Source organism: Neovison vison, chromosome 6 (genome assembly GCF_020171115.1).
Source record: "Neovison vison isolate M4711 chromosome 6, ASM_NN_V1, whole genome shotgun sequence".
Taxonomy (NCBI): Eukaryota; Metazoa; Chordata; class Mammalia; order Carnivora; family Mustelidae; genus Neogale; species Neogale vison.
Genome location: NC_058096.1, coordinates 47,766,742 through 48,784,339, shown reverse-complemented (window position 1 = coordinate 48,784,339; position 1,017,598 = coordinate 47,766,742). Strand labels below are relative to the sequence as shown.

Below are 1,017,598 nucleotides of genomic sequence, written 5' to 3'. Positions count from 1 at the left end.
CCCTATATACTCTCCTTCTCTCTTACCTAAAGCATTTGTTTTAAATACGCGTTTTTGTGTAAAGTGCTCTGGTTCAGACTTTTTTTTGCGGAGGGAAGTGTTGAAATATAGGGATGAGGGAGTGCTCTTTTAAAAGTTGCAAGCAACTTTTGCCTTACTTGACGGAGATTAAGCAAGGCAAATCGAACTCACGTGGTCCCCAGCTGTTCACCAGATATTCCTGAAGGACATGGTGTAAGGTGAATTCAGGGTGGAAGTTATATTCCTTTAGTACTATAAAGAGTATGATCTTTTTGCAGGTAGAAGTCTGAAAAATTCCGTTTGAAAGTGAAATATGTGACTTTAGAATGCTTTTTGCCTCTGAATTGTATTTTCCTACCCTGCGTGAATTGCTCTTTGAGCAATTGCTTGCAGAGATTGAGGAGCAGAGGAATAAAGGAATGAAAAACGTTCCTGACTTTCCCAAAGGCTGTTCTTCATTACTTGTTATTTAGAACTGAGTAATCCAGATTTGGGGAAATGCACAGCTGTTCAGTAATAATATTTTTTTAAAGATTTGATTTATTTATTTGACAGAGAGAGAGATCACAAGTAAGCAGAGCAGCAGGCAGAGAGAGGGAGAAGCAAGCTTTCCACTGAGCAGAGAGCCGTATGCGGGGCTCCATTCCAGGACTAAGATCATGATCTGAGAGGAAGGCGGAGTCTTAAGCCACTGAGCCACCCAGGCGCCCCCAGTAATAATATTCTAAAGCCCTTGAGATGGTTTGAGATTGGGTAAAACCACACATGTGAACGGAGGTAAAATATTCCCTGAAGGAAGTGTGTATACCACTGTCAAATTTTCCTAAAAGGAGGCTAGACCCTGGGGCAGGAGAAAAGAGCTGAAACTTAGCCTGGAATAAGGGGAAACAATTTCCTCTCTTTAGGCTCCCAGGAAAGGGGCATTCACTTGAGTCCTGACATGGAGGAGAAATACACGGATCCTTGTTGCACTGGGACCAGCTAGAAGCTAGGAAAAGAGGCACCCATAGCGTGGTCTTGTGGAGGGGTTGGTGCATTTGGACTTTGAAAGCAGCTTGAGTTTCTTTATGTTGTAATTCCTTCATGCTTCATCCCTAAACAATTAGAAGTCTTTTTTAATGTTAAAACATATTCCCAGTTACCACTGTGGAAACTGAGAGATGGGGTAGTGAAGATTCCTTCCTGTCAAAGCAACAGTAGGAGCTGCACAAGGCAAGAAGTGAGAAATAAGAGAGTAAAAAAAACATCATTTGGAAGCCAGATCAGAGACTCTGGTAACATGAGGCAAGAAGGACATCTAGGTAACATTAAAGCATTTACCCAATTCTCCAGAATTATACTTTTAAAAATTTTTAATGATGAACTTTATGAAAGATTTCATCTCCTCCTATCCTGGGTGCAGGCTTACAATGTGACTAAGCATGAAATCAAGGACATTTGGGTTTACTTATATGTCATAGAGAGGTTTAGAGAAGCACACAAAATTATCAGTTGAGTGTGTCAAATTGCCCCTTTAGGTTATAAACACCTTAATAACTAAATAACTTAATAACTAAATAACTTAATAAAACTTAATAACTAAAACCATATCCTGTTCATTTATTTGTTTTAGCTTAATACTGAATTGTCCACAACACTTCAGTAAACTTTCCTCTTCCTGATCCTATCCTATAGAACAATTATGTTTTCAAAAATAAGAACAAAATGAACAGCTGCAACTCATTACTCACCCAAGTATTAAAACATTACCAATAAACTATGCCTCCTGTGTGCTTCTCCCCAAGGTGGTCCTTGTGCCTCTCTCCTGAATTTTAACATTGCCTTGTTTGTTTTTAAATTTTCTATGTAGTTTAATCATATATATACGTGTGTGTGTGTGTGTATACTGACAACACATACCATATATATGGTATGTGTATATATATGTGTATGTGTATATATACCATATATATGGTATGTGTTGTCAGTTTTACTTGTTATAGGCATTATATAGAGTATCATCTCTGTGGTTTTCTGGAAAATTTTTGCACTCAGTATTATGTTACTAAGATATCCATATTGCTACACATAGCTGGAATTCATTTATTTTCATTGCTAAAAAATACTCCTTTGGAAGAGTGTGCCACAAATTTTTAAAATCTGTTCTATCAAAGTGTATTTGGATTGTTTTCAGTTTCTGCTGTGAGCCTCCATAAGCATCCTTTAGTTTGTCTCTTGTACAAGAGTATTTCTTGTTTCATGCTAATACATGGATTACTGAATGGTAGATTATGCAAATATTTAGCTGTATAAATAATGCCAACTTTTGGTATGACTAAGGCTTTGTGTGGGGAGGGAGTGTAAATGGTATCTTTTTCTGCTCTTATTGAAGAACATGAAGTTTACATTATAACCCTGACTTTTTGTACCAAACATTTGACAATTAGACTCTTGGTCCTTATGAAATCTCAAGTGACTATTCTGTATCCTTACTTATAATTTTATCTTTGAGTATATTGTTCAGCACCATCCTCGCCCCCACCCAACTTGAAAGCTGTGATTATCTTCTCTCTATCCTTCCCAGCATCTGGCATTGATTGCCTGAGCGAGTAAGAGGCACTCCGTGAGTAACTGTTGAGTCAATGAAATAGTTATTACTGTTTCTGTAGTGTACCCACAGTTCAGGATGATACAGTTCTCTATACTTAGGCTCCCAATAAATGCAGGTGATAACTGGCCAGGGAGGAATAACTTGAATTGAACTAGTTACCACGTTTACCAAGAACATGAATTCTCCCACTGTATGTGTAGACACTGATTTTAGTTACTGCTGCCTTACATTAGTGAAGCCAAAAAGGCTAAGTTATCATGTAATGATCATGTTTTCAACACTTACGTTCACATTTATTGGGATAGGCATTAATCAAATCATTAAGAAGATTGTTCTAGGGATTCTATAAGTAATTATACATTTAAAATGCTCTTAGAAAACATCTCACCCCCTTTTTTGGTGCCGAGTTTATTAAGGTTCTAAGTCAGAGAAAACTGAACACCATGCTCACCTGACCAGCTGTCCTATATGAAGATGAATCTGGTCTTAAAAAATACCAAGAATAGTCTTAAATCTGAAATATTGGATACGTGAAGAAAGGTGAAGCAATGTAAGGAAATACCTTTGACCCACCTGTAGCAAGGGGAGAACGGAGGCACTAGTTCGAAGGTTACTTTCCTTGTTCATGGACTTCCAAAGACAGGTCAGATTTGAACCCGTGGTTTTGAGAGTGACAGTCAACTCATGTACCACTTTCTCTTTCTCCCTGAAAGTCTGTGTGGCTAGAACTCTTCAACTACAAGGGGAAGATCCCAAGAATGAAAAAGGTAGATTCTCTGACTGGCCAGGAAATGGGACAAAGACTATAAGCCTTGTAGCAAGATGGATAAAACCTGTTTTTCATCATGTTGTCCTTGAGTAGTTCATATAAATCATCTTTTAAATATTTTATTTATTTATTTGACAGACAGAGACCACAAATAGGCAGAGAGGCAGGCAGAGAGAGAGGAAGGGAAGCAGGCTCCCTGCTGAGCAAAGAGCCTGATGCAGGGCTTGATTCCAGGACCCTTAGATCATGACCTGAGCCAAAGACAGAGGCTTTAACCCACTGAGCCACCCATAAAAATCATTTTGAAAGTATCAATCATCTCTGCTACCCTGTGGGGGAAAAAGAAAGGATATAAATTCCTGCTTGGTTGAGAATTTCAAAAGAGAAGTTATGTCCCTTCCTGAGAATCAGCTGTGTTGTGGCAGCGGTTGCTTAATAAAGAGAACTCCAAACAGAAGAAGAGACTCATGACGACCAAATGGGAACGAGCCGGTCAGGTCAGCCTCCCTTCCGCTGGCCAAACATAAAGATCTGATTGTAGGGGTGCCTGGGTGGCTCAGTGGGTTAGGCCGCTGCCTTCGGCTCAGGTCATGATCTCAGGGTCCTGGGATCGAGTCCCACATGAGGCTCTCTGCTCAGCAGGGAGCCTGCTTCCTCCTCTCTCTCTCTGTCTGCCTCTCTGCCTACTTGTGATCTCTGTCTGTCAAATAAATAAATAAAATCTTTAAAAAAAAAAAAAAGATCTGATTGTATAAGCAAATGAAGCATCACTCCATGCAGAGGTAATGAAGGAGAAAAGAATGATTCTGTAAATTTGAGGGAGTCATTCTTAGCACTAGCTAAGGAAAATACTTTAGTCTATTGTACCAGCTGCAAATCCGTTGAGACCCTAAAAAGTTTGTCCTTACCATGGTGTTCTATAGCCAACCCCTATTTAGAGAAATTGCTTCCCAGTAGGCCATTCTTCCTAGATTTTATATACCTCGAGGCTGACACCTCCTAGATACTCAATATATATTAATGAATGAAAGATTACTAAGTTCCCGACCATTCCATAGGACAAGCTTCCAGAAACAAGGAGCAGCCATCACTGGTGAGTTCCCAGCTCTCTAGCAGTACAGGATTTTATCTCTGAGAAATTTGGAAGTGTTCACTTCTCTTCATTTATGTCTCTTGGAGACCACCGCTGAGTTACATCTGTATATTCTGTCAGAGCTTCAGTTGAAAGACTAATGCCACAAGACCTGCAAGGAGATCTGTCAGTTTTTCATCTGACTAAGGGTAGGTTTGTTGTTGGTTGTGTTTTGTTTTGTTTTTTTCAGCTCTTTTAAGAAACCCAGATGTCAAGTTATAGAAATCGTGCCTGTCAGATCATAGTCTGGGTACTGAGAGGCTCTCACATCTCTAATCTAACATTTATGCCAATGATCTTGCTTTTTAGTCTCCCCTATAAGTGCCTAATTAAAAAGGGCATTTTTAAAAAGTCATTTCAATAAAACCCCACTTATTATAAAGGTGCAAAGTAAAACAATGAGATGCCAATTTTCACGTATTAGTTTCATCAAAAGAAGTTTCATAACACTTTATAGAAAAGGGTATAGAAACATAAACATTCTCAATTTGTTGTGGGGGCATAAATTGATACAAACTATTTAAAGAGTGGTATGATAACATTTATCAACATTTAAAATAGCCAACACTATATGACCCAGCAATTCTATTTCTAGGGTACCAGAGAAACCCTTGCATGTGAGAATACAGATATTCCCTACTGTGTTATTTTCAGGGAAAAGACTGTACAGCAATAAAAAGAAACATACATATACAGTTAGATCTTAAAAACATTTTATTAAATGAAAAGAGAAAGTTTCAGAAAGTTATGCTACTGAAAGAGTTAATTTACAAACTGAAACTGCTATCCTTAGAAAGAACCGCTTGCACAGTTGGCCTATGGCTAGTGTCTAGGAACTAGGAAACTGGATTTCTGGAGCAGTCCCAGTATTCTTTGATAAGAATGATGCATTGAGGGGTGCCTGAGTGGCTCAGTGTGTTAAGCCTCTGCCTTCAGCTCAGGTCATGATCTCAGGGTCCTGGGATGGAACCCCATATCAGGCTCTGCTCTCCAGGGAGCCTGTTTCCCCGCCCCCCACCACTTGCCTCTCTGCCTACTTCTTATCTCTCTCTCTCTCTGTGTCAAATAAATAAACAAACAAACAAATAAATAAATAAAATCTTAAAGTAAAAAAAAAAAGAATGGTGCATTGAACCTAAACTGTACAACCAGTATGGTTTATGATGAACACCTGCTTGCTTTCTGGGAGTCTGGAATTGGGGATATGCCAACCAGAGGGTACCTTTGTGACCAGCTCCCAGTAAAAACCCTGGGCACTGAGTCTCAAATGGGCCGTGGTAAACAACATTTCACAAGTGTTGTCCCAATTCATTGTGGAGGAATTAAGCACATCCCATGTGATTGCACTGGAAGAGATCTTTCGGAAGCTTGTGCCTGATATCCTCCTGATTTCAGCCCATGTGACTATTTTCTTTGCTAATTTTCTGTATAGTGCTCCGCTATAATATATCATAGTGATGAATACAATTCTATGCTGAATCCAATGAGTGCTCCTAGTGAATAACTGAACTTTGGGGTGGTGTTGGGGACTACTGAATTAGTTCCCTAAACCATTTATATAAAAAAAGGAAAAAGAAGCCTGAGACTATGAATTTCTGTGGGTAAATAATTTTATGTATATGTGTTTTCCCAAATCTGGAAGGTTCACACCAAACTTATTACAGTGGTTAACTATAAGGAGATGCAGAAGGAAGAGAAGAGGAGCCTGGTTTTGGTAGATATTAGTCAAAGGGCACTTCGGCTCCATCTGGCATGCTCTACTTTATTTCCTTTTTTTAAGAAAAATATACTCATGTGGTACCTAGGTGGGAAAATATTTTTAAGTTAATTTTAAAATAATTTCAGCCTTTATGTAGAGTCACAAAATTTTAGAGCTGGTGGGGAATTTAGAGTTCGCTTAGTCCCGCCCATACCTTTTAGAAGGTTGAGCCTCAGCCTTCTGCCCTGAGAGGCACGGATTGCCTTGAGTCACATAGCTTGTAGTTGGGACCACAGCTCCCAGTCCAGAATGCTTCCCTAATCTGCCACTGCTTGGTAAGTACTGTGACCAGAAGAACCAGTCTTCTTTTTTCGTTATTGCAAAGGTCCAGAAGGTCTCAATTGTTACAACATGGTTGCATAGCAGCTTCTACCAAAGTTCAGCAAATTATCAATGTCATACTTCCACGTGTAACAGGAGCTGTACTGGAAGAAGATAAGGATTGGACTACAGTTATCTGGGAAACGTAGTGTGTAAACGATAACAGCCTTCAATCATACCACTCTGCTTTGCTTTTACTTTTTCTTCTTTGTTAAAATAGGGGGTTAACCTGTTAAGCAATGGGACTTTACAGAAACATGAGCAGTACCTTGCAAAAAAGATTTATATCTTATTTCTACTTTTGAAATGCTTCATAAATAAGGACTTTAAAAACTAATTTCCAAGTTCATATATTGCTCTGGGGTCTATAAAGTGGTACAACCACTTCAGAAAACTGTTTACTGGTTTCTTATAATGTTAAATATACACTTATTCTATGCTTCAGAAATTCCATTACTAGATATTTCAGGGGAAAAGAAAACACAGAGACTTATATAAGAATATTTATATCAGTTTTGGGGATGCTTGGGTGCTGCAGTCAGTTAAGTAACTGACTCTTGGTTTTGGCTCAGGTCATGATCCCAGGGTCCTGGGACTGAGTCGGTTTTTGGCTCTGTGCTCAGCACAGAATCTGCTGGAGATTTATCTCTCCCTCTCCCTCTGCTGCTCCGGCTCATGCTCTCTCTTTTCCTCTTTCTCTTTCTCTCACTCTCTCTCTCTTTCTAAAATAAAAAACCCTATTTTAAAAAAAGAATATTTCTATCAGTTTTAATCCTAGTTTTCAAAACAAAATGTGATTTATCAAAAAAAAAAAAAACCTGAATACCACCATAATAAAAAGAAGTAAACCATTGATACAGCATGAATAAATCTCAAAAATATGGTGACTGAAAGCAGCCAGGCTCAAAAGAGAACGTGATAACATTTATGGCATTCTAGAACGTGTAAGACTAATGCCTGGTAATAGAAAACAGATCAGGGGTTGGGGTTGGCGCTGGCAGAGGAATTTAATTGGGGAGGAATACAAGGGAATGGTATATGGTGATGAAAAAGTGATTAATCTTCTCTAGAGTAATGGTGTCACAGGTGTGTTCAATTATTAAAACATCTAATTTACAGTTAAAATGGGTGCATTTTATTTTGCGCAAATTATCAATGAAGTTAATTTAAAGGGTTAAAAAAAAAGCAAGCCCCCTACCAAAGCAAACAAACAAAATAGAAAACTAATTCCAATAGCCAAAATTAAGGAAAACCACTTTAATACTCTTTTAAAAGACAAAACACTGTCTCTAGTGACCCACTGGTGATACTGAAGTTTCCTATGGTTCAGTATACACAGCATTGTATAACTGGAGCAACACTGAACGTTACACATGACTGTTTATTATGTGCACTTAGCAAACCGGCATAGGTGTGAACATACTGCATTTCCAAATGCAATGGCCTTTTTGTTCACTCAAAATAGTATGCCCTCCATTTTGGTAATATACCCAGGTAGACAGAAAATATAATGCCAATTTCAAGTAGTATCAGAATAGCTATGTTTTGACCAAGATAGGTTTATTGGTTTCTTTAATTATTAAGAGATACATGACTTGTTTGATCATGTTTCCCTATTTATGCTGGGTGTCAGGAAGCTTCAGGTCTAATCTGAAACCGACTCCTTGCAAAAATACCAGATCATCTGACATGTTTCTTGGGGCCTACCTTCTTTGCTCCTATGATTATTTTCCCTTCCTCATGATTTCCTTACTTAATCGGTTTTTCAGCAGCTTTTATATATATTTTTCCCAAATACACAAATAATAGGTTACACATATGTAAATGAAGTAATAGATGATGCATATGTACCACTAGTTTGAATCTGAGTTTTGTATGTGTGTTTTAATAATTAATTCCTAATAAAACTTCTCTCCCAAGATTTAGTGTTTTATTTTTAAGAAAATATAGATGAACACAGAGACGGAAAATGTATTTGAGAAGAAATAATAACATTGTCGTGGAAGGCCACTTGCCTGTTATACAATATAATGAAGAGTTAAAGAAGTCATGTGTCTGGGGGCACCTGGGTGGCTCAGTGGGTTAAAGCCTCTGCCTTTGGCTCAGGTCATGATCTCAGGGTCCAGGGATCAAGCCCCGTGTGGGGCTCTCTGCTCAGCAGGGAGCCTGCTTCCTCCTCTCTCTCTGCCTGCCTCTCTGCCTACTTGTGATCTCTGTCTGTCAAATAAATAAATAAATAATCTAAAACAAAACAAAATAAAACAAAACAAAAAAACCACACTTAAAAAAAAAAAAGAAGAAGTCATGTGTCTGTCATACATGATTCATTTGGCCTCGGTTGGCATATTTATGTCCCTGTTCATTTCTGCATTGTCCCTAACATATTCCTTAACACAAAATGAAAAATCTTCTGGCTGTATGAGGACATAGAAACTCAAAAACATGATAATGGTCTAGAAATCTTTTGCATATTTTGAATCAACTGTGGCATGAACATTTCATTATATTAAAAAGAGGGGAAAATGACAAGCTAGAGGAAAATATTTTCATCAAATGTATCATTAAAAGATTAGTAACTATAGTAAGAGGAATTCCAATAAATTTATGAGGAAAAAATAACAATAGCTCAATTGATAAATGGACAACACAAATAACTGAAAAATAAAATACCAAAGTAAACAAGTATATAAAAAATGTTTATGATACTCCATATGTTGGTGACATTATAAATTAGTGCAATGTTTTCAAGGCATAATAATAATATATATAAGGAATGTAAACAAATGTTGATAATGTTGATCCTAATCCTTAGAGTTTACCTTAAGGAAATAATTAAAAAGGAAAAGATATATATATATACCAGTTATTATGTGTCACTGTAATATTAAAAATCAAAATAAGCTGGAAATCCAATAGAATTTAGTAAATTATATTATGCAATCAATTATTTTTAAAAACTGCATTACTGGGTAATTTAAGTGAAATCAATATAAAATTTTATCTACTGTAATTACAGTTATTTAAATTCTAATGTATTCAAAGAGCATAAGAAAACACAGAAAAATAGCCATCTTTGATAGGGCAGGGAATTGTGAATTTTGCTTTTTTGAAAAATGTACTTTTTAAATATCTTCCAAAATTGTCATAATGTACTCAGCAGTGTTTGAAAAATGCAAGTAGGAAAACATTTCCTCTCTCAGTAACTTTCCCCACCCCCCACGCTTGTCCCAGGAATGGAACTTAATCCTGGTATCTCTGTCTTGGACCTCATCAAGGAGTCAGAGACTAGAGGTCCCAAGGAGATATATTAAGGGGGCTCCACAGAGCCAGAGAACTCCAGTGGCTGTCAGGTGGATATGACACATTTGGCACTTTTGGTCCAGGTTTCCCAAACATTTGCAAAGAATGCCAAATTCTTTTAAATGAGGCAATGAGTTTGAAAACAATCTCCCTTGGTTGGTAACAACAAAAAAAGGTGGGGGGGATATATAAACTAAACTTAAAAATGGGAAGGGTAAGAGAAAAAACAATCCAAAACTCCAACAGTTAAACAAGCAGCACTGAATTGTCAGCTTAGACCCAGGAAAGAAAATCTAAAGGTCAGGATAGTTTGTTCCCCCAAAGAAACTACATGTGTTGCCGCAAGCAGACAGGCTATGGGGCATTGTTATCACACAGAATAAATCAGAAACATGGAAAATTAGCTCCACGTAATATCATGAGAATCAGTACTCTGAGTCTCCCTTTCCTGACATTTTCTTTTTAAGCTAAATCCCCATTTGGCTCCCATTGTCCCTGTACTTGCTCTTCAACTTCCAAAGCACCAAAAAATTAATTCTTTTTTTTTTTTTAAGATTTTATTTGTTTATGTGACAGACAGAGATTACAAGCAGGCAGAGAAGCAGGCAGAGAGAGGGGAGGAAGCAGGCTCCCCGCTGAGCAGAGAGCCCGATGTGGGGCTAGATCCCAGGACTCTGAGATCATGACCTGAGCCGAAGGCAGCGGCTTAACCCACTGAGCCACCCAGGCGCCCCCCAAATAATTAATTCTTGCTTTCCTTACCCACCCCATTCAAACTCTGCTCAGACAAGGATCTAACAGGCTTATTCAGAGTAAGAGACATGATCAATGAGCCCATCCTCAATGTAACTGTCCAATCTCTACCCCAGGATTTCCTGCCAATGAAGTCATCCCCCATCCCTCCACATCACAGGGGGCATGGGACTCAGGCTGGCCCAATATTCCATGAACATAATGCCTGTGGGCACATGACCAAGGAAGATATGCCAGTTCTTTGGTCCTCTGCTCTTTCTGCCTCTGCTTTACTCTGTATCACAAGGAACTGAGCCCCACAGATTCCAGACTCAACTGGCCTTCCCTGAAATGAGGTTGCAGGGCAGGAGAAAGGGGATGTCAATGGCCAATGTTCAGCCCTGTAATCCAGTTCTAGGATGGAGTCAAACACAGGACAAAGACCCTGGAAACCGGGGGAGAAAAGAAATCTTAACACATTCTTTGAACTCCTTGCTTTTGAATTCTAGACCTAAAGTTTTGTATTATATATTTTATGTCCTCAACCAGGACACTTGAGAGTAAGGAACTGCTTGTAATATATAAGTCAGGATAACAGGCACAAATCAGAACCGGTTCAGGCAAACTAGGACATATAGTTACCAAACCTAAAACCGGCTCAGCCTTTGGACTTGATAATTAACTGAGCCATTAAATTTTCTTTGACCCTTAACCTTCTTTGAGTTGATTTCTATCACTGAACTTCCTGACCACTGCACGAGGCAAAGGTTTAAATCAATAAGAATTACTTCCAAAGTGGTAGGATTTCAGGGTAGGCAGACAAACATCAATGTCTGCTGTCTTATCCCCTATAATATGTATGTAAACTTTTCAAATTTTTGGTATAGCCATTCCAGGAAAATTATAGGGAATTTTGGTTGCTGTACTCCCAAGAAGACTGAAAAAGTGCAAAGAAAACTAAAATCACCAAGGGAACACATATACTCCACTCTCAGGCTAAAGAAAGCTCTTTGGTGATCTTTCTTTTCACTTTAAAGTGGCTCTTATTTAAAGTTTCCTTCCATCCACGTATAAATTTTGGGATATAGAATAGGTCAACCACACCTCATAATTTTTCAAACCCCTATCTAGGAATATTACTATACCACTACTAAAAACACTAACCTCTGAGAACTGCTTTTCTTCTATATCCTTTCCCCTATACTTTTTCCCATTAACCTGTAAGGTGTCAGTTATGCCACAGATAATATAGGCTCTCAGCTTGTCTAGGAATCCAACAGTCATTTACAACCATTTCTAGAAAAAAAAAAAAAAGCACATGTTCTTTAGGGTATGGTGAGAAGGGTATGGCACAGCTCACATGGCATTTACTAGTCCCTTAGTTCAGGGCACTCATGGCACTTGCCTAGCTTGTGACAAGACAAACACCACAATTCAAAGACTGTATCTCCTAAGTTCAGTGGGAATGCTCCCCACTCTTGTAGAGGTCATTTTTTACTCAGGAAGCCATTCATAATTCAAGTGTTTGGAATTCCATCAGCAGTTAGATTTTTTTTTTTTTTTAAGCCGTAAGTGGTGCTTGTGACTAACTTCATTTTTTGAGTCTCAGTGTCTCTTCATCAATCAAAGGACAGATGTATCAGGAACCAGAAAAAAATACAGAGAGGCTTTCATAACCAGCCCATCTTTTGGGTCTCACTGTCCACTTTTTATACAGCTAAACCCTCCGGTCACCAAACATGTTCTTTTTTGAACAGAAAAAAAAATATATATATATCCCTTTCCAGAAGTTAAACTGGTGCAAAATCCTGAAGCAGAAATAAAAGTATAAGCACATACAAATTAAGATAGTCACAGATCAAAAGTATTATATATATAAGCAACTCCCTGCAGGGTTCATTAAGAGTCATTTTGTTCTGGAAGATACATTTTTCTCCTCATGTTTTTTTTTTTAGGAAATTGTAAAAGAATTTGTTTTATCAAAGTTTGTCACATTTATGATATAAGTAACAATGATATTTTGAATAATCTTGAATGCTAGGTGGAATTCAGGTGAGACTCTACTGAATAATAGAAAAAAACTACCAAATCTGTTATCTCTGATGATAACAAACAACAGGTTTTAGCTGATTCTTAGCCTTGAGCAAAATATATTGAGGGAGACTTTCTGGGAGGACTGAGTAATAAAGGAAAGAAAAAGAATAAGCAAAACTTAACATGAGTTATGCAAAAAGAGGATTACAAAAGGTACTAATTTCACTGTCTAGATGCTTGAGTCGGCTTGGTCACTTTCAGAGGGTGTCATTTGCTCCATAATAACAGATGGCTCCAGCAGAGTAAAGCGTTCATTCAGGACTGGAAAGGACCTGAGCATGTTATACATCCTCACACGCAGCCTCAGCGGGGTCACTGACGGCAGCAGCTTCACTCTCCCGGTGGACTCTGACAGCGACCTCAACATTTTGGAAGCTTCACTCTGGAAGATTTTTGTTTTGACAGTGTAGAGAATAAAAATTTGCAATCCCTGGCAGATAGAATAAAAGGCTAATGTTAGATCAGATTGAAATACAGAATCAGGGAAGAGATTTATTTAACTGTGCCACCCACCCTTCTCATCATGCGCAACAACTCCTCAGCTCGAGTTTGCACCGGCAGCGGCTGAGCACTTGATTGTCTCAGAGGGCTGAGGTGAGGTTCTTCTCCTATGGAAAGTGCTACATGTCCGCAGTAGAGTTCGAAGACCTTAATTCTTTTTTTTTTTCTTTTTTTTTTAATAAACAGAAGAACCTCCTCGTTCTCTTTATTCACATCTTCACAAACCCCTCCAGGGGCAAAGCCAAGTGCCAAGGAGCCACAGATATTCCCCAGGCACCTACATGCATACATTGAGAGAAAACATGTTCCCTACCTCACCTACACATGGGCACACATGGACACGAACACACATCTACACACATTCCTCAGGTGGACCTCCAGCTCTGAGATGAAATGAGAGGTCCAGGCACCTTTCAGCTGGCAAGTCTGGAACAAAGTCTGACAGAACTGGGTTCCAAACAGAATCTCCAGCTGAGACCACTCCCTGCCCTCCTGCCTCCGTGGGGATCTACTATCCTGCCTGGATTCCATCTGTCCATCCACACCAGCAAGACAGAGTTATAGGTGGAATCAGCTGAAGCCCTCCTGGGTCATCTACAGGTTTGGGGCTCCTGGAATCTTGTCTACTGGAATCACTGGAGCCAAGAACCCAGGCTTTTGGGGTCCATCCTTCCCATCTGGTCTGATCCCAGTTCACCACATGTTGGCTCTATCACTGAGAGGCTCTTTCTCTTCTTGACACCAAATGGGTGTTCCTACAATTCAGCTGAATTCTGACACTAGAAACCCAGAGGTAGTGTCAGATTCTACAGGTTAAGGCTCAGTCTATGACTGCCTTCACTTCAGATACTAGTCAGAAATATCTGGTCCCCACATTACCCACACTTCTCTCTGACTTGACTACAAAGTCGGGAGTTCCCACAACCCACCTCGCGGCTTCAGATTTGATAATTCACTAGAACTACTAAAAAAAACTCAGGAAAAATCTTTATCTGCTATTACCTGTTTATTATAGAGGATACAACTCAGGGACCGTCAAACAGAAGAGATCCTAGAACAAGGTACAGGCGAAGGGGGACCACCTTCCCAGCTCTTCAATATGTTCACCAACCTGGAAGCTCTCCAAACCCCTTCATTTAGGGGTTTTTACGGAGGTTCCATTATATGGTTTTGGTAATAATATCATTAGCCATTGGTGACTGGCTCAATCTCCTGCCCCTCTCCCCTTCCTAGAGGTGGCGTTGAACTTTCCAAGCTTCTAATCCAGGTTTGGTCTTTTTGGTAACAAGCCTCCAGCCTGAAGCTATCTAGTGACCTCAGCCACCAGTCATTCATTAGTATACAAAAGACACTCATATTGCTCCACAGAGTCCTCAAATTTTGGGAGCTGTGTGCTGGGAACTGAGGACAAAGACCAAATATTTATGTTTTAGTATACCATAGTAACTTCACTTTTTTCCTCACATCTTTTATCTTCAATTTCTGAAGGAGGCAGATGGACTGTGGGTCACTTAATACTTCTTCCAGTTCTAACATTCTATGCTTATACAGTAAGCATAGTATACAATACTATAGTATACAGTATACAGTACAGTAGTACCATACATAGTATACAGTAATTTGGTATTTTGGCAAAATAACTAAAAATTTGGTGCATTTAAGAACAAAACAAAATTTGTAAGTACTTCTATTCATTGTTTTTCTGTCCTTTATATACAAAGATCAGATGTGCATGAGAAATTAATCCACAAAAGCTGAATACATTTTTGGTACACGTTTAAAATGAAAATTGCCACTTAATGAAGTCTTACTGGTATCAGACACTGCTTGTCATTTAATCCCCATCATTTAATCCCCAATCCCCATCATTTAATCTTTCTCATTTACTCCTTCGTCTCAGGTCGTGATCCCAGCATCCTGGAATCGAGAAGAATCCCACTAGGTTCCTTCTTCAGTGGGATGCCTTCTTCTCCCTCTCCCTCTGCCTACCACTCCCCCTCTTTCTCTCTCAAATAAATAAAATCTTTTAAATAAATAAATAATTTTAAAAGATATTATCATTGGGAAAGCTGGGGGAAAAAACACCTGGGAGCTCTATATTATTTTTGCAACTTCCTGTTTTAAACTATTTGAAAATAAAAAGTTACTTTAAAAAATCCATAATGTCTCCAGATTAACATCTCTAGGGCCCAAGCCTTATAAGGAACTATTTCTAGAATCATGTGCTCTGAATACTGTTGTAGAAGACTCTGAGGCTCTGGTAAGATAATCCAAAGACCCTATAACTTTAACTAATAAAATCAGTACATACTGACAAGAGATGGACCAGTTCTCTGATCAAAAACAGGAAGATTAACTTGATCATTATCCAACAGGTGGGATTTACTTCTTGATGAAGGTCTTGATGACGCAAGGAAGGATGGATAGGACATAGGTTTCAGAAGGGCAAAAGTGGTCACTGGCCATTCTAATTGTTCAAGGGAAAGAGATTTATTTTGAGGACATGAGAAATCTGGTACTCTTTATGGAGTGCACTCTTTCATTTTTAATTCTAAAGCAAAGACAGACTGGATAAAATTTCCAGTTGTGCAACTATTTAAAAAAGACCTAGACCATGGAGAATTCATAAAGACACCACCATGTGAAACTGTGTGAGTAGAATCCCAATACTTCTATACTCCCTAGAATCCCAAAGATGTTATTGAAAAACACAAAATGTATGGATCAAACTAATTCTTTTTAAGCAGTATCTATAGCACTTAGTAAATGTCTGTTAGAATTATAGCATTCTAAATCTAGAAGGAGCCTTACATGTAAACTAGTCACCTTAGCGTACATAAAAATCAAATCCTTTTTTAAAGTGAATATTTCTAGCTCTTACCCCATAGATTGTGACTGACTAGGAAAGGGGTGAGGCCCAGGAATAATTCTCACGTAGACAATAATATTCAGATCCACAGCACCAACTTTAACAACCCCCCTCCATTTTATATTTTACATAGTTCACTCAGAGAGGTTGTAAGACTTCCCTAAAAACATATAATCATTGATGGTAAAACTGGAAGACAGCCTGACTCTCCTTTTAGCCCAGTGCTCTTGCCATATGACCATGCTCAATTTTACCAGATAGTACTAACATTTTGTAATGAGCCTCTATTTTATAATGTGCCCTTCATATGCATGGAGGACAGAATATCCTTGATTATACTTCCTTCCAGGTGCTTTTCTTAATTCTTCATCACTCTAGGCTATAAACCCATGAGTCAATGGCAATCAGACTAAGATTATCCTATTTATTTCCCTTCTGGGGAGTTCCCATTATGTGTTAACAACAGAGAAACACTGCCTTATATTCATTTAAATTTAGTGGCAGGTACACATCCATTGCTTAAGGCAGTAATTCTCAAAAGACACTGGAATGGGGCACCTGGAATAGAGGGTGAGGTGCTTACAAACGTTAAATGAGGCAGTTACAATTTAAACAGCCAAGCAGCTCCCACACCTGGCTAGACAGACTCCTAGATATTTGTGGTCCAATCAAATTCATCTAATGCTTTCCAGTAGTTCCATTTTGTATCAAAGACTTGTCTCCTCAGTGATATTTGACCAGGGCCAGAAACAACCAACCTGATATCAACTTCCCACAGTGGTTACTACTCTCAGTAACAACAAGACAATCATCAAACACTGCAGTTTTGTCACAAAATATTAGACAAGTATAGCCCATCCTGATATCAAACAAGATGTTATCTACAATGAAAGATACACAGGAACATATTTCTTGGATGAGAGAACTGGAAATCTAGTTAAGGAAATGAAACTGGAATGCATAAAAAGTTAACTTCTGAGTACAAGAAGAAAGGGGACAAATGAACTTACAAAACTATAATAATTTTATTTAATTTGATAAATTATATTTATTGTTTTAATTCATAGTAAAATGAACAAAGCTAGAATTAAAGTTATACTTCAAGGGTTTAAAGCCCATAAGTGAATAATCTATGTGGATTATACCAATGTCAGTTTCCTGGGTTTGACAGTGTATTATAGTTACATAAGACGTTATTGTTGCAATAGCTGGGTGAAGGGTACATAAATTCTCTGTACTATTTTTGCAACATCCTAGGAGTCCAGAATTATTTTTTTAAAATTTTTAAGGAATTGTATAAGAATGGGAAGAATAAAAAACAAAAGAATTTTGACCTTTTTACACAACATAAAATCTCAGTAAGTCTACAGAATTTCAATAAAAAAAGATTACTGACAATAATTAAATTCCAGCCTAATTTGTGGTTTATGTGTCATGGTACCTAAAGAAAAATTACCAGGGAGGAAAGTCCTCATTAATATTTACCAGCTTCCTATAAAGAATTACTCAAAAATATACCAGTGAGAGATTCATTAAGATTAAAAAGTCAAAATAACAGGACATTCCAATATAAAAAGACTTGCAAAAGGCATTGAGACTATTTAAGCATAATAAATTGTAGTTGAATGTGTCAACTATACTTTGATAAAAAAAATTTTAAAGAAAAGAAAATATAATTGAGATAATTATCAAATATAGTCAAAGTATTATAAATATCTCTTGAAATAAAATAATGTACACACTCTAATTTAATAGTTGCAGAGCAAATTTTAAGTTGTACCAATAAAACCAAGAGACAGGAAGCAGCTACACTGTGTTAATGTTTTTACCTTAAAAGGGGAGGAATCAACATACATTGTTTTATTCTGGAAATTGAAAATTGTATCTTACAAAGCTATAGTACTGTTTTATAAACAAAGATAATAATTAACAGAATGGAAATGTCCTAATAATTAGAGAAGTTTAAGTAAAAGCATACATAATTTTTGTGTATATATATATATATATGTATATAAATACATATATATATTTGTATATATATATAAAATTTAGGAAGAAATGGATTGATGTGAAAAAAGAAAATAAGATGACAGAATTGTGGCGGCCAAGAAAAACAAGGCTGTACCCATCTCGAGTCTACCCCTGACTTAAGTACAGCCAGCTTGGCAAAGCAGAGGCTGGCACCTTGCAACCCCTCTCCAACTGCTCCCCTCCTCTCCATAGTAAGTATGACATTCCTAGGCCACCCCTGGCTGCCCTGGGGGAAAAGCAAATAGTTAACTTGCAGAGATCACAATCCTGCAAGACCAGAGTCTCCTTCGGTTTACCAGTGTCCTAGAGATTTACAACAAAGAAGCTGTCTTAACAATAGCACAATTTCCATAGGCAAATAACTCAGTTCCTCAAGCCCTAAATAAAGTTAAATTTCTCCTAACCTAAATCTCACTAACAAGGACACTTGATCGGATAAATGTGAAACTTTATCTCTAAACCTCCAAGATAGTGTCAGCGATCATTCCCAAGCATATGACCCACTGATATACATCTAGAGGGTCTCACGAGAAGATTTTTATCATTGGTAATGAATAACCTTTTCCCCAGACAACCGCTAGCCCCTCAAGGTCCTAGAGACCTCGCTTCCAAAATTCCTCAGAGACTTACATCATCCATTACCCCCTTTGTCCTCACCCACCATCGAGTCCACCCCTACTCTGCCTTTAAAAACCCTGACTGTAATCTGGCTGGGGGTCCTAGTCCCTGCTCCGCTGTGTCAGGCATACTTGGGCCCAAGCTTAAGCTTGTCAAATAAACCCTCGGGTGATTGCATCAGTGTTGGCTCCTTGGTGCTCTCTCTGATGCGAAAACTCAGGCATAACAAGAATAAGATCAAACATATTAGTTTTGATGGCTAAAATTCAACTAAATAGCTAAAAGTTTAACTTTTTTAATAAAATGAAAAAACAATGAGAAAATTATTTTAAAATACAAATCTAAATATATGGGATCTAAAAAGAGGTAAAACAAAATCAAAGTGATAAAGAAAGCTTAAAGATAAAAAAAGCTTGTTTAAATAGATAAGATCAAAGAAAAACAAATCTGAAGTTGCTGCATTAATATATGGAAAATCAGATTTCAAGACAAAAGGGACCAAAAGTGACTTGTTATAATGATGAAAGCTGTAATATATCAGAAATATACAATATCCATAAATTTCTAGGAACATGATAATACAGCATTAAATTGTATAAAGACAAATAGTAAGACTCTATATACAGAAGGAAAAGTCTTCGTAGTATTTTTTGTCAGAGTAAAAGCCATTATTCACCATAAGAGGAGGCACAGAGTTAAGAAGCAAAGAGAGAAATTCTGATTTCAAGATAAGTCTTTCAAAAATGCATACTTGTTCTATCTTAGAGTTTGACATTCTCCATGCATATACACAAACAAAAATCCCCTAAGGTCAAACAGGATTATCTTCATTTTTAATCTCACATTTTTGTTCATTCATGTCACTATTTTTGCCATGAAAACAATTAGAAGGTGACCATAATCTTTAGTCTAAATGTTCTGCTTCTTAGAATAAATGCCCCTAATATATTAATAGAATAGGTTACAAAAAAGAAAAAGAATATAAATCTGCATTTCCTATTTTTTTAAGATTTTATTTATTTATTTGACAGAGAGAGATCACAAGTAGATGGAGAGGCAGGCAGAGAGAGAGATAGAGGGAAGCAGGCTCCCTGCTTAGCAGACAGCCTGATGCGGGACTCAATCCTAGGACCCTGAGATCATGACCTGAGCCAAAGGCAGCAGCTTAACCCACTGAGCCACCCAGGCACCCTGTGCATTTCCTATTTTAAAACAAAATAAGAATGGAATATTTTAAAAACATTTATAATTATATTTGAGATAAGACTCGAGGAATAAAAACACCTTCAGTCTTATGTATAATGTTACAAAAACAACTTCATAAGGTTCTGCTCTTCAAATCAACCCTCTTGCAGATAGCAACTATAAACTTTAGACAAAATATTTTTTAAAACCTACCTGAATACACTGAAGAACAAATAAAAGCAGTCTGAAACTGGAAGGAGAATCTAGGAGTTGGAATTTGGGAAAAAGGGAACTGTAACTGGGTAGGATTCCTGTTTTGTTTTATTTTTAATATCTTTTAGCCAGAAAGCAGTCTGATCACCCCACATAGGGTGAATAAACCTGGAATTAAAAGGCTGTCTTACTAGGTTGAAGAACTGGAAAACAGGGTTTAGGGAAACTATAGAATCTGAAAAATAAGTAAGAGTATTCAGAATATCCAGGAGGAAACAGAGAGGGGGAGCTCCAGATTCTGCTTATAAATTCTGCCCAAATCTCTAACTGACCTCTGAACGATAAATGCATGGAGTGAAGTCTAAGAAGCATGTCTGAGACTAAAATAACTAAGCAGAGATTTCCACTGCTGTCTTCCCTAGGAGATATAGTTTTCAGTTTTAGTCCAGCTAAATTAATTATATGCTAACTCCACTCTTGGTGGGAATAAAACAGAATGAAGAGTTGCTACAGTGTATTATTTAAAATGTCCAGGAAACAACCAAAATTACTAGACATATGAAGAAACAGGAAAACATGGCTCATACTAACCAAAAAGGCAAACAATGGAGATTGACTAAAATAACCCAGATGTCAGAGTTAGCAGACAAGGATTTTAAAGTTTTATGATGATATGCATAGTGTGGTAAAAGAAAATATACTCATAATGAGCCAAAATTAGGAAATATCAGCAAAATAAAATCTATGAAAAATAATAAGATAAAAACTGTGAAACTAAAAAAGTACAATATCTGAAATAAAAATCACTGGATAGAGTTAACAGCAGACTGGAAATGACTAAAGGTAAAATAAATGTCCTTGAAGATGGATCACTAAGATAATCCAATCTGATGACTAGCAAGAAAGAATGAGAAAGAATAAACAGCTCTGAGACCTGCAGAAAAATATCAAAATATCAAATTTTGATATCAAATCAAAAATATCAAATATCAAATCAAATATCAAAATATCAAAAATATCAAATATCAAATATCAAAAATCAAATATCAAATTTATATGTATGTCCAACATACATATAAATAAAGTCCCCAAAAATGAGAAAAGCAAAAGAACAGGATAGGAAAAACTATTTAAAGAAATAAAGATTAAAAAATTCCTCAAATTTGATGAAAGATATGAAAGAAGATTCTGGGAACTCAGCAACCCCAAGCAGAATAAATGCACAGGAAAATGCTAAAAATCAAAGATAAAGATAAAATCTTGAAAGCAACCAAAGGAAATAATTCATTACATACAGGGGGAAAAGAATATGAAACATTCAGGATGTCTCATCAGAAACTGGAGCAAGTTTGTGAAATGACTTCATAACACTAAAAGGGGAAAAAAACCTATCAACCCATTATTCCATTTTCATGATAATATCCTTCAAAAACAAAAGTAAACAGAGGAATAAAGAACTAGAATGGCAACAGAAAACAAATAGTAAAATGGTAGATGTAAATCACCCATATTAATAATCACATCAGCTTTAAATGTACTAAACACTCTAATTAAAAGACAGAGATTGTCAGAATGAACAAAAGGGTCAGACCTGCCTATTTTCTATGTATCAGATACACACTTTAAATGTAAAAGCACAAGTTGAAAGTGAATGGATTTAAAAAATATATACAATTCAGCCAATATGCATAAGAAGGTTGGAGATCAGATAAAAAAGACTTTATGACAAAGAGTACTCAGAGTTAAAGAGGAACATTTCCAAAGGATATATGGTCAATTTACTCAGAAGATATCACAACCATAAACATATATGGATCTAATAGCAGAACTTCAAAATGTATGCAGCAAAAATTGACAGAATTAAAGGGAAAATATACAAATTCACAATCACAGTTAGAGATATTAATACTCTTCTTTCAGCAATTGAGAGAAACAGACAAAAATATTGGTAAGGCTAGAAAATCTGTACATTACTAACAATCACTTTGACCCTACTGACATTTTTAGAACACTACACACAACTGCAGAACGCACATTCTTCCCAAGGATAAATACTTTATCAAGATATACCAATTCATGGCCATAAAGTAATTATCAATAAATTTAAAAGAAATGAAATAAAACATTCACACACAACTTACCAACACTGAATAACAAAGTAACAGAAAAACTGAAGAGACCAATAAAAAGTTTGGAGATTGAATAAGTAATCAAAAACCTCCTGATAACGAAAAGCCCAGGATCAGATTACTTCACAGGTGAATTCCAACAAGAATTTAAAAAATAACTAATACCAATTCTTCTCAAACTCTTTCAAAAAGACTGAAGAGGACAGAACACTTCCAAACTCATTTTATAAGGTCAGCATTACCCTGATACCAAGCTAGACAAGAATACTACAGAAAAGAAAATTTCAGACCAGTATCCCTGATGAATGTAAATGCCCAAATCCTCAAAAATTACGTGAGGTGATAGATGTGTTAATTATTTTGATCTTGGTAATCATTCCATAATACATATGTATATCAAATTGTCATGTTATACACTTTAAATATATACAATTGTATCTGCCAATTAGTCTCAATTGTTCCTCAATAAAGTATTTTTTAAGATAAATGACATAATCTTATAAAAATTTAAAAAGAAAGATAAAGAAAAAAATTTAGCCAACCCCACAGGGGTCTAAGCTCCAACAGTAACCGTAAATTATCCATATCAACCATATCAACTACAGTGAGGAGCTGCCATGAACCTATTACATGGGAGAAAAGGAATCAGGAGGTGTTTGTCAAGCCAGTTGCTGGACAAAACCTCTTCTGCTAAGAGAATAGGGACTAACGTGGTCTAACCGTACTGTAATTATATTCTATGAACTGTGCCCATGAACTGTACCTTATGAGATAAGTCATAAAGAGCTTTCTTTCCTCTTCAAAATGTATTGAAAATAATCTCCTAAAGGTATCCAAGCAATGACCTTTAAAGTCACCATTAGTTTAGTCCAGGGTAATATCATCCCTACCACTGCATGATCTGCTACCTTCAGACTAATCCACACCATACCTGAGTAGTGTTGAAAAGGCAGAACATGTAGCTGAAGATATTCCTGACGTCATCATTACCAATCAGCATAAAGTATGCCAGAATCCAGGTAACTCCAAAAACAACTGTAATAGATAACGTACTAAGACTCTTCTTTAGGAATGAAACCTTTTTTGTGCTAGGTAAGAGAAAGCAAGAAATAAAACATGGTTTTATTTATTAATATCATTTTACTTATTAATATAAGTGTTACCCTCTAATTGTGAATATTCAGATGGCCATATATACTATTTAACAATATTATACATTAGGTAGAAAACCATGTTAGACCTACATCTGGGTAAAATCTGATTTAGCAAGCTTCATTAAGGAATACAGTGATACTTGCTTAAAAGCTCAGGCATAAACAGTCCTTTACACTCTACTGCGAGCAAGTACCACACACACACACACACACACACACACACATCAATGTTTTCTTTGGAAAGGAATTTTATCTTGGTGATCGGTCAGTGAGAAACTCCTTTTCTGGGCATCTGGGACCTTGCCATGTTGTAGGTTGATATGAGAATGAAAGGTTATTAAGATCTAGAAATGTAGGAATCTGAACTCAGCCACATGACTTACCAATGGGATATTAGCAATTATTGGCACAAGCAGAAGCTTGAAAGCATTTTTCTCAGTAGAGCTGGCCTTTTTTTATTGTTCTTTGGCACCCTGACACCACTATATTGAGAAACCTGTACTGGCCTTATTTTTGATGAAAGACTACACAGAACAGAGATTAGCTTTCCCAAATGAGCAGCTTCTACTTAAAATCAATCACCCAACCACCACCAGACACAAAAATAAGTCATCTTAGACCGTCCATCCATAATCACGTCTGTGAAGAAAAGAACAAGTACCTGACCAACACTCAAACTTACAGCAAATAATAAATATTTGTCACTTTGAGCCAGTAAGTTCTGGGGTGGTTTGCTATGCAGCAAAAGCTAACTGATACATGAAAGATAATTTGTTAAACAATTAACTTGTAACCTGCTTTTAACTGTGACTAAGCCAATTTAAGAACCACGAACCGTCAGCCAAAATCTAGAAATACAAATTTGTTGCTGTCTGTGGCCAAAATGATACTGTTTTGTATAAAGGAAATATAACTTACTCTGCAATTAGGCTAAGAAGATTTTACCAAGATGTTTCTGCACTGCTAATAAAATGAAGGTTTGAATGATTATCAGTGATAGTCTTTTTCCCCACATTTTCCCTCAATATGGATTACTGTTCATATCGGAAAGATGATACTCACTCTTGATCAGTAAAGCACACAGTTAAGGTGATATTCCCACTAATGTCAGTTGTTTTCACCCAACTGCTCATACCAAATGAATCCACTTGGTGACCAACAAAGCTTACAGATGTGCTTATAATAAATGTACTGAGGGTAAATGGAGTCTTATAAAATTAAACCTGGATTCATGGCCTCATTAACACCGTGTTCTAACCAATTGTGGTGTTGAAGGTATGGATAAGGAGAGTATACCTGTATAATAGTTTCTGTTCTTTACCTCTCCACTGAAAGCTTTTTGTTTACCAGGGACAACAATGAAAAGGCTTATTGAGGTCAGGAAGGTTATAGTAAGAAGAACACATGGGAACTGATAGACCAGAGTACATATGTCCATATGTGGACACAATGTTGCCAGTTGTTCCAATTTTTTCAAGAGAAAATATAATTTTTAAATCTCCCAATTATTATGTTTTAAACTAATTTAAAAAAACGTAAAGCCACTATCAGATTCAAGAAACACATGCAGGGGCACCTGGGTGGCTCAGTGGGTTAAAGCCTCTGCCTTCGGCTCAGGTCATGATCTCAGGGTCCTGGGATTGAGCCCCACATCGGGCTCTCTGCTCCGCAGGGAACTGCTTTCTCCCCTCTCTCTGCTTGCCTCTCTGCCTACTTGTGATTTCTCTCTCTCTGTCAAATAAATAGAATCTTAAAAGAAAGAAAGAAAGAAAGAAAGAAAGAAAGAAACACATGCAAAATATAACCTGAAGCTACTAGTTTGTAAAATGAAATGCAGTTACCAGCATCTTCTCACAATCTTCTCATTTCCTTAATGATTCAAATCTGATTTCTCGCATATTTGGGATTGGGGGAGAAATTTTCTTTTTTTGAAATCTTTGGATTTAGTTTTTAGCTGGGCTTATACAGCACCGAAGTGTGTTAATGCAGTTCCATATTATTGGAAGATAAGAAGATTTACTTTCCGAGACAAAATTTAAAAGAAAATCCACCCTGCAAACCACTATCCTTGTCATTGTCCCAGAAGTCTGAAAATTCTTAGAATCTGTGGATGCATTGTGGTGGTGTATTATGTACTGTATGAGGAATGCTTGAGAGCATCCCACTAATGGGTAATCTTACCTTGTCAGATTCTGGTTAGTCTTCCATATCACTTTGACTATAATGATAATAAATATAACAATATTGTTGATGAGGATAATGGTGACAGGCATCATGAATGACCACAACAATGAGCTTGTTATAAGACCGTTGTTTCCTGAAACTGCCAGCCAGCAGCTATGAGGAGAAAAAAATGATTTTAGTAGATTAAAGAAGTTATACATACTGATTCTCTGGGCTATTAACGTTACTGAGAGAACTGCTAAAACCCAATAGCTCTGTGCATTCTATATATTTGAAATGACTTTCAAGAATTCCTCCACTAGGGAAAAAAAGAAGAAATACTTAGTTCTACCATATTTCCTGATATATGGGCTAGTGAAAAGAAAATACTTTTAAATCAGGCAGTCCCAAATGTAAATGTCATTCTATCACTCACTAGGTGTCTGACTTCAGGCAAGTTACTGTTTTCGCTCATTTGTGAACATGTAGCTCATGTAGGTGACTCAAAATTTTAAAGGTACAAGTCATCATAGAGATACAACTCTCCCTGTAACTATTCCTCCCTACAACTATGCCTAGTCACCTAGTTTCTATCACCAGTGCTAATCAATGTCTCTTGTGTATTCCTCTGGATTTAGGTTATGCATATGCTAGCAAATATTTTTTTCTGATTTTTAAACAAATAATAACATATTGTACTTTTATCACTTAACAATGTATCTTGAAGATCACTCTAGATGTGATTATAAAGACTGTCATTTTTTTTATAGCTGAATACTACTCCATTATTTTTTTGATTATTTACATAGTCACTTATTCATGGGCATTTTTTAAAGTTTAATGTTTAAGAATATTTTAATAGCTATTTAACCTCACTGCATCTGTTTTGAGGTTTTTGTTGTTGTTATTGTTGCAAATTATTTGGGTGGTATTTTGGATTTTTTTTTTTCCTCATCAGTAAAGTATAGTAATCACTTCTTGGCATTGTCACAAGAATGAATTCATCTATTTGGTAAGTATTAACAGGATACATGCTATGTGATATCTAGTTCTAGATATCAGATATTAGCAGTGAATAACAACAACAACAAAAATCCAAAAATTTCTTCTTTGTGACATGATGCTGTATATAGAAAACCCTAAAGACCTCCATACTGTTTTCCACAGTGACTGCTCCAATTTGCATTCCCACCAACAATGCAAGAGGGTTCTCTTTTCTCTGCATCTATGCCAACGCTTGTTGTTTCTTGTGTTTTGTTTTCACCATTCTGACAGGTGTAAGGTGATATCTCATTGTAGTTTTGATTTCTATTTCCCTGATGATGAGTGATGTTAAACATCTTTTCAAAGTATCTATTTGCTATCTGGATGTCTTCTTTGGAAAAATGTCTATTCATGTCTTCTGCCCATTATTTAATTTTCTATCTTGAGTTTTGGAATTATTAGTCTTGCTAGATGCAGGGATAATAGAAGAGCACATGTAAAAGTAAGAAACAGGCTAGGAGTTTATTACAATAATCTGGTGGCTTGGGTGAGAAGAGGAAATGTTGGGAAAGAGTCTGATTCCACATATATGCAAAAGTAAAGCAATGGATTTATTTCTAGGTTAGATGTGAGACGAAAGAAGATTAAGGCTGATTCCAAATTCTTTGACCTGAGTACTGGGAAGGACAGAACTACCATTAACTGAAATAGGAAAGATGATAAGAAGAGCAAGTTTGGGAGGGAAGACCACAAGATGTCCCATTAGACACCCCAGTACCAGTATCAGGCGGGCATTTGGGTATTAACAAAATGACATGAGAAGCCCTGGCATGTATTTGGCATTCAATTAATGTATGTTTTCTTTCCTTGCAGGTATAACAGTATTATTATACACATCAAAGGATTTCTAAATTGTCTTGTATTGGAATGTTGTTATAATTTAAATTATTTGAAATCATATTTCTAATCTGAATGACCTAGAAGGAAACCGGGATGTTCAAATCTCTATAATGAAATAAAAAGTAAAAAGGAATGCCTATACTCTATTAACAGACAGAATAGGTCTATCCTTAAATAAAATGCTGAGAGCTAGTGAGTTTATCTTCAGGACTTCTGGCATTCTTTTCCTTGATAACTGGAGAACAACCTTCCTGTCATTCTCCATTCTGCCATCTCCTACACAGAAGAAATGGGAGGGCACTTGATGAGAATTTAATGAAATCCTTCTGAGAAGTACTTTCAGAACTCTAGAAGCTTCTTTGGTGACTAAATAAGTCACCATCAGAAGTTTCAAATGAAGAAGATGAACACACTTCTTATCTATGCAGCTTATTTTCTTCCTCTATCTTTTCTTCCTCCTTTAAGCCCTCTAAGCGGCATAGATAACTTCCCTGATTATCATCACCTTGTGTATTCCCTAACATTTAACAGTGTACTCAGGAAATAATATGCTCTCAATTATTCACAGTTCAGTGTGAATATATTTAACATGGTAAGCTTCTTTCTCCTGAAGTCTTTTTATAGGAGTAGATCTAGCTTTGTCCCAAAGTTAAGGTAGGAAATCAGTGATGCAATTTGAACGAACTACCTTTCCTGTGAGATGCATCTTACTCCTGATATGTAATTGTGGAATTAAATTTTTTAATTTTATTAAAAGATATTTAACCATAATTAAACAGAAAAAGTACTACCTGGAGTATTTGGCTCCTAAAATTGGTAGACAGTTTTTTATTCTTAAGTTGGGCCTGATCAACCTTGAAAATAGGTATGCACCCTAACACCACAATCTTCCCTTGGCTGTACTGGCACATTTCCAAGAGTTTTGATTTGTTTTGTTTTAGTTGCTTTTAGACTTAAGGTGGAATCCAAGGGGTAAGAATGGTTGAATTATAAAAGGAGAGGGGAGGATAAATTATAGAGCAGTTGCCATTTGGTAGCAGAAATACACATAAAGTGGTACCTGGGTATCTCAGTTGGTTAAGCCTCTGCATCCGGCTCAGGTCATGATCCCAGGGTCCTGGGATGGAGGCCTACATCCTTGCTCAGCTGGGAGCCTGCTCCTCCCTCTCACTCCCTCTCTCCAGCTTGTGCTCTCGCTCCCTCTCTCTTTCTCTCTCTCTGACAAACAAATAAAATCTTTTAAAAAAAGTAATACCCATAAAGAGTTCAACTCCGATTTCTTTTTTCTTTTTTAAGACTTTTCTTTATTTATCTGAGAAAGAGGGAGAGAGAGAGAGCACAAGGGGGCGGGAAGAGCAGAGGGAGGGGGAGAAACAGACTCCTCACTGAGCAGGAAGCCCAATGTGGGGCTCGATCTCAGGACTCTGAGATCATGACCTGAGCCAAAGGCAGACCCTTAACCCACTGAGCCACCCAGGCACCCCTCAGCTCAGATTTCTTTTCTCCTACCTCACAGAAAAAGCAAACACCATACAGTTGGGTATTTCCATTAGTAACAACTATTCACACTATAATCTCAGGGAGAATTTTTTTTATGTGTGATAAATCATCATAAAACATTCATTCTAATCATATCAACATAAAACCAGTCGTAAGTACAGATAGTGCTCTTCAAATTATAAAACATCTTCACACTTTCTTGACCCCTAACCGTGACCTCAGAGTGGACATTACTTCATTGTTATTCCTATTTCCTAGATAAGAAAACTAAGATAAAGGGTTACTAAGGAGCACACATATTGTGTCCTATGATTTTTAGCCTTAATAAAAGAAGACAAATCTAACAAAGTTTAGGTTATAAATTTAGAAGGTAATAACTAGCTTTACAAAAGGATTTTTCATAGGAAACTTTCATGTCACTACATTTAAAATATAATGTGTTGTTTGAGAATTTGAAATGCTCACTTATGATACTTATAAAGTGGGACACATACATACAGGGACACTTGGACTCTATCACTGAACAGTTACACTCTTAAATCAAATAAATGGACATTTAAAAAAATATATATATAAACTCACATTTCTTCTTGTCGGTAATCTAACTCCCATTGTGAATCGCTCTGAGAAAAAATAATTCCCACTGTTACAACCACTACTATAGCCGGGACACCTATGTGGTAAAAGAGAGCCATTGAATTAATAATTTACTCAAGACTGGAATTAATTATAGAAGAACATTAATGAGTTACACATCTGACCCTTTTCAAGACTGTACTCTTCTTCCACTGTAGCCAACATACCAAATGATCTACAGATGTGGGTCGATGGAGGACATAATTTTTTGGTAACTGCTGTCCTCTTCCTTTTTCTTTTGGCTGTACCTACTAATCTTACACATTTCTGATTTCTTTGTAACTCTTACCACAATTTCCATTCTTAAACTGCCTAATTCCTCTTTCCCTTGAATAAATTTATTTATTTTTTTTAAAGATTTTATTTATTTATTTGACAGAGAGAGATCACAGGTAGGCAGAGAGGCAGGCAGAGAGAGAGAGGAGGAAGCAGGCTCCCTGCTGAGCAGAGAGCCCGATGCGGGACTCGATCCCAGGACCCTGAGATCATGACCTGAGCCAAAGGCAGCGGCTTAACCCACTGAGCCACCCAGGCGCCCTCCCTTGAATAAATTTAAATAGGATATCATTCAAACAATTCTTTGCTGGAACCCAATAAATTTTTCAAATTATTTTTGTTAGAGTCACTCTTGATGTTCTCAAAACTTTTTTTTTAAGTAGCTAGAAAGTTAATCATATATGATCTAAATTTCAAATGAAACTAATAGATATGTGAACGGAAATTAACATCTCGAGGTTAGTTTAGAATGTGACTAGGACAGCTGCCAGATCACATCTTCCTCCTTCCCAGGAGTGTAAGCAACCAGGCAGAAGGCGCACTCCTAGTGACTGCTCGATTTCCATCTCCCCTTGTGCCATTAGGTTGTTGAAATTAGGTTATTTCAACAAAATTCAATTTCTGAGTAAGCGGAAAGGCAAATGCTTACCCCATCCAATTAAAGAGATGAACAGAATGAAACGTTGAGGAAGAGGCCTCATGGTCCTAATGAGAAGGAAATAGAGCTGGGCAGCACTGAGGCCGGTCCAGCTAAACGTCACCAACAGGAAATAGTGCAGCAACGCAGCAACCACAGTGCACTTGGGATTCGGGTCGTACGCAGTGTCTTGGGGCAGCATTTCATTTCTGTTAGAGTCAGGCTTATTGGTGTCACTATCACTTTTCTTTAAGTTCTTATTGGAGTTTTCAATTCCAAACACAAAGAGGAGGTTAAAAATCAACATGGATACACACAGACTGACCAACACCCAGGTTACTGAAGTTTTTCTGACCTTCCTGAAAACAAAGAAGTATATATGATTAAATAAATAAAACAGCCGCAAAAAATAAACTCTAGCGAAACTGTGAGAGAACACAGAAGTATTATTATCCAGTGGAAATCCAATTCTTAACCCAGTGGTCCAGCCGGTAAGTCTACCTTCCCGAGTACACCAGAAGAGCTCGCTGTTGTCGCATTTCCACAAAGAGGTGAGTTAGAGAAAACAGGTTGATATATCCTTCTGTCAAACTATGTTGTAATCAAAGGTGACAGCTAGTTTTCAGAGAAGACCCCCACAGAATGCTTCTTTCAGGTATCCATACCCTGTGTAGCCCCTCCTGGGGCCAGCCTGTGACTTGCTCTAACTAATGAAATGCACCAGAAGGCCTGGCCTGTGAACTTACTCATCAGATAAAGCACTACTGGGGCCAGTGATACTTTTATGACCCACAGCAAAGTTTTAACTCCTTTTAAAGCCAGAAGGGAATTGGGTGCCTGGGTGGCTCAGTTGGTTAGGCAACTGCCTCTTGTTCAGGTCATGATCCCAGAGTCCCAGAATCAATTCCTGTGTTGGGCTCCCAGCTCCATGGGGAATCTGCTTCTCTCTCTGATCTTCTCTCCTCTCATGCTTGCTCTCAAATAAATAAAGAAAATCTTAAAAAAAGAAAAAAAAAGAAGGGGAAAGAATTAACTTTTATAGGTCAAAGTACAAATAGGAGCATATATTAATATGTTCACCTTTATACCAGTACAGTTGTAAAACACAAGTTTTAAAACTTTCAAAGTTTTAAAATCTTTTTTTAATAGATCCTCTATTATTTATTATTTAGGATCCCATAAAGTCACTTTTCCCATGAAAGTATTAATAAACTTTCCCCTTGGTTCTCTGGGGAGTTCTGAGCCACCAGGTAAAACATTTAGTTAACCTGCTAAAGAAACCACATAGGAATCCTCCGGGATGATATGGAGATGGAGAAAGACCCAGATGTTCCAGCATCCAAGATGAGCCCCAGTGAGTCCAACTCTATCCACCACTTGATTGAAGCCTCACAGGAGACCCACAAGAGACCAACGGAAGAACCATACAGATGAGCCCAGTGAAGCCAAAGAATCATTAGAGATAAGAAATTAATGTTTTAAGCCATTAACTTTTCGGACAGTTTCTTCTACCACAACAGACAATAGGTTCTCCTCTAGATTCACAAACATATACAAAGGCTATATATAGAAAGGCTCTAAATGGATTTTTTTACATTTAAAAATGGGAAACTATTGCATATTGGTAGATGAATCCATGTTCAAAGGTAGAGAAAGTCTCTTGCATTTTAAGAACTATTTAAGAACTATTTTAGATAAAAAAAATCAAGTATGGATTTTAAAACAATAAAGCCAAATATAATGTTAAACTACCTTTATAAGTTTAAAACAAAATGGTATAATATTTAGCTTACATTACATTTAAAGAGTAAGGCTTCCATAAACATAAGTAAAAATATTTAAAATTTGTGTCATGGTCTATTGCTGCTACTAAAGATGTTTTGAGCAGACTGATGATAACTATTTCTCTGAAAGACTTACACTCAACAAAATTTCACATGTGTCTTCTGTAAGACATTTCATAACCATTTTTCCATGGACTACCTCCCAAGGATTGGTATCTTAAGGACCATACTTTAGGAAATAACTTGTTGATAGTAAAATGGTCAAGATGTTTTGAATGAGCTAGTTAATATAAAACATGCTTGGACACTGTTCCTTCATTTGAAGAGATAATTTCTTGGTGTGGAACCAAGAGCTCTTTAAAACTTTGTGGGCCTTTTTCTTCTCATCTTTAGCTAAGATATTTGCTAGAAAAGAACAGCATTTTCTCACTTTGTCTGTAAGCTGGCATTATTTGCCAGTAGTCTTTAGGAGGCAGTGCAAGAGAGAAAGAGAGAGAGAATGTGTGTGATTGTGTGCTCCTCACAAGTGTGTTCACTGGTGGCCCACATGTGTATTTCCAGATTAGCAAAGAATTCAAGGTTGCTCTAAATAAGGTTGATCTCAAATGTGAAGTCTCATATTCTCTTTATTGTGCATGTATTGTTTTCCTTAGTGGGTAAAGGCAGATATACCCTGAAGTCCCCTCTAATGACATATTACAATTCTCTGTATACTATGCTATGCAGTCATATATTACCAAAAGCTATAGAATCTCCATTCAGTACCACCTAAGCCCTTCTAGGTTTTCCAGACTATAAGTCCTCTCGAAATAACTATTTCCCTAAATTTATTACTGTGCTTAAAATCCTAATGTTTTCAAGTATCCATTTTTAATTCTAGAATCTGATGAATAAATCTGTTTGCTAATTACATATCCTTTATGATTTTATAATATTCCATCATGAACCTTCTCAGTCTTTAGGAAGATGCATAAAAAGCATATATTTAATCCATAAAAATCGTATGAACTCTGTTCATTCTCTAGATGCTTTAGTTGAGATTTTCAGGATAATTCAAAATTTCATTCAGTCTCTAGAAAACTTAATAACCAGAACTGAAAAAGGTACTCAAAGGAATCCTTTTATATAAAAGGATTTTTTAATATAAAAACAAAGTTAGTTTTTTCCTATTTCAAACATAAATTATAATCCATAGGGAGAACAGGCTATTTTCATATATGCTGGCTCTTTGGTATATTACTACCTTCTGAGAATTAATATTATATTATTTTATATATAACATATATTATAATTTATATATTATATAATATATTTTATATATTTAAATTATATATAATTTATTATAACTTATACACACTATATATAAATTTCATATAATTATATGGGACCCTGTCTATGAACAAAGAAAACTATTTGATTCACAGTTTAAAAAGCAATGCCATTTTTAAGATTTTTATCTTTGTTTCCTGATGAGTTTTCAGTGACGTCTATGACACCAATACTGCTAAGAAACATGTTGATAGAGAATGAAAAAAAAATCTGATGATGACTGGAAGGAGGGAAATTTTAGGCAAAGAAATTAACTTTGCAGGTACTGCAACTCATTCACATGGGATCAAATAATTGTTCAAGAGTGATTACGACAGATGGACATTGGGGATGGTATGTGCTATGGTGAGTGCTGTGAATTGTGTAAAACTGATGAATCACATACTGTGTCCCTGGAACAAATAATACATTATATGTTAATAAAAAAAATTTTGGAAAAGTGATTATAATAGAAATACAAATGAAAGAACAGACATAAGAGCCATTTCTTTTTACATGACAGATCTGTAATTACATGGCATGGAGTTTTCCTTCAAGGCACTTACCACTATTTGTAATTATATACTTAATTCTGTATATATTTGTATAACATCAGTCTTCCCCCAGGAATGTAAATACCAGGAGAGATGGAGCTTACTTGTCTCATTCATAATCATGGCTCTTAATTTGCACATGGTGCTTGGTCCATAATTAGCATTCAATATAAAAACTTAAAATGAATGACAAGAGACTCATTAAGTATGATAGGTAAAGAAGAAGAATCAAATGGAATTCTGGCTCTTTGAACAAAGGGCTGATTCTAAGTATGAGGCAGAGAAAGTGAAAAATGTGCTTGGGTCATCTTGCTGTATCTGAAATAAATAGGCTGATAAGGACATGCCAAAACAACATGAAGAAAGATTCCCTCTGATTACAGTGAAGAGTACACTTCTTTACAAAGGAATACAGTGACTAAATGTAGAAAGAATAATAGATAAGAAAAATCATCATTTTCAGCCACCAGTGTAGTAATATATTCCAGTAAGGACAATTGGTGGACACTGAAACCATTGAGTAAGAGTTGAGGAACAGGATAGTCACACAATCATAAGGTTTCATCCCACGGATTATCTATTACTTACAAAAGGAAAAATGTGAACCTTCAGTGTGTAAAAATCCGGTAGACACTACTGTAAACAAGACCAAATAATGGGACAAACTGATGACAAACTGACATTGCGTGCTTCTTGCTCTAGCACACTGAAAAAGACTTAATGATTTAGTATTCCCATCAAAAATATTTAATCTGTATCTAATTATGAGTAACATTTCAGACAAAGCCTAAACTTAGAATATTCTATTTTACAACATAGCTGACCTGAGCATCTCAAAAGATTTAATGCCTTTAAAGACCAAAATACACAAAAATCAGAGGAATTATTTTAGGCTAAATGAGACTAAAGAGACATGAAAACTGAATGAATTGGAAGAAAAAAACCCAATTATAATGAACATTACTGGGACAACTGGAAAAATTTTAATATGGGATAAATATTAACACAGTAATATTAAATTAGTGGTAAAAATGGTAAATTGCTTGAGCTGAATTTCCTGAGTGAGGAATGGTATTATACTATAGAGGACAATACCCCTGTTCTTAGGAAATACTTGAAGAATTTAGACATGACAGTCATGATGCCTACAACTTACTTTCAAAATTTCAGGACAGAGTGGAAAGACAGATAAAGCAAAATATTAATAATTTAATGAATCTAGGTGAAGGGTATATGATTGTTCAGTGTTCTCTAGACTTTTCTGCCAGTTCTTAATTTTTTAAATAAAACCTCAAGAAAGATTTTTAAACAGCAATGCCTTTAAAATAAAAAAACTCTGAATTTAAACACCTGAGAAAACATTTATAAAGGAATTTAGTAGGGAGAAACAATTCTGAAGGAAAGATGAGTTCACCTTGATACATCTTGAGTTTAAGAAAACCAGGTAGGAACACACAATAGACCCACTTACTCCACAGATACCCCTCTACTATGGGCCAAATACTGTACTCAGTCCTGGGGATACAGTGATCAAAACAAACAACAACAGCAATAACAAAATCAGAAAAGGTCACTGTCCTCATCAGTTTTCACGGTGAGGGGAAGAACAGATAGGACACAAGTAAACTAATAAATAACAAGCTTATATTTATATATTATTAAAAATATAAAATGAAAAAAAAACACAAGTGCTCTTTTTGTGAGGAGGTCAAGGAGGAAGTAAATATGGTTTATAGGTAATTTTTTAATTAGATTTTTTTGAACTATGAAATTCAAAGACTTTTTTAAAGTTTCACTATTTGAAAACTTAATATATATTTTAAACTAGTTTAATTTTCAAAAACTTACTATTTAGCAATGTTTTATTCATTGGCAAACACAAATTGGTACATATGGTTCTGTTCAACACAAAGGAATTATAACATTAATGAGCTTTGGGACCATACTAGTTTTACACGAGAAGCTTATAATTACATGGTGTGCAATTTTTCTTCAAGGCATTTGCCACAGTTCTAATTATATATTTATTTGTATGTATTTCTTAGCTTCTCCGGAACTGAGTGTCCTCTTCTATAAAAAGAGCTTGTTGAACTAAATCTGATTTCCCTGTAGTTCCAAAAGACTGTATTCTGATGAGAATATGTGCAGAGGAAATAATATCAGGATAGCAATTTCTCTCATAAGAAGAGCATGCAGCCTTTCTTACCTGGTGACAATCTGAAATATAATTGTGAGAACCAGACCAGTAATGGACAGGGCACATCCAACGCTGGATAGTATGTTTAGTGATTCAGGATATTTATAGTTCTTTTTGAAACTCTGGAAAATAAGTTAAGACTTATACTTATAAATAACCATTCCTGAAATGTCTATGAAAGTCATCATAAAAAGTTACATTGCTCAAAATACCAGATAGTTGTCAGATACATCTTTTTATAAAACTTGTGAAGTTTTAAAAGGAAATAAATGAACCCCTCATCTCTAAGCAGTCTATATGAAGTAGTGTTGAGAACAGTTATCTGTCAGTTAGGGAAAACATGTATACTTCTCCTCAATGTTTAAAATCAAAGTTGTTTGGATTAGATTAAAGTTGGCTGAAGTTATTTCATTTATCCCTTACATTACTTTTAGGTGTAATTATAATCTAAGAGGAAATCTGCATATGTAAGCTAATGCACTAAAAATAAAGTTGCAGAAATATTTTTTAGACATGGAAAGATGTTTATATGATCCTGTAATCTTTTTTTAAAAGGAGATCTCATTTTTGTCTAATGTATCTATGCCAAGTATTTATTCATAGATAAGTATACTGCCTGTGAGTATGTACTCTTAGAAATCTGGTGAGGTAATAATCGTGGCCATTGAGTAGGGTATATATAATTTTTTGCCTCTCTTTAACAATTAAAAAAATTATAAAGTAATATTTATATAACATGAAAGTAATATAGAAGCATTAAAAAAAGCCCATAGTTTTCTCTTACCCCCATATCATACCACCCTATCTCTTAAAATCCTATCTCTTCCCCAGAGGTGATCTTTTTTATAATATATCTACAAATATTACCTATGTCTCTTGTACAAATACATAGCAGTTTGTTAACATATTTTAATTTGAATTGCCATGTTAATTAAAGATGTTATAAATATTTTTCCATATTAGTATATTTCTGTTTAGTAGATAAACTTTCATACCTTATGCAATAAGTATGTACTGCTTTTATAGGAAGAAAACAAAAATAAAATAAATTTCATTTTAAAAACAAAGATTTCACATTACTTCTTGTGTACACTATATTGAGTAAATACCAAAGAATCATAGAACATATAGAGCTCATCAGGCCTTAGAAATCATCTATTTGCTTAGAGCCTATCTGCTCCTACTTTATATACAATCCTAATCAGCCTTTTAAAAAATTTGGCAACCCAAAACTAATTACAAATGTGAGTGGTAGGCACTGAGGCAGACTCAAACATTAATGATAAGAAACAGCTGAAAGTTTGACCTCAGGTAAGAAGAAAAATAACTATGACAATGTAGTCTGTATCATTTAATATATATAGCAACCCAAGCTTTACACAGCTAGTGAATGATGCTAATGATCTTTAAGATATCAAAAAAGTTAAAATTTTATCTTTATTATTTTCTTATTAAGAAAGCAGATCTCTAGCGGCACGTGGGTAGTTCAGCCTGTGAAGCTCTGCCTTTGGCTCAGGTCATGATCCCAGGATCCTGGGATCGAGCCCCAAATTGGGCTCTGCATTCAGTGGGAGTCTGTTTCTCCCTTTGCCCTGCCCACTCCTCATGCTTGCTCTCTACCTCTCAAATAAAGAAATAAAATCTTAAAAAAAAAAAAGTAGATCTCTATGTAATATGTTAGAAAATGATCAAAATCAATTAAGAAAGGCTTTGATCATTAAAATAAGAAAAGTATAACCTCACACTTGTCAGAATGGCTAAAATTAACAACACAGGAAATAAGAGTTGTTGGCAAAGATGTGGAGAAAGGAGAACTCTCTTACAGTGCTGGTGGGAATGCAAACTGGGTGCAAACACTCTGGAAAACAGTATGGAGTTTCCTTGAAAAGTTAAAAATACAACTACCCTACCATCCAACAATTGCACTACTAGGTATTTACTCCAGAGGATACGAATATAGTGATTCAAAGGCGCACACACACTGATGTTTATAGCAACATCATCAACTCATCAACAATAGCCAAATTATTGTAAGAGCCCAAAAGTTCATCCACTGATGAATGGATAAAGAATTAAATGGTGTATATACATAATGGAATATTACTCAGACATCAAAAAGAATAAAATTTTGCCATATGCAACAATGTGGATAGAGCTAGAGTGTATTATACTAAGCTAAATAAGTCAGAGAAAGACATACCATAGGATTTCACTCATATGTGGATTTGAGAAACAAAACAGTTGAAAATAGGGGAAGGAAAAAAAATGAGATGGAGGGAGGCAAACCATAAGAGACTCTTAACTATAGAGAACAAACTGAGGCTTGAAGGAGGGGTGAAGGATGGGCTAGATGGTTGATGGGTATTAAGGACAGCACTTGTGATGAGCACTGGGTATTATATGTAAGTGATGAGTCATTAAATTCTACTCCTGAAACCAATATTATTCTATGTGTTAACTAACTAGAATATAAACAAAAACTTGAAACAACACAAAAAAAATTGTACTGAAAGTTAAATCCAGTGCATTAAAGTAAGTAAAGGAAATAAATGATAGACAGGAAGGAAGGAAAAAAGAAAAGAAGGAAGGGAAAAAAATTTATAAAACATGGTTCTATATTGGGGCACCTGGTGGCTCAGTTGGTTAAGCATCCAACATTTGATTTTGGCTCAGATCATGATCTCAGTGTTGTGCGTTCAGGCTCTGTGTTGGGCTCCACACTGGGCATGGAGCCTGCTCCTGCTTAAGATTCTGTCTCTCTCCCTCTTCCTCTGCCCTGCCCTATCCCCTCTCAAAAACAAAACAAAACAAAACAAAATAAAACAAAAAACCCCATGAGTTTCTATAATTTGTTATTATATGTTGTATCAGTGCCTGGGTGGCTCAGTGGGTTGAGCCGCTGCCTTCGGCTCGGGTCATGATCTCGGGGTCCTGGGATCGAGTCCCGCGTCGGGCTCTCTTCTCAGTAGGGAGCCTGCTTCCCCCTCTCTCTGCCTGCCTCTCCATCTACTTGTGATTTCTCTCTGTCAAATAAATAAATAAAATCTTAAAAAAAAAAAAAAAAGTATGTTCTGATCTCAACTGGCTTCCCAAAGAGCTACCTCACAGCTCCTAGGGAATGAAAATACTTGCTTTTCTCAGGAAGATTCATAATATTAATAAGTGTAAGATACTACATCCTTCCCCATTCTACTGCATATAAAATCATTCCATCAAGTATAAAAACTAACACTTTTGGATTTAGAAAAGTAATAGATTTCTGGAAACAGAACAAACAGGTTTTTCTCTTCAAAGAGCCAGCCCAAGAACTTTCAGAGGTGCACTTGTAGCTACACACCAGAACTAAGTGTTATCAGTTATTTGTACAGAGTAGCTTTGTAGTCAAAAGGTATAAGGAGGAACGCCTGGGGGGCTTATTTGATTTTGGCTCAGGTCATGATATCAGGGTCATAGATCCATGCTTGACATGGAGCCTGCTTAAGATTCCCTCTCTCTCTCCCTCTCCCTTTGCCCTTCCCCCTCCAAAAAAAAGATGTAAGGAATACATTGATAGATGAATGCCTAAGGAAGATGTGGTAGATATGAATGATGGAATATTATGCAGCCATCAAAAGGATGAGTTTGGGCCATCTGCAACAACATGATGGACCTAGAAGATTATATGTGAAGGGAAATAAGTTGGACTGAGAAAAAAAGAGAAATCATATGATTTGACTCGTATGTGAAAACTAAAAAAAAAAAAAAAAAAATGAATGAACAAAAAGCATAATCAGATCTGAAAATACAGAGCACAAACTGATGGCTTCCAGAGGGAATGTGTGAAGGGGAGTGGGAAATACAAGATTCTGGGAATAAATTAGCCATAGGAATAAAAGGCACACCATAAGGAATATAGTCAATGATACTGTAATAGCATTGCATGGTGACAGATGGTAGCTACACTTGTGGTGAGCATAGCCTAATGTAGAAACTTGTGAAATCACTATGTTGTACACCTGAAACTAATGTAACATTGTGTGTCAACTATACTCAAATTTTTAAAAATTTAAGATATAAGGAATACATAAAGGAACTGTGGGACAAATTGGATGAATTCAAGAGCTATTACTCTTTTATCTTCTAGCATAAACTTAGCAACTTAGATTATTCCAATGGAAAAAGCTTTGGGTAACAGGTTTCAACTGCCCATCCATAGTTAAGTATGTACTGAACCCGTACCCAACACACAGCCATACAGCCTTACCTCTGGATATAACAACTTCAAGCTTCACAACATGTGAGTTAGTTGAATGGAGTCTATCAGCTCTTCTTTGCATATGGGCTCCCTTCTCAGTATTAAATACACGGTACTGACCTCATCCACCCTGAAACCATACTGCAGGAAGCTCTATATCCTTGCTGTTACCAGCACTTCCTTTTTTAGTCTTATCCCTTCATTCCCTGCTTATTCATTTAATCTAGATTGAATATCTATGCAAACTAAGCCCCCCGAAACATCTCCAATTAGCACATGCCAGAATTATGTATAAGGGAAATTTGTGTCTGGAAAGAGACTACTGTGTACATCCTTACCATTAATACAGCAAAATTAGTAGTATGGTTGCAGTGACAGTACAAGAAGTCATCAGCGTTCCCACTTTTGTGACACCCACGTGTGTCCCAATCCTTTGTTGCAAGATTCCAATAGACACAAGCATAGGAATGGAGCTGGAATTCTTTTCGGTTATACTGTAAATTGAAAAGACAATTGCAACTGATTTCTTAAAAATGCTGAATCAAGTAAAAAAAATAGGATAATCTAAGATAAAATAAGTGTATGAGAAATCAATTAGGTAGGTACTAAGTACAACATCTTCCTTAGAGATTGGGGGGGAGGGAAGGATGTAAAATTCAAATTAGCTGATTTTGCATTTATCTAGCCTGACCAAAAAACATGGATATTTAAATGAATATCTTCGAAGAATTATTAAAAGAATTTTTCTGTTAAATCAATATATTATATGCCTAAAACAAATATTACACTGTTTGTTAACTAACTGGAATTTAAATAAAAATTTACATAAGTATAAAGAGTTTTCCTGTGGATTTCTTTTGCCCAACCAACCCCGCTTTTGTAATCAAAAGTGGCCTGAATTTTGTTGTTGTTGTTGTTAGTGGAAAAACTCACCTTTGGATTAAAGACAATGTCAACGGAAGCTCCCTGACTGTTATTTTCATTAGTACTGCCTGAGATAATTTTTTGACTAAAATTTGATTTAGTTTTAAAAGTTTTTGACTGGAAGAGCTTGTTGTTTTGATACACTACAAAGCCACATGCCGTTGTGTTACCTGTGAGACAAAAAAAAAAAAAAAATCAGCAAATGAAACAAATGAACACTAGGGCAACAAAAAACAAAGTCCCATATCATTATTCAACCTCATGACTGCTTACTGTAAAGTACAGTAAAAACAGTTTGCTAGCCTAATCTTTATTTAATTAACATGTATAACCTATACCTGGCCATCCTACTCACATTAATTTTTTCCAGAGGTTCAGACTCCTTACCTTCTAAATGGCTACAAAAATTTCTGCCTAATTCATCTCAAGGAAGTATTATAAGGATTTCATGTATAAAATAAACATCTTGCTTTCTTTTCTCTTTTTTTTCTTTTCTTTTCTTGTTTTTTGAACATCTTGCTTTCTATGCAGTTAAACAGTGAATATGACATCCAGGTAGCCCAAGGCCGTGTAGTTCCCCCACCACCACCACCCAACTGCCCACCGATGAGACATCAGACAAGAAAGAGCAAAAAGTAAATAGTGAGTATTGGGTTGGCAGTGCCTAGGAAAGTGTTATGAGACCTGTTTCCTATTACAAGGGACAGAAGCCAGTCTTTCACTCACAGAGCCAGGAGTTCACATAGTGCGTATCAGGGACTGTTTTAAGGGAGATACTTTCCATCATCTCCTGAACCACTGGTCTCTGCTACTTCATGATGATCATGGATTTTTCCCAAGGCTGGGAGACTATTGTGACATATTTCTTCAGGACCCTGGGAAAAAGTGGTCGGCTGTTCCTCAGAGATCCTAGAAAAGCATGCCACAGCAGAGGGTTTTGCATGGAGGCAGCCATGGTGGTTGACAAACAGAAGGATCTAAGGAATGCCCCTAACGCTTTATCCAACTGTTGGCCATATTTAAGACAAAAGCAACTGTAACAATTACAGGTTTGAACTCAATTAATTTTTTAAACTCTGCATTTACAAGTGATATCAAGAAAACTGAAACAGTGGCAAGATAGGCAGACAATGCCTTGACAATTCCGACCATCCTCCCAGACAGCCATGTTCTAGCCTCTACCTGGAAATAAAGACATTGGTTTACGGAGCGTTCTCATGGCACATTGGACTTGCCAAATTATTCCTTCTGGACACTAGATGACAAAGTTAGCCTGAAATTTGCAGTAAGGCTTCTTTTCATTATTACTGTGGGTGGAGTTTTGGTTTGTTTGTTTGTTTGTTTTTTGCTGTTGTTTTTTAAATAAAAGAAGGACATGCTTGATGTAAAAGTGGAGTCCTGGGTGGCTCAGCTGGTTAAGTACCGGACTCTTGACTTGGCTCAGGTCAATCTCAGAGTCATGAGACAGAGCCCCATGTCAGGCTCCATGTTCAGCAGAGACTCTGCTTGAATGTCTCTTTCTCCCTGTCCCTCTTCCCCTCCTTTGTTCATGCATGTGCACACACACACACATGCGTTGTGTTCTCTCTCTCGAATAAATAAATAAATCTTTAAAAATATATAAACAAACAAATAAATAAAAGTCAAATCCGTAGAACAGTGTGGAGATTCCTCAAGAAATTAAAAATAGAGCTTTCCTATGACCCTGCAATTGCACTACTGGGTATTTACCTCAAAGAGACAGATGTAGTGAAAAGAAGGGCCATCTGTACCCCAATGTTTATAGCAGCAATGGCCACGGTCGCCAAACTGTGGAAAGAACCAAGATGCCCTTCAACGAATGAATGGATAAGGAAAATGTGGTCCATATACATTATGGAGTATTATGCCTCTATCAAAAAGGATGAATACCCAACTTTTGTAGCAACATGGACAGGACTGGAAGAGATTATGCTGAGTGAAGTAAGTCAGGCAGAGAAAGTCAATTATCATATGGTTTCACTTATTTGTGGAGCATAGCAAATAGCATGGAGGACAAGGGGAGATGGAGAGGAGAAGGGAGTTGAGGGAAATTGGAAGGGGAGGTGAACCATGAGAGACTATGGACTCTGAAAAACAATCTGAGGGTTTTGAAGGGGTGGAGGATGGGAGGTTGGGGGAACCAGGTGGTGGATATTAGAGAGGGCACAGATTGCACGGAGCACTGGGTGTGGTGCAAAAACAATGAATACTGTTATGCTGAAAAAAATAAATAAATTTTTTTTAAAAGTGAAAAAAAAAGTCAAATCCATAGAAATATAGAGGTTAAAGAATGAAAGTACCTTCTTACCCCTCTCCTCATTCCTACAATATTTTGGTCGTTTATTAAAAAACAATCACTTTCATCTAGATACAAAGATTCATCAGAAAAAAAATTCTATTTACTATTTTAATTTTTGTTAAATCTTCATATTTCTAGATATGCCTTCTTGACATTGATTTATATTCTTTCACTCTGTTTCCCTTTTTGTAATCAAATTTGTTAGAATCTTGACTATATTATTAGTCTTTTCAAGGAAATGATGGGGGTTTTTTGTTGATCAAGCCTAGCTTTTGTTAATTTCTATTTTTATTAAGCTTCTCCATCACATTTACTAATTATTTCTTTCTAGTTTTTTTACATTCACTTTATTTTTATTATTCTTTAGTTGCTCAGTTCATTTTTTAACAATTTCTTTTATTTTGTAATAAATTTATTAAAGCACATATATTTTTTAAATAATTTAAATAGTGTACTTTAAATAATTTACTTTAAACACTACAAACATGCAAAAGAAAATATAGGAGGCTATCATTATGACTTTAATATAGGAAAGAATTTGAAGAATTCTTTGTCCACACCCCATAGGTGTAGATATGTGGTATTCTCATTGCCATTAATTTCCAAGTACTTTGTAATGTACACTTTAGTTTCCTTTCTAACAATATTTATTCTTAATTTCTAACTGGGATAAAACTTGGGCTATTCTTTTGTGATACTTTCTAGTTTTATTGCATTGTGGTCAGGAACTATGTCTTATGTAACTTTTATTTTACAAAATGCATAAGCTTTTGTACATGGTCAGTAGCAAATGACCATGTAGTGAATAATGAGTAGATGGTCAATTTTTGAAGGACCTGATGGCTATGTGAAAGAATTTTCATTATCTCTTTTTGGCCTACAAACAAAATTAGACACACACTTAAGTGTATATAAAGGTCAAGTTCATTAATTTTTTTGTCTACTTGCTCTTTAATTTCTGGGATAGTTGCACTAAAATCTTTACTTAGAAGAATGGTTTGTCAGTGTGCCCCTATATTTCCAACAACTTTTGTTTATATATGTCAAATTATGTCTTTCTAGGAGAAAAAAGAATTAAAATACAGATAATTTGGAGCTTTAGTTTCTAAAAATTGTATAAAATATGTCCCTTTCAGAGGTGTCTGAGTGGCTCAGTGGGTTAAGCATCTACCTTTGGCTCAGGTCATTATATCAGTGTCCTGAGATCAAGTTCTACATCAGGCTCCCTGCTCAGTGGGGAGCCTGCCTCTTCCTCCCTGCCTCTCCCTGCTTGTGCTCTCTCTCTGTCAAATAAATAATTTTTTAAGTCCCTTTTAGTCTAATCTGAGTCTCTATCTCTTAACAGTGTGTTTTAGCCCATTTGAAAAGATTAATAACTTATAAGGAATAAGAAGTTAGATCCCTATCTTTCACTAAACATATAAGCTCTAGGTTCACTGAAGACCTAAATGCATACACAAACACTAAAAACATGCAGAAGAAAATATGGAAGACTATCCTTGTGACTTAAACATAGGGAAGGGTTTCTCTTATAAAGTACCAGTTATAGGGGCACCTAGGTGGCTCAGTGGGTTAAACTTCTGCCTTCCGCTCAGGTCATGATCTCAGGGTCCTGGGATTGAGCCCCACATTGGGCTCTCTGCTCAGCAGGGAGCCTGCTTTCCCCTCTCTCTCTGCCTGCCTCTCTGCCTACTTGTGATCTCTCTCTCTCTCTCTCCGTCAAATAAATAAATAAAATATTTTTTTAAAAAATTACCGATTATAGAGGAAAATACTGATACAGTGGACTGCCCTATAAATTTAAACGTGGGTGTGACAAAAGATGTAAAAAGCCAAGCAAAAGAAAGCTACAGACTGGAGGAAAGATATTTGCAACTTTATAACCAATAAAGAATTAGTATCCAGAATACAAGAACTTCTAATGACCAATAAAAGAAAGACAAACAATTCAATAGAGAAATGATCATAGTGTTCAAATAGGCAAGTCACAGAGTAGAGAATCAGAATGTCTAATAAATACATGAAAAGGTGTACAAATAAAGGAAGAAAAAAATCTAATGTATCATTGAATTTCCAAGCTGCCAAAGGAATATAACAATATTTGTAACATATTTATCAGATAGACAAAGTAACAAACAAACAAGAAACAATACTTGTAACATGTTTATCAGATAGACAAAAGTTAATAAGCTTATAACGTGTGAATAAATCTCCCAAAAGTGATGTGTAGTTTAAAAAAAAAACAAGTTCCATACACCATGATACCACTTAAGTAAATATTTAAAACCCACAAAATAGAATATTTTATCTATGGATATAAAAATACGTAGCAAAAGTCTAAAGGCAATCATAAAAATGAAACATACCAACTTAAGAAAGATAAAAGTTCTGGGAGGGAGGGATGGGAAAAAATTAGGATATGGACCTGTAAAAAGAGGTATGGACCTCTTTTTTTTTTAAGAGGTCTGAAGCACACAGCAAAATTTGACATCTGTTTACCTTGCTCTACCTGTGGGTACACAGGTGTTACATACATCTATACTTTTCTATATGCATGAAATATTAAAAAAAAAAAAACTTAGATTTGGTCTCTACCTTCACAAAGCATGTAGCCAAAGCAAATGGCAGCAAAATTTCACAGCATGCCAGATCCATGAATAATACCCCTTCTTCTTTATCGAAGCTATTATAAATTCTAAATTATTATGAATTCTAAAATATGCACTTTCTTTTTTTTTTTTAAAGATTATTATTTATTTATGTGACAGAGAGAGATCACAAGTAGGCAGAGAGGCAGGCAGAGAGAGAGAGAGAGGAGGAAGCAGGCTCCCTGCTGACAGAGAGCCCGATGCGGGACTCGATCCCAGGACCCTGAGATCATGACCTGAGCCAAAGGCAGAGGCTTAACCCACTGAGCCACCCAGGCGCCCCAAATATGCACTTTCTAATTGGAGTGATTTTTAAGTTTTTTTTTCTCAATTTATTTATTTTCAGTAAAACATTATTCATTATTTTTTCACCACACCCAGTGCTCCATGCAAGCCGTGCCCTCTATAATACCCACCACCTGGTACCCCAACCTCCCACCCCCCCCCGCCACTTCAAACCCCTCAGATTGTTTTTCAGAGTCCATAGTCTCTCATGGTTCACCTCCCCTTCCAATTTACCCAAATTCCCTACTCCTCTCTAACGCCCCTTGTCCTCCATGCTATTTGCTATGCTCCACAAATAAGTGAAACCATATGATAATTGACTCTCTCTGCTTGACTTATTTCACTCAGCATAATCTCTTCCAGTCCTGTCCATGTTGCTACAAAAGTTGGGTATTCATCCTTTCTGATGGAGGCATAATACTCCATAGTGTATAGGGACCACATCTTCCTTATCCATTCGTCCGTTGAAGGGCATCTTGGTTCTTTCCATAGTTTGGCGACTGTGGCCATTGCTGCTATAAACATTGGGGTACAGATGGCCCTTCTTTTCACGACATCTGTATCTTTGGGGTAAATACCCAGGAGTGCAATTGCAGGGTCATAGGGAAGCTCTATTTTTAATTTCTTGAGGAATCTCCACACTGTTCTCCAAAGAGGCTGCACCAACTTGCATTCCCACCAACAGTGTAAGAGGGTTCCCATTTCTCCACATCCTCTCCAACACATGTTATTTCCTGTTTTGTTAATTTTGGCCATTCTAACTGGTGTAAGGTGATATCTCAATGTGGTTTTAATTTGAATCTCCCTGAGGGCTAATGATGATGAACATTTTTTCATGTGTCTGATAGCCATTTGTATGTCTTTATTGGAGAAGTGTCTGTTCATATCTTCTGCCCATTTTTTGATGTGTTTACCTGTTTCGTGTGTGTTGAGTTTGAGGAGTTCATTATAGATCCTGGATATCAACTTTTTGTCTGTACTGTCATTTGCAAATATCTTCTCCCATTCCGTGGGTTGCCTCTTTGTTTTTTTGACTGTTTCCTTTGCTGTGCAGAAGCTTTTGATTTTGATGAAGTCCCAAAAGTTTATTTTTGCTTTTGTTTCCTTTGCCTTTGGAGACATATCTTGAAAGAAGTTGCTGTGGCTGATATCAAAGAGATTACTGCCTATGTTCTCCTCTAGGATTCTGATGGATTCCTGTCTCACGTTGAGGTCTTTTATCCATTTTGAGTTTATCTTTGTGTACGGTGTAAGAGAATAGTCGAGTTTCATTCTTCTACATATAGCTGTTCAGTTTTCCCAGCACCATTTATTGAAGAGACTGTCTTTTTTCCACTGTATATTTTTTCCTGTTTTGTCAAAAATTAATTGACCATAGAGTACAGGGTCCATATCTGGGCTTTCTACTCTGTTCCACTGGTCTATGTGTCTGTTTTTATGCCAGTACCATGCTGTCTTGGTGATCACAGCTTTGTAATAAAGCTTGAAATCAGGTAAGGTGATGCCGCCAGCTTTATTTTTGTTTTTCAACATTTCCTTAGCGATTCGGGGTCTCTTCTGATTCCACACAAATTTTAGGATTATTTGCTCCAGCTCTTCGAAGAATGCCGGTGGAATTTTGATCGGAATGGATTTTTAAGTTTTATTCTTTTTAGAGCAGGAGGGGCAAAGGGAGAGAGAAAATCTCAAGCAGACTCCTTACTAAGCACAGAGCCAGACGCAGGGCTTGATTTCACAACACTGAGATTGTGACCTGAGCTGAAATCAAGAGTCGGATGCTTAACCCACTGGCCACCCAGCACCATACATTGGATTTTTTTTGTATTTGGGAGAGAATAAAAGTAAATGTGTGCACTTGCTTTCTTTATTATTATTGTCAAAATAATCATTATTTTAGACTTTGAAAATTACAAACATTTCAAGTTAGACACAAAATTTTCTAAAGGGCTATATGAAAGATACAGGGAGCCCATGGTGAGCACCATATTAGTGGAGATAACTAATATCTGTTGCTACAAGATGAGGACTGTGCCAATTATATAAAATATCCCAAGGCAGGTCCACAGGATGAATCTGAGCCTGCAAGTGCCATGCCTAGAGTAAATATGAGCCAAGTTTATGACTGAAATTTTTAAATATATTTTTAAGTGTAAACCTGGCTTGTATTAGCTAGATTTTTCTTAGAAAACAGACTTGTGTCCATGACCAGAGCATTTCAATTCTGCTCCAAAGGTTTTTTAAAGGGGAGGAGGGAAGAAGAAGAAATTCATCTCTATCGTCTAGAATAGTAGAGTTGAGATTACCATAATTTTAAGATTTTATTTATTTCAGAGAGAGAGCGTGCAGTGGGCATGAGTGGGGGGAGGGGCAGAGGAAGAATCAGGCTCCCTGCTGAGTGGGGAGATGCACATGGGGAGCTCAATCCCAGCTGAGGTCATGACATGAGCTGGAAGTTAGATGCTTACTGACTCAGCCACCCAGGTGCCCCCAATTTGAGTGTACTTTTTAATGTAACAAAGTCTGAGACCTACTTGATGAGGTATTGAGCAGGATTTGAAGTTCAGTCTCCCCATTTGGATTAAGGGCTTCCACATCTCTCTCCACAACTGTGGAACCAGGAATGAGAGAATCACTAGATCCTGTCAGAGGAAAAAAGTAGAGTTTTAAGAGTCTACATTTTCTTAGAGCATTATTCATGGTTGGTAGCAGAATGTTGTCTGCTACGATAAGTTCATGAGACAAACAACTCACCTTTCTTCACAGAGAAGCGAACACTTGTGGAATGCCCAGTGCTTTCTGAAGACAAATCCACAGACTGTACTGCCACATTGGGCTCCACCACTGCCCTGTTACCCAAAGACGTGGAATAAATTTCCATTTGTGTAACAAGCCTGTATAGGATAAAATATAACAACATAACATTCTAGAGATTTATCATAAAAAGGTTTGTGTTCTCTCCCTCATTCCAATAGAAAGGCATAACCACAGAACTCACATGATCACAACATAGATATGATCCACTTAAAATAATTTATGTTCTTCACCAGAGTCTTGCTTTGTTGTATATACGTTTTTTTCTAAAGTTCTGATGGACTGAAGGATACTGCATATATAGATGTCAGAAAGCTGGAACTCAAGAATGACAAGTTTCCCCACAGAAATAGTCTCTATTGTGCTTCTCTTTCACACCAAGGATGATGTTGCTATCGGTCATTGGCCAGACATGTGCTTCTTGTTTCTCCTTGTGCCCCTTATTTAACTCCCTCCTCTCACCCAAACCCCTTGGGATCTAAACCATTTCCTATTAGTTGTTGGTTCAAGAGGCAACAATTTATTTGGAACCATGCAAGAATAGAGCTCTGAGCTCACTACCTCAGTTATTATCTTTACATTGCAAGTTTCCACAATGTTCTTTTCTACCTTGGATAACTTTGAAGACAGATTAGTTGGAAGGTGGGATGGAGCAGGAGAGCCTGTCAGTTTGGTGTTCTACAAAGAAAAGTCATAAGACCTTTTCTTTTCCTTGTTTCCTACAAGAAGTATTTGCATTACTTCTGTACCTGATCAAACAAAATCTCTATAGCTAAGATAACTGATTCAATCAAGTTTTCCCAGAAGTAAGGAGATTTCATTAAAATGTAGTTGCTCCATATTCTAAGTCTTTATTTTGGCCACTAAAGTATTTTTCACTTTTCCCAACTGACATAATAAAGAAACAAATTTTAAAATAATTGAAGATTGCTTTTATAAAGAGAATATGATAATCATTTATATGGAAACCATTTGAGTTCGCTTGTCTGTTTTGAATGTTTTCCTTTCATAACACCATTTTCTGAATTTTTAGCAATTCACACTATATATTTCCCACTTAATAAATAACAATCATATTCCAGAGCTGCTTTCAACAGAAAGAATACCTAACAGAATTCTAATCTTCTAAGAACATATTTCATACGTTTTGTTTTGTTTTGTTTTCAGCATAACAGTATTCATTGTTTTTGTACCACACCCAGTGCTCCATGCAATCCGTGCCCACTCTAATACCCACCACCTGGTTCCCCCAACCTCCCACGCCCCCGCCACTTCAAACCCCTCATTGTTTTTCAGAGTCCATAGTCTCTCATGGTTCCCCTTCCAATTTCCCTCAACTCCCTTCTCCTAACTCCCCATGTCCTCCATGCTATTTGTTATGATCCACAAATAAGTGAAACCATATGATAATTGACTTTCTCTGCCTGACTTACTTCACTCAGCATAATCTCTTCAGTCCTGTCCATGTTTCTACAAAAGTTGGTTATTCATCCTTTCTGATGGAGGCATAATACTCCATAGTGTATAGGGACCACATCTTCCTTATCCATTCGTCCGTTGAAGGGCATCTTGGTTCTTTCCATAGTTTGGCAACCGTGGCCATTGCTGCTATAAACATTGGGGTACAGATGGCCCTTCTTTTCACTACATCTGTCTCTTTGAGGTAAATACCCAGGAGTGCAATTGCAGGGTCATAGGGAAGCTCTATTTTTAATTTCTTGAGGAATCTCCACACTGTTCTCCAAAGAGGCTGCACCAACTTGCATTCCCACCAACAGTGGAAGAGGGTTCCCCTTTCTCCACATCCCCTCCAACACATGTTGTTTCCTGTCTTGCTAATTTTGGTCATTCTAACTGGTGTAAGGTGATATCTCAATGTGGTTTTAATTTGAATCTCCCTGATGGCTAGTGATGATGAACATTTTTTCATATGTCTGATAGCCATTTGTATGTCTTCATTGGAGAAGTGTCTGTTCATATCTTCTGCCCATTTTTTGATATGATTATCTGTTTTGTGTGTGCTGAGTTTGAGGAGTTCTTTATAGATCCTGGATATCAACCTTTTGTCTATACTGTCATTTGCACATATCTTCTCCCATTCTGTGGGTTGCCTCTTTGTTTTCTTGACTATTTCCTTTGCTGTGCAGAAGCTTTTGATTTTGATGGCTTTTGTATTTCATATGTTTGTCAACCAAACAATATCTGCTGAGCACCAACTCAGAGGTCATACTCTATGAAACACTGGAGATACCAAGAGGCACTCCCTCAGGCATTGGAAGCCTAAAGGGAAGGGCATACTAGATATTTGGGAGTGACTGCAGGGTTCACAACCACTTTTGTAGGGCTGCTCTAGCCACAGCCACTTTCAAGGCCATTTTTTCCTTCCATATGATTCTTCCCTGCCCTTGCTATAATGATTCAATTAGAGATGAGTGCCTGCTTCAGAGTACCCAATGCAGAGGTTGGCCATTGACCAGCATAAATTCTTGGAAGAAGCAATCAGATTCTTTTCATTCAGGAATTTTCAAGTTAATGCCATAGTTATATCAGGAAAGTCATGGTGTAGAGGGGACCACAGAGGTCATTCTGTCATTTTAAGAACAAACACAAGTTTAAAATAAGATGCTTAATTTTTCCTGTTGAAAATAAAAGATTGGATGCCTGTGTGGCTCAGTAGGTTAAATGTCTGCCTTCTGCTCAGGTCATGATCCCAGGGTTCTGGGTTTGGGTCCTTCATTGGGCTCTCTTCTCAATGTGGGGAGGCTCTCTCAGTGGGGAGAGGGGCTCTCTGCTTCTCCCTCTCCCTCGGCCTGCTGCTCACCTTGCTTTGTGCTCGCTCTCTCTCTCTCTCTGTCAAATAAATAATATTTTTAAAAAGAAAAAAATATGTAAGTAAATTCTTTCAAATTTTTTCATGGTGCTTATCACCTTCTAACTTCCTACATCATTTACTTATTATGTTTATTATCTCTTATCCTTTCTCTGGAGTGTAAATACAATGAAGACAAGGATTTTCCTATGTCTTTAATCAACAGAATGTATTCCCAGCACATAAAATAGTGCCTGGCACATTAAGGGCTCAGTAAATACTTCATTGAATAAACTTGCTTTCCTACCTTAAAAAAATTTTTCCACTTTATGATCTAGGAATGTCTCTCTCAAGGACATGGAAGCCATCCCTTTAAAATGTGAACATCAAGGGAGTTAGTTTCTCTATTTCCCAGTTCCTGTGGGGCTAGGAGCCTGATTTTAGTGGGTGGGTACCCTGCTCCAAGTTGCAAGCCTACCTCTTGTCATAAAGATATGAGAAGTTTGTTCTTTCTCTGGATAAAGTTAGTTAGCTAACACAGATGGTCACCTCAAGTACTGGGTTAATTTAAGATGAACTATGTGTGACAGTGTTGTCAAGTTCTCTTAACTGAGGACTAGTTATTGATTACCTGAAAACACATAAGTAATAGATTATATCTGCTTGGCTATATAAAGAGGTGAGATTTCTCTCTGTAACTTTTAGTTTTTGCCTGTGATACACATCACATTCTGGTAATGCTTATGCAATAAAAAGTGTTTTCTTTCTCCACTATCTTTGTGGAGAGCATATCTGGGCTGAGAAAAGATTTTGTTTTTAATTATATCTCCCTAATGTCATAAACAGGGTTAATTTATGAGAGAACAAAATAGAAGTAAAGATGAAACATACATGTTTATTGAGTCATATTAATTATAAAGACCAAGTGCTAACCTTTCCTTTTCAAGACTAACTATATGAAAGTCAGGTATCCTGCTAGTGATTTACATATAACATATATAACATATAACTCAGTTGAGCCTCACAAGAATCCTACTGAAGTGAGTCTCAAAGTTACTCCTATATTATTATACTGAAGAATCTGAGGCTCTTCCAAGAGAAATGAATTTAGCCAAAATCATGTACCTACTAAATAACAATACTAAGATTTGACCCCAAGACTAACTCCAAAGGCTGTGGCCAAATCACTATATTATCCTGGATGGAAGGCCCACAAATTCCTCTCCAGGGACCTTCAAAGCTGCCTTGGATGTCCTGCCATCTCCCTACTCCAGAATCCATAAAAGCCTGTTATGGTACTGTTTTTAGGTTCCCATGAGATTCCATAAGGCTCTTTGCAATTGATCTCTTGTCAAGATAATTTAACCAGGCACCTTTTAAGCAAAGGTGGCTGGCTGGAACAAAAATACAAATAGAAATATGAAACACAAATATACAAGATGGTCAGTATTAGGGAGCGCAGTTTTGCATTCCCAAGGATAGGTAAAAATGGACAATTATGAGCCCCGAGTTTGACAGCAAAGTTACAGGGTGATAGCTCAGTCTTCACAACAAGTAGTCAAAATGGTAAAAGGAAGTCTTAGATTCACTGACTGTAGTAGGATGCCCTTAACAGCAGAGACCTTGCCCAGGGCTCCTCCCAGCTCAGACCAAGAGAATGGATGAATGGATGCCCGAGAATTTCACTATGACTTGAGCCAGCTGGAGCTGGGCTGGTTTTTTCCTCCCTATCACCATCCTGTTTTACTCTCACACTGTCCACTTCTCCCCATGAGTGGAGAAGGGGTGTCTAGTAGCTTAAGGATGCAAACAGGAAATTGTGAAGGAAAGAAGGGAGAAGCCAAAGTGAGATAGACAACAAAGGCCCAGGGTCTGTCAGGAGACTGCCTGCAGGTAGGCCCAGGTTCAGGAGACAGAGTTGGGGAAGGAAGATTTCCCCAGGGCAGCAATTAATTTTCTTCTCCAGGGAGACCAGAGTGATAGCATGACCTCTGTGGGCAACTAGCATGACCTCTGAGGGCAGTTCCAGAGGTGTACTAAGGGCTTGGTGACCTGATCTGAGGGCTCGAGTCTGAGGGGACAGCCTTTTCTAAGTGAATGAGGCTCCAAGTCCAGGAGGGCTCTGCTTAAGATCACCTGGGAGAGTCCACTGACAGGCCAGCATTAGAGAAGTAAGCAGATTAGAAATCCAGAGTGGGAGGAATTACTATGAGTGCAGTTGAAACATTTCATATTTCAGTGTGTCCCAAATTGAAAATTTTTATTAAATAAGATAAAATATAATATAATTTCTATTCATTCTCTAACCACCTCCTTTGAAGCCATTTGGATCAATCGCACAGAATCAAGTTTTTCTCCATGTTCCTTAAGCCAGTAAAATTTGTAATTGCTTATTATCAGGACAGTATTTTCCTCTGTATCATGATATGCGATTTTCTCAGCCAAATCTCCTAGTTGCAAACTGCAAACACAGAGCCTCCAGGTTGAAGGGAGCCCACTCCCACTCTCAAGCTCCATGTTCACCGAACAGAGACTCTGAATCCCATGGCCACCTCCCTCTCCAACTACAAGAAAAATGGGAGTCTCCACACTCCCAGTGAGAAGGGCCCAGACTCCTATTGAAATTTGAAGCCATAAAATACCAGTTAAACTGTTGAAATAAATTTCAACCTCTACCGCCATCTCTCAGGAATTATAATTTTTTGAATGTCCTTGTCCATTTCATGTTTTTGTACTTTTTCAAAAACTTTAAGGGCTCAACACTGTAAAAGTTAGAAAACTGATAACTACTTCTAGGAATTTCTCCTGAAAAAAAAAAATAATAATGGGCCAGACAAACAGACATTATGTATAAGAATGTCTATTGCTCAAAATATGAAAAGTCTTGAAGCAATCTAAATGTCCTTCAACAGCAGTTACTTAGAAGTTCACTCAGTATCTAAAATTTATGATGTATATCTATAGATATTTATATTGAAAAGATGTTCTTAAGTTATTACTAAGTGACAAAAACTAGCTATAAATCAGTAGAGTATGTAATGTGACACAAACACACACACAGAGAAAAAAATCTGGAAGAATATATATCAATAGGTTAATAAAGATGGAACATAGAGAAGCTCTATTTTTAATTTCTTAAGGAATCTCCACACTGTTTTCCAAAGTGGCTGCACCAACTAGAAATTAAAAAGAGCTCTTCCCTATGATCCTGCCATTGCACTAGTGGGTATTTACCCCAAAGATACAGATATAGTGAACAGAAGGGCCATCTGTACGCCAATGTTCATAGCAGCAATGGCCACAGTCACCAAACTGTGGGAAGAACTAAGATGCCCTTCAGCAGATGAATGGATAAAGATACGGTCCATACATACAATGGAATATTATGCCTCCATCAGAAAGGATGAATACCCAAATTTTGTATCCAGATGGATGGGACCGGAAGAGATTATGCTGAGTGAAATAAGTCAAGCAGAGAGAGTCAATTATCATATGGTTTCACTTACTTTTGGAGCACAAGGAATAACATGGAGGACATGGGCAGAAGGAGAGGAGAAGTGAGTTGGGGGAAATTGGACGGGGATATGAACCATGAGAGACTGTGGACTCTGAGAAACAAACTGAGGGTTTTAGAGGGCAGGGGGGTAAGAGGTTGGGTGAGTCTGGTTGTGGGTATTAAGGAGGGCACATATTGCATGGAGCACTGGGTGTGGTGCATAAACAATGAATTCTGGAACACTGAAAAGAAATTTTAAAAATAAATAATTTTTTTAAAGGTGGGACAATTTTTTAAAATTTTGCTCATCTATATATTTTCTAATTTTTCTATAATGAGCATACAGATTTACTTAATTTTTTTAAAAAAAATCAAGAAAACTATATATAAAATAAAAACACAATGAGTCCTAGTAAGGGACCTCTATAATAAGGTACGTACGTTTTATTATAAATATACAACCAAAAGTATGCAGAAACATAACAATCAAAAAGAGAGAAAGCAGGTAGAGTTGGATTTTTTTTTTTTCTTCAATGTAGCCTTGGGAAAGCTAAAGAAAGCTTTTACCCAGACACACCAGGATCTTGGGGTTAGCTGAGTTGTGTGTAGGGAGCAGGCAACATGTTCTGCAAAGTTATTCTATTATTTTTAGCTCTGTACATTGAGCTCCTTTTGTGCATGCAGGCTGACCCTTGGCCATGCCAAATGAAGGCTAGGAAAGTAAGTTCTCATCTAAATCATCCCAGTTGGTCTCTATCTCCCAGATCATGGTCACCCCAGGAACCAGGAGTTAACATAAAACACTGTCTAGTAAATGAAGATCAGATGGAAAGTCAAGGCTTCAGTCTGCCTTCCAGAGGACTCAGCCAGTTAGCACAGCCAGGAGAGAACTAAAGACACCATTCCTCATGTTTTAACCTAGGAAACTAGATAGCACTTTGAAAGGTTTTCTTTCCCAACAGGAATTGCGCTTACGTTGCAAAGGTGTTGACATTAGTACCAGCTGCAGCAGCTTCCTGAAAAACACCTTCCCCGGCATCTAGAAGTTGACTCACTGTGGTTACCGCAATTTCTTTTGCCTGCCAGGAAGAAGGCAGCAAACGATCATCATAGAAGACATAGATCATATATCCTCCTCACCATTATTACCATGCACTACTATGGTATCAAGAGGCACCATTAGTATGGTCATTGAGAGGCAAGTATTTTTCAAACTTGAAGGTTTAGTTTCAGAAGGCAGAGAGAATAAAGATAAGGCATGGGGAAATTTTAAATTCAGTCCAACGGGAAGCTTATGTTTCTGAATTTGGCCTCCCGGCAAGGTCTTTCACAGAACCTCGACCCCACCCCCAAGAACACAAAAACAGATGCTTAGATACAGAGAAGCAGAAACAAAACAAGCCTGCAGGGCTCTGACTGCAGAAACATTACAGCCCATAGTACTTAATATAACTATTATACTTACTATTGAGCTAAGTAAAGCGATTTCTCATTTGTCTTTCTTTCTGTGTCTGGTTTTGTTTTGTTTTTGTTTTTTTTTCTTCCCCTCCCTCTTTTCAAACACCTTGTGAGTTGTTGGTTTTTTTTAAGATTTTTTTATTCTATTTATTGGACAGAGAGAGAGATCACAAGAAGGCAGAGAAGCAGGCAGAGAGAGGGAGGAAGCAGTCTCCCCGCTGAGCAGAGAGCCCGATGTGGGGCTCGATCCCAGCACCCTGGGATCATGACCTGAGCTGAAGGCAGAGGCTTAACTCACTGAGCCACCCAGGCGCCCCGACCTTGCGAGTTTTACCTCAAGTGTAGCATTGCTCTCTGGGTCGAAGATCTTCCCGACCACTTTAGTGGCAGAAATGACGCCCTCAGGAGTTATTCGATTGACATCAGATGTTAAGATCCGCGCTTCATTAGAAATATTCAGAGACTGTGTTGAGATATTGCCTATCTGTTAAAAAAAAAAAAAAAAAAACCTACGTTTATAGGACTGTCTAAGCACTTTGCAAGCAATTGCAGGTGAATAAACTGGAATTTAGCTGACCCTCAGTCTCCTGCATCTACTCAGTTTTTCATGTTTGCTTCTCTCCTTGGGCAAAAGACAAAGTTCATGCAGGCTGGTGGCTTTTCCAACCTTTACTATCTGCCAAGATTCATTAACTAAGACTGTCTTGGGTAGATCAATGCCACTCAAGGTGGGATCCATGAATCCTGTGACACACAATAACTGTTTGTTACAGGTTTCAAAACAGGGTTTGTTTGTTTGTTTGTTACAAGTTTCACAGGGAGATAAGCTCAGAAACTGACTGTAACTGGTCAGAAACTTACACAATAATTGTATGTTGTTGAATCCAATGATTTTTTTCAGGGACTTATATTTGGATGGTAGCTACAATTGCATGAGCATAGCATAACACATAGACTTGTTCTAATCACTATGTTGTACACCTGAAACTAATGTTACACTGTGGGTCAACTACACGTCAATAATAAATAAATAGTTCAAACCTTTTTTATAAAGAGGGAAAAAAATGATTTGTATTTTATATATCTTTTTCTCATCTTATTTTCCTAGGAATTCATTATTATTACATTTTTTAAAATTATCAGTCTGCAAGGGGTTGGAAATTTTTAAAACTAGCTTTTCAGCACAGATTGGGAAACACTGACCTTGACCATATCTCCGGATACCAACTGGCCCCCTAGCTCTGGTGTTGTGAGGCTAAAACATCTTTAGGAGAGCCAGGGGTTAACGTGTGTGCATGTAGCTTAGTTTTTCACTAGATGGCAGCATTATTTCAAAAATTATTTCAAAAATCAAACCAAGGTCACAGGCCATTCACACTTAGGGGAGGGTTGAAAACAGTGTTCAAACAACAGACAGAAACAACAAAAGCTCTCATTCAATAGCTAGGTCCCTGTTCTGCGCTAGGCGCTTTGCTGGATGTTTTAGAAGAGCTCTCCCATTTAATACAAAACAATACTGTGAGTGGGGCATCCTCATCCTTCGTTAAAGGTGTGGAGAAGTGAAGGAGTTCACACAGCTTAGAAGTGTCAGAGCTGACAGCAAATAACTGGCTAATCAGACTCCAGAACATGACGTCTTTCCCCTAGTCTGTGTAGTTGGCACAAACCAGGCAGTTGGTAACCATCTCCACACTCCACTCCCAACCCTCGCTCTACCACTAACCCTGCCCATCTACAACTGGGGAGCAAGAGTGATACAGTGTGGGCTTTAAAATAAAAAGTAACTCCATCACTCTTTGGCTGTGGTTCACTGCATGTCTCAGAGATAGTTTCCTCATCTATAAAATAGGTACATTAATATCTATCTATATAGTTATAAGAATTAAATATAACATAGGTAAAACGTTAGCACAGTATTCAGTACACAGTATGTGGCTCAGTAATTAGTATAATCACTCTAATCATCTATGAGAATAACTGAGGTTCCATAAGGACTAAATGAGGTAATATATTTAACATGCCCTGCACTTAAAAGGACTACTTTAAGTTTCCTTTTCTTCCCCTTCTTGGCCTCAGATATTAGTAATTCCATGCATTTGCATTTAGGTATACACTGGGTCAAAATAATTTAATCTGCATGAAAAAATACCTATAGTCATATATATTTCCCACTTCACTGGCTCATGGATACATCCCTGAGACCAGTATTGGGTTTTAGGTTTCCCTGTCTCAAAAGGTCTTTGATGGTGTTTGTTTTTTTCTCTTTATTGTGATTCAGTTAACCAACAAAATACCTTCCTTATGGTCTCAAATGTCAGTGATCTATTTTCAGTCATGACTTCTCTGCTCCTAAAAGATGAGGCCATTTAAAATGTGTTATAGATTATCATTTGCTAAAATGTGCTGAACCAACAGGTCCAAAGGTCCTTTTTCACAAACAGATGTCAACTTCCAAAACAACAACAACAACAAAAAAAACTTTTGTTATTTCTAATTTGAGAGTTTTAAAAGCATTGATTTGACCATTAGGTATCCAAAGAACAGAGACTTCACACAGAATCGGAACTTTTCCAACTGCCAAGCACATGGGCCATATGGCATACCTGATTTTCCAAGGCTTTCAGAGTTTGATTGCAATTTCCTACTGTCACATTTTCTAATTTTATCTCTCCATACATAGTAATATTGCACAGCCGGGTTGCTCTCGGATTGCCCTCTTTGGTAAAAAGAAGAAAAAAAAAAAAGACAACATTTGCAAAGACGGCTACTAGCTCCTGTACACATCCCCTTATTGGTGGGATTGTGCTGCTCCTCCCACCAAGGAGTGGAGTCTGTTCCTCCATTTTCTGGATCTGGACTGGACATAAATTTGCCCTGACCAACAGAATGTTCTGTGAGAGTTCCAGAACTTGGGCCTCAAGAAGACTTGAAGTTTCAGCCTTTGCCCTCTTGGAACACTGTCTCAAGAGTATTGTAGGAGGAGGCAGCTCTGATCTATGGGAGGATGAGAGGCTATATGGAAGAGAACAGAGTCAGTCCAGCCAGCACCAAAGTGCCAAGTGAGTGAGAATGTCTTGGACATTCCAGCAGTCCATCAACCCACAGAACTATGAAAAATCTAAATAATTATTGATTGAAGCCACACAACTTGGGATGGTTTAATATATAGCAATGGGAAAGTGAATCAAGCAGTCCTTACAGGAAAGTTTTAGGCAGATGTCCCTTGTCTTGATTTTTAATCTGAAATTCAAAAGACCATTCAACTGTTTCCGACCTTTGAAGTCTGCAAGGAAGATGTGCCTTCCAACAACTAGGGGCATAAGTCTTTGAACTAGATGTGATGAGGGCTGAAAGATCAGAAATAACATGAAAAATTGCTACTAGATATTAAATTATATATTGATCCTTCTTTATCCAAATCTGAATAACACCTGAAAGGCAAAGTGTTCTATTTTATTGTAGCACTTATCTGATATCTGGTTGACTCTCAATAAAAACTTTTTGAATCATTGAGTTTATATCCTGTAATTATCACTGAGCCAACCTACCTCAGTATCCTCCTGTGACTAATGCTCAAGAGCCAAAAACATAATATGTGTCAAACAAGTGTGATGCCCCTTAATGAATATATTACTGATTTTTTTAACTATTCTTGATTTGGTAGCACACAGTTATTTTTTGTAGCTGTATCTCATAAATTATAATGAATAGTTAAGATATAGAAAACATGAAAAATTAAGACAACAGGTATCCATAGACATACCATACAGTATAAGAAGTAAGTACCAATAATATGAATCCCTGCTGCCTTTTACCTTCTGAGTTTTTAATCAAGAGGCTAGAAGGACCTATGTAAAGAACAGGATCATGAATATTGGAGTAGGCCTGTTATTATATATGGGCCAAGGAAATTTTATTTTTGCAAATGAAATACTAGTGTACATAATCTCTTAGAATAAATAAGATAAAGAAACACAATTGGAAAGATCAATACCTGTAAGTAAGTGTTTCAAAGAGAGCATAACAAACACAAAAATAAATCTCTAAATAAAAAGTGAAATTTTCCCCCAGGTTATTACTGACAGAAGGTCTATCAAAATGTTTTCACTGCTAATCTACAATTAGCAGTATTATTGAGATAGCCTGTTCTGCAGGAAATCATGGTATCCTGCAGGGAAATGTGAGAAATATGAGGACTGGTCAAATGAAGGTCAATGCAAACAAAGTTCAGATAAAACATTAAGGGAAATATCATACAGCATAATGGGCTCTAAGCTGTCAGGAAAGAAATCTCTGCATTTTTAAGGACTACTCTCAGAAAGTATTACCCAGTACAGCACTGAAATAAGTCATCAAAATCCTGTATATCATCAGGGAGCATATTTGAAGTTTAAAACTGTTATTTGCTCCTTTATTCTTAGAATGTCTCTACGCAAGCAAGGTTGTCATGCCTCAAGGAAGGTATGATGAACCTGGAGAATGTTTCAAGATGGATAACTAAAATGACTAAGGAGATGAAGAATGACCAAGTGTGGACAAACTTAACTGAGCATCTCTACCTAGAAAGTTGAAGTCTGAAAGTAGATATGGTACGAATCTATAGTTAATGTTTAAAATTCAGACAAATTATATGACTCAATGATCAGATATTAATATGCTCAAATTCTAGGACATAAATGAAACTGGGAAAATAAACCAGTGGAAGAAGAATTAAAAGGAATTTGTAACTGATCCATATTACAGTTTTTAGGGGAATTAGATTATATGAGGTTGCATCCTAAACTTTGAACATGGGCATAATGAAAGGGAGCCAAACCCTTCCACAAAACCTTCTTTGATGCCTCCTCCAGGGACTTAATACTAGTTGGAGGGATGATAGGTATGACCCCACATAGCGATTCATATGCCTAAATAGGAGATGTTTGGAAAAACACATACCGTTTGAAGTGTTCTTATCACATCTTTGTTGGGAAGATCCGTATTTTCCCGCTGGAATTCTATCAAAAGTAAAAATCCCATAGGTACTGTTTTCACAGAAATTAGCTATCATGAAAAGAAAATAAATTTTTCATCATAAATTATACTTTTCTTTTTAAAATTTCAAACTAGACAAAAATCAAAGTTCAAAACCTATTTGGTATAATTTGAAGGCTAATAGAAGACTTTAGGAATCACTGACTCACTGGAACTTTATATTTTTTTTAATCTGGTTGAGTTGATACTATTAGAAAAACTAGTGTGATAGATAACGGGTTCTAGTATATATAACCTAGTAGAGGTGGGATGTGATCACTAACACATCAGAAAGGATAGTGAAATCAGATTAGTTGAAATCTTGACAATTAAAGGTAAAGAACCCATAGTACCAAAAGGCATCATGAGGAGGTGGGTCAAAGCAAAAGGCCAAAGTCATGGAGCATTTGAGATATACTTGCTTGTAGAAGTATAGGAAATTATAGGAGGGCATTTCTAAGGCTCTGGATCCTAAGCATCCGGCATAAAGTGACAGAGTATTGGGAAGTATACTGCAGATTGCAGATGAAGGTGCAGCTTTGAAACATTATCTACAATATCCAAGACATAAAAGCAACCTAAGTGTCCATTAAGTATATATATAGATATAGATATAATCTGTGTGTGTATACATATATGACTATTACCCAGCCATTTAAAAAAAATAAGACCTTGCCACTTGCAACAACATGGATAGACTTAGAGGGTATTATGCTAAATGAAATAAGTCAGACAGAAAAAGAAAATACCATATTATTTCACTTATATGTGGAATATAAAAAACAAAACAAATGAATAAACAAAAAACAGAAACATTTTCATAAATGCAGAGAACAGATAGGTGGTTGCCAGAGGGAAGAGGGTTGGGGGAATTGGTAAATGAGTGAAGGGGAGTGGGAGATACACGCTTCCACTTATGGAATAAATATGTCATGGGAATGAAAGGTACAACACACAGAATGGAGTCAGTGGAACTGTAACAGTGTTGTATGGTGACAGATGGTAGCTACACTTGTGGTGAGCAGTTGTTGAATGACTATGTTGTACACCTGAAACTAATGGAACATTGTGTGTCAACTCTACTTCAATTAAAAAAAGAAATGGCAAATAAATAAATAAATAATAAAAAAAGAAATGGCTTTGAACATTGATTCTGAGCGAGGACAGTCTGAAGTCAAACCACCAATTTAATAACATCTCATCCAGAAAAAAGATGAAAGCACAAAAACTTCATCTAAATGTATACTTGGATGGGAAGATGTACCTTGATTTCAGAAAAGTTAAATATGATACAATTGTGATATTTGAAATGGGGAAATATAATGTATCACCAACTGAAAAAAGTGGAGGGAACCATACCACCCATTGCCCTGAAGTAGACACTAGAACCAGAAGGAAAAACATCTTTCAGTTTACAGAGAAACTTGATAGCTGGGAAATATACTAGGGGTATTGACCATATAAGAAAGTAGCCCAAAAAGAACACTCCACTTTTACTATTAAACTAACAATCACATCTTAAAGCCACCATCATTAAACCCATTGTTACTAAATCATTAACAGAAACTTCAAGAAGCTTTCCTGCTGTCCTTATTAACACAAGTCACCTAAACCTCACAATACCAGTACCTAGTACCTAGTACCATCTCAAATAACTTACCAATTGTACATCTCCAACCTTTCCATAAGTCTGGACAAATGCACCTTCCATTTTCCCAGGTTCCACCATTCCTGCAGAACTCCGTAGGGATGCTGGGTGAGGAGGTTGAGAGTTCTAAAAAAAACAACAAAAATAGAATAGCACTTAAACTGGCTAATTAGTTTCTCTTCTGGGTCTGTGGCCCTTAATTTCTATATGTAAAACAATTACCTTGAGTACCACTGGAGAAATACTATTTGTAAGATTATCATCAACAAAAATATACATTGAGAATCTACATAGGATATATAATGCTTACGAGAAGTTATGAAGACCAAAAAACTATATTTGAAAGACACAATACTTTGATCAAGGAGTTAGGATCTACTGGGGAAAACAGATTATACAGATGAGATAGATGGATGGATGGATGGATGGATGGATGGATGAATGGATGGATGAATAGATAGACTGGCCAACTAAGTCAGCATGCAGATTTGTAAATGCTATGAGAACACAGAAGAGAAATGTTGAGGACAGAGGTAATTTATCCAGGGAAGTCTTTCCAGAAGAGGTGGTATCTGAATCAGATTTGAAGACTTAATCTAGAAAAGCCAGATTAAAAGGGATAGCCCCAAATAGGCAGGATACAAAGTGCAAAACCACAAAAATACATAAAGTTATGATATGTCCAAGGAACATGGCAAAGTTGAACAAATCAGGAACACTGGTTCTATGTGGAGAAGCAGGACACAAACTGATTGTGAGTGGGTTTATAGACTAAGCTAAGGAGATTTAATCCTGTAAGAGTCTAGAGAAAGATTAAAACAAGGTATGTGTTTTAAAAAGATACTTCAAGGGAGATGGGAAGTGACTGAGGGTAGAAGGCAAGGAAGGCCACTTCAACGGGGAGCAGATCTGAAGCAATGACTCTAAGGAAGTTAGGTGTCAACAGATTCAGGAAGCATGCCTGGAACAGGATTGTAAGGATCTCATGAACAAGTAATTTTAAGCTGGGCACACTGGGACTTTTTGTTTCTTAAAAAAAAAAAAAAAAAGAAAGGTGGAAAAAAGAGAGCCAAACCAGAAACAGACTTAACTACAGAGAACAAACTGATCTTCTCCTAATGATTTTCTCAACATTTTTTTTTTTTTGTCTAGCTTACTTTATGGTAAGAATACAGTATATAATACATATACCACATAAAATATCTGTTAACCTTTACATTTGTTATTAGTAAGTATTCTGGCCTACAGTAGGCTGTTAGTAGTTAAGTTTGGGGGGAATCAAAAGTTATACACATTTTTTTAAAACTTTTCTCTTTTATAAATTTTTTTCTTTTTTTGAGAGAGAGAGCATGTGCTAAGCAGTGTAATGGGCTGGCACCTCCCACCCTCACGTGGTTCAAGGCTTAACTGTAGATACAACATATCTAGTCATCTGATTTAAAAAAAAAAAAAAACTCTAAAGCAGGGGCGCTTGGGTGGTTCAGTCATTAAGCATCTGCTTTAAGCTCAGGTCATAATTCCAAGGGTCCTAGGACCAAGCCCTGTAGTGGGTTCCCTGCTCAGTGGGGTAACTGCTTCTCCCTCTCCCTCTGCCTGCTGCTCCCCCTGCTTGTGCTCTCTCCTTCTATCTCTCTCCTCCTCTGTTAAATAATAAATAAGTAAAAGCTTTAAAAAAATCAAACAAAAAAACAAACAAACAAATGCCAAGGCAATTCAATTGGAAAGAAAACTAAAGATATACCTATCTATGACACAGAAATTCTACTTCTAGATAAATATGCACAATAAATGGAAATACATGTCCACAAAAGGATTTATACGAGAATGCAGGTTCTAGAAACATTGCAATTGTGTGCCACTTAGATCCTTCCCTTCATGTTTGAAGTATTCATTCCTCCAGCTTTTGTGAATTTTGGCAACTGAGAACACTTATCTGAGTCCTTTTCTAGAATTGCTCTCAACTAAAGAGAATCGTACATCCAAGACCCTCATGATATGTGCCATGGCTGGTCAAAGCCAGAGAATAAAGTTTCATCCCCCTGACTCAAGGCCTCAAAGAACATATTTTCCAAAGACATCTACACTACATATCTCATCTCTCATACTCTTCTTATAATATGATGATGACTCTTCGCTGGAAGATGGAGTTTGTATTCGCTCTCCTTGACTTGAGCAGACTTTTATATCTGCCCTGACTAACAGAGTGACAGTAATGATGTGACTTCCAGGCTAGATCACAAAAGATGATTTGTCTTCTATCTATCACTCAAGAACTATACCTTGGGAGATCTGAACCTGCAGGTATCACATAAGAAACCCAGCTACTCTGAAGCCTCTAGGCTAGAGACATCAAGAGGAGAAACTACACAGAGAGAGAAGACTAAGGACTTTCATCTGGTCCAAGTTTTTGAGTTTCCCTCACACATGACTAGAGAAATCTCAAGATGGCCCCAGCTCCAGCAGCCTTGTGAGGGCCACTTTATGGAAGATCCTAATCCAGAACCACCCAGGCATGCTGCTTCCAAATTCTGGGTCCAGAAAAACTATAAAAGATATTAAAATGACAATTTTCATTTTAAGTCACCAAGTTTTGGGGTAATTTGTTCTGCAGCAATAGATAACTAATACAGACATCAACACTGGAGGGCTTTCTCAACTTCAGCTGTCTTGTGGTCTCCTTCTACCCAATTCTGACTCCATAACCACCCCCCCACCCTACAAGTATTGATCCCAACAGCACTTGTTGAAACTTTGATGCAGATGAATCTTCAATTCAGAATTTGTCTTCCAGGGAACCCAATCCTGGCAGTTTTATTCATGTTAGCAACTGAGTGGCTCAGTTGGGTAAGTGTCCAACTCTTGATTTTTGGTTCAGGGTATGATCTCAGGATCCTGTGATTGAGCCCAGGATTGGGCTCTACACTCAGCAGGGAGTCTGCTTCTCTCCCTCCCTCTCTCTCTCTCTCTCTGTCACACTCTACCCCAAACATTCTCTCTCTCTAAAAATAAATAAATAAATCTTTTAAAAAAATTTCACCAACTGAATAAACAAATTATGTGTATTCATATAGTAGAATATGATTATTTAGCAATAAAAAGCAATAAACACAACAACATAAATCAATCTGAAGAACATTACATTAAAAAAGTATTCAGACATACAAGAGTAAATACTATTTAATTTTGTAAATATAAGGTTCAAAAATAGCAAAACTAATCTATGGTGATAAAATCAGAACAGTGCTTTCCCAGGGGGGAGGGGGGACGGGTGGGGTGACTGACTGGCAAAGAACACCTGCAGCTACAGCACACAGTGAACACCACCTAAATTTTAGCCAGATAAACATAAAACTTCATAGTAAAGGCCTGTGCCTCAATTCCTTTTACATAATACATCATGTCTGACTTTAAACCAAAAAAGTACAAATCATTTAAAAGGCAAAAACACAGCCTGAATAGACATACCAAGCATGAGGAGAGACTTGTATGTGGCAGATATTTTGGAATTATCAGACCAGAGATTTGAAATAATGATGGTTAATATGCTAGGAGGTCCAATGAAAAAAGTAGACAACATGCAAGAATAAGTGAGTAATTTATGAGATGGAAGTTCTAAGAAAGAACCAAAAGAAATACTAGAAACCAAAAAACAGAAGTGAAGAATGTCTTTGACAGGTTCATCAGTAGACTGGACAAGTCCAAGGAAAGAATCACTGAGCTCAAAAAAATGTCATTAGAAACTTTCTAAACTAAAAACAAAGACAAAATCAGAGAGGGAGACAAACCATAAGACACTCTTAATCACAGGAAATAAACCAAGTGTTGCTGGGAGGGAGGGGGTTAGGGGGATGGGATAATTGGGTGATGGACGTTAAGGAGGGCATATGATGTAATGAACACTAGGTGTTATGTAGGACTGATGAATCATTGAACTCTACATCTGAAACTAATAATACATTATATGTTAATTGTATTTAACTTAAAAATAATAAAATTTTTAAAAAATAAAAACAAGGAGAAAACAAGAATGAAAATTATAATGGAATATCTGAAAACTATGGGACAAAGGTGTAACATACATCTAATGGGAATACCAGAAGGACAGGAAGGGAAGAAGGAATAGAAGAAATACTTGAAGTTTGTTTGTTTTTTTGTTTGTATATATAAGATTTTGTTTATTTATTCGAGAGAGAGTGTGTGTGCACATAACCACAAGTAGGGGAAGTAGCAGAGGGAGAGGGAGAAGCAGACTCCCCACTGAGCAGGGAACCCAATGTGGGGCTCAATATCAGGACCCAGAGATCATGACCTGAGCCAAAGGCATCCACTTACCCAACTGAGCCACCTAGGTGCCCCAAAATATTTGAAGTTTTATTGTCTGAAAATATTCCAAAATAAATGATAGACACCAAATCACAGATGTAGGAATCTCAGAGAACACCAACTAGGATAAATGTCAAAACCAAACCAAACCAAACAAACTACACTTAAGCACATTCTATTCAAACTACAGAAAATCAAAGACAAAGAGAAAATTTCCAAAGAAGGATTAGGGGAGAGAAAAGTTATCTGCAGAGAAACAAGTATAAGAATTAATTACATTGGAATTCTCCTCAGAAAGCAGGCAGGAAATAAAAGAGTATAGTGAAATATTCAGTGTTGAAAGAAAAAAAACACCAATAAAGAATTCTGTATCCAGGGAATTATCCTTTAAAAGCAAATGAGAAATAAAGACCCTCAAACAAAAATTGAAGGAGTTTGTAAGAAATTTTAAAAATTCCTTTAAGAGAAGGAAATGATATAGGCCAGAAACTTAAATCTATGTAAGAAAAGAAGAACATTAGAGAAGGAATAAATGAAAGTAAATAAAATCTTTTTCATTCTTAATGATGTTTATTCAAAATAATAATAGCAATGATAGATGAGGTGATTATAGCTTATGGAAAAATGAAATAAATGGCAAAAATATATTATAAGGGAAGAGAAGGAGGAATTAGGAACACCATATAATGAGGGCCTGGTACTATTCATTAGGCCATATACTGTTACTAGAAAGTGGACTTAGATTAGTTGGGTTTGTTTGTTTTTTTAAGATTTATTTATTTATTTATTTATAGAGACAGAACATGAAAGTGAGGGAAGAAACAGAGGGAGAGAGAGAATCTCAAGCAGACTCCATGCTGAGTGCAGGGCCAGTGCAGGGCTCTATCTCACAACCCTGAGATCATGACCTGAACTGAAATCAAGAGTTGGGTGCTTAAGCAACTGAGCCATCCAGGCACCCCAGGCTTAGATTAGTTGTAAATGTATATTACAAACTCTAGATTAACCACCCAAAATTTTTTTAAATATAAAGCATATGACAAGAGAGGAGAGAAAGCAGAATTAAATAAAATGCTCAATAAAAACCAGATAAGGCAGAAAAAGACAATAGCAATGGAACAAACAAAGAAAAGAACATTAAAAACACTTACAAATATTATAAGAAGGATACTATACAGTGAATAAAGAACAAGACACAACTATATGTTGTCTATAACAAACCCACTTTAAATCAAAGGACACAGATAGTTTAAAAGAAAAATAGAGAAAGATATACCATGACAATACTAATTAAGGGAAAGTTAGAGAAGCTATATTAACTTCACACAAAGCAGATTTCAGAGCAAGGAAAGTCATTAGAGATAAAGGACATTTCTTTCTTAATGATAAATGGGCTAACTCTCCAAGAACTAACAATCTTTGATATGTGTATACCAAACAATATAGTGTCAAAATAAGTGAACCAAATCTGACAGAAAGAAAAATAGATAAATTTGCTATTATAGTCTGAGACTTAAACATCCATTCTTAGTAATGGACAGATCCAGCAAACAGAAAATCAGTAAAAATAAAGTTGAACTGAAAGCACCATCAACTAACTAGATCTATTTGACAATAAATTATAGTATACTTCATCCAACTATGTCAGAATACACATTCTTCTCAAGCACCCATGGAGTAGTCACTGAGATAAACCACATTCATGTACCATAAAATACATCTAAACAAATTTCAAAGAATAGAAATCATTCCAAGTATGTTTTCAAACCAAGATGGAATTAAGCTAGAAATCAATAATAGAGAAATATCTGGAAAATACCCCAAATATTTGGAGATTAAACAACACACTTCTACTGTGGGTTGCTGGGGGGAGGGGGGTTGGGAGAAGGGGGGTAGGGTTATGGACATTGGGAGGGTATGTGCTTTTGGGTAAATTGGAAGGGGAGATGAACCATGAGAGACTATGGACTCTGAAAAACAGTCTGAGGGGTTTAAAGTGGTGGGGGGGCGGGAGGTTGGGGTACCAGGTGGTGGGTATTATAGAGGGCACAGCTTGCATGGAGCACTGGGTGTGGTGAAAAAATAATGAATACTGTTTTTCTGAAAATAAATAAATTGGAAAAAAAAAAAACACAACACACTTCTAAATGGTAAGTGGGTTAAATAAATCTCAAGAAAGCTTTTTAAAGTATTTTTCACTAAATGAAAATGAAAGTGAGATGCAGCGAAAGCAATGCTTAGAGGGAAATTTATAGCACTGAATGTATGTATTAAAAAAAAAGAAGAAAGATCTAGAATTATTATCTAAGTTTCTACCTTGGGAAACTAAAAAGAAGAGCCAAATAAGTTTAAAGGAAGAAAAAGAAAACAAATAATGAAAAATCAGAGCAAAAATCAATGACGTTGAAACCAGAAGTTAATAGAGAAAATCAGTGAAACCAAAAGATGCTTAGTTGGAAAGATCATTAAAATTGATAAGTCTCTAGCCAGTCTAACCATGAAAAAATAGAAGGCACAAATTACTAATATCAGATATGAAAAAGGGTCATCACTATTGGCCTCATGAACATTAAAAAAATAATAAAGGAATAGTTCTATGCCCACAGATTTGATAAATTAAATGAAACTGAACAATTCCTTGAAGGACAGACTCAACTGAACTCACAAAAGGAGAAACAGATCTCTGGAATAGGCCTATATCAATAAAGAAACTGAATCAATAACTTTCCAAAAAAAGGCCCCAGGCCCCAGACGGGTTTACTGGTGAATCCTACCAAACATGTAAGGAAAAACCGATATCAATGTTTAACACTCTCTTCTAGGAAAAAAAAAAAAAAGGCAGAAAAAACACTTCTTAACTCATTCAATGAGGCCAGTGTGACTCTAATACCAAAATCAGACAAAAGCATTACAAGAAAGAAAAATTACATATCAATATCTCACATGAATATAAAGGCAAAATTCCTCAACAAAATATTAGCAAACCAAACCCAACAATATATAGAAAGAATTAGATACCATGATAAACTGGGATTTATTCCAGGTATGCAAAGCTAGTTCAACATTCAAGAATCAATTAATGTAACAATAAGAGACTCTTAATGATAGAGAACAAACTGAGGGTTGATGAAGGGAGGTGGGTGGGGGATGGCTTCATTGGTGATAGGTATTAAAGAGGGTCTTGTGATGAGCACTGGGTGTGGTATATAAATGACGAATCACTGAATTCTACTCCTGAAACCAATATTACACTGCATATCAACTAACTAGAACTTAAATCCATTTTTAAGTCAATTAATGTAAATTATCATAACAGGCTGAAAAAGAAAAATCACATGATCACATCAATAGATACAGAAAATGGATTCAACAGAATCCAATTTCCATTCATGTTAAAAATTCTTAGCAAATAGGAAACACAGGGGAACTGTATCAACTTGATACAGAACATCTACAAAAAGCATAAACCCAATCTCATACTTAATGGTGAGAAATTAGATGCTTTCCCCTAAGTTGAGAACATGGCAAGGATTTCCCTTCCCACCACTCTTATTCAACAATACACTGGAAGTCATAACTAATGTAGTAAGACAAGAAAAGGAAATAAAATATATTTCAGATTGGGAGAAAGAAATAAAAGTCTTTATTCAGAGATGACATAATTATCTCTGTAAGAAATCGCAAAGATTCACCAAAAAAACTTCTGGAACTGATAAAAAATTACAGAAAATTTTGAGATAAAAGATTAATATGCAAAAGTAAATTAGACTTGGATTTTAAAGCATAAATGGTATCATTTACATTAACACCAAAAAAAGAAATACATGAACATAAATCTAACCAAATATGTACAAAATCTATACGAGGAAAACTACAAACGTCTAATAAAAGAAATCAAAGAAATTCTAAATAAGTAGAGAGATATTCCATGCTCATGTATAGGAAAACTTATTATTGTTTACGTTTTCAATTTTCACAGCTTGATTTATAGATTTAATGCAATTCCAATCAAAATCCAAGAAAATTATTTTGTGAATATAAAAAAACTAAAGTTTATATGAAAATGTCAAAGTCCTAGAATAGCCAGCACAATTAAAGAAGAACAAAGCTGAAACACAGAATATGTAACTTCAAGACATTCTGAAACCTGCAATAATCAAGACACTCTTGTATTGTCAAAAAAGAGACAAATAGATCATTAGAACATAATAGAGTGCCCAAAACAGACTGAGGCAGATAAAGTCAACCGATCTTTGACAAAGGAGTAAGGGCAACCCAATGGAGAAAGGATAGTCCTTTTAATAAATGTTGCTGAGAAAATTAGACAGACACATGTGAAAAAATAAATCCAGACTCAGACTTACATCTTTCTCAAAAAATATAACTGAAAATAAGTCATAAATCTAAATGTAAAATGCAAAACTATAAATCTTTAAGAAGAAAATACAGGAGAAAATCCAAGTGACATTCAGTTTGATAACAACTTTTTAGATATACACAAAGAGTACAATCCATGAAGGAAAAAAGGATAAATACAATAAATAAGTGGAACTTTCTCAAAATGAAAAACTTCTGGTCTACAAAACACGTTGTTAAGAGAAAGAAAGAATAAGACACAGAATGGGAAAAATTATTTCTAAATCATGTATCTGATAAAGGACTAGTATCCGAAATACACAAAGAACTCTTAGGGCACCTGGGTAGCTCAATGGGTTAAAGCCTCTGCCTTCAGCTCAGGTCATGATCTCAGGGTTCTGGGATGAAGCCCCACATCCGGCTCTCTGCTCAGCAGGGAGCCTGCTTCCCCATCTCTCTCTGCCTGCCTCTCTGCCTACTTGTGATCTCTGTCTGTCAAATAAATAAATAAAATCTTTAAAAAAAATACACAAAGGACTCTTAAAATTCAACAGTAAGAAAGCAAGCAATTAAAAGTGGGGAAAAGATCTGAACAGACAGCTCACCAAAGAAGATATACTGATCGCAAATAAACATATGAAAATATGCTCAACATCACATGTCATCAGGGAAGTGCAAATTAAAACAACAATAACACTACACACCTATTGGAATGGCTAAAATCCAAAACACTGTAAACATCGAATGCCAGCCGGGTTGTGGAGCAACCAGGGCTTTCATCACTGCTGGTGGGAATGCAAAGTGGTACAGCCAGTTTGGAAGACAGGTTAGTAGTTTCTTATATAGCTACACATGGTTCTACCATAAAACCCATCAACCACACTTCTAGTTATTTACTCAAATAAGCAGACACTTATGTCCACACAGAAAGCTACACATAAATGTTTACAGCAGCTGAATACATAATTACCAAAAACCGGAAGCAAACAAGATATCCTTCAATAGGTAAATGGATTTAAAAAAAAAAAAAAAAAAGCTGTGGTCTATCCAACCAATGGAATATTATTTAGCCATAAAAAGAGATGAGCTATGAAACCCCTAAAGATATGGAGGAATCTTAAATACATTTAAAGTGAAAGAAGCTTTCAGAAGGCTGAAAAGGCTACATGCTGTATCCTTCCAGATATGACACTCTGGAAAAGGCAAAACTATAGCAACAGTAAAAAGATCAGGGGTTTGGGAGAGGGAGGAAGGAATGAATAGATGAAGCCCAGGGAATTTTCAGGTCAGTGAACTATTCTGTAGGATGCTGTAACAGTGGATACATGCCGTCATGTACTGGTCAAAATCCACAAAACTCTACAACACAAAGAATGAATTCTAATATAAAATGCATTTTAATTAATGATGTATTGATATTGGCTTATTAATTATAACAAAAGCAACCTACTAGTGTAAGATATTAAGAATAAAGAAAGATATGGAGGGGAAGGGTTGATGAGAGAGGGAAGAAATGGGAACTCTATACTTTCTGCTTAATTTTACTGTATCCTGAAACTTCTCAAAAAATAAAGTCTCTTAGTATTAAAAAAAAAAAAAATACAGATCCAGACCTCAAAGATCTTAAGTTCTACTAAGAGAGATTTAATTGTAATTGTTATGTGACAAACTTCTCTGTGTAACCAAGGGGAATACCCGAATCTTTTTAAATTGTAGAATGCTTCAAATATAAAACATAGAGTATAAAACATCCCCCACTACCCAAAGCCAGTTTTAAAAGATAGTAACTTTCTCTCAGATTTGCTTCAGATTTTTAAAAAAAATATGTAATAAAACTTTGCAGAAAGAACTGGAAACCTTTGTACTCCTGTCAACGTTATTTTTCCCCCATACCCAGAGGTAATCCTATAGTGAAATCATCATTTATCTTTTGCAACATATTTTATACTATTATTATATGTAACATAATCTATATACAGCATTTGCATGCAGTTTTGTTTTTTACTCTTAATTCAATTACTTAAATTGTTGCAGTTCTATATAGGTTTTTTCCCTACTTTGGGGAGTAAATTTGGTCTTTTGTGTGTGTGTGTGTGTGTGTGTGTGTGTGTGTATAAAAAATATATATATGTATAAAAATATATACATATATGTATAAAAATATCTATCTATCTATATATATATATATTTTTAAATTTCCACCTGGCCAAAATTTTTTTTTTCTTTTCCCCCATTTATTTATTTTCAGAAAAACAGTATTCATTATTTTTTCACCACACCCAGTGCTCCATGCAAGCTGTGCCCTCTATAATACCCACCACCTGGTACCCCAACCTCCCCCCCCCCCCCGCCACTTCAAACCCCTCAGACTGTTTTTCAGAGTCCATAGTCTCTCATGGTATTTTTATATTAGCTAAGGTAAGGTTTGCCATGGTATTTGCTTATTATTTTATTAGGGGTTTTTTTTTTTTTAAAGAATTTATTTATTTTTTTTTTTAAAGATTTTATTTATTTATTTATTTTGACAGAGAGAGAGCGATCACAAGTAGGCAGAGAGGTGGTAGGGAGGGGAGCAGGCTCCTACTGAGTAGAGAGCCTGATGTGGGGCTTGATCCCAGGACCCTGAGATCATGACCTGGGCTGAAGGCAGAGGCTAAACTAAGCTACGCAGGCTCCCCTTATTAGGTTTTATTAATCACTGATTTATTATATTCACATTCACAGAGTTGGAAAATAAATACAACATACAAAGGTATATAACCTTGCTCTCATCCCTAAATATACACAACTATTCATTTTTTCCCAATCTTTCTTTTTTCAGTATGAGCAATATGAATCTATAGTCTTATTTTCTTCCTCTCTTTTCTGTAGCTTGCTCTTGCAATTAACAAAGAATGTTGAAAATCTTTCTGCAACAGTTTGTAGAGAACTTCTGCATCTCCTTTTACAATTTTATTATAGGCCATTGTATGGAAGTACCCTAACTGATCTATTTAACTGATCCCTTATTGACGGATACTTGTGTTGTTCTCATTTGTTGTTCCAAAACTGCCCTGTACATATTCTACCTTGCAATTGTACAAATTAATCTAGAGAATACAGTCCCAGAATTGTAATTCTGAGCCAAAGAGTACACTTTTGTCATTCTGACAGTTATTTCTAGCTTATCCCTTAAGGGTTATACTAATCTGAATTTTCACTAGCAAGGCAACTATATGCAGAGTCTGGGACAAATACAGTGAAGATCCAAATACCATTATATAAAAATAAATGTAAAACTTATAAATTAAGCTAGGTTGCCAAATAAAGTCTACGTGCTTGATTCTAATGCCATGATAAACATACCTTCATAAGGACCTGGAAGGCCAGTTTGAATTTAGGAACTGTGGATTCCTGGGAGTTCTAAATCAGAATGTGGCAAGGAGCCCCAGCTGCATCTGCCCCCTTTCTCCCCAACCTGTCTCAGTCCCACTCCCAGGATGCTTTGTGCTCATACCTGCAGACACCCCAGATCACACCACAAGCCATGAATGGCCACCCCTCAGGGAATGTGCTGCTGTCCCCTGAGAGGCCAACCTTGGGGTGAGGGGGAAGCACCCACAACTCATGGAAGCCCAGCAGAGGACCCAGATGCAATCAGCAAAGCCTGGAAGGGGAGACGCAGGCCCCGGGTGGGGATTCCCACCTGACTTTTGCTTAAATCTTTGTTATCGTACCTGTGTTGTGACCCCCTTTATTTTTGTACATATTGCTTAATTATGCCTTTTTGTCTTGACAAATCTCACCAGATATTTACCTACTTAAATTTATCTTTTCAAAAAACTAGCTTTTGATTTCTTTTCTTTACTTTTTTAAAGATTTTATTTATTTGTCAGAGAAAGAGTGAGAGCGTACAAGCAGGAGGAACAGCAGGCAGAGGGAGACGCAGGCTCCCCATGGAGCAGGGAGCCTGAGGCCGAATGCCTGCCTTGATTCCAGGACCCTGGGATCGTGACCTGAGCTGAAGGCGAGTAATTAATTGACTGAGCCACCCAGGCACCCCTAGCTTTTGGTTTTTTTGATGTCTGCTCCTGTTTTGTTTTGTTTTTAATTTCCATTCCATTAGGTTGTTCTTTTCATTACCGCCAAACAGCCTTCCTTAGAATTGACTTTCTTTTATTTTCTTTCTTCTATCTCCAGGTCTAGTTCGAGGACAGATGCATAGATGGTACTCAACAAATATTTGCTGACTGGCCTCTTTGGCATTTGCATTTTGGTTGAGGGTATCAAGCCCAGGCTGAGCTACCATTCCTCTGTCATAATCACAATTTTAACACCTTTTGCTCCACAGTTCAAGACCCTTTCCACTGAAATACCTAAATTACCCACAAACTATAATAAAGATATTATTGGTATTTTTAAACCTCCATATTTTAAGTAAAGAAAAAATCAGACCCAGAAAGAATAAGAGCTTTGTTTCTTTCATTTAACTAGTTTTTAAAGCTATGGACTCATAAAAATGACATTAGCTATTCATTAGCCCAACATCCCCATTCTACATAAAGCCTATCTTCTATATAAAGACTAACTTGTTCCAGACTAGTAACTAATTGATAGCTGAGTAGATTAACTCAGATCCCTTCAGCACTAAGTGCTCCCACCCTCTTCTAATAGTACTGCCTTCACTTATTTGTGGAGCATAACATAGAGCATAGAGGACAAGGGGAGTTAGAGAGGAGTAGGGAATTTGGGTAAATTGGAAGGGGAGGTGAACCACGAGAGACTATGGACTCTGAAAAACAATCTGAGGGGTTTGAAGTGGCGGGGGGGGGGGGCGGGGTGGGGGGCGGGTGGGAGGTTGGGAGGTTGGGGTACCAGGTGGTGGGTATTATAGAGGGCACGGCTTGCATGGAGCACTGGGTGTGGTGAAAAAACAATGAATACTGTTTTTCTGAAAATAAATAAATTGGAAAAAAAAAATAGTACTGCCTTTACTTTACCATAGGGAAACACAAGAGGGTAGACGTCAGCTTCAAGTTACTTGAGGATCAACACACTGAAATATGTTTAATAGTGGTATTTTTCTTTTATAACACCAGTATAATATTAATATTTCCCTACATTTTCTCAAATTACAATAAGTAATATTTCCAGAAATATTAGCCCTATTTTCAATATCTTTACCACACAACATGGACAGTTAAATGCAGAACATAATGTAAAACACTTCATGCTGCCTGAGAAAGTAGCATAAAATACTAAAACTTCCAAATGGAAGACATGAATTTCATTTCCTCTCCTAGACAAATTAGAATCTGTTGTGAAAAGTTTAGTTTAATTAAGTGCAAGATTAAAAATATCTTTCCTTAGTCAAAGAAATTCCATCAGAAGGCTCAAGTGTCTGCCTCCAATTCTTAGGGTTTTAACATCTTGGCATCTGTCATTTGTCCCAGACCAGGAATTTGAAACATTTGGATGAGGAAGAAGATTCCTTTTAAATGAGAAGACAATATTTAGGAAAGTTACTCCGTTGTGAAAAGGAACACTAAAAGTTTTAAACAAACAAAATACGTAAGATTTCGTTTTTTCCTTAAGGTAAAAGTTATTCAAAAAGACCTACATGGTTACATATTTCAATAAACTGGTTACGTATTTTAATAAAATTTTTCCCTGATGATGTAGCATAGTATAAATATTTTTTTAATGCAGGATGATATAGTAGTTCATAGAACTGTTTCTGTTTTAAACTGATCCGTTGAGGGGCACCTGGGTGGTTCACTCGGCGTCTGACTCTTGGTTTCCACTCAGGTCAGCTCAGGTCACAAACTCAGGGTGGAGAGATCCAGCCCCGCCTCAGACTCCACGCTGCCTGTGCTGAAAGGGGAGTCTGTATCCCTCTCCCATTCACTCTCCCTTTCCCCCATGTGCATGACTTTCCCTCTCTATCTCTCAAATAGAAATAAATAAATCTTTAAAAATATTTTTTAAATAAATCAATCAGTTGAGCCTTCAGTTTGAAAAGCTGAGTTTCAATCCACAGGTCCAATCTAAGTCAACAGCATCTATTCAAGGTATAATCAGGGAATGCAGAAAACTATGCACTAAAAAAATTTTAAAAATTTAAAAAAAAACTATGCACTAAATTATCTAAAAATTCATAAATTTAAAAAAGGATTTAACATTTGTTGAGTGCTTATAGTGTCCTACATGTCATCCTAAACTTGTAATTAACTCATTAAATCATTTAATGACAGCTCTGTAAGTTAGGTATATTATTGCTCCCATAATAGGAAATCTGAAGTGCAGAAATGTTGAATAACTTGCTCAGATTTATTCCGTTGGTAAGTGGTGACATTTGTGTTTCAACAGGGCAGTCAGGATCTAGAACTTTTTCTTTCTTTCTACTTCTGTATTTCCCCCCCACCCCGATTCTCAATGTGCACACTCCCAACCACCATATTTTCTACCAAATGTTCTTCAAGAAATATATTATCAAAAGGTCTATGGGTGGTGTTTGTATTCAGAATTTTAAGGAAAACTAATACCTGTAAATCAAGAAAAAATCCACTAAGCCAAGGGCCTAGCCTCTTAATTTAAGAAAGTGGCTTTGAAAACAGGATCGGCAATTTATTTATTTATTTTTTTTTTTTTAGTGCTAAAGACACATTAGCACCTTTTTTTTTTTTTTTTTTTAAGATTTTATTTTATTTATTTGAGAGAGAGAGAGACAGTGAGAGAGAGCATGAGCGAGGAGAAGGTCAGAGGGAGAAGCAGACTCCCCATGGAGCTGGGAGCCTGATGTGGGACTCGATCCCGGGACTCCAGGATCACGCCCTGAGCCGGAGGCAGTCGTTTAACCAACTGCGCCACCCAGGCGTCCCAGGATTGGCAATTTAAATGTCAGTGATGTTAAAATAATTCATGTCCCTCAGCCAATTACATAACAAAATTTATTCCTTCCAAAACAACTCCCTTCCCTTTCATAGCAATTGATTTATTCGTTTTGTTTTGTTTTGGTTTAATTTAGAGAGTGGTTACATGAGGAAGTGAGAAGGGAGACTGGTAAAGGAGCAGAATAGAGATTAAGACTAAATAACGCTATAGCTGTGTAAAACCCAACCTTTTCTACCTGGACCTTTTATTTATTTATTTATTTATTTTAATCCCCAAATGCAAACTGTACTCCAGGAGCAGTTCCATGAGTTTGATTTATTATCAAGTTTGCCTCTTGAGGAAGTACTGTAACTGAGTAAAACAGAAGTCAAGCATCTGTGTACAAATTATTTTCTGAGAATCAATATACTCTCCTTGACGTTTCTGCACAATCTGCATTTCCTACTGTGCAAGAATTTCAATGCTATGAAGTTTGACCTTAGGGTTTGGGAATGTTACAACCTACTAAAGTCTCTTGTTGGCCTGAAGCGTAAGTGAATCCTGTGATAGGAAATGAAAGTCAGAGCATCTGGAGAGAGGTTGGAAAGGCACTCAGGATGGCAGAGAGGAATTTTATCATCTAGAAGAGAAACAGGATATGGTTCAATAAGGCATTGTCATCAATGCTAATATGTTATGAAAAGCTATTCTCCCTAAGAGTTGAGGAAAAATCCCCTATGTTATGATTATGGACATCTGTCTATGTTCACATCAGGCCTAGTTCAAGTTGAAAAATGTCAAGATGTACAGTGAAACTTAATTATATTTCATTTTACTTTCATCAAGTATGATTGGACCAAAAAGCTATGCTGCTTCTTGAATTACAAGGTTACATTGCTACTAGGAACACAAATGCAACAGAGATAGAACACCTTAGTGTTGTCCTTTCTGAAAACACATTACTCAGGGTGCATATTATTTGATAAAATCCTTAATGTGAAAAGATTAGAGTTCTGCAAAACTTTGATTTGCTCCAACATGAAAGCATCCTACAAGACTGCTGATCACACAGCCAAACAAAAGAGGCCATACACAACTGGAGAGATCTTAATGAAGCCCAAGTTCTGGAAATGGTTAGAGTATTGCATGGCTTAGAAACAGAAAAAGAAAACTAAAATGGTGGTTACTTAACTGCTGAAAACAAATCCATAATAACATTTATCTTAACATTTTGACACAAATTACAAGGAATTGGTAGCAATATTCTTTCATTTCTGAAGGCAACTATTTGACAATGTTTAGTCCAGTTTCTTGTTTTCATGTGATTTTTTCATTTGCTCATCAGCTATGTATTGGCAACTATATTCCAAGTACTCTGCTTGGTGCAGGGAATGCAGAATAATAAGTCAGTTCACTGCTTTCTTGGGGCTTTTATTCTAGGAATGGGGAGACATTGAGCAAACAAGTAGAATTAAGTGAGAGATTATCAGATGATAAAAGCCATGAACAAAGTACACATGAAAGAGAGAAAATAGAATGACAACCTTAGATGGAGTGGATAGAAAAGGCCTCTCGGAGGAGGTGACATTTTACCTGAGACCTGTATCATCAAAGAGACAGCCATGTGAAACTCTGGATGAAGAGTGTTCCAGTAAACTGACATCATCATAGAAGATCTACAAGTCTAGAGCTCCTTTTGGAAATTGCAAGAGTCATCAATAGTTTTGAAAAATTTCTTTACCAAATAAAACTTCAGAAGCATAGGATATCTCATTCCTGAAAGCCTAGATGGAGAAAGTGTTATACCTGACAATGTATCTCATTGTGATGCTTTGGTGGAAAAAAAAAAAAAAGATCATTATTATTTAATGTTTTCATCAGTGGTATAAAAATGCCAAATATTATTCTGGCAATTCTGAAAGAAGTCCTGTCTGCTTCCATGAAATGCTATCAATTTCATCTGCACTAGGGCTTTAAACCATGACCTTTCACCAGAGTCCTTATTAAGCAGGAGGAGGAGAATAAAAAGCTTTTCTATACTACACAAAAGATCATTGGCATTCTAGAGGTTATGTCTCGAACCACTTGTTTGATATTTAACTGAATGATTCATTTTAAAAAAGGAATAATTATACTTAGGATAATTAAAGATAAGTTCATTCATGGCTTATTTGATGGCCAGTAGATATTGGGGCTTATGTGAATGTAAGAAATCTTTCCATTAAAGGCAGTCACCAGGAGGAAAGCTGTTAGAACATGAGCAGTTTTCCAGGCAATGCAGTCTGAATATAGTCTCTTTCACTGTTCTAGACTAGAAGTTCAATAGCAGATAATCATATAATTTTGCGAAGTTGAGGGAAGTATTTTGGCAAGACCTAAAAGAATGTGGCAAAGTTATAGCAGTTACTCCAAAAGTTTATAAACACCATTTAAAGACTCAGCAAACCTGAAAAGTGAACATATTAATCTACATTTTATAAGCAGCATTAATAATGTAGATCTTATTGACTTGAAGACAAACAACACAATGTGACTTACCAAAGTGCCTAACCTTGCCTAGCAAAACATCCTACTGGTTATTGCTTATCTTTATGAATTAGGGTTTTTGGGCAAAGTTGCCCCCAGCCAAAAAAAAAAAAAAAAGGAGAGAGAGACAAATTCATTGATTGAGTTACCCTTGTCATCGCTCTAGGAAGACAGAATATGCGGGAGTGAAAAGGAAGGAACTAAAGTCAGAATAATCTAGATTTAAATCCAGACCCAACACTCTCTAGCTAAGTAAGTTTGACAACATTTTCTGAGCCTTTTCCCCATCAATTTCATGGATATAGTAATAACTGCCTCAAAGGTAGTTGTTAGGATTAAATGAAATAAGCATAAATCATAAACTTGTCAAATCATTTGTACACCTGAAGCTAATGTAATAATGTAACATTGTATGTCAACTACAATCAAATAAAACATTTTTTAAGAAAAATTCAGAGCAAGAACACATTTATCTCTTTTTTGAGGAGCTGATATGCTTTTACTGTTAAACAAAAGGGTTAAACAAGGATTAAACAAGGGTTTTTTTTGTTGCTTATTATGCTTCATTTGAAGTCTTAGCCCTCAGGAAGTTCAGGGATATGTCTCAGGGATTATGTTTTGTATTTGTTTTTAGCAACTCCCTCTGTTTTCTTCCTTCTAATGTTTTACATGTTGGTCCTTATTTTAATGGTTCTATTGTACCTGTGTCCTTTATTACTCACCACAAATTTCCCTTTTAAAGTAGATGTCATATAATGGAAAGGAGGGAGAGAGGAAGGAAAGAAAGATTCCTTGAAAATATACTCTTTAAATAAAGTCTTACAAATTTAGCAGCCTTAATAGGGTGAAACCTCTAGTTCATAAATTTTTTTAACTGTAGACAAAACTTAAACCAACAAATAAAGAAATAAGCAAAACAAAAACACATTTTCTCAAGTTTAAATTTTATTGTTTTTGTTCTGGCAAATTTTCTCATGCTAATTATCCAAATCCTGTTAGTACAATATTTTGTAAATGAATGTTCTGAGGGGTGGGGAGAGGGAAGGACAATCAGATCCCTTCTCTGCTACCACTCCATCAACAGCTAATATATTTGCCTTCTTTTGTCCCCAACAGTGGATCTTTGCAGCTATCTGTTGGACTTCTGTCTGCTCTCCCAACCTTCTGTCCTCCTCAGTTACCTTCTCAGAGGGCAGGTCACCCCCCTTTCTGCTCTGCGGATGGGTTTTATTTACCCATATTTATTCAGTTTTATTAGAGTCTGTCTCTGTTTGTTTCAGAAGGGAATACTCAGCACACCCAGCTTTGAATCCCTTTATGGAGAACTTATGCTGCCCAAGGGAACCAGCTCTGGGGTCATAAAAAGTCTTTGTTGTAAGTTTCTTGGGGGGAGTTCCACTTACATCATCGTTTTACATACCACTGCTCCCCCTCCCACCTTCCAGGGTCAGCTCTAGCACATAGCCATTTACTAACAAATATTTGTTGAACAACCAGAAAAAATCATTTTCTAAGTAATCTTCATTTTCGAGTCATTTTTCATACTTGGAAAGTGAGAACTTTGTGCACAAACCATATGATTTTATTTATAATCCTAGTGAGAACATTTCTAAACTTTCTTCTTGAGATGAAAGTCCATTCTGCCCATGTTTGATTATGTGCGTCCATCTGTGTGTGTCCATAATTATTTACCTTTCTTGGATTTAGCTACACAAACCCAAACATGTGTTCTTAATGACCTTAATTAAGCTGGTATCCAGTCAGGAGTTAAAAGAGCAAGAAGAGGCTAATTAAAGTAGGTAATTCCTCACCCTGCCCACTCACACAAACATATTCATAGTCATGTGTGTGCCACTATGTGCTAGCCATCCATGTGGCTCGCCTGTTGCAGTTCAACACCCTTGCCTGTTGTAGTTCACACATTATACCTTGGTGGGCAGCCTCAGCCCAGACATGGCTATTTGTAGTACCGGTGCTTTAGGTGTCAGGGACAGAGGCTCAATACCTTCTCTTGACTTGAGTTCAACATAACAAGTTAAAGATAAACATAACATAGTTAACCATAAACAATATTACCTTTCTGGATTCTAATCACAGTCGTCCAGATGCCCAGTCCCAAAACAATGGTCGTCAGCAGTCCACACACAATGGCGACTAGCACCTTGAGGTCACACGCTCGGCAGGAAGCCATGGAAGCCACAAATCTACCCCTGGTAAAAAAACAACTAGTGTCTTTCTTCTTGAGCCAAGAAGGTGAATCAGAAATGATTCTAAAACATAAAAAATAATTCCTCCTCTCAGTGATCTATCAGGCAGAATTCCTCATTTCTTAGGACTTTTTAGGTTAATCAGGCAGGATGAAGTTTGAATCAACTAATGAAAGGTATGTGCTCTTGCTGCTATTTCCTCATCCTTTACTGAAAGAGAATATGAAAAAAGAGATTTGAATCATGGGAAGAGAAGATAACTGAGCGTCATAAAGAAGAAAGGGAGGGTATAGTTAACAGGGTCAAAGTATAAATGTTCAGATAAGCAAGAAGGTGGGGAAGGGAGCAAAAAAATAAAAAAAGAAACCAAGTCACCTTCTTACACTTTGGTTTTAGGGGGATCTAGCAGAAGTAGACTAACCAAGTGCTTAAGGCCACACAGAACCCTCTTGTCAGCAAGGGGTTTTTTTGTTTGTTTGTTTGTTTGTTTGTTTTTAAATTAAATTTATTTATTTTCAGCATAACAGTATTCATTATTTTTTCATCACACCCAGTGCTCCATGCAATCCGTGCCCTCTATAATACCCACCACCTGGTACCCCAACCTCCCACCCGCTGCCACTTCAAACCCCTCAGATTGTTTTTCAGAGTCCATAGTCTCTCATGATTCACCTCCCCTTCCAATTTACCCCAACTCCCTTCTCCTCTCTAACACCCCTTGTCCTCCATGCTATTTGTTATGCTCCACAAATAAGTGAAACCATATGATAATTGACTCTCTCTGCTTGACTTATTTCACTCAGCATAATCTCTTCCAGTCCCGTCCATGTTGATACAAAAGTTGGGTATTCATCCTTTCTTTTTTTTTTTTTCCAATTTATTTATTTTCAGAAAAACAGTATTCATTATTTTTTCACCACACCCAGTGCTCCATGCAAGCCGTGCCCTCTATAATACTCACCACCTGGTACCCCAACCTCCCACCCCCCGCCACTTCAAACCCCTCATACTGTTTTTCAGAGTCCATAGTCTCTCATGGTTCACCTCCCCTTCCAATTTACCCAAATTCCCTACTCCTCTCTAATGCCCCTTGTCCTCCATGCTATTTGTTATGCTCCACAAATAAGTGAAACCATATGATAATTGACTTTCTCTGCTTGACTTATTTCACTCAGCATAATCTCTTCCAGTCCCGTCCATGTTGCTACAAAAGTTGGGTATTCATCCTTTCTGATGGAGGCATAATACTCCATAGTGTATAGGGACCACATCTTCCTTATCCATTCATCCGTTGAAGGGCATCTTGGTTCTTTCCATAGTTTGGCGACTGTGGCCATTGCTGCTATAAACATTGGGGTACAGATGGCCCTTCTTTTCACGACATCTGTCATTCATCCTTTCTGATGGAGGCATAATACTCCATAGAGTATATGGACCACATCTTCCTTATCCATTCGTCTGTTGAAGGGCATCTTGGTTCTTTCCACAGTTTGGTGACCGTGGCCATTGCTGCCATAAACATTGGGGTACAGATGGCCCTTCTTTTCATGACATCTGTATCTTTGGGGTAAATACCCAGGAGTGCAATTGCAGGGTCTTAGGGAAGTTCTATTTTTAATTTCTTGAGGAATCTCCACACTGTTCTCCAAAGAGGCTGCACCAACCTGCATTCCCACCAGCAAGGGGTTTAAGCAGTGCCAAACACACACATATTTGTAGTCCTTGCACCTTTTTAAAGGAGCCCACATTTTGAAAGCTGCAGTTGGTGAGGGCTTTAGTAGCTCAGGTGAATTTTGAAAAGCACAAAATCCCAGTACTGCAATCCACCTGTTCAGGGCTGAATTGCATCTCCCTAAAAATTCCTATATTGAAGTTCTAATCCCTGTAACTCGGGATGTGACTTTATTTGGAGATAGAGTAATCACAGACGTGAGCAAGTTTAAATGAGGGCATGAAAGCAGGCTCTACACCAGTGAAACTGGTGTCCTAAGAAGAGGAAATTTTCACAGAGATAAGCAGATAGGAAAGAATTTAGGAAGACACATAGGGAGAAGATGGCTGTCCACAAGCCAAGGAAAGAGGCCTGGGACAGAGCCTTCCCTCCAAGCCCTCAGAAGGAACCAACACTGCTGGCACCTTATTTTGGACTTCTAGCCTCCACAACTGTGAGACAGTAAATTTTTGTTGCTTAAGCCACTCAGTTGGGTTTGTTGCAACTGCCCTCGCAGCCTAGTTCACCATCTAGATCAATGTAAGCGGGTATCTTGGCAGCTGCCGCTCTGACCCTCTCCTGCCCTGACCCTCTCCTGCTCTCATGTTCTCTCCTCCGACGCCTACTCCATCATTAACTGAAAGAATGGAAGAATGAATATTTGCTTCAATCAGAGTCCTGTTCCTGGTGGATTAAGAAATATTTTACAAAAGAGACACATTTAAGCTGACTTTTTCAACCCCCAAAACAACTATATATTTCCCCTATTCTCTCTAATACTTCCTTTATCAAATACAGCTTTAGGGGACATGAACATAGGTTCTAACCTTTGCCCCACCCAAGGAGTTCAGAAAAACACATCGATTTACCCCAAGATGGAAGAACTTAGAGGTACTGCTGCAGCTGCACAACATAAATGAATTCAAATCGTTTCACTTGCTGTGAAAAGATTTTTAGAAATCTGTTTCTGGGCTGTCTGCATGTATATGCACTGAAAACATTGGGAAGGGTACATTAAAAATAATTCCTTGGGGCGCCTGGGTGGCTCAGTGGGTTAAAGCCTCTGCCTTCAGCTCAGGTGATGATTCCAGGGTCCTGGGATTGAGTCCCCCATCAGGCTCTCTGCTCAGCAGGGAGTCTGATTCCTTCCTCTCTCTCTGCCTCTCTGCCTACTTGTGATCTCTGTCTGTCAAATAAATAAATTAATAAAATCTTTAAAAAAAATTCCTCTTGATGGTCTGAGAGGAGTCTGAAACTCATTTTTCATTTTATACCCTTTATAACTCGAAGTTTTTAACTCTTGTATTTACTATTTTTTCAATTATAATAATAATAAATATATCTATTATTCTTTCAACAATAAAATGGATCATTTTAAATAAATAATGTCAAAAATAAATAAATAAAGTCCAAGAAAAGTAAGTAGCATTTTAAAAGTACCTAGAATATACCAAACACTTTGCTATGCACTTTTTCTATCTTTATCTCATTTATCCTGTAGCAGGTATTTTTGCCCATTGTATGAATGAGGAAATCAGACTTGGGCAGGTATTACTCTAAACAGAAGCTCTCCAGTTATGGAAATTTGAATAACATTGGGTTACATAAAGGTTATAGTTTTCTTCAACTCTAGAATTTCCTAGAGGCTTTATTTATTTTTTTTTAAGATTTTGTTTATTTATTTCAGAGTGAGAGAGAGAGAATGAACACAAGCATGAGCAGGGGGTGGGTAGGGAGAAGCAAACTCCTCACTGAGCCAGGAACCTGACACAGGACTCGATTCCAGGACGCTAGAACTATGACCTGAGCTGAAGGCAGACTCCCAACTGAGTGAGCCATCCAGGAGCCCCTGTGAGAGCCTGTAATATGCTCACGTACATGGTGAATTGTTGAGATCCCAGTGTTGACCACAGAATCCCCTTCTCAAGAATTTTGCAGAGATAGCAATCTTTCAGAATGTGCTTTGGAGACCCTGCCATGCATGATTATCTGCAGAAAGGTCTTACTTAGTTGAGCAGAGTGACTAAAGGAACTGATCATGGTGCCCATGTCTGCCATATGGTGATGGTATTTTTCCCTTGTTGTATTTCAAATATTTTGAAGGGGTTGTAGTCTGCTGACTGAAAAAAACTGACTTTGGTGGTTCTCAGACATTTTCTCTTCCTTACTCGAAGGAAGTGCTGGAATCCTGAGATGTTATAATGGCAGTAGCTTCTTAGTACTTTTATATTTTCGTTTATATGCCAACTATCCAGCTAGGAACTTGAGAAATTTATGGAATAGAAGAAATTCCTAGGAACAGATATTTAGATGTTGACATTCATATAAGGGCGTGAATTTCTATTGGTTATAAACAAATATATAGACATCAATTTTATACTCATACACATATATCAAGATCACAAAAAGGAACAGGAAAAGGAAAAGATCTAAACAGGGAATAATTCATTTGTCATTTGTTCTACTCCATGCAGACACTATGCTAGGTGCTGAGGATGACAGAGTGAACAAGAGAGGCAAGTCCCAGCCCTCACACAGCTTATACTCAGGAATACTGAATTTGTACTGACAATGTCTCATTTGCTCAGTGACCCTGGACAAGCCACATAAGCATCTGAACCTCCATTTCTTCATATTTTAAACAACCTAGCTAAGGCCCTCCCTTCCTGAAAATTTCAGCCCTAAAGTCATTAGTTCAAGAGGAACAAGGCAGTGTCTATAGTGGGGGTAGAGATGAGCAATAGACCAGAGCAGATGTCACAGCCCAATAGGGGAAAGCAAATGGTGTAAGAGAGCCCATCATGAGATGTCAGATTCCAAGAAGAGTGAATGAGGCATCTATGTGATGGGAAGGGACAGCCTCACAACCAAGGGGTGAGGAAGACCTTCTGGCAAGAGAGAGCCAATTGTGGGAAATCAAAGCCAGAGCCGGGAGAGGAGGGCATTCCTTTAGAGACCAAGAAGGGTCCCAGGGCATCTGCATGCATGGGCTGGTTGGTGTGAGAATTCAGAGGCACCGTTAAGTGAGGAGGGTATCCACATGGAGTTGCAACCTATAATAAGGAGCAGACCCCAAGCAAAGAAAGAAGAGTGTCCACATATAGGTAGGGTGGGGCTGAAGATCAGAGTTACATACAGGATGATAAATCAAATAGGTAAACATATAAGAATAATGAGAGCCAAGTTCCTTACTCTAAGAGAAGGGAGTTACTAATTTGGAAAGAAACAAAGCTTGAATTCCATAAGAATTTCGAAACAGGGGCACCTGGGTGGCTCAGTCATTAAGTGTCTGCCTTCGGCTCAGGTCATGATCCCAGGGTCTGGGGACTGAGACCTGCATCAGGCTCCCTTCTCAGGGGGAAGCCTGCTTCTCCTTCTCCCACTCCCCCTGCTTGTGTTTCTTCTTTCATGGTCTCTCTCTCTGTCAATTAAATAAATAAAATCTTTAAAAAAAAAAGAATTTCAAAACAGGTCACCAGAAACATGGAGAAAGAAAAGCTACAGGGAGCTAATTCTGAAGGAAGCAGTATATTTTAAGGGAAATGGCTATCAGATAAAAGCATGAATATAGTCATGAACTTCTTATCCAAAAGAGGAAAACTGATGACAGCAACCAAGTCAAGTGTTTCAAGGGAAAGAAGGGGTGTGATATTACTTCTTATTTCTAATTTTGAGCTAATAACTTTGCTGTGACTTAAAAAAATAGAAACTTACAGTGTTGGCTTGGAAATGGGTATATGTATCAATACAAACTCTTGGTTTTCTATAAACATTAATAATAATATCTATTTCAATATATATTTGATAAATACATTTTACATAAAAATAAATAGATGCAAAACTGTGTATATACACAAATGTATATGTGTGCCTGTTTGATATATATCATACATTAACATACATATATTCTCTAGTTCTGGCCTCCATAGGCTCTGAAACTGTGACATCCCATTAATCTTAAGTACACATATTGTACACCTGAAAAAATATAATATTGTGTGTTAACCATAGTAGAATTAACATTTTTAAAAACAGGGAACAAAAGAAGCTAGAATTCTTCTTAGAAAGAGAACAAAAGCTGCTGATCTGGTCTGGTTTTCCTTCCTTTCCCATCAGTGGATAGAAGCAGCAGTGAGTGATTCAGATGTATGTAGCTGATACATGCTCACAGCTAGTGCTCAAGTGTTTGGAACAGGGCAGTTGTGCAGTAGTCTTTGGATCTAGGCCAGCTCCTGGGGCATATTATACATTGTGAGCAGTCTGCTCTTTGGAATGAAGGTATCTCAGTCAGCCAGGGGAGGGAGGCATGTTAGCCAACCATTACAGCACTTACTCCATCAAGCCAAGCACCAAGCCCTCAGTGGCAGAACAGCAGTCTTTCCCTTGGTATATCAGAACCTATTGGTTCTAGATTAACACATTGTGAGAGCTCCCCACCTCCACTTGGGTACTCTCTGTGTGAGTGTTTGCCCCATCTCCCCTTTCTGGGACTCTGGAAATAATTAGAAATACAGCAAGGGGATGAGAATGCCAACACTGAAGGCCTAAGTTTCTCATTCCACATGAGAATTGGATAAAACTGAATATCAAGGAAACAGTCAACAAAACTAAAAGGCCACCTATGAAATGGGAGAGGATATTTGCAAATGACACTACAGATAAAGGGCTAGTATCAAAGGTCTATAAAGATATTCTCAAATTCAACACCCCAAAAACAAATAATCCTGTCAAGAAATGGGCAGAAGACATGAACAGACATTTCTCTGAAGAGCACATAAAAATGGCCAACAGACACATGAAAAAAATTGCTCCACATCACTTGTCATCAGGGAAATACAAATCAAAACAACAATGAGATACCACCTCACACCAGTTAGAATGGCTAAAACTAACAAAACAGGGAACAACTAATATTGATGAGGATGTGGAGAAAGGGGAACCCTCTTACACTGTTGGTTGGGAGCACAAGCTGGTGCAGCCACTCTGAAAAACAGTATGAAGATTCCTCAAGATGTTAAGAATAGAGCTACCCTATGCCCCTGAAATTGAACTACTATACCAAAGATACAGATGTAGTAAAAAGAAGGGGCACATGCATCCCAATGCTCATAGCAGCAATGTCCACAAGAGCCAAATGTGGAAGAAGCCGAGATGCCCTTCAACAGATGAATGAATAAGAAGATATGGTTCAGGTACACAATGGAGTATCACTCAGCCATCAGAAAGGATGAATACTTAACGATTTACATCAACATGGATGGAACTGGAGCATATTATGCTGAGTGAAATAAGTCAATCAGAGAAAGACAATAATCATATGGTTTCACTTATATGTGGAATATAAAGAATAGTGCAGACAACATATGGGAAGGGAGGGAAAACTGAATGAGGAGAAATCAGAGGGGAAAACAAACCATGAGAGACTCTTGACTCCGGGAAACAAACTGAGGGTTGCGGAAAGGAAGGTGGTTGAGGGGAAGGGTAACCAGGTGATGGGCATTAAGAAGGGCACACGATGTGGGGCACCTGGGTGGCTCAGTGGGTTAAGCTGCTGCCTTCGGCTCAGGTCATGATCTCAGGGTCCTGGGATCAAGTCCCACGTCAGGCTCTCTGCTCAGTGGGGAGCCTGCTTCCCCCCCTCTCTCTGCCTGCCTCTCTGCCTACTTGTGATCTCTGTCTGTCAAATAAATAAATAAAATCTTTAAAAAAAAAAAGAAAGAAGGGCACACGATGTGATGGGCACTGGGTGTTACACACAACTAATGAATCACTGAACACTACATCAAAAACTAATGACGTACCACTATATGTCAGGTAATTGAATTCAAAGTTTTAAAAAACACACACTAGAATCAAGTGTCTAGGTCCATTTTCTCTTGCCCCCAAAGTGAGGCAGCTTTCTTCAAATACCTCTGGCAATTTGAACATCAAAATAATGTTCTAAGATTATAACCCATTAAATAAGATAGGAAATTACTGAATCTGAAAGTCTGGGGGTTGGGCTAGCAATCTGTGTTTTAATTAGTCCTCCAACTTGATGCCCACTTACGTTTATAATCACTGCTCAGTGGTAATTTTCCCAAAGAAAGAGAATCCAGTTTGCAGTAAACCAGCAAATGACTGGAGATTAAATGGCCTGTTTGTGTCCTAGAACATTCCTTTGTTAATGTTAATGTTAATGTTTCCATAAACATTGCCAGATTTTCAGATAAGCTTGCCCAAATTCACAAGGAGCCTATATTTCTGTCATCCGTGAAACCACTGAAATTCTTCATTTTATGAAAATGAAATTCTTCATTTTATCTTATTTATTTAACAGATTCTTAATGACTTTATACCCAGAAGCACCAAGAAATTCTGAAATCTCTTTTCTTTCCTTACCATCTGGACTGTGACCCCTACAGAGAGTTAATTACACAGAAACCTGCTTACCTTACCTCCCGTGACACTAATGACAAAGGCCAATCTCAACTTCCCCACCTGTTATTCCTTAGAGAGGAGCCTGAGTTTCTCCACTGGAAAACTTCCCAATGGCATTTGCCACCCCTTCGTTAGTGAAAACTCTGAGCCACTGCTAACAGAGAAACCCTCGAGCTCACCTGTTTGTTTATCTATACAACCTTACCCACCTCTGTTTCTACGTGGTGGTCAATGGAGGGTGGGGAGAAAGTGATCAAGAAAGCTTTCCTGGGACAAGGGGAAGTCACCAGCTTACCAACCTTTCTTTGTGCCTTTCCACTCTCCTCTCCTCTAGATGCCTTTGTTCTTCAGGTGCCTCCTATGCTCTCCAGACCCAGGTGTTCTAGATCTTGAGGCTCTATAAGGTCTTGAGGGCTGATTGCTCCATAGAGGAAAAATTAGCAATCATTTTGTGGAAGTAATTCACTTAACACTAGCTGAAGTTTGGTGCCTTTGAAACTAAAATATGGACTTCATCTCCTCACGTGGGCACTTCATCACGTCGTGTGGTCACAGGAAGGCTCCTTCAGTTCTTCTGACCACCTTGTAAGGCAGGCGTGTGGATTCCAGTCCCCATTTCCCAGATGAGGAACTTGAAACTAAAATATGTATCCATAGAAGATTCTGGACTCCAATTAATGTAACTCTGAATTAACCTTTCTGTGCTTCAGAAGATGAAAGAAAAGGAACCCCCAAATTCTTTTTTAATTTGAAGTTTACTTCTGCATCTTGCTCCAAAGAATTTCAATTCCCCTCTTCATCTCTTCTGACTAGTTTCCTTATCCTTCTTCTCCCATTTTCTCCTCTTTTATTCCTTACCTTCCATATCCCCCAAATCTGAGCTGATAGTCACAGGTGTGTGTTTAAGATTGAAAGAGGAGAGAATCGGTCAGTTATGAGTCGGTTGAGAGGCGTAGTGTAGGAAATAGTTTAATTTTCTTCTTTCCTTTCCAAAAAGCCTCCTTCAGATGAAAGGCAGACCCAAAATTTACAGTAAATAAAAAAGAGCCTCAAGCCAAAAAACACTAGTCCCATGTGAACAGTAGTCCTTCTGAAAAGAGTAATAAGAAATCATAAGATTATCTGAGGTGAGATGACTTGGTATTTTCGATGTCCTGCATAAAATCCCACTATTTTTTTAAAGATTTTATTTACTTATTTGAGAGTAAGAGGGAGAAGCAGAAGGGTGGAGGCGGAGGGAGAAAATGAAGCAGACTCCCTGCTGAGCAGGGAGGCAAACATGGGACTCCATTCCAGGACCTTGCGATCATGACCTAAGCCAAAAGCAGACACTTAACTGACAGAGACACTCTGGTGCCCACATCCCACTATTTTTATCTTGACAAGATAGTATTCTGGACCCTAAAGGTCTCCATTGAGTATAATAATTTTTATTATTAACATTTAACTAATGATTATTAATTATTAAATTATATGACCTAAATATCCTTTTTTTTTCTGGAGAACTCCGAATATTACAGGAGTCACTTTGCAACAGGAACACACATTTTCCAGATAAGAGCCATAATCCCCAGAAAGCTTAATAATAGTATTTGATACTCAAGGAGTTTGTGGTCTAGTTAGAGAACAGGCATATAATATGTTAAAGCACATCAAAGTTAATAATGCAGAAGTCACTACTTGGTAAATGATTTATTCCATGAGTGTTTACTCTACATTCCAACCTGAGGAATATTGGAATGAATGCCAAAAAAGACCAGTTAAGGAAATTGCCAACCTGTGTAGGCCATAAAACAGCATAAAGGTATTAACCAAGCCAAGTTATCAGCAGGTTTCTCAATAAGGTGACTATATTTTATAGCTCGTGATACAACTTGGGAGAGATAATATTTTCATCCCTGGCATTTGCCATGTTATGTTCAGCATACATTTTCCAGTTCAAATATATGCCTTATTTTGAAGTCTAAAACATTACGCTTAAAACTGATGTTAAGCTTAAGTGCAAGTTAAGGGCATAGTTTTTTAATTTTAAAGTTTTTAAAAATTAAGATTTTAAAAAATTACCCAAATTCTACCTCTAACATTGTGGTCTGACTTGTTCTTTTTAGGATGTGAACTTGGTACTTTGTCTTACGTGTTGTGTGGCCAAGCTCTGCCACTAGAGGGTAGCATCATTGTTAGTGTCTTTTCTGCTGTTTATTATACAGGATATTCAGTATTCAGCTGTTCATCCAGTCTAATCCTCAGTGTGATTCTCTTTGGAAGTGAGGCCTTTGGAAGTAATCAGATAATCAGAGAGGGGCCCTCATGCTGGTATTAATTCCCTTTTAAGGAAGGTACCAGAGGGAGACAATCTCTCTCTCCACATGAGGAAACAAGACAGTCTGCAAACCAGGAAGGCCTTTACCAATTTTCAGAAGGACTAGTGTTCACATGGGACTCATGCTTTTTGGCTGAGGCTCTTTTTTACTTACTGTAAATTTTGGGTCTGCATTTCACTTGAGTGAGGCTTTTTGGAAAGGAAAGTAGACAAACTATTTCCTACACTATGCCTCTCAACCAACCCATAATTGACCAGTTCTCTCCTCTTTCAATCTTAACCACACACCTGTTGGTACCTTGATCTTGGACTTCCCACCCTCTAGAACTGTAAGAAATAAATGTTTGTTGTTCACACTACACTATGATGCCCTGTGACAGCAGCCTACACTGACTAAGACGTGTCTGACCAGATATTTGAACAGAAGCAGTGTGGGGAGCAGGGATGGGGGAAGATGGGTCTTTAAAATGAAGCAGGTCCTTCCAAGAAGGAACCGAGTTATTCACTATGTGGTAGTATCCCCTTTAAAGTAGAAAGATCTCCAATTTTTGGTGTCAGAAGACTTATATTCCATCATGGGCTCAGCAACGAATCGACTGCACGATCTTGGACAAATCACTAACTCTCTGGTCTCCGAGTCCTCACCTATAGGCAACCTTTTAAGACCTATTTTCTCTAAATAATATCTTCCTTTGATTTTTCTCTCTTTATTTTGTTCCTATAGCTCACTTTCCAAAGCTACAAGTTAAACAGGATTCCTTAGGAATTACAGTAGAGACAAAAGAAATATGGTTGCTGCTGGTGGGCCGGGCCAGTCTGGAAGTAGGAGAGCAGGCTAGGGCTACCAGGTGCCCTGATCCCACCGCGCCACAGCGAGAGACCCAGTCAGTGGTGGTCATACTGGTTGCCCAGTGTGGATACCAGATGGGCTGCTGCTTCTGGGGTCTGGCACTAAGGGAGCATGTCAAAGTCAACCAGAAAAGAATTTATAATGAGACAATAACCAGCATCTTCAGAAATGTGGATGCCAGAGAGGCTGGTAGTGGTGGTAGTATTTCTAAGGGGAAACTTTGTTCTTTGAAAGTGCCAGCTGTCTTGATTGACATGGAGTGAGGGGTAGGAAATGAAATTCTGCAGGGTCCATTGAGAGATGTATTTGACAGCAAGCAGCTCAAGATATTTCTGGCTCACGGAATAACCAGGCTGTGGGTCACAAAGTTTTTGGCAGTCTCTATGAAGAATGGATTTTAGAGAAATTCAAAAGTTGGTGGAGCTCTGTGATTGTTTGCAGTGTGTTTTACTAGACAGTCCATGGGAGGAGGAAGAGGATCTGGATTTGGCACATTTCTCTTAAAAGTGCTTGAGGGTGAATTCCCAGAACTACAGTTTCATGACTTCAGTTTATCCTTCTCGAGAGGATGAAATCATAACTTTCCCTTATAACAGGATCTTGGCAATGAAGGGACTTAATGAGCATGCAGACTATGTGTTGCCCACTGACAACTAATCTTTATTTGACATCATTAGCAAGATTGACCTCATGATGAATTCTGGAAAGCTGGGTACAACAATAAAGCCAAAGAGTCTGGTTACTTCAAGTGCCAGGGCTTTTTGAAAAGTGGAACCAGAAGTGCTTAGATGCAATGAACACCACTGTGGCAAATTTGCTGCTGAACTTAAGAAGTTCTGCAAGGCTTGTAGGGTCCCTTAATATGGACCTTAAAGAAATCAGCAGGAACTTAGTACCTTTTCCTTAAGTGCCTTATCTTGTGTCAAGCCTAACACCTCTATATACACTGGCAGATATTAACATTCCCACTGGAAGGCTCAATCAGATGTTTTCAGATGCCTTTAGTAAAGATTACCAACTCATCAGGCTACCTCCATAGTCTCTACCTTGTCCGTGCCTTTATGGTGAGAGGAAATGGACCAGTTTCAGGTCTTCACAGACATATGGACCATTAAAACCTTCTGTATGGTTTGTCTTCTGGAATCAAGAAGGCTGGAAAACCAGATTGTGTTTGGGACCTCCTGTGAGCCATTCCCATTATTAGCTCCAGCAAATAACCCATGCATGAAGCTTACCTTCGTGGAACTGACAAATTCATGAGGTTCCACAAGAGCAAAGCTCATCCCCACCCATTGGAAGGGATGGAGGAAAGCTGCTTCGTGGAAGCTGTTCATCTTTATCAGGGCTCACACAGGACTAGAACCAACTGTATGCCGCAAAACTCATGCCTGTGGAAGGCTTACCTAGACTAAGCATAGCTGTGTGAAAAAGAATCCCCAGAAATACAACTTTCACTTTTCTTAATTTCACATTGGGTTTTTTTCTTTTTGTTTTTGTTTTGTTTTGGCCACCTTACCTTTCTGTTTCAGAACTCTTGTGGTTCAAAAAGCCCAATTTGTAATTTTCCTGTTAGAAAGCATTTTTGTCTTTAAAAGAGTAGTAGTTTCCATTTCATCACAATCTGTTGATGATACCAGCGTGTGAAATTAGTGAAGTCCTTGTACTTGAACTTCAAACATTTGTCTTCAGAAAATTCCCCTTTTCTCAAGTTGAGAAAACCAAGTCCTTCAACATGTTACTTTATTTATAGTCTCCCAGTCAGGCATTTATGCAATGGTAATCATGTCTTCAATAAAAATCTTGTACGGGTATATTTTTGATATTTATTTATAATAACTTTTTTCTTTTTTCTCTTTTAAGATTCTATTTATTTGACAGAGAGAGACAAGCAAGAGAGGGAACACAAGTAGGGGGAGTGGGAGAGGGAAAAGCAGGCTTCCCGTCAAGCAGGGAGCCCAGTGCAGGGCGTGATCCCAGGACCTTGAGATCATGACCTGAGCCGAAGGCAGACACTTAACGACTGAGCCACCCAGGGACCCCATTGATTTTTTTTTCATAATCTGTTTAAATTCTGATTCTTTGAAAGCAAGCATGAGCAGTAGAACACAATATAAATACTTTTGTGTAATACCTTCTAACTTTTCAGGGATAGGTTTTATTACAACTATTATGGAGATCTTGTTTCTCCTTTGTGTAACCACTTGTTTGCTCTCAAAAGAATCACAATTTATATTTATTTTAACAGGCATGCTTATTAAATTATCTTTAAATATAATGCTTTTTTATTAAACCAGTTGATTTTATAATAATGTCCATGTTTTTAAACACATACACAAAAAGAAGTATGATTGTCTTCAGGGATTGTAAAATACTGAGAAGGAAGAATTTATGTATAAAGATAACTACAGCTGGGACACCTGAGTGGCTTGGCCAGTTAAGTGTCTGCCTTCAGCTCAGGTCATGATCCCAGGAACCTGAGATGGAGTTCCACATCAGGAACCCTGCTCAGCGGAGAGCCGACTTCTCCAGATTCTGCTGCTCCCCTTGTTTGTGCACTCGCTCTCTCTCTCGCTCTCTCTCTGTCAAATAAATAAATAAATTTTTTTTTTTTTAAAGGTCACTACAGGACTGGATGGAATATGATCTGAAGTCACTCTGGACTTAGTACTGCGGGAGTTCACGGGCAGAGAAGAGTGGAATGAAGCAGTCGAAAAGAAAAGTTTTGAACTGAGCCTTAAAGAATCTCCAGAAGTCGGCTGCAAGGAGCCAGGAAGGTAGGTTAGTTAATAAAACATGGATACGGAAATTAAACATATTTGGAGGAACAGAAAACAAGTCAGCCTGATGGGCCCAAGGGTTTTGTTGGATAGTATGACAGCATAACTGCATAGTGAATTAAGCTCAAGAGAAATGATTTTATTTGAACATGATGCTAATTAACTTGGACCTGATCTGAGAGGCAAAGGAACCCGGGGCAGTTTCCCATCAGAGGAGAGAGCTCCATTTTAAATTGCTAAGCAACTTGTGTACTCGGGCGAGCTATGTCTATATGTTTTGGAAACTGTATGTATTTTAGCTTAAGACAGAAATCCTCAAATAGGGACTGTTTGCATTTCATCCCAAGTTTCTTACTTAACTTCTTAATCCTCCCCTAGGACATCTGAAAACAGGCAGAACAGCCCATGTTCTTGAGGGTAACCAGGAAAAAGGTGTATTCTCAACGATTTAACATTTCCTGTTAGTCATAGTAATTCCTCCCACAACACATAGACACACTGCTCTAAAGCAGTGAAGGTTAAGATACACTGACATCTAATCTCAGAGCAGTTAGTTGGAATTGCCTTTAAAAGAAAGTGGCCTAGAATTCATTAGACTATCACCTTAATATACGTAAAAATTGAGGAGTCATAACCAATAGGAAATATATATTTTTTAAAAGTACAGGATAACATCAAGTTCAGAAAGTCTTTATACTTAGAAGGAAATATATTTAAATATCTTTAGAGCTAAAGAATAATGAAATTCCATCAAGTGGCATGACAGCCTGGGTGCGGGTGGCAGATTTTCATGAGTAGGTGGAAAAGATGGATAATTTTCAGGATGACTCCAGCTCAGGATGGTGCCTTCCCTGTGCTTTAAAAGGCCAGGAGACAGCTTGTGTGGAGAATCTGGTAGAATGACCATAAATAACAGGATTTAGCATGTGCTCTTTGGGCCACTGTCAAGAATCCTATTCCATTCAGAAACCAGGTTCGAGAGCTCAAGGAGTAGACTAGGTATTTCCCAACATTGCCCATCATAAATACATCACTTCCTTGGGGTGCCTGGGTGGCTCTGTGGGTTAAAGCCTCTGCCTTCACCTCACGTCATGATCCAAGGTCCTCCTCTCTCTCTGCCTGCCTCTATGCCTTCTTGTGACCTGTCAAATAAATAAATAAAATCCTTTAAAAAAAAAAATCACTTCCTTAACAGTAAGCCTATCTTATCATGGAAAGTCTTAATATCAAGTACAGGAATTTAAGAAAATCAAACTCATAAAGATATTTGTGTTAAGAAACTGTACATACGTAGCATTTTAGGTATTTATAATTTTGAAAATAGTTTTATCCACGCTGATGAGTCTTGCAGGTCTAATTTATAAATGTTTATTTAAGAGATTTAGGCTTGTGATTTTCACTAAGTTTACACACTATAGCAGAACATTTAAGAGAACTTGTGCTTTGGGGCACCTGAGTGGTTCAGCCAGTTGGGCATTCAAGTCTTGATTTCAACTGAGGTCATAATCCTGAGTCTTAAGACTTAGTTAAGTCCTGAGACTTAACCCTGAATCAGGCTCCACACTGGGTGTGGGACCTGCTTAAGATTCTCTCTCCTTCTCCCTTTGCCTCTTCCCTTCCCCCCACCTCAAAAAAAATTTTTTTTAAAAGACACTTATGTTTCACCACATTTATAAGCTTAACACATTAGATTTGCAAGAATAACAACTTGGGAAGATTTGTCAGTTAATTGAAGTTTTCTTCTTAAGAATAATATAAAAAATATTTAAGTCATAGATACAATTTAAGATGTTTAAAGGGAAATCTAATTATCTAAATGTAAAATTGTGCCCTAACATCAAAATCTCCTTAAAATCAAGTGTTTAAATTTATAAGACTCAAAAATAGAATAGTATTTATAAATTGAACTCAAAATATAAAAATGATTAAGTTTTCCCATTTTCACTGGGTTAGTCTAGAAACCCAGTCACTCTTATCACTGCACATCTCTTGAAGTACCTCCTTAAGCTTAAAACAAAAATCTCTCCTCATTGCCATTTACATGGGGAAAATTCTTTTATTCTATGCTTATCCTCAATTCTCTCAATCTTCTCTAGACTTCATTCACATTCAACAGATTATAGAATTTATGAATCTGTTCTCCATGTGTACAAACTTTTCTTTCATGGCTTTTTTAATCTATTCACTTTTTGAATTTTAGGAGAATTCACACTTCTCAGCTTTTATTTCCATTATCCCTTAGTCCCCCAAGTGACTCCTGCACCACTTTATGAATCCACATCCCACATACAAACAATATAGCCTCAGTTAATGAGTCCTGTAGTGACAGAATGATGAGGGGTATACCGCAATGGTCATGACCCAAACTCCCCTTTCAACAATGAGCTGGAAGGTAATACAATCAGAAGTTGCACTGCACATTCCCCAAGCAAATGAGCCTGAAAGTTATAGAAATCACTGAGGAGATGGTGTCACATCAGCAGCCAATGTTGATAATGGACTGGGTTATATAAGAGTTTCTTTACTTTGTTTATGGCAAATGAAGCATGAGATACCCATAAAGAAAGTTTGACAAAAACTTAGGAATTGAGATTCCAGGGTTTTGGAGGAGCTGAGATAAAATACAAACAGAAATAAGGAAGGACACCCTCTCCTATTCCTTCCTTTGTGAAGGCTTCCTTAAAGTTACAACAATGGTGTTCAAATGTATTGTTCATATCAGGGACTAGAGGCAGATAGCCTCAGGCTGTGGCCTTGCACTGGAACCAAATGTTCCTCCACAAACAACTCACCGCGTTGCATCTCACTTGCATTATTTCCTTCCAGAGACTGGAGGAACGGATATTTCTGCACACTCATAAAGACTGGGAGAATATTTGCTCTTATATCAGTTTGCAAAATTGTAGCCTTAATATGGCTTTGGCTCATTATTCTTAGAGTCCCTTACTCAGACCTATATCCCAGCAATGCCATTTTCACGAACTGCAGCTGACAGCTCACTCTTTTGAAACACAAACTTGCCAAAGTTCTAAAAGCTTGCTGGACTAGAGAAGATAGAGGATGCCATGGGGCAAAACGCCATAATCACATGCTGCCATCACATTCTTGTGGGCAATTCATATGCCAGAATTGCACTCAGCTTTATCATGGGATTCAAAATAAGTCTTAAGGCACCCACATCAGTTCTCCCTTATGTAAAAAAAAAAAAAAACAAAAAACCACAATGAATGTGTCCAGTTCTTTGGCCTGAAGAATCTACTCACCTCCCTCTCCAGTATCACTGTGATAATATCAGACAGGAACAGGTTTCTGGATTTGTCAGTATTTCTAGAATGCCATGGAACTGCAGGATTTAATTGCCCACATTTCTCCTCTAGCTTCCCATAAGGCTGCTTCCTTTCTTCTATATTCAATCAGCCCTCAAGGATTCCTGAAACCTGCCTTACCTTTGCTGTCATGGTAGAGGCTGGCCTTTCTGACTAACATGGTACTAAATCAGCTGTCAGCTTCACTTTGTCTCAGAGATTCTGGATTCATAAAATGTGATAGCCAGAAAGTGCCTCATCCAGCTCAATTCCCTTACTTTAGAGAGGACATGGTGATTGCTAAAGTCCTAGAGGCTGGTTAATTGTAGAGCCAGAATTAGAAATAAGATTTCTTGACTCTCCACTAAGGGCTAGTTAGTGCAAGATGAGGTAAGAGCTCTGACTTTTTACCCAGGTATTCTCTAAAATATCTTTCCTTATTTTAATCCTCCACTATTTCAGCAGAGGGGATAGTATGGTGGCCATGCCATGCTGTGGTGATGACTTTTTGTTCTATAGATAACAACATAACTCCCCTTTCCAATCTCTCATAGCTTTGCATCCATGCTAGGGATCACTTCTCTCATCTTCTCCAGAAGACTGCACAACTCGGGATGAATGCTCTGTTACTTTTCTCAGAGCACAAGTCAAGTGCTACAAAAGGAGATGTCTCACAAAAAGGAATTTGTCACACTGCTTCTTCTTCATGATGCAAGGGTGAGGTGCAGCTGAATTTAAGAAACACATATGTGAAACAATATGATAATGATCTTTCTCTGATTGACTTGTTTCACTTAGCATAATACCCTCCAGTTCCATCCATGTCGATGTAAATGATAAGTATTCATCTTTTCTGATGGCTGAGTAATATTCCATTGTAGATATATACCACATTTTCTTTTTTTTTTTTTTTTTTCAAAGCCAAACAGCAAGGGTCGTTTATTACGAGTTCAAACCCGGACCTCTGCGCCCTCGTTGCCGGTGACGCTAAGAGGTCCTGAGCTCAGGATCACGGCACTTTTTTTTTTTTTTTAAGATTTTATGTCTTTATTTGACAGAGAGGGAGGGAGGGAGAGAGAGAGAGAGAGAGAGAGAGATCACAAGTAGGCAGAGAGGCAGGCGGGGGCGCGGGTGGGGGGGGGCGGGGAGCAGGCTCCCTGCTGAGCAGAGAGCCCGATGCGGGGCTCGATCCCAGGAATCTGAGATCATGACCTGAGCTGAAGGCAGAGGCTTAACCCACTGAGCCACACAGGCGCCCCATGGGTCACGGCACTTTTTATGCACTATTTTTGGGGAGGCAGGGACTTAGCATACATCATAGTATCTCCTAACAAATCACTATGTACCGCGGGAAAATCAAACAGCAACTCTCTAATATGACTGGCGCGCTACAGAGCGGGAAAAGGCTGGGAACAGATTATTGGTTAGGTCAAAGGGCTGTCATTCTTCAAACTGCTTGGTCGGCACCGCTAGGGTATGTGTCACCTCTGGATTGGCCGGGGTCTCCCTGTCAAGCTGCGGGGTGCCGGATGGTTGCTCTCTCTTGCACCCAGAGCTGGGTGGGGGGTCCGGGAGTAGTCATTTTGTCACGTCCAGTTCTGGGTGGGGGTTTCTCTGGTGCCAGATGACTGTTCTCTCTCGGCCCAGAGCCGGGTGGGGGTCCGGGAGCGGCCACTCTGCCAGGTTCAATTCTGGGCGGGGGTTGTGTGGTTACAGAGTGCCTATAGAAAGTTTGCTGGTAATTTTCCATCTCCTCATGGGTTAGCAAGCGAGGGTGCAGAAGCAGAAATAGCGGTTATGGTTATAATTTAGGCATCTCAGGTGAAACCTTTGTTGGGCTTGGGCATATCTGTTTGGGTATCTGTTCCGTTCCATCGATTCATTGATGGACTGACCATGTCTCTTTGTCTGCCAACATCACAGGGTTCCCGTGGCCTCTACCAAAAAAAAAAAAAAAAAAGAAAGCATTCGACCAGGGGTGACTTTATTTCTGATTTTTGTTTTGGTTTCCTATGTTGTGTTTGAAATCGACATAGCGGTTCAAATGTCTTTGGCCTGTCAGCTCTGTACACCCACCCAGTGTGGCCCTGGAATTCAGGACCCCCACAGATCAAGAGTCGCCTTCCCCGGGGATCCTCTGGACCGAGCCAGCCAGCTAGGTGCCCTGAAAGACGTGTACTTGAATCACAGGTGTGAAGTCTGCGCCCATGAACTTTGCACTGGGAAACCTTATTTGGATCGTCGCACTCTTGGGGGAAATACTGGTGAAAGAACGTTGTGTAGCTAACTACGGAGGAACTGACTTGGAAGGAAAACCTTCTTTTGCAGTTTCTGGTGTTTGGTCAATTCTCTCGACTCAATAGGTGTCCAGCCTTCAGAGTCACATTATTTGCTTGATTTCTCTCTTGTCTGCGTTTCCTCATTTACTTTTATAGTGAGTGCTCAGGGTTGATGCTTGACAGAGAACAGTTTTCATCCTGGGTGTGTGTGTGCGTGTGTGCGTGTGTGTGCGTGTGTGTGTGTGTGTGTGTGTCGTGGGCAGTCGGGGCCCCCCCTCTTCCAGCGGCAGCGGCCCGGGCGCGTTTCCCAAGTCTCCCCTGGGCTGCTGGAGTCACGCGGTGCCCGCCGGGAGCTCCCGAGGCTGACACCCGCCCTTCCGAAGTGGGCTGGGACACGAGATTGGGCGGTCTGGTGGCCGGCCACGCGACTTCACGGCCCTGCGCTCGGGGGTCTGCCTCGGTGTCTTTCGCGGCGGTTGTCTGCCGCCACCTGGCGGCCGCTTTTATATAGCGTCTCCCCGCCGGAGCGTGGGCGATATCGGCAAGGGATGGCATTTGGTGGCGGTTATACCACATTTTCTTTATCCACTCATCTGTCAATGGACACCTCAGATCCTTCCACAGTTTGGCTGGTGTGGACATTGCTGCTTAAAACAGTGCAGAAGATCATAGGAAAGGGGAGCAGGAAAACTGAATGGGAAGTAACCAGAGAGGAAGACAAACTATGAGAGAGTCTTTACTATAGGAAGCAAACTGAGGGTTCCTGGAGGGAAGTTAGTTGTGGGGAAGGGGTAACTGGATGATGGGCATTAAGGAGGACACATGATGTGATGATGAGCACTGGGTATTATATGCAACTGATGGATTATTGAACTCTACATCTGAAACTAATGATGTACTATTGAATTTAAATAAAAAAGAAAGAAAGAAATGAGAATGTAAAAAAAAAGAAAAGAAAAGAAAACGACTTGAGATGTCTCTACCAAGGTTCCTGCATTCATTTATTTCTCATTGTAGCAACAAGATAGACAGGTATAATTTCATGTTTAGTGAGTTACAAATGTACAAATGGAAGTAAGCCCAGGAACCTTGAGCATATCTATAATGCAAATAAAACATTTTCCTTAGTGTGGATTTTAACTTTAGATGATCTGAGAATAGCCGCTACAGGCCCCAAATACCATGACTGATGTGCAAAATGCATTTTTATCACCCAAAGTACTTACAAACCTAAAAATAAAATATTTGAATTCAAATACTTTAACCAAATTGGAAATACAATCAATATACCAAGAATCACCTTCAGCTATCTGTTCTCCAAGCAAAAGGTCAAAAAACAAAACCATGAACAAAATTAATCCAGAAAAGAGAAGTTCATCCAGAAAAACTAAAATGCCCATCAAAGTCACATCTCTTCTTCTGATTCTTGTTCTCGTTCAGCATTTTTCAGGAGTCCAACTTCTGAGGGGCAGAACCTCTGAAGTCGAGATTTAACCAACCTGAGGAGAATGAAAGGTATCTCATGTTATGCTGTTTAAGAAAAACTCAGAACAGCGTCTATCTATAATACAACAAACTCCAAATTATCTGTGCAAATGGGAGAGGCAATCCAAAAAAGAAAATCACTTTTATTTGGCTTTGGAGCTACCTGAAAACTTTTTGTGGATTGAAGCAAGGTATAAGTAAATAGGTGCAATCAGTTTTTAAATGTACAACATAATTGTTCAGGTTTCAGAAAATGCCTAGTCATCCATAGCTTTGATCATTTCTAAAACAAACAAGAGAATCTCTGGGCGGCAGCAAGCCAAGATGAAACCAAGTTCAGCCGAGAGCTTTTCCATCAAGTCCACACCTAGGTATGTACTGCAAAAAGGAGCCCTCTCTTGGAAAGTGTATAGAGGCATCTCTTCCCCGTGTCAAGCCCCAAGTCCAGTCCTTCCCAACGTGTGCCTTCAGAGGAGTGATTTTGTGCAGTCCACGGACTGCCCAATTCCATGTGGTCGATGGTCCATGTGAGATCCATGGTGAACTAGGAAGTTGGAAGAAGTGCCCTCCCCCAATGTGACTGTTTTCATAGATTAAGAGATCTGTAGGTCTGGGGGAAATCAGAGTATCATTTTTGACCCTGGAAGATACGAAGGTTTTTATTCCCAGAAACTCAGCAGACTCTCCACTTCTCTGATGTAATAAAATCTAAGTAAAGCTTTCCTGTGCATAATTATTCGTAAAGACACAGTATTACAACCATATTGATAGAGCAAAGTTAAATTCCAGAAGTACATAGGAATGCACAAATTTGATACACCAAGTCATCACAATCATTCTCATTTTGTGAAAAACCTCACCAGCCTATCTGCATCCCTTATCTTCTGCCTCCCTTTTTCCAGTGAAGGTCTGGCCTTCCCCCATAAATATGCAGTGACTTTATTGTGCTCTGTATCCTACGGGAATATAAGCTTTGTAAGAGCAAAGACTATCTTATTTAGTGCCCTACCGCTAGCCAGAGCCTAGACCAACTGGTGCATAATAGTGGCTCAACACACATCTGACAAATCAATGGCCTTTGGAGCAATCTGCCAGGAGTCCACATCACTCACTTATTCATAGAGGTTAATTCTTCAGTCACTTTTAACTCAGCATTAACTCCTCCAATATACAACAACTGAGTAGTACTAGTAACAACTATTGACTCATCAAGATCAAGGAAACCAACTGAAATAATTTGCCTTGATTATTGACTACTGATATTGCTTTCAATGTCCTCAGCTCTTCAAGGCACTGTTCTCATGAAAGACTAATAGGCTTAAACAATTTAAAGGCAGTAACAGTGTTTGTGTCATATCTCAGATACACATGGTTATCTCTACATTGCACAACCTCAATACATGCTCAATGAAATGGATTGTTAATTTAGTAATTAGATACTTTCCTGATGGCTCATGTGGAAATTAAAACAAACATATGGCTACTTATTACAAATTAATTGTTAACACAGGCCCTTCCTGTTTCCCACTCCTCCTTCATGGGTGACTCTTTCTGTTTCCCACGTCTCCTTCCTGGGTTGCGTCTGCTGTTACTATAAGCTCCCAAGCTAAGACATGTTCAGGCTCTGTCTGTACCCTGTAGACCTGGGTATTGGCACATGCATAAATGGGTGCTGGAGACAGATTAAAGGCTGGAATGATAAAGAGGAAGTGCAAATAATTGCTAGTTCCTAGAATGATATTAGTCGAGGATACTAAGGTTAGCATGAGTGAGTCTGAGGTTGTGCTCCCATAGGTTTTCTTCAATTAATAAGAGAAATAGCAGAACTGAGACTCTGGCTGTACTTCCAGAGTCCATGTGGAGCTCAAACTTCCAGAAGGCAAACTGTCACATTCCTGGGATTTGGACATCTCTATTTTGTTCTTCAAAATGAGTCACCTGGATTATTGCTTAGGAAACCAACCTTAACGTGGGCATACTTCTCTACCCATAGAGAGGTGCTTTTGAAATATTTCTATGAATAGTGGTGCTTAAATATGAAATATAGTAGAATATCTAACAAAATTTCCAAACAGATAAGTCTCTCTTATGAATTGTTATTTCAGAACTGCAGGTATGGGGCTGAATGAGGCAATCTTTGAACCATTATTCTGGAAAGCTGGGAAGTACAACTTCATTTTTCTGAGATTTGGGGGGTTGTGGTTCCATAACCCAGTTTTGTTTCCATCGTGATCTTTGCACTTTGTCAAACAAATTCTGATATAATGTCCTAAAAATCCATCACCTGTGACTGACTTAGAAACTACTCTGGTCAAATCCTGAAAAATAGATTGTCAAAACTCCTTATGATTATACAACTGAATTAGCCTGCCATGTGACCTCACTGAAAGTCAGTACTGAATCTTCATTATATTTTTTAGGTTATTGCTTAAGTTTATATCAACATACCTCACAATATGAGCTCTTGTCTTTATATTTCCAAGAGCATTATGAGAGCAAGACTGAAAAGCATCTGAAACATGATTTCCAAACAAACAAAGCCCATATTCATGTAACTCTGAAGCAGATCTATTAAAACAGTAAATAAATGTTTATTGAGTACCTACTCAGTAAATGGAATGCCATTTGACAGCATGCCAAGATCTGTGCAAAACATGAAAAGGGTATTTTCCTCAAGGTGCTACAATCTAGCTAGCAGGTAAGGCTGACATGAGCTAACAGTAAAGATAGATTGCAATTGCAAAAAAGGGTAGTCGTGACTAAAGTGCTAGAAAACTCATGAAGGGAGATGAGTCTAGAACAGTCACAAAGTTTTCATAGAAGAGATAAGCATTTAATTTGGATATGCCAGGTAGAGGGGACTAAGTGGTCAAAAAGGTAAAGGCTGGGGAAGTCAACATGGACTTTCTGGTTTCGAGAAAACTGTAAGTGGACAAGAGAGGTCTGAAGCTTTTTGAAACAGGAAGAGACAGTAGTCTTCTTTTGACTCTGGAAGGGAGCTGACATGAGTTAGAGAGGCTCCTTGAATGTTGCCATTATTCTTGGAGGCTTCCCAGCCCCTAATGAGATGAGGCCCAGATGTCAGCCTAGAACAACAGAGGAAGAAGCCAAGTTTCACTCAGTGGCAGAGCCAGTCTTCCCAACCATGTGCATGCTTTGGAGGAATGAAATAGGACTAATAGAAATCAGTCAATGAGAAGCTAGAATTTCCTAGTACCCAAAGCACTTAGACCTCTAGAAGGAGATCAAAGTAAGCTGACCCAAAGCCTAGCAGAGACATCTGGAGCTAAACAAGGAAATGGTTCTCTTACTTAGAGACCCAGCACCAAAGCTGCTTCAGCAGTGAAGCTCAAAGAAGCACAAGGCAAGAGAGGTGACCTGGGAGAGAAGAGAAGAAAGCTAGTTTTTGAAGAGACTGAGACCCCACTGAGTCTAGAAGCAGTTACCACATTTTAGGAATCCAGAGAACCTACTAGGCATATACTGCCCAATATGCTAAACATTAGGCATTTACAGATATTTAAGTTAATTAATATTAATGTGACATTAGACACATGTCAAGTGCTCAGAAACCATAGTCAAGTAGCTCATGGTCACCAAAATGAAGACTGCAGATATAGAACATTTAGGTCAGTGCTGAAGTCTGAAGAATTAAGTGTGGATCCTGCATGCCTAGTAGCTGGAACTAGCCAGACCCACTGTGGCTTGGTATTAGCTACCTTAAAGACAGGAATCATGTTCAGCTCCTTCTGTTTATTTTCATCCTTCAAGCTAAGGCTTAATTCTCAACTGCAAGGAAGCCTCCTCTGGGCTCCAACCGTACTTTCTTCTACTATTTCTACCTACTGCACTGTATTTAAATTGTCTATCTCTGGTGACTAACCTAACATAATAAAAAATAATAATAAAAAAAATAAATTGTCTCTCTCTCTTCCTTAGGGTCTATACATTATGTCTTTTGTGATACAGAAGGAGGAGGAGGGGAGGAGAACAAGAAAAGTACAAGATCAACGAGAAGAATAAGAACCTCCACTGTGCCCTTGTTATGTCCTAAGCAGTGTAAACACCTATCTCATTTAGATACTATTATTATTCCCATTTTGTAAACAATAAAACTGAGACTTAATGTGGTTGCATAATTTGTCCAAAGTCATATAGCTGATAGGTGGCAGACCTAGGAATACATATTTTATCAATCTGTTCTATTGCTCTTCATCCACTGTGAGACATTGTATTGGGGTCTAAAAATATGATTTTTCTTTTTTTATGATAATAAATTTTCTTTTGAAAAATTTGATTTTTCAACTGACTCTTACTTTTAGAAATATTAGAGCAAATGTCAAATTAACCATATACTCAAATTTAATGGGAGACATAAATGTTGGTCAAAAAATGACACCAAGCTTGTGAATTGTTATGATTAATGTACATGTGAGTGGAGGGCTCCCTGCAGATATGGAGAGGACTATCTGGAAAAGGAGACAACATATGCAAAGAGACAAAGGCACAGAAAAGTGTATTGAAAGGTGACCCACAGGTCAAAGACACAGCTGAGACACAGTTGAATGAGTCTAACTTTAAACCAGCATTTATTCTTTCAAGGGGCATTTTCTGGGTTTGCAGATAATTTTCTGCTGCATTACCCTCTCTTGTGGAATACTAAGGAATGGAGTCCCCCTTCAAATCTCAAGTTCAATGCTTTTGAGTCTCGATGATCTTATACCAAGAAATAGAACTTACATGAACAAAAAAATCACTAACTTACCAAGTGACAAAGGCATAAACCATTCCAACAACAACAATGTTTAATGCATAATGCCAACAAAAGCATATGGTGAGAAACATGATGTTGTCATGATCCATTGCATCCCATGCAGGAGCTCCACTGGGGGGATAAAGGACAAAACCAATCTGTAATTTAAAACAAAAAACACATATTAAAATAATCAGCTGCATTCCCAAAGAGAGTATATTTCAAAATGTTTGGTTCTAAGATTAATCTTAACTAAGGTAACTCCAATTATCTGAGATGTTACAGATAAGACATTAGGTCTTACTGCCTGCTTTAGTAATACAGATAGCATCTACCAGGTCACAATTTTGGGGGAAAAAAAAGTGTTAAGGACATTTGAAGAGCAATTTTCAAAATATAAATAGTAATCATCTCTGTGGGTTAGTGGACTTTCAGAGAATGTACCAGATTTCTAAGCTGTGCAGTTTCACTCAGTTATTTCAAAAGTGGAGTACAAAGAGGTTTGTAAATAAATAAATGCTCACAACTAACATTATATTCAGTGATCAAAGATTGAAAGCTTTTCCCCTAAGATCAGCAACAAAAGGAGGGTGTTGGATTCACCACTTTTATTCAACATTGTCCTAAAAATTTCTAGCCAAAAATTAGTCAAGTAAAATAAAAGGCATCCAGATTATAAAGGAAGAAGTGAAACTATCTAAATTCACAGATGCTTTGATCTTATAAATAGAAAACCCTAAAGAATCCACACACACACAAAAATCTATTGGAGCTAATAAATGAATTCGGCATACTTGCAGGACAAAAAATCAACACACAAATTCAGTTATATTTCTATACACGTCTAATGAACAACACAAAAATTAAATTAAGAAAACAATGTTACCTATAATAGCACTGAAAAAAATAAAATACTTAGGAATAAATTTAATCAAGGAGGTTTAAGACTTGTACACTGAAAATTACAAAACATTGTTGAAAATTTCAAGACCTCAATAAATGGAAATACATCTCATGTTCATGGACTGGATGATTTAATATTGTTAAGATGGCAATAACACCCAAAGCAATCTACAAATTCAGTGCAATCTCCATCAAAACCCCATGGTCTCCTTAATGCCCATCCCTCCACTCACCTCCCCTTCCGCGATCCTCAGAGGGCACGTGATGTGATGAGCACTGGGTGTTATATGCAACTGATGAATCACTAAACACTACATCAAACACTAATGATGTACTATACAGTGGCTAATTGAATTCAAATTTTTAAAAAATCCCGATGGTCTTTTTTTACAGAAATGGAAAGCTGATCCTAAAAATCATATGTAATTACCATGAACCCAAAATAGCCAAAACAACCTCAAAAAATAAAAACAAATTTGTAAGACCCATGTTTACGGATTTTAAAACTTACTGCAGTAATCAAAATAGTGTGGTATATTGGAAAAAAAATTTAAAAAAAATAAAAATTAAAAAAAAAATAGTGTGGTATAGACATCATGAAATACAGATTCATGAGATAGAATTGAGACTCCAGAAATAAATCTATATGTGTGTAGAAAATTCATTTTGACAGAATTCCAAGGCCATTCAGTGGGTAAATCAGTAGTCTCTACAACAGTGCTGGGACAACTGGATATCCACATGCAAAAGAATGGATTTGGACCCTCACACTCCATATAAAAATTAATTCAAAACAGATCAAAGACCAAGTATAAAACTAGGGGTGCCTGGGTGGCTCAGTGGGTTAAAGCCTCTGCCTTCTGCTCCGTCATGATCCCCAGCATCCTGGGATGAGTCCCACATCGGGCTTTCTGCTCAGCGGGAGACTGCTTCTCCCTCTGTCTCTCTGCCTGCCTCTCTGCCTACTTGAGATCTGTCTGTCAAATAAACAAATAAAATCTTTAAAATAAATAAATAAATAAATAAATAAAACAAACCATAATACTCTCAGGAGAAAACGTAAGAGGAAAGCTTCATGCCCTGGGATTGGGGATTTCTTCTTAGACACTACACCAAAAAATACAATCAACCAAACAAAAAGTAGATAAATTGGACTTCACAAAAATTAAATAACTTTTGTACATCAAAAGACACTATCAAGAAAATGAAAAGAGAGCCCAAAGCTTGGGATAAAATACTGCTGTGTCGTATATCTGATAAGGAATTAATATCTACAATGTATAAAGACCTCCTACAACTCAACAGCTAAAAGACAAAAAACAAATATTTTTAAATGAACAAAGGAGATGAAGAGACATTTCTCCAAAGAAGGTATGCAAGTGATAAATAAACTCATGAAAAGATGATGAACATTGTCACTTATTATAGATATGCAAATCAAAGTCATAAGGAGATACCACTTCACACTCACTAGGATGGTAAAAATAATAAATAACAAGTTTTAGTAAGAATATGGAGTAATTGGAATCCTTGTAAATTGCTGGTAGGAATATAAAATGGTGCAGTCACTGTGGAAAACAATTGGTCAGTTTCTCAAAAAGTTAAATGCAGCATTAATTATCATATCACCTGGCAATACCATTCCCAAGCATATACTCAAAAGAACTGAAAACAAATTTTCAAACAAAAATTTATAAACAAATGTTCATAGCAGCATTATTCACAGCAGTCAAAAGTTGAAAACAACCCAAATGTCTGTCAACTGATGATGAATAAACAAAACGTGGCATATCAATATCATGGAATATTGAACCATAAAGTCATGATGTACTAATATGTGATATAACATGGATGAATCTTATAGACATTATGTTAAGGGAAGGAAGGCAGACACAAAAGGTCACATATTGTATGATTCTATTTACATGAAATATCCAGAATACGTAAATTCATAGAAACAAAAAGCAAATTAGTGGTTATCAGGGGTTGGGAGGAGAGTGAAAGAGAATGATTGCCTCAGGGTCCCAGGGTTTTCTTCTGGGGTGATGAAAATGTTTCAGAACTGAATAGCAGTGATACTTGTACAACATTGTGAATGTTCTTAAACGGCACTGAATTATATACTCTAAAATAGTTAATTCTGTTATGTAAATTTTACCCTAACCAAAAACAAGATAGAGAGAGAGAGAGGGAAGAATGATGGACAGATGGCGGGATGGGGAATGGACATAGGTCAGGTCTCTAGAACTAAATGAAATATAATACCCAGATAATTACAAGGATAATTGTATGAATGTCCACTGGCTAACTAGAACTGTAACTGTCAGTTACAGTGGTTGGGAGTTTTCCTGACAATGGCCTTTAAATGATGTATTATTACCCCCACTTTAATGTATTATTGTCTTCATCATCCAGGTGAGAAAATTGGGTGGTTTTATAATCTGCCTAGGATCACACATCTAATAAATGAAATTTTACAGGAACAACAACAACAAAAAGCATTTAGTCCATAGTTATGAGTGAAACTTTAATTCCACTTCTGTTTGAAGTTTCACATAACCTGAGTAAATTAGGAAAAAATAAGACTTGGGTCTTAATCACTTGTTCCTATTTCCCATTCTAAAGAATTCTCTTTGTACCACCCAATATATGTATCATTAGGTGTGGGGCACCTTAACCTCATTCATGCACATAAACTTCACAATAATTCTCAGTCCTCATCATAACCCCAAGAATAAGATATCATTATCCTCATTCCCCTCATGCCCTCCTTTGAAGCAACTTACAAAAGGTAACAAAGAAATTGTGTCAAGTAAGTATCTTTTTTTTTTTAAGATTTTATTTGTTTATTTTTCATAGAGAGAGAAGCAAGAGCAAGCACAGGCAGACAGAGTGGCAGGCAGAGGCAGAGGGAGAAGCAGGCTCCCTGCCAAGCAAGGAGCCGATGTGGGACTCAATCCCAGGATGCTGGGATCATGACCTGAGCCGAAGGCAGCCGCTTAACCAACTGAGCCACCCAGGCGTCCCTCAAGTAAGTATCTTTAAGGGAGGGTTGAGTGTAATGAACTATGGACCAGCTCCCCAGTTCTTACCTACTGGTCCCACCGATGTCCTTCCAATGCCATCCACCCATCTTTCCCTGCTTGGGGAGTGATTTGCTACAGCTCCCAGAGGTAGAGGTTAGCAGTTGTTGGGAGTTATGTTGTGTGCCTCCAAAAGGATATGTTGATGTCCTAACACTTGGTGCCTGTGAATGTGACATTATTTGGAAATAAAGTCTCTGCAGATGTCATCAACTCGAGATAAGGTCATAGTGGATTAGAACTGGCCCTAAATCCAATGACCGGTATCCTTATTATGGAAGGCCATGTGAAGACACAGATACACAGAAACACACAGGTGTGGCTCTGGAGGCAGAAGCTGAAGTTATGCTGCCATAAGCCAAGGTATGTCAAGGATTGCTGGTAGCTCTCAAGGAGAGAGGCATAGCACAGATTCTACCTTTGGGCCCCCAACATACTGACACCTTGATTTCTAGACTTCTGGCCTCCAAAAGAGTGAAAGAATAAATTTCCACTTGAAATATAGAATCAGCCACTACTCTCTCATTGGGTATCCTAATTTGCTTCCTAATGTAAAATTCTAACCAAAAAAAAAAAAAAAAAGGTCTGAAAAAGATTTTTTTTCTTGCTGTATCTTCTATGGCATTCCTGAATATCTGGTTTTGACTAGTTTAATATCACATTTAAAATGTAAATAATTATCTTCCCTAATATACAACAAGCCAGGGGCCCATTTCCCATAGGTTAAAGTTTGAATTTCCTAGTGTTTTATGTCTTATGCTCCAATCACTTATTTTAACACTATTAGTCTTAAACAAGTGTTTGATCTACCATACCAGACTTCTGACCATTACTGCTTAGTTGGGTCTTTTTGACATCTCTGAATGAACTTTTATCTTTTCTTTTTTTTTTTTTTCAGTGTTCCAAGATTCAGAACTTTTATCTTTCTTAAAGGCAAAACAAAGCTGCATTTACTTAGGCTTAGGATCTGGGAAGTCATGGGAGGAGTCCCTGGGGCATTAATGAGGGGTGGGTGATGCATCAGATACTGTTCAAAGTAATGGGAAGTAAAGACAACAGAAGTATCTTCCTCCTCCACAAGGGTCTCTGCCTCAACTCTGACAGTGATGGGGAGGAACTTGGAAATGACAAAGTGCAAAAATGAGCTTTAAAAATACTCTCCCACAAGGGTGTCTGGGTGACTCAGTTGGTTAAGCATCCGACTCCTGATTTTGGCTCAGATCGTGATCTCAGAGTTGTGAGATTGAGTATTCCATCCTGCCAGGACCCCTGGTCTGGGCTTGGTGCTCAGTGGGAAATCTGCCTGAGATTTTTTCTCTCTCTCCCTCTCCATCTGCCCCTCCCCACCCCTCTCTAGCTCTCTCAAATAAATAAATAAATCTTAAAAAAACAAAAAAGTATTTTCCCACAGAGTCTCAGATAAACCATGTTTCATGGAATGAATGGGCCTGAAGGATATCTTTTTCTTTTTAAATTGCATGATATGGATAGATTTTTGAAGAGAGCAAAATGGAGTCCCTTATGTCAAGCATAAGCTAGGCAGTATGGCAGGGACCCCAGAACTGATAACAAGTAGAACCAGAGAAGGTCTGCAAGGACCCAAAACCAATTAAATCCCTTTAAAAAGGGAAGGATTTTGGCAGCAAACTGTCAGACTCTTCAAATATGAATCCCTCTCTGTCTTACCATTTCAAAACAGCAGCTGCCATGGAAGGCTCTGCCCAGTGGATCTCCAAACAGAACCGAGATCCTTCACTGCTTGAACATAAGCAGTTAAGTGCGGAGAGCTGACACGGACCAAACCGAGGACGACAGAGGCCTGCATGCCCACAGACTGACATCGAGTTTGGTTCATTAACCTCCTACACCCTTTTGTTATTTTGCTTGTTGTGTGATTTGTCTTGTCCTGCTTTATGTGCTGTGTAACAAGCCAAGTTTAATCACACGGTAAAATGTCATCGAGTTTGGAATCCCGAACCTGCTTTATCATTGTGATTTAACTTTGCTTCATGATTGAATAAAGCTGACATTGTGGAAAGACACAACTCCTGTGTGTGCCTTGACAGTCTCTGAGAAAACATATCTGACTGTAATGAGCTTCAGGAAAGAAACCATTCTTAAAGATTGGGAGCATAGTTCTCTTGAAGTTTGCCTGTTACCCCATCATTTACGTAGGAGTTATAAAAAATGTCCAATCTGAACATTTGCCTCACTCATTTCCCAACTCCTTTATAGTTCCAAGCATCTAGGTGTGCTAATCTGTCTACATATTGTTTATTTTAGTATTTAGTATTTAGTATTAACCACCTATGGACAAGTAGAGAGAGAAAAAATGTGAAAAGCAATTCACGATGTCCCATTATTAGCTTATAACAGAATTTTGGCCATAAACATTCACTTACCACACATAACATCAAAATAAAAAGCAGAATAAATTCATCTATGTCTCCAGACATTTTTGTTTCAGAGGAATCTGAGGGTGGAGAGAGGTACTACAGCTAAACCTTCATTTCCTGCCAGTATGTGTGTTTGTACTGGTATTAAATGTTCATTTTTCTTTAAGCCTCCAAACGTTATTTAGTCTAGCCACCAGGTAAAAAAGGAAACTAGTCTAGACATACTCATAGATGGAAAAGATTTTTAAATAGTCACAGATTTATGCCCAAAGATTTTTAACCCCATAGCTCTTTCCTAGAAAAGCTTTTGGTAAAATGTGAAAACATTATTTCTCTGCCAGAAGGGACATTAGGTCAGCCTATTCTCAGTTGTGACAGCCCATGCTTCTTCCCTCAGATTCTTAATAAATCATTAATTATTAATGGAACACTAATAGCTTGCAAATCCCTGTGATAACCTCATCCCAAGTTTCTGCTTTCTGATGACGAAATATCTCCTCTAAGAAGTCATCCCTTATTAAACCACATTTACCTTTCATCTCAGGATTTCCTTACATCTATATGTACATATTAGAGTATGATTTACCAGTGTCTATAAAATATAAATTCACTAATTGGAATACATGTTTTTGACAATACGCCAAGCTTAGGTAGTCAACAGAGTAAAATGGAAAGAGCCCGGGACTTGGGGTCAACCAGACCCACATTTAGATGCTAGTTCCATTACTGTGTGAGTCTGGGATAGTCACATCGTCTTCCAGAGTCCTATCCATTAATTTGGGATGATAATACCTAACTTCCAAGTCGCTGTGAGGACAAAATTGAAACAACATGTATGAAATAGTCCTGTAGAGTCGTTGGCACATCATTGTTTCTCAATAATTAGTCATTTCCTCTCCTTTCTGCTTTTCATGTATTTCTCAAGCTCGTTACTCATTAGGCTGTAAATTGCGTTAGCCTTAGCACCTGCTGCCCATAACAAGCAATGGCCCAGAATTCCTACATTATGGATATCCAAGTGTGTGAGGAAGATGGCCACACCCCACTTACTTTCCAGCCGCTCTGTCAGCACTCCCACTAGGGCCTCTGGGCTACTCAAAGAAACATCACCTCTCAAAGACCCACAGTCTCACTACAGGTGGCACATCAGAAGGAAGTCCCTGATTCTGGATCAAAATATCCCATTAAAGAGAAAAGAGTACAGATGGAAACACCAGATGCCTTCACTGGAGGCCCCGACTCACCTGCCAAAACCAGCTCCCCTGAAGCAGGATAAAGCTTGTCCGAAGAAGTTCCACAGTGATATTGGTCCGTATGAAGAGCTCCATGAAGGCAATCAGGCCTGCCACAAAGACGGCCAAGACCAGCAGCTGGTGCACAAAGATGTCCAGCATTTCCCGGCCATGAGTGTGATTGTACAAGACAAAAGCTGATAGAGAGGGAAGAAACAGTTTCTCTATTCAGTAAAACCAAGGGACATCTACCATTTCTCTCCCTCTGTCTCTCCCTCTATCTCTCCACAACCCCACAAAATTTTACACACACACATGCACACACACCAATTTGTCCAAAATATCAAGTGCTCTCTGCTTCCCACAATAATGGAAACCTCTAGTATTTTTTTTGGAGTGCTCACCACTTCTTTTTTTTTTTTTTTTTTAAAGATGTTATTTGTCAGAGAGAGAGTGAGCACAACCAGGGGGAGAAGCAGTCTCCCTGCTGAGCAAGGAGACTGATGGCAGGACTCAATCCCAGCACCCTGGAATCATGACCTGAGCTGAAAGCAGAAGCTTAACAACCACTGAGTCACCCAGGCCTCCAAACATCACTACCTCTTAAGAATAAGGATCTATCACTCCTTTTCCCTTTTCCTTGTCTAACATATCATGATTTTTAAAGCATCTTCTATGCAGGAGGATGAATAGTAAGGGTGATGGGACAGGAGAAAGAGTTAGGGTGAACACACAGATGAATGAAACAGACCCTCGCCTGAAGGAATTCAGTCCATTGGAGTAAGCAAATACATATATGTACAAATCATAAAAGAGGACTTTGCTGGGTATGAAAAAATGCTCTGGAAGCTCCCAAGAAGTAGTAACTACCTATATTTTTTAATCCCATGAACAGATTCCAGCTTTATCTTCAACCTTTTCATGTAGATGAGGAGGAAAAGATGTTCACTCAAAATATGGTAACATCCTGAAATACTGAGAATCTTGTCATTGGTTTTTGATGCCCTTCTTTTAGCTAGTCTTTGTTCTCAGAGAGGGGTTGGCAAAAGTCCTTATATTCAGATATGGGAGGGAAGGTGGTCAGCTAGGAAATGGCCCCTCCTGAAAATCTGGGGCTTTTTTAGTTCTTTTTTTTTTTTAAGATTTTATTTATTTATTTGACAGACAGTGAGAAGGAGCACAAGCAGGGGGAGTGGGAGTGGGAGAGAGAGAAACAGGCTTCTTGCTGAGCAGGGAGCCCAACGAGGGGCTGGATCCCAGGACCCTGAGATCATGACCGGAGTTGAAGGCAGATGTTTAACAACTGAGCCACCCAGGTACCCCATGGGCTTTTTTAGTTCCATAATCAATCTATTCCTTAAAAATACAATAAATGAAAACAAGTTACTAAACACCTATTTTCCCTACACAGTAAGAGGGACATCAACTGAACAAAAAGTATTTTTCATTAACCTTTCAAAAATAGGACCTCCTATTTTTAGTGACTGATTTTTGACTCCACGTATCATGTAATGGTGAAGTTTCATTATATCAATATGAAAATAGCTAGTTAGCAGGTTAGTAGGTTGCTGTGAGTGGTCTCCTTGTTTCAAGATACTCATGCTACAGGGCGCCTGGGTGGCTCAGTGGGTTAAAGCCTCTGCCTTCGACTCAGGTCATGATCCCAGGGTCCTGGGATCAAGCCCTGCATGGGGCTCTCTGCTTAGTGGGGAGCCTGCTTCCTCCTCTCTCTCTGCCTGCCTCTCTGCCTACTTGTGATTTCTGTCTGTCAAATAAATAAACAAAATCTTAAAAAAAAAAAAAAAAGAAGATACTCATGCTTTACTACCCTGAACTCAGTTTCACTTGTTAAAACAGAAATAATAATTCTCTCCAGGATAACCTAGAGATAAATAACCATGGCAGCTGGTTCTTTAAGAATGATTTGAAATGTGAATAAAGCACATCAAATGATGGTGCTTGTCTTATTTTACTGTATGAGTCTGTAGGGAGGGAAAATCCTTGGCATCCTATGCAGGACATCTAACGATCTCCCCATGGTCCAAACAGATGGCTCAATTGATCAAGGCAGCACCAAGACACTAAAAGAATATTATTGTATAGGCCTAGACAAGTGTCCAAGGATAGCGAAACAGGAGCATACTCACTTATACTTACCCTCCACGAATAAGCCATTCGACAACATTAACTTGGTTAAGGAGGTGGGAAGTGAACTGATGATAAAACACAAGATGTTTGCCACACCCAGCAGCCCAAAGAAGAAATACATGGTGAAATGATGCCAGCTCAAGAGTTCGACCCACTGGCCCTCTTTATAGTCATATAAGGCTAAGTGGGGCCCACCAGGAATAAACTGCTCCCCGAGCATGCCTGCAAAGGAAGATATCACAGTTTTAACAACCCTCTCCATGACTTCAAAAGAAAGCAGGAAGATACTGGATGAACCCATGGCTTATTCAAATCTAATGTCCTTCTATGATGCTGATTCTTCTTTCTGGGCTATTCCTTAACAGCTAAGTACTGGTGCTTTCAGCTGGTTTTAGAGGTTCAAACACTGGTTTGGATGATCAACACTTAGTCAAAGATAACCGATTTAGTCAGACAGCTAGTTATTTCAGATCTTCAAAGTTGATCATTTCAGTTCTTCATAGTTCCATGACCAGTTCCACTGATGGTCTTAGTTCCCATTTTCATGTAATGACTAGATAAATTGTACAAAGGCTGATTACTTCCTTCTGACACATCCTATGTGATATGCTCCTGCTATCCTTTGGATAGCATCTTTGGGTAGCTACCATGAAAAGGAGAGTTGTTCTTGATTCAGAATCAAAAGACTAGGGTTCAGCTTTTCCTCAATTAAGGATAACTGAAAAAACAGAGATTATAGCACACGGTCTGGTCAGGTACAGAAACAGTAAAACTTTCTTTAAAATACTGCTGTATGTGTCAATCTATGCAATTTGGCAAGGCAATTCCTCTCTTTGGAAACAGTTGCTCTGTAATTTCATGTCCATAGCAAAGACCTATTGCCATGAATAAAGCATGAAGAAATCTAAAGGGAAAGGAGAAAGTTCTGCTTTTCACAAAGGAGAGGCTACCAAGGAATTCTAAAACCACAGAAAATTTTCTCAGAACCTTATAGTCAATGAAAAGTCCTTAGAAGTCACCTGGCCTAACTTCCCTTTTCAATTTAAGAATAATGCAAAAAAGGATGAGTATATAAAGCAAGGTCTTCTTCAGCCTGACCCCTCTGTACAGTCCATCAGCAACAACTTACAACTAAGGCTTTCCCACAATAACTTGATTATTTTGGCATCATTTTGAAAAATGGTTTCTGATAAAGTTTACTCTTTCAGGCATCAGAATAAATATTATAAAACTAGTTCAAGGTTCCAACTAATTAGATAAAGGAAAGTCACCTTGAGTGGTCAGGCAAGTTAATATCTATGACTGACTCATTAAGGAATAGGCTTCTGTATAAACATGAAGTGTCCCCTTCTAACAAACTATAATCAGATAGAAATTACAATTAGAATATGTGTTCAGAGATTTTTTTAATAAAAATTCATTTTAGCAATTTCTTGATTTGATATTTAATTTTCTCTTTGATGTAGAAATACCCAAAAGGAGAAAACAGAACACAGAAATGGTGTACTCACCAGTGATGGCCATGCCAATTAATACGATTCCCTCAAAAATTTCTATTCGATGGAATAATGCTTTGGAGCCAAGGTAGGAAGTCCTTTTGTGCTTTTTGAAGGCATACTTCAGAATGCACTTGATGGTCCACCAAATACCCATGATAATGAAGAAGGTTCCAGGGAGGGCATGACCTTTGAAATTCCCCATGTCTACCAAGATAAGAACATATAGAAGATGAAGACATTTTGTTTCCAGAACTTAGCCAAAACATCACTCATTCTCATAAAATACACTATTTTCTGATGATAGTAGAAATACTATTGATTTAAGAGGAGTTGATATCACTGTCAATCACTGCAATGTCAACAATACCAACAAGGAAAACATGCATATTCATTGAACGCTTACCTTGTGCTAGGCACTATGTTAAATGCACACAATCTCTACAACACACAATCTCTCCATTTTCAACTGGGACACAGGTTTAGACAGGTAAGTGAATTGCCCAAATCTCACACTATTAAGCAAAGAGTGATGTTGTTTTCAAGAGGGAGTTCAAGGATTTCTTAAATGATAGCATGTGCAACACCATATATTTACACTTTAAGCATATTTGGAGAAAAGTAATATGAAAATTTTACCTGTATATTTAAAACTTGAAATGATATAAAATTGCCTATAATTTTTAAAGTAATTTCAAAGTATCAAGCATCAAGTATACAAAAGAGACCATTAGTGCTCATCAAATATTCAAGCATTTCTCCAGAGACTTTTCCTAGCCTCTTCTCCAGGTGAATCAAAACCATGTTTCTAAACAGTATGGAGGTGCCTCAAAAAGTTAAAAATAGAGCTACCCTATGACCCAGAAATTGCACTACTAGGTATTTACCAAAGTGATGCAAAAATACACTCAAAGGGGTTCATGCACCCTAATATTTATAGCAGCATTATCAACATTAACCAAACTATAGAATGAGCACAAGTACCCATCAACTGGTGAATTGCTAACAAAGGTGTGGTATTTTTTTTACAATGGAATATTACTCAGACATCAAAGAGAAGGAAATCTTGCTATTTGCAACCATGTGGATGGAACTAGAGGGAATTATGCTAAGCGAAATAAGTCAGTCAGAGAGAGACAATTACCAATGATTTCACTCATATGTGGAATTTGAGAAACAAAACAGATAAACATAGGGGAAGGAAAGGAAAAATAAAATGAGATATAAACACGGAGAGAGGCAAACCAAAAGAGACTCAACTATAGAGAACAAACTGAGGGTTGCTGGAGGGAAGGTGGATAGTGGAATTGGCTAAATGGATGATAGGCATTAAGGAGGGCATTTGTTGTGATGAGCACTGGGAGTTGTGTGTAGGTGATGAATCACTGGATTCTACTCCTGAAACCCATCCACATGATATGTTAACTAACTGCAATTTAAATAGAAACATGAGAAAACTGTTTTATCCTACCTAAAGAAACAAACCAAAACCATGTTTCTAGTTCTGGCCAATGGACAATGGCACTTGTCATTTCCAGGCTGAGTGAGTTAAGGGCCTACATGACTCCTTTAACTCACCTGTCCCCTGCCATGGCAACCTTTGCATGGCTTATCCAGAACATAGTGGATGGCCAACCAGTCTGCTTCAGATTAATTGTGCTAAATTAAGCTGGCTTAAAGAGCGTAATCCAGCCTATCCAGATGGATACCAAGTCAAATCAAACTGTAAATAGTTTACACAACTCTTATGTTTACAAGGTGCAGCAAATAATAAAAAGAACTATCCTCCACTTTTGATCAGTGCTATAGAAAATCAGTCTTAAATTATGTGAGCAGCACTTTGTTCGCAAGTACTGTACCATCAACAGAATAATGAAGAGAGAATGCAGAATCCTCTTAATGAATCTCACAGTAGGCCAGACGTAGGAGAACTGATGAAAGGAGACTTCAGGTTTCCCCTGGCCTAGCAGAGGGCTTTATCTCCTTGAGTGGGTACCGGGCATCTCAGCTCAGGAAAGACCCCTTTGGGTGACTTCCACATCCTTCACAAGTGTGAAGTTTCAAGGGGGAACTGTGAAGTTAACTCAAACAGTAGGAGTCTCTTAAATTTCTAGTCGAACCCCCTGGCAGACATTTTGGCATGCCTCTAAATCAACCAAACCTTCTAAGAGACTCCAACTCAATATAGTTGACTCTTGGACAACACAGGGTTGAACGGCTTGGGTCTACTTAGATGCAGATTTTTTTTTACACATTCTGGAAATGTATTTTCTCTTCCTTATGATTTTATTCATAAAATTTTCTTTCCTCTAGCTTACTTTATCATAATAATAAAGTATATGATATATATAACATACAAAATATGTGTTGATTGATTGTTTATATTATCAATAAGACTTTCAATCAACCATAAGCTGGTAGTTCAGCTTTGGGGTAGTAAAGGGTAATACATGGATTTTTGACTGTGCAGGGGGTTGGCACCCATGCTATTTAAGGGTCAGTTGTATATCACATAATGCCAAGTGCCCATTCTTGTCCTCTGACTCTAATTAGAGTTGTGGTTTGGGCATGTCCATTAACCTCTCAAAGCCTTAGTTCTTAATAAAAGAAGGAGGTGGCCTAGGTGACACCTGATGTTCCTTTCTGCTTGAGCATTCTGTGATTCCTCATCCTAGCCACCATATTTAGCAGTGTCACTGAGTTCTCCTCTTTGCCTTGGCTTATGAAGCCACATGGTGTTAAAATATGCTTTTCTGTGGGATTGAAAAATACATCCAGACTGTAAATTATTTGTAATTTTCTGGAGAAGAATTTGATAGGTCTTAAGAAGACTTGAAGGTTTTATATTTGTTGGTATAGGAAACCCATTTCCAGGAAGCTATCCTAAACTTATTAACCAGAAATACAGGCACCAAATTAAAAATACACATTATCTAAAATCAGAAGAAGGATTTAAAATATTTTTACAGCCACTTAACCCACTGAGCCACCCAAGGACCCCTACAGCCACTTAAAATAAAGTTTTCAAATAACTTAAGTGATAGGGGCTATATTTGATGAAAAGAATAGCATTTTTCAAACCCGAGAAGGGGCTTTGGATTCAGGCTGACTAGAACTGAATCCCAACTTTATCATTTACTAGCTAAGTGACTTGGGCAAGTTATTTAACTTCTCAGTGCCTCCGTTTCCTCTTCTGTGAAATGGGACAAAGAATAATAGCTAACTCCTAAAATTAAAATAAGTTCCTCTAAAGCAAATAATCCATAGTAATAAGCAAGCTCATGTTATCCTCAACTCACCTCAAACTACTAAAGTAGAATAAAAGTAAAATCAAATGAGGAATTCTACTTGGACAAAACTTCTGAAAAGCAACAAGCATCTACATAATTCTCTTGGCAGTCATGCATGTACTGCTTGTAACATTTCTCCAACTATTGTCTTAGAAGGTTACTGGAATCTTCTGTAGTTATTTAATTCCTTGACTGCATTTAAAGAATGAACTTCTTGAAAGCAAGAAGAAAGACCATAAATCTATTCTTTCTATCCCCCCCCAATGAACCTGGATAGCATCTTATACACTCTGAAATTCCAAACTAACAAGAGTAACTAAGTCCTTCTAATAAGGATCATATATTTATAAAACATCTCTACTCTGATGTCTCAAAACTTGCTCATACTCAACATATCCACAAATTGAACTAATCATCTTATCTACCCACCCACTACCAGAAAATAATTTTCCCCTAGACACTGATTTTGTAACACCACCATTACCATTCACTTACTTGCTCAAACTCAAAATATGAAAATCGTCATAGAGGCCATCTATGTCTCTGAAAACTAATTGATTATTAAGAACTATTGCTTCTACTGTCTTATATCAACACTCCCTTGCCCCAAATCTTGCTGACTCCCTTGCTCTTCCAATTTCATCTGCCTAGGGAAATCCTCCCTGATGGCCCAAAGAGACGACTTCCTTAATACCTTCTCAAGGTACCCAGTTCTTATTTTAATGAACTCTTTGTGTGATTAGTTAATCAAGATCTGTCCTCTTCATTAGTCCTTATGCCCATCACTATTAAAAGCCAGTGTAGCACTCCACTGGGGCCTCAGAGGAGGCCCAGGAGCCTGGGATATCCTCCATTTTTAATGCCCTGATAAATTTTTAAAAGGTATAAGATGCCAAAACAGAGTTACATAAACCGCGATTGCTTTTCAGTGTTTAGATTTACCTAATAAATACCTTCTTTTTAAATTTTTTTTATTTTTTAAGTTTTTTAATTTAAATTTAATTTAGTTAACATATACTATTATTATTTTCAGGGGTAGAATTTAGTGATCCCTCAGTTGTATATAACACCCAGTACTCATTACATCAAGAGCCCTCCTTAATGCCCATCATCCAATTATCCCTTCCCCTAAACCACCTGCCCTCCAGCAACCCTCAGTTTGTTTCCTAGAATTGCCTAGAGTTCAATATCTCTTAGGGTTTGCCTCCTCTGTTTTTATTTTATTTTTCCTTCCCTTTCCCTATATTCAGCTGTTTTGTTTCTTAAATTCCACAAATGAGTGAAATCATATGCTCTTTGTCTTTCTCTGACTGACTCTACTCAGCATAATACCCTCTAGTTCCATCTATGTTGTGATAAATACCTTCAACACACATGCAAAACATATTATCTATGTTGGAGCTAACATGAAAATTTAAATTTGGGGCCCTTCTTACATGTGTGGCTCTGGCCAAATAATCTTCTCGATCCACCTCCATGACCAGCATTATAATGGGTTCCTGCTGCCCCAAAAGCTGAGTGAACCAATATATCTCAGCACAGCCACTGGAACATGGCAGGGAGGCAATGGGGAGTAGATGAAGGTTTTTGAAGAGGGATATGAGGTGATCAGGGTAGGGAAAGAAATGAGGCATTGCTCCTAGCTCAGTTATAGAACTTCGTCATTTTAGCCTTTTAATCTGAAACAATGTGATGGCTCAATTTTTCTCTGTTTTAACAAACTCAAACAAAATGAAGTCAAAGCAGGCTTGCTATATTTGCCTAGCTAAGGGACTCAACAGACCCAGTTGCTCCTGGCAATGAAAATGGTATTCATTTTTTTTTTTTCCACTTTCATTGTGGAAAGAAAAAACTGCTCAAATTCTCAAATATCACTTCACTGTGATATCCTAGAACACCATTATCCATAAATTTATTTTTTGTTCCTTGCTTTACTATCGCCTGAGATTGTAATTTACTGATCATAAAAGCCAAGTAGTCCAGAGTTTGAATCGATCTAAATCCAAAAAAAAGACACATTTCCTTTGGAAGAAAGCTTTTCTTACCCACAAAGCAAATCATACTTGCCAGAAAACCTGCAGATACCTCAGGAAGATCACCAAAATAGGAAACAAGAAGGTCCTTCCTCAATATATTTCTTGCCTTATCTTGCCACTTAAAATAATCTCAGGTGGAAAGTGGTTCATCCAGGACTGAAATGGTGGGTTGCAATTCAACACGAGCTTCCAGCTACAATTTATCCTAAAAATTCAGCCTCCTCTGCCATCAAAAACAAAACAAAACACTCTACACTTAATGACACCAAACACATCCTCTGGGCTAATGACAAGCAATGGCTCCTACTATACTGAGTGGCCTCTTTTTTTCTCACTGTCCTCCAAATTTACACACTCACTCACCATCCTAAAGGGAAATATTTTAAAACTATAATACTTAGAGATAATACTGGACAAATCCCAAGATCTAACTTAGGTGTCAAGTGTTAATGCCCAGTGTTACAGATACATAAACCATAGACCAGGCCAACGCACAGAAAGAGGAGAGAACTCAAAATAGTTCACGGAAAGAGATCCTACAGTTTTCTTGGTGGAATCTCAACCAAATACTAACTTCAACATAAAATGAATACCATGGGGAAAACTTAAATTAAAATTTCATCTTGAGCCACCACCAAAATAAAGTATACCTAAATCTTAGTGACTCCTTTCTAAGCACATTTATAAATCCCAATACACTAAAAAAAAATTTTAACTATTTCTTGAATTTCATTTTACCATTTGCTTGACACTCAAAGCGGAGTATATACAAGCATTTGTAGCTTTAAAGTTCTCCATCACTCCATCATTCCATACCAGTACATTCTCTCCCAAATTTCAACTATTTCAAGTTTCCTTAATAAAATTACCCTTACCTTCACACTTTCCTCAATGTCAAATCCAACTCAATTCTCTTCTCCCAAGAACTTATAATGGTTCCTGCTTCAAGAAGAAAAAGAAGATACTGACTGGTCTAAATCTAATTACTTTCCTTCTTAGAGACGAAACCAATGTGCTTATGCTTTTCCAGCATGAAGGCAGCAGATAAATCTTCAGAATATGTCACAATGCCTTCGTAAGTGTAAATATTAGGGCCACACCCTTTTTGAAATCCTACTTCATATCCAAACATTGTGCCATAGAGTAATTCCCAAGAACTCACCTTGCCACCCACCCACATGACCACTAGTCTCAGACATGTGTTCCCTGCTGTGAGAACCAAAGCCCAATTAGAGCATGTGTGATCTTTGCTATCTCTTCCAGGTCATCAAGATGGACAGAAGACAAGCAGAATGGTATGGGAGCAGTAACATACAGAGCAGATCCAGTAAGTCCTATGAAGACAAACCATTCCCTAATATGCAGTGACTCAAAGAGAGATTGTCACAGGGACTAGGGTTGGAGTCATAGCCAAAACCAAAGTTATAAGAATAAGAAAAGATGAATAAAATTGCTGTAGGTCATCAGTGAAGCTCAGTTGCCCTCAAGGAATACACAAACTAGTAGACAAGTGCATTCTAAAACAACATGAGGTTTACACAGAGTGAAACAGGAAGACGCAGCAGCAGTTTGACTCTAACCTGAAGAGCTAGCAACTGTTATCCTGTCTGTATGCAAGTCTTATTTCCCCTCTCAATGATAAACCCATGGTGAGTGAGGGCCATATCCTCTATCATGCTTTGCACCTAATTAGCATTCAATAAATCGCAATGAATGATGGGCTTCTGCCTGGAACCCCATCACCCTGAATCACTGACCCGGGTGGCAACCAGTTTCAGAAACAGCTGATGTGGTTAATTAAAGGCAGATTTTTGGAACCCACTTTAGATCTACTCAATCAATCTGGGGGAGGCCCATGAATCTGCATTTAAAATAAGCACACATCAGTTTTTTTTATATTCTTAAGTTTTGAGAACCGAAGGTTTAGACCATGTGGAGACAAGCAGAATGACACCAAGACACTGAAATTTAAATGTGACTTCCCTATCACCATACCCCAGAGGCCATCTGTCTCCCATCAGTGTCATAAACTCTGCTGGGCTTGTTCACATCCACTTCATACCAGGCAGAGTTGGGTGGCTCAACAACTGTTCCTGAGGCCAGAATGATAATCTGGCTCCAGAAGAAGACAATAACCATTCTACACTGCTGCCATTCTGTTCTATTTTATTTTATCATACATTATTAAGATATTTTATTTTATTTTGATCTCTTTTACACCCCAGCCTCTTACACCCATACCCCTATCAATCTTTAAATTCTAAAACTACCCATGTCACATGGGCTAGTCTTAACCAAACACCCAAAATGACAAACAGAAATCTATATTAAAAAAAAAAAGACACAGAATGAGCCAATCCAAAGACATATGTATTGAAAAATAAAACCAACCAGAAAACAAGAACAAATGTTATGTTAAATCACCTGCCTGTGATGAACTCTTCAGAGTAAACAGCCGCCTGGACTGTTTCTGTTAATAGTGCATCTGAGATGGGAAGGGAAGGAAGTTAGCATTCATGGAACATCTACTTCATGTTAATTACTTCTCATGTATCTGTTTATTCTATTTTCTAAACAACTCAAGGAAGAAGTATTATTTCCACCATAGGTCTGAAGAAACTGAGACTCCAAGATATCTTCTGACCTACTCTAAGTCACAGAGTTAGTTAAGATCAGAGGCAGTATTTCAAGGTCTTTATCTCAGACTAATCCCCTAGATAAGGGCAAAGACCAGAAAAGGTTTGCGAATAAACCCAACAGTACTCACTAGGTTAAACACTGGAAGAAAAAAGGCTTCTATTCTGGGAGTTTCTATCATTGAGACGTCTCTGCATGTAAAGGAAGTGAAGATCTGCACGTAGCTTGAATATTTATTTGCCACTATTATAGTCAGAGTCAGAGTGCACAGGGATGCCAACTAAAAGGAAAGCTGGTCTGAGTAATCTGCAATGACTTCACTTGACAAAATGAAGATGCTAGAGATATGATTGGAGCTATGATAAGAACCTAAAGAAATCATTCTATGGTTCCCAGCTTCATACCACTTCACAATTCAAGTCAACGAACAATTTCTGAGCACTACATACACATCCAACGATCTCCTTCAGGTAATAGGGAACTCCATGGTAAACAAATGTACCTACAGCTTAGCTGGAAAATGTTCTCTAATTTTAAAGACCAGATGATTAGACTGGGCCTGACAAAATGATCTCTTCATTTTAAGGTCATTCATTTTATCACCTCTGAAAAATCCTTTTTTGCCACATAAAGTAAGATAGCCACATGTTCCAGGAATCCGAATGTGGTGGGATGAGGACATTATTCTGTTTATAACAACAACACATATATGTTTACTATTTGGCAGAACAGAGAAGGCAAAAACATATGACTATGATACCAAGGAGACGAGCCAAGATTTATGGTAAAGGAATAAACCACTTAAGGTATGCTGAGCCCCTCCATTTGATTCAGAGGAGTAAGAAAGGCATATTGCAGGATCCTATAAGACTATAAGGGACATCTGAGCTGGACTTTGAAGAATGATTAGGATTTTGAAAGGTGGAGCTGAAAGGGAAGAGCACTCTAGACATAAGAAACAGCATGAATAAACTCTTGGTGGCAGAAATTTATAGGAGATATTGAAGTCACTTCTACCACAGGAGTAGAACACAACAGAAAATGCATCTAGAACTGCTACTTATATGGGAAGTTGGTAAAAGGCAAAAATAACAATATAAATTACCAATCAGTAAGAAAAAATTACGAGTGTTTTTAAAATTGAGTCTCTAGTAATGAATAAAAATCAAACTAGATCCCCACCTCACACCAGATTCAAAAATATATTCCAGGTGGATTAAAGACCTAAATGTGGAAATAAAATTCCAAAATTTTTAGTTGAAAATATCCCTATGACCTTGGGATAAGAAAGAATTTTTTAAACAAAATACAAAAAAGTAAAGTAATGAAAGAAAGGACTGATAAATTTGACCTCTTCAAAAAGTAAAGTTTTTAGTGATGCCTGGGTGGTTAAGCATATCTCTTTCGCTCAGGTCAGGATCCCAGGGTCCTAGGATTGAGTCCTTCTTGACCTCTTTGCTCAGTGGGGAAGGGGGGGATGGTGGTGCTGTTTCTCCTTCTGCCTGCCACTTCCCCTGCTTGTGCTCCTCTTACTCTTTCTCTCTGACAAATAAATAAATAAAATCTTTTTTTTAAGTATTTTTATATGCGAATGGCAAAGCAGTGTAGGAAAAGATGCTCAATATTATTAGTCTATTAGAAAACGTTAATTAAAATTACAAATTAGAAAACGTTAATTAAAATTACAAATTAGAAAACGTTAATTAAAATTACAAATTAAAATTACAAATACTCATCCACCAGAATGGCTAAATTTAAAAAGACTGACAATACTGATGATATTTGCAAGGCTGTGGGCCCTCTGGACCTCTTACACACTCTAAGTGGGAACACAAAGTTGTACAGCCCATCCAAAAGCAGTTTGTCACTTTTTATCAAGTTAAACATGCACTTACCATTTGACCCAGCAATTCCACTCCTAGGTATTTATCCAAGAGAAAATGAAATTATGTCCACACATAGACATTTAAATGGCTGCTCACGGTAGCTTTATTCATAATAACCAAAAACCCAGAAACAGCCCAAATGCCCATTAACTAGTGAGTGCATGAACAAACTGATACATCTCTAAATAAATTTCTTCATCTGTAAAATCAGAGTGATAAAAGTATTTATTTCAGAGGTTTCTTGTGCAGATGAAACAAGTATAATGCAAAGTACTTGAATGGAAACTGGTAAACAAAAAGCAACCAATAAATATTAGCTATTATTTTGACATCTGAAGTTTTAAGATTTTTCTGTTGTCACGCAAAATAGATTTAAATATTTTTTGCTGACAGCTTTGTGGGTCTACCGTTCTATCCGTGAATACTCCATTTTCGTAACGATTTTAATGTGATATGGAAATGAAATTCTATCATGTGTAAAAGCCTCTTTCAGTTTCCCTGCTCCTCCCTCCCCTTCAATATGGGGTTTATCTTCATAATCTAAGATAGCTGTCAAAGCCCCAGCCATCACAATCGTGTTCCAGGCTGCAGGGGAGAAAAAACGGCACAAGGAGAGTCTGTATCTGCTTTTCAATGAGTTTTATTGAAGTATAATTTACATGCAGCAAAATTCACCCTTAAATTTTACAGAGGAAGAAACTGAGACAAAGTTAGAGATGAACTAAAATGTCCAAGGTCATGGAGATGATAAGTAATGGAACTGGGACTGATATTCAGCCCTGGGTCTATAGTGCCTCTACAACAATTGTACCATAAATAAAGTTGAACGACACATGGCAGACATAGAAGACATTTGTAATAAAGTTAACTGATAAACACTGAGTAGTCACAATTCATTTGACTAAATACCTAGGAGCATAATCTCAGCTTATATGGTAAGACAATGTTTAGCTTTGTAAGAAACTGCCAAATTGTCTTTTTTTAGATTTTATTTATTTATTTATTTATTTGACAGACAGAGATCACCAGTGGGCAGAGAGGCAGGCAGAGAGAGAGAGGAGAAAGCAGGCCCCCTGCTGAGCAGAGAGCCCGACGGGGCTCGATCCCAGAACCCTGGGATCATGACCCGAGCCGAAGGCAGAGGCTTTAACCCACTGAGCCACCCAGGCGCCCCCCAATTGTCTTTTTATTTTATTTTATTTTATTTATTTAGATGGGGGAGAGAATCTTAAACAGGTTCCACACCCAATGCAGAGCTCTATGCAGGGCTTGATCCCATGACCCTGAGATAATGACCTGAGCCAAAATCAAATCAGATGCTTGACCAACTGAGTCACCCAGGTGCCCCTGCCAAATTGTCTTCTAAATTGTCTGCACCATTTTGCATCCTACCAGCAATGAATGAGAGTTCTTTTTTTTTTTTTTTTTTCCATATTGTCTCTAGCATTTGTTATTGTCAGTGTTCTGGATTTTGACCATTCTAATAGCTATGTAGTATGTAATGTTATTGTTGTTTTAATTTGCAGTTCCCTAATGATATATGATATTGAGGAGCTTTTCATATGATAATGTGTTATCTGGATATCTTACTTGGTAAGTAAACTGTTCAGATCTTTTCTCACTTTTTTTTTAAGATTTTATTTATTTATTTGACAGACAGAGATCACAAGTGAGAGAGGCAGGCAGAGAGAGAGGCTTGATCCCAGAAACCTAGGATCATGACCTGAGCTGAAACCAGAGGCTCAACCCACTGAGCCACACAAGCACCCCTTTTTCTCACTTTTTAATTGAGTTATTTATTCATTGTTGACTTTTAAGGGTTCTTTGTATACTTCAGATGTAAGTTCTTCACCAGATGTATGGTCTGAAAATATCTTCTCCCAGTCTGTGACTTGTCTTTTTTTTTTTTTTTTAAGGGCCTCTCAGGGATGCCTGGGTGGCTTAGTCAGTTAAGCACTGGATTCTTGATCTCAGTTCAGGTCTTGGTCTCAGTGTCATGAGATCCACTACCACACTAGGCTCTATGGTCAGCACAGAGTACGCTTGCGTTTCTCTCTCCTTCTACCTCTGCCCCTCATGCTTGTGCTTCTCTATCTTTCTCTCTTTCTCTAAAATAAATAAATCTGTGCCTTTCACAGAGTGGAAATTTGAATTTTCGTGTGATCTAACTTACACATATTTTCTTCCATTTTAAAAAAAAGTGTTTTTCACGAGTGGAAATTTTTAATTTTCATGTGATCTAACACATACTTTCTTTCAAGAATTGTGTACTTGACACTGCACTTAAAAACTGACCATCCTACCTAAGGTCTCACCATTAAGCATGATGTTAACTGTAGGTTTTGTGTAGCAATCCTGTAGCAAGTTGAGGATGTTCCCCTATATTCCTACTTTGCTGCTTTCCATATTTAAATTTTTTTCTTAAAATTACAATGACAACAACAACAACAAAAAACCCTGAGAAGGTGGTTTAGAGCCAGATAATAGAAGACTTAAATGCCAGGTTTAAAAGTTTAAGCTTTATTCTATGGGCAATAAGAAGCAACTGAATATTTTGAGCTTCAGAACGTTTAAACTTTTACATGTTTTGAGCATCAGAACTTAAAACTTTTAAGCAGTTTAAAAGTTTTATTCAAAGATGTAAAGATGTGGGGTACCTGGGTGGCTCAGTGAGTTGAGCATCTGCCTTTGGCCCAGTTCATGGTCTCAGGGGCCTGGGATGGAGTCCTGCATCAGGCTCTCTGCTCAGTGGGGACCCTGCTTCCCCCTCTCTCTGCCTGCCTCTCTGCCTACTTATGATCTCTCTCTGTCTGTCAAATAAATAAATAAAATCTTTGAAATATATATATATATATATATATAAATATGTAAAGATGTCCAGAAAAGGTGATTCCTCCAACTCCTTCACTAACCCACTCTAGTGAAATACAAATCTCGGTCTCCATTAAGCCTGCTTTATAATAAACTTGAATCTCTTGGAGTCCAGAGGAGGATGCAGAACACTCACCTATCTTGCTGACTGTTTCAGCAAAGACATGACTCCCACCCCCTCCAACCACAAAAGAAAGCTATGTCACTGTGGTTCAAGGCAGAGGCCCAGGCACCCAATGGCCCAGACTCAGTATTAAGCATATACAGACAAAATGCAATAACCACACCTGAATCAACAATGTTGACATATTCCTTTGCATCACATTTTCTACCAGGGTAGCTAGCTGTTGTCAAGGGCTCTATTGATAAGGCCATCTGGATGAATCCTTGGCCTCTCTACAGAGAACACCTTGTAGCCCAATTCTTATGACCTTGGCTGCCTCACTTCTTCTTTACCCACATTTGGGCATCCACTCTTCCCTTCCTTTCCCCCCTTCTGCCTATCACAACCAGTTCTCAGAAGGGCAGCAGAGACGTGTCTGGATTCTAAGCAAATTGACTTCCAGGGCATAGGAACCATCTTGGTTCCCGATCCAGGATCAGATTCCAAATTTTGTTTGGTTTGGATTTCTGTGTATGGAGGAGTGGCAGACAGAAGGTAATCAAAAGGAAACCAGTGAACCAAGAACATGTAAAAAGGAAATGATTTGCCAGCTGGAGCTAATGAAGTTCTGAGTTCCTGCGGTTCACAGGCTTATAAACTACACAATCATCCCATTCTCCATACAGCATCCACAAGCTCCCCCGGGTAGATGTCCATCCTTCACCAGGCAGTTGTGTGAAGTTCATTCTAACATGGTTTTCCTCTAAAAATCTATTTTAGTTATCCACTTCCTCCTTTCCTCCCTGCTGTCAGCACACACATAAATATAATTTGATCTGGATCCTCTTCCCTTGGGGCAGTTCAGATGCGGGGCCAGGGCTGCGGCCTCCAGTTTTTTTCCACTGTATCCCACACACATTCAGCCATGGCAACCACACAAATAACTAACCTTCACCCTGTGTCAGAAGGGACAATATAAGACTCAGAGAAAAAGAGTTGATTTTAATTTGAGGAAATCTGTCATACCCTGGATGTTTGGTGAACTGCTAGATTTGTGGAAAAGAATTTGGAATAAGTGTCTCTAAGGATGCTCAGACATATGTATAGGAATGACTACTAGTGTTCTTGGCTGCCTCCTTATCCATCCATTCCCTTGGTTCTCCATCTTTCCATTCATACTTTCAACAACTATTTATTAAACAACTACGGTGTGCAGGGTCCAGCTCACTGGGGACATGTGATGGAATCAGAACCTTCATGTTAATCAGATCCCCAGGTGATTCACATGCACATTAAAGTTTGATAAACACTGGTCTAGGGCAGTATTTCTTTTTTATTATTATTAATTTATTTATTTTCAGCGTAACAGTATTCATTATTTTTTCACCACACCCAGTGCTTTCTTAACAGCAGCACTAACTGACATTCCAGGCCAGATAATTCTTTGTGTGGGGAGCCATCTTGTGCTGTGTAGGATGTTTATTTAGCAACATTCCTGGCCTCTGCCCATGAGATCCGGCAGTACTTTTCCCTCAGTTGTGAGTCAAAAATATCTGCAAGTATTGATAAAGGTCCTCTGAGGGGCAAAATCATATCCCCTTCCCTAATGAAGAAATACTGGTTTAGATGACTCTAAGTCAAATCCCTGTAAACATAAAAAGTATGTTTTTTCCTTTTCTTTTAGGACAAAGAGAAATATAACAGATTTAACTGTTAACTATTGTATCAAAATAAGCCCGATCAAGATTATGTACACCTTTCTCAGAAAGATAAAGTACGCATTATTGTAACTAATAAAACAAAAAAACATCATTTGGAAAAATAGTGTTTGCAAGATTCCATGACCTTTTTGACAAAAATCTTTCAAGCTTGCTGTTTAATATTATTATTAAGGAGAAAGAGGAGCCTGGCATTGAATATGACGTACATGAGGTCAAGAATGTAGCACTGGATGTCATCACTGCCAATTATATGTGGATCAGGTAGAAACAAAGGTCTATATAGAACAACTTCCCATCTTGAAAAAGATGGTTATTGTGGTCATGTGTCCATCCTCAAATAATGGAAGTGGTGGCAAGGGAGGACAAGTTATGTTCAAATCCAGTTTATGGGAAAATAAATGAATAAAATAAACACAAGTTGAAACCAGTATGGTGATATCTGAACACTGTACAGTTTTAGTTGGCGTAGGGGGGGAAATGTCAGCAAAATCATTCTGTGGTTTTTCCGCCTCTTGGTGTCAGGAAATTTATGTCTCACTGTTTATTTTAATTTTTTAATTAAAAAAATAGGCTCAATCTTAGAAATAATGACTCCTGATTTTGGCAAGAGCCTCTGACAAGCAAAGAAAGAAACAAGATCATTTTAGCTATTGATAAAAGAACGCAGAGTCATGAGAGAGTGTTCAGGTTCAGCGTGGAATGATGGGGACGGGGTTCCACTTCTGAAGTTCTGAGCTAGGCTGGGCTGAGCTACAGCAGGGAATGCATGTGAAGGGCATGAGGCCATTGGCCCAGTCCTGCCAACAAACACATGCATTTTTACTGGTTCCACTTCAGAGAAAAGGCGTTAGATATTTGACAGCTTGATGGAATGTCTGTAAGCCAGTAAGTGGTAGAAGACAGAAAAAGAACCCAGCTCTCTGGGATATAGGTTGGCGATTTTCTCTCTGCCACACCAAATACCCCTGTTTTCATTTCCTGTTGGTGCTTTAACAACCTAACGCAAGTTACAATCAAATTTAACATCTTAGAGGTCTGGAGGTCAGAAGTCTGAAATGGGTCTTCTTCAGATCTCATTCTCTCTTGCTGACGCTGACCCCATTCTTCCGTTGCCACTCATCCTTCCTACTCGCATTCCCCTGACTCACTCTTATAAGGACCTTTGTGATTACACAGGACTGGTCTGGATAATTCATAGTTGTCACCTCATCCCCAAATCTTTAACTTAATCAAATCTTGCAAGTGTCTTTTGCCATGGGAAAGAAACCAGAATATGTCACCTCAAAATATATCTCTTTGACATAAAAATTATTTTGAGCTGAAGGCAATTAGGAATGCAGGAAAAGCTCTTTTTAACCTCCCTTTTACTGACCAAACACAGGATATAAGTTCCCCTTTCCCAGAGATGGCACCAGAAAATCGGCAAACCAACCTTACTACAATAGTGACCTTCCATATGTTTATCTTCCTAAAGTTTGTTGTCCTTGGAAGCTTAAAACTGCTTGATTTTGTCCTGTTCTTTCTCTACAAATGTCTTGTTCTTTGCTAAAAATGTTTTAGAAGCCAGAATTCTAAGCTGATGCTTGGAGTTGCTTTTGGTTAAGGTTTCTCCCCAGTAATGTGCACTGCTCATGTTAAAGAACTTTCTTCTCTTGTTGTTTATCCTTTTGTTAAAGAGTCCCACTAAAGGAGGCGCCTGGGTGGCTCAGTGGGTTAAAGCCTCTGCCTTCGGCTCAGGTCATGATCCCAGGGTCTTGGGATGGAGCCCCGCATCGCATCTCATCGGGCTCTCTGCTCAGCAGGGAGCCTGCTTCCTCCTCTCTCTCTGCCTGCTTCTCTGCCTACTTGTGATCTCTGTCTGTCAAATAAATAAATAAATAATCTTTTAAAAAGAAAAAAAAAAAAGAGTCCCGCTAAAAACCTAACATGGGTAGAGGTCAACTTCTGCTACCCTGACACACATAAGGTAACATCTTCCAGGTTTCTGGAGATTGGGGCATGGACATCTTTGGGCGGACAAATCTTACCACACCCCCTTAGGAATGCCAGTCACAAGAAGGGCCTCTGAAAAATCATAAAAATAAAACTTAAAAAAAAAAATCACTGACAGTGGAAGAAGAGAACAGGAGTAGAAGGAGCCTTCAACAGACTCTCCGGTTCCATGTCATGAGGGAGACTCAAGAGTGTAGTGTTGTCTACTCCTGATCCTGGCTATACATAGAATCCCTTGAAACAACAACCAGCGCCTAGGCTGCAGCTCCTAAAGATTCTGCTTCAGTTAGTCTGGGTAAACCCAGGCATAGCAACTTAAAATTCCACATAAGGCAGAGCACCTGGCAGGCACAGTGGGTTGAGGGTCGGACTCCTTGTTTCATTTGATCTTGGGGTCATGAAGCTCCGTACATTATCTGCATGGGTTTCTCTCTCCCTCCCCCTCTGCCCTTCCCCCACCTCTAAAATGAATAAATACATCTTTAAAAAATAAATAAGTAAAAATAATATTTCCCTTAAGGGATTAAGAACCCAGATTCTAGAATCAGACTGCTTTCGTCCAAAAGCCCGATCTACAGTGTGTGTTTGACTTGAAGCATATTATTTAACTTTGCCTATTAATATAAAATGGGTATGATGCTATTAATAGAGCCACCTTGTAAAGGTGAAGATAAATTAATATTATACTAGTAAAGCCACATAGTAGGCACTGTATAAATATCTCAAAGCTCTCCAGAGGGCCATCTGGGAACTCCTCAGGCTGGCACCCGTGTGATCTCTGTGTGTGTCTAGGATGTGAAGAGTGTGGGATTGCAAGGCACTGCAGGCACCATCTCCCCTGCCCTACCTGATTGTAATGGGCTCTGGTCAGACGTGCTAACCCCAGTGTGCCAAGGGAGGGGCAGCAGTGGGAGCAGAGTTGCAGGAATGCATGCAAATTAGACAAGTGAATAAGAAGAAGCAACCAGAAAGGCTGGTGCGCGGGTGGAAGAGGTGTGGTGGGCCATGAAAAATAAGAGAAATGCTGAGGGCTGTGTGATAGTGATCAAGGTTTCACTGTCTGCTAGAGCAGTGGTTCTCTGTGGGGCCAACACTGCAAAAAATCTGGGAGCCAAAAAAAACACTGAGTGTCTAGTTTCCACCCAGACCAATTTAATCAGAATCTCTAGGAGTGAGGCCTGAAAATCTACTTTTCTTTCTTTCTTTCTTTCTTTTCTTTTCTTTTCTTTCTTTCTCTTTTTTTCTCTTTCTTCTTTCTTTCTTTCTTTCTCTCTTTCTCTTGCTTGCTTGCTTTCCTTCTTTTTTCCTTTTCTAAGCTCTCCAGATGATTTTAGTTAGCCAGAGTTGAAAGCACTGTGACTTTCTCTTATGCCAACTGTCCTAGGTTAGTCAGCCTCACCAACTGAAGTGAAGGGAGGGGAGAGAAAGGCTCACAGTGACTGGATTCCAATTATGTGCCAACACAACTGACACACACCAATTAATTTCACCCCCGTAATTACTATCCCCATGTTAGAGATAATAATAAAGAGGTGCATTTCACAAGAATTGTAATGCGACTTACAACAGAGTCTTGACCCGACCCAAGACTCAACCTAGTGTCTCTGTCCAAAAGGGACAAAGGAAGAAAAATAACCATTTAGAGCATCCACATCTCTCAGAGCCATTTAATGGCCTCTCAATTCCATGAGGTAGCATTTTCCTCCCCACTTCACGTTCAAGAGGACAGAAACTTGAAAAGCTAAATAACCTGCCCCAGTCAAAGGTCAAGAAGAAGAACGACGTAGAAGGGAAGAAGAGATGATGATTCGTCAGCGTGAAATGGAAGAACAAATGAGACGCCAAAGAGAGGAAAGTTATAGCCGGATGGGCTACATGGATCCAAGAGAAAGAGACATGAGAATGGGTGGTGGAGGAGCAATGAACATGGGAGATCCCTATGGTTCAGGAGGCCAGAAATTTCCACCTCTAGGTGGTGGAGGTGGCATAGGTTATAAAGCTAATCCTGGAGTCCCACCAGCAACCATGAGTGGTTCCATGATGGGAAGCGACATGCGTACTGAGCGCTTTGGGGAGGGAGGTGCGGGACCTGTGGGTGGACAGGGTCCTAGAGGAATGGGGCCTGGAACTCTAGCAGGATATGGTAGAGGGAGAGAAGAGTATGAAGGCCCAAACAAAAAGCCCCGATTTTAGATGTGATACCTAGGTTTTCATTCCAGTTTGTTTTTGTCTTTTCTTGTTTAGATACCAATCTTTTAAATTCTTGCATTTTATTAAGAAAGCTACCTTTTTATGGATGTTAGCAGTTTATTGACCTAATATTTGTAAATGGTCTGTTTGGGCAGGTAAAATTATGTAATGCAGTGTTTCAAACGGGAATTTTTTTTCTTTTTATTTACTTTTTTTTTTAACTGTATAATGTCCCTCAAGTTATGGCAGTGTACCTTGTGCCACCGAATTTCCAAAGTGTACCAATTTTTTTTTTACTGTGCTTCAAATAAATAGAAAAAATAGTTATAATATTGATCTTTAACTTTGCCATTCATGCTTCTATGCACATTAGGCTAGGTATTCCACTTCGAAAGCATGAGCGTGTCTAGGCCTTCAAATGGCACCTGCCGTTTCTGGGAAATGTATCTGTAGGCTAAGTATTGCTTTCTACAAACAAGTACCCCCTTGTTTTAAAAAGAAGAAATGCATATTGAAGTAGTTTCATGATTTGATTTGTTTGGCATTATAGGAAGCAAGCTGGTGCTAAGTATTTTTAAATGGTTATGTAAGCAAGCTGAACTGTAAATCTTCCTTCGGGAATGTGTATTAAGATGATGGAATGGGTGAAAGACTATTGGTAGGGAGAGAAAGTGGGTATGACTAAATGGATCTTTATGGCCCTATGATCTATCCTTTCCTTGAAAGTTTCTGAAGAAAAAATGGAAAGATCATTCTGTTGCATTTCTCAATTCTTGTTTTTAAAAGAACAAGTCCCAAGCCCTACATATGGCTTGTACTGAACTTTCACATTTGAATTAAAGATTGTTAAACATGAAAAAAAAAAAAAAAGGTCTTGTAAACGGAAGAACTGGAATCTTGACTCAAGCCTGTCTACCGCTAATCCCTGTCCCTTTTCCCATCATTTCTGCCCTCCATGCCTCAAAAGCTATCATTTACTTAATGCTGACTCTGTCTCAAATACTGTACTCAGAACTTCATATGCATTGCCCATGGAAAAATCAAGTAAAATGACTGTAACATAGAAACAAAATCGTTCATGTACAGGGTAAAGGTTAACAGCACCAACGGGGAGGGTTAGAACTGGAGCTTCTCCAGCCCCACCCTTGACCTGCTGAGTCAGAATCTGCATTTTAACAAAATCCACAGGCAATTCATTGGCACGGTAAAGTCCGTAAAGTCGGAGAAGAGGGCTGCAGATGGTTTTGGTTCTGCTTTTTATCTTTCCAGAGTTGTTTTGGTAATGTGTAGGCTTTGCCTAAGAGTCTCCACTTACCAGACCTTGCAAGGCTCCATTGAACAATATTCAAGGAAGCTTGTATTTCTGAGCTTTCATTGAGATGAAAGTGCAGAGTTAGATTATTATAATACAAAGTTTACAGACTTCTTTCCCTGCTCAGAAGAACATGTCAGCAGATGTCTAGGAATCAGAAACTTCAATTTGGAAAATGCTGGGATGAAGAATTAGGAAGAACTATACCTCAGTAGTTAATGAGGGGAAATTTCCCTTTATATAAATATTTCAGCAAGTAAATGCTGAAGAAATGATAGAATTTAGAATTTCACAAACCCTAGTAAGTTAATAAATGCAGCCAATAATAAAAAAAGACAGCTGACACCCAAGAGAGATAACCTGACAATATGTACCTAAAGTATTCTTGCAAAAAGAGAAGAAAAAATTCAACTTGGGTGTGATTCAACCTCTCTATATAATTACCAACCAACAGGAAATTCAGAGGCATAAGAGCATCATTAAATGACATCATGGGGATACAACAAGTAAAATCCAGATGATGCAAAACTCTACAGGACAAACTAGTTTCTTTAAAAGATAAATTTAAGAAAAACAGAGATAAAGGGAGAACCTGTATATCAATAGAGAACTCTGAGTAGTATCTACAATTGCAATGTATAGACTTTATTTGGATCCTAATTCGAACAATAATAATTCAGGATTTTAAAATTTATAGGGGTCATAGTAGCATTGTGTCTAAGTTTTTTTTTAAGAATCTTTATTTTTTAGATAAATATACTGAAATATTGTTGACCAAATAATATGACTTAGATTCGTTTCAAAATCATGATGGTAGATTTTATGTCAAACTAGCTAAGTCCATGGTACCCAGTTCCTGGTCAACATCAACTAGATGTTGCTGTGAAGGTATTTTTTAGACCCAATCAACATTCAATATTTAAATCATGAACATTTGAGAAAAATAGTTACCCTCTATACTGGTAGGGGGAGTCAAGGAGAGCTCATTGAATCATTTGAAGGCCCTAAAAGAAAAGAAGTAACTCTGCCTCCAGATTTCTTTCCCGATAGAAACTGTAACATCAACTCCTCCCTGGGTCTCTGACCTGCTGGCTTGCCTTACAGATTACAGATTAGTGGGCCCTGTAATTGCAAGAGTCAGTTCCTTCAACCTCCTCCTCTCAATCTCTCCCTCTCTCTCTCTCTGTCCCCTCCCTGCATAGTTATATACACATACACACACAACTGTCTGGTTCTATTTATCTGGAGAATTCTCACACAAAAATGATCTGGGGAAAGAAAATGTGGATGAGGAAATAGATCAAAGAAAATTGGCCCTAAGTTAGTAACTGTTGAAACTGGCTAACAGGTACATTATACTCTTCTCTCTACTTTTGGATGTTCTTAAAATTTTCCATTTGAAAACTTGGGAAGGATGAAAACAAATGCAAGAGTCGGACAGAGACCAAGATTTTTGTCACTGGATCTGACAACAGAACAACGTATTAGAATTCAAGGCTGCCCTGAAAAAGCCTTGGATGTTTCACAAGGGAGAAGTTAGAGCTGGGAGGGCCTGGCCTCAGAGGTGACTCTTGATCTTGAACTTCTAGTCTCGCTTACATTGCACCCTCTCCTCACCGGCACATCCCTTTACCACAGCACTTTCTCACACTTCTACTCTCCGTCTCTTCTCTCTAACCAAGAACTCCTTCCTCATCCAAGCACCAAGCTTACCCTCCACAATGTTGGATGAAGGAATGTAAGCAATGCCTACTCTTAAGCCAACTCACGCTACTCCTTCCTAGTTCATATTTTCTTCTCATTGTTAGAGCCTACCACTAAGTGCTCCATTTTTAATTGCTGCATAAGCTCTGCTTCTAAATATTCCTCTCTCACAACCAAACATTTGAGGTCTCACTTTGAGATGGGGGGGTGGGGCACGGGCTTTGGCATTCTCCATCAAAGAATTTCATAAAATGAAACTTCAAAATCCCAGTTCCTAGGCAGGAAACAAAACCCCGTGCAACAAGTAACCTAATTTGAAGTGCTTTCTTTCCAACCTCTTATTTTTGTTTGTTTAAAGATTTTATTTATTTATTTGACACAAACACACACACACAGAGAGAGAGAGAGAGAGGGAGAGCATGCACAAGCAGGGGGAGTTGGAGAGGGAGAAGCAGGCTCCCCACTGAGCCCAATGCGATGAGGGCTCCATCCCAGGACCCTGGGAACAAGACAGGAGCAGACCCAAGGCAGACATTTAACTGACTGAGCCATCTAGGCACCCCTCTTTCCAACCTCTTTAAAGGAAAAACTCTCTGACTCAGGAAAGAGACATTCTTTTACACAGGTCTGCTGTGACGTGGCAGAATTTTGATGTGAATATTCACTCAAATGGGCTATTTTGTTTTGTTTTGTTTTGTTTTTTTACTTTGTCATTGTAGTCTGCATGGTTTTGGAATACAGTAATTGATTCTACAATTGGAGTGAACACAAACCCCAGGATATTCCATTTTACAAATTCAATATGTGAAAACAATTGGTCCAATGCCAGGTTTTAGTTTGAATCTTATGTATAGGAGACAGAAACTAAGAAAAAAGAGAGACAGAAATAAGCATTTCTTTTTTTCAGCAAATGGATATTTTAATTTGAAAATTTCATTAGAATGTTTTTCACATTTCTAAAAATTCAATTTGCCAACACATTTGGTAATAGGATAAAATGATCAAAAGTTTAATACATTTCTTTTTTTTTAAGTAACATATAATGTTATTATTGGTTTCAGAGGTAGAGGTCAGTGATTCATCAGTCTTATATAACACCCTGTGTTCATTATAACACCTACGTTCACCAATGTCCCTCATCCCATTGCCTCAACACCCCCACCACCTTCCCCTCCAGCAACCCTCAGTTTGCTTCCTAAGATTAAGAGTCTCTTATGGTTTGTCTCCCTCTCTGATTTCATCTTGTTTCATTTTTTCCTCTCTTCCCCTATGATCCTCTGACTTGTTTCTTAAATTCCACATAGGCATCTAAACTCTAGCCTCCTCTAAATTCACATTCAGACAAAAAAAAAAGTGGAGAGTTTGATAGCTCACTAAGCTCCATGGAAAATGCTCTGACTCCTGTCCAGGAACAACAGGAGGGGTCAGAGGGAGTTGAAGTCTCCTTCCCTCCTGCCCCTTCTCCTGCCCCCTGCTTTGATGTTTAAAGTCATTACTCCAACCCAAAGAAATATCCACCATTGCTTTTGACCTCACCTTACAGAGGGGCAGGGCCCAAGTTCATGACAAAACCTCAAGGTAAATGAGAATGAATGAAGAGAATAGAGAGGAGTCAGTCAGTCAACGCTGCCTGGGCTGCCAGCATCACAGTTGGGCTGCATGACCATGAAGAAAAGCAAGGCTTCTGGGAAAAGTACACACATGGGTCATAGCCTTTGACAGAGATCTGAAAGGTCCTCAGAAAACACATCACTAATTGTTGACAATGTTGACAGCTGGGCAGGAACATCAACCACATTTTCAGATCCTGCCCTTCAACATTTGGTACTTTGGACATGTGGAGGTAGATATGCCATATTCAGCAGCAACAATGAAAGTACAGGATACCAAGTGATATTGGAATTCCAGATAAGCAGCAAATAATATTTTTGGCATAAGTATGTCCCATATATTTCATGTGTTAATTGACATTCAAATTTCACTGGACACCCTGTGTTTTATCTGGCAACCCATGAAAGGATTCCCACTGGGTAAAGAACATTGCAACAGCTCAGGGTAGAGGTTTCTCAGGCAATACCCATGAAGCTGGGAAAGAAATTGACACTGAAGTGCCCCATGAAAATAACAGGAAAGAACCCAAGACTGTTTGTTTCCCCAAGCATGAAATCCATTAGAAGAGACTGCCACGTTTCCCTGATTAAGAAATCTCAAGTTGAATTTGGCTGTGACTTCTAGAGTCAGATGTACTACCATTGCACCACAAGGTCACAGGCTGTAACTTTTGAATATTTCCAAATCTGTATTTAAACATCCTATGCCAGGACACCTGCATGGCCCAGTCAGTTAAGCATCTGCTTTCAGCATGGATCATGATCCCAGGGTTCTGGGCTCGAGTTCCTTATCGGGCTCCCTGCTCAGTGGGTAGCCTGCTTCTCCCTCTGCCTACCACTCCCCCTGCTTGTGCTCGCTCTCTCTATCTCTCTCTGACAAATAAACAAATAAAATCTTAAAAAATAAAAATCCTGTGCTTTCCTGAATAATATCCTGAGTATCTCTTAACCAAAATTGCCCCTGTGCCTCATTAATGCAATGAGAAATTTGGTCTGAAACAGTGGTCTCATCAGGTAAGCTGAGGACCCCTGGGCCAAGATTCCATTGTAAGAGGCCACCTAAGGTGGTATGAATATGTCTTTTTTCCCCCAATCAATAGATAATAAAAGTACAGCCATAATCAAATTGTTGGATGGGGTAGGAAGGGATTCCTAAAAGTCCTCTGATGTTAAAATTGGGTCAATTTCATTTTGACAAGCTTAGAAGCATTTGTCAACAATGATTTTCAATGTTTCTTCCAACCTCTTCATGATTCCTAGCATCAGAGACACCGAATCATTGGTTCTTTGCTGGTTCTTCTGAAAATCAGTTCTGAACAACTAGCATAAGAATCTTGGGGCTCAAAGTTGGATGGAGTGGCCATATAGGTGGTCAAGTATGATAGGCACTATATTAACCTAGTTATTTCCATTAATGGATTTAACAAATACAAGATATCTTCTGAATTCCTGTTGGTATTTTATCTCTTTTCCTATAAGCACATACCACAATAATTCAGATGGGGTAATTTGTAGACATTTTGGTGTCCATAAAAGAATTGGTTAAAAACTTACTTTTATTAACTTTCCTTTATTCTCACTTCACAAATATTTATACTGCACTAGATCTAGACCAGGTATTATAGTCTATTCTTGACAACAAACTACTGCATACTGCATTTTCCAAAGAAATAAATGCAAAGAAAGATGAAGTCTCTTGTTCAGTGATTCCTGATGTGGATGATACTCCCAAAATCATAGATACCATAAATTATATTTATGTATTTTAAATACTTTATTTTAAAATACTAATAGATGATATGAGATTTTTATGGCTTGGTCTAAAAAAAATTAAGAAATATTATTGGAGCCATACTTACTCATTTCTGTCTTTGACTGTAAATATAAAAGTCAATCCAAAAAAGTAAATCTTTGAACCAAAGATTTCCTTCCATTTAAAGCTTCCTATTTTTAAAAAGACTCCTTAATTACTTAGGGGACTCTGAAGCACAATGTGTTCTTTGTAACCCAATTTGTTTGAATTGTGACCTATCCTGCTATAATGTAAAACTAATGTTTTTTTAAAAGTCATAACTGTTTTGGTGATTTTTGTTGTTGTTGTTGTTGTTTATTTAAAATGAGAAGAATTCTGGGGCACTTGGGTGGCTCAGTCAGTTAAGTGTCTGCCTTTGGCTCAGAGCCTTACATCAGGCTCTGCGCTCAGTGGGGAATCTGTTTGTCCCTATCCCTCTTCCTCTGTGCTTTTTTTCTTTCTCTCTCAAATAAATAAAATCTTTTTAAAAAGTGGGAAAAATAAAATAAAACGAGAAGAATTCTTAATGGTTAGTTTCCCTTAAGTCTACCTGCAATATTGTCTAAATGTGTCCTGTGAGACTTCACTTTGCTTCATTTTAACAATAAGTCTTATACCAAGTCCAGAAATAATAAAATGTGTGAGGCAAGACTGGCTAATAATAGCACCTTAAAATTGTGCTTAAATTTGTGAAACTTGTAATACTTCCAAGTCCATGATCAGGCTAATTCCATGAAGGACCTTAGAAAATATGATCAGGAAGAAGAGAGGCTGGCCTGAAGGTCCGCAGCTGAGGTGTAACTAAACCACCAGTCTGATATTCCCAGCTTCAAGCTCTTTTTTTTCACTGTTGCTCATTGACAGATGTCAAAAAAGACATCTAATTAAAAGTGGCCACAAGTGAGTGATACACCAGCAATAACAGGACTTTGGGGAAGGAAAGCCAACTAGAGACTGCTGTGCAAGAAAAATAGTAAGCCCCAGAAGGGCTGATGGTATTTTTTGAGTAACTCCTTAGAATCTACTTGAACACAGCGAGTGGCCTCAGGGTCCTACATGGGATGGTCTCTTGAGGGCCCATCGAGCTCCTTGACCCCACTATTCAGGGTCCCGCCAGCGCCGCAGCTACAGAAACGTTAGAGCACAGCCCATTACCCACTTTGAGGAGGCTGCTAACTGGCATTAGGGATACAAAAAGAAAGCAAGTTCAGAGTGGATGCAGCTCTGTTAATCGGCACCTAAATGGCTTATCATTCCCTTATTGCGTGGATTAAGGACTTTAAATCAAGTAGACAACAGACCTGCAGAATGCCCTACCTACAGTGTCTTATCTTATCCACCCTTGTCTCTTCAAGAGATACAAATTACTATTAGCCTCCTGGTATTAACAGAGGAAGAAACTAAGGCTTAAAAAAGATTAAGGATTCTCACAGTAGTTAAATGGCAGAACTGGGACTGGACCTTGGTGTGACTGACTCTAGAACCCAGGCTCTTACTACTGTGTTCTTGCTCCTCCCTAAGATGCAGAGCAACTGAGTGCTGCGAGGACAATTAGGGCCCCAGCATGCCTGGCCCAGAGGGCTATGTAGGGCAGAAGTGGAAATACAAGAAGCTAGAGGTAAGGCTTCAAAGGCTGCTCAGTGTCAGCTGAAGAGACGGATCTCCCTGTTATAAGCTGCACTGCTCTGGGAACTGTCATTATCCATGGCAAGAAAAGGTTAAGTGTGCAAAGTGAGGGAAGGGCAGAGCACCGGGCCTACTGCCCCTCTGCCAGTATCAGGAAGCTAGTAAAAGCCTTGAAGAAAAGCAATTAGGTGGTGTAAATGATATTTCAGGAAGATTCATTTGCCAGCCATCACAGAAGATATTAAAGGGAGCAAGAGGCTGGAGGCAAGGAAGCTGGTTAAGAGGCTGTTGCTGGCACTCGTCTCTGAGATGACAAGTCTGAGTCAGAACAGGGCAATGAGAACAGGGGGCAAAAAGGACACATGTGAGAGTTTCGTATGGGGAAGGAAGGGCTGCAGGAGAGCTGCAGAGCCAAGGTTGTGGTCTGTGATGGTCTGACGCAGCCAGAAAAGAAAACAACTACCAGAGCCAGCAGTGGCTTCAACCCTGCACACTCTTGGGAATCTGCCTCTTCTGTCTCCTCACCAGGTCACAAGCTCTGAGGACCCAAGGATTCTTCCCGTGCCTGGCAGCCCTGCAGCTCATCCCTGATGGCTACCAGAAGCCAGGTATTGGGTAGAATTCATAAATATTGACTGGCAGTCTGTTTCCCCTGCTTGGAACTCTATTCCCACTTCTGCCTGGAAACTACATGTGGGAAGGCCTTCCTGAAGGCCAGCAAAACATGTCTTCCTTAAAGAGACCTCCATGATGAGTTCATCTCAATTAGGTCCTCCAGTTTTCCTCCCCACAGAAACTTTTCTTCACAGAACTTATTACAATGCAGAATTTTATACTTGTTTTAAAATTTATTTTTGTATTTCCTTTTGTTGCTTTTGTTTTTGGTGGTAGTTTTCCACCTTTCTCCACTACACTACAAGCTCCACAAAATCAGTATTTCTTTTCACCATTGAGTCCCCAACATCCAGCTCAGTGGTATCCCACAGAGATAAAATGCAAGCCACAAATGCAATTTTAAATATCCAGCAGTCACATTTTTTTAAACAATAAGACAAAAAAGAAACAGGTGATATTAATTTTAAGAATATATTTGATTTTATTTAACCAAATATATTGAAAATGTTATCATTTAATGTGTGAAATGATAAAAAAATTTGAAAAAAATTGATGAGATAATTCACATTCCTTTTTTTTTTTTTTGTACTAAGTCTTTATCTTCTGTATTTTACACTGATAGCACATCTCAGTTGGGACTAGTCACACATCAAGTCACATGTGGCTAGTGGCTACCATAATGGATAACACAAATCCTTGCAGGATGCTTGACATAGATCACTTAATAAAAAGTTGATTCATGAAAAAGGGAAGGTGGGATGGGAAACAAGAAGAAAAAAATGGAGAGAAAAAAATACAGAAAACTAACATTTCTTGGAAATTTTAAGTTAAGTTCTTTCATATTTGAATAAATTATGTGATTTAATTCTAACATCAACCTGGTGAGGTAGGCAAGAACCATCTTTATAAATGGGACACGGGTTTGGAGAGGAGATGTAACTTGCCCAAGATCACATTGCCTTATGAGTGAAAGAACCAAGATTCAAGTTGCAATTTCCCTTACCCAGTTGTGCTGCCAGCACTCGCAGAGGCCATACATAACAAGTCCCGTCAGGCCCAGACTGCTATCTAAATCTTTCTGTCATCCAGATAAAACATCCCAGGGCTCTTATTATATATTGTTTTACATCCCACAGACACTCATTTCAAAAGTATGATCTGATTATTGCAGGTTAACATGGGAGTCTCCCCTTCCTCCTCCAGAAATGTTTTAGAGGGATCCTTATCACATTTGCTGCTGTCCATTAGGACACTACTATGGCCAGACAAAATGGAGGCACTTTAAGTACCCCAAATACGCCAAGCTTGCTAACATTTGCCTCCTAGCTCTATATAATTTCCCTGCTACCTAGAACCCTCCCCGCCATCACCTGATTAACATGTATCCTACATGACTCAGTTCAAGGAAAAAAGAAGTAACAAAGAAGTGAAAAAAACTCATCAGTCATCTCATCTCAGCCAAGGAATCTCCCTGACCCACTCTCCAAGTGGGAAGGCCCCCTTCACTTGCTCATAAGATACTCATGTGGAATTTTTCATGCAAACCATCATTATATACCTAGGGTCTCCCTCACAATACTGTGAGCTTCTGGAAAGCAAGAACCATATCTTTTATCTTCATACACCCATTGGACAACATTTATTGAATGGGTTGTTAAACAAGTTGATAAAGGAATCAATGTATCAAAGAGCATGCTCATAACCCTGTTTAAGTATAAGAAGCAATACCTGGTACCACACAGTCCAAAGAGTTAAAAGAGGACTAAAGTACTCTTGCAATATCTGCATTGCACTCAGGCTAGTTGTCAAGGTGTGGGTCACAAGGATATGAGTAGAAGGCATCAGCAGAGCACCCTGTGATGCTTCCAACTTCATCATAAGAAGCATTGTTTTCAGCTGTGCAGAAGATCTAGCAAAATTGGGAGTTGTCCCATTGTTAGCTCCTGGGAGGTTAGGGATATGTGGAAGTCATGAAATAGGAATATGGTGGGTAGGAAGAAGCATGCTAAGGATCAGAATGTGGGCCACAGAGCCAAAGACCTAAGGCATGCTGACCTGAAGGAGAGAGGGGACATGCAGTGTTGGTATCATCAGAAGGATAGATGGTGGCAGACTGTACTGAGCAAAGGCCAAACCTCAGGAACTTTATTCTCCCTAACTCACACCACTCTTGACAAGTGTGTTCACCCTCTGGGAATATCTTGCAAGATATTTATAGCTTAGAACTCTTGGCTGCACCTGAGATTGTGGTCTGTAGTGAGCGTTAGGTCAGAGCTTCAAATCTTTGATGCACCACACTGGTATGCCTCTGGTGGACTCAGTAGTATCAGAGGAAAATATAAATTCCCTCTGTCCTAGGAACAACCAGGTGAGTGTAAGGGAGGGCCAAAGCTTCTGGAAGCCAGAACCTACCCCCAATCCCTGGCCTATTGCCTAGAAATGAGTCGTCTTATCTACATGGTCTCACATTCTATGTAAACTCTGCCATGAAAAATGTTGCAAAGTATTGAGTTAAAGTATATGAGGTGAATAAGCAAGTTTCAGAGACTTAGAACTTCTAAAAAGTATTTCATTTTGACAGGGCAAAGTGGGTAGAGGATAATAGATATGATAGTAACCAAGATCTGGCCCATTAGCCTTGCAGGATTATGAGCTCTCAAGTGTAAGTACAAACTAAGACCAGCCTTCTTGTGTGGGTGTTTCTGAGAATTCAAGTGGAAGGTGGAACACTAGCACACAGCACCACAGAAAGTAAATTAATAATAATAACCCACAAGAATAAGGCCCAGGTCCTCAACAAAGGCACACTCCTAAAAAAACAAACATATCAAGGTAAGTGACACTTCATCCCCCAATAGCCCATATTTCCTAATTGAGAGAGGCAGGGCAGGGACCAGAGTCAGCCCTACAACCACTGTCTGGCACCTCACTACCTCTGCTCCTAGCAGGGTATGCCCCAGGGAAAAATTGGCCCTTAGAAATTAGAAACGCTCAAGGAATTTCTCATGCATACCATCATTAAACCCTCAAAAGCAAGCTGGAAGATGAGGAGGAAGAGGGCATGACTGTCAGTGAAGCTGAGCTCAGTACCCCCATGTCCCAAATTTATTCTCCTGCCCCTCTTTGCTTGTCTTTTCAAGCATAGATCTGAACGTGAACTCAGGGTTGTGTAAAGATGGGAAGGCACATAATCAGAGAATCCCAATAATACCTAAAGACAATTAAAGGTATCAGGAAAGCATGGCTTCTATTGAACTCTTAACTTAACCAGAAACCACAAATAAGGAAGAACAAACACCTCTCCCCACCCTACTAAGTTGCTCAGAAATACACTTCACAGTCACAGTAAATGGGCCTAGAGCTATAATAGGACCAGGGTACAGGAGAAAGGCAAGAGCAGAATGTGGCAAGGAGGCCTTCTTCACTCTGAACACGTGGCAGACCAGCCCCACTTCTCAGCATGACTCTGGCTGGCATCATGCGCCTGTGGACCTGAGTGGGCAGGAGAGAGCCAGACCCTTCGGCACAAACATGGAGTAAATGGCCTCAAGGGTGAGTGTGCGTACGTGCTGAAGCTACCGTGGCACCTCAGCAGCCGGAGCCAAGGAGAAGCTAACATCTGACATCTAAATAAGCCCTGCCAAGGTAGGGCAGACACAAAAGTTAATCCCCACCACACCTAATCTCCACCAGAGATGCAAATGTCACCTCGACTCCATCTGTTCAACTCTGTCAGTGGGGAGCTGAGCACATGCCAGAGGAATTTAAGCTCCACTAAATACTAAACTAAAAAGGCATCCAAGGCATTTATAGAGCTCCACTCTCTAAATTTTGCTCCCAGCTTCTAAAGGTGTTCTTCAACAATTAGAAATGACTAGAAAGAAAATATCTTCCTTCTTGAAGGCTGAAAAAATGTTCATTCACTTATCATCTACCATGGGCCAAAGAAGAATTAAGGAGTCTCCTTAATGTGAATCCCACCTTGTCACTTCAAAGTAGCATCCAGGTCCCAGCCTGGCAGTAACATCATGATAATCTCAACTTTTTTACTTCCCCTTACTCCCCCACTTCCTAGAGCAAGACAGGAAAAGTGACAGGTCTTTCTTCATGATGAGATACTCTTGCTCCCATTGACTTAGGGACAGAAAATGATGAAGGCAGAGGCTGCTTTTGTCCAAAGGGTTGAAGCCAAGTTGGCAGCTGTGTCTGCTTGTTTCTCCAAGGGATATAAGAAGAAACACTAGAACCAGAAGTCCAGCCCCACCATGGTTCACTTCAAGCTGCACAGAGTAGATGTTCCTGTGGAGTGAGTGTGTCTTGGGGGTGGGGTCAGGGAGGAACAAGATAATATAAAAAGGCATTGCAGGTAAAATCACACAAACTGTAAAGAACGGAAGACAAAAATAGGAACAAAGAGCAAGGACAATGAATAGAAAACAACAAATATGGTAGTTATTAAATTATACCAATAATTAAACAGTAATGGTCTAAATGCACCAATTAAAAAACAAGATTGGGGGTACCTGGGTGCCTCGGTCGGTTAAGGGCTGCCTTCAGTTCAGGTCATAATCCCATGGTCCTGGGATCGAGCCCTGCCTCAGGCTCCTTGCTCAGCAGAAACCCTGCTTCTCCCCTGCCTGCTGTTCCCTCTGCATGTTCTTGCTCTCTGTATCTCTCTCTCTCACACACTTGCTCTCTCTGTGTCAAATAAATAAATAAACTCTTTTAAAAAATAAAAAAACAAGATTGTCAGAGTGGATAATAGAAAAAAGACCAAACAGTATGTCAGTATGTTATCTACAAGAAACCCACCTTAAATATCAAGACACATGTAGATTAAAGGGATAGAGAAAGTTATATTATGCTAACACTAATCAAAAGAGAACAAGAGTAGATATATTAATTTCAGACAGAGTAGACTTCAGAACAAGGAAAGTTGTCAAGAATAAGGAGGGGCATTGCATAATCATAAAGGGGACAATTCCCCAGGAAACATATCGTGTATGGGCTTGACAGCAGAGCATCAAAATACCCAGGGCAAAAACCAATAGAATTGCAAGGAGAAATAGATGAAAACACTATTCTAGTTGGAGACCTTAATACTCTCTATCAGAAATGGACAGATCTGGGGCACCTCAATGGCTCAATTGGTGGCCTGCCTTTGGCTCAGGTCACAAACTCAGGATCCTGGGATCAAAGGTGCTGGGATCAAGCCCCATGTGGGGCTCTCTGCTCTGCAGGGAGTCTGCTTCTCCCTCTCACTCTCCTTCTGTGCTCTCCCTCTATCTCAAATAAATAAAGCCTTTAAAAAAAAGAAGAAGAAACTGAGAGATCCAACAGGCAGAAAGGAGGGATATAACTGAACTCAAAAGCACCATTAATCAAATGGATATAACTAACATCAATAAACTACTTCATCCAATGACAGCAGAATACACATCCTTCTCAAGCTCAAATGAACCAGTCCCTAGGGTAGATCACATTCTGGGCCATAAAACACACCCTAACATAGTTAAAAGAATAGAAATCATACAACAAATCATCTTATACCACAGTTCAATTTAATTATAAATCAATAACAGAAAGATAGCTAGAAAATACCAAAATACATGGAGATTAAAAGCACATTATTCAATTACACATGAGAAAAGAGAGATTTTTTAATATTTTGTGTTAAATGAAAATGGAAAAACCAACTTATCCAAACCTATGGGATACAGCAAAAGTAGTGCTCAGAGGGAAATTTATAACATCTAATGCATATGTTAAAAAATACAAGATCTAAAATGAATAATCCAAACTTCTACCTTAGAAAACTAGAAGAAGAAGAACAAATTAAGATAAAAATAAGCATAAGGAAAAAAATAATAAGAACTAGGACAGAAATTAATGACATTGAAAATGGGAAATCAATGGAGAATAATAACAAAACCAAAAGCTAGTTCTTTGAGAAGATCAATAAAAGTGATAGGCCTCTAGCCAGGCTAAGATAAAAAAAGAAAAAGAAAAGGAAAGAAAGAAAGACACACATTACTAACATCAGAAATGAAAGAGAGGACATCATCAAAGACCCCATGAACATAATAGTGATAATAAAGGAAAACTATAAATAACTCTATACTGACAAATTGGATAACCTAGATGAAATGGACCAACTCCTTGGTCCATTGTTTGGACAATTTACCAAACTCACACAAGAAAAGATATAGACAATCTAAATATGCCTATGTATATTAAAGAAATTGAATAAGTAATTAATGACCTTCCAAAAGACAAAGAACAGGCCCAGATGGGCTCACTGGTGAATTCTACCAAACATTTAAGGAAAAAATTGTATTGATTCTGTATTCTACTTCCAGAAGACAGAAGTAAAGGGAATACTTCTTAACTTATTCTATGAGGCCAGTGTTACCCTAACACTAAAACCAGACAAAGACATTACAGGAAAACAAAACTAAAGACCAATATATCTCATAAACATAGAAGCAAAACTCCTCAGCAAAACATTAGCAAATCAAATCACAAAAATGTATTAAAAAATTATACATTACAACCAAGTGAGATTTATCCCAGCATGGTTTTTGAATGTTGTCAATATTTTAAATGTTAGTTCAACATTAAAAATTTAACTAAATTAACAAATCACAATAGGCTAAAAAAGAAAAATCACATAATCATACCAATAAATGCAGAAAAAGCATTTGACAAAATCCCACTCATGATTAATTAATTACTTTAATTTCTTAAAAAGAAAAAACCTCTCAGCAAACTGGAGTGAAGGGGAAGCTTCTTTAACCTAATAAAGAATATCTACAAAAATCTACAGCTAACATCATACTTGATGGTGAGAAACTAAAAGTTTTCTTGCTAAAATCAGGAATAGACACCATTGTAGTAGAAGTCCTAGCTAAAGCAATAAGAGAAGAAAGGGAAATAATATGTACACATTGGGAAGGAAGGAATTAAAACTGTCTTTGTTCACAGATGACCTGAAAATCTGTATAGAAAATCCAAAATAATTGACAAGAAACTAGAACTAATAAGCAACTGTAGCACAGTTTTGAGATACAAGGTTAAAATGCAAAAGTAAGTGGGACTGCTTTTCTAAGGCAAAGGAAACCATCAGCAGAATGAAAAAGCAACCTATAGAATGGGAGAAAATATTGGCAGATCATATCCAAAATATATAAAAAACTCATACAACACAATAATAAAAAAACTAAAAATCCAATTTAAAAATGGGCAGAGAAATTGAATAAACATTTTCCCAAGAAAGACATACAAATGGTCAATGGGTATGCAAAAAGATGTTTAACACCACTAATCATCAGGGAAGTGCAAATCAAAACCAAAGTGAGATATCACCTCACACTTGTTAGAATGGCTATTGTCAAAAAGGAAAAATAACAAGTACTGTGAAGGATGTAGAGAAAAGAACACTGTTGGTGGTAATGGAAACTGGTACAGCCACTATGAAAAACAATATGAAGGTTCCTCAAGAAACTGAAAATGGAAATACCATATGATGCAACAATTTTACTACTTGGCATTTACCTAAAGAAAAAAAAAATCACTATTTCAAAAAGACATCTGCATCCCCATGTCTATTGCAGCATTATTTACAAGCCATGATGTGGAAACAACCTAATTGTCACCAACAGATGAATGGATAAGGAAAATGTAGTGTATGTGTATATATATACACACATATAAAAGAAAGAAATCCTGCCACTTGGGACAACACGGATAAAACTTGAGAGCATTATGCTAAGCAAAATAAGTCAGACAGAGAAAGATAGGGAGTGTATGGGGTGCCTGGGTGGCTCAGTGGGTTAAGCCGCTGCCTTCAGCTCAGGTCATGATCTCAGGGTCCTGGGATCGAGTCCCGCATCGGGCTCTCTGCTCAGCAGAGAGCCTGCTTCCCTCTCTCTCTCTCTGCCTGCCTCTCAGTCTACTTGTGATTTCTCTCTGTCAAATAAATAAATAAAATCTTTAAAAAAAAAAAAAGATAGGGAGTGTGTGATCTCACTTATATGTGGAACCTATAAATAAATAAATAAATAAATACAAACTTGTAGATATAAAGAACAGAGTAGTGGTTGACAGAGGTGGAGGGAAAATGGTGATAAAATGGGTAGAAGTAGCCAAAAGGTATAAATTTCCAGTTATACGATAAACAAGTCCTGGGGGTAAAATGCTCAACATGGTTACTATAATTAGTAATACTGTATTGAATATTTGAAAGTTGCTAAGAAAGCAAGATCTTAAAAGTTCTCATCATGCACACAAAAAATGTTAAGTGTGTGTGGTGATGGATGTTAACTAGTAATCATTATGTTATATATAAATATACCAAATCATTATGTTGTATGCCTAAAATTAATACAATGTTATCTGTCTATTATATCTCAACAGAAAGGAAAAGAAAACCACAAATTGGCCCAATTAAAAAGTGGGCTAAAGACCTGAAAAGACACCTCACCAAGGAAGATATGCAGATTGCAAATAAGCATGTGAGAAGATGCTCAGTAAATATGTCGTTAGGGAACTATAAATTTAAAAACAATGAGATACTACTAGTCACATATTAAAATGGCTAAAATCCATAACACTGACAGTACCAAATGTTGGTGACAATGTGGAGCAACAGGAACTCTCATTGTTTGCTGATGGGAATGCAATATGGCAACTTTGGAAGACAGGCAGCTTCTCACAAAACTACTCATATTCTTACCATATGCTCCAGCAATCAAACTTTAATATTTAGCCATAGTTGAAAGTGTATATGCACACAAATACCTGCATATGGATGTTCATACCAGCTTTATTTACAACTGCCAAAACCTGGAAGCAACCAAGATGTCCTTCAGTAGATAAATGGATAAATAAAATGTAATACATCCATAAAATGGGATATTATTCAGTGGTAAAAGGAAATGAGTATCAAGCTAAAAAAAGACATGGAATAAACTTAAATGCATATGACTAAGTGAAAGAAACCAATCTGAAAAGGCTACAATACTACATGATGATTCCAATTACATGACATTCTAGGAAAGGCAATAACCATAGAGACAGCAAAAGATCAGTAGTTGCCAGGGGTTAGGAAGGAGAGAGTTGAATGGGCAAAACACTAAGGATTTTTAAGGCATTGAAACTATTTATATGATACTATAATGGGGGATATGTGCCATTATACATTTGTCAACCCATAGAATGTGCAACACTAAAAGTAAACCATAACATAGACTAACTTTGAGTGATATTAATGTGTCAATAAAAGTTCGTCAAAATGTATCTCTTCACTGAGAGATATAGATTGTGGGGAAGGCTGTGTACTTGCAGAGATAGGGGATATATGGGAATTCTATACTTCTGCTGAATCTTGTCGGGGACCGCCTCCGGCCGGGAAAATCCCCACCATTACAAGATGGCGCTTGGCTCACTGCCAGCAAAATAAGCTGCAAGTAAACAACGAACTTTCTGGTGAAGCCCGCCTAAAGGAGGACATAGTCATTGGCTGTTTCAAATTCAATCAGCATAGTAACAGGACTCTCATTGGCTCTCCCCATTGTTTGGCCCCTTATTGGTCACCCTGTTCACTGATTGGTCATGTAAACGTATATAAGTGTGTGGACTTGGGGAAATAGAGGGAGAGAAGATACATCTGAGCCCGGGCTTCTTGTCGTCCTTGCGGGTCGAGGGCGACAGAATCTTGCTGTGAATGCAAAGCTCTTCTGAAAAATAAACGTTATTTTCCAAAAAAGACACTACAGGTAGATGCCCAATGTATAAAGTCACATGAACAATGAAATGAACAGTATCACTTTCCAGAACTCAGCAAAAAGGGAGAACTCACAAATTTATTCTGTATCTGGCATCTAATGAGCATCCTAACACAGCCCCAAAAGAAAAGCCAAAAGTCATATTCTGTGCTTCCAAACAATTTTTGTTTTCATGACCCAAAGCTGGTGAGGACTTTTTGAATCAACAGGAGGGAATGGCAGAGTCAGCAAGCACTCCTACTGACTGGAGATTGTGTCTAGTATGCTGCAGGGGACTTCTCTTGGTACCTTCACAGAAGTCAACTATGTCCCAGCCAGCCGAGTCACCCTCTGGCCTTGGCCCGGGAAAGAGCCTCCCAGAAATAACTGCCAAATTCTACAGTCACTTTCAGCTTCTGCAGGCCTATTTGTATGATCAGAGCGCTAAATAACCACAGTCACAGCTGGAGAACCTTCTTTGTGCGTGCCAGTTTTTTCCTCTTTCACTACCATGTTGCTCAATTCTGTTTCCTTTCTCTGAAATTCCTCTAGTTTATCCTAATTTCAAAAGCTCTATTTTTCCTGTTCTATACCTACAATAAGACAAGTGCTAAAACATAGTTATTGCTTGGGCCTAACCAATAGGAGACAAGAACAAGCATCAACCAGCTCCTCATGATCATACCCCCAGTGCATCCTCCTAGAAGGGCCTGAGTTTCATGTGAAGGCAGTGTGCATAGCTGTTCTGAGAGCACCCGGGCTCAGGATGCAGCCACATCTCTACCACCAGATGTGAAGGAGGTAATAACAGGCTCTATGGGTATAAAGGTACCCAACAGAAGCCAAAGAGAACCTACCTGGGGGAGTATCCCATAGCGTTTGTTTGCCAGTCCATTCCGAAAGAATTTAAGATTGCTTACAAAGATTGGGAACATAAAACAAAAAGGAATGAGGAAAACGGGAAGTTGAGGGGCTTGCAATTTCTGGATTGGGATTGAGAAAAAATTAGCTACAATTGAATGACCTCTGACTTCACAGTTCCCCACCTCATTCTGTCTCTCTTTACCAGTCCTGCATGATTCTAGCTTTCTCGTCAAGGTCACCAAAGACCTCCATATTGCTAAATTCAATGGCCAATTCTGGCTTAGCTTACTTGAGCCACTAGCAGAATTTCACAAAGCTGAACACTGCCTGCTTCTTGGAATATATTCTTCCTATTATTTTTCCTCTTCACTAGCCCCTCCTTCCATTCTGTTTTCTCCTAATCCCTAGCTTTTTAGAATTAGAATGTCCTAGGGCTCAGTTTTTAGTGTTCTCTATCTCCTCAGTACTGCGGAATCTCATCCCTTTCACATTCAACAGTATGCCATATGCCCACAGCTCTCCGATTTTTATTCACAGCCCAGACTTCTCCCCAGAACCCTAGACTCCTTATGTCCACCGGCCTACTTGGCTGTCCAACATACATCTCAAACTCAAAAGCATCCAAAGCAGATCTCTTGACACCCCAACTAGATCTAGCTACTCATAGTTTTCCTCCACTCAATGACAAATACATTCTCCCAGGGTCACCAAAAATTTTACAGTCATCCTTGACTCCTCTCTTTCTCTCATTTCCCACATGCAATCTGTTAGAAAATCCTGTCAGCTCTATCTCCAAAACATGCTCAGGATCTGACCTCTTCTCATTACCTCCCCTGAGGCCACTCTGGCACAGGCCTGGGTTATTAAAATGGTCTCCAAACAGGATTCTGCTTCCATCTTTGCTCCTTTCAGACTATTCTTAACACAGAAGTCAGTGTTAATCCTGTTGAGATGCAAGTCATGCACAACTCCTCACAATAGCCTATATTGTTCCATATGATTTAGCCCCCAACACTTCTCCAGGCCCCTCTCTTCTCATCTACTCCCTATCAGCCACCTTGGTCTCCTTGCTTCTTCTTGAACACACCAGGCTCTCCTTTAGCTTCAGGTCTTTGTATTTGCTGTTCCTCCTGCTTGAAATACCCTACCCCCTCATCTCATCTAAACCTTTGTTCAATGACCGTCTCAATGAGGCCTTCCCTGGTCACTCTACTTACAACTTCCCCATCCCCTTTTCCTGCTTTATTTTCCCCATAATACAACCTCTCCTAACATACCTCATAACTTACTGACTTGTTTTGTTTATTGCAATTAGAAGAAAAGCTCCACGAATGTTAAGATTCTTTTCTATTTTACTTTGCTGTTTAGAACTGTTCCTGGCATATAGTAAGTTGTTCGCATGTAAGTGTTGGATAGATGAACAGAGGCATAAATAGATGAATAAGTGAATGGATGGATGGATAGATGGATGGATGAATTGGTGGATGGAAAGAGTGGATAGCAGGACTTGTGCTTTGACTGCCAGATTCCTGAATATCCCAGAGGGGGTAAATGTCACAAATCAAGCAGAAATCAGCATGTAAGACACAGATCTCCCCACATCTACTCTGCCTATGTAACTGCAATGCTAGATCCTAACATAAAATGAAATGAAATGTCCATTCAACCATTGGAATTAAACTAGGCTTAGCTTTGTCTCAATCAGCCAGAGCCCACAATAAGCTGGCTGAGAAAACACTCATTAGTACAGGAGTTGAGAATGATAAGCCAAGACTCCAATGCTAGGGAAGGTGGCTAGAGGAGGTGTTGATAACACTAAAGGTACCAGTTTCTACTGAGTTTCTAATGTGTGACAAGTACAACACAAGGCTCTTGGCTAACTTTATCTCATTAATTCCTTGCCACAAGAAGAAGAAGTTAAAACTGAGTCTTTGTTTCTTAATTAATGCTGAAAATTTACCAACAGAATAAAAAAATCAGTATGCTGAAACAGGACAACTTTCAGTCAGTTTTATGCACTTTCACACACCCACATACACACCAAAGACAACTAATAGGAAAACACAACAGTTAAACTCATCACACTACCCTCATCCAAATCTCTCATGGGTTGTAAGAAACAAAGATGTGCCGGATTGTAGCTAACAATCCTGGCAGATGCTTCTTAATACTCAAGAAAGAAAAGCATATTTCACCAGCATCAGCCTTGCAATAGCCCCAGAGAAATCTCTTTTTCTCCTCCCACTCATGTTTCTCCCTAAGCATACACTGTCAGTGGCCTCCACCTCCACCCAACTTACAGAAACCTGGCCCATTACACCCTGCAATTAATATCATCAGACTTGTGAGTCTGATTGTCAACCTAATTGGGCATGTTCTCACTTACCAGAAGACACTTGTCCTTCACAGTCAGGGAGGCACTACTGACTTACTGTCAAAGTATTTCTCTAAAACCTGCAAGGTATTTACTTTCATTTATTCCCACTGTCACCAACTATGCCTCTGGATTAATCACTTCTATAAAATTGTTCAACCAGCCAACTTAGGTGCTCAATGTATAAACACAGCAAATGTAGAAGGTTCCCACAGGGATTAGGCCCACCCATGACTTTGTTTCCCTTACATGAGCCAACCCACCAACTAGCTCACACCCACCCCTACCCAAGGGCATCTATGAAGACTAAGAAAAAAACCAGGAATGAATATTCACAATCATTCTGCTAGTTTTAGCATTTGGACCCACCAACCAATAAGAATATTTCTTGGTTCTTGCTTTAAAAATAAGACCCACTATAGTGTGTGTAGAATGTACCTGTGAAATTCAAGTTTTGCTATCAAGAGCCTGTAAAACAAGGAGATTTAGAAAATACTTCTTTTCAAAGGATGGAAGTAACCACATGCTGCCAACACCTGACTCATCCTTTTAACTCCAGTCTCTAAATTAGTACAGAAATTGTTCCAGAAAAGCAGAAGATCCTCTGAAGACCCTATTAAAGGAGATTTAACATTCAATCAATAAAAACAAGAGAATGAGTAACAGTTTCATTAGGTGTTCATCTGGATACATAAACTTGGAAGAAAGTGATGAAACAGGCCTCTGATTTTATTTTCTCAACCTTGTTACACCTGAGTGACCCTAAAAGCTGAGAGAGAGAACCAGCTATATGATTTGTAGGGCCCAGAGCAAAAAAGAAAATGTGGAGTCCCTTGTTTATAAATTGTTGAAAATTTCAAGATAGTGACAGCAGAGCATTAATACAAGCATGGGGCCCCTCTAAAACTGAAACCCTTTAAAACTACAGAGGTTGCACATCCACAAAGTGAGCACTGCAGAAAAAGAACTTGTCCTCTGAGTGCTGGAAAGAGACCTGAGAGAAACTGTGGCTGAATTACATGCTCTTAGGCATCATTCCTTCTGGGTGGAGTGTTCCAGAAAGCTCAAAGTCCCACGAAGTATTATTCCATTCCAACTGGATTGATCTGGAAAGATAAATCTTACAGGAGTGGATTCAGTAAGAAATCTGAGTGCTTGCTGATAGAAAATTTCCTATAATTTTGTTTAAAGAAGAGATTACTTTATCAAGTTGGAAGAGTCCTCTTTGGTCATTGGCTTAGTAATGGTTGGATTTCATAAGAACTGATCACAAAAAAATATAAGGCTCAACTTTATGGCTAAGGGAGTAAGTCTTCAAGCAAACTTTCAACAAAATTTTTGAGAAGACTGGTTCAGTCATTTCCTTTTTTCTCTTTCTGTTTTTTAACTAGTCTTAAGTTCACTTTTCTTCTTGCTTTTTTAGTCAATATGGACTCAGAACTGCCCCTAATGAATTCCATCTCAAATCATACCCACAGGAAAAAGACAAAAAGACAAACTTTGATTTGGGGATAGTGGAGGAGAGGATATTTCTAAACATCATTTGTTAACTGAAACATGGAAAAGTAAAGTGATGATGTGCCAAACAATGAGGAGAGAAGATACCCTCTGAGCCTACAGCCTTTCCTGAAAATTTACTTTTTCAGGCCTTAACAAGTTCCTCATTAACAATAGTCCACTTCCAAATCTGGAAATATGCTTTATGATTCAGCACAAGCAGGGATCGATAATGTACCAAAAGGAAAATTCAGAAGCATAAGTGGGCTCAGTAAGAGTCAAAGCTGTTTTTCATAAAATGTAGGACTGTGCTCTCTGAAGGTAGTAGTGGATGATTTTTCAGTAATAGCCCCAAACTTTTTAAAAATTATTTTTATTTGAATGTAGTTAACACACAATGCTATATCAGCTTCAGGTGTACAACACAGTTTATACATTATGCTATGTTCACTGCAAGTGTAGCCACCATCTATCACCTTACAATACTATCACAATACCATTGACTGACTATATTCCCAATATTGTGCCTTTTAGTCTCATGATTTATTCATTCCATAACTGGAACCCTGTATCACACTCCCTTTCACTCATTTTTTCCACTCCCTCACCCACCCCGCACCCAAGAGGGAACCATCAGTTTGTTCTCTCTATTTACAGGTCTGACTATGCTTTTTGTGTGTTTATTCTCTTCTGAAAAACTCAGCTCCCATCCAAGAAACAAACAGAATGTCACCATCTATCAGGGTGCAGAACCAGTTTCATCCACTCACCCCACCCTCTCTTACTCATTACCAGCATGAAACATAAATAATTTAACATAATGCCAAAAGCAAAACCAACAACACTTAACACAATTAATAGAACAACAATTAGATATTATCAAGCTTTTTACACATTTATCTCCAGGAACCAAAGTCTTCGTCCTGAATTGCATCTTCCTGGCAGACTAGTGGCCTCTGATATACACGGGGAGTACAGAAGGTGCTGTAGAGTCCTGAGCTCATCAGATAGAGGCAGAAGGCTCTCACCCATGATCTCTTAATCTTTTCTGAATCTCTCTCTCTTTCTCAATGGAAAAAATGAGAGGAACAGAATCTCCTTCAAACAATGCTGATTTGGTGGAAATTAAAGTGGAAAATGGACTTCACCTATCATCTAGTATGGCTGTCATTATTGTTAAATACTGCAAATGAATCATTTCTGCTATGAGAACCATCACAGTCACATGAAATACTGACCATCATCCATCCCTACATCCCAATCATTAGTATGGTCATTGCTAAAATTAAGTAAAGTTTTCTAAGACTTCTGACTGAAAGCTTCCTTTCTAGATGAAAAAGTGACGTTGGTACCTCTCACTTAAAAGACAAACTGACTTCCAGTTTTCCCAAAGACTGAGATTTTAGTCCCTATCCTCCAAAGAAAGTAAGATCTCTACCACATGATAGTAATAATATCCTGTTGTCTTCTTAAGTAGGAGCTTTCCCAATAAATGATCTGGGCTACAACAAACTGAAAAACAGAGTTTCCCAGCATCTGAGATATGTGTAAGTTGTATGAAGCAACAATATATCTGCATAGACAAAGTGGGAAGGAATGATAAGGTGCTCAGCACCGGCCAAACTGAAGAAAACTCATTTTATTCTATAAACTTGTCAAGTCACTAAGTTGTACACCTGAAACTAATGTAACATTTCATGTCAACTACTCAAAATTTTTTTTTGTTCACCATTTCTTTGTCTTTTTTTTAACTTTATTTTATTTTTTCAGTGTTCCAAGATTCATTGTTTATGCATCACACTCAGTGCTCCATGCAATACATGTCCAGATTTTTTAAAAAAGGAAAATTTGTTCTAGCAGCGAAGCATCTATGCAGAGATATCCAGATGGGGTGTCGGACTGCACTTCAAGGAAGCAGTGGAGCAGAGAAACAGAAAATGTCCAATTCTCAGAGGGAGAAGAGACAGCCCAGGCTCAAAGCCTGGACCTAAGATATGAACCTCTAGAGCTTTAAGCCCATGCCTGACTCCAGGGCATCCTTCTCTGACCCAGCCTCCTATCTCTAGTAATGAAATCAAGCCCTGCCCTTTCAACTTCAGTCACAGTTTCAACTGGACTTTGTGAATTCATTCCCCATGTGCCTCTGTTGGGTTTCAAAGGCTTCTGGTTCTAGATTCTGGCTTAGTAAAACCCCTTAGACCTATCAGCTGATCTTGGCAGCCCTGTTTTGGCCCTTTCTTCTCTCCATGAGGCCTTCAACTCTGAGTCATCCATTAACCTCAACAAATTAGCTTCATCTCATCCCCCACCCATTATCCTCTACTCCTAGCTCCAGCCCTTAGGATGCATGATGCATTTGGCCAGTAATACTCTTAGCTGAGTTCACTTCACCATAATCCAATGTGGAGGCTGGTGTTATCAAGCACAGAAAAAGAATCTTAAAAAACAATAATAGTCATTGAAGAAGAACTTCTATCTCAGAAGCCAAGGTAAAATCAATACAGACCACGGTTTGGCAAATTCTGGCTTATTATATACAAAATGTTACCATAGCGAAGACCTCAAATGTTTGACTTTTTAATAGTACAAATATATGCATGTAAGTATACCACCAGGACAGTCAGGGAGAGTGTATTTATTCCCATTTTAAACACAACTGCTTCACTATTTTAGGGTGTCAGACATTGTGAATTTTACTTTGTTTGGCACTGAGCATTTTTTTATTCCTATAAGAATTACTTTTTTTATCTTACAATTCCACTTCTAGGTTTATACCCAAAAGAACTGAAAGCAGGAATTCCAACAGATAACTGTACACCGATGTTCAGAGCAGCACTATTTATAATAATTAAAAGATGGCATATTGGTTAAGGTTCTTCAAAGAAATAGAATCAATAGGATATCTGTCTTTATCTGCACAACTACATGTCTATGTCTACTCTCTATACATAGCTAAATCTATAGCTATATGATATAGAGAGAGGGACTTATTTTAGGAATTGGCTAACATGATTACGGAGGCTGGCAAGTCTAAAATCTTCAGGATAAGCCAGCGGGCTAGAAACTCAAGGAAGAGATGATGTTGCCATTTAAGTCCAAAGGCTGTGTGCTGACAAAACTCTCTGTTGTCAAAAGGAGGCCAGTCTTTTTCTATAAGGACCTTCAATTGATTAGACTAGCCCCATCCACATAATGGAGACCTATCTACTTTACTCAAGTCTACTAATCTAAATGTTAATCTCATCTAAAAAAAAATACCTTCTCAGAAACATCTAGAATAAGCTTTGCCTTATTTGATTAGTGTGGTCTAACCAAGTTGATGCAAAAAATTAGCCATCACAGATGGAAACAACCCAAATGTCTTTCAGCCAATGAATGGATAAACAAAATGTGATATACACATATAATGGAATATTATTCAACCTTAAAAATACCTTCTATAACATGGATGAACCTTGAAGACATTATGCTAAGTGAAATAAGACATTAATCAAAGGACAAACATTGTATAATTCCATTTATATGAGGTACATAGGGTAATCAAATTCCTAAAGACAGTACAATGGTGGTTGCCAGTCAGGGAAGGTAACAGTCATTGTTTAATGACTATGGAGTTTCATTTTGGTAAGAAAGTTCTGGAGATAGATGTAATTCTGCACAACAATGTGAATGTATTTAATGCCATTGAACTACACATTTAAAAATGGTTAAAATGGCCAATTTTCTGCTTTTTACCACAATAAACAATGAATTGCTTATATGCTTAGGCTTTATTATGATCCAGATACTATGCTAAATTCTTTATATGGATTTTTCTCATTTAATGTCTATTGTTATCTCCCACTTTATAATAATAAATGCAACATAATAAATCCTCCTAGAGAAAGTGACTTATTTAAGGTACACTAGTAAGAAGCAGATCTGTGATTGAAACCCTCACAGTCTGACTCCAAAGTCTATGTTCTCAGTCAGAATGCTATACTGAAAAGACTGTCTCCATTAACACAATGAAGTAAAAAGCAAATTAAAATATTTTTCAAATACTAGTTTAGAGTTGATCCAAGACTTAAAGAATATAAGATACTTAAAAGATGTCAAATCCAGGCTAGATATAATGGGATACCTAAAATAATCCTGCATCAATCTTCACCATGAGAAGTTCTTATCCCAAAACCATAGCATCTCCAGAGTAAGAGAATAAACTTTGATGCCCAAGAAATAGAAGTAGAATATTTACCTGACACCTGCCCCATTTTCCCACAAGCCTTAAAACATTTCAGTTTCTCTATTTTTTTTTTAATAAATATGTTGTGGTTCTAAGCCACAATATTTTCAATGATGAAAAACAGAGCTTTTCCACCATTTTCATGAATAAAATAAGGTTGTCCACTCCTGGTACTTTTTAAAGATTTTATTTATCTATTTGACAGAGAGAGATTGACAGTGAGTGAGGGAACACAAGCAGGAGGAATGGGATAGGAAGAAGCAGGCTTCCCCCTGAGCAGGGAGCCTGATGTGAGGCTCAATCCCAGGACCCCGGGATCATGACCTGAGACAAAGGCAGACACTTAACAATTCAGCCACCCAAGTGCCCCACTCTTGGTACTTTAATTCAACATAGTACCAGAAGCCACAGCCACAGCAATCAGAGAAGAAAAAGAAATAAAAGGCACCCAAATTGGTAAGGAAGAAGTAAAACTTTCACTATTTATAGATGACATGATACCCTATATAGAAAACCCTAAAGACTCCACAAAAAAACTACTAGAATTTATAAAGAAATTCAGTTAAATTGCAGGATACAAAATTAATATACAGAAACCTGTTGCATTTCTATATACTAATAATGAAGCAGCAGAAAGAGAAATTAAGAAAACAACTCTACTTATAATTGCATTAAAAAGAATAAAATACCAAGGAGTAAATTTAACCAAAGAGGCGAAACATCTGTACTGCAAAATATCAAATACTACTGAAAGAAACTGAAGAAGACACAAACAAGTGGGAAACTATTCCATGCTCATGGATTGGAGGAACCAATATTGTTACAAAGACTATGTTATTTCACTCATGTGTAGAATTTAAGAAACAAAATATAAGGAGTCAAACAAAAGAATAGACTCTTAAATACAGAAAACAAATTGGTGGCTGCCTGAATGGACATGGATGGGGGGGGGGTAGATAAGAGGACTAAGAGTACACTTACTGAGATTAGCACTGACTAATGTATAGAATTGTTGAATTATTTTACACCTGAAATTAACATAACACTGTATATGAATTATATTTCAACTAAAAGAATTGTGGTCCCATTTTATTTTCAAATTATCTTTAGATCTATACCTGTGAGTAGACCCTTACAGAAGGACTGAAAGGATATAGACCAAACCGGTAACAAAGGCACCCTCTGAGGAGAGTAGTAAAATGAGAAGAAACCAAGTAAATAAAGGGGAAACCATTGCTTCTGACTCTTAAACACTTTGTTTTCAAAAAGGATAACCATTTGGCTGATACTTACTGAATATCTACCATAAATCTGGGTATTAAGGTGGATTTTGTTCAAACAAGATGAAAAGACAGACTGCTGGCCTGCAATGTGCCCCATCTAATGAACGAGCAAAGTGTCTTCTGTCTCCAAACACCATATATCCCATAGACATGATTCATGTTGTTATTCTGGACCCTCCAGGGAAATTTTACCAGCTCAATTCTTCAAATGTGCCCTTCCCTTTCCATGATCCTACTCCCATGGACTTCTTGACTATCATCATAACAAGCAAGAGTAGAGGTTGGCCTAGTGGTTAAGGCTCTAGAGTTGGGCTGGGTACCTGCCATTTGTTCACTGTGTGACCTTGGGCAAGTCTCTTAAGATGCCTGTGCCTCTGTCCCCTCAATCAACAGGTAAGAGGATTACATGAGCTAAATTACATTAAGGCCTCAGAATAACATTTGCCATGTACTAAGTGGCCAAGAAATGTTAGCCACAGATGTCTTAAAGAGCCATCTGCAAACAACAGACTGTCCCAGAAATGAGGAGAGAAAAAAAAAGATCATCCAAAAGAGCTAGAACCTTAGAGATAATTTTTCAAATGACAGCACAAAGAAGGGCATAATGGCTCCATGTCTTGCCTGAGGTCACACAGGTGGTCAGCAGCAGCGCCAGGGCCAGAACCCAGGTTCTCTCCGCTCCAGCACAATGCCCTCAAGGAAGAGAAAGCAGGAGAGCGCCAACCTGATGCATGCAGGTTTACCTGACAGGTCTTGCCTACTTCCAGAACGGTGAACTGCAAAGTTACAAGTATTAACGCGTGAAGAGATGATTCTCTCAGCAGGGGGAGAAAGAGCTGCTCTGCCGACACAGTGTGTATGGGAGAGCAGGAGAGTTGGAACAGTCACATCCTTACTGAAGACTTTAGGGCAAGGCCTATCTCTAAAAAGTGTCAGGAATAATAGCCCGGAATAGCAGACTACATCAACAGAGCTTCCAGACAAACACCACGAAGTCTAAAAGGAATGGCCCAGCCTGGGTGGCTCAGTGGGTTAAAGCCTCTGCCTTCGGCTCAGGTCATGATCCCAGGGTCCTGGGATCAAGCCCCGCATCAAGCTCTCTGCTCAGTGCAGAGCCTGCTTCTCTCTCTCTCTCTCTGCCTGCCTCTCTGCCTACTTGTGTTCTCTGTCTGTCAAATAAATAAATAAAATCTTAAAAAATAAATAAATAAATAAAAGGAACGGGCCAGGCTCATTGCTCAGTCCTAAAAGAAACACTTCCACCATATAACTGCTGCCATTTCACCTTACCATCCCCCACCCTTCTATATCCCAAGCCTCCCCTTCCGCACCAGCCTCCGTACTGTCCTCTCCTGCTTCTCCCACCTGTCCAACCCTTCCATCCATGCACCTTTCACAGATTATCTTGAATTACAACCTACTGTCCCCAAGGATAGACCCATATTTTCCAGCCTTGGTGCTTTGCCCACGTTTCCCCTTTCTCCTAGAATGCCTGCTACCTGCTGTTCCATGAACCCTTTACTTTCAACCAAACCTGTTTGGCAAAATCCTTTCCCAGAAAACCAACCTTCTATGAATCCATCCTACAACAAGAAGTCCTATTTCCATTCTTTGCACTCCCAGAATCTTCTATCTCTCTCTCTGGCACCTGATAAATTCTACTCTCCTCTCAAGACTCTCTCTCCTTTACAGCCTTATATAGTGCATTATTAATAAGAAGTCAGCACTCGGTAAATGCTAGTTGCTAATCTGGGGGGTCAGAATGGTAGCTGAGAATCTGACATGAAGCTGAGGAAGCCGAGAAAGAAGGAAAGGAGAGTACAACAGAAAAGACTTACAATGTGCCAGAACTATTGTTTAACCTATGTTAACGCACTTAGTCCTTGAGACAACCTATGAAGTAGGTAGGTAATAATATCTCCACATTACAGAGGAGGAAACTGAGGCACAGATGATCTGAGTAACTTACCCAAGGTTCAAACAGTGGGGTTGTGAGTTGAACCAAGCCAGCAGGCTCTTTCTATTGCTTCTCTGCAACTCTGTTCCTTCTAACCTGCATCCCTGAAAACCACTTCAACTGTTCCATCCACTGTTTGCACCACCGTTCTGATTCAAAAACACTCTGCAACTTGGCAATTATGGCACTAAATCTCCACCCATTGCTTCTGAACCAGAAATTACACATGAATTTTGGTTAGATCTGCCATGACAATAAATAATATATGACAAAGTCTCAAATCCAAAACATTGTTTAAACAAATTATAGATATTTTGAATGGAATGGACCTCAGGCCATTCACCTAGCTCAACATTTGCCATCATTTCCTTTTCTAAATTCTGAAATATGTGTCACAATTATCTGCAAGTATACACATCTAATTATCACTCTAAATATTACTTTGATAGAATTAAGGGATTAACATACAATTATAAGTTATCGACGCACACAATTGTCTGTCACATATTTAATGAGCTTTTGACCAATAGTAAAGGATTTGGGCCCCCTACTATGGATAAGAGAACCTAGAAAAGATGTATTTCGTTACAACCACATTCACATGTATGTGAAACAGCAGTTACCTATAGAATTCAGAACGTAAGTTAATATTAAACACCCTATTAACAGAAGCAAAAGTTTTATTAATTCAGAATAAGTCTGGTTAACTTTCTCAATCTTGTATCCAAACAGGGAAGGTGGGGGTGGATAAAGATTTCAGCTTTACAAATACATATTCTGTTCCCACGGAAAGAAATAGGAAAATAAATTTTTCAGTAGATTCCACTTTGAGATTTGGAGAGCCTTACAACGGGATGCCAGTTAAATTTCTGTTCCCAGGAATTTTTTGAAAATAACACACACGTAACAAAAAATTAAAAAAAGAAAGAAATGAAATTGTTAGCAAAGCAGAAGGAAAGGAAGCCGGGGGTCTGCGCAGATCGTGGCAGCAAGCGATCTTCTCATTTCCCTGATGAAGAGTAGATAATGAGAACAGCAAAAAGACGCAGAAGAGAGAGATCACAGCGGGAGAAAGAAGATATCCAGCATGTCTCCAGAACTTACCCAACTTGGTCTCTTTACTCAACACTACTTTTCTCACTTTGCCAGTTTTAAATCAGACAGCGGCTGGGCTTTTGTTGTTGCTGTTTCTGTTCTTTTGATCTCAGAGCCCCATGAAAATTAAACTGTGTGCTGGATGGGATCTGGCCCCGGTCTCAGCGGAGGAGAAAAGTTTAAGCTTGGATCCTCGGTTGCTTCTTTGGGAATATGAATAATAATAAGTGGCTAGCAGGAGAGAACGTGGAGGACGTGCCCAGCTGACGTCGGGCCCGCGAAGGGGCCGCACAGTCCCCCAGCGCAGCTGTCCAGATGTGCTTCATCTGGTTCCCCCGCGGGGCACGAACCTCGGCGGGCCGACTACCCGAAGCTCCAGCTCATTGGTGGCCGCGACTCCTCCCTGGCCTCCTACTGGTCATCCAGCCCGCCACTCTCGAGGGTTTCGGCCCGCCCCCTCCCGCCGGGCTAGTTCGCTCCATCCTCGAAACGAACCTGGAAGTGCAGCGCGGGCGCTGATGTGGCACTCAGCAGCGGCAGCGGGCCCGGGAGGGGCCCGGGATCGAGAGGGGCTCCTGCGCACCCCGACTTTACCCCTGCCCTGGCCCCCGTTATACCCATGCTTTTAGGCCATTAGGCTGGTCTGTTTAAAACATGACTATTGCAGTTTGTTCTTGGGATGAAATTAAGGCACGCCAGAGTTGGCTTGAAGCCCCTGCATTTCCGAGTGGAAGGGACTGGGGCCCCGGGATGCCCACGCCCCCAAAAGGCGTTCAGGCCATGCCTGAGGACTTCACTCTTGCCGCTTTCTCTGGGGAGCCAATAATAAAATTCAAGAGACTGTTTCTTGGGGACAGTATTCTTTTGTTGGGGAAAAAAAATTTTAATGAATCCTTCATTCAAGTCATTATTAGCCGGGAAGGTGGCTGTTTCCGCGGGGAAGCCCAGTGTTGGTTACAGGGGTGCTTTGGAAAACTTGGTTGGCTTGGAGTTTTTTGATGGGTGTTGGTAGTTGTGGAAAAATGGGAAATACTGCTTTATTTGTGAGACTTTAGACAGAACTGCACAAAAGGATACTTTGATCATGGGGAAATCATTGACTGGTTGATTAGCTGGGGTGGAGAGTGGTGGTCTGCAAATCAATTGCAATTATAATGTAAGGACATGATAGAAATGAGACCTCTCTAAGTCACTAAGATGCCAAGAGCATCACTCATTTGGGCCACACACCATGAAATGTCCCAGGCCTTGTACTAAACTGCTCTACCCACATTACCATATATAATTCTTACAACCATCTTATCAAGTCAATGCTATAATTTTCTCCATTTTCAGATGAGACTACCAAGATGCAGAGAAGCCTATTCTAGCATGCTACCAAGGTCTCCAAATTATGTTTGTGATACTGCATCATGGGGAATTACCATTATGATCTTACCTGCCATTTGTCAGGGAGGGGAGGAGTAGATCAGAATTTATTGAGTGCATGCCTCTACCTTCTGATGTCCAAAGATTTCACTACACAGATAATGTTCTCATGGTTGTTAAATTTGTTACCTATTGCTGTGTAACAGATTACCACAAATTTAGTAGCCTGAAACACCACACATTTATTATTGCACATTTTCTAAGGGTCAGGAGCCCAGGCATTGCTTAATTGGATCTTCTGCTTAGAGTCTCACAAGGTTGCAATCAAGATGTCTGACAAGCTGCATTCTCATCTGAAGGTTCAACTGGAAAAGTATCTGCTTCTGAGCTCCCTTAGGCTGTTAGCAGCAATCATTTCTTTGCAGTTACAGGGCTGAGTTCTCCATTTCTTTGGGGATGTCACCTAACAGCTACCTTTACTTTCTAGAGTCTAGCTCTGCAGTTCCTAAAAGCCAGAAGGTGAAGATCATGGGGGGAGGGGGCGCGGTGAACCACCTTAAAGTCAGTCTGAGACCGTGGATTAATCAGACACCATAGTCTAGGTACCTGATTACTATGTAATCACACCTCCACAAACTCTCCAAAAACTTAGGACCCTGCTCACAAAGTAAAAAAAAAAAAAAAAAATATATATATATATATATATATATATATATTTGAGTGAATTAACAATATTCTATCCATCTGGGAGTCATGGAAATCCACAGAGGAGAGTTGGCCAATGAAATTAGTCATGAGTTTGGCTTTCTGGAACATTTGTAATCTGGTGCACTTTTTAATCTAAAAAGCCACTCAACAGTGGACTGATGGTCAAGGTATATATGATCAACCCTAGTACAACTAAAAATCCTGACTTAATATCTGGAACACCTTGTTTTATTGTGCTTTGCTTTGTTGTGCTTCTCAGATATTGTGGGTTTTGGTTTTTTTGTTGTTGTTGTTGTTGTTGTTGTTGTTGTTTTTTCAAATTGAAGTTGTGGCAACCCTGTGTTGAGCAAGCCTAGTGGTGCTATTTTTTCAAACAGCATTTGTTCACTCTTTGTCTCCATGACACATTTTGGTAACTCTCAAAATATTTCAAACTTTTTCATTATTATATTTGTTATGGTGATTTGTGATCAGTGATTATGACTTGCTGAAAGCTCAGATGGTAGCATTTTTTAGCAACAAAGAAATTTGAAATTAAGGTATGTACATTTTTTAGACATAATGTTATTTAATAGTTAATAGACTATAGTATAGTGTAAATATAACTTTTATATGCACTGGGAAACCAAAAGATTCATTTGACTCACTTTATTGCAATATTCACTTTATTGCAGTGGTCTGGAACTGAACCAGCAATATCCCCAAGGTATGTTTGTATATATAAGCATATGAAGACTTTGAAAGTTTTCAAAAAGCAGGTAGACAAGCTAATAATCTAGGGACCCAAGGAATGACATGATGGTGAGTTCCCTGGGTTTTCTTTTTGTCTCATTGTCTCAGACTTGGAAAACTACAGACAAATTTACCTCACGAACATAGATACAAAAATCCTTAAAATGTTAGCAAACAGAATGCAGCAATATATAAACATAACTAACTGTACACCATGACCAAGTGGGTTTTTTCCCCAAGGATGGAAGGCTTGTTTAATATTCAATCTGTGTAATCCATGATATTAACAGCCTAAAGAAGAAGCCTAAAAATCAAACAGATATATCAGCGAATACAGAACAAACATGTCACAAAATTCAATACCATAAAAATGCTCAGAAACAGAAAAATAGAGAGGAATGGCCACAATTTGTCCCACAAAAAAACCTATTGCTAATATTACACTTAATGTAAAAGGCTAGGTGTTTTCCATATATATGTTGTGTCTTATTTCTATAACATCCTTTACAATGACAAAATTATAGAAAGGGAGAACAGCTTCATGATTGTCAGGGGTTAAGGAGGTGGGAAGTGGGATTGGGGATGGAAATGAGTATGGCTATTAAAAGACAACTTGAGGGATCCTGTGGTGATGGGTATGTTCTGTAGCTTGACTGTATCCATGGCATATTGTGCTATAATTTTGCAAAATGCTACCATTGAGGAAAACTGCAAATGGTACATGAACTTTCTTTGTATTATTTCTTAAACTGTATGTGCATCTACAATGATCACAAAATAAAAAGCTTAATTAAAAAAATATTTTTTACTTTACCTCCCTCACCTCCTTCTGGTCAACCTAGTGAAGCAGTTTGGTCACTGAGCAAAAATACAGCTCTCTCCAGTAAGGGATAATATCCTTTCAACCATTTCCTGGGTCATGTTTGGGATGGAAGGGGTGGAGGGTGAAACAGAAGTATTTTGAAAATTCAGAAGTCTGCCCTGGCCATTCTTGGGCATGAATGTTTCACTCTTTCCCCTAATGGCAACACTAGGCCATCTAGGTTGGTATAGCTTCCAGGTGCAGACTGGCCAAAAGAGGGCCTGGAGGATTCAAATTTCATTCTGGTTCAGCCACCTGCTTTCTCTTGTTGGATTGACATCATCCTAGATCATAAGAATAATGAACACTTGGTTGAGTACAGTGCTCACTGAGTCTCCCATGCAGGCCCAACTGGAGGACATAAGGGATCTCTCTGTAAGTTAATATTATTAAGATGTGTTTTTCCTTCTTGCACCTGACCATCTAGACAAAAGATGTGGGTATGAAGAGAGTATGATTAGGAAAGAGGTGAGGTTATAGCTACTGGAAGGGACACACTGATTTTGTAGAGACAAAAGGACAACAACAACCCTAGGGAAGGACATCATAAACCCTGGGACCTAGGGAGGAGTGGATGGGAACATTAATCATACATTGTCTTTCAGAACTACTGCTGGGGGCTGTCTCCTCAAGGAAAATGCAGTGACGCAACTCTCTTAAACTGTTGCAAGCATCTTAGATGACACAGTGGGTACGTCATTTGCTGTCAAACAGCCCTGACCACAATTTAATAACTGTTCTCTTAACCTCACCATAAAGTTTATTGGAAACAAAGGGTGACTCCAGCTCCTACACGTTCCCCGAAAACACCTGTCAACACCTCTGAATATTTTCTTCATTCCCATTCTCAGTCATCCCATGAGCTAGTGACATAGACAAACAGGACAGGGTGGACTGACTACCCTCGGGTAGTCTTTCCAAAATAGGGACTAGCTTCAGCTATCCCTATGGCCTAGCAGCTCCCGGCTAGGAGGCCACGTTGGAGGCACTGTCAATCTATGCCTCCTACCCCACACTGATGCAGACTCCCCTGAGTTGATACTCTCCAGAAATTATCAACAACCTGGTCTTTCCAGGGACACTGTGTGCATCTCCAAGAGTGTATTTCTTGAAGGTCAGGCACTAACTTACCTCCCTCCCCAAAACACAGTGAATTGCACCTTAGGAATTATGACAAGAGACCTATAAGTGTTTAAACAAACACCACCAGCAGATCCAGTAACTCTCGGACCAAGAAGAAGATCTCTCAGAACTGAGACTGTCCTTAGTTACTTGAAGATGCTTCCTGGAGGGATAAATGACTCATTACTTATGTGGAACTTGCTGGAATCTTCTTCTATGATGGGAGTCATCCAATTAGAAAAAAATGGCCCCAAATTACTCTAGCTAAAATGATCTTGTTCCTCAAAGGCATTCATATCCGGATTATTAAGGATGATAGACTGTCTCCTCATGGGCAGTCTGTACAATCATAAATATATCCTCAGATACTCACTTCTCAGTCAGGACTCTGGTTTTAGCACAGGAGCCATAACAAGGCTACTTATTCAGTTTCCTTCACAGGTCTATTAAGTCTTCTACTAAATCCTGGGCTTCTGATTTTCATCACCATGTATGGAGTCCTGCAAGTGATGACTGTCCCTTGAAATACCACCTTTGAGGCCTCCCTGCTTCTACAGCCTAGATCAAGTTTATAGCCAGTTGAACTGAGCCCGTCATTCTCTTCTTTGAGTTTTTCAAGGCAACCAACAAGAGGCTGTCAACTCTATAATTCATACAATCTAATGTAATACTGTGCAAGTGCTGACGCTATGGTGTGATCCAGTGTTTCCTCTTCCACTTATACTTCATCCCAATGCATGAAGAGAAAGAATCTGTTTAACTGTGATGCTACACTAGGCCAGAGATTATCTCTGCCCCTTCTCCACAGCAGTGGGATCCTTGTTGTCATCTCACCAGTAAGTGATCCACTTCTAGAGGCCCATCCTAATTATCAGGGTTCCAGTACTATTTCCAGTAATGTGTCTTAGTTTGGGTCCCCTCCCCAAAAAATCAGAACCTGGGATGAGAATTTGGTGCAGGTAGTTTAGTTGCTAGGTGATCTCAGGAAGCAGAAGCCAGGGAGAAGAAAGAACAAGACAAAGAAGGAGGAAGAGCCATTAATAGGGTGTGTTATCAAGGTCACTATTGTGGCCAATAGAGATAAGCACAAGAAACACCTGAGAATCCTACAGAATGCTTCTCATAAGTGTCCTCCTGAAGAACGGGAACCTGGAGCATTTATTCACCAGTTCCTGTTATCCACTGGTTGAGAGTTAGCCCTGAAGGTGTTAATTCTTCTGCTTTTCCAGACCATACTTGCTCTCCTCTTCCCTTAGAGAAGTCTGAGGCCAAAAGTGAAAAGATCCACATTCAGTACTGTTGTGAGATGCTGTTCACCTGAAGTAAGATTGTGCTCACAAGGAATTACCTGCTATAGTTGCCTTAGAAATCTGAAGTGGCCTCAAGGGACATGACACGAGGCACCAGAGGCATCGGCTATGGCTACCAAGCTAACAGAAGAGGGAAATGGAATGGCAAAAAATACTAAACATTTTTGCAAGTCAATAAAGGGGAGAAAAGAAGACATAGAACAGATGGGATGGATAGAAAGCACATAGCAATATGGTAGATTTCCATTACGTATGGACTATATCAGTCATTACATTACATGTAGATGAGCCAAACAAAAGATGTATTTTCTGAGTAAACAACACACACACACACACACACACACACAAAACTATATGCTGTTTACCAAAAAAATCTAAAATAAATGTGAACACTAACCAAAAGAAAGCTAATACAATTATATTAATAACCAAACAAGATAGACTTAACTGCCAAAAACATTAAAAATAATAAAGATATTTCATAATGATAAAAGATTCAATGCACCTGGAAGATACAGCCATTCTATCATACACACCCAATAACACAGCTTCAAACTATACAAAGCAAAAATGGGCAGAACTATAGAATAGAGGGACAAATCCATAATCATATGGGATATTTTAATAATCTTTCTCTGTGACTTATAACACAAATAGACAAATCAAAATTCTAAAAGTGCAGAAAATTTTACAACGCACAATTAACGATTCGACATTTATAGACTGCACCAAACCATACTAAACATCTGCATAATACATATTCTTTTCAAACACACATGAATCATTTACAAAAGTTGATTGCAAACTAGTCCATGAAATAAGAATCAACAAATTACAAAGATACTGAAATCAAACAAGTTATGTTTTCTGACCACAATGAAATAAATCTAGAAATCAATAGCTGAAAGTGGATATAATATATACACGATTTAGAAAATTTGAAAAATATACTTGGGCCAAAAATGCAATCACAATGGGAACAAGAAAGTGTTTCAGCTGAATGATAGCATATCAAAACTTTTGGAATGTAGGGAAGTTGAAAACTGATAGTATTAAATACATATTTAAAATATTAGAATGGATGAAAGATCAATGATTGAAGCATCTGCCTCAAGAATATAGCAAAAGAAGAGCAAATTAAACCCAAAGAAAGTAGAAAAAGGGAAATGATAAAAGCAGAAATACATGGGATAAAAAATGTACAGGCAGTCTGCTTGAAGATTCTATCCCTCTGCCCCTCCCTCTCTCCCTCTTTCTCTAAAATAAGTAAATCTTTAAAAAGAAAAATTAAGTAAATTCCAAAAGTTCAGAAACAGACAAAGTAAAACCAATGAACCACCAAAACAGTAAGTAGTAAAAAGCTTATTGTGCACACACCAAAAAGATAATTTGTAAAACAGGACACTCAAACATGGAATGAGGCTCACAGGCATGTTGTTATAAGGCAGCTTATATAGTGCGAAAGCAGTTTATTCTTCACAGTGATTGGCTACATCAGAATTTTCCTAGCTGGTGCTCACTTCGGCAACACATACACTAGAATTTTCCTATCTGATAGGGAATTGGTCAATGGTTGCTTCATACCAACCTTGGGAAACAGTTTAAGTTTTGCATATTGTTTTCAGAGGCATAAGCCAGAAATGACTCAGGTCAAGTTGGTCTTACAAAAGAAGGTAAACTAATTTTTGTATGACTAAAACTGGTTTTGTCTTCTAGGGTATTTTCAAGGCTAGCCTCTTTGTTTTTTATTTTAACAATGTATATATAATGATATGAAAAGATGTTCACAATATATTGTTAAATAAGAAAAAGAGTAGAATATCAGTTATTTTAACTGTGTTTACAAATGTATAGAGATTTTATGTCAGGAGATTGGTACTAGGTATGACTTTTACTCTCTACTACATATACTAAAATGCTATTTAGATTTGCTTTTACTATGAGTATTCTTACATTATGCATTTTCAACTTTTAATTTTTAAATAATTTCAAAATTACAGAAAGATATCAAGATCAGTACAAAGAACTTCTGCACATTCTTTATGCAGATTCTGTAGTTATTAACATTTTACTACCAAATTTGAGCTCACTATCTCTATTTCATATATATATGAATATAGTTTGAACATATTGTGAACATACAAACATACATATGAACATAAATATAGATACATGTTTTTCCTGAACCATTTGAGTAAGCTGATATAATGTTCCATTACCCATTGATACTTTAATGTATAGTTCCTGAAAACAAAGTTACTCTCCTGTGTAACTTCAGTATAACCATTGAAATAGAAAATTAACACAAATAAAGTGTTACCATCTATTCCAAACATTCAAGTTTCAACAACTCTTCCAACAATGTACTTTATTGGTGAGGATCCAATACAAGATTTTGTGTGCATTTGTCACATTTCTTTGCTCTTCTTCCATCTTAACCAGTCCTTCAGTGTTTCCTTGTCTTTTATTACCTAGATTTTTTTTTTTGAAGAGTACAGGTCAGTTAGTTTGTAGGATCTCTTCCATTTGAAATTATTTACACATTTCTGGCAGCAATACCACGGAAATATTATGCCTTTTCTCAGGGTGTCAGATCAGGAGGCACACGATATTGATTTGCCTTATTACTGGTGATGTTAATTTTATCCCTTGGTAAGATGATGTCTGACAGGTTTTCTATGGTAAAGTTAATTATAGATAGATAGCTAGATAGATATAGATATAGATATATAGCTACATATATATGTATATTACTTTTTACATAAGTAATATATATAATAAAATATATAGCATAAGTATATATATAGTGTATATATATATATACTATATGTATAGTATAAGTATTAAGAAGTAATATATATATTACTTCTTATATAAGTAATAAGTACTTTGTGGGAAAATACTTTGAAGCTATGTGGTTAGCATTCTATTATAAAATACATTTTCCCGGTGATTATTTGACTATTCTGAATAATGCCTTTGTGAACATGATTGTAGAAATAAATTTCTTATTGAGAAAAAAAATAAAATAAAATACATTTTCCCTTCTTTCCCATTTATTTGCTTATTTATTAATCTGTATGGATTAATTCATTCCTATTTTATAATGGGTAATATTGTGATTTTTTTTTTATTTTGAGTCTTAAATTGACCCAGACTTGGCAAGTAAAATTCCCTTCAGTGTGGCTCATGTGTCCTTTTGACATGTATCCATTAGTGTTTGTGCATTTCTTCACTTTCTGATACATGATGTTCCCAGATCAACTGGCATTTTTATCTGCTTTAACCCTGGAGTCAACTATTTCTCTAAGTATCTCTGGTTCCCTGTCATGGAAAATGGTATTTAGAAACCAAGACAGGAGCTAGATGTGCTCACTGCTATTGTATCATTGTTTCTAGGCCCTCTTACTGGAGTATGTGTGTGGATGTTTGTGTAAGAATATCATCATTATATATGGTAATATTTTCTATTATATGTATGGTAATATTTAAACAGTGTTAATTTCCTTGTTTTAATGGTTACATTATGATTGTACAGGGGAATGTTATCTTTTTTTTGAGATTTTTTATTTATTTAAGAAAGAGAGAGAGAGGGAGAGAACACACAGGGAGAGTGAGAGGAAGAAGCAGGCTCTGCATTGAACAGGGAGCCTGATGAAGAGCTCCATCCCAGGACCCTGAGATCATGACCTGAGCCAAAGGCAGAGGCTTAACCCACTGAGCCAACCAGGCACCCCCCAGTGTTATCCTTTTTAAAAAATACACATTGAGGGGCACCTGGGTGGCTCAGTGGGTTAAGCCTCTGCCTTCGGCTCAGGTCATGATCTCAGGGTCCTGGGATTGAGCCCACATCAGGCTCTCTGCTCAGCAGGAAGCCTGCTTCCCACCCTCTCTCTCTGCCTGCCTCTCTGCCTACTTGTGATCTCTGTCTGTCAAATAAATAAATAAAATCTTTAAAAATAAATAAATAAAAATTAAAATACACATTGAATTACCCAGAGGTAATAGGGCATCATGTCTGTCATTTGCTCTCAAATGGTTCTGAAAATAATAGCAACATGTGAATTATCTAGAAAGAGAAATTTATGTGTATATATATGTGTGTATATATATGGATAAATGCATATATATACACACATATACACATACGGAGAGACTTACATACATATTTGCTTCAGTTTCAGTCCAGTATCACAGGGCTTACTCAACACCCTCTCCCACTTTCCATATTTTAACCTCATTCCTCTAACAGTGAGACAGCTGGTTCTCATGAATCTCAATATATTTACTTATTATCTCGATCCTCCTTAATGTAACTAATCTGGCTACACCCAGCAGATTCCTCAGTCCTAAGACTTGCCAAGCGGTACACATACACACCCTACACGTACCTACCCATGTATGTGAACCAACTACCATAGCTCTAACCCTTAGCCCTGAGGAAGGGAGAAAGAAGAGAAAGGAAGGGAGAGGAAAGAGAAGAGAAAGGGGAGAGGAGGAGGAAGAAGGACTACCAAATGACCTTTTGATTAAATTATTTACGTGTTAGAGAAGAAAAAGGAAGGAAGAAAGGAAGGACGGGAGGAAAGAAAGAAATAAGACCACTTGTTATATAATTTCATAAAAGATTTAAGGTTTCTTCCTAACATAAATATGAAAAAATACCTACAAGAGACTGGAAAATATTGCTAAAATATTAATCACACATGTCTAGGTAGTTGGGTTTTGAATTGTTTTTATCTGCTTGTCTTCCAGTTTTCAATAATCAACATGTAGTATATTATACTATTAAAACTGGTGTTTTAGGGACGCCTGGGTGGCTCAGTTGGTTGGACGACTGCCTTCTGCTCAGGTCATGATCCCGGAGTCCTGGGATCGAGTCCCACATCGGGTTCCCAGCTCCATGGGGAGTCTGCTTCTCCCTTTGACCTTCTCCTCACTCGTGCTGTCTCTCACTGTCCCTCTCTCAAATAAATAAATAAAATCTTTAAAAAAAAAACAACAACTGGTGTTTTAAAATAAAACAATGGAATACGTCAATGTAACAAAACAAAGTCAGGAAATAGATTCACATGTATATACTTAATGGATGTTTGAAAAAGATACAAAGAAAATTCAATGGAGAAAGGATAGAGTTTTCAACAAATTGTTGGAACAATGGGGTGAATTCATGTGCAAAAAAAACCACAAATTTTTATCCAAAACCTATCTTTGTCCATACTTTGCAATATGTACAAAAATTAACTCAAAATTGATCACAGAATTAAATGTAAAACCTAAAACTATGTAACTTCTAAAATACATAGAGAAAATCTTTTGTGACCTTGGGTTAGGTAAAGATCTCTGAAATATACCAAAAGCACAACCCACACACACACACACACAAAATTGAGAATTTGGACTTCGTTAAAATAAAGAAATTCTGCTCTTTGAAAAGTGCTATTAAAAGAATGAAAAGACAAGCCATCTATTGGGAGAAGATATTTGCAAATCACATACCTGACAAGGACTCGTATCCAGAATATATAAGAAATGGTTAAAACTCAAAACGATTTTTTAAACCACCCAGATATTTTTAATGGGCAAAATACTTGAACAGAATTTATTTTTAAAAATTCTGATAGCAAATAAACACCTGCAAAGATGTTCAATATCATCCATTAGTCATTTGAGAAATGGGAAACTAGCACCACAGTGACGTACCATTACGTACCTGCTGGAGTAAGAGCATTCCAATGGGTCTTGAGGGTTAACCTGCTTCAAACTGACACATTCTGCTTGCTGACTAAAACCCCAGGGTTTGCAGCAGAACTAGCCTACTTCCCTTGACATGTTGCAGACTGCTGGCCTTAGGAAAAAGGACCAGACTTTCCGGAAGGTAAGGCCTGACCGCACTCAAAAACAGCCACCACTGACCATGGTATCCTCAATAAGAGATTCTGGGTACAGGGTGGCTGTCATGACTGCCTTACCAGGGCATGGCGTGTTGGACTACAGGGATAGCCTTCACTGAGAGACGCCTGGGAGTTTCGATTACTGGCAGAGGGGAGGAATCTGAAAGGACAAATGATCAACTGCTCAGTACCAGCTTCTCCTGCATGTAGCCCTGTCACCATTTCCCATGCTTCCCTCTTTGAGAAGCCTCCTGCTACTCCTAGACTGGGGAGACGGTTTGGGGGATGTTAGTCCATTATCTTCCTAGGTTTCCAGCTTCCTGAATAAAACAACCTTCCTTTTCCCACCAATGTGCATCTCTCTAGTGTTGCCTTTCAAGCAGCAAGCTGCAGAACCTGAGTTCAGAACTGGTCCTCTATCCAGTAACATTAAAATGGCTAAAATTAAAAAGATTGTCCCCATCAAGAGTTGGTAAGGATGTGGGGCACCAGAATTCCCATGTATAGCTAATGGGGATATAAAATAGTATAACCGCTTTGGAAAACAGTTTGATAGGTTCTTAAAAAGTTTTTAAAAAGTTAAAACTACACTTACCCTGTGGCCCAGGAATTCCATCCCTTAAAAAATGAAAGCATAGGGGTGCCTGGGTGGCTCAGTGGGTTAAGCTGCTGCCTTCGGCTCAGGTCATGATCTCAGGGTCCTGGGATCGAGTCCCGCATCGGGCTCTCTGCTCAGCAGGGAGCCTGCTTCCTCCTCTTTCTCTCTCTGCCTGCTTCTATGCCTACTTGTGATCTCTCTCTGCCAAATAAATAAACAAAATCTTTAAAAAAAAAATGAAAGCATATGTCCATAGAAAGACCGGTACACAAATATATACCAAACTAATTTGTAATAGTCAAAAATTAGATACAACACAAATGTCCATCAACAAGTAAATGGATAGGGGCGCCTGGGTGGCTCAGTTGGTTAAATGCCCAATTCAGCTCAGGTCATGATCTCAGGGTGGTGAGATTGAGCTACCTTGGGCTTATGCTTAGCGTGAAGTCTGTCTGGGATTCTATTTTATTTATTTATTTATTTATTTGACAGAGAGAGATCACAAATAGGCAGAAAGGCAGGCAGAGAGAGAGGGGAGGAAGCAGGCTTATATCCCTAGTACTTATTTATCATCTGACCTTTCAAAGTTCTCTGATTTTAAAATAAATAAATAAATAAAAGTCCTCTGGTTTTGTTTCTATCATTCGTTCTCCTCTGTTTTGTTTTGTCTTTTTTTTCCCCCCTATTTGCTTCTGCACTTCCCTGGAAATAGTGACGTGTCATTATCTTACTATGTTTGCAAATTGAGGGGTGAGAAATAAAGCCACTTGTTTATAAGAACCTAGTGAGAAGCCTTTAAATACATATTAACTAATCACAGGTGATGGATGTATTTCAGAGATGAGAAGAGAGATTCCTGAGAAAGTATTTGGCCAGCTCCATAATCATATTAAAATGGCCCAGGACCAGCACAACATTATTATTACCTCTTAATGAATGGCTAACCAGTGCCCATCCCAAACGGAAAATCCAAACAAATAGACACAATAGTCATTATGAAGACTTCATTAGTTTGCACTTATCCCTCCACCAAAACACTTGAAGGCAATTTATATAATAGCAATGAAAATACGTGCTATGAAGAAAGATGTATCACGCACCGAGGAAGGAGGAAGTGGGAGGGAAGGAGGTTAAGAAGAGTGGAGACAGTGTCTTCTTCATCAAAGTCTGAAAGCAGCTGGATGGGGTGCTTGGTGCCATGCTAAAATGTTTTGATTTAATTCTGTAAACAATGAGGAGCCTGCCAAGTTCTTCAAACTAGAGACTGACACAATCATCTGTTTTTTTAAGAGTTATCTTTGCGGAAGTGATGTGTTGATTTTTGTCTACTATCTGTCTTCCTCACTAGAATATGAGCTCCCGGAAAACAGGGTGTTCTATGTTTTGCTCACTGCTCTATCCCCAGCACAGCACCAGCAGTCAAAATTTTTTTATTGAATGAACAAATGAATCCTGGCAATTAGTAGGCAAGGGAGAGACTCAGAGATCATGAGGCAAGGGCAAGGTGCGACTACGCTTTTGGGGTTTAAGCCACTCGAGAGCTGCTGGGCATGTATGCATGCATAAGCCGGGGGACAGAGGCTGAGTAAAATAAAGGGGTTTCACAGTTTACCATAGCTTTTTATTTTGGTTGGGTGTTTATTGAGATATGGCTGACTTATAATATTACATTAGTTTTAAGTGTGCAACATAATGATTCAGTATCTGCATATATTGAGAAATGATCACCATAATAAGTCTCATTAACATCCATCACCATACATAATTACAATTTTTTTTCTTTTGATGAGAACATTTGAGATCTATTTTTTCAAATATGCAATACAATTTTGCTGACTATAGTTATCAGTAGTTGGGGCTCTTTTTTTGTTTTTTAATAGTCCATATATAAATGAGATCATATGGTTTTTGTCTTTCTCTGAGTTATTTCACTTAGCGTAACCCCTCAAGACACACTTATGTTGTCACAGATGACAAGAGTTCCTTCTTTTTATGGCTAAATAATACTCCATTGTAGATAGATAGATAGATAGATAGATATCACATCTGTTTTATCTATTCATTCATCTGTTGGTGGACATGGGTTGCTTCTATGTCTTGCTATTGCAAAATAATGTTTCAATAAATATGGGGGTGCAGACATCCTTTCAAGTTAGTGTTTTCATTTCCTTTGGATAAATACCCAGAAGTGGAACTACTGAATCATATAGTAGTTCTAGTTTTCATTTTTTGAGTCATCTCCATACTATTTTCCATAGTGGCCACCAATTTGCATTCCAATCAACATTGCACAAGGGTTCTCATTCACTATTGTGGTGTTTCTTTTGTTTGTTTTTTTGTGTTGTTGGGGTTTTTTTGCCTCATGTCCCCTATGTGCAGATGGGGCAGAAACGTGCTCACCAATTAATGTGGTAACTGGCCCCAAAGCTATAGCAGAAGTTCAGCTCAAACAGCAATATACAATCCAAGGTTAGAGTAGGATATTTAAAACTCCAAAGAGAAAATCAGAATTTACAGTCGCCCCCCCCTTTACCAGTTTAAAAGTTCCCATTGTACCAATGCAAATGCAAATCATCTGCACAGTATTTTAAGCCCTTTTTTTCCTTTTGTGCCCCATAGTTACAACCAGTATGTCACCTTCCTTCATGGACATGTAGCTTTAGATATATTCTAAATCATAAAAATTACCCACTATTTATTTTGCTTAATCCAACCTCCAAGAGTTTTGATAAGAAATGCTACAGATCTCTCTATTTGAAAGTAAGGGTCGTGGTTTTGTCATCAGTCTGCCACAGGTTTCTCGGTGTTGCCTGTCACGTATCCCAAAGTCAGCTCAAGTCTGCCCCCTAGAGCAGAGTAGACCAGAGTGCCCTGAAAGTGAGGCTGAACGATATTAAGATCCAAGTTCTGACCCTGGGCTTTCCCAGAGGACTGCCATTTTCTATGTTATATGTTTCTGCATTATTTGAAAGTGTGCCAGATATTACTTTTATAAGTTAAAAAAAAGTGCCCATTTTAAGGAGGAAATACTAGCTATAAGAGAGTAATATATGACAGTGTCTTGCCTAAAATAAGCAAAAGTCATTCAAGTTTTCGGGCCCTGGTTGTTTAGAATGATACCCTCAAACTATATACATGTATAGCTGCTACAATATTAGAGGAACCTACTGGATTTGGGGAATGCAAAGAAGATGAAGACATGAAGAGTTTACAGTATAATGGAAGGACAGACATGTAATGAAATCATTATACCATATGATAAAACCTACCTGAATTATACTATATACAGAGAAGAATATGAATGGACAGAGGCATTTTTATTTGGAATGGGTAGAAGGAAGGAAAAAAGGGAGGGAGGGAGGGAGGGAGGAAGGAAGGAAGGAAGGAAGGGGAGAGAGAGATAATAAACTTCGAAATGTTGTACCAACATTAGGCCATTTAACCCAAAATCACACTGTGGATTAATTGAATGTTAATATTTCTTCAACTGAGTAGAACTTAAAAGCAAATCTCAAGTAATACAAAAAGAAGCTTGAGAGTTATTCTGAGTATAGGTCAGTAGAAATATGACACATATAATATATGTGAGTTTAAATTTCCTAGTAGCCGCGTTTAAAAAACAGGAAAAACCAGATAAAATTAATTTTAATAATATATTTTATTTTACCAAATATATCCAAAATATTATCATTTTTGTTGGAATGAAGATGAGTTAGAAAGAGCCTGAAATAGGGTAGTGGCAATGAGAATGAAGAGAATTGGGTAAATCCAAGTGATATTTAGAGGCGAAATAGGGACAAGTTGATGATTATCTGGATGGAGAGGAAGAGGAGGTCAAGATGACTTCAGACTCAACCAGGTTCTCACATGACAACTGCTAAATGACATCATCATTCACTGAGATAGGAAACATGGAGGAGAGGCAGAACAGGGGCAGACCATGCAAGAAATTGTTGTTTGCTTTTAAAAGATGAGTTGGAGATGCCTGTGAAACTTGCAGCTACTTCTGTGTCTAAGAGCCAGTTGTATATGTGAGTGTGGTAGTCTGGGGAGAGGTCTGCCCCACAGGATAGATTGGGGGACCGTGCACTTGTACACAGCTGATGCCAGGGGAATGCTTGAAATTCCCCAGAGGGAATAAGGAGTGAGAGAAGTGCCCAGGCAGAGCACAAAGGAAAACCAGCATTCCAAGGATGAGGAGCCCTCACCAAAAACCAGCCAAGAATGATCAGAGGTCCCAGGAAACCTGAAAGAGTATAGGTCCCAAGAACCAAAGAAAAAAAGGTCAAAAGGGACAGAGTAGGCAGCGGTGTCAGATGCTGCCAGAAAGTAGGTAAATAACCCGAGGGTGATTTTCATAACATTTGACAGGAAGGAGATCATGGGTGACTTTCATGAAAACATTTTCTATAGAAGGTAGACTGCCTCTATCTACCTTATTCCACAGACTGGAAATTGCCACAGACTGGAAACAGAAGGAAATGTAGATAACTCTTTAAGTTCTTTCGGAAAGGGAAGATAGCTCAAATGTTAACTACTGGATATTAAGAATGATACCTATTGGCATATTATGAGAAAAGATTTTTAAGATAGAAGGATTTTGAGCATGTTTAAAAGCTATTGGAAAGAAACCATTAAAATTGTGCACTAGGCTTACTGATCTGAAAGGATTTTAAGGTTATTATATTGGTAACTGAAATGAGCTTATATCTGAAAAAAAGTTTTGTTTTGTTTTGTTTTTTAAAGATTTTATTTATTTATTTGACAGAGAGAAATCACAAGTAGATGGAGAGGCAGGCAGAGAGAGAGAGAAGGAAGCATGCTCCCTGCTGAGCAGAGAGCCCGATGCGGGACTCGATCCCAGGACCCTGAGATCATGACCTGAGCCGAAGGCAGCGGCTTAACCCACTGAGCCACCCAGGCGCCCTGAAAAAAAGTTTTTTATGTACGTGTGTGTATACACACAGATAATACTTTAGATGGACAAACACAAAAGTATTAACCATGTTTATCCCTGAGCATGTAGAATAAAAGTTTTTAATTTTTATTCTTTTCCTTTATCTGTATTTTTATTATAGGAAGTATCATTTTAGGATATAAAAAAGGCAACAAGCTTCCTTTTCAGAATGCCCACTTTTCCACGTGCTATGGTGCTGAAAATGTGTTGAATAGACTTCCTCCCATTTTGATGAAATGTACTATAAAATTCCATCTCGTGATTTTTACAGGTATTGCAATCCTTGAATGTAGGGAAGGGAAGAACCTTGCCAGGTAACCTGTGCCAGCCAGCCACTCCATCTAGCTGCCTCCTGTTCCCATGGATGGGCCACCTCCACCCAGGACTTTCTATATTCTATGAGCAGACCATCTCCAAATCTGAAAATTGGTTGTCAAGACTGAAAAGCATATGAACCAAGGATAGGGAAACAACTGTTTTCTTTTTTTTTGTTTAGATTTTATTTATTTATTTGATAGACAGAAATCACAAGTAGGCAGAGAGGCAGACAGAGAGAGAAGGAGGAAGCAGGCTCCCCACCAAGCAGAGAGCCCGATGCAGGGCTCAATCCCAGGACCCTGAGATCATGACCTGAGCTGAAGGCAGAGGCTTTAACCCACTGAGCCACCCAGGAGCTCCAAGAAACAACTGTTTTCTTCATAACTATAGCAGAATGCAAACCCTGGTAGTAGGTCAGGCCCTCTCCTCCCCCTCAGTGGTGGCAAATAACAGTCAAACAGCACCAGGTAATAGCTTGATGTCATCTTTACATGTGCAAAATAGAATCATACTGCATTAAAAGACCATGTAAATGTGCCAATCAAATTGGGTGAAGGTACAAGTTGTATGAAATTTGAAAATTTTCACTCAACATCACTTAGTATCAGGAAAATGCAAATCAAAACCACAATGAAAATGGTCCACTTTTTTACACCATACACAAAAATAAATTCAAAAGGAATGAAAGACCTAAATGTGAGATAGGAAACCATCAAAATCCTAGAGGGAACAAGGGCAGCAACCTCTCTGACCTTGGTTGTGGCAACTTCTTACTAGACACGTCTCTGGAGGCAAGGGAATCAAAAGCAAAGAAAGAACTATTGGGACTTCATCAAGATAAAAAGCTTCTGCACAGCAAAGGAAACAATCAACAAACTAAAAGGCAACCTTTGGAATGGGAGAAGATATTTGGAAATGACACATGTGATGAAAGGTTAGTATCCAAAAATCTATAAAGAACTTATCAAACTCAACACACACACACACAGAGATCCAGTAAAGAAATGAGCAGAAGACACAAATAGACATTTTTCCAAAGAAGACACACAGATGGCCAGCAGAGACGTGAAAAATGCTGAACATCACTCATCATCAGGGAAATACAAATCAAAACTATAATAAGATACCACCTCACACCTGCCAGAATGGCTGAAATGAGTAACACAGGAAACAACAGGTGTTGACAAGGATGAGAGAAAAAGGAACTCTCACGGACTATTGATGGGAATGCAATCTGGTACAGCCACTGTGGAAAACAGTATGTATGTTCCTCAAAAAATTAAAAATAGAACTACCATATGATCCAGTAATCGCACTATCAGGTATTTACCAGAGAACACAAAAATTCAAAAGGATATATGCACCCCAATGTTTATTGCAGCATTACTTACAATAACAAAAGTATGGAAACAGCCCAAGTGTCCATTGATAGATGAATGGATAAAGAATATGTGGGGGATATATATATACACATATAATTTCTATACAGCCATAGAAAAGAATGAAATATTGCCATTTGCAACAACATGGTTGGAGCTAGAGAGTATAATGCTAAGCAAAATAAGTCAATCAGAAAAAGACAAATACCATACAATTTCACTCATATGTGGAATTTAAGAAACAAAACAAACAAAGGGGAAAAAGAGAAAAACTAAAAAAATAGACTCTTAACTGAAGAGAACAGATGGTTACCAGAGGGCAGGGTGATGGCAGGAGATGGGGGAACTAGGTGAAGGGGATTAAAGAGTACACTTATCTTGATGAACACCAGAACAGAACAGAATTGTTGAATCACTCTATTAATCACTATATTAATTACCCCTGAAATTAATTTAACATTGTATATTAACTATACTGGAATAAAGAAGAAATTTTTTAAAAGAAAATTGAAAAAATACAATATATTTGAAAAAACCAAATATAATTGCTACTTTACTTTTCCCTCAGTTTCCTCTTCCTTTTTTTTCCCTTTTCCTTCTTTTCACTCTCTATGACAAAGTTACTTTGTGCCTTACATAAGCAACAAATCATAGTTTAGGACTAGAGTTTGCGGAGATATTATTTACAAAATGGAGACTCTGGCTGTCCTTGGGCATTGGAATATGGGCAGAGGAGCCAAATAGACATTTTCTCCAAGAAGACATACAGATTCTGAGATACACATGAAAATACATTCAACATCACTAATCATCAGGGAAATAGAAATCAAACCACAATGAGATGTCACCACACATGTGTCAGAATGGCTATTATCAAAAGACAAAAAATAACAAGTGTTGGTGAGGATGTGGAGAAAAGAGAACAATTGTGCACTGTTGGTGGGAATGTAAATTGGTGCAGCCAATACAGTAAACAGCATGGAGATTCCACAAAGAATTAAAAACAGAACTAGCATACAATCCAGCTGGACATCTATCTGAAGAAAACGGAAACACTAATTCAAAAAGGAGTATGTATCCCTGTGTTCCTCGCAGCATTATTTACAATAGCCAAGATACAGAACAAACTGTTAGCCAGTGGATAAATGGGTTAAGAAGATGTGGTGTGTATATATACAAAGGAATGTTATTCAGGCACCAAAAAATGGAAATCTTGCCATCCACAACAATATGAATAGACCTTAAGGGCGTTATGCTAAGTGAATAGTAAGTGAAGCAGAGAAAGACAAATACTGTATGATTTCACTTAAATGTGAAATCCAGAAAAACAACAACAACAAAATGAACAAATAAAACAAAACTTGTAGATACAGGGAATAGATTGGTTGTTGCCTGAGAGGAGGGGAGATAAAGGAGTGAGTAAAATGAGTGAAGGGGGTCAAGAGGTACAAACTCCCAGTCATTAAATAAGTCATATGAATGTCATGTACAGCATGGTGACTATAGTCAATAACATTGTTTCATATTTGAAAGTTGCTAAAAGAATAGGTCTTAAAAGTTCTCATCATATATGTCTGCAAGAGAACTTTCTCAAACATACTAATTTTGCCTTAAGTAATTTCAAAAAAGGATCCATACTGGGGTGCATGGGTGGATCAGTCAGTTAAGTGCCCAACTCTTGATCTCAGCTTGGGTCTTGAACCCAGGTCTTGATCTCAGGGTCGTGAGTTCAAGCCCTACATTGGGCTCCATGCTGGACATAGAGCCTACTTAAACAAAAAATTTTTTAAAGGATCCATACTAAGAAGGAAGGACTTGTATGAATTGTGGAAGTAGTTAAGAAATGCCATGCTTCAGAGCATTGTTGAGGAGTAAAGAAGAGGAATTGATGATTGGTGGTAATAGTTCCATGGGTGTACACATATGTCCAAACTCACCGAATTCTGTACATTAAGTCTGTGCAGTTTGGGGATATCAATGATACCAAAATGGGAGGTTAGGTTGGGGTTTTTTCTTTTGTTTTTATTTTACTTTATTTTATTTTTTCAGTGTTCCAAGATTCATTGTTTTAATCCTCCTTTGATTCCATCCATGTTGATACAAAAGTTGGGTATTCATCCTTTCTGATGGAGGCATAATACTCCAACGTATGTATGGATCATATCTTCTTTATCCATTCATCTGTTGAAAGGCATCTTGGCTCTTTCCACAGTTAGGAAACTGTGGCCATTGCTGCTATGAACATTGGGGTACAGATGACCCTTCTTTTCACTACAACTGTATCTTTGTTGTAAATACCCAGTAGTGCAATTGCAGGGTCATAGGGTAGCTCTATTTTGAATGTCTCAAGGAATCTCCATACTGTTTTCCAAAGTGGCTGCACCAACTTGCATTTCCACTAACAGTGTAAGAGGGTTCCCCTTTCTCCATATCCTCTCCAACACTTGTTTATTGTCTTGTTAATTTTGGCCATTCTAACTGGTGTAAGTGGGTATCTTAATGTGGTTTTGATTTGAATCTCCCTGATAGCTAATGATTATGAAAACTCTCTCTCTCTCTCTTTGCAGATGACATGATACTTTATATGGAAAACCCAAAAGACTCTACCCCCAAACTACTAGAACTCATACAGCAATTCAGTAATGTGACAGGATACAAAATCAATGTACAGAAATTAGTTGCTTTCTTATACACTAACAATGAACATATAGAAAGGGAAGTTAGAGAATTGATTCTATTTACTATAGCACCAAGAACCATAAGATACCTAACCAAAGAGGTAAAGGATCTGTACTCAAGGAACTACAGAACACTCATGAAAGAAATGGAAGTAGACACAACAAGATGGAAAAGCATTCCATGCTCATGGATCAGAAGAATAAACATTGTTAAAATGTCTATACTTTCCAGAGAAATCAATATTTTCAATACCATCCCAACAAAAATTCCACCAGCATTTTTCAGAATGCTTGAACAAACAATCCTAAAATTTGTATGGAACCAGAAGAGACCCCAAATTGCTAAGAAAATGTTGAAAAAGAAAAACAAAATGGGGACATCACATTGCCTGGTTTCAAGCTTTACTACAAAGTTGTGATCACCAAGACAGCATTGTACTGGCTGAAAAACAGACACACACCAGTGAAACAGAATAGAGAGTCCAGATATGGACCTGCAACTGTATGATCAAATAATCTTCAACAAAGCAAGAGAAAATACACAGTGGGAAAAAGACAGTCTATTCAACTGCTGGGAAAACTGGATAGCTATGTGTGGAAGAATGAAATTCGACCATTCTCTTAGACCATACGCAAAGATAAACTCGAAATGGATAAAAGACTTCAACATGAGGGGGCGCCTGGGTGTGTCAGTGGGTTAAAGCCTCTGCCTTCAGCTCAGGTCATGATCCCAGGGTCCTGGAATCGAGCCCCGCATCGGGCTCTCTGCTCCTGCCTCTCTGCCTACTTGTGATCTCTGTCTGTCTAGTAAATAAATAAAATCTTAAAAAAAATAAAAAGACTTCAACGTGAGGCAAGAATCTATCAAAATCCTAGAGGAGAACATAGGCAGTAACCACTTCGACATTGGTCACAGCAACTTCTTTCAAGACATGTCTCCAAAGGCAAAGGAAACAAAAGCAAAAATGAACTTTTGGGACTTCATCAAGATCAAAAGTTTCTGCACAGCAAAGGAAATAGTCAACAAAACAAAGAGGCAACCCACAGAATGGGAGAAGATATTCACAAATGACGCTACAGACGAAGGGCTGATATCCAAGATCTGTAAAGAACTCCTCAAACTCAACACTTAAAAAACAGATAATCACATAAAAAAATGGGCAGAAGACATGAGCAGACATTTCTTCAAAGAAGACATACAAATGGCTAACAGACACTTCTTTTGTTTTTATTTTATTTTATTTATTTGAGAGAGACAGTGAGCAAGAGAGAGAGAGCCCAAGCTGGAGTGAGGCAAAGGGAAAGAGAGATGTGGGACTCCGTCCAAGGACCCCTGGATTATGACCTGAGATGCTTAACCGAGTGAGCCACCCAGGTTTTTTTTTAAAGGAAAAAAGTGTTCTCATCAAAAAACAAAACATTATAACTATGTGTGATGTTGGATGTTAATGAGACTTACTGTGGTGATTACTTCATGAAGTATACAAAAATCAAATCATTATGTTGTACACCTGAAACTAATAGGGTGTTAAATGTCAGTTATACTCCAATTTAAAAAAAAGAAGAAGAAATAGGGAGAGTTCTAGTATCCTTTCTTCTAGGAAAGAAAAATAGTGATAGCATATGGCCTCGATGGGTTAATTAACCTGATTGTGGTCATCGTTTCACAAAGCATAATGTGTCAAATCATCATGTTTGTACAATTTAAAACACAATTTTGTCAATTATATCTCAATAAAGCTGAAAATTGGGAGAAAAAAGTACTCACCTCAGCAATACGTATACTAAAATTGGAATGATACAGAGATTAGCATGGCCTCTACACAAGGATGACACGTAAATTCAGGAACCATTCCATCTTTTTAAATAAGTCATAGGATATAAGGTAAGCTTGGTGACTATAGTTAGTAATAATGTATTGTATATTTGCAGGTTACTGAAAGAGTATATCTTAAAAGTTCTGATCATAAGAAAAAATTTGTAATTGTATGATAATGTATGTTAACTAGACTTATTGTGGTGATAAATTCATGATATATTAAAAATATCAAATCATTATGTTGTACACCTGAAACTAATATAATGTTATATGTCAGTTATGTCTCAATATAAAATTTAAAATAAGAAACAAGAATATGGTCTCATAAAGTTAAAACCCAGAGCATAAAACTGACCTCAGAGAATCAGTCTCCACCTACATAATCAAAATCATAAGCTACTCCCAGCTCCTGCTTTTCTCATTCACATCCACTCATTCCATGCACATCTCTCTCTCTCTCTCTCTCACACACACACACACACCAAGTTAGGAGCCAGAGCTAAAGGGAAATGAAGGTCCTGCCTCAGGTTAGAGGCATGAGTTAGAATGAACTGGGCTCTGGCCCTAACTCTGCCACCTCACCAGTGAATTTCCAGATGGTCTAAATTTCCATTTTCTCAGCTAGCAAGTGAAGACAATAGGTCCCACCTCAGAGTAGTGAGGATTATTTTAGGTAAGAACTCAGCATAGTGCTTGGCACATTAATTACCAGTTCCCCTTAGATGACGGCCGTTAGACACACTTACATAATTCTGATAAAGAAGTAAACTTAGAGTCACATCAATGACTTTTATTTAAACTTATTTGCAAGGTTGATGCAAAAGAAGAGTTAGTGAAGATGCGTTGGTGGCTCTTTAAATATCTTTCTTTACATATTTAAGAATCACTTCTTCTATTAAAATACATTTTATTTTCTTTATTCCCATAAAAGGACCACATAGCAGATCACACTCTCGAACTAAGACATCAGAAGCAGTGGGAGTCAGGTGCGAGTCATCTTGGGGAGCCCTGCACCGATGGACCACTGCAGTCACTCAGCATTTCCGGACACTCCTTCACAAGTGCCACCAAAACCTGGCATCTGGAGGTATGATATGGAAACACTATTTGGACTCTCTTTCAACCAAGGGGGGCATGTGTGCTTCTCTGTGTTCTTCCTTCCTAGAGTTCCTTCTTTCCTCCACTTTCTTTCGAGATTTTATCTCCATCCTCAGGCATTCCCTTTCTCTCCTCTCCTTCTTGCTCTCAGGCCCCTGAAAGAGAAAGGTCAGAGAAAGGGTAGAAATGTACAGATAGCTGACAATGAGCCACATTTCTCCTAACTCTCAGAAATGAAGAAATCCCTGGGCATTTAGCAGACTTCCACATCTTAGTTTCTCATAATAAATTTAGCAGAAGCCCAAAGGTGTTGCTAAAGGTTTTAGTCATAAATAAAAGGAATGGGGCCTCGGGTGTTAGCAAACCCATAGACACCCATGGTTTATGTGAGAAACTCGACCTGTATACAATTCAGACCTATAGAGGGATGTGATTTCACAGTACGATATAATTAATGTCTCCTGGTGCTTTCTGAAAAGGAATATGGCAAGTGAATCATATATGGAATGATTCTAACCTTCCAGTGTCTACTTCTTTAAATTACATTAACAATAGGGTTTGCATTAAGTTCTAAGGTGAGGGCTATGTGAAGAACAAAGTGTTGAGGAAATGATATCCAGGCACATTAACATTCCCCAGCTGGTTGCTCAGGGGTCCACATTCACTGATTTCTTGAACACATACTACTGTTCTAAGATTAAGAGATACAGCACTAGCTGAAGAAAACCTACTTCCTCAATATTACCCCTGTGTCAAGAGTGATAGACAGTAAGTCTAGAAGCTGGTTTTTTTAAAGTAAGTCTAAAAGGAAACAAGAAAATCACAGATAGTGGTAAGTGCGACGATAATGAGCAAACAGGGTGATATGTTAGGGAAGTATGGGGTGGGAAGGAGGAAGGTTTCTTTCATTTCCATGGTCCAGGAGAGTCTTTCGAAGGCATTACTGACTAAAAGATGGCATTGATAAAAGTGGTGATGGCATCTACTTACACTTCTATTTTTAAAAATAAACAAATAATTTTGGCCACTCTAACTGGTGGAAGGTGGTATCATGCCTCCATCAGAAAGAATGAATACCTAACTTTTGCATCAACATGGATGGGACTGGAAGAGATTATGTTGAGTGAAATAAGTCAAGCAGAGAGTCAATTACCATATGGTTTCACTTACTTGTGGAGCATAAGGAATATCACAGAGGACATTGGGAGATGGAGAGAAGTGAGTTGGGGGAAATTGGAGGGGGAGACAAACCATGAAAGACTGTGGACTCTAAGAAACAAACTGAGGGTTTTGGAGGGGAGGGGTGGGGGTTGGGTGAGCCTGGTGGTGGGTATTAAGGAGGGCATGCACTGCATGGAGCACTGGGTGTGGTTGCATAAACAATGAATCTTGGAACACTGAAAAAATTAAATTAAATTTAAAAAAATAAAAAATAATAAACAGATAACATCATGACTCTCCCTCTCTTCCATTTGAACTGGAAACCCTGGGGAACACCTGAGCGTCTGTCAAATGAATATGCCCTGGGATGCGTGCCAATCAGAGGAGCCACCTCAGGACTCAATCCCACAGGCTGAGATAGGAGGGTGTCTGGTTCCCGTGGTCGTGTCAGCTACTCTTCAGTGCTAGATAGTTTCAATTCTATCTATAATGGTCTGGTGGCCAAAGTCAAAAAGCGAAACAAATGACAAAGCCGAGACGCAGGTAAAGAGACTTAAAAACTGTAGTTGTTCTATAAATGTGCCTCCAGATTATTCTCATTAAACCTAGCAGTCGTATTAGATCTTGAATGCTTACAAGAGCAATATAAAAAAGAGAAACTATAATGACGATTATTTTCAAAATAAAGTGATGGCTTTTCCCTTACTGAGAAGAAAGACTATCTGAGAAATGCTCGTAAACAATGAGTTGGAATCTGTTTTATTCTATCATTGCTTATAAACAAAATGTAAAAATTATCAAAATAAGACTATTGAAGATTTCAGTAACAAAATGAAAGAATTTGATGTTATTGGTCATGATCAGGTCACGAAACTAGCTTCTGGATCTTTTTGATGTTTACACATTACTCAACATTTGGTCCCCAGCCAAAATAGAAATCAGTTTTAGATTTGCTGATCAACCACACTTTTAGTGTAGTTAGCTCTAGAAAAGTATGTCAATTGTTAAATAAGAACAAGTTTTAAACTGTATGTATATTCTAAATTTTTAATTTTACATAATGATAAAATTTATAAAACTTAACTGTTATAAAATATTTTTTAAAATTATTTATTCCATTGTTTACATAGGTAATATGAAAAAAATTAAATGATTATGTAAATTCCTAGCAGGTTTCTGGTTATTATATGGAACTGTGAAAAGAGTCTTTGAGTCAAAAAGTTGAAAATGCTGTCTTGATTGCCTTGGTACTCAAAAGAAAGAGCTTGGGAAATGAAATACTAGCTAACATTTGATATTTTAGGGATAATGTGATGAGTATCTCTTTAAATAAGAGAACTGATTTCATGTTTATACACTGTTAGGGCTTATAATATTAGCAAATGGTATGTTAGCAGTTACATAAGATATGTTACTATATGGAATTTTTTCTGAGGACATCAGAATCAACAAAGAGCAGTTCAGATTAAAATTCTTTTCAAAAGACATTTATATCATAACTTGTTCCAGAAAAAACTTATGGCCAATATATCTCCTGATTAATATAATTAGTGACTCGATCATGTAATTTATTTTAAAACAGGAATTCTTGCACTCCTCTTAAATTCCTACTGGAAGTTAATAATCTAAATCTAATCACCAGGAAATGTCAGCTAAACCCAAATGAGGCATCACTCTAAAAGATACCTGGCCTGTATTCTTCAAATGTCAGTGTCATGAAAGACAAGAAAAGACTGTTCCAGAATAAAATCAGTTAGATTATTTTATTCTTGTCTTTATTTAAGACAAGAAAAGACTGTTCCTGAATAAAATCAGTTAGAGGGATGTGAAAATTGGTTGCAACACACGATCTGGAATTTCACTATAGAGAATATTGTTGAGGCAACTGGCAAAATATGAACAAAATCAATCAATTAGGTATAAAATTATTGTATCGGTATTAATTTCCTGAGTTTCTCTTATGATCAGGTGAAGAGAGCAGCCTCCTGAAGGGAAACCATACATAGTGTCATTCTTTAATAAAAGTGAGGTGCCACCTAGAAGCCAAGGATGTGTGGTGATAGTCCCAACAGCCATCACTGCTAAGCAGAAAGCATTGTGTTCAGATGGGCAATGAGGTAGGAAGCAGCCACATGTCTTCCTCTGTATGTTCACAGAGCAAAGCTCAAGAACCAGGTGGCAATACTCCTGGTCACTTATTCGTTCTGCCTACTGCATGGCAGAGACACGTATTTATTCCAAAATAAAACAAAACAAACAAACAAACAAACAAAAACAGAAAAAAGGAAGTTATTTTGCTCAAGGTGACTCAGTGAACATGTTGTGGAGTTCAAAAACTATCCCCAACTTAACTGATCTCTAGTTTATTACTTTATGTAACAAGTTTAGCATTATCAATGGAGTTTCTACTCTTCTACCGTTTCATGCCTGTCTCTGCTTTGTGCTTCACTTAAACTCCCATAGGCCACTGTGAAATGCCTGGACACCTCCTACTTTTGGATACTTACTAATGTTTAGAGAATTCCTTCTGCATATTTTTTAGAAGTACAGGGGAGTGTGCCTGGGGGGCTCAGTCAGTTAAGCATCTACCTGCAGCTCAGGTCATGACCTCTGGGTCCTGGGATCAAGTCCCACATCAGGCTCCCGGCTCAGCAGGGAATCTGCTCCTCCCTCGCCCTCTGACCTTCCCCTAGCTTGTTATCTCTCTCTCTCTCTCTCTCTCTCAATCTCTCTTTCTCTCAAATAAATAAACAAAATCTTAAAAAAAAAAAAAAAAAAGAAGTACAGGGGAACAGACCACCATCATACACTATTTACTCCTAGATTAGATGTGAAAAGACAGCACAATTGGGATAGTTTTTTCCTTCTTCAAATAGTGAAAGAAGAACAAGTCACAATTATTTATAAGACTGACAAAAATAGTCTCAGAGAACCAGAAGACCTCAGTAACAAAAACATTCCACCTATGGCCCTCTGGTAATTCGTCCTACACCAGCGATCTCCAATAAAAATAATGAAGAATATTTATATACATCTGAGCTATCTAAAACAGCCATTTTTCAAAGGCTTCATCACTAGACTATAAACGAAGAAGTTAGATCTATCCTCCTCAAACTTGGGAAGGATGAACCCTTCTGGTTTCCTTTCTTAAAGTGGTTAAATATTCAATAACTCCATTACATACCAAAGAGACGGAGCGTTTGGTTCTAAAGCACAGTTTCTGTTCAAAGGACTCTGAAAATGCTTGAATTTTGGAATGAGATCTTCCTTTTGATTCCAGGGCCTCCTTGAATGACTCATCTGCTGAGCATTTTCTGTAATCCAGCATGCGGGTATGGCATTGAAATCCCTGGTCCTCATGAGAATGTCTTCTGGGATGGCTGTCAGACGATGTGATTCTGGGAAGCACAGGAAACTGGGAATACAGAATGCAAATTTTGCAGTATAAAGAGACAGTATAATATTAACACAGGGACAAAATATCCATAATAACCAACTAAGCAAATCTCATGTTGAACTGAAATTTTATCTTTTTGATCAGTAGGACCTTCCTCCTACAATGAAGTAGAGTTAAAACATTAACCAGAACATCCTAAAACTAGCTTTGTTCATCTTCTACCATTAAGGTAGAATAATGAAGCATTCCAAGCCTTAAATTGATATGTAAAATAAATCCCAAAATTATATAAAAAAAAACTACAGTGAAGACAAAAATGTTAAAGAAATAATGCAAAGGTGAGTATTTATGTGACTTCTATATGAAGAATGAATTTTTAAGCAAAAGAGCCACGAGAAAAGTCATAAGGAAAAAAATAAATTTAACCACATAAAAATAAAGCCAATGTGTATCATAAATAATATAAACAAAATCAATGGTAGATTTAAAAACTTTAAAAAATATTTGCTACGTTAGTAATGTTTAATAGATCTCCTGAAAATAAATAAGTATAACTCACATGCATACAGGCAAACAGAGAGATCATATAATTCAATCACATCAATGTTAAACTCACAACTGGAAAATAATCAAAGGATAGACCCCTCAGAGAAGCCAATCTTGAAACATTGTCTCAATTTCTCTCACTTCCCAACCCACTCCAATATAACTTTTGCATGCAAGACTGGCTTTGGTCAGGGTATTGATCTTAATAATGTTTCCAAATTCTGCCCACTTTTGGTTTTGAATCATTCCTTAGCATACGATCCAGTAGCCCATATGGCCCTCCGGGAAACAATCTTTCCTTTTCTTCTACCACTGCACCCTCAAGGGTGATCTTTCTGCGACTGTGTTTTAGACATTTTTGCTCACTTCTCCAGCTAACAGCTCATAACTGCTGGAGTTCCTCCAGGTTCTAAACTAGTCTTCCTTCCCTTCCTTTCCTTTCTCACATGACACTGCCTCCCTAAATATCTCATCTTCAGGCTTTAATTTCTAGCTATCATCTGATTTCCTAATTTATATTGTTAGCCCAGATATCTCCTCTAAGTTTCTTCCCCCTCAAGTCCTCCCGTAGTATCCCACTGGCACTCAGTCTGACTTGTGTAAATCTGAACTCACACCTCTCCTCCTCAAAACTTCTCCCCATGTGTCCCTTAACTTAGAAGATGGCAGACCATTCACTCACTCAGACCTGTAACTCAGGAGCCACTCTTCACAATCTCTTGCCAAGTCAGTAGATTCTATCTCTCAAACATCTCTCAAAAACTATCCACTCTTGGGGTGCCTGGGTGGCTCAGTGGGTTAAAGCCTCTGCCTTCAGCTCTGTTCTTGATCTCAGGTCCTAGGATGGAGTCACACATCAGGCTCTCTACTCAGCAGGGAGCCTGCTTCCTCCTCTCTCTCTCTCTCTCTCTCTCTCTGCCTGCCTCTCTGCCTACTTCTGATCTCTGTCAAATAAATAAATAAAAATTAAAAAAAAAACCTCTTTTCCACTCTTTTCCAGCATTACTGTTACTACCGTAATCCAAGCCACCCAGGTAATCTTTCACCCATATGATAGAAGCAGCCTCCCCGTAGTGGATACCCTACCTCCACTCTTACCCATTTGTTTTGTCATTCCCACAGCAGCCAGGGTAGTTAGAACACCAACCAAGTCACATCTGATCACGTTTTCTTTTGTACCTCTTCTTGCCCCACCCACCCTTTCAGGGATGGCCTCACTGGTTAGTCATTTCCTCCAGCTCACTTGCTCCTCTCCAAAACAGGCACCTTCACAGGGGGTCCTCTCTGCTCATGACCGCTCACCACCCTACCCCTTTACCCCATGAAATGGTTAATCATATTTTAGTCATTCTGCACTTTCACAGAAGCCCTTCCCTACCACCCTGGGTGGTTCTGGTCCCGGTTCAATGCCCTGCTGGGGTCTTGTACTTCTCCTTTATGATATTTAGCACAACCATGATCAATATTTTGGGTAATTTTGTTACATGTCTCTCCTCCATTAGACTATATGCCCCATCACATCAAGGGCTATGTTTCATTCTCTGCCAGAACCCCAGTATGCAGCACTCTGCCCTATTCATAACATGAGTTCATTAAATATATACTAATTAGGGGCACCTGGCTGGCTCAGTCAGAAAAGCATGTGACTCTTGATCTTGGAGGTGTGAGTCTGAGCCGCATGTCAGGTGCAGAGATTATTTAAAAATAAAATCTTTATATATATATATATATATATATATATATATATATGATTAATAAATGTATAAAGAATAAAAGAAAAAGAAATAACAGCTAGTAAAAATTGTTTATGCTTAACTAATAGTCAAAACTTATGGAAAATGAAATAATAAACAATTTTATCTTTCAGTTTAGCAAAAAAAAAAAAAAGTTATTTAATGACACTGGCAAGAGTGCAGGGTGATATACACTGTCTTCCTTGCTGGTAGGACTACAAATACACACATCCCTCCTAGAAAGCTGTTGGTGATATGTGTCAGAGGACTTAAAATATTACCCTCCTTGGATCCGTCCATTTCACGTTATTATTTACTGAATTGTGTCCCCCTGCCCCAAATTCACATGTTGAAGTTTTATGTGAGAATGTCATATTAGGACTGTATTTGGAGATAGGACCTCTAACAATTAAGTTAAAATGAGACCATGATGGTGGGTCCCACTGGTCTGATTGATGCCCTTATAAGTGAAAGAACTTTGCATACACAGAGAGAAATCAGGAATATGCTCCCATAGAGGAAGACCATATGAGGACCAGCAAGAAGGTGACCATCTATAAGCCAAGGAGAGAGGCCTCAGAGAAAACAAACCTCAGACTTCTAACCTCCAGAAATGTGAGAAAATAAATTTCTGCTGTTGAAGTCACCCAGTCTGTGGTGTTTTGTTATGGCAGCCCAAGCAAACTAACACACATACCTAGAAACTTTCCCTCAAGCAATAATAAAAAATATGGTTAAAGATTTATAAAGCTACTAAAATATAGTAGGTAAATTTGTATATATTATTCCATTTATTACAGGTAAGACATGGTACTTGATGCTTTGGACAAATTAGGGAGACAAACAGGCACAGCATCCCCCTTTTGGAGATTATGTTGGGAGACAAACATTAAACAAAGAGGGCATATGTATACCGCTTTGGCTAACTGCTATAAAGGGAAAGTTCAAGATACACAGAAAGGCTATAACAAGGTAAAATTATGTACGTTCCAGTGGATGTTGGAGTGACTAGGAGGATGAGGGGAGACTTTTGTGAAGGTGTGATGACGAAGATACAATCTGAAGGATGAGCAGGGTTAATCCGGGAACAGGGAACACTGTTCTGCCTCAGGACGAGCCCCATATGTTCCGAGGCCCTGCCACAGAAGAGCTTGCTGGAGTGGAAGAAAATGAAGCCTTCGGAGCGTGAGCATCTGCGGGGAGGGAGGGATGGGCAGGTCTTGAAGTACGGTAGTATCAAAAGATGGGCAATCTTAAAACATACCCAAATGTTTTGAAAGGTTTTCTTTGTCCTGTGCAATTTTTTTTTAGGACTTTTTTTTTTTTTAATCTAAATGGGAGTATTTTTTTATCAGGAAAAAAGAGGTGCTTTCAAAAATTAAGACAGACACAGAAGGACAAATACTGAATGGTTGCACTTACATGAGGTATCTAAAATCGTCAGACCCAAAATGAAAGACTTTTTGCAGTAATTAACTGAAGCGTCATCTGGAAAAAAAATTTCTAACTTTCGACACTTCCAACACGTGACAATAAGAAGCATAGGTGCTTATTAGGTACCAGGCAATGTCCTAATGACATTAGATAAATTACTCATTGAATCTTCACTACACCCTTATGCGGTATCTACTATTACCATCAACCCCCTTAACATACGGGGAATCTGAGGCAGAGGGAGGTAAGTAACTCAGTCAGTTATGCTGCTAGTGGTAGACCCTGGAAGGCTGCGTCTGGAGTCCTCCCTTCACCCTTCTTAGCCACCTACTCCGCTGCCTTCCCAGAGATTCCTCTACAACTAGTAGAAGACAGAAAGCAAATCCATAGAACGTTATGCTAAAAGTCCTTCCTCAGAGTTGTCACTGTTGCCTGAAACTATCACTAGTTGTGGGGTGCCTGAGTGGCTCAGTTGATTAAGTGTCTGCCGTTGGCTCAGGTCATGATCCCAGCATCCTGGGATGGAGCCCCACATTGGGGGTGGGGTGGGCTCCCTGCTCAGCTGGAGTCTGCTTCTCTCTCTCCCTCTGCTGCTCCCCCTGCTTGTGCGCTCTCTTTTTCTCTCTCTCAAATGGATAAATAAAATCTTAAAAAAAAAAAAAAACTACTATCACCAGTTTCACCTCAGGGATTAAGGCATTGTCTTCTATTGAAATGAAATAAAAACTTAATCTGAAAAACAAGAAACTACATGAGTCATGACGTTAGATTTTTTAAAATTTACTTTAAATCAGCGGTCACAGATTATTATAATGAGTCTTGCCAAAAAGTAGTGTTCTCTGAGAAGGACCAAATTCTACCCCTTGCCTGCCTTGTTCTTTCTGCCAGATTTGTATTTTCCACTAGACTGGAAGTTCCACAAGCACAGAGATCATGTATGTCTTCTTGTACCCTCTACATGCCTTGCATAAGTTATGCCTGTCACATAGTAGTTGGTCAATAAATAAAGGCAATGAATCAAAGCTTCATCACTTTGCAGGAATCATCATGAGGCTAAAATCCATATTAGAAACCACATTCAAATGGAAAAGGAAGGGAAAGCTCTTCTCTTCCTATGAATGTAATATGGATGTATATAGGTTCTTATAGGTTGTGAGAGGGAAGAGCCTCAGATGGAAGCAGTGGGGAGAGAAGAAAAGAGACAAGGCTGAAAGTAAGCTTTTCTTTTTAAGTCATTGAGTTTAAAGCAAAACACACACAATGAAAATCTAATTGTTCTCTGATCTCTAAAGTAAGAAAAATCTGAGCACATTCTAGACTTAGAAAAGTATCCAACACAGGCTCTTGTCATGAATATATGGCATTTTGTGACTGGAGCTGGACATTCAGACCCCTGACTATCTCCCAGGACTCTGCCCACATCAACCTGGGTCTCCTCCTCTGTGTTCTGCACTTGCACAGTCTCTACTCTGTTCAGTCAGTTGCTCATTTTTTTTTTAAAGATTTTATTTATTTATTTGACAGAGAGAGATCACAAGCAGGCAGAAAGGCAGGCAGAGAGAGAGGAAGGGAAGCAGGCCCCCTGCTGAGCAGAGAGCCCGATGCGGGACTCGATCCCAGGACCCCGAGACCATGACCTGAGCCGAAGGCAGCGGCTTAACCCACTGAGCCACTCAGGCGCCCCCAGTTGCTCATTTTTATTCCATGCTTCGTCTTCTTGAATAAGCACATACTTTCTGCAGGTGGTCTGATAACTGTTGAATTCACTGTTGACTTAGAGGATCTAAACAGGTTAATTCAGGCAAATGCCCAAAGCTAGTATGAGCAGGAAGAGATATATGGACACTGTTTACAAATGCATTACATAACAAATTCTGCTGGTCCCAATAGTTTAAGGCAAACAACATTGCAACCTAAAACTGGATTTCCTTAAAAAGGGTGGATTATCTCAGTTTTACAGGTGTAATAGATGCTAAGATGTATTCAACAAAACTGTATTTTATTAGTCATTTGTTTTTGTTTCATGTTTTGTTTTCATATTTTCAACAGTTCCAAAGGACTGTTGAGATAAATAGCAAATCACGATTTTTCTCTTTGTTTCTCCCTGGTTCTCACTATCTGAAAACTGGAAACTAACTGTACTCCTGGTTCACACTGTGAATACCTCATTTGAAGTAGAACATAAGAGATTAAAATGAGAGCGTGATAAACAGCTGTTTATTTACAACAGAATCATGGATAGTTAGAGTTAGAAGAGTTCCCAGAAATCATCCATTACCCCCCTCTTCTTTTTTACATAAGGAACCTGAAGCTCAAAAACCTGTTGAAACTTGCCCTTTGTCCCTCAGTATGCATTTGGTAAGATATCTATTTTCAAGGGGTGCTTGTGTGGCTCAGTCATTAAGCATCAGCCTTTGGCTCAAGTCATGATCTTAGGGTGCTGGGATGGAGCCCCACATCGAGCTCCCTGCTTAGCAGGAAGCCTGCTTCTCCTTCTTCTGCTTCCCCTGCTTGTGTTCCCTCTCTCACTCTCTCTCTCTTTGTCAAATAAATAAATAAAATCTATGGAAGGCACGTATTACATGGAGCACTGGGTGTGGTGCATAAACAATGAATTCTGGAACACTGAAAGAGATTTTAAAAAAATTTTTTTAAATAAATAAAATCTTAAAAAAAAAGAAATCTACCTTCAAATATTTGCATCTTAAAGAGGTCTCATTCCTCAATTTTGCTGGTCACTGAAACTAAAAGAGATTGCCATACCCACCATAACAACCCTCACAAGCATTATGTTTCTAGGAACTCTGAGGCTAAAACTGAAATAAAATAACACTGTCCCAAAACATACTGGTTCTGGGGTTGACAGAAGCGGAAGGTTGGGGAGACATTCTCTACAGCTAGAATCCTAAGGGACTTGTGGAAAAGAAAAGCTACATTCTCACTTTTCTTTTTTTAAAGGTTTTATTTATTTATTTGTCAGAGAGAGAGAGAGAGAGAGAGCGCTCAAGCAGGGGGAGAAGCAGAGGGAGAAGCAGGCTCTCCACAAAGCAAGGAGCCCGATGCGGTACTCAATCAGGTCCTGAGACCATGACCTGAGCTGAAGCCAGATGTTTAACTGACTGAGCCACCCAGGCATCCCTATATTCTTGCTTTTTTATTTACTATTCTATTATAGTAAATGACTGTGAAGCAGAGAGAACCAGGGCCTGTCCCTGCCGGTGAGTCCTCACCTGGCCAGCCCCTCCTGTTCTGCCGTTAGAATCTTCCTCCTGCTTGCATCTTGCTCCCTAGACACTGGATACTCTGCCTCCCTGTGGAAAAGTAGTATTGAGGACAGAAAAATTTTGGTTTCCTCTCCCCTCGGGAAACCAAAGGAAAACCAGAAGAAAAAGTGTATCAAATTTATCAAAGGTAGTGATTTATGATGTGGAATCCCCAATTCTTTAGAGGTCATTAAATCACGGAGCTATTTTCAGTATTCCAGAGAGAGTATTGTAAATCACACATTGATCCACGCCTGATGCTACAGACTAATTTATAACATCAAGTGTCTTTCCTTTGACTCGAATCCTATTAACTCTCAGGAGGATTGTCTCAGGTTTATCAGGAACTCTGAATAGTAGTTAAAGAGATCTTAAGCTACTAAAAATGAAGAAATCTTTGCCTACTAAATCAAAATCAGGTCCCCGGGAGGACAAGATAAAACAATAAAAAGGACTCTTGTGGGTATAAAAAGGTTTAGAAGTATTGATTTTGAACCAAAAATTTTACACCAAAGGCCTCTTCAAAAATTATCTAATAGAAATCCCCCTCCCCTAGTCCGGCTCTCCCCTGATTCTCTGATCATAACTCACTGGGCAGGGCAGGGAGGTTTTCCTGTGAGTGGCATCTTGTGGTCCATGATGGTCCCGGAGTCCTCTCTCGTTCTCTTCTATCCAGCTGTGACCCCAGAAGCTGCTCATCCATTTGGCAAAAGACACATCATCGTCGTCATCATCTTTGTGCTCCATGTGTAGGTGATTTAAGTTGTCGAAGGCCTGTCCCTAAATTTGAGAAAGAGCAATATCCTCTGACAGGGCTGACTTGATGAAACCCAGGATCTCCCCCAAAAGCCAAAATGAAACTGTTATTTTCAAATGCTCTCTGTTAATGGGATCCTTAAGGGAGAAAGATTTACTAAACAACCACTTCACCATCAGGCAGCCTCGGGAATGTCTATTTATAAATTGTGCAGCCCACATTCCCTCCCCTCCCCCTGTCTTTTTAAATTGAGGCTTTTTAATCCTTCCATGGCTGGGGCTTGTGCCTCCAAGCCTGAGGGTGGGAAGCACACTCCACTGCCTGGTTTTCCCTGTGCTTTGCTGCCGATGGCATGTGGTCACATCTGTCCATGATGATGGAGCAAGACCCTTATAATGTGCCTATCTGCTCCAGGATAGCTCTGAAATGGGGCCACTAACAAGGGACAGACTGACTACAGCCTGCAAGATGGCCAGCTATTGTTATGTTATGTTGTATCTATTGCCAGATACTCCCCTAATAAATGACATTGATTTTGAAACAAAAATCCAGCTCCTGGGTTTAAGGGAACAGTTTCTTTTGTTGATTTATTATTTATATCTGTAATAAACAGTACATCTGTAATGTACAAACCTTAAGCATATAGTCTGATGAATTTTTACATACATGTACCAGTTCATAAGCACCACCATGCAGGTGAAGACTAAAACATTTTCGGCACCCTAGTTGGTTCCCTTTATTCTTCTTCCAACCCATCCTCTCTCTCCAAAAGGTTATGACTTCTGGCCACTGTCACTATAGATTAATGTTGCCTGTTTTCGAACTTTCTTTCAATGGAATTATACATTGTATAATTTTGTATCATTCAACATTTCATCAGTGAGATTTATCCCTATTTTGTGCAAACAATAGTTCATACTTTATAGTACTACACTGTATGACTGACTATCCCACATTTAAAAAAATTCAGTCTACTACTAATGGTCATTTGGGGCTGTCATTTGTGTTGTTTCCAGGTGGGGTATTATAAATAAAGCTTCTATTACCATTATAGTCCTTATTTTCTAGTGAGCATTTTTTTGAGATAACATGACTAATAAATTTATAAATTTACCCTTCAGGTATGAAGTCAAATATTTTACCTATGCTATTTTCATTATAACAACACTGTGACATTATAACAAATCTGTGGAGATTTGTATCACAATTTATAGATAAGGACATTGAGATTCCAATAGATGGCCACTTGCCTGATGTGAAATTACTACTAAACAGCACAGACAAATCTGAAGCAAGGAGTAGAATAATGAAGTCAGACTCTTCCCACCATTCCAGCAGTATTCCAAGAAACCTTTGATAAAGCTTGCATTCTTAGACAGAGGTATTCCTGACCATTTTCTCTATGAAAATTCTTCCTTGAACTACAAAAAGGTGGGCTTAATAATTGTGACCAGTGTTTGTAGAGCATTGTACCACAATTTCTAAGTTACTAAGGAAAGTAACCAAAGCATAAAATAGCTTGCAACATTTTTATTTCTTGTCTAAATAGTGAGACATGAGTGCTTGTTACTTTGTAATATTTTTATTACAGAATGCAGAAAGTCTTCTTCTCAATGACCCACATAAGAAAGGAAAAGTTATAACTATAACCATATGTCACCACTGTTGGAGGTCTGTTATTAAAGAAAGAAAGGTAACTCCTCTTGGGGAAGCAGGACCAGGTATGTCCACAAAACTTAACAATAGATAAACCTCTTCTTTTCTATTCCTCTTAAGACAGAAATGTCTTTTCTTCCAATTTCAGAAACAAAAATAAATAAATCTATGATCAGGGGATAGAAAAACCAGAACAGGTCATACCTAATTGTTGCTTAGAAGTATTTTGAAGAAAATATGACTTATTTTAAAACCTCTTTGAGCGACATTTATGTCTTGGAGTTCTGAATGCTTCTTTTAAGGCCTTATAGACAGAAGCTGTTTAAATATGGGAAAATGTGCATATATAAATACGGAATTGGCTCATGTAATTATAGAGACTGATAAACTTCATGATATGCCATCTGTAAGCTAGAGATCCAAAAAAACCAGTGGTGTAATTCAGTCCAAGTCCAAAGGCCTGATAACTAGGGAAGCCAATGGTGTAAATCCCAGTCCAAGGGCAGAAGAAGTTGAGATGAGATATCCCAGCATAAGCATTGAGGCAGAGCAAATTCCTCCTTCTGTCTTTTGTTCAATTCAGACCCTCGAATGATTGGATGAGGCCCACGACACTGGGGAGGATAATCTACTTTATTGAGTCCATCATTTCAAGTGCTAATTTCATCAGGAAGTGCCTCCAAAGACACATCCAGAAATAGTGTTTAATCTGGGCTCCCCATAAAACTGACATGTAAAATTAACCATCACAGGCACTAATCCCATCCATGAAGGCTCCACCTTCTCATCTACTTACCACCCAAAGACTCCACCTCCAAACATCATATTGGGGATTAGGCTTCAACATATGAATTTTGCAGAATCACAACATTCAGTACATAGCAGGGTACCACATAAACAGCACCTAGTAAAAACTGAGGGCATGAAGTCTCTAATGAGCACATGACAACATTTCACATGTGTTGCCAAAACTTACTGGAGGAATTAAGCACAACCTGTAAGACTTCAGTGGGACAAACAAAACAAAACAAAAAGAAACAACAAAAGTAACCTTTTGGAAGCTTCTCCCTGGCTTTCTTCACTTTAAGCCAATATCCCTTTCCCCTTTTGGATTCTGGTCTGTATCCTTTCAGTGTAATAAATCTTATCCATAAGTATAACTATATGCTGTGGATTCTTTAGCAAATCCTTAAACTAGGGGTGACAGTTGGTGTCAGAAGTGTGATTTATTAAAAACAACCCTGACTCATTGAAATATGGCTAAAACAGTGGTCAGAGAAAGAAAGTATGAAGGGGATACAATTATGAACCTTCACATACCAATGGTTATCTAGTCATGTGGTATGAAACAGCAGCTGAGATGTCTTTTCTGGAAGGTGAAGATTACCTATGGAACTTGAAAATGATAGCTCCAACCCTAGAAGAACCAGATCCATAGGCCACTTTTGGCCAAGGTAGCTAAGGTAAAGGAATTAAAAATTATAGCCTGGCTGATGTCTTTAGGTTTTGTTCTCCCCTTTAGGTGGGAGGAGAAAGGGTTCAAACGCTGCCAAAAAACATTTCCCAAAATGTAGTTTGTTTGTACTGCTCACTCCTCCAAGTGAGAGGAAATAAGATTAAGTCAATTCCAAGGCTGGCACAAACTTTAGACAAACCAGAAAAAAAGAAGAGCAGAAAAACAACACTCCATCCACTGGTACAACAGCCTGTTGCATTCCAGCTGGGACCTCTCAGTAGTTGTAACATTAATCCTGAAAGTGTTGAATTTACTGCTAAGGTTTGAGTAAACTTGCAAAAAAAAAAAAAAAAAGAGAGAGAGAGAGAGAGAGAGAGAGACTTTCTAAAATGGCTTTTTACTTTGTGCCTATTGCTTCTGGGTATGTGATTTTTAAAAACAGTATAAATTATATTCTTGTAATTTCATAAATGCTAAAGGGATTATTCCAACATGGAAAGCTGCCCAATAATAGGTGTGAGTAGAACAGGATTTCTTGCTTGGATGGATTAAAAATTTTTAATTCTTGAAAATCTGATTATTGAAATCTTCATAAGTGATTATTGTTCCCATGATTTTTGCCTATTGGGGCCTATGAGAAAAGGCAGACAACATTAAAGGAGAAGTAATCTGCATAGGAAAATGCACTTTTGGAGTTTTAAAAGGCAGTTTTTAGTTTGATAATAAGTTTCTGTAAAATCAGATGTCTGGCTCTTAGAGACTGATGATTGTCTAGACTAATTGTGCATATTTTTGAGCAGGTCAATTTGGACTCTAAGACTGACAAGATAAAAGGGACTTAGAAGAACTTGGAATTCCACTGTCTGCCCCTGTCATCTCTCATCTTTGCTACTGCCAAGGAAGAAATGTCACTAGCTTTTGGAATCCTGAATCCAGAGATCCTAATTGCCTGGGCCTGATGGTAGCCTGAAACCTAATAACATCTGTAACAGAATAGTTCAATCTTGGAAAACAGACATAGGCTTAATGAACAGAACTGAGATGCTGGGACTACTGCAGACTTAAGACACCCCTCCATGGGGCCATGGGCTATAAAAACATCATGGGTGCTCTCTGGACCACATGGGTTACCTGCAGATGCCCATAAGAAAGGGCACATTCTCTGATGGGACCATCTGAAACCAAGCTGCTGGTGGCTGTATATTTCTAATGTAGGGACTAATTGCATTTGAGATGAATGACCAAAAGGAACCTAGGCTGTGATTCCTGATGAAAGCTGCAAGTTGGAAGAGAACGCAATATGGAAAGTAGGACCTCTCTGCCCACTCCTGACAGAAAGGACTCTGAACCCCTGCTCAGGAATGTCTCACTGCTGTTGACTTATGTGTGACTTTCAAGAATATTTGAAATTTGTAACAAGAGACTGATGGCCTGATTCAACTTTACTCACCTTCCTCCTAAGTTAGGCAGTTTGATTATTAAAAACAGCTATTCCCAAAAAGAGATTATTCTTTTTCAGGCTGCCTACTGAATAAATGATCAGGATGAAAAGGATGGGGGCTATGTAAACATGTTCTGAAAACTTTTGAAAATTCAAGATTTTGTCCTAACCAGTTCCTGACCATGGTGTCTTTCTGGTTAAGTTATATTAACAGTGTTTTTCTATGTACATTCCTCTGTCCCTCTGTTACAAATTCCTTAAATCATCACTTATTAAGTGGGCCACAGGATGTCAGAGAGTGAACTGTGGCTCAACAACAGATGTAAGAGGAATTAAAATAGGGAAGTTTATTACTTACAAGTCCTGGAGGAAGTGCCTGCACACCTTGAGGGGCCATGTGCGGAGGTCAAAGCAGAATGCAGACAGAGAGAGGTAGACATTGGGGCACGTTTTTATTAGAGTCTGCAGGTGAAGTGCTTTGGAGTTTCTGGGGCTAAGGTTAGGTTGGTCAGTTGAAACCAAAAGGGCAGGGTTTGCAACGCCACCCTGGAGTCTTATCTAAGGAACCACGTGGAGAGAAGGCAGTGGGGGCAGGGCAAATGGTTGATCATGAGGGATGTTGGGGAAATGCCAGCAGAAACTTACATGTGCTTGTGACTCTGTGGACTGCAATCTAGGGCATGTGCTTAGGTGAGGGGACTAGTGTCAGTTTCAGGACACTGCTTGGCTAAACAAAATGAGGTCAATGCAGCAATATCATGCAGTAACTCAACTAAATTCTTGACATCCTCTTTTTACCCAACCCTTTTGGTTTATAGATGAGAATAAAAATGACTGGGGAAAAAATGTAAAGTAATGACTATTAAATAAGACATACTGGTTTTGTAATAACATGGGGTGGGGGGGAAGCCCAGCACCTGGGAGATACAGGGAAAGAGGATGTTAATGATCTCATTCTCATAACTTTTCTGTTTTTCAGAACTGCTCCTGAATGCCACTGTTGCCTTCCCAGGATGCTGTGAGGTCTTGAATTCGAACTGCTACTGAGCCTGTGATCACACCTGACAGCACTGACTGTGGGACAGCAACGGTGGGCCCAGCTCCTATGTTCCCATGAAGAACAGCTCTAGATGTTGTCCACATTCATGAGGCAAATGAACTGATGTCAAAGACAAGCAAAATTGGTGAAACTGCCTTCTGGAAGTCCTTCTAAAACTAAGGACTCAACTGCATTATTTCAACTGGACAGAGAACCCTAGGGCAGAAGACTTACAGCGGGAAGCCAAACTAGGGGCCCTCTTTACCTCTAATGCCTACTAATGCATGTCTTCATTGGGTGACCTGCCAGTTGCAAATTTTTTGTTTCCAAGGGCACTCTCTGGGATTACTCTTCTTGAATGTGTACCTTAACGTTCATGGATCGCCTCAATCCTGGAAGGCATGCAGCTCAGCTTCAACTTACCAGGCAGAGTCCTCCTGTGTTTGAATGGATGGTTCAGGCCAGGTAAAAAGGTGAAGGCAAAAACTTTAGAAGAAAGCCACCAGGCTTTCTAAGATTGACCTTTTGTAGATGGGATTTGTTTTAATTGGCTAAATCCAGGACCCTGGAGGGCATACTAGTAAGATGCTTTCTCCCTGCCACAGGGGGTCCTGTTGATAATAATTTTGCTCTAAAAAAGCATGGGCCAAATGGGGTGGACTTTTTAGGAAGGAGCTAACAAAGTGGCCTGAGACTACACATCCTTAGAAAAGCCTTGCTTGATCCTTGGCTGGCATATGGGATCTTGACTGGTAAACAGTTCCTACAGTAATATAAAACTTACCCTAATTGATGAGTGGCTTAAACTGCTTATACAACCAATGGTTTATTCTGAACAACTGCATTTTTTTCTGGAAGTCTGGAATTTTTTGTACAGGCTAGGCAGTATGTGTCTGCATGACCAGCTTCCAGTAAAAGCCTTGAGCTCTGAGTCCCCAGTAAGTTTCCCTGTTAAATAACACTTCTCATCACTGGAAGAATTAAGCATGTTCTATATGACTCCACTGGAAAAGGACTCTTGGAAGCTTGAGACAGTTTTCACTTTGCTGACTTCTTTGTGTCCTTTCAATGTAATAAATGTTAGCTATCAGTATAACTACATACTGAGCCCTGTGAGTCCTATATGTCACTGAACCTAGGTCTGGTCTTTGGGATCCCCAAGACAGGAAGGAAAAGGAACTCTTCAAATCTAGGCCAAAAATTCTCCCAAAGCAACAAGATATGAAGTTAACCCCAAAAGAAAAATAATTTGGTCTACAGTATATAAAATAAATCCACCTCCATTTTTCTCCTAGTTAAGCCCATTTCCTTAAATGTATGAGAAAAGATGGCTCCCTGATTTGCCTGGACTCAGGTTCTTATAACAAACCTGGAGCAGCAAGGCAACAGCAGTAGTTGCCAGATTTTTGGCAGCTGGAGAACTGCTCTTCTAGGCCTGTTTCTGGAGCCCTCACACAAGAGGAGGCCAATCTGCCCCACCCCAGTCACCATGAGCCTGCCCTGCTCTGGACACCTGCCCTGAAAAGATGCTGCCAGGGGCAGAGGACCAAAGGGAGTTGCCCTTTTGACCCTGCTCCAATGCTCTACCTTGCCAAGCCCATGGTGTCAAAAGTGTCAAGTGGCTTGAGACAGCTGTCGTTTTCTAAAGAGCTTGCCTGTGTATTTTCTTATCATGCTCAATGTGAAAGGAATTACCTTCTCTCAGAGGGTAGGAAGCTTGTAGAGCTCATGTTCTCATAAAGTCAGACATCACGGATGCTCTGGTAATCAGTGAAAGTAATCCTTCGGCTGTGTATAAATGAAGTGGCTTTTCAATGTCCTCTTTCACATTCCCTGCTTCAGGAGACTGTAATCCTGGAGGGAAAATGATTTTCTCTTTATTTCATTGTCTCTTTCATTTATTTAACTCCCATTAGTTATTTCAATGCATTCCTTTTACTTAGTTCATTCTCCATAGCCCGTATTGTTACAGTAATTTATTTTTTTAGTTCATTTTTTTTCTTGCTAGTTAAAGGGAAGAATTTTTCCCACACTATTTTCAAGTTTGCCTAAGACACTCTCATTCCAGAAAAGAAATGCTATGTACAGAAAAACTAATCTGGGGCATCTTTATGTATTTATATACAGTCAAAATATGTCAGTGGTTTTTACACGGTTTTTACCTGCCAAAAAGCAGTGCTTGAATACTTGAAACTGTGAGCTGTTAATTTAATGTCCTGATTGTCAGAATGTTCTTTTATAGGTAATATGTTAAAACCCAGTCATCCATTTCCATGACTGTTATCAAGTTACACTGTGAAGTTTGCCACTCTGTTGCTTGGTGTTTAAGTGTCTGAAAGTATGTATTACTTGAGCATACCTCATCATCACTTCTTATTCTAAAAAGCTATACCGTTTATATTATGAAGGTACTGTTGATGTAAAAAAATATCTGGGGGGTTTTGTTTTCAGAGGTCTGCCTGTTGGTTACATAATATCTAGTTACTTTGGCAGTAAGCAACATCAAGTTCTGCAGCATTTGGGCCAATGGTAGGCTTGACAATAGTCAAAGTCGTCAGATGTTGGAATAGGTTTTTATAAGACAATATATCATCTCTTCCACAAGAGACTTTGAAGCAGAGTATTGATTCTCATCTGTCAGAGATGGAATCTATGCAGCTTTGCCTCCAGCAGCGTTATGCCTTATATGGCCTCTCAAGGACTCCTTGATCCCTGGGCAGCTATTATTCTAAAACAGATTGAATACACTATTTGTTAAAATTTACCACTCTGGAAAAAAAAAAAAAAACTTTACCAGTTTAGCTCATCAATGTGTTATACTTCAGAAAAGGCTTCCTCCCAGTTACTAACTACAATTTCACAGAATCTAAGGGTAATGTCTCAGCACTTTTTTTTTAGTTTGAGTCTACAAGCCTCCCCATAAGAAGTGCCCCAGAAAAGAATTGAGAGAATTAAAGAATCCTATGAGTCTCATTTCTAAGAGGGGCAAAATTTTGCCATGTACTATAACAGAGTGGATTACCAAACATTTAAAGGAAACTGTGACAAAATATGACATTTAGAAAAAGAAATTGGAATGATTTAAGTTTGAGTCAATAAACAATGAGCAGGGGTGGCCGGGTGGCTTAGTTGGATGGGCATCAGACTCTGGATTTCGGCTCAGCTCATGATCTCAGGTTGTGAGATTAACCACCCCTGCGCCCTACGTGTCCCCCACCCAGGTGCAGCTCGTCACTCAGCAGGGAGCCTGCTTAAGATTCTTTCTCTCCCTCTCCCTCTGTCCCTCCCCCTCTTTCTTCACCTTCTCTCTCTCAAAGAAATAATCCTTAAAAAAAATAAAAATAAACAATGGGTAATTTTCACACTGTTATAAATAAAAACTTTAACAAAGCTCCAGAATGATCTGTTCTGAGGACCAAATGCCATATGCTCTTAGTATAAATGTGGTCTTTCTGGAAAGAAATACAGCGAGTTTATTAAGAAGATTTGTTTTAAATATTCATGTTCCTTGGCCCAGAAATTTCTCTTCTTGGTATTGTAAGTATATAATCAGAGGTATGCAGAGGATATTTGTTCATCATAACATTATTAAAAATAGCAAAAATGTGGGGTGCCTGGGTGGCTCAGTTAGGTGTTCCACTCTTGGTTTCAACTCAGGTCATGATCTTGGGATTGTGGGATCAAGGCCCCCATCTGCCCTATGCTCAGCACAGAGTCTGGACTCTGCTTGTCCCTCTCCCTCTCTCTCTGTCCCTCCTCCCCGCGTACACACACTCTCTCCCAAATAAATAAATAAATAAATAAATAAAATATTTTAATAAAATAAAATAGAAATGTGGAAACATCTTAAAAGCACAATTGGAGACCATGCTAATAAATTAAGGCACCTTCATACAACAGAATTCTATGCAATCATAAAAAAAATCAAGGGATTTAATGACAAAGGAAACTTCTCAAAATAAAATCTTTGGTGACAAAATCAAAATATAATACACCGTGATAGTTAATTTTATTTGTCAACTTGACTGGGCCATGGTGCCTTGCTATTTAGTCAAACATTATTCTGGATTTCCATGAGAGCATTTGTGAATGAGATTTACAAATTCTTTAAGTATAAATTGTTATTTATTTGTGGCAAGTCAAATTTAAAAAAATTTTTTCATTTGAGTCTAGTTGACCCATAATGGTATATTAGTTTCAGGTGTACAATATAGTGATTTAACATCTCTATATGTTATGCTATGCTCACTACAAGTGTAGCTACCATCTGTCACCATACGATGTTCTTACAATATCATTGACTGTATTCCCTATATTATACTTCCTATTCCCATGACTTGTTCATTTCATAACTGGAAGCCTATATCTCCCACTCCCCCTCATCCATTTGGCTTATCCCTTTGGCAACCATCAGTTTGGCATCTTTTCCTGTAAGTCTGATTCTGCTTTTTGTTTGCTTATTCATTTATTTGGTAGATTCCACATATAAGCGAAATCACGTGGTATTTGCCTTTCTCAGTCTGACTTATTTCACTCAGCATAATACCCTCTAGGTCTGCCCATGTTGTCACAAATGGCAAGATTTCTGGATGAGATTTGTATTTCAATTGGTGGATTCTGAGTAAAGCAGATTGCTCTCTATAATGTGGGTGGGCCTCATTTAACTAAATAGTTTGAATAGAAAATAAGATTGAAGATTGACCTACCCCAAGCAAGAGAATTCTACTAACAGACTGCCTTTGGACTTCAAGTGCAATATTGCTTCCCCTGGGTCTCCAGCTTCCTGACTCGCCCTGTAGATTTTGGACGTATCAGCCTCCATAATCATGTGAATCAATTCCTTAAAATAAATCTTGTCCTCTCTCTTTCTACATGACACACACCAACACACACACACACACAGAGAGAGAGAGAGAGAGAGAGACCCTATTGATTCTATTTCTCTGGAGAACCCTAATAGTTTATACTAGCATGATCTCAAATATCAACTATGAATCATGGGATTTCAGATAATTTCTTTTTGTTCTTTCTATTTTTCTCTACATTCTGTAAGTGATCATGCAGCACTTTTATAATCATGAAAAGATGTTATTTTAAAATGACTCCTGTACGTCATACCTAATGCTGAAAGGCAGAAAGCTTTCCCGATGAGATCAGGAAAAAGGCAAGAATGCCCATTCTTACCACTCTGATTCAACACAGTGCTAGAAGTTCTAGCCAGTGCAATAATGGAAGAAAATGGGAGGGGTGTGAGGGAAGGCATACACATTTTAAAGAAAGAAAGAAAATTGTCTCTATTTGCAGATAATGACTGTATCTAGATAAAACCCAAAGGGATTTATAAAACCACTCTCAGAACCTTTAAGTGAGTGTCAGTAATGTCCCAAGATACAGGTTCAATACAAAGAAAACTTAATTTCATTTCTACATACTAAAAATGAATATGTGGAAATCAAAATTCAAATCACAATACCATTTATAATTGCCCCCTAAAGAAAGTGAAATACTTAGATACAAATCTAAGAAAACATGTACAGAATCTGTATTCTGAAAATAACAAAAGGCTGTTGAAAGAAATCAAAGAAGAATAAAGAAATGGAAAGGCTTATTCATGAGTAAGTCATGAAGCAAAGATGTCAATTCTCCCCATACTGAACTCTAGGTTTAATACAAATTCCTATCCAGGTGTTTGCAGACATGGAAAAGCTTATTCTAAAATTGATAGAAATTCAAAGGACATGAAATAGTTAAAACAATTCTGAAAATAAGGAGTAAACATTGGGAGAACCATGCTATTCAATGTTAAGGCTTACTGTATAGCTACAATAATAGAGACAGTGTAGTGTTGATAGAAATACACATAGAACAATGGACCAGAATAGAGAATCCAGGAAAAGATACAGACACAGACATCTAAACTAAATTTTGAAAAAGTGAAAAGGCAATTCAAGTAAGGAAAGTGGAGTAAGGAAAACCTATTCAACAAATGGTGCTGGAACAATTAGACATTCACAGTTTTAAAAAGTGAATCTTGCAGCAGCTATCCAGCAGGGCGTGTACATCTGGTTCACCATGTTTTAAAAAAAAAAAAAAAGTAAAAAAATGAATCTTGACCTACATCTCATACCCAATACCAAAAATTAACTCACAGTGGATCACAAACTCAAACATAAATTATGAAGCTATAAAACTTTTAGGGAAAAAATGGAGAAAATGTTTGAGATCAGGAACTCGGCAAAGGGGTGCCTAACTGGCTCATTTGGTGGAGACTGTGATTCTTGATCCCAGGGTTGTGAGTTCAAGCCCCATACTGGGTATAGAAGAGAGATTACTTAAAAATAAAATCTTTAAAAAAAATTTTTTTAAAGGAACAAAGCAAAGATTTCTTAGATTTCACACTAGATGTGTAATTCATAAAGAGAAAAATGGATTAATTAGATCTCATCATTTTAAAATCGTTTGCCCTTTAAATGACCCTGTGAAGAAAATGAAAAGACAAGGTGAAGACTAGGAGAAAATATTTGCATTTGCCAACATATCCAACTAGTTTCTAGAACATATAAATAGCTTTCAAAATTTGACACTAAAAGAACAAAGAACCCAATTAGGAAATGAGCAAAAGACATTAAAGACATTACATTGAAAAAAACAGACACCAAGTAAGCACATGGAAAGGTGTCAACATCATTACCCCTCAGGTCAATGAAAATTAAAACCAAAAGCAGTTAGCACTATAAACACCTATCAGAATGGATAAAAAATTTTAAAATAGTGTCAACACCAAATGTTGGAGAAGAAGCAGAGAAGTTAAATCCTTCTTATTATGGTGCTGATGGGACATAAAAATGGTATAGCCAGAGGCGCCTGGGTGGCTGGGTGGGTTAAAGCCTCTGCCTTCGGCTCAGGTCATGATCCCAGGGTCCTGGGATTGAGCCCCACATCAGGATCTCTCCTCAGCAGGGAGCCTGCTTTCTCCTCTCCCTCTCTCTGCCTGACTCTCTGACTACTTATGATCCCTGTCTGTCAAATAAATAAATAAAATCTTTTTTAAAAATGGTACAGCCACTTTGGAAAATAGTTTACCACTTTATTTTAAAACTAAAAATGCAACTACTATATGATCCCCAATGGCACTCTTGGGTATTTATCTTAGAGAAATTAAAACCTATATTCATGCAAAAACCTACATATGAATGTGCAGATTTGATATACACAACAATTTAGATTGCTTTCAAGAGAATTATGCTGAGTGAAAAAGTTTAGTCTCAAAAGAATACATACTATATAATTTTATTTATATAGCATACGTGAAATAACAGTCACAGAGATGAAGAACAGATTAGTGATTGCCAAGGGTTAAGGATTGGGAGCCGGGGGTTTGGGCTATAAAAGTTCAACATGAGGGAGTTGGGATGATGGAATAGTTCTACATTTTTATTGCAGTGGTAGTTACATGACACATGTTAAAACTGTGCAGAACTGTAACTCCCACATACAACAAGTGCGTGCATAGCTGATGAAAGCTGAATAAATTTTGTGGATTGTATCAATTTCAATTTCCTGGTTTTAATATTGTCCTATAATTGTCAGTATGTGAAAAGTGGCGTGAAAGGTATGAGACCCCTATGTGCATTTATTTGCAACTTCCTGTGAAACTATAATTATTTCATAATAAAGGTAAAAAGAAAAATGTCTAGTAGCAAGAAAAAGAAACTTCTCTAAATGAGTAGCTACAAGATTAAAGTGCTGTTGATCTAGAGGTATTCTGGGAAGATAATAATGAGGACAGCATAGCTTTTCAACCTCTCTGAATCCCCACATAAAAACCAATAGAGCAATTGTAGAGGAAAATATCCATGGACAACTCTACAGCAAATACTGGTGACAAGATGTACTTCACTCCCAAGTGGAGAGTGTGGGGACAAACTTCCAACAGCTAAGACCTGGGATAGTTGTTCATGAAGGAGGAAAAGAAAACAACAAAGCAACTGCCAGACCTGAGAACAGGAGAACCACAAAATAGCCAATACTTGGGAAAACATAAGGGACCAATTTGAGAATAGCATTAATCTTTTATCCAGCAACATTGCTAAATTATTAGTTGTAGTATATTATGCTTTTAAAAAATTTTCTATGGAGACAACCATATTATCTATAAGTAATGAAAAGTTACTTCTTTCTTTCCAATCTCCCTTTGTTTCCTTTTTTGTCTTATTATTTTGGCTAACACCTTCAGTACTATATAACAGAACCCAGAATCCCTGACTGGTTCTTGGCTTTAAAGAGAAAAGTACTAACATTTCACTATTAGGTATGATTATTTATTTAGATTTCCAGATTATCTTTATCAAAGTTCTATAATAAAAATGTTTTTCTAACTGTGTCATAGGCAAATAGGGCAAGACTGTGACACTGGTTAAATCTTAGCAGAAGATGGTGGTAGATTAAAAAGAATTGCAACTTTTTTGCTACTTCTCCCATTGAGAGTTGGAGTCTAATTCGCCTTCCCATGAATCTGTTCTGGCCTTAGTAACATACCTGGGCCATAGAAGGTGTCAGAGCGATGTTTTAGAAAGTTATGCGCTTCTGCTTAGGGGTCCTGGGACACTCTAGGAACCCTTAGCTGTCACATGAGTCTGACTGCCCTGATTTCCATGCTGGAAAGGCCACAAGAAGTTGTCCCCCTGTATAGTCTCAAATCAGTCTAGTCTTCAAGCCCTTTGCACCAAGGTGTGAGACCCTGAGTGAAGCTGTCTTAAACTCTCCAGACCAGTCCATTTGACAGAAGAATAAACTGTTGACACCAAGACAGGAGTCAATCAAGCCTGGGCAAATTCCTGAGCAATAAACCTTTAAGATGTAATAAAATAGCTGTTTTAAGCCACTAAGTTGCTTTGAGCCACTGCCATTGGGATAGTGTGTTAAGCAGCAATAAATAACAGGAACCTAAGCACAAAAACTACTTTTTATGGGTTTACTTTTTTACATAATTTAACAAAATTAAGTCTCCTCCTCATTGTTGGATTTGAGGCTAGTTTTCACTGATTCAGAAAAACAACAAAAGGTAAAGATAGGGGAGAATAGCCTAGAGGACTTCAGGTTCAGTGCTAGATCAATGCTAAGATCAAGTCTGCATAACCAACACTCCTAGTCCAACAGGAATGAATTAGTCACTGGCACTCTTTATTGGTGGCTACTCCACTGCAGGCCCATCATTTAGTGATGGACCAGTATCTTCATGCAATTCAGATGATGGAACACCTTTCTCTAGGCAGGCATAGCCTGATACCAGACTGTGAGGAGTAAAGTACAGGTTGGATCTCAGCCCCCACTTGCTCCAGGGGCGCAATGCAAGTAATCTATATGTAATTATCTTTAGAAGTATAAGCAGGCAACATTTCTACATTTGCAAATGACATAAACTCTTGTGGGTGGTAATGAGCTAAGTTGATGAGAATTGATGAGATAGATCTTACAAATCTGTGAGTGGGCAGAAAGGTGGAAAGTGAGTGCCTAAAGTATACATATGCGCCATCAGTCACAGCTAAGGAGAAGGAGCTAGGTTGACTGTAGATTGTTCCCTGAAGATAAATGCAGAGGCTCCTTCTGACAGCAAAAAGAACAGCCACTTGATTGAATCATCAAGTGACATTTCCCCTGAAAAACAAAGAAGCGCCACCCACTCAACTAATGCTTTGACGGAAGTTGAACAAGGCAGAAACCATCAGGAGAAAAACTGGGGGAAAATTAACAGCATGAGGCCTCAGAGGAAGCACAGACTATATATCATAAGTGGGGTATGAAGGACAAACCAATCAGACCCCAATGGAATGGGGAAGAAGCTGCAGTGGTGCAGGGGGTAACTAACTACAGCATACTAGGGACTGGAAACCAGTAGATAGGATGATGGTGGTAATGGAAGCAGACTATTCCTGGCGGTGGCAGCAGTGGCAGCACTCGAGTTGGTTTCTTAGCTGATGTAGGTGTTGGACAGCAATGGTGGCACCAGATTGTTCAATATTGGCAACAGGAATGGAAATGAAGTAGCAGTCAGGGAATTGGTCAATAAACACTTTATCAACTCTTTACTCCGCACTGACATTTCAGGTATTATGTTGCATGGATAAATAAGTTAACAATTATTGTGTGCCCAGCCTTGCAATAGATATGGGAGCACAAAGATGACTAGAACATGATTCTCACCGCTCAAGGACTCAGAACTGAGTATGGGTGGCACATGATAACAAATAATTATGGCAATGTGGGAGTTGTGAGGAAAATATTTATACTGTTGTATAGGCCCAATGCAGAAAGAAAAAACATAGCCCTTTGCTCTGACATATAGCTTTACTAGAGACACTATGTTAGGCACCATAAAAGGTAAAATGTTAAGTATTGGACATAGCTTCTGACTTGGGATGCTTATGGTCTAACAGATGAGGCAGGACAAGTATAATTCTGTAAACCAAGGTAAAAAGGGCCATGTTTTAAGAAAGTTCCAGAAAAGTATTTGGGGAGTTTAAAGGAAAGCTCATAATATAGTGGACACTCAGTTTTGCTTTAAGTAAATGAGGATTCTAGCTATCTCATCCAATATGTCATTTTTTCCATCTTTGATACCCTTCAATATCAATTACGTAAAAACAATATCTATTGCATGCTTACTATATGCTTTGGACTGAATGTTTGTGTCTCCCCCACAAACATCAAATTCTTAGGTTGAATTCCTAGCTCCTAATGTGATGGTGTCTGGAGATAGAGCCTTTGGGATGTAATTAGGGTTAAATTAGATCATGAGGGTGGGACCCTGGTCCCATGGGATTAGTGCCTTTCGAAGAAGATGCATCTTCTAAAGAGTTTGTGTGCATGAGCGCTCTCTCTCTCTCCCCTAGTTACCACAAAAAGAGAGATAGAGACACAAAGAGAGAGAAATCATGTGAGGACACAAGGAGAAGGTGGCCATCTGAAAGCCAGGAATAGAGCTCTCACTAGAAACCACATTGACTAGAACTTTGATCTTGGACTTCCCAGCTTCCAGAACTGTGAGAAATAAATTTTCATTGTTCAAGCCACACAGTCTGTGGTATTTGGCTATAGCAGCCCTAAGAGGCTAATACAGATTTTGGTATAGTGAGTGACACCGCAGTCTCCCCCAAATTCATGCCCATACACGTAAAACAAGTTCATTTCATCCCAGCAGCCCCCAAAGTCTTAACTCATTCCAGCACCTACTCTAAAATCTAAAGTCCAAAGTCTCATTTCAATATCATACAAATCAAGTATGGGTGAGACTTGAGATATGATTTATCCTGAAGCAAAATTCCTGTCCAGCTGTGAATCTATGAAATCAAACATGCTATTTGCTTCTAAAATACAACAATGTGACAGACTTAATTATAGACATTTCCATTCCAAAAGGGAAAAATATGAAAGAAGGGGTAAGGGGTCCCAAACACGTTCAAAATTTAATACAGTCAGTGCCATTACATTTTTTTTGTTGTTTCTTCAGTCCCAGCTGGCAGTGTTTCTTCTTCTGGTATCATCCTATCTCTATTTCTAGCCTCTGCTGAGATGGCTGATGAAGCCCATGAGTTCCATCAAGATCTATCAAATCGTTGTTCAGCTATACCATTAATGTTCTCTTGAGAACAAGCTTTATTGTTTTCTGCAATATGGACAAAGAATTTTCCAATCTCCAAGTTTTTATTCCTTTTCACCTAACAGTTCCATCTTTAACTCATCTGCTTCCTCTTCCATTCTACTATAAGCAATGGGAAGAACTTTCAATACTTTGCTTAGATATCTCTTAAATATCCATTTTCATCATTCATAAGTTCTACCTTCTACAAGATACTAGGACAAAACGCAGCCGAGTTCTTTGGCACTTTATAAGAAAAATAACTTTCTTCCAGTTTCCAACAGACCTTTCCTCATTTCCTCTGAGATTTCACTGAAATAGCCTTTAATATCCATATTTTTACCAACATTCTGTTCATGATTATATATTTATGTAAGAAAATGAAAGCTTTGTCTCCATCGCTCATTTTTTCTTTCTGAGCCCTCAGCACAATTGCCTTTAATGTCCTTATGTCTACCAACAGTTCCTTCATGGAAATCTCAGCTTTTTCTAGCACACAACTCAAAACTCTTTCAGCCTCTACCTATCATGAGCCCAAAGCCACTTCCACATTTTTAAGTATCTTCTAGAGGCAGCACTCCACTCCTAGTACTAAAATCTGTATTACTTAGCATGCTCCAGAGAGGCAAAACCAGAAACTACTAGACATACATATTTTTAAGATTTACTATAAAGGAATGGACTAATGCAATTATGGAGGTTGAGAAGTCCCAAGATCTGCAGTTGAGAGAGAACTGAGGGAGCTGACGGTGCAAATTCCAGTCTGAAAGCTGGCAAGCTCAAGCAAGACCCAAGAGCCCATGCTTTAGTACAATTCCAAAGGTATGAAAAAACCAATGATCCAGCTCAAGGTAGTCAAGCTGTGGAACATCGCTCTAACTGAGGGAAAGTGAGCCTTTTTATTCTTTTCAAGTCTTCTACTGATTTGGGCTTTACTCAGTCTATTGATTCAGATGTTCATCTCATCGAAAAAACAGCCTCACAGACACACGCAGAACAATTTTTGACCAAATATCTGGGCACATGTGGCCTAGTCAACACATGAAATTAACTATTACAAGGACTAACTTCTGGGCGCTGGGAGTATAAGACAAACAAAGTTTCTGTCTGCATAGAGTTTATATCCTGTGACGGGTCCCCTAAATAATTTTAAACACTGCCAAGTGCTATCAATGTGGACTATAGAAATAGAAGAAGTGTATAGGAGGAGGGGATGGCCAGACATTTAACCTCATAGGAAGTGAAGAGGGTCTAACAGTTTTTGAGCTCAAGAATGAAACTGGGATTATGCATTGGGAAGAGTAATCTAGTATCTAAGTGCAGAATGACACATAGAAGAAAGGTACTGGAAGCTGGGAAGCTGATACAGCATTGAGAAAAGATAAAGAAAATAGAGAAAAGAAAAAAGAGAAGAAACAACTATTTATTCAGCATCTATTCTATGCCAGACACACTTCTAAGTGTTTTCATGTATTTGAATGGGGAGGTGGCAGGGGGCATGAAAAGGAAAAAATATATATATTACAAGTGAATCAGTAAGACTTCACAGAAGATTTTGTGTTTACATATGCATATATTGGTACATTCACTTCTGCTAGGTAAGTAGAGTTGTAAAAGAGAAAGGTCCAAAAAGTGTAAGCTTTCACTTACACTTTTACACTTACACAAAAGTGTAAGCTAGGAAGGTTAACAGTGACATTGTGAGAAAAAGGGGATTTACAAAGGGAAGGACTGAGGAGGGAAGATGATGAGTTATATTCTTTAAAATGGGGCATCCAGGCAAAGATGCTCAGAAAATAGTAGGAAATTATAGGGCTAGGGGGTGAACAGATATATATCATAGTAAGAAATACTTAGATATTGATGATCTTCAGGGAAATGGTACTTGAAGCAATGAGACATACTTTGGTTACTAATGGAGAGATTGCAGACAAAGAACACAAATTCTTTCAGATTACTATATTTGAGGAAAATCTGGAGCTGTGCTGTCCAATATGGTAATCATTAGTCACACAAAGTAATTTAAGTCTATTAAAATGAAAACAAAATATTTAGTCACACTAGATGTATCTCCAAGTGCTCAATAGCTACACATGGCTATTGGACATCAACAGATAACAAATCATATTGGATATCACAGCTTAAAAAAAAAAACACTTCCAACATCACAGAAAGTACTATTGGACAGCATTTATCTGGAAATTGGTCAGTGAGTAGAAGAACCAGGAGAACTTAGTCTCCTGAAAGCCAGGGAAAACCATGTATCAAGAAGGGAAAGACCAATGATACCAAATGCTTCAGTAAAATCAAATAAAAGTCAAAAACAAACAATGAATTAAGTGACCTTTAAAGTACTTTCAGACTAGTAACAAAATTAGAAACCAGATTATAAGAGATTTTGGATGAAATGGATGATAAGCATAGATAACAGGCATAAACAATTCTTCTCAGTATTTTGTAGTGAAGAAAAACAGAGTGGAAACCTAAGGAAAAATTGAAAGAGAATCAAACTGTGTATGTGCTTAGTATGTTTACGGACTCACTGGAAGCCTTGAGCACCAATCAAGCAGCTATCTACCAACTCTACCAACAAGAAAGGCTTTCATGTAGCAAACAATTGAGGGGCTAGAATCATACAATTTCATAGCTAGGAGGAGACTTAGAAATCATCTAATCCACTGGTCACATTGGTGCCCACAGTCACACACATGGCTTGTTAATATTAAAATCTAGAATAAGAACTCAGATCTCTTGCATACCAGTCCATTATGTTCTACCTCATTTCAACTGACTCCCAAGATAGACCACAGAAGAGGTGAAGAAATGTATTGAATTCCGTTAATCTAGCAGGAAAAACAAAATGTTTTATGCTCACAAATACAAAACTTCAATTTTCTTAGAGACAATTGTACTTCTCTCCTTTAAATTTAAGAAAAACAGAAAGCTAAGTAATGAATGTATGCTATTTTGTAACAAACAATATACTAAAAAGAAATTAAATGTTATCTAATTAAATCTTTCACATATAGGTGTGAGAGGAATGTTTTCACTATTTCACAGCTCAGAAATTTATGCCTTAGGTCAGCAAGGTCATAGAACTAATGACATTCTTACTCAGTTCTACACTATAATCAATAAGGAAATGATGGAAAAAATGGGAGAAAAGAGATGAATAGGCTAGGGAATGAAAATGTTATGTTCAACAAATCACAAAAGTAACAAGAACAAATTCATTTACTGATGCCAATCTTAAAACCAATAAAAGCAGCCTTTTAGATAAATATTAATTAAAGTGTTTCAAAAAATTCTAACACTGATCACCTTTGGAGAGGGGAACTGGGTAGCTAGGGATACGGTGATTTTTCACAGTAAACACTTTGTAACTTTGTAACTTTTGGATTGCAACCATAACAACGTTATCTATTCTGATAAGTTTTTTTTTTAAACTTCAAATAACTTATTTCTTACCAATAGTACTTACTAGCATTCTACAATCTCCTGAGGCTGCAGAAAAATAACTGCGGTGAAGAAATATCCTAACTCTATTCTAAAACAGCAAGGGAGAAATTGCATTAAGGGCCAGAAGACTTTCCTCTGAGGGCTGGGAATCAGGAAGGAAGAAAAGACGACTGCCTGCAACAATCCCTATTTGATCAACTCAGTTCTGTTGCTATTATTTTTAACTCACCTTTTGAGTCTGTTGCTGAGGAACCCTATTACCTGAAAGCAGTTTACTAATAGGAACCTACATGAAGCAGAAAAAAAAGCAACGATACCGAAACCTTCGAATTGGGCCATTCTAATTTAATGTCTACTTTAAATAAATAAATTTTTATTTTAAACAAACTATTTTTAATAAACTATTTAAAATAAACTATCTTTCAGTTATTATGTAGTTCTACTGTGATGCTGAAAATCCTGTTGCGCCCAAAAGCAAAATGAACCTTTGTAAATTTTTAATATAAGGGGCTGCAGACCAGTATACTTGATAAGCGGAGCCACAGCTCTGGATTCATTCTCTATTAATACTAGTCTTTTCTTACTGAAAATACTATGAAATCCGAACAATTCCTTGCAAGGGAAATTCTTGTATTTTAAGACGTCTGGTGCAGAGCATGGGGAAAGGACTTGACAAAAAGCTACTCGATATATGATAGCTATGAATTGAACTTTCGTTTTGGGAATGAAGCAAGAAGGCTGAAGACAGCTAATGCAAAACTCGCAAGGCGGTGGGCGGATCAGAGCACTGCGGAGGGCGCGGGTGATCCAGGGATCGAGACGTGGGCTGGGATGTCAGGAAAAATCCAGCACAAGGCACAAATATGTACAGGAAAGCTGAAAGCAGGTGGGACCTCTGGGTCTTCGCATTTCTACCCACTCAGTTCAAGAACTTCATTAACAACACACAGACGTCATCGCTTTCGTAACTGGTGCAGACGGTGAACCGCGGGGACTCTGTTCAAGCCGTTTTGGCGGAAGCCAACTTAGATTTGCCCGTTTCCACCCTGTGTGATTTCTACCATCTGCCGTTGCCCCCAGCAATCTCAAATTCCTCCATACTACAGTCCGGCCACGGTAGAAATAAGGAAATCGATGATACAACGGACTAGCTCTAGCTGAGTTCTTCCTTCACACACCTTTAACGGTCCTTTTAATCCGTTGGTTTCCAGGACTTCATAAGCAAACTACCGGCCCCAAAGGTCTGAGAAGCGCCTACGTGGCGGTAATGGGGGAACGAAGCCCAAATTCCACCAATAAACTGGGCTACTCGGGCTACGCCCCGCCCACCATTCCTGTCAACCAATAACATTCACAACTCTTCCGCTACTCCCGCCCGTCCTTGGGATCGCTGCAGACTCCGCACCGCTCGTCTGCGCACCATAGATCCACCCTATGTGTGTCCCTCCTCCTCTTCCCCAGATAAGAGGTCCCTCTGAAAGCGGAGGGAACGACAGTGGCTACCAGCGGAAGCCCAAGATCCTAGAAGCTAGTCTCACAAACAGCAGCGCCCCGAAAGGGAAGAGAAAGGGACACTGACGACGCCCCCTCCCGCCCGGTTTCTCACTGACCCGGAAGTAATTTCCCCCTCTTCTCTTCACTCCGCCCCCCCCACTTCCCCCCCAATAGTTGAGAAGGGAGGAAAGGGACGGCCGGGTCTGGCCCGGCATGCCCTAGGCTTCCGGTGACCTCTGGCCCTTTTCTGTCGTCCGCTCTCGCTGCCTAGCGTGCTCTCTAGCCCAAGGCTTTCCTTTCCTCCCTCTGGTGTTCCTTCGCACGCTAGCTGGTGACTGAGGCGCCCGCGACCAGCAGGGAGGCGGCGGCGGAGGACACTCGTCATGGCCGCCTCTAAGCCTGTGGAGGCGGCGGTGGTCGCGGCGGCTGCGCCTAGCTCCGGGAGTGGGGTGGGCGGCGGCGGCGCGACTGCGGGCCCTGGCACTGGGGGCCTACCGCGATGGCAGCTGGCGCTAGCAGTCGGGGCGCCCCTGCTGCTGGGCGCAGGTGCCATGTACTTGTGGAGCCGGCAGAGGCGACGCCGGGAGGCTGGGGGCCGAGGTGATGCCGGCGGTTTAAAGCGTAACAGCGAAAGGAAGACCCCAGAGGGCAGGGCCAGTCCGGCCCCGGGCAGCGGACATCCCGAGGGCACCGGTGCTCACCTGGAAATGGTGAGAGAAACAGCCCTGGGCTATGGAGGTGGAACCCAGCGGGTGAAGGCTTTCCTTGACTAGTTGTGCGGGTCAGGGGGCTTCCCATCCGACGAAAGCTGCCTGGCAGCACATGGGTTTAGGGAAGCGCATTTCTGGCTGCCTTTGTAGGGATTGGGATAGCCCGAGGGCACAAGTTAGTGTTCTTTGATAGAATCCTTTTGGTTTCAAAAAAAATATTTGTCTTTTTTCTCGTGACACAGCATTTATCACTGGCATTTTGGGTACGGGGGACTTTTGCAAATATGAAGATTGTATTTAACTAGTGAAGGAAGCCAGATTCCATTTACGATTAATACATTGTGGTTGATAGGAATTGTGGTTTCCAAGGCCTAGAACTTGATCCGTAATAACCTTTTAATAATGAGCCACCCCTGTTTTATGAAGTGTCTCAGGGTAGGGGATAGGTAAATACAGTGACTGTTGGTTGGCAGAGTGAAATGGTGTTGAGTAGCCTTTTTTTTTTTTTTTTTTTTTAAATCTGTGGGAGCGAATTCTTAAACTTTTTTGGTAGAAGCATGTTAAGTTCATTTTTTAATTTTACCTGAAAATTTACATGTTCGAGCCTGACGTGCGTGATAAAGATTCTTTGATGTTAGGCCAAGCATCAGAGTATTTGGTGAACTGCTTTGCATGGTTTTGTTACCGACTTTAAATCCTTTTGGTATCTGACAGCTGTGGGGAATAAGCCTGGCTGCATTTAACAATACTGGGATGGGGTGGGGTGGAAGATTTTATTTGCCTCTCGGATTGTACAGTGATAGTTCAGAGTAAATCAGAGTTCAGAGAAACCTTTGGTCAAATAGCTCCCAAATAGATTTGTGAGTCATTTCCATGTTGTATTATTCAGGTTAAAGACATGATTTTACTAAGTAGTCAAACAAACTTTAAAGGAAGTTTTGATGTGGGAGTGAACTACCATAGTTTAATGCCCACCTATATGCTAGGCTTTTGCTAGGCTGTGAGAGGGCCAGATAGTCTTTGTAGTGGGAGAGTAAAACATTGCCGCCTTTTTTTTTTTTTTTTTTTTAATGTAGAAAAGATGCGGTATGGTATGCTGGAAGAGCCCATGGACTCTGAGAACTAGGAGATGTGCACTTTGTTGTGGACTCTCTAGCACAGTTACCTTGGGGAAGTTATTTTATCTCTCTGGTCTAGTGTCATCCGCATACTATAAGAGGATTACAATATTTTAGGTCTCATGTCTTTGCCAGCCCTAAAAATTGTTGCCTCTGAGTGCTGCTAATGAGAGTGTTAATCGGGAGATTCTTTGAATTCCCACTTGTGTGTGTCATTTTCATATCTGAAATTCTCTGATCATTTCCTATTTCATTTGTTAGTTTAATTTTAATCACAGAAGAATAGTGAATGAATGAGAAACACAAAAGCTTTTAGTGCTATTATCACTAAACATAAAAATAATTTTTGTACATGAAACTTTGTGACATACACACAAAGTAATGATATTCTGGCTACACAGACAGATGTAGATGTCTTAGGCATTTCTTTTTCAAACTTGGGATTCTTTTGAAATGTGCATTTCTTTAGAACTTCATTGAGTATAGAAACTTTTTTATCTTTTTTTTAAATCTGATGATAAAATATATATTCTGGTATTCAAGTTTTTTTAATGTTACACAGGAGTTATCCCATGTGAAATGGTTAGGAACCACTAATCTAAGCACTCTAGAATGGGAAGGGAGAAATGAACTTAAACATTTTAATTAGGGGGTCACAGACTGAGTAACCTCTGTTTCAGTCATTTTTTTGAAGTAAAGTAATTCTCTCCCCTTAAACAAGCTTCTAGTTATTTTTTAAAAATCAGGATGATCAATGACATTCCTATATAACTAACTACAATGAACACCTTTCAGTCTTTATTTCACTTGATCCTTGGTGATATTTCACATTGTCTTCTCTTAATTTTCATAACTTTTCCTGTGGCTTCTGACATAGTATGTTCTGGTTATCTTTGCTTTTTTTTTTTTTAATTTTTTTTTTTAAGATTTATTTATTTATTTGACAGAGAGATCACAAGTAGACGGAAAGGCAGGCAGAGAGAGAGAGAGAGAGAAGCAGGCTCCCTGCGGAGCAGAGAGCTGGATGCGGAACTCGATCCCAGGACCTTGAGAGCATGACCTGGGCAGCGGCTTAACCCACTGAGCCACCCAGGTGCCCCGGTTATCTTTGCTTTTTTAAAAAATTTCTTGATACCTCCCTTGCTGATTGTTCTCGGTGTCCTTTCCAGGCTCTTTTCTCTGCCTCTTCCTTTTCTTGATCTTCATGTTCTATCATAATTATTCTTAACCTTCCACACCCTCACTAGATGCTTGCTTGTTGTGTGGGAGTTTTATTTATCTCATATACTGATAGCTCCCTAATTTCTTGTCTATAGCCTAGACCTCTCAAGAGACCCAAATTTAAGGGGAATTTTCACTTCATTACTTCACAAATATTTCACATCCAGACTACCCTGTTTTTCCTGAGAGTATCTCTTATCAATGTTCCTCATCTAACTAGTTTCCCAAGCCAGAGATTTGGATATCATCTTAACTTTCTGCTCCCTGCATGTTTTCCACATCCAGTCCAGGAAAATATCTAGAAAATTCTTAAGTCTGACTACTACATTTCCACTGTCATTATTTCTCAACTAAATAACTGCTCTTCTTATTGTCTTCTAAATCCTTTTTGTCACTGCCAGAATTTGACAGCCCATGCTTAAAATCATGAAGTGGTGTTCTGTTATTCCCCATAACAAAGTTCAAACCCGTCATCATTTAGGACCCTCCATAATCTTGATCCTGCTTACCTCTTCAATTTTATCTCTTCTTTTTTTTTTAAGATTTTATTTATTTATTTGACAGAGACACAGTGAGAGATGGAATGCAAGCAGGGGGAGTGGGAGAGGGAGAAGCAGGCTTCCTGCTGCCCAGGGAACCCGATATGGGGCTTAATCCCAGGACCCTGACACTTCCTCATGTTTTTCACCTTTGGATATTCTGTGAACACTGCCCAATTCACCTACCTTCTCATCCTTCAAATAACATGTAGGTATTTTAATCTTTTCTGAAACCCTGGGCATACCTGGGCATACCACTATGTGATTACATAACAGTCTGAACTGTTCCCTTCCATAGCACTTACCACATTGTACTAGAGTTGCTTCACATATTATGTGAAGGCTAGGACTGGCTCTTTCTCACTGTTGTCTTCTCAGAACCTAATACAATGCTTGGTAGAAAGCAGAGGTTGAATAAATCTACCAGTGAAGCTTCATTGTTTGCAGGTGTGCGTGTGTGTGTGTGTACACACACATAATTCCACAAGTTGAGTATTTTTTTCAGAACTCCAGCTTTTCATTTTTATTCTACCAGTCAATCCTAGAAGTTGCTATAACAGTCTTAAACCTTATTTAGGCATTCTTTTTATAAATCACTTGATTTTGGATCAACTACAGCCATAATCCTGCAGAAGCTGTGTTCTTACAAGTGGGTTCTTAGGTTAAGTGCTCTGTACTGTGATTTCGTAGGTGGGCTTGGTTGTAGATTTTTAAAATATAATATGGGAGAGAACTTTGTAAGTGTTGAATCACTGAATTATACTGCAAAAACTGATAGCACTGTATGTTAACTAACTAAAATTTAAATAAAATAAAAACTTGTAATATGAAAAATAGTACATAAACCGTTGGTCTAGCAATCCTAGTACTGAGACTTTATCCCATGAAGATACTTACATGAAGCAGTGTACACTGTAAACAGCCACTCTACCTCCCCATTTTTCTTCTGTCAGTTTATCACTGTTTTAATCACTGATCTGAATCTATTCCTGTGTATTGGTAAGTGTTATTTCCTCTCATTTTAGAACTCTCTTGATAGAGCCCAAGCAGCCAAGAACAAAGGCAACAAATATTTTAAAGCAGGAAAATATGAACAAGCTATTCAGTGCTATACTGAGGCGATCAGCTTGTGCCCTATAGAGAAGAACGCTGACCTTTCCACATTTTATCAGAACAGAGCTGCTGCCTTTGAACAGTTGGTATGTATCTTAGGGTTTTTTTTCCTTCTTTTTGCTTGCTTTATTTGCATAGTGTTTCATTTAATACCAGCCAAATCTAATCAGTTTTCTGAACAATTTCGATTGTTTTGAAATTACAGGCTTTTTGTTTTCATATCCTTTAATTACATAGCTTTTTTAAGAATAGATTTTAATTTTGCTGGTTACAAATATAACCCAAAGTTATATATATCAGATTTTATAAAACTAGATGATACAGGAAGCTATAGTTTCTGGTGACCCCAACCTTCTCAATAATTTGAGGCTATTATTTCAACTTTTTCTCTCCATATGTGGGGTTGGGGGAGACCATGTATTATTGTAAAATATTCTTTCATTTGCCACTATATCTTGTGCAGTTTTTCTTAGCACATGCAGATTTGTCATTCTTTCTGACATGCTGTATATAGTAGCTGTTGTATAGTTGTGTACTGAGAACATCTTCCTGTTGATGAACATTTGGATTGTTTCCTATTTTACCTATTGCATTCAGTGTTTGAGTAAATATTCTTATAAGTATTTTTTGCATACTTTTGGGAGGATAAAATTCAAGAATAAAATTCTAGAAATGGAAATATAAAAAAAGAGCATCAGTACCTACTCCCAACAATAATATATGAACATGCTTGTTTTCTGTCATTCTCACCAACTTATATTCTCAGTCTTGATAATATTTGCCATTCTGGTAGGAGAAAAATACTTGTTTTAATTTACACTTCTTAAGATGTTGCTAAAGTTGACTATCCTTTTCTGTGGTTATTGGGCATTTGTATTCTGCACATTTATTTGTTCAACCAAATTTTATGGACCGTCTCCTATACGGAAGGTTATGGCGGTACAAGCTGGGTTTATAAGAGCAAACAGTTATGCATGGAGCTCAAGTTTTGCTAAACAGCAAACTGCTAAACAACATTTTCATAAATGCTTTAAAGAATTAACCTGATCTTCAATAGAGGAATGACTGGAGATGGGGTTGGAACATAAAACAGTAGAGAAGAGTGTTAGAAGTAGAGGAAACCATATGTGTAATTGCTCTGAGGCAGGAAGGAGTTTGATGTGATTAAAGAATTGTAAGGGATCCTGGCGTATAGAAAGATCCAGTTGGAGAGGTAGCAGAGGGCAGATGAGACAAAGCCTTGCAAAGGTAAGGAGATTGGATTTGATTCTGAGTGTAAAGGGAAATACTTAAGGATATTAAGTAGGGCAGAAACATCCTCTAAAATTGCTTTCAGTGTTCTGTCAAGAATATATTATAGGGAGGCAAGAGTGGAGACAGGGAGACCAAATAAGGTTGCTGTTGTAGTAGCCGAGGTAAAACATGAAAGAAAAGCTGAGACCCAACAACTTGCTGTTGTAGTATTGGTCGTGAAGGATAATGAAAAGCAGGAATGTTAATAATGGTAGAATGCGGAAGGAGTTAGACAGCTAAGTAGAAGTTGAATTAAGAAATCTCTATTTTAAGGAGAGTGGTTTGGTCTAAAGAGAACCATCTAAATTTAGATTTTATATAATGCCAGGACAATAGATATAATCACCTAGGAGAGAGAGGAGAGATGAGGCCGTGAATGTTCCACTTGTAGAGCTCAGGGGAGGGGGAGAATTTAACAAAGGACATTGAGAAGGAGCACCCATTGAGGTAGGCAGAAATCAAGTAGAAAGGCTGTTCTTTGGAGGTTTGGCAATATAGAGGAGCTGAGAAGTGGGGTAGTAGCTGTAGGGAATTACATTATCAAAGGAGGATTTTTAAAAGATGGAAAATACTAGAGTGAGTGTTTTTATGCTAATGGGAATGCTTCATTAGAGATGTAGATAGATGCAAAGGAGTAGTAGTGAACAGAGTGACGTCCTTGAGTGGGGACAATATGGACCACAAGTGGAGAGGTGGCCTTTGATGAAGAGGGGCACTTCCTTTTTTAACAGCAGGGAGGAGATAATAAGAGCACAAAGATGCAGGTAGGCTTGTAGATTTGGTGGTAGAAAGATGGCCCAAGTAGGTTTTATGCCTATTTTTGAAAACCAGGTTGCTTTTCTTTATTACAGGTATTTATATGAGCTGTTGTAATATATCGTGGATATTAACTCTTTTTATGTATTGGGAAAATTTTTGTGTGTTCTAGGACTCTTAATACTCAGCCTGTTAAGTTTCCAAAACTGATTTCTCTTGAACAGTGCTTCCTTTAGTGTGACTTTTTTTTAATACTTTCAATTACAGCAAAAATGGAAAGAGGTGGCACAGGATTGTACAAAGGCTGTTGAACTTAATCCCAAATATGTGAAAGCTCTCTTTAGACGTGCAAAAGCCCACGAGAAGCTAGACAATAAGAAGGAATGTTTAGAAGGTGAGGGTATTTTTGTGTTTACATATGAAAATTACTAAAGGTTTTGTAGTCTTTGATAAATTTATATGAAACTCTGCTTGTGAGTAGAGAAATCACTTGGATTTAAAAGTTAGATTCTTCCCCAACTGAGAATTTGTTTTCTAGTTTAAATTGAGATTGCTGGTGCTTGAGTATTTGTTCTTAATTATGGAATTAAATTAGTATTAAGTTTTGAAGTTTACATCCCATACATTTTTAACTGGGCAAATAATGAGCCTCAGTGTAATTCCATGAATAAGAAATAAGAAAATAGGTTTTAGTAAGTCATAGTGTTGCTAAGATTCTGCATATTTGGGGGGATTATCCTATATAAATGTGAAATATTTTTGAGATGAATCCTTAAAATAAACATTTGGTTTTTGCTCTTGGTATTTTCAAACATGATTTTATACCCAGTTGGAAAGTATGTAGTTGGTACAAAGCATCAGATGAATTTCCATTCTCAGTAAATGCTGTAAATATTCTGTGGCCTCTGATTGGCCATATTTGCTTCCAAAATTTCAGTTAGAGTATATAGGCCACTGGCTTTTAAAGTACATTTTTGTAGGTGACATGGAGCTTAACCGAAGTGATTTCTGCAAGTTTAAACTACTTTAAAAGCATCAGTAATCAGATTTTGCCAAAACTATTTTTTAATAACATTATTTAAAAGGAAAAAGCCATTTTATTTGTAAAGTCTGGATTACCAAATGAGGGTGGTTTAAAGAACATTTTAGAAAAGTTAGGTTTTGTGGTGTCATGTACTTTGGTGGTGGGTGGAAGGACAGTTGCTTTGGAAAAGAGAATTCTGAGTTTTCAGGCCAGCCCTTGAAGTTACTAACAGTTAATAATTGGTAGGAAGGAGGTGAAGTGGATTTTAGATAAAAGGAAGGGGATGGGAAAAAGATACTGGCATTGGCCTTAGCCAGGTTATCAGGAGGACATACAGCAGATTGACTTGTTTAGAGGATTTGGAAGTTTAAGAAACTGAGTTCAGAAAGAGTGGGAACAGCCAGTGTGTGAGTATTTTGAAAGGTTGAGAGTTTTAAGAAACACTGATCTTTTAACTTTGAAACAACTTTAACTTGAGCTGTGGCATAACCAGATAAAAATGGTATTTTGCAGCAGATTTAATTGAGAACTCTTGGCCAGATGGCTTTGGACACAAGGAATAACTCTGAGGCCTATAAAAAGAATCAGACATGAGAGAGCCACATTTCATTGATTTGGCCTTTAGGTACTGGCCAGAAGAGAATCTTCCTGGATTCCTTGTTTATTTACTATGTAGAATGTGAGAGTGGTGAGAAACATCACAAACCATGCAGTATAGTCCCTTGGATTTCACAGGTGAGGAAAGCAAATGACCAGAGAAGTGAAATGAATTTATGAGCTTTGAGTTTGATTATAGAGTATATAAAACTAAAGTATTGAACAGAATCAATTTATTGGAAATAAAATTGATAGCTATATCAGGCTATCAATTTGGTTTGGCTTTCTCTGGTAACGTGGTGCCCATTTGATGCTGCTGATCATCTTTGCAATAATTTTATACTTCATTTTTTCCATCATTTCTAGATGTCACTGCTGTATGTATACTAGAAGGGTTCCAAAATCAACAAAGCATGCTGTTAGCTGATAAAGTTCTTAAACTTCTTGGAAAAGAGAAAGCCAAAGAAAAATACAAGGTAAGTCTGAGTTGGTCAGTAGAGGGAACATATATTATGAAGGGTCATTTTTAATTTATACTGCTTAAACTTGGATGTGATAGTAATGAAATTAGATCTGGATTGTATTTCTCTTCCTGTAATCTCAGGCTTTTGTGGCTTATCTTTTCAAAATAAGAATGTTAAATGTAGGCTATATCCAATATGGTATATATCTGGAGGATACTGAAAGAATTCATCCATATTAGGGGTCACCAAAGAAGGCCTGTGGGCCTCATCCAGTCTGCCCCCTGTTTGTATAAGTAATGTTTTAACTGGGAAACAGCACTCCGACATTGTGTTTGGCTGCTGTTAAGCTTTAACAGCAGAGTAGAGTGGTTGTGACAGAGACTATATGGCCTGCAAAGCCTAAAATACTTATTATGTCATCTTTTAGAGGAAAAATTTGCCAATTCCTGCCTATATCAATAAAGTTTTTAAAGGCATAATATGTAAATTGGCACTGGTTTTAGGCAATCTGTAACAGATGACTTAATTCAAGAAATATTTATTGAACAAAGCAATTTTAGGAGGGTGGGTAGCTATTGTCCTTGCCCTTATAGAATTACAATTTAGTGAGAGAGACCATTAATAAGTGTGAAAGGCATGATACAATGAAGTGTCATGGAGGTCTATAAGTAGAATGCCATGGGACTACCACAAGCATCACTAAATATCATTGGAGATTTTCTGCTAAACTTCAGTAATATTAAGGTAGTTGTTCCTTTTTTCTTGAAGGAAACGTTTTTTTTTTTTAAAGATTTTATTTATTTATTTGACAGAGAGCGATCACAAGTAGGCAGAGAGGCAGGCAGAGAGAGGGAGAGGAGGAAGCAGGCTCCCCGCTGAGCAGAGAGCCCGATGTGGGACTCGATCCCGGGACCCCAAGATCATGACCTGAGCCGAAGGCAGCGGCTTAACCCACTGAGCCACCCAGGTGCCCTTGAAGGAAACTTTTAAATTGACTTCAATAAGCTGTATATTTGTTTTTTTAAATTTTGCACTCCTGAATATTCACTGAGTTAAACAGTTAAAACAGGTTTCTTCACTGCAACTTTCATGTGCTAGGATATATTGTGAATCTTCAGGAGGAATGTAGCTGTAGTGGTGTAGTTCTCAGTCTCTTTAACTTCTAGAACCCTTTTTTCCCTTGATCATTTCTTAGAACAGGTTCCTCAAAACACTGGGTGAGTACCATGTAATAGTCTCCCCGCCTCAAAGGAGCCTACTTTCCTTGTGTGTATTTATATAATGCTATTGTTGAGTGATTGTACTGGTTGGACTTCGGGGTGGTAAGAAAATATAAGATAACCCACATTTACACAGTTTCCAAATCAGTTTCCACTTAAAAAAAAAATTTTTTTTTTTAAGTTTTTATTTGTTAAGTAATCTCTGCACCCAACATGAGGCTCAGATTCACAACCCCAAGATCAAGAGTCACACGCTTTTCCAACTTGAGCCAGCCAGGTTCCCCTCCACTTAGACTTTCTAATCTGTTTGTATGCCACCTTTGTGACACAAAATCACAAAATACTTTTTTTTTTTAAGATTTATTTTTTTAAATTTATTTGACAAAGAGATCACAAGCAGGCAAAGAGGCAGGCAGAGAGAGAGGGGGGACACAGGCTCCCTGCTGAGCAGAGAGCTCAACATGATTCTTGATCCCAGGACCCTGGGATCACAACCTGAGCTGAAAGCAGAAGCCCAGCCCGCTGAGCCACCCAAGCACCCCACAAAATACTTTTTACATTATTGTTTTTATTTTTACAACAACCCTGTAAGATAAATAAGGCAAGTATTTTTATTGCCATCTGGAGATGAGAAAACTGAAAATGACATGTAACAGGTCACCTGGCTAATAAGTAGCAGAGCTAGAATTTGTATCTTGTTTCTTTGATACTTATTAAGTCCATTGCTTACATTGTTTTCATTTTAAATTTGTAATTCTCTGTGGAAGGCAGGGAGGTGCCTTTTCCAAACTGAAATAGTAAACTAAAGACATTAATGATTTACTCAGTCTTCAGTACTGCTTTTCAAAGTGGCAAATGATTGCCCCTGTATATTCCTATGCACAGTCTTTAGGGAAATACTGAAGTTAAGCATACTTTTCACTTGATGGGTGACCATTTGATTTAAAATATTAACTTGTATAATCCTAGAGTAAGAAATTTAATCTCTTCCACAGAAATACAGGTTTTCCCCTAGATTTCCTGTGTTTTCTTCCCTCCCAATCTCCTCTATCCTAGATTAGGTCATTTACTTAAAAAGCCAAATTCCCTTTTTTTTTTTCCTCTTTCAAATATAAAAGTATTAAATCTACCAAAATAACAGAAATGGTATTTGTTACGCATATGATCTAAAATGTCACGTTTCAATTTAAAAATCTTTGAGTTGAATTCTTAAGCTAAAAGATCCAAAAGATGTGAGAAGAGTTTTATGTCCATATTCTCTACCCTCTTTAAAACTTTATCCTAGTCAGACTACAAGGAGAAGTAAAATGCTTCCATAATTATGAATCAGGTTGCCATGCCCAAAAGTGGTAATTTAAGTAAGAAATGAAATTTCCCTAAAGATAAAATGTAGGGATCTGAAGGGGCACATGCACCCAAATATTTATAGCAGCAATGTCCACAGTAGCCAAACTATGGAAAGAGCCTAGATGTCCATCAACAGATGAATGGATAAAGAAGATGTGGGTGTGTGTGTGTGTGTGTGTGTATACACACACAATGGAATACTATGCAGCCATCCGAAAACCCAAATCTTGCCCTTTGCAACAACTTAGATGAAACTAGAGGGTATTATGCTAAGCGAAATAAGTCAGTCAGAGAAAGACAATTATCATATGATCTCTCTGATATGAGGAATTTGAGAGGCAGGGTGGAGGGTCGTTGGGGGGAAGTGAGGAAAAAATGAAACAAGATGGGACCGGGGAGGGAGACAAACCATAAGAGACTCTTAATCTCATGAAACAAACTGAGGGTTGCTAGACGGGGTTGCAGGGTAGAGACAGGGTGGCTGGGTGATGGACACTGGGGAGGGTATGTGCTATGGTGAGTGCTATGAATTAGTTTAAGACTGATGATTCACAGACCTGTACCCCTGAAACAAATAATGTATGTTAATTTTTTAAAATGAGCCATCAACTTTAAGAGAAATTTTTAAAAAAATAAATGAGATTTCGTTCAGACTTTTGATGGCATTTACTGTAATGGAGACACAGTACAACTGGAGGACAGATGAAAGCCTGTGGTAAATAGACTTAACAGCACCTGTGTAAGATGTGGTCTTGACTGGTTAATTAAGATGCTGATCTTCTAGGACAGAGACCAGAGAGAGATCATTTTAAGATTTCATTTTTAAGCAATCTCTGCACCCACTATGGGACTCAAACTTATAACCCAAGACCAAGAGTTGCACACTCTACTGACTGAGCCAGCCAGGTTGCACTAGAAGGAGGTAATTTTTAACTCAACAGTTATTTGCCTCCTGTATTACACATTTCACCTTTTTAACTTTTAGTGAGTAGTCCTAGGGGGTTCTTGATACTTTACATCTTTCAAGAGAGGACGTGTCATTAAATATTTATTTATTTGAGACAGTGTGAGAGAGAGAGAGAGAGAGAGAGTGTCTGTGTGTGTGTGTGTGTGTGTGTGTGTGTGTGTGTGTAGGGCAGAGGGAGAAGGAGAGATAGTCTTAAGCAAACTCCACGCTCCGCTCAGAGCCTAACATGGGGCTCGATCTCATGACCCTGAGATTATAACCTGAGCCGAAAACAAAACTTGAATGCCTAGCCAACTGCACCACCCAAAGAGTCCCAGAGGGATGTCATTTAAAATCTGCTTGGGATGGGTAACTTTACCTATTCCGCTGTCTCTTGTCCTGTGGTTTGGACCCTAATATTCTTCAGTTACCTGAGAATGAGATTCCAGTTTTTATAGCAGTCATTTTCAGTGTTGCACAAATGTACCTGCTTCTATGGTTAGTGTTTTCTCATTTTAATATGATTTTAACATGATTTTATTTCAGAATCGTGAGCCTCTGATGCCATCTCCACAGTTTATCAAATCTTACTTCAGTTCCTTCACAGATGATATTATTTCTCAGCCCATGCTTAAAGGAGAGAAGTCTGATGAAGATAAAGACAAAGAAGGAGAGGCCTCAGAAGTTAAAGAGAAGTAAGTATATCAAGCATTGTATCTGTGTATTCCTACATGATATTCTCAAGAGGATTCCCAGTGAGTCAAGTGGTTGACTGTATTGGAACAAGGGCACTAACTTGAAAATTGTCATGTAGCTCAGCATCCAGATGCTTTAGTGCAGGGAATATTATAAACTATGAGGAACTTAGGAGTGCCCTGAAGAGTGACTTCCTTCAGAGTTTTTTCTTTGTTTTCTGCTTGCCTAGCCATTCTTTGGGCTTCTTGGGTTTGCTTCTACAGAGAATAGAAACCAAAGTACAAGATATGCTATGTTTACAACTGGAGGTCAAGTGATGTGATGTGGTATATAAGTCACATAGTCTGCTTGTCCATTTATATTTATCAGTATTGTGTTTTGGTGGTAAAGCTGGCTCTCCTTTCTAAGAGAAGGTACAGTATTACTACTAATATGGCATTTTTTAATGAGTTCTAGAAAAATGGGAATATTGTTCCGTAGCAAAACAGAGTTTTACATCTATAGCATATTGGAAAGTTTGAGGAAACATTGCTTTCGATTTTTGTCTCCAAATTTTCAACCATTGTTGGCCACCTTTTAAGGAAAGATACTATGCATAATTGTATCAAGAAACTCAAACTTTAGTTAGTTGATACACAGTCTTTTCAGAAAATTGTAGTTGAGAAGTAAATGTTTAAGGCAATGCCAATAATTTCCTCTTCAGGCTAGGGAATAGTCAGTCCTTGCTAGAAAAACTACAATGAAGTTAAAATGCGGGGAATATTAGAATGTAATTATTAATTAAGATAAATTAAGAGAGCTTATAAGATTTTGACTGATAAAGCTTAAATTGCTTGCCAGTTTTCTCTACTTGGGATGTATAACAAATGAAATGAGAAAATATACTCTTAACTTAAGGAACCTTACATTTATAAGACCCCATAGAGGTTAGTTAGTATTAATTTCCTTTTCACATTAAAAAAAAATCCCTTCTACAAGCATCCTCAATAAATTTTATCGTCTTAGAAGAATAAAGACGTTAGAAGAATAATCATGTATTTTAAAAAGTAAGAAAGTGTGTAGTTTATTAAATGTCGTACTTAATAGAAGACTCTTCCTTTAAATTTCCTTCTTTGATATTTCCATCTCTTCATTCTGGGTCTGTTTATTTAGGTGAAACAGCACAGATTCTGGATGGGAGCCCTTCAGATAATTCTCTGCCTCCCGTCTTGCTCTTTTACAGTGCGTTTTCCACAACAGAGTGTTCTTTACCAAGCACAGATTGGGTCATGTCTCTTAGCTTGGCTTCTGTGACCTAAGCTTAATTATCTCTTATTTCTCTTTTCTTTCTGTTGGTCATAAAATAACTGTTGAGTGACATCAGTGTGCCATATGTTTGAAGGTGAATAAGACCAGATCCTTGTCCAAGTTGCAGATCAGTCAGTCATTAGTTCATCTTTTAACATATATAAATGCTGAAGCCTAGGCAGTAACCCTAGGTTTCTGCTATTGATTCTGCTGTTAACCTTTCTTTAAACTTCGCAAGACATCAAGAAAAATCCCAGTCCCTGTCAGGAAGCCTGATCTGTTATCCCTCTCCCCACTGCCCCATTCCAGTCCTACACTGGAATAAGGGAAGTGGGCAGTTGCTTAACTCTAGAAATGCTAAGTGTGGCAAGTTTCAGCATTTGATCCTTTCTTAGTAAATAATTTCCTATGTTCATTTTTTTTTTTTCAGTTCTGGATATTTAAGGGCCAAACAGTATATGGAAGAAGAAAACTATGATAAAATAATAAGTGAATGCTCAAAAGAAATAGATGCTCAAGGCAAATACATGGCAGAAGCATTATTACTACGAGCTACCTTCTACCTGCTTATTGGCAATGCCAATGCGGCCAAACCAGATTTAGATAAAGTCATCAGTTTGAAAGAAGCTAATGTGAAGGTACCTTTTAAAATGTGTGTGTGTGTGAAAAGAATTAACTATAAAGTGTGGCTTTAGCATGTACTGCTAAATTTTTCACATTGACGTTGCCATTCCCCAAAAGGCTGTTTTTATTTTGGAAGCAGCTACACCTAATGATGATTTGATACAGTGAAACTGAAATGTAAATATCTGTGATAGTTATCTTTAACCAGAAAAGGAATTTTTTTCTTTTTTCTATGGCATCTGGTAACTCAGCTTCCTTTTATAGCCACTGCCTACTGTATTAGACTATATTTAGATAGGAGTAAGGGTGATATATTAATGTTATAGGTCATACAAGATTGTAAAATGCATTTAACAAAGCACATTTAATCTGAAAGATTTTATGTTACATGAATTTAAAAATGGGTTCTAAAAATACGATACAGAGAGATATACTAAAGTAGATCAAAAATTTCTATAGTTGTGTGGTTGGAACAGCTTTTTATGTGTATATAATTATTTTCATAATTAAGATTTAAGGGGATCTGTTGAATTATATGAGCCTTCTACTCAGTGTTTTAATAAGACAGAGCTCAGCTACCAGTTAACTAAATTCATTTATTAGTTTGTTAACATCTCTGTTGTTTGTTTCCTCACTAAATTCTGGCTTTTTTCACCTCCAAATGAATCATTCATGTATGGTGTGGATTGTAAAAGTTGTTTTCAAGGCTTAAGTATTTAATAAACTATCTTAACCTCTTATAAACAAAAGGCATTACAACTAAGTATTTGTTAGAAGTTCCTTTCAAATTGAGGTTTTCAAGTTGAAGATACCCTAGTAATATGACTTTGCATTTTATTTCCTAGTGATTACAAATATCTTCTGGTTTTGTTATAATTATGGGGGTATTCTTATTTGTTTCATTGAAAGAAAATTTACTTTTGTCTCAAAGCATTTTTTTGGAGAAGAAACCTATTTTTTTCTTTCATGGCCATGACTTAATTGTTTTAATGGCAAGTAGTAATGATAACTATCATGTGCCCTATACAAAAATTAACTCAATATGGATGAGAGACCTAAATGTAAAAGTTCAAACTATAAAACTCTTGGAAGAAAACTTAGGAGGAAATCTTCCTTACCTTGGATTAGGCAATGATTCCTTAGATATAGGAACAGTACAAAAATCATCAAAACTAAAAACATTTGTAATTCAAAAGACACCATGAAGGAAGAGAAAACATACTCCACAGAATGGGAGACGATATTCCCAAATCATGTATCCAGTAAGGTGCTTTTATCCAGGATATATACAGAACTCAACAGTAGAACCCAATTTAAAAATAGGTCAAAGATCTGAACAGACTTTCTCCGAAGAATATATAAATGGTCAATAAGAATATGAAAAGGTGTTCAGGATCACTTGCCATAGGGAAATGAAAACCAAAATTACAATGAGGTATCACTTTATACCCACCAAGATAGCTATAATCATAAAGATGGACAGTTAAGAGTATTAGTGAGGATATGGAAAAATTGGAACTCTTACACATTGCTGGTAAAAATGTAAAATGGTAAAGTCCCTCTGGAAATCAGTTTGGGAGTGCCTCAGAAATTTAAATATATTGAGTTACCATATGACCCAGCAGTTCCCCTCTAAAGAATATACCCAAGTGAAATGAATATATATATCAACACAAAAACTTGTACATAAATGTTCATAGCAGTATTATTCATAATAGCCAAAAGGTGGAAGCAACTCAGATGTTCATCAGCCAATGAACAGATAAATTGTGGTCTGTCTTTACAGTGGAATATTATTCAGCCATAGAGAAAAATGACATATTGACACACGCTATAACATAGATGAACCTTGAAAACCTTATGTTAAATGAAGGAAGCTAGACGCAGAAAGGCCACATAATGTACAATTCCATTTATTATGTGAATGTTCAGAACATACAAATCTGTAGAAATAGGAAGTAGATTGGTTTCCAGGGGCTGAAGATTAGGAAGGAAATGGGGAATGACTGCTAATGTGTATGAGGTTCTTTTGGGGGTGATGGAAATGTTTGGAATTAGTCTGATGGCTACACAGCTCTGTGAATATATTAAAAATGACTGACTTGTACACTTTTAAAGGATGAGCTTTTGATGTGTGAATTAGACTTCAAAAAAGACTTTTTTTAAAAGGCTAAATTCTAGTAATGACAAACCTCTCATTTTGGTTATGTAGCTTCGAGCAAATGCTCTTATCAAAAGAGGCAGCATGTACATGCAACAGCAGCAGCCTTTGCTGTCTACTCAGGATTTTAACATGGCTGCTGACATTGATCCTCAAAATGCAGATGTTTATCACCACCGAGGACAGGTAAATTAATTTTCTTATCAGGAGTTCTGACCTTTGGATTGAGAAATACGATACCATTTTTGAGAATGTTGTCACAAGTTTCCTGTATCGTTTCTGATCGCTGTGAACAAAGTATAGTATTATAGTTTGGGTTGGCATTTATTTAGTCCTATCTTAAATATTTGTCCTTTGAATTTTGGTATTCGCTTATTTAAAAAAAAAGAGAGAGAGAGAGAGAGAAGCCTACAGATATTGGCCTGCCAGTTCAAGTTTGGTTTTCAGGTATTTCTGGCTCTTAGGTTTTCAGTGACATTGAAAAATTTACTGAACATTTGAGTTAATGCTAGAATCAACAGGGAATTTCTGTGGGCTTCTTGCTGTAAGGAGATTTTGTCCTGGACTATACCAATAGTACCAAAAAATCTCTTCTGAATGGAGTTTTATAATATGCATATTTGATTTTTAGTAAGGATATGTAGTGATGAAAACCATTCCCAGTTTCAGCCTCACCTGGGAAACACATGGCTTTATTACCTGTTTAACATGGATGGTTTCTTGAAATGCATTAGGGTGGAATGTATATAGGCTATCCATATAATAACAGAAAGGCAGCTGCCTTTGGCTCAGGTCATGATCCCAGAGTCCTGGGATCAAGCCCCACATCGGGTTTCCTGCTTAGCAGGAAGGCTGCCTCTCCCTCTCCCACTTCCCCTGCTTGTATTCCCTCTCTCACCATCTCTCTCTGTGTCAGATAAATAAATAAAATCTTTTTTATAAATAAATGATAGGATTTTTCTAGTTCACTGTTTCTAGAAAGTAATTCTATACTGAATAACTACTACATGCATAGCATGATGCTAAACCATGATTAAGAAACACTGTACTCAACTGGTGTGCCTATTATTTTGCATTGTGTATATTTGTTGTGTGTGTGTGTGTTTTGTTTTTCTTAGCTGAAAATACTGCTTGATCAAGTTGAAGAAGCAGTCGCAGATTTTGATGAATGTATTAGATTAAGACCTGAGTCAGCTCTGGCACAAGCTCAGAAATGTTTTGCATTGGTAGGTTCTACTTTATATTGTATTTTCCTAAACATCATTTTTATTTCCCATTGTTAACAAAAAAAGTATCTCACTGTCCACAAAACCATCATCTCTTTTTCCCCCCAGAGGATGACTACAAGGGAAAAATGTGTTTTGGGAAATAGAAGTGTATTTGCTAATTGAGGTATTGCTCCTGTATTCCTCTGAATGTTTTATTTGAGTTCATCTTGATAAGATGTTTCTCCCTGATTTCATGCTCCCCTAAACAGCACTGTTCTCGCTGGTTTGTTTGGTTTTTTTTTTTGTTTTGTTTTGTTTTGAACCATAAGCTAGCACAAAAAAAAAAACAAAAGCATTTGAGGAAATACTCTTAAATCATACCAGATAACTGCTCTCTATCTCACATTGTTAATATTTAAAAACACAAAGCTGAAAATCAACTAAAATAAGTTCATTTTTAGTGAAATGAGATATTCCAGTTAACCCTATAGCCTGAATCCTAAAAGACTTTTTAAAGAAATTGGTCACAAGCATATTTAAATTGTGGATGAAAAATGTTATTAGATGAAGCTTAATAGTAACTTTGGTAAGGTGTAATAAATTATATTAGATTTAAAACTCCCCCATTTATATGCAAAGTTAACTTCTTACAAGTTAGTATGCCTTCTTCTAGATTATTGAACATCTTGAAATTATATAATGGCAATGAAGTCATAGTTGTACATAGCCTATGGATCCCTGCTCCGGAGATATTTCCTTGGAACCCTTTTAGATGCAGCAAATTAGGTTAGCAAATCACCTGCTTTTCTGGAAATATTTATGTGATTTTGTGTGACTGTCATAATATGTTAAATTCCACACGTTTTTGAGTTCTTGATTTGACAGGCCTGTTTTGATTGTTTTAAACAGTATCGCCAGGCATATACGGGAAACAATTCTTCACAAATCCAAGCAGCTATGAAAGGTTTCGAAGAGGTCATAAAGAAATTTCCAAGGTGTGCTGAAGGCTATGCACTTTATGCTCAGGTAAATGTGATTTTTCATATTTTTTTTCAGTTGGCTTTTTTTTTTGTTTGTTTCCAAAATTTTATTTTTTAGAGGTGGGGGAGGAGCAGAGGGAGAAGGCAGGGGAGAGCATCTCAAGCAGGCTGTATCCCAGAAGAGCCTGATTCAGGGCTTGATCTCACAACCCAGAGCTAAAGTCAAGAGTGAAGCTTAGCCATCTGAGCTATGCAGGTGCCCCTTAAAGATTTCATTTTGAGGTAATCTCTGTATCCAACTTGGGGCTCGAACTCAAAACCCCAGATTCAAGAGTTGTGTGCTCCACTGAATGAGCCAGCAGAGCTCCCAGTTTCCAGTCTTTAAAGAACTGCATTTATATGCTGAATTTCAGTATGGAAATTAGAAAACAGTTCTTCCCTGGTTGCAGCCTCTGTGAACATGAATGGCTTTGTTCCTGTTATGATTCTCCTGGCTCCAAAACAGTCTTGAATCATCTTAGAGTGACTCCTGTATTAATACAGTTTGAGAATGCTGGCCCTAAACTCAACATGGGGAAGCTCAAGTTGAGTATTTCCCTCAAGTGTTCATTTGGATTAGATTAGCAAAAGTTAATTACCTGAGGAAAATTTACTCTGTGCTGTTGGTAGGAAGAATGTGATGGAAAGGCTTTTCTTCCTATTTAGATCACTGTCCTTTTAAATGGCTAGATAGGCTGAACAGCTCATTTTAATTCCTCTGTGGTTTGCCAAATCTGAAACCTTTCCTTGCTTTAGGATCGAAGGTATGGAAAGGAGAATGTACACTTAAGTTATTTTCACCTTTTAATTGTAGTCTAAAGTCTTTGAAAACTTACTAATTTTAAGTCATTTGAATGAAAATGGTTAGCTTCTTACAGCCGCAGTTAGACTTTCTTATGTAAGTAAATCATCTCAAAATGTTTTCTCTTAGTCTTTACGTTGGAAGTTGCTTTTGATATATTCATAAACCAGACATCTCAGTATGCTGTGTAATATCTTCTCTTATTCTTTTTTATTCCAAAGAAGTGTTTTTCTGCTACCCCAAACATCACAGAAATAGGAAATACTTTAAAAATGACCATGGGACACCTGGGTGGCTCAGTTGGTTAAGCATCTGCCTTCAGCTCAGGTCATAATCTCAGGGTCCTGGGATCAAGTCCTGCATTGGGCTTCTTGCTCTGTGGGGAGCCTGCTTCTCCTTCTGCCTGCCACTCCTACTCTCTCTGACAAAATCTTTTAAAAATTTTTTTTTAATTTAAATAAAAATGACCATCTGTGATAGATTCCTACCTCCAAACCTTTCTGAAAGTTGTTTTTAATTTCTTACATGCATTTTTTTTTTTTTTTAAGATTTTATTTTTTTGACAGAGAGGGAACACAAGTAAGGGGAGTGAGAGGCAGAAGCAGGCTGGCTTCCTGCTGAGCAAGGAACTTGATGTGGGACTGGATCCCAGGACCCTGGGATCATGACCTGAGCCAAAGGCAGACGCTTAATGACTGAGCCACCCAGGCGCCCTGGGAGCTTTTCTAATTGCATTTTTCCCTGTCACTATGTTGCCTTCAGAATAGCTATGGCTTATTGAGCTATCTTCTTATCAGCACTAATGTTACTAGTCTAAAATTTCTGTCCTTTCACCCTTGTGGTTTTTACTTCATGAGATAACATATATATGTTACATTATATATAAATAAACAGTTAGATATAATGTAACCTTTTTTTAACTCTCAAGTTTGAGCTTAGATCCAGGCCAAGTCTCAAAGTTAGGTTCAGTGTGAACTGGTATCCCTAAAAGCAAGTGTTTCATTTCTGCCATGGGATTTGCCCTAAAATAGTTCACTGTAGCTGCTTTTTTTTTTCTTTTAGCAACTTCTTGTTTTTTAAAGATTTAATTTATTTATGATAGAGATAGCAAGAAAGGGAACACAAGCACAGGGAAGCTGAAGAAGGAGAGGCAGGTTCCCCACTGAGCAGGGGGCCCGGAAATGGGGCTCTCCCACGACACTGGAATCATGACCTGAGCCAAAGGCAGGTGCTTCATGACTGAGTCACCCATGCACCTCTTTTTATTAACATTTTAAGGAATGACTGACAGTAGTTACCACATAACTGAATTTATTCTTCCAAATGAGTACTGTCTTTAAAAATAAGTCCTTAAATTATGAATAAGTGACTTGAGTATACCTGTGGGAAACTGATATTAGAACTGGAATTGGCACTAAAAGTGGGACTTTCTCTGGTATTCACTGTACGAGATCATCTGCTGTTGTATATACCCACTTGACAAAAAGAAAGAACAGGTAAGAGTTCATATTTACAACAGTGCTTTGTTAAATAAAGATGTAACATTTAAGTGGGTAATGAATGGATAAGTTAAGTAAATTTTAATTAGTGAACAATATACTTTTAATTGCTTTGGCTGACAGTTAACCTTAATATGACTTAAGTTATCTCCTCACATAGGCATTAACAGATCAACAGCAGTTTGGTAAAGCTGATGATATGTATGATAAATGTATTGATTTGGAGCCAGATAATGCCACAACATATGTTCATAAAGGGTATGTATGTTTTTGTATACCTCTTTGTTTCTGTAAGAAACTGTGTATCCTGCATGTAATATGGATATCTTCTGGTCATTAAGAAGGGAAGTGGAAGGACTGATAGTATCAGTGAGTTAACTGACATATTTCTTAATGCTATAGATGGCTTCATTGTTAATTTTTAAAATTTTATGTTTCATTCTTACACAGCAGTTGGTAAATATACTGTTTTCACTCTAAAGATTTCAGTTCTGAACATCCTGTCAAATGTTACCTAATAACTTACCAAATAAGTTTTTCCAGTACTTATGTACTTATCATTTTTAAAAAACTGTAGAAAAAGTAAAGCAGCTTTGCAAGGTAAGTTAGTAATAAGAGTCTGGACCTTTGGAAACTTTTTTTATAATAAGGAATTTGGACTATAAAACCAATATAAAATTGAGGGGAAAAATTAATGCTGATTATATACTGTTTTAGATTGTTTTTCCTTGTAAATTCATTGAGGGCAGAAATGGAGCCACCTGCTTATATTCCTATACATCTGACTGCCTTGTTGCATTTGCAGTTTACTTCAGCTTCAGTGGAAGCAAGATCTGGATAGAGGTTTGGAGCTCATCAGCAAGGCTATTGAAATTGACAATAAATGTGATTTTGCCTATGAAACCATGGGAACTATTGAAGTGCAAAGGTAACTTCTATACCTTGTTGTAAAGAAATTTAAGTCAGCTCCATAGATATTTATCTTTATTCTTCTCATTACAAATAGGTTATTGTCAATATCCATTAAATTCTTAATGTCATGACTTTTGAAGGAAGCGTCCCTCTAAACTATATAACTGATTTGCCTTCTTTCATTTTTTTCCTGTAAAAGTTACCCTTAAAAAGTTTTGTTAAGTCAAGCATATGCATTAGAAAGGAAAATTTGATCTTTCTTTAATATCTCTTATGTGTTCTTCCCTCTTTTCACCTATGTTATTTCTGTTGGAGAAAAAAATACCTGAGTGTGCTTAGGCAGTGCAGTGCAGCATAAGGGTTCCTCTCAGAATACAGGAAGATCTAGATCCTGCCTCAAATAAGCAAGCAGCCAAGTAACTGGACATGTTGACACATCATCCCTGAGCCCATGAGTTTTCTTAAAAATCAGGGAGCTAGATAAGACTTTTTGCAACTCTTACTTTTCATAACTTCTTGTTTTGTGAAAATATTTTTCCAGTGTTGCATTTGGGGACCACCATTAACAGGTGACAGCTGTTTATGCCATAGAATTTAGTGTCATATATACCTGAATAGTGGCATTGCTGTCCATTTGAGTATCCACTCTAGGCCAGGTACTGAAGCTTGCTTGGATGTTTTTCCAAATTTTATTTCAGATGATCTTTATCCCAGTCCTTATAAAGGTAGGGAGTATATGATCTTCATTTTAACTAAAGAGTGTAGAAAACTGGTTAACAGGGTTACATAATGATCCAGTAGTATGGGTAGGATATTAGCTCCTGTATTTCACTAATATCAAATTAACTGATCTTATAGGAATCTACAGGGCTTATCTTAACTCCCTGTCATTCAGCCCCTCCTGGGTCCTCTCTTTTTAGTGGGCAGAATAGATAGAGGCTGATGAAATTTGTGAAAATTACATGTAAATATTATTTATTTGCCAGTTTGTTAAAGTGAATATTCTTGCACTAGGAAAGGATGGGATACTGGTTCTTAATCTTTTTTGAGGAAGGCTATAGAGTTATTTGTAGAGCCTGGGTTAAGACCCCCTGATACACATTTTGATGGGTTTTCTTGGTATATTAATTATACTTTAAGGAATCCATTCTAAATCTTACCTTACAGGTAAGTAAATGAATATAAATAAATGAATCAGATTGCCCATTATCCTAGGATTTAGCCACTCTACTGTCTACCTAATAAGCAAACATGAACTCTGAAAGTTATATTTTAAAAAACAAGTCTTTAATATAGGCAGATGTTGTGGTAGGAGTTTAACTACAGTCACTCCCGAAGTCTGTTGTATTTCTTAAGAGTTTATTTAAGATTAAAAGCATATATTCATATATACATGGGTGACAAATTAAAATAGTCCTTGATTCTTGGCAAGTATGTAAAGCCTAACCACATCTAGACTGTAAGAGGTAAATTACATTTTTTTTGACCAAGCATATTCATCCATTTACTCAAAAAACAGATACTAATTACCAGGCATTGTAATAGGTTCTGGAAGTTGAGAAGTGCCTATTAAGGATGTAGTTAAGAATATGAATATGTATTCATCTGATTTGCATAGAATGATAGTATGTCTATGGGAAGACGGGACAGAAGGGGAGGATATTTTTCATAAGGATATTGTATTCGAACTGGGCCTTAGAACAGTGAGTCAGGCAGAGATGCTGTAAATCATCTCAGTATTATGTGTAGGTAGGAGAGCCAGAGGCCTGGGGGGATCCTGTGTAACTGGAGTGGAGGTGCATAGGTGGGATTCTGGTGGTAAAAGATGAGGGGAAAGAAGAGGAGTTCACAGAGTAAAGGCCCCTGAATACCATTAATGTTCTCTGAAGTTACATCACTGCTTTCTAAGGGAGCCTGTATAGTATAGAAACACAGAATTTAGGAACCAGACAAGATCATAATTTCAAATAAGTTATTTAATTTCTCTAGTCTCACTGTTCTTACCTATAAACAAATACTACAAAAGGTATAATGTAAGTACATAGTATTTGTAATAGTAGCTGATATTCATTGCTTCCTATGTGCTAGGCACTATTTTGTTTCTTACACAGAACCATTTTTTTAGAATCATGGAACTGGGTGGTCAGAAACTTCATTGTATTCTGTGAAATACTTGTTGGATGTGAAACATTTAAAATTGTTCTTTTAGAGGAAACATGGAGAAAGCCATTGATATGTTCAACAAAGCTATTAACCTGGCCAAATCAGAAATGGAGATGGCTCATCTGTACTCACTCTGTGATGCTGCCCATGCCCAGACAGAAGTTGCAAAGAAATACGGATTAAAACCACCAACGTTATAAAATCAGGGGGAAAGGAGAATGACCCTCTTTTTAGAAGTTTACTCCCTTTTCAACTGAACCCTAAAGACACTGTCATGAACTGTGTTGAATGGTGGAACTTAGTATTTCTGTTTGTGCTATTGTCATTTGTTACATGTTTCATGTTTAGGTGTTGTGGGAGTGGCTGTGGAAGGAAGTTTTGCAGTGTTGCAGCTTTATTCCCTGTACAACAAAAGCTTAGAACACGTTAAAGGGATATTAAAGTTGCAAAGAGTACAGATGATAATTGGCCATGCAAATAAAAACTTTGATTTGTTGATTTGACTTTTTTTTTTTTTGGAGGTTGGGGGTTATGTTCTGGATGATTTCGTGTGTGTGTTTGTGTGTATTTTACAGCATGTTGGTTTTTAAATTAACAAAGTAAGTGCTGTAAAATAGTTTTCTTTTGGTTTCAGTTAATCCTTTTTAGTTTTTCTTTTAGAAAACAAAACTTAAATGGGTATTTTTGTTTTGAAGGCAGCAAAGCAGACCCTTTAAACCACTGTCAGCATGCACAATGTCTGATTCTGCAAAAGGTTAGAATCAGTGGCAACTTAATCCTTTTGAACCCATGCAACTCCAATGGATAATGCACATTGTTCTTAAAGCAGCTGGCTTTCATATAGTAAATCACACAGAAGCAATATACTCTGATATATATGCTGGAAGACTGAAAATTAATAGGAGAGTGACCCAGACAAGAGGTAAGCTGAAACAGGAATGGGTTTGTAAACTGCCTGTGGCTATTTTCTGTATTAAGTACACTATTTAATAGTGTATTTTTGAAAGAAAATTCAGGTTGGTTGTGTGTATAAAGATGAAGTGTGATGTGTGAGAGTGTATATTAGCTTAAAATTTATAGTGAAGAAAATGTGATTAAAGGTTCCACAAGGATGTAAGTCATGGAGCCAGAAGCATAGTATTCCTGAGGTAATAACTTTAGTGCTTTAACTATGGCTAAATGTCCTTAAAGAATATTAAACCAGTATTTTCAAAGGTGCTGAGGAAATGTGGAATGCTTTACAGTTTTAAGCTAACCTTGGTCTCTAGGGCCTGACTGCCCATGTCCAGGTCTTTACTTAGGAATACTGACCGATTTTTTTTTTTTCCTTACTTTACCTTTCTACTTAGAAATCACTTTGGGTTTTGTTTTGTTTTTCAAGTTGTCACTTATAGACCATCCTTTTGTTTATATGTGGGATTTTTCTGGTGGGAAAGAGGTTGTGTTCTTAAGATCTCTCTTGAGATTATTTGGGGTTGGAAGAGGTTTATTTAGGTAAGTTTGAGTATAATAAAAGAGCAAGCATGCCTTCAGTTAACATTTCAGGAAATGAAATCTAATTAAAGTTTACATTTTTGGGAGTAAAGGAGCATTTTACCCCTTTGTAAGAGGGTACTATATCCCAGTGAAGTCAAAAAGATTTTGTCTATAAATGGTATCTTCTTAGAAACTAGAAAATTACCCCTTCCAGAGTCAGAGTTTGGAGGCCCCTAGAGGGGACAATTTAACACAATTTAAGATGGCTTGGATAACAGAAGAGTTTGAGAACTCTGTATTTTAGTTCTTAAATTATGTACCAGCTATCACAACTCCTGGATACAGAAATGTTCTACATCTCCGAATAACCTCTGACTTGAAAGTTTTTATTTGCATGGCTGTATTTACATTAACACTGGTATTTTCTTCAACTGTTCTCCCTTCCTACCCTTTGGGGTTGGGTAGAAGAAAAACACACGAAGGAAACTGAAGCATGTGCCATTCAATACTATCATTCCAAATCCTCATGGACTATTGCTCGTTCTGAAAACTATTTGAAACTGCACTGAAAGCTACATCTGTCTGTATCTTTTCTTTTGTAATTGACCTCACATGTAAATTCACCAAATAAATATTACATTCAAGCTTTTCTATCTGTTCTTTAAATAAAAGGTAGTTTATTTATTTATCATAGTATAGAATAAAACCATAATCAATCTCTGTGGGCTCAAACTAACTGAAAATAGGTCATGTTAGTATATGAAGCAAAGTAAGTTTTTGGTATGACTAGAGAACATTTTTCCTTAGGTGAAACGAAGAGAGCTGCTGAGAGCTAGCAGATGGGGAGGGAGACAAACCATCAGAGACTCTTACTTGGGAAACAAACTGAGGGTTGCTGAGGGGTGGGAGGGGAGGGATAGGGTGACTGGGTTATGGACATTGGGGAGGGTATGTGCTGTGGTGAGTTCTGTGAAATGTGTAAGCCTGGCGATTCACAGACCTATAACCCTGGGGCAAATAATAAATTATATGTTAATTTTTTAAAAAATCTCAACATGTCATGGGGGGGGGAAGCTAGCAGAGCCAGCTTCCTTTATTCCTACCTATACTTGCATGGCAGCCTAGAAGTTTGTGAACCAGACCTGAGCCTTGTGACTAAAGTGATCTTCAAACTTTTCACCAATGAGTTTTGAGCACAGTTTGCAACCACTCTGTCGTCTTTCAGAAGGGATGCCTTAAGTTATCTACCCTTTATTAATTGAGGGCTAAATAAAGGCTATGTTTCAAAACAACAAGCAGCTGTTTTGGTTTTAAAACAATTCAGATAGAATACCAGGCCTCTGGAAACTCAAAATTGTAGTTTAAACTGTCCCAATATATCTCAGCTGTCATCATCTTAAGGCTATTTACAGGCAGGAAAACCATATAGTTAACAAAACCGGGAAACTTTTGAGTATAAAAGTATTTAAGTTATGGAGCACCTGGGTGGCTCAATGGGTTAAAACCTCTGCCTTCGGCTCAGGTCATGACCCCAGGGTCCTGGGATTGAGCCCCGCATCGGTCTCTATGCTCAGCGGGGAGCCTGCTTCCTTCTCTCTCTCTACCTGCTTGTGCTCTCTCTGTGTCAAATAAATAAAATCTTTAAAAAAAAAAAAAAAAAAAAGGAATTCTTCTTAGTATCTCAAAGTACATACAGCATGTCTTCCCGGGCTCTTAAATTTTGACTAAAAGTGATTTAGGCAATGAATGTATACCTAGGCTACAGTGTGGAGGTTTAATCAAGAACTGGGGCATTTGTGATGTAAAATGTATGTGATCATGGTATACTCACCAGACCAAAAGGCTGCTTTTCACATATGTGGCAAAAGTTGACACGCCAATATTTCTGATGAATATAGATACAAAATTCCTCAACAAAATATTAACACCAAATCATATAATATATTTTAAAAAATCATCTACCCCAATCAGGATTTATTCTATGGAGACCGGGTGGCCCAAAATTTGCAAATCAATATATCACATTAAAAAGAGGAAAGATAAAAATGATATCATCATCTCAATAGATGCGGAAGAAGTATGTGACAAAGTACAACATCCATTCATGACAAAAATTCTCAACAGCTTAAGTTTAGGTGGAGCATACCTCAACATAATAAAAGCAATTTATGAAAAAAAACTACAGCTAACATACTCAAATGATGAAGAATTCATAGCTTTTCCTCTAAGATAAACAAGACAAGGATATCCACTCAACACTCTTGTGTGTCCAGCATGTTATAGGAGGCCTAGCCATAGCAATAAGAAAAAGAAGAAACATCCAAATTGAAAAGAAGTAAAATTTAGACTTTTTGTGGATGGTACAATCCTATATACAAAAAACCCCAGACTCCACTGAAAAATGACTAGAACTGATAAATGAATTTGATAAAACTGGGATACAAAGTCAACATACAGAAATGTTGTATACACTAAATTAAGTAGCAGAAAGATAAATTAACAAAAACAACCTCATTTACAGTTGGATCAAGGAGAATAAAATAGGATCAACCTTAACCAGGCAGGTGAGAGACAACTGCTCTGAAAACTATAAAACAATGATGAAGGAAACAAAATGGCACAAATAGATATTCCATGCTCATGGAATGGAAGAACCAATCTTGTTAAAATGTGCATAATACCCAGGGCAATCTACAGATTAAATGCAATGCCTATCAAAATACCAGCGTTTTTCACAAAAGTAGAATAATTGTAAAATTTGTATGGAACCCCAAAAGACTGAACAGCTAGAGCAATCATAACAAAATTGGAGATGTATCACAATCCCAGACTTCAAATTATACTACACAGCTGCAGTCATTAAAACAAGACAGTACTGGCACAAAAAGTCAAATAGATCAATGGAACAGAATAGAAACCAGAACCAAATTCACCCTTACACAGCCATTTCAGTTACGATGGAGTCAAGAGCATACAACATGGGAAAAACAGTCTCTTCAATAAATGGTGCTGAGGAAACTGGACAGCTACATGCAAAAGAATGAAACTAGGCCAGTTTCTAATACCATACACAAAAAGAAACTCAAAATGGATTAAAGATGAGACCTGAAACCATAAAACTCACAGAAGAAAACAGGCAGTAATTTCTTGGACATCAGCTATCACATTTTTCCAGATATGTCTCTTCAGTCAAGGGAAACAAAAGCAAAATTAAACTATTGGGACTAATCAAAATAAAAAGCTTTTTCACCACAACAACATCTTCCTAGGAACATCGCCAAAGGCAAGGGAAGCAAGGGCAAAAATGAACTTTTGGGATTTTATCAATATCAGAAGCTTTTGCACAGCAAAGGAAACAGTTAATAAAACCAAAAGACAACTGATAGAATGGGAGAAGATATTTGCAAATGACATATCAGATAAAGGACTAGTGTCCAAAATCTATAAAGAACTTAGCAAATTCAACACCCAAAGAACAAATAATCCAATCAAGAAATGGGCAGAGGACATGAACAGACATTTCTGCAAAGAAGACATCCAGATGGCCAACAGACGCATGAAAAAGTTCTCCATATCACTCAGCATCAGGGAAATACAAATCAAAACCACAATGAGATATCACCTCACACCAGTCAGAATGGCTAAAATCAACAAGTCAGGAAATGACAGATGCTGGCGAGGATGCGGAGAAAGGGGAACCCTCCTACACTGTTGGTGGGAATGCAAGCTGGTGCAACCACTCTGGAAAACAGCATGGAGGTTCCTCAAAATGTTGAAAATAGAACTGCCCTATGACCCAGCAATTGCACTACGGGTATTTACCCTAAAGATACAAACGTAGTGATCCGAAGGGGCACGTGCACCCCATAGCAGCAAGGTCCACAATAGCCAAACTATGGAAAGAACCTAGATGTCCATCAACAGATGAATGGATCAAGAAGATGTGGTATATATACACAATGGAATACTATGCAGCCATCAAAAGAAAAGAAATCTTGCCATTTGCGACAACGTGGATGGAACTAGAGGGTATCATGCTTAGCAAAATAAGTCAAGCGGAGAAAGACAACTATCATATGATCTCCCTGATATGAGGAAGTGGTGATGCAACATGGGGGCTTAAGTGGGTAGGAGAATAAATGAAACAAGATGGGATTGGGAGGGAGACAAACCATAAGTGACTCTTAATCTCACAAAACAAACTGAGAGTTGCTGGGGGGAGGGGGGGTTGGGAGAAGGGGGGTGGGGTTATGGACATTGGGGAGGGTATGTGCTTTGGTGAGTGCTGTGAAGTGTGTAAACCTGGCGATTCACAGACCTGTACCCCTGGGGATAAAAATATATTATGTTTATAAAAAATTAAAAATTTTTAAAAAAAAAGCTTTTTCACAGTGAAGGAAACCATCCACAAAACAAAAAAGCAACCTACTAAGTAGAGAAATTCACAAATGATAAATCCAATGGTTAATATCCAAAAACAGACATACATAACTCAACTTCCCAAAAATTAATAGTCCAGTTAAAAATACTCAAAGGACCCAAACAGACATTTTTCCAAAGACAACATACAGATAGCCAACAGACTCGTGAAAAGATGCTCAACCTTACTAATCAGGGAAATGCAAGTCAAAACCACACCTCGTATCTGTCAGAATGGCTAAAATCAAAAAGAGGAAATAAAAAGTTTTGGCAAAGATGTTGGGGGGGGGAAAGTCATCATGCCCTGTTGGGAAACTGGGTGTAGCCACTGTGGAAAACAGTATGGAGTTTTCTCAAAAAATGAGAATTCCCATATGATCCAGTAATTTCACTCCTGGATATTTAACAAAGAATACAAAAACTAATTTGAAAAAATATATATACCTCTATGCTTATTGAAGCATTATTTATAATAGCCAAATTATGGAAGCATAATTTATTCAAGATAAATGAATAAAGAAAATGTGTATATATACAGTGGAATATTACTGAGCTATAAAAAATGAAAGCATACCATTTGTAACAACATGGATACATCTAGAGGCTATAATGCTAAATGAAAGAAGTTAGAAAAGGACAAATACCATAAGATTACACTCATTAAGAATTTAAGAAACAACAAAGAAAAAAGAGACCCAAAAGTTGACCCTAACTATAGAGAAATAGTTACCAGAGGGAAGGTGGGAATTGGGGGGTGGGAAGAGATGGGTAAAATAGATGAAGAGGATTAAGAGTACACTTACCATGATGAGCACTGAGTAATGTACAGAATTGTTGAATCACTATATTTAGACCTGAAAGTAACACTGTATGCTAACGATACTGGAACTAAAAGATTTTTTTAAAAAAGATGCAGTATATATATGTGTATGTACATGTATATATGTAATTTCACAGAATGGAATATTACTCAGCCATAAAAAATGAAATCTTGCTATTTGCAACAATATGAATAGACCTAGAGGATACAAGCCTACGTGAAATTACAAACACAAATAGCATGATTTCTCTCATATGTGGAATTTAAGGAAAAGAGATAAGAGTTAAACAAAACAAAAACAAATTAATGATTTCCAGAGGGGAGCTGGGTATTGGGATGAGTGAAATAAAAGGGATTAAGACTACACTTAGCTTGATGAGGTCTGACAAATGTATAAAATTGTTGAATCACGGGACACCTGGGTAGCTTAGTGGGCTAATAAGCCTCTGCCTTTGGCTCAGGTCATGATCTCGGGGTCCTGGGATAAAGCCCTGCATCGGGCTCTCTGCCCAGCGGGAAGCCTGCTTCCTCCTCTCTCTCTCTACCTGCCTCTCTGCCTGCTTGTGATTTCTGTCTGTCAAATAAATAAATAAATACGTAAGTTTTTTTAAAAACTGTTGAATCACTATATTGCACATCTGAAACTAATATAATAGTAAATAAAAAGTTGAGATGTCACTGCCAGTACAGAGAAGAAACATCAAAAGGAAGACACTATTTCCAAACATTTTAAAAAGTATTAAAAAAAGGGGCGCCTGGGTGGCTCAGTAGGTTAATGCCTCTGCCTTCGGCTCAGGTCATGATCCCAGGGTCCTGGGATCGAGCCCCGCATCGGGCTCTCTGCTCAGCAGGGAGCCTGCTTCCTCCTTTCTCTCTCTGCCTGCCTCTCTGCCTAGTTGTCATCTCTGTCTGTCAAATAAATTTAAAAAAAAAAAAGTATTAAAAAAATTAGGTGATATGGAAATAACTATGTTCTGGTTTATTTTAAGGTGACAGTGCACAAATTCTATTGGGGAGGGGGCATTGAAAGCTATTATTCTTAGACCATTCTAGATGGTCCCATGCTAGAGTTCATTCAAGATTCCTGCTGATCACTGGGACAGAAATGGTGGTGCCTGGCCCCAACAAAAGGAAGGGAGGGAGTTAAAAGTGGGAATAGGTGAAGGAACAACATGATTACTGCCTTTGAGAGCTCAGACAGCTTAATTTTTCCAGTTCTTTTGTTGGCACTAGAAGAAAACAGGACTCTGTGCAAGGGTTGTCCTAGAGGCCATGGGAGGGCTCAACAGAGAAAGCTCATGGAGCAAATGTGGAGGAAGAAGACCATGACTAAAATGGACTCCTGGGCATCATTTTGGAGGATGGAAAGTTTAAAGCAAAGGGGACTAGATAGGGCAGATGAGTTCTCCGCAGAGATGTCCCCATCATCGAAATTATAAATGAACTGCTACATTAAACATCTTGTACCCAATTTTATTTCAGCATGTTTGCTTTATATCAAGAACTGTGAAGGATCTAAGATTTTACCATTCTTGCAAACAATTTGCCATTCTTATAAATTAGTTTCACAAATGATGGCAAAAGACTTGAGATCCTAGGTCAGAGACAATGGACTTAATTACTTAAGAATGGCAAGCAACATGAGCTTCATGTTTGCTTTGCTTCCCTTGTACCCCAAATACTATAGAGATGACCTGAAGTAATCTAGATGGATGCTGCAAAGGCAGTGAGATTGTGTCACAGATGAAAAACTCAGTGCTTAAGAAAGAATCTAAATGAGCTGACTGCAAGCAAATACGTCTGGCTTTGGGGGAAACATTTTTCTTACACTGGTTTGTGAACAACCCTGTCCTATTCTCCAGAAAGAGACATTCTCTACCTTCCCATACCATTCACTATACAAACTTTTTTGAAAGGACACTCTGGAAGAAAAGCTATCAATGCCTCTGTTCACAAGACAGAAACTTAGAGACTCACCAAGAAATGACTACCTATCTGTACATGTTTTTACCTTTAATTCATCTCAAGCTTTATCCTTCACCAATTATAATATCTATCTTGGACAACAGCATGGTGCAGGGAAAAGTATTACTGGCCTCAGCATGAAGTGACCTAAGTTCTAACAATGCTTTTCACTGCCTGTGTGATCGTAAGTAAATAATTGTCCTATCCAGCTCTAAATTATGAAAAGCTACATCATGTCCCAGATCTTATCCAATTAGAATCCCTTAGGGTAAAGAAAAGATACCAGAAAATGTAGAAGTCATTTAGCCAGAAAACTTGTACATATATTAGTGCAATCTGTAGGAATAAAGTCACTCCAATTTAACACGTTTTTACTGAGCACCCATCACAATGAGGACTAGCCATAAAAAGATAAACATAAAGGCTTTGAGGAGCTCCAAAACTAAGACGACAAAATTGGTGCCATAAAGCTCAATACAATGTGGGATGGAAACACATACAACAGTAGTGAATTTTGCTAGAACTTGAAGGATAAGCAGATTTAGGTAAAGATTCTTGCTAGAAAATGGGGGAAACCACCAGAATTTAAAAATAAAACCAAAGTGAAGACACATTATGAGTATGAGCTGGAAATAAGCCACCCAAATTAAGAGTCCCGCAAGATGAAACTGTTGTTTTTATTTTACTGGTGAGGAGATGCCAATAGTGTACTATCAGCATATATTTGTGACTTCAGGGCACCTGGGTGGCTCAGTTGGTTAGGTGTCTGCCTTCGGTTCAGGTTATGACCCCAGGGCCCTGGACTGAGTCCTGTATCAGGCTTCCTGCTCAATGGCGAGCCTGCTTCTCCCTCTGCCCCTGTCTCTCATGAATAAAAAAATAAAATATTCATTTTTAAAAAGAATGCTTATAGATGAGATTACTTCAGGAGAAAATAAAAAGCGCTAAAAATAATGGGAAACATCAACATCTAAAGTACAAACAAGTTGGCAATGAAAAGTTAGACCACTAACCACACACAGTAAGACCAAGGTCACAATGACAGTATTAGGTTTCAAAGAGGTCAAACGGACAAGTCTACAAATAGATTATCAGTAATCTTTGCTGAAGAAGTGTCATTGGAATGGTAAAGGCAATCTCTGGCTACCAGGCTCTGAAAAGTAACTGAAAGACAAGAATGGACTAGTGAGCAGAAATGACTCCTTTAAGAAATGGGGTAAAAAAAAGTTCTAAACTAGGTGAACCCAAGGAAGTCCATTCCAAGACATAATTAAAATGGCAAAGGTCGGGGCACCTAGATGGCTCAGTTGGTTAAGTATCTGCCTTCAGTTTAGGTAATGATCCCTGGGTCCCTACTTGCACAACAGGGAGCCTGCTTCTTTTTCCTCTTCCCTTTGTTTACCGCTCCTATTCTCTGTGTCAAATAAATAAATAAAAATCTAAAAAAAAAAAAAAAGGAAACCCCATAAGGCTATCAACTGATTTTTTCAGCAGAAACTTAGCAGACCAGAAGAGAGTAGTATGATACATTCAAAGAGCTAAAGGGAATAACGTATAACCATGAATATTCTAGTAGGCAAGGCTATCATTCAGTACAGAAGGAGAGATAGTTTCCTGACATAAGTAAAAGGAATTCATCACCACTAACTGGCCTTACAAGAAATGTTAAAGGGATTTGGGGGGGGGGGGACATAAATAGAAAAGTAAGAAAATTATGAAGAAAGATGTAAAATATGACAACATACACACAAAATGTGGAGGAGGGAATAGCAAAGAAGAATGTGTCAAACTTAAATGACCAACTTAATGTAATTTGTTATATACTTAGGATCCTATATATGAACCTAATGGTAACCATTAACCCAAGACCTGTAACAGATACACAAAAATAAAGAGAAAGTCAAGCCTAAGAGTACAGAAAGTCATCAATCACAAGAGAGCAAGAAAAGAAACAAAGAACTACAAAAACAATTAGAAACAACAAAATGGCAACAAGTACATACCTATCAATGTATACATTAAATGTAAATGGTCTATATACTCCAATCAAAAGACACAAGGTAGGGGAATGGATGAAGAAAATAAAATCCACCTATATGCTGTCTACAAGAGACATGTCAGATTTAAAGGCATATATAGACTAAAAGTGAATGGACAGCACAAGATATACCATACAAATAGAAGTGAAATAAAGCCAGGGTAGCAATAGTTAGACAAAATAGACTTTAAAACAGACTGTGAGTCATCCAAGAGGGACACTTGGATGGCTCACCTGATTAAGCATCTGCCTTTGTCTCAAATCATAATCCCAAGGTCCTGGGACTGAGCCCTTTGGCAGGCTCCAGGCTTAGCCTGCTTCTCCCTCTTTCCCTCTGCATCCCTCTCACCACCCCCACTTGTGCATGTGAACTTTCTCTCATAAATAAACAAAATCTTTAAAAAATAAAAATAAAACAAAGACTATAACAAGAGACAAAGACCACTACATAATAATAAAGGGATCAATCTGACAAGAGTTACATAACAGTTGTAAATATGTATGCACCCAACACCAGAGTACCTAAATACATAAAGCAAATATTAAAAGATATAAAGGAAGAAAATGATAGTAATACAATAACAGTAGGGGACTTTAACACCCTACCTGCATCAATGGATAGATCATCAGGCAAAAAATCAATAAGGAAACTGTATCTTTTCAGTGACACATTAAACCAGATGAACTTAACAGACATACATAGAACATCCCAACCAAAACAACAGAATACACATTATTTTCAAGTGTACATAGAATATTCTCCAGGACAGATCATGTTAGGCCACAAAACAAATCTCAATAAACTTAAGAAGAGTAAAAGCATATAATACCTTATTTCCAACCACAACAATATGAAATAAGAAAAATCACAAGAAAAAAAAATGGAAAAAAAATACAAACATGGAAGCTAAACAACATGCTACTAAAGAGCCAATGGGTTACAAAGAGAGAGGAAATTTAAAAACTACATGTGGACAAATGAAAATGAACCTACAGTAGTCCAAAATCCTTGCATGTAGCAAAAGCAGGACTAAGAAAGAAACTTATAGCAATATAGGCCTACCTCAAAGAATAAGAAAAATCTCAAATTAACAATCTAAACATATACCTAAAAGAACTAAAAAAAGAAGAAAATCAAAACCCAAGATTAGTAGAAGGAATGAAATAATACAGATCAAAGCAGAAAGAAATGAAATAGACTGGGGGGGCGGGGAGAGAACAACAACAAAATATTCATCAAACCAAGTCAGTTCTTTGAAAAAATAAAACTGATATATCTTCAACCATATTCAGAAAAAAGAGAGAGAGAGAAGACAAAAATAAATAAAATTGGAAATGAAAGAGAAGTAACAAGTCAACATCACAGAAACACAAAGGATTACAATGCTAGGAAATATTATATACCAGTAAACTGGACAACCTAGAAGAAATGGGTAAATTCCTGGAAACATGTATTCCTCCAAAACTGAATCAGAAAAAAAACAGAAAATCTGAACAATTATTAGTAATGAAACTGGATTGGTAATCAAACTCCTAACAAAGTCCAGGACAAGATGGAGTCACAGGTGAATTCTACCAAACATTTAAAGAAGAGATAATAGCTATTCTCTCAAACTATTCCAAAAATAGAAGAGGAAGGAAAGCTTCCAAACAGTCTACAATGCCAGCACTGCCCTTGTAAGAAAACTAGACAAAGACACTACTAAGAAAGAAAATTACAGGCCAATATCTCTGATGATCATAGATGCAAAAATCCTCAACAAAATATTAACAAACTGTATTCAACAATACATTAAAAGGATCATTCATTGCAATCAAATGGGATTTACTCCAGGGATGCAAGGATGGTTCTCTATTTGAAAATGAATCAACATCATACACCAAATGAACAAAATGAAGGATAAGAATCATATGATCATCTCAGATGCAGAAAAAGCATTTGAAAAAATTAAACACTCATTCATGATACAAACTTTCAGCAAAGTAGGTTTTCAGGGGACATATCTCAACATAATAAAGGTCATATGTGGGAAAAAACAAAAACAAAACAAACAACCCTACAGCTGAATCTATAGCTGACATCTTATTCAATGGTGAGAAACTGGGAGCTTTTCCTCTAAGATCAGGAACAAGACAAGGACATCCCATATTCTCACTGCTTTTACTCAACGTGGTACTGGAAGTCTTAGCCACAGTAATTAGACAAGGAAAAGGAACAAATGACATCCAAATTAGTAAGGAAAAAATTAAAACGTCACTATTGGCAGATGACATACTGTGCACTGGAAACCCTAAAGACTCCACCAAGAAAATAACATTAAGAAATAATGAATACGAAATTAACACAGAAATCACCTGCATTTCTATACACTAAATAATGAAGTAGAAGAAAGAGAAATTATGAAGACAATACCATTTACAATTGCATAAGAAAGAAAATACCCAGGAATAAATTTAACCAAGGAGGTAAAAGACAGATTCTCTGAAAACAACAACAACAACAACAACAAAATTGATGAAAGAAACTGAAAATGACACAAATGCAAAGACATTCCATGCTTGTGACTGGAAGAACCAATCTTGTTAAAATGTCCATACTACCCAAAGCAATCTACAGATTCAGTGCAATCACTATTAAAATACCAACAGCATTTTTCACAGAACTTGAAAACTAAAATTTGTATGGAACCACAAAAGACCTTGATTAGCCAAAGCAACTTTGAAAAAGAACAACAAAGCTGAAGGTATTACAATCTCAGATCTCAAGACATATTACAAAGCTATATTAATCAAAACAATATGGCACTGGCACCAAAAAAGATCAATGGAACAGAATAAACATCCCAGAAATAAACCCACGCTTATGTGGTCAATTAATCTATGACAAAAGAAGCAAGAACATACCCTAGGCAAAAGATAGTCTCTTCAATAAATAAATGGTGCTGTGAAAACTGTACAACAACAAGCAAAAGAATAATACTGGACCACTTTCTTAAACCATACACAAAAATTAAGCTCCAAATGGATTAAAGACCTAAATATGAGACCTGAAACCACAAAGTCCTAAAAGAAAATACTGGCAGTAATTTTGCTGACATCAGCCATAGCAACATTTTCCTAGATTTGTCTCCTCAGTCAATGGAAACAAAAGCAAAATTAAACTACTGAGATTACATCAAAATAAAAAAGCTTTTGCACAGCGAAGGATATCACCAAAAAAAAGGGGGGGGGGAGGCAACCTACCGAATGGGAGAAGATATTCACAAATGATATATCTGATAAGGGGTAATATCCAAAATATATAAAGAACTCATACAACTCAGCCCCCAAAAACAAATAAGCCAATTAAAATGGGCAAAGGACCTGAAGAGACATTTTTCCAAAGACAGACAGATGGCCGATGAAGACATGTTCAACATCACTAATCAGCCAGAAAATGCAAACCAAAACCACAATGAGATATCATCTTATACCTGTAAGATTGGTAGAATCAAGAACACAAGAAATAACAAGTGTTGGTGAGGATGTGGAGAAAAAAGGACACTTGTGTGTTATTGGTGGGAATGCAAAATTAGTGCAGCCACTGTGAAAAACAGTATAGAGTTTCCTCAAAAAAATTAAAAATAGAGTGCCCTTATAATCCAGTAATTCCACTACTGGGTACGTAGCCCTCTGCAAAAGCAAAAAACAAAAAAACACAACCATGAAAACACAAATTCAAAGTTACATGCACCTCTACATTTATTCAGCATTTACAATACCCCAAAACTGGAAGCAACTCCAGTGTCCATCCACAGAGGAATGCATAAAGAAGATGTGATCTATGTATACAATAGAATACCAGTCAGCCATAAAATGGGTAAGAGTCTGCCATCTGTGACAACATGTAAGGACCTAGAGGGTATCATGCTAAATAAATCAGAGAAAGGCAAATACCATATGATTTTACTTATACATTGAGCCTAAAAAAGCAAATGAATAAAGAAAAAGCAGAAAAAAACCCATAAAGAACTGATGGTTGTATGGGTGTGAGAGAGCAAAATGGATGAAAGGGTAGGAGATACAGACTTCCACTTACAGAATGAGTAAGTCATAAGGATGAAAGGTACAGTGTGGGGAATATAGTCATTGATAATATATCAGCATTGTATGGCAACAGAGGACTGCCGCACTTGTGGTGAGCATAGCATAATGTAGAGACTTACTGAATCACTACGTTTTACACCTGAGTTAATGTAATATTGTGATAGATAGACAAATTAATAAAAAGAAATGTGGTGAAAAAAATAGGACTACATTACAGGATGGTATGGTTTTAAGGGAGAAACTTTGAGAATGAATCTACAGACACAGCAGTAATAACACGAGCACAAAGGAACACATTTGTAAGGTTTTAAATATTTCAGGAAGAGCTAGGAACCACAGCACTTAAAATATTACTACAACTTGCCCACTGTACTCCATTCTTCCAGATGCTTGTTCACTTGGTGAATTATGAACCAGCTATGAAGTAATTATTGAACAAGAAGTAATCTCTTCCTTGCCTGATTGAGTTTTGGTTATTTGATGGTAGATCTGGAGCTTAAGTTGGTTGTTGTTGTTGTTGTTGTTGTTATTGTCGTTGTTTTAGGTAATCTCTACACCCGAAATGGGGTTTGAATTCACAACCCCAAGATCAAGATTTACACATTTCACTAACTGAGCCAGCCAGCCGTTCCCCTAATTTAACTTTTTAATTCTTGATTTTAACAAACCACTTTATTCTAAAGTGCATTCTCTCTTCCAATAACTAGCTTTTACTTATTCTTCAATCTTTGCTCAAGAAGCAACAGAGCTGAATGAAAATAATAATTTAACAAGAAATATGTAACTATAACACAAAAGTGGTTATAAGGCATAACAGAGAAAAGCCCATATGAAACCTGCTGCACTGGCAATATTTTTGGCCAGTGCACACATCACAAAACACACAGCTTTTTCCTTGCCATCCCCTGGCTTCACAAGACCCATTCACCATCAAAACACACCCCACAGTGCCTAGGAGGTAGCACAAAAGACTTAAAACTACTGCCGGTAGACAAAACATTGATCCTGAGACCTAAACTCTTGTCTAAACCCTTTTTCATTTGGTAGACCTTGCACAGACCTAACTTTTGGTGGCTGCAAGAAATCCTTCCCTAAACAACTACTGGATGTCACAATCTAACAGTTAGTTTAAACCCTGTAATGTTAGTAATTTACTCGTTTGCAAGCAATGCAAAACCATTATCTGTTACCTCTCCACTTTAAATAGGCCAGTGTTTAGCGGCACTTTCATAACTACCTGCCATATCCGGACTTATTTCAACAAAAGACATCATTATTGTAAGGGAGTCACTTCAATTAGTTAAACCTGCTGCCTTATTTGAACTGCAGGAGAAAGATTGTGACATGTAATGGCAAATTTCAAGTATAATGCAAAAAAGTATCACTGCCTAAGTCAACAAGAAGTGAGGGACTACAGGCGAATGACCTTTGATCAAAACATTTTCATGGCCTTGAATGCAGTATTCTACTGTTTCAAGTGGACCAAATCCAGGGGTCATTTTGATCAAATATCTCTTTTTTAAAAGTGGAATCAGGGGGGACACTACCTCATACTGTTTAAGAATAAAATGTTACATACTAATGTAGATGCCCACTTCACTCATTCATTTTACAGTCTTCGATGCATCAGAAGGCAAGATCAACCAAAACACCACCAAAAGGACAAGACAACATGCACTTAATGAAATACAAAAATAAGTCTAGCATCCATGTGCTTTATCTGTTATAGGAATGCTACATAAAGGTAAAGTATCTTTCCTTTTATAGCGAGGATGGCTTGTCCATTGGTTTTTAAACTATTCTGAACTGTTCTTTGAAGGAAATAGCATAAAGAGTTGTCTGGGGACTAAGCAGGAATTCAAGGTAGAGGGCTCCTAGGCTTGCCACACCCACATCAGTCAACTCATTCAGATGTGGGGTTTACTGCAAGATTATCTACCAAAAAATAGTTTCATACTAAAATTATGAAGTTTAAATATTTGCTGTGGGCCTACTAGGATACAGAGCAATGATTCTCAAAATCTAGTCCATGGTTACCTGAAAGTTCCACCATCCTTTAAAAGGATCTGTGAGGTTTAAAGTATTTTTATAAAATACTAAGAAGTTATTTGGGAACTTCTAGTTGTAGCCAAGATGGGAATTATAGGGATCAGATTTACCCTTCCATCTAAAATAAATGAAAAAAAGGACCCCATATGAAACAGTATTTTTCAGACATCAGACCTCAGGACAGTGATCCAAGAGAAGGTTTAAAAAAAAAAAAAAGGCAAATCCTGTAATTGCCCTAGCTTGAGTTTCCAGTTTGCAGCACGGGGAATGGGAACACAGTGGAAAGTTAACAGTCTCCCTGAGTTGAGAAGACTAAGTTGAAAACCCTGGGAAGCCAAGATGGTAAGAGTTCACATGGCAGAGGTACTGGAGAGGAGAGAGTTGCATACAGAGGAAGCTCAAGAGATCTGCAAAGGGCTGTGCTCGCATCCTCAGCTGAAGTACTGATAGTGTATGGATATAAGGAAACCACCTAAAGCATGGGCAGGAACCACCTGACAGTGCCAAAGAAAAGAGAGCCAATGATACATCAGACAAGGATAAAGAAAAAAATACACCAAAACACATAAACTAGCCAAAAGAAAATACACAGAAAAAATACCAGGGTGGTGTGCAGCAGGGAGGACAACAATAGTATCATTATTGGGAAATTTCAAGCAGCCTGATGCACATGTAATTAGGGAAGGGTTCATAACACTTTAAGAAATCCTACCCAAAAGACACAAAGAAATGGAAAAACGTTCCATGCCCATGGATTGGAAGAACAGATATTGTGAAAATGTCTAGGCTACCTAACGCAATCTACACATTTAATGCAATCCTTATCAAAATACCATCCATTTGTTTTCAAAGAAATGGAACAAACAATCCTAAAATTTATATGGAACCAGAAAAAGCCTTGAATAGCCAAAAGAATATTGAAAAAGAAAACCAAAGTTGGTAGCATCACAATTCCAAACTTCAAGCTCTATTACAAAGCTGTCATCATCAAGACAGTATGGTACTGACACAAAAACAGACACATAGATCAATGGAACAGAATAGAGAGCCCAGAAATAGACCCTCAACTCTATAGTCAACTAATCTTTGACAAAGCATGAAAGAATGTTCCATGGAAAAAAGCCTCTTCAACAAATAGTGTTGGGAAAATTGGACAGCCACATGCAGAAAAATGAAACTGGACCATTTCCTTACACCACACATGAAAATAGACTCCAAATGGATGAAGGACCTCAATGTGAGAAAGGAATCCATCAAAATCCTTGAGGAGAACACAGGCAGCAACCTCTTCGACCTCAGCCGCAGCAACTTCTTCCCAGAAACATTGCCAAAGGCAAGGGAAGCAAGGGCAAAAATGAACTACTGGGATTTCATCAAGATGAAAAGCTTTTGCACGTCAAAGGAAACAGTTACCAAAACCAAAAGACAACTGACAGAATGGGAAAAGATATTTGCAAACAACATAACAGATAAAGGACTAGTATCCAAAATCTATAAAGAACTTAGCAAATTCAACACCCAAAGAACAAATAATCCAATCAAGAAATGGGCAGAGGACATGAACAGACATTTCTCCAAAGCAGACATCCAGATGGCCAACAGACACATGAAAAAGTGCTCCACATCACTTGGCATCAGGGAAATACAAATCAAAACCACAATGAGATATCACCTCACACCAGTCAGAATGGCTAAAATTAACAAGTCAGGAAATAACAGATGATGGCGAGGATGTGGAGAAAGGGGAACCCTCCTACAATGCTGGTGGGAATGCAAGCTGGTGCAACCACTCTGGAAAACAGCATGGAGGTTCCTCAAAAAGTTGAAAAATAGAGCTACCTTACGACCCAGCAATTGCACTACTGGGTATTTACCCGAAGGATACAAATGTAGTGATCTGAAGGGGCATGTGCACCTGAATGTTTATAGCAGCAATGTCCACAATAGCCAAACTATGGAAAGAACCTAGATGTCCATCAACAGATGAATGGATAAAGAAGACGAGGCATATATATGACTACTACGCAGTCATCAGAAGAAATGAAATCTTGCCATTTGCAATGACGTGGATAGAACTAGAGGGTATTGTGCATAGCGAAGTAAGTCAATCGGAGAAAGACAACTATCATATGATCTCCCTGATATGAGGAAGTGAGATGCAACATGGGGGGTTTGGCGGGTAGGAAAAAAGTAAATGAAACAAGATGGCATCGGGAGGGAGACAAACCATAAGAGACTCTTAATCTCACAAAACAAACTGAGGGGAGCCAGGGGGAGGGGGGTAGGGAGAGGGTGGTAGGGTTATGGACATTGGGGAGGGTATGTGCTATGATGAGTGCTGTGAAGTGTGTAAACCTGGTGATTCACAGACCTGTAGCCCTGGGGCTAATAATACATTATATGTTTATGCAAAAAAAAAAAAAAAAAAAGAAAGAAATCCTACCTGATGTTCTCAATTTGATGAAAATTATAAAACCAAGGATGCACAAATCACAAAGAACTCCAAAGGCACATGAAAAAAAAAATACTCGCACTAAAGCACATCATAATCAAGTTCTATGAAATTAATGACGAAGAGAAAATCTTAAAAGCATGCATAGGAAAAACAGACATTACAGAAAGGGACAAAGGATAATAATGACAGTACACTTTGCCTCTAGAATGCAAGCCAGAATATAGTAGAGCAGCATATTTAAAGTATTCAAAGGAAAGAAAAAAGGGAATTCTATAATCAGTAAAAATATATTTTAAAAAGTGAAAGCAGGGGCGCCTGGGTGGCTCAGCAGGTTAAGCCGCTGCCTTCGGCTCGGGTCATGATCTCAGGATCCTGGGATCGAGTCCCGCATCAGGCTCTCTGCTCAGCAGGGAGCCTGCTTCCTCCTCTCTCTCTCTGCCTGCCTCACTGCCTACTTGGGATCTCTCTCTGCCAAATAAATAAAATCTTAAAAAAAAAAAGTGAAAGCAATATAAAAACTTTTCAGATATACAAACGTTGAAAGAATAAATCACCAGGAGACCTATACTACCTAAAATGTTAAAAGAAGTGTTTCAGACAGAAAAAACAAAGGATCTACTCCAATGAAGAGTACCAGAAATGGTAACTATGTCGGATACAAAAGATGTTTACCTGTATTTTTCTTTTTTTTAACTTGTTCTTTATCTATCTTTAAAAGATTACTGGGTGTTTAAGACAAAAATAGCAATGTATTGTGGGGTTCATACACATGCTGAAGTACAGTGTATAACAATACAAAGGAAGGAATAAAATGAAGTATACTACTTTAAGATTCTTACATGTCAACTAGCACACCACTTGAAGACTAACTGTGACAGGAAGAGTATATACCATAAACCATAAAGCAACAAGTAAAATAACACAATAATTATAATTTATAATCCGACAAAGGAGATAAAATCTATCACAGAACAATATTTAGTTAATCCAAGAGAAAGAATAGGGAGAAAAAGGAAACAAAGAACAAATGGGATAAATACAAAATAAAAAGATGGTAGATTTAAATCAGCCATATCAATAATCACAATAAACATAAATGGCCTAAACACCCAACTAAAAGAAATATTGTCCAACTACATAAAAAGGCATGACTCAGCTATGTTGCTTAACAGAAACCCACTTTAAGCATGAAGACACATGGGGCACTTGGGTGGCTCAGTTGGTTAAGCATCTGATTCGATTTCAGTTCCCATCACAGTCTCAGGATCACGGGATTAAGCCCCACATTGGGCTCCATGCTGAGTGTGGAGCCTGCTTGAGATTCTCTCTCCCTTTGCCCCTCCCCCAGACAATTCACTCTTTCTAAAATAAATAAATGAACCAACAAACACGAAGACACAAAGAAATTAAAATTGAAAGGAAAAATTGAAAAACACAAATCATGTTAATCTTAATCAAAAGAAAGATGGGCATTATTAATATCAGACAAAGTTACTTTAGGGCAAAAACAGATACTTGTTTCATAATGGAAAAAAGGTCAGTTCAGTGAGATGATATAACAGCCCTAAATATTTATGCACCTAATAAGAGAGCTTCAAAAAATATGAAGCAAAAATTGATAGACATATGATAGAAAAATCCACAATTGTAATCAGAGGTATCAATAATTATTTAATTATTTGAAAAATTAGAAAATCAGTACTGATACAAAAGACCTAAAATATTATCACCCAATATGACCTAATTGACATTTATAGAATATCTAAGAGCAAAATATACATTCTTTTCAACTGCACAGGGAACATAGTATATACTAAGATAGAGCATACTCAGGACCATAAACAGTCTCAATAAATTTAATATGATTCAACTTATACAAGGTATGTTATTTGGCCACAATGGAATCAAATTAGAAATCATTAGCAGAAAGATTTGGAAAATCTCCAAATATTTAGAAACTAAATAACATAAATAACTCTTGGATCACAGAAGACAACAAAGAGAAGTTAGGATTTAAACTGAATGACAATGAAAACACAACATATCAAAGGTAGGAAATTCAATTAAAGCAATCCCGGGCCATTTATAGCACTAAACACCAATCCTGGAAAGAAGGAAGTCTCCAATCAAAGATCCTCAAGTACACATGTCAAAAAAACTAGAAAAAACAAGAGCAAATGAAATCTAAAATAAGCAGAAAAATATAAATGAGCAGAAAGCAACAAAATCAAATCTAAAAAAGAGATTTAAAAAAAAATCAATGGAATTTAAAAATGGTTCTATGAAAAGATCAATAAAGTTGATAAGGCTCCAACCAGAATAATCAAAATTAAGAGACAAGATGCAAATTACCACACAGTTCTCTCAGACCAATGAAGAGGAAAAAAAACTTCCCAAGTCATTTTTTTAAATGTTTTAAAGACTTATTTTTTTTTCCAATTTATTTTCAGAAAAACAGTATTCATTATTTTTTCACCACACCCAGTGCTCCATGCAATCCGTGCCCTCTATAATACCCACCACCCGGTACCCCAACCTCCCACCCCCCCGCCACTTCAAACCCCTCAGATTGTTTTTCAGAGTCCATAGTCTCTCATGGTTCACCTCCCCATCCAATTTACCCCAACTCCCTTCTCCTCTCTAACACCCCTTGTCCTCCATGCTATTTGTTATGCTCCACAAATAAGTGAAACCATATGATAATTGACTCTCTCTGCTTGACTTATTTCACTCAGCATAATCTCTTTCAGTCCCATCCATGTTGCTACAAAAGTTGGGTATTCATCCTTTCTGATGGAGGCATAATACTCCATAGTGTATATGGACCACGTCTTCCTTATCCATTCATCCGTTGAAGAGCATCTTGGTTCTTTCCATAGTTTGGCGACCGTGGCCATTGCTGCTATAAACATTGGGGTACAGATGGCCCTTCTTTTCACTACATCTGTGTCTTTGGGGTAAATACCCAGGAGTGCAATTGCAGGGTCATAGGGAAGCTCTATTTTTAATTTCTTGAGGAATCTCCACACTGTTCTCCAAAGAGGCTGCACCAACTTGCATTCCCACCAACAGTGGAAGAGGGTTCCCCTTTCTCCACATCCTCTCCAACACATGTTGTTTCCTGTTTTGTTAATTTTGGCCATTCTAACTGGTGTAAGGTGATATCTCAATGTGGTTTTAATTTGAATCTCCCTGAGGGCTAATGATGATGAACATTTTTTCATGTGTCTGATAGCCATTTGTATAAGACTTACTTTTTTATTTGAGAGAGCGTATGGGGAAAAGGGACAGAGAGGAAAGAGAGAGTCCCAAGCAGACTCCCTGCGTAGAGCTGCATATGCAGCCCAATCTCCTGATCCTGAGATAACAGCCTGGGCCAAAACCAAGAGTCAGATGCCCAGCCAACTGCACTACCTAGGCACCTTGCTTTCCAAGTCATTTTAGGAGGCCAGCAGTCCCTGGTATCTAAGCAAGAAAGAGGTATTACAAGGAAAATACAGACCAAACTCCCTTATGAACATAGATGCAAAAATTCTTCAAATGTTAGAAATCAAACCCAACAATAATTCATTATAGTCAAGTGAAGTTTATCCCAAGGATGGAAGGCTGGTTTTACAACTCCAAAATCAATCAGTGTAACTCACAATATAAACAGCCTAAAGAAGAAAAAAGACATGTTTGTCTCAATAAAGACTGAAAAGGAATCTAAAAAAATCCAGATAAAAACTGGATCCTATCCTGATAAAAACTCTCACCAGACTAGGAATAAAAAGGAATTTTCCCAACCTGATAGAGGGCATCTATGAAAGGCCAAATTTTTTTCTCTAAAATCAGGACCAACACAACTTACAACTACTCACTACTTCTATTCAACACTGTTCTGAAACTTCAAGCCAATGCCACAGGCCAGAAATGGATGAACTAATGAATGAACAAAGAGGAACCAGACTGGAAAGGAAAAAGCCCATTTGTTTTACAAAAGGCCTTTATTTGCAGACATGATCATCTATGTAAAAAAATCATATGAAATTTACGCCCAAAAAACTGCTTGAGTAAGTGAGTTCAGTGAGGTTGCAAGATATAAGATCAAATACAGGAATAAAATTTATTTTTACCAGCGGTGAAAAATTAGAAATTAAAGTTTACAAAACAAGACTACTGCATCAAAAAATCTGTAGTCTCTATGGATAAATCTGACAAAAGAGAAGTTTTTTAGGGTTTTTTTTTTTAAGATTTTATTTATTTATTTGACAGAGACAACAAGAGAGGGAACACAAGCAGGGGGAGTGAGAGAGGGAGAAGCAGGCTTCCTGCTGAGCAGGATACCCGATGTGGGGCTCATCCCAGGACCCTGGGATCACAACCTGAGCCAAAGGCAGACGCTTAAGGACTGAGCCACCCAGGTGCCCTGACAAAAGATACATATTACCTTACAGAAGCAAACAAACATTTCTAAGAGAAATTAAAGGCCTAAATAACTGAGGACATAGCTCATGTTCACAGGTTTGATATTAAGAGCTTAATTTTCCACCAAACAGCTCTATAGCTTCAATGCAATCCCAATCAAGATTCCAGTAGACTTTTTTTCCTGTAGAAATTTACAGACTGATTCTGAAATGTATATGGAAATACAAAGAGCTTAGAAGTGGGAGGACTAATACCATCAGACTTTAATATTTATTTTAAAGCTAAAATAACCAACATAGTTAAGTTACTTTGTAAAAGTAGATGAATAGATTGATGAAACAGGAGAACACAGAGGTAGATCGAGATATATATAGCCAACTCATTTTTCATAAAAGTGCCAAGGCAGGGCGCCTGGTGGCTCAGTTGGTTAAGCATCTGCCTTCAGCAGCTCAGGTCATGATCAAGTCCCACATTGGGCTCCCAGCTCTGTAGAGAGTCTGCTTCTCCCTCTGACCTTCTCCCCTTTCATGCTCTCTCTCGCTCTCTCAAATAATTTTTTTAAAAGTGCCAAGGCAATTCAATGGGAGTAGGGTAAGCTTTTCAAGAAATGGTGCTGGAAAAAATAAAAGGACCGTTTTTTTTTTTTTTTTTAAGATTTTATTTTTTTATTTTAGAAAGAGAGAGAGACGGTCCAAGTCTCTACTCCGTTGTGTCGGGTATACTTGGGCCCAAGCTTAAGCTTGTCCAATAAATCCTCGTGTGATTGCATCGGTGTTGGCTCCTTGGTGGTCTCTCAGACATGTAAACTTGGCCATTACATTTGGAGGTTCCACCGAGATCTGGGAGACTCCCAGGACCCCAACCCCGAGGGTCTTGCGCCCACTGGACACTATTGGAAACATTGGTTATTTTACCAAGGCTTTGACTGGAATGTCATATTTGAAAAGACTCAGATATGACCAGACAGCTTAAAGGAACTAAGGTTGGCTTTATGAAACCTGGAGCTTTATGAAACCTTGCTTACAGAGTTCCCAGCAGCCTCACCAGGTATTGACCTAAGCTGAGGGCTCTCACGAGACTGGGCCACCCCCGGACCCCCGCATCAATATCGGCCAGGTGACTGGGTGTACATCCGGAGATACCAACACCAGACACTTCAACCACACTGGAAGGGACCCTACATCGTGATCCTGACCACTCCCACTGCTCTCAAGGTTGACGGGATTACTCCCTGGGTCCACTACACCCACATCCAACCAGCTGACCCACGCGCTGTTCTCAAGGACTTTGTCCCAGAATGGAAAAGTCAGCCCGACAAGGACAACCCCCTAAAGCTAAGACTGCACCGTTCTCACTTACCCCACTAATGTTGCTTACTTTTGTCAAAGACAGAGTCAGTACAGTTCAGCTCATGGTACTCATACAGCAATACCAACCACCAGACCTTGTTGCTGAGACCAGCCTGGACCCATGATTGGGTCCTTCCTTAGGTTCCTCTGAGAGGGGGAAATGTGGAGGCCGAGAAAAACTAAGGCCATCCCACCTTAGGTTTAGCTTTAGCATAAGTACAGCCTTCTTAGCTTCGATAGCCATCTCAGACCCCTGTGCCCAAGGGCCGAACTTTCCCCTACTTTACTTTAGTTCTAAGGGCCCCCACTCTGCTTTAATAACAAGAACCCCCACCCTGTTTCGGTTCCAAGACCCCCACACTGCTTTAGTCACAGGAAGCCCCACACTGCTTTGGTTCCAGAAACCCCCACCCTGCTTTAGTAACAGGAACCCACAAATACCCCTGCCTTAACTAAGCTCAGGGTCCAAGTCCCTACTCCGCTATGTCAGGTATACTTGGGCCCAACATAGCGGAGTAGCTTAAGCTTGTCGAATAAACTCTCATGTGATTGCAAAAAAAAAAAGAAAGAAAGAAAGAAAGAGAGAGACACAGCACCAGTGAGAGGGGCAGAGGGAGAGAATGTCAAGTAGACTCCAGGCTGAGTGCAAAGCCTGACATGGGGCTCAATCCCTACCCTGAGAGCATGACCTGAGCTGAACCCTAGAGTTGGAAGCTCAACCACCTGTGCCACCCAGGTACCTCGAAAAGCATCCTGACTCTTACCTTACACCATATATAGAAAACCAACCATTCTGAATGGATCCAAGACCTCAACAGAAGAGCTAAAACGATAAAACTTCCAAAAGAAAACACAGAATAAAGTCAGTGACATCAGGTTTGGCAATTTCTTAAATGCAACATAAAAAAGACAAACTTTAAAAGAAGAAAAAGCAATTAACTGGCCTTCAGGGTAATTAAAAACTACTGCTTTGAACTATACTTTTTAAAAAATGAAAAGACTTTTTTTTTTCTCAGATTTGGAGAACCTATTTGCAAAACATAGTATCTGATTTTTATCCTGAGCATAGAAAGAACTCTTACTAATCAGTAAGAGGATAAATAACCCAACACAAATATGGGAGCAAGCTATGAAGAGACACCCCACCAAAAGGGATATACAGACAGCAAACCACATGAAAAGATGCTCAGCATCAGTAGTTATTAGGGGATTACAAAATGAAAAAACCACAATGAAATAACATCACACACACATTAAAATGGCAAAACTTAAACAGTCCTCATTACCAAATATTGCTGAGGAGGTGGAGCAGCTGGGACGGTGACAGACCGAGGTGACGAAGTTAAATGGCACAGTCACTTGGGAATACAGTTTGGCCATGAAATACACATAGGACCCCGCCGCTCCACTCCTAGATACCTACTCAAGAAAAATGAACAACTCGTACAAAACGTTTTTAGCAGCTTTATTTCTGAGACCCAAAAACTATCCCATTACAGTGTATCCGTATAGCAGACTGTCACTGAGCAACACACAAAAAATGAGGGATACACACAGGGATGAGTCTGCAAACACGATGAGTGAAAGAAGACACAAAGTGTACACATGGTGTGATTCCACTTAGTAATTACAGAAAATTCAAACTCATCTACAGTGATGCATCTAATCAGGGGAGTAGCTAGACGGGACCATACAAGAGCACAAGAAAACTGCTGAGGATTGGGGGAGGCCGGGGGACTGAGGGTTGCATATTACCTTGATTAGAGTGGTTTCATGGATGTATACATGTGTCAACTTCTACCGAATAATACATATAATTTTAAAATGTCATTTCCCTTTTTCACTCCTGTGTTACTCTGAGTATACAATGCTGGCTTCCAAAGGTTAAATGAAATGATGGTGTCGTCACTCTCACAGCTAATAAAATGTGTGCTCACGCATTCTTTTGTTTTAAATTTTTGTTTTATTTTCCAGGATGGTAAATATATATGGAAACAGTGGTGTGCGAGAGCAGGACTGCCCCAGCTCACAAGTGCCAACTGTGCTTTTATTTCCAGCTCTGTTTAGAGGTGTTGTACTGATAGTCTGAACCTTGGCCACGGGGCAAAAGTATTAACACCATAGAAACTGGCAAATGCTACTGCAAAATCAGGGCTTTTGGGGGGACAGCTGGTTGTTAAACATTTACCAGCCCAACATATAACATAAAAATAAAGTGCATTAGAATTCTTAACTTTTAACTGTGTTAAAGGATACTGAAAAACCCTCGGCTAAACATCTGCCTTTCTCAAGCTAGAAGGTGTTACTAGGGAGGAAAACAAAAAGAGATTTTCAGGCACTCACCCCGTCAAGAAAATCTTTTGCAGAGGCTCCTCTTTAGCTGCCTTGACCAAATGCCACCACTGCCATTCTCCTGTAAGACTCACAGTTGACACAACCCTTCCCCTAAGACCAGGAGGGTCTGGGTTTGATTCATTAGCTCCTTCTTGAATTTGAAGAAAGAACCCCCAGGCAGCTAGGAAGGACTGGGGCTGCCATCTCCTCCAGCAAACACCAAGGCTCCATTGCCTGGCTCCCCACGGCTGCGCACAGACTAAAAACGTAACTTGAACATCCTCCTCGGTAAAGCACTAGCACTAGACCAAGGTTTCTCCATAACAGACTCCCAACCCCAGCAATGAGGTAAGAGGCGTGTGTGACACAAACATATTTGTACCACGTGAGTCAACCTGGATACCAAGGTCTGGTACTGTTACCAACTACTAGGCGGCAACTCGGTCTGGAAGGGGTCCAGCCATCCTCTCCTCCTCCTCTCAATGCCAGAGCCCGAGTCCTTTTTAACTATTTAATCTGGTGTGAAAAGTACCCTGTGCTGATGCTCCACCATCTCATTAGAGTGTTCCCAGGAAGGGAAAAAGCTGAATTTAAAAACAAACAAACAAACAAAAAACTGAAGAATTCAGCAGGGGGAGGATTACGTTGCAGAAACATATCCTCCTGTTCCATGACATGTTAGAAACATAAACCTTAGGGCTCTTTTGCCTCCACTGCATAGAGGTCTGATCGTTTCTGGCTAAAAATAGGGATTTGCTGGCGTATTTCAGCCAACTTCTTCAGGTCTGCAAAAACAGAAAGTGTACCATTACTAAGATGTAACTCCTCACTAACCAATGAGAATTTCTTCCCCAAACAGTATAAAAACCACCAGGTAACTCAGTAATATCAGCCTTGTTCAGAGGCCCAGGTGGCCTGGCACGGCCCCTGGAGTCATTTCAAACCAAACCAAGAAATCCCAAGCTGAGCTACAGCCCCCAGGGTCTGGCCAGAGAACCACAGATAAAAGAAAAGGGGGCCCAAGGGAGCCCCTCCAGGGTCCAGCAGCTTCAGAGCTACTGAATCACCTCCCACGGACCTAGCTGTACCCTGCAAATCTCACCTATGTCCGAACACACGATGGTCTCTTCGGTGCCAGCTTTGGCAAGGACGTCCCCCCTGAAAGAGATTGAGGAGGGAGTGAGTGAGAGGCTGATGCTTGTGGGCCCCAGGGGTAGGAAATGGAAGGGTAAGACCAGACGGGAGGGGCATAAATTCCTGCTCTACCATTCAGGTAGCTGCTGTGGCCTTGGGGAGAGTCATCTGCTATCTCCATTCCCTAACCCATAAAGTGGAAGTAAGAGCTCTGTGAGGACGAGGAGGATTATGCAGTTGGTTTTGTAAACAGCCAGTGGCTAGGAAATGGGAGCTACTCCACGGTTATACACCTCCAGAAGCAGAGCTCCCTATAAACAATGGGAAGCTGTCTCATCCTTCCTGAGTGCAGCAGCAAGCCTTTTGGGAGGGTGGTCTGGCTCTCCACACCTACCAAGGCCAGGGACAGAGGCTGGGTCTGAGCAGAGCCCAGCAAGGCCTGGGTCTCTGGTCTCGTGCTTGTGGTCGCTCGTTAGCCCATGACTGGGTTTCAGTTTCTGAAGGAAAGAAGTGGTGGGGAAACCATACCCCAACAGGAGATTTTTAACCCCATGCTTAAAAATAGCAACCCTCCTCCCTAAATCTGGGGAAAGCCTGATCTGGAAAACCTTCCAGTCCTGAGTCTCTTGGCCCAAAGCAGGACTTCAAAGATATCTAGTGAAATGAAATTTCTCCAATGCACAAAATAAAGTAATCTGACCTAATAATCTGACACAGTGACTGGTTCCGTCTCCCAGATGGCCACAAATCCATTTCTGGCACAAATGAGCTACAAATATCATCACTAATGCCATTTAACTGAATTCTTCTTTATTCTTTTCTATTTCTCCCCCCATTTGCTCTGGCATTCAAAGATCTCTCTTTGGGTTAACCCCAGGCACCCATCCTGATGACAATATAAGCCAGAGGGCCCCCAAATCCTACAGACAGATTTCTGAAAAGGAATAAAGATAAATCTTGTACTACTTCACGTCAGAAGCAGCCAGCCTGATCCGTCACAAAGTTCCTCGGGCGAACGAGCAGGGGAGGAGAGCAGCCCAAGAGGCCAGGAAGCCTATCGCTAACATCTGGACAGAGAAACTCAAACTAAGTTGGAGGAAATCTTCAAGCCAAGTTTATCATTCCAGCCTGCCAGTGCCTCCGAATCCTAATGTGCCTGAGGCTCCCTGGTCATACTTCCAAGGCCTTCCCCATCACACACTTCAATCTTTGGGTCCTGTAAAATCAGAAGAGGGAACTTCAGGGATCCCACAGTAATAGGTAATCCTTCTCAGCCTTGTTGTTGGTATATTTACCCTGAAATTAGAGAAATACACATCTGTGCGTGTGTGTGTGTAATCATACAAATATGTGAGAAGTGGCATGGCATAGTCCAAGTTCTGAAGTCAGGAGTCCTGAGTCTAAACTCCAGTCCTAGCCACTGTGTCCCACGAACTTCAATTCTGCCACTATAAATGGAGCTTAATTTAGGAAAAGCCTCCGTGAGTTCACACAGAGACCACGAGTGTGAAAGGACTATGAGGACCACAGAACTACAGACCTTGAGGTCCGGACAGTGACAAATGACATGCCTGCACAGCTGGGCAGACTTTCATGCTGGTTTCCCTAGGACGATGCTTTTCCCTCTCACAGAGGTCAAAGTCCGAGTTTTCCTTAATTGAACTCATCCTCCTCCATCCTCTATTCATCAGGCAGGGAGCAAAATCCTCACCCTGTAACTAATTCCTGCTCTAGAACCAGTCACCCAGCCTAAATTTTAACCAAAGGCCAAGAGTCTGGAAGCCTTTTTTATTAAAATCACCCACCCATGTGTGCTGCCCTGTTGCCCCCCTGTGAGCCACATCTGACTGACAGCAAAAGCCACTCAGAAACTCAGAGGAGGGCCAAGGTCAAGCACTCAATCAGGACAGCAGGACCATTTCTTTCTCACATGGTTTTCAGGAGGCAGTGTCTCTCAAAGACGAGGCGCACCTGACGGGCAGTGAGGATATGCGGGTGGGGGGAGGAGCAGGGCTGGTCAGGAATCAGAAAACCCCCCAACCAGAGTGCCGCCTCCCTTAAGCTCCTGGTGAGCGTGTCCCTGCTTAACCAACTCACCAAGGGCTCACAATAGTGCTGTGTCCCCAGGCAACATACGAGGCCTGATCATCCCGGGCAGGAGATGCTGTGGCCACATACACCTGATTATCAACAGCCCTGTGGTCAACAGATAAAAAAAAAGAGGGAATTCATACCTTATAGACCGGCAACATCTTTCCATTCCAAAAGTACAGATCCTTCTTTTAAAAACTAGGACAGGACAGGCTGGCTCAGACATGGAACGAAACAACCAAAGCCACGATACATACTTCCTCTTCAAAAAGTATGTATCTTAATGCATAAACCAGTTCTCAGCTGGGGGTGATTTTGCCCAGTGGAGACATCTGCCAATGTCCGAAGACACTGACTTTGACCTTCGTACTTTCACGATGGGGGTTGCTACTGGCACCTGGTAGGTGGAGACCAGGGATGCTGCTAAACATCCTACCATGCATGGGACACCCCCACAGCAAAGAACAATCTAGTCCAAAATGTCAATACCACCACAGTTGAGACCTTGGCCTGAGCCAAACCATTCACCTGAAAAAGAGCAAGTCAAGGTGGCCAGAGATAATGGACTGGCCTTGCTGGGACCATATGCCTTGCTGGGCCGCATGGCACTTCCAGGCCTCAATGGCTGAAGTCCCACCAGCTCAAATTAGATAATAATTTCTGGTGGCGGCCTGGGTACATCAGGCCACCTCACCTGGGAGCACTCCGGGTTCAAACAGCAGATCCAGGCCGGGCCATTCCAATGTCTCTCAAGCTTTTGTTGCTTTCTACAAGACTGCACTAACTTATACACATGGACCAGATACCCCACCCCATCTTCCATCAATCACCCAGCCAAACACCTCTGCTGCCTCCTGACAAATATATCATTTATATATATATATATATCACCATCACTTATAGACCGTGAGAACAGCGGCTCCATCTGAGCAAACAAGGAAAGGGTTGATGGAAGGAACAAAAGGCAGCATTCTAGAGATCTGGAAATGTTCTGTGTTAACCTTGGTCTCAGGTGAATACATGTGTAAAAATTCACTGACCTACAGACTTAAAATTGGTGTATCTTTCTCTGAGGACATTATACCTCAATTAGCAAAATTGTAATAAAGAAAACCAGCACTTTTGACCAGTATTTCATGGTTTTCAGCACACTTTCAGACACACACAGTCACACTCCTCTTCCCTTCCACGTTACACTCACCTCTGCTATCTGCCCTTTACCGCTCACTCCCCAACCTTATGGGTCTCAGGATACAGCTACTCTGACATGCCAAAGACACTATACAATGGCTTGGACTTACAGATTAGAAAAAACTAGAGCCTGTAACAAGTGTTGTGGCAGAGTATTCCAGGATGGGCAGAATGGTGTAAATGTTGGGGCAAGATAAGCACCGCTATCTGAACAGCACCGTCAATGGGGTGACTCATCTCTTCCAACTGCATTTAGATGTCCAAGCGTGCTGGGTCAGGGGCAGCATTCTGCATCAGAAAGCGTGGTACTCCCACCAAACTGGACATCTTTGCACAAAGCAACACCAAGACACCTGAAGGTCTGCCCAAGATGCTTTCTTACCGGCCTCGTTGAAGCAACTCCCAGTGGGCTGGTCCAGTGGTCATATTAAAAGCTCCGGGATATACCAACAGCTGGCAGCCTTGGGAGAGAAAGGCCAGAAAAGAGTGGGTCCAGGTCAACACCCCACCACACTAGCTCTCCATTTTGTTCCTTAGCCAGGGGGGACCAAACTCAAACTTTCCCAAGCCTAATAAGAGGTCCGCCAAGCCAGGCACTGTCAGGAGAATTAAGCTATGGCTCTGAATTCCTTTAGAGACACACACACATGCTTACACATACATACAGAAACGGTGGTACTGATGACCCAAACCATGGTATGTGACTTCACTTTAAAAATATATATATCATTCAAATTTCTCATAATACCATATGGTCAGCTCCACACGGCCAAGAACCACATTTTTTTAAAAAGATTTTATTTATTTATTTGACAGAGAGAGACAGAGTGAGAGAGGGAACACAAGCAGGGGGAGTGGGAGAGAGAGAGAAGCAGGCTCCCCGCCAAGCAGAGAGTCTGATGCAGGGCTGGATCCCAGGATGCTGGGATCATGACCTGAGCTGAAAGCAGATGCTTAACGACTGAGCCACCCAGGTTCCCGCAAGGACCACATTTTGTAATGCTTTTCAAATGAAACGGAGGGCAGAGTAGGTGTTCTAATGCTTACTGAGAGAGCTTGAGAGTGTCTGCCAACACAGAGCCCACGCTCTTCCACCTTTTTTGCTGAGCAGGCCATCAAAATATTTGCACCCACTCTGCTTTGTTAGGTGAAAGTCAAGTTCACTCAGAGTAGCCTGGACAGTCTAGTAGGGATGTTCACATTTGTTGAGTACATACGAGGAGCTAAGTTCTCCCTCCTTAATCTCCACACCATAGCTATGAAAAACCGAGATCCACACTCCCCTAAAAATTAAATAATTTACCCAAAGTATCATGTCAATTAAGAAGAGTTGGAACCAGAACCCAGATCTTCTGACTTGGTCAGTGTTCTTGCAGGCCAGCAGGACACTTCTCCTCTGGACCGGAAGGTCACAGACTACATTTCTACTGTACCCAACAGCTAGGATTACTGAGTGTGAAATCCAGGACAGACACCATAGACCACATCCTTATTTCTAGTGGTCTCCAAGTTACTCTTTCCAAACATTGTAGCAAGAAGGGCTCAAAGAACAGAGCAATTTAGGAGCACGGTTCCTGCCTTAGCTGCACAGTGTGTTGAAATACAATCTCCGAAAAACCATACTGCCCACATGCAGCAAAAGTCTCAGCAGCCGGACAGGGTGGAGAGATGAAGACCTCTTCTCTAGTTTTTCTGCCTAAGGCTCTCTCGAACCACAGAGACCAAGGCCGAATCCCATCGCGAAGCACCTCTACCACACAGCCATGCGGCCATCTCACCTCTCTGTGCGTAGACTTGTGCGAGCTCTGCAAAGCGCATGTCGTAGCAGATGCCCAGGCCCACTCTGCAGTAAGCTGTTTTTCAGACAGAAAATGCACAAATGAAAAGTCAACTCCTTGCAACATGGTGTGGCAGAGTAAAGCCTCTGTCTAAGATCACCAAACACTGATGGCAATCCACGAACCCAGGGCCATGGATGGAGAGACTGCATGAGCTTAGTCCTGCTTGGATCTCACCTCATAAAGACATCATTTATCTTAGATTAGAAATGAGAAATTCATCCTGATAATGAATACTGTTTTTCTAAAAATAAATAAATTGGAAAAAAAAAAAAAAGAAATTCATCCTGACTGAACACTTAGTATCTATTTGGGAAGTGTTCAATCAGAGCCCAAGAGGGAAACTCTGGGAGCAATCATGCTAATAGCATGCTGTGACCAAACCATAGAGCAAAATCCAGTCAAACCCTTAGTTTTCCGGTCAGCCTACCCTTTCTAGATCTCTGACTGGTCTCTGCCCATCTCCCTCTGGTCTTGCAGTCAGGGTGTGTAAAGAAGTGGGGGGTGGGGGGTGCGGAACCATAAGAGGGAGGAAAAAAGGAACACATGATCTTCTTTTTTTTTTCCATTTTATTTTATTTTATTTCTTTTCAGTGTTCCAGCATTCACTGCACATGATCGTCTTCTACTGATACTACTAAAACAGGTGAACAGGTCTGGTACTTACGAGTATCAAATGTGGAGAAACTATCACCGGGACTCAGTGTTTCAGATTCTTGAAATGTAATTTTCCCGGGCACATCAATGTCAAACAGATGGAGCTGCACCACAAGGAACGAATTTGGTTACCTCTACTCCAGCAGGGCTCACGGCAGTCCTAACAAACATCTTTCCATGGCCAAAAGCTGGGAAGCTCTGAGATCAACCATGCAAATAGCAACCCCCACCTGCCCACAACCCACCCCACGAGCTGACATATTATCAAAATGAGTTCTAATACGCAAAATGGGAAAATCATGCTGTAGTTATGACACTTCTTTCCTAGGTGGTGCGCAAGCTGAGGTCTAGGTTTCTTTTGGGAAGCAATTAGCATGTTATTCTTTTACTCAGTGTAAATGCTCAACGAAGTCTTCACAGAATCATAATCAACCTGACAAACTGACAGGAGAGGTAGAAAGCAGGACAGTCATTAAAATAGGTAAAATTCTCCAAATTAAATACAGCAATATATAAAAAGAGTAACACATCACTTCGAAATTGGGTTTATTCAAGGAAAGCAAATGTTTAACATCAGGAAATCAATCAACGTAATTTACCACACTAACAAAATGAAGGAGAAAAGTCATAGGATCATCTTAAGAGGTACACAGTGAGCATTTGGTAAACTTCTACATTCATTCTTATTCTAAAAACAAAAGAAAATAACTGCTAGGAAGGGAACTGCCTTAATCTGATAGAGTATCTGGGAAAAAAAAAAAAAAGGAAGGAACATCATACTTAACGGTGAAATATTAAAAGCCTTTCCACACTGAGATAAGGAACGAGACAAGGACACTGGGTGAATTTCCTGTTTAGACCCTTTAGCTGGAAGCAACGTCCCTGCTGTTGCTAGAAGTGGTGGTAAAAATCACCTATAACCATACTGGCCCAAGGAACCAGACGACAGAGCTTCCTAGCAGCTCGGAAATGAGGGAGAAATCCTGAAAAGGAGAAAGCCAAAGAGGAAGAGCCCTAAATTCTACATATAAAAATCTGTCCAAGTCTCTGGCTAAGTACTGAATTAAAGATGTGCAGGGCTGACTCCAAGCAGCCCAGCTTAAGCTAAACAACTTAGAACAGAGTAGCCGAAGTTGCTGCCCACCTCCCAAAAGAAAAAAAGTAGAGTGTTTGAGTACAAGCAAGTTAACTACTTGCTAAAACAAAAAAATACATTTTTCAGATAATAGAAGCTGGAATCTCAACAATATATACTCCAATTTGCAACTCAAAATCACTACACAAAGAAACTAGAAATGTTACCGAACTTTAAGGAAAAGGCAATCAATGAAGCAGACCCCAGCAAGACTCAGATATGATAATTACCAAAAGCAACTACGGAAACTAAGCTTAAGGGTCTAAAGAAAAATACACTCTTGATGAATGGACATACAGGAAATATCAGTAGAAAAATAAGTTTATGTGACTTTATGTGAAATTTTGTGTTTATGTGAAATTTTAAAAGATTTCACTGGGTTGGCATAGAGGAGACTGGGGCTTACAGAAGAAAGATTCTGTGAACTTGAAAACAGATCAATGCAACATGTCCACACTTTAGAATACTGAAAGAGAGGGACACCTAGGTGGCTCAGTTGGTTGGACTGCCTTCGGCTCAGGTCATGATCCCGGAGTCCCGGGATCGAGTCCGGCATCGGGCTCCCAGCTCCATGGGGAGTCTGCTTCGCTCTCTGACCTTCTCCTCGCTCATGCTCTCTCTCACTGTCTCTCTCTCAAATAAATAAATAAATAATCTTAAAAAAAAAAAAAATACTGAAAGAGAGAAAAAAGGTAGGAAAAACAACAAGAAGAAACGAGTCTTGGCAACCTGGTTTAGTGGAACAGTATCAAAACTGAAGTCCAGTATGAGAATGGAACAAAAAATTATTTATCAAAATAATACCCCTAATATAATGAAAGAGTTATAAAGAAGCATAAAACAGGACACATATAAAGAAAACCGTATCTAGGCAGGCACATCAGAGTCCAAACACTGAGCACTAAGGATTATGAAAAAAATTTTGAAGGCAGACAGAAAAAAACAAGAATTACATACAGGAGAATAATACAAATCACCACATATCAGAAAAATTTTAAAAGGAGGCTAGAAGATACCTGGAAAATGTCACTCAAATTGCTAGGAGACAAAAGAACAGTGTCAACCCAGAATTCTATTCCACCGAAAATATCTCTCAAGAATGAAGACAAAAGGAGGAGGAGTCAAGATGGAGGAGAAGTAGCAGGCTGAGACTGCTTCGGCTAGCAGGAGATCAGCTGGAGAGCTTATCTAAAGATTGCAAACACCTGCAAATCCATCGGCGGATCAAGGAGAAGAAGAACAGCAATTCTAGAAACCGAAAAACAACCACTTTCTGAAAGGTAGGACTGGCGGAAAAGTGAATCCAAAGCGACGGGAAGATAGACCCCAGGGGGAGGGGCCGGCTCCCGGCAAGCGGCGGAGCAGCGGAGCACAAAATCGGGACTTTTAAAAGTCTGTTCCGCTGAGGGACATCGCTCCAGAGGCTAAACCGGGGCGAAGCCCACGTGGGGTCGGCGTGGCCTCAGGTCCCGCAGGGTCACAGAAGGATGGGGGTGTCTGAGTGTTGCAGAGCTTGCAGGTATTGGAGCGAGAAAGCTGGCTGCAGAGACAAAGCCGACAGTGAGCTCGCAGCTTGGGGTTACATTGAACCGGTCGCAGACTCGGTGAGAACGGAGCGTGGCCGGAGGTCAGGCAGACGGGAATTACTGGGCGCTATTCTCTGAGGGCGCACTGAGCAGTGGGGCCCCGGGCTCTCGGCTCCTCCGGGCCGAGAGTAACACATCACTTTGTATTCCTGTCCTCCGGAACTCTACGGAAAGCGCTCAGGGAACAAAAGCTCCTGAAATCAAACCCCAGCGGAATACTCAGCCCGGCCCAAGGTAAAGGCGGTGCAATTCCGTCTGGGGCAAAGACACTTGAGATCACTACACCAGGCCCCTCCCCCAGAAGATCAACAAGAAATCCAGCCAAGACCAAGTTCACCTACCAAGGAGTGCGGTTTCAATACCAAGGAGAACAGCAGAATTCCAGAGGAGGAGAAAGCAAAGCACGGAACTCATGGCTTTCTCCCTGTGATTTTTTAGTCTTGCAGTTAAAGTAATTTTTTTCTTTTTCATTTTTTTCTCTACTTTTGCTAAATTTTTAAATTTTTTTTAATTTTTTTAAATTTTTTTTAAATTTTTTTTAACTTTTACCCTTTTCATTTTCAACTTTTTTAAACTAGTTTATCTAATATATATATTTTTTCTTTTTCATACTTTTCTTTCTTCGTTTTCTTTTTTTTAATTCCTTTTTTTTTCTTTTTTTCTTTTTTTTTTTTTCCTTTCTTTTTTTTGAACCTCTTTTTATCCCCTTTCTCTCACCTCACGATTTGGGATCTCTTCTGATTTGGTTAAAGTATATTTTCCTTGGGTTGTTGCCACTCTTTTAGTATTTTACTTGCTCCTTCATATACTCTTATCTGGACAAAATGACAAGGCGGAAAAATTCACCACAAAAAAAAGAACAAGAGGCAGTACCGAAGGCTAGGGACCTAATCAATACAGACACTGGCAATATGTCAGATCTAGAATTCAGAATGACAATTCTCAAGGTTCTAGCTGGGCTTGAAAAAGGCATGGAAGATATTAGAGAAACCCTCTCGGAGGATATAAAAGCCCTTTCTGGAGAAATAAAAGAACTAAAATCTAACCAAGTTGAAATCAAAAAAGCTATTATTAATGAGGTACAATCAAAAATGGAGGCTCTCACTGCTAGGATAAATGAGGAAAAAGAAAGAATTAGCGATCTAGAAGACCAAATGACAGAGAATAAAGAAGCTGAGCAAAAGAGGGACAAACAGGTACTGGACCACGAGGGCAGAATTCGAGAGATAAGTGACACCATAAGACGAAACAACATTAGAATAATTGGGATTCCAGAAGAAGAAGAAAGAGAGAGGGGAGCAGAAGGTATACTGGAGAGAATTATTGGGGAGAATTTCCCCAATATGGCAAAGGGAACGAGCATCAAAATTCAGGAGGTTCAGAGAACGCCCCTCAAAATCAATAAGAATAGGCCCACACCACGTCACCTAATAGTAAAATTTACAAGCCTTAGTGACAAAGAGAAAATCCTGAAAGCAGCCCGGGAAAAGAAGTCTGTAACATACAATGGTAAAAATATTAGATTGGCAGCTGACTTATCCACAGAGACCTGGCAGGCCAGAAAGAGCTGGCATGATATTTTCAGAGCACTAAATGAGAAAAACATCCAGCCAAGAATACTATATCCATCTAGGCTATCATTGAAAATAGAAGGAGAGATTAAAAGCTTCCAGGACAAACAAAACCTGAAAGAATTTGCAAACACCAAACCAGCTCTACAGGAAATATTGAAAGGGGTCCTCTAAGCAAAGAGAGAGCCTACAAGTGGTAGATCAGAAAGGAACAGAAACAATATACAATAACAGTCACCTTACAGGGAATACAATGGCACTAAATTCATATCTCTCAATAGTTACCCTGAACGTTAATGGGCTAAATGCGCCAATCAAAAGACACAGGGTATCAGAATGGATAAAAAAACAAAACCCATCTATATGTTGCCTCCAAGAAACTCATTTTAAGCCCGAAGACACCTCCAGATTTAAAGTGAGGGGATGGAAAAGAATTTACCATGCTAATGGACATCAGAAGAAAGCAGGAGTGGCAATCCTTATATCAGATCAATTAGATTTTAAGCCAAAGAATATAATAAGAGATGAGGAAGGACACTATATCATACTCAAAGGGTCTATCCAACAAGAAGATATAACAATTTTAAATATCTATGCCCCCAACGTGGGAGCAGCCAACTATATAAACCAATTAATAACAAAATCAAAGAAACACATCAACAATAATACAATAATAGTAGGGGACTTTAACACTCCCCTCACTGAAATGGACAGATCATCCAAGCAAAAGATCAGCAAGGAAATAAGGGCCTTAAACGACACACTGGACCAGATGGACATCACAGATATATTTAGAACATTTCATCCCAAAGCAACAGAATATACATTCTTCTCTAGTGCACATGGAACATTCTCCAAAATAGATCACATCCTCGGTCCTAAATCAGGACTCAACCGGTATCAAAAGATTGGGATCATTCCCTGCATATTTTCAGACCACAATGCTCTGAAGCTAGAACTCAACCACAAGAGGAAGTTTGGAAAGAACCCAAATACATGGAGACTAAACAGCATCCTTCTAAAGAATGAATGGGTCAACCGGGAAATTAAAGAAGAATTGAAAAAAATCATGGAAACAAATGATAATGAAAACACAACGGTGCAAAATCTGTGGGACGCAACAAAGGCAGTCCTGAGAGGAAAATATATAGCGGTACAAGCCTTTCTCAAGAAACAAGAAAGGTCTCAGGTACACAACCTAACCCTACACCTAAAGGAGCTAGAAAAAGAACAAGAAAGAAACCCTAAGCCCAGCAGGAGAAGAGAAATCATAAAGATCAGAGCAGAAATCAATGAAATAGAAACCAAAAAAAACAATAGAACAAATCAACGAAACTAGGAGCTGGTTCTTCGAAAGAATTAATAAAATTGATAAACCCCTGGCCAGACTTATCAAAAAGAAAAGAGAAAGGACCCAAATAAATAAAATCATGAATGAAAGAGGAGAGATTACAACTAACACCAAAGAAATACAAACAATTATAAGAACATACTATGAACAACTCTACGCCAACAAATTTGACAATTTGGAAGAAATGGAGGCATTCCTAGAAACATATAAACTACCACAACTGAACCAGGAAGAAATAGAAAGCCTGAACAAACCCATAACCAGTAAGGAGATTGAAACAGTCATTAAAAATCTCCAAACAAACAAAAGCCCAGGGCCAGACGGCTTCTCAGGGGAATTCTACCAAACATTTAAAGAAGAACTAATTCCTATTCTCCTGAAACTGTTCCAAAAAATAGAAATGGAAGGAAAACTTCCAAACTCATTTTATGAGGCCAACATCACCTTGATCCCAAAACCAGACAAGGATCCCATCAAAAAAGAGAGCTACAGACCAATATCCTTGATGAACACAGATGCGAAAATTCTCACCAAAATACTAGCCAATAGGATTCAACAGTACATTAAAAGGATTATTCACCACGACCAAGTGGGATTTATCCCAGGGCTGCAAGGTTGGTTCAACATCCGCAAATCAGTCAATATGATACAACACATCAATAAAAGAAAGAACAAGAACCATATGATACTCTCAATAGATGCTGAAAAAGCATTTGACAAAGTACAGCATCCCTTCCTGATCAAAACCCTTCAAAGTGTAGGGATAGAGGGCACATACCTCAATATCATTAAAGCCATCTATGAAAAACCCACCGCAAATATCATTCTCAATGGAGAAAAACTGAAAGCTTTTCCACTAAGGTCAGGAACACGGCAAGGATGTCCATTATCACCACTGCTATTCAACATAGTACTAGAAGTCCTAGCCTCAGCAATCAGACAACAAAAGGAAATTAAAGGCATCCAAATCGGCAAAGAAGAAGTCAAACTATCACTCTTCGCAGATGATATGATACTATATGTGGAAAACCCAAAAGACTCCACTCCAAAACTGCTAGAACTTGTACAGGAATTCAGTAAAGTGTCAGGATATAAAATCAATGCACAGAAATCAGTTGCATTTCTCTACACCAACAACAAGACAGAAGAAAGAGAAATTAAGGAGTCTATCCCATTTACAATTGCACCCCAGACCATAAGATACCTAGGAATAAACCTAACCAAAGAGGCTAAGAATCTATACTCAGAAAACTATAAAGTACTCATGAAAGAAATTGAGGAAGACACAAAGAAATGGAAAAATGTTCCATGCTCCTGGATTGGAAGAATAAATATTGTGAAAATGTCTATGCTACCTAAAGCAATCTACACATTTAATGCAATTCCTATCAAAGTACCATCCATCTTTTTCAAAGAAATGGAACAAATAATCCTAAAATTTATATGGAACCAGAAAAGACCTCGAATAGCCACAGGAATATTGAAAAAGAAAGCCAAAGTTGGTGGCATCACAATTCCGGACTTCAAGCTCTATTACAAAGCTGTCATCATCAAGACAGCATGGTATTGGCACAAAAACAGACACATAGATCAATGGAACAGAATAGAGAGCCCAGAAATAGACCCTCAACTCTATGGTCAACTAATCTTCGACAAAGCAGGAAAGAATGTCCAATGGAAAAAAGACAGCCTCTTCAATAAATGGTGCTGGGAAAATTGGACAGCCACATGCAGAAAAATGAAATTGGACCATTTCCTTACACCACACACAAAAATAGACTCAAAATGGATGAAGGACCTCAATGTGAGAAAGGAATCCATCAAAATCCTTGAGGAGAACACAGGCAGCAACCTCTTCGACCTCAGCTGCAGCAACATCTTCCTAGGAACATCGCCAAAGGCAAGGGAAGCAAGGGCAAAAATGAACTATTGGGATTTCATCAAGATCAAAAGCTTTTGCACAGCAAAGGAAACAGTTAACAAAATCAAAAGACAACTGACAGAATGGGAGAAGATATTTGTAAACGACATATCAGATAAAGGACTACTGTCCAAAATCTATAAAGAACTTAGCAAACTCAACACCCAAAGAACAAATAATCCAATCAAGAAATGGGCAGAGGACATGAACAGACATTTCTGCAAAGAAGACATCCAGATGGCCAACAGACACATGAAAAAGTGCTCCATATCACTCAGCATCAGGGAAATACAAATCAAAACCACAATGAGATATCACCTCACACCAGTCAGAATGGCTAAAATCAACAGGTCAGGATATGACAGATGCTGGCGAGGATGCAGAGAAAGGAGAACCCTCCTATACTGTTGGTGGGAATGCAAGCTGGTGCAACCACTCTGGAAAACAACATGGAGGTTCCTCAAAATGTTGAAAATAGAACTGCCCTATCACCCAGCAATTGCACTACTGGGTATTTACCCTAAAGATACAAAGGTAGTGATCCAAAGGGGCACGTGCACCCGAATGTTTATAGCAGCAATGTCCACAATAGCCAAACTATGGAAAGAACCTAGATGTCCATCAACAGATGAATGGATTAAGAAGATGTGGTATATATACACAATGGAATACTATGCAGCTATCATAAGAAATGAAATCTTGCCATTTGCGACAACATGGATGGAACTAGAGCGTATCATGCTCAGCGAAATAAGTCAAGCGGAGAAGGACAACTATCATATGATCGCCCTGATATGAGGAAGTGGTGATGCAACATGGGGGCTTAAGTGGGTAGGAGAAGAATAAATGAGACAAGATGGGATTGGGAGGGAGACAAACCATAAATGACTCTTAATCTCACAAAACAAACTGAGGGTTGCTGGGGGGAGGGGGGTTGGGAGAAGTGGGTGGGGTTATGGACATTGGGGAGGGTATGTGCTTTGGTGAGTGCTGTGAAGTGTGTAAACCTGGCGATTCACAGACCTGTATCCCTGGGGGTAAAAATATATATTTATAAAAAATTTAAAAAATAATAAATAAAAATAAAAACTAAAAAAAAAAAAAAAAAAAGAATGAAGACAAAATAAAAAACTAAGGGAATTCGTATCTAGTACAACCTCACTACAAAAATTCTAAAGAAGGTCTTTCTGTTTGAAGGCAAAGATACCAACCAGATAGAACTATGCTCTAAGGGTGGAGGATGGTGGGTGGTAGGGAAGGAAAAAATGAAACAAGATGGTACTGGGGTGGGAGACAAACCATAAGAGACTCTTAATCTCGGGAAACAAACTGAGGGTTGCTGGAGGGGGAGGTAGGGATAGGGTGGCTGGGCTATGGACATTGGAAAAGGTATGTGCTATGGTGAGTACTGTAAAATGTGTAAGCCTGATGATCCCCAGACCTGTATCCCTGGGGCAAATAATACATTATATGTTAATAAAAAAAAGAAAGAAAGAAAAAAAGATGGATATCAGAAAGGTAAACATTCCAATAAACAAAATATTTTTATTTCTTTAAAATACACAAAACTACTTAAAAATTGTGTTTTTACAATCTATGTAGATGCAACATGTATATCAACTCTAACAGAGAAAATGGGGTGGGGAAGGAAATGACCTATACAATTGGGAAGCTCTTAAATTTCACAATGAAGCAGTATAATAGTAATTCTAAGGAGACTGTAAAAAGCTAGGGTGCATGTTGTAATCCTTAGGGCAACACTTAAAAAAAGCAAAGAGGTATATAGCTAAAAGCCAAGAGATAAAATGGAATTCTAAAAAACACTCAACTAAGCCAAAAGAATGCAAGAAACAGGAACAAAGGGAAAAAAAGAAAAAGAAAAATGGCTAATGGCTAAATCCGACCATATCAATGATTATATTAAATAGAAGTGAAGTAAGCACTCCAGCTAAAAGGCAGAGGCTGTCAGAATGAAGACAACAAGACCCAAACGCAGGCTATCTATAGGAGAACCATGTTAAATATAAAGACACATACAGATTGAAAACAAGGAATTAGAAAAGGATGTATTATACAACACTAAGTATAAGAAGACTAGAGTGGCCAAAGGAATATCAGAGATAAACTTTAAGACAAAGAGTATTATGAGGGGGAAAAAAACGGATTTTATAATGCCAAAAGGATCAATTTACCAGGAATATTTAACAATCTTCAATGTACATGCATTTACTACAGCAAAGATGTTAGCTTTCCCAACGAGATCTCACTATATTCAATGCAATTCTAATCAAAATTCCTGTAGATTTTAGACTTGGCTCAGTCTAAAATTTATATCAAAATATCAATAGCCAAGATTCGACAAGCTGACTGTCAATTCATCCAATGCCCCATGTGTGTACAATATGGTCAGAGGGACTAGGGAACTTTACAGCAAATTCTCAATCAGTTATGCGACTTGACACATTCCCTTCTTACCTTTCTGTATTTTACCAGTAAAGTTCCATCAGGCCCAAACACGGTGCAGGTGTTATATAATTTCCCAGCATCCTCTTCAGGAATAGAACCTTTCATTGAGAGGAGAAACACACAGGCAAAGATTCTAAATAAAACATTCTCTTACGATCACCAGACCAGCTGATAAAGTCACTTGGGTCCAACAATAAAGAATACTATCTTCTAAGGGTAATTAATGGGTTTTTTTGCCTTTGTGAGGATGATCTTTCAGAGATAAACTCCAGACTACAGAGGAAGTATAATAAAGTCAGCCGCCAAAGGCAGGTTTCAAAAATAACCAAACTGTTTCTGAATTCTGCTTTGACCTTGGCCCTACACTGCATCTCTAACACTAGAGCAACATGGAGGAGTCACTGTTGTGCAACCTGAATCCACCAGGCCCTGCAACATAACTGTATCCAAAAGGCCTCGAGATGGGAACGTAAGCCAGGCCTGCCTTCACGGAATGTAGTTCCTGCATTTCCCTTTTCTTGCTTTGTCTTTTCTTCACCTCTCATTCATTCTAATTCTTAATATAAGAGAATAATTTTGCTATATTTATTACACAGTTTTACTGTATTCTTTCTTTAAGCAAACAGAACATTTTAAAATGTATTTCAAAACCACTAATATAAAGCTACCTTGATGTGTATGGCCTCTTTGTGAAAAAACAAACTTCTTAACTTTGTATTAGTACAATGAAAGACACTCCAATATGGTTTTGCTTTCCACATTTCCACTTGCCCCTGTATCTGCATTGCTTCTCCAGGGAAAAACCATCCTCATCAGTTTGGTGTGTCCTTATACAACACTTACTCTGTGCTACATATGTAAAGACACACGGAAACACATAACCTCTTGTGTGAGGGATTCATCTGAATGAGTACCTGTTCACATCATACTGAACTTTCTTCTTCCATGTAATGGTGTATCCGGAAGGTTTTTTCACATTATTATGTAAAATCCACCTCATTGTTTTATTTTCTCTCTTTCCTTCTTTTCCTAAATATTATTTACTTATTTATTTGAGAGAGAGAGTACAGAGAAAGAGGGAGAAGCAGGCTTCCCACTAAGCAGAGAGCCCGATGCGGAGCTCAACCCCAGGACCCCGAGATCACCACCTAAGCAGAAGGAGCCACCACGTGCTCCCACCTCATTCTTTTCAATGCTAATTTACATGGCTTGTATTTCATGGTTTAAATGTAACAACAGAAATTACTCAGGTCATGATCTCAGGGTCCTGGGATCGAGTCCCGCATCGGGCTCTCTGTTTGGCAGGGAGCCTGCTTCCCTCTCTCTCTCTGCCTGCCTCTCCATCTACTTGTGATTTCTCTCTGTCAAATAAATAAATACAATCTTAAAAAAAAAAAAAAAGAAATTACTCAGATGCTTTCAATGTTTAGGCCATTATACCATTATACCTCCAATGAGATAAATGCCGCACTCCTTTGCTACTTCAGAAAGCTTCTGTGTGGATTCACCAGGAATTTTTTCCGCATATTCGGGAAAATATTTCGTGCCATATGGAGAATTAAAGCATTCCTAGAATAATGTTGGTGGAGAAAAAGGGGGAAAAAAACACAAAAATATCCAACTCACTTTAAAGTTCTGCTTTAAGAGAAAGCAGAGCTGCCTCTTGTAGCTCTGCTCTCAAAGGGGTAAAATACAACTGATAAGAAAAACAACAGTATCCCTGAGGTAAAGAGCCTGTGGCCATAAGCAGAACACCTGGGCTGGCTCAGGTGGGGCCAGCGGATCCAAGTCCAGGGTGCTCCCTCGGGTCCTTGTCAATCTAGCAGACCTACCTCTTCCTCAGAGTCTACAGAACAAGCTCCCACCCTTGGGCACCCAGGCCCCGTGACAGCTCGGTTCAATCACAGGACTGTGGCTGTCAGAATGAATCCACAGGCTCAGAATGATCATCTGTAGAATGAGCGGTTTCTGACTCCCTTCCAGCACTGTCATGCTGATTCTGCGAAATCTCATTCCCCAAAATATGTCTTTCTTCCACGACTCCGTGATAATGGAAAAGCAGAAACCAGACTTTGACTTTCATTCATTCATTTGCATCCACGGGCACTGTGCACTGCGCACGGTGCTAGGAAACTCAAACCAGAGGACAGCCGGCCTATACAAGCCACGTGTGAGAGAGGGCACAGGCAGAATCCGAGTGCTTTCACTCCAGCCCCCAGTAACTGAAACCAACAGGAGACCATGGTCAGAATACCGATACAGGGAGGTCCCAGAAATGTGGCTGTAAGGCAGGCCGGATTCACATTAAGATCTCGTGTTCCCTTGTTAAAGATTCCTACCCACTGGCCACATCTTTCATGGACTGGAGCCTAAAGTACGAATGGTCCTGAAAATTCTCTAGTTGACCAAAGCAGGGTTTACAAAGGGCTACTTCCTCCCCAGAGTGGGAGCAGGAGAGCAGACGAGGGGGCTGCCTGGAGTAGTTCTGCCTCGGATCCTAGCAGTCCTCAGCCACAAGATGCAGTACCACAGGCCCCAACCTGTGTGGGCCCCTTCTCTGGGGCTCACCCTCCACCTACTGACAAACAAATGGGCTGCATCCTTTCCCTGGCTCTGTTCTGAAAGCCATCACCTAGGAAACACACGCAGGGTCTTACGGGCTTGCTCCAGGCTCCCGCATTTAGGGAGGTGCTGCAGGCTTCCTCCGTGTCTCTAACAATTTCCAGTTTTCTACAAATGTGGGAGGCTTAGCACTAAACTCTATCATGGTCCTGTAAAGACTTCATTTCACAAGGAAAGAAGGTAAGTAAGTATCCAAGGCACTGATCTTTAAGTAAGTCTTACAACCTCCCAGGATTCTGGAAAGAGTAGATGACCCTAAAGTTAAAGACCTGTAACCATGCTGGCACATCATATCACGAAGACCATTGCTAGGGTCATCTTCCAGACAAACACGGAAGGACCCCTGGACCCAAGAGCACCACCAGCGCTAGCAGGCAGGATTCTACTCGGTCCAGAGTGTCCAGAAAGAGGTGGCCACCTCCGCCTCCATACTTACTGGCAGAGAAACGATCTTGGCTCCTTGTGTTGCTGCCTCCCGGACGAGGCTGCAGGCTCGAGTGACATTATCTGATTTGACGGAAGAAACCTGAAGCTGGATGAGGGCCAAGCGGAAAGCTGAGGATGAAAAGAGAAAACCCTCAGAAGATCTGACTGCCGAATCAGAGCAATTCTCAACTGGAGGGCAATTGTGACCCCAAGGGACGTGCGGCAACGGAGACATTTTTGATGGTCACAACTGTTGGGGTGCTACTAGCATCTAGGGGGCAGAAGTCAGGGACGTGGCTCAACATGCCACAGGCCGTAAGACAGTCTTTCACAAAAATTATCCAACCTGAAACGTGACTGATGCCAAGGCTGAGAAACCCTGGGATAGAGCAGCCCCCACCCAGGCCACGTCTGTACCGGGGCCCCCCGGAGCCTCAAGTTGGAGAGGTAAAGCCAGTTTCTCACATACTAATGAGAACATGGCTTGAAGGAAGGAGGCTGAGTTTGAACATGGAATTATCCCTGTTTGACCTTGGGAATCAACCTACCCCTGGTCCAAGTATCAAGCCCATCTCACTGCAGGTGAAATCCCTTAGAAATCACCCATTGCCCGTGAAGTAGGGCAGTGGGCCCATGGGAAGGAGAGGCGCCTGTCTCTGTCTCTGCTTCCCCAGCACCAGCTGGGGCCTGGTGTCACCAGTCGGCTGGGTGCAGGAGGGATGGGGGGTGGGGAGTCTGGCAGCCGATGAGCAGCACCCGTGCTTAGTCACACGCAGGGCTTCCGGGCACCTGTGAGATTTTGCACTCACTGAATATTCCTGTGCCCCAAGGAGCACAACAGTAAGTAGCAAATAAGAAGCACCAGGAGAGGCTGAGAGAGAGAGACTACAGAAGGAAATGTCAGCAGTGTTTTTTCCTGCTACGTGAGTAAGGGGCTCCACATTTACCTCAGAGACTGAGTCCCACGGATTATGTGGCCAACAAGAAATGCTGTCAGCCAAGGAGGTCAGGGGTTCTTCCAGGCTTCTTCCCTCCTTGAGGTAATAGCTACAGCCTACATGAGCTTTTCCCATATTCTTTAGAGTTCTCTTGTAGCTCTTAAGAATAATCACCTACTGGTTAATCATTCTTTATAATAAAATTTTTCCCGTTCAGGGGTGCCTGGGTGGCTCAGTGGGTTAAAGCCTCTGCCTTCAGCTCAGGTCATTGGTCTCAGGGTGCTGGGATCGAGCCTCGCATCGGGCTCTCTGCTCAGTGGGGAGCCTGCTTCCTCCTCTCTCCCTGCCTGCCTCTCTACTTGTGATCTCTATCAAATAAATAAAATCTTTAAAAAAAAAAAAAAATTTCCCCGTTCAGATGACCAGTGTGGTTTCTGTGTCCTGTCTGGACTCTCACCAAAGCACAGTTTTCACTCATGGTGTGATGGACAGGGATATTAAAGGTCCAAAGCACCCGTGAGAACTCATGAGGCTCTGCAAAACTTCAGGAATTATCAGTAATTATCTTCAGGAATTATCAGTAATGGCCTTCCCTGGCTTCCCTACCCCACGTCTGCTCTAGAAATCTGAAAAGCTCTGGTACCTGGAAACCATTAGAGAGTTCTCCCCTGGGTGTCACCTACAGTGGTGTAAATGTCCCCAGAAGAAGCAACGCTGACAGAGCCTTATCTCTGAAGGCCTGTTTGGCTAAGTGTTATCACTAGTCATTACTCAAACCAAGTGTTTGAGTTCCTAAAAGTAGGAAAACTCAGAGGTTCCATTCCTTGGTTTGTTCTAAATACAGTGAGAAGAGCTCAATTTAACCCTGAATGCAGCTTCCTGAGTAGTTTCAGAACCTGAGTGAAAAGTCAGTGGCACAAACCAAGCCGAAATCTGGAAGTGTAAAGCAGGATGGGAACTTCATTTGTTCATTTTTGGATGGGTTGTGGGGAGGTCATGTAACCTGAAAACATTCCTCAAAAATCAGACATCACCTTCGACCCCATCAGGAACCACACAGCTCTCAAGTCCACCAGCCTCTGTCATGCCCTTCATCTTCAAAGATACGGTCACACACAGAGGGAGGCGTGTACAAGGACTTCCTGACCCAATCATGAATATTCATTCAGCCACCAACTCTCACTGAGCTCTGGCAGGTTAAGATGAAAACAGCACTTCCACAAACCTTACCATCTCCTGGGACCCTCCCAAGACTCAGAAAGGGCAGATTATGTCCATTTTACAAGTCAGGAAACAGGTTCAGAAAGATTAAGCGACTTGTTGAGATGGACTGAGGTAAAACTGTAACAATTCATGTCTCCAGGGGCGCCTGGGTGGCTCAGTAGGTTAAAGCCTCTGCCTTCAGCTCAGGTCGTGGTCTCGGGGTCCTAGGATCGAGCCCCGAATTGGGCCCTCTGCTTAGCAGGGAGCCTGCTTCCTCCTCTCTCTCTCTGCCTGCCTCTCTGCCTACTTGTGATCTCTGTCTGTCAAATAAATAAATAAAATCTTAAAAAAAAAAAAAATCCAGGTCTCCAGACAACAGAGCATTTCAAAGCCTCCCAGAAAAGAATCTGGCAGAGCCTGGGGGCAGAGATCGCTAGAAACGTGCCCCTAGGGCCGACCCAGGATAGAGATGTGTAAGCAACATGTAATACCTAACCTGAAAGCTCAATGTCCAGATACAGAAACAGTCTGCCCAGTTTTCTTGATCAGAAGAGAGCACTGTCCACTGGCTGTGAGGGTGTGCACCAGGGGCAAGTTAACCAGTCCTGTTACCACACAGCCCAAACAAAAGAAAACACACGCTTCATTTTCACGCGACAGGGTTCCAACCGTAATCAGGGTTGATGTCTTTGCAAAACCCAAGTCCAAAAATCAGTCTGGGAGGAGAGTGAAAGCCACCCCGCTGGAGAGTCGCGCTTTCTGATGCAAAACCAAAGAGCCTCCAAGAATCCCACCAGGCAGAGGCTCCCGCACTTAAAGTATCGTAATCATGGAAGGCTTTACTGAGAGTGCAGTCTTCGAGTTGGGGCCGGGAAAGCGGGGTGCGGAACTTGGATGTGAAGTGAGCACCCGTCTACGCGCCTTTTCCCGCGCCGGGGAACTTGCAGTGGGCGGCCCCCGAACGCACCTAGAAGCACCGGACGCAGGAGCCCAGCGAGGAGGAAAGCGCGGGCCCTTCTGGCCGGGAGGCCTGGCGCTCCCGCGGCCGCCCGGCCCTCCCGGAAGCCTCGAGTCCCCGGGAGTGCGCCGGGCCGCGCTCCGCCGCTGCACCCCCGCCCTGCGCACCGCCGCCGCCAGAGCCTCGGGCCCCGAGAACGCCGGGCCGGGGAAGGCCTGGAGTGCGGCGGGGACACGGAGCGGTGGCGAGCGGCTGAGCCGGGGAGACCCGCCGCCGGCTCCGCAACCTTGGCCTCCCTCCCCTAGGGCTGAGCTCCGGCCGCCGAGCTACTTACTGGCCATTGCTCTCCCAGGTAGCACCATCGGTAGCACGGCCCGAGAGGAGGTCTCTAAAGCGGGAGCGGCGACAAGGCTTGGGGCGGGGCAGAGCCGCGCGCAGGAGGGGGCGGGGCCCTAGGCTCCGTCCACGCCCCGCCTCCGGCTCCGCCCAGAGCGTGTCCGGCTCCGCCCAGAGCGTGTCCGCTTCCCTGCCCTCCTCAAACACCTGTGAGTCCTCCGCTGTTTGCACTAAGATGAAGCAACGAGAAACGACTAATGACATCCCAATCCAGAAAAGGGAATGCCTCAAAAGCCAAAGGACCCAAGGGGCGCGATCTAAGTTGGGGTGGTATTTAACAATCGGCCTCTCCGATTGTCAGCAAAAAGACCGAACCTCTTGCTGGTTAGATGACCTCTGGCCGGGAAAGACACTCTATTTGGTGATTGCCTTGGGCTACTTGAACAAGTCTCTGTGAGGGGGATAGAATTACCAATTGCTTTAATCACTCAAGACATCTGCGGGCTCTGACCACAAGGCTGCTCCGTCATGGGGGAGGGGAAAAGAGAAACAGTTCAAATACAGTACCCTCTAAAGTTCAGTCGTCTTGAAGAGGGAAAGCTAGGTTCTTGTCTCAGGGAATCAGAGAATGAGACTCGCAGACAGCAGAGTGAGTAAAGCGATAGAAGTTTATTAAGCAAGGATACAGGAAAAAAAGCATTTAGGAGTGAGAGGGGTCCCGACAGCACTGCCAAGGAGAGCCTTCACTGATAGTCTTTGATTTAGAACTGGCCAGGCACCTTGTGGCCTTATTCTTGTGATGTCTTGGTTTGAGTAATGACTAGTGATAACATCTTTAAAAGCTTCTCTTCTAGGGTCTGGTTATTTTTTGTTGGTCACAGATGACTATTTTAAGACACCCCCCCTCCCCCTCACTCCTAGGGCAGGGTGGTTTGGTTTGTTCCTTATCTCTGGTTCCTTTACACCTCAGCATTTTTGGGATTTCTGTGAGCCTGATCCCATAGCCCCCTACCTATCTCTCCCTACCCAGCCTCGCCTGCATCTTACTCTGTTACTGAAATACACTGATACTGTTAGAACTTTTGCATTTATATTTATTAGGATTGCTTTTTGATTTTTTAAAAGGATTTATTTATTTGAGAGAGTGAGTGTGGGAGCTGGAGGGACAGAGGGAGAGGGAGAAGCAGACTCCTTGCTGAGCAGGATTCCTGAGAACATGACCTGAGCCAAAGGCAAAGGCTTAACTGACTGAGTCACCCACTCGCCCCAGATTGCTCTTTGAATTTTGTGTTTCATGTGTTTTTGTTGTTGTTAGGTTTGGGGATCAAAAATCGTAAAACAAATAAAAGCTTGCTATCCTTTTTTTTTTCCCCCCTTTTTTCTTGCTATCCTTTTCAATGCTCTGGAGTAGTTTATTGAAGTAGATCCTAGTCTGTTTGTTTGGATCCTAGTTTTTAAAAGGATACTCAAAACATTTTTGGAATAGAGACATTAAAGTATGAACTGGGTATTTGATGCCTTAATGACTTTTGTTATTACGCCAATGTCTTTTCGCTGAGAAGATGCATGCTGAAGTATTTAGGGGTAAAGTGTCAGAAAGTCTGACTGGAAAATGGTAGGCAAAAAGAAAACGTGTTTATAGAACAAATGTGGCAAATTTATTAAATCTAAGAGGAGAACATATAGCGGTTCATGGTACTATTTTAAGACCTTCTAAGTTTTAAACTATAAAATTTCAAATTATAAAACGTTCATAATAAAAAGTTGGGGGAAAATAATAGTAATTTTGGTTTTTTTGAAGATTTAACAGACTAGTTGGACCTGGCTTTACAGCAGGAAGATAATAACCTTTTAATTTCTGCTATGTTTATTAGCCTATTAAGGTTCCTGAGTCAATATTGGCCACTTATAATCTGCCCAAAAAAAGTCACCCATTTCATTTAGATTTGTAAGTTCATTGGCATAAAGCTGTATCTGACAGTAGTACCAAACATGGCTGGACATGTTATTAGAGCATATAGGTGGAGATGCCCACTAGGCAGTTGGCCATAACCCTCAAACTCACATGTTCAGGCTGGAGACTGATTTAGGAGACACCAGCGATTTAAACTAGGACAAAGTTCTGAGTATGGATGACAACATGTGAGTGGACTGTGAAAAGCACAGGCATAAGTAGGGCCTGGTAAGGAGCCACCTAAGAGGTAAGAGAAGAAGGAGAGGGATATCCAGACCAAGAGTCTGTGGGTGCTGTGTTCCCTACATCGCATTCAGGGAAGCTAGTGATGGGTTCTAGAAAAGGGAACAGTTAAGAAATATGAAAACTGTTTTTGAGCATTCCTTTAGAACTTTCTGGGCATAAGGGAAAGCTAGTCACTGGGTTCCAGTTCTGGCTCTGCCACTGATGGAGGGTAAGGCAAATCACCTCATTCTCAAGAACTTTTCATCATCTGTAGCACAAAAGATTCACAGGCAAAAGAAGAGGCTGGAGGACCAAGTTTGTGCAGTCTTTCCTGTCACATCTTCACTCCCTGTGAACCACAGCACCTCTGCCTTCATGTTTCCATGTTCCTTTCATCTGACATTTGAAAAACAGCCAAAGAATAAAAGCACTACACTAAGTGGATCTCCAGAGCCCAGCTCAAAATCTGGCATCACCAATCAAGTCTCACAACTCTACTGATCATTTTCCAAGCTGATACTGGTTAGATTTCTACTTTTACTCCAGAGGAGCTTTTCCGGCATCCCCAGCTGCCTGGAAGTCATCTCTATTTACATGTCTTGACATCAGTTTAAACTCAACTGTCCAAAACTAATTTTATCATTTCTACAAGAGCTTCTCCCAGCTTTGCTCTTAAATATAGGCACCACCACATTTGTGCTGTCTTCCAATTCTCCCAGTTCCCCATGTCCTCCCTTCAAAAACTGAAATCACCCCTGTATCTTTCAAATCTTTTATTGTCCACCTCTGGTTAAGGACAGGGCCCTTCTGACTCTCCTAAAATACCCCTTGATTGCTGCCTCCTTTTCTGTCCTTGTGGCCATGGCTAGGCTTTCCTCATTTGGAGGCGACTGCTTTAGGCAACTTAACTGGTCTCTTTTCCCTCAGCACCTTATCCTCCAATTCCTCTTTGTAGTATTAGGGAAGTTAGTCTAGGAGACATAAAGTTCAATTCTGAGTGGTGAGGTATATATACAACAGTGAGGACATAAAGTTCAATTCTGGGGGGTGAGGAAAATATCCAATAGACTAACAGTTACAATAGTCACTAACAGTTACAATAACTAAGTTACTAATACAACTAATAGTTACAATAACTAATAGAGATGAAGGGCTGAAGGAAAATGTATGATAATACAAAAATCAAAAGATCCAACTTGACAATTATCTTATTGGATTTAGAGCTTGGCACAAATTTCCAACAAGTGATGAATGACTAGGGGCACCTGGGTGGCTCAGTCAATTAGGCATCTGCCTTCGGCTCACATCATCATCTCAGGTCCTGGGATGGAGCCTGCATCAGGCTTCCTGCTTAACAGGGAGCCTGCTTCTCCCTCTCCCTCTGCTCTTCCCCCCCGGCCCATACTCAATCTCTCTCTAATAAATAAATAAAATCTTTTAAAAAAGTGATGGATAAATAAAACATGATACATCCATACAATGGAATATTCTTCAGCCATAAAAAGGAACAAAATTCTGATACATACTGCAACATGGAGGAAGCTTGAAAATATTATTATTCAAAGTGAAAGAAGCCAGACATAAAAGACATTTATTGTATGATTCCTTTTATCATGAAATGTCCAGAACAGGCAAATCCATAGAAACAGAAAGGAAATGAGTGGCTGCCAAGGGCTGGAGGGAGAAAGGAAAAAGGAGAGTATGGATCTTTTTTTTTTAAAGCTTTTATTTGAGAGAGAAAAGAAAGAGAGTACATGCATAAAAGCACACAAGTGGGGGAGGGATGGGAAGAGGGGCAGAGGGAGGGAGAAAAACAGACGCCCCCCCCCAACCCCCCTGAGCAGGGAGCCAACTCAGGCTGGATCCCAGGACCCTAGGATCATGGCCTGAGCCAAAGGCAGGTGCTTCACCACTGAACCAACTGAGCCACCCAGACATCCCTGGTATGGATCTTTTTTGAGCAATGAAATGTTCTGAAGTAAAATAGTTGTGATGGTTGCACAAGTCTGTAAATATATTAAAAACCGCTTTGCTGACCCTCAAAAGGTGAACTTTATGGTATATGGATTGTAGTTCAACAAATTATTTATTTTTAAAATGTTTATTTACGAGAGGTAGGGAGAGAGAGAGGCAGAGAGCAAGCAAGCAAAAGAGCAGGGAATGACAGGCAGAGGGAGAAGGCACCCCACTGAGCAAGGAGCCTAATTCAATCTGAGGACCCTGAGATTATTACCTGAGCTGAAGGCAGACGCTCAACCAACTGAGCCACCCAGGTGCCCCCAATAAATTTTTTAATTCAAAATGTTAAGGGTAGAGTTGAACCATTACTTTCATCACACAACCCACCGAGTTGGGTTTTCCGCAAGACAAACTGTCAATTTTAAAGAGATATGCCAATCTATGGCTGGTTAGTTTAGTATGTTAGATTATTATATGGGCTCAGGTCATGATCCTAGAGTCCTGGGATTGAGTCCCGCATGGGAGGTGGGGCGTTCCTGCTCAGTGGGGGTCTGCTTCTCCCTCTGACCTTCCCCTCTCATGGTTGCTCGCTCTCATTCTCTCTCAAATAAATAAAATCTTTTTTATTTTAAAGATTTTATTTATTTATTAGACAGAGAGATCACAAGTAGGCAGAGCAGCAGGGGGCAGAAGCAGGCTCCCCGCTGAGCAGAGAACCTGATGTGGGGCTCGATCCCAGGACCCTGAGATCATGACCTGAGCCGAAGGCAGAGGCCCAACCTCCTGAGCCACCCAGGTACCCCATAAATAAAATCTTTTAAAAAAATAGATCATAATCGGGCTCCTTGCTCAGCAGGGAGCCTGCTTCTCTCTCTGCCTCTGCCTGCCTCTCTGCCTGCTTGTGTGTACTCTCTCTCTCTATCTCTGGAAAATAAATAAAATCTTTAAAAAATATATATATATCATAGGGCGCCTGGGAGGCTCAGTATGTGGAGTAGACTGCCTTCGGCTTAGGTCTTTCAGCCTTCGTTTTCTAATCTTGAAAATACAGAAAATACTAACAACTTCATGTTGCAACTCTGCAATCCCTGAGAGTCCCTAGAGGTGGATATCCCAGAGTGAATTCTAGTTCTGCAATTAGTGGGTCTGTTAAGGAAAGATGAGCTACATAAGTGCCTAATACAATCAGTGACACGTGTTTTCATTTGATATTTATGACTAGTAACCGCAGCGTTACTGCAGATGAGGAAACTAAAGTTTAGGGAAGTTAAGTTGGTCAAGGCAGAAATTTATTACATGTGGAATTTAATGTCATTAAACTACCTCTTTCCTCCTTCCCCATACAGATGAGCTGAAATAGAAATCTAATACTTTCAATCCTAAAACTTAAACATTAAATTCCACTGAAAGGATAGCCATCAATTTTCTAATTTTGTGTTACCGACAGAGATTTACAAATGGGGAGTGGGAGAGGGGAGAAAAACGTCGAAAAAGAGTCATTAAGAACAAAGTTATGAGCAAATTGTACTGGTTTATTTACAACTGTAATTTATAAACAGTAACACAAACATCTTTACATTAATATTATGAAAAAAGTCCCATGGCTGAAATGGGCAAAAAATGGAGACTTCAGGGCATTTCTAAAGGGGGCGGGTGCCAAAGAAAATAAGAAAAATGCAATACAACCGTTGTGGGTAGAGTTATAAATATCAAGTACTGCACCAGGTGCAATTTCATGCAAATGTCTTCAACCACTCAAGTAAACAGTTTTTATTTAGATATTAGAATAAAATATCTTGAACTATGTTGCCTGTTATTCACTTGATTTCCAATAACTGGCTATAAATAGAGTACATCTAAATATTTCTCCTATCAACCCCTTAGAGATAATCCATTACATTTTAGGACATGGTAAATTGTTAGGATTTGCTAGTTCCCAAAAAGATTTTATAAGGAGTCATTCCATAGCCCCAAACATGTTCCCAGATTTTCTCTCACCAAATGTGTCTAATATAGACCTCAATAAATTAAACTGAGAAAGCTGCAAAATGAAGCAGATCACTTTTTAGTTTTGTCATATTAAAAAATAAAAATAGATTCAAACCACCAGAACTTTAGCAAGAGAAGACAAAAACCAAAGAGGAGGAAAAAAATTCGGAAAGAGATGATAAAACAACTGTACTTTATATAGCTCTCTTATTATTTGGCTTTCATTTAAGTGGACACTAATGTGGTCACAGACCATAACCTCAGTAAGGATAAATCAATGTGTGTACAACACCCTTCTGAAATATCCTAAATCAAATATTCCACTTGTAATAAAGACCAATGACATTTTTACAGGTATAATTCTTGTCCCCAAAATGTTTATTTTAATTTCAGTATGCCTACCTACTTATTATTATACTTTTAACTGCTCTTTAGAAACCATTAGGATGAAGTTTATTACGTGAAGCACCCAGTGTTCAAATCATTAGCTAATGATGCAAAAAATGATTTAGATACTGATGCTTCACATTTCACTAACTGGACTGCATTTCTGAGTTGGCTGGAATCTTCATCCATTTCACTGAAAAGATTTAACTTTTTTTTAAGGACAGAAACAGCAAGCTATTAATCTATGTAATACTCTCAGTTTCTGATACTGCTCAGTGGATAAACTAAATGTAGCAATTAAAGGGGTCTCTTCAGCTAATTCTATCTCTAATTTTCATTGAAGACATTGCAAGTATATATGTGTATGGGTCTTTTTAAATCTGAAAGTGATACATGTTCCCTTTTTAAAACACAGCTCTTCAAAACAGAACTGCATTCTGTACCCTTAGTTCATAAGGGCATAGGGTCAGTTACTTCAAAGTCATTTAATAACTGACCTTTATAAATCATTTTACAAAACTGAAAATGCAAAAGAAAATTTAAGAAAAATTTTAACTGTCCAGAAATTGATTATAATAATTCACACATACTTAGACCTGCAATACAAGCACCCCCATGAGCAAACGAAAGGTCCTCAGTTAGTATTCAATCAGGAAAATATGTCCTTGTTTCTTTCTCTTGGTTGCCTTAATTTCTTTTGAAGTAATTCTCTTTTATATTAACTTTCCAAAGCATCCAAAACTTTCATGATCTGTTGTTTTATGGCTTTGGTAGCATCTCCTGCATTTGGAATCAAATACCTGGGAGGGAGAGAGAATATACATATGTATTAATATAAATTGCTTTCACTCCAGGACTCAGTTTAGATGTCACTTCCAGTGAGAAGCCTTCCTAACCTACAAAGCAAGCAGACACATCCTCATATTTACCATAACTTATCCAAAACACACTTGAAAGCACATTTTGAAAGAAAGAAAATCTAAATGTCAAAGCTACATGATTTTTCATATAGTGTACAGCCAGATGTAATGAACTACGCATCAGGAGTCAGGAAGGCTATATTTGGGCTGATCACAAGCTAGGTATGAAGATCTGCAAGTCATTCAACTCCTCTGGGGTTCACATTTTTAAAAGATTATAAAGATGGTTTAGTTTTTTTTGTTTGTTTGTTTTGTTTTGTTTTTTTCCCCAATTTATTTATTTTCAGAAAAACAGTATTCATTATTTTTTCACCACACCCAGTGCTCCATGCAAGCTGTGCCCTCTATAATACCCACCATCTGGTACCCCAACCTCCCACCCCCCCGCCACTTCAAACCCCTCAGACTGTTTTTCAGAGTCCATAGTCTCTCATGGTTCACCTCCCCTTCCAATTTACCCAAATTCCCTACTCCTCTCTAACGCCCCTTGTCCTCCATGCTATTGGTTATGCTCCACAAATGAGTGAAACCATATGATAATTGACTCTCTCTGCTTGACTGATTTCACTCAGCATAATCTCTTCCAGTCCTGTCCATGTTGCTACAAAAGTTGGATATTCGTCCTTTCTGATGGAGGCATAATACTCCATAGTGTATATGGACCACATCTTCCTTATCCATTCATCCGTTGAAGGGCATCTTGGTTCTTTCCATAGTTTGGCGACTGTGGCCATTGCTGCTATAAACATTGGGGTACAGATGGCCCTTCTTTTCACGACATCTGTATCTTTGGGGTAAATACCCAGGAGTGCAATTGCAGGGTCGTAGGGAAGCTCTATTTTTAATTTCTTGAGGAATCTCCACACTGTTCTCCAAAGAGGCTGCACCAACTTGCATTCCAAGATGGTTTAGTTTTGAGATCAGTGTGGTCCTACAGCCCTTGGTGCCAGTACATGAACTCTTTGTCACTGGTCCACATTAAGACAAGAAGGAGCTTATACCAGATTGTAAATTAAATATACGACACAGCACACTGCTTACTTTGCTGACACGTTTTCAAAGCAAGAATTTTTTTGATGAAAGAAAACAGAAACACTGACTTATATTCTGAAACAAGCTCCCTACCTGTTTACAAACCAGCATTTAGTGCAGCAATGGTACAGATTACTTAAAGGCCCTTCAGTCAAAAAGTTTATGAAATTAGCTATGGCACTCACTGGAACCACATGCTGATTAGCCACATATGACTAAAGATACAGAAGAAAAAAATCAGCAAAGAATGCTGATAAAAGTGGCTCTAGTATGCTAGTCCACCACCTACTCCCCCAAACAGAGAAACAAACCATGTTTAATAATGAACTAATTCAACAATTCAGATAACATCATCCTAAGAAAATCTTACCTTTCGATTGCCAAGATTTCTATTCCTGAAGCACTGCTGTTTCCATACTTGAAGGTAATTAGCTCAGGATGTTTTTTTTTAGATGTAATTTTAACTACAGAATTTAGTGCTTGTCGAGACTGTATATAAGCCAATCCTTTCCGTGAAAGAATCTCCCTTAAACAGTACATGTGTGTTGCAGTAACCAACAGATGACTTCAGAGGGGAAAAAAACATTAAAAAACAAGAAGAATTTTAAAGAAATGTCATGCAAAGCAGCTGTTAACACAATAAAAAATATTCAATCCAGATGAAATTACTTTTGAATTAAAGAATACAGACAAAGGATCACCTAAGAACAAGAAGGTACCCAATAGCATTTTTAAGTTCCTTTTAATGGTATGAAAAATTAGTATTTTATTAACAGAAAATCCTGTTAACTATATAAAAGCAAGTTTTATATTTTATATAATAAAAACTATAATACAATTAGAAATCATTAAAATAATATTTTTAGAATCTACTCTGCATGATATATGGAAGACAGTACTTTTCAAACTTTCCCAGAGTTACTATCTATACTCATAAACTATTCTCACTCACTATACTACAGTATATACTCTACACTGAAGACCGCTAAGCAGTTGTTGGGCTGCCTTACATGTTTTATAATATTCTGTAAGTGGATCTTGAACATAGAATGGGCATAGAATTATTGTGTCTCAGCTTGTGTCCCCCTCTTTGTGTCTCAGTTCATTTATTATAGGGATATACTCACACACTTTTGTGTAATACAATAAGACTAGTATCAGACAAGTCCAGAATGCAGGGCATTCTGCAGAATAAATGGCCTATCCTCAGGATTCATTCATCATAGAGCAAAGGGGAGGTGCTGATAAGGGTAGTGGTACTGTTGGACATGGCATGAGACTAAAGCGATTAATGGGCAAATGCAATGTGTAGACCATGACTAGATCCTGGATCGGGAAGAAAAAAAAACAGAGACTATAAAAGGTGCTGTGGGGGTACTCTGAAAAATCTGAGTGTGAACTGTATGTTGAATGATGCTCATTTTAAGGTTTTTGAAGAGTTATAATGCTTATATTCTTGGGTGACTTATGCTGAAGCATTTAGGGTAAAGTGTCATATCTGTAAGATTCTTCTGAATGGCTTGACAAAAGAGAACTGTGTATATTCTTGTGCCTATATATAGATAAAAAATGGAAAGATGGGGTATTACAAATAGAAATTAAAATCCAATGAACCTAAGGGAAGAATCCTATTGCACCACCTATTCCCCCAAATAGAGAAAACAAACTATAAATATGTTCAATGTACTGTTCCTTCAACACTTTTGCTTAAAATTTTCAAAATAAAAAATACATAAGAAATATTTTTTTTTAAGATTTTATTTATTTATTTGACAGAGATCACAAGTAGGCAGAGAGGCAGGCAGAGACAGAGAGAGAGAGAGAGAGGAGGAAGCAGGCTCCCTGCTGAGTAGAGAGCCCGATACGGGGCTCGATCCCAGGACCCTGGGATCATGACCTGAGCTGAAGGCAGAGGCTTTAACCCACTGGGCCACCCAGGCGTCCCCGTAAGAAATATTCTTAAGGGTGCCTGGGTGGCTCAGTGGGTTAAGCCACTGCCTTTGGCTCGGGTCATGATCTCGGGGTCCTGGGATTGAGTCCCATATCGGGCTCTCTGCTCAGCGGGGAGCCTGCTTCCCTCTCTCTCTCTGCCTGCCTCTCTGTCTACTTGTGATCTCTCTCTGTAAAATAAATAAATAAATAAAATCTTTAAAAAAAAAAAAGAAAGAAATATTCTTAAAATCAAGACATGTAGGGGTGCCTAGGTGGCTCAGCCAGTTAAGTGTAAGCTTTAGGCTCAGGTCATAATCTCTGGGTCCTGGGATCAAGCCCTGTACTGGGCTCCCTGCTCCGTGGGGAGTCTGCTTTTCCCTCTCCCACTGCACCCCCCACTTGTACACACTCTCTCTCAAATAAATTCTTTTAAAAAAAAAGAAAAGAAAAATAAATATCAGGACAAATAATACAAGTTGACAAAGTGAAATTATATCTTATACTTGCATAAAGAAAATTTCTTTTGCAGGTGTTTTTTTATTGACTAAATTTAATTTTACTGCAGCAGAAGGCATTTTTTAAAAAGTACCTAGGAAACATGTGTCCACTTTCTTTAACTTCTTTACAAGGAAAATGATGCTTGACATCTGGCTTGTTGATCCAAGTCTGGATGTTTACAACCTCTTTTCTGTCATCATCTGACATTGAAGAGCTATCAATTTCATCTACAGAGAATTGAAAGCATTAAAAGTGGGAACTACCAATTTTAAAAATGAGACATTTCTTAAGAGCCTGAAAAAGATTTCAATATTTTAAACATACATTTTGAAAAACAAAACAATTCTAATCCTGCTACTGTATTTCCATATGCCGCTGGCATAATACAGAAATACTATTTTCAAACATTAGGCCACTCAGTAAGAAAGCCAGGTGAAAATACTAAGAATACACTTGTAACACTGTGTGTCAACTATACTTGAATAAAAAATAAATAATGTAAATAAATTTTTAAAAGACAACTATCTGAGGAATTTCAAAACTTTTGCTTTATGTAACATGACTCTAATCTATGTCTAGACCCTAGAGAGATGGCTGAATTGTCCAATAATAAGCACCTATCTTGAGGGCAAAGATGGCAGAGTTCCTTTTCTCTTGCTGGTTTCGATTTTAAGAAAAACAACAAGAAAATCCATCCTGGGATAAATAAATAAAAATCTCTTTAGTCTTTTATCCTTTTTCATGCAGAATTGTAAGACATTCTAATTATTTTGTTTTTCTAATTTAACAAAGGGGAATTATAGTCACTAGTGTTAATAATTACAAATATTCCTCCCTTTTAAAGAAATACTTCAAAATATAAAGAGACATAATAAAAAAGGAAATTTCATGTATCTATACACTTTCAGCCTAAATAAAAAGTAGAACCCTTATATGTATCTCCCCATTCTCATTCCTCTCCCTTGTCCACTAAGAAACAGTGACTATTGGTTATGGTTCCATCCTTGCCTTTAATCATACATGAATATCCTCATGTTTGAGGATATACAGTAGTGTTTTGCACTTTAAGTAACATTTATATAAATAGCAGACTGTTTGACTGTATTCTTTCACAACTGCTTCTTCACTCCCAACACTGTAAAATTTATCCATGTTGATACACAGAGCTCTAGTTTTCTCATTTTCACTACTGTGCAATTTCCCTAATAAAAATATATGTGCAAATACATGACACATGAAATTATACCATAATTTATTCATCCATATGCCTCTCAGAGGAATGAAAATACTTCAAATGAAAACTGTTAACAAAAGAAGAAATATTCAGGGAGAGCTAGAGACTGATAAATAACAAGAAGATAGCAACAAAAAGAGGGGCAAGAATAAAAAGAAACAATTAGAAACAGCACATAGAAAATTTCATTTACCTTAATGTAAGTTTTTGGGAAGGTGATTTTATAATATTTATTAAACTGTCAAATGTGGTTCCCTATAAGCTAACAATCTTCCTGCTCAGAATATACCCTCTGTATATACTTTAAAAAGTTCAGATAGCTCTATGTATAAAAATATCTATTGTCATTTGAGACCAAAAAAAGGAAAACTATCATATGAATTGTGAGAAAAATGATTAAATAGGTTATGGCATGCCTACAATGGTGGAATATGGGCTAAGATGGAAATTACGCAACATGTATTACTAAACAGAAAAAGCAAGATGAAATTTGGGAGGTTTTTTTCCTCTTATTTTGTACATTTACTGTTTTATTTTTCCTAAGCCACTACACATATTAATATTAATATGATTACTTAACCACCATAATCTTGGCAGCAGTATTATGAACCGAGGTAATAAATTATTTTTAAAATATAAAGGCAACCACCGAGAATGATACATTTTCCTGGCACAATATCCCCATCTTGTGGCCCTTTAGGATACTGCCTCCAATTCTCTTTGCACATGTCTCAATTTTGGAATTCTCTGATTTTAGACCCACAACTCTCAATCTCCTAGGTGGATGGATTAAGGAGATTTAAATCAAATCCCATGGACTTGAATACTATTTCAACACTGATAATTCCCAGATCATCACCAGTTTATTTGACCTCCTCTCTCTTGGGCAAAGGACTCCTATAATCCACTGCCTACTCACCATTTCTGCTTGAATTCTAACAGGCATAATGTAAGATGTCTAAAACCAAACTCTTAGTAGAAAAACTACACTCTCTCCAATCTAGAGAATTTTTTTTTAAAGCCGTTGTTGGCTAGCCCCAGAACGCTCTCTCTAATCACTGCCAGTGCCTGCGAAAAGCATCTACAGGTAAGTGTTATTACTACACCTGTGTCGTATTCTTCTTCATCCCCAATGCTGAAAACAGGCTTTACACCACGGTAAGGCTTGCCCACTCTGTCACTGCTGCTCACATGCCTATATTCAAAGAATTTTAGAAGGCAAATCATCACTTAAGTAGTTACCAAAGATTTTCACCAAGTATCATACGAATATTTAAACAAAATGTACATATTCTTTGTCCTTAGCCCCCATATATCATGCTACTTAGAATAGTTAGGGAATAGTTAGGGAATGTTAGGGAAACTCTAACAAGGTAAGGAAAATATGTTAGCAAAAGTGGCATTGTGTCTTAATAGACTGAACGCTTTCGATCTGTAAAACTAAAAAAAAAAAAAAAAAAAAAGTTAATATTTATATTAAAACCTTAGAGAAGTCATTTAACCTCTCTGTGATTCTGTTTTCATATCTCCAAAACAGTAATAACAACAATATCTACCCTTCAGGGTTACTGTGAGAATTAAATCAGTTAATATTTTGTAAAGCTCTTAGAACAATGCCTGGCATATAGCACGTCTGTTAGAGAAAACAGATTATGGGGGCGCCTGGGTGGCTCAGTGGGTTAAGCCGCTGCCTTCGGCTCAGGTCATGATCTCAGAGTCCTGGGATCGAGTCCCGCATCGGGCTCTCTGCTCAGCAGGGAGCCTGCTTCCCTCTCTCTCTCTCTGCCTGCCTCTCTGCCTACTTGTGATTTCTCTCTGTCAAATAAATAAATAAAATCTTAAAAAAAAAAAAAAGATATTTCTTAAAAAAAAAGAAAACATTATGGAACCAAATATTCAAATTCCAGGAAAGTGTGAAGTCTTCCTCATATGGGAGTAAATACCTTAGGGTTTTTCCTCCCATTTTTTTTTTAATCACAGTTTCAGTTCGACAACATTGTGATTCAACAATTCTATACATTACCCAGTGCTCACATTACAATACTCCCACTCATTTATTACTGTTACTTTTGTTTTAAAAGAAACATGCTACTTCTTTTACACAAATGTATATAAACCATAAAAATTAATCTTTTTTAAGTAGCAGAAGCATAAAGAACAAGTAAACTCAAACTTGATTAGTTCTGCAAGAAGTATGACCTCTCTCTTTTTAATATAAAAATTTATACCTCAGTACTTTTTAGGTAATCTCAAACAAACCAAAAAGAAAAATTAAAATATTTCAACAAAGTACATGCTTCTGGGGGAAAAAGCATTATGTTATTTGTAAGACAAATGTTCCATCAAGAGTACCTATAATAAAAGAAAAACTGCCTTTTTTTGAGTCATATATCAAGAGGTAGTCCAATATGGAAAAAATTCAAGTTACATGTCTTTAATCAATCTTAAAATTCAATTTTTCCAGAATATAGAGATCAAATCTGTATTTTAAATAATTTCTTAATACAGATCTTGAATAAAAAATCTTATCATGACCCAATTTTATTGAAATAGGCTTAAACCTATTTCTCCCAAAATAACTTTTTTCTAATCAACTGATAGCTGAACATATAACATTCTTTGGTAATTATAAATTAATCATACATAGTAGACAGTTTAAATCATAAAATCATTTGATTTTAGGTTAAAACATATCTACTATAAAATTATCCATTATCCATTAAACTATGCTCATTAGAGAAAATGAAATAAGTAAACAACTATGAAACATAGATTGAGTTTTCTTATAAAAGACAAAGACAATATAGCTTTGTCTAAATATACTTTAGTGCCATCTAGGTTATAAAATTGTATGAGATTATTATTGGTTCTTTCCTGATAGTAAAACATAATTAAACAGACATAACACAGAAACAAAGATGTTTACAGGAGATGCTTGATCCAGAAGGCAAGTATAAACAAAGCAAAAATCAAAAATAAATAGGAGGGGGTGGAGCCTGGCTGACTCAATCAGTAGATGTGACTGGATCTCAGGGTTGCAAGCTTAAGCCCCACCTTGGATATAGAATCTACTTAAAATTAAAAAAAAAAAAAAAAAGTTTTAAAGCTATTCATTATTGATCTAGATTTATAATACAATGCATATTTTATAAAATCTATTTATAAAGATTACTGAAATAGTTCTTAACAAACTGGCTAAAAATTAATGGAATTCAATGGCTGGACTCTTTTAAAAAGCAGTATACTTATACATTTTTAGCTGAAGTAATAACAAAAACATCTGTAATATAGTATGGCCAGGTTTCAATTTATTTACTGTGCTCAGAAGAAACCCAGTTATTTCTAACTTTCACTAAATTCTGTTTTTGAAATAGATATATTTGTCTGTAGAACAAGGAAGATTATTTAAATTTTTAAAAACTTAAGGATTTGGGAGAAAACTTGGTAGTTAAAATTAGACAAATTCAATGGTCCTATAACAAGAGAAGGTAGAAAGATGATTCACAGAATAGCTTGTAATTTTAAAAGAAGCAACTACCTTTAAAATAGTCTCAGATAAAACTGTAATAGAAGCTCTAAAACTGGCACTGCCAGGAACACTCACGGTAAGTAAAAACTCTTTCCAACAAGTTAGGAGTAAACTACTGCTTTTAAAAATGCTACTTCTAGATACCGAAAACATTAAAATGACCAAAAAAAAAAGTCAATTCCATTATTCCAAAGCTTAACTTATATTTAAAATACAACTAGAGGGGTGCCTGGGTGGTTCAGTCAGTTGGGATGCTGACTCTTGATTACAGCTCAGGTCATGGTTTCAGGATTCTGTGATCAAGCCCTGAGTCAGGCCCTGCACTCAGTTGGGAGTCTGCTTGAGGATTCTATCTCTCCCCCACCACCTCATTCCCCTCACTCGTATGCTCTAAAATAAATCAATAAATAAATCTTAAAATACAACTAGAGTTTCTTTTAAAATGTCCACAGATATTGCTGTAATTGATACTCCAAACTGCAGAAAAATTCTGTGGGTATAAAAACTGTAAAGCCATATAAAAGTATGAAGTTAATAAAGTTCTTCTGTGCATCCTAACTGAAGATCCAGTAGATTTTTTAATTTTACACTTGCATCTTATTGGGGCAGAGAAGAGATGCATTTATACATTAACATGTACCCCATGACCTAATTTCTTTCATGGAAAACCAAAGAACTGTGGTTCTTCAGAACTGATTTATATATGCTTATTCACCAACCTAAATACACATATCTAATTTTAAAAATATTTTTTAAAAAGACTGTAAAATTACATTAACAAGGGGCGCCTGGGTGGCTCAGTGGGTTAAAGCCTCCACCTTCGGCTCAGGTCATGATCCCGGGGTCCTGGCCCTACATCAGGCTCTCTGCTCAGCAGGGAGCCTGCTTCCTCCTCTCTCTCTCTCTGCCTGCCTCTCTTGCCTACTTGTAATCTCTGTCAAATAAATAAATAAATAAATAAATCTTTTGAAAAAATTACATAACAAACCTGAACTAATAATTTTGAATCATGACATGTGCCTTCTCTCAGTAATATTCTCTAGTGTTAGGGCAAGAGATGGAAGCATATGATTTCCAAAGCTACCACCCTGCTCACTCTGAGACTAAGTATTTTCTTTGTTTCACCTTCCTCTCTTTCAGAATAAAAGTTCATGGATTTGAATGTACTTGATTTTTATCTGAGGAACGGGACATACAAAGCAGCATGCAAGGGAAAAAAAAATGATCAAGCAAAAAACAAATACAGCTCAATCAAAATCACACACTCCTAAAAGCAGAGTAAGAAAAGTTTAGCATTTTAACCAGCTGCATGAAATTTTAGCTAACAGTGTGAGGCTTATAGAGAGCATGAGGCATGCTAAAAAGGAAAAGGATGGTCCCAGAAAGCTGCTCTACTCATTGGCTTACCGCTCTGTACATGCTCTGTCTGGCCAAGGAAGATTGAAAGACATTCTATAGCAAATTGAGGCAGAGGACAGAACAAAATGATTATTAAAAACACAATGGCTTTAAAACAAAATATAGTATAATCACTTTTTCTAGCCCTGAGCATACATTATAAAGAAAACGTTTTGATCATCCCAAGTACAAAGAAAAATAAAGAAAAACTAGTTTCAAAGGATTTTTTTAAAACAAAGACAACAGTCTTTTCAAGTTATCATTATCAGTTATCATTAGTTCATTTTAAACAAAGTTTATATGTTCATGCTATAAAATTTTAGCAATAGTACTCTAGTTCAGAATGCACTAACTTTAAAGTTAAAAAGTTACAGGCTTTGAGAACAATTTTAATGAGCAAAAAAGACTCGGGCTTGATAAGTATTATAAAATTAAATATTAAATATTATTTATCAGTGGACCATTTTAGACAGGCACAGTTTTTTTGGATTTGTGAAAATAACCTATTCACTTCCTTGCTATTAAAGGAAACAATGTACTTTTGTATGCATATGTGCTATTATTAAAAAGTGGCAAATAATAAATTTCTGACATTCAATTCTTAAAGTCAAATACTTCAACTTTCCTAGGATACTGCATGGAAGACATGAGACTGAAATGAAATAACGCACTTTCCAGATTAGGCTTGCTTAGCAACAAACTCTGTGTTGGAATTATTAGGTTAGTTTTGAACTGCAGGAACAAGAAAAATCAACCAGACTACTATTGGAGGAAAAAACGCTGAGGACTCTATAGTTCCAGTAAGAAGCATTAAAACACACATTCAGAAGCTTATCATTTGTTAGCTAAACCCTTCATTTGTAACTCATGGGAAAACAGGGTCACTTATAGTCTGTGAACACAAATCTATGAAGATCTAAACACTTAAACTAAGAAAATGGGTTTCTGGGATGCCTGGTAGGCTCAGTTGGTAGAGCAGCTAATTCTCAACACTGGGGCTGTTGAGCTTGAGCTCCACATTAGCTGTAGAGATTACTTAAAAAATAATTAATTTTTAAAAAAAGAAAGAAAGAAAATGGGTTTTTGCTTTACTTGACATGACCAAATTTTCTAGGTTAGAAATTCCTAGAGGAGAAGAGGAGGCTCCTGTTTTGAGATTACCGCATTTAGCAGATATTTCCCATCCATCTGACATGTAGGAAACAGTCATGAAGTGTAATACATACAATAGCATCTTAATATTTTTTTAATGAACCGCATAAAGGGGCAGTACCATTATCTGAGTTTCATTCTGATCAGGAGAGAGAAATATTAATAGTCGAATTTCACAGCAATAAAGAACGTCTCTGTCATTATAATGAAAACTGAAATTATCTAATTAAAAAATATACTTTATGATTCTTCTAGAACACATTCAATTCAACTAGCACTTACTGTAAGACACATTTCTTTAGTTACCCATCATAAACTCATACCATATAAGCAACTCACCGGTCCACAGGAGTTGATGTATTCTCAATAAAACTGATAACTTTTTCCCTGACATTAACAGACTTCGTCTTCAAAGCAACAGTCATTTTATTTACCAGTGATTTCATTCCTCTATCATTTGAGCCATTAGAAGATTCACCCTGAAAACAAAAACAAAAACAAAAAAACCTTACTGATAAATTAACTGCTCTCCTAATGATTAGCAGAGACATTACTGCTAAAGGTTATCTAGATGGTATGGACTAAATTGTGTCCATATGTTAAAGTTCATTCTAGTACACCTCAGAAAATGTATGCAGAGATAGAGCCTTTAAAAGCAAATTAAGGTTAAATGAGGTCATATATAAATCAGTATGACTAGCGTCCTTATAGGAAGAGGGGGAGACATCAGGGATGCACAAACACAGAAAAAAGGCCATGTGCATCCAGACAGACATGAAGGCAGTCATGTGCAACCCAGAGAGAGAAGCCTGAGGAGTAATAAAATCCGCCAATCCTTTGATCCTAGACCTGTAGCCTCCAGAACTGTAAGAAAATTAACTTCTTTTAAAATTAACTTCTTTTACGTTTAAGCGAACTACTTAGTTGTATTTTGTTATGACAGCCCCAACAGACTGATACACTAGACAAAACAATTCTAGGGACAGGAATTAGAAATAGAAAAATGAGGCTATATGTTGCATATATAAGTGTGTAAAGTCTGAAACTACCTTCGTTATTCAGTAAGAAATAAAATTACTGACCTTTTCTTAACTTCAATTACACCATAAAAATAATCAAAAGTACAATCAGGATATCATTCATGTGGCTAAATTTTTAAACATTTATTCCTTATAAATTTTTGCTGTTTAAATATTTTCACTTAGGGGCTGCCTGGGTGGCTCAGTGGGTTAAGCCACTGCCTTCGGCTCAGGTCATGATCTCAGGGTCCTGGGATCGAGCCCCGCATCGGGCTCTCTGCTCAGCAGGGAGCCTGCTTCCCTCTCTCTCTCTCTCTCTGCCTGCCTCTCTGCCTACTTGTGATCTCTGTCAAATAAATAAATAAAATCTTAAAAAAAAATTTTCACTTAGGCCTTTAATTTCTCAAGAAAAATTATTTTTATGTACCTAATATAATAGGTGTGAGTGTAATTCTTAAACTGTTTAACGAAATTGCTCCATATTCCCTAAAGGGCTAGTTGGCAAGAGATATCAGAAGTGTGCCCATCTTTTGCCTGTTAATTACTCTTTAGAACTTAAGAGAAGAAAATAGTTAGAAAGTGCACTAGGATTTAGGTATTATTAGATGGAAAATTACAAAGATATTTTTAAAAAAAGAAATGCTTTTAAATAAGCATTTAATTTTTTTAAGTTTTTCTTTTAATTACAGTTAGTTAATATATAGTATAACATAAGATTCTGATGGTGGGGCGCCTGGGTAGCATAGTCAGTTAAGTGTCTACCTTCAGCTCAGGTCATGATCCCAAGGTCCTGGGCTCCTCTGCTCAGTGGGAAACCTATTTCTCTTTCTCCCTATGTCCTTCCCCCTCCCTCAAATATATATACATTTGAAGGAAATATTTCAAAATACGAAAATATAAATAGCAGTTATTTTTCTTTATACTTTTCAAATTTACATATGTTGTGAAAATAAACATGCGTCATTTCAATTTTTAAGAGAAAGAAGTCATTAAATAACACAAAAACCATATTTCTATTTCCATATCCAAATTTGAAACCAAACTAAACTGATGAAGGAAATTAAATTCTTTGGTACTTTTTAATATACTATATAACATCTTTAAGAGGGTAAATGCTATGGTGAGTGCTGTGAATTGTGTAAGACTGATGATTCACACAACTGTACCCCTGAAACAAATAATATATTATGTTAATTTAAAAAAAATTTTTTTTAAGTTTCTTTAGAGGTCTCAATCATTATTTTTCATATCTGAAAACATGAACTTGAACAGAATTACTATCCAACACTGTGGATGGCAATATAAATTAGAATAATGTTTTTTGCAGGGGGCCTGGGTGGCTCAGACAGTTAAGCATTTGCCTTCAGCTCAGGTCGTGACCTCAGGGTCCTGGGATCCAGCCCTGCACTGGATTCCCTGATCAGTGGGGAGTCTGCTTCTCTCTCTCCCTCTGCCCTTTTCCCTTCCCCACCTCATGCTCATGCTCACTCTCTTTCTCTCTCTCCCAAATAACTAGATACAATCTTCCAAAAAAAAAAATTATGTTTTTTAAAAGCCAATCTGATGACAATGTAGAATTCTAAGAATTCTGATATATAATCTTCTGGTCGAGTTATTCTACTCCTAGGACTAAATAATCATGGCATATGTAAATATATTACTACAAAAATTAATTATAATAGTGTTTATAACACAAAAAGACTAAAAGCAACATAAATATTCAAAAACAGGGGACTAACTGAATAAATTATAATACAGCCATTCAGTGGAACACTAGTTATTCAAAATAAAAACAGAAAATGTTTATTAAATAAATGGTGATCTCATGTGAAGAGCTCTTAGATACCTAGAGGATTACTCTAAGACACATTCCTTTAGTTACCCATCATAAACTCATACCATATAAGCAACAAATTTGTTGAAAACAAATTTCAGAGGTTTATGTGCTAATAATTTGACAATAATATGATTTGGCCTATATGGCTAAAGATAAATGGTAATTAATCACCCAGATATAATTTTATAATAACTGCTATTAAATATGCGACACATACAACACAATACATACACCTGCACATTTAATCCTCACATCACCATGAAGAAAGTTGTGTTATTATCATCTCAACTGCATTGATAGAGAAACCAGAGCTGAAAAGATCTTGCTGGAGATCATGAAGAATGTAAGTTCTGGAGATAAAACCTGAACATCAAGTTAAGTCAGACTGATAAACCTAAGCTAGTAATAATCGTAACCTGTATTGCAGTTTCCTTTTATTTCTGTTTTAAAGAATGATCATTAGGTAAATGTGAACTATTACTGAAAATATGTAATGACATCTAATTCAATTGACATAAAATATTTTTCAAAGAGCACAAAGACTTACTGTGCAAATATTTCTGAAGAAGCACAGAGTAAAGTAAATTTACCCACTACAGGAAAACCTTGTAGTAGTAACATACATCTTTATAACTAAAAATCAAATATAATGGGATTCGCAATCAGTTCTTGTCTCCTTGTGACCAGCCAATTCTCAAATGTGGGTGGACTGAAGTTATAATCATGTAAATTTGTGTTGGGGAGGGGTACAAATATGGTCTGCAGGAGATGTGACCATAAGCCTCAGTATTCTTTTGGCTCACATTAATTGAGAGATTCCTAGAACCAGATCACTTGGGAGTCCCAGCTAGTCACAGGACTCAGTATTATCTCCACCAATATTTAAGCTGAAGCAGAAAATTGTCACTACATGATAACATACTACATCTGGATAGGGAGAAATCTGAATTCAGCAGGTGGATCTCCAGAACTCTAGCTAGTTTAGATGTGCAGGCCTGTTCCATCCTTACATTAACCCTGCAATAACGACTCCTCTAAACTCTACATGTTTGCAATATTTTGACCCCATTTCTATTATGGTGAGGGTTTAACACTTAGTCACCTTTTCTGGGCATTCACCCAAATCTGGTGACATATTCTACATATACACTTACATCAATAGAAGAATTGATACTGCTCCTTGAGCCTGAGGTACTAGCAATCCAATGGCCATATCCATTTTCTGGTCCATCCACATTTATGTCTGCCAGGTGCTGCTGCAGTGCTTAAGATAAACAAGAAGGAAAAAAAAAAAAAACAGGTCACATACCAACCCCCCTTTAGAAAGATTCTTTACCAGAGAATTTAATAAACATGTCATAGCTGAATGAAAGAGGATCCAAAGATTTAATTACAGGTACTTTATTCTGTACCTCAGGAAAGGAATGAAGGACTCTAAGCTACAGAAAGCCTTCCTCCTCTCCTTCTAAAGCCCTCTGTACAACTACAATTTTTCATAATTGACCTTAAAGATGGCAGTAACTATATACAGACTTGATGTTTTCCTCCTTGGAATGGAATCTTTTAAGTATTAAGAGATAATCTCAGCAACAATTTTATGACATAAAGGATTAAAAGAAAACCTATGGTAGCTTTTGTTCTATCTCAGACATCTAATTAATCTTTCCCACAGTAAAGAACGCATTAATTGCTATGGAGAGATTCTTGAAAAAGAAATAATCCATAATTAGAAAAAAAACTTCTAAAACCTAAACTATACTATAAAAGACTGCATCTCAGGGAGGCTGGTGGCTCAGTTGATAAGCATCTGCCTCTGACTCAGGTCATGATCTCAGGATCCTGGAACTGAGTCCGGCCATCAGGCTTCCTGCTCAGTGGGGAAGAAATCTGTTGCTTCCTCTGCCCCTCATCCTGCTTTCATGTGCTCTCTTTTTCTCTTAAATAAATAACAACTTTTTTTAAGAAAAATAAGACTGCTTTTCAGATACTTTTGATAACAAGCTTAATAACCAAGTTCTGTATTTTGCTGTCAAAATTCCTAATAAATCACACTGGGGCTAAGGCCAGTACTTGCTTAACACTACTTATTAAAATACCCCTTTTGTAGATCACTCTGTGTGTAAACCCCAAAGGATGTTAGTTATCAGGCCATGATATGTAGGAAATCATCATAATCCTTGCTAATATCACAAAAGATCAAAGGAAAGAGACCCTAACCTATCATATTCCAAGTTTAACACAAGATTACATTAGGTCAAAAGTTAATCCTTATGAGGCTCTCATGATTCAAGCTCATGACTCTACTATTCAACAAATACTAATTTGATTTTCCTATTACTCTAATAAGGCTCTTTATTTCTTAACTGAAATATATTTGACCTATAACACTGTATAAATTCAAAGTATATAACATGTTTGGTTTATATATTATAATATGATTTCCATTTCAGCAATAGTTAGCACCTCTATCCATCATATAATTACCCTTTCTTTTTCATGGTGGCAATAATTAAGATTTAGTCTTTTGGCAAGTTTGATTATTTTAATACAGTACTACTATCTATGTTCACTATACTTACAGTACTCCAGGACTTATTTATCTACTGGTCACAAGGTTGTACCTTTAAATAACATCAACTGTAAAAAAGACAGGCTTTTACCCTGACTTAATCCTTCACAAATTCTCAAATCTCTGCCTGCAGAGATTTTGGCAATTATTTTACCATCCTGGATTACCAAATATTAGTCTGAAGATTTGAAAATATCAGTTTATTTCCTTTATTCCATTCCATTACATATTTTTTTAGCTATTAATTTCAAGCAGCTCAAAAATGAAATAAACACATAACAAAAAGGAGAGTATGAAAAGTATTCCTCCTACCTTTGTTTCCCAGTCCTATCCATTCCACCTTCTCCATAAAGACAAATCATGTAGACAGTTTTTCTCACATCTTTATAAAATTACTTTCTACAAATACAAGCTCGTTAAACATATCTACTGAAATAAACTTCCATTAAATATTTGCTCATTTAAAGTGTCTATAGTGTTTGTCTGTTATCTGTTATGTCCTGCTTGCCTTGCCTTTTCTGAAAATACAGAATGACTGAAGAGAGAGTTTATCCACTAATTAATTTGGTCACTACAAATCAGGTCTGGTGATAGAACTGCCTCTGAAAAGCGGAGGCAAAGCGATTAATAAATTAAAACCTTACCCATAAATCCTCCACTGGCGATGCTCACATATTCTTTGTTTTTCTGTAACAAAAACCCAAAACTTAAATTATTCCAAAATGCAATTTAATTAAAACCTCTCATAGTCCTATAAACATTTACAAATGTAATATGAAGTTATACATTAGATTTCTGGACTTTTTCTTTTCTTTGACATTTTGGAAGCTGACAAAAAGATAAACATACATTTAACTTAAATATTTTAAGGTCTGGTGTTAAGATGGAAAGAAGGGGACAACTTCATAGCTACTACCAAGACTATGATTTTATTCGTATTCTAGTTCCAATAATATAATAAAGAGTCAAACCAAAACCACTTAAATTATATTTTTGGATATTAGCGGTTTTTAAAAGTTTTTAAAATGTGTTGTGTCCTTCATAAAAGAGAAATAAAGAAACAATATTAGAGCTAATTATGAATAAGAAATAATAGAATGTTACCATTTTACAAACTACTATAAAAATTAATGGATCTAGGGGCACCTGGGTAGCTCAGTGGGTTAAAGCCTCTGCCTTCAGCTCAAGTCATGATCCCAGTGTCCTGGGATCGAGCCCTGCATTGGGCTCTCTGCTCAGTGGACAGCCTGCTTCTCCCCCCTCTCTCTCTGCCTACTTGTGATTTCTGTCATATAAACAAATAAAATCTTTTTAAAAAATTAATGGATCTAATAAACAATGGCAAAGAAAGAATAAGACATAAAGAAGAAAGAGATCAGGGTGCCTGGGTGGCTCAGTTAAGCACCTGCCTTCAGCTCAGGTCATGATCCCAGGGTCCTGGGATCAAGCCCCACATCAGGTTCCCTACTCAACAGGGAGTCTGCTTCTCACTCTCCCTCTGCTCCTCCCCCTGCTTGTGTTCTCTCTCTGGAATAAGTAAAATCTTAAAAAAAAAAAAAGAGGGAGAGAGAAAGAGAGATATCTGGGCAGTATGTCCCTCTCGAGGAAAACTCATACCACCCAGGATTTCCTGTCCCTGACCAATTCTTTAGATCTAATTACCAACTTAGAGGGAATACCAAGGACAGAACCTGATAAACAACACCATGTGAATGCAGCAGCAAAACCTGAATGTGGGAAACTCTCTGTAAGATAAAGCAACCAGTTTTTCCAACAAACCAGCATGATTTTGGGGTCATGATTTTGGGGTCCTGGGATTAAGACCCATATCAGGCTCCCCCTGCTCTGTGGGGAACCTACTTCTCCCTCTCCCTCTGCCTGCCATTCCCCCTGCTTGTGCTATCAAATAAATAAAATCGTAAAAAAAAAATGTTAACCAAGTGCAACATCTTGTCTTGGGTCCTGGGAAAATCAGGGAAACATGAACAAGAGTTAGATTTTTAATAATAAAGTGTAAAAATGTATGTCAGTATAAAGAGTGTATAGGGTTCAATTCTATCTACTTTTTTTTTTTTTTAAGATTTTATTTATTTATTTGACAGACAGAGATCACAAGTAGGCAGAGAGGCAGGCAGAGAGAGAGGAGGAAGCAGGCTCCCTGCTGAGCAGAGCACCCGATGTGGGACTCGATCCCAGGACCCTGGATCATGACCTGAGCCGAAGGCAGTGGCTTAACCCACTGAGCCACCCAGGCGCCCAATTCTACCTACTTTTGAATTTGCTTGAAATTTTCCATAACAAAAGTTAGGGAAAAAATTTCTAAAACCACATCAAGAACTTGAGTTATAAAAAAGAAGTTCACAGTATTTCAAATTCTTGCCATGTGACAGGTCTTACAATATACAGTTTATACCAGAATATTTTTAAAATAGGCTAATTAAACTTGTAAGTAAAATGTCTGAGTTGCTATTTTTGTTTTTGTGTAAATTTCTAAAGATCTCTCCATTAATAAGGTATAAAATTATCTTATCATCTCCTTCCCCCAAATACCGTGGTTCCTTTGCTGATTTTTGTCTTTTGAGGATTCCTTCTTTTAGACTTATTTTCTCAAACCAAATTCCCAGTAAAATACAACATGAACAGAATAGGATCCAAATTGAGTGGCTAATGCAACTAGCCTATGGTCTTCCTGATTCCATAGTTCAGGGTCATAAAAAATGAAGACTTTAATGTCTAAGTTATCAAAGAATACCTAATAAACAACTATTTTTATAAAGAAAGAGCCATCACTGAGTAAAGCTTTGTAGAGAAGATAGAGGAACAGGTTACATAAAATCACTAATACAAATTAGCTGTGCTGAAGACAAGGTTCAAACACAAAAAGGAAAGGTGGCTGTATGTAATAAATAAATATATATATATTCTGTTTCACAGTAAAGATACTAAAATGAAATACATAGTTACTGTTTCAAATACTAGAGAATGAACAGACATAAAGAGCAGCACAACAGAATAATCCAGAAATAGATCCTGATGCACTGAGGAATTCAGCATATTAAAAAGGTGGTATTTCAGGGGCGCCTGGGTGGCTCAGTGGGTTGAAACCTCTGCCTTCGGCTCGGGTCATGATCCCAGGGTCCTGGGATCGAGCCCCGCATCGAGCTCTCTGCTCAGCAGGGAGCCTGCTTTCTCCTCTCTCTCTCTGCCTGCCTCTCTGCTTACTTGTGATCTCTGTCTGTCAAATAAATAAATAAAATCTTAAAAAAAAAAAAAGGTGGTATTTCAAATTGATAAGCACAACTGGGTAACTTTCTGGAAAAAAAATTTTTTTATTCCTACTTCACTTATTATATGAAAATAAATTCCATATGATTCAAGATCTTTTTTTTTTTAAGATTTTATTTATTTATTTGACAGGCAGAAATCACAAGTAGGCAGAGAGGCAGTCAGAGAGAGAGGAGGAAGCAGCCCGACGTGGGGCTCGATCCCAGGACCCTGGCATCTTGACCTGAGCTGAAGGCAGAGGCTTCAACCCACTGAACCACCCAGCCGCCCCTATGATTCAACATCTTAACACAAAAAATAAATCACACAAGCATGTAAGAAGACATGCAAGACACAAAACCTATAAGCTGTAAAGAAAAACTACGTATAAATTTGACAATGCAGATTACCCATAAGAACTTCTTAAAGGTGATAGCAATAGCAATAACCAAACAAAACTGAAAAAATGTGTCAGCATACCTGTAAAAAGTGTGCCAGGACCATGTTCATATACATGTCTTCTTCCTCTCTACCACTGCCCATAAAACAGAGGTGCTCCCCACCAGCAATGGAGCCGGACTCGATGGACTGTTTCTGTGCTTCCAGCAAAGATTTTACCGACTGTGCAAATTCAGATGGATTCTGGAGCATCTAGACAATTTTTTAAAAACTAAAAATGTGGCAAAACGGTATTGGACAAACATTTCCAAATTTGAAATATTCTTCCAGGAAAAAAAAAAATTTAAATAGCTACCATAAAAACAAAGGAATAAAGGCTCTTATAAATAAAATTGCTGGGATAAGAAAAAAGAAATGTATATAAAGGTACCTATAATACACTAGAACAAAAGTTGAAGATTCACAGAAAGACTAAACATGCAAAGAAAATATTCTAAGAAAAAATGGTTTTGTTGTTTCTTAAACAAGCTATGGTGTCATTAGGTATAATGACAAGAAAAGTTTAACAGTGAGTGGAAGGGTCCATAACTAAAAACAATACATTAAAATAAGATATATTTTTTAGTTTCCACTTATATGGCGAACGATGTATTTCTTAGAAGACAGAAATAGGAGAAACCATTTTTATCAGCTACTCTAAGTTCTAGAGACAAGAGGATGAAAAATATTAATCTCTTTTCCTCAAGGAAACAAATGTAACAATAACCATAAAAATCTGTTAAAACTCTTATAATAGGGCTATATAAAAAGCACAGTGAAAATCCAACAGAAAAATGGACAAACCAAAGAAAAGCAATTTGTAAAGCAAAATACAAATAAACAGTACACTTATAAAAAGATGCTCAACATCACTTAAAATTACCACTGTTTTTTACCTGCCATTCTTGTAAAGTAAAATATAATTGGTAATGTTCTATAATGCAACAGTATGGAACATTCTCATCTACAGCTATAAAGTGTAAGCTGGTTCAGTCTCTTTGAAGGATGATAAAGCATTAATATTTTACTACACCCTTCAAACCAATGGTTCTACTTTTGGAAGCCCATTTTACAGAAATATTTGCACAAGTTCACAAAACATATATAAGTATCTAACTACAGCATTGTTTACTACAAGAAAACTGAAAATAACCCAAATACATATAAACTGGGCAATAAATGACGGTATATTTGTACCGTGGTTCACTATACAGTCATTGCCTGTCTGGCTCAGTCATTGTGTGTAACTCTTGATCGTGCGGTCGTGAGTTTGAGCCCCATGTTGGGCATAGAGCTTACTTTAAAATGTGGGGATATTAAAAGAATGTACTTAAATGGAAAGATCTCTAAGAAATAGTCTGCTGAAAAAGCAAGTGAACTGTTAAGTTTAACATCAAATGAAAAAAATGTAAACAAGAAATATATAAATACATATTAAAAGGCCTGAAGATTAAACAAGCTGGCAATAATTAACTCTAGAGATATTCTTTTGAGTTTTTGAAGAAAAAAATCGAATATTCATGCATCACTTGAGCAAAATTTTAAAGAAGCATAAACGAAGGACCATCTAACTCCTCCTAGACAAATCAAGGATGAGAAAGGCTCAGGGTTCACTATCAGGATGCAAACCAAGCTTGATCACCTTCCTTACTTAAAGTACTCAAAATTGTCTGAGTTGTTCCACCTCTATTTTCCATTATGTTTCCTTTCAACACCACCTAAACCCATCATTGTCACCTTTTTCAGATGAGATGGGAAGAAGGGCAGAACACATAGTTAGCAAAAAGGGTTACACCTCTTTCGGTCTTCTTCATCCCTGAGGCTCTTATAACCCAGAACGGTTTAAGTGATGTCTATCTCTCTCTTAAGTATTTCTGACAATATTTAATATTTATTTCATCTACTCTTTTAATTAAAGTGACCCTTGAAAAGCAATTTTAACAAGTGAGCACTGATAGGCCAGATACTACTCTCATTAAATATTAGTTTATTATATGTGTAAATATTCATAATGAGAAAAAGGCTTATAATAAAAAGTTTTAAAACAATAACCCAATTATAGTAAGAGCTTATATTTATAGAGTACTTACTAGATGCAAGGCACTATGCTAAGTGCTACATCAGATGACTCACAGTAAGAAGTTCAGAATTTACTGACATAACAATGGTAGGCAACAACAAGCCACAGTTAACTGCTTGCATCTACCCTTTCTCAAACCCAGAGTGACCTGGTAAAAAGGAAACCTGAAAACAGTACTTTTGTTATAAGGGCAGAGACCCCTCTTCAAGCAGAAAGAAAATGTCCCCAATCTGGTACATGTATATTTATTCATGAACTAAAGAAAAAAAAAACCTATTTATTCTCTTACTCCATAAAAAATTTTAACTAGCATTTATACTAACCAGATCTGAATCTAAGTGGAAAGCAGTTGATAAGTGCCCAGCATTATACTGTTCTGCAGGACGGCAATCCACGACAAAGAACCGGACTCCTTCCTAGGAGGAAAACAACATTTGACATGCTGAAATTTACCATGAGGGTCACATTTTACACAATATAATGTTACAATTAGCCAAAGGAGAGGAAACAGGTTTAAAAAAAGAAAAAAACAAACAGATATCACAGAATTAGGACCCAGTTAGAAGCGATGCAAGAGAATAACCTCAAGATCTTAAACGACTATATTCATTTTCAACAGTTAAAACATTTTATATATACTGTTCTTGACTAGGAAGTCTTAAAATATGTAGCAGAAGAATGTCAGTTTGAGCTATAAAACTGTATCAGAATTTAACATTTTAATGTGTATCATGTTACATATATATTTAAAAACTACATAGTTATAAACAAAGATCTAGATACAATTACTATTTCTGCAAATAAATCCACAAGTTGGCAGCAATTCAATTCATGTAAGAACTAAACATCTTGGGGATGAGAGGAAGTTCTGCAATGCTGCAATGCCAGTATGACCTGAAGAAACTCACAGGAGGATCTTTAAACTGGATTATAGGTTTTCATTTGTTTTTAATACTAGTTCTAATACGGGGTACCTGAATGGCTCAGTCAGTTAAGCGTCTGCCTTTGGCTCAGGTCATGATTTTGGGGTCCTGAAATTGGGCCCCACATCAGGCTCCCTGCTCAGCAGGGAATCTGCTTCTCCCTCTGTCCCTTCCCCACTCGTACTCACTCACTCACTCTCTCTCTCAAATAAACATAACCTTTAAAAGCAAAAGTACTAGTTCTAATAGGAAAAACATGTAAATGTTTGTTTTTAAAAAGATCTATTATAAAATGCCTGCCCTTCCATGTCCCTTCTTCCTCCCTCCATCTCAAAAATACACAAAAACAGCCCATGGTTAATTGTTGCACTACTAGTAATAAAGAACATATACTGAAAAAACTGGCTCATGAGATTTTTCTGAAGATAGCAGCAGACAGAAAATTATGGTATATTCTCAATTTTCCTTTGTTATATGCTCTATGGCATTAGACCATCTAATTCAATTAGCTGTATAATTACAAGAATTTAACCATGATATGCTAAATTCACCTTTTTAAGTACTTTATACAGTAATCAGCTGCTTTGTTAAAATATGAAAAAAGATTTGGCAATTTATAATTGCCAAAGAGTAATTGCCCAGAATCATAACTGACAACTAAAATAACACACAAACTGGCAGTTTTAAAATAAGCACATAGATTAAACACATTAATCATTCAAAAAAGCAAAACAGTTACATGGTTTCAGTAAATTATTTTTGTGGGAAGCCACAAACAGGGTGAAAATGCTGGTTCCTTGCATTTAAAAGGGGCGGGCATTCCTCTGACAAACTGTGGGTTTTCTTTATTTACCCCTTGAAGCTGATTTGCTTGAAGGATCTCTGACACGGAGATGGCCAGACAAAGAGCCTGACTCAGATCTGCATCATCATCCTTAATTCCCAACAGAGTACTACCAAATAGATGGTGATTATCCTGTTTGAAGAGAAATGTTTAAAATATCACAAAGAAAAACAAAATTAATCTTTCTTCCAAAAAATATTCTTAATAAACCATGATGAAAGGTAAAATAAATACGTTTAGCACTCGAGTCATGTGACTTTTAAAACTTAGTATTATATCATCTCAAATACTGACACAAAGGCTACAAGGCTATATACAAAGTCCCTGTCACAGTTCACACAAAATAAAAGACTATGAAAAAATAAAACATTCTACACAGCTATTTTCTATAATATGAACTGTAAACACTGAATTTTTAAAAAAATGGTTATGACTTTCCATACTTTAACATAATAAAAGGCAAAAATTATATAATACACTAATCTACAGCCTGATTTAACTAGCAATTGTGAGTGTATATTATTTATTATGTCTGAAGAATAAAAGTTGTTCCTCTTAAGACTGAAAAGGAGTAAGACTTCTTTTTCATCCAGCATCCTAACCCCTACCCTATCATCTGACTTGTCTGACATTGTTAGGAACTGAGGTGGTCTACATAAGGCAATTATTAAAATAGCTGAAATTATCCCTAGAAATGAACCTCTTTTTTAATTAGTTAGTTTCAGGGGAAATGTTTTTAAAAGATTTCTCTTGTCTGATTTCTGAAACATTACACTGAACATAATTTAACTTCATCTTGATGTTTCAGTGACATGACCACCAACTAGTAATCATTATCATTGAATGCCTTAAAAAAATAAATAAAAGACAGTAATGCTCTCATTATTTGTTTGACCTAAAGTCAAACCCATTTACTTTATAAATGGTACTTCTGTGCCTCCTCCACTATTAGCTTTTGCTTCTTGGAGTTTTACTTTCTAGGAACTCACACTATCATGTTTCTAAACTGGGTGTCCCGTCACTTTAAAGCACTTGAGAAAGTTTCTAAGTCTCTATGCAGCTAAGTTACCCCTTTTGTTCACGAGACAGCTCTGCATCATTAAAACTGCACAAAGCTGAACTCCAGATAAAGAAGGCATAAATATACATCCTCCATCAGATTTTGGAAATTTTTAAAGTCATGAAAGCACTAACAAGAACTACCTCAATTTTCTCATGATCAAAAGTAATAATCAAAGAAAAAATTAAATAATTGCTAGCATATCGTTATACTATCTTTCTAAATTTTTCTGTTCCTCTAGTAGGAAGAGTATTTACAGTGAAAAATCACACAAAACTGCAACACATAAAAAGAAAGAAAAGAGTGACAAGCTAGAGGATTTTAACTGAAGTGGACACAACACAAACAATAAAACAAGGTACTACATATGAAATACTGAAGCTGGTAATTTCATTTTCTACCTTCCTAAAAGACGCTGGTGTTTTACTGCAATAATACTGAGCCAGAGAGAAAAGATCTTCTATATCTTCTAGATTCAAACTGGATGGAGTGTTTTCCAAGAACTCTGAAAAAGGATTATAGATATGAGAATATTTAAAACATTGTGATTAATACAATCATGAACATTATTTACATATCAAAGCTAGAGATTTTCAACATAATAAAAACTACATAAATGGAATCTTAACAGTGATGCCTTTAAAACTGTTTGAGGAGAACCAGAGTTCCCAAAAGAGCTAAACTGTTAATGCAATTCTGCTGTTAATGAAAGATAGGTTCAAGTAATCAAATCAAATTCATTAGCCTGGATGGCAGTATTGTTATTTAATACATACTAAGTGCCACAGCCCCTGGAAATAAAAAATGACTAAGAAATAGTTCCTGACTAAGGAACTCTGTCTTGTGTAATAATAAATTGTTATAATGTAGGAAGATAAACACTGTAATACAAATAGTACAAAGTGGCAGCAACATAGAAAGGAGTAACTTAATCTGTGTGAGTGCTAGAATAGGGAGAACCAAAAAGAATCAAATTTCCACAATGGAAATAATTGTGAAATCTGAGTACTCAAAGGTAAATTAAGAAAGAAAGAGGGGAAGAAGGGAAAGAGAGGAGGGCATCTGAAAATGAACAATGAAACCAAAATACCAGTATATGAAAGGGAACTGAAAGAGTGAAAAAACATGGAAGAAATGAAAGAGGATGGCAAAATTGAAGGAAAATAGTCCTTAAGGTTTGCACCTACAGAGTGTATGAGTTGAATGAAACCTCAGAGTTCTGTAGACTAATCTTTTAAAGATGAACCTGAGTTTTAAAAAATAAAGTGACTTGAAATATTTTCTCTACAGTAAGTGATGCTTACGGATAACTTCTTCTTTGCTGTCTGACTCCTGTGCTAAAATAACTTCTCTGTAAAAGAAAAATGAATTTGAGTTAAATATTAACAGAGCACCTTGAGAATACAAAGGAGAAAAATCTAAGCAACAGCATACTTACTTTGCATTAACAAGGATTATTAACATTAAGAAATAAATAAAAAATGGATCTGCTTGTTGTAGATATCCATCCCATATTGCCTGAGTGACTTCAATGGAACAGTAACATGCAAAAAGGCTTCCAAGCTGTAATCAGGAAATGAAATGAGACATAAACCACTAGAAATGACCTGTTCTTTTCAAAGTATGAAAGCATATGTGTAAGTAACATTGTATCAAATTATCTGCACCTGAAACATAATGTGTAGCTTAATTTTACTGTATATAATGCAAAGACAGAATATGTGGATTCAAGGCACAATGAAGCCACTTACTAGCTGTGTGAATTAAGGCACTTTACTTAACCTCTAAAACTTCCATTTCTACTTCTTTAAAAAAAAAAAAAAGGCATACTGCTACCTTTCTTCTATCATTGTTGGGAAGAGAGAGATAATTAACCTAGAGTAACTAAAGTAACTAGGGGTATCTGCCATAGCATAATAACTAACATAACTACCACTGTAAGGGTAACTAGCACAATCATTACTATACTTAACTTATAAGGTAAGTGTAAGGATCAAACATGGTTTTAAGAACACAGAGAAAAGTTTTAATAACAATATAATGGTGAATTGCTGCCAAAGCTTACTTGTCCATCATTTGAAATAGGTGAGACAAATTTGTATCAATGTTTCAGGAGCTCTCTGGTTTTCTATTTCAAATAAAAGAGTTGTTTAAGTTTCTCTAAAGCCTGTGTTTTAAATTGCATAAACTCAGTGATATTTTTAAAGTTCGATTTTCATTACATACAGAAACAGTTCCATCTAGAGGTTTAAATTCAAAACATTTTTAATGGCTAATGGGAACATACACATTAGTGCATATTTCAGTACTAACCTACTGTCACATATCCTTTATTAGTTATCACTTATTTTAAATAGTCTCATAACGGGTCTTCAAAGTTGCTATTTTTATCCCCAGTTTATAGGTGAGGAAACAGACTGGTATTAAATAACCTTCCCAAGCTCACGGAGGTGGCAAGTGGTGGTATTTGCACTAGAAAAATGACCTGATATTCCACAGCCAGCTAACTGCCATTATAATTGACCACAAAGTTTTCAAAGTATATAATGATACTAATGTTTTTTGTTCTTTTAAAAATTACTATTATAAATAAGATTACTATTACAAATACCAAAGATATAAATGCGAACAGAATCACAATATATGATTACTGTTAAACTCATGTAGGCAAACTACAGCTATCACTGCACTGCTCACAGTTACAGGTTCTCAATGAGATTTAGGAATTGGTTTTGACAGTTTCACCTCATGATTTAAAAAAAAAAAAAAAAGGACTCCGTTCCATAAACATGATACTAGTAGCAAAAACAAACTATTTGGTGCACACACTGAAGACAGAACAGCTATTTTAGTACTTCGTTAAAAATCTGCTACCAGCACTGAGGACTAATTCAGAGATCTGACAACAAAAATGGCAGAAGTGACAGGAGAGACCTCTGTTACAGATATCAGAATGCTCAAAAGAAATAGTTTTTTACTTCAACACAAATAAATACATTGAAAGGCAATACATGTATCTCAGAGAAATCATAATTTTACAGGTATTTTATTATTTTAACTCAAAGCGACAAGACTGGCTAAGAACTGAAGAGTAGGCTGCTGTAGTCTGAGATTTAATATGATAGATTGAAACCAGTCAGAATTCTCTAAGTACCATTTCTTGATTTACTTATTACTATTATTATAATTCCCATTATTATTATTCCCATTTTACAGATAAAGAAATTGAGGCTCAGAGGCTAAGTTTCTTAAATCACACAGTAAGTAGCAGAAAGAAATCCTTTCTGAAGAAAAGTTAGGTTAAGACATGATCAAGGAATATGTTTAATTTTTGAATATACATTCTTCTAGCACCCAATCACTGTTTTAGAAAAATGATCAAGTTAATCTAGAAGAGAGTTTCACAAAGCATAGTCTAAGGAGTCCTAGAAGTCCCCAAGAGTATTTACAGGGGAGTCCATGAGGTCAAAACTATTTTCATAATAATCATAAACTTTAATTGCCTTTTTCATACTCATTCTCTCACAAATAACAATACTTTTCCAGAGGTTACACGAACTGTAGTATCATCCCAAAATGAATAAAGAAGCAGATATGAGAATCTACATACCTGTGATCTAGCCAGATACTGAGATTCACAAAAATATAAATAATGCCACCATTCTCACTAATTTTCTTTTGGAAAATACAGTTATTTAGCATTAGAAAAACAGGCCATTTATGTTAATATGTAATAGATTTACCACTATTTCTAAATGAATTAATATTTTAAATTTCTTAGTTTTAATTTCTAACCAACATAATCCATATAAACTATGGATCCTCAATAGATATTGAGTATAAGAGGTCCTGATACCAAAAGGTCTGAAAACCACTGACCTAGAATAAGAAAACTTCCCACTGAAAATAAAATAAAGAATAACAGAGCTGAGACATACTTTATATTTTTATACTGATCATTTGATAAGACATTTTCCTTATGATTAGATATCAATTCTTATACACAGCATCAAAAATTTAATCACACAAAGTTTTAAAGTAAACTGATACATATCACATATTTACATATATTACATGCATATATTTGCATGTATTGTATTCATCTACTCACACTGTATATAGCACATACATATGTAATATATGTGAGATGTATATAAAACAACAAAAGGTTAAAACTTCATTTTAAACGCTCTGAACACAGTTAAGAGCTAAAAAAGAAATTTTTGAAGTGCCAAAAATTTTACTCCTTTGGCTTAAGTAGTAAAGGTCTATAATTTAGTACTTTTCTTTCTCCTCCTTGGGAAAAGAAAAAACCTAACTATAGTTTAATAGAAAGCTATTTTTCATTAAGTGTTCCTACTTTCACTTTATTACCCAGTTGAGTGCATAGGAGTCTGGAGTAATTTTCTTTGTATCAAGAAAAGAACAAAGTTCAGGCTCATGGTACTGGATGAGTAATCGGAAAAGATGAAATGGTCTTCCCTTCAGAGAACAATCCCTAAAAGAGAAGAGAAGCAAGATGTTTAGATTAACGGGTCAGAAGTGTCATATTAGTAACCAGTCCTCCTGCAATACCCACCTCCTCCCCTCACCCCCAAATCACCTGACCACCACAGCATTCATAACAAGTCTATCTGATACAATCAGGTTCAGAACACCTAATATACTTGACTTGACAGAAAATTTGTAGAAACAGCAGGTCTACAGCCAACTCAAGGGAGACTCTCTCCAGGTAAGCCCAGGCAGCACTCAAATGGAAGAACTGCAGGGACCACTGAAAACAGCAGGACCATCTAAGTTATTCTGATAAGTTCTGGATCCCAAAAGGATATCTGTAGAGTTCCAAATTAGTCCAGCCCTCTTCTTCCCTACCAAGTAAGAGCAAACTCCTATAAAGGCTTCAGGTTAGCTCCACAGTTAACATACTCAATGTAGGGATGACCTTTAACAAAGGCAAAAGTGGGAAATGGCCACAGATGAACAAAATACTGGACCAGAGCATTAGAAGTTGCTGAAGTGGCCTGGGTACTAGTGATCATAATGAACTCCAAGAGGTACAAAACACTTAACGGAGCAAGTGTACTACTTCTTTCCTTCTTCCCTTCCTAATGAATCAATAAAAATGTAAGCAACTCAAACTACAGGCCATCTCAATAAAAGTCAGTATTTATTGAGAAAATACCATGTGCCAGACACTGTAACAGGCATTCTACAAAGTTATCTGATTTTATCCTTACAAAGCAACCCTATGAAATAGTTACAAGTTTTTCCCTCATTTTACAGATGAGAAAACTGAGGCTTAGTTGTGGGTAAGGAGCTTACCCAAGGTCACATAGTTAAGAAGTCAGTTAAGACCTCTACACAGAAACTGCGTTAAACTACCATGCCATACTACTCTTCACTAATTTGGTATCTCAGCAAGTGGCATTTTGGTATGGTACAGTCTCTTAAAAAAAAAAAAAAACTGAATTGTAAAGAAATTGAAATAAAGTAAATGCCATCATGTTAAAAAGCTAATGAAATGAAGGTCACAGTTTTGACATAAAAGCATTCTGATAAAGAATGCTGTCAAATGCTATTTAGGTGGGAATATAGAAAAATAATTTCAATAAAACCAAGATCTGAGATGAATGCCAGGATTTGGAATGAACTTCTATCTATCATTTTTTGATACTGTAAATGACAGAGAAGTTTTGTTAGAGAAAGCCCTAGGTTATTAATTCAGATGCCCAGAGACAGAACTGAATTCAAACTGGCAAGATTACCCCCTCCTTTGTCTGAATACTCTCCCCATTCTATAAATGCTAGGCAATTGACTGCTAAGGCAAAACACAGAAACAGTTGTGTAAGGACATAAAAATGTAGAAACAACTGCCAGTTTGTGCCTCTAGCAGGACCTCTCAGGGAGTCAGCCATTGCAAAAGCATCTATTCATTTAATAGCTGTGTATTGTTACTGCAAGGCACTGTGCTTGACGGGATTCTACACAAGTTAGACTGAATCTGTAATAAGAAGATATATTACAGTGGAGTTCTTCTAGCAGCATTTTGTGGGGCTGTGTTCTATCCAGGGGCATTAATGCTGACCCTAGCTGGAGTGCTGTATTACAGTTGAAACTCACAGGAAGTAACTAGAGGAACCTAACAAGACAGTATATTACATGTAAATCCATCTCCCCCAATATTACTAAGTATCGCCACCAATATCCTCTAGATAAAAAGTTGGAACATCATGTCCCTTGCTATCACTAGCTTTGTTACACTGAATGGGGGTAAAATATAAGCTAAAATATAAGCAATTGAGAGACTTAGCATGACTCACAAATATGAATTCCAGGCTCAGCTCTACCATGACTGTAGTAGGCCTGTCTCTTGGCATCTCTGGGACTATTTTACTTACATGAAGGACTATGGCTTCAAGGTAGCACAGAGGTTCTCTACCCTGCTGTACATTAGAACACCTGGGGAGTTTTTAAAAAACATGCCTAGGCTCTATTTCATCTGTTCACAGTTAAAACTTCAAGGACCCACATGTTTTCAAAGTTCTTTGGCTAAACAGACATTTCCCCAAAGAAGATAGACAAACTGCCAATAAGCGCATGAAAGGTGCTTAACATCGTTGACTATGAGGGCAATGCAAAGCAAAACCATAAAGAGATACCAATTCGCACTCATTAGTTTAGGTACAATAATTTTTTTTTTTACATGTTGACAGGGATGAGGAAAAACTGGGATCTTCATTCACTACTGATGGGAAAGTAAAATGATACAGTTGTGGAAAAGGCTGGCAATTCCTCAAAAGGTAAAACATATAATCACCATATAATTCAGCAATTTCACTTCTCAGTACATACCCTAGAGAAATGAATTATGTGTGCACACAAAAACCTGTACACAAATATTCACAGCAGCATATTCATAAGAGCCAAAAAATAAAAATAATCCAAATGTCCATTCACTGTTGCAAATAAAGTATGTAAATAAACAAAATAACTAAATAAAATGTGGTACATGTGGTAAAATGTGGTATAAATCCAGAGACAAAAAGATTAGTGGTTGCCTACAGCTAAGAGTATTGGGAGAAAATGGAGAGCTGACTACTAAAAGGAATGAGGTTCCTTCCTGGAGTGATGAAAATGTTCTAAAAATGATTGTGGTTAGGGTGGCACAACTCTGTGACTATACTAAAAACCAATGTATTATACACACTAAACAGATGCATTTTATATGTATGTAATATATTAAACTATTAAAGAAAAAATTCTTCAGTTGATTCTAACAAGCAATCAGGGTGAATAACTGTGTTAGTTAAAGTACAGGAGTCCATTCAAATTTAGGTTCAAATCTTGACTCAAACATATACCAGAAGTGTAATCCTGTGTAGGTCTTTAATCTCTTTCTTTGCCTCAGTTTTTGTAGTTGTAAATCAGGGATACCCACCCTTTAGTGGCCATTGTTTAAATGAGAAAACACACAAAGCACTTGCATTTAGTATAATGCATATCACAGAAAGCAATAAAAAATAGTCGTTATTTAACTACCAAGCTCCAGAATGATAGATCTCTACTTTGGTTACATTTTGCAGTCAGTTGAGATGCGCTGAGAAAACAATGATGCCTGGGTGCCCTCCTCAGAGATTTGATAATCAGGTACAAAAAACAGGCATCAGGATTTTTCAGAGCCCCTTCAATGATTCCAATGTGCATCCAAGGTTCACTGTGCAGCCAAACCACTGATCAAAAGTTCCTTTTGGCTGTGAATTCCTGACTACCTGAGCCATAGCACTAGGAACTACAAGAATTCTTTCTGGCCTCATGAGTGCAGCCCCTGTATTCCCTCCCCACCCTTCCTACCTGCCCCCCACACCAACATTACTACAACCATCTAAACAACTACAGCCTAAGTGTCACTTGCCCAAGAAGGCCATCTCTGACCGCCAGGGCAAACTAGGTCACTCCCATTAAATATTCCCATAGCATTCTAGAGGCACCTGGGTGGTGGTTAAGTCGGTTAAATGTCCAACTCTTGATTTCGTCTCCTGTCATGTTCTCAGGGTTGTTGAGATCAAGCCATGTGTCAGGCTCCACGCCCAGTGTGGAGATTCTCTCTCTCCCTCTCCCTCTGCCCCTCCCACTGGAAAAAAAATTCCCATAGCATTCTATATTTCATCTTCCTAACACTCAGCATACTTCTAATCACTTGTTTAATACCTGCTTATCTAAGATTACATTCTAAGCTGTAATGGCAGCACCTCACTTAAGGAAGCACTCCAAAATTTTTACTTTCCATGTTGCCATTATAATGTTATTTTTATTTTATAAGGAAAGAAATTAAAATAGGGATATTACCAAAAAATTGGCATAAACTCTACAAACATAAATTCTTAAAATTCATAAATTTTAAAAATGTCTACAACCACAAAAATAAAGTCTAATAACCATTAAGACTCAAAACAACCCTAAAAATTATTTGAACCTCTTTACCACTAAAGTAAATCTTACAACTTTAATTCAAAGCCAACTAGATTTTTATTCATTTTTAAAACTAGGATAACTAAATCACATTTTACCTGGGAATGTACTTATTCATGATAGCATAAAAGCAGTTGTATAAATCACTGCGAGGCAGTTGAAGATGCACCAATGGTTTCAGCAGATGTATCCAGCTAAGAGACGTGCTGTATTTAATGTTACGTGATTTACAGTAAAAGGTAATTACAGATTCAATATCCAAAAGTAATTCTGTTGCCTTCTCTTCTGGCACTGAAAGCTGTTCTAGAAAATAAGTGTCAAAAATAAGTTACAAAGGTCCTGTCAGAGACTCCATTACTGCACATAACACTTGTTTACAAACATACGATACTATCTTAGTATACCTAGCGTGTGACAAGGACAAAATAAAACTACATGAAAGTACATGTTTCCTTATATTTATCCAGTATTTACTAGCTATTCAGTATTTACTAACTCAATAATACTTGACCCATCTATATGCTGAACATAAGAATAAATAATCTGAAGTAGAGAGATAAGAAAGATAGGCTTAACCCATATTCCAGGAAAGCAAAAAGATTTTTTTCTAAGCAACAGATTAGCATCTACCCCATAACGGGCAGCTGCCTCTATAACTTTGTCATAGAAGGTCATCCATTCTCTACCACCAAATTCCCTTTCCTTTGCGCACACCAGCAATGTTTCTGTTGTGGTTAGTACACAGAAGCCTATCTAATCAAAGCTTAACTAAAATGTGATGAAAAAGTAACAGAAAGACGCCAAAAACTGTAGATAAATTTTAAACATAAACTAAATTCATTTACTCATGAAAAAGACCTTGTGGAGTGATTAGAAACCTTTCACCCATGACTTACGATAGTTTTTTCACAGCAGATCATAGGTAATGCAGACCCCTTTAACGTGGAGACTATAGACAATTATACAAATCTTTACACAAACACACAAAAAACCCAGTTTTAAAACTGTAAAGGTACCTGAAGAACTATTTTTTAAAAACCCTGGAAATTGGACTCTCTTTCTTAAAAATACTAGACATTATTTCATGAGAATTTCAAAAGACGTTCTATTTAGCAGTCTTTCACAAACACAACATACCCCAATTATAACAAGATGATTCTAACAGAGTTACTCCTCTACCTCAAAATAGTATTTTCAAAATTTTCACTGTTTGAAAACAATTATTAAACTTACCAATAAACTCAAGACAGTCTTTGTGAATAGCATTCTGTTCTGGCAAGTCTAAAATACCATCCCATGATGCCAAACTATCACCTTTTCCTGCAACATTTAGAGCAATCTGGAAGAAAGATAAAAGCAACTAGCTTCATATGCCATTTTTCATTCTTGGAAAAAATGCTGTAATAATGTAAAGTCCTGAATTTAGAAATAATAATGCATACTTCTAAGATTACAAAGTAATGTATTTATGCTCCAACAAATGCTGATCCTTGATCCCTTAAGTCATACCACAATGAACACACTTATTTTAAGTGTGTGCATTAAATTTTACTACTTCATACCAATACAATGAATAACCTTTATTTCAAGCAAACATCATCAATGCTATAGATTGAATGTTTGTGTCCCTTGCCCTCAAAATTCATTGTTGAAACCTAATCCCCAATATGATGTTATAAAGAAGTGAGGCCTTAGGGAGGTGATTAGGTCATGAGGGTGGAGCCCTCATAATAGAATTAGTGTCCTTATAAAAGAGACCCCAGAAAGAGCCCCTGTTCCTTCAGACATGTGAGGACACATTAAGGATTCACTGTGTTTTGTTTTGTTTTGTTTTGTTTTTCAGTTTAATGGCATTATGTTTATTTTAAAAGAGTCTTTATCTTCTAGACTTTCATAGTAAAATGCTTCAGTGTGCTACCAAGGATTTGCTTTAAAATAATCCAGCAGGTGGAGTGGGGAGGAAAAGATGGAGATAATAATCAAACAAGATTGGCTAAATGTAAACAAAGTTAAGTGACAGGTCATGGGGGTTCATTAGACAAGTCTCTACTTTTGTGTTTTAAATTTCTATAATAAAGCATTCAGAATTTTATATACCATTTCTGTTACACATATACGTGCAGAGAATAAAAAATAAAAAGATATGTACCAAGACATAATTATGTGTTTTACCTATAGGTGATAGCAGATGATTTTCATCTTATCCTATGCTTGTATATTTTAACAAAGGTGAATATTTCTTTTGCAATCAACAAAATCTTAATTTAAATTTTTTAAAAAATGGTAATACACATACATTGGAGAACAACTGAAGAGGAAAATAAAGCAAAGTAAAATATCCTGTAATTCTAACACCCAGAAAGACCTATATACCCTTCCCATCTTGTCTTTAACGTAGCTAAGGTAATTCCAGCTGCAATTATAAATCCTATTTTACTCATTGGCTGCACTGTCCCATTTCATTTAACAATCTTCATAAACATCATTTCTAATAACTACAAAAGAAAAACATTGCCTTCCAAAGCCTGAATTATTAAATAACCAAACATGACAGAAATACACATTTCAGTAAGCTGTTCTGTTCGATAAATTATCAAGATGCAGCATGCTCATAAGATGATAAAGTTTTCTGCAACTTAAACAAGTGAACATAAAAATTCTCAAGTGTTATTCTTAAGTGATTACATTTTGTTTTAGTTTCCAGTTACCTTCCAAACTTTGGCCCTCAGATCAGCAGGCAGTGGTCTCCCTTGAATTATATTTCTCAAAGTTTCAAGATCACAACCTCCTGCTTCCAGAGCTTCTTCAAGATCTTTTTCCCTAAAAAACAAGTCCTTAATAGATCAATTTTACTTCTTATTTTTTCTTATTCAAGATTCATTTATAAGCTTGGCCTGTTAAAGGTTGTGTCTACTAAAAGAAGGTTCTCAGCAGCCAAAAAATAATGCCAAGGCATACAAGGCATTTTATCCGCTTGAAAGGGAATCTCAGGTTTCATGCAATTTACTCTTGTTTTGCATTTAGTTCTAACAAGCTTAGTTATGTTTTCTAAGATTAAAGAAATTTAAAAAGAGAAAACAGGGCAAGCAAGCTGACAGCACTGAAGAAAAGTCACAGTAATAGACTATTCGTGGTAGTAGTCATGACTAACAGTTTATATAGCACTATCTTTGTACCAGGCAGTTCCAAACTCTTATGCCTGCGTTTTTCTAATTCTCACAACAACCCCATGAAGTAACCACAATCATCACTGGCCTCAGTTTACATACGCAGAAGGTGAGGCAAAGAGGAGCTATACAGCCTATGATCATTTATCAAGTAAGTACTAGAGCCAAGACTCAAACTTCAGCAGCAGGTTCTAGAATTTATGTACTTAATATTATGCTAAATAGTGGCAAGGAGGAGAAATCATAAAATTCCGCCAAGAATTCAAAGCACTGTAATATGGGAATACTCAGCATGTAAGTTATACAAATGTAACACCTAGAGGAATGCCTGGCTTAGAGCGTCCAATTAATGTTACAGGAATAAAAAAGCACTAATGGCATCACTGCCTTATATATTAAAGCAAAACAATACAACATTATCAAGTAAATCATCAAGCAGTTATGCTCAGTCTACTACATTTAAAGAGAAAATTAAACACAAAATAAATTTTGTTTGTATATGAAAAGAATACATTTTTTAAAAAACTTTCACAAATGTTATGAATTGATTTTTAGCCATGAAATAGCCACTTAAAATAACTAATTCCCTCAGAATTCTCAAAAGCTGAAGTTTCACTCTTTATAATTTAAATATTCAATACATTAAAAAAAACTATACAAATAAAAATCCACAATTCAACTAGGTAATTTCTAAAATTCTTGAAAGCAACCAAAAAGATAGTATCCTACTATCATCAGGAAACCAAGATTTTATCAAATTTTTGTGTGTTGGTGGTTTTGAGAAAAATAATTTACTCCCATTCCACATCCTCTCAATAAGACCATGTAAATCTCCCCTACTGATAGGATTCCAAAAATATTAGTTTAAATGTATAAATTTTTAAAAAGATTTTATTTGACAGAGAGAGAATATAAGCAAGGGGAGCAGCAGGCAGAGGGAGAAACAGAAGCAGACTCCCCAATGAGCAGGGATCCCAATACGGGACTCGATCCCAGGACCTTGTGATCATAACCTGAGCTGAAGGCAGATGCTTAACTGACTGAGCTAACCGGGCACCCCAAGAAGTGTTAAGTTTACTAAAGTGCTGCCCTGTTAAGAGGAAGGAATTAAATGAAAATGTAATCACTTGGGCTCATATTCAACACAAATGTAGTGATCAAACTTGAGAGTTTTCTTAACAAAGCTACTACAAATTCATAAGGATAAGAAAATAACAAGTAACCAAGCAGGAAACGCTTTGTTCTTTTGCTATATAGACACCAAAGTGTTGGAGGAGAAAATGAGGGAAAGAGATTTCAAGTCAGCTGTTGAGAAATGGTTCAGGCCTATAGCTGATGAAGAATGGGTTTTATCTATTATCTTCTGGCCAAAATGTATGAGAGAGCCTGTTAGAATCTGGAAGACTGTTTGCAACCATGAAAAAAAGAAAATGAGTAAATGCTGTGTTTTTTTAAATGCTATATTTTTAATGATAAGTATATAAATGAACTGAAAACACCATTGCATGAGATAGAACTCTTCTACCAAATAAATGAAGAATTAGAATTTTTCCATTTTTCAGTGCAAAAACCCTTGGTTTCTTTATGAAGAAACTGTGCCAAATCCCTTACTATTCCAGACAACAAAGTCAGTATTGTGGGGCAAAATGCCCACCCCTCAACAATTTTAAATCATAACAATGTACAAGCACATCCCTGTTGATACAGCTGCTGTTGGATTCTTTGATGCTGCTCCCAGGAAACCACAAACGTGGTCTCTAGCAGTACAACCATGAGCAAGAAGCCAGAAAATGCTCCAAACTAAGTAGTAAAAGGAATGTCTCACAAATTAAGTAATTAAAAGTAACATTATCTTCTGAACAAGGTATTCAAAAAGTTCAGTTATCGTACCTTCAACATTACAAATGCACTTCTAAAGCAGGAAAACAGTGAAGTTAAATAATTCATATAAGGCTCAAGTTCCTACCAAAAGATAGAAACTCTATGGCACTTAGCTCTTAAACAAAATTTTCCTTCCCCAAACACAAGTTTCCTTCTATTTTTGACTATGCAATACCTAACATTTAAAAGCAAGACACCTGTCTGGGGGAGTATAATTGGGTGGGTTACAGTTTTTTAAATCTTCTTTGGTGACGGTGGCTTCTTACTGACTTCACAAACTAAAGACTGGTAGAAATGTACTGCACACTCAGGCAGGTCCTAAAATAGAAAAGTACAGGCCTTGTCCATTTATCCTAGTTAAGTCTGAAAAATAATTGTCTATTTTGCTCAGAAGGTTCATGGCAAAGCAAATTCAAAGCTTCGGGTTTGCAAAGTAAGAGAAATGAATCTCTTCCCAGATCTCTTTTGTGACACTAAAACTGTATCTGTTAGTATAATACTATAGATTACTGCTGATGATCTATCAATGACATATTTTCAAAACCTAAATAAAACATAATAGAATATCCCCTCACCTAGATTTTGTTCTGGCAAAAAAAAACCAAAAAAACAAAACACAGAATATCCCCACACCACAGATTTTGTTCTGTGGCAAAAATCACCTAATCTAAGCATTGTAACCCACACATTGTTTTAGAATTATAGCAAGGAAACAATGTGACTACATTCATATGAAGTTAGTTTAATGCTTATTCAAGCTAGCAACTGGGTAAGACTTTTCTTCTTCAGTCAAATGGGAACTTCTAGCATACGGAAGCATTTGGACAATGAAAGTTAAGAAGACATGGTGGTGCAAGGGGGGGAATATGAATTTTCAAGCACAACCAAATTAAACATGGATTCTAAATGCTTCTAGGATTAATAAATTCAATTTGAAATTCTGTACATAATTATTTTATGAATAAGCCATAAAACAAATCCATATGAAAGTATAACTTTTTTTTTTTTAAAAGAATTTATTTATTTATTTGACAGACAGAGATCACAAGTAGGCAGAGAGGCAGGCAGAGAGAGAGAGGAGGAAGCAGGCTCCCCGCGGAGCAGAGAGCCCGATGCGGGGCTCGATCCCACGACCCTGGGATCATGACCCAAGCCGAAGGCAGCGGCTTAACCACTGAACCACCCAGGCGCCCCTGAAAGTATAACTTTTTTTTTAAGGAGTTTATTTATTTGACAGAAAGACAGCGGGAGTGAGAACACAATCAGGGAGAGTGAGAAAAGGAGAAGCAGGCTTCCCATGGAGCAGAGAGCCCAGTGCAGGGCTTGATCCCAGAAGCCTGGGATCATGACCTGAGCCAAAGGCAGACACTTAATGACTGAGCCCCCCAGGCGCCCCAGAAATTATAATTTTTTTTTAAAGATTTTTTATTTATTTACTTGACAGACAGAGATCACAAGTAGGCAGAGAGGCAGGTAGAGAAAGAGGGGGAAGCAGGCTCCCCGCTGAGCAGAGAGCCTGATGTGGGGCTCGATCCCAGGACTCTGGGATCATGACCTGAGCCGAAGGCAGAGGCTTTAACCCACTGAGCCACAATTTTTCCCCTAACCATATTCTAAAAGCTTCTCTTCCCTATAATTTCAAAAACTGATGAAACTTTAATTAGACATACTCCAAACAAGAGATGAAAACAAGACTTAGTTCATCTCTCCTTTTTTAAATGTATACCTTTCTGCATTCAAACTCCATATCCATTATCAGCCACTCTCTACTCCTCCCACCCTGCTCCCAGCCTCTGACAACCACTGATTTACTTTCTGTCTCAAGACATTTACCTACTCTGGACATTTTATTTTTTAAAGTTTATTCATTTTTAAGTAATTTCTACACCCAACATGGGGCCCTATGATCATGACCCCAAGATCAAGAGTTGCATGCTATGCTCTCTCAATTAAGCCAGCCAGTACTCCAATTCTGGACATCTTATATATGGAATCTTATTTATATCATCTTTGTGTCTGGTTTATTTCACTTACCATGTTTTCAAAGTCTATGTTTTAGCATGTATCAGAACGTGATTTTTATTGCCAAATAATATTGCACTGCATGTATATACATTTCACTGTTTCTTTTTGTGCACGCATGCACGCTAGAGAGAACACAAGCACACAAGACTGAGCATGCACACAAGACTGAGCATGCACACAGTGGGGTAGCTGGGGCAGGGGGAGGCCAAAAGGAGAGGGGGAAAAAATCCCAAACAAGCTCCACGCCTAGCTTGGGGCTTGATCTCAAGACCCTGAAAGCAAGACCTGAGCCAAAATCAAGAGTTTGACACTTAACTGATGGAGTCACCCAGGCACCCCTCTACTACATTTTATTTATTCATTCATCAGTTAATGGGTATTAGAGTTGTTTTTAACTTTTTGGCTTTATGCCCCATCATTTCTTCTCCCTCTTTCACCCCACCCCTCCACAGGGACACTCTTGCTATCCTCCCCACTTCCTGCCTAATATCCAAATCTTTACCTTAATTTAACCTTTCCAAGGCATCTGACAACTCTTCTTCCTTCAAAAAAAATAAATAAATAAACAAATGACCTATAAGTCATGAAAAGACATTCACATCTTTAGCCATTAGGGAAGTTCATTCCAATTGTAGTATATGTGATGCCAAAGTGAGCACACCATTAAGGAAGTTCAAATCAAAACCATAATGAGATACCCATTTCACATTCACAAGATGTGAACATACAATGGCTAATATCAAAAGGACACACTAAATTTCATACCCATTAAGATGGCCAGTATCAAAAAAAGGATAAGGATGTGGAGAAATTATAATCCTTGTGCAGTGCTGGTGGGAATGTAAAATGGAATAACCAGTATGGAAAAAGTCTGGCAGTTACTGAAAAGTTACAGAGAATTACCATATAATCTAGCAATTCCACTTCTGGGTATATATCCAAAAGAACTAAAAACAAGGACTCAAACAGTTATATCTACATCCACATTCATATCAGCATTATTCACAAAAGCCAAAAGTGGTAACAACCCAAATGTCTACCAATGGATGGGTAAACAAAATGTGGTATATAGGGGTGCCTGGGTGGTTCAGTGGGTTCAAGCCTCTGCCTTCAGCTCAGGTCATGATCCCAGGGTCCTGGGATCGAGCCCTGCATCAGGCTCTCTGCTCAGCAGGAAGCCTGCTTCCTCCTCTCTCTCTGCCTGCCTCTCTGCCTACTTGTGATCTCTGTCAAATAAATAAAATCATAAAAAAAAAGTGGTATATACATACAATGAAACTATTACTCAACCTTAAAAAGGAAGGAAATTCTGACAGACGGTACAACTTGGATGAACTCTGAAGACAAGTGATAAGTGAAATAAACTAGTCACAAAAAAGTAAATACTATATGATTATATTTATATTAGGTACCTAAAATATTCAAATTCATAGAGATAGAAAACGTAAGTTACCAAGGATAGAGGTAGGAGAGGTGAATAGGAAGTTATTGTTTATTAGTTACAAAGCATCTGTTTGGAATGATGAAAAATCCTGGAAATGGATAGTGGTGAGTGATGGCTTTACATAACTGTGAATGTACTTAATGTTACTGAATCGCACATGTTAAAATGGTAAAACTTAATGTTATAAATGTTATATATATTTTACATTTTATAAGTTTTACAAGTAAAACTTAATTGTTATATATTATATAAATATATGATTTTATGTTTTAATATATTTTAAATATATATATATTTAAAAAGACAACAAAAAACTTGTACATCAGTGCTTATGAAGGTATTATTTATAATAGCCAAAAGGTAGAAGGAATCCAAAAGTCCATCACCTGATGAATAAATAGAATATAACATATTCATACAATGGAATATTACTCAGCAACAAAAGGAATGAACTACTGATACATGTAACATGTTGATAAAAACTGAAAACATGCTAAGTGAAAGAAATCAGACACAAAGGCTACATACTATGATTCCACTCACATGAAATGTCTAAAGCAGGCAAATGTACAGACAAAATCAGTGGTTGTCAAGGGTCTGGAGTGACATGGAATTAGACTGCTGATGGGTAGGGGGTTTCTTTTGGGGGTAATAAAAATAGTCTAAACTTAGATCATGGTGACGACTGCCTGACACTATGAATATACTGAAACCACAGAACTGCATATATACTTCAAATGGCTGGATTTTAGGTACATAAATTATATATCAATAAAAACATTACAAAAGAAGTAACTGGATCAAGGTGCTTTAATTTAGGGCTTTCAAATGAAGCTACTGTGTCAAACCCTCATTTACCATTTCAATGAAGGAATTTATTATATGAAGGATTCAAGCCACACCTTAGGTTAAGGGGTAAGAACTTCCTTGCCTCTTCAGTTCCTCAAGTTAACAGCAGTTCATTTAACTACCACTGTGGGAAAGGAACAAACTCCTAAACGTCGACATGGCAGCTCAATAGCAAGACCACCAAGAAACTGAGAATATAAAGCCCTTCAGGAAACATATTACAGAGAAAATAATATAAAATTTAAAATCAGAAAATGTGACATCAGATTCTATAAACTTAACAGCTATGTGACCTAGAATACAAACTTATTCTTCACCTATAAAATGGGGATAGTATCAGATAGTACCAGTACCATGAAGCAAGAGGTAGGAAGTATTCACACAGCATATGAATTATCTTCTGTTCTACCAGTGTATCCCTCCCACTCCTCTTTCCATTCCATCTTAATGTCTACAGCTTGCCTGGCTCTGTCCTTTTCAACTCTCTCTTTCTGGATAGTCTCCATAGGCAATGAAGCCCTCACTGTAGTTGTCAGACAGTAGTTGCTCACATGAACCATTTACAGGTACATGTGACACAAATCCTGAGACAAATGAAACAATAATAAAACGAAGAAAAGAGAAAACATGTACGTAGGAACACTAAGTCACTCTTCACTTAGTTAAGGATAAATATTTAAAGGCAACAGTAACACTCAATAAATGTTTTTTAAAGAAATAGAAGGCATTCAGACAAAATAATGAAAAAGCCCTAGAATTAAGCAATTAGTAATCATTCCCAGCAACTTACTGATAGTATGATTTCTCATAGCCTATTCAACTTCAGAATAATACTCCTGTCACCTGAGCATACTGAGATAAATTTCTAACTTTAGACAGGATGTTCTCTGAATGGGAAAAAAAAAATTTTTTTAACCCATGAAGTCTCTCAGTCTACCAAATAAACCAAATCAACTTCACCAGTTTTCCAAATCCTTAAAATCTAATCCTTTTTTTTTTTTAAAGATTTTATTTATTTATTTGACAGAGATCACAAATAGGCAGAAAGGCAGGCAGAGAGAGAGGAGGAAGCAGGCTCCCTGCTGAGCAGAGAGCCCTATGCCGGGCTCCATTCCAGGTCCCCGGGATCATGACCTGAACCGAAGGCAGAGGCTTTAACCCACTGATCCACCCAGGCGCCCCAAAATCTAATCCTTTTTGAAAGACCTGAATGTGAGACAGGAATCCATCAAAATCCTAGAGAACACACGCAGCAACCTCTTCAACCTTAGCCACAGCAACTGCTTCCTAGACATGTCTCCAAAGCCAAGGAAAACAAAAGCAAAAATGAACTATTGGGACTTCAACAAGATAAAAAGCTTCTGAACAGCAAAGGAAACAGTCAACAAGTCTACAAGGCATCTTAGAGAATGGGAGAAGGTATTTGCAAATGATGTATCAGATAAAGAGCTAGTATCCAAAATCTATACAGAACCTACCAAACTCAACACCCAAAAAAACCCAAACAATCTGGTCAAGAAATGGGCAGAAGACATGAACAGACTTTTCTCCAAAGACGACATACAAATGGCCAATAGACACATAAAGAAATGCTCTATATCACTTGGCATCAGGAAAATACAAATCAAAACCACAACGAGATACCATCTCACACTAGTCAGAATGGTTAAAATTAACAAGACAGGAAACAACAAATGTTGGCGAGGATGTGAAGAAAGAGGAACCAACCCCCTACACTGTTGGTGGGAGTGCAAGCTGGTGCAGATACTATGGAAAACGGTATGGAGGTTCCTTAAGACGTTCAAAATAGAACTACCCTATAAACCAGCAATTGCACTAATAGGTATTTACCCCAAAGATACAAATGTAGTGATCTCAAAGGGCACCTGTACTGCAAAGTTCATAACAGCAATGTCCACAATAGCCACGCTGTGAAAAGATCTGAGATATCCATCAACAAATGAATGGATAAAGATGTAGTATACACACACACACACACACACACACACACATATGTGTGTGTATATGTATATGTATATATACACATACACAATGGAATATTACTCAGCCATCAGAAAGGATAAATACTTACCATTTACATCAACATGGATGGAACTAGAGGGTATTATGCTGAGTGAAATAAGTTAATCAGAGAAAGACAATTATCATATGGTTTCACTCATGTGTGGAATATAAGAAACACTGTAGAGGATCATAGGGGAAGGTAGGGAAAACTGAATGGAAGGAAGTCAGAGGGGGAGAAAAACCATGAGACTCTCTACAGGAAACAAACAAGGTTGCTGGAGGGGTAGCACGTCAGGGATGGGGTAACTGGGTGATGGGCATTAAGGAGGGCACATGATGTGATGAGCATCGGATGTTATATGCAACTGATGAATCACTGAACACTAGATCTGAAACTAATGATGTACTATTGTTGGCTAGCTGAAATTAAATTTTAAAAAATCTAATCCACTATAAAAAAAGACCACATGGGACCTAGAATGTATGTTAATCACCTAAAATTCAAAGAGAAACCATAGAGAAAAAACAATTACCAATTTTTTCCAATTTTTAATTAAAAATTTTTAATTTTTAAGTTAATTTGGTATTTTAAAGTGGTCGGGGTCTAAGATACATTATTTCACTAAAAATAGAAATTTTAAAGCTGCGCTATTAAGGTAATCAATACAAGCCCAAAGCCTGCTATGTAAACATATTAAACATGTTATTTCTACTGCATTGGCTGTACTCAAACTTCTGCGTCTGCTAGCAGTATTTAACAGAGCCAAGAGATAAAATGGACTCAGAACTTACAGCACTCAAAAATATAAAGAACAATACAGACTGTGATTGTTTCCTCACATATTTCCACATTCGCTTATTTAACAGGTCCTATGCATGACCTACTCCCTTTCCAAGTCCTCTTTTCCCCCTCCTTTTCCAGTTCAACTCCTTGCAAACAGTAGTCACCACTTACCTCTACTTACTCTTATTCACTCAAATCCCATCCTTACACTGTAATTGCTCCAAAAAGTCTTTAATCATCTAATTCAGTCCTTGTCCTCTTTACATAAACTCTGCAAAGTTAGATTCTCTCCTTAACACATTCTCAAGTTTCCATTACTTCCCTATACTTCTCTCTAACCCTTGCTGTGAATTTTCCTTCCCTGCCCAAAGTACTCTTTTTTTTTTTTTAAGATTTTATTTATTTATTTGACAGACAGAGATCACAAGTAGGCAGAGAGGCAGGCAGAGAGAGAGAGAGGAGGAAGCAGGCTCCCCGCCGAGCAGAGAGTCCAATGCGGGGCTCGATCCCAGGACCCTGGGATCATGACCTGAGCTGAAGGCAGAGGCTTTAACCCACTGAGCCACCCAGGTGCCCCCCAAAGTACTCTTTTATTCATACCTTCAATAAATATATATAGAGCACCACCACCTGCTAGCCACTATGTGAGGAACTGGAGGCAATGAACAAAAAGTCATGCTCTCACGTAGCCTATATACTAGCTGGCAATTCCAAGTTTTATTTTAAGTCCTGTTATCTGAAACCTGCTCAAAAATGGTGGGAGCAGCTCCTTCTGAAGTGCAGTCTATTTTGATTTGTCCAGAATGTAAATCACTAAGATCACAGATTAAACCATGACAGGCCAGCCTGCCCATATATATATTACATCCAGGCACAAGCCTCTAATCAATTACTGAAAACTCAAAAATGACCAGCTAACTAGTTCTAAGTACCAGCAGACTGTGTAACAGTGTCAAGCTGCACATGTGAAGTTGTGGTTCCATGACTTACTTTGTGCCTCCTTATTTCTGGTTATGTCTTAATGTGCAGGCCCTGACACATCAGCGTCAAAAGCTTGGTCTGAACTTACTTTGCTACTATTGCTAGCAAACTGGTTACAAATTACTACCACACCAATACTCCTTAATTCGTTCCTGAAAATTCTGTGTGCTACTTGATAGAAATGGAAGTAAGACAACTTTGTTACACATTCACTCCTACAGTAGATATGAATGAAGTTCAATAACCACTATATGTACTGTGTACCTTATTTTTCTTTTATTTATATATATATATATATATATATATATATATATATTTAAAGATTTTATTTATTTATTTGACAGAGAGAGAGATCACAAGCAGGCGGAGAGTCAGGCAGAGAGAGAGAGAGAGAGAGAAGTAGGCTCCCGCCAAGCAAAGAGCCCGATGCGGGGCTCGATCCCAGGACACTGAGATCATGACCTGAGCCGAAGGCAGCGGCTTAATCCACTGAGCCACCCAGGCGCCCCTATTTATATTTTTTTAAAGTAAGCTCTATGTGAGGCTTGATCTCATGACTCCAAGATCAAGAGTCCCATTCTCTACCAACTCAGCCACCCAGGAGCCCCAAGTATAACTTACTTTTAAATACCAATCTTGAACCATCAAAACTTTTGTTTTAAAAAATGATTTACTTTATTTACTTATTTATTTTGAGAGAGAGAGGGCAAGCAAGCTGGTGAGTGGGGTTGGGAGACGCAGAGGAAGAGGGAGAGAGAGAATCACAAGCAGGCTCCACAGCCAACATGGAGCCTGACGTGGGGCTCCATCTCACGACACTGACCTGAGCCCAAATCAAGCATTAGATGCTTAACCAACTGGACAACCCAGGTGCCCCTCAAACCATCAAAACTTTCTAACAACAAACAGTATGAGACATATTAAGAAATTACCATGTTACCTTACAGTCTGTGAGAACACAATATGGTTAATTGTGAAATCTTGATGTTATCTGGACTTTTGTCAGAATTAGACACTCTTATTACAGCATTTTAACAAGATGTATATTTGAATGCCAAGAAAAGAAAAATCCCATTCACCAGTTTTAGGGGGGAAAAAAAAAATATATATATATATGAAACTTTGTGTCAGGATGAGATCCACAAAAGCAGCTTTGGGAGATCCCCTTACCAAATGATACATCCTCTTCAGAATTTATATTTAAGCAGGATTTTGTGCTAAGTAAAAAAAAGTATAAAGTTAGTCCTCTACTCTTGACAAGCCAAACAAACATGGTATCTACATTATTTCAGCAGTGTGCAAAAGGCAAAGGAGACAGATCATAGAACTCCCCTCTGTCATCTGCTAAAATTAACTAACTACAAATGGAACAGATGCTTTAATCTTCACTTATTTTTTATCCCTAATCCATGCAGATCAAATCTCACCAATGCTACCAAAGGGGTGCGCCCCTTCTGCTACAAAAAAAACTTGGGAATTTTTGCCTAAGCAAAAGAAAAAAAAAAAAAGTAGCTTAAGCAGCTCCTCTTCACTTTATGTATAATGTTGCAATGCATTTGCTGTAAGACTTTGCTTGCAAAATGAAAGAATATCTTCTTTACTAATGGGAAGTTGACTTTAAAGAGTGCTCCAAACCCTTTCCTCTTTCATGCTTCCTCAAAATAAAAAGTTCCTAATAAACTGTTCTTTTCTATACATAAGAGGTGACTTTCCAGTACTTCTTTTTTTCAAGATTTATTTATTTATTTTTGAGAGAGAGAGGAAGAGAGGGCAGGCATACCCAGTGCGAGGAGAAAGAAACAGACTCACTGCTGAGTGCAGAACCCGATGGATGTGGGGCTCCATCTCAGGAACCTAAGATCATGACCTGAGCTGAAATCAAGAGCCAGATGCTCAACCAACTGAGCCTTCCAGGCACCCTGACTTTCTAGCATTTTTATTGCACAAAGAAATGCACCAGGTTTCCCCCACCCCACCAAAGCAGTAGTTTATTTGGAAAATAGAGTATGCCCTTTACCAAAGAGAAAGAATGGGATGAAAATACAAGTCAACATAAAACAGCACATTACTTATTTCTATCACAAATTTCCAATTTATCCAAAATGTAATGAGAAATGAAACACTACCAATAATCCTGTCCTTGAAACCATCATATTAGAGAATAAAGGAACACTACTACAAATGAGGTGATAAAACTGCATGTCTTTCCAAGGGTACCCTGCCAGAAGAGATTAGTTTGGCAAAGAAATACACAATAGATTTTTTTTAAAGATTTTATTTATTTATTTGACAGACAGAGATCACAAGTAGGCAGAGCAGCAGGCAGAGAGAGAGGGGGAAGAAGGCTCCCCACTGAGTAGAGAACCCCGGATGCGGGGCTCGATCCCAAGACCCTGAGATCATGACCTGAGCCGAAGGCAGACGCTTAACCCACTGAGCCACCCAGGTGCCCCACACAATAGATTTTTTTTTAACTTGCATTGCAATCATCAATAATTTATTTGATTAAAGAGAATCTCATATCAGAGAACCTTATATCAGTGGTAAATCTAAATAGAATCTATAAAATAAAGCTCAAGAATTGCTAGTATTTAATTGCACCGCCGTATGAGATAAATATATTCTTCTATGGGTCACCTTAGTACTTCAAAATAGGGGCCAGAAACTCCTGAAAAGAGGGGGAAAAAAGAAAACTCCTGAAAGGGGAAAGTAACCACTAAAGAGTTCTCTTAAAACCAAGTTTCTTGGGGCACGTGGATGGCTCAGTCGGTTGACCATTTGCCTTCGGCTCAAGTCCTGATCCCAAGGTCCTGGGATCAAGCTCTGCATCAGGCTTCCTGCTCAGCAGGAGGGAGGGTCATCTGCTTCTCCCTCTCCCTCTGCTCCTAACTACCCTCCTCAAGTGCTCCACCCCCCAAATAAATAAAATCTTTAAAAAGAAAAAAGAACCAAAAATCAAGTTTGTTTCTCCAATATCCCTAAATAAAACAAAAGAAAAATTACTAAGCTGATGAATTTACTTAACTGTATAATTACTTCTATTTTCTAAGTATCACTATTACGTTTTCACAGATTGTAAATAAAAATTCTATTTTATACATAATATATGTATACATATTACTCATATAACATATTTAAGATAATTATACAAATACATTTAAATATATTTAAATACACTTCAGATATGTACATATTATCTAAATACAAATATATAAGCATAATATCTCAAGATCAAAAACTAATCTATTTATTCTTGGCTAGGGTATGAGAATATATTATGAAAACTAAAGAGGTTTAAAGCTATAGTATATAATGCTCTGTATCACATCCCACCATATCAGTCATGAACTGTCCCTTCTTGTGCATATAAGACAGACAAAGTGGTATACAGCTTATGCATATCCTTATAGCTTTACAGGTGCCACAGATAAATACATATGTTCAACAATGCACATCTTAGACTACTGTGTCTTTCAAATCACAGATTGAGCACAGGACTAGCATATCTTAATTTTTATTTACTTTTATTTTTTTTAAGTAGGCTCCACACCCAGAGTAGAGCCCAACACAGACAGGGCTTGAACTCACAGCCCTGAGATCAAGACCTGAGCTGATACCAAGAGTCAGACGTCTAACCTACTGAGCCACCCATGTACTCCAGGACTACCATATTTTTAATTGGGTTCTCTTTAGGTGTCTGTTCAAGTATATGTGAAATACATAATATTTACACAATCAACTTTAGAAAGGGCACAGGGCTGAAAGAGACAAAATTTTAAGTCCCAGATTTTCCACTAACTAGGTTTGTCATCTGACCATCCCAAGCCTGTCTTCTCATCTCTAACCAGAAAACTACAATAATTCATAACTTCCCCTTCTCGAGGAAATGTTGTAAAAACCAAACAAGATAGCAAATACAAGCATTACATTGAAATAAAGTCCTATAAAAATATATAGTACTTTCTTATATTCTGCAAAAATTATTAAATATCACCACAGAAAGTTTTTATGTTTTATGTAACATATGTTTTATGTAAGTTTTTTAGTTTCATGTAACAACTGCTTTAAAGGAAGAAAAGCACACACTACAGCATTTCTATCCAACTAAAAAATGCTGTATTGGCTTAAGGATAAGAAAAAACTCCTTTAACCCTCAAGAAAAAGAGAGGAAACTTGAAACACATGATTTAATTATTTAATTACTGATCATTTTCTCAGCTCAGGTCAAAGGTCAGACAGACTTAAGATTTCAGGAAATAGGTTTTTTTCAGGAAATAGGTGTTTGTTTGTTTTTTTTTTAAGATTTTATTTATTTGAAAGAGAGAGATCACAAGCAGGCAGAGAAGCAGGCAAAGAGAGAGAGGAGGAAGCAGGCTCCTCGCCAAGCAGTGAGCCCGATGTGGGGCTCGATCCCAGGACCCTGAAATCATGACCTGAGCCGAAGGCAGTGGCTTAAACCATGAGCCACCCAGGCACCCCAGGAAATAGGGTTTTTTTAAACTGGCTCTTAACTTACTGCTCTTACATTTCCACAAGAAACAATTTGCTCTTATAAGTCTAACATGAGGGACTGATTTATTTTCCATTCATAATTCTCAGTACCTAAGTAAGTTACTTCAAGCACTGTCCCCTTTCAAGCTATATAATCCTATTCAAGCAAGTCAGAACAATGCAACTTCTGGCTTCTGGTTTTAAATCTGTCTCAAATTTTTTCTAAAACACCACATAGCAGCTTGAATATAACCAGAATTTAGTTAATGTCTGCTGAATGCTTTGCGAAACTCTGGCTTGCTTTTTGATACAAAGGGAAGTTACTGTTTTTAGTTTATTCCAAGTAGAATTCATATTTTAGCATAAGCAGCAGAAATGATTTGCCACACATAGTTTATCAATTCTGTTCAGAAGACACCTACTCATAAGTTCACTGTGTATTGCAGCACACTTAACAGGGTACTCCTGAATTACCTGACTTGCCTCTAAGATAGGGAATATACCTGTACTCTTTTCAGTAAGTACAAATAAAGGAAAGTAAACCAATTGAATACTTTTTTTTTTTTTTGGCATGCAAAAACCAGGTACTACAATCCAAAGGAGTAAAATCCTAGAAGTGAATTATTATTTAGGAATTACCTTTAAAAAGAGTAAAATATGGGGGCGCCTGGGTGGCTCAGTGGGTTAAAGCCTCTGCCTTCACTTCAGGTCATGATCCCAGGGTCCTGGGATCGAGGCCCACATCAGGCTCTCTGCTCAGCGGGGAGCCTGCTTCCCTTCCTCTCTCTCTGCCTGCCTCTCTGCCTACTTGTGATCTGTCAAATAACTAAATAAAATCTTTTAAAAAAAAAAAGTAAAATATGAATTATAAGAAAAACATTAATGTAAATACTATAAACAAAATAACTCTTTTTAATTTCTTTTCTTAACATCTTCTTAATTTCTAATCATTGTCTGCATTCTACTTAGTTTACAAAATCAAACAGTCGTCACTTAAAAACCCCTAATTCAAAACAATAAGTTTTATTTTCCTTTTCATTTTTTTCATTTTCTGTAAGGTAATATCCAGTCTGCCCAGAACCACAAGCTGTCAATATTCCTCTAAAACAACAAGTTCCGGGGCACCTGGGTGGCTCAGTGGGTTGAGCCGCTGCCTTCGGCTCGGGTCGTGATCTCGGGGTCCTGGGATCGAGTCCCACATCGAGCTCTCTGCTCCACGGGGAGCCTGCTTCCCTCTCTCTGCCTGCCTCTCTGTCTACTTGTGCTCGCTCTCTGTCAAATAAATAAATAAATAAAAATAAAACAACAAGTTCCATTCTCTTTCATATTAAATGTATTTCTTTACTGATTGTATCATTTCTGAAATTGCAATCACCTACTCCTTAAATCTCTCCTCATATTTCAATGCTTATGAAATGGGAAGCACTGAGAACACTATTTACAAAGTGCACAGAACTTTGAAAAAGACCCTATTATTCCCAAGACAATTCTATTCACATTTCAAATGAAAAATAAAAGCTTTACGAACTGCTACTTGTACAATTTTAAGAAAAGTTTAGCAATAATTTTAAAAGTTTAGCAATAAATTAAAATCATGACTTTAAAGTCTATACAAAAATTTTAAACTGAACACAGAATATCAACAATTGTAAAATTAAAATCTACAGAAAAAACATTTTTTAAATTATGACTTTAGATGTTTAGGCCTTATGTTAGGAAGAAAGCCTCAGAAAATGAGAAACTTTTGTTCAAATTCAAGGCTGACTACTTCAATACTGAGAAGATAATTATCAACCTTTGAATTGTAAAAATTAAATTAATTATAAAATTAATTTATATTAATTATTAATTATTTTAATTATATTAAAAATTAAATTAATTGTAAAAATTAAACACTTGTTTGATTTTTACAAAGCAGTAGCTTGTTTAAATTTAAATAATTTCAAACTCGCGGGCACCTGGCTGGCTCAGTCAGTAGCACATGATACTCTTGATTTCACGGTCATGAGCTCAAGACCCACATTAGGAGTAGAGTTGACTTAATAGAAAAAAAAAATTTTTTTATAATAGTAATTTCAAACTTGCCATAAACATTTTTAAAGGATTTCTCCCAGACCCTCTGAGCTTGTGTGGCTGCAGTTTCAGAAAGTTAGAGAGCTATTTTCTGATATCTTTGGTTTTTCATAAAAGGTGAGAGTACAAGCAATTACACAGTTCAAAAAAACAATGGAGTTAGAAAATGTATATGAAATGACAGGTTGGTATGTTATTGCACATGATTTTACAAAAGTCACTCAGACAATAAACATCCACTGAGCCACCTGCTATCAGCCACAGCCCTTGAGAAGTTCACCATGTAAACAGCAATGATACATCATATTAATGAGATAAATTACAGCATAATGTGTTAGGTGAAAAAATAGAACTGAAATATATAGAGATAAATTCCTCTGGCTAACTCATTTCGAGTTATGCATCATCTAGAATCTTGCTAAAGAATATGGTCCATGAACCAGCAAAACTGCCATCATCTAGAAGCTAACCAGTCAGAAATACAAAATCTCAGGTCCCAAGCAAATCTACTGAATCTACATTTTAACATGATCCCCAGGTAACTGTAATGCACATTTAAATTTTGAGAAGCACTGGCCTGGAATAATGAAAATACATGGTGTTATCTTGTACTTTTAAGATCTTTGGGCCCCATCCTGAACCTTTTTACAAATGTACACACGGTTTAACGTGGTTAGCTACCTAGTATCACAGATTAAGAACAAACTGGGAAATACTACTAAGAAAGAAAGAAAACGGAAAAAACTAACAAAAAAGCAATCTCAAAAAGAGATGGTTGTATGGGGCCATTCATTTAACATAGCAACTATCTACCCATTCTGCCTAGATAGGTCTCACTGTATTACAAAAGTGTAATAGTAATTTATATTCTTTTTTTTAGATTTTTTTTTTTTTAATTTACTTATTTGACAGAGATTACAAGTAGGCAGAGAGGCAGGTGGCGGGGCGGGGGGGGGTGTGCCAGAAGCAGGCTCCCTGCTGAGCAGAGAGCCCAATGCGGAGCTTGATCCCAAGACCCTGGGATCATGATCTAAGCCAAAGGCAGAGGCTTAACCCACTGAGCCACCCAGGCGCCCCAGTAATTGATATTCTTAAATGTGCCTCCTCTAACTAGACCACAAATTCCTTGAGGCCAGGGACCTAGTTTTTTTCTTATACACTTAACTCTGTAAACTGGATGACCCTAAGTCACTGAGCTAAGTTCAGGTTAGGCAATGAGATATATAACACACTTCAGGAAAAATTACAATAAAAATGTGACTTGGAGCTCCTGGGTAGCTCAACGAGTTTAGCATGTGACTCTTGATTTCAGCTCAAGTCATTATCTCAGGGTCATAAGATGGGAGCCCCGCGAGAAGCCTGGTTAAGATAAAGGTTCTTTGCCTCTCCCTCTGCCCCTCTACCAACACCCCCCCTACAACACACACAAACACACACACACACACTCTCTCTCCAAAAAAAAAAAAAAAAAGTGACTTTTTTTGGGGAAGAGTAAACCCTCCCCATTCCATAACAATCCATTTACCAGTCTAAGAACAGAAGCTTTCCAAATCTATGACTCCAAATCCAAACGTCTTCTCTGACTATATTCAAACTCACTCCGAGGGGACACCCCGGAGTGGAGTAAGCAGAGAAAAGAGAGAAAGATTACATGAGAATGGAAGGAGAGCAGAAATCAAAGAACACCTCGGGGTTCCTCCATTCATGAAAATAAAAACAACAAAAACTAAAAGCCACACAAAAGGTACAGTAGCCCTAGAAGAGAACAAATGCTACGTTTAAAAACCATTAATTCCATGTTCTTTGCCTCTGTGAATCACACTCATACTCACAATCCTCCTAAGAACTTGTCAAAGATATTTTAACTCTAGAAACATTTCTCATGGTGAGTGAGCTGAATAAAGCCAGTTTATGATATAAAAGATTAACACTTCCAAGACAACAAATTTCATGAAGTTCTAGTCCTCACTCTCCAACTAATCATTAGTTTTCTTGCCTCTGTCCATGCTCACACTATTACTCCATTCAGAGGCCCTTCCCATCTGTTACTGTGAATGCACTATCCAATGTTAGCCACTAGCTATGTGTGGCTACTTAACATCTGCACTGTGGCTAGATCCAATTGAGATATAGGCTAAAATAAAAATACATGTTGAATTTTGAAGGCTTATTATCAAAAAAGATATAAAATTATCTAATTGGTTTCTTCCAACAATGATATATTGAAATAGTATTTTAGATATAATAAAATAATTTCAACTATTTTTGTTGTTGTTGTTATCATTATTTAATTTTTAATGTGGCTACTAGAAAATTTAAATTACAGGGCACCTGGCTAGCTCAGTTGGTGGAACATGTGTCTTTTGATCTCAGATTGTGAGTTTAAGCCCCAGGCTGGGTGTAGAGATTACTTAAAAAGTTTTTAAAAAGGGGCGCCTGTGTGGCTCAGTGGGTTAAAGCCTCTGCCTTCAGCTCAGGTCATGATCCCAGGGTCCTGGGATCAAGCCCCACATCGGGCTCTCTGCTCAGTGGGGAGCCTGCTTCCTCCTCTCTCTCTCTGCCTGCCTCTCTGCCTACTTGTGATCTCTCTCTGTGTCAAATAAATTAAAAAAAAAAAAGGGCAAAAAAAAAACTTAGAAAAGAAAAATTTAAATTACGTATGTGGCTCACATTCTATTTCTATTGGACAACACCAGTCTAAATCCTATTGATTCTTCAAGGCCTAATTCTAATACCTTTGCTTCCATGAAGCTTTCTCCAATAACTGCAAATGGAAGTGGCTTCTGTCCCCCCCGAAATCCCGTAACATTTTCACTCACATTCCCAAAGAGCTGGATCAACTTTACCTTGTTATTGAGTGTAACTGTCACAGCTCTAATATAAGCAAACTGAGAAAAGAAACTATATGTAGGTCACCGGTAAGTTTTCCTCCTACACCTTGTAGAGTACATGCATGCACTAAGGTAATACTGGATGTCTGCTAATTGAAAGTTGAATTTCTCAGTTATTATCTATCCCTTTCAATGATGTCCATTTCAGGATTAAAATCCATGTCGAAAATGTCTTGTATAAACTTTAGGCAAACAGCATTATTACATGAGCTGTATACAAGTCACATGATGAAAAAGCAAATCTAAAACTATCTAATACATGCGGTCAACATACTTAAATACAAAAATTCAAAAAGCCTCTAAAGCTTTCATCTTTTTTTTAATGATATTAATGTCCCTAAAAATATTCTGTAAAGATCCACTATTTCAAAAAGAGGAGCCCTTCCCAAAGATTAACGACACTGGGTGACAAACTCCACTACTACTGCAGGTCCCTCCCCCCTCCACAACTCTGAGTATAAGTCAGGTAAGCATGCAAAGGCTTGGGAGCAGCTAGAGCAATGTCCAGAAAGCATCCAAAGCTGTAAAGACTGAGCTGTGAGGAAAGCGACCAGAAAAAAAAAAAAAAGACGACTTGTGTGAGACGAATAGTAGGAACTGCTGAAACTCAAAACAAGAAATAAAAGCTAGAATAAAAAACAGCTCAACTCTGTGGGAAGGATCCTCCCTGAATATGTCTCTCAACCTCCAGGCAAAGGTTGCGGTGGTCATTTCAAGGGTCCTGTCTTCAAATGGTATTCTAGTGCCTCACATATGTATCCGCGAAACTTCCGAACCAACCTACTCTAACTCCCAGGGCCACGTATTCCGGCCAAACCCAGCCCTGAAGCCACCCTCTCCAGCACGTTTTGGAAACCGATGAACGAAAGCGGAGGACCGAACTGAGGCCCAGTACTCGGGTGACACCCCTCTCCCTTGGAATCGGGCCTTAGCCCCTCTGTCTTGACGGAATTGGCTGGAAGAACCCGGCCGGCAGAGGGGGCGGGGCACGGCAGTGGACTTTGTCTAGGAAGGGTCTTCCCATTCCATGCTGGAGCCTGCTGGTGTCTCAGGGACGGGCAGGACGGTGAAAAGGAAGAATAGAAGGGCAATAAGAATCAGCCCTGGGCTTCACTCACCAGCCGTCACCGCTCGACGTTGGCTCTGGCAGGACCTCTTCTCCTTCCGCCATTGCTGTTGACGTCCACGTCACTTTGCCGAAAAGTGGACCCGGCGCCGGGACCGACTCGGAGATCCAACGTCGTAAAAGATTCTCGGAAGTCTGAGACTGAGCTTCTGGAGAGGAAAAGAAAAAGGGAGGAGGGAAGAGACGGGAGGAACGCAACGTCACGACAACCCCACCGCGAAAGCCAGCTTGGGGGAGGAGACTTGGTCAAAGCTGTCGCCCTTTCAAAGACTACGTGTCCCAGGATGCCCCGCGGGCCCGGACGGAATGCGAGCGCAGGGAGAGTAGGCGGAGCTGGATGAGGGAGCGTGACCTGGTAAAAGCCCCTTTGAGCGTCGCCTTTTAGCGTCCGTTTGGCTTCTTTGTTACCTCTTGGCGTCCTACTTAGCAAAGTCAGAACTGGGAACCTTAACTAGTGGAAAGAATAGGAGAGGGGGGAATGCCACAGGGAAGGTGGAAGGTAGAAGGATAGCCACTTTTCAGTCATTTCCGACTGTAACAACTGGGTTTGCGGAGAGTTGGGTCTGAGGAAAGGTCACGCCCACTCCTGTTTGTGGGGCGCGGTCAAAAGTACAAATGGAGGCCACGTACTTTCTGCCTGAATAAAGTTGTTTGAAAACAAGCGCTAAAAACAAAGGAAATATGCTCCAACCTACCCCCTTGATACATATCTTCTTAATAACCTGGAAAATTAAAAATCCAAATTTAGATTTCAGAATTCCTGGAGTTCCGAACAGAACTGCCACGTTTCTTCTCTTCCCACCCTACTTCTTTTCCTCTTCACAAGTATGGGCACCTTAGCCTCCACATCCAAGCTCGGTCCACATCACTGACATTGAAGCACCAGCCTCTTGTCTCCCCTTGTCCATAACTGGCGTGGACAAGCGCAGGAGGATGAACCTAGGGAAATGCTTTTACAAGCCCTGAAACCAAAACAAAGGAAGTAGAAAGGCATGTAGCAATATGAATAAATGGACAAAACAGATTGCGGAAGGTTAGGTAAGGTATGGTGTCATTTCTATTTGGTGTTAAAAATGGGCAATACAATATACTGTTTGATGAATAAGTGCATATGTGCTTTTTAAAAATGAAGGGGAAAGATAGAAAAACTGGAATGGGATTTCTCATACAGCCAGACATTAGTTAAAGCAGTGAGAACAGATTTTGTTCAGAAACTACTGACAGTAGGAGAAAGAGAGGAGCTCCATTCCAATTGGTGCGGAGGTGATTAGAGGTTTAAAAGGGAGAATGAGGGAGTAGGGAGAGTGGGAGCTCATTAGAGCCAGAGAAGTGAAAAATTACAAAGGGTTAGCCAGTGTGATTGTGATTATGCCAGCTGTGTCTGCTAGTTGGCAGTTTTTGAAGTTAGGATTCTATCCTCCCACAGAGGCTGGGAGATACGGCCCTATCATTCCAGATGATTACATTTCAAAGAAATGACTCTCAGGTCCTTGAGAAGGACACTTTTAAGTTGTAAGAGAAACATATTCACAGTTGTAAGCCCTTTCTAATAAATGCTCTAAGAAAGAGAGGTCAGGAACATATCAGGATTGGCCAGAACGAAGAGTGAATTCTGGCAGTTGAACTTTCTCAATCAGGCATTTTAATGAGGAGCTGGATTTCTGTGGGAGGCCTAGAGTCCTCCTAGGGACATGGTGTTAAGTTGCTAGAAACTATGCTAGAGTTTAGTCAAGTCTCTTAGTGCAGAAGTTTGGACAAGTTGTTATCTGAGAAAAGTTCTGCAGTTCTCAGAATTACATTTAGGGGAATGGGAAGAAATGGCTTCAGTTATATTTTTAATATTTTGTTTCTTAAGAGCTGAGAAGTGTAGTACAGTAGGTTTTCAATGTTCTTTAAAGAGTCTAGACTCTGGTATACAGAATTTTTCATAATTTTAAACCTATTTGACTAAAATAAGCAGAAAGCATAGTCCAGCCATTTCATTAACAACCAAGAACATGTTTACTCTCTTCCCAAAAGGGGGATGATGCAGAGCCACAGGTTATTACACCCACTTCCAAGCCCAGGATCTTTGCGTGATGTTCAGTCCTTCTGTGGGGAAGATTTCTTTTAACGTGGAATGAGGGTTTTGATAACAACCATCAAAAAGAATAAAAGGCATGCATCCAGGTTAATTTACCATCCTAACCTCAAGACTTACATACACTGTATCCCTTCAACTGTTGGTGGGTTTTCAGAAGCTTTTCTAAAATGGTTTTTAAAATGATCATGTTGGGGGCGCCTGGGTGGCTCAGTGGGTTGCACCTCTGCCTTCGGCTCGGGTCGTGGTCTCAGGGTCCTTGGATCGAGCCCCACATTGGGCTCTCTGCTCAGCGGGGAGCCTGCTTCCTCCTCTCTCTCTCTCTGCCTGCATCTCTGCCTACTTGTGATCTCTGTTTGTCAAGTAAATAAATAAAATCTTTAAAAAAAAAAATGATTATGTTGGGGTGCCCAGGTGGCTCAGTTGGTTAAGTGTCTGCCTCTGGCTCAGGTCCTGATTGCCAGGGTCCTGGGATCCAGCCCTCCACCCCCAAATCAGGATCGCCCTCTGCCACTCCCCCTGCTTGTGCTTTCTCTTTCTCTCTCTGTCAAATAAATAAATTTTTTTTAAATGTTTCAACTTATTTTTTTAAAAACTATTGTATCAGTGACTTGACAAGCTATTGTTTACTGGTTAAGGCATTTCTAATCCTCAATTGTAATATTCATGTTCGTATAATTAAATCAGTGATTGATTTATACTCTGGTAAAAGTATTATTTCATTAAAAATATCTCACTTGACATTTCGAGCAGTTCTTCACTTTGTAGAAGTAAAGTCAAAACTTCTGACTTCCTCTTTTTTAATAGGGCCGGAGTCAGCTTCATGAGCATGCAACCTAGGCAACAGCACAAGACCCTGTGCTTAGAAGGGCCCTGCACTTGGTTTAGTGCTCTGCTATTGCCATCTGGAAGCTCCTAATGATTTAGAAACAGGAGGTCTCTTGTTTTCTTTTTGTATAGGGCCTCCCACAAATTCTGTAGCCAGTCCTAGATGGCGTTAATATGATATTAATATATAACCCATTGGGAACAAGATCTCACTTGAAATTGGCTAATGATAATATTTTCGTTTGTTCTTTACTCATCAGCCTGTTCTGTGTTCTGCTGAGTTCACTCTGAGTTCATGATACTCACCAAGATGATGACATCCTCTTCCTTCAGTGTTAATTCTAGAAATCTGATTGTTAGGTGAAGTCCTTGAAACTTGGTATGCCTTTGGTTCCTCTTTCTTGAGCAGTTCTACTTATTTACTTTCCACAGTGTATGGTGTTTCCTCATGTTTTGCTTGTTAACATCTGAGCGACAGTTCTGACAGATCTAGGTGGTAGGTGATTCCTCTGGCCACAAAGCCCTTTGTCCTCTTTCTCTTGCTCTGGATCAGGGTCATCCACACTTTACCCTTACCTTGTCTCATCTTCTGGAAGGCAAAAACCACACTGGGTTGTTGAACTCCAAGCTGCTGAGTTATTACTGACCCTTGCTGATGAGTTTCTTACCATAAGCCCTTCTTCTTGCTCTGGATCTTGTTTGTCCACATTTTCCCCAATACACCTCACTTCCTGAGATGACAAAGACCATGCAATGGCCACAGAGCATTTCCTAGCAGCTTCAAATTTTTACAGGTGTAACTTCTGAGTATTTTGTGCTTTAAGAAATCTCATTGTCCTGCCATTTACCTCAATTGTTATGGCTTTTATTTTTTTTTTAAGATTTTATTTATTTATTTGACAGAGACAGACACAGCAAGAAAGGGAACACAACCAGGGGAAGTGGGAGAGGGAGAAGCAGGCTTTCCAATAAGGAGGGACCCCCGATGCGGGGCTCAATGTGTGAAGCTTGATCCCAGAACCCTGGGATCATGACCTGAGCAAGGCAGACGCTTGATGACTGAGCCACCCACTCACCACTGTTACATGCCTTTAAAATATAGCATGGGACTACAAGTAGATCTCTCCTTTAAAAACAACAACAACAACAAAAAACCTTTTCAACAGCTAGAGAAGAAATCATCTGTCTGTATTTTCTTACATTTCTCTTTTTTCCTAATTTTAAGAGGATTTCATCAATAATACTAGGAACTCTTTCTGTTTTTGTACTTCTCTGTATCCCTCTGGAGCAGAGGGAGTTGGAATCTCTTTTTGTATAGACCTGATGCTGTGCTAAGGTGTTGCTGATAGGGGTGACCGTCTGGAACTGTGCGGAGTGCAGGCATTCTGAGATGCGTGTCCAGCAAAGGCACACCCAGTCATCCACACAGGGTGTGTTACCTGCCTGTGTTTGTGCATCTAATTGTATCCTCACACCCAAATAAGTATAGAATTATGCCATATTATCCTTGGACAAAATCAAGTTGCAATTTTCATGAAGGAAAATTTAAGTCTCTTGTTGTTGTTGTTGTTTTTTTAAGTCTCTTGGTTTTAAATGAAACTATAAAGAAACAAATATTTTTCATCTATTATTTGCCATTCTATGCCATAGAATTATATAATTTACATTTTATTATATGTACTTAATGCCATAGAATTATATAATTTATATTTTATCATATATACTTAATTCATACTTGATACATAGTTTATTCCCAATAAACAAATAAACAAGTATGTTATTATTCTAAATAAACAACTAAATTCTCATTTATTTGTTAAATGCACTAAAGGGTTCTTTTTCTTTTTTTTTTTTTAAGTATTTTTGAATGGATGAAGTCATTCACCTATATAGCTGGTTGGGATTGAGGCAGGTAGAGATTGTGAACTCATTTGTGTGGCCAGTTGTTATGTTAGTGTAGTAGAGCTTATTTCACTTTTCACTATAATATTATTATAACATTTCTTTTAAGAAAAGAGAAATGATGCTAGCTCGATTCATATTTGAGTAATCTCTTCTTGATTTTCATGTATTCCTTGGTGTAGAGGAAGACCTAATACATTGTATTAATCTATTGTTACATTAAAACACCCCAAAACTCTGAGTCCTAAAACTTTCATTATCTCACAATTTCTGTGGGTCAGGAATTTAGAAGCAGGATAGTTGAAGTTCTGGGTCAGGGTCTCTTGAAGTTAATCAAGATATTGGCCAGGTTTGCAGTTACATAGTCATCTGAAGACTTCACTGGGGCTGGAGGATCTACTTCCATGGTGGCTCATTAACATGTCTGACAAGTTAGTGTTGACTATTGGTGGGAGTCCCAGGGTATTCTCCAAATAATTCTTTCCATGGGGTAACTGAATGTCCTCTCAACATGGAGCCTGGCTTCCCCTGGAGTGAGAGTTTGAGAGAGACCAAGATTGAAGCCACAGTATTTTTTATGACCTAGCCTCAAAAGTCACACACCCGTCATTTCTGCAATATCCTACTGGTGATAGAGATCAGTTCTGTTCAACCAATATCCAACTGGTTACACAAACAGAGCTGTGTAACCAATATCGAGTTGGTTACACAGGTCAGCTACAAAAAATCTTGAATACCCAAAGGCAAGCATCGCTGAGAGCCCTCTTAGAATCTGGCTGTCACTTGAAGTAGTATTAAATCCTGTACATCCGTCGTTGTCCAACCAACTTGCCCCTGAAATCCCTGCCCTTATCATCTCAGCTCTCCTTGAGCTACTCCTCCTCTGAGTCTGTGAGGGACTATTAAGAGGCCCCCTCCTGTGGGCCCTGGGTCATACAGCATCTTGTACTCTTTCACTCTGAGAATGATAACCGCTTAGGTTTCTTTGTAGCCTCCATTACACCAAATTGTAAGGCTAAAAGTGGAGATGGTGTCCAAAAGTTCTTGCTGAATATCAAAATTTTTTAAAAATATTTTATTTATTTATTTGACAGAGAGAGATCACAAGTAGGCAGAGAGGCAGGCAGAGAGAGAGGAGGAAGCAAGCTCCCTGCTGAGCAGAGAGCCCGATGTGGGGCTCGATCCCAGGACCCTAAGATCATGACCTGAGCTGAAGGCAGAGGTTTTAACCCACTGAGCGACCCAGAAGAAATCATCTGTCTGTATTTTTACAATCAATATCAAATCAAATCAATATCAATATCAATATCAAAATATTGATTTCTGTTTCAAAATACTGATTTTTGAGTTTCAGAATTCCAAACTTTCCCGGGAATTTTTCTTTTTCTCTTACAAGGAAAGATGTCTTCACAATTATCAAAATTACTTCAGTTATTTGTAACTTTAAAATCCCATTAGGACCTGCATTCCAAGATTTTTTAAACTACTGTAGCTTAACAATTTAATGATGAACAAAACCAAATTAATACCCGTTTACAGATGACAAGTCTACAGTTGGCAATAATTTCAACATCTGCTTTTAATTCACTTAAAAGTGTTAAGCAAACAATGATTAAAAAAAAAAAAGACCTGGAGACTATAGGATTTCTTCATTATCCTTCTAGTAGTTGTCTTTGCTAAACAAAGTTGACTCTTAATAGGTTATGCAGATGGGCCCAAAGTAAACATTTTGATGGGGATTGACCCATTCCTGGGTCTGGAATGGTTATGTTTTAATGTGGGAACCTATCTCACACTTTCCTCTTTCCAAGTTTATTCTCAAATATTCCAGACAAAGGGCTCTTATTAGGGTTGAGTCACTGCTGGTTGGAAATAGGGATGGTAAACAATATGTTAGCTGCAACTAGCTTAAATTTTAAAAACATTGCTTTTGGTAAGTTCATACATACAATCTATATACAGTATTCTTAGAGAATGGCTGTGCTATTCTATATGTGTGATCTGTCTCCATTTACCTCATACTCTTGTACTAACTCTTTTTTTTAGGTGTATGTCTTGCCAAATAAAATAGCAAGGAACCATCTAATGTAATTGAAAGTAGTTACATGATATATGCTTTTAACAATATGTGTAAAAAATACAGATATGTTACATTTTCTATGAATCCGTTATTTCCAGACTGGTTTCTCCAGTACCCATTGTAAGTTGTACATTTTATCACTGTCATTTCTACATGGCCAATTCACTTAAGAAGAATACAAAGTTAGATAAAAAGAAATCTTAGGAGGTAATGATATGAAAATGACCACAAATACAAAATCACTTTTAAAATTTTAAATTAAAAAATTCCTTTCTATAATTTTTCCTCACACTTTTATTTTGAATAGTATCAACTACATCTCTGTTGTTAATGGCTACCTACAACCTGGTAACTCCTATATCTGTATTTTTGTCCTAGCCTTTCTTTTGTACTATCTGTAAATCTAGCCATCTACTAGGAGCTTATACTTGGGTGACCAACAAACACTCCAAACTCAACAATTCTAAAACCAACTCATCATGTCTACCTGCTTCCTAGGCCTTGCCATTTCTTTACAGGTGATTGGTTTTATCATATTTCCAGTCATCTAAGCCAGAAACTTGGGAATTATTCTGGCTTCTTTCCTTCTTCCTTTCCATAAGTCATCAGGGTTAATGGATTTTTTTTCTTCCCTAAACATATTTTGGGTTGAGTCCTCCTTCTTCACCCCTGCCGCTTTTCTCTTGCTTTTGTTCCTTGTTATGTTTTATGTGAAGATTCCTTAATTAGCCTCTACCTTCTTCCAGTTTCCCCCAAACAGTCAACAGCCTCTACACCAGGAATTCAAGCTGGCAGTATTCAGACTGGATTTATTTAGCAGCTTTTATTTTGTTGTATTTTTTTTTCAAGATGTCTTCTATTATTTTATTGCCAAAGTTTGATTTTTTTAAAGATTTTATTTTTAAGTAATCTCCACACCTTATGCGGGGCTCAACTCACAACCCTGAGATCAGGGGTCACATGTTCTACTGACTGAGCCAGCTAAGTGTCCCTGTTATTATTTTTAATCACTTGGATGTCTTTTTAGTTCCCCCATGACTCCCTCATCACTTTAGACCATACCCCAATTTACACTCTTGTTTTTGTTTTTTCAATTTACACACTTGTTAATTGTTCGATCCTCACAAGTATTTGAATTTGTGCCTCTTGTTGCATATTTTCTAAGATGGAAATGTACCTCAGATCCTTTGGTTGCTCACCACCACTCTAAAGAGTTTTCAAATACTTTACAATGATACAGTCCTCTCATAATTGCAAGTACAGTATTTACTTTCTTCCCTTATAACATATACAGCAGACACTCCATAAAGCCTCAAGGATACTCTGCTGCTCTGTGACTTCATGTCTTTGTTAAAAGCTTATTTCCTCTTATTACTTTCTACTAACTTCGCTCAGCTGGTTATGCCTAGCCTTAACACTTAGCAACATTTCCTCTGTAACTCTTTCTCTCAAGCAGGATTATTCATTTCTGCTTTTTGCTACCCCTCCCCTTAAATACACCTCAATCACTGCATTTATCACACTTTAATTATGTATTTGTATATTTGTTTTCTCCAGTAGAAACTCTTCTTGAGAAGAGTTTAATACGTTTACGTTTCCAGTGCCTGGTATAGTACGACACATAGCTGTAATTTGCTGTATGAATAAATGAATGAGTAGAGAGTATATAACATTATTACTGCAAACACATACAGAGCATTTACTGTGTGGCAAGTATTGTTCTAAGCACTTCCACTAATTCATTTAATCCTCCTAACCACTCTATGAATTAGCAATGAATGAATATGAAGTCTGAATTTAAATTAAATGGCAAGTGGTTTTATATCTTCCCAATTTAAGAAGCACTTTAGAAGTAGAAACGATTGTTGTGTTTGTATTAAATAAGAAAATAAGTTAATGAAAACACAAAAAAGATGAAGAAGGAAGGCATTACTTCAGGGTCCTTATTTTATGTCACAATTAGGTGTGATTGCTCTGTTGGATGTTCCTGTTTCACTTAATGAAATTCTTTCAGAGTGAGGCAAATCTTAAACCACCATTTTTAGCCTGAAACAAAGAATTTCTTCCTGATATAAAAATATTATTATTTTTAAAATTATTGACTTGTACGATTATTGACTTGCTATATTTTATGATAATTTGTCAACAGAGACAAAGCCTATATTCCTGCATAAGGATGATGCTTAAATTTTGCCTAGTCATAGTCTTTACAGTGTCCAATGAGGCTCTACGTAATCTGCAACCCTAACATTCCCTTCATCTGGAAAGCTCTTTCCCCAGATATCTTTTGAGTTCACCTGGACAGATAGCGTTCAGGTAGGCCAAAATAAAGGGAAACATCTTCAGGGATGGAGTGACCTAATCAAAGGCAGAAAAGCACCAGGCATGTTGGTGGTTGGAAGACTAGGCCAGTGATGGTACAGACAACTCAGCCAGGATTTGGTAGGGAATGGAGAGGCAGACACTTAACCGACTGAGCCACCCCGGCACCGATCATTTATTATTAAATAAAACTAAAGAGTTGGGAGAAAAAACAAGTTTCAGAATTGTGTTTGATATTTCTTTTGCTTTTTCCAAAAAAATGGAGATGACTATTTGAATATGCACATGGAAAAGTCTAAACGAATAAGTAGAATTATTTATTTTTTGTTTTTAAAAGATTTTTATTTATTTATTTGACAGAGAGAGTGAGAGAGAGCACAAGCAGGGGGAGTGGCAGGCAGAGAGAGGAAGAAGAAGGCTCTCTGCTGAACAGGGATCCTGATGTGGGGCTTGATCCCAGGACCCTGGGATCATGACCCGAGTTGAAGGCAGCCGCTTAACCTACTGAGCCATGCAGGCACCCCACAGCAAAGTTTATTGATTAATAGTAAAGTGATAGTACAAAGCTCCCAAAGAGGGAGGAGACCCAAGAGGATTGCCCTAAATGAATATTATCATGTTTAATAGGAATAAAGGTTTGGAATTTTAGAAAAAGCACCTAGAGATTTTCTTAAGGAGGTCAGCAGTTCTTAAGGACAATCAGTCACTGATACTGAAGGTGAGATCATAAAAGTAGATCAAAGCAGGGCACCTGGGTGATGCCCGGTGTTAAGCATGTGATTCTTGGTTTCAGTCCAGGTGGTGATCTCAGGGTCATGAGAGTGAGCCTGCATCGGGCTCTGTGGTCAGTGTGGAGTCAGCTTGGAGTTCTGTCTCCCTCTCCCTCTGCCCCTCCCCTCTCCCACTCTTGCTCTTTCTCTCTCTCTCTCTCTCAAATAAATGAATGAATCTTAAAAAAGAAAGAAAGAAAGAAAGAAAGAAAAGTAGATCAAAGCAAACAGGAAAACGTGCAATGGACTTAATGCATGAGAGAAAGTGCGATGTGGTATATTGGAATATGAACACTAATGGACAAGGCCCTGACTGCTTTGGCATCTCCTGAACATTCTAGTCCCCTCTCATACCACATTCTCCTCCCCATCACACGGGCTTCCTCTGCCTTCCTTTAACAAACCTTCAACACATGGGCTGTCTCACAACAGCATGAGCTGTCTCTGCCTTGAAAAATACCCCCACCCCTGCACACACAGACCCCAGCATGCGTACATCTACTCTTACTTCACATCTCAGTTCAAATGTCACTGCTCAGAGAATTAATGGGGGAGTGTTTTGGAATATGGCAGGCCCCTTTAATTCTACATGTCTCTATACACTATATGTGATTTGAATGGGAGGATTAAGAATTAAAAATGGGACAGGTAGGAAAGCAGAGGGTGAGGTGTACTTGAATAATATTCATGTTTTGAAACATTTTTTTCCTGCTCTATATTGGCTTTGTCTACCTGCTTCTCCTACCTCTAAGTTCCCTTGTGATTTTTCGAAGATGTTTCCTATGCAGGGAGGTAAGGGAATCCTGAGATGAGTAGCCTGGGAATGCCTTCCGCATTATTGTACCATTTCCTCTGGACAAGTTCCTTTCTGTGGTCATTTTTTTTTCTATAAATTTTATTTATTTGTTTGAGAGATGGAGATCACAAGTAGGCAGAGAAGCAGGCAGAGAGAGAGGAGGAAACAGGCTCCCTGCTGAGCAGAGATCCCAGATGTGGGGCTCGATCCTAGGACCCTGGGATCATGACCTGAGCTGAAGGCAGAGGCTTTAACTCACTGAGCCACCCGGGGACCCCTCTGTGGTCATTTATTGAGACTTTAGTATATACCCAGTTCTGTCTGAGAGTCTGGGTGGAACGAGCTTATCTAACTCCCACTCTTCTGCTTTTAACTCTTCAATTCTCTTATTCAGGGCAAGCTCAGCCCACACAATCTTCTGAACACTGGAATAACGCGGGTAGCTTAACAAAAACCACACACAACAATGTGGGAACTTCAACCCCAGGGATTCTGACTCTGCTGGTCTAGGGTCACACCCAAGCACAGGTATCATAGAAGCTCCTTGGGTGCTAATGTGCAGGCAACATTAAGAACCACCAGCCTAGATTAATCTTGAAACAGCTCTACTTGGAAAACTGGAAAACACCTGACTTCTGGAGATCAAAGCTTGAATGCTTCCAGTGGCACTGGTCTCCCAAATGGTGTCAGACCTGCTTCATTTGAAAAGCTAGAGGCTGAAGGCAGAAAGCCTAAAAGGTGATAGCGAAGGCATCTTCCCTGGATTAAGGCTGATGACTTTAGACCAGAGCACTTGCTTGTAGGAAATAATTTGATTATTTGTACAGCTGGAATTAAGGTCATTGGTGGAGGAGAGGAGATGATTAAATGCCCTTGGAGACATATGCTAACTTTCAGATTCTGCTCTCTGCCACTCCTGTGTCTCAAGACTTTAAGAACAAGGAAATGTTATTATTTATTTATTTATTTATTTATTTGGAAATGTTATTTTAGGAGTTTAATGCACGGGGCACCTGAAGCCCTGGAAGGTTATGATTTATTTGTTGGCACAATCCAGCTATCACTGACCATGAGATTTATTTGTTGGCACAGTCCAGAGGTTACCACCAGTTGAAACTGTAAAGCAGGACAACCAATTCCCAGGCCTGGCTCAGCCACTAATCAGATAGATGTAGCCTGCTAAAATCACCTCTGTGCTCAGGGCTTTGGTTTCCACACATCAGGTAAATCGAAGGTCTAAGAGATCTACCTAAGCCGCTTTCAGCTTTAAGAAGTGACACTAGGTGGCACTCATGTAACTTCAATGGGACCGGTTGGTGCAACTTGGCTGCGAGCTTGTCCTTTCAAAGACCCAGGGACACATTAGGTGGGACTTGGGAAATGATGCAGTTTTAGGAAGATTGCTTGGGCCTCCTTTCATCGAGAAGAGCTTTTGATTCTGTGGATCCCTGTTGCATTTTACCAGCTGCTTTCACTAATTATGTATTTCTGATTTCATATTCCTTTTTTCAATCATTTCAAATTTTAAAATGTGTCTTATTTCTGTGGCTTAGCTCCGTTTGTAACATTGTCCAGACACGCATGCTGGTGTGACATAAAAGCAAGCGGTATCACCTTAGCAAGTACTTCGTTCTCCCAGTCATGTGCCCCTGCACAAGTCACTTCTAGGAAAGAGATCCTCCATCCCAACACTGAACTTCAAGCAAATGGGAATCTTTTTTTTTTTTTCTTTAAAGATTTTATCTGTTTATTTAACACAGAGAGAGACACAGAGAGGGAACACAAGCAGGGGGAGTGGGAGAGGAAGAAGCAGGCTCCCGCTGAGCAGGGAGCCTGATGAGGGCTGGATCCCAGTATTCTGGAATCGTGACTTGAGCAGAAGGCAGACGCTTAACGACTGAGCCACCCAGGCACTCCAGCAAATGGGAATCTGACCTGTGATGAATCACCACCGGATAGGGTCACCTAGATATGTTTCTGTTCAAAACCTTGCCATCCGCAGTTCATTTGTCCTGGTGTTTCCAGGAGGTTCATTCCAGTCCAGGTCCACTTCAAGAATCCAGTCTGGTTCAACCTGTTTTCCGAACTTGACCTCAGAGGTAGGGCAGTTGGGGTCCTCCATGAGTATACTGGTCAACACCAAAAAGTGTTACTTTCTTCATTTCTTCAAAGTCACCTTTCAGATGCTTTCCCTCCATCAAGGACCACCGTGGTAGTATCTAATGATTCAGCAAAAAAAATAAATATGGGGGAACTGAGTTTGGGATCTAACTCTGTGAGATCTGAAATTTAAGAAGTTACATATTTTTAATTCATTTGGGAATAAGAGGTGGATTTCAGTGACTTCATCACCTGTCAGTATAAGAGACCTTGGAATTGTATGTACTTCCTGGGTTGAAGGATAGTCACAACTTCCAGGGTATAATGAGGTGTTAAGATTAGGGTGAGGGAATGAATGTACATACATGTACACATCGGTAGAAGATGAAAAAGGTTTAAAGCCCAAATACACCAGTGGCATTATGGGTGACCTGTATTGTCATCTGTATATGTCTCCATATTTCTATATTTGTTTTGAGTTTTATTGTTTCCAAATTCAAAAGAAAGGAGAAAAAAATAAGTGGTCAGATTTCAACAAAGGAACTGTTATTTGTATATTACTCTGTTTATGGTAAAAGAGCTAGTGTGGTTTCAAAGGGCGTTGTACTACTTTCTTTGGATATGGAAATTACTGGACTCTGGTCTGTTTCACTGATGGCAAAAAAACACCTGAAAAACTCTTAATAAGATCCTCATAAATATACACAAAAGGAAACCTTAAAATGAGAGTGGGATAGGGCGCCTGGGTGGCTCAGTGGGTTAAGCCGCTGCCTTCGGCTCAGGTCATGATCTCAGGGTCCTGGGATCGAGTCCCGCATCGGGCTCTCTGCTCAGCAGGGAGCCTGCTTCCCTCTCTCTCTTTCTGCTTGCCTCTCCATCTACTTGTGATTTCTCTCTGTCAAATAAATAAATAAAATCTTTAAAAAAAAAATGAGAGTGGGATAGAAATAATTTTGTAAAATAATGTATAATTTTCTTCTTTAATCAAAATGTACTACTATAAGTATGGGATTTTTTTTTCTTCACAATGTTTTACATTTCAACCTCATGCTAAATCTACAAAGTTGGGCAGAGGCTCAGTTGTGGCCTCTTTTAGCATTTTTTTATTGCCACTCTTTATTCTCAATATCTCCAAGGTAAAGAGCACCGGGCTTGGAACAGACTTGGAGGAAATTAAGGCACAACTTTGGCACAGGCTAGCGGCATAAGCACAGTCAGTTTATTTAAGTGTTCTGGGTTACAGTTTTTACATCTAAAAAGCAAGCATGGGTGCTCTTACTACCTCTAACACCTCAGCTGTTGTAAGGACAAAATAAGAATATATGCAGCAATGGGGCACCTGGGTGGCTCAGTGGGTTAAGCCTCTGCCTTCAGCTCAGGTCATGATCTCAGGATTTGCTCATCGGGGAGCCTGCTTCCCCCTTTCTTCTCTCTGCCTGCCTCTCTGCCTACTTGTGATCTCGGTCTGTCAAATAATAATTTTTAAAAAAGAAGAAGAAGAAGAATATATGCAACAAGACTTAAAAGTTTATAGATGGGTTCTTTTGGCAACAGATGGTAAGATGGAGTTAGGAGTACAGAAGGTTATCAGGGGGGAGTGACACCTGTAGAAGGAAAGGGGAGTGAGCAGGACTGAGCAGGTCCGACTGCACTGCTTCCTTTGCTAACCCAACAGGGAGCAGCAGAGCAATGGCAGTCAGTCCAAGGAGTGCCTGTTGGATGGGAATGGCTAGTTCCTTGTACCACTGCCCTGCTCAGCCACTGTTTGGGGGACACCCAAAGAAGAATGTGAATGTGAAGAGTGTGGACTCTGCTTCAATGCAGAGCAGATCTTGAAGGAGCTAACAGCTGGAGGCACACATTTTGAAATTCAGTACCAGGTTCTTTCTTGAAAAGGAAGACCTGAGTAGTGGATCTTACGTCCACCACAACTGGTCCCCCATATGACTCTACCTGGGACCACCACTTGAGATGGCGACAAGGTTATACCTTGAGATTACGAGTTCCCTTCCCCTGACCACAAACTTCTGTTCTTTGACACTGTACACACTCTCTCTGAGCACTGGACATGCTCCTCCCACCCTTGCCCCTGTTCTTCTAACTCCTCCTATCTTGACAGTCACCTCTTTCTGATCTCTCTTGCCTCTGTAGCAAAATTCATCAGCTTGGACTCAAGACCTTGCATTTTATTGTTGCCTTCTCTTGCTCCTCTTGATCCTTACTGTCTCTCATGCTTGTCAGACTGATTTCTAATTTTGAGTCACTCCATAATCTGCTATCTTCCAAAACGTGAGTGATAAATCTCATTGGAGAAATGCATGTAAATCTACTGAATGATAAACTACACTTCCGTGACAGCCAATTTAATCAAGGCATTTACTGAAGCAATACTTTTATCCAGTTCTTATTGTCTTTCTTTGCACTTATCTAATTTTCAGGAGATAATTGACATTTATCCAATACTTTCTTGTGCCACAGATAGCTATGTATTTGAAACACTGACTTCCATTCTTCTCCCTCCAAGTTTTATATGGCTGGGTGATACAACTCTGACTCCTGTTCAATACCCAGAGCAGTGCCATAAACTTATTTGGCTCTAAAAAAAATTGTTGAATGAATAAGTAATTGAATGAAGAAAAACTAAATTTGCTATATGCCTATTGCATGCTAGGGCCAGTATCAAATATTTTATGCATGTCATCTCATTGAATCCTCACAGCATTACCATTTTGTAGGTTTTGTTTGTTTTTTTAAATTTTATTTATTTATTTAGTTGTCAGAGAGAGAGAGAGAGAGCACACACGCACAAGCGGGCAGAGTGGCAGGAAGAGGTAGAGAGAGAAGCAGGCTCCCTGCCGAGCACAGAGCCTGATGCAGAACTCGATCCCGGACTCTGGGCTAAAGGCAGAGGCTTAACCGACTGAGCCACCCAGGCATCCCCCATTTTGTAGGTTTTAATAGTCTTGTTTTATACATTTGTTTGTTGCCTATCTCTCATCATGAAGTGTAAGCCCTCGAGGGCAAAAAGTGTCTGATTAATTTCTGTAGCTTTGTAGTTCTACTTCCCAAGCAATGCCTGATACATAGATGATGCTCAGTGTAAGTTAGATAAGGGATGAGATAAGTGACAGAACCAACAAATGACACGTCAGTGTCAAGGCTCAAACCCAAGTCTGTTCAACTCTAAGCCTGTACACTTTGTGGCTATGTCATTTGGCTCTGTGTGTATTAAATGTTGTCAACTGCTCCAGGCCTCACGATAATTTTAAGAATAAAATTTGAATCAGAAGAAAATGATCCTCCATACCATACTCCAATCAAAATCATGAACAGTAATTACAGTTGTCACTTGCTTTATTTACTTCTAAAGAATGTACCTAATATTGTAGGAAGGATAATTGGCTGGTTCATGAATTTTCTGTTTCCTCTTCAAACATCTGCTTATAATTGTCTTCTTACCTTAATGCGAGGTCATCCATGGTTCAATAAATGGTATGTGTTTGAGCATCATTTGGGTGTCAGTTGAATTCCATAAGCCTTGTCTCTCTCACCATGAGAAAGATATTAGCCAAAGTTTGCATATGCCAAAAGTGAAGACAAAATTATAAAGCATGAATTAAATAAATGACATTTAGCAGAAAATTATAATTAAGCTTTTAGCTAATTTTCCTTTCTGCTAGAATTTGGCTTTTAGTTCAACAATACCATTTCACAGTCGTGTACACTATGGGGCAAGCCCCAGAAAGCTTCTGGACAGTTTGTAGTTCCCAGTGGCATGCAAATCTTTAAACTGTATATTGAAATTGAACAATAGAGTAGAGATTCTAGATTTCCATTCCCACTACCACTTAATAAAGGAACCAAATAACTGTGAATGCATTTTAGAGATGAATGAGAGCTTCATTCATAAAGCATTTTAGGAACCTTTCAGTGTAAATGCAAACTATTTTTAAATCTTGTGATTCCATAATGAAAATGTTTTCCTGAACAATTTGGACTGCTCTGTAATAATTCTAATGGTTTCCCTATTTTAAGTACCTTTCAAAAATACCCACAGCATGTCTTTTAGAAATAGATGGGCAAAAAAAGAAAAAGAAAAAGTAATAGATGGAAAGTATTAACCAAATGGAAGCATATATTGAAAGGTTTCTGCTAAAACAATGAAACCAAAATAATCTGTAAAATGAGGGAGTTGAACTAAATGATCTCTAAGGCTGCTTTCAGTCATAGGGGAAAGAAAACCTATGACTCTAACTCTGAAAAACCTTAGCCAAAGTTAAAGCCTGACTACAATTCACATGTCTTGTTTTTCATGCCTTATATGATAAAATCTGGCTCACTAATGTAACTCATATCTGGAGGGAAGTTAGCAACCTATGTGAACTCATCCACTTGTTTTAATTAACTTATCATTTCATCTACATGTTTAATAAAATGGTCATAATATAACAAGAACTTCCAGTTAAAGGAAGAGGTATTTTCAGAAATGTGTTTTCCTTTTTTTTTTTTTTTTGCAAAAGTGGTGACAGAATTTCAAAACTCAATTTTATATTCCACAGTTATAATTTTATGCCATGATTTCTATGAAAAAAAAGAGCTGCTATTGCAGCACCTCTCCCAATCATAATAATATCTTACATTCATATCATGCTTTATAGTTTAACAAACTTATTTTTTCAGTTTTTAAATTTCCTATCACATTCACCTCATTGTCTCCTCAAAACTTTCTCATCACTTCTTGAGCACCTTGTCTCCTGGTCACCTCATCCTCCATCTTTGATCACCTCAGTGGCCCTGAGGAGAGAGTTTGGCAGATATTCTCATTCAGAGATGAGGAAAGCAAAACTCAGGGAGATGAGGTAACCAGCTGGTGGGTGATGAGGCCTCAGATTACAATTTATATTATGTCTGTAAAGTTAATTTGAGTAAAGCTTTTGAATGGAAAGGAATCATTTTGGTAACTGAAAACAGATATAAAGCCTGACACATAGCTAAACAAGTATTTGTTGAACTAATAAATGGACTTTAAATTTTTAATAGGACCTCATTTTTAGAAACTACAATTCTTTTGCGAAACAATAAGGCAGCTTATATCAAGAACCATAAGAATGTCTGTTGGATACCCTTTGATCCAGGAATAATACTTCAAAAATTTTTTCATAAAGAAAAAGGGAACCCTATTACACAGTTGGTGGGAATGCAACCTGGTGTAGCCACTCTGGAAAACAGTATAGAGGTTCCTCAAGACAGTAAAAATAGAGCTACTGTATGACTCAGCAATCATGCTATTAAGTATTTATCCCAAAGATGCAAATGTAGTTATCCAAAGGATCCAAACTATAAACCAGTGTTCATAGTAGCAAAGTCCACAATAGCCAAACTATGGAAAGAACTATGGAAAGAGTTGAGATATCCATCAACAGATGAATGGATAAAGAAATGGAATATTACTCAGACATTAGAAAGGATGGATACTTAACAATTTATATCAATGTGGATGGAACTGGAGGGTATTATGCTGAGTGAAATAAGTCAGAGAAAAACAATTATATGGTTTCACTCATATGTAGAGAATATAAGAAACAGTGCAGAGGATCATAGGGAAAGGGAGGGAAAACTGAATGGGGAGAAATCAGAGAAGGAGACAAGCCATGGGAGATTCTTAACTATAGGAAACAAACAGAGGGCTGCTGGAGGGGAGGTGGGTGGTGGAATGGCGTAATTGGGTGATGGACATTAATGAGGGTGTGATGTGATGAGCACTGGGTGTTACATGCAACTGATGAATTGCTGAACTCTACATCTGAAACTAATGATGTACTATCTGTATAATTATTAATACTATTGTAAGGCTCTCTTTACTTCCTATAAAGGGGGGGGAAAGGCACAGCTAACACAAGGCACAACATTTCTTCACCTATAATATAATAAAGAACTGTTTTAGCTCTGGCCAACAAAGTGAAAAGTAACTTAAATAACTTGAAAGTGTCATTTATTTTCTCTTTACCTCATTTTTTTTTCATTTATAGGGACATGATAATACCTTAACAATTTACTAGGATTTGGGTATCAATTGAGATTAAACATAAAATCTTACTGGAGTCTACCGTAGAGAAAAGAGCACATAGTAGAAGTATACAGCTTGATGAATCTTTACCAACTAAACATGCTCATGTAATAAACATACAGGAGGAGAGGCAGATGTTACCTTAGAGACATCCTTCATACTCCTTCAAGTCACTGTTCCTCTGCCAAAAGAGTATTCACAATCCTGACCTCTAATATACATTTTGCCTGGGCTTGAACTTTATATAAAAGGACTCATACACTATGTACTCCTTGACACCTGACTTGTTCTGCTCACCAGTGTATCAGTGAGATTCATCCACATTGTGTGCAGTTATGGGTCATTCCTTTTCTTTGCTGTATGGTATTCAGTTTTATGAAAATATTATAATTTATTTATACATTTTCTGTTGATGGACATGTGGGTAGTTTTCACTTCTGACTTTATGAACTGGAAAACAAATATATTCATTTTTCTTGAGTATATATCTAGAATTGTGATAGCCAGGTCATAGCTTATATGTATGCTTGGTTTTAATAGATAAGCTAAACAATGATTCAGAAATAGTTGATCCAGTTAACACTCCCACAAGTAATTTATAAACATCTTATTGCCACACATCTTTTGGTGTTTAATTTACATAAAATAATTTCTTAAGCCATAAATCTCCTTCAAATACAAGATGTTGGGGCACCTGGGTGGCTCAGTCGGTTAAGCAGCTGCCTTGGTCTCGGGTCGTGATCCCAGGGTTCTGCGACCCACCCCTGCAGCGGGCTCCCCCACTCAACAGAGAGCCTGCTTCTCCCTCTCCCTGCCGTTTGGCCTACTTGTGCTCTCTCTCTCTCTCTCTGTCAAATAAATAAATAAATTCTTTTAAAACACACACACACACACACACACACACACACACAAATATAAGATGTTTCCAAACTTTATTTTGCTAGCTTGTCTTGTTCCAAAGTAACTTAAGGTGACTCGAAGGTAACACTGTGAACATCTCTATTACTCACAGCTTCTTCCTGGACTGGTACTGCTCTCTGCAGCAGCCTTAATTAAGCTTTGCCTTTGTTCTGCCAAATAAAAGTAAGCTCAATGACCAAACTGAATTAAGCTTCACTAATTTTACTTGAGTGTTTCTCAGAAATGCTAATTATACCCCTTAATTCTATCGACAACAGACTAATTTCTCCCAATTTGGAAAACACAGAGAAGCTAACTTTATACCACAGGCCAGAAAAATTTAGCACATAGCATTACTTGAAATGTAAACCCAATTTCCCATGCAAAGTCAATAACTCAAACACTAAGAACAGAATTCATCTGATTTCTTTTATGTCCACTGTCTGTCTTCTCCACTTTTCTATATCTGACTTTGTGGACTATTTTAAGTAGTTCTACTAGAGGTGTTTTTGTTTTTTGTTTTTGTTTTTGTGAAAATAAGAGCAATGTTGGATAGAGACAAAGGGAAAAGCCTAATCTTAGCAATGGCTATGCTTATTAGCAGAGAAAGCACAACTGTGGGTCTGTTCTGTGATCTGACAAAAATACTCACACTCTGGGAACATTGGTGACCAATTGCCCCCTTCCTCCTCAGTTTTTGCAGATGTTGGCCTAAACTTCCTACTGCTTCAGTTTCCCCCTCCACTTGCTTTAAATCAAAGAGGTTTTACTGTTACTGTTTTATACACCTGCACTTTTTTTAAAAAAAAAAGATTTTTTTTGTTTTTTTTTTCCAATTTATTTATTTTCAGAAAAACATTATTCATTATTTTTTTCACCACACCCAGTGCTCCATGCAAGCCGTGCCCTCTATAATACCCACCACCTGGTACCCCAACCTCCCACCCCCCCACCCCCCCGCCAAGGATTTTATTTTTATTTATTTGACAGACAGAGATCACAAGTAGGCAGAGAGGCAGGTGGGGGTGGGGGGTAGGAGACAGGCTCCCTGCTGAGCAGAGAACCTAATGTGGGGCTCCATCCCAGGACTCTGGGATCACGACCTGAGCCGAAGGCAGAGGCTTTAAACAACTGAGCCACCCAGGCGCCCCTTTACTGTCATATTTCTTAAATATCTACTTAACCATATGTCACATGTGGTACCTCTGGAGCCACCTCATTTTCTTGAACAGCAATATAATATTCCTTTTTTTTGGCTATAATGTAATCTATTTAACCCCTCATAAAGAATATTTTTATTGTCGGGGCGCGTAGGTGGCTCAGTGAGTTAAAGCCTCTGCCTTCGGCTCAGGTCATGATCCCAGGGTCCTGGAATCGAGTCCCGCATCGGGCTCTCTGCTCAGCAGGGTGCCTGCTTTCCTTCCTCTCTCTGCCTGCCTCTCTGCCTACTTGTGATCTGTCTGACAAATAAATAAACAAAATCTAAAAAAAAAAAAAAAGAATATTTTTATTGTTTCTAATTCTTTAATTCTATACATATGCTGCAATAAAGATATTTGTTCATATTAAAAAACAAAAAAGAGGAAAGGCAAAGGGAGGAGAAGTGGACTCCCTGTGGAGCTGGGAGAAGGCAGAGGCCCCAATCCACTAAGCCACTCAGGCGCCCCTAAAGCAGATTTTTTTACAGTATTTACTCTGAGTGTAATTTCTCTTCCTTCTTTTCTTAATAACATTTTCTTTTCTCTAACTTATTTTATTGAAAGAATACAGTATATAACACATATGTAAAATATGTGTTAGGGGTGCCTGGGTGGCTCGGTGCGTTAAAGCCTCTGCCTTTGGGATGCCTGAGTGGCTCAGTTGGTTGGACGACTGCCTTCCGGCTCAGGTCAAGATCCCGGGAACGGGATTGAGTCCCGCATCAGGCTCCCAGCTCCATGGGGAGTCTGCTTCTCTCTCTGACCTTCTCCTCGCTCATGCTCTCTCTCACTGTCTCTTTCTCAAATAAATAAATAAATAATCTTGAAAAAAAAAAAAAAAAGCCTCTGCCTTTAGCTCAGGTCATGATCTCAGGGTCCAGGGATCGAGCCCTACATCAGGCTCTCTGCTCAGCAGGGAACCTGCTTCCTCCTCTCTCTCTGCCTGCCTCTCTGCCTATTTGTGATCTCTCTCTGTCAAATAAATAAATAAATAAAATCTTTTTAAAAATGTGTTAATTGACTATTTTATTGGTAAGGGTTTTAATAAACAGTAGGCTATTTGTAATTCCGTTTCAAGGTTGTCAAAAGTTATACACAGGTTTTTGACTGGATGGGGTGGAGGAAGGTTGTCCCTCATAACCTCCACACTGTTCAAGGGTCAAATATGTAGGAATGTAACATCTGTGATGGAAAATGTTCATCTTTCATATTCTTGTTTCTTTGTTTTGGTTTAGGGGTTTTTTTGTGGGGTGGGAGGGTAGTGTGCTTTCACAGTTATTCCTGGAAATCACTTGACTCAAAGCTCATGAGCTGCCTTCCACTGGATCATTTCTAGTTGATGCAGGCTGAGATGCTTCTCCAAGCAGGTTGTTCATCAGCCTCACTGTGTCCATCCCACACTTTCCATCTCCAACCCCCTTATTCAAAGACTTGTTACATATGTTTGATAAGAATTTAGTGGACATTTTCTCTTTATTACTCCATATGTGCAAAAATAAAATAGAATACCAACAATTAAACGATTAGGAGATTGGTACAGTGTACAATAATGGGTCCCAAACCTTAAAGTGCATCGGTATCCTGAAATAGTCTCAGCGCAGATTTCCAGGTCTGACTCTAAGAGACTTTGATTCAACAGCCTGGCCAGGGCCCAGGAATCTGCATTTAACCTATCGATGCTGATGGAGAAGACTTTTGGACCTTATTTTGAGAAACCTCACTTTGGTTCCCATTTAACAATGATGAAAATGCTTTCCACACCTGAGAGGATGCAAATCTGTCTGGCCCTGTCTTCACGCACATAGCTACTATGTGCTCTCCCCCCATCTCTCTCTTTTTAATTAATAGACTTTGTTTTTTAGAGAAATTTTAGGTTTACAGAAAAATTCAGCATAAGTACAGAAAGTTCCCATAGGCCTCCTAAAAATACCCTGTGCTCTATCTATTCATCCTACTTTCCCTTTCTCAAACCCTTGGCACTTACTGATTTTTTTTTTTTTTTTATTCTGTCAGCATTTGATATTGTCAGTGTTTGGATTTTAGCCATTCAAAGACGTATGTAGTGGCATCTCATCATTGTTTTAATTTGCAATTCCCTAATGACATATCGATATTGAGCACCCTTTCATATGCCTACTAGCCATCTGTATATGTAATTACTAATATCATCTACTCCCAGTCTGTATAAATATCTTTATTGGGCTGATGTCTCTTAATTCTTTCCAATCCCAGGTTGCTGTCAGCTTTAGACTGTTCCCAGTAGACATCTTGTTCCTTATATCCTCTTTATTCCTATACTTCATTAGAACTGAGGGCCCCGGATTTTTCAAACAATATACCAGTTCCTCTAGAGACTTTGACTTGGGCTTCTGACAAAGAAATCTTTATTAAATCCTTGAAAATAATATTATTCAAGAGACACACAAGGGAAGTAAGTGATGAGAAGAGGAGGTGCTATTATGAAAGTGGCCCCAGGACATTAGGTTTATCACAAAATCCTTTCCATGAGTCAGTTCATCTTTTCCATTTTAGTTTTAGGAAGGATATTTGACCCCATGGAATTAGGAGTCCTTTCCTACTTTTGCCAAACTCCCAACACCAATGAATATTAAGTGAAACCTTATCCAAATTTGGGGCTCTGTGGACCACAGAGGACCCTCTGCCTGAGTTATTGCTCCTGAAACTTTCACACAGCTGTTTCTGGAGAGCACGGAATGGAGGCCAAGTTTCTTGGATGAGCTGCAGTCAGTTTTCCTAGGATGTGGTTGATCCCAGAAAGTGCACAGCTAATTTATAAGACTAGGAAGAAGGCAGCTGCCTTGAGAATAACATATTGAGGATTTTGGAGGTCAAGAACTGACCTCAGTCCATATGGGAAACTTTCATTAGTGTGAACTGAAGAAGCTTGCATGAATCTATAGGCCATCTAAAATCTCTGACAATGCTGTTTTATGTTTTAGAATGAGGTCAAAGATGAAAATCTTGAAATACAGACTTTGTCTCCACATTGGCTGGGAGATTGATGGTATCTGAGCCATCTGGAAGGACGTTGGGGAATCAGAAACTCGTTCTTTATGCTGGTGCTGCTCCTGATCCTTGGATTTAACTATTATTTTCAGTTTAACAGAGTCCAATAGGTCTATATATTTTAATCCTATAGGAGAATTTTTCCATAGTCTTTGAGTCTCTAGAAGCCAATAAATCACATTAAGAGGCCCAGAATGTCTGTCTTCCTTTCTTTTTAGTGCCTCTACAAGATCATGTATTGTCTCATAGGATTGGTATGTGACAGATTCTATTTTAGGTCTTCCGATGATTCCTTCAGTCTTTCTTGAGAATCAGAGTTCAAAAGAATCCATGCAACTGGAAGTCACCCCCAGACCCCTGAATCTCGCAGTCCTGGTTTCAAAGAGATCAGTGTCTTCTTAAGGGCCATGTGGAGGCTCCAGTGTATTCCCAGGAGAATGCATTCCTTGTATTAAGAAGTTATCTACAGAACATCTTAAGAGTTCTATTCGGTGATGTAGTGACATAAGAAGACTGTGGCTGAAGGACTTTCTGAGTGGTTAAATAATGGGACTGTTTCAGTGAACCCAGTAAACCCTGGTTAATAAAATTCCCCATTGATGTGGAGACTATTCATTTCCAGTGAAACTAGCAAGACAGGAATCTCACACAACAAGCATGCTGTCCTAACTTGCTGGAAGATCCTGCAGCTGAAATCTACAGCCAGCATCACTCCATCTCTTTTTGATATTCAGCTTGTTCAAATGTTTAGCACACATGTAAAAGCTGCTCAAAAGGGGTTTTCGGGATCTGTCATTCTAAATTCCAAGCATGATACACTGACTCTGAGATTTTTTTGGTTGTAGTGTAAAATATACATAATATGAATTTTACCTTTGTAACCATTTTTAAGTGTATAGTTCAGTGCTATTAAGTATGTTCATAGTGTTGTGTGACCATCTCCACCATCCATCTCCAGAACTCCCCCATCCCTAGCCCTGGTTACTGCTCTACTCTCCACCTCTGAGTTTGACGACTCTAGGTGTCTCTTATAAGTGGAATCATACAACATTTGTTCTTTTGTGACTGACTGGCTAATTTGATGGAGCATAATGTCTTCTAGGTTTATCCATATTGTAGCATGTGTTAGAATTATATTGGTTTTAAGGCTATTATAATATATACAATTATGTATTATAGTGTTCTATAGTGTATTATTATAGTCTCTCTCTCTCTCTCTCTCTCTCTGTGTGTGTGTGTGTGTGTGTGTGTGTATTATTGCTCGATTATATTGTAATTGTACTTCTATATTCTTGAAAAATCACCATTCCATTTTCCACATCAGCTGCACCATTTTACATCTCCACCAGCAATGAGTTCAACTTTTTTTCACATCCTTGCCAACTCTTATTATTTTTGTTTGTTTGTTTGTTTTAGGATAATAGTCAACCTCATGGGTATGAAGTGATCTCTCTCTCTGCAGTTATGATTTGAATCCCCCAATGACTAGATAATGATCATCTTTCCTGTGCTTAGTGGTCATTTGTATATCTTCTTTGGAGATGTCTATTTGAGTCCTTTGCCCATTTTAAATTAGATTTTTTACTGTACTACTGAGTTGTAGCCTTTAAAAATATATTCTGGATATTAATCCCTTATCAGATATAAAAATTGTGACAATTTTCTCCCATTCTGGAGGTCATCTTTTCAATCTGTTCATAGTCTTTTTATGCAAAAAAGTTCTTATTTTTGATAAAGTCCAATTTATTTATTTTTTTCTTGCCTGTGCTTTTGGTGTCATATCTAAGAAGTCATTGTCAAATCCAATATCCTGAAGTTTTTCTCCAATGTCTTCTTCCAAGAGTTTTACAGTTTTAGCTCTAACTTCTAGGTCTTTGATCCATTTTTTAATATATATAATTTTCATGTGTGGTGGAAGGTAAAGTGTACAAATTTCCTTTTTTTTTTTGTACAGGGAAATTTAGTTTTTCTAACACCATTAGTTGAAAAGACTGTCCTTTCCCCCATTGAATGGTCTTGGCACTCTTACTGAAAATCATTTGAGCATACAGAGGGTCAAGCTTACGACTTTTCAGTTTTACAATGGCATGAAAGCATTTAGTAGGAATCAGACTTTGAATTCAGAATTTTGATCTTTTTTCAGGCTAGCAGTATGTTGTGCAATACTATCATGGTGTTGAGCAGCAGCAGTGAGCCAGAGCTCCCACCAGCCACATGATCACAAGGGTAAACAACTGATACACCTGTAACTGTTCTGTGCCCATACATCCATTGCTTTTTCACTTTCAGTACAGTATTCAATAAATTAGATGAAATATTTAACATTTTCTTATAAAATATGTTTTATGTCAGATGATTTTGCTCGACTGAAAGCTAATATAAGTGTTCTGAGCATGTTTAATGTAGGTTAGGCTAGGCTATGATATTTGGTGGGTTAGGTATATTAAATGTGTTTTTGACTTGTGTTATTTTTAACTTACAATGGGTTTAATTGGACATAACCCCATCAAAAGTTGAGGAAAATCTGTATCTGGGAGGGCTTATTTCTGGATTCTCTATTCTATTCTATTGGTCTATATGTCTATCTTTTTGACAGTATCATGGTGTTTTGATTGCCATAGCAGTGTAGTAGGTTTTGAAATGAGGAATGTGAGATTTCCAACTTTGTTCTTCTTTTTCAAGATTGTTTTATCTATTTGGGGTCCCTTGAGATTCCATATGAATTTTAGGATGATTTTCTATTTCTGCAAAAAAAGTTGATATTTTCATAGGAATTGCATTAAATCTGTAGACAATTTTGGGTAACATTGACATCTTAAAAGTATTAAGCCTTCTAATGAACATGGGTGTCTTTCCATTTATTGATGTCTTTAATTTCTTTCAGCAACATTTTGTAGTTTTCAGTGTATAAATCTTTCACCTTTTTGGTTAAGTTTATTCCTAAGTATTTTATTCTTTTTGATGCTATTGTAAATTGAATTGGTTTCTTAATTTTGGATTGTTCATAGAATATATAGAAACACTACTGAGGGGCGCCTGGGTGGCACAGTCGGTTAAGCGTCCAACTCTTGATTTCAGCTCAGGTTGTGATCTCAGGATTGTGAGACTGAGCCCTCCACTGAGCTCCACACTCAGTGCAGAGTCTGCTTGAAACTCTCCCTTTCCCTCTGTCCCTTCCCTGCTCAAATAAATAAATCTTAAACAAACAAAAAACCCACACACAACTGATTTTTATTGCTGATTTTGTATTCTGTGTGTGTGTGTGTGAAATTTTTAGGATTTCCTATATAAAATATCTTGTCACTTGTGAACAGAGATAGTTTTATTTCTTCCTTTTCACTCTGTATGCCATTTACTTTTTTTTTTTTTCTTGCCTAATTGCTCTGGCTAGAACTCCCAATACTGTGTTGAATAGAAGTGGTGAATTTCATAGTGGACATCCTTTTCTTGTCTCTGATCTTAGAGGAAAAAGTTTCACTTTTTCACCATTGAGTATGATGTTAGTTGTGAGTTTTTCATATATGGCTTTTATTATGTTGAGGTAATTTCTCTTTATTCCTAGCATGCTGCATGTTTTATTATGAAAGGTGTTAAATTTTGTCAAGTGCTTTTTAGGCATCAGTTGAGATCTTGGACCCTGAGATATTGTAATCTGGGAAGTGGTTCTGATTCTCAGCCCAAAAGATATTGGGAGAGGCCTCAGCAAATAAGAAATCACAGTTTTATTTCATAGATTGTTCTCTTCTTAGGAAAGCCAACCACTATTTTTAGTTACATCAATCAGATACAGATATTCCCTTTCCTTCTCCTGGCTACTATTTTCTTAAGCCCAGCAATAACTAACTATAGCATCCCCTCTTTCTTGCTAACAATTAGAAGAAGAAGTAAAAAAGTAAAGTAAATTAGAAGAAGAAGTAAATCAATTTAGACTTATCTATGACTGTCTAGAAGTCATTTTTATGGGATGGATTTGGTTTTTAAATTCTCATACAGTAAAACTGACTTTTTTAGTAGTGTACACTTCTGTGAATAAACACATGTGCAGATTCATGTGACTTCTACCACGATCAGGATGCTGAAGAGTTCCATTACCTTTTGCATTCTATCCCTTTATTGTCACTTCCTCTCCCTGTCTTAAATTCCTGGCAAACACTAATCTTTGTCATTACTATAATTTTGTCTTTTTGAGAATGTCATAGAGTGTATAACATGTTATATCTGTGAGTAGTAGCTTAAGTGTGACTGACAACTTTTTTAGCAATCATTTTGAACATCAGAATTATCTCAAAACATGAGCCTGATATCATCATCATCATGGTAGGAGACTATTATCATAGATTCAGTATGTTTTGTCAGTCTCCCAGAGCACCAGCCTCTGAACTTCCAGCAGTCTGCTGAGAAGAATGTTAGCCAAATCGTCAGAGTAATGGTTGAGGACTGGGACCAATCTTTTAGCAACTGGGTCACAAGAAAAATAGGAAGGCAGTACCATCTGTGGTACATGGTCGTTTTATGGACTACTACATGCTCTCATCCACACTTGAAGGACAGTGAGGAAAAAATGTATTAAGCTGAAAACTGTGGGACTGATTTCCAACAGATTATAAAGCAATTATGTTCTGTTTCCACTGTGATGGCCAGTAAATTAACTTTTTGGTCTGTTAGATGAAACACATCTAGCAGAGTAAAATGGAAATAGTCATATTTTACCTATTATCATGCTTTTGGCTGAAAGTAACAGGATATCCAGCTAAAAGTGGCTGGAATAATAAAGGGGTTTCTTATCTCACATAAAAAGTTCTCTAGAGGTAAGTGGTTCCAGGCCACTGAATCAGTGGTCTCAACAATGTCTTGAAGAATCCAGTTCTTTCCATCCTTCATTCTACTATCCTCAGTATGAAAAATTTGGGCCCTGGGGAGTTTTTTCTTCTTGGTTGCAAGATGGCATCATGTCCTCCTACAACTGCATTCGTAAGTAGAAAACAAGCGGAAGGGAAGGTGACAAATCTCTTCTGATATGTGCTTCTTTTTTTGTTTTGGAGGAAAATCTTTTCCCAAATCTCCCCAACAGCTTTCTCTTAAGTCCTATACCCAGAACTGGGTCCCTTGGTTATTCCTACCTGAAGGCAAAATATGTATCTAGCATTTTTATATTTATCACGTGAAGTGGGCTTTGACAGGAAGAAGAAGAAGGGTAAGGGAAATAACTTCTGGAAGGGTAAAAGATCTGCCTCTTCCCATTGTTGTGAAGATTAAATGCAGTAATGTGAGTATGCACATCTAAATGGACTGGGCACATTAAGGGCTCTCCACTCTCATTTCTTTCGTTTCCCCCTTTCTTCCCCTTCAGGTTTCCTTCCTCAGTCTCCACCTTTAAAAGTAAAGTGGAAATCCAGAAACTGTACTCACCTTTCCTAAACAAAGGCACTGCTTGTCTCTTTCACCCCAACCTACTTTTTGGATTTCTGCAGTTCTAGAGTCCACAAACTTTTTGGAATTTCCCTGAGCTCTCAAGAAAGTTCCTGACCTCAGACTGAGGAATACATTTTTTATGGCCAGCCCATGGATGTTGATTATAAAAAAAGAAACTAAAATGTCAACTATGTTTCAACTAAAAAATAAACGGAGAAATCTTTAGAGAACAAAAAAGAAAAACACAACAGAGTGTAAGTTATTTCTACAGCACTAGTTTGCACGAAAAATCATCTGTTTCAATGGAGTGAAGCTCTTTTGAGAAAAGAGCAAAAGGCACCCCGATGCCTATCTGGTCCGAATGCTGGCTCTGTGAGCCCCGTAACATGTTTCTTGCCATCGGAGCAATGACTTGAGTTTTTTCATTCCAACTGTGGCGAAAATCAATAAGAAAACCAGATCCTGCTTCTGCAAGCAGGATACAGACTCTACACTAATCAAAAAAGGAAGATTCATTATAAAACGATATTTTACTCTCCAGATTCTGAATCATTTCATGGACCGCCACAGGATTAGAATGGGGATATTGTAGAAGCTCAAACCTTTGAAAGGAAGTTTTTTTTTTTTTTTTTCCTAAATGAGTTCCTCTTGCTGCTCTCTGATTCACTGCAATCCGGATCTCACAAGTTCACCTCTTTCTCTTTTAATCATATCCCAAGGTAGTTACTTTAAGGGGGCATGGGCACGGTGTGGGGTTACAGATAAAACAGGGGCTGGGGCTCAACTGAAGATGCATGATGTGAGAAGTGCCAGTGAAATGCTGGCGCTGTAAACAGGGAAGAGGAAAGTAACGTTTCTAGAAACCGGGTTAGTAGCAATAAAGACTTACAAGGGCCGTGCTCTATTTGCCAAACCGAGGTTGATTTAGCAACGGACTCGTGAACCAGTCCTGATGAGAGGTACTCAGAGCTGAGCACCTGAATGACGTCCCTGGCTCCAAGATTGCGTTTCCCTGTTGTGCTCATTGGTGAGGCCCACTGAAACCTTCTGCATTGCTGTCACTCATGAACATTCATAGACAAAAAATGTTGACAACTACAGACCACGCTGCCATGGGACTCGGCTGGACACAGTGCAAAGGAAAACCACCAGCAGCTGTCTGAAGCTGGGCTTCTTTTATTAACATTTGGTTAATAGAGCCTTTACCATGAAACAAACCAGATGAAAACCAAGCCTTCATTAGGAAGGCTTAGCACAGCCTGTGACAGATTATGTTGTGACCAAGTCAGGAGGTTTTCATTAGCTTGCACACTGCTCTGTGCCCAGCATGGACTTAGGTGCTCCGGGATCATATAGAGGGAGTTGGAAAAGGAGCATGACCTCTCTTCCTTCCAGGAGGCAGACTGACATTCAGGAAACTGAAAGAATCCTATGTAAGGTGAGTGTGGGATTCATGCTCAATTGTGTGGGACAGGTATGAGAAGGTTCAAAAGGACACAAACATCCATGTGAGCTGAGCCCCTTGAGAGCAAGAGCCCCAGCAGGCTCATTTTGGTATCTCCAGCATTGTGAATTTGTCACACAAAGTAGGGGTTTAATTGATAAATTTCAAAGTTCAACTCTATATTTTTATTTACCCATAATTTCAATCCTACCCATTTTTTTCCCTTTTAATTTCATTTATTTGTCAGAAAGAGAGAGCACAAGCAAGGGGAGCGGCAGGTAGAGGGGAGACGTGGGCTCCCCACTGAGCAAGGAGCGGGGCATGGGATCCTGGGATCAAGACCTGAGCCAAAGACAGTTGCAGATGCTTAACCAACTGAGCCACAGGGCAGCCCAGTCCTACCCAATTTTATACTTGCTGTCTCTGCCTACACACTTAGAATATACACCTAAATTAAAGCACCTCAAAACACCAATGAAGTTTCTAAACAGTCACACTCATACACGCACAAACACACGCATTCACGTATAAACTCTCATTGATACTCATTTTTATTCTTGTCTCTCTTGATCTCGTGCTCACTTTTTCTCACTCCAGAACTGTTTCCAGAAGTTGGAGAAAGAGTTGAGTAGCACCTCGTTTTTCCAAGCCTTCACCTACCAGTTCACAAAAGCACAAGGATGAAGAATTAGAAAAGTGGAGGAAGAAGACAAGAGCATGATGATGGGGGAGAGAAGAGAAAGAAAACCAGAAAAATCAAGCTTCCTATTGTGAGTAGGAAATTAATTGTAAATGATGATACTTTTACCCTAACAAGGAGAAGGAGGATGGCTCCCAGATTTTATAGCAGGGTGAGCGTCTTACAAAGACTGACTGCTTTGGGCTTATTGACTTGTGGAGAAGCAGAAAAAAGGAAGCACACTCACATCTCCATTCTGTCATAAATTCCAGGGACTCATAGTTCTTGAAGAGTTTAGTTTCTTGCATACATACTTAGATTTTGTATAGGTCTTTCCCACTGAGCCAACTCTCGTATAAAATGAGATGAGTAGTACTTTTTTGGGAAAAGAGTCGATTACTTAGTGAATGCAGATGCCTTCTGTGGTGATTGATTTTATGGGTCAGGTTCATTGGGCCATGGTATATTTGATCAAACATTATTCTGGATGTTTCTGGAAGGGTGTTTTTGGATGAGACTTAACATTTAAATTGGTAGATCGACAAGTAATCTGTGACAAAGGAGGCAGGAATAGACAACAAAGAAAAAACAATCTCTTCAATAAGCGCTGCTGGGAAAACTGGACAGCTACATGCAAAAGAATGAAACTGGACCACTTTCTAACACCATACATACACATGCAGACACATACACACATACTTTAAAATGGATTAAAGACCTAAATGTGAGACCTGAAACCATAAAACCCTAGAAGAGAACACAGGCAGTAATTTTTTTGACATTGGCAGTAGCGACATTTTTCTAGATATGATTCCTAAAAAGCAAAAGTAAAAAACAAACTATTGGGGACTATATCAAATAAAAAGCTTTTACACAGGAAAGGTAACCATCAACAAGATGAAAAGGAAACCATCAACAAGACAAAAAAGGCCACCTACTGAATGGGAGAAGAGATTTGCAAATGATATATTCTTAAGGGGTTAACATTCAAAAGATATAAAGAATTTAAACAACTCAACACTGAAACAACTCAACATATTAAAAAATGGGTTACAGGGGCACCTGGGTGGCTCAGTGGGTTAAAGCCTCTGCCTTTGGCTCAGGTCATGATCCCAGGATTCTGGGATCGAGCCCCACATCGGGCTCTCTGCTCATTCGGGAGCCTGCTTCCTCCTCTCTCTGCCTGCTTCTCCGCCTACTTGTGATCTCTCTCTGTCAAATAAATAAATAAAATCTTAAAAAAAAAAATGGGCTGCAAATGACATGTCAGATAAAGGGTTGGAATCCAAAAATCTATAAAGAACTCATCAAACTCAATACCCAAAACCCAAATAATCCAGTTAAGAAACGGGCCAAGGACAAGAATAAACGTTTTTCCAAAGCAGACATCCAGAAGGCTAACAGCCACATGAAAATATGCTCAGTGTTATTCATCAGAGTGACAATCAGAGCAATACAAATCAAAACCATAATGAGGTACTACCTCAGACTTATCAGAATGGCTAAAATTAAGAAGTCAGGGAACAAAGATGTCGGTGAGGCTGCAGAAATAACATATGATCCAGTAATTCTAATACTGGGTATTTACCCAAAGAAAGCAAAAACACTAATTTGAAAGATATCTGCACCCCTATGTTTATTGCAGCATTATTTATAATAGCTAAGATACGGGTGCAACCTAAGTGTCCAAGGATAGAGGAATGAATAAAAAAGATGTGGTGTAAAGTTATACATAGATAATTACTCAGCCATAAAAAAAGAATGAGATCTTGCCATTTGCAACAACTTGGATGGACTTAGAGGATATCAAGCTAAGTGAAATAAGTCAGACTGAGAAAGACAAATACCATATGATCTCACTCATATGTGGAACCTGAAAAACAAAATAAATGAATAAACAAAGAGCAGAATCAGACCTATAAATACAGAAACAGATGGTTGCCAGAGGGAAGGGTGATGGGTGGATGGGCAAAATGATGAGGGGGAGTGGGAGATACAGGTTTCCAGCTATGGAATGAACAGGTCATGGAAATAAAAGGCACGGCCTAGGGAATACAGTTACTGATATTGTAATAGTGCTGTATGGTGACGGACGGCAGCTGCACTTGTAGTGAGCATAGTCTGACATACGGAGATGCTGACTCACTATGCTGTACAGCGTAAGTAACACTGTGTGTTGACTATTCAATAAAAAAATTTTTTTTAAGTGGCACTAATGGACAATAAAATTTGAATAGTTACAACATATATCATACTTTTTGTTTGCTTATTTATTTTTGAATATATTCATCTAATATCTGGTTAATATAAAAGAATATTCCTCCCAAAATTTTTTTTAAAGATTTTTTGATTTTTCAGTAATGTGTACACCCAGAGTGAGGCCTGAACTCACAACCCCAAGATCAAGAGCTGCAGGTTCCCCTCGCAGAGCCAGCCAGGTGCAACCAACCCCCTCAAAATTTAGTTTAAAAAAACTGACTAAGCAGACTGCCCTCTATAATGAGAGTGGTTTCATCCAATCAACTGAAAGCCTGAAGATAAAAAAAGGTGGCTAACCTCTCCTGAGCAAAAGGGAGTTCTCCAGCACAGACTTCAGGATTCATTTGCGACACTGACTCTTCCTGGTTTCTCCAGCAGACGGTCTTTCCGCTTGTGCGCATGCACACACACAGTTCTGCTTCTCTGGAAAACCTTGACAGATACAGCATTCTCTATGCTGATAAATAAACTGGAGATGCAGCAAATGTGTTCATGCCTTTCTCTAAGCAGCCCCATAACTGAGAAGGTGAGGGTCCAGCCTGGTTCAGGTGTGAGCTCTGTTCTCTCTTAGCCGTCTGCCCTGGAGAGTTCACCTAAACTTGAGAAACAATCGCCCAGGAGACAAGAACAGTGCCAACCCCTTGTATATTAGTTTTCTATGACTGCCGTAATAAATTACCACACACTCAATGCTTAAAACAACATAAATTTATTCTCTTACAGTTCTGGGGGTCAGAAGTCTCAAATCAAGATATCAGCCGTACTTCTGGAGGCTTCAGGGGAGGATGTCTCTTGTTTTTTTCAGCTTCTAGAGGCTTCTTATGTTCTTTGGATCACAATGCCTTCCTTGTATCACTCCAAACTCTTGTTTCCACTGCCACATCCTTGTTACTCTTCTGATCTCCTACTTCTCTTATAAGTATCCACACAATTACATTGGGCCCACCCAGGTAACCCAGGATAATCTTTCCACACAATACTCTTAGTTTAATTAAAGTCTCTTAGTTTAATGCAAAGTCTCTTTTGACATCTAAGGTAACATTCACTGGTTCTGGGATTGGGCTGTGGCTATCTTTGGGGTGGGAGGTAAGGCATTATTTGGCCCACCACACCTGGATACCAGAGGTCACTGGTTACAGATGAAAGGTTAGATGTGGGGGGAGGATGGATTCTGAGATTTCAGCATTGGGATTTGAAATTTGGTCTTTTTGGAAAAGTACTCAAGTATTCAGTGAATGCAGAAAGTTGCAACAAAGAAATGCTTTCTTGGCTGCTAAAGAGACAAATACAGGTTTGTACTGTATTTTTCTTTAACAAATGAAAATTCTCCTAGAGACATCATAGAGTAAAGATTCTTCCATCTTAAAAAAGAAATATTAAATGTTTTTTAAAGGACAGTATTCAGATCTATGTACACAAATCTGTGGGGACTCTTTGCCTGACAGCTTTACCAAGTACTTTGTTCAGTTTCCTCTAAGTTACCTTTATCAGGAATTTGAACTTTTTTTTTTTAAATAAAGATTTAGTTATTTGCCAGAGAGACAGAGAGAGAGAGTGTGTGTGTGAGAGAGAGAGAGAGGGAGCATTGCACAAGACCAGGGTGTGGGGCAGAGGGAGAAGCAGTCTTCCTGCTGAGCAAAGAACCCAAGGCAGGACTCTATCCCTGGACCTCTGGGATCATGACCTGAGCTGAAGGCAGATGCTTAACCGACTGAACCACCCAGGCATCCCAGGAATTCAAACATCTTAAGATGGACCCTGAAAAGCTCCCTCAACACATGTGATTCAAGTATTATAAATACATGTGATCATTTGCGTTCCAGAATATGTCATCCCAATATAAGTTTGAGACTTGTTTTGTGCCCTTAAATGACGAATACAACTTTTGAGAGAATCAGCAACTTTCAGTGCTTCCCTCTTGGCTACATGAATAACTTCAGGGAAACCTCTGGCTTTTCTTTTTGGTGAATTGCTGTATTGTGGGTGTTCCAGACACTCCACAATCTTTGCTTGGTATATTCTTAGCAAAGAAAACTTAACTTTGAATCCATAGAAACTGAATAAATCAGTTTTCAAAAATCATCCTGATGGCTCAATTCGATGTTCAACAATTGTTAAAAAGTCTATAATTTCGACCTGGCAATGAAGACTCACGGTCTGAGTCTGATTGAGGTTAAAGGATTCATCTAATTTTGGGGACCCCAGGCTTACATTACTCTTAATGATGGCACTCTCTCCTAGGCATTCACCTACCTCCAGGCACATAGCCTTTAAATAAATACCCGAGACTTGGTTTAGAACTCAAGGATGATTTATCTTCTCCATTCTAAGGACATTTTACTATACGTAACTATGCCTTTTCCTCTTCCTCCCTGTCTTCCTCCTCTTCTTCACTCTGAATCTCTCATTATTTACCTATCTGGGATTGTACTTGGTCGGTCAATCCAGCTCCCCCTGATGAAATATCTCAGTCATTTTGAGCCTAGTCACAAATCTTTGGCTCTGTTAGTTACTTCACTGTTCATTCTTTGTTTTCTGCTTTTCTTCTTAAAACTTGACTTTATTGCTGGCTGGGTGAAGAACATTTTCCTGTCTTTCAGCATCAAGTGAATTGCCATCATGGAAAAGAAGGCCAACCATGTCACTGCTCCTGTCACTGTGTAGGCAAGACCTAAGAAAAGGTTACTGCCTCCACTCCATGTCAAGGTGGAAAGAACAACTGATTTTTCTCCTCTAAACCTGGTTACTGGAAAATCTAAGACAAGAAGACCTGTTAAGGATTATTTCAACACTTCTCAGCTCTACCACTGTATATCCTAAATATATTAGGCTAAACCATATAAAATTGTAGTGTTTGTAGGTTTAAAAAAATGGTTGAATATTGAACTTCATGTTGTCTAATCTTTACCAATGTTGTATCTTCCTGGAATGAAATTAAGCAAAAACAAGCTTTCTCTCTACATAGTTGTAATCTATAAAAGAGATTCTGACACAAATAGATCAGACTGACTTACAGACAACTAAAAAATGGACAAATATATTTAATTTCCTTTGGCAGACCCAAGGAAATGAAAAGAATACAGATGTGCTTTATAGCAAACCTAAATTTTTGTTTGTGAATCAGGAGACCCAGGGTAGGCGAAAGTCCTTCATAACTAAGGTTTGAATTCCTACCTTGTAGAAAATTCTTCAAAATTAGTGAAGAATAAAAATAATGAGATATATGGCAAAACATTTTTTGTGGGAAAGCTAAAGGTGGTGCATTCATTTGGGTTTTGAAAAGGCAAACATCCCTCATTGCTGGGGAGAATATGTTTGAAGTGGGTTTGCTATCGTTAGCATTTTAATGATGTCATTTTGATTATGCATGTGGCCTGAGGTTTTTAAACATCTGGTGCCTTTTGTAAACCAAACTAATAAACAAATAAAGGCTTCTCATAGCAACGGCACAGGACTGCAGCATTTCCCAGCAAAGCTCTTAAAAGGCCTCAAATCACTTGGCAACATGCGATTTAAAGGCACAAGGAAACTGGTTAGGAAACAAGTTCTCTCTCTCGTTCTTTTCCATCAAAATCCCTCACTGTCACCAGGTCCCTGCATGCCACCTTGACCCAGCTGTGTGTTTTCTCTTCTTTCAGTTCCATTAAGAAGGTCTTTTTCTCAGACACAGAACATCTTTTTCCCCTTAGGAGTGGTATAGGTGTCTGCTGCAGCTCTGATTTAGTCCTTCTCCTTGCGTGGCAGCAAGGCCGTGAGGCAGGCTGGGTACTACTCACACCAGGGCTCTGCTCAGGAGGTGCAAATGTAGGGCTGAAGCTCAGGGTCCAGGTTCTGCTTGCAAGATTTAGGCTCAAGAGTCATCAGCATTAAAATAGGACTGTGAATGAAGTCACTCAAGGAGAGCTTGACTCCAGAGGAGAAACCGTGTCTCCTCTGTTTGGAACATGGAGTCCCTTATGTTTCCCTCAACTCAAAACCCCTGGGCATGCATGGTGAGGACAGCAGTAAATGATGGGTTTCTTTCTTCCTGTTTTGTGACTACAACGCTACCTGCTTTACTGATACGGGAATCATAGACAAAGTTGGGATCAGAAGGTCTAATTTGGGAGACCACTGTCAAGTAACTTTCAATCTCAAATTTGGGGGGGGTGGCTTGCTGAAATCCTATTAAAAAGGTAATATTCTATGGTTTACTCTTAGATCTGTATGTATAAGGCTGCATAAGAGAAACAGGTCTGTAGCTTTCATTTTTATTTAGGGAGAAATGAAAATGAAGGAACTGAAGGAGGCAACAAGCTGAGAAGCAGAGAGGGTGTCACATCAGTGATGCATCTCTGACTGAGGAATGTCTCCCCACACCCCCCACTTCCCCACCCCCACCTGGTCAGAATGGAGATGTCCCACACTCTAGGATAGAAAAAAAAACATGGAGTGGGGAACTAGAGCTCATATAGTCATTCACTTCTTCTAAACTATTTCTCATTCAAGCTCCCCTAGATGTAAAGAAACTACTAAGGCAGTAGACAGTTTTGTGGTAAGATCCTCTGGCCTGCTGGGAGTCCCATGAACAACTCCTACTCAGTAGCCCTGAGATTGTGTATAAATATATAATTTTTTTAAAGATAGTGTTTGGCTCTCACTTTGAAGTTAAATCTTTTTGTCTATAAGTCAAGAGTTACATTTGTACTTTTGAATTAAGTGAAAACATTCAGAATCCCACATTAAAGCCTGTGTCTCCTAACTTGGACCTTATGTCCTTAACCAAGGCACTGACTCCTACCAGCTGGCTCGGTATCAAAGACGGAAGAACACAGTGTTTTCAGAGCAGAACTTAGAGCACACATCACGTGGGATGGATGGACTGCACCTGCATCTTGAGTCCAGGGCTCCCTTGGTCTATACTTTTGTTTAAATTAAAAGGTTCTACAGTGTCTCTCAATTTTCATTATTTTTAGCATATATTCTAAATTTACTGCTTACCAAATCACTCTCTCTCATTTCCCTGGTCTTCTACCTTATCCCATCCCTCTCTGTTACACATCTCTAGGTCCACTGTATTTAATCTTTTGGGGGAATAGAAATAGTCCTTCCTTATTTACCCATCCCTACTTACCTGATAGTGCTATTAACTGTTATTCCTAAAAAAATTTTTTTTAAAACTACATATTTGATTATATATAAAGTGGAGACTAACAGTTCTATGGTGACGAGTGACAGCACTACCAATTAGAGAACTATATATTTCTTCTTTGTATACACAGTTTAGATTGTAGAATAGAAAAGTACAAAACAAAATAATTCAGCAACTAGTACCTAGACAGATGCTGATTTTTTTTGATCCTCAGGAAGAAGAGTGGTAAAAAAGGATACTATATGTAATGTTAAAACTATAGTTACCAGCAGGCAAGCCTTCAGTAAAGTACTGTATGCGATTGAGTCGACGGTACAGTTTTTTGAAAGTGGGAAAGGCGGCTGCCCGCATCCACACAATGAAGTCATCATTGAGGAAGCCATTGTTTTCTGGATCCTCTTTATCCAGTTCATAGACAGGCTTCGCCCAGGATGGAGGCTTTGTGGTCCCTGTGGGAAGAAATCATTGACATGTTTGACAGAAATCATCTACACCCTTCAGTTTTCCTTAGAATAGAGAGGATGAAATAGTTTTGCTTTCTTGAGAAAAGAGAAATAATGATTAAGACTTTTAAAAAAGTGTGTATGTATAAGCTACCTAAGTATGCAACCTTTAAAAAATAATGGATTATAAAAACTCTAAGGAAATGTAGGGGAAATAGTGATGATTTGTCATAGGGTTAAAATAGAATAGAATATCAAATTATATTTATATTATGTGTTCAACTACATTAAATGCATATAAAGCACCGAAAAAATAGTCCAAAAGGACAATAGTGGTTATCTTCAGGGATAGCATCACAGGGACTGTCGTCATTTTCTTTAGCTTCACTAGCAAATTAAAGACAGGAAATTAAAACAAGATATGATCATTTCATCTAAAACTTGGGTAACAGGTAAAGAAAAAAAATGACAACAATTGATGATGCAGTGGAACTAGGAACTCTTGCTCAGAGCAGATAATGTGCAGACTGAAAATATCACTGGCAATCTAGGAATATGCATCAAAAATTTCAATATATTTTGCATATGTTTTGGCCTAGAAATTCTACTTCTAGAAATTTATTCTAAGGAAACAATCATGTATGTGCATGAAGACTCTGTTAAATAGATATTTTCTGCTGCAACATGCTTAGAGCTCAAAGCTGGAAGTAAGGAGGAGGAATTGATAAAGAGAAGGCAGAGAACAAAGGTGTTACAAACCTGTTTTTTTTTTTTTTCCCCAAAGATTTTATTTATTTATTTGACAGAGAGAGGGAGATCACAGTAGGCAGAAAGGCAGGCAGAGACTAAGGGGAAAGCAGGCTCCCTGCCAAGCAGAAAGCCCAACGTGGGGCTCGATCCCAGGACCCTGAGAGCATGACCTGAGCCAAAGGCAGTGGCTTAACCCACTGAACCACCCAGGTGTCCCAATTACAAGCCTGTTCTAAAGCCAGGAGGCCTAGTAGATTTGGGTGTTGTAGGACTGTTGGAAGCACAGGATGGAAGGCCAATGCCAGGAAATGAGTCTGTTGAGTTTACTCTCGTTCTCATACTTCCCACTTTAGCATGGTGGGCTTGTCTGTCTCTTCCACTATACAGCATGCTCCTCACTATAGTGTCCCTTTTTCACTGGCATTTAGTCTAGTGCCTGACACAGAGCAGGCATTCAACAAATGCTTGCTAAAGGAAAGAGTGACAGAAGATAATAAAATGCATATTGAATTTTAAAGAACTAGTCAATAAGAGAAAATTCCTTAATGAACTTTTTCATTCTAGAAAATTGGTTCTAGTAATTGCAGAATCCAAATGCAAAAGAGGAAACCACTCTTTCTCAACTTGATTGACTAAACTATTTTATTTTAAAAGAAACCTGTCCCGTTTTCTAAGCACGGTACTTGTAAAAGCAAGTGCTGAGTTTGGTTCTACTAATCTGCTTAAGTATGTTTGTACACTTAAACTTCCTCTGGAAAAAATTCATTTGCTGAAGAAACTTCCTCTGCAAATATTGTGGAGCTCACCTATTTTGGCCCTTCCCAAAATTTCAATCATTGTTGCTAGAAGAATTTTGATGAAAACTGAAATTGCCTCTGGTACCTCCACCGTGGACCTCACCCTCTCATGAGCTCATGTCCCAAGATAACATGTCCTATAAGAAACTGACATCTTCATCACCCAGGGAGCTTGTTAAAAATGTAAGTTTAAGCATGCTTTTCCTTACCAACCCCTGATCCCAGTTCATCGCATTTCCAGAGAGTATGAGAAGTGTGATCTAAGAGGCACCAACTTGCTTCCTTTTCCAAGTTGGGTCATTCGTATTTATCCATTTATTCAACAACAAGCATTTCTGGATTGGTCACTATGTATCAAGCACCAGGGATACAAAACTTCCTAATTTCCTCAAGGAATTCACAGACTGAAGTGGGATGACAAGTATTCAAATAGATAATTACAGGATAATGTGATAACTCTTACAGTAAAGGTAAAAACGAAGTGTAGCAGGAGATGAGAGAACACCAAAGACTCTTTGTGTTGCAGGCCAAGGTTATGTGGCAAGACAAAATAAGAGAATGTTGCCAAGTTCCTTTCAAAAACTAGGGATTCAATTATAGGTACAGTGACCATACTTGCCAGTTGTCTAAGATAGTCCCAGCATATGTCTTTTTTCTGTTATCCCACCTGACTTAGCATTTATCCCAAACAAATAATGTACTTATAATTTCATCCTTCCATCTTCCAGCCATGGTCTTAGCTAATAGTGTGTGAAATACCCATGTGCAGTGAATGGAATGCTTACTTTAACATGCGATTAATGAAAGATAACCAGAGATCCTTTCAATCAAAACATAGTATGACTATATGTGACGCCTCCCAGCTGTTTGACACTCCAGCTAGTTAGGTCATGGCCTCTGTGTTGACCAATGAGACACACAAAGCTGCCAGCCTACAACTCAGTGGGATCAGTGGGAAATTATAGGTTATGTTATACACACATGACATAGTGTGGGAGATAGATGCTGAATGTCTTGCTGGGTGTACATTTGAACCCTGTTGCAACTGTGGTTTTATCATTTATTATAGGGTACAAATGTATAACTATTTTATTGTTTGGTATCAGTTTTTATTTGCTAGGAAGTCCTTTTAGCTGTAAAGAGCTAAAAAATAAAACATGTATGTTTAATGTAAAATTAAGTACCGTTTCTTGAGAAAGTTGATGAATGTGAAACTTGCAGTGCTGGTTGACAATTACCACACAAAGGAACCATTGTGATGTCAATGACCAACTGAAAATTAAAAGACATAAGTCTCCTGAAAAACATCAACATCTACTTCAGAGGTTTGTGGTTATTTTTAGAAGTATATCCAAAGACAATGCTTTCCTCAGGTAGCTACAGAAGGTCCATTTCTTTGTCATTATGTGAGCATGACTTTTCATTTAGATCAACTGAGCTTCCCTTTAGTTTTTTTTTTGATGGGGGCCTTAAAAAAGGAAAGCTTTAATGTGTTGCCTCCATTTGTTCTTTAGTATAAAAAGAACTTTGTACACAAATAAATGAGTCCAGTTTCACATCAGTGTCTTCAAATGCTTCAAAATAGAAAAATCAGTTAATTATAATAATTGTTTGAATTTTTTGGTGTGACTTTTCATGCAATCAAAGCAAAGCTTTTTGATACTCAATCTTGAAAGATTAAAAATTCTAACATTATAGTAAATATTGCTATAAATTCAGCTAAAAAATGAAAAATCAAGTGTAAGTTTTTGGTTTTGCGGTGACAGCATAAACACAAATTTGGTGGAGCACAACATCAGAATAAAGATAATGTTCTTGATAAATCGAGAAATGTACAGATCAATGTACTTTAAATTGGTTGTGGTAGATACATAATGTGTCACTATATCCAAACAAGCTACAGTATTTTACTAATCAAAAGAAGAGCTGAGGTTGTGCAAATTAAATATTTTTGTATATTCAGTTAGAGAAACTGAACTGTAAAATTTTTACAATAATATGGATGATAATTAAACACTTCAGGATGGTAGTATATGTGGTCTGGCTTTGCTATGCATCATCAACCAGAATTTTAGAAATGCTTGAGCCTTTGAAGAACTAGTTTGTATATGAAATGATGTGTCCTATAATTATCCTAAATTTTTTTTGGTAAATGAGCCTCTAACTTGGGGTTGAATTTTAGTCAAAGTAATTTAAAGATTTTAAATGAAGTATCCAAAATATGGAATGCCAAAAAACTTAGTTTTTGATTTAGTGAATTGTAATTATTGAAAGACAGTCTTGCAAACAAGAAGATATTAAAATTTACCCCCATGAAAACAATGGAATAACTGAACATATTATATAATGAGAGTTCAAAATGTGGACCAATTTAATTTTTAATTCTACAATTATACTTTACAATATTTCAATTCAGGTAAAAGCTCTTTTCATGGAGCTCCTATTTTTAACTGGATTAAATTTTTTCTTTAGGGTGCCTGGGTGGCTCATTTGGTTAAGTGCCTGCCTTCGGCTCAGCTCCTAGGGTCCTGGGATTGAGTCCCACATCAGGGTCCCCTGCTCAGTTGGGAGTCTTCTTCTCCCTCTCCCTCTTTCCCTCACCCTTGCTCATGCTCTCTCTCTTTCTCTCGCTCAGTCTCTCTCAAATAAATAAATAAAATCTTCAAAAATTTTTCTCTATCAGAATGAAATGATATCAAGAAGGTTTACGATTTTATAGCATCTAAATTTAGGAATTCACTTAGAAATATAAGAGATAGAAAAAAATGTGAGGTAAAAAGACAGTGCCTATGAAAATATTTAGGTTATAATACTAGCATATTTCAATATAAAAAAATGAAAATGAAAATATCCTCCATTTAGTAAAATTGGCTATGAGCACAATAGGTACCTCAGCACTTATAGCTACCTTCTCAGTTAAGAAAAAATTAGGGTTAAAAGAGAAGAATCAATTAAAGGGGCCAACAGTATCAAATTGATTAACCATAAAGTTTAACTTCAAAAAAGACTGCAGATAATTCTGTAAAAAAATTAAAAATATTTTAATAAATTTTTAAAAATAATAAAAAGAATAAACTCATTAGAAAAATACAGGGGCATGTAATGAAGACAAATATGGCCAAGAAACTGATTAAAATTATGTGACTGTATATCCAGAATAGTTATTCTGCTTAGGTTATCTTTTAATGTTTTAATAATAAAGTCATTTTTTTAGTTGGCTTAGTATACACAGATATGTTATTTTAATTTTTGAAATAGTTGCCTTTTAAAGTAGTTTGTAAGGGCACCTGGGTGGCTCAGTGGATTAAAGCCTCTCCTTCAGCTGAGGTCATGATCCCAGTGTCCTGGGATTGAGCCCCGCATCAGGCTCTCTGCTCAGTGGGGAGCCTGCTTCCTCCTCTCTCTCTGCCTGCCTCTCTGCCTACTTGTGATCTGTCTGTCAAATAAATACATAAAAATCTTAATAAATAAATAAATAAAGTAGGTTGTTATGGAATTATTTTATAGGTTCATCAATATGGTAATGTCAATTTACTGATTAATAAATTCAAATTTAAAATAAATATATAACTTCAGTTTTTCTAGTGCTCCCTTTTCACTCTCAAAAGTGCACGAGCTTAGACAACAAATTACATGGTCACCCTAATTATAAATAAAGCAACAAGTTTCTTAAAACATTGCTTTTTTCCTAATGTCAACTGAGAGGAACCAGGACACCCATCATTTCATGTTTCTGATAGGTACATGATGGAGATGTCCACAGGGAGGGGAAGTCAGACCAAAGGGGAAGTCAGCAAAAAAAGTAAAGAAGGAGGTATCTTAAACATTTCCTCACACATAAAAACTTGAGAAAAGAAGATTTAGCTAATATATGGGTCTTACCTGCAAATGCGATAGAAAGATTTTTGGATCTTGGATTCTGAAATTTGACATACTTATCTGTCCACCATGTAATTCCACTTCTTAGCATTGGGACTTCAATAGGTATAGAGGAATTCAGGTTGTATGAAAGAATAATGGTATCTGTAAGGGAATTAAAAATTGTGCTAGAAATGCAAGCAAGCATTTTTGCTCCACTTCAAAGTACAAAACCAGACACAGCTGAAAAGTAAACTAGGGTTTTAGCAGACTCTCAACATACCTACATGTAATAGATGTTGGAATTAGAAAACTATTCTCTTTCTTGCCAAGGCCCCAATTATTGGAAAATACTCTAAAGCTCCATTGAGCTCATGTTCCCTAACTACTTCAAATCTCGAGTAAGGGAGAAGTTATTTGCAAATGAAATATGATAAGTCAGTGGATAGTGTATACACAATTTCTTTTCTTTTCTTTTTTCTTTTTTTGAAATGCTACTCAGTTGCAGAGGTGATCTTCTGGACATTTAGGTTATTATTGCTTATGAAAAGGCACACCATGGAGACAGGAAAAGTCACCTACCATTGAATATGCTGTTGGCAATAGCACCACAAGGAGCGATTGGAGTCCCATCATGGGACTTGCTAAATGGAGCACAGGTTCCAACATCCTGGAAGCAAGATGATACAGTAAAAAGAAATGCTTTGGTAAACTCTCTTAGAATGTTAAAAGTGAGAACACTGGGGAGGTTGGGGTACCAGGTGGTGGGTATTATAGAGGGCATGGCTTGCATGGAGCACTGGGTGTGGTGAAAAAACAATGAATACTGTTTTTTCTGAAAATAAATAAATTGAAAAAAAAAGTGAGAACACTGGCAATGTAAATTAACCCACACTAATTTATTGACACGTAACAAGATTGTGGACTGTTACCTGTTTTTCCCAGATTTCTGGCTCATGTAGACTAGGAAATTTTTGAGTTTTGGAGGTTTTGTGTGTGTGTGTGTGTGTGTTGTGTATATTTTTTTCCTTATTAACAATATATAACATACCAAATACATCTGCAGGAAGGAACTTACTTTGTGGGTTCAGCTAAATATCACACTAAGGCTACACCCAGAATATATTATTAAACCTTTTTTTATTGAAGTGTAATTCATATTCTGAAAATGATACAAATTGTAGTGAGTCTATATATTAGGTGACTTATCACAGGGGATCCATCCACCTAACTACCACAATAGATTTTTAAAAGAGTGGTGGCCAAAAAAAAAAATCTGATTATCACTTTCATATAATAATCTCAGTATGGAAAAGGTTTCCTTCTAGGGTTTTTTTTTGTTGTTGTTGTGGTGGTTTTTTCTTTGTTGTTTTTGTTTGTTAGTTTGTTTTTGCTAGCATGCTGAGTATCATTTATCAAGAATAAAAATTTATACTTCTAGGAGTGAAAGGGTATTTAATTAAACCAAAGGCTTTTAATCAATCAAGTAGAGCTTGATTTCCTTAATTTCCTTAACCTTGGGTGGAGTGAAGTCCCGAATTACAGGAAGGACAATGGTTGATATACATGGAACTGGACTGAGACCAACCACTCAAGGTTACTATCAAAATGGCTGATGCATGAAAGGATAACCATTTAATTGGACAAGATTCGTATTACTGTTCTGAAGAGGGAAACTACTCCTCTCATTAGCAGATATATAGAATATCCAGCCCATTCATTTTATGCAAAAATGAAATGAACATTCTGTTTTATAAAGCTTTAGATTTTTAGTTTATTATCCGATAACCTCTTTTAGACTTAAAGACCCACCAGGTTTTTTTTTTTTTTTTTTTTTTAAGTATTTACTAAATTAACTAAAGCCTAACCTTTAAGTCTGTACCCATCAGTTGGCTATTACTTCTGGACAGAATATATCGATAGAGATTCTGATAGAAGCCATACAGTTTGTAGTACATATAAACATTACCCTGTAAAAGGAGAAAAGCAAGAAGAATTAACTGGAATATTAATAATTAATATTATTAAATATTAATAAACATGGACACAATTTTTAGAATAAAAATTACCACAGAAAGAACTGATAGGAACTGGAAGTTTCTTTATATCAAGCAGAAACCCAAGAAATTATTTTTTAAAAATTGGTGTTGGAAAATCCTTGTCTACACAGAATTATTAAAATCACCAAATAACTTATTTTCAATGTTTTTGTAAGGGCTGCTGTGCTTCCACCGTGAAAAAAATTTTAAAACCAGATTTTGTATTCTCAATATATAAAATTGATGCTACAGATTCCATTATTTTCTAACAATACCAAGAAAAATGCTTTGCCCAGGGGTTGTGGTAGGCATAAAAGTCAATTATTTCAAACGAAATCCTTGAACATATTTGAAGTTGGAGCCATCCGGGTGCATGTGAAAGGCATGAGATTGCTCTTTGTAGTTTGGCTCTGGGGTCTTTGTCTTTTTATCCCCAGAATCTAGCACAGTACCTGGCACACAGCACTTGCTCAAATGGTGAACCATTTGTTATGGACCAAAAAAAAAAAAAAAAAAAAAAAGAGGGAATAGAATAATTCATGGATCTGAAAGAAAGGTGATTTTCACCTTGGCAATAAGTCACCTTGTTGCCATGAGAGATGGTCCTTTTCATCTATGCTACCCTATGAGGCTGTCTAGTCATAGGCTACCATCATGCTTACCTTTACGGTGATATAGCAACATTCTCCAGGCAGACTTGATACAGATCTTACTAACAGCACATATAATGCAAATGGAAATGCCCAATGTGGCTGTTTATAATTAATATATGACCTACCTCCAAAATAATGAAGGCCTGCATCCAAAAAGATGAAGGCCTTTATTAAGTGCTCCCCATATGTTAGCGGTTATATTCCGTGCCAGAAATACAAACGTATTCTTTTATAATCTCTGGGGTCAATTGATTCGTGTATACCATGAAAAACTGGCACTTTGAAAAGGCTTCTGGTCTCACCCTAAGGACATGTAAGAGGATGAATATGGAAAATGTGAGCTGGTACTCAGGGCAGGCTGGAAATAAAGGCCATGGTAGGTGTGGCCATTTACAGAAAACAACAAAGGCTTAAGAACTTAGTCACTTGTAAGAGAAAAGTGTCTGGAATACCAAGAAGGGGAGATGTTGGGTCATGACAAAGAGGCAGGCTGCAACATCATAAACAAGAGACCCTGGGTGTGAAGGCAAACAAACCAGGCATAGCGGGAATGACTGATTACATTTCCTCACCCAACAAGGGAACCTCTACTGCTGACCCATAACTACAGAAAATATGAAACCCACAGAGTGGAATTTACCGTACATTTTCTTGGAGGCTAAAAAGAGAATTTCACTTACCCAAAGTGATACATTCACATAAATACAAAATAAACAGGCAAAGCACACTCACCCCACACCAGGGACAGAAGTGTTTTAATAACCTTTTTTTTTCAGTGATTCTTTGTCCAAAATTTAGCTTAACAAGGCCTCCCAGAGCATCATCTTTTTTATTGGTCCTAGAGGCACAAGGCACTCTGTGGTGTTTCTTCTCTTTAAATTCAGTGGCACTCTTGTGCAGGATTCCTAGTTTAAGGCAGTCTTGTGTGAACTCATTGCCTAGCATGTGTGCTGTGTGCTAACTGGTGAACCGAAGGCTCTGTGGTTGTACTAACTAGTTTGGCTGGATTTTTATGAGAAAGTCTTTGCCTGAAAGGAATTTATTTATTTGACTTTAAGGTTTCAAAGTACACAGACAGATGGAAACTGAAACCCTTAAGATGTGATCTTCCAGATTTTTTCTTTAAAAATGTAAGTACTCTGAGCCTCCAAGAAGGAATCGACTCTGTCACACCTTGATTTCAGACTTTTGACTTCCAGAACTGTGAGAGATTAGTTTTCTATTGTTTTTAGCATCCCCTGCATTCCGGCCAAAATTAGGCAACACTAACTTTCTTTTTCAGTTGAAGTATAGTTGATACACAGTGTTACATTAGCTTCAGGTGTACTACATAGTGATTTGACAAAGTCTAGACATTATGCTGTGCTAACCACAAGTGTAGGTACTGTCTATACTCACAGTAACTCAGAATGGTGAGTTGAGGAAGGCAAGAAAGGGCATACCTATAAAGAACTAGAATTTTGACCTATAAGGACACACACATAAAACCTCCCTCACTGACTTTATGTAGATATTACTTATAATCCTAGTACAACTCAGTAATTCCCTTATAGTTTATATCTCACTTACTCACAAAATTGCTTAGCCCTAGCCATAATCAATCTGGATGTATTCAGAATATTACTAATGCCAACATGTTTTCATTTGGGATCAAGAGAAAAATAAGAAAAAGGTCACTTAAAACCAAAGCTTCCTAGAACATAAAGCCATATAATTTAGCACTTGATCTTTCCTCTGTTCATTTACTCTTTCAACATTTTCTGAGCATCTACTACATAAATATACTGTGTTATGCACTGTGGAGGAAGCAGAGATTCATATGTTCATTCAACAAACATTAATTGAGCACCTACACTGTGCCAGGCATTGTCATAGGTGCTTGGGACACGATAGTGAGGGATGGACAATAAACAATACATATCATAGACTATTACTTTATTTGGCAAATTAGAAGGTGATACGTACTATGGAAAAATTGAAATCACAGCAAGTTAACAAGCATTGGGAGTAACACAAGAGTGGGGTGAATAGACAGTGTGTGAAATAGGATTGCCACAGTAGGCTTTATTGAAGTGAAGGTTGGACCAAGCCCTGAAGGAGGTAGGGCAGTTGGCCAAGTGAATATCAGGTACAGGGTGCAAGGCAAGAGAACACATGACTAGTTGAATGAGTGAGGATTCCAGTGTGGTAGGAGTGGGGTTGGGGGAATAGAATGAAGGATTAGGTCAGAGAGGAAATAAGAAGCCAAATCATGCAAAGCCTTGAAGGGACTTAAGCTTTTTCACTGAATGGAAAGAGGAGACATTGCAGGGTTTTTTTTCTTTTTTTTTAAAGTTTATTTATTTGTTAGTAATCTACTCTCAGTGTGGGGCTTCAACCCATGACCCAGAGATCAGGAGTTGCATGCTCTTCCAACTGAGCCAGCTGGGTGCCCCCACTTCAGGGATTTTTGAGTAAAAGAATAACATATGACTTCGACTTTAAAAAGCTCACCCTGGGGGTGCCTGGGTGGCACAGTTGGTTGAGCAGCAGACTCTTGGTTTCTGCTCAGGTCGTGATCTCAGGGTCGTGAGATTGAGCCCTGTGTTGGGCTCTATGCTCGGTGCAGAATCTGCTTGAGAGTCTCTCTCCCTCTGCCTCTCCCTTCTCTCTCTCTCTCAAATAAATAAATCTTAAAAAAGAAAAACTCACTCCGGTTGCTATGTTGAGACATGGATAGAAGCAGGGAGACCTGCCAGGAGGCTATTTCAGAAATCTAAGGGAGAGGTGAATATAGCATGAGCTGGGTGGTAGTATGAGAAGTGGGAGAAGTGGACAGACCCTGGATATATTTTGAAGCTAGAGCCAACAGGATGGATTGGATGTGAAAAAATAAAAGGAATGACGATGACAACTAGACTTTTGGCCTGAGCACTGGAAGGATGGAGTTTTTTTTGTTTTTTTTTTTTTTTTAAAGATTTTCTTTACTGATTTGACAGAGAGAGAGAGAGAGAGAGTGAGAGAGGGAACACAAGCAGGGGTCACAGGAGAGGGAGAAGCAGGCTTCCAATTAAGCAGGGAGCCCAGTGATGCAGGGCTCGATCCCAGGACCCCAGGATCATGACCTGAGCTGAAAGCAGATGCTCAATGACTGAGCCACCCAGGTGCCCCTAGGACGATGGAGTTGTTTCCAACTGAGATTGAGAAGTCTTTGGATGGACTGGGTTTTTTGGTAGGGGCAGGGAGTGGTGCAGTGGATAAGGGAGAAGTGGAAACCAGGAATTCAGGTTTGGAAATGCTGAGCTTCAGATATCTATTAGATATCCACATGATATTAGGAAGGCAGCTGGACATACAAGTATGGATTGGGAAGAGATGTTTAAGCTAGAGATATAAAATGGTGTTGGTAGTAGATGGCATCTAAAGTCTGGAGGTAGATGACATTTTCAAAAAAAGTGAACACAGTTAGAAAACTAAAGACTAGGACTAAAGTGCTGCCTATCTCAACATAAGGAGTTTGGGATAAACAGGAAGAACAGCAAAGGAACCAAAGAGGCAATCGGGGGCTAAGAGGAAAACCAAGACAGTATAGTATCTTGAAGCTAAGAGAAGAAAGTATGTTGAGGATGAGGGAATGATCACCTGTGTCCAGTGAGCGACAAGGCACTAAGGTCTGACTGCTGAACCCTGACTGGAGTAGTTTAAGAGAGAGTGAGAAGAGAGGAACTACTGCCAAGATAGACAACTCATTTGAGATTTCCTGCTAATGGGAAGTAAGAAATGGACAAATAGCTGGCAGGGAAATTGAAAGAACAGAAGAGTGGTTTGTTTGATGATAAGTGAAATAATATGTCTGTAAGCTGGGAATGATTGAGTAGAAAGAAAAGCTGATGTTATAGGAGAGGACAGAACTGCTGACTTAAGTCCTTATAAGGGCAAGAAAAGAAGGCATCTCTGTACAGGTGGAGATAAGCCTGCAGATAGGAACAGGGATAGTTGACCTGGTAAAGGAAGGGTGAGGGGAAGGTTGAGCATGTAGCACATGCACTTTCGAGTAGGTAGTTGTGGTGTAACATGTAAAGCATGGTCTCTATCCTCAGAGAGGTTCCTGTAAGTAGAGGAAGTGAATCCACAGGAAATTCCTCTACAAATGATTATAATAAGTTCATCGGAAGAATGGAAATTGCTCCCAGGATATGAATGTGGGCAAATTGTTGCTGGAGAAAGGAGTGAAAAGGAGGCTCAAGGAATGCCCAGGGATGTTAGGGTTTTAAAACAAGTGGCAGTGAGTGGGGAGACTTTCTAGGCAAAACAACAGCAGAAACAGAGAGAGTCATATTGTGGGAAAGCAAGTTGGTCTGCTGGCTAGAGTACAAGGTCTCCTTCTTCCTCTATCTTTTTATGAAAAGGTATCTGGCCCTCAGGTGGTTGAAGAGCAACCTGAAAGAGTGCTTTTTTGGGGGGCGGGGAGGATGGTGAACTTATTTTGCAAACAACAGCTGGTTTAAAGTAGGGGAAGCCAAAGGCAAGTAGGTGGCTCTGATACTGGACCAGGAGGCCCGAACTGAGGCAATGCCAAAGAAAACAAAGAGGACAGGGTGGTTGCAGAGATGGATTGAAGAACAGTGTCCACACATCAGAGGCTTAGATGAAAAAGGAATTGGCAGGGTAAAGTCAAAGAGGAAAGTTTGGAGTCTTGGTGATGGGATCTTTACCAGCAAGGGAAGTAAGGAGGGTTTTCCAGGAGATGATGAGGAGAGTCTCATTTGGGACCAGTTGAGTCTGAGGTGGAAGCAGGGTCTTGAGGTGGGAAGCTCAAGGGGAATGCTCAGTGGGATGCTCAAGAGAGAGCCTGCCTATACTTAGATTCAGCCCATGCAGAGTCATCTGAAAGAGAGAGAGGGCGATCGACCAAGTCAGAGAGGAGGACACTGTGAGGGGAGAGGTGTGGAGTCTAGAGGACAGGACAGGATCTTTGAGGAGTTGAAGGGAATACAGTTTTTCATTTATTTGGTTGTCTTGACTACCAGGTAAAATCGTGGAGGCTCTGAAAAGATGCCTCTGGGGTCTCCCACTATAGGGACAGTAACTGAGGGATGACCCCAGCTATCGCTGCTCTGAAATCATCCTACATTTGCACCAAGGCCATGCTGTCCCTGGTGCTCTCAATGGCTGAGCATAGCAGGGATACTCAGGCAGACTCCATCAGGGATTCTCTGTTGGCCTTGCTGAAAGTTCCTAAAGAATACATTGGAGTCCAAGACCTTTCTCCCTAACTTCCTTCCTTCCTTCTCCGCTTCCCATTTCTTCACAGGGTCAGAGCTGTGTTGTGATCTAACAGCTCTTCCAGCCTCCTCTGGCTCTCTCCCCATTTTCCCTCACAGGCAGTTCCCCCAGTAAATCTCTTGCATGTCTAATCCTGTCTTGGCAACTGCTTCTCAGAGGACCTGGACTAACATAAGACTTTAATCAGCCCAAGGGCAGGGACTTCTTTTAATATTTCTTTCACATTTCTCATAGTGCCTGACAGCCAGGCCAAGAGTTGCCTTAGGGATTAGGCAATTGCAAATGTAGAATGACTTGAGGGGGTGGGAAAGGGAGGATGGGGGAGAATCCCAGCAGGTGTGTGACCCCTGATACTAACCTTGTCCAAGTCACTTAACCTCTCAGCCCATTAATTTTCTCACTATAAAATGGGTGGTTAGGTTCAATGGTCTCCTCTTGTGTTGACATTTGGAATAGAATCTGATTGATTTTAAGAATTATGTTACGAAGTGGGTTAAGTAAAGAGTCTGGGAGCTTAGAAACAAAGGAGAAGAATAACATTCCAAAATAAAAAAGTGGGGGGAGAGTCGTGCATGAACTTGACACTTTGTAAGGGCCCTCACCAGTACTCTGTTTCATTTTTTATATTTTCGGTTTTGGAAAGCTCTTGGTGGAAATCATGAACTTACTGCCAAGTGTGAAATGGGAATAGATCAGTGTACAGCTAATTGAAGACTATTGAATTTCACTTACCTGCATTGTCTCTGAAAGGTAAAAGGGAATAGAGCAGGTGCATTCTTTGTCAAAATTAGTGGCATCTTCTCGCAGTTTTGCACAATTTCCACAGATTTTTGTGTATTTAATCTGTCAGGCAGGGAAAAGAACAATTATTAATTAAAAATTACATGAGTTCATATTTTAAAAATCAAGTCCTGAGTCCACCTATGTCTTCACACTCTGTGTCACGGGCATGGACTCTGGGATATGAATGAAGGATAGTCCACTGCTGGGCACAAAGTGTTTCCAGAGATGCTTGGAAGGAGTGGGCCTTTCTACAGGCTTTCATTTTCAGACCTGGCAGTATTTTGCCACTGACCTGGAATTCAGTGTTTCTATTGTACATTTATGCAACTGTTGAGATGTATGCTTGTGTCTCCATCATAAAGAGGTGTCATTAGGAAAGTATTAGACAATGACTCACAAGAACTGGGTCTACAGCCTGAGGCTAATCAGCTTTATGGGGAAGTCACTTCACCGTTTTTTCCATTCTATTGTATGGAAAATACTTATACTAATGAATTTTTCTACATGACATCTAGAGGAAGTTATTAAAAAGGACCAAACACAGAAAAAGAAGGGCTTCAAAAATGTAGGGTTATTGATATATGTGGAATAATTCTGATTTTAAAATGTTGTCATATTCTGTTTTTTAAAAGTTAAATTCTGTTTAAAATAGTATTGTGGACTCGTTAAAAAAGGGTGCTGTGTTCCAAATAAGCAAATCCCATGAGCTCTGGTTAAGAGCCTCAGTTATGTAAAGATATAACTGGAAGAAGCTTAAGGAAGGAAGGCTCACAGACGCTGTGCACTTCCCCTTCTGCTCTTTCCTCACTGTGTTGAAGAATAATTAGATTATGGGAATGGGGAAGAGCAGGAAAGCAAGGAAGTGGCCTTCTCCTTGATAAACTGCCAATGGGATGTAGGATTCTTTGGGAGGGAATACTAACAGGAAAAATAGCATTTTTTTAATCCTTGCAAACCACTGGGAGTTTTGAAGCCAAAGAGCCAAAGTGTTAGTACTATATTAAAGATTAGCCAAAAAGCTACTTAATTGTACTTAGATCCTTATATTTACTTGTTATTATTTTATATATGTATGCATGTATGTACGTATGTGTTCTTAAGTCATTCTTTAAAAACACAACAAGGCTTGAGCTATTATTTTGGAAAATATTGATGTGCTGTGTATGAAACTGCATTCTAAATTTTAAAAAGCTTTAAAGAATAGGGCTGTACCATAACTGACCGCATACTAAACTGTGACTGAGGAAACTAGGGTTCAGTTCGGTCAATCTTTGACTTTGATTTAAATATTTAATCTCAGGACCCACATTTTATTGATCAGCATCATTTTGTCTAGCAATTAATTGATCTGTGAGCTTGCTGTCATAGTATTCATTCTACTCCATGGATTCTTGTTGGATTTCTATTAATGCAGAATTAGGAAAAAAAATGTGTTTCATGAGCATATAATCTACGAGTAGATGATACCTAAGGTTTTTTGTTTTTTTTTTTTAAGATTTTATTTATTTATTTATCTACCCATTTGACAGTGAAAGCAGGAACACAAGCAGAAGGAGTGCAGGAGGAAGAAGCAGGCTTCCCGCATAGCAGGGAGCTCCATGTGGGGCTCGATCCCAGAACCCTGGGATGACCACCCCAGCCAAAGGCAGATGCTTAATGACTGAGCCACCCAGTCACCCCTCTAAGGTGTTTTCTAGTTCTAAGTTTTATATGGTAGCCAAACTACAGAACCAGCCCAAGTGTCCATAGACTGATGCATGGATAAAGAAGAGGTGAGAGGGGCGCCTGGGTGGCTCAGTGCGTTAAAGCCTCTGTCTTCAGCTCAGGTCATGATCCCAGGGTCCTGGGATCGAGCCCCGCATCGGGCTCTCTGCTCAGCAGGCAGCCTGCTTCCTCCTCTCTCTCTGCCTACCTGTGATCTCTGTCAAATAAATAAAATAAAATCTTAAAAAAAAAAAGAAGAGGTGAGATATAAATATAATGGAATATTACTCAGCCATCAAAAAGAAAGACAGCTTGCCTTTTGCAATGATGTGGATAGAGCTCGAAAGTATTTTTCTTTTTTTTTTCCATTTTATTTATTTATTTGACAGACAGAGATCACAAGTAGGCAGAGAGGCAGGCAGAGAGGAGGAAGCAGGCTCCCTGCAGAGCAGAGAGCCCAATGTGGGGCTTGATCCTAGGACTCTGGGATCATGACCTGAGCCCAAGGCAGGGGCTTTAACCCACTGAGCCACCCAGACACCCCTCGAAAGTATTTCTTAAAAATTTTATGTATTTATTTATTTATTCATAAAGAGTGAGAGTGGGGGAAGGGGCAGAGGAAGAGGGACGGAGAATCTCAAGCATCTCTACTGAGCTCAGAGCCTGATGCAGGGCTTGATTTCACACACCTGTGATCATGATCTGAGCGGAAATCAAGAGTCAGACACTTAATGACTGAGCCACTCAGGCACCCCTGGAGCTAGAGAGTATTATACTAAATGAACTATGTCAGTTAGAGAAAGACAAATACCATATGATTTCACTCATAAGTGGAATTTAAGGAACAAAGCAAATGCACAAAGGAAAAAAAAAAAAAGAAACAAAAAAACAGACTCCTATTAAGAAACTGGTGGTTACCAGAGGGGAGAAGGGCAGAGGGATGGGTGAAATAGGTGACTAAAGATGGAAAAAATAATAAAATCAATAAATATTTATGAGGAAAACATATCTATCATCTACTCTCTTGAATAACTTTGTAAACCTATAGCTCTAAAATGACAGGAAAGATTACAATCTGCTTGCTCCTCATAGAAATTTGGAGAGGCAGGAACAATCATTCTTGCTCAAAGGGAACTGGAATAAAGTCACTTCATCCTTGTAGCCCAAGGCAAAGTGAGAAGAGGAAAACCACTTAGAACTCTTCTACTAGGTCTGTGCTTGATCACACTGGCCTGAGGTATGCACTTCATCTTATCACCCAGTATAATGAAATACATCCATGTGCAAAAGAGGATCTCACTATCACAGTGGTCTCTGGTTTTCTTGTATAAAAGCAACATGTCCTATCCCAAGTGACTAGGAAAAAGGTGAATTGGAAAATATCCTTAACATGATAAAAATCATTTGTGGAAAGCTGTTTGCAGAGTGGCTAGTGAACTGTGGACTGAGGTTCCCTTCAAATGCACAAGGTGACATCATTTAGCAATGGCTGCCTCTTAATGAAGGCTGCACTTCACAGTGAGTGAGTGTGGATAACCAGAAGGGAAGAAGCAGGGAAGTGGGGAGGGAAATCAGAAAGAAAGGTGTTGGTGAAGAAGAAAATAGAAAAAGTAAATAGGATGAGCTGTTTGTGGAAAAGGCAGTTTAATTTTCTCTTGCCATTTTTCATCTGCTATTTGGTGGACCCTGGTCATTTAAATCTCACACTGGAAGACTCAAAAGGACCTAGGGGCATTTAATTCCTGGGGAGATAAACTGCTGAGAGTTGATAGCAGAAAATATAAGTGGAAAGGCATTAGAGCATTGTGGTTTGGTAAGAGGAGTGGGACATGACATGGTGGTTTCCTCTTTAAAGCCCTGTTTGCCCTGATCCATTCTTCCACTAAGTTCGGGCCTATTATGTACTGGGCAGTGTGCAAGGAAGGGGTTGTGGATGTGGTGAACAAGGCAGCCATGGCTGAGCTCTCTGCTCTTACCAAACAGGGCCTTAACTACTCTATCATTAGCTCACTGAGGGCAGGAACCAACTCTTACTTATCTTACTCGTGTGCAAACTCTCAGTCTCCAGCAGAATTTAGTTAATATTTCTAAGTATCCTTAAGAGGCCAGAAAGATTTGGGTTCTTGGCTTTCCTAGATTAAAATAATGATCTCAGAGGGAGTTCATGTGCAAAGGGAAAGACGCAATGCTTGAAAGTGGGACAAAATTGAAGACCTCTTTGTCTCTTTACTTTTTTATCCATATGATTCATAGGCATCTGGCAGTCATTTGACCCTGCCTCTCCTTCTCCTACCTCTAACAATCCTTGGTCAGTTCTCCAGCCAGCTTAAAAAGCTTCTGGGTTTGCCAGGCTCCTGTAAATGATTGGCTGAGCAGACCAGCATGAGAGTGAGTGTACTTAAGAGGGAGTAGGAATGAATAAAGCCAACACACAGGCAGCCACCATCTGCACTAGTTAACTGAAAAAGGAATGTTCTAGTCTCATTTATTGAGGGGCTGTGTTCTCAAACTGACCACTCATTTATAGTCCCCAAACTGAAAATTCTTAGAATCTACATTAACAATGTAAGATGGGACAAACCTCTATTTCCTTGATACTTTTTGCAGACAATATAAGAATGATGCCGACACCAAGGCAGAATACTCCTGTTGCAAAAAAGCCAGAGAGGACTCCAGTGGCTGTGAGCTGTAGCCGGTAGGCAGGCAATTGCTGCTGCTTCAGGGCAGAGTTGTCTGGCAGTCGGGACTGACTTTCCTCAGATGTCCTCTTCATTTTGGCCCTGCAGGTGACTGAGGTATACTTTCCAGGCATTTAAAACATTATTACACATAGTGATACTGCATAATGCTAATACAAAATGAAGAATTACATGAAGTTTCCTTTTAGTTGCATCTACTTCCCAGAATTATTCCTTAACTGAACCTGATATTCAGCCATTGGTATATTTTACTTTAGGCTCAAAAAGCGTATGCTAAATGCCATGCCCAGGAGGAACAGTCCCCAGCAGGGTCTACACAGACCAAACCAGTGACATTGGGAAATAGTTATAATGGGCTATTTCTGGGATGTGGTGACTAATTCAGGGCAAGCCCTTCCTGAAGGGGGAGCATGGATTTATCTTTGAGAACTTGCCTAAAGCCTTGGAGATTAATACAAAAAATAAAAGTTAGGGCTATCAGCTTTTTTCCAAATGTGGCTGCTTCTATCATAAATATAAACTAAGTTGGAAGAATGCTCTCAGATTACAGCTAACTTTGCTACTTGTGATAATGAGGAAGAGGGAAGCAAACTGGGATTGTGGAACACAGATGTCTAATCTCAGCAGCTGCCAATTTTTTCATCCATAAGAAGGACTCCAGTAGAAAGAGTTCATTAAGAACATCTCCTCCTAAACTTTTTCCAAGCATGTGCTTTAGAGTAGCTCAAATGAGGCAAGAGAAAGGAAGAGGAAGATAGATACTCAATTAAAAGTTCAGTATTGCAATATGGTATTATTGGTTTGGTTTGGGGTTTTTCTCATTTATCAGAAATCCCTTAACATTTTAATGGGCTGTTAATAATTTCTTTTCTTTAAGATGTATTTAAGGTACAAATTTAGGATTTAAAAAAAAAAGGCAACTTCCTAATCTTCCTTTTTTATTAATATTAGGCAGAGAAGCCATCCTGGATTATTTTTATTTTTATTTCATTTTATTTTTTTAAGGGGAGGCAGAAAGAGAGGGAGAGAAAGGATCTTAAGCAGGTTCCATACCCAGCATGGAGCCTGATGCTGGGCTTGATATCATAACCCTGAGATCATGACCTGAACCAAAATCAATCAGATGCTTAACTGGCTGAGTCACCCAGATACCCTTGGACTATTTTTATATTAAAGAAGGCAACAACTTTGGCAGGTGTACCTAGTTTAAAAGAGTACAAAATAAATGCAAAAACTCATACTAGATGGAATCCAATTCAGAGTCGAAGCTTTCCACTTGCAAAACTGAGAAAAGCAAATGCTGGGGAAAATTTTCAGCATATCACTTGAATCTGGCTTGGAGACGGTGGCAGGTATGGCTGCTGGTATCAGCCTTGTGTGAGAAGATGGCAGTGAACACTTCTAATTCACATCTATTTGTTTTACTAAACAAACACGGACAAGAACTTAAAGGCAGCAACAGCTTACAAGATTAGGTTAGATTATATACGCATGGTTGGCCTACAAAATAATCAGGTACGTTTGCCACCTAGGAATTTGGTCCAACATTGGGTGGGATTATACTATATAGATAACACCTAGCAAAAGGGCATTACAGTAACAAATCTGTAAGAACAGAATTCTGAAGCTTTTTATAAAACAACAAAACCAAACTAACCCAAATCTCAAAGTAGGAGAAACTTTCATGTAGTATATTAGTCAGGGTTCTCCAGAGAGACAAAACTAATTGGAGGTACGTAAAGAGATTTTATTAGAAGGAATTGGCTCACGTCGTTATGGAGGCTGGCAAGTCCAAAATCTGCCAAGTTGATGTCTTGATTTGAGTCTAATGGCCAAAAGGTGCTGTAAAATCAGGAAGAGCCGAGGTCCCAGTTTGAAGACTATCAATAGGAAGAGCCAATGTTTCAGTTGGAATCAGAATTCTCTCTTGTTTGTGGGGGTGGGGAGTGGTTTGTGGAGGGTGTGTGGGGGTGAGCAGTGTCCACCTTTTGTCCTATTTAGGCTTTCAACTAACAGGAAGAGGCCCACCCACAAGAGGGACTTTGGCAGGAGGACTTTACTCAAGTCCTCCCCTTAAAATGTCTACCTCATCTAAAAACACCCTCATAGAAACACTCAGAATAATTTTTGCTTGACTATCTGGACTACCTCTGGCCCAGCTGACATATAAAATTAACCATCACAGGTATTAAGTGAATACATTTCTGAGGTAACATTCCTAAGAGAGCCAGATCTCACTTTACAGGCGCTTTTATATTTACATATTTCTCTTCTAAATAAATATACTTCAAGGATACAGATATACTTCATATACTCTGTTTTTCAAGTTTCTAGAACTGGGTTTCCTTACCCTCAGCACTACTGATTAATATTTTGGGCCAGATAGTTTGTTATTGTGGGGGCTGTCCCGTAGGATGGTAGGATATTGAGCAGTACCCTTGGCCAAAGGATACTACCTACTAAGTAACAGGCAGTCCCAACGCCCCACTAGATGCTAGTAGTATCCTCCCAGTTGTGACAACCAAACACATCTCCAGACATAGCAAATGGCTCCTGGGCGGGTAGCGGGGCACGGGGAGGCAAAATTGTCCCTGGTTGAAGATCCACAGTTCTAGATTGATATGGATATGACAACTTACTAGCAGTTGTTATATTGTGGTATCATGAGAAATTTCAGAGTGTGATTTTTTTAAGTTTTTGCTTTCATTTCTCTCTAATGTTGTGTAGGTAGCTTTCCCAGGTATTACCAGACATTTTCTGTAAATCTGAGGTTATTTTAAAATAAGGTACAAAACAATTAAGATAGTTGTAGTTATATTGTTATCTTCCATATATTTGCTAAGTGCCACATACACCCACAACTCTTTCTATCAGCACCACTGCACTCTTCACACTAGAACCAGGCTTCAGTTTAGGAGTCTGTTCCACGAGTACTGTCATATGGAAGCCTCAACAATCCTAGGAGGTGTCATTCCCATTTTGCAGCTCTTGAAACCAAGGCTCAGAAAGCAAAGTGGCTTGGTTAAGGTTGCCCAGATGCTCTTTCCCTTCTGCAAAGTAACATGAGAGGTCAGCTGGTGAAAGAAAAACTGTCTGCTTAACAAAAAATCATACACAAGCTGGTGATACTTTATTATACAGAGAAGTTGGCAAAGGATAGCTTCATTTCTGTCAAAGAATCTCCACCAAAAATTTCTAGTGATTCATGGGGTGATCCAGTTAACATAATAAAACAATAGCTGATATTTACTGAGTCCTTGCAATATTCCAGAGCTATTAAATGAGATGCAAATCCCACCATAAAAACTGGAATTTTCATTAGGACCCAGACTTAGAAAAGGCCGAGCTTCAAAGATTCAGACTTGCATAGACTGAGGACTCCCATTTCCAGAAGTTCAAAAACCTCCTTTCTTATCTAAATGAGAGAAAAGGAAAAAAAAAAAAAAAGAAAAGGTTAAGATCAAGAAAAGATGGTCTTGGTGAATAAATTCAACCAACTGGACTTCCTAGTATTTGTGTAGCTGTTATAGCCAGAATCAGGGGGGGTAAAAATCTTAACCTGTGTTTTATTCAGAATTGAAATATTTACTTAAGTAAAGGAAAAGGTACTTAATAAAACATCCATTTCATTAAAGGGCCCTTTTGTAACCATTCAAAATAAAATCTCATAAAAAAATCTTATACAGGGCGCCTGAGTGACTCAGTGGTTTGGGCTTCTGCCTTCAGCTCAGATCACGATCTCAGGGTCCTGGGATGGAGCCCCACATCGGGCTCTCTGTTCAGCAGAGAGCATGCTTCCTCCTCCCTCTGCCTACCTCTCTGCCTACTTGTGATCTCTCTGTCAAATAAATAAATAAAATCTTAAAAAAAAATCTTATACAAAGGTTTTCAGAATACCCAAAGTATGGTGAGATCGCACACATATTTCAATATAGAATAGCAGATAATGATGACATCAACATAATATAAATAACTGGGTGACAAGGTTTTTTCTTTGACACAATTCCTCCTTATCATTAAATTTAGAAAACTTTGAGTGGATTACTCAGATTTCACATTATAACTGAAATAATCAGATACAGACTTAACTTCCTAATATCAAATTTGCGAACTGGTTTTAAAAAACCAGTCACAGGGTGCCTGGGTGGCTCAGTGGGTTAAAGCCTCTGCCTTCAGCTCAGGTCATGATCTCAGGGTCCTGGGATTGAGCCCCGCATTGGGCTCTCTGCTCAGCAGGGAGTCTGTTTCTCCCCACCTCTCTCTGCCTGCCTCTCTGCCTACTTGTGATCTCTGTCTGTTAAATAAATAAATAAAATCTTAAAAAAAAAAAAAATTAACATTAAAATAAAAAACCAGTCAGTTCAGGGCATAGGTGTGTGTGTGTGCGTGTGCGCACGCATATTTGTGTATGTGTGTAGGAAACTGAAAAAATTGTCTTTTAACCTGTACAGATGTCTGAAGTAACTCACTGATCAATCATAATCAGGTTGGTCATTCTGGGGATATAGTTTTAAGTGATAAGTTAATTTATGCAGTATGTTTGGAGGATTAGTTCCAAATCTCTTTGATAGTTGCTGCCATGATTAATTAGGTTGGTGACTGGCAGCCATTTTTATTATTGGATAAATCTTTTTCTCTCTCCAACAGATGCCTTTTTTTTTTTTTAAAAGACTTTATTTATTTGATAGACAGAGATCACAAGTAGGCAAGAGGCAGGCAGAGAGAGAAGAGGGGAAAGCAGGCTCCCTGCCAAGCAGAGAGCCCAATGAGGCACTTGATCCCAGGATCCTGGGATCATGACCTGAGCAGAAGGCAAAGGCTTAACCCACTGAGCCGCCCAGGTGCCTCTGTAACAGATACTTCTAAACATGGGGCTAGATTGAAAAATTGTCCCATGATACACAGTAGGTGGGAAATCAATTTTTCACATTTTGATGATAATGGATTACTTTTATTTATTTATTTTTAAGATTTTATTTATTTATTTGACAGAGAGAGAGAGATCACAAGTAGGCAGAGAAGCAGGTAGAGAGAGAGAGGGGGAAGCAGGCTCCCCACTGAGCAGAGAGCCCGATGTGGGCCTTGATCCCAGGATCAAGACCTGAGCTGAAGGCAGAGGCTTTAACCCACTGGGCCACCCAGATGCCCCTGGATTACTTTTATAACATAGAATGAGCTAATGCTGTGGACACAAAGGCACTTAATCAGTTTTAATACACTGAGCCATCAAAATAATTTCCCCACTAAAACAAAAACAAAATAGCACTCTATATTAAGTGAGTTTTGGGGCATGGGAGATGCAGGCCAGGAGGCAAGTTTGTGCCTCTACTCCCTCACACATTTTTAAGGATGAAAAACAAAGATGACTATGTCTCTCTAAAGCAAAACACACAAAAATGTGCCAAGTCCTCCAGATCTTCCTGTTTCTCAAAGGTACAATATAGATGTGGTCCCCAGTGGGGCAGAGACCCCTGGTCATATAAAGAAGAAACAAAGCCGATTCCTATAAAACAAAGGGAAAGGACACAGTTAGGTCTAAGCAGGTGAGATAGACTCTGTAATTGCAGTTACTTCAGAGTTAAAAGATAGGAATCATTTCAATGGCCAGAATGTGCTCGCTCCCCATGTCAAAGATTTTATTACTGTGTCTGAACTCAAGTTCAAGTTGAAGAAAAAAAGATTAAAAACAATTGCTGGTTACACAGTACCTCGGGAATGTCCATCATTCTCCTCAACTTCTGATCTCTCCAGTTCCAGTCAAAAACGAGAAACTTTAAGGGGTTCAAATTAAGGCCACCTGAAAGAAACATAGAGAGAGTTGCTACAGCAAAGACCTCATGACATAAGCTTATTCAAATGACTTTTTAGTCTCCTGGTTGCTTTTTGCCTCATTTGCTGTCCTCTCCCCCAGCAACTAATTTCTGCTCACTGAAGGAGACGGCCCTTGCTGATGGAAAACAAATGCATCACTCTGAGATTGCTTTCCTTACAATCTTATCACTGATTCTGAGGGAAGCAGAGAAGCTGCTAAGCTTGTCGATTGCTCAAGTGCTGGCAAAGAAACAATCCCAAACCTCCATTTCAGGAAGCCCCAGAGGGTGAAGACTCATTCCTGACAGGAATTTGGTAAGATGGATCCTGCAGCCTGGGTAGTGGCCCTTCAGAGGAGTTGAGTTCAATGCAGTGTGAATGACTGTGAGGAAGCGAATGGACAGAAGGATGAGGGTGGGGTTCAGGTGTTAATTTTAGACAGAAAAGGAAGTAAATATGAATAGACTTTATTCAAAGTCTGTGATCATTTGAGAAGACTAGTAAACCACTTAAGGACTCCATTTCTACTATCTTCCTCTGTATCTAGAGATAATTACAGAATGAGGGCTGGAGGAGACCTTAGAGTCTGTCCCTCAGAGGTCTCAGAGTTTGGCACAGTTTTTCCCACTCCTCATGTTCTTTCCATTGCCCCAAGCTGTTTCATGTTACATGTGGAAACATAACTGAAGCCTTCCTTTATTCTGCAGCGCTTCCCCCTCAACTTTTCTCTGTGATTATTTCAATATTTCCCCTTCTGCCCAAAAGACTTTTCTTCTTATAATTCCTCTTACTTATTTAAATATTTTTTTTTATTTACTTATTTGAGAGAGCGAGAAAGAGAGCGAGAACACACAGGGACCTGAGTGGTGGGGAAGGGCACAGGCAGAGAGAGACTCTCCGGCAGTCTCTGCACTGAGTGTTCCCTGACCTGTGTCAGTCCTATGACCCTGAGATCATGACCTGAGCTGAAATTAAAAATTGGATGCTTAACTGACTGAGTCATCCAGGTGCCCCCATAATGCCTCTTATTTAAAATTCTCTCTGTGGGGTGCTCAGTGGAGACTGAGTCTGGGATCAAGCCCCATATCAGGCTCCCTGCTCAGTGGGGAATCAGCTTCTTCCTCTGCCCTCCACCCCACTCTCTTGCTTTCTCTTACTCTCTCTCTCTCTCTCTCAAATAAACAAACAAAATCTTAAAAAAAAAATTCTCTCTGCAAAATTAAAAATGATAACTTGAGGGGTGCCTGGGTGGCTCAGTGGGTTAAAGCCTCTGCCTTTGGCTCAGGTCATGATCCCAGGTCCTGGGATCGAGCCCCACATCGGGCTCTCTGCTCAGCAGGGAGCCTGCTTCCTCCTCTCTCTCTGCCTGCTTCTCTTGTGATCCCTGTCTGTCAAATAAATAAATAAAATCTTAAAAAAAAAAAAAGATAACTTGAGAAGGACAATGGATTGATAGTCTTCCCTTAAAAATAACTTACTATTAGTGGGAGAACACACAGATACAGCCTTTCAGGAAGGCACTTGAGCATTATATAATTGGAGCTTTAAAATGCTTACTATTTGGGGCGCCTGGGTGGTTCAGTGGGTTAAAGCCTCTGCCTTCAGCTCCAGTCATGATCCCAGGGTCCTGGGACGAGCCCTACATCGAGCCCTACACAAGCCCTACATCAGGCTCTCTGCTCAGTGGGGAGCCTGTTTCCTCCTCTCTCTGCCTGCTCACTACTTGTGATCTCTGTCAAATAAATAAATAAAATCTTTAAAATAAAATAAAATAAAATGCTTACTAGTTGCTAAAATAATTTTCTTTCTATGACAAATCTCAGTAAATACATAAGAAACATAAATAGGGCGCCTGGGTGGCCTAGTGGGTTAAAGCCTCTGCCTTCAGTTCAGGTCATGATCCCGGGGTCCTGGGATCCAGTCCCATATCAGGCTCTCTGCTCAGCGGGGAGCCTCCTTCCCCTGCTCTCTCTGCTTGCCTCTCTGCCTACTTGTGATCTCTGTCTGTCAAATAAATAAATAAAATCTTAAAAAAAAAAAAAAAAGAAACATAAATATAGTTAGTGGAGCACCAGGCTGGCTCAATCGGTAGAGTATATAACTCTTAATCTTAGGGTTGTAAGGTCGAGCCCTACACTAGGTCTAGAGATTACTTTAGAATCAAAAATCTTAAAAAAAAAAACAACAAAAAACTTAAATATAGTACTTGCAAAGATTATCATTGCAGTATTATTTATAATAGCAAAAAATTAGAAATAATCCAGGTATCCTACCATTTTATATATATATATATATATATATATATATATATATATACACACACACACACACACACGGGATAAATATCCAAAATATATAAAAAACTTCTGCAAATCAGTGGCCAAAAAAACCAAACAATCTGATTTAAAAATAGACAGAGGAAATGAATATAGTTATTTTTGCAATGAAGACATCCAAATGGCCAACAGGTACATGAAAAGATGCTCAGCATCACTAATCATCAGGGAAATGTAATTTAAAACCACAATGAAATATTACATCACACCTGCTAGGATAACTATTACCAAAAAAACCCCCACAAGAAATAATATGTGCTGAAGAGGATGTGGAGAAAAGGGACCTATTGTGTACTGTTGGTAAGAATGTAAATTGGTGTAGCCACTATGGAAAACAGTATGGAGGAACTCTCAAGAAATGGAAAATAGAATTACCATATGATCCAGCAATTCCACTTCTGGGATTATACCCAAAGGAAGTAAACTCACTATCTCAAAAAGATATATGTACCCCTGTTACTGCAGCATTATTTATAACAGCCAAGACATGGAAGCAGCCCTCAGTGTCCATCAACAAAAGAATGAAAAAAGAAAAGGTTACACACACACACACACACGCGCGCACGCACACACACACACACACACACACACACACACAATATTGTTCAGTCATAAAAGAGAAGGAAATCTTGTCATTTGTGATAATAGGGATGAATCTTGGGGGCATTATGCTAAATGAAATCAGTCAAACAGTCATGCAAATATTGCATGATTTCACTTAAATGTAGAATCTAAAAAACCTAACTCATAGATACAGAGAACACATTGGTGGTTGTCAAAGGTGGGGGGGGGTGGTTTGGGGAAAATGGGAGAAGGTGTCAAAAGGTAAAAACTTCTAGTAGTAAGGTAAATAAGTTCTGGAGATGTAATGTGCAGCACAGTGAGTGTAGTTGATACTGTACTGTACATATGAAAGGTGCTAAGAGAATAGATCTTAAGAATTCTTGTCACAAGAAAAAAAATTGTAACTGTTTGAGGTGATTGATGTTAACTAAATTTATAGTGGTAATCATTTTACTATATATGTATAAAGTCATATTGTACATACTGGAATAATACAAGTTTATATGTCAATTATGTCTCACTAAAACTGTTATGTAGAATATTATGTAGAATATTATGCAGCCATTAAAAACAAAAAAATTAAAACTATTTCATGGCAAAGAAAATCCTCATAAGATATTTTAAGTGGAGGGGTGCCTGGGTGACTCAGTTTGTTAAGTGTCTGCCTTCGGCTCAGGTCATGATCCCAGGGTCCTAGGATTGAACCCCACATCTGAGCAGGGAGCCTGCTTCTCCCTTTTCTTCTGCCACTCCCCCTGCCTATGCTCTCTTGTTCTCTCTCTGTCAAGTAAATAAAGTCTTAAAAAAAGAAAAAGAGTTGAAAAATGTAAGTGGAAAAGACAAGTTATAAAATTATTACATATTGTTTGATTTCCACTTATAAAAATATATAAATACATAGAAAAAAAGACTAAAGGAAATATATTCAATATTAACTCAAAGTGATTTATTTTCTTTTCTATACCTTTTTGCATTGTTGAAAAGCTCTTATTGTTAGAAAATCTCCTTCATTATTAAATTAAAACAATATACTTCTGTCTATAACTGTACAGACCCCAATGTCATGGGATATCTTTGGAAGTCTGGAAACTTTCCTTAATATATCAAATATATATAAACATCTTAAGTCATAAACAGCTACACAGAATGAGTTATGTGCCATCTGCTCAGCTTTGTTAGATTCCCAGTTTCTAGAGTGCTAGAACTGTTCTCCCCCCACCTTAAGATTTTTTTAAATTTATTTGAGGGAGAGAGACAGAGACAGAAGTATGAGTGGGGGAGGGAGGGGCAGAGGGAGAGGGAGAAGCAGACTCCTTGCTGAGCAGAAAAAAATCAACAGCTCCTTAAATGATTTTTCCACTTCTTAAATTTATTTAAGAATATAAGCTTTCACAGTGAGACCTCACAACTCTATGGAAATCAAATTTCAACAATACGTAGAGCTTTGTTTTCTCTCTTTTTAAATATGGAGAAGAATGACTCTTTTGCATGGGGCCTTGGTGACACACAAGAAACCACCTCGATTCGAGGGAGGGGTGAGGTGAATCTCTGGCGAAGAGCTGTGGGAGAAGCAGGGTTTACCCCTGGGCTCTCCTGCTGGCCAACCAAACTCTCCCAACTCTATGTCTCACAAATAGGCTATGCGCACCTCTCATCTGTTCCTTCACTTCAATGTCCTCCCATGTCCATAAGGCAAAAACTCAAACTTTTCAGCTTAGTGTTTAAGACCCTTCCTCCACACTGACTCTTTCCAACCGAATCACCAGCTATTAAAGTATGTGAAGTTTCCAACCAAGAAAGTTGGTTTCTTTAATAAAAATAAAAACTAACATTTGATTTCTTAGGGTGTGAAACTCAATGTGTCAAACTCTTTATTGGCATTTTATTATCATACCAATCCTTTGAGGAAGATATTACCACCACCCCTGTTACTGCCTCATGTCCTCAATCTCCATCTATGCACATTTATTTCTTCAAGGATCAGGAGCTCCTTGACGGGGAGAAGCTCTGGAACTAGAAGCCTAGACTGAGAAACTGTGGGAGAGCCACTTCACCCTTCAGAGCTTCAGGGTTTTCTAAGAAATAAAAATGCTAGCCTCCACGGGTGCCATGAATATTTAATGAGACACCTAAGAGTGTTTAGCGTAGACCAGTGCAAGTATGAACTAAAAAAAAAAATGTTTCCATTCCTTGTTTGGAGCTGCTAAGTTTGTTACGTCTTTGTAATTGCACAACCTTTTGTATATAATGGGTTCATTTAACCCTGGATGGCTTTCATCTGGAAAGAAACATAAGTATTTTAAGCTTTTATATTGAGTCATTACATTGATGAACCCATTTCTTTTATCTATCTATCTATCTATCTATGAATAGCTCCAGTCATAAGACAAAGTTCTATAACTATATTAAGTAAGTAATTTGGAAATGAGTATTGAAAAGAAATCTTCAATCAGTCTGGCAGGTAAAACAGGTAATAAGATCATCAGCAGATTAACAAGTTTTAGGCTATTCACTTTAAGAAAGCTAACAAATTATAAAAACCTACTGGTGGACGCCGTCTGGAATACTTTCTGGGTAAAGTACTAAAAGAGAAATGCACTTGGGAGAAATATTCTAGAATACTTATATTTCATCCATAGAAACTGCATTTTTGTTTCAACATGTTTTATATGAAATCTTCAACTGAAATGGCAGTCTTGGGAACCAAGATTCAATTAATTAAGAGGGATATACTAACTCATCCAGCTCTACAAATTCTAGAGGTTGCAGATTGGTAGAATGAATTGTGGATCCACTAACCTGCTTAAAGCAACTGGAGTTTGAATATATTTAGGTGGGCACATGTACCACAGTTCCCCACAAGCCTTACTATTAATCCCTATTGCACTATACCTGCTGGCTAGATTTACTGACAAAAGACTGTTTCCAACTCCCGGATGAACACAGAAATCTGGTTTCACTGCATCACAAATGTGGTTTCCTAAACTCACATGGGTTAAAAGGGAAAGTCCCAGTTCTGAGTAAGCATATCAGTGCCTCTCTTCATACCTTGTTTAACGAGTTCTTTAATTCTCCCCGGTGTTCCTACGCCCAGGTGCACCACACGCTTCTCCAGCAACTTTACCTGCTCTTGGACCTATTTATTTCAAGATGAAGGAGATGAAAGGCAAGAAGAGTCATTAGAAAGGGCAATCATAGGCAAAAGCTAAAGAAGTAAAAAAGCAAATAGGACTACTCTTGTTTAGTCCCAACTTCCAGTGCAAAGAAGGTTAATTAACATCAAGATAGAAAAGCATCACTCTCTAAAACTGGCAAATCTTCAGAGAACCCAGGCGTCAAACCTCAGCTTCTGTGCAGGAATCTTGGAGCATAGAGGAGTAGCGACTTTTGTTGGGGGAGGTGGGCATGCAAAGGCAGGGGATGTAAAGAACACAACAGTTGTTAAGTATATTATATAAGAAGGCACCAAAGAAAACACCTGCTAAGGAGTTAAGAGAAAGCTAGGAGCAGCCCTTAAGGATAACTTACAATACCCATCAGGAACCATAGGCCCTTACTTACCTTAATGTGTTTTGCAAATAATTTCATAACTTTGCTGTCTCCTCTAAATGCTGTCATTGACCTAATTTAAAAAAAAAAAAAGATTAATGCCTAAGAAAACTTACTCATTGCCGGCCACGTTGACTACTTAAGTATTTTGTCTTGCCTTAAAGAGAATATATGTGTTTAAGTGTGTAACTATGAGCATATGCATGTGTAAATATACACAGATACAAAACACTGAGATTTTCAGGTTGGCCCATGGATGGAAGGAAAGTGAGGGATCCTTTTATTCAGGCATATATCTGGGTTGGCTTCTACTTTTCATACACAAGGTTAACTTTACTTAGGTTTCCTTGATAACTGAAACTTATGGATCTACCCTTCATTTGTAATATAGAATTTCCATATTTCAGGTACCTGGCAGAGAACTTATTTTTAAATTCTGCAGTATAGTTCTCATACAAAATTTGGTTGCAAGAAGTATCTTGGAGCAGTGATGTCAGCCTATGCTCTGTGGAGCCCAAAGGCATCTACAAAAGTTTGTATGTGACTGCCACGGGTGGGTTGCTGGGAATGAGCTGACAGGGAGGAGAAGGCTTATGTCCTGCAATCAGAGGAATCCCCCACTTTTATCTACTTAGCAGAGAGAGCTTTTCTGCAAAATTTTATGTGTTAATGCTCCTGGCATCAACAGGTATAAAAGACCAATCAATCCTTTAGTTGCTGTTTGGGAATAGAACTAACATGGGAATATGCTTGGAAATATTATTGTTTTATATATATATTATTATGTTTTGAGAAATGTAGGAATATATGAATTTGCAAGATAGTAAAGAATAGGTGTTCTTATAAAAGTTAGAATTATTCACCATTAGTTTTTATGAATAGGGCTTGTTGTGCGAGCTCAGAAATCTCTTTTTGCAAATCACCTAACCTTGAAGTAGATCATAATATTACCAAAGACACAGAACACAGAATTGGTAAATGAAGTGTGACAACACAGGGCTTTTATGCCCTTCAGAATGGTATTTATGTACAGTAAAAGCCCAAATCAATGTGACAGCTTGTTTTTAAGAGGCCATCTCCAGGCCAACCCCTTTGCCATTAATGTTTGAATCTGAAATGAACTCCGTGGTTGTAGTTTTTAAAACACTGAAAAGTCAATGTGAACTACTATGACTTCAGAACCAGAAAGTATAGCTGCCCAGAAACAGATGGAGTCTTGAAGATCAATTGTGTTTGAAGCAGAAATAGTTGCAAGAAGCACTTTTATTTTACTGAGAGTCGGTGTGATACAATTTAATGTGTGTGCCTCGCGGGGAAAGGAGAGTTTGAAGAACTTAACCACTTTTATAAATTTGTATAAAGCAGATTAGTTCATTTAGAAAAATACATGCAAGTAACTATTGAAAGTCTACATTTGCACCTTAATTTATTTTCTCCAGGACCTGAACTTTCCTTTGTTTTGTCTCCTGTCAAAGCCGGTGCAAAGCCTGGCCCTGGAATAGGGCTAGTTCCAGTAAATCCCAATTTACTCTGATGGCCCTTCTCTGAAAAATCAATGTTAACACTGATCCTGTGGAAGCCTTTTTGTTTTTTCTACAAAAACTACAGTAAATGAAAAGGTATGTGAAAGCACCTAGTAAAGCACTGACAAATTATCTTTAAAACATAATTTTTATATTTAAAATCGGTCCATTTGGAATTTACTTTGGTATGAGAAGTGAGATAGGGATCCAACTTTACTTTTCCAGATGGCTACCCAGTTGTTCCAACACCATTTATTAAATAATCCATCTTTCCCGTCTGCTTTGTCACTTTTGCCATATGCTCCGTTTTCACATGCATATAGGCCTATTTCTGAACTTCCAATTCTGTTCTACCGGTCTGATCTGTCATGCGTATGCCAGTTCCATACTGTTTGAATTAGGGAGACTTGGTAACATATCTATTGGTAATCTGGTAGATACTATAGGTATAGTATCCACTCACTAATGTTCTTCCTCAGAATTTCCCCAGGTATTTTTCTTCTGTATTTCCTCTTATGAACTTAGAACTATAGCTTATCTTTAACTTTTGAACTTAGCTTATTGAGTTAGAAAACCAGTTCTACCGGAGTTTCACTGGGAATCTGTGAAATTTATAGATTATTCTAGGTAAAACAGGCATCTTTGTAACAGTGACTTTTTTTTAAATTAAAGATTTTATTTATTTGACACACACAGAGAACGAGCAAGTATAAGGAGGGACAGCGGCAGAGGGAGAGAGAGAAGTAGAAGCTGAGCAGGGAGCCCAATGAAGGACTCAATCCTAGGACTCTGGGATCATTACCTGAGCCAAAGGCAGATGCTTAACCAACTGAGCCACCCAGGCATCCCTACACTGATTCTTCCTATTTAGCAATATTGTATGCCTTTTTGTTTAAGATCTTTTGAGTTGTGGGGCACCTGGGAGGCTCAGCGGGTTAAGCTTCTGACTCTTGATTTCAGCTCAGGTCACCATCTCAGGGTGGTGAAATGGAGCCCCACATCAGGCTCTGTGCTGGGCATGGAGTCTGCTTAAGATTCTCTCTCTTCTTCTCCCTCTGCCTCTCTCTGCCCCCACCACCTCTTAAAAAAAGATCTGAGTTGCTTATGTAATATTTTCTTTATATAGATTTTGGTAGGTTTATTACTTGGTAGTCTATTTTTTCTTGTTATTATTTTAAATTAGATCTTTTCTTCCATTATTTTTTCCGACTCATCATTGCTTATATTATTTCCTTGCTTTTATTCTTGGCCTCTAGAGTGGCAGAACATGTGTTCTCCACACAAAAGCCAAAGTGATCCTTTAGATTGATTATTCAGATCATGTAACTCTTCTGCTCAAAATCTTCCAATAGCATTATATCTCAGGACCTTTTATATTTTCTGTCCACTCTGTCTGGAATGTTCTTCTTCTAGATATCTACATGGCATTCTCCTTCACTTTGTTTATATCTCTGCTCAAATGTCATTCTCCTTAGAAAAGCTTACTGTGACAACCCTTTTAAAAGTAGCCCTCCAACCCCATCCTTCCTTTTGCCATGCTTTATTTTTTCTTATATAATTTAACATTACCTGACATCATATTGTGTATTTATTTGTTTATTGTCTGTCTCCCTCACCAGAAGGTAAGTTCCATGAAAGAAGGGATTCTGTCTATTTTGTTCATTGTTACATTTCCAACATATAGAACACATCAACTTGACACATCTCAGTTACTCAGAAAACATTCATGAAATGAATAGGTGAGGTATCTAACCTAATGAGCTCCAAGGCCCGGACAGCAGAGCTGCAGATGATCAACATCAGGACTGATTTCTTCTCATTATGGTTTTTCCGAAGTTTTACCCACTTAGGGCAGACTGGGAAAAAAAAAAAAAAGTAAGAAAAACATTACTCTAAATATTGTAAAATAGGGCCCCTATTTATTTTAGCCCCCTGAGTATTCTCCAATTACTCTTTGTTAGTGTTTAATTAGGTATTGTCCAGATTCTATTCTCTGATTATTCAAGATATTAGATTAAAATGAAAGATCATTAACTTATATCATAGAACACATAATATGCCAAGTAGCTAAATGTGACTAGTTTTAGGACCAAGTAAAAAAAAGTTTGGAATAATACATTTTTGATAATTTATGTTTGATGCTTAATGGCAAAGACTAAATAGAAAAAGAACTCAGATTCAATAATGTTAAATTTTAAGGAAACACTCAACACAAGATAAAAATGGAAATGACATTAAAATAATAGCAAGCATATATTAAATATGACACTGTTTAGTTCTCATAACCCACTAAGGTTGATTCTACTATAACCTACATTTACACCTGCTGAATTTGAGGTGCAGAAAGGTTTAAAAACTCAAGTTGAGTGCCATCAGAACTACTTTTCAAACTACTAGTTTGAAAAAAGAATGTTAAATCTCTATATCTAAACGATTTCATTATCAGTCACAATAGATGACTACCTAATATGAATAATCTGGCTATTACTGGCAAACACAATAAATATCGAAAAGATGAAATTAGGTTGTGTGATAGCCATGGTCTGAGTTATGAGCATATGAAAATAAGAATTTCAGGAAATAAGAATTTCAGAACTTTACAGCCAGAATAAAGATCACATGTCCAACTTCCTTATCTTCCAGGTAACAAAGTCAAGTCCTGGAAGAGTACTCAGTGACTTGCCCCTGGTCAAATAGTGAGAGACTTAGAACTAGAATGATAATTAATCTCTGGATTCCTACACCAATACTTCTAATATATTATAAACCAAAAATGAGATGAAAACTCATTCTCAAAGACAGGGCAAAACAAGAATAAACTTAAATAAACAGAAATTGATATCAAGATGTACCTTAAGAAAAACCTCCATTTCAAATCCATTTGAGGTGGATAGTTTTGCTTTTAAATGTAGTTTCAAAAGTTGTTATTCTAACTAGATGGATCTTATGTTTTAATGGAGTAATAACAACTTGGTGAATAACTTAAAAGAAAACCATAGGTTACTTACTTTCTTTTAGGTATGATGAGAGACTATGAGTCAAATCATTGGCCTTGAGGAAACAGGAGTCTAGAATATGACAAACATGCTTTGTAGAGGATTTTGCAAACATACACATGATCAAAACAGATCCATTGTGAATGTGTCTTCTGGAATAAGGTTGTAAAACATTAATGAATGGGGCTCATTATATATTTTAAAGTGTTGTCCAGTATTTAAAAGAATAGCAGCAGTAAGAGCAAGTAAGCTTTTAGCTGTCAATGATTTCTTTTCTTTTCTTTTTTTAAAAAAAGATTTATTTATTTATTTGACAGAGAGAGAAAGAGCAAGAGAGGGAATACAAGCAAGGGGGAGTGGGAGAGGGAGAAGCAGACTTCCCACTGGGCAGGGAGCCAGATGTGGGGCTCGATCTCAGAACCCTGGGATCATGAACTGAGCTGAAGGCAGATGCTTAGCAGCTGAGTTGCCCAGGCACCCCTGTCCTTGATTCTTAGAGTACTGAAATAGAAGCTTGTTGTATCATTCAATGAACTTATGAAGAATGTTTATTTTTCAAATCATGGAATAGGCAATATACAAAGGTAAAGGGAAAGAGTTAACAGGCTCAAACTCACTAGTCATCACAGAATTGCATATTACGATGATGAGGTAATACTTCACACACCCATTAGAATGATAGTGGTTAGAAAGAGGTATAATACTGACTCTTGTCAAGAATGTAGGGTGATCACTACGTTTGTATCTTTAGGGTAAATTCCCAGTAGTGCAATTGCTGGGTCATAGGGCAGTTCTATTTTCAACATTTTGAGGAACCTCCATGCTGTTTTCCAGAGTGGTTGCACCAGCTTGCATTCCCACCAACAGTGTAGGAGGGTTCCCCTTTCTCCGCATCCTCGCCAGCATCTGTCATTTCCTGACTTGTTGATTTTAGCCATTCTGACTGGTGTGAGGTGATATCTCATTGTGGTTTTGATTTGTATTTCCCTGATGCCGAGTGATATGGAGCACTTTTTCATGTGTCTGTTGGCCATCTGGATGTCTTCTTTGCAGAAACATCTATTCATGTCCTCTGCCCATTTCTTGATTGGATTATTTGTTCTTTGGGTGTTGAGTTTGCTAAGTTCTTTATAGATTTTGGACAGTAGTCCTTTATCTGATATGTCGTTTGCAAATATCTTCTCCCATTCTGTCAGTTGTCTTTTGATTTTGTTCACTGTTTCCTTTTCTGTGCAAAAGCTTTTGATCTTGATGAAATCCCAAAAGTTCATTTTTGTCTTTGCTTCCCTTGCCTTTGGCGATGTTCCTAGGAAGATGTTGCTGTGGCTGAGGTCGAAGAGGTTGCTGCCTGTGTTCTCCTCAAGGATTTTGATGGATTCCTTTCTCACATTGAGGTCCTTAATCCATTTTGAGTCTATTTTTGTGTGTGGTGTAAGGAAATGGTCCAATTTCATTTTTCTGCATGTGGCTGTCCAATTTTCCCAACACCATTTATTAAAGAGGCTGTCTTTTTTCCATTGGACATTCTTTCCTGCTTTGTCAAAGATTAGTTGACTATAGAGTTGATACAAACGTAGTGTTCCAAAGGGGCACGTGCACCCGAATGTTTATAGCAGCAATGTCCACAATAGCCAAACTATGGAAAGAACCTAGATGTCCATCAACAGATGAATGGATCAAGAAGATGTGGTATATATACACAATGGAATACTATGCAGCCATCAAAAGAAACGAAATCTTGCCATTTGCGACAACATGGATGGAACTAGAGCGTATCATGCTTAGCGAAATAAGTAAAGCGGAGAAAGACAACTATCATATGATCTCCCTGATATGAGGAAGTGGTGATGCAACATGGGGGCTTAAGTGGGTAGGAGAAGAATCCATGAAACAAGATGGGATAGGGAGGGAGACAAACCATAAGTGACTCTTAATCTCATGAAACAAACTGTGGGTTGCTGGGGGGAGGGGGGTTGGGAGAAGGGGGGTAGGGTTATGGACATTGGGGAGGGTATGTGCTTTTGGGTAAACTGGAAGGGGAGGTGAACCATGAGAGACTATGGACTCTGAAAAACAATCTGAGGGGTTTGAAGTGGCGGGGGGGTGGGAGGTTGGGGTACCAGGTGGTGGGTATTATAGAGGGCACAGCTTGCATGGAGCACTGGGTGTGGTGAAAAAATAATGAATACTGTTTTTCTGAAAATAAATAAATTGGAAAAAAAAAAAGGAATGTAGGGTGATAAGCCTCTTGTGAAATGTAGGTGGAGGGGCACCTGGGTGGCTCAGTGGGTTAAAGCCCTGCCTTCGGCTCAGGTCATGATCCCAGGGTCTTGGGATCAAGCCCCACATCGGGCTCTCTGTTCAGCAAGGAGCCTGCTTCCCTTTCTCTCTCTCTGCCTACCTGTGCTCTCTGTCAAATAAATAAATAAAAATCCAAAAAAAAAAAAAAAGGAGATGTAGGTGGAGGTGTAAACTGGTAATAGCTATTCTGGAAAGTAGTCAAATTAAGTTGTATTTACTCTATGACCCATGATTACATTCCTGAGTAAATAATTGAAAGAAATTCTTATATGGTCTATAAAGAGATAAACGAGTATATTTATCCTATTATTATTTGTGATAGGGGGGAGCAGGAAGCAACCTAGGTGTCCGTATCTGAGAAAATGGATGACCAATAGGTGATAGATAAAATCACTGGCATACTGTTTAGCATTAAGAAGCAAGGAACTTGATGTGCATTAAGCCATATAGGCATGTCTCAAAAAAGTGCTCAGAGAGGAAAGAGACAGAATGAGAAGTTCAGCACATTGTTTAGATAAATTGTAAAGTGTACACACATACAACAACATGACATTTTACAAGCATATATACATATTTAAAAGCATGTATTAACACATTAGAGTGAATGCTCTGGGGAAAGTAAAGAGGAGTGTGAACTAAAGAAGGGTGGGAATAATGCATCAAAATACAACACAACACCAGAGTAAAAGGCAATATAACACTAAAATAAAATATAAGGGCCTTGCTCAACCAAGGTCTAGTAATTATGTAGTATTATTAACTCTGCACCTGAGATGTATAAAAAAAAACAGGATCATATTTATTATTCTAATTCTTTCTATAAGAAAAAGGTTTTCTATGAACACAGTTGAATGCTAGGGAGTAAACTATTACTAAATTTAAATTAATTTTAACATTAATATTGTGACCCAGCATATGTTACTCACATTATGTGAGTTAACAAACTTCAAAGATGTTGCTTCCTATACAGCTGTAGAGCCTTTGATGTTCTTAAAACTGTAATTTCCCAAGTCTGAATATGATCAGACTCACCTGGAGAGCTTTACAAAAGATACAGATTCCTAGGACAGACTCTTTTTGTTAGTAAGTCAGAATTCCTTAGGGGTGGGCCTGGGAATTTGCTTTTTAATTTTGGGATGATTCAGTTGCTGCTAGCCTACAGGCATTTAGTACTGATCTAAACCACACTGCAGCTCTCAGGAGTACAGCTGAGTTAACTCCAAGAAATTCCTGCCTCAAAACTAATTAAGTGCCCATGTGTATGACATTAACAATATATAGTGAACAATATTAATCGAAAAGACATGTTCCTGCCCTACAGACACAAATAACCTCAAATCAAAACCAACTTATTCTGTTCCATTGGTCTATGTGTCTGTTTTTGTGCCAGTACCATGCTGTCTTGATGATGACAGATGCTGGCGAGGATGCGGAGAAAGGGGAACCCTCCTACACTGTTGGTGGGAATGCAAGCCGGTGCAACCACTCTGGAAAACAGCATGGAGGTTCCTCAAAATGTTGAAAATAGAACTGCCCTATGACCCAGCAATTGCACTACTGGGAATTTACCCTAAAGATACAAACGTAGTGATCCAAAGGGGCACGTGCACCCGAATGTTTATAGCAGCAATGTCCACAATAGCCAAACTATGGAAAGAACCTAGATGTCCATCAACAGATGAATGGATCAAGAAGATGTGGTATATATACACAATGGAATACTATGCAGCCATCAAAAGAAACGAAATCTTGCCATTTGCGACAACATGGATGGAACTAGAGCGTATCATGCTCAGCAAAATAAGTCAAGCGGAGAAGGACAACTATCATATGATCTCCCTGATATGAGGAAGTGGTGATGCAACATGGGGGCTTAAGTGGGTAGAAGAAGAATAAATGAAACAAGATGGGATAGGGAGGGAGACAAACCATAAGTGACTCTTAATCTCATGAAACAAACTGTGGGTTGCTGGGGGGAGGGGGGTTGGGAGAAGGGGGGTAGGGTTATGGACATTGGGGAGGGTATGTGCTTTTGGGTAAATTGGAAGGGGAGATGAACCATGAGAGACTATGGACTCTGAAAAACAATCTGAGGGGTTTGAAGTGGCGGGGGGGGTGGGAGGTTGGGGTACCAGGTGGTGGGTATTATAGAGGGCACAGCTTGCATGGAGCACTGGGTGTGGTGAAAAAATAATGAATACTGTTTTTCTGAAAATAAATAAATTGGAAAAAAAAACCAACTTAGACATTCAGCAAACTAATAGGAACAGTACCTCATTATCTATATTCACCTTACATTATATATATTCACCTTATATTTATGCTCCTGCCCCTGCCTGTTCCAAATAACCCAGAGTGTGTCCCTTCTCTTACTTACTGTGGACTTCCTCTCTGTCCTTGGTTTCATATGTAGCAAACTGGGCCTTCTCCTAAATGGTCTCTCGATGCTTTTATTCATTGTATCTCAGAATGGCCCAATTTCTTAACTGAAAATGAAAACCTGTTCTTTTTGTCTATAAAAGTATTTTTAACATATTTTAAACATTTTCCTTCCTTCCTAAACCAAGCCATGACCATACCTTCTTGTTTAACTATATAACTGAACTTTAATAGAGCAATAATATAATGTAAACTCACTCTGGAAATCCAATGACTTTAAAGGTTTCTTATGATCTCTGTATCTCTACAATGCTAGAAAATTAAGATTTATGATGTTCCATAAGTATACACAGCAGCAGCGATCCCACTATCTCACAAATCCTTCCTGAGTAGAAGGTGTACGCTAATAAAGAACTAGAAGGTTAAGCAACCACTGAGTCAAACTTCAGTTAAACTTTGAACAGAAGCTCTGTTATAACACTTTGTTCCTATGATACATCAGTCAGGACTTAGCTCTTCTCAAAGGAACTATGCCTGGACAGGAGTGGTTTCTAACTGTTAAAAAAAAAAAAAAAAAGTACAAGGAATATCCTTTTAGGGAATTTAAGGAGCGCATTTCCACAAGAGCAAGATCTGGAGTTTTAGACTCCTCTGGACTTTGTGAGTCTAAAACTCCAGATCTTGCTCTTTTGGGAAATGCACTCCTTAAAGTCCCTAAAGGAATTCCTTTTGGAAAAGAAACAGACAGGGGCATTCCTGTTTTCAAACTTAATGTACTTTTTTTTTTTTTAAAGCACATCACAAAGGAATTCTAAAAATTCAGGGAATGAGATGTTTTTCAGCTCCTTAAGCCTCTAGAAAGCATAAAGTTGTAATGGAAAAGGGAAATCAAGCTACCCTTGACTTTTTCCAACAGTAGTAATTAGATATCCCTAGTAATCTATAAAAAGCTCATCTGAAAGAGTGATACCCAAACCTTGTGTGGTTTGATTTTGTAACAACATCTCTTTACTCTCTGCCCCAAAGAGTTAGAGGATGTATCCGAGTTTTCAAATTAATTAAAATCAGTTGTTTTAAGAATTTTGCAATATTTTTAACTTAATTATAAATATTCTAAGGCAGTAGATCTCGAACAAGAGTAGGTTTAAGAATCACTTGGAGTGAGGTGTCAGCTTTGCTAAAAATGTGTAATTTTATTCCTATCTTTAGATAGTTTGCTTGAAGAAGTCTGGCCTGAGACTCAAAACACTACCATAAAAACAAAACTATAACTAGAAATCTGTGATAAGGACAACAAAACTAAGAAGCTTATTAAAGCTAAAGTTGGGCACCTGGTGGCTCAGTTGATTGAGTGTCTGATTCTTGGCTTCAACTCAGGTCATGACCTCAATGGTCCTGACACTGAGTCGGGCATTGAGCCCCTGACCGGTCATTGGGCTCTCTGCTTAGCATGGAGCCTGCTGGAGACTCTTTCCCTCTCCCCTCCTCTCCCAACTTGAGTGTGCACACTCTTTTTCTCAAATAAATAGATAAATCTTTAAAAAAAAAAAAAAAGCTAAAGTTTTTGTCTATAAAGGGTGAGTAAACTATGTTTCATATCTATACTTTTAATGCGTGCTTTATTTTTATTTTAATTTAACTTCTATCTTCAACTAGGGATTCTTACTCCTTGAAGAATGCTAAAACGATGCACACTCAACAATTAGCTTTTTTAAAAAAATTAAATTACAAATCTTTCTTTAGACTGAACAGATACCATTTAGCATCTTAATGAAGAAATCATTCAAAAGTTACAACTATGAGGTTGAGGAACGGAGTATTAGCGCATGAAAATACACTGATTCTCTGACGGAGATACCTAGCCATAACATACATAGTGTAGGAAAGAAAACCCCTTTTTGCTCCTCCTCATCAGGAAAGTTGATAGCAATAACAATGAGTTCTGCTAAATGACTAACTTCAGAACAGTAAGGGGAAAAAAAGGAGGGAAAAAAACCAAACAAGTCTGGCTGTACCTGGTAGGTTTAGTTCTTCTAATTCAATCACTGAACGATTACTGCTGTAATAGTCCTTCATCAGTTTCTGTAGGTCTTCAGGTGTCCCTGGTTTTGGCTCTGATTTTGCAAGAACATCTGTAATTTTCTTCTAAGACATGAGAAGAAAGGAAAAAAAACCCAGGAAGATAGATTTTAGAATGATGTTAGCTTAGAATAGCTAAGAATCCTCTGGTACTTAAACTGCACACAGATTTTGGTGATAACTGAGTATGCATGTGAGTTCTAATAGATACACTCGAAAAAACTTGAATACTTTTTGGACACAACTACCGCTTTGAAAAATGAATGGGATATCTAAAAGTCTCTTTGTAACTCTTGGTCTATGGCTTCTAGGAGAACTGAAATTTCTGTAGGAGTTTCCATTAATAGGGCATTATTTTCTGTTAAAAGTCAATTAATCTTGTTGCTGTGGAAACCTCTCTTTAATCCTTCAAAGATTTTTATTCCCCAGAGTAGAATTTTGAGAATTTTTTACCTAACTTGGTTTTTAAGGCATCGAGTCTCACTTTGGGTTTCTTGGATTAAGGTAAAACCTGCAGGAGTAATCTGAGCATTGAAGCCCACTGCAAAGGACTGTAGACTCTTGACTGTCGAGTCTTGGGAGAGAGTCTTGAAGTGGCCCCATGGAAAGCAGAACAGGAATAACTTTACAGCATTTATTTTGATTTGAATTTACTTGTGCAGCATTTATTGAGTGCCTGCAATGTAGTAGGAGCACACCACTGTTCAGTTAATTTTTACCACAAACTTCTCATTTCCTTCTAATGTTTCGCCAAAGATCCACAAAGAGCCACTCCCTACCCCGACCTTTTCACCTCTTTTCACAATATCCTCATTTCTTTCTTTTTTTTTTTTTAAATATTTTTTATTTATTTATTTGAGAGAGAGAGAGTGAGAGAGAGAGAGCATGAGAGGGGAGAAGGTCAGAGGGACAAGCAGACTCCCAATGGAGCTGGGAGTCCGATGTGGGACTCGATCCCGGGACTCCGGGATCATGACCTGAGCCAAAGGCAGTCGCTTAAGCAACTGAGCCACCCAGGCGCCCCAATATCCTCATTTCTATACTGCTGCCAAGAATAATCAAAGTTCTGTCAAATGAATTGACTTTTAAAATATGTCATCAGTAGGCACAGTTTAGTATGACCTCAGCCAAGGCTAAAACTATCTAGCAAGAGTTTTGACCTTGAGCCACCAAGAACTTAACACTCCTGAAGGCCATTAGTGTGCAAACTATCAAAGAGAAGTTAAAGTAACTTCTTTAAGGACTTGCCAAACCTCAGCCAATTTGGCATCTCCCATCTTTCTATTTGGCCATTTGTGAGCAAAGAAAACATATGCACACATACTCTGAACTTTCTAAAAGCTTGCTGTTAAGTAATTGGTTTGAATCCATCTTTTTTACTCTAATCCCAATCATATTTCCTCTGCTGAATTCAACAGTAGACCCTGTTGGCAGGGAGAGAATTACACTGGTGTTTTCACAACTGTGGTGGAAGGTCAAAGCAAACCACACGTTCTCCAAGGTTGAGCCATAAGAAAGTCTGTACAGGAGCAAAAGAGTCTTCCATGCACTCATAGGGAAGTATTAAAATGTAAGGGGAGACTTTTGCTTTAAATTATGGTTCCAAATTATGGTCATAAATGCCATATACTATGGTCATCTGGTTATTATTTTCTTTTTATTAATACTTTAAGTATAAGGTTTAAAAAACTGAAATGGATATGAAAAGAAAGTTGGTAAATTTCTTTCCAGCAGAGCCAGAAGGGCCACAGGGCAGGGCACCTTTGGGATCCTTTTAGAATTAGAAATCCATGTCTTCTAACGACAATGAAAACAAAGGTGGATAACAAAGATGTCTGGTGCCCCACAAGATTGAAATAGGAATCAGAAGAATTTATTTTTAGCTCCAACAGAAACACTTAATACTTGTGACCTTAGGAAAGTCACCAAGCCTCACTGAATCTTACAACCTGTAAAGTGGGAATTGTAGCAACTGCCTTATCAAAGTACACTATATAGAAATGTGAGGTAGATCACCTGCGGTTGTAAGAAAATTGTAAGAAAATATGAATAATACCTTTCTCCTCTTCCTTGTCTTGGTGGCATCTTCTTTTGTTTCCTTTGGTTGTATCAAGAAACATTCTTTAGGCTGTAAAGAGATACAGATGAGGAAATTTTCATCTTAGCATGATGACAGGTCAACTAATGGTAGAAACCCCAGAGTACCTAGGCCATACAGGTATTCTTCGTAGTGTCTTGGTAATATTGTACAGACAGTGATGCTGGAAGACCAACAGGCTCTTAGGCAGGGGCTGGGACGAGGGAATCAAAAAGTGCCAATGAAAAATCAGAAAGTTCCAATGACTTGAGACTGGAAATACCTTTGAAAAAAGGTGAAAATGTGTGAGTGAGTGTATATGTGTGTTTGAAGTGGTGGTGCAGGGTATTAAAGATTGAAGACAGTGGCCAGGTTTATAAAATACAGGCAGAGTAGATGTGATTAAAATTAAGATGTGGTAAGAAAGTCTTCGACTAGAGTGACTGGCATTTGCCATGATCTAGCAATGTGTGAGCTTGTATTTACAAGTCATTGGTTTACTATTTTGTTATTCATTCCTTTCCTCTTTCATTAAGCATTGAAAAACTGAAACTAAAAAATTACTTACATTTTTATAAAACCAGCTGCACCAAATGCCTTATCTATAGGACTATAAAATGATGTTTCTGCTGATGGTCTGATAAAAGTCTCAGCACAATGGCATTTTGAGTAATCAGTTTTGCCTGTTGCCTTGACCCCTGAGTACCCTATATAGTTTAATGCTATTTTTACCCTGAGTTTTTTTTTTTAATGTAGAAAAACAGGAGATTTGGATTAAGACCTTGATTTATAAAATAGAATGCCTCAGATTCCTTATTTATTAATCATACGCAAGAATATAAAATGTTTCCTGTGCTGGCTCTTTTATGCAACATTTTCAAACAAGTTGCCAAGTAAGATATAAAATATGAGTGAAAACTTATTCTCAGTTTTTCCTGGATTAAGTTTCCATCCCAACTAGAAAGTACTCAGTTTAAGCTGGTAAGCTACTAACTAAAACAATCTTGTCTCTGCTGGCTCTGTTTAAAGTGATTACAGATGAAGCTTTCTGTTAAAGTTTGCAGACAGCCTGTGATTAAGAATGCCTATGGTTTGAAGCCATATATGTGTGTGTGTGTGTGTGTGTGTGTGTATGTATATATATATATATATATATATATATATAATTTTTTCAAGACATGGGGACAAGACCAGCAGTTTCTAGACTCGGTTTCAGTTAGTAGAAAAGCAGATTCAAAGGTTCAGGATTAAAGTAACATGGGAATCTTGAAATTTTAGCTTCTTCTCAGTTAAAACAAAAACCTGCCAAAAGCAATTGCATCATAGCTAAAGAAAAGATATTATGACCTCTCTTATTTTGAAAGTTAAGCTGTCTTGTGGATGCAGATACATGCCAATTTGATGCTGGTACATGCCAATTAGAAACTGGGCCAAGGCCACTAATATGTCACAGAAGCTGCCAGATGGTCATAAGAGTCCAATTACAGGCCAGGCCAACATTCAGTTCATGCTTGTAAGGCAAAGGCCTGGATATGATTAGCAGATCCCTCAAGGCATACTGTAGTATCTTGTCACCAATATCAAGGTTTTTGGGAATTAGATGTAGAAACCTGTTCCATTTTGTTATTTAGCATTTAGGGTGCTCTCTAACAGTATGTTCAATGTGCAAAGTTGTATTTATGTTAGGTTTACAAAGCCAAATAATTCTAACATGACATAAATTAAATCTGGAAATGAGCTCTGTTATAGGGATATGGCCTGTCCAATTCTGGAAGAAAAAAATAAAACGTAATTCTGAATCATGCATAGGAAAAAAGAAACATACTTGATGAACTTGTTTTAGTTAAGATACTGCATGAGTTTAAAAGTTAGGTTCAAAATCTTAGATCATTCTAAAGGAAATACAGTATATTATTTGTTTTCTGAGAGCAGTTGCCTTACATGGTTAAGGGTGGATAATAACGAAGAAGCTAAGTTTATGGGGGCAATTTCAACAAAGGTGAGATGGCTTTATGAAAAATACAAAATCCATTTCATTAAAAAGTCCTAAATATAGCCATGTGCCTTACAAATACTGATGTTTACCTTCAGAGAGACTAGGTAAAAAGATATAGAAGACTCAGGCCAGGCTAGCTAACCATTTCTGGAAACCAATTTCAACAGTATTTCTTTGACAGTTGATAAGAAATTTCTTTTTTTTTTTTTTTCAATTTTACTTTATTTTATTTCTTTTCAGTGTTCCAAAATTCATTGTTTTTCATTTCTCTTAATTTCTTTTCATGAAATCTAGGGATTTTTTAAAGCATACCTTAAATATGTAGTTTAAAAATTTAGAAATATATATGAAAAATTAATCTTTAAGTGAAGCATTTGAGGCATATTCTCAAATCCTTAAAGTGCCAAAAACTATATCCTTTAAGAATGATTCTTCTAGTTAAACATGGCAAATCAACTTCAAAAATGTCACTAAACTAAAAATGAAGGCAACTGAAAAAGGTATAAATGTATAAGGACCACACAATCAGGAGAGAACAATAGTAGTGCAGAGATTTCAACAACATTTTAGAAAATGGAAAATGATTGAAACTGGATGGAAGTGATTTAGCAGAAAGAAAGAGCTAGCACCTAGGTTTCTGGAGAGGTGGAAGCTAATAGTCGGTGAAGTTGTTTGACCTACTGGAGAAAGGGTTTAGTAGTTGGAGACACAAGGTACTACAGACAGTAAAGAGTTTTAAAAGAAGGACTTTGGTTGAAAGTTTATATTTAGAATGATTAGTCTTCTTCCCATCCCTCATTGGCTATATCTCCTGCCCAGGAAGCCAAGCAACTATCTGGTTAATGCTTGCTTTCATCTTGCTCTTCCTGGCAGCAGACAGAAGGTTTATTCTCTGGAAAGAACAAGAGGACCCAGAAATCTGGCAAAGGAAAGATAGGACAGAGGTTGAGACTCACTTCCTTTTCCTAGGCAAATTTCAAATGTCATGAGCCAGGCTTATTTATTGCATGCAGGAGCCTACTGAATTTTTCTCTGGAAAAATAAAATGGACTAAGAGAGATACTACAAGAGAGTGACATTTGGTGGGCATAGTAAATACAGCTTGCTATCCTAGTACTCTGCTATTAAGTTCACTAATCAACAAGTGTCACACATGCACAAAATATTCCATCAGCTTTTTAGTGTCTCTTTTTAATATGAATCGACAGCTAAGTGTCCACCATGAGAGCAAATAAACAACAAAAAGATAAAAAGTTCAAAACAATTATAATCAATATTCTCAAACAGATAAGGGAAGAATTTCAGCCATGAGACAAAAAAGAAAACAAGAAAAATTGGAATAAAAATGTAGGAGGAAGGCTTGAAGATAGAGGAAATCTCTCCAAAAGATGAAAAATGTAAGAATATTAGATAGTAAATCAGCCCAAGAGATTCAACATCCCAATAAAAGGTATTATAGAAAGAGGGACCATAAAAAACACTGGGAAAGGAGTGATAAAAGAAATAACAGGGGTGCCTGGGTGGCTCAGTGGGTTAAAGCCTCTGCCTTCGGCTCGGGTCGTGATCCCGGGGTACTGGGATCGAGCCCCGCGTCGGTCTCTCTGCTCAGCGGGGAGCCTGCTTCCTCCTCTCTCTCTGCCTGCCTCTCTGCCTACTTGTGATCTCTGTCTGTCAAATAAATAAATAAAATCTTAAAAAAAAAAAGAAATAACAAAAGAAAAACTTTCCAGAACTGAAGGAAACTTTCTAGAATATGAAACTCTAAACTGCATGCCCATTATGTATACAATATAATGAATATTAAAAATATCCACACTGAGGAGCATCACTGTGAAATTTCATATCATGGACAAACAAAAAAGACTAAAAATTTCTGAAAAGAAAAACAATAACTTACAAAATACAAAGAGTCCAGAAACAGTATTGTGTTGGACCTTGCAGCAGCAATAACGCAAGTTAGGACTTAATAGAACAATGCCTTCAAAATTAGGAGTAAAATCTATTTGCAAATTAGACTTTTATACCCAGCCAGACTGTGAGTCAAGTTAAGAGTAAAATAAAGGTATTTTCAGGTATTTTAGGTCTCAAAAAATTGATTTCCCATCCATAGATAGTAAAGACTATATTCCAGCAAAATAAAGGGCTAAATCAAGAAAGAGTAAGATATGGGATTCAGCAAATAAGTAAACTAATACAGGAGTGTTGAAGGGACAGTAAAGAGAAATCTCAATTGGTCAACACACCAAGAGAATAACCAACTCAGAGTGGAAAAGGAGTACAGAGGCCTGCAGGGAACAGCAATGAGTGATCTATTTGAGCATATGGAAGATATTATTCATGGACATGTGGAAAAGATATTGGAATATACGGAAAGAATTAACAGTAGGAACACAACAAACTAGGCAAATGAAGAAATGAGGTAATTATTAATGCCATGAAAACAAAGAGTTGTATAAGAAAGGAGGAATGATTATAGCTTTCCCCCCATCAGCAGTGAACAGTAGTTTCATGATCATAATCATGAGATATTGACAACTGTTTTAATCAAAATGTGATATTGTGTTAGCAGGGGAATTAGCAGTTAGAGAGGGAATACAGGGTAGATGGGAGAGCTGTGTCCTCATATGCCACCTCAGGAAGTTAACAGATCATGTCAGGAGCTGATTAAAAAAAAAAGAAAGAAAAGAAAAAAAACCAGTACAAACTATATATTAGCAAATATGAAAAACAGCTAAAAGCTAAGGGTAGTTTCTTCTGAAGAAAGACTTAGCATGAGAGCAGGAAAGGCGATGCTGTTCTTTTATGAAAATGTTTTAATAGTGTTTGATTATCACTTTGGTAAAAAAAATTAAATTACCATTTTATAACAAAAACAAATATGTTCATTGTAAAAATAAAAAAAAATTAGAACTTTTTTTTTTAGTTTCTTTTGGGTTTAGTCAAAAATAATTTAGTACATACCCATCAAAATGTCTCAAATTAAAAGAGTGGTAATTCCAAATATTTACAAGGATATAAAGCAACCAAAACTATTATATGTGGATGGTGGGAGTACAAAAATGGTACACTGGTTTTGGAAAAAAGTCTATCAGTTTTTAGAAAACTAAACAAGACTCAGCAATTCTACCCCTATGCATTTACTCAAGAGAAATAAAAATGTCTGTTCACAAAAAGACCTGTATGTGAATGTTCATGGCAGATTTATTCATAATAGCTCCAAACAGAAGTAGCCTCAGGTATCCATCAATAGAATAATAGATAAACTGGGGAGTACTCATATAATTGAGTATTATGAAGTGTTATGAACTGAATTGTACCCCCCCCATTCATATTTTGAAGTCCCAACCCGCAATATGATTGTATTTGGAGACTGGGACTTTAAAGAGGTTGTAAAAGTTAAAGAAGGTCCTAAGTGTGGGGTCCTAATCCAATAGGACTGGTGTTTTTATATGAGGAGGAAGAGACACCAAGGAGATACACACAGCAGAAAGACCACGCAAGGACACAGTGAGAAACTGGCTATCTGTAAGCCAAGGAGAGAGGCCTTGGGAGGAACCAAACCTGTTGACACTTTGATCTCGGACTTCTAGTCTCCAGAACTGCGAGAAATAAATTTCTGTTGTTTAAGCTACCCAGTCTGTGGTATTTTGTTATGGCAGCCTGGACAGACTAATGTGCTCAGCAATGAAAAAAAAAAAAAAGAAAAAAAAAGAATCACTATACATCAACAGGATGAACCTAAAAAACACTACACTGAATAAAAGCCTTGAACAAAAGAGCATATCCTACATGATTTCATTTACATGACATCAGAACAGTGGTTGGCTCTGGCGCATGGAGTCTGGAATAGCGATTTGGAAGTGGCATGAAAAGATTTTGGGGTGACGGTAATGTTCTTTAAACTGTGGGGGTTTGTGTTACATTTTTTTTTTTTTACTTTTACAAGGTTTATTTGTTATTTTACAATATTTTAAAAAAATTATTTATTTATTTTCAGCATAACAGTATTCATTATTTTTTCACCACACCCAGTGCTCCATGCAATCTGTGCCCTCTATAATACCCACCACCTGGTACACCAACCTCCCACCCCCCTCCCCGCCACTTCAAACCCCTCAGATTGTTTTTCAGAGTCCATAGTCTCTCATGGTTCACCTCCCCTTCCAATTTCCCCCAACTCCCTTCTCCTCTCTAAATTTTATCAATTTGTCAAAACTCTGTGAATGGTACCTTTGACATTTATGCATTTGATTGCATATCAACTTCACCTCGAAAGGAAAAAGGAAAATCTTTAAATACTGAACTTCGCTTAATGATATACATGCTGAAGTGTCTGGGAGGAGTGTACTGATTTTGCCAATTATTTTGAAATGTGGCAAAAATAAGGTGATTGATGGATGAATAGTGTTTCTGAACACACTGTAAAATTTTGGACTTTGAGGACATTGAGGGTGAGGGCCTGCAGAAAGTAAGGAAAATCTTATCAGAAACTGGGGGTAAGAGAATCTTTGTTATGTGGGTGGTACAAAGTTTAGCAATACTGTTGTCTGCAGGCATGTGGAAAATAGAAAATGTGTCTAATGTTATGGGTAATCCAATGAAGGAGATTCAAATAGTGTTGAGGGTGTCACCAACTTTCTTCTATGACTTACAGTAAAATGGAAAAGGAAGAAGTTAAACTGAAAAAAGGACTATCAAAGAAGTCAAGGTATATGCGTGCAAATCCATCAACACCTCAGAAAGAACAAAGGTGGTACCTCAGAGTACTATTCAGTCACATAAGAGCTCTTTAAAGAAATTAAAAGTGTGTCTCACAGATTCTCTCAAACATGCCCTAGGAAGCTTAAGAAGTACTGTTTCTCCATTATCTAAGCAGGCATCCATGGACGAGAAAACTTTATCTGGAAAAGATTTGTGGGGGTGACTTCTGCTCAATGGAGTAACCCCAACAAGAACCACAGAAGACCTACAAAATTCTTCAAGGTGTTATATATTCAGAAATACCTCTAGTTTGAGCTGAAAAGGTGAGAGATGAAATACAATGAGGAAAAGTCATCGAACCCTGAGAATTCTACTGTCAAGAAGCAGGCTGAAAGAACTGTTCATTGTAAATACAAGCTACGTCTCATTAAAAAAAAAAAAAAGAAGAAGAATGACTCAGAGGGCAACATAAGGAACCCAAAAGCAGAGCTGAGAACCATGAAACGACCTCAGGAACCTGGGCCTTAACACTTAATAAAGAAACTCCCAACATTTTCAAATGCTGTAGGACGAATGACTCCTTATGCCAATTACTTGAGTAGAATTGTCTCTAAAAGTTAGTCTATGCTTGTATTTGTTTTCCAGGCTGAGAAGAAATGTACTCAAGGAGCTATACTTAAGGAACTAAAACTGAGGACCCTCAAATGCCCCTGAACCTGATTAGACAATGAAATTTTAAGCACAGAGCTCGTGCTGTAAAGGGAAGGGACTTCTGCTTTCCTTGGGAGGGGTGAATATATTATGCATATGGGAGGGATATAAATTCCTGGGGGCCAGAGGGCAGACCAAGGAAGCTAGATTCTAGAATAGTTACCAATGATCTCCAGGTATTCATTCTCACCTTTTGAATTACTGACTCGATTCCTTTTTTTTTTTTTTTAAGGATTTATTTATTTATTTGAGAGAGGCAAAGAGAGAGAGAGAGGAAAGGGTGGAGGGAGAGGAAGAGAGAAACTTAAGCAGATGCTATGCTGAGCGTGGAGCCTGTTGCAGGCCTTGATTTCAGACCCTGAGATCAAGACCTGGCTGAAACCAAGAGTTGGATGCTTAACTGACTGAGTCACCCAGGTGTCCCAAGAATAATCTTAAAGATGAAGAGTGGGAGAAATATGAAATTATCAGTGCTCAAATAAATTAATATTAAGAAAATATAATTGTTGAGAAAGGTGACTAAAGAGGGAAAAGAATAAGTACTCTTACTGAGGAGTCCTTTATGATCTGAGGAGCTAAGAAAAAGGCTACCTTAAAAAAAAGATGCCCAGTGTGGTCTCTGAGGGAGAGAGGATGGGTCACGGAACCATGGCTATTGACCTCATGGAGCCATCAATGAAAAGTCACAAAATCCCTCGTAAGGAATTATATTCTGGGAATCATAATTACAAAGTCACTAGGGTTGGCTCTGAAGTGACTGATGTTGAGGAGGGAAGAGGGTGATGCAATCTCTAGAAGTAGGGAATTCATCATCTTTTTGGAAGCAATATCTGGAAAAAAAGAAGAATTGGCAAATCTTTATACTTACATTATTAAGGAGGCCAAAGATGATTATTTAGATGTGAAATGGTTGCTAGAGATGATGTAGTCGTATGGGTAAAAAACTTTTATAAAGTTATAAATTTGCTGCTTGAAAATGCTGAACAGATGAGAGGCATGGACTCAGTAATAGAAATGTGAGGCCCAGCTATGGCAAAAGAGGGAACTAGATCTAACCCAATATATATACTTACCTGTTGATATTTAAGACTAAATGCATATTATATTAGGTGGCATAATGCCAGGAAGTTCCTATACAAGTATAAAAAACCCCTTATAGAACAGCAAAGCAGGGCACCTGCATAGCTCAGTTGGCTAAGTGTCTGCCTTTGGCTCAGGTCATGATCCCAGAGTCCTGGGATCAAGCCCCCATACTAGGCTCTGCACTCAGTGGGGAGTCTGCTTCTCCTTCTTCCTCTGCATGCCCCCTCCTCACTTGTGCATGCACTCTTTCTCTCAAGTAAATAAATAAAATCTTTAAAAAAACAAGGACGAGTAAAACAATGAAACAAATTTGAAAAAAATTCAAAACTTAAATATAGCACAAAATAATTTCTCTTTTCTTTTGAGCCAGGGAAAAAATATAATGTTACCATTAAAAAACAAATACTCTGTTACATCTGTCAAATGAATCAAGTGGCTAGCACTGTGCTAGGTACTACAGGGAAAACAAAAGAAGCCCTTGCCCGCCAGTCACTTATGAACAAGTTGATACTCAAGCTCTGTGTATGTAAACAACTCTAGAAGGATTCGCAAGGTCAGCCTGCCAATAAGAAGGTCATCCTTGGGGTGGTCAGATGATTTCCAGGGGAGAAGAGTAGCTGGAGAGAGAGAGGATGCAAAAGGGCTGTTTGGGCAGTCAAGGGCAGTGGAAGAGAGATCCCAGCTCAATCAAGGGTGGGGGGGTTGGAAGAAGGACACTGGGTCACCAGAGTCTAAGAAACTCCTGTGGGTAGTAGGTGGCTTACAAGTGGAGACACAAAGGGCTGAGAAGGGAGGAGTGGTGAAAAAACTAGAATCCTGGTATAATCATCCAATCTTTCATTTCACAAATAATGCCAATTTAGGGTGAGATTCTGTGCTAGGTGCTGTGGAGATGCACAGTTAAACTCTGTCCTGGAGGTATACAGCCTGGTATGGGAACCAGGAGCTAGATGAAGAGCACTCATATGAGGCAGTGGGGAACAAGAAGATTTCACTGAGTTCTCTGGCTAGAGAAATTAGGACAGACTTGGAGAAAGGGGTTAGGGCATTTGGTCTACCTAAGACTTGGGTTCTTTAAAGTAATTTGGTAGTTAAGGACATTAGAGCGTGGTTAAAATGAGCACTACAATCTTAAACTTTTGTAATTTTTTTTTCTTGGTAGAAAATAGCAACAGCATGGGACCAAAAAAGCACATGAGGACATGTTGAATCCAATTTTCCTAAATTGAAAGAGAAGGGACAGGTGAAAAAGGGACAGGTGAAAAGCAGCAGCATCCTCAGCTCCTGGCTCACAGCCAGCCAAGTGGGACACGACTCCCAGAACCCATGTCTGTGAGCCTCAGATAATCTGTAAAACGGGGTACTCCCTACCTCACAGGGCATAAGGTATTCCCTACTTCATAGGATCATTTAAGTCATTGTGTCTTGCACAGTGCTTATGGAGAGTGCTCAGTAAATGGCATTTACTATTGTTCAAACATAAGTTGAAAAAGATAGGTGAATGCTCAAGAAATGGGGAATGTATTTCACTTTCTCCTCTCCCACTTTTCCCTCTTCTTCCTATGATTCTCTGACATTTATCTAACTTGATGGTTGTAAGAAAAGAAGAGCCAAGGAAGAAGGAGCTTAAAAAAGGTAAAATTTAGCAATGTGGACAAAAAGACCGTAAAAAGAAGTAAAGGCAGAGACTTGGGCAAATTTAATTTTTCTCTAGTGAGTCTTGAAAAAGTAAGGAACTAGAAAGAAGAAAATCAAGAAAGAAAGTAAGGAAAAAGAAAGCCCATGGGGGTCTAAAGAAAGATATTTGGAAACAAGTTCTGTAGGTAGGAACTACAGAGGCCAGAGTCAAAGAAGGCATGACTATGGCGTGGTCAGTAGGATAAGCAAAGGTAAAATTAAATTCCACATTGGTGAAATAAATCAAAAGGCTAAGGATGTTAACCTGTAGGCTTTCTGAAGGAATGGCTGAAATTAAAACTGAGGAGGGAGTCTGGGAAGATGGCAGAGTAAGAGGATCCTAAGCTCACCTCATTCCATGGATACACACCCAAATAGCAGCCACATCAGTGCAATGAATAAAGAAAATGACCCAGAGAAAGATTAAAATCACACCATCCACCTTTTCTGACTACAATGGTATGAAACCAGAAATCAATTACAAGAAAAAACACAAATACATGAAGCTTATGTAACATGCTACAAAACAATGAATGGGTAAACCAAGAAATCAAAAAGGAAATAAAAAAATAAAGGCAAACAAATGAAAATGACAACACAACAATTGGAAATCTTTGGGATGGAGCAAAACTATTGAAAAGGGAAGATTATAGCAATATAGGCCTTCCCTAATAAGGAAGAAAAATTCCAAATAAACAACCTAACCTTAGACCTAAAGGAGAAAGAAAAACAAAAAACAAAAAAATAAGGCTTAAAGCCAGTAGAAGGAAGGAAGTAAAGATTAGGGGAGAAATAAATGAAATAAAGACTAAGAAAACACCAGAACAGATCAATGAACCCAGGGTTGGTTATTTGAAAAGATCCAACAAAATTGATAAACCATTAGCCAAACTCATCAAAAACAAAAGAGAGAACTCAAATCAAGTCAGAAATGAAAGAGGAAAAATAACTGACATGACAGAAATACAAAGGGTTATAAGAAATTATTATGAAAAATTATATACCAACAAATTGGACAACCTAGAAGAAATGGATAAATTCTGAGGAACATATAACTTCCCAAAACTGAATCAGGAAGAAATAGAAAATGTGAACAAACTGATTACTGGCAATGAATTCAAATTAGTAATAAAAAAACTCCCAACAAACAAAAGTCCTGGACCAGATGGCTTCACAGGTGAATTCTACCAAACATTTACAGAAGAGTTAATACCCTTTCTTCTCAAACTGTTCCAAAAGCTACAAGAGGAAGGAATACATCCAAATTCATTCTATGAGACCAGCATTACTGGGATACCAGAACCAGATAAAGACACTACAAAAAAAGAGAACTGTTGGCAAATATCTCTGATGAACATAGATGCCAAAATCCTCAACAAAATATTAGTAAATGGAATCCAACAGTACATTTAAAAAAATGACTCACCACAACCAAGTGGGATTTATTCCTGGGATGCAGGGTGGTTCAGTATTCTTAAATCAATGAATGTGATATATCACATCAACAAGAGAAAGGATAAAAACCATCTGATCATTTCAACAGATGCAGAAAAAGCTTTTGACAAAGTACAACTATCCATTCAACTCTCACCAAAGCAGGCTTAGAGGGAAGATACCTCAACATAATAAAGCCCATATAAGAAAAACCTGCAGCTAACATCATACTCAGTTGTGAAAAACTGGGAGTTTTCTTCTAAGATCAGGAACAAGACAAGGATATTTACTCTCACCACTTTTATTCAACATAGTACTGGAAGTCCTAGCCACAGCAATCAGACAAGAAAAGAAAGAGATATCCTAATTGGTAAGGGAACTTTCACTATTTGCAGGTGACATGATACTCTATATAGAAAACCTGAAAGACTCCACAAAAAACTATTATAATGGACAAATGAATTCAGTAAAATAGCAGGATACAAAAGTAATATACAAAAATCTATTGCATTTCTATACAACAATAATGAAGTAGCAGAAGGAGAAAATAAGGAAACAATCTCATTTACAATTTCACCAAAAATAATAAAATACCTAGGAATAAACTTAACCAAGGAGGTGAAAGACTTGCACTCTCAAAACTATAAAACACTGATAAAAGAAATTGAAGATGGCACAAATGGTAAGATATTCCATATTCATGGATTGGGAGAACAAATATTATTAAAATTTCTGTATTATCCAAATCAATCTACAGATTTAATGCAATCCCTATCAAAATACCAATATTTTCTACAAAACTAGAACAAATAATCCTAAATATGTATGGAACCACAAAAGACCCTGAATAACCAAAGCAATCTTGAAAAAGAACAAAATTGGAGACACTGCAATCGCAGATTTCAAGACATATTACAAAGCTATAGTACTCAAAATGGTATGGTACTGGCACAAAAACAGTAGATGAATGGAGGAAAATACAGAGCCCAGAAATAAACCTATGTTTTTATGGTCAATTAATCTATGACAAAGGAGGCAAGAATATGCAATGGGAAAAAGACAGTCTCTTTAACAAATGGTGTTGGGAAAACTGGACAGCTATCTGACAAAGAATAAAATCTGACCACTTTTTTACTCGATACACAAAAATAAACACAAAATGGATTAAAGACCTAAATATGAGACTTGAAAGCCCAAGATTCTTAGAGGAAAACAGACAGTTATCTCTTTGACCTCAGCTATAGAAACATTTTTCTAGATATGTCTCCTTTGGGTAGGGGAACAAAAGCAAAATCAAACTATTGGGACTACATCAAAATAAAAAGCTTTTGCATAGAGAAGCAAATCATCAACAAAACAAAAAGACACCCAACTGAATGGAGATGTTTGAAAATGATATATCCAATAAAAAGTTAATATTCAAAATATATAAATAACTTATGCAAACTCACCACCAAAAAACCAAATAATCCAAGTAAAAATGGGCAGAGGATATAAATGGACATTTTTCCAAAGTAGACATACAGAGATGGTCAGGAGACACATGAAAAGATGCTCAGTATGACCAATAATCAGGAAACTCTAAGTCAAAACCACAATGAGATATCCCCTGACATCTGTTAGAATGGCTAAAATAAAACACAAGAAATAACAAGTGTTGATGAAGATGTGGAGAAAAAGGAACCCTCCTGTTACTGTTGGTGAGAATGCAAGCTGGTGCAACCACTGTGAAAAACAGTAAGGATGTTTCTTAAAAAGTTAAAAACAGGGGCGCCTGGGTGGCTCAGTGGGTTAAGCTGCTGCCTTTGGCTCAGGTCATGATCTCGGGGTCCTGGGATCGAGTCCCGCATCGGGCTCCCTGCTCGGCAGGGAGCCTGCTTCCCTTCCTCTCTCTCTGCCTGCTCTCTGCCTACTTGTGATCTCTCTCTGTCAAATAAATAAATAAAATCTTAAAAAAAAAAAAGTTAAAAACAGAGTTACCGTATATTCCAGTAATTCCCCTACTGGGTTTATCAAAACAAAAACACTAATTCAAAAAGTTTTATCTGCAGCATTATGTATAACCGCCAAGATATGGAAGCAACCTAAGTGTCCATCCATAGATGAATGGAAAAAGGACATGTCTCTCTCTCTCTCTCTCAACACACACAGACACACACACAAAGACACACAAACACACATACACAGACACACATACAAAACGTAATATAACTCAGCCATAAAAAAGAATGAAATCTTGCCATTTGTAACAACATGGATGGACCTGGAGGGTATAATGTTAAGTGAAATAAGCCAGCCAGGGAAAGACAAATACCATATGATTTCACTAATATATAGAATTTAAGAAACAAAGCAAAGGAACAAAGGGCGAAAAAAGAGACAAACCAAAAACAGACTCTTAACTATAGAGAATAAATTGGTGGTTGCCAAAGGGGAGATGAGTGGGGGAATGGGTAAAATAGGTAAATGGGATTAAGAGTACACATAAGTGTACTCTTATGGTGTACTCTCATGTCCTTTCATGGTGAGCAGTAAGTAATGCATAGAATTGTTGAATCATTATACTGTACACATGAAATTAATATAATACTGTTAATTATAGTTGAATTAAAAATGTAAAATAAAATAATAGCAAAAAGAAAAAAACAAAACATAAAACTGATATGAAGCTTTGGAGCAAAATATTTAATGGTTGGAGAGAAACTGAGATGATTACATATTAAATATGTGTATCTTTCTGTAGTCCTCTATCCCAACAGGAAAAAATAACAAAATAAAGAAGATGAAGTGTTATTTACTATAGTAATCATTGCTTTGGTGCTTACTCTTTGCCAACCACTGTGTGAAGTGCTTAACAAGTATTAGCTATCTATCTATCTAAGAGAGAGAGAGCAAGCACAAGAACAGGGAGCGACAGAAAGGGAGAAGCAGGGTCCTTGCTGAGCAAGGATCTTGATGTGGAACTTGATCCCAGGACCCTGGGATCATGATTTGAGCCAAAGGCAGATGGATAATCCAATGAGTCCCCCAGGTATCCCAAGTATTAGCCATTTAATTTCTACTGCAAATCTGTGAAGGAAATATACTTATTATCACCATTTTACCAATGAGGAGACAGAGGCACAGAGAGTTTAACTTGCTCAAGGTTGCACTACTTGTTGGTAAACTGATTCTCACAATTATCTTGAGCCTAGTTACAAACTGGGTAGAGTCACCCTCTCATGGGAATGAGTTTAGGGCCACTTAAAATAATAATAAGTCCACAGATCACTGCTATGAAGAAGATAATAATTTTAATTGACAGTAGGTAATCCTTTTAAAAAAACCACACATGGTTACCAATCAGATTTGAGGGATACATAATATGAAAGGGCTGCAAATGGATGTGAGTGGCCAGTAGAAAGATTAAGAAGGAAAGAAAAGGTTCTAAGTCCAGGAAGCAAAGTGTATCAAATGACTTTTGGTAATACTGAAGGTAGAAGTTCTGTGATAAATATTCGTACAGTGGACCACGACTCATGTTAGGTAGACATGAGACCCTTAGAGTCTGCTGGCATGGTGCTGTAATCACGCAGTGGTATGATAAGTAATTTTACATATCTTTATACTATTTTTCTTTTCCTAGGAACTGTAGCAAACAGTGTACTACTGGATCTTTGGTAAAGATGTGGTACAAGAATCTAAGATATCATTATTGTAAAATACATGTATATTGGAAAAAAATATTAGGGGGGAAATAGACCTTGCTTATCATCAATGAAGCATGTTTTTTCCCAAGGAAAGAGGATAAAAAGCTTCCTTCAAAGTCCACCAACAACTGATGTTAAAGAACAGGGAACGGTGTAGAGGAGTAGAAGCTGATTCCAGAATTTAACAGTTGTGACTCCTACAGTACTGTCACCTGTTTGGTCTTCTTTGACAGGGCTGGTACTGGAGCTGTCTCCTGCTGCATTTCTGGGTCTCCTCCTCCTTCACCACCTGATGCTTCTACAAAATATAAAGTTTAAAAATTAGAAAAGCATCTCTCTCTCTCCCTCTTTCTCCCATTGCTAGTACAAACTTGGTACCACCTCTCTAGAAAGCTCTATGCCTTGATTCAGTAATTCTAACTCTAAGAAGCTGAATTCAAGGAAACAATCCAAAATATAGAAATTTAAGCACCAGGATGTCAGTCTAATTCATAAAACTGCAAAACTGAAGATTATCTAGATGTCTTACTTTTGAGAATGTTTAATTATGCAGCACTTAAACTGATTTTACAGATATTAAACTCCTCATTTTCAGATAAGAAAACTGCTGTTTTGTTTAGAGGGGTAAGGCAATTTGCCCCAGGTTACACACCTGGAAACCCCAATCTATTTGAGTCCAAAGTCTTCTCCACAAATGATACTGCCTGACCTGAAAAACAATAGCTCTTGACACCTGTATGCTAGCCCAAGGGGGGAATGTTAAGAAATGGTGACAAAAAGATTATAGATAATGAGAAGCACTTATTTTGAATTTCTAAAATCTTTCAACAATGGAAAAAAATAAATTCTTACTCTAAGAGTCAGGAAAAATCAAAGTTTTAGGTTTTTCTGTCTATAAAGCTCTCTTGAAGAAACATAGCAACCACAGTCTCTTCCCATAATGCCATACTGCCTTCCAGATTTTAGTGGTTGCTTTCCTTATCTATCTATCTATCTTTGCTTCAGATCCCTATTGCTTTTTCTTAATTTAAATTTTAGTTAGTGAACATATAGTGCAATATTGGTTTCTGGAGTAGAATTCAATGATTCATCACTTATGTACAACACCCGGCACTCATCACAGCAAGTGCCCTCCTTAATACCCACCACCCATCTAGCTCATCCCCCACCCAACTCCCCCATCAACACTGTTTGTTCTCTATAGTTAAGAGTCTCTTATAGTGTATTTCCCTCTCTCCCTCCCTTTTTTTTCTTTCTCTCCTTCCCATATGTTCATCTGTTTTCTTTCTTAAGTTCCACATATGAGTGAGATCGCCTGGTATTTGTCTCTGACATTTCACTTAGCTCCATTCTAGCTCCATCCAGGTCTTGCAAATGGCAAGATTTCATTTTTTTTGATGGCTGAGTATTATTCCATATTTTGTGTGTGTGTGTATGTGTGTGTGTGTGTTTGTTTGTGTGTGTGTGTATACACACACTCCACCTCTTCTTTATCCGTTCATCAGTTGATGGACACTTGGGCTCTCTCCATAGTCTGGCTATTATTGATAATGCTGCTATAAACATCGGGGTGCATGTACCCCTTTGAATCTGTATTTTTTATCCTTTAGGTAATATTTCATAGTGCAATTGTTGGATTATAGGCTAGTTCTATTCTAAATTTTTGAGGACTCTCCATAGTGTCTTCCAGAGTGTCTGTACCAGTTTGCAATCCCAACAACAGTGCAAGAGGGTTCCCCCTTTCTCTGCAACCTCGACAACACATGTTGTTTCTTGTGTTGTTAATTTTAGCCATTCTGACAGGTGTGAAGTGGTATCTCAGCATGGTTTTGATTTGTATTTCTTTGATCATGAGTGATTTGAACATTTTTTTCATGTGTTGGTTAGCTATCTGGATGTCTTCTTTGAAAAGATGTCTATTCATGTCTTCTGTCCATTTTTTCTTTCTTTCTAAAAAGATTTTATTTATTTATTTGACAGAGATCACAAGTAGGCAGAGAGGCAGAGGGGGAGGCAGGTTCCCTGCTGAGCAGGAAGCTGGTTGCAGGGCTCAATCCCAGGACCCTGGGATCAAGACCTGAACCAAAAGCAGAGGCTTTAACCCACTGAGACACCCAGGTGCCCCTTCTGCCCATTTATTAACTGGATTGTTTTTTTGGGTGTTCAGTTTGATAAGTTCTTTATAGATTTTGGATACTAACCCTTTGCCAAATATGTCATTTGCAAATATCTTCTCTCATTCCATAGGATGCCTTTGTTGATTGTTTCCTTCCCTATGCATAAGTTTTTATCTTGATGCAGTCCCCAAAATTCATTTTTCCTTTTGCTTCCCTTGTCTCTGGTAATGTGTCTAGTAAGGAGCTGCTACAGCCAGTTAAAGAGGTTTCTGCCTGTGTTCTCCTTTAGGATTTTGATGATTTCCTATCTCACATTTATGTCTTTCATCTATTTTGAATTTATTTTTGTGTATGGTGTAAGAAAGTGGTTCAGTTTCATTCTTCCACATGTTGCTGTTCAGTTTTCTAGACAAGTGGTTCCTCCCTTTAAATATATTTTTGAATTATTTTTTAAAAAGATTTATTTATTTATTTATTTGACAGAGAGAGAGAGAGAGAGATCACAAGTAGGCAGAGAGAGAGAGAGGAAGGGAAGCAGGCTCCCCGCTGAGCAGAGAGCCCCTTGTGGGACTCGATCCCAGGATCCTGAGATCATGACCTGAGCCGAAGGCAGCGGCTTAACCCACTGAGCCACCCAGGTGCCCCACATTTTTGAATTTTTAAAAAGGCTTTACTCATTCTCTTTGAATTTCTCTACCTACTTCAAAGTCATCCCAAAATGTGTATTTGTGAGCAACCTTGGTCAGAATTCCTATTTAGGTCTCAATTAACCAAACCGGTCATCTTGTGCTTTTAAATGTTTGCACACTGTGATGGCTAATTTTATGTGGACCCAGATATCTGGTCAAACATTATTCTGGGTGTTTCTGTAAGGGTGTTTTTGGGTGAGATTAACATTTGAATGGTAGACTGAATAAAGCAGAGTGCCTTCCCTAGTGTGGGTGGGCAGTCTCATTAGATGAAGACCTGAATAGAACAAAAAGACTGAACCTCTGCTGAATAAGATAATTTTTTCTGCCTTTGGATTTGAACTGAAACATCAGCTTTTCCTGCATCTAGAGCCTGTCACGCTTCAGACTAGAACTACAACATCAGCTGTCCTGGTTCTCAGGCCTTCTGACTAGGATTGGAATCTGGGTTCCAGCTTGCCAATCCACAGTGCAGATGCTGGGACTTGCCAGAGTCACGGATTGCATAAGCCAACGCCTTCTTTTATATACAGACAGATATAGATGTAGATATATAGATACAGATATGTATCTCCTATTGGTTCTGTTCTTTTAGAGAACCCTGATTAAGACATATACTTTTAACTGTATAGCATGGAAAAAACAACAAAAAAGGATTCTACCCATGGAATAATAGCAGATAGGTGATTAATAGGGCTTTTAAATGATTATGTTGGCATTAAAAGTATTCATAGAATTTCTGTTTCTGGAAAGGCAGTAATAGTTGTAGTAGTAGTAGTAGTAGTAGCAGTAGTAGTAGTAGTAGTAGTTGTTGTTTTTCCTATTCCTCCTGCTAAGTACAGCTAAAAATCCTGGACCTTATATATAAAACAAACATAGGAAGTCTCTTAAAGGTAGAGAGAAGACAGTCTGGGACCTTTGGGTATAAGGGTAAACACAGCAGTTAGCTCCCTGCATTTTCTTTTTGCCTCATTATCTCAGGCTTAGGGTTAAAGAAGCCATAACTTGGAAATGCCAATGGGAGCAGACAAAAAAAGCCCCAACAAACATCTGTTCTGTTTAACAAAATGACCAGGAAAAGGGCCACCTAGCAAGACCAAAAATGTTTAGATAAAAACTATGTTTAGACAAAAAACTGTGGACTTGCCCCCATTAGCAAAGGCTAAGTGGGGAGCCTAGACTTCCACCCTTGCCAGGCTGTAAATGAGGCAACCCAACTCCTCCTCCACCTGTCACCAGGGCAGTATCAGAGATGATCAAGCAGTGACTGAAATCCCAAAGGGATTTTCATCTCTTAAGGGTAATGACAAACCCCTGTTCCCCACTCCTATCACTACCACCACCATTGCAGTATCAATAGAGACCACATGGTAGGTCTTGAATTCCATCTCCTCAGGGAAATAATGAAGTGAACCTTTCCCTCCCCACTAGGATGATATTAGAGGAGGACTAGTAGAGAGTCATCATATATTGCCCAGTGGTAAAAAGGCCTCACCTACCTAGTGGTTTTAGCAACCACTTAAAAAGCTACACAAAGGAATATACTCAAAAACACTAAGATAAATCAAAACAGAATTCCAAAATGCTCAAGTAACACACAAGAAGGCAGGAAAGAGAAAATAGAGAAATTAAAAAGAGCAAACAGAAAAAAACCAGAATAAAATGTTAGATTTAAACTGTTTCATATCAAAAATCACATTAATGTAAATGGCCTAAAAATGCAAATTTAAAGATAGAGATTGACAGAGTAGATTAGAAAACATGACCTAACTATATGCTATTTACAAGAAACTTACCTCAATTATAACAACATAACAAGTTGAAAGCAAAATGATGGAAAATTTTTAACATATAAATATTTAAAAGATATTTTAAAGATTTTATTTATTTATTTGATAGACAAGAGAGACGGCACAAGCAAGTAGAGTGGCAGGCAGAAGGAAACAGGCTTCCCACTGAGCAGAGAACCTGATACGGTGCTCAATCCCTGGGACCCTGGGATCCAAACACAGATGCTTATCTGACTAAGCCATCCAGGTGCTCCACAAATTTTTTAAAAAAATATTTTACTTATTTATTTGAGAAAGAGAGTGAGAGAAAGAGAGCCCAAGCTGGGGAGAGCGGCAGAGAGAGAGGGAGAGGGAGAAGCAAGCTCCACACTGAACAGGGAGCCCAAGGTGGGGTTGGGTGCTTGGGTGCTCCCCACCCAAGCACCTCAACATACAAGTACTGATCAAAAGAAAGCTGAGTGGCTATATTAATATCAGATAACTGACTTCAGAGTAAGGAAAACTACTTGAGAAAAGGACATTATATAATGATAAAAGGGTGGATCTGTCAAGAAGACATAACAATTCTTAATGTGTATGCACCAAACAAAAGAGCTACAAAATATATGAAGCAAAAACTGATAGAAATGAAAGAAGAAACAGACAAAAGTACAGTTCAGTTGCAAAGTTCAACAGTTCTCTCAGAGCAAGGATATAGAAGAATTAAGTGATAACCATTTCCCAATAGGATCTGATCAACATTTGCACTCAACATTCTACTCAACAGAATACACATTCTTTTCAAATGTTATGGAACATACCCTAAGATAGATCATATTCTAGGACATAAAATATAAACAAATTTAAAAGAAATGATGAACAGTACGTATAAAAAAACTTACAGAAAATATTGTACTTATTAATGAAAGACTTAATGCTTTTTCTGTGATTGGGAAAAAGGCACAGATGTCTGCTCTGACCAGAATTATTCAACATAGTGCTAGAACTTTTAATCAGTGTAAAAAGGCAAGAAAAGAAATGAAAGTCATATACGTCAGAAAGAAAGACATCAAACTATTCTCATTTGCCGATGACATGATTGTTTACATAGAAAATCCCAAGAAATCTGAAAAACTTCCCCCAAACCCCTAAACTGTGCTAGAACTAGGTTTAGCAAAGTTGTAGAATAAAAGATAAACATGTAATTTTATTTTTATATGCTAGCAGTGAACATATGAACACAAAAATTAAAAACATAATGTCATTTACAATTGCTAAAAAAACAAAACCCTAAAATACTTAGGTATAAATTTAACAAAATATGTAGAAGACTTTCATGTTGAAGAACAGTGATGAAAGAAATAAAAGAAGACCTAAGTAAACAAGAAGACATAACATGTTCATAGATTGGAAGACTAACCATGGTAAAGATGCCAGTTCTCCCCAAATTGATACAGGTTTAACATAATTTCTATAAAAATTCCAGCAAGACTTTTCTCTAGATATATACAGATTATTATAAAATTTATGTAGAATGGGAAAGGAACTAGAATAGTTAAAGTGATTTTAAGACTTACTACATTATATAGCTATAATAATTAAGATTGTGTGGTATTGGCATAGGAACAGACATATAAATGAATGGAATAGAATACAGACCCAGAAAAAGACCCGCACAAATATACCCAACTGGTTTTTAACAAAGGCAATTTGATGGCAGAAAAATAACCTTTTCAACAAATAGGGAAAAAAGATTCATAAGCAGAAAAATTAACCCTTACTCAAGTTTCAGATCTTGTACAAAACTCACCTCAAAAATGGATCACAAACTTAAACATAAAATGTAAAACTCTAAAACCTTTAGAAAGAAAAGGAGAAAATCTTTAGGTTCTAGGGTTAGGCAAAGCTCTTAATTTTGCAACTAAAAATGCAATCAATAAAAACAATAATTGATAAGTTAGATTTTATCAAAATTGAAAACTGCTTTGCAAAGACCCTGTTAAGAGGATGAAAAAACAAGCTACATACAGGGAGAAATATTTGCAAACCACATTTCTAACAAAGGACAGATCAGTAACTAGACAATATAAAGAATTCTCAAAATTGAATACTAAAAAACTAGACAAGTGAATTAGGAAATGGCAAAAGATATGAACAGACGTCCACTAAAAAGTAAGTACACAAAACATGTTCCATATCATTAGCCACTAGGGAAATGCTAATTAAAGCCATTAGATATTAGATATATGAAAGTGTTTAAAGATCCATCCTTTTCTTCAGGAAGCCCAAATTATTATGCTGGAAAAGCCAACAGGTGTGTGGTTGGCTGTGGACCAGACCAGAGTACCATCTTACTGCTGGGGGTACCCCTGTCACTGATGTTCTCACTAGGACAGCCAGGAAGGCAGCTGGGTTCAGAGACATGTAGAATTTAGAAATTCAACCCAAGAAGGCCATGATGGACTCTTCAAAAATAAAGCTTCCGGGGTAAGGCTGCCAGATTAAATTTAAAAAGTACAAGTTATTGGATAATTTTTTAGTCTAAGTATGTCCCATGTATTGCATGGGAGATATCCACATAGTATTAAAATCATTCATTGTTTATCTGAAATTTATATTTAATGAGGTGGCATGTATTTTTATTTGCTAAATCTGGTAACCCCACCTAGGGAATTTCTTTCCCCATCAAAGCCACCTTTAGTCCTGTGAAATTTCTTATATTGGCTTCTATCCATGGAGCCTCCTTTTACTTAACATCTTCCAATCCATCTTCATCTGGGATCTTTCAGGGAACCCCTGGCTGACTATACAGCCCTCCTTCTTCCTATTGTTGCGGCACTTCTACATCACATTGTAAATCAGCATATAATTTTATCCTTCCATACCGTGTGTCCCAAGTACTTAGCCCAGTGTTGATTAACAGTAAACATAAAACCACTTACATAAATCTTTTTATTAACTTTAAAAGTCATTTTAAGATAAAATGGATAAAATGCAAATAAATAAATGTCAGGATCAAACCGTGATGTTTAAAACTCCAATAATGCTTTAAAAAAAATTCTGAATTCTGTCTTCCTCCATTGCCCAGAATCTGATAACTGAAAAGTATAGTCTGTATTTAAGTAATCTAACTGAAAATAACATATTTTTAAAGGTATGTGACTCTTATGCAACAAAAACTCATGAGAAATATTTAAAATACCTTGTTAACCAAATGCTCTAAATTTGTATTCTCTGAGCCAAAAATTATTTAATCTGAAACCTTTTAACATGTAACATGAGATCATCTCATATCACTGTAGGTTGAATACATTAGTTGTTTCTTTAGCCTGTGATGTTTTTTGGTTCCAAAAGAGAAAACTGCTTTTCTGAAATAAGGATGCCAGTTCTGTGATTTCCATTAAGAGAGTATTAAAAGAAAAGTATGGGACCCAACCTACCCAGCCTGGCTTCAGCTCCCAGGTTCCTCTAAAACTGCTGGCATTTGAGGAGGTTAAGCCAGACCTATGCTAATTAGGCCCAGCGATTGACAGTGCTTGTGGAATGGAGACAACAAGACAGGGTAGCCTCATCTCCTCCTTCCTGAGAGTATACTTAAAAAAAAGAAAAAGGAAAAAAAAAATACCACCAGATGGAACTGCCTGAACTCTTCTTCCAATAAAGGGGTCAAGTATACTGTCCTTTTTCGACCCAAAGCAGAAAAAGCAAGCAAAATTAAAAAGTTGCACATATTTCCTCTTTTCTTCAATCCCTGCTTTCATGTTCTTTATGAGAAATATTGGAAGTCCAATTTCCCAGCAATTTCCCTTAAGCTTCAAAGCACTTGCTTGCATGAACCCCTTCTAGGCCCTGGTAAGGCCCTTGGCAATGGATCACACAGTTAAATTTTCTTAGAAAATATGCAAAAGAAAGATATATTGTGGTTCAAATAAGTAGATCACTATTTCTACTCAGAATTCACCTCTTTCACATATCCCGTAATGAATGATGTTGAAGTGGAAGTGAACATTCTGGGGCTCCAGATAGAGGAAGTTGGTTGGGCATGCATTTAGTTTGGGGTTTAATGGAATATTACATGGTTCACAATCATATAGTCTACAGCTAAATTACTACTAGGTCTCCTCGTATAGGAATGCTACCAAGAATACTCCTACCACCCTATGCCAACTCACCAGCCACCGTGACAAAGTGTGCAAGGTCAGAGGCTGTTGATCATGACAGAAACACACCTGTAACAACCTTCCTTAGAACTATGCAGGCACTGGAGGAGAACCAGGATGTATGAAACCAAAAACTAGTCAGTGGAAATCCTTCTAATCATCAAAAATACAAAACTATAAGCAGAGAATTAGGTTCCCATTTTTCTTGTAGGAGCACAATAGATGGTGTACTATGTATAGTTTTCAAGAAAACATACATATGTTTTTGTATTTGATGGGGACAAGTATAATAAAAAATTTCAGAATTCCCGTGTTTACAGCAGTGGTGTTGTAATTTCTTATTTAAAACAACTACTTTCATACTTAATTTTGTATCAGTAATTTTGTATTCCTTTTCTAAGAGAGGGCCCTTTAAATTTATAAGCTCAGGCCTCACAAAAACCTTGATCTGTGCTTGCTAGTGACCTGCTGAACTCTATTCTCACAGTTTCTGAGCAAAACAAATTACTGAAACACACAATAGCAATGGACAAATTTCAAAGGCATGATGCTAAATGAAACACAAACCAGATTAAAGAGGCTACATAATGTGTGATTCCATTTATTTAATATTCTAGAAAAGGAAAAATTATAGGAACCACAGAAGAATGGTTACTGGGGACTAGAGACGGGATACTTCTCAGGGGTGATGGAAATGTTCTACAGTTCTCAACTGTATTTATTCATCAATCAAAATTCACAGAACTGTACACAAAAAGGGTTAATTATACTGAATGTAAATGAATCCCCAATTAACCTGACTTTAAAAAAATGACAGAAGCTAATTCATTAAACAATCTGTAACACTTACACAATGTCAAACAACTAATAACTAACTAGCAGAGCTGAGAGTCAAATCCCAAGATTCTACAATTTTAACACCTATACTACCTTCGCATGAAAAGATGTTGCTTACAGCTTAATGATGCTTCCTTTAAAAAAACCAAATTATTTATTTATTTGAGAAAGAGAGAGCATGAGCAGGGCAAGAGGAGAGGGAGAGAGAATCTCAAGCTGAGTGCAGAGCCAGGTGCTGGACTCCATCTCAGGACCTTGAGATCACGGCCTCAGTTAAAATCAAGAGTTGGACTCTTAACCTACTGAGCCACCCAGGTGCCCCAATGATGTTTCCTTCTATTCTGTGATTGCTAAGAGTTTGTTTAAAATCATGAATAGCTGTTAAAATTAATGCAATGCTTTTTGGTTTTGCATTTATTGAGAGGATCATGCAGGATTTCTCCTATAATTTGTTAATGTGCTGAATTATAAAAATAGGATAATGTTAAACTGTTCATATTATTCCTAGGACAAATCCCAGTTGGTCATGGGATATTTCTTTTTTAATAACAGTTTTTTTTTGGGAGAGGAGTTAAAATTTTATGTAGACTTCTAAAATAAAATACCTTAATATTTATATACCCTGATAGTAGGTAAAATGTGTCAGTAAAACAAGCAGAGTGTAGTATTCTTCATATGGGTATGTTTTAACAAATACTTCAATTTCAAATGGTTATACGATTATCGACATTTTTCTATTTATTTTTAATTTCGTTTTGGTAAGTGAAATTTTTTGGCAATTTTATCTAACTTTTCAAATTTATTGGCATTGATCATTGTATGCAGTTATATCCTCTTTTTCTTGTGTCTGATTTTTTATTTACACCTTATTTTTTCTGGTTCAATCATGGACAGGTCTTTAAAACAAACAAACAAATAGCCTCTTCCTCTCAGCGGCCTGGGGTGACCTCTGAAAATGGTTCGCTATTCGCTTGACCCGGAAAACCCTACGAAATCATGCAAGTCAAGAGGTTCAAATCTCCATGTTCACTTTAAGAACACACGTGAAACTGCCCAGGCCATCAAGGGTATGCATATCCGAAAAGCCACCAAGTATCTGAAAGACGTCACTTTGCAGAAGCAGTGTGTGCCATTCCGTCGCTACAATGGTGGAGTTGGTAGGTGTGCCCAGGCCAAACAATGGGGCTGGACACAATGTCGGTGGCCCAAGAAGAGCGCTGAATTTTTACTGCACATGCTTAAGAACGCAGAGAGTAATGCTGAACTTAAGGGTTTAGATGTCGATTCTCTGGTCATTGAGCACATTCAGGTGAACAAAGCCCCCAAGATGCGGCGTAGGACTTACAGGGCTCATGGTCGCATTAACCCATACATGAGCTCTCCCTGCCACATTGAGATGATCCTTACTGAAAAAGAGCAGATTGTTCCTAAACCAGAAGAGGAGGTTGCACAGAAGAAAAAGATATCCCAGAAGAAACTGAAGAAACAAAAACTTATGGCCCGGGAGTAAATTTGCACAGAATAAATGCAAATAAAAATAAAAGAGGAAAAAAAAAAACAAAAAAACAAAAACAAACAAACAAACAAAAAACCAGGTTTTGTATTTATAGATGTTTTCTATTGCATCTTTGATTTCTACTGAACCAATGTTCTTAACTTTCTCTGGGTTTACTCTACTGATTTTCTGTTTTGCAGTTGGATATTTAGCCCACTAAATATCTTTTTTTCTGATATAAGCATAAGTGTATGTATTTTCTCTAAATATAACTTAAGTTGAATACCATATGTTTTAAATGTATATCATTTTCATAGTTATTCAATTCTAAATATTTTAAAAGTTTCTATAATGATTTTTCTTTGACTAATGAGTTATTTGGAAGTGCATTTTTAAATTTCCAAACAGATTTTTTTTAGTTATCATTTTTTGGTACTGTGGTTAGAAAAATGGCTTGCATACCAATTCTTTGATATTTGTTATAACTTGTTTTATTTTCTAGTGCAGGGACCAGTGAGCTTTTTAGGTGAAATGCAATATAGTAAATAGGTATAGGGTTTGCAGAGCAATAATGTCTACTCAAACTCTGCTGTTGTGCAAAAGCAGCCCTAGACAATATATAAATAAGTAGGCATGGCTGTGTTCAGTTAAACTATTTATAGAAACATATCCTGTCTGAATTTGGTCCACGGGCTTCAGTTTGCCAGGCCCTGGCCTACTACATAAACAATTAAAAAGTGTTTCAAAGCATTTCTGAATAGAATATATAGTTTCTCATTGTTAGGTACAGAGTTCTACATGATCATAGATATCCATGATCATAGATAAACTTGTTAATTATGGTTTTCAAATATGTTATATGTGTATACATTTTTGTTTTATCAACATGTGCATTAACATCTCCCACTCTTATTTTGAATTAGTCCACGTTTTCCAGCAATTCTACCAAGTTTTATTTACATATCTCATAGGTATATTGGTGCAGATAAGTTTAGAATCATTACAACTTCCTATTGGTTGAATTGTTCATTAAGTTGTGACTCAGTTTTTAAAAATGCATCTTGTTTAATTTAGTTCAATTTCACTTATTTGAGGGAGTGTTCTATATTTCTAGAGGGGTCAGCTGTTCTCTGGGAAATCTAACTATACATGATGAAAAATAATATTGGAGACACAGCTGTACTTCAACAGTCTAAAGTGTTTTTGCTAAAATTACTCATCCCTAAGAGCCAGAATGTTTTATTTGGCCAGGAGAATCAGGACTGGGAACTATTCTTCAAGAAGCTTGTTCCCAGCTCATTAAGGGACTCCCACCAGCATCACTGAGAAAGAACACAGTTCCCACATCCAAAGAACACGACCCTGTGAAGAGTGAACTCAGTGAAGGCCCTAAAGGCCACAGTGGCAAAATAGCAGATAGGGAATTTGAGGGGAGAGGAAGGGAAGGACAAACAGTGAAAGTGCATTCAATGAAAGAAGGGGCTCTCAATTCTGACTCCACTTATCCTAACAGTGGTCATGTTCCATCCTTTGTTTTGTACACTTTTCAAAATAATTACTACAGCTATACCAAGACTAAAAAATAAGTACTTATAATCAAGTAGGTCATGCCAGAAAAGAATACTATCTGTAAGCGTATCTCTCATTTACTCTGTTCAGAATGCTAGCTATCCCTTTTTGCTTGTCATCTCTAGTTTTCTTCAAAGCCTTACCCCCATCCTCCAAAATTCAACTCAATCCATCCTTCAAAAGTAGAAACAAGACTATTTTAGGGCTATAATCTAGCAAGTAGTTGCAGCTTTAACCGAGAAAGGAAAATGTGGAAAAAGGAAAAGAAAAGGAGAGCAGGATCTAGTATGCAAAGGAAGAATTCAGTGATAGGTGGCAGGATGAGCAGCAAACCTAAGGCCCAATCATGGTACCTGATTGCTTTGGGAGCAGCTGTTCAGAGAAGCTTGGGCAGGCTCAACCTTTAGTCTCCCGGCCTTTTCTGGCCACGAGGCCCAGGTTCAGGTATAATGTCACTGGACTAATTCAAAGTCTTCCACAGGCTTGTAGTGGTTCCTCAGGCTTTATGTTTAACCTGGCATATGCCTCTCCAGTTTTGTTTTGTTCTGTTTTTCCTACCTACCATCTTTTCCTTTTTTGCTTCTCACTCGCATATACTGCAAGAAACTGGGCATGTTCTACCTCTTCCTTCTCTCCAAAAGATCTGACAAAACAAATGCTTATAAATAAAAAACCCTGTGAGTTGACACTATCAGAAATTTTCTTGTCATTTTGAATTGGGATGGGGAATGTAGGAGGGGGGATTCCTTTCCCCCTCTAATTTTGCCATGTCTACTGGCAACTGCTACAGCCTACTCTACATTCCAGTAATGCTCTTAGTTTCATAGCTGAAGATGTCCTTAGCAACGGATCCAAACTTTGCTTACAAAATATGGTACCAGTTCCCACAGAAAACTTTAAATTTAGTAAATTTGGAATGAAATGCTTGCAAAATTCTGAACTGGAGTAGCTTGGTGGGTCCTGAAACTCTGAAAGAAAAAGTCAAGAGAAAGTACTTTGAAAGCAAAGTACTGAGACTGATAAGATCACCTCAAAAATGCATGGCTGAAGAAAAAGTTTCACCTTCTTTTTGTGGAGAACTTAAATGCTACAAAATTTCTGTTGCCAGTTCCATGTCAGCAAAACTAAATCTTCAAGTTAGTAATACTTTTCTTTTCTCTTTTTCCTTCCTCCCCTCCTTCTTTCGTTTCCTCCCTCCCTTCCTACCTTCTAAAAAATGCACACAGAGTTCCTCAGTAACCACCAGCTCACATCAGGGCCAAAGCACTCAGAGCCACGGGAACCTGACCTTTTGTGCAAACTCTCACTATTAAGCCTGGGCTACAGTAACAGAGAAAGGGACATTTAATGTAAAAAATCATGGTGTCACAGGACCTGTTCTAGCTTGAAGTTACAAAAATGCTGTGAAGATCATTTAGATATCAGAGGACAACTCTGCAGGCAGAATGGCTACCTGGTTGTTGTCTGTCCAACAATCAGGCATTTAAAAAAAATCTTATTTTTTTTTTAGATTAAAAAAAAATAGATAAAAAGCTTGGGCAAGATGGCCTCAATTTTAGTCTTTAATGTTGAGTTCATTTCTTCTTCCTAATTTGAATGTTGATACATTTACATATTTGGGGGGCAGTTTTCAAACTATGACTAATTTAAATTTAACTTTTTCTGGTCAACTTTTGCAGTCAGAGTTAGGTAAGTAGAGCCATGGCTGCTGGCAGTGGCAATCCGGGTCTTTTTTTTTTTTTTTTTTTTAATTTTTATTTATTTGACAGAGAGAGATCACAAGTAGGCAGAGAGGCAGGCAGAGAGAGAGAGAGAGGAGGAAGCAGGCTCCCCGCTGAGCAGAGAGCCCGATGCGGGGCTCGATCCCAGGATCCTGGGATCATGACCTGAGCTGAAGGCAGAGGCTTTAACCCACTGTGCCACCCAGGTGCCCCGGCAATCCGGGTCTTAATAGAATTATTATGTTTACTGGATGAGCATGCTTGGTACATTTGGAAGCACTGTTATATAAATTCTTTGTTCCTTGAATAGAAGCTAATATAATGATAAAAACTCTTACATCATCCTTATTTTGTGCAGGACAGTGTTCTAAATGCTCTACATACATTAACTCATTTAATTTGCATATCACTCTTATGAGATGGGTACTGTTATTAAAATCTCTTTTACAGAGGTGAAAACTGAGGCATTTGCCCAAGGTTAGTGAGAGAGCTGGGATTTGGATCTAGGCAGTCTTAATTTAGGGCCCCTTAACTCCTATGCAGTACTGCTCATCTAACTTGAAAAGCAAACTTTATAGCTCTTCGGTTGTACCAGTCTCTCAGCTGGATATCAGAATCCACGGGGCTTTGTGCATAGAGCCTAGTTGAATATAATAATCTATGTTCTTAAATTTGAACACACTCATCTAACTGGAGCAGAAGCTGATGCGTGTGGTGAGCAGCTCCCCTTCTCCAAAACAAAGCCCTGTTGGGGCTTTGGACCCATTTAGTCCAGATTATGTCAGTAATTAATTCTCTCTCCCATCCCTGCTTCTATCCTGCATTTCAGCTGGGCAGAAAATATATCCTGGCCTGCTAGACTACTTCTGGTTTATGCTTTTCATTCCCACATCCTGTCTGGTTCGGTATTTGCTTTGTCCTTTAATATGTTAATATGCACTGCTATTTTCCAAGTGTGGGAATGGAAATGAAGTCACTCTTAGGCTTATTTCACCCCTGAACTCTGCTCTTCGCAGCACAACTGTTAACAGCTCCCAGAACAGTGCTCTGTGTACACATTTTGGGAAGTGCCAGTATAGGGGAGTGATGAAAGAGGTCCTAGAAGGCTTACATTCTATTCCAACTTTTGTGATCTTGGGAAAATCACTTACTTTATGCCAGTTTTCTCATTTCTGGACTGATGAAGTCATACTGCTCTGATTTATGATTCTCTTCTGGTTCAGGCCAATTTCTATTAAGAATGCTGTATATCCTGGATATGTCAAAATTTCCAGAGTGAGGTAGAATGTTGAAGTATAGAAGGATAGGGTAACATTTTAAAAAATATAGGTGAACATGGCCTGTTACATGGTATGCAAGTTACATCATGTCCCCTGAACAGAAATTTCATAAGGAAAAAGCCTATGAGGTTGCAGCTAGACCTGCTACTCACTCACTCTTGTTATAAAGTGTGATCCCAAGGAAGAGAAATGTTACAATGTAAAAGCACAGTTTCTGTTAAGACTTCTCTGTAGCCTTCAGAGACATCAGCTACCTATTAGATTACTTCATGTATGCCCTTAATGTACATCTTGTGAATCATTAAAGGTGGGTGTAATGTTCACATGCCCTGCATCAGAATGCTTAACTTTCTTACCCACCTTTTCTTTTTTTTTTTTTTTTTAAAGAGATTTCTTTTTTTTTTTTTTTTTTTTAAAGATTTTATTTTATTTATTTGAGAGAGAGAGACAGTGAGAGAGAGAATGAGTGAGGAGAAGGTCAGAGAGCGAAGCAGACTCCCCATGGAGCTGGGAGCCTGATGTGGGACTCGATCCCGGGACTCCAGGATCACGCCCTGAGCCGGAGGCAGTCGTTTAACCAACTGCGCCACCCAGGCGTCCCTCTTACCCACCTTTTCAATGGAAAATGCCAGAAATTACCTTTTTGTGTAATTTAGAACAAGATAATTTATTTGCATCATCGTTTTAGATTCCTACTGGAAACCGGGCTTTAGGATATTAACTTATCAACTAATTACCATCTACATGAAAAATACATAGGATTTGTGTTTGGAATGGTCTTTAAGAACCATAATTCTGAGGTTTTACATGACAGTTTGGGATAAACTGAGATGTAACAGTCTAATGGGGTGAATAAATAAAAGAGACTAAAGCAAAACTTGAGTTTGTCAATTCTATACTATCAATTTGGTGAGGTCATCACTAAAAAAATTTTTTAACCCTTTTCTCTGATTTAAAAGTAATATATACTTAGAATAATTGGGATTCCAGAAGAAGAAGAAAGAGAGAGGGGAGCAGAAGGTATACTGGAGAGAATTATTGGGGAGAATTTCCCCAATATGGCAAAGGGAATGAGCATCAAAATTCAGGAGGTTCAGAGAACGCCCCTCAAAATCAATAAGAATAGGCCCACACCCCGTCACCTAATAGTAAAATTTACAAGCCTTAGTGACAAAGAGAAAATCCTGAAAGCAGCCCGGGAAAAGAAGTCTGTAACATACAATGGTAAAAGTATTAGATTGGCAGCTGACTTATCCACAGAGACCTGGCAGGCCAGAAAGAGCTGGCATGATATTTTCAGAGCACTAAACGAGAAAAACATGCAGCCAAAAATACTATATCCAGCTAGGCTATCATTGAAAATAGGAGGAGAGATTAAAAGCTTCCAGGACAAACAAAAACTGAAAGAATTAGCAAACACCAAACCAGCTCTACAGGAAATACTGAAAGGGGTCCTCTAAGCAAAGAGAGAGCCTACAAGTGGTAGATTAGAAAGGAACAGAGACAATATACAGTAACAGTCACCTTACAGGCAATACAATGGCACTAAAATAATATCTCTCAATAGTTACCCTGAATGTTAATGGGCTAAATGCCCCAATCAAAAGACACAGGGTATCAGAATGGATAAAAAAACAAAACCCATCTATATGTTGCCTCCAAGAAACTCATTTTAAGCCCGAAGACACCTCCAGATTTAAAGTGAGGGGGTGGAAAAGAATTTACCATGCTAATGGACATCAGAAAAAAGCAGGAGTGGCAATCCTTATATCAGATCACTTAGATTTTAAGCCAAAGACTATAATAACAGATGAGGAAGGACACTATATCATACTCAAAGGGTCTGTCCAACAAAAAGATCTAACAATTTTAAATATCTATGCCCCCAATGTGGGAGCAGCCAACTATATAAACCAATTAATAACAAAATCAAAGAAACACATCAACAATAATACAATAATAGTAGGGGACTTTAACACTCCCCTCACTGAAATGGACAGATCATCCAAGCAAAAGATCAACAGGGAAATAAAGGCCTTAAATGATACACTGGATGAGATGGACATCACAGATATATTCAGAACATTTCATCCCAAAGCAACAGAATACACATTCTTCTCCAGTGCACATGGAACATTCTCCAGAATAGATCACATCCTCGGTCCTAAATCAGGACTCAACCGATATCAAAAGATTGGGATCATTCCCTGCATATTTTCAGACCACAATGCTCTGAAGCTAGAACTCAACCACAAGAGGAAGTTTGGAAAGAACCCAAAAACATGGAGACTAAACAGCATCCTTCTAAAGAATGAATGGGTCAACCGGGAAATTAAAGAAGAATTGAAAAAAATCATGGAAACAAATGATAATGAAAATACAACGGTTCAAAATCTGTGGGACACAACAAAGGCAATCCTGAGAGGAAAATATATAGCGGTACAAGCTTTTCTCAAGAAACAAGAAAGGTCTCAGGTACACAACCTAACCCTACACCTAAAGGAGCTGGAGAAAGAACAAGAAAGAAACCCTAAGCCCAGCAGGAGAAGAGAAATCATAAAGATCAGAGCAGAAATCAATGAAATAGAAACCAAAAAAACAACAGAACAAATCAACGAAACTAGGAGCTGGTTCTTTGAAAGAATTAATAAAATTGATAAACCCCTGGCCAGACTTATCAAAAAGAAAAGAGAAAGGACCCAAATAAATAAAATCATGAATGAAAGAGGAGAGATCACAACTAACACCAGAGAAATACAAACTATTATAAGAACATACTATGAGCAACTCTACGCCAACAAATTTGACAATCCGGAAGAAATGGATGCATTGCTAGAAACATATAAACTACCAAAATTGAACCAGGAAGAAATAGAAAGCCTGAACAGACCCATAACCAGTAAGGAGATTGAAACAGTCATTAAAAATCTCCAAACAAACAAAAGCCCAGGGCCAGACGGCTTCCCGGCAAAATTCTACCAAACATTTAAAGAAGAAATAATTCCTATTCTCCTGAAACGGTTCCAAAAAATAGAAATGGAAGGAAAACTTCCAAACTCATTTTATGAGGCCAGCATCACGTTGATCCCAAAACCAGACAAGGATCCCATCAAAAAAGAGAGCTATAGACCAATATCCTTGATGAACACAGATGCGAAAATTCTCACCAAAATACTAGCCAATAGGATTCAACAGTACATTAAAAGGATTATTCACCACGACCAAGTAGGATTTATCCCATGGCTGCAAGGTTGGTTCAACACCCGCAAATCAGTCAATGTGATACAACACATCAATAAAAGAAAGAACAAGAACCATATGATGCTCTCAATAGATGCTAAAAAAGCATTTGACAAAGTACAGCATCTCTTCCTGATCAAAACTCTTCAAAGTGTAGGGATAGAGGGCACATACCTCAATATCATCAAAGCCATCTATGAAAAACCCACCGCAAATATCATTCTCAATGGAGAAAAACTGAAAGCTTTTCCACTAAGGTCAGGAACACGGCAGGGATGTCCATTATCACCACTGCTATTCAACATAGTACTAGAAGTCCTAGCCTCAGCAATCAGACAACAAAAGGAAATTAAAGGCATCCAAATTGGCAAAGAATTAGTCAAATTATCACTCTTCGCAGATGATATGATACTCTATGTGGAAAACCCAAAAGACTCCACTCCAAAACTGCTAGAACTTGTACAGGAATTCAGTAAAGTGTCAGGATATAAAATTAATGCACAGAAATCAGTTGCATTTCTCTATACCAACAACAAGACAGAAGAAAGAGAAATTAAGGAGTCAATCCCATTTACAATTGCACCCCAAACCATAAGATACCTAGGAATAAACCTAACCAAAGAGGCTAAGAATCTATACTCAGAAAACTATAAAGTACTCATGAAAGAAATTGAGGAAGACACAAAGAAATGGAAAAATGTTCCATGCTCTTGGATTGGAAGAATAAATATTGTGAAAATGTCTATGCTACCTAAAGCAATCTACACATTTAATGCAATTCCTATCAAAGTACCATCCATCTTTTTCAAAGAAATGGAACGAATAATTTTAAAATTTATATGGAACCAGAAAAGACCTCGAATAGCCAAAGGGATATTGAAAAAGAAAGCCAAAGTTGGTGGCATCACAATTCCGGACTTCAAGCTCTATTATAAAGCTGTCATCATCAAGACAGCATGGTACTGGCATAAAAACAGACACATAGATCAATGGAACAGAATAGAGAGCCCAGAAATAGACCCTCAACTCTATGGTCAACTAATCTTCGACAAAGCAGGAAAGAATGTCCAATGGAAAAAAGACAGCCTCTTCAATAAATGGTGTTGGGAAAATTGGACAGCCACGTGCAGAAAAATGAAATTGGACCATTTCCTTACACCACACACAAAAATAGACTCAAAATGGATTAAGGATCTCTATGTGAGAAAGGAATCCATCAAAATCCTTGAGGAGAACACAGGCAGCAACCTCTTCGACCTCAGCCGCAGCAACATCTTCCTAGGAACATCGCCAAAGGCAAGGGAAGCAAGGGCAAAAATGAACTATTGGGATTTCATCAAGATCAAAAGCTTTTGCACAGCAAAGGAAACAGTTAACAAAATCAAAAGACAACTGACAGAATGGGAGAAGATATTTGCAAACGACATATCAGATAAAGGACTAGTGTCCAAAATCTATAAAGAACTTAGCAAACTCAACACCCAAAGAACAAATAATCCAATCAAGAAATGGGCAGAGGACATGAACAGACGTTTCTGCAAAGAAGACATCCAGATGGCCAACAGACACATGAAAAAGTGCTCCATATCACTCGGCATCAGGGAAATACAAATCAAAACCACAATGAGATATCACCTCACACCAGTCAGAATGGCTAAAATCAACAAGTCAGGAAATGACAGATGCTGGCGAGGATGCGGAGAAAGGGGAACCCTCCTACACTGTTGGTGGGAATGCAAGCTGGTACAACCGCTCTGGAAAACAGCATAGAGGTTCCTCAAAATGTTGAAAATAGAACTGCCCTATGACCCAGCAATTGCACTACTGGGAATTTACCCTAAAGATACAAACGTAGTGATCCAAAGGGGCACGTGCACCTGAATGTTTATAGCAGCAAGGTCCACAATAGCCAAACTATGGAAAGAACCTAGATGTCCATCAACAGATGAATGGATCAAGAAGATGTGGTATATATACACAATGGAATACTATGCAGTCATCAAAAGAAACGAAATCTTGCCATTTGCGACAACATGGATGGAACTAGAGCGTATCATGCTTAGCGAAATAAGTCAAGCGGAGAAGGACAACTATCATATGATCTCCCTGATATGAGGAAGTGGTGATGCAACATGGGGGCTTAAGTGGGTAGGAGAAGAATCCATGAAACAAGATGGGATAGGGAGGGAGACAAACCATAAGTGACTCTTAATCTCACGAAACAAACTGTGGGTTGCTGGGGGGAGGGGGGTTGGGAGAAGGCGGGTAGGGTTATGAACATTGGGGAGGGTATGTGCTTTTGGGTAAATTGGAAGGGGAGGTGAACCATGAGAGACTATGGACTCTGAAAAACAATCTGAGGGGTTTGAAGTGGCGGGGGGGGGTGGGAGGTTGGGGTACCTGGTGGTGGGTATTATAGAGGGCACGGCTTGCATGGAGCACTGGGTGTGGTGAAAAAATAATGAATACTGTTTTTCTGAAAATAAATAAATTGGAAAAAAGAAGAAAAAAAAGTAATATATACTAATTGTGGAAATTTTAGAAAATTTGGTACCATTTTAAAAAGATGGCCCCAGTAAAATAAGAGATCCACTATTACAATTTTGAAACATTCACTTCTGCCTTTTGTTCTGTCTCTGTGTTATGTATATAGGTATACACAGTAGGTACACTATATTATGTATATAGGCATACAACTTAACATATTTGAAATTACATAACTTATATAAGTACTGACCTTTTAATATTATCTCATGAGCACTTTTTCATGTTAGTAGTCTTGAGGAACATTTTAAAAAAAAATATTTTATTTATTTCAGAGAGACAGAGCATGAGCAGGGGGAACAACAGGCAGAGGGAGAGGGAGAAGCAGGCTCCCTGCTGAATGGGGAGCCCGATGCAGGGCCGAATCCCAGGACCCTGGGATCATGATCTGAGTCAAAGCCAGAGGCTTAATCAACTGAGCCACCCAGGCATCCCTTGAAGAACATTCTTGTTGCCACTGTTTGCCTATACTTATTTGTTTTTCTACCCTTACATTATTTCCAATATCCGCCTTTGTAATAGATTTTTAAGATTTTACATATTTCTGATTAGATTTTATTTATTTCTAATTAGAATAGATTTCTAAAGGGAAGTTACAATATAATAAGTTATGTATGTTAATGTATTTATTTTATTAAAAATTTTATTATGTTCAATTATCCAACATATAGTAGGTACATCATTAGTTTCTGATAGTGTTCAATGATTCATTAGTCGCATATAACACCCAGGGCTCATCACAACACGTCAGGAGAAAAAAGAAAGAAATAAATAAAATCAGAATCAGAAATAAATAAATAAAATCAGAAATGAAAGTGATATCCATCACCTGGTTACCCCAACCCTCCATCCCCCTCCCTTCTATAACCCTCAGTTTGTCTCCTGGAGTCCAGAGTCTCTCATGGTTTGTCTTCCTCTCTGTATGTTTTTTAGGGGTCTTAACCATTTTCCATAAAGTTTTAGGGCACTTTGTAAGTCATCAACATCTATTTAAAAAGAAAAAAACAAACCTGTTTCATCACACCACAGCAAGTACTGAATTTTTAAGCGTTGCCAATAGGTAAAAGTGACTGCATTTTAATGTGCATTCATTTGGTTATGACTGAGAGAATAGTTTATTCTTTTTATAAGCCATGTAGTATTTCTTACATGAATAGAATATTCTTAACCTTTATTCATTTGTCAAGAAGGCTTTTAATGTTTTCCTTATCAATTTTTGTGGGTCTTTTAATGTTGAGGTTAATTTTTAAAGTTGTTAGATCTTTATTTATTATTGAAGTTTAGCTAATATACAATATTTTGCTGTTCAGCTTGAATGATTTCCATTACCCTCTTCCAGATCATTGACCCATTCTTCTGCATTCTTTTAATCTGCTGTTGCTTCCCTCTGATATATTTTTCATTTCAGTTATTGTAGTCTTCCACTCTGATTTTTTTTTAAATATTTTCCAACTCTTTGTTGAAGTTCTCACTGTGTTTATCTATTCTTTTCCTGAGTTCAGTGAGAAGTGTATGGTATGACCATTACTTTGAGCTCTTTATCATGCAGATTGCTTATCTCTGTATCACTTAGTTCTTTTTCTGAGGTTTTATTTTGTTTTTTTTTTTTGTTTGTTTGGAACGTATTCTTTAGTTTCCTCATTTTGCCTGACTCTTTGTTTCTATGTATTAGATTGATGAACTATGTCACTTGGTTTTGAAGGAGTGGTCTTATGAAGAAGATGTCCTGTGGGGCCAATAAGCACGATTTACCCCCCATATCCCCCGTCATCAAAATGACGCACTCTAGGGGTGTCTCATGTGGGCTGTGTGTGCCCTTTGGTGGCTGGGACTGGCCCCCTGGGCACGAGCCACTTTGGGGGGATGCCAGTCTTTGCTGAGGCCACCCGGAGGCTATGGAAGGAGGTTCTTTGGCAGGATGCCAGTCCTTGCCAAGGTCACTGCCGGGTGTGGTAGGGCTGGAGCTGCTTTGAAGGGGTACCTGCTGGAGTGGGTGGGTTGGGTGGGCCATCTGCAGCGGAAGCAGTGTTGGCAAGGTTGAGGGAGAGTGACAGAATTAGCATCTGCCAGTGTCAGACCAGCTAGGCAGAAGGACAAGAAAAATGGTGCCCGCCAGTACTTGTGTTCCCAGAGAAAGTTCCAACAGACCCTTGCTCCTCTGGCATACACTCTAACGTTAGTCAACAAATCTTCATTATGTCCCAGGCACTTACCAAATTGCTGTCTCTGTGCTGGGTTTTGGGTTGAATGAGTTTGTGCACAGACCCTTTATGAAAAAGAGTTTTGGTTTCCCATAGTCCTCCAGTTCTCCCAGAGTTAAGAACCATTTATTTTCAAAACCAGATGCTATGAGGGTTCCTCATTCCAGTGCAGGTCCTCAGGGCAGGGGGAGTGTACCCAATGTGGGCCTTGAACCCCTTGCTCCCTAGAGAGACCTCCATCATGCCTGTGATATCCCTCCAGGATTGAGTTACCGTATCAGAGGTATGGGTCTTGATCAGACCATGTTACTGCTACTCCTATCCTTCTCAATGTAGCTTTTTCCTTTATATCTTTAGTTGTGGAAGAGCTATTCAGCTTGCCTTCAGATTATTCTCAGAGAGTCACTCTATATGTAGTTTGAACCTTGGTGTGTACATGAGAGGAAGTGAGGTCAGGATCCTCCTAGTCTACCATCTAATCAAGATTCCAGATTGTCTTATCTTTAAATTTTTAAAGTTGTTTTTGATCTATGGATGTCTTAAATTATAAGGAGATCAAATATATCATATTTTTTCCGAGCAATTATGTTTCAAAAGTTCTCCCCATCCCAAAGTAGATACTTTCATCTAATCTCTTTGTACAGCTTAATCTTTTTTTAGAACAGTTAGATCCTATGAATTAGTTTTTTGTTGTATAACATAAAGTGAAGCTCTAACTTAGTATCTTTTCAAATATTTAATCAGTTGTTCTAACATCTTCCTGAACCATTCTTCCCTTCCTTACTGTCTTGTTATAGTACTTTCATTTAATCATAACACAAATCATACATATGCTAGACCCTAGCCATTACATTAATCCATCCATTGATCTACTTGTGAATCTTCTATGGGCTTTCTTCCACCTACGTCATGCCACTGAAATTATTCTTGCTAGGGACACCACTAATTTCTCAATTGTCAAATTGGATATGGCACAGGGTTAAAAATAGAGGCTCTTTAGAGTCAGGCTCCCTGGATTAGAATACCACCTCTGCCATTTAAAGTTATGTGGCCTTGGAAAAGTTACTTGCTCATTCTATGCCTTAGTTTCCTCATCTATAAAATGGGAATATCATAGGGTTACCTTATAGGGTTGTTACATGGAATGCTGATATAATGAATGTAAATTGTTTAGCACACAGTCTGGCACACAAATAAACTCTCAGGAAAAGATCATCATAACCATCATTTTATTTGATTGTGCTGGGGCTTTTGACACTGATGTCAACCCTCAATTTTCTGACACTCTTCCTTTGTTTTCTGGCACATTATAGTTTGGTTCTCAACCCATAACTTCATGTGCTCTCTTCTTGAACCTAGTTCTTAAAATGCTGTCATCCTTCAAGGTTGATCTGAGTCGAAGGCAGAGGCTTAACCAACTGAGCCACCCAAACGTCCCTTGAAGAACATTTTTGTTGCCATTGTTTGCCTTTGTTGCCATTGTTCTCTACCAGTCTATTCTCTGGTGACATATACTCTCGATGTTCCTTCTTCTAAGCCAGGAACTGGCAAACTTTTTATTAGAGGACAAGGTAGTTAATACTTTATGTTTGTGGGCCATATGATCTCTGTCAGAACGACACTTTGATTGAAAGTATCCATTGAAAATACATAAATGAGTAGGTGTGGTTATGTTACAACAAAATTTTATATATAGGGCCACCTGGATGGCTTAGTCAGTTAAGTGTCTGCCTTCAGCTCAAGTCATGATTGGCCTGGGATTGGCCCCTTATTGAGCTCCCTGCTGAGCAGGGAGTTTGCGACTCCCTCTCTCTTTGGCCCTACCCCAGAGAGAGAGTACTTCTGCTTGTGCTCTCTCTAGCTCTCTCTTTCTCAAACAAATAAAATATTTTTAAAAAGTTTATATATGAAAACAGGTAGCCATCTCAGGCCACAGTGTGCCAATTCTTCCTTCAGGTCATAACAGCTTAGGTATCTCTTGATTAGAACAATCATCACATTGCATCTGTCCTCTCGACTGGACTGTGGGCTACCTGATAGCAGGGTGCTCTTTCATCCTTGTTTGCTCTGCATGTAGCATAGAGTCCACAGATAATATTCAATCCACATCTGCTGAAACTCTAAATAAGACGACCACACAACATCAATCTTAAGAGTTCAAAGCTTTGTTGTGCTGTAAGGAAGAAGGCATTTCTTCCATGTGAGACCTCCAGTTAGCTATCAAAATAAATGACAGAGAAGATCCCATGGCCTGTATAACACAATGAAACAACTAGTAGAATTGATCTCTCCTTCCCAAATGTGAGAGGGAAAATTCAGGTCCAGGAAATTCACAGTTTCAAGGACCAAGTAATATTGCAGACATCAAAATAGAGTTGCTCAGTGTGATTTATAAAAAGGACATATTTTATAGGAATTGAGAAACAGCTGTTTCCCCATTTCTGTTTTAAAAGGGGTAATAGGCTACAGGGCTCATGAGTATATGCTAAGCATATGGAGAACATTTATTTGCTTAAAGAAATGTGACATGAAACTGGCAAAGGGCTCAATTTGTAAGAGATAATGTTCTGGTGGGTGAAATTAAGAGGATAAAAAGGATATAGAGAGAGTCATTTCAGTATTGTGATTAATGAAAAAGGAAACACCAATAAACACTGAAGGGAAAAAAATAATTTGAAGCTGAAAAGAACTAAATATGCTCTAGGGAAGGCACTAGCTATAAGAACCAAGTATCACTTGCAATATTAATGGCTTAAGTAAAACAAATTTTAGATAAAGATGACACTAGTTTTGGGAAAAGCATGTAAACTGAAACCTTAGTCAAAAGTAACAGTGTGAATATTGAGTTTCTCTAAATATAGTGTAGAAGATCCTTATAAAGTTAAGAATACCTGGAAAATATATTAGAGACTCTGGGGAAGAATTTTAGACTTCTGGAATATAGAAATAGGTAATAGACAAAGAAGCATGTTTAACTTTTTCCTTTTAATTTCCATGCTCGAACTTACCAGCAGTATATTTTTAGTGTAATTAAACATTTGCTGAACTCCTTTTATGGAGATTACTCATTTTGTATGACTCAATACATTCTCTCAAGTGGCAATTACCAGACAGCATTCTTGATAATTTCTTACAATCATAAAAATCACTATTTCTGTCAAAAAAATACCCAAGATTTCTTAGATAGAACAAAGCTAATGTTGGTTTTCTTCAGCTTTCTCCTTCTATCCTAAGAATTATTAAGGATTCATTGTGTGGCTGCATGGACATTAAGTCATTCGTCCTTCAAATATTTAATAAGCACCTGCTATGTACTGGGTATTGTGCTAAGCCTAGAGGAGACAAGATGAATAGGATATAGTCCTTACTCTGAGGAGGTGACCATATAGTGAGAATGACAGACATGTATAAACAATTAAAATGCAATGTGATGGAGAACATATATAAAGTCATTAGGGACTTGGGGTAGGGGAAGCGGGACTATAAAGGAAAAGCACTAGGGAGTTTTCTAAGGTGATGAAACTGCATACTGATTGTGGTGGTGGTTACACAAGTCTATATGTGTGTTAAAATTCATAGACTAGTATGCTAAAAGAAAAAAAGGCTAATTTTATTGTATAATTTAAACATTAAACTAAATAAACCACAATGTGATAGATGGCATCAATAGAAAACAGTTAAATAAATTTTGGTGTATTTGTATGATGAAATACTATTAAACAATTAAAGGAATGGACTATTGGTAAATGTCAACAGCATGGATGAGTCTTACAAGCACTGCTGAGTGAAAGAAGCAGGATACAACAAAATACATTCTGTATGATTCTATTTATATGAACTTCTAGAGTGGGCAACATTAACATAGAATGACAGAAATCCCACCAGTGGTTAGTACTTGTGGCAGGATGGGGTGGGGAGACTGACTGGAAAGGGCCCGTGGGGAATTTTCAGGTGAGACTGAAATGTACTAGGTCTTGGTCAAAACTGACTAAATAGTACACTTAAGATCTGAGTACCTCAGTAAGTGTAAATTATACCTCAGTAAAAAATATGCATTTAACTATCTTGGCTTATCTTTCACAACATACAATTTCTAATGGTGTTTAAAGTTGTTAAAAAGTTAACAGCTTCTCTATCATATGCTATCATTTTCTTTTTTTTAGAAAAACTGGAATTTCTATGTTTTTTTTTAAAATGAAAAACATAATACCCAATAATAAATCTTATACAAACAGTGAAAGTGGAGCACAGAGTACCTAGCAGTAGGGGGACAAGGAGGACAGAACACTACTTCCTGTTAGTGGGAGGATCTGTTGGTGCCTATTAGGAAAGGCATTCAGGAAGAAGTTAATCTCATTTGAATGTTGAAGAAAGAGTAGCAGTTCAATGCACAAACCAGGAAAGAAAGAGCATTCTAGAACAACATGTGCAAAGTGACAGACATGAGAAGGCTGGGGGAAGTCGTTCTGGGTGAAGAATACACAGGTGTGCTGGGGGAAATGAGGCTCTAAAGGAGGCTGGGCTCTGACTGTAAAGATCACCCCTCCCCTCTCCTCCCCCTAGTGCCTCAGTGTTTTGCACTTTACATGTACAGTTTAACTTAATCCTCATAATCTCTATTTTTTAAAGCCAAGGTATGGCAAGGTGCAGGGTCTGGCCCAGGCCCCTCAGCCACTATCAGGGGAGCAAGCATTCTCACACAGATAGTTAGGACTCTCTCTCATCCTTAAGAGTGAACTGCCTGTTTTATGCCACATTGGGGAGTCTGGCCTTGATCATGATGCTGATGGGATCTGTGGGATGCTTTATCTGACCAGATTCTACTTTAAAAATCTACTTTATCCTTTGATAAGAATGGATCATTTGGGCTGTAGTTCTTAAGTCTTTGGTTACTGCCTCATACTTAAGAGCAGAACTATTTCTAACAAGCTCATTAGTAACAATGGCTCGGAAGTGATCACCAAGGGCTGTCCTCATACTCTCCATTCAACAAATCTGCCCCTGCCAATAAGTTCTAATTTTCAGATTAACAATTAGATGATGATTCCATAAGTTTCTAAGTGGGAGATGGGGTACTCTTGGGGGCCCTAAATCTAAAAGGGAACATTTATGTAGTGGAGGAACCTGTACTGTGGAGTTTTGTGCAGATGTCCACATCAACGATCCCAGAGGATGCTGAGACATTGAAGTAAATAGGATTCACTGACCAGATGTCTTCCAGGTCTTAATCTAGGTTTCGAAGTAGAACTCTGCCAGGCTTGGAGGTTTCAGAGCCATCCTTGAAGAGAGGCTATTGTCTCTGTGTTGCTCTGAGGATTATGGTTCTCTGCTGGAGGAGACCCCAAGAAGACTCTCAGAAAAGACACTTCACTAGAATGGAAGGTCCTTCTACTCTTTGGAAATGAAGACTGGGTCAAGAGCTTGGCACTACATAAATGCCTTAATTAATAATGGCTTAAAAATAAACACAGCAAAGCTACATGGAGTGCTATAATCCATAAAGTGTGTTCACATTTGTTATTGAAAAATAATTTTGAGCCCCACAAAAATGCTGGAAATCTGTATTTTACAGATGAGGAAGCTGAGGTTTAAGTTGCTGACATTTATACAGTTTGCCTGCTGTTATTTTTCCCTGGGTTCCCTCTTTCCTGCTCTGCCCGATTTTTTTTATTTTTAAAAAAATAACTATTCAGCTGTGGGCCATCTTATCCTAGAAAAGATTTAGGGTAGCTTATAAGAAAAATGAGGCAGTATAAGTTTAAAGTGGGAGGAAATATGAGAAAAAAAATAATTAGACCTGAAATCAATCCAAGAGTTATAGTAAAGATACCATAATGACCTATATATTTGCTATTGACTGGGCAAAAATTTAATTCTAAGGTTTTTAGGAGCCAATGAGAAAAAGGAAACCTTGTCACACTATTCAGAATAGCCATAGGCTAAAACAGTAACAATAATAAAATAATCACTCAGGAGAATTACAACTATTTTTGGTTCTTAATAATATCCACACAAGTCTAATACACAGCAATTTTCTTTGATAATTTACAAGCTTTGAACTAGGCCTTAAGAGGTGATTTTGGTTCTCACACTGTCTTTTTAGTATACATGAGAACCTACCATGTCATGTTTTAAAGAACATGAAAAGTACACCATTTCTCTGAAGTCAGGCAGCAAATTCCGGAGCAGGAGACCTCAGTGAACAACTCATTTGTTGTTGAAACAGTTTCAGGACCCATGGAGATGAGCAGGGTGACTTTTTTCACACTTGCTCCAGGGGAAGAGACAAAACCTCACCTACCATGTTATAGAAAGAAACATGTCTTCACAGAGATGTTTTATCCTACTTTGTAAATTGTTTCAACGTCATGATAAGGACTCGATGGCAAATATTATGATCTTTTACATCTTACATCCCTTATGATGACTGTTTTTAATACATTACTTCTGAATGTCACTTTCTATGCTGTACATCTTGTTGCATTCAGGCCCAGGGCCAGGGTTTATTTATATTGGCTATTTTATACTTTCCTTACTCAACCCTCCAGCTTCCCTTACTTTTATGCCAAGGAACGGACACAGAGTTTTTCCTTTTTATAATTCATATATGCAGAAAATACATCCAAGTCAGGAGTGCCCCTTTCATCCACAGGAAGAGTCTGGGCCACCTGACTCATTGACACAACAAGCCCAGAAATAGAAAAAGAGATCTGGCTGAAAGGGAGAGATGAGTGGAAACTCCTAAGCTAGCATACAGCTAAGGTGCTATGTCATGTGAAATTATTTCTCTGAAGTCAGCAATTAGAGTCAGGTTACAGCCCAAAGATAATTCTGTCCACTAATTACCTGACCCATTACAATATTTATTTCACTGAGAGAGATGCCTAGCCATGACTTCCAAGGGTGGGCTTGGGGGCAGATAGAAGGAAGCAGACTGCCAGAGAAATAGCAGTTCCTTTTGCAAATAGATGTGTTTCCCAGGCCCCTAATTGAAATGATTATTTCCTGCCTAAGTGAGGGATCAGATGTGCCATGTCCCTCCCTTTCCAGCAAAACGAGGCACCTGAGATCACAGAGCTCTTTAGCAAAGTGCAAAAGATGACTGAAGAAATTAACTGAGTTATGTTCTGTTATGAGAAGCCCTGAGGTGAGATGGTAACAAAACTACCCTTTGTATGGGGAAGAGGAAGCAGCCAGGGCATGAACTATGTGGCTAGAGTGACACATGTACGTATGTACCTTTGGGCTTCCAGAGATTTATCTCCTCCCAGATAAAGACATTCAAAGTGAGAATAAGAAGGAGATCACCAGATGAGAGACACTGGGATAACACCAGTACTAGGAAGAGGATGACTCTAAAATATAGGAGTAAATTAGGACAACAGCCTTTACTTAAGAAGGGTGTTAAGCAGTGCCTGAAAGGTTGGTGAGGGTGAGGAACAGAGTGGAAAGAGGTGAGGCTAAAAGCTGGTATCTGACAGCGTAAGACTCATACATATCTAATCAATTTACAAATCACTGCCATTAATAATGAAAATAACAGCGGCAGCAGCTATTGTCACCATATGTTGAGTGACTATGCTCTGTGCCAGGCATGCACCAAGAGTGTTATATCCATGACCTCAAGGAGGACTGCTCTCCCCTCTCTTCTCACATGGCTTCTAGGTGGTCCTCTGCCATTTGGGGATGTGTTTCCATTTCCTGGATGTCCTTCATGTTCAAGCAAGCAAATGGCACCTGAATAACAACACTGGGTGGTGAGGACTTAAAGACAGGGAAAGAAACACCCTAAGACTAGTTTGCACCAAGACTTTGATCCTAAGAGGCTGCTGAGAAGGTCAGGGGCACCAGGTGTGACCTGTAGGTCAATGGGAAGGCCTGAGCTCCCCAACCTCTTGCTTTTTCCCATCGTTCTCATTTCTGCCCCCCGATCAACACATCATTGAAAGAAAAGAAGGGAAAGACTGGTGCCTGTAGCTGAAGTGTGCAGCTTAATGGCCAGAAACCAGACTTGTCACATGTAATCAAATCATCATAGTGTTGGTGACAGAGTTAAGACAGATGAAAAAACAGTTGCTATTCCAACTTCCAATTTTCAAGTTATTGTTGGGGCTGGAATTTCTCTCACCTCAAGAGTTTTTACTTTGGAAAATCTCCAAAGCACATTTTTAGCCATATTTGAGTAACTGAAACACGAAAGAAATAGTGATTTTTTTCCCAGGCATATTAAACTCTAACCAGATGCACTTAAAAAAAAACTTTTTGCATGTACACAGCACCTTTTATTCTAGCAGAGAATCATTTTAGTCATTCCTGATCTATATCCACCATAGACTGAAAATACTGTTTAAGAGCCATGGCTGCCCACTGATACATACTTCTATATAGAGAGGAAGTCGAGGACCCTAGTGGCCTTTCTAATTCTCCCTCTCCATTCACACCACTGGGAATCAAAGTCAAGTCAATTTAGGAAACATTTACTGAATCCTTTCTGTGTACCAGGAACAAAGTTCAAGAACAGTGGCCAGAAGGCATAAGCTTCACAAACTTGCAAAGTGAAAATGACATCTAGGATTCTAACAAAAAAGCATTAGGATCTGGACCCTACCTGAATGGTTCACCTGACCCTTTGCTTCTGACAAAAGGCAGTGCTTCTGGCATCTTTTCTTCTACTAATCACCAGGCAATGAAATGATTTGGGCATTTAGGGGAAAAGCGGCGAAGAAAAAGTAATGACAAGTTGCCTAGAGTCCATGAATTCCCGGGTCACTACCCAGGGATGACCCCAGAGCAACTGTCTGGCAGAATCTTGCTCAGGCAGTGTTTGTCCCCCAAGTAACCACTCTGATTCCCTCCACTCACTACAGAAGAGCCAGAAAGATCTTTTTAGCATGTACATAAAATTATATAACCCTACAGATTAAAAATCCACAGCAGTTTGCTTTTATACTAACACACCCACTCCCTACCAACCCCCACACCCCCTGCTGTGACTGGTCCTGCACTTACCCTGCCGTCTCCCACTATACCATAGCCACAGTGAAATGCTGGGGTTCCTAGAACATACCAATTCCTTTCTCCCCTCACAGCCTTTATGCTTACTGTTCTCATACCTGGACCACTACTTCTGGTCTAACTCCTTCCCACTACTCAGGTCTCAGCTTAAATATTACCTTGTCAGGGTTCTCCTCTGACATATAAAGTAGGCCCTTCCTTTCCTCTTTGTCCTCTGCCAATCTGATTTTCTCTTACTTTCTACCCTAGCACTATCACAAACTGTTAACTATCTGATTTATTAACTTCTCTTTATTTGATAAATAGACTTAATCAAATAAATTTAGTATTTGATAAAAAATTTCAAAACAAATTTAAAATAAATAAAAAAAAACTTAAAAAAAATTTTTATGAATAGACCCATAGGCTTTAAATTCCAAGATGGCAGGAACCAATAACATTTGCTTTTTAAATAATCATGTTCCTGGGCGCCTGGGTGGCTCAGTGGGTTAAAGCCTCTGCCTTCAACTCAGGTTGTGATCCCAGGGTCCTGGGATGAAGCCCCACATTGGGCTCTCTGCTCAGCGGGGAGCCTGCTTCCCCCCACCCCTCTGCCTGCCTCTCTGCCTACTTGTGATCCCTGTCTGTCAAATAAATAAATAAAATCTTTATTTTATTTATTCCCAGCACTCAGGATTCCCAGCACTCAGTGGCTGGCATACAAGAAATAATTGTTGAGTAAATGAATGAATAAAATTGCAAGTAGTAAAATGTATAAAACAACATAAAAGGAACATCCTTTTATTTTATTTTATGATTTTACTACCAATAGATACTATTATACTACTGTAAATGTTGGATTTCTAATAGAGATTTTTCATGAATTTATTTTAACCAGGACCACCCTGACTGAACTTGAGAGGCTTAGAGAATGGAGAACTAACTTATGGCTACAATTAGAAAGCTTCAAAATGACTGTTTTAAAACACAAGGTTTGGCACACAATGCATTTTGAATAGGGGGAGATTAGCTCTTTCTCATTTAAAGAGGTTTGTGGTGGAAAGCAGAGTTTCTACTACATATGTAGTATGGTGTTTCTTAAGCAAAATTACAAAAGAACCTTAAAATCAAGTGCCAGAACACTGAGAATGAATACCACAATGTGCTCCTGGGAAGCTATTTGTGAAGCTGGTCCCAGCAGAACACTCTAGTCTCCGTGGCATTTGGTTCTGACCTAGGATGCCAAACCATGGAGTTGCCTGGAAACTCAGAAGTACCTTGGTGCTAGTCCCCGCTTTCCCAACCCAGCCCAGGGGCTAAATGGGAAGATCTTGAGTCTGTAGGCTGTATCCTGCCTGGTTGCTGGAGAAACAAGTCTGATAAGCTAACAGCAATCTTTCTCCAATCACCTTCTGATCTGTTCAACTCTTAGGATCAGTCCCCCCCCCCCCATGCTCTGTGGTTTCCTCAGTGTATTTTACTTCTCTGCTAGAACTGTAGCTCTCTGCTCAGCACCCAGTTTATTTGGATGAGGTTCAGCTTCCTTGCACAATTCTCATCTTTCCATGTCTTCTGCTCCCCATTCCACAACTGCTGCTTGGGATTGGCCTCAACCCAGGTAGCTCACTTGGAACCACTTTGTAGATACCTGCTCAGATTATCTCCGCTGTGTTGAAATACCCCATTGTCAGGTATGCCACTGGTCCCCAGGCTGTGGCAGCTTCCCCTATTCTTCATTTCCTACTGTAGGCTGGCCTCTGAGGTCCCAGCATCCTTCATCAGTAAAAGGGCATAGAGGTGACACCTGGGTTCCCTTCAGGGCACAGTGATAACCTTATTTAAACCCAGGGATCACTTTAGGGAAGCTGCTGGCATAGAGTCGTCTCTAAAGCTTTCTGTCAAGTAGAGGGCACCAAGTGGTGTGAAAGTTAAAGCTGAGTCACGAAATTTTCATAAGTAAAACAAGTGGCTAAAATTAGATGCGCTCTGAGTTCCTTTTCAGGTGAAACATTCTAGAGTCCCAGAAAAAGGCCTCTGGTTTCAAATCCTGTGGACTTCCCACTATACCTTCCTGTTTATAATTTTCTGCTAAAATGCCACTGGTGGCTCGTCACTGTCTACATGGTAGTTAACATTTAGCATCATAGTATCCAAGGCCCTTCACATTCTGGCCCAAATAAATATTCTCCTTTACACAGTACAAAACTGAACACCATATCCCTATACTCCAGGCATGGGAGCAACTCACCATTGCTGAACCTGTCATGTGCTTTATTGCCAGTGTGCTTGTGCTCACATGTCCCCTCCCTAGAATGCCCACCTTCTTACCCTTTCCCTGGCAGAACCAACTACTTCTCCCCCAAGGTGTCCAGTTCAAATAGCCCCACCCCATCTTCACCCTGTGCACCTTCCTTGACCTTCAGTCTAGGAGGACTAAGCATTATGTTTAGCCCTTGTTATACTGCTCAGCCGATTAAAATTAGAATTTTGACATGTGCCTCTCCTACTAGACCATGAGTATTTGAAGGACAGGGAAAAGGTAGCATCTTATTTTCTCTTTAAAGTACCAAGACCTAGCACAGTGCACAGCATATCATGTACTCAGGAACTATCTCTTGAAGTGAAGTGAAAATTGTGCTTATGGGCATATATACCTGTCCTTTAGGTTACCAGAGACAACAGTTACAAAGACAAAATTTGAGCTGAAAAATTGAACAAGTTCTCTGCTGATACAATATCTATACGATGGGCACTTATTAAGGAAAATGAGACTAGGATGAAATAACGTTTTCAAAGAAAGGAAGGGCTGAGAAGGGAGAAAAGCCTCAACTCATGTATTTTCCTGTTCACAAAGGAACTTTCTAGCCAAGCAGAAAACACTGGTCCAATCTGAGGTGTTGTTGGAATTATTTCTTCTCCTCTTCCTCTAGTTTTCAGAGAACCAGTGCCCATTTGGAAAAGTAATATGGACACAAAAGTGAAGAGAGGTATGCAGTGATACACCTCGACAAGGCCATCGAGTGATAACAGCCATGCAAAGAGAAATGCACTACATAATGACATGAAAGCAGGACACTTGAGGAATGTCTTAGAGCTAAAACAGCTGCCCCCTGGCATTTGGCATTTGTAAAGTATATGAAGAAATAGCCCCTGGAAACTGAAGAGTACAAATTATTTGCAACAACAAGATTCAGAATTCAAGAACATGTTTTCCCCATCTTTCTTTCTTTCTTTCTTTTTTTTTTTTTAAAGTTAACCTATTAGTATCATTTTCACTTTAGAAAAATGTGAAACTCTAAAATACATGCGATTCCAAAAACAATGGCCATAGGTGGGCTTCAGAGGAAGTGAGGGGCACCCTTCATTATACCAGTTTTCCTAATCAGACTTGTTTACTTGAAGATACTTTTCTATTTTTTGATTATCCAGACTTTTCATTTTTATAGGTAAATCATTAGTTCTATCCTTACAGAACATGAAGGAAAGGAAAATATATGGAAGTTTAAATCCAACCAATTTACTGCTGATAAAAGTCTGTTAGGAAAAGAATTTAAAGATTTAAAGTCCTGGAATTTAAAAGTGACTGATGGCTTTAATATGTGTACTTTTCTTATTTCTTTCCTATTCAGCTTACTGAGATGCTGTTCTAAAGTTGCTTTATTCTAGAGCTGCTTCTTTCCTTTGTCTGTCTCATCAAGGTGTTTGGTGATGTTTCCTCTACCCAATATATGCTTACTGTGTACTGACTGCCAGGGGTGGGGCTATAATGCTGAAAGGTGCATTCTGCACTCCAGGAACACCCAGTCTAGCAAGGGAAAGACAAACTATTGTTGGCAATTATAGTAATGTGCATTGAGGGCAAGGTACATTTAAGCCCTGGGAGCAACATGGAAGAACATAATCCACTGGGATGGGGAGAGGACAGTGGGAAGGATGGAACCTGGGATCTGATGAAGAAAAAGTGAGGCATGCCCAGGAAATACTGTCTCTGATGTCCTGTGATCCAACTCTGCTAAGGAGAACCCATTTCTTTTTACAACTCATAGAAACAGAAAAAATGAATAACAAATCAGTATAAACTTCACCATATTTTTGAGAAGTAGTACTTTACATCTCTCTCAACATCTTGAAGACATCAATAGTAATGACTGTTAGAAGAGTCTAGCAAAAAGTATAGGGTTAGGGCTTCCTGAATCACTTTCTTACTTTCTGGCACAAGAGTTACCAAAAGCTATTTCCTTGAGGAATTAAGGGCTGATAGGGCTAAAAAGACTGTAGGGCTGATGAAGCAGCCACCAGGGTTGGAAGACTGGTTTCACCCAGGGGCAATAAGCAGATAAGTAAATGGTCTGAGAATAATAGAAACCATGCTATCTCCAGTTATAAACATGGAAACTTATAAACATGAAAAGAATAAAAGCTAAAATACCCCTATGTTAGATTAGAACTGGAGCTATCAATGTGATCTCCTAGTATTTAATACAAAGAGAGGGAGAGGAAGAAAGGGAGGGAGTGAACTGCAGACATGACAACAGGTGTGTGCGTGTCTATTTCCTAGCTCTTTGGGCTTAGAGGACCTAGAAACAATAAGCACACCTAGCCCAGTGAATACACCCAATGCTCAGATCTTGGTTGCTATATGCTGTTTTCCATAATGGACTCAGATCTCCTTGAAGATATGGCTAATTCTGGGGCTGGGTAGAGAAAGTAAAAGATGTATACGGTACATTTTCTTGTGCCAGAAAGTATGAAAGTACTCAGAAAATGATGAGGACTTGTCAAAAGAACACAAACATCCAGCTTGAAGGATCTCCCACTGACCAAATCAGAGATCATTTTGGTATAAAAATAGTGATATTAATGGATTATAGCCCACTGAATAAAACAGAAATCTCTAAGTGCATATTGATATAAATGAATACAAAAATAGAGGGGCAAGGAAAGCTCTTTGTTATAGTAGAAAGTTTAGTTAAGAGCAATATATTTACATATTTTGTGGGAAGTATCTTCCCACAAAATATTTATTCATTACAAACAGAAAAAGTATAACTCAGGGTGGAGATATCTGGCAGACACCACCTTAACCAAGTCGGGTTGGTATGGACATGGTATATCTATTTATGTGTCTTGTGATATGATTATAAGAATATAGCATTGCTTCTGTGGTATTCCTGCCAAAAAGTGCACAAACTTAGTCTTGTAATGAGAAAACATCACACACACCTAAATTGAGGAACATTTTACAAAACATACTTTTTTCATATTGTCACATGACAAAATGCAAGGAAAGACCAAAGAACTGCTTGAGATTGAAGGAGAAACATGACAACTAAATGCAACATCATCCTTTCCAAAAGACAAAAGAATTTTTTTCCCCTGTAAAGGACATTAATGAGACATTTGGTGAAAAGTTGAACGAAAACTATGGATTAGAAAGTAATATTGTATCATTGTTAGTTTACTGAATTTGACTGTTAAACTGTGGTTACTATAAGAATGAACTCAAATCATTATGCTGCACACCTCACACTAATATATGTCAATTATATCTCAATAAAAGAAAAAAAAACAAGATGTACTTGTCTTTTAGGATAATCACACTGAAGTATATGGATTGATTCAGAAAAAATATATATGCACATATAAACACATGGGAGGGAGGGGGGCGAAGGAAGGAGGAGAGGAAGAAAGCAAATGTGGTAAAATGTTAAAAACTGGAAAATCTGGGTGAAAGTATATGTGAATTCTTTATTATTCTATTTTTTTTTTCTGTAAGTTAGAAATTATTTCAATGTTAAGGTTAAAAATAGTATAGGTGATGGAGTAACTCAAATCCAATTCTGAATTTCCAGTCTGGTATTTACCATCCATGAGACTCTGGGGAAGTTACTTAATTACTTTCAGCTTTGGTCTTTTCATTTGATCACCAGTACAGGACTTACTCAGAGGGATGCCGTGAGGATTAAATAATGCACAGATTCAGTGCCTGAACGGTGGTGGGCTTATCTGGTAGAGGACCTGACACCTAACTGGTGAGGCAACACATGCTTGCTGAATAAATGAACAAGATCCTTCTTCCTGCCCCTCCTCCTCCAATAGGAAAAAGTAATACCACTTAGAGAAAATTAGTTTCTTCAAATTTTAGTAATGTAAGGTATGAGATTTTTCTTAACACGTGAATAATACAAACCAAAACTTGGATTAATAATAATAAATAACATCCTACATTTGGATGTTGCATTAGACCTTCCTCAGCACTTTGCACTCATATCTCATATGACACTGAATGGAACAGGCAGGCATTCAAGTTAAAGTTCAACATTGCGTTAATAATAGCAAATCTCTACAGTGCCTTGGGTTACAACTGTCAAAGAAGAGGTCATGCCCTTCTTACTTAAATCTCAAACAAGGCTTCATCCGTTCATGGTTGCAGGGTACAAAATGAGGGACAATTTAATGTCCACCTGGGCATTTATTTCTAGATGCTGCCACTGCTGATTGTGGTTCACAGTATATTCAGGGCAGTGACAAGGCAGAGAAAGGGACCCAGGTTGTCCTGGGAGGTTTCTTCTCTCAGCCAAGATGTGCAATATGAATTTGAAATTACCCAAGAGGGTGTTTCAGAGCTGCCTGCCAATGGGTGGTGTCTTCTAATCTTGAGAACAGCTGCTGGGCACAGGCATGCATACACACACACACGGACACACAGGCACACTCACAGAGCCTATACCTGCCTCTACTTGTCTGTTCTGGGCAGATGGCTCTCGGTTTTTGCCTTGCCTCATCCTGAAGCCCACTTCAGTTAGACCCTTTCTTCTGTGGAGACTGGCAAGCTGTAGGGTGAGGGATTCGGCAAGGCTGCCTGTCTTCAGAGTATGAAGGACACTGCCTGGAGAGGGAAGAGGGTTATATTTTGTGTTTGGGCCCAGTCAGTACTGGGCTCCCCACTGCCTCTCCTTTGCAGAACTGTCAGTGGCCTCTGGTTGCAAACTCTCCGTGGCTTTGTAGCCCACAAAACAAAAACTGAAAGACTGTCCAAAAAGAAAAGAAGAAAACATTGTTGTTGGTCCCTGCATTCCACTATTGGATTTTGGTGGGGATGAGAAGAGGGAACTACTAGGAATAATCAAGTAAAGGTATCTCCTGCACAGTAAGGTAAGTGTCCCTATCGCTGCTCAGAAGAGACTTCAGGGGTATTATTTCAACATCCAGGAGCAGGATCTTCTGGATATTAAACAAGGGAATGCAGTCAGTCTTAGGTACGATTAGGAGCTTATGACAGATGATTGACTTTTAGGCTAATGTGAATAAGAGCCACTTGCAAAATAGAGGAACTGTCTTGACAGCAGGTGAGTTTTGCTAAATTGGTAGGTATGAGAGAAAACCAAAATGAAATTTGAAATTGTTATCCTCTAAGAGTAAGACAAATAGTCAAAAATTTAAAAAAAAAATAGGTTTGGGCAAATGACTCTCCTTGTAACAGCTTGCTTTTGTAAACTGCTGTGTATTATCAATATATAACTTTGAGCTCATCAAAATGTGATGAAAATGGGAGAAGTATATTGGATTGGAGACGAGAAATTCTTTTTTCATGGAAAGATAGAGGAAACCAGCATCTTAAGATGGCAACTAGATTGCATTTTTTTTCTTTTACTTCTGTTCACATTTTTTTTTATGAATGGGGGGGTTGCTGGTGGTGCAGAGAACAGAAGGATATTTTTGAGGTATGGTATTTAGAAGATCTTGGGAAATACCTATCAACTCAAAGACTATGACTGGATATCTATGGGCACATCTCACTGTCGACGGGAAATGATGCCAGATTGTTGCCAAATGATGCCACAGAAAGTTCTGCTCACTATACTTGCTCAATGGAAATATTATTCAATGTTTAGGGTAGTTTAGCCTCTGTAGTTTTAAATAGAGGAGCCCTATTTAGCATAGATAAATGTTCAGCTAAAATGCTTGTGACATAATCTGTTATTCCTTTTCTCTTAATGGCAATTGACGATCACATGTCTTTTCAATGTATGCACAAATCTTGGGAAGATTACAAGAAGCGCAATACAGATATTGCTTGAAACACTTTACCATATTCCATTTATTAAGTTTGTATAAAGGAGGACATAGGGTAGTATGTTACTGGAGAGAATTCTTTCAATTTATGACAATATTCCTATAGCTATAATTGAAAATGCTTTTTCTATGATGAAACTTACCAATATAGCAACCTTCTATCCCTCAAAAACAAATATTCCAAGTAAATATATCTTTACTGTTATCAGTTAACATTATTATGAAACTCCCATTACACTTAATTAAAAATCAGCATAAACACTTTAAGAGCTCTTTGCTATTGAATATTTCTAAAGGCAGCAATAATTTTCATGGGCTATTTCCACTTCTTTAAAACAAAGATGTAGAACAATTAAGACAGGTCACTGTGATGAGAGTTTTCCAAATAATTTCCCAAAAGAATGTAGGGTTTGGGTTCTTCAATAACCAATGCAAAACTGCACTATAAAAATTCTGGGGAAATAAAAAGTACACTTATTGGCAAAGGTAGCACAATTTTTTAAACAGTCTAGTCTTGTCCATGTGTAATTGTCTTTTTCGCTTAAACTGCCACTGAATCAAAGAATTTGTTAGTCAAGAACTGGTTTTAGTTAGGTGGCATTGCCACTGGAGATGGAAATACTTAATTGTGTTTTCAAACTGATGGTGCATTTAATAGAGCTCTATTAAAGGAGACTGCCAAGAGTTGGGCAGGTCCAAGGATAGGAAAAAACAAAAGTAAAGGGCCTTTTAGTCTTTTCTTCAGAATAGAGTCCATTTTCATTGTCACTGAAATACATGCCTCACCTCTCCAATATGCTGCATTAAAAACATTTAAAGAAAACAATGTTAGTTCCTTTTATTTTCCTTAGAATAGAACTAATGACCATCAGCATTAAATAAGCATTCATGCTGAGAACAGAATATTTTGTTTCATTACAATCAGGGGAAGCATTTTCACAGTAAAGGACTTAATTTGTTTGCTCATTTGTTCATTCACTCAGCAAATATTTTGGAGTGCTTACTATGTGCCAGGTCTTACTATGTGTTGGGTTACTGGGATATAGCAGTGAATAAGGCAAACATAGTTTTTACTATGGGAATAGGGATCTTCATAGAGGGGCTGATGACTAGTGATCTGAACCTGTATATTATGCATTCTGTTTACCATGGTAAATATTTTGTTCTTCATTTCTGATTAAGTTAAGGACCAGAAAACTTTCCTCCCTACTTTAAAAAGGGTATTTAGTGTCTGCAAGGAGACAATTCCAGAGACCAATTTAGCATTAAATAACCAGGTTGGTATACACATTTTAGTAGAAATACTTGAGCCTTCTTTGAAGGATGTTGACATTTCTCTTCTAAGCTACAAATGTTAGACATAAAAGGTTCACATAACTGATAGTGTTTGCTTCTTCAGAACTGGGTTAGACAGGGAGTCTCTAAGGAAGACATCAGAACAAAATCTGTATTATAGCCTCATAGCTATCTGGGGTTCAAATCTGACAGAAGTTCAAGAAATTTCTGTCGAATCTGTTTTTCAGAGACCGTATGTCATTGGAGGCTACATATGAAAGAATGGCAGTACCATGTTTCTCACCCTGAGACTTTTTATGCTCACCTTAATCATAACAACAATGTCATTTTACCCTATGAAGTGTTTTACAGTGTTAACAGAATTCAGTTATCAGTCACTCAACTTGATCCTATAGTTACCCTGTGTGCTAGAAAAGGTGGGTATCATCCCCTATTCAGCAGATGGAAAAACCAGGTTTTAGACACCTAAGGGATTAGCACAGCTAATTTTCTCTTTAATGCACAGTCTCATAAGTAATTTCTCAAATGAAAGAATGGTAAAAGTCTGAGTTTTCAACACGAGTATTCACAACTCCAAACTCTACTATTTGAAAGTGATAGCAGCCAATTGGAAAGTTTATCGACAGAGGAGAGCTTCAGGACTTCCCCCAACCCGATTCTCTTCTTGCCTCCATTTCCCTTCTAGGTACTCACCCCACAGTTCCTTCCTCTGGCCCTTGAGAAATCAGTTTAGCTGCCAAAAGAAACGTAAGCTACTGCTTTCTTCTTTTTAGTACAGGAGCAGTATGTCAGTATATTCACCTACATGCGAATGCAAATGTAATTTTAAACTGCTGGTTAGGGCCACCAGCCCAGCAACATAAAACATCGTCTCATCGGATTATACCAATTATCCACCAATCCAGATCCTGCTTAGGTTAGAAGCATAAGGGGCCCCTTGAGAGAAGCATTTTATCATGGGCAAGAGAGAATATCCCAGGAAAAAATTCTCTATGGGAAATAACAGTAAACATGGTTAACTGAGAGCTACAGCAAGGTAAACAGAGCTGAAGAGAACAGTCTTAACTTAATGAAGAAGGTCTTTCCAATGAATTTTGAGAGAGCACCTTGATCTGCTGGTGACTAAGCTATTGAAAGGTAGCAGTGTGTAAGATACCACACATAACTGTTACTATCTCTTAACAGCTACCACCCATCATATACACAAGACTTCATTTCTTTCTTACATTTTTCCTGGAATTTATTATATACCTATTTAAGTTTGTTTGGAAACTTTGCTCCTCATGTTTGTGGCTTGGAATGAAATGTCACAGGTCTTCATGTTGGATCTAGGGACAGTCCCTTGACTAGGAAAGTAGAATTCAGGGGATGATAGCAACATAGATAAAGCAGAGGTTCTTCCTGTGCTTCTCCTTAGAGCTGATGAGCTGATGCTCCTGGCCCTGGAACAGAAAGTGATAGGGGCAGCTGCCTCTGAACCATGGTAACAAGCTGCCAGGTTGTAAGCAGGGACACCAGCATCTTGGTTTTCAGCTGCTTTGAACATCTTCATGCGAAGCTATTTTAAGAACATTTTGCATTTGATGAGGGAGCATGTGGAGTTAAGCCTTGTGTTTTCCATTTCAGTTTTAGATCCTAAGCAGGTGCAATTTGTAGTTCAGAATTTAAAATCTTATTATTGTATTTCCCCCCAACTGTTGGAGGCTATGGCATGGTTGGAGTCATGGATCAAACCAGGCCCTGACTTGTGTCTCCTTTAAAGTCCGGACACCTTGACAAGGGGTTAAGGACGGGAAAGTTGAGTAACACTGAGAAAGGGTCTGTGCTATGTGTTGTGCACTCGCCTACATGATTTCCCACACACTCTCCCTACAGAACGGAACAATGTGGTCAGGGTCATGAATTCTTAGTTGATTCTTGTTCCTGTACCTCTCATAACCCACTCCCTGGTTGATTGTTTTGCTAATGGATTTAGCCCTGACTACCTGGCATCACGTGGTTTGCTTGTAGTTAATGTAAACTTGTTATAGAAATTCGCAGTCATCTGACTAGGTACTGATATATTACTCCTCCTATTGTGGTCTGCCTTATAAATGCTTGTAAGATGTGGAATAAAATCGGCACTGTTGGACATCCTCCTCAATGTCCCTCCTGCCCCCATCTCTTTGCCTCTTAATTTCTTTTCACCATCTTCTTAACCCTCACGTTTCCTGGCCGATTTGTCGTGCCGGCCGCGACACCCAACCAATTAAAAAATAACTTTGTATTAGGGGAGAAAAGTTTGTGATTGAGATAGAGACTTGTTCCTTAAATAAGTTAAGTGTGTTAGTACTTGAATTAAAAAATCACTGACATTTTTCATCATAATTCTTGTTTGGCAAATTTTGGTTAAGATATGAAAGAATAAAATTCATTTGGCTAGAGTTAGAACAATATATAACTATCTGTGATAAGAACCATTAGTGTAACTACATTCTACTTACTATGCTTGTAATATTGCTGACAAGGGTACCATTGTGTATTAGGAACATTTAGGATTGTCTGAACAATATCAAACTGTGATTTACCACTTGAACTTTCACAATTAGAGAAAGGTATCCTCTAAGACTCAATCCATTTGCTGAAGAGTCACAGAATTAAAACAAAGGCAAAAGCAACACAAAACAAAAATCCTTTTTTCTAAAAATGTTTTTTTTAAATTAAATTTAATTCTTTTTCAGTGTTCCAAGATTCACTGTTTATGCACCATACCCAGTGCTCCATGCAATAGTGCCCTCCTTAATTCCCATCACCAGGCTCACCTAACCACCCCCCCCTTCAAAACTCTTGTATCTGCCAATTCTTCTAAAATTTATATAGATCTTTCCTAGTCTGTTGAAACTTTATCTCTAATGGTCCACCATACATTCTTACATCAGAACTAGAACTGCCCATTCTTAGTTCAAAAAATATATATATTTGTGTGGTTCAGGAGTTTCAATAAGCAGAGGTGTTGGAATCTGCTGCATGGATCCAACTCTGGGAACTCTGGGAACATAAAGGATAACCAATTTTCCTGGTGCATCTGGGAGTGGGGAGATCCAAAAATCCAGGACTTTCAGTGCTAAAGCCAGTACTAGGCTGGGAAAACCAGGGTGGTGAGTCACCCTAAATGGAGGAGAACACACATCTGAAATGACTAAGCTATAGATATTTTCTGTTGTAGAGAAATGGAGTATAAAAAACCAAGTGCCCTAATCCTCAGTCTGGCACACACTGTACACAAGGCAAACTTCCTGTTTAAGGAGCAAGTGGGGCAGCGAGATAGGGGTTTGGTCGCAGGAATGATCTACTTATAAACTTCACCCTTCCTAACGCAAGAGAATATTTGAAAGCACAATAACAGAGCATCATTTTTAACTTGGGAAAGTCAAGTTTCCCAGTGGATTTGCCCAGCTTCCCACTGAAAACAACCAAAACTGAGACTCCGAGATTACAGAGATATTCCATTACATGGGAATGTGGGGCATGAGATGTTTCAGCTCCATTCTTCAAGTTCCCCAAACTACTGGAGGTCTATTCGTGACTTTATTTATCTTGACACCAGCTCAAATTCAGATGACAAGTCCTCATATTTCCTCTCTAAACAAGAAGAGTAAAAATGGCTACCTCTGTGGTCTGAATGTGTCCCCACAAAATCCTTATGTTGAAATCTCATCCCGTAAATGTGGTGGAATTAGAGGTAAAAACTTTGGAAGATGTTTAAGTCATGAGTCCTCATGAATGCCCTTATAAAAAGAGGCCCTAGAGAATACCCTAGCCCCTTCTACTTTGTGAGAAAATGAGAAGTCGGTGACCCAGAAGAGAGCCCTCAACTGACCACCCTGATCTCAAACTACTACTACTTCTTCTTCTTTTTCTTTCTTTCTTTCTTTTCTTTCTTTTTTTTTTAGAGGGAGAAAGAGAAAATGAGTTGGGGCGGAGGGGCAGTGGGAGAGGAAGACACAGATTCCCCACCAAGCAGGGAGCCCAATGTGGGCCTCCATTCCAGGACCCTGAGATCATGACCTGAGCTGAGGGCAGTCACTTTACTGACTGAGCTACCCAGGTGTCCCTCAAACTTCTAATCCTCAGAACTCTGAGCAGTAAATTTCTGCTATTTATAAGCTGTTCAATCTGTGCCTAAGCTATAGCTAAGGCAGTTACCAACATTTTGAAGGGTGGGTATGGGTAAAGAAGTTACTAAGGATTCTATCGTGGATTTGGAGGGGTTGGTGGTGGTCATAATGAAACATATTTGTAGATGCAGACTGCAGTGTATCTCTTTCCTCAATGATTCTTGAATTTGATGCTAATATAACTTAACAACTAACTGACACATCACTAATCTTAAAATGTTAAGCAACAATATTAACAGTGGTTTCGTTTGTAATTGCCAAAAATGGAGAACAATCCAAATATCTGTCTAGTGAACTAATAAATTTTCCATTATATACTATACTCATACAATGAATTACTACTTAGCAAAATTAAGTAAACATACAACAATATAAATGGACTTCAGATGCATTATGCTAAGTAAAAGAACTCAGGCCCCAAAAGGTAAATACTGAATGAATCCATTTACATAACAGTGTGGAAAATGAAAAACTGAAGAGACATAAAGCAGATCAGTGGTTGCCACTGGACCTCAGGGGAGGGGCTGACTCAGAAAGGGGTGGGAGAAAACATTTTGGGGTGACAGAACTGCTCAATGTCTTAACTATAACATCATTGTATGGAGTTGTCAAATATGCAGAACTGAACACTATAAAGCGTGAATTTTACTTCATATAAATCATACCTTAATAAAATAAATGAAAAAAAGAGGTTAGGGATCACCATCTGTGTGGCTCTATATTAAAGCCTTGTACTCTAAACTTCAAGCAGCATACTGTTCTTTGATGTTATGTATTGGAATTCTTGTAGGTTTTCAGTGGTGGGGGAAAAAAAAAGAAAGAAATTAGAGTACTGAAATAAAGGAAAAGGAATCCCTCTAAAATAACTGATCCAGTCTACCCTCCTCATTTTACAGATGAAAATGGAGGCCTGAGAAAGTTTTCCCAAGGTCTCAGAACTAGTTAGAGGCAGAGGCATATGCTTGTTTTCAAGAGATAGTACACAAGTATCAACCTACACAAATTCAACGAACTACTCTTGTGTAACACAGACTGTTAAAATTGTACTGTCTAATAAAGAAAGTCATAGAGCAAAAAACCACTGTAAAATATTTCAAGTAGCTGCCTTCCAAATGTGTCGAGAAATTGGCCAAAGACTGCTGGCTTCTGACAAATATGCAATTACAAGGGAATATCAGCTGATGGTAACAGTCAGTAGACATTATTGCATGTCCTATATCTGCCAAAAATGACAGTCCCCACTGCTGCCACTACTACCACTACCACTTACACCCAGTATGGAGGGGAATCACGAAAACAAAAGATGACCCAGGCCATGTTTGGTAAGGACACACATATGTATTCATTGGTTTACTTATTTATGTAACAAACAAATGCCGCATAACTTCCTGGATCCTACAATCTAATGTTGATCTTGGAATTATAGTAGCAACTAGATAAGCAGCAATACCCAAACAATAGACCAAAGTAAGGGCTGTCTGAATGGAGTACATCATTACCAAACAGAACACCATTTACAACTAAACCTATAAATAGATGTGTTCATTATCATTATACATAATGCCTATGACTGTGGATTTTCCCAGATGGCATCATGGCTCTTAATTCCAGTTCCGTGTGATCTTCAACAAGTTACTTAAATTCTCAAGGCCTCAAGTTTCCTTAATCATAAAATGGAGATACTAACTATACTTGCCTTGTTGGGTGCACTAAATGAGAAATCTAAAGTATTAAGTACAGTTAGTGTCACACAGTAAGTGTTGATAATCAGGAGCTATTATCATCATCATTATTATTAACATAGAAAACACACCATAGCGTTATACATGGTATTAGTGTTCTAACAAAATTTAGTCTTGAAAATGTGGTGTGTCAGGTACTCCTGGGAAACTAATAAATGCCACAAGGACCCAGAAAACACACGAAACTTGGGATTCCCTATTTTAAGAGGTCTTCTAGACCATATCTTGAAACCCAGGGAACTAGCATTTAAATAAAGTGTTTTCTTCAGGACCCTAAGAATCACTGCTTTAGACACTTCATTTCACATACACAGACAGTATGAATTTAAAATGCCAAATTTTGTGCTTTTGGCACTTAAAAAATAAACCCAGAAAGCCGATTATTAAAAGCAAACTATAAATTTCCTTGATCTATGTTACAGAAGTAACTCCTTTCCCTGAGATTTCCTAGCCATTAGCAAGTAACTATTTTTTATTTTCAATTCTCTTGCTCTTTCTGCCCATAAAATTTAAATCATGTATGGAAGTTCCATATGCAAAATGTGATAATTTATGGGCCTACAGGCCAGAAGATTCTGAGGAGACAATGAAATTCCTAAATGTGTGCAAATTATTCCAGAATGGGAAATGACTCTTCCTGTGTAGCAGTAATTATGTAACACTACCTTGGGAGAATGTTAACAGTAGAGTATAAAATTACTCCTTTTAAAATGAGGGACTTCTAGGGGTTTTATTCGTTTTTTCCTAATTTGGAAAGACAGCATTTGTACACACAAAACAACAAGTTTTACTATCCTATTGTTAAGTAGGTAGGTCAAGTTTCAGAAAGACTGTACTAATGCATTAAAAGCCCGCCAAATGAAAGTAGAAGGAAGGCTCCAGTTCAAACCATTACACAATTGTGGATCTAGCATCCTTAAAGTTAAGCAAAGTGACTAGGAAATTCCACCACCAAGAAAGTGCCAAGAGGCAATAATGCCTACTGAAGGGAGAAAAACTTCAGTTTACCTCAAATTCACACGCACTTAGTAATTTTCCCAGATGGTATTATAAAACTGCAATCATGACCTAAATAATCTAGTTATTTTGGCACACGACTTTATTATTATGTTCCTTTCCACATCTGGATAGTTCATTTGTACAAGGAAGGCAGTTTTGGTTGAAAAGAGAACTCAAAAGGTCCAGCTAGGTCTAGTGGAACTAATCTATGTATAAACAAGGATTTTTTTTTAACAGTATGGAAGAACATAAAGATTTTCACCTGTACGTCAAGCATTAAAACAGTAGTTCAGTTTGGTAGCTACAAATTTACATTTCTTGGCTCTGTCACAAAACTGACAAGGATCTTATGCTTTTAGAGTTAGATCAGATACATGTTAGTGGCAAAATGCCAGTTGCCATTTTTGGGGGATTCTGTATTTCTACCCTTTGCCCTAGTGACCAGAAGATTGTTCTTAGAGTTTCCTTTAGCACATTTATGCTATCTTACTAACTTTCAGTAGCTTTTATTATTTTAAAGCAGCAAAATGACCTCTGGTATTTAGTATTTTCCAAACATGTGAAAACATACTATAGGAATCCGAGTACTGGTTAGATTAGTGGAACAATCAGACACCACTTCAGTGAATTCAATGGGCTTTAAAGATTCCAAAAGAAGCTTTCAGGAAGGTGAGGAAGGTGACCACCATAACCCAGCAGAGGCAAGGGAGCAAGCTTCTGGATCCTAAAACTTTCACCAGGGAAACACTATTACAGAAGACAATGCCCACACATGAAGGCAGATCTCCTTTTCCAACTAAGAAGCATTCTCCAGCTCTCAACAATTATTTGGGTAAAGAACCAGAGTGGGGTTTATTGGTACAGTCTTTCACCACATGGCTCTAGATGCTCTGCCACCATTTGTTCTATTTCTGCTAGAGACCTTCTTGCTACTGAAGGCACATGCTATCTTGCATAATCCTGAGATTAATAAATCTGGCCAGATGGGAGGGTTGTTGGAACAGATACAGATTAGCCAACATGCAGAATCGGTGCAGGCTAGTGGCCTAGAGGAAGACTGAGCTTCCACAAAGTCTGACATCATCATCTGCTAGTGTATATCCTTGGGGGTGTTCCATAGGCTGGAAGCCTGTACTTCTGCTTGTAATGGTATCCTGATTGTACAAACTTGTTTCTGTGTCCTTTAGATGAGTCCACCTCTTGTGATTTGCTGAAGTGGTATCTAGGTCTGACTGTTCCATCAATCCAGGCTGTCCTCTGACAGAATTTCATGTTTTCTGTATATCATATGTATAGCACACATATTTATCTAATCAAAATCCAGAGGAGGTATATTCTGACTGCCTTGGTTTTTTATTTTCTAGACTCCCATGCACAACTCTATCTAAACCAATAAAATGTATTTGATGGCAAGAAGCTATGTAGAATGAGTAGCTTCCAAGATGGTTTTAAGAAACAGTGAGAAGAGGAAGCTCATTGATAAAAAGGGTTTTGTTTAAGATCACAGGTGCCTTTGGCTAATTTTCCCTTACTATCTATGTAAGTAATAAACTGTCTAAATCTTAAAAAAAAAAAAAAAAAAAAAAAAGGTTTTGTTTGGTGGAAGGAGAGATTACAAGCCATTTTCAGAAGCTTAATTGCATCCTAGGAGGTTGAAAGCCCAAGTAGGAGGTATGCCATGAGGAGAAAGGAGAGTGAGAACAGTAGTAAGTATGGGTTTGCTGAAAAGGGAAGTAACCTTCTGAAACATCTCCTGGGATTCCATCACCTTGACCTTGTAGCTGTTTTTCATTTCTGCTTTCCAAACTACCTTTGTATAAGGATTAATGACCTTCCCTCAGCCCATTAATTCAGACTGTCATTAATCTCCAGGAAATACTTGTCAGTACTGCCTAAAGGGTAGAAAACATGAGAAATGTCATGTTTTAGGTTAAAAATGGTTAATCTTACAGCCCTTTAACTGCCCTTTTCAATGATTAGAGTCTACTTGGAATTCCCTTTGTTCCAGAATTAGTTAACATTTTAATCACAGTATTACATATAAGCTATGAAGTTGTCTGACTGAAATTGCAATTGATCTGAAAGAAATGCCTTCCTGGAGCATAAACTGAGTTTTAAAAAAGCATGTGTCAATTCCTATAATACATATGTGTATCATGTACTTGGAAACTGAATGTTGCTTCCTTAAAATCAATGGTCAGCTTCAATTATAGGCTATTTCAGTTTTGATCTTTGGTAGGCAAATATATTATCTACTAACTCAGCTTTGTAAAAAGGCTAGAAAAACTAGCATAGGCATAAAAAACAGACATAGGCATAAATACTTGTATGCTTTTATAGTACTGTTTCTGAGACTTACACATTTCTTGTTAGGTGTTCATGTTAACATTTCCAAGACAAGGTTAAAAGAACAATAGCTAGAGCCAACTATAGTAGAAGAAATAACTCAAAAATGACGTTTATTATAAATGTAAATTGTATCATGAGAAGACAGTTAGGTAAAGGCAGCTATTTTAAAAGAAAAATATAGAACGGAAAGCACAGGTAGGGGTGCTTTGGGTGGCTCAGTGGATTAAGTGTTGAACTCTTGATTCCGGTTCAGGTCATGTTCTCAGGGTTGTGAGATCAAGCCCCATGCTGGCCCCATGCCCATCATAGTTTGTTTGAGTTTCTTTCCTTTCCACCCTGCCCCATTTGCATTCTCTCTCTCTTTTGCTCTCTCAATTAAATAAATAAATAAGTAAATAAATAAAATCTTCAGAAAAAAAAATAAAAGCACAGGTAAGGTTTTGGCTGTTACAGAGAGAAGTGACTATAAAGGTATGAAATATGGAAGTGAAGAACAAGGAGGGAAAAACGTGGGCAATGAATAAGGTATACTAAAAATGGTGGCACTCAGTTGATCAGTCTCTGGGGTAAGGGAAAATAAGAGTGGGGACTGTTTTCATCCTCACTTTTCCTGAATTTCTCTTCTACTTGAAGAGAGCCAACAAACTGAGGGCATTGGTGTAAATCATCAAAGCAACAGGGCTAAATTTACTGCTACTCCTGCAAAATGGTAAGAGAACCTCAACCCTAATCTTCGGATTCCTAGGCTTTGCAAAAGCAAGCCTTAGTCAGCCAGCACAGCTCTGGATTCTTCTCTGCCTTCATCACTGTCCTCTGGGTCTTGCTAAGACAGGCCTGTGCTCCAAACCATTGTTCTTTAAACAAAGTTGTAAACTGCTAACAGTTTTGTTTAAAAATTTGTAAAATGGTAACCACATTGCTACATCTCTCTGGAGTATCTCAAACAATATGTGGTTCAAATTTCTTGTTTCAGAAAAAAAAAAAGAATATAAGAGTTCCTTAATAAACAAAGACAACCAATGTAGTTAATAAGCTTTGTGTGACCACAGCTATGTCATCTTGGTCTTCTATTTCTTACTTCAGGCAGAGGTCAGAGTGAGCCATTCAGTGAAGGGACATCCACCCAGTCCATCTGGATGCTCTGTCTGAGCCATTTTCTATGTAGACCTCACCCTGCAACTTGGCATGACTGATGGTGGTGGGTAGGTAGAGAGGGCTACCTTCACTATAGGCTGCTCTCTCCAACCCAAACACACATAGACAGTACTTAGCTTCATTTCTGGGAAATGAGATGTCACCTCTCCTCAGAGGGTGACTAGGAGTACAAATCTGGTGACCTGGTCTCTGGATCTACAAGCAAGTAAGGTGTGAAAATGGACAATTCTACTAACTGAAAATTTCTGCACTAAGGCAGCTGATTAAACAAGCTACTGGGAATCTTGGCAGGGCTGTCCATGCTCCATAGGGGTTGATCTTCATATAAAGATAAGCTTTTCCACTGATAATATCTCCAACACACAGGGTTCAAAAACTCTTTTCTTTAGGGAAGAAGAAACAGGTTCATCTTAATGCAATAATTTATTTGAAGAAACATGCTTATTGTAAAGACAGGCCAAACCCAAATGTTTTCATGTTTATATTTCCCAGGGGGAAGTCTGTAATAGCCTCTGAAAGTGACCACTGTAGGGCTTCTAACACAGTCCATGCTAACAGTCAACATGTATTTTCCTATCCTTCACTATCCAAGCCTCCTTTCTTTTTTTTTTTTAATAATTTTTAATTTTTTAAATTAACATATAATATATTATTAGCCCCAGGGGTACAGGACTGTGAATTGCCAGGTTTACACACTTCATAGCATTCACCACAGCACACACCTTCCCCAATGTCCATAACCCGACCACACTGGCCCCCCACTCCCCACAATCCTGTTTGTTTTGTGAGATTAAGAGTCTCTTATGGTTTGTCTCTCTCCCGATCCCATCTTGTTTCATTTATTCTTTTCCTACCCCTGAAAACCCCCACGTTGCCTCTCAACTTCCTCATATCAGGGAGATCATATGATAATTGTCTTTTTCTGATTGACTTATTTTGCTAAGCATAATACCCTCTAGTTCCATCCACGTCGTCACAAATGGCAAGATTTCATTTCTTTTGATGCCAAGCCTCCTTTCTGCTCCATGCTCACAATGATTGCTGTTACCTGCCCAATCATTGCTTCCAATTTTCCAAGAAAAACCAGACTCAAGATTTGAGTAACAAACCCCTAAAGACTACAGAGAGGGACCCATATTTATGTAGATTTTGCAAAAATAAAATGGCTATCATATCACTGGTTTTATCCCATGCTAATACCTGTGTAGTAGTCCCAAAGGAGAAACAGCAGCCTTCAGAATGGAGCTGTTCTGCTTAGGAGTGAGAGTACTACATGTGTCTTCTGGCGACCTCTTGCTGCCATTCCGAGCTGAGGAATCTTCACCATCTGAGAAGGCCACTCTTAAAGGGCCACTTACTTTGATTATGTCGTGAGATGTCTCATCACCAGTTTCCTTTCAGATGCTCCTGGCCTGGGCACCCGGGTGGCTTAGGTGGTTAAACATCTGACTCTTGATTCAGCTCAGGGTCATGAGATCGAGCCCTGCATCAGGCTCTGTGCTCAACATAGAGTTTGCTTGGGATTCTCTCTCCCACACCCTCTGCCCCTCCCCCGCTCTCTCTAAAAAAAAAAAAAAAGACTGCTGGCCTAGGATCACAGAGTATACAGGAATATATAAAAGCTGTGGGAGGTATTTCACAAAATCTTAATCTATGCACCCTTGTTCAGTTGGTTGGCTGAACATTTTTATAGCATATAGCATCCCACCCATCAATCACCACACATTTTCCTCCTTCACTGGCACCCGCACAGCCATGAGCAGAAGCATTAACATTGCTTCTTCCTCTGAACTACCTTTGCCAATTATTCCGATCTGGCAGAACTGGGAGGTAGATGGAAAGGCTATTTTTGATGAGAGAGCTTAACAACATTCCCCAAACAAAGTATTTCTCCCACATATTCAAAACATTAAAACACATTAAAAAATTTTTAAAAAAATTTATCTGAGAGAGTGAATATGGGGAGGGGCGGGGAAGGGAAGGAAGGGACAGAGAGACAAGCAGACTCCCTGTTGAGCACAAAGCCCGAGTCTCAGCCTGATCCCAGGACCCTGAGATCATGACCTGAGCAGAAGTCAGACCCTTAACTGAGCCACCAAGGTGCCCCTAAAACAATTTTAAAATGCTTTAGTCTCTGATCCCAGAAAAAGGAGAAGACTGGCTTTGCAAAGTGATGTCTTTGGTAGCCAAGTAAAGAAATAACAAATTCAGGGGCGCCTGGGTGGCTCAGTGGGTTAAGCCGCTGCCTTCAGTTCAGGTCATGATCTCAGGGTCCTGGGATCGAGTCCCGCGTCGGGCTCTCTGCTCAGCAGGGAGCCTGCTTCCCTTCCTCTCTCTCTGCCTGCCTCTCTGTCTACTTGTGATCTCTGTCTGTCAAATAAATAAATAAAATCTTAAAAAAAAATAACAAATTCAGAGGAATCATAATGTCCTTGGACTACGCAGAACACTGAGTAGCTACTGAAGGCAAAGCATTCTGGGGGATCCAGAATGTAATCAGTTCTCTCCTTGCCCTTGAGGTATTAACAGTTTAGTAGAGGTAGGAAAAACATAAAAATTATTATACAGTGCAGAATACGGGAAAGTGTCATGAGAGAGGTACAGATAAAGTGCTGACAGGTTCAAAGGGAAAGCAGAATTCCTATCTGCAGAGATGCAGAAATCACATTTACAGTAAGGATCCAATTTCTACAAGCATCCTATACAAACTGAAGGCTTTTAAGGCTATTTCCCCTTCTTTTTTCTTTATTATCCTTTCTGAGGACATTTATTTATTCTCTCACTGCCCCAATCACTGATGTGATAGACTGGATCAGATGGCACATGTGTTACTTTGAAGGTCATATTTATTTTTAAGGCAATCAAGAATTCCAGGGGAAGCACTTTAGTGAAAGCAAGGCTGTGAGAGTCATGTTTTTTCTTCAGCTGCTCGCCCTCTGTCTTTTCTTTGTTTCTCCTAATCTAATCCCCCTTGAGGCCACACTTACCAGAGCTGGACTACTTCTCTCCTGGAGAATCAGAGCTTGCTTCCAGAAAAGTCTCTGGTCCTGACCTGTGCCCACAGTTGACGCACTACCTCTCTGCATGGGCTATGGGGAGTTGCCATTTCATCTGTAACATTAAGTGTTCCTTTGTAAAGGAAAGTGGGACATTAGCTGTGCCTGAATGGCAAAAATATTTCCTTTCCCAGTCTCTGTTATAAAGCTGTCTTGGACAGTAACTGGTAAACCACCACCTATTTTTTTCACTACAGTCCAATGAAAATTCCAATTTGTACCACATAGCTCCAGATGTCCCCAAGTACAAAGTGGCCACTGGGTCCCACCCAGTGGTCCCACACAGCATGCAAGTGAGGCCAGTGTCAGCCCACACTTCCTTCTCTGCTCTCCACTACCTGTGCTGAAAGACTGACTACAGACATCTCAGGAAGCTAAGCCTCTTCAGAACAACACCCCCCCCCCCCCCACCAGTGCTCTACCTAAAACTGCAGCAAGAAGACTGCTAAGCTCCGCAGGTCTAAGACTGCACTAGAGGTCTAAGCAACTCCAGTTCTCATAGCCCTGGAATTCTCATCCACCAGTAAAAACACAAGCATCTCTGGTTAATAGTGTTTTCTTCTACTAGGTTTCCATTCCCATTTAGTGCTGCTTCCTCCCTTGGGTTCTTGTCATCCTCTCTGACTTCCCTCCAGATCCTTTCCGTAGTGCTCTCTCTGACGGCATGTGGAACACTGCAAAAGCACAACTTCACACTCAGGTAGATCTAGGTTCAGTGATCCTAAAGTAAATTTGCAGCATGACCCTAAGTGATGCATATGGCCTCTCTTATGCCTTATGCCCTCATCCGTAAAATCCAGATGATAGCAATTAGTCTGTAGCGTCCTATGAGGATTAAATGCATAAAACAGCCATGTACAGTACCTAGCACAACCTAGGTGCTCAATAAATGACATATATTTCTATTACTGGACCCCTGCTTCATTATCCTTCTCACAGTTCCTTTTCCCCCCACCCTGTTCCACCTTCCTCCAGGACATTTAACTGCTCAGACTCTTCTGAGAAGACTGTTCATGCTCTCACAGCCTAAGCACCGAGTCTGGGGTGGTACATTCTCTAGGCCCTGCAGTGCTACTTTCAGGCCACTTCTTTCAACTATCGTATCAAACCCCCTCCTCCCTAGAGGCTCACGTTATTGCTCCATACCACATTTGCCCCGTTCCTCGTTCTGCCACTTTCTGAACTCTCCCCATCATTCCGCCTATTTAATAAGGGCTTTGGAAACTGGGTCAAACTTTTTGGACTCAGTTTCCCTCCTGATATTCCCTCGACTTGAACACGGGTGGTCTTTACAATGTGGCTTTTGAGTTTTTGACTCCCAAACCTTGTGCATAGCCCCCTCAGAAATCCAATTCCACAACTACACCTGGAATATTCTCCCTCTGCACACCTATGATACTTCCCTGTACTTAAGTGGTCCACGAGTCTGTCTTTTTCTTGGTGAGCTATTGGTTCCTCACTGCTGGAGACCTATTTATTTTTTAAGATTTTCTTTATTTGACAGAGAGAGAGCACAAGCAGGGGGAGCAGAAGGCAGAGGGAGAGGGAGAAGCAAATTCCCTGCTGAGCAAGGACCCTGAAGTGGGAGTTGATCCATAACTAGGGTTATGACCTGAGCAGTACAGCAGAAGTTTAACTGACTGAGTCACCCAGGCACCCCTGCTAGAGACCTACTTTATTTAACTTTTTACCTTTATCCCCAGGACAGACTCTGGTATATAGTGGGTGTTTAATAAATATTTATGGACTGGTTAATTAACATGGTACATTTCCATAGTTTTTTAGAGCTTACAACATGTTTTTCTATTATTTTATTTCATGATCACTTTAGGAAGGTAGAAACATTATTGCAATCAAGGTTATGTAGTTAGACCACAGCAAACACCTGCATGTTATATCATCTATAGACCAGCTGGGGCTTTTCCTATCATCTCAGCTATAGTAACAGCCCTGTTCCTCTACCTTGCTTTCCCTTGTTTATTTAAAAAAATTTTTTTAAATTTTAATTTTTTTTTTGTGGAAACTGAAAAAAAAATTTGGAAAGGCGATAGCTTGTTCATCTTAGGTACGTACAAATAGTTTTGAGAGGATTATGCATCTCTGCATTCCTAAGTGTCTTCTGCCATTAGATTTTCCATTAAACTCTCAGGATCTTCTTAAAGAATTATGTAATGTTATATTTCATTGCCCCCACTGTGAACACTAACATGATAAATGTTCAGTCTATTAGCCACATTAAATAGATTTCAAAACTGGAAAATGTAGAAACCCCATCTTGAGTTCTCTGATTAATTAAATCCTGGACTTAAGCTTCCTGATAAAGCCCACAAAATGACAATTCAAAACTCCTCTGGGTTACCAGTGAAAAATGATCATTGGCAGAAATCTGAAAACTTCTTTTTCATACACAAAGAAGAGTTCTTCACTTGGCCAAACAAAAATTCCTTCCTGAACCACTCCATGCCATAATCTATGAATGGATAAATCCATGAGTTCTTAACTGGAATCTGATTCACATTCCTAAACTGTGAAGTGTCTAGTTTCAGGGAGGGAATACAAAAATCTTCCTTATCTGGGTCATTTGTGGTCTTTAAAATGTTTTCCTAGTTTAAGGAAGCCATTTTTAAAAAGCGGTTATAGTTAATGGCTTCTTTTCATGGTAAATTTCCACCCTTGTATATAGCAAGGATTTTTGTGAAATTCAAGTTTCTTTAGGAAAGTTCTGCTGTGCTAGATGCCAAGGGATACAAAGTTTTCAGGGTTCTAGACACTTATATTCTAGTAATGAAGAAAGATATGCACAAAAATACCCATTGTACAGGAAAGCTTCCTGGGCATGTATTGACATTTATGGGCAACAAGAGGTAAAGTTCAGTTATTATTAATAAAAACCAATGGCAATGATAGCTAACATTTACTAAGTGCTTGCTACATATCAGGTATTAAACTGCATACTTTGATGAAGTAACTTATTTAATTCTAAGAATGTTGTAAGATGGGTAGTATGATTACCTTATAGATGTTATAGATGAGGACTCTTAGTCTGAGAGATTAGGTAACTTGCCTAAGGTTGAAAAGATGGTGAATGATAGAACTGGGATTCAGATACAGAATTTTTTGGGTCTAAAACAAAGTGCTTATTCCATCTCATTATGTCCTTCTCCTAAAGCATCTCATCACCAAGATAAAAATCACTTAATTTTTCTTACTTATTTTCAGTGTGAATCCACTACCTGCTGAGGGACACACAGGTGGGCTTTCAGTGGGCTGAGGTGCAGCTAGCACAGAAAAGGCCAATGGCTTGGCAATAACTAATTACAGCATAGCTAGGAGCCAAAGTAGTTATTGACCGATTGTCTTGTTGCTGAACTGATTTTACTAGATTTTTCAAACAGCAATGTAGCAAATATCAGCATTATGCCTAGCTAAGCAATAAAAATTAGTATCTGATCAGATATGCCATTATTGATAAAATTTTAAGAATCAACAAATTAACTGATGAAGGTTTCTATTGAAAAATATTACACAAAGCAATACAGAGAAAAATGCAATAAAGCCACTGCAACTTAGAAGGTAGCAAGAGTAAGAGTTGAATGTTTTGTTGAAATGGAGGCCCCAGTCACGGGTCAGGAAAAATTTAAAAACCAGGAAATAAGTCTTTTGACATTAGCTAAGTTACCAAGAGTATTAAAATTCAGGACTAGAGTCAATTAAAAATTATGTTGAAATAACGATTTGAAAAATGTTTATAATATACACTTTTATGAAAAAAGTTGGTTTGAAACAGTATGATCCCACTTTTAGATATAAATATAACAAAAAATGTTTAGTACTTGTATCATGATAACTATAAGATAATGATGAAAGACATCAAAGATCTAAATAAATGGAGAGACATACTATGCTCATGGATTGAAATACTTAACATAGGAAATATATTGATTTGCCTCCAATTGGTGTATAGGTTTAATGCATTCTAATCAAAATTCCAGCAAAATTTTCTTATACACAAGATAATCCTAAAATTTATAAGGGAAGGGAAAGGAGCTAGAATAGCTAAGACAATGCTGAAAAAGGAGGAAAAAAATGGTTGGAATCAGTGTACCATATTTCAAGATTTACATAGGTATAGTAATCAAGCCTGTGTGTATTGATAGAGGGATAGACACATAGATCAATGGAACAGAAGAGAGAACCCTTGTGCAAATATGCCTTGACAAAGGTTCAAAATCAACTCAATCAAAAAAAAAAAAAAAAAAAGGAAAGAAAAAAGAGAAAAAGGTAAGCCTTTTCAACAAATGGTGTTAGAGCAGTTGGGACATGGTAGGGGGTGGGAGGGGAGAACTTCAGTTTAAACCTACCACTTTGAGCAAAAAATTAACTCTAAATGGATCATGGACTTAAATGTAAAATATAAAACTATAAAACTCTTGGGCAAAAAAGAAAATCTTTGGATACTATGTCTAGGCAGTGTTCCTATACTTGACACCAAAACTAAAATCCATGAAAGGCAAAATGGATAAATTAGATTTAATTAAAATGAAAAACTTTAGATCTGTGAACAACCCCTTGAAAAGGATCGAAGGACAATCTTGAGACTGGGAAAAAAATTTACAAACCACATATCTGACAAAGGACAACTACCTAGAATATATAAAGAACTGTCAAAATTTAACAGTTAAAAAATAAAAAAGGAACAATCCAATTAGAAAATGGGGAAAAGATATGAACAGAGATTTCACTAAAGTAGATATACAGATGGCAAAGAGGCATATGAAAAAATACTCCATATTATTAACAGAGAAATACAAATTAAAGCCAAAATGAGATATTACTGAATGCCTATCAGAATAGCTAAAATTAAAAAATGGTGACAACAACAAATGCTGGTTAAGGATTTAGAGAACCTAGATCACTCATATATCGTTGATAGGAAAGTAAATTGATACCATCATTCTGGAACAGTTTGGAAGTTTCTTAAAAACTAATATATGACCAAGTAATTACACTGCTGGATATTTATCCTGGAGAAATGAAAACTTCTTCAAACAACAGCCAGTATACAAATGTTTATGGCAGGTTTATTTGTAATAGTCCCAAGCTAGAAAAACCCAATGATATTTAATGGTGAACGTTTTAGGTACACCCATATGTTGAATATTATGCAGTAAATAAAAGGAGTGAACTATTAATACAGATAACAACCTAGATGAATCTCCAGAGAATTATGCTGAGTGGAAAAAGTCAATCCCAAAAGACCATATACTATATGATTCCATTTACACAACACTCTTGAAATGATAAAATTACAGAAATGGAGAACAGAATCGTGGTTGCAAGAGTTTGAGGAGGTGGTGGAGGTGAGAGGGAAATGGTTGTAGCTATAAAGTCACCATGCTTGTGGCGATGGAAATGTTTTATATCTTGACTGCATCAATGTTAACATCAACGGTTGTGATATTGTACTATAGTTATGCAGGGTAATGCCACTGGGGGAAACTCGGCAAAGATTACATGGGATTTCTTCATATTAGTCCTTACACTTTCATGTGAATCTATAATTATCTCAAAGTGAAAAGTTAAAAAAACCCCAAAAGTCTAAATTTTGGTTTTTACATAAGAAAAAGAATGAGAAAACATGTATCAGAATCTTTACCTGTAGGCAGTAGTGAATCATTGACTTCTATTTTCTTCTTTTGGATTATCTTTTTCTACAGTATTGTTTTGGTCATTAAAAAGTTAAGAAAGACATCAGCTATAAGCACAGAACTAAGCTCTAATGACATGAACTATCTAACTCAGCATATTTGGTGACATGTTAGGTCAGGGGTTTCTGTCTTGATTTTGATATTTTAAAGGGTCCTGTCGCTAGTGCATAAAGTATTTAAAATGATCTATCCTTGCCTTTTTAAACTTCATATTTTAATTCCTTCCATTCTGTATTCCATTTCTTCAGTTACCCAGTAACTATTAATCTCTCAAGGTACTTGTGAAATCACACAGATTTCTGAAACATGGGACATTCAGCATAAGGCTTGATCCATACATGAAGTTATGAGTATCCAAGAGAATAACATATTTATGGACAGCCAACTAAATGGAATTTGACCAGAAAGTTCCAGCAGTATAACTGGAGTGAGTTTGTCTCATGAGAAGAATAGAACTATGATTTTAATACTAATGTAACAATTTTTTTCTGATACTTAGTCACTTAATTCTAAAGGATGCTGAATGCAGGAAAATAAGTCCTGAGGATAAGGTAGGATCTCAAAGTAGGTATGTGTAATTCTTTCTGAAGGGGGGCCTAAAAATAATGACAGTAATAATAACTTACTTTTGCTCTATACTTATTAGATCCCAAGAACTGTTCTAAGAGCTTAACATGTATTGACTCATCTCATGATTGTAACTAAGTCCTCCTCAAATGGGTATGTCTATTGGGTGTGCAAATATTTTGCAAGATGTGCACAAGCAAGGATATTTTAAGGAAATTAGTCTCCAGACCTTAGCTTTCATTTGTGCTTGATTTTTTTAACTGCTTGAAAACCCACCTGTATTCACATGAGCTCTTTCACTTTGCTGAAAGGCAAGCTCTTCATTGAAGACAAATCTTATTAAAGTTCATTGTCCTGTACCCTGCTGTTTTTGGAGTATACAAACTTCCTGGAACTCAAAACATATTATGATTAGAAACACTGCTGGTTTTGTAATCAGTGTTGAGATGTTCTGAATTCTTTTTTCTTTTTCTTTTTTTTAAGTTTATTTATTTAAGTAATCTCTACACCCATTGTGGGTCTCAAACTCACAACCCTAAGATCAAGAGTCACATGCTTCTTGACTGAGCCAGCCAGGCACCTCAAGATGTTCTAAATTCTTAATAAAAGTCAAAATAGAATAGGTTAAGGATGCTCTTTCACATCTTATGTGTATGTGTTCTAGGAATGCTAAATTACTCAAAATACATACTTAAAACACAACCCTTTTTCCATGATTCCTTTCCAATTCTTTGAGTTATTCAACAAGATATATGAAACTACTTTTTTCTTACCAGGTCAACTATGTCAGCCACACCAGTTCTCACCTTATTTCATGTTATACAGTATTATTCCTTTCTGTCCTTCATCAAAACAAACTTTGAAACCCTTGATGAAAAGTTTTAAATTTCAACTTAAAAATGTGTGAGGAGGTATACAGTTTTGTTTTTCTAAGATTTTATTTACTTCTTTGAGAAAGTGAGCAAGAGTAGAGAGCACAAGCAGTGGGAGCAGCAGAGGGAAAGGGAGAAGCAGACTCCCCACTGAGCAGGGGGCTTGATGGGGGCTTGATTCCAGGAAGTTGGGATCATGACCTGAGCCAAGTCAGACGCTTAACTGACTGAGCACCCAGGTGCCCCAGGAAGTATGTAGTTTTTTTTCTAAGTATTTTGGAAGTACATTTTTGAAGATCCCTGCTCATAACAACCCTATGTAGTAGATAATAGCAGTTTATCATTTTACAGATGTGGCACAAATGAGGCCCAGAGAGGTTAAGCAAGGTGCCCTAGAACACAAGCTGTTAAAGGTCATTGTTAAGACTACAAATTCTGGCCCCAGAACCTGAGCTCTTAACTACCACATTATATTGCCTTTAGAATTTCAATTAATATTACTCAGGCCTGACATGGAATCACAACAATGTATGATTCATGAAAGGAGATAGCAAACAAAGTATTTTGTTTTAAGGAAATATCTACAAAAAGTTAAGCTTGTGTCTAATGATACTGGTAAATGTAAAGTTTTCCAACGAATTAAACACAACACCAGGCGAAATGGGTGTAAGGCAAGGTTTACTAAAGGTTCTCTCTGGTGAAGTTTCAGGGCCCAGGTGAAGGGGAGCCGAGAAAGTTGCACCGGGAGGAGGTGGGCACCCTCGGGCGAGGTTCCGCAACTCTGGAAAGCAGAGTGGGAGAAGTCGCGCCCAAGGCAGGGAGGAGGGGGCTTTTAAGGGGTCTTGGGGAAAGTTCAGGGGTCTTTTGGCAAGTTTCCCTTATTTGGATATCCCGCCTGCTCATCGGGATTCCATTGGTCCACAGGAGCCCGAGGCGGGGGTCTCAGATTCCTGCTTGGGCCTTTGTTCTCCTGTCTGAGCTCAGGTCTTGTGGCGGGAACTTTCGCCATCTTTAGTAGCCTTTCCTGCCAGCCCAACAGTAAATACTGGTAATGATACTGGTTACTAGTTACCAATATTTCCAAATAACAGTTTTCCAATATTATTTCTATTTTCTTCCAGAGATGGCATTAACAGGGGTTTGGGATGTTCAAATGGATTCAAATACAAGGATCATGTGGAAAATTGAGGATCCAGTATGTTTCCTTAACATAAGTCAGGTGCTTAAAACAGAACATGTCTATACTTCTAGGGACAGAATAACTTATGATGCTTACTATTTAGGAATATGTTAGGTACTGCTAAGTATCTTCAAAACTGGATGTTTCTTCCTTGTTATATAATTTCCCACACTGTGCTTCTTCCCTTATAAAACATGAGCTCTTTCTAATCAACTTAATTCATTTATTAAAGTTCATGTATTAAAGCATTTTATTTTGCGGAAGAGGATACTCACATACACACATATACACCCCTCCACCCCAAAGATAGGGTTCCAGGAATAGCATTTTCCAAAGGACCTTGGGTTAAAATTACTTGCAAGCCCAAATTTTCTTGCAAATGTTTAAACCTCTACATTAAGTTGAAGTTTTCTTAAAACATGCTTTAGACTTCATGGGATGGAATGAAGCAGGCCAGCTCTGGGGAGGATTGGAGATACTGTATTTTTGTAGTAAGCCTGACCTGGAACACTGGCATACCAACACAGAGCTCCTCGGAGAGTGGAGGTGAGACAAACTGTACAGTCCCTTTGGAGAAGTTCTCCTTAGCATTCAAAGGAGCTAGCTACATCATGTAGCTTTCATTCTTCACCTTGACAAAACTCATGCTGAGAGCGAGGCAGGGGAGGGAGGCAACAGGAAATGCTAGCGAGAACATGACTGCAACCCCAGGATAGTTTACTTGGCTTTTGAAAGACAGGCTGGTAATGCGGGGAAAGAGCCCAGGTAGAGATCCTGGAACAGCTTCACAATTTACCATCCTGGAGGCCTGGGACAACTCACCCATCTTTATGGTCTGCCTTGCTCTGAAAGTCTGACTCAGAAAATCTGAGGTGAAACTGACGTGGTTTTGGAATATACGTGAGGTTCAGAGCTCATGACCAAGAAATAATTTTTGAGATGTCTCTGGTGCAGAAGTGTGGTATATTAAAACACGGGGACAGGACCCATAGGCAGAAGGAGCTGCGGCACCGGGGTGTTGGGGAATGGCTGATGATATACTCGGGATTTGGGGGAAGTAAGGAAAAGGAAGGTTTCAAAAGAACTCTACATGCTAAAGAGGACTGACCTGCAAGATACCTACAGGATACCAGAGGCCTTGCCATTGTCAAATTAAGGTTGTTTTCCCCTCTAGCAAGGAATTAACATTAAGATAGTTGGGAGATTCCTGGAAGAATGCCCCACATGTTCCACCGAGGAGTGGGGGTGGGGGGAGGTTGGGGTGTCAGCTTGTGCTTTGCCTTCAGCTAGCTGCCTGCTCCCTCATCAAAACTGCTTCTCAAAATTTATTAGAAAATGTTATAAAGTAGAGAAATAAACTCTTCCCTGAAAAACCGCGATGAGCATGACTGAATCTCTTGCTTGCATTCCCAGCTGCACTTTTCCAAAAGGTGTTTTCAATTATTTTCAGTGAGCTAATGTTCCCTTGACTATCTTAAAGAGCAGAACAATTAAGCTTGAATCTTGAAGAAAACAATAGAAACAGCTGCACAATGGACCCAAGCTGACAAAGATGCCTGGGGCTGTACTAGAAGTGGTTCTCACTGAGTGCTTCTCTGTCCCGAGAGCAACTGCCCTGGAGCAAGTCCTCTGTGAAGGAGCTCAGCTGGGGCCACGACACCTATGGAACTGCAGAGCAAAGAGCTTTGAGAAAATGTGAAAGACGGTTTTCTGTGGCTACACATCCATTTCTATTATGAGAAAAACTGGCTGGTTTGGGGGTGGGGTGGGAAAGATTCCACCCTTCTCAGATTTTGTTTAGAACTATGAGACTTTAGAGATCATCTAATTCAATCCCTACATTTCACAGTTGAGGAAATGTAAAATGACAAACTAGCTGACTTGCTTTGAGTCAGCTGGACTGCTAGTGAGTAGGTAGCAAAATGGAAACTAGAACTCAGCTGTTTCTACTACATGTGCTACTTAAAAAGCCTGTCCAAATCTTCCTCAGTGATGCACTGGAGTCTTCCCTTCCAGATTACTAAAAACCAATGAATTCTAACTTTATACAAATGCCTAATGAAATTGGTGTTCTGTAGCAAGGTACTTTTCCCCTCAAAAGTAAGATATCAATAAAATGATTTAGTCATTGAATACCATATACAGAACCATAATTAAGAAAGCTTAATTTCACTCTGTTAAACCAAAGCATGATTATTTTAGGAATGTTTTCTGCTCCAGGGGTACCTGGGTGGCTTAGCTGGTTGAGCCTCTGGCTCTTGGTTTTGGCTTGGGACATGATCTCAGGGTCCTGGCATCGAGCTGCTCAACAAGGATCTGCTTGAGATTCTCTCCCTCTCCCCTCTGTCCCTCTCCCAATTTCACACGTTCTCTCCTTCTCTCAAATAAAATAAACAGAATCTTTAAAAAAAGAGAGAAATGTTTCCTGCTTCATTATGCTTTTTGCTTGACATAAGACTTCGATCTATGAGTGAATGCAGAAAAACCTTCACAGCTCCATCTCCATCTCTTCTTTTTAAGTTAAGTCCATTATTTATATAAAGTTAGTAAAACAAAAGAAGCAATTTAACTTTCCACAAAGTAGCCATTATTACATAGGAAAGAATTATATTTATTTGATAGAGAGAGAGATCACAAGTAGGCAGAGAGGCAGGCAAAGGGTGGGGGTAGCAGGCTCCCTGCTGAGCAGAGAGCCCAATGTGGGGCTCCATCCCAGGATCCTGAGATCATGACCTGAGCCAAAGGCAGAGGCTTAACCCACTGAGCCACCCAGGTGCCCCTAGGAAAGAACTATAAAGCCATGTAAGTTTCCTGGATAGTTTAGCTTGCATATATCATGTAGTAGTAGTAGGAAAATGTAATTGAAGCCTAATAAATGAAATAATTCCTGTAGGGCAAATATAGCCAAAAAAACTGGAAAGCAAATCAATATAATTTCCAAATTTCTTTAGGCCACTGAAAACAAGGGATAGGATAGATACTGAAATGCATGATCAAAGTAGCCATGTCTAGATACCTAGTGTTAACTATATCAGATCAATTTTTTTTTCTGTTCTTTATTTATTTTGTATTTTTTAAAAATTTTATCAGATCAATTTTTAATCTGGGACACTTAGCTAGCAGGAAATGGATAAAATGGTCCTTGATGGTGTTTTGTAATACTGATGCTTTACAGAGCAGAGATTGGAAATCTCATTTCATCAAAGGTTACTTTCTCTCAGAAGAGTGTCAGCCATGACTGATTCACACACATGCAATCTGTGACTTAATTGGTGCTTTTAAAAAACTGAGTTCGAAGCCAAAAAAAATTCTTTTAAGTATTTTTTAAAGTTTGACAAACAGGAAGAAAAGACCACATTTAATAACTATTACCTAGAGAAAAGAAACTGGCTCCACATTGTAATGAATTAAGGGGTTTAAAAGACAGGAGAAAGAAAAATAGGAAGAAAAAAATTTCAGGGCCCAAAGGACATGAAGTCAGGATTAGAAAGAGAAACAGGAGACTAGTGGAAGTACTGAAGAAGGAAAAAGAAAAGTCTACAGAGGAGAGAAAGTAAAGAACAAGAACTTGGTGCTCCTGTAGGACTCTGGGAAACTGGTTATGTTCCAATGAAAGATCCCCCCCGGGGCTCCAAGCACCCCGGAATGGACCCCTTCTCAGGAGGAGACCCCCGGACCCAAAAACCAAGCCGAGTCCACTGATCAGATGCAAACAGCACGAGGTTTATTGAGTTGACACAGGTACCTGCGGGCGATCAAGTCTTAGGAAGACTCGCGCGCCAGCCCTTTGTTCAGGGCCTTTTTATGGGGTTTGGGGAAGCGAAAGCATACGTACAGAAGCAGAAACATAGTTACAAGGTTCTTATTGGCTGGTTTGAATGTAAGGCATACTCGGTGTTTGTAGATTGGCTTTGAAGGACCCCCGCGCGCGAAGAGAAAGGTGGGGAGGGGGAGTGAGGAGGGGGAGTTGGACCTTATTACTCAGCAGAGAAACATCCTGCCTACGTGACTAGGCCCACGTACCTAGGCGACCCCCCCTTGCCTACATGACTATGCACATAAGGTATCCTGTTTAAAAAGGAGACCAGTATCACCCCCTAAAAGCCAAGTGGTTACAGAAAGGCAAGGGAGTGGTTAAACAATTAACTGGGGGAGGGGTCTAACAGGGGAAGGGCAAGCGATTACAGAAAAGCCAAGAAGCAGTTAGTTAATCAATGGCTGGGGGGGGGTGTCTATATGGGGAGTCTTTCACCAACAGTTTTGAAAATGCAAACATTTTCTCAGTAATTTATTATGAATTATCACTGTATAAAATATTTATTTTCCACAAATGTTAATATTTTAGATATGTGAAAGGGAATGACTTAGGTTTTAGAAATTTATCTTGAAACCAAAAAGGTATCTGCCCGTGTATGAGGTATGCATGGATATATTTCCTCTGATAATTAAGAACTTAACTCCACTGCATTATTTTTAATTTGGGGGCTCTCATTCCATAATCAGATGTTTTCATTCCATAGTGCCTGAAGGCTAGAGTGGAAACCTAGATTAATTTCAGATATGATACTATTTTTTCCATATCAAATCAAGCTTTTGACTTAGGAGAGGTTCAGGGAACATACATACTGAGGACCTCTCCTCTTTATTGCCTCCTTTATCCCCAAAGCTCTCAAATTTAATTGCAAGAGCCTAGAGGAATAATTCTTCAAAATTTCCAGTTGAAAAGAGGAGAAAATCTTTGCAAACTTGGGTTGAGTAAACGTTTCCTAGATATGATACCGAAAGCACAATCCATAAAAGAAAACATTGGTAAACTGGACTTTATCGAAATTAAAAACTTCTCCTCTGTGAAAGACACTGTTCAGAAAAGGAAAAAGCAAGCCACAGACAGGGAAATAAGTCTTTGTATATCATATATATGAAAAAGATTTCTATTCAGAATATATAAATATGTCTCTCTCTCTCTTTTTTTTGTTTCAAACTTTTAATTTAAATTCTAGTTAGTTTGGGCGCCTGGGTGGCTCAGTGGGTTAAGCCTCTGCCTTTGACTTGGGTCATGGTCCCAAGGTCCTGGGATCGAGCCCCGCATCAGGCTTTCTGCTCAGCAGGGAGCCTGCCTCCCCCTCTCTCTGCCTGCCTCTCTGCCTACTTGTGATCTCTCTCTCTCTGTCAAATAAATAAATAAAACCTTAAAAAAATAAATTCTAGTTAGTTAACATATAGTGCAATATCAATTTTAGCAGTAGAACTTAGTGATTCATCACATCACTTATATATAACATTCAAGGTATAAAAATAAGTTTCAAAGCCCAGTAGTAAGAAAACAAACAATGCAGTTTAAAAGTGGACAAAAGACTTAAATAGATGTTTCACTAAAGAATATACACGGATAACAAATAAATACATAAAAAGATGTTCCATATCACTGTCATTAGAAAAATGTAAATTAAAACCCCAAGGAGATAGGAGTGGCTAAAAACCAAAAGAAAATAAGCAAAACCAACCAAACAAAAAACCCAGACAGTACCTCACTGCTGGTGAGGATGGGGTGCAACTGGCATTCTCACACACTGCCTGTGGGAACTGAAAAGAGTACAGCAACCTTGCAAAAACAGTTTGGCAGTCCCTTATAAGATGTTAATAATATAGTTCATAATAAAGTGCAGTAATCTCACTCCTAGAGAAACACCCCAGAGAAGTAAAAAGTTCTGTTCACTTAAAAACCTGTCCATTCTTAAAACAAAAACAAAAACCTATCCATGAATGTTCTCTACGCAGCAGGGAGTCTGCTTCTCCCTCCCCCTTTGTCCCTCCCCCAGCTCTCTTTCTCTCTCAAATAAAATCTTTAAACAAACAAAAAACCCTGCCAAGAACATTTATGTTGATTTTACTCATAATTCCCTCAAACCAAAAAGAATCTAAATGTCCTTCATCTGGTGAACAGGTTAGCAACTTGGGTACATCTATATAATGGACTATTACACAACAGCAAAAAGGAGCCAACTACTGGTACATACAATTTCAACAAATCTCAAACATGTTGTGCCAAGTGAAAAGAAAAAAAAAAACACCTTAAAAGTGCTATGATTTTACTGGTTTCACATTCAGGAAAAGGCAAAATTAGAGGAGGAGAAAAAAAAATGATTGCCAGGAGCTGAGAGCAGGGAGAAGGGTTAATTTAAAAAGCCAGCAAGAGGGAACTTTTTGGGGTAATTAGAGTATTCAATATTTTGATTACAGCTGTTATAGCACTGTAACTCACAGAACTCTACAAAAGAAAGTGAATTTTACTGTATGTAAACTTTAAAAAAATGAAAAAAATGGATCAACCATTGTTTCCACATAACCAGAGATTTTTATCAAAAATTCGAAGAGGTTTCACACTAAATGATTATAACGATCCAAAGGAATAGACATCATATTGTGGACTTGAGCCTCATGAATAATTTTTAAATGTGTAAGATTTAAATTTTAAACAAGTATTGAATGTTACCCGGGACCAGGTCCTAGGAGAATGATAACAGTGCAGATGTGAGTAGGGCTTGTTTTGGGTCTTCTACAGAATTAGAACTAAAAGGGGCTGTGCAAATGTGGATGCTCAGTCAAAGGTCTTTCTTGGTAACAGCACTTGAAATCATATAATCAATGATGCTGACATACAAACAAGTATAACTTTGTGACTTTTCTGTCCCTTTATATGTGGTGCTGACAATGATTTCAAATTATTCTTCTTAATCAGCTCAATAGGTTAACTGTTTGAGACTGCTTAACATGAAGCAGTCTGTGGCCGATCAAAGACTTCCTACCACTGCCAATAAGGAGATATAACTATGTTATGTGTTTTATGCAGGTTTGCTGCTGAAAGGTACATGTTTATTTCATTAAAAGTTATTTTATTACCTGGGAGAAACCAAATGTCAAGTTTAGCTCTCTAATACAAATCATATTTTATCCAAATGCACATGTACTTTTGAACTATAGCAGCCATTTGATTAACTCATCCAATGACTAAATTCATGATCCTCTATATTAAATGTAGTGACCTTTATGACAAAGAATCTAACCCGGAGCTAAGTTATCCATTAAAATCCAACCTGGGAGTATGTTACTCTTCATGAAAAAGTAACCACCTCCATTCCTGCTAGTGGAAGTCTCCAGAGAAACACTGAATAAATAAAAGACATATGTAATATATTTGAACACTTAGGAAGGAGGTCATCAACATGCATAGCTCTGATTCTCAGATGATAGAAAAAATGACAAAAAACTGAGGTGGCTAAGGAATACTTCAGAAACATTTCAGTTGGAGGAAAGGTACTTAGTTTCCTCATGAGAGCTGGAAAGCCTATGTTCGAGGATGTTATTTGCCCACATTTTAGGGGTGTGCAGACATGCAGGATAGAAGAGGGCAATAGAGGGGTCTTGGCGATAAGAGAGGAAAGAATAGGAATGTTTTTTTTTTTAATTTTTTTTTTATTTTTTTTAAAGATTTTATTTATTTATTTGAGAGAGAGAGAGACAGTGAGAGAGCATGAGCGAGGAGAAGGTCAGAGAGCGAAGCAGACTCCCCATGGAGCTGGGAGCCTGATGTGGGACTCGATCCCGGGACTCCAGGATCACGCCCTGAGCCGGAGGCAGTCGTCCAACCAACTGCGCCACCCAAGCGTCCCAGAATAGGAATGTTTTTAATTCTGAGACAAAAGGATAGAAACTTTTGGATTGACATGCAGTTATGATAAATTACAAGTACTCAGAAAAAGCATAGCTCCAAATGGGCAATATATGTATAAAAAGACCCTACTGTACAGTAAAAATCAGTCATTTTTTCCTAAATTAGGAAACATAGTAAGAAATGAATTCTTAAAGTAGGAGGGAAGACACAAAATACTAGCTGCCTTGGTGAGAAATACTCTCGTTAATGTACAGTCACTATGTACTATAATAAGTCATCCAAAATATTAATGCTCTTTTCAGGCACATGATTATGGACTGCCTACACAATAGAATTACTCTAAGTACCTTTAAAGCAATTCTATCCCCCGTGATTCTAATTCCATTGATCAGGGTTGTGTCCAGTCATCAACAGCCTTTTTTTTTTTTTTTTTTTTAAACCCAGCAAGGGGCTTGAACTCATGATCTTTTTTTTTTTTAAAGATTTTATTTATTTATTTGAGAGAGAGAGACAGTGAGAGAGAGCATGAGCGAGGAGAAGGTCAGAGAGCGAAGCAGACTCCCCATGGAGCTGGGAGCCTGATGTGGGACTCGATCCTGGGACTCCAGGATCATGCCCTGAGCCGAAGGCAGTCGTCCAACCAACTGAGCCACCCAGGCATCCCTTGAACTCATGATCTTAAGATGAAGCATACCAGGCTCTTCCTACGAAGCCAGCCCCCAAGCATCAGTTTTAAGAGATCCTCCCGTGACTCCCTTGACCTGAGTGGCCAGGGCTGTGAAGCACTGACTCAGGGGATAGATGGATCTATCTGGAAGGATCAGCTGAGGACTTCAACCATGCATACATATTTAAAAGTGTGACACACTTCAAACTTGACAAAAATCTGAAGCTAAAGAGATGAAGAGGGAATGAATTAGTACACTATAAAATAATTCCTGGAGTCATTCCTTAAAAGTAGTTCTTTAAATAATGGCTGCTTTATAATTCATTAATTAGATGCTAAGCTGGAATTAATTGGGAATAAGTATTTTAGCAGCCGTATTCCACCTAGGCTAGTAAAAGGGAAGATTTGCAACTCTGAGATGATATGAGTCAACTAACAACTATGATTTGATTTATAAATACTCTGTTTTTACCTGACATTTCAGAAACATATCTAAGTGGAAGAATTGAGGTCCACCTGTATATCCATATGCTTGTGCTTATATACATAAGTGATCTCTCTAATTTATGATATTAAATTCCTTGCATAAATAGAATAAAACCACAGCAGTTCCTGTTTAGAAAGCTACCCTGAGTAGACACAGCCATCATAAGGTTCTTACTTTTCATCATATCATATTATCTTCCAGTTTTCGGTGGATTCTCCCTTTAAAGAATTCTCTGAATCTTTAAAAAACTTTACTAATTCTCCTTGAGCTTTTCTATGTATCTCTAAGTGTGTCTAAAATGTGAATCTGTAAGCAACCTTGATCAGAATTCCTAATTAGGACTAAATTAACCAGTTAGGCTGAACTGAGCTTATAAATATTTGCATACTTTTAAGCCTGTAACATCAAAGAAATCTCCCCCCAGTGGGGTAGTGAAAAATAACAGGTGGAAGTCCAAGAAGGCCTTTTTAAACGAGCCATTCAAAAGGCTGGCATTAAACCTATTTATATTTGTGCATTAAATAACAATATGAGCTTTTGGTTAATTGAGGTACACATGAGGAATCTAGAAGCCTAGACATGTAGCAAATGGGGTGGGAGAGGAGTGTCACAGTCCAAGGTTTTCCCTTAAAAACTGAGTATGCTGGCATGAATGTAGCAGGGTAACTAGAGTCTTAATGCAAGCATTGCTATTATTATTATTATTATTTTAGTTTTAAGTTTTTATTTAAATTCCAGTTAATATATAGCATAATATTAGTTTCAGGTATACAATTTAGTGATTCAACAACTTCCATACACAGCAGGTGCTCATCATAGCAGGTGCATTTCTTATTCTCCATCACTTATTTAATCCATTTCTCGACTCCCCTTCCCTCTTATAGCCATGTTTGTTTGCTATTATTTTATGAAAGGAAGAAATAACATTAATTATCTGTAACTTGGTGAAATGTTCTCTGCAAATCAACTGTAAACTGCAGAATACATAATTTTGTTTTGTAATTATGCTCATAACTTTAATATTTTTGATGTGCTGTAGATCATCTATGGCAAGAATTAAAGAAATGGTGATATGTGTGTGTGTTTTTTAAAGATTTTATTTATTTATTTGACACGGGGTGGGGAGCACAAGCAGGGAGACAGGCAGAGGGAGTGGGAAAAGCAGGGACCCTGATGCAGGGCTCAGTCCCAGGACCCTGGGATCATGACCTAAGCCAAACGCACAGGCTTACCCAACTGAGCCACCCAGGTGCACCAAAGAAATGATGATGTTAAAAATATTTTTATCAGGTTAAAAACAGAGCTCAGAGATCAGTTAAGCCTAATTATTCTAGTACTTTTTAAAAAATGTGACAGTAAATGTACACTTCATATTTCAAAGGAAATAGATAAACTTCTAAGCAAATAGTACTTTATTCTTAGCAAAAATCATCTGCCTTTTATGGCATCAGAGACAACCATCATATCAAGCAGGAAAAAAAAAAGTCATAATGATTCTGATAGTCTAAAACAGTGGCTTTCAAATTTTGGTGTGTGTCAGAAGTACCTGGAGAACTTGTTAAAATAAAGTTTTATGATGGACTCACTCCTAGAGTTTCTGGGGCTGGGCCCCAATTTTTCATTTCTAACAAGTTCCAGGTAATGCTAATGCTACCAGGCAAAATACTTTGAGAAAACAAACTTTGGGAGCTATCCAACTAAAATAATCTTTTGGCAATTAACTAGTTGGTAAAGGCTTACAAAAAAAAGTAGCTACAGGTTCAAGCACTATTTTTTTTTTTAAGATTTTATTTACTTATTTTAGAGAGAGAGAGAGAGAGAGCGCGCGCACATGAGTGGGGAGAAGGGTAGAAGGGGAGAGAATCCAAGCAGACTCGACACTGTGCATGGAGCTCAACTTGGGGCTTGATCCCCTGGCCCTGAGATCATGAACTGAGCCAAAACCAAGAGTCTAACATTCAACCAACTGAGCTACCCAGGCACCCCAACCATTCTTGAGATTCTGTTAAAATTCTCTGAATCATGTTCTAGACAACGTTGACCCTCTCAAGGACTGACTGCCAACATCTCTGACCCTGAACAATAAAACCCACACATAACTTTTTAGAGTTTTAAATTGCTGGTAAAGAATTGTGATTTCATAAATACAGCTAGTCAAACATATACATTCCAAATTACTAGATTAAACTTTAACTTTTTTAAACATTAAAACCACAAGGGCAAGACTTCTCCATTTATTCTTATTTCAAAACCTCAGGCAAGCTAATTCTATAGAATTTGGAATGTACAATGGTTATTCTCATAAAATAAACCACAAGGGGTGAATTATATCTCTTCAAACTAGGTGGTGTCTTAAGTCAACAAGGTTAAGTCTTTGACTATCATGCTGACAAGCAGATTTTGTGACATTTGTGGACCTCACAGAAACAGAAATATGTAACAATAAATTTAAGAAAATGTATAAAAAATGGGTATGTTTGTGGTGTCTATAAAGAGTCTCTAAAGAAAATCTGTTGGAACTTAAGTATGTGACTAAAAGTAGTTATCCTGGGGGACTCTTTCCCAGAGCTGCATTCTTCTGACCAGAAACATGGATGCCATGGTTCTGTTAAAAGCCTTTCTAGCTGGCTCATGCCTCACCCAGATACTATGAGCCATCTTCTCCAAGACATATCTTACTGATAGAAGAGAATAAAAACCATCAACGAATTGCCAGCCTTAAGCTACATAAGTTTAATGAGTGAGTTTCCTCATTGTAATGATAAAGACAAAGTTCTCCCTAACAGCAAAGAGAGCTCCTTTTAGTTTTTGCTATACTGTATTTGCAAATTCTTGTCTATGAATTATATAAGGAATAAGTAGTATTTATTTTTTACATATGCAATTTCAGAACATTAAATAACAGATTCCATTCTGTGAATTCTACACAGCACATTTTATTGTATATGACTTCCCAGATTAACAATAACATTCTTGGCTTGTTATAAAACAACAAAATGAGAAGCAAGATGCTCTTGTATTTTGCAACTCCATTCTAAAGATTCAATATAACTAAAAATGTCTATCTAGAAGCTTGCCAGTCCTGTGTAATTATACTTTCAGAATGTTATTCAGTACTTTTTTCAAAGATGGAGAGGGAATATCGTAAGATACTGGGGCAGTTCTTTTTCAAATAAAATAATCTTAAGTATAAAAACGCCATGCCTCATACTCTCAAATGGTTCCCACTCAGGGGCTATTCAATAAAATCAAATTACATTTGCATGTAGGCTTTAAGGAGGCAACAGTTAGGGTACAGAACCCAAGATACAAGAACATCTCAGCCCAAATCAGGATCTTCATGAGCTGCTAATCCCTAATCTACCTACAAAGAGATCTTTCTATACAAATATAAATGGAAGATATGGGGTGCCACTTTTAAGTGGCTGAAGTTGAAAGATAAGATAAAGTCTGCCCAAGAGCATGATATTGGGTTTTCAATGAGTACTGTTAGGTTTCCAAGGACATAAATTAACCATCAGTATATTGGTTAGTTAATGATGAGTGGTGGTATACAACCAGTTTTATATGAAAGGTGATCCATTGTTCTCACCTTTATTGCTAACAACAAAAAAGAAAGTCTTCTTTAACTGCATCAGTGTTGATTAAGATTAGGTAGGAGATAGGCAAGGATTATGAAAAATGTTGGATTATAAATTGTACTAAAAAATCTTCATCTCTTGTGTTAAGACCAGTTGGACTCCCGGTAACCCCAATCCCGAGAGAGTGAAGCTCCATCCTGAGAAAGGACTATGGACCATGAAAGTGGTCTGGAATCCTGCCCTCTTCTAAATTTAGGGAGCTTCAATGAGGGGTTCGAATATCAGCAAGTCTAATGGATATAACATTGGCTATTGACAGTGCCTAGAACAATACTTTCCTCATCCAAGATGATCAATAGCTACTTCTTGAATGAAAGAATAACAGAAATATGTAACTACCTTTTGCAAACACAGGCCTAAAACAAATTTGTATTCTAAACCCATACTTTGGGGGCATCTGGGTGGCTCAGTCAATTAAGCCTATGCCTTCTGCTCAGGTCATGATCCTGTGGTCCAGGGATTGAGTCCCACAACGAGTTCCCTGCTCAGCAGAAGCCAGCTACTCCTTCTGCCTGCCCCTTCCCCTGCTTGTGTGCTCTCTCTCTAGAACAAATAAATAAATAAACAAAAATCTTAAAAAAAAAAAAAAAGCCCAATTCTAAATACTAAATAGCATAATTTGATACTGTTAGTATCATTTAACAATCTTTTATCTGGACATTATACTACTGACATTCTACTTTAGAGTCTGAATAAATGAAACTGGGTTTCACCAATATCTATTTTAACAATTCCTTATGGTTCTTTAAAAAAAACTTCTCAACATTCACAGATCAATCAATATGATATAGCACATTAACAAGAAAAAGGATAAAAGTCATATAATCATCTCAATACATGCAAAAAGTGTATCTGACAAAGTACAACATCCATTTGTGATAAAAACTCTCAACAAAGCAGGGGTGCCTGGGTGGCTCAGTGGGTTGGGCCGCTGCCTTCGGCTCAGGTCATGATCTCAGGGTCCTGGGATCGAGTCCCGCATCGGGCTCTCTGCTCAGCAGGGAGCCTGCTTCTCTCTCTCTCTCTCTCTGCCTGCCTCTCTGCCTACTTGTGATTTCTCTCTGTCAAATAAATAAATAAATAAATCTTAAAAAAAAAAAAAAAAACTCTCAACAAAGCAGATTTATTATTCTTAATGAACTTATTTTGTTCTGTATTATCAACATTCCAAGTTAACTCTCAGGGATAAAGGTTATCTTTAAAAAAAAAATTTGTTAAAGATTTATTTATTTATGTTAGAGAGACAGAGAGAGAAACGGAGAGAGTGAGTGAGGTAAGGGGCAGAGGGAGAGAATCTTCAAGAAGACCCACTGAGTGTGGAGTCGAATGCAGGACTTGATCCCACGACCCACGAGATCATCATCCAAGCCAAAATCAGGAACTGGAAGCTTAACAGACTAAGCGACCGAGGTGTCCCAAAGATTATCTTATATATAGTTCTTTTACCTGGAACGTTATTCTTCCCCTCTCTCCATTTACTTAAATCCTCTTTATCTTAAATTTATACTGCCTTGCATTAACTTTTTATTCTATGAACTCTTTGAAGGCTTAATCCAACCTACTTGTTTGAATGCTTTTATTTTTTAAATCTGGTTGCTGTCCCCAAAACATTCTAAGAGAGGTGCAAACATTTCTGCTTCTTGGATTGTAAGAGAGAGCAGACTTTAATCCTTTCCTCAGGATCTACTTAAAAATACCATGCATCGCTGGGCACTCACAGGGATAATAGCAGAGTCTCTGCATAATGGTGTGTTGTCATTTGCTCAAAAGCTATGAACAATGTCTGAATATCTGTTTTTCTCAAGGTCTTTGCATGTCATGTAAGAACTATTCCAGCATCCACTCTTCTTTCTTTCAAAAGGCGCAAATTTCAAAACACAGCTGTCTGTGACCTTGGGAGACCTAACCAGAATTTGCAAACAAGCTTATGTAAGCGTCCTCTGGACAGCCTTGTTAAGTCCTCTCTAAGTAAATGAGAGCTCTTCTTTTCCCTGTGTGTGTGTGTGTGTGTGTGTGTGTGTATTTGTCTGTGTAAACGAGAGTTTTGATTTCTACATGGAACAGCAAGAGGTCTTCTTCAGGCAATGCCTGAAGTGTAATTTGAAAAATATGCTTTGTTTGTAGTATCCTTTTTTTTTTTTTTTAAAGATTTTATTTATTTATTTGACAGAGAGAGATTACAAGTAGGCAGAGAGGCAAGCAGAGAGAGAGGAAGAAGCAGGCTCCTTGCCAAGCAGAGCCCGATGCAGGACTTGATCCCAGGATATTGAGATCATGACATGAGCCGAAGGCAGAAGCTTAACCCACTGAGCCACCCAGGTGCCCCTGTTTGTAGTATCTTTAATTGTGTAAGATGCAATAAGAATAGCAGAGCTGTAAAACACTGTCTGCATAATGCCTATTGAGAAAAAGCTCAGAAACTTGAGTAGACATTACATTAATAAGTTCCTCAAATGGCACTTAATAAATGTGGAGATGGGAGGAGAGACAGAAATGGGGCCAAACAATACTAACAGATCTGTGGGATTAAAAATACCGATAGTAGGGCGCCTGGGTGGCTCAGTGGATTAAGCCGCTGCCTTCGGCTCAGGTCATGATCTCAGGGTCCTGGGATCGAGTCCCACATCGGGCTCTCTGCTCAGCAGGGAGCCTGCTTCCTCCTCTCTCTCTCTCTCTGCCTGCCTCTCTGCCTACTTGTGATCTCTCTCTGTCAAATAAATAAATAAAAAAATCTTAAAAAAAAAAAAATACCGATAGTAGAGTACACATGGAGTTCAGTCCAGCAAAATAAAATGATGTCCAAGCATCCTGGAAAAAAATTACTCAGAAGATTGACATTCTCTGGATGGAACCTCAAAACCATGTCAAAAGCAACTGGATAGATACTGTAACCCATTGAATAGATAGATTTTGCAATGCAACAGAAATAGCAAAACATAAAGTCTATGTCAAGCTGCCTGTGAGAGGGTTTCAGCAAATGCTGACAGTGGTTAAATAAAAAACAAAACAAAACACAAACAAACAAACAAACAAAAAAAAAACAAAATAAAATAGCCAAAAATGGTGAGTAAAAACAACTCAGTTCTTGGGTCCAAGAGTGTGAGCCCCTGGACTTCTGCTTTGGATTTCAACAGTCTTTCTGAAAGATGAAAAGCATATAAGAGACCTTTAGAAGGGAAACAAAAAAAACTAATGGATATAGACATATGATGAGAGAATCAAGGAATGAAATAGAGTTAACTCTGCTGGGCAGTGACAAAAAGAGGTATTTAACTCTGATCAAAATTATTGTTGGGGCACCTGTCTGGCTCAGTTGGAAGAGGATGTAACTCTTGTTCCCAGGGTTGTGAATCTGAGCCCCACGATGGATGTAGAGATCCAACATGGGGCTTGAACTCACGACCCTGAGATCAAGAGTCACATGCTCTGGGCACCTGGTGGCTCAGGGGATTAAGCCTCTGCTTTTGGCCCAGGTCATGATCTCAGGGTCCTGGGATTGATCCCCACATCAGGCTCTCTGCTTAGCAGAGAGCCTGCTTCCCCCGCTCTCTCCGCCTGCCTTTCTGCTTACTTGTGATCGCTCTCTCAAATGAATAAACAAAATCTTAAAAAAAAAAAAAAAAAAAGAGTCACATATTCTTCCAACTGAGCCAGCCAGTCACCCCTGTTTACAATTTAAGGGTGTTTCAGGAAAGATTATTAACAAATATATTTTAGTTATGCATATGGCAGATGAAAAAGTGAATTAACCAGAACCATCAGCCTTTTGGAAAGACATGTAGTTGAAAGAAGCCTTACAGTCATATAATTTTAGAGAAGGAGTAATCTTTGAGATGATCCAGTTTGATGTCTTCAAAGTGAGGTCTGAGGGCCAGCTAACTCAGAACTGCCTGGAGAGCTTGTTAAAAAAGATTTCTCAGCTCCTACTAATACAGCCCTCTGGAATCCCAATACCCAAGGGGTACTGGCCTGAGAAGCTTGCTGAGTTTAAGGGCCTCCTTCTATAGAGAAGGGATCTAAGGTCCAGAGAGATAGGATGCCCAAGGCACCAATGAGTCCCAGTTCCTGGTCCAAGACTATTACCATTAGTCTGGAATGAAACTCTTCCCAAATCTTCCCAAATTGCCTTTATCATACTGCATTTTTTTCCCCTGAGAATTTAATTCATAGTCTAAACACTGCTTCATTTAATTCTTGGGTAATAAGGAATGGAAGATGAAAGAAAATAGAGAACAAAGATTAGATAGGAAGTAGAAAGGAAAAACTCAGGCAGAAGCAGGAGTCAGAAACGACTAACATCTGATTAAGATGACATAATATTTACACGTGTGAAGTTAAATCATAGTCTGAACAGAAAGGCCTTCAGTCTGTTGCACTGTCTTCCACCACACCCTCCTGCAAAACACGGAGACACTTAGAAGGAAAAAGACAGAGAAACTGGCCCGAATAAGAACCTTAGGCTAATTAATAGGTTTGGCTTAATCCTGTTGGTCTTGCTGAAGTTCATCTTAAAAGAGTGATTTTAGGAATGGTTGAGACCTTCTTGGTCCTACTTCTGAATCTGCCATCTTAGAAGAGATGGACATGAGAAGGGTAAATGGAAATGTTCCCTCTGGGCCACCAGAGTGATGGCACCATGAAGATCCACTTTCCAAACCCTAAATTATTTTTAAACACAAGTGCCATGTAAAGCAGAGAAAGAGAACCACAGGATGTTATGTATGCAAAGGTTTTTCTTATAGTTTTTCAACTCTCACAAACTTACTGTTTCAACAACTCAAGAACTGATACTCAGGGTTTTAAATAAATTAAACTGAACCCCTCCATCTTCCTAACTCCATAATCATGTGACAGTTTTATAATTCCACTACTTTTTATTTTTATTTTTTTTTAAAGATTTTATTTATTTATTTGACAGAGAGAAATCACAAGTAGATGGAGAGGCAGGCAGAGAGAGAGAGAGGGAAGCAGGCTCCCTGCTGGGCAGAGAGCCCGATGCGGGACTCGATCCCAGGACCCTGAGATCATGACCTGAGCCAAAGGCAGCGGCTTAACCCACTGAGCCACCCAGGCGCCCTCCACTACTTTTTAGATTCTCTGATTTATAATGGATTTATTTTTTATTTTTTAAAGATTCTATTTATTTGACAGAGACACAGCAAGAGAGGGAACACAAGCAGGGGGAGTAAGAAAGGGAGAAGCAGGCCTCCAGCAGAGCAGGGAGCCCAATGTGGGGCTCCATCCCAGGACCTTGGGATCATGACCTGAGCCAAAGACAGATGCTTAACGATTGAGTCACCCAGGCGCCCCTGATTTATAGTGGATTTAACTTCTGACTTCTTTTACTTTGACTATCAGGAAAACTAAAGATTTTTAAAAGTATAATAAAGTATCCATGGAAAGAGAATTTAGAAAAGGAAGAGAGGTTCAAAGAGTAAATGAATTTACTGTTTCTTTAAGGAAATTCTTACAGATAGATTTATCAGATGAAGTAGTCCAGTCAGTTGGACAACTTGTCAACTACTTATCAAATATAGCTTCATTTTAAAACTCACTTTAACATGGCTGTTCATGTGTTCACCAAGGCGAAACAACAACAACAAAATATCACAAACTTTGTCAATCCTAATAAGTTCTCTACCTTGAAACTCTAATCGTATGATCCCAAATTGAAAACATAATAAATATTCCACTTATTTTTTTCCCTTTCAGAGACACTGTCGAAATGTTTTAGTGTGCTTCCTTACTGAAGTTAAAACTGAATAAATTTAGCTTTACTTTATTAAGAGATCTATTGGTGGGATGCCTGGGTAGCTCAGTTAAGCTTCTGCTTTCGGCTAGGGTTGTGATCTCAGGATCCTGGGATGGAGTCTTGTTTTGGGCTCCTTGTTCAGTGGGGAGCCAGCTTCTCCCCCTCCTCCTCCGCCACTCCCCTGCTTGTGTTCTCTCCCTCTCTCTGACAAATGGATAAAATCTTAAAAAAAAAAAAAAAGAGTACATTTTGGTCCTTCCTAATATCTAAGCTTCCTTAAAAATGTGAAATCTCTGCCTTATTATCATAAACCTTTTATTCCTACAGGGTGAAAGACAGGGATGAGAACCAGACTATAGGTAGTCTCAGCAACTTTTTCTATGACAGTACGTGGCTTGTTCTGGATAGTGCTCTCATCTCATGATTAATTTATTACTTAAGAAGCAATCATGCTGCAGTGATATGGTGTCTTTTAGAAAGAGTTGGCCAGAGTGTGTTTCAGGTTGGCCATTTCTGGTTTGATAGTTCCTAATACTATAATGGGAATATGGATTTGACCTCAAGGGAAACCAAAACAAAACAGAACACAAATCAGTAAAATAATTCATGAAAAATATAACAGGTTAAGATATGGCTATAAATGCAGCTTTATTTAAAAACTCATTATTATAAAAGAGCATCTATGTTTGACATGCAGAGAAAAAAAGATTGGGAATGTAACTTGAAAAGAAAGATATATTCCCAAAGCACTTTTTACTAGTTTTCAGGAAAAAGAAAGTTCATTTTATTACAATTTGCCAAACTCACTGGCCATAGAATGGACTTCAAAAGGATTTCTGGAACATGATAAAACATCCATAGAGAAGAGAATGGAAGGAAGATTATGCATTCAAGTTACATTTTAGAGTGCAAAGGCCTCTGGAAAACACATTTCAAAGAAAAAGTTAATTCAAAGGAAGAAGGTCCCTGATTTCTTACGAAGTTACAACATGAACATTTGTGTCTGTTCCCAGAGTGCAGGGAGAAGATTCAGTAGCAGAAATCTTTGCCATACATTTTGGAGCAGCTTTGAGAGAGCAGCAAAGAGCTCCCCACAGTCTGCCTGGAGGGCCCAGAGAAGGGCTTTCCAATTTAAGAGCTCTGGTACTCCTCTGCAGGATAAACAGCTCTGGATTCTTCTTTAATGACAACAGCATATCAGCCCCTTTTGAGGTTACAGCATACATAAACAGGATCTGCCTCATATTTTCCAGTTGAGGAGGAGGGAAGGCAAAAATAAAAGGAAAAAAGAACCCCCATGAATCTTTTCCTGTAGTTAACTGTGAAGACAACTTGCTTTTACTCACATGCAGGACTGAGAAAATGAAAGGAGAACCACAGTACTCGAAAGGCCCCCAGAAAGAAAACAGGAAAACCACTATTTCCTCTATGTGTGAGAACATCAGTGGGCAAAGGGAAGAAAAGGAATGCTGAACTCTAGGGCTTTAAAAGAAAAAGGATGCAAGTTTAAGAAGAGTAAGTGAGCTGAAAGTATACTTAATAAAGTCTTCCTAGTTCCAAAACCCACACAGATACCAAAAGGGAAATTTTGCCCAGCATGCACCCTGCTCTCTACTTCAAATGTTAAAGTGGACACTGGCTGTCAAGTTAGTAGGGAGACCAGCAGGTCATTTCCCGGGATGCCTTGAGGTCAGTGCTTGGCACTGAAAATTTCCCCACCTTTGTGATGCCCTAACAAAATGCACCAAATGGAGATACTTACTCACAGAATCCATTCTTGTACCCTTGGCCCAATATGAACTAAAGGTCTAAAGGAAAACCTCAAGATTCCTGTTTTCTTAGTCTAGGTCTATACGTCCCCTCTAATCCCTCCTTCCTCATTTCCCTCCTACCAACAGTTTCCAGGAAACTGCAAATAAAAATTACCTCACTTGTATTTAAATGTGCACATTAGTGTTTTGAAAGCTTGCTTCACTATGCTATAGTAGGGGTCAGCAAACTTTTCCTTGCATCATTCAAAACACTGAGTCAATAGAATCAGTCACTAAAGAAAATAAAAAACCAGGACCACAGGTAGAAGAGAAGCCTAGAAGCCAGCCAGAGGAAACTCCGGTTATTTAAGTCCTGACCTTGAGTCCAGGAGAGCTCTCAAGACCATGCTCCAGTAAGACTGGATTTGGAAATGCAGGGAACCAACTGGGCAGGTGGCCACTGAGAAAACTGTCTTCATCAATTCTAGGCACATTCCATTCCTCACCAAATAATTCATTGGGTTGGAGAAATAAGACCTGAAGTATCTTGGCACACGAGATTTGAAGTGAAGATCAGTGAACCTTCAGTTTATAGCTTAATGCCTAGTCCACAGTCCTAAAATATGGTCTGTGCAATGCTGAAAAGAGTGGTAAATCCACCTTGTTCATCTGGAACAATGACAGTCCTTAAGGCCATCAGAGGTGAATTTTATCCTGACAGGTGCTAATTAGCTTGCCATAGGGAAAAAGTCCCATGAACCACTGCAGATAAGAGTTCTCTGTATTTCAGTTTCAATCTGTGGATCAAGATACCAAATTATAAAAATGCAATTAATTAGTTGATACGGTAAAGCCACCCTGAAGACACCCGATTGACAGGTCAGATTTCTTACGTTCACACATAAGAAATAATGCAGTTGGGCCCCCGATGAGTGTGAACCTTAAGAATTTTAATCACCTCTCCAGGTTGAAAGTTTTCACATAGCGGCTCTTTTTAGGAGGAAACCAAGAGCCAGAGACAGCTAATAGGAAAAGAGACTGGGCAGGAAAAAGAGGATGATGAGAAGTGAAATCAGAAGGGAAAGGTAGACATGGAGCACTTGGGAAGAAACAGCCTTGGTCAAGAGAGGGCAGTTTTGAAACAGGGTGAGAAAAAGGCCTACCCAGAAAGATCTGTTTTGGGTTAGCCTCAAAATCTGGCCCTAGGACATCGAAGTTGGGACTTGGCTCTGAATAGAATCAGTAGTAAGAAAGATTCAAACCTTTGGGCTTTTCTGAACTTTTGTTCCTAGTTTTAGTGAATGCTTGGAAACAGGGGGCTCTTAGGAAGAGAATAATAGCTACTTAGACTGCTTTTCTCAGGTTGGCACCAGGTATAGCAAGATGGGAAAGGCTGACAGTCTTAGCGCATGGACAGAATGTGTATTGAGAGTTCCCTCCAGGGAGTAGGAGATGGTGATCCCTGTTCTGACTTTCTTCTTGACCTGCAAGTTTCTCCATCATATCCAAATAGCTGTGTAGCAAAAGCAGGTTTTTAATTAAAAGATGGAGTGGGTTAAACAAAATCAATTTCTTTTTCTATTTCCCTAACATAAATCAGTAGTGGTATGTCTGAAAGAGGGGCAATTATAAAGACCTGACATAAAAAGGAAATTTGTAAGTGCTAGTTCAACCAAGAAAAAGAGCAGCTTCTCTTTAAAAACAAATGGAAGGGTTTTTTTTAATTAAAAAATTTAAAAATCCCTCTGCCCCTCCCTCCTTCTGTGTGTGGGTGGACAAGTGCTCTATTGAATAAATAAAATCTTAAAAAAAAAAGCAAGTAATCATTTCTCAAGTATTTTATGAATTTTATTTATACTACATTCTTTTAGTATTACGGTGACCAACTTCTCTCAAAAACTTACAAGAGGGAAACAGCTGATCACCCCCCAGAACTAATTCCAATTAATGTCCTAGAGCAACATTAAATTTTTCTCAAATTAATGGGATGCAGATCTGTGCTCTGGCCATATCAGGGATAAGTAAAGAGCATCTAATGTTAGGCACTTGGTAATAATTATCCAAACCCATGGCCTCTTGGAGTGCCAGGCTGACTCAGTCGGTGGAGCACGTGACTCTTGATCTGGTTTGAGCTCCATGTTGGGTATAGAGGTTGAAAAAGTAATCTTAACCCCCCCCCCCCGCCAAAAAAAACCAAAGCCACGGCCTCTTTTCTGCATACATTATGGCAGTACTATGTATCCATCCAAAATCAAAGGTTAATTTCTAATGCATGAGTTTTCTATTTGAGGATCAAAAGAGTTAAGTACTATTTGAAATGAGAAGGAAAAAAGGAAAATCTCCCATTGTACTATAGACTTGAATTATTCTATCAAACCAGATTTTTTTTTTTAAACTTTGCCTAAATGAGCTGGAACTCCTTTATAGCTTCAGAGCTCTCTATATTTCACGTCAGGGCAGGTATCACCTCTCTCTCTTATTACAAATCCACGATTTTTCCTTACACCTTCACAAATGGACTGGTTCATCACCCACCCTCCCCTCCAATTCTGAAATTTCTGGCACAAAAGAGATCTGTCAAAACAGGTTACTTGTATTTTTATTGGTTCCTCCAGACCATGACGACATTTCCTGAAAGGCAGTTCCAGGAAACTATTAATGTCTGTGAAAACAAAGTGAAAGTTCTTATAAGCAAAAACTGTCTGGTGTCCCATGAGACTGCAGCCTGAAGGAATCACTAGTCCTTAGACTATAACACTGGTTCAACTGCCTGCTGTGTCAGAACTCGGAAATACTGCTCTCAGAGGACAAGAGGAAAGTGTCTTTCCAAAAAGAAAGGTCTGGGAGACACAACTGGCTATTTCTTCCCTTCCTCTTAATCTTTTACTTCTCTTGAGTTGGGGTAGCCGAATTTAAGGCTGCTGTCCCACAAAGTGGTTACATTATTCAAGTAGGTAGTGGATTCTTTCCCAAGCAGAAGGGGTAATGGGGCCAAAACTTGGAAGATGAGAGTGTAACCTTCTCTACAAATGGGAAGAAAGAATCCATTCTAACATCCAGGCGCAGAAAAAGAAGTTTACTTTTATAAAGGACTACAGTGATTGTGCTAACGCTAGAGTCAAAGAGTGAGCACTTGACACTGCCAATCATAAAGGAAGCTAGAGCTTTACAGAAGGCTGGAAATGAAATTAAACAAAACTTGTTTGAGGTATTGAATTAGAAGACTTTCAAATATTTCAACTGATACACAGTAAGTGCCAAAAACATGTGGGTACTTGCTAAGGTTGTAACTGGGTTTGTGGAGCAGAAAGGCAGCTCACCGCGCTGCCATATACCTCTATTTAACAGCGCCACCTGCTGGGTGAGGGTGGAGAGAGCTGAACTTTGTTTCTTTGTTTTATGGATTACCCATAGACAATCTATGAATTCACAGAAAGAAGAGTCTTCACTCTTTCCAGTATACACAGAACACTGAGAAACACTGGATCTCTGTACTGGTAAGTTCACAAAGAAAGGGAAAGCCCTGCTCATCTTTCTTGATGTCCTAGCCATTCATAGTCCAGTCATACATTAAGTGTCGCCTTTGAAATGTCCAAACAGGAAATAAAAGCATTAAAATAAAGAACATAAAATATAGCTCTTGAATGTCCATTTTAATAGCCAGGTCATCTGAATCATGACCTCTAAAAGCTGGGTGGTTTTTTCATTATCTTTAAGAGAACATTGTAAGTGTTTTTCTAGATGAAGTTGTTCTTTCTAGATGAAGTTGAATCTATTCTCATAATTAACCTACTTTAGGAGAACATTTAATATCTGGTCCCAACATAGTAACCACCTAAACTAGAAACATCTAAGAAAAAAGTGTGGCTAAAGAAACTTTAATTTTCACATAAAGCACTAGGTTCTATCCCTGGAATGTTAAAGAGAAATTAATCCATATCCTAAGCACTGTTCATTTCATAATGAACAGGTGTGCTGATTTCTCCTCACTGAAGAAGAAACTTGAGGCCCAAAATGTCTCATAAGAAATTCCTGGGCCACATGTGTTTGAGAAATTTTCAGATTTTAGAAAGGTGAAATGGTACATACATTATGCGTTACATAACACTGCCAGCAAGTTCCTGGGCAGCACCCACTAATTAAACATTAACATTCTTGCAATAAGATATATTTATTTTCACACTAACTGGTTAGACTCTAAATAAACTTGTGTCAATTCAGATTAAGTTTTGTTGTCAAATGAGTTTGTATAAAACTACTTCACAGACTTGTGCTTTTGGATTTCAGTACTGAAGATAAGGGATTATGAAGCTGCACAAGTCATTCTTGATTATAATGAAATAGAGAAAGAGCAGTAACCAGCACAGAATTCTTTAAAACACTGAAATACTGCTGTTCATCTTGGCTGGTTGATTTTTGGAGAAGTTACTTAACCTTTTTAGCCATGGTTTTCTTACTGGTTGCACTGGGGAGGAATGGTGGTGGGAGCAGCAGTGGATGGGGGTTCCAGATTAGGTGGAAGGGATTAAGTAGTATTGATCCAATGCATACAGAGTTTCAGCCTTATGCTAACTGTGTCTAGTTTTTTAGTGTTATAAACAATAGTGTGATAAACAGCCTTGTAGCTAAATCTTTATACATGTCTCCTGTGATTTATTTGGGATAGATACCTTAAAATGCAATTGCTGGGTCAAAGATATTCTATCTATAACTCTGTTTTTCCTCCACCCACCCATCCACTTAGCTTTATGATAACATTTTGAAATTATTTTAAGGGAAATTTATACTCCCTATAGCAATGTGCAAAAGCACCTCTTTCCCTATACCTTTGTCAATACCAGGTACGGTCATTAGCAAAATTTGCCAATTTGATATATGAAAACTGGTATTTCTTTGATTAAATGTGCATTTTTCTAGTTGCCTTGCATTTTTATACCAGCTCCACTTAATTGTCCACAATTTTATGAATAAGTTATTCCAAAATTCTCATCATTAGTTGTAGAGCCATGTCTTTTTGACTTAAGAGTTATCTTCCTTCTAGGACCTCTTGGGAATTTTGAATTGTGTTGAAGAGGTCCTTGAAGGATCCTTGGTGAGGCCTTTGGGTCACTGGGATAGAGAGTGACATAAAGGCACAAATGAGTTGCAGGGTGTAGGGACAGCTTTGGTTTTATTTGTTTGCTATATCATGCTTCTATATAGTGCTTCTCGGTCATACTAAACATAGAAGCTTCCTGGATGGCCAACAAAGCCTCTTTGAAATAGAAGCTCATATGGTTTAAGACTTGGGGAGCGGCCACAAGGGCTGTATTTTAAATTACTATTCATCCCCTACTCAGTGCCTAGTACACAGCTTTTAAACTAGTTAATAATTGATCAGTTTATTATACAAACTGGTATACTACTAACTTGGATAGCCAGATAATCTTGTGAATTCTAGGTGTTCTTCCCTCACCATAAGGGCTTATATTAGCATTAAAAAAATATGTATTTGAATAACATAGCTTCAAAATTCAGATGATCTAACAGCATTTTGGATGAAGTGACTTTAGGTCAAACTTTATTTGCAAACCACTATTCTCAGTTATGTATACCAATGGAGGAATGGGATGAATCAGATCCCAGGATTCAACAGATATTACAAAAGCCTTGACCTTTTTTATACATTAAAACTCTCACTAGGCCACTTAGTAACAAGCTATCCAAGGTATAAGCATCACATTCTCCCTATACTCTTTCCTGGCACACAGGAGAGGCCCAAATAACTTGAAATGTGACAATGCTGAGAAAGTCTAAGAAGTGAAAGGGTTAGTATAATTCACTCTGAATAGGGATCCCCTAATTTAGCTCAACCGTGAACTCTGGAAATATCCCTGGTTCAGAAATGAGATTTGATAATGTATGCAGGGCCACTGAGAGGCAAAGCTCCTGTATTCTATGTGACTGGTGCTTCCAGAGTGTACATTTTAGAGATCCTCTAACTGATAACCTAATCATAGTCTGGGCCTGTCCTTCTGTATACAGAGCACACTTGAGCAGGCAATCTACGTGGCATACACATTTTGGGTCTTTCTATGAAGAAGACAGACTTCTCTTTGAAGCAGAATATCCTGAGAGAAAACAAGGAATAACTTGCTATAAATATAACCACACAAAAATCTACAAACTGACCCAAAATTTCAGGCATTGGTCTCAGCCTGGGCTGTTTAAGAAGCACAGCTTTCTGCATTATCCTTGCTTTAATCACCACTATCCATGACATCACTATCAAAACCATTTATTTAGTCTGTTTTCAAGCTCCCCATATGGCAAATGACTGCCTACATAAACAAAACAATTCTGTTCTTTAAGAATTCTTTGCAACTGGGACCCCTGGAGAGAGAAAAAAATGTAATTGCCATCTGAAACATACTGAAGTTTCTGTAAATGGTTTTATAAATGAATGATTGACTTTCATTAAAAGAGGAAGGAAAAAAAAAACACAAAGAGCTGCAGGAGGCATTTCTGAATCTTGGAGACACAGTAAAGCAAAACCATGATACTCCCATCAGTTCTTAGCTATTAGAAACCCTAGTCTGAATTTAGTCTCTGACAAGTGGGCAAGATACAATGGATGATAATCTCTTTAAGTGTAAAGACCACATCTCTAATTTCTCATGTCTCTTACAGCAGTGGTTCTCAAACTTTAATATGCATTAGAATCATCTGGATGACTTTTAAAGATGACTACAAGGCCTTATCCTCAGCATTTCTGACTCAGAAGGTCCATATCCTGCTGCTCCAGGAAACACATTCTCAAAATAAAGGCTAGTGCAGAGCATGGTATTAGGCAAATGGCTGGACAATAAATACTTATTTTTAAATTGAATTAAACTTCAAAAATGATGTTTTGTTCCCCATGCCAAATCTTAGTATATGTGCTGCTGAATCGAGCAATCCCCATGCCAAATCTGAATACATACTGACATGCTGGTGGACTGATTAGGAATAAGAGCATGGTCACTGGTGATACTAACTGACCCATATGATGATGACATGGCAAGGAAAACAAACCAAAGTGTCATTTGCAAGTCAGCATCAGAATGATGACAGCCATGGGCATTACAGCAGTGGTAAAATAATTAAAGTGAGTACCTTTTTAGTTAGGGAGAAAGAGTAATATGAAAAGTTGAAAACTAAGATGGAAATCTTTAGAAAAATGGCTTTCACGTTTGACAATAATTTCTAGGATGAGATAGCAGGAATAGAAGAAGGAGTATAGATTTATGAAATGGTAAAACAGAACTGGTATTGAATCTAGACTGCTATAATGTTAGCAGTACGGCTTTTAGCAAAGTTACTTATCTCTCTGATTTCCCACTCCTCACTTGTCACTTTGGATGATCATGCCCACTATGAGGACTGGAACAGCTTGGGAACTGAAGTTTAGAACAATGGTTCTCAAACTTGAATGGTAAGAATTAGTTGGGAGACCCTTAAAACTTAGAAACCTCTTGAAACACTGGTTGCTGGGTCACACGCCCCCGGAGATTTGAATTCAGTAGGTCTGGGATTGGGGGCTGAGAATCCTCATATCTGATGCTGATGCAGCCAGTACTCAGACAACACTGTGAGTAGCAGAGGGCCAACGATCCACATTTACTTGACATTAACACATAACATCAAGTAGATTCCTCAATGTATAGATCAATGATATCAATTTCAATATTCTATCTCATGTCATTAGAGTTCATGGTTCTCAAACTTATCAGACTTACCAGAAAACAAGAACCATGTCTTGTTTCTCCTTCTATCACACATTCTGCTATGCATATGTTAACATATTGATATTCCATGCATATATGAGTAGTGACAGGAACACATTTGTTTATTTAGGTTTTTTTGTTTTTTTTTTTGGTTCAAATCTGCCCTCTACCAGCCTACTTAATGTGTGAAAATCTAACTGCTGAATTTCTTTTAAAAATTGTTGTTTGTAAAATAAATCTTATGTAGATGGCAACATGGAACTTACTAAAAATTTCCTATGTATGAATATGATTTACCAGCACGCCCTCAGTGAATACGAGGTTAAAGAAAATCAGCCAGTGGAAATTGCAAGTTTCTTTAGGACTGTAAGCATTTTCCAAGCCCTCTGCTTGTCTCCCTTCCTCCACTCCAGGGACTTCTATCCTCTAGAGTGCCAAGGGGTTTTTTAACTTCTCCATATTTAGTATTGGGCTGCACTTGTTAAAACATTAAAAAAAAGAAAAATGGTTTATATACCATAAATTAAGACAATAAATTACAGCATACTTAATCCAGCATGGTGCTTGCAAACATACACACCAGTCCCACATCTGATAAGTGGCTTTAATGTTAAAAACAACAAGAGCAAAAAAGTATGTGTGTGTGTTGGTGGGGGGCGGTGGGTAGTTGGAAAAAGAAGGGCAGTGGGGCTGGAGAACTGGTGACAAATTTGTCCCCTAAGATATACAGGAAATACTCAGAGGTTTTGTCTACTTTGTAAATTAAACTGCAAAGCAGAAACTCATAAAATGTTTATTTTGATACATCCTCTGTCTTTCCAATCTACTATATCCTAATAACATTCTCAGAAGAAAATCCAGTAACTCTAGAAAGAAAAGGTGGCTTCTTAAGGTTTATAACAGACTCAAACTCACATCTAAAATGTCCTTTCCTCAAAGATCTCTGAAATCAGAAGGAACAAAACAAAAACAAAACAAAAATAAGACAAGGGCTCTTCTACCTGATTTATGAAGGTTCTACCTGATTTACGAAGTTGAGTTTTAAGAGGATTAGAAGCACATTTTCCTGTCCAAGGTGTGAGCATATAGTTATGGCAATGGTTATCATCAACATTATTTATTTTTTACTGTTGAGGGAAACCAGTGGAGAGATTTCAACACTTGATTAGGTTTCTTACCCATACTTCAAATAACAGAGAAAAATCAGTTTATCTTTTTAACTGGAGCCCTCTTTACAGAAAGAAGTGGTGAGATGCTTTTAAAAATTAGTTTTCCTCTGTGCTCTGAAGCTCAGAGTTTTGATGAGGTTTTAAGTAGGCTGACTTCTTTTCCTGGGATCTTATAAATTGGAAAAAAAAAAAAAAACCCAACAACAACCCTCAAAACAAAATCAAAACCAAAAAACTGGTGAGTCAACTTTTTTTTTTTTCTTCAGTAACAGAGGGAAAGAAAAAGAGAGAGAGAGAGGGCAGAAGGAGAGGGAGAGAGAAAATCCCAAGCAGGCTCCATGTCTACTGCGGAACCTGACGTGGTGCTCAATCTTACAACCTTGAGATCATGACCTGAACCGAAATCAAGAGTTGCACACTTCACTGACTGAACCACGGAGGTGCCCTTGACTTTTTTTTTTTTTAAGATTTTATTTAGTTATTTGACAGAGAGAGAGAGACCACAAGTAGGCAGAGAGGCAGGCAGAGGGGGAGGAGGAAGCAGGCTCCCTGGTGAGCAAAGTGCCTGATGCGGGTTTTAATCCCAGGACCCTGAGATCATGACCTGAGCTGAAGGCAGAGGCTTAACCCACTGAGCCACCCAGGCGCACCCCCTCTTTTTTTAAATGAAAAAGTCATGCTTCCAAATTAAAATAATCCTTAAAATAACTTCTAAAAAAGACTGTCAAACTCTGGACAAGAAAGTATTCATCCCTATACCTAAGGTGCTAGTTGTTCAGGGTGGATAAAAGTTCAGGAGTCTTTAAATTTGGTTTATAAATTTCCTATCTATCTACCTATCTATCCATCCAAATACATATATGAAAGTTAAGACCACTATTCTTTGAATTAAGTAGTAAATTTCAGATATTTTAATAATTACACTATAATAATAATACAGCTATTCAGATATAAAGTAATAAGCCACTCACATTTTTAATGGTTTGGTCAAATCATTATTAAGGATGGGGCCAATTGTAAACTTTTCTCTTATATATTTTTTAAAACTGGGGAGACAGGGAAAAAGGGGAAGAAATACTGGCTATTATTTGGGAACAACTAGAGCAGAGGTGGAGTCTTGGGATAAAAAGGTTTTATTTATTTATTTAAAAAAATTTTTTAATTAAAAATTTTTTTTAAAGATTTTTATTTCTTTATTGGACAGAGATCACAAGTAGGCAGAGAGGCAGGGGAATGGGGGGAAAGCAGGCTCCCTGCTGAGCAGAGACCCTGATGTGGGGCTTGATCCCAGGACCCTGAGATCTTGACCTGAGCTGAAAGCAGAGGCTTTAACCACTGAACCACCCAGGCACCTGGTAAAAAGGTCTTAGATGGCCAACAAGTAGCAGGCAATGACCCTGGTACCTCAGCAGTAGAGAAAACAAGATGCCAAGTGGTAAAATAACAACAAAGAAACGTTTAATCTAGCTTAAGTTCTTTTGATTTTAGCAGCAATGACCTCCAAATTCCATCTCCATCTTTTTTTTTTTTTAAAGATTTTATTATTTATTTGACAGAGAGACAGTGAGAGAGAGCATAAGAGAGGAGAAGGTCAGAGGGAGAAGCAGACTCCCCAGGGAGCAGGGAGCCCGATGAGGGACTCGATCCCAGGACTCTGGGATCATGACCTGAGCTGAAGGCAGTCGCCTAACCAACTGAGCCACCCAGGTGCCCTCCATCTCCATCTTGAAGATGTCTGGGAACTAGAATCTTAGTCTCATGAATCAAAAGGAAACTTATCTATTCTATGCTCCTCTCCTATTGAACAAAAGGTCTATTGGCTCAGAGAGACTAGACGAGCTGCTCAAGATTGGCTTCATGATGTCCAATTTGTCCAAGAAATTCAGAACTGGGAGACGAGATATGATAGTAATCTAGGCAGGAAGGGATGAACCTTGGAACACAGTGGTGGTAGGCTGAGTGTTGAGGAACAAGGACAAGCTACTTCACAGTGACATATCAGTCTAGAACACTGGATTTCCTTAAGGCTAAGTAAGATACATGGCTATTAAACTTTTTTATGATTTGAAGTTTTTTGATATTAGGATGCATCTTTTTTTTTTTTAAGATTTATTTATTTATTTGAGAGACAGAGAAAGATGGGGTGGGGGGTAGGGAGAGACTCTCAAGTAGACTCCCTGAGGTCTGTGGAGCCCAACTCGGGGCTTAATCACACTTCCCTGAGATCAGGACCTGAGCCGAAACCAAGACTGGACACTCAAATGACTGCGCCACCCAGATGCCCCTGATAGTAGGATGCATCTTAGAATCAATGTCAAAAGATTGCCAGAAGAAGTGATGTAGCTGTCACTGCCCATGCAGGTGCCAACACACAAATATCTGGGAAGAGACAGCAGCAGTTTGAAACTTGGACAGGCTGGGGCAACTGACTGTATCAGGAACAGGCTGTGTGATAACATGCAGTGGCACCAAGGGCAAATGGAGAGTAATGGATGCTAAGAGTGAAAAAGTATTAAATCTTCTGTATTTAAAAGAAGACAAAACCACCACAAATAGTGAACATTTCCAGATATTCAAGTACTTTTGGGGAGGTATTAGAGAGTGGTATTTAAAAATGAAGGCTCTCAATTTGGGGAGATGAAAAAGTTCTAGAGATGGAATGGTGGTGTTGGTTGTATGACAGTGCCACTGAATTGTATACTTAAAAAAGGTTAAAACAATAATTTCATGTTTTCTATCTATTTCACACACACACACACACAAAAGTGAAGCCTCCAGAGTCAGTCTTCTTGACTTCAAATACTACTTTTGATCCTTCTAAATTATGAGATATTTGGTTAACGTAACAACCTCTCTATGGTTTCATTTTAATACCTCAAAATCGGGAGGGTAATGGGATGTACCTCATAGAGTTGGTGAGGATTAAATAAATGAATATGTTAAAGTATTTAGGTAGTGCCTGGAATGTAATAAATGTTTAAGAAGTACTAGCTCTTGTTACTGGTATTATTATTATTATTGCTCTTATGATAAGGTAAAATGGGTTTTTATGAAATTTTTTTTTTTTTAAATAAAAGATTTTATTATGAAATGGTTTTAAGGTGCCTGGATGGCTCAGTCTGTTAAGAGTCCAACTCTGGGTTTCGGCTCAGGCCAGGATCTCTGGGTCTTGAGATGAAGCCCTATTGCGTAGGCATCCCGCTCAGCAGGGGGTCTACTTCTCTCCCACGCCCTCTGCTCCATCCCCCTATTTGTGCTCTCTCTCTCTCTCTCTCAAATAAATAACTCTTAAAAAAAAAAGAACAACCCTAACAGTATGCCTGGGTGGCTTAGCTGGTTAAGCATCTGCCTTTGGCTCAGGTCATGATCCTAGCATCAGGCTCCCTGCTCAGCAGGAAGTCTGCTTCTCCTGCTCCCTCTGCCCTTCCTCCCAGTGATGCTCTCCCTCTCTCCCAAATAAATAAACCATAAATAAATAAATAAATAAATATTAGTTCTGGCTTTTTCCCCCAAAAAGATTTTATTTATTTATTTATTTATTTATTTTTTGACACAGAGAGATCACAAGTAGGCAGAGAGGCAGGCAGGGTGGGGCGGGGAGCAGGCTCCCTGCTGTGGGGCTCGATTCTAGAACTCTGGGATCATGACCTGAGCTGAAGGCAGAGGCTTTAACCCACTGAGCCACCTAGGCACCCCAGTTCTTGCTTTTTTGTCTTTCTCCTCTCATTCTCTGGTAGAGTACTAGTAAGAAATAAAATGATGAAAATGTTGAGTAAAAAGAGGAAGAGTAAGTAAAATGAGGGTCCTAAAAAATTAAAACCTTGCATAATCAAGTCTGGAATGACTAAGAGTTGCCTACTTTGGCCAAACATTGAAATTCTAGTTTCTAAGCAAAGTCATGTAGCGTCCTAAACCAGCTGTGAAGATTTTCCAAAGTCCACGTCTGTCCCACCTTAAACTAACCAACTCCTACTGTCCAGAGATGGGGCCCAGGTAACTGTCCAATGATGTACAAGGAGAGCCCATCATCTCACAAATACACTCAACTGGGCACTTAGGGATGATTCATTTTTGGTATGTTAGGTATATTTGGAAGATCACTATATAGTCTCATATCTAAAATTTTGTACTCTTTCTTACTTTTAAAAAATTTTTCTAATAGTGCTCTTCTGTTTTGATTGAAAAGAAAGGCCATTTCCTCTATGCACATCTATGGGATCCTTAAAATTTTCTTGCTAATAAATGTATTAATATAACATAATAAAAGTATGTATGTGGCTACCGCTGAGCTATTCCTAAATAACTCATATACCTAAGGAGAATATAGTTCTGTACCTTCCCATCCCCATTTTAGAGCCACATAGATATGTAGCTTGTATTAAACAGAGTTTGGTATTAGATAGATGTATATATCTTAAAGGCCTACCTTATTTCTTTTTTAAACAGTGGTTTTCACTTAATGAGAGGTGGCAGCAAGGGTTCTCCCCTGCCCCTCACCTTGCTACTTTTATCTGGTCTGATTTTGTTATACTGCTCTGTTTTAGGGCACTGGCATACTTCAAAGCTACCCTGCCAGAGGGAGGCTTCTTTAGGTGGAAAGTTTTGGGATGTGCTGTAGAGGGGTGTAAGAGGCAAAGGAATAGAAAACGGGGTAAAGCACTGCAGCAAGAGTCTCCTGATGGTTTCTCTTTGCATGCTACTTTGTCCCTTTACCCACCAAGAAATTTTATTTATTTTATTTTCTAAAACTGCAGATCAGCAAATCCTCGATGGCTCCCCATGACAGAGAAGGTAAAGCCCAACCTCCTAGTGTGGCACTGGAGACTGTCGACCATCAGATCTCAGTGGGTCAACCAAATTCCCAACACATATCCTCCAGTTTCCTTTTTGTCCCTCAAGATGCCCAGCACAGCTGAGGCCACAGCACCTGAAGCCCATCACCGTCCCATCTCCCCAGTCCTCCTTCTCCTTTCTCTGAACTCTAGCAGGAACAGTCTGTGTCATTCATTATGATTCTTAGTCATATGGGCTGCATTTTAAATTAATGATTTCATACATGTGTGATTTACCTCACTAACCAGACCAAAACTCCCTAAATTAAAGGACCATGGGTTGAATTCAGCCCACATACATGTTTTGTTTGGCCTACACAGTGTTTTTGAAGAATGTGAGTTAGTTGCCAGCATTTAAAAAAAAACCTGGAGATGGCACATAATAAAAATCTGGATTTCTGACTTCTCTAGACAAACTGGAAGCTCTGACAATGCTGGGCTAGCATTCCAGGATGGTTCCAATAAGCTGGAGCTGCATCATGACTGATCTCTTCAGAAGTGCCATGTCCTTTCCATTTTGGCGTAGTCCCAGTCAGCCCTCTGTCCTATACCTGGCCTCTTTCCACTCCCTTGTATACCTTCCCGTCTCCCCCTGCCATTAAGTATGCAACCTCTCCGGGACGCCTGGGTGGCTCAGTTGGTTGGATGACTGCCTTCGGCTTGGGTCGTGATCCCGGAGTCCTGGGATCAAGTCCCGCATCGGGCTCCCAGCTCCATGCGGAGTCTGCTTCTCCCTCTGACCTTCTCCTTGCTCATGATCTCTCTCACTGTCTCTCTCTCAAATAAATAAATAAATAAAATATTAAAAAAAAAAAAAAAAAAGAGAAGTATGCAACCTCTGAACAATAAGTCCTTGGAGGACATGGTCTTTGTCTTCATGTTCATCCCTTACTTCCTCAGTGTCTAGCACACTGCTAGTTATTTACATAATAGGTGCTAAAAAACTATTCCCTGAAGGGAAGGAAGAAAGGCCACAAGTGAAAAGCAGATGATAGCATGGATCAGGGAGATGAAAATAAAAGGAGGTCAGGGTAAGGACACATGAGTGAAGGGTTTTACAAGATCTCAAGAAGAATGTGAAATGGAAGACCTTGTTCTTTAATAGCATCAAAGGGCAGTGATTTATAAAGCTCTTTTAAAAAATTGTAAGAGGTATTTTGTTTTTTTTAAAATGACAGCTTCCCAGAAGCTGGACAATGGAAACAACTTAGATTATCTAGAGTCTCTTCAACTCTGAGTATACTTTCTGTGTCAATAGTAAATTGAGTCAGTATGACCTTTTTAAAAGGAAAGCCATGAACTTTGTGGAGTCTTACTTTGTACTGCTGACTGGGAAAAAGAAAAATTGCCCTGAAGGCAGCCTTCATTTCATTACCATTTACAAAGTCTCAAAAGGAATACACTGTAAGAGCTGCATATTACCAAGGACAAAGGACCTTTCCCTGAACTTGCACCAAATGCCTTCTGCATGCATTCAAGCTGCCCCTTTTCACTCAAGAGTGAGTGACGTTCAGAAGGTCAGAAAGAAGAGTTCCAGAATACTAACCCCATTGCTCAATGATTAAACTTTAAATTAAACTTCACAGACGAAACTGTGGCTCCACGGGACAAATCAAGGCTTTACTCAATGTTCCAACAGGAGACATTTTATAGCTTCCCCCTTCTACTGAAAAGCCTGTGCAGTTCTACTGCTGAGAAGATCAGGAAAAATTGGTCTGACTGATCTGTTGATGCCTCTGGGTTTGAGAGTATAAAGTACACTGAGGTGATGGTGAGATGTGGGTAATTCAGAGAAGAAAAGAAGTGGACTTTCAACTTGCCCACTATGGGAGTTTGTGTTTGAACTAGAAGTTTGACGAACTAAAGCTGAACAAAAAGCTTTATATTTGGGATGTGAGTATCTCAGGCTGCTGGGGCAGAGAGGAGGTTACTAATGGTAGACTTACAGAAGCATCCAAGAACAGATATCTGCCTCACTTCACTGTCAGATTTTCTGAGTCTGAGAAAAGAGGTGACCTCATTTTTCATCAAGAAATTACAACTTAAAACCTATACTCACTCACAAGCATCTGATTGTGGAAGGTTTCATGCCACAGTTAAGAGCTTATCACAGTTCCTAAAATCCCAAACCATATAGTATCCTAAGAGAGGCAGTAGAGTGGGTCAAAGCATGGGTTCTAGGGTCAGACACACTTAGACTGGAATCCTGGCTTTGCCAGCCAGTGGATTTGGGACAGATAACTTCTCCCAGCCACGGTTTTCTCAACTGCAAAGAATAAAAATAGTACATATTGCATGGGATTACTCTGAGGTGTGATGAGAGATTGCATGCATTATACTTAGCATAACATCTGTCAGAGAGCCTCCAATAACAAGCTGTTTTCATCAGAGTCTCTCAAAATGTAGAAAGCTTTATATGGTCAGTTGGGTGAAAGGTCATCAGGATCTTTAAGGAATGCATAAATCGTCATGACACTGTGCTCACAGTTGGTAATTCTAAACAAGTTTGAGGTCAATAACCTCTGTCAGAATTACATGGGCTCTGAGTGATTTTCTAGTAGGAGGAATAGGTTATGCTGAGCTAGTCATATGCACACTTCTGCCCTCTGTGATCAAATGCATGCATTTATGAACCAGCTGGGCAAGCTGGGACTGTTCTGAATAAAGCCAACTGTCCCATATGGAGCCTGATCCCACTGTCTTGGATTTTAGCCAACTGAGCTAACTGGTAACAGATAACCAAAGACATATTCCCTGCTTGCAGGAGGCCAGCAGACTTTTACAGGGACACATCACGAAAACTTGAACAAGATGCAGCACATAAAATGCATTTTAGTAATACCCAAGAACATGAGTTTGGAAAAACCGCAGCTACTCTGTCCATTCCAATTTATAAGTAGATCCTACTGCCTGAGAGGTCTAGGCTTTTACTGGCCTTTTTCCCTGATGATGTAATGAGTATCTGAAACTGACATGCCTAAGGCTGGACAAGAAGCTTAGTACTAGAGATCACGTCATCTTTCCTTAAAGTGATATCTCATTGCATTCTTGGTTTCCTGTAGAATGATCAGACACGTGTGGAGAATGCAAAGTTGCAGAATATCAGAGAAGTTTATCTAGTTTACTGGAAAAGTAAAGAAAGCATATAATATGCAAAGATTATAACAACTAAGGGCTGGCTCTGCCAGCACCAGTAGAAAAACTGGAGTCAAAAAAGACTCCAGGTCCAGGGCTTTCCATTATAATCTGCCGCCCTGAGAAATCCAATCATCACTTCCTCTTATAGAGCTACTTCAAAGTTGTAGACAAACCACCTGTTCATTTTTTTTTTTTTTTAATGGTCTGAAGCTGTCCCCTGATTGTATGGCTGTCCAAAGCAATGAGCCATTTGTTTATAGCTGCCTATAAACTGAATATTAGCTGTATTAATTATGGCATCCTTTTTCACCATTAGCACATAAGCCAGCAAGTGCTAGAAACATTTCTCACCTAGATGCTATTTAGCTCAACTAGACTATGTTATGAACTTTCTTTATCTTTGTATCACCAGCTAGTAAGTTTAGCAACTGCAATTAATTTATTTTAATACTAAATAACATGTGTTTAAAATAGGTATCTCTGGGTTATTAAATAAATTTCTAAAAAGCCTCTCATAAAATTTTACTTCATTTTTATTTATTTGTTTGAGAGAGAGAAAGAGAGAGAGAGCGTGGAGCCAGTCAAAGGGAGAAGTAGATTCCCTGCTAAGCAGGAAGCCTGATGTGGACTCCATCCTGGGACTCCAGGTTCACGACTTAAGCAAAAGGCAGTCGCTTAATGAACTGAGCCACCCAGGTGCCCTCTCATAAAATTTTAAAAGGATGAATGTGAAGTCCAGAATAATTAACAATATTTATGGAATGATGTATTAGAGATTCATCAGTTCATCAGCTGAAAATGTTGTAAGAAGATTTCAGAGCTGAATCAGACTTGGTTTCCAGCTAGGAGCTTGCTATACTCTCAGCCAATGATAATTGTTGGTCCCTAACACTTTTCTATTATAAAATATACCTGAACAATTCTCCTCTACTGCCTACCTTTCGCCCCTTTCAAGCCCTAGCTTAAGATCTTGGTCCATTAGGCTCTTATAACCTTGGGTAAGTATGAACCTCTTTTCATCTGTGTCTTTACAGCCAGATCTGTCAGGATCTTCTTCCTTGAATGCTGTCTTAGTTTGGGCTGCTATAACAGAATACCACAGACTGAGTGGCTTACAAGGAAGAGAAATTTGTCATACTTCTGGAGGCTGGAAGTCCAAGATCAGTGTGTCAGCATGGTCAAGCTCTGGTGAGGGCCCTCTTCCGACTGCAGACTACTGACTTCACTATCCTCACATGGTGAAGAGCCAAGAAAGGAAGCAATCTGTCTTATGATTTTTGTAAGGTCACTAATCCTATTCACGAAGACTCTAACCTTATGACCTCATCTAATCCTAATTACCACCCAAAGGCCCTCCTTCCTAATACAATCACATTGTGGGGAGAGGGAGGGTTTCAACTATATGAGTTTGGGGTGGCAAGGTACATAATTCAGTCCATGACAAATGCCTAAGACTAAGCCAGGGCTCTGTACATATGGGGGGCCCATGATACAATCTATTCTATCAGAAAAATGAGAGGACTGTAGAGTTAATCTTTGTACTCCTTAGAGGGTAGTGATAAAAAAACCCAATATTCATCATACTGTAGAGGGCTAAATTTAACATAAACCAAGCAGGGATGTGTACAATATTGAGAACATTATGAAATATTAAGGCTAGACTTTTCTTGGGTTATATAACTCTCTTTTCTAAATTTAGTCATAAAAATTACCCTTCTCTCAAGAGTGTTTGAGAACTAAAGAACTGGGACAGGAAAAGATTAAAATGTAAATGTGAAAATAAACATATCAAGATGTTAACAATTGTTCACTCTATTTGGTATAGTTATGAGTAATTTTTATTTTTATCTTTGTATTTTTGTGTATTTTCTATATCCTCTATAATAACCATGCTACTTTTATAATCAGAAATTCCAAAAAAAAAAAAAAAAGAAATTCCAAGAAGCTTTAAAATAAAGGTAAAGATGGGTTTTTTAGGATTTACTAATATGAGGAAACACAAATTAGGGTTTTCCTACCATTAAGGTGGTGACTGTCATAACATGATAATATGTTCTGTGAATTCTGGAGAGGACAAAGTAGCCACATGAGTCATACAGTGAATATAAAATTCCATCGGCTGAATGAATCCAGTGTGCCAATGACATTGGAGATAATGAAAAACTAAGAGGGTGTTTTAGTGATATTGATGATTCCAAGAAAGCTAGAGAGGCATTGTTCAGGATCCCAAAGTCAGTGGTTTAGGCGATAGCCCTCTACAGAAACACTATGAGTGTACGAAGAAATGAATGTGATGAGAATAGGACAGAGAGACCTGGGAGATCCTAAACCCAGAATAGAGGTTGCCCAGAGATGTTCTCTAGGGAAAGACCAGTGACTATAGGAAAGGTAAGAGTCTAGATAGGAGACTTCCAGAAAGATGGTTCTAATCTGAAGTTGGAATAATGTGGACCAAGGAGTAAATGGTAGAACATGGAAGCAGAAAGGGTTAAGTAAAAAGGGCCATAAGAAGCTCCACAGGTTAGGAAATCACATTTAAAAATTTCAGGAAGGGCCTGTGCTGTGATAATGAAATCCAACCTCAAGAGACTAACATGAGACTTAGTTTGAAATTACCTTCCACTTTGGAAATTTTCAATTCTTACATCGGAGTTCAACTGTAACACCTGAGATACTGAGAAAAAAAGAGGGGAAAGCCTATGGAATTCTGATGCCCTGTGACTGAAGGTGTGCACCTTACCACTGAACTTGGGGGTATTGGTGGAAATCTGTCAAAAGACAGTGTAAATCAGAAGGAAGGAAAACCAACGATCTGTTTTCTTTGCCTCAGTGTGTTCAATACAGTTATTTGAACCACATCAGGAAGAAAACGATGGTTGAATTCTTAAGTCTTGGGTCAGGGGTAGACAGCTCAAATGCCAATAACAGCCAGATAGGTAACATAAATGAATGAAATGGTTTAGTTCAAACTGGCCCACTGTGCAGGTGAGAACCCATATTCTATCTGAAGGGACAGCTGGAAATGTGAACCCATCTTCTGCGTTTTCAAAAAAAGCCAGGTACCTGGGTTTCTTTATGGTATCTGCTCTCTTTAGCAACTAACTCAACTTTTTAAAAAAAACCATCATGTCAAAGAAAACATTCCTGGGGGGGCGCCTGGGTGGCTCAGTGGGTTAAGCCGCTGCCTTCGGCTCAGGTCATGATCTCAGGGTCCTGGGATCGAGTCCCGCATCGGGCTCTCTGCTCAGCAGGGAGCCTGCTTCCTTCTCTCTCTCTCTGCCTGCCTCTCTGCCTGCTTGTGATCTCTCTCTGTCAAATAAATAAATAAAATCTTAAAAAAAAAAAAAAAAAGAAAACATTCCTGGGAAGGAATGTGGTGTCTGGTCTAGTTTGTGACCTTTGCCCTGGGTCCCCTCTTCAGTATAACTGCATCTTTGGTTAAGGAGGGGATTTAAACACTATACACTATCTTAAAAGCATACAATATTTGACCTTTGGCCAGCCTTTAGAATACTAGCAAAGCTCAAGTGGTAAAAGAATCTGGGATAATGTAGCCCTTCACAGCTAATGCCTTAGGGAGATTATTATGCAAGTTTAAGTAAGCTTAATGTCCAGATGTACAAAGAACAAAGTATAGAATTTGGGAAGAAGTGAACTGTGGGCCAGAATCCATGCTTGAAAACACTTGAATGTAATTTACTTTGATTTGCAGTTGCATATGAATACTGGAGAACAAAACTGGGCCCTGAGGGGCAATTTTATAAAATGATACAGACTCAGCATATGCTATGGCAGTGACCAAGGAATTGATTAGTTAGGGTTTCTGTGGCTTTGGATAGATTTCCAGGTAAGAGACAATATGGAGAAAACAAATAACTACATCCTAAGTGGAAGGAAAGCTCATGGATGCTTTGTTTGATACCAGGCAAGTAAAAATGTTTAAGTGCAGACTTCGAAATGCTCAAGAAGTTGAGCAAATTTAACAAGATTCTTACTACCTATATCAGGTGTGTGTCTTCCTACGTCCTCCCATTCATGTTTACTGGGAACCTCTGAATATGACTTTATTTGGAGATATGGTCTTAGTAGATGTAAACGAGATGAGCTTATAGTGGATAAGAGTGGGCCTTATCTAACCCAATGATATGTGTCCTATAAGAAGAGGGAATTTGGACACAGACTACACACTGAAGGAAGACAATCATGTGAAGACAGAGGCAGATTTTGGAGTTACTACCACCACCACTACCACCCATGGACTGTTGACAACCACCAGACACTACAAGAAGCAAGGAGAATTCTTCCAGAGCCTCTGGAGAAAGCAAAGCCCTGCTGGCACCTTGACTTCAGCTTTCTAGCCTCCAGAACTGTGAGAGAATAAATTTCTCTTGTTATAACCCATTCGATTTATGGTAATTTGTTATGGCAGCCCTAGGAAATTATGTCTTTTCAAGCCACTTCTGGGATAGAAATCTTGCTATGGTGAATTATATAAGGACTTATAATTGTGGCCCAAATTGGAGCAGTATGTAGGGTATAAGAGATAAAGGCACAGGAAGCATATGGTCAACAGAGCATGAAAGCCCTCGTTTCTGGAGAGAATAGAAATGAGGAATAATGACTGGTAACCAAATGGAGAGCAGGAGAACTCCAGCTCCAGTGGTGTCATACATAGCATTTATCTCAGAGTTGAACTAAATTTAATTTCACTTAGGGGAAATTACATATTGCAGATTTAAAAAATTCCAGTCATCTTATCCTTGCCGAACCTAGTTTCCTTTCTGTGAAAAAAAAAACAAGCTGTAGAAAATAACTAAAAGACAGTTTAGATTTTTATAAATGTAAACAAGATTAAACATTAAATTTATTTATAACTTTGCCGCATTCCAGATAGAAAAACTGAAACAACTGAAACAAATTTATATGACTATTACGGGGGGGGGGATACCTACCTTCATTTTTGCTTTTGTAAAACTTTTAAATATGATTACTTTTGAAATTGGTTACAGGAAAAAAACATAGCATTAATTTATCCATGGGTCCTTGGTATTAATACTTTCTCTGGTTTTGCATCTTCATGCCTGAGATTCTCTTCTTCCAAGCTAGCATAGAATTTCTAATTTAAGCCCAGAGAAAGGGAGGAGAGGCTTTCTTAGTCTCATGTAGAGATTCAGTTAACAAAGTGACAATAATAACACAAATGATGCCATAAGGCCCATCCTCCAACTGGATGCACTGAATTTTAGTAGGATACATGTATACATGTACACATTGCCACTAAAAAGCATTACCATGGCCACTATCCACCATCTACCTAGACCTTGGACCAAAATCTCCTCCTGTAGTTTTGGGACACAAAGACGAATCTCTTTTAAATGTGCTATTCATTAGGAAAGGTATTGCTCTGTATCCATCTTTAGTTGATTTCTGGAATGTGGATGTCTGCTCAGGTAAAACTGCAATGAAGTACATTACTACAGCACATGTGTGCCATGGTCAATTACATGTCAAGGAAAGATTAAAAATAATGGGGTGCCTGTGTGGCTCAGCTGGTGAAGGAGCTGACTCTTGACTTCAGCTTAGGTCATGATCTCAGGGTCTCTGGTTTGAGCCCTGAGGGCCTCTCCACACTCAGCAAGGAGTCTGCTTGAGGATTCTCTCTCTCTCTCTCTGTACCTCCCCCGACTCTTGTTCTCTCTCGCTCTCTTCCAAGTCTGTATCATTGGATCTTGGTCAGCTCTGTACAAGCTGGACTCTCCAACAACAAGTTCTAGTCGTTGGTAGCCTAACAGATAACACATAGGTCATGATAATTTAATGGATAACTTTAAGGTGTGTTGGTAAGTTGTGTGTATCTCCTGTGTGACATTTTGTATTAAATACTTATAATATTTATGTATAAATATGCAAAATATTTAATAATATATTTCACATTATGAATATGATTAAACATAAAATATATATTTATAAATATGATATATAAAATATATTAAATCATGTATTTGTAATATATAAAACATAACAAAATGTATGTTTTTAGGAATGTGAGCAGTTAGCTTTTATTAGTTATTCAATTTTGAAATAAAATTATTTGTGACTTTTTTGAAGATTCTGGATTAGTCTAATTGCATAGCATATATTGAGGCATCAAAATGAATTTTAAAAAATTGCAATAAAACCAGAATGTGGAAAAAAATAAGATGCTGGGGCCAAAAGAAAACAATTATCATCTATTCAAATTTATGATTCATGGAAAGGGTTTCATTGGTATCATCAACTGTCTTGATAATAAGTAGATATGTTAAAATTTAACAATGAATTTACACTTAACAAAATATCACTTACATGTGTTTTCTATATTGAGGGTGGGCATAAGATAATTTGAGAAGGGATCTTGCTGCCTAAAATAATTTGAAAACAATGAGTTTCATAGAAGGCATTCCACAACTGCTTATGGCCAAATTCTGACTCTGAAGACCTTTATCAAGGAAATACTTTTGTGCTTTAAGACACATGTACTCAGACAGTCATGTTTCAAGGTCACAGGTGATAATTTAATGAGACCTGGAGGAAGTCTACCAAGACTTCTGTTAAAAAAGAAATTCATGTGGGACGCCTGGGTGGCTCAGTTGGTTAAGCAGCTGCCTTTGGCTCAGGTCATGATCTCAGCGTCCTGGGATCGAGTCCCACATCGGGCTCCTTGCTCGGCAGGGAGCCTGCTTCTCCCTCTGCCTCTGCCTGCCTCTCTGTCTGCCTGTGCTCGCTCTCTCTCCCTCTCTCTCTGACAAATAAATAAATAAAATCTTAAAAAAAAAAAAAAAGAAATTCATGAAAATGTGTCTGATATAATTTGGATTTGTTCACAAACAAATCTATTTGTTCACAAACAAATCAAAACATTCTATTTTAGGTTAAAATCAATTTTCTAAAAGATTTTATTTATTTATGTGACAGACAGAGATCACAAGTAGGCAGAGAGGCAGGCAGAGATGGGGGGAAGCAGGTTCCCTGCTTAGCAGAGAGCCCGATGTGGGGCTCGATCCCAGGACCCTGGAATCATGACCCGAGCCGAAAGCAGAGGCTTTAACCCACTGAGCCACTGAGGCGCCCAGGTTAAAATCAATTTTAAGAGATTATATACTTTCATATAGAGCATTTCACACAAATCTAATAAAGGTGTTTTCTCTGATACTGCCCAAGCTCTTTGTCAATATAAGCTCCCAAATACATTAGAAGGTGCTCAACAAATGTTGGTAAATGGATGAACAAATAAAATCCACTTGCTCCTGCACACTATCTTATGATGCCATAGGTTAAGCTGGGTGATTAAAATAGCATGTTTCTTTTAATTTAGGGCACTAGAAAGCTTAGAGCTAAATTTGTGAATTACTTCTACAATCATAAAGTATTGGGTAGTATATATTTCTGTTCCCCACTCTTATCTCCAACTTCATATTCCAATTACCCCAATTCTCTCAATTAATTACTTAATTCTTCTGAATGGCATGTTCTTTGGAAGTGAGGTATATACAGATAAAAGAAAAAATGAGTGGCTCAATCGGTTAAATATCTGCCTTCAGTTCAGGTCAGGATCCCAGAGTTCTGGGATGGAGTCCTGCATCAGGCTCCCTGTTCAGTGGGGAGTCCTTCTCCCTCAGCTCTTCCCCCCAACTTGTGCTTGCTCTTTCTCTCTTCCTCTCTCTCTTTCTCAAATAAATTTAAAAAACCCTGTTTAAAAAAAAAAAAAAAAAGAAGAAGAAACTTTCTTAAAACCATAACCCTCTAGTACCTTATTAACCTCCTTTACAACACTGAAAGATTTTTTTAAAAAGCCTTCCCCAAACTGACTCTTTCATCTTTGATAAGTTCTGGAAAAACCTAAGGTTTCACGGGAAAGTTAGAAGAGCAATGGCCTAACTTCTGATCTTTATTGGGTCTGTTTGTCTCTTAAAAGAGATAATATTTGTCTAAAGGAGTACTAAATGCAACAAAAGATTGGTCTGTTTGCTGCCAAGGCTTATACTCGCCACTTTTCCATAATGCAGAGAAGCCAAATGTTCCCAAAGGCTTATCCTGAAATGCTAGGGTAAGAAGGTAAAAGAAATAAAAGAGGAAAAGGGAAAGAGAGCTAGCTGTCTGTTAGCATCAGGCAAATTTCTACAGTTTTTCTCAGTTGAATTTAGACATGAACTCTGTTTTGGCCTAAAAAAATTCACGCCTTTTTTTTTTTTTTTTTTTTGGCTATGCTCTTTTATTCATTTAGGTTTGAAAAATTACTATTGTGTATGTGGTAACTTTTATTCCATGATACAAACAAGTGTTTTTCAACAATTGTCCAAGTGCATATTTAAACAATTAGTTTAGACCATCATGTCAAGCCTTATACAACTCTGCACAGCAGATTTTCTTTAAAGAGTGAAATACAATTTAAGAAGCTGAAAGTAAATTTAACTAGGAGAAAACCCTGAGGCTAGACAGGAATGCAGGAATCCCATTCTTTGTCCATGTACAGGAACTGAGTAACATAAAACCCACCTGGACCTGACTGTTTTCTTTAGCTGAGATGTCAACAGAGTAGAAAAGATTCCTGATTTGGGTTATGTTTTCTCTCTTTAAATGACAGTCCAGAAAGTAGTGTAAGAATCATCTGGCACCTCCATTGCAGTGAACAGAAAAGTTTTTCCCTTCACACCCCATGGTAGGATGTGTCATAATAACATTGCACCCACAGATATGGCTTCAGGGTGGCCCTTAAAATGGAGTGAGCTGTCTGTGCAGGCAGCTTGCTCTGGTTAGCTACAGCTGCAGGGAAGAGCTGGCTCCACTCTCCCTTCCTCCTCTTCCACACCCCACCCCCCAAACAAATGCTTCAGGCAGCTGCCATAAACTTGAGTGGTGGCAGTACCCAAAGCTCTGAGGGTGAGGGAAAGGGAGAAATAAGAGGGGTTCTGTAACTAAAACAACCAAATTCAGGGATGAGTAAGTGAGCTAACTTTAACTCTGCTGCTAGTTTTCCTGGTAAAATAGAGACCACGGAAGGTATGTGGTGCAGACTTGTCTACTTCCATAACGGTTGTTCAGCAAAGCTCGGGATCTTGTCATTTGAAAGGAGGACTGACAAGAATGTGGGAAGACAATGTAAGCTACAGTTGACCTGGGCTGCAGCTAGATGGTCCATAAATTCCAGTTTGCCTGAAACAGTCCTATATTATTAACTGAGTCTCCTTTTACTCTCAAACGCTCTAGTCCAGTGTTTCTTAGGAGGGCATATTTATGATGCAGGGGGACAATTCTTCTTTTCATGAGTCTGGTTTGCTCACTGTAGAAAATTTAGCAGACCCACCTCTGCCCACTAAATGCCAGCAGTATATCTCCACCCTATCATTTTTTGCCCACCCTGTCATTTTGACAACCAAGAATGCGATCCTTCTTTTCAAATGCCTTCTAGGGAGAGCAGTAAAACTCTGCTGGAGAGCCACGGAATGCTCTCGCAGTTAAGAAATAAGAAAGCTAGGGATGCCTGGGTGGCTCAGTGGATTAAGCCGCTGCCTTCGGCTCAGGTCATGATCCCAGTGTCCTGGGATCGAGTCCCGCATCGGGCTCTCTGCTCAGCGGGGAGCCTGCTTCCCTCTCTCTCTCTGCCTGCCTCTCTGCCTACTTGTGATCTCTCTCTCTCTGTCAAATAAAATAAATAAAAATCTTAAAAAAAAAAAAAAAGAAATAAGAAACCTAAGGAGGTTAAGGGAGGTGAAATGGTTTGATTAAGAAAGACCACAGAAGAGAGGCCGAGGCATCGTTTCCTGTCTTGTATACAGTGCTCTTTCAAGGACAATTCTATTGTCCCATGACAGACAACTGTAGTTGAATCACTGTTTGCAGAGGCACCAACTTCAGGGAAAGAATTTACATGTGGTAATAGCAATGTTTTATTTGTGACCACTTAATCATACACAGTCAATAGCTTCATAACCCTTGCTGCTTCCAGAGGCTATCAATAATAATGGTTTTTTCAAGTAAGATGTCATACTTTAGATTTTTAAACACATAAAATTTGAAGGTAAGTCATCAAAACTTTCCAGAAGGGGAGCAGAGGCCTGTTATTATTTTTTGAATAAATGTATCTTAAAGAGGGTTTAATAACAATTAACAACAATAGCACCACTAAATATGCTTTTGAAGGACCCTTTCTTCAAAGAATTAAACATCTTTTCTTTCTTCTAAAAACATTTAAGGAAGGGTGCCTGGCTGGCTCAGTCAGGTAAGTAACTGCCTTCAGCTCATGGCAGGATCCCGGGGTCCTGCGATTGAGATGCCCTACATTGGGCTCCAGGCTCAGTGAAGAGTATACTTCTCACTCTCCTTCTCTCTCTGACCCTTACCCTCTGCTTGTGCTCTCTCTCAAATAAATATATAAAATCTTAAAAAGAAAATGTAAGGATACTATATTCTCTAAAGATGCCAATAACAACACCTTACCTCTGTGGTTCATATTAGTTTCTCTTCCATAGTAAGATTTAGTGCTGAAAATAACCCTGGGGGGGGGGGCAGAGCAATTGTTGTTATCCATTTTACCGATGAGGAAATTGAACTAAAGAAATTTTAGTGGCTTGTGAAAGGGTTAGCTTTCAGACCTTCAGTCCAGTCCTCTACACTGTATCTTGAAAACTCATGTCAGGAGCACTGTTGAGAGTCAGCTAATAGATTTATTAGATTTCAGCCTCTTTCTCCAGCATTTAGGAGAAAATATTATTTTTTCCTCCACATAATTACTCACGGTCATTTGTATTAGCTAACAGCAGAAGTCCTCAACCATGGGTAATGGGCACACTGGCTCACTCACACACTCATCACTCGCTGAGCACCTTGTGTCAGGCCCGGTTGAAGCACTGGGGTTACAATGGCTAATCAGACCTGGCCTTGCCTCTAAAGGGTTCAAAAATTTCTTGAGAGCCTCTTTAGTACTTCTTCAATTTGATCAGAGTTGATTCACTTCTATTAACTTGTGCAGATATGGCCAAATGGCTGATTGTGACTGGCCGGTTGTGCCTAAGCCAGGATCGTACCCAGGGATGCCAAAGTGACCTCTCTTTCACTAAGCCCTTCCCTCAAAAACTCCCAACAACAACCAACTCTAATAATTCCAAGTCCTGAGGACATATAGTCTTTATGCATACAAGTTCTAGAAATAAACCTATGGTACACCAGTTGACTAGTACTGGTAAACTAAAAATAAGCTGTTTATTTGTTTTCAGTGACAACATGGAGAATTAGATGAAGAATAAGCTGATGCCTTTAATTACATTGCCAAAGGAAAAATAATTCTGAATTTCTCTTTTTAAGACATAATTTGTGGCAGAAAGAGAAGTAGATTGTCTAGAATTAGGCTTTTTTTACAACTCTAAAGTAGTTACTGGGATCTAAATTGCTGGAATATCCTGCTCTGACTGAGCAGTTTCAAATATTCTAGAGATTAGATTCATAGGGTTATCAGTGCCTTGGAGATCTGATTAGCTGGTTACTGTGAATACAGATAACTGTGCAGCTTGGGGGAAAACCAAGCTGTTGCCATGCTACAGTTCCTCATCATACCCTTGCCTCTCCATTCCCTCTTCTTAAAAAATAAATAAGCAAGCCTGTGGCAAATATGTTTCTATTTTCCTCCAAGAATGCAGACATGACAGTTTCTTCCCCTCCTCTTCTCTCATCCTTCCCAGCTCCATTTCCCACCTCCCCACTGAATGACCTCATCCCTGCACAGAAAGGACACCAGCTGCAGGGAGGGTCTGCCTCTACCAAGCAGGATTATTATCATCATTAGTAATGCCAAGAAGCCAGACAGCCTTGTCGACATGTGCAATGTGTTACAGTTCTGTGGTCTCCCCACATTCACAACCAAGCTGCTGTCTGGAAATGTAAAGGCTTTGCCTTCCTAAAAATAATGTTACCAAAAGAACATTTAGATATTTCTTAACAAATCCATCAGTGACTATAGCAACAATGATGAAAAGCTGCCAAGCTGATGAATCTGGTGATAGCTTCACGTCATTTTGGCACAAAAGTCTCACTTAAGAAAAACGAAGACCCCTGATTTTTCATGGGGAGAATTATAGGAGCTTGTTTGCAAGGGAAGGGCTGTCTAGAAAATAAAAATTAGAAAAAAAAATCCTAAAATGCTGGCACAATGAAAGCTAATGTTTTGATATCAGACATATCCCTATAGATTCATGTTCATTTCTTCATGCATTCATTTACTCTTCTCATTCTCCTGTCAATTAGTCCCAACTCATTCCAGCAAATGAGGCTGTGGGATTTTACCACGGTAATAATAGCAATTACCATATAGCGAGGGCAGACTGTGAGTTGGACATAGAGCTAATATGAGGTATCGAAGTGTCCCAGCTTCTTGAACAGACAGATCATTACTTCCATGTTTTAGATGAGACAACTGAGGGTCAGAGAGGCATCCTGGCTCTCCTCTGAAAACATGCTCTCTTCCTAGGTGATCTTATCCATACTCATGGCTTTAAATATCATCTGGAAGGTATTACCCAATTTATATCTCCAGCCTAGATCTCTCTTCTGGGCTCCAAATCTGTTTCTACAATTACATGTATGACATCTCCACTTGGATGAATCACAAGCATCTCAGATCAAACATGTCCACAACTAACCTTGGGGTTATTTCTGCCCCCATCCCACCCCATTCCTAGGTGAGGTAGGCACTTCTCCAAAAGTTCTCACATCAGGAAATGGTGCCTTGTGTTAGAAAACTGAAAGTTATCAGTGACACTCTCTTCTTCTGTAATGCTACCAATCCAAGCAGCCACCAAGTCTTATAAACTATGCCTTCCAAATCTGTCTTGAAACCATCCACTTCTCTATTGACTGCTATTATTATTTCTCACATAGAAAATGGCATTAGTCTCATCGGTTTTTTTCTTTCACTCCTCTAATCAATTCTGTGATGAGATACAACAGAGTGATTCAAACGCGAATATCATGGCTGAATCATCACCCCCCCACACATAAACAAAAAACAAAAACATTTCAGTGGCTACTCACTGCTCTTACTAAAGGCCAAAATTCTTTTCAGTGCCAAGACAATAGCTTGGCACGGTCTTAATCTTGGCTCCTCTACTTCTGTATCTTTCCACTTTCATCTTGGTCATTGGACTCCAGTCTAGCTCATTTTTTCTCATTCCCACTTTGTACCATGTTCCTTCCTGACTATGGATCTTAAAACACGCTGCCCTCCAATCTGTGATGCTCTTACATTCCTCCTTCTTTTGCCTGTTCTTTGAACCTCAATTTAAATATTTCACAAAACTGTCCTTCCTGCTCCATTGACTCAGTTAGAGTCCCCCAGTGTTTCTTATGTTTACCAAGAGGGAAATATTCACTTAAATGTTTGTGTTTCTTTGACTTCTCTAACTGGGGTATAAACCCAACGCAGTGAAAGACCTTGTCTGTCTTGTAAACAAGAGTACTCATTCTCTTAAAAAATTATGTAGGGGCGCCTGGGTGGCTCAGTGGGTTAAGCCGCTGCCTTTGGCTCAGGTCATGATCACAGGGTCCTGGGATCGAGTCCCGCATCGGGCTCTCTGCTCAGCGGGGAGCCTGCTTCCCTCTCTCTTTCTCTGCCTGCCTCTCCGTCTACTTGTGACTTCTCTCTGTCAAATAAATAAGTAAAATCTTTAAAAAAAATTATGTAAAGAAGAAGAGTTCTTTATAAACTCAACATACCATAATTGGTTTCAAGGATGTAAATTTCCCAAGTCTCAAAGCCCTTAGTAACTCAAATGGCTTGATGGAAGAATAGATGGTTGAAAGGAATGGGGTTTGGGAGTACAGTGGGATTAGGAGAAACCTGTCTCCCACAGAACATATGACATAAGAAACATCAACTGCCTTGCATGAGTAGTCATAATAAAGAACTAATGTGGTTGAGAGAGAGAAGACTTTAGTGATTGTGGAGCTGCTATAAGTCTGAATGAAATGAGACTGAAAAACCAAGAAAACAAATCTCTAATATAGCTGTAAAGAACAAAGGCAGAGATTTTGAAAACACAAAATATAATCATACTCCTTCTTTCCAAGCATGTATATTGTGTGTATGTGTTGAGGGTGTAGTGCAGATAACACAGAATGGGGTAAAGAATGGACTACTAGAAATGTCTGAAAGAAAGCCTCTCTGGGGTTTGAGGACTGGGGGTTCATTATTTTCCATCCAACACCTAGGATGTTTGCCTCCATTAGTTCTACTATAAAAACATTTGCGGCTGGGTGGTCTGTCACGGACCCTCAGATGGATGCGAGATGAGCAGAGAAGGTTTGGACTATAAACCTTAAGGCAAAGACTACATTATTCCCTTGTCTCTATGGTTCTGTTCGTGCAGTCAAGTTTTCTTCTGAAAAAGTGCAGACTTCCCTTTTTTTCCCACAATGAATGTGGACTTGTTACATCTGCCCTAGTTGTCAAGGTCTGGGAACTTTGGCTTTGTTCCTCTTCTTCAATTATTTTTTTTCCAGAAATATCCCAGCTTCTCACAAGAAACACTAAAGTGTTAGAAACTTTAAAAAGTTTATTTCTCATGTTGCTGTCCCTCTGTGTAGATGAAATAGTAATCACAATTGGGTTATCAGCTTTTTTGGAAAAAGAAAAAAACAACTTGCTCTCCATTTTCCCTTCATGTTTTCCATAAAAGGCAACAAAAATCGTCAGCAACATGGTTGGAGTTGTTCTGATTAATTACATACTCTGTAATGAACCACATAAGGAGTACCATCTTTCAAAGAATTAAAATAAAATACACTTAGTAGTAAAGTGATACAGGACCATAACAATACCTTTCTTTGATTAGTCAGAAGGGGTGCACAGGGGTTGGCTAATAAAACTTTAGGTTAAAAAAAATTAGGTAACAGAGTTTATGGTATCTATAATTGGTTGGTCACAGAGGCCGCTATTTGTTACTGACTGATTTCTCATACAAAAACATGAAGCTTCTCTTTGAGTTTGACATTTATGGTCAAAGTTCTGTGATTAGATAATTCTCTTTGTATAGGGGGTCTCTTTTAAATTTCAATGACTAATTTTTTCCTCTAGTGTCATAATTTTCAGCTCCTTCAACATTTAATTATAACTTTAAAGATAAAAGTCTGCATGTTTATTGATCTGACAATGTTTTAGGGAGGGTCCAAGATCCTGAATTTATGACGAAAGAAAGACAAAGGGATGCAGAAGGGGATCTGTTAGAGCAAGAGGAAACGACAAGACTGTGTGACAGAGAGGAAGGAATGGGTATTGGCTAAGACATTTTACGGGCTGCAGACTGTTCCTTTCTATTTTATCTTTCTGCTGCCATTATTTTTTAAATCAAATTGTAGCTGGGGTTAGCATATGATATACTTTCATTTTGAAAGAAGAAAAATTTGAGAGAAATCAAGGCACAAAGTGAGTTTTCTTACAGTTTAGAAGTTCCCTAATAGATCTAAAATCATGTCATATGGAATAAAATACCCCATTTCACCCCATTCCTGGGCTGTATGCACTTAGTCTCTGCTCCCAAAACAAAATACATACTACTAGCTCTATTTTTTTTCCCCCGTAGGGCAATTGTTGATTAATGAATCATCTTTCCTGTAATTTTTATTTTTTGTAGACTTAGTTTGGCTAGGTTCCCTGGCATTCCTGTTGAAGTATGTAATGGAAAATTTGACCTCATACTCTTTGCTTTTTTGTAACATCACAAAACACTGATAAAACAGGGCTACAAAAAGTAGCTTGGAGATGAAGGGATGTACAGAAAGAAAAAGCTCAGTATGGAAAGGAACAAAGATATACTAAATCATCTGGAAAGTAAATATTTAGCCTCATAGACATGAAGTTACATTTATCTTCAAGAACAGCTCATTTGTTACAGCTTAGGATGTCACAGTGTTTCCGTCATAATTCTGCTTTTCTAAAGAGACTGTAAACCAGACATAAAAAGCCTTTCTCAAAATTAACTTGGAACAAAGGGAGACCATTTTGTAGCTCTTATAACTTTTTCCCAAAATAGTGATTTAGGGCGGGATAGGCAAAATAAAGGTGTCAGTAAGTGATTTCTTGTACTTAGTTATATCTGAGTTGAAATAAAACTTTGGCAATCATCCTTCTGTGATCACATCCAATTGTCTATGGAAAATATAACAGCTCACACAGAGTCAACTTTGGTAACTGTGAAACTTGGGATTTGGCAGCAGAAACATGCGTTAGGATAGGTCCTTCAGCAAAATTCACAGTAGAATGAATGAAATGGTTATTAAAACTGTCTTTGGACTTTTGATAATGAGACTTTACTTTTTAAGATAATGAGACTGTACTTTCTTCACTAAGGCAAATAAATTACTTCTTTAAAGGCATAATCCTGACTGGAGGGGATACCTATCCAGCCACTGGCTACATGGCCTAAGAAAATATCAACTTGACTATGATAGGACAAGGGAACCGTACAACCCAGCACCAACCTCTCAAAATGTTACAGCCCCCTGTAATAGGACATCTAAGATGTTTCATGATAACATTGGGTGATGTTGTATACTGTCAACCTTTATAGTCCCCATAGCTGCCAGAATGCATATAAATAATGTTCAGTTTATTAATCATCTAAGACGTGCTGAAAAAAAGAAAGAGGGTAAGGAGCAGATGTGAAGAATGTAGTAAAAACCACTACTCACTTACTCCGGTTGCTGGAAAAATGGACAGTTGTTTCTTGATGCTAACTAAGGCCTTTCTAAAACACCATTGTCACATGTGTGTACTTTTCCCTATAATAATGGACTGTTTTTAACTGGAACTACACAAATAATTCTCAGTGGAGAGAGCTTTAATATACTACCTATGGGCTGAATGAGTACTCCTTAGTTGAATAATAATGACTTTCTTCTTTTATAAAGAGGGAGTTAAGAAGAACTATAAAATATGCAAATAAGCCACAAGAGAAGAGTTTCTCTCTGTTGAATTTTATGTGAAAACAGATAGTTACCTGTTACAGAGATTGTTGTAGGTTCCTACTTCTCACTGACTTTGTTAGATGCAGGAGGAAAAAGGAGCATGAAGACTGCCCTGAGTGATTCTATTTATCCACTTATAAAACGCAGGTGGATGGAGAAATAAAATGTTAACTACAAAGAGAACCATTAGGGGAAAAATTACTATGTGCCATTTAGTATCCTGTTTAAGGGAAGTATGAGATCTTGGTGATATAGTAAAATATCAACCCTAGGGAGGATATCCTTTTAGATTTTATTGGATTTCTAAAAAATTTCTTGGGTCTTATTTGGTTTTTGGCTTTCCTGAGATACTCCTGGTATTCCACATATTAGAGGAATGTTAAATCTTACACTATTTAATTTGAAGTAAGTTTTATCCTTCTATTTCTCATGGGGTATTAAATGCAATTGATATTTGATAGAGTTCTATCAAATCAGCTTTATACTTTTCAGTTCTTTAATATTCCTGTAGCAGGTGAGTATTCTATTCCTTTTCATAGGATATATATACTACTATGATCAAGACACTTAAGAAAAAATGTTGCTAAGTTTTTTGAGATCAAGTTAATAAATGAAACAGCCTAACTTAATCAGATGAAATGCATAATGGTTTTCATCACTACAGTGAAACATCTGGCAGCACATTTGTGTTTCATGAACCCTCAATATAATTAACTATGCAGTAATTTCTATAGTAATAAAACGGGATGAAAAGCATAAATTTCTATTTTCTTCTATAAAGACTAAATTTAGGTATTTTTCAGCTCTGTTAATGCTGAAATTAACGGACATGTTCCTCAACACCAAATTATCATCTCTTTGGGCAAACAATTTTGTGTACATATATATCTTTTCAGAGACATTTTATACATATGGAGACAAATATGTGTATAGACTTTATTCCTTTTAGAATACGCAAATGGTAGCATTCACTATATACTGTTTTGTATTGTGCTTTCTGGATTTAACAATATACTTTGGGTATCTTCCGCCAAGTAATACATTAATACCATCCAGTCTTTGTTTTTGAAGGCACTGTATTTCACCAGTATTAACCAGTCCTGTGGAAGTATATCTAGGTTATTTCTAATCTTTTGCCATTATAGATAATTACAGATTACAGATAATATCTCTTCACTTTAAAATTAAACCAAACTGTTTATAAGAAACTAGATTTTACTGACTAGTTTTGCTTATTTCTACTCTCTACTTCAGTTCTCTGAGTAGAAAAATGTAGAAAAAAGGAAGAAAAAGGAAAGATGGGGTCTTAGCTAATCAGCTTTTGGATAACCAAATATCTTACACATTTTTTTTGTGTGTGTGATTAGTAAAGCAATATTTTCTGACTCATTCATTACTATTCTTATTATTTCTATAAATGTTATATTTTAATGAGAGGAAAAGAGGAGAAAAAAGGAAAAATCCAAGAGGTTCAGAGATAGTGGAAGGAGCAGATCTAAAATGTGGTTTTGTGTGGCCTGAAAAGCTACTCCGGTAAGTAGAAGAGAGAAATCTGAAGTAGAGCCCCAGATCTGCATAGGCCTTATCTATATTTTGGGGGCAGGTTATTATCACCATCATTTTCTTCAAAAACATTTAAGCATACACTCATACACAGCTCTGTGTGTATGGAAGCTCTGTGCTTCCAAAGCAAGCCAGATGGATACAGCAAGTCTTATGACGACAGAGGTAAACCTAAATTCAGGTATACCTCAATTTATAGATGGGGGTTTGGTAAACTGTGCTTTAATGTTTATTAAAATTTTATAATTTTTCCATTTTCACATTATTTTATTTTTTAGAGAGAGAGAGAGAGAGAATGTAAGCGGGGGCGGGGGAGAGATAGGGGAAGAGAATCTTAGGTAGGCTTCATGCTCAGCACAGAGTCTGATGTGTAGCTTGATTTCATGCCCTTGACATCATGACCTGAGCTGAAAACAAGAGTTGGATATCTAGCCACCTGAGCCACCCAGGCATTCCAAATTTTATACTTTTAGCATGAAGACTACCATTTAAAAATTTTTTTATAGCAAAGTTGTTGGGAGAAAGCAATTTTATATTCCTTGGTTTACTTTTGGGTAAGACTTTAAGATCTATATTTTGAGTTGGCTTTATTTAAAGTGAAGATAACTATTGTGTGTGTGCATATGTGTGTATTTGCTTTTAGTATTTTAAATTTAATTCTGAAATGACTTCAAACTTGAGAAAAGTTGCAAGAACAGCACAAAAACTTTTTGATGCACCAGCGCTTTACCAATTGTTAAAATTTTGTTACTTTTGTATTTTATTCTTTCCATAGATACAAATAAATCATTTGTTTTCTAAACTAAGTTGTGGACATCATATCCTTTGTCCTTAAATATTACCAACATATAGTTCTTAAGAATAAATATAATCACTTACCTAATGGCAGTGCAATCATCAAAATCAGGCAACTTACACAGTAACAATATTATTATTTAATCCAGAACCTAATTCAAATATTTCCAATTGTCCCAACAATGTTCTTTCTGCGTTACCCCCCCTAGTTCAGGATACAATCCAGGATCACACATCCATTTAGTTTTCACATGTCTTTGGTTTTTTCGATCTGAAATAGCTCCTCAGCTTTTCTTTACATTTTGGGACACTGCCAGTTTTTAAGAGTATCTTTGAGTTTGAGTTTGTCTGATATTTCCTCAATATTAAGTTAATTATGCATTTTGAGAAAGAAGAATATCACTGATATCTTTTATCTAATACATAACATCAAGAAGCATATGCTGTCAGTTTATCTGATTATTCCTTATGGTAATTTTGATCACACGGTTAATGTGTTACTACCAGGTCTCTCCCTTCGAAAGTGATTTCCCATGGCTATTAATAAGTAATTTTTGGAGACATTCTCTGGGATATGTAAATAGCCTGTTTCTCACTAACTTTCCCTTTCTAGTTTTAGCAACCATGGATACTTCTAGCTTGAATCAATTTATCCATGATGGTTGCACAATGATGATTTTCTAATCTATCATTCATTCCACATTTATTGCCATTCTACTGTAAAAAGAGCTTTTCCTTCTTATTCATGGAGTATCTATTTATTTTCATGAACTCACAGATTTTTATTTTATATTGTGAATTATATTTCATTATTATTATTATTAGTTACTTTGTTGCTCAAATTGTTTCAGATTTGTGGGAATCCTTTCAAGCTTGTTCCTGGGTCCTTTTGACATATCCCTACCATTTTCTGAGCACTTCATAGTATGCTGGCATGAAAAGATGTTTCAAGGTTCATCTTAGTTTCCCTCCCCCAGTCCTGGAGTAATTTCTCCAAGGAGCACTGTCTCCCAGTAGTGGGAAAAGAGACTTAGAAGCCAAAATCTTGGTGCCATGTGTGCTCATTGCTACTGGGCATCACTGCTTTAAAGCCTTTGTAGTGAAAGGAAGCAGAAAACTTTTTATGCTTTAAAAAGGTCTTGATAAAACTGGTTCCAGGGACTCGTATAAGGTTATTCCTTTTATGTTAGCTTTTGCTATGTTGAGAACTGGTTCAGGTATTTTAGTGTTTGGGTCTATGTTATCGACTTCCATTATAATTACATTGACTATTAACATTATTACGTGAGATATTTGATGAAATCTCTGAAAACAAGGACTATGTCTTATTTATTCATTTTATCCTCAAAGCTTAACAAAGCTCAAATCATATAATAGACAATCCATGGAAATTACATGATGTCTAGGATTTGCTTTCCAAGAATCCAGTATAGGGGAAAGGAATATAGACGTAATAAAGATGGCCATGAGTCGATGACCCCTGCAGCTGTCACATGGGTTCTTTTTTTCTCCATATATGAAATTCTGCATAATAATGAGATAATTTAAATGACTATCAGGACAACATGGATGGATCTCTAGGACATTATGCTAAGTGAAGTAAGTTAGACAAAGACAAATACCATATAATCTCTCATATGTAGAATCTTAAACAAAACAAAACAAGCTCTTATACACATAGAACAGATTGGTGATTGCTAGAGACTGGAGTGGGAGAAATGAAAGGGGTGTAAAGGTAGATATATACATATGTAAATTAAAAAAATGTAGAAAGTTCAAATCTGTTTCATAAACATAAAAAAATACAGAAATTTTAGCTGATGTCATATTTTAATTTATTCTTACGTATAAATGGCTTGAGAATATTGCTCTAGTTCTGTGTCACCTTGGCATTTCATTTATTTTTGGTTACCCCCAAATTTAAGAAATTCATTTTAATTCCATAAACATAACTGAGGCTTCACAAATGTTGTGATCATATCAAAATACTCTTAGATTTATCCTGATTTTATGGGTGTTAGAACAAATAATTCTCCAGTTTACTTAAATCTCTCTAGTTTTATAATGTGTTTTTCTTTCTTTCTTTCTTTTTTTTAAAAAAAGATTTTATTTATTTATTTGACAGATAGAGATCACAAGTAGGCAGAGGGGCAGGCAGAGAGGGGGAAGCAGGCTCCCTGCTGAGAAGAGAGCCTGATGAGGGGCTTGATCCCAGGACCCTGGGATCATGAACTGAGCCAAAGGCAGAGGCTTTACCCCACTGAGTCACCCAGGCACCCCTATAACAACATGTTTTTCTGAAGGAAATTAGTAACACTGAAGGTCCATGATCCTGCCATACTGCTTAGAATATCATGGTCTAGAGCTGTGCCACCCAACTGGATAGTCATTGGTCACATGTAGGTGCTGAGCACTTAATTGAAAGATATTTTATGACTATAAAATACACAGCAGGGGCACCTGGGTGGCTCAGTGGATTAAAGCCTCTGCCTTCGGCTCAGGTCATGATCCCAGGGTCCTGGGATCAAGCTCTGCATTGGACTCTCTGCTCGGCAGGGAACCTGCTTCCCTTCCTCTCTCTCTGCCTACTTCTTTTTTTTTTTTTTTTTAAAGATTTTATTTATTTATTTGACAGAGAGAGATTACAACTAGACAGAGAGGCAGGCAGAGACAGAGAGAGAGGTGAAATTCATCCTGGTAATCCAAAAAAGCATTTGGATTACCAGGAATCAGAGGGCAGTATAAGGCTCATGTGAATGACTCTTCATTTAAAATTTAAGAAAAAAATACTTATAGAACACTCATTTATTTATGAATTTAATTTTTTGATACATTTGGTCTAAGGAACTTGAAAATGTCCATGGTTTTAACTGCCATACCACTAATGTAGTTTTGGAAGCATTAATCTGAGACACCAAAAATTTGGATAATCATTTTGAATGTATTTATGATATTAGAACAACCCCTAAAAAAATAAAGTAAATAGGCTTTAGAGCTACTTGGAGAAAGAAAAAAACCTAGCATCTTGTTTCGGAAATATATGAAGATGGCTTTTCTTGACAGTGCAAGTTGTTTTCTTTCTTTTATACTTTTTTTTTTTTTTTAAAGATTTATTTGTTTGTGTGTGAGAGAGAGGGAGAGAGACAGTGAAAATGGGGGGGGGGCAGAGAGAAAACTCAAGCAGACTCCCCACTGACTGTGGAGTCTAGGACTGTGAGATCATGACCTGAGCTGAAACCAAGACTTAGATGCGTAAGTGACTGTACCACTCTGGTGCCCCACCCCAAGTTGTTTTCTGATACTTAAATAACTGATAGTCAAAATATTAAAAAGGGAAAGTAAAAAATTATAGTCACTGAGATATCCTATTTTGGGGGAAAACCCCACCCCAAACAGATATATGTACATGCATACACTGTTCACAAAGAGAGTGGACATTCTCCTGAGGCTGTTTATTTAACAAAAAGTCTTGGCTTATAAAGCATATCCCACCTTCCCATTAGGAAAACTGACATTGATATTCTTTATCAACAATATTTCAAGACAGTCTCTTTTTAATTATGAGCACTTCCCCACCACAGATCTGAATTCACTATTTCACCTAAATAGTAGATATTTTGTCATATTTAAAAAACATGTCTTCTCAGTGTTACTGATAAGGTAATATGCTAAAGTGACCCAGAGCAGTCAATTCAGGTAGGATTTAATGCCCCAAGTAATTTTCTCTGTAACGTAGGCAACAGAAAGAACCTTTGGGGTAACTGGAACTAAATGACAACCTTTTAATCAATGTTGATTCAAAAGGTGCATTCCTTCCTAAAGCTAGTGTGAAAGTGCTAGTGAATTCTATTATGTCTGGGCAAAATCAGAATGCTAACATTTTGCAGCCTGTATGTTTTAAGTAAATACAGACCAAATAACTTCTTACTGCTGCCATGAGCATATATTTTCTCCAGACAATAAGTGGTACATTAGCACATTTTGTCTCCTGGCTGCAGCTTTTTTTTCTCCTTGGATTCCTGGAAATACTCATGGGAAAGTCTAGAAAAATCAATGTTGTAATCATTAGGAAATTATCTCTTGATGGAGTCTTGTGTCTATAATCACCAGCATCCAGTCCTGTCAATTTCAATGGATGATGAGACAAATTTACTTTTTTTCTTAAGTGTATTAATGGGTCATTAATGTAAGCAAAATAAAGCATGGCAGGGTGAATAACAGCAACCATATTTCTTCAATCAAACATCCATACTGTGTGTGTCTGCTTGTGGTTTCAAAGATCTGGATAAAATAACATGAGTCACATCTGAAAAGGCTCCTAAAAACTGGATTTTGGTATCACTTGGTCATACATAAAATAGCTCCCTTTATACTACATTTCCACATTTAGAAAAAAATGAAATTGTTCCCTCTGAGAGAGCTACACTACATTCTTGACCTCTGATACCTAAAAGCCATTCATGGAAAGAATAAAATTTAGGCAGGGCACCTGGGTGTTTTAGTTGGTTGGGCGTCTGCCTTTGGTTCAGGTCATGATCCTGGGGTACTAGGATCAAGCCCTGCAGCAGGCTCCCTGCTCAGCAGGGAGTCTACTTCTCCCTTTTCCTCTGCCCCTCCCTCTGTTCATGGTCTCTCTCTCTCTCAAATAAATAAATAAAATCTTAAAAAAAAAAAGAATAAAATTAAGATGGATAAGAACAGGGGTAAGTCACTTCATATTCTCAATATAACAGGGATTTTCATTCAATTCTGATTGGTCAAGGAGGTACTTTCTGAAATTCATTAAGCTTTCCAGTTTTCCCACTGACTATTTGAATGCTCCTAACCTAATATTTGCTTTCTAGGTTACGGGGTAAGAATTTAGGGTAGGGCAGCTGAGGGGCAGTAAATGTTTTGGTGTAGGTAAGTTAACACGGAGCTCAAAGTTAAGGAATTCGGGTCTTGCAGACAGTGTTTGCTGTGGAAGTTTTATAAGCATTAGTCATGACCTTCAAGAAGATAACAGCAAGCTCTGTGATTGTCAAAGGGGATGTGGGAATGAGGGTTTTGATGGAAACTTTCCAGAGCTGCAGCTGCCGAGTTTGTGGGTTTTTCATTGGTTGTCACTTGATAGAGGTAGGGTGAAAAGAAGAATTCTTTGAGGGCAAGTTCAGACATAGTTCAAGGGTGCAGCCTGCCTAGAAACTGCAAGCAATGAATGGACACACAAACCACAAATGTTAGAAGACACAACTGGTGGGAGTTTTTAAGGTGTTGAAATTATTCTGTTACTGTACAATAACCACACAGAGTAAAATTAACATAAAATATGGAGAGATAGCAATATAGTTGAGGATGATTTTTCCAAATTCTGTTTTTTCCCCCCAACATTTCTTATCATAGCAATGGTACAATGGAAATAGCATAAACTTTCATGTCAGGGAGACAAAGATTTGGCCCTGCTACTTTGTGTGTATATGACTAGGTTTCAATTTCATCCACAACAGGAGCATAATAGCTACCTTGTAGGGCTGTTATGGGAATAAATGCAACAATGTATGTTAGATAGCAGCAGACAGTAGCTGCTCAAAAAATGTTAATTATATTATCATTATCATAATAATGAATACTCCTTTGTTATGAACAACCACACTACCACTTATGCAATTGTTACAGGTGAGTTGACTTACAGAATAACAAAAGCTGTATTCAACTGCATGTAAATCTTTCATACTGTTTTAATAAATGGTCCTTTATGGTTTTAAGTTTATGGAATTTTTAAATTTAAAGTTTACCAATATAGCTTTTATGTCATAAAAACAGAGATCTTTATGGGTTCTTTCAGCACGGAAGAAGACATATTCATTAAGAGCTTTACAATGACATGAAGTACTTTGTGCTAAGGAGGAATATGGTTAACTGCCTCCTCCCTGGCTCAGACAAGGTTCCCTATGATTCAGTGATAACGAAAACCACGAGCTGCCATTCCTAATAAAATGTCCTATTGGCTCTGTGTACTATATGGTAAACTCTAGGTCATATGTTCTTTTCTTATTTCTACTTTTCTTCTCTAAGGCTAGCTAAAACCTGCCTTTCATAAATTTTAAGACAGTAAATTAAAATAAAGAATGTGGAATTTGACCTAGTACTAACGCAGATTACCTAAAATAGAATCAACCATCGGGGTAACCATCTACTCTTTCTGCATAGGCAAACCCAACAGTCATTTCCCCTACCACATTTAAATCAACTGTCCTTCAGGTGTCATATTCTATCTCTTCATGTTCTAACACCTATGGGCTTCTCAATTTATTACCCTAGGGTAGGGGTTAGCAAACTATGGCCAGTGGGCCAAAAGCTGGTCCACAGTCTATTTTTGTAGAGCACACAAGAAAGATTTTGACATCTTTAAAGGATTGGAAAAAAGTAAAAATTAGGGTAATTTGTTATGACATGTGAGAAATACATAGAATTTAAATTTCAGTGCCCATAAATACAGTTTTATGGAACACAGCCCTGCTCATTTGTTCATGTATTGCCTGTGGCTGCTTTTGTGTTATAATCATAGAGTTGAGTAGTTGCTACAGAGGCCATATGGTTGACAAAGCCTAAAATATTTACTATCTGGCCTTTTATAAGAAAAGTTTATCAACACTGCCCTAAGGGGTCTTTCTCTTGCGCTAAAATAAGGCAAATTAATTCACATAAGATACACTGCCTAATCTTCCTGTCCAGTCAGCTTTGGAAAGGAAATAAAGCCTAGCTTGAGTTTTCAGCAGGGTGGAATGAGACCATGAAACAACAACAAAAACAACAAATCTCACACAGGATACAGGCGACATGGAGCTCAGGTTTTGTTTTTATGTTTTAAGTCCTAGAGATTATGTATTACGTAACTTCTCTTGTCCTATAGCATGGCTTCTCCCTTGTTGGGCTCTCAGTTTCCTTCATGTTTGAAAAAAAGAGTCCTTCACTACCTTAGTGAATCACTATTATAGTACATGAAAACCCTGCCAACATCGCCTTCCTCACTCCACTTTCCAAATCAATCCAGGATCAGTGGAAATGAGGGGAAAGGGGATACTGGAAAACTTCCCATAGGACTTCAGGATGGAAGCGTAGGACCCAGTTTTAACTCTATGGAGATGGGCCCCTGATGTGACCACATATCTACTATAATGAATAATTCATCCCAGTCTCCACTGGAGAAAGGGGCTACCTTAAGGCATAGGAGACTGAATCATTTATTTTCTGGAAGTTCCCTATTATAAATACAACTGTTAAGCCCTTAATCTAAAAATATTTATGTCTGGGAAATTACCTTCTAGATTATAGCTAAAAAGCTGGATAAATGGATGGAGATGGGATGGGTAGAGATAACTTTATATTAAAAAAAATAGGGGCACCTGGGTGGCTCAGTGGGTTAAAGCCTCTGCCTTCATCTCAGGTCATGATCTCAGGGTCCTGGGATTGAGCCCCACATGGGGCTCTCTGCTCAGCGGGGAGCCTTCTTCGTCCTCTCTCTCTCTGCCTGCCTCTCTGCCTACTTGTGATTTCTGTCTGTCAAATGAGTAAATGGAATCTTTAAAAAAAAAAATACAGCAGTATCCAGAGATTTTCTATTCACATAGAAATTATCCGTTGGCAAATAAATTTCTAATCAGTTAATTCTCATGCATTTAATAATGTAATATAAACCTATAAATTCTCATTTCTAAGCTAAGAATAGACTATATATAACTGCATAGTCAAGAAATTTTCTCACAATTTACTTTAAAAATCATTTATCCCTTATTGGGTTACAAGTGACCAACTGCTTTTACCATTCCAAGTCCTTGCTGCACAATAGGAAAGCTGATTTCAATGCTATGGATCTTCCCTTCACTAACTATGTGGCTAGTTTGTATTCGTGTGGCAAAGGAAAATCAGTTATTGGGTTTTTGTCAAATGTAGAAGCTTAAATTAGTTATGGGTACAATGATTACTCATCATTCCAAGTGGTGAATAGAGCTCAGAGTCTTGGCTTGCTCTCTGGTCACACTGTATTACTAAGCAACTTTGGAACAGGTGCCGTCAAAGGGAAGACAGGTTCTGAGAAAAGACTAGAGTGGATAACACATGCATGAATTAGAGTGAACAATAATTTTTATAAGTAGAGAGGACAAATAATTACCTACTACGATGAAAAGCATCTAAACTTTATTAAAATTAGAGTTGCAAAAGCTCTTAGAGTACAAGTTTCCTTTATGAGGAAAACCAGCATGCATGCCAGGTAGCCATTTTCCAGCTTTTGCCTGATCACTCACTTTTGGTGGCAATGTGTTCCCCTTCTTCACCTAAGCCAGCTCATTCTATTGTGGTACAACCCCAGTGACTATATGGTAAAAAAATGCCCAAGAAAGTATGGAAAAGAATACTGAGCAAGAAAATAGGAGCTCCAAATCCCAACCTCAGTCCTACATTAACTCTATCTATGTGACACTGAGCATGTCTTTGGTACTTGCTGGACCTCAGTTTCCTCATCTGTAAAAGAGAGGCTCTATGGTCCTTTCTAGTTCTGAATTTTTCTAATTCTGTAATTTCCATTAATGCTACTAAATCAGTTGTGAGAAGGCTACAAAGAGCTCCTAAATTTTTCTTCATACAGTTCTCACTTATGTCACAGTGGGCTGTGAACGTTTCATAACTTTCTAAAGTTAGTCCTAACACAGTTTTTCCGTCAGCTTTCCAGATTACCTATAGCTTGAATCTGCTTGGATTCTTCATATCTCAAATGTTATCACATCCCAGAATCTGCCTTTTTAGTCACCAGATGGCAAAGGTCAAGCTACAAAATCCCTCTACAAAATCCCTCAGTTTGGCTTGTGCAATTCCAAAGTTAAAACAAAACAAAACAACTTCAGTAATGTTTTACTGTTCTCGTATGCTGAACTAAAAGAGCCTTGTTCTATCTTCTATAGAATGTTAGTAAACTGCTCAATATTTGATCCCTTTTTATGATTAGAATACACAGGCCCAATAAACCATGAGCTCAAGGACAAGTTATACCTTTTATAAAAACTGCAATTAATGTACATTTGGTATAGTGTAATTATACATAATTATTTTTTTAGAAGCAAAATGCTATATATTTCAAAGTGATAGTAACTTGGCAAAGTTGCAAATACAACAGTAAAATGAATGACCATTTAGCATTTAATGTATTTAACTAAAGTAGATACCATTAAAAAGACTGTGCCTGGGAAGCATTACTTTATTGAACAATCATAACCAAAATCTAGTGTTATAACTAAAACAAAACTTATTTTCTATACAAATAAATACATTTAGTTATTTTAATAAGATATTTTTATTTATTTAAATATTTTGTTTATTTATTTGAGAGACAGAGAGAGAGAGCATGAGAAGGGGGAGGGGGAAAGGGACACGCAGATTCCCTGCTGAGTGGAAAGCCTGATGCAGGGCTTGAACCTAGGTACCCCTTTAGTCATATTTTTTTAAATAGATTTTCACATTTTTGTTATAAATGTGAAAATAAACTAGTTTTTTCAGTCATTTAAGTCCCCCCCAACTTTCTTTAAACAAAAGGAAGGCTGTCTGGGTGCTGAAATAACCACTAATAATTGACACATTTACTTGAAAACATCCCAGGATGTATATGTGTCATACTTCAGTAAAAAGTTATATTAAAAATTATCACTATATATAGTTCATAGTAATGACTTCTGAGTCTTCCATTGGATTTTAACAATAACATCCAAATTCCTTACCTTGTTCTACAATTTTTGGCCCTGCCTACCTCTCCAATGTCTTTTCTTACCACTTGCTCCCATTTCTCTAGTTTTTTCATTTGTTCTCTTCCAAAGCACAAAGGTTTTTTCCACCTGAGTGTCTTCACATAAGCTTTTCCCTCTTATTTATTGTTTGTCTAACTCTAAACACTGCTTTGTGGAGAAAGCAAGTCATATTGTTCAAATGTTTCCTACCTTCAGAGGTTTGGAAGTTCACTCAGGAGGCTGAACTAATTCAAATAACACTTTCTAAACATCAATAACATATTCTAAACATCAATTTATTGGGAAAAACTGTTGTGGCATAAAATGATAAGGATGCATTAAAGTTCAGCAGAATGGAAGTAGGAAGACCTAATGTGCAGAGTGGAGTGGAAGAGCTCTTCTATGGTTTCCTGAGCAGGGTAGGGGTCATGATGCAGTTATGTGCTTGTCTCCAAGCTACTATGTGCAACTGGGTAAGTGCTTACTCTTCTTGACCCTAGGCCAAAGAGGGTCAAGGGTAGATATGCCCCACTGAAGAGTTTTCTTTGGCCTACAGTTGATGAAATTGGTTTTTTAGATTCATTCATTCATCAAACATTTACTGAGCACCCACTATGTGTGAGACACATTTCTAGATTCTAAGTATACAACAATGAGCAAATGTACAAAAAACAAAGTCCTTACCCTTTTGGAAACTATATTTTAATATGGAAAACAGGTAACAAAGAAGAAAATACATAGTATATGAGATCATGATATGTAGTAAAGATAAAGCAACGTGGAGAAGTAGAGAGGGAGGGTGTGTGCGTGTGGCTACAAGTTTAGATACCGTGGCCAAGGAAGGCCTATGGAGTAGATAACATTTGAGCAAGGGATTAGAGGAGCTGACTGGGCCATGGAGATACCTGGGGAAAACCATTCACAGCAAGGGAAGAGAGCAAAGGCAAATGTCATGATGAAGAAATGAGCAGGTTTATCTAAGGAAAAGACAGGCCAACTGTGGCAGAGGTGAGGTTAGAGAGCCTCATGGAGCATTGGTAGGACTTTCGACTTTGCTAAGTGAGATGGGAAGCCTTTGGATGGTTGTGAAAAGAAAGGCAACAAGACCTGACTTATGCTTCAATAATATCTCTCCGACTATGGGAAGGAATGCATAGAAGGGAGACCAACTGGGAGGATATTGCAATAATCCTGGAAAGAGATAATGGTGGTTTGGGCTATAGTAGTACAACAGAGATCTGTAAGAAGTGATCAGATTATGAATATTATTGAGGGTACATCCAACAGGATTTCCAGACAGATTAGATGTAGGTTTTGAAAGGAAGAGAGGAGTCAAGGAGAGTCAAGAGAGGAGTCAACTCCAAGGTTTCTGGCTTGAGCATGTGTAAGAAGGAAGTTGCCAGCATTTAAGATCATAAGATTTAATAATCCAGACTTCCAGCTTCTCTCAAAACACTAGAAGAAGGTTATTGGTTTATAATGAAATGCTTGGTAATAATGTCCCTGTGAAAGACCTGGTATGTTTCCCTTCAGCAAACACTAGACACTAGATGGCCCAATGTATACTTGTATTTTTCACAAGAAAAAATCAGCTGGAGCTGGGAAGCAAATGCCCCCTTCGGAGCACTCTCCCTATTGTCTTAGACCTGGCCTTTTGGGCAATAAACAGCCAGCTTACAGCTTGACCCCTGCCCGAAGTTCTCTGATAAATTCACTGTCTTATGATACAGCATACCTTGCTACTAATTCTGACAAAAGAAAGGAAAGTTTTGACAAAGTATTTATTTTAAAACACGTATAAAAAGAGCACCTATTATTCAAGTTTTCTCCTTGTCAAATCCACAGGGATTTGACAAGAACCTGTGACAGAGGTCCACCCTCTGTCTTCCTTCGTAGTGGAAAGAGAAGCCCTTAAAGAAAAAACCCTCTTCTGCATATTCTGACTTCATCAAATCTGAATCCTACTCACTTGACAGTCCATGTCCCCACTGCCCAATAATAAAGTATGGTACTGGACCATATCTGGACTGGACCTGATTTCTAAACAACAGTGCTCTGGGACCCCGGTCAGCATGAAGGGACATTGGTTCCAGGCTGCTAATATCACCAACGAGTTTGTTGACTGGTAAATTGCTTATCTTCTTTGGACTTCTGTTCCCCATCAACAAAGAATGGAGTTAGACTATAGTATGGTTTCTCCAGATCTAATGTATGAACAAATATCCTGCTCTAGGTGGTTATTCAGTTTCATTTACATAAGGGTTATTGGCTTATAATGAAGTGCTTGGTAGAAATATCCCTGTGGAAGACCTGATGTTTCCCTTCAGCAAAACAAAACAAAACAATGTACCCCTAAATGTCTTGTTTTGTTTTGTCTATGAGGAAGTTCGGTTCAATACAATTTTCAATTATAACAAAACCATTTTTACCTCCGTATTTGAGTACAGCATTTTCCTACCTCCTTCATATTCATCCTAATGGTTTTGATTTTATTTTTAACTGCCCAGGTGTAGGTACATTTTGACTCTAGGCAACATCAAATGTTTTCTGAAAGGGGGTGGGGCAAGAGGTAAACACTGGAAGAAAGGGGCAGGAAAAGGAAAGTGATTTTTAAAAAAGTCTTTCCATCTGATATTAGGAAAGTCAGCACATATGCTTTGTGAAAGAGAACATATAAATATAAACCTTACAGTGCTGCAGCAAGCAGCTTTCTCTGAGGTCTACACCCTTTAAATGTTCTTTTTTTTTTTTTAAGATTTTATTTATTTATTTGACAGAGAGAGAGTGACAGAGCACAAGCAGGGGGAGCAGCTGAGGGCAAGGAAGAAGCAGGTTCGTCAAGCAGGGAGCCTGATGTGGGGTTCGATCCCATGAGGACCAGGACCTGAGCTGAAGGCATATTCTTAACCAACTGAGGCACCCAGGTGCCCCTGAGGCTAACACCCTTTAAAAATTTGCTTTTAGATGGATAAGAGCAGCTATGAACAGTATGGGGCTATAGATTGCTAAGGGGGAAAAGCCCTACTGAAAAATTCTTCCATGCAGTCTCTTTCTCTTATTAGTTATGGTCATTTAAAGAAAAAATTGATACATTTTTTGACCTGGATTAACTCCTTATAATAAAGAAGGATCAGTTTTGATATCAAGGAGAATTAAAAAAATTTTTTTTTAAAGATTTATTTTATTTTATTTTATTTATTTATTTGACAGAGAACACAAGTAGGCAGAGAGGCAGGCAGAGAGAGAGAGAGAAGCAGGCTCTGCACTGAGCAGAGAGCCCGATGCGGGGCTCGATCCCAGGACCCTGGTCGTGACCCAGGCCGAAGGCAGAGGCCTTAATCCGCCGAGCCACCCAAGCGCCCCTAAAGATTTTTTTTTAATTTATTTATTTGACAGACAGAGATCACAAGTAGGCAGAGAGGCAGGCAGAGAAAGGAGGAAGCAGTCTCCCTGCTGAGCAGAGAGCCCGATGCGAGGCTTGATCCCAGGACCCTGGGATCATGACCTGAGCCGAAGGCAGTGGCTTTAACCCACTGAGCCACCCAGGTGCCCCTTAAAATGTTTGTTAATCAGTAACATAAAAACTATGGGTAAAGTAAGCATCAAGACGGATACTTTGTGGTAATAAATCCAAGTATACTCTATAAACCTGCATTCATAAAGGGTCAGGGTATCAGTCCTCCTTTGGTACCATGGGAAAAGGCATATGCTTGAGGCTTGAGAAAGTCAGGACACCCAGGTTGGCTCCAACTAGTTTGACAACCTTGGGCAAGCCATGTAACCACCTTGGGTCTCACCTGTAAAATGAAGAAAATGTGGAGAGTACAGAGTCAGAATTTCTCATAACTGAACTCCACTTACCCAGTTCTGTCCCTTTGTTTAACTCAGGACTGAGCTCATATATACTGAATCCTGGAGGCTAGGAGGCTATTCTCTAGTATGCCCCATGCATTTCTTCCAACTGTTTCAACAATTACATTTATTCCCAAACCTGTTTATGCCTGTTGGACTTGTTATTGTAATTATATAATTTAATCAAATATTAGGTAACGTGATGAAATATGACAGTGAAGGCAGGAGTTGTTTTTATGGCAAAAACACTGAACACTTTGAGAAGACCTGATAAAAGCATATCATTTAAAATAGCTATCAAGGGTGCCTGGCTGGCTCAGTCGTTAAGTGTCTGCCTTTGGCTCAGGTCATGATCACAGAGTCCTGGGATAGAGCCCCACATTGGACTCCCCGATCAGTGGGAAGTCTGCTTCTCCCTCTCCCACTCCCCCTGCTTGTGTTCCATCTCTCACTGTCTCTATCTCTGTCAAATAAATTAAAATAAATAAATAGCTATCAAGGCACATATGGGTTAGACAAATCTAAAAGAATAGAAAATAAATTGTTAAAATCTAGAAGGATTCCTTCTTAAATCTTATTTCTACTTTAGCAAAATTGAAATAGGGAACCTAGAAAATGCAATCATTAAGGTATAATCAATGCAAGAAAAATGTTAGGAAATTAAAATCAGCAGACCTATAATCAAAGAAAAGGCCTTGGCCCTACATCAAGGCTTCTACTGCAATGGGAGGGAAGTAAGAACCACAGCAAAATGTTGTAGAGGCTCCCATCTCTTATTTAAAACCAGATGAAACGGGCATCGATGACAACAAAAGTACTTCCCAGGAGAGGCTAGGGAAGGAGAGGAAAAGTGGAGGAAGGGGTTAGGTTTGTGGGAAGGACAAGCATACAGACAAACAGATATCACTTTTGACAGTCTCACACGTCCCTGCCAGTCTGCCAGCTGAAGGGAGAATGAATCCATTTCTGGATCACAGGTTGGTCTCTAAGCTCTCAAGAAGTAAACATCTCTTCAACTACTAGAGTTAGTAGTTAAATTCTGCATCTGCTCCCTCAGTTATTTTATATATATACTTGATAAATTACTTAATGAGTAATAGTGTATGTTGGATTTACCTGGGCAAAAGACATTGAGAATGAGAACACAGGATGATCTGGTTTCGTGAGAGTAAGACATGCAAAGCATGAATAGTTCTAGGTAGAAATAATAGTTTTCAATGGCAAGACCAGGCCTGTAATTTTCTGCAGCACACCATGACCTCATGGTTTATATGAGGCCAACTCCATAAATCAAGCTTTACCTAATTAAAGATTCTTCTGCAGATCTACATTATTAGAACAAATAATTAAAACTGCCTCGGCAATAATACAAGCCAGATATGTTTACAAAAATGCTCTCTTTTCCCCTTAAACTCTTTGTCTCACTACCACTTACAGACCTTTCACATTTAGTAAATTATAGACTTAGAGCATTTCTTTCAGTCTGACTTCACTTTCAAGGAATTCTTCAATTAACTTTACGTTGCTTTAAGCTGTTCATCCAACGAGAAAACAATCTGTGGTTTCTGACTCCTTTGCATGCCAATGGCTGCCATCCATGTTTGACTTTCAGACACACTGTCTCTTGAGAGCCAGGCTCTGTTTTCATAAAACCAGCCTGTTGTCATAGCATTTTGACAAGCACTATAGAAAAACAAGGAACAATACTCTGTGGTGGCTAAACTGAGAGAATTACCACTGCAAGGGTGACTGCACTGGGACATATATGACATCCACACCCAACCACCTGGCCTGAGCCAGAAGGTAACACATACTCCACTTTCATCTGTGACCTTTCCATTTTCAGGCACCATCTCTCTACCACCAATTCCTTTCTTTCCCCCTCGTCTTTTTCCCAAATAGCTAAAACACCCAAAACTCATGGAAGGGTGTGGATACTCTAAACAACATGTAAAAATACCAGTGAAAATCTAGGAAGCAAGAGATTACACTGTCTTTGCAACAGTTACAGCGCATCTAGTTATCAGATCTTCAGCCAAATAGTGTAATGAAAAAACATGAGCTCAGAGGTAGGCCCTCAGTTCAAAACTTTGAATTTTCTCAGACTCTGGTGTAGCAACCTCGATTCTCTGCCTCTTCAGGCTTACACACTAATAGTTCTGAAGAAATGCAAGTAATAACTGGGCAGGGGAAAATAACAATGGGAACAAATGATAGAAATAAATGATGAACAGATTATATAGATTATATAGATTTATATATTAATAATAATAAATATATTATAATTTATATATATTATATATATATTATATAGATTATATAGATTTAGAATAGAATTTAGAATAGATTTTCTGCCTATCATCCCTGAGTCACACAGAATGAAATTTCTTTCATTTTCCTTTCATCCTTGCTTAGTTTCTGGTGTCTCTCACCTGAGTTCATCCTATGGAAGCACCTGTGAATTCAACAGAATAATAAACTGACAATGATATTTTGAAGGCCTCTTGGATACTCAAGCCCCAATACAAAATGCATATGCAGGGTTTCAAAAATCATGCTCAATGCTATTCCTTTAATGGGATGTGCAACTCTTGAATAATAGGCCTTTCCATAGCAGTGGAATGAACACTGGGAGCGCCATCCATAAGCACGCAGGCAAAGCCAGGGGAACTAGAATGAATGCAAAGGCCATGTTCAGCCCAAGGGCTGACAAAAGACTTGCTGCACTGGTTCAGTATGAGATGGCAATGGATGGGAGGACCAATGGAAGGTCTGCTGTTTTCTTACAACAGACCTGTCTGTGCCTTGACTCTGCTTTTAATGCTACTGCTACCGCACCTGAATCAAAAGATCTGTAGGGATTCCTGAGAGACCCAAACTTATTCTAATGCCATTCTTTTCCCCTGTCTTCTTTTCTATCTTTATTTAAAATCCCTATGTGAATTTTATTATATATTTCATTTCCAAGCAATCACAAGTTCTTTGTGGAAAAAGATTAGTGTAACTATGTCTGTCCTGTGTCTCCTCCTTCCTTTTCTCTCTTCGTCTTTCATTCTCTCTCAGACACATGTACACACACACACACACACACATCTAGCAACCAAGCTATTTTTTGTTCTCTGTTAAAAAGATCACAGTTTCGTGTTCACTTCGGCAGCACATATATTAAAAATTGGAACGATACAGAGAAGATTAGCATGGCCCCTGCGCAAGGATGACACACAAATTTGTGAAGCGTTCCAAAGACAGAGCCTAAAAGTAGTAGATCAGAAAAGAAAAGAGACAATATACAGTAGCAGTCACCTTATAGGCAATACAATGGCACTAAATTCATATCTTTCAATAGTTACCCTGAATGTTAATGGGCTAAATGCCCTAATCAAAGGACACAGGGTATCAGAATGGATTAAAAAACAAAACCCATCTATATGTTGCCTATAGACCCGAAGACACCTCCAGATTTAAAGTGAGGGGCTGGAAAAGAATTTACCATGCTAATGGACATCAGAAGAAAGCAGGGGTGGCAATCCTTATGTCAGATCAATTAGATTTTAAGCCAAAGACTATAATAAGAGATGAGAAAGGACACTATATCATACTCAAAGGATCTGTCCAACAAGAAGATCTAACAATTTATTTTTTTATTTTTATTTTTAAAGATTTTTATTTATTCATTTGATAGACAGAGAGAGATCACAAGTAGGCAGAGAGGCAGGCAGAGAGAGAGGGGGAAGCAGGCTCCCCGCTAAGCAGAGAGCCCGACACGGGGCTCGATCCCAGGACCCTGAGATCATGACCCGAGCCGAAGGCAGAGGCCTAAACCACGGAGCCACCCAGGCGCCCAAGATCTAACAATTTTAAATATCTATGCCCCTAACGTGGGAGCAGCCGACTATATAAACCAATTAATAACAAAATCAAAGAAACACATCAACAATAATACAATAATAGTAGGGGACTTTAACACTCCCCTCACTGAAATGGACAGATCATCCAAGCAAAAGATCAACAAGGAAATAAAAGCCTTAAATGACACACTGGACCAGATGGCCATCACAGATATATTCAGAACATTTCATCCCAAAGCAACAGAATACACATTCTTCTCCAGTGCACATGGAACATTCTCCAGAATAGATCACATCCTGGGTCCTAAATCAGGTCTCAACTGGTATCAACAGATTGGGATCATTCCCTGCATATTTTCAGACCACAATGCTCTGAAGCTAACATTCAATAACAAGAGGAAATTTGGAAAGAACCCAAATACATGGAGACTAAACAGCATCCTTCTAAAGAATGAATGGGTCAACCGGGAAATTAAAGAAGAATTGAAAAAAATCATGGAAACAAATGATAATGAAAACACAATGGTTCGAAATCTGTGGGACACAGCAAAGGCAGTCCTGAGAGGAAAATATATAGCGGTACAAGCCTTTCTCAAGAAATAAGAAATGTCTCAAGTACACAACCTAACCCTACACCTAAAGGAGTTGGAGAAAGAACAAAAAAGAAACCCTAAACCCAGAAGGAGAAGAGAAATCATAAAGATCAGAGCAGAAATCAATGAAATAGAAACCAAAAAAACAATAGAACAAATCAACGAAACTAGGAGCTGGTTCTTTGAAAGAATTAATAAGATTGATAAACCCCTGGCCAGACTTATCAAAAAGAAAAGAGAAAGGACCCAAATAAATAAAATCATGAATGAAAAAGGAGAGATCATAACTAACACCAAAGAAATACAAACAATTATAAGAACATACTATGAGGAACTCTACGCCAACAAATTTGACAATCTGAAAGAAATAGATGCATTCCTAGAGACATATAAACTACCAAAACTGAACCAGGAAGAAACAGAAAACCTGAACAGACCCATAACCAAGAAGGAGATTGAAACAGTCATCAAAACTCTCCAAACAAACAAAAGCCCAGGCAAGACGGCTTCCCAGGGGAATTCTACCAAACGTTTAAAGAAGAACTAATTCCTATTCTCCTGAAACTGTTCCAAAAAATAGAAATGGAAGGAAAACTTCCAAACTCATTTTATGAGGCCAGCATCACCTTGATCCCCACACCAGACAAGGATCCCATCAAAAAAGAGAACTACAGACCAATATCCTTGATGAACACAGATGCAAAAATTCTCACCAAAATACTAGCCCATAGGATTCAACAGTACATTAAAAGGATTATTCACCACGACCAAGTGGGATTTATTCCAGGGCTGCAAGGTTGGTTCAACATCCACAAATCAATCAATGTGATACAACACATTAACAAAAGAAAGAGCAAGAACCATATGATACTCTCAGTAGATGCTGAAAAAGCATTTGACAAATTACAGCATCCCTTCCTGATCAAAACCCTTCAAAGTGTAGGGATAGAGGGCACATACCTCAATATTATCAAAGCCATCTATGAAAAACCCACCGCAAATATCATTCTCAATGGAGAAAAACTGAAAGCTTTTCCGCTAAGGTCAGGAACATGGCAGGGATGTCCATTATCACCACTGCTATTCAACATAGTACTAGAAGTCCTAGCCTCAGCAATCAGACAACAAAAGGAAATTAAAGGCATTCAAATCAGCAAAGAAGAAGTCAAACTATCACTCTTCGCAGATGATATGATACTTTATGTGGAAAACCCAAAAGACTCCACTCCAAAACTGCTTGAACTTGTACAGGAATTCAGTAAAGTGTCAGGATATAAAATCAATGCACAGAAATCAGCTGCATTTTTCTACACCAATAACAAGACAGAAGAAAGAGAAATTAAGGAGTCAATCCCATTTACAAATGCACCCAAAACCATAAGATACCTAGGAATAAACCTAACCAAAGAGGCTAAGAATCTACACTCAGAAAACTATAAAGTACTCATGAAAGAAATTGAGGAAGACATAAAGAAATGGAAAAATGTTTCATGCTCCTGGATCGGAAGAATAAATATTGTGAAAATGTCTTGCTACCTAAAGCAATCTACACATTTAATGCAATTTCTATCAAAATACCATCCATTTTTTTCAAAGAAATGGAACAAATAATCCTAAAATTTATATGGAACCAGAAAAGACCTCGAATAGCCAAAGGAATATTGAAAAAGAAAGCCAAAGTTGGTGGCATCACAATTCCGGACTTCAAGCTCTATTACAAAGCTGTCATCATCAAGACAGCATGGTACTGGCATAAAAACAGACACATAGATCAATGGAACAGAATAGAGAGCCCAGAAATAGACCCTCAACTCCATGGTCAACTAATCTTTGACAAAGCAGGAATGAATGTCCAATGGAAAAAAGACAGCCTCTTCAATAAATGGTGTCAGGAAAATTGGAAAGCCATATGCAGAAAAATGAAATTGGACCATTTCCTTACACCACACACAAAAATAGACTCAAAATGGATGAAGGACCTCAGTGTGAGAAAGGAATCCATCAAAATCCTTGAGGAGAACACAGGCAGCAACCTCTTCGACCTCAGCCACAGCAACATCTTCCTAGGAACATCGCCAAAGGCAAGGGAAGCAAGGGCAAAAATGAACTACTGGGATTTCATCAAGATCAAAAGCTTTTGCACAGCAAAGGAAACAGTTAAGAAAACCAAAAGACAACTGACAGAATGGGAGAAGATATTTGCAAACGACATATCAGATAAAGGACTAGTGTCCAAAATCTATAAAGAACTTAGCAAACTCAATACCCAAAGAACAAATAATCCAATCAAGTAATGGGCAGAAGACATGAACAGACATTTCTGCAAAGAAGACATCCAAATGGCCAACAGACACATGAAAAAGTGCTCCACATCACTCCGCATCAGGGAAATACAAATCAAAACCACAATGAGATATCACCTCACACCAGTCAGAATGGCTAAAATTAACAAGTCAGGAAATGACAGATGTTGGCGAGGATGCGGAGAAAGGGGAACCCTTCTACACTGTTGGTGAAAATGCAAGCTGGTGCAATCACTCTGGAAAACAGCATGGAGGTTCCTCAAAATGTTGAAAATAGAACTACCCTATGACCCAGCAATTGCACTACTGGGTATTTACCCTAAAGATACAAACGTAGTGACCCAAAGGGGCACATGCACCTGAATGTTTATAGCAGCAATGTCTACAATAGGTAAACTATGGAAAGAACCTAGATGTTCATCCACAGATGAATGGATAAAGAAGATGTGGTATATATACACAACGGAATACTATGCAGCCATCAAAAGATATGAAATCTTGCCATTTGCGACGACATGGATGGAACTAGAGGGTATCATGCTTAGCGAAATAAGTCAAGTGGAGAAAGACAACTATCATGATCTCCCTGATATGAGGAAGTGGTGATACAACAGGGGGGTCAAGGGGGTAGGAGAAGAATAAATGAAACAAGATGGGATTGGGAGGGAGATGAACCATAAGTGACTCTTAATCTCACAAAACAAATTGAGGGTTGCTGGGGGGAGGGGATTTGGGAAAGGGGGGTGGGGTGATGGACATTGGGGAGGGTATGTGCTATGGTGAGTACTGTGAAATGTGTAAACTTGGCGATTCACAGACCTGTACCCCTGGGGATAAAAATATATGTTTATAAAAAATAAAAAATTGAAAAAAAAAAGATCAGAGTTTCATAAAGCATCATTCTTTCTTTAAACTGAAAGTCTTTGGTCCTATTGAATTATCTTCATGTCTATTCTGAGATTTAAAAAATACTAGCATCCAAGATACTTGTTGTAAAATTTACTAATTTGTTCAAAGCACTGCTTTATGGAGGGCCAGCACTTTTCTACATGGGGTCATAATGCAGATCTTGCTTCAAACTCAAGAGCTCAAGAGCTCTTCTCCTTCCTCTTTGTTCTTTCTGACACTTAGATTCTCTGAAAAAAAAAAATTATAGAAATTTTCTCTCCAATAAGGCAATTTTGAAATTTGGGAAAGAGCTCCTCTCTCCTGGAGCTTTTTGTATAATCCTGTGTACCATTAGCTTACTTCTTGGAGTGAAGATGGTAATGATGCCTAAGTTGGAAGGAAACAATGGACCAAGAAGAACATAGTTGAGGACACAAAAACCTAAGTATCACTTCTTAGCAACTCCAAAGAATGAGATTATGTATAATGAGAGTTCTAGAGTGTGTCACTAGAAACTCGAGTTCTTTTAAATTTTTATTTGATGCCTAGAACAGCAGTGACACTGGAATGACCATGTTCTCCAATTTTCTAGGTGAGAACAGTAAACTGGAGAAACGTGCTGTGGGATTTGAGGTCTAGGCAATGAAGAAAGATCAAAATTATTCATTATTGCCTAATAAAATAGTTTTTTTTTAAAGATGGTATTTTAAGTCATCTCTATACCCAATGTGGGGTTTGAACCCATGACCTTGAGATCAAGTGTTGCATGCTCTGCGGACTAAGCCAGACAGGCTCCCCTAAAATAGTTCTTAGTAATAAGTATATAGCAGTATGTTTCCTGGCTTGGTAAACTTTAAATTAAATAATCAAAGATAAATGATTAAAAAAATGTAAGACTATTTGAAAAAATGTTATCAGTCATTATTAATTTTTAACCTACTGTTCCTTCTGATGAGAGTAAGGTCAGAAAGGCTACCTTCTGGGGCACCTGGTAGCTCATCTGGTTGAGTGACCACTTAGTTTCAGCTCATGTCACGATCTCAGGGTCAGAGATCTAACGCAGCCTCAGTCTCTGCACTCAACCAGGAGACTGCTTACGGATTCTCTCTCTCCTTCTCCCTCTCCCCCTCCCCCAGCTCACTCTCTCTCCCTCTCTAAAATAAATAAATAGATGAATCTTTAAAGAAAAAAAAAAAAGGAAATGCTACCTTCTGGTTAATTTATATTTTTATGTCTTTAGGTTTTCACAAAAGATACCACCGTATCTGTAGCCCTCAAATAAGAATGGCCAAAGTAATGCTGAGTCTCACATGATCTATTTCAGACCTTCAAACCACCCAGAGCCTGATGGATTGATTCTGTTTCTATGCCTGTGGCATCTATCGTCTTTTGGAAGTTCAGTGATTACAGAGGGAATATTTTGGTTTTCTACTGTAAACTTGTACAGATTTTGAACTTGGCCAACTTACAGCTTCTGGCTATAAACTTGTCTTCTACTAAGAAACCACAGCACTAGACCGTAAGTGACAGAATCCAGTTTTTAGGGTAACTGCAAATGATTTATTTGCAGAATAGGAAAGTGAATCGCAAAGAATGATATGAAATAGAGAGTGTCAGAGTAATAAAATAAATGAAGATACAAGGGTTTTAAAAGTTTGCAGGGAAATAAAGACATTACATGTCACAAAATTTTAGAAAATAAAATTACAAGGTATATGATATGCTAGCAAAATTCTTGATTATAGTAAGGCTTTCCAGGGAATAAGAAAACTTGCATGGCTAATACCCAGGATGATTACTGAGTCAGAGATATTACTCAGAACATAAAATGGCATAAAATATATAGAGGTTTCAAACCAGTATCCAAAAGGGCCTGGGAGGATCATCATATACAAGAGGTGCTAAACAATTATTTACTGAAATGAAGTGGACGGAACGATGACCTTGGGTCATTGAAAAAAGTTTAAATTATGGTCAACATATGTTCTTTTAAAGAAAAGAAATGGAAATATTTTATAAAAATTTTCACCAAATATATATTTTTAAAGTTTTATAGTTTATGTAGCTTATGATTGGGGAATAACTTCCAAGTGCTGGGAATATTTTATTATCTAAAATCACCATTCAGAGAATTCTAAAGAGTGGAGGTTTTCCTCTAGTACAAATATTTTCACAACTTATTTTTCTGAGTGTAATCTTTAAACTTATAAACTTAATAACAAAATGTGGAAATATGATAGAAAAATTGTAATTTACATATATAATTTAAAGTAAAATAAAAAAGTTCTTCCAAGACAGATTTTAACTCCATTAACTATAGGCCATACTTACTTTTTCAAGTAATCATCTTCACTAGTTATAGAATCAAAAATATTGTGTATTTAATTATGTAATGTAACATAAACTTGCTATAAATATTAACACATTTTATCATATTGGTACAAAGTTTTAAAATACATAAGGACTACACAATAGTTTGGAACAGACAAGCAAACAAAACAGATGAATATACACACACACACACACACACACACACCCTTTCCTTACTATTTCCCCTTCTTTCTTCCATAAATCTTTCTTATCAGGAGCTGGGGACAGCACAGAGGAAGATTGATTAGAGGAATAATGATTAAAAATTCTTAATTTCAGAGAGTCTAGAAAGGGAAATGCATATAAATTAAAAACAATAAAAGTGAATTATAACCTTCTAAAGATGCTATTACTGTTCTTATTCTCTGAAGTGTATTCGAAATTTAGTTCAGCAAAGCTAAACTTGTTTGTAGGACATTTTAGAGCTTTTACCAGATTAATCTTATTTGCACCATGGTTCTTCAAGAATACTGATTACTGTTGGGGTGTCTGGGTGGTACAGTTGGTTAATTGACTGATTCTTGATTTTGGCTCAGGTCATGATCTCAGGGTTGTAACACTGAGTCCCGAGTCGGTTCGGTGCTCAGTGAGGAGTCTTCTTGAAATTCTCTCTCCTTCTCCCTCTCCCCCTCCTTCTCATGCTCTAAAATAAATAAATAAATCTTAAAAAAAAAAAAAGGAATAGTGATTGCTATTTTTCTTAAATTTACTTGACTTCTGATAGTACAACCCTCAGAATTGGTGTTTCACAGAATACATGTTGGGAAACATTGATGGGCACCATAACAGGGTTTTCAAAGGCTATGTCTCATTCTCATCCTTTTAGTTCTGAGAACTGAATTCTAGAACACAGCGGGAGCCTCTGATTTTGATTTTCAACTCACAAATGATTATGACTCATGTTGTCTGTTGTTGAATCACAACTCAGGATGCCCATATGCTATGCATTTAATACATATTTATGGAAACAGACAGTACTAAATAAGTATCACATCAGCCCTCCTATTAGTGATTCTTGATCACCAGTGGTACTATTTTCCATAAAACAAGACATTGATACAAAGTATAATGTAGACTTCAAGTTCAAAACAGGAAGCAGGAGCAGAAAACAAATCTAAACTGAAGCTAGCTGGGAGACTGTCAGTATATCAAAAAGATGCGTATATTGGGGCACCTGGGTAGTGCAGTTGTTAGGCATCTGACTCTTGGTTTCAGCGCCTGTTCTCCAGGTCATGGGATAAAGCCCTGTGTCCTCTTCTGCATTCAGTGAGAGTCTGCTTGGGACGCTCTCTCTCTTTCTCTCCCTCTGCCCCTTCCTCTAGTGCTCTCTGTCTCTGTCTCTGTCTCTCTCTCTCAGACAAATAATCTTTTTACAAAAAAGATGAGCACAGGTAGCACTTCCTTCCTCCCTTCCTTCCTTTTTTTTTTTTTAAAGACTTTATTTATTTATTTGGGAGAGAGAGTGTGAATTTGTGCATTGTGGGTGGGCATAGGGAGAGAGCATCTCAAGCAGACTCCCCACTGAATGCTGAGAGTGACCCTGGGGGTGGTGGTGGCTGTGCTCAACCTCATGACTCTGAGATCATGACCTGAGCTGAAATTAAGAGTTGGATGCTTAACTGACAGTCACCCAGGCTCCCCTAGGTGGTACTTCTTAAACAAAGTGATCAGGGTGATCTATTTGAAGTAAATGAACTATGTTCAAAAATCAGATAATGATTGGCTTGAGGTGTTAGGGATCTCACAGATTAAGAGAAAGCAAACTGGGCTATAAAAAGCCTTGTTAGTGCATCTGAAAATAACCAAGGGAAGTGTTATCTGGAAGAAACCTTAGAAGAAAAAAGAGAAGTATCAGCCTGTTTTAATTTATTCCCTTTATTCTCATGTCATGTTCAAACAATTTCTGAGTTGGAATTAGTTGCCTTATGTATATCCCTGTATATATATACATATATTCTGATCAATAACAGGGAGGGCCTAAGGATATAAACAACTCTAGCTCCCAAATCAGATATAAAATATTATCCATTACAAATTAACAGGGGTATCTTAGTCTGAAAGGTAGTCTTTTTTGTAAATTTGGTTAGCATGAGTCAGATTAAAAAAACACTATTTTTGAGCATTTATGTTTGGGGGACACACACACACACATCCACCCACACAGACATTCACACATCATTTCATTATTTCTTACAACTCTCAGGTATGGTTGAGATTTTACATTTGACAGTACTTCCTCTAATTAATCAGATGTTAAGTGATCACCTACTATATACCAGGCAGTATGGCAATAGTGACAGATATAAAAATGAGTAAAACCAGTCAGTCTCTAAATTCATGGGGCTTTCAGTCCAGTAGAGGCAAACAGAAGAGGATACCAAGGCACAGAGAATTGAAGAGTCACTTTCTTTTCTATAATGTCAGTTATAGCTATGGCAACTTTTTACCTCAATAATCACAGTATTCAGTATCAAGGACCATGAGAATTCTAGAAGCAATGAGCCTGAGATTGAGAATATTTCGAAAATATTATTCAACTACTTAGAAGGGACTTATTTTAGAAAAGAAACAAAAAGTATGGTCATTCTGTTTTCTATTACTTATTTATTTTCTAATATTTATTTATTTAACTTCAAACAGTCTCTGCTTACTTTATATAATACAACTTATTGGCCTTGAATGAGATTACTGTTAGAATTTGCTTCGTGGATCCAGAAACCAATCCATCACTGGTGTCTTAGTCCTGATATCAACTCATTTTATAATTGAGGAAAAGACATGTGTCTGTTCTGATGACAGTTTAGCTGAGCTGAAATTGAACTGAGTGTATGAAATACTTTATTTGGCATGGGGTGGGGGAGTCTAAATTCTTCCATAAACATCAGAACTTCTCCCAGTCTTTATAATATTAGGGAGGATTCTTATTTCCAGATGCTCCTACCCTTTACTAAGTGACATGTATTTTTTAAAAAGCTCCTGATTTTTGGGTACCTTGGGTGGCACAGTCAGTTAAGTGTCTAACTCTTGGTTTTGGATCAGGTTGTGAGATTGAGCCCAATCTCAACCTGGGGCTCTGTGGAGTCTGCTTAAGACTTTCTCTCCCTCTCCTTGTGCCCCTTCCCCATCCCCACTTGCTCTCTAAGATAAATAAATAAATCTTTAAAACAAACAAACAAACAAAAAAACAAAAAACTCTAGACTTTCTCCAAAGTTATAAAATACTAGAATGCTGGACTTTTCTTTGGAAATACAAAAATATTTTGTTTGGTTTTGGTCTTTTAATGATATTAATGAGAAAACAAGAGAGATTCTGAGGAAAGAAAGAAAATAGCACTGAAATTAATTTATTTTTATGTAATTCATATATAGCAGAACTTACGAATAGTTGACAACATATTAAGTCTACCAGTTTCCTTCCTAGTGTAAAGATATAAAAGGAAAAAAGAATTTTTGTATATTTTATCCTTTTAGAATATAAAAGACAGATGAAAGTATTAGAAATCCTAACACTTCTATTTATTTTTAATTTTTGGAATACTTGAGTTAAAAGATACTAGTCACCCCTTTGCTTCCCACTCACCATTTCCTTCACAAAGGTTTTTAAAAGAAATAAAATTTAGCTACATGATTATTAATATGGGAATTATCAGAATCTTAGCATGAGAAAGTATCCCTACAATATATTTCCCAACACAAGGTAATTATTACTAAAATGGGAAATTCTTCATTTAAAAATATCTCTAATATTTAAATATTAAAACTCTCATTTAAAAAGTCATCCATCCACTCATTCACTTAACCAGAAGCAGAATGCTTTGCAGAATAGAAATTGTACCCACACTATATGCTCTTGGACCTGTCATGTGGGGCCTGTCTCTGGGTAGAAGGATCTTTGTTTTAGCCACTAATGTTTTTGAACAGAATGCCAATGTCATCCTATCACTATTTCATTCAATAGTCAAGCTTCTCAGTCAGCAACAAGAAATGGCAACGTTCCATGGTCTTAACAGGATTTGCAACTATGAATATAAGGTATTTAGTTTAAAATTTTAAAACTGTAGAGGGGCAACTGGGTGACTCACTCATTAAGCATCTGCCCATCCTTGGGATGGAGCACTGTTTTGGGCTCCCCGCTTCAGGGGAAGCCTGCTTCTCCCTCTCCCACTTTCCCTGCTTGTGTTCCCTCCCTTGCTCTGTCTCTCTTTGTCAAATAAATAAATAAAATCTTAAAAAAAATAAAATAAAAATTTAAATCTGTGGAGATGGAAGAGATAATAAAGTAGCAGAATCAAAGGGATACGGCATCTAAGTGGTTGGGGTATTTTAAGCTATATCTTTTTGTCAACTTAATCTCTAGAAGAAAACAAGACTTCCAGTTAAGAAACACTGGGAAAGGCAGGATGCTGGCAGTACAGTTTTCAGTCTCTAATCAACAAATCTATCAATAGATCAATGTGTGTGCAGTTTGATGGAAAGACAAATATTCCCCCAAGGGAAAACAAATTGCTAGGATTCATGACTCATCTACCTTTGCAGAAAGTGTACCAAACACAGACATCCTTCTTATTAGTGAAAAGATACAGAACATGAGGGAAAAGTTATGTGATGTTATGGTGTCTTCTTTTGTCCCTCTCATCATACTCACTCTTGGAGGCTTCAATCTTTTATTATGGACTACAACCCCTGGTATTATCTCTGTGCCACAGAATCCTGGTTTTGTACTTCTAAAATTGTGTATTTTGCTTCCATTTGATAACTGTGTTTCAAAATGAACAAATACGTGAGGACTTAAAACAGTAATTCAAAAGAAAAGCTCCCTCTGATTATGGTTTTTCCCAAGAGGTAAAGCAACCTTTTGAGGAATGTCAGATTTTCACCAAATACAACTGGAAAGCCACTACTCTAACCTTGGTTGGATTCTCTGACAAGTAAGTAAGTAAGCCCAGTCCTTTCTAAATACAATTAAATATACAGTAGTCCCCTCTTATCCAAAGGGGATGTTCAAGAGCCCCAGTGGACGTCTGAAATTGTGGATAGTATTGAACCTATATATACTGCCCCCCCATGGATACATACCTATGATAAAGTTTAATTTATAAATTAGATTCAATAAGAGTTCAACAATAATTAATAAAATAGAATAATTATAACAATATACTGTAATAAAAGTTATATGATGTGGTCTCTCTCATAATATATCGTACTGTACCATACTCATCCTTCTTGTGATGATGTGAGATGATAAGATGCCTACATGATGAGACAAAGTGAGGTAAATGATGTAGGCATTGTGATGTAGTGTTAGGCTGCTCTTGACTTCTGATAATATGTTAGATAGAAGATCATCTGCTTCTGGACTTGTGGCTGACCCCAGGTAACTGAAACCACAGAAGGTGAAACTACAGGTAAGAGGGGACTACTGTAATAACTCTTCTATTTCCTGAAATTCAAAAAGGCAAAATTCATGAAAATAGCTTTGAAATGTAAGTTTCTCTCAACAGTGTTTTTTAAAAGATTTTACTTATTTATTTGAGAGAGAGAGAGAGAATGAGAGAGAGCAAGCATGAGAGGGGGAAGGTCAGAGTAAGAAGCAGACCCCCCTGCTGAGGACCTGATGCTGGGGGTGGGGGGACGGGACTCAATCCTGGGACTCCAGGATCATGACCTGAGCTGCAGGCAGTTGCTCAACCTACTGAGCCACCCAGGTGCCCTCAATAGTGTTGTTGTTGCCTTTTTTTTTTTTTTTTTTCATATCAAAATATTTAGTTATATGTCCTTTCCCTTGTGTCCCAGGCCATCTTCTCTCTTTCTCTCTCTCTCTCATTCTGTGACTCTCGTTCCTTGCCTCCTAGACAGAATATACTATGAAGGTCAGTGTTGTGGGTGAATATAGCTGAGAAATCACAAAAACAAAAGTTTACGTCATTTGATAAAAAAAATAATACTTTACCAAATGGAAAATTCCATGAAATGAATTGACACTCCAATCAGATGACTTACCTAAAAATAAGAGAGATAGAAGAAAGTAAGAACCTGGTGTCATACTTAATTCTTGATATACTAGATTCTAAAAAGACATGGCAACTATCTTAACAACTAATGGACAATCCAAAACAAACAGAAACTATACCAGGGCAGGAAACACCAATTCCTTCAGAAACAGTAATTAATGTTAGAAAGGAAATGGCAAACAGGGAGTGAAAGCAATGGGGAATGGAAGTGGGATTTACTTTCAAATCACTTGATTCTCATATATATTTTTAGCAGGCCAGTTTTGAAAATGTGAACACATATGTGTATAAAGGCCATAGCTAATTGGTGGCAGTGTATGCCTACCACTTTTTCTCCCAAGACCCCTGGCTAGCTACTGTCTTAAAAAGAGACTGTCAAAGCCACAAACTCTCAAATATCTTCACCTCTTTGGACTCAAGAAAAAGGTGCCACTGTATCAAATGCTACTGTAATTTCCTCTGTTGACTTTCTTTCCCCCTTAACACTTGGATTTTTCTGGCCTTTTGCTTTTTTATTTTCCAAAGTGAACACTGATATTCATGAAAGGTGCCAGATTAACAACTGGGGGAAATTAAGAGCTTGCTCTATCAAGAGAAATGGCCCAGTGTTAGTGGAGGTGATGAAAATTTCTCTGACACTGTGCTTGTCTATATACCTTAGCTCTGACCCACAGTCACCCCAGCTCTCCAGTTTTCATGGTCCATTAATGCCTCTGACTGCTCAGGTTGCTAACATGGGCAAGCAGTCTTGTTCTTGCTTTTCATGCAATCAATATTATTACTACTACTGTGAGCTCTAACTTCCTCAAACTATTTGGAAATTTATATTAGCTGTTAGTTTGCCTTAGGACAACAGGAGAACAAGTTGAACTGAAGATGAGTCTCATATTCTTGAGTAATATTACAGGTTTCATTAAAATCTACTAATATCTTTAAACGGGAGGCAAAGTGTTGAGTGGGCAAGTTGAAACAGGCCTTACTCAATACAGTCTCTGCGCTCAATCTGAATTCTCATTTAGGGACATTCAACATTTAATAGCCACACAGCTTTCATTTTTCCTTCTCCTTAAGTCAATGTTATTATTCATTAGCAACTATGATGAAAGTTTGGTGGATGCTGAAGCTAAAAGTATCATAAATGAGATCTGAAAATCACTGTCTATGAGAGAAAAACATCTCCTTCTCGTATTTATATAGGTATTCCAGGTTCCTGAAAGGTCTGGGTACTTTGTAATCCTTAATCATTAATTAATCTCTTTTAGCTTAGGGATTTATGAAACCATTTTGCTTCAACTAGGCAGATACCCAACAACTATTTAGTGTTGGCATTTCCTTTCTGTGCCCAAGCAAGACAATAAAGTTTTCCTATCTAGAATTTATGACAATAAGGGAAGTAAAGCTAGCAAAACACATGTTAAATATTAATGGAAAAAGGAAGTACAACAATGAATGCTAACTGACTAATAATTACTCAGTAATTATTTGGAAAGATCACAATATTAGTCTCACAATTACTCCGTCTTTGCTATTGTACTTCTTTTTGACAAAGACCAAAGTCTCTGCAGTTAGAGTAAATTTCCATCTTGAAATGGCTAGCACTTCCTGTAATTTCTAATCTCTAGAAGTGTTAGAGAATTGCAGGGTACCAATGACTGTAGCAACACATGGTAACAATTAGATGAAGGGTGCCCTGGCTGCATCTCACATGGAAATCTTGGAAAATTTGAGTTTGGGAATTTTGGCTATTTTTTTCTTTGCCATGCACAGACTTTATCAACTGAGTCCTTATGGTATTAAAACATTTGGCACTGGCTCAAGTCTATGCTATTGCTGGCAGGAGATCTAATTGGGAAGCAGGGGTGGAGTAGTTACCTTTATCAGGAAAGACTTGAACTTTATGGAAAGGTTCTTTCCTCCCCACTGCTTAAGCAGCTTTACTGAAAGACTTTATCCCAGATGTAAGAACAGAGATTATCTTCAAGAGTAGCAACAACTTACTGTAATTATGTTAGTACAAAGATTGAGAAGGTGGAAATGGAAAATGTTTTGTTAACTTAGTAGATGAGAAGGGCAACACCCTTTATATAGGTCCCATAGCCAGGTTTGCTGGGGAAACCAAATCCAACCCCTAATCGCCAGGGAGGTCTGAGTTTCCCAAATTGCAAGAAAATTAGAACCTCACTACCTAGAAAACTAACAATCCCATGCTACACAATAACCAATGAGTGAGAGGCCATGAGAATCTGCTCACCAACAGATACCAACAGACTTTTATCTCAGTGTCCACCTCTTGCCAATTCCTTGTTATCACTAGATGATAATATATCTATCTTTTTAAGATAATATATCTTTTACAATGATTCCTGTCAGTCCTATATTATAATTCATAACAATGACTGTCAAAGCAATAGGCCCATTTTGCCTATACAACACTTTAGCTTCCCTCCATGAAGTACTTGTCAGATTTAAAGCACTTTGAAGATTGGCCTTCAGTTGCAAAAATAGCAATACCTGTATACATTCTGGGCCAATTCTAGCCTTTTCTATGCTTTAGACACCCAACTGAAAGTAAATTTTGTCATTAACTAATTCCCTTCTTCATTATATAATGGATTTCTTACTAATTTCTCCTAACTGGACTACTGCATCCTTTGTAATCTGGTTTCTCTCACTGTACTATCTTTTTTTTTTTTTTTAATTTTTATTTATTTATTTGACAGAGATCACAAGTAGGCAGAAAGGCAGGCAAAGAGAGAGAGAGGAGAAGCATGCTCCCTGCTAAGCAGAGAGCCCGATATGGGGTTCGATCCCAGGACCCTGGGATCATGACCTGAGCCCAAGGCAGTTTCTTTAACCCATTAAGCCACCCAGGCGCTCCTGTACTATCTTTTTGAGGTGCGGGATGTATAAGCATGGATCTCCAGAATTTGATATTTCATACAAAATAGATCAGTGAACACAGTAAAAGATCATTTTTGGGGACACGCCACTAAGGCTGTGTTCTACATGGTTTTCTAGACAAATGAAAATTTTAAGAAATATGATATTCTGATCTCAGAAAATAAAAGATAAAAAGGCAAAATCTGAGGGGCGCCTGGGTGGCTCAGTGGGTTAAGCCGCTGCCTTCGGCTCAGGTCATGATCTCAGGGTCCTGGGATCGAGTCCCGCATCGGGCTCTCTGCTCAGCAGGGAGCCTGCTTCCCTCTCTCTCTCTCTGCCTGCCTCTCTGTCTACTTGTAATCTCTCTCTGTCAAATAAATAAATAAAATCTTTAAAAAAAAAAAAGGCAAAATCTGAGAGACTCAAATCATTGACTCAATTGGTCATGGAGAAAAAAGAGGAAAGTAATAAAGGCCTTTGCAGCAGAAAATGACAGGTGATTTTTCCCTCTTCTTACCTTTTCAAACATCTGACAATAGGCTAATGAATACCAAGGACACAAGAAACATACCAAGTCAGGGAAAATTAGAGGCCACAAGATGGTGTAAATCTCATATAAAAAACACCAGCTAAGGCACTGAGAGAGCCAGTAAATAAATACTATGAAGGTGACTATGCTCAGATTTTGAATAAAGAATATGTAAAACAAGACCAAAGAAAAAATATTTCAAAAACCAGTTTTCTTTGCTGAGGTGGGAGAGGGGAGGCAGAGAGAAAGGGACAGATATAATTACAGGCTCTACCCCCAGAATAGAGCCCTATGCAGGGCTTGATCTCACATGATCTCCTCCTGAGATCATGACCTGAGCTGAAATCAAGGAGTCAGATGCCTAATGGACTGAGATACCCACGTACCCCCCCAAATCTGTTTTTTTAAAAAAAAATCCCTCATAATACATATTAGAGATAGCTCAATTTTAAGAGTTTGCAGGGGTTTAGTAATCCAAAAGCTCAAGACAATGCATCATGGTCTATCTATCAAGAATGCTTGCTTACTTTGACTGAGATGGTACAATTATTATTAGTTATCTGATTGAATACAGACTTAGGACCATTTGTTCTTAGCTTTAATTTCTTAACTGAAGCAGCAAATTCTAGGAGTCACTATGCCGAGGGCTGAGTGCATCCCAAGCTGGATTTTCTTGGGAAGAGAAGATGTATGATAAACAAGCTGGATTCTCATCATTCCAAAGCTGAGTTTAATAATACAGAAAGGGTAAAGCTAGAAGTCTGGGATTTGAATGATAGAATTCATGACTATATAGAGAAAAAAATTTTTTTAAAGGAGCCTTTAGGGCATAAAATTACAGATGATCACCTTATGAAAAGAGGTGAAAGGTGGGACTCAAATTTATCCCTCTATGGGCAGTAATGATGATAATGGGGAAGGAGGAAAGCAGTGTATTAGTTAAGTACATAACAGTGCCAATAACAAAGAAATTTAGGGATTATTTAAGAAATGACTTATACAATGAAAACAACTCAAAGACAACAAAGACAAAATTTAAATAAGAGCCAAAGAACAGATGAGGGCTGGAGGAGAGATTAGTTCAGTTTAGTTTCTGAAGTTCAACAGGGGCAGTGGAACAGGAGCCAGTCTCTCTTACTGCCCTTACCCCTCAATTTCCCAAATACACCTACATTCCGTGCAGTTGATAACTAGGGCAAATGATTTCACCCAGACAGCTATGGCTAAGGGCTTTCTGATCTAAGGTGTTGGTCTTATCAATTTGCTTTTCTCATTTCTACTATTCATTCTCATTCTGGTATATAAGGATTAAAAAAGCAATAGTGGGGGTGCCTGGGTGGCTCAGTGGGTTAAAGCCTCTGCCTTTGGCTCAGGTCATGATCCCAGGGTCCTGGGATTGAGCCCTGCATTGGGCTCTCTGCTCGGTGGGGAGCCTGCTTCCTCCTCTCTCTGCCTGCCTCTCTGCCTACTTGTAATCTTTGCCTGTCAAATAAATAAATAAAATCTTTAAAAAAAAAGAAAGAAAGAAAGAAAGAAAGAGCGAGCAATAGTGGACATGGCAATCAATGAGATGCAGCTGGCCTGTGGCAAAGGGACTGTGAGTAGGAAGAAGCTGTATTTTGGAGGCAAGTAGAACAAAGGATTAGGATCTTCAAAGCCAAGGAAAGCTTCTCTCTGTGTTTTTCCCTCCTTTTCCCTCTTCCCCTTCTTGGGAAAAGATAGAAATTTCACAAAACACAAAGCCTTTCTGAATTCATAACAGTATCCTTTTTCTCACGTTCAAGGGTGTTTATTACTACTGTTAACATTTTACATGTATCTTGTTTTTATATTTTTCTCCTAAGAGCTTCAAAGAAGTTTATGGATTTTCATTAAAACAAATATGCCTGGCCATAGTTATATTGATAAGATTTAAATTTAGAATGATGGGAATTTGATTTAGTAAATGGTTATTTTTCTAGGATTTGCTTTATTCCACCATACACACATTTCCTAATCCAGTGGCTCTTAAATTTTAGGTTTCACAAGAATTCTCAGGGTTGTTTATTAATATGCATATTCTTTAGCCACATTTGATCATGGATTTATATTTATTTGGTCTAAGGTGGGGCCTTGGCACTTACATTTTTAATAAGCATCCAAGGGATTTCTTATACACATACAGTGGGGATAGAGAGGCCCCACTGTGAGATTCTGTCCTAATCTGAGCACTCTAGCCTCCCAGGTTCAATTTCTTCAAGACAGCCTATTTCTTAGTAACGGTAGTCAAGCAATCTTCTGGAGTTCACACTGATAGTAAGTAAAAAATACAAAGTGAGCTATCTGAGAAAGCAAATTATCACCAGCAGGATTTCACTTTTAACAATGCAAGGTGTTATTAGCTATACAAATACAGGAAAGAAAAGGAGGTGCCTTGGTTTTAACTCCACTTCCCTGAATATGATGATGGTTTGGTATTATGAATGAGTTGATTTTTCTGTTCATGAGAGCTGAACTTTTATGGGTTTTCCATTTACAAATGCTGACTTCTGGGACTCTCTTCTGCAATCCCATGACAGCCTTGCAGAACCAGCCTTGATTTCCCAAACTGCAAGAAAATTAGAACCTAACTACTTAGAAAATAACAACTGCACAAAATCCAATACGGAATGGGTAGGAGGATATGAGAAGCTGTTTGCCACAAGACATCAGTAATTCTTGCCTCTACTTCCTCAGAGGCTGGATCTTTCCCACCAGCACCACTGGGAGAATCTCAGACAAGCTCAGAAGCCAGAATTCTTCTTGACGACATGTTCCTCTTCTTTTTAACCTCCATATCCTATTTTTTGTATACTATTGTCACAAACCTCTTGTCCTCAGATCTCAAGTCCCAGCCTCTCTTTTTGCTGCAACTTTCTGGGATTTATGATATCCTGCTGACTACTCTGATCTGGTATTAGAGGATGTTAAATGTGTCTTGCTTCTGACTTTATGACTGATCACACTACCCTCTCAAAAATCACCTGTGACTATATTCAATGGGGCTTTCTTAATCCTCTGTCTCTCCCTAGTACTCTTTTGGGTGATCTCATCACACCCTTCCTCCTGTTGGTTCTCCTCCCTTGGTTTTAGTAACAACACAGTTCTCTTATGGGCACAGTGAGTATTTGATCTGCTTGGTATCAGTCCTTCCAACTCAGCACAACAGAAAATGAAAGATTTGTTTAGCCACAATATATACAATGTTGCTGAGCCCAAGGCAGCTTCAGTTCAATTTAAACAAAATTTCCCTGCCTGATTTCATGCAAGCCAATGTTAATCTACAGGAGCTGGACTTTACTTGGGATTTAGGCTTTCAAAGAATATGTAAGGAAAAAAAAAATCAAGTTTTGTTCAAAATTACCTTGAAAATCTCCTAGGAAGGTCCCATGCTAGAAGACAACATACCTTAGTAGGTATAACCCAGGTGGCCTTTTCCTCCAGCACTGGTACAGATTACTGTCTTTGGTTGAATACAAGGATGCTTATGAGTACAAAAGCTGGCTTTTGTACAATAGGATACATGTTGTACAAAACAGCACTGACCAAGGAGAGACGCTTACTCTGAGAGGGAACGTGGAACAGACATAGGCTGAGGAAAATCAACACAAATCCCCTAACTCAGGTTCACTCCTAGTTATGGATTCATTGAATACAACCAGAATAGACTTGTCTGCACAATGCAAATTATGATTCCTTCTCTTTTTATATTCATTTGATGAGCAGGTATAGTTGAATTCAGGCAAATTTAGTGTTTATATGATACAACTCTACCAGACAACTTGAGTGCTGTTGTTCAATCAATATACAGATGCCTATATTCTTGACTTCTAGTGCCGTAAGGATAAACAAAGGATTGAGGCAGACATAATATCAAGTATGATGATCCCTTGAGAGAAAAGAACATTTTTCTTCCAAAAATTCCCTGAGTACATAAAATCAAAGAAACTTGTGATATAGTGGAAAAAGTACTATATATGGTGTCAAGAGATCAGGATTCCAGTCCCAATTCTGACACATATTAATTAAGTTAACTGGACCAGTGTTTTTACCTCTCTAATGGGTACATGTACTAACTGCTTTGAGGTTTACAAGAAAAACAGCATATGAAAGCCTGTGCCATAGTCACTGATACTGGTAGGCACTTGCTGTAGGTTTGTTTGCTGTCAGCCAGTAAACTGAAGCTGAGAGACAAATTAGAAATATAAGGAAGAAAACTACCAGCACTGACAGTAGAAGGCACATAATAGGTGCTATGAAGTAAGTTAAGAGAGACACCAAGTTGATTTGATTAAGCCAGTATATAATTTTCTTGTTCTAATATTCTTTTACTTTCTCCACACGGTCATCGGTACAAAGTCCACTTATGGCTTCATAAACATTGGCTTAAAACAAAAGTGCTTCTAATCAGATTTGGCAAGAAAAGGAGAGAAACATAGGGTGAGGTAAGTGTGAGGCTAGTGCTGAATAACAGAGATGGCAGTGCCTCAGTACATGAGTCACACAGACACTGAGCGGTACATAGCTAGAGATAATTTGCAGGTAAATGCTGCACTAGCCATTACGTCATCTCTCCTCTGCCCTTTCTTCATCAATCACATCGCCTAGAATCTGATGCAACCCAGCAAGAATGTCTGATTTACAGACAGCAGAGAGCCTCAGAACACACACATACTCATCAGAGAAAGCAGTATGAACCCAAACTGAAGTTTCTGGAATTTCTCTTTGTTTAAATTGTCCTTTAGAGGGGAAGTCTTATGGGTGGGATATGTAACTACTATCTAAAGGTTTAAAGGACTAGGCTTTATCATTTTGGACGAGTTACGCTAGCTCTTCAGGCCCCTTCTACATCTACCCAATTAGATGATCTTCAAGGTCCCTCTCAGTTCTGCAATTTCATCATTAAAAATTCAGGCCAATTACACAGATACAGTGGACAGATAAACATCTAGTTGTACAAGGCAGACACAAAATCTTATTTGTTCTCAGTTATACAGATCATTCAAGTTTTTGGCTACCGCTGTCCCAACTCTGAATGATGAGGAGGGTGTGAAGCTCTGTATGAATGTTGTGAAAGCAGGGAAAAAGTGGCAGGTAGGAACTGGTACTTCTAGAAAATGTGAATGTTCATAATGTTCATACCTGAGATTATAGGGACATTCTATCATACAAGCTTAAAAGCAAATGCTCATGGGGATATAATATATTAACACTTATTTTCAGTAGCAGCAATGGTTCAAAAAACAAGGAGTTGCAAGGGATGCAAAAAAAGAAAGAAGGGGTAGAGGAAGAGCACCCCAATCTCCAAATAATTCGTAACTTAAGAGGGATGCTGTAAACCAAATTCAGGGCCAGTCAGTACATGATTTATCCAAGAGATAGCAACTTCAGAATTCACATAACACCAGTTCCATAGGAAGGAGGAAGTCAGTCATTAGAGACCAATACAGAGCAAAGAGGAGGTGGTCAGCCTCCAGCAAGCCTGACCCATTATAATGCTTTCCACTGTTATGGCAACACACTTTTTCAAAGCTGACTAATGCAAACAAACACTCAGAGACCTGTCACTGGAAGATTCCCAATAGAATGTCCAGAGAGGGGTGTTTCCAGCAAAATTTGGGACTGGGGGAGAATAGATAAGCCCAGTGGGGATGAAAACCAAATGCCTTGTGGTGCTTCTCTTACAACCATCACTGTGTGGGGTCCCCACCTTGCATGCTGAGTGGCAGGGGGCAGTTTCACCCCACAGCACCTGGGGCAGCATTCAACAAGGGTTCCAGCCCTTTAATTGTTCAGCCAAATGATTTATAAAGCTTGGCAGCGAAGACAAGACAGACTGGTTTACATTCAAAGGATTCAACTTGCAGGTATTCTGAAAATCTTGGCTACATCTTTAATGAGCACTGTTCTCCTTGGGAAGGGAGACAATAGAAAGGGAGAAGATGTGACCTGCCAGACAAGAAAACGGGACCCAGCTAGATGGAACATGTTTCCCCACTCCTTCCCCACTATCATTTACCAAGGCTTTGGTTGACCTCCTTCTTTCTTACTAAAAGCAACCAGACAAGTACATTCTATTCTTTCTTTACCTAGAAGTGTAAAATTCCAGAATCATTAACATATTCTCATACCCTGGACTCAGTTGGTTTGTTCTGATAGTTTACTGGTGATTTAATCTTTTTTTTTTTTTTTTCTTTGTGGAGAATTTTTTTTTCCAATTTATTTATTTTCAGAAAAACAGTATTCATTATTTTTTCACCACACCCAGTGCTCCATGCAAGCTGTGCTCTCTATAATACCCACCACCTGGTACCCCAACCTCCCACCCCCCCGCCCCTTCAAACCCCTCAGATTGTTTTTCAGAGTTCATAGTCTCTCATGGTTCACCTCCCCTTCCAATTGATCAATTAGGGTAGGAATTAGCCAACTTTTCTCCTAGAGAATATAGTAGATATTTTGTGGACTATATCCTTCCTTCCTTTCTTCTTCTCTTTTCTCTTTCTTTCTTTTCCTTTCTTCTTTCCTTCCTCTCTCTCTCTTTCCCTCTCTTTCTTTCTGACTATATGGCTTCTGTTGCAGCTACTCAACTCTATCATTACAGCACAGAAGTAGCTATAGTTTTTATGTGAAAAAAATAAGCATAGCTGTGCTGCAATAAAACTTTATGAAAACAGGTGAAGAGTTGGATTTGGCCTGCATAATTTGCTGATTGTTGAACTAGTATGTATCCAAATAGCTGAAAGGTGATAAAATAAAAAGGTACTACCAAATTTATCACCACTTAAAACAACTTATTTAGGGCGCCTGGGTGGCTCAGTGGGTTAAGCCACTGCCTTCAGCTCAGGTCATGATCTCAGGGTCCTGGGATCGAGTCCCGCATCGGGCTCTCTGCTCGGCAGGGAGCCTGCTTCCCCCTCTCTCTCTGCCTGCCTCTGTGTCTAGTTGTGATTTCTCTCTGTCAAAATGAATAAATAAAATCTTTAAAAAAAAAAAAACAACTTATTTATTAAAAGATTTTATTTATTTATTTGTCAAAAAGAGAGCACAAGCAGGGCGAGCAGCAGGCAGAGGGAGAAGCAGACACCCTGCTAAGCAAGGAGCCTGATGCAGGACTTGATCTCTGGACCCTGGGATTAAGGCCTGAGCTAAAAGCAGACGCCTAACCAACTGAGACACCTGCATGCCCACTTAAAACAATTTAAGTCTAAGCCTCAATTCTAGGAGGAGAACTAGCCAATAAAACAACTAAACTTCCTTAATAGGTACAATAAGAATCCATTTTTAGAATGTGTGTGTGAGTGGGGCACCTGAGTAGCTCAGTGGGTTGAGGCCTCTGCCTTCGGCTCAGGTCATGATCCCAGGGTCCTGGGATCGAGCCCCGCATCAGGCTCTCTGCTCGGCAGGGAGCCTGCTTCCTCCTCTCTCTCTCTCTTCCTGCCTGCCTACTTGTGATCTGTCTGTCAAATAAATAAATAAAATCTTAAAAAAAAAAAAATGTGTGTGTGAGTACTTAAGTGTATATAAAATACACGGTGATTCAAAAGAAACTGAACACTTTAAAAAAATCTAATACTCAGTAACTAGATTATCTTATAAAAAATGTAGTTTGCACTAAATTATCAAGTTACTCTTACAGGTGTCTTGCCATAGGGCAACTCTAGGCTTTGACTACAGGTTTTGACTAGTTACTAGTTGACTAGTTACTGAGAAATATATTTCTGAAAGGTTCAATTCTCTTTTAACCAGCCTGTCTATTATTTGTGTACACATTATAAAATACTTTAAATGATAAACACTAAATTATAACCAATGGTTATTCCTGGAGTATGGGGCAGGGGGTGTTAGAAGTTTCACTTTCAGCCATGTTCTTTGAATTTTTTACAAGCATATATTACTTTGTGAATAAAGAGGTGTTTTGTTTTTCTGTCATAAAGAAGTGTTATAGGTAGGCAATCTGTGGTACTGCAATTTAGAACTATGTCTTGACTTGAATCATCTACTGAGGCTTTCTGTAACTCCCTTCTAAATATAGCATTCCTTGCTTTCAAACTTTCATCTGCTTTTATTTTCTTCCAATTCTCTTTTCCCCTCTGTTGACTCAGCCTAGCAGCAGTCACACATATTCTTAGATTTACAGCTCACATTCACTCACCAGGAGATGCCAATAAATATCTTATGAAGTTCCTAACCTAGTAGGAGGGACAGATAATAAACTAGAAAAACATAAATACACAAGTTATTTTCATATTGTGGTAAATTCTCTGAGGGGCAGGGTAATGAGTAAAGCCCAACTGAAAAAGTTACATTTAGGTACAGACCTCAAGGATAAGAAGGAGGCAGTCTTGTGAATTAAATTCTAGGCTAAGTGTAAAGTTATCTGGTCTTGACGCTTAGTGTTTTCATATCCTGGTTACACATTAAAATTAATTGGGGGTGGGTGCCTGGGTGGGTCAGTGGGTTAAAGCCTCTGCCTTCGGCTCAGGTCATGATCTCAAGGTCCTGAGAGCCCCACATCGGGCTCTCTGCTCAGCGGGGAGCCTGCTTTCCCCCCACCCCCGCCTGCTTCTCTGCCTACTTGTGATCTCTGTCAAATAAATAAATAAAATCTTTAAAAAAAAAGTAATTGGGCACTTCAAAAAATACTGATGCGTGGGCCCAGCTAGGGGCCAGTAACTCTTTGAAGGTGGAGTCTGGTATTGATTGCTTTTCCTTTTCTTTTTTTCTTTTCTTCCTTCCTACCTGCCTACCTTCCTTTTTTAAAAGCCAGGACTGAGAACTACTGTTCTAGAGTCTAGACACTTCTATACCAGCATAAACAGAGTCCTTCGGAGATTAGAGGGATGCAACTATCGTGAACCCAAACTATAAAGTTTCAGAATGTGTGGGGCTTTTTGGTTTTAATCTAGCAGGATTAACTGAATGCATTGTTTGGTGAGGTGATGAAGCCCCGGGGTTTCTCCCCTTACTGCTGAGCAAGACACCACAGAAACACACAGATCCTTTAATTGGGACCTTTTGCCTGAGCCTCCGGCAAATTGTAAAGCAAATGAACCATCAAGTGTCAGACTTCTTTGATGTATTTAGCAAAGGGCTCACTGAAAAGGCTCGGCCCTGAGCTCCTCCCTGACCAGCTAACAGATTCAAATCTGGCTGAACCACGGAAGTTCCCATGGTAGATTTTGCTTATATGGTATTGTAAGGGTATACAAGTTCTCATATTTATATGCCTCCATCCACCCAATTCTAAATAAAATTGGTAACAGATGATAAGGAAAGCAAGGGTCATTAGAATTGTTGATAATCTTCTAAATAATTTTAGGCAGTTGTTGAAATTTCTTTTCATCCATCCATCCATTCATCCACCTACCCATCCATTCATCCCTCCATCCATCCATCATATACACCAACCAATGTACACATACTCTGTACCTCCCATTGTGGTACATGGGATATATATGCCTCCCATTCCAATGGGAGAGAAATACAAGTAAGAATCATGTTAGAATGTGACATGTGCTATGAGACAGTGTTCCCATCCTTCCTATTATTTCTGTACCTTGCAGAGGTATCTCTTCTACTGTGTAGAGCTCATTTCACTTTCTATGATTTGCTTAAATATGTTTTTCAACTAAAGCTCCCTAAAACACAAGGACTATCTAAGTCTTTATCTTCAATACCAAATACAATTCATGGCATAAAGTAAGCATTCCACACCTGTAAACGGAATTAAATAACAAATAACAGATACTTATGAGAGATGTAGATATAGAGTGGAAGAAGGCCTGTGGGAGTCAGGGAAGGCTTCGAAGAGGAGTGATATCTGGGATAAACCAAAGGATGAACCAAAAATCTGGTAGAGGTTTCCTCTGGGTGTGTTTGGATTTTGTTCCATGGCAGTGGAGAACTACTCTTGAGTTTCTAAGCTAAAGGGAAAGACAATGTGATAGAATCAGATTTGGGCCCAAGAATAACCTCTCTGGAAGCATTATGGGAAGTGCATGGGAGGGTGGGAAAGCAGCAAGTCTGGGGGCAGGGAAGGTCGATAGGGAGGCTGCGATACTGCACTGTTGGCAAAGACGGATCCAGAGCAATTCAGGATGTTGACTTAACTGACAGGATGTAGGGGGCTGGACTTCATGGCATGTGTTTTCTATACTCATCTCACTTCTGAGTTTATCTATTTCTCTTTTGGTCAGATGCCCTCCTTTACTATTGCTGTGAGAGAAATTACTTTGTCCTGTCCTATCATACATATTGTTGAGATAACCTAAATCTTCTGTGAAACAAAGTGGAGACGTATCTATCTGTCTCTCTGTCTATCTACCTACCTATCTATTTATCCTAATTAATTAGATACAGTGGTCCAGAGGGAGAGAGAAGTTTGGGCTTCCTACAAGGATGACAGGAGAATGGTGGGGTCATTAGCCAAAGCGTGGACTAGGGCAGAAGAGGGGTGGTTTGGGAGAAGAAAATGAGTTTCATTTGGGCATTCAAGAGGAACTGGTCAGAAATCAGTGGGAAATATTGGCTGGTGCTCAGAAAGTGTGAGACACAGGTTTGAGAAATGGCAGCATTTACATCATTACTAAAGCCAGTGGTGTACTATTAGGCTAACTGTTAGAAAACAAAACAAAACAAAAAAAGCAAAAACAAAAACAAAACCCTAAACCTCATGGATTTGCAGCATTTACTGATATCTGTGGCATAATTACTCCTACCTTGGTCAATTTCAAGCTACCAACCTGACGGTCAATGAACAAAGAATTGAGAAGAGATGTGCATTACTTGTCCTTAGGAGCTGACTCCAACATACCAGTGGCTAAGGCCAAGAATAAACAAAATTATCTGTTAAAACGAAGAGCAAGAGAGCTGGGAATAAAACTCTGGGAAGTACGGATATTTAAGAGATGGAGAGAAGATAAGTCAGGAGGAGTTTTAGCAAAAGTAGTCACAGAATTAGAGAGCAAAAGGAGTTACAGAAGGTAAGGAAAGAAAAAATTCAAGATGGACAGAGTGATCTATAGCGTTAAATGTTGAAAGGAGAAGATAAATGAAGGGAGAGTATAAATGAAGGGTATATCTATGAGGATGTTGGTCATGACCTCTGTGGTGGGACCCCAAGCTTGAGCTGAAGAATAAATGAGATATAGACAGGGAGGAGATCCTACTGGAGGAAGGGAAGGACAGATACAGAGAAGGGGCTAGAGGACAAACTGGGTATGAGGAGGTGGAAGAAATTTAAGGGAGCTTTCTCCTTTTCCCCATTCTTATTTTTTTAGATTAGCATATAATGTATTATTTGTTTTAGGGGTACAGGTCTGTGATTTCATAGTCTTACAGAACACATGGCACTCACCACGACACATACCCTCCCTATATATCACCCAACCTCCCCATCCTCCACACCCCCCTCCCATCCAGCTACCCTCAGTTTGTTTCCTGAGATTAAAAGCCTCCTATGGTTTGTCTCCCTCTCTAGTTTCATGTTGTTTCATTTTTCCTTCTCTTCCCCTATGACTCTCTGCCTTATTTCTTAAATTCCACATATCAGTGAGATCATACGATAATTGTCTTTTTCTGATTGACTTATTTCACTTAGCATAATACCCTCTAGTTCCATTCACATCATTGTAAAGGGCAAGTTTTCATTTTCTGATGGCTGAATAATAGTTGTAATGTCTCATTGTATATATTCACCACATCTTCTTTATCCATTCATCTGTCGATGGACATTTGGGCTCTTTCCATAGTTTGACTATTGTGGACATGGCTGCTATAAACAATGGGGGACAGGTGCCCCTCTGGATCACTACAGTTTTATCTTTGGGGTAAATATCCAGTAGTGCAATTGCTGAGTCTAGGGTAGCTCTATTTTCAACTTTCTAAGGAACCTCCATACTATTTGCCAGAGTGGCTACACCAGCTTGTAGCCACTTTCCCACCAATAGCAAAGGAGGGTTCCCCATTCTCCACATCCTTACCAACATCTGTCATTTCCTGATTTGTTAATTTTAGCCACTCTGACTGGTGTCAAGTGGTATCTCATTGTGGTTTGATTTGTATTTCCCTAATGCCAAGTGATGTTGAGCACTTTTTCATGTGTCTGTTGGCCATCTGGATGTCTTCTTTGCAGAAATGTCTGTTTATGTCTTCTGCCCATTTCTTGATTGGATTATTTTTCTTTGGCGCATTCTTGTTAAGATGGAAAAGCGAACATGTTTTTATATGAGTGAAGGAGATGGTAGAGAGAAAAGGGGAGGCTGAAGATATATAGGAGAGAGGGTCAACCTGAAGATGTCTGTCCTAGAGTAAATCAGCAATCATGGTTAAGAATATAGATTATAGATGAAGTGGAGTCACCTTGGGTTGAAGAAGGAACTCTCCTTTCTTTGGAAATGGGATATGAAGGGATTATTAGGAAAATTACTAGCTTTGAGTTTAATCTCTCTTTCAATAGCCCAAAGAAATTTCAAAAAGTTATGTGATCAAAAGGTATTTAGGAGATAAGAGGAATATGAAGATGATCAAAGGTCTATACAAGCTATAAAAGAACTAAGCTCTACAAAAATATGAATAGGCTGCATTTTTCTCTTAGAAAAGTGGTGCCACCCACAAATCCTACTTCCCATGGTAACTATGTTAAGTAAATGTCTAATCCAAAAAATGCACATTTTTTGGATAAATATATCCAAAGATTTTATAAAATATGATATATCTATATAGATAGATAGATATATCTCCTCTTTTCCATTCATAAAATATGTTGGTACACATGCATTTAAACACATAAAAAATGGATGAAAACTTATCCAGCTTAGTGAAGATGTTTTCAGTAGGCTACCCTTTAATTACAAAACATCACAAGAAAATACTTTCAGATCCTAAATCTAGGCAAGATTTATCTTTTACAAAAGTGTATTATTTTATGGAGCTAAGTATAATTTTTTAGATAGTAACAGATCCTGCTTATATTAAATACTCTTGGAACGATCCAAAATGTTATTCTCAAATCTTAAAAGACAGAATGCACTTCTGCAAGAGACAGAAAAAATACTCTGAGTAATATAGTAATGATTCTGAGTATATATAACATTACCTGGTTTCAATTCTATAATCTATCAAGAGCCTGGAATGACTCTTGTGAAAAATTTTATTTGACTTGATTTTGACTCAATGTGGAAAGCCCGAGCCCACTTTTTCAAACTGATTTTCTTCAGAACACATTATATTTAATTTACATTTTAATAAAGTTTGTGTAATAAGAAGGTGCCTTATGAGTTAGGTTGCCAGATAATGGCATTCCAAGGGTTATTAAAACTCTGTTACCTCATAGTATTCTTATTTTATCTTTTCATAAATATTCTCCAATTTCATAGCTGTGCAGAAAGTTTTTAACTATTAACAAATCTGTATTTCACTTTAGAAGAGTTAACAGTAGGATTACTGAAATATTCTTCTTTTGGGGAGCACCTGTTATTTCCTTGCTGCCTAGGCCCCCTTCACCCTCTCCCCTCTTCCCTCAAGCTACTGTAAGAATTACTGAGGAGCTGGGTCCTGGCAATTTTGAAAAAGTTCCCTAGGTATTCTGATATGTAGCTAAGATTGAGAAACATTCAGGTATGAAAAAGAACAATGGACTTGGAAGACTTAAACTCAAAACTTGCATTTGTCACTTCAAAGTAATGTGGGCTTCATGTTCTCAATATACTTGTGAGAATTAAATAAGAGAACATGTAATATCACTTCATATATTTTTAACGATGGGAATATTTCTTGGAAAAGTTATTATATTCCTAAATTTATTCCTAAAAATCTCACTGGGGACATTCACTCACTGCTCTAAGCCTTTGGAGAGATATACACCCTTGCAAGTACGTATCACAATTTACAAATACGTGGATTAGCCATTTGAAATGGTCATACTTGTTTCTAATGAGAATATCCTCTCCTTAAATAAGAAATGGTCTGCTTATTTGTACAAGAATGAGAATATTCTGCTGCAAAACTAGGGAGTATATTAACTGCTTTATTGAGTGTTAACATGGGGTGAATGATTTCTTGGTTTTGCATCAGAAAAGCTCTTTTAATTTTCCTTTGCCATTATGGGAACTCATAGACCAAAGTACTTGTGTCTCTTGCTGTTTGGAGATATTTCTTGAGTACTCTTTTATTTCCTTGTTTCTCTGCCTTTTATTTTTAGCCACTGTTTAAACTCCTGGAGGGAAGGCACATGCTTTATACTTTTTCCAACTCCCCTCTACTTATAGAAGGAGTCAACATGTAACTAACTTTTTGGATAAAAATATGAAGGGACATGTGCTTGTTCCTATTCCCTTTCTTCATGGAATGACAGAAAGATAGTATCTTTTAGAAACATGGATACATGTTTGTATTTTTTTTTTTCCTCACTTTTTTGTTTTTTTCTCCCTTTGGGCATCTGACGGGAAACGGATTTTCAACTCTGGCTGTATATCAGAATTACACCAGGAAGCGCTGAAAAAATACTGATGCCAGGACATCACTCCCAAAAATCTGATTTAATTGGTTTTAAGGGGAACATAAGCAATCGTATTTTTAAAAGCCTCACCAATAATTCTAATTGCAGCCAGGACAAAAAATCTGTTGGTACACATAACAGGTTTTCAATGTTGATTTGAATTTGTATATGTTGATTTGAATTTGAGAGGACGTGTGATTGGGATTAGAGGGTTGAACACTCCCTGCTCACTTAAAAAGATTTTTTTTTATTTGAGTATGGTTGATACACAATGTTGTATCAGTTTCAGGTATACAACAGAGTGGTTCAATTTTTCTATATGTTATATTACGCTTACAAGTGTAGCTATCATCTGTTATGAGGCTATTATAACATTACTGACTATATTCCCTATTCTCTGTCTTTTATTCCCAGACTTATTCATTCCATAACTGGAGGCTATATCTCCTACTTTCCTTCACCCATTTAGCTTATTCCTTCCCGTGTTTACTTTGTTATCTCTTTGGATCTTAGCAAGTGCCTATAAGCTCTCATATTAAGTTTGGTGGGATGGTAACTGGGTGGGTAAATGAATCAATGTTAAGTTCTCTAATATACCATGGTTCAGCTGTGGTTGCTAGTTCAAATTCTGATATGGAAATACAATGTCTATATCTGTTTTTGCCCTTCTCTTCTCTCTTGACCAACTTACTCACTTTACAGTGGAAATGCCATTAATGCATTTTGTTCATCACTGTGCATCTAAGTGCTTAAAGCAGTATCTGGTATGTAATAGCTGCTTGGAAAAATATTACTTCAATATATTTCTTTCCCTCTCACATCCAAATATATAAATACAAATACAGAATTGCAAAAATAATCGTTTTATGAGATTTTAAGATTCAGCCTTACTATTACACCCAGAAATAAACCACTGGCATTACTGCTCTCATTGGATATGATTGACTCTTTCGCTAGTAAGTAGGTGCCAAGTACTTGAGAACTACTCCAGTTTCTTTATTCACCTGGAATCAAAAGACTGACTATGTATAGGAATGAGTTTCGGTAAAACTAGTCTGAATAAGTAAAAGCTTGTTATTTCTACTTCCCTTTCTATCACATTAATACCTAACTTTTAATATTAACACATCAATAACATACCACCATATTAAAACATGGTTTACCTTACTCTTTGTACCTTAAATGTTCTTCTGCAGGAAAAGAAGGAGACTAAATTGATGAATATTTCTTAAAAACTGCTTTGAGTTGTTAAGAAACTCATTTCTATCATTTAAGGATTTTTTTTTATAAAGACAGGGCAACTTGCATGAGCAGTGAAATGCAGGAACAAGAGGATTAGGAGAACAGGGTCACAAGGAACGGAGTCAAGAGCTGGAGTCAACTGGTAAAACTGGCCAAAACAGGTGTTGTGGTACTGGGGCTCCAGAAAAATGGGGGAGAGGTACAGTAAATGAGTTATTAGACAGGAAGAGATGGTCTTCTATCTGGGGGATCTTCCTGTTTCCTCCTTTGGGTGCCCTTCCCACCCCTAGTTTGTTACCTAGAATCCCAGTCATGTGGGCTGGAGTCCCTGAGAACCCAGAGCAGAACTAGGAAATGGAGCACATAAGGCAGAAGTCACAACACCTGGCTCTTAATTTCCAGAGACTCACTTTGGACTTTGTGAGTTTTGGAGTCATAAATCTCACTTAAATTTATAGTTCATTTATATCCAAGATAATAATAATACTCCCTTCATACAGTTATTGTAAGATCCAAATAAGAAAACATTTATGAAAGTGTTCTATGTAGTGTGAATCACTAGCTAAACATTAAGCTAGTTTTCTCTGATTTTAGACTGATTTGTTGAGGAAAAAAAAATCCTAATTTTTCCTTTGTAATCCATGAGAAAATGTACCTGCTCTGTATAAACACAGCTACACCACACTTCTAACAATTCCATATAGATATTTAGAAACACAGAGAGTTCCCAATTACTTGATACTCTGAAACAAATTTTAATAGAAATCAAGATAGAAGCCAGGAGAATGAAGGCCCCGGACAGAATTAGGACCAAGGCACAAATCACAAAATGGAAGAACTGGTCCCAAGAACAACTAACCGGTCAATGGTGGGAGTTAATGTGTTATTATAACAGATGTTTCTGTAAAAACTATAGAGGCAGTCTACACAATTCCACTTTTTCATGTTTAGAGGAAGCAAATAGAAAGAAGTTTTGTTTGTTTGTATCACGTAGCTGCAAGTCAGAACTGTACTAAAAATATGTGCAATACGACTTTAGATATGGCTTTTATTTCTTTAAAGATTTTATTTATTTATTTAGCTATGAGAGAGAGAGAGACAGTGTACGCAGGTGGGGGGAGGAGCAGACGGAGAAGGACAAGCAAACTCTATCCTGAACATGGAGCTGGTCACAGGGCTTGATCCTGCAAACCCAAGATTATGACCTGAACAGAAATCAAAAGTTGGACGATTAATCGACTGAGCCACCCTGGTGCCCCTGGAAATGGATTTTGTTTATTTATTCGTTTGTTTATTTATCTGAGAGAGAGAGAGAGAGATAGTGACAGAGATAGCGAGACAGAGCCCAAGCAGGGAGGAGAGGGAGAAGCAGGCTCCTGATGTTGGACTTGATCCAGTCCCTGGGAGGCTCAATCTGTTAAGCATCACTGAGGTCATGATCCCAGGGATCTGGGATTGGAGCCCCGCATCGGATTCCTGCTCGGTGGGTAGCCTGCTTCTCTTTTTCCTTCTGCTTCTCCCCCTGCTTATGCTCTCTCCCTCTCTCTCAAGTAAATAAATAAAATCTTAAAAAAAATAAAACAAAGCTTTTTTTATAAGAAAAACTCAGAGGACTGAAATTTCAGACTTCTAAAAACAAGTATGGCTAGGATTAAAATGAAAGATCTCACAATAATTCCTTAAGTTTTTATTCATTTATTATAAAATAAAAAAGTTGTTGAAATAGAACAAGTAAAAACAAGATTATTATGAAGCGTGTATTGACTAATAATGAAATTACCGTTTATCTCTGTATTCTGGTATACCAGCTCTCTTTTTATTTTAATCTGATTAGCAAAAGATAGGTATTCCTCAGAAACAGAATAATGGCCTGGAAGAATACCAGCCTCAAAATCTTTTAAGAATCCAACAGGATGAGAGATTGGCAGCTCTGTTTTAAAACTATGTGCATTATTGTTTGCCAGACAAGTTAATGAAATGTTTACTGCTACAGTTTTATTTTTAAGTTAACAAAAGCATTTTTGCTGACTTGCTCATTGGGCATACGCACACAATTTAAAATGGAATTTCAAAATACTTTTATTATATGCACCCATGAAGAAAATAAACTGAGCTCTTAAGATGGTGCTAAACTAATTCTGACTTATTTTTTTTAAAGGATTTTATTTTTAAGTAATCTCTATGCCCAATGTGGGGCTTGAGCTTAAATCCCTGAGATCAAGAGTTACATGCTCTGCTGACTGAGCCAGCCAGGCACTCCAATTCTGACTTTTGATTCATTTAAATAAAGAAGTGTTAGAACTGTAGGCCATGTGGCTTTCTACTTTAATAAGATTAAGGCTATAGGGCTCAAGCTTCTTTAGTTTAAATCTCTTATACCTACATATTTCTTTGTACAGTACCCCAATACAATGTTACACTGACAACTAGATCAGGATTTCTCAACCATGGCACTACACACATTTTGGACTGGATAATCCTCTGTTGTGGGGGGCGTCCTGTGCATTGTAGGATGTGTAGCAGCATCCCTGGCCTTTCTACTCACCAGATGTCACAGCACCAACCAACCCTGTTGTGATAACCAAAACTGTCACAAGAGTTGCCAAATGTACTCTGCAGGGCAAAGGTAACCCACTGACAACCACCTAACTAGAGGAAGAACCATTCTCCTTGTTATTAGAGTTCTTGGGCCCATATCCATCACCACTTCATTTTCTCAGCCAATTTCTCTCCCTCTCCATCTGCTACCTGTAATTCCTCTCTTTGACAAACTAACATCTCAATTAGAAAAATGTAAACATACTAATCAACAAAACTCAAATAAGTTCTGCAACTCATGTAGCTACTCTCCTGTTTTCTTTCATTAGGAATTTTTAGAAAGACTAACCTTAATGAGCACTTTTCAAATTGTGTTGTTAAAAATAACAATTTCTTCTCTTTTAAAAGGTATAAAAGCCACCAAGCGATATCATTACTCTCTCTATTTTACTATGGTATATCATTATGACAATGGAATATTTTTAATGTAGCAAGCTTCATGAAAAACCATCTGATAAAGATGTATCACAATCAATTTACATACTGATACATGGACACCATTTTTCAACCATCCTGTTGATATAAGTTACCTTTACATCTTATAGTTTCAATAATTTGGGATATTTGGTTCTTATTAAAATAAAAATGATTTAAATTTTCTACCCTATAGACTTTTATAAAACTTAAAAACACATATGAAAGAAATTCCAATGTCTCATCGCAATCAATTCATCTGTGAATACATTGCTTGCTACTGACTTTGGCCCATGTGCCAACTGTGTCTTATGAGGTTATATGAGAATAGCTTTCAATGTGCTTCATGGATATATGCAATAGGACTTTAGAAATGACCTCTGAAACAAAGATCTTCTTAAGATTAGAGAAAATTCAGACTTATTTTAAAAAGTATGGTTTGGCTACTTCACTTTCTTAACCAAGTGAGCCACCCCGGCCCCCGCTAACTCACTTTCTTGAGACTGATTATCTTACTAGACAACTGATTCCATTTTTGGAGCTCTAAAACAGTGTTTCTCAACCTTGTTTTGAAACTATGACCTCCCCTAGGATGATTTCTCACTGAATCCTCTCTTTATTCTAATTAACCCAAGTCTTACTGAGCTTTACTTTTGGTAGTCTATTTTTTTTTTTTTTAAATGACATATTTGGGGCATCTGGATGGCTCAGTTCAGTGTCTGACTCATGATTTTGGCTCAGGTCATGATTTCAGGGTCATGAGATGGAGCTTTATATCCATCAGGCTCTGCACTCAGCAGGGACTCTATCTGAGATTTTCTCCCTCTGCTCACCCCACTCACCACCGCATGTGCTCTCTCTTTCAAAATAAACAAATCTTAAAACAAAAGACATTTAAATTTGTTATTTTTAATTACATTTGTCCTGCATCCCTTTCCCCTACAACTTCCTCATAGGTAAAAACCTTCGAATATTTTTATTTAACAAGATTTACCTTGCTCCCACTAAATCTTTTCTTCCAAGAGCAGTGTCCTCAACTTACTTAACTCTGGAATCCCATCTGTCCAAATTCCTTATCACTATGGTCATCAATTTCTTAAATATTCCTTTTAAGATATGGTACCCCAGATCTAAATGCATTATTTCATAAATGCATAGAATTATGAGACTATTTTAGTTTTTATTCTGTACACTGTGCTTTGGGTTGGTGTTTGACAACATAGAATGTCCTCAGTAAATATTAGCTGTGTATATGATTCTTGATTTTGTCATATACTTAGCTTCTTAATCAGGCAGGATTCTGAGTAAAAAACAGGTTTTTCTATTCTTCTTACCACACAACTTTCCTTTCTACATGAAGGGATCCCTCCCCCACAGTGGTTTAAGTGGTTGGCCTGAGAGGAGGCTTAGTTTATTTGGCTAAGGTGCTCATTCTTTCTAAAAAACACCCTAAAGGGGAAATTCTTAGCAAAGATCCTCTGAGAATAGAAGCCCCTTTGCAGTGTGCAGAAGGACTTGCAGTGACCAGGGATAGAGGGCAACTGACCACATCAGAAACTTATCAGAAAGTTAATGCAAGTAATAGAATTTCATGAATCTTTAGAGTTCACAAAAAAGTTATCCAGGGCTCATGAGCTAATGCAGACTAACTGGTGCCTACTGTTTCTGCTCTGCCATTATCTATCAGTAATAAATGGTTTAATCCTAAAAATATATTATGTGGTTTTCATTCTTGGCTCTAGATTGCTTATGGAGAAGACAAAATATAACCTTTAATTTGGTTTGACAAGACAGCCTACATAATAGATAAATGAATTGCTACTAGTAAAATTGTACTCAAAGAATGCATATTTGGCTCTGAAACAATCACATTCAAATCCGCTTAAGGGGCGCCTGGGTGGCTCAGTCAGTTTAGCTCAGGACTCTTAAGTTTCCGCTCAAGTCATGATCTCAGGGTCCTGAGATAGGGCCCCCATGCTCCATGCTTAGCACGGGAGTCTGCTTGTCCCTCTCCCTACCCCCTGGCCACTCCCCTGGCTTGTGCATGTGCCTTCTCTTTCTCTAAAATAAATAAATACATACATAAATAAAATCTTTAAAAAAACTGCTTAAGCCAAGCAGAAATATAGATCAATTATTTCATATCAGCTTGTTTTATTTTACCATGTGCTTTGTACTGAACACACACACATATACAGACACACATACATCCTTTTTTCATGCTGATTAACATGTCACAGAGATCAAGAGATTAACCAACAATAAAAGAAAATCTATTAGGTAACTGATTTATATCATGTAGTATATGTGTTTTTGTTGTTGTTTGTTTTGTTTTTGTTTTTTTCCTCTCTTACCTTCCTCCAGCCAGTTTTCAGGTCAAATCCATGTTCTCACTTCTTTTGGCAAGTTATTGTACATTCTAAAATCATCCCATCACATAGGCTATTCATCATTGCTTTCATCCTCTGATTTCAACTCTTCTCAGGACTACTGTAGAATCACATGGAATTTTGGTTTGAACAGTTGGGAATGGAGATCTAGGTAAACAATGTGATGCTTCAATTTCTCTAACCTGTCTTGGCTATTCCAATAATTCAGAGAAGTTAGAAAACAATGTCCATGAGAAATTCTTTTCAAAATCCACTACAGGCAAGTGACGTAATGGCTGTACAAAAGCTCTGAATCCTCTGAAAAAAAAAAAATGCATTCTTGATATGTTCATTATTGTGTTTACCATTCCTAAGGGACCAAAAACAGCATCTTCCCTCATATTCGTAGAGTGGGTACAAAAGCATAGCTAATGTGGGGGTACTTCAAAACCATCTGTGCTATACAGTCTCATACAGCATTCTATATAATACTTTGATGTAAAAAACATGCTTAACACAGATGCCTTCAGCTAAAAGCCCACAATACATGGATTTATTTATTTTTTATTACAGTATAAATTACCATTTCATAGGGTTGGGCTGTTCAATTGTCATCACAAATTTTGTAAACACATTTTTGAAAAATGAGGAAGGATCATTCTATGAAATGCTACATATGGCATTAAGAGTCATGTAAATGAACAGTGCTCTGCAAATATGGTCTAGAATGCATGAGAAATACCTAGAATGAAACTCATTAGCATCTTACTGGAGGTTGTTTCTGTGTAGTGGATCTTGGGTGATTTTTACCAACTTCTTTCCATCCCTCCATATTGTTTTAGTGTTTTAAGCCAACCACCATTATTAGGTTTACAGAAACAATAAGACTATTTAACAACCATCCAAAAAATGCCAACTTTTGTTTATATGTATTTATAAAGGGCTGACAGAACATACTGTATTTGTCAGAAAAATACAATACAAAAATCATTATGCCTGGGCTCTCACTAGTATTTAGTCCCCATGCATGTGTAAATAAAGACCTATACACACTTTTTCTTCTACAGAAGGAAGATGAGAAAATAACAAGGAATTTGGAATCAGGCAGATCTGGTTTAACTCCCAATTCCAACTAAACTGCACAGTGTTGAGCAGTCTATTGAAACACTCCAAATTTTCCACTTGTAAAATGTGGATTCCTATATTCATTAAATCTGTACTAAATGCCAACTATGTGTCATTGTAGGTGCTCAGAATACTAATGAGAATGAGCAGGGAGACAGAATATACAGATGAGGAGCTAAAGCAACCTGTCAATGCTGTGACAGATACTCGCACCAAAGAAGGCTGAAGGAAGAGGGTTTGACTCTTCCTAATTAATTTAAGAAAGGCTTAACTGAAGAGGTAAATTCAACTTAGTCCTGAGGATTAAGCTGGAGTTTGTCAGGAGGCTAGAGCTGGGCGGCAGTGGAGGCAGGATGATTAAATACAAAGAAGTGTAAAGAACTAGGGTCAGGTATCAAAAAGCTACAAGAACCACACCACAACATACAGTCCTTGTGAGGCTCATCAGTACAATGCAGGGGTAATGTTTTCACAGTGTGGGGTGTATGTACCCACACAAATGGAAGAGATCATTTGTTCTTGAATTCTTGGGATCATCTCTGCCCCGTGTCCCTAACCCCTATATTTCATTAGCAAGCCCAGTATCTCCTCCTTCTCACTATTCTACCAAAATTCATTATACCTCATTTGGCTGAAAGGATACACAGTACTTAGCCAGTATTGAATGCTTTCTACCACTGGACTGTAGTCTAGTATGGCTAAGAAAGAGGCATTGGCCTGGGAAGTTCCTATCCTGGTCTACTGCTGAATTGCTAGAGAGGTTGGACATGTCATTTTCTGTCTCATGTCACTCGTACCCAATAATGCAAAAAGAATAACAATGAATACTTACAGAGCTTCAGGCATAGTGCAAGCCCCACGCATAAACTGCTGTGTGCTTCTCGTACCAATCTTACAAGAATGGTACTATTATAGGCCCCCAAATCCCTTACGTACAATTCCAAAAATCTACTGAAAAAGCAGTGAAATCCAGTAGTTTTAAAAATAAGTTTGTAACAGATTCATTTGGATAAAACCTGAACTGAATGCATATAAGAATATCTATCATTTTTATTTCACTTATAAACTCTCATATCATCTGCTGTGGAAATACAAATGTTCTGTTTATGAGACACTGCCTAAAACCTTGTTGCGGAGCTTTTCTAACACATCTAATTATTGTACAATATAATCTTTCTAAAAACTGAAAACTTCTGAATTTCAAAAAACCTAATGTAAGAGTTTCAGATATCATGGATGAGCAAGCTCAGATAGAGAGGTTAAATAAGTTGTTCAAAGTCACACAGCTAGAATTTAGTAGCACCAGGTCTCAAGCCCAGGCAATTTGGCTCTAGCTCCTAGAATCCTAACCATTTAGCTGAGTTGCTCTGAGGGTCCAGTAAATGCCAAAGACCTCCAAAGCTCTAGGGTACTATAAGTCTCACTCAATCACCCTTACTGCTTCAACTAAAGTGGGCTTCTCATTATTTCTAAGAGTCATCCTCTGCCTTACAACTTTTAAGTAATCTTCGCTCAGTAATCTATCCTACAATGCTGTTTTAACAATTCCTACCCATTCTTTCAGGCTCAACTGAAATGGCATTATCTTTAAAATATGTTCCAAATTCTCTTAATCACAAATGAGTTTTCTACCTCCTTCTTTGTATCTCTTTCTTCTGGTGGGGGAGGGCACTAGACAAATTCAACTCTTATTATAGTTATTTGTGGACTTGTCTCTCAACTGAACTATGCCCTCTTTCAGGGCTGGGAAGGACCACATCCCATTCATCTTTATATCTCCACAGCACTAGACCAGGTCTATGAATATTGTCTTTGTTCCATAAATGTTGGTTGCAAGAAAAAAAAGTGAACAGTATTAGAATGACTTTTGTAGTCATACAAATGTGTATAGATGATATATAACTCCCCCAAAATGACAGGTTTAATTTTTTTCTTTTAAAAACACTACCATCTTATTGGGCTCTCTGCTCAGCAGGGGGCCTGCTTCCCTTCCTCTCTATCTGCCTGCTTCTCTGCCTACTTGTGATCTCTGTCTGTCAAATAAATAAATAAAATCTTTAAAAAAAAATAAAAAAAAATAAAAACACTACCATTGTCAGAGGAATTTTCATGAAGAAAGGATTTACTCTTGTTTTCCATGAGATTGAGCTAAAAAAAAAATCAGGGAAAGAAAAACAAACCATTTCTATTTATGAACCCCCAGACTCTAAGGCTGGCTCATCACCTTGAACTTCAGTTCCCATACGGAAATTATTCAATTAGAGAAGTGAATGAGATATAATAGCTTTAGAATCTTCCCACCCTCAGGAATCTGATTAGCATCTTTTACCTTTGAGCCATAAATCAAGAACCTTTTTAGCATCGCCTCAAAAGATGGCCATAAAGAGAGAACACAGTGGAATTTGGGTCATTTTTAGTTTATTCTCATCTTACATAGTTTCTAGGAAGTGATAAGATTTGAGAATTTTTGTTTCCACAAGGGAATTACTGAAGATGACATTTTATGTTGACATACTATTCTGAGTATATAAATTCTAAATACTTTACTATTAAGAATTTATTTCTAATATTTTCCAGAGGTAGGTTTAAAAAATGTATTTTCTTTTTAACTGTCCATCTCTTATTTTATGTAATGAATGACTTTAGGTGGAATTATGAGGGACTTCAAAATGAAATAGTAATCTTAAGAGGACCAGCTGACATAATAATTTGCACATGGAAAGTTGGCCTCTATTTTTCTTGCAGGTTTTTTTTTCTTTTAGGTTAATGATGTATATACGTATATTATGTACTTTTTGAACTGGCTTTCTAGTAATGGTTTCCTCCTTATTCCACCCACATTTATAAATGACTGGCTAGGATTAAGCCATCAAACAAAATATGTTAACTGGTCCATAAAGAAACCCATCCAACAGTCTTGCAGCAGTGTCATGCTCCTTCAAAAGCTTCCAATCCATTATTTTTCTGATAAAATGTGGAAGTTAAATAGCTTGGTTAACATATTTTATTATTTTTGCTATACACTTTAGGATCTCTATGCTAAAATCAACAATTTTGTTGTTGAAATGTATTCCATGGGGACACAAAGAATTTTATTCCTTTCAAAGGCTTATAAAAACAAATCATTTAGGCATATTTATAATCTTTCTTCACCTCCTATATTCAATCCATCCAACTTCTTTCTGACTCCACTTGCATGGCCTATAGACCTTCCTCATATCACACTGAACAATGGCAACATACCTTTAATTTGTTCCCCCTGCCTCAGATGTCTCTAATTTACCCACCACTCAGCTGCTGGAAGGACCTTCAAAAAATGTGAAGCCACTCATGTTATGTTATTTCTTGGTTCAAATCTGTTCTCTGGGATGGTCAATCACATTGTGTGACAGACTTTCTTTCCATGCCATGGTGCCCACCTGCTCCTTTAGCCCTGTGAGCCTTACAACAGAATGGGGTACAGTTCATGCCAGGTTGCTTCATCCCTCTATGCCAGTGCCCATGCTGTTCTATCAAGAAGCAAGATATAGCAGAAAATTCATGCTGTTCTATCAAGAAGCAAGATATAGCAGAAAATCTCAACATTTAACTATCTCTCTTGACATCTGTTGTTTGGGGTAAAAGATATAGGGCCCCTGGTAAACATTTAATCTCAACTCAGGAAGTCCAGTCTCTGGCTTTCCTGGACTCAGGTCATTATGGCAACTTATACTGGTCTCCACTTGATCAGCAAACTCAACAGGATCACTTTCTTTGGTGTTCTCAAACCAATTAGAAAATGACTTTTGGAGAAGCTCACCAGAAGTAATAGATTCTATGTATACTGCTCTTATCTCAAACTGACACAGGTTTTAGTATTTGGCACCAGTAATCCTGAAATGCTCTATAGTAACAAATCACTCTATCATGAAAATATTCACATTTTTCATTCATTTAACAAGGTTGCACAATGTGGTTAGGTTTCTCTATCATTACTTGGAGGAAAAAATCAGCAAAATTTTTCTATAGAAAATAATAGCCAACAAAAAGGCCAAAAACTGTCAAATTATGAAAAAAGTAAAGTTTCTTAAATATGTATAGAGAATGTCTTCAATTTATGCTATATATACTAAATAATGAGGGCCACTCTTCGGAAGAAATATGATTTTTCTAAGTATATATTTATATTTAATATTACCACCTAGAGGTGTCTGGTTGGCTCAGGGAGTGAAGCAGGGGACTCTTGATCTCAGGGTTGCAAGTTCAAACCCCATGTTGGGTATAGAGATTACTTAAAAATAAAATCTTCTTACAAAAATATTACCTTAATATTAAATGTTAAATATTATAATATTATAATATTTAACATTTAATATTAAATATTAAATATTATAATATTTAACATTTAATATTAAATATTAAATATTACCTAGTCCTTAAGAACTATGAGCTCACAGATCTAGTCTCTTAAGACAGGAAAATTTCAAGTGTGTGTGTGTGTGTTTAAGATTTTATTTATTTATTTAGAGACAGCATGAGCATAGGGGAGGCAGGGCACGGGGGAGAGAGAGGGAATCCCAAGCAGACTCCCCACTGAGCATGGAGCCCAGTGTGAGGCTGAGCCAAAATTGGGAATTGGATGCTTAACTGACTAAGCTACCTGGCACCCCTCAAATGTGTTTTTGGCAAAATATGGCTTTCTAGGAAAGTGTTCATTTTTTACTACTTTGTAATGTTTTATATCTGGGTAGACCAAATAAAGATACATGAGACTACAGAGAGAATACATGATAGCATTAGATGCAATGTGGCTTTCTCTCCTTTCCATTCTTCCATGTTTAGCAAAAATAAAACCAATAGGCATACCTCAAAAGTGAGTAATTTTAAAGTCCTTTCAAGTTCCAGTTCCTAAGGGTTTGATTTAATATAATTCTCAATAACTTGACTTTTCTAAAACGCTGCTTTAACATAAAAAAATAAGTCACTTTGCTTAATTTGTTCATCGTAGAAATATTAATTTTTCATTAAAAAAGCCCAAGCCCCAAATAATAATCATTAAAATTAAATACTATCCTTTACGGGCTTTTCTTTTAAAGCAAAGATTATGACTGTCTTTTAAGCACACACAACACCTCAATTGTGAGCATCAAGACCTGTGACCTGGGCAGAGAATGCATACAAGCAGGAGGCCATGTATTAAGCTACTTAATCTCCTGGTCTGTGCCACCTAGGAGAATCTGTTCAAGGAAGAATAAAGTGAAAATGTCCACAGTATCAAGTGGAGATAGTAGGACAAGACTGTTGATATACACAGTATCTTAAATCCACTCAAAAAGAAAATAGGAACAGACCCAAACCCAGCTATTTTCAACAATTAAGCTACAGTTGTTTGGCCTTTATTTTCTGACCCTTAAATACTTCTGAAAGTAGTTAACTTACTAAATATCATTGTACGCTGAAGGGTAACTGACACATTTATCACTTAATCCACAAGTGGAGAAATGGAAGTACAGCTAGAGAAAAGGAGAGAGACTGAGAGACAGAGATGGGGTGGGGAGGAGAGAAAGGGAGAGAGATACATTGTATAGGAAAAAGAAAGAAATTTTCACAATGAAATCAGACTTTCACTTTAACATTCTACCAGTATAGTTCATAGTTCATAGTTCAGAGTGAGAAACCCACACTCTAGAACCAGAATGCCTAGGTTTGACTCCAACTACGTGCTCTCACATATATCACATGCCTATTCCCTTTATCTGACTGGTGAGGATGATAACAGTACCTACTTCATAGGGTTGATATAAGGATTAAATTAAAATATATGTAAAATTCCTAGAAAAGTATGTGAATTGTTATAAGTTCTGTTTAAGTGTTTGCCATTATTATTATTATTGTTATTCTTTCTACTAAGCCAGTGAAAATTAAATTTATTTTGGAGGCTAGGGTAAGGGCATGTATATTTTGGCACTGGAATTCTTTCTTGAAAACCAAACATCATGCAAAACCTGTTTATTTAAAACAGATAAAGGCAGTTTTCACTCTTAAAAAATAAAGGCTTTTTAAAAAAAGCAAATCTAATTAACTGAAAAGCTTGAAACATATAGCAAGGCTTTTTTTTGCCTCAAAGAAGAATTATTATAGATATTTAAAAACTGCTAACATGTATATGTAAATCAAGAAAAGAACAATATGTGCTTATACTGTAATGTCATGGTGTAGCATAGTAGTAGCCATCCACTTATTATTACATAAGTAACTGGTGTGGTGTGAAGGTAGGTGTTATTGATACTGCCTGACATTTAATTGACTGCTGTGTATTTGTGCTTGCCAACAGTGACCTTTGCTTTTGCAATTTTACATGTATGGATACACATGGGACTGTATTTGGGTATGCAGAGCCACACCCTTCCTATTCAAGTTTATGCTGGCATTCAAGTTTAAAGATAATGTGAAGTGGTGACAGACTTCATGAGATCCAAAAAATCCCCAACATAACAAATTAATAAAACAACATAGTTATTTAAATTGGTAGCTCTCAAATGTGATACCTTCAGTATGTAAGACATTTTAATGATTTATTAAAATTTCTAAACAGGTAAAATATTTGTAAAATAAAATTTCAACCACGTGTTACAGAGCTCCTGAAGCACCTCATAGAACAGTTTGAAAGGGAGAATGTGAGTGGGGGAAAGGGCAGATGAAGTGAGAGAAAAATCTCAAGCAGACCCCCTGCTGAGTGCTGAGCTTGATGCTGGGCTTGATCTCACACCCTGAGATCATGACCTGAGCCGAAATCAAGAGTTGGATGCTCAACCAACTGAGCCACCTAGCCACCCCTCAATAGACCAGTTTAAAAATCACCAGACTAGAATTCTGATTCCACCTAGCATATAGAAAGCTGGAAAGAATGTCACATCCTAAAAAGAAGAAAAACGTGAATAAAATATAAAATAAAATATAAAACACAATATTTCTTAAGCCCAGAGAGCTGAGTTCACAGGCTAAATAGCCTGAAGTCTAAGGATCTTGCAAAGAAATCTGGAACCTGTGTATTGGCTCACCTGTGGCAGGACACAGAGCAAGAGACATCAGCCGTTACAAGCAGCTAAGAATTCTGCTAAATATTTAAGATATTGGTAAAGGACAATTGCAGGTTAGAATGAAAATACAGGATTCTTAGAAGCTACCATCGCAAGGGTGTTCAAATCTACTTACAGACTCTCCTAGGATTTCCACCAAGTTCTGATGAGAAAGATGGGGGCAGGGTGGGAAACCAAAGAAAACCTCTGAACAGACAAGAACAAGACAGAAGAAACGTTTGAAGGAACAATGGTCAAAATTTTTCCAAAAAACAATTAAAGACATTAGCTACAAGTCCAAGAAACCCAGAGAACCCTGAGTAGGATAAACAACAAAAAAATAATATATTCAGGGAGGTTGGGGTACCAGGTGGTGGGTATTATAGAGGGCACGGCTTGCATGGAGCACTGGGTGTGGTGAAAAAATAATGAATACTGTTTTTCTGAAAATAAATAAATTGGAAAAAAGAAGCGTAAAAAAAAAAGGAAAAAAAATAATATATTCAAACTACTGAAAACTAAAAATAATGAGGAAATCTGAAGGCAGTCAGAAAAAGAAAGAAAAGGAAAAGACACATTGTATAAGGAGGAACAAAGATAAGAATTGTAGCAAGCTTTCTGCCATAAATTATGCAAGTCAGAAGACAAAGAAGTGACATCTTTAAAGTGCTAAAAGAAAACCACTGGTCTGAGACTCTTATTTTTTTGGAGTAAAGCCTGGACCCAGCAATCTAGTAATCTTGCTATATAGTTCCCTTGTGGAATTATTGTTCCAAAGTTCATGGTGTCAATATATTTGTTTTGGATACAGCTTAAAAATTCACCCAAATCATCTAATGACATCATCATATCACCATCTACTTCTATCTTTACATATAATTTCTATATGATTGCTGTTTAGTTACAAGCAGAAATGTGTAGTATATGTAGGTCACAGGATCTTTTTACTCTCTTTAAATAGACCAACGGTAGCACATATTTATATAGCCTTACTAAGCTCTACTTTCTAAAAGCTTTATACCTATTAAGATACCGTATTACTGTTTGCTTGCTAGCCCAAAGGAAATATGCAATAACGTATGTTGATTTTTTACAACTTTCTTTCTACAACTCACTGTATATGTGACTTGCACATCTGAGTAAGAATGTTACTTTTGTTATGGCATGACATGAATATACTCAGGAATGCTGAAATGTATCTTTCCCTAGATTATTTTATCTAAAATAGAACTCTCTCTTCCTCTGTGTCTCCTGGTACTGGGGTCACCCTCTATTGGCTTATTCCCATTTTTTTTTCATAGCACTTATTACTACATGAAATATTATACACTTTAAAAAAAATTTATTTGCCTGTCCATTGTCAGTCTCCTGAACTAGAATGTCCAACAGCAGAGACACTCTCTTTTGGTAATGCACTGCTATATCTCCAGTACTTAGAATGATTCCTGGAACTAGAAGGAATTCATTATGCATTTGTTGGATAGATGCACACATGAATGGGTAAAGTAATAAATGAACAAATAAGAGAAATCACTTTCATTTAAGGCATCTGGCGAACTTGGAATGGGGAAGAGCAGAAGCAGGTGGAAGCTGAAAGCCTGCTAAGTAAAAAGTGCTTCACTGGCTTAACTGAGATCATCTAAGATGTTCAGCACAGTTCCTGGACTATTACCAGACATTCAATATTATTGATTGTAACTACTGATTGTTGCTCTTATCTCATGGGCTTGTCTTAACAAACCTGTGAGGCTGCTACTATTTTCTGGTTTTGCACATTCAGAAAGTTTAAAGAACAATTTCATGTTTACAGAGTTAGGAACTGGTAGAGCTGAATGCACCCAGGTGTGCCAGACACCTGAGTCCATGCCCAGAGGTGGAAAAGAGAACACTGAAATGTTCATTGTCTATCTCACTGAAGCTTGCTTCATGCACTCATTGCCTCCTGAGGGCTAAGTTATAATCTTCAACTGAATATAACTGAATGAATTTTAATTATATGTCATAAAATGATAGGCTTCTTCTTTCTAATTTGGGTTTTTACTCTTGCTTTCTAACTTGTTTGACCTGACAGTGTTAGCCTTAAAGTCAGTAGGGAAAAAAAAAAAAAAAAAGCCTTTACTTAAGTTACAAAGAAATATCCAGCTTTATGAAGCCCACTAAAAACTGCAGGTCCACACCATAATAAATCAACTTGTGCATGAAAGCACAAACTGTATATACTGGCACCCAATTCAGCTAAGATAAAAATGACAAGTCTTTCAATGATAAATTGTCCTCTCCATATCATCCAATGGAAATATTCATATTGTCCAATACCTACAGGCAATTAGAAGGACTGAATTTAACTTTCAAATTAAAAGGCCATTAAAATGGAACACAGTTCCCCAATCTGTTTCTGAAAAATATTCAGAGAACCTTCTTGGTCTTAAGCTTGGAAAGAATATGGTACATAGTTTCAGATTTCCTTTTATCACAGAATTATTCAGCCAGCTATTTGGAACTGTAGACCATAAAAACTGGGATAAAATACAATTGTAAACTATGTAGACTCTTTTACAAGTTATTTATCAATTGTACATTATTAATCAAGGACAGTTAAACTTTAGAGCAAATCTGTGGGCTCCCTCCTGGTGGGGGGGAATGGCTAGGAAAAGAGGTACTAAACATTTGACAGGAGGCCTGCATCCAAAATTTCTGCCTTCCTCACAACTACCCAGACTGGGGAAGGATGTACACATAAACAGGGTTAGTTTAAGTGCAAATGCATTTCTCTCTTATCATGTGTGTAGTGTGTCCATTATTCGCCTAACCATGATGGGGGAGGGGTGCTGATTTCAGTCTATTATTTACCTACAGGATTTGAGTATGAATTCTGTAAGATTGGAAGCAGAGATGTTTGTAAGTTCTATATAATTAAGGAGACATTAATTGTCTAACAATAAGATCTGGCAATAGGATTTAAAATGTCAAAATAATGCCTGAAATTAATGTAACATTGTCAGTTCAGTACACTCAAAAACAAAAACAAAAACAAAATCCCACAAAAAACTAAAAAAACTAAATAAAATGGGTGCCTAGGTGGCTCAGTGGGTTAAATGTCTGACTCTTGATTTCAGTTCAGGTTATGATCTCAGGGTTGTGAGATTGAGCCCTGCTTTGGGCTCTGTGCTCAGTGTGGAGTCAGCTTGTTCCTCTCCCTCTGCTCCGGCCCCCACTCATGTTCTTGCTCATGTGCTCCCTCCCTCCCTCTCTCTCTCTTTCTCTCAAAAGAATAAATAAATAAATTAAATCTTTAATTTAAAAATTTTTTAATCAGAGAGAGAGAGATGGTGCAAAAGTGGGGAGTAGCAGGCAGAGGGAGAAGCAACCTCCCTGCTGAGCTATGTGCCCCATACAGGACTTGATCCCAGGATCAAGTAGGCTGTAAGTAATTAAGCTGACTGTAGGCACCGCTTAACAGGCTAAGCCACCAAGGTGTCCCATAAATAAAATCTTTAAAAAAAATAAAAATAAAAATCTAAAATAAATAAATAAATAAAGGGGACCTGGGTGGCTCAGTGGGTTAAGCCTCTGCCTTTGGCTCAGGTCATGATCTCAGGGTCCTGGGATCAAGTCCCGCATAGGGCTCTCTGCTCAGCGAGGAGCCTGCTTCTCCCTCTCTCTCTGCTTGCCTCTCTGTCTACTTGTGATTTCTCTCTCTGCCAAATAAATAAATAAAATCTTTTAAAAAATAATAAAAATAAAATGTTAAAATAAGCAAAAAAATTTGCATATGTATTTAGACCTGTATATTTTAGATTTGTTTTATATGAATGAACATATAGTTCAATATTTGGAGAGACTCAGTTAACACTCATATTGAAATGGGATTTACAGAATTAAGGTATTAAAACAAACCTGCTTTTCAAATGATTTTTTTGCATTTACAAAAAAAAAATCATTGTTAACCTACTGACCGCTTATTAAAAATGAATTCTCAAAATAGTATTTAAAAGTTTTTAAGACATCCACTAATTCCTTATAGAGATCACAAGAAGAGAAACATTTTTATTCATTTTCTTTATGCTGTGTTTACATACGTCTTCAATTTCTCCCAGAATTCACCGAGTTCTAAACAGATCTTGAAATCCAAACTTTAGCTTTAAAAAAAAAAAAAATTATTTATTTGAGAGAGAGAGTGAGCATGAGAGAGCACAAGTAAGGGAAGCAGCAGAGAGAGAGGCAGAAGCAGGCTCCCCGCTGAGCAGAGTCGGATGTGATGAGGGGCTCTAGGGCCCTATGGTCATGATCTGAGCCCGAGGCAGATGCTTAGCTGACTGAGCCATCCAGGTGCCCTCAAACTTCAGCTTTTTTCTTTTTTTTTTATAGGTAGTCCCATTTTGCTCTTCATTTTTCTTAAAAATTGTCATTCCATCCATTACTGTTTCAATTCTGCACCTAATTTGTGACTAGATAAAAGGAAAGCATTTAGTGGTTTCTCCTGCAAATTCTCTGGCCTGTTTCTGGCTCTTGGCTTTTATTGCCATAGGTGTGAAGATCAAAAGATGCTCTTTGCTGAAGTGTTTACTGCCTATAACATACCCTCTCACAACAAAGGACTTCATTATTTACATGTAACATGAAAGAAACAGTTCTAAAGTAAAAAGCCTGTGTAGACAGATGCAAGTGATAGACTTTTCCTGCCCCACACTCATGGAAATTCACATCATTAACACCCAGTCAATCTAAATGTCTTCAAGAGCAAAAAAACATATCCCAGAGAGGGGATGCAACTCTGGCTTTCTAACGCAGTTCCCTGGCTTCACTGGTACCTTCAATCTTCTCCAAAAGGGTGGTGACATGGGCTTATTTCACAAGCACAGAAAGATCTCGCGACAGCCTGTGGAAACATGAACCGTTATTTACACTGGAAAGAATGACTGGGAGCAGCTGTGCCCAGCAGTAGACAGCACTAGAGGCAGAAAATGGGACTGTGTCGCCAATCTGTTATTATTGTAATAACTAATGGAAAGGAATAAAATGGATTACTAGTGCTAAATCAAACTGGGAGGTTTCCGATGCTGCTGCAGGACACTGGCTTCTCACGGTTTATGATATCACCAGACTTCTTGATGAATTTACAGTCTGGTAATCCTGTCATGGCATTAGTTTTCCACATGCAAATCCCTGGAATATAAGTAAGTTCAGCAAATGAAGAGGGCTAGAGTATTCCACTGGGTCAACTTTATTTCAACCTAAGGGAAAGCAAAGACTGGATTTCTTCCTATTCCTTATTGAATTAATAAACCCACGAAAATATGTGTTTGAATGGCATCTTTTTCCATACTTTGCATATTTGTCTATATCTTTTTGTCTCTGAAATATTATTATCCTTTTCTTGTCAGAACCAGGTCCTTTTCATTAATGATAATATGTACTGATGCACTTACAGTTTAGCCAGATTATATTACTGATACTTAACCACTTAACCCATTTGTTGAATATACAGCCTGTCAGTGTGCTAATTATGCCTAACCCACATTTTTCATCTAGGCCACATATACTTAGGTCAGGAACTAGGTCTATATGATTCTACTCGTACAAGACCCACCAGAAGATTGCAAAGGGGTTTTTTAGGATGACCTAAACTCAGAGGGCCCAAAGTGATAGATCATTCATTCATTGGTTTATTTATGCTAGGAAGCTACTCTGCTCCCTTTTGTGGGAATGATATTCCAGGGAGAGGGCTGCTCTCAGCAGCTGAAGAGTCAGTGCGCACCTGAGACTCTACCCTAGACCTTCCCATCACTCCAAGAGTAAGGACCTGATGAAGGTCCTGGCTCAAATCTATAGCCCACCTAGGACACAGTTCCCACACTCTTGTAGTAACTTAGGTTAGGAGTGGCTACAGGACAGATACTGATGGGGGAAGTAGCAATTTTAGAAGTGAGGTTCAGATAGATCAAGCAATGCCAAAATATTTTCATCTGCATCTCCTGTGAGACCTGGTTCTTGAATCCAAGACTTATATTTTTACCTGGATTTTACAAACATCTCATACTCAATATATAAAAAAGAGGACTTCCCATCTCTCCTTCCAAATCAACTTTCATTTCTTGCATGGTGATCTCAGTTACTGGTTCCAGTAACCCACACTCTCTTAGACACCCAAAACTGCCAATTCCTGCTGTTAAGTACCTTGTGAATACACCCTCTCTTCTTCAGTTACATGGCTAGGACCACTGCTAAGCATATATTCCTTCACGTGGATAACTGCAACAGCTGCCTAACTCATCTTTCTTCATCTAATCTTTCCCCCTTTAATTGTACCCTTGCTGACATTTATCTCTAATTTGTTCATGGTCTTTTGTTGCTTAAAATCTTTCACTGGCTGGGTACAGCATAGAGGATAATGTTTAAGTTCTTTAAAGTGGTAAAAAGTCCTTTAAGATTCACTCACCCCAGCTTCTGACTTGACTTCTATCATTCTCACCTCTACTTTTTCTTTTTAAACCATTCTGATCCATCTCACACATAGAATGTCTTTGTTTTCCGAATGAACTGTGTTCCTGGATCTTTTCCAAAATCTTCTAACCATTTTATGTGCATTCCCTTCCCTGCTTATCCATTAGCAAACTCCTACAAGGAAACCAGGAACACACTAGGTTTCCATTAGCCAAGAAGGTGGATCAAGTGTTCTGCAATTAGGAGATCTGGGAGTGAAGGGAAATATACAGAGAAAGGGGTAGGGAAGCACAAAGCATGTAGGTATGAGACTTCAGGAATAATGAGGGAACCATGTTCATTTCCTACACGGAATTCACTTGAGTTTATTATATAAGCAAGAGGAGTACAGTCTCACACACTTCATGAACCCTAAGGCTTAAAGGGCAGTAAGGGTAGGGTAGGTATTCCCTATGAGAGAGAGAGAGAGAGAGAGAGAGAGAGAGAGAGATAGATAGATACTGACCGCAGCCTCTACAGTGAGACCACCAGAGTCAAAAACTGGGCTTTACTACTTATCAGAGGACCTTGGGCAAGTTACTTATTATTTCTATGTTTCTGCTTCCTTAGCTGCTAAAAGGTAATCTACTTCAGAAGGTCGTTGTGAGAAAGAGTGACTGAATACGTACAAAGAATGAGGTTGAACAATATGAAACTGCCATTTTTATAGGTCAAAATTCTCAAATATCAGCAAATTCTTATGGTCCAACCAAACACTCAAAACAATGCCTAACAAACAGCAGACACTCAAAAAGTGTTATTTCTTCTCCTAGACATTTATAAAACATCATTCCCTAATGCCTCTGGTTTAACAGCCCCTGTTTGTTGAAGTTTATATCACACTGAGGTTCCCTTACCAATCTCCTGGTCCCTTTGCAACATTTATTCAAGACTAGGGCACTTGGCTTATTATCTTTAACATCTCCCTTGTTCACTCACCATATTGGGTGACATTACCAGCCATCTAGACAATACACCCGATTCTTTACCTTCTTCACATCCAGGGTCACCCACATCCAAGGGTCATGTTCTGGAACTGATTATCTAGTGGAATTGCTTCCCAGTATTACCAGTCATCTGGAGATGACCACAATCTCTGATTCTTCCAGTCCTCTCATGCCTTTGCTCTCACCACTTCTACTCTTCAATCCCAGGAAAACCATAGTTTCTTGACCCCTCTCTTGGCCTCACTGCTATACACTTGTGACAGCAAGGCTCATGACCCATACCACTTTCTCACTAATATCTTCAAATACATTGGACCTCTGCCTTTTTGTTTCCCTTGTTCTAAAGCCTCATTACAAGGATCAACTGGATCAATTCAAAATTACATTTCCTATGTTTCTATGACCGAGCTGTTGAGCATAATTGGAGAAGATCAGCTTTCACATTGTTACCACTATAAATTTGCATCCTTAGTCTCAAGGAGGCTATCAATTCTGCTCAATCTCTTACTCATCCGTGCTTAGCTTGCTCTTATTTCACTCAGCCATATTTCCAAGCTGTCATAATGCTCAAGACCCCAACAATGTCACATCCTTCTCAGCAGATGACATAATCTTCTACTTCACTAAGATAACTACACATACTTTACTTCCACATCCTTCCCCCCTCCCCTGATACTTCTGAATGTATCCTTGCATATACTCTTCTAGTTCAGAGGATAAGGTAACCTTCATCTGGTTCAAATCCCTGCTTTCTACACTTGGTCCCAATACTCTTTCATCCCTCCTTGGACCTTGTTGTCAATTATCCTCTATTTCCTCAATCTTCAACTACTCACTGTCTATTTGCTCTCTTCCCTAAGCCCAGAAGCCTATTTAAACTGTTCACCATATTAAAAAAGGTTTTTTTTTTTTTTTTCTTCTTGAACTTGGGTTGCCCCTTAGCGACCACCCCCTTTCTTCTTTTCTAACCCAAGTGACTTGAAAGAGAGATTTGTGCTTACTCTCTAAAGTTTTCACCCTTCCTATTTACCTGACAGTTACAATCTGACTTTTGCCCTGACCATTACACTGAAAACTCTCATGAGGCCACCGATAAATCTTAAATGTCTTCCCTGATGAATATGTATCAAATCTCTCTTCCATTTTTCTTATTTCTTGGACTTTTTCCATTCCAGGCTCCCTCGTGGGCTTCTCTTCTTTTGTTTGCTCCTTGAATGTTTGTATCCTCAAGGTTTCACCCTTGGTACTTGGCTCTTCTCATTCTATATACTCCCCTTATAACAGTCTCATTTGTTCTTGATTTTAAATACCACTGACACCATTTCCTACTCTGTATTCCCAGCCCAGATTCTCACCCAATACCTGCCATATTTATTTACTTGGATGGCCCACAGGGACTTAAACCCAGCACAGCATTTATTCAGTATTTCTTCCCTAAATAGTAATTATTAATGACCTATACTTCATACGAGTATTCAGCAGTAAACAAGACAGCAGGACAAGTCCTTATCTTAAGATTTATTTCTCACTACTACCCCCAATTAAACTTTAGGTTAAAATAATACCAAATTGTTCATAGTTTGCCATTTTCTGTTGAAAGAAGACTAAACATTGAGGGCCTTTGGACAAGCTAATTGTCTAGCCTGCAATTACCTTCCCATGTTCACTTCAATTTATAAGACATTAGGAGAAGTCTTGCCTTCTAAGACGCCTTTCTAAATTCCCATGCAAACTAGGTACCTTTGATTATTGCATTGACTAAGATGTGCTAAAACTACCTATTCGTACCCGTCTTCCCCACCAGATCTCCAGAGCAGGGATCAGGGTGTCTCCAATAAATACCAGACTGCTTGGTACACAGGTAATAAATGTTTGTGATTACTCAGCTAGATATACTCTTTCCTCTCTTTAAACACCTAAAATACTGTGATACTTTTCTAACTCTCGCTAGTAATACTGCATATATCGATTTGTAAATCTCATTCCCTTTGCTTTGCTAATGCCAGTTTAAATTTCTGCACATGCTTTGCCTCTTTCATCACATCCCTCAAAATCATGCATGTAATAGACAATCAAGAAATATTGGTTGAACGGAGTTGAAATTAACAGAGAAAACATTCCCATATTTACATCTTTTATCTCTGAAATCCTTTAGTGGGGTTCTGTAGTTTAGGGCTAAGATTTCCCAGGTGTCTTTATGCTACAACCGGGATCCAAAAGAATGTTATCAAAAATATTCTCACTGTTCTTCAAGCTCTGGATATGTCGTGAGAGACCACCACTCTAATCATATATGTAGGATCTCCCATCCATGTATATGGATTCACTGTATTTCCAGTTCATAAAACAAGGAGGATAGTTGGGACTATTAGAATAAAAATTCATTTGGCCCAGTGGATTGCTATATACTACACACCCTCCTGAAATGTGTTAAATCCAGGCTCTTACGACCTAAATTCATTTCTAAAAATTTATATACTTATATTCATTTCTCTTAAGAGGCTTCCATCTCAATGTATGTAAAATGTTTTGAGCTCTCTATGAAAGGAAAGATGTAAACACAAGACATTATTACTAACATTATCCTTTAGATAACCTCATGAGGTAAATATTGATGTCAGAGAAAATATTATTTCACAGGCAGACTAGTCAGCTGATATGCTCAAAGTCAGAAGAAATCGTAAAAGTCAAGAATATACTTTTAAGAGTACTGTGCTTGTATTCATTGCCAGATCTAAGTCAAGCTTTTCAGTGTCTTTCTGAAGGTGTGAAAAGAGTCTAAGAACTTTATACTTTCTTTTTTGGTCTTTTCTTGCCCCAACATTCTTTCTCCCACCAATTTTCCTTTTCAAAAGAAAGAACACGATAGTCACCTGCAGCCATCTAATTTCCCACCCATGCAGCATCTGGGGTAGTACTAAAGTTCAGTCTGGCATAGTCCATGTAACTTCTATTTAGGGGTCTCAGTCAAGGGAGCCCAGAGCTCTGCCTGCTTGAGTTAATACAGTTCAAGTAAATTGCCATATTGTCCAAGTAGAGCATGCTCCACTGAATTCATTTTCTTTAGTTACATCTATTACAAGTGATCCACACAACTTAACAGAGATCCCACTCTCCAAAAGTTTTTCAAATATTACACAGTACATTTCTAAGGGCGATTCTAAGTCTCCAGATTATTTTGATGGACCCAAGAGCAATCATTTATAGAGAAACAGAAATCTGCTAGACTGAATTATACCTACTTTCATGCCCTAAAATTTTACATAAGAACAAGAGCAAAATCACAATTATCTGGAAAGACTCAGGCCTTAGGCTGAACTTCTCTTTGCCAAAAAACCCAGTAACTTGTTTCCTATATAAATGGAGAGGTGCAGAAGTTTGTGAAAGTGGGATATGTGGTCTCTGGTATGTTTAGATTCTATGGAAGGGTATACCACATCATTTATAATAACTGATAAAGGACTGACTGCATATTCAAACTGGGGATTCAGAGATGGATAGAAATATAAACTATGAGAATTTGCTGAGATACTAGTTTTAATTGCTAATAGGCATAGATACAGTGCAAACAGTGGGAAGAGAACCTAAAAATTCATTAGGCCTTTTTTTGTGTTAACCTCAGTCCAGGTAGGCAGCAAAGAGTAGGATGAAGATTTATAATCTAGAAATGACAGGCTGAGTTTTACTAAGATAAAAACCATACTTGTACTTCCCACTGGTTGATACATAATAACTACTGGTAGTTAACTGGCTCTCTGGGGGAAAAAAAAAAATCCTGATCAACATCTGCTTTCCATGGTGTAAATATTCCCATGATGGCTGATTTCAAGCTACCAAAATGATATCACTGAATATGGAGCTGGGAAGAGAAGAGACATAAATAACCTCAAGAGCATAAAGTAGTAAAACAATTAGGAAGTGAGGAGTTTTGAGCATTTTATCTTTGAAGAACTCATTTATTTAATTGTAATTATAATAATTTATTTTTTAATAATGACTGCTTTTAACAAACAGTTCATAAAGTTCTTGAAAATTTACCAGTCATGAACCAGTAAGGCTGAGCTCAAACATACCAATGGACTCACACCCTAGTTGTGGCAGGGGGAAAGGGTAGTAATCCATACCCATGTTTATTTAAAAAACTGCATCTCATTTTACTCCAAGTTGTCCTCTTCCTGTCCTGTCCTAGACTTAAAATAAAAAACAGCTATTCCAGGTTCACTGTGCCCCTCTCTTTGCCCTCTTTTCTGCCTCCAATGACCCTCAGCGACTGATCAACCCCTATACCAGGAAGAATGACTATGCAGCCTGGTGAAGTCTGATGAACTGGACTTGCTGATCACTATTAACTTTATAAACATTCAATAAATGCCACTACCATTATTACTGTTACTCAGTGCTCTTCCCCCATACCTACAGTTTGATTCAAGATGTCAACACATTAAAATGGCATTTTGATGCTTTGAAGTAGTATCTGTATCAGCAAATTTTCTAGTTAGGTGGGATGGTACGTGCAGAAAGGAAGGGTTGGTGGTAGAGGAGCCTACTTTACCCTAGAAGATCTGCCCAGAGTCTACCATTTCAACTCCTAGTTCTTCCTTTCAAGCTTCCAAGCACCGAGTCTATGCAGCCTGCTTAGGTGTCTTCCCAAGCTCTTCCCGAGTGAAGAAACAATTTCTCTAAGGACTTGTTTAACTATAAATTGTGATTTTTAAAAATTTATCTGTTTTAAGAGATATTGTGAGAGATATCCCTGTAAATACCAATTTCTCTGTTAAAATACAAATAAATCCAGACAAGTATCTGGGACAAATTCAGAGCTACAACTTTATTATTTACCTCAACTCTAAAGGTCTGGAAAATCAACCATGACCTTGAGAGAACATGTGCTATTTCCACAGAACACACAATGGTGGAAGGAGCACATGCCATAGCACCGAAGTGAGCAATACAGATAAATGCGACAAACTGTATTGATAAAAACTTATTCCAACCTCTCATTACTGATAAAAATTATGAAACTCCCAAATATATGAAGAACACAAGAAATAAGGTCATGAACCACTTAGCCTCAAAAGAAAAAATACTTGACTAATATATTTGTTGTTCTATGTTCCTATCCTTCATCTTACAATGGGGACTACTTTGATATGTCTGATTAGTAGGATTTATATTTCCTCAGAAAACATATTCTCCTGGACTAGAGTAATCCTCCAAGGTAATTTCTAGAAAATACATTCATTTACAAATTTATTCTGTAAATATAAATCCAGATTTTTTGGTAAAAATATCAGGTACTCCAATAAATACAATAAAGAGGGTCATGTTTCTTTTCTGTTTGAAGAATAATGTTCATACATGAAGACCTAAGCCAGGGAAGTTACTGTGTCCCTATGGAAATGGAATCCAAGTGATGTAATGTTAACTTAGGCAAGCGTCTTCCAATCGTTGCTAGAAATGCAGTGGATGACTGGTGTATGAAGATATGATCCCCATGGGAAGCCTGGCAGTACCTGGGCCATTGTTCTTAGGGACTCTGCTTCAGTTGCTCTCTAAAAGCATCCTCTATTTACCCTAAAATCCTAAACAAACAACACCACTTTCTCTGTGAGTCATATCAGGAAACACAGGTTGGGGAACACTAGCTTGGGGAACACTTCCTTTTGGCTACACACACACACACACACACACACACGCACACGATCACTGCAAGAACTTGATTCAGTCAGCTGCATAGACATAATACGGTACAAAGAACAGACGTGGGAATTTGGGTGGCGCTCAGGTCTCCTCACTAAGCTAGTCCAGAATCTTCAGCAGATCACTTATACAGTCAGACCCTCGAATGCCTCACCTGTAACAGAAGAGGATTGGCCTTGATCTTGGAAGTGCTGATCCAGCTAAAGATCCCTATGTCTGCGAGTATCATATACCTCATACAGAGCTAGGTAATGTAAGGGAAACTTAGAGACAGACACAGACATTTCCCCTATCCTCAAGGAATTTGCATTCCAGCTAGAGATAGGATTTTTAATGAAGATAAACAGTAATGAGTAAACATAAAATCTAACTGAATTGTGATGAGTTAGAGAACTGAGAATTATCATTGTGTATAACTCATTGATGGCACCTCCTACTGACATGTAAATCTGCATCACAGAACTAGTCTATAACCTCTGCTTTTATTTAATCATGCAGCAGAATAATCACCATGTTCAAATATTCAAACATGGGTCTGAAGATTATAAAACCATGTGTAATGAAGAGATCAGCTTCACTTCGGTCTTACCTAGCAGCTGTGCCCTGACCTATTTAACACTTTCGTTATGAAACATTTCAATTACATCCTTAAAACACTGATGCATATTCAGAGAACAAAGACCAAGGAAAGGAGGAGTGGTGAGCATATTATTTGGAAAAAAAAAAATTCAATTATCCTACTCACTACATTCTTTGCTACCTTTCCAATGCTTTCTTAAATTTGCTCCTACCTCACTTCCTTCTGTACCCACCGGGACCCTAAACCCTTTTTTCCTCTGCTAGGTCCTTACGCACCAACCCACTCCTACTTTCCCTTCCTTTCTTATTTAGCAACATAGGGTCATCACTTCATGGATCATTAATTCAATCTCTCTCAGTTATCTTTATCCCTTCTATCCCCAGAAAGCACTTGCCTGTACACACTTAAAACAGAATCAATCAACCTAGAGAAAAATCACACATGCTTAAAAGCTGGAAGCAACTGCACATTCACAGTTGCCAGCATTAACTGGCCTGGCCTGGCAACACTGCTGGGCAATTCTGTTTCCCTAGAAGTAAGGGCATTTCAAACCTTGCCTGATTCACAGTGTTAGCCTAATCTTCCTGTCCTCTTTAGGCAGGCTAAACTCTCTTTGACAGTGGCAGGAGACAGGGAGATCAACTGAAGCTGCAGGCAGCCACATCTGCTAGTAAAACCCAGGTCAACTGCTGAAAGCCATCAGGAGTGTGATCTCTTCTACTAAACAGCAATGCCTTTGGGTAAGGCATGAACTGTGGATTGGTGAATATTTGCTTTTCAACTGATCATGACCACAACAGTCAGTATATGGTTGTGACCATCAACACCAGGCAGGAGCCATTTCTAAAGATGTCTTTAATTTCACAGGCTCAGTAAATGTCCTTTATCTATAACCTAAATCTTGCCCCACAATGTTCTTAGGGCCTAAATCAAATACTTAGCGTTCCAACGTATGGCAAGTTATTTAAATTCTCTGTGTCTGGGGACAATATTTACCTCATGTGGGTATGAAATCTGTTAGTATAACAAGGCCAGGTCCACTGTAATCTGTAAGTGTTTACTACTACTGTTACAGCTATTGTCCTATGCATGGAAGTCACCCAAATAATTCTCGCAGTTTTAAAAATGTTAAAACTGTATTATCTCTTCCTCTTGTTTCTCCAAATATATTGTTGGGGAGATGGTCTTGCTACTGAATGAGCCATGGCTGTCTAGCCCTAATTAAGGATTGAATACACTGTTTCTCTATCAACAAAAATAATATGCAAAATATCCAGACCTCATACAGAACCTGCTATGTTTTCCATAGTTATTGTGTAACCAAGAGAACAATAAATACCTTTCCTAATGAGCACTTATCATTCTCTACTTTCTTGTAATGTCTGACCTCATCTCGCCTCCCCTACCACCTGTCAGTCCTAATTTCTGCTCTAGCACCTCTGCATCTTTATCCCCACTCATCATCTCCCAAAGAGTATCTCATCCAGACTGAACCGCTCTCACTTCCCTCAACTCCCTACATACTCTCTTACCTTAAGCCTTTCCAAAAGCTTGTCCTTCTACCTAGAATACCTTCCTTCTCTCATTTATCCTGCTCCCTTGGGGGACTCATAGTACTCTTCTGGACTTTGATTATATGACGTGTCCTCCAGAAAACTTCCCTTGATACCCTCAAACCCCAGTCACCAAGACTAACTTGGTGCCCCTCTATAGCCCTTATCAATGTTATTAATTACACCAGAAGTTCCCCAAATGCGGAAATAACAGCCATTTTTGTCCTCAATGCTTCCCTAGTTTCTAGCTGTATCTGACATAAAGTTTGTACCTTACAAACAGACAAATGAATTAGAATACCAAGAAAACAATTCAACAGATCTAGAGATGTTTGGTACCTAAATAGGGGACACGACAAGATTACTGTCAAGATGTTTTCAACATCTTCAAATATCATGGAAGGAGAATATTTATTCTATGTAGCTTTAAAAAGAGGCACCTGGACCAATGGTGTAGGCTCTAGGGAACCAAATTTCAAAACAATGCGATGGAGAACTTTTTAAAATGCAGAGCATGAGACACTTGGTTGGTGTTCAGCTGCATATAATTGGTGGGGTTCACACAGGGCCTGGCAAAAATGAATTGAGCGATGTCTAGTCTCCTTGCAAAGTTAAGATTCTGTGACTAATAAAATTCTACTTCTGAGCACCCGTGTATGCATATGTAGGGTAAGAGTTACCCCAGATATAAGAAAGAGAAGATGGAAGGTCATATATTAATGCTACCATGGGCCTACCACACCATGCAGTACTGGGGCAAAAGAATAGTCAGAGGTTTTAAATAAAACAAAGTAATCCAACCCCAAACCCAGCATTCCAACACAGGGGACAAGAGCAGCAAAAGGCAAATCCAGGGCCCCTGGGGCATTCTCCACACTACCTCCTTCATCCTGAAAGGAGGCAATTTAACTTTACAACTTTCAAGCAACTTCCCACTAAAGTGGTTTCAACTTTAGATTTATTGCATTTTCCAAGGTTACCTCATTCGGGCTGTGCATAATCCACAGGGACTCAAAGGGCCACACTGTAAACTGTTACAATAAATATTAACGAATATCATGCCTGATAAAACCTGCAATCTGCACACACGCACACATGCACCCACACAAAAGGGGACTTTTCACCTTATATGGTTACTTAAAAAATCAACTCTTTCTACATTCCACTTTGTTGGTCTGCCAAACATGCAGAGTACATCTACTTTAAAAACACCAATTAAAAATATTAGCAACACAAAAATATATAAACGGTGGTTCAGAGCCAAGGGCACATAAATTGACATGGATTGAGACAGTAAGCAAACATAAAATGAGAAACAGAAACTACTACATCATCCAAAAGGAAGCATGAACAATAGCCTTAAATGTGAAAGTGATCCTCCCCTCCCCCATTCCAGTTTCCCAACTTCTCCACCCCACAGGGTAAGCTAATGGTTATGTGGCAGGCAAAATTACTAAAAGAGAGGAATAGAGGAAGAGGCCCACGAATAATTAGGGGAAGACCTGCAGTAGTTAGGGAGGAGTGGGAGGCAATCTCATTTCACACTGTAACGTGGGACAGCCACAGGGCTTCTGTATAACTCACCAGAAATGCTGCATCTACAAGTGTCCAAATGTTTCAAATACCTGGGCTGCATAACTGAGGAGCAGCTGTGGAAAGAGGGCTGGGCTGGGAGCTACAGCCTTTGGGCTGACATTAGTATTATTATTGTCCAGGTCCTGTCCCTTAACTTTTCTGGGCCTTAGTTTCCTCATCAGTAAAATGGGGGATCCTCAAAACCTATCTCATGGCATTCATGAGAGGAATAACTAAAACCAGGTGTGCAAAGGCGACTAATCTAGCTAGAAAAACACGGAAAATCTCAATGATTTTGTTTGGAGAGAAAAGAACTGCTTGCCTCTGGTACACAGCAGGCTCAGTTACCCCGATTTCTGATGTTGAACTTAACCCAAGTCATGGTGGAGCCGATCACTGTAATAATGAGCAGCATGACACTGTGCACACTGTGGGCAATTACTGTATGAGAGACAGAGGGAGACAGGAAAAAGTGAAATATGAAAGAACTAGGTATATAAAAAAAAAAAAGAACTAGGTATAATCCCAACATTCAGACACAGACATGCATGCTCAATGCCATTCCTCTGACCTCCTAAGGGTAGTCTGAATCTTATTCCTACTACAGTAAATTAGCTTGGGGTCTCAGCCAGGGAACCATGCTCATAATCTTATTGTTGGGTAATTCTAAAAAAAAAAAATTATATTGCTACAATCCTTCCTTTCATTGTTCTCTACACAATTATCCCATACCCTCCAGAAGCTGATTTGGTAATTCACTGGAGACTCACTATTGCTCTATCTTTGGAGGCTATTAAAAATAAAGTGTCTTTATTACAACTAATTTTTTTTTCCAAGTTCTCTAAACCTTCTTTATGGGCTGTAGGTTTCTGGTCTATGGATTACTAAATCAACTTATGAGTCTGCACTAGAAAATTTATACCTAGAAAACCAAGATTCAGTAAGTCCAGAGAATTGATGTAACCCAAAGAATGAATGAGAACCAGACAAAATTAAGTAAACTAATTATTCTTCATTTTTTTTTATATTTATAAAACCTAGAATATTTAAAGTTTGGGGAAAACTCTCCTTGGTACATAAAGCATGGCACAGTTCTTCTAGGTTCACAAATACCTCCTTTCTCTATAAGTTCTGTGAAAGGTAGGATCATGTCCTATGTAAGCACTTTCCTGCTATGCCTCAGTAACACATTACTTCTTTGGTCTGTATAACAAGCTCCCATTCTTAACTTCATGGTTCTGCCAAGTGGGGGCAAATAAAACAGACACTGGGTAACTGATTACTTTTACTTTTCCTTTCTCTTACTATTCCTTAAATTCAAATTAAACCTTCTTCATTCTATTAAAAAAAAAAAAAAGAGCCAAACTCATAGAGTATAAGGGTAAACCAGATCAAGAGGGCAGATGGCTCTGTTTTGTAGAAGGACAGTGATAGGCAGACTGACTATAGCAGCTTAACTTTCAGTGTGAGGGTGTTACCACTTTGCAAAGGTTCACAGGCGGCCAGGGGGGATAGGGGGGAATTCCAATGATATAACCATATTGAAGAAGTGATTAAAATCACTACTTTGTTAAAGGCTTCTGATATCACCACACAGAAACACAATAAGGATCTTGTATATGTATGTAAATACCTAATACATAAACTTTGTGTTAACATTTAAACAAATGCCATAACCATTTGTGAAAAACCAGAACATTCTGGCTCCAAGTCTTGATTGGGTTGGCCTAGATACTTTTTGTTAGTGCTTAGAGTGTGTGGAAATCTGAATTTTTAAGAATAGGCTGCTGTGCATACACTACATGTGGTTTATTCACTACTTTTACTGCTTTCCATACTTTTTCACTGGCTTACCCTTTTGCTTGTACCAATATCACACTGCCAAATCAGAATGTCCTGATGAATGTTTTCCAATCACTCTGTTGCTTTATGCAGCATCTTTTGTTGTACAGCATGTGAAAAATAAACTTATAAATATAAACATAAGTACTTTTATTCTTACAGTGGGGAGTATGCTAAGAAGGGAGGGGGAGTAGAAAACGGCATGGAGATTTCTGGCCTGGATAGCTGGGAAAAGATAGCTATTATTAAATCCAGCTAGAAGACTGTGCAGGAACATGAAAACTAAGAAGAGATTCCTAGGTTTGGAAATTAGGAAACCACTGGTGAGGGCAGAATCTGGACTACAGGTAGGGTATGGGAAGTGAAGAGGCTAACAGCATGAGTTCAGGCAATGTGAAGTAGAGAGAGAAATGGCAGTTAGAGGGGAGAGTCATGAAAGCAAAGATTTTATTAGGAAAATGGGATCTTTGGACATGTTACGAAGTTATAGAAAAAGAATTAGTAGTGAGAAAGAAACTGCAGGTACACACAGGGAAGGAGGTATCTGACAGGGCAAGATTCCAGATAAGATGCCTATGACCCAAAGCTCAGATTGGGGGACAGGCTTGGAAACCAAGAGGAACATCCTTTTAAGACAGGAAGAGAGGAAAATGTATGAAGAATGGGAGAGGTTGGGAGGGGGTAGAAGGAAGAGAGGAGCAATGGATGATAATTTGTGAAGGGCAAGAGTGGCTGGGGGAATGGGAACAGTGGAAAATCTTTGGAATCTTGGTTTACGAAGCAAAGCGAACAAAGAATGCGTGAAACTATTACTGAGCGTAAGGGCCCATTTGAAATTGGAAGCTAAGAGATAAGTTCTTTTGATTGGTCAAATCAGTTGGTCATTGAACATTTCCTGAGCAACTCCAAAGTCCCAGGCACTGTGCTTCCCTAGTCAAGGACTACAGGCTCTAGTCAGGAAGTCAGGCAAGTAAACAAACATAAGGCAATGTAGCAAGCTCTATGTTAGAGGTCTACGTAGGATACACGTAGAAGAAAGAAGATGCATTTAGTCCAGGGGAGTGGCGGGGAGCAGTTTCCTAGTAAGGGAGTTGCTTAAGGTGTTAACAGTCCTATCTGTAAACTGAGAATGGAGAATGGGCCATTGGGAACTCTGTGTCATTGGCCTCCAGAATATATTAATGAGGAAGGCATATAACCATGCCTCATACGAAATCAAGTGATTCCACACATTGGCACTGAGAGATCTTGACCACTGATGCTTGAGGATGTAATTTTTATGATCACCAGTGAGTTAGGCAAGCCAAAACTAACAGAGCTCCAGAAGAATACGACAGAAACAAAACTTTCACAAGCAACACAGTTTCTGACTGTGGCTGTATATCTTGTTAGAGTCCTCAAGCATTTCTGGGAACTATTCTGGTGAACTAGTTTCTTGACTCAAATTGGGCCACTAAATTCTGGTTTAATAATTACTTTTATTCTATTATCCCCCAGCACCAAGCACAAAACAAATATTTTTCTTAAATGCCTTTGCTAAAAAAGTCCATTATCTGGGCTTTGTTTTCCATCTTAAAAATGCTGTAGGTCGGGGCACCTGGGTGGCTCAGTGGGTTAAAGCCTCTGCCTTCGGCCCAGGTCATGATCCCAGGGTCCTGGGATCGAGCTCCGCATTGGGCTCTCTGCTCAGCGGGGAGCCTGCTTCCTCCTCTCTCTCTCTGTCTGCCTTTCTGCCTGCTTGAGGTCTGTCTGTCAAATAAATAAATAAAAAATCTTAAAAAAAAAATGCTGTAGGTATCTTATCTTTCCACAAAAAACAAGTACTCCAAAGGCCTCACTGTTTATACTCCTTGCCATTTACAACTCTGAAATCAAAGTCTGCCCTCAGCTTTGCTAATGGGCTCTGTTCTGTCCTCTGTGTGAACATAATCACTTCATTACTGTAAAGTTTCTGAGTTCTAACTTAAGATTTCTTAATACAAGAAAACAGCTCACCATCACTATAATGGTACAGTCATGGAATTGATAGGTACCATGAAATTACTTGTGTAATAGCTTAGGTGATGAAGGACAAATTACCCAGCACTTGATCTAACTTCTTGTTTCAAGTGAGAGAAGACACCCCTTCATTTACTATTAACAGAATCTTTGTAAGAATCAAATAAAATAGTGGAATGGCAGGACTTTTCTATGCAAAATGGTTTTGCTATTGTTGTCCTGAACTAACTACAGCTAATATTTACTGAGGGGTTATTATGTGCCAGGCACTGTTAAACACTTTCTAAGGATTAATTCACTTTGTCATTATTTCCTTTATTTACAATAATCCTAATACATTGCTGCCATTATTATTCTTATTTTACAGTGAGTAATTAAAGATTAATGAAGCTCACAGCCAAGTAGAGTGTGAGTTCCTATACTGATTTTGCCATTAACTGATGTGTGACTACCATCTATAAATTACTTAATCTCACATAATCACACATCTGTGTGTAAACTGGGAATTATCATATATCTACCTCACAGAGTAGATGGGAGGATTATGTGGGATACTGGCTCAAAGCATATCGGCCATGAAATCTCTTTTTCCTTCTTGGGAGTACTGTAAAGTACTAGAAAGAACCTGGGCTGTGGAATCAGATGACGTAAGCAAAAGCCAGCTCTGCTACTTATTAGCTATGTGACATAGGGCTGTATGTCACCTCTCAATTTCTTCCCCTAAAAAATACATACACACACACACACACACACACACACACACACACATCTATACCTCCCAGAGATACTGAAGGAGTAAGTGAGCTGATTCCTCATAAAAGAGCTTACTTAGCCTAAGGCTGCTATAAGCCAAGATGCCATCTCCTATTCCTCCTTGAGGGGCACATAATCATTTTCTTAAGAGTACAACAAAAATATGGAATGTGACTTCTAGGAAGACTGCAGGGGAGGTTTAAGAGGCCTGCTATGTGGGAAAGGAGGCCCTGGTTAACCAGAGAAGCTGCCTTCCAATTCCAGCACAGGCAGATTATTTTGGCATCAAGGAGAAGACAAGTTCCCATAAAAGGGTATAACTGAACAAGGTAGCCAATTGCTCATGTGGATGCTTGAGGCAGTTCTCAACCAACATCAACTGAATTCCTAGGAAGGCTACCACTATAGTTTCATATCAATGAAAAGCCCCTGCCTGTAGAAATGATGAGTAAGAAGTGTTTCAAAGATATTTATAGCATCTTCCTATGAACAGGACAATGGGGAGGACCCTTATAAAGATACTAATAAAGTCCTCTTAGGAGAGAAGAGATAAGTTGGATTTATTTTTTTGAACATAGAGATTTAGGACCCCAGCCAAAGGTAAAATGGTCTACTGTGTCATGAAACAGAGGCAGATCAACTGTTATCTTTCTGGTATACAATTTTTATACAGCTTCAATACAGACAAAAGAGGTAAAACCATCTATATCTTAAATGACTCTCTCAAAACCTCCACACCAGCAACACTACTTCACACCTTAGAACCTTACTGATAACCTGATTTTTCAGTGCATGATAGATCCAGAAGCAAAAAACCAGAAATAGGATAGGACCATAGAAGCAGGTAAGAGGAGCAAATAAATATTTGGTTATAATTTGACATAGAGGAGGTAGAAAAGAAAATACAAAAAATATTATTTAATACCACAAATGTGTTCATATACACAACACTGAACTTTAAAGCAGGAAGTATGGATTACCTTTAAAAATATCCATTAAAATGTTACTAAAACAAAAAGTTCTGACATAGGAAAACAGCAGTTGTTGGAAAATTTATCTTCATACATTACCTGGTTCAATAACAAAAACCAAATCAATAAAATGCTACTCTGTATTCTTTCTAAAGGTACCTACAATTCTATTGCCCATTTTGTGGATACACTTGTATAGTGTCCTCTTTGTCACTATGCAGCAGAAAAACAATTCAAAATGTTAAAATTAACATTCTCAACCACTTCAACTTCTCAAATTAAAAACATGAGAAAGTTTCTTATGTTTCCTCTTAGGACTATTAATGAGAATATTAATGAGAAGTTTAGCAAAAGACCTAAGCGTTTCTTTCTTCTTCACTCAGAATTGGTAAATAGAAAAAAAAAAAAAAAAAGATAGACATAATAAGGAAATCTGGAGTTGGAAGACGAAATTTGTACTTCCTCTGTAGTTCTATGTGTGTGTATGTGTTTAAAAGCTGTGTATCTATTTCTTTAAGAACTGTTATCATAGTCTTTTCTAGCACTGGAAACTTAATAAACTGAGAATATAAACGGTCCATTCAAAGTGGCTTCTGTTTCTGAATGACCAAGCCAACCAGGATCCACACAGATGCCCAATCTTCCTACCCTCCTCCCATTGTCCCCCAAGACTCTGATTTCTTTAAACAGGTTCTAAGAGTTGAACATTTCTGGATTTGGGGGTAAAATAAGCCATAAAATTCTTTTGGTTCCTGAACTGAACAAAATGACTGCTGAAAAATAGTTAAGGAAAATATTCAAATTCCTCAGTGTAATACCATAATTTGTTCATTATAAAAATAATTTAGACATCCAGGTAAAGCTAAAAATAATTCCACTGAAACTGTCCTAGTTTGATTTAGGACACAAATTTTGTAATCAGGGACAACATCAGATCTCAAATAGGAATTGCTCCTTATTCTCCTTATTAAATTAATGAAGAAATCACATCTACAGGAGATTGTGGTCTATGTAATATCACAGCTCTCACAGCCTCTGGTGGTATCTGTGCCACATCTATCTCTTCTATTCAATTTCTATTAAACAGCTTCAGAGTTGACCCAGATCTTATGCACCATTATACATATCCCTTTGGAATAATGACTCTGTAAACAAATTTCACAGAAAGGGGTGGGGAAATACTCTTTCTGATCAACTTATTCATAGGCTTCCTCATAAATGTTTCATAACAACATCTAAGGCAGGGGTCAGCAAAATATGGCTATTTTGGTTAATAAAGTTTTATTGGAACACAGTCACGGCCACTCATTTGTTCATTGCTCTATGGCTGCTTTCTGGCAAGACAGACTGAATAGTTGTGAAAGAAACTGAATGGCCCACAAAGCCTAAAAAATGTCCTGTCTGGCCCTTTCCAGAAAAAGCGTGCTGGCTTCTGACCTAAAGGCACCTCTTGGTCCAATCAGTTATTGAATGTCATTATATCCAACATTATATCCATTATATCCATTGCATGTCTAATAGCCAGCAGCTCTGTAAATATATGAACTCTGCTAGGTTAAGTCCATGTGAATTTTGCCGTGGAGACTAGGCTAAAACAAAATCTGGCCGTTTGATGATGAGACAAATTCAACGATTGTTTAATTGATTGATTCATTCAAAAGAATTACACGCTATGTGCAAAGTACAAGAAAGATAATGGTGAACAAAGCACGTACTGCACTTGTGGTATTAACAGTCCAGAGGAAGAGGCAGAAGTTCTTTAGATAATACAGATGTATGTAAAATCGCTGCTGTAAGTGGTGTAAGAAAGACGTCATGGTGCCACTAGAGTATGTAACGGGATTGTAGCTTAGTCAAAAAGGTCAGGGAGGACTTCTCAAAGAAGTGTCTCTGGAGCTGAGGGTGAGAGCTGGGCAGGAGCAGTTACCCAAAGAAAAGGGCAGAGGAAAGAGGTGCAGGCAAAGAGCACAACACAGGCAAAGGTCCAGAGGCAGGAGGCATAGTGGCAGGTATAAGCTACTAAAAGCAGGCCAACATATTTAAAGCAGAAAGAGTGAAGAAGGCAGTGGGTTGATGTGAAATTGTGAGCCAGACCAAGCCCTTTCAAGGGCCTTGAAAGTTCTATTAACAAGTTTTTAGTTATTCTAAGGGCAAAGTTAAACTTAGTAATCCTTGGGTGACATCGTTCCCCCTCGGGGCACTACTCTCCTCACGATCAGTTTTTTTCTTTCCTTTTAAAATCCTGACCCAAACAAGGCTTTATTCTGAATATTCACCTAAAAGTTCATCATTCTATTCAATGAGAAAAAAATAAAAGAAAAAAAAAAAGGAAAACAAGATAATAAAGAATTTACTTGTACATCTTAAACTAATATAAGTGAATTATATCTCAAAAAAACCCTGGGAAAAATAATAAATAAATTAAAAGCAAAAAACAGAAAGGATTTTCCAAGTAGCTTTTATTAAACATGTATAAAGAGAATTATATGGGCTGCTTCCATCCCTCTTTCTGTCTGGAGTGGTGATATCAGGGATTGTGTTGGATAGGGATATTCACACAGCCATAGGCTGTTTCTGGTTGAGAACAGTAACATTTTCAGCTTTAATTATACTATTTGATGAATAGCATTTTGTAGCTGAAAGCCAAGGGAACGCACCTGGGGAGACTAGTGAAAATAGGAGGTAATAAAGAGAAGTGACAAAGTCCCAAGAACAAGACATGTAACCAAAGGTTCAGCCACTTAACTGTGTGACCTTGGGCAAGTTACTTAACTTTTTTGAGTTCTAGTTTTCCCATTTGTAAAAATGAGGACAATCAGATGTCTATCATAGAGTTGTCATGAGAATTCAGTAAGATGATGTTAAAGCTTCTAAAATCTACCAGAAACTCTAATACTGTTTTCTTCCCTTTCTAATAATATAGTCCATTTCTGATGTACACTATGAGACAGGGAAACCAGGGTAATTAGCAATAGAAGATATAGATAAGGAAGTATAGGTAGAAAAAATCTTATCTGCAATATAGTAGGTCTCCCCTTGTTGGCTTATAGTGCTTTGTAAACCTCAAGGACTTTTATTCTCTAACCTAATTATTTAATGACTAATACCTTAAAAAGATCTTAACCCCAATCTTCTAAAGCAGGTCACAAAAATACGTAAGCCAAAGGTAGAGTCATACCTTTGATTATGGAATAAAAAGTAATTCCAGATAATATTTAATGAAATATTCAAGATCACTTATAAATAAAAACAACAACAGAAGTCAGCATGACATCTCCCTCTCTTCCCAATATGTGGGTGTACAGTGCACACCCAGATGCTAAGTATGTCATTGGTAATCACTATGATTGGTTTGGAGGGTGAGATTAGATTAGATTAGATTACCAAAGGAAGCAATTATTTCTACAGATGAAATCAGTCTCACTCTGATTCTCAGAACTCAGAAGAATTAAAAAATAAAAATTATACCTTAGCTATAGAATGGCTTAAAGAGCCACTATCAGTGTACTGAGTAACACTAATCAACTTTTAAGTGTGTTATTATACCTTTTTGATTAGGAAATACTAACTTAAGCACCATGTACTCCTTTGTACCTTTTAGTAAAACATACAGCTATTTTAGTGCTCCCAAAAAGAGCCCAAGGTTGCTAGTGTTTATTTTTCTTTCTTTCAACTGATAAAAGGCATTGAGAATGAAGTGACCTATGTAAGGTAACATTATAGGTAAAAATATAGTCATGGATTACTGCCTTCCCCAAATGAAGAAGCAAACCGTGCTATACAACTAAGCATTTAGGGGGGAAAAAAAAAATGAAGGATAAATCTAAAGGTTATTTAAATAATTAAGCAAGAAGCCAGTAAGCAATATGGAAGGTCTTATTTAAAATTATCTTATTAAAAAAAAACAGAATAGTACTAATACATCAAAACAGAGTTTGGAGAAACAAAGGTTTTTTTGTAGGCCTAGCCTCAGCAATTGTAGAACCAGAAGCTTACAATAGAAAAATTTTGTTCAGTTGTACCCTTGATGATAAATCTCTCTGGTCATTTACTCAGTTGGGGTGGAGGGATGCAGGGGGTGTTTCCTTGCTTCATATTTAGAAAATGTTCCTCCCAAGTCTTTGAAATTTACCTACCACAATTTATTATCAGGTATCATTCCCCTAATAACAGCAACCAGGGAAATAAAATGGCAAAGGTATTCGGGCCACATCTTAAAAGAACTGGCCAAGTTAAGACCATACAGCTACAAAAAAATGAGCACTTATAGAGCAGATGTGTGCTAGTCAGGGAGGCTGTACAGAGAAGGTGCTTCATCCCAGTGCCTGCTGGGAAGAGCCAGGCAAACCCATCTCCAACCTCTTCCAACTCTGAAGATGTTTTATGATTCTTAGATGGTTATCTAGGCCAATTTGGTCCTTCTCTGGACATCCCAATCCACGTAACAATTTAACTTTTCATACACTGCTTGGTAACCATGTTTTACACACAAAGTCTGTCTCTTGATAACAAAAGAATATTAACATGATGACATAGTCACTCTAGAGACCAGAAACAGAATGCTATTGCCTTAAAAGGAAAAAAAATATTCTTATCTTACCACTACCAATGTCTACACAGCTTTGCTTTTACTTTTGTCTGAAATATATTCCCCCAGTCTGATTCTCATCTTTTGAATTAAAGTCTACACAGTGAAGTAATCTGTAAATATAATAACAGTCTCTTCCATGAAAAGAAAAACATTTGTGAAAATAAATGTCCTTTCACTGTTAAATTACTTGGATACATATTCCAATTTCAATTTCATTTTCAAATTCTCAACTTTCAGGGCTTAAATAGATGGTACAGTGGTATACTCAAGTAGTCTCATGATTTCTTCCTTTTTCTTTTTAAAAGATTTATTTATTTCTTTTAGAGAGAGAGGCAGGGGAGGGGCAGAAGAAGAGGGTGAGAGAGAGAATCTGGAGCAGATTCCTGGCTGAGCAGGGAGCCCAACATGGGGCTTGATCTCATTACATTAAGATCATGACCTGAGCCGAAATCAAGAGTTGGATGCTTAATCGACTAGGCACCCCTCTTGGGATTTCTGTATTTATATTTTTACTTCCTTTTTTTCTGTGTTATTGAGAAATAATTGACATACATGACTATATAATTTTAAGACATACAGCATGATGGTTTGATTTACAGATATTGTGAAAATTTTTACCTTTTAAAAAGTGTTCACCCAGGGGCAGCTGGGTGGCTCAGTGGGTTAAGCCGCTGCCTTCGGCTCAGGTCATGATCTCAGGGTCCTGGGATCGAGTCCCGCATCGGGCTCTCTGCTCAGCAGGGCGCCTGTTTCCATCTCTCTCTCTCTCTGCCTGCCTCTCCATCTACTTGTGATCTCTCTCTATCAAATAAATAAATAAATTCTTAAAAAAAAAAAAAGTGTTTCAAAGTTTTCATATTTTTAATTTGGTAAAGAGGAAAGAATTCAGAGAGAAGATAGAATAGCAATTATGAACTGTGATTAAATCCTGCAGAGGCCAAAATCATGACTTTAAAACAACAAATAGATATTTTTCTGAGCCAAGGCCAGTTCTCAGGGGTTTAGGCCAGTTAGAGTCGAGGTAAGAGGTCAAGGTTCTTTGTTAGCTCTGGATCCCTTCTAGATCTACAGGGCTCTAAGGTGAAAGTGAAGGGAGAAGGGAAGGAAGGTGATGATTAAAATATTCAGTAATAGGAGAAGGATTACATGAATAATAGCACCGTCATACAATGAAGTACTATGCAGCTTTTAGAAATTGTCACATGGAAGAATAGTGACAATGGATAATGTTCCCAAAACAACATGCACATTATAAAAGACACAGAAAAGAAAAATGCCTATAGGAAGTTACAGAAAAAAGATGAAAAGTAGGAGTCTCAGCATGGTGGGATTAAGGATAAATTTTTTTGTTCTTCATGTTTGCTTCCCTATTTTCAGTGCTTCACACATATGTATTACTTTAAAATTTTTTTTATTTGAAGAAGGTAAATGGTGACAGAAAAGGAAGAAGAAAACAACAATAATAAAGCACTCATAGCAGAAGGCAGGCAAGTGTTAGCACCTGTGCAATGAATGTGCTGTACTCCTCCAATGCAGAAAGTGCCTACACTTGGCAATTTGGTGCCTTATATTATAGAGTCAGCAAACTGCTATTTAAAAACTGTAGCCAATGTGCTGGAAGCAGCAGTCTCTACTGAAGGTCAAAAAAAGAACACCCTGGATGCAGGCCTCAGCATGTAGCCACCACTAAGGCAAAACTGCAATTGTTTCTCATCTGAAAGTAATTATGGTATGTACAGTAACTTGTACAATGAAGTCTCTTATGACACCAAAAAATAAAAAATAAAAAATAAAAATAAAAATGAAAATGCACCCTTTAATTTTTAAGATCAACAATCTGTAAGGCCAAATGCCTTCAGCTCATTCCTCAGCTCCAACTGCAACTAACACGGAGTTCTGATCCAAGCATGAAACGATGTGGATCAGGGAAATCATAGCACTGAAATATGTTTGTTCAATAACAAAAAAACAGGAGCCCCACATTTAGCTGCTATAACAAAGATCTTTGAACACTGTTTATCCATCCTTTCCAGGATGAGAATTCCTTTTCCATAACAAAAAGTTTCCTAATTCCCCATTCACAGTACTTGTAGCTTTTCCTACTGACAGACTGAAAAAAGAAAGAACCAAGAAAGCCTACAACAAATTCAGAAATTATTTAAATGGCTTGTATGCCATCAATCACAGTAGTATCTATAGCTATTCTGGAAACACAATATGAATGCTTCTGAAATACAGACTGGAATAACCCTTTGACAATTTTGAAAGCTCCCAGGGGTTCCAGGTTTACATGTTGAGAACCATTACTGCAAAGCATATAATACATAATGAACCAAGACCACAGTCTCAAGAACTTTATCTTTCCAAGGTTATCACTCAAAATACAACTATCACACATTTATAAAATTTCATGGTGAGGTGCTAAGCAGAAGAAAAAATAGCTATGAATGAGTCACACTCTGTGGGCACCGAAGTGTGTGTGGCACTTCTGAGCCTAGGGGTTTCTTCTGTTGGCTCTGTGACAGAGGTTTAGCATAGGAAGTAGGGACATGAGAACCCTGATATGGAGGAGAGGGGGTACTTTTCTAAAAGGTGTGGGATAAAGTTGCCTTCTCTTTCCTTATAAAGCATTCCTGTGTCAACAGTCTGCCCGCCCTCAACCCCAAAGAAAACAGGGGTGGCCCCTAAATGCCAAAAGAATAATTGTCTGGGCTTTGTATGCTGAAATTGACTTGGCAAGGTCTCCACCATGCAAAGAACACAAAGAGCTTAGTTTAGTCTGTGAGTAAATGCTTCACAATCATTACCAAAACATCCAAAGCAACATGCTCAAGGGAGGGTAATGAAGTTTTGTTTCTCTCCCTTAGTTTTACGCTTCTGACATCCATTTATTTACTTAGAACTCCTAGCAGCAGCCAACCTCTTTGGTCAACATGCACTCTTGGATGCCTTGGGCACTTTCTAACAAACGGCTATATGGAACCACAAATGGTGGGTAAAATCTCCAAGTTCAAGCTACCCCGTCCCATGGACTCTAAGCATCTCAAGTCCAGATCTATTCAACAGAGCTGGAAAGAGGGCTCTGTACTAAATAAAGAGCACGGGAAAGCACTCCTTCATACAGATAATGGCCCTAGCGGCTTCAGAAAGGACAGAGGACATGAGGAGAGCCCTGGTGTCAGTTTGAAGAATCCTGAAAGCAGTTTGACCCAAACTTACAGAGTCTAGCCAAAGCCACACTACCCAGAGCAAATGTGGCTGGATGTGGTTTTCTTGAGGCTTCCTGATGCTCCTTCATGCTTTTTGACTTAAGCAGACCTCTAGCCTTATTAACAACTTCCTACCACCTAGAATAAGCTGAATAATGGAGAGCAGCAAAGGAGCATGACCTTAATTCACACTGTGCCCTCCTCTCAGACCAAGCCCAGACATTATTTCTTTCTCCCTGGTGGTGCTATGTTCTCCTGTCCTATCACCATGTCATGATGCAGATTTCTGGTCAAAGAGCATGGACATCTTCAATTTTGCTGACATAGTCAAAACTGTGCCATGAACACTGAGGAGATGTCTCTCCACCCCCCCTTTTTTTAAAAAGATTTTATTTATTTTATTTGAGAGAGAGCAAAAGAGAGCATGAGCTGGGGGAAAGGCAGATAGAAAGGGAGAGGCAGACTCCCTGCTGAGCAGGGAGCCCTATGTGGGGCTCAATCCCAGAACCCTGATGTTATGACTCAAGCCAAAGGCAGACGCTTAACTTACTGAGCCACCCAGGTGCCCAGATGTGTCTCCCATCTTTAAACAGAGCATTATTCCAAATGAGAAAGAATTCAGGCAATAGAAAGTAGGCTTGCAGAGACTGGGTGGGCTCTGAAGCCAACTGGAACTCCTTCTGTGTCACTTACCAGTTCTATGGTCTGAAGCAGATTGACTTAACCTCTTTAAACTCTACCATAAAGCACTGATTAATAGTATCTGCCTGATTGTGCATGCAAAAAAGGGAAAAAGGAGTATAGTGCCTTAGAACAGCGCCTGACCAGTAAGATAGTAAGTTTTGAGTTGCTACTGTGTAATGCTATGTTAGAAACGATTTTAAAAGTCATGGTTGGTGGAAGAGGCAGCTAATGAGTTCATGGGTAAGCATACCTTTTTGAATCAGTGCTCTTTCATCATCTTGTGTGGACAGTTATGGTCAGTTAGGACCAAGAAGCCAGTCACTTTATGTTAAGTCTCTCTAAACTGCCAGGATCTCAATTCCCCATTGTTGCTCTGCTAAATAACAGGCACCAGTTCCTGGCCAAAACCAGTTTCTTCAGCTTGCCACTCTTCACCTTGGCAAGGCACAAAATTACTCACTCTCTGAAAATACGAGTTTAGCACTGACTAAAAGAACTACCCCTGTTCAGCAAGGTAAGGCTGAGTAATTACTCTCCTCATGATGCTAAAATCCATTACTTATTTCTTATCTCATCACAAGAGGGAAGGCATGTCTGATGAACCAAGAGATTAAAATTGTATCACTGTATCTCTACCAAGATGAGTTTTAGATTCCTGTCATATGCCAGGCACTGGGCATAGTACCTGACACACACAACCTTGAATTGTCCCAATAACCCTGCAAGGCAGAGTCCTAAAGAAATGAAGTAACTGGCGTCGAACTGGACAGCACCTAGAAATGGAGGCAGTGCCATTGCTGGCCCCAAAGACTGTGCTCCTTCTCCTGCCACACACCATGTTATTTTCTACTTCTTTGCTTATATTGGGATTCTAAAAAACATCCAAAAATTCTAGGATACCAAAGATTTGATATATAACTAGAGTAGATGGAATACTAAAAATAAAAAAACAAAAGCCCTAAGGTATAAATTCAAACATGTCATTTTGTCAAAGGTTTTCCTTTATAAAGCTTATTCTGAAAGAGTGTCATGGCTGACATACACTGGAAAGGTCTTCAAAACCCTTTCAAAGGCCACATACAAAAGCTAACCCCATTATTTTAAGGTCACAATTGGTTCTCTGACCAAAAACACTATTAGCTGACCCATACTCTAACTTGATTCATTGGATTTGGTTTCAAAAACTTTCCCCATTGTCAGAAGTCAAATTCAGTTTCAACAGACCAGAATTTGCCATGGATGAGGGATATTTCAAAATAAAAAACTACAAAAGTGGAGTTCTGAAACTGTTCTGACCAATGTCTATGCTGTTAAAATGAGGTCACAGCAACTTTCTCCTTTTTGAAATAATTTTTTCAGCTCCTGGGATATGGCTCACTTTTTAGGTTCTTTGTCTTCCTTGTGTCTGACACACAATCCTTGATGCCTGCCTGCTTGCTTGCTTGCTTTCTCCCTTCACCTTGCAGTATTTTCTTCTTTCTAAAAAGAACCATTTCTTGAAATGTTTATGCATCCAATACTATGTGTCCCTGATGCTTGAAGTCTTTTATAATGAACATTTCCAAATACATAAAAAGTAGGAAGGAGAATATAATAAAGCCATGTACCCATCCCCCATCTTCAACAATCTGCGATACGTTGTCATATTTATTTTACTTTATCCCTCCTTTTGTTTTTCCTAGAGTACTTAAAAGTAAAGCTCAGGATATCATGTCATTTCACACTTAGATACTTCATTAGGTATCTGGAAAAATAAAAAAGACATTCTCTCATATAAACACAATGCCATCGGCACATTATAAAATTAACAGTAACTTCTTAACACCATCTCTTAACATCATCTAATACATAGTCCACATTCAAATTTCATTGGTCTTCTTTCCTCATACCCCAGGGATAATCACATCAGCTACTGCTAAGGTAACCTTCTATTGCCTTGTTAATGACTTTCATGACTTCGTCTCACTCATTTTATCTCTCTTCTGAAAAAAAGTCTCCAAAATGTGAAAGCAGTGTGACTGAATATATAGGTCTCTTTTTAAAAAAAAAAATTTTTTTTTAACTTATTATACATTGAAAATATTTTCCCATATTATTAAATATTCTTTGAAAACTTGACTTCTGCTGGCGGCCTAAATGGTCAGTACTGTATATTCCATGAATTTATTTAATTATTCTCTATTATTTGTTGGATACTTCATTGTTTCATCTTCCTTATTATGAACGGGCTTGTTAACAGCCTTACACATGCCCATGGTTCACCTTCTATCCTCACCTATCACTAACGAACACCTCCTTGGCTTCAGCCATAAGGATGATTTGATATTCACCACATACAGTGTTTTTCATCTATTTTCAGTCTGTACATATGACTTGGACACTCTTACCTTCTAAGGTCCAACTTCCCTCTGAGGTGCTTTCACTAAGTCCCTTTGGCAGAGTAGTCATTTCCTCTCAAATACTCTCAAAACACTTTATATACTGGACATGATTTATAGTATTTACTGGAATTTTGTACTTAATCCTGAACCTGTATTTTTACCACACTAAGCAGTGAGCTTCTCAACACTGCAGTTTTTTATCTATAAAACAAGGAGAACAATACTCTTTTTAAAGAGAGGTAAAGAACAGAAAGTATGAATCATATCATTTGGCAGAGAAATGGAGTTTTACAAAAGTCAGTTTCCTATTTTTCCTCTAATAAGAGAAATTATAAATGTGTTAGACTACACTTACATGCCCAGGAGGCAAGGAGTTAAACCTTCCTCCAATTATAGGAAGATAAACTGAGCACAGGAAAATGCTGGGAAAGGGGAAGTAAAATGGCTACAAGATTGAGTACAGCTCAGGGACTTCAGCAGTTGCAACATTTTCTCTATAACAATCTCTCTATTCTAGTCACAGGTCCTTAGATATAAGAATAGAAAGGAAAGAAGTCATGTTAAAATCTGTAGATGTGCACTCTTGATCTCTGAAACTCTTGTTCACCTCTGAGCTCTTTATTATGCTGGGTTGGTCTAGCCAAGATAAGGCCTAAAGGTAGTCTCGGGCCTACAGTCACTAGCAGGTAAGGAAGAGGTTGGAAAAAATAAAATTTGTGGGAGACTTTGTGTACTCTGAAAGATGCATTTGTATCTTTTAGGATTCTTATGAGAGCTAATAGAAACAGGAATTGGTTTCAGAAAAGCATTGTTGCTGCGGAAACATGAACAGAGCTGTAGGCAAGATCTGGATTCTGGTGCTGGCTATGACCATGGGCACATCAGTTAACCTCCCTGGGCCTCTGCAGAATAAAGGGATCTGACAAAACTGGTTCTGAGAGCCAAAGGGACAAAAATTAAAAAAGGATAGAAAGGTTAAATGACTGGCTCAATTATCACTGTACTTCTAAGAAAAACCAGAGAGCGGAATTGGAAAAAATATGAAATATGATGTAGTTTGAAAACTGTTAAAAGAATCAGATGATTTTCAAGAGCTCTGACCTAGTGCTGTGAGTGTGGCATTCAGAAATGTATTTAAAGCTAATATGGAGTATATTTAAATAATTTTCTTTTTCTGTTCTATTCCACCAAGATCTGGAAAACGTTCCCAGCCCTGTGTCAACCTTAAATGAGAAAAGAATCTTTAAAGAGCCACTGATTTGTAATGGAAAATTTGGATAAATGAACTATTTATACTCTGAGATTTTTATATTTCTTTTTGTCCTTTCTTCAGAACACACAGCTAAGAAAAGCCATGATGTAAGTCTGCTCTATTAGACCTCATTGGCAAGCTGTTTATTCTGTATCTACAGTGTAGCAGTTCTCTGACTACCCACTTATTTAGTGGACAAGCAACCAAAGAACAAGCTTATAACAACAACAATGGCAACAACAACAACAACAAGTATGAGCTTTGATTAATCTAGCATGAGCCTGGAGAGAAAGAGGTGTCAGAACACCTAAGTTTTCATCATCTCTGGTCCAAGGTTTATTAGCCAAAGTTATTTAAGCTTTCTGAATTTCATATTCCTTATACTGCAAAACAGGACAATTACCGATCTGATGTATCAAGCAATGCACACACAAAAGTATTATTATAAGCACTCACCTGGTAAGCTAAACTGGAGTAAGTCTTCGTTAAATGTCTACTATCAAATTTCTGGATCTATACTTTATTCAAATTGAAATCCAATATCAGAATAACTACTGAGATCTTCCGTAAATATATACACTCACAATTCACTGCTTTAGTTCTGTTTAATATATGGGAAATTATGCCCAACTACTTCATGTATTTCTTTAAGAAACAACCTGGCCTAATGAAGAGTAGGTAGGGCTAACTGGGTATACTCAAAATGTGTGTGTGAGACCATGTGTTGGGTGACAGAGATGAGACAACTTCGTTTGAGAAGTCACTAAAGAAGCTGACCAGGTTTCATTTGGGAAGAAGAATAGAGCCCTTCCCACTGAAGGTCTAATGGCGTGGCACAAGGCATAGTCTTGTTTAATTTACCTCTGGAGGCAGAAGCAGGATAAATGCAGGAAGTTCCTGGGAGTTGGATTTAAGCTCACAAGGAAGTACTTTCTGACACTTGGAGCCACATAACAACTGAGCAGGTTATAAAAGAAAACACTGATTGCAGCATACTGTGGAGGATGGATGAGATGACTACTAGACTGCCTTCTAAACCTTATATTTGATTCTTCCTTTTCTGTGACTTTGACTTTCTATGAGGACACAGAATTGTTGGGAATATGGGCCTGAATCACCCCCTCCCCCCACAACCAACTTCCATTCCCCTCTCTGAAGCATTGTCCATGCTCTCCCTACAAGGGAAAAACACCATTAAGGAAATGTTTGAATGATTTTAACTGAAAATGGAAGAAAAAAAAAAGCAAAAGGGGCTAATGCTAAATTAGGTTATCTGGTTTTCAATGTGTCTTTTTTTAGCCATCAGATAGCTTTAATGCAGTTGGCTGAATTTAGTGTCTTCAAATGTGGGTGGCTAGGGCAATAAAAGGAAAGAAATTTTTTTTATTTTTTTATTTTTTATTTTAAGAGAAACCAAATAAAATACTCAACAAGATTTTTTTCCCTAATGTGGCCATGCTAGCATAACCTGGCTGTTTTGCAACTGGGCACTATTAACATCTATTTATAGCCAGTATTTTCATAGATGAATCACATTTACCATGAGACAGTTAATATTAAGGGCTCAACCAGCTCTGCTGAGAACCCCATAATCTTACTACATCTCTTTCCATTCCCCTCTGAGGGAACTAAGTTATAGCTGAATAGTTCCATGCAGAAAGATGGGGAAATCCAAATGGAAATGTAAACGTAGTAGACAGCATATTCCCTAAATTCAGCAAAGTATGAGATGTTAAACACATTCAAATTTTAGGCCCTGGATCACTGCCAGCTCTGTCCCTCAGAGATGAGCATCCTACAGTTAGCACAGACTCACTCTGCATTATGTAGCCATCCTGTAATCAGAGTAAATCAACCCTCAAATTTCCTACTGAATCAAATTTAAATGATACTGCTTTATATAAAATGTCACATACATAAAATCAGAACTAATGATTGTCAAATGTGCTGTCAAATGAAAAGAAAGCATATAGTGGATCCTCAGTTTATTTTATGTGTGTATGTGGGGAGGTGAGGGTAAGGAAAGCCTAAGGTTGGGGTATATACGATGAAACATTTGCAAAATTCAGTGACATTAACTGGAGATTTCTGGCAAGTCTCGGGGACCTAGAGTCACTTCTCCACAGTGTGTGCACACACACATACTCTCAGAACTTTGTATAGGCACCAGTACTACCTTGATACTGATAGTCATTTGTCTTTGATATCTTCTATGAGATTCTTCACCCTTACCTTTACCAAGCTTTTTCTTTCTTTCTTTTAAGATTTTATTTATTTATTTGACAGAGAGAGATACAGGAAGAGAGAGAACACAGCAGGGAGAGTAGAAGAGGGAGAAGCAGGCTTCCCATTGAGCAGAGAGCCCAACATGGGGCTCGACCCCAGGATTCTTGGGATTATGACCTGAGCTGAAGGTTGATGCTTAACAATGGAGCCAGCCAGGCAGTCCTTATCAAGCCTTCTCTTAAGAGTATTTAGTTCAAGCTAAAACTCATTAAGAGTAAATAAGATAATACAAAGCACTTAAAACAGCACTTGGCCTGTGGTAAGAGGTCTATACATATGAGCTATTTCTTACTAGTTTCTCAGTACAAGCATACCTCAGAGACATGGCAGGTTCAGTAACAGACCACCTCAATAAAGGGAATATTGCAATAAAGTGAGTCAAATAAATTTTCTGGTGTTCCAGTTTATAAAAAATTAGGTTTATATTATACTACAGTCTATTAAGTGTATAGTAGCAGTATGTCTAAAAAAACAATGTATATACCTTAATTAAAAAACTATTTGTTGCTAATAAAGGCTATCCATCATCTGAGCTTTTAGTGAGTTGTAATCTTTTTGTGGGTGGAAGGTCTTGCCTCAATGCTGATGGCTGCTGACTGACCAGGATGGATGGTGGTTTCTGAAAGCTGGGATTGCTATGGCAATTTCTTATTGTTAATACAACAATGGGGGTGCCTGTGTGGCTCAGTGGGTTAAGCCTCTGTCTTCGGCTCAGGTCATGATCTCAGAGTCCTGGGATCGAGCCCTGAATTATGCTTTCTGCTCAGTGGGGAGGCTGTTTCCCCTCTCTCTCTCTGCCTGTCTGTGATTTCTCTCTGTCAAATAAATAAAATCTTTAAAAAATAATAATAATACAACAGTGAAGTTTGCCGTGTCAATGGATTCTTTTTTTTTTTTTTTTTTAAAGATTTTATTTATTTATTTGACAGAGATAGACAGACAGTGAGGGGGGAACACCAGCAGGGGTAGTGGGAGAGGGAGAAGCAGGCTCCCTGTGGAGCAGGGAGCCCGATACAGGGCTCCTTCCCAGGACCCTAGGATCATAACCTAAGCCAAAGGCTGATGCTTAATGACTGAGCCACTCAGGCGCCCCTGGACTCTTCCTTTTACGAAGGATTTCTCTCTAGCAAGTGATGTTGTTTGACAGCATTTACCCACAGAACTTCTTTCAAAATTGGAGTCAAACTTTCAAACCCTGCTGCTTTATCAAATAAATTTATGAAATATTCTAAATCATTTGTTGTCATTTCAACAGTCTTCACAGCATCTTCACCAGGGTAGATTTTATCTCCAGAAAGCACTTTCTTTGCTCATCCATAAGATGCAACTCATCAGCAGTCTAAGTTTTATCATGAGCTTACAGCAATTCCCACATCTTCAGATGCCATTTCTAATTCTACTTGCTATTTCTACATCTTTGGTTGCTTCCTCTACTAAAGTCTCAAACCTCTCAAAGTCATCCATGAGCGTTATAAATGATTTCTTCGAACTCTTATTAATGTTGATATCCTCTTCTCATCAACCATGAATGTTCTTGGTATCTAAAATGGTGAATCCTTCCCAGAAGGTTTTCAATGTACTTTGCCCATATTCATCAGTGGAATCACTAAAAAGGGCAACGGTAGCCTTATAAAATCTCTCTCTTAAATAATAAGACTTGAAGGTCAAAATCACTCCTTTATCAGGAGCACCTGCGTGGCTCACATCTGACTCTTGATTTTGGCTCAGGCCATGAACTCAGGGTCCTGGGATGGAGCCCCACATTGGACTCCCTACTCAGCAGGAAGCCTGCTTCTCTCTCTCTCTCTCTCTACCCCTCCCCTGCTTGCACTTTCTCAAAAATAAATTAATCTGTAAAAAAATTTACTCCTTGATTCATGGGCTGCAGAATGGGTGCTGTGTTAGCAGGCATGAAAACAACAATCATCTCAATGCACATCTCCATCAGAGTTCTTGGGCGACCAGGTGCAGTGTCAATGAACAGTCATGTTTTGAAAGGAATCTCTCCTTATAAGTGGGAGGTCTCAACAGTGGGCTTAAAATATTCAGTAAACCATGTTGTCAACAGATGTGCTATCATCCAGGCTTTCTTATTCCATTTATAGTATAATTCTTAGGGGCCCTAGGAATTTTTGGAATGGTAAATAAGCACCAGTTTCAACTTAACGTCACCAGCTGCAGTAGCCGTTAAAGAGAGTCGGCTTGTTCTTTGAAGTTTTAAAGCCAGGCATTGATTTCTTCTGCCTTGCAATGAAGGTCCTAGATAGCATCTTCTTCCAATAGGAGGCTGTTTCATCTCCACTGGAAATCTATTGTTTACTGTAGCCACCTTCATTAGTAATCTTAGCTAGGTCTGGACAACTTGTTGCTTCACTTGGCACTTTTATATTATGGAGATGGCTTCTTTCCTTAAACCTCATGAACCAACATCTACCAACTTCCAACTTTTCTTCTGCAGCTTCCTTACCTCTCTTAGTCTTTATATAATTAAAACAAGTTAGGGTCTTTTTCTGGATTAGGTTTTGACTCATGGGAAGGTTTTGGCTGGCGTGATCTTCTATCTAGACCACTAAAACTTTCTCCATACCAGTAATATGGCTGTTTTGCTTTCCTACCAATTCATGTATTCACTGGAGTGGCACTTTAAATTTCCTTCACGAACTTTCCTTTTGCATTCACAACTTGAATGTTTGGCACAGGGGTCAGCCTTTCAGCTTGCAACATTCCTCACTAAGCTTAATCATTCTATAGAGGTATGTGCAACACTTCCTTTCACTTGAACACTCAGAAGCCATTACAGGGTTACTAATTGGATTAATTTCAATACTGTGGATTAGAGAATAGGGAGACCTGAGAACAGGGAGACAGAAAAATGGCTGTTTGGTGGTGCAGTCAGGACACACACAACATACATTGACTGAGTTCATCTTAAGTGGGTGTGGTTAGTGCTGCCCCCAAATAATTACCATATTAATGTCAAAGAGCACTGACCACAGATCACCATAATAACAAAACAGTTATGAAAAGGCCTGAAATACTGTAAGAATTACCAAAATGTGGCCATGAGACATAAAGTGATTAAATGCTATTGGAAAAATGGTGCCAACAGACTTTTTCAACAGAGGTGCCACAAACCTTCAACCTGTATAAAGTGCAGTACCTGCAAAGCACAATAAGTGAAAAGCAATAAAATGGGGTACACCTGAAACTGTTTTTCTAACTTTTTAGCCAGATGAATCAGCTTTACAATGAAGCAGTTCCTACTAAGAGCCAATCAGCTCTGCTGACTGCATGATTCAATCGTTCACTGAAAGCCTGCTGATGTCCAAATCTGTTGGGCGCTAGGGATACAGACATAAACAGAGGGCCTTTGCTCAAAAAGCATGACTAATAAATCTATCATAACAGGTACCCTTACTTCCATTTTATACTTGAAGCCTTGGGGAGGTTTACTAACCACGTGTGATCGAAGGCCACAGCGCTAACATATTGGAGTTGTGATTTAAGCCCAGATCTATGTAAATTCCACAATCTCAGATTCCTTCTATTATGCTATGCCTATGCCGCACTCAGGTATAAAAATAAGCTAGAACAAATCACCTAGCACAATACCTGAATAGTGGGTACTCCATTAATGTTTGTGAATAACTTAATGTTGGATGAGTATTTTTTCTTAACTATGTATGTCTTCTTATAAGATCCTAAATAGATAGAGCATAGCAATTTACTGGACACTTTGGATCCAGGCTGCCCAAGTTAGGATGTGCCACTTTTTAGTAGTATGAGCTTCAACAAATTATTAACAGTTTTAAGCCTCAATCTTCTCCTCTGTAAAATAAGGATGAATAACAGTTTTGTGAAGACTAAATGAGTTAATAAAAGTAAAGCATTTAGAACAGGCCTATATTTAATAAGTACTGAATAAATGTAAGCTATCGCTATTACTATTATTTTCTTCCCTAAATTGGAGTTTTGATCAGCTCATTCAGTATCATTAATAAGTAAACAAAACCAAAACCAATTTCTTTCATTGAGACTTTCCCAGGTTCCTTTATACAAGTAAAATATCCTCTTTTCCAACATTCAAAAAGGAAAATAAACAGGTACATGGAGAATAAAATTGTCTTAATAGTACCCAATTATGTACAGTAAGCAATTTTTGATATATAAAATTAGTAAAGAATGATTAAGAAAACTTAACTTTTATAATAAGGAGTTGGCTTGAAGTTTGTATGTATTAGAGGTTGAATAGGCCACTATTTACATTTGGCTATTTCCTTAACTAAATTAAGTAAATAGCTTCAAATTCTTTACTTGTCCTTCTCCTGCATGGACACACCCTTACCAAAGATCCACCATCATTTCAACCAGCTTAAACCCAAGAAAAACTGACCGAGGTCACCACATAGGAAAACAAAACAGAATCTGCTTCTCACGGCCAAATGAACTGTATTTGTATCCATAGATACAAGACAACAGAGAATCACAGAATTCTAAAGTGGGAAGCCCCAGGACCTCAGAGATCATCTAGTCTCAAGCCTGAATCCTACTGTCAGGGGATTTGTTAGGGGGTGTGGAACAAGACAGAAGTCAAGGGAAAGAAGCCCCGGTCCTTGTTCCATCCTGAATGATCTTTTAGGACTGACCTAGCTGAATATCCTCATTTATAAGTGACAACCCACAGCCTAGCTGAATATCCTCATTTATAAGTGACAACCCACAGCCTGGCAGAGCTGAGATCAGAAGCCAGGTTTCCTGAATCCCAGTCTATCAATTTCTTACACTCCTGAGGGCTGCCATTCTATGGCTATGTTAGTTATAGATAATGCACTGGGCTGTGTTAAACTGACAACTAAGCAAGATTTCTCTTTCAAAAACCACTAGACTTAATGTTACTGCTAGCACTTTATGAAAAGAGCAAGGCATCATTATTTGGTATAAATAAAAGCAACTTTCCATTCTTTTTTTTTGAGGCGGGGGGGAGGGTTAACCTGAAAATCCCAAACCACTGTTGCTATAACAAAATTTTTCTTTTCCTCAGTACACACCCCTGGGCCAGACACAGATGCATTAAAATTTTGCCAAGAGAAACAATGAAGTCACTGATAATACAAAGCATGAAGTATCATGAAATTCACGTCTTTGTTTTCTTCCTCTCCATACTTAATTACTTCTCATTACTGATCATTTTGTGGTTGTTGGCACAAGGGCAAGGAAACTCCACCACTGTAAACATGCAGAGACATATAACACCTCAGTAGACCAGAAGTCTGCACACGATGGATCTGTTCACAAATACAATGTGCATGTCATCAAGAATGTTTATGCCACCAATCCCAGCCCCCAAAGAGGATTAGCAGTCTTCGAAAAACTCTAATCACTTTAAAAAAGAATAAGCAAAGTATCAACATATTTTAGGTCATTCCTTTTTATCACTTACAAATATCATCATTGCCAGAGCACTTGTGGTTTCTTGGAAGATTTCACCAAACCCACCTTTTTAAAAAGTGAGGCAAGGGAAGCTGTGATGTATATAGAGTTTCATTCAAGTTTTCTGCAGCAGGTTGGCTTGCCTTTTAACTCAAAGGGGTCTTATGAGAAATGCTTATTAAACTATTCTTCTAAATAGAAGCTTACATTATCTTGGAATTCTGGAAGGCAAACCTTGGATAAAATTAATCCAGAGGAATCCTTATTGATTAGCAGCAGAACACAAGTTGATTCTTATCAATAGGCTACTGTTGGGGTACCTGGGTGGCTCAGTAGGTTAAGTGTCTGGCTTTGGCTCAGATCATGATCTCAGGGTCCTGGCATTAAGCCCTGGGCTCCTTGTTCAGTGGGGAGTCTGCTTGTGCCTTACCCTCTAACCCCGCACCCCCACTCATGCTCATACACACTCTCTTTCTCTCAAATAAATAAAATATTTTAATAAAAAAGGGCTACTGTTCTACATATGAATATGTGGGTAAGAGAAAGCACAGGAATGCATCATAGAAATCATTAAAACCCTCAACAAAACCTTAAGCTTCCAAGAAACTAAAAGAAGTAAAACCAAAATATATTTCACCCCTTTTCAACTAAACATTTAGGGGCATCTGGGTGGCTCAGTTGGTTAAGCTTTAGACTCTTTTTTTTTTTTTTTTAAATTTTATTTATTTATTTGACAGAGAGAGAGATCACAAGGAGGCAGAGACACAGGCAGAGAGAGAGGGGGAAGCATGCTCCCCGCTGAGCAGAGAGAGCCTGATGTGGAGCTTGATCCCAGGACCCCGAGATCATGACCCGAGCTGAAGGCAGAGGTTTAACCCACTGAGCCACCCAGGCGCCCTAAGCTTTAGACTCTTGATCTCAAGCTCAGGTCTTGGTATCAGGGTTGTGAATTCAAGCCCCATGTCAGGCTCCATGCAATGTGGAGCCTACTTAAAAACAACAACAAAACAAAACAAAACACTAAACATTTATTCAATTTTCATAGAAACCTGAATCTGTAAGTGTGGTAGACCTACAGTTTAAAAATAAAATGGCTAGAGTTAACTCTTTCCAACCCTGTTCCTCTGCAATGTGACCTTGCAGCTCCAACCATCAAGAGGTGAAATCTCTGACTCCACTTCTTGAATGGGGGTTGGCCTTGTGACGTTCTCTTGACAACAAAAATAAGGTCTTAAAAATTCAGCTCTCGTAATTTTGGAATGATGCTCTGAGACCACCATGTGGGGAAGCCTTGTCTAGCCTACCAGAGGCTGAGAGCCCATGTGGAGCAGAGATAAGACGACCCAGCTGAGGTCTAGCCCAGCTAGCTGACAGACAGAAATGTGAATAAGCCCATCTTATACCATCGAGGCCCAGCTGAGCTGCAAGATGACGTGAGTTGCAGAATGAACCACAGAATTTTTAACTTATCATTTAGCCATTACCTAAGTTTTGAGGTAGGCCACAAAGCAGAAGAAGAAACTAGTCATCTTGTGAAATACCCACTATATATGAAGCATCAAGTCAGATACCCTATGGGAGACCTAAATGGAGATCAATAATATGAGACAGAAGATATGGGTGGTCCTGTCCTTTAAGTGTGAATATATCTATAAATAAAGTAGCACTTAATAATGATCTATTTTATCAATTTTTTAGTATATGTGCTGTTGAAGTTAGCACAATAGTTATCTGTATTAAATATATCTGTATTAAGAACCTACCATTATTCCTACAGGACAGAGAAAGGGTCTTCCTAGAATGTTCAAGATAATCCCACAGAGTAGGAAAAAATAATTAGATATAATATTTTTTAATTAATATTTTTCATTTTTGAATGTTTTTATACTATACATTATATACATGTTTTCATAAGGTATATAGCATATATTAATATGCTAGTATATAAACATTATTAATGTATACATAAAAATACATATAATGGGGTTTTCCATAGTCATATCTCCCACAGATCTTCAACCTTCCATCCCTACACAAAAAATATACTTCTCTATGCTTTGCTTTTCTCAAATAAATGAATTCCTCCTTGACTATATAGAGAAGAATCTGTGATAACTACTATCACAGATCACTGTTCACCTATACTGTAATCACTTAGCAAGGTTATAAGCATGTTTCAGATAGGGTGTTTATATTCATTCTGGACAAGGTGTCTGTAACTGTGTGTCTTTGGCAGTACAGCATATGGCATTATGGCACGATTTTTAGTACAGTTTCTGGAGCCAGGGTACATGGATTCAAATCACAGTTCTGCCAGTTACTAGCTGTGCAAACTTAAAAAAACAATTCTCAGCTGAAAATTATTACAGCTGAAAAATTATTACTGAAAATTAAATAAGGATTATTTCCTTAAGAATTGTCTTCTAACTATAACCTCTTTCTTGGTGGTAATCATCAGACCTGGTTTACTGCACATCCACATGAAGCATTTAGATTTCTGTGGATTTATGTAAGGTAAAAATCCACAAATCCATTTCTTCTTAATATACTATTGATAGCCTATAGATAATACTATACAATTGAAAGGCACACTGGCAAGAATTATTATATATCAAATCAGAAAGGGAGACACCTCCCTATTTCCCTCACTTCACAACTAGGGACACCGGGCTCACAGAGGATCAATGATTTGACTAAGTCCCACAACTGATTTGTGACTGAACTCTTTTTTCATTAGTCTTCTGTCTAGTTCATTGCACTTCTCATAACCCCAGTTTTAGGAACTATTTCTAGAAATATTTCAAGTAAAAGTGTATCATTTGTAATAAGGGAAGTAAGGAAGCCACATCATAAATAACCAACTTAGTACATAACACACAGTGGACTTTCAATAAATGACTGGTAGAGTACAGGTAGAGGGATGAACAAAGCCTAGCTGGCTGGCTCAGAAGTCCTCAAGGTTTGTAAAGTATTCCAACAGGGCTCTCAAGTGGTGCCAGCAAACTGGGGCTGTTGAGAATCACTTCCCTCTCTCCCTCTCTTTTTAAGATTTATTTATTGATCTGAGAGAGAGAGAGAGAGAAAGTGAGTGTGTGCACTTGAGTTGGGGGAGGGGCATCAGGAGAGGGAGAGAGAATCCTCAAGCATACTCCCCACTAAGTGTGAAGCCTGACATGGGGCTTGATCCCACTACCCTGGGATCGTGGCCTGAGTCAAAACCAAAAGTTGGATGCCTAATTGACTGAGCCACTCAGGTGCCCCTGGTGAGAAACACTTCTTAAACAGAGTACCTAACCAAGACACAAAGCTATTCTTTTAATCTCTTTTTTTTTCCTTCAGCACTCACACCTCATATTTCATTAAATGAAAGAGATAATCAAATAAACTTGGCTTTTCTTCTTGAATTCCCCCCCCCACTTTTTAAAAAAAATTTTATTCATTGAATTTTTTTCCTAACTATAAAGGTAATATAGACTCACTGAATAATTTTTGGGAATAAAAATAAAGTTAATAATAATATTAATAAAAGTAATGTTTATTTAGAGTGCTAATTTTATATGAGGCACGTTGCAAACATTGACATGTGCTGACATGTAATCTTCACAGTAGCTTTAGGTTACAAATATTCTACTACTATCATTCCCATGTTATAGATGAGAAAAGTGAAGCACAGAGCTATTAAGTAACTTGCCCAAAGTTTTACAGCAAATTAATAATGGAGTAGGGATCTGAACTTAGGCAGTATGGTCCTAGAGTCCATGGTCTTTTGCACTCTTTTGTACTGTCACTGATCAAGTTTTGGTTTCTAATGCAAATTATAAGAAAAGAAAAACTAAAAATTGATACATTTGATTAAATTGAAATTTAAAATTTCTATATCATAAAATACAATAAATAAAGTGAAAATGCAAGCTACAGACCAGAAAAGATAATAGCAAAACATATAATTAACAAAATGGTAATTATATACAATATGAATTTCTACAAATCTATGAGACAACTAACACAAAAGAAAAATGAGCAAAGATCATGAACAAGCAATATGAAGAAATCCAAATGGCCTTTCAACACAAGGAAAGATGCCCATCACACTGAAAATTATACGATACAAATTAAAAAGTCAGATACCATTTCATTTATCAAAATGGGAAAAACTGTAAATTCAGTAATAGGAATTGCTGATGAAGATATGGAGCAATGAGAACTCTGATACCCTACTGTATCAGAGTTGGTATTCCACTTAGAGGAGCAATAATCCCTAGTAATGCTGAGAGAACACACGTTCCGCAGCCCTAACATCCCACTCCTAAAGAATATTTCCAGAGAAATGCATGCACACAGGAAAAAAATAGTGATGTTCATTGCAGCATTTTTTCTAATACTGAAAAAAAAAAGTAAACTATTTAAATAACTACTGACAGTAAAATGTGTAAGTAAATGGTGGACTATTCACGTAATGAAATACTGTATAGCAATCAAAATATATAAACTAAAATAAAATAGAACAAGGAAGAATCTAGAAAACACAGAGTGAAAAAGCATGTTTCAGCAACACACAAAAAATATGCTATTTACATAAGGTTTGAAAGTACACAAAGCAATACTATATATTGCTCAGTATGTATACACACGTTCAAACAAAAGTATAAAACGTCTTAAGGGAATATACATACCAAATTCAAGATGGTTACTTTTGGGGTGGGAAGCATAGAGAATAGTTTAAGGAAGAGAGAAACACAGAGCTTCAACTGTGTCTATAATACTTACATTAAAAAATCATTTTCTAATGTATATAGTAAACTAACACTTTATGAATTTGTGTGGTAGCATGTAATGGTTCATTATACTTCCCACACTTTTCTGTATGCTTTGGTTTTACAGATCCTTAAAGAAATACTATTTTTAAAAATATACATATATTTTTAAAATTTTTAAATAATCTCTTTACCCAATATGGGGCTTGAACTCACAACTCCAAGATCAAGTCCCACATTCTGCTGACTGAGCTAGTCAAGTGTCCCAGATATATTTTTTTAAAGAAATATTATTATAGAATGTACGGGGAAAAATCTTATTATAACCCAAAAGCACTTCACTAAGATGATAAAAGTTTCAAGGTTTTAGGATTAAAATTAATAATACATACATCATTGAAGAAGACTATAAGCTCAATTAACATTTGTCTTTTCATTAAAAATCTCAAAGGTGAAACAATTTTTCTTGCTATTATAAATTAATTTGGGTAATTATATAATCAGATATAAGCTAATGTATCCCTTAAATATGAATTTATTTTAATTATTTTAATAGGCAGGATTGTCCCTATTTTGGAGATGAGTGTCCTAACTATAAAATCTTGATGTATCCAAGGACAGATCTGGAATTTTAGCAGAATGTCAGGGATACAGCCAGGGACCAACCCTTCATTCCTTTAATATTAGACTTTGTTGTCAAAACAAAGTAATCCAAAGTATTTTCTAGCAGTAATTCTGATGTTTCTGTTTTAAAGCACCAAAGACTAAGAAATTCCAAAACTTTTTTTTTTTAAAGATTTTATTTATTTATTTGACAGAGAGAAATCACAAGTAGTCGGAGAGGCAGGCAGAGAGAGAGAGAGAGGGAAGCAGGCTCCTTGCTGAGCAGAGAGCCTGATGCGGGACTCGATCCCAGGACCCTGAGATCATGACCTGAGCCGAAGGCAGCGGCCCAACCCACTGAGCCACCCAGGCGCCCTCCAAAAAATTTTTAAACTTCCAAAGGAAAAACTATAACATGAATCTGCAGAAATTTGGAACAATTAGCAAGTTTGCCATTTTACAATTACTTTAAGTACATCTTAACTCAAGTAAACACTTAGGCGTTGGTCAGAGGTATGACCTGGATCCCTGACATGAAATACTTGGTGAATGAAGTTCAAATATAGTCTGTTTACCCATGGACATAAGTGGCCTTAGTCAAAGCAGAACACCTTTTTTAAAATTTTTATTTAAAAAAAAAAACAGAAGTGTAAATAAAACTGTGATTTATGAATCTACTAATGCTGTTCTCTGCTGTAGACTTCAGAAAGATTGAGTCTTTGGCTGCAGCAAATACAGCAAGAGTGCAGACCTGTTAAAGCAGTAATAGGTGCCCTTATTAAAACTCTACTTCCATTAAGAGGTACACACTGTTTTCCTTCTTTCCAGGCTTTAAAGAATGCGTTCCAGAAGCAGTGACACAGAGGGCTCAGCCCTAAAGCAATTTCCAAGACATAGTAAAGACCATGATTTCCAAGGACCTGAGGACATGAAGCAGAGACAGCAAGACAAAGACCCCACCAATGAGTCAGATGCAATTCTTTCCTGTCCTAAGTCACACGGTGGTGTCGGTCACCATGGAGAAGACCTCTCAAGAGACGATCTTTTATTTCTTCTGAGCATTCTGGAAGGAGAACTTCAGGTCAGCTGGGTTAGAATTATCCCCATGTTCAAAGAGAAGGCTGCTTGTGAATTTGGGGTATATGCTGCCATGGAAATAGATTGTTTATGGTTCTACCTGTATGTACATGAAAGAAAGTACACAAATACAGAATTTTCTTATGCCAACCGAAAGGGCAATTAATCATATCTGAAAGGGCTGTCATTATGACACGCAACTGGCAACCATCATGTGAAAGATCACATCCTCTGCCCGTGCTGCTCATGAGATTCAGTGCACAGGCAGGTATGAGTAACAATGACTTCGAGATTGGCTTAAATAACAAGAGGCACTTTTATACCCCATGTAAATTGGCTACTCGACTTGCTCTAGCATTATTAACTCACATAAAAAACAAGAAACAGTTACTACACATATAGGAAAGTCTTATTTCCTACCCCCCAAAATGCAAATGTCAGTCCATTTAAAGGGTACCATGTTATCTACTTGTCAAACAATAAAAAATGTGGGGTTCCCCCAATGTTGTATAGTGCTCACATTTAAAATATTATTAATGTGTAATTAGATTACAAGAAGGATGAGGGACATAATTTAACTGCCTTTTGTAAAAGGTGCTATAAAGAAACATGCCTCATTTTTTATTTGAAATAGAAGGAAAAAACCAGCTCTCAAGAACCACTTTCAGAGAATGCTGGTAGATAAAGCAAGCTTTCTGAAATGGCTTTTGTTCCTACAGGCTCGAGATGAAGTCATAGGCATTTTAAAGGCTGAAAAAATGGACTTGGCTTTGCTGGAAGCTCAGTATGGGTTTGTCACTCCAAAAAAGGTGTTAGAGGCTCTCCAGCGAGATGCTTTTCAAGCAAAATCTGCCCCTTGGCAGGAGGACATCTATGAAAAACCAATGAATGAGGTATGTATCGCATTAGGGGAGTGCACCTGGAAGGTGGAAAAGTTTACTAGCCAGCCAAGCACTTGGCTTGGAAGGTGAGCACGACATATAATTCTTTTTTGATTATTTACAGTTTTATGTTCTCACACATTTAAAATCTACCCAAGGTAGATAAATACGACATGTTCTACAGGAAAGAAAAGGAGAACAAATCATAGATGGGATGTTTCCACTAGGTATCTTTCTTGACATCAGACTGAAAGCTGATGAATACAAGAGATTTTCTCTCTCTTACATACACTGAGAGCCAAAGACACTTAGACACACACACGTGCACACAAGGGCAGCACATTATGGGGACCTGAAGGCTATACAGGCTATAATAAAAAACAGAAAAAGCTCAAATTTCTTTGAAAACATTGAGGTATTATGACATAGAATTTTTTTTTTTTAAGATTTTATTTATTTGAGAGAAAGAGAGAATGAGAGACAGAGAGAGCATGAGAAGGGGGAGGATCAGAGGGAGAAGCAGACTCTCTGTCAAGCAGGGAGCCAGATGTGGGACTCGATCCTGGACTCCAGGATCATGACCTGAGCTAAAGGCAGTTGCCTAACCAACTGAGCTACCCAGGCATCCTATGTCATAGAAAAAAAATTTTTTTAAAGCCTTTATTTATTCATTTGAGAAAGAGAGAGAGAGATCGCAAGCAGGCAGAGAGGCAGGCAGAGAGAGAGAGGGGGGAAACAGGCTCCCCACTGAGCAGAGAGTGTGATGCGGCACTTGATTCCAGGACCCTGGGATCATGACCTGAGCGGAAGGCAGAGGCTTAACCCACTGAGCCACCCAGGTGCCCCTGTCATAGAAATTTTGAGCATGAATGGAAATGATCAAAGAATTGTCCAAGCAATGGAATTTTTTAAGAAAGCATGTATTTTAGATAAGTGCTATCCTTTTTCCTTCAAAAGTTTAATGACAGCAAAGATCTTTCCCCCAACAAGTGTGCCCAGCAACGACAATAACAAAGATGCAAAGTCTTAATACCACTGCACAAAGATTCAGTACTGCTTGCTCTTTTTCTTGCTGACATTTCTGAAACCCTGGCATCCTTATTTTATTCTTCTATTTTCCTCTGAGACCTCAATGGAAAATTTCACAATTTTTCATTTTTATAAAAAGGAAACAACTAAGAGCATGAGTTAAGGCTGGAGAGAGTGAAAGCAAGTTTTGGACAAATTTCCCCCACATAAGCTCTGGCAACCTACCTCAGGACTGACCTCTAATGTCCTTGCTATTCTCGTCTTGGGTGTCTCATGAGAGAAGACTACTGTCTTGCCAAATGCGAAGGAGTTTGGTCAGATGGATCTACTTCTCTGAAGGATAAGGATGCAACCACCCAAAGTATGTTGACTTGCACTTTAATTCAAATTTTAGAAAGAAGAGCTGAAGCTGCATTCAAGTCAATTACGTGAAGACTGCATCCTGGCTCCCAACATAGTGGGAGCATTAGGCACAAATTCCCCAATTTATATAAGTGCAAATGCAAATTGATGATCACTGGCTGTATAGTGATAAAACTCCACAAATGGCACAATCCCTCAACACCTCGGTGTGAAATGAACAGAATGACTCCAAATCTATGCTAAAATCAGAGGAAAGTTTTAGTTTCACAATATTTCTATTACATATATGCAAAATTGAAAATACCCTGACTCTCTACAAATGCCTGTCCCTGAAAGTTACCCATAATTTAGCCCTTTATAACTTCAACCTCTTTTGATTACTCTCACAAAACATACACATACATACTCCTTTACACATACTCACTTATCACATTCCCACTTCCATGATGTGTCCACTTTTCTTCTCTTGCCTTTTACTTCTGCCTTATAGACTTCTCTCTCCCCAGCTATGAGTCTATCCATTCCTTGAAGCCCATATAACTCTACCTACCCAATAATCCAGTTGTCTACCCACTTCTCTATCTAGGAAGTGATGGGAGAAATTTAAGTACCCAGTGAATAAACTATATTAAGGGAGAATTTTAAATAGGGATCCCTAGACAGCTTTCCCACTGAGACCATCCATGGCTGTACCTGAGTTATAGCAGAATAAGGATCTGCATGCTAAGTAATTATTCTTTTACTTTTTCCCAACCTGGGATGTTAATAACCCTGAATTTTTTTTTATTTATTCACAATGTTCTTTTTCAAAAGTGTAAAAATCTCAACCATTCCTACAGTAAACTAAAGGGGACTTACCTATTCTTAAGGCAAAATAGCTTAGAAGACCTAACTGCTCTCAGTTACATCACATGGTAGGAATACTGACTTAAGATGAAAGACTGGGATTGGCATTGAGCTAGAACAAAGAATAGGAATGAGAAAAGGGGGTGACTGGTTTTTCAAGAGAAAGGGAAGATGTTAAGAACTCAGAGTCTACAACAGTTTTAACCTCCTATTCCTAGGGTTCTATATTAGAAGTTACCTTAAAAAAAGATACTGAGTTAATTGCCCAAGATATTCTTAGTTCTTCTTGAAAAAAATAGCAAGGAAAATATAATATTTTGGATTTATCAAGGTATTATAATAAAAGAATCTGCATACTCTATTAGCATCACAATTCTCCAAGTACTTATTTAAGTAATTGTATAATTTAGCTTTTAAATTTCATTTTATTCTTTTAATTAATATTTACTGGAGAGATGATGAATAAAAATAGTTGTGCCTAATGTTGTTGGTGTGTTTAGTATCTGTGTGACAGACAACAAATGATTACATAAGCCAAGTATACAATTAAACACAGTGTTGTTTTCTATGGTGAAAACCACAAAGCACTACGAGAGTATAATGGAAGATCAAATTAATTAATTAATTAATTAATTTTAAAGATTTTATTTATTTATTTGACAGACAGAGATCACAAGTAGACAGAGATCACAAGTAGATAGAGATCACTGCCTGTGTTCTCTTCTGGGGGTTTTATGGTTTCAGGTCTCACCCTTAAGTCTTCAACCCATTTTGAGGTTGTGCGTGTGTGTGTGTGTGTGTGTGTGTGTATGGTGTTGGAAAATGGTCTAATTTCATTCTTTTGCATATAGTTCTCCAGCTTTCTCAGCACATTTGTTGAAAAGACTCTTTTCATACATACAAGTAAATACATACATACATACAAGTAAATACATACATACATACAAGTAAATACATACATACATGCAAGTAAAATCATATGGTACTTGTCTCTGACTGACTTATGCTGCTTAGCATTATACTCTCTACATTCATCCATGTTGTTGCAATAGGCAAGATTTCATTGTTTTTTTATGTAGATGCTAAGAATTGTTAAAAATTCAATGTAGGGCCTACCTTCAGGGACTTCACAATCTAGTAGGGAAGATAAACACATAAGTCAGGTACAGGCTGATCATATCTTAATAGAGATATAAGTAGGCCACAGAAACCAGAAAGGACTTGGTATTGACATTTGTTCACATTAGTACTACATAACCAACAAAGAATTGATTAATAAGAATTTTAAAAATATGCAAACACCTTGAGGCATAATATGATGAAAAACAGACCATAGGATCCAAGAGGCCGACTCTAGGGAGGGCTGAGGCAGGATAGCAGTTAAGTTGCCTCAGAATCAAATATTATGAAAGATTCTTTCTTTATGTCATTCCTCTGACAAGGTTTTTCTGAAGAGAGAAGGAAGTGTCAGAAAAGGGATATGGGGAAATTATTCTGATATCCACAAAGGCAACAATTATTTTCTCTGTGTAAAAAAAAAAAAACAGTGGGCGCCTGGGTGGCTCAGTGGGTTAAGACGCTGCCTTCGGCTCAGGTCATGATCTCAGAGTCCTGGGATCGAGTCCCGCATCGGGCTCTCTGCTCAGCAGGGAGCCTGCTTCCTCCTCTCTCTCTCTGCCTGCCTCTCTGCCTACTTGTGATCTCTCTCTGTCAAATAAATAAATAAAATCTTTAAAAAAAAAAAAAACAAAAAAACAGTTAACAGTAGAAAGATTACATTTGTGTTGAGATGCATCAAAAAGTATCAATTAACAAGAGTAATGATAAAGAAAAAAACCAAGCAAAAAGATGAGAAACCCACTGCTAAATTACTTAGTCAAAACTTAGATATTTCTAAAACAGTTAATGAAAGATGGCAGTATTTTGAAGGGTTTGCAGTTAACACACTATAAATGTATTTTCTTTTGTAGTTGGAGAAAGTCATGGAAAAATATAAAGAATCTCATAGACGAATCCTGGAACAGCTTTTAATGGCAGAAAAATCTCATAGGCAAACCATACTGGAGTTGGAAGAAGAAAAGAGAAAACACAAAGAATACATGGAGAAGAGTGATGAATTCATAAGCTTACTAGAACAGGAATGTGAAAGGTAAGGCTACTGTGGACATGACAATGATCCATTCTGCAAACTCCTACTAACCTTTCACTATGGGTTCAACATTGTACCAGGGATACAGGGATGAATATGACATAGCTTCTGCTCTTAAAGTTCTCATGGTACAGAGGGAGGAAGAGGATGTGTTTAAAGATAATTTGAATATAATGCAATAACCAGGTATGATAAAAATTATGGAAACATAAATGCTGGGCACCTTATTCTGCAAGGGAGTGCTTTGTGAAAGGGGCAGAGGAGGTAATAGGGGTCTAGTCCCTATGCAAACAAGAATGGAAACTACATACAAGGCAGGGGCAGAAATAAGTGTCATAGCCTAGAGATAAAAGAGTATGGGTAGTGAGGGAACTCAACATGACCACAGTACAGGGTGTAACTGCAGGATGAGAAAAGGCAAGGCTAGCCACAAGCAGATGGATTTTATACTGTTGGCAAGAAGGGACAAATGATAACTTGTGAGAAGAGGAAAGAGCTGATCAGGTATGATTTCTTGAAGAACCATCAGGGTAACATGGAATAAAGACAGGAGCTTTAGACTGGGGGAGGGTATATGTTCCAATGGCTATGGGGTTAGAGAGAAGAGGGTATGAATAAGAAAATACTTACGATGCACAATCAATACTAATGAGTGACTAATGAGACTAGAGAGCAGAGGAAGAAATACAAGGGAGTTCTGAGAAGCACTCCTGGCTAGTCACAGGGTACAATACATAGAAATGGTGCAGAGCTTTTTGCTGGTGGAGGAGATGGCTCAAAAGTGGGGGCAGGTCCAGTTTTAGACATGCTGAGTATGAGGTACCTGGTGTATTCTGATGTCCAGTGGGGAGAATGATATATCTAATTAAACAACATACAGTTGGAAATACGGGTCTAGAAAATGTTGGGCCAGTGATGTGGATTTGCAGCCTGGTGATAGCTGAAGCAATGAGTGCTGATATGGTGAGGAGAGAGAATTCTGGAAGGGAACTCCAGAAGAATCAATGGCTCGCTGTTTTCTGAAGAACTAGAAGGGAAAGAAAGCAAAGAAACCAAACAAGGAAAGACTTTCAAGCAATACAGAAAAGGAGAAAAAATGTCCCAGGACTTTGCAACAAGGAAGACACTGGGAAACTTAATGAGTCCTTTCAATAAAACAGTGAGGGCAGCAGCCAAATAACAATGCTTTGAAGAATAAATAAGAAACGAGAATGTAGCAGCTTAAATGTGAACCATTATTTTGAGAGGTTTGGCTGCAAAAAGGGAGAGATTGGTTGGTAAACATTTTGTAACCATATGAAGGGCAGATTATTTTGCTCAATTTTGTCCCTCTGTTCTGAATCACCTTAGAAAATATGAGCCTTCATTTGAAATGGAAAGGACAATTAAGGCTCTATACTGATAATACAAAGATAGAAAAGAACCTATCATTGCAATATCAAATTTTACTGAACTGTCATTTCACTTCTGTTATTCCATGTGTACTTCTGAGTTACAAAGCTAATGGTGCTGCATTCTAATAATCACAGAAAAACGCAGAAAAAATAATTATTTTTCTAAAATATTAGTAGTCTCAGTGCTTTTTAAAACTACTTATAATTCATATTTTAGCTAGGTAACTGAAATTACACAATAGCTAGGTTAATGGCAAAGTTTCATTTCTTACTTCATGGTAGACAGTTGGTCTGATTCCCAGAGAATCCATGGACCTCACATCCAGTTACTTTTTTTCCACATTCATCAGGAGGTTTGTTTTCTACTCACTACATGGGGGTGGGGGTGGGGGTGGGGGTGGGGGTGGGGGTGGGGGGAGTTGTTACCTTGAGCTTCATGAACTTGAAATATCTTGAGGGGAAGATTAAAGGAGTATGAGAAGTCTGGCACCAAGGGAAGATTTGACTCAGACATTACAATGTAAGATTTGTTATTCAATGAGACAATGTTATATTAAATATTATTTCGAACCCCTGTGGTTTGGCACCCGTGGCCTCATTTGGCCTCCACATTTATTTGGCACTAACTTGCTGAACACAGACACTTTCTTTCATCTTTCATTATTATGAACATTTATTGACTATGGTTAGAGTGCTGCTTGCCATAGAACAAAGAAGTACTGGTTGTCCCTCTCCAGAGGGCTTACCACATTAACAAAGAAGGCAAGACATTACAGATTTAGGGTAGGAATGTGGAGGGCTGTCTGAGGTACAGTTTTAATATTCACTGCTGTACTTCAACTATCTTCTAGTGGAAGGCTTAGGAGGACATCCAGAAATAATGCTGGAAGGCAGATGAAGATTATTTAAACTAAGAAAGGGCAAAGAGAACAACTCTGAGAAATGGGAACAAAAATTCAGTGGGAATAAAGGCCATGAGCTAGAGGAAAAGGAAAACAGTGAGACAAATGTAAATTGTATCCCATGGAATCAATATATTAAGAATGGAATTTCTACATGTATCAAGGGGGCTTAAGAGGAAGAATTTAAAAGATCATGTTTTTTAGCCTTTGGACACAAAGTTTCTTCATCTTAAAGAATAATGAAAGTGGGGCGCCTGGGTGGCTCAGTGGGTTAAAGCCTCTGCCTTCCGCTCAGGTCGTGATCTCGGGGTCCTGGGATCCAGCCCTGCATCGGGCTCCCTGCTCGGCAGGGAGCCTGCTTCCTCCTCTCTCTCTGCCTGCCTCTGTGCTTACTTGTGATCTCTGTCAAGTAAATAAATAAAATCTTAAAAAATAATAATAATAATAATGAAAGTGAACATACCATTGCCAAAAACAGGAAAAATTGACTGTAGTTACTCTTATTTGTATGTAGCAGCCATTCCAGAAGATATGAAAATCACCTATTTCTGTTTGCCAAGGAACAGCTTTCAGATGGAACTCTTGGGATATGAGATTGTTAAATGTATGATCAACTCACAAGATATACAGACAATTCTTGCCCTATTCTGCCCATACAACATCACAGCTCCCGTTATCTTGGCACCCTTGTTGCACTGGTCCTTCTTGCTCCCCTACCTTCAACAGGGAGACTGTGGGCCTGAGGACTTCTCCCTGCTTTAGGGCCATTTGCATCAAAATATTACATGAAATCCATCTAACAAAACAAAGTGGGGAAAACTATAATAATTCAGGAGGTGCTTACACGAGTGAAATATCACTCATTTGTTTCATTCTCTGACAAGGGACAAAACAACATGTGCACCATCATGGAGTCCTTCTAACTTTATTGAGAGTACTTCCTCTTGAGCACATAGCCACTCTTCACAAAAGCAAGATGAACTTGTCTTAAGGGGTCAAAGAATAATGTTTATTTCCTTCCTCAAACAAAGTAATAGAAGCCACTCCCAAATCAGTGACCCTCAGTACAGAGAAACAAAGACAGATATCATATCCCCATAAAAAGGAAGTTGGGTGAGGGTAACTATAAAAGACTATCTGAATGAAACTCTGAAAAAAACACTGAGAATGTTACTCGGTTGGTAAGTGTTGGATAATATCTATGTGGAAATAAAATAAAAATTAAGAAATACATGATTGAGATAAGTTAAAGAGACCTTAGAGGGTATAATAATGGATTTCAAATTTAGGCTCAATTTCTGTGTTTTCCTGGGAGAATCTGTTTTATGAGGAAAACCCTAAAGGAGACTGATGTCACAGGTTTTTAGGCCAAAATGTTTGCCAACTGATGTAGTTGTCGTAATCAGTAAACAATTGGTTTTCCCACTGAGGGAGGATGGGGGCAGGGATGATGAGCTCAGGAAACCATTCCCAAGCATGTTAATGCAAAGTTTCCTTTGCTGTAATCTGGGCAGTTTGGTCTGTCCATAAGGTAACATTATCCACATTTCATGACCACTTTCTGTTCACTGACCAGTTCCAATGTGTGGATATGTGTGTCACTGATGACCTGAATTATGTACTTGGCTGAATTACAAGTGGAGTCTACGTGAAATGTTTTATATAAAAGCAATGCCAGTAATTTTTGACCTTTCTGGATGGCTTCACAGGAAAGCCAAAACAAAAATCACTTTTAGTCAGTACAATTTTGCAAAATTTTCCCATAAGTGAAATGCCAAATCTGTCTGTACTTTCAAAAACCTTGCATAATTTCTTTTTCCTTTTTCAGTTTCAGTGGGGGAAAAGGCTGTGAAGAAAAAGAAAAGTTCCTTTTTTTTGAAATCATGCATTCTTTTTTAGAATACAAAAACAAACCATGTATATTAACCATACATGTTATTACATTTTGGGCCTTGAAGTAACCACTAAAGTGGGAAACAAATATTATGGCAACTCTGTATAAAAATGTGGCTTCAACTGTGAATTTTTTTTTTAAGCCTTAAATTACTTTTCATAATATCTTGGCCAAATGGGTTAGCATTGATACTCTGACTTCATAAAGCAAGAGTTCAAATGCTGGCTTCTCAAAAGTCACATAGTGAAGAAAGAGTCACAGGTAGAATTTCTTATTCCTGTCCTGCTCAAGAGTTACTAGATAGAACAGTGGCCCTGGAGGAAGAAGGGTCTTTAGAGTAAAGTCACCAGGGACCCAGCTTTAAGGGTTGCTGCCCTGACCATACCTTGGGCTAAGTCTTTTGTTGTTCAGGCTTTAGTGAAGTACAAAGCACTTCTACCTCTCCTTTGGCTGAGGGAACTTTATAAAAAAGGATTTCCATCATCAACCCTTTCCCATTATGACAGGCCCATTTTGCAGATGGTCATCAGACAAAGTGACTGAAAAGTTGAGCCATATTCACCTTCTTGTTAACTGAGGGTATTTGAGTACCTTAAAAAAAAATTTTTTTTAAAGTTCATTTATTTAAGTAATTTCTACACCCAATGTGGGCTCAAACTCATGACCCCAGGATGAAGAGTAGCACACTCCTCCAAAGGAGTCAGCCAGGCATCCCTATATGTGAGTACTTTTAAAGGCTTTTGTCAAAAACATCAAATCTTCTTTTCAGGGGCTTTGGCTATCTCCCTCATATATATGTAAATAATAAATATATTTATCTAAATTTTTAGTTAATTAGTTAGCTAGTTTGTACTGCATGCCATTCATTCAATCACTTGAGAACAACCAACGGCCAAAAACAAAAAAACCCCAGCAGCAACAATTAATGAAATGCATGCTACATGCCAAGTACTATGGAAGACACTAGGTGAAGGAGGTAGATATGGTTTCCACCTGTATAAAACCCTAACTAATTTGTGCATGTGTAAAACAGAGACACCACTGCAGACTTTAAGGCTTGATACTGAAGCTTCTAAGGTACTAAGCAATCATGATGGGTAGGGGAAAAAAGGCACCATTATAGTAAAATGACATAATAACTTGAAATGCTCATGAAAATAGAACATTCAGGAGAAATCAACAAACACATTAAACTAGAGTACTTTACTGGAGAATTCAATATCTTGCAACCATTGCCATTAGAATTTTTAGCTTCTTTGGTCTTAAATCTCAGCTTTTAAGACTCTCCCATAAAGTATGACACAATGGGTATAATGTTTTAAAAAATAAACTAAGTCTACTTAAAAAAATCTTATTTAGAAAGCCAGCAGTTTTAAATTTCATGCACACTAAACTATTGTTGTAGAATACATTGTACTCAAATGCAATCATTTCCTTTCTGTTTTCTGGCAAGGAGTTCTGTGTATTACATATTCTCAAGACTATGTCTTGCAAGTAGTGAAATAGATGCCAGATCTCCATTTGACCTTTGTCATGGGTATCCAGTTCTTCATCAGAACAAAATGGAGACCTAGTATAAACATTTACTTCAGTATCATAATTCTACAGAGTATCATAAGTGTTCATACACCCTAGACCTAACATAGGATCTGGGAAGGGATGCAGAGAAATTAATTACCTCATAAAGGTACTGAACACAATTTAGGACTGTACACCATAACTTAGCTTTCAATAGATGTCACAGAATTGTACCTTGCCACTACACAATTCAGTGCTTTTCATATAGCACCATTTAATTATAGAGGTCAAAATTCAGATACAGAAATGACACTGTGTTTCGACTGCTGTTCTCTCCCAGAAAGCTGAGCCAAATTTTACAAATAATTTTGCATCTGTATTTGGATAAGCAATGATTAGTGAAGTTATTACTCACAAAATAATATTATACATGTTATAAAGCAGTTAAAGAGGAAACCTAACAAATACAGTGAGGGATGAAGCAGGAGCTTGGAGATAGGGGACTTTGGTCTATAGACTAGATCTGTAGATAGTGTGTAACTTTGGACAAATTCCATTTCTCCAATCTTGGGTATAAAACATATGGGGCAGACCATATGATATGTATTTCTCTTTCAGATCTAAATATCTGTGGTTATGTGATTGCTATAAGTAAGTACCTTTTACTTTAAGCCTATGATTCTAACTCATACTATCAAAAGAAGCCAGTGAGGATGACAATGTCTTTACCAACTTCAAATCCAAGTCTGTATTTCCATTCTTTTTTTTTTTTTTTTAAAGATTTTATTTATTTATTTGACAGAGAGAAATCACAAGTAGATGGAGAGGCAGGCAGAGAGAGAGAGAGGGAAGCAGGCTCCCTGCTGAGCAGAGAGCCCGATGCGGGACTCGATCCCAGGACCCTGAGATCATGACCTGAGCCGAAGGCAGCGGCTTAACCCACTGAGCCACCCAGGCGCCCCTGTATTTCCATTCTTAAAGGATATCTAGATTTAGGTACGCTGTACTACTTCTCAAATGTCACATATCCAAATTGAACCCAGTATTGCCTTTGCAAATCCAGGTCAGTTTATAATGTTTCTATTCCTATTAATGCCACTACAAAGAATTGATCAATTGGATAACTACAAAAAAGTTACAGAAGTCTCTGAATCCTGAATTTAAACTAGAAAAGACCTAACAATCTAGACCAACCTTCTGATTTTTGAATTGAGAACAGTGAGGCCCATCAAGTCCTAAATAAGAAATCACAAAATCTTGCTGCTAAATAGTAGTAAAACCAGACCAGAAGCTAGCTCTCCTGATAGCATATTTGGTGCTATTCTCCCTAGAATCATTATTATATGCTGAAGTTTTGTGCTTGGTGTTGTAGGGGGTGGTCCAGAAGAATTTTAAGACATAATAATAATACAGTTGAAAAGACCAGATACTCACAAATAATATGTAGGTGATTAAAAGAAGACTAAAGTGTTCATTCTGTGGTACTGACACTATTGTTGCAATATTACAGAAAGTCAGGAAAAAAGGGTATTAAGGACTATAATTATTCAACAGCCAGCTTAGCCCTAGGAGAATGGAGGGCATACAGTAAACACTGGATAAACATCCAACAGGCTCACAGCTACTAGTTTAACAGCCCTATAGAACAGGAAGCCAAAGACTGAATGTGGAAAGGTGACCTCAAACTTGTGTTCCACCTGACTATAAAATACAAAGAGAAAGAAGAGTCATTAAACCATGTCAGAATGGAAATTTTTGCCTCATAAATGGAAATTAAGGTGGAACATTAGAATGAAACTGTATCCTGCATTTGCAACTTGCAGGTAAATTTTCCTGGCAAGTGTATTATTCCCTCATGAGAAGATAAAGCCAAACAGCCAGCTATGAGGATGGAGATGCCTGGCATAAATGATGAGTAAATGAGGAGTAAATATCACTGCACAAAAAAGCATTTTCTTAGAAGGGTGTAGGCTACTGGAGTTAAAAAGTATAGACTCAAGTCAGAATAACAAAAGTCTAAGTCATGGTCCCATCCTCTAACCAGCTTTTTGACCCCCAACAAAGTACTTAACCTATTTAATCTCAGTTTCACTGTTAAAAACAGATAAGCATATCTTATAAGTTCTTAGAATTATTAAATTATAAAATGCATAAAAGTGCTAAGTATGGTGTCTAACACACAGGAAGCACTCAGTAAGCACTAGCATCTTTCTTCACATTTGCCTTTGTTTAAAGGTGTTTTTTTTACATACTTGGTGACACACTGTAATTTTTCAGATTTCCAGGGAGGCATTTAATTAGATCCTATACTGACTCAGGGGATAAGGACGTGATGATGAATAGGAGCTTTCAGGGGGTCATACACTTCAGCATAGGAGGGACAGACAATAAAACAGTGCAGTGTTGTGTTACAGGCATGATGACAACAGAGAACACTGAGGCTGCGCAAAGGAGGGATCACTCTCTAGGGCTGCTCATACCTTCTTTCCTTCAGAGTAGAGGTATTACTAAACTGCCTAATGATCTAATACTGTAACACTGAACAGAGCAATACAGTGCTCAAGGAAATTTTTTTCCTTTTAAACCACAGAGACCGATTTCCCCATTTTGGAAATCATTTTAATTAGAAAAAACCAGGAATGTTAATGCAGTGGTATCATGAAGAGGACACGCTAGCATATATATGAAATTAAGACTCATGCAATATGGCAGTTTTTAAGTGCACCAGAAGATTCCATTGCTGCTCTGGCCTGCCAATGTCACAAGATCCCCACACAATCACGTCATCTGGCCTAAAATGATTGTGAAGAATCAAATATTCCCACTATTAGGTAAGGGGCCTACATTTGATTTGTTTTGTTCATAGTTTCTCCTGCAAGGTCCAGAGTATGAAGAAATGCAATAAATATTTGTTGAATAAGTGACTGAAATTTAAGAGAAGTTGTTAAACTTTAATCTATTATTTTATATTAATATCTTATCATAAATTAGCTTCTGGATTAATTCTCTTCACTTAGTCCAGCTTTGGAGAATAGTATATGTATATTACAAAACTCGATTTTGATAGATGAAGAAGAACAAGCTTGAGAGCTTTGGGGTTGTCCCCGTGAGAGCAGATATAAAAGAAGGCAGGTCCTTTATCAAGGCACTGGGAGAAAGAAAGATCCCAAAAGGGGATTTTAAAGTTGAAGAACAGTGGAAAAATTAACCAAAAAAAAAAAAAAAAAAGCTAAAAACAACTCTCTCAATTCATATTTTTCACAGTTGTTGTACCCTATTTCTATTCATTAAAACATTCTATCCATCCTCCTAAATCACTACTTCTCTATACCGTAATTTTTAAGAGCATGACTTCTGCTATATCATACAGATGTAATTTATTTAACAAATTCCCTATTGTAGGAATTTATATACCTTCCACTTTTTCACTTTTATAAGGAAGTGACTAATAGCCTCATACTTCAACTAATTTTTACACCTTCTTAATTGTTGCCTTAGAATAATAAATCCTTAGATATGGGTCAAAAGTTATGAACCTTTTAGGGATTTTGAAAACTGTAGCTAACGTGTCCTCTATAAATAGATTGTTTATATTATTACTAACAATGCAGGAGTGTACCCATTTCTTATTTTGTAACTTTGCCTGGGACTAATCTTGAATCTGACCTCATTTTAAACATGACTTGATGTTAAAAAGTATGTAAAGCGGATGTTAGTAACATGAATCAGACTTTCCCACTGACTTGGGCTTTTAGAGATGTGTTACTTCTGAAGGAAAAAATTCTAATATATCATAAAAACACAAACCTAACATTTTTCTTGAAATAGTATTTTGCTGTTGTCAATATAATTTCAGTATATTTCCTCTTCCCTATCAAATTCAGGTTTGGACTTCCTAAGACTGTTTGGGTTTCTGTTTGCTTCTTCTCTAAAAGATCTGAACCCTCCTCTTTCCATACAATCCTATGCCAAACAAGCTTTTGAGTCCAAATCCAGGATCCTGGCAATAGTTTATAACACAGTACTGACATTTCATGGTCCTGACAAGTTTGATTTGTTCAACATCGTGGAATCCAAAATTCATTTTGTCAAATTCCACCTCTGAAAATTCAGTTGATTTGAAGTGTTTGAGAATTTCATGCCAATTTCTCCTATTTAACTCAATTTCTACTTGCAAATTCTTGCTTCCTCACATCTCCTATTTATCATGCACACATATTTATGTCCACAGCATTTTCCCATTTGTTTCAATGAGTTTCCCAGTAACAGCTTAAAATATTTGAGATGCCTGAAAACAGGTAATTTATATTTCTTCAGAAGATGTTTCAGAAGCAGTGCCTAAGTGGCTTGGTCAGTTAAGTGTCTCTCTTGATTTCAGATCAGGTCATGATCCCATGGTTTTAGGGTTGAGCCTCCATCTGGCCCCTTATCAGGCTCCATACTCAGTGCAGAGTCTGCTTGGGATTCTCCCTCTCCCTCTGCACCTCCCCCTACTTGAGCACTTGCTCTCTCTTTCAATATATAAAATCTTGAAAAAAAAAAAAAAGGAAAAAATGTTTCAGAAGAAACATGTTAGCAGAATTTATGAGGACATTATGTGTTTTCTCAAAAATAAGTAATTTCTAATTTACAGTTTTGTCACTTTATATCATGTATTTAAAAAAAAAAAATGGAGCAAAGGGAGAGGGAGAGCAGAGGGAGAGAGAAAATCTGAAGCAGGGGTTGATCTCATAACCCCGAGATCTTGACCTGAGTAGAAATCAAGAGTTAGACACTTAACCAACCTAGTCACCCAGGCACCCCTATATCATGCATTTTTGTTTTTGATGTTAACTGAAAATGACATTCAAGACTTGTCATGCCATAACAAACAGTGGAATATATATAGTAAAAGAACAATATAGAAAAAAGCAGCACATGTGATTGCAACTACACTGTTTAGTGGACATACCCTTCAAAGATATCAGAGATCTCAAAACTGAATATTTACCAGTAGTGTCAACAGTGAGGACCTAATATAAATGACAGTTAAAGAGAAAACAAATTTCCCTGTGAAGCACATCTATCATTTGCTTTATGTCAAATTACTTCTTTTTTAAACAGATTTGCTGACTAATCGAATCTCCAGCTAATAATCTATCCAAGAACGTGCCAGTTTTTCGATAGCCATACCTTCAAACATGATACTTTAAGCTGTTAGGACAGCATTTCGATTAAATGAATTTTTTTTTTTTTATGTGTTTATTTGTGGAGAACTCCTGTGGCCTCTTCATGCAGAAGAATTCAGTGGCTTATTCTCACCATTCCTTTGAGGGCTAAGATTTTTATCAATAAACAAAGTAAGAGGCACAGAATAACAAAAATGTTGGAAGGAAAAAAAAAATCACTCAATTTTCATCTGTGTTGAATTCTAAATGAGTCATGCCTCAATATAACAGAGCAGAGCAAATCAGATAAAACTTCATCACAAAAAAAACCTCTGGATGGCAGGAATTAATTCTAAACTGGAAGAGTTTAATATTGAAACACGCTTCCCCATCTCCTCTAAATAGGCCTGTATTTTTCCAGACTAATTTTATTTTGTTTGTTAGGGAAACATGAGGGGCACTCACTTAGTTCCCACTTTCAATTCCAGAAAGAAATCTCAGAAATTCAAGGAGATTTGTGGTTTCAGAACAAACTTTTCTTGCACCATGGCTGAGCACTCATAACCCACCAAATCGTGAAAGGACTCCCCCAAAGTTGGTTTCTTTGTACTTCAGACATATTTCAAAGATATATATAGAAGAATCCATCTTCTAAAATGTTTTAGAAACAATGTTCAAGTTCTGCTTTTATTGAATTGAAAATAGCCCAAATTTCCTTACAGATGCTACATTTATTAATAATTACTTTCATTTAAAATATAACCGAGGGGCGCCTGGGTGGCCCAGTGGGCTAAAGCCTCTGCCTTTGGCTCAGGTCATGATCCCAGGGTCCTGGGATCAAGCCCCGCATTGGGCTCTCTGCTCAGCGGGAGCTTGCTTCCCTTCCTCTCTCTCTGCCTGCCTCTCTGCCTACTTGTGACCTCTGTCTGTCAAAATAGATAAAATAGATAAAATCTTAAAAAAAAAAAAAAAGGATAATGGAAACATAAATGTGTAAGGGGTGGGGTGCAGTCCTCAACCTCAAATGTCTTCAGGGGCCATCTGGCTAAGATAAATGAGAGGAAGAAGCTGGATATACACAGTAGGGAATGGTGGAGACCTTGAAAACCTGCAAAGCTCAAGTCCATCTAGTAAGCTTTCTGAATAATCACTTCAATATCACCAATAAATAAGAAACAGGCCCTAGAACACTGTTGATCCAGAAATGGAGAAGCCAAATTTAAGAAGCTCAGCTTTGGAGAAGAGGATATATATGATGAGGAAAGAGGACAAATGTTCTTTGCATCCTATAACAGCAGATCTATATTAAATCAGAAGGATAAGCACTGGACACAATACATATGTGATGAAGAAGCCTGTTATCATGGCTTCTTGTCTGTCTTCTCCCCACTTACACACTTCTGTAAGGAGAGCAGAGACATCTTGTTTTGTTTATCTCTGTAGCCTTAGGCCCTCACAGAAAGTGCCCAATTGGTATGTACAGAATAAATAAATGTATTACTCTCTCCAAACATACCCACTAACATGAACACTGTAATTGGTAGCAGCAGCTATGGGGACTTCAAAGGAGCTCTTGTTTTTAGTGAAGACCTCTCCCAAAGATCCCCTGCTCTTTGGTGGCAAGAAGAGAAATGTGTTATTCTTCTTCATGCTTCTAAATGTTTTGATATTGACCCACAGACAGGAACTTTCTTGCACCTTTTCTACACGGCCGAATGAATACGGAAACATTAAATTTCTTCAAAATTAAATACAAATATATATATATATATATATATATATATATATATATATATATATAAAATGACAACACAGGGTTATAACCAGCAAAATCAGTACTTTGAGGATTCGGTGTAACAGCCTGGTTCCATTAACAAATGCTGTAAATAATGTATAAGGGGAAATTACCAAGGGGAAGTTTATAAGTTAAAAGAAATTTAGACATCTCCATAAAGCGTAATGGATGATCTTACTTGAGTTTTGATTTGAAGACACTATAGGAGGGGGTGGAATCAGGAAAATCTGAACCCTGGAATATTTCAGAATATGAAAGAATTATTTCTAATGTTAGGTGTGTTAATGGTGTTGTGATGTGTATTTTAAAAAATCATTATTTTTTAGAGATATAGTCTGAAAATATTTTAAAATGAAATGATAGAATGTTTGGGATTTACTTCAAAATAATTTAAAGTGGGCATGGAGCACTGGGTGTGGTGAAAAAAATAATGAATACTGTTTTTCTGAAAATAAATAAATTGGAAAAAAAATTAAAAAAAAATGAACATAAAAAAAAATTTAAAGTGGGGCGCATTAGTGTAGGGGAGGAAAATAATTTCCTCTCTATACTTCTGAGTTCTTGGCTGAGACCCTCTGTAATAAAAGACAGGTTAACAAGAGAAAAAACAAACTGAAGTTTATTAACATGTATGCCTCAAGTACATACATGGGAAATAACCAGGGAAAATAAGTACCTCTACAAGATGACTTAAGCTGGAGCCTTAAATACCATCTTCAGCTAAAAGCAAAAGACCCGGTGGGTTGGGGAAGGGGCAGCTTGTTAAGGACACTACCGGAAAAAGCAAGGGTAAGGTCTGTTATGCAGATTTAAGTTGGTGTCTTCTCCACTGGGAAGACTGCCTTGTGATTTAGTCATCCTTCTTGTCCTGGTACTGAGAGCAAGATACCCTTACAAACAGAGTGTCCCTCCGTAAGTGTAAATTTCTCTTACAAAAGGTTAACTCCACTCTTATCTTCAGAAGTTCTGCATCTGCTGTTTCTCAAAATAATCAATTCAAAATAGTTCTTATGCCAAAGAGGCTTATTTTGGAATGGCATATTCTGCTACCCTTCAGCAGGGTGGTACAGAAGAAACAATATAGGCCAGGAGTTGATAGTTATTGAAGCTGCATGAAGAACACATGGGCGTTCATTATACCATTATCTCTAATTTCATATGTTTGAAATAACTAAAAAACAAATAGAAGAACACGTAATATATGGAAATAGAAAATTCAAATGAAAAGAAAGGTATAAAATAAAAATTAAAGCCTTCCTCTCATTTTACTTCCTACTCCCCAAAGTAATCCATAGTTAAGTTTCCTGTGCATTTTTCTAAAAAATTATTGTAAGCCTGTATCAGCAGTTCATGAAGAGAGATGATACCATATTCTTCCTACTTTTTTTTAAGTGGCTGCACATTATTTCATTTTATAGTTGCAGTTCATTTAGCCAGACCCCATATATGGACTTTAGATTATATTCCCCTTTTTGGGGGCTATTAAACATTGTTCAGCAAATTGACTCTCAATGACTTCAGATGCCTCTTAATTCCAATCTTCTTTCAGAGGTAAGTCAGTCATTGGTAACTTTGTGTTTTTGTTTTTTGAATAGTAAGGAATTAAAACCCACAAGAAAAGAAGCCTTTATGCAGGACCCTAAGGACATCAGAGAAGGCTGTAGTGGTGGTGGGAGGAGGGGGGCAGCACTGAGACTCTCGTAGAGTCAGGTTTACAGATCCCACCCAAGTACTTGTTAGCACCTTCCCCAGAGGCCTTCGGATCTCCTAGCAGAGCAAGGCTGTAAAAGCAAAAGAAGCAGGGATTTGATCCAAGAGCAGCAGTTCCTGCAGTTCCAATGAAATTTATACTAATCTGCAGCAGTCGCCTGATTAAGTGAATAAAATGACCCCTGAAGAATCAAAGCAGCATACACTTTCTTTATGCTTTCCCAAATACAAGGGATTATGCTTATTTGGATAGGGGACTGACACTGAGGTGATGGACATGATCCACAAACTCCAAATTGTCCCTAAACATCTTCTGGAGAATCAGAAATAAAGCAAAATTAAAGGTAAAAGTATATGAACCTGCCAGTCATTGTCCATCTATGGCCACTTTCTTCTTTCAGACAAAATCATATGGGTAACTTTTTTTTCTCAACTACTCCAAAATTTATAGTAAGACTATAGATCTTAACATATAGTAATTTTAATATGCTAACACAGTTGATAGATGAAATAGTTTGTCTTCAAAATATAAAATTAAGATAGAATATATAAACATATGAAGTAGCGCATAAAATCATCATAGAAAGGGTGCCTGGCTGGCTAAGGCAGTATAGTGGGTGACTCCTGATCTTGGAGTTGTAAGTTTGAGTCCCATATTAGGTGTAGAAATTACTTAAAAGTAAAATCTTTTTAAAAAACCATCATAAGAACTTAGATCTAGGCATGAATAAAATAGCTAATACACCGTCCTACAAAATAAAAACTAGTGTTTTCCCTTTTAGGAGAGATGAACAATCTCTGATCATCTTTTGCTTTGGAAATTAAACTAACACAATGATAATAATAATAGTAATAATTAGATCTTAAGAAATCTACTAGCACTAATAAATGAGCTCAGCAAAATCACAGTATACAAGATTGATATACAAAAATCATTCATATTTCTGTACAGTAGCAACAAGCAAATTAAAAGTTTAATTAAAAAACAATTCCATTGCTGCTATAATAGCAGCAAAAAGAAAAAAAAACACTTGGGAATAAATTAAATAAAAGCAGTGTAAGACTTGAACTTTTAAACTATAAAACAATATTGACAGAAATGAAAAACCTAATAAATGGCAAGACATCCCATATTTATGAATCAAAACTCTTCATACTGTAAAGACGGTAATAACCACCCCCTCCTGCTGAGATTGATCTAGAGATTGAACACAATCCCTATCAGACAATCATATCCTTTCAGTTTTGTTCAGCCATAAAAAGGATAAAACTGTTAATGATAATGGATATTTCTCATGAGATACAGGTTAGCTGTGTTATTAAAACTTTACAGAGAAAGGTCCTTTAATGCCAAATCATACTCAGGAACCAAAGGACAGGGACTTAGAAATAGGTTACTGGAAATATTCCAAAGGGAAATGATCAAGGGAAATGATATTTTTTGTGGGAAAAAAAAAAAGGAGAAGAGCATTTTGTTCTATATGAGAAAAAAGAAAAAAGGGGGAATCTATGTTCATTCACTCACTGACATTCACTTAACATAATACTATGCATGAAACTATTAACTGGGGACAAAAATAAAGAGTAAGATATAGATCCTATCTTTGATGCACCAGTAGAAAAAATAAGTGTATGAGGTAGTTAAATGTGGGCTGCAACGGAAGCATATACACAATACTCATGGATCCCATCTGAGGCATGGATTAGTTCTTCATGGAGGGAATGGGAAGGTGTCCCATCAGGGAGCAATTAACTTGATGTCTGAGTAGACTTTCATCAGGCAGAGAAGAGGGGAAAGGATATTTCAGGCAGAAAATTGCACCCACAGGTACAAAGGAATGAAAAAGACAAGTCTGGAACTAAGTCTCTGTTGAGGAATTAAGCCTCTGTTAAGTCTCTGTTGAGGTGAGGGCTTAGGTTGTGCAGACTATGTGCCATTATCCCAAGTTTACTCTTTCTTCTGAGACCAAGAGAAATGTGTTGCACAGAAAAATCTCAACCCACCATCAGGAATTTGTCAGAGCATCCACAGCATACACAAAGCATTATGTTAGGTATGTCCAGAGTCAAATCTGGAAAGAGCATAACAGTAATAATATTAACAACGAGCAGAGAACTACAACTATAAGCAAAACACCAAAGGGGATAAGGTCTTCAGAAATGGATTCCTTGTTTTCCATTACTGTACAACTTCCTAATAAAGACTTAGCAAAATTCACAGCAAAATGGGATTGGAGAAGTATGTGTCCTAATCTCTTAGGTATTAAGTATGCTACCTAATCTCTTTTGCCTGGCCTAAAATTGGTTAATTACAGCAAAATATAAACAAATGGCAATGAGAGAGAATTACCTGGAAAAGAGAAAGGAATAGGAGCATCTATTTATTTTGACTGTACCCTGAACTCTGCCAAGAAGACGTTCCAATCTCCATCCCTTTATCCTTGAACAGATATTCAGCAAACCTTTCATAGAGAATATCATGATCTTAGAGAATATCACTCTTTGGCCATCTTTGGAATTGCCCCCAAATTTGCTGAACAAACTTGATTAAAAAAAAGATAACTTGAGTTCTGTACAGATGTCTTAATCCTCAAAATGGGCATAAATATTCTTGCTATCTACCTTCCTTGCACAAGGGGTAACTGAAAAGAATGTGAATAACTATTTGGGCCAAGAATTTGTGATCTAACAATTAAAAGTGAAATACAAACCCAATAAAATGTTTATTTACATATGGAGATAATATCTAGAATTCCAGAGTATTGCTTTTATTAATTGAAGGGCAAAGTACTAATATTTCCCAGATTACCTTTAAAAATGATTTCCTTTAAGAGTGGGAAGGGGTGTCATTTATGACAACATGAAGGTATTATGCTAAGTGAAATAAATCAGAGAAAGACAAATACCACACGTTCACTTACATGTGTAATCTAAAACACAAAACAAACAAAACCAAACCAAACGCAGAGTCATAGATACAGAGAACAGATTGGTGGTTGGGAGTAGGGATCAAGAAGGGGATCAAGAAGTATAAACTTCCAGTTATAAAATAAATAAGTCACAAAGATGTAATATACAGGATAAAGGAATATAGTCAATAATACTGTAATATAAACTTTATACAGTGATGGGTGGTAACTAAACTTATTAAAGTTATCATTTTACAATGTATACAAAAGTTAAATCACTATATTGTACACCCGAAACTAACCTAACATTGTATGTTAATTATACTTCAACTTAAAAAAAAGTAAATAGACAAATTAGGGAAGAAGACCAAAGCTCAAAGTAAAATAACAGTGGCACAGGTATTGGATACAGTAGTATGCTTATGCCACCTCACCCAGCACTTAACAACTGTGAAGACATATGTTTGTTTCTTTTGAAAGTTCTTAGGATAGGAAGATTTATTGGTGAAACACTTCACCTCTAAGAGCTTACAGAACTCTGTTTTTGTTGCGTTAGTCTCACCAGAATTCTGAATGTGTTTGCATTCTATCAGTCGACAGTGTGAGTCAGCCTGTCCCAAACTGGTTCTCTAACCAGAAAACTGAGAAGTTTGATGACACATTTAGGTAAACATGCTCACTGGATGAAGTTATTTAAAATTTTATAGCTTTTTAATCCTCTCTAAGCCTCTGAAATCCATACAGGTTTTTAGAGAAGTTTTAAATTCATATGAGTCAAAGAGTAGAAATTATATGTAAACCAACACTATTAAGAATTCCACGAGTTCCTAATAACTAAGAACATCTAATACTTGAAAGAGCAATGAGGGTAATCTGACCCCAAAATGAGACACTTAACTGTTAACTATTCAGCCTTACTTCTAATTGAAATTTCAGCTCTGAATACTCTTGTTGCCCCAACAACTGAAATTTCTCATCCATTCCAGTCAGATGACGACAGCTCTTCCTTGACAATGATAAATGAACTCTGACTGTGAATGGTTCACTAAAGTGTAAGACTTGTAGACCACGACTCTCATCACTTACTATCCAGGCTATTTGAGAATTCAATAGACAGTGGAATGCAAATGTCATAAAAAAGTAAGTCAAAGTTACTTAAATTAACTAGAACTGATAGCAGCTATAAGAGCTAACTAAAACTTGCAGAATTATGGACTTTTTAATCCATGCAAATGAAAGACATACAACACACAGATCCAAAGATTTATTCCTTTTTTGACACTCTGTTCTTAGCAATAGTATTACTTTTTTATGCAAAGATGACACTTCAGGTGAATCTACCCATTCTCTTGCCCTGGTGAATTTCTGCTTTACTTAAAATAAACCTTACCCCTGCCATGAAAGAGTATTTCTGCCCCAAAGTTAAACTTCTTATTATTTACTATTACCTTTGGGTAATTCATATTCATAACAAATAGCTAAGGTACAAGGGACTGGCTCTAAAACCTTTGGATACAATGATTCTTCCCACTCCCAGTTCCTCCCTCCTGCTCCAAGCATTCCACATCACTCTTCCTTTAATATATGAAACACAACACACATCAAAACTCAGTTTATTTTGTAGGTAGCACCACCAAACCCTAGCTCAGATTAGCTCTGTTCCATTTTCAGATGCTGAAGCAGACAGAGAATTTTATAAGGAGAGACCAAAACTTAAAAGATGGCTCTTTGCATTTACTTTATCCACAGTCTCAATTCTAGTCCCTAAATTATGACATGTTATCTAATTGTTTGAGAAATGCTGCAACAGAACATTCAGTTCTTAAATTTCACACACACACACACACACACACACACACACGTGTGTGCACATACAAACACAGAGTAATAGTCCCTCAGTAATTTAAAAAAAAAAAAAGCATAAAATGGCTACTTGGTAAATTATTAAGGAAGAGGAACTGGGATCAGAGTAAGCCCATACAGAACTTTAAACACCTAAAACTGAGAACTCATTAAGAGAAAGACCACACACCCATGCACATGAATCCTTTCTTTGTAGACAATAGATTCTATTTTGTATGGGCTACACAAAAACAACACAAAGAAGGATCTCTTGGGACGCCTGGGTGGCTCAGTTGGCTGGACGACTGCCTTCGGCTCAGGTCATGATCCCGGAGTCCCGTGATCGAGTCCCGCATCGGGCTCCCAGCTCCATGGGGAGTCTGCTTTTCCCTCTGACCTTCTCCTAGCTCATGATCTGTATCACTGTCTCTCTCTCAAATAAATAAATAAAATCTTAAAAAAAAAAAAAAAGAAAGATCTCTTATTTTTTGTTAAATATTTATTTATTTATTTGAGGGGGGTAGGGACAGAGGAAGACAGAGAGAGAATCTCAAGCAGAGCACCCGCTGAGTGTGGAGCCAGCCTCAGGGCTTGATCCCATGACCCACAAGATCATGACCCCAGCCAAAACCAAGAGTTGGACACCCAACCAACTGAGTCACCCAGGTGCCCCAAGATCCCATATAAAGAACCTGATAATTAGTGGTAATAATATTAGTAATGATAGTTACATTTTACTGAATGTCAGTAAAATGTCAAACACTGTGCTAAGCATATTAAATGGATTATCTCATTTAATCCTCATAACATTGTTTAAATGTATGTCTTGTTATTGTCCACATAATATTCAGATAATCAAACTGAACCTTAAAGACACTATGTAACTTTCCCGAAGTTATACTGCTGGTAAGTATAGAAAAGAATTAGGATTCAGGTCTGTCTTTCTGACTTCCCCTCCACTGGTCCCCCAAATTAAGTAAGTTATCATTAGAGTTGCCAGGGGAACTATTTAAAAGTGCAGATTTCTGGTTCTAACCTCAAACATACTGATCAGAATCTCCCACTGTTGTATTTGAAGGTAGGAACACAATGGCATCTCAAATATGGTTCAAATGTTCTTTAAAGATGCCAAAAGAATCTGAGTAAAGCCAGTTGTCACATAGTTGTCTAAGTCAAATCATTTGCTTCAAATAGAAAATAGCATCTCTTTTTCCATCTAAGTCTTTTCTCACTGTATAGCAGTCAGAAAGGGCCTGTATGCTAACAGGTCTAATGAGGTCATGGTCATACTATGTCAGTAATTAGTACCAAGATACCCAGGTACATAAGCTGTGTTACAGAAGATGAAAGTGATACAGCACAACCAATCTGCTGATTAAGAACTGCTGAGTCAGAACGTCATTGCAGAGAAGGCACAGAGCCCATGTAGAGAGAAATTCTCAGGCTACACTCACTGCATGACCAGATTAACATTTCTTATCATGAAATATATAGTTTTACCTTCTGAAAAATTCACTTATCATCTAGTTTATTTATTCATTTATTTCAAAATGCTTACGAAGTGCCTGTCACAGGCAAAGCAGTAGACCAAAGAAATGTTCCTTGTCCTCAGGAGCAGAAAAACATGCAGGCAGTAGGGGAGAAAAAAAAAAGTGAATACTAATTCGGGGATCAGGAACGGCTTGAAGGAAAATGTAGCATCTGAGCTATCTTTATTATTTAAATAATTTAAAAATATTATTTTAATAAACTTAAATGAGTTCTGTTCTGTGGGCTCATTCAGAGTACTGTCTTCATGATCAGAGTTGAAATTCTATTATGTCTGTTACAGTACATGGTGGGGGTGAAGAGGGTGAAGGGAAGGATAATATACATGAAAGATATCTTGTTTTCAAGATGGAGATGACCATTTCTTCTAGTTATATTCTACTAATCTAATCCAAACTCATATAGCCAGTTCCCAATACAGGGCAAGCCAAAAATGACTGGATGGACAGCCATATATGCTCAGGAAAAAAAGAGCCAATTGATGTTTTAAAGACAACTAACAGCCTGTCACAATCTTAGCACAATTCACTTAACCTCTCTGAGCCTCAGTTTATTTTCACAATCTTAAAGAAGGTAAAGATTTCTTGAAAGGACAGAAAAATCAACAATCATAAAAGATTAATAAACTGTACCTTATTAAAATCAATAAATTCCATTAATCAAAATGTAACAATAAGGGCAAGCCACAAATTGGGAGAAGATATGTGCATATGTATAACCAACAAAGACCAACATTCAGAATACATAAAGAACTCTGAATCAATTAAAAAAAAAAAAAAGACTGACAACCCAATATAAGAAAGAAAAAGACTTAAGAGACATTTCATATTGGGGCATCTAGGTGGCTTAGTTAGTTAAGCATCGGCCTTCGGCTCAGGTCATGATCCCAGAGTCCTGGGACTGAGACCCATCTTTGCTTCTCCTTTCCCTCCCCACTGATTTGTGACCTCTGTCGCGATTTCAGTCTCTCTCAAGTAAATAAAATCTTTAAAAAACAAAAAAACAAGCAAAAAAGACATTTCATGATAGAGGGTATCCAAATAAGCATCTGAAAAGTTAAATGTTATTAGTCATCACAAAAATGCAAATTAAAACTATAATGAGATATAGCCCTACCAGAAAGGCTAAAACTAAAAGAACAATACCAAGTGATGAGGAAGTGGAGCAAGAGGAATTTGCATGTATTTTTGTTGGCAATATAAAATTCCATTTATATGAAATTGAATTTCCATTAATATGAGAATTCATTTACATGAAGTTCAAAACAGACAAAATTAATCTATGGTAACAGAGGTCAAAATGGTGGTTGCCTCTAGTTTGCCCAAGAACCTTCTGTATCCATTACTAGAACCGTTGTTTCTTAAAAAAGTCTTCTCTTACTCTTGAACCATTCATTACTCATAAAATACTGTTTTGAAGCTCACCACCAGCTTTTCCCTGAATGTGCTCTAATATATCCTTCTTTAAATGGTGCTCAGAGCTCAATATAATGTTCTGTATGTGATGTGGCCGTTAATAAAAGAGAATGAGGTTATCATTTTTCCTTCATTTATATAACATCCTGCTATTTATTTAGCACGGAAATAAATTAGGTACTTTTGGTAGTTACAAATTATCACTTAACATATTGAGTTTATTATCAATAAACCCTTAAGTCTTTTTTGCACCTGCTTTAAAAAAAAAAAAGAAAAAAAAGGTGGTCGCCTCCTGGGAAGATAGTAGATATCAACAGGAAGGTGGCAAAAAGGAGGCCTGCTAGGAAGCTGGACATATTCTATATTTTGGTCTGGACAGAGTTTACACAGGTAAATACATATATAAAAATGTAACAAACTGCAGACTTAACATTTGTGCACATTACTAAATATAAATGATACCTCGATGAAAGAGAGAAATGGAAAAATAATGCTTATAAGTTGTAACATGAAGTATGTTACACAATCTGAAGATGCAAGAGGTAGAAATGGTAGTTACTGGACTCAGTAACTCTTATAAGCCTTGGTGACAAGAAGATTGATCCTAATAACAGCAATTGAAAGGCTGGGATAGGCAGCTCTGGAATGTTGTCCTTGAGAGACTGTTGAGACATCTAGGAGTAACTGCAAGATGGGGCTAGATATAAGTCAGGCAAGCAATGGCTAATGATAAAGATGTGGGAGTTTTAGTATACAGAGGCAAGTTGAAACAGTAGAAATAGATTAGAATACCAAGGAGGAAGTGGTTTAAAAACGAAAGGGCTGGACTGTCCTGGCAAATGCCAACATTTAGAGTATAAGAAAAGGAGGATAAGCTATCAAGGAAGTTAGAGAAGAAGCAGTCTATGATATAGAAAAAGAATTTGGGAGAGCCCAGTGTCTTGGAAGCCAAAGTGAGAGTTTCAAGGAGTGGGTAAGCAGTTAGCTGTATTAACTTGCACAGAGAAATAGGAGAGGATGAAGCCAGAGGATGAAATAGCAGAGGAGATAGCCTGTGGGGGGATCTGATGATGAAGTCACCAATGACCTCTGAGAGAACAATTCCATCAGAACGGCAGGTGCTAAAACCAGATTTCAAGGATCCAAAGAGGGTAGTGAGCACTTAGTGTAGTAATATTCTTTCAGGAAGCTTGTCAGGAACTGGAAGGGAAGAGGGAGGCTGGTCAGCTGTAGAAATGATGAAATTGAGGGCAAAGAGCCAAATGAGACTAAGGATGCTGGAATAACAGAGGACAAGCACTGCCAAGTTCCAAAGAAGACAAGTGGGCATGGGAGGCAAACAGGAGGCAGTCATTATAAGCAGTAATGGGAGTTAAAATAAGCCTGAATTTCAGGTTGGCTGAGAAGCAAAGAGCAGCCATTTTAAAAAAGGCAGGGGGGATGCAAAAGAAGAAAAAAACTTTCGGCTTCTAAAGTTTGGAACAGAAAGATGTCAACTGAACAAAAATTAATGTTTGGAAGGCTCTTTTGCCTCATTTTAAGGGAATATCCTATTTTTTTCTTGAATATCCTATTTTAAAGGAGCATGCTAAACCTATTTTTAAAGGTCCTATCTTAATTTAATCATTGAAAAAACAGCCAAAAAACCTGCCCTGATAGAAACTGAATAAATGTTTACCAGGCAGGTTCTACTACTTAGTTATAAATACTTGATTGGAAAGCAGTTCTTCTCTCTCCCTACTGAAAGATCTACTCCAAGATTAGGAACACAATACTAGCAAATGATGGAAATAACAAAATAAGCATATTGTAATGGTGAAACAATCTGGTCTATGGTCCTTACAGACCTTTGTTTATAGTGAGAATAAAAACCACACACTTATCGTTAAGAGTAACAAAAACAAAAACATTCATCACACCCACTGCTGCCAGAAATGCAGAGTGGTTGTCTGAAAACTGCGCAGCTCATACCAGGTAAATGAATTAAAAGGCCTACTCAGATTCTGAAGTAGGAGCATTTGCTTGGAAAACAAGATGCATATCTCAATAGTTAGTTTTCCTGGCCAAAGATCTTGCTTAACTTAATTAGCCTGGGCTTGTTTCTATTACTTGAAGCCATACTTTTCTATTATCAAATGAAGAGTTTTTAAGACAAATTAGTACAAGTAAATGAAGCAGCAGGGGACTATAGTTTTATCCTTACTTCATTATTTGAGCCTGGGAAATAAGAAAGAAGCATTGCATAGTTTTCAGTGTGAAGCCATCTTAGTAAAAACAGAAACAAGTACTTTTTTGGGTCAGGTCACTGATGAAACCAAACCAGGGTCCCTGTCCCTGAGGGTGGCAGCCAAGAAAGTCATGTAAGGGGCCTGGGAAGATTAAACCTTAAATAATAAATTACTTTTAATAGTCAATTTTGGATTTCTTCTGCAAGCCTATCAAATTCTTCCAAACCTATTTCTTTTATAGCTCACCCAAACAATATGGCAAATGCTTTAAAGCAAGCCCATGTGTGCACATACACACATGTATGCACATTTACTATATGCCAGCCACTGTTTTAAGTGGTTTTCAACCAATCCTTAATCCTCGTAACACCCCTACAAAATAGGTATTATTATTAGCAGCATTTAACAGATTAAGGAACTGAGGCTGGAAAAGATAAAAAAGGTGCTTAAGGACACATAGCCAGAAATGAGCGAGGAGGAACAGAACACAACAATTTGAAATTTGTCTATATGTATTCTTAACTCTGAAGCAATATGGCCTCTAAAGTACTGTTCATTGAGTACAAGCACTTCTGTCAAGACTCTGATTCTAACAATTCTAAGTTTAGGTGAATAAGAATGTGTTTGCCCTGACACACTAATTATGATTTTAATATATTCTTTCTTCCACTTTAATCTTTTTTTTTAATTTAAAATCTAATTTTTGACTCTCTTCCAATGGAAGTCATCTCATCACCATTTTGTTTGCACTGTGTGAAAACTTCAACTCTGGTTATTAAACCTTTTTCAAGACAGGTAACTAGAATGGCAGAAAACATAACATGGATATGCTATATTTTTAATCAAAAATAAGATCATGCTATTAGCTTAGTGTGAATCCCTTTCTAACTGGCATTTCACTGACTTATTAACACTTCTGGTGGTCCAGCATCTACTGGTAACAACTGACTAATCCAAGGTTTCTTTCGTGGGTTGAAACTATAGTTTTCAAACACAACTTGCTGATAACTAGATACTTACACATCAGGATAACTTCCTTAGGGATGATATCTATCACCATACTATAAAATCACTCTGAAGTCATTTAATTTTCATTACCTTTTCCATGTCCTTTCATGGAATTGCATCTGAAGAAATTGGTTCTTTTTTTCTTCTGGGGTGAGAGAGAGGCTCGAATGAGTTGGGAGGGGGGTGAGGAGCAGAGGAAGATGGAGAGAGAGAATCTTAGGCAGGCTTCATGCCCAGCATGGAGACTGACGTGGGGCTTGATCTCACAACCCTGTGATCATGACCTGAGTAGAAATCAAGAGTCAGATGCTTAACCAACTGAGTTACCCAGGTGCCCCATGAAGAAATCGATTATTTTAGCATAAGAGATGAGTATGAGTAGAATATCTGTACAATTCAACAAATATCTATTGAGCACCTACTCTTTCCTAGGTGTGCTGAGTGAGATATAAATGGTCATAAAAGGCCCCATACTTTTGTCAGGAGACCATGGCTCCAACTGCCTACTCAAGAAGTGCCAGATAGTACTATGAGTATCTTGGTTACTCATATTAAGAGTTAATTATACTGACAGAAGGTTTTCTTTTTTCTTTTAAGTTTAAAGGTTTTTTCAATTTTTTTAAATCAATGGAGCCCAATGTAGAACTTGAACTCAAGACCCTGAGATTGAGACCTGAGCCGAAATCAAGAGTTGGGACACCTAACTGGCTAAGCCACTCACAAGCCCCAATAAAAGTGTTACTAAAAAAAAACCCAATCTAAAAAAATATCTAATCTAACATTGTAAATATCCTCATTACCTAGGTTAGTGAAAGTCAGTCATTTAAATATATTGCTCCTGAAAAATTAAATGTAGTTAGCTTAACACTGATTTTTAAAAAGCCTCATACAGTACTGGCAGACAGACCATAGGAAATTAAAAGCCACTCTTTATGTTTTGCTTATTGGTATCATTATTATCCATAACACATATATTTTGTGTATCTGCTACATGCAAAACACTATGTGGAACTTTACTAGGGACAAGATATATGGTACTATTTACAAGGAAACAAATATATAAATATGGTACTTTTTACAGGAAAACAAATATATAAATATAAATATATACATATAATAATTATTCTTTAACTCATTGGAATCTCTGCCATTTGTCAACAAGATAATGCAGACAAAAATATCTTACCCATTAGGTATATCCCATCCAACGTTTACAAAGAAAAAATATCACTTGGCAGAGAGCAGAGTTAACCCAAATTGTTTATCAAAAGGACTGAGCTATGTCTGACTATTTAACTTTAGAATACACACCGCTGGTACTGAAGCAGCATAAACCATGCAGTGTCACTGTCAGCACAAATCACAGCTCTTGATGTGCAGTGAGTTTTCCCAAAGAACTCTGGCTAATAGCCAAGCAAAAGTACATAATTTAAAACACTCAATCAGTTTCATTCTGAGGCAGTTTGTTTAGTGTTTAATAGCTTCCCCAGAGACAGGCAAATTACAAAAGCGCATTGTTTTGACATGAGCTCAAATGAGTCATCGCTCGTCACTACATTTTTGAGGATTTGGCATTAATCTTCTGAGATGATAAACCATAAACATTTGAAATAAATATCAATTTTCCTAAACAGTTTAGTAAAGCCAGGCTACTCTTCTTATTGGAGCAATAAGCTCATAACCCTAAAAGAAAGCATTATCCTAGTCCCACTTGTAGCCATTTTGTTTTTCCAAATAAGTTTCCTTAGAATTTTCACTGGCCATGTAAGGCCCAAAACGAAAGCAATGCTAAAACTTACTTGATTTTTTTTTTTAAACAAATTAAAAGAATGATATACACAATTTAATCCCTGGGTATATTCTAAATCCACTGTCATCTGGTATTTCTAACCAGTATTCCTTGCAAAGAAAGCGGTTCTCAACAATAAACAATGCAAACTGGCTTGAGTTTCAGCTCCTGCATGCTCAAGGGTCCAGATCCTACTACTTTCATGCTGTGGCTCCTCAGGAGTGCTCTAGGGCCCATACCAGCTGAATTTTCCTTTAGACCAGGGGACTAAAACTGTGCTAAATATTAGAATCACCAGGAGCATTTTAAAAATTCTGATACCCAGTGTGCATCAATGAAGTCAGAATCTCTAAGACCTAAGCCTCAAAAGTATAGAAAGCCCCCAGGTAGCTCCAGTCTGCAGCAGCTTGAGAACAGTGCTTTAGACTTGTGTGGGAGAGCAGAAAGAGGCAGGGCTAGGCAATGACTAGCACTTTTGGTACTGTATGGTTGTTATTATTATTATTTTTTAAAGATTTTATTTATTTATTTGACAGATATCACAAGTAGGCAGAGAGAGGGGGAAGCAGGTTCCCTGCTGAGCAGAGAGCCTGACACGGGGATCGATCCCAAAACCCTGGAATCATGACAGCCACCCAGGCACCCCTGTATGGTTGTTCTGATGAGCATTAAGTACGGGGAAAAAAAGATTGGGCTAAATAACTATTATGAAATTATAGCTTGCTTGTTTGTAACAAAGACTTAAAAGCATGGGTTCTGGAGCCAAACTTCCTGGGTTGGAATCCTGGTTGTTTATAACCTCTCTGACTCAGTTTCTTCATCTATTCAATGAGAGTAATAGTAGTATCTTTTTTTTTTTAATTTATTTATTTTCAGAAAAACATTATTCATTATTTTTTCACCACACCCAGTGCTCCATGCAATCCGTGCCCTCTATAATACCCACCACCTGTACCCCAATCTCCCACCCCCCCGCCACTTCAAACCCCTCAGACTGTTTTTCAGAGTCCATAGTCTCTCATGGTTCACCTCCCCTTCCAATTTACCCAAATTCCCTACTCCTCTCTAACGCCCCTTGTCCTCCATGCTATTTGTTATGCTCCACAAATAAGTGAAACCATATGATAATTGACTCTCTCTGCTTGACTTATTTCACTCAGCATAATCTCTTCCAGTCCCATCCATGTTGCTACAAAAGTTGGGTATTCATCCTTTCTGATGGAGGCATAATACTCCATAGTGTATATGGACCACATCTTCCTTATCCATTCATCCGTTGAAGGGCATCTTGGTTCTTTCCATAGTTTGGCGACTGTGGCCATTGCTGCTATAAACATTGGGGTACAGATGGCCCTTCTTTTCACGACATCTGTGTCTTTGGGGTAAATACCCAGGAGTGCAATTGCAGGGTCATAGGGAAGCTCTATTTTTAATTTCTTGAGGAATCTCCACACTGTTCTCCAAAGAGGCTGCACCAACTTGCCTTCCCACCAACAGTGTAAGAGGGTTCCCCTTTCTCCACATCCTCTCCAACACATGTTGTTTCCTGTTTTGTTAATTTTGGCCATTCTAACTGGTGTAAGGTGATATCTCAATGTGGTTTTAATTTGAATCTCCCTGAGTAGTAGTATCTATCTTATAGATTGCTGTAAAGATTAAATGAATTAATCTATAATCTGAACATATAAAGTGTTTAGAATAGTATTTCACTCAGAGTAAATGCCAGGTATACATTATTATTAATATCTTCATCATCACCATCTTTGTTATTTGTACTCATTAACACAGATGAGAGTTAAATGATTTCTCCTAAATCTAAGAACCGAATAGCTTTGATTCCAGAATTTAGTCATGAATTTTTAGAATGACATAACCATTACATGTGTATAGTATTTTTAATTCTGTAATTCATTAATTCTCTAAATATTTACTGGGTACCTACTATGTGACAATACTAGTCTAGAGGAGTGTTACATCCTATATTTTCAAAACACTTTCATGTACATTTTGTTACATTTAGTTTACATTTAGTTCATCCTAAAATACTGCCAATTTGGTTCTGAGTATAGAATTAGAGGGTTTTGAAGATCCAGTACAACCAGGACACCATAAATGGTATCTTAGGAATGTATAATGAGAGCTAAGTAGTTATATTCTTAATATATGTAGGTGCTTCTTTAAGTACTTATAGGCTACAACTCTAATACTCACAACTGAATGATGAAGGTACACCCATTATCCCCATTTTATAGATGAGGAAACAGACACAGTGAGGTTACATAACTGGTAAATGAAGAAATAAAGACCAAATGCAGGGAGTCTGACTCTAGAGCCCTGCTTACCATCCCTGGGATGTTAATGTGCATTAAAAGTGCCTGAAAGATGCCCTGAAGGTGGACCACAGTGGAGTCACATTCAAGATGGGAGGCAGGAATCCAAAATGTCTATCATAACAATTTCAGGAATTTCAGGTGCAGTAACAGTGCACTTTTACTGTTATTCCTCACATGCTATCTTAGAAATATTTTGTTGAGGAATGCAATAGGGGCTAGGAATCTGCTAGGGAAAAAAGGCAACAGCAGTTATCATAACACTTACCATACAGATTTCATAAATAGCTAAAACCTTTATATACTAACTTCTAATTATTTTAATTATAGTCAATATAATGAGGATTATTGACAGCCTCTTTGTATAAAGAATTAGGTGGGGGATGCCTGGGTGGCTCAGTTGGTTAAGCTGCTGCCTTTGGCTCAGGTCATGATCCCAAGGTCCTGGGATCGAGTCCCGCATCGGGCTCCTTGCTCAGTGGGGAGCCTGCTCTCTCTGCCTCTGCCTGCCTCTGTGCCTGCTTCTCTGCCTGCTTGTGTGCACGCTCTCACTCTCTCTCTGACAAATAAATAAATAAAATCTTAAAAAAAAAAAAAAAGAATTAGGTGGGATATTTCCTATATGGTCTTAAAATATGTGATTTCCGTTTTTAACTCCAGTGCCTTAGTAATGCTCATTAAGGCTAAAAGGATGTAACACAGCAAAAACATCCTTAACATCTGAAAAGTATAATAATTTGGTACTGAAAGCTAGCAATCTGGTTTTGAAAACTATAGTCAAATGTTACATTCAAAATAAAACTAAACAGGGTTATATGGGTGGCTCAGTCAGTTAAGTGTCCAACTCGGGTTTCAGCTCAGGTCACCATCTCAGTATCCTGAGATTGAGCCCGGTGTTGAACTCCATGTGCGGCGGGGAGTCTTCTTGAGATTCTCTCTCTCCCTCTGCCCCTTCCTCTGCTTGAGCACTTGAGCTCTTTCTCTAAAATAAATAAATCTTTAAAGCAAAATAAAATAAAATTGAACAGACTTTTTATATGCTGAAAAATAAAGATCAATGAACACCAGAAACCACTTTCTCTTAAAATACTATCTTTAGATTGGGAAAAAAAAAACGAGTTCCTCTAAATAAATTCACACATAGGGGCACCTGGGTGGCTCAGCAGTTAAGCCTCTCAGGATCCTGGGATCGAGCCTGGCATCAGGCTCTCTGCTCAGCAGAGAGCCTGCTTCCCCCCTCCTCTCTCTGCCTGCCTCTCTGACTACTTGTGATCTCTGTAAAATAAATAAATAAAATCTAAAAAAAAAAAAAATTCACACATAAAATCTCCATCTAACAGACTCAAAACACATGTTTCTTAGGCCTTAAATAAAAGGAGTGATGACATTTTTTTTCTCTGTGTGTGTGTTCGGCTACTCTCAGGTGATCTGAAATGCCAACAGAAATATGATTCATTTTAATATTAATACTCATCTTATAATAGAGTAGCTTGAAATATACCTAAACTTCTGAGAGTTTCAGAGTCAAAGACTCAGACAAAGTGTTCATGGAATATTTCTCATCTAATTACACCTTTTTCTGATATTCTTGTATGATAGACCAAGACACTTTAAAATAAACAAAAAATACTAGGATGATATGAAGAATGTATATGCATTTTTATGTATAAGTATATGCATGAAAAGTCCATCTGTTAGAAATTTGTTACTACAAAAGAAAAATTTTGTTAGCTGACCTCTTCAGGTTTCTATTTTTAAAAGAAGAGATTCTGGAAAAGACAAGATTAGACATAAAGAATCAGAGCAAACACCGCCCCTGAGCTTTGTGTAATTCCATGTTGAGCAATTTATTTGACATATTTTTCATTCCACATACCTACAACATACCTCTAAAAATAATGCTATCTACAATAAAGAAATAGTTACTTTTTTCTTAACAATTTCTTTAAACTGTCCAAACATGAAACAAAACTGATAATGTATCACATCTAAACTCTCAAATAAGTAACATTTAACCCAAAACTTCTTTCTGTTTTGAGAGTCTGATAAATTAGACTAAATCTATTTAAAATACATTTTGATGGCTAATTCAAGAAATAATTAAAAAAAAACCCCAGAATATTAAATTTACTATTAGTATAAGGAATCCATATTAGAGATAGGGTATCTTTTCTTAATAAGTCAGTCCTCAATTATTCAAGGTGATTAGAGACAAAACTACATTTAGTCATGAACAATGAATATTTTCATGATGGTGTGTTTTGCCATGTATACTTAATCAGAATGCTTTGACATGCTATGGTGATGGTGTTGGGGAGGGTTCTCTTATGGAATCCTCCTAAACTCCTCACCACCCATCCTTTATATCCTCCTCTGGGCAAGGTAGAATAAGAGAAAGTGATATGACAGGAACACAGAAAACTAAAATAATCAGTTTAGGACTTCACTGCTTCCAATTAATTTTAGAAACTAAACTTTTTTTTTCTATTTTCACTATTTTAGACTTTCCCTAGAATTATAGCATGTCACTTCAGTACTCCACCAAAAGGCATCCTATTGTCTTGACAATAATATTAATCTTTAGATAATATAAATTATTCAAGATCTAAAAAAAAAACACTACAGAACATTCAAAATTTGGTTTAGGCAAATTAAACACAATTAGTTGAGATATAAAACTGTAAACTTGTGGTTGTCTTTTGCCTGCTTTGTTTTAAATTTATCTATCACCAAAGATATAGAATAGTGGTCAGCACACTTTTTCAATAAAGGGCCAGGTGGTAAATATTTTAGGCTTTGCAGGCCACCTGCAGGTGGTGGTGCAGGTGGTGGTGCATATTTTAGGTGGTGCAGGCCACTACAGTTTTGTTCCAACTACTTGGTTCTGTTGTTGGAATAGGAAAGCAGCCACATGTATTATGTAAAGAAACAGGTGTGGCTGAGTTCCAATAAAATCTTATGGACACTTAAAATTTAAATTTCATGTTATTTTCACATATCATGGAATATTGTTCTTATTTTGACATTTTCAACTATTTAAAAATGTAAAAACCATTCTTAGCTTGTGAGTAGTACAAAGTGCTTGGTAGTGGGCAGGCTATAAAACTTAGTCATGTATTCTCTCTGCCATGTCCTGCTTTATTTTACATGTAAATACATAGTTGACCCTTGAAAAACTTGTGTTTAAACCGTGCAGGTCCACTTATAAGTAGAATTTTTTCCCCAATAAATATAGTATGATACAGCAAAAATATTTTCTCTTCTTTATGATTTTTTTTAAAGATTTTATTTATTTATTTGACAGGGAGAGATCACAAGCAGGCAGAGAGGCAAACAGAGAGGAGGAAGCAGGCTCCCTGCTGAGCAGAGCCTGATTCGGGACTCGATCCCAGGACGCTGAGATCATGATCTGAGCTGAAGGCAGAGGCTTAACCCACTGAGCCACACATGTAGCCACTTCTTTATGATTTTCTTAACAATACTTTTTTCTAGCTTACTTTACTGTAAAAATACAGCTGATTATACATATAAAATAAAGAAATACATGTTTGTCACTGTTTGTTATCAGTAAGCCTTCCTGTCAACAATAGGCTGTTAGCAATTAAGTTTTGGGGAAGTCAAAAGTTATGTGTGAATTTTTGACTTGTACAGGGGCTGAGTGCCTCTAATCCTTGCCTTGTTCAAGGGTCAACTGTATACAGAAATTTCTAACTACAAATAAAACATTTTGTTTATATTATCTTCTTAGGTATCCCCATTTTTAAAGCATGAGACCAGATGTAAAAAATCATACCAATTATACCAGTCATAGTAAAACAGGATATCGTGAGAGAAGTTATAGAACAGTTGGGTTTTGTAGAATTGACATATGTTTAACACATATTTACAGATATACACATATTAATAAGTCCTTTATTCATGCTAACATTATTCACTGTCAAGTCTCAAATCAATAATAATACCAGTTGATTTTTTTCCCACAATCTGAACAAAAGTCTTTTTTTTTTAAAAAAAAAAGATTTTATTTATTTATTTGACAGAGAGAGATCACAAGTAGGCAGAGAGGCAGGCAGAGAGAGTGGGGGAAGCAGGCTCCCCACTGAGCAGAGAGCCCGATGCGGGGCTCCATCCCAGGACCCTGAGATCATGACCTGAGCTGAAAGCAGAGGTTTAACTCACTGAGCCACCCAGGTGCCCCAAAAGTCTTTTTTTTTAAAGGACTTTATTTATTTAACACAGAGAGAGAGAGTGCGAGCACGAGTGCACACAAGCATAAGCAGGGGGAGCGGCAGGAAGACAGAGAGGGAGAAGCAGGCTCCCTGCTGAGCAGAGAGCAGATGTGGGGCTCAGATGAGATGCTTAACCTATCAGATGCTTAACCAAATAAGCCACGCAGGTGCCCTGAACACAAGTCTTATTAAGCAGTTAACTAAATCTTAGAAACAAATATGATGATATCGTCATAATAATTTCTGAACAAATAAAACAAAAAAAAATTTGTTCTGAGAAACAAATTATGTTTCTAACACTTTTCTCTAATAAAACAATAGGTCATAATTAAATTGTAAAGACTGGAAACACATTTCCTAACTAGTAGCCTTGTATGACATACAATTGGAAATGAGCTTCAGTGCCTTTAATATACATTAATATTTTTCTGTTAAGAAAAAAAAATTTTTTTTCAGAGTAGATCATTGTGGCTCTCAGTTGGTTAAGCATCTGACTTCAGCTCAGGTCATGATCTCAGCCTAGGACTGAGCTCCACTTCAGGCTCCCCATTCAGGGTGGGAGTCTGCTTCTCCATCTCCCCTTGTTCCTTCCGCTGCTGGTCCTCTCTCTCTCCCTCTTTCTCTCTCTACAATCTTTAAAAAAAAAAAAAAAAAAAAAAAAAAAAGTATATCCTTGTGCTTTCACAGTATGTAACAAAACATCAAACTTGTGTCCTTTAAGGTTGGAATCTCAACCTCTTGAACAAAGATTTAGTTGCTATGGCAAAAAATCACAAACATTGTCACTGTAGAGTTATTTAAAAGAAGAGCATGCTTGAAGACAGAATTTGGGACCCATTTCTCTGTTCTTAGCCCTTCAAAGTGATTGTTCTCAAGTGCTTCCTCACTTTTTGTTTTTACTACTTTAGTAAAGGGTCCTATTTCCTGATTAGGTTCTGTCTTTCTCCTTAGGGAAATTTTCTCTCAAGATCCCTGTATGGAGCTTCAATAGCTTAGTGTGACAGCCATTCACAAACAAAACAAAACAAAACAAACCTAGAAAATATATACATTCCACACACAGAAATGCTGGACTAATGGGGCATGCAGACTTTTAAAGTAAAACAGCCCTTCAATGGACGACCATACCAATTATGTGGCTAACATTAGGGCAACAAATTTTCCCTTGCCTTCCTATTGCCATATGCCTGTCATTTTCTCCCTATGGTTTCCATTCACTGTTTCAAACATATGTTGCCACTTATTTGCCAGGAAAGAATCTCCGAACTACCCTTTATGTATGATGAAATGGCAGACGGAATGGAGCCAGAGAAAGCATGATTAGCAGTTATTCACACTTCTGTTTTCTCTTAACTTCCTTTTCTCTAAAGTGTATTTCTCATATGCTGGGAGGGACGTGTAATCATAAAGACATCTGTGATTCATGCTTTAGAATACAGAACAATTACGTATAAGAGCAATGGATCTCTTTTCCACTGACCTGCATGCATGTCTCCTCTACAAAAGCCTATCTTTACAGTTTAGAAGTTGGTCAAACATAGGTGAGGGGCTCCTTTATAAAACTCTCAGCAAACAATAATTCTTTTCTGTTCTAACAATCACTGCTAGATTTACCCAAGATTTAACCACAGTCTTTTAACAAGGCACCTGTTCCACGGGCTTGGGTTGCTTGGGGATTGATTGCCCTGTGTCAAGAGAAGAAAACACCATGGAGATTAGTTAAGAGGAAGGGATTTTCCAACAGAGATGAAGTAAATTTATGGAGATAAAATGTGGAAGTCTGGTTTTATATGTACACTAACAAGGAATGAATGCTTATTTCAGTCTGCACTGATTGTCCTCTTTTGGCTTACTAAAACCCATCTATAGGTCAAGAAATATTGCCACAAATTAATAGTAATGTTACTGTTGAACTCAATTCCTTAAACTATATCTGGCACATACTACCAGGATCTTGTTGAAAAGGATATAGGCCAAAATACAAACTCTTGTCCATGAATAGAAAGGAAAAGAATAAAGGAACCCACAAATATTACCAATCATGTTTTAGGATATAGTAAATAAACAAAACAAAACAAAACAAAAACAGTCCTGCTGAGCAATAGCTCACTAAATCTATGAAGCCAACTGTGAAGCTAGTTGAATATGATTCATCCTTTATTTAAAGGAGGATGTTTTCAGCTTTTCCAGTCATGAACATGGGTAACTGCAAGCTGCCCAAAAGAACATGCTGTCATGCCTGAACCTGGGAGAGTTAAGAACAAAATATATTAAGTTTAACCATTCTGGCCACATAAAATACATATAGGCATTCTCTGGGTTATGAACACCTGACTTGAGAATGTTCCCTCTCTGTAAAAAGCCAGACCACATTCTGCTCAAAAGGATGACACCTGGAGGGCAAGAGTACTTCCAGAGCTACTTAATTCTCTTCAGGCTGGCTGGCCAAGCGCTGCCATGAATATGGCAGGGAGGTATTCACCTGGAATCCAAAGTGGGAACCTGGAACACATTTGCTAATAAATATCATGTTATATGTAAAACACAGACTCCCAGCTAGTCCACAAAAAGTTAGTTGACCTGAAATACAGTTAAAATTTGCATGAATATTGTCCTCCACCACATGCTGTAACAATCACATTATGGATAAATCTTGTTAGCTATAATATTACTATATTATAATATCAAGCCATTGCAGCTACCTAAATACAGGTTTTTGGCTTTATTATGGGTTTAGTAAGCCTTCTTGTGCTAGTCTAAGAATCAGTTCTCTACTTAGTAACATTGTTTCTATGAGGAAATATCTTACAAATAAACTTTGAAAGTCTTTTTGCAAAATGGGAAACTTCCTACATTTTGAAGATTGAAGTATTCACTTCTTGCTGGAAGAACACAAATTGCCCTAAGATCTATAAATTCAGCATTATCACATGTTTCTTTCATGAACAAAAGAACCATAAGCAACATAGACTTTCAAAGCATAAGAAACAAATAACCAGAAATGGTTAGTCATAAAATGATGAGAACAGCACACCAGCACACAAGAGTAATGTAGCCAGCGGAAACCACCCTACCCAATGCCCCCACCTTCCTACCCTGTTCAGACCTGACACCAAACCAGTTCTTAGAGACTGTACATCTTTAGCATCCACAGAGGAGCAAATGGGGTGGTACTTTAATTGACTTTTTAGGTGGCACCTTCTCACACCTTTCCAAATGTAGAATTTCTTCCTCTGCATGGAAAGGGCACTTTATTTAAGCACCTTGCGTACTTCACTTAGTTTTTAACCAGTCTATCTCCCCTTCCCTCAACCTAGCTATAAATTCCTTGAAGCAGGTGATTTGTTTTATTTTCCACTATATAGCACAAAACTTTGGATGTAACAGTAGAGAGGAAAGGAACGAAGTTTACTGAAGACTGTTATATGCTGGTTCTATGTTAAATGGCTTTCTTCCCATCAAATATGTCTCATTTAACATAGTAGGCACTTAATAAATGAATGCTGAATGTATAGTCACCCAGCTTCAATAAAAAGAAAGCTATAAAGAAGTTAAAAGAAACATCTGTGGGTTCAGCAAAGAGGGAGTCAGATATTTTACCTTCAAAATGCCTTTGGGGTTGGTGGTAAAATCCAATTTTATTTTAAAATACCTATGTATTCTATAAAGGGATGTTGGTCAACAAAAATCATTTTCAATTAGCACAGAACTTTATTTAAGTATAAATCAGTCATCTACAGAGCATAAAGGATTCCACATGGAGATTAAAGCAGCTAGATGTTACTTTACAAAGACAGCCAACTCTGATCACTTACACTAAAAGAAGTAGCTATCTTTTTTCATCAAGCGAACTACATAATTCTTAAATGTCTACTATGATAGGAAAAAAATCCATAAAACCTCATACCTTAGCTATGATCTAGTCTTTGGAGAGAAGGTTTGAAATTCTACAAAATGGATAAGATATTTTTGAGCTTACCATTCAAAAGTACCCAGATTCTAAAAATGTTGTTACTGGGGGCACCTGGTTGGCTCAGTCAGTTGAGTATCCAACTCTTAATTTTGCTCAGGTCATGATCGCAGGATCCTGTGATGGAATTCCGCTGGGTTCCCCACTGGGCTCCCTGCTACAGAGAGTCTGCTTGTTTCCTCTCTCTCTGCCCCACTCCCTGCTCACGCACTCTCTCTCAAATAAATAAACCTTTAAAAAAATAAAAATGTTAGAAATGGAGATAACTGAAAGCAAAAGGATGTGTCCTGATAGACCCCAGATTTGCTCATTGAAACACCTTGAGAATGAACAGATACACAGGGCATCCTGCATTCACCAATTCATCCTGCATTGCCCATCCTAGACCACAGTCATCACTGTAGCTCTCTACCTCTTTGGGAACAGTCTGTGGGTTTTATCATATGAAAGGCAACCAAGGTCAGAAAACATAAAGATCTGAATTGGGATGAGGGCTGCGGACTTGTTCACCCAATTTTTAAATACTTCTAAGTCATTTCCTCCCGAAAATTATCTTCAGGATCTTATTCCTCCAACTCCTCACTGAGAAGAAAACAACTACAATAGAGTAATAAGGCAAATACATACACATGTAATATAACACTTGTACACGCATGCACTCACATTTATCTAACTACTGAACAAAGATGAATAAAAATATGTGAACAGAAATAATGGTTTCTGTGATATTTACAACAAATTTGGTCACCAAATCATACCAAAAAAGCAGTGATCTGACAAAATACGGTAACATCCCAATAAATAGCCTCAGGCAGGTGATCTTTTTCTTTTAATTAGGAAGTTTAGGTTTTAGCAAAATTAGAAAGTACTGCCAGCAGAACACTTAAAAACATTTCTATCCACTGAACCTCTTCAATTTTGTTACTACTATTTTGTTTCCACTCTAAAACTAATTTCCATTTTTTAAAAGATTTTATTTATTTATTTGATATAGAGAGAGCACAAGTAGGCAGAGGAGCAGACAGAGGCTGACAGAGGGAGAGGAGAGGCAGGCTCCCTGCTGAGCAGAGAGCCTGATGTGGGGCTTTATGCGGGGCTCAATCCCAGGACCCTGGGATCATGACCTGAGCTGAAGGCAGACAGTTAACCAAGTCACCCAGACACCCCTAATTTCCACTTTTTAAGGGTAAAAGAATGATAGTGAATTAAGGGCAGGAACAATCTGAGGAGAAAGCAAGTAAGTAGGCTTACTACATGAACTTCTAAATCAGAACTATACATATAGAAACATGAGTTGGTAGGTCAGCCATAATGATAAATTTCATTATTACTTATAGCTGGGATTCTTAAGAAGCACGAACACCATATTCTCAAAGTTTATGAAACATTACATTGATCCTAAAAGTAGAGATACAACATTCTTCACATTAGCTAAATAATTTTCCACATATAGCATTTATGGAGTCAATGGAGTTAAAGAGGCCTAAATTCACTTTGTCAAACAGATTTAATATTCTGTGAGAATAGAATATAAATTTAGCCCACAGAAAAATGCTATATTATGTCTAAAGAAAATGATCAACAAGTGACACAGTATTAATACTCACTTTCCACAGGAAACAATAAATATCTGACTTTACCAATAAAGCATTATATCTAGTAGTTCTTAGCTACTAAAGGCTAAGGATAAAGAGTCTATAAAATAATGGCAACAGTTAGAACTCAGTGGGGATTCTTCCTCCCCAAAACTATAGTAATGTTTTAGTTTTGAAGACTGATAGGTTTAAATGCCATAAAGCTTTAATCCTAATCACCTCTAATTTTTTGGCCAGAAAAGAAAAAGAAGTCATACACCACAGGACAAAATAGAATTTCAAATATGAGAGTTTCCTAACTTTTTCTTAAACTTCACTTTAATAGAACAGTGAGCCACTCACTCACTCACTCAGAACTATGTATGGTATAGGTCATGGATCAATTTAAAAAGAGCAGTACAAAGGTCCAGACCTCCTGACTGAAGTTTGTTCGTGCAATTCACCCAGTTTGTGAGCATTGCTGAGAAGTGCTGAGCACAGCATTTCTGCAGCTCTTTCTGGAGTTAGCATCAATGGGGGTCTCCATACTCTTTACAGAGATAACTATAGGTCAACAGCATACTCAGAATTTAAACAAAAGAGAACTTCTAATAATAATCCACTGAACCCACATGACTTACATGAGTATGACACACTGTCCAGGTTAGGAACAAAATCTAATTGGTCTATGATGTCATTCACCTTTTTTCTGACAGTTCTGGACAGTAAGATAAAACAATAAGACTTTGGAGATGGGGTGGTGGGAAGAGTTATGAGAAAGGTTACCAGCTCCTTAGGAGAACCCAGAAGAGATAGTTCCTATTCTAACTCTGGGTGATGCATGTGATCTACATCTGGATGTGATGCCTGGAAGTGCTGAGGCCATTTTGCTACCAGGGTGATGATGAAACCATCTAGGGGAAAAGTCCAGAGCCACAGAAACCAGAGAAGCAGAGGAAACATGTCATGTCTGGAGCCTGTCCCAAGTTTGGATTTTTTATTGTAAAATGATATATTTTGCCATTGTTTGAGGCAAAGGGAGTCCAGGTTTTCTGTTGACTATGGCTGGAAGCATCCTAGCTAATGTATCATTTCCTTTTGGTTACTCACATTTTAGACTACTTCGATGACCTGGGGCACTGTGTTTAGGACAGTTTTCAATGGAGGCAAACAAATTAAAGTCACCATATCTTGGAAGTTCTTCCAAGATTCAAAGCTATCTTCTTACATTCCATGTTATTCTGTACAAAATTAGAGACTTAACTGGTGCTCTGTGAAAAGTTCCTGAGTTTAAGATGGGGCTACCTTCCTGAAAGTGGCATCATTCCCATAAGAATAATTTCACTCTGAAGCACTTAGAATTAAGACTTCAATAATTTCTGATTTCTCACAGTGGTTCAGTAAAAGTATAGAAGAAGCTTCCTTTAACTCTCTTAGACTATCTCTCTTTACACTGGGCTCCGAGAAGTATGTGTTTGCCTAAACTAAGTAGTAACTGAAAAATCAGGAAAATAATTACATTTTCTATAAATGTAACTAGTAAGTGCCAGTGGATCATAGCTACTCTAGACAGCAGACCTATGTTTCTATTAATGTATGGACTTAACAAAGACTAAAACTTAAAAAGTTTTGCTAAAAATTGAGCTTATATTTGAGACAATGTTTAGATTATTTAGCATCTGAAAAATTGCTGGTAGCCAATTAGTACAGTGAACAGTGAACAGAAATGCTGAGGTAAGCATAAACTCCATTTCTTAGCAAAAAGGAACAAACAAGTGGCTCTAACATATTAGTCTGAAATATTTCCTACATAGTTTTCAGCTAGATTTTCACTATTAGACTATATTGTGCTAATATCCAATTTCAATGTTAAAACTGATTAGCTACTCAAAGTTTTTGTCTTACAAAAAAACCCTCCAAAACAATACCACCACCACCACCAAAACACCTAGGGTGCTAAGTAAAATGAATAAAATATTTTAAAATATACATCCTTGAAACAGCAAGTTATTAAGGAATATTCAAAGGTTAAAGACTGAATAAAAGTGAAAACTCAGCAGTGAAGTTAAGTAACAGCTATTGCTTTGAGAGCATGTTTTAAATTCTGTAAACTTGTATTTTAGTTTTTATGGCATCAGATGGCACAGAGGACAAAGCCCAGGGTCCTCCTAACCCTACATAGAGATAGATTGCAAAAAGCTAAACCATGAATGTAAAGGTGACTTAGAAACAAAATCAACCTCTAGGCACTGTAGGAAAAACTGCTTTCCTTGAACTATGGCATTTGGAGTAAGAGGAGAAATAAACTCCACTGAGAATTTGTAATAAGAAGTTAGCCCATACTGAATTGGCAGCCCAAACTCCTACTAACTGGGTGGTCTAAAACCAAAAAACAAAAAACCCTGCATCTAGAGATTCTAGGCTGAAAATGCCCCCTGACATCTGGCAAAAAACAAATGTAAATCCTCCCTAGAGGAAGCCTAGGGTTTCAAAGAATTCCCGCAAATAGAGTTCTAATATATAAGTTCATATTTTAAAATCTGAAAACACATTAAAAAATAATGCACAATAGTGCAACTGCAGGGTCATAGGGAAGCTCTATTTTTAATTTCTTAAGAAATCTCCACTGTTTCCCAAAGTGGTTATACCAACTTGCATTCCCATCAACAGTGTAAGAGGGTTTCCCTTTCTCCACATCCTCTCCAACATTTGTTACTGTCTTGTTAATTTAGTCCATTCTAACTGGTGTAAGGTGGTATCTCAATGTGGTTTTGATTTGAATCTCCCTGATGGCTAATGATGGTGAACATATTTTCATGTGTCTGTTAACCATTTGTATGTCTTCCTTGGAGAAGTGTCTGTTCATGTCTTCTGCCCATTTTTGACGTAATTATTTATTCTGTGTGTGTTGAGCCTGAGGAATTCTTTATAAATTTTGGATATCAGTCCTTTGTCTGTAGTGTCATTTGCAAATATCTTCTCCCATTCCATGGGCTGCCTCTTTGTTTTGCTGACTGTTTCCTTTGCTGTACAGAAGCTTTTGATCTTGATGAAGTCCCAAAAGTTCATTTTCACTTTTGTTTCCTTTGCCTTTGGAGACCTATCTTGAAAGAACTTGCTGTGGCCAGTCAAAGAGGTTACTGCCTATGTTCTCCTTTAGGATTCTGATGGAGTCCTGCCTCACGTTGAGGTCTTTTATCCATTTCGAGTTTATCTTTATGTATGGTGTGAGAGAGTAGTCGAGTTTCATTCTTCTACACATAGCCATCCAATTTTCCCAGTGCCAATTATTGAAGAGACTGTCTTTTCTCCACTGGATATTTTTTCCCGCTTTGTCGAAGATTATTGGACCATAAAGTTGAGGGTCCATATCTGGGCTCTCTACTCTGTTCCATTGGTCTATGTGTCTGTTTTTGTGTCAGTACCATGCTGTCTTGGTGATCACAGCTTTGTGGTAAAGCTTAAAATCAGGCAACATGATGCCCCCAGCTTTGTTTTTCTTTTTCAACATTTCCTTAGCAATTCAGGTTCTCTTCTGGTTCCATACAAATTTTAGGATTGTGTGTTCCAGCTCTTTGAAAAATGTTGGCGGAATTTTGATTGGAATGGCACTGGAAGTATAGATTGCTCTAGGTAGTACAGACATTTTGTATTTACTCCAATGATACGGATGTAGTGAAAAGAAGGACCATCTGTACCCCAATGCTCATAGCAGCAATGGCCACAGTCGCGAAACTGTGACGCCTAGGTGGCTCAGTTGGTTGAGCGGCTGCCTTCGGCTCAGGTCATGATCCCAGCGTCCTGGGATCGAGTCCCACATCGGGCTCCTTGCTCGGCAGGGAGCCTGCTTCTCCCTCTGCCTCTGCCTGCCTCTCTGTCTGCCTGTGCTTGCTCTCTCTCCCTCTCTCTCTGACAAATAAATAAATAAATAAAATCTTTAAAAAAAAAAAAAAAGAACCAAGACAAATGGATAAAGAGGGTGTGGTCCATATATACTATGGAGTATTATGCCTCCATCAAAAAGGATGAATACCCAACTTTTGTATCAACATGGATGGGACTGGAAGAGGTTATGCTAAGTGAAATAAGTGAAACAGAGAGAGTCAATATGGTTTTGCTTACTTGTGGAACAGAAGGAATAACACAGAGGACATGGGGAGATGCAGAGAACTGAGCTGGGGGAAATTGGAGGGGGAGATGAACCATGAGAGACTGGACTCTGAGAAACAAACTGAGGGTTTTGGAGGGGAGGGAGGGGGCTGGGGTGTTGGGTAAGTCTGGTGATGGGTATTATGGAGGGCATGTATTGCATGGAGCACTGTGGGTGTGGTGCATAAACAATGAATTCTGGAACACTGAAAAGAAATTTTTTAAAAAAAGTACAATGATTGAAAGAGAAATGAGAGCAGAATCAGAGCTGTTGATAAATAAATGATTTCAGATATCTACATTATCAGACAGCATGTAAAACACACTTAATATGTTAAAGATAAAAAAGATAAAAAAGGGATTGAAATTTCTAGTTAGAAATTTCTGGTTAGAAAAGTAAGGCTATAAAAGACTAAACAAACTAGAAAAAAACCCCAAACTTTTGGAAATGAAAACCATAATTGCACATCAGCAATGAGAATTACTAAACTATAAGAAAAAATCTGAAGAAATTACAAAATGGAGCCAGGAGAGCTAAAGAGATAAAACAACTGAAAGAGTAGTTAAGGGATATGACAAACAGTCTAATTAAGAAGGTCTAATTAACACGTGTCTCAGTTTTAAAAGGTAAAGAAAGAAAAAAAAATTTTCAGAAGATAGATTTGTCAAGTTAACTTTGGTTAACAATATTCTAGAACTTAAGAAAGACACCAATCCACAGATTCAGGAATCTCAATGAAACCCAGGAAGGACAAAAGAAATCTGTACTTAGGTACATCATAATGAAATTGCAAAATATCAAAGATGAAGGCAAAATAAAAGAGCAGCCAGAGAGAATAGGAATGACACAGTAGATCAATGACTGACTTTTCAACATTAACACAGGAAGCCAGAAGTGGCATCGTATCTTCAATGTGCTGACAGAAAACAGTATCAACCTAGAAGTCTCCACTCAGTAAAAATCTTCCTAAGAACAAGGGTAAAATAAAGACATTCAAATAAATAAAAAGAGAGAGTGCACAAAGAGCAGACTTCCACTAAAGGAACTTCAAAAATATGCATTCAGATGGAAGAAAAGTGATCCCAGGTGGAAGTGTGGAATAAAAGAAGGGATGATGAGGAAAGAAAGTGGTAAATATGTTGGTGCATCTAAACCAACACTGACTAAAATAGCAATAACAGATGATGATAAAATCTTGGAGAATTAAAAAAGAAACTAAAACACAAGACAACATAAGACAAGTAATTTATAAATCAGAATGGTATACTAAGAATTAGTGTTTAAAATTATTTAAGTTTTTGGAGGATTAAAATGCTGATTAACTTTAGACTGATAACTTTAACTTGTGAGGTAGAATTTATAGGGCAATTAATTTCTAACAGAAGAGAAACAGTGTGTAACTTCTAAAGTAGAAAGGGAAAAAATAAATAAAAATAAAACTCAAAATAAGCTAAGAAATAAAATAACAACAGTAAAAAAGGTGGTAAAAAATAGGAACATCAGATAATATGGCAAAAGTAAAATCCAAATAAGCCAATAATCACTGTAATACAACTAAATGGTCATGTTAAAAGACAAAGATTGTCAGACTGGATTAAAACAATTCTAACAATAATAATTCCCAACTGCATGCAGTTCATAAGTGACTCACTGGAACATAAGAATATAGCAAAGCTGAAAAGGGGTTGGAAAAAAGATATCAGGCAACTACAAACCAAAAGAAAGGTTACATAGCTATGTTAATATGAGACAAAAGGGACTTCAAGGTGGAAAAAATCTATAGTCATTATATAATATAAAGGAATTCCATTTCTGAGAAATAGTTTGAACTTACATGCATCTGAAAATATGGTCTTAAATATGTAAAGCAAGAACTGACAGAAACACAAAGACAGACTAATCCATCATCACAGTGGAAGATTCTAACATATATCTCATAGCCGTTAATAAATCAAGCAGCCAAAAATCAGTCAGGTTGTAGAAGATTCTAACAACACAATAAGTAAGCTTTATCTAGAGAGCACTGTTCTTAATTCCTACAGAATATGCACTATACTCTCTTCAAGCAGATAGGGAACTTGTAAAAAAAACTAACTACCCAGTGAGACCATAAAACAAATCTTAAAAAACTTCAAAAGGTAGGGGCACCTGTGTGGCTCAGTGGGTTAAAGCCTCTGCCTTCAGCTCTGGTCCTGATCCCAGGGTCCTGGGATCCAGCCCGCATGGGGCTCCTTGCTCAGCGGGGAGCCTGCTTCTCCCTCTCCTGCTCCCCGTTTGTGTTCCCTCTCTCCCTGTGTCTCTCTCTGTCAAATAAATAAATATCTTAAAAAAAAAAAAAACTTCAAAAGGTAGATAACATACTGACTATATTTTCTGACCATAATATAATGGGTGATAAAAAGATCTCTCCCTCTACCCAAAAATACATGTTTAAAAATTAAGAAACAATTCTAAATAAATCATGAACCCAAAAGAAAGATGAAAGCCCAATAAAATCATGAGGTAGCAGGAAAAAACCACAGTTCCTAGCACAGCTATTCTAAATAATAAAATTTATGAAATACTGAAACTGACCCAAAGAAAACAATCAGAATTTCTTTTCTTATAAGATGAAAAACTGGGGTGCCTGGGTGGCTCAGCGGGTTAAGCCTCTGCCTTTTGGCTCAGGTCATGATCTCAGGGTCCTGGGATTGAACCCCGCATCAGGCTCTCTGCTCAGCAGGGAGCCTGCTTCCCCTCTCTGTCTGTTTCTGCCTACTTGTGATCTCTCTCTGTCAAATAAATAAATGAAATCTTAAAAAAAAAAAAAGATGAAAAATTGTTTCAACAAAAAGCATTCTGAGAAGATTCTTTTCTCAAGTTTATCATACAAAAACAGCAAATAAAACTGCTGATAGCTAAATAGTTAGGAAGGTGTACCTAAAACATAAAGATCCTCCCTCCATTTTCAGTAATGGATCATATAGACACCTCTGCAAAGAACATCATTAAAATGAATAAACAAACAAGCAAACAAATCATTCATTCATTCAGTGATTCATATTCAGAGTGTTGTATATGTGTGTGTGTGTGTGAAATATAATCAGCCTTGGAAATATAATTACCCAACTACTGACTTTTTTCTGGGAAAAGTCTTTGATAAATTATTACTAGTCAAGTAAATGGCTTAAGAGAGCCATTAGTTGAACAGCCATTCTAATATTTAATAAGACTAAAATAAGGGACACTAAAATAAGGCTCAGTCAGTTGGGTGGCTGCCTTCGGCTCAGGTCATGATCCCAGGGTCATGGGATCGAGTCCCACATCAAGCCACCTGCTCAGTGGGAAGTCTGCTTCTCCTGGCTGCTGTTCCCCCTGCCTGTGTGCTTGCACTCTCTCTCTCTCTCTCTCTGATAAATAAATAATTAAAACCTAAAAAAAAAAAAGACTGAAATAAATTATCTTATTTAATTAAAACATTATGGATCTATTTTATTTTGATTTTCAGAAAAGGTCTTTAAAATGTTTCAGAAGAGGCTGCTCCTACCCTCACTTCTCCAAAGATTATACCTAAAAGAAGCATTATTATATGACAAGGTTAAAGCAATCCTGATTCTATTATGTATCTATAGTTATATATTACTATATTACTATAATTGAAAAAGAATTAAGAATGTCATGATTCATTTAAAATTGCTTTCAATATATTACTCAGCTGCTCAAAAACTGCCAATGGCACCTTGTTGTCTGTAACACTGAGTTGAAATCCAAACCACATTGCTTGAATTATAAGACCCATTTATAGTCTGGCTCCATCTTATATGATCACTCTCTCCTCCAGGGCTGCAATGTCTAGCACTTGCACAACTGCCTGTAGAGGGTCACCACTGTTCAACAAGAGATAATTAGTGACCCCATTCAATCCAGGGTTCCTTTGGTCTATCATTCTCCTTCATGGAATTCTTTAAATACCCTTCAAGAGCCAGATGAACTTTAACTTCTGTTATGAAGACCTTCCAGATATTTCAAGGCCTAACATACTTTTACCAAATGCAGCATCCCAACTCAATTGCCTTTTAGCTTTTCTTCATTTGTTTATCTACCCATCAAATCTGGGTAGGGTCATGCTTTATACTCTCTTTCTCCTTTCCCATGAACTCAGCATAGTAATAAACAGACACAGAAGGTGCTCAAACAATAGTTGCTGAATGCCTCTTGAAAGAATATAGTAGATGCAGTCTAGGCCTAACTCTTGTATAACTATAAATCACCAAAGACACACACACACACACTATTACCTTTAAAAAATCCAACTTCTTTAATTAAGAAGGGAAAACATTGTATCTTTTTTACCTACTTAATTACATTGCAATAAGCAAATATTATGAACAAAAGTTTTTTTTCTTCCAGGAATTTTAATAATATTTTCTCATTTGCACTACCTAATTGAAGAATACAGCCTTTTTATCGTCTTAAGAGCATAAATGTTTTTAAACGTACAAGTGGAAGCCATGCATCAATGCCAATCACCCTCCCACCAACCTACTACTAACATACTGGCATAAATGAATATTGATAATCATTGTGCACAAAAAGTGCTATTAGTTATTGAGGTCACCGTGACTAGATGAAAAGATATTCCACTTAGCCTTTGGGGAACAGATTCCCATTCCTGACCTAACAGCTGAGCTCCACTGTTTTTCATTTCCTCTTGTAATTGTTGGTGAGTGTACATGAAAGTCTGCATATGTACATGTGTAATGTGTGTGTGTGTGTGTGTGTGCGCGCGCGTTGAGCAGGGAGGAGAAAAGAAAGAAAAAGAGTTAGACATCTGTTCCATAGGTTTTTAGTAAATTGTAGCTATAGATAGAGGACAAATGGATGGATGGACAGGTGGATGCATACATGCATGCATGGATGGAGACTGTTTTTTTTTTTTTTTAAGATTTTATTTATTTATTTGACAGACAGAGATCACAAGTAGGCAGAGAGGCAGGCAGAGAGGGGTGGGGGGAAGCAGGCTCCCTGCTGAGCAGAGAGCCCGACGTGGGGCTCGATCCCCGGACTCTGGGATCATGACCTGAGCTGAAGGCAGAGGCTTTAACCCACTGAGCCACCCAGGCACCCTGGATGGAGACTGTTTTTAACCAAAGTCAGCACCTCTCTGAGGTGAAGTGAGACCTAAACCACTTTACTATTTTAAGTCTATTATATATTTAGAAAAAGGAAGAAATTCCAAATATAAGTTTATGAACTCCTGCTAAATTTTAACCCCTTGCATTTAATAAAGAACTCTTATTAATTTCTGCAAAAAAGGTAAGATGATGAAATTTAACTGGGTTATTTATAAGATATATTTGAAAATTAATTTATAGCACACTTAAATGGCACAGTATAATAGTGACACAAATTAGCAATCAATCATATGATAAATCTGTACTCCATCCACCTTATCAGAGTACATCAGCACTTGAATACAAATCTCAGATTCTCAATTTGAGGTCACTGAGCATCAGCATCAGTGATTCTCGAGTTTCCCAGTGCTAATAAATGGGTTGGGACTTAAACATACTGGCATCATTAGGGCAGTAGTCATTTGGAGTAATTTAAAGTTGTTTCTGCAGGTTTTAAAACTCAACTGGAGCAGTAGTCATTAGAACTGATTATGTTTGAAAAGCAATCACTGTTTTTTAAGTTATGATTTGCCAAGAAGCCACTGTTAGGCCATAGCTGATTGCTTGAGAAGGGATGCTGCTCTTGAAGTTTTTATTCCTTGAGTCTGTGGGTTGTCAGAGCAGTATCATGATAAAGTTTTCCCCTTTGGATGGTTAAATATACCCAAGGGCAAATTTCCTTAGCAAATAATATTTGTGGTCAAGGGAATTAAAGAAACTTGATTAAATGAAAGAAAGAATAGTTTCTAGATTAAGATTTAATTAGTATTCACTTGATTTAAAAGCACAAGGACATAATCTATCACTGTAAATTGTATCCTATAGCATCTTGCACATGCATTTGTCTCAGTGGAGCTGTGAGATAAATGGCACATAAAATGAATCAAAAGCTAATAAGTCAATGAATGGAAACATTCTCCTGCTGGATCTAAAACAGTCTCTTCTATTCATCAGGTTTATGGAGTATCTACTCTGTGTGGAGTATTATTGTTCCAGCCCTCATATAAAATCTCAAAAAGCAGGAAGGGGGTTTGAGATATCAAGGCAGAGGGCATGGCACAGTGACTGGCACATGGTAGGCTCTCAATAAATGGCAGCAATTCCTTTCCTTTCCCTTCCTACTCCCTGCATCTCTTTTATATAAATGGCATATTTGAGCTCTGAAATCTAAATCACAGGATTGAGAATATATTTGATAAAAGTCTTAAATTTATATCATAATCTAAAAAGATAAAGAATTTACAGATTCAGAAGTTGGCAATAAATGAAAGAAGTTTAAAACACTGTATGATAGGATTTTACATGATCCCTTCAATGTGGTTTCTATTAATGTTATTGTTGTTTTAATGCTTATAGGGGCATAAACAATTAGAGAGGCAGGGAGGGAGAGAGGGAAGGAGGGAGGGAGGAAAGGAAGGAAGAAGGGAAGGAAGGAAGAAAGGAAGGCAGGCAGGTGAGGGAAGCTGGGAAGGAGGGAAGAGGAGGAGAGAGAAAAAACTGTACAAAGCAGAAATACTTTAGAGTTCTGTAGTAGAAAAGGCAACATACTCTGGCCTGAGCTCTGCCCCATCTGTGTATCGCTAAACAGAATACTGCACAGTGTGGCTTGCACTTATATGAACTATAAGATGAGGTGGCTGACCAGATTTTCTCCAAGATCTATTCTCACTCTACCAACCCATAGTGCAAGCCCAGTGAACTAGGTGGCAGATAGGAGAAGTACAAAGTTCTATGCCTCTGTGTTATAGTGTTTATCCCCTAAGTTCAAATCCTACTACAAGACACTGAATATGATTTCTACCAGTTTCTTGCTGAAGTCAGTCTACAGTTCAAACCCTGGTGCCACTATTTACTTGCTCTGTGACACTGGACAGGTTACTTAATCTCTCTGTTCCTCAGTTATCTATCCTTCAGAGTCATTATGCGGATCAAAGTTGATATTATATGTAAAACATATACTGCATAGCATCTATTAAACATTAAATGTTCCATCTACTATTGTTATTATAACAAAGATGTAATACAAACAAAACCAGCAGAGGATAGAAGGGATTAGCTTTCATTATAGAGGCAATACATGAGGAAAATACTTAGGTATGTAGTTGGTCATTAGGAGGCTGGTGATCAGTAAGCTCAATGACACAGAAGTCTCATGTGGTCACCAGAAAATGTTAAGAAAACACAAGAGACTTTACACAAAGTCTGTAAAAGGGAAGATAATCCTAATATACTGAAGTAATTTGTTCATTCTGAGCACCAAACTTTTAGAAAGAGAGTATGAAAAGATTCAAATTATAAAAATAGGAACAGTTTAAGATTTAGGACAAATTGTCTTCAAATATTTAAAACACTCATGTCAAAGCAATGCATTTATTCAGTAGGACTCCCTGGAAAAACCAAGAATAGTCAGTAGCAGTTAGAGGACACTGGTTTTCAGTATGGAATGAAATGGATTTGTTGGGGAAGTAAAAAAATCCCTGGAGCTATTCAGTGCTGACTAATGACAACTGGATGTGCAAACACCAACTCCTGGAAAAAAAGTTTTCACTCAAGAGAGAATTCAATCTAAGGATGAACACAAGATGTTCGACATCCCTTCCACCTGCATTTCATGATGTAAATGTCTAGTAACATAAATTGTAATAGCATTTCTCATGTATAGAATGGCCCCCTGGCACGAATGCAAGATAATGGTGTTAAATGAGAGCACAGAATTAATATTAAAAATTCAGATCTTTCCTTTACATTTTTGGCTGGAGTTGTCAAAGCATCGTCAATCTTAATCGCTTGAGTTGATTACCAGTCATATGTAGATCTTCAATTTGAAAGAAATGCAACAAAAATACTGTATTTTTTGCCCATAAAGTGGATAACAAGCTCATTAATGCTCCAAATTACTTCTGTAGTATAAACCTAAGTAAATTATTCTAATATTAATTATAATTTCAAACATATTCTGACAGTACTAATGATACTGTTTAATTAAGACAGTTTTGATTTTTCGTGTTTCCTAAAAGAGATATGCAGATCTGTAAAACATAGTTGGCTGGGTTACCAATTTACTTTTGACCTCAGGCCAAGTCCTTAAACTTCTCTGAGGTCCAATTATCTCATCTATTTAAAAAGGGGGAAGAAGGGATGGCAATAAGTAAAGCAAGTATTTTGTAAGGCCTTTTACACTCTAAAATGTGCTTTTATGAAATGATCATCCTTCAAAATAAAACTCAAAGCATAGTTTGTATTTCTTTATTTGTTCATCATTTTCCCCATATTTTCCCATTATTTAGCCATAATACAGGGAATTGAAGCATTTAGTTTATAACACCACCAGTGACCGCTCTATGAGAGAGTTTTATTCTGTCCTTCTGGGGTTTGGAAGAAATTACTTCACTGAGGGAGGGGATTTTACAGCTAGAAGCCATCTTCACATCAAACAATAATAAACTGTAAATAATGGACAAAGCAGGTTTGGAGACAGGAAGGGAGAGTGTAAAATGTCTCTTTCATAAATATAATCTTGGAATGAACCATTTACTTTACTTCCTAACTGCTTTATTTCCTCAGGCCTTCTAGACCCACTTCAGTGAATTTATATTAAAAGCTAATCCTCCTGTTTTGCGATACTTGAGTTTCCAATGATGAAAGAAAAACATAAATTCAACCCACCCATCTGCTTTTCACCTTTAGCTAACTATTCCAATGAAATCCTAAACTATACCAGTAACTCCCCCAAAATAAAACCTGTTCAAAAACCTGTATTTTGAATCTATAGGTCTTTCTTTATAAAATTTAGCCTGGAATCAACCTTCACAATTATCTGTGGGACTATTTTCTTTAAAAATCAACTACTTAAAAAAAATGGGGTACAAACCATTAGACAAGGTCCCTTTAAAGAGGGACTGGGCAAAGTGCTGAGAACAATCTGTACTGGCAAGGGACAAAAAAGATGACCTAATAGGTCTTTTCTGTCTCTAATTTCTGTGATTCGAGGATTTTTTTACTCCTGCAGTAATATTTGTGAGTTTAACAGTTTCTCAAAACTATTATTAGTTACCACGGAAACGCAAAACGTTTGCAGAAATAAATAAGCGCATGGACTGGACCTAAATAGCAGGCTTTTCCAGTTCCCTACTTAATAATCTTATGGTGGTGTCAGATTATCAATTCTTTATTCTCTCCAAGTCATTCTGTTCACCTACTGGCATGCTCACTAGAATCCCCTAGCCAAGTCATAGCATCCATGTAAACCAAGAACAGGAGGTTCCTGGATTAACAGGAGAGTCTCTATTAAATGTAGGCTTTGCTGCTTCACTTGTGGAGGAACAAAAGCTATAGCACTGTCAGAGGGACACTAGGCAGTGGCTGGCTTTGTGGCCACCATTTCTAGGGACAATATGCAAATACATGCTTTTAAATGACGCACTGTCTACAGAAAAGCAATGAACATGATTAAAATATATAAAGATAAAAAAACAAAAAATACATATATAGGCCATAGTGAGATAACACAGATATTTTATAAATGTTTATAAAGAGTAAAAGGGAACACAGTGCAGTTGACCCTTAAAGAAATGTAGGGATTAGGAGCACCAAATCCTGTGCAGTCAAAAATTTGCATATAAATTTGTCTCCCCAAAACTTAATTATTAATAACCAACCATTGAACAGAAGCCTTACATAACATAAATAATTAACACATATTATATAATACATATTATATATTATAATCTTGTGAAAAGTATGCTAAAGAAAAATATATTATTAATAAAATCATAAGGAAAATACACTTATAGTAGTGCACTGTAAAAAAGTCTGCATATCGGGGTGCCTGGGTGGCTCAGTGGGTTAAAGCCTCTGCTTTCGGCTCAGGTCATGATCCCAGGATCCTGGGATTGAGCCCCGCATTGGGCTCTCTGCTCAGCAGGGAGCCTGCTTTCCTTCCTCTCTCTCTGCCTGCCTCTCTGCCTACTTGTGATCTCTGTCAAATAAATTAAAAAAAAAAAAAAGTTTGCATATATGTGGACCCATGCAGTTCAAGCCTGTTTAAGGGTCAATTGTACATCTGTTAATAGTTGGCAGTATTCATGAGGTAGGAATAGATGTAAAATTTCTTTTCTACTTTTCTGCATTTTGCAAATTATCATGGACACTGAACTGTTCTATAATTGATTTTCAAAGCCACAAAAAATCATCTAATTAACAGTCTTCCCATTCATAGTATTACTACTGTATTGCCACTGACACTTACTGTAATCAGCCTGAGTTTGCTCTCAAGAGTATTAGTCCCTGTTGTAAAACCAAAGTCAGCTGAAGTATGAATAGGAATAGCTGAAGGGCTTCTGGAAACTTCAAGGACTACAGAGGACAGGAGATTTGGGTTGCAGATAAAAGCAAGTGGGTCTCTATGAAACTTCAGTTCACTGTAACCCATTAACTATTGGTGAAAGGCTCTATCTAGGTGCACAGTGCAAGTGTTGTGCTGCCTAGAGATATGGTAGATTTGTGTGGGCATTTTTTTTTTAAAGATTATTGATTTATTTGACAGAAAGAGAGTGAGAATGAGAGAGAGAGAGAGAGAGCAGAAGCAGGGGGGAGTGGCAGGCAGAGGGACAGACAGAGAAGCAGGCTCCCTGCTAAGCAGGGAGCCCAATGACATGGGGCTCAATCTCAGGATCACGAGATCATGACCCAAGCCAAAGGCAGATACTCAACCAACTGAGCCACCCAGGTGCCCCTTGTGTGGGTACTTACATGTACAAAACTAGGCAGAAGACACCTGGGCAATAGAAGAGTAAAGGAATAGGTTAGAAAACTGATCCTTTAGGGTGCCTGGTTAGCTCAGTGGGTAGACTGTGTGACTCTTAATCTCAGGGCTGTGATTTCAAGCCCTAGGTTGGACATGGAGCCTACTTTAAAAATAAAATAAAATGCTATTTAAAAAAAAGAAAAGAAAAAAGGAAAGCTATTGTTTTTGGCATGGAGAGAAGGTACTTTTGCCCTGAGACTTCCCTTTTGGCTCTACATTCTATAGCTGCCCACATATGGTGCTCAGTCCCTTCCTCTTAAGTTGTGTAGCTGCAGAGGAGAGATCAGCACTGGATACATGGCAGGCTAGCCTGATGCTCACAGTCAACGCTGCTTTCGAAGCCTGCCAGTGAGGTATTAGAATGTTCCCTGAGGTGGAATACTACAATGCCAAAGGCATACACTAGGGCTAATCCAACTGCAGCCTAAGGTAATATGAAACTATAGAAACTTTTCCCATGCCATCCTGGATCTGTCCCCACTATGCTCAGCTTCTCATATAGGACTATGCCTGTGATAAGGATTGTTTTCCTTTGTGTGTTATGGTGTTTTCACATACACTATTTTAGAGAGGCAAAGGAGCAAACATATCACATTCAAAGTAAGTGTTACTATACCATAAATCCCAACAGAGTTCTCAGGGAGCAGTGTACATCACCCCTTAAATGATGAAAGAAGCAGTAGTTAAAATTATGGGCACCTGGGAAGAAAGGTGTAGTTAATTATGAATACTGCTTCTCCCGTACTTATATGAATGACGAAAAGACTTCACCAGCCACAAAAAGAAACTAAGGCAGGGAGACGGGACATGAAAGAAAGTAAGAGTAGTTACGTCACAAAGAGAAACTGGCTTTGACATGCTTAGTAACATGTTGGTGGTATTTTTAAACAGTTAAATGACAATACTGTGTACATGGCTAATAACATCGGTTGCTGTGGTCAATGTATCGAACTCCTGGCATTAGCTTGAACCATGGGAAACTGCTGATATTCAACTGTTTTTGACTATCTAACAAAAGTGATTCCTATGGTTCAATTAAACTGATACATTCTAGTTTCCACCCTTGTTGCCTACAAACCCTTCTTCCTCATTAGAAAGCAATTAGATTGGTAGAAAAATTCATCTGAATCATTTTCAAATAACAACCTAAAGCTACTACTCATTAAAATTAAAATTAAATTAAAATTATTCCTTATAGAGAGGACTTAAATTTGTAGTTACACTTATTTGTAGGAAATTTTGGGTTATAAAATAAGAAGAGTCATATAGCAATTGGACAATAAAATTTTCGGTAAAAAAGTAAGTAAAATTTTCTCAGCCAAGACTGAGGCACAGTGGTCATAATTCCATTCTTTTGATAAATATATGTCAGAAGCCAAGAAAACAAAGTTTGTATCTCAAAGAGAATGTTCATAGGGGAAGAAGGAAATAAAAGTCTACCTGAGGACTCCTGTGGCCAGTAGAACATAGTAACAATGACTGGTTGGAGCTTCCAATACAAGACCCAGAGTGCTCTTTCTTGTGTCAGATAGAGATCCCCCCTGCTTAAGACCCTTGACTTTCATCTGTCGGAAAACTGTCATAATATTCTAATTTTATTAGACCAAAACATGTTGCCAACATTCTCAAAAAAGCTGTCTTAGTCAATATACAAATTCATGATGTCTCCAATGTGAATGACTTCCCTAGGGTTATTCAGCACATAATCAGGGTGGCTCTGGTGGGTGGCCTGCAAAGGTCAGTCTTGGTTTTCCTGGTATAACATTCAGTCTAGAAAATAAAAATAGAAACTTCTAAACTAAATCCAAGCATTTCTTTACTAACACTTCTGAGAGATCTGAGCAAACCATTAAGAGAAGACTAAGGCTGTGCACATAAACACTGGTTCAAATCACTACATTTGTTACTTTATTAGCAATATGACCTTGGTCAAGCCATCTTACCCTTCCAAATGTGTTTCTTCATCTGAAAAGTATGACTAATACCAAGTTACAATGATGGAGTACTTGTAGAACACTAAGCACTGTGACTAGCATGAACTAAAAAGCTCAACAATGTTATTATTGGTTCCTGAAGAGTGGTATACACCATGATCTCAGTCAGAATGCTGAGTCATAGCTGGGTCAGAGATCACTGCTTCAGGGAGTAAGGGGACACCAGGAAAGGCACACAAGGAGTTCTAATCCTCTTTTCTCTTGCTTCAAAACCCTAGACAAGGGTTGTATACACTTAACTTCTCTGTTCTGCAGCTACTGCAGTTAAACAAAAGAAGGAAATAGTGCGGCACAGTTTACAGGGGAAGTGGAAAATCAAAAATACGGAAGTAAACGCAAAGCATGAGTACAAAAATGTGGGAAAGAAAAGAGTCCAATGTTGGGAAATCTCTGTACCTATAAAGGGAAAGGAGGCAAAACCAGTTATAAAAATGTAGGCCTAGGGTAAAGATACTTTGTTACCAGTTTGAAGCTGAGATACAGGAATTTATGCAACTTTCACCACAATCATTTTATCTCATTTATAATGAATCAAATCTAGCATACAAATCTCAAAGACATGCTTAATAAGTAAAGGGCAAGTACAGGAAACTAAAAAGATTCAAATACCCTTCACAACTATAAGGTAGAAAAACAAAACTAAAAAACTAATATCTAAAATGGTAATAAAAAAGTATAAATCAAATATTAAATTTTAACCTCAACTGAAGGGTAGTCATTGGCTTCTCAGAACAGTATATATATATAAAAAGCAGAAGTTTAGGGGCGCCTGGGTGGCTTAGGTCATGATCTCAGGGTCCTGAGATCGAGTCCTGCATTGGGCTCTCTGCTCAGCGGGGAGCCTGCTTCTCTCTCTCTCTCTGCCTGCCTCTCCATCTACTTGTGATTTCTCTCTGTCAAATAAATAAATAAAATCTTTAAAAAAAAAAAAAAAGCAGAAGTTTAACAGGCTTCTCAGTAGAGAGTGATCTAGAAGGCCTATCAAAGTGAGCTCACAGTTTAGAAAAGATGACACACGTTTTTGTGCCCCATATCTTTTTTTCACCATTTTCACTCACTATATATTCTCTGCAACCAGCCTTCCTTTACTCCAAACTAAGGAAAAGAAACAAAACTATTTTCATTATTCCTGTTTGACAAAACATATGGAAAAAGTAATTCTATAAACCTATGTACATCATAATAGGAAGCAATCCTATCTTAATGTTTATTTTTAAAGAGTTAAATAGACTTAAGTCACTAAAACTACTCAATTCATTTGAAGCTTGCAAATAAGGCAGCCATAGCCCTAATTCACTAAGCAGATTCACCTAGTTAGCTAGAACTTCAGAGATTACTTCTCTTACTAATGTGCAAAATAATTAAGAGGCTAGTTCTCATTTCCCAGAAAAAGAATTTATAAATCTGCCCTATACTAGAGGTTTAATTCAGTCATATTTGATCAGTTTCTTTTTTCTTCTCATGTCTTTGTTTGCTGGTAGACGAAAACAAATGGATTAAAACTGGTCCTCACGTTCTATTTTTATACTTTATCTTGAAAGTATAGCACAAAACATTTATTTTTTAAATAAAACTTTCCCTGACAAATATACATTAGTTTGAACTACTTTCGTTAAAACACAGGCATGCAGAAATGAAGAACTAGGAGGTTCTTTCAGGAAAAACACTGAAAAAATCAGATTTCATCTGGCCTTCCCATCATCACTTGAAGAATTGTTTGGTAGTTACATCATCAGGAAATAAAATACTATCCTCTGAGGACCCCTACTCTTTACAAAAAGGAAAGAGCAGGTTTGAAGTCTAAATCACCCTCGGGATTATCTCAAAAAAAAAAAAAAAAAAAAAAATCCAAAAACCAAAAAAAGCTTCTGGCTCTCTCTCTCGCCTCCCCTCAGCAACCAAAAAAACAAATGTAACAACAATGTATTTACAAAAGTTTAAACAAGAATACAGGAAGTGCATTTAAGAACCTGAAGCAATAGCAAGAGCTTTAAAGCCCTAGAAGGGAAAAAAGTTACTAATGGATGGACCATGACCCCCAGTGACTTGGTTAGCCAGGCAGGAGGGCGCCGGCGTCCCGGGCCAGCCGCCCATTCCCTCCCCGCAGGGAGCCGGGGACCGACAGTCCGTTCACACGGTCCGAACGTCGGCGGACCTGGGGCGCATTGCTGCTGCTGCGCCGTCACCGCCGTCGCCGCGGATCTGGCTGTCACCCGCGCCCCCACCGCCTGCGCCGCACACGCGGAGTGCCTTATAAGGCAGCGCAGTGACGTAACGCCCTTAGGTCGGGCGCGCTCAGCGCCCCGCTCGCATTGTTCGGGCAACTCCCGGAGCGCGCACAGCCCGCTCGCAGCGCCGCGAGAGTGCGGCCCCCTTCGGTCCCCGCCCGGCCCAGGCGCAGGCAGCTCAGGTAAGCCCGGGAGAGCCGCTCAGCTCCAGCAAGGGGCACTGCTGTCAGAAAGTCAGGCGGACTGTAGGTGTCTTTTAAAGTTATCAGCATCACGAACTGCAGACAGGTTTCGAAAAGCGCGTCCAGTGAACCCTAGGTTCAAAACCTTTTCAACTCACACAAAACTTAAAAAGTTTACTCTGATAGAGAAAAGAGATTTGGGACTTGATTTTTAAATGATGAGTGCTGGTGGATGACTACATATTACAAGCTCTCTCCAAGTGAGCCACAACTGAATCCTGCCTGTGTTCAGAAATCTTTGGGAAAGGGTGGTGGTAGGGATATATTGTAATACCACAACTAAATCTGATCTTATCTCTCCTCGGACTTGAATTCCCTTATGTCTTACAAGAACAAAGTGCCAAACACTACCACATGGTAGTGGATTTATTAGAGCCTATTCTCACCCCCTCCCCCTTTGTGAATTTGCATATAAAAGACTAGAAATCACTGTTAGAAATATATCCTGAAATTAGGATGAATGTAACATAAAAAGCTAAGCGCTTTTTAAGCTTCAAAAAAATCCTACAAACTCTAATCTGTCTTAAAAAGCATTTGTCACTCTGAACATGGACGTAACTCTCATAATTTTGAGTTCCAACTTTTTATTTCAATCAGTGGATAATGACAAACTGCACTGAAAATTAAAGATAATGCTAGTTTCTCTAGAGTAATATTTTGGACAATAGTTTGTTATGTAGAAATGCTCATTTAAAAGGTAAAGCCTGTAGAAGAATTTTGGTGATCAGTGGCATTCTGAACTTTAAGTTATATCTAAACCCTGAACAGGCTATTTGCTATAAATGAACATTTAACCATATGATATTGAACACCTGGATGAACATCTGCATATTTTACTTTACTTTTCAGAATAAAAATTAGCAGAAGAGTTAATAAAGAAAATATACTATGTCACATTAAAACATTGGAATAGGAGATGAAAAAATCATTTATCACTCAAACTTTATTTGCTCTGAACATATACTGTAAAATAAAACTTAAGAAATGTATCACAATTATCTCCCCTTTTAAATAGCCTCTTTGTTTTATTTGTCACTTGAAACAGCATTTTCTATATGCCCCAAATTTGGAATTTATCTGTGTTTCTAGTAATTCCTGTGGTTGAGTATTTTAAAACATATAATATTGGTGCCTATTACTTCTGCTTCATAGGAGTTTTGTGTTTGCTAATTTTGTTTGGAGCAATGCAAGATTTTGGTTTCGGTATTCTAAAAGAAAAATTGTATGTTATTTGGTCTGAAGATAGGCTATATAAACTGCAGGTTAGTACGGAAAAGGAGGATTTCCCTAAAACTGTTATTTCAAATCTAGGGAAGCCTACCATAATGAGAAGAAAGAGTGGCCAACACCCAGGTCACTGTGAAGTACGTAATATGCAACACAAAGTTGTTTATTTGATATAGGCTGTAATTGGAAATGGAAAAATTCTTGCTTTGGTAAAAAGGTATTCCACTCTTTGGAACTTATGGAAGAGGAGGGAAACAAAACCCACCAATTATTGTTTCAGTTATACCCAGAGTGCCATCTGTACCATAAACTATAGCTCAACTGTTGAAAATCATAACCTCTATTAAATTTTTAACAGCTGTGTTTCCCAGGGTCTGCACTTTATTGTTTTAAATAGGCAAGCATAATTTTTTTAAATCTTTAAGTGACACACTTCAATATTCCACACTTTCTTTCCATTTATTAACTATAAAGCATGGCTCAAAGAACAAATCACCCATTAAGACCCTTTTAAAACTGAAAGTTAAACAAAATTTATCGTGGATACATTATCACACAGTGGGCTCTCTGAATAAGCATTAGTCCTTTGGACAATCTATATGATAGAAAAAAAATGTTTTAGGTAGAATGAATATAAATTTTTATGTTTCCAAATGAAGCAAATAGTAATTTTATGCTTAATAAATTCATTTGTCCTTTTATGGCAATGTGAAGCAATGGTATTTTTGTGATATTTTCCCAATGCTGTGATGAAGTCTATAGAAAGAGCCAACATGAAAACACAAATCAAGCTCTGAACTTCTTAGTTTTCAAGTCCAGTTGCAATTCCCATAAATTTACTTTCTCAAAAGGCTGTGAATTTTGTTTTAGGGTTCTTTGCTGCTCCTTCCCCCCCAAAAAAAAATTAACTGGTAATAAATGGATTCTGAGGTGAAAAGTGAAAATGGAAAACCAAGAATAAAATCCCTTTTTTTTCTCTTAGGTCATTTTCTGTCTATATCAAATGTTTCAGAGCAATGTGAATGCTTTTACAAGGTGAATAGAAAAAATACAGCCTTCTCTTTAAGGGGAAAAGGAAGGGAGGCAGGAAGAGAACTATTTATAAAAACTGGATATTGTGGCATAATAACCAGAAGATGTAAAGCAATATTGATTTCAACCTGCTTCACGTACTGAAATCTGTTGTTCACATAGTTGGTCATTATATTAGAAAAATTTGACACATCTTACCTTATCCTCTTGAGTAGCTCATTAATTTTAAATGATTTTTAAAGTTTATTTGTCTTTGACTATGAATGTAGATTCAATGTAATCTGATTGGCTAGTTTCTGTAAATTATGTTTTAAATAAAGATTTAAAGATGAAGAGACACTGCATAAGTGGCTAGCATCACACACTTTAAAAGAAATATTTCTGTGGCTGCTTCTGCCATCACTATAATATCTATAGTCCCACCAACTCAATCACTTACATTTAATATGGGCTTATCAGTTTCTTCCTCGAATGGTAGGTGCACTAATTCCTAAAGGAACATCCCAACACTGTTGTAAGCCCTCCTACAGCCTTCTTTTTCTTAAAAAGCAGAGTTGAGATGATCTCTCCCTGGCTTTCTTCTGTACTAATACTACCTCTGATTGGGAAAGCTGAGCAAAACAAAAGTGGAAAAAACTCTCCAAGGAAAGTCCCCTGGTTCTTACTCAGATAGGGGAGAAACATTCCCTTTTCATGCTTGTTCTCTCAGAGGCTTTAGCAAATTAAGATAGGACAGGAGCAGTTTTAATTCTGAGCCCCCAAACAGAGAATGACATATTAACAGTGTTCTACCTCCAGTCTGACCATCTCACATTGCTACTCCCTACTGGTTCTAAAATCAGATTAACTCTTTAACAGACAATTACTATTTTTAAACGATAAACAGGAATGCTGTGTGTGTGTGTGTGTGTGTGTGTGTGTTATGGGGGATAAGGAATTATGTAAAGCATTAGGTATGTAAGTGTACCATTAGGTCAGGTTAAGGTGTAGCCAAACCCAACTTCTTGATTTTTGTTTATAACTTCTGATTCTAGCCTAAAGGACAGTTTTAGCAGTAAAAAAGAACATAAACACTGAACTCCACAGATGTGAGTTTGAGAAGAAACTTCTTAAGTTTTTCTATAAGGACAATGGTATCTCCAGGCCCCAGAGAATGTACACACACTCTCTCTGTCTCTCTCTCTGGCAAGGAATGACCACAGAGCTTTATAGCTAGAAGAAGCCTGCCATCTGATCCTAATGCCTCACCTTACAAAAGAAATTGATGTTCACAGTGTGACTTGGCTCAGAGAGTTATTCAGAAGCAGAGCCAGGGCCCCCTGCATTCTTGGGCTACAGCCTTTGCTTTCTCCTTAAATTAGTTCTAGAAAGAGATGAGGGACGAAGCCCCAGAAGAAGCCTTGGCACTGGAGGTGTTAATTTGGATATAAAACCCATTAAAAAAAAAAAAAAGCAGAAAGGTTCAAAGTTATTGTTAATAAGTATAAGCAGTAAGAAGGCAAGGGGAAAGAAGGGAGGTGAAAACCAATAGAGTTCAATCAGGCTATTACAATGGAAGGGAAGTGATAAAAGGAAGACAGAGAAAACAAATAACTCCACATAAAGGTCCTGGGGGTGTGGGGCACAAAGCTCACTCTGCTTAGAAGCTGAGGGACTTCCCAGAAAGAATGTATGCTCTGTGTCAAAGATATTCAGGTCTGAACCACAACTTGATAACTGACTTCGATCAGCATCTTCCAACTAAACATTCTGCACTCTTCATACCTCCCCAGCTAGCAGGTTCCCTTTCAAAACTCAGGGACTCAATGCCTTTAAAACAGCCTCCTCAAGAACTGCAGAGTAACTAATGAAGGTTATAAGCTTCTGGTGACATTTACCTTGCTTTACTTTCCTTCATGCAATGCACTGCTATCTAACATGAAATTACATATTAACAGCTTATTTGTCTATTGTGTCTAGGACTCCTTGAGAGTCAGTTTTGCAATCAATTTTATTCCTAGTACCTGGCAAAGTACCTCTCTATAGTTAGTAGGTGTGTCACTGGGACAAGGTGTTGGATAAATTACAACTAACTTAAAACCTAGAAGCTCCATACTTGGTAAGAAAAGAGTATTTCTGAACACTGGGCTAGGAAGGGCCTCTTCGTCGAGATTCAAATAAATCTCTACCACTGTCTGAAGTAACTACACAGAACTGACTACAAACACAAAAACCAGGTAACTAATCAGGCTCAGAGGAAGCCAACGCAGTGAAATCTACTTTGTACTATACACCACATGTTGTATAGGCAGACTAAGTGAGATGCTTCTCTGCTTTCTGACTACCTCCACCTGCTTCACTTTAACTTCCTCCCCAAATAATAAGAATAAAGGTGGTGAAAAAGAACCAGGTGAGTAGCTGTGGGGCATGGAATGGATGGGAAGCAAAATATGGATCAGCTGAATGTAGTGGTTTTTGTCCTTAGGGAACAGTAGGTTCCTCTGTTTCCCCTAATCTCTGTGCCTCAGCTGAAGGCCTATAAAATGCAGTCATTGCGCCCAAACAGCACGTCCTTGCTGTAACTAGAAACCAGATTACCTTTTACAAAGTATACACTTTGATTGTGAAGTTTTTGTGGGTAGTTCAGTGACTCTGCTAGGTTTTACAAAAAAGGAGTGATTTTTCTGTAGTTTCAGTTAGCTAGTTCCAATGTCAATCTTTGAAGCCAGCAGAAGGCTTGTAACTCTTCTTCAGCAGCAAAGATTTACTGAGTATCTTTCAGGTACTGTGCTAAAGCACAAGGCAGGACAACAGGCCCAGCAACTAATTTCTCCATACACCATAACATGTCACTACCCCAAGTTCACCTACTAACACTCACAGGCATGTCTAAGAAGCTCTTGCACAATGCTCCTGTCCCTGGTTTTTTTTTTTTTTTTTTTTTAAATGGACTGAAAAAGTGACATAAGAAAGACAGGTCAGCTATACATAAAAATTAAGTGAAGGTAAACAATGTGGGACTCCTAAAGAAAAAACAAAATCAACCAGAACAGAGTCAATCTTCAAGCTTGCTTGTATATTTACTGATGATACTAAATTGGCATGGACAAATAGTGTTATCTCTGTGGTTAGACAAAAGAGTAGAATAATGGTACATAAATCCAAGTTCCACTCTTTTTGTCTCTACCATAGCCTTGGCTCCCACAAACCCCCAAAAGGAAACACTCATCCACCATAAGCGTATCTCAATACTGGGGAAGGACAGAATAATGAGCAGTAACCACTAAGGGTACTCTCTTTAACTGGAACTGAAGACTATATAAAAATACAAGCTACTGGTCATATCACTACAGAAAAATTAGCCAAAGAAAATGGGAGGACTCTGAGGGGGAAAAGTCTACTCTTAAGCACAGAGAAAAGATTAACAAAACTGCAATATTTGAGCCTGTGAGAGCACCAAATCACTGCACCAAGAACAGCCTCAAAGATGAGGTCAGCCCTTCAAGATGAGTGGTTCAGACAGAAGCAAATCTGCCAGACTTACTATATCTCATGGCCTACCAGTCTCGGAACAAAAGTTTAAAGGTGAACTAAGTTTATCTCCCTCTTTTAAAAATTCTTTCTTAATAAAATTCATTTTTAAGTGAACAAAAACAAAAAACAAATATTTGAGCAGAAATCATAAAAGGAATGTGAAACAGTCATCACATTTGGGCTGACAAGACTTAAGTGACTGCTGCTATTATATGTGAAGAAAAGGAAGGTACTTTTTGGCCTAGAAGCTTGAGAAGGGCAGAGAAAGTTCTTTCTTGCTAAAAACAAAGGGCCATGTAGTGAGATGCTGTCCATGTTCCTTAGCCTTAGTTTGTTAGTCTATTAACTGGGAATGGAAGAGGAGGTAAATCACTCTGTGGAGTTTTGTGAGAAGTAATTTGTTGTGGCTAAAGGGAAGATTATTTTTTAAACATAATATTGATTCATTTATTATCAAGGTAGTTAAATGCCTGTGTTACTAAAAGAAATTTTTTTACTTACTAAAGAGTAATTTTTTACTTACTAAAAAGAAAATTTTTGAGGTTGCATATTATCCTTTAGGCTTTCATGGAACTAGATAAATGGGGCAGACAGATCTTTCAGTGAAAGGTGAGAAAAATTTCTTGTCAAGTGATTTGGGGTTCCACTCAATTCCCCTAAAATTATGCTTCACAAGATTCTTCTTACAATTCCGTAAAATTCACTGGGCTTGGTAAAGATGCAAAGAATCACAAGCAAAGTTAAGATTCTTTGGGGGCCTTCCCTCATCTAGACTTTATTTAAATTTGTCTCCAAGTGAATTCCTCATTTTACTAAAGGGTTGTCCTTCCTCAGAAGTGACAGGAACAAGAGGAACAAATCTTTACTTCTTCTTCTGCTCTAACAAGGGCAAATTCTGGGTTATGCTTCCCTAAGAAAATGGTTCTTCTGAACTCTCAATCATTTTGGTCATCAAGTACATACTGAATGCAAACCTATGTTGGGGATACAGAGGTACCAAGTCCTTCACAGAGCCTGGAGTTAGTACAAGAGCAAAACTAATACCCCAAAACAAATTAGAAAGTGATATAAAATAATATAAAGTATTTGTGTCACAAAACTTGTAAGGGCTTTGGGGACTCAGAAAGGGGGCATCAGCCAGACAAGTTAGGGAAAAAACATTCAAAGAAAAGATGGGAACTGAAATGTAAATGGAAGGTATTGAATGGAACATTCCTAAAAGGATAGCAGATATATTCCTTGGAGTCTACCATGGAAAGGGAATCTAAGGTTAAATTTTAAAAAGGAAAAAAAAAAAAAAAGGCTCAAACCAGGATCTGAACATCCAAACTATGATTTTTAAATCCAGTATATGGCCTTCAGAACAACCTGGACTTACGTAGAGAGGACGCCATCTCCTTAAAGTGAAGATTAAACGTGACAATAAAGCACTTGGCACAGTGCAGGACCCAGAGTAGACACTCAATAAATGGTACCCATGATTCTTCTAGTTATGCCAGTCTGCCCACAAGGATGGTGCTCCATCTATAGATAGGGTTCCATCAGGTTGAGGCACAAGGGGCTGCCTGAGCACAAAGAGAAGGTGCTTTGTAGGATGTAGTCTGGAAGAGCTCATGTTCTCTTATACCCAGACATAAAGTGAAGTAAAGGGTTAAGCCTTCTGGAGAGAATCCATGGTCTAGTGCCTAACCTCAGCTACTCTGAAAAGTGAGGTTATCTTTTATTCTGATTTCCCTGCTAGAAGGGAATCCCTCTTATGAGAAACCCACATGAACCTTCTAAAGGGTGTTTAGTCACCTGAAATAAGAAACAAGTTGCTGAGTAGTTAAATGACCAAAGAGCAAAAGGCTTATTAAAAGCTAGCCTAGGATCTCCCTGTTTTACTTCAAAAGTCCTACCATGTCTGGGAGGCACACAAATAAAACAAATGGGTAAGACAAACCTTACAACATGGGCTGAAGAGCCTATATCATCATATCCTAGCCACAGACAATAAATCCTAATAGTCTAAGTACTAGGACTCTTAAGTACTTCATCCTAGGTGTTAATTTTTTAGTTTTAGCGTACTTTCAAATTTAGCATAACATTTTAAGTGTCAGACACTGAAAAGATTTATTTCTTACTTTTACAGCATACTTAGATAACCTTGACTGACAGTACTTGACATATAAAGAATGAAAAATAAATCGGAATCCCATGAGATTCCAATTAAGGTCCCATGTAGTTATGAACCATTTGGACCTTGATAAGTCAGAAAATCTCTTCTGATGAAACAAAATATACATTTTTTAACATATGAATTTGTACACAATGCTGTACAAAAAAGAAAGGAGGAAAGGAGTTTAAAGGTTGGTGGGGTTTTTATTCTGTGGAACTGATATCTGAGCATCATTAAAAGCTTTGTAAACCTTACAGATCAAATTACATAGCTTTCCCAATGTTGTAGCTGAGGAGATAGGCAGATAAGATAAGGCAAAGTCATAGAGCTAAGTCAGTAGCACATTTTGGTCTAGCATTCCCTGTCCATTAGAAACACAGCTCTTCTGAAGGTGGCTTTTCTGTTGTTTGAAAATTGGGGTTTGTTTTTTTCTTCGTTTTTATTTGTGCACAAGTGAACTTTGAAAGTAAAATCAGTATTTTCAAAAACACTTTTTTCAATTACTGCAAATCTGAAATAGTTTCACCTTTCTTAAAATTCAAATCACAAGGTCAGATATGGACAGAGTATCAATGAATGGGTATTCATATAGCATATATACAAGGTTTATGACATTCTTTTTTTTAATTCCACCACTAACAGATTTCTCACAAGGATAAACATAACTAAATGGATGAAGTTTGCTGAGGAGCAAAATCAGTAGCAGACCTAAAGCCAGGGGTAGCAGAGTGTAAAGTCACTGCTTTCACCTCTAGCAGGTCTGTTGCTAACCACTGTAGTATCTTGATTGAATTGCCTCTTACTACATAAGGTTAATATTCTCTAGAACACATTCATCTGAAAAGAACGCAACTTAGAGAAGAGATAATAGGATCAAACTGTGTGTTCATGGATTCTGTCTTCTCAATACTCGGGAATGGTAGGAAAGGAAAATCTAACCCAAATGCTTAGAACTGTCAGTTGGGGAAAATTAAACAAGGCTTAGATGGCCAAAATAACTTTAGTTTTTACAATGCACACAGGGGATGCAAAACAGAGACCACACACACACACACACACACACACACACACACAGTCATTTACATTTCAAGGGATTCTAGATTAAAATGTTCCCACCTGCCTGTAATTAAGCTTTACATACGGCCCATGCTCTAGCTCTTTAAAACTTCATGGACAGGGGCGCCTGGGTGGCTCAGTGGGTTAAGCCTCTGCCTTCAGCGCAGATCATGGTCTCAGGGTCCTGGGATCAAGCCCCGCATCGCATGGGGCTCTCTGCTCAGCAGGGAGCCTACTTCCCCCCCCCTCTCTCTGCCTTCTTGTGCTCTCTTTCTCTCTGTCAAATAAATAAATAAAATCTTAAAAAAAAAATCATGGAGAGAAACCAGTCACGCTCATGAACTAGAAAAAGTGGGTAAGGGGAGATGGAGGATGTTCACTGTGGTTCATGATCTGATTGTTTGCTCAGCAGGAAGCCAAGCCAAGCATCACCTTCATCCTCCAAATGCCCTGACCTGTGACTAGTATTTAGTGCTATCAAATGTTCATAGTTCCTTTGCCCCTTATTTACTGATCTACTATAGCTAAAATGGAAGGTGTGGGGTGGAATTCTCTAGGGATCAAAATGTTTCACATTTTACTCTTGTGGCTCCTATGTAGCCTGTTTATCATGGCAAACTGTGTGACTCAGTAGTCACAATAAAATATAAGCCTCCGTTGTTGTGGTTTCTAAATTTCTGAAGTTTTAATTTCCCACTAACAAGTTAGGAAACGTTTGGTTTCCCAAGCATACCACGTTAGCCACTGCCTCTGTAAAGGCAGCCAGACTACAAGGAGGTGAAAACCAGTGAACTCATCCATTCTGGCACAAGGCTGCTCTCTGCTTTGGCCTTTTATGTTAAATCTGACAAACTGAACACCAGTGAATTAACGTATGAAACCCAAAGAAGAGAGGAAAGCCTTTTTTTTTCCCCCCTTAAAGACTTACAGGAACTAGAGGCTTAAAAAAAATATTTTTTGGCTCAGAGTAAGATTTGAAAAGGATATAATCTTTGTAACTTTTTAAAAGAGAGAAAATACAAGAAAGAAAAGCAACCTACTGAAGAATAAGTGTTTAGAGAAAGGAATTATACTAATCTTCCAAAACACCTATTTGCGATAGCTGAATGAAAATAACCCGTGATCTGGGAAGAGAAAAAAAAAGGACTAATGGAGATTTCAAAAGTTCTGCAGCTGTATCAGAATGCTCTTCTACAGAATCCATGTCTGTTTACCTCAATCCACTAAGACACGTAAGAAACATCCAAATACATATGAATTCTGAACAATAAGAGAAATACCTATAAACATTCTTAATAAGATAAAGCAAATGCACCCACACTTTTAAGGGTATATGGTATTATGCCCTTGAAGTTTGCCTGAGAAAAGGCTGCCTGTTAAAAATATTTTCCGAGAACTTTAAGTTCCTTGAAATGTTCAACGGAAATGGTATTTATGACAAACCCTCCTCCTCTGGGGAACATGAGATGTTTTTACTGGCAAAGTCACAATTTTTTAAACCATCCAAAAATATTTATGAATTTATGCCAAGTGACTGAACTTGCTTTATTATTATAGTAATTAAGAGAATATTTATTAATGTCTCATCAACAAGGCTCAAAGTAATCATCCAGATTACTTTCTATCCAGAAATACTGTGACAAAACAAGATTTTAAGGGGCAGTGATTTTCTATATCTTTGACAGACAGACTGTTACAACACAATTACTGACTAGAGAGGCTGGGACGTAATATATATGCAATAGGAGCTGTGGATGTATGTCATGGTGATGAGAAACAGGATTTGTTAAAAAAAACTGTACTGGTATTCTGGTTCTGCCAATTAACCAGCAGAACCTTTGGCAAATTATCTAACTTCTGAACCTCAGTTGCTTTTTTTGTAAAATGAGGACAATTAACACTTGCCTTCTATGATTGTTTCCAGGACTAGCATGGTACATGGCATATAATAATTGTTCAATAAACAGTAACTTACTCATTCACTGTAGAGGGAAGTAACTACTTATGATGTGTCTACTGCTTATAGTTACAGCCTTAATCCTTAACACAGTATTCAGTTCAAAAGCAGAATAGGTATTTGTTCAAATATTTATTGAATACCAATTAAGTACCAAGTATTATTCCTGAACTAAAAATATAGCATTGAATAAAACTGACAGTAACTGACTAGTTATTGAGTAAAGCATACACACACAAACACACACACCCCTACCCACTTGCATTAAGTTTACATTCTAATAGGAGAGACAGCCAATTAAATAAGTAAAATATAGTATACTAGATGGTACTAGATGAAATGAGGGAGATGGGTGGATCCTTGGGGAAGTAACCAGTACAAAAAACACAGGCCCTGTTGTGTTCAAGGAACAAGGAAGGTGGCGTGCCTGGAGCAGAGTGAGCAAAGACAGGAGTCAAGAAGCCAAGGTGGGGTGTGGGTGGGAGAGTACAGGAATGAACAAATGAACACTAAAAACATGGGATGGGAAAAAGAGGAAACTTTTTCAAGGTCAGTACTCTTGGCTTTCTAGCATGTAGTCTGGTTTAAGTGTGAAAAACACAAGCTTTATAGTCAGTGCTCTTATTTAACCTGTCTAAATTCTATTTTTTTTTTGGTTAGTACCCTCATCTATAAAATGGACATAGTACTTCATAGCATTGTTATAAGGATTAAGTAAGATCAAGTGGCAAAGAGTAGACCTTTAATCGCTTGTCTTGTTCTATAAGCTAAATCCTACACTGGATAGTAGTTGGGAATTGGAGTCTTCCAGTTTCCAGTTCAGGGTTACCATGATAATGGCCTTGCATGCTATGCAATCTGCCTGGGCCTCAGTTTCTCAACTAAGAAGATACACTACACACAGACATTTTAAAGACAGATATACAGTAATCAAGGTGCTGTTGTAAAAATTATAATCAAATAATATTACTATTACAATTTATCTTAAAATTATCTTTTATATGAACTTTCTTTTATTTTAAAAGTTTTAAAACAGCAAAAGTATATGATTCCCTCTATATTATTTGATTTTAAAAAGCCTACAAATTTTATTTCTTTAGCATGAAGTTGTGAGGATTTTATTTAGCAGTGATGCTGATTTTTATTCCTTTTTCCTATCCCTGCTTAAGAATCCTGATGTAATGGAAAGATCTCTAAGAAAATGTCGAGCTGCAAAAATCAACGTGACAGAGGAACAGTTACAGAATGCTATTTCTTGTATAAAGAAGTATAAGAATCTTTATTTATATTTGCTTGTTTACTCATATAAAAACATTCTAGAAATACCTATAAGAGAAAATACGTACAGTGGTTATAGGTTCAGAAAGGGGTATGGGCAGATGAAGGATGAGGTGAGAGAAAGATACAATTTACCTTTTAATATACATAGTTTTAAACACATATTATATATTTAAGAATGCCAATCTACCATCCAAAACTGAAGTTCAGACTTGGTTAGAGTTAAAACTGAGCAAATTAATTACAAAGTTAATTATATAATAATATGAAAACCTCAAACAACTTGCTTCTCAGACAATTCGGGTGTTCTTCAACCTATTACTTTATATATATATATATATTTTTTTTTTTTTCTGAATTGCTTAACAAAATACATTATAAAGCATCCTCAGTAGTCTTCTCCACATTTTTTACGAGAGAAACTATACCTGGCAGGAAGCAGCATATACAGAAAAAGACTGTTCCCTCCAGGTCGGCACCAAGTAAGTCAGCCCACACTGCCTCTAAGTACCCAAGTAGACAAGTCTAAGAGTATCTGATCCCAGCAAAGAAGGTCATGTTCAAACTCCAGGAATGAAGAACAGGGGTAAGATGAGCAGAACATTAGATGGGTTTGGAAAGGTGAGCTACTAGCATCCATTGTAATATGCTGGCATTTCACTGAATGATGCACATTCATGACATTATTCTTTGCCATGAAGGGAGAAGAGCTGTGGCATAAATCTGTAAACCAAAGAGAAATGGAAAATACTGGCTAATCCCACATACACTTGAGCAGCAGATTATGAAAAGCACTGTGAATATCAGAGACAACTAACAGAGATCTAATAGAAGTTTCCCCAAAAATTACCTATGCCCTAAAATGGTCATTCTCCACTAAAGATGACTTTTATCCTCAGGTTTTTTGCAATGTTGGGAGACATCTTTTGGCTGTGACAACTGAGTTGGGGGTTACTGGGTTATTCCAGCATTGAGTAGGTAGAGGCTAGGGATGTTGTTAAATATCCTACAATGTACAGGACAGCCCCCATAACAAAGAATTATTCAGACCAAAATGTCAGTGGTGTCAAGGCTGAGAAATCCTGGCCTAAAATGACAGTCAATGTGCTAACTATGTATGTGGCTAAAAAGACCCATCAATGGCCTGAAAATAAATCACGGTAAACAGATTAGGTAATCATATCTTTCACTCTAGTATGCATTCTGACTCTCTCTCCTAGGTGACTCCTAGGTGACTCAGTCCATTGTGGCTGAGGTACTCTTGTATTTTGCCTCACCATGACAGTTTCCTACTTCTAATAGCTGATACACATTGTGACAGGTAGAATGCTAGGAGCTTTTATATGGATTGTTTTACTTAATCCTCAGAACAACACTATTATGAGGGAGTCTCCAGTATTATCCCCATTCTACAGATAAAGTGAGATTCATAGAAGTTAAATTGCTTTCTCAGTCGTACTAGAAAGAAGCAGGAAAGCCAAGATTCAACTCTGGCTTGAAAAATGAACCCCAGAATCTGAATTTCTCCTTCTGGCACTACCCTACGTCCCTTCTATTGCCTCTGTTCCACTGATGCTGCATTGCTGGCAAGTATACTTGCTCCCTGTCAGGTATCCTGCCTGTCCCTTGCTACTCAGCTACCTGCAGGGTTTACTGCCATCTACTGCTAGAGCAGTAGAGAGGACATGAGCCCTATCCTAAAGAAGGCTACCTTGGGGCAAAAGGCTAAGATTCAGAACACAAATCAGAAAGAGTACAAAATCAACCACAGAAAGAGGGAGGAAGGAGTGGAAAGAATGATAAAGTGTTAGGAACCTGGGGACAAGCCCAATATTATCACCACCATCACCAACTTAAACCTAAAGGCAGCTATGTATGCTGTGTCCCAGACAAGGCACTCTGAAAAATACAGGAGCAAACTCATATCTGTGGCAACCCAAGGCATCACCTGCTAGGTAGTTTTTTGAATGCTTCTCTGTAGAGAAAGAGAAAGCAGCAAAAGGAAGCCATCACGGCTGTGGTTGGCCCAGGTAGGCCTTAAAAGATCAGGGAGATGTCCACCTAAAAGTCAGCTAAGGACCTGAAGTCTCAATCTGATAAAAGACTGGGCTAGGGATTTTTTTGGATGTGTATGTTTATGTTTCGTTTTTGGCATAGTAGCAATCAAAATGAAAAGTCTGAAAAAGAGAAAATGTTAAAATAGTGATCTGAGGGATCTTTTTCAAATAATTAAGAACCTCATTCAGAGTATGTGAGGGGGTAAGAACACAAAAAGAAGAATAAGCTCCTTAGTGTAACGTGTATTCGCAGTAATTGTTTTTTCAAAGCTCCTTCTTTATAGCTGTAACATATTCAAAGCAAGGCAAAAAAAAATCCATTTGGGTGGATATTTTTATTAATATGAAAATTAAAATGGGGGGTGGAGAGGCATCAGATCAGTGGTGTTAAATGAACATACATCATCCAATGGTTCTTTCTACAGAAAGCTCCTTAACTGACAATATAGCACTAAAGAGATAACACATAAATCAGTTTCTAAGTAATTAGAACAGATTATATGGGCTATCCCTATCATCACTTCCATGTTCTGATTTCCTCTCTCAGGCCTAAATTGAGCACTTTTCAAGTCCGCACCTGGCCCTTTGATTGGGTGTGGAGTCTTTTCTAACCCAGATTCTATGGTCTCAAAATGAAAATACTCTCCTTATAGCCTTACTCTCAAAGCTCTGTGCCTGTGAGCTCTCAAAGTGGCCTTTTTCTGGTCTGAAACCACACCTTTCAGCAATTTTCCTTTCTAGGAGACACTGGGTCCCACTCGGTGTCTTTGGTTTTTTTCCCTGTTTTTAAGAAAGAGTGAGATTTGCCCCAACCCCTGTCCCTCTGTCCAATTTGAGGGTTTCACAGGCTCCTGTAAGGATCCTGTTTTTCTGCTAAAGGCTCACAAGCTCCTTATAATTAACAGGTCATTTGACTATTTTCATCTTACTATTTCACTTCCTGTAATCCCTGGGGATCCAAACAAAATTGTTCAGATAATGCAAAGTCCTGACTCACGGTGCCCCATTTTTACAATATATTCCTCTGACACCAGCTAAAACCTCCTCTGTCACTTCATGCCCCAATTCTTGTTTCACAATGAAGGAAAGCAGTAACTCAGCTTGCTGGATCTGGACCCATTTATGGTGTCTCTAAATGATCTCAGTGATGATGACAGGATCTTCAATAATAAGGATATAAAGCAGACACAGATGTACACTCATACTCAGCTAGCAGATGCCAAAAAAAGTGTTACTGTTCTTCTAGATCTTGCTGACCAAGTCAAATGAATTGAGCATTACATTATGACTATGGTATGCTGTAGCTGTAATTTTTTAAAGAACCTCTGACTTGTGAGAGAAATAAAAGGAAGTAGCACACATTGAATAAAAAAGACTGGTCATAGCTATTTTTATGAGTGCTCCTAAAAATCAGACTAAACAGTGAAAAGTCCCATTGAAAAAGGGAGTAGAGCAAAGAAACATAAATTACAAGCCTGATTATCAAGAACCTATCTCAGCCTAAGGAAGCTTTCCAAAAAACTGCATATAATTACTCTGCAAAGTGCTTAGAGCTCTGTGGTTATTTAACTATGAATGTAGCTGCTATCAATGCAATGTGACAATTAAAATTATATACTAATAAGAGTTGCTAAAAGACATGGTAGAATATAATCATAACCACACTATTAAAGTCTAGCCATGAGAGCAGATACAAAAATGAATAAATCAGCGTAATGTACGTAGTTTCTGCTTTAGTGATTAACATTTAAGTCAGGAAGAAAACGTAATGTAGTAAACTAGTTCTGAAAGAATAAAAGCAAAGATAGAAACCGAGGCCCATCAAAGTGAAGTTACACACTTAGGACTAGAATGAACAATATTTCATATATCTTAAGAAAAGATCAAAAAGAATTTGGTGTATCACACCATGTGTTTGTTGATGGGAAACTACTATAAGGTATAACCAGAGCTATGAAAAGTATACAGGTTTCCAGGTTTTGACAGAAAAAGGGAAACACAAATAACAAGCATGTTACCTTGCACATGGTAGGTCATCACTGTAATGGCTTCATAAAGATCTGAAATTAATTAAATGTCAGCTGACTTGCATAGCACTGTGGATCGATGCATTTTAAAAACCAGGCAATTCAGTGGTTTCCAGGACCTTATATCAAATTATGGTTTCAAACAAAACAGTGTTTTAGGGAGACAGTTTTGTCATTTAGGATTTCTCTAAGAACTGAGAGAGAGGTATTGAAGGCAGAGGATCTTCTATCTATCCAAGGTAGGGAACAAACAACTAATTTTATTAATGATGGAAACATTGGAGCAGTGACTAGGTCCGTGAATCTGGATGAAATGAAAGGCTCACTCACTGCAAAAGCTGACAACCCAAACTAGAGGTTTTTCCAGAGAAAGACGTAATTGTCATTTACGCTTCAACTGTCTATCCTCGAGAGAAATGGTTCTCAAAGTGTGGTCCCTTTCAAGAGCTCTGCAAGTTCAAAGTTATTTTTATAGTAACACTATCTTTTTCACTCTCATTCTCTTACAAGTGTACAAGGAGTTTTCCAGAGACTACATGATGTTTTGTGATGTCACTGTTCTGACAGGTTACAGAATGTATGAAAAAGAACTGAGACCAGCTGTCCTCAGTTAAGCCAGACACTGGAATTTGCAGAAACAGGAAACAATGCAACACTTCCCACTTAGTTTTTTGGTTTGAAAAAGTTATTTTTCATAAAACATGTTGGTATACAATGGGTTATTATTTTTAATGAATAAATACACAAACATTAAAAAAATCTTAGTCTGGGTTTCTAATATAGTTAATATTGAAAAATATAAATCATATAATCAACGCTCTTTAGAGTCATCAATAATTTTTAAAAGTATAAATGAGTCATGAGACCAAGAAGTTTGAGAACTACTGCTCTGGAATCTTTACTGAATTGCACTGGAACTATCTGCTCATTCTTCCCCAACAGCCTACAGATGCTTTGAGAACAGGAATGAACCCTCCCCTGTTCATCTCAGTATAGCTCCAGTACTAACTACAGTCCTTTGTTGTTTGCAAATTAAATGAACAAGTCTTGCCATATTCATAACATCAAAAACTTAAATTCAAGATCCAGATAATAAATACAGTGGAGTACGTATCTCCTAAAAATGACAGATGAGAAGGTAAGCAGACTCTGAAGTTGTTTTCTACTTACATATTGATTTCTTCAGCTAACAGAAGCAACATAATGCCATTAATGGCTTGTGGAATTGGTTTTATTGCTTGATAATCACCGTACATTTATTTACATGGGCCAAGTGTTAAAAAAAAAAAAAACTGGAAAAGAATCTGGAAAAATAGAAACAATTGATGTATTAGGGTGGTCAGATTATAGATGAATATTTCCTTTCCAATTTCATTTGCTGTTGCTGATTAATGTTACTTGTGTAATATATTTGTCCAGCAGAGCTCTGGACTCAAACCATTTATACCTCATTTTCTTAAACACTTGAAACCATGCACAGAGTAAACACTACAGCATCTTCTTTTAAAAAAGGAATAAAACTATTCAGGGCAATACTACAATATTTCTAGAGGAAGGTATATTTGTTCATTCCTTCATTCATTCAAAAAACACTCATTTGGGTAAACAAATAAAACAAACACTTGATACCCTTCACATGTAAGGGGCTTTGTGGTAGACATATTTGTAGAAGAAACAAATGAATCAGACATGTGCCCAATTCTTAAGAAGCTTATATTTTAGTAGGGTTCATTGTAATGCAGATAAGACAAAATCAAAAGTGTTAAAAATTATAAATTATAATGGGTATCAACATTAGAACATTTTAGACAAACCATCTGTTTCATATGTGTTATCAATAATACTTCATTTGGTGTCTCACATAGAGGAGACAAGATATAGTCACACATGTGTGCTGACATATGTGTATGTAAATAAAAACTAAAAAGACCCTCTGAATGTATAATTTGTAATAAAGAACCAACCTTATGGTTAGTACCAAAGAACATTCAAGATGACAGATATGATATTTTTTTAAAAAAAGGAACTGGTATTGCACATACCAACAGTGATAAACCACAATAAGTTATAACAGTTCTAAGCCATAACAGAAACTCTAAAGAAAAGCTGTAATGAGACACTGCTTTAAGCTAGTTTGGATTTAACTACCTCCATTTGTGTCCATAAAACCAGCTTCCACAACCTGTTTTTATTGGACAGGATTGACTATTCCTATAATCCTGTGCTATCAGTACTTGAACATGAATGTAAGTACTCCAAGACAATAATCTTCGAGACTGGGGTACACCTACCCTGAGGGTACACAAAGACTTTCCAGAGAAAGTGTCTGTGCTCCTAGCTCTGCACCAATCCTTTCTAAACAGTCTTCCAACTTAAAATTTTACCAAATGCATCTTCCTGGGCTGGAAACTTCTCTGGAGCACACCGCAGATACAGGGACAACTACAGAAAGACTTAGCCTCAGAGTCCCATGAAAGCAGCACAGCAACAGCTTCAGAACCACTGGGGGAAGCAGTGCTTGTTTCTTCTCTGGGAACAACTCAGGGCAAGCTGCTGTGCCTTATCCCTTTTAGGAGTAAAATGGTTGCCAAAGAGATACGTATTTACACATTTACCTAAGTTGAGAAATGAAGTCAGACTATTCCTGAATATCTGATTTAGGTGACTGGTTTGCCAAGGGTGACGTTTTAGATTTTAGATTATATGGCAAATGTTAATATGTATCTTCTGCAGTTATTTAAACCTTGAGTACAAATTTGTAGATGGCAGCTTTAAAATGTGGTTTTTTTTAACAATTTTTAAAAGATTTTATTTATTTATTTGACAGAGAGAGAGAGAGATATCACAAGTAGGCAGGGAGGCCGGCAGAGAGAGAGGGGGAAGCAGGCTCTCCGCTGAGCAGAGACCCTGATGTGGGGCTCGATCCCAGGACCCTGAGATCATGACCTGAGCTGAAGGCAGAGGCTTAATCCACTGAGCCATCCAGGTGCCCCTAAAATGTGTTTTTAAAAGTCATTTTAGAATAAACTATCAGAAATCCTTTTAGAACTATCAGAAAGATCAATTAAGGAAATAGCCCCATTTTACAATAGCAACAAAATGAATAAAATGAAAAAAATACTTAGAAATAAATCTAACCAAGTAGGTAAAAAAAATCTGCAGTGAAAAATGTGAAACACTGATTAAATAAACTGAAGAAGACATGGAAATAAATAAATGGAAATAAATGGAAAAATATTCCATGTTCACAGATTATAAGGATTAGTACTACTTTACAAAGCAATCTACAGATTCAAGGTAATCTCTATCAAAATCTCCATGGCATTTTTCATTTTTCACAGAAATACAAAAAAAAAAAAATCCTAAAATATGTATGTAAACAAAAAGACCCTGAATAGCCAAAGCAATCTTGAGAAAGAAGAACAAAACTGGGAGCATCATGATCACTGATTTCAACTATATCACAAAACTACAGCAAACAAAACAGTATAGTACTTGCATAAAAAGCAGACACAGACATCAATGGAACAGAAAAGAGAGCCGAGAGAAAAAAAAAAAAAACAAAACCTAATATGGCCAATTAAATTTTAACAAAGGAGCCAAGAATACACAGCAGGGAAAGGACCTCTTCAAAAAATGGTTCTGAAAAAACTGGATATTCACATATACAAGATTAAACTGGACCACTATTTTATATAACACAAAAATCAACTGGAAATGGATTAAAGATTTGAATGTAAGACCTGAAACTATAAAATTCCTAGAAGAAAATAGTGGGTAATCTCCTCCCTATCGGTCTTAGCAATGTTTTTTGAATTTTATGCCAAGAAAAAGGAAATGAAAGACCTGTACTCCAAAACTATAAAAGATTGATGGAAGAAACAGAAGATGACACAAAAAATGGAAAGAGATATTCCATGCTTATCAACTGGAAGAACCAATATTGTTAAAAAGTCCGTACTGAGACACTTGGGTGGCTCCATCAGTTAAGCATCTGCCTTTGGCTCAGGTCACAATCCCAGGTTCTGGGATCAAGCCCTGCCTATCAGGCTCCTTGTTCAGTCAGTAGCTTCTTTCTCTCTATGCTTGCCTCTCCCTTCCTTGTGCTCGCATTCTCTCTCTCTCTCTCTCTCTCTGACAAATAAATAAATTCTTAACAACAAAAAAAGTTTGTACAGCCCAAAGCAATCTACAGATTTAATGCAATCCCTACCAAACACCAACACTTTTCACAGAATTAATACCACAATTTGTATGGAGCCACAAAAGACCCTGACCAGCCACAGCAATCTCGAGAAGTAACAATAGAGCTGGAGATATCACAATCCCAGATTCCAAGATCTACTACAAAGCTATAGTAATCAAAACAGTATGACACTGGCACAAAAACAGATACACAGATCAGTGGAACAGAATAGGCCAAGAAATAAACCCATACTTACATATGGTCAATTAATCTATGACAAAGGAGGCAAGAATACATAATGGAAAAAAGAGTCTCTTCAATAAATGGTGCTGGGAAAACTGGACAACTTATGCAAAAGAATGAGATTGGACCATTCTTTTATACCATACACAAAAATGGAACTCAAAATGGATTAAAGACCTAAATGTGAGACATGAAACCATAAAACTCCTAGAAGAAAACATGAGCAGTAATTTCTCTGACATCAGCCATAAAACATTTTTCTAGATATGTCTCCTCAGGCAAGGGAAGAAAAGAGAAAAATAAACATTGAAACTCTGTCAAACTAAAAAGCTTCTATACAGCAAGGAAAACTGTCAACAAAACAAAAAGGAAACCTATGGAATGGGAGAAGATACTTGCAAATGATATTTCCAATAAGGGGTTAATATCCAAAACATATAAGGAACTCATACAACTCAACAGCAAAAAAAAACCCAAATATATTAAAAAATGGGCAAGGAACCTGAACAGACATTTTCCCAAAGAAGACATACATATAGCTAGCAGGTATATGAAAAGGTGCTCAACTTCACTAGTCATCAGGGAAATGAAAATGAAATATCACCTCACATCTTATCTACTGTCAAAAAGATAAGAGGTAACAAGTGTTAGCAAGGATGTGAAGAAAAGGGAACTCCTGTACACTGTTGGTGGGAATGTAAATGGAACTATGGAATGCAATATGGAAGTTCTTCAAGAAATCTTTAAAAACTACCATTATGATCTAGCAATCCCACTTCTGGGTATATATCCTGAAAGCTAATGAAATCACCATCTCTGAAGACATATCTCAACTCTCGTGTTCACTGCAGCATTATTCACAATAGCCAAAGTATGGAAACAGCTGAAGTGTCTGACAACAGATGAAGAGATAAAGAAAATGTGATGAGATGGAATATTATTCAGCTTTAAAAAAGAAGGAAATCCTGCTATTTACAACAGCAAAGAGAATCTGGAGGGAACTACACTAACTGAAATAAGCCAGACAGAGAAAGACAAATACTGCATGGTATCACTTACATGGGGATCTTAAAAAAAAAAAAAAAAAAAAAAGCTGATCTTTATATAAATAGAAAGTAGAAAGGTGGTTGCCAGGATGGGGGCAGGGGCAGGAAACAGGAACAAGGTGGTAAAAGGGTATAAACTTTTGGTTATAAAGATGAGTTAGGTCTGTGGATCTAATATATAACATGGTGACTACAGCTGATAATCCTGTATTGTATAAGTGAAATTTGTTAAGAGAGTAGAACTTCAGCATTCTCACACACTCAAAAAGTGAATATGTGAGGTGATGAATATGTTAACTTGGAATCCTTTCACAATATATACACGTATATATGTATGTGTGTATACATATATATCAAATCATGTTATAGAATTTATATATTTTATAGTTTTGTCAATTATACCTCAATAAGCTGAGAAAAGGTAGATAATATTTGCTAAAGGAAGTGCTATGACTACACCATATATGAACAAACTAGTTGTACATAAAATTATTTTAGGAGATAGAAGAGCAAACATTTAGAAACTACTGCCCTATGAGATATGAACTAAAGAGAATTCAAACACAATGATTAAGATAATTTTTCTTTAGGTTGATAGTTTCTCCAACACAGAGACTGTTTCTTGAAAAAAACAGTGTGTGTGGACCAGGGGGAGGTAATAGTTTGTGTTCTTTCCTGGAGAGATAGTGTGGCATTGGGCTTTATACCTTCCTGACATTCCTGAGCTTCAATTTTCATGGTGATCCAAATGAACCCTAAACTGTGAGAAGCACTGGTAAAGAAGAGGCCATCTGTAGTAAAGATATAATCACCAGATATATAAGCAACTCAGGTGGGAACTTTTTGATGCACCTGCTTAACTAAAGCTGAGTAAGGCAAAATAATGAAGAGTTTAACCCTAATGATAGACTGACATATATAAATGTCCCTAAGCACACAACTCACTGTCCTCAACTAGGGAGTTTGTTGCCCCAGGAAGCACTGGGCAACAAAAGTCCAGAAACATTTTTGGTTGTCACAAGTGGGAAGAGGAAGGCTACTACTGGCATCTAGTGAGTTGATACCAAAGATGCTGCTAAACATCTTAAAATGCACAGCACAGCCCCCACAACAAAAAATCATTTGACTCAAAATGCCAATAGTACTGACTATAGAGAAACCCTAGCATAGATTATGCAAACATCCCTACTTAAAGGTGTGTTAACTGGAACTGTTCATGAAAAAAGGAGCAATAATTTGACTACACAGCTCTGAGGGGATGAATTTTATATCTGGGCATTCTGCATCTCAGGGTCTATGCAGCTTTCAAGACTATGTGTACCCTGGCTAAAAGCTCTCAAAATCATTTTTCTGCTATTTCTAGCAAACTTAAGAGTCAATGATAATCTGTATTAGCATATAAAATCAGTCGGGATCACTGCCTAAAACCTGTTACTATGTGAAGAAAAATAATGGAGACAGAAAATTAAGGTACTATTTCATTTAAAACCTAATCCAACTGAAGAAGCAAGCAGGGGTAGGGCCCTTAACTCCATACCCTCCTTAGCAAAAGACACCAATAGTCTATACCTTCATTTTCCACGTCCACAATCCCTTGTTTGCAATTTCAAAAAGCTAATAACTATGCAATATTCTTTTCTAAATTGTGGCTGCACTTCTTACCTGAACTCATCATCTGGCAGCAAAGCCTGAATAGAGGCGAGGCTATTCATTATCTTAATTACCCCACTTAGTGTAACTATTCATAGGGTTCACTGCAGAAGTATTCAGAGGTTTGCTTAGGAGGTGGCACCACAGGATTTGTTGGAGCTGTATATATGATAAATGCTCCTTACTGCCCTTCTAAAATTTAAAAAACTGTAACTTTGAAAACATTTGGCTTCAAGTTTTGTATACATGATTTATGGACCTCAAATGACTAAAATCCAGTCAACAGCAAATATTTGCTGAAAGTATTCATATACATTTGAAGAAAGAAAAGACACGCACATACACAAATCCCTTCATTAGTAATTAGCAGTATGACAATCAGTTTATTTAAGGCACTGTGTAAAAGTCAGGCTTGCAACTTCAAATCCTACAAAGTCCTGCTAACTCTGCATAGAAATGCCTTTCTTCAAGTCCATAAACTAACCTCAAACTCAAATTCAGCCTTCTTGGTAAAAAGCAAGAACAGTGAATGATTTAGGGTAAGCCCCTTGACTATACCAGAAGTGCTAGCTCCTGAGTTGATGGTTGGGAGTGTAACTCTTTCTGCATATAAACTCTTATTTCCCTCCCAGACAGGCCTTACCTGACCAGCCTGTTGACTGTCTTATGGTGTGCTCATGGGACTGGCCCACAGAAATAGCAGGTTGTTAGGAAATAAGTAGTAAGGAATTACTAAGAGCAAATGTACTCAAATTGTCAGTTTTATGTGCCTGCCTTATAGGATGGGGGCTTGGGAACAAAAGGGGATGCCAGCCGATTTCCAGAAACCATCAAAAAGATACTTGGCCTTGGAACCATGGTGGAAAAAGATGCATCATGCTTGTTGCCAAAAACAATGAACGCAATAGAAACAATTTAAACTTCTTCAACATCTTTTTTTGCCAGTTATAGCTCTGCCAAGGCTCACTAATCGCCATTCAGTTCTTATGCTTTTTTCATTACACTGTCAAATAATCTTCCCTCTTTTATATCCTAAGAAAATACATGTCCTTCTCCTGAAAATGAAATAGCACATTGTATTATTTAATAAGTTGAAAACAAATCCTGAAAAGTTTTTGTGAAACTGTTCTCTAATAAAACTCTAAGAACTATGATGTAAAGCAGGGAAAATATTTTACTGCAGTTATACTCAGTGCATTGTTAATTATTCTAATGCTAAGGTAGGAGGAAGAAGCACTTTGCCAAAATTTTTGTAACTTTCACCACCAAAGCAGTTTGCCCGTGGATGTATCTACCGGTGCATTGTGAAGTCTCATGACCATTCAGGAAGGAGGTGCCATCTTTCTCTTCTCAGGTGTCTCAAATAGGGAGTGGGAAAGGGCCAGAGGCCACAGGCAAATCTCCTTCCAAGACTGTGGATGAGATCACCATCAACCCCACCCCAGCAACCAGCTCAGCTTCTTAAGAATTTCACAGGCTCTAGCCCTCGGACCAGCCTCCTATCAGGTTCTCAAAACAGGAAAAAATAAGTGGATCCTCCCCACAAAAAAAAAAAAAAAAAAAAAAAAAAGGGAATTCTTACATTATACTATTATTTTAAACATGTTCCTGTTATGTAGTGTAATCAAGGAAAAGAGCAGATTAGGATCTCAAGAATGACTTTTCCAAGAAGACTCTTCTAAATTAGTTTCCTTTTAAAATGTCCTTACAAATCCTTAAACAATTTTCAAAAAGAAAGTTTTATGGCAAGGATTAAACATATGCATTACATAATTAACTCATTCCTAATAGAAAAGATAGAGTAAAATATTGTGAGCTCTCTATGCTTTATCAGAAAACAAACTTTTCACCATGACAAGTCCTTTAGTTCAGTTCTTCAGGGATTCCACTCTATTTTAGCTTCTGTATAAAAGTACTGCAAAGCTGTAATTACATTCTCTGTAATCAGCCCATTCCCAGTGTAATCAAGAGTGCCACAAATGTCAAGTTATGATCCCACTGCTGAGGAGGAAAATGTGTGGAAGAGACAATTTATACTACATGTAAAATGACATTGTGTTATGCCAACAAATTTAAAACATTAAAGAAAAAAGTAATATTATAATAGAATCATCATTTACAAGGGAACTATTATGTTCCTGATAGTTTTTTTTTTTTTAAGATTTTACTGATTTATTTGACAGGCAGAGAGAGATCACAAGTAGGCAGAGAGGCAGGCAGAGAGAGAGGAGGAAGCAGGCTCCCTGTTGAGCAGAGAACCTGACGTGGGACTCGAACCCAGGACCCTGAGATCATGACCTGAGCCAAAGTCAGAGGCTTAACCCACTGAGCCACCCAGGTGCCCCCTGACAGTTTTTCTTCCATCATTTCTACCATCTGACTAATCAACTCTTTCCTATTAAACCCTGTACTCTTGCCGTATGGTATGACAACTCAACCCCTTCAGATGCCTTTCAATTCCCTTCATTCAACTGCCAGTCACTATGGGGATAAAGATATATGTGAGGTGAATGGTTCCTGGCACAATGTTATGCTAATGTAAACCATATTTTAATTGGCAGAAAGGTCCATCAGTGAAGTGTATAATTTCTAAGCAATGTGAATAAAATTTCATCTCAATAAAGAATCAAGAAATTGAGTATCAAACGTAATGTGCCACATCTTATAAAGGTTCAGGCAAAACATTTTATAAATGTAACCATAGCCACATTAATGAGAAAGGACAACAGCAATAACTGACAATTACCAAATGCTTACTTTGTGCCAGCACTATAAGAATCTTAGACAAATTATCTCATTTAATTTTCACAAATGGCCAGTGAAGTAATACAATTATTGCCTCCATTTTTCATATCAGGAAGCTGAAGCTCAAGGATGTTAAATAACTGCCCAGGTTAATTAGCTGGTAGAATACAGCCAGTATTGAAGCCAGGTCACCTTGAAACTCCGTTTTTTACAGCTTTCAGGCTAGACTGTCTACTGATTGTATTACACAAGCAATTTAAATGAAGTATTTTTGCCTTTACTCTTCCACCAAGGCTCCTGGTGAACAACAACTATTACCAATCAACAAGGGGTGGGGGGAGAGGGAGTAGTGAAAGCAAAAAAGAAAGATACCTGCTTATCAAGATTCTCCTCTCCAATCAAATTCAGGAATTCCTTTCCATGAAACTCAGGAATTCCTTTCCATATTCTGTATAGCTGATCAATCTTTTAAAATTATACGATTTTTAAATGACAGCTGATAAGTTACTAAAGCACCAGTCACAAAGTAGAATGCATTCTTCTGTTTTTCAGATTAAAGAAGTTGATTGACCAAGAAACCAAGTCCCAGGAGAAGAAGGAACAAGAAAAGGAAAAGAGGGTCACCGCCCTGAAACAGGAGCTGACCAAACTGAAGTCTTTTGCTTTGATGGTGGTGGATGAACAACAAAGGCTGACGGCACAGCTTGCCCTTCAAAGACAGAAAATCCAAGACCTAACCACAAGCGCAAAGGAAACACATGCTAAACTAGCCCTCGCTGAAACTCGAGTTCGGAAAGAAGAGCAGAAGGCAACCAGACTAGAGAAAGAACTGCAAACACAGACCACAAAGTTTGGCCAGAACCAAGAAACAATTATGGCAAAGCTCACCAACGAGGACAGCCAAAATCGTCAGCTTCGACAAAAGCTGGCAGCACTTAGCCGGCAAATTGATGAGTTAGAAGAGACAAACAGGTCTTTACGAAAAGCAGAAGAGGAGCTGCAAGATATAAAAGAAAAAATCAACAAGGGAGAATATGGAAACTGTGGTATCATGGCTGAGGTGGAGGAGCTCAGGAAACGTGTGCTAGAAATGGAAGGGAAGGATGAAGAACTCATAAAAATGGAGGAGCAGTGCAGAGATCTCAATAAGAGGCTCGAAAAGGAAACATCTCAGAGCAAAGACTTCAAACTTGAGGTTGAAAAACTCAATAAAAGAATTATGGCTCTGGACAAATTAGAAGATGCCTTCAACAAAAGCAAACAAGAATGTTACTCCCTGAAATGCAATTTAGAAAAAGAAAGGATGACCACAAAGCAGTTGTCTCAAGAACTGGAGAGTTTAAAAGTAAGAATCAAAGAGCTAGAAGCCATTGAAAGTCGGTTGGAAAAGACAGAATTCACCCTAAAAGAGGACTTAACTAAACTGAAAACATTAACTGTGATGCTGGTAGATGAAAGGAAAACAATGAGTGAAAAATTAAAGCAAACTGAAGATAAGTTACAAGCTGCTGCTTCTCAGCTTCAAATGGAGCAAAATAAAGTAGCAACAGTTACTGAGAAGTTAATTGAGGAAACAAAAAGGGCACTGAAGTCCAAAACTGATGTGGAAGAAAAAATGTACAGTGTCACCAAGGAGAGAGATGATCTAAAGAACAAACTAAAAGCAGAAGAAGATAAAGGAAATGATCTCCTATCCAAAGTTAATCTATTGAAAAATAGGCTTCAATCATTGGAAGCAATTGAGAAAGATTTCCTAAAAAACAAATTAAATCAAGATTCTAGTAAGTCCACAACAGCATTACACCAAGAAAACAATAAGATTAAAGAACTCTCTCAAGAAGTGGAAAGACTGAGACTGAAGTTAAAGGATATGAAAGCCATTGAGGATGACCTTATGAAAACAGAAGATGAGTATGAGACTCTAGAACGAAGGTATGCTAATGAGCGAGATAAAGCTCAATTTTTATCTGAAGAGCTGGAACATGTTAAAATGGAACTTGAAAAGTACAAGTTAGCAGAAAAGACAGAGTCCAGCCATGAAGAGTGGCTTTTCAAAAGGCTTCAAGAAGAAGAAGCGAAATCAGGGCACCTCTCAAGAGAAGTAGATGCACTGAAAGAGAAAATTCATGAATACATGGCAACTGAGGACCTCATATGTCATCTCCAGGGAGATCATTCGGTTCTACAAAAGAAACTCAATCAACAAGAAAACAGGAACAAGGATTTAGGAAGAGAGATTGAAAACCTCACTAAAGAGTTAGAGAGGTACCGGCATTTTAGTAACAGCCTCAGGCCTAGTCTCAATGGAAGAATCACCTCTGACCCTCAAGTATTTTCTAAAGAAGTTCAGACAGAAGTAGCAGACAATGAGCCACCCGATTACAAGAGTCTCATTCCTCTGGAACGAGCAGTCATCAATGGTCAGTTGTATGAAGAGAGTGAGGACCAGGAGGAGGACCCTAATGACGAGGAATCCGTGCTATCCTTCAAATGCAATTCATCTTCTCCCTGTCCTGTTAACAGGAAGCTATGGATTCCTTGGATGAAATCGAAGGAGAGCCATCCTCAGAATGGAAAAATACAAACTAAACCCAATGGCAATTTCATGCAACCTGGAGATCTAGTCCTAAGCCACATGCCTGGGCAGCCACTTCATATAAAAGTTACTCCAGACCATATTCAAAACACAGCCACTCTTGAAATCACAAGTCCGACTACAGAGAGTGCTCACTCTTATACAAGCACTGCAGTGATACCAAACTGTGGCACCCCAAAGCAAAGGATAACCATCCTCCAAAATGCCTCCATAACACCGGTGAAATCCAAAATTTCTGCTGAAGGCCTCATGAATATAGAGCAAAATATGTCCCCAATTACTACGGCAACCTTTGCCAGAGCGCAGACCCCAGAGTCTTGTGGTTCTATAACTCCAGAAAGGACAATGTCACCTATTCAGGTTTTGGCTGTGACTGGTTCAGCAGGCTCTCCTGAGCAGGGACGTTCCCCAGAGCCAATAGAAATCAGTGCCAAGCATGCAATTTTCAGAGTCTCCCCTGACCGGCAATCATCGTGGCAGTTTCAACGTTCAAACAGCAACAGTTCAAGTGTGATAACTACTGAGGATAATAAAATCCACATTCACTTAGGAAGTCCTTACATGCAAGCTGTAGCCAGCCCCGTGAGACCTGCCAGCCCTTCAACGCCACCACAGGATAACCGAACTCAAGGCTTAACTAATGGGGCACTAAACAAAACAACCAATAAAGTCACCAGCAGTATTACTATTACACCAACAGCCACACCTCTTCCTCGACAATCACAAATTACAGTAAGTAATATATATAACTGACGACTCTCACCCTCATCCAGTCTATAGTGATATTGTTGCAAGGAACTCAATCCTTTTTAATTATTCCTCCACATCCCCCAAAAGACTGACTGAACTTGTACTTTGGGAAGGTTTGTGCATGAACTATCCAAGAGTATCTGAAACTAACTAAGTGTTGCCTGCAATAGTCATATCAAGTGTGCACTTACTGTATATCTTTTCATTTACATACCTGTATGGAAAATATTTAGTCTACACTTGTATAAATACATTTTTATGTATTTCATTTTCCATAACTCACATTAATTTCACTGCAACTTGTCTTGATGAACTATCTTAACATTTTAAAGCAGTAAATAATGTTATTTTTACCATTGCTTGCTGAATTTTTTTTTTGGTCATTTTGTGTTATATTTTTGCATGTATAATAGAATTTTACTTTCTGTTCATAAGGTCTATTAATTCTTCCTTAAAAACAAGTAGGACTGACTTCCCACCTCCCATTACAGTCAACTTCTGATCACATGTTATTAGAGGAAGAGGAAGTGGTTCAAATAAATAAAATTTATGTTTCATTGATTTTAAAGTGAACTGTAAGATCTCTCAGGGGCAAACTTAACTTCCAGTTTCAGATGTATTTCAGTATCCGTGGTGCCTGGCAAAGTGCTTAGCACATATTAAGAACTTAATAAATGTTTACTAACACTAAGTGAATAAAATATTAAATAATTTGCTTTTATAAGCACATATAAGCTGATGGTGAAAGTAAAAATGAAATGTGACAGGAAGCCAGAAAAAGCACATTTGAAAACACAAGTTACCTTGATAATCAAGAGTTAACTGTATTTCTACTACAGGTGAAAACCCCCATAACGTATGTATTTGCATCTAAATATGAAATAAGCCACTATGATATATGCCCTTGAACACTGCTTCAAAGCAAAAATGTCATTCTTATTTTTCTTTTGTATCTCTTTCCTAAAAGAGTTTGGATTATTTAAGGTAGATGCTTCCTACCTTGCTTGTAAATCAGCTATATTCAGAAGCTTACAATATAATTGCATTTCTCCCTATCTCTAAACAAGCAAATAGAAGCCAAAGATAGTTTTTTTTTCAAAGATAGTTTTAAATACAAGTTATAGAAAAGGCATTAAAAAAAATCATACATTATGTTAGTTGAGGAAAATTTATTCTGTGATTATTGTTATGCCACTTACAAGGTAAGTGAGAAAAACTCAGCCAAAGCATTCTAAGAACTCTGATACCTACCTTATAGGACTCTTTGAAAATAATCTATATTTCCATAACAGAGAACAACAGTTTTCAGAGGAACATTTTAAATTACAAATCTAGTCCCCAAACCACATTTCCCCCCCTCCAAAAAATTCAGACAAAATAGTTCATTACCAGTTTCCCTTTTTCCAACCTCATAAATGTTAATTTCTTTTGGTCAATGTTACTGCCAGCTACTAATTTTAAACACAATTCATTTAGACACCCAGGCAAACTGAAAATCTTGAGAAGTAAAAGAAATCTTCCACAATTATCCTCCTTTTCCCTGCAAAATCAATTTCATGATAGGAAAGCGAAGATTTGTTGACAGAAACACTTCCATGGTGATGAACTGCAACACCGATGCTGTGGGCTTGCATCATCATTAAATAAATTTGGATGAAAGCTGAGGCTGGTGATGAATGAGAAAGCTTCTGTTTAAACACATTTATCTTGGGAATCGGCAGTGACCCAACTGTATTACAAAATACATGATGGTCTAAATGTTTTTCAAAATGATATTTATTTATTTATTTTAAAAGGTTTTGTTTATTTGAGAAAGAGAGAGAACAAAGAGTGGGGGCTGGAAAGAGGCAGAGGGAGAGGGAGAAACAGAATCCTTACTGAGCAGGGCTCTACCCTAGGATCCTGAGATTAGGATCTGAGCCCAAGGAAGATGCTTATCCAACTGAACCACATAGTTGCCCCAAAACTATTTTTATTTTTAAGTCACCTTGGGCTAGAATTTTAGAGGAAACTACATACTTAATTTAGCATTTTTCAAAGTAGACATTGATAATGCTATTGCACAAGATGCTTTTCTAGATAATAAGAGAGGGTACACATAACATTTTGGATTGTGACAGAAAGTAGAAAGAATGAAGAACAAAGTCTTTGCAGTGCTTCCCAACCTGTGTCACATAATGGCCTGGAGAGAAAATATGCCACCCCAGCTGCTGAGGGGAGATCCATTCCTGGCACACCTGTTAACTAACAGGGTTTGAAAAGCTCTGGGCTCAGTAGTTCAACCCTTTTGTAAGGATTCAATTTCTCATGTGAGCCAGAATAATTCTCTACAATAAAGTTAACACCATGGGATCTGTGCTCCATGATTACAATGCAAATTCTCATTTCATCACCTGCTCTAGGTATTTACTATAAATAGGCATCCCAAGTGATTAAAGTTACTAGAAGTTTATTGGACTTTCAAGGAACTGAACCTCTTTAGAGGTTCCTCTACTGGGAGGGTTACTTCAGTATAATAATTCACATCACCATCAGAATTTAGGAACATTGTCATATTAATAACATATATAGATAATTAAAAGTGTTACTAATTAAAATTTATGGTAAGGACAGCATCATTTCTGGGGGGAAAAAAAGCATCTTCCCCTTTCCATAAAATCACACATTAAAAAGGAGCATCTTCCCAACACACATTCTAGACTTTTGGTCCTTAATTTCAAAATTAATTTTTTACTTAGTTTTTTCTAAAGATTTTATTTATTTATTTGACAGACAGAGCGAGCACAAGGAGGGGAAGCAGGCTCCCCACTGAGCAGGGTGCTGGACATGGGGCTCAATCCCAGGACCCTGGGATTGTGACCTGAGCTGAAGGCAGATGCTTAATCCAGGTACCCCTCAAAATTAAATTTTTATATCCTGTATATGTTTGAAAGGTTATAGAACTTTCTTTTTCATTTGTATATAATCACAGAAGAACCTTGAAAGCTAGGAAGGAGGAAGGAAGTGACATTGGAAAATCTTCAGATGAGATATGTAAGGGTGGAAATTTGTTTTCTTGAAAGGAGGAGGCCAATGAGAGACTCACAGAAGACAGTTTTTATATACATCTGATAAAATATCTTTCATTTTATATGAAGTCCCAGCTTCAGAACCAATTTTCATTTTTACTCAGTCCCCTATCTCTTTAAATTTTTAAGTTGCAGCATCCTACCACAGATTTAAATGATTTTCCATATTCTTCTGTCCTTTTAAGAACAAAGGCAAAATTTCCCCTAAGGATGCCTCTGTTCCCTGGGGGCAAGGGCAAAAATAAAATCATCACCCTTACTAGGACAATGTGAATTACTATAGTTGGAAGCTTACATATAAGGGAAGTCTCTGTACATTCAAGATAATGACAGGATTACATAAATATACTCAGAAGGTCTCCACAACTATAGTTCACAATGCCAAGACATTAAGACAAATCTTCATGACACCCAAAGGATAAAAATTAGGTTGTACTATAAGATGGTCATAAAAGGGGTATTTCATTAAAAACTTTTTTAAACTTGGAGCCTAAGCATTTAATGATCTTTAATGAAGTAGAATTCCGGACAAAAACATGTTTTTGGTAGCTTCTTTGATCCTGAATCTTTACAGAGTGAGTCTCCTTTGAAACTTATTAGATAAAGGCAGGGAATGATCTTTATAACAACGTTCTATTTCCCTAAGCCTTGATTTCTATTATTGTTTTCCCCTCCAAAAATCATTTTGCTTTGCAATCCTAAGAAAAAACAATCAGGCAAAAATGTATGCCCCAAACATTAAGATCTGTGTTTCTCAAAGTAAAATCCAAGATACATGTATGAGAATCTCGATGGTCCTATAAGGGTAGGACCCGGGAAGCTGCACAAATACCTCTACTGATTAGTATGTATTCTAAAGTAGGAATTCCACTGTTTTAGAAATTTCCACATTGATAAACATTAGCAAACGTGTTCTGACAGTAGCCCTGCTCTATCAGAATGAATTATACCAGTCCAAGGAATTGTGACTATTCTGCTTTCTAGTGGCTGGCATAACAAAGAGAAAGCTCATTTCCCAGATTTTCTTTTTACTCAGAAGAAAAGCTTAATAAAAACTACCATTTATAAGGTGGAAAAGTTCCTACTTTTACAACTGTACCAAAGCGTAGATGCCTGAATCTTTAGCTGAGCAGTAGCAGGCTGTCTGACACCTACAAGCTGTTCTTCCCTCAGATCCAGGGCCCCCAAAAGCCCTACAGCATTTCTTGGGAATGGTCCAGAAACACACTAAAGACAGAAGTTTGGATGAACCAAAACAAAGGACTCCATTCACCTCAGGCCACAGTGGAGCAAATGCAAAGAAAGAGCAAGGAAGATAAGTGGTTCAATAAAGTCCCCAATCTCAAACCTCCTTTAATTCATTTTCATTTAGATTAAACTCCAAATCCCTTCCTTTCCAATGGATGGACCCTTCCACTGTGCAGTGAAATATATCAAAGCAGGCATGCCTTCAAGGCAATACTGTAGGGTAAGGAATCCTTAGGGAGTCCAACCAGTTAAATGGCCAACACTTCTAAGTACTTTGTCATTTGATAATGAATTTTAACACTGTTCATATGGTAGCATATATAAATTTGTCAACATTCCATCAGGACACTAGTTTTTATACTTAAAATGGTGGCATAGGGACACCTGGGTGGCTCAGTCGGTTAAGCGTCTGCCTTTGGCTCAGGTTATGATCCAAGGGCCTGGGATCAAGTCCCGAGTCAGGGTCCTTGCTCAGCAGGCAACCTGCTTCTCCCTCTGCCTACCACTCCCCCTGCTTGTGCATGCTCTCTCTCTCCCTGACAAATAAATATAAATAAAAACCTTAAAAAAAATGGTGCCATAAAAATGTACTCTGGGCTACAGTCAGCTATCCTAGGTATAATCTTCTTTACTTGTAGCTTCATTTTAAAATTTCACTTTTTTTAAAAATAAAATTATTGATCAAGAAAAATAAAATTTGTCTGATGAAGGCAATTTTTGAAAGCTTTTTTAGTTTTCTTATTTTAGTAAGTTCCTTTTCCCCCCATAGCCAAATGGTCCTGTATGATATTTTTGTAATATCATCTAGGATTTTTTTTTTGCCTCTGAGTTCTATTTTGCTTTTGAAGGCCTAGTCATCTTTGCATAACTAACGGTGTATACAGGCTCTAAAGACCTACAAAGGCTGTTTCACTTTGCATCCTCTAGGCCTCTGGAAAGGTGGAATGGGTTCCCTAACTGACATGCCACTCATATACCTCAGTGACACGCATTGTGTGTTTTCTTCAAAGCACCACATGGACACAACTGGTTAATCTACTGACCATGACATACTAAACTGCCTACCTTTTACCTGACACGGGGGCAGGTAGGGAGATAAAAGATTCATTCCCTCTGAAGAGTTTATTATTCTGAGCAAGGGAAGAGACGAGAAAGAAAAGAGGAGTAGATAATATTTAATCAAGTGCAAACTAAATTCACACAGTAAACTAGAGATTAAGCAGAACTACTGTAGATTAACAAGGCTTCATAGAACAAATGAGGCTTGCAATAGGTCAAAGAAAGATTTAGAGAAGTGGAGGGATGGGGTCAGAGGGAATATTTGAAGTCAGCAAACAAGTTCAGGTTCCAGTTCATGCCCTTCCCAGCCAACTATGGGGCCCTAGAAAAGTTACTTAATTTCTGTGAAATAAAGAGAACTGGACTTGGTGATCTCTAAGATCATATCTAGTTCTAACGTCCAGTGATTTCTGAATTCTCTCCCTTTTTAAATTGCTTAAAATTCCTTTGGGAAATAAGGCCAGGGCATAAATAAACCGATTATCTGCAGAGTTTCCTTTTAGAAATTAAATTTCTGGGGTGCCGGGCTGATTCAATCAGTTAAGTGGCTGCCTTCAGCTCATGTCATGATCCCAGGTTCCTGGGATCGAACCCTGCATTGGGCTCTCTGCTCAGTGGAGAGCCTGCTTCTCCCTCTCCCTCTGCCTACTTGTGCTCTCTCTCTCTCTGTCAAATAAACAAATAAATAAATAATTCTTTAAAAAAAAAAAAAAGAAATTAAATTTCTTCTTCCTCATTTTCCTACTTGTAGGTGTCCTAACTACTAGATGGTCTCCAAAGATATCTTTTCTTCTTCTTCTTCTTTTTTTTTTTTTTTTTTTTAAGATTTTGTTCATTCACTTGAGAGAGACAGCACAAGCAATGAGAGGCAGAGGGAAAGGGAGAAGCAGACTCCCCACTGAGCTGGGAGCCTGAAGTGGGGCTTGATCCCAGTACCTGGAAATCATGACCTGAGCAAAAGGCAGTTGCTTAACCATCTGCGACACCCAGGTGCCCTGTGTTTTCTATGAATTAGTCTTTTAATCTTCAACAGATCAGCTCTTTTCTTATTAGAGCAAACCTTCTCAACCTCAGGACTATAGACAGTTTGGATCTGATGATTCTTCGTTGTAGAGGGATGTCCTATGCACTCCAGGATATCTAGGAGCATTCTTGGCTTCTACCAACCAGATGCCAAGCAGCATCCTCCAACTGTGACAAACAAAAGTGGCTCCTGATGGCCAAATGTTCTCTGGGGGGTAAAATCACCTCCATTTGAGAACCACTGCAATAGAGAGATGGACTAACTATAAGCCAGTTCCTTTTTTACAGGACTTGCTGGTGGGAAAAAAAATCTAACAGCTCATTTGAAAAGTGTTACGTCTGGTATATAGAGATGAAAATCTTGAATCTGACTAAACATAAGCCTCAAAGCAACTTTAAAAATCTGCAATGAAGACTTGAGTTACATAAGGATTGTTTCCACTAATTTGACAGACTGGCCAAAAGCATGTGTGTATTTGATATTTATTTTTGTGTTAATATATTGTACCTTTGTTTCTTTCAATACCATATTATAAACTTGAGTTTTCAGATGAGCTTTGCATTTCTCACATGCCTTCAAGAGAAGTAAAGTGTAGAGAACCAATCATGTTTGCCTAAGTGGGTGAAAAGTCAGTTTCAGGAGGATGCCCATGATCTTAATACCCCTTCACTGTTCAGCCCTTTCCAAAGAGTCCTCTATGAGAAGTTTCAATTCTCTCTGTAGTAGCTTATAACTACTAGAGGCACAAATGTCTTCTATTAGAATACAAGCTTTCTTCATTCTTCAACAAATCAGCTACAAGAATGAACCAACCAATATTTATAAAGCTCCTAATATTACTCATTGCTGTACAAGGCAGTTATGCAAGTGTAAGACTTAGAATCTAGGGTGGGAACTGAAGACTACCTTAAAAGGTAATTAAGATCATAACATAGGGAAGGAATTCTATAGATAGTAAGTACTATAGGAATTTGGAGGAGGAGCCCATTACTATAGGGGCAAGGTTTGGGGGTTAGGTTTCAGAAACAGATGAGAGATGAGGAAGAGTATGATAAAGAGAGGATAAAAGGTGTTCCGGGGAAATGCCTACAAGAGCAGAGATGTGACGGCAGATGGAAAAGGAAAAAAAAAAAACAATGTTCATGGAATAAAGAGCAGCACAGTATGGCTGCAGATGAGAGGTCTAGAGCAGGGGGTAAGACTTGAAGGGCTTGGTCCTGTTAGATTCTGAAGGGCCTTGAATATAATGTTAGGGAGCATTCTATCACACCTCAGAGAAGTAAGATAATGGAAACAACTAATTCTTTATACACTTATTTCACAACAACCCTATAAAGTAGGTATCTTCACAATTTTAGAGATAAAAAAATTTTAATTGTGAGATGTAAGGAAAATTGCTTCAGGTTGTTCTGTTAGTATGTGATAAGAATGAGACATTATAACACAAATCTTGTCCATTCTCTTTCCATAGAAACATACTAAGAAGCTACCGCAGTGTAAGTGGAAAGCACAATAAACTGCATTTGAAACCTCTCCATTACCTCAACTTACAGGTTGCCTAACATTACATCCTTGTCTCAAAAGTCTGCCACTTTAGCCAGAACACTTGGAGTGTCCCTAAATATGCACAGGACGTTCCCCTACCTCCTCCCCACTGTTCTACATGGATAATTTTCTCTTCTCTCATCAAGTGACTCACACTGAAAAGTCTGGCTCAAGCCTTACCTTTTCTGAAAACTTCCATGATCACCACAGTCCAGAGGAATCTGATTCCCCATCCAACTCCTCCCATCTCCCTGAGGTTACTGTTAGGGGAATAAGTAATTATGAATGTGAGAGGCCACACCTTACATAAATGGGCAGGCATGGGGAACCTTACATAAATGGGCAGACATGGGGAAGACGGACTCGGGGATGTGCTGTGGATAGGACATGGGAGAAAGCAAGAGCAAGGAGAAGCACAGTTTCTCATCATCAGGAAAATGCCAGGCATGCAGAAAGAGTGTGGAGTATGAGGTACCTGCAAAGCAACAGAAGTGAACAAAAATGATCCACAGAGGACGCATCACAACCATGCACATCAAAGCTTATAAGAAAGTAGGTGCCTTGATAGTCTGAATAGTGACCCAACACTTCCAGAAAACATCAGAAGATCAAAGTCTAGCCACCGTCGATAAGCACCACCAACTTAGCCCAGAGGTAGTGGGACTTCTGCTGTCACAGAAGACTAGAAAATCTTCCTGGATGCTATACCCTAGTTTAGGATTTCCATTTCTCAAGCAACATGATATCTTAAAAGGAAAGAAGGACGATCCCAGAAAAATCTTAAAGGAAAAAAAAAAAAAAAAAAAGAAAGGGAAGAAGATACGCTATTTATCCTCCCAGGTCAGTGGGAAAAGTATTAGGGTTCAACCTTGTCAGTCTCTAAATTCCGTTTCCAATTCAGGATTAAATCACAGTAAACCACAAATAAAATTGACATTTTAGAGAAAGTCTTCAAGTTGATCTTCAATGTATCTCTTGTAAACAATTAAATACGTAAAAATACTTGCTTCGATGCAGCCACTCTTCAAACAACCTACAATTCCTCAAGAACAAATTACAGCCCTTCATTATTAGTAAGCTGACTGCTCACTGCTTCCTCCTTCTCTTAAAAAAGAACTATCCCTTTTCTGTTCTTTGCCTTTTAATGCTGTTCTTACGTGAATTCATTGATATTAGGCTTCAGAAAATTAGTTTTATAGAAAGAGGAGTTAATTGTGCAATAAAAATAGTGACAGATCCCCAAAAGGCCCATAACATAAACATTTAAACACCTAACAATACCTTCAGAGTAACAAGGAGAGGGTGAATGGGTAAGATCTCAGTGAAAAAGGATGACACCTCTCATAGTGACAGGAAAAGGCAACACGATTCTTTTTACATACAACTTTTTTTCTGATTATAAGATTAATACATATTTATTATAAAAATTTTGGAAAATATAAATGCCAGAGCTGCTGATTTTAGCTTCTAAGAACAATGGACAATTATTACTATTTTTTTAGGCCAACCTATCAACTATGGCCCTATTCCAGGTTTTCTCAGACTGCCAATGAGGAAGGAAATGTGCTGGGGGTGGTGGGGGGGGGAGTATCCTGTAATTACTGAACGCCCATGTGCCTAAGACTCGCAGATCCCCCCACAGAATATAAGTTTACATAATCTGTCTGCTCAGTCTAGAGACAATGGCAGAGGGGACAGCCTGGTCACTGGAGGACAGGGAAAGGATTTCCCTTCCCCTGCTAGCTAATCAGTGCCTGGATAACAATTCAGCCACGATGCATCCTTCAAGAACTGGGAAGAAATGCCTCCAGTAGGGCGCTGCTCTCAGAACTAGTTACATTCTTATCAGAAAGATTGGTGGCCTTGTGGAGGGGCAGAGCGGGATGGAGGGTGGTGGGGATGGGCATGCGAGCACAGAATAGGGCCCAATAAAACTCACTTCTCAGGCTCTGGGAAAGGAATATAAAATTATCTGTCGCAGAAGAGATTGGCCTGTGAAAAGGAAATACATTTTCCCCTTAGGTTCTCAGCCACTTGAATGGTATTGACAATTTCTCTCATGATGATTCTTAAAACAAGATCTCTCAAGTTTTCAATGCCTACCAAACAGGTCCACATGGAAGGTCCAGCTACACTTCAAACTTGGCCTCTGCCCACACCCCACTGCACTGCTGCTTTTGGGTTGCTCTTTGTCTTCCTTCTGATGATGGTCCACTATATTACTTGTTCCAAGGTTCAAGACCCAGGAGCCATTTTCCACTTTTCTGCAGTACTACTTCCCCAATCTAGTCAGCCACTCTGCCCTGGTATTTCTTTCTCTGCCCTCCCCCCTTTTATTTGTGCTACTACTCCCCAAATCCAGACCTCAGTACAGATGGTAATGTAAGGCAGTTAATCTATTGCATTTAACCCCTTACATCTCTAATCCAATCTTCACTCCTGTTGCTAGTGATCTTTCTACAATACCTTCCTAATCATGGTAATTCTCCAGTCCTCTCCATGCCCCCACCACCAAAAACAGCACTTACTTCACACTGACATTACGGAGTATCCAAAGAGCAAGCAGTCTATCAGGCCTTCCTCTTTTGCCTCAACTCCCTTTGAAACTGGGCAACCTCTGTATCCTCACCAAAACACGGTACTGACCATCCTCCCACATACCATTGAACTTTCTTGCCTTGTATCTTGCTCCTGCTATTCCTAGGCCTAGAAGCTTATTCTATTGAAACCTTAACTCCTATCTCAAATGCCAATTCCTCTGGAAAGCCTTCCTTATTTTTCACAATCATCCTTAGAGTTTCCAAAATACTTCTGTTTGTACCTCTATTATAGCACTTTATTTTGCCTCTTTTTTTTTTTTATTAGTTATCCCTCCTATACTGTAATCTCTTGAGAGCAAGAATCTACTATCATTTATTTTTGAAACTCCTGTATCAATGTTTCTCAAATGCAGTCACTGATCACCTTTGTAAGAATCACTCAGGACTCTACAGATTTCCACATGCCTAGACCTCTAAAAACCAATGCAAGAAATCCGTATTTTAAACAATCTGCCTGGTTCATTCTTGGGCTTATAAAGTTAAAAAACCACTGTACTACATTACCTAGGACTTAAATACTGCTGGCAGTAGGTGTTCTACAAAGGCTCATGAGGCTAACAACATATCTGGTGGCCATAGCTGGTTTGCATTTGTTCTTCTCATAGACTCACAGAGTGTCAGGGCCAAAGGACTTCATTTCATTTTTCAATTAAAAGATAGCAAAAGAGAAAAAAGTAGAAAATAGTATGTTTTCAGGCACTCTAAAAAAGACGACAATCAGACCAAGTAGGATAAAGAAGGAAAGTGTTGTGCGAAGAGATCCTTTTTCTGGGTCAGAATTGCTCAGAAACATGGCCCAGTAAACACCGCACCCGCTTGGTCGGCTGCCTCAACTCCCATGCTTGCTAACATGTCTCCCATAATTAATTGGAGAGGGTAAAGCAGAAAAACAAGAAAGATAAAATAACCAAAGAAAATAAGTTATGATTACAATCAGGAAATGTGCACCTTAAGAACAAATGTAAGGAAAAAGACAAAGTTCTTAACGTTAATATTAGTAAGAACAAACGCTTATCTGATGGGCCAGGGTCTTTCCTACTCCCCAAAAAACATTAAAGTAGTCCTCTAATTCCCAGATAAGTATTACAGATGAGGAAACTGAAGTCTGAAGAGCTAAATGGCTTGCCTGAGGACACAAAGTTAGTTGGTGCCAGTACCAGAATGCACACCCAAGTCTACCTGGCATCACAGCCTCTGCTCTAACTGCTAACTCAAGGTTGTTGTAAAAGGTAAGCCTGTGAACAACTGAAAACACTTAAAGGGGTGCAAATGAAGAAATGAGAAAGAAAGAATGGGAAGAGTACCAAAAAAGAAAAACAAACAAAACATCTGAGGTAAAAATCTGATAAACGAATAAAAAAAAAAGAGGATGGGGCGCCTGGCTAGCTTAGTCATTAGAACATGTGACTCTTTATATTGGGGTTTTACGTTTGAGCCCATATTAGATGTAGAAATTACTTAAAAATAAAATCTTAAAAGGAAAAGAAAGGGGACAAACAAGGAAGACAATAGTTCAAGGTTACTATATTTTACTTTAGCATACTATTTCTATATGTGATGCTACATGGGTACTAAATGGAAGTAACTGGGTTAGGAAGGATTTTTGAAAACTATATTTCAGTGTTTATTCTTGGATTGTCCTCAGTGCCCATGGTATAATTACCACAGAGAGGTTGGATGTAACTAGGTACAACCATAAACCATATTACATCATAAAATAAATGCATCAATTTTCTCTAACCTCCTCAGAAACTAGACAACGCTTTAATAGAAATAATAGCACTGCATCTCTATTTAAAACCAAATGTCTTCTCACAGGAGGTTAAAAGGAACGAGCAAATCCAACTACAGAGTTTCCTTTTTAAGGAACACTTACCATATAAAACTGTAAAGTGTACAGCGATAAAGTTTTATTGTAAAATGAGGAAGTTCTGAGAAAATCAAGAGAAAAAAGCCAAAGCAGCTTATGAAACTCTAGGATATCTGCCAGATTCATTATCTGCCTTTTCCACTTTTTTTTATACAAATTAGTAGTGATTTACCAAACAATACAAAAGACAAAATAAATAAATGCAATAATATTTGAAAGTTTTTTTCCAGTTTATCATTTCCTCCTTTTCATCACCACATCTATCATAATAACTTATACACTTTCCATTAAAAAGAGATAAAAACAAAAATACAAAATATTGTTATTCTGGTAACACAGCTGGGTTTTTGAGGGAGTCAGGCAGCACTGAATCTGCCCTCACCCTGCATCACCCCAATAACCACAAATCAAAATTATAGGAGGTCTTTGGGAGCCTTGAGTCTTTAAATCTGTAGAGTAAAAGGTGTCCTGAGGGGTTGTGCAGTCCTTGGAGTCAGGAACACTCCCCAGGGAACACTGTTTTCTTAGACAATATGTTGCCAATACATCTCCAGAAAGTTCAAAGCACTTACAAAATTAATTTCATTTACAGAAAAGGGAACATCCTAACTCCAGCTGTCTAACTAGGATCTAATAGCTTCCCCATAAATGCTGATTTTGTTCTGGTATGCTTTCAGATGTTTATCTTCCATAATAATATGAAAGAGCACAAGCACCCAGTTGATTTGGGCTACATAATTAAGACTTCAAATAAAACTGAAAACATTTTCACCTTTCTGCACTTCTTTTGGTCAGAAAGGCTCGGTATCATTTAATGACTTGTTGTAACCAGGGAATCTTTTAGATTGCTTGGTTTCTTTTTAGGAACTATGGACCAAATAAGCCAACATTTTAAGAATTTAGTGAATGCATTCCACACATATACTCCTTTTCTTTCTACTGCTCCCTAGATAAAACCAATGCCTCTGCCTCACTGAATTTGGCATCCTTCAGACCCGTTATCCATTCCAAATCCCAATCTCCACGTTGAACTGAGTTAAACATTAAAAAAAAAAAAAAATTCTTTTCTTCTATGAATGAGCTTTCCAACTAGCTTTATCTCCTCCAAGACATCTGCTTTCTGATGAAACCCAGGAGCCTCCAACTCTGAGTAGAACATTTACTGTGTGGTCTTAAAACAGACATATGCATAGATTCCGCCTGCAATATGCACTCCAAATTTGGATAAAACTGTCCTGGAGCTATTTGACATAATGTTCTATAAAAATGATCCAAGAGATGACACATCTTAAAGCTCCATACCTCATTTACTGAAACATGTCCAAGTATAAAATTCATACAGGAAAAAAAAATAAAACAAACCATAGCATCATTTTTAAGATCAGTGAACGACATTTAGGACTGGTCTAATAAAATAACTAGCCTTTGCTGCCATCTAGAGGTCAAAACTATGTAGTGAAATCAGAGTTAAAAAAACAAAGTTGGCTTGCACTATTGATGTGTCTAGAAACAATGGGAGCTTAGTAACTTCCTTACAACTGACCCCCACAATGACCATCATGCCAAACCACACTGTCTTCACCAAAGCATAACAATATAGCTTAAAACAAACAAGCCCCACCAATATTCTGTTCCATACCAAATGGTTTATCACTGGGCTTTTAGTTCTGAATAACCTGTTGTGCTCATTAAAAACTCACATGCCCATATCCTACACTCCTAGACAATCAGAGTCAGTTGGTTCTAAGACAGGATGTAGACACCCACAGTGTTTTAAAAGCCCCACAGGTTGATGAAAACCATTGAAATCTCCCACACCCAGGCAGGCCAGAGTTCGAGAAGAAAGAAAACTTAAAGCTTATTTCTGCTTCTTTCTTTTCCTTTTTTTTTAAGGATTAAAAAAAAAAAAAGGTTTATTTATATATTTTAGAGAGAGAGAGAGAGAGAAAGAAAGTATGCAAATGTGGGAAAGTTGCGGAGGAGAGGCAAAGGGACAAGAGAGAGAAACCTAAGCCCACTCCACACTAAGACCAGAGCCCCACAAGGGGCTGCATCTCAGGACCCTGAGATCACCACCTTAGCAGAAACCAAGAGTTGGATGCTTAATCAGTGGCGCCACCTAGCCGCCCCCTGAAGATTTCATTTTTAAGTAATTTTTAAGTAAACCCAATGCAGAACTCGAAATTACAACCCTGAGATCAAGAGTCCAAAGCTCCACCAATGAGTCAGCCAGGCACTACACAACTTTAAACTTACTTCTAAAGGAGGTCCAACTATTGCAGTGTTTCTCAAAGTATGGCAGGCTGACCACCTGACTCACCCTGAGAGTTTATTTAAAATGAGGATGTCTGGGCCCATCCAAAGATAGATGAGTTATAATTTCTAGGGGGAAGGCCCAGGAATCTACAATTTAAAAAGGATTTCAAAAGACTTTTGTACAATAGGAGAACCCATCTAAATCTTGACAAAGTTAAAGGACATTGCAGAAACCTATCTTAGAAAGGCTATTATTAAGGCTATAATGACAAGATCGGATAACTTCAATTAGTCCATCACTGATTTCAGTTGCAGCTGCTACTACTTGTGGTTGGGAAAATATGGTTGATATTCACATAAACGTTTTGATCTCTGAAGTATTTCCCACTTTTTAAAATCTCTTAATATAATTTAGTGTTGCTTTTTCTAACTGTATACTTATTGTAGAAAATATAGAAAATAGAAGAAAAATAAAAAACACCTATAACTTCACCAATCAGTTACTTACTGACAGCACTGGCATATTTTCTCCTCAAACATACATAGTTAAAGCACATATATAGATTTTAATTCTGCTTTTAACATTTCTAAACAAGCATTTCCCTATTTCTTCAAAAGCATTAAAACATATACTTTCAGGTGATTATAGTGTAATTTATAGTATAAACTTTCGTTATAAATAATTTAAAAATGAATAGCCTTGCCTACATCTCTGATTATTTCCTAGAAAAGATTCCTAGCAATAAAATGAGTGAGACACAGAGTTTGAACTTTAGGTATCTTGATACATTCCACCAAACTATTATTGTAATCATCACTGAGGTCACCCATCTCACCAAACCCTTACAGGGAACTGAGTTTTATTTATTTATTTTTTAAAGGTTCTGCCTATTTGAGAGTTAAAAATGTTGAATGAGCATTTCAACACTGAAGATGAGACCTTGAGGACAGGCTGAAAGGTAGTAATACCATATAGATAAGGAGGAGACTGAAAGAGTATGTTGATACTCTGATACATATCTCACTTGCTATTTTTAGGATTAAGTATTTAAAAAAATGTCAGTAATACAAAAGTCCAAAAACTCCTCTAGCAATCCTCATATTTTTAGCTAAGTCTATGTACCATTTATCTGAAAATCTAAATACAGTTGCTTTGAAAGTTAAAGGGCATTTTCAGTAACTAAATGTTTACATAAAGAGACTTAACTGTACTTTATCAGTACAATAAAAACATGGAAACAAATTTCTGTAGAAACAAAAATAATATAAGAAGGGTTCCCATAAAAACAGTATTAGTAATCCATCATGAAAACTGCAATGCATTTTCAAAAGATTTATATTTTTGAGCTCATAGGAGAGAAAGGATGATGCAACCAAAGAGGGGGGAAATATCATCACCAGCAACTATGGATTATAATGGGAGAACTACAGTTAGCTGAGAACTTTTTCCCATCTCTTTACCAACAAGTACTCTTATCCAAGAGTATTTTTCCTTAATAAATGAAAATAAGAGCATATTTTTTAAGTGAATGTGAACTCAATCACACTCTTTCACACTCCACAATACACTCTCCCAGTCCAGATCATTCAACCTATCTGTGACTCCTCTCTTACTCTTCATATATTAACAGGGAGCAAATATTAATACAATTCTACCTCCACAAGTTGTCTTCTCCCCCAGACTTTGTCCTTCCTATTCACCCCACGATCCCCTCCAGCATGTATAGTCTACAGAATCAGGTAAATTTTCCCTATCTAGGCCCAGTCTACAGTCCCATTTCATCTGTCAAATACAACCTAATTTGAAATCACTCCATTTCTTAACCGTGTCTGACTTCCTATCTCAGGGACCCTGCCAAAAATATTCCCTCATCCTGCTGCCGAAAGTATTCCTTTACCCTAGAATGCCCTCCCATTCCTGCTATCAAAAATCTTAAGTCTTCAGAGGCCCAAATCAAATGCTACTTTCTTCATGAAACTCTTAGACCCCTTGGTTGAAATTAACCTTTCTTTGACAATCTCAGGACGCTTTGAGATTAATTTGGGACACTCCTCTTGTTTACTTCCCACTATACTATGAGTGCCAAAAAGCAATTTACCTCTGCATTTAGTGCCATCTACTGTTCAGAGCCTTGCACACAGCACACACTCAACACATGTTGACAGAATTGCTTTTCTAATTTTTTTTCTTCAACATGAGAGTCTTTAATCTGATGTATCCCCAGAACCTAGTGCTTCTAAAGAAGCCAAATCCACTAAGCTGAACAATGTCAGCTGCTCCACCAACTGTCCCATTAACTACCTTTTGTTCTTCTGTTTAATTCAAGATCAAGGATGTATGCAAGCAGAGAATCCCAACACGGATCCCTAAACCAAAATCTACAGGCAACACTAAGCTTTTCCCTAAAGCTCCCCCAGGGCTTATGGATAAGCCCAGTCACTACACTGGCTGTGGAAAGCTACACATCATAAGAACTGTCACCTCTAACACTTTTCTCCACATGGGAGGGAAAAGGTAAGTCATGCCAATGCATTATCTGGATTCACCCACTTACAGAAATATCCAGAAAACTAAAATTACCATTATGAAGGCCAAAGAGGAAAGGTCATCTCTCTAAGAAATGGTGAAGCAGCAAAATGACGAACAGTTCATTCACAGGTTGCTGGACCCGGTGAATAGCATCCTGAAAGAGCAGCATATCTGCATTTATTGTACCTATATGTGTGTATATGCATATACACACGAACAGGCCAAATCCTTCCAATTCCTCATTCTACTTACAATCCAGCCCAAAGCCGGACCACCTATCTATCATTAGCACGGGATAGGACTGAATTCATGAGACCAACTGACAAGTTTTCTGGTGAACTCAGAAGTAAGTCTTGCATTTCACAGAACTTTATTGAATCATATTTTGCTAAGAAGATATGCTAGAAAGAATTCCTAATCAACTTCAAGAAAATCAGATCATTTCCATCAAAATGGAAGGACAATTAAAATCACACTTTAAGGTCTAAAACTGATTTCTTTACACTAGAAGAAAATTCTTAGTACAAGGAAGAAAGGAACCAAAAAATGAGTAATAGACGAATACAACCTTTCTGTGACGGACCTGATAATCACTGGTATAATATGCACACTTGACTGCTGGCACTTAGACTTCTGTGTCACTTGTAGGAGGTTGCCCCTCCTATATATGCCAGGCCATAGAATCATATTGCTAGGCTTATTACAAAAACTATTTTAGATGGATATTTCTGCTTTCTAAAGCAATCAGGATATTTAAGAGTCAAAGGTCAAGAATACTGAGATCTTTTAGGGAGAAAGGAATCACTGTCCTAGGTGTTTAAAAAAAAAAGATAACAATTATCATCTCATCAGACATTCTTTAATGACATCACTTCAATGTATCAGTGCTATAGAAAAACAGTTGATTCACCAAGACTCAAATTCCAATCCTAGCTTTTTACTCATTTGACAATGAGCTTGGCATTCAACAGTCTGAGCCTTGAGTTTCTCATATATAAAACAGGACAACTTAATAATTCTTCAGGTTCCTTCCAGTTCTGATTAACCATGACTGAATTCAACCAGTCATCTACAAGGTGGGACTCGGGCCTCTGGCAGTAGTAAGCTAAAGTAATCCTTTTCATCACACTTAAAGCTCTCTTACTGAGGTAAAAGAAAGATATGTCTATAATTTAGTGTGGACAGAGCAACACAATAATGTTATAAGACAAGGCATTTTTGACACGAGACACAGTTATATTGTGCAAAGCTTCAGTGTAAAAAAAAAAAAAAAAATCTATGAAGAGCATGATGCAAGGTTCTCTGTGATCCTGTACCGAGAACTGGAGACAAGATCCTGGAAGAAATCCTGGAAGGACAGTGCTTTAGCAAGCTATCCTGGGACGGAGCCAGCAAAATAGGAGCAAAGGAACTGCCATTCTCCACACTCATCCAGCCTGGCCTGCTTCCATGCACTTGTGTCACTATACAAATAACCATGGACTCACTCCAGTTTTAAGGAGGAGGAGAAGGAGCTGCAAGTCTGGTACCACTGAACAAAGAAGTCAAAGAGAGGGATGATGTGCAGCAGTCCCAACAGACGAGTAACTGAGGAAGAAGTGAGGGGAGGTCAGGTGAATTAAAAGCCTGAAATGGAGAAGTCTAAGTTGAAAAGTTGTCAGACAAAGAGTGGGAAGAAGTGAGCTTAAAAAAAAAAAAATAGTAATGGAATTCTAACACAAACATACAGAAGAAACAGTTCAAAAGGAAGTGCAGGGTGGTAACAGGTAAATGGTGCAGTCGGAAAATGTGTAAGATACTTAGTGTTGTGCCTGCAATATGGAGGTAATGTTAAATGAACAGAGGATGAATGAATGACAGAGAAGAGGACCATTCAGTCAAGACGTAAGTGAGAAAATTGCTAAGAGATAGCACTGGTATATAGTTACAGTGAAGAAAAGCAGTTACGCTATGTGACTGACATTCAAGACTGATAATTATGCTAATGGAAAGAAAAAACACTGGATCTCCTGTAGTAGAAACCAAACAGACTGAAAAGAAGCATAAAACAGGAAAAACAAGCATGAAATACTCCCAGAAAAACAAAAGACACTGGGAACAGTTTTACCTTGAAAAGGAGCACAAAATATGTTGTATGTTGGATATTTTAAAATTGTATTTTCCTAGGTTAGGAGACTTCTTCAAGTGTTTTCACGCCGAGCTGGCATAAATTCAGGAGAAGAAAAAAAAGGAGAAGATATTGTACAAAGTACTAAAAAAGAGTCAGAAAATAGCGAAATTTCTATGGCAAGCAGCAGAAATCCATATTTAAATGGTAACAATTCTAATCCCAATAAGACAGAAGTCTTTAAAATAAAAAAGTCTATTTTAAAGACAATTACCAACCAAAAACCATACTTATTTTAAAGCAATATGTAATAAATGCAATAAAAATGCATAAGTAGCTCAGAACTGGGAATACTATTTGGAGTTTAACAAAATGGTGTTTGAGCTGTAACACAACTGAAACATAAAGAATCCTGTTTCCTGAGAATAATTCTATTTCTGCAGAAATGTGACTCCTCTGAAAAACAGTAAAAATAAAAGAAGCTATCCTAATTCTGGAGTACTTTACTAAGTTTTTAAAAGAAAGCAGATAAAAATCTAAGTGAAGAAAAACAAATCCAATTTGTACCAAGAATTTTAATAACCTGATTTGTTTATGCTGGAGGGTTTCCTCAGCCCTTCATTTATTTAGCTTTGGTGATTTCTGAACTAATCTCCTTTTAACTACTTGGAATAAAGTATCTGGTTTTTAACAGAAATGTGACTGATCTAATATATGACTGATAATGATGAGCTAAGTAATGGAGTATTTGATGTAAAATGTAGTTCTCTCTGGGATATGTTTCAAATTCCCACTCTAGGGGACATGTGACATTCAACTCTGACATTGAATCTGGGGCAGGAGTGTATGCACACTGCACGCCACAGATCAAATTCAGCCCTGTTTGTTTTTGTATGTCCTGCAAATTAAGAATAGTATTTACATTTTTAAATAGTGGAAAAAAAATCAGAAAATAAATATTTTACAAAATGTGAAAATTACACGAAATTCAATTTTCATTGTCCATAGGTAAAGTTTTATTGGAACACAGCCACACTCATTTGTTTGCATATTTATTATGTATGCTTGCTTTTATGCCACAGTGACAGAGTTGAGTAGTTGTGACAGTGACTGGAAAGCCTAAAATATTTACTATCTGGTTTTTTACAAAGAAAGTTTCTGATCTCTGGTCAAGTGTGAATTAGACGAGCAAGGAACTCAGGAACAAGAGCTTAATCAACATTAAAAAAACAGTAGTAATTTAAAAACTAAGAATTCTTTGAAAGCTGATGAAAACAGGGAAACTATATTTCAAGCTGTTTGTGACACATTTAGTAAAATGTAGAAATCTATGAATGCACTAAAGTGCTCAACTAAAGAACATCTGATAAGAACAGGTCAAAGGATTTGTGCCACAAAATACTGTTGCCATTGAATCTGAGAGGGGAAATGGAAGTATTTCTAGGCCTTCCAAATTCCTGGTCTTTTTCAAGAGATTCATAGACATTTAGCAGAACTATAGCAGAACTACTGTGCACGTTTGGGTAAAGACATATAAATTTGTACTTTTAAACACTTAAAATTGTTGTCAAGAACCACTTGTTTAATCACTTGTAAGAATTACTGAAATTGTATAAATAAAGTAAAAGTAGTCCATGAAGGTTTATCTGTGGGTCGATTTGTTACACAGTCTTCAAGTACAGAACACTGACTATTGATGCAGCATGTGCTCTTTCTTCTTCTCTTCCTCTCATGTTTTAAAATTTATCCTGTCCCTGTTTTTGCCCTTGAACATCTTTTCTTTTTTTTTAAAGATTTTGTTTATTTATTTGACACAGAGATAGAGTCAGTGAGAGACAGAAAAGAAGCAGAGAGTGTGGGAGAGGGAGAAGCAAGCTTCCTGCTGAGCAGAGAGCCCGATGCGGGGCTCGAAGCAGGGCTCGATGCAGGGCTCGACCCCAGGACCCTAGCTAGGATCATGACCTGAGCTGAAGGCAAGATGCTTAACGACTCAGCCACCCAGGCATCCCTCTTGAACATCTGTCAAAATAATACTACTTGCATTTTGGTTGAACCACACTGATATATAAATTCCACAATGTAAGCATATGTTTCATCCTCTAATCCATCAGTGTCTAAAGTAAGGTTAAGCATGAGAGTCCAATAAATGATTTTGAAGTTGATTCTCTGTTGTATGTCATTAAAATGTACTACAAATATTCCAAGTCTGAATTCTATATGCAGAGACAATGTTTTACTACTACTTTACATCTACTATGCATGGCTGCCTATAGGTAAAATTAACATTGTGAAGGTCTAACTTTGGTATAAGAAGAGGGGAAGAAACCAAACACTTGAATTATTCAGGTTTAAAAGATCCAAGGCGTTCCCCTACTTCATCGTTTCTAGGAGGAATTCAGCATAGATAAAGCAATGTGATTTGAAGGAGATGATATAAAACAATACAAGAACAACGACAAAAACTTTTAAATGCTCATTTCAGCAATCTCAAACAAAATGACCAATTACATTGATTCTAAGTAACAAAAGCTGTCACCACAAAGAATTATCAGCTCATTATAAAGCAAAAGTCTGTATTCCCCTTTCAAAACAAAATTTATAAAACTAAATTCAAATACGGTTAGAATAAAAGGTTAGTATACAGAGTTATACAACAAGGATTTTCAATGTATTTTCAGAAAGGGAGAAGCAGCGCCTGTCAAATCTGTCAAAAACCTGAGCAAGATTTTGACAATTCTTCTAGTGAACTAAATTTCTTTAGATGTGGAACTCCTATGTTGAGGTCTTCAAATGTGGCTATGAAACATTAACAATCAATTACTTAATGAACAAATTCTTAATGAGTGCTTTCTAAGGACCCAGATACTACTCTAAGCACTGAGTATGCAGCAAAGAACTAGATAAACAAATCCCTGCTCACATTTGGCTTACAATCTAGTGTGGGGGATCATACCAGAATGTAATAATTTAACAATGAAATGTAATCTATTAGCAAATGTAATCATTTAACAAGGCAAATAACAGTTGGTGATAAGTGCCCTGCTGAGAATTACCATAATGTGATGATATAATAGACCAACTAGATGGCTACTCTAGACTGGCTGACATGGAATGCTTTTCTTTCAGTGATATCTGAACTGAGGTCTTAATGTTCAAAGAAAAGGCTAGCCATTTGAAATACTGGAGAGCCCAGAAAGAAAAAGGAACACCTACTGTAAAGGACTAAGACAGAATGAAGTTGCCCTGTTGAGGCACAAAATAAAGGCTGGTGTGGGTGGAAGAGCATAAATTAGAGGGGAATAAATAGTAGATGTGGCAGACATCAGTCCTAATAAGTAACCTGGGTTGTATTATATGTGTCAGATGAAGCCACTGAAGGGTTTGGGCAGGAATGAGATCTGATCACTCAGGCTGCTAATTGAACAGTCCAAAGAGGAAAAAGACAGAAACTGGGAGCCCTGTTAGGAGTTTACTGCAGTAGTTAAGGCAAATGAAGATGGTAACATGTACTCTGATGGGTAACAGAGGAGAAAAATGGAAAAAAAGCATTCAGGATGTCTTAGAGTTAAAGACTTGATAGATCAGAGAGTAAGACCTTTGTTTGCTTTCATTTGCATTCGACATTCTAGTAAATAAGCAGACTTCAAGAAGACAGCCAGGTATGAGTCTAGAGCTCTAGGATGAAGTTTGACTTTCTGGCAAAGATTGTTCTCAAAGCCCAATGATACAGTCCGCTTATTTGTATCTCTGACTAATCAATGTTCTTTAGAAGAGTAAACTTTAGGAGAGTAAGAGTTAATAGACACAATTTGAAAACAATGATGTATATAAATAAATATGAGCCTTTTTTAATTGATAAAGGATTGTTATTTTAGAGATGAGAGTCTTAACATTGATAATCAGAATAATTATCTTTGAGAAACTTAAGTGCACAGGCTAGTTTCAGATTGCCTGCTTATGAATCCCAGCCTCCCCACTTACCAACTAAATAACATTGGGCAAATCATTTAACCACTTAGTGCCTCAATTTCCTAACCTGTAAAATGGGAATGATAGTAAATACATCATAGTGTACTGGTGAAGATTAAATGAGCTAATACACATGAAGCAATCAAAATATTATGTGCCAGTATCTGGCACATAACCACCACTCAACAGGTTAGCGTTATTATCTACAGTCTCCTTATACTGTACATAGAAGTGTGTTCACACTTCAGTTTTCTAGTTAGATGCTTGGTAAAGAAGAATCAAATATTCAGAATAAGCTAGGGAAGCACATGCAAAATCCTCTTCAAAAAACAGAGGCTGAGAATTTGGCAGATTGCTAAAACATCCTCTTTAAAAGTAAGCTGTAGGGGTGCCTGGGTGGCTCAGTTTATTGAGTGTCTGACTCTTGATTTCAGATCAGGTCATGATCTCAGAGTCATGAGATCAAGCCTTGCCAGGATCTATGCTCAGCAGGGACTCTGCTTGAAATTTTTTCTCTCTCTCTCCCTCTGTCCCCTCCCTGGGCATTTTCTCTCTAAATAAATAAATAAAATCTTAAAAAAAAAAAAAAAAAAAAGTAAGCTATACATGTGCCAGTCATTCCTAAATCTCTTATCTCTAGCCTTGACCCAACCCTGGAGCTCCAGATTCATACACCCTGCTACCTGCTGGACACTTGACTTGCTAACTTAAGAGGCATATTATTGGAATAAAAAGGGAAAACAATCAATATTCTCTTCAGTAAGTGAATGATCAAGTGACCAACTCCAACTGCAAAAACTCTTGGCTCTGCTCCATAAGTAACAAAATCCCTGCTGGGAATGACATTCTCAGTTTTCAAGCAACACTGAGAAAGTGCCTAGTTTAGTCAACTACATGAAACCATGGGCATTGTATCTGTTCATTTTAGCATTAAGGTTTTGCAATTATGATTCTAATGCATGTATTATTTACTATAAATAACCTCAAATAATCCCTTAAGGTATGCAGGGAATAAGGAAATAAGTAAAATGAAATGTCGGATGTCATTAGATGACTCCTAGACTCTGTTACCTGAACACACTGGCTGAATACTCTTCAGCACACACAACTCTCAGTGGTCTTATCCTGGACCAAGACTCCAATCACCAACAATGATGTCAATAGGGTGACATCCTAGGTAGATTAGGACAGTCCCAGAAAAATTCTAAGCATGGCCTTTCATTCTTAAAAGTATTTAATTGGGTGAGAAATTATATGTCTATCTACATACATGATCACCAAAAACTCTGTATATCTAGCAGCATGCATACATTTATTCAGCTAATCTCTCTCAAACACCCGGTGCCAGGTCTCATGTTGGGCTCCAGTAAAATGCAGAATTCTAGCACAAGAGTGGAAGTTCTGAATAGCCATAAGATGTATGCAAAAAAAGGGTCATATGTACAAGATCAAGAGTTTCAGTAAGAGTCTCTGAATTACATTTCCTTAGACAATAAGTAGATAGCCGGGTATGTTAGACAGATGTTTTACATAGTGTGTATCAGTGTTTGGGAATCTGTATGTTTGTACAGTTTGCTTTCAGAAAACATGCAAAAGAATTCATGACCATGAATGCTGAGCCTTTGTTATAGATGTAGATTGTTAAAATGGCTAAATGCTTCTTGCTACCATAAGCGTGAATGGAAAACAGATGGTAAGGAAAGATGTTTACTTTTATAAGCAAGTAGCACAGCACACAACAGAAATAAAGGCATCATTATAACTATCTTTCCTTTCTCTGACTTAAGGCACTATTTCTCCCATGACTTTCAAAACAAAAATACAGTTCACACATTTTAGGCTGATCTTTCCCCCATTAACATAGGTAGAATCAGGAAATCTGAATTGGTTTGTTGTGATTTTTTTCTGAATTAGAAATACCATACAGATTATTTAGCAAATCACTGACAAATAATCAAGCATATCTCAAAGAAGCTTACATGCTCACTATACTAAGAAGAAGTTAACAAAGCAAATACCCCTGATACATTTAAAGTCAGCAATTTTCAAATGTTAACCTTAGAGTTAGAAGGAATCTAAGAAGCAGGGTGCCTCTAACATACTATCTTGATGGGAATCCTGGTAACTTACATGAAAGATGCTATAAATCCAATGTTTAGAACAGTTGGTTTGTTAAAACGCTTAAAAAGATAATCTCTGAGGACACCTCATTTTACTGATCATGATACTGAGGCCCAGTAAAAACACATTGTAATAGTGGATAAAGTATGACTTTGAAACTCAGGCATACTTGTGTAATCTCTTCCCAGATCTCTTCTTTGCTGTGTGTTTCTAAGAACATTACTGAACTTTTCTGTTTCTCATCTATAAAAGTGAAAGTAATACATATCTTTTAAACATATTATGAAGATTAAATGAATTTATGTTTATGAAAATATCTGGCATATTAAAGACACTCAATACACATTAATTTCTTTCCTTCTAAAGGGTGACCAACTTGAGAGACATGGCCAGTAATGGGCAAGAGGCAAGGCTAGAATCAAGAAATAGGATCCCCTTTACCACTCAAAAGGAATTCAGTTATTTCTTAAACGATTTCTATACTTAAATCACATCCTAAAATATAGCCTTAAATACCTGAGTTGAGGGGGGAAGGGTTATCAAAGTAAATGTGTAACACTACAGCCTGCAAGAGATATTTCTTAGAAACAAAGTAGCAACCGAGTTAGGAAGTTTACTGGAGGAAGTATTACACTGGCTACCTTTTTAAAAATGACATCTACTCAATTTGTATCTGAAGGCAACTCTTCTGGAAACAATGTTGTAAAATTTTGCAGCTTTAATGGATACTTCACAACACATTTCAAAATTAATGTTTGCAGCAAGTATGTATCAAGTGTCAATCATTTGCAGTGCCTGGTGGACAATATGACATGGATAAGACTTTGCTTTTTTTTTTCCTAAAAAATATCTTAGAACCTGGTAGAGAAGAGAGGTAGACTTTGAAGAACAATTGCAAAACGTAATTGTATACTAAGCCTCATGGAACTTGAAAGGTTCAAAGTCAGCCTGTGGTGAGCAGTTACTAAATGCCACCTACTTAAAGATAAAATATCCACCGCATTGGCAGTGGGTACACGTAGCATAGTAAGTTGTTTGAATTAACTAAATTCTAGTCTTGCTTCCGACACCAACTAGCGACGTGAACTTGTGAAGTTACTTGATATCTTTAGGTCTCATGCGTCTCTTCTGTAAAATGGCTGAGTTCAAAAGGATGATTGGTTTCTAAACCTCCTTCAGGATTTAACAGTCCAAATAACAAGATGAGGATGATAGCAAGAAAAACCATAGCTTATATTTACCTCGCACATATTCTGTGCCAAGCACTGTGCTAAAGTGCATCGTATTTATTGTATTTATTTAATCTTCATGATAAACTTATGAAATTGACATTATTATCCGTAATTTATAGTTGAGGAAAGGGAACCGAAGCAGTATTAGTGCGGCCAGAGTCTCCATTTGTTTTTGTTTTCTTAAGATTTTATTTACTTGACACAGAGAGAGATAGCCAGAGAGGGAACACAAGTAGAGGGAGTGGGAGAGGAAGAGGGAGAAGCAGGCTTTCCCCCCTCCCCCCGCCCCACCCCAAACAGGGAGCCCGATGAGGGGCTTGGTCTCAGGATTCCGGATTCATGACCTGAGCCGAAGGCAGATGCTTAACGACTGAGACACCGAGGTGCCCCAGAGTCTCGATTTGAGCAGAACCACTCTGAATCTAATCCAGGAGTTACCCTTAACCACTACGCGCAAACTCTCTGAATTCACGAAAAATCTACCTATTAAGTAACACGTAAAAGGAAAAACTTTCCTTCAGGGTCTTTCCTGACAGGTGGGTAGACCTGAGTTAAAGCCACACTGTTCACCCAGTAATAAGGCTCCCGCACCACTTCATTCCCGACGCTCGCGCGCTCCCACAGCTGGGCACACCACCGCGGGGCCATAAATCGTGACCGCCAGAGCTGGCATGGGCAGAGGCTCACCTAAGGACGCGGGGGGGGGGGGGTGGGGTTCGGTCAGGGGAGGCCCCGCAGCCGCGCGGGCAGAGTGGGTACCTGGGCTGCTGGCTGCACCTGCAGGCTGGTTCTCCCACCACTCGTCTCCAAGGTCGTCTGCCATCTCCAGTGGGACTAGTTGTGAGCGGACCACCAAGGGAAAGCGGACAGTGGCAAATATTCTCCTTGCCTCCAAGCCGAAAGGCCAGAGTTGGCAACCAGCACGCGGAGCCTCTCCTCAGACACCGTCGCCTCCGCCCCGCGGTAATGACGTCACACCTCCGCCCCGCCTCCCCGTCCCAGGCGCTCATCTCGTCGCAGTTTCCACACAAGTGCTGATGAAAAGACTCTGTCAGGTAACTCAAAATAAATCCTCACAAAAGCATAAAGACAAGAAAATGAAACCCACCAAAGATTATTATCTTTTTAAATAACTTCTTTCAAAACATTTTGTCTCTTCTTCTTCTTTTTTTTTTTTTTTGTTCGAAAAACTATTGACGAAAGGGTGAAACAGGATGCTAAGACAATTGTTCTCTATTCGGTTTCAAAGGACTCCTGCCGCGGGAGAAGAGCGGAGCACGTGGTTGTGTTTTCGTTTGTGTGCGTTGGGCCGTCCGGTGTGTATAGTTTGCTCCTGGGAAACGTGTGCAAGAATTCATGACCATGAATGTTGAGCCTTGGCTGTAGATCTTTGTGCTGCTATTTTTAGACCGTGTAGGTTAAGAAAATTTGATTGGTCCGGAAGGACTCGCCCACGAAAAGACTTTAGTGGTCCGGAGGCTGAGAGTCCTCGGTCTCCTTTACTTCTGAAACAAGAGGAGCGAGTCAGTTGCTGCTTAACTACAGGTAAAAAACCTACAGAATTTCTTGTCTTAAAATTCCAGCGCGAAGTGGCAGAGATAGGATTAATAGATTATGGAAAAGGAAAGTTAGATAAGAAATACGAGCATGGAAGAGGAAGTGTCATGACCAATAAACAGGTTAAATGATGTTCTGTCTCCTACTAACCATAGAAAATAAAAGAGAGACCTCAACGAGACACTGTTTTTCATGCAGTAAATTGACAAAATTAAGGAAGTCTGACATTACCAAATTCTAGAGTACATGCATCAGTGGGATTTCCTTCACCTTACTGGTGTGAATGTAAATTGGTAATAACCACTTGGAAAAGCAATTTGGCACAATCTTATAGAAGTAAACCTACACACCTCATGATCCAGCAATTTCCGCTCTTAAATATTCACACTTGGGAAACGGTTGGATACTACAGAACATTCACAGCAGCATTGTTAGTAACAGCAAAAAAGTGAAAACAACTGAAATATGTTTGTATAGGAAAATAGATAACTATGTTATAATATAGCCATACAATTCAGCATAGGAAATGAATCAACATACGTAATTATGTGGATATATTTTGGAAACATAATGCTGAGTTTTAAAATGTCAGCTGCCATTTTATAATGTTCAAATGCAGGGAAAACCAAAAATTGTTTAGGTCAAAAAGTACATATGTGATTTTAAAGAAAGAGAATAGTAAACACAAAATTTAGGCTATGGAGTAACCAGGAGATGCGATTAAGAAGAACAAAGGTAAATGTAACTGACTGGCAAATGTCCAATTTAGATAAAGTGGAGAGTTCATAGATATGCATTGAATTCTTATGGTTTATAACTTATAGACATGTTACATATATTTTTGTGGCGTTTAATAGTATTTATTTATCTAATTTAAAAGATAAGGGAAAATTCACTTAGAGGAAAAAGACATTTTCAGTAGTTAAATTAGATGCTATGTAAGAACTCACTAAGAATTCCAATTAGTGACCCAGCATCTCAAACAACACTCAAAGCTTCCAGACAGTTCTGCTGCCTTTCCCATATGATTTCCTTTTCCCACTGTTCCTGATATTATCCCAGATCAGGCTTCCTTCTGTGTCCTGGATCCCAACTCCCTTTTACCTTCTAACCTCTTCCACTTCAGTAAATGTGAGTACCATCCTTCTGGTTGCATTGTCGTCATCTGATTCATTGGTAAGTTTGGAGGGATCTATCTCCAAAATATATCCCAAATCTAGCCATTTAACCAACCATCTCATCACTTCCACCACTATAGCCTTGGTCTGAGGTAATCATTCTCTTCTGAGCCACTGTAATAGTCTTCTAACCTGTTTTTCTCTTGTTTTCTCTTGTCCCACCTCAGTCTTACTTCCACACAGAAAGTAGTCAGAATCATTATGTCACTCCTCTTAAATGCTTTATTCATCTCTTATCACACACCCACTCATCTTGGGGATTAGAATTGCATCTTTCTTGTTCACCACTGTGACCTTAGGACCACGAACAGTACCTGGCACACATAGACACTGACAATATATAGATTGCGTGACTGAATTTGAACTTCTTTTATTCTTTATTGTTTTACTTACTACGTAACCTGTTAAGTTTGTTTCCCAAGTCAGCTTCCTTTCTGGTGACAGATATAAAAAGTCAGCAAACTAACGCCCCCAGCAAATGCAACCTATCACCCAGTAGGTGAGGATAGTCTTTACATTTTCAATGCACTGCTGAAAAACAACAACAAAATAAAACACATCAAAAACCAGAAAGAAAGGAAGTAAGGAAGAAAGAAAAAAAAGAAAAGAAACATGTAACAGAGACTGTGTCCCTGATGTATTTATACCTGGTCGTTTACAGAAAAAAACTTATAGCCAGCCTAAGCTGTATATTCATTTAACTGCTCTCTTGATCAGTGAATTGACATCCTACTTTAGAAACTCATCTGTTGTTGTAAAATTCTGTACCCCAGTATTTGATTACCTCATCTAACATGGAGAAGCTCAGGTTGAAATAGATCTGTATCTTCTTCTTTCTGTATGATTTCTAAATGAGTATTAGGAGAATTTATAAGAGGAAGCATTCACTTCCCAGCAGAGTGCACTGAGAAGCCTTCATAAAGGACGTGGTACTTGAATTTGACCTTGTCAATGGATATTGATTGGCATATTGTTTGGACATGTCATTTAATCTTGGTGGGCTTCTCTTTGCTCATAAAGGGAATGAATTAGATGATTCTTGAGTTCTTCCACCTCCATGCCTTAATCTTGAATATCCAACCAAGAATTCCAGATATTAGTGTTCATTAGATGCAAAGGATGTGATGGAAATACTGTTTTAGGAAAGCTAAATTGGTGTCACCATTCAGGGCAGATAATAAATTTGAGTGGAGCTTTCCACCTGGTATGGGTATGTTAAGCTACTGATTCCCTCAGTCTTAGAGACAATTCCCTGGGCCAATTACTTTAGGTTGAAGATAGCCTCATCTCTTCACTCCAGTGTTGACGAAATATTGCTATTTTCTATGGGTACCATGATGTAAAAAGTTTGGGAAAGACTGGATTAGAAGGGGGAAAAAAAGTTTAAAGGCTGTTTTGTGAAGACTCACCATACAATGAAAAGAGTTTAATGAAAACAGGGGTTCTTTGTCCTTGAGCCCAGTTTATATATGTACCTTAGGGAGTCCATGAAACCCTGATGACATATTTAAACTTTTGCATCATGTGGACAATAGTAATGACAGTAACAACAACAGCATGATTCAGGTACCTTTCTAAGCACTTTATGTCTTAATTTATCTAATTGTCATAGCTCCATAAGGTACTTTTTTGGATCAAGTATTTTCCATTTACCATTCTCTACCCTTCTGTCACTTAGAAGGCTGATGTAAATCTCCTTAATCCCTGAATTCAGATTTGGGCTCAGCAAGTTGGAGGCATCAGTAAGAAATCAAAGAATGAGAGAAAAATGACTCCCTGTATTGTTATCTTTTCCAGGCTGGGACTAGGCTGTCACAAGCAGAGGTCTAGGATACAAAATTTAAAGAGGCACTCACTCTCGGTCTGGCACTTGGATGAACCTGAAAGCGAGTGCCTCCTAAGTGTTCTGCTGGATATACCTGCTTGCTTTACAATTGACCTTGCCCTCATCCGTCCATTGGAGGCCAAGTCTCTCTCAGACTTAGGGGTAATAATGGCACTCCACCGTTGCCAGCCCTTGGGTTTTATACCATCCTTTGTTTTCCTAACCCTACCTCATCTGCATAAATGCTTCCTTTACTAATTTTTTTTTTTATTTGTGCAACTTAAAGGATGCATTTTTTCCCTGCTTGGATCCTAACTGATAGGTTTACTGCCATAGTTTAGGTTCCCCTAAAAGCAGAACATGGATACAAGTAGTTTATTTAGGATATGATCTGATGTGGGGGAGGGGGCAGAAATAAAGACAGGGAGAGTGAGATAAGGAAGGAAGGATGAATAGTAAATTGGTTATATAACTGGCTCTTTATCCTGTAAGGGACCCTCTGAGAAACAATGTAGACTGCCTCGGAGTTATCCACAGGAGTAGGATATCCAGGGCATCTGAGTGGCTCAGTCAGTTAAGTGGCTGCCTTTGGCTCAGGTCATGATCCCAGGGTCCTGGGATGGAGCCCTGCATCAGGCTCCCTGCTCGGCAGAGAGACTGTTTCGCCCTCTCCCTCTGCTAGCTCCACCACTTGTGCTTTCTCTGTCAAGTAAATTAATAAAATCATTTAAAAAAAAAAAAGGAATAGGATATCCACTGACTGCCATCCACTATTGGTTGAAGGTTGTCCCCAGGAATTTGAATTTCCAGATACTCTCGGGCTATGCTGCCACTGAAGAAAGCCCTGAGGCAGAAGAGCAGAGTTATGTAACTCAGCATGCTTGAGGTGGAATTCTAGCAGCTACCCAGAACTTTTCTCCATCGCTGGACTGATTTCAGAGTGGGCTGAGGGGCACAAAAACATCTTCTTCACGTTTGTACTGTTAGTTTCTCTATTTTATAGATGGTGAAACTAAAGCTGGGGAATTAAGTAATTTGGCTCTAGTCACCCATCCAGTAGGTGGCTTCCCATCTGCCCGTGGCTTTCATAACTCAGAGTGATCTGTGACCCCAAAATGACCCATATCCAATGGACTAGGAAAAAAATAGTATAGAAGAGAAAGAAGAACTGAAGTGAGGAACATCACTGTCAATTTGTGAAAAATAGTTTGGAAGTAAAATGGTGAGGAAGAGAGGACAAAAAAATAGTTTCAAGTCCTAAAAAGTGAAATATGATATCATCTTTGATGAAACTAGCAAAACAAAAATGAGGGAATAGTTTGGGGGTGAAATCATGAGTTTGATCTTAGACGAAGTAGAATCAGATGACAAGTCAATAAATAATTTCAGATGATAAAAGTGCTATAAAAGAAATAAGCAGCACTTGTGACCTGGGTGGGAGAATTAGGAGAGGAGCATGGCAAGAGAGGAGGATGGAAAGACAGGCAGGGACCCTGAAGGGCTTCTTCTGCATGGTAAGGATTTCAAACTGGAGAACATGAGAGATTTTTAGGCCAGAAGATCTGCTTAAATTTTTCAAAGCTGGCTAGAGTGCAGTAGGAGCAGGGGCAGGCTGGAGACTGTGGCAGTCGTCCAAGTAAGATGGCCATTGCTTGGAGTATGATGGTGAAAATAGAAGGAAAGAGACTGGTTGAAATTGCTTAGACAATGTGGAGAAGAGGAAATGATTCCCAGCTGCAGTGGACAGACTGTATCCCACCTCCCACTCCAATTCCAAATTCATATGCTGAAATCGTAATCCCAGTATGACGGTATTTGGAGAGGGAGGGCCCTCATCAAGAGCCTGACCATGCCAGCACCACGAATTTGGACTTCCAGCCTCCAAAGAAGCTTGTTTGTTGTATAACTACCCAGTCTATGGTAATGTGTATGGCAGCCTGAAATGACGAAGACATTGCACCTTCACTATTCAGACGTGAGGTGGAGGACGAGAGCTCAAAAGCCCAGGGGAGAATGGCTAGAGAGGGAAGAGCAGAGCTAGGCAAATGTGATGTCATGGAAGCAAGGAAGAAGAGTGGTCCCCAAACGAGGGTATGCTGCTAAGAGTTAAGGAAGAGAGGGGAGAATTATAGGGGTCAGGTTCTCACAGAGAGGAACACTTAAAGATCCAAAACCAATGGGGACATACAATCTCACGGGAGCAGGGCCACTTCATTCAATGAGATTTGATGGCATTCCTGTCTTGTAGCTTCTATTTTCTCAATGAATTCTGAGACCTAATAATGATACAGGATTGTGGTTCCCAATTCTGGCCATGTAGTGGAATTTTCTGCTAAGATTTATTAAAAATACAAACTCCTGAGTACTGCCTCCCAGGGGTTCTGATTGAGTAGGTCCGAGATGGGGCCTGAGAATTCAAGAATGCTCTGGAGATCTGATGCACTGCCAGTTAGGGGAATGAGAGTTCTCTGGCATTCAATTGCATTTTAATGGCAAAAATGACAGAGAATAAATGAATTAGGTGGGTTGCCATATCTTTCTGCTAATGTGTTTTTCTTGATTTATCTAGTGAACCTTTATAGTGATTTTGTCCACAATAAATAACCACTGAAACACCCTCTCTCCCCTTCCCATCTCCACCATCTTTTACATCTATGTGAAATCAAGGGTTCTCTTGGGATTTATTTATTTTATAACGTGAGTCCATCTAGATTTGGTTTATGTATATGGTGTTAGGGTTGAATCCAATTTCACTTTTCCTCCCAGCACCATTCATTTAAACAGTCTTTCCTTTCTCCAGTAATCGGCAGTGATAGCTCTATCATAAACCTAGCTGATCATTTGTTTAGGGGGCAGTTTTAGGACCTCATGTTCTGCTCCACTGCTCAGTGTCTGTCTTTATTCAGATGTCACATTGTCTTCAATAGCCTTTTCATTATTTTCCATACTTCTGTATCTTTGTATTTACCTTCAGGCTGAAATTCCCAGTTCACTATCTCTTCACTTATAATAATATGCCATGCTAAACCCCTTAGATTTAGAATAGATCATATATTTATTCTGGGAAAACTGCTCCTGTATTCCTCCTTTACTCTCACACTAATACCACACTGACCATGCCTCTGACACCGGATGTGTGGGGTTTCCATAGATCAAGTAATTCTCTGTGACACCACACCAGCTCGGTGTCCTATAATTCAGTTCAGTTCTGATGCCAACCAGAGTTAGCAATGTGAGATAGCAATGTTGCATTTTTTTAAAGCAAAAAAATGCTTTGATGTTAGCACAACCCTCAGAGGGTAAGAGCTTAGTCCTGTAAGACTGCCCACCTTCCACCTTGGATGCCAGTCTTAGGTTTCAGGTTGTCACCTGTATTTCTGACCTATTGGCTATAATCAGAGGTTACCATGACCCCCTTGTTGGATTTGATCATTTGCTTGAATAGCTCATAGCACTGAGACAAATACTTTTGTATGTCAGTTTTTTATATGAAGGATACAGATGAACAGAAAGATAAAGATAATGCATAAGGTCCAAAATGGTCCCAAGTACAAGAGGTACTGTCTCCATGGAGTTGGATGTGTTCACCAACCTGGAAGCTCTCTGAACACCACACTTTTGGGATTTTTATGGAGGCTTCATCTTGTAGGCATGACTCATCATTCACTTAATCTCCAGCTCCTTTCCCCTTCCTGGAAGTTGGAGAGTGAGGCTGAAGTTTCCAAACTTCAAATTATGACTCGGTCTTTCTGGTGACCAGCCCCTTCTAGGAGCCTACCACATGGTACTTTATTAGAAAAAAAGACTTTATTATCATGCAGGAAACTCCAAGGAATTTAGGAGTTCTGTGTCAGGAACTATGGTCAAAACCCAAATATTAGAACAGAAGATGCTCCTCGTGCCTTTATCACTTAGGAAATTCCTACAGTTTTAGGAGTTCAGTGCCAGGAACTGGGGACAGAGAATTTGAAGCAATACTGTGAATACCCTGCTCTATTTTCCCTTGGTCCATGTCTAAGCTTCCTTGCAGCTATGGTAGACCATTTTCATCATGCTGACAGCTGCCTTCCTTGAACATCCCTACTGTCTGCTTCTCTGACATCATGGGAGCTTGTTGAGCCCAAGATTTAAAGAAGTTAGTACTCCCAAGGGCAACTCTAAACCAAACGGGAATAGGCATTAGTAGATAACTGTTCCAGGTTCTCTGTCATTCATTTTTTTTCTTTTATATATGTATGTATGTATTTATTTATTTATGAGAGAGAAAGCACAGAAGGAGAAACATACTCCCTGCTGAGCAGAGAGCCTGACAAGGGGCTCAATCCCAGGATTTTGAGATCATGAACCCCTGTCTCTCTTTCTCTCAAATAAATAAATCTTTTAAAAAAATGCTTTAAGGGGTGGCTGGAGAGCTCAGTTGGCTGGGTGTCTGCCATCCGTGCAGGTCATGATCCCAGGGCCCTGTGATCTAAATCCACGTGGGGAAAAAAAAAAAAGCTCTGCTCAGCGGGGGGCCTGCTTCTCCTTCTCCCTCTGTCTACTGCTCTCCCTGCATATGCATGCTCTCTCTCTGTGTCAAATATGTAAATAAAATCTTTAAAAATAAATAAAAATTTTTAAAATGCTAAAAAATTTTTTAAAAGGGCATTTATCAGATGTCAGCTAAGTTAGGTGACTCAAAAGGCTACCAGTTGCTGTTGTTGTTGTTGTTTTTAAAGATATTATTTATTTGAGAGAGAGAGATCATGAGCAGGGGTAGAAGAAGCAGACCCCCCCACCGAGCAGGGAGCCTGATGCGGGACTCAATCCCAGGACCCTGTGATCATGACCCATGCTGAAGACAGACTTTTAACCCACTGAGCCACCAAGGCGCCCCAAGGCTATCAGTTTTGAGAAAAGAGGGCCCAGCACCACTTCCAGGTTGTAATATGAGCTGCTCTTGCATTCAGTTCATAATGATGTGGCAACCTGTAGGTGCTAGGTGACAGATAATGATGCTGTAGGGAATCTGGCTGGACCTAAACGGAGAATCATAGCACAAACTCCTAGAGTTCTAGAATAAGGCCATGCCTTCTATAGCTCAACTATTCAAAATGCAACCACTGGCTTGATACTTTGTTGTAGTAGAAACTGAACATTTGACAATGGAACATCAAATGATTATATGAACAGAGCTGTCCCTTCAAGATCTGGGTTTGGTAAGGTTGGGTACACACATCAACAGCTACTGAACAATAGGAATGGTTTATATAAGATACATCTAAGCCCGCCCAGAAGTCAAAAATAAGATAAATAAACAATTGGTTCAGGTCACCATGTCTCTTGTATTCCTCAGCTCACACCTGCAGCCTCATGGGGGGGGGGTGTTCCCTATGACCAACTGATGATAGAGGAAAATTCTCAAGACTGGTTCAAGCTTGGTTATGTTGGTAGAACTGACAATGGTGGGAGGTAGAACTGCTACTATTCTACCATCCCACTTGGGAAGGGGCCATAAAGGACAGTGATGGACAGTGGGCAGAACTTCAATATGTACATTGAACCATCTCCTCTGAATGGCAAGAGAAGTCTGAGATAAGGACAAACAATCCTGAGCAATAGTGAATGGTGTGGTTGAGTGTGTCAAGGGCCTGTAAGATACAGTATTTGAAGTTCAATAGCAAAGAGATATGGGAAGAGGTATGTGGAGGTACCTAAGGGAGTAGGCAAAAGTGTGTGGATTTTTGTGTCCTATGTCTAGGCCCACCAGAAAGTATCTACCACAGACAAGACACTAAGCAAACAGGTAGACATATGGCACATTGTATTTTCCAGAGATAGCCACCAATATTTCCCATCTGTCATACTTTCCTTACAGTGTGACTTTGACATTCCTACCTTGAGATGTTCATGTGGAACCCAGGTGTCGTGCTATCAGAAAGCCCAACATAGCCTGCATAGAGAAACAACATGCAAATAACATATGTAGGTGTTCTTGCCTACAGCTCAGCTGAGGTCTCTGGACAATCAGCATCAATAGCCAGACCTGTAAATGAAGATACCTCTTGGTGATCCTAAGCCCCAGCCATTTATTCACCCTGTGTTGTTGTCCTAGACATCACAGAGCAGAGAGAAGCCATCCCCACTATGTCATCTACAAAATTCCTGACCCACTGAATTCATGGTAGAAAAAAACCTGCGAGTGGAACTGCTGTTTCTCTTTGCACCATGAGAGGGAGATGATGTTCTTTGGGGACCTGCCTATTCCTAGAACCATGTTGGCTTTCCTTTTTTATTTATTTTTATTTTTATTTATTTATTTTATTATGTTAGTCACCGTACAGTACATCATTAGTTTTTGATATTGTGTTCCATGATTCATTGTTTGCATACAGTACCCAGTGCTCAATGCAATACATGCCCTCCTTAATTCCCATCACCGGGCTCACCCATCCCCCCACCCTTCTTCCATCTTAAAACCCTCAGTTTGTTTCCTGGAGTCCATAGTCTCTCATGGTTCATCTCCCTCTCTGATAAACCCCCTTCGTTTTTCCCTTCCTTCTCCTAATGTCCTCCATGCTATTCCTTATGTACCACAAATAAGTGAAACCTTATGATAATTGTCTTTCTCTGCTTGACACATTTCACTCATCATAATCTCCTACAGTCCCATCCATGTTGATGCAAAAGTTGGGTATTCATCCTTTCTGATGGCTGAAATATTCCATTGTATATATGGACCACATCTTCTTTATCTATTCATCTGTTGAAGGGCATCTCATCTTGGCTCCTTCCACAGTTCGGCTATTGTGGACATTGCTGCTATGAACATTAGCATGCATATGGCCCTTCTTTCCACTACATCTGTATCTTTGGAGTAAATACCCAGTAATGCAATTGCTGGGCCATAGGGTAGCTCTATTTTTAATTTTTTGAGGAACCTCCACACTGTTCTCCAAAGTGGCTGCACCAACTTGCAATCCCACCAACACTCTGAGAGGGTTCCCCTTTCTACACAACCTCTCCACCACTTACTATTTCTTGTTGTGTCAGTTTTTGCTTCCTTCTAACCCAGACAGGTTATGTGCCTAGAGTGCCAGTGAAAGTTCCCTTTCTTGCCACAGGCTTGGTGAGGCCAGGTGGCTGAAGTAAAACTTAGTTTTGTTTCTTTCATAACTTAAGTATGTATGGGTTCTATAAAGATCCCTTCATTTATAGGAAGAAAAACCCTATTTTTAACTTCACCTTTGGAACCCTAAAATTGTCATGCACATTTATTCGTGAAGAAGAAAGGAACCTTAAGTCTAGTTTGTACTTTGGAGCCACTGGATGAGGTGGACTGTCTGGCAGCCAGGTCTTAATTCCCTACAGGGTAATCTTTGCTGAAGTAGAGAAGGGGCAGTTAAGTGGCAGTCCCCACAGAGGTCTGCCAGAGCTTGCCTGGCAGAGGCTGGGACTTGCAGCTTTTTAGACTCCTTACCCACTTGGTGAACACTGTGCGGAAACTTGGAGGTAAGGGAGGCAGCTGGAGGTCATTTCCAGTTCTCTTCTTTTCCTCCTACTTTTGTTTAACTACTTTTTAAATTTGTGGTAAAGTGAGCGTAACATCATGTTTACCATCTTAGCCATTTTTAACATGATAGTTTTTAACATTGACAATTTTATGCAACTATCCCCACCATTGATGACCAGAACTCTTTTTTCTTGCAGAATTGAATCTCTGGGGATGCCTGGGGGGCTCAGTTGTTGGGCATCTGCCTTTAGCTGGGGTCATGATCCCAGCGTCATGGGGTTGAGCCCCATATCTGGTTCCCTGCTCAGCCAGGAGTCTGCTTCTCCCTCTCCAGCTCCCCCTGCTTGTGTTCCCTCTCTTGCTATCTCTCTCTGTCATAAATAAATAAAATCTTAAAAAAAAAAAAAGAATCAAGTCTCTGTATCCGTTAAGCAATAATTTAACATTACCACCTTCTTCAGCTCAGGGCAGTCACCCTTCTGTTTTCTGTCTATGAATATGACTAGATACCTTATATAAGTGAAATCATACAACATTTGTCCTGTGCTTGGCTTATTTCTCTTAATATAATGCCCTCTGGGTTAATCCACGTTGTGGCATGTGTCACAATTTCATTTTTTTTTGTTTTTTTAAGCCTGAATAATAGTCACTTGTATGTGTATACCACATTTTGTTTATCCATTCATCCAGCAGTGGACATTTGGGTTGTTTCCATCTTTTAGGTATTGTGAATAAAGTTGCTATGAACATGGGTGGACATCTGTGTGAATCCTTGCTTCCAGTTCTTTTGGGTATATACCCAGAAGTGGAAATGCTGGATCATATGGTGGTTTTACTCTTTGTTTTTTGAGGAACCACCACACTGTTTTTCACAGTGATTGCCCTATTTTACATTCTCATCAGCAGTGCACAGGGGCTCCAATTTTTCTCACATCCTCGCTGACACTTATTGCCTGCTTTTTTTTTCCCCCCACTGGTCGCAACCCTAATGGGTGTGAGATGGTCTCTTTAGTTTTTAAAGTCACATATATCTGCCCTCTTATCTCCTAAGGGATAGATTTGCTAGAACCTGTCAATATAGTCCTCTGTAGCCGGCTGTTTCTATTGCCTTTGGTAGTGATAATATCCAAGAAATAACTGAGAACTGGTTATCTCTCTTTCTCTTTTGAGGCAAGCTAATATCCTGAGCCCTCATTGGTAGTTGCTTAGACAGGTGAGAACTTTTATCTTCTGCCTTGTGGACCATGAAGCCAGATGCTTGAGTTAAAATCCTGGCATTGCCATTTGTTAGATCTTAGGCAAGTTATTATGGCACATTTTCATTAGCTATAAAATGAAGCTAATGATAGATTACTACGAGGAGTAACTAGGTTAATACATAAAAACACTTGAGACAGTTTCTGGTACATGGTTGGCACTCAGTCAATAGTAGCAATTGTTACCCCTCTCTACCACACCCTACTGCTTCATCCACTCTCCCAACTGTTGTAGAAGATCGTTACTATTATTACTTACTATTTTATAGTATAGGCACAAAAGCTAAAATTTAAAGAGGTTAAATACTTGACTCAAGGTGACCAGCTGTTAAATAGAAGAGTTGAGATTTTTTTCCTTTGAGTCTGACCTCAGAGCCCTTTCCTAACGGTTCTATATTGATGGCTCCAGTTTGGTAGAGCAAATGATGAAGACAGCTTCATTTTGATGGGGAAAGGTGACTATTATTAATAGTAGACCATTGGAGACTGGTAAACATTCCATCAGATTTTCCCCATTGTGTCTCTCATCTCATGAATAAAGAGCAGATGTGAACACTGCTGCCAGCCAGTCACTTGTTAAATGAAAAGTGACTTGGCCATGCTCATTACAAAATTAACTTTTAAGTCTTAGTTTTTTAACAAGGTATGTGAAATGTGAGTCTCCACAGGATTCATAAACTTTAATTTAGAAGAGCTTTTGATTTTAATAAAAATCTATTTTTACTTGCAGTAAGATAGTAAAAGAAAAAAAAATCTCTGGAATTGTTCTGGATGCCTTAAAGGAAAATTTGATTAGATAGTCCCGTGTTTCAGTAACACAGATGAGAAACTTCTGAATACCTTATTAAAATGGAATGATGTGCCCCACTTTTGATTTAAATTCCATTACACTTATCTCCAGGAATTAGCAAAAAAATATTTTTCTGTTAATAAAAATCAATAAGAGCTTTTTGATATCATAAAAAAATAAACTTGTTTGAAGATCAAATTTATCCTGACCTAAATATTGGTTTTGAAAATGAAAGAAAGCATCAGAAATTCTGTGTAACTCTTTGCTAAAAGAAAAATAACCTCAAGTCTCTTACTCCATAGATATTTTTCTTCTTCATGATAGAGAATGATGTGAACATTTGTGTTTTTAGAATCACAAAAACCATTAAGGAGAAAGCTTTTCTGAAATGTAGTGAATCATGATTGATTTGGATTCTTTGTTGGCCCTGTATACTTAAAATTCATTGTAATTCTGTATGGATTGGGATGATATTTATATTTGCTATTATCTATTATGAAGGATTTGTTAAATAAATTCTTGCAGGAAGAAAGGAGGATATTTTAAAGCAATTTGATGATTTTTGTCTGCGAATGTTGCTACTAATTTCAAGCTGGTCTTTTTCTCCCATATTGTGGTAGGCCACCATGTCTCTTCCCAAGCTCATGGATCCACCTTTCATCTCCCTGCCAAATCCACTTGTGGAACACAGGCATCTTACTCCCACTAACAGGGAAGTCCTATAAGTCTATAAACAAGCTGAGCATCTTCTCATTTCCCTGCTTGGAGCAGGCGGTGCTGGTGGATCATCAATTTTTGTCCAGGGTAGGTACCATCCCAGTCTTCCAGGTGTATGAGTCAGAAGAAACCACCTTTTGGGCCAAGCTTTCTTCTCCCTCCTAAGGCCATCCTGGGATTGACCCCAAGGTCACCTCAGTCTTTGAACTGTCTCTTTAGTTTTCCATTCTTCTTTATTCCATTTCCTTGCCCTTGAAATAGCTCCATTGTTTTGTAGTCCTTAAACCCTGACACCTGACCTGATATGTGACCTTTACTCATGAGACTTATTTAGGACTTTTTGCTGTCAACCCATTCTCGCTTTTCTGAATTGAAGCTGATCTGATCTCCTCATTGGTTTTACCACTTGTAATTCACCTTCTTCATAGAATCATCAAAGTAACTTTTCTAAAATACTTTCATACCATTTTCCCATTTAAGGGATGTCTTCTTAGGGCATATTAGGTAAAATATAAATGCCTCTTCCTTATATGTAAAGCCCTATATCATTTGACCTTTCTTTGGTTTTTAACTTGATTTCCTCTACTAGTCCTTGAATAGATTCTCTGATCTACTCAGGCCATATCCATTATCCCAGCGGTCTTGTCCCCAACCTGTCCCAGAAAATACACACACACATACACATGCACACTCACAGAATACCAGTTTCCTCTCTACATCTGAAACTGATGACATACTATATGTTGGCTAATTGAATTTAAATTAAAAAAAAAGTTTCCTCCTCTCTATTAGAGGAGGAGAGCCTATTCCTCTTGTGATTTCCTTTGCTATTCAAATTCCATCAAATTAAAAATGATTTCTTTAAAAATCATCTCCAAAAGCCTATCTGTTATTAGGTTTCATTCCAGTTGAATTTCTAAATAACTTGGAATATATAATCTGTATAACCTTAGAATCCCAGAGCTGGGTTCAGTTGCAACTCATATCAGCTTTAGCACTGCCTCCCACACACAGCAGCCTTGAGAGATTCATTTTTCTTTCTTCCTTCCCACTTGGTACTGGACAAGCACTCTGGTTGGGCCATGGATGAATGATGAAAGAAGGTGCCTGCTCTCAAGGACCATATGCTCTATCAAATATGGGCAACAGAAATAGGTCAGTTACAAGGCAGGAGGAGTGAAGGGACAGAAGACTGTACAGGGCAGGATGGTCACAGGGGAGAAGGCGACTAACACTGAGCAGGAGGGAAGAGGAAGTGATGCTTGAGCTGTGTTTTGAGGGGTGAGGAGGAATTATGGAGGAGACGTCAGCATGAACTGGTCTTTCACTTTCAAAATCTAGCCTGCCTCCAGTCTAGAGTGCATCCAATCAGCACCACACCACCTCACAGTCACCTGGAAGTTAATTTCTTCTTTAACAAAAATATGAATTTCCTCCAAACAGAAGATAGTTTTTTTGTTTGTTTGTTTTAAGAAGGGTTATGTTCTCTGTTGCTTTTGTATCCTTCACATTGCCTAGTGGTATTGAGTGCAAAGTAGGGACTACTTTGCATTTTCTTTTAACATAAAAGAATGCCTGAGTGCCATTGTGATGATGGGTTTGCTCTGCTCCTCTAGCACTCTGAATTCCAACTGTATATTCTTCCCTGCCTGTGTCTTCTGTATCAATCCTTCTTCTTATTTTTGTGACCAACACTATGCACATACAAGATGATTGATCCATGTTATAAAAGAGTCTTTAGCTATGGAAAGAAATAGAACTAATTGGGCTAAATGGGAATGGAAGCTATGGTCTTAAGCTTCCACATTGATGGCTTAAGCAAGTGAGTTAATCAGCCACAGACATGATAATTGCTTATGGAATGGTTTGAATAATCCTTTTATAATATTCTAGACATAGTTACAATCATCTTGAGCTTGATGAGTCATCACAGCAGAATTCTTTCCTTATCAATGATGTTTTTTAAGACTCTTAGGTTCTTGAAGCAGGTCTGCCTCTGCTCACCACTCTCTCCCCTCAGAATAGTTGGCTCTACTGTGGCCAACTAAAATAGAATAGAGTATTTGAAGATTGGTTTCTTCTGGAGGAAGAGAGGTTTGTGGTACTTCTTTTATGATGGGTGTGACAGGTAATTAGCAGCAGCTAATTATCCCCTAGTATCTATTTTCCCTTCTTCCATGTTAAGGGAGTCCCTGAATTTCAGCTGGACATGTTGTTACCCTGAATAATTATTCAAATTCCCTCACTTTCTTGGCAGCTTTGGGCAGTGTGACTAAATTCAGTGCAATAGAATGTGGGAGGAAGGACTAAGCAGCTACTGACTTGAGTTCTTTTTTTTTAAGATTTTATTTATTTATTTGACAGACAGAGATCACAGGTAGGCAGAGAGGCAGGAAGGAAGCAGGCTCCCCGCCGAGTAGAGAGCCCGATGCGGGGCTCGATCCCAGGACCCTGAGATCATGACCTGAGCCAAAGGCAGAGGCTTAACCCCCTGAGCCACCCAGGCACCCCTGACTTGAGTTCTTTAATTAGGGAGCATGCCCTCCCCTTCCTGATTTTTTCACCTTCCCAATGGCTGGAATGTGGCTGTGATGGTTAGCTGTCCTGACTTTGGGGATGAGGGCAACACCTTTGGGGCAGAAAAGCAGCAAGGTACTACTACATGAGCCCTGGACTGCTGATGCTCAGAGCTATTATGTCAAAGAGGAATAACTGTCCTGTTTAAGCTGCGATTGTTTTTGGTCTCTGTTTCAGCAGCTCTTCAGTATACGACGGGATAAAAAAAGTATGAGGTTCAGTGTCCACTCAGTGATATGAACAAGATGAGAAACATACTTTTAAAGATATTTAATATGTCTTTTTTTCAAATCTGTACAAAAATTTAAATACAAAAATGATTTGCTATTGACAAGTCTCAAATCTAATCATGGAAACTCAAAAAAGTCACCAGTCTGGTCACCTTTCATGGTGTTCTGTAAAATATTTGAGAACAGTCACCCACTACAGACATTCTTTTCCTCTGTGGGATGTCATACTGCATTAATACTCTGTGTTTAAATAACATAATGCCAGTTTGGTCCATTTCACATGGAAAAGTTCTAGTTGGTTTTGAATTAAATAGGGATTAAAGCACTGTCCCTAGACTTTTGAACATGTGGTCGTTTCATCTGCTTTTACACTAACGTGTTAGCATAATGTGCAACACTTAAAAGGGAAACACAGACACATAGATAATTATTTAAAACTCTTTTTTTTAATTAAATGGAGTAATTCATTTAGCTCTGAGATTAGCACCATTATAGAATACACAGTATCTGGCATAGATTTTGCTCCTCCCCTATCTAAAAGTTAGAAGCATATGCCTGATAATTAACACACTCACGCACAGTTATATATATATATATATATATATATATATATATATGCAATTGAGTAACAACCAATAAATAAGTTGGAAGGTATTTTTAAAAGAAGTTTGATCTTAACTAAAGAGGTACTGCCTCTCTTAACTTGGTGGAAATAAAAAGCCCATACATGTACAGATAAATACGGATTTACAGATCAGCTGATCAGACTTGCTTCCAAGCCGTTTCAATGCAGCTATACAGCAGAAGGAGCCCAATGGATCCCTGTTGCCTCCCATAGTCATCAGTCCAAAACCAGTATCCTCAAGACCAACTTGAAGGATGTTTGACCACATAGACGCTGTCTGCTTTGAAAATGAAGGTTGGGTCAGCTATCTTTTGATGAAAAAAGTTTGTCATGTAAAAGCAGTGAATAAGAAACCCTCTGGTAATGAACTCATTTCTCTTCTTAAGAATTTGAGAAGAAATGGTGCTCATATACCATACAAGGGAAAGACACTTATTAGGTTAACGAGAATTTTCTTGATGATTAAAGTGATTCAGATTTGACAGAGACACATTTCCATGTGTGTATATACCGTATTTATTTGTGTATTTTTCCGTCTGTATCTTTCCCCTTAACTTCTCACTCTTAATTTTGAGAAACAGATACAAGATTCTACCACCACAGCCCCACATCATTTCCCCCTTTGCTTGTAGTATCAGCAGCAGACTCATAGCTGACTGAAATATTTTGCCTATGTTTTGAAACGAGATTTGAATGCCTGCAGTGGTTAGTATGTACCTAAGTAAAAACCTAGAAAGAAAGATACTCATTTTTCTCTTTAAACTTCTATTGACTCTTGACTTGTGCTGAGTATAAGGTGACAGAAGAAGCACGGGCTCTTATGCCCTTTGACATTTCACATAGCTCTTCCACAGTTTGCTTGTAAAGAAGCAAACTTCTTTTTTTACAATTTTAGTACCTACACTCGGAAGTAGTAGATCCATTTTTAAATTTAAAACTTAAGAAATTATTTTTTCAAAAAGTTATTTTCCTATGTAATTCTGAAAATTTTTTTTTCCCCAAATAAAGAATGGCTTGGATTTTGGAAATTGAGTTTGGAATCTGAGACAACATTCCAATTTGCATAGATACTACACCAAGAAATTTCTTCAAAATTCAACCGCTACTGAAAAATAGCAATAGCCCCTTCATGGGTGAAACCTCATTGTAGTCATTTGAATAGTAGGGAAAGGAAGGGGATTTTTATACCCATGTAAACACAATTAAAAACTGATGTTGATAATGAACATTCCACAAAACTGGAAAGTTACTATTTTTTTCTTACGACTTCCACAAGTTTATATTAGTTGAGTCATCATGGAAATTACATGGAAGGAAGGAAAAAAATTATAGAAAATAAAACAAAAAAGATCCTTGAGAAATAAGTGAGTTAATTATGGCTCCTGTCTCCCAAGTGTTTTTTTTTAGCTCCTTTTGGAGCACTGTCTTATGTCCCTCACATGTCTCATCCAGTGCAATGCACACAGAATTTACTGAGTAAATTACACCGCAGGCGACTGACTCACTTGTTCTTTTAGAGACAGGAGATACACAATTCTGAGGAGGACTTGTGTCCATAAAAGACACAGCCTCTGACAGGAGGGAAATAGCCTTTGGCTAAAAACCTTCTGCTCCCCTGACTCCCTCCCACTGGGGCTATCACACAATAGGACTCCTCCCCCACCTTCCTGGCAAAATATCTGCCCAAAGACAGAGGAAATTATGCAAATAAATACGGTAATTATTATCATGGACATTTCCTTAAGTCATATTTAGAAATCTTTAAACAATATGAGCAAGTGACTTTCATTAGCTATGATCTTCCATACTGAAATATATTGACTGATCTGAATAAGCAGGTTATCATGGAAGCATATAACAATACAACAGCTAATATGATTCCAGTGGGTACAACACAAGTGTCAGTACTTGATACATAAATCTATCCCATCATTTTTAATTACAGGCTGCTATGCAGAGCATTCAACATGCATCTTAGTTTTTATTTGTACATGATGGTTTAGATTTTCACTTAAATATAACTTTCCAACTATATAAATGTTTTGAAGCAATTGTGTTTTTCATTTGGATTTTTTCGGTGTGCCATTTTCTTCTTTAAATCTCTTTCTTTTCTTTCTTTCTTTCTTTCTTTTTTTTTTTTTCTTACATGGGATACAATAAATATCCTGAAAAGGAGGAATGGACATACTGCCCAGCATACAGTCCTGCAGCCTGTTCTGAGGGCATTTGGAGGAACACTCGGTCTCCTGGCCTGAGCAGCAGCACCGCACTCCCAGACGCCTGGTCCAGAAAACCCTTTTTGTACTCATCATATGTGTACATCATGGGCTCGTTGTTCTTGAACAGAGCAACCCACACGTTGCCCCCCTTGCAGTGGATGTGGTAGGCGAAGTAGTAGACCCCAGGAACCTCGCAGGTGAAGATGCCCGTCTGGGGGTTGTAGTTCTGTCTGCCATTATAGAGCAGTTTGTCAAACTTCACGGGGGCCCCCACAGGTGGGAAAGGCGCAGTCAGCTCAGCTGTAAAAGCAGGCATCTCGTAGGCAGGCCCTCCATTCTTGCCCTTCTTAGCCCCATAGGCATGGGGGGGTTTCACTCCATCAATTCCCAGCCCCATATCGGGCAGATACTCTCCATGGGGTGGTGGTGTAGGGGGCATCACAGCTGGGGGCCCTGGGGGCCCTGGAGGGCCTGGGGGCCCTGGAAGTCCCGGCTGGCCTTGAGGACCAAGGGCACCAGGCTTCCCCGGGGGCCCATGAAGTCCTGCTACCCCAGGCTTCCCTACTCCAGGGAACCCAGGGGGCCCTGGGATGCCAGGTTCTCCTTTGGGGCCTGGCATTCCAGGTGGTCCAATGGGCCCACTTGGGCCTGCGATCCCTGGGATGCCTGGAGGGCCCTGTAAACCCTGGTCCCCTGGGATTCCTGGTTCTCCCTTTGGTCCCAGCAGCCCTGGAGCACCAGGGAGCCCTGGTAAACCTTTATGACCAGCTTCCCCCTTAGGCCCTATGGGACCTGGCAAACCCCTCATGCCAGGGGGCCCTACTTCACCAAGGAAACCTGGCTTTCCTGGGAAGCCCTGAAGCCCTGGCTCACCCTTGGGACCTGGTGGCCCCTGTGGCCCTACAACCCCACCTTCTCCTTTGGGTCCAGGAAAACCAATAGCACCTGGAGGACCCATAGGACCTGGGATTCCAGGCAGGCCTGGCTCTCCTGGGGGACCCCCTATTCCAGGGGCACCTACTGGTCCTTTCTCCCCTCTTGGTCCTAGAGCCCCAGGAAGACCGCCTATGCCCTTGTCACCTTTGGGTCCCGGGAAGCCTGGTTTCCCAATTCCTGGAAGGCCTGGGGGTCCTGGCAGCCCTGGCAGTCCTTGCTCCCCTTTGCCACCTGGAAATCCTGGCTGGCCAGGGATCCCGTCCTGGCCTGGTTTCCCAACTCCAGGTATCCCAGGAGGTCCTTGAACTCCTGGGACCCCAACAGGGCCTTGGGGCCCAGGTTCCCCTGGAGGACCTGGCTTTCCCAGGGGGCCTTGGGGCCCAGGGAAGCCTGTCACTCCGGGTTTGCCCACTCCTGGAAGTCCAACAGGACCAGGAGGGCCATGCATCCCTGGAGGACCCTTTAGGCCTGGCAAACCTGGCATCCCAAAGCCCTTCTCCCCTTTAGGACCCTGAAGGCCTGGAGGTCCTGGTGGTCCTTTTGGCCCTCGCTCTCCCTTTGCACCTGGTTGCCCTGGTAACCCTGGACCACCTGGTTTTCCAATGCCAGGAAGTCCGTGAGGCCCTGGAGGTCCTTGCGGCCCTGGGATCCCCATAGGCCCGATCTCCCCTTTAGGTCCAATTTCACCTTTTGCTCCAGGCATTCCCATGGCTCCTGGCTTTCCTGGCATTCCAGGCATACCTGGTTTTCCAATTCCAGGATATCCCTGTGGCCCTGGTTTTCCTTTGGTTCCAGGTATCCCATGGCCTGGTAAGCCGGGGGGCCCAGGTGGTCCTCTTGGGCCAGGCTCTCCACGGGGACCTTGCTCCCCTCGTAAGCTGGCTAATGGTATTTCTACTGGGAGAGAGAGTGGGAGAGGGAGGAGGGAGAAGGGGGAAAAAGAGAGAAAAATTAATAGTTGTTATTCTTCAAGGAAGTCATGATGATCATTATTTAGTTCTGACACCTTAGTTTATTACTTATCGAGAGGAAACACTAGGAATAATGTGTTCGTCTTCCAGGACTATCAGTACTTAAAGAACTATCAAGCTAATAATTGCTTTGTTATGTTTGAAATAGTGTTTGAGAACTGATATCTGTAGCTGCTTTTATCAACATTGGTTAAGGAGAAAAGCTAAAAAATAACGAAGAAACATTTTTCTAATTACAAAACTTTTGTTATGGTGTGTTCTGTATGGGGATTTTGGAAAATTGAAAAAGGGATAAAGAAAAATCAGATTTGCCTATAATTACTTGATATTTATATGTATTTCCATTTCATGTGTTCTAGGTGTGGGTGTGTATGTGCATGTGTGTCTGTGTGTGTGTATTTTAAAGAATGGAGTCATTCTCCATTTTTATTTTTTTATTAGTTTATCTACATAATGCTGTACTTTTTTATGTCTTTGTTTTTTTATATAATAGTTTGTGGCTAAATAATATTTCCTTTTGTGTTGAAATACAGTATGATGCTTTAGGGAAAGTAATTTTCATGTGGATTCAGGGAAGAATAGAAGTATTTTATCTTGTGTGTGATTTAATAACATCTTCCACATGAGGTGCCTGGGTGGCTCAGTAGGTCGAGTGGCTGGTTCTTGATTTCAGCTCAGGTCATAATCTCAGGGTCGAGGGATCAAGCCCCGTGTAGGGCTCCACACGTGGCAGGGAGTTTGCTTGAGATTCTCTCTCCCTCTCCTTCTGCTCGTCCCCACATGCAATACAGTGCAACTACAAGATTAGATAATAGATGTGAAAGACGTTATGCTTTCACAAATTGTTTTCAATATCTGTTACGATGATTATACTGTGCCTTTCAGAGCAACACAACTCCGGATGTTCTATGCTGCTGAAATGAAACATAAATGAAATTTACAGTCTCAAAGTTTTATGTTAACCTGTGGTCACTTCTTAATCCTGACCATTCCCTTTCTCACTGAGCTAAATAGACTGTAGAACTCATATTCTTAGCAAATTCTACGGTTGCAGTCTGGTACCCATCAGAATAAGTACAGGAAGTGCCAAAAGTCAGGCAGGGCCCCCAAGAAAGGAAGGGAAACAAATGGCTGAGATAATCCCCTAAGTGGAATATCAGCTCCCGAAGAGAAGCAAATTGGGAATACTTCATTTATGCTAAGTAGATAGTCTAGTACGATAACAGCATATTATTTCTAAGCAGTGTGTAGGACATACTACGATATCAAAAGCATCTAGAGCAGGGTCGTGTCTTCCTCATCAGGAGTCCTGGGTGTCCAGCACAGGCCTGGCATGTTCTCTGTTCTTAGCTAGGGTTTTCTGAATGACCAGCTCTAGCAACTCAAAAGTTTTTAGGATGCTTTAATATTTACTTAACATTTTTAATTACCCATGCCATTGATTTTCTCAACAAATCTTACTTTACTGACGAAGACAACTAGTTTCAGAGAGGTGTTCTTTTTTTTTTTTTTAATTGAAATATGGTTTACATACAGTATTATGTTATTTCCAGGTCTTTCATTTCTGGCCTCTAAGCCTCTTAACACCAAATTCACTAGTACCCCAGACCTAGAGTTCCTGCCTTTTTAGGGACCAGTAGGAATGGCCTCTACCTCCTCAAAGGGAATTGCTATGTTGATGCAATTCCTTTCCTACAAATGCTAAGTTTCTTAGGAATCCAGATGAACCTCATGAAGTTTTAAGAAAGTGTCTCTCACAGTGATAAGCATTTTGTAGGTGTTGAATAACTAGTGAATATGGCTAGAAGACAGTGGGAAAAATTGTCATCTCTACATTCAGTCCTTACCCTTCATGGTCTCCTCTCAGTTTATTGGTTAATAAGTGTAGTAGCTTAATGAAAGCACTCTTAAAAACACTGGCATTTGTCCAGCACCTGGTTCACAAAGTGCTTTCATTCATATATACATATATATATATATTTATATTTACATTTATATTTATATATTCCTAACATAGTAGGTCTTTAACAACATTACTCTCCCATTAAAGAAGTCTGACTAGTCACTTTTTTTTAATTTTGAGTTTTCCAAAGTTATTTATTGAAGCAGAAGCAAGTCAGCCAGGTACTTGTTGGGGAAAACGCAGTTTTAATGGTATTCAAAGATACTTTTTAAAAGGTATTCTAGCACAAGTTTTTCTTTGTACACTAGATGATGCTGTAAACTTTCCTTGAAATCTTTTAAGGCTGTTGGTTCTTAAGAACTAGAATTTATTCCTATTTCAAATCTTGTGGTCTTGAAAAACCGCAGAAAAGCATTTGAAAGCTGTTTCTTTAAGATAGTGGATTTCTTTTTTCTTTTTTATAGTTTTTAAAAATTTTTTTATAAACATATAATGTATTATTAGCCCCAGGGGTACAGGTCTGTGAATCGTCAGGTTTACAGTATACTTCACAGCACTCACCATAGCACATACCCTCCCCAATGTCCATCGTTTTTTTTGTTTTTTGTTTTTTGTTTTTTGTTTAATTCTTGCTGATAATATATTGCTGCACTGAGTCATGTGCGATTTTCACTCGAGGGCATCGTGCGTGTTGCTGAGAAAATTTCATTGATAACCTGTCCATCTCTAGTTTTAACCATCTTAAGCAGAGCCTTTTTGCGTGAGTGTCAGTGAGAGGGAGTGAATCTGGATTGGTTTCCCTCACGGTCAGGGAAGACAAGTTTGGAAGAGGCCAGAGCACTCCTGCTCTCTGCACCTTCCAGCAGCTTCCTGTAGGCTTGTCACTGCCCCCACCCCTGCCTGCTTTAATTCCCCAGCATCTGGCCCAGCTTCTGACACAAAAATAGATGCTCATTAAATAGTTGCGAAATGTTGGAAGAGATAATGAATAAGGGAGTAAAAATTTGTTTTGTGCCATTTAATGCTGTTAAAATAATAAAGCACAACATAAAATAGTAATTTTGTTTGTATTTTTGAGTCTTGAACTTTTCAAGGATAGAGTTGAGGGCACCATAAACAGTGAATGTCAGTAACACTTTCCAAAATAAAAATTTCTAAAATTTAGCTTCCCCCCCTGATCTTATAGTTTCAGATTTTGGAAAACTGGTGTTTCCTAACAGGACAGGAATATGATGTTACCTTTGCCTTTCTTAGGTGCTGCTTCCTTGCCCATTCTTGGCACTGGCTGAATTTCCTTCATATATTGGGGTAGATGTGGATACTCTTTGCCATACTGCATGTGGGGCAGCTCCTTGCCCATGCTAAGGCCATCTTTGCCCAAAGGCATGTGAGGTACTTGCTGGCCCAGAGGCTGGTATTGTGGAATTTGTGGTGGGATCTGAGGAGGAATTTGTGGTGGCAGCGGCTTGATCCCATAGTAAGCGCCAGCCTGAATGAGCCTGATGGAGCCCAGGGAAATGGTAAGCAGCACTCCCAGCAGCTGCAGAGGGCCAGGTGGTACAGCCATCGCCTGTGGAAGGAATGAATGCACCAACATGGTGAAAACTGGCAGGCCAAGTGACAAGTTTACTTAGAGAAAGAAGAGGGAGAAAAAGGAAACAATTTTTATCATCAGAACGTCCCCTGTGGAAGACAAACGAAAAGGAGGACGGTGTTACCTCTCAGTAGAAAACATGCAAAAAACAGAAAAGAGTAGGAACTGTCAAATGAAGGCAATCAGTAGGATTATAAACTGTGGGAAATACTGCTGTGTGTCCCCAGATAGCAATTCTGCTTTCTTCCATAGTATTGGAACTCTTGATTTTTTAGCTGGAACAGAGCAACCCAGAATAAAGACATTTTAGCCGGGTGTGGTGATGTGAAAAAGTTCTGTCCAATTGAATGTAGTTGTAATGGGTACAACTTCCAAGAAGGATCCTAAAGAAGAGTGGCCCTGTTTTTCCTCTTCCTTGCTGCTGGCTGCTGTGTGGATATGTTACCTGGAAACAGATCAGAAACCATGGACCAGGAAGTGAAATTCATGTACTGCGCATGGTTTAGTAACAAGCTAGAATAAACCTCAGCCTTTGCTGAACATGAAGGCCCCTATTAATTCTTAGGTTTGAAATTTGTTTACACAATAAAGAGCTAAAGGTTTATCATCATCTTTAAATCACTGTTATTTTGAGTGTCACACATTTACACTAAACTTATTCCTAATAGTTAGGTTACGTTGGCCAAAAGGAGGCAAACTTGGTGGTAAGTTGGAATTTGTTAGTACGTGCCGAAATTCTATTCTAAGTGGAAACAGTAATTGATAGGCTGAGATTTTTCATCTGTCCTTTGCTTTGGTGTGGTCACAAATTAATGTAAGTGTTAAATAGCGAGCAAACAACAATAATGAAAACTGCACAAGTCTTCTGAATTGGAAGGAAGGTACCTCATGTGACAGTCCCAAAATATTTAAAAAATCACTATTATAATTACTCACATAATGGAATGCCATTTTGTTCTACTTAAATACTATAAAGTCGTTAATTTGGAATTTGCCTAATTGGACCTGGAGTGCACTGAAGTTTTTCTTTTACGAAAAAAACTTTTACGAAAGAAAGTTTACAAGGCAAACTAGTTGTGTAAATAAAACAACGATATTTAGCCACTCATGAGAATAAACTGGAAAATCCCTTTAACAGCATCCTTTTCAATTTAACAGTTAATGGAATAAATATTATTGGGGCTTATGTTTATTAAAAAAACACCCCAAAAAGACCTCTGGCTGAAAACCCAAAAACCCAGGGAACTGCAATGCCCACAAAGGCCCACTAGAGGGCAAGTGTGGCACATATTGAAGTCTGTTCTCCTGGGTACTGGGCATTGTAAGGCGCTTCCCACACCTTTTGAAAGGTCTTGATGAAAATCTGAATCCTCAGTGGAGTGTCATGATTATGCTGGAGAAAGAAATGGCAAGGTTTTCGCAATTTTTAATGTAAGAACTTTGAATAAACTCCTATCTCTAAATAACTTTAATTTCCATTCTGTGAGTTTGGTTTTTTTTTTTGCTTCTGTCTTACTTAATTCTGGATCATAGTTTTCCACTTCTTAGAAAATATGTGTTGACTTTGCAACATCCTATTCAAGAGTAATGCCAAGAGTGTGAACAGGGTTGGGGGCGCCTGGGTGGCTCAGTTGGTTGGACGACTGCCTTCGGCTCAGGTCATGATCCTGGAGTCCTAGGATCGAGTCCCATATCGGGCTCCCAGCTCCATGGGGAGTCTGCTTCTCCCTCTGACCTTCTCCTCGCTCATGTTCTCTCTCATTGTCTCTCTCTGAAATAAATAAATAAAATCTTTAAAAAAAAAAAAAAAAGAGTGTGAACAGGCTACAGAAGAATTGGTTAAGGGGCGCCTGGGTGGCTCAGTGGGTTAAAGCCTCTATCTTCAGCTCGGGTCGTGGTCTCAGAGCCCTGGGATCGAGCCCTGCGTCGGGCTCTCTACTCAGTGGGGAGCCTGCCTCCCTTCCTCTCTCTCTGCCTGCCTCTCTGCCTGCTTGTGATCTCTGTCTGTCAAATAAATAAATAAAATCTTTAAAAAAAAAAATAAGAAGGATTGGTTAATAAAAAGCACCTAAGAAAATATTTAATGGAATCTCTACCACAAAAGTCACTGCTTTACAATTTTTCTCAGTATACTAACTAGTCATTTTCCCCCAAAACATCTGTCAGCAAAATGATTTATAAAATGTTCTCCATTTCATAAATCAGAATAGTTTCAAGAACTGTTTGATTCAAATGTGCTCGAAATAATACATGTGTTGGTAAATGGGAGGAGATAGAAAGCAGTTATTTTCTAAGAATAATTACTATAAACCATTTGGAAAGAGCTACAAAATTAGTATTGATTTATAGTTGGTAATAGTCAGTTTTACTTTATTTTTTTTTGAATTTTGCAGGTATTTTATTTGACTTGAATATTCCTTAACTTTTTTTTTCCAATTTATTTATTTTCAGGAAAACAGTATTCATTATTTTCTCACCACACCCAGTGCTCCATGCAAGCTGTGCCCTCTATAATACCCACCACCTGGTACCCCAACCTCCCACCCCCCCGCCACTTCAAACCCCTCAGACTGTTTTTCAGAGTCCATAGTCTCTCATGGTTCACCTCCCCTTCCAATTTACCCAAATTCCTTCTCCTCTCTAACGCCCCTTGTCCTCCATGCTATTTGTTATGCTCCACAAATAAGTGAAACCATATGATAATTGACTCTCTCTGCTTGACTTATTTCACTCAGCATAATCTCTTCCAGTCCCGTCCATGTTGCTACAAAAGTTGGGTATTCATCCTTTCTGATGGAGGCATAATACTCCATAGTGTATATGGACCAGTTTTACTTTAGATGGGAAAAGAAGAACATGTGTAAGTACTCAATGATAAATTTATTAACTACTTACCAAACACAATGCTAAACCCATCCAGGGACTACAAAGATACATATAAAATGGTCAATGGGCCTTGCCCCCACAGAGGTTATACTTTTTTAGTAGGCATGACAGATGTATAAACTATTAATGAGTAGCAAGGGATATCCACAACAAAAGTAAATTTCCCACCCACTTCCATCTAGTGGCTTAAATCCCTTCTGTTGGAAGTAACAGCTTTTCCCATTTTCCTCATATGTTTCTGGAGTTGTTCTAAGAATATGCATATATACTACACACACCTTTAGGACACAAATTACAGTATACTATACATATCACTATTCTTTTCTTTGTCCACTCAGAAAACTGGAACTTCAGACCTTATTTCTCAGTTTTATGTATCTGAACAGATCCCTTCAACTTTCTTATTTGTTAAAAGTAAGACTCGGCTGTTCTCTAACGTCCTTAACATTCAGTGTCTAAGGCAGTCACTAGAGAGCTGAACATGCTAACCCAGACCAGAAATGTATGGTGATACCTGGTGATGTCTAAGCTGGGACTTAATTCTATCTTTGGGGATGACGGAATTTAATTACTAAATCCTGAACTTGGGGAGATGTCTTTAAGAATAAACCAGCATGTTTGGCTCTTCACCTTTCCATCAGTTCCGTGAATGTGTTGGATTATACTTAATAATCTTTAAACCAGGACAATCTAATGAAACATTGGAAAACTGGAAGGAAGTGAAATGCCTGGGAAGAAAACCAGTTGAATACCAATGGCCCAGTGGGATCCTACTTTACTACAATTATTTCCTCTTGCAGGCTTGGCCTTTTTCTCCTGAAAACCACCTCCTTTGGTCTGCCATCTGCCATTTCTTTGGCTCTTTATTTAAATAAACTTTGTTCAGTTTCAACTTGAGTATTTATATAGGGGCCCTGGTTAGAATTTACCGCTTGACTTATCCTTACTAATTTCCCTCTTGTCTCTGAGGATATTTTTGGTGGTCAGAGTGGTGTGGTGGTTCTCCCCAAATCACCCAAAAGAACATCAGATTTGTTTAATGCTATACAAACACCTGGTGGGGGGAAGGAGCCTTGGAATTTCTGCTGGGAGAAATGGTGGTAATGGGTTTTCTTGCCTCTTTTTCCTTTTTCTGGGGATGCGCAACAGAATAATGCTGTTTTCTTAGATTTGTGTTCTAGTTGCTGTTCCAGTCACTGTTTTCTTAGATTTCTATTTGATAACATGCATGTGTGTTTGTGAGCACGTGCGCACTTGACTACGCATGAACATAAACATACATAATGTGTGTGGACAGTGGATCTTTGCCAGTCAGCCCAACCAGTGATGGGTTTCATGTCATTATGTAGAAGAAACCAAAGACCTGGAGCTGAGTTGTAGTGCTGCCATTCACTGTGTCTACGACTTGGGGCAAGTCCCTTATCTTTACTAAGCCTCAGTTTCCTTCCCTATAAAAGAGCAACTATAAAAAAAGAAATGACCATCTCAGCCTCTCCCACAGAGCTGTTCAAGGACACGAATGATAATATGAATTTTTTTGTAAGCTGAAAAGCACCATTCAAATTTAAGTTATTATTAATGGATTGTGACCAAAAAGACAAATCAAAACCAACTGAAATGTCAAAGACTTTCAAAGAAGGATACTAGCCAAAATAAATGTGAGGTTAACTGCAGTAATGATAAACCTAACATGAATAAAACAATAATGGCCATTAAAATGTACTTGTTAAAAATGGCAAAAAAGAACAGCTGAACCAAGGCAGTTATTCATTCTGGTGTCAGAATCGCCAATCCTAATCATTTTGAACAGCCCTAAATGGTTCCCTGTATTTGGGAAGGGCTGCAGAGAGTTTCAGTTTCCTCATGTGACCTGTAATGTATATAACAGAATAATGTGATATATATTATTTTAGACGCTCCTCAGCATTTTATTTGTACATTTATCCCTGTGAGATTTTGGCTTGCTGTGCAAAAGAATGTTTAAGTATTTGAACCTTCAGTTCTTGCCCTAAGTCCAACTTTCCCTTTCACATGGTGCTACCACTGTGTGCATATCCGCACGTGTGTGTGTGTGTGCCTGTGTGTGTGTGTGTGTGTGTGTGTGTGTTGTGAACAAGCTTCTTTCATCTGTTGCTGGGCAGCCCTTCACGCAGGATTTATGGTTTCTCACATCCTCAGATTTATCGCTCCTGAAGCAAGGGGCAGTCAGACAGAATACTACCCCTGCAATATTCACCAGAATTGTCTTCTTGGATTTCTCATGCCTCTTAAAGAAAGTTCTGTCCTGTTTGCATTTCTCGGAGCAATTCATTCATTAGGCATAGATATGTAAGGAGTGCCTATTAATTGTTACCGTGAGGGGTACTAGAGAAAGGAGTGAATTAGTTGAACTCACATTCCAGTGTTGGGAGACAGGCAATAATAAACAACTTGAAGATAAATTTTTCAATTTTAGATTTGAGTGCTGTGAAATAGACAAAGCAGGGGGAAGGGTTCAAAAATGACTCAAGGTAGAAGACGCTGTTTTGGAAAGGGTGGTGGAAGACATCTCTGAGAAAGCAAATTTTGGTTAAAGATGTGAAAGTTGGGAGGCTTATTTGTCTTTCAAGACACAAGACTAAAAACCCCCAGAAAGTCCTATTTATCAAAATGGTAGTTACAGGTGCCCTTCACTAATGTAAACCATTGTTTCAAAACTTAATTCTTCATCTTCAGCTATCCTCATTTTGACTTCTCTATTGTATTCTTTTTTCCCCTGAGATTTCTTTTTTTCTTTTTAATCTTTCTCCAGATTTCAACCCTATTGTATAGGATTGCTGGGGCTGTCATAACCAAGTATCTTAGACTGGGTGGTTTAAACAACAAAAATTTGTTTTCCCCCAGTTGTGGAGACTAAAAATCAGAGAACAAGATGTTGGCATGGTGGGTTTCTTCTGAGACCTCTCTCCTTGGCTTGTAGATGGCCATCTTCTCTCCATGTCTTCCCATGATCTTCACATGATCTTTCCTTCATAAGGACACCAGTCATGTTCAGTCAGGGCCTCTCCTGCTGACCACATTTTAACTTGATTTCCTCTTTTAAAAAACATCTCTTCAAATACGTGGGGTGCCTGGGTGGCTCAGTGGGTTAAAGCCTCTGCCTTTGGCTTAGGTCATGATCCCAGGGGCCTGGGATCGAGCCCTGAATCGGGCTCTCTGCTTGGCCGGGATCTTGCTTCCCTTCCTCTCTCTCTGCCTCTCTGTCTGTCAAATAAATAAATAAAATCTTGAAAAACAAAAACAAAAACAAATACAGTCACATTTGGATGTACTAGGGGTTAGGACTACAATATAGGAATGAGGGGGACAAAACTCAGCCCATGTCACCAACCATTCCTCTAGAGCAACCTAATTCCTACCTCTTCTGTGAAGTCTTCCCCACCTTAACCATCATTATCTTACTTGTCCTACTGAAAATTCAACAAAAGTTAAATGCAGCTCATCAACAGTGTGTTTTTTTCCTTTTTTTTTTTTTTTTTTGTCCACAGGACCCCAGCATGATTGCAAACTTCCTGAGGACAAGGAAAATATGTGATATTCTTTGGATTTTCTCAATATTTATTGAAAGAGCTTGACAGTCAAAACTCTTGGTATTGATAGGTGTGTTAGAAAACATCTCCTTCAGCCTCACTCTGTATTTAGAATCCTGTATACAACAGTTGCTGACAGAAAGCCCTCATATTTCCAACTTGAATATTAATAATGGTAGAAACATTCATAAAGCAACCTATTATCATGTGCAACTTTTTTTTTTTTTAAGATTTGATTATTTTGGAGAGAGAAAGAGCACAAATAGAGAAGGGGCATAAGGGTAGAAAAGGGGAGAATCTCAAGCAGACTCCCTGCTGAGCATGGAAACGAATGTGGAGCTCTACCTCATGACCTGAGCCAAAACTAAGAGTCAGTCACTTAACTGACTGAGCCACACAGGCGCCCCATGTCATACAATTTCTGTTATTTTTATTACCTGAGCAGCTGATTCAGAATGGCAGTGCACATGTGCCTTACTTTTAGTGGGAGCTGGGAAAGGAACATTAAAAATACATCACCAAATTGGCTAAGGCAAAAAAGGAATGATTACATGACCTTTTAATATCATGCCAATAAGCCTACCTTAGGATCATCTTAGGGATATGGAACTTTATTGCATAATTGATTAGCATTACAGATATTAACTCTAAACTATGTTGACCAGGATTTGGTTCTACTGCCCTTTACTATGTTAACCAATATTTTATCTAACTTAGCCTTATCTCAGCATTCTTTTTCACAAGCTCATTACAGTAAAAAAAACCCAGGTTTATAATATTTTATTTCAAACCCACTTTGTCATCATGTTAAATAAAACTTTGACATGTTCATTTGTGAATGAGAATTGTGTTTTTAACATTTTGAGAATTATGCTTTGATTGGGACACGCAAAAAAATCAAAAACCTAAATATAGGCAGCATTGGATAGTATGGAGAAAAACAAAGCAGGAGAGGTTAGGTAAGGAGGTAGATGGTTATTATTTGTTGAGGTTATGTTCTCTGAAACCCATTTTACTATAGAAACTGAGTCTTCTGTGCTTGAGTGGGCTGGCCCCTGGGTTTTGAAGGAAGCAGCTCTAAAAGAGGATGGAGAAATTCTGGGGGATTCTGGAGGAGATTAAATGTGAGCAGAGTTGATTGCAATATGGAGGAGAGTGCCAGAAAAGGAGATCGCCAGTAGAGGAGCAGTTAAGAAAAGAAAAACTCGTTTCAGACAAGCTTTTTATGTTTATTATAGGCTATGGATTGTAAATCCCCTCCTTTATATCCTCAGAGATGAAGAAACCCTAATTGTTCTGAAGAAAACCTAATTCTTTTGTGGGGATGGATTTTGGGGAGTTAGGTGGAAGAATGGTTCAGTGCTGCTCCAGGGTGACAAGGGTAAAATTGGTGACTGAATATCAGAAAACCAGAACCAGAGGATGGCTAGGTGAGTCAGGCCAATGAACATAAAAGTTGTAATAATATTAGCTATGTTTTTGAGCACTGTCTTTATGCCAGCACCGTGATAATACTTCAAATACATTGTTATTATGTTTTTACTTACGCTTTTATGTTATTGTTGTTATTATGTCCACTTACTAAGATTTTTTAATGTTAAACTCAAATGAAATCTTCCTGTCCTGTATTTATAAAATTGACCATTTTACTGAAATTGGAGACATTAGAATCTGAGTTAAAATTTTTAACTTCGTATTTGATTATTTTAAGGAGCTGTCACTCAAAATATTAGCTAACAATTTTTTTTTACTTTGTTTTACAAGGTACAGATCTAACTATACTGTCACTTTTCTCCATCTAGTCCTCCAAATACCAAGGCTGACTTTTTAGCTGAAAGAAAGATTTTCTCTGTTATATAGGATGTGATTCTGGACTGGATCCCTTCCTTTGTTCTTTTTGGATTAAGGACACAAGTTTGGAAGGTATTCATGAAGTTAGAAAGCCACTAACAAGGTGAATATGCTAGGATAGGTCCTAAAGAAATAAATCTATTAGTGAAGGCCATGGGTAAGATCATCCCATAAGCACTCATTAGTTTCAATTAATCTGCCCATTTACATCTATCAGGACTGATACAAATATAAAACAGCTTGAATTAAATGCTTCACTGATGAATCTGCTATAACCAAAAGCAGCAAACAAGCTCACCTACTAGCTATTGGCAGACCATATGTCATGGGACCTACAGAACTTGAGATGTCCATTAAGTTGTGTCCTCACCTCTAGAAATGGGCCACCCACATAATCCCTCTGAAACAAAAGACCAATCCCCACATTCCACAAGTTCTCCAGAAGAGGAAATTTCACCACATCCCCCAGTAACCAACTGTAGGATTTCATAGACCTACCTTTCTTAATATCTAATCGGGATCTTTCTTGCTGAACTTTAAACTCATTTCCTCTTTTCCATTCTCAAAGGAGGTAGGAAACGTCTGGAGAATATTTTTCTTAAAATAATAGTTCACATATGTGAAGTCTGCAATTAACTCCTGTTGTCTCTCTAAATGGAATCATGTCATCTGCCAAATAGTTTATAAAATACTTGAGAGGATTCTTAAAAGAGAAAGTTCTAAAGTGGATTCCTTTTTTAGCCTTGTTTTGCTTTTCTCCCCATAACGTGACCAAGCATTGTTCTGAGAGCATAGAGCACCTAAATTCTAGTTCTGATGTAGGCACCTATTCTGCTGAGGCATGAATTTCCTCATTTGCAGAATGGGAACACTGGCTAGATGACTTCAAGGTCTCCTCTAGTTCTAAAATTCTAAGGTAGCTGGGGACATGAAATACATACCCATACTTCCTAGATAAATGATTTCATGAATGTACAGGCTCAAGCCTTTTGGATGTCATAAAGCTAATTAATCTCACACTTCCTTTACCTTTCAACATTTCTCTCTCCCTTCTTACAGTTGGAGATGGAACAGGAAGAGTTTGAGTAATGCCCCCTCCCCGTAAGTATTCCTCTGATGAAATGAGCCACACCTGACCAGAAACAAAAAGAAGGACCTCAATAAGAAACAAAGTTTAGGGATAAAAATATGATTTATATATATTTTTAAAGATTTTATTTATTTATTTGACAGAGAGAGATCACAAGTAGGCACAGAAGCAGGCAGAGAGAGAGGGGGAAGCAGGCTCCCCGCTGAGCAGAGAGAGCCCAATTCGGGGCTCCATCCTAGGCCCTTGGGAGGCTTTAATCCCCTGAGCCACCCAGGTGCCCTGATATATATATATATATATATATATATATATATATATATATATATTTACATATTTAAAGGTTGAATAAAAATTGAAGCTTACTTAAATCTTTTAAAAGTGGCTACAAATGATTAAAAAAACAAAAACAAAAACAAAACTTCTTACAGTGTGTGAGCTCAGAAATTCCCTTGGAGTCATTTAGCAAGTATTGATGTATGCCTCTTGTCAGAGAAACGAGAAATGAATACAGAATATGCATCTTGGGAAGAAGAAGTGGACAGTGAATAGTGTGACATAGTCATGTGTTTAGGAGGAATAATGCTCATTTTGTAAGAAAAACTGAAGATGTAAAACTTAAAGGCAGTTCTGTAGTAAAGTAGGCTGTGATGAGAGCATCCCAAGAATAAGGTCCTCCTCATCCTGTGGGTCTGGTGATATGCAGCAAAGTTAGTTCCTTCCTGGCAGAGTCCCAAAGAGGCCTGGTGAGCACTCTGGAGAGCATCTTTCTGTCTTCTCTGTACTACTACCGTTTATGTCAATCATACAATGTGAACTAAAGCTGTTTTGAGGCCATTGCAAGGGACAATGTATGGGAAAGGTTCATCTAATGTAATCCATCAAACTGGACATTGTAAAATTACTATTTAGAGCAAATGGCTATGATCTATTATACAAAATAAAAATTCCATGGAACATTTGTTCACTGCAAACACTTTTTTTCTTTTTTCTCTCCTTTCTTTCTTTCTTTCTCTGTCTCTCTTATTCTTTCTTTCTCCCTCTCTCTCTCTCCCTCTCCTTCTTACCGTCCTTCCTTCCTTCCTTCCTTTTTCTTGCTTTCTTGCTTCCTTTCACTGCAAACACTTTGATCTCGCCCTGAAACCCGTCTTCAGACCAATGGAATTACGAGTGAATTTCAACCAAACAGAGCTCAGCAATATCCTTGTCACAGGGACAGTTAAAACTTAGTAGTTGTGTTTGAAGTAGGTTTTTGTAAGTAAGTAACAAATGAACTGAACAAAATAAACTGATAAAATTATGCTCATTCCTGAAATATCTAAGGTTGTAGAGAATAGAAAGTTTAAACTAAGCTGGGCAAAAAGACAGGAGTACATAGACCTGAATGGCCATCTAGGTGCTGAAGTGTAAGAGCTTGGGGTCCTAAGACAACCTCTAGATGTGGGAGGGAGGAGAGGAGTAGATGTCTTGCTTATGGACTCCAGCTTTCTAAGAAAGACTGATGTATTAGAAGCTCTTGCCTTTTCTACTCTTCTATAATTCTTATGCCTTCTAGATGCTTCCCTATTCTTCAGCATCTTCTTTTTTTAAAAGACTTTATTTATTTATTTGCCAGAGAGAGAGAGCAAGCAGGCAGGGTGGTTTGCAGAGGCAGAGGGAGAAGCACGCCCCCCTCTGAGCAAGGAGCCTGATGTGGGACTAGATCCCAGGACCCTGGGATCATGACTTGAGCTGAAGGCAGCCACTTAACCGGCTGAGCCACCCCGGCATTCTTATTCTTAAGAAAGGTTGAAAGGTTATGTGAAACTCAAATGAGTTAGTGGTTGTTCTACAATGAAAACTTCTGGCGAAAGTTCTGAAAATTGAGAAAGTTGAAATAAAAAGAACGTTGTGCTCAGTTCCCAGCCAACATGTGTGCTTCCTGGAAGCAGGAGAGAAAGCCCTTTACCACCATAGGTGTTTCTGCCAGTACTTCCCTAGAATGGTTACAAGGAAGGATGCAAAAGTATGGAAATATCTTTTTTTTTTTTTCCCTGTCCCACTCTGATTGGCATTTAGTACTTCTCTATCAGTATATCCAGAAGATTAAGTGAGCAAGCCAACATCCTGTGTTAGCATTTTCTTTTTATTAGCAGGCTTTTATGGCAGTAGATAGTTCATTTTGGTATTTTTATAGAAAACTGTGAAACAAACAAAATTCCTTGAACCAAGGAACAAAATCCTAGCCTTTCCCATCTTCCATAATACTGAAATATTTATTAATTAAATTACTATGTGGTGCATATGTGTCTTTGTGGGTTTAAAGACAAGAGGTACAGGGTATGAGGCAGCCAATTATTGGCTTTTCTTTTTCATTTTTGAGCTGGTTATTTTTGAGGTTCAAGTGTTGAAGTTTTATTTAGCTAAAAGTGCCCTGAGCCACATAACCTTGAATGACTTAATATTAAAAGTCAAGCCCTAGAATTTCTATCCCACATGGGCAAAACATTAAATCAACAGCACTTGGAAATAAAAATAATTAATCAACGTCTTCCAAAATTGCCCCCCGACACCCACCCTGAACTAATTTCTAGTCAAAACAGTAACCCTACTGGAGTTGAGATCTTTAGCCCTGGAAATTTCCAAACTGTAAAAGAACTAAAAAAAATCTCGACAATTTCTTGGTCAGTAAAAATGTGAATTTGTTCTTTCTCTGTTACACAGTTCAAGAGTCACAGAGATCATTCCATAAGACTGTTCCCAAAAGTGAATTTAAATTAAAAAAAAATTTTTTTTTTTTTAGTTCTCAAGCTGGGGCTAAGCCTAAAACACCAAATTGTGATAAATTGTCAGCCATGCAGAGGACCGCCTCTGAAATCCACTACTTTTCTACCACAGCTCCATCTAAGTAATTAGCCCATGTGGTCACATCCAGCCCTTTGAATACAGGCAGAACACTGGAAGCAACCAAACCACAGCTATCTTGGTATTGAAAGTTCCATTTTTCTAAGGGTGGAATTTATTTTGAAGGAGAGAGAGATGGATGTGCTGTCTGGGAGGAAAAATCACAAGGTTTTCACAGTTAATTCACTAAACATTTTTCAGAGCAAATGGCAGTGGAGAGAGGAAAGGACAAAGAATTATGTAATCCATGCCAGTTCTTGGGGATACATCTGGGAAGGAGGCTGGGAGTGGGTAAGAAACTTCTTTTTATGACTGAAATTTGCTATGAGGCCCAAGAATTCACAGAAACATGGAACCTCATTGATAAACATGCTTCACAGATGTTATTTCTTAGGGCCTACAGCATGAGTAGAAAACTGAGTCAGAGATGAGAGACTTGGGGTATAGTCACTCCTCTGACATGACACCCTTGTGAGACTTTCAGGGCCTCATTTTACTAACCTATAAAATGAGGAAAATGAATCAAAGGGAAGAGGGGACCAAGTACCTGGAGAAGCAAGGAGAGAGGGGGGTCAGGGACTTGACTGGCCAGAGTTTGTGATGAATGAGGGAGCTCTGCCCCATCCAGCTTTGAACCAAGGCTGGTACTTTTATACCAAATGGTCTCAAACATCTCTCTTGTTCTAAAAGACTGTATGGGGTTCTCCCATGCTTCCATTTGCTTAAATTTCTAAGTGGCATGATTTCTCTACTCAACATTGGTTGCTTAGTTTAATTACTAAATTCAACACTGTTATATTGAAATTTTAATACTACCCCATTAGTGGCTGGAAATATATAAAAATAAGTGCAGGTAAAACAAGGACCTACGCTCAGGAAGTTTCCAGACAACTGTTGAAAGTCCAGATCTTGATCTAGTATGAGTGTCTCACTCAAGGAGAATACATCTTAACCTGGATATAGTGGGTGGGTGGGTAGCACTGGTCAGACACAGGGTCCTTGAGGGACACTGTTTAGAACTAAAGGTTGATGAATAAATAAGAATTGTCCAGCAGCAGAAGGAGGAGAGTGAATGAAGGACATTTCATGTCCTTCCTCAAAATTTTCTGAAAGCAGGCATTGGCATTTAAAACTGATAAAGAGCAGCTGTGGGGGTGGGGGAGAGAGGGTAATGCTGAGCTAAACTTCCTGAATTAAATCCCGATTCTATCACTTACCAGCTCTGTGATCTTAGGCAAGTTAGTTGACTTCTCTGTGCCTCCATTGCCTACCTGGATTTTGATAACATTACCTGTCTTATGAGATTGCGGAGGAGATAAAATGAATTGGTACACATAAAATGCTTAAAACAGTGCCTAGACATAGAAGCACTTCATAGGTGTTAGCTGTTACTTCAAGGAGAAGGAGGAGGAGAAGCAGTCATAGCAAAGGGGATCATGAGCACACACTCCATAACACTTTCTTTGCTTTACTGCTGTTCTCTTTTTGAAGATTTGAAAGATGAGGACTTATGTCCTCACTCTGCTCCAGACCTGATATGAAAATTAGTTGAGAGTCTAAGGACATTTAGGTAAAAACAGCTCCTCATAAGTGGATAGCAAGTATTGTGTCTGAGTTCCCGCCTCTCAGACTGACCTGTGCCCTACCCTCCTGTCTCACTAGATCTCCAGTTCCAATGTTGGATATCTTTCCACTTCCCTCAGTGACCTGACCCCTGAGAAACTGGTTTCTGCACTGACTGCAAAGGGGTTGGCTTTGAAATTCAGAAAGCCTAAGACACTTCTTGCAGGTGATATAGCAGCAGGTTGGCCTTGTGGGAGCCACTGCAGGGTTAAACTAATTTTATTGCTGAAAGGAAGTAAAACTTACAAGTGTAATAATAGTAATAGACTTTTAAGTCAGAGAAATAATCAGCTCATGGTTACTTTTTAAAGAAGCTTTTCCATGCTATTTTTGGAGATTGGAATAATAACAATATTGCTATAACTAACACTTATTTAGTGTTTACCATATTCTAGGACTTGTGTCTGAAAGATTCTTGTACCCCACCCCTCATCATAGATCCAGTAAGCCAAGACCCTGGCTTAATTCAAAACTATACTGAGTTTTGTATCCCAAAAAAACAAATTCAGTTTAACACACACTTCACTTGTAGTTAGTGCAAAGGTAACCTCAAACCAAAATGCCCAAAAAATCCCAAACCGTGTTTAGCCACAAGCACTTATTTAAATAGAGAACATCAGTTTCCCAAATAATGAAGCAAATCCATAGTTTATTTTATTTTGAAAGAGGAATTTTGGTCATAAATTCTGGGAGCTGGTTATGAGGAGGAAATCTCCATGTAAGAGCTCTCTCAAGGGTCTAGAGGACTCCAATCAGACTTTTATCTCTGAGAATTCTCTCCATACCAAGTTCATAACTGTATACAAAGTAGGCTTTACAAATTATTGTTGAATGAATATATCAATGGTGCCATATTTCCATCCTTATCTCCTTCCCTCTTTTCTTTTTTTAAGGTTTATTTGAGAGAGAGAGAGAGTGTGTGTGTGTGTGTGTGTGTGTGTACACATATGTGGGGAGGGGCAAGGGCGAGGGAGAGAGAATCTCAAGTATACCCTTGGGCTGAGCATGGAGCCTGAGGCAGGGATCAATTTCACAACCCTGAGATCATAACCTGAACCAAAACCAAGAGTCAGACGCTCTACTGACTGAGTCACCCAGGCATCCCTGCCCTCCCCTCTTTTCTAATAAAATAAGATCTTGAGTAGTGGGAAGACTGAGTGAAGGACCTCACAGTTTCCCGACACTGAATCAATGTTACTCTTCTCTCTGCCTACTATTATCATTCTTATCCTCCTGAATTTGTGTCCAGGTGTCTGCTGCCAGCTCACAAGAATGGAAAATCCTACATAATAGTCATTCTTCCTTAGAAATTAATGAGGAATGCCCTTTTTGATTGAACAAAAAACCTTTTAAAGAAAAGGAAGTGTTAGTTGAAGGTAAAATAACCTTGTGATTGGTGATCATTTTCACTCATTGCAGTCTTTCTGTGGCTACTCTGAAGGTCTTTGATTTGGCTTGAGCTGAATGACTGTACGATGGAAGTATTTTTCTGAATCCCCAGTTTTCACATCCTGTTTAGGGCTTTAGACCTCAGGGGAAAATCTCTGAAGTTCTCTCTGTCCATGAAAGCATCTCTGAGAACCCATTTCCTTGTCTGTAAAACTTAAGAGTGTTGGACTAAATGATCATTGTTATTACTTTTCAGTCTAAAAGTTCATTCTCCTGGGCCCTATCCAACCTAGTCCTTTCTCGATCTGTCCTGATCATATCAGAGACCAGCAAGAGGCAGACAACAGGTTGTGAAGTCAAGTATAGGAAACTGGGTGGGTGGTGAGAAGAGGAGGAGAGATGGGGCATTTTACCATTTTCATGTTCATGGAAACCCTTCAAGAGTACTTTTCGAAGTTCAATGGTTCTTTCTCCTGTGACTGCCTATTTTGTGGGCCACATCTTTGCCATGAATTTCTGTCTCCTTGCTGTGGAAGCCAGCCAAGGACACATTATTGACCACCTGCTCATTTTCTTACACAAGACAACTCCCCAGACTTATTTTCTTTGCTTTCTCCTCCTGCTGGTTTATGGCTTTCCCTTATGTAGCAATAAAACTCTTGGAGAGTCCTCTTAGGGATGAATTAATGCCACTTAAGTATATTTCCGTTAGCTGCCCTTTGATGGTTCTGTTTAAAAATAAAGGGGGAGTTGGGGCAGTTTGGTTCTTATTGAAATTTTCCTTCACTTTGCTTTAAAATTACCATTCCTCAGAAACTCTTAGTTACACTCCAAGAGAGCTTTGCTAATAATAAAAAATGTCTGGGAAATATTATCAGAAGACAAACTTACCATCTTTCAGTATTCCCCACCCCACCCTGCTGGAAAGGTATTTACATTACAAAGAGGCCCAGCCCATGTGAGCTTTCCTCGTATTCCTTTAAATCTTTAAATTTATAAATAATAAATAGAAAATGTGTCTGAATTCCAGAGCAGAACATGATCTTGTTCTCCACCCTAATAGCAAACAGATTACGGATCGGGTATCATGATCCCATTTCAACTTTGTGTAGTCTTCAATTTATTTTTAATTTCCCCACATTTTATATTTTATTAATTCATCTGAATCTTATATTTAATCTCTGTCTGCTCTGAGCAGAACACCCTATGAGATTCAGTTTCCTCTTCTTACAGTCCTAGCCCTGAGAGTTGGAAAAGATGAGTATTTGTCCTGAGCCTGACACTTGCCTTTGTGTGGCCTTGGATAAGCCAGTTTCAGTTTTTCTGGGTTTCAGCCTTCTCTGCTCTAAGAGTAATAAAACCTGGATATGGGGGGGTGGAAAAAATCTCCAGAGACAGGGGTTTCAGCTACTGTCATGGAAATTATCACTAGGATAAGCTATTTTCATTAATTCTCTCTTTTGCTTGCTTAAGAAGTGAAGCTAACATGCTGTGAGGATTGGGGTGGTGTCACCATGACCTAAGCTCATCCCCACATTCCACTTCAGTTTTCTTGTTCATCCCATTCATAAACATATTTTGAACCCCCAGGCTAGCAACTCTAGAGGATTCAAGCCTGACTAAGATGTCATTTCTGCCTCAATGGCAATGCGATGCAAAGACAAATGTATTTAAAAAAGACAAAGAAATGGGTCCTTCTTCCTTTCTTTCTTCCTGGCATTGTTTCCTCCTTTTCTCTCATATCTGTTCCCTTTTCCTTGTCCTTTCCCAACTCTATCCATAATTCCTTTGCTCTTTTCCAGGTTTTGAGTCTCACCTGGAGTTTATAACCTCTTCAGCCCATTCTGAACCTGAGCCTAGATAAAAACTAGTGTCTTCAAGGGCCACAGTGGGTGCATGGATCAAATCTCCTTCCTTTCTCTCTGGATTCAAGGGCATACTTCTTATAAGCAAAGAATAAATATCAGTGGGGTATCACTAGGGTGGCATTAAAAAGCACCCATCCTTATCTATAACCAAAGTACTTCTGCCATAGTCTGCTGACTGCCCAAACTTTCTGTTGAAGTTTCAGAATCTGGGAAGTTTAATACATTCTGAAGATTTTTTTTTTTTTTTTTTTTAAACAAGTGGCTGATTTATAATGGAGAACAGGGCCCAAGGACTTAGGACTCAGAGAATTTAGGAGAATGGGGCCTGGGGCTCTCTAGGGGATCTGGCTGGGAATGGGTAGAGAGTAACGTGGAGGAGCAAAGTAACAGGTATCTTAGGGAAGTCAGAAGCATGAAATGGAGGCAGGACTCCTAGCCTTGTCACAAGTTCAGCAGCTCCTGAAGAGAATGGTTGGTCATGATGGCATGATTAATTTGTGTCTACCACATTGTCACTGGGAGGCAAGAGTTTATACATTCAAGAGGGATCCCCTTTAGGTTGGACTCTCAGGAAGGGAACTGACCTTCAGAAAAGCTCTGTGGAAACTCGTTACAACCTACCTCTAAATTTGTGCTTAAGGCAATAATCCTAATTATTTATAAGGCCCAAACCCCATCTTCCAGTTAGGAGAAGGGCTGGAACTCTCTTCAGCCATGACTGATGAGAAGCCTGGAGAGGTCTGGAGCCAAAGTTTTGCCATATGATACTGATATTTTATCTTGGGCTCTGATCACACCAGGGGAAGGGCTGGTGTTTCCCTCGTCATACAGTTTAAATGCCTGAAGTCCAAAGGGCAAGTTTCTTCTCCTGGAGTCTGACTTCCAGGCCTGCTGGATATCTGTGCCTGATGCTAGCCTGGAATGTGCTAAGGACAACACAGCACCCTCATACATGCTACTGCTTCTCTCTCTGTAAACTTTCCCTGATAAACCCTGCTTGGCCCTTTGCCTTTGTTTGCACAACAGCCTCCAGGCCCTACCTCAGTGCTCTCCTTGGTGATTAGAGCTCCAAGATATAAAGACTGTAGAGAAATGCTCTCACCCATTAATTGATTAATTCATTGATCCATTCATTCAACACTGTTCAGTCCTTAGCAAGTGCCAGGTACTGTAGACACAACAGTGAGTGGAGAATGAGGTCCCTGTCCTAGAATGACTCACAGGCTAGAGGGGTTGGCTAGCTGAGGAACTGACTGCTCAGACTCCTTCCCTGCATCAGTTTCCATCTCTGTGAAATTAGTCACAGGGAAACATTCAACTCCTGTTCATGTGTCTTGGGCTGACCGACTTACTTGCGTGATAATTGCCAGCATTTTTACAATCTCACACTGGCTTGTCTCCATCTTCCAGCATGTGATTAGGCCTTTTCTGCACTCTAGTCCTTGATGTGTATCCACAAAAAACAAACTTATTTTAATATCCGTCTCAACAAGACTTGCAAAGAATGCAAATACGAGACATTGGCTAACAAACATAGATAATTTTTGAATTATCTCTATGAGCATCTGGTCTTGTACAGAAGAACATTAAAAAAGCAAATTATCCATAAGAAGTCTGAGGCAGGCAAAGAAGAGCTAAACCTATGGGTTATTTAGTATATAATGATATTCTGGATTTTTTTTTTCCCCCAGAGGAATCTTACTAGGTTCCTACTACTGAACACTTACTTGTTTTAGCTTCTACCCCAATCAAATGATAACGTAACTGGTGAAGAAAATTCTTCTTTAGATATGTCTATCATCTTCCCACTACCTATTTATTTTCCAGTCTATCATTTCTCTCCCCATCTACCTGTAGTTATCAATGTGGTCATAGGGATACAGTTGGTTATTTGTTTAGTTCTGAGCTCTGGTTGCATATGGAAATGGGTATTTGCAGCATCTGTTAAAGGACCCTTTGGAATAAACACAGAAAATACAGTTATGTCTTACAGTTTATGTGAGGCTTTTCCTTCAAATAGCTCAAGTTTCTATAAAGTTATTTTTAAAGTAAAGATCCTCAAGGAAAGCTCTTTTGCGAATAGTAGTTATAGTAGCCTGGATTTTCACTTATTTCATGTCCTATTGGATTCATGAGACATGTAGGTATAGAGAACAATAAGAGCAGAAGCACCATGTGAAGTGCAGCAGAATCTTGTTAAAGGAGAGCTTGACTCATTCTTGGCTACCACTGCCCTCAACATCTGGAATAGTTTGCTCACTGGGACATGGAAACCAGGTATTATCCTTTGCCCCGACCCTGGCACTATCGAGGGTTAACTGAATTCTTGTTATTATTAATTCATTGAGCACATAATCCTTGAGGGCTTTTAAACACGGTTTTACTCTATTAGTATTAACAATATCAAGAGTAACAAACTTTGAATAAGTGTATACAAGTACCAGACACTGTATTAAGTGCTTTACACAATGATGTCATTTAATACAACCCAGACAACTCTGGGAGGCAGATGCTATTATATTCATTTTATAGACAAGAAAATGAGGACCCTAAGAGTTTAAGTAACTTTCTTGAGACTGCCACACAGCTAGTAGGTAGCATAGCAGGATTCAAATCTGATGGTCTAACTCCAGTGGCTTCACTCTTTAGGACTACTCTGGATTAAAGCTACTAGAAGAATCAGAGCCATCAATGCTTAAGGAAGACAGTCCAACTAAGTTAAAATATATCCTAGGATCACTGCTATGTTTGGGTTGTTTGTTTCCATCACTACAAATACTGTCAGGAAGGCTAGAAACACTGCTCTACACACAGAGCAAATGGCGAAGAGAGATTTATTCATTGTCTGTCTCTCTTGCCATGCCTGTAACTCTGCTGGAGAAGGGACCAGGCCTATCTTGTTCACTGTGGTATCCCCCACAGGTTTTGGCCCATGCCGCATACTCAGTAAAAGTTTGGAGAATGAATAATTGAATGAATGACACCATGAATGGCAGTCCGTGTTCTCTGGGTATGATTCTGTCTTGTGAGTGTGTGCACCTGCATGTTCTCACCTCTAGAAGGAAGCCCTTCTTTTCCATTCTTTTTTTTGTTGTCACCTCTGCTATCAGGTAGCACATGGCAATTCGTTGACCACTTTTATCCACCTTTATTTCTGTATTCCCGGGGGCTTTTGGCACACAGCATTTGGCACACAGTCATTGGTGAGTACATATTGTTGAGTGAATGGCTAAGTTTGTGGGCAATGCTGATGAATCTCTTTTAAAAACAGGTTATGCCCTGTTGGTGTATAATCCAACACAATGCCAACATCATGAACACTAATCTCTAGCAAAGCTGTAATTTCACCAGTCTTTCAAAGTCCCTGCTGACTCATTTTCCTTCTTCAGTAAGTGCATGAATGGAGGGCAGGCTGCCAACAAGGCAGATAGCAGAATGTCTGCCCATACCAACAACAAGAAGCCTTGTCAGTCTGGTTTCCTCTGTAAAATTATGATGGTCTATGGCAAGGGTTAGCTTCATAGTTCTGGTGTTCTGGAAAGTGCTAGCAGAAAAGCACAAGGACTGATATTGATTAAATGCCTACCATGTACTAGATAGTATGTTAGGTGCTAGACATACAGCATCTTATTTAATTGTTAAAAGTTATTGCCCTTTTTAAAAAAGTGGATAAAAAACCAAAGACTCAGAAGATTGACTTGCTTGCCTAACTTTACAGAGCTGATATTGGCAGAACTAGGATTTCAACTTCTTTCTGACTCCAAATGCTGTGCTCTTCATTGACATAGATACCATAAAACTACCAAATAACAGAATCCCGCCCCCCCCCACCAGGGATTCATCTGGGTTAATAAAACCCTTTTCTGAAATGCAAATACTGTGATAGAGTTACCCTCCTAAGTCATCCACACCTTAGTGTTAGTAATTTTGGTAAGATTGACTTTTACTTATTCTCAAATAGAAGTCATTATCCCATGAGAAGTTATGGGTAGGAATGTAGGGCTGGGCAGATGGAAAATTTTTTAAGGTGAGGCCCTTCAGGGGGAACACCTGGTTGGAGTAAGAGGCTTGGGGCCATGAAAAAGGTAAGGGCAATGGTCTGGGGATTTAACTGAACTGGGTCTACACTCACATTTTTGTATCAGATATTCAGAAGGCAGTTTATTGGGAAGTCTGACTGGTAGGCTGACTGGAAGGGTGGTGTGAGGCACAGCTGCCTGTGATGCTCACAGTCTGTGTGACCTTGTGTAATTTTTTATCTCTCTGCCTATGAAACTTGGGTGTTGTGAGGAGTACATGAGGTTTTTCTGTATACAGTGCTCTTATAGTACCTTGTAGCTGGTAATCCATAAATGTCCGCCCTTGGTGAGCAGTTGCCCATAACCACCTGAGGGTCCCCCTCTGCCATCAGCAGATTACAAGCAGTGCTTCTTATGTGGTCATTTAGGAATAGGTAGAATCAGACCGCGTGTTTTGGTGCTTGATTGTGGGGACAATTACACAGAAAAAAGGAGAAAAGGAGAGTAGAATCTTTTGGAGGTTAGCTTTTCTAGAGTTTGGGTTTGTGGAGACCCCATATCTAGGACTGTAAGATATTTTTTTCTCAAAGGAACTTCAATTGTACTCTTACAACTCATTTAATTTACCTTAATGTTACCAATCAATTTTTTAGTTTGAAAAAAAAATAAAAATTTTCAACTATTTGCAATAGCTTATCTCATTTGAAATGAGATTAATTATGCATCAATCTTAACCAAATTTTAATATGTTCTGATGAGTTTCACTGCATTTTATAGTTTGTGACAATCTTGTTATCTCACATTCAAAAGGAGAATGTGGCAATATTCTTTCCACAGGTCCTAGAATTCAAATCATTCTTGTAGTATTGGTTTCTCATCCCCATTAATTCTAAGAAATACATTTCATGATCATCATTAGTACTGTCTTTACTTTTCACTCCTTTATTTTGGGACATCTTCTTTAGTTTTTGAAAGATCATATACTTCCATACTTTGCACATCATGATTTGGAGGCCCAGTGGCAGGAGGCATTATGTGTCAATCTGCTTTTGGATAATCAATTGAAATAGTAATGATGATCTGCAATGCAGCTGGGTTGAGCAGAACATTCATCCTATTGAAATATAACGTTATGGGGTGCCTGGGTGGCTCAGTGGGTTAAAGCCTCTGCCTTCAGCTCACATCATGGTCTCAGGGTCCTGGGATTGAGCCCTGCATCGGGCTTTCTGCTCAGCAGAGAGCCTGCTCCTCCCCACCCCCCACTGCCTGCCTCTCTGCCTACTTGTGATCCCTGCCTGTCAAATAAATAAATAAAATCTTAAAAAAAAAAAAAAAGAAATATGACCTTATGAAATAAATGCTCCTAGTCCTCTCCAGGACTGAGCCAGCTCATCATGGGTAAATAGGAGGTATTTGAGGTTACTCCTTCCTTCCTTCCTTCTTTCCTTCCTTCCTTCCATCCTCCCTCCCTCCCACCTTTCGTTTTTCTTCCTTCTTTCCTTCCTTCCTTTTCAAAAAAACATGTTGGGTCTGCCAGCTGTTACCAAGAGGATTATTAAAAATCTTGTCATCTAAGAATTATTGCTATTCCTGAAGAAAAGATAAATGTATGTATTTTTAAATCTGGACATATGAAGTTTTAAAAAATATTGTTGTAGAGTTCTCCTGGCTACTTTTTGTTAGCTCTTTTCCAAGTTTTGGGCTGGAGAAACTTGACTATGTCTCTGTGCCAAAGTTAAATATTAAATGAAAACCTTGTGTCTAAGAAACTCCAGGATTAATAAACTGTAGCAAAATAGGTAAGATCCCAAATCATCAGAGAAAAACATCTCTAAGAGAAATGGGGTTGTATTGGACATAGTGTCACATTCTCAGCTGTGGGATAAAACACACAGGAAAAAGATTGATCATAGATTGTTTTAGGCTTGGAGAACTCACCATCTCTTTAAGGGCTTCATGGTACTACACTTACTGTTAAACTAGTGCACACATACAAAAACATTTGAAAGAACCAAAGCAGTTAATGCTTTGCACAAAAGTGCAATGCAATGCTGTAAGAGGGTTTCTTCCCTTAGAGGACAACATCTTAACCCACTGAGCCAGAGGACAACATCTTAAACCATCAGTAGCACTGGCTTCCAAAAGTCGAATCCAATTATTATGGTGAGTATTAATTTTAATAGCACCATATTTTCCATTGAGATTTATTATCTTTTTCAAGAAAAACACTAGAGGAAAATAAAATATTGTTGAAGGATTATATAATGAATCAGGAATATAAAAAGTTAAGTTTTTATTTCTAGGTTAATTCTAGTGATCCTTTGCTTCCTCACTTTGAATGCATGATGGGCTGAGCTCTTTGGGCTTTCAGTTCTTCCTTTCCAAGTGTGTTGCAGTGATAGGGGAAGTGCTGACAAGCAGCCTGCAAAATAGCAATAGTCTGTAGGCTGAGGGGTCCGGACCACCCAGATTTGGGTTCTGGCTCTGTCATTTACAAGGTGTGTAACTTTTGCAACCTCCATTTCCTAGCCTAGAAAATGAGAATGATCATTTTTATTGGGATATTATTTGATAACAAATGTCTGACAGTTACCTGACGACTAGTGGAAATTCAATAAAGGGTAGTTATTATAATAAATAATAATGTAGCTCTAGATTCTTGCTATGACTATAGTTCCAGGAACCAATAGGATATTAATGGATCTTTTAACAACAAATTCTGGTACCTTAGGCTAAATCATGAACAAAACCATCTTCAAAAGAAATAATCTGATCTGGGTTTGCTGAACTAGCATCTGATATATAAATGCTTGCATTGCGGAATGTTTAGGATGCTCTCCTGAAAGAAAAATTTAACCTTCATGCTTTTGAGTAGGCATCAGAAGAGAAATCTGTTGTGTTGGAGAAGAGAAAGGTATTGAGGATACCTTATAAAAATAAAATGAAATGTTAATAATTTAGGAAAACCAGTAATAGGCCAATGAGACTAAATGGAGAAATACATGAAAGAAATAGGAGGAAGCTATGAAACGTTAACATTCTTAGACTGGAATCCAAGAACATGGATGTGACCAGAAGGATTTAAAGGACCAACCAAACATTACTCTGGTCACCTTGTCAGCAAGAACCCCCTGATTTATGCTAATGATATTATAATGAGAAGAACCACATGCCAATGAAGTAAACAATACGTAGGTGTAGTACAATAAATGCTCCAAGCTTCACCTTGAAGAATGGCCTCTGAAGGAATTTGGGAAGAATTTGTATAGCAAGGGTCAAGATCATGAGGGAAGGAATTTGGGCTCAAATGCCTACACTTGGAGGCCAATGCAGCAGGGATTATATTCTGTTATTCCTGGTTGTATCCTGTTAACTATTGTTAATAATAACTATTCTCTGATAACCATAAAGAGAAAATATTGTTAACTACTTTACTAATCCCTTAAAAATACAACTATTTTATGTGTTAAAAGTTACGTTTTTGTGTTTAAATTATGGGATGGCTTGGTATGACAGCCAGCATTCATGAAGGACTTCCTATTTGACAAGTAGTACTGAACCCACATTATACTGATTAATTCATTTAATCACCTTGTGTTTATTAATTTATTTAATCTTCAGAAAAATCCCCCTGAAATGGAGACTGTTACCATAACCACTCCTATTTACCTATGAAGAAACTGACCCTCAGTGGGTTTAAACAACATATCACCAGTCCCATAGCTAGTAAGGAGCGAGATTGGAATTTGAACTCAGGGAAGTTGCACCAGGGTCTAGGCACCTAACTACCATGCCATATCACCTCTTGGAATAGGAATTTCAAGTATAGAGTAGACTCTGGGAGATATATATATAATTTCCATATTCATGCCCACCTGTAATGATTGAATTTGGACTTTTTTTTGGGGGTTGGTGAGAGGAGAAGGGGAGAGGGAGGTGATGGAGAGAGAGAATCTTAAACAAGCTCCATGCCTAGCATTAGAGCCTGACATCCGGCTTCATCCCACAACCCTGAGATCATGACCTGAGCCAAAATCAAGAGTTGGATGCTTAACTGACTGAGCCATGCAGGCACCCTGAATTTGAAATTTTTCTGCTCTTTATATTCATTGAGTTGCCAGATTAAAATTAAGGTTTATTGAAGAATACAGTAAACCTCATTTATGTAAATACTTCTGAACACCTCTTACAAATAAAGAACACTAATAAGAACAGGAAATAAAGAAAAATAAGGCACAACCCCTACTCTTCTGGGGACCTTAAAGACAAGAGAATAAGTAAATTCTCATATACAAAATTCCTCTCAGAAAAGCCCAGTTAAGAGGTGCCTGGGTGCAGCTGGTTAAGCATCTGACTCTCGGTTTCTGCTCAGGTCATGATCTGAGTGAGGGTTGTGAGCTCGAACGCTCTGTTCAGCTCCGTACTCAGTGTGGAGTTTGCTTGGGTTTCTCTCTACCTTTTGCTCTCTCTCTGTCTCTCTCCCTCCCCATCACTGCACCCCTAAAAAAATAAAATCTTAAAAAAAAAAGCCTAGTTAGATGTTGAGAAAATTGGAGGTTGTTATGGTTTCTGTGGCCCCTGGTGGGTGATGGCCATTGGGCCTTAGAAGAGGGAAGCTTTCCTTATCCCATAGGAAATGGAAAGTTCCAGGTTAGCCAAAGAGATAACTGATCTTCCACGTCAAACCTGAAACTACTAAGGGCAAATGCACATTTACTTGGAGAAGCAGGGTGAGTGGAGAGTGACTAATAGCTAAGCTGGCCAGTCCCTGTGTGGTTGACCATCTCAAGAAGCAGTAGGACATGTGGCTGAGTGCACAGACTCTAAGGGTCCTCTTGTGTTCAAATCTCAGTTCTGGACCTCCTATAAGATCTTAGGCAAGGTTTTTCAAAATTTTTTTTAAAGATTTTATTTATTGGGGCACCTGGGTGTCTTAGTGGGTTAAAGCCTCTGCCTTCGGATCGGGTCATGGTCTTAGGGTCCTGGGATTGGGGCCTGCGTCGGGCTCTCTGCTCAGCAGAGAATCTGCATCCTCCTCTCTCTCTGCCTGCCTCTCTGCCTACTTGTGATCTCTGTCTATCAAATAAATAAATAAAAATCTTAAAAAAAAAGATTTTATTTATTTATTCGACAGAGAGAGAGAGAGACACTCAGAGAGCAAACACAAGCAAGAGGAGTGGGAGAGGGAGAAGCAGGCTTCTCCCTGAACAAGGAGCCTGATGCAGGTCTCTATCCCAGGATCCTGGGATCATGACCTGGGCAGAAGGCAGACACTTAATGACTGAGCTACCTAGGTGCCCCAGGCAAAGTTTGTTGCTTTAAAAAAATCTTCTTGTGCCTCAATTCCCTCTTCTAAAAGTGAAAACAGTAATACAAATACCTATCTCATAGGACTTTTGTACAAATTAAATAAGTAAAACAGGTAAGGCGCCTTGAATGATGTCCTGCACAGAGTAAGTGGTATGTAAGTATTAGCTAAGTATTGTTGCTATCACCACTGATAGAAGTAGGAGCGGGTCCAGGGGATTAGATGGGCAGGGAGAAGAATAGCCTACCTCACATGGAAGAAATATAAACCCAAGGGACCGTGCCTCCCTCCCTCTCATCTCCTAGAGTACATTTCTCTGATTCCTGCTTGTTTCATCTTCTAAAGACATGCACGACAATGAAATATGTGTGTGTACTCCCTTCTCTTAATTAAAGTTACTTCCATGTTAGAAAATAATTCATTGTTAATGATGTCACCTCTCAAATATTTAACAGATTCTGTTTCTTCTTTGGCCTTAAACCATGGAAACTGGAGCAGGAAATCAGATGACTGTACTTGCAATTCAAAGAGCAAATTGCATAATCCTCAGTTATACTGAGGTACAGTTGCCTTGCTTTATGTGAAAGTATGGATCTTGGGCCTCTGGTTCTAAATCTTCTCAGAGACCTTTCACTCTTACTTGGAAGCTATGGATGAAAAGTGTCCAGTCAATAAGGTTAATTCTCACTTAGCCATTACAACAGGGGGATGTTAACTCTGAGGACCACTCAAGGCCAACAGGAGCCTCTGCCCTGACCTTCCTGAAACTGTGCCTCCTCCAACTGCCATGGGGTGAGGAGCCAAGGAATTGTGCTGTCCAGAGCCCATACTCTTCTAGACCCTACTCTGGATATGCAAGACCTTGGAATTCTTTACCCAAAGAATCCTGAGCTCATTCCAGTGACTACAGAGGCTTTTTCTCAGGATTCACCTTCCAGAGATGAACTGTCCTCCTGGGCTGTGCAACCTCTGGGTCCTAAACAAGCCTGGGAGTAGCAGTTTGTTAGGGACCGTGGATGCAGTTGGCTGTACAGATAGGGCATTCACATGCATGGTTGTGAAACCTCCATAGTCTATGTTTCATAGTCAAGGACCAAGCTGGAGTTGGGAAAAAATGAACCCAGAGTAGGGCTCTCTCTGAGCCTCTACATTCTGCTGTAGCAATTCAAGGAGTCAGAGAATTCTAAATTTGAACATGGCCTTTCATGTTGTTATGAATGTGGATTGGCCAAGGTGGAGGGATAGAACACAAACTATTTAACAGTTGGCTTGATTCATAACTTTTAAAGATTTAAATGTATAGTATGTGGACCTCCATTTGTACTTTTGCCTAAAGCATCACAAGTATTAGGGGTGGACCCAATTAATGCAGGTACACATTAAAAAAAAAGTCCCATGGCCATGATTTTCTTTACTGACACAGAAGTGGCCAAGAAACAGCAGACAGTTCAAAAGCAAGAGCCGAGAAAAACTAAAAAAATACCGTGGATGACTATCCATTACTATTTTTATTCTTTCTTTGTCTTGCAAAAAAAGGGCTCTGGAAAGGAAGGTATGATCACAGTGAATAAATCAAAGTCAATAATGGGACAGTTTCATTGGAAGAGAAAGTAGAAGAAAGCAGAGGGAAAATCCCCAGACATTGGTTCTATCTGTTCTCTGTCAGCCAAAGCTTGGTGTCTGAAAATTATTGCTGAAATAGCTGGAATTCTTAACGAAAGTTCCAGGAAACCTGGGGGCTTCTGGACAGCATATGTGAAGTTAAGAGGAAAGAACTATTCTGTCTTCTGTGAAAGTCACAAGTACGAAGAACAAGGTGTTAACAAGGTAGCAGTTGGGCGTGGCAGGGTGAGCCTGTTTCTTCTTTTCAGGTTTCTTATATTTCCTGTAAATGTCTGAAGCTGACGCTTACTGGAGAGATGAGAGTAGCCCTTCCTTCTCCCAGTAGAGCTCCTGGGGGAGAGTTACAGGTGCCTACTTGGCATGGTGGTATTCCTGGTATGCACACAAGTATCAACTACTCCTAACCTGGTGATTCCAGCTTCAACACCAGTGGCTAGTTGATTCCCATACCATGCACTAGGAGGAGGAAACCAGCAATTGCTAGTGTAGAAGAAACCTATCTCAAAAACCAGATTCTTTCCATGTAGATTTTAGTCCTGAGGCTCAGCTGGGGACTCCTTTGATAAGTCCATCTCAGCCTCTCTGTTTATAATCATTGTGGCCTCTGGCAAATCACCAGAATCTCAGTTAGCCTCTCTCTTTGTGTGCACCATGACACCGACAGGCTCCCTCAGGGGGTTATTGTGAAATTTGCCAGCACAGTGCCTGCTTCACCAACAGATGCTTCCTAAAATGTTTCAGATCCTCTTCCAGATAGCATGATGTTTTAAAATTGGTATACATTTATATCAAACACATACTCTTCCTTTCTTAATTTACTAAAATGAACATGTGAATTAATTTAAAATTCTTATTTAAATATATTTAAATGATCTAGAAAGTAAATGTCTACTTGTACCCCTCCCCAGGCTTAGTCATTCATTGTCTCTACGGTCATGTAGGATGTATAGCGTGGAGAGGAAGTCTTAGGAGGACGGCCGAAATGAAACGAGAGGATGTTGTTTGATTACTTTCTGCCTGTCTTCCAAGGATCTCCTGAGTTAAAAATGCATCTGGCTTCCATTTCCTGCAGAATTTTGCTTATTTGAAATGTTCAAGAAATCAATTGATCCGACTTCAAGCAGACTAGGTTTTGCTGGCTGTGTAAAAACCCAAACCCCCGTTTCTGTCACTCCCACGTCTGGACTTCACAAGCAGCCAATTCCTTTCCTACCTTAGCAAAGGACTTCTTTTTGGCTGCTTACCCTCTGTGCTGAGCCAAGTGTCAGGCTGGGAACTGAGGCAATAAATCTCTGTGATTCCTCATATTTGGAATTTCTCCTGCTGCTTTTGATAAGGAAATGACAGCATCTCACAGCTATATGCATGAACCTCTGAGAAATTTGTAATCCAAATCATGTTTTTCTCACAAAATGGAAAGCAAAATGTGCTAACTCTGGCTTTGAGTTAACCCAGATGGTTTTGAGGGCTTGGGTAGTGAACACAGAAATCATCTTTGCTTTTGACTGGATTGCACTTGTACATTTTTAGGATGAAAATAAATTCTTCTCTATCTTTTAAAATATTCTGATTAAATCTTTTTCGATTATGGGGAAGGAGCAGCAGCAGCAAAATTTGTTCTAGGTGAAGTCTTTGTAAAGGATCTTCACCTTCCTGTAGTAGGAAGAGACCTACATCCCATTCCCACATCTACTTTGGTACTTCCAAGTTTCATACTAAGCCCCAGTGACTGACCTAAAAGAATATGATTTGGGATTCAGCAATTCCTCAAAAATCAAAATATTTTCCCAAGGCCTAGCTACATTATCTGAGATGACTAATGACTCCAACCCAGGTCTGGCTAACTTCCTGCATGATCACAGCGAAAAGATATTCCCAAAACAAAAACAACAACAACAACAACAAAAAACAAACAAAAAAACCAAAAAAACAGCAACAAAAAAACCCAAAATGAGAAAAACTTCTTCTTCTTCTTCTTCTTCTTCTTCTTCAAAGTTTCTAGTTGCTTTTGATTGTGCTTTATCCAACAACATCATGACAACATTCACTCTCTTGCATTTTAGTAGAAGTGGTAAAAATTACTTGGAACAAAAAGCTTCATTCAGCAGCAATCCCTCTGTCCTAGCTCTCGTTTGTCTGAGACCTACACCACACACGAAGAGGAGATCATTTTGAACATCCACGGTCAGAATCCTCCACAGGCTTGGCTAGCTTTGATATGAGGTCAACTAGCAAGTGACTCTCTTCAAAGGAACTATGGTTTTGAGACATACTGCATGAGAAACCCATTTAAAATGAGTTTCTTCCTTTCTCCTTAGTCTACAGTCAGTTCCTGATTTTGATTTTGTTGGCACAGGATAAAATCAATGATTCTGACACATTTGCCATGTGGAGTGAATTGGTATATCCATTCTTTTTACTATTAAGGTAATTGGTTTGTGTTTCACTGCTATAACTAGCTCTTTTGGTGTCACACGGATAGAGTCTTGTGAACTAGGAAAGCCGCATTATTGTGTAGCTAATAAAAGCAGGTTAATCTAAATTGATCTTGGAATGTATTTTCTACTTATGTTTGACAATGGGAGTGTCTGATGTCCTAAGAGTTCATTTCAAATAAAATACTGAAATCATATAGTGAGAAATCTATCCAAACCTTCCACTTTCACTTACTTAGTTTTTACTTTTCCTCATGTCCGTGCTATGACTTGGGATAAAGGAGATTAGGGAGTTATTTTGAGGACATTGGAAGGTTAGAAAGTCTTTCCTTTGATTTTTACACTTACCATCGTAAAATCTGGAAGCTCTGAGAGACCTAAGGAATTGCATGGCAAACACAATTCCCTTGTTTTGCATTTATCATATTATTTCTTTGGTGTCTACTATGAATTAAGCATTAGAGATATAGTGACAAATAAGACGCGCAAGATTCTTGTTTTCATGGTGCTTGTATTTCAGTGGAGGGCTTATTATTCAAACAATAAGCCAAACTGGATAATTTTACATAGAGGCAAGGGCTATAGAGGAAAGGAACAGGATCTTATGATTGGTTGGGAGTGGGATCCACTGTCCCAGACAGACAGTGGGAGTCTTTTGAGGAGGGGGCGGCTGAATGGAACAAAGGAACCAGCCATGGAACACTGGACCGTGAGCAGGCAGTGTGCCTAACAAGTGTCGAGGCGAGTAACAGTCCCTTATGGTGAGGATTAAAGGAGTTAATATGTATAGAATGTTTAGAACAGTGCCTGGCATCCATAAATGCTAACTGTTTTTCATTCATTAAACATTAAATATCTTCCAGGTGCCAGTGTCAGGGCCAGGTGCAAGGAGTTAAGGGTTGCGTGGAGACCGTCCCCACTTCAGGGGGTTCACTTCAGATTCTGGTGCAGTGATTCTCAATCGATTCTGGTTTACAGATCATCTGCCCCTTACTCACTGGCTTTCCTTTTTTCTGGTCCTCTCCCTAAAAGAATCCATCTAGATAGGTGTGGAGACTGGACTAGAAATGCACATTTTCTATAAGCTTGCTCCTGTTCCTTCTTGGGTCCATTAAAAGTAGAGAACCACGTCCACGCACAAATTGTGACCAACTCATGGTTCTCTGTAATGCAGCACATGTTACAGCATCAAATATGAGTAGTTGTCCCACAGCAAGGAATACTTCTTAGTACTCAAGAGTAGCTTTGTCCAGTTTATGGAACCTAAATATCATGGAATTTTGTTTCACAATTAACATTCTGTAATGGTTAGGCTTAACTTTTTTGTTGATGTTGAGCTGGCTGAGGATGTTGTATGTTTTGGATAACTCTGCTTTTTGGCTATGGTTTGGAAGGTTTGTCTGACACTCTTAAGTGTCATTTAAAACCTGCCAGAAAAAAAAAATGGCTTTTACCTTTTAGGAAGAATGTGCCAACCAATGTTTGCCAAGGCTCTTGTATCCTGGAAGAAATTCTACTTGTAAGTAAATTTGCCTAACTGAAATTCCTCCTGTGGGCTCCTCCCTGTACCTATTTTTAAAGTGTAATGTCATCAAAAAGGGATATGGGAAAGATTTATTTTATTATCTCTCCTTGGCTTTCTAGACTAGACGGCATCCTATTTGTTTTTTCACTTTAGAATGACTTACATCCATTTCTAAAAGGTCTTAGATGCAAAGATCTTGAAGAATATTTGATATAAGGACAGATTCCTGCTCAAGGCTGAGTGCTAACAGCCTCTTACACCCAGACTGGATTCCAGGCCAGCTTAGCTGTAAGAGAGGCTGCCAATGTTTTCCTGAAGAGGTCTTGGTCTGGGAACGGATGTAACCCATTTAGTTCCCTTTTAAGCTCTTATTTTTCTGCCCTTACTCGTTTCCATCTTTAGCCACTCGACAGAATGGTCAGATAGAATGATGACAATGGAAAGAAGGCTGTCCCAGAGGATGAGGTCAGAAGTAGTCAGGGTGAATAAAGTGATGTAAGCTTAAGGCAAATTTGAGTCTTAGACACAGATCTGAGACTCTTAGAGTTGAGACGATGGTCATAAAAAAACCAAACAACAACAACAACAACAAAAACCCAAGGTCGAGAGCTATAGCCAGTCAATTGTTCAGTTTTCTTTTTTATCTCTTCAGGTTGGTAATCCCCCGTCACCGAAGAGTATGGAGAAGGGATGGGAAATGTGAACCACATAAAAACCAGTGAAAGATAAAGACCCACTAAGGCTCGGTCCACGTCAGTGAATGACGTAAATATATAGGGCAATGAGAACTCTGTTGTGACACCAGAAGTAAAGAGTATATTAGGCCAGTCTTGCTCCCACAGACAAAAGACTTTTCTCTTGTCATTTTAATTAGGCTTCGCCTGACAACGGGGCTTTTTTTTTTTTTTTTTTTTTTTACACAAATAAAACGATGCTTTTCCTTCCTTAGATTTAACCATTTATTCCAGCTTTTAGGTTTTAATTATTCATTCAGTGAAGATTTGCTCAGCGCTCAGTGGGTACCAAGGACAGTTCTAACTGCTGGGGACACAACACTAAAGACAGAAAGGCCTCTGTCTTTATACAATTTATATGCCATTAAATTCCATTTCTTTTTCTTCTACAAAAATGATCATAGCTAGTTAGTATCCACCAGGCAAGCGAAAATGTTGAAAGGAGCCATTCTCTGTATGAGTGGGGACCTGACAAAGGAACCATAGTCCCAATTTCCTTGGAATTCAGTGTCCCTTTGGTTTTCTCTACATATGAATCCAGTAATTTCTGTGTCCATTTAACAACTACTGTTCACTCAGTTTTGCCTCTATCCTAGATTTACTGGTGATTTTGGTTAAGTCCTTGCACTCCAAAAGTGTTTTCTTGCTCTTATCAATCAGGCATGGGTGATATGGTGGCCCTGTCCCCAAACCTTTGAGGCCAATCTCAGAACTGCATAGCTGCCTGACCCAGTTGAAGATGGTGCTTCCCACGAAAGAGCTGTTGGCTCACAAACCCAGCACATTTCTTCCCTGATTCCACTGTAGCATTTCTTTCTCAAGAGTATAAATCTCAGGCCGATATTTAACATTCCTTTGAACTGAACCGTGGATTTGTACCTTGTGCTTCTCAAGAGCCTGGAGAGCTCTGCTTCCATTATTCATATTTCTAAACATGGCGTAAACAGAAGGCACGGTTTTATAATTCTCTAGTCATGGGTCTTTGAAACTATTTTACAAAAGAACATTTAGAAATATCACAGCAGCTCCGGCTAATTGTCTGGTTCAGAATTCTCTCAGAGGGCAATTCCCTGTGGTTGTCTGGTATCACTGGTGCTGTACATGGCTCCTTCTTTAAAAAGTGGTAATGTAGCTTAAAGATTCTTGAATTTAAAACTCTGAAATCAGATTAACTAATACAATTAGAGGGTTAAAGGGCTACAAGTTTTGGAAAACTAATTGTACCTCAGGCTTTCCTACTTTGGAAAATGATATTACTACTTCTCTAGTTCAGGCTCCAAGTTTAGGAGACATTCTTTTTTTTTTTTTTTTTTTCCCCATCAAAGATTCTGAAAGTTTATATAGCCCTTTTTCAAATTTATATTTATTTTGAGAAATGCATAATAATATTCCAATTTTAAGTTTTGAGGTAAGCTATGATTAAATGACATTGCATGACTCACAAAAGAAAATGTTGAAAAACTCTTTCATTTCCCTAAAAAAAGAATTTCTCAGACTTACTGCAGTTTTTAAGTCTGGTGTTATTTGGAGAACAACAACACTTTTTTTTCTTTTCCCCTTCCTCTCTTTCTTTCTTTCCCTCCTCCTCCTCCTCCTCCTTCTCCCCACCTTCCTCCTCCTTTTTCTTTATTGTGGTAAGAACAAGTAACATGGGATTTACTTTCTTAATAATTTTTAATTTTTAAATTATTTTATTAATTTATTAATTATATTCTATCAATTTATTAATTCATAAACAAAATAAATTTATTAATTATATTAATTATATTTATTAGTACTTTCTTAATAAAATTTTAAGAAATTTTTTTAAATTTTAAGAAATTTTAGGAATGTAAGACAATATGGTTAACAATAAGCACAACATGATATCACAGATCTCTAGAACTTACTCATCTTGAACAGCTGACACTTATTATACATAATTAATAACAACTTTCCATTTCCTCTTCCCCCCAGTGCCTGGCAACCACCATTCTGTTTCTGCTTCTATGAATGGACTATTTTAGATACATAGGAATTGTGCTTGAGATGTCCTTCTCTCACACAGCCAGCGCATCAGCCAGTTTTAGGACCTCTTCATAAAAATGCAACCTGAGCCACTATTACTAAGGCATCATCATGTTTTGCCTGGATCATTGTTATAATCCCTTCACTGAAGCCTCTGTTTCCACTCTTGCCCCGGTCTAATCTGCCCAGAGAAACGAGAATGATGATTTAATGGTGTAGACCAGGCCCTGTCAAAACCGTCCCATGCCTCCCTACTGAATTTCTGTGAATTCCGAGTTGCCTCCACAGCCCACAAGGCATGCATCCTATGGCCCTGCCCTCTTCCCGGACACCATCTTGTTAGTCATTGTGCTCTGGCCCGTGGTCTCCTTGCTATTCTGGAGCAAGCCCCGCTGGCTTCCAACCCTGGGACTTTCCACTTGCTTCTCTCTCTGCCTGAATTCCCTTCCAGATCTCTACACAAGCTAGCCTCCTTCAGACCCCTGATCAAATGTCATCGCAGAGAGGTCTACCTGGATCATTCAATTTAAAGTGATCCTCTCTATGCCCCTGGTAATGTTTTTTCTTCATTACCAGACACAGTATTACATATTTATTTGTTTTCCTATTTATTGCCTTTTCTTCAACTAGATAGAATGTAAGCTCTGAAGCTAGAATGTCATTTCTGACTTCATTCACTGCTAAATCCCCTAAACTTAAAACAGTGCCAGGCACATAGTAGATTCTCAACACATGTTTGTTGAGTGAATTAATACTTTTTACTATGCTTAAGGTCTAATTAATCTTTTTCTTCTACCATATTTGTACAAGGAACTTCTTTCTCATTCAAAGTGTCAGAGGGTAGTCATCTTGTGTCAAGATTTTATTGTTGAAAGAAACCATAATTTTGGGGCAAGCAGAGACCTAAAAATTGGGATATATGGACCTTATTTTTCTGAAGCTATTTAAAATTTGTGTGCTTTGGGGCACCTGGATGGCTCAGTCGTTAAGTGTCTGCCTTCCACTCCCGTCATGATCCCAGGGTTCTGGGATCAAGTTCTGGGTTGGGCTCCCTGCTCAGCAGGAAGCCTGCTTCTCCCTTTCCACTCTTCTTGCTTGTGTTGCCTCTCACTGTGTGTCTCTCTCAGATAAATAAATCAATAATCTAAAATTTCTGTGCTTCAGTTTCCTTCATTTTTTAAATAAAGTTCTCAAATAAACCTTTTCTAGCTTAATTCTGCGTTTGCTGTGTTGATTTAAACATATGCATATACTTGGAATGACATAAAAATCTATTAAAGTGAGATAGTGATATTTTACTCTATTTAAATTATTACCCTTTGTTTCTATAGCTCTGTCTACATGTTTATTTTCCTTCACTATCAAGAATCTTTATATCAGCAGATCTTAGCATATTATAAATACACAATACAAAGAAACCACTAGGACTTTGTTTTGTTAACTGTTCTGTAGTGTTTGGGTTATTGAGGTAAGAAATACTTTAGTATCAGAAGTCTTACACAAGAAGCTCAAAGAATTAGCAAGGGCCAGGTTTTTAAATCCAAGCAAATCTCCAATAAAAGAGTCTGAAGTGAGTGGGGTTGAATTTCAATCCATTAGCAAAGACACGAGTGTTCTGCAGGAGTCCTTTGGTGAGGACTCTTGGGAGGCTGAAACAGGCAGGAGCACAGAGTTCAGGTGCACAGGACAAGGGCAGCATCCCGGAAGACAAGCAATACTGGATGAGCTCTTCACTTCACTGCAAATGCCATGAGTGTTGCTATTTACTGCACTTCTGGGCAATAGACCTGATCAAATCTTCCATCCTGGCTCTTTTCCCACATGTAGGACCATTTAAGAAAAACCCATACAGTTACTGCCCATCCTCTCGGTATTTGCTCTTGTGATCACATACCCTGGATAACTCTAACTCTAAAATTCAGTCTTGTTTTAAAGAACTCCCCCAAAATGTAAATTACATTTTAATTTCCCCACTACTTTATAGATGAAGAAAGTGGAGCCCAGAGAGGTTAAATGAGTTGTCTAAGGATGCATAACAAGTTGGAAATTGATTCCAAGTTGGTGCTCTTTTTGTGTGGGTAGAAGCACGTCTTTATCTACATGAATTGATTTTATTTGGAAGAATCAGAAAAAACTCTTGTGTCAGAATATATTTTATGAGTGTTTTCAGACATTGACCTGGGACCTCATAACTATTTACAGGTAACGATTGTTTGGGTAACTGTTTTAAATTGCCAATATAAGAGAGTAATCTCTCTCTGGGAGTGGTCTAGGTTCAATTCCAGCTGTACTGCTTTACTGGTTGGGCAGCCTCAGGCAAGGTTCTTAAATTTTAAAAATTTTTTTTAAAAATCTTGTTCTATTTCCTTTCTGGGAAAACAGGAATAATAATTGTATCGAACTCATTGGGCTGCTATGTATAACTGAACATATATTAAGTATTAGAGCAGCGCCTGGTACCTAGGAAGTGCTAGATACATATTTACATTTATACCTAGATACAAACGTTGACAATACTGAAGTGCATTAGAGCCTATTTTTAGGGGTTCTCATCTTGAACACAGTTTTGGGGGGGGCGGAAAAAAGCATTGTTTCAAAGAAAACTCTTCATTGTCGTCTCTAGATGCAGTAATTAAAAACCATCGCTAGATGGCAACTGTAATCCACTGTGACTTCAGCAGCCGTGGGTTTTAGCAGATGGGTCAAACCTTGGAGTCAATTTTCAGTGCCTCACAGCATTGTGAACTCAGGCTGCCTCTTCCCCCACAAGGTGGGTCTTTAACAGAACAGTTTCGATCAGCAAAATTTGCCTTCTCTGGCTACTTTTGGGACCTACCCACAGGCTCCCAGTCCTCCTTATGGTGTGTCACAGAAGACTGCATTTCCCTGCCTCCATCCTATCATGAATTTGCATATCAGGAATGCTCTTAGCCAGGTGACTACAGGACAGTGTCCCTGTCCTGTGTTAATAAGGTTCATCAGTGATTCTCCAAATGGGTCTCTCAGCATCACCTGGGAACTTGTTAACATGTAAATACTTGTTCCCCATCTCAGACCTGCTGACCAGGAATCAGTGTTTTAACAAGCCCTCCTGATGATTCTGACGTCTGCTAAAGTTAGGGAACCACTGAGATGAATCACTGTTCAACATCAAATATATGTTAGCACTGGGCGGTTCCTCAGAGGATATTTTGCACAGCCCGCTCATTTTGCTAAGAAGGAAACTGAGTCCAGAGAAGTTAAATGACTCACTGAAGACCACAGGGTTAAGCTTGTGGCAAAGCCAGGTCCCAGGGCTGCCAAGTTGCATTCCCCGGTTTTTCCAACCCTCACCCAATTTCCCCCTCACAACTAAGGCTACCAAGTACACATTCTAGCCTTATTCCTACTCACGAAGGGGAAAAAAAAAAGTATCTTCTTATATAGGAGTTGGTTCATTCGTTACAACTGACATTTCTACAGGGATAAAAAATGGAGTGTGATGCATTTTCAATCCTAAATGTGTGTTTGTGTGTGTTTGTGTGTGCGTGTGTGTGTGTTTGCGTGTGCGTGTGTGCGTTGGAAGTGATCAAGGGGATCAAGTAAAAAAAAGCCACATTCTCAATTGCTAGGAGAGGCTTATATGTAGGGTACCCTGGAAAATGGATGAGAGTAAATAAGACAGGCAAAGACAGTATCTTACCTATCTTAGGGAAGATATGTAAGAGGAGGAAGCTTCAGAGCTGAACTTTGGGGTGGTGGGTAGGAGTTCACCAGGAGAAGCAGGGAAAGAGACCAAATTAAAAAAAAGAGACCAGCATGTTCAAGGGCGTGGGGCCATGAAACAGTGTGGTGAATCACAAGAGTTGGGGTTGATGGAGGGGTAGGGTGTATGGATGTGGAGGAATTACCATGTTATAAATAATAATGACATCACTACTACTACTAATAGCTGACACTTACTGAATATTAACTATGCAGCAAGTATTGCACTAAACATCTTGCATGTACTATGAGTTTAATTCTTTTTTTTTTTTTTAAGATTTTATTTATTTGACAGAGAGAGATCACAAGTAGGCAGAGTCAGGCAGAGAGAGAGAGAGGAGGAAGGAGGCTCCCTGCCGGGCAGAGAGCCCGATGTGGGACTCAATCCCAGGATCCTGAGATCAAGACCTGAGCTGAAAGCAGAGCCTTAACCCACTGAGCCAGCCAGGCGCCCCTATTAGTTTAATTCTTAAACAACTTTGTGATGCTCTACTCTTATTCCTATTTTATAGATGATAATAGAAACACATGTACTATTCTGTTTTCCTTAAAATCAAGTGTTACTATTTTCCATTTCTTAGACAGACACTGAACTTGGAAAAAGAGTTTTGATATTTACTTGTTCCACAACAATCTCCATAATGCACAGTAAGTACATAGTTTTGAGGTGAGAGGAATGTTTTTAATACATATTATTTTATTATAAATGTATTTTTCATAAATGCATAAAATCAGGAGGATTTTGATAGCCTTTCAAGGAAAGGAATTTCCTGAGAAATTAATTTTTCTGCTCCTTAGTTTTCTCATCTGCAAAATATTGGTATTGGATGAGATAATCGAGAAGGCTCCTTTCTGTGGATTTATGACTTAATGATTAAATGGCCCAAAGAACTCATTTCTGAGGGGTTTTTTTTTGGTAGTAAAATGTTAGTTTTGTTTGCATAAAAGAAGTTTTCAAACCAAATATTTCTCCAGGAATTTTTAAATGGGATGCCTAAATACTTTACATTTCACCTTTGAGGATCTCTAAGAATCTATCCAGCTCAAAGATGTGATTATATGATATATTCTCACATGACATTTCACACATCTCCGGGGCTAAGAACCAAGGCCAGTTTTAGGCAGACGCCCTTGGCAATGATGAATGGTCAATTTATTTCAAGGTGGACAAGTTGCATTTTACATGGTGCTGTCCTTTTCTGATTGCTGCGAAAACAGTTCAGAGCTTCAGAGCTCATATTGTAACCTTGATCTTAACACTTGTATTCACAGCTGAGGGCAAACCACTTTCTTAAGAAAGTCTAAAAAACCTAACCCAATTTTCACCTTTCTTGTCTAGAGAATTTGAATAGTCCACAGGGTGATTTATCTTCAATAATTTTCAGGCAATAATGCCTGAAAGAAGAACCTATAAAATGTATTATTATTTATAAATTTTGTGATTAAGAACAAAATTTGCATTTTACTCCTCTCAAGTTTTGCCTTTCTCATTTATAGGCACTTTTGGAGTTGATTACAGAAGTTTTTCTACTCACTTATTATAAAAGCAATGCATATTTATTCTGAAACTATTACAGAAATGTTTAATTAGGGACATTGAGATGTCTACAATTCTGCCACCCACAGTTGCTTATTTTGTTTTTCTTTTATTCTAGGTAAGCAAGAACACTAGAGAATTGGCAATTTGACAAATTCTTTGAAAAATTAATATATAATTAGCCAATTTACACAACTTTTAATCCCTACCTTCAAAGGTAACATATTACTATCATCGTATAAAAAGTTATAAAACTCTTTAGTTTTCACTGTTTTGTGATTTTCAGTGCCATTTTGATTTAAGTCCCTTTCTGTTTGTTCGTTTTAATTCTCCTTTTTCCAGAAAATATTTAAGATCATTTCAGCCCACTTTCTTCCAAGTGGATATAAAATAGAGAGGGAATTGCACCTCTGAAATTCATACCACACTGTTTTGGGGTTTTGTGGGTTTTTGTTTTTCAACCTGAGACCTTTGCTGTATAAACAACAGGCAAATTTCAACACACTGAGAGCAGTGTTAAAAAGATTTCTGTCATAATGTATAGAAAAAAACATTGTAACATCAAGAAAATAACAAAGATTTTTATTGCAACCTTTAAAAAGTAAAAAGTAACTCCACCTTCATATAATCTTGTTTGGTGGTATGTATTTTTCAAAAACCTGTTCTCAAGCCTACCAACTCTACTCTTTGAGGGCAGGGCTCTGGTCTTATGACTCAATATTTCTTCAATGTCTAGAGCTGATCCACTGTATTTGCTGGATAAATGCTTGTGGATTTAAAATGGATAAAAGAGAATAAATTCCAAATATTTAAATATTTTTTGATAGGTTTCTCTGTGATTCCTAATAGCATTGCAGTAACAGACAGCAATGGTTAAGAGCTTAGCTTCTGCTCCCCACTGTGGATTTTCAAATTCCCAAATGAGATAATCTTGGTCTAACTCTCAGCAGAGTGCTGAGTCCACATAATAAATGCCAAATAGATGTTAGCTTTCAGTGATTGGGCTATTTTTTACTATATAAATTTTTTTTTCTCCTGAAAAAGAATCCATTTTTTTTTCCTGAGGACTTTCAGTTAGATTTTTCAAAACAGGAATAAGTTCCTGCTTCAGGGGTTATATATAAAATGTCTTACAGAGTTGGTAGGGAGAATAAAATATGCCATATTTTATAATAAATTTATATGTAATTGCTATTTTACATTGCCTGTATCACCTAATACTCTAATGTCTCATTCACTCATAATGTTTAATGGGAACATATTTTAAAATAGTGTGCTGCAGAGTCATAAATATAATTTATAGTTCTTTCCATGGTTCTCGTACTCTAAGCCTTTCAAGCATTCAGCAAGTATAATATGACCCCTTTTCAATGAATGAGTAATTTGAAGCATCAGCTAATGATGCCTGACATTTCCCCTACATATGGAAGATATATGAGAATTACCAAATTGATGACCAAATTACAGCTGTGAATCTGCATTGCTCTATGTGTGACAGAATCTTTGGAAATTTGCCTCAAACATATCAAGACAGATGCATAAACAAGCCCAGTACCGTGAAATTCTGAACATCGGAATCTTCTAGTCCAGCTCTATCCAGTAGAAACGATGAGAGACTTTCAGACAATAGAAACAAAGAGAAACATATACGACTTCACATCTTCTAGTAGCCACATTAGAAAGTTAAAACAGGGATGCCTGGGTGGCTCAGTTGGTTAAGCAACTGCCTTCGGCTCTGGTCATGATCCCAGTGTCCTTGGATTGAGTCCCACATCGGGCTCCTTGCTTGGCAGGGAGCCTGCTTCTCCCTCTGCCTCTGTCTACCTGTGCTCTCTCTCTCTGACAAATAAATAAATAAAATCTTTTTTAAAAAAAAGTTAAAATAAACAGGTGAGATAAATTTAAATATGTTTTATTTAACGCAAGATATCCAAAATATGGTCATCTTAATGTACAATCGATATAAGAGGTATTGAGATATTTTACATTCTTTGTGTTTTCATTCAAAGTCTTAGAAATCCCACGTGTGTTTTACACTCACAATACATCTCAACTGGGACTGGGACTAGCCACATTTCAAGTGCTCAAGCCATGTAGCTCATGGCTACCATATTGGGCAGTGCTGCTCTAATCACTTCAGCTTTGGAGGCACCAGAGGCTGGCAGCATGGCGTAGAGGTGAGGAGACAGAGACCAGCTTGGAATCTTGTGTGCCTGTTCTTGGCTCTGACATTTGATATCGAAGTGGCTGTGAACAGTGATTTAGTGTCTCTGGGCCTCAAATTTCTGCTCTCTGTAATGGAGGTTGTTAGTAACTGCAATACTCCTCTTAGGAGGCTGGGTGTAAGATTAAATAAGATACTGTGTGTGTAAGTGCTCTGTTAGATCAGAAAGCACCATACATATGTAAGGCATTATTAGCCCTGTTATTGTAGATTTACTCTCATGACTTGCCGAAGGCCACATTCCCCGTTGGTAGGAGAATCAAGGATAGAATCTGGGGATTCTGACTTCTAGCCATCTGCTTCAACTAAAGCCATTTGTACCAAGCCAGCTTTAGAAAAACAAAACAAAACAAAAAACCTCCAAACTTTTCTACTTCAAAAAAGAAATAAGGAAGAGAGTGTCAGTAAGAAGTAAATTCCATCTTAAATAGTTAGGGTCTTCTTGACAATTTTCATAATGTTCTGAAGTTAAAATGATACATATAAGATATTTATATACTTAGACATCAGAATTAAAACCATCAAGGATTGGACTTTATTGCTGTCATATAATCTAAAACCCTATGTTCTTCAATGTTTCAGACAACTTCTAAATTGAACTGTGGTTTCCCTACTCTATTTACCTCCAAAATATAGTAGAACCATAAGAAAGCCCTTCTGCAGTGAGCTTGATTAATGAAACAGATATGGATCAATTCAGCAGGTTTTTCCACGGATATTTTTGGTTACGGATGTAGCTCATGAATTCTGACATGTGAGATACCTCTCTGGTGTCAATGCAAGAGATACATTTATCTCTGAACAGAAAGTGAGAATAATTCCATTCAATCCATACTATTTAAGTGTTTACTGTGTGTAAGGCCCATTAGGTATTTTAATGAGTGAAAGCAGTTTGTTTCCATGATAATTGTCACTTAGAGAAATATGTTATTTAACTTGAAGAAAATATGGAAATCTCTACCAAAATGTCTATGACATATGATTCCATAATCTATATTTTCAGAAAGTAAAAAGATGATCGGAAGGGTAACTCCAGATTATTCAATAATTTTAAAATTAGCATTCTTTACTTTTGGAGAGCACACAGAGGATTAGCTATCATGAGTTATTTCCATTTTTCTAACTGTAAGTCTATCATGGTTTTCATATTTACATTTTTTTTTCTAAATTCATTTCAAATGAATTTCTTCATGGAACTTGAAAAACCACACAAAATATCTAGAGCTGTATACTATGCGAAATTAGGTACAAACCAAGTTTGTTTTCACTGAGAAGAAACCCATTCAAAAAGTTCTTTATTCTTTTCTCTGTCAAAATTCTTTCTTTAAAATGACTTTCAGCTGGTTATTTTTATTAGAAAGTTATCACATATAAGCTTTGGCCTGCCTGAGTTGATGACTATATTGAATGAATGTAATTTTTATTTTCATTTGCTGAATCACTGCTGTTGACTATTGAATGAAATCGTTTTTTGAGTAACCTTTACATTTTATTGCTTTTGTACCCTAGTGTAAAAACAAAGCTTAATTTTTTAAAAGTCCAATAAAATGTATTTTTGATATTTCCACCATAACTTTACAAGCAATTCCTCTCCTCTACCCTATAATAACCACCTCCTGTATTTTTATGATTTAGTTCAACATTATTATTATAATTTTTTACTGGGTGAGCCCATCAATGTCCTTGGCAGCAAGATTTTGTTAGCAGAAATCCAGAAGCCGAGCCTGTAGTTGATTGCAACAATTATAAAATTTCTTTGGATTGAGTTCAGAGCCTTACCCTGACATTATGAATGTAACAGAGTCATACCTCCTTCATCAGCTTTTCCAAAATACACGATTGGTTTGAGTCCTCTAAGCTTTGCTTAAACGGACATCTATTTTTTACTCAATGGTTTTGCATTATAAATATTTCATTTGATTAACATCTGGCTTTGATGGAATCCAGCCAAAACAATTAGAGGTACCTGTAGTAAAAATGTGATACCTTAGGAAAATCATTAAAGTATTTGCATTTCTTCAAAAATTCTGAACGGATTCGTTCTAGACAGGATGTGGTCCTGTGGCATTAGCTGTAGGGCCCGATGCTATGCTTTTCTTTTTGTTCAAGTGCACCTTGAGCAAAGATGTAAAAATCTGAGGAATCTTAACTCTTTAGTCTTCAGATTACCAAATAAAATGAAATAGACTATGAAAAGCCATTGTGCTATTGAATGTCAGGAAATATTGAGTTGGGTATCCAAAAGTCACACTTAAGACCAGGCAATGGTAAGAACCATGGGATGGCTGCGGATACTATGAAATAATGTCTACTCGTCAGAAATGAATGGTGTTTTTCCTTTTTCAGTCAAAGTTCAAAAGTTAATGGTGTACTTGATGTTTTAATTGTTTCAAATAAGAGATCAATCAAAGAATAAGAAATATTGGCATGTTGTTGGTTTTTAATTGTGGATATATTCAATATTATATGAATAAAGCTGCATTTGTTATATCTCACTCTGTTTCATACATCCTAGATTGTCATTAGGGAAATTTAATACATGTCACTTCAGTCATCTGAAAGGCATCATTTCTTCATTTCAGCTCATAACTCAAAACTATAAAGTATCAGCCAGACCCCACCCCCCCCGTAAAAAAAAGCCAACAAAACCTTGGCCCAATTAAGAAAAATTTGATAATGGTAGAAAAGCACATACAGACATGACTGGGAGATGATAAGATTATTTTAATTTTCCCATTTGCACTGGAATTATTTATTTTACAAATCTCCAGATCTTTTATTACTTAAAACCCTCTGCTGAATCATGAAAAGAAGCTTAAGTTAGCAATTTTCCTCTGCAAAATCTAGCTGCTAGCATCTGGTGAACACTTGGATACCTAGTCAGGTCCTATGGAAGTAATTATTTTAAGACTCTATTCAACATGCTTGGGCTTAAAAATCAGCTAGAATCACACTCTGCACATGTATTTTACCCTGGGGGATTTTAAAACCTGGCATTAGTGATGGTCTCCAGGCTTTTTGCGGCAGTGAAGATGTGGATGGGACATAGGAACTGCAGGCAGGCCGGATACCCCAGGGTCTGCCAATGGCCCCTGTGCTCAGGGATAGTGACTTCAGTCCGCAGTTGGCCTGTGGACCACCCAGGGCCGGGCCACTGCACCACCCACCATTGCTTCTCACACTTACATTTAGACTTGGCCAGCCTGTGGAATCAAGAACCTGTGTCCTTGCTTGTGCTTTCTTATGGCACGCCTACAGCTGGTTTCTTTTTCTTCTCCAGATGCCGCTTAACTTTCCAGAATAGCTTCTGAGGTAGGAAAAAAGAAGATAATTCTACTCATTTGGAAGACAACAAGAAGCTGAGTAATTATCAAAGTATATTGTTTTGGGGTCAAAGGAGAAATTATATAATAAGATTGTATAAGTATATGCTTCGGTAAAAAATATTATTTACCAAAATGTAAGTGTACATTTAGAAGATACAGAGATTCTCGTAAAATGATTAGGAGAGAATAATTCTTTGTGTTTCTACATATACAAATATAGATTTATTTATTTTAATACATATACTTTATAGAGGTTTTTGTCCAGATGATCAATCTATTGTATACCTTTATTGGTTTTCATGAAATACCAATGTTAAGTTCTCATTCATTTAATTCCCATTATGTGTTAAGTTCTCATTCATTTAATTCCCATTAATACAGATTTCAGATAATTTAGAAAGAATTTGGCATTTGCTACAGAGGAAGCAAATTTATGAGGAAGTAATGCCTAAGGGAGAAAAGTTAAACTTATTTAAGAAAAGTAAATTTTTCCAGCAACAGGTTTCCATCTAATTTGCATACAACAGCATTTGAGTTAGAAATTGTTCTTTGTTATTTATCAAGTCAGATCTGATAGAACTTTAATTTGGCAACACTTTCAGGTTTTCATTTGAGCTTTTGCTGTAATTTAATTAATTAAATGTGCTTTATAAGTCATCTGTAATTTAGACTTTTTACAAATCCTATGGACTTCTCTCGACATGAACTCAATTTTCAGAAATTTAACTGTGTGATAGATACTCTCTAACTTATTTTGATATATTTCACAGAGACTTGTTTAGGAAATATTCTCTGCATTTGTTTCTCAAAAAAGATTTAAACAGGAACAACTTCAGACATTTAGATAATTAAAAAGGTTTGAAAGTCATTATTGGTTGGATACATGAAGGACATGAGGAGATGGAGAGGAGAAGGGAGTTGAGGGAAATTGGAAGGGGAGGTGAACCATGAGAGACTATGGACTCTGAAAAACAACCTGAGGGTTTTGAAGGGGCAGGGGGTGGGAGGTTGGGGGAGCCAGGTGGTGGCTATTAGGGAGGGCACGTATTGCATGGAGCACTGGGTGTGGTGCAAAAATAATGAATACTGCTACGCTGAAAAGAAATTAAAAAAAAAAGAAGTAAGTGGAGAATTGGGTATCCAATTTAGAATTTCTGCAGTGTGATATATGTGATATATTCTAGAGTAGTAATAGTCAGTAAAACTTTCTGTGATAAGGGAAATGTTACTTATCTCACTATTCTCTGTGCTAGCCACTAGTTGCATATGACTACTGAGTTCTTGAAAGGTAGCTAGTATGAGTGAGGAACTGAGTTTTTGGTTTTATTTCATTTTAATAAACTTAAATGGAAAGATCTACTTGTGGCTAATGGAGACTATAGATCTAGAATTTTTTTGTATTCTGTATTTAACATGAAATGGAGAAATACTTGAATGTGTTCTAGCCGCTGAATGTCAATAAAACCTAAGTGTTCCCAAAACACAAGGCCCGGGCTCTGACTCATGCACATAGGCCTGATGGCTAGATGCACCAACACTCCGAACTTTGGCTCAACTTGTGGATGCTCAGACTCAAGTTTGGGTTCACCACAGGTAACTTGAGAACACAGACTCTAGAAAGCTGCAGGATCTCAAATGATCTCTTGCAATAAAGGTCAATGATGGTAAGTGGACTCAAGGATTGACTTCCAGTTTGTTGCTGTGTAGTGTGACTGGCAGTTAACAGGGACAGGCGTGAAGGAGATACTGGCCCAACAGCTGCCTCCATGAAAAAGAAACTCTTCAGATTCACACTGGACAGGAGGAGCAGACTGATAATTCTTCTGTGCCTTTGCCCAAATTATGCCTCAATAAATATTCACAGAGCACTGCTATGTACAAGGCACAGTGCATAAATGTTGGGAAAAAAAATAGAGCCCTCTGCTCTCATGGTAGTTAACTGTATTATTTTCCAGTATCTTCTTCCAAAATTCATTTTTTCCTAGATACGATGAAAATAAAATAGGAGGAAGATACACAGGATGGACAGAAATGCTGAGGATCACTTTCAGGTGTGTGTCACACATCTTGTTCCTTTTACATCTCTCTGTAGTTTTCATGGTTCCGCACCCAGATAGATGACAAAACCAGTTTTTGAAATGCAACTCTGGAAGCAGAGAAAATAAAAGAAGACCCCAATGGCATTTTTAGAACATGAGATGAGTATCATCACTTAGCATTTATTGAGTGTTTACAACATGTTTAAAATGAGTTCTTTCCTCTCTAGTAGCCAGAAGAATGTCCTTTAAAATAATTATTGCTTTTTTGTTGCTGTTATGGGATAACACTTTTTTTTTCTTTGCCAATTAAAACACTGTAAGAGAGTATGCTACCATCACCACTCAAAAAATAAATCAAATTATTCAATATTCAAACATGGATTGTAAGACCTGAAAAGAACTACTGGCTAGATGGGCCAAAAGTAGCTCATTGTATTTTAGTTCATTTCGGAAGCGTGAGCCAGAAATGTGGCCAAGTACTATGCATGAACTATTTAGCTAGACTTCTTTTTTTTTCTTTGCCTCCACACAGCAACCGCATAATTAGATGTATGGTTCAACCTGCATATTTAATTGAATTTTCAAATGTGTCAGTGATGGCAATTTAAGGATGAAAAGGATTATGAATTAAATTAAGTGAATCCAGCTACAATACATAATTAAGTATCTAAAGACCTTAAAGTCATTTCTCCAAATATGTCATTTGATAATGTCCTCGATTTTGTAGACAGACACTTTGGAAATAATTTAAAGAAATGAATTACAAAGCAATGGAAAATATCACAAAGAAAAAAGAGATGAGTGACATAAATTCTTAAAAACCAGTTGCATATAAAAACATTATGGAGGGGGACATGAACCATGAGAGACTCTGGACTCTGAAAAACAATCTGAGGGTTTTGAGGAGGCAGGGGTTGGGAAATTGGGTGAGCCTGGTGGTGGGTATTATGCAGGGCATGTATTGCATGGAGCACTGGGTGTGGTGCATAAACAATGAATTCTGGAACACTGAAAAGAAATTTAAAAAATAAAAAAAATTATGAACAAAATTAAAAGGTAAAGAGAAGTTTGCTTACTTCTTTAAGCAATATGATACCCTCTCGAGGGTATCAAACATCGCCACAATTTCTTTGGTCCTTCTCTGTGTTCCCTCCCATCGAATCTGGGAGAACTAGTGACTGCTTGGACCAAGAGGGTGCAGTGGAGATGTGACTATATGACCTGTGAGCTTGGCTCATATAAGGCTCATACAAGCCCGGCAACAAAGATGCTGCCTGGTTTCTAAGATGCTGTCTTTTGGAGTCCTGGGCCTCTAAGGAACACGTGTCACTCCCCCTGAGGCCATGTGGCTGGGCAGCCATGCGCTAGTGCTGCAGGTGGCCAGGCCGGCAGAACCCGGTCTTCCTTCTACCCTCACCAGATCACTAAACATATGAGTCAAGCCATTTGGGGCTCTCTAGAACAGCCGATCTGCCAGGCGAGTAAGCCATAAGAGCAGAAGAAGCAACCTGCCGAGATCCATAAAATTATGAGATAAAAATAAAATGTTTGTTTGAAGCCACCGCATGTTGATATGACTTGTTATGCAGCAATAGGTAACTGGAGCGTAGCCTCTTGTATGTATGGCATTTTTACAATGAAAATTTAAAAACTAAAGTGAAATAGTCTCTGGGATGTTATTTGCTAAAGCTGATTAGTTAAAGGCAGTCTTAGTATTCTTCTTATATAAAGAGCTCTTACAAATCACCAAGAAAGAAATAGCAATACCATGTAGGAAAATGGACAATTAAGTGAACATTAAATTCACAAAAGAAAAATGAAAAGGTTAAGAAACATGTAAAAAATGTTCAATCTCGTTAGAAAGTAAAGCAAGTGTGAATTAAGTAATAGAGTTAAAAGTTTTATTATCAAACTGGCAAAGATAAAAAATTGTATTTAATGTTGATTTAGGCTAAGTGGCAGTTTAAATGGCACAAGTTTTCTAGAAAATAAATTGATATTACATGAGTAGAGTTTTAAGACTATCCTATTCTTTGATACCACTAGAATCTAGGAATTTGGATGAGAAAGTAATCAGAAATGAAGTAAGATAACATATAAAATGTTTTTCACAGTTTATAGGAACAAAAATATAGAAACAAGCTAAATGTCAATCAGTACCATTAAAGAAACCATGTATTTTATAATACAAAATATTATTTTATTATTTAGAATAAAATTTCAAAGATATTTTGTTGATTCTGACCTAGGAATACCATATTAGAGTAGAAAAATACCAGGGCTTTAAGTCATGTAGACCAAACTTTGAATCACGGATTTGCTATTTACTTAGACTGGATATTTGGAAATTTGATTTATCTCTCCCCAAGTTTCAGTTTCAGATAAGAAAAATGGGGCTAAGTAACTATACCACTGGTGGTAATGATAATTAAAAGAGATTACTTTTGTAAAAATAAGCATAATAGTTTCTTAATACATGTTATTTCTTTTCTTACAATCCGAGGCATCATCTGAGCTCCATATCCAAATTCACATTAGTTCCCAGTTTACTAAAATTTCTTCCACTCTGGTTCCCTCTGTACATCGCTTTCCACCATTGTCTTGTCCTTACACGTTAGAGAAATCTCAACAACAAAAGCAAACGCAATCCCATCAATTTTCTTGCTTACCATCCTTCAATGATTCTAGTTGCATTTAAATAAAAAATAAAATAAAATGTATCTATTCTTGCCCCAATCTCCACACAGCAGATGGGATGAATGTTGGAAAAGTCAATCAGACTATGCTATTCTTCTGCTTAACCACCCCAGCCCCTTGCACCCAATAGCTCCTTATAGCACTTAGAACAGACCTACACTTTTTTTCTGGCTTCCACGACCAATATGATTCCTACTTGGCCACCTCCTGATTTTACCCCTTCTGCCCCTTGTCCCTTATTCTCCAGCCACACTGGTCTTCTCCTTATAGAAAACATTTTGCTGGGCCCCACCTTCAGGCCTTTGCTCTTCCTTGTCTGAAAAGCTCTTTCCCCAGAACCATGCATAGCTGGGCCTTTCGCCACTTAAATCTCACTGTGAATATTGTTTCCTTAGGTTTCTCTTCACCATTCAACCTGAAGTCAATGGCTCATCTTCTTGTATCTCTAATCTAATCTTCTTTAGTTGCAGAGTAGCAGTTTTATCGTCCTTGCTTAATTATACATTTTTACTCATTTATAATCTGCCTCAACACCAATGCTTCCTCTCTCTCCACCCCACCTTGTGAGCAGGGAACTTGTGTGTTCCCTGCAAGGGATGTTTACATCCCTTGCAACGAGAAGTAGGCCTGGCACATGGTAGGCCTTCCACAAATATTTGCTGGATGCCTTGGAAATACTTCTTGTAGTTTGGCAACATAGCTTAGCAGTGCAAAAGAAACAGGATTTGACATCATTAAAAAAAAGAAAGCCCAGAAATTTTAAGTTATATGGGCATTTTTTAAAGCTTTGATGGTTCTGATTAAAGTTAAGTACATTGCTTCAATTTTGAAAAAAGAAAAAACCGCAAACAAAATCATAACAGTGTAAAATTATTTCAGGAGTGTGATGAGAGCTCTCCTGTCAAATCAGATACTTTAAAAACCCTACCACCACTCAACAGGCTTCTTGCTTTAAAATGAAGGATACGCACCTCCTACCAATATTTTTACCGCTACAAGGCATGTGATTTATTTACTGGATAGGGAACAAGTCTTTGTAAAAGATCCCCTTTCAGCACTGAAAGTGTTGAAAACAGGGTTTCTGTTTTGAGGCTGGTTGAATACAAGCCTCTAGAACGCAGAGATGTCATAAGTATCCCGTTGGGTGGACGGGAGTTAAAAATGCTCCTCTTGTCACTCAATCTGGGGATGACAAGCCCTCAGTGGCTGGGCCTCAGTGTCAGGGACGATCACAGATTCTACAGTAATAAGATCCATTTCTATAAAATCTACAAGAAAAATCTGAATTGCTATTTATAGATATGCCATACCATTTCAGAAAATTATATAACATTCAGACACTCAGGCGCAAGTTTGGATAAGTGTTTCAACATAGTCTGTCCTCACCAGTTTTGAATTTCCTCCACAAAGCAGGCTGGCCACATTCTTATGATTCTTGAAGAGAAAGGAAATACATGTTTATTAAACATGTCTTTTGGGCCAGTTGTACTAATTGTTATCTGTATGGTTTCATTTAATCCTTATAACTGTGCAAAAAATGAGTAAAGGCAATGAGAAGACAGATCCTATTCTTTCACACAATGTGGAAGAAGGTCAGTGAATCAGGAATTGGCAAATGAAGGAACGGCCTGTTCTTATCCTACTGACATTATCCCAGGGTTTAGTTCCAAATTTTTCAACACTGTGTTTTACTTTACTAATGCAGGCAGTTGTCTGGAGCAAGGTAAATGTTCATTGATTAATAATGTTATTAAATTGGGCATCTGAGTTTCTTAAAACTGTGCATCTGAATTATTTAAAAATGCCAGGGTTTAGAAAGACAATTGGGTGAGGCAATTTGGGGTTTCTGGAAGCTATTTTTTTTCTCTTTCTGCTTTTATTAATTTAAAATCGATTTAATTAACATATAGTGTATTATTAGTTGCAGAAGTAGAGTTTAGTGATTCATCTGTTGCGTGCCATACCCAGTGCTCATACCATCAGTGCCCTCCTTAATGCCCGTCACCCAGTTATCCCAGTCTCTCCCCTTCCTCCCCTCCAGCAACCCTCAGTTTCTTTCCCATAATTAAGAGTTCTTAAGGTTTGCCTCCCTCTCTGTTTTCATCTGGAAGCTATTTTTATCTTCTCATAGAGTAGTGTGTCTGATTTGATTTCATTAATAATGTTTGGAGAACTGGAGGGTATAAGGGCTCATTTCCCTTTCTTCCCCAAGTCTTCCTTCTTTGAAGGAATGACTTCATCCTTCAGCTGATTTCTACAAAAACTTAAGCTTGTATTCCTAAGACAAAAACTAGGATTGTGAATTCCATTTCTACTAAAATAAGATCAACTATGATTATCAACGAGTCCTGATAAATTGGAAGAGAAAAAAACAATCTTCTGAGGTTGTACTAAGCCATTACTGAAGGTCTACTTTGCTGGATCACTGGTCTTCTTTTAAGTACATTATGATTGGAGATTTTTCTTTGTTTATAAGATCCACGTTATGATCACACAGTTCAAAGAAGCCAAATCTAAATGATCTGATAGATGAAAGGACGGAAAAGATCTAAATAGCTAAAGTATATCTGAAATCTTTGGATTCTATTATTTTGGAATCAGGAAAGTAGAAGTGAGAAATTAACACTTCAATAGATGAATACATTGAGAAATAGTGACTTTAGTTCAGAAAACTGGAGAGCTGCAGCCTCACGGGTTGAAATCGAAAATTAGGCCCTCCTCATACATCTTAAGAGGTGATATTTGACAGAAAATGGTCTGATATTTTCATTCAAGGTCATCTTTCTAATACTTTTGCAATAGATAGAAATATATTAAGTATTTCCCAGAAATTCCTCGTCCTTGCCAAGAAATTATAGCACTTTTCATAGGAAGCCATTGGATAAAACTTCAGACAGGATAAAATATTGGTACTATCATGGTGACTTAAGGTGTGGTCATGTATGAAGTAGACGTATGAGCTCTCCTAGCTTGAAGTCTCTTTTTGGTTATCCAGATATTTGGCACTATAGGGCACTGCTGAAATTGAACCAAAAAATACAAAGTTAGTGGATTCCTTTGTTTGGGTTAACTCTGTTATGACATCCTTGGATTCAATCATCCTGCCATTTGCATTATGGTCCATTCATATGTTTAACTATGCAACTGAGTAATTGGTAAGTTAAACACTATACCTCATCAAGTTGACCTGTGAAGCAATTTGTTTTGGGCAAGTTTAAAAAAAAAATATCTTGGGTGATTAAAATTTGACTTTATTTCCAGTTAAAAGTTGATTTATTCTTTAAAAAAAAGAAGATTTTATTCTTTTTTTTTTGAGAGAGAGAGAGAGAGAGAGAGAATATGAGCAGGGTGGGAGGGAAGCAGACTTCCTGCCAAGCAGGGAGGCTGACATGGGATTGGATCCCAGGACTCTTAGATCACGACCTGAGCCAAAGGCAGACATTTAACCAACTGAGCCACCCAGGTGCCCCCAAAGTTGATTTATTCTTTTATTTTTTTTAAGATTTTATTTATTTATTTGAAAGAGAGAGAGTGAGTAAGAGAACAAGAGACAGAGAGAGCACAAGTGGAAGAAGGGGTAGAGGGAGAGGGAGAAGCAGACTCCCCTCTGAGCAAGGAGCCCGATGCAGGGCTCAATTCCAGGTCCCTGGAACCATGACCTAAGCTGAAGGTAGAGCTTAGTCAACCGAGCCACCCAGGTGGCCCAAAAGTTGACTAATTCTTGTCTAACTCGAATTGATGATACTGATTGAGTAACAGCCAACTAATTAAAATCATGCCCTAAAAATATACCTTTGAAGTAAGTGTGTCTTTCTAGTCACTTGTCTTATGGAATAACCATGCTCCAAATCATGTAGGAGGAAGCAGGAAGGAAAATATGTGTGTTTTTGGGATATGACTGAGATTCTGAAACACTCCAGAAGCTTCATAGGAAAAACAGGATGAGAACCAGACTGTCTCCGGACATCAAGACATGGCTGAGCTCCAATTTTGGTGGATAGATATTTACTTCCATGTTCTAGATGATAGGTTATTTTTGCACTTGAATGTGATGGCTCCCCTAACCTTATAACTGTCAAGTTATATTGCTCATATTCTAAAGTCAAGTTTGGTTTCCAAGGGAGACCTCTAAAAGAAATGACTCTAAAAGAAACCATAACTCAGTGATAATAGTAACAGCTATTACTTACTGAGAATGACTTATGTGATGGGCTCTGTGCTAACTATATTTTACATATATATTGCATCATCTAATGTTCACCATGATTCTACAATACAGCAATCTTATTATATTTAAGATTGTTTAAACCTTAAATTAACTCACACACACACACACACACACACATTTTGAAGATTGAGTATGTTTTGCTCCCTTCTCCCTCCCTAGCCACAAGTGTGCCTAAAAATAATTGGTGCCTAGAGAATATTTGTTGGATCAAATGAAATGTCATTTCCTGTGCATCCCCTGAGGGAAGGGTTTTCATCAATCATTTTGCTCTTTGATGTAACTTTGAGACTCTTAGGAATGAATAGGCACAGGAAATTTTTAACCCAACTAAGAATCATGGATCAACTTGTCTCTCTCCTCTTGGGTCAGGGAGGAAGACTGGTGTTAAGTTAGGTTGGAGGGGGTTGTGCAGGGATTGGTAGGAAGGAAGAATTATTAATTATGGTGAAAATGACTTTTGTTCTTTCTGGGGTATAAGCAAACAAGTCAGAAGGTCAAGATACTGTATGACCTTGGTAGTCTTCCATGGAGTCTCAAATATGGCAAGTGGGCACTGACAGATGATGCTCTTGAGCTGTGAATCCCGGCAAGACTGGGCTTATGTAACAAGGGAAAGGATGGCCGTGATGGAGGGCGAGCTTCCAAATAAACTCAATCTTGTTTTCTGTGGTTTCAGAACCACAGTGGTTCTTCTGTGGTTACTTAATAGACTGTCCAGTCGTTGATTGGACCTTTGTCCACACTGCTTAATGTGGTCCCTGACACCCATTATGTCATTCGTGTACTGCATATAGGAGGACCATGGGATGACACAGACTCTTTGAATTGAGTCCTCTCTCTCCAACTTTGATTATCCCATGACGTTTTACATTTTATCATTATTTTTTGGAGCATCTAGTCATGCCAGGAACCATCACTGTCAAGCACAGTCACACGGGGTCCACCTGTGTCCATGCAGCATTGTGCAAACCAAATTAAACAGACTTCATTCCTCGCCTCCAGGAGCTCACAATAAAAAACAGACAATAGAGGGGGTTAACACAATGGGGCAAATAGACGCACAGCTGTATAAACAGACAAGTACAACAAATGAGAGAATTTTGGTATGAACTGTGAGTGCAAGTGCTGTTCATACGCTGGAAATAAGGGGAAATTCTACAAGCTGCAGAGAAGTTGCTGGAGCCTGCATGAGGGTAAGGAAGGAGAGATGATAACAGTAGAGGAATCCGCTGCTCATGTTTCTTTCAATTAGGAGGGAAAGAAGTTTTTTTTTAGAGTATGGGGAGAGGTCATTTCCTCAGAAATTGTTTACTCCGGGGCACATATATCGCTATCTAGGCTGGTTTCTTCTAAGAGATTTGGTTGTAACCAGCCTAAAGAAGAAAACTAAAAATGCATTAAGCAGGGCATAGACTGCCAGAGAGATTTCATAAGGCTACTTTCCATTGGAAACCAGATTAAAAAGAAAATAAAAGCCAGAATGTATTATACTTGTACATTCCACTTATAATCAACTAGCACACGCCAGTTGATTTTCCAAGGAAATGATTACTTTGGGTGAGTTGTTTTTTTTTTTTAAAGATTTTATTTATTCATTTGACAGATAGAGATCACAAGTAGGCAGAGAGGCAGGCAAACAGAGAGAGAGGAGGAAGCAGGCTGCCCGACAAGCAGAGAGCCAGATGCAGGGCTCGATCCTAAAACCCCAGGACCATGACCCGAGCTGAAGGCAGAGGCTTTAACCACTAAGCCACCCAGGTGCCCTGAGATTTTTGTTTTTTTAAGGGACAAGTTTCTTGCCATTGCCTAGCATTTACCGTCTCTGACATCATCAACATCGTCAGGAGTTAATCTGGATTTACAGAATTCAGCTGAAAGCGAATTCCAGGCAGGTTTCTACCTCAACCACCCTGGGCTGATAGATATCTCTCTTCTTTTAAATATATCCAGATAGGGAATCTGAAAACCTCCCCAGGAATCTTTTCCAGGGTTCATAAAACCTTCACTGCCAATAAGATCTTTCCATCTAACTTAAATTCCTTTGGTTGTAATTTAAATTCATTTCCTCTTCTTTCCTCATTAGGAGGAGAGTACTACCCCCAGTAGTCATTCCTCTAAAGACAGCTGTTGAATACCCACCTCAGGCTTCCTTCCTGGACCTAAAGGAGTTCTGTTTCAGATGTCATCTATTTATAATGTCCGCCCCCCCCCATTGGCTTCTGTTTTCTCAAGGTAAGATCCCTTAACATAATATATTTCCATAATGATTTTGTGAGGTTCATTCTACAAACATTGACATGTTAAGGTGTCCCATTTCTGTAGTTTCAATCAGATCTTATGTATTAGGTCATGAAAATCTAGAAGCACATTGGAATTTATATTGTATGCTTTCTTGGAAAGGGCAAGATGATAGTCTTAATTTATTAATGGCCGCTTCCTAGCCCTTAGCACCTCAGGCAAGTAATTTACCTCTAGATATCACAACACGGGGAATGCCTTGCTTTTTTTCACAACTATAAAATGAGGTGAACAAAATAATTTTAAAGTCTTAATCACCTTTAATATTCCAAAAGGCTATGATTATGTTTTAAGTAGTTCTTTGGCCAAAAAAAGGAGAGCTATTCCCCCTTAACTACCATGATTCTTATTCACAATGGCCAATGTGCATCACCCTATTACTGATTTCTCAAGCCAGAACCTCTAGTTACTATTCAAAAATTTTTTATTAAGGTATTACTTACATATGTTAATACAAGTCCTCTTGGGTACATACTCCTGCTTATATTATGCACTAATGTCAAAGGATATAAGTCTTTCCCTGTGATAAATCATTTTTCAGTTTACTACCTAAATGTTTTTGCAAGGCCACTGATATTATATATACCCATATATAATATTTTTATTAAATAGCTTCCAGTCTACTGGAAAGGAGTCTGTAATTCTCCATCTTTATCCCCATCGATATATTCCCCATCTTTTATGCCCTGTAATCTTTTAAAGAACATACAAACAAAATGAGCATTTTGAGAATACAATGACACAGCGAGTTCCCTTTAAAAGATAATTCCTTTATTTCAAACACTTTAGTATGGAATTAAAAAAAATTCTATTATTGAAAGAATTCTCAAAAGTAGGACATTGAAAAAATTCCATGGCAGAAATATTTTTGGGGTGGATCTCTTTCTCCAGTGATTATATACCAAGTGATCAATTTTCACTTCATTTCCTTTTAAACTTTTGCTGAACTTTGAATTAAGCATCCGAAGGCACATCAGGATTAGCCATATCACCTCCTTCAGTTAAAAAACCCAGTGTCTGCTGAAATGTTCTCAGGGATTTTAGAGTAAAGGTGGCTATTTTCTTCTGTTCTTTTGCCTTTTCAGGCTGGCCTTCCTTTGCCCCTTCTCTGGCAGACACACCTTACTTTTCCATCATTTTTTGTGTAACCTGAAAAATGTTCTTCATCAAGCCTAATGGCTAATTAAACAAGGGAAGTCTGAATTTTATCATATTCCAGATATCAAAATGGGATGAATGAAATTGTACGCATTTGAACCATTCTTTCTATTATGAGAGTGCTAGCAATTTATTGCCTGCTTCAAACAACACATCTATCTGGGTTATAAGCCACTGCCTCCCCCATACTCTGGGCCTCACCGTGCTCCTCTGCTCAGGCCTCTCTCAGCCCTGTCCACCGAGGCTGCAGTGGTGGCTTTTGTCGCAACGGAACACAAAGCAAGTGCTCTGGACTCACGGGCTGGCTGACGGGTCTTCTTAGCCCGTCAGCTGACATTTCTAATGGTTCTTCTCATGTTTTGTCCCGTCTCACACCACATAGCTGACCCTACTTGTCCCTGAGTGACATTTGTACTTTCAACCAGTAGGCGTGCCTCCTGGCTTGGTGTTCGTGTTGGTGGTGAGCAAGGGGAATGGCACGCCTGTGCTCCCCTATCTTCAGTTCTACTCCCTAAATTCTGAATGGTTTAGAGAATGCTCTCCACCACTCCTTTCATCTTGTCATTCCTTTCTTTACCTCCAGTTCCCCACCCTTGCTCCCTCCTATGTCTCCCAGCCCTCATTCCTCTCGTCACTCTGGAATCAAAACACAATAGTGAGGGGGAAGTGGGGCTCAGAGAATCATCAAAAGGATTTTCCCCCTTATTTGTTTAGGTTCTCTGAAGCTCCTTACCATCCTTTTTTTTTTTTTTTTTTTTAAGATCTTATTTATTTATCTGAGAAAGAGTACACCCATGTGAGAGCACAAGAGGGAGAGGGAGAAGCAGGATCCCAGGCTGAGCTCGACTGAGCAGGGAGCCAAGGTGGTGCTTGATGTGGGGTTCAATCCGACCCCAGGATCATGACCTGAGCCGAAGGCAGACGCTTGACTGACCACGTGCTCCTCCTCCTCATCCTTCTAAGGTCATGACTTATATGATATTTACCCCCAGTTTTTAATTCCAGAAACAAAGCTTGCCTTTTCTTAGCTCATAGCCCAGGACCAGATTCCAGTTTTGAACACATGCCCTGTTCTTTAATTTTCCCGAGACATTAACCAGTAACCAGCTCATTCTTCAATGATACACCAGTTCACATATGGCTCAGGGTGACAGCAAAGGATTGTTTTAATTTAGATTCTGTCAGATATTTATGCCAATTTATATGATCCATTTACAAGAAAGTCTGCTTTTGGTGAATATAATTCCCTCGAAATCCCCTGCTATAGATCTGTCATTATTCTCCTTACGTAACATTGTCACCTTGAATTCTGATAAAGAGAAATTCAGGCTGGCTGGAGGACAACTTAGAAAGTCATCCAGAGTAATACAGTATTCATGCACATTAAAGCTTGGCATTAAGAACATGTTAAATGAAAGGTATACAGGATTCTGGAACTTTTTTGTTCCACATCTTGTCACTCACTTTCTTCCCTGAAAATTCTCCACTGACATTTAATACTACAAAATAATATGAAACATACTCTTTCTGAGGCTGAATCAACCAAGAACAATAAGTTAACTTGCCACCCTTGCTATAAACTTAGCCCAGAGAGATCAACTGATTGAATCATAATATGGTATTAGTGAGATAGCCAAGTGACAAGTTCTCTGACAGGAGTAACAGATCCAATTGGATCTACTCTTGATAAGTACCACCAACCTCTGTAAGACTCAAGATAGCTTTGGTCTTAGAGATCTCTAACACAAAGATGGTAAAAAATAGGCCATAAACTATTATAATTCTAGCAATGTGGACTCACAAATATGCAAATGAATACCAAGGTTAATCTAGCTCAGGGTCACTGTTAGGACTCTGTGAACCCAGTGAAAGGGAGGAAGCCATCAGTGACAATTCTAAAGCCCACTGAAGCAGTCCGATGGCCATCAGAATCAAGTCCACATCCCTGGCACTATACTCAGCACCCTGCTGACCTCTGCAGTGTCCTTTCTCCTCTCTCCCCTCTCACTGCATCTATACTGAGCTACATACAGTTAAGAAAGTGACCCACTCTCTCACCTTCTGGATTGACTCTATGCTGTTGCAGTATCCTCATCTGGAGTTTTGCTTTCCTGGATTTCAGTTACCCAAGGTCAACTGCAGTGCAGAAGCAGATGATCCTCTTATGTGTGTGGTCAGAAGGTCAACAATAGCCTAATGCTATGTCACAACAACTGTGTCATTCACCTTATGTCATCTCATCACACAGTCATTTGGTCATTTCCATCATCACAAGAAGAAGGGTGAGTATAGTATAAGACATTTTGAGAGAGACCACATTTTTGTAACTTATAATTGCTCTGGTGATTAATAATCTAGCGATTGTTAATCTCTTGCTGTGCCTAATTTATAAATTAAACTTTATCATAGGTATGTATGGGTGGGAAAAAACATAGTATATATAGGGCTCAATACTATCCACCACTTCAAGCATCCATTGAGGGTCTAGGAACATAACCCGCTTGTATAAGTGGGGACTGCTGTAATTCTAATTTCCCAGACAAACTCTTACTTACTTTTTACATGTCAGTATGGCTGTCATTTCCTTCAGAAAGCCTTGTTTGTTCCCTTGAGTTTAAATTAGGTATTCATTATACCTCTACCCAAATGCACTATATTACCTTATCAGAGCGCATACCTTATATACAACTCGTCTGCTGACTTCTCTACATTCCTTGCATGTCCTTCTCTTTCTCTGCACTAGACCTGAAGGTTAGGCCTCTGTCTTGCTCAGCGTTGTATTCTGAGAGACTACCATATTGTAAGGCCATTGTGTGGAGCAAATGAAACCAGTCATCCTTTTAACAATTATTCACTCAGTGCCTCCCATGGGCTAGGATCTCCTCTTAGTGTTGGAATATATCAATGAGCACACTCATAAACTTTTACAAATTTTATATCTAATAAATATATACTAATTGCCAAGCACAGTGTATGACATTATATTTAATACTAATAATGATAAAAAAATTTGCTGAGTGTTTACTAAGTGCTACATACTTAATTCCATGTTTTTTCATGTGTTACCTCATTTTAATCTTTACAACAAACCTTTAAATTAGTATTATTATTATTCCTACTTATAGGTGAGGAAAGTAAAGTACAGACATGTTAAGCAACTTGCCCATACAGTTACCAAGTTATAGGCCCAGAATATAAGACTGTTTGACTCTTGCACTGGGCCTCTTAACTTTTGAATTATATTTATTTAATACTTAATATTCCATTATTATTATCATGAGGCACTCAGTAAATACATAATAAATAAAAAGAAGCTAGAATAAGAACTCTTTTCCTAAGATGTGCCTGATGCTACTTCATGCTTATATAATGAAGGTGTGGCATTCTGATATGAACAAGTATGCTTTGTTTGTTTGCTTTTATGAATTTTGGCTCATAGAGCTCCATATTATTCATCTTTCATCACATGGGATTCAATAAGGTTTTTCTTACCCCAGAAAATAAGTTATATTTCCAAGGGTAAGACTTATCACCAGAAACTGATGATGCAGAAGTGGACACCTCCTTTAGAAACAACTATCAGCCCCTTGGGCATTCTCAACTGAATATTCTCTACATTTCAAAGAAAAGATTGTAGGATAGGATTATAAGTAGCCCAAGTGCTGTTCTTCCCTACCCTTCCTTATTAGTTGTAATTATTTCAAAACCTCAATCAAACTTAGCTGTTTCAAGTTTATTGAGAATGGTTAGAGAAACAAGAAAATGTTTATTCTCCTCTCTGCCCCCTTGCCCAATCAACCAAATGTTAATTGAGTACCTACTATGAGCATTCATCTCAGTGTTCTGCTTCACTGCGATTACATAAGCCTAAACTGTGGTACTTGTCTTCATGGGGCAGCCAATCTATTTGGGAAGATAAGATGTACACAAGAAACAATGAGGGGAGGATGTCCTACACAGTAGAAAATTGTGTTCTCAGTTATATAGACACACCTTGGAGACTATAAGAGTTCAGAAGAGAGGAAGATTCATGAAAGCCAGAGAAATGAAAGGTATTGGGGAGGAGGTGGGAAACTGGGTTTTGCAGAATGAATAGGAGTTGTATAAACAAAGAAGAAAGTGGAGGTCATTATGCATATGGGGAAAGATTTGGCAATGGAATAAATATTTGTGGGATCATAAAGACAATGTCTGGCTAGAAGAGCAGAATATTTTGGAGGTTGATGAACAACATGTGTCCATGTTGTGAAGGGTATCCTTGAATAACAAACAGATGAATAATAAAATATTTAGAGCTAGATGAGCCCTTGGAGAGTATCTGAATTGGGTAATTCTCACTGATAATAAATGATCTAGCCCCAAATTTATCACTGATTTGTAATACCATGCAAGTCAAGCTCTCTGAAAGATTATCATTAGGTTAAAAGAGTAGGAGAGGTTTCTAGTTATAAACCTAACTGGGGCTTAATCTTCTGATATTATCTCACCACTAAGTCACATGGTCTTGTAAAAGTTGCTTATCTTTATTAAGGGCCTCAGTTTCAACATCTGTAGGTAATAGGCTTTGAACTATTTCATTTCTAACAATACTCTGAACTCTAAGACTCATGACTTCATGGTTCTTTTTGCATTTTTGCACTTGTATGATGTTTTATGGATGGACTGGGATAGACTTTTAGAATAAACTTAGTTAATAGAGTTTCTCTTAAACAGATTGTTCTAAATAGCATACTGAATGTGTTATGACTTTGTGTGGTCATGAAAAGTAAAGTCATAATATAAGAGATTTTAAGGCTAAAATAAGCCTTACCAGACATAGACTAAAATGGAAAATCATGTTCAGTCAGCTCCTACCTTCACATAAATGAAACGATATAGTAATAATCACTAATATATGCTATTTAGTGAATGCTTTTTTGTGTGCCAGGAATTTTACATGTAATATATATCATTTATATAATAACCCTTCATGTACATATTATCTTCTATTTATTATGTGAAACAGAGGTTTCATGACTTTCCTCAAGTAACTTAACTCATTGGTAGCAATGCTGAATGTCCTCTGCATTTTTTTCTCTGCTCAGTGAAGGATTAATGGCATACATTGCTAAAAACTATGTTCCCAGTTCCATAGGGAGCTGGGAAAATTTGGAGTATATAGGAAAGATTAAAAGAATTAGCCCCTTAGAAATAATTAAGAGTTTGAGTTCCCTTATATATTTAGGCCAGAGAGTCAAATACCATGGCTGGAATTTAAAAGTGACTGAGCAATCTTATGACTAATAATAGCATTTGCAGTCAGGAGGATTGAGACAAAAAAGGAGCAACAGTAAGCCTCAAGGTCAAACATTCAGCACCAAGGGGTTAGCATAATACTCTTTTTCCTAAGTTCAAATGTCATGCAAAGCAATGTTGAGGACTGGCTATAATTGTGGCTTATGCCTTTAAGAGATTTCTGAGGAGGGGGGTGGTCATGAGTCATCTGCTATATCAGAAAGGCTACCTATTACATTTTCTACCTGGGTTTCTATTTTTTCCAACATTGTCAACAAGGCATGCTGATTGAAATTCTATTTAAAAAGCCTTTTTTTGTGGCACATTTTAGAGCATGCATATAAAAATTCCACTGCCAGGATTATTAAATGGCTCTAGGTATTATCTTCATGGAGTCAATGATTTTGCATTTTGGTTCTAATCATTCTGATGGAATGTTTGTCTTAGAAGTAATTTTTTCCAGTGCAACTCCCTGGGTGCTTATTCAAGATGCTGATCTGATGGATGAAGTTTTGCTGGCTGAAGGAATTCAGATAAACAGGGCTCCCAACCAACATGAGAATTTAGAATGCTCTCAGAGAAGTCTTTTGCCTACGTCATGCACTAATTGGTTGCAGTTCATAAGTCTACTAGAGAACTATTCCTGTACCGGGTTACTTCTGGTCTATGGTTACCAACCTCTGTATGTACCAGAGTATGGTAAAATGGAATTAATTTAGATTCAAATGGATATCACATAGTAAGGAGTTTGCAGACCACAAAATTTTCTACCTTTAGAAGAAAAGGGTTATACTAGTATGAAGAGTAAATATTTTAATAAAGGCAATCTGAGAAGTGCCCCCAGAGTGAATGCACAGACCTTTTATATTCTCTCTTAAACTACATGAAATATGGAAATATAATGCTTTCTTCAGAGAAGCAGTCTTTGGGAGTCTCTTAGGCTTTGGAGATTAGTCTGGAGAAAAAACATTGCAGGTTGTCACCCAATGTCACTTTTAGCATTCCCACTTACTAATGACTCAATCAAATTACTTCTTTCAAGGAGCAAAGGAGGACTGCAGAATCAGAATGCCACCCTTTGTTTATTCTCTCATGTTCTCAGATCCCAAGAAAAAAGTATTTTCTTTCTGTTGACAGTTTATGTAGCTCTGGCCCCAACAAGTTTTTGCTTGTTGTGAGATATGTGTAGAAAAGGGTTGCATTGGAAGGCTTTCACTATAGATATTAACCACAGGAAGCATAAATAGCCTCTTGCATCCCAAGACACCATGGGATGTGTTGGGGAGAAAAATTAGCAGGGGAGAAAAATTAGCAGGACTCATTCTACCTACCGCTTAGGATATTTGATGGGGAGCAATGAAATGGCAATACCACCTACCCAACAGCATAAACCCACTACTTCAGAGTAATCGTTGATTCTCCTCTTGCCTCATCTCCCATATCTAGATCATGGTAAACCTGTCAGGTTTATCTCAAACCTATTACTAACATATTCACCTCTTACAATCTCTACTATAAGTCCAAGTCACTGTCATTTCTCATTTGTTTACTCTAATAGTGTCTTAGATGTTCTTCCTTCAATCATTCTTGTACCCCCATCACACTTGACCTCTCATTCTCCACCTAGCAGCTATATAGCATCATTAAAATTATAAGTTAGATCATATCACTCTTCTACCCCCAAACCTTTTAATGAATTTTTGATGCACTTAAAATAAAATGCAAACTCCACTTAGCCTAAAAAGCCCTATATGAACCTCCAGCTCCATCTAATATCTGACTCAACTATGCTCATTTTCCTATAACCATGATGACCTTGCTGTTCCAGTAACTCACCAAGCTTATTGCTGTCCCCAAGAAATTTGCATTTATAATTCCTTTGGCCTGTGATTTCCATCTTTCAAAATTTTAATTGATTCCCATCTGAACCCAAATGTCATTTCCTTAAAAGGGCATTCCCTGTGTAAAGAGGCTCCTTCTCCCCCACATCATTCTCTATAGCATTCCCTTTATTTGTTCTTTATGGCACTTGTTTATTTAATTGAAAACATTTTGTTTATTTAATTTTTTCCTTGTTTAATGTCTCTCTACTAGACTCTGAGCTACTTTAGAGAATAAACCTTATCTGTCTTATTCTTTGTTGTACTCCCAGCACCTATAATCATGCCCTAAATGTTTGTTAAATGAATGAATGGGTGGGTGAAGGGAGAGATGAATGACGGATAGATGGATGGAAATAGATCCCTGAGACTGTAGCCAACAAACATAAAGGGAGCTGCTCACAGGTGGCCAGTAAGATGCAGAAGTGTATTTAAGTTGTAATAGCCCCAGAACAAAGGTCGGTTCCTCAGATAGATTCCATTTCATCATTACATCTGTGGAAATTTTGGGAAGCACTAGATGCCTACACCAAGAGCTCCATGAGTCATTTGTTTCCTTGAGAATCTGGAAACTTTATGAGACTGGCTTTAGAAAGTGCTTCCTTCTAGCCAGCTGCTCCTAATGCTTCTGCTTTACTTTCATAGTGGAGGGTGCCCTTGGGGGAAATAGAATGTCATGACGTTGAGGTGGGTCAAGTTTTCGGAAGTCAAATAGAGAACTAAGTCAAAAACAGATGGTCTGGATACAAAAAAGAATAGAGCCACTTGCATTACACCACAAATGTGTGGTGGTGGTCTCTGGCCCATGAGTCATTGATACATGTGTTTTTAGACATGTAAAGAGGGAGAGAGAGAGAGAGAGAGAGAGAGAGAGAGATGTCAAGGGCTCTCATTTAAAATGTGAAAGTCTGAATTTGCCATTCAAACATATCTATGGTTAGACTCCCAGTTGGATGTGTTTTCCATTTGCCCAATTTTAAGTGTTAACCTGGAGAAACATCCAAAATGCCTTTTCTCCTTCCCTCCCATCGGAGCCACAAGCTCCTGGCATTCTGTTTTTATGTAGGAAACCAGATTAAGTAAAACAGCTTCTCTCCCTAAGTAAATCCTCTGGTGGCCAGTCTGGGGCAAGCTGTCTCCTCCTGTGCAACTACACATTCTGTATTCGAATACAACACTGTTAACATTTCTTTTTAATTGTATTTTCTCCACAAGTCTATTCCAAGAGCCCATAATACTCTTAAACGGTAAGCCAACGGATTATGGTGGCAACTTTACTCAAACAACACCACTGCTCCTTGAGAGAGGGATTACACAGGGCTCCCAGGCAGCCGTCTGGCAGGGTACTTAGCTCTCAAGAGGTTGCCCAGTGCCCAGGATCAACAACCAAAAGAATGTTTCAGAGAGAAGGTACTGCAGGTCTTAACTGATGCAGAACTCAAGTAAACTTGCTGTTAAGAGTTTAGAGCTTTCTTCCATAGAAACTTATGGATTCTGTCCTTTAGGGAGCATCTGGCATTTAGCAGTTCCTAGGATAGCAAAAAAAGAAGAAATATGTCTGTTCCATTTCCATCTTAAAGCTTTAACAGGCTGCACATGGGGTGTGAGGAGACTTTGAATTTGGGTGGGAGGGATCACTCTTGGTCAAGTTCAGGGTACTTCATGATATTCATTCTGGCCCTCTCCTTACTGGTTGTGTGAATTTGGGCAAGTTAATTGAATTTTTCTGTTCCTCATTTTCCTTATCTGCAACATGGGGACAATAATAAATGACTCTCAATGAGGTAAGCAGAACTAACTGAAATAATGTTTACAAAGCACCCAGCAGAGTCCTGACACAAAGCAAGGACTCTATGAATGTGAACTGCTATTCTCAAAGTTTTTATTTCTATTTTCTCCCTTGTTCAGATTAGACAAGTTGTTCTGATCACTGCTAAGACTTTTCTTTCTCAACATCTGAAACACAAAGACATCCAGAGGCTCCTACTGGGGTGACTGACTGTCCCAGTTTGTCTGAGACTGAGAAGTTCCCAGGGACACCAGACCTTCAGTGCCAAAACCAAGAGAGACCAGGGCAAACTGCACTGGGCAGTCACTGCCTTTGGAAATGTCCCACACCAGATTCCCAGTTCTGTGAGGTCTTCCTTAGGCTAGGCAACACTTCAAAAACCAGTCACTTCTGATGCTCTTTGAAATTCACTTTGTTTCTGGAAAATCTTTAGATCTTTTCCCTTACATCATCAGCAGACATGGGGCAAAAACACAACACAGGCCAAGGGAAAGAGGGGTTCTCTAGGCATCTTCAGCGGCTTGTTTTTCAATTCAGTGCTTGTAAATCAAGGGCCCGGATGTCCGGCAGGCTGGGAGGTGGACCATGGAAAGGAATCAGGATAAACTGAAATGACTTTTGCCATTGGCTTGGCCAGTAAACCTTGCCAAGAGGTTTTTCCCTCAATTTTAAACAGATCAGTGTTATAAGGGGAAATGTACTCCATATGTTGCTCATGCCTTTTCCCTCGATTCATAAAAATGCCATCTTCTTAGAGAGGTAGCGTTTCCAAGAATTGTTTGCAATCTTTTTCCTTAAAGAAAGTACCACTCTGATAGTCACAAATAGCTTAGTTTTTCTTCACTGGTGAGGAGAATAAACCTGATTTTGGTTTCTGCCCCAATGGCCCTAAGATCATTCTCTTCTGACCTTTAAAAATCTCTTATACCAAAGTATAATTTTGTCCCTTTCCAAAGAGTACAGATTTTCAGTTTTGTTCACTTCCAAGTTTACCTGAATTTAATAGAGGTCAACAAAAACCTGACAGACTCAAATATTTTTATTAGTGGAAAGAGAAGTCACAAACCAAGAACATTACTTCTATTTATTGATAGCATCAAATGCTGTTTGTTTGTTTGTTTGTTTGTTTAAATCAGCCTTAGTTTGAAGGCATAAATCATCATTATGGAGATATTGTACACCTGAAACTAACAATACACTGTATGTTAACTAACTGGAGTTTAAATAAAGACTTGAAGAAAAAAAAAAAGAACTATTCTCCTAGCTTATTCTTAGAATTTTTCTCTAGCCATATTATCTCCCTCTGCTTTGAAAGTAAAATTCACCTGTTTTTCCACAACCCCATCAATGGCCTCTGAGCTCTGATGTGGTTCAGTTTGTCCGTGGTCTGAGGACCAGACGGGCCTGAAATCCTTTGCAGTTTATCAGTAAGAGGCCCCACCTCCCACTTCCCCCAGGTATTAGGTCACCTCCATTTGTTTGTCTGGCCAGAACTGGCTTCTTTTCTGAGACTGGAAGCCAGATTGGTTCATCACCAGAATAGGAACCTGGAACTAACATTGGTTTTGCAGATGTGCAAAAAAAATCCCAGGAGTTTTGAAAAAAAGAAAGAAAGGGGAAAGGGTTTTGAGAAGACAAGACAAAGGGTTTTAGAGGCTGAAAACAAAACAATTAATCATATGGTGACTACACTTGTTTCTATTAAGGTGGTTCACTTTCTCTGCATTTTTAGACTAAAATTTAATTCCATTTTTCTGTAATTACTGAATGGCTATCACAAGTCATTTTCTTCGTTCCTCTCACTTTTGTTATTGTTGTTTCTCCAAGTCAAAAAAGAAGATTTAAAAATTGCCTTCTTAATTCTGAACCAGAAAAGGATGGGATTTCATATGTGAGATAAAGAAGTGAAAGGGCAGTGCTTAATCAGTGCCCCATCAACTGCAAAGATTTGACATTGGGGGAAAAATATCTAGAAAAGAGTCTTAGAATTGTCATAATAAATTGCCTAGGCAACCAAAGTTCCTTAGGACGTTTCACCATTTCTGACTTGAGGACAGGTTTGCCTTTTAGTACCCAGAAAGAATTCCAAAATGGTGAATGTCATCTCCCATTGGTGAGACCCCAGAGGGGACCAGAAATCATAGGACAAAATATGGTATTTTTTCCTACCTCACATTTCCCCAGTTCATCAAGAAATTATGACTTAACAGCGGAAGTTTCCCAAGTCCTTCCCAGTGCAGACAGCATGGGCCCTTGTCTCATAGAGCCAGGATATTAACTTTACCACTTTCCATTTGTGTGACTGTGGGCCAGATACAGAGTCTCTAACTCTATTGTCTCCCCTATAAAATAAGAATAATTACAAGAGTAGTAGTAATAATGATAATAATAATTCTGGTGCCTGGCCCAAACATTATTATTAACATTATTATTACTAACATTAACATTATTATTAAAAGTCAGCAGACTGATCGTTCCTCCTGACAATAGCTACCAAGTAGATTTAACTCTTGGAAAGTCAGTGAAAACCTCTCCCTCTATGCTTGTGTTTCTTCAGCTTTGGTTCATTCTGTGTTTTGGGGATTTTATTTATGGGGTACTGGAAACAGTGTCCAGTAACAAAGTCCTTCTAATTAGGACACAACTGGCATTTTATTTTATTTTAGTTTATTTTAAAAAATTTCACTTAAAATAAAAATAGAAAAGAATCTATTCTATTTAAAATAGAAATAGAAAAGAGTGAAATTAAATTTTTACTTAGTTAACATATAGTGCAATATTGGTTTTTTTTCTTTTTTTAAAATTTAAATTCAATTAACCAACACATAGCACATTATTAGTTTCAGATGTAACATTCAATAATTCATCAGTTGCATATAACAGCCAGTGTTCAGGTGCTTGGGTGACTCAATCAGTTAAATGTCTGCCTTCAGCTCAGATCATGATTCCAGAGTCCCAGGATTGAGTCCCATGTTGGGCCCCCTGCTCAGTGGGAAGTCTGCTTCTCCCTCTTTCCCCACTAGTGCTTACTTGCTCTCTCTTGTTTGCTCACTCTCTGTCTTAAATAAATAAAAAATTCTTTTTTTAAAAGATTTTATTTATTTATTTGACGGAGATCACAAGTAGTCAGAGAGGCAGAGGCAGACAGAGAGGGGGAAGCAGGCTCCCTGCTGAGCAGAGAGCCCGATGCAGGGCTCAATCCCAGGACTCTGGGATCATGACCTGAGCCGAAGGCAGAGGCTTAACCCCCTGAGCCACCCAGGTGCCCCAAATAAATAAATTCTTAAAAAAAAATAACACCCGGTGCTCATCACATCATGTGCTCTCCTTAATGTCCATCACCCAATTACTTCACCACCCACCGATTTCCCCTCTAGCAACCCTCAGTTTATTTCCTATAATATTTACCCCAAAGATACAAACATAGTGATCTGGAGGGCACATTCATCCCAATGTTTATCAGCAATGTCCACAATAGCCAAACTGTGGAAAGAGCTGAGATGTCCATTGACAGGTGATGGATAAAGAAGATGTTGTATATCTATATCTATATCTATATCTATATCTATATCTATATCTATATCTATAGCTATAGCTATCTATATCTATATATCTACCTGCCATGGAATATTACTCAGTCACCAAAAAGGGTGAATACTTACCATTTACATCTATGTGGATACTAACATTAAAAATTTTTTTTTATAATTTTGTTATTTTTCTATACTAAATCCTGTTATTGGTACTTGGAGAATACAGGAACATAACAGAGCTGGTTTATTTTATAGGTACTGTGGTTTTTCTTCTGTCACCACCTGCTCCTCCCCCATGGATGCTACTTTCCTTTTGAGTTGGTGTGTGGAGAGAGAATATTTGGGGAGTCCCCATCAAGGTCTGGGAATTATCCCAGATTCATAGATGACAGTGCTTTGCTTCATAATTCCTTGGTCATCTTTCTCTGGATTAATACATAATCCAGAATTCTGTTTCTGGGCTATGACATTTTTCTTTGATATTTTAAAAATTAACATATACTGTAGGGGCGCCTGGGTGGCTCAGTGGGTTAAAGCCTCCACCTTCAGCTCAGATCATGATCTCAGGGTCCTGGGATTGAGCCCCGCATTGGGATCTCTGCTCAGCAGGGAGCCTGCTTCCTCCCTCTCTCTCTGTCTGCTTGTGATCTCTGCCTGTCAAATAAATAAATAAATAAAATCTTTAAAAAATATATACTGTATTATTTGTTTCATGGGTACAGGTCTGTGATTCATCAGTCTTACACAATTCATAGCATTCACCATAGTGCATACCCTCCCCAATGTCCATCATCCAGCCACCCCATCCCTTCCACTCCCCTCTCTTCCAGTAACCCTCAAATTGTTTCCTGAGATTAAGTCTATTGTGGTTTGTCTCCCTCTCTGATTTCATCTTGTTTCATTTTCCCCTCCCTTCCCCTATGATCCTCTGTCTTGTTTCTCAAATTCCTCATATCAGCGAGATCATACATAATTGTCTTTCTCTGATTGACTTATTTCGGTTAGCATAATACTGTCTAGTTCCATCTACATTGTTGCAAATGGCAAGATTCTCTTTTTGATGGCTGCATAGTATTCGTGTGTGTGTGTGTGTGTGTGTGTGTGTGTGTGTGTGACCTCTTCTTTATCCATTCATCTGTTGATGGACATCTAGGCTCTTTCCATAGTTTTGCTATTGTGGACATTGCTGCTATAAATATTGGGGTGCATGTGCCCCTTTGGATCACTGCATTTGTATCTTTAGGGTAAATACCCAGTAGTGCAATTGCTGGGTTATAGGGTAGCACTATTTTCAACTTCTTGAGGAACCTCCATACTCTTTTCTAGTGGCTGCACCAGCTTGCATTCCCATCAATAGTATAGGAGGGTTCCCCTTTTCTCTTAATCCTTGCCAACACCTCTTATTTCCTGACTGTAATTTTTGAGCTATGACATTTTAGTGACTTAAATAGCCAGTCTCTCCTCACATAAGAAAAGGGATTTGGATGTGTGATTAAAAAGAATTTCCTTATGCATCACTGTTGTTCTTTAACTATATTTTCATTTAAAAAAATGCTTTGTTTTAAGCTTTGTTCTTGAAAATCTTTCAAAATACATTATGACAAAGGTTTATCTTCTGGGTAAAAATTACTTTTTAATTACCAGATAATGCCTCTGTTGCCATTCAGAACATTGGTGGTGATCACATAGACCAAGCAGAATGGATGGGAAGTCAAATTCAACATAGAAAGACACATGATCACCCTGTTGGTTCTGGTATCTGACTAAATTGTTCATATCAAGTTGTTTTATTTGCTTTATCACTTTTTGTTAAAAATGGAAGTAGAGGGGAGCCTGGGTGGCTCAGTGGGTTAAAGCCTCTGCCTTTGGTTCAGATCGTGGTCCTGGGGTCCTGGGATCGAGTCCCACATTGGGCTCTTTGCTTAGCAGGGATCCTGCTTCCCCCCCCCCCGCCTACTTGTGATCTCTGTCTGTCAAATAAATAAATAAAATCTTAAAAAAAAGGAAGTAGATTAATTCCTCAAATTGAAGATTACTTAAAAAAACAGTTCTAAGAAATTGATTTGCTTCAGTTCAACTCAACAAATATTTATTGAACATATACTATAAACTAGAAAATGCCAAAGTCTTAAAATTCAGGAATGTCCCTTGTCCTGATGGAGCTTATAGTCTGATATAGAATGAGGATGTTGAACAAGTTAATTACCAGTATGAGGAAGGAGTAGACAGGGACTAGGGGAGGATAGAGCATGGGAATTAATTCAGTATAGAGCAGAGATTCTTAAACTTTCCTGTGCATATGAATCGCCTAGGAATTTATTATATTTTCTTTTTCTGGTCCCTGGTCATTCTTATGTAGTAGTCCATGGGCCACACTTCGGAAACACTGCTGGAGTGGCTCAGGAAAGGCTGCCTTGAGTATTGACGTTCAACCAAGGTCTAAGGGGTGAGAAGGAGTTGCCTTTCTAACTGGTGGTTGGAGAAGAGCTGTCCAGTCAGGCAAGAGCAGGAAGAAATCTGTTACAGAGGGGCAAAAGGGACACAGAATGATGGATTTCCTTTCTAGGGGGACTTGAATACAGTACATCCAGGGAGAGACTCCTAGTTCCAATGCTTCCAGATGTTTGAGGAAAAGAACATTTTGTAAGGTTGCCTTCTCAGGTGAGCACTTGGAAAGCAAGGCCTCTAGCTTTTCAGGCAGAACTTCCTAACACCAAAATGGAAACACACACACACACACGTGTGCACACACCAAAAAATGACAGGGAGAAAGGAAAGTATGCACCCCGGGTCTAATTTCACCCTGACATTCCCATCACTGGAAATGAAGTGGTTGGAAAATGCCTTCACAAGCAGGATTTGGTGGTATAATCAGAAAATTATCTCTTCCTAGAACATTTTGTGAAACTCTGCCGTGAGGTGTCAACAGGTCTCTGGGGGCTCTCTCCATCAGAGCTCTACTGACACATGTAAAATTCAGTGGGGTTCCAAAACAGCTGCTGTAGAATCTCAAGTATGTGGAAGAAGTTTGCTGTGTTTGCCCGTACGGTTTTTCCAAAAAAGAAAAATTCGCAGAGATCAAAGATGGGTGGAAGAAGTGGGCTCTACCTCAGGAGGAAGGTTTTGCCATCAGAAGAATTCAAGCTGGTGAGTTTCTGGCAAGGCAGGTCATTGGGCCAAGAGAGAAAAGTGAATCTCTGAGTTATATCATGTGAGGCAAAGAAGAATGGAGACCCAGCCGCGAAGGAGAAATAAAGAATTAGGGATAGCCACTCTCATCCAAGTTATGTCCCTGACCACAGACTGTCTTGAGGTCTCTGGCATTCTTTCCAGTTTCCAGTTCTAGAACAGAACTTGCTCAGTCCTTCCTCAGTTGCCGGCTCATTACATATCACCAGCAGCTGTGTCTTGGAGAAGAATGTTGGGGATGATGTATGGGCAGCACAAATAACACTCCTAGGTTTTATCTTAACATTTCTTCTTCTTTTTAATTTTTTTTTTTTTAGACAGAACGCACACCTGTGTGTGTGTGTGTGTGTGTGTATGTGTATGTGGCTGGGAGGCGGGGCAGAGGAGAGTCTTTTAAACAGACTCCCCACTGAGTGCGGAGCCCCATGAGGGGCCCTATCTTTTAACCCTGAGATCATGTCCTGAGCTGAAATTCAGAGTAGGAGGCTTAGCCACCTGAGCCACCCAGGCACCCCTTCTTTCTTTTCTTTTTTTTTTCCAATGTTGGGGAAATCAGGCTAACCCAAGAAGAAATGAGGTCCGAAGTGGTACCCTCAGGAATGTGTGTCAGAGGCTGAAGGATGAGGAGAAATGGATATTGGAGTTCACAGATGGGAAAGCTCTGCTCTGGTGTGAGACCCGTAGGGTTCTAAACCTGGCTGCATTTCTTATTAACAGTTTGAGTTGTGGAGAAAACCCAACTCCTCTGTGCCTCAGGTATGGATCTGCAAAACATGTAATAGTATATCTACCTCACAGGACTGTCGGGAGGATTAAATGAATGAATGCAAAGTTCTTGGAGCAGTATGTACACAAAGAAGTGTTTAATAGGTGCCTACTATAATTTTGTTAAACATATGTACATTGATGTAGACTAGCAGTCATTTAATTTAGTTATTTATTTGTTTTTCTTTATTTTATGTTTTCCTTACTTGTTGGCACTTTCTCCAAATTTCTCTCTTGGAATAATGCCCCATGTTAAGCAGGACCTGGGCCCCATCATGTTGATCAGAGTGACTTTCCTACACCCCTGTCTAATGCATCAGGACCAAAACAAAACGAAAGCAAGAGACAGTGCAGTGACCTCTTCCTGAAGCTGCACAAGGCTTCTCTGGGAGGGAGCTGTGCACCTGCTCTTTCTAAGAAATGATGGGTTGCTACAGGATGAAGAAGGAGGATAATGCTCAGCTTGCTGAGGTTTTGAGGAATTTGGGTTTCACCAGAATTACAAAGAGGAAGGTCCTCTTCCGTGGGATGTGAAATTGAACTGGCACCTGATGTCATCTCAGGGCTTGAGGGTCTGGGTCTTTGGCCCAGACTGGTGAGCTGTGATCCTCTCCTCACACCAGCACAGCTCTACCTCTTGGTATCAGCAATGTATGAGCAAAGGGTTAGTTGTGTGTGTGTGTGTGTGTGTGTGTGTGTGAATTTTTATAACTGATAGTGTTTCCCTTTGCACAGGGTCTGCTGGGAAGATCCAGGCCTGATGCATGACCTGCCCCTCACAGCTATATAGCCTGTCATGATGTGCATTTGGTGTACCTTCTTTCTCCACACTCCCTTTTACTTTTCTACCCCTATTTCCTCTTTGACTCCTCTTCTTCCTTTCTCTTTAACCTATCCAATCTTACTGCATTGTCTGCTTCATTAAAAGCTGCCCCAAGGAACAGGGAAGGCAAAACATTAAAAAAACATATATTATGTTAAGTCAATCCCAGGTGTAGGTCATTCAGTGAGATTGATGAGGATCCTGGGAACTCCCTTACATAAATTTAGCTCTCTTTCTTGGCATTTTATATGAGAATGTCCCCTTTGCAGAGATACCAAGTAAATCCAGTTATTACTAGTGAACAGCCACATTTATATACCTTTCTTAAGTAGTTATTAAATCTACCAGTGTAGAGGTATAAATGTCCAAGGTCTGAGTTAATTATTTTAAAATGATATGAAAATATGCACATTTAGGTGACTGAATTGATGTAACTTGTGTTCTATGGACATGGCAGCTGGCTGATTCCAAACTTAGCTGTCCTAACCAAGTTAAGGAGAACTGTTCATAATGATCAAATAGAAGGGTCATCTTGTAAGAACACAAGGCCATCAGTCTGAAAATGTGTTTAGAGTTTTGGAATTCTCACTCTGGAATACTGTCTGGAGTTCAGCAACTTTTCTCCATTTTTCCTTGGGAGAATGACCATATCAAGTATGGTTGAGTACACTGTGTTTTAGAAAAAGGACCTGAACTTTCCACTCTGCTTAGCTGGGTTCTAACTAAGGAGAAAAAAAAGAAGAGAAGAAAACCACTCTGGAAACAAAGCTGGTTTTCATTGAGAAAAATTTCCTTGCTCTTTCAAATAAGATTATATTAGGAAAATAGAAGACCTGAACTTGGAGATTAACATCTTTTCTGATGTTTCTGTCAAGAGTTCGCAGTTACTGTTTTTCCAGTACTAATGAGGGCAACTGCAAACACAAATGTGTGTGGTTTTTTGGGGGGTTGTAGAGAGGACAAGACTAGGTTGCCCTTTGCTCCTCTGAAGTATGTACACGGCCTACATTTTTTCCTGACCTAACAGTAATTTACTTACCTGTCACCCAGTTCACTATAGTTATGATTAAGAACCATACAATTTGGACTTTTTCCTAAAATGCCTAACATGTTTATAGAAAGAGATAAAAATATGTATGCTATGAAAAAATATACTGACATTTAAAAATAGGTATTATTATTTATCATAATGTTTGCTCTGTGCTGGAAAGATGTTAAAATTGGGTGAATTGAATAAATAAAAAATTATTCATCTTTTACTTTGTTTATTATGCTCCCAAAAAGATTATACCTGGGGGCAGGGGTTTATTCAAGCAAATCAGAATGAAATCCTGCTTTTTAAGGAAAAGTGAACTTATGACTTCTTCCGATTTTTAAAACATAAACCATATTCTTTATGGGCAGACTACTATGGAAATCAAATGATCTGCCTTGTATTGCAGTTTTCTCAATCCCTACTGTGATAGATCTCTGTCTTGGGATCTTTAAAAAATGATGTCACATGAGCTTTTCCCATCACTCAAATAATTCAAATACAAAGGGAGAGAAATAAATAAAATCAAGTGGTGTATCCTTCTTCTGGACTTTTGTGATGTCCTTAAATTAAGAAGGCAGCATGCAAATTCTAATAGAGAAAGAATATAAGAAACCCTCTATTTACTTCTGAGAAGACTTCCCAATGGTTGTTGGGAAATCAGTGGTCGGGAACTCAGAACATTGACTGCCTATAGAAGTATAGAGGTTGGGCACCAATCTGGTTCACTGAGGCATACTTAATTCATAATAGAGATCCATGCATTTGTTAAATGAATAAATAAACTCTCACAGTGAGTCAGTCCACTAGAACTACCTGAGGATTGTAATAGGAAACCAGGTTTAGGAATCAAATAACTCTACCATTAGCTTGTTTTGTGGGGACCAGGAGCAGAATAACATATAAAGTTGCTGTTTCCTAGGTAGAGGGTCCTGCCTGTCAAATCTGAAAGAACACCCACCTACATGCCTTGCTGGGTAACTCTTTTACCTTTTAATATCTTCTTTCCCAAACTCCCAACAACTAGCACCTACCTTCTTGCTCTCCTAAGCTGCCTCCACCATACCTGGCCGCAGACTGTGATGGATACCTGTTCTTGGTATCCATGTTCAAAAGTAGTGGTGCCTCTTTCTTCTATCAAATCTATCAAAACTCCTGTTCTATCGGTGGAGGGGTGCTCTACGGTGAGAGGAGGAAAGAGGCACATTCCTAGGGTGTATGTATGTAATTTTCAAGATTCAGAAGGATAGTGCAGAAGTGTAATAATATGACATGAAACAGATTGTCCATAGTCTGTAGAGCTTGGAGAGAGAATAGAGGTATCTTGCTGGCAGGAGGGAATGAATGCAGAGGTAGCACTGAGCTGCCTGGAAGCCGAGTCCAGGACTGCTCTGAGGGACAGGGTCAGCTGAACTGCATATTCAAGACTGTTATTAACTACTATCTTGGCATTTTTCCTTTTTTTTTTTTTTTTTTTTGCTAGAGCATGAGTGCTTGTGCAAGTTGGGGCGAGGGGGAGCAGGAGAGAGAGAATCTTAAGCAGACATCTCACTGAGCATGGTGCCCTATGTGGGGCTCTATCTTACAACCCTTTGATCACAACCTGAGCTGAAACCAAGAGTCAGATGCTTAACCAATAGAGTTACCCAGGTACCCCTCCTCATTTTTGATATAAGATATATACACTTGCTCTGTGATCAGGTTGTAAATTTCTCGAGTTTAGGAAAACCCTCCATGTAGTACTTCTTTAGTGTCTCCTTCAAAGTGTTAAGGCACTCAGCAGATTCTCGTTGAGCTGAACTGGGTTTTGGTTGTGTGGTGGGATTTACTTAATTGACTTGGCAATCTTTAAAAAATGAATGAGAAGAAAACACCATGCTTGAAGTATAACCTTTATTACATAATTATTTATGTATAAGTAACCACATTGTAACCTAACAATTTAGATAAACATTTTACATAATTATTTATGTAAAAAAGATGGCTTTTTAATAATATTATGAATTCTAATTTTGAGAGATCTAAAACTCTGGGATATCACAGAAGGAGCTAATTCAATTATGCTTCCTTGTGGGCAAGGGTGGTGGTAAAAAGATTTAATGATGATAACTTTCTCTTCAAAATTTTGACAGGTGTCTAACCTTTAAAAGAATTATAGAGGAGATTTGGCAGAATTATAATACAAATTTTGTGAAGAATTTCTTTTTAAGTTTTAAATAATTGGAGAAATCTGGGTTATCTAGGAATGAATGGTGAGAATCCCTTATGAGTAATATTGACAGAGTGATCATTGAAAAGGAATCTCGTCCTTTCCATGTTTTGCTTAACTTTGGACAGGTGCAAGCAAGGAAATGGATAAGGTCCCCTTCCACTCTTGTAACTGACAGGTTAGATACCTGCTACAAAGTTATTACTAGGTTCTGCCAATAACTCCTATTTTCCTGACTTGTAACAGACTTAAAAAAAAAAAAAAACAATTTGACCCAGGCATGTCTTTCTGACTCACTGTCTACAAAGTGCAATACAGTCCATGAGATAATGGGAGTGGAATGAAGCAAAATGTCTCAATTAGGACTACCCCTAGTGGTCTCCTTCCAATGACATTTGCATAAATTTTCCTCGCCTCAGCCTTTGATGTCTATCTTGAGAAGTGGTAGAGTGGAGAAATTAAACACATGACCTTTGGAGCCAGGTTGGCCTGGGCTATTATCCTGGTTTTGCCATTTACAAACTGTCTTTTCTCAGTTTTGTCATGCGCAAAATGGAAAATAGCACAAATCTCATAACTCATGATACTTCGTGAGTTAATACAAGCATCTGTCCTTAAATATTTAAAGTCTAATCTAAACAGAGCAGCCAGAGTGATTTTTTTTAAAGCATGAGTCAGATCCAATCACTCTTCTACTCAACACTCCCACAGAATCCCCATGTCAGTTAGGGTGAAAGCCAAAGTCCTGGTGATGGTTTATAAGGATCTGCTTGGATCTCTCTGGCTTCAGCTTCTACCATTCTTCCCCTTGCTTATGAAACTCTAGTTTCTCTGGCTTTCTTGCTATTCTTCAGACACACCAAGCATACACCCCTGTTCAAGAGATTTATCCTTGCTATTCCCTCTTCTTGAAAACACTCTTCCCTGGAAATATTCAGAGCTCCCTCCTTTGTTTCCTTTAGATCTTTGCTTAAATGTGACCTTTATACTGAGGCCTTCCTTGATTATGTCTATAAAAAAACAACTTCAGGTTCTGGTTTCTGAACTCATGTCCTCCAGACACATTGAGTCTAAAGCTATATATGGAACAATTTTCTCTTAAAAAACCTAAATCAGACTGAGTGATAACTATGCCTTGAACAAATGAGAAGAAAACTACATCAAAGACTGTTGAAGAGGTTGAGACACAATCTTGCCATAAACCCCACCTCTACCACACTCACCCACAACCGGAGGGAACTCAAAACCTGGAGCTTCTCCCTGAGGAGTAAAGTATTCAAACCTCACATTGGGCACCTCAACATTTAAGACAAGCATTTGAGAGATGAATCCTCAAAATATTAATTTTATTTTATTTTTATTTTAATTCTAGTATAGTTAATGTATAGTGTTGTATTAGTTTCAGGTGCATAATATAGGAATTCAGTCATTCTATATATGACTTAGTCTCAACACAATAAGTGTATACTTTTTGTTTTTTAATATTTTATTTATTTATTTGTCAGAAAGAGAGAGCATGCACAAGTAAGGGGATCAGCAGGCAGAGGGAGAAGCAGGCTCGCTGCTGAGCAAGGAGCAGGATGTGGGACTTGATCCTAGGACTCCAAGATCATGACCTGAGCTGAAGGCAGACACAACCTACTGAGCCACCCAGGTGTCCCAGTAAGTGTACTCTTAATCCCCTTCATCTTTTTACCCTAAAACATCTAATTTTGAACATCAGTGGGGCAGATGTGCCAAAATCCACAAAATGGCAATCTGGAACACGAATCTTAAAGGACCCCGTGTGCTCAGACTCACCCAGCCCAGGGCCCAGCTCAGAGATAACAAATCCCACTTAGAGCTAAAGTAGATGAGGATCACCTGTTTATATTAAAACCTTGGCCTGATAGGCAGCCTTCTGATTTAACACATACATCTGGGATCTGCTGGAGTATTCTCCAGAGATAGAGACTGGTTGGTGGGTACATTTTTTAATCGCTCTTTTGCCACACTCTAAAACACCAGTATCCTCTGGAAGAGATCCTTACAAGAGAGCTTGTGCTGTCCAGGGAATGCCCCTGGTTGCCTGACTCTGGAGGTCAGGGGGGCTTGTGTTCCTGGTCACATGTGACTGTAATAATTGGTGTTACCCAGAAAGGAGCTCATACCCCTGTCTGGTATGTTGAGTTTTATGACTGTTTCCTCTGTATCAGTTGGCTCTGGTGTCCAGTGGGGCTTATGCTCGTGGGTCCTATAGGACAATAACCAATTAGAGAGAGTTCTTAAACAGCTAGCACCCATCCAGGATACAGCAAGAAGCAACAGACCTGGGAGATGACTCTTTCTGTGAGGGAGGCATATTAGGTAATCATCATGACCTGAAGGACAGATTTCTAATTAAACACATACCCAAGGACTGACAACAGTTATTTCCAGAGACCTCAGAGGGTGAGTGATATCTTCATGCTCACTCTCTGCCATGTTCCAGAGTGCCAATATCTCCTTGGGAGAGCTTTACATACATCTGGTGTTTACTTCTTGCTGCTAATACCTATGGAATGCTTCTTGATCACCTAGCTCTGGTTGCCAGAAAGACTTGTGTTCCTGGGCCCCAAAAGACAAGGCAAGACAGTTCTTGGCAGGCTACCACTTCCACAGCATTGCACAGATAGTGGATGGAGGCACATCTTCCAATCTTTCTGTGAAGGAGATTACTTTGCTTGTCCTGGGACTTCAGACTGAGAGGTAAGCTTCAGATTTGGCACACATTTAGTGGAGCTACTTTCAAGAAGTGTAGGCTATGGATGCCATCTTGGTACTCTCCCTTTGCTTTGTTCTAGCTCTTCAGAGAAGCTTGCTTATACACTGGAGCCCCAGTATTTGTGATTGTTACCAAGGGAACACCTCAAGATTGCCTCTCTCTGGTGGCCAGCAGGGATTATGCTGTGGCTTCTCAGGACATATATATTTGCATACTTTAAAGCTGCTCCTTGTAGGTATAGCTTCTAGTCAGCCTGAACCTAGGTGCTAAGACCCTCCCCTCTGGGATGCTGACAGGTCTTGGCACACTCTCAGTTACTAGACACTATTAACAATATATTAAGCCACTTAAACAAACATAAGGGTTTAAAAAAATGACCAAGAGCTGGGGTAGGGCTGAACAAAAGTTTCATCTCCTACATGAGTTCACTCCTTCAAGACTTAGAGAGGGGATTGTTTCATATACTCTGTTAAAACTACAACAGAGCATTAAGCCCAATGAAGAAATGAGGAATATGTTTGAAGTGAAAGAACAAGGTAAAACTTCAGAAAGAAACCGTAACAAAATGGAGGTAAGTATTTTATCTGATAAAGATTTTCAATGGTCACAAAGATGATCACAGAATTAGGGAGAAGATGGATGAATATGGTGAGAACTTCAACAAAGAGTTGGAAGACACAAGAAAGTACCAAATAGAAGTCACAGAGCTGAAGTGCACAATGACTGAACTGAAAAAAATGAACTAGCAGGGTTTTAGATGAAGCAAAAGAAAGAATTAGTGAATTTAAAGACAGGGAAGTGGAACTTATCAGAGCAGAAAAAAGAAAAAAAAATGAAGATAGATTAAGGGAGTTATGTGACAGCATAAAACAGACTAACACTTGCATTACAGGACTCCCAGAAGGAGAAGGGAGAGAGGGAAAGAAATCTTATTTGAAAAAATTATAGTTGAAACTGTCTAACTTGGGGAAGGAAACAGACATCCAGATTCAGGAATCCCATAGAGTTCCAACCAAATAAGATGAATCTAAAGAGACATACACCAAGACACACTATAAACCAAATGTCAAAAGTTAAAGACAAGGAGAGAAACTTAAAAGCAGCAACAGGAAAACAATTTCTTACATACAGAAGAACTCCCAATAAGATGATCAGCATATAAAAAAAATTTTTTTTTAAATTTAGATACTTTACAGGCCAGAAGGGAGTGGTACTGTATATTCTAAGTGCTGAAAGAAAAAACTTCCAACCAACAGTGTTTTACCTGGCAAAGAAAACATTCAGAATTGCAAGAGAGAGTTTTCCAGACAAACAAAAACTATCATCACTAAACTGATCTTATAAGACATAATCTTATAGGAAAGGATACTGATAAGTAGCAAGAACACAAATGAAAGAGCAAATCTCACTGGAAAAGTGAAAAAAAAATAGTAAAGATGGTGGATCAATTACTTATAAAGCTAGTATGAGAGTTAAAAGACAAAAATAGTAAAAATAATATGACTGTAATAATTTGTTAAGAAAAGCACAAGGCAAAAAGATGTAAATGTGACAACATAGACATAAGAAATAGGGCAAGGGAGAGTGAGAATGTTGAACCATAGAATTGGATCAAACTTAAGTTATTATCAACTTAAAATAGATTATTAGAGATACAAGATGCTATATATAAGCCTCATGGTAACCACAGAGTGAAAACCTGCAGAAAATATACAAAAGAGAAAGTATAAAGAATACAAATGATCAAACCACAATGGAGGAGATCAAAACAAGAAGAAAGGAACAGAGGAACTACAAATTCAGCCAGAACACAATGAACAAAATTATGTGTAAGCTCATACCTATCAATAACTACTTTAAATGTAAATGGACTAAATTCTCCAATCAGCAGACATATAGTGGAAGAGTGAATAAAAAAATAAGACCCATCTAGATGCTGCCTAGAAAAAACACACTTTGGTGTAAGGATATGCACAGACTGAAAATGAAGGGGTAGAAAAAGATATTCTATGTGAATGAAACCAAAATAAAGCTGGAGTAGCTATATTTATGTCAGACAAAATAGACTTTAAAACAAAGACTGTTTAATAGACGAATAAGGACGTTACATAACAATAAAGGTGTCAACCCAACAAAAGGATATAACATTTGTAAATATTTATGCACCTAATGTAGGACCACCTAAATATATATATATATGATACTAACAGACCTTAAAGGGAGAAATGCCCAACAATATGATATTAGTAGGGGACTTCAATATCCTACTATCAATGGATAGATCATCCAAACAGAAAACTGATAAGGAAACATCAGCCTTATATGATATGTTAGACCAGATAGACTTAGCATATATTTATAGACCATTCTATCCCAGAGCAACAGAATATACATCCTCTCAAGTACACATGGAACATTTTCCAAGATAGATCATATGTTAGCCACAAAATAAGTCTCAATAAATTTAAAAGGACTGAAATCATACTAAGCTTCTTTTCCATCCACAATGGTATGAAACTAGAAATTAATAACATGAAGAAAACTAGAAAGTTTACCAATATATAGATATTAAACAACATGTTACAAACAACCAGTGGGTCAAAGAAGAAATCAAATCAAAATCAGAAAATATCTTGAGACAAACAAAAATAGAAATGTAATATACCAAAATTTATGTGATATAACTAAAGCAGTTTTAAGAGGGAAATTCATAATGCTAAATGCCTACTTAAAGAAATAAGAAAATTCTCAAATAAACCACCAAACTTTGCACCTCATAGAACTAAAACAAGAACAAAGCCCGAAGTTGAAAGGAGGAAAATAAAGATGAAAATAGAAATAAATGAAATAAATTCTAAAAAGACAATAGAAAATATCAACAAAACTAAGAGCTATTTCTTTGAAAGGATAAACAAAATTGACAAACATTTAGCTAGACCCACCAAGAAAAGTAGAGCACTTAGATAAAATCAGTTTACTTAACAAAAGTGCAAAGGATCACAAGATTACTATAAACATTTATATGCCAATGAACTAGATGACCTAGAAGAAATGGATAAATTTCTAAAAATGTACTACCTACCAAGACTGAATCTGATGAAATAGAAAACCTGAACAGAACAATTACTAGCAGGGAGATTGAATCAGTAATCAAAAACCCCCCAGTTGGGCGTCTGGGAGACTCAGTTGGTTAAGTGACTGCCTTTGGCTCAGGTCATGATCCTGGAGTCCCACACTGGGCTCCCAGCTCCATGGGGCGTCTGCTTCTTCTTCTGACCTTCTCCCCTTTCATGCTCTCTCTCACTCTCTCTCTTCAAAGAAATAAATAAAAACTTAACAAACAAACAAACAAACAAAACCCAAAACAAAAACAAAAACAAAACCCCTCTCCCAATTAACAAAATTCCAGGACCAGACAGCTTCTAAGGTTAATTCTATGAAACATTCAAAGAATTAATACCAACCCTTTTCAGTGTCTTCCAAAAAGTAGAACAGGGTCAGAGAGGGGGATATTAGGTGGATGGCAAGTCTTTCAGATACATTTTATGAAGCTATAATTACCCTGTTATCAAAATCAAACTTAGATGACACACAACCACACACACAGAAATTACAGGCCAGTAGCTCTGATGAATGTCGCAAAAGTCATCAGCAATATATCAGCAACCCAAATTCACCAATACATTAAAAGGATTATACACCAAGATCAAGTAAAGCTTATTCGAGGGTTGAAAGGATTGTTCAACATTCTATAAATCAGTAATGTGTTACACCACATTAACAAAATGAAGGATAAAAATCATGTAATTATTTCAATAGATGCAGAAAAAGCATTTGACAATATTTCATGTTCATTTACAATAAAAACTAAACAAAGAGAGTATAGAGAGGATGTACTTCAACAGAATAAAGGCCATATGTGACAAGCCTAGAGGTAACATAATACTCAATGGTAAAAAGCTGAAAGTTTTCCTCTAATATTATGAAAAAGACAATGATGTCCACTCTCATCACTTTTATTCAACATAGCATTGGAAGCCTAGCCTGAGTAATTAAGCAAGAAAAAGAAATAAAAGTAATCCACATTGGATAGGAAGAAGTAAAACTGTCACTATTTACAGGTGGCATATTTTCATATAGAAAATTCTAAAGGCTCCATTAAAAAACTATTTGTTGGAGGCCACAGCACGGCTGGAGTCGAGGACCAAACCAGGCCCTGACTTGTGTCTCCTTCAAAGTCCGGACACCTTGACAAGGTTAAGGATGGGAAAGTTGAGTGCACTGAGAAAGGGTCTGTGCTATGGGTCATGCGCTCGCCTACATGACTTCCCACACACTCTCCCTGCAGTAGGGAACAATGTGGCCAGAGTCCTGAGTTCTTAGTTAATCCTTGTTGTTCTGATCCACTCCCTGGTTGATTGTCTTGCTAATGGCTTTAGCTGAAACTACCTGGCCTCACGAGGTTTGCTTGTAGTTAATGTAAACTTATTATAGGAACTTGCGGTCATCTGACTAGGTACTGATGTAATGCTCCTCCTATTCTGGTCTGCTTTATAAATGCTTGTAAGACGTGGAATAAATTTGGCACTGTTGGACATCATCTTCAGTGTCCCTCCTGCCCCCAACTCTTTGTCTCTTAAACCTTTCTTCATCATCCTCTTAGCCCCCACGGTTACCCTGGTCAATTCATCGCCCTGGCCGCGACACTATTAAAACTAATTAACAAATTTGGTGGTATGCCTAGGTGGCTTAGTTGGTTAAGTGTCTGCATTTGGCTCAGGTCATGATCTCAGGGTCCTGGGATCAAACTTTGCATTGGGCTCCCTGCTCCATGGGGAGTCTGCTTCTCCCTCTCCCTCTGCCTGCACCCCCCACTGATTATACTCTCTCCCTTTGTCAAATAAATTTTTAAAAATCTTAAAAAAATGAATTTGGTAAAGTTGCAAAATACAAGATCAATACACAAAAATTTGTTGTGTTCTATTTCTAGAAGAAAGCATAGGCAAGTAAATTCCTTAACATAGATCACGGTGATGATTTTTTAAATCTGACACAAAAAGCAAAAGTAACAAAGGCAAAAACTAATAAGTGGGACATCACACTAAAAATCTTCTGCATAGCAAAGGAAACCATCAGTAAAATGAGAAGGCAACCTACTGAATGGGAGAAAATATTTGCAAATCATATATCTGATAAGTGACTAATATCTAAATATAAAAATTTGCATACAACTCAATAGCCAAGAAACAAACAATCCGATTAAAAAATGGGCAGAAGATCAGAATAGGCATTTTTCTGAGGAGACATACAAATGGCCAATAGATACATGAAAAGATGCTCCATATCATTAATCATCAGAGAAAAGCAAATCAAACCCACAGTGAGATGTCACCTCACACTTGTTAGAATGGCGATTATTAGAAAGACAAGAAATAACAAATGTTGGTGGTGATGTGGACAAAAGGGAATTGTTGCACTGTTGGTGGGAATATTAATCGGTGTAACCACTGTGCAAAATGATACAGAGTTTCTTCAAAAAGTTAAAAATGACCTACCATATGATTTAGCAATTCCACTTTTGGGTATTTATTTGAAGAAAGTGAATATACTAATTCAAAAAGATATATGCACTCCTATGTTCATTGCAGCATTATTTACAATAGCCAAGATATGGAACCAGTGTTTATGTTCTTCAATGAATGAATGGAAAAAGAATTTATGATGTATGTATCTATATTAGTCATATATATTTGTATATATGTACATACCTTTATGTATGTATGCATATACATATGTATATGAATGCGTGTATATATATGTATATATGTAAAAAATATAGATATATTTCAGTCATAAAAAGAATGTAATCTTGCCATTTGCAACAATACAGTTGGACGTTGAGGGCATTATACTAAGTGAAATAAATCAGAGAAAGACAAATACCATATGCTCTCTCTTACCTGTAAAATCCAAAAACTACACAAAAACCAAGCTCGTAGATACAGAGAACAGATTGCAGTTTGTAAGAGATGAAAGTGTGAGAAGTGGGTGATTTTTTTTTTTTAGTTTAAATATAATGAATTAATTAAAAAAAATTTTTTAAAAGGTCAAAAAAAAGCACGTAACCAAATTTAGGAATCTTGGGATGTTTGCCTATTGTTTGTTCCTTTCCTATCATTATCTAACAAATCAAATAATTAAAAAAAAAGATAAAGCAATTCCACCTAACAACACTTGTTTCCTTTCCTTTCTCCATAGCACTTTATACCATCTGACATGTAATGCATCTAATTGTTTGCTTATTATCTGCCTCCCATTAGAATGCAAGCTTCATCAAGGTAAGGTTTCTTTTTCTTTTGCCACTAAATCCCCAGGATCCATAGCAATGCCTTACACACAGAAAGTAGTACTGAATGAGCATTTAATGAATGAATGAATGAATGAATGAATATACTCAGGATAGTACCTGCCATACCTAAGGGTACCTGTTGTCATCACTGTCATCACCATCTTTATTAATTATCTTACATGAAGTGCAATCTCCCCTGGATTTTCTCTGGAATGTTAGTTGCCAAAAAATTTTTTGATTCAATTGCAGATGACTACTGATCTTTACATTCTCTTTGGGTACTCGTCAGTCCTTAGCTATAGTACTAGAGGCAACTAGAATCTGTGGATTTTGTGCCTTATGTATTATGACACATCAACAGGGTTTTAATATGGTCAAGTCCTGGCTTATGTAAGAGTGAAGCAGTGAAGTTTGGCATACTTCATCTCTCTTTTCTGAACCTTTCTCTCTCTCTCTTTTTCTTTTTTAAGATTTTATTTATTTGACTGAGAAAGAGAGAGATCACAAGTAGGCAGAGAGGAAGGCAGAGAGAGAAGGAGGGAAGCAGGGTCCCCGGCTGAGCAGAGAACCCGATGCAGGGCTCCATCTCAAGACCTTGAGATCATGACCTGAGCCAAAGGCAGAGGCTTAACCCACTGAGCTACCCAGGTGCCCCTTAACTTTTCTCTCTTTACTGAGCTTTCTGTCACTTAGACTAAGTCTTACTTCTCCCATCCTGGAGAGAAGTTGCCCTGTAAACAAATTCAAAGTTAGCTGTTAGCGATTTAAAATATCATCTCTCTCAGAATGTTTGAATTTGAAGATAGGACAGTAGAGACAGAGTAATACTTAACCTGATGCTCAGAATCCTTAAAGGTAGAAGCTGTTGGAATGTGGTAGAACTGGGGAGGCAGAGAGGCAATTCTTCCCACTGCACTTTGAGTGACATTATTGGGGAGAATTCCTGGCCCTCGATCACCTCATTCTTAACTTACAAGCTTACTCCTTCTGAATAACAGGTATGGGAGGGCAGAAGTCAATAATAGACTCCAATAACACCAAATTGCTCTCCAGTTAACGCTTTCATTCTTTCTTGTAAAACTGATACAGTGAAAACAGCATAGGATTGTGAGTTAGAAGTTCTGACCCTGCCTCTAATTAAGAAATATTACTATTTCACTGCTAAAGGCCTTAGTCCCACATGCATGTGATATGATGTCTAATGATCTTCCAGAGCTAAAATTAATGATCTTTAGAGTTCCATAATTAAGTGCAAGTTGATAGCTGAGAGGTTTTTTTTTTTTTTTTTTTTTTTTAAGATTTACTTATTTGAGAGAGAAAAAGCACATGAGTAGGGGTAGGGGCAGAAGGGGAGGGAGAGAGAAACTCAACCAGACTCTAGGCTGAGCACAGCCAAAGCAGGGTTCCAGGTCACTACACTGAGATCAGACCTGAGCTGAAACCAAGAGTCGGATGCTTTACCAACTGTACTCCCCAGGCGCTCCCTACTTTTTATATAAGGAGGGGGAAAGAAAGTGGCCATAAGTTTTCATAAATACCTTAGGTTACAGTGTCATGGGATTCAGAAGCAGTCTGAGAAGGAATCTGGCAATTCAAGAGGTCGTATTTTTCTCTCAAGTTTTTGATAAAAATAGAGAAAAAGCAGCTCAGCTGATTGGGCAGAATTAAGAATATTCCTTCTGATTCTGCCTTTGGTGGGGTTGGAGGTTAATGTTAGTAAGTGAAGAAGATGAGATTTGAGGACTTCTCTCCTCTCACCGTTGAAGGTGGTAAGAAACATGTTGTCTTGTAAGAGTGTAACCTCTCACACCACATGGGTCAGATGGGAGAGCAGTGCACGGTGGCACTCTGCACTGGCAGCATGGGGTGGGGCATGGCCCCAGTGGGAGGTCTGTGCATCTGTGCATCTGTGCTTGGCTCCCTTTTGCTGGAGGGACTTGGGCACACTCTTTCACCAATCTAGGCCTCAACTTTCCTGTGGAAATGAGGAAGTTTAGTATGATGATCTCTAAGGGTCCCCGTGTTCTCACACCTCATTGCTAGCACCTTGGTTCTGGAGCAGCAGCGTCAATATCACTTGGGAGCTCATCAGAAATGCCATCTGAGGCCTCAGCCCAGCCTAAGTGCATCACTATCTGTCTTTTAATGACACCCAGAGATGGTTCATGTGCACGTTAATGTTTAAAAGGCATTGTTCTGATGTTCTTTTTTATTCATCTAATTAATAATCAAAAATCATTACCACATTATAAGCATGACTCTGTATTGATCATGACTAGATTAAAATCTACACTTAAAAGGAGTAAGAATGTGTGTGTGTGTGATTGTGTGTGCATGTGTATGTGCAACAGAGAATGTGGGAGAAATTTTTATGTAAAATAGAGAAATAGCCAGGTTTTTAAAAATTAGACTTTTAAACTTTTTTTATTTGACTTTTTTTTATTTAGAATGAAAACTTAACTGTTTTTTCTTAGAATAGAGATAGACCTGTGCTTAGAGTGAAAATATATTTGACAAAGTAAAATAAAGCCTAGGAAAGTAATGTTTAAAGGGTCTTTGATTTGAAATTCTAAAATAATTTTTCAGCAGTATCTGAAAAATGACATGCAATTTAATTAATTAACTAATTAATTAATTATTAAATAAGCTTTGTGCATTCCTTCTTTCCAAAGCACAGTGCTGGGTTTGCAGAGGACAGATATCCAAGGAGTCTAAAATTCTAAGGTGTGAGAATAAGGAGGGACCATGGAGATGGTCTAGTCCATCCCAGGTCCTCTCTGTACAGATGAAAAGACTAAGTCTTAGACAGACTGGTGATCTCCATCCAGTGTCACACAGGTAGAGACAGAGCTGGGACAAACAATCAGGTCTTAGAAAGTAATATTCGGGGTTTTGAAGACCGGTTCAAATAAATGCTAATGAGGGCTTGGTCAAGATGTTGGCAGCGTGAGTAGAGGAGAGGGTAGAGATGAATGAGAGACAGCTGGAGTAGTCTTCTCTAGAACTTGGGGACTCCTTGCCTCCAGGGCAGTAATGAAGGGTGGACAGGAGTCTTAGGTGGCCACAGAGCTGTGAGCATATGTGGTGTAAACAATGGCATTTTTAAAGAGGAAAGGGATGAAGCAAGGGGAGGTTTTAACACCAAACAGTTATCACGTGGAGAAATTCGGGATCTTACCTATAGCAATCCTGCCAGTAGTACTTTTTTCTCTTTTTAACTTCCTACCTCACTTTGGCAATGGTCCTCCTTCTCCACTTCTTTAAATCGGATTTATCTTCAAAGGCTTTTCCCTCTTCTATGGAGCCTTTCTGGACAATAAAATCTCATTCTATTCTTAAGCCAAATGCTTGGAGCTCTTATTGTCCTTTATCACTCATCAAGTACTTAATGATATACAGCTGCAGGTGGTCTGTTTCATTCATTGTTGATACACTCATCCAACTAATGTTCTGTTTCCAGGCCCTGGGAACACAGACTGTGTCCCTCTCCACATGAAGCTTACATTCTGATGGGAGAGATACATCATAAGCAATAAATAAAGATACGATAAATAAATATATAAGGCAGCTTCACATAGTGACAATAAAACAAAGTGATATAATAGAAACTGAGGTTTTTTTAACGGAGTGCTTTAGCTTGTAGCTGTTTTCTCTCTCCCAACTGGACTATAAGTTCCTAAGGGTAGGTCAGTTTTGTTTTTTTTTTTTTTTAAAGATTGATTTATTTATTTGAGACAGAGAGAGAGAGAAAGAGTGGTGGGAGGGGCAGAGGAAGAGGGAGAGAGAATTTTAAGCAGACTCTTCACTGAGTGTGGAGTCTGAAGGGGCTCAATCCCACAACCCTGAGATCATGACCCTGAGATCATGACCGGAGCAGAAACCAAGAGCTGGATGCTCAAACGTCTGAGCCATTTAGTCACTGCCAGGGGTAAGCCAGTTCTATGTTATTTTGGCATCTTTCATAACAGTATAGCCTACTGATGACAGAGTCAGATCTTATCAGATTTCTTTTTTGAATAAATGACTGTTGAATGCTTTACTCTAGATCCTTTTCTATGACCAACTCTGGTATTTCCTCTATACTAATATTTGTATTTTTTGCTGGCCAGATAGCAGTAGTGGTATCACAATGGAGGAAAATATAGTTTGGTATGAAGAGGATTGCATGTTAGGAAGTGAAGAAATGCACAGATGTGTATTCACAAATCTTCCCAAAGAAACTGGCCTTCTAGATGTAAGCAGTACATGACTCCTGAGTATCTCCAGGCTCCTTTTTCTGTTGTCAGTGAGAATTTATAGCCCTCATTGTTAGAATTGTGTATTTTTCAAGCTAGAGTCACTCCTAGGTGCTGAAAGATTCTCAAACCACCTCTCTTGTGCCAAAGTATTTCCAGTAAACTCCCTAAAACATGCTTTTATCTCAGCTTCCCTGATCTTTTTAGGTAATGCCAGCATTTTAAACAATTTGGTTATTTTCCTTTTAGCTTTCTAATCTGACTAATTTAATTCTGAGACATAAACCTATAAAGTTTATTAACAGATGTAATCATCCTTTGATTTCTCATGGGGTTGACAGGAAATATTTCAAACTTCAAATAGGCCTGCAGATTTTTATATGTGATTTCGTATCTTTGTATATTTCAGGTGAATGGCAAACTGACTAAATTACTATATAGGAAATCTCTTAAATGAAAAAAGTGGGTCAGAGAGGAAGATGATGAAAGCATGACAGAACAGCTCTGAATCAGTTTTGCCAAAATCTGTCACATGAATTCCAAAGTATATACTCCTGTTTTTTTTTTTTTTAGATTTTATTTATTTATTTGACAGAGAGAGATCACAAGTAGGCAGAGAGGCAGGCAGAGAGAGAGAGGAGGAAGCAGGCTCCCTGCTGAGCAGAGAGCCCGATGCAGGACTCGATCCCAGGACCCTGAGATCATGACCTGAGCCGAAGGCAGTGGCTTAACCCACTGAGCCACCCAGGCACCCAATACTCCTGTTTTTACCTTGGTTACCACCTTAAGGTCTGGTAGTCATAATCTGGTGTGAGCATGGTGTTCATTTCTGGTATGATGGTGCAGTAAGCCTGTCACCCTGGGGCCCGAGGAGAGATTTCTGGGTGTCTGTGCAGAGGGACCTGGCAGTTCTAGTCTCTGGTGAGCCACTGGCTACATGCAAACGGGCTCCCAACCCTTCCAGACGTTGTGCTCTCTGTCTGTCTTCTCAGACAGATACTCAGGTGTTCACTCAGACCTGTTTTGGTTCCACCTTTGACCATGTCTCAGGGTTTCTCCCTGATTGAACTGCCCTTGGGTGCTCTGGGTGGAAGTATCTCAACTCTCAGAACTGTACTCCTTGGTCCAGGCTTCTCATGTAGTTGTTCTTAGCAGATCCTTCCTAACCCTGGGGGGGTGGGACCCAGACAAGCTTTAAATCTTGTTAATCTTGACATTTGGAAGAAGAAGTTATTTTAAAATATCCAATTGAAGTTGAAAATTGTGATACATTGACTCACTCTGCTTTTTTTTCCCCCCCAATTCAGACATTCGGATAAGTAATATTTAGAATTCTAGGTATATTGTTAATGAAAAAAGATCTTTGCCTATAATTTATATTGATCTAGCTGATGCTCCTTAATTTGTTTTTTAAATTCTTTTAACAAGTATTGAGTGATTCTCATATGTCAGGCAGGAGGGCAAGCTTAAAAATCCTACATTTTTTTTTTCTAAATTATAACTATTTTCTCCCTCTAATCTTGTAAGATTAGCATGCTATGTCAAGGCTACCATGACTAAAGTGAAACACCTCATTAGTAATTTTTAATTCTGATTACATGTTGAAATGATAATATCTTAGACATATTGAATTAAATAAAATATATTACCAAAACTAATTTTACCTGTTTCACTTTATTTTTTAAATGTGGCTGTAAGAAAACTTTTAATTACATATATGACTCTCACATTTCTATTGAGTTGACTTCTATAGAATCTTGGAAATGAAAATTTGTTTGTTTTTAGATGTATTCTAATTTAAGATGTACACCCTAACAATTACTACAAAAAAGGAGACAAATATATAATTTGGTTAGAGAGGATGTTAATTATATCCCCTAACATCTTTTATAAAAATCCACTGCAGCTTTTACTTCTGTCAGTAGACAAAAATTTCTTGAAAAGAGGGAGTATGCATTATGATCTATTCCTTGCTTCCTGTCCATATGCTAGATATTTGTATTATTTGGCTATACTTTGTTAGTGACCTAATCTTGTCATGCTCACTGCTGCAGGTCTATCAAAAAACCTCACAATTTTATATAAGAAGAAGAGATTAAGAGCAAGAATCCCCCATGCTTACAAGGATTTATAGAGAGTAAAGAATTGAAGAGTGAGAAGGATATTTATGATTTATCAAATATGAAGGAAATATTGAAATTAACTTTTGTTTTGACACATTTGGTTTGACATTTCCCAGATGATATAATGGTATGAAGGAGAAGGAAATGAAAAAATCATTTTCAAAGGGTAAACATGGCACCATGGAATTATTTTTCCCATTTTTTAAGAAAGATTTTTATTTATTTATTTGAAAGAGAGACCGAGAGAGAAAGGGAGGAGAGGGAAAGAGAACATGAGCATGGGGGGAAACAGACTCACTGTTGAGCAGGGAGCCCAACATGGGGTTCAATCCCAGGATCCTGGAATCATGCCTGAGCGGAAGGCAGATGCTTAACTGACTGAGCCATCCAGGTGCCCCTCTGCTTTGTTTTAAATATAGTTCCTGGGACTTTAATTCCAGGCAAAACCCAGAATAGTCTGGAGGCAAATTAAAGAAAATATCTGACAGTATTACTAAGGCCAAATACAGTATGCTCAATTGTTCATTCAAATGGTTTTATTATTCTTCCTGGCTTTGGCAGTCTAAGATCGTTTGTTTCCAGGCCACCACTCAGTGAGAATAGTGAAGAGAGGAGTGGGAGCAAAACAGAAGAGAAAAGATCGCCCCAAGGTGAAAAGAGACATTTGTCTCTGGGGCACATACAAATGCCCATTACAGTAGTCCGCCCTTCTCCACAGTTTCTCTTCCCATACTCATAGTTATCCTCCATCGAGAAGCAGATGATCCTCCTCTGACATATTGTGAGAAGTCAGCAGTAACCTAACACTACGTCACCATGCCTATGTCATTCACCTCTCTTGGTCTCATCACGTAGGCATTTTATCATCTCATGTCCTCCCAAGAAGGGTGAGTACAGTACAATAAGATCTTTTGAGCAAGAGAGACCACATTCACATAACTTCTATTATAGAATATTATTAAAATTATTCTATTTTATTATTGGTTATTCTTATTAATCTTTTATTGTACCTAATTTATAAATTACACTTTATCATATGTGTGTCTGTATAGGAAGAAACATGGTATATACATATATAAAGGATTTGGTCCTGTTTGGTTTTGGGCATCCTCTGGGGGTCTTAGGTAAGGGAAGAGGACTACTGTGTAACTCAGTGTTCAATTAGTGAAATTTGTTTAAACATAGCCATAATATTCTCATTCATTTCCCGTGGTTATTTGAGATCCATTTGGTTTTCAAGCCACAGAGGTTTCAGTTGTTTCAGACAAGGTTGCTGGTTGCTAAGAGGTTATTCACTGAAACTGGACTTGTGGGCATCCTGGATCAGGGCTCATGTGGTTTCTGTAGTTATTCATAATTGAATTGTATGTCATATTGTGGGATATTTGTGTGTGTGTGTGTGTGTGGTGCGTGGGAGGGTTGAGTGGGTGTTGAGAGAGGGAGGAAAGGGGCGAGTAAGTGTCTGGCCTGAGTATAGAGGCCTTTCTACTGCCTGGAAGAGAAATGAGACACCCTGTAACTTGATTCTTCTCTAAGTACCTCCAGGAATAACATAATTTCATTAAAAAGCAGTCATTTTTAAACTTGAAAAAAGAAGTTTTTTTCCGAGAGAAGAAAAGCACTCCTGTTCCTTTGTGGTAACATTAACACTTGGCAATTTAATCCCACCATTTTAGTAACCTTTTTGTGAAGCAATACAATTAACTACACTGGAAAAGCTAATAATAAAATCTGCATTCTGTTGGTAATTGACTGTGTGGTTTCAGGAAATCTGCTTTACTTCTCTGGATCTGTTTCCTTATCTGTCTAAAGAGAGGGTTTTACCAGAGCTTTTCAAAACATTAATCCCTTCTGCTGATTCTGCCCTTAGGTTCCCTGTCCACGAGGGTAGTTGGGTGGTCGAGAGGGTTTGTAGAGAGGGGTGATTTGAGGTGCTAGGAACAGTGCTAGAAAACCAGTGTTACTAGTTCATCAGGGGATCTTGTTAAAATGCAGATTCTGACTCAGTAGATCTGGGGTGAGGCCCGAGTTTCTACGTGTCTAACAAGATCCTAGGTGATGTTGATGCCACTGGACCAGGCACCACACTTTGAGGAGCAAGGTGCTAGATGAACTACCCCTCCCAGCCTTCTCATTCAACAGGTAAAAATGGGTCCTACACAGGCAAAGTGATTTTCCCAAACTCACACAATAATTGAGTGGTGCACCCTGTACAAGAATTCCTGATATTAGCACTAGCAATTTGATGACAATGTCTCTTTCTACATCTCTGAGATCCTTCCCCATGCTAACACTCTAGGCGACAATATTTGGTGGCTTCAGATTTCTTAGGAGCCTCTGGGCTTAGTGTTTTGGCCACATTATCTCATTCACTTTCAGTATCATGTCAAACCCTGTGTAGTAGTGGCTAGAAATATTAAATTTGACAAATTAATTTTCAATTCATGGACTTAATCTTCATTTAGAATGACACTTGCATTTTTATACACTTTGCATGGAGAGAAAATAAGAGTCTGCTAAGGAAAATACCTATTTGCTGATTCCATGAATTTTTTTTTTTTGATTCCATGAATTTTAACAGCTGTCCATTAATGCTATTCAGGTGATATCAGCTTCAGCAAAGTTTTTTTTTTTTTTAAAAGACTTTATTTATTTATTTGACACAGAGAGACACAGTGAGAGAGAGAACGCAAGCAGGGGAAGTGGGAAAGGGAGAAGGAGGCTTCCCACCAAGAAGGAAGCCCCGATGCCTGGCTTGACCCCAGGATCCTGGGATCAGGACCTGAGGCTCAGGTCAAAGGCAGACGCTTAAAGACTGAGACACCCAGGCACTCCCAAGTGTTTGTTTTTTTTTTTTTTTAAATTAATTTATTTATTTGAGAGAGAGAAAGAAAGACCATGCACATGTGTGAGCCCACAAACAGGAGAGCACTGGGAGGAGAGAGAACCCCAAGCAGACGCCACCCTGAGCTGGGAGCCCAGTTCAGGGCTCTATCCCAGCACCCTGAGATATGATCAGAGCCAAAACCAAGAGCTAGGTGCTCAACCAACTGTGCCATTCAAGACCAGCAAGGGTTTTTAGATGGTCAGGCCCATATTTTGTGGAGCTTTATGTGTTAATATAAAAAGAAGTTAATTACTTCTCAAAGCAAAGTATATAAACCATGCTATAGCCAGTAAGAGAATTTCCATGTTGCCTTTTATGTTCATTTATCATTAATATCCAGTAATGGTCTTCTGAGTCCTTGGGGGCACAAGGTAGTGATTAACAAAACTAATCCAGGAAAGATAGTCTGCACTTCTATATACTTTAGAAAAATAAGATAGCATGCATTTTTAAATATCCATTACCCTACAGTTTGTTCTTCTTCATCTCAGGAAAACAAAATTTTCTCTAATCTAGATAGATCAGCATTTCCCAAAATACATTCCTTAGAACACTAGCCCCAAGAAATAAAAAAGGATTTTGTCATTAAGTAAATTTAGGACTGTCTATTTAATACACACTTCTCTTAAGTTTCACAAAGCACATTAGAATATGAAAATCTCTGAAAAGTCTTGCAATAAAAAAATTCTTTTCATTTTGTTTAAAAGAATTTCCCAAAATTATATGACTGTAGATCTCCCCCAAACTTCCCCCTTATCTTTTTTTTTTCTTTCATGTAATTATTAAGATTTTGTAGAACTACTCTTCTATGAGATGCACTTTGGGAAACACTGGTCTGGATTACTTTTCCCAATTTTTTTTTAGTTTGCTTTTTCTGTGGTTATCTGGCTAATATCTTACATTAAATATATCAGGACAAACTACTTGATAATACTGTTTTTTAAGGGCATATATTTTAACTATTGCATATTTTAAAGAAAAATGAGAAGGAATTTTTTTTTTAAGATTTTATTTATTTATCAGAGAGAGAGAGGGGAGAGAGCGAGTATAGGCAGACAGAATGGCAGGCAGAGGCAGAGGGAGAAGCAGGCTCCCTGCCGAGCAAGGAGCCAGATGTGGGACTCGATCCCAGGACGCTGGGATCATGACCTGAGCCGAAGGCAGCTGCTTAACCAACTGAGCCACCCAGGCGTCCCGAGAAGGAATATTTTTAAGAAACAGTGTATATACTAGCCTGAACTTTTCCCTCCATTGTGAGAACTTACACCATCTCTCTGTGAGCAGTATGGTTTGTTGTACTTTGATGTTTCCTCACTTGTGAGGAAGTTGAACAGATGGGAAAACATCTTTAGAATTAGAAATAAATGTCTGCTTTTGCTGAAGTTAGTTGTCTCCAGGACAATGTATTTTTTTTTATTGAATAATAACTGACATACAATATTATATTAGTTTTAGGTGTACAGCAGAGTTTTTATAAGTACACATTTATAAGTACACATTATGAAATGATCATTATAATAAGCCTAGTTACCATCCATCACCATACAAAAAGTTACAATATTATGGACTATATTCTCTATGCTGTACATTATATCCCCATGTCTTGTTTATTTTATTACTGCAAGATTACACCTCTTAATCCCCTTCACCTACATGATTGTCCATTATTGCATATGTCTTGAAGTATCATATGTGTATCTAACAATGAGCTTCTTTTAAATGGCACACGGACAAACAAGAAATATTTTATAGTTATATATTTAATTTAATGCATTTTAGAAAAATTATAATAGCATTCTAGAAAAATTATAATAGCATTCTGAAACATGATTTAATATATACAATAGCTAAAGTAGAATTTATGTTTGAAAAACATACGTAGATTTGAAGACAAATGCCAAGTAAAAAATGGCAAAAAGAAATTGTGAAGGGGGAGTACAAATGGTTAAAGCTTGGGGACCAATGCCTGGGGAATTAGCCAAAATGCAAATGCTAGGGCCTGGCCTGTATCCTTCTAGAAAAACCAACATCCCTATGTTTGAGGAGCACCCTAGTATAATGAAAAGGTTCCTGCACGTAGGTTGAGGAGATTATGGTCCATGGAAAGAAGCATAATAAGACACGGTTTCTTCAACTGAAGGGCTCACAACTTTTGGAAGACAGAGCATAGTGAGATGCCACTCTCAGCCTGATTGCCAAAGAATTGAAAGCTTCATACACAACCTACACTGGACACATTACATAGATGGGTTGGGGTCAATGAATAGGACTTAACTCTGAGTTTTTATCTTTGGGACAAATAAAATAAGTGGTAAATTTAGCTTACAGTGCTGGGATAAATAACCCACATTTGGCCCTTTAAGACTGGACATCAATTAATACCCCACCTGATCTTTTGGGGCACCTGGGTGCCTCAGTCAGTTAAGTGTAGGACTCTTGGTTTTGGCTCAGGTTGTGATCTCCTGAGATCAAGCCTGTGTTGGGCTCTGTGCTCAGTGGGGAGTCTGCTTCTTTCCCTCTCCCTCTGCTTCCACAACCTGCTCATGCTTTCCAGAATGAATAAATCAATCTAAAAAAATGCCACCAGATCTTTTGCCTTCTGTGAGTTCTGTGAGTCAAAGAGACCATTACAATAATTTGTCTGCTTTCTGTTAGATGAATACTTCTCTACTGAGAATACTTTTCCACCCAGGCTACACTGAGTGATATAGGAACACATTTTTGGTTGTCACAACTGTGGGGGCAGAGCTCCTGGCGTCTAGTGGGTAAACACCACACGTGTTTCTGAAACTCCCAGAATGAATGGGACAGCCACCCACGACAAAGAACTATCTAGCCCTAAATGTCAATAGTGTTAAGCGTGAGAGAACTTAGGCTAGACTGACAGGGCAGGAACAACTCGTCATAATGACTGCAGAGCTCAATCACAGGCTCAACTGATGTATTTGACCAAATTTTTAAGGCTTCCAATGCACTCTTTTCCTTCAGGGAAAAAGTAATGATAACACAATAAACTATCTGTGGTATGCTGGATATTGGACCCTCAAAATGTCCATGACTTAATCCCTGGGGCCTGGGAATGTATTATTTCACATAGCAAAAAGGATTCTGCAGATGTGATTAAGTTAAGGATCTTGAGATGGGAAGATTATCTTGAATTGTCTGGATGGGCCCAAGCTAACCACAAGGGTCCTGAGAAAAGGGAAGCAGGAAGGTCAGATTTCAGATTTTTAGTGTATTAGAACACAAAATGTAGTGAAACCGATAGTTATTTGGGACATTTTTCTCTAAGGGTATGGGAGGCACTTTGGGGTTTTGCATCAACATCGATGATCATACAGATGAGCATATGCTGGTGGGTGTAACAGCTGGTGGATAGACTCAAGCTAACTCAAGCTTTCCTTCATAGGCATTTGGACGTGCAGAAAGGGACAGGGCTAGAGCTCAGCCAAGTACATTGTGGTGGTCACACTGAACATTTGGGACAGGAGAGCCCCACTATGTGGCCCAGACAGCTGGCCTCTAACGTTCTCCTGCTTTTAAGACTCTATTTCTCTGCCTCTGGATCTTCGGAGGTCACCTCTTGAAACTTCACTGTTCTTAGGCTAGGGGAAGAAAATATTTCTCTGTCTTCTGGCTTTAGTACAATCCTTTCCCTAGGCTCCTCTGCTTCTTACTTTGTGGACCATTTTATAGACTTACATCTCTGAAACCTATTAAATAAACCAACATGAAAGTGAAATAAATGATCAACTCCTTAATTGTTCTCTTTCTTCATTTTCATATGCTTTAAAATGTCTTATACCAAATACCAAAGTTTTATCACTAATATTATAAGGTATTGTGGTAATTCTATTAAAAGCTCAGTGCAGGTCTTTGGTAAAATACGTAACCCTTCATTCTACTATTGCTTTAAAGATGCAACATGTTCTTTAAATGTTTTTTGCCTTTTCTGGGAAATTGTAGGATCAATTTAGGGCTACAAGATTAGTTCTAATGAAGTGAGGTTGTGAAATTTTTAAAAGTAGCAACCTTTGGGGGATTTCTGCTCCAGCATTTGATGAAGAAGAAGGATATTAAGATGTTTATTAGAGGTAAAACTCTTTTCTGTAATATTGAAAACAAAAAAGACAAAACCAAAAGCACTTCTATGATTGAGACTGTTTTCAATTCCCTAGCTGAGTACCTCACATGGGAAAGGTAGCCCGACCCTTACAGCCTCATTTTTTTTAGTCACAGAAAACTGCTCTGGTGGATGAATTAGCTCTCTTACTAAGAACCTATTTAATCTGTGACGATATTACAGACTTAAATAAGAAAAGTCAACATGACTTGGACATAGGCATTTAGTAATCAGGGCAAAATCTTTTATTTTTGGTGGATAGCCATCAGAAGAATTATAAATAGAAAACCCATACAGGAAAAATTTTAAGAAAACTCTAAAATTCTACAACATAAAGAAAAGGGGAGAAAAGTGCACAATGGGCATAAGGTATGTCATAGACTGTACAGGGAAGGGTTTGTCTCTTTTCTTTTCTTCATACTGACACATTTTTATTTGGCAAATTTTCAAGTTCATTAGGAAACTGAGAAAGACAGATTAGTGAGGATGGAAATAAGAACATACTAATTTTGTTATCCAGTAGAATGTGATTAACTTAATATTATGTCATTGTTATGTATATAAAATAAAATCCAAACTAAAAGGCCAAAATGTGTGGCATTTGGAGGATATTCATGTTTTGGGTACATCAAGGGTATGCAAATTCTGATTCTTTCCTCTCTGTTCTTTTGATGATAGCAAGACAGTGTGAAGGTATCTCTGTCCATCAGCTTTTGACGCCATACTTTGCATTATTCACATTTGTCTTCTTACTCCCTGAGCTTTCACTTTAGTTGGTTGGCATTTTTTCCCTTAGAGTCTTTATTACATTAAGAATAAATTTATTTTTTCCTCAGAGTGAGGCATTAAACGAGTACATTAACATTTTTTTTAGAAGATGGTAAAATTTGCAAATTACCCGGAAATATTCTCTTTATGAATAGCATAATTCAGCCAGAGGTGTCACTGGAGAAAGTGGGGAGAAAAATACTGCCTTTTCTTTTCCCTTTCCAGCTGTAGTTATACCAACAAATAGGATGAAGATCCAGTCCAAAAAGATTTCCATTTCTTTTAAGAGAGAGACCTTGAGGTCACTTGAATTCTTGTATTGCCTCCCCTTCCCAGAGCCTTTTAAAATTTTGGCAACTTTTTGCAATTAGGTAATGGAAGCACAATTCCCGTTCAGAAAATTATTCTACAAGGTGCCAAATTCAGACATTAAAAAGCAAACACACAACTCTATGTTAAGAAATGATTCTATCATAAAACAATACTGACAATTTGCAAATAGCAGCGGGAAATGGGTTATTGAGGCTCGACAACTCTCCATTTCAGTAGGAAAAAGATGTACAACTGGTTTGAACCAAATGACAAACTCTTATTAAAGAATAGCAACGGCTCATAAAATAAGGCTTTGGGTTTACTGGTCTATCTTTGCACAGCATTTAAGCTCAAATGCTTGTAAATAATCCAACAATCTGCCAACTAATTTAGGAAGGGAAGCAGAGAGATTCACTGGTTTTAAATCCTGACTCTAACTTGGTGGCTGGGGAGCACTGGCAGTTTGTATAACCTTTCTGAAGCCTCATTTCTCCAGATAGAATGGGAATAAGGTATGTCATAGACTACCTTCTAGGATTGTTTTTAGGGTTCTAGACAGTATATGTAAAATGTTTAGTAAGGCCCTAGGCACTCAGGAGGCACTTGATACCCAGTAATTAAACTTGAGAAGAGAGTCCTTCTAAATTCGTATTCTAAGTGTGGTCCTTGTTGGTATGGCTGGCTTGCATCGTCTGCCGCTGAATGGCCTGTGTGAATGCAGGAAGACTGGAGGATTTCAGATCTGATGTCACTGACGTGAGGTCCCAGGACTCCAACCTGTTTGACTGTTCTGAAGAGTTTACTTCATGAATTCACTTAAAAAGAAAAAAACTAGCTCATTTCAGATCTTGGCTTCCAAATCTCGTTTCATGAAATGTTCAATTTTTCAGCCTGTTTTGATTTCCTAGAGACAAAGTCACAGCCTCTCCTTGCCCACATTCACAGCACTTTCTCTCGCCTAGGGAAATCACTGATGCAAAAACAATTTTTGCAACATAACAATATTGGGTTAAATGTTTGGGTTCTTTCAAGGTGAGCTTGTTTAAGGCCCAGTCTGAGTAACTGGAAAGAATCATTTGATTGGAAGGATTCCTGAGGGTTCATTTGGAATTACTGAGTCACTGATGCTCTCAGGCTGGAAGAAATCATGTAGTTCCATCCACCTGCTTCCCAGTAGGACCACCCACTCCTTTCACAAACTAGAATTTATCTTGTCCCTCCAAACACTGCTGAGAAGGGAATTCTGGAAGTTTCAAACACTCATGAAAGACACTATGTATCTTGCTTAGATATAGCTCTTATACATCGAAATAAAGCAAAAACTACAAATGGTCTACTAGTCTTAGCATGTGAAGCAAGTTTCAATTCTTATTTTCTCTCCTGTGATTTTTTTCTCATTTTTCTAATCGGAAACCTCTGTCTATCATCTATCTATCTATCCATCCATCCATATACCTGGCCATCTACCTACTTATCTATTCATTCATTCAATAAATATTTTATGTGTGCATGGTGTGCCAGACCCAGGGCTTGGTATGATCTTTGTAAATACAGAAAGGAGCAAAGGATAGACTTTGTCTTCTAGAATTTAGAGTCTCATGAGGAAGAAAGACATGAAAAAGAATAACTTAAATATGACAAACACTATAATAGATGAAAACATTCTCTGAGAGTACAGAGGAGAAAGGAAGTAAACCTTTGCTGGTGTTTTTTCTCTCTGGACTTTTTCTGGAAAAGGACCTTTCATTCAGAAGATAACAATTCTTTATTCTCCCTTTCTATATTTAGAAGCATACTTCACAATACTTAATGTCAGGAAGTTCTTCCTTCTATGACATAAGTCCCTTGTGTAGGAGGGATAGTGGGAAAGGAAGGCACACTGACAGAATGGGAAACACAGCAATGTAGTGGGGGTACTTCTTATATTTTTTCATTTTCCATATTTTATTTACCATTGAATTTCTGATGTAAGTAGGAACTCAGTAAATAGTATTGAATAGGTGGAATAAAAAGCTGGGGACCCTTGAGTGGCTCAGTTAGTTAAGCATCTGTCTTTGGTCCAAGTCATGATCCAAGTCTTGAGATCGAGTCCTGAATTAGGCTTCTTGCTCGGTGGGGAAACTTTTTCTCCCTCTGCCTGCCACACCCTCTGCTTGTATACTCTCTCTCTCTCTCTCTCTCTCTGACAAATACATGAATTTTTAAAAATCTTAAAAAAAAAAAAGAAAGAGGAAACTGAACATTAGAGAGGTTAAGTGACATGCCTGAGGTCACAAAGCTAGTAAATTATCATGTTCTGTGGTCTTTATACAACTCCAAGCCACTAAATTTGCAGTGATTTTGGAATTGGTAGAGATGAAGAACATCAGGTTGTATTTCTTTGTATAAAAGGTGTTCCTACATTTGGTCAAATCCAGTAGCTTCGTTTTGTTATTCCCAATAAAACTGCAACTAAGTAGGTGAGAGTCAATCCACTGCAGAGAAACATTAGAACCTAATGGTGAACAGAGCTGGCTCTGGGTTCAAAATCTCAGTGCCTCTGCTTGCTGGCTACCATAAAACAAAAAACAACCCCCCCCAAAAAAACCCTGTAGTTTTCTCATCAATAAAGTGAGAATAACAATAACATTTCTCTCCTGGGCTGTCATGCTGATAAAAGTAGATAGCAAATATATAAGACTGATGAATCACAGACCTGTACCTCTGTAACCGATAATACATTATCTGTTAATTAATTGGATTTAAATTTAAAAATAAATAATAGGAAAAAAAGTAGATAGCAAAAACAATGTGCTTGGTATAGAGGCTGAATATAGGAGCCCTGAACACACATGGACTAACATTTGGTGATAGGTGTCCCAAGTCTCAAGATATCCTTGAGGGTGATGAAAATCTCCCTTAATGACTTATTTCAGAGACCTAACCAGGAAATTCTTTGGGTCCAACTCAAAGCACGGCCTTCTGCTGTAATTGAAAGCAGTTTCCTCAGGTTCTAGTCTCTGAGGAAATATAGAGCAGCTGGTCCTTCATATTCTTGATGACTTTTACCAAGCCAGTCACACTTCAGAGTTTTTGTTTCTGGACTAAATACTCTCCCAAGTGAGAAACTCTTTCTACATAAACCTTGTTTTTTCTCTCCCTCTAATCTTTCAGTCCATTGGACCCTTAAGGAACAAGACCATTGGTGTGAAAATTTTGCAGATGGAAAATACAGATTTTTCATAGAAAATAGAGTCTACAATTGCTGACCTGGTGTTACTGGAGAATCTCAGCCAGGGATAGGTGAAGTAACAGTTGCTAATGAAGTAATTCAGAGATGGAAATTTCTCTGGATATTAAAAATAGACTCAGTCCATATTTATGTATCTTTTGGCCACAGTAATTCATCTTGTAAATGTGACGGACTATTTGTCTCACTATCCCAAATAGAGATTCTAACTTGGTCATTGCTGTGCCAGAAACAGATCGAACCCTTTCTGCAAACAGAAATTGATTTGTGAATAGAATAGAACAATTCTGGAAAGACCAGGGGAGATAATTTTTTTCATCTTTCTCATTTGACAGACAGTTAAGCAAGGCTTAGAGATGTTAAGTGACTTGCTCAAGGTCATACACCAAGTTAGTGAAAGTGAACTATTTGGACTTCCACTGAAGGCTCTTTATTTGATACCAAGATGTCCTTTTCATGTTGTTGACTTGAATAAGCTAATAGGCTACTATTGATATGTGAAATGAAATTTCCTAACAATAAAATAAAACTATGCCATAAAAAGACAGAGGGAGGATTTCCATAACCTATTGAACAGATGAAATAGTCCCATTTTCTGGACATTAGAAAGAGCAGATAGTAATAAATCCCTACAAAGAAAGTATAGATAGGAAGGTTACTCCTTCTCTTTTTCTTTGCTGTTCTACAAATGTCACTTCCCACGTGCCCAGCTTCCATTTGGATTGAACACAGAAAAGGGCAGTAAGTAGTAATATTATTTCATATTCTTAAACTGATTTCCCTTGGCTTTTACAATTACCTAATGACCGTTTTCAAGCACGTCTTGGACTTAGAAGATTGCAACCTTGGCTCAGAAAGGAGCAGTCTTATTCCTCAGGCTATTTTCTTAAGCTTTGAAAGCTTTAGTGAAATAATGCATTATTATGTCACATATGGTGCTCATCTCAGAAAACTGCTCTATGCTGCTGAGTTCTATATCTGTAAGACATAGCCATATGTTGGTACAGTGAGTATGTGTATCAATATTTGTATGGAAAATGATCTTTTGTACTTTTCATACCTCAATATTTGGGACATTTTTTATTTGTAGTGGGAAAAAGAAGAATCCAAACATATTTTTTAAGTAAAAGAGATCAAACACGAATCCTAAGGAGTTGATTTTTAAATAAATTAACTTTTATTTCCCAATGTGAAAAATACTATCCAATATATATATATATTTTTGGTATGCTCTTCTCTTTCTCAATGACCTTTCCTCAAAATTACAATTACTAGTATAGGTTTTGATGGAGAATTTGAATAATTCTGCCACAGATTTTTTTTTTAATCACCCATAAGGAGAGTGAGGTTTTGAATGGTGATAGAGTTACAGAAAGAAACCCCAACAACAGAAAAATGGAGACCAAGTCTATCATTTGGGAGAACTTCTGGACGCCCAATGTATTTACTTTCTGGTTTTAAATCTCATCTTCTAGATGAGCATAGGGCTATCAACATATCTTCTTGGGCAAAGGTGTAAAGTGTCCCACCTTCCAAATTCACTATTGTCTTCCCTTTCAGTGGAATGAATAAGTCATGGGAGTAAAAGGTACAGCACAGGGAACCTAGTTAATGATATTGTAATAGTGTTGCCTGGTGAAGAATGGTAGCTACACTTGTGGTGAGCATAGCATAACATAGAGAGATGTTGAATCACTCTGTTGTACACCTGAAACTAATATAACATTGTGTGTCAGCTATATTCAAATAACAACAACAACAACAACAATAAACATTAAGGAGCTACTTTTCAGAAAAACCAAAACAAAGCAAAACAAAAAACAAAAACCTCCTCTAGGTCAATGAGGAAAATTTCATCCCAGCCACTTACATTACATGGTGTATTGAATCCAAGTCAGCAAGGCCAAACAATAATTGAGAAACAAACCAGCAGTTGTTTGAGAATTATCACTGGCCAGTGACTCAGCCCCCAACCTTTCAGACAAGTTGTTTTGGGAATTGTACGGCCTCAAGCAATGAAAGGCAAACTTGTTCACCCACATGTTGAGGGGACCAAAAACAAGGAAGATGGTAATTTGCTCTTCTGTATAAATGTGTTCCACCCACTCCTAGCCACAAGTGGGAGTGAAGGATGGGGCTTTTGGCCTAAGGGTGGAGTCACACTTGTCCCCCTCATTTCCTTGTAGGGATGTTGGGGAGACCAGTGAGATCATGTCTATGAAGTGGGTTGACTGGAATGTGCTCATGTGGTCCAATGTAAATTACGCCAGCGAGATTTTTAAAAAAATTTTCTCTTTTCTATTCTCACAAATCACAACCATTGGCAACCTGTGCAGATTGTCCCATGTCCTTATGTTCAAATCTCTCTGCCAACACACTCTGGGTAATTCATTTATGCTCTATGTGTAAACAGCCAAATCCTGGTTCTTTGTCTTTCAGAGGCTTCCCATAGACAGCTGGAGCTGTTCTGAGTGCAGAATTGTATGGAAGAGTACAGAAGGCCTCAGTGTCCAGCATCTTCAACAGAAAGTCACAAAATATTTGAGTAGAGTTTGCCCAAGGTGGTATTCAGAAGTTATCTATTAGTTCAAAATTGCTTCTTTAGACATCTCTTATACTTTCATGATATACTATAAGATGTTCTGTATGAAGAAGCTATCTGATTAAGTGGAGGATTATACTTCTAAGAGAGCCAGAGTAACCTGTGACTGTCATTGATTAATTCAGTCTTTTTTGGTAGTCTCCTTGTAAAACAGGAAGCCAATTTAAAAACAGTGGTTTCTATGAAAAGTTTCCTGAATTCCATTTCTATTTTCTGCTGTCATTAGGGAATCACTGGTGAATTTTCAAATAACTGTGATATCTTGCTTTTAAGAAATGTAGCAGAAAACAAAAGAGAGGAGGAGGAAAAGGAAAGATTTGGATATTGGTTTTAAAAAATAATTATGAAAAATTGGTTATGTTTACAGAAATTTTGTTTTAAGTTTAAATTCAATTAGCCAACATATAATACATCATTAGTTTTCAATGTAGTGTTCAATGACTCATTAGTTGCATATTTCACCCAGTGCGCATCACAACACATGCCCTCCTTACTGCCCATCACCTGGTTACTCCATCTCCCCAGTCCCCCATTCTGCAACCCTCAGTTTGGTTCCCAGAGTCAAGAGTCTGTCATGACTTTTCTCCCTCTCTGATTTTACTTAGCATAATGCCCTCCAATTCCATCCATGTTGATGTAAATGGAGGTATTCATCCTTTTGGATGGCTGAGTAATATTCCATTGTATGTATGAACCACATCGTCTTTACCCATTCATCTGTTGAAGACCATCTCAGCTCCTTTCACTGTTTGTCTATTGTGGACATTGCTGCTATGAACATTGGGGTGCAGGTGCCCCTTCTTTTCACTACATCTGTATCTTCGGAGTAAATACCCAGTAGTACAATTGCTGGGTCATAGGGTAGTTCTATTTTTAGCTTCTTGAGGAATCTCCATACTGTTTCCCTGAATATGGATTTATTTTGAAGCACTGGTCTCATCAGATTATTATTACTCTTATAATAGTAATTTCTTGATCCTTATTCTTTAAATTCTTTTGCATATACATGCTAAATGGGTGTTTTCAATGCTATTGTGAATGGCATCTTTTAAAAATTTCAGTTTCTATTTGTCTAATGTTTGTATATAGAAGCTAATCACTTTTTGAACATTGGCCCTTGTTCCCAATAGACATGATAAATGCACTTCTTCCTTGCAATAATGATTAATGGAAGTAGTATATATATTTTTTTACTTTTCAATTATTATACATTTTATTCCCGTTTCTTTCCTTATTGTACTGACTAGGGCCTCCAGTATAATTAAAAAAAATTGGTGATAGTGGGCATTCTTATTTCTTCCCCAAAGTGATAAGCATGGACAATGTCTGCTGAATAAATTTTGCTAAATATGCTATCATATTAAAAAATTCCCTTTAGTTTGTAGACACTTTTATCATCAATGGGTGTTGAATTTTATCAAGTGCTTTTTCTGAATTTGAGTTTGTTATGTAATTTTCTGCTTTTTAATGTTAATGTGGTAAATTACATTGGTTTTTGAATCATAAACCACCTAGCATTCCTGGAATAAAGCCCATTAGGTCAGGCTAATATTGTTTATGATTTTTGCATCTATGTGTCTGCTGTTTTTCTTTCTTGCAACATCCTTGTCAGGTTTTGGCATCAGGATTACGCTGGGGGCTCATACATAATAGAGAAGTGTTTCTTACCTTTTTCTTCTATCCCTGGAAGTGTTTGTGTTATATTGGAGTTATTTATTCTTCAAGTTCTGTGATAATTTACAGGTGAACTATCTTGATGTAGAGTTTTCTTTGTGGAAAGGTTTATAAAAATAAGTTCAATTTCTTTAATGTAATTGAACCATTCAGATTTCCTATTTTGTCAGTTTGATAATACCTTCATATAAGTTGTCATATTTACTGGCATAAAGTGTTTTATATCTTTGAATAGTCTTTTTAATGTCAGCCTATAGTTTACAATGGTATTATTCATACAACCACTAACTAATAATGCCAAAAATGATTCTTCATTCTTTGAAGCCTGCCAAGCCATTTCATATTGATTATCACATTTATTTATGTCATTAGATGAGATGAAATAATACTTATATGAATCACACATTCTTTTTATCTCTGTGATTTCAAATGTTTCTACTAATGGAAGTGTTTCTTTAGCCAGAGGGGGAGTTAAAATACTAGTTATGTTTGTGTTTGGAGGCTTGTGGCTTGGGTGAACTGAAGTTCACCAATATCTCATTAATGCTTAAAATATTACCTTTTCAGCTGTCTTTTGCTTTTGAGATTATTCCAGTGGTGAGTGGGTGAATTTATGAATTCCCTGCACGAAGAGTGTGATGTTCAGTGGGGGTGACAGGGGAAGTTATTAACTAAAATTCTTCTGGTGTCAGACATTTCAACATCAGGCAGCATAGTTTAGTAATTATGTCACAAAATTCAGCATCTTTAGCCTCTGGGGCAAGTAACCTAATTACCTCATGGTACTTTTTTCCAGCATCTGAAGGGGAGTTAATACAGTTTTCCTTTTGGACATCACCGATGCTCATGGCAAATGATGAAATATTGTATGTAATATCTTATGCTTCTGGAATCATCCAGAAAGAAGGTCTTAACCTATGAAATTGTTAAAGGCACTCCTGACCTTTAATGATTTATTCTTTGTGCCAAAATGGAAAGATAGTCATGGAAAAAGATTTCTGAGGGAGCCACAGAATGTTAGTTTACCATGGTTCTTATTCTCTCTGTTATGTCCTCAAGGCATTCGGGCCAGTCCCATCCTGAAGTATCAGATGGAGCTGTCTGAGAAACTGCTAGTAGAAAGTTCACACTCCCTGGACTACAGAGAGAATGATAAATCAGAAAGAATAAGCAAACAAAAGGACATTCCTCTAATTATTCCTAGACTGCCTTAGGAAGACAGTGCATTTTGAGCTTGAAGGCACTTGCAGAGGCCATTGAATCTTGTGCCCTAATATTCCCCTAAAGAAAACTGATCACCCAAAGATTACATGACACCTACAGTGGAGAAACTAGAATTATTGGTACATCATGCTTTAAGGAAAATCAGATTTATAAAGTAAGGTCACTATTACTTTACAAAGGAATTTTATTATTTAGTGAATAGTCCTCCACAGAATTCATTAAGCAGAAAATCCTTAATGCATTTAAGAAGTGATTTAACTTGCAAACATCTTATTTTCATATAGTTTTAGCAACACAGTTTTTTTAAAGATTTTATTATTTATTTGACAGAGAGAGATCACCAATAGGCAGAGAGGCAGGCAGAGAGAGAGAGGAGGAAGCACGCTCCCTGCTGAGCAGAGAGCCCGATGCGGGACTCGATCCCAGGACCCTGAGATCATGACCTGAGCCGAAGGCAGCGGCTTAACTCACTGAGCCACCCAGGCGCCCAGCAACACATTTTTTTAAGAAAAGCAAGGTGCGCTGATATTCTTTCTGTGATTGGCTATTGAGGGCTCAGTGAAATACCTGGGTGTTTGCCAGGGCACACATGACTGGGACAATTTATGGCATTTTCCCAGGTGGTGAAGTATGTGAATGTTGTTGCTTTTATTGAACAAAATGTGGAGTCTGAACTGTACAGCCAAGTAGAGAGGGTGGGCCATGAGCTGGGGCTGGGGTGCCTTTCATGTCTGAGGCAGTGGCAGGATATTGCTTTTCTTCTTGTCAGCCACACCTTCAAGACATTTTTTTAAATGGGTACAATACATTTTATCACAAAGGTATATTAAAAATGGAACAGAAGTTGGGTGGAGTAGCTATACCACAGTCCCAAACCTTCACCTCTGAGCTGACAGGGTGGAGTGAGCAAGGCACTTCTTGCCAAGCATGTTTATCTTGGCCCACAGGACCAGTAGGACTGGAGTGAGGGCCCTCTCTGGCCACAAAGCTGAAGGGTTCTTCTGTTGCCTCAACTCCCTCCATTCCCAAGAGAGTTTCTGTAAATAGTCTCAACAAAGGGTTTTGATTAAAAAAAAAAAATGAGGGTTATTTGGATTCATTACCTTTAAGGCATCCATTCATGAAAAAAGCAAGAGATCATGAAAAGTGGTAACACAGGATTGTTTCTATATCCCTCAAGATATTGTGCCTTGAGATTTCCCATAAAACTACAAAATCATTAGGCTAGATTATGGCTAGGAACACTTTCTAGAGATGCCTGTGCAAAAAGCGTTACAGATATTTGAAATATAATAATAATAATTAACATAAACTGAGGGCTGTTCTAAGTGCTTTATGTGTATTAATTCATTTAGTCCTTGTAACAGCCCTATGTGGTAGGCTCTATCATCACTAGCATCATCATTCCTATTTTCTTGATGCAGAATATGAGAACACAAGGGCTAAAAAGCTTGCTATGGGGATGCCTGGGTGGCTCAGTGGGTTAAAGCCTTTGGCTCAGGTCATGATCCCAGGGTCCTGGGATCAAGCCCTGCATCAGGCTCTCTGCTCGGCAGGGAGCCTGCTTCCTCCTCTCTCTCTGCCTGTCTCTCTGTCTATTTGTGATCTCTGTCTGTCGAATAAATAAATAAAATCTTTAAAAAAAATAAAAAATAAAAATAAAAAGCTTGCTATGGTAACTCAATTCATAGTAAGTGGTAGAGGCTGATTCGAAACATAGGCAGTCCGACCCCAGAACTAGGAATCTTTTTTTTTTTTTTTAAAGATTTTATTTATTTATTTGTCAGAAAGAGAGAGAGAGAAAGCACACAAGCAGGCAGAGAGGCAGGCAGAGGCGGAGAGAGAGGCAGGCTCCCTGCTGAGCAAGGAGCCCCATGCAGGACTCGATCCCAGGACCCTGGGATCATGACCTGAGCCAAAGGCAGCAGCTTAACCCACTGAGCCACCCAGGTATCCCCAGAACTGGGAATCTTAACAAATATGCTTGCTACTTCTTTAAAAAATGGCACATAAAATGAGATTTTTAGAAGAAATACCCCCAAATTAGAAGACAGGAAAATAAAATAATAGTAAAAAAACAAGAAGAAAAATATTTTCTCTCAAAGTAGTGTTTTTCAAAATCTAATTTCACATATTTATGTTAAGGACTTATAATAGGGAAATAGATTAATAGGGTGAATACTGGACATGTTAGTCACAGCAAAGGCAAAAACTTTTTCGATATATAAAGATATATAAAATGACTTAGACAAATTCATAGGTGGTAGTTTCATATGGCATTTGAAAGGAGGAAGGATATCCCTAATATCTGAGTCTGAAAATTCACTCAGATCTCTCTTTAGTAGAAGACTTAAAGATTTGAACTATTAATGAAGAAGGGCAAGCAAGCCCTTTTCCCTCATATTTTGTGTGCCAAAGTAAGTGATACTCAACTATGTGTTGGCCACTTACTAATCACATGTAGTAATTTAAACAGACTTAAGATCTTGTATCATTTTTCACAACAAAGTGTTTCTTCCTTTCTTCTTTCTTTCTTTCTTTCTCTTTCTTTCTTTCTTTCTTTTTATTTGTCAGAGAGAGAGAGAGAGAGAGCGCATATGCAAGCGAGCACAAGCAGGCAGAGGCAGAGAGAGAAGCAGTTTCCTCCGAGAGCAAGGAGCCTAAGTCGGGACTCAATCCCAGGAGCCTGGGATCATGACTTAAGCAGAAGGCAACCACTTAACTGACTGAGCCACTCAGGTGTCCCAACAGTGTTTCATAATGTTAAAAAAGAAGTTCACAAAAAACCCCAGAAGATTCAACAGAAACGGAAGTTTGATAATTCAGATAAATGAGTCTATTTCTTACAAAGCAGTACTTCAAGAAAGTATTAAGCAAAATCCTATAAAGATCCCCAAATTTACTTTTTTAGTTCCAGTATTGATTTCTGGAAAGGTTGGTTGACTAAGCAGATGTAAGGAAGGTATCTTCTAACTTGAAATATAAAAGAAGTTATAAAAGCTACAAAAGAAGTTATAAAATATTAGCTATAAAGCCGAGTCAGAACAGAGTATCTCTAAGTCGCAGGAAAGGGAGAGAACTTAATTCATTATAATGAGTGATGATTGATGCCAGGCAGGTTAAAGGTAGTTGCATGGATATATAAAGCTAATGTCTAAAGCTCTTTGTACAATGGGAAATAGATCTGGAAATAGTTTTTTCAGTTCATCGAGGGAGCTAGGAAACTCTGGTCCAGAGACAGGCCTGGTATATTGCGTGGTGATGCGGCATGGAAAACAGATGGTCTGCTCTGAGCCGTGGGTAGAAGGACCCCTGGAAATTGGAAGTCCAGTCTAGGCTGCCTGTGGGACCTGAACTGGAATAATCCGAGTGGTGCAGTTTAAGATAAAGCTGGGGTGAACTGGAGAAACTTGTAGAGCTCCAGAAGAAGAAATGCAAAGCTAGTCTCCAAAAGCAATCTCTATACTTCAGGGTGTAATCAGTATGAAGTTGAGAGGCAGCTTTCTCTGAGGTCAATCTCACAGACAGAAATTACAAGGCACAAGCAGGAACTCACTGCTTAAGAGAGAGTTAGTTGATGCAATCAATGGAAGGATTCTATAAGAGAAATTAAACTGTTGATAGTGTAGCTATCTAAAAGATGCTTGAAATACATGTAAAAATAATTGTGTTAGGAATGATAAAATCATAAAGAAAAATAAGCATAAAATTTAGGATCATGGTTACCTTGGGAAGAAGAGAGAGGGAAGGGACTGGAGAGGTCCACACAGTGAATTTGGCTCCAAATCTTTGTTCTGATTAACAGTCATTTTAAAACTAGATAGTGAATATATGAATGTTCATGGTATTGTTATTCTTAAGCCTTACACACAAGTCACAGTTATTTTTATATATTTAGTATCCAATAAAAACAATAAAAATTAAAGCCTTAAAAATACATGTAGTATTGTGAGGAATAAATGATAGCAGAAATATTTAAAGTAATATTTCTTATTTATTTATTTATTTGACAGAGAGATCACAGGTAGGCAGAGAGGCAGGTAGAGAGAGGAGGAAGCAGGCTCCCTGCTGAGCAGAGAGCCCGATGCTGGGCTCCATCCCAGGACCGTGAGATCATGACCTGAGCTGAAGGCAGATGCTTAACCTACTGAGCCACCCAGGTGCCCCTAAAGTGACATTTCAAAACGGAAAAAAGCACATAAACTATGAAAAAAAAAATGATTAGTGATAAAAGAATGAAGAAAATCATGAAAGAAAAGAAGGGCATATTGTACAAAAGGGCAGATTAAAAAAAATCAAATACCAATTACAGAAATGCCATGTGTTTGTTAAAAATGAAAATATGTTATTAAAATAAGACCTCAAGAGATGGGCTAAACCAAGTACTAGATAAACTGAAGGCATGAAGAAAGCACTCAAAATGCAATCTGAAGACATAAAGAGATGGAAAAGAGGAGTTAAGAAAGCATGGAAGTCAGGGATGGGCAGCTTCAACACACATCTAACAGAGGGAACAAAATCTTACTTATAAATCAAAGCAATAGTTATTTTTTCCATAAAACAAGTGATGTCATCTAGGAAATTTAGACTCTGAAATAGTGAATAGGTTTTCAATAACTTTTTAAAAAATGCAGGACTTATTAAATAAATTTTCCTACCCTAAGCTGGGGAGACTCCCTGTGGATTAGTTTGTTTTGTGTATGCCTCACCAGAGCCTTCTAGGTTTTACCATTTCTAGATTACTTGTGTCTTTTCCCTGTTAAAAGCTCTTAGGCTCTAAAATGGATTAACTCCTTATAATTCAATTAGCGTGTTCTATAGATTAATAAACTGGCTAAAGTTCCCAAAGTCCTGCTTTTTTCCTTTATGGCAGGTTTAAGAGAGATAGTCTACATAATTGAATACATAGTTCTTTCAAAATTTGGTGTACATAATCAAGAGCTGTTAAGTTTTCTACCTTAGAACATCCTCACATCAAAGAAATTAAAAAATATTTCTGAACCTTAAGTCACCTGAAGGTTTTGTCTTTTCTATAATACTCTCAAAGAATGTTTTGATATCACATATGTCTTAAATATTACCTTTATTTTTATATTTTAAAAATAATGAAATTATCTTCTTTCCCACTGGTCCATGGTCCATATTCTATAAAAATTTTTTTACTTCAAGGATTTTGGTTCTGTTGCAGATTTGTGGAGAATTGGCAGAAAGGAACTGTATTTTTTAAATTTCTCTCTATGCCCACTTACAAAGTATCTCTCTCTCTCTCTCTCCCTCTCTCTCTCTCTCACACACACACCACACACACACAATCAGAAGAGATTGCGTGTGCCACAATGGTGAAGAAAAGAAGGTAAAGAATCCAGCATTCCAAGAGGCAGTAAAAAGAGGTTATCTTCACTAATGGACTCTAAGAGCCTGCTGCTTTCTTTCTGAAAACTGGTGCCACGTGTGATTACCCATCACCATTGAACACAGTATGACTAACTTTGACTAATATTTTAAGTCTGACTTTATATGAATGGAAGGACTATAATGTGTAGTCCTATTCAATATATTTCATATAATCATACTTGACATGCAAAAAGAAATACGATTATCACTCAGCTTTTCAATCAAAACATTTCTATAATGGTTATAACTTAAAGATATTAGCCTTTTATGTAATTACTGCTAATGTAAGTGATAATACTTTTTTTTACCTTATTTGAAAAATATGCTCTTCAGCTAAAGTAGAAATATATATATTGCATATCAAGGCAAAATACTAAGTCTGATATAAACATGTGAACTATACACCATCTCTTGTCTTGGGTCCTAGAGGTGATGTATTACCTATGTGTTTGAGTCAGAAATTGTACAGGATTTTGGTGGGCTCGGAAAGGCTTTAGAAAACTTTTTTCCTCCTGGAATGGAATGACAACTATTTGTAAAGATTTTATTATGATCTTATGTTCCTGTAAAACATTCCATGCCTCCCCTCCCCCCAAAGAGCCAGCTGGTATGACACCACAGCAATTCCCTCATTTATTTTTATTTAAGTAGATATTAGAATTGAAATCTAAACTTTGTTCCTTTTTCATTTGTTTCTGGCTTTCTTGAGAATTCTCCTTACTATAAAACATATCTTCCTTCTATCTCCTAACACTTGTCATTTTCTTTCTTCTATCTTTCTTAAAGATATGGAGATTGACTTATATGGTTATTATGTGGCATATTAGAGAGGAATCTCATTTCTAGTGCTACAAAAGCATTTTGTTCATTCATTTGATGTTTATTAAATATTTACCATGTGCTAGCCTTAAAGTCTCTAAGACTTTTTTCACCATCTAGAGTCTATACTATGCATTTACAGACCTTGCTCCTGTCCAGAGTCACTTTCATTTCCTCTTCATTGATCTGATAAATACTCATCCTTTAAATTCAACTCAAATGACAGCCCAGCCTCCTTAGTCTGGTTCAAAGTCTAACCCCTGTACTCCCACTGCCCTCATGCCCTTCTCTTTCACAGCATTAATCATGTTTTACTATGAAACTCTGTGGTGGATAAACTCTAAAATGGCACCAATTATCCCTGAATCCATTTGGTTAGTAGACTTTCTCTGTTGCCCTTTGGACTTGCATTTTTTGATAAAAGAAGCCGCCATGTTGGGGAGATCCATGTAGTAAGGTTTTTGGGATAGCCTTTGGATAATAGCCAGCAAGAAAGTGAGGAACTCAGTCTAAAAGGCTGCAGGAACTGAATCCTGACAACAACCACATGACCTTGAAAGTGAACCCTTCTCCAGTTGAGTTTTCAGATGAGACCTCAGCTCTGGCTGATACCTTGATTGCAGCCTTGTGAGAGATGCTGAAGCAGAGAATCAGCTAAATCATGCCCAATCCCTGACCAACTGAATCTGTGAAATAACAGAAGTATATTGCAGATTGTTTTAAGCTGCTAAGGTTTTAAGTAGATTCTTAAATAAAAACTTACTTATTATCAATTTATTTATTTACTCTCCCATTAAATTATAAGCTTCTTCAGATTGGATGCCCTGTGTTGTTTACTTTGCTTGTTTGTTTACTTTTGTATCATGAGAACCTAACCCAGTACCTGGCACATAGTAGTGGCTTAATAAAGTTTCTTGAAGACTGTAGTCATGAAGCAAGTCCACAACTTGCAGGAAGGAACTCAGCTTTCTCCCACCAATTTTGTAACTTTATTTCATTCAAATTCTGAACCTCAAATTTTTTTTAATGTGAAAAATTAGAGGGTTAGACTTAATGTAGCTCAACTCAGGTCAAGGAATTTCTGTATCTTTTTTTTCTTTAAAAGTAAGTAGTAATACTATGTGTGAAGCTATATCATATTTTAGTAGACGACTTGGTCTCAGTGTATTTCTATATTAGGGTATCTTTTAAACTCTGATATGCAAAAAGTAATTATGGCAAGACTAGTGTATCTTTGACTTCTAAAAATGATTACTTTACTTAAAAAAAAACCCTAAAGGATTAAGTAGTGAAAACACAAAACTGGAATGAACTCATGAAAAACTGAAATCAGTTTTAAAAAGGGCATTTGATGACATGTAGCATGACATTTAACAGCTTTCTTAATTAAGTGGACTAAAAGCCAGATAACACGATAGCATAATTTTAGACAGGAATTTCTTTTTCCATACTGACAGGAAACATTTGTTTTGTTTTAGCCAGACGGTTTTTAAAAATGCTATTTATAATAGCTTTGCTAAAGTTAAAAAAGAGGTCTACAAATTCTCATTCATTTCTTATTTTTTTTAAAATGCTGTATTATCTTTACAAATATTTCTTCCCTTTCACCAAGTGTTTAACAGATAGGAAAATCATGATGGACAAGATGCGTTTCATTTTCTGAGCCAGCACATATGGAGAAGATAATTCTTACTAAGCACATTAGATAATTTGTGATTAAATCAGTTAATTATCAGTTGGAGCTACCTTTCCTTCCTCTCCACCCTCTTCCTTAACCATTATTTCTCCAAGGGCAAAAAAAGCAGGCACAGATGATATTGAATTTTTGCTATTTAAAAGAGGAGAAGAAGGCATAGCTACAGAGACTAGATTGGTGGCTGCCAGAGTTGGGCGGTGGAGGACGGAAGGTGGGCTAACTGGGTCAAAAGGAACAAACTTCAAGTTAGAAAATAAATAAGTCATGGAATGTAATGTACAGCAAACTGACTATAGTTACTAATACAATGCTGCATATTTGAAAGTTGTTAAAAGAGATCTTGCACGTTCTTGTCACAAGAAAAAAAATTGAAAAAAACAAGAAGAGTAGATGATGAAGAACCCTTTTACATAAGCCTTGGGCTCCTCATGTGTCCATCTATGGACATTTCATTCCTTCTATTTTTAATCTGTACAGACAGCTCCTGAAACGGTGACTGAAAGAAGGAATTAACATTCCTTGCGGTGTCTCAATACAATATTTTTGTATCTCCCCCAAGCGCATCCTGTTCTAGTATTTCCCATCATAAGAGAGGGATAGGAAACAATGATCAAATTCACTCTAAAGTACAAACAATAAATTGGAATAGAAGGGAGCCACAGATGGAGAAAAACCTCTTCCCAACAGTAAAGATGGTCTTCTGAGGAGGCTGTATATTTCTTTTTTTCCCCACCATTCACGGCATGACAGTTGTTACAAAATATTAAGTTATACTATTTTTATTACAAATAAAACCAACAATAATAATTTACCAATGATGCCTCTTGCAATGAGTTCATAGCTCAGAACTAGAACTTAAAGAAATAGTGTAGGGAGTACAGAGCTCAATTAGGTGATAGCACATTATAGCACATAGAACCAGGGCTTTAGAATTGAATGAATGAGGGTTTGAAATCGTGCTGTGCAAGCTACTTAACCTTCCTGCACCTATTTCTTCATCTATAAAATACAGATTAGGATTCCTTTCATATAGCATTATTGTGAATACAAAATAAAATGGTAACATATGGTAAGTGCTCTCCATGGAAACTGTTATAGAATAAGCAATCAATGGATAATAAATTAGCCTGGCTTTACATTGATAGATGAGGAAAATGAAGACTGGAGGTGAAGACATTCCAGGGGCACATGGTTAATTGCAAAATTTTTGATGGAACAAAGAGGATTTCTTCCATAAACTCAGTTTTGTTTTAAAACTATTTTTTTCTCTTAAAAAAAATTATTTATTTATTTATTTATTTGAGAGAAGTGAGAGTAAGAGAGAGCACAGAGGGATAGGGAGAAACAGGCTCCCCGTTGGGCAGACAGCCTGACTCAAGCTTAATCCCAGGACCCTGAGATCATGACCTGAGCTGAAGACAGGCGCTTCACCAACTAAGCCCTCCAGGTGTCCCCAAACTACTTTTTTCTTAAATTGCTGTGGCACTTGTTTGATAAAAGTAGACATGTCCCTTATTCCTGGGAGAGTGAGGAAAGTACAGAGAGGAAAATTGGTTTATATAAGGATGTGAGATGAGTTTCGATAGGAAGCTGAAACCAACAAAATTAGATAAATCCACCCCTCTCCCAAAACTTCCACACTAGTTTGTTTTTTTGTTCTCTGAGTGCATACATTACAGAGAGATGTATCTAATGTGTTCAGTGATGACCCAAAAATGTTCACTGAAGCTGTGAGTATGAAAATAAAACCACATGGACAGACACACTTTATTTATCTGAGTTGTGAAAGGGAGAAAACCCAGTGAGGAGGCCCACAATATGAATCAAATCTTAAGGAGGAGAATTCTTACTAACGAATTGTGAGTTGTGGCAAAATGTTTCCCATTTGGGACTCTGGTGACATTAGTTTCCAGGAGCTAAGGAAACGTTCTGAAGTTCAAGGAGCTTGCTCAAAAAGAGATAAAAGATGGTCTCATCAAGTTTCTGTTTTTCATTTCTCAGTAAGCACGCATTTCATTTTTAAAACATGGCCCCTGTTCTTTCTCCATATGGGAGATTTTCTGTTGATTGAGACAACCCTGTGAAGGTTCAGAGTGGGGTTTAGGAATTCCCTCCTGGGTGGGATGTCTCTGTGACTTAATCAGGATTCATGACATGATACTACAATCTAATTTCAGCAGGTTTTTCAGGTTGAGATCTAGAGTTTCTGGTCACTGTCTCAAGTAGCTAATTCCATAATAAGAATTAAGAAGTATTGTTGAGTATTTCCATAACTGCTCACAGAACAAGGCACTATGCTAGGCTCTGAGTGATGGGAATAAAAGACAGACCATTTTTTTTTTGTACCACAAATATCAAGATGTTGATGGGACTTTTCCTGTTGCACTGAAATTGATGTGTAGGGTCCCAGCTGAAAACAGAGAAGTGGTAATAAAATAATTCACCAATTGCTTCTCCCACCCGAATGTATCCAGACTAAGGTGACCCCAGAAGTACCATCCATGGGGTAATCAAGCTTAACATTTCTCCTTCTCCCCATGAGCCCTCACCACAATCCCACTTTATCTGAGAAAGTGGGTAGGACCTGAGATGGGGAGGTAGGAACTGAGAACATCAGCTCATGGGGGAGTCAGTGCTCATGGTAAGAAGCTTTTCCTGTGTGAAGGAGGGAGCTGGTGTATGCTTTCCACTCCCCAAAGGCCAGAGAGCTAGGAGCTCCAAGAACCTCATGTGAAAGTTGAGAATGCCTGCAGGAAGAGGCACCCAGAATCTCCAAATCAATGAATTTGATGTAATTTCTGCTGTATAAAAAAACCCACAAAAAACAAAAAACAAAACAAAACAGTGGTAGATAAATTTACAGAATGGGAACAGGATTAGAAAAAAACTTAAACTGATTATTTTTTAAAAAATGTGTGTTAGGAAAATTTTTTGAAAATATTCTAAATTTTTAGAAGTTTCAGAGAAACCTGGCTTCTGTAAGGGACCCAGGTATATCTCTTTCTGTGGGAGGAAAAAGAAAAAAAAAGTAACCATCTTCATCCCCTTCTCATCAAGCTTGTTTCCTCTAGTATAAGTTTTTCATGATTTTAGAAATCAATTATAGGAAAAAATGACAATGGTTGTTGCTGGAAAATAAGAGTTAAATGTCAAAGACTTAGACATCAGCTTAATTAGGATTTGGTAAATTTATCAAGCATATTGCAGTGGAAAGACAAAACAAAACACTGCCTCCCCCTCTTTGATCATGACTCCTTTAAAAATCAACAACAGAGCACCTGCATGGCTCAGCTGATCGGGCGGCCAACTCTGGATTTCAGCTCATGTCATGATTCCAGGGTCCTAGGATTGAGCCCGCACACTGGGCTCTCCACTGAGTTGGGAGTCTGTTTGAGGATTCTTTCTTTCCCTTTCTCTCTGCCCATCTCCCTGATCTAGTACTTTCTCTCTCTAAAAATAAAGAAATCTAACAACAACAACAACAACAACAAATCAACAACTGTGTATTTACTTGAGCTTTGTAACCCAATGTTAAAGAAAACGTTATGAGGACAGGAAACAAGAATTCTGAAGCGACTTGGAGAAAAACAGAGAAGGGATGTGAGCCCTATCACCTTGGTATGTGCTATACCTGGAGAAATGGATAAACATGTACTCTGAGGACTTCCAAATGGATGCTTTGTGTTTGATGGAATGTTTAGTAAAAGTGAGGCTAGTCTATGGTAGATACTGACTTTGACAAGGAAAGAATCAGTATTCCTCATTATTCTCTTGTCTTATGGTCAAATACCTGAAACCCTTTATACCTGGACTCGGCAGAATGGATTCTCCTACCTGAACAGCTAATACATTTTGCTCAAGATGCCACTGTCTTTCTTTGAGCCGCTGAACCACAATGGCTTGGTTACTCCCAGCTCGAGCCATGCTCTTCTCTAGGAGCCATAGAGACAACTGGAAAACAGACTTCTTGGAAAGCTGGTGGGGAGTAGGCTAAGTTACCTCATGATTTCAAAGCTTGAGTTGATGCCATTCTGGGAAGAGAAGCCTTTGGAAAACTTTTCAAGTCTTAAGTCTGCATTAGGAGCCCCTTATGCAGAGAGCAGGCCGTTCCCCTCATCCCACTCAGGAACCGTGTAATTCCTTTACCAAAATGCATTTCACATTGTTTTCTTGACCTTAGTGGAACTGAGTAAGGGCCTAGTTTATTTTTTCTGATCATCAAATCCCCAGGGCCTAGTATAGTCTTGGCTTATTATAATGGGTACTTAATAATGATTTCCCAATTAAATGGAGGAATGAAGAGAAGCTCTGGAGGAGTGACACAAGTTTAAAGAATTCAGCTGTTTGTCATATGGGTCTGTGGTGGAACCTGCCCTTCCCTTAGCAATAGTGGAAGTGGCATAGACTCTTTGCAGAGGCAGAACAGAAGAATTGGGCTGTCTGATCATATAACATCGAAATACTGTCCTTCAAGTATGTAGGTCAGATCAGTGGCCTCCTATGTTCATTCAGATCATTGTCTAGACGTGATGGTTGGATATTTTTAGGCTCAGTCAAATTTTGTGCTGATGCACAACATACATGTATCAGCCAGATGTGAATAAACGTAGGACAAGGTACTGCATATCTGAAATTTATATAAATACTTAAAGACAGAAATGCAAATTCCAGTGTGGTTAAGAACCTAAGGTCGCATGGCCAGCTACTGCCAGAAATGGAACTCCATCTAGCTCTCTGGACCTCTAGTGCAGTGCTATTTCCACTCTACCACTGACTCACATTCTTTCTTTCTTTCTTCTTCCATTTTTTTTTTTTTTTTTTTTGGTGAACATATAAAATACTACTGCTTTGCACATTGATATCTGAAAAGTATTCTAACAGTTTTGGATCACTTAATTGTTGCTGTTCCCACTTATCTCCAAGGCAGCCTAATATCTATCCTGATGGACATCTACAAGTACCTTAAAAGCTTTTAAGTTGCTTGCTTATATTTGCAATAGTTATACATGCTTGTTGAACACTTTTCAATCCATTCAAAAGTGTGGAGATTAAAGTGTAAGACTTGCCTATGTACTCTCCTCACTCCCCATTTCCCAGGGGGTAACTCAAGTTAGTGGTTTAATAGGTACCATTCAGGCCTTCATATATTCATACATGACATCATTGTTGTGAGTTGACTTGTGTCTTCCCAAAATTCATGTGTTGAACTTCTAACTCCCAATACCTTAGAACGTGGCCTTATTTGGGAATAAGTTTTCTGCAAATATAATTAGTTAAAATGAGCTCATATTGGAGTAGGGTGGGCCCCTAATCCAATACAACTGGTGTCCTTATTTATACAAAGGGGAAATTTGGACACAAAGCTAAACATGCACACAAGAATACCACGTGAAGATAAAGGGAGAGGGTGATGCATCATCTACAAGCAAAGGAATGCTGAAAATTGCCAGAAGACCATTAGAAGTTAACACAGAGGCATGGAACATGTTCTCACTAACAACCTTCCAAAAGAACTAACTTTTTAGACATCTTGATCTTGGCGTTCTGGCCTCTGGAAGTGTGAGACAATACATTTCTATTGTTCTGAGTCACCCAGTTTGTGGTACTTTGTTATGGCAGCCCCAGCAAACTAATACAGTCATTATAATCATGTCCTAAAAATTGATTTTTGATTCAAAACATAGATCTGTACATTCTTCTAAGTTAATACATGTATATATACAACATCTTTTCAGTGGGTGCTATTACTATAATCAACACCATTTTTCTTTTTTTTTTTTTAATTCTGGTAAAATACAACCTAAAATTTACCATCTTAACCATTGTTAAGTGTATAGTTCAGGAGTGTTAAGTACATTCATTTTGTTGTACAATCAATCCCCAACTCTTTTCATCTTACAAAACTATCATTCCATACCCATTAAACCACAACTCTCCATTCCCCATCTCTTGCGGTTCCTGGCAACAACCATTCTTCTCTCTGTCCCTATGAATTTGACTATTCAAGGGTACCTCATGTAAGTAGAATCATAAAATATTTGTTTTTTGTGGCTGTCTTGTTTCACTTAGTGTAGTGTCTTCAAATTTCATCCAAGTTATAGCATGTGTATTTTTTTCTTTTTTAAGGCTACATAATATTTCATTATATATGTATATCATCTTTAATTTATCCTTTCATCCCTCCATCAGTGGATACTTTGGTTACTTCCATTTTTTATCTATTGTGAATGAATAGTGCTGTTATGTAGCAAACATGAGTGTCAAATATATCTTCGGGATCATGATTTTAATTATTTTGGGTATATACTCAGAGGTGGAGTATATACTGGGTCATATGGTAATTCTATTTTTAATTTTTTGAGGAACTGCCATACTGTTTTCCACAGGGGCTATGTATTTTATATTCCCACCAACAGTGTGTGAGGTTCTGATATCGCCACATCCTCACCAACATTTGTTATTTTCAGTTTTATTTTTTTAAATACTAGATATGCTAATGGGTGTGAAGGGTGTCGTATTGTGGTTTTAATTTGTGTTTTCTTAATGATTAGTGATGCTGAGCATCTCATTATGCATATACTTATTGGCTATTTGTTTATCTTCTTTAGATAACTGTCTATTCAAGCCTTTGCCCATTAAAAATTTTGTTGTTTTTGTTGACTGTTCAGTTGTAGCAGTTCTCTAATAACCCCTTATCAAATAAATGATTTACCAATGTTTCCTACCATTCTATAGGCTTACTTTTCACTCTGAATTTTATCTTTTGATGAACATTATTATTCTTATGACCTAAGGCAAACATGTGAGTATTTCTGTAAGATAGATTCTTGGGTGGAATTGCTATTTTAACTTCTGAAAGTTGTATCAAGTTAGAATCTTACCAATAAATGTAGGACCATTCCCCCATCTCCATTCCCTTGTCAGCACTGCATAAGAGACAGGTTTTAAAAATTGATATAGACATTGGTAGGGATATTTTTATACATAGCTACTCTGTTTTTCAAACAGTAAGAGCCTGTTACATCATGGTTAGCGATTCAACAAATTTGGGTCAAATCATGTCCCTTGGAACTTTAACACATGCAGTAAAAACCTATAACTCAGACATTGAGCCCCCAGGCCTAGAGGTAAAAGCTTTTACTTTACTTTGACTAAAAGCTCTATAATTAGTTCTTTTACCTCAAGTGATTTACTTTAATGAATGGTGCCGTTTTATAAATTGAGTAAATAAATCCACTCCAATTCATAGTGAGAGAAATTATAGAGGAGACCAGTATGCCAGATGAGTCAGTGTATGCCAAAGATTCAGTCTCTTAGCCCAGAATCCTTTCCCATTGCCAGCCCCACTGCAGCACCGGAGACTTCTAGTTTTAGGGACTAGAGAGGCCATGCCAGCTGAAATATCTGGCATTGGGATGAAGGGCAACAGTGACCCACGCTTTTGGTAGGAGTCATGTCACAGCAATTGAGAAAAGGACCAGGTCCAGAGGATATTTCCTTTGTAGTTATATTTTTTAAAGTACTAATTATAGGAAGATAATAAGGGTTTTATATCTGGGGACCAGAAGGGGACAAAGGCAGGAATCTTCTCCCCTTCAATCATACTAGCTGTGTAAGGCCCCATGAGATCCCCACACTGACATCAGGAAGGTTATAAAAAGTCATGGTGGCCTTCATGTTTCTTCTTTCCTTGCTAAAGTTTCCGCCCAGAGCACTTGCAACAGATGAACCATGCTGGTGGAGGAGCACTGGTCCTTCTGTGTGATTCCATGCCGGCACATGAATGTCTCACTCTTCCTAAGGACCTCTGCTGCAGTTGATTAAAAACCAGAGAAGTGGGGCCTGGTGTTTCCATATGGCTTTTCTAGTTTATTGGCTCTATTTGCTTATAAAAATATGTTTTCAATTATACTTAAAACATTTGATTCAAACTACTTTGGGAAAGTCAAGATGTAGTTTTTTCCCTGCCCACATCACATACATTCTGGTTTATGGAGGACTTAAGGTACAGTGTACTGACGTCAAGTGGCCAGTGATAGAACAGAGTCTTGGGAGAAAGGTGAAGAGTAATCTTAAGCTATAAATGATAGAATAGCAACAAAAGTCAGTGTTTATTCTGGACTCATTGTGAGCATGACAGATTATAGCCATGCCCATAAATGACAAAACTATATGTGAAACCCAAAGGAAAAAACGAGACTGCTTGGAGCATATGACCATAACAGGAAATGTTGGTTTGAGGTGAGCTTCTTTTCCTCAGATAGAGCTTTCTAGATTTTTTTTTTTTTTTTTTTTTTAGTCAGGCATATCTAATTATTTTTCTTTGACAATAATGCAAAATTGGAAAGGCCTTTAAAACCACAGGCTCATTGGGGATAAAGGAGGCATTTTTGTTTTTCTCAGAGAAGTAATAGCTTACAATGAATTTTTCATAGTTATTTATTATTAGCCCTTTGTCCAGGTCATGGACAAGGAAATATTGTTTCATTGAATGTTGGTTAAGTACTCATTAGTCCAGATGGAATGCATAGATGGGTTAGATTAGGCTATGATTCAAACAGGAGAAGGGAGGTCACAGTGAGAAGTTAAGTGGGAATTATGACTAAAATGCCATGAAAGCAGCCCTCCCCCAATACATATGACTCTTGTTGGAACTTCTAAGGGCCAACCATGAGACAGCTATGCATTTGCTCCCCGTCAATGAACCAAGTGAAAGATGTCCTTTTACAGGAGTCACATACCTCATGTAGAGCAGCTGGAAGTTCATAATACTTAACCACCACTGGGAAGGGTATTTGCTTCTTATTCTTGTTTTTTCTACTTGATCAGTTGTTGTAACTGTCCTCACTTCAAGCTTAGAACCTTAAGTGCATTAGTATCCCCAGGGATACTGATTAAAATGTACATTTCTGGCCTGCCCTATGAAATACTGAGTCAGGGGCGCCTGGGTGGCTCAGTGGGTTAGGCTGCTGCCTTCCGCTCGGGTCATGGTCTCAGAGTCCTGGGATTGAGCCCCGCATTGGGCTCTCTGCTCAGCAGGGAGCCTGCTTCCTCCCCTCTCTCTGCCTGCCTCTCTGCCTGCTTGTAATCTCTGTCTGTCACATAAATAAATAAAATCTTAAAAAAAAAAAAAAAAAAAAAAGAAATACTGAGTCAGTAGGACAAGTTGAGGGGTGTGGACCTGACGTAGTACTCCTTGGGCCATGCCATGACGCACTCTAGGAAACTTTGCCCAAGGTACGGATAAGAGAGTCTGGCTGGGTATTGTGATTATCAGTTTTTGCTTACAATATATTATTGCTAAGAACATGTCTTCGACCTTTTATTCCAACCTTGCACTGTTGGTTGCAAGACTTCTTGATTTCTGACTTCTTGGCCAGACTTTTGACCACTCTCCTTTTCTAGAACTCTGGTTAATCCTCAGATCTGCTGCTTTGTCTCTTAACTGTGTTCCTCTGATGATCATTTATATATCCTTCATTTGTTTTGTCATTCAACAAATACTGAAAATCTGTACTCAGACTCCTGTGCTGGGGACACACTGCTTAGAAGACAGATTCAATTCAGGTAATAACAGCCTTTATAGACCAGCCAAAGAGACAGTCAGTTAAGGAAACATTCACAGTGAAGGTGTTTGATGCCATAGAGAGGTGTTGGGACAATGTGAGAGCCTACAACAGAGCCAACTAATCCAGTCCTGGTTAAGGAAGACTTCTGGAATGATCAGGTAGTTGGGAGGTGATGAGAATGTAGAGTGTTCTAGGCAGAACGACAGGACAGTGTGGAAGAAAACCCTAAAATAGAAGAGCTATGGCACTGAAAAGAAAGTGACTGTAGAGTGGGGTTGGGGACAATGGGAGGCATGACAAGGAAAGGATCTGGAAAGATGGGCAGGCCCAGACCATAAGAGGTCTTGTAAATCCTGTGCAAGAGTCCAGACTCTCAATTTGAGAGCCATGAAATATCTCTTAAAGATTTCAAACAGAGGTGAGTCACAATCTGGGTTGTGCTGAAAAAGAGCACTACAGCTACCATAGACAGGTGATGCAAATGATTCAGAGTGAAACCCCCAGAAGGCAGGCAGAGTGGCTAAGGAACACCCAGGGAATATGGGAGGAATATCTCTTCCACTGTAACAGGAGGGAAGGGGCAAAGGGCAGGATGGTCTGCAGGTAAGGTATGTGGTGGGGAACAGTACGTTGAAAGTGTTTTTATGGAAATTTCCTCCCAGGGAGAAAAGAGTTAAGACACCCGAGATGTCCTTCAAGTACTTTAGGTGATAAGATTTTAGTACTGAGATAAATTCTTCAATTGGGTCATATGTAGGATAGGCCAGCTGCTCAACCTTAATAGACAAAGAACTTCACCAGCCACTTAGAAATGTATCAAGACTTATATACACATATATTTCCAATTGCGAATATACTCTCATAAAGTTATAGGACTATAAAGTTATATGACTATGTTAGATTGTGAGAGACTTTAAGAGAGCAACATCTAAGAAAAAAAAAAGCATGACATCTGATCAATGACGGAATGTAATTAGAATTAGAAATCTGTGTGAAGACTCTTAGTACATCTTCAGCTTTCTGAACCATGTAGAACTTTTCCTCCCAAAGAAGGATGGAGCCAGCTTTTCCAGGCATAAAGTCATTCCATTTTCCCATCAGTCCTAAAGGCAAGTTCAAACTGAGAAACCATCTTAAGGCTTGAATGAGTAAGGTCTGACATGACAAAAAAATACCCGACTCAACATTTCATCAAAAGGCAAAATTCAGCCCCTTCTTCTGTCAGAAAGTTCTGATAACAGAAAAGACTTCGATAGGAACTGCACGCTCAATCGGACTTTTCTAACACTGGACAGATTTGGACAGATTTGGAATGTGCCGTTCTTGCTGCTAAAGACATTTTTCCACTCTTGGCCTTCCAAAACCCAGAGTTCAAAGCTGCACTACTACTTTTTTATGCAGGAGCAAATTGACCACAACACTATTAGAAAAAGACGTGAGTCAGTGTGTTTGGCTCTTTGTTTCTTTGTGGTGATCTTTGGAAAGGAAAGATTGTAAGGAAAGAAAAGCAGGGAAGGACTAGTTTGCATCTTTTCCGTGAGGGGTGTTTGCTTAAAAAATAATAACCCCAAACCAGGCTATTATTGGGATTTATATTAAGCATTTCCAAGCTTTGAAACAGGAACAAAGACCACCAGACCTTTGTGAGGTAAGCTTTTGTTTTACTCATTATACAAATAGATAAATTGAGTCACTGAGCAGTGAGGTAATTTCCCTGGTCTCGGCTGCAGTAGATGAAAAGAAAGCATGAACTCAAGATTTTGGATTCCAGGTAACCACTTTGATCATGCTTTTATTGGAAGCTGACAACCAAAATGTTAATAATCCGTTATACTGTGTGTTAGGGACATGAAATTTTCTAGCTTACCATGAATTCTACTTCATATAATTCATATGCATAATTGTGGATGAATGTGCTTACTCAGCTGCCCCAAATCTTTAGAGAATGAGACATTTTGGATAATTAAATATTTCCCGAAGCTGATATTTTTACATCTGTGAGCACCAAGATAGGATCTATTTAAAAACATGAAATTTTCTTAATTCTTAAAGACATCACTAAGTATGTCAATAATTATATTCAGCTGTGATTTAGTGATTCCCTCAGAAACTTCCTAAGACAGGGTGCCTGGGTTGCTCAGATGGTTAAGCATCTGGCTCAGGTCATGATCTCAGGGTCATGAGATAGAGTCCCCTGTCAGACGCTCTGGCTCAGCGGGGAGTCTGCTTGAAATTTTCTCTCTCCCTCTACCTCTGCTCCTCCCACTTGTGTGTGCGTGCATGCATTCTCTCTCTCTTAAATAAATAAATAACTAAAATACTCCAAAAAAAAAAAAAAAGAAAAAAAAAGAAAGAAAGAGAGAAAGAAAGAAAGAAAGAAAAACGTCCCAAGGCTATATGGCTATTTGTCTCCTCAATGAATGCCATTATGCTTTAGAAACACTTATCTTTTTACAGTTTCCTTTTCTCCTCCCTTATTGTTAGGCTTCCAAACTTCCATGGAATTGCATTTATTTATTGTAGCCCTTTTCCCTATTCTAATGAGGTACCTCAAGACAGCTCTGATCTGAGGACTCAGAGAACCAAATTCATTATGATGACTTGCAAAGTGGAAGCAAATAGTTTTGAAGTGAGAAGTTCATGTAATGGCTTATGAGTATGAACCTTAAGGACCACTCTGTTTCAACCACTGAGCATGTTTGACTTCTTTTTTGTCTTTTTTGTTGTATTCTGTAGGGCTGAAGTTTTCAGAAATTAAAATTCTAGGTTATGAAAATGTACGTTACATACATTTTAATTTATGACTTGGCTTGGGAAAAGTTATTTTTTCTCAGTGATTCAGATAGTCTTCATCCAACAAGGGTTTATTGGAAATAAAGAACCTGACTCTATTCCGGGACCTTGGGATCTCTCAGTGTCCTTTCTAGGACCATTAGTATTAATTGCATCTCTCTGGCAACAAAATTAAAAATTCACAATAATTTTGCTTGAAAGACTATCAGTTAAAAGTCAGTTTACTCTTTTGTACATTAATATGTATGTGTGTTGAATGTCTGAGATACATCTATTAAAGTGCTGACTTCACTTTTTTGGCACCTAATGAGCAGGATGGGGTTCAAATTTATTATCCTTGACATTGAGTCAGAATCTTCACTGAGTGGGGATGTAAGAGGACAATGGCTTCAGAGAATACTCAGAGCACTTTGATTAATGTAGAAAATACACAAAAAGTGACCTTCCCTTTGAAGAGAAAGAAGGGGGTTCTTAGATTCTCTGTGCATTTATACTCTAAGTGGCTTTTTGTTGGTTTCTATACCTTTCAGTGGCAGATCTTGAGTGCAGATGTGTCTAGTACAGGGCTTGGCACAGGGTAGGTCCCCAGTATCTATGTGCTGAAGGAATGAACAAGTGACGTTGAGATTGGAGTCCTAAAGAAACAAAACTAGGGTAACTGAATTTGACAGACAAAGTCTTAAAACTCTTGTGGTCCGTCTTCTTTTGTCTTTATGAACTAAAATGCCTTCCACTATAGCTTACAATTTTCCTTATTCTAACTTTGGGTTTCTTAGAACCATTTTTGGAAGGAACCTGGATTGAAAGTTTTCTTGATAATTGAGGCATAGGGATTAAAAAAAATAGGACATTTTTATCAGGAAAATGAAATGTATGTAAGGGAGGATTTTTGATGTGTAAGGGAGGATTTGATGTTCAATGCCAATTGAATGCTATAGGGAGCATGTATTTGGCTTAAGGAGGCATATTACTGCATCAAAATGCAGAGGCCAGGATGCATTTGGAACCCTGGCAGCCTCGGTGGGAGGACTGAAGGATACAGCAGCATAAAACTCCAGAAGACGGTAGAATGAGCTAAGACCTTAGATGAGACACCCAGGACAGCCATCTTTTTCCTGATGAAACCACAGCTGTTTGCACATAATGGATTTTGCCACGAGAAGGAGGAGGCTTTGAACTGGGAAGGGGCTGTGCAATAATGGACTTTCCTCCCTTGGGGGAAGAGGGATGCAGTGCCATTTAATGCAAGCAAGCAAACAAACAACAACAAAACAAAACAAAAAACAACCCTTCTACCCTCCCCCAACTCCAAACCCCAAAGACCAGAGATACAGATCAGACCATAAAAAGCCCACACTGCCACCATGACATGTTCACAGCCTCATCCTAGAGTGGGAGTCCAGAGTTCATCAAATGAATTACAAGGCATAAAGATCCTTAGTGCCCTTATCTACAATATATAGAAAGAAATGCTTGAAGCTTCTACTCAGGAAAGGGGCCATTATGCTGACACTTAAGTAAGCATTCTGTAATTGGTAGTGATTACTATCAAATGACGTTTACTGAGCACCTTAGGAGCATCAGACATTTTCTCACATATTATCTCATTTAACATTCATTACAGTCAGGAGAGGCAGACTTATTTTGGAGCAGAGGAAAGAAAGACTCAGTGAGACTCACTGACTTGGCCAGGGTGGCTGCATTTTTTTTTTTTTTTTTTTTTTTATAAATTTTGGTGGCTGCATTTTTTAGGTGGCAAAAGTGGGACTTGATCCCATGACTTTTTATGTCTAGCTCAGCACTTTTATTTGTGACAGTACAATAGTTTTTCATAGATGATTTAAGATCTTTTCTTTTCTTTCCCCTTAAAGGACATATATTTTGGCATTAATGAAAAGGGGGCTTCAACAATTATAGGCAGGTTTAAAATGGATTGTTTGGCTCAGTCGGTTGATTGCGGTTCAGGTCATAACCTCAGGGTTCTAGGATTGAGCCCTGAGCTGGGGATATGCACTCACGGGGGGTCCGTTTGAGGATTCAATGATTCAGCTTCATATTGTAGCTCAAAACCTTCACTATCTAAATGATGTGAAATTTGGGACGCCTGGGTGGCGCAGTTGGTTGGACGACTGCCTTCGGCTCAGGGCGTGATCCTGGAGTCCCGGGATCGAGTCCCACATCAGGCTCCCAGCTCCATGGGGAGTCTGCTTCGCTCTCTGACCTTCTCCTCACTCATTCTCTCTCACTGTCTCTCTCTCTCAAATAAATAAAATAAAATCTTTAAAAAAAAAAAATAAATGATGTGAAATTTATTTAATCTTTCTAAGCCTCCACTGTCTCATGTGTAAAACATAGATAAAATCTTCCTCTGTCTAATTCAAATGAAGGAATGTATATAAAATACGTCATAAACGTAAATTTCTCTATAGAGTTTATTATTATCAGTATCACTCTCTTCATTTTTTAAAGTTTCCAAATTAAGATACTTACTAACACTTTTGCTGACGTGGTGATAATGAATTTTATTTTATAAAAACCAGGTACTAAGCCTCTCCAGTGTTCTTGCCATGTTAAAAAGGAGTCATGGATTCTTTCTGTAGCCAGTGGCTCACGTCTGCAGATGAGAATTTTATTTATATGTATTCAAATGTGTTTTAAACACATGGTGATTCTTTTATGGCTAAATATAAAAAATTTACAAGTTAAATGTTATTGCTATCTTTACCATTTACTTTAGAGTTTGTTCATGCTATAATTTGTAAATACTTTACAAGGCAGGGGAAAATACACACTCATAATTATTTCTTGATGTTGTCTGGCTCATGATAGCTGGGTAAATTCTTTTATTTTATTATTTAAAAAAAGTTTTCATTGAAAATTTTTCCAGTCACTCCAGATAGACTTAGCTGTAAATGGAAAAGATACAGCTGATGGCTCTGGCTTCTTGAGCGTGTGTCTTCTGTCCTGTCCTGCTCTTCCCTGAGTCAGAAGGAAGGCATGCGGTGTGGCAGACCTCCGAAATCATTAAACATCTTCTGTAAACTGTTGCTGTTAAAGACTCACTCTGGTTTATTTTCTGAAGGCTTATTAATAAGTTAGAATCTAATCTGCAACCAGACTGTTTGATCACTTTGCTCTTGGCTTTGCCAGGCACAGGATTTTATTGCGTGGTTGGTCTGTTGGCATGATGACTCCTGAAGGGCCGTTGGTAAGCCAGTAAGTGCCAGGGGCACATCATTGTTAAATTCCAAAGACATGTGACCTCCCTTGACCTTCTGGTAGAGGGTTTAGCTTTCTTCAAAGAGCCTCAGCTTGATCACTAGAAATAGGGACAAAAATGCTCTGGGAAAATCTATGATAAAGAACTACTTTCCTTCAGAGAGCCATGGGATTTCAGAGGGAGATAAAGGCAAAAAACTCTTACTGAACTTGTTTTGGATACCCCGGGACAGTTTTTTTCTGTAGAAACAGTCATATTGAAAATTGAAGCAATTCTATGAACAGGTATATAAAACGTGTTTTTTTCCCATAAAAGGGGAAAGAGATGGCAGTGTATAATGGAACTTTCTCTTTGAAAGACTCAGTTCAAATCATTCTTTATCTCATTTTGTTTGTATAGTGATAAAGGATGTAGATAACACTACAGTGCCATTCTCTGTGAGTTAAAGCAACTAAAAAAAAAAAAAGGAAATACCATCTGTAGTATTTTATTAAAATTATAATGTAGGGAAGAGGACTTCTTTAAGATAATGTAACAATTAGAGGCAGGAATGCTAGGCATGGTAGGAGAGCCATGCACTGAACACAATATTTAAAGAACACTACTGTGGTCATGACATTCATTCAGGATACAGAAAAGCATCTTTTCAGTAGTTTATGTGGTCATCAAGGAATACAAGACATGGTACATGAAAATGTAAACATTTTGTGTTGTCCAACACAGTAGGCACTATCCACCTGAGGTTATTTGATTTTAAATTTAAGGAGATTATAGTAAAATAGAATTTAAAAATTTAGGACCTGACTTGCATTAGCCACATTTCAAGTGCTCAGTTCCCAGTATGTGGTTGGTGGCTATCATTCTGTGCAGCTCAGATAGGGCACATTTCTTCACTACAGAATAGTCTAGCAGACAGCTCTGATTTGCGTACAGGCAACATGTAAGTGACATTTGTAGCAACTGCGTGTCAGTTGAGAATAAACCAGAATCAGTGCAGGCTGCAATATTTGGGAAGACTTTAACGAGAGCTTGAATTTATGGTTATTTTGTCAAGTGTTAAGAACAATGAGGGACATTCAGTAGAGAAAAGGAAAGAGGATTTTTGGGGGAATAATAATGTTTGTGGTTTAGGCCTGATTCCTGCTGTAGACCGGAGAGGGATGAAGATGGAAAGGTGGTTTGGGTTGAGAGAGGTTGAGGTACCTGAGCTTAACTGGCAAGTTAAGGTGTTTGTTCCATGTTTCATAATGCCACTAATATTTATGAGCAGAGTAATAACAGTCCTGGGATTGTGGCATCACCCAACAAATTTTTCTTTATGTAATTTAGTAGATAGAAGGTTAATATTTAATATTAGCATGCCAATGGAAGTTCATCCCATGTGCCATGATTAGCTCCAGAAGTTTAACACTTTAAAAAGTGTCATACTAGTAACCTAATTATGTGTGCCTGGGTGTGAATGGACTTAGGTAAAATTGTGTCTTCTTGGAACAATCTATGGAGATAGAGAAAAGAGCATTTAAAGGCTTCTCATTCACCGTCACTGTATTCTATTGCCTGGTCCCTTTTTTCCTTTCCTCCTTTTCACATTTATTAGGTTTCTATTATGTGCTAAGTATTGAGGGTGCAGAGATAAGCAGGACCTGAAGCCTTTGGCAAAGAGCTCCCAGTCTTGCACATAGAAGAGGCGAATGCTATCACAGCGTGGACATAGCCATGACAGGGCCATACCCAGAGGGCTAGGGAGCATAGCAGAGCTGTACAGTGGATCCTGGGGCAGGCGGGGAGCAAGCATGTCTTCTCAAAGCAGAAGATACCTGATTCAGATCTTGGAGGATTTGAATCTTGGAGGAGGAATCTTAATTTTGTAGATTAACTAGGAAAAACCTCATGCAGAAAGGGAAGGTCAAGGACGAAGGCAAAAAAAAGTATGCAGAATGTGACCATATGGAAAGAACTAGCCCTTATTTCTTCTTGAGTCTTTGGCACGACACAGAGGAAGGGTTCGAGGTATACTTATTTCCATATATACCCATATATATCAGTTAAGCAGCAGGTGTAGACAATATAGACATTTTTCTAGGTGACTCTCATGGCTTGAGGGAATCATTTAAGTTGTCTTGATTCTCATCATCTGGCTATGGATGATAATAAAAGTAACGCCAAAGAGAATGATCGGACGAGCCAGATTCAAGTTCGTTTAACGTGTTGTAATGCTTTTGTTCTGTCTGTTCCTCATATAATCATGGGAATTTCTACCGCCTTAGGAATGACATGCTAGGTTGTCACTCTCTCTTCCAGACTGATGCCAAGCAACTTGGGATCACTTGGGGAGAATTTATGGAGAAACCTTAGCCCTTACAAATTACTCTAGGGAGAATGATAGCTTTTTTTTTTTTGGTTTTTCTAGTTACACAGCCCTTACATTTTTGGCTTCAAAATGACAGCATGCTTTTAGGAAAAAAATACAGAAAAGAGAAAGAAATTAAAATCACAGTACTAAACAAGAAACAGAGCCAGTCGGCAGTGTCTAGGAACAGAGCCACTGGAATTCTCTCACTTTCTTTATGAGTCAGAGGCATTGTCACAGGGAATTGATGTTTTTTCTCCCTTTTATGACACTAGAAGACACTATGAAAGGCAGTGTGGAGGAGCAGTGTGGAGTGTGACCTCGATGGGAATACTGGCTCTGCCACCTGCTAGCTGTGTGACCCTGGGCAAGCCTCTTGGCCAAGTAGAGGCTCCATTTCTCTCATCTCTAAACTGAGAATGATGGGGAGACTGGGTGACTCAGTTGGTTAAGCACCTGCCTTTGGCTTGGGTCATGATCTCAGGGTCCTGGGATCGAGCCTGCACTGGCTCCCTGCTCAGTGGGGCATCTGCTTCTCCCTCTTCCTCTGCTCTACCCTACTTGGGCTCACTCTCTCTCTCCCTCTAATAAATAATTAACTAAAAATTAAGAAAATTGAGAATGATAATACTGCTGTCATAGGGTTGATATAAGGAACAGAGATAATGATACAATGTCAGATCCTGTTAGACACTTAATCAATAGTATCTATTTTTATAACTACTAATGATGAGTTTGAGTTGCTTGTTTGGATGACTGTGAAATACTTATGTTCTTAAAGGAGAGGATGCTCCAGTCTCACATTTTTAGGATACTGACCTCTGGGCATTACCTTTGTGGAGGGGAAAGAGAATTCCCAGAGTATGGCCCTAAGAGAAACAGGAAATTTAATAGGAGTTGGAGGTCTGAGTGTCATCAATAAGCCAAATAATCCCTGATAGAGCAAGATACACTAGGATACCAGTAAATGTGATCCTGTTATTGGAATTAGATTTCTATTTATGGTGAGAAAGTAAATGCTCAAGGAAGAAGTTTGGCTAGTGATCCTTACCAGTGGTTAAGGTGACACAGAATTACCAGATCAGAGATTGCTAAGCTAATTTGTGACACAGAATTACCAGATCAGAGATTGCTGAGCTAATTTGTGAAATTACGTAGGCTCCTGGTTTACTGAATTTATTGTTTATTGATGGTCATTTCTCTACACACAATCTCTAGACAATGGGAAAGAAGAAGGAAGGAATAGATTATTTAAATCTGTCCAATGTCCCTTCCCTCCTCCTTCCTTCTTTCCTCTCTTCCTCCCTTCCATCATCTATCTTTCTAGATTTTTAAAACACTTAAATTATTCTGGCATTTCTACTATTATTTTTATTATGAAGAACTGAGCCATTGAACCAAGACACGTTCATCTTCTTTTGTTCCTTTTTCAACTGGTTATGGAAATTACATTGGGATAGTTCCTTACTTTATGATTTGGCATAGCACATAATCTATACTAACACCCAATGTGTATTACATAATAACTAGCAACACTGAAATTACCATGTCCCAGTAGATCTTGAAATAATGAAGAGGATGGTGATTCCTAAACTATTCCCAAGTTGTTCCACAGAATACCAGTCCCAAGAGATGCTCTCAGGTTGAGAAGATTTGTCAGCAAATAAGTTTAGGGCACACTATTTACTGTCACATTTTTGAAAAATGAAAATATAATTAGCATATTAAGGTCTTTGTGAAACTTGCAGTGAATTGAACTGATCATATTGTTTCATTGAGTATTTCTAAAATTATTTGACCATAGAAGCTTTTTCTGTATAAACACATGTCAATATCTCAGGTACTGCTGTTTTTGAAACACACTTTGGAAAATGTTGAAAAAGCAACATTCAGATTTTACATAATATAATATCATTATTAAAAATATCATCTTTCTTTAGTTAATACAGAATTTTAAAACAAAAAACTTTTTTGTGCGGGGACAATTAGTTTTTAATTAATGTCAAACTATGGACAAGTGAACACAGAGGTCTTTTGAGACTCTTAAGCCATAATTTAATTCTTTCTCTTCCCTTTTCTACTTACACTTGACCTTGTCTGGCTCTTTGAGACATAAGGAATTGTCCTTTGTATTTTAAGAAGCAAAAATGCTTGTGCTATGTCTTGAAAGGTTAAGTGCTTTGTTGGAATTTTATTCCATTTTGACTTGATTTTGTTTACAACACTGTGAGCCATTACCAGGTGTTCTGAGTATAATCCACTCACTACATAAGTAACAGAAACAATGTATGCTTAAGTAGCATCATTCCGTAAAATAACTGGCAAGACCTCAAGTGTCTCTAAATGATAAAGAGAGTGGTTATTTGAAAACTGTTCTCCTATTTAAGATAAATACATTAAGGCACAGAGATGATTAATGACTTTCCTAAGACCCCAGAAAAAGTCAAGGTGTTTTTGAGATTAAAACACATGATTTTCTCAAATGGGGACTTCGTAGGCCTCTGTGTACCAACTTCATAGGTTCATCTCTACTGACATCAGACATAGACTTAGAGGATTGCTCTGTATTCCTGTGAATGTCATAAATTGTACAAAGCAAGCAGCCCTTCTCTGGTGTGCCAGGGATTTTTCTTTTATGGTCCTAATTGATCTCTATCCCCCAAAGGGTTCTGAATTATGCAAGTGTCTCAAGTCTTAACAAGCCATCCCCAACACAGCTGTGCAATGGAAATGTTCAACGGAAAGGTATTCACTTCGGTCTTGGCAAGGCCCTGGCCTCTCCTTGGAGAGACCTGGATCCAACAGTGCAGGTTTGGGGCCATCTCAGAGAACCTTGTTTGGCCCATTTCTGCCTCCTTCTTCCTCCCAGATCCCTTCCTGCTCCTGTTGTCAGGAAGGACTAGTCATGGCAGGGCACCAGGACTCCCTTTGTCAGCTCATGATCTTTCAAGCGCCTGAGCTTCCCTGCCCTCCTCTCACCGACCCCCAGCTGCCAGGGTTTGTTTTTTACTGAGTTGAGCATTTAGTCCTGGGCATTTAGTCTTAGTTAGTGGTGGCCTTGGAAAGACCATTTTCTAAGATTGCTTTGGTTTTCTTTCAAACAAACCTCTACAAGCCTGGACATTTTTGGCATTGCTGAAATGCAGGTGATTTATTCCTAGAGGCTTATATTGGTTATTATTATTATTATTATTATTATTTTTAAAGAAAACCACCAATGTGATACACTCCTTTAGTATATCTTAGCCACTGGCTACAAAGGACACCTGTCACTGCCTTTTATCAGGAAAAATTCAACTCTAAAGGCCCCCTCCGGTACAAGTCAGGTTTTTTGCTTGTTTTGTTTTGTTTTGTTGTTTGTTTTTGAGACACTCAGCCCCGTGGCTCCCTCTACTGGTCATTGACTTTCCTCCCCACTCATTTGAACATTGGATTAGAATAAACTGGGAGCTAGGAAGGGAACTCCGGTTAAATCAGGAGTTATAGATCCAATAGCATACTTTCTCTGTACCTCTCTTTTTATCTGCTATTTTTCCCAACCTCGATTTTGGCCACCTAAGCCACAGATTTTTAGCCCAACCTAGTGTCTCGCTTCACATCAGTCTTGGGCTTACTTTGCATCTGCCTTTTAACAGGAGACCACTTCTTTGGATTTATAGCATGGATGAACACCATGATGGCTGGATTTTAAGACTAGATTATCAGTAAGTAAAGATCTTTAAAGAGATAGAATAATGTACAGTCATCACTTTGAGTTTATGAACCAAGTTTAGATTATCTTTCGAGTGCGCATGGCAGGATAGCTGGAGGAACCAAACAGGATAATAGCTGCCAAAATGTCTTCCAGCTGCCCCAAGATAATGCTCTCAAACCAGTTCTTAGGATTCACGTCTTCCTGTTGATCTGAAGGCAGTTGTGACTTACCCGCTCTGCTGCTGGGTAGCATAAAATTTCTGCATAAACCAGCCATACTTGCCCTGGTACTACGAAGCCTGAAGTATGAAGGTCACTGGCCCAGATTTTCCGAAAAACAGCTGTTTTATCTAGCTAACAGAGAGGACTGGGGAAGCGCCATAACAGGCTGGACACATTTTATTTCCTGGAGAAGCCAACAGCTGACACCCACACCCAAGCCTATTCAGTTAGAGTTGGAAAAGTAGCACATGAAGTGATTGTCTTTAATCTCAGCACATCAAATGATGCCAATGCCTAAATATCCTGTGATGTAAACACATCAATAGAGAGCTTAAGAGAGGCAGTCTTCAAGAGACTTACTTAAAAGAATGTTTTCACGATGATGCTAAGTCATAGACTATGTAAATTTTAACATACAATAAATCAATTTCAGAAACACAAGTACTATTTCAAAGATATGCAAACAATTGTCAGGCTTTAGAGGAAAGTGAAGAAGCATCTGGGGTAACATCTGTCCACTTATTCAGGGTAAATTATTTCCAGAAATGATACAAGAATATTCTTTTCTACCTTCATCATTTTCTATATTGGAATAACTTTATGTATCACCCCAAATTATATCATTATCTTAGCAGAAAAACATTTTGATGCCTTGACATCTATAGAGTTAGTATGCTAGGTCAGTTGAATTAGAGGTCAAATGAGGCTCTTTTCCCAGTCAAGGGTTAAGAAGAATTTTAATAAGATGTAATACTTGTAAAGCTTTTACCCCTGTGAGTCAGTCCTCAAATGGCATTTTACTGAAAGGAGCCTGACCCAAAGAGGATTTTATCTCCCAAACATTTGAGAGACTCTTGGATCAGGCATATTAAAAATCTCTTCTCTAGTACCTCAAAATTCTACCAAGTTTCTCCCTCTTCTATCTAAGACGGAATGAGCCCTCTTTGCTGCACTCTCTTGTCTCTATATTCTTGGGTCATTGACCCCTCTCCTCTGACAGAACATATTTCATGCTTATACTCCTCAATCTGTCTGTTTCTCAAAGTTTCCTCTGGTTGTTCTTTATGCGTATTTTGCCTTTTTTTTCTCATTAAAGACCTGGGAAGGAGTAAGGTGATTATAAGGCCAACACATTGTCTACTGGGTGGGAGAAGAAGAATGTTATGCTATTAAACCATCACAAAATAATACATTTGTTCTGTCACATAAATATTTTAATGAGACTTTAAGACATCTTTGACACATACCGTATTGGGAAAACACACTCTGGTTAGCCAAGATAGAGTTTGGCTACCTGAACTGGAGCCCTCGTTCTGCTACACATGTCTGGGTGAACTTCGGCATGACATCAACCTTCCTGACCTTTTCTCACCTGTTAAATTAACTTCAGTTAAAATTAGCTCCAAAGATCCTTCCAGCGTTTATACTCTGTTATTCTCTCAGTATAATACCCAAGAAATTAGAATAGGGACTAGAGTGTTTAGAAACGTCATTCAGAAGGGCCTGTTGGAGGCAATGGCGATTTTAAATTACCTTTCTTCTAGATAGATGAATTAAGGTTTACAAAAATGTAAAGCCTTCTTATTTGCTGGAGTGAAAATTTACATCCTGTTTAAGAGAAGTATGAGACTTTGGGTAATGAGAAAATCCACAAGTATGAGTGGTACTCCAGGAACTTAATCTGTAGTAATTGAAAAGAGATCTTATGCTGAAGGAGAGAATCGAATTTTTCATTTTCTAGGAAGAACGATGGCAATGAACCCAAAAGTAATAGAGGAGATTGAAGGTGAACCCTTCAATATATATATATTATATATAAATATAATATTATATATAATATTATATATAATCAGCTAGAGGTGCTGTGAGTTGCTTTTGCTGTTATGCCACATTGAACAGTTAGAATTCAGTATTATTTTAGCTAATTACTCTCTGTAATCAGTTTTCAGGAACATTTTTGTTTCAGTCACTTCAGTTGGTATCACACAATTTCAGTGGCTTTGTGGATTTGTGTCCACAGGGCCCCCAGATTAAGGGCCCCCTCTAACCCCTTTACTGCAAAACTATTTGCTTGAGAATAGACTATAAAGAACCTCCTTCCTCAAACAGCAAACACAGTTACCAAAGCAATAGTGCAATGTTTGATTAGTGGCTTCTCTGTTGGTGCTGAAATGTGGTTAATTTTCTTTCCCACTCTTCACTCTGGAAAAGGCAAGTTTAGCAGAGCTTTCATTCAGAACTGGGGGTGTAAACTGCTGTTAATGACTGCCAGGTCATTGAAGATCTTTTTCATTATAACCTTAGCATTTTGTAGCAACTAGTGAGTTGATCTTTTAAAAAAATTATTTATTTTTTTAAAATTCTGGATGCTTTGGTTACTAAGAGGTCCATTTCACAAAATGCTAAAGTAAAACATTCTCTAAGTTCCAAAGAACATTCATTCATCCCCTTCATCTCCTCCTCTCCTCTCCTTGTGTTTTCCTTTTCACTCAATAAATGAGAACAGTGCACCTCTCAGAAGACTGAGTTCTAGTCTCAAGATCTGTACTTTCTTTAAATTATGTATATGTAGGGTTATGAAGTCTCAGTGGAAGAGAAAGAAGCCAACGCATGAAGAAAGGATTACCGGGAGGACCAGAGGTTGGGAAATAGGTCCACATCTCCATCACTCTGCAAGTTGCCATACCAGAAGGGGGTGACCATAGATAAAAAGGAGTACACAGTTGCTTCTAACTTCTCACTTGCAAATAATTACCCACCATTGGGCCCTTTGGGAAAGTGGGTTTGTTGATGTAAACCACCCATTAATGTTCTGAGGATTTTTGTACTCATCGTATAGTTTTTAAAATTGTAACTGTTAAGGTCTTACAGGTTTTAATGGGGGGCAGACCTGAAATCGTTTTGGTCTATAGAACTGGGCTATTCTCCTCTGTTCCAGAAGGACATGGCAGAGTTAGATTTTAATGTATTAGTAGAAATACTTTTACTGATTTAAGACAGAAGCCAAGATCACATATGAATATTTGCCCCTCTGCATCTCTTCATGTCTCACATCGGTAAAAGCAAAAAGAAGTTGCATTGGGAAGAGATTCTGCTCTTTCTTTTCTTCTAGAGCACTTTCTATGAGAGATTCCTCCTGGCTTCACTCTCAGCTCTCATGCCCATTCTCTTCTCTTTGACTTTTGTAGCATGAATGGAAGAAAGTGGGATATACTTGCTGGTCATGGAAAGAATATCGTTTTAGAATTGTGAGTAGTAGAAAATCTCAAATGTGTGTTTCCTTAGGTGTAGCAGGCACTTGCAATCGGTGATACACCTTCCCTTTGTCTCTAGTGAAACAGGCAGCTGCTCCTTTTTACTTTTTTGAGAACCATTAAAGGAGCCCAGCAAGCCTGCTGGAACGGTGTCACTTAGGTTATGGCCGTGAACCCAATCCAGGAGCAACTATATAATGGCACAAAGAGAAGACTCACGTGAGGTCTCCATACAGGGTGCAAAGGGGAGATATTGAGGTAACTAAATGAAACCCCAGCACTGCTTTTCCTAAAAACTTAAGAGAAGAATTATCATGCCTGATGTGTATGCTATAGGGAAAGAATCACTTTAAGAGTCCAGTAAAGGGCCCTGGGAAAGTTAGGTCATGAGTGATCTCCATGATCTCACCCAGTTATTTAGGGTGCTGAACTTGATGTCACAAGGGGGAGGCCGTTATTCTTAAGTGGTTCATAGCTGGTAGAATGGATCAGCTGCCAGGAAAAGCAGAAGCTAACTCTGGGAGAACACTTTTCATCCCCAAATTTAGGAATAGCAGGAGCTCTTTTACGTTGGGAGCACTTTCTCTCTCTCTCTCTCTCTCTGTCTGTCTCTTTTTTTCTTTCAGGAAAGATAACTTCCCTCAAGGGAAATCTGGTGAATGAAGTAGTGTCTTTTCACCCTTGTGATGATAGCATGAGTTCGGTACTACCATAAAAGAAGAATTAACTTGGACACGCCACACATTTGGTTTGGCCTTGTCCCATACCTGTGCTCTTGTCGTGGTTGATTACCCAGTTAACATCAGATATGAAGCAAGCAGTCTGCGTTGTGGCTCCAGATGAAAGGTATTTTAATATGCTCAGGTCATATACTATCAGCCAATAGTAATTTTATATCATTTTCTTTAAGGAGACCATACTCCTTGCAATAACTTTTTCCAATGAAGCAAAATTTTGCATGACACAAAGTTTTCCGGGTAAGTCTTTCATTTGAATAATAGTCCTGAATTCCCTCCATGCCAACAGAATTTTAGTATATCTTTATTATTTCTTTTGATATGCAAAAGATACGGAGAATAGCTTTGAAAGACCCTCCGTTAAACTTCTGATGATTCTACTTTCTTTAATGGTGAAGTTTTATTTACAGCTTTGGTGAGTTTCCCCTTTTTAAGTGAAATGATATAAACAAACAAAAAAGAAAAAAAAAAAGTGAAACTCTCCCTCTTTTACTTTAAGAACCTTAAGGGTTGAAATAGTGGTTTGGTTTCCTGACTGCCAGCTTTGGTTTGTCGTCTCTATGTGGTCTTGTGCAATTAATTCCCCAGAGGAAATATTTGAAGAGGGTTTTTCTCCCACATGAGAGAGTTTCATCCCACACAGCCCACAGATTTTGACGGCAAACTTCATGGACCAAGTGTCTGGTTTTTACAGAAGTAGCTGTGGAGTATGTTTTTCCTGTCACAGGTGCATGGGACTCTTTCTTTGACCTCAGAAATGGGAAGATACAGCAGTCTTCACCTGGGATGGAACTTAAACACTGGATAACTCTGAGAACCGGGTGCTAGTCAGGTGGATTTTAATTTACTAGATGAGGGAAAAGAAGGTGGCAAGTTGGGTTCAAACTTCCAAAGCCTTTGAGCTGATCTTTCTTTACAACCGTCTGGTGTACACAGAAGAATTGTATAGTCTGGCCTGTATTTTTCTCTTGCTGTGAAACATATTGAAACGCTTTATGTTTAGGTGTATGTATAGAAATTCATGAAGTTCTTTTATATACTTTCTTGGTTCCAACACCATTCTCATTTTAGAAAAGTCTTGAAAAGATAGCTTTGTGAGAGCACATTTTGCCCCAGCTTGTAAATTTGGATTTGTTCTTTCCTATCTACCAGCCACCTGATTACCGTCTCTGTGCAAAGGGCACCCGTTCACATCATTTTTTCCAAGCACTTAAACCTGGAAAGATACTTTTTAAAGGACTCACAGAAGCTGTCTTTGGGGGTTCGAAAACATTGCTAAATTGTTAGCAGACCTTTTGACTGTGCTATTTTTAGGAAACTAATTGTGTTCTTTTAAAGTACATTTTTGACAATGGGACAAAGTTTTCCTTGCCCCCACTGATATAGGAAATATTTACAATGAAAAACGTCAGTAAAACACCCCACACAGATACATTTTAACTTCAGCAACAGTCGGCAAAGGGGGAAAAGTGATTTAAAAAGAGAAGGTTTTTGCAGTATTTGTGCTGCTGTTTCTGCCCAAAATGAACTTTTATTTTACCGTTCAAACAGAAGTTTGTTTTTAAAACCAGTTGCTAGTTAAAGGAGCAGCTGATCTGGCATCCGTAGGAGTCAGCTCGAACCAAACAGTAAGCGTGTTGACCAGAGGAGACTTACTCCCCACCCCCGCAGCAACCCCTAGTAGGTCATATGCCTGCAGAAGTGTTGTCTTACCTTGAGCACGTAAGATCCAGGAGAAAGGCTCAGGGGGCTCCCACAGGAGAGGACCGGGAAAGTGCTCTGATCCGCGGCTGGTAACATGCACTTGGCTTTTATGGGCAGGTGGGAGGAGCTGCTCCTCATAGTAGGTGGGCAGGAAAGGAGCGGCGGGCGGGTAGCCCCGGGAGGAGCTGGACACTCTTCTCTGGGGAGGGGCGGAGAGGGCAGAGCAGGAGCCCGAAAGAGGGAGGAGAGACGCGACGGGAGGAGGCTGTAGAAGCGGTGGAAGGAATGGAAACGGGAGAGGGAGGGAGAAAGAGAAAGAAAAAAGGGGGAACGAAGAGCAACAGAGAAAGGGATGTAGACCAAAGACGGAAAATGGGTTGGGGAGAAGATGAATAGGGGACAGAGAGAGACAAACACGCAAGGTCTGGAAGGAAAGGAGAATTGGATTATTTTTTGCTTTTGTGTGACTTTTTTTTTTTTTTTTTTTTTTTTGAAGAGGGGAGTTGTGGGTGACTGTTAGCACTAAAGGTGTTTTCTGTGAATTTGAAAAACTAAATAACGGTTCAGGAAAACGGAAGGGTTCCTAAGCGAGGCCAAGGAGGGGCCGCTGGGCGTCCGAGGAGCACAGCCCAAGTGCTGGCGGACGCCAGCCCGGCAGCGGCGCGGAGCCGAGCGCGCGGCGCGGAGCGGGTGCCGCTTGCGCCCGCAGCCCCGGTCGGTCCGCGGGTAAAACCCGCCCTCCGCTCCTCACTCCCGGCAGTGCTTATTTGTCAAGAAAGGTCTCCCTGTGCTGCCGGTAGCGTGCAGCATCCAGAGGCCCCTGTTGAGACTTCTGCAGCATTAAGGTAAATCCAGCAAAGGTTGGGGAGGATCAGCTGAGATTGGCTTGTGGAGAAAGGAACCTCAGAACCAACCTCGGTCTTCCAACGTCTGCTTATGTAACAGGATTTCAGGACTCTGCCCTCTGGTTATTTTCGGTATTTAAAAAACTTTCATTCCTAACAATTGGAAAACGTCTTAGTGCCATAGCTCACTCTCTGTGTGTCTTGAACATTAAGAGAGGATTCGACCTACAAACGGCTGAAGGATCAGGCTGAAATTCTTAAGAAATACATTCAGAGAAAGAAAAACAAGCTCCTTTAGCTGCTGAGCGGTGACTCACTTCCCAGCCCAAACTTGATTTCAACCACCAAAGGAATTAAAACATTTTAAAGGGGAGAACCTGAGCCTTGTGGATGGGGGATATTGAGAGGGGAAAGAAAGGAGTCGGGGTGGGGTGAGTGGACCGGGAAGAATGAGAGGGCTTTCACTGATTAGGTCTTTACATAAATATATCTACCTATAGATAGAAAACTTGATTCAGTGTTCACCACGACCTTATGAGGTATTATGTAGTGTTTTTTTGTTTGTTTGCTTCGCTTTGTTTGTTTTTTAAAGAACGGAATCTTAAAGGGATTAAGCCACTAGCTCAAACTTACAAGATGTCACAGCTACTGAGCTTTCAAAGCTTGTGAACTCGGCACCAGACTGTCATAAAAACAAAACAAAACAAAACAAAACAAAACAAAACAAAAAACACCTAGCCCGGTCTCAGGTTAGATCCTGATGTCTTTGAGGGTTACCAGGCTCTAAGAGAAGGAAAAATTATGGCCAAGAGCAGGGTTTCTCAAACTGGGTACTATGACATCCTGGGCTGGATAATTTTATGTTGTGGGGACTTACCCCTTGCACTGCATAGTGTTGGGCAGCCTCTCTGGTTTCTACAGACCTAATGCCAATATCTTCCTCCTTCCTAAGTGGTGAAATTGAAAATGTCCCTACACTTAGCCAAATGTCTTTGGAGTAGGGAGGCAAAATTCTCTCCTCCCTATAAGAATCATTGGTCTAAAGAAGGTCACAACTATAAAAAAAGGATTTAAAGAATTCCATTAAGGGGTGCCTTGGTGGCTCAGGTCATGATTCTAGGACCCTGGGATCAGCCCAGCATTGCTCTCTGCTCAGCAGGGAGACTGCTTCTCCCTTTCTCTGCCTGCCTCTCTGCCTACTTGTGATCTCTCTCTCTCTCTCTCTCAAATAAATAAATAAATAAATAAATAAATAAAATTTTTATTAAAAAAAAAAAAAGAATTCCATTAAGAAAATGCCCAACAGTGGCATTTGGGTAAAAATAATACTAGTTGCTACATGCGCGAAGTTTACACTGGATTTAGTTTTTCCCATAGTATATTCCTATCTGTTTGCCTCTGGAGCCCAAGGCTTCCATTGCTTCTTTTGTAACCAAGCTTATTCTCAATTGGATACATGTGGAAATTAACAAAGTAGAACCCTAGTAGCCCCAGTGCTCCGGCTATGAAGAAAGATTAGTGATATACCAGATGAAAAATTTAAAATTTATCATAGACAAATTTGACCTTGGAACAATTATTCCAGATGGTATGATTTTTTTGGAAATTGTTTCTTTAATATTTATAATTTTTCATATATATCCCCAAATTTGCATTATTTTCAGTAACTTTTAGGTTGCAAAGAAGTTATATCTAGTGGTTAACTAGCTGGCAGAAAACAAGTACTCAATGGATATATATACTATAATTGAACAAATGACACTATGGAACATAGATACATAGAAAATGACACTATTTATTAGTTTAATGAATGAAAAAAAAAGAATTAATGAATGCTTAGGAAGCTAGAATATTCATATTAACTTTTTTTGCCCATTTGCTCTTTGGTTTTATTCTTTTCTCATCCTTAATAACTCAGTTTTCCTATTTCCAAATAGTATGTTTGTCTTTTAAGGATGTGGCCAAACCCATGAAATTAAATTTATGAAAAAAATAACCCTTGTTACTAGACCTACAAGCAGGACTGCATTGACTATTCTGGCATGACTCCTGAAATCAGATGTCATTTTATAGGCAGGGTACCACTTTAGGCACTTTTTAATTTAGCAAAGAAATGTATTCTGGGCAAACTAAACAAGACCCAGTTAGAGGAGCATCTGGGTGGTAAACATGTTAGGAATTATCCTCATTAGATTACAGCAAATCACCTTTTCAATCCCAATTTTATGCCTTCCAAATATTCCAGTTCTATCACATAGTTGTAAAAAAAAAAAAAAAAAGGCAAGAAAGGTACATTCAAAGGGAAGACAGTTGATGGCTGTTAGTTTTCTTCTCCTTTTTCTTCCTTCACTCCCTCCTTTCAAACCTGAATATCCAGCCAACATAACAAAAGAGCTCTTTTCATTTTGTTTGGATGGTGCTAATGATTAGTTCATTTCTCCAGTTCACACTTGCCTGAATCTGATTCAGTAGCAGATCTGGACAACAAGTAAGGAATCCAGGAATCTGATTTCTTTGCTGGTTCTTAGTGTGCCCTCCTAGAATCTCTCTGAAGGTGACTGAGGTTTGAAATGACCTAGTTTGGTCTTCTGTGGAAAGAAAGGAATCCAATGACAACATACTAGATGCTCTGAAGTTTCCATTGTGTGGATAATATAATAACAGTTCCAGATTATTACCATATTTTAAAGAGCCTTAAATATGGACCCCCCCTTTTTTCCCCCGCTATTTGGAATTAATCAATTAACACATGTTTATTAAAAATGGATACCAGACATTGTGGGATATTCAAAGCAGAAGAAAACAAGAATGTAGATCTGTTCTCATGGAGGAAAAGAAGCATGAAATTTTATTAGTTGGGTAGCAAAGAGGAGAAGTTAGCAGTGAGCTGAGCCATGGAAAGTCACATTTGGATACATGGGTGATGAACAGTAGGGCAAGGAAGAGGATGTGTTCAGCTGAGGAAGGCACAAGATTATTTGGGGGAACAGTGAATTGACCAGCATGATTAAGAGGGAAGGGTCTATGTAGCAGAATAATGAGGCTAAGAAACAGGAAAGGAGAGGTGGGATCAGCCTGCTGGAGGCTTTATGTGTCACTTCGGTAGTCTGAGCTATGTACTGTAGGCAGTGAGAAGTCATTGAACACTTTTAAACAGTAGAATGGCATACTATTAAATTTTGCTTTTCTTTGAATATTGTCTTTATAGTAGCTTTGCAGATACATGCGAGGGATCTGGTTAGGGCTACTATCATACTTAGAAATAGAGAAATCAGAGTGTCTTAGGTCCTGCGGGGCCTATGAGAGGTGGCAGAAAGAGCGGTGACTCTATTGCTATCAGTGCCTTGTGCGGTTGTAAGGAGAGAGAAAGGCAGGGCTCTCCCAGAGTACAGCCAGGATGCTGGATGCAATTAATGTGAAGGGTGGTGTCGCTCTGTGTGTCATTTACCCGTGGCAGTTTTAAAGCTCTCAGAAAGTACCCACTCTCTGATAGTTGGTCTGATGAATGAGATCATGAGTTTTCAAGGCGTCCTGGATTAAAGAACAGTGGAACCTGACATTAAAAGCTATACCTTCACACGTATGCTTCTAAACAGCTAACTTGCAATGATTTTACATGTGTTACTTGGCAAATTTCAGCCTCTTATTCTTTGTGCCACTCCTAAATGCTTCAAAATGCATGAACATGGCTGTTAGTCTAAGCAAAAATTATTGACAATTTGAAGTTTGATGTACAGACATTTGCTCTTCATCTATCAAAGGATCTATCAGTCAGTCAGCCTAAGCTTGTTCTAATGTTCTAAATATGATCTTTCCTGCGGGGAACTCACGATTGCCAACTCTCCCAGGGCATTTAAAATAGGGTTTTATTTACAGAAATTGAAAAGGCTCAGAATGTAGAAGAAAGGCACACCTCTCCTGCATTCCAAAGGAATGTTGGATTCTGTGAGTCACTGTTTTCCTGTTGGCCCAGATGGTAGAGAGCTGACTTGGGTGATCCTACAGAAGACTGCCTCACAACTCCTGCTGGCTTTGTAAAGAGCACTGGACAGAGAGTCAGGAAATCTGGGGTTGAGTCCCAACTTAACCACTAACTACCCGTGAAAACTTGGGACCGTGTTTTATCCTTTTTTGGATTTAGTGTCTGTATGCAAAATAAGAAGGCTTAACCAGGCATTCTCCAAATGTCTTGCCACCCTTCAGAGGTCTGCTCTGTGCGAGTCGGGTAGATGATCTTCTTATTCTTCCTCGTGAAGTCAACCCAACATTCAGTGATGCACATGCTTAGCTTTACGCCTGGGAATAAGAGTTCATAGTGCATGAATCTAGTGTTTGCTATAAGGGGATTACACCCCAATATCAAACCTTGTCTGTATTTCAGGTACGGAATCCCAAAGAGGGGTGTACCATTTAGCTTAGCTAGCCCTTACCTGCTGCTCTCAGTGGTAGGGACTGGTGGAAGTCTCCTACGTTAGCTGTCAGCCTCTAAACCTGGAAGCATTTTAACTCTCTTTCTCTGAATCAAGGAGTAATCCTCATTTTGCCTGTTGGAAACGGGACCACACCACACCTCTCCCTGGTTTCTGGAAACACTGTCTCTTGTGCCAGATCTACTTGATATCCAAATTAATTGATTTAATTTCCTAAGAATCTCTCTGAGGGTCTCTCACTAGATAATCCTCTCTCTCCCCCGTGCCTTACCTCTTTATTTCTTTAATGGGGAAAATCTTGGTTGCCCTTTTCAATATAGTCTAAATTTTTATAGCTCTTTTAGTTTCCCGAATGATTAGATTTTTACTAGGGTCTGTGAGCCTTTTTCTGGCTCTCACCTTCCCCATAACCAGTGACAACTAGAGTCACTATTCTTTTTTTATACCTTAAAAAAATTTCATTGTAGGAATTCTTTCATGGGGCCAGTGCAGCAAAGAGAGGGTGATATAATCCAGGGATTATTTCTTATTCAGGAGTAGAAAAGGATAGGCCTTCCAGGGTACTAGTAAAATATAGTTCACCCTTACTTTATGGCACCCTAGACCCTATCTGCTGTCTGGGAATTGTCTTGATTCTAGAATGCCCTTGCTAAATAACTCTTCACTTTTCTTTAACTTCTATTCTCTATTCTTTCTGATCGTGGTTTGCTCTCTTAGGTACTTGTTAATATTTACCTCATGTTCAGTTATAATAAATCCCCTATTTCCTGATCAAAGTTAGTTACATCTTAATATAAGATTTCCATGAAGAGCTCCAGTCTGACAGGCAAAAATGTTTATCTGCAGGGCACCAGGGTGGCTCAGTGGGTTAAGCCTCTGCCTTCAGCTCAGGTCCTGATCTCGGGGTCCTGGGACTGAACCCCACATCAGGCTCTCTGTTCGGCAGGGAGCCTGCTTCCCCTTCTGTCTCTGCCTGCCTCTCAGCCTACTTGTGATCTTTTTCTCTCTGTCAAATAAATAAATAAAATCTTTAAAAAAAAATGTTTATCTGCGATGAGAGATCTAAGAAGTACCCTTGCCTTAGACTGCCATGTGCTGTCCCCAGATCACCTTGAATGTTGCCTTGAGAGCAATGACCTTAAATCCAGCAAGGATTATGCCATATCTGCATTCAGACACCATTAATGGCAGAACATTATTTGATTTTTTTAAAAAATCTGAATTTGGGGGTGCCTGGGTGGCTCAATGGGTTAAGCCTCTGCCTTTGGCTCAGGTCATGATCCCAGGGTCCTGGGATCAAGCCCCACATCGGGCTCTCTGCTCAGCAGGGAGCCTGCTTCCTCCTCTCTCTCTCTCTGCCTGCTGCTCTGCCTACTTGTGATCTCTGTCTGTCAAATAAATAAATAAATTTTTAAAAAAAAAATCTGAATTTGTATTCTGACATTCAAGGTCCTCACCCCCACCCCCTGCCCAGTGATTCAAGCTCAGTCTTCATTTCCAGCCTCACTCACATACCCTATGCTTCTGTTAGGAGAGACAGTTAGCTTTTCATAATGCTTGACTCTTCATCTTCCATGTGGTGGTGCTTGGAGCTCCTGTTGCCAGAACCACGTATGGACCCATACTCACATCCTTTATTACTTCAATACCACCTTTTTGAAGATATGTTTTCTGATCCTTTTTCTGAAGCTCCCAGGAAAGTAAGCACTTCTCTTATGAAATTTTTTTTCTATCTAGAGTTTTATACATATGCTCAGCTCTTTTCTCCTTAACTTCACTGCCTTCTTCTTGAAGGTTTAACCCCTTTTCCTGACACTAGGCCTAGCATAGAATGGGTAGTCAATATAAGTTTGTGGATTGTGGAACTTTAAAAAAAATTAATTATTAACTTCTCTCCTACCATTCTATATTCCTAGCCCCTTACACCCTATTTAGCTCATCAAAACAAAACAACACAAAAAAACTGAACAAAACAACAACAACAACAACAACAACAACACATTTAGAGCTATTGGTATATTTCTGGCATCATTGTACAAGCTGAAGTCCCAAAGACCAATTTGCTTGGTTCCCACTTTTGAGGAATTTAAAATCTTGTCAGGGAGGCAGAGGTAAATGGATCCTTTATATTCAACATGGCAAATTCTATGGGCAAGGTAAATACTGGGCTCTATGACAGGAGCTGAGAGGAGATTTTTACTCATTACCAGGAGCTTTGAGATGATAACTCAGAATGCAAAATGTAAGTCAGAAGTTGGAATCAAGAAACACACAGAAAAGAAAAGCTTGGTTTTTACTTGTTAGGGTGAAAATAGAATATATGCTTTATGTTTTTTCGTTGGAAATAAAGAGGGTCAGTCTGCATTTTGGCCTGAAAACTGAGTCTTCCTGACCGGTAAGTCAGTAGAAGTACAAGTGTTATTTGAGCAGATGTGTTTCAGTATTTCTTTGAAATAAAAAGGGGCCAAATATACTCTTCTGGCATACACCATCACATTATAATCCTTTTTTTTTTTAAGGTTTTATTTATTTCTTTGACAGAGAGAGAGTGATCACAAGTAGGCAGAGAGGCAGGCAGAGAGAGAAGGGGAAGCAGGCTCCCTGCTTAGCAGAGATCCCGATGTAGGGTTCGATCCCAGGACCCTGAGATCCTGACCCAAGCCAAAGGCAGAGGCCTAACCCACAGAGCCACCCAGGTGCCCCACATTATAATCCTTTTGATTGACTAAATGGGTGTAAAATAGACTGCAGCTAATGCTGAATGCACTTAAGAACTATGGCCACTTATTTTTGGACCCTCCATGATGGCTAACTACCATCTCATGGATTCTCGTTCTCATCTATTTCCTTGTAAGGGAAACATATTACAAGATGTCCTTATAGAGCCTCCATGACAACAAGGGGAACAATTTAGAGTCCTACATATCTTGACTACTATGTTATTCATAATTTATTTCTTAAATGTGAACGCATAATGGTTATCCCTTGCCACCTCTGCTTAAGGCCGTCATATGGCTTTGTGAGTACAGTCAGTATGCCCATACCAGATCTCTTCATCTCTGGCAGCCTGTTTGTTTTTTTAGAAGGAAAGTTACAATCTTGGAGTTTCACTCAGTGCAAAAGGAAATGGTTAAGTCTATGTGCAAGAAACCTTAAAAGCATCACAGTTATTGACACCTGGTTAAATGGGCGTTAGATTACTATGAAACGGCGTTGGAAGAGAAATGACCTGTTAAGAAGTGAGACTTAAATTTCTGTGCAAAAAGTGATCCCTTGAAATTCTTGTAAGTTGTTTCTTACAGCTTCGTTTCCATTGGACATTAGAGAAGGAGTGTGTCACTCTGTATTGGTTTCCTCTGATTTTTCCCATCCTCATTTCTTCCATGTTCTAATTCTTCATTCTCTTGGTTTTCAGTTTAGGTTATTTTGTTGTGTATATTTTGCATCCTTTCTGGAACCTTAATTTTTATTAGACTTCCATGCTATACTTATCAGAGAGTTTCAGATGGATACGGATATCGCATCTGGCCACGTGGCACAGGAAGACCATTTTTCAGGATCAGGTGGGCTTCCCCATTCCCCGCTTTCACTGACTAGACTGAGAGGGTTTCTTACTGGACATTAATAAGGATAATACATATTTGTATCAACACAAATGAATATTATTTGCTATTTTAATTTGTGTTATCTTGTGCTAACTTCTGCCTTATAGATTATAAATTCCACATCTTGAGAAGTCAAAAAGACTGCGAGCTCCTTGAAAGCAGAAAACTGTGTTGCTCAAAACACTAGCATAGGGTTAACTGCACTAGTAAACTTTTGTTGGTTAATTTCCATTTTGAGATTATGAAGACTGCCATCTTTAAATCCATGAATATACCTATGGATATATTTTCATCTGAATATTCCTCTTTATAACAAAAATATATATAGGCATATGCATAAAAAATGATCAATTTTGGGTTTTGGAACAACACTTTTAGGTCCTAATCTGGGTCTTAATTTTATTTATTTATTTATTTTAAATTTATTGTTTTTTTTTTTAAAGATTTTATTTATTTACTTGACAGACAGAGATTACAAGTAGGCAGAGAGGCAGGCAGAGAGAGAGGAGGAAGCAGGCTCCCCGCTGAGCACAGAGCCCCATGTGGGGCTCAATCCCAGGACCCTGGGATCATGACCTGAGCCGAAGGCAGAGGCTTAACCCACTGAGCCACCCAGGCGCCCCATGGGAATATCACTAATTTAACTCATAAATTAAGAATTCCACCTATCATGTTGTTAGTTAGAGGGAATATCAGGCTCACTAATTTAACTCATAAATTAAGAATTCCACCTATCGGGCGCCTGGGTGGCTCAGTGGGTTAAGCCGCTGCCTTCGGCTCAGGTCATGATCTCAGGGTCCTGGGATCGAGTCCCGCATCGGGCTTTCTGCTCAGCAGGGAGCCTGCTTCCTCCTCCTCTCTCTCTCTGCCTGCCTCTCTGCCTACTTGTGATCTTTCTCTGTCAAATAAATAAATAAAATCTTTAAAAAAAAAAAAAAGAATTCCACCTATCATGTTGTTAGTATAGGCAAGAATTTGGGGTCTCATGAGGGCAAGAAGTTGGCCTATTCAGTGAGGTAAGAATCTAATTCTTTGTTCCTTATAAATAATAATAACAATAGTAATAGTAATAATAATATTAGTAACACTCTGTGGGAGTCCAGTGTCTAGGAATATTTTTTAAGATATATTTTATTTATTTGAAAGAGAGAGAGAGAGAGAGAGAGCGAGCACACCAGCAGGGGGAGGGGTAGAGGGAGGGGAAGAGAATTCTCCCATCTAAGTACTAACCAGGCCCCACCCTGCTTAGCTTCCGAGATTAGACAAGATTGGGTGCGTTCAGGGTGGTATGGCCGTAGACGGGGAAGAGAATTCTCAAACAGTTTCCCCACTGAGTGTGGAGCCCAACCACCGTGGGGCTCTATCCCAGGACTCTGAGATCACTACTGAGGTGAGAGCAAGAGTCAGGTGTTTAACTGACTGAGCCACCCAAGTGCCCCTAGCCCTAGGAATATTAATAAATGTTATGTAGAAAAAATATGTTGAAAGCATTTGTGTTGCAGAAATTTTGAATTATTAAGATTAGGCAGATTTCATCATTGCAGGGCTATTCCAAACCTTCAATGTCTAATTTGTCTTTTCAAGTTCTGAAAGGTAGACATTATACATAGTGTTAATTCTTTTTTTTTAAACTGTTTTTATTAACACATAATATAATAGCATATAATGTATTATTTGTCCCATAGCATATAATGTATTATTTGTCCCTGTACAGACATGTCTGTGAATCATCAGGCTTACACATTTCCCAGCACTTACCATAGCCCATACCTTCCCCAATGTCCATAACCCAACTACCCTATCCCTCCCCCTCCAACTTCCAGCAACCCTCAGTTTGTTTTGTGAGATTAAAAGTCTCTTATGGTTTGTCTCCCTCCTGATCCCATCTTGATTCATTTTTTCCTGCTCTACCCCTATAACCCCTGCCCTGCCTCTCAAATTCCTCATATCAGAGAGATCACATGAATATTGTCTTTCTCTGATTGACTTATTTTGCTCAGCATAATACCCTCTAGTTCCATTCACGTCAATGAAAATGGCAAGATTTCTTTTGACGATTGCAGAGTATTCCTATATATATATATATATATATATATATATATACCACATCTTCTTTATCCATTCTATTGATGGACATCTTGATTCTTTCCATAGTTTGGCTATTGTGGGCATTCCTGCTGTAAGCATTCTCGTGCACTACCTTTGTATCTTTAGGGTAAATACCCAGCAATGCGATTGCTGGGTCATGGGATAGTTCTATATTCAATTTCTTGAGGAACCTCCATGCTGTTTTTCAGAGTGATTGCACCAGCTTTCATCCCCACCAACAGTATAGGAAGGTTCCCCTTTCTCTGCATCCTCACCAACATGTCATTTCCTGATTTGTTAATTTTAGCCATTCTGACTGGTGTGAGGTGGTATCTCATTGAGGTTTGATTTGTATTTCCCTGATGCTGAGTGATGTTGAACACTTTTTCATGTGTCTTTTGGCCATTTGGATGTTTTCTTTGCCAAAATGTCTGTTCCTGTTCTGCCCATTTCTTGATTGGAATATTTGTTCTTTGGGTGTTGAGTTGGTAAGTTCCTTATAGATTTTGGATACTAGCCCTTTATCTGATATGTCGTTTGCAAATATCTTCTCCCACTGTGTCAGTTGTCTTTTGGTTTTGTTGACTGTTTCCTTTGCTGTGTAAAAGCTTTTGATCTTGATGAAGTCCCAATAGTTCATTTTTTGCCCTTGCTTCCCTTGCCTTTGGTGATGTTTCTAGGAAGAAGTTGCTGCAGTTGAGGACGAAGAGGTTGCTGCCTGTGTTCTCCTCAAGGATTTTGATGAAGGTCACATTGAGGTCTTTCAACCATTTTGAGCCTATTTTTGTGTGAGTGTAGGGAAATGGCCCAGTTTCATTTTTCTGCATGTGGCTGTCCAATTTTCCTAACACCATTTGTTGAAGAGACTGTCTTTTTTCCATTGGACATTCTTTCCTGCTTTGTCGAAGATTAGTTGAGGGTCTATTCCTTGGTACTCTATTCTTATCCATTGATCTATGTGTCTGTTTTTGTGCCAATACCATACTGTCTTGATGATGACAGCTTTATATTAGAGCTTGAAGTCTGGAATTGTGATACCATCAACTTTGGCTTTCTTTTGCAACATTCCTCTATTTGGGCTCTTTTCTGGCTCCATATAAAATTTAGGATTATTTGTTCCATTTCTTTGAAAAAAATGGATGGGATTTTGATAGGGATTGCATTAAATGTGTAGATTGCTTTAGGTCACATAGACATTTTCACAATATTTGTTTTTCCAATCCATGAGCATGGAATATTTTCCCATTTCTTTGTGTCTTCCTCAATTTCTTTTTTGAGTACTTTATAGTTCTCTGAGTACAGACTCTTTGCCTCTTTGGTTAGGTTTATTCCTAGGTATCTTATGGTTTTGGGTGCAAATGTAAATGGGATCAACTCCTTAATTTCTCTTTCTTCTGTCTTGTTGTTGGTGTAGAGAAATGCAACTGATTTCTGTGCATTGATTTTTTAAAATTTTTTATAAACATATAATATATTTTTATCCCCAGGGGTACAGGTCTGTGAATTGCCAGGTTTACACTTCACAGCACTCACCAAAGCACATACCCTCCCCAATGTCCATAACCCCACCCCCGTTTCCCAACCCCCCTCCCCCCAGCAACCCTCAGTTTGTTTTGTGAGATTAAGAGTCACTTATGGTTTGTCTCCCTCCCAATCCCATCTTGTTTCTTCTCCTACGCCCTTAAGCCCCCATGTTGCATCTCCACTTCCTCATATCAGGGAGATCATATGATAGTTGTCTTTCTCTGATTGACTTATTTCGCTAAGCATGGTACCCTCTAGTTCTATCCACGTCATCGCAAATGGCAAGATTTCATTTCTTTTGATGGCTGCATAGTATTACATTGTGTATATATATCACCTCTTCTTTATCCATTCATCTGTTGTTGGACATCTAGGTTCTTTCCATAGTTTGGCTATAGTAAACATTGTTGCTATAAACATTGGGGTGCATGTGCTCCTTCAGATCACTATGTTTGTATCTTTAGGGTAAATACCCAGTAGTGCAATTGCTGGGTCATAGGGTAGTTCTATTTTCACCTTTTTGAGGAACCTCCATGCTGTTTTCCAGAGTGGTTGCACCAGCTTGCATTCCCACCAACAGTGTAGGAGGGTTCTGTGCATTGATTTTATATCCTGACACTTGACTGAATTCCTGTATGAGTTCTAACAGTTTTGGAGTGGAGTCTTTTGGGTTTCCCACATAAAGTAGCATAGAGTGCAAGTTTGCAAAGAGTGATAGTTTGACTTCTTTGCTGATTTGGATGCCTTTAATTTCTTTTTGTTGTCTGATTGCTGAGGCTATGAATTCTAGTACTGTGTTGATTAGCAGTGGTGATAATGGACATCCCTGCTGTGCTCCTAATCTTAGCGGAAAAGCTCTCAGTTTTTTTCTCATTGAGAATGATATTGGCTGTGGGTTTTCATAGATGGCTTTGATGATATTGAGGAATGTATCCTCTATCCCTACATTTTGAAGACTTTCGATCAAGAAAGTATGCTATACCTTGTCAAATGCTTTTTCGGCATCTATTGAGAGTATCATATGGTTCTTGTTTTTTCCTTTTATTAATGTATTGTATCACATTGATTGATTTGTGGATGTTGAACCAACCTTGCAGCCCTGGAATAAATCCCACTTGGTTGTGGTGAATAATCCTTTTAATGTACTGTTGGGTCCTATTGGCTAGTATTTTGGTGAGAATTTTTGCATCCATGTCCATCAAGGATATTGGTCTGTAATTCTCCTTTTTGATGGGGTCTTTGTCTGGTTTTGGGTTCAAGGTAATGCTGGCCTCATAAAATGAGTTTGGCAGTTTTCCTTCCATTTCTATATTTTGAAACAGGTTTAGGAGAATAGGTTTTTTTTTTTAATTTTTAATTTTTTATAAGCATATAATATATTTTTATCCCCAGGGGTACAGGTCTGTGAATCGCCAGGTTTATATACTTCACAGCACTCACCAAAGCACATACCCTCGCCAATGTCCATAACCCCACCCCCTTCTCTCAACTCCCCTCCCCCCAGCAACCCTCAGTTTGTTTTGTGAGATTAAGAGTCACTTATGGTTTGGCTCCCTCCCAATCCCATCTTGTTTCATTTATTCTAGGAGAATAGGTATTAATTCTTCTTTAAACGTTTGGTAGAATTCCCCTGGGAAGGTGTCTGGCCTTGGGCTCTTGTTTTTTGGGAGATTTTTGATGACTGCTTCAATCTCCTTCCTGTTTATGGGTCTGTTCAGGTTTTCTCTTTCTTCCTGGTTCCATTTTGATAGTTTGTATGTCTCTAGGAATGCATCCATTTCTTCCAGATTGTCAAAATTGCTGGTGTATTTTTGCTCATAATATGTTCTTTTAATTGTTTGTATTTCTTTGGTGTTGGTTGTGATCTCTCCTCTTTCATTCATGATTTTATTTATTTGGGTCCTTTCGCTTTTCTTTTTGATAAGTCTGACCAGGGCTTTATCAATCTTATTGATTCTTTCAAATAACCAGCTCCTAGCTTCATTGATTCGTTCTAGTGTTCTTTTAATTTTTATTGCATTGATTTTTGCTCTGGTCTGTATGATATCTTTTCTCCTGATGGGTTTGGAGTTTTCTATGGTGTTCTTTCCCCAGCTCCTTTAGGTGTAGGGTTAGGTTGTGTACTTGAGACCTTTCTTGTTTCTTGAAAAAGCCTTGTATCCCTATACACTTTCCTCTCAGGACTGCCTTTGCTATGTTCCAAAGATTTTGAACAGTTGTGTTTTCATTTTCATTTGTTTCCATGAATTTTTTCAATTCTTCTTAAGTTCCTGGTTGACCCATTCATTCTTTAGTAGGATGCTCTTTAGCCTCCATGTATTTGAGTTCTTTCCAACTCTCCTCTTGTGATTGAGTTCTAGCTTCAGGCATTGTGGTCTAAAAATATTCAGGGAATGATCCCAGTCTTTTCATACTGGTTGAGACCCGATTTGTGACCCAGGATGTTATCTACTCTAGAGAATGTTCCATGTGCACTAGAGAAGAATGTGTATTCTGTTGCTTTGGGAGAGAATGTTCTGAATATATCTGTGATGTCCATCTGATCCAGTGTGTCATTTAAAGCCTTTATTTTTTTGTTAATCTTTTGCTTAGATGATCTTTCCATTTCAGTGTGGGGGTGTATTAAAATCCCCTAATATTACTGTATTATTGTTGATGTGTTTCTTTGATTTTGTTAAAAATTGGTTTGTATAATTGGCTGCTCCCATATTAGGGGCATAGATATTTAAAATTGTTAGATCTTCTTGTTGGACAGACCATTTAAGTATGATATAGTGTCCTTCCTCATCTCTTATTATGGTCTTTGGCTTAAAATCTAATTGATCTGATATAAGGATTGCCACCCCAGCTTTCTTTTGATGTCCATTAGCACAGTAAATTGTTTTCCACCCCCTCATTTTAAATCTGGAGGTGTCTTTGGATCTAAAATGAGTTTCTTGTAGACAGCATTTCGATGGGTCTTTTTTTTTTTTTTTTCTGATACCTGTGTCTTTTGATTGGGGCATTTAGTCCATTTACATTCAGGGTAACTATTGAAAGGTAATAATTTATTGCTATTGTATTGCCTGTAACATGACTGTTACTGTATATTTTCTCTGTTTCTTTCTGGTCTGTTACTTTTAGGCTCTCTGTTTGATTAGAGGACCCCTTTCAATATTTCCTGTGGAGCTGGTTTGGTGTTTGCAAATTCTTTTAGTTTTTGTTGCCCTGGAAGATTTTTATCTCTCCTTTATTGTTCATGACAGCCTACCTGGATATAGTCTTCTTGGCTGCAGATTTTTCTCATTTAGTGCTCTGAATATATCATGCCTATCCTTTCTGGCTGGCCATGTCTCTGTGGATAAGTCTGCTGCCAATCTAATCTATCTACCATTGTATGTTACAAACCTCTTGTCCCAAGATGCTTTCAGGAGACTTGTACGTTTTATTATTAGATGATGGGGTGTGGACCTATTTTTATTGATTTTGAGGGGAGTTCTCTGTGCCTCCTGGATTTTGATGCTTGTTCCCCTTGCCATATTAAGGAAATTCTCTAATATAATTTACTCCAATATACCTTCTGCCCCTCTCTGTCTTTCTTCTTCTTCTGGGATCCCAATTATTCTAATATTGTTTCATTTTATAGTAATCCTTATATCTTGAATTCTCTCCTTGTGGGCCAGTAATTGTTTGTCTCTGTTTTGCTTAGCTTCTTTATTCTCTGTCATCTGGTCTTCTATATCAATAATTCTCTCTTCTGCCTCATTTATCTTAGGAGTAAGAGACTCCATTTTTTATTGCATCTCATTGATAGCTTTTTAAATTTCAACTTGGTTTGATTTTAGTTCTTTTATTTCTCCAGAAAGGGATTTTATTTATGCAGACAGGGATTCTCTAATATCTTTCATGCCTTCTTCAAGCCCAGCTAGCACCTTGAGAATCGTCATTCTGAACTCTAGTTCTGACATATTACCAATGTCCATGTTGACTAGGTCCCTAGCTGTAGTATTGGCTCTAGTTCTTCTTTTTGTGGTGAGTTTTTCCACCTTGTCATTTTATCCAGATAAGAATATATGAATGAGGGCCACCTGGGTGACTCAGTGGGTTTAAGCCTCTGCCTTCTGCTCAGGTCATGATCTCAGGGTCCTGGAATCAAGACCTGCATTGGGCTCTCTGCTCAGTAGGGAGCCTGCTTCCCCCCTCTCTCTGCCTGCTTCTCTGCCTACTTCTGATCTCTCTCTCTGACAAATAAATAAATAAAATATTTAAAAAAAAAGAATATATGAATGAGAGAGTAAAATACTAAAAGGATGACAAAGACACCGGAAAAATATATGCTAATGAAATCAGAAGAGACCCAAAACAGGGGGAGAAGGAAGGGGGAAAATAAAAAAAATAAAAATAAAAAAATATATGGATTAGACTGGTGGCAGGCGAGACTGGTGAATAGAACAGAGCCACCCACTTGATTTTGGGAGTATTCTGGTCTCTTAGAAGGAACTACCTCCCAAGATTTTAATTAAAGAAAAACTTATATATATACAAAAATAAGGGTAAAGATGATGAAGGGATGGGATATGACTGTAAAGAAAAAAATTAAAGGAGACTGTAAAAAAAAGAATTGATAAGATAAGTTGGTTGGAAAAAAAAAAGATGACAGAATGTGATCAGGCTGGAGCTAGATTTAAGGTATATTTTGATATATTAGAAGAAATTGTATCCCAAAATTTTTAGAAAAAAAAAAACCCTAAATGTTTACAAAAAATAAGGTTAAATACAATGAATGGATAAATATGACTATAACACTGAAAATTTAAAAGGATTTTTTAAAACAAGCTTTTGATAAGATGAAATAGTTAAAAAATGTTAACAGAGGAGAGAGGAAAGGTTAAAAAAATAGAATAAGAAAAAATAAAATAAAAAAAAAATTTAACTTTCCAATACTAAAAGATCATGGGGGAAAAGCCATGAATTCCATGTGTTGCTTTCCCCTAGCTCTGGAGTTCCACAGTTCTCATTGATTGGTGAACTTGGTCTTGGCTGGATGTTCTTGCTGATCTTCTGGTGGAGGGGCCTATTGCAGTGCTTCCCAAATGTCTTTGCTGGAGGTGGAATTGCACCACCTTTGCCGGTGCAAAGGTGCAAAGCAGCTAAGTAATCTGCTTGGGTTCACTCTCAGTAGCTTTTATTCCCTGAACAATTTCTGTAGAGCTTTGGAGGATGGGAATGAAATCGGTGGCCTCTGACTCTCCAGTCTGTAAGAGCCGAGAGGTCAGGGCTCCACTCTTCACTGTGCCCTTAGGGAAAATCAGTCAATCCCTCCCATCTCTCTAGTCTCTGGCAACACTCTGTGCTCACACAGCCTGTGACCCAGCATTTCTGTCTCTCGTGCATGGCCTTGTTTGGCATCTCTAAACCCAGCAGATTCCTGCCATGCTTCTGTGCCAGTCTTCTCAGAGGAAGAATGTGAGTCTCCCCAGATCTGCCACTTGTGGTGTCCCTGCACAAAGAGCAGTGGCCTGACTGTGCCTTGGATCACAGTTTAAGGTCATCCCGAGCTGAGAGTGCACTGCTCTGCTCTGTCTCTGTAGACCACTTCTCTGCTCTGATACCTGACAGCTCTGCCACACTCAGTCACTTCCGTTCTTCCTGTGACCTGGCTGGTTCTGAGACCACACTGTCTCTGCGAGGGCTCCACCCCCACTTAGTTTCTGGAGCCATGTCCTTCAGTAAGCAGCCTTATAAAAGTTCTGATTTTGTGCTCTGCTGCTCCACCACTTGCAGGGAGCCAGCCCCTCCCCCCACGGTCTATCTACCTGTGGCTTCAGATTCACTTCTCTGCAGATCCTACCTTCCTGAAAGTGGTTGATTTTCCATTTCTAGAATTGCTGCTCTTCTTCTCTTCTATATCCTATTAAGTTAGGAACCTGTAGGTGTTCAGAATGGTTTGATAACTATCAGCTGAACTCCTGGGACCTAATGCTATATCAGTTTTCTACTCCTCCACCATCTTGCTCCTACATAGTGTTAATTCTAGGATCATGATGCAACCCCACACTGAACTGCCTTTCCAAGGGTATTTTCACAAAACTAGTTCTCTGTATGCCCTAAATTGGGAAACACTGTCAAAGAAATTGCCACATTCCTGCCTCTAGGAACATCACTATCTCCACTCCTTCTTAAGTATAGATAGCACTTAAGGCTTTTCAAAGCATTTTCATATGTATTATGTCATTTCATTTTCATTACCTGTGATTGATGTAGGGAAACCCAGTGGATGAGAGAAGAGATACATTATTACAGTATTTTCTGCCTTAGTGTGTCAGAAAATCATTGGTTTGGGTAGAGGTAAAGAGAACACAGGTGCATGGCTAGAGAATCCTTGGGATTGTAAGGATAGGATTTTTTTCCTGCTTTTATTTTGCCAACATTTTGTTCCCTTTAAACACTGCCCAGAGAAATGTTTTCTACTCTGTGAGGTAATATCCACATAATTTTAGATACTGTCCCATGTGGAGGGAGATAAACTATAGGTAGTTTGACTCCATGTCAGTATGACATTTGTCTGTGTAAAACAGACTGACTCAGTATTAGACTGTAATATAATTGGGAGAAAATTGGAGACAAGGTATGAAATTTAGTCAAAGCATTTTTATTATAGAAGAGAATTTTGTGCAGATTTGTTAGAAATTCTTAACATAGACAACTCACTGGATGGTTTAGAAACTTACCTTGGGGGTGCCTGGGTGGCTCAGATGTTAAGTATCTGCCTTCAGCTCAGGTCATGATCCCAGGCTCCTGGGATCGAGCCCTGCATGAGGATCCCTGTGCAGCAGCAAAGCCTGCTTCTCCCTCTCCCACTCCCCCTGCTCATGTTCCCTCTCTTGCTGTCTCTCTCTCTCTTTCTGTCAAATAAATAAAATCTTGGAAACTTCCCTCTGTTCCTAATTTATATTTGGAAATTCCTATATTTTGGATATGTGTAGTTTGCACTAAATTTTCATTATTGTGCATGATTTTTTTTCCCATTTGATAGTAACATGAGGCTACTTTCTCTGGATGGGTGTAAACATGTTGTGGGCAAGCAAAAGTTAAGCAGCAGTTAATTATCTGAGTCTGTAGACTTGGTTTAGTAACCAGAGTTTTTTGTTTTTGTTTTTGTTTTTCCCTTGAAGGAATGTTTGGAGAAACAGAGAGGAAGGGGCCTGTGAGTCTTCAGGACATCTAAAAAGGCATTTCTTTCTATACATAATTCATTTCTTCCATGCACATACCCCTCCCTTTGAAGCAGAAGACACTGGTATTGTGTAAGGGGAGTGAGTAGTGCACAAGAGAACCATCTCCTGATGCTCCAGAATGACACCCATTTATATAAAACTATAAAGAGCACAAATTAAAAAGTTACCAATGTAAAAAAAAAATAAGTGCAGTGGAGTTCTTCAACATAGTTTCAACATTAACCTTTGAGAAATTACAGGGTGAGTAGCTACAAATGCTTCATAGCATCTGCCTCAACACCAAAGGGAGACAGTCCAGTGCCAGTCTAGGGCAGAGGTCCTGTCATTGTACAAATGTCTTTTGTGTCCCCATTGGAGGAAAAAGGGCATCTTGGGTGGGATGCTTGCCCAATGATCAGTGCTGGGGTAGTGCACCATGGAGTCCTCTTGGGGCGTTGAACTATTTGAGATGAGGAGGGGGCATAAGTGGAGGAATCAGGCTAAGATTCAAACTGTGAGGGAAAGTTGAGAGTCAAACACCTGTGTCTTGTTCTCTAATACATTTCCAGTACCTGCCATGGTGCCTGTACACACAGTCATTTTCAATAAATATTTATGGAAAAGTATGTATTGATAAATAAAAATGACACAGGCACTAGGTAGTGCTCCTAGGTAAGTAGCACAGTCATACCCAGATGCCCAGTAAACAAGAAATATATTGAGTGATGGGGAAAACCACTGTAAGGTTAAAGTTTAACCAGAGACAATTTACATTAGTAGGATAATGAATGTGGATGTCTGGAAGTAAGAAGCAAGATGGGAATCTGGGTGTTATGCTACCAGTCTGAGAGGGCACCAGTGATGAAAAAATGAAACCTCATTGTACCAAATTTTGCTTGGAATAGAAGGGACATAGTGTTGGAAACAGAACAGAAACAGAACAGAAGGGTGTGTTTAGAGTATGACTCTAGCTACCCTTATTAAAGTCTTGATAGATTGGTGGTAAACTCCAGCTAAGTACTCTCATGTTTGTATGTTATATGCATGTACCCTTGCATGTGCTTGTTAACTATTCCACAGTAGGGGGTCAGTTCTTCTCTATTAATCTTTATAACATCCCCAGTTAGGCATATCCCATTAGACATTGATAAAGTCATAGAAAGACCCAACTGGAAATATAAATCTCATTTTATCTCCTATGTAGGTAGTGCTCCTAGGTAAGTAGCACAGTCATACCCAGATGCCCAGTAAACAAGAAATATATTGAGTGGTGGGGAAAACCATTGTAAGGTTAAAGTTTAACCAGAGACAATTTACATTAGTAGGATAACGAATGTGGATATCTGGAAAAACTCATAATTCAAGTGACAGGCCAAATTGATTCTTTTTGGTTCTTGTTTTATCACCATTTGTCAGTTCTATAGACTGTTTCGAGAAACAAGAGGTTTAAGACTGTGTCATTCTCATCAACTATCATATTGTATTAGCAATGGTTGTAGCTCTGGTTTCTATTTATACCATGGGACTGTTTTTAGCAAATCTAACTTGTGGCAGTTTGCCCATTATTTACATGTTGCTTTACAGCACATTGGTAATGGAGAACGAATGGCTTGCTTTTCCTGAGATGAGAACAGAAATGTCTGGGTTATCATGGGACTGACCATGTGCACACTTCACTTGTCACTATCTTATTAAGTCAATTTCCTAAAAGGAATTGCCAAACTTCTTGGAGTGCACATTTATCATCCATACATGGGAACCATTAGACTACATAAATGCTGCCTTTTTGGAGTCATCTGTGCTTTATGTTCACTGGGTGGAGTTACTCAGTAATATAAATAAACCACAGACAAAGTCTTAGACAAAAAGTTCTTTGGACTGGGGAATAATATAATTTTAAAAAATGTGTTTGTTGCTTCCATGTGAGTTTTTGTTTATGTTTTGGGTTACAGCCATTGCCACCATCGTGCAAAGGCCAGAAAGAAATCTAATCGGGTGTTGCCCACAGGGGTTGTGATTTATTATAGTTTTCAGTTTTCACTACATGTTACTGAGTCAATAGACCCAGATGCAGAATACCTCCACTGGAGAGATCTAAGGCACACGCATTCAGGAACATTGTTTCATAATTAAAACATGGTCCTATCTCTTTAGATCTCTTTAAAGATAAAATCTCCTTTAAAAATGATCCCATTCTTCTAATTAGGAGTTTCCCCAATTCTTTCTCACAAATATTATGTCTAGTTTTGGTTTCCTGGAAAAAATGTGTCCAATAATCCTTTTCTAAACATATAGTTAATATGATTTCTTACAGTTCTCTAGCTTACATCTATTTGCCAGCATATCTGCTCCTTCAGCTATGTAGAAGAAATTAAATTCTGCAAAACAATAAAATTTTCAGAGTGCAGCTGGGAAGAAACTCCATGTAATTCTCTCCCGTGTTTTCTTTAAAGTCTAGCCCTGTACCTCTCCTAGCTGCTTCACTGACTGTCAAATATTTTTATTCTTCTCTTTCTGGTGCCTTCTGTATCCAGACTACTGCTGAGTCCTGTTTATTTAGTCAACATTTCATTCATATATCCATTCATTTAGCCTGTATTTATGGAACCTATGTGTCATGCATGCCAAGGGTTAATCTCAGGGCATCATGGACACTGCTGTCTGTGCTACACATTCCCTTTTACTACCAAAGTACAAGCTAATCCCTTCTCATTCCAACCATTGAACTTCCTGTTTTGGGGACTCAGAGTAAGAGCCACCGTGCACAGTGGGCTGGCCTGCTGTAGCTTGGAGTACATTAAAATAGAGCTATTCTCCTGTCCAATACCTCAGTCTTGTTTCTTTGTTCTTTGACTCCTCTCACTCTTTATGATTGGTTACAGGGGTAGGCAGAATAATGGCTTCCCAAAGATGACCATATCTTAATCCCCAAATCCAGTGAATACATTGCCTTGTGTGGCTTGAGAGACTCTGCAGATGTCATTAAGCACCTTGAGATGGGGTTATCTTGGTTATCTGAGTGGGCCCAATCTGATTACATGAGCCTTTAAAAACAGAGAACTGAAGTAGGGGAAATTGGAGTGAGAGATGAACCATGAGAGACTGTGGACTCTGACCAACAAACTGAGGGTTTTAGAGGGGAGAGGGTGGGGGGATGGGTGAGCCTGGTGGTGGGTATTAAGGAGGGCACGTATTGCATAGAGCACTGGGTGTGGTGCATAAACAATGAATAAATAAAATTAATTAAATAATTAATTTAAAAAAAAGAGAACCTTTCCTAGCTGTGTTAAGAGAAAAAGATGTCAACAAAAGAAGAAAGGTCAGAGAGATGCTACCTTGCTAACTTTGAAGACCATGCCAAGCAATGCAAATGGCGGCTAGAAGCTAAGAAATGTAAGGAAATGTATTATCCTGTAGAGCCTTTAGAAAGGGACAAAGACATGCTGATACCTTCATTTTATACAGTGAGGTCCAAGTCAGACTTCTAATTTACAGACCTGTAAAGTAATACATTTGTGTGTTTATAAAGCACTAATTTGTGGTAACTTGACACAGTAGCAATAGGCAATTAACGCAGCTCTGTTTCCAGCCACGGCCTTTTGTACTTTTCAGATTGATTTTTTAGCATTTTCTGCCTAATGCCTGCCTGCTTTCTCTCTTCAGCTGTCTACTTTCAACCCTTCTTGGCTTTCAAAGCGAAGGCATCTCCCATGTCTTGATGTCTGCTACTGATTGTGCATTCTTCTTCTTTTAGGTTTGTTCATTTATTTGTTTTCTGCCAATAGTTTCTCTAACCTCTCTAACTATTCTTCCTTTTTGTAATACTTTCCTCTTTCAAAACACTTTCTAAATTAGTTTGAGTTTCAAGACTTTGCATTTTCTGACCCAAGCTATCTTCCTGACCCTGCCTTCTCCAGTTCTTCATAGTCAAGCATGTTCCGGTTAAATTGTACTGCTCACTCTTCTCACACATAATCTTGACTTCAGAGTCTTGAATTAGTCAGGATAGGCTAGGTCATGCTGTAGAAAGAAAGACAATCTCAATATTTCAGTGGTTAATGAAATGTCCACGTGGGTCAGTTGGGGGCTCTGTTCTACACTTTCTCCTGTGCCTGAGGGAGCAGCTACCACCTCAGCAGTTGCTGAGAGGTGTGTAGGAAATCAGGAATTATGTTCAAGCAACAAGTAATATCTGTTCCTTTGACTTTCATCCTGTTCTCCAGAACTGGCCACATGGTCCTACCAGAGAGGACTAAAGGGTATAACCCCATCAATTATGTGGACAATGGCCATTGCTATCAGTCTGTAACCCTCTACAAGAAGGACTGGGGAACGACTTCCCATCTACCAAGTCTGTCCATAGTTACGTGTTCCTGCAAAGAAAGTTTGTTGGGATGCATCTGGTCCTGAAATAGTAAATGGTTAACTTTACTATAGCCTCAACTTTTCTCCCTAAAGGATTACGAGAACATAAAGGGAAGAAAAGGTTTATTCATTCAATTGCCACA

General features: G+C 38.2%; 11 protein-coding genes, 2 non-coding genes and 1 pseudogene across 30 annotated transcripts; 6 read left to right on the top strand and 8 right to left on the bottom strand.

The window, feature by feature from the left end:
- Nucleotides 1–12,768: 12,768 nt before the first annotated feature.
- Nucleotides 12,769–84,251, bottom strand: ADGRG7 (adhesion G protein-coupled receptor G7). Of its 2 annotated transcripts, XM_044255027.1 has the most exons (17): nucleotides 84,137–84,251; nucleotides 81,086–81,103; nucleotides 64,016–64,111; nucleotides 62,281–62,385; nucleotides 59,946–60,058; nucleotides 57,677–57,826; nucleotides 56,860–56,963; nucleotides 49,520–49,659; nucleotides 49,300–49,407; nucleotides 41,525–41,685; nucleotides 40,930–41,085; nucleotides 36,367–36,479; nucleotides 30,527–30,873; nucleotides 29,548–29,638; nucleotides 25,600–25,755; nucleotides 23,196–23,352; nucleotides 12,769–13,148 (listed from the first exon to the last, which is right to left on the bottom strand). In XM_044255027.1, exons 1-17 carry the CDS (start codon nucleotides 84,249–84,251, stop codon nucleotides 12,888–12,890), a joined length of 2,391 nt encoding a protein of 796 aa, XP_044110962.1. In that variant the 3' UTR covers nucleotides 12,769–12,887. The 2 variants fall into 2 exon arrangements, with proteins under 2 accessions (XP_044110962.1, XP_044110961.1); XM_044255026.1 differs by lacking the exon at nucleotides 81,086–81,103 and having other exon boundaries at nucleotides 64,016–64,129.
- Nucleotides 84,252–86,787: 2,536 nt separating this feature from the next.
- On the top strand, nucleotides 86,788–96,994 carry LOC122910049 (annotated as a pseudogene).
- A 7,915-nt stretch (nucleotides 96,995–104,909) lies between these two features.
- Nucleotides 104,910–172,225, bottom strand: TMEM45A (transmembrane protein 45A). Of its 4 annotated transcripts, XM_044251228.1 has the most exons (7): nucleotides 127,627–127,802; nucleotides 126,783–126,974; nucleotides 121,441–121,632; nucleotides 119,939–120,151; nucleotides 117,794–117,978; nucleotides 110,180–110,325; nucleotides 107,984–108,500 (listed from the first exon to the last, which is right to left on the bottom strand). In XM_044251228.1, the coding sequence occupies exons 3-7, from the start codon at nucleotides 121,628–121,630 to the stop codon at nucleotides 108,308–108,310; spliced, it is 927 nt and encodes a 308-aa protein (XP_044107163.1). In that variant the 5' UTR covers nucleotides 121,631–121,632; nucleotides 126,783–126,974; nucleotides 127,627–127,802; the 3' UTR covers nucleotides 107,984–108,307. The 4 variants fall into 4 exon arrangements, with proteins under 4 accessions (XP_044107164.1, XP_044107163.1, XP_044107161.1 ...); XM_044251229.1 differs by lacking the exons at nucleotides 107,984–108,500; nucleotides 126,783–126,974; nucleotides 127,627–127,802 and adding exons at nucleotides 104,910–105,428; nucleotides 171,879–172,223; XM_044251226.1 differs by lacking the exons at nucleotides 126,783–126,974; nucleotides 127,627–127,802 and adding an exon at nucleotides 171,879–172,225.
- A 23,330-nt stretch (nucleotides 172,226–195,555) lies between these two features.
- Nucleotides 195,556–195,659, top strand: LOC122910988. The gene has a single exon (XR_006385335.1). It is a non-coding gene; the product is annotated as a U6 spliceosomal RNA (small nuclear RNA).
- A 730-nt stretch (nucleotides 195,660–196,389) lies between these two features.
- LNP1 (leukemia NUP98 fusion partner 1) lies at nucleotides 196,390–230,945 on the bottom strand. 5 transcript variants are annotated; one of them, XM_044251221.1, is made up of 6 exons: nucleotides 229,922–230,945; nucleotides 216,291–216,449; nucleotides 211,456–211,573; nucleotides 208,838–209,026; nucleotides 201,058–201,288; nucleotides 196,390–196,867 (listed from the first exon to the last, which is right to left on the bottom strand). In XM_044251221.1, exons 3-6 carry the CDS (start codon nucleotides 211,504–211,506, stop codon nucleotides 196,718–196,720), a joined length of 621 nt encoding a protein of 206 aa, XP_044107156.1. In that variant the 5' UTR covers nucleotides 211,507–211,573; nucleotides 216,291–216,449; nucleotides 229,922–230,945; the 3' UTR covers nucleotides 196,390–196,717. The 5 variants fall into 5 exon arrangements, with proteins under 5 accessions (XP_044107156.1, XP_044107155.1, XP_044107160.1 ...); XM_044251220.1 differs by having other exon boundaries at nucleotides 230,871–230,939; XM_044251225.1 differs by lacking the exon at nucleotides 211,456–211,573 and having other exon boundaries at nucleotides 230,871–230,939.
- A 464-nt stretch (nucleotides 230,946–231,409) lies between these two features.
- Nucleotides 231,410–256,403, top strand: TOMM70 (translocase of outer mitochondrial membrane 70). Its single transcript, XM_044251219.1, has 12 exons — nucleotides 231,410–231,896; nucleotides 235,800–235,973; nucleotides 238,204–238,330; nucleotides 239,924–240,033; nucleotides 244,081–244,229; nucleotides 245,948–246,155; nucleotides 248,354–248,488; nucleotides 249,421–249,528; nucleotides 250,420–250,536; nucleotides 252,991–253,088; nucleotides 253,636–253,758; nucleotides 255,952–256,403. The coding sequence occupies exons 1-12, from the start codon at nucleotides 231,570–231,572 to the stop codon at nucleotides 256,103–256,105; spliced, it is 1,830 nt and encodes a 609-aa protein (XP_044107154.1). The 5' UTR covers nucleotides 231,410–231,569; the 3' UTR covers nucleotides 256,106–256,403.
- A 26,014-nt stretch (nucleotides 256,404–282,417) lies between these two features.
- NIT2 (nitrilase family member 2) lies at nucleotides 282,418–306,817 on the bottom strand. The gene is made up of 10 exons (XM_044251218.1): nucleotides 306,726–306,817; nucleotides 303,303–303,421; nucleotides 301,693–301,813; nucleotides 300,254–300,342; nucleotides 290,225–290,318; nucleotides 289,498–289,572; nucleotides 288,102–288,180; nucleotides 286,535–286,633; nucleotides 284,406–284,461; nucleotides 282,418–284,088 (listed from the first exon to the last, which is right to left on the bottom strand). The coding sequence occupies exons 1-10, from the start codon at nucleotides 306,751–306,753 to the stop codon at nucleotides 283,997–283,999; spliced, it is 852 nt and encodes a 283-aa protein (XP_044107153.1). The 5' UTR covers nucleotides 306,754–306,817; the 3' UTR covers nucleotides 282,418–283,996.
- Nucleotides 306,818–312,376: 5,559 nt separating this feature from the next.
- Nucleotides 312,377–371,439, bottom strand: TBC1D23 (TBC1 domain family member 23). Of its 3 annotated transcripts, XM_044251215.1 has the most exons (19): nucleotides 371,170–371,439; nucleotides 350,149–350,260; nucleotides 348,674–348,779; nucleotides 347,539–347,743; nucleotides 343,345–343,468; nucleotides 340,409–340,533; nucleotides 340,275–340,321; nucleotides 339,372–339,475; nucleotides 337,920–338,042; nucleotides 336,467–336,559; nucleotides 334,106–334,276; nucleotides 331,006–331,048; nucleotides 328,947–329,056; nucleotides 325,276–325,415; nucleotides 323,794–323,838; nucleotides 319,964–320,052; nucleotides 317,715–317,850; nucleotides 315,564–315,758; nucleotides 312,377–314,041 (listed from the first exon to the last, which is right to left on the bottom strand). In XM_044251215.1, the coding sequence occupies exons 1-19, from the start codon at nucleotides 371,220–371,222 to the stop codon at nucleotides 313,960–313,962; spliced, it is 2,103 nt and encodes a 700-aa protein (XP_044107150.1). In that variant the 5' UTR covers nucleotides 371,223–371,439; the 3' UTR covers nucleotides 312,377–313,959. The 3 variants fall into 3 exon arrangements, with proteins under 3 accessions (XP_044107150.1, XP_044107151.1, XP_044107152.1); XM_044251216.1 differs by lacking the exon at nucleotides 323,794–323,838; XM_044251217.1 differs by lacking the exon at nucleotides 371,170–371,439 and having other exon boundaries at nucleotides 347,539–347,738; nucleotides 350,149–350,236.
- A 29,486-nt stretch (nucleotides 371,440–400,925) lies between these two features.
- On the bottom strand, nucleotides 400,926–429,238 carry LOC122910048 (cell cycle control protein 50C-like). Its single transcript, XM_044254794.1, has 8 exons — nucleotides 429,047–429,238; nucleotides 424,711–424,821; nucleotides 417,890–417,991; nucleotides 416,604–416,691; nucleotides 416,046–416,186; nucleotides 410,413–410,622; nucleotides 407,556–407,797; nucleotides 400,926–401,153 (listed from the first exon to the last, which is right to left on the bottom strand). The coding sequence occupies exons 1-8, from the start codon at nucleotides 429,236–429,238 to the stop codon at nucleotides 400,926–400,928; spliced, it is 1,314 nt and encodes a 437-aa protein (XP_044110729.1).
- A 3,034-nt stretch (nucleotides 429,239–432,272) lies between these two features.
- On the bottom strand, nucleotides 432,273–822,229 carry CMSS1 (cms1 ribosomal small subunit homolog). 4 transcript variants are annotated; one of them, XM_044251211.1, is made up of 11 exons: nucleotides 646,172–646,237; nucleotides 619,607–619,656; nucleotides 470,283–470,368; nucleotides 454,759–454,830; nucleotides 452,639–452,768; nucleotides 445,956–446,015; nucleotides 444,701–444,803; nucleotides 441,437–441,497; nucleotides 440,924–441,011; nucleotides 434,873–434,961; nucleotides 432,273–432,579 (listed from the first exon to the last, which is right to left on the bottom strand). In XM_044251211.1, exons 3-11 carry the CDS (start codon nucleotides 470,331–470,333, stop codon nucleotides 432,496–432,498), a joined length of 738 nt encoding a protein of 245 aa, XP_044107146.1. In that variant the 5' UTR covers nucleotides 470,334–470,368; nucleotides 619,607–619,656; nucleotides 646,172–646,237; the 3' UTR covers nucleotides 432,273–432,495. The 4 variants fall into 4 exon arrangements, with proteins under 4 accessions (XP_044107146.1, XP_044107144.1, XP_044107148.1 ...); XM_044251209.1 differs by lacking the exons at nucleotides 619,607–619,656; nucleotides 646,172–646,237 and adding an exon at nucleotides 822,019–822,229; XM_044251213.1 differs by lacking the exon at nucleotides 646,172–646,237 and having other exon boundaries at nucleotides 619,607–619,669.
- On the top strand, nucleotides 480,568–481,185 carry LOC122908439 (60S ribosomal protein L17-like). The gene has a single exon (XM_044251214.1). It carries the CDS (start codon nucleotides 480,598–480,600, stop codon nucleotides 481,150–481,152), a length of 555 nt encoding a protein of 184 aa, XP_044107149.1. The 5' UTR covers nucleotides 480,568–480,597; the 3' UTR covers nucleotides 481,153–481,185.
- On the top strand, nucleotides 606,796–606,903 carry LOC122910967. Its single transcript, XR_006385317.1, has one exon. It is a non-coding gene; the product is annotated as a U6 spliceosomal RNA (small nuclear RNA).
- On the top strand, nucleotides 700,828–814,428 carry FILIP1L (filamin A interacting protein 1 like). 3 transcript variants are annotated; one of them, XM_044251208.1, is made up of 4 exons: nucleotides 700,828–701,070; nucleotides 701,786–701,959; nucleotides 706,156–706,334; nucleotides 811,628–814,428. In XM_044251208.1, the coding sequence occupies exons 1-4, from the start codon at nucleotides 700,828–700,830 to the stop codon at nucleotides 811,770–811,772; spliced, it is 741 nt and encodes a 246-aa protein (XP_044107143.1). In that variant the 3' UTR covers nucleotides 811,773–814,428. The 3 variants fall into 3 exon arrangements, with proteins under 3 accessions (XP_044107143.1, XP_044107141.1, XP_044107142.1); XM_044251206.1 differs by lacking the exons at nucleotides 700,828–701,070; nucleotides 701,786–701,959 and adding an exon at nucleotides 791,837–794,612 and having other exon boundaries at nucleotides 706,269–706,334; XM_044251207.1 differs by lacking the exons at nucleotides 700,828–701,070; nucleotides 701,786–701,959; nucleotides 706,156–706,334 and adding exons at nucleotides 764,949–765,049; nucleotides 791,837–794,612.
- A 16,677-nt stretch (nucleotides 822,230–838,906) lies between the features above and the next one.
- Nucleotides 838,907–994,036, bottom strand: COL8A1 (collagen type VIII alpha 1 chain). 3 transcript variants are annotated; one of them, XM_044251205.1, is made up of 4 exons: nucleotides 993,412–993,478; nucleotides 892,628–892,748; nucleotides 846,775–847,105; nucleotides 838,907–843,558 (listed from the first exon to the last, which is right to left on the bottom strand). In XM_044251205.1, exons 3-4 carry the CDS (start codon nucleotides 847,100–847,102, stop codon nucleotides 841,649–841,651), a joined length of 2,238 nt encoding a protein of 745 aa, XP_044107140.1. In that variant the 5' UTR covers nucleotides 847,103–847,105; nucleotides 892,628–892,748; nucleotides 993,412–993,478; the 3' UTR covers nucleotides 838,907–841,648. The 3 variants fall into 3 exon arrangements, with proteins under 3 accessions (XP_044107140.1, XP_044107138.1, XP_044107139.1); XM_044251203.1 differs by lacking the exon at nucleotides 892,628–892,748 and having other exon boundaries at nucleotides 993,412–994,036; XM_044251204.1 differs by lacking the exon at nucleotides 892,628–892,748 and having other exon boundaries at nucleotides 838,907–843,555; nucleotides 993,412–994,036.
- Nucleotides 994,037–1,017,598: the final 23,562 nt, after the last annotated feature.

Coding starts and splice junctions, on each gene's coding strand:
- TOMM70 (XM_044251219.1), top strand. CDS start 231,570: ATGGCCGCCTCTAAGCCTGTGGAGGCGGCGGTGGTCGCGGCGGCTGCG. Junction 244,230..245,947: donor GCCTCAGAAGTTAAAGAGAA/GTAAGTATATCA, acceptor TTTTTTTTTCAG/TTCTGGATATTTAAGGGCCA. Junction 250,537..252,990: donor GCTATGCACTTTATGCTCAG/GTAAATGTGATT, acceptor CTCCTCACATAG/GCATTAACAGATCAACAGCA.
- TBC1D23 (XM_044251215.1), bottom strand. CDS start 371,222: ATGGCGGAAGGAGAAGAGGTCCTGCCAGAGCCAACGTCGAGCGGTGAC. Junction 338,043..339,371: donor CACCAGCGTCTTTTAGGAAG/GTAGAAAATGAA, acceptor CTCTTCAAACAG/GATAATCACCATCTATTTGG. Junction 336,560..337,919: donor AAGCAAATCAGCTTCAAGGG/GTAAATAAAGAA, acceptor TTTTCCTCCTAG/GAAGGAGTCCGGTTCTTTGT.
- NIT2 (XM_044251218.1), bottom strand. CDS start 306,753: ATGGTGCTACCTGGGAGAGCAATGGCCA. Junction 300,343..301,692: donor CGGCATTTATCTCATTGGAG/GTATAATGGTAT, acceptor TCTCAATGAAAG/GTTCTATTCCTGAAGAGGAT. Junction 290,319..300,253: donor TACTGGTAAAATACAGAAAG/GTAAGAAGGGAA, acceptor CTTGTGGTGCAG/CTCCATCTGTTTGACATTGA.
- FILIP1L (XM_044251206.1), top strand. CDS start 706,285: ATGGAGAAGAGTGATGAATTCATAAGCTTACTAGAACAGGAATGTGAA. Junction 706,335..791,836: donor CTAGAACAGGAATGTGAAAG/GTAAGGCTACTG, acceptor TCTGTTTTTCAG/ATTAAAGAAGTTGATTGACC. Junction 794,613..811,627: donor CTCGACAATCACAAATTACA/GTAAGTAATATA, acceptor GTTTAATTCAAG/ATCAAGGATGTATGCAAGCA.
- LOC122908439 (XM_044251214.1), top strand. CDS start 480,598: ATGGTTCGCTATTCGCTTGACCCGGAAAACCCTACGAAATCATGCAAG.
- LOC122910048 (XM_044254794.1), bottom strand. CDS start 429,238: ATGAAGAGGACATCTGAGGAAAGTCAGTCCCGACTGCCAGACAACTCT. Junction 407,798..410,412: donor TAGTTTTAACATTACATATA/GTATCCTTTTTT, acceptor TTCTTGTCTTAG/ATTTTCCAGTAACCAGGTTT. Junction 401,154..407,555: donor AACAAAGAATGAACAGTGAA/GTAACTAACAGA, acceptor TTTTTTGATTAG/TGTAGAGTCTGTATCCTGCT.
- TMEM45A (XM_044251226.1), bottom strand. CDS start 121,630: ATGGGGAATTTCAAAGGTCATGCCCTCCCTGGAACCTTCTTCATTATC. Junction 117,979..119,938: donor GAATGGCTTATTCGTGGAGG/GTAAGTATAAGT, acceptor CCTCTCTATCAG/CTTTTGTCTTGTACAATCAC. Junction 110,326..117,793: donor AGGGGAGCTGGTTTTGGCAG/GTGAGTCGGGGC, acceptor TTTAAATTACAG/ATTGGTTTTGTCCTTTATCC.
- LNP1 (XM_044251221.1), bottom strand. CDS start 211,506: ATGTTGAAGCCTAATCCCCAATATGATGTTTGGAGGTGGAGTCTTTGG. Junction 209,027..211,455: donor GGAGGTGGAGTCTTTGGGTG/GTAAGTAGATGA, acceptor TCTCAAATTTAG/GGACAGGCCTTCGACAACTT. Junction 201,289..208,837: donor AAACCTCCCTGCCCTGCCCA/GTGAGTTATGAT, acceptor CTGTATTCCCAG/TTTCCTGTGCTTCCCAGAAT.
- COL8A1 (XM_044251203.1), bottom strand. CDS start 993,540: ATGAGGAGCAGCTCCTCCCACCTGCCCATAAAAGCCAAGTGCATGTTA. Junction 847,106..993,411: donor CTGGATCTTACGTGCTCAAG/GTAAGACAACAC, acceptor TTCCTTCCACAG/GCGATGGCTGTACCACCTGG. Junction 843,559..846,774: donor AGCACCTAAGAAAGGCAAAG/GTAACATCATAT, acceptor TCTCTCTCCCAG/TAGAAATACCATTAGCCAGC.
- ADGRG7 (XM_044255027.1), bottom strand. CDS start 84,251: ATGGCTTCCTGCCGAGCGTGTGACCTCAAGGTGCTAGTCGCCATTGTG. Junction 62,386..64,015: donor AGGTTGGAGATGTACAATTG/GTAAGTTATTTG, acceptor TTTTCATGATAG/CTAATTTCTGTGAAAACAGT. Junction 49,408..49,519: donor TCGCTTCTCTGTGAAGAAAG/GTGAGTTGTTTG, acceptor TTCCTCTGACAG/GATCTAGTGATTCTCTCATT.
- CMSS1 (XM_044251209.1), bottom strand. CDS start 822,082: ATGGCAGACGACCTTGGAGACGAGTGGTGGGAGAACCAGCCTGCAGGT. Junction 444,804..445,955: donor CTCATCATACCTAAAAGAAA/GTAAGTAACCTA, acceptor TTTTTTTCCCAG/TCTGCCCTAAGTGGGTAAAA. Junction 441,498..444,700: donor CGGGCCTTGGAGCTCATTAG/GTTAGATACCTC, acceptor TTTTTAAATTAG/GTCAATGACAGCATTTAGAG.